General features: G+C 46.9%; 1 protein-coding gene across 1 annotated transcript; it reads left to right on the plus strand.

Moving 5' to 3' along the window:
* The first annotated feature begins 162,121 nt into the window (after positions 1–162,121).
* Positions 162,122–790,133, plus strand: LOC146805218 (organic solute transporter subunit alpha-like). Its single transcript, XM_085622418.1, has 8 exons — positions 162,122–162,568; positions 407,358–407,509; positions 407,613–407,686; positions 524,515–524,673; positions 544,903–545,014; positions 546,269–546,415; positions 692,345–692,450; positions 786,796–790,133. Exons 1-8 carry the CDS (start codon positions 162,493–162,495, stop codon positions 786,981–786,983), a joined length of 1,014 nt encoding a protein of 337 aa, XP_085478544.1. The 5' UTR covers positions 162,122–162,492; the 3' UTR covers positions 786,984–790,133.
* Positions 790,134–1,153,433: the final 363,300 nt, after the last annotated feature.

Genomic DNA, 1,153,433 nt, shown 5'->3' on the forward strand with positions numbered 1-1,153,433 from the left:
TCATTGTTGTTGAACAGAACCTGGTTTTCCAAAAGTGGTAAAGAGTAGGAAATGTAGGAAAGTTTCTGAACTCTGGAAGAGGTTCTGTGAACCTCAGGTACTGGCCTTCGGAGGTCTTTGCATTTGCATATTTGAAGTTGGCATAACATTCATATTAGGCACATATTGAGGCATGACACCTGCCACACCTGCCACAACTTTCCAGCTACTTGTGCTGCCCATCATTGAGGGGCAAGACATCCCCTTTCCCCGATATCAGGCAGCCATACCAAGGGTGACTGCTGGGCACTGTCCAGACATCTGATGATGGACTAGTGCACCATGGGCTACCAGAAGGGCAGATGCACACAGGTGATGAACCGACTACGGAGAACGGGTCGACATGGGATATGGAGGTCGCTCCATGGTTCACCGACTCTCCCAACGGTGGCTTACTGAAATGGCTGCCAAGTTAGACCAAATTCTGATGGCCATATGGGACATAAGGGAAGCCTGGAAGCCAAGATCGACGCAACCGCCTCGGAGCACAATATACTCTGAGAGGACTAACAGAAACTGGGCAACTGCATGTGGCAAATTGAATCCACTCTGGAAGACCTTTTACCCAGCACGACAAATTGGCAATTACAGAGATGCAGAATAGAGTATTGCTACTGGAGGAACGCATGGAAGAAGCAGAGGGCATCTGAGGCGCAAGAACCTATGCATATTGAGGATACCGGAACACGCCAAGGGCAACAGCACAATGCAATTCATTGAATCGTGGCTGCAGGAGGTGACCACCCCACAAGGATTCTTTGAATACTTCATTGTGGAGTGAGCACACCATGTCCCGGTGTGGAAGCCCCCTCCGGGAGCACTGCCACAATAAATCGTTGAAAAGATAGTGATTCATCGCAACAGAGCAAGCTAGATCCAAAATCCAGATCACAATATGCAACTTGAAAGTGATGATATTTCCTGACTTTACCCTGTAGGTGCAACAACGTGCATCCTTCATATCCATGAAAAAGTGCTTATGGGAGATGGTTATTGAGGAAAATAAACCTAGGCAACTATCAGTCTGTACAATATATGAGACGTAGTTAAACACAAGCACAATATTTATAGACTCAGTGTACAAACCAAAACAGTACAAAATCATTTGAATAATACAAATTCATTTAAAATGACCATTGTAGTTTTTTTCAATAATTCCATGGAACACATGTATAAAACAATAACACCACAATATAACCAACAAAATAAACAAAAATGAGTCCAATCAAACATATGCATATCTCCTGTACAAAATATTCTATCCGGTAATCAATCTTCAAATGAACTGTTTATAACTGTGCAAAAATTACAAATGACAAAGGAGAATCAAAAGACACGATAAATCCAAAAAATATTATATGAATAAGTGGCTAAATGTTTAATAATGAATCTTCTTGATAGCACAATCAGGTATAAGTAATGGGGCTCTGACTCCACCAAATCAGACACTACTGGACCTACAACTGGCCTCTGTCAGAAGAACAGCTGTGCTGCATCAAGGACTGACACTCTGTTGGACTGCGGACCTAGAAGGCTTGCTTTTCAGCTGTGTTGGCCTGCTGCCTGCTACTCTCTGATCCTATTGAAGGACAGCTGGACTCTGCCTTGCAACCAAATTGATCTCCAAGGGCTTGTTGGCTTGTCTCCTGTTGCTTCAGACTTAGGGCTATCAAAGTCTCTACCCCTGTTCCTGTGACGGGTTCACTGGAAGTGGACCCAGATACTTGCACCAGAGAAATCGATGCATTTTCAGTCTGTGTGTAGCAGAACCGGACCATCGACCCTGTTGCAGGAGTAGAATTGGCGCATCACACTCGGAACCGCCCCACTGCATCCTGAATCACTGCTTTGGAACCAACGCATCGCCGCCACCATGTGGAGAAGATAGACACATCACCCCTCCAACGTGGATTAACCTGCCGCACTCAAACCCGGTGCTTCGCTCAGATCCAACGCATCACTGGCACTGCATGAAGAAAATTGGCCGGCGCATTACCTCAACTGCGGCTAGATGATGTCTGCATAGCTCGTCTGCACCCCGCATCTCGCTGTTGCGACCCAGGATCAAGGTGCTCTGTTCACTGGGCCTGTGTGGCTCTTATCCCCACCAGCGCTACATTACAGTCAGCTTGAACTGTTGACTGGTTCAGTGCGACCAGATAACCCTCATGGGCGCTTATTGCTTCCAAGCACTAGAAATACTATTATTCTTTTTAAAAAATCATCTCAACTTCTACTTATTGGATTTTTGTCGTTTCGGTCTTTTGAATTATTTATAAAATTATTGCCTATTTTTCTAACCGGTGTGGAGACTTTTTGTGGTGCTTTGACTGTGCTACTGTGTGTATGTGTGGTGCCCAAATATTTTACACATTGCCTCTTTAGATAATCCTGACTGCTCTGTGCCAAGTTTCCACAGGGTAAGCATAGGTTATCTTTTAGTGTGTATCTGACTTACCCGGACTAGAGTGCATACCTCTGCCAGCTAGATACCCCATTTCTAACAACAATACAATCTTAATGGTTACAGATTGCATTCTGGTCTACCCTGCCAGTATCAGGGTCCGGGCACATAGCCGTGGCTAAATTGGTCTTGCTGCTGCGCTTATTATATTACTTTGTCAACATAGCGTTTACACTACCAAACAGAATATTCTGAGAGCTTGATACACTACTGGGGGACTATGAACTGTGGAGTGGGCAAACGCAGAGTAGCACTGGCCAAGTAAAGGTTGCCAACGGACTGGGGTGGGATAGGAGCCCCAGATTTTAAAAGCAATTATTTTGCTGCTCGGTTGCAATGGCTGGCAAAGTAGCTAACGGGCACTACATTAATGAATCAAGCTATACACCCAAACAAATACTGGAAGGGGCAATACAGATATTGGTGTTTTTACCCTTTAGAGCACAGAGACACCTTCCACTGATGGTCAAAAAGACATCTGAATATTTGAGACGAGGAATTACTTATATTGGCCATCTCTAAAATATGCACCTGCAGTCCCACCAAAGGGACAGCCAGTCGCGAAGGGCCACATTATGTGCCAGGATCTATGGCATTGGAGCACTATGGGGACTGACTTGGTATGGGACCTATTTCTCACCAGCACTCTAATCAACTACCAGACATTTGTGGATGAATGTGAGATCCCTCAAGGGTAATTCCTCTTGCGCTGGAGAGTGTGACGCCCTCAAATGACAATGGAACACAGTTGCCACCAAGCCCCCCCACGCAAACTCTGTTACAGACACTGTACATGATGAGCAGAGGTCACAAGATGATTACTTGGCTTTACAAGCCCATCTTGAGATGACCAGGACCTCTCATGACGCATTTAGGGATAAATGGGAAAACGTAGTGGGTTGCAATTTATATAATAAGGAACGGAAACAAGCCCTAGAGTACTCAAGGAAAATTTCCTGTAATACTAGATTGAGATATATTCAGTTTAACATTCTACATAGAGAGGAGGAGCCTAGCGCGCTACCAAGATGGCCGCGTAGGTGCGAGGCTCCCGAGGACCTCCGCGACCTCCTACGTTTATCCTGTCTTCATCCTGCATCGGTTGAGGGGACTGTGTCGGTGAGCCTGAGCCGAGGTGGTACCCGTTTCCCGTTTTCGAATCGGACCTCGGGTGCCGGAGTGAGCACCGATTGAAGTTTGCGGCCTCCTTCGCTCCTGACCCCGGACTCGCGTTTGGGGGCGACCCGGTGACAAAGTGAACAACAACGGCGGGCTGGGCCTGGCGAGTCGCGTACCCCGCACTTTCACTTTCGCGCCCCCTTGCCGTCTTTGCAAGTGGGATCGCGGCGCTCTTTGTGTTGGGGTGGCCTCGCTGGGTGACCCAGCCTGCCTGCCTGCTGTGGCCCGCTCCGCTGTCCTGGGGTGACCCCCTGGAGCCCGTGGCCTTGATTGCTTGCCTTTTACTGCGTGGCTGGTGAGGGTGTGAGACCCGCGACGATGGCCACGAAACAAGATGGCGATCGGTTGAAGGCCAAGTCGACCCGGCGTGGCGCCGCACATCAGGCCAACATCATGGACCGCTACACCCTCCCGAAAGGATCTCCCGGTGGACCGCACAAGTCCTCTGAGTGCCCTCCGGATGCCCCGGATTTGCCCACAGAGTTGACTCTGCAAGACGTCATGGGCGCCATTGCTGAGATGAAGGCCTCGGTGGGCCAGCGGTTTGACACCTTAGCCCATAAAATCGACGCGGTCCTAGTTGACGTCAACCTGGTGAGGGCTGATCTCTCCAAGACCAACGACCGGGTCGATTCTTTGGCCCACACCGCGTCGGGCCTCACGACTGAGGTGGCGGCCCTCCAAACGGAGGTGCACCGACTTCGTCAGGCGAGTGCGCTTATGGATCGGCGCCTGGAAGATTCCGAGAGTCGGGCCCGGAGGAATAACATCCGCATCATCGGAGTACCCGAGGGACGGGAGGAAGCGGCGGCGGATCTTTTTGTAGAGGACCTGATCGCTACCCATCTCCAGCCTCGGGGACTGAGTAAATTCTTTGCCGTGGAGAGGGCCCACAGAGTTCCCGGGGGAAGGCCGAAGGTCGGAGCCCCTCCGCGGCCTCTCATTGCCCGGATTTTTTACTTTCGGGACAGGGACGCGATCTTGCAAGCCTCAAGACTGCAAGGGCCGATTAAGCTGAAAAATATGGAGGTGAACTTTTATCCCGATTTCACTCAAGCGGTCCAGAAACAGAGACTGAGTTTCCTGGGTGTTAAGCGCCGGCTCCGGGACATGAACTTAAAATACGCCATGCTCTTCCCGGCCAAGCTGCGGGTAGAGGTGGATGGTCGCACGCACTTTTTTGATCGTCCCGAAGCGGCCGGGGACTGGCTGGACACTCTGTCTGGGGGTAGTGCTCGAGATGGTGGGGGGGGGGGGGCGGCGGGAGGAGACGGCCCACTGGATCGGGACTGAGGGGTTGATATTGGGCCTCACTCTGGACGACTATGATGCCACTTTCGACCAAGCTTCTGTCTTTGTTCTTTCCCCTCCCTTGGAGGTTGTGTGGGGTCTAGAAGGGGTACTCTTTCCTCCTCTAGGGGGTCTAGCTAGTTTCACTATATAGGGGCGACAGGCACACTGCAAGTTGGGGGGGCTGTCTGGGCTCATGCAGGGGTGCAGGGAGGGGGGAGTTTTGTTGGGGTGGGTGGGTTGGGGTGGGGTGTCGTTCGTTTCTACCACAAGGCAAAAGCATCGTTGTATCATTTCTAAAGTGCTCTCTGGGGGACAAGTGATGGCTTCTGTTTATGATGGGGGGTAGGGGACTGAGTCTGTTGTCCTGGAATGTTAATGGATTGGGGGACAGGATAAAACGAGGTGTGGTCCTGCAGTTCTTGAAGCGAATTTCGCCCGATATAGTTTTTCTGCAGGAGACACACCTCATTGGCAACTCCTTTTGTGCCATGAATCGACGGGGCTACCGCCTTGTGGCCCATTCGGGCTTCACGTCTGGTTCAAAGGGTGTGGGCATTATGGTTAAGAACTCGCTCCCGTTGGAGATTGATGAGGTGCACCATGACGACAGGGGACGCTACACGGTTTTGGTGGGTAGAATGGAGGGCAGAGTGGTCGTTTTCGTGTCTGTCTATGTCCCGCCGGGGCTGCAGACGACCACCTTTGCGGATCTGGGGCGCCTTCTCCTTGGCCTTCCGGAGGGGATTCTAGTGGTGGGGGGGATTTTAATGCTGTGGTTTCCGGAACTGTGGATCGTCACCCCCCTAGGGATCTCCCCCGTGCCCAGGCATGGCTGTCTGGCCTCTTGGATACCTTGGGGCTGGTGGATTGTTGGCGTTTGAAACATCCCACGCAGCTGCAGTACACCTTCCATTCAGGGGCTCATGGTAGTCTCTCACGGCTAGATTATGTCCTGGTTCCGGCGGCGCACGTTGGGAGGATAGGGGAGGTGCGCCATTTGGCACGGGGTATTTCGGACCACTCTCCACTCTTGTTGCACTTTGATATTCTTCCGAGGGGAGAGGGTAGGGTGGTCCCGATTAATCCCTGGTACCTGCGTGACCCCACCATTCGCGCAGAGCTGGTTAAATCCCTTAAGCGCTACTTTGACGAGAATGTGGGGTCTGTGTCATCGGCGATCTCATTGTGGGAGGCGTTCAAGACGGTACTCAGGGGAGAGGCCTTGTCCCTTATTTCCCATTCCCGGAGGCGCGAGCGGGAGGAGGTGACTCGTGTTGAAGCTGAGATAACCGAGTTGGAGGGTGATCTAGAATGTGGGGTGACGGATGACAAATTACATGTTCTCCGACTCAAGCAAGCGGCTTATAAGGCCCTCGTCACGGAGGCGGCCAGGGGCCTCAGTAGAGAGCAACTGGGGAGACTGTATGATGTGGTTGATAAGGCTGGTAAATTGATTGCATGGTTGGACAAAAAGGAGAGAGCGAGTCGAGTTGTCCCGTTGATTGAGAAACAGAATGGTGTGTGTGTCACTGAACCAGAAGAAATTGTCTCCTGCTTTGCAGACTATTTCCGTGGGGTGTATTCCCCGGTGTCCTCCCGCTCTGAAGAGGATTCCCACGCCCTGCTCAGGGATATCGCGCTGCCTTCCCTTTCGGAGGAGGACAGAGTGTCGTTGGACGCTGCTCCAACTTCCGAAGAAATTGCCCTCGCCATACGTTCGGTCGCTTCCGGCAAGGCCATGGGCCCTAATGGTCTTCCCATCGAGTTGTATAAACTGCGACCGGATACGCTGGCACCGCATCTCCGTGCTATGTTCCTCGCGGCCCACTCGGCGGGTTCCCTCCCGCTAGACCAGCGTCTAGCCACTATCGTGGTTATCCATAAGGAGGGGAGGCCACGGGACCGGGTCACATCCTATCGGCCTATTTCGTTATTGAATGCAGAGCCCAAAATCCTCGCCAAGGTGTTGGCCAATCGGCTGGTCGGCGTAGTGTGTGACTTGATTCACCAGGATCAGTCCGGCTTCATCCCTCATCGCAATACAGCGCTTAACCTGCGGCGTTTGCATGGGGTGCTCGCACGTGTCCCGTTCATACGAGAGCCGGCCATTTTGGCGTCCTTGGACGCCACTATGGCGTTTGACACGCTTGAATGGCCTTATATTTGGGCGACGCTCGCGAAGTTTGGGTTTGGCCCAGGATTCATCAGTTGGGTAAAATTGTTGTACTCTGGCCCGCTGGCGCAGGTCGTGGTAAACGGTAGAGTGTCGGCTTCGTTCGAGCTGGGTAGGGGTACGCGGCAGGGCTGCCCGTTATCGCCGCTCCTTTTCGCGTTCGCCTTGGAGCCCCTGGCGGAGTGGCTGCGGTGGGAACCTTCTATTCGTGGTCTCCGCTGGACCCCCGAGTATGAGGACCGCGTATCTTTATACGCTGACGATATTCTCCTGTACCTGGCTTCCCCACGTAAATCACTGATAGTGCTGGTTGATGTGTTGCATTCATTTGGTCTTAACTCCGGCCTTGTCATCAACTGGGCTAAATCGTGCGTCTATGTTCTCTCTGGGGAGGACCCTATCCTTCCGCGGGGCTGTCCTATCCAGATCGCCCCGCGGGGATTCCGGTACCTGGGTGTCTTCATTACCCTGGACGCGGAGGCCCGATATAGTCAGAACTTGCTTCCCCCCCTCCAGCGCCTGAAGGAGGATGTTGCGCGTTGGAGGCGCTTGCCGCTCTCGCCGCTCGGCCGGGCGGCATTGTTTAAGATGATGTCGCTGCCGCGTTTCCTGTACGCTCTGCAGAACACAATGGACGTCGTCCCGGCGCGCTACTTTCGCGAGGTGGAGAGTTTGCAGCGCAGACTGTTCTGGGAAGGTAGACCGCGTATAGCCCTGGCGAAGCTGACGCTCCCGTGGTACGACGGGGGGATCGCCCTCCCGGATATCAAACGGTATTATTGGGCCTCCCAGCTGGCTGCGATTAATCACGGCCTGTACGGGCCCGCTCTAAACCCGGCCTTTGAAATGGATAAGATGTTACTGCCGGGTGATGATTATAACCGAGCGCTTTACTCCAGCTCGCTTGACGCACGTCTGACGGGCCCCACGCGTGTCATGGTACGAGTGTGGCACGCGGCTAATGTGGCGATGGGGTGGAAAGGTCGTTTGACCCGGGCGTCGCCACTATACGCATCTGAGCAGTTGGGCTCCCTGTGGACCTCGAAGGGCTTTGAAAAGTGGGACATGATAGGCATCAGCAGGGTGGGTGATCTCTGGACGAGGGGGGGATTCAAAACGTTCGAGATGCTACGGACAGAATTCCAGTTGCAGGACAGGGAGTACTTTCGGTATATGCAGATCCATCATGCGCTATGCTCCGTATTCCCGGATGTTGCCTCCATCCCGGAGTATTCCCCTCTGGAGGATAGAGTGCTAGATGGACATGTACCGGACAGCACGATTTCATTGATCTATAAAAAACTTATCAATGACCGCTCGGGACTGCTGACTAACCTTCGTGAGGCATGGGTGGCCGATGGATTGGAGCTGGATGACGACGACTGGGTATCGGCGGTGGCCTCCCCGAAAGAGGTGGCCATACCGGCCCGCCTTCGCTTCGTCCAGCTCAAGATACTCCATAGGGTCTATGTTACGGGGCCAAGGCTACTGCGTATGGGATATGCTGTAGACGGGTTGTGTAAGCGTGGGTGTGGTTCTTTGGGGACCTTTTTCCATATTTTGTGGGAATGCCCGGAGGTGGAGCGATTCTGGCATGGTGTGCATGAGGTCCTGCGGGTGGTTACGCGTGTGTCACTGCTGCCCGAAGCGAGGAGATGCCTGTTGAATGTGTGGGAGCCAACCGACTACTCGGTGCCGCAGACGCGGTGGGTGACTCTGGGATATATGGTGGCCAAACGCGACATTGCTCAACTGTGGGGTTCCCAGAGGTCGCCGACTGTCTCGGCATGGAAGGATAACATGGATTGGTGCATGTTTCGGGAAAAGGTGGTGTATGTTGCGAGAGGTAAGCCTGGGACATGGGTGAACGTATGGGGCCCCTGGAACGCCTACCGCGGGGGAATCTGTACCCCGCCGTTATTGCCCGATCCGTCACCGGCCCCATCCCCTTAGCCAGTTTATCCCCCCGGTCCCGGGCACTGAGTCCACCTAATCCCAGTCTTGACCTTTTTCCCCCCCTTGCTACTCCTATGGATTGGTAGGGTCCCCCCCGCTAGGGGAGCACATGCTGCTGTTTCCGATTGTGGGTTGCCTTGTGGATTTGTTCTTTTGTTGTTATTTATATTAAAATGAAACCGTTATGTGTGCCCGGATGGTGTGGCTACCACCGCTTCTAACTCCTGTGCATTTCCCTTTGCCGCGGCATGCGCGCTATTGTTTGTATCACATGCTCCTCTTGCTTGCTAGCGGCCGGCCTGAAGGTTGTAGGCCCATCTTTGTATATTTTTTTAATTTTGTAATAAACGGTTTCAAAAAAAAAAAAAAAAAAAAACAAACATTCTACATAGAGCATACCTTACCCCATACAAGGTGGGTCGGATATACCCATCAACACAGGTGATCTGCCCTAGGTGTAGACAAGATGTTGCCAACTTTCAGTATAAACTTTAAAGTCCTTTCAGTATAATCTTTGGAGTCACCCCACGCTGTCTACATTCTGGACCACTGTGCTCCAAAAAATAGACCGTGTGATGGGGATCCCGGATATGGGAAGCAAAGAGGGTTGCGAAGTGAGGAATCATACCCAGCCTAAAGCACACAAAGCAACTAGAAAATTTGCCAACCTGGCAGGGTTGTTTGCCAAAAGATCACAATGCAATGGAAGGTGCCTAAATCCTCATGACTGGATGCCTGGAATAGCTAAGTCCTGCATTTGGTAGGAGCTGAAAGAAGGGTGCTTGGAAGGGAGGAAGGAAGGTACTATGTAAAAAGCCCATTGCTGACCAATGGGATGAAATAATGCACACCTTCAAATCTGAGTTGGATAGTGATGACAGACCGTCCTGAAAATATAGGGTCTCCACATATCATACTAGCAATGATTAACATCATTTCTTGACTGGTTTGCTTGAACACTGTGTTGAGACACTTTACGCTTCCTATAACATATGACGGACTATTGCTGAGAAGAGTGGGTACATGCTCAAACTGCTCTGCTATTAACAAACACTTAGGGGCCGATTAGGATGGCAGGCGATGGCGACACCGCGGAGCTGGCGGTGCGGAAAAATGCATTTTACTGCCCACGAGCAGTGGACCCCACGCCCGCCATATTAGTATGGCCAAACATAGCCCATTTCCCAACCGCCGCGGTATGACGCGAACCGCCATCAAAGTGCGCCCGCCACCGTGGTGGTGTGAGCCAATGGAGACTCACCGTCGTGTGGAATGACGCCCGCCCTGCTCCACAAATTAGGATGCCCCAAACAAGCAGGCGCACCGCAGCGGAGAAACCACCCAACCAGAGACGGCGGGAGCTCGACAGCGGAGCGTGAAACTAGAGTCCCGGTCCACACAACCTGGAGATGACCGCAATGGACCCAGCCCTACACGTTTTTCCGGTGCTGTACCTGCTATATCACCAGCAACTCATGGACCGCCGCGGACACCGCCGCAGGTACGCAATAAGACAACCACAACACACAAGTCATGGGCTGATACAGGGTCCAAATCAACATCAGACACCCTGGTGGGAACAGGAACACATCCATAAGTGCACCCACACATAACACACCGGCCACCAAGTCACCCCTCCGCATCCTAGACACACATTTTCCGCGATCATGCAGCAATGTCCCGGTCACGTCACCGCAGCGGTGAAGAAAAGGGAATACATGTGCACAATGCAGAAGGCATGGCCAGCGCCAGGCATGGGCAGGGGACAAAGAGCACAGGGACACACCTCCACCCCCCACACACTAGCACCCCCCCTGAAGGCCCATGCCATGTGCCCCTCCTGTGCAACCCCATGCACAACAACAAGCCAGGTGAATCAACACCCTGCACCACACACCAAACAACCAGGGAGACAGCCACTGCAGAGGAACACACAGCACAAAAGCACAGGGCCAGGGAAACACACACACCACAAAACCACCACACTCATGGCAACAAAAATGAGTACAAGCACAAAATGAACACACACACATACAAGGAACAAACATCCAACTGGACACACAGCCTGCCAAGTCACACATACACATCCCATACTGACACACAGACACATACACACACCACATGCCAACGGCAATGGAGCACAACAAATAGGAAAGCCTAAGTGCTGTGCACACAAATGGAAGGCCATGGAGACAACCAACAAGCATGTGTACATCACATGCAAGACAAGGAACAGAGAACAACAGCCTCAGCCCATCAAAGCACACATGGCTGGCAGTGAAGTCAAACCACAGACAGCTCAGTGCAACAACACAGGGAGACAGCAAGGCAAACCATGTATAGGCACAAGGATGAACGGAAGGCCCTGAAGTCAAACTGTGATCAGCCACACATGTATACAACTACTTCACAGGAGTATGCCAGCAGCACAACACACAGGGACCATTGACACACTCCATGACTGCCAAACACTAGTAGGAATCTACACACATACCCCCTTCACACCAGCAGCACACAACCCCAGTGCCAAACACAGTGAAGGTTGGCAATACTTGCCAGTCAATACACAAACAATCACACACCCTGGGGGTAGCCACAAACATCACACACACACAGGGATGCCAGAACAAATGGCTGCACAAAAACAACAGACAAACACATAACCCAACAAAAGCACACACAGAACCACAACAAGAACATACATGCCCTGTGCAGCTAAACTGTGGAAAGCCAATGGCAGCACAGACACAACAGGAGTGCACAACCTCATCACTCAGGAACAATGCACAGACAACATACCACAACACAGCCAAGAAGTGCACCATCACAGAACAACACAGCCACATCAAACAACAGATGCACAGGCAAATAAATCATATAGCAAACACAGCAGGACATCAGGGGATGCACACCAGGCAATGACAAGGCAACATACACACACAGCACTGCATGCATAACAAGCAGTGTGTGCACACCAGGCATACCATCCCCACACAGACATGAGTGACATAACATGAACCCACACAACACCAATCAGCACAGCACAAAGACAACATCACACCCAGGAAGTGAAGCAGTACCACAGCCAACACACATACATCCAACACAACACCAACAGATGCACAAGTCTGGGACAGAAAGGTAGAAACAACTTGACCAGAGGACTGGGCAGCACATACAGTTGAACTGCATATGAGCAACCACAACTGACAAACAGCACAAGAACATGACATATAACCTATTTGGGAAATGCCCTAAGTTACACATTCCTCCTGGCCAAAGAACTGCACCACAAAGCACAGTGTCACAAATGAATTGTTGGGGAGGCGCACACACACATGTAAACCAAGGGGACAGCTGACATCAAAGTGAAGTGTACTGCATGTCCGTAGGGGACATGGCAGGAGTGTACCATACACAAATAGAGTGAGTGCAAACTCACAATGGGTAGGCATCTGAGGCAAAGATAGGGGATGGTATGACACCACACACAACATGCCATACTGGAGGCAAAAATGGACCATGTGACAGCAATGCATGAGAAAACACAACCACAGTGGCAGTGTGAAGCAGCAGGTCTGCACAGTCTCCACAAACAGTAACAAGAAACACGTATGATCAACAAAACACAACACTGAATGGCCAGTCACACACTGCATACTCACAAGTGACAAAAACAACAAGTAGGAGTCAGCCAGAACTGCAAGGACACACCAACACACTGCACAGTGCACAACATACAACTTACACATGTGCATACAACCACATCCACAGGGCTGAACAATCAAAACAACAGGCAAACAACTCCTGGCTTACACATGTGTGTAGTTGACAATGCAGGGGCATACACACATCAACACTCCCAACAAAGTCACCCCCTTCACACTGCACACTTCTTGACCACCCAAGAGCACACATTGCAAGTAAGTATGGGACTAGGATGACTGGCCATCACAAGATGACCACACACATACACCACTGGGCACGCATAAAGGAAGAATACACATGCATGATGACCCTGGCCAGCCTGCCTGCAATACTGTGGATAGAATCCCACTCTGTGCTGGCAGTGCCCCCCAACCTGACATGTGTACAATATAGCCAACATGAACAAATTAAGAAACTAACAACTGCTTTCCATTTAAAATTGACATCATTGCCCCCACAAGTATCAGGGTCGGGAAGAACTGAAGTCCCTGTCACCCCTGCAAAAAGTAGAGTAAGCAAGCCAAGACATTGGCTATGTTGAAGTGGCACACAGAGCATGTGGCATAGCAAACCATATACACACAGTTAAAGAACTTTATTCCGTAAGGACACTAACAAAACAGACAACAGGAGCAACTGTCTTTATTCACATATTGCACAGATAGGCACCATGAGTAGAGAAGAGCAAGGCACAAAATGCAGAGTATGTCCATGAGAAGCTGCACAGGCAAGGGCAAAACAGCAAGTCCAGTGGCCAGGGTAAAGTGCAGAGTATGTCCATGAGAAGCTGCACAGGCCAGGGGCACACAGCAGTGAATGACAAGGCCAGTGGGCAGGGCAAAGTGCAGAGTATGTCCATGAGAAGCTGCACAGGCAAGGGCTAAACAGCAAGGCCAGTGGGCAGGGCAAAGTGCAGAGTATGTCCATGAGAAGCTGCACAGGCAAGGGCTAAACAGCAAGGCCAGTGGGCAGGGCAAAGTGCAGAGTATGTCCATGAGAAGCTGCACAGGCAAGGGCTAAACAGCAAGGCCAGTGGGCAGGGCAAAGTGCCGAGTATGTCCATGAGAAGCTGCACAAGAAATACTTGAACAAGCAAAGAATAACAAGGCCAGTGGCAAAAACGAAGTGCAGAGTATGTCCAGGAGAGGCTGCACAGGGAATGTGTGAGACTGTACTTTTCCATGGTCAGCAACACAGTCAGGGGGTAACAATGTGCAGTACAGGCCCACCTGTGTGAGAGACAGGTGTGTGAGGGTGACTACCACTCAGACTTGGCTGTCAGGCGGACTGGGAGTAGGCTGTGTCTCGGGGACTGTCGGGGCACTTGACCGGGGAGAGAGCGGGCCTGCTGAGGTAGAGCTATCAGTGGCTTGGCAAGCCGGAGGGCTGCTTGGACCAGGTGGTGTAGTGGCACGTGGAGGCGGAGTCATGCAGACGGGAGACACGGTGTGGCTGGGAGATTGTGGAGGGGTGCCTTTCCACTTCTTGGGGATCCTAATTGGTTCGCCTGACTTTGGATCAATGGGAAGTGGTGTGGGCACAACAGGCACACTCACCACCCAAGGTGCATCGGGTGCAGACGCTGGCACTCCCTCTGGTGATGTGCTGGATCCAGTGGAACGCTTTGCCTGGCTTCACCTTCACCGCTCCTTCCCCTGTTTACTAGGTGTTACCCCTTTAGTGCCCTCCTTCCCCTGCTTCACTGGGCTTGGAATGGGAGTCGAGGTGGTGGGTGAATCTGCCTTGGAGCCCTTCCTAGGTGTACCCTTGGCATGCCCCACCTTCTCGGTGGGCACAGAAACTGTATGCTTCTCTTTACGAGATGCTTTAGGGACAGGAGAGTCCTTGGATGGGGATGCCTCTGAGGCATGTGAGCCTGAGGTCTGCTTCCTTGCATCTTGGCCCCTGTTGTCGCCTGACGGGCTTTTCTCTATGCACTCTGGGGTGGCTTTGGTCTTCTGTGGGGATGGTGTCTGCGCCCGGGACCGCTTGGGTTGCTGCTGCTGTGTGCTTCGTGTGCTGTATCGTGACTTTGAGGTATGTGGACCGTGGTCACTATCGTCAGACATGACCAATGCCAGGGGGGTGGACAAAGGGACCGGAGATGGACTGTGAGTATGTGCCTGTTGAAGGGCTGACGTCACTGTGGAGGACAAAGCCTGGACTGTCTGGTGCAGCCCACCCACGTCTGAATGTATGCCCTCCATGAAAGCAACCACCTGTGCCAGTTTTTTGTCGTGGTCAATGAAGGCATTTAGGAGAGCTGTCTGGCCTACACACAGCTGGCGCAAAAGGTCCACAGACTCAGCACTAATGGCAGCAGGGGGGACAGGGGCAGGTGCAGCGGTGCCAGGGGTGAAGGACACTTCCCCTCTTACTGAGGCGGACACGGGCAGCACCAGAGGAAGTGGCTGGGAGGGTGGGCACTGGCCGCTGTGTGGTGGAAGATGATGCAGAGTCCCTGTTCCCTGTGTCTGCCAACATGGATGCATCACCACTAGCATCAGATGATGTGGTAACAGAACAGACATATGCAAGCAATGCATAACAAAAGATGACTAAATCTACATGTTGCACACCACCCTGTGCAATCACATTGTGCTCACTATATTGACTCAAACAGTGCGTGGAAACTGGAAATTCAGGCATAAGTAAGCGATGTGATGACCACACAGCACAACACCCTGCCAGTGGCTCCGTTCAACCAGACACACAACTAGCTCTGAGCACACCTAGGGACATGATGGGGCACACTATTTGTTGCCACTGACAGATCTGGATGGAACAGGAGTGGAAAACACAGACACAGGCTACAACATGACATTCTACAATGGCCATGAGCCCATGCCACCCACCATGTTGTACTTTGGGGCCCAAAGACTGGTGCGCATTGTTGTCAGATGTCTAGGCTTCCCAAATCTGAGTGCATGCAATGGACGCATAGATGAAGGCACACTCAGATCGGGCACACTGCCGTTCCCTCCCATGGGATTCCCCATACTAACCCAATGCAGACGATACCTGAAGACCACGACTCAAAATGTAATGGCAATGCACAGCACACAATGTACCTTTGTAAGTACAGGTAGGGCAAATGCGTAACACCTGCACCCAGCCCAGCAGCCACTTACATGCCACTGCATCACACTACCAACATCACATAGGCCAACGCTGGCACAGGCTCTGTACACATGCAGCCACTTCCAGCCAAAGTCAACCTTCCCAGAATGCTCACCCCTGACTTGCTGCTGATGCTCTTTCAAACGTGCATCCAGCTCAGGCTGTGTCACCGCCAAGATGCGGCCCATTAGTGGTGTCATGCTGTGCCGTGCCAAATGCCCAGTGCGAGGAAGCAGCCCCAAGTTCATCTCCACCACGTTCTTTGCCAGCCGGCTGATGTCGTCCCACCTATTGTGGCAGTGGGTGCGCTGTCGGTTTGAGACACACAGAGCTCGCACCTTGGACGCAGTGGCCCTCCATACAGCCTTAAGCTGGTGTACCTTGAGCTGCAGGCATGGGAGACGAGAGGGGGAAATGATCAGTGACACAGTGTTATGTACCTACATCTCTCAGTACAGCAGCAAGATACAAACTCATCACAAATCCAAAGATATGTCGAACAGAGACAAGAATACATCTCACATGGTACATCTGCTTGGGAAAAGCTGATGTAAATGCATGCAGGTGTGAGGGGGAACACAGTCCCTGCACATCTCACACACATGCAGGATGCCAGCACTGAAACCCCTAAGTAGCCTGCCCACATCTCCAGTCCATTTTTAAGTTGAGCAACACATACATCACATATCAACCTGTGTTTGGGGGTAGACTCACTGTGTCCAAGACTGCGCAGCCCTCAATGACCCTGCCCTGTGAATAGATAACTGTGTCATGGATTTCACATTGAGGGACATAATCTCACAAATCAAAAATCCTCATCATTAGGCCGGTCATGTGGAATTTACAGCGCTGAGATGGCTCATAGCTGGAGTGCAATGAGAAAAGACTAATGTAATACTCTGTAAGTGAAGTGATGTGTCCTTGTCTTTTTGGGCGGGGACTGTGCAGGCCAGCTGGGCTCACACTGAGATGGACAACAGGGGCACACACAGCCATTCAGCCAAGCAATCACTGTCCTGACTCCTGCATGAACAACTTTCTGTGTCACTGTATGGCTGCCAACACAACACAGGTCACTCAAACATACATGTGCAGGCAGGGAAACCTGTGGCATTGGGTACACACACCTTCCCTCTGGAGACAACATGTTAGGCACTGCATGACACAACCACACACTCTCGGGCACATACTGCATCAGTCCGACTACATGTGTGCCTCCCCGCCACTGTTGAGGACTTACCACGACATTTGGGGAACCATATAGCCTTGGGGACTGTGTGAGCACCTCGTCCACCAGGACCTCCAGCTCCTCGCTCGTGAAGGGACTGGCACGGATCTTCTCTGTCCTTGCCATCACTGTGGACATGACAACAGCGGCAGAATTGGGTGGTGAGGGGTTTCAGGCAGCAGTCCCTGGAGGCAGCAGCAGGTGGGTGGTCACTGGCAGCTGTCTCTGGAGGAAGCAGCAGGTGAGGGGTCTCTGGCAGCAGTCCCTGGAGGCAGCAGCAGGTGAGGGGTCTCTGGCAGCAGGCTCTGGGAGCAGTGGAAATATGAGGCTCCCCCCCACACATATATAGCCCCCTGGGGTCGTTTCAAAGGTGCCAAGCTGCAACAATTGGTGGTCCAGGTCTGCCTATTTCAAATGCATCCAATGACCACCTCCACGGTGGCGGAGCACGCCTACCACGATTTTCAAAATTGCTTCATGCAACCGCAATCAAGCTTCCCATTGGCTGTAAGGGCATGGTTCATAGCGGTGACACACCGCAGGGGCCCGGCGTGCGCCACCGCGATGGTGCATCTTTCAATTGCATCCAATGACCGGCTCCGCGGTGGCGGAGCACGTCTATCGTGATTTTCAAAATTGCATCATGCCACCGCAATCAAGCTTCCCATTGGCTGTAAGGGCATGCTCCATGGCGGTGACACACCGCTGGGGCCAGGCGGTAGCTACCACAATTTGGGTGCCATACATCCACATGAGGCACCGCGATTTGGGTGGCGGGGCATGCCAACCGCCATTTGGACATGGCTCCATGGCTATCACAACCGCACTTGTGTATATGGGGAGTGCTGGTGACACACCGCTGGGGCCAGGCGGTAGCTACCGCGATTTGGGTGGTGGGGCATGCCAACCACCATTTGGGCATGGCTCCATGGCTATCACTACCGCACTTGTGTATATGGGGAGTGCTGGTGACACACCGCTGGGGACAGGCGGTAGCTACCGCGATTTGGGTGGTAGGGCATGCCAACCGCCATTTGGCAATACATGGATATGTATCACTACCGCACTTGTGTATATGGGGCGTGCTGGTGACACACCGCTGGGGACAGGTGGTAGCTACCGCGATTTGGGTGGCGGGGCATGCCAATCGCCATTTGGCAATACATGGATATGTATCACTACCGCACTTGTGTATATGGGGAGTGCTGGTGGCACACCGCTGGGGTCAGGCGGTAGCTACCGCGATTTGGGTGGTGGGGCATGCCAACAGCCATTTGGGCATGGCTCCATGGCTATCACTACTGCACTTGTGTATATGGGGAGGGCTGGTGACACACCGCTGGGGACAGGCGGTAGCTACAGCGATTTGGGTGACGGGGCATGCCAACTGCCGTTTGGCAATACATGGATATGTATCACTACTGCACTTGTGTATATGGGGAGTGCTGGTGACACACTGCCGGGGACAGGTGGTAGCTACCGCGATTTGGGTGGCGGGGCATGCCAACCGCCATTTGGCAATACATGGCTATGTATCACTACTGCACTTGTGTATATGGGGAGTGCTGGTGACACACTGCCGGGGACAGGCGGTAGCTACCACGATTTGGGTGCCATACATCCACATGAGGCACCGCGATTTGGGTGGCAGATCATGCCAACCGCCATTTGGGCATGGCTCCTTGGCTATCACTACCGTACTTGTGTATATGGGGAGTTCTGGTGACACACCACTGGGGACAGGCAGTAGCTACCACGATTTGGTTGGCAGGGCATGCCAACCGCCATTTGGCAATACATGGATATGTATAGCTACCGCGATTTGTGTGCCATACAATGGCAATGGCCATCAGGCAAACATCAACAGTGCACTGTGGCCACATGGTAAATGGCACATCACTGTGCACACAATGCCAATGTTCCATTTACTCCACTGGTGACTACACATGCCATGTTTGTGTATGTGATTTCGTAGATTGGCATGTACTCCCTCACATGTCACTTGTGATATTGATGGTCCTATACACAGGACAGTGTTGTTATGGACTCTACAATGTGTCCACATGTGAATGTGTTGAGGTGCTGTGACAATCGCAGCAATGTTTGTCTCAATTAATGATGTTCTTTTTTTGCATGTCCTCTCATGTCTGATCATGCACACAATCGTCATTTCTGCTCAGACTGTGGTCATTGTGTGTTGTTGATGTGTGCCAGGTTCAAATGACGCATGAAGGTGTGTCAGGTACAGCAGCTAGGTATGAGACAGTGGGGTTGATTTGTTACACATATGCTGGATGCCATACTCCCAGGCGTGCCCATGGTAATTGTGGTCATATCCCTATGTGCATTCACATTGACCAAGGTGGTGTTTGAGGGATTTGCTTTGTGTAAGTTTACAAGTGTGCCAATTGTGTAGCTGAAGGTGTCCCTACATATACGCCAGTCTGTAACTCAATTTTGATGACAGTCATTGTTGGCATTGTGTCATCCAGAACGTGAGATGCTGTGCCCATCTCAAGATGTATTGCATTGACATGTGTCCACTTTTATCTCAACTAGGAGGAGACCAAATCTGCTTTGTCACTTGACAGTGCTGGAAGACATGGAGGATGAGGCGATCATCCGGAAATGCCGTCTGGATAGAGCCACCCTAAAGACCCTTTGTGATATGTTGGAGACCCACCTGCAGCCTCGCAGAACATATCCAACAGCTTTTACCCCAACGTATAAGGTGATGGCGGCCCTGCATTTGTTTGCCACTGGTTCGTTCCAGCAGACGGTGGCCAGCGCAGGTGAGATGTCACAACCAATGTTCAGCATGGTGCTGCGTGATGTACTGTCCGCCATGATGATCTACAAGGACAGATATATCCATTTTCCCAGGGGGCCTGAATTGGCAACTGTTAAGGGAGATTTCTATCCCCTCGGACACATCCCCATGTTGTTGGTGCCATTGATTGCACCCATGTTGGGCTTGTACCACTACAGACATGTGAGCACATCTACAGGAATCGTAAACATTACCACTCCATAAATGTGCAAGTGGTGTGCCTGGCAGATATGATCATCTCCCACGTGTGTGTCAAATTCCCAGGCTCAGCCGATGATGCCTACATCCTGCAGAACAGTATTATACCCCAGCTGATGGCTAATCTGCTTCCTGAGCGTGTATGGATTGTGGGTGAGTATGCCTAGTCGTATGGCATGCTGGGTGTGTGGCCTGCTGCCCTCTGCCTCAGCGACATTGCAATGTATATTTGTGTTTGTCATACCTAGGTGACTCTGCATATCCCAACCGTCCCTGGTTGCTGAGCCCACTGTGGAATCCCAGGACCCCGGCTAAAGTCAGCTACAATGATGCACATGGGAGGACACGTCGTGTGGTGGAGCGTACTTTTGGTCTGGTTAAGTCACGTTTCCGCTGCCTGGACAAGACCGGAGGTGCACTGATGTACTCGCCCGGGAAGGTGTGTCAGATTGTAGTGGCATGCTGCATGCTCCACAACCTAGCCATTCACAAGGAGATATCCCTGATTCTGGATGATGATGAGGACCCAAGGCCCCCGCCTGCAAACCAACCTGTGTCCAGTGATGAGGACAGTGGAGAGGAGGAAGGTGTTGACCTGCGTCAACAGCTCATCACCCGCTACTTCACTTGAAGGTGGTGTGACAATGTACAACATACCCATTGTCTGATGATGTTGCAGTTGTTGTGAATGTGTATGTGAGATTTGTGACAGCAGCCGGTTGCAGACTCAGTGGTGGCTGACAATGTTTCTGGGACAGTTAATTTAGGAACATCTACAGGATGTGTATGTTGACACTTGTTGCCCATTGTGATGTGTGCATGTGGGATTCTCTTGTTGTGAAGTGTTGTGTGATGTCTGCGATGCTACACCCAGACTAGTGAATGTTGTTCTGTTGTGTTTTCCTAGGTGCCTTCAACCTCTCCTTGCCAACATACACTCCAGTCTCCTGGTACTTTGTAATCATGGTGAAGACTGTACATCCTGGAATAAAGACGGAGCAGACACAACGACTTGTGTGTAAGGATTTTTTTATTTACAATGGTGACATTTGAGGGGGTGAACATTTACATTGAGGTGATTAGTGGAGCAGTGAGTTGACCGTTGTGGTAAATGAGATAGTCTACTAGTCACAACATTAATGTGGTGACCCAGTCCAAAAGACAGATGCCATTCACAAGGCAGTGTGGGGAAGGGCAGTCAATGAAGTCAATGTAGTGGTGAAGAGGGTTGCCATCATGGCTGGCTCCGTGACTGGCATTTGGCAGGTGCTTTGCCTCCGGTTACTCCCAGGGTTTTCTTCGGATGGCCCCTTTGTTGCTTGGCAGGGGGGCCCTGCTGCAGGGCCAGTGGGGTCTGAGGACTCACCCCTCTCTGTGGCCGCAGGGAAGGGTGGTGAACTGTCATCCTGCAGACCACCAGAGGGGGGTGGAGGTGTTGGTTGTGGCGCAGGCCTGTCCCCAAGAGGTCCACAATGTGTCCCATGCGAGTGTCGATGGACCTCATCAGCAGGATGGGCTCGGGCAACAGTTCGTCCGACAGGCCCATTCGTCCCTGGGCCCGTTCATATGCCCCAAGGACTCTGGTGGTGTGGTCCAGGGATTGGGTACCAGCCTCTTGTTGTCTGTGGGTGACCCTGCCCCTCCCACCTTCCCTGCTGCCAAGGACCTGTTGCCTCACCACTGTAGGCACCCGCATCCACTCCCTGCCCTCCTCAGTCGGTGGTGTGGGGTGGTCATCTTCTGGGACAGGGAGGGTGTTGCAAGCAGCAGTGGTGGTAGTGGTGGTGGGGGTGGCGGCGGTGGACACACAGGCCGGAACAATAGTGCTCTGTGTTGACGTTGTTGGTGCAGCAGATGTGGTGGGGGGGACGATGGGGTCCTGGGACCTGTTGCTCCCTGGCACACCAGATGGGACGGCTTCGAGCTCATTGTCCAGAGAATCCCGGGAGTCAACATCCGAGAGTCCATATACCGGGGGTGGGGGACTGACTGTGCAGGTTGCTGGTGTTGTCCTCTGGAGTGAGTTCTTATTCACCTGTGGGTCAGATGGGAGATGGTCATTGCAGTGCACACCGAAAGCTTTGTGTTAGCTGTATGTCATTCACTGTGTCCACCATACAGTTGACTGGTCATCACATTTTGTTGTATGTGCACTACTGTGCCTCCTGACATGGTGCTGTGGTACATGCATTATTGTCCATGGTGTGAGTTGTCAATACCTACCATGTGCTACGTGCATGATTTCTGAGTACAGGGACATGTTGCCATCTAGGGACTAGCGCATGGAAAAATATCTGAGAGGACTCTTTTTTGCTCACTCAGCCCTGTCAGACGTTACATCTGGACATGTACAAGCCATTGTTATCTCCTGCATACCTTCGTCTTGTCATGTGCATATCTGGATTCGTACCACAAACCATGCTTTCTAGTTTCACATTTGGTCCTTGCTGCTCTAGCCCCATGGCACTTAGACATGGAATTTAGTGCTGTGCATGATTGTTCCCAGACTTTCTCCTACATGTGCACTGGTGTCACACTTTGGTTGCTGGGACAGTCTCATTGTCTTAGCTGTGTGCACACTGTGAGTGGCAATAGGATTTGTGTGTATGTGTGTGCAATGAGGGGGCTGGTGTGGTCATGTGTCACCGTGTTTTTGAGGACATTGGCTGTGTGCACATACTGGCTACTTACCTGTTCTGTTTTCACATTTGGCTTTGACTTGACACATCTGTGTGTGTGTGTGTGGTGGGAGCTTGCAGCCTGCTCAGGGGTGTGACTAGCAAGCATGATATGTCTACCTACCTGTTATTTTGTTTGTGGTGATACAATGGCTGACACATGCATCTGGATGGTAGGGGAGGCTCCATCGTGATGGTCTGGGGGACCAGTTGGCCGGGGGTGAGTTGCTGTACAGGTCTCCTACCCACAAACACCCTCCCAGGGAAGATGGCTACCTACCTGTAAGTTTGTGTGGTGTACTGCAATGGCTTCCAATTGCTTCTGGGTGGGGGAGTGCTCCATCCTGCTGAGGTGTGGGACAGGGGGCATGGTGGGAGTAGTAGTGCAGGCCTCCCACCCACAAACACCCTCACTGTGAAGATGGCTACCTACCTGTAAGTTTGATGAGGGTAATGTAATGGCTGACACATGCTTCTGGGTGGGGTGGGGGGAGGGCTCCATCTTGCTGATGCTGCGGGACAAGGGGGCCTGGTGGGAGTTGTAGTGCTGGCTGCCTGTACACATGCCCCCATGGTAATGTTGCTAGCTACGTTTGGGGTGAATGGGAGTGAGTGAATGTTGGATCTGTGAGACATGTTTTTGGGAGTGTGTGGTGCAGATGAATGCAATTTGTCCTAGGTAGTGTAGCTTTGTAGTTGTGCAAGACAGTACATAGCAGTGTAGTGGTTGTCATGTGCTTGTACTTACCAGCCTCCACTCCCCCAGGTACTCCTGTGAGACTCTCTGAATGCAGTATGGCAAGCACCTTCTCCTCCCATGGAGTGAATGGTTTTGGTGGTTTGGGAGGGCCACCGCCAGTCCTGTCAGCCGGCTCACGGTTCTTTCTCCTCCTCTCTTTGACAACCCTCTTCAAGTCATGCCGCCGCTTCATGATTTCCTTTCTGGATTGCGAGGTGGTCCCTACTGCATGGACTCTTTCGACTATCCTTGCCCACATTTGTGTTCTTGTGGCTAATGGTGTCTGTTGGACCAGGCTACCAAACAGTTGTGGTTCCACTCTGACTATCTCATTTACCATGACTGTCAACTCACTCTCTGTGAATTTGGGCATGTTATGTGTTGCCATGGTGTGTGGTGTGCAAAGTGGTTGTGGGTGCAGGGGTGTGAGTGGTGGGTGTGGTTGTAATGTGTATGGTGTGTGATGTGCAGGGGGTGATGTGTGTGTGCTGTATTCTGTTGCCTCTCCTCTCTGATCTGGTGAATGCCCTTCTTTTCGGGAGTGTTGCAAAGGATTGTGGTCAGGGTAGGGGCTGGTTTTGTACTCAGCTATGTGGGTGGGTACAAATGGGGTATGGCTGTCAGGTGTGGTGTGTTTGTTGTCCTGGGAATTGTATTTTTTTTTTTTGCCATGTGGTTTTGTCATTGGGGTGTGTTTTGTGTTTTTGGGAGGCATGGCTAGTTTGCTGTGTGCCCTTTTTGGCCTTATTGTGGGTTTTTACATTAGTCCGCCATATTTTTCACAGATCGTCCGCAGCGGTAGCTATGCTGCAGCTCTTCCGCCGGCTCTCCCATTCATCACTGTTTGTGACCGCGGCAGTCGTAAACAGCGGAATGTACCTCGGGACCATCGGGGATATTCTAATTTCCCGGGTGGTGTCTCCGCTATACTTACAGCGGGTTGGTGATTTTCCGCCGCGAATCTGACCGCTGCGGTCGGATTTTGGCCATCTCCGCCCGCTACGGATGTCTTTTCTCGGCCCCGTTCCGCCGCAGTCGGTGTTTTTTGGCAGTTGATCCTAATTTCTCCGCCGGTTTTTCCACGGTGCCGACCGGCGGTTGTTTTCCGCTTCCATGGCGGTCGGGGTGGTTTTCCGACCGCCATCCTAATAGACCCCTAAATGTCTTTGATAACATGAATTAAAATGTGAGTTCCAGGGTGCATGAGTTTAAAATTGGGGGGTATGTTAATTGGTTTGGAAGCAGAATTCCAAAATATTTTACGGACATTTCAAAGTCCCACCCAGATTGCTGTGTAGTGTTTTGCAGGTGGACCTTGTTATGTCTACATAACAGACACTGAGATGTATACAAGTCCCCCCCCCCCCCCCCGGTGAAATGTGAACAGCACCCTGTAAATGTTATGCAAACTGATACTAGCTATGAAACTTTCAAAACGAAAATAGAAATGTTAAAATAACATTCTTATTACACTCTTGGCCATCAAACTGTTCTTGATTTGAATTTGAACAGCAGTCATGCCTCCAGTGGCCCAACTTATTACAATAATGACTCAGCATTGTTTTCTTCAACATAGCTATATCCAGTACCAAATTTGGGTCAAACGGCATTCCTCATCCTCTTCCAAGTGGGACGTCATATGACTCCCACTTTTATGACTACCACTTTTATATCCAACTCCTTACATTCCATTACCACTAATAGAACTTCAGAATGTACTGCATACAAACCATTGTGACATCCCTTTTGTGCTAATTCCATTTGAGCCTACATGGCGTTCTCCTTAATTCTCTTTTGTCTGTCTTCCAAATAATCACTGCAATACCTTGCGTATTGCAGGATTTCATCTAAAGGATTGGACTGCCAGCAAATCACATTCTGTAAAACGTGCGAGCAAATCTCCTTGAGCAAACCAAGAACACATGGAGCAGTCCAGGCACAGTTCTCCCATGCTGCTGCACTGGTCTGCTTCCTCCCTGTTTTTCTCAGTGCTTTCTCCTGCTTTTGCCTAATTTTTTACTGATTTCTCTATCCTTCACCCATTTTTCTGAGTGCTTTCTCCTGCTTTTGCCTAATTTTTACTGCTTTCTCCTTCCTCTCCTGTTTTCTGAGTGATATCTCCTCCTTTTGCCTCATTTGTCACAGCTTTTTCCGCACAGCAGCGAGCAACTCCAGTGCCTTGAGGCAAGTGATTTGCCATGTTTTTTAGATCCTGATTGATTGATTGAACACAAAATTGCAGAGGTGCCCCCGCTCAGGATTTTCGAAGGCACTTTGCTAACAAAAAACCTGCATAAGCCACTCATAGTAGGCATGTACAGACTCTTTAGATTCCTAAGTAGTTGTCAAGATTTTTAACCGATTAATCTCCTTCTGAGGAAACTTAGTTTTCAGAAAGTTAACTTCCTGGTGATACTTCTCCATGACCACAGTAGACAGAGCATTAGTTAGAACATTTCTTGAGGTCTCTGCAGTTTGCAATTTTACTGCCGAATTACACTCAGCCCAAAAACCATTGGGAGCAACAATATCAAATATATTATTTAATCATCCCAAAACACTTTTGAAATTTTTACTAATCTGTCAACTACAGTATACCACTGATCATGACTTTCTTCCAACATTAGACATTGGTTTCTAAATGTGAATAGATCACCACAACTCCAAGGCACACTCACAAAACCTCCTCCATGTACTTCCCTCAATTGATGAGCTTTGAGTCACTCCTAATCAGCACCTTCTGTCTCCCTTTCATCATCTTTTCTTTTTTCTTTTTTATGAGCCCATCTATCTCTAAACTTCTGTGTGTTGCTCCACAATTGAATTTGACTAATTAGTTCCCTGAGTTGCAGTTTTAACACAGGGTTTTGCATTTTCTTGAGTGCGTCTTCAGTCATGAACATTCTACATTTCTTTCTTCAAGGCACTCTTATGACAAGGTCAATCCCAAATTGTGTGGCTATCCTTTTGAGAGGCTGGTGTGTCACACAAGCATGCCTAGCAGCTTCTTTACATAGATACAAAAGTTCCTTGTACCCATCTATGAATCCCAAATCAAGAGTTTGTTTAAAGATCTCTTCCAACGCTACCTTCACCCTTACCACAGCTAGAGTTCTTAAAAGAGTATCAGTCTCTGATGACCGAGACTTGCAGGTATCAGTCTCTATAGTGGGCATGCTGACAATAAGAGCTGCTCATGTTCAGGCTCTTGCGACAATCTCTGAAAAGACATCAATCCCAGACACAGCAGTGGTGGTGGTAATTGCAGGTGTGGCAGGTGTTAAAACAATGGTAGCATTATTCTGGGACATTGTCGATGGAGGTGGTAAAGGAATTGGTGCCATTACCTGGAGTGCTGGAAGTGGAATCAGGGGCATTCTCAACAGAGCCAGGAGTGGAATAGGCATCAATTGTGATTTTATTCCATTGCTTAAGCCAAATACACATGTGTAACCCAATTTGGTTGTCACGTAATGAGTAGGTGTACCCTTGCCTTCATGGACAGGTATTCTTACATCATCACTAAATAAAGACCCTCATTTCTTGAACATTTTCATATTTTCTCTATTAACACCAATATAATTCAATGAACGAGAATCAAAATAACCAGCAGTTTTCAGTAAATCACAAATCTACATCGAACAACACCAACTCCCAATCTCAGTGCAACACTGTGAAACATTGTACTCATAGCACACTACTCTCTGACATAACGACCAATCCCTGCGTGACTTGCACACCAACGGACCAATACCAACACCTTATTACAACTCGCAGCACCTCACAGCAACTCTCACTCAACAGCGACACAGCTTCGCAAATAATAAACTATTGAAAACAAAAAGGTAACTCTGGTCTGTTCCACTAAAAGAAAGTTCAAAGTACAAAACCACTCAAGGGGAATTAGGAAATAACACTAGGAGAGCGTTAACACACACATGAAGTAGAATCTCTACCAGATGGAAATCACCTTGACTAGTGCGGTCTGTTACTCTGCGGAAAAGGACTAACCAAACACCAATCTCAATAAATATACCGTCACCATAGAAGTCAAAAGTCTCTGTCTCAACGTGTGGCCAATATCACTTTACAGTTCAACACCATAAACCTTAGAAAACAAGTTTCAACATAATATACTCAACCTCTATTTCGGAATCTTAGACTTCGATGGCGGAGATAACCAAACTTCAGCTCTTGTAGTAAGCACGTCTCTCTTCATAAGTAAAAGCGACATACATAAAGCAGTATCATAGATCTCACACAACACGGATCCTTCCTGGGCTCAAAATGGACGCCACACCCTGCAGCACACTAACTCATGAAAATCCACAAACACCTCAGTGCTCTACAACACAATCAAAAATGCATAACCCTATTATAATCACACTCCTAGGACACCGCAACTGCTCACGTACTCCAGAACACCACCGATTATCAAAACTAGACCACTGGAAACTCAGGGACGCAGACTGGGCTGGGAGATATTCAAAGTATCTACACCTCATTGAGAACCATTCTCCCCTACCATCTTAATAGCGGAATAGAGAAGGATGGTATTTTGCACAGCTCAAACTTGATGTTAACGTGGAACTCCACTATGTCCACTAAGATGGAACGCTTTCTCGAACTGAGGTTGAAATCACAAATTCAGAAGCATTTCAATGATAGTAAAGTAGATTTTGATCACAGTAACGACAGAGAGGAGTACGTTTGCAAATCATGAGGCAAATTAGTAAAGTTACAGTCTCAAACAAAATCAATAAAGCATAAACTTGAGCGAGCACAGTTGAGCAGAGGAGCAGCTTATGGTCTGGCAAACAACAAGCAGCATACTCCCGGAGCTACAGAGAGGCCAAGTGAGCCTGCCGAGAGAGGCTGAACCTGAGTCCATGCCACTGCCACTGGCCTTGAGCCCCTGAGCCTGAAGACAGGAAGCTAGAGCCACTGCCGTGAGCTGTGGGCAGGTAGGCAGGCAGCAGCTGGTTGTGGGGCTGGTAGTAGCCGGGCTCAGTGATCTGGATGTTGGAGGCCGCAATGCACATTTAGAGCCTGATTTAGATTTTGGGGGACGGGTTACTCCATCACACTCCTCAAAACCATCCCATCCTAAAATGCACGAAGTACATATATCCTTGCCCGCCCACAATCGCGATTGTTCTGCCCACTCGTTAGAATGGGCGGGCAAGAACTTACGTGTTTCCTGCATTTAAGGATGGGATGGGTTGAGGCTTGTGTAAGACGCCGATATTTTTCCTTGGAATACTCTCCATTTGTTGCAAGGTGAGGCATTATTTATTGTGTGTTACACGTTGCAAGGGTTGGTCCTTATAATTCATGTTCGCTTTAACCCAGTGATATTGATCTTAGATGGTCCTTTGATTATTCGCTTAATATGCTATGAACGCGTTACTTTTGATATCGCTATGCTTGCGACATGATGAGATCGAGAGTCTTAGGTGCTGCCTTTTTAATTTGTTAAATGTAAATGATCATTATTTTTTATTTGAGTAACTTTTGTACCTCGAACATATGCGGCTTCGAACTTGTGCAAATTTACTAAATTTACATTACTCTTTCAAGATACTGAGGACCTTTTTGCGTACGGGCAGTTTAATATTCTGCGCCATAAAAACATTAACATTTGAAAAGCAAATTTATACTTGCAATGGTTGTGTTGTCACATACCTTGTAAACACTGGGTATCATAAGGCTCCATGTGGACCTCTTAAGTTCAATATATACAGGTTATAGGTTAATATGATTTTATTTATTTTCAGATTCTCAAATATAATATATTATGGTTGAGGACCGGATTGGAGATATGACTTATTGAGATTAGTTAGCCTTCGATACGTTTTATTAATATTTTACTCAAACGCTACTAGTGGGCCTGCAGCACTTATTGTGCCACCCACACAAGTAGCCTTTCAAGCCTGTCTCAGGCATGCCATTGCAGGCCCTGTGTGTGCATTTTACTGCCACTTCGACTTGGCATTTAAAACTACTTGCCAAGCCTTAAAGTAACCCTTTGATTACACATAAATCACCCTTAAGGTGGGGCCTACGTAGCCCATAGGACAGGGTGCTATGTGAGGAAAAGGTAGGACATGTACTGGTAGTACGTTTTGCATATCCTAGTAGTGACAAACACCCATATTCGTTTTCCACTACTGTGAGGCCTACTCCTCTCATAGACTAACATTAGGAATTCATTAATACACTTTTAAGCTATAATTCTTGATCAGTAGGGAGTACCTGCATCATGTTTTATATTTTTGGAATGGTAATAATCAATCCTCTTCAATGGTAAATTTTGATCTCACCGTACAATTTTAGAAATGCCACTTTTAGAAATTGGCCATTTCTATGCTCTTACTGCTCTGTGTGCCTGCAGCCTGTCTCCAGTGCTTGTCTGGGATGCGTGACAGCCACACTTTGCGCATTCTCTCTAGACAACCACAAACATAGGAAGGGTAGGTGTGACAGATACATCTGCATTCTGATAGCTTTTCCTGGGCAGGAAGGGGGGAAGCTGACAGACCTGACTAGGCAGTGCCCTATTCCCACACAAGGGGCTGATTACCCCCTACTGATAGTCTAGAGCCAGAGCTGAAAAGAGAGGACCTGTGTGTACTTTAAAACCCCTTCTTTGAAGTCACCCCCACTGTAAAGGCACAGCTGGGTATAAATATTGGGTCTCTAACCCTACCAGGACAGTACATTACTGGACCTGTGAAGAACTCTGCCAGGAGTAAATACTGCTGTGCTACAGGGATTGCCACTCTGTTTGACTGATGCTCTGGAAGAGCTGCTTTTCTGCTTTGCTGTGCTGCCCTGCTGAGGATCAGGATTTGACCCATCTCACTTGAAACCAGAGTGTGACTTCAAGGGCTTGCTGACTTGCCCCCTGTTTGGAAGTCACAGTGCCATTAAAGACTTCCTTCAAACCTACAACAGCACCTGGACTCTACGTGAAAGGCAGATTAAGCCCTAGACGGACTGGAGATTCATTTGCTGAGAGACGGATGTCCACTGAATTAAAGTTTTTTAGATACCTCTTGTACGGCACTGTATATAGTTCAGTCACTTACAGCACCTTGTCACCTCAAGAGCACCTAATCACCTATAAGTTTTCTTTGCGCCGTTTTTCAATAAGTTTCTGATTGCTTGTGACAGCCATACTATGGTATAACCACACTGACTGAAAAATGGATAAAAGAAAAAAGTGATTAAGCTGGCAGTATATTGTCAATTGATTAATTCAAAACAGGTGTGTTCTTCTTGGAGTTAAATTATTGATGAACTATTAAAGCAATTACTGTACCCGACGGAACCAACATTACTACAAATCCATCAAAACCAACGCAGGGACAACTTTGCGCAGATCAGAAATGGACGCATTGCCCTTTGGTGAAAAGGTGGCTGCCGCAACGACAATTCACTTTGATGGACTGCGCGGCTCGATGAGGACGCATCATCTGCATCACAACGGGGTTCGTCAACGAAGCCTTAATCAACTGCGCAGATCGGAACCAACGCTTTGCCTGCATCCACAGGATAGATGACGATGCCTCGCCACCTCTGCTCCTCGCACAGAGTCTTCGACCTCGACACTTACTCCATCCAAGGTACTTATTCAGCTGAACCTGTGTGAGTACAGTAGCCAGCCTGCCCTCCATCACGGTTGGCCTTAAATCTGTTCTTACCCCGGTCTAGCTCGACTTGATGTCCCTGGTTGGCACTTTATGACTCTAAGCACTATAATTTTAACCTGTCCCCATAGGATCTGGCAGATAGGAGGGAAGAAAGAAAGCTTAACTTAGAGCTTGATAAATTAGAGCAGGCCTGAGAGGAGAGGAGGCTAGCCATGGTGGAGAGGAGCATACCCATGAGCTCAACCTCAAAAAGCTGGACATTAGATCCCTGCAAGTGGGGTCCAGCAACAGCAATGGTGGCAGCATACCTGCAGTTTCCACTGGTGAGTCCAGAGTCAGGCTACCCAAGGAGGATTTGGTGCCCAGTTATGGAGTGAAGGATGACATAGATAAGTGGTTTGCAGCCTATGAAGTGGCTCTGAGAGTGCACAAGGTCCCGGAGCAGTTCTAGGGTGGTAGTTTATGGAGGTATGTGCCCACAGTGGGAAGGGACACACTCCTTACACTAGAGGTAGATGACCAGACATGCTACAATGCTATGAAACAAGCACAAATGGACCTCGTCTGATCCCTATTCAAGCTGCACAGCCACATCCGTTGCTAAATGAATCCAATAAATCAAGTTTATATTTATAATCTTCAGTTTATCCACTTGTTTTACTCCATTTTATGAATATTCTTGAATCAGAATGGGAATGAGTAAAATAAATCGATGAAAAGTGGAAAAAGGCGAAAGGAAATGGAGTAAAAAAAAAGTGGATAAACTGAAGATTATAAATATAAACTTGATTTATTGGATTCATTTAGCAACGGATGTGGCTGTGCAGCTTGAATAGGGATCAGACGAGGGCCCTTTGTGTTAGTTCAATATTGCAAGTGCAATTGGGTGGAGCACGAATCTAGCATGCACGCCTTCATATGTCTGAAGCAGTCAAGCATAGTAAACAAGGAGTACATCGGTGTGCATCTCACCACCATTAATGTACAATGCTATGAAAGCCATCTCAGCCAGAAAGTTTAGGTTGACCCCTGAAAAGTGCAGGCAACGGTTAAGGGCCAGCCACAAATTCTCTACACATGAGTGGGTTTATTGGGTTGTGTGAGTAAGAAACTGAAGGGCTGAGTGAGGGGCAGCAAGGCTGATGATTACAGGGCTGTACAACTTATTTTTAAAGGAGCACATGCTTGATACTTTGTTTCAAGAGCTGCGCCAACACCTGATTGATAGCAAGCTTACTGACCCCAGGAAGCTTGCTTGGGAAGTGGACAGCTGGGTCAGCACCAGAGTGTCCAAGAAGGTATCGGGGTGGGGGACTCCCAAAAGGGTGGTCAAGGCTCCCACCAGAAGTAAGAGGGTGGAGATAGAACACAAAGTTCTCTAAAGGTCCACAAAACTCCTCTCAGGGCCTGGTGCTCATTCAGAATCTATCCACCAGAGGAAAAACTACCCTGACAAAAGTCAGCAACCCAAGCCCATCAAGTGCTATGAGTATGGGTGCTACAAGGGGTATCCTATGTGTCTAAAAAGAACACCACTCAACACTGGAGGAAAGATTTCATGGGTGGGTAGTGTAATGCTGGGGGAGGAGTTTGTCCTAGTTCATTGGGGGGGGGGGGTTAGTGGGGTTACATTAGTGTCCCTGGGTGACAATGAGATGGTTCCTAAGATCCAAGTGCCCTCAAACACTACAAAGTAAAGGCAATGGGTGATCATCAGTGGACATGGTGTTGAGACTCTGAGGGAGACAGGTGCCAGCATGACTATCATAAGGAATCAGCTGATGTCCCCAGAGCAGGGGATTCGCAATGCATTCCACCATGTTGTGGTGGCTAACAACAGAGAGGGTCATTCCCCAGTAGCTCTTGTTCCATTTGAGTGTTGGGGGGGGGGGGGGTCAGGTCTTCTGAAGGTTGCTGTAAGCCCTACCATGCCTATCGACTGTTGACCTTGAGCACACTACCTAGAAGAAATTGGAGCTCAAGGTTCATGTGGAGATGTTGGGGATACCTGAGTAGATCTGAAATAATGGCCCAGCCAACTGCTGATAAGGGGAAAGATGGAGGGCATGGGAAACCAGCCCCTGAATGTCTTCCCAGAGAAGTGGATCAGGCACATGCGGTAGCTGCCCCGGAGCCCACTGAGGAGGGCCTGAGCTTGGTGGGTGGCATGTGGGAGGAGGACCAAACAAGGGGGAGTTCTGTAGGGCACACAGGGAGTGTCCAACCCTTGTGGGACTGAGGCAACAGGCCGAAGCCCAAGCAGCAGGTGATGCCTCTGGGAGTCATCACATTTACTGGAAGGACAACCTCATTTACAGTAAGCCTAAGGCTCCTGTGCATGAGATAACAAGGGTCCTGGTGGGGCCCCAATGCTACAAGTCCTTCCTACTGGAGCTGGCTCACTAAATCCTCCTGGCAAGACACCTGGGCCAAGACACCTTTGCAAGGCTTGTCCCCCACTTACATTGACCTAGGACCAAGAATTCCTCAGATGCCTTCTGTAGGACTTGTGTAAAACTTCCAGTCTATGGGAAGACAGGGCAGAAGCTTAATCCCCCCTTAATCCTTGCCTGTCATTGGTACACCCTTTGAGCCAATGGGCATCAACATTGGTGGGCTTATGAATCCCCAGACTGTTTCAAACTTCAAACAACAGGTTTCTTCTGGTTCTGGTGGATCATGCCACTAGGTACCCAGAGGCAATTCCGCCGAGGACAACGACTCCACCTGCAGTGGCAAAGGCCCTGATGGGGATTTTTACCTGATTGGGTTTCTCCAAGGAAGTGGTCTCTGACAGGAGCACCAACTTCATGTCTGTTTATATCCAGTCAATGTGGAAGGAGTGTGGGGTAAACTACAAGTTCTATACTACTTACCATCCACAAACATATAGGCTTAATAAGAGCTTAAACAAGACTCTGAAGGGCATGATTAGATGCCTGCCTGAGGACGTGAGGAATAAGTGGGACATCCTTTTGCCATGTTGTTTCCCTACAGGGAGATACCACAGAAGGGACTTGGCTTCAGCCCCTTTGAGCTTCTGTATGAGCACCCGTCAGAGGACCTCTGAGTTTGGTGAAGGAGGAGTTGGAGCTTAGAAGCCATTCAGGAGGTCATTAAGCAGTGGTATGCCCCAAATTCTACCATTATAAAATTGACTCCTGGACAGAAACTGTGAGTGATGGAACCAGTGGAGCTCAGTTCAATCAAGGTCCGTTGGCCTGGGCTCTATGAGGTGACTGAGAGGAAGGGTGAGGCCACCTACCTGGTATACTGCAAGATGCCTAGGCAACCTCACAGGGTGCTCCATATCAATCGCCTCAAGCCCACTTTGAGAGGTTTGAGCTCACCATGCTGTTGGTGACAGATGGAGAAGAGTGAACCTCTCCTTGACCTCTTAGACTCCAAGGAGAAAGATGGATTTGTGGAGGGAGTAATCCTGTCCCCCAGTCTGACTCCTAAACAGCTGTGGGACTGCCACCAAGTGTTGGGGCAGTACTCCTCTCTGCTGTGCATCATCCCTGGGACTACCCACCTCTGTATCCATGACGTGGGCACAACAGACGACCTCCCAGTCAAGAATACGTTTTACAGGTTGTCTGATAAGGTGAGGGCCAGCATTAACAGTGAAGTCTCGAAAATGCTGGAGGGGGGGGGGGGAGTGATAGAAACCTCCTGTAGCCCCTGGTCCATTCCTTTGGTTCTGGTACCAAAAGCTGCCCCACTTGGGCACCACACCTGAACTCAGATTCTAGGTGGATTATAGAGGGCTAAACTCAGTCACTAAGACAGATGCTCATCCCGTCCCCCGGACTGATGAGCTGATTGATCAGTTAAGGACTGCCCAGAACTTAAGTTCCTTTGATCTTACATCAGGGTACTGGCAGATCTCCCCAACAGAAGGTGCCTTTTGGACTCTAAAATACCCCGTCACCTTCCAGAAGTTGGTGAACCTGGTCCTTGCTTGTATAGAGGCCTTCCCAGCTGCCTTCCAGGATGGCATAGCTGTCTACAGTAGCAGCTGGAAGGACCACCTTTTTCACCCCCAGGGAGTGCTTCAGGCACCGCAACATGCATGCCTGACTACCAAGGCCAGTAAATGGCAGATAGGGTAGAGGTCTTTGGTTTACTTTAAACACCTGGAGGGCAGCGGTAAGGTTCAGTTTCTCCAGGGCAAGATAGAGACTATCATGGCCTGGGAGCCCCAAAAACCCATGTTGAGGTCAGACCATTCTGGGGTCTCCCTGGGTACTACAGGAGGTTTGTCAAGGGATATGGCACCATTGTTGCCCCCTTGACAGAGCTGACTTCTAAGAAGCAGCCCAGAAATGTGATTTGGACAGAGGCATGCCATTAAGCATTTGGCTCCCTTAAGCAGGCCATGTGCACAGCCCCTATGCTCAAGGCCCTAGACTTCTCCCAGGAATTTTTCATTCAAACAGATGCCTCAGAACATGGCATAGGGGTGGTTTTATCACATCTAAATGAAGAGGGCCTAGACCAACCTGTAACCTTAATCTCCAGGAGGTTACTCCCCAGGGAACAAAGGTGGAGTGCTGTAGAAAGAGAAGATTTTGCTGTGGTCTGGGAATGAAGAAGTTCAGACCATACCGGTTTGGTCCTGACTTCCTGATTCAGACTGACCACAGGCCCCTCAGGTGACTCATGCAAATGAGGGGTGAGAATCCAAAAGTGTTGGGGTGGTCCATTTCCCTATAGGGTATGGACTTCAGGGTGAAACATAGGTCAGGGGTAGACCACGCCAATGCCAATGGTCTATCCAGGTATTTCTGACTTAGTGATGAGAACTCTCTAGAGGTTGGATAGGTCTCCCCACTTTCAGCTGGGGTGATACATATTAGACCTGCCATCCGTAGGGTAGTGTCCCCCCCCAAAAATTTTTACCTGCTTGCTTCCACTTTTTTCTGATTATTCAGGTTGGCCTTAGGACTCTGAGCATTTTACCACTGCTGACCAGTGCTAAAGTGCACGTGATTCTTTCCTAAACATGTTAACATGGGTGTATACACAATTAGCCTATTTAGTTTACTTGTAAGTCCATTGTAAAGTGGTGTACCATATAACCAGGGCCTGTAACCTAAATGCTACTAGTGGGCCTGTAGCACTGAATGTGCCACCCACACAAGTAGCCTTTCAAACCTGTCTTCGGCCTGCCATTGCAGGACCTGTGTGTGCAGTTTACTGTCACTTCGACTGGGCATTTAAAACTACTTGCCAAGTCTTAAACTCCCCTTAGATTATACATACGTCACCCCTATGGTAGGTCCTAAGTAGCCCATAGGGCAGGGTGCAGTGCAAGTATCAAGTACGACATATACTGGTATGTTTTGCATGTCCTAGTAGTAACAAAAAAACAAATTTGTTTTTCACTACTGCGAGGCCTACTCCTCTCATTGACTAACATTCCTTAATACACTTTTAAGCTGTAATCCCTGATCAGAAACTACTAGCCGTGTCATCTTGTATATGCTCTTTAATGATAAAGTTGGATTTAACCTTACTATTTTAGAAATGAAGCTTTTAGCAAGTGAGCATTTCTCTGCTCTTACTACTCTCTGTGCCTGCAGCCTGTCTCCCATACACATCTAAGGTGAGGGACAGCTACGCTTTGGGCATTCCCTCTAGACAGCCACAAACACAGGAAGGGTAGGTATGACAGCAAACTCATCTGCATTCTAATAGCTCTCCCTGTACAGGAAGGGAGGGAGGAGTTGACACTTACACGTGAAATGTCAGTGTCCTGTTCCCCCACAAAGGGCTGATTGCTCCCTACTGATAGTCTGGAGGCAGGGCTGAAAAGAAAGGACCTACCAATCCAGTCCTGAGCCCTTGAAAGGTGATTCCTGCTGTGGTGGTCCATTAAAACCGACACAGTGATAACTTAGGACCGATCATAACAGATGCATCGCCCTTCAATGCCGACCAGGCTGCTGCTTAACAACATTGCTTTGACAGACTGCACTGCTCGATGCAGACGGATAGCACAATTTGACGACAACGCAGCGTAAAGGGGTTTGTCGAAAAAGCCTTCATCAGGTGCGCAGATTGGAACCGGAGCATCGTCTGCATCCACGGGATCGATGACGACGCCTCGCCTCCTCTGCTCCCTGTCAAAGGGGCAGAGTATAGCCATTGGAGTTTGGACAGAAAGCAGGGCCCTATCCCTAACCTGCTTAAAGTGAGGAAAAGATAACCCTACTAAAACCGATCAAAACCTTTTCTGCATCCAAAGAGAAAAGCAGCTTATCATTTGAGTCATTTCGTACTTTCCATATCACATTGGACAGAAGATGCATATAATTATGGTAAGAACATTCCGGTACAAAACCAACTTGAGGTCTATGAATCTAGCTAGGAAGGACTTCCTTGAGATGGGTTGCAAGTACCTGGGCAAGAATTTTCATGTTCGCATTAATGAGTGATATTGAGTGGTAGTTTTCGCTGGTAGTAGGATCCTTATAGTGCTTCAGAATAAGGCTGATGAGCGCTCTATTAAAATCCGCTTAATGACTGCACCACCCTCTAGCTCGTTAACAAGCCTTTAAAAAAGCGGGATCAACAACTATCTGTTAATCTTAAAAAAAAAAAAATCAGTCGAGAAGCAAACGTCACTCAGGGCTTTGTTGTTGGGCATGCTCTTAATAGTCTCTGGAATCTCGTCCGTTATCACCCCCTCAAGGAGCTGCCTTCCATCCTCAGTCAAGGAGGGGAGATGAGGCTCCCTCAGGAAATCCAACACAGAGACGGTATCAACAGGAGCCTCTGGGCTATAAAGTGCTTAGAAGAAATGTGCAAGTGTTTCTGTGATCTCCAAAGGGTGCGTGAGCAATCCTTGATTCTCGTAATTGATTAATGGAATGCCAGAATTTGCCTTCCATTGGTGCAAGTGTGCTGCAAGAAGCCTACCTGCCTTTTCACCTTGCTCATAATGACGCAACTTCAGGCGAAGCAGAGTATATTCTGTATACGTTGTAAGATGCATATTGAGATCATATTTTGCTTGCTCTGACACAAGGAAGCCGCTGTGGGATGCTGTACATAAGTCTCAGTGAGATCACATATCACCCTCTCTAATCGAGTTTGCGTATCTCGTGTTTCCTGCTTGCGGATGGCTGAATCATGCATGAGCATACCTCATAAGGTGGCCTTCCTTGCTGCCCACAAAACCTGTGCAGGAGTTGTAGAGGATTCATTATCTAATAAGCATAGACATAGATGACCAGTAGGTTTCTGTTTGCTCTCTGGATTGCGAAAGTGTGAGATTGAGCCGCCAGCTCTTGAATACAGGAGACACATGTCCTAGACCCAATTCCAGAGCTGTCAGGGCTTGATCTGAGATTCCTCCAAGATCAATAGTACAAGCACCCAGGTAGGCTAGCAAGGCATGAGACATTAAAAAGAAGGCTATCCTGGAGCAAGTCTCATGAACCCAGGAGATAAATGTATATCTCATGTGTGTGTTAAAAGCCATGGATCTTTCAAGCTATGATCACTCAGTACGTCATGCAAGATTGCTCTTTCCCTTGCATTAGCTCTGTCCATCAGGCCAAAATGATCCAAATGGGGATCAAGCACTATATTCCAGTCCCCCCCAATTATTGTCATGGTGTGACCAAACTCAGTCAACAGTCTGGATAACTCTGATAAAAGAGAGGCACGTTCAGGGTTGAGGGTGTGCACCGACAATCAGAATCTGATCGATTATTTAAATTTTACAAAGATGTAACGGCCTAACGGGTCTGTCCACGTTTTCAGAACAGTGACGGGTACAGATTGGTTGAACAAGATGGCAACTCCACACATTTTCAAAGAAGGGCGAGTATCAGAAAGAGAAGTGGGTACGAAACTACTACTAACAACATGACCCACTCAATCTGTCTTCAATTTGATCCATATGAGGGCTGAAAGATGCGTCTCCTGCAATAAAATGGTGTCTGGGGATTTTGAAGTAATGCTCTATGTAAATTTGACCCTCCTGTGGATTTCTGGTGCTATACTGCCTGGCCTTGGGTGTGTGTGCTCGAGTCTCAACCCATCCTGTTCTAGATGGTGCCTGCCTACTTCGTCTAAAAGTGGCTCTTGTTGATGGTACCTTACAACAAAATGTTCCGTCAGGCAGTGCCAGGTCAAATACTGCCTCTCTTGTGATGCTTAGTGCCAGCACCTTTCTTCACAAACCCTTGGCACTTGTTGTCAAACACCAACACCCTCATCTTTGCTACTCTAAATTACTAAATGCAAGAGGCAGTTGTTGTGGCTACGTTGGTTTCTGTTGCCAAAGTGCCCATCTAGCTGTGCCCAGTTACTAATTGAAGTAGCAAGGCGCCCTTCCATCAGTGCCTGCACTCAGACTGCCTTCTTAGATGTGCCTACCCCTAAATGATCCCATACTGCCCTTCTCAGACATCCCTGCTCCCTAACCGCTCCATCTGGATAGCCTGCTCATGACTTCTAACTCAGGTAGGCATGATATATCACACTGCAGTGTGCCATCTCAGATGTGCCTCCGCTGTGCCTACAGCGACCCCACTGTCATGCCTGGTCCCAAACTTCCTAGCCTGATGATGTGTGTTCCTAACTTGTCCCTCACACCTTCTGCTAATCTGACCCCAATCTGTTTGTCTGTAGGAATCAAGCACCATAAATGCCATAGATGGTGCGCCCCTGCTGAAAAGTGCCCTGCCTGGTGGTGGCCGTCTGCCAAACCGCCGTCTCATTGGTGGTGTTGCGGTCCTTCACCAACATGTCCTTACTGGACTGCACTGTTAAAAGTGCCTCGATCTGCTGTTTGATAAGTGTTACATTGCCCACTCTATCAGCCAGCTCCCAAACCGATTGTCTGCTCTGCTCCCTCGGATGCTGGTCTTTTTGCATCTACGGCCTCTTATTGTGCCCGCTCCAAACTGCCCATTTCTGTTGATGCTTTGGGAATTGTGGCTCACTCTTTCTATGCTGTGACATTTAGAAGTGTTTGGAAACTTGTGAAACACTATTTTCCACTGGAGGGTTTCCATGTTTGCTATGTTAGTTATGAGCTAGGTGCTTGGTAACTTGGGAACTGGGGAACAGGGTGAGTCTCCACATCAGCTCAAAATCGTATGATTCTGGGAAAAACACTGCCTTCAAAAAATGGAGAGAAAAAAATAATTTGACCTTCTCTAATGTAATCTGGTGTTCGTGTAAAGCGCCCTGTTAGAAATTGAGGTTTCTGGTTGGTAGAGTATACATCCTGTCCAAGCAGAAACTTGGAGAAACTGGAGTTCAAGGATGTAGAGAGCAGGTGCAGTCCCTCTCACTCCCAGTCAAGAAGCATCAGGCCAACACAGTAGAGCAGGTAGCAAAGTGGTAGTCCCTCCTACAGCACAGCAATCAGCAGTCCAACACAGCAATGCAGATAGCAAAGTGGCAGTCCCATCTCCAGTGCAGCAGCTGTTCTTCCAGGCAGAATGTCCTTTGTTCCAGCAAAGGCCTGATTTGGAGGCCTTTGAAGATCACAAGGTCCCTGCCTTTCCTGCCCTGGCTCTAGACTTACTATAGGGGGGTATGCAGCTCTTTGTGTGGGGACAGGTACAGCCGTATTCAGGTACAAGTGTCAGCTCCTCCCTCTCATTTTACCTCAGGAAGGCCCATGGGCCTTCTCCCTTTGTGTGACTATCTAGAGGGAATGCACAAAGCCCGGTCGTCACCCAACGCAGACATGTATTCAGAGAGAGGAAGAGGCGCAGAATGGTTAAAGTAAGAAAATGCCAACTTTCTAAAAGTAGCATTTTCAGACTTACGATTTAAAATCTGACTTAAAAATAAGTTGTGATTTTAAATTGTGAGTCCAGAGACACCAAACTCAAAATCTGTATCTTTTCCCAATTGGAAACTGCACTTAAAAGTTGTTTTAAGGCAATCCCAATTTTAACCTCTGGGAGAGATAGGCCTTGCAGTAGAAAACAACTAATTTAGCAGTTTTTCACAACCAGGACATGGAGAACTCAAAAGTACATGTCTTACCTTTTAAATACACTGCACCCTTCCCATAGGGCTGCCTAGGGCCTTCCTTAGGAATGACTTAAATGTAATAAAAGGAATGTTTGGGCCTGGCAAGTAGGTTAACTTGCCAGGTCGAAACGGAAGTTTAAAATTGCACACACGGGCGTGGCTTGGGAGCTCATGGAGTAGTATGTGCAGCCTACTAAAACTCCTAAAAGCACTTGCATTACACCGGTGGGAACACTTGTGCTTCATGTTCCGCCGGAAAGGAAAGGTGGATGAGCGTGGTAAATGGGGCCAGAGTGTGAGACCCTGCTGGGCTATCGGCAGCACCATCTTACTCTCCCAGAGACATGATCTGCCCCTCTGAGTGTCACTGCTGTGGCCGTGTTGCCTGGGACTTCGCTTGCAGCTGCGAGGGTGCCATCTGTGACATTGCCTTGATCTCCCGCTTGCCCAGAACTCCCTTGTGATGCTTGGCTCTCTCCGAGACAACCTGCCAGAGGGATCTCCAGTATGGCAGTGGAAGGAGCTCATGATTGCACCTGAACGTCCTCTCTTACCTTCCTCTGCCTCCTCCAGCAGGAGAGGATCTGCCTGGTGACTTTGGTGGCTCTGGATCCGGCAGCTGATTCTCAAAGCCTTTCTGTGTCATAAAGGCCGGCACAGAGAGGCTTTGGGAATCTGCCATCGTAATCCCTCGGCAGGCTCTTTCCGGCCGAGGGATTACTGATGGCTTTACGGATGGCAGACAGGCTCTCCGAGCCCGTCGGATGCTATTGGAAATCTGATTTGGATTCCCTTCCGATCAACCCGATCAAAATGGGTAGGTCGGAAAGGAATCCAACCAGCCGATTCCTTTGCGGGCTGAAGGGCTCCGACCGACGGTCCGAGCCGTTTCAGCCGGCATCGTAATCGGCCCTTAGTGTGCACAGTCCTCTCCTTCTCCCTGAGCCACCAGCCCTGCCCACCCTAATGCAGCCCTGCAAAAATTGAAAAATAAAATGATAATAACCTTGTTATTATTATTTTATTTTTCGGTTTTCCACTGCTCTGAAAGAAGTGGGCGATGCTCCTCTGCCTTTGCGGAAGAGCCACCACTGCTTAAAAGCAGGATAAACATTACCTATATGTGCTGCATACACACACACAGTGTCAAGTGGTGCTCTCCAGTCAAAAGCTGAGCAACAAATGGCACATAAAAGATCCCATGCGAAGATACAACCAGAACCTCTTTGTCAAGCCCCTCGGGGGAAAGGAGGAGAGCTGGACAAGGGGTCTTAGGCAAAAAATTGAAGAAGCATCCAGTTTGGCAAACAGAAACCTGACCCCCCTCCACTGTGCCGCCCCAGCTGTGATTGTAGGTCCTGTGTCACTTTACAAGTGGAGCTGCTGTATTTGTTCCCTCACTAAGTTGATCCAAAAGTCATGATGGTCTTTTGCTCCCTAGTGAAGTTTATTCAACTATCCTCAGCTCCTACGGTAGTCTTACCGCAAAGGGATAAACACCAAATCACCAAACAGGGGCAAGAGAAACAACGTTGAGCGCTCAATATCCACATTTGTAAAGCACAAACCTATCACCCGTAAGGGTCTCTAGGCACTGGGGGCCGTCAGGAAGATTAAGCAAGCTATTGGCCAGAGTCACATGGTGCTGGGCTAATCTGCCGCCGGTGCCGGGGATCGAACCGTGATACCCAGATTCCGGAGTCAGTCGCCTTGGCCGCGGCGCCACACCTCTTCCCCTGGGGGGGGGAGGGGGAAGCGATAGGATGGCGGCATCACAGATGGTGGGGGAAAGCAAAATGAGGGTGGGGGGAACAACAGAGAGTTGCAGGGAGGGAAGCAAATAAATAGAGAGAAAACAATGTAGAGCTGGGGGAGGAAAGGTAAAGGGCAAAAAACAATGGGAGTCGGTGGGGAAGAAGCACACGGGTAAGAGCGCAAAGGGGGAAGAGAAGCACACTAAGAAGATAAATGGGAAACACTTGCACTCATGTGGAGTGTTTAAAATAAAAAGGAGAAATAGCACTTGTACATTGAGCAGTGGAAGGATACAAGTAATGAGGCTATGCTCCAGAGAAGGGACAAACTCATGAAGAGGAATGAAGCGTACGAGCAGCTGGCCAATATAAAGCAAGCAAATGTGAAGGACAATTTAGCCGGCCAATGGTAAGCAAGAGGCAGTGTTGAAAGCCTCTGTAAGTTAACAATATTTCTTTGTTAAGAGAGCAAATTTGTCTGATAGGCATCGGCCTAAAAACAAACCTATTTTAGGGTTGAGTACCAGCAGTTGTTCAGAAAAAATGGAAGAGGGGTGCAATACATCTTTCTAGATCTATTGCCTCCAAATGCAGAGTCTTAAAGGACATCAAAGAGAAGAAGGATTATCAAGTTGAACGACTGTGAAGGGGTAATAGGGGTATTAGAAAAGCAGTAAATATTTTGTGTGCACATTTAGAGGATAACACATCAGAAAAAGGAATGTTTTTTCCTGTTGTATCAACTGCACGGTTTTGTTTGCAAAATAACATAGTGCACTCGAGGCCCCACTTGAAAAAGGAATATGAATTGTTAGCTTTGGCTCGCTGTCTGTTAGCAAAATACATATGGTATACAACACCAATACTTACAGTGGGCTTTAGACCAACCTGTTGCTCATCATTGGTTGGCTTTCTTGTAAGTATCTGTTGCTTGATTCTTATTTGATAGCTTTTCTTCCTCTTCTTGTGTTTGTCCCTCCCCTGGAGCAAAGCTTATTTACCATCCTATGATGGGATGAGATATCCTTTCTCTGCTTAATTTCATGGAACGTCTTGATTTATTTTTCTTTTCTTCGAGCAGTTATTTCTTCATAATGCTCTTTCGCACACTTTTTATTTTTTTGTTGAAATACAAGGGCACTACTCAAAACAGAATTCATACAAACCGTTGCAAATTAATTGGTCCAGCAAACATATAAAGAGTAGGGTAGGTGGAAAAAGGATTGTAGAGGTATGGGTGTTGCAGAAGGTAGGCCTTGAGACCTGATTGTCCTCCTTTCTAACCCACCTGAAATCGAGCAACCACTGACTAGTGGGCCCTCACTCACCCATCAAAGTACATGAAACTGAAGCAAAAGAGAGGAAAGAGCATGGGCATCATTTAGAGGACACCAGGGGTCACATAAGCGACCCCGGGCTTGCCCAATAAAAACCCTGGCACTGCTTTTGCGACCTCTGGCATCAGAGATGGCAAAATCAGTGCCTGGAACACACGGATACCAAAGGGGATGATGGACGGAGCGTTTGAGCAAATCAAACACTCACCCCCAGTCAACTGATATGGGTTTAATCCATCATCATTCTTTAGCTCACTCCACCACCCCAGTTCAGACATGGCCATATGCAAATTAGTCTGACCCTGTGCCTCATGGGAACAGTCCTGCCCGAACTGCCAAGCCATATCTTCCCTGGACCGGAAACAAGCATCCTGGGACCGGTTTCGGGTTCATAACCCTCATCAGCCAGTCTATCTTGAATCCAGTGGCAACGTGAGCAAGGGACCCACGTCTGCCAACTAAGGGCGAACAAAGCAATACCAAAGGGGCAGCTCTTCCTAATGGACGGTGGTAAGAGCGCCACTTATCTGGTTTTATGTCAATTTTTTTATTATACAAATAGTGAATAATCTTATTCGCTATTAGTATAATAAAAAATTGAGTAGATTAGCTAGAATATGACCCTATCTGGAAGCTAAGGTAAGTAAAAAATTCTGTTAAATGTATGTTGTATATATGCTTGTGGGTGAGAGTCTGTTTATGTGAGCTAGAGTGTGTGAATGTGTAAGTATGTGTATGTATGTGAGTCAAATGGCGTGCAATGTAACTTATGCTATCCCTGGCATTTTGGTGAATTGATGTCCATGGGAAAGAGTGCATGGACAAAGCTCCCACTTACAGCGGCCAAAGTCTTTCACCCACCTAAGACCTGCTGCCATCATACTCATGGCAGTATGGGCTCATTAGAGAAAGGAAAGTGAACTCTCACTACCGTAACTGCTTAAGACAGTTATCCTGCCTCATCCTGCTTGACTTGTATTTATGAAGAAAAAACATAATATACATCACCATGAGACACATTTTGTCTTCCATACTGGCCCACACATATTACGGTTAACTCATACAATGTATGTATTTGTTTTATATTTATAAAGGAATGTACAGTGCCTGTCGGTTGAAATTAGGCACTTTGACTGGATACAAAGAACGTAGCACAAGAAAAGAACGTTCTAAATGGTTCCAGGGAAAACCAGCAGTGGGGTTTAGCTGTGCATGTCAGTCGTTCGTATACGGATTCCTTATAGCAATTAAAAAGGGTTTTTGTTGTAGTATTGAGCTCCGTCTTTGTAGGGCACTTGCAAGAATGTACACAACTGGTATTGCAAGTCACGAACATCTGACCACCGCTTGTTTAGGAAACAATTGTAAAAAATATCGTCAGATCTGTAAGGTAACTTCTTTACCTTCATTGTAAGACCTAAGGTCAGCTAAAACCCCGATCAATTTAAAAGAGTGTAGGAAACTAGGCCCGGACTTACAAATATTTGACTTAAAGACGTATTGCCTTCAATTAAAGGAAGAGAGAAAAATATGCAATATCTTTTCAGATAAGGCACTTTTTTGCTCTCCCCCAGGACTGGCGCACTTTTGGCCGCCATTCGCACAGGCATACTCCCTTGCGCCATTCAGGGTGTGAGCATTCTCTGAAGCATACGTTTGTACCTGGAAAAGGACTCTTCCAGTAAAAAAACTATTTTTTACAGCTTTTTTGTTTGTGTGTTGTGCAATGCAGCACATATGCAGAGTTGGAACAATAAGGAGAAATACAACATTCCAGCTTGTTACGCATGCCTCAAGGAGGCGTAAGATTTTGGTGTAAACCCCTGTCTAAGAATGTTAGTAGATATTGATTTGTGTCAAAACCCATGGGTGATTGCATGGGAAAGCCCATATACTACCCATGGAAAGCCCCCTTGAAGCAAAGTAGGCCAAAGAGCCACTTTAAGGTACTTTGGTGTACTTTCCAATGCAAATCCTGGTTTGCATTGGATAATAAATCCCACTCCAAGCATCACTTTTGTGACGCAAACCCAGCGGAAAGGTTTCGAAAGGGTTCGTAAATCTGAGCTCTAGTTTATTAAAGAAACATAACACATGCATTTGTAAAGCACACATTCACCCCTTGGGGCACATTGGTGCTGAATAACAGATGTTTATTGTTACACAACTCAATAGTACTCATTCTATCTACCTCTGAAGGATAAAAGACTGAGTGGATCCGCCAGGGTTTTAACCTGTAACTAAACACAGGATTCTGGAGAGGAGGTATTAGCCCACTAAGCCACTAGACCCAGATATATCACTAAGGCAGAGTGTTGTCTCAGTTTGATTAATGTCTGAGCCCCCACATAGTGAAAACAATCTAATTCTTAATCAGTGAACTGGTTACTGGAAGAAATCCCTAGCTGAACCTTGTCACTAGTAAAGGCGCCTCAATTTGAGAAAATTGCATGTGGTACATGAACAGCAACACCAAAATAACATGAAAGACAAGAAAAAGAAAGTTGAAATTCTGAAATCAATTTAGTTACAAATAAGTACACTAAATTATTAAATGACATCAAAGTGAAGAAAAGAGGATATAAGGATCAAAGGGTGTCTTATAGGAAATAAATGGGAGCACAAACCAATTTAACCACCCACCAAGGTCTAAAGTTGATGGAGTGTGGAAGGATAAAAGCTGTTGGTTTGCTGTGCTCAAATATTAATGAGAGCTGGAGGTTAAGCACCCTTGCAGCCAATGAGCAATGGAGAGAGGGTGGGAAAGGGTTTTCAGTCAGTGTCTGTCAAGTTTTGTCTTCAGACTTTACTCTTTTCTGTAGGTCAGATATATTCGGTAGGCCATAACTGAAAATTCAGGATTCGTTATGGCCAGAAACCTCATGTTTGGGGACCAGAGTTTGCCTCAAACTCTGCACTAAAGGCTTCAAACTGGAATAAAGCAGGACAATATAGCCTTTGAGAGTGCCTTTTTTTTTTTAGCAAAAAGGTCTTCTATTGCTCCAGAGATGGAAAGCTTAAACCTATCACCTTGCAACCTTTTCCTTGATAATTCAGAAGTCGCCAAACACTCAATGAAGTCTTATTGGACCAGCTTATAGGATAAAGTGGAAAAATGCTTCTCCCCACTTCAAGTCAGGTTGGCAGCCAAAAGTTCAGTCGCCACTTGTTTTGTTGTATTTTTTTTACCATGGGACTTCCTTTTCACTCCAGGTTTTTGGGAAACAGAAAGATTTCTTTAGATAACCCTCACCCACCATGGCTTCATCATTGGTTTCTTCCCATTCCGCTGTGGAACGGGGCATGCTGCGACCTACGAGATATGTGGGAGCACTTTTGGTGTTGTCTTTCTACCCCTGCTAGGCACAGATGGTCTTACCATCTGTAGTTTGAGGATCCTACTGTTTGGAATGGCTTTTCCTCTAAAAGGAAATGATTGTAACAAAATCTTTCAAAAATAGGATGCACAGGTTGGAATGCCTTTATTGAGGGAATGCTTTTTAGTCAGTCACCTCGTGATATCTCGCAGAAAAGGATGAGGTATGAAAAGCAGCAGCTAGCTCTGAACCAGGAGGAGGGTCCGCTAAAGAGAAGGGAGTATGCCACCATTTCAGATTGGATAAAAGGTGAAGTTCAATCCAGTAAAGGACAACCGGGGAGGGATCAATTAAGTCAAATACAATAAAGACCTCCACTGACCATTACAAGTTTTTATTGAAAAAAGACAGTGGATTCATCCAATATGTATTCAATGCAAAAATAATTTACCTATAAATCAATAATGCTAATTGTCCCATTGCCACATTATAATTCAAACCAAAATCAATTTTATAGCTAGGCAGAAAAGTATTGGAGCATAAACAGTAAAAGCTTTAATGTACCTTAAGTTCAAATTAATTCACAGCCATTTTTAGGTAGTGAGGCAACATCTATACACATTGTTAATACAGGATTTCGACAAAATAAAGGATACAACTAAATCTCGTGATATCTCACAGAAAAGGATGAGGTATGAAAAGCAGCAGCTAGCTCTGAACCAGGAGGAGGGTCCGCTAAAGAGAAGGGAGTATGCCACCATTTCAGATTGGATAAAAGATGAAGTCCAATCCAGTAAAGGACAACCGGGGAGGGATCAATTAAGTCAAATACAATAAAGACCTCCACTGACCATTACAATTTTTTATTGAAAAAAGACAGTGGATTCATCCAATACGTATTCAATGCAAAAATAATTTACCTATAAATCAATAATGCTAATTGTCCCATTGCCACATTATAATTCAAACCAAAATCAATTTTATAGCTAGGCAGAAAAGTATTGGAGCATAAACAGTAAAAGCTTTAATGTACCTTAAGTTCAAATTAATTCACTGCCATTTTTAGGTAGTGAGGCAACATCTATACACATTGTTAATACAGGATTTAGACAAAATAAAGGATACAACTAAATCAAATCAAAAACGTTTTTCACATATACAAGTGTCCAACAAATATATTGTTTATTACATCAAAAAGTGTCCAACATATACTCAGTGGTCCCCTATAGTTAGGGAGTGAAGTTGTTACATGTTGATTCCTTCTTTTTATGAATATTGAAAGAGTCCTTATACGAGGAACCGTCCATCAATGGGCCCAACTCTCCTCAACCCTATATGTGTTTTGACCTTTTGTGAGAGAACTGCTATTTGTGACGAAGGTCTTCCTCATGGAAGAGGTAAATTGGTGTAGGACACTAGGCAAAAAAAATTAACACTACTAATGATTCTTACCCCATGTATATATGTAATTGCCTGCCTCAATCACAATTATGGTGTACATACTACACTAAGCCCTTGTGAATGGACAGGCTGAATTCAAAAGTTATCTTTGGGTAGGTGTTCCTCTGCATTATTGGTTAATATTGGCATTCTCACTAACATACTTGTATGGACTGAAAGAAGAAAATTATGTAGAACTTGCCTGGGTAAAATTTGAGTGTATTGGCAAACGTGCAAGATTTGCGGGTTACCTCATGGTTTGATGTCTCCCGTGCTCTCAGGTTAAATCTACAGTTGCCTCTTAAGTGGTCTGGAAACGGTCAGAGAAAAGAATTAGTCTTCACGTCGTCATGACGCTGCCCTAATACGCTCAACTGGCGCAGATTGTCTGTTTTACTCCGAGGACTCACTGCTCGCTCATTCGCTTTCCCTCAGAGGTTGCAGAAGATCAAGCAGGAATTAATCCTACTCATGCTGGCTTTTTTCTACCTCTAGCTGTGTACAGTCAGCACTCTTTTCTACAGTCTGGGCTGTTTTCTAGTACAAGGGCTTTGCCAAAATGCTTCCAGTTCAGAGGTGATTAGGGCTACGGGAATCATGGGAAATTTAGTTTTCTTAAATTCAGTGCATGTTTGCTAAGGAAAGGGGGCGTGGTGGTGATACCAAACTTCATATTGAGTTTCCAAGCCACTTCAAGGGTATTTGAAAGGTATTTATTGCCCATGATCTAATTTTAATATTTTGAAAAACCAAAAGAGTGCTCCAAAACATGGATGCTCATATCAGCCCCTGTATAACTGCATTGTGGGACACGTAGTCTCTTGTCCAGTAGAGTGCTCATCAAGCGCATGTCATATAGATAATTACATGAAACTACTAATCATAGTGACCATTCCTTCGTAAACGTTTTTAAGATAATTTCAGGGTGCAAGTATTAGACTGCTATCCTTTATATAAATATTTAGGGAATTTTCGATACCTTGTTCAGGCAATTCTCAGTTGTCTTTAGAGCGAAATCTTCTGTGCTTCCAATCTCAATAAGGTGTTCTCAACATTACTCCCTTTCACATGTCGCAGGACTGCCCATTTTAAGGTCTGACACTGTATGGTTGGTCTCCATGAAATGTTCTACCATAGGTGCATTCAGTATTTTACATCTGATTCTCGATTTGTGTTCCCCAATTCGTTTTAAACTTCCAGATTTGTTTTACCAAGTAGGCTTTTCACATGTGCACAGTAGACAGCACACCACGTTTTTAGTACTACAGTTAGTACATTTAGTATATTTTATAATTTTGCTGTTGTATCTGAGTTCATCCCCTTCAATTTGGCTTGCACAGGTAGAACAATTCCCACATTTGTGGTGTCCTTTTACTGGTGGGAGTCTTAAAAGGTTTCGCAAGTTAGTCGTTTGCACCTTTTTAGTTGTGTTAGAATGAATTAGACTGTCTTTGATGTTGGAGTTTCTTTTTAGAGCAAAGAATGGTAGAGTCCAGAATTGTTCCAGTCCGGAAACAATATTCCAATTTTTTCTGATGGCATTTTTAATCAGGTTTGAAGCTGCATTGAAGGTTGTGACGTATACCAGGCAATCCATACCTTTTTAATTTTTTGTTGTAAAATGTTTCCACGGGGTATACCTAGCGCATTTCACTGCGCTTTTGAATAACTTTTGGGAATACTGCCTCTCTCTTAGTCCATCGAAAAGTATATTAGCATTTCCAAAAATAATTCTTTCTTTGAGAACAGTTTCTTCTTATGCGGAGAAACTGGCTGTAAGGAAGGTTATCCTTTAAGCATCTTTGATGATAGCTTGCGTAAAGTGTCATAAATCACAAATAGTGATGCATTGATAAATCATAGTTCATTCAAAAATCCAATTCCATATTGTTTATGTTCCATATCTCCTTTCTCTGCTGTTAAAGCCGAGATTCCAAACATTACAGCAAACAGCTAACGTGTTTAGCTCACCACATGTGAACTTCGTCAGGGCGAATGATATTCTAAATCCATGAATCATGCGTAGCGTTCTGTATTTCCACCCATCACCAATCCGATATGGGTCCTTTTGATATATGTGTATATATATATATATATATATATATATATATATATATATATATATATATATATATATATATATATATATATATATATATATATATATATATATATTGATCTTGTGTTCTAAAACAAAAAAAAATTCCCAATCTTTTAAGGCCAGTCCGCCCATGTGATTGACACCTTGATAAGTATCCAAGTAACCGCCGTGGCTCACAGCCCAAAGTCCCAAAAATGTATAATTAATCACTATATATGATATCATTTGACCATAGGGTCACACCGTCTTGAACAGCAGGTGCTTTAGTTGGGTGCACATATAGGTGGTCAGAATGTTTTGAATGCCAATTGTTAAGACAAGGGGAATGTGCAATATCTTGGTAGAGCTCACTGTTCTGTTTTGTTGACTTAAGTAAAATGTCAAGTGTTCATATCTGTTTTCTTAGTGTACAAAGCCATATAACTCTTTCCATCTTCATGTTTAATTGTTAAATCTGTTTCCTACCTAGTGTAATGGAGAAGAACATTTCTCTACTTCTCTGATTAAGCCATAAACATAATGGCATTTCTGGTGCAGAGAGACAACCCATGGCTGTTCCTTTGTTTTTTATGTAAAGTTGTTTGTTAAGGCAATAAAAGGTACGCTGTAGACTTACCTTAGCCGTTCCCAGGATATGCTCCGCACGAACTTCATGCGGTCTCTGTCAGGTTTCCTGAAACTAGAAAACATTATTTTTGATTAAACAGAAGATATCATGATCAAACTGGCAATCGTTAATTTATATATAACTTCCTGCAAGAATACATGATTGAAGCTATACAATATTGTCAGGATGTCTCCACAATACTGAAAATAACCCCATGTCATAATTCACTATTGCACCATCATTGATATCACAAAGCATAATATTATTAATTAATAGCTAGCCTTTAATTTAAGGATAACCGTTGCATTGTCAGTATCAATGTTTTCTATAAAGCATTTTAAATTCAAAGCCATGTGTGTCATATTCTTCTTTTTACTACTATGAGACTGTGACTGCAATCATAGGACCAACAACCAAGGGTCACTGCATTCCAGAGCCAAAGAGCAAACTTTGTTGCTCTGCTAGTGCTTAAAACTAAGGCAGAACTCTCCTGGGGTCATTGCTGTAAGGCCCCAGGAAACGTATGGTTTATTTATTCAAAATATTCCTGGGGGACAGCTACATCCACTGTATCCCATTCAACACCTATACAACATGTTGGTGATTCCCCTGCCCCATAGGGGGCATCACAAAAGCCATTGTCCCTTCGGTGCATCCACAGGCTTTGCTGGGGTCTGTCGGGTGAGCCCAAAGGCCCCCGTCGACCCTGGTGGCTTGGCGCATGGGAGCCAGCATCCTCTGTGCTCCCATCCATGCTGTTTCCAGCACGCGGAAGCAGAGCACAGTTTTCAGGGATCGTGGACTGGAAACTTTGAGGAGGGTGTACCCTCCTTTACTAGACGAGGGTATGGAGGAAATGAGCATCATGTAGACCTTTCTCCTTAATCCGGGTCCCAGGGTGTGACTCTGGCACTTGCCACTCGCACCTCACCCGATCCTGACGCCTGATCTCCTGTCAGTTGGGTGGGGTGCACTGATGGGTGCTGCTGGGGAGCTCAAGCTGCATACTGGCGGGCCGCTGCGCCACATGCTTGCACTTAACTCAAGGCTGCGGACCTACCAGTGTCGTCGCATCCCCATCCTGTAACCTGGGGTAGCACACTTGGTGGGCACTATTGACTCCTCCATTTACCCACGCTCTCTTCTTCCCAGAATTCCTCAGGAGGAATTCCGGGCATTTCGACAGCCCAATACAAATTGGCTACCCCTGTATTGTTCCTGATCACCCCCCCCAAGCCAAGATGGATTTCTAGTAATTTCCTGTTTGGGCCATATAAGAAAGTCTGTTCAGCCTATTCCTTGCATCAGAACGCTTAGTGCTCCTTGCCCTAGTGTTCATTCCCGCCTTACCACTGAATTAATCTTTTTCTGCAGTTCTAGTTATTTTTCCTGAAGTCCTGCATACTCTTCCTTGTGAATCCCTCTGGTTTGCTTTACCTGGTACACCACTGCCTTCTTGGAGTTTTTTTGCCCTCTAACTTTTTGCTCCATTGGGATTCCTTCTAGAGGGCACTTTCCTGCTTGGACAGTTCCTATGTCTGCAGCAATGTAGCTACTAGAACGGGTCGCCGTTACCTCTAGGAGACCAGAACAGTCAAGACCTGGCATTCTCCATCAACCCGCAACTGAAGATCTTCAACTAGGCATCAGTCCCCTGACATGAGGATAGGGTCACAGAACCACTTTCTCCATGCACCAATCCTTCACAGTGTTTTTGACGTAGGGGTGGAGTTCCTGGGACATCCTTAACTAATGCTCAGGAAAATTAGCTTCGGGACAGAGCCCTACGCACATCCCCTCCCCAGGGAAATGAAACTAATGGACAATGTGCCAACTTCTAGGCCCTGGTCCCCCATGGGGGTAATTTTAGAACACCGGACAGAGCGATGTGAGCTAAATTTCCTAATTTTTGTTCACAAAGACTTCTGGGGTTTATTCGCGGGCCAGGTGGTTCAATTTTTACATAATTGGGCTCAAGTTGCTCCTGGTGGCCAGCCCTAGCCACCAGGAGCATTTTTGTCAGGTCTCTAAAAAGGTGTATTTTGTGGGGAGCTGCATTTTCTGTCTCCCTGTGCCAGACCTGTCCACTTTCTGGCTACTGGTGCTCTTCTGCTGGTGGAAGCATCTTGCACCCTCCTTGCCACATTCCCCTGGCCCCGGAGCCTCCTGGCTTTTACAAGCACTGTTTGTTTAGAAGAGTGGAAGACTATTCCACCGAAGTCCTAGGGGAACCACCCAGGGTCCCCCAGTAGGTCCATTCCTGCTACTGGTCCTCAGCAGCTAAAAGGAGACCAGCGCCACTGACCCTCAAGAGACCCATCATAATCATTATCTTCTGGGACAGCTGGAGTCAAAATCCTTGAGTCTATCTTTGAAGTACATCAGTTGGCTTCTCTTTCCAACTGATCATTCTTTCACTGGTGTCTCTCCCAGGCTGAGGGTCTTTCTCAACTATCTCTCCCTTTTTCAGGGGCTTTTAAGATGTACTGGAAAGTTGTAGAAGCCAGTCATCCCAGGCCAATTCTATGATTCCACATCAACACCCCACCCCTTTCCCAATCCTCCTACACAGCATTCTGGGGCAAACCAATATGGTGACTTCAAGTTGACTGGGGAAAGAGCTACCCTGAGAGCTTCATTTCCAACTCTTGATGACACAGCTGCCTGATCCCTTCCCACGAAACCTCAAGGGCAAGTCCCTCCTTTGTTGGCTTCATAGTTCTTGCTCTCCTCCTTTGTTCCAGTGGTCCCGGGCTGTCTCAGCCCAGGTGCATTTTGACAAGCTATTTTTCAGATGCACATTTCCTCCCCACACCGTCCTTTCCCAGGAAAAGGGTCAAGCACTTTTAATTCCTTTACTGTGTGGGAAGACCTTTGATCCCTTTGCTGTAGAGGAGCGTAATTAACTTGGCGCAGTACGGGGGACTAATGCATTTAATCTAATTCTGAGCTGTGCCAGGGAAACATGACAACTCTTAAAGTTTTATACAATGTGTATGTGGCGTGTTAGGGAACGTAAATTCACATATGCAGTGCATGTTTTACCCCAGAAAGTTATCTTGCTGGACTTTTAGGCTTAAGCAGTGCAAAAATATACTTTAAGGCAGATTTTGCCAATAATGTTTAATATTGTGTAAGGAGCACAAATCTTCAGTAAGCACTACAGACCTACACTATGAATGGGCATTCTATTATAAGGCCTAAGTCAGGTCAACACCAATCCTTGAAGAGTTCCTTCTATGATAGGCTATTTGTGGGCAGATACCAGGCAGCACAAGACAGTAGTCTTAGACATGCAAGCTGTACATGTGTGCAAAAAGCATATGCATGTATTCACATGTAAGCAGTCCAGAGCCTCTTACTATAACTCACTGCACAGCAGTGGCCTTATCTTAAAAGGCAGACACTTTTCAATGGGTCTGCATGGCTTAGTCAATCTGGTGTGATGCAAGGCAGTGCAAGTAGCTGCCTTGCGTTACTCTGTGCTGGGAAGGCATTCAATTGGGTCAAGTGTGGGTGTTTCCAGTCATCCACTCATGGTTTTGGCTAGCATTCCCAGATTTACTAAGAATTGTAAACCTAGGAATGTTTCAAAATGCTACGCCTTCTGAGGGGATGTGTTAGCAAGGAGAAACATGTTTATTTCTCTTTGTTACCTTTTTTTTATGTGCGCTACATTCTGAGGATTGGTTTTGTGCAGGAGGGTGTCCCTTCCTGCACAAAAGCAATCCTGCCTCTAACACATGCACTCTTGCACCATGGAGCAATGTTGCCTGCGTTGGTGCTTGGCAGCCACAAGTGCGGCAGTGAAGAGCGAGACCAGGAATGCGCGATATGTTAGTAATTATGGGGAATTCCTGCCCTCTCCATCTAATGCAGTGCAGAAAAATTGTCTTGCTACATTTTTTTTTTGCAGAGTTTTATATAGCGCGAACCTGACCCGAATCCAATCGGGTATCAGAGCGCTTTACATAGCACCAGTTACGTTACATGAGGACGCACATTCATTTTTTGTTAGGCACGGGGAGATTAAGTGATTTGCCCAGAATCACAGGATGTTCAGCGTCATTACCGAGACTCGAACCCAGTTCCCCAGGTCCGAGGTTGAGCGCCCTAGCCATTAGACCAACTCCTCTCCCCTTATTTATGGGCTCAAATTTACTAAAGTTTCCCCTAAGTGCCTATTGGCCTGAGCAGGTCTAGGAACCCCTTTGCCCTTGACCATGCACCATGGAGCACACCACTCTGTTCTTGGCAAGGCTTCAGTGTCCCAGCACTGCTATCACAACAGAATGGTCACTAGCCTTTCTCCCTCTGGAGAATATACAACCTCAATAGCGTTACTTATTCCTGTCACTAAACCCTAAAAATGCAGACACAGGCAACTCGCAGGTCCTCTGGCCGTCACCCACAGCAGTAACAATGGGAACTGGAGCTGCTACCACACTCAAAATGGAGGAGTACCCTGACATAGTCACCCCCAAACAGCCCCACCCACAGGAACCACCACCGGGGCCCTTTCCTTTGTGAGAACAGGGTCCATGTCCTGTACTCTTTGATTCTCAGGGATTAATGGGGAAACAGGAAGTGCCACTGGGCAGGCCATACCTCACCCAGCTCCACCTCGAGCTCCTTCATGGCCTCCAAGCTGTCAAGCTGAGACCAACTAGGGACCCTAAATCTCCTTCTGTGAAATTTGACAGGTCACCCTGTAGGCCCACATTGCTCCTTTACACCTCATTCAGCTGAGGGGCTGTCACCAAATCATGAGTTTAAGCCTGGCAAACCAGGGCTTCCGTGGGGCCGCAGGGCCCCCAAGCCTAGAATACCTAAAGTGCCCCAGGCAGGAGTATGTTAGGCCATACCCTTTGCAACCTGTTGTTCAAACATCTTAGAGCGGCGATCCCTAAGAGAAGTGTCTAGCACCAACCAAGACAGGTACTCAGGATCCCCTCCCTCTATATTTGGCGCAACCCAGACACTTGGCTGTGCCTCTGTGGAAGTACCCAAGTACTACGCCAACATCTTCATATGGGAATCCTCCCCAAAATTGGCACACTTAAAATGCACTCTGCAGGATTTTGCTGGGTAGAGTCCTCTGCAGCCTGTTGTTTCCCACTGCTTAAAACAACAATCTTGGACAGCAGCATCTGGTGCGAGCACAGACTGATAGCCACCTTGTTGTGCTACTGCAAGCTCACCCATCTCAAAACCAACAAGCTGAGGCATAGCCCCTGCCAGTCAAACCAATACACGGCAAGCTAAGACTTCTCAATGGGCCTCACGGCTGCAAAACTAGGCTGGAACAACTAAACTGCAAAAGGAAGAGTCAGCCAAGGCAAAGTCTTTCCTAAAATGTCTTTAGGACAGCTAAAAGCAGCAATCCCCAACAGGTTTCCTCCCCCCCAGACTGATGTTCAGGATCCTCTCCATCTGGAGCCGGCAGCACACAGCTACCTGGTTGGGTCACAGCAGGCTCATCCACCTCCTGCACACCCACCATGTACAGAGCCTCCGACCCTTGTCCATAGGGTCTTATCCCATAGGACTTACTTGACAGGACACCAGGCTGGGCATCACAACTGTCACCCCCTCAGGATCTGGGTAACAGTTTTTAGTATGATATCCTTCACTGTACTCAAGCAGTTGCCTACCCTACTCTGACATATCATGGTCTGCCACTAGCCTATCCTGGGAATCTAGGGAGTCCACTATGCTCTCTCAGATCTCCTAAAGGTCAGGCCCATCTGAGGAAACTAGGGGTCTCCCTATCCATCCTCTATTTTCTCATGGGCTACAACTACACCTCCTACCTTGGGAACCATCCCCTTACTGGGCCACCCACTAACCTGGCTACTCATGGTCAACTCCCCTCCCCAGAAGATACTCTAAGAGGACTGTGGGAACTATGACTTTTTCTTGCACACCCACTGGCAGAAAAGTTCTCGGAAACCACCACACTCAAGGTGTTCCACTAACTTCTGGGTACTCTCCCACCCCACTCATCCAGGGGTTTTTGGCCTGCGCCAATGGCAGGAAAATTTTCTGAAAAAAGAATATTAACTCAACATTGGCTTCCTCTTGTTAAATCTTCCTTGCCCATGGAAAGTGCATGAACATCCTTGAGCTCCTCCAATCACCTCCTACAAATAAAAAAACAAGGCCAACCATTTTTTCCCAATCTTTTGGTGGGTGCTTGTCAATGTCTCTAAGCCTATAGAGAAGCACCTTCCTCATACAGGCCTAGTGTTAGAGTTCAAAGGACACTATGGCCCGGGATCCCTCTAACGGAAACACTCTGGGCAAAAACACGTAAGTCAGAATTCTTTTACCAAACTACCACTGCAGTCATAGGACCATCCACAAGAGGTCCTCACACTCCTGAGCAAATGCTGCAGCTATGGGAGTACTTAAAACTAAGGGAAACCTCTCCTTGGGTCATTGTTGTACAAGGCCCCAGGAGATTTAGGATTCATCTATGAAAAACTCTCCTGGAGGGCAGCTGCATCTCCCCCAAAACCCTTTTACAAAATGTTGGTAGTGCTCTTGCTCATTTTTGGGGCACCACAAAAACCTCTGGATATGCGACTGAGCCACCTTGCTAGACATTGTGGGGCTTTCTATCCCGGCATTGTGAATAATTGATGAGCCGCTTCCTGAAGAGTTTTTCTTTTGTTTGGTGTTTTTATGGTTTTTGGGACCTTGCTGCCATCTGGAACATCTACAGGCTTCTGAGACCATTGAGGTATGAGGGGGCAGCCCTGAGGTCCCCATGGCCCCAGCCGGCTCCCCACATGGGATCTGGCATTCTCTGTGCTGCTGTCTGCACTGGTTCCAGCAGGTGGAAGCCAAGCACAGCTCACAAAGTGGGCCGGAGGATCAGAGCAAGGTACACCTGGCCCCTCAGACACTGGCAAGGGGGGGCCAGGTGAGCACTCCAAAGACCCTCCTTCTTCTTCTGGGTTCTGGGGATAGGACCTCGTTTCTATGTACCAGCCCTCTACAGTGTCTTTGTCTCAGCAGATGGGATCACTGGAATATCATTGTGTTGGGCATCTGGGACCCACTGTTGGCTCAGGAAGGGGGCCTCACGCACTCCACCTTTCCAGGTAAATCAATCAATGAACAATGCGCTGCCTCCCAGGCACTGGCTAGCTCCCGATTTAATCTTATTGGGTGTAGCACTACGCTTGTGATTTCCTCATTTCGCTTAACAAAGTGGCCAGACTTCACTGGCCCGTTTCTCGGGCCACATTGGCCCAGTTATGGCAAACTGTGACTTTTGCTTCAGGTGCCCAGCTCTAGCCACCAGAAGTATTCTCTTCAGCAACCCTGGCTTCTAAAGGGGCACACTTTATGGGAAGCTGTTTCTTCTGGCTCCCTTTGCCAGACCACTTCTCCATGGGTATGCCAAGATGTGGGACCTGTGCTCACTGTACCACTGGAACCAAGCTACACCTGGCTGAACAGCAACAGTCAAGGCAAAATCAGTCTTGGGTTGCTTGTCTCCCAATTCTGGGGAAACATGACCTGGCAGTTTGGGCAGGACTGTTCCTATTTGAGCAGGGTCAAGGCACATTTGCATATAGCTGGGCTTAAATTGAAGTGGCACTGTGGGTAAAAAACAGGACAGGCATGGCCCCAAGTGATTGCCAGTGACTGAGAATAATTTAAATATTCCATCCATCACCTTGTTGTTGCTGCTATACCCAAAGAAATGGCATATCAACAAACAAGGAAGACATGTTTGAGGAGCAAAGCCAGAAGGGAGTCTGGCGCAGTAGGCCGGCAACCCAGATTAAAAGACATAGGCAATTTTGTGATGAGCTTGATTGAGAAGGGCATTGTGGGAATCAGCATCTTAAGGGGCAAATAGAGGTTCAGTGTAAATTTTGAAGGCCAGAGGGTGCGTCAGAAAGCTCTGGCTGCACCTCTTCTTCCACCAAGGCATAACGAATTAACCTTAGAGGCACTAAGAACTGCATGTTGTAGGGATATTTGTCCAAAGCCAGTGGCTAAGCTCGCAGACAGGCTTATATTTGTTAATATTAATGTCAATTTAAGCAATAATACAAGTGTATAGAAAAACAAGTTTGAATCACTGTTGTCGAAATCCCCCAAAATGACCTCTCCAGCAACCCGAGTCAGAAATACGTGGTCAGGCAGGCCCTGCGACTTAGGCCTAAGGCTACTTATTGACTGATCACAGGTGCGGTGGCATACAACCAGAAGGACAAATGTGCGTACAGGAAAAACCCAGATTAGTCCCACGGAAAGGCAGCCACACCACCAAGGCCCAAGGAAATTGGCCCCAATAAAACGTACATGGCCGGTGGGGTGCCCTTTCCCAAAACGACATAAAATTAGATGCCACATGACGTTAGGAACACTCAGCCAATCAGGGCCCAGCACACCGTGATCGCACGTTCCCCATGCCAGGCATCTATAGACGTTACCCACTGACCCTCAATGTGTCCACGCAAGGTCGAGACCCACCTGCATTTGTTATCCGGTGGGAACTATTTATGACTCCATGACTAGGCCTGCATTCCTTGCCCTAAACAGGATCTATGAATTGTTTTATGATACTTCAAGAAATGTATAAAAAGAAACTCAAAATGATTGTACTTTGAGTCAGTCCTCAGACCCGTTACTGTATGCTGTACTCCCAGCCGCAGCGTTTAATTAAACCAACTGTTCCTATTTTTCCAAACGCCTCTTGTCTTTTTTTCAAGGTAAATTCACATTCGAGCAACATTTTGGAGAGCCAGTCAGGAGAGATTGATGCTTCGAACTCGACCGCAGCCAATGGAAAGGACCCCCCTCTGACAGATTCACATCAGCAAGGAAGGTGAGCAGACGCCGCAATTGAAAGCTCTGCAGAATCCGCAGGGCAGAGGACCATCCTGAAGGCATCGTCAATTGGGTAAATGACTACAACTGATCCTTAGTCCCAGCATTTGGCGTATGGCAAACTAGGAAGAAGCACAAAAATTTAACCTGAGCACCCTGCCATTGATAGAAATGTGACATATTGCCCATTTTATGTGTCCAAATTGAGTGGTCAGAAGGCGGTCTCGGAGGCGATCCTGGGGAGTTCACCTTTTTAGTTTGAGAATTCGAGACCTCTTGTATATACTTTGGTATATACTTTAGTATATCTACTTTAGTATATACTTTAGTATATACTTATATGTGGCTCTGGAGATCAGCCCTAGGACTTGTCTGCTTCCACTTAGGGACTTTCTTCTGTTCAACTGCCTCTATTTAACAGTCTTGATAGCAAACGTCCAGCAGAGGTCAGTAAATTACCAGAATCACTTTAGCATTCTCTAGATTCCAGTCTATAGAAATTGTCTTCCACGAGCACCCGCAGACAATAATATTTTTTTCAAATCTTTTATTTTCAGTGATATGACCACCGAAGGCCCTGCTTTTATATTAAGAACAGAGCTTTGGACTATACCATTTCCAGCTGAAAGGCAATATTTCTCTCCATGTGTTCCCATACCTGGCGTGTCACGCAGTTTGGTGCTTACTTTCCCTCTATGTTAAAGAACAGTAGATGTTTCAGCACCCTGGCTAATGTGCTGCATAGCTAAATACATATAAGGTCCCAAAGGCGAGACCGATTGCATTGCAAATGCTTCTTTCTATAGCCAGCATGCTAGGAAAGGTGAAGGTAGCTAGTCGCTTGCATAGCTGAGTGTGATACAGATGGTACTCCTGTCCCCTGAGTATGATACAGGGGCAAGGCCTCATCGCTTGGACTGCTGGGCATGACACAGATGGTACGCAGAGGCCCTGGGTGTGATATAGGGCCAACACCTTGATCTTATTTTTAGTCTAAAAAGGTTTTCTCAGTTCAACTGGTTTCTAACACTGGTGGTCGCTGAAAGAAGTGAGAGGTGAGAGGGCACTAAGGCACACACATTTCCCTGACCAGAGGGGGGACCCATCAACACTAACATAATCAAACACACAAGAGCACACATTAGGACCAAATACGTAGGGCAGAAGAAGACCAGAAGAGAGGCGCTGTTAGAACTGTGGGCCATCTTTGAAGAGGTTCTGACTGACAACCCTATCCTAGACCCCGTAAGTAAGGTGTCTACATCTCTCCCTGCGTATGTAACAATTGAAGTGCTGTCTCCAGTGCCTGCCATCCCTTATTAGGTTATACCAATCAACTGGTTTTGGGAGCCAGAGGGTCCCCCACCAAACAACAAACTACTAGATTCAGATGAGGGAGATCAAAAGGCCACTGGACCCAGGCAATCCCAACATCTTCCTAGTCCAGTGCTAGAGCTCCCCGAAGCTCATCCCTCCATCCATCATGTTCCACAGCAGCCTGAAGAACGTGCACTCCAACTCATCCAGATGAACACACCTGGGTGTCTCGAGATTCATAGCAGTACAAATCAGCGATACAACTAGTGGGGGCAAAGAATGGGGCCCCAGTACTCCCGGCTCAGACGATGGGGGGAGCTACAGCGTATGCTCAGCATCCGAAGGGACAACAGAAAACAAGTTTGAGGGCAAATTCCTACCCAGGAGAACAGCGCCTAGCTCAGTACGACATATTGACCCAGGAGGGAGTCAGAGGAGAGGCATAAATTAAGGTCGGAGAGAGAGAGAGAGCTCTCACCCTTGGATCTCAACGAGAGAACAGAGCAGCGCACATAACACCTGAAGAGGGCAGGGGTAGATAGAGAGCATTGCTTCGAGAAGAGTCTGAGGCAGAACCAGAAGGGAGGCTTTTCCCTGGAGTCCAGACCTCACCAGATTGTCAGTGTAGGAGAGAGGCCGACCAAATGAAAAGGGATCAAGGTAGCCTATTACAGACTCAATTAAGATGCCAGAAAAGCAACATGGCACTTCCATGTGTGCACAAGGAGAGCAGCGTTGAAAACATCTGCTGCTCTCCCCAAACACATGGTATAGACAAACTGAACCCAAGGAAGAAAGTGACTAGAGAAAAGGCAAGACCTTTGCGCATCCATTTTGCCATCCTCAAGCCTGCTGGACCGAAAGAGAGAGCTAGTAGAATAGACCCTGGCTGAAGGAAGGATGCTCCGAACTGGAGATATGGGGTGATACCAAATGGAACTTTCCCTACATGCAGGATTGCCTAAGAAAATGAGAGTGCTACATTGGAGAGAAACCAGCAGCGCTGCCCCATGCCAAAATGTGTCAACTACTGCAGAAGGGCACATCAGGGACCATCAATGTGGTGTGGCATGGGCCCAGATGGATAAGGAAGGGCTCAGAACCAAATGGCCACCATTGATGGATGGGATTCGGAAATGGATGTCTTGTTTTAAGAAGAACACCACTGAGATAAACCTATCAATGGGCAATGTCAAAAGTCTGCTAAGTAATCTCATCGGAGAGCAGACCAATATGGTGTTCACCCGAGCCAGTATCCCAGCAGCCACACTGACAAACACTGAGCATGACAGGGCTGTATTCAATTCATACAGGCCTCCAATATGGATGGCCCTGAGGGAAATATTTCCTGACTGCCCAGATGTAGGAGGATTGATGGCAGAAAGAATGAAGCCTGGGGAAACCATAACAGACTACCTAGAAAGAATGAGGGAATGATGGGGAAATGAGACAGGACAGCTATGGACCGATATGGGCCCCCAGATAGCATTTTTCTAAAACATCCTCAAAAAGGGGTTGCCGTCGAAATATAGTGTAGATTGGACAGCCTAGTAGGGTTAGACATTAAACCTTGGTGAGAAATACAGGCCCATAAACTACACTATTATGGAAAGAAACAGGAAAAGGACAGGAAGAAACAGGAGCAGGTCTAGAGAGACACCACCAAATTGGCCCAACTCAAATTGAAAAACACCACCCTCGAGGAGGCGGCATTGGCCGCCCACAAACAAATGAAACCTGTCTTGAATGGGGCTCAACTGCAAAACCCCAGAGGGTTTGACCCAGTTATAGTGACAGAGGTCAGGAAGACTGGCAGCAGCCGGACCTCAGAGAAGGTTATTATTGCCACCAAATTGGCGACATGGACAACCAATGCCGCTTAAAGGGCTGTCACGAGCAGAGATCGATTATTCTGGGCCAATTCCCGCAAAATCCCCATCCTCAAAACCAAGCTCTAAGTAACCCAAATGCACAGTATGCACAGCCACAGGGAGGACAGACAACCACTACACCACCGTTGCAGAGAGCAGGTGTTTGGTCAATTGTGTGGCAATAGCAGAAATAGACAGGTATCCCTACCGATCAAGGACCACAGCAGGTAGGTGTAACTGTCTGGAGAGGCAGTGCCTTTACACAATCGCAAAACCACCTAAGCAGTAATTCCAACCCCCAATGCAGAACATACACTTCATGCACACCTCAAAACACATTTTCAAAAATAAAGAATAGAAGGACAACATTAAGAATTCTAAGCCTTTAATTGTGTTCAGGAAAACACAGGGCTGCTGTACGTTGTGTCGATCGGGAATCCGAACTAGAGTCTGCAATTGGGGTGCCCACAGGAGTCTAGGCCCCACTCTGCTGTTGATCCCCCAGGGTGGAGTTGACTGGCCACACCCCAGGGGGAGGGCAGTCTGATAAGGGGGCAGAGCTGCTCCCATCCAAGTCCTTAAAAACAGGCATCCAGGACCACTCACCCAAGTCCAATTGGAGCAGAATCCAATAACCAGATCAAATGGAGCACACTCTCAGGCCCTCTGCCCAGGACCAACATTTCTGCATAGCGAGTGGTCCCAACTGCAGCCATCAGCCTTCAGGCCAATGGATGCCCGTTTTCAGTTCCAAAACGAGGCAATGTTCCAGTGTCAGGAGCCAGGTTTCCCATTCACATGGAATGAGGTAGACCCGATAATGACCACAGCATGATTAAAACTCCAACCAATCACAACCAACCGCATGGCACCGAGTCAGTAGGGGAGTTCACCAGAACAGCCAGTCATTCCAGTCCATTACCCGTATTGGAGAAATTTGGCCAGTTCTAGCCTAGCACCGGACTCTCCATTTAGCAACATTCTACCTCCTCCTTTCCCTCAAAATTCTTCAAACACCCAAAGCCTGCTTGTCAGTGCATGGCCCTCAAAAACAACAAAGGTGGCATGTTGCCTGTTGGAAGTCCCTTCCCACAGCAGAGGACAGCAGGCCCAAAAAGTCACAGATAGGACTTAGTTGAAGGGAAAAGGGGGTGGCGGGAAAGTAAGAGTCCGCAAAAATCTATTTCAGCTCCTTGCAAGGTACTCAGAAATAGGCACACCACCGCATCCGACCTAGTGATCAAGCTGACAACACACAAGCCCTTACACACACCGTATAGGTTAGCAAATAAGCCCAATCTCGGAAACCGCCACATCAGAAAAACATGGTGGCCAAGGGACAGCTCTCTGACCTCCTCCGGTACATGACAATGAAAATAACCAAATCACATGAGAACCTAGGAAATCACCCATGATGCTCGCAAAAGAAGCCCAAAGCCAGCCCAAAAAGAACTCTCTATAAAAAGGGCATGGTCAAGAAAACTGGCGCAGTAAGGGAGGGTCCCACTGCACGCCGCGTGCTGGGACTAGAAAGGCATACGCATGAACTCAGACCATGCTGCGACTGCCCACAACACCTAGTCCCAGAACGCCGCCTCTTTTCACATCATCCAGCGCATGTGTAGGTCAAAATACACGCCTGCACTCCCCCACTAGGAAAGGTAGGACACTAGCCATCTAGCAACACCTATAAAACATTAATTAAAGAGCCCAGACCATCCACAGGCTTACGAAAACCACCCCCTTTAACAAAATATACCCTTTCCTGTAATGGTGAGGGGGAGAACTGATGACCCGTAAGCAAAAATTAAGGCGACCCATGAATAAACATCAATTGATTGGGGGTCAACATTTGGTTCAACGCTAAAGAAAGACCGCGATCATGAAATGTAAAATCACACCTAATTAAAAAGAAAGGCACATGAATCCCCAAGAATGGTTGATGATGATACGTAAGATCCATCCAGCTCTTACTTAACAGCTCTGCTATCGAGCCACGAAGGTACACCACCTTAATAGCAGCGCACCATCTCTCCAGCAACCATTTCCATAATCCTTACAAAAACCCAAGTTGCAAGTCCAAGACCTGGAACTTTTATCACAAACTGTTCCACCAAACTCTTTCAAACCTTTCCAAAGTAAAGAAACTCATAACCTCTGGAGGAGTACGGACATCACTCCTGGATCCACACCCAAGACCTACAGCGTTACACAGGTTATGTATTGTTGTTAAATTGTATGCCATCTGTTTACTGTGGGTGTGGCCGCATCCATACGTTGCCAGAGATCTGCCTAGTCAAATGGAGTCTACACCGACATTTACACAGTACTTGTGTAGGGACCTCTCCCATGTCACCTATAATTACACTGAGCCTAACACTGGTATTCTACATGCACTACACAGCGCACTTTTACACAACACATGGTATCAGCACATGAAAACTGTGGGCGCCCAGGTATCAGTCGAGTCATGTTGCATTTGTTCACTGATATCACATGCAGTAGGTTCAAACAGGTTTCACTTTCCCCAAGAGATAGCCCCGAAAAAGAAAAATGCCTCCTCCACCTGTCCCTATGTAGGATTAGGGTCAAGGTACAACCCAACAGAGTAGAACCCCATAGAGTAGTAGCGAACATGACCCATTACGAGACCAATCCCACCATGCTGTAAATCTCCACCGATCCTAGTTACATTCAAACAGAGCTAGATAGGATGAGCAGGAAGGGCCCCATAGGGGAGGATACTGTCTGTTCCCGAGACTTTCCAGAAGAGAGGTTCTTGGAGATAGCAAAGCCATTGTGCCAGTGCACAAACACATCTGCTACCACTTTTGTCTGTGTTCCCAGGGTGGGCCTTAGCATGTCTGGTGCAGTCTTCCTTAACAACAAATGGATGCCTGTGGTATTCTACTGGCCCGGGGAGTGGAAGAGTAAAACGCTTGCTTCTGTAAGAACAGCAGAGGTGGAGAGAAAAGACAACCAGAACCAGTCTCTTGTTTCTCTTTATGAATCAAAGAAGCCACTGCTTCCTTTATTTCTTTTATCCTTTCTTTTTTTATATTTACACAACCAATAAAGGGGCAAATAATCCACAATGATTAGACAGTTTCCTCTTCTTCCGAGGTCATCTTTTCCCAGGACTTGAATAAATAAAACAGCTTCTCAGTGCTTCCTTCCCGCAAGGGTCTTGGCGTTGCTCCAGGTCCCGAGAAGTGCACATACAAAAAAAAAACCACTCAGGACAGCCAGGGTTAAATAACTGTGGTTCTCCAGTTATTTGTATTGGTGCTACCACCACCGGGGAACTGCGTGCCAAAAAGGGAAGGAAGGGGAAGTCATGTGTAGGGGCTGTGGCTGGGAGGACGCATAAACAACCATCATATGTGCGTGGTCATAGCCCCATGCAACCCCTGTCAGCCCACCACCAAAACGCTCCCCTCAAGGTTACTTGCCTTGAGCCACGGCCGAGGACTTGGGCCGTGGCGCTGGGACCCAGGGCGTCCTCTGTTGTCTCCGTGCCGCCGGGTGTTTCCGCGTTGTATTCTGCTGCCGGGATCCTTTGTTCTTTACCGCTGGGCTCCTCTTCGGTCTTCCCCCTCTCCGGTCCTCCCGTTGACGCTCTCCCCTGCTCCGGTTCCTCTCTCGCTTCTTCTCTCCTCTCCGCTTCTCCCGTTCGCCGCTCTTAATTCCATACCGTCCGTTCTACTTTCGCCTCTGCCTCTTTTCTGCCGCGCTCCGCCTCCTCGTCTATTCTCCACCAGTCCTGTCGTAGAACCCCTGACGACGTCGGCCGTTTCTCGGTGAGGCAGGTTCGCGCAACTAGACTGTTGTGCCCTTCCGTTCCTCCCTCGGCGTCTCGGTCCGTTCTCTCACACTTCCGGTGTGCCGACGTACCTGGGCTCTCACAACGCCATACATGGAGTTCCAGTATAGGGCCATCCACCTTAATGATACAAAGGGAAATGAGTCTTGTAGGGGAGGTTAAACACCAGCATAGATAACTCATGTCAGTAAATATGGGAAATTGAGATACATAGGTACACGTGGTTAGAAGGTAGGGGGCAACCCCTAATTGTATGGAAATTTACACTGTATTCCTTGTGTTTCAGAGGTAAAGGAACAAATGAGTACTTGTCAGGGTCCCCCCAAGGCTTACCTTACGCTTAGTGGGGCGTTCCTGCAGGGGCGACAAGAACCACCACCCCGTTTCCCGCCTAGCCCTAGACGGGTTTGAGCACCGCTTAGGACAAGGGGGTACCTGGGGTAGAAGCCAGATGGGCGTAGTCTAGGTGGCGCTGGGGTCCCAAGCTGCGTTGGAAAGAAAGGAACACAATTACCTTTCTGCCCGTTCCTTCTTTCTCTCCTCTGTGCCATGCCCTCCCCCCGACCAAATGAAGTACCTGGTGCGATGTTACGTGACCGCTTCTAAGGGATCGGTTCCCAGCTCCTGGTTCCAGGACAGCAGTGGCCGAAAGATAGTCGTGCAGTTCAGTAGTTGGTGCAACCAAAATTACATGAAACAAAACCAGCGCTCCTGCGCAAATAATAATAAATCCCCGGTGCACCAATCAACACCCTCCTGTGCTTCAGGAACGGAACTGGCATTCCCCATGGTACCGCCAGTTTGCCAATGCCTGCACGGTTCTCAATCCGGCTAGTTAGGGGAGGAACCAAAATCAATGAACCAAAAAACCAGCGCTCCTGCGCAAATAATAAATGAACGACTAGTTGTCAAATCCACCGCACACTCGCCGGTGTGCAGGGGTAGGAGAATAACCCAGGGGCTGGAATGCAGAGGAAAGCCACCGCAACAACAGTACCTGTGCCTTCGGTTGCCCGCAGCAGCGTTCCTTCTTCTGCGGCGTTCCGGTCTCCGAAGAGGCGTCTCCCTTCTCGTGGCGTTGGCGAGAATCCAAAGCGTCGGATCAGCCGGAGTTCCCGGCTGTTAAGCGCGAGAAACCGGAAGTGTGTCTTTCGGCCTTCCGTTCTCGTCCATGAGAACTAGACCGCTAACCCTTCTGCCCCGGGTGACGGCGCGGCTCGGAACCATGACAGCACCCACCACTAAACAGGACCCCCACCCGGCAGTCGGCGGATCACACCGTGGTGGCCGGCCGAGGACGGCCGGGATGACCCAAGTGGAAGGCACGGACCAGTCGGGAGGCGTGGCGGACATGCGACAACGGCTCCCACGACCTCTCCTCCGGACCATAACCCCTCCAGTCCACCAGGTAGAAGAGCCGGCCCCGGGTCCTTCGGGAATCCAGAATGGCTCGGACCTCGTACTCGATGTGGTCCCCTCGAAGAACAGGAGGAGGAGGAGCGGAGGTGAGACAAGCAGGGTGAGTGGCTCGCAGGAGGGAAACATGGAAAACAGGGTGACATTTCATGTGCGGGGGCAGTGATAACTTCATGGAAACACGGTTGATCACCTTCGCAATGGCGTAGGGGCCCACGAACCGGGGCAGCAGTTTCTTGGAACCGCGAGCGTTGATGTGCTGTATGGACACCCACACCCGGTCGCCCACCGTAAACTGCGGCTCGGGTCGTCTGTGCCTGTCTGCGAACAGCTTGTACGTCTCCTTCGCTTTGGCCAGCTCGAACCTGGCCGTCTGCCACAGTTCCCGCAGGAACCCATGATACGCCTGGACTGTGGGCAGAGGACTGGTGATGGGTTCCTCCCAAGGGGTAGTCCGGGGATGACGTCCATGAAGACAAAAGAACGGGGACATGCCGATTGCGGAATGTCTGCTGTTATTATAGGCGAATTCCACCAGCCAGAGGACGTCAGACCAGTCGTTCTCCACGGACAGGAGTAAACAACGGAGGTACTGCTCCATGGTCTGGTTAGTTCTCTCGGCCTGTCCATCGGTTTGCGGGTGGTAAGCTGTGGATAAGCGCACTTCCATGCGCAGGATGCGACACACCTCATTCCAAAACTTGGACAGGAACTGGGAGCCCCTGTCCGTGATCACTACCGACGGGATGCCATGTAAACGGATGACGTTGCGAAGGACGATGCCAGCCAAGGCAGCCGCCGAGGGCAGTTTCTCCAACGGGACAAAATGGGCCTTCTTGGAGAGATGGTCCACAATGGTAAAGATGGTGGTGTACCCTGTCTTCGTTCTGGGCAGGTCCACCACAAAGTCCATAGAGATGGTATGCCAGGGGTAAGGAGGTACAGGGATAGGAAGTAATAACCCTACCGAGGGTTGGGACGAGCCCTTTCCCTGAGCGCAGATAGCACACCGCGCGATGTAGGCGTGTACGTCATCGTCCAGGGAAGGCCACCAGAAATGTCTCGACAGTAAGTCCTTTGTCTTGTGACGGCCAGGATGACTGGATAGAGGGTGATCATGGCACATGTACAGGGCTCGTTGTTGAAGGTCTGGCAAAGGCAGGTAGTACCGGTCTCCCTGGTATACGTACCCATCCCTGGCGGTGAGTCCTTTATGCTCCCCTATCCACGACGAGGCGGCCTTCTGTTGCAGGTCGTCACGCAGCTGGGATAAGAAACCAGAAGACAGAATGAGCCCCAGAAAGCAATGGTTCGGGATGATCGGTGCAGGAACGTCCGCAGGCGTAGTTTCTCCGGTTTCGGTGAGTCGTGACAGGGCATCGGCCTTGGCGTTGTTCTTGCCGGGTCGGTACGTGATGTGGAACTCATATTCGTTAAAGAATAAGGTCCATCGCAGCTGCCGCGCGGTCAGGGCCCTTGCTGAACGAAGGAACTGGAGGTTCCTATGGTCCGTGAAGATGGTTACAGGATGTCTCGCATCCTTGAGGTGGTGGCGCCATTCCTCGAAGGCGGCCTTGATGGCTAGCAATTCACGGTCAGAGACCGTGTAGTTCCGCTCCGCCGGCTGTAGTTTCCTTGAGTAGAATGCCACTGGATGTAGCAACCCCGTGATGGTATCTCTTTGGGACAGTACCCCACCCAGGGCGTCTTGGGAGGCGTCGGCTTCCACTATAAAAGGCCGTTCCGGGTTCGGATGTAACAATATGGGGGCTGTAGTGAACCGTGTCTTCAGGGTTTGGAAGGCTCGTTCGGCGTCTTGGTCCCACGCAAAGCGAACCCCTTTGCGCAGAAGACGGGTGATGGGGGTGACGATCCTAGAGAACCCATGAATGAAGCGACGGTAGTAATTCGCAAACCCCAGAAACCGTTGTACATGCTTCACAGACATAGGGGATGGCCATTGCAGGATAGCCGCTGTTTTCTTGGTATCCATGGTAACCCCTTCAGGGGTGATCACGTGTCCCAGGAATTCAACGGCGGTGGTGTGAAAGACGCTCTTTTCCAGCTTAACATATAGCCCATGGTGTAGTAGGCGCTGTAATATGGTGCGCACGTGTTGGATGTGTTCTTCTTGGTTGTTGGAGAAAATCAATATGTCGTCGATGTAGACGACGGAGAACCGGTCGATGAAGTCCCTCAGCACTTCGTCAATGAAATACTGGAAGGCCGCTGGGGCGTTGCAGAGTCCGAAAGGCATGACTTGGTATTCGTACAGGCCAAATCGGGTCCGAAACGCGGTCTTCCACTCATCTCCCTTTCGGACTCTGACGAGATGGTAGGCCCCCCGGAGGTCCAGCTTGGTGTATATGCTGGCGTCTTTCACCTGATCCAGAAGGTTCGTGATCAGAGGCAACGGGTACCGATTCTTCACCGTGATGGCGTTCATCGCTCTAAAGTCGATGCACGTTCTCAAATCTCCTTCCTTCTTTGCCACGAAAAAGAGAGGAGACGATACCGGCGATCTCGAGTGGCGGATGAACCCATTGCGTAGGTACTCGTCCAGATACATACGAAGGTGTTCGTTTTCCTTTTCGGTAAGCGAGTAGATGCGACTACAAGGCAGCTTCGAGCCTGGAATCAAATCAATTCTGCAATCGAAGCTGCGATGCGGAGGTAAGGTGTTTGCCCCCTTTTTATCAAACACCGCAAGCAGGTCCAGATACGCATCAGGTACCGTCCCGTGTACGGTCAAGACGGTGTTGGTAAGGGGCAACACCTGAGCCTGTATACCCAATGAACCGGAGGTGCACGGCCGGGGATAACAGAGAGACGTACAAACCGCTGAATCCAAGTGTACCCTCCTGGATACCCAGTCGATACGGGGGTTATGGGCTGTCAACCACGGAAGTCCCAGTATCAAACGGAATTGAGGTGCGTCAATGGCATCAAATGTGATGGATTCCGTGTGGTGGTTCTGGAACGACATCTCCAGGAGTTCGGTCTGAAAACGAATGAGCTCTGAAGTAAGATCCGTCCCATCCACGGCCTTAACGGCCTCCGGCGTTTCCTTGGGTACCACGGCCATCCCTAAGCTAGCCATATACTGGTTGTCGATAAAATTGCCCGTGGCTCCAGAATCGATAAGGGCTATCACCTGCCAGACTAGGCCCGACCGTGTCTTTAAGGTGACATCCACTCCGAAATGATGGCAACCGACGCCGTTACCTGGGGGTGGTCTCCTGATGGACGACGAACCCAGTAACCGGACCCCACCGTTTACTGGGTTTCTTCGTTTCCCGACCAGTCTCCCCTGGTAATAGGAAGCGCAAACGGTCTCTTCGGCCTCGGTTTGGAAGGTTTCACCGGGCATTCCTTTACATAGTGGCCGCTTTTGCCACAATACAGACACTGGTTCTGTCGCCGTCTCTTCTCTCGTTCCTCCTTGGTCAGCGATCCCCGAATTCCTCCGATCTGCATTGGTTCTGGTGGGTCAGGGTTGGATACCGCATCGTCGGTATTCTTCTCTCTGTGTGGCAGCACTCGGGGGTCCCCGCCTCTATGTCGATCGGTCTTCCTTTCCTGTAACCGGAAATTCAATTTCACCACCAAGTCCATAAACGGGCCGATGTCTTCTGGTGGGTCCGGGATCTGGGACAGGAGATCCTTCATCTCGTCCCGCAACCCCCTATAAAACACTGACACTTTCTTGGACTCAGGCCAACGGGCTTCGATAACCAGTCTGCTGAAGGTGGTGATATAATGTAACAAGTCCGAGGTTCCCTGTTTTAGCCCGAGCAGTTCATTATCAGCAGCCTGTACAAAGGTGTGGCGGGCGAACATCCGTCGCATGGTGTCTCTGAAGGCTGGTAAGGAGTATAAAACAGGGTTGTCATTCTCCACCAAGGGTATGGACCACAGGGATGCATCGCCTCCCATATAGGAGAGGATAAAGGCGATTTTCGAGGCGTCGTCTGGGAAAGCGGTAGCACGTGCCATAAAATGCAGCTGGCACTGGTGCATGAAAACACTGTACTTCGTGCTCTCACCGTAAAAGCGCTCAGGAGGTGCTAGCTGTACGGTATGCGGGGCTATCACCTGAATGGACATGTCTTGCACGGGAGTAGAGGCCGAACCACCGGGCGGAAACGTAGCGGGCCTCAATAGGCCGTCTCGCAACACTCTGGACGAAGGGAACTGTCCCCAAGGCCCCGTTCCGGTAGCAGCTGCCTGCGTCTGCAATGCAGTGATGTCCTGGCGCAGGCTGCGGTTTTCCGCTTGCATAGAGGCCAAGATGGCTGCGATGTCCTGAAGCGTGATCTCGGGGTCACTCATGTCGCCCGGGCGGGAGAACAACGTGGGCTTTGGATTCTGTCAGGGTCCCCCCAAGGCTTACCTTACGCTTGGTGGGGCGTTCCTGCCGGGGCGACAAGAACCACCACCCCGTTTCCCGCCTAGCCCTAGACGGGTTTGAGCACCGCTTAGGACAAGGGGGTACCTGGGGTAGAAGCCAGATGGGCGTAGTCTAGGTGGCGCTGGGGTCCCAAGCTGCGTTGGAAAGAAAGGAACACAATTACCTTTCTGCCCGTTCCTTCTTTCTCTCCTCTGTGCCACGCCCTCCCCCCGACCAAATGAAGTACCTGGTGCGATGTTACGTGACCGCTTCTAAGGGATCGGTTCCCAGCTCCTGGTTCCAGGACAGCAGTGGCCGAAAGATAGTCGTGCAGTTCAGTAGTTGGTGCAACCAAAATTACATGAAACAAAACCAGCGCTCCTGCGCAAATAATAATAAATCCCCGGTGCACCAATCAACACCCTCCTGTGCTTCAGGAACGGAACTGGCATTCCCCATGGTACCGCCAGTTTGCCAATGCCTGCACGGTTCTCAATCCGGCTAGTTAGGGGAGGAACCAAAATCAATGAACCAAAAAACCAGCGCTCCTGCGCAAATAATAAATGAACGACTAGTTGTCAAATCCACCGCACACTCGCCGGTGTGCAGGGGTAGGAGAATAACCCAGGGGCTGGAATGCAGAGGAAAGCCTCCGCAACGACAGTACCTGTGCCTTCGGTTGCCCGCAGCAGCGTTCCTTCTTCTGCGGCGTTCCGGTCTCCAAAGAGGCGTCTCCCTTCTCGTGGCGTTGGCGAGAATCCAAAGCGTCGGATCAGCCGGAGTTCCCGGCTGTTAAGCGCGAGAAACCGGAAGTGTGTCTTTCGGCCTTCCGTTCTCGTCCATGAGAACTAGACCGCTAACCCTTCTGCCCCGGGTGACGGCGCGGCTCGGAACCATGACAGTACTGTGGCACAATACTGCACATACTGGACATGCAATGGGGTACCTCAATGTTGATGGATACCTACTGGCAGTGCAGTGAATTTGCCTACATCCAGCTCTTCCTCCGATGGAGGGCCCTGTGCTCCCTGGTCACCATACACACTCCTATCCTGGTCATTCCTGGAGAATATCTGTCAGAGTTGTAACAACATCCGCTACAGAAGAAACTAAATGTATTGAATCAGGCTCGATATAAAAGAACTGGTAATTATTTTGGCTGGGCTCCATTCAGGGACATTTTGAAAGAATTCCAACTGTTTTCTGACATACAAGTCAATGAGAAAGGGTACATGCTATTCTTTACTGTGCAGACAAAAGGCAACGCCCGCTTGTTGCTTATAACCAGATGGGAAATGATGAAAATGATGAATAGTACTGAACTCGGCCTTAATGCGCAAGGAGGGAGATGCTTCTGAGCAAGACTGGTGCATCAGTTGGTTCTCCTGTCAGCCCCGGTGAGTGACAGGACTGTGCACGTCATTGCTGCCCATATCTCATTTTTGTGATGTTCCTGTGTGGGTTCCTACAAGTTGGGGTTTCCTGCTGTAAAAACACAGTCTTCAAAATGGGTAGAATGCAAGTAACTAGAGAAGTAGTAATAGTTAAAACTGAAACACGACGAGACCCAAACAATCTGACTGTCATGAAGTATGGGGTAAATGATGGAGTTGAAAATTCCACTAGAGTGGGGAATGTTAATATTGATTTTGATGTATGCAATGATACATGTGTATATAAAAATTAGTTTGAATCACTGTTGTTGAAATCCCCCGATATGACCTCTGCATCAACCCAGAGTCAGAAAAATGTGGTCAGGAAGGCCCTGCAACCTAGGCCTGAGGCTACTGATTGACAGATCATAGGTGGAGTGGCACGTAACCAGCAGGACAAACGTGTGAACAGGGAAAACCCAGAGTAGTCCCATAGATAGGCAGTGACCCCACAATGGCCTGAGGAAATTGGCCCCAATAAAACACACATGGCCGGCATGGGTGGAGGGGCGCACGTTCCCAAAACACCATAAAGTTAGATGCCACATGAAGTTCGAAACACTGATCTTATCAGGACACAGCACACACATTGATCACTCGCTCCCCATGACGGACATCTGGACAGGTTACCCACCGGCCCTCACTGTGTCCATGCAAGGTCGAGACCCACCTGCATTTGTTATCAGGTGGGAATAATTTATTACTCCAAGACTAGGCCTGCATTCCACACCCTAAACAGGATCTATGAATTATTTTATGATGCTTCAAGAACAGTGGGAAAAAAGGTCAAAACGATTGTACTTTGAGTCAGACCTCAGACCCGTTTCTGTGTACTGTACTCCCCGCCGTAGTGTTTAATTAATCCAACTGTTCCTGTTTTGGCAAATGCCGCTTGTCTTTGTTTTTTCAAGGTAAATTCACGTTCGAGCAACATAAGGTCACTTGCATTGGCTTATATGCTTCTCTTCAGACTTCTGTGTATTTGCTGCTGTTGTAGCTATAGGGAAGTGCATTTTAAGAGAATAGTAGTACCTGTGGAAAAAACTGTGAGTCAAAGTGAATCTCTTGCCACTGAAAAGGCAAGACAGTGGGAGGGTAATGTATTCGTGTCAACAGAAAGAAAGATCCTTGGAGTTACCAAAAAGCATGGGGAGAGCAAATAAGAAGAGTTAATCAAAAACTTGCTGTCTCACAATGAAAGCAAACTCAAAATTCAACAAGGATCACCCCAAGGCCTTAGCAGAGAACCAACAGGAAAGAGCCTGAAAGAATCTAAATCTTCTGAGCCTGATGAAGGGATTCCAAGATCTCACATGGAATTAACCTTACAGAAAACGAAAGACAGTCAAGCAGGCCAGAATTTAAAAAAGGGTTCTGAATGACCTTGTTGGAAGAACAGAAAATACTCATGCAAGAAAAACAGGAGAACTTGGAAAACAGATCTAGGCACCACAATGTATAGATTTGAGGAATTCTCAAAGGCTCAAGGGAAAAAAATCAGAACAAAATCAATTTATTGTTGTGAAGGAAGAAATCATGCAGAAGTTACAAACTGAAATTTAGAACGATAATCATTGCAGATTCCTCTAGGAACTTTCATCAACAACACTACAGACATGCAAGCCATTCTGAACAATCACAGCTTTTCTAAGAAACCAAAAGATCCCATATCATTTTATCTCATGTTTTTCTGGAAAGGTTGGTAGAAACCAAGAGACTACTATAATTCTAGAGAAAATGGGTAGTTCTGAAGTTGAGGAAGAAAAGGGTCAACGTCTGAAGCTAGTTTAGCAAAAAGTAGAACAAGCAAAGCGAAGAAGAGTGCAGTGAATAAAAAGATATGGAAGAAGAGAGAACAGAACTCTAAAACATGTCTAGAATGTGACTCAGTAGAGAAGACAGTGAACCAAACTCTAGACCAAAATTACTAATTTCCAAAACAACTTAAAGTATGACAGTTCTGGGCCCTCCTTGCACTTGCAAGATGTGGCACTTTTATAGCATTGGAGTTATTGGAATGGGTTGAACTGTTCTCTCACATGTTGGTACCTTTGGGACAGTATAACTATTATTTCAGCCCTGAAGTTGCTTTACTCCAATGGTTGAGGTTCCCAATAACAAAGATAGGGGTCTGAATGCACTGTAAACATCACTAGGGTTCCTTTTATCACTCCACAAAGAGGACTGTTCTGTCCTTTTCCTCCCAAAAACATACAGACTTCAGAAAGATCGATGATATTTGAAATCCAGACTCTTTCCTCAACAGTATTTTTCCTTGAATCATGTTAAAACAGCAGGGCTTGGGATTCTGGCACTTCATGTCTGAGGTTAAGAGCACTCAATGGACAGGGAATGGGGTTTGGGAGGCAGAGAATGGATACTTTCAGAGCAATACACTAATGTCCTCTGTACGCCTACCTAATTCCACGCAAGAGAAAATGTTTAAAATGGCACACAAAAGGATCTCAAAGTTTAGAATGGGACCTTTATGTTATCAGAGGCAACTTTAACTTGTTAATGTATTTATCAGAACATAAGATGCTTCCCAATGGGGAAAATAATGTTTAGAGGAAATAGGGCTAATGGATGCATAGAGATATAAGCACCAAGATATAGTTGAATACATGCACTTTTTGGTGCCGCAGAAATTGTAAACTGCAATCTGTCCTGTATTGGTGGATCTGAAGTGAGAGGAAGATGTATGATATTGCTCGCAAGATAATGCTAACGTGCTCATTTAGCTTCAATGCTGGTAGAACTTGTAGTGGAATTACTGCAGACTTAATGCCTCCCATTTGTTGGACCCAGTGAGTATGGCAGATATAATCAAATGTGTGCCAAGAGCTGAATGATACACAAGAGACTGAAATAGCAACAATATGGCAGGTTAAGAAGGAGAGTTTCAGGGGGTGTTTAAAGTGTCTGCTTTGCTGTTGAAAACTCCAGGGAGGCATTATTGTGTAATGTTCACTGAACCGTTAAAAAAATTGAAGCTGACCATAAATGGACATTGTTAAAGAAAGTCTGATTGCAGGTGTTGGCAATTAGGGGCAGGTGAAAACATTGAAATTAGTCAAGGTGAAAAATGATTTGGCATGGCTACATCACAATTTATATGAAGAAGGCATTAAAGCAGTGGAATTAAACTGGATCAGTGCCAAAAGCAAGAGTCCTGCACCAAGTAGATATTGTCAAATGATATAAAAAGGATATCATTCTACTGTTATGAGATGCTGAAAAAACATTGCACAGTGTGGGCTACTTATAGAAGACTTTCTGGGCCTACAGCTTTTGAGGCCCTTTCTTAGTTTCAATGTTGGATACATTTCGACATCTGTCCACTCACATTAGAATAAATGGACATTTTTCATCCATGGTAAACATTCAGCGAGGTAATGGCAGAGTTTCCCACTCCTGTTTGCCTTATTGATTGAGCTCTTAGTGTGAATTAGAGCAAACCAGGTTTTATGTAGTTCCTAAAAATACGCAGGATCTGCGTGTTTGTTGGACAACATAAACTGAGGGATTGGTGTTTAGACTGATTCAGGACACACCCACAGGATATGCCAGCATGTAGACCAGCTTGCTTACAGTGCCACCATAAGCCCCCAAACGTTACCAAAAAGCTAATAGTTTCTGGCAACCATTAAACATGACAACCCTTGACCGTTCAGGGATAGAGGAAACAGTACAGTACTTTTCGCTCAGTCAATCGTGCTCTCTTAGTTTCAGAGAGATACCCAGAAAAAACGTTGGGGGCGTTTTCAATAAACATTTATTGAACCAGTATCATTCTAGTATAAAACAGGTTTGCTGTGACAATCAATAGACAGAAGCTAACATAAGAAATTACAAGCACCAACAGAGTAAATAGAAGGTAGAATTCTACCATGGTGCTAAAAGAGTGAATATATGCAGGCATACAAACATGATAGTAATTAAGCATACTCCTACGATAAGGCCCTTACCAAAGTGTACCTAGAATGTATGTGGGCGAGAAGCCAAGAATTCCCTAGGAAAGAGCCAGCCCCATTACCTGATGGCAGAGAATGAAGGACCCCATCTTGGTCACGAGTTGGACACCCCTCAAGGGTTGTCAGACCGCTGCATGCTGAAGCTTCAGCGTGCAGCGACCTCAGTGTCTTGTGTCAGTGTGGATCGTCTTCTCTAGTTACCTAGTGAAGGTTTTTTTTTTATACCACATAGATAGCCTCGAGGCTCCTACCAGAATCGATATGTTGTGAGTCCGATTATGTAAATGAGCCTAAATCAATGTTTGCAAGTATGCAAAGTAGCTCTGTTGCCCTAGGATGAAGATAGCGATGACTTTTGTACAGAGTATGTTAATCCTGTTATGTATGTCATGTGTGGGGGATTTTTACTAAGAATCCTCATGCATCATTAGGCTCCCTCGTCTCTCCTCAGAAGGACCGCGACTTCATGGACAGTGACTTGACTATAGATGAGATAGCACAAGCAATTCTAGCGTTGGAATCGGGTAAGGCATTTGACCCAAATGGTATCCCCATCGAGCTATACAAACTACGGCCCGATAAACTTGCACCATACCTAAAATCGATGTTTGAGGAATCTAGGGAGCGTGGGACACTGCCCAGGTAGCAGAAAATAGCCACCATAGTCACCATACATAAAGAAGGGAAACCCAAGACTGACTGTGCCTCATATAGGCCAATCTCCCTCCTGAACGCCGAACCAGAAAATCCTGGCCAAGCTTTTAGCTAATTGCCTGATTAAAATAATAAGTAACTTAGTACACCCAGATCAATCTGGCTTTATGCCCCACAGAAATACAACCCGGAACCTGCGTAGAATTCATGGGGTGTTGGGCAGAGCACCAACCATTCAAAAGTCAGCTGTGATAGTGTCCCTGGATGCAACCATGGCATTCGACACTGTTAAATGGCCCTCCCTCTGGGCAGTTTTGGCAACGATGGGATTTGGCCCAAAGTACATACAATGGGTGCGTCTCTTGTACAAAGAACCTCTGGCTCAGGTAGTGGTCAACAATAAACTGTCGGCCACGTTCCCACTCAGTCGTGGAACCCGTCAGGGATGCCCACTCTCACCTCTTCTTTTTGCCCTAGCCCTAGAACCAGTAGCTGCTTGGATCCGACAGGATCCCATGATACGAGGTTTGAGATGGTCCCCTGATTGGGAAGACCGCATCTCACTCTACACTGAGGACATCTTACTCTATTTGGCCTCCCCAGCAAAATCCCTAATAGTGGTATTAGATATTTTGGCAGTTTTCAGCAGATTTTCTGGATTCACGGTCAACTGGGGCACGTCCCTATTATTTGCTCTCAGGGGGGATCCTCCCATCCCCCCAAGAGACTGTCCAATTCAGATCAACACTATCGGTTTTAAGTACTTAGGTACTTTTATCTCTCTCGATCCCTCAATCCGCTACGCTCAAAATCTTCTTCCGCCCCTGCGTAATCTCAAAAAAGACATTGCCAGCTGGAAATCGCTTCCCCTCTCCCTGTTAGGCAGAGCTGCCCTATTTAAAATTATGTCCTTGCCCAGATTCCTTTACTCACTGCAGAACGCCCTGGACCCTGTACCTGCTCATTACTATGGGGAGGTGGAGGGCCTTCAGAGAGACCTTTCATGGGATGGAAGACCGCGTATCGCCCTAAATAAGTTGACCTTGAACTGGTACGACGGTGGTATAAGCCTCCCAGACATTAAAAACTATTACTGGGCAGCACATCTTGCAGCCGTTAACCACGGCACATATGGCCGAGGTGACGACACTGGCTATCCCATGGATAAATGGCTTCTTCCCGGAGGCAATTACAACAGGGCTTTTAATTCACAACCTAAACGATACACACTGACAGGCCCCACAAACCACTCGGTTCGAATTTAGCACAACGCTACTATCTCTCTTGGATGGGGACATAAATTGACATTAGCAACCCCACTTTGGGATTCTGAAAAATTGGGTAGCCTATGGAGGTCAAAAGGGTTCGACAGGTGGGACCTCATTGGCATTTCACAAGTTAAAGACAGAGGAGGGAGTTAAGTCCTTCACCACGCTACAGACGGAATATGATCTGGCCGACACTGAATATTTCCAATATGCACAGGTCCTACACTCACTTCAATCACTTCTACCTAGGGGAACAGCTCCTTCCGAGGCCTCGCCGTTAGAGGACAGGATTTTGGACGGCCACTTACCAAACAAGACGATTTCCTTAATATACAAAAAAACTAATAAACAACATGACAGATCCCCTCCAGGCATTACAGGAGAAATGGATGGGTGATGGGATTGAGATAGATGATGAGGACTGGCGGGAGGCAGTGTCTTCCCCTAGAGTGGTCGTCATTCCGGCGCGCCTTACGCTGGTGCAGCAAAAAATTCTTCACAGAGTGTATATTACCGGGCCCCGTCTGATACATTTGGGAAGAGCCAATAGTGGGGAGTGCAAAAGAAGATGTGGCCATCTGGGAACGTTCTTGCACATCATATGGGAGTGTAAACACGTCAGCTCCTTCTGGCACGAGGTACATGAGACAATATATGCAGTGCTACTTATCCGCCTCCAGCCGGAGGCAAGACGGTGTCTCCTAAACATTTGGAAACCCACAGACCTGAACACTCAACAGACGCAATAGGCCACACTGGGGTTCATGATTGCCAAAAGAAATATTGCACAATTATGGGGCGCTGCTAAACCACCCACATTAGCGGCTTGGGAAAGGGACCTTGATTGGTGCATGTTTAGGGAGAAGACTGTGTATGTTGCCAGGGGAAGCCCCAAAAAGTGGTCCCGAATTTGGAGCCCTTTGAATAGCTATCGTGGAGAGATTTGTACGCCGTCTTGTAGTGTTGAACAAAATGTCCCTCTTACCCCGTAGCATTCCCCTCCTATGTAATGATATAATCCTTCACCTCCTGTACGCTATTGCTGTATATAAACTGGCTAACTCGTCTGTATTGTTTATTTGAACCGATGTCTGTTTCAATAAAAAGATTTATAAAAAAAAAAGAATCCTCATGCATAATAAGCCAAGGAAACCAATCGATATTTATTCAGCACATAACTTGGTATAAGGTCAGTGCTAGAACTGTTATGTAGAGCAAGGTAGGACAAATGTAGGTAAACGGTCTCTTTGCTACTTAGGTCTAGGTTGTGGAACATAACACCCACTCCTTATCTGAAGGTCTACAAGGTCAACTAATGCTAAAATAACCCTTCTAAAAAGCATAAAAACATTGTTATAAAACCAATGCTTAAAAACATGTTATATGTAAAAAAAGGATGCTATTAAAATTCAATATCTCTACAAGTCCATTAAAGAATCAATATATGATCAGACTGACTGAGCACATTGAAAGCCATGGTGCTCAGTGCAAGAAGAAGAAGAAGAAAATAATAAACAAACTGATGTTTCTCATTCCAATTTGACTTCTTTTGGAAAAAAGGCCGAATTGTTCCCATCACACGGAGAACCAAATATGTATGTGTCCTGTGTGGGAGACGCAACATCACCGTCGCTCGCATTCACAGACAACAATCCCTGTAACACCTCCTGTATCAGGTCAATGGAGTAAAGGTGAGCTGAGGAAGCACTCAACACCTGTCAGCCTGTCGTAGAGCCGTTGCCCGTTCCAACAGGAGCTAAAGCATCCCGCGGAGGCTCTAAGAATGCCATCATCAACATGGGAATACGCTGAGAACACTGATATACGTGGGCCTTTAAGGGGTCCAGTAGTATGTCTCTGTCCGGTGGCGCAACCGATTTAAGGGTCAAACACAGGTCCAACACACATTCGTATCCACAGAATACACAGCGGAACACGGGCAAGATGCAGTTAAACCAGACTGGTCTGAACGATAGGAACCAATGCTCGCTTAGATCCCGAAGCCTAGGTGTGCCCAGATGAAGCACCATGCGTACACGACAACGTCCCACCAGTCGTGCTTTTTCCATCTGTCGATGAACTGGGATGTCCATTGCAGAGCAGGAAAATTAAAGACAGGATACCCACAACAAGTAGTAGGACCAGCGAAGCCCTCCAAAAATGGTTCCCAATACGGAGAGTATGAATGCTGGCTTGACTTCAAAGATTGACTGAAAAGGTGCTCAATAGCACACAACCTGTACGTTTAAATAGGTGCAGCTTCCCCCTCATATCCGACATGTTAAAGATACAATTAACCATTTCTCTGAAATAGAGCGGGAAGCTTGTACGGACTAGTGCCTTTATCTCAGATGAAGACCTTACAACCTGGAGACCAAACATCTCTCGGGCTGAGGTTAAGACCACAACTTTCTGAAGAAGCATGGCTTTTCAGTCTGCTCAGAGAATCAAACCATATAAAGAAAACATTCAATGAAGGCCATAGCATTGTCTCCCTAACTGTACGGTAATTCCCAGTATTCGTGTATGTATCCTTCTCCTAGCACTTCATATCTGCCTACCTGGTGATACTGGAGACAGTATTGAAATTTGAATGTTGTGACTGGCATTGTAATATAGCCATGGATTAATCGTTTTGTGGAATGTGACTCGGCCACAGTGAAAGGTAATTGGTCCAATTTTTCAATGTGCAACATGGTATATTTGCATCTCTGTATGCTATTATCATCTGGCTTTCTGTTAGATTGTATCCAGAGAACAGAGTTGTGCTGTTGATGTAACACCAGGGCACGTGACCAGAATGCAGTAATTGTAGCATCCAGATTAATAATAGAATGGATCGCAATTACAATTGTCCATGTTGTAGAATAGACAAATCCTGTTCCATTATATCTATTGCAGAAAACACAATGTTGCTTAGTGAATAAATTCTGGAGGATAGTCAGCGCTTAATTTGTGCCAGTGCTTTCCGGTGCTAAGCACCGGCACTTAATTTTCAGCGCCGCGTCTACATGGGATATTGGCTATTCACTAAGTTCACACGGGTCTTCCCGGTGAACAGCCGATATCACACATGATTGTATGGGTAAAACTTTTCAAATTGGACGCTGTGCCTGCCTTATAAAGCACACACGCAGTACCAGAAACAAATTAGGTCCCTGATCATCATAAATTACAGTTCACTTGCTCCAATCAATCAAGCGCAGTGCTACCAATGATGAGCGCTTACAAAATATATTATAAACCCGCTCTGTCCCTACTTGGGAATCGTCAGGTGTGTGTCCTAAGTCGGATGACCAATGGGATCAGTGTTTCCACTACGGTGCGCCCTAGCATCCCGCGCAGCCACAACGCTTTTCGGCCGACGACACAAGAAGCAAGCAGCGTGGTGCACAGCAGGCCTTAGACTATATAAAACGGAAAGGCAGCAGTCCCAATAAGTAGTACATTTGAAACATGATGCTAGTAGTGTGTGAACTGTGACGCAAGTTTGGAATGAATGTCAAATGTTCGCTAAGTTGCAGGTTGCATCATTGTGCAGTAGGTGAGGACTCACCATATATTCACTTGGCATTTCCGAGGAGATAGACCCCCAAGATCTTTTGCACATTGTGTGTATTTATTATTTATATGACTCTCCCTCGGTTTTAAATCTCCCCTCGCACATCGCCTCTGCCTTGGAAGGATGGCATGACATGTTTCTATCACGGTCGTCGGGCACTAGCTGCTCGGCCCCTCTCTTGAGGTTGAATTGAACAGACGTGCGCTCATTCTGTTGCTAATGTGCTCAGCACTCCCGCCTGTCTGTCTGTACTCAGATGGTGAAAGCGCTGCCCCTACTCATGGCATGAAAACACCCGGAGCCTGAATCCTAGAATGTAAACTTTACACACGTTACCAGGCATCTACACTTGTGCAGATGTAGCGAGTGCGCCAGCAGCCAAAGAGAAATGCTGAACTCCTAGTAATGAACACGTGTTACCATTTACACGTCTGCAGACATAGAAGGTGCACCAGCAGCCACGGATTAATGCTGAACTCCTTGTTCTGTGATTGAAAGGTCAGTTTACACCTGAAAGCTAGGCCCCTGGCACCTTAGCTGACCTTGGGCGCATGAATGTCTTAGTGATAGAGGTCTCAAGAGTGTCGGCTGCCCTGGGATCAGTTCATCTGCATAAAGCAAACCTTCACCATTTTCATTTTTATTTTACAGTGCACTTCAAAACGGTATTGTCTTGAATACATGATCCCTGAGGTGAACTGGCCTGTATGGAAATTGAAAGATTTAGTGATAGATCAAAACGGAATATGACAGAAAAACAGTGACAAAGGAAACAAGCATTTACAATGCAATAGGTGTCGTAATGACATTTTTTTGAGCTATTGGTATTGAAGATGTTATTGGTTTTTTTTTCCCTTCGTGAAGCATTAATCAAATGGTGTAATTGAAAATGGCAATAGCTCACTTTGTTGTAATTGTGAAATGTATTGCATTGCATTTGTACTATAGTACATTCTCTCTCGAAACTCCATATTCTTTTACAACACATCAGCAAATATACCAATATACCTATAGCTGGGGTATCAGTTACACCTGGAGGCAGAATAGTCATGTCATATTAGGTGTAGCCTTAAAAAACTAGGAATTACTGGTGGAATCAGTAATTCTGTATCTAATTCCAGGAGCTATTTCTCATTTTACTGGCACAATTTCGCTTTCATCAGCGTAAATATCTGGTTAATTGCACAGGATCCGTGGTGATCCCACAGAGCTTGTTATTTCAATGGGGCAGGTAACTAATGAAGTAAGAGGGCACTGACAATAAAGAGTCACTGCATCAATTTTGGTAGTATACCTAAGTTTTTCTAAAGTTGAAACAAGGGGGGGCGGAGTTAATGTATTCACATTTTCACTACACTAAAATGTCCACTTACATGGCAGTGACACTCTCTGAATAAAGCCCAGTTGGCTGGACTACTTTCTTTGGAAGTTCCCCCCCCTCAGAGGTCCTTAAGGGTTAAAAAATATTTCCCTTCGGAGAGCAGAGGACCTGCCCCAACAGAAAGTTCTCAGCAAGTTAGGCAATCTAACTCATTGTCTTGACATCTAGGCAACAGTAGGGGGTTCTTCCTCAGTTCTAAAGTCAATCTTGAGTACTTAAAGGAGGGCAGAAACAAAATCCCGTCCCTGATCAAGTCATTTGTTGCGTACTGGTAAAAACCTGAACCTATGTTGTTTACACGGCCAGCTTACATGGGATGTAACTGTAGTTAGCTACAGACCACCCAAACCAGTCTTTTGTATTGTGCAGCACTAAAAACATTTGGAGGAACCCCATCAAACTCAAGTGCATTTTTCTTCATGCACGATCAAGTGCAATGACAACCTGGCATCCTAGAATATTACCAGATTCTCAGATATCACAGTGATGTCTAGCATCCCATAATGCCCCCTATGGAGGCCCATTCATTCATCATCGTACACTGGCAAGAGGATACATTGGGACAGGGGCATTTCCTGGGAGCACAAATGGTCATGCCCCGAGGCTCCATCTTTGTTTAAGGGTTGCCCCTACAGAACTGGTACTGTGCAGCACTGCAAGCTTGGGGGAATAAAAAACTGGCACAGACATAGCAGCTAGCAGAACAGGGAGACTGCACAGACACAAGACATATGCAGTGCAGATTGAACATCACTGTGTTTATATGCACCGTGTTCACCACAGTAAAGCCAGATCAAGTGGTTATGCCAATGCTTGTTTTTACAAATAGACGGCAGTTAACCTCATTATATTTGAAGCAGATGATTTTCTTACCATATGGGTAGAACCTCCGGCCGCGCATGCGAACCCTTTTCAAGTGGTCCTCTAGGGAGTGCAACAGCAAGGCTATCTATGTCCCCGTCACTAGAATGATCTGGCCAGACTGCAGGATGCAGAAATTGTACATGAATTTCCATCGCTGCTCAAGTTTTACCGGTTCTTCTAAGGAAGCTCTCTTTTAGGAGCCTGCTCCACTGGAGGAAGAGGCTGTGTAACCTGAGGGATAGCTCTGCTGTGGGAGCCTGTGCCACTGGATGAAATGAGGAGCAGTAACCGAGGGATAGCTCTGCTGTGTAAGACTGCAAGACTAGAGGAAGAGGCTGTGCAACCCGAGGGATAGCTCTGCTGTGGGAGCCTGTAAGGAAGAGGCCGTGTAACCTGAGGGATAGCTCTGCTGTGGGAACCTGTAAAGAAGAGGCTCTCAGGAACAGACTTGAACCTTCACCCCAGCACATCCACCTCCCTGGGGGCATCTGGGGGCAAAACTGACCATTTCAGTATTGATGCCTAGGGATCGGCTGGTTCTGGGTCATATATTAACCTCGGTACACAGGGCTGAAGTCCGTCTGGTGGGGCAACCCCCCCAGCCCAGGCCCTGGACTGGACTGCGAGTGACTAATGCTGCACAGGTCTCAGCAGGCCACAGCATCACATAATGAGTCCTCGAGATGCTCCACCCCAGAGAATGATCCTGTCCGCTGCAGCAGATCAAGGGATCACTTCGGCAACCCCTGTCCTGCACTAAAGTGAGCGCTGCCCTGATATGTGCCCTCCCACACACACACACACACACACACACACACACACACCCTGCCATTAGCCCCACCCTATCCCCGCAGGAGTCTGGAGTCAGCGCTGATAATAAGTTCCTACCTGAGCAGGGGGAGGAGTGAGAGGCAGAAAGAAGAGGTGGGGGCCGGAGGAGAGGGGTAATGACAATGACAGCATCAGAGGGAGGGATTCCAACCCGAGGAATGTGGAAACAGGGCGCGTGGAGAGGGACTCTCCTCCGGTGCTGCAGATGTAATGTTCATTTACTCCCAACGGAGGGGCCACAACTTTACCACACTGGAGGGGGCGCGACACAACTTTACCACACTACGGGGGGGGTCCGGTTACTGTGCGCCAGAGCCCTGTACAGAAACCTACACCCTGGCACCACCAGCGATGCAGGCAATAGAGGCACAATTCAAGTGCACAACCCTACGCCACACTCGGCAATCCCCCAGATGGTGAAAGGCGATGGGCATGAAGTGTTTAGCACCAAGAGAGACGCCTCGCTGCACGTTTTCTGTCCTCGCTTCTCATGGTGTCTCGCGGCGCTAAGGGAGCACTAATAAAACGAGCTCTCCAAACAGTGCTTCTTTGTTACCGCCCTGTCTCCTTTTGGGACGGCCATCCGGACTGGATCCTTTGCTTTATGGCTTGTTTATATAACATGCCTCCTTTAGATAAGAAATTGCTTCATGACAGCTGTGAAGCAAACGATCCAGTCCAGATGGGCCGTCCCAAAAGGAGAAAAGGCAGTAACAAAGAAGCCTAATTTTCAATCGGAGGCCACCGTTTACCATAAACGATGACGCCATCCAATGAAAATGAGGGGCGGGGCTTAAAGCTCCCTTCTGAAAACTCCTCTCTCACAATATGTCTCGCAGAGCGAGCATGCGCGCTGCAACGCTAGGCGAGACCTAAAAAGCAGCGCTGAGAAGGAACCTGCAAGAGTGATATAAAGTGGCAGGGAGGGTTTTGGGGGTGGATTAAAAAGGCATGAAGTGGATTCAAGAGTATGCAGCCTTCAACTTCAGTATTTGAGATTGTAAAAAAAAGTTATACAAGTAATTTTCAAGCTATTTAAGTTGCCATGGATTTGAGCTTGCTGCATATAATGTTTGTTTCAATACCAGGAAAATCAACAGAAAAACCCACCCATTAGAGCACAAAACACTCCCAGAAACAGCCAAAAAAAGGCCCGAACACTTGACCTGTCGGACCAACCCATCGGTCTCTGCCTAATTGCCCTGTAGGCCAGTCCAACCCTTGTAGCTTTGGCATTCCGCACATTAGTGCTTGAAACGGAAAAATAGAAGTGCAGGTACTGCTGCACATTGACATTCTGTAGCACTGGCCATTCTATTCTAAGTAAAACTTTGAGACTTGGCACTTTTGTTTCAAAAATTGTAAGTAAACAATATCCAAATAACAGAGTCTCTGGGGCTGCATTGTCAGGGAGCGGGGGTGTAGGTTATTAGAGAAGTTTGGGTCTGTGGGTAAGTGAGGGGTCTGAGGACCATCTAGTTACAGAGGACGATGGCGTGTGAGACACCTTGGAACAGTGAGTGTTATCAGAGGAGCCCTAGGAAAAAGGCAAGGGCCACCACCCTTCTTCTAATGCAGAGATGGGGTCAGCTGTCCTTACTGCACACATTGTGCTTCTTTTCCATACCACCAAATGGTGGCAGACTACTCTTTGCTACACATAGTGAGTTACTTGTCCTTAATGTAAAGGCTGTGCCACCTCCCTTTAGCACAGACTTCCGTCTGTTCTTAATACATGATCTACATCAAGGCTGGTGAAGCTGTCCCAGGAGGTTGGAAGGGGGGGCACTTTTGTAGCGGTGCATCAGTTTTAAAAGCACTGCTGAGTTCTTTGTATATCCAAAGCACTGCAGAGTTCTTTGTATATCCAGCAGTTTTCAGGCAACAATAAATGTGCAAGGATAACTCTGGTAATTAATGTACCTGCCAGTGCCAGAAAGAGATCGGAGTTTGTCAAGTGACAGTTTTGACTTATCTAAGGTAGCGCAGAGGGTTAATATGCCTGCTGCAAAGAACGTGTACTATGCAGATTACAGAACAGTATTTCATGTGCATAGCTCAGTGGGATGCTGCTCTTGCCACAGATCTCATTTTGTTATTGTGCAGTTAATACTTTACAATCATGATCTAGTACAGTGAGCTACGAACTACTGCCATCAAAGCGCTAGATGCAAACAGCATGGTACAGGTTATAGTTATGTTTTTTTCCCAGTCTTTGACTATCCAAATATTACTAAAAAGGGTTTGTTTGGGTAGAACTAAATTGTTATTAGTTAAGTCAACCCTAACCACTTTGTTATGTTGCAGAAGTTTCATTACTTATTTTAGCTAATTTATTCCAAAATTGTGCTTTGAATGCCCTTTTGCTTTCCTTTTTTTCAACATTTTCTTGGGTGGCGGGAACCGCCTATCAGAAGCTTACTTGTGGAAGTCTCCCTTGCTGGAATTCAGATCGGGTATTACACCTGGCTTTCAGCAGTGCCAGTTGAGGATCTGGGGGGAGCCAATAGAGTAAGTGGGTGGAGCCAGTGCAGGAGTGGGTGGAGATGGGGGAAATGGGTGTAGCCTCCTAAAACAAATTGAGCACCTGGACTTAATATTTTACAAATTAAGCACTGAGGATAGTGTGGTCATACCATTGTCAACCACTGCCAAAGCCCTTTCTAGGTTAACCCTATCAATCGCACGTAGCCTCTCAACAGCTTCCCGTTGAGAGATTTTCCATAGCTAGTTGTAAATAGCATACAAGAAATGCTTCTGACGTGGCTTCTGGGGACCCAACAAAAAATCCCTAAGATCCATGTGATCTGAGAGAAGAGATAAGTATTATTTAACCTGGGACAGTGTAGAGGTCTTTAACTACTCTAGGCATAAATTCCCAACACTGTAAGATGTCACCACCCTGAGTGTTCTCATTGTACATAGCGCTGATCAGGCCTATGGATACTAAACCCTTTGGTGGTACCCCTGAATCTTGACTGACACATATTTGGGTCTGATGAATTGTAAGAACCAGTGTGTAGTATGGTATCTAATGTATCCTCACTGTGTTGTGTGTAATTGTGCCAACCCTCAAAATTTGCAAGCGAGGGAATCCGAGGTGTGTTCAAGTTCTTGATCTTGGCTAGCCCAAGACAGGAAGTATGTTGCACTATGTTGTTCAGGAAAATCATCTGATGTGGTATGAGGCATGCTTAAATAAGGCCTCAGTTCCCTTAACTTGCCAATCTTTAGTCCCCCAGACAGATTGTTGTCTATAATGTCCCTCCAAAAGTCAAAACCCTGTAAAGACAGTTGGAAAATAAATAAAGGAAGCAGAGTATATCAGCTTACAGAGGAGGGGAATGACTACTATCCATGTCATATGTTTTTGAAGTAACCTAATGCACCTGCTGTACAGTACCCTTATAATGAATATGTTTAGGCATGAGTTGGCCATTAGGCCACGTGGTGAATCCTGTCAGAAGTCTCCGCCTCTCAGAGGCGCTGCTGTTTAGGCTGCACCAGTTTGAGGGTTATCCGGCATGTGAATAATAATCTTAGCTCATAATCTAAGCTCTATTGTTGAGAATATGATTGAATTGTCTGTGCCCTTTTCTGGATGACGACCTGTTTAAAAAATTTGAATTAATCGTTTAAACCCATCTTCAACCAATTACAGCCAGCCTAACCAAAATAGAAGAGACTCTAATGCAGCTCATTAAAAGGGACACTGATACTGGACATGGGGAAGGGAACCAGAGCACACTTATACAACCTCGAGCTCTTGCCCCCTGCCTGCCGGCCTCTGTTGCCCCCGTTTCATCATCACAAGCACCTCAACTACCAACCGGGGATATACCGCTATTCGAACAGTAGAATCTTCAACCAGCACACTTTGCATCAGTAGGAAAAGACACAATAGTCTCCCCCAACCCTCCTTACCCGCTAACTTACTAACACCTAAGCATATGTCCGTAAGGGAAGAAGGACATTGAGGGAATAGACAGGTTCGGGCGGATATTTATGTTGCCCTTACTGGAGACAGTGAATTAGGACATGCTGGCATCTATACCAAATATGGGCAAGCTCTCTCCCAGCGAATTTCCCCACCCAAATACGGAGATACTTTAGATCTTCACCTGGCTGCATACCCCTTTGTACTTATTTTAGCAAGTATCCCGACTCTGAAGCCTAGTCAACCGGAAACAACAGAGCAATTAATGCATAAAGTCCTACAATGGATCTCTAGATTCTATACTGGTGGGACTAATATTTACCAACACTTAATAATGACAAGAAGAGCAAAGTGAGTAGGGCTCTCAAAGAATATAATAGGAAGGGATTGCATTGTTATAAATTTCAACAATAAGTATTTGGTAGGTGAACTATTGCGGACCCTGCCCAACATTCCATCGTTTGATACCGAGATCTATGCATAGTCATTAGGCTTTTTTTATAAACCTCGTAACAATATTACACCCGTACACGCTAAAGCAATTTATGGACCTGTCGGCAACGTTCGATTGTGTAGTCCATTCTAAACTGTGGAGCATCATGGAAGAAAAGGGTGCTGACATAACGATAATTCATTATCTCCGTGGGATGTACGCAGACACTACCACTTGCGTCAGGTATAGCAGAGAGGATGAGTGTACAAGACATTTTAATATCACCGTGGAGTGAGACAGGGATGTGTTCTCACCCCTTTTTAATTTGCCTTCTACACTAACGCCATAGAGCGGGCTTTGGAGGGATCCACTAAAGACTTTTCCATCGTCAACTCATCCCCTATTTACATCCTACTTTATGCAGACGATGCAGTGCTGCTGGCACGTACCGGCAATGTACTCCAAAGACTTATAGAGGAGTATACAACCTTTATGGAAAACTTGCCCTAAAAGTAAATGAATCAAAGTCACAAAGCTTAAGAAGTACCCCAAAATGCACATAGAAGGGCAAACGCTTGAGGTTGTGTACACCTTTAATTACCTGAGGGTCACTTTTGTCAGGGAGAATAACTGGCAAATGGAAAGAACCAATGGAGGGCTCTTTAGTTTCGTAAAAAAGCTTGGATCAAAACCAATTGACACTATAAAAAAGATTTGTCAGTTTCAATGTATGGGGCAGCTGTATGGGATCTGATTGGAATCACTGACATAATATCGAAAGACACAAAATCGAGCTACAAATATATCGATACAAAATTATCGATTACATTATTATCGACATCACATACTTATTTAAAACATTACAAAAATATCGAACACACAATATCGAAATACATAAATGTAGATACACAAAATATCGCAAACACAATTATCGAAATACTGAAATATCGACGCTCATTAATATACATGGACTTCATAACAAATTATCGTAAACTAAAATATCGACAACTAAAATATCTCCATTTTACTAATATCGACTATATAACATTAAATTAAAAACTAAATTAAAACAACATAAACACCAAATAATGTATTTTAACTCTACACAAAAAGAATATTGAACAATAATATATTTACTACATTTAAAAACAGATTACAATATTAACTATTAACTAAAACATTATGAACAACCTTACTACATTCAAGAACTATATTATTAAATTAAACGTTATCAATTCATGCATACAATACATAATATAATCTTTAGAAAAACACATCTACAATAATACACCACAAAACCACTAATTAGCGTTTTCCTTATTAGGAAACTAACTACCAGAATACAAAAAAATTCGAACTAACCAATAAAAACACTCCTAATTCAAACTAACCAATAAAACACAAATTACAACATCCAAAGCACTATAAAATGAAGTTCGGCTTCATTCACAGTCCAGAACCAAAAATACGAAATTGAATGAAGAAGAAAATCTCATGAATTGCAACTGCAAATATAAGGAACTCAACATAGAGGAAATATTAAAAAATATCAAAAGTAAGTTAACTATATTATACTCTTTAAGACTCTAATGTAAGAAATTGTTATTACATTATACATACACTATACATAAATAAATATCTTCTTTCTATTTCATGTTTTAACTACAGGAAACTGCAAACGAAACTAAGAACATACAGAACAGCTCCACAAAAGATACAACTCAAAAGTAAGTATTTCACTACCAAAAATTAACTCATAGATTAAAATACCACCCTAATTAAATACTAATTACAAATCCCCTAACCATTCCCTATAAAAATATAGAAACAATTAGTAAAACATATGTACTTTTATTTTCCAGAGAATGAAAATACTAAGAGAAAATTCTACAAATAAAGAATAAAAAGCATTCTACTCAAACACATCTAAACCAACTTTGTAAGTATATTGTAACTAAAATTTGGTATTTTTCTACTGAAAATTAATACTAGACCATATAGAATAACTATAATATATATTTTTCATAGATAACGCTACATCAAAATGACTGAAGGAGCAGAATTCATAACAAGCCAGAAGGGAAAAATGTTATTATGCTATATGGGATACACTTACACACAGGAAAAAGTGTACGGTTTAAAAGTTAACTGGAAATGCACTAAATACTACTCTAATAAGTGCTATGGCCGTGCTACAACACGACAAACAACAGTACTGTACACTAGAGAACATAACCATCCACCAAACATTACTGAAATAGAAGTGAGATCTGCATTGGAAACTATAAAGGAAGCTAGCACAAGCTCTCAGAAAGCTACAAGTGTGATTTTAAAAGAACAGCTTCCCAAAATTCCTAAAACTGCTACTACACAAATGCCATCTGTAACTTCACTCAAAAGAACTATAGCACGTACCAAAAAAACCACTACTACTTCAACTCCAATTCCTCACACATATAGTGAAGTTATACTAAGTCCAGAACAAATTATAACTTTAAACAAAGAACCATTTGTCATTTTTGATAATCAAAACAATGACAAAAGAATAATAATATTTGGAACTGCTAATAATCTCTGTAAACTACAAGAATCACAAAACTGGATGATGGATGGTACTTTTACCATATGTCCCAAACCCTTTTTCCAACTATATACAATACACGTCCTATACCACAATTGCAATATACCATTAATTTACACATTATTACCAAACAAACATAACTCAACATACACTGAACTATTAAATACACTAAAACAAAAAACAAATAACTTTTCCCCACAAAAAATAATCCTAGATTTTGAACATGCAATGATTAATACTATATTAAAAATACACCCCCATACCTCCATCCAAGTCTGTTACTATCATTTTAATCAGTGCCTATGGAGACACATGCAAAAATTAGCCCTAAGCATTGAATATGCAACAAATTCAGCTTTCGCATATCAAATAAAAAAACTAATTGCACTAGCTTATGTCCCTGACACAGACGTAACAGAACATTACAACATTTTAATAGAAAGTGCATTCTACAAACAAAATGAAGAAAAACTAAGTCCACTATTGGACTATTTCGAAGATACCTGGGTCGGCAGACTACATAGATCTGGCCACAGAAGAAACCCTAAATTCTTAATTCCCTGGTGGAATGTATACAGAAGCACATTAAATGGAGAATCAAAAACTAATAACGCAGTTGAAGGATGGCATAACGCCTTCCTACAATCAACAGGCAGAACAAAACCAACCATAGAAAAATTTATATCATGCCTACAAAAAGAACAGAGTTATCAAGAGTTCCGAATGGAACAATCCATAACTCAGCTAACTCCGAAAACCTCTAAACAAACTAAACAAATGTATAAATATCTAGAGCAACAAGTAAAATTGTACCCTACTACCAAAGGCCTAGAATACCTAAACATCATAGCTAAAACACTTCTTTAAAAAACCAATACAAATAAATTACTAATTACTATATTTGAATTATATGCAACACATAAAATATATTTATCTTATCACAAAAATAATTAGTGTGTGTAACATATTTATACATATTGTCAAAAAAATATTTACACACATTAATAATATTTGTAATAAAATAAAAATATACAATAATATTAAACAATACCCACCCACAAAAATTATTAATAAATTCACTTACCAAGTGTATTCACAACTCAGAAAAATCCATTTCCTGGTTACACAATCCAAAGAAAAAAAAAAAAAGCTTCCCAAAAAAAAATGCAAAAATACAACTGTCGATGAAATCCATTATCCATTCACCAAATATCCATCCGAAACCCATGAAAAACCCGAAAATAGATAAAAACATTAAAAAACGCTCCATTAAAACAGATCCATTTAAAGAAGTGTAAAAAACATATTGTTCAATAAAACGAACACACACTTCTTTAAAAAAAAAAAAGACTCCATCCGAAACGAAGAACCTAGAAACGAAAGTATAAATACTAATCTACATACATTCCCACCCACATAAAACAACACATAATCACTTACTAACAATAGTACTACATTTAAAACATTTCTAAATATACATTAAACACCTTAAACCTAACTCTCTAAACATGCCTACACAACGTAGAAAACACGTAAAAACACAACACGCAACTCTAACACATAACCTTTCCAAATATAACTAATATATATACAGCTACACTAAACAGTATCTAACTAGGCTCAAAATAAAGTTTTAAACCATATAAAACATATAAAACAAACCTTACCTTTCACGACGCGAAGTAACTCCCAACCGCGAGCTTCCCTTCAAACCGAATGACCCAAAACAACATTAGCGGGTTACAAAATAGAGAGCCCAAAAGATAATAAAACATTTAACTATACCAAAAAACCCTCATTAAATCAGGTAAAAATTAAATTCACACACAAATATTTTCTATTATTTTGCTAAAATACACCTATTTTGTTCATGTACCTAAAAATTGTCTACAAATGTTTCTAATGTGTAAAATTATAAAAATAAATATTAAAAAATCTTAAATATTTATTATTATAATTAGTAAAAATAAAATACTACAAAACAATGTATTAAAAATTGTTAAAAAGTTTTTTTATAAATGCGATAATTTTATGTATGTTAAAAATATGTTTGTTTTGAAAACATTGTACAAAAAATTAATATTAATATTTTACATATTAATATTAATAAAAACATATAACATGTTTGTCATACAAATATTAAAATGTTCATATATGAAAAGTTTTGCAAAAACTGTTGTATTAATATTGACAAATGCTATTTCTATGTTAAATTTAATTTAAAACACTAAATTTTACAACTTTATTAATACTTGTAATTTACAATAAAATTGTTCAAAATATTGTAAATGTACCTAACATTTTTTGTGACCTATATGCAATAAGTTTGAATTTAATTACAATGTAAATAATGATATTTCTGAATTATCTAACTCAAATGAATAAACAACAAAAATTTTAAAAAACTACATTCAAAACCATGCTCTTGTCTTATTATTTGTGGTTCTCTGATTATTTATATTGACCTTGCATTATCAATATTTAACATATAGAAAAAAAACATTTTTAAAAAAATAAACATCAATAAATATTATAAAATTACAGAATGCCATTACCCATTATTCCAATACTAAATATTCATACTTTTTTCTTACTAATAACATTAAATATATCTTTAAAAATATCATATTAAAACTTTAAAATTATGTATTATCCTAAACTCTAAATATAGAATTAATTTTTACTAATCCAAAATATAATAATAAAATACAATTAATATACATTTAAAAATTGTTTTCCTATTACTAAATCAATGTAATTTCATTTCATAAAATACCAAACAGTAAACCTCAAAATATACTATAAGCACTGCACTTAACTATAATTACAGTACATGTTCCAAAGTAAAATTAACTAATTCTACTATTCCAATGCTATTTAAATTTATTCTATCAATAAAAACAAATATACACAATTTAGATACTATTATGACTACAAACTATAACAAAACATGATAAATACTTAAAACACTAAACATAAACTATTACCTATTTCCACTCTAATCTACAATAAATTGTAGTAGATAAATGCTAGAAAGTAAACATTAATAATTTCCTATTACCATTCCACTGTACAATAGGATACAGTAGCTGCTGCTCAGTAAACCTAAACAATTTTATATTCCCACTCCCATCTATAATAAATGAAAGTAGGTGCTGCACACTTACCATAAATAATTAACTATTCCCAGTCCAATCTAGAATAAATTAGAGTAGGTGCTGGACACTGACCATAAATAATTAACTATTCCCAGTCCTATCTAAAATAAATTAGAATAGGTGCTGGACACTGACCATAAATAATTTACTATTCCCACTCCAGTCTATAATAAATTAGAGTAGGTGCTGGACACTGACCATAAATAATTTACTATTCCCACTCCAGTCTATAATAAATTAGAGTAGGTGCTGGACACTGACCATAAATAATTTACTATTCCCACTCCAGTCTATAATAAATTAGAGTAGGTGCTGGACAGTGACCATAAATAATTTACTATTCCCACTCCAGTCTATAATAAATTTGAGTAGGTGCTGGACACTGACCATAAATAATTTACTATTCCCACTCCAGTCTATAATAAATTAGAGTAGGTGCTGGACACTGACCATAAATAATTTATTATTTCCACTCCAGTCTATAATAAATTAGAGTAGGTGCTGGACACTGACCATAAATAATTTACTATTCCCACTCCAGTCTATAATAAATTAGAGTAGGTGCTGGACACTGGGCATAAAAAATTTACTATTCCCACTCCAGTCTATAATAAATTAGAGTAGGTGCTGGACACTGACCATAAATAATTGACTATTCCCACTCCCGTCTATAATAAATTTGAGTAGGTGCTGGACACTGACCATAAATAATTTACTATTCCCACTCCACTCTATAATAAATTAGAGTATGTGCTGGACACTGACCATAAATAATTTACTATTCCCACTCCAGTCTATAATAATTTAGAGTAGGTGCTGGACACTGACCATAAATAATTTACTATTCCCACTCCAGTCTATAATAAATTTGAGTAGGTGCTGGACACTGACCATAAATAATTTACTATTCCCACTCCAGTATATAATAAATTAGAGTAGGTGCTGGACACTTACCATAAATAATGTACTATTCCCACTCCAGTCTATAATAAATTAGAGTAGGTGCTGGACACTGACCATAAATAATTTACTATTCCCACTCCAGTCTCTAATAAATTAGAGTAGGTGCTGGACACTGACCATAAATAATTTACTATTCCCACTCCAGTCTATAATAAATGAGAGTAGGTGCTGGACACTGACCATAAATAATTGACTATTCCCACTCCACTCTATACTAAATTAGAGTAGGTGCTGGACACTCACCATCAATAATTTACTATTCCCACTCAAATTTATATTAAATTAGGGTAGCAATTTTTTTTAGATATTTATTAAAAATTAATAATTTCTACACACTACCCACCCTTATCCCCTATTAATTCTACATCCCTCTTATGAACATAAATATCTTCTTATAAAGGTTTATTTTTAATAGAAATTACAATTGTAAATGTAAATAAATTTGTAAAAATATTAATTTGTATATATATTTCTCAAACATTCCCCACCCTTATCCCCTATAACCCCAAAATCCCACTTATTAAATATGTATTATAATTTAATATTTCAAATGTAAAATGTAATTACTAATTTGAATATTTTTTTTTATAATAAAATATTAAAGATATTTCTACAAAAATAACCACCCTTATCCCCTATAAACCAAAATTCCCACTTTTTTACATGATTATTTAATAATTAAATTTTCTAGTTAATTCCAAAATTTATTTTGAAATTTATTTCATACATAATTAAATTAAATATGTATTTCCTAAACACTACCCACCCTTAACCCCTATATACACAACATCCCACTAATAAAAATTTTTTCCTAATTAAAATCTAAATATTGATATTTTGTTCTACGTTTTAATTAAAATTCTACTAAAATGTATTAAAATATTAATTTTCATATATATATTTTTAATACACTCCACACCCTTATCCCCTATAAACCCAACATCCCACTCCTTAAATTATATATCCAAATTCAAATCTAAATATTGCAATTTATTTCTAAATTTTAATTCTAATTCTACAAAAAAAAATTAAAATATTTATTTTCATATATATATATATTTTTAAAACACTCCCCACCCTTATCCCCTATAAACCCAACATCCCGCTCCTTAATTTTATATCAAATTTTAAATCTAAATATTGCCATTTTTTCTAACTTTTAATTCTAATTCTACAAAAATGTATTACTTTTTTAATTTCATATATATATTTTTAAATTTGGGACCCATTTAGTTTTGGATATCCCCATCACAATTATTATAAATTTTTTTGACATTTTGAGGAGTGGGCTCATCCAGACGCGAGATTTCTTGGGGACGAAGTCTGTTTTCGAAATAACCACGACATAGCCAGGAAAATGATGAATGAAAGTCTCCATGCATTTATCCAGACCTTGGGTAATATGGACATGGATCCGAATTTCTAACCTTTGAGAATCTGGTGATGAACATTTGATATTTAAGCTTGGCATCTCGTATTTGAATAAAAGCCTTGAGAAAGTCACTGTCGTGACGAAACACGTGTCGGCTGTAGTGCGCTTGAGATCAAGATTACGGAACCAATATCACCAACCACAAACGAATTCCAAGATAACAATGTTTTGAATATGTAAAGGTGTTCCATTGGTTTCTGTCTTAGGAATATTATCTTAACGTCTTGTTCAGAATCACATACTAAACTTTTTTGATGAAATTAAAAATATCTATACTTTCGCATAAAAACCTCTCTGTGTTGAATTAGTACGAGATGAGAATGAAATTCTGTGCATAATACTGTTTTCTCACCATTTAAGAACATCACATATGAGTGCCGGGGTACGTGTATTGTTCATATATTTTTAAAACACTTCCCACCCTTATCCCCTGTAAACCCAACATTCCGCTCCTTAAATTATATATCTAAATTAAATTCTAAATATTGCTATTTTTGTCTAAAATTTAATTCTAATTCTACAAATTTTTTTAAAAATATTTATTTTCATATATATATTTTTAAAACACTCCCCACCCTTATCCCCTATAAACCCAACATCCCACTCCTTAAATTATATATCAATTTTTAAATCTAAATATTGCAAATTTTTTCTAAATTTTAATTCAAATGCTAAAAAAATTTATTAAATTTTTTATTTCATATATATATTTTTAAAACACTCCCCACCCTTATCCCCTATAAACCCAACATCCCACTCCTTAAATTATATATCAATTTTTAAATCTAAATATTGCTATTTTTTTCTAAATTTTATTTCAAATTCTACAAATTTTTATTAAATTTTTAATTTCATATATATATTTTTAAAACACTCCCCACCCTTATCCCCTATAAACCCAACATCCCGCTCCTAAAATTATATATCAAAATTAAAAATATTATAATAATATTAACAAAATTATTATTTTTAATACACTTAAATAAACATTTTCAAACACTTATAAACAATAATTTTTATAAATTACACAATAACATAATACTATCCTTTTTCGATATTTTTAATACACGATATTATGTCTTTCGATATACTATACCTCGATATTTTACTACACATAACAATATCGACATTTTATTCATCGATATTAATAACAGAGATATTTTGTTCCATCGATATTTTAACTTCGATATTTCTGTATCTCGATATTACTTTTCCGATATTTTGTCTACTCACCCTGATTGATACATCCAAACTCCAAATTATAGAGGACAGCTTTCTGAGGAGACTAGGTTCTCTTCCGCAAACCTGTTCCCCATACAATGTTCACTGCAAATTCAACCTCCCCTATATTATGGACCAGACCCGTATTGCACCCATTTTACTATGGCATTCAGTCTAGAAGAAAGAAATGCATAATTTAACCAGGGATATTTTAAAAGAGGGCCTGAAATTAGATAAGTCACCTAAAATATGGTGGCTAAAATATATCCAATCCAACTAGAAACCATTGCCCTCTGAAAGCTGTTTACAGACCCCGAATTATGCATGGCATTTCCTAGAACAGAACTGGAGCTTAAATTATTGGATAGATTGAGTAGAGATAGATGGGAATATGACTCGTTACAACGCGAGCCATTACTCTGCGTGCCATTACAACGCGGTCATTACAACAACCACGTTGTTACCACGCAAAGCCATTACTACACAAGTCGCTACATCGACTTGCAGTAGATGGTGCGCTGACATTAGAAATGTATAATTTACTATTCCAACTCCAGCCTACGTAACAATAGGGAAGGTGTTGGAATAGCAAACTATACTATTTCTAATGTTAGCACGCCATCCACTGCAAGTCAATGTAACGACTTGCATAGTAATGGCATGGCGTGGTTACAAAGTGGTCGTTGCAACAACTCCATTGTAATGGCATCGCGATGTGATGCCCACGTTGTTAGGGTTGTTTCCCTTAGATGGGAGAGGAATTGCAAAAAGTTTATGGTTAATCAATACCTTTTAACACCGAGTATAGATAACCCTGTGCTCTCATATTTGATAACAGTTGCTAATTATCAACTGATGTTAGACTATCCTGCCAATACACATTCTATCAATGCACTGCCACTTTGTCCATGTGATTGTCAATCCTCCCAGAACGACCTCCATTTTCTGTTCTTTTGTGATTTATACGTGGATTTATACGTGGACGAAAGGAAAAGATATATTTTACCACTTATGCGTAAACTCAATTTTAGCCAATGTCGTCCAGCGCTGTATTATCTCCAATTATTGTCACACCCTCTTGTCTATTATTGTGTAGCCTCATTCTTCCTGTCTGCATTAAGAAGAAGAAAATTAACTGTATACAGAAGATTGGATGTTTACTCAGAGAGAGGGGTAATGTAAATGATGAACATCTTAATGATGAGATTTATTTTATAGTTTGTACGATTTTAAAACTTATCATCTTTGTATATGCTTTGGTATTTATAATACTTTAAAATGCAATTGATTGAATGTTTTTTCAGAATACTTTTTATGCCATATGCAGTGGTGAAATAAAGTTATTTTGACTTACAATGGAATTAATTGTATTTATATCATTGTAGCTCACTGTGTATTTTATGCTCTATCTTAATTTTACTTTATTAAGAGGTCGGGTCTGAAATGTTAAACCCAGAAAAATAAGCAAACGTTTGTGCAAATGTGGTTGAACTGCCTTTTGGCAGTGTTGGGCAATGTTCTCATTGATGGTAAGTGAATACATTACATGGGATACTTGCTTTGTGCAAAAAATTGTGAAGATAGTGTTGGTAACAAAACATGGTTTCAAAATTAGATGTACCATCATACAATTCATAATTTGAAAATGCAGCAGATTGTGCTAAATCAGACAGCATAGTATGTACAGTTTCAATGTCCCAATCATCAGAGAGAGTACTAGAGGTGATGATATGACTAAGAGAAATTTTGAATAAATGCTGTATTATTAAAAGTTCAGTAGGACCATACACATCATAAGAAACTCAGTCCCAAACTATTATTTTCAGGAACTGCTGTAATGTTCACTAAGGATAGGTCCCTCTGTTCATGGTGTGATGATGCATGCGGTTGCAGGACCAAGTTCACATGTTGTACGGCAGAGCTTTCTGGTAGGTGATGTCCATTCAGGAGCAAGAAGAAGACAGTCACTACACCAAGCCAAAGGACTAGGAGCAGTAAGTATAAGTATAAGTATAAAAAAGGCTTATAGAGCGCTCGAATACCGGGAGGTGTCTTGGCGCTATGGTGTGTGTAATTCGCAGGAGGATGAATTATAGTTGGACCTGAAAAAGGCGATGTTTGAGCATTTTTCTGAACAGGGGATAGCTAGCTTGGAGTCGCATATCCACAGGCAGTTGGTTCCATAGTCTGGCTGCACAAATAGCAAAGGAGCGACCGCCCCATCTAGCTAGTTTGAATCTGGAGATACAGATTAGGCCAAGATTGGCAGACTGCAGGGCACGTGGCGGGATGTAAGGTAGGAACCTGTCAGTCCCATCATTCGCACCCCCGCCAAAACGTGCCCGATGCACCAGACAGAGTGCTTTGAACTCGATTCTTTGTTGAACCGGTAGCCAGTGAAGAGAGTTTCTTCCCGCTGAGGTAGAACAACCCCTGGGTAAATTTAGGATTACCCGCACCGCGGCATTCTGCAAGGATTGGAGCTTTCTGACCTGAAACTTGTCAATGCCCAGAAACATGGCGTTACAATAGTCCAGTCTGGACATGAAAAGTGCGTCTTTTGTAACGCCGACGGTAAGTAAGGAAAGATCTTCCGCAGAGTTTTAAGCAGAAAGAAACATGAAGACGTTAGGCTATTGACCTGAGCTGACATATTCAGCTTTTGGTCAAAAATCACCCCCAAATTCCTCACCTTAATGAACGGGGAAGGGCATTGCCCAGCCGCCGGTAGACCTATTGCAATCCAGAGCTGTAGCCAGGGTAAAGCAAAGTAAGTCTTTTTCAGCTAGAGGTAGTGTTGTAATCTATGCCTGGTATTCCGCATGTTGTACCTTCTTTTACATAGTTGGTATCTTCCCCTGCCTCCCTAGTTACCTTGTTCCCCTGCCATACCTCCCCTCCTTCTCCCTCACCCTTGGTACGTCCCTACCTTAGAATGTTAGAGTGAAGCTCACCTTAGATTGTTGATGTGCCTCAGTTGCCAGCTGGTGACTGAGGATCTGGTCTGAATAAACAACTTCTCTTCATCTTCCTGTGTCAGGAGTTCATTCTAACAATTTGGCAACGATTTTGCAGCACTGGGGGCACCTCCAGATCCTCCCCCTGTTTCTTCTACACCAGCTGGCGGTCCACTTACATACCTGAACTTTGTTGGACTCCCACATTTGTTGCTGTTAGATTTCTGCTGTTTACAGTCCGAGTGTGAGAGGAGCGCCTTGGTGTTGGCTTTGCTCCTGTGCTCCAGTGGGTGCCATTCTTAAGGTACGCATCTCTCCTCTCACCCCCAGGAAGTTGTGTGATTAATAAAGTGCTCCACATTCCTCGGAGGAAGTTATTTGCAGCATTTGTATTGAGGATTTCCTTGACTGTTGTTCGTTTTCTGTGCGGAAGGTGGCGCCGTCCTGTTGAGACGCTTGCTCTCACTTCACCCATGTAGCATTTGTTATGAGAAGGGCGCCTGTTTTCGTCAGCTGTGCTCACCAGAGCTTGTGGTGATTAAAGCCCCTGCGTTTCTACTGGTGCCGCTCCTGTCAGGTATTTTTCTCAACCGGTACCGCTCTTTCAGCTGCATTTGGTGCGATGTGGTGAACCCTCCTCAGCCGGAAATTCTTTCAACTTCCCCGTGGGAGTTGAATCGTCATCGCAGCAGTTAACAGCCTTCACTCCTGGCAAGCGCTCAGCTGTCTGTCTCTCAGCGAGCATTCGTCAGCTGTTACCTCAGCGAGGGAATCCATTTTGACACCACCTCAGCTCACAGCGGGAACTAATTACATACGCTGTCGGGGGTATCTTCATTCTCCTCCCACTTCATTCTCCTCGTAGCGGGAGCGTTTTACCCTGCACTGCAGTGAGAACTGTTTTTTCAAGTTTTTCAAGTATTTGTCAACGTGGCAGTATTTATACAGAATTCAATTCCAATTTTCTCCACTTTGTTTTCCTAGAGCACATGTTTGCCTGCAAGTCTTACATCGCTGACAGGCACAGCTTACTCACTGTGTTCAAGTACATACCTAGTGGATTCTTTGCCTGCCAGCCCTACACCGCTGACAAGCACAGCTTACTTTCTGTGTAAAAATACTTACCTGGTGGATTTATTCATATTTCTTGTGTTTCACTTTTTAGCCTGTCCGTCTATCTCTGACAGGCACAGCTTGGTATTTCCTTTCCACTGACATTCCACTGTGATGTTATATTTTGTATAGTTCATATTTTTCACATATTAGTTGCTTTTTCTAATCAGTAATATTTTATTACTCAGAGTGTTATTGTCATTTAAATTCTATACAGAATTTCTGCCTGGTTTTTTTCTCTTTCTTCTTTCTTTCTTTTTCCTTCTCTTGTCAATTTTTTCTCTCATATTCTTCTCCTTTCTACTTCTACCTATTCCTTGTTATTTTCTTATCATTTCTCTCCTATAATGGCGTCATTTGCTATGCCTCAACCTCCCTCATTCTTGAATGAAGAAGGTGAACCACTCATTCCTTGGAAGAGATGGGTGAATCTTTTTGAATCTTATCTAATTACTATTGGGGGGGACAGATTTTCTTTGGTGAGCAAACAGCATATTTTGTTCTATAATTTGGGTAAACATGCAGGATGACATTTTTGATGATCTTCCTGACACTGTAATTAAAGGTGAAAGTGGTAGTGAGGATGCTCACGTAGATCCTCAACAAGATGTATATCAAAATACCCTTAAAAAATTAGAAATTCAATTTGGAGAGAAGATCAATATAGTACTAGAACGCAATAATTTTTTCTCTAGATCACAAGGGAAGAATGAAAAGGTGGTTAATTACATTGCAGTGTTAAGAGGGTTAGCTTCTACTTTGGAGTTCGGTACATTAACGGAATCTCTTATTAGAGATCAATTGGTGAGGTGTACTTCTGACAAGAAAATCCAAGAGAAATTATTAGCTGATGCTCCTGATTTGAAACAAGCAGTCAACATTGCAAAAAGCATTGAGCATACAGCATTCTGTATGAATGAAATGAAAGATGCTGTAGAGGTCAAACAAATCAATGACAATAGTGTACTCAAGATGTCAACTAAGGATGATAAGAACAAAGTATCTTCCACTGAACATATAAAACAGATAACTGAAGTTTCAAAATTTAAATGTTTACGTTGTGGTAATCCCAATCATTTGGCCAACAATATAAGATGTCCAGCTAGGAATGTTACGTGCAGGAAATGCAAAAAACGTGGTCATTTCTCTAAAGTTTGCAATGATATAAGAAGAAATGTCACTCATATGGTTCACAGTAAGACAGTGTCTACTGAAGACATTATATTCCAGGTTGCAGACCCCATAGAATCATCTAACAGTAACTACCCTAAATGTAAAATTCTCCTTGATGATGTTCCATATATGGTATTTGAAGACACATGTTCCCCCTATACCCTTATCAATGAAGCTACATTCAAGGCCAACTCAGGAAGCAAGGATTATGAAATATTGCCCCCAGATGTCAATCCAGGTGGTTACAACCATGGTCCTATACCCTTAGTGGGCATGCTTGTTTTGCAGATCAACTTCAAAGACAGGGCTACTGTGGGGAAAGTTTACATTACAAGAAATGGGTCAAATTTATTAGGGTGGAAACACCAAAAAAGATCTTGGGATAAAATTTGACCCCAATGCTTCAGAACCTGTGTATTTGGTTGAGAGAGCTGGCGTAGGGAAAGAAGTGTGTGAAGAATTTCCAGAAGTATTTTCAGACAAGTTGGGTCTGCTGAAGGGTTTCTTACATAAAATTAAGTTGAAGAAACAACACAAACCAGCTGTCTACAAATATAGGGGCCGATTCACAGAACTAATCTGAGACAAAATCCTAAACTTACTACTTTTGGTATTCACAGAAGGCATTTAGCAGTAGTAAAGTTAGGATTGTGTCTTAAGTTCGACTTAAGTTTGACTAAGTTTGACTTAAGACAGACTTAAGACAAACTTAAGACAAAGTTAGGACAGACTTAAGACAGATTTAAGACACAATCCTAACTTTACTACTACTAAATGCTTTCTGTGAATACCAAAAGTAGTAAGTTTAGGATTTTGCCTCAGATTACTTCTGTGAATCGGGCCCCAAGATCTGCCCCCTTACCTATAAGAGACCCTCTCAGAAAAGAATTAGAGGGACTAGAAACTTGTGGTGTGATTGAGAGAATTGAAAGCTCGGAGTGGTTAGCTCCCATAGTAGTCGCATCCAAGGAAGGAGGGAAAGGTATCCGCCTATGTGTGGATCTTAGGGATCTTAACTCCAACATTTTGGTGGATAGACACCCTCTTCTCAACATTAACGAGATGCTCCGTGTAATACATGATGCAAAATATTTCAGCGTCCTAGATCTTTCTGCAGCGTACCATCAGGTAGCTCTACACACTGATTCCAAAGCCCTCAAATTCTTCATAACACCGTTTGGACCCTACCAATTTAGCAGAATGCCGTTTTGTTTGTCATCAGCCGCTGCAGTGTTCCAACGAGTAATGCAACACATTTTGAAGGAATTGGACAAAGTGTTGTGTTTCCAGGACGACATCCTGATATATGGGGAGTCAGAAACAGAACACAACAAGATCCTAAGAAAGGTTCTTGGTAAACTAAGCAAAGCAGGTTTCACCATTCACAGAGACAAGTGTAAAATAGGTGTGCAGTCTGTAGTGTACCTGGGCCACACCATCTCTGGTGAATAAATCAGACCTAAAACCAGCTTAGTGGATTCGGTCAAGCTTGCCCCAGCTCCCACCAGCAAGGATGAGCTTAAATCCTATTTGGGCCTGGTAGAGTCCATGTCGAAGTTTGTGGAAAATTTTGCGGTACATGTACACTCCCTAAGAGAATTGTTAAAAAAGGAACCCCTTTTAATTGGCATTTCCAATGCCAAAGTGACTTCACATATCAAATAAGCCATAATAAACGCTCCCACTTTAGGTATGTTTGATCCTAGTGCCAAGACAACCTTGACAACGGATGCAAGCATGAAAGGTCTAGGAGCTTCACTCACTCAAATGGTAAATGGTAAAGAGAGAGTGATAGCATTTGCGTTGAGGTCATTGAAAGAGCCTGAATGTAACTATTCCACGATCGAGAAAGAGGCCCTTGCTTGCTATTGGGCGATAAACCATTTCAAATTTCTCTTAGGGGAAATTCCCTTTATTTTTCGTACAGATCACAAACCTTTACTTCCCATGTTCTCCACAAAAAGCATTGAAAGGGCCACTCCTCGCATCTCTAAATGGGTGTTAGGCTTACAAGGTTTCAATTATACCATGTGCTAACGTTTCAGGTGACAAGAACCTAATAGCCAACTGTTAGTTGAGACTTTCCATTTCCAATGAGGACTCGCAATTTAACCCTCCAGATGAAACCATACTTGCAATTGAAATTCCAGCCATTAACAAGGAAGAATGGGAGAAGGGGTTACAAGAAGACACTGTTCTAATGGAGCTAAAAAATATGATCTGCAAAGGATGGCCCAGAACTATCAAGGATCTTACTGAGAATCTCAAGTCTTTCTGGGTGGTGAGAGATGAATGATCAATAATTAGGGATCAAATCTACAGAGGCAACAGAATTGTTCCACCCACTAACATGCTAGAACATATCATAGAGGTGGCACATGAGGGACATTAAAGAACCGGGGTTTAACCCAGCGGTGTCAGGGGCACGCCTAAGATCTTCGAGTTCACCTGTCTTGGTATACAGAGACACGGAATACTTCTGGATGGCATCAGAGACCAAGTTTATTAGCTGCAGCTAGTAACAGTGATCCTAGAAATACATCACGGTGTAAATTCTCAGGAGACTGCTCATTTTACTAAGGCGAGACGTCTCCTTTTATACCCAATATTCACATTATAAATGTACAACCACTGCACAAAATTCTAGCCCATAAGGTACATTTTCAAACAAAGTGTCACATAACAAAAACTCAATTTACAGTATCCCAACCCAAAAGTTAATTACTAGGAATGTCCCAAATTCAATCTCCACAGGCCGGACAAACCTATAATTGAAAGCATAACCCATGTAATGAAGAAACATAAAAAAAAGAAACGGTAACAGATGCTGAACAAGATAAGGCATGTGCAAGGAAACTAAAAGTTAGCGATGTCCTGAAAATTGATTGGCAATCTCAGACAAAGATCGATCAGGGAAATTGGCTTTGCGGGTCAGTTTCAGGTGCAGAGGTCAGTTTCTTACAGTTCATTTCAGAGTCAAAAAGAAACCTAGTTAATGTGTACATGAACTAAGAAGGCCAGGCCACTTTATTCGCCAGGCTACCTTCACAGGCCTACGTGAGGGCAACACAAAATGGTGGCACAGAACAAAATGGAGTCAGACTCGAGAATTACAGAACCTCAACATCCAGGAAGGAGTATGACCAAAAGTAAAATTAGACAAGACTATTGGTTCCCCAACATGGACTATATGGTGGAAAGATTAGTAAAAGACTGCCTATCCTGTGGATCATGTGACAAGTCCAAAGTCACTCGCAAGGCACCTCTCATTCCAGTGTCGGTTCCTTCCAAACCTTGGGACAAACTGTGTTTGGACATTATAGGGTCTTTAAACCTACTAAATGTTTCTCAAAGATTCATGTTCATACTCATTGACTATCATTCACATTGGATCTCTATGAAAATGGTTTCCTCCATCACCACATCATCTCTCATTCAATTTCTGAAGGATGTATTCTCGAAAGAAGGGATACCCTGTACCCTTGTCACAGACAACGGCGTTCAATTTACGTCAGATGACATGACACAGTTCTTGTCCAAATTAGCCATCTCACACGTGAAAACTCCTCTATATTGTCCAAAAGCTAATGGACTGGTGGAAAGGGCCAATAGAATGATAAAGAACACCATTCAAATGGCTCTTACATCGCATGAACCCATAAAAGAAGCCATGAGACGGATGCTATGGTCATATCACACCTCTCCCAATGCCATTTCAGGGGTTTCCCCATTTGTGTCTCTGAAAGGGAGGAATCCTGGTTCTAAACTCACTCCCAATTGGCTAAATGGTGGTAGTCCCATCTGGGTAGGTAGGGAATCAGTCATGGAGAAAGGTGATTACAAAGCTAAATACGACCAGAAGTGGGGAACTACCAGTAAGGAATGGTTTGTAGGCCAATGGGTAGTTATCAAAAGACCCCATGTAGGTAGTTCTCTCTCCAAACCTCAAAAAGTCCAACGTGTAAATAGTAACTCAGTAGTATTGGAAGATGGTAGCAGTTGGTGCATGGGCAATATTGCTTGCTGCCCCAAAGTTTGTATTCCTATCTCTACTATGAAAGAAAGTCTCTAACAGGCAACAGCCTAGGGATGTCAGAACATGTCGTCCACCACGGTGGCAAGAGGTCTATGAAATGTGATACAATTTGTTGCTTTACTGTTTTTAGAGCTTTCATTTGTACAATTTACTATAGTGCAATTGTTCTCTCCCTATTCAAGGGAGGTGTGTTGTAATCTATGCCTGACATTCCGCATGTTGTACTTTCTTTTACATAGTTGGTATCTTCCGCTGCCTCCCTAGTTGCCTTGTTCCCCTGCCATACCTCCCCTCCTTCTCCCTCACCCTTGGTACCTCCCTACCTTAGAATGTTAGAGTGAAGCTGACCTTAGAATGTTGGTGTGCCTCGTTTGCCAGCTGGTGCTTGAGTATCTGGTCTGACTAACCGACTTCTCTTCATCTTCCTGTGTCAGGAGTTCATTCTAACAGGTAGAAATCATGAATTCGTTGTTTGCGGGAAACAGGCGGTGACTACACTGGAGCCCGCACGGCCTACTGTTGAGTATTGGCCACATAGTGGTGCCAATTCCGATCCGGTAAAAACCCGGTACGAACCGTCGGACGGAGCCTTTTCTCCGTCCGACTCGTACCCGGTGCGAAATCCATCCGAAAATGCAAGTACGATTCCTACGGAAACACCATTTCCGTACGAATCGAACAAAACACCGACCGAACAGAATCGAAACACAATTCCGATCCTGAAAAGCGCCGACCTGACGTCGGTACGCATCCAGCCTACGTTTCACGAACCAGGAAGTACGATTCGAACCGACGTCATCCCGCACGGAAAATATTTACCGGCTGCCAAAAACTGCCGGGAAATCAGGACGACACACGCAAGGAGCAGCTGGACGCGACGAACAGACATGGACCCGAACCTACGTGCCATCCCTGCCCTCCTAGCAGTCCACCTGGCGTACAGGAACCGACGCAGATGCCGCAGAAGGTCAGCACAACAACCAGGGGCAAAGGGGGGGGGGCAGGGGCAGGACACACAGCACCAACACATGGTACCAAATCACACATGGCCTGGACATACCTGACCATCAGGGCCTGGTCACTTCCAGGGGGTGGGGGCGAGGCCAGCAACGCAAGCGTCCGCCACAACGGAAGTGGATGGTCACGCGAACCGGTACGTACCCTACCCAGGCCGCAAGAGCGTGGGTACGGAACGTACCACGCGTCCCCCTATGTCACTCCATCAATGGCGGTACGGCCCGTACCCACGTCAGAAAGGCCTTGGTACGGCTCATACCAGCATTGCTGGGGTCATGTAGGGGTACGCGTGGTACGACCCGTAGCCACGCCCCCAAGGCCTGTGTACGGTGCGGACCCCACGGCACCGCAACAATGGGGGGACGCACCGTAGCCACCCACCAAAGGCATGGGTACGGGCCGTACCCAGGCACGCAGAGCGTGGGTAGGGGTATGTACGAACCGTACCCCCACCCGTGGAAGTACGGCCCGTACCCCCACCCGTGTATGTACGCCCCGATCCCCTACCCCAACAGTGTATGTACGCCCCGACCCCCCACCCGTGTATGTACGCACCGAACCCCCACCCCAGCAGTGTATGTACGCCCCGAACCCCCACCCGTGTATGTACGCCCCGAACCCCCACCCATGTATGTACGCACCGAACCACCACCCGTGTATGTACGCCCTGAACCCCCACCCCAGCAGTGTATGTACGCCCCGAACCCCCACCCGTGTATGTACGCACCGAACCCCCACCCCAGCAGTGTATGTACGCCCCAAACCCCCACCCGTGTATGTACGCACTGAACCACCACCCGTGTATGTACGCCCCGAACCCCCACCCCAGCAGTGTATGTACGCCCCGACCCCCCACCCATGTATGTACGCACCGAACCCCCACCGCAGCAGTGTATGTACGCCCCGAACCCCCACCCGTGTATGTACGCCCCGTACCCCCACCCGTGTATGTACGCACCGAACCCCCACCCCAGCAGTGTATGTACACCCCGAACCCCCACCCCAGCAGTGTATGTACGCCCCGAACCCCCACCCGTGTATGTACGCACCGAACCCCCACCCCAGCAGTGTATGTACGCCCCGAACCCCCACCCGTGTATGTACGCACCGAACCACCACCCGTGTATGTACGCACCGAACCCCCACCCCAGCAGTGTATGTACGCCCCGAACCCCCACCCGTGTATGTACGCCCGAACCCCCACCCGTGTATGTACGCCCCGAACCCCCACCCCAGCAGTGTATGTACGCCCCGACCCCCCACCCGTGTATGTACGCACCGAACCCCCACCCCAGCAGTGTATGTACGCCCCGAACCCCCACCCGTGTATGTACGCCCCGAACCCCCACCCATGTATGTACGCCCCGAACCCCCACCCCAGCAGTGTATGTACGCCCCGAACCCCCACCCGTGTATGTACGCACCGAACCACCACCCGTGTATGTACGCACCGAACCGCCACCCCAGCAGTGTATGTACGCCCCGAACCCCCACCCGTGTATGTACGCACCTAACCTGCAATACGAATGGTGTGTGCCTAACACCCCCAGCAGTGCCCAGACATAGGAGGGGTGGGTGCAGAGTCCTCCCAGCAGTGCCCAGACACAGGAGGGGTGGGTGCAGAGTCCTCCCAGCAGTGCCCAGACACAGGAGGGGTGGGTGCCTAACACTCCCAGCAGTGCCCTCAGACAGGAGGGGTGGGTGCAGAGTCCTCCCAGCAGTGCCCAGAACCAGGAGGGGTGGGTGCAGAGTCCTCCCAGCAGTGCCCAGACATAGGAGGGGTGGGTGCAGAGTCCTCCCAGCAGTGCCCAGACACAGGAGGGGTGGGTGCCTAACACTCCCAGCAGTGCCCAGACACAGGAGGGGTGGGTGCCTAACACTCCCAGCAGTGCCCTGAGACAGGAGGGGTGGAAACACAATTCCGATCCTGAAAAGCGCCGACCTGACGTCGGTACGCATCCAGCCTACGTTTCACGAACCAGGAAGTACGATTCGAACCGACGTCATCCCGCACGGAAAATATTTACCGGCTGCCAAAAACTGCCGGGAAATCAGGACGACACACGCAAGGAGCAGCTGGACGCGACGAACAGACATGGACCCGAACCTACGTGCCATCCCTGCCCTCCTAGCAGTCCACCTGGCGTACAGGAACCGACGCAGATGCCGCAGAAGGTCAGCACAACAACCAGGGGCAAAGGGGGGGGGGCAGGGGCAGGACACACAGCACCAACACATGGTACCAAATCACACATGGCCTGGACATACCTGACCATCAGGGCCTGGTCACTTCCAGGGGGTGGGGGCGAGGCCAGCAACGCAAGCGTCCGCCACAACGGAAGTGGATGGTCACGCGAACCGGTACGTACCCTACCCAGGCCGCAAGAGCGTGGGTACGGAACGTACCACGCGTCCCCCTATGTCACTCCATCAATGGCGGTACGGCCCGTACCCACGTCAGAAAGGCCTTGGTACGGCTCATACCAGCATTGCTGGGGTCATGTAGGGGTACGCGTGGTACGACCCGTAGCCACGCCCCCAAGGCCTGTGTACGGTGCGGACCCCACGGCACCGCAACAATGGGGGGACGCACCGTAGCCACCCACCAAAGGCATGGGTACGGGCCGTACCCAGGCACGCAGAGCGTGGGTAGGGGTATGTACGAACCGTACCCCCACCCGTGGAAGTACGGCCCGTACCCCCACCCGTGTATGTACGCCCCGATCCCCCACCCCAACAGTGTATGTACGCCCCGACCCCCCACCCGTGTATGTACGCACCGAACCCCCACCCCAGCAGTGTATGTACGCCCCGAACCCCCACCCGTGGATGTACGCCCCGAACCCCCACCCATGTATGTACGCACCGAACCACCACCCGTGTATGTACGCCCTGAACCCCCACCCCAGCAGTGTATGTACGCCCCGAACCCCCACCCGTGTATGTACGCACCGAACCCCCACCCCAGCAGTGTATGTACGCCCCAAACCCCCACCCGTGTATGTACGCACTGAACCACCACCCGTGTATGTACGCCCCGAACCCCCACCCCAGCAGTGTATGTACGCCCCGACCCCCCACCCATGTATGTACGCACCGAACCCCCACCGCAGCAGTGTATGTACGCCCCGAACCCCCACCCGTGTATGTACGCCCCGTACCCCCACCCGTGTATGTACGCACCGAACCCCCACCCCAGCAGTGTATGTACACCCCGAACCCCCACCCCAGCAGTGTATGTACGCCCCGAACCCCCACCCGTGTATGTACGCACCGAACCCCCACCCCAGCAGTGTATGTACGCCTCGAACCCCCACCCGTGTATGTACGCACCGAACCACCACCCGTGTATGTACGCACCGAACCCCCACCCCAGCAGTGTATGTACGCCCCGAACCCCCACCCGTGTATGTACGCCCCGAACCCCCACCCGTGTATGTACGCCCCGAACCCCCACCCCAGCAGTGTATGTACGCCCCGACCCCCCACCCGTGTATGTACGCACCGAACCCCCACCCCAGCAGTGTATGTACGCCCCGAACCCCCACCCGTGTATGTACGCCCCGAACCCCCACCCATGTATGTACGCCCCGAACCCCCACCCCAGCAGTGTATGTACGCCCCGAACCCCCACCCGTGTATGTACGCACCGAACCACCACCCGTGTATGTACGCACCGAACCGCCACCCCAGCAGTGTATGTACGCCCCGAACCCCCACCCGTGTATGTACGCACCTAACCTGCAATACGAATGGTGTGTGCCTAACACCCCCAGCAGTGCCCAGACATAGGAGGGGTGGGTGCAGAGTCCTCCCAGCAGTGCCCAGACACAGGAGGGGTGGGTGCAGAGTCCTCCCAGCAGTGCCCAGACACAGGAGGGGTGGGTGCCTAACACTCCCAGCAGTGCCCTCAGACAGGAGGGGTGGGTGCAGAGTCCTCCCAGCAGTGCCCAGAACCAGGAGGGGTGGGTGCAGAGTCCTCCCAGCAGTGCCCAGACATAGGAGGGGTGGGTGCAGAGTCCTCCCAGCAGTGCCCAGACACAGGAGGGGTGGGTGCCTAACACTCCCAGCAGTGCCCAGACACAGGAGGGGTGGGTGCCTAACACTCCCAGCAGTGCCCTGAGACAGGAGGGGTGGGTGCAGAGTCCTCCCAGCAGTGCCCAGCGACAGGAGGAGTGGGTGCAGAGTCCTCCCAGCAGTGCCCAGACACAGGAGGGGTGGGTGCCTAACACTCCCAGCAGTGCCCAGAGACAGGAGGGGTGGGTGCCTAACACTCCCAGCAGTGCCCTGAGACAGGAGGGGTGGGTGCAGAGTCCTCCCAGCAGTGCCCAGAGACAGGAGGGGTGGGTGCAGAGTCCTCCCAGCAGTGCCCAGACACAGGAGGGGTGGGTGCCTAACACTCCCAGCAGTGCCCTCAGACAGGAGGGGTGGGTGCAGAGTCCTCCCAGCAGTGCCCAGAGACAGGAGGGGTGGGTGCAGAGTCCTCCCAGCAGTGCCCAGACACAGGAGGGGTGGGTGCAGAGTCCTCCCAGCAGTGCCCAGACACAGGAGGGGTGGGTGCCTAACACTCCCAGCAGTGCCCAGACACAGGAGGGGTGGGTGCCTAACACTCCCAGCAGTGCCCTGAGACAGGAGGGGTGGGTGCAGAGTCCTCCCAGCAGTGCCCAGAGACAGGAGGGGTGGGTGCAGAGTCCTCCCAGCAGTGCCCAGACACAGGAGGGGTGGGTGCCTAACACTCCCAGCAGTGCCCAGAGACAGGAGGGGTGGGTGCCTAACACTCCCAGCAGTGCCCTGAGACAGGAGGGGTGGGTGCAGAGTCCTCCCAGCAGTGCCCAGAGACAGGAGGGGTGGGTGCAGAGTCCTCCCAGCAGTGCCCAGACACAGGAGGGGTGGGTGCCTAACACTCCCAGCAGTGCCCTGAGACAGGAGGGGTGGGTGCAGAGTCCTCCCAGCAGTGCCCAGAGACAGGAGGGGTGGGTGCCTAACACTCCCAGCAGTGCCCAGAGACAGGAGGGGTGGGTGCAGAGTCCTCCCAGCAGTGCCCAGACATAGGACAATATACCCCATCAACAAGTTCAGTGACCAACAAGGGTGATACCCCAGATGCAGGTGGAGCCATCGCTGAGCCAGCATGGCTATATTGAAAGGCAACCCTCACACATCCAGGAAATGTAGACACAGCACAGCACAGCATTTGGGAGACACCCTGCAGGGAAAATGGCCTGCTCCACAGAGGATGGAACACACCTTGGGACAATGTCACCATACAGTGAGAGCAAACATGACCAAATACCATTGGCAGAGACCTTTGTGATGGCACGCAGATGGCAGGGTACACCCCATGAGCAGCACACTCCAACATTTCACAGACCCCTAACACATTATCACCACCCCAACTCAGGGAGCACCAGCACCAACAGCAAGTCCAGGAAAGCATCAGTGTGCAAAACCAAAAGAAAATGCTTTATTCAGCAGGAAAATATCTCTGAGAAAATGTCCACTATGTACAAGGGCCATGGGCCAGGCCAGCAGCAAAGTCCGGGGGGGGTACACATCGGGACGTTTGTCCCCTAGCTTGCCTGCACAGTTCACATGTCCATTTCATCCACAGAAGAGGGGGCATCAGGGGGGAGGGTGGAAACAGGCACCGCAGGGACAGGAGGGGCAAGGGTAGGTGTTGTGGGTGCAGGGAGGGATGATTCTGCCACAGGGGGGGTGCCAGCGCCAAAGGTGGAGGACAGAATGGCGCTGCACACGTCGGCAAGTTCCCCCAGCGACTCCCCCGCACCCAATCGAACCACAGGCCCCAAGGAGGGGGGGGGGGCAGAGGGATGGGTCGCAGCGCCACTGGGGGAGGGTGTGGACAGGGTGGGGGACTCAACTTCCCTGGCCGGGTCCCGCCTCCACCGCTTGCGGGGTGGTGTCATCCTGGGGCTGGGGGGCACACTTGCAGTGGATGATGCTGTCACCGACTGTTGGCCAGGAGAGCTAAGGGGAGTGGATTTGGAGGGAGTGGGTTGTGTGGACTGCGGACTCCCACTGTGGCTGCGTGTTGTACGTTTCCCCCCCGACCCAGTGGGTGTGCCTTCCTCACCCTGTGTGTGCGTGACAGGAGGTGTGCGCTTCGACTTCCCTGGTGGTGTGGTGCCTGTGTCTGTTGGGGTGCGTGCACGCTGACGTCTGGATGTGCGTGGGACAGGCACGGGAGTGGGAATTGTGGATGGTGCAGGGGTAGGGGGGGGTAGGCAGCGCTGCAGGAGATCCAGTGCTGCAGTCAGTGTGGAGTCTATGGACCTCAGCAACTGCCGTTGGTCAGACTGCGCAGCCGACATGCCCTCCATGTATGCCTCCATCTGGGTCAGCACCTGGGTGTGGGCATGGAGGACATTTAGCATCGCAGTCTGACCATCCTGCAACTGCCTCAGGATGTCCACAGACTCCGCACTCACCGCAGCAGTGGTGACAGGGGCAGGGGGTGCGGTGCCTGGCAGGAAGGAGACATGTGGGGACCGAGCACGGAGGGAAGGGCCACGAGCACGTGGGAGGCCGGTGATGGAAACTGAGGTGGCGGGGGGATGTGGAGGGCTGCCTTCAGCTGGGTGGGCAGACTCCGCCACCTCTGGGAGCTCAGCCTCGGACCCGTCTGCATCATAGTCTGTGTTGGCAGTCAACAGGTCCTCTGCCTCACTCCCCTCGGCCTCCGTGCCACTCCATGTGCCAGACAGGACAGCACTGCTGGCACTGGTGCTCAATCCCTCCTCCCGGTCCGTGCTAGTGTCTCCTTCCGTGTCCCCCGGCGATGCTGTGGGCAAGGTGAAGAGACAGGAGATAATCAGACACCTGTACACATATGTCACATGAGTCAAATATACATAGGTCACATTGCATAGCCTGAAAAGCAACAGGAGTTACACCTACAAAACTATGTACACATGTAGGCCATGGAACACACAGTTTGTCGACCCACCATGCCACTGAGAAACAAAGGAGAGCATGACACAACAGCAAATCACTTCACTTCAAATTTTACAGAGGAGCCAGCCTCTGGGGACAAATGTGCACAGCATCTGCACCACACTGCGTCGTCAAAAAGGGATGAGCAGGAATCATATCCATTTACTCTTGGCACATGCTGCAAAGGCAATACATGAAACCATGCCAAACATGACTGGGTCACTGCACCTTGAGCGTATGTCCAGTCAAACATCACACACAGGCCAAACCCAGCAAGGAGGATGGAGCTTTTGACATGTAGGCCTTGTACGCACAAACCACCCACACCTGAGACAATCTCATTGAGACGGAGAAAGTATGTACACCTCTTACTCTGGGATGAAAACACATGGCCTCCACTAATTCATGACTGTACACACACTGCCCCTGGTGCGCCTGTCCACACATCATTGACAAGCAAACATCATCAGATTGTCTTAACAACACACACAGGTAATGCCCACTGTGAGTATGCACAAGCAAAATGGGTCCCCCTGGACAGTGGACACATGTAGCAACCTGTAGGTCATAACAGTTGAGCCCAGGGTACAATGCCACCCTACCCAACACCTGGCGAAGACACAGTGAATGTCCATATTGTTGGATGACGCACATGATACCTAGGAAGAGGTGCCCCAGGGCACAGTAGTGCCCACACTCCTCCATGGTCCAGGATGGACATGACTGCAAATTAAGCAACCGTCCCTACACTTAGCAGGCCTCCCACTCAGGCACATCATGTCAGAGGGCACACAATTGGACATGCATGCTGGAAGGCTGTACACTTTGGAGACACACCCCTATGTCGTGATTCACAAACATGTGACATGGACCCCACAATGACTGAAATTGGCCATGGCACACGCAAGTTCCCCAGACCTGTGACACATCACCCCCACACATGATGCTGCTAGCATTGGGCACCATCATTAACTGCCTGCCTAAATAACCTTGTGCAAGAGTGGCTACACACAGACCAGGGAACACATGGCAAGGAGGGGAAGGGAGGGAGTGAGAACAGCACCGGGCTACTTTGGGGACAAGTTGACGCACTGCACAATCAAACCCTGGCAGTGTATCCATGCAACTGCGCACTTACATTGGCTGGGGACACACAACTGACACACATGTACCTACCCCCTTCCTGCTGCTGCTTCTCCTGTAGGCGCCTGTCCATATCGGGGAAGACCACCGCCAGCACACACTTCTGGATGTGGGTCAGACGACGGCGCCCACGGTTCTTACGGCTCTCAGGTGAGTCCCCCAGCAGGAGCCGTGCAATCCTCCTCGTCCAGCACCGGATGTCCTGCCAGCGTTTCCTCACCTGAGACAGGCTCCGCCTCCGACCCTCTGTACCCCTCACGGCACTGACGGCTTCCCTCCAGATCTCCCCCTTGGCAATGGCGCCTACCTGTGAGGATGCAAAAGTGAGAATACATTAATCCACATGAGCAAAGACACAGAGACACACATATAGAACAATCCTCTTCATGAACAGGCCATGGTATGCATGCAACAAATTGCACCTTTGTCATAGGGACATAATCCACTGTGGAAGGCCAAATGCACTACGTGCCATTGAAAGTACACGGGTGGCATGAGGGGTACCACACACTCACTGACCAGGGATCACACTGTGCCTCACAGGCTACACCAGGATTATGTACAGCACCTCACAGCAGTCACCTGCCCCAGCACACTGATGCTACCTCAGCAGAGTACACAGACACACACAGGTACAGGACAATCACATGGCATTGCCAACTGCGGGTACACACCTCACTCTGCCCATGTGCCAGTAGACGGGGGGTGTCACAGGTGTGGGGCTGGCTCAGCACGGCATGCACACAGCACTGCTCCCTGCTCACATCGGATGGCCAGGCTATATCCATCCCTCATGCTGCTTGTGTGCAACACTCCCCATATGCACTCACCCACATGACAGGGGACTTACACACACACCAATGTGCAGGGGACGAACACGGCCTTTGGACACTCACAGCACAGGTACACTGAACAAACACACATCCATGGGTACTGACACCTGTCACACTGGGGGGAACACAGGATCACATCAGGACTGTGGAAACAACATCCCCAGGAGGAGTATGCAGGCAGAATGTGGCATGCACCATGCATTCATTGTCACAGTAGGCACTATGCAAGTGAGGAGTGCACACAGGAAACACAGCATGCTCTGCATGGGTGACATGAGGCCTTCCACACCCTGGGACCCACTCTAAACAACAGTGCATGTCTGTCACACATGGACACAATGCCAGAAGTCACTGTCACACAAAAGGGGCACAGTCTGAGGTAGTGGAGTATGCACTCACCTGAACCCCTGGTCGACCATACAGGCTCTGGAACTGTGGGAGGATCACATCTATCAGGGCAAGGTTCTCCTCCTGGGTGAATGGCTGTGACCTCTCCACAGTCCTGGACATGGTGCCAGAGGAATCACTATCAGCAGCAGTGGTCATGGATGAATGGATGTGCAGGCAAGTGCTCTCTCATGGGACCTGGCTGCCTTATATATGCCTGGCTGGCCTGTTCATGTACAGGAGTACAGATTGATTGGTCAGTCACATTTGCATCCTACGTTTCATCCAATCCCTTCAAACCTACCCCAGTGTGTGGCTTTGCATGGTTTCAGTTTTGATGATGATGTCAAGTCAACATCCACTTTGCAACAATGTAGATTCTTTCAAACTGACTTCTGCTGGGCACCTGGTGCTCAAATTCAAAAATCTAACTCAGTCTCCATGGCAACCATCATGCATTTAGGCCCTTATACTTGTCCCTCATGTGTCCCCTATGTGTTTTCATACATTTACACACAGGTACGGTGCGTTCCACGCCCTAGGGCACCCCACAAGCAGTGATACGGACCGTACACGCGCTTGTACGGTCCGGATCACAATATGGGCGCTGGCGTATGCGTACGCCACAGTAGTACAAACTGTACACGCGCTTGTACGGTCCGGATCACAATATGGGCGCTGGCGTATGCGTACGCCACAGTAGTACGGACTGTACACGCGCTTGTACGGTCCGGATCACAATATGGGCGCTGGCGTATGCGTACGCCACAGTAGTATGGACTGTACACGCGCTTGTATAGTCCGGATCACAATATGGGCGCTGGCGTATGCGTACGCCACAGTAGTACGGACCGTACAAGCGCGTGTACAGTCCGTACTACTGTGGCGTACGCATACGCCAGCGCCCATATTGTGATCCGGACCGTACAAGCGCGTGTACAGTCCGTACTACTGTGGCGTACGCATACGCCAGCGCCCATATTGTGATCCGGACCGTACAAGCGCGTGTACAGTCCGTACTACTGTGGCGTACGCATACACCAGCGCCCATATTGTGATCCGGACCGTACAAGCGCGTGTACAGTCCGTACTACTGTGGCGTACGCATACGCCAGCGCCCATATTGGCCCAGGGACCCTATACATGCACTCAGAGCGTATGTACGGTGCGTTTCACACCTGTCAGTGGTGACAGGCGGCACACAGACAGGAATGGAGCGGTCAGATTTTGCCAAGGGTGGACACCAATGCATTGTCTGTGCAATACCACATGTGTGTGACACAGGTGTGTCAGGATGTGATGTGGCACTTTACCCCTGAGGTGTGGGCAAAGCATATGTACGATGAGCTGTGTACACATGTCGTGTGTGATGGTGCGCATTGTACCACACATCCCCTGCACTCCTTTGACATGTGTGCATGTCGTACACACTAGTGGAGCCATGAGTCACTTGCATGTCCCAGTCACGGACACCCGCACCTGTCCCCTGATGCCAGGTACACGGAATATTACACATGACATGTGTATGGCTGCGTTGCACGCTGCAACCATGTCATGTGTGTGGCATGTGTTTCCATGATTTTGCTGTAGGTGTGTGGTCCAATGTTGCTGCTGCCAACATGTGTCTGTGTGTAGATGGCCATGGCACACGGTTCCGCACACCAGCCCACATATGTGATCTGCCATGAGGTGTGTATGTATGCAACTACACGGAGTATCAAAACAAGTACATATCCACATGCTCTCTATGTATGTTCTGTCTCGACATGTACTCCTCCAAGGCAATGTGTGTGGCCTGTCCTTTTCCTATGACATGTGACCAGTGCATATCGCATCCACCAACCTGTCTGTACCATACGCATACTACTTCTGCACATGTGTGGATGTCTGTGAATCCTGTGATGCGTGTGCATGTTCACTTACACTGGCCCACAGCTAGTCTCATGCCATGTCATCGTGAGCTTGCCCCACTCCGTTAGTGGCTGTCCCTTGGTAGGAGTGTCACCTGACTGGCGTACGTGTCCAGGAAATGTGGCACAGACCTGACTCAGAATGTGGCATTTGTGTATTGGCTGTGTAACATGTGCTCAGTGCATTGACAATGTCGTTGTACAGTGCTCACTCTTCGGTGTTCCTTCTATTTCACTGCAGGGCTCCGCCTCTCCCTCGACGTATGCCAGACATGGCTGCCCTGCATGAACGGGACTGTATACGCCGCTACAGATTCAGCCAACGGTTGATTGATGAGTTTACTGGCCGGCTGGAAGCACAACTCCTCCCGCGCCACAGGTATCCCAGTGCACTGACACCCAAGTTGAAGGTGATGGCAGCCCTACATTTCCTTGCCACGGGTACGTTCCAACATACCATTGCTGACGTCGGGGGCATGTCCCAGACGATGTTCAGCCGTGTTCTGCATGATTTCTTAGAGGCCATGTTGGTTCACCTGGATGAGTACATTAAATTCCCAATTCGTGAGCAGTTGACAGATGTCAAGCGTGAGTCCTATGCCCTGGGAGGGATGCCCCATGTCATTGGGTCCGTAGATGGGACACATGTTGCGTTGGTACCACCACAGGCACAGGAGGTGGTGTATAGGAATCGCAAACATTATCACTCCATTAATGCCCTTGAGGTGTGTCTGTCCAACATGGTGATTTCACATGTCTGTGTTCGCTTTCCAGGATCAGCACACAATGCCTTCATCATGAGGCGTAGCAGGCTGCCTGAAATGATGCAGCAGCTGCGGAACGAGCGAGCATGTATTGTTGGTGGGTAGACTCTGGCAGTTCAGTGTTTGGCGTCATCTTCCAATCTCACTGCCTGTGCTGACACACTTCTGTCCATGATGTTTCCTTGTAGGGGACGCTGGCTATCCCAACATGCCATGGCTGATGACGCCTGTCCGCAACCCCAGCACGGCTGCCGAGCACCGCTACAACAACGCCCATAGGCGGACCAGGAGAGTCATTGAGAGGACGTTTGGACTTCTGAAGAGCCGATTCCGGTGCCTCCACAAGACCGGCGGAGCACTCCCATATGCCCCGGTGAAGGTGTGCAAGATCATCATCGTCTGCTGCATGCTGCACAACATGGCAGTGGAGGAAGCTGTTCCACTCATACTGGATCAAGATGACCAGGACCATCCACCCGTGGAGGATGAAGGCCTTGGTGACGGGGCAAGTGATGTGGAGGAGGAGGAGGCTGTGGAGGACATGCGGAGTCGGCTCATACGCAACTTCTTTGCTTAGTGGTGAGTTCCAGTGTCTGAGTGTGCACGCATTGGGCCGTGTGTGGCATGTGTTGCATTGTGTGTGTCCATCTGCATGTCTGCCAAGTGAGTCAGTGGGGTGTATTGAAGTGTCACTCGAGTGATGGCGCAATGGAAGGATGTTGTCAGAGAGTCATCATTGTCACCTGTCATGTTGACAACATGATACGTGTTGAGTACATGCTTGCGGATGTGCTCCTTTGGGCTGACTACTTGTGTGTCTCTCTTCCACAGGTCCATGGGCATGCTGTCTGCTGGTGGCATTGTTGTGCTCCTGCTACTCCTCATGAACACAGCAACATGTGCTGATTCTGCGTCACATGCACGGGCAAGTTTGGAAATCTCCTTAGGGTAAGGGGTGCCTCACGGCGTTTTGGGTGTGTAAATTGTTTGTAGTCTGTGTGCACTTCTCCGGTTCATGTGTGGTCAATTTGCATACATGTGGATCCTACATGGGGAACATGACATGGGGCAGGCTTCACCTGGAGCCATGGTCAGACTTGGTGACTGTCATGTGTCAGGGGATTGGGGATTGTGATGAGGCCATCAATGTGTGTAACACTGGCCTCGGAAACATACAGGTTGCACCGGGTTGACATGGTGTGTGATTGCCCCATCAGGGCCTCAATGGTGTATAGCAGCCTCTCCGTGGCAGCAGGGGGTGTTTAGCTGTTATCCGTCACTTGTGTGCCAGTTCAATGGAATACCAGCATCTGTGTTGCAATGGGGGGTGCCAGTGTTGCTCCCACATGTTCATCCACATGACCTGTGTATGTGTTGACAGAGTATCATTGTCATTCCAACACACATGACTAATACATTTGTCCCTCTGTCTCCAAGGTGCCTCTTCCCTGTCAATGGTGGCCTGTTGCCACTGTGCGTGCGGCATGTCTGGCATAGTTTTCAGAGGTGGTGCATATGTGTCTATGTGTAGAGTGACAAGATGCTAGCGGTTTGTCAGGGAGTGGAAACTGTCTTATGCACAAGATGCACAGTTCCATCCACCTCAAGGCAAGAGAGACCATCCCCCAGGGCAACTACAACATCCGTGTCGAATCCTACCCTGCAGTCTACGGACATGTGCCTTACGACTCCCATGATACTTGTCCATATCCGGAGTGCATCTGCACAGCTCTGCTACTGCATCGGGCAACCAGGCCACATCAACGTCCAAACGGGATGGGGGGAATGATTCACAGCCAGCTGCAGGATGACCTTCTCGATCCACGCCCACACTCATGATGCAGCCCACAACCCCAACACAACCATGTGGCACTGTGATCCAAAACTGCATTCTGGCATCTCCATGCATCCAACCTTGGCCTAGCCACCATTCTCAACATCCGCCTGACGCAAGCATGCAGGACATGGTAGGGACACATGTCTAGACATACCTGGGAGCGGCAAGCCAGGTCACTCCACCTGATCCCTGACCTCTGCGCATGACTGTTGCTCCCCTGAATGTGTCTGTAGCCACAGTTGTGCGGGAACCACTCAGCTGGTTGGGCCCAGCACAGGTGAGTATGGTACTCCATGTCTGTATCAGATGATACATTGGGACCCATGTGTGTCCTGGGCAAGACTGAGACCCCACGGTTTGGATGGTTGGAGTTAATTCTGAGATCAGGCATGCTTTGACTTTACGACACACACATGTATTGTAATAATGCAGAATCACGGCATCATCTTGTAAGTGTGATTAATTTATTTGTGGTGGGGTACGGGTTTGTGGGGATGACAAGAGGTGCACAGTGGGAGTGTAGAATCCAAAGTTCACTGGGGGAGTTGGTATCCTTGCCGTAGCAAAATGTCAGAGTCCATGCCACAGTCTTCGTCAACATAGGTCAGACAGTGACCAGCAAGTCCATGTGGCAGAGGATGTCATGTGCTGCTATTGGGCCAGAGGGCCAGGTGCCAGGCCAGGTGACCTGGGAGATGGTGATGTTCTGCTGACTCTCACAGTCTTTTTCGTGGACGACCCACCTTCCTGCGGGGACCCTCGGAAGCAGGCCGTGACGATGTCTGTGACGCTCCGTCGGATGAATCCTCCTCCTCCTGATCCCTCCCTGTGTCTGGTAATGGCCTTCGCCTGGTGCCACAGGGAGGGTTGCCCATGTTGTCGGCAATCCGACGGAGTACACCGGTCATTTGGGTTTGCACCGCCACGAGCTCAGCCTGTCTATCCTCCATCCTTCCTTGGTGTTGCAGTTGACAGGCATGTTGCTGGGCCTGCAGGGTCTTCATCTCCTGGAGGGTCCCCTTGATGTCATCGAGGGTGGACGCAATCTGGTCCATGCCCCTGGTGTCACGCCGGTATGTATCCAGGATGTTGCTGACCTGGGACACTACCGGGTCCTGAGCTCCCTGGTCAGGTTCGCGCCTCCGCCGTCCTCCACTCCCGCCACCCCTGCCCACGTGCACCTGGCCTGCCGTTGTGGGCGCATCGGGTCTCCGGGACCCCTGAGGGACGGCATCTGCGTTGCCGCCTGCCTCCTCCTGGGTGCCCGGAGGACCGTGTCCCTCCTGGGCAGACTGGCTGGGTGGTCGTGTGCGGGCAGGGCTCCTGGACGTCTCCTGGGATGTGGCAGGAATGGGGGTGGTGGTTGGCACAGTTGTACCTGACGCAGGTGCTGCAGGTGGTTGGACACCAGAGGGGCCAGGTTGGTCTGGGTCATCCACGGAGTGGTGAGAGTCGTCGCTGGCGTTGGGGTCCTCATCCCGCAGAGCCTGGTCCTGTGAGACTTCCCCCCCAGTGTTGGGGGGTGATCGTCGACGTTGACCTGTGTGTGAGAGAGACAATGTTAACAGTGTTACATGTTGCATCCATGTTTCATGCATTTCTGATTTGGCACTCTTCCTCTGGGTAGTTGGATCTGTCTTGCATTCCTCTCACAGTGCACTTGTGCATGGGTATGTCCCTTTGCCACAGCTGTCAGGGCTTTACGCATGTGTGACACAATCTTAGTTGATGCATCTATTTGGGTACACAGTCAGCAGTGTGGTGTGCGGGCGTAGCGAGCCATGCAGAGGCGCCTTACGTGTTGCACTGTACGTGGCCAAATGGTGTTTTGCCAAGGCAATTTGATGTTGCAGGTAGGTGACTGAAGCATTTGTGACAGGGTTCTTACCGACACAGTGGGTGGGTATACTGGGTGTGTGGTTAGGTCTGTGCCTGCAGCACGGATGGACTCGTGCACAGATTGACACATGGACCGGTCTTCATCTACGGTAGGGGGGGGTTGAGGCACTGCCAGACCTTGTCTGCATGCACACAGTCCACTGGCTGACGAGTGGACATGGCCACACCACCCAAGGGTGATTTGGTCTCCCTGTGTCTCCCTTCCTCCCTCCCTCTGTCACCCTCCTCCCTCTGTCGGTCTCCCTCTGTCACCCTACTCCCTCCCTCTGTCTCTCTCCCTGTGTCCCCCTCTGTCTCCTTCCCTCTCATTCCCCCTCTCCCTCCCTCTATTTGTCACCCTCTGTCACCTCAGGCCAGCTTCCTGGGCACACACAGTTAGCCGGTCTTTGAATGGCCATTGGCTTGTTCATGTGAGTTAGTTCCTGTTCTCCGGGCACCCATTGGGCAGTGTGTCTGAGTGTAGGCTGCTGCTGTGGCGGTGTGTGCTGAGACTCTATCAGAGCGATGCATCTTCATTGTCTGCTGTTATGTGCAAATTGTGCCTTCAGACCCATGTCATCCTGCATGGCAGCCACCATTTGCAGGCAAGACAGTACTGTGTGGGTACACACAGTTTGTATGGCTGTGCCCTGGGCCATATGGGCTGAGGGCATTGTTGTGTGCTTGTGAGTTGCTCAATGTTAGTTTTGATGCCCCCACTCCCAGCATCGGCCACATCCTGTGTTGTCTTGGTGTTTTGTGTGGCCTGTGACTTGGCATGGCCCTGATTGATGCATGGGGCATGGAGGCGCTAGTGGCATGTGTGTGTTTGTGGAGTGTTGTTGTGTCCGGTGGTGGCTTGGGGGGGGTGGCATGCATGATGGATTGTGTATGGCATCCCCCCCATGTGAGGTGAGTTGTTTGTGTACTCACCAGGGTCTGGGAGTCCTGGTAGTCCGTGTAGTCCCTCCACCGCCAGCGTGGACATCACCTTCTCCTCCCAGGGATGGTATTGTACCGGTCTGGGGGGCGGCCCTCCTCCAGTGATGTTCCCCTGGTTGTGATTGTCAGTCATCTTCCTCTTGACCGTCCTCCGCAGATCGTACCACCTGGATTGGCACTCGTGCCTGGTCCTTCTGGTGGTCCCAACAGCATTCACAGAATCGACAATCCTCTGCCACATGGCCGTTTTTTCGGATATGCTGGTCTGTCTGACCAATGTCCCAAAGAGCTGTGGCTCGACTCTGAGGATTTTGTCGACAAGGATCTCCAGCTCCTCCTTTGTGAACTTTGGATTCTTGGTGGTGGACATGGCGTGGGGTGTGGGTGTGGATGGTTGTGGGGGTGTGGGTGTGGATGGTTGTGGGTGTAGTGGAGGTGTGTGTGTGAATGTGATGAGGGGGTGTTTGTGTAGGTGGTTGTGTGAAGGTATGCAAGTGTGAGGTTCAAGTATGGTGGTGTGGGTCGTCTGTGGGCTCTGGCAGCAGTGGGTCTGTTGCAAAGGCTCATGGTTTGTGTGTGTGGTCCATTTTTATTGGTCCATTTGTGGGTGTGGCTGTGTTTGAAATTTGTGTGGGTGTGTTATGAGGAGTGATTGAGTTTTGGGCCTCTGTTTGGCAGTTTGGCAGTTGCAGGTCAGTGTATGTGATGTTTGTGGGGTTGTTGGGCATGTTTGGTGGTGTGGGGAAACTCTAATTGACTCTCCTTGTGTAAATATGGTTTGTCCTGGTTCAGTATGTGTGTTTTTGGCGTCAGTACGGTCCGTACATGCACTGGTGGGGGTACGGTCCGTACATTCCCTGGTGGGGTGTGGGTACGGCCGTACTTCCACGGGTGGTGGTTCGTTGCGTACATACACGGCTGGGGGTTAGGTGCGTACATACACGGCTGGGGGTTAGGTGCGTACATACACGGTTGGGGTGGGGGTTCGGTGCGTACATACACGGGTGGTGGTTGGGTGCGTACATACACGGGTGGGGTGGGGGTTCGGTGCGTACATACACGGCTGGGGGTTCGGTGCGTACATACACGGGTGGGGGTTCGGGGCGTACATACACTGCTGGGGTGGGGGTTCGGGGCGTACATACACTGCTGGGGTGGGGGTTTGGTGCGTACATACACGGGTGGGAGTTCGGTGCGTACATACACGGGTGGGGGTTCGGGGCGTACATACACTGCTGGGGTGGGGGTTCGGGGCGTACATACACTGCTGGGGTGGGGGTACGGGCCGTACTTCCACGGGTGTGGGTACGGGCCGTACTTCCACGGGTGTGGGTACGGTCCGTACATACACGGGTGGGGGTTCGGTGCGTACATACACGGGTGGGGTGGGGGTTCGGTGCGTACATACACGGGTGGGGGTTCGGTGCGTACATACACGGGTGGGGGTTCGGTGCGTACATACACGGGTGGGGGTTCGGGGCGTACATACACTGCTGGGGTGGGGGTTCGGGGCGTACATACACTGCTGGGGTGGGGGTTCGGTGCGTACATACACGGGTGGGGGTTCGGGGCGTACATACACGGGTGGGGTGGGGGTTCGGTGCGTACATACACGGCTGGGGGGGTTCGGTGCGTACATACACGGGTGGGGGTTCGGGGCGTACATACACTGCTGGGGTGGGGGTACGGGCCGTACATACACGGGTGGTGGTTCGGTGCGTACATACACGGGTGGGGTGGGGGTTCGGTGCGTACATACACGGGTGGGGGTTCGGGGCGTACATACACTGCTGGGGTGGGGGTACGGGCCGTACTTCCACGGGTGTGGGTACGGTCCGTACATACACGGGTGGTGGTTCGGTGCGTACATACACGGGTGGGGTGGGGGTTCGGTGCATACATACACGGGTGGGGGTTCGGTGCGTACATACACGGGTGGGGGTTCGGGGCGTACATACACGGGTGGGGGTTCGGGGCGTACATACACTGCTGGGGTGGGGGTTCGGTGCGTACATACACGGGTGGGGGTTCGGGGCGTACATACACGGGTGGGGTGGGGGTTCGGTGCGTACATACACGGCTGGGGGTTCGGTGCGTACATACACGGGTGGGGGTTCGGGGCGTACATACACTGCTGGGGTGGGGGTTCGGGGCGTACATACACTGCTGGGGTGGGGGTTCGGTGCGTACATACACGGGTGGGGGTTCGGTGCGTACATACACGGGTGGGGGTTCGGGGCGTACATACACTGCTGGGGTGGGGGTTCGGGGCATACATACACTGCTGGGGTGGGGGTTCGGTGCGTACATACACGGGTGGGGGTTCGGGGCGTACATACACGGGTGGGGGTTCGGGGCGTACATGCACTGCTGGGGTGGGGGTTCGGTGCGTACATACGCGGGCGGGGGGGTGGTGGGGTGTTCGGCGCGTATGCGGGCACATGTCTCCATGGTTGCTATGGGAGTTCGGTTCGGACGGTGTTTTTTGCGTACGGTTGTGAAATGGGGAGGACGGGAGGGATCGTACTTGCGCTGTCGGACTTTATTTTTCCGCACGGTGGGTTTTTCGACCGGGGACGTGTCGTTGACTTTTCCCGACCCGAGGACGTGTGGGGAAATCTTCCCAATGCGATTCGTATGGACTTTTTTCCGTTCGAATCGTACTTGGCAGTTTGTACGCTACTTTGACGATTCGGACGGAAAAAAATCCGGATACGAGTCGGACGGGGAATTTTTTTACCGGATCGGAATTGGCACCAGTGTGGTTTGTTCAGGTCAATTGAGACAATTTTTTTGTCTTTGAGGCCGGCAAGAGGCGGAAGAAGTACTATTCTTGTTCCTTCAACAGCCAAGACAGGTGGAGGCAGTTTGTAAGATGGTCCAAATTCTTTTTTGTCCACAATCTTTTCTCTGACCAGGTCCCCAATCTTTAGGACCCTGGCAAGTCTTGTTGGAACAGCTTTCACTTCTCCAGTGGCATTGTGTTTTACTTGGACATTGCTTTGTAATGCCTAGAATTCATTGAGTTCCTGTAAAACCGCCAAATGATCATTGGTGTCAAATGGTTTTTCATCCGTCACTGTTTTGCCACAGTCGGGGCCTGGGACCCAATTTCTTATCCCAAACAGAACTTCATATGGAGTATGGCCCCCCAGGGAACTTCTTGACATGTTGTTAAGTGCCCCCCTGGACCCTATATAGGTGACTGACCCAACTGCCACCTGAGCCTAATACCCTTGCTGTTAAGGATTGCTTTAAGTCGCAGTTCTTCCTGTCCACAATCAATTCTCCATTGTGATGATACGGTGAGGAGTACCGCAATGCTACACCCAAACTTTCCATGGCTTCTTTGTCAGCCTGGGAGCTAAACGCAGGGCCACAGTCGGAATGTAATGTGCCAATCGCCTATGTCCTTGTGATGACTCGCAAATTCTTTATAACAGTTCGGGCATCAGCCGAGCACTGAGGCCAAACCCACAGGAATCTAGAGCATGAATCCATTGCCACCATGATGTACTTGTAAGCCACATCAGATTGTAATGGGCCGCAGTGCTCCATATAGGAACATGTGAGAGCTCTGTCTGGTATCAGTAGTTGTGTTTGTGGTGGACGTGCTATGGTAGAACCTTTCATCTGCTGACAGATGTCGCACTTGAAGACAAAACCCTTGGTCTGTTTAGTAAGACCTGGCTACCAATAACGCTGTTTTAGTAGTGAAACAGTCGCAGCGATACCTGCGTGTGCTGAACCCAGGCCCTCGTGTGCTGCTAGAATTAATCCTAATCTGTGATCCATGTTTGGTATTACTCTATCCCACACTACTGGAATTTGAGCATACAAAATGTTTTGCACATCTAACTTGTAGGAGTACTTGAGTGGAAAACCTTTTGGCAAGGCTGAGCTGTTGCGTGTAGCATTTACAGCTATCATTATCTGTCTGCCTGTCTTTGTACTGGAACGAGTGATTGCAGCAATGGCAGTAGTTCGCACTGTCGTCTTGGCGGCTTCATCAGCCAAAGAATTCCCTTCAACGTGTACGCCAACACGCTGATGACTCAATGTGGGAATTACATGAGCCCCTGGCAAGCATTTTTTCAGCTTTGCCAACTGTTCCCAAAGCAACTTGTGCTTTACTGTGCAACCTTTTGAATCTCTAAACCCATTCTGGCACCAATAGTGAAGATATTCATTGTATGACGGGACACAATAAAAACGAATCGCACACAATGAGTGTGGGTAATTCCCGATCTGTATTTTTTAGTGCCAGTATCAGGGCTTTTAGTTTTGCCAGCTGTGCCGTGCAATCTCCTAGAGACTGCGTCTGTGTATTGCTGGGACAGAACTTGCCATCCCGCATTCGTCCTTTCACAATCGCACATGCTGTGCTGTATTGCTGTTTACTTCCCACAGCAGGCTGGGCAGATCTGTTAGTATAAATGATGTATTCACACTAGTCTAGAGGCATGATTTAATTCGGGAGAGGATATTCTTGTTCGTACTGCAGGAATGAGTGTGTTTTTAATGTAGGATCATATCTGTAATCTACATCTGTTACAGTGAGAGAATTAGCTCATCGTGTCCATCGTGGATGCAGTGCTTTTGCATTTGGAATGCTTGCTTTGGTAACAGCCTATAAGGTTGGTACTGGAGTTACAACAATTATGTGTTTCCCCTGTGCTAGTGTTCTTTTTCTTACTACAGCAGTTTGTTCTGTTGTCAGTATCTTTTCCATGGATGCAAAACGCATTTCAGCGTTCGTGTACAAATGTGATTTGTATGCTATGGGTACTGTTTTGCCATCATAGAAAGTGTGGTAATTGTAACCTGATTGACCCGCAACTACACGGATTATCAAATCAGTGGTATTTACACGTGTGTGTAAGTATTTGGAAGCTTTCATGTCAGCTTGTATGGAACTGAGAATTTCTGTGTGCTCCTATGGCCAATGTTGGACCGAAAAATCAGGTTTGATTATGATTTAACCCTTTCAGCGTAATCCAAAATGTATGTTCTGCCGACATTTTGGAATCCTAAAATGGATTGTAAACCTTCCAGAGTGTTTGGAAGTTGGAGCTGTGCAAAAAGTTAGCTGTCAGGCTTTTCCCTTCACTTGATAGCTCATATCCCAAAAATAGGACATGAGGTGGGCAATTTGAGTTAAATTTTTAGCCCACAGTGGCGAACCCCAAAAGTATGTTCAAGTGTTCCAATAACTCATCGTCCATCAGGTAAATATCATCTGTGTAGGACAATGCCTCCTCATCACAATTTTGAAGTAACTCTGTTACTCTTGCTGAAAACAACCCAGGGCTATTCCTATACCCTTGGGGCAGTCTACAGAATTGGTGTTCAGAGCTGAGGGCTGAGAATGCTGTCAAATATCTGCTTCCTGGTGCCATATTTTGGCAGAAGAAACCATTAGAGATATCTAGTGTTGTTTTGGATTTTTTCCGCACAATGTTATTCATTAATGTGACACTGTGTGCATTTTGTACTGCAAATGTTCTTCTGCATGTGTTCAAATGCCTGTAGTCTAAAACTAGACGGTATGAATGGTCAGGTTTCATTACGGGAACCAAAGGATTATTCATAGAAGAGGTGCAGTTTTCAGTCCCACCTTAGTACTCAAGTTGATCTGAGATCTTGCTGACTTGTTTTATTGCGTCTAAAATGGAGTTCGAATCCTCATGACACTCAGATCCCAGAACATCAGGGAGATAAACAACCGAAAACTGCCTTCTAAGTCACATCAGCGATGTCCTGCCAGCACGGTGGGTGTTCATAGACTGGAGTCTTTCAAGGAGACAAGCACCATGTATAAAACAGAGGCAGGCACCGCACAGACCCAAGCAGACAGTCCATTTTGCCGCGATAACAGGTCACGTTAAAGGGACAGCTGAGCTAAGAGTATCCTAGCACGGACCCCTGGCAGCCCGCTCGTGAGGCAACACTCGCAGGTACAACGTGATAAAACAGGTCATCAATGGCAGGCCGTCCTATCCAAATGCAAGCCACCTGCGAGGCTGCGGCTCGCTCAGACCATGCGGGTCACGCTATGTAGGCCAGCAGGGCCAAGGGGCGATGTGGTAGAGCGAGTCACCATCGGAAGGAAGTCTACAACTAGACGCAACCTGTCGGAGAGGCTGCAGCTCGCTCAAGCCAGGCAGGCCTTTGAATTGATGAATCAAGCTTTGAAGTACCTAGTGGTAAGGATTACACCATCTGTAAAGGGGGATGCTGGGAGTGAACTTTACAGACCTGGTTCAGAGACTAACAAAGGATCTGAAAATTTGGCACAACTATTCTATCTAATGAGTCAGCAGGTTGGGGCTGGCAAAATGCCCATTCTAAAACTTGTATGCTTTGGCCAACCATTACAGTTAATGCTTGCATAGTTTCTAATCAGAGTTATAAAGAATACGATAGCCACGCTTGCATGGTGAGGGAAGAAAATGAGGCTTTAATTTTTGCAGGCTATCAACCACCCAAGAAGGATTACCTGATGTCCTTGAGTTCTAGTAGGCATCACAATTAAGGTTCACCTTAGATTGGGTATGGCTGGAGACAGAGACGAACTGGTGTTCCATTGATTTATACTTTTAAGGAGACCATTGTAGGAGGGTATAGGGATTCCACAACAACAAAAATCAGGTTTCCAGCACTGTCCCCATTAACGTGAACCATGTTGCAAATATGTGCTAAAATTGGGGCAACTGTGAAAAGGGAAGGACTTTGTAGTGAGGATTTGGACACACCTGCGGACATTGCTAAGGTAGCATGGGTTGGATATGCTTGGCCGCCATTTTGCCACTTTTGCTCTCATTACTACATGCCACATTTCTCGTAAACACTTTGCCTGCTCGCTTTCACATGAGAACTGTCTGCATTTCACATATCTAGTTGAACACTATGCTCTTCGTCTGTACAGCTAGTTCAAGGTCGAAAAACAATTATCTCTGTTGACTTGCTTTGGTCAGTCTCAATTCCCTAGCCATAACAGAACACAGCTGCAAACCTGGAAATCTGCTGCTTTTAATATTGCATTGCATGCATGTTAAGACACTTGGAGAAACACTTTCCAGGATAGAAGAGCTGGTCTTGTCCGGAGATGTAAACTCCTGCATCTGAACGCAGAGGTATGGGGTCCCCCTGACAAAGCCTGGAGGTCTTCTATAATTAAAATAAACTAGCTTCTATCACAGGGAGGGTGGCGAGGCACTGTAATCCTGGTCCCACCATCATTACAATATGATTTCCCCTTTTGTTCTATATGGAATTGTAACAATGCTGATTGGTGTGATCTTATGCATATTGTTGCTAGTATTGGTGCGTGTATTGCATTATAGAGCACCTTAGTTAAAATAAACATTTTAAACTATTCCTTGGCTCCATTTACTCATGTTGTTGACAAGTACAAGAGTTTGAACGAAAGAGTGTTCTTGTTCCCACGTATCCTGAGAGGGACGGAGTAACATGTTCTAGGATGTCTAATCATTGGTAGCTTCGCTGTAGCATGGAGAACGAATGAGACACTATAGCTAGACAGATTGGGGTTCTGGGCACCGAGGTGGGTATTTTGGTACACCACTACACACTGAGGTCCTGGTTTCCTGTGCATAGTTCTGTATATTTGCAGAATCCATGCAACAACTTAGTGTGATACTAGGCACTAGATCCAATTCAAAGGACTGCATACACCAGAAATATGACAGCTTTAGACAGGTTGTTTCTCTGTGGCAAGGAAGATTCACCACAAATGCTTTATCTATACAATACTCGTGACCCCCAAAACCTCCTGTAAAATAGAAGCTCCAAACAGCCTGGGAAGATGCTCTGGGAATACCTATAACACATGCTAGGGTAACAATTCAAATTTTCACAGAGGAGTCACTACTACAGCAGATTTATAAAATCTCTAGTGGCAGTTTTTACTTTTGCCTCCAGGACAGAAACTACTGAAGATGTTAAACATATACAAAACCCAAATGTATTGCTTATGTGAGCTATGAAGAAGGGTTCTGGAGCTTTGTAAATACCAAGAGTATCCAAATACAAACAAATAAGGGTCCAATTTAGGATTTCACTGACAGAATACTCTGTTGCAAAGGTGTGGATATCATGTGGCAGTTTGTTTCTGAAAGCGCAAACATTTTGTGAAAGTTTGGTGGGCGGCCATCAAAAACCGATTGGGCATCCATCAAGGTATTAGTAGACTGAAAGGAACCGCCGACACTGCAATTATTTCAGCGTACAGAGATGACTGCTGGATGGCGGTGGACTCTAAATTCATGCCACACAGAACAGGAAAATGTAATCAGACTGTCTTGGAGCAGAGGTATGTGATCCCGGGTTTAAGTACATTTTAGAAAGCTGTAAGGATGTCGGGCAGCCTAAAATCATTATTATCCCTGAATGCATCATGAAAACAGATACAAAATGGCTGTTCGATACCTTTTTAACCAAGAGGTAACTCTAGAGGGATGAGTAAGAATTAAAGGAAATTTTGGTTAGACTGCACTTTTCCTTGAAAGCAGTGAGGGGAATGGAGCAAAATGTGTGCTTGCGAACTGCATGCTTATTGTCCTTAATATTTCCTAGTGTGGAATTGTTATTTTCAGTATATTTTGCATATTATTTTCCAAATGGATGTTAATGTTTTTATTGCTTATATTCTGAACTGAAATTTATTAAAAGTATTAACTATTGATTGATTGATTGACCTGGCTCAGCAGTGATAATGCTGGTTCACAGTTTGTCAGTCTTAGTTATATGCATATATTTACTGTACAAAACAAAGGTTAAAGTGATATTCTAGTTAGGTGAATATGTCAGTGATCACATTAACATTTTGAACAAAAAAAAACTCAGAAATTCACAGGTTATTGTTAGCAAAGCTTACTATAACTTGCACGCCCACCATGCACTGCTTATGACCTTACATTTAACATCACTCATGACATGTTCTATGACATCATTTATGACATCACTAACGGCATCTCAAATGACATAGTTGATAACATCACTGATGACATCATCCATTGTTCTATAAATGGGTATGGCATTAGAGCTATGACACTAAGTGCAAAATAACTCAGAATAATATGAAGCATCATTACTGCAATCACTCTTTTCCCCCTTTTCAACTCTTCTCCCAATAAAAAGGACACCAGCACTAACTCTAAAAAAACTTGACTTCCATTCTTCCTCCCATTACTGCAATCATACATACAACCCCAATAGGTGAAGCAAGCTTGTGTTAAGTGCAACACTGACCCTATACCATACACTTCATGAGTAGCCAAGTTCATGTTGACTATCAACCACAAATAAGATGGTAACCTGTACTGCACATTAGGTTCAATCCATATACATCTGTTCAGGGAAAACCAAGTTCCTCCAGATACTCAAGCCCTGTTACATAACTGTAGGAGAGTGGCATCGACTGCATAGTTGCCCCCAAATTTTTGCTGATGTTTTAACTGTTTTATGACTCTAGCCAGGCTGTGGCCCTGCTATCCAGGACCCCAGCCTATCTGCTTCTTCTCTAAACTGATATGAGTACCCTAGGTACAACCCAATTGGATACTGAGGATACCCTGTCAGCCCGTGTAGATGGTACCCTAGGTACCCAGGGCATGGGCCCCTCAGAGGCCAACCAGGGCTAGTGTCTAGTGAAGGAGGGATGGGAGCAACCTCTCAAACCCCCTAAACAGGATATTGTGCACTATGTACTTGGTCTCCGCTCCAGGATGGCTGAGTACATGAAGAAGGCAACTAAAAACCTGGAGGCAAGTCAGGAATTACAGAAAGCCTGGCATGACCAAAAGGCTGTACTGGTGGTGCACCAGCCAGGACAGAAGGTATGGGTGCTGGAGCCAGTGGCCCCAGCAGCTCTCCAAGATAAATGGAGTGGACCCCATACCATTTTGGAAAAGAAGGGAGAGGTCATCTATTTGGTGGATTTTGGCACTCCCAGAAGTCCCCACAGGGTACTTCATGTTAATAGACTGAAAGCGTATGTGGACAGGGCTGACATGGGCTGGCTCATGGCAACAGATGAGGGACAGGAGGAAGAGCGTGACCCTCTCCCAGACCTCTCTCACAACCCTGACGATGGGTCATTTGATGGAGTAGCCTTGGCAGGCAGCCTCACTGACCAGCAGCAAGCAGACTGTAGACAAGTTATTCAGTCTTACAGACATATGTTTTCTCTGACTCCAAGTCAGACCCCCTGGTGCACTCATGAAGTGGACACTGGGGACAGTCTGCCTGTCAAGAATAAAATCTACAGGCAACCTGACCATGTCAGGGACTGCATAAGGACAAAGTCCAAAAGATGTTGGAATTAGGAGTGATTGAGCCCTCAGAGAGCCCTTGGGCTAGCCCAGTAGTCCTTGTACCAAAACCTCACACCCAGGATGGTAAGAGAGAGATGAAGTTCTGTGTTGACTACAGGGCACTCAATGCAGTCACTAAGACTGATGCTCACCCAATTCCCAGAGCAGATGAGCTCATAGATAGATTGGCCTAAGCCAAGTACCTGAGCACATTTGATCTGACAGCTCGCTACTGGCAGATAAGGTTAGCTGAGTCTGCAAAAGCCAAAACTGCATTTTCTACCCCTGTTGGGCATTATCAATTTATTGTAATGCCCTTTGGTTTGAAAAATGCACCTGCCACTTTTCAAAGGTTGGTGAACCAAGTCCTCTCAGGCCTGGAAGACTTTAGTGCAGCATATCTAGATGATATTGCTGTCTTCAGCTCCACCTGGGAGGATCACCTGATCCACCTAAGGAAAGTTTTGGAAGCCCTGCAAAAGGCAGGGCTCACTATCAAGGCTACTAAGTGCCAGATAGGGCAGAGTCAGGTTGTGTACCTGGGTCACCTTGTAGGCGGAGGCCAGGTTCATCCACTTCAGAGCAAAATCCAGACCATCATGGACTGGGTTGCTCCAACCACCCAGACTCAGGTCCGAGCTTTCTTGGGCCTGACTGGTTATTATAGAAGGCTTGTAAAGGGATATGGATCCATTGTGACCCCCTTGAATGACCTAACCTCAAAGAGGATGCCCAAAAAGGTTCAGTGGACTGTCAGCTGTCAGAAAGCTTTTGATGACCTAAAACAGTCTATGTGCTCTGCTCCAGTGCTCCAAAGCCCAAACTACTCCAAAGAATTCATAGTTCAAACTGATGCTTCTGAGGTGGGGGTAGGTGCTGTGTTATCACAACTGAATGAAGAGGGCCAGGATCAACCAGTAGCTTTTATTAGCAGAAAGTTGAGCCCCAGAGAGAAACGTTGGTCAGCTATAGAGAGGGAGGCCTTTGCTGTGGTCTGGGCCTTGAAGAAGCTGAGGCCATACTTGTTTGGCACTCACTTCCTTGTTCAAACAGACCATAAGCCCCTCCTATGGCTAAAACAGATGAAGGGTGAAAACCCCAAACTACTCAGGTGGTCCATTTCCCTACAGGGGGTGGACTTTACAGTGGAACATAGACCTGGGAGCAACCATGCCAATGCAGATGGCCTCTCCAGATATTTCCACTTAGAACATGAAGACTCAACTGGTCAAGGTTAGTTTAATGTCCCTGCATTGGGGGGGGGGGGGGGTTATGTAGGAGAGTGGCCTTGACTGCATAGTTGCCCCCAAATTTTTGCTGATGTTTTAACTGTTTTATGACTCTAGCCAGGCTGTGGCCCTGCTATCCAGGACCCCAGCCTATCTGCTTCTTCTCTAAACTGATGTGAGTACCCTAGGTACAACCCAATTGGATACTGAGGATACCCTGTCAGCCCTTGTAGATGGTACCCTAGGTACCCAGGGCATGGGTCCCTCAGAGGCCTACCAGGGCTGCAGCACTTATTGTGCCACCCCGGGACATCCATACCAAATGACACCACCAGACCACTACTGTAGTCTGGGTAAGGTGGTGCTTTCACCCCCTTACAGGGATACAGGTACCCTGTATCCCACCTATGTACAACACATGTATTCTCATTGGTCACCCCTCAAGCAGGCCTTGCTAATCCTACAAGGCAGGGTGCTGGGATATGTGTGAGGGGGGACCCCTACCTGAGTAGGGCCCCTCTGCAACCCTCGTAAAAATCATTGCTGGGTTGTTTGTAGTGTAGCCATACCATGAATGAATGAAAAAAGTACTTGATTAAGCGCACTGTGGCCATGCGGCTTCCTGGCGCTGGTAGTGAGACCAACAGTCACAAGGGCATCCCGATGGGATTAGCAAGAGTACGCCTGAGAGAACAGAAAAGTTTTCAAAGCTTTGCGAAAATGGGAATAGATGGGAATGGATCGCATGGAGAGGGGAAGACTATTCCAGAAACGTGGGGCCAGAACAGAAAAGCGTGTGCCTCCAGTTCTGGATTTACGGAAGCGGGGGACGTTGAGAAGGGCCAAAGTAGAAGAACGAAGAGTACGAGCGGGAGTGTGAAAAGAAATAAGAGAGCAGATGAAAGCAGGAGCTGAGCGGGCAAGAGCTAGAAAAACAAGACAACCCATTTTAAAGAGAGACCGCTGAAAAACAGGAAGCCAATGAAGAGATTTGAGCAGAGGAGTAATATGATGAGTTTTAGAGAGGTGGAAAATGAGACGGGCGGCCTGGTTCTGAATAGCTTGCAAACGGCGTGTTTCGTAAGCAGGAATGCCCACGTACAAGCTGTTCCCGTAGTCAAGGCGGGAAGTAATCAGAGCCATGATAATGATTTTAAGAGCGTCTGAAGAAAAGAAACGAGAGATCTTTCGGATGAGCCGAAGGGAGAGAAAACAGGAGGAAACAACAGAGCTAATTTGAGTGTGCATAGAAAGGTCATGACTGACCTGAATACCCAAAGTTCTAACTGAGGAAACAGGAGTAGGAAGAGAGCCAAAAGAGGGGGGCCAAAAGGCAGAGGACCATGAACTGGATGAGCCACCCGTCAAGACCAGCTCGGTCTTGTCCGGGTTAAGTTTAAGATGGTTGGAGCTCATCCATTCAGAAATAAAGACCAAAGTAGAGTGAAATTTCGATAGAGACAAAGATGAAGAGGAAAGATCAAAGACAAGCTGGAGGTCGTCTGCGTAGTTATACACGGAGACCCCCAGGTCAAGAAGAGCAGAAATAAGAGGGTAGATGTAAAGGTTAAAGAGCAGAGGGGAGAGAGAGGAACCTTGGGGAACCCCACAGGAGACCAAGCGGGTGGGGGCAGAAAACCCAAACAAGTGAACTGCCTGAGAACGGCCAGAAAGAAAAGAGGCGAGCCAGGAAAATGCCGAACCCCGAATGCCCGCCGCGCTGACACGGTCGAGAAGGATGGAATGATCGACCGTGTCAAACGCAGCGGACAGGTCAAGGAGCACCAAGGCTTGAGGGAGAGAAGAATCCGCCTTTCATTTCAACTCGTCGAGGACCGCAAGAACCACAGACTCTGTGGAGTGGCCTCGACGGAAACCTGCTTGATGGGAGGCCAGGAGATGGTTCTCCTCGATATAAGCAGAAAGGCAAGAAGTAACATAGCTTTCTAAAATCTTGCCGAGATAGGGAAGAAGGGAGATAGGCCTAAAATTAGAGGGGAGTGAAGGATCTAGACCGGGTTTTTTAAGAATGGGCAAAACAATAGCAGATTTAAAGGATGAGGGGACTGAGCCCAGGGCAAGAGAAGTGTTGAGAAGAGAAAGAGGGGGAGAAGGACAGTTAGTAAATAATGCTCTTAAAATACGGGCAGGGGCACAGTCGGCCGGGGAACCAGACTTGATCTAGATCAGCAGAGTGAGAAATACATCTAAAGAAATAGGGGGGAAAGAATCAAAAAAAGAAGAAGATACCGACAAAAAAGGAATGGAAGGAAGAAGGGGAAACATGGGAATGTTAGCTTTGATCTTAACGATCTTCTCAATGAAAAAATCATTGAGAGAAGAACAGAGGTCCTGAGAGGGGATGAGAGTGGAATTGGAACGGTCCGAGAATGCCAGATCATTAACCAGAGAGAAAATCTCCTTGGATTTGTTAGCAGATAGGGCCACTTTCTCAGAAAAATATTTGGTTTTTGGCCAAAAGAACGGCTCGCTTATATTCAGAGAGAAGATGTTTATATTGGGCCCGGAGAGCGGGGCAATAGTTACGTCTCCAATGACGCTCCGAGCGTCTCAGATCCAATTTCAGAACTTTGAGATTAGTGTTAAACCACTTGTGGGCGACATAGGGACGAACGGCCTTAGTTTTCCTAAGCGGAGCAACCTGGTCGCAGGAGGAAGACAGCCAGGTGCTGAGCGCTTCAGCTTGAGAATCCAGGGGGAGCTCAGAAAAATCAGGAGTTGAAGAAGCAAGAGAGAGAGAAAGAGAGTTTAAATCAACCCGATTCCAATTGCGTGCAACAAGATTTTTGGGTAGAGAGGGTCTGACAGGAACACCGAGAGTGATAGAAAAGGAAACAAGAAAGTGATCAGACCAAATGCAGGGAGAAATGCTAGGAGGGAAAAGCGTGCAACTTAGAGACCAAATTTGGTCAAGGGTATGGCCCTGGACATGGGTAGGAACAGTAACGTGAGCATGGAAATTGAGACACTGAAGAGTGGCCGAGAAATCCTTGGAAGACAAGTCCTCCTTGGGATCACCCGGCCAAAAATTGAAGTCACCCAACAGGAGAACTGAGGAGTTATTAACCACAAGTGTGGCGAGAAGTTCCTGTAGGGTGGCAACGAACAAAGGCATATGTTGTGGGGGGCGATACATGAGGACGACCGTGAGAGGAGCAGGAAGATTGAGTGAACGAGCAACCAAAAAATCCACATTAGATATAGAAGAATGGGAAAGAAGCTGAAACTGTAAACTGGAGCGAACAATCATGGCCACACCTCCACCCATCTTGCCGTCAGGACGATCCGACCGGAGGGCATAGTAGGAAGAGGGGAGGATGGCCAGGATATCAGGGAGAGAATCAGATGAAAACCAAGTTTCAGTGAGAAACAAAAAATCAAGGGACTCAGTGTGCAAGAGGTTACATAATTCCAGTTGGTGTTTCACAGCCGACCGGGTGTTAAGAAGGCAGGCAGAGGCGATATTAGAAGAAGGGGACGCAGGCAGAGCAGGAGGATCAAGCAAGGGAGAGGAGTCAGAGACCAAGATGCCAAGCGTGTGAAGATGTTGCAGTGGTAGAGCAACTTTATAAGAATACAGTTGGGCAGAAGTGTACACCTGCAAAGCGGCAGAGTCCATGGCCCCTGGTCCCGGCCCGTCGCGGACGGGCGCAGACGGGCTTAACTTGGGCGCAACTTCGTCGCGCCTTCGTCGCGCCCGCTGCGCTCGACCGCTGCGCTGTCGAGGAAATAGAGGCATAATATATGCGACAGTAGCAACAAGTCAAGGCGTGGCAGGGGGTGGAGAGACCAAGAGACTGCACCGCCAACCCCAGAGCGTCCAAGATGGCGACCTCGCCCGCCCCGCTCCAGTGACCAGCCGGCAATGGAGGAAAGCGAAGAGCGGAAGGCGCTCGGGAGCGCGAGCAGGTAAGGAAGTTTTAAAACCTAAAAATGCGCAGAGTCCACAGCGCTAACACAGGAACAGCCAAAGTTCCAATAAAAAAATGCAGCTGGCAGGTAAGCGTTGCTCCCGGTAGTCGCGTCGGGAGTTCTGTGACGTAAGTCAAAGCTGGCCGTAGGAGTAGCCAGACACCTGATGTACTTGCCAGGGGGGGAGGGACCAAGAGACTGCACCGCCAACCCCAGAGCGTCCAAGATGGCGACCTCGCCCGCCCCGCTCCAGTGACCAGCCGGCAATGGAGGAAAGCGAAGAGCGGAAGGCGCTCGGGAGCGCGAGCAGGTAAGGAAGTTTTAAAACCTAAAAATGCGCAGAGTCCACAGCGCTAACACAGGAACTGCCAAAGTTCCAATTAAAAAATGCAGCTGGCAGGTAAGCGTTGCTCCTGGTAGTCGCGTCGGGAGTTCTGTGACGCATTATAAGTATATCGCGATAGCGTGATAACTTGAGAACGGCTACACAGAACCATATCGTGTTTGGTGTCAAACATGTAGGAATCATACCCCCAATCCAGCCATGGGCATGAGGGCATGATTCCCCCCTGCTAGAGGGGCGATATGGGAAAAGCGGCAGAATTTAGACACCAATTTAAAAGTGCACGCGTATCACAAAATGGATGCTACTCGTCACCCACACGACTCTGGCTGCCTATTGCTGGACAAAACCCCAGCCTCGGCAGCTGGACAATAGGGATCCTGTTGCAGGGAGGTGCCAGCACCTTCCCAGACAGGCTATGTGGATTGGAACTGGGTGGGTGCACCATAGGATGCCTTTCAGAGTTGCACGTAGGCTGCTACAGCGCCTACATTCTGCATACACCGCCTGGAACCGGTTCAGGGGCATCCTGCCCCTCGCCCAGGCGGGAAACACACAAAGGGGAGAGGGTGTAGCCACCCTTTCCCGCCTCAACTCCCATTGGTGGACACTGATCTGGACACTCCCCTAATCTTGTGGATAGAGGTGAATAACGTGTCCCCAGAGAATCAGATTAATCTTGGACTTCACAGACTTGACCTTCAATGAGCTGCTGCCCAGCTGACTGAAGAAATCTCCCTTGGGGTAAAGGAGTTACCCCGCTGCTTCGCAGGCCCCTGAAACACTGCAAGTGACCCGGTTGGAACTTCGCTGCTCCTTCGGACATCGACGACTCCTCTCAACCTTGAGGTGGGTTTCCTAGCATCCCAGAGACCAGTGAGCTTGCCCTGCAAGTCTGAGCACCGTGGACCGCGTGGGTGCCGAGATCCCCAATACCCCAGGACACCAGCCACCTCTTGCGTAGCACATGACCCTGACCAGTGGGGAAGTTGTACTTTGGCCCAATATTGAGCCAACCTCTCAGCAGCAACTGTGCCAAAGATCAGCACTCTAGCTCACTCCGGTGGCCCGTGAGCACCCTTTTACGCACTCCAAATTGCTGCCTTCTGCAGTCCCTTGTCTCTCGACTTGTGGGCCCTGGCAGAGAACAATCTTTACTTTTAAGAGTTCCCCTGGTTGCTCCAGGCCTGCTCTACAGTCTCCTTGAAGGAGACCTCTCTCAGACCTCGTGGGTCTGTACCAGTAGCTGATTTGTTTATCTTGCGTGGGTTGCGGTTGCCAAGGCTTAGTGGATCCAATCCGGACACTAACACTGCAGCGACCCTCATCCTTTGTGGGACAGTTGCCCTCCAGAAGCTGGCCTTCCTTGAATCCTCCCGGAGCCCGTGGCTGCAGATCCAAGCTATGCCTTTTTCACTTGAAGCACCCGACATTGAAGGGCTCTTTTACTTGAGCTCCCTGGTCACTGTGCCGTGACCCAGACTCTGTCCCCTCTGCTTTCGGGTTCTTCTCTACAAGATCTACAACTTCATTCTTCACGGCATCATCGACGCTTTTGGCTAGCAGCAGTTTTGTAAATTTTCCCATTGAAAATCACCCCGCGACCCGACATCGAAAACGACCTATGCACCCGGCTTCCCTGGGGCAGGTAACAGTGGTACCTCGGTACTCCCGTGGTAGTGGGCTCCTCAAAAGCTTAACTCTAAGTTTTTAACTTTGAACTCCTGCTAGAAGTGTCTTTAATCTGTTTAAATCAAACTGCGACATTCTCCATAGGCTAGAGATCCCGATAGCAGCTATTTCCACTGCACGCGCCTCCCGTGGGTCCCCTTCCTCACCACCTGGGGTGGATTCTCAAGGGGCCAGCGATCCTAAATGCCCTAGGCATTGTCTGTAGAATTGTCGTGGTTCTTATACCACTTTTTTAATATATGGTTTGGTCCCCCCCGGGGCCCTGTGATTCCAGTGCTATTTATTGTATCTATAAATGCTTGTTTGAATTGTAACTTTACCTCTAGCCTCATAAAGAGACTTGTGGGATTCTGTTTAGAATAAATACATATATTTTATATATATACCTGTGTGGACTACTCTTTCATTTGGTCATTCAAGAGGTCATCTATGGTAAAACAATAAGCTTAACACTCCTTAAAGACTTAGCCTGAAGGCTGCTCTCCACAGCTACCACTAGGATAGCTTTCTTTAAAGGTTGTCTTTTAAACCTATCACCTTAAGAGGCGAATTGGACTGGTGCAAGGTGGCCACTATAACTGGTGACCAGCATATGCCAGGCCAACTTCTCACAATAACTAATGTCCTAATATGGACAGTCTTTATCTTTATCAAACCCCTCACAGTCTCTGAACTCATATTAATTTACTGTCACATCAATTCATAATAACATATAAATCTTGAGTCAGCCAGAGTTAAGACATTTGCTCTCTATTTAGTTTTGTTATGCAACATGTGGCAAATTCAATCTGGGTTTATGAACCAATAGGGATAGAAAGCTCCTTGTCCCTATTCCAACCATATGGATGCTTTTTATCAAGTTCCAAGATCAGACGGGATTCAAGAATGCACACTCTTTATCAATGGCAAAAATATTAAAGACATTCAGGTTGACTATTATGTTTGCCTATAAAGTGTCTTGCCTTTGGTTAAGCTACATCCTGATAACTGATTGTACATAAGTGTTTGAGTATCCTTTTGTGGACAGGGAGATTGGTACTTCCTACATAGTATAGTCCCCAGGGCCATTCTAGTACATACACACAATAATCAGAACCATGTGTCAACAATTTTGCAATCTTCCTGGTTCTACCTATTGGAAATTTGAAATTATACATATTCATACTGAATCTGCAGGTCTTGCAATTGTTACATTTTACAAATCCATTAATACCATCAAAGAGGGTTACATTTTCAGGTTCTTGATAGTGACTATGTACTAGATAGTCCTTAAGTGAATTTGATTTCCTAAATGTAATGGATGGACAAGTGATGACAAGTGGGTCAATGACATTATCAGTTTATTAAAATACCCCAATGTTTATGAAGAATGTGTCTGATCCTATTAGACTGGTTGCTGAAGGTGGCAATAAACCAAACCAGACTGTTACTGAGATTTCCTCTTACCTTAACAAGGATCTCATCACATGATTTCTGATGTATTTGTTTTCTAGCTTGATGTAACACCTTCTGAGTATCAAACATTTGTAAGAATATTTTGTCCCTCATTTGTGTAAGATTTACTGGAGCTACAGTTTCGTTTGGCACAGAGTCATTCCCCATATGGTATTCTCCACTTTAAGCTGTCAAGGTGATAACTGTCTGTGTAAAGAATGTTATTCCCTTCAGTTTCCTTTCTGTAAAATTGGGTGATAAGTTGACAAATGTCCAAATATTCAAGCATGGTCTCATCTATTTTGTATGTTAAGCTAGGATTCAAATCATTATGCTCAAATCATGTCTTTGCCCATCAAAGTTGGCCCCGAATTATTGATTGCAAAAATGTTAACTACTTTAAAATGTTTTGTGCTGGTGTTAGCCAAAACAATTTGGTTTTACTAAAATATTGTATGTAATATACGTACTTATCGTGACTGTCATCCAGCCTCTTCATCCATTCCTTTGTGGTTGTGTCATTCACATTTTAATTCCATTGATTACAATTCATAGTATGAGGGAGTGAGTCAGCCCACTTCAGCCTTTGGCTAACTTTATTGTGAGTGATGGAATTCTGCTCTTTCACAAGAAGCACAGACACACACAAAGGTCCTCATTACGAGTCCATCAGACATGTGGTGGCGCAGTGGTCCTACCGCTCGATTACGACTCTGGCAGTCAGATCACCATAGGACCGCCAGCTCCGCCAGGGAACCGCTGTTCCCTGGTGTAGGAGCACCGGTCAGAGGCCGCAATATGCTTGGCAGTGCAATTATATTACGAATTTCCTCTCAGCCAGCCTGGTGGAGAGGAAACAAAGGGGGCCCTACAGGGCCTCCCTGTGCCTCAGACATATGTCGATGCACACACAGGGGCATAATATATGCCCCCCTGTGTGCATGGGCATAGTTTCCTGCACGGCATGGACTTTCGAGTCGATTCCGTGCAGGAACCTTGTGAGACATTCCCATTGTAGTGCCTTTTTAAAAGTCACCGCCACCTTTGAATGGGCACTGCTAGACCACTGAAATATTCTAATCAGGCAGGCGGGCGGGCGGCAACAACCTCCACCACGCCATCCCTCTGCTGAAGGTCATAATTTGGCCCAGAGTAGTTCCCTTCAGTATTGCCGACTATGGTGACAACGTGTGCTCTTCTGAGACCAAAAGGTATTTTTACTTTTCGCCACTTTTTTTTTTCATATTGATGACGGTTCGGCAGCTCCCAAAATAATGAGGTTTTACCAAAACTATGACAAAACTAAAAAAACATTGACATCCCCAAAAGACTGCCATCCAGACCTACTGGCTTTGTCAGTGCTTGAAAATCAGAATTACATATCAGTACAACACAAAGTGTTGGTCAAACCGATACAGTGGTTGTATTGTAGTCCAGGGGCCTAATCATAAAACATTTTTGACTGACACTATTTTATGTGCTTAGTGGTGAGTTGTGGTAGTGCTCGATGGGAGCACCATTGATTAATTTGAGCCGGTCGTTGCTGTTGGGGCCCATCGGAACTCAATGTTGGGGACCAGCACTTATTTTTCCTTATCAGACAGTTCCCTAGAGCAAGAGAGGGAAAAACACAGAAACAGGAAACAAGGAGGAAGAGAAAGACAGAAAAACATCACCAAGGGAGAAAACAGGAACCTGCAAGAATAACATAAAAGTGACATGGAGTGTCTGGAAGTGAATTAAAGAGATCTTAGGTGGATTCAGGACTGTGAAGCCTTCTTATTCAGTACGCTAACATTTATTAGCACAGGTCGGGCTTCTGAGCAGCACTTTGGGAACCAGTACTCATCCTTTGTCAAGAATGTTTAAGCAAATTTGTTGTATAGCATTTATTGTGGTGGTAGTTCTGTTGTTTTTTTGTGCTGCACTTTTCTAATATGATGTTGTGCTGTGTGGTGGTTTTGTGTTACAGCATGTATTTTAAATGGTTGTGTTTGCCCTGTTATGTTTCAATTGTGTACTTATGTTCCTTTGTGTATGTTGTTGTATTACATTATTTTGTTAGATATGTCAACAAATGCTGCTGCATTTCCATTTTTTTATTTCCTTGTCTTTAAGTTCCCCTCGCAGGCTACCATTACCACTGTATAAGGAAATAAAAGAGCGGTGCTTCAGCTCTTCCACTATTTAAGACTCCAGACAACCCAGAATTATATCATTGATCTGTGCAATCCATGTAACCCTGTCTTAACCCCCCGCAGTGCGGGTATCAGCTACAAGGAATACTCTGGTACGAGCACTGAAGGATTTCTTTTTATTTTTAACGGTCTGGGGCGATGCGGAATTGCTTCCACATCAGCCCACAACCCCCCTCCTACTCATTTGTGATGTCAGCAAACCGTGAGGTGCGCTGACATCACAGTTTCCCCACTGGAGTGGTTAACAAGAGCAGCGAAGAACTCTCTTCTGCTCCAGCGGGGTAAACGCCTAAAAAGGACTCCCTAGGTTTCAGAGAGACCTCATTGGAAAGGTGACATTCTCCCTTTTCCGATGAGGTCTCGTTGAAATTATTTCATGACTGTTGATCACAATCACGCCGTGATCTAGTGCAAGGAAACCCCACTAGGCCATTAGGGACCAGTGTTTGAGCGGTCGACCTGCGTAGTGAATGGGCCGAGCGCCCCAGGGGGGCATTATTTATGAAGTTTTATTAAAATTTGTTTTTTCTTGGGGCGGGCACAATCAGATCCCCAGGGAAGGTTAAAAAATATTGAAAGTGAAATTGTCATGGAGTAGGCCCTCCTGACATACGGGACGACCCCCTGTTGAGCTATTCTTTTCTGGGAATATGTGTGTTCCCTTGAAATGGCACAATTGCACCCACCCCAGGAAAAACACACATTCCCCCCCAAAAATAACATAAATGTAGATGATGGGGATTTGTCCTGAAGACAGGGGTCAATCCCCTTAATGGCTCATTTTTTTTAAGTGTTTCCTCTCATAGGGCTATTGCACCCCCTTGGGCAAAACACATGTTTATAATAAAAAATCTATTTTAATTTCTTTGTCTTTAAGTTCCCCTTGCAGGCTACCATTACCACTATTTAAAGCAATTAAACAGCGGTACTCCAGCTCTTCCACTATTTAAGACTCCAGACAGCCCAGAACTATGTTAACCTTTTAAACCCTTTCTTAAGCCTTCGCAGTGCGGGTGTAGGCTACAAAGAATCCTCTGGTACGAGCACTGAAGGATTCCTTTTTTTCAAAGGGCTGGGGTGATGAGGAATGTCGATACTCAGAGGTTGCACTGCATAGAGAATCATGATTTTAATAAAGACAAGGAGGCTAGCATTATGCAATAATATTTTATTGCCAACTTCCAGCAGCACACATTAAAAGTATTCCAGAAAGAACTTTGACAACCTAACAATGAAAAAATAAAACACTCAGTCCAATAAAAGCTCCTTGACATCCATCTTCTTCTTCTTTAGGCCTGGCTTCCTACAAATGTCTTATATCCCTTTACGTGAATTTTTATAATTAAACTTCTGAAGGAAACATAAATAAAAAAACACATCACATTAAAAAAAATATATAGCATACCTACTATGTTTTAAAAACCTCAACTTTAAAAACATCTACCAACTTTTCTTATGCATTCCAAATTAATTTCATTACACAAACCTAATAAACTCCAGCCACACCCAGGGTAGGTGGGCGTAATAATGCAAGCATCCTTGTCTTTAATAAAATCATGATTCTCTTTGTAGTGCAGCCTCTGAGAATCGACATTTTATGGCAAGACAGGAGGCTAGCATTATGCATGTTCAAAGCTTTGCAACACTCTGTTGGAAACATGATTTATAGGCCTAATTAAAATCTCATAAAAACATCAGCATTACTCCAATCTGCCACTTTTAAAATCTCTTCCAATCTCGCACCATTCAAATAAGCCTTGCTAACCACAGTCGCCCTGCCAGAATGTGCCTTAAAATTTGATACATTTACTCCTGCTTCTTTCATAACCGACTTCACCCATCTCGCAATCGTTGCTGAAGAATCCCCTTTAAAAGGTGTAACATGAGAAATTAAAAGCTGATCCACTCCATCATACCTATTCTCCTTCACTCTTGCTTCATACTCCTGCAAACGATTAACAACACATAATTTTGAATTCTGCTCAAATCTTGGATAGAAAACCGACTCAGACATGGTCTTGGTTCTATATAATCGTCTACTTACCTCCAACGCCTTGACATCTGATACTCTTTTTATTGAGACTAAACACAATAAAGCCGCTATCTTCCAAGAAAGCAACTTCAAGGACAAATATGTGTTCCTTGGCCAAGATTCAAAAAGCTCCAACACCAAACTGGGGGTCTTTTCAACCTAATACCGTTCATTATTCTAAAAATCAAAGTACTCCTACGAATAGAAACTCCATTCACCAGGGAATGCCCAGCAGCTGTAGCTGACCTATAACAATTCACTGCTCTGTACGTTAAACCTTTCTGAAAAAGTTCAGCTAAAAAATTAGCTACCTCCACTTCATCAACCTCCAAGGGATCCAAATCCCCTGCCACACACCAACAAACCCAGACATTCCAAGTGCTTCTGTATTTCCTATGGGTTCCTGGTGTCCAAGACTCACTGAGCAACTCAGAAGCCATTCCCGAAAGATCCTTGGGTCTTCCAGAATTCCTGAAATTCTCCAGACTAGAAGGTTGAGAGAATTTGCCTCTACTAATGGAGGATCTTTTACTTCTACTCCGATCAACAGACCCTTGCAACATGCCACTAAATATGGAGCCTCCACTGCTGTTTCCAAAACCGTTGGAAACCACGTCTGCGCAGTCCCGAAAGGAGTTATTAACACTAATTGGCACCTCTGCCTCCTCACATGAACCAACACTCTCTTAATCATTGCAAATGGTGGAAAAGCATAACTCCTCCAAACCGTCCAATCTTGAGTGGAGGCATCCACTGCTAAAGCCCCCGGATATGGTCTCCAGCTGTAATAAGTTTCCAACTGATGCGTCAAAGTGGATGCAAAAATATCTATGTCCAATGGGCCAATACACTCCTGAATCTCCTGAAACAACACCTTTTTCAGCATCCAATCACTAAAGTCTATCAAGTTCCTTGAATTCCAGTCTGCTATCCAATTTCCTTTTCCAGGCAAATACTGCGCAACCAAACCAATCTTGTGTTCCAGACAAAACTCCCACATCTCCTTTGTTAAATCTGATAATTTTTTTGATCTGCTCCACCCTAACTTGTTTAATTACGTCACCACCGTAATGTTGTCCATCCTCACCAAAACTGATGCACCCTGAAGGTGTGATCTGAAACTCTGTAAAGCAAAAAACCCTGCTTTCATCCCTAAACATTTGATATGATCCTCTCTCTCCTTCAAATTCCAGACACCACCTATCTCCTGACCTGTACACAATGCTCCCCATCCTAGGTTGCTTGCATCCGTCTCTAATGCGGTTTCATTCCAAAAATCGCTCTTTTATTCCAGGCTTGCAAATTTTCTAACCACTGTTCCAGCTCCTTCTGTGCCTCCACAGAAATCTTCACCATATCTCCATACCAACAACCTTTTGATAGTTCCATAATTGTCAATCTCTGCAAAGCCCTGTAATGAAGAGGACCTGGAAACACTACCTGCATTGATGAAGATAACAGACCTAGTACTCTGGATAATTATCTAAATCTGACTGAACCTTTATTTAAAACAAATCTTATTTCCTTTAAAATCTTTGAAATATTCTTCTCTGGTAGAAGAAGCTGAGCTTTCACCGTGTCCACCACAAAGCCCAACAATTCCAAATTTTGACTGCACTCAAAACAGACTTGTCCATATTGATCACAAAACCTAATGACTCCAATAACTCCTTTACCATGTCTCTCTGTGAAACCAAATAAACTTTGCACTGATTCATGATCAAAATGTGGTCCAGATATATCAAAAGATGAACACCTCTCTCCAGTAGGTAACCAATGACTGCTCTCATTATTTTTGTGAAACACCACAGGGCAGAAGCTAATCCAAATGGAAGGCACAAAAACTGATATATTTGACTCCTACAAAGGAACTGTAAAAACCTTTGACTTTCCTCTGCAGTAGGAACTGTGAAGTAAGCATTTATCACGGGACACCATCCTTTGTCCTTCTTCTCCACAACAAACGAAGTGCTTACAATACCAACTTCTTCCTCGCAAATCTCTTTCATTGCACCATTGCCTAACATAGCTACAATCTCACATGTTATCACTTCTTCTAAATCTGCATTGAACTTCAGCTCCCTTGGCTCTTGAAGCTGTGTAGGCATAGTCTTGAAATCTACCTGGTAGCCTGCAATTGTGGAAAGCACCCATGCATCCTTTGTATTTGTCTTCCATTTCTCTATATGAAATCTTAATCTTCCTCCCACTATTTCGTGGATAAAACCAATGACTTAATTCGTACTCACCTGATCCAGAGGTTGATTGACCTCTTCCACAAGATGCTCTCGAAGAACTTCCTCTTTGAGGTTAAAAACTTCCAACATTTGCTCATTGGGTTTCTCTATACGAACCCCTTCCAACAAACTGGGACTTATAGAATGTACAGCCAAGATATTGCCCTTTTCTCCCGGCCCTGCCATATAAATTATTCTGGCCTGAAAACTCTTCTCATTGAATAATGAGCTTTATCCAAGGATGTAAATTTTGAACATATTTACTCAAACTCTTATTCATCACTTCTCGGAAGAGGAAACCTTTTGCCTCTTTGCTAGATTCCTTCCTGGCCAAATCTGCCAATTTTGGATTTATGCGCAACAGAACCGCTTTCCATTTCTCAGAAGTTATTGCTGCATTAGTATTCCCAAGAAAACATATGGCCCGTTGGCACCAACCCCGCAGTAAATGTAAATCTAAGTCAGATCCTTTTACATAAGATTCCTCTACCAGAGCAAAAATTCTTGCCAAATGGCCCAAAATGTACAAGAGTTTATCCTCACACTGCTTCAACGATCTCTCCACGCCTTTCCTCGGATCACATCCCAACTTAAATAAATAAGCTATTAACTTGTTATCCAAATTTGGTTTCATAGTTTACTAGTCGCCTATTACAGGGTGAGAACACCTCTCTCATTAATCTTTGCTCCTCCTTCTCCAGAGGGCATCGATTCTAGTTTTTAATATACTTAGCAACATGATTCAAGGGCCACCAGTCAGACCTCTAGGATGATTAATCTCTCTAGGGTCAAAAGGTTTCTCTCCCAAAGGATTTGTCACAAAGCCTTTTGAAATAACTTTGGTCTTTGAACTAATTTCAAAATCTTCCTCAAAAGAGTCTTTATAATCAAGATCTAAGATGTATTCATCAACATCCTCATTCTCATTTGCAGGATTAACCTGCTCATCTGAAATGTTGCTAAGGACATCCAATATGTTTGAGCCGCTTGGGACTCCTCTCTGTCCGTCCTGCTTATCCAAATTCTTACTCTTCCTCATACATTTTCCTCCTGGACCCCTAACTGGTCTCTCCTTCCCTTCCGACAAAGAAAAATATTCATACTCTTCATTCAACAAAAATCTCCTTTTGCCCAAAGCTGCTTTTACTGACTCCTGCACCAACTCTTTTAATTCTTTTGAAATTAAATCTGAAACTTTTCCTCCTTGGTTTGCCTCAACTAAAGACTGTTCTGTCATAATTAACAAAAATCCTACCCTTACTACTCTAAATTAAACTAAATAATTATATCTAAAAACTTACTATTTTATTTTAAACAAAGATATATAGCTCAAAATACTAACAGACTCCTAATCCTATTTAAGAATATAAATGTAATCTACTTTACTCTAAGCAAATTTATCTATTTTGCACCTCCGAAAAACACCATGACTCTATTTAATTAATTGTGACAGGAAAAAGCCCAAATGTCATTAACTGAGCTGGCAAACCCTCATCCTGCTGAAAGAACTTTAATTCCCTTAGAAAACAGACCAAAAAACGACGTAAGGAAGTGGATCTTCTGTAAATTAACCTCCGAATTACTATAAAACATGTTAAAAAATGTCTTTTATAATGGATGCCTCAAACAGTTTTTTTTTTTTTAAATAAGCCTAATCATAATCGCGCTTTTACCTGAATGCCTGGATCACAGTACCGACTCACACTTAAAACCAGTCGCGTACCGTAACAAAACGAAACTCGTCTCTCACCAAAAACCACGTGCTGACATAACACGGTGCATGCCCAACGTTAAGATGGCCACCCATGTTACTTTCTTACTACTGAAATGATCTTCGACTTGTCTGCCCACAGTTTGTGCAGGAGCATTACTACGAGCAAGATTCAAGTCTAACGGTAATTTCAACTGCCGTTGCGGTCCCTTATCTCCGTCAATAAGTTATTTAACCTCTTTCTTTCAATACCAAAAGAAACATGTTAAGCCTAAACTTAAATTAAACCAATCTTATTACATTTTAACAATTCCCCGTTTTTTTAATGATAATAAATCCAAAAATTGGATTCCAAACCACATACTCACAGAAATAACACTCAAATCTCAAAGTTAAACTACAAAAGAAACCTTAAGATATTATAAATCTAATACACAAAAAAGAAGAAGAAGATCGCTGTCAAGGAGCTTTTATTGGACTGAGTGTTCTCTTTTTTCATTGTTGGGTTGTCAAAGATCTTTTTGGAATACTTTTAATGTTTGCTGCTGGAAGTTGGCAATAAAAGGTTATTGCATAATGCTAGGCTCCTGGCTTGCCATAAAATTGCTTCCACATCAGCCTACGCCCTCCTCCTATCCATTTGTGATGTCAGTAAGCAGCGAGGCACGCTGACATCACAGATTCCCCACTGGAGTGGTTAACAAGTGCATGTAAGCACTATCTTCCGCTCTGGTGGGGGGGGGGGGAATGCCTAAAATGGCACCCCCAGGTTTCAGGGAGGCCTCATTGGAAAGGGGAGATTCTCCCCTTTCCAATGAGGCCTCCCAGAAACTATTTTCTGGTTGTGGATCGCAATCACACCACGCTCTAGAGCCAGGAAACCCCACTAGGCCATTAGGGACCAGTGTTTGAGGGGCCTTTGTGGTGAATAGATTGACCGCCCCGGGGAGGCATTATTTTTTGTTCAAATGTGATTTTTCTCCTGGGGGGCAAAATCGCACCCCCAGAGAAGGTAAAAAACAAAGTTGAAAGTGAAATTGTCATAAAATCGGCCCTCTTAACATACGGGATGACCCCCTTTTGGGCCATTCTTTTCTGGGAATGTGTGCTTCCCAAATTTGCATGCTGGATAATTTCTGGGGGAGCATAGAGGCACTCTTAGGGCCTAATTCTAGGGCACACCAGTGGACTCCCACTTCTCTTGGGGAGTGGAAGATATTTTTAGGCCTTACACTCAAAATAGTGTCAGTGCACATACCAAGCTTGCAGTCCTACCAGTCAACTCACATGTTTTGGGTAATCCCCCATCTTTGCACTGTACATTAGCAAATATTGTGTTTTTTCTATTGCAGTGTATGCTGCATTTCAATACCAATTCTTCTGCATTGCCCTGAGACCATCCAGATCATGATTGGTTGCTCAAAATTCAGCTTGTTGTGGAACATTATTCTACCAAATTTCCAGAGATTTATACTCCTGGAAAGAATGTGGCCATCGATCAGTCTTTGATCCTGTACAAAGGGTGGCGACTGTTTGGACAGTACATTGCAAGCAAAAGAACTCAATATTTCATCAAGTTGTACATGCTGTGTGAGAACCCTACTGGCTATGTGTACAGCTTGAGAGTGTATGCAGGGAAGGACTCCACTCCAAACCCTGTAGGTTGCCCTCCCAAACTAAGTGTCACAGGTAAGATTGTATGGGACCTTGTCCAGCCACTCCTTCGCAAAGGTTATATCCTTTATGTGGAAAATTTCTATATGGGTGTAGAAATGTTCAATGAGCTGTCCAAAGCTAACACTGTGTCATGTGGTACAGTCCATTGATTCCGAAAAGGATTCCTGAAGGAGCTTGTTTGTAAGAAGCTTCAGATATCCCAAAGCACTGTATTGCGTTCAACAGAATTGCTTGAAGTCAAGTTCTCTGATAGGCATGATGTGTAGGTGCTCACTACAATTCATGATGAGAGCACTTCCCCCGTTATGGTTTGGGGTCAGATGGCCAAAGTTCACAAGTCCACCTGTATACTTGATTACAACAACTTCATGGGTGGAATGGAGTAGAATGACTAGGGTCTTCAGCCATACAATGGGAATCATAAAACTCGCACTTGGTATAAGAAACTGTTTACCCACCTGAGTAAGATGGCAACATACAATGCGTATTTTGTTTATTGTCAGGCCACCATGGGAAGACTCATGTCTTCCATTGACTTTCGGTTGACTGTCATTGAAAGTCTTACTGCTATAGAAGCAGGCAGCAGCCTCCACTTCATATGCTCTGAAGGACATGGCAAGGCTTCAGGATTTACACTTTGCCAATCGCATTCCTGAAACAGATAAAAAGACTCAACCATGTTGTCGTTGTAGAGTCTGCTCTTAGCAAGGAAAGAGGAATGAGAGTTGTTTTTGTTGTCCCCAGTGCCCATCTCAGTCAGACCAGTGTTTTCCTACATGCTTTATTTTGTACCATACAAAAGTGGAGTATTGGGACAATTGACCAAGGTGGAGCTACCATAAGGTAAACCTTTCAATGGCTGTGCATGGATACCTACCTTCCATGGGCCACTACACTGGGGAAGCAGTCATAGCATTTGTGTTCCTCTACTTTAGGAAATCATGGACTTGCTTAAGGCCTGCTCAACACTTTTATCCGCCATCAGAACATGGTGGATTTTCTGTTCGCTGATTTACAAGTGCATTATAGTCTGGACTGATTCCAGAGCTTTCCATCACAGAAAGGTGAGGAAAATGTGTTTTTTAGACAAAGTTTGAGGTTTGCAATGGTTTCTGGGAAAGAACCTGGTGCGAGCCATGCAAGTCACCCAAGCCTGCATTCCCCCAGATGTCTAGTTTTCAAAAATGTGCAACTTTGCTAGGTTTCCCTAGGTGCAGGCTGAGCTAGATTTAAAAACCCACAGCTACCCACTTTGCAAAAAAAGGGTCAGTTTTGACTGGAAAAATGTGATGTACCCAAGTTGCATTTTGACCCTTTCCTATCATGGGCACTAGGCCTACCCCCACAAGGTAGGTACCATTTTTTTTTTATTTCAATAGATTGTTATTGTTATCTTTTTTTTACAACATATGACATTTAACATATAACATATAACATGTACACTGCATCGCTTGTTGTTACAGGGCAGCCCAAATTGGCTGTGTTAGTTGTAATACAGTTCCGGTAGGGTGGCTGCCCCCCATCTACTGTCCTGTATGGGCAAGAGAAAGAGTGTGAGGGACAAGGATAGGGACTAGAATAGAGAGAGAAAAGAGATATAGCATGCAGGGAGATTTTGTTACATCGCTATTGTCTTATGAGGGTTGCTTTCCTGGTAGTTATACTAGACCTATTCAGGGCGGCTCATGTGGGTCTATGTACTTGTTCAGGGATGCCTGCAAGGCTGTCTCCATGGTGAATCACGTAGGGCCACTGTGTCCGCTCCACTGAGATACGTCACCCAGTTGAGCCATCCCTTAAACGTTGCCTTGGAGGTGTCTTTCCATTTATTGAGTACCATTTTGACTCCTGCTGTCAGAAGGAGATCCAGTAGGTCTCTGTCTTGTTGTGAGTCTGCATCTGTCTTAATAAAAGCAGTTACCAGGGTGGCAAACTACGTTTTTAGAGTGCAACCTAACATTTTGTTTAAGAAGGTGAAGATCTTCTCCCAGAATGATTTGACTTTGGGACAGTAATATAAAAGATGGGCCAGGTTCCCCTTTCCCTTATTGTAATTCCAGCACTGGTCATTGGTCTTCAGACCCAGGGTCGCCACGCGTGCCGGGGTCCAGTAGATTTTGTGTAATGTCCAGAACTGTGTCTGAGCTAGCACCGGGGTTATTTTGCTTTGTGTGGGGGACGTCCGTAGCATCTGGATCTCTTTTTCGCTGAGTGTGTCTCCAAGTTGGGACTCCCAGTACTTGAGAGTCTTTTCGTTACGTTTGGTTGAGCTGGGGCGTAGTAGTCTATAGAGGTGTGATACTTGGTGGCCTATTTTTATTGGGCAACTTGAGGGAATGAAAGGTGGAAGTAAGTTTGTGGCTCCCCGCACATTCCAGAACTTTACATCACAGAAACATGTGGGAAATTTGTTTTCTTAGTCAATGTTAGAGGTTTGCAAGGGTTTCTGGGTAAAACAAACATGGTGAGAGCCACACAAGTCACCCAATCCTGCATCACCCTAGGTGTCTACTTTTAAAAAATGAACAGGTTTGCTAGGGTACCTAGGTGCCAGCTGAGCTAGGGTGCCAAACCTACAGCTACCTACATTGGAAAAAGGGCCAGCTTTCGGTGGAAAAATGTAATGCATCCATGTTGTGTTTTGGGCCATTTCCTGCTGTGGGTACTAGGCCTACCCACACAAGTAAGGTACCATTTTTATTGGGAGACTTGGAGAAATGCCCGGTAGTAGGAAGTTTGAGACTCTCCACATATTCCAGAGCTTTCCATCTCAGAAACGTGAGGAAAATGTGTTTTTAATTAAAATTTGAGGTTTGAAAGAGATTCTGGGTAAAAAGAATTCTGATGAGAGCCACAGAAGTCAACCCATCCTGGATACCCCTAGGTGTCTAGTTCACAAAATGTATAGGTTTGCTAGGTTTCCCTAGGTGCAGGCTGAGCTGCAGCTACCCACACTGGAAAGAAAGTCAGGTTTGAGTGGAAAAGGGTGATGCATCCATATTGGGTTTTGGGCCATTTCCTGTTGCAGGCACTAGTCCTACCCACACACGTGAATTGCCATTTTTATCGGGAGACTTGGGAGAGTGCCCAGTTGACAGAAGATTGTGGTTCCCTGCTGCTCCAGAACTTTCCATCACAGAAATGTGAGGAAAATGTGTTGTTTTTTTTCAAGGTTTGAGGTTTACAAGGAATTTTGAGTAAATAAAACCTGGTGAGAGTCACGCAAGTCACGTCACCCTGGATATCCTTTGGTGTCTAGTTTTAAAAAAATTACAGATTTGCTAGGTTTCCCTAGGTGCCGGTTGAGTTAGGATCCAAAATCTACAGCTACCCACTGTGCAAGAAAAGGGTCTGTTTTGAGTGGAAACATGATGCATCCATGCTGTGCTTTTGGCCATTACTTGTTGCGGGCACAAGGCCTACCCACACGAGTGAGGCACCATTTTTATTGGAAGACTTAGGGAAATACTGGGAGTAAGAAAGTTTGTGGCTCACCATAGATTCCAGACCTTTCCATAACAGAAATATGAGGAAAATGTGTGTTTTTAGTCAAAGTTTGACAATTGCAAGGGATTCATGGTAAAAGAACCCAGTGAGCGCCATGCAAGTCACCCCACACTGAATTTCCCCAGGTGTCTTGTTTTAAAAATTGTGCATGTTTACTAGGCTTCCCTAGGTGCCGGCTGAGCAACGGCCCACAAATCTACAGCTACCCTCTTAGCAAAAACAGGGTTGGTTTTCATTGAAAAAAAGTGTCCTGTCCACGTCGTGTTTTGGGGCGTTTCCTGTTGCAGGCACTACTAGGCCCACCCAAACAGGTGCAGTACCACTTTCATTGGAAGACATGTGGGAGCATAGAATGGTAGAACATTTGTTATTAACTTTTATATTTTGCTTCATTTTTGCCTTTCATATGTATGCAAGTGTATAAAAAAGAAGACATTTTGAAACATTTCCTCTAAATCATACGCTATTATTGGTACCCACAAATTCAGAGATATACAAATAACCACTGTTCCTAAACTCCATATCATGTGCCCTTTCAGAAATACATATGTTTCCTTGATACACATTTTGCACTCTACTTATTTCACCGTATGAATTGGTCTTTACTCGGTGTACAAACAAAATACATTGTACAGTGCAGCTATGTTGTTGCTCTGGGTACCGTCAGTTCTTGAAGAACCTACAGACCCTATATAACCCCCAACCAGAAAGGTCTAACGGACATAATGGTATATTGCTTTTGTAAAAAGGCCCTTGTGGCAAAAGGTTACAGATGATAACGTTGCAACAAATGACCATGTTGTCCTACTAATTTTCAGTATTTCTTAATTTGAACTGTTATTTTCTTTGGGAAAACCTTGACGGATCTACACATTTCACCCCTTGCTGAATTTGGAATTTTGTCTACCTTTTAGAGATCTATTGCTTTCCTGCACAACCCATGGGTTTCACTCTGGTTTCCACCACAAACTGGAAGCACAAAAATAGGAAAAATGGGCTACCTCTTTAAAAAATGCAAGATCTGTGTTCCAAAATAAGTTTTTTTTTATTCAGCTCTGCATGTTCTGATAGATGGGAAGATGGTAACTTTAGTACAGCAAACCGTTTGTAGATGCCATTTTTTTTGGGTGGGGGCAGAGATTTTTATCCTAAGTAGTTTTTTTTCCTATTTTTCACCCAAAACGCAAAAGATTCCTATTTTTTTTTTCGCGGTCCTCTCCAGGGGAATGCACAAGCCTTGGTTCCTTTTGAATGCCCAGGATGCTCTGGAAATAGGACACAGGTTTGACGTGGATACCTTATGTGGAAAAAAGTTATGGATCCCTAAGCACAAACGACCCCTAAACGGCCCAAGAACAGTGTGTGTGGTGGGGGGCGTTGAGGCCAGCAGTTAAGGGGTTGAAATACCACGTTTGTGCTCAGACTCAGTTTATTTATTGCAGTCCGAGTGCTCCACACTTCTCCAGTTATGTTCACGTAACGTTCAAATCCATACAACTCGCCTTTGGAGAGATGGAGAAATACAGACCTACTTACTTTACAACGTAAGAATATTGCACACAGACATCCAACTGAAAGCTGTGCAGCGCTGTCTTACCCTTTGAACTCTCTCTTGCCCAATACTGTTTCTCTTGGATGAATGCAGCGTACTCTTAGTCACAGTCCAGAACTTCAGATCGCTTTAAGGGCTCCTGGGATAATAGCTTTACAGCCTGCATTTTATTATTTTCCTTGGTTGATGTTTAGCGGGCGGGTGTTTAACAAGATCTTGAACTGCAGAACTGCTGGGAGCTTAGAGAGCCAGGATTCCAGCCAAGTGGAAGGTACCGAACGCACTCCTTTACTCTGCAAACCGCAGAACCTCATTGGAAGGGACAAAGAGAAACTGGCCGGCCGGTATTGTTCGGCAGCAGTTCCCACGAGCCCTGCAGTCGGCAAGGAGGAGGCGAGCAGGGAACACGGCGAGAAAACAAGCCTCTAAAGCAAAACCTCACGAGCAAGGAAGGCATTTTAGGTAAAAAGTCGGAGAATGGAGCTCGTGGTGAACGATACAAATCCTGTGTGCACCAGCAGGCAGGCGCCGTATTCTCACGAGATTTTACAAAGTAAGTTCACAAACTCGGAAATCTTAAAGATAAACAAAAGTTGTAATCCTTTTCGATGCCCCCTTTCCCCGCTCAAAAAGTTTAGTGAAATGTGCTTTTTTTCTCATGAAAATGTTTCTTTCCGCTTCAGTTTCGGGAGCATTTCTTTCTCTTAGTTTGTATCTAACGACCGCCGTAAACATTGCATTTTTCTTTGCCTAATACCTGAAGGCTGGGTAGAGTTTTGTAACATTTATAAGCAGATACAATGTTAACTTTGTGAGATTCAAGACCCAGCGATATTTACACTTGTAAGAGAGGCCTCATTTGTAATGCTTTTGTAAGGCGATACAAAGATGTCTTGAAGTGGCATTTTCGTTAATTACCAATGTGTGTACCACATGGCTAGACTCGAGGTACTTAAGATCAGTTGTCAGTGTCAGCTGAAAAAAAAAAGTGTTCTGTTACAGCTTCGCCTTCCGCGCCCCTAATGCTATGTCAAAAGTGTATTATTTTATTTGAAACCTTAATTAAATAAGAATGTCAGAGCATATTGTTTAGCTGTATTCAAGTATCCCTTATGTGTGTATCGTACCCACTGCTAAATGCCATTACCTGAATGCCTGATTTAGGTTTTACCGTACCCAGGGGCACTCCTTTGGGGTGTTGCAATCAATGTCTGTATTTAAAATGAGTACATACCTTTATGGGGGGCCTGGGGGGGGGGGGGGGGAGGGTGTTATTTAATTACATGGTGAAAGCCCTTAAAACATTTTGAAATAACCACCTATTTGCTTTTGTGGATGCCCCTTGAAAGAAGATAGGAAATCTGACTTTTGTGTGAGTTTCAGAGTAACTCTTATTGTTTTTGTTGGTCTCAAAACTGTTTTTGTCACTTTTTTGGTATGCTGCGCAATTTTTGTACCAAACGAGCTTTTGTTATTGTCAAATAACTGTTCCTTTTTAGATTGAGCATTCGAGACCTCTTGTTTTATTTTATTTTATTTTATTCGATTTTATATAGCGCGAACATTACCCGAAGGAGTAAGAGCGCTTTACAAAAGAACCAGTTGCGTTACATAAGGACTTTCAATTACATGAGTTGCATAAGAGATACAAACAGAAAAAAAATAGCAAATGTACAAGGTGTAAAGTCACTCCAAGAAGAGATATAAACAGGAAAAAATTGCACATGTATAAGTTTTAAAGTCACTCAGGGACACACAGATAAACTCTAAAATCACATAGGAATGGTAGTAAATACAAAGGTCTATTACATATACTAGTGGTTAGAGTTCTATATATACAAATAGTAAATTCACTCAGGATTACTTTTTAACAGTGATTAGGCTTGGACAATTATATATTACATATTTACATATATAGTAGAGTGAGGGAGGGAAGAGGTATGGGAGGGGGTGATGAGTGATGGAAACAGGGACAGTCACAAAATGGCGGGGAGCATAAGAGTCTAAGTCAGAAAGTCAAAGGAGCAAGTTCCAAAAACATCAAGAGCCCATTCGTGCCCTCGGCTCGAAACCAACCAGCTCGCTCTTTCCAGCAACACCTCCAAATCATCATCCATCTCTAAATCCCAGGCCGCCCAGCCTGGCACCTTCCTGTTCTCTTCAGGTGGAGCAGGGACTCTTTTTCGCTCCCTCTCTGCTAGCCCCATCGGCATTCCCGTGGCTCCCTGCCAGGCATTACTTCCCGCTTTGCTGGTCCTGAGCGCTGCGAGTGCACTCCGGTGCTGCTGTGCATTTGCAGGTGCACCCACCGTATTATGTTACACGCACCGTGATGTACACCCCGGAGCTGCTGACATGGTACTCCACCAGCCCTTGCCGTAAGATGGCGTGTCTGTTGCGAGTCTGGGTGCTGAGGGGGGCCCGTCCTGCAACACCATTCCCGGCCGGTGAGGGTGCTTTCGTTTGTGCCCTGACTCACCAGAAAATACTGGTGACCAAGGTTCCGTCACTGTGGCACTCCAATTGCCGTTTGAAGGCAGTCACTTACCTGCAGCCACACCGGGTCACTTCTGTGCTTACCGGGGATGCAGAGGGGGCAGCTCAGTTTCTCGCCACTCATCCGATGTCGCCTGATCCTGATTTCTCGTCCCCTGCTCTTGTTATGTGTTGAGGCGAGTCAGCTATACCCCAGTGCCATTTTGAGGCATAATCGTCTGGAGAGTTTTAACCGATTATACGGCAACAAAATGGTTTTGGGGAACAGTGCCCACAACGGCAGACGCTCCCAATGCTCCGAAGTCGGGAGTGAGTTTATTCTGCTGGTTTCAGTGGGATGAAGTGCCGCGCTTGGATGCTGTGGTGTTGGGCTACCTCGGAGCATCAGCTCCGAGCAGCCATGATGGACTCAGGCCACGCCCCACTACTTTAGTATATACTTATTATATACTTATATGTCGATGTACTATGTGGGCTCTAGAGATCAGCCATAGGACTTGTCTGCTTCCGCTTAGGGACTTTTTTTCTGTTCAACTGCCTCTATTTAACTGTCTTGATAGAAAACGACCAGCAGAGGTCAGTACAATAGCAGAATTGCTTTCTGCTGTGAGTCTTTATTTTTTTTATTTTTCTTGCAACTGCCTCTATTTAACTTTCTTGATAGAAAACGACCAGCAGAGGTCAGTAAAATACCAGAATCACTTTAGCATTCTCTAGATTCCAGTCCATAGAAATTGTCTTCCACAAGCACACGTAGACAATAATATTTTTTTAAATCTTGTATTTTCAGTGATATGACCACCGAAGGCCCTGATTTTATATTAAAAACTTTTAAACATTATATTAAAAGCATTTCCCGCTGAAAAGCATTTTTTCTCTCCATGTGTTCCCAAACCTGGCATGTCACGCAGTTTGGTTCTTACTTTCCTCCACGTTAAAGAACAGTAGATGTTTCAGCACCCAGGTTAATGTGCTGCATTGCTAAATACATATAAGATCCTAAAGGCAAGACCGATTGCATTGCAAATTCTTGTTTTCTGTGTCACTATTTGGGTCTCCTTTGATAAGGTCCCATTATGAGCATGCAATGGACACTCACATAATAGCGCAATTCCGTTTCTCATGCTAAACTGCAGCATTGCTTTTAGGGCTGGGTGAAAACTTCTACCAAGCACAGTTGGCTATTTAGTTTATCAATCTCATTTCAGAATACAATGTGCACTGTTTTCTCAGATGGAAGGGGCTATTTGGTAATTGCACAGCTCATATGGGAAAAGGCTGCCCTGCTTAAAACCAAATGTACTTGAATTATAGAGTGAAAAATGTGTAATCACAATATAATATTTTTTGTTTTTATTTCAAGAGCATATTTGTGAGTGCAACAAAACTACATAAAATGCTTTAAAGCCTATAAAAAACAACTTAACAAATAGTATACTGCAACAAACATCTAGGTCAGTAAGTTTTCCTTTTCCTCTTTGTTAATATACTCTCTAATTTGTGAAACGACGTTTACAACGCGGGCACAGCCACGCGTGGCATTTCCTCACAAGCTCAACCATGCTTACCTTAGCCATGCATATGCGTGGTTAAGGCAGGGAGGGGTCTAGATGCGCAGATGGGTGGGTACAGAAAGAGGAAGGATCGGGAGGGGGAGCTCTGGGAGGTGGTCTGGTGAGGGAGGTTGGGGCCGGGTTTTTAGGGATGGGGTAGTTTTTAGGGCTTGGGGGGGTTGTTTTCAGAGCTCGGGTGTTTGGGGTTGTTTTTAGGGCTCAAGGGGGGTCGGTGTTGTTTAAAGGACTTGCAGGATCGGAGTTGATTTTAGGGCTTGGGAGGTCAGGGTTGTTTTTAGGGATGGGGGTTGTTTTAAGTCTCAGAGGGACCAAAGTTGTTTTTAGAGCTCAAGGGGGTGGGGGGTGTTGGATTGTTGTTAGGGCTCAGGGAGAGTCGGACTGGTTTTTAGGGCTCGGGTTGCTTTCAGGAATCGGGGGGGAGGGGTCAGCATTGTTTATAGAGCTCAGGGGTCGGGGTTGTTTTAGGGCTCGGGGAGGGTCAGAGTTGTTTTTAGGGCTCAGGGTTGATGTTAGGGCTCGGGGGTCAGGGCTGTTTTGACGGCTCAGGACCAAGGACAAGATCAATGTGGAAGAACATCAGCAAGAACCAGATACATAGTTCGCCAAGAGGGTATCTGCGTGTTATTGAAAGAGCTCCCACCATCAGTAGCATTTCTGCTATGCCGCTAGGAGATTACAACAAGAGCAAGCATTGGCAAAGCCAATAGGTCTCGGCAAGCAGAGAGCTATTCGCACTGTCAATGTCAATGGCGTTGAGCCATGCGGAGTGGATGTATGTGGCGTGGAGTTGAATTATGTGTTTTGTTAATGTTAATATGTTGCATGGTGTGGAGTGGAATTGTGTGGAGTGGAATGTTGCATGGTGTGGATTTACATGGAGTGGGATTGAGTGGCGTGGAGTGACATGTAATGAAGTTGAATTCTGTGGCATGATGTTGAATTATATTGTGTGGATTGGAATTATGTGGTGTGGAGTGGAATTGTTTGGTGTGGAATTGTGTGGTGTTGAGTGGAGCCATGTGTAGTGTATTTATGTGTCATGGTCTGCAGTGGAAATATGTGGAGTGGTGTAAGTAGAGTGGAGGGCCGTAGAGTGGAGGGGCATAGCCAATATTTTGTCAGCGAGGATGTTGGAAAGTTTTCAAATTAAAAAAATATATAATTGGCTCAAGTTGGAATGCCTTTATGTTTCCATGGCACTGGGTTGGACCTTTTCCAATACCACCTTTCTTCTTTCAGCCTGTCCCTACCCTGCCATTGAAATGAATGGAGTTCTGTGAACTCCTCCCAGGGCCATTGTGTAAGCACCCAATAAGAACCCTTATTCACGGTATTGTAAGTTGGGACACCCTCTGCCATGATGTCACTGCTGTAGCATGTGCCTGCTGGTCAAAGAATATCTCGCCTAGCAGGCTTGTGCGCAGCAGGACTGTACCTCTGCAAAGTTACTCACAGCTGCCCTATTATAAATACAAGAGTAGCAAGCAAGTAGTAAGTTCATTTCAGCTGCTTGCCATTTTTTCCTTTTCTATGTAGTTCTGGGGCACCCCTGAACTAGCACTTACCAGAGCTATTTATTTATACCAATGATCATAATGTTCCATACACTTCTCCCTCAGGTTTCTGCCCTGGACAAACCAGCCAAACTGCAGATCACACAAGGGTAGTAGGAGACCGAAAATAGAGAAGGAATAATCATTGGACCTGTCCCATCCCTTAACCACTTCACTTCATTTGAGAGCTAACCAATTTAGGGCTAGAGACCAGAAGTGTTTTCTTTCTCTCACTAATGCTCTATCCAGGCTGATTGTGTGTTTAATAGATTTTACCCAGTCTACTTCAGTCGGTGGTAAGTTACTGATCCAATTTTTACAGATCTCACTTTGAGCCAAGAGAATCAGATAGAAGACCAGCTTTTTTTAAATCTCATTAGTGATATCAACATGCAGCACTGGTAACCCAAAGATACTTTACGCACCTGCCACCTTTTTCTTAGCCTGTCCTCTACTAACCCTGCCAAATCCACTTTGACAGCTTGCAGAGAAGCTTGTAGAGTTAATTTCTCACTTTCCCCCACAACATCTAATAACTCCTGCTGCTAAATACTACTTTCTAGCTTACTTACTTCAGCTATACATTTTTTCCTCCTAAGTATTTGCAGGCTGGTTATTCTTCCCATCAAAAAGGCCTTATATGCATCCCATACTATTCCCACTGGGGAACTATCTATATTTGTGAAGGAAAATTCCTTAGACTCTGTTTTAAGTACCTCTATCGCTGCCTCATCTCTAACAGCAGAGTACGATCCATAGTCCACCTTCTTTGTGTTAATCTAGTAGACACAGACAGGACTAATGAAACTGATGAATGATCTGACAAATGGACACCCACATGCGCAATTGTTTCCATATAGTCTCTAGGTCCTTGGTCCACTAATAAAAAAATCGATTCTCGATTGATGTCTATATTTTTTATTGTTATATGTAAAGTCCTTCCTGACTGCCATTCTCTTCCTCCATATGTCACATAATCTCAATTGGACAATGGAGACTTAAAATTGGGACACCATCGTACTGTTTATAACTGACCTACTGTTGATGGAGCGATCCAATGAATTATCTAAAATCACATTAAAGTCGCAGGCCAAGATGGCGGGATCTGAGAAATTCAACAAAACAACCCCGTAAATGGACTTGCATTGTCAATAATGGGACCATAATATCTGACCAATGTATACCTTTCATTATACATTTTAAGACTCACTATAACCCATCTGCCTGCTCTATCTACTGTACTATCTTCTATAGTAATGTATGGATTTTTCTTAATCAAGATTGCCATCCCCTTTGTCGTCAACTGTTGAGTGGTACACACAACCTTTTGAACCCACCCTCTAGCTTTAAATAGTTCCTTCATTTCATCCTCAGTTACGTGCGTTTCTTGCAGGATAACAAGATTGGCTAAAACATCTTTCAAATACTGCAAGATCCTCTCTCTTCTTCCTTTCACTCTTAGGCCATTGACATTCCATGTTCTACTCTAGTTCTCTGGTTGCCAGCCATTCTCTATTCAATATTCTCCCAGAAGTGGAAGCTCCGTGGCCAATTTCTAATAAATTAGTATTTTTTGTATTCTTCCCCCAAATGCTCCCCACCCAGTGCCCCTATACCTAAAACTACCAAAGAACCCCCCTTACCCTGGAGAACCCTCCTTTCATCCTCATTTCCTATGGGGCCGCTGAGTCAGAATTATCCTTCAAAACTTTAATATTGAATTGGGGGACATATAACTGTTTCCTAATAACTAAAACATATAGATAAATAGATAAAGAGGTGTGGTGCCTGATTGGAACCTGTCTCAGCACCGGCTTTTAAAAACTCAGCATGGGCAGGACCCATCCCACTTAAAGCCCTGGGCTTGCTGCATGCTTTCTGTTAATAGAGCGTGGCTGCGGGCAGATTGTGTGCATTTTTGAAAGTATACATGTTAATTGCAGCAATTAACATGAATACTTTCAAAAATGCACAAAATCTTCCCGCAGCCACGCTCTATTAACAAAAGGCATTCAGCAAGACCAGAAGCAGGACGTGTGCTTTCAGAATCACTAACATATATTAGTGATTGTAAAAGTACATGTAATGTTTTTAGGCTTGCTGCATGCCTTTTGTTAATAGATGGCAGCAGATTGCGTGCCTTCTTGAACGTTTTCATGTTAATTCCAGAGCCCTACATACTAATACACGGGGCTACATTTAACATGAAAACTTTCAAAAAGGCACACGCCCGCATCCGCGCTCCTTTAAGAGAAAAAATGCAGCAAGCATTTTATTCTTACGCATCACTCGCAATGTAGCTGTGAATTTTAACTGTGCCATAGCACCTAATTGCCTCAATGGTATCAACAGTTTTACTAATTGCCATTGCTTATTTGTAGTGATCTGATAAATATCTGACCTTATCCCATTCACCTTGAGAGACTTCAATGTTAATGCATTGGAGATAATTTCTTCTTTCATTTTATATGTTTGAAAGTTCACTAGAATTTTGCTGGCATTCAGGTGCTTTAGGTTTAACCTGAAAGGATCTCTATGTATCCTCTGAATGTCATTAATAATATCTTGCTTCAAGCAGTTCACTTGTGTCCCAGTTTTAATACATTTTGCCACAACATTTTTTAAGTTGTCTCCTTCAGCCCCTTTCGGAATTTTCAAAAAGCACAATTTGTTCTTTCTTTAACCGTTCTCCAAAAACTCAAATATTTTCTGCATGCTTTCCCCACTTTCTTTCAGGAGACTAATACTTTCCTTATTTGCTGTGGCTTGCAGGGTTATATACTTAACTGCAGCTTCCAGCACTTGGGTCCTAGCAACTAGGTCTTTGAACTTTTTTTCCAGGTTGTCACGCGCCATTCTTATATCCTTTTGATTTGTCTCTGACGTCTCAAATCTACTCCTTATTTCCATAGTTAGCGTCCAGATCAGCTCTGCAACTGTGGTGGGGCTTGTTTTTGAGATACCTCTGCTGCCTCCGTCACTCTACTTACGGCATCTCGGGCTGTCGAACCATCTCCCTGTACTGAAAAACTTGTTTCACCTGCCACCGGGTAGGCTTTTCCTGATGCTGCATTTTGTAAATAAAGGGCATCCTCCTTTATGTTTATGCACTGTGATTCATCTACAGTCAGGTCCTGTAATCTATTCGGATTTAACAAGTCTGACCCCCCTAAATTTGCCATATCACTATTAAGCACAGGACAGTGTACTTCTGCAGCTTCCCTCCTACGTTGTTTCTGGGGCTCCCTCTGCTTTCCCTCTTCCCATTTTTCAGAATCAAAGTTTTTGGCATCACTTAAAACACATCTATAATAAGGGGATCATCTTAAACTTCTGTTCTTGGCTCCCTGACCCTTTTTTAATCTTACCCCTTTACTCCTCATACCTTCACCTTTCAATGCCTGATCTGCTTAGGGCTCCTTCATACACTTTAGGTGCTTGGTCTCAATGGTCTAATTTCAGGGGTAAACAGCATCTTAGTGTACAACTCAACTGTTGCACTTCTCAGTGCATATCTGTTGCATTTTCTTAACTTCTCTTGTTTTGTTATCGTAAAGTGGTGCTGCTGCCGGTGCTTGTGCTGTTTCTACATCTTTACCCTCCAGGTTAGCCAGTGGAATCCCCCCCACTCCTTAACCATGTCTGCTGGAAGAGGGCTGGCGCCTCCTTTCCTCTTAGTCCTCTTCCTTAGAACTGCCTCTGAAGCAGTCTTCTGCCCCAAGCCTTCTGCTTCCTTCCCATCAAACTCCTCCCAGCTGACCAGGCTGCCTGTACTGTCTCAATCCATCCATCCCCTGCGGAGCTTGCGCGGGCTTTGATCCAGTGCAACTTAGCGCATGGAGAGTCTGCAAGTGCCGTGCTCAACTTTGCCGAAGGGGGCTCCGAGGACTCCCCCGCCAGCAGACCACACCTCACCACAGCCAGTAAGTTAAATTATTGCCAATAGCTAGTCCTCCAAACATAACTTTACTCCCGACTTCAGGAGCGCCCACGATGCGCCACTAGCCGGCCGCTGTGTTCTCTCCCGCTCCTGCTTGGTGTTTTGTAATTCTTTTCTTGCCTCTCCCCTAAGGGTGAGAGGGTGATGCCTATTTTGCACATTAACACCAGCTGCCTTTGCCTGGAACCCAAAAAACTCATTACTACATGTATGCACTATCCATCCCTAAACCCTAGGACCCCTTATTACCTCTACATAAACTTTAAAAAATGAATATCATAAACCCATATTTTAAAGTTACGTTTTTAAAATTAGTTACGCATGGCTTGATTTAGAGTTTGACAGATGGAAGTTAAACCATTGATATGGCAGAGTACTTTACTCCTGCCACACAGATGGGTCCTTCGCCCACCAATATTAGAGATGTCTTCTGGCCCAAGAAACAACTTACATTTCTTAACATTGGCAGGAACTGCCATCACAGTCTACACACCAAAACTTAGCATAGTGCTTGAAAGGGATCAGGAGGTACTGGAAGTACAAATCTCATGTAATTGTTTAAATTGATAGTCAAGGAAAGTTAGCTCATTGCATGACATGATATCCGAGAAATTACATACGACTGGAAATGTCTCTGTATTGATTAGTTTGAATAAAGTTATTGAAGAGTACAAAACCACCATGACACACTTTGCATTGGATATTCACTCAATTGTGAACCCTATTTCCATAGGTAAGTTATGAAAAGATTTAAAACTGAATATTGATTGCCCTTCGAAATAAATAATTTAACACAAAGGCATAATGAGATTTATTTACCAACAATGACACAACTTATACGGCCTGTATATAGCGCACTCAGTGCAAGTGGGTGCTACAAGATCAAACATGGATTGACTTACATGAAGCAGCTGGCAAAAAAAGGAAAAATGTATTTAATTGCTTTTTATACTGGTACAAACAACCCCAGGCCAGTGCCTATTCTATTCAGAGTATGGACAAATTGTATGACTGACCTTCAATTCATTAATGTTACTCTCTAATAATGCTGTTTTACTACTCTGTCTTTCCAACTAATATTGGCACACTAGCACCCGTAGTCAATTATCTTGCTAAATGCATATGTTCAACAAAACCATTTAATGCTATGAGTCCTAATCAAGTACAGGTATCATTTATGAAAAGAAGCCGTCACCTATGGGGTGAATTTCTACAGCCAGTCTTTGAGCACGGTTATATATTCTGGATCTTTTGCCAGTAGTTACCAGAAGTTAGAAGGGCAGTAGTAGCAAGTTATTATACAAAAAAAACACATTATCTCCTAGAAGCTATATGCAGATAATCCCATTTGACGAAGCTGGCAAATTCTTTGCAAGGAGACTGTTAGATTATCTGGAGACACAGGTATCAGAAAAATATATTATTCTGTTGCAGCAACCATAGTTTGGCATAATTTAATCAACCCTAGATAACGTACTGCACTAAAAGCTGATTTTGATAAATACATCAGCCCATTTATGTCGCCTTTACTGATTTTCCTACAGCCTGGACAGGCCAATACTGTGACCGAACCTAGCAGCCCTAGCAGGTTCCAATGGTCTGCTGCTCTTAATCACTCTCCATTTTAAAGGGTCCTAATGGGTGCTTTACACTTCTTATAGCTACGGAGAATGTATCAAAGCAAGGTTACCTCTTGTCCCTTTCCAATGTTTGTTGTTTGGGCAAAATTTCCAAGCATTTTTTATAATAATCATACAGATCCTCCTTCTTTGAGAGGTTATCACTCTCATTCCTTAATGCATGCTAAAGATACTGTTCCATCTAACTCCTCCGAGATTGCAGTATGTCGCTGTGTGTGTGTCTGTGTGTGTGTGTGTATATGTAAGGTAAAGGCTCTTGATGTAACTCTGGCAATGTAATAGCTTGTGATCTAAAAAACTGGAAGTAGTGGTGACATACCATTAAGGATCCATATATATTTTCAGAACATGTCGACGTTTGTTTGCAGAGTTGTGGGGTAGGTGATTCATTATAGTCTACCATACCTCCATCCACAGGTCTAGTTTTTGACCTTCTTTTTATTCTGGGCAGGGAGTCCATTATTAAAGTCAGATTGAGGACACCCGGGGTCCAGTTTTATAGTTATATCACTAGTTCTGCACTTTTTTCACATTTGATCCCGTTCTGTGTTTTTTCTATGTGCTGTATTGTCTTCCCCCTCCCTATTGCTCCACCTCCAGCGTTCGCGAGTGCGGAGGTGTGTTAGCAGCACTATGATGAAGCATGACACAGCTTGCTGTGTGTGAGGGCAGTTTAAGACACCTGGCTATCTCCCCCGGTATCCAATAGATCATAGCGATCTGGTTTTTATGAATCCTACTTCTTTGATGTGTGTTTAGGTCATTACAGGAGGTCAAAGTGTGACATATATTCCTCCTACCCCTTACTCTTTTTGTGTGGCCACTTTGCAACAGCCCATGACAGACGGGGCCACCATATTCCTGTCTGACAGCCTGTACATAGCAGGGTTACGCCATGGACAGGCTGCTGGAAAAGGGATATCCAAATCCTAGCTAGGCACCGCTGCCATTCTGGGACGTAACTCCGACCTCTGCCTCATCGGGATCTGATATCCTGGTGGAGGCAACGGTCTGGACTCCGACTGCTATGGTCCGACTGCCAGCATTAAAATGTGGCGGTTGGACCAAATGGCTGTTGGTGGTCGGACACCCACCGGCAGCCCGTCGGTGGCAGTCTGACCGCCATCAAAATGAAACAAATCCTGAAAAAAAATTGATCTGAGGGAGAGATGATGAAGGTCTACCAATCCTCTTCTTTGTGACTATACATTGGAGTTATAAAGTATTTCTCCTAAATTCAGCCTTCGTGTTAGGTGCAGTGTCCCACCAACCCAGGTATTCGCCAATAACCACGCCGCACATGGGAAGTCGTTTTACACATCTTTATTCCGCTGAGTGTAAGTCAGAACTCAACATTCTAAGCCTGCCTTCAACTGATCTTCCCCAACGCCTACGTACGGTGTACAGTGAGAACCAAAAGAGTTCCAGCATTCTTTTATTTGCAAGACACTACATCTACTGCTTTGTTAAATAAAAAGTTACAACTTTTCTGAAATAAATGAATACATAAACTAATTATAACTCTATCAAGAAAGTGTTCTGGTGCCTGAATCACACGTTTTGATCGGGAAACTGAAAACCGGGATCTGGCGGTCGGGTCACTGATCTGAACAGGTGAGGTGGAATCATGAGCAAACGCAGAGTCATCAACAGTCTATCTGGACCCAGTCTTTACATTGACATCGATGTTTGGTGAGTGATAGGTCACATGTCATAAATGAGAGGAAACTCTCCTAAGGGACTTCCCAGGATGCTGGGCAGTCACCATGTCCCCTTTGGTGTTAGTGATGGTAAAGGGCTCAGCCTCAAAAGGAGCATCAGACTTTCTTTTTCTGTGTAGTCTGACACGCACTCAATCTCCTCTTGTAAAGGTTACATCTTTTAAATGACATTGTCTGTCAGCATATATTTTCATCATCTGTTTGTAACCAAAGTCCAAAGTATGAATGTCTTCCTCATTCTTGGATCTGAAGTTGGTCGTTTGGGGCAAGTTTGTCATCATGGCTCTTTTAAACATGAGAGTTGAAGGGCTTTATCCCATCGTAAGTGAGGGATTGACTTGTAAGCTTGAAGAGTAGTATTCAAAACAACTTTGAAGTTGAGCTTATCCAATGCAGCATGCTGACCAGCTTTCTTTAGAGTACTCCTTAACCGTTCTACCAGATCACTGGCTTGGGGCCGAAGAGGAGTGCTTTTTTGATGCTTTATATTGAGGTGATTTAGAAAGTCTTAGCATTCTTGACTATTAAAAGGTGGGCTGTTGTCAGATTTTAAGATTTTAGGTACACCTCGTGTCACAAAGATGTCATCTAATTTTTTAATGAACTTTTCATGTGTAGTGTATAAAGGTCTTCTGCCAATGAAAAATGGGAGTATTCATCACTAATGACTAGATGATGATGTCCATTCTCAAGAGGACCAAAGAAATCAATAGCAATTCTCTCCCAAGCATGATGTGGCAATTCTGTCAAGTTCAAACAGTGTGAATAACTTGAGATGAAAGACAGTTGCATATATGACAAGTGTTTAATTTTTGTTCAGCCTTTTCATAGAGTTAAGAAAAAAGACTCGTCACAGAGAGCCCTCCTGGTAGCAACTATTCCTCAATGTCCCTCATGGGCAACTTCGATCACGTTGCTGCAGACTGTATAGAATAACAATTTGTGTGCCTCACAAAATGAGGCCTTCTTGAATCACTGAAAACTCATTTCTCATATTTTTGAACTTCAGATACTCACTATCATCAATGAGAGGTGTAGAGTGTGGCTTTCACGATTGTTGACCAATAATGTCTTTTAACTTTAACATGTCCCTATCTTGGCTCATAGCAGTGAAAATTTGTTCTAAAGACAAGGCAGCTGATATGCCCAATTTCACAATAGAACTGATGTAAGTCTCCACTGCATTAGATGGGGTACCAGGCCATTGTAGTGGCACTCTTGAAAAATAATCAGCGGGATTCTGATCTTTCCCTGGACGATGAAGAATCATATAGTTATATTCTTGTAAGCTCAGACCCCACCGTTCAATTTGAGGAAGCATTTTGGCTTTGGCATTGCCAAATATCGTCAACAGTGCTTGATGATCAGACACTACTGTGAAAGGCTTTCCGTACAAGAATATATTGAAATATTCACAAGCCCAAACCACTGGCAAACATTCTTTTATCAGGTTGCAAGTAAGCATGTTCCATTTGTGACACACCTTTACTGGCATATGTCTCCGGGCATTTGGTTGCGCCTAACCGGACAGGGCTAGAATCAACTACAACCTCTTTCTGAAGTTTGGGATCAAAGCAGGTCATTTCAGTGGCATTCCCAATAGCTTGCTTGATTTTTTGGAAGCTCTTCTCACATTGACGTGACCAATGAAAGACACATTCTTTTTTGTTAGTTCTCGTAATGGTGCATTGACAGTAGCAAAGTCTCTTATGTATCTAGATCAGTAACTGGCCATGCCAAGAAATGATTGTAACATAGAAATGTCTTGTAGAAGGTTCGCAGTAGACAACACTTGCACTTTAGAAGGATCAGATTTCATGCCCCCATCAACAAAGACATGGCCTAAGAATTTCAAGCTTTTCTCGTGGGATTCACAATTGTCAGCTGTGATAGTCAAGCCTGCATAGTTCAGCAAATAACAAACTTTGCATTAGAACTTTGTCATGGTCTTTCTGTGTGGCTCCAAAAGCCAATATGTCATCACTATAATTAAATGCATTTACTACAGGCTGTATGATACGTCGAATGATGTCTTGGAAAAGTTCTGCAGCACAAGATAGACCAAAACTCAATCGCTTATAGCGAAACAGAGCAAAATGTGTAGAAAAGGTTATAATGTAACTGGATTTGTTTTCAAGTTTCAATTGGTGATATTCTTTATTTAAATTGAGTAGAGAGAATAACTTTGTATCATTGAATTGAGTTATATCAGCAATGTGTGGACCAGGATGTTTTTCTCGCTCAGTTGCCTTGTGGGCCTGATGCATGTCAACGCGTATGTGACAGCTCCTGCACTGACTCTTTTAGGCACTACTACAATGTGAGAAACCCATGGTGTTGGACAAGCGGAGCGTTCAATTATGTCATGTTTAAGCAAATGAAGGGCCTGATTACGAGTTTAGCGGATTGGATACTCTGTCACAAACGTGACTGATATCCGGTCCGCCATATTACAAGTTCCGTAGGATATAATTAAACCTGAAATACGATAAACAGGATATCTGTCACATTTGTGATGGACTATCCCATGCGCTAAATTCGGAATCAGGCCCTAAGTTCCTTTTCAACAGCTTCTTGCAAGTGAAACGCAATTTGTCTGTGTCTTTGAGCAATAGGGCAAACATCCTGATTCATATATAACCTTACTTTCATTGTTTTGAGTATGCCGAACCCATATTACAGAATTGGAAACGGACTTAGAAATTCATGATGAGGATTCATATTGTAGTTCACTGATATCAGTCCCACATCAGCAACAGTATTGAAACTCAGCAAACAGGCACTTGAAGCTGTTCTTTGCAGTTCATGAATAGGTGCTTATAACACAATTTTCTTATGTTTCATTGTGGCTTCAAATGAACGTTGACTCTTTAAGGGCTTCGAAGCAGCCCATGTGTATACTTCATAAGTTGTAGAAATGGAGACAATTCTTGATACCTCACCATGGATATTTATCGATGCACCGCTGTCAATTATGAATGGTATCAAACACCCTTTAGAGTTACCATCCGAACAATGTTTGAATTTTTGGGTGCTTTTTCGTGTCAATTTTGCTTCCCTTTGGGTTTTTCCCCCTCACATTCAATTGGTCATGCCTTTTTTAAGTAAACATCGACATTGCACAATTGTAATTGTTTCTTTTGCTGGAAACTGATACTGAGGAACTCTTTGTCGATGATTTAGATGATGATCGACTTCATTTGGTGTTGATTTACTTCAGTTGGTGTGACCGATGGGCCTTTGGGAGTGTGTCAAACGTTACTGAGGTAGTGTTCGTCGGCCATTTTGTCTTCACGCTGTGATGCACTTACTGTTCTCTTCGCCAGTCATCATGAAATGGTTCGCGTTACCACAGCTCGTCTATATCTGTCCAATGGCGGGACATTTACATTCATGTTTAAAGGACAGTCCACATCTGTAACATGTTTTCTTTTTCTGTGGAGACGTCGCCTTAAGTTGTATCTTTCATAAGCTACATTTGGCACTGGATTAAACTTGACATTCAAGATTGTTTTTATTTGATCCTTCGCCATTATAAGGACGAGCTGTAAGATCTTCTATAGTAGTGTTAATGGGGTGAACTAGCATCAGCCGGATATAATTTATTCTGAATCTTACTAGAATGTATCGTTGTTGGGTATTTGTGACAACATTTAAATAGGAGTATATATATCTGTTGGTAACATGGGGGCTCTCTGATATAGCCTCACCATAGGTTTATTGCAGTTAGCCTCCATTCTTTCTCTTGCCATTTAAGAAAAGAAAATTCCCTTTATTTTTGCCTTAGATATTGTCATACAGCTATATGGATTCTCAAATAACTCCCACAATCCCATGGCTCTCAAGGTGTCCCTGATACACTGTAGCCATGTCAGCTTGTGTGCTTGATCAAGTTTCAGGCAATCCTTCAGGATGTTCTGGGTAAAGGTGACTGTCTCCCTTCTCCAAACTGAATGCCACAACAGGATTGTTGCTAAATGAATGTAATCTGGGATGTATGCTATGCCCAGCTCAGTGTGGCAGTTGTAGTTAGAGCAGCTTCAGGGAAGGGCTACTAGCCTCTTAAGAGAAACTGTCCTCCGTTTGTTGGAGGGGAGCAATATCCACAGTTCCCCATAGGCCGGCCCTATTGTGGCAACGGTGACGGCTTTGGCCAGATATACCTTTTTTATTGTCTCAATCGGTTTGGAACCTAATTTCTTCGTGAACCTAAAGATGCCCATAATACTTTTTTCCAGTTGGAGGGCTCTGTTGGCCCCCATGTTGGACCATGTGTTCTTCCTATCAAATAGGATCCCTTTAACAGTTTATTTGTATTTACAATACTGTAGGGGGTTGTGGGGTTCAGAGGGATACAGGGTGGGAAGTAAATTAATTATAATTAATTATAATTAATTATTAATTATCATTACTTATTTAGTTGATAATTAATTATGTTGTGTAATTTATTTTTTATTTACGCTTAGTTTTAGGTGGGGATTTGGAGTTTGTAGAGGTATAGGGTGAGAAATAATGTAATGATAATTATTTATTAATTAAATTGTATTTATTATTATTTAATTGATAATTATGTAAATTGTGTAATTAATTTAATTTGTTATTAATATTTTTGGTTGTGGTTTTTGTAGGGGTGAAGAGTGTGAATGAAATTAATTATAATAATGAATATTAATTCATAATCGTTATTAAATTGATAATACATTTTGTAAATTGTGTAATTAAGACATTTTTAAAGTTATATATGAGGTGCAGTTTGCTGTGTTTGTGGGAGTAAAGGGTGGGAAGGTCATTAAATATTAATTTATTATTCGTTAATTGTTTTTAATTGTTTAATTGCTAATTAATTATGTAAATTATGTAATTAAGATATTTAAAAAATATATATAAGCTGTGTGTTGTTGCGTTTCTAGGGATTAAGGGTGAGAAGTTAATTAAATATAAATATTTCATTATTAGTTAATTACTATTACTTGTTTGATAATTATGTAAAATGTATAAATTATAATTTCAAGATATACTTTAGGTGTGTGTTGTTTACTTTGTAGCGGTATAAGGTAGGGAGTTATTTAAGTAGTAAATGTTGTAAAAAATAGTTATTTATAGTTTTAAAATGTGTTATTATGTTATGTGTTAATTTTGTTATGTGTTTTAATTGTAAATACCAATATACTTCTTGATTGTTACAATTGTGAAAGTATAATGTATTTTAATCATATATATATATATATTGTATTAATTTAAAATGTTTATTAGACATTGTAATCATATTTTTTTAATTTAAATATTTATATTTGTTGTTATTTAATGTAGTTGTTAAATATGTTATTTGTTTGAAGTGAACTGCTCACTCTTAAATTGCACAGACTGGAGTTGAAATAGTAAATGTTACCCCTCCCGAGTCCAACCCTTTCCCTACTGTTGCACAGACTGGAGTGGGAATAGTAGATTTTACCCCTCCACAATCTAACAATTTCCTTATTGTTGCACAGACTGGAGTGGGAATAGTAATTTTTACCCCTCAGCAATCCAACACTTACCCTACTGTACACTGACTTGAGTGGAAATAGTAATATTTGCCCCGAGGCAATCCAATACATTCCTGACTGTTACACAGACTGCAGTGGGAATAGTAAATGTTAACCGCCTAGTCCAATGCTTTCCCTACTGTTGCACTGACAGGAGTGGGAATAATACATTTTACCTCTCTCGAGTCGAACAATTTCCCTACTGTTTCAGGGATTGGAGTGGGAATAGTATATGTATTAGTCCTAAAATGTTATAGTTTTGTTTATATTGTTTACATGTATATTATGATGTGTATTTAACATTATATTATTTTTATTTACAAATGTTCGTAATATGTAATATATTTTTAATAAAATGTTATTTTTTATTTTGTTTACTTTTTTGTGTTTAATTAAATTGGTAATTAAATTGGTATGTTTTTTAGAATTTTTTATTATTATTTTATTAGTTTTAAACTATATATGTTTAACTAAACATACACATATGAGTTTAAAAAAAAATAGTATAACATTTATATATAATTTGACCTTATTTAAATATATTTAATTTGCGTTCTCTTACTCTTTAATGTTAATATGTTTAATGTTTACTATGTTTAACTATGTTAATATTAAAAAATTATATTTATGTGTTGGATATATCATTAATTGTTTTCTCTCGATTTTTCTGTTATTTACATTATATATTTGACTCGATATTTATGACCGATGATATTTGTAGTTTCCATATTTTGTCAGTGAACTGGCTTCAGGGTCAGCCTTAACAACTTTTGGAGCATGGATTTCACGCTGGCTCTCCATCAAAGCTCTTTACTAGATGGCGGTCTAGGGAATTAATCTGAGCCCCACCCCTTCAGCTTTGGTGGTTTGTTCTCTTTGTTCGGGGACAACTTCTCTAGCACAACCCTGACCCTCTTTCTGTGGCCGCTCCAAAGCATGCTGTTGCACGATGAGTCATTTGTGGTTTCAGTAATATAGATAAACTTTGTACACTACTACTCCATGAAAGAAGATAATGTTTTGATATTTGGTTGGCTTTGTGCTTAAATGTTTCTTCACAAACACCTGGTTACTTTCTGTTTCATAGCACATGAATTTCAGTTTAATCTGTACTGAACTATTGCTATGTGCTGCTTTCGTAACCTGGTTGCATCTGCCTTTAGCATTCTTGCACCATATAGTGTATGGCATTAATTTGCTTAATGGCACAGTACCTTTTATTAGCTAACATTTCATTCAGTTTATGGCAACCCACATGCAGACTTTCAATGTTGCTTTCTTTATCTTAAAGCGTTTTACACAAGCTGGCATTGTGCTGAGACTCCACTGGTGCCAGCATTGATTCAGCACTTCGACTGCACTAGCAGTTTGCTGGATCACGGCAAACTCTCTGGAAGAGCGCTTTCAGTGTATGTGCTTAGTACCCCCTGTCTTGTTTCTATTTGTAGCATCCTACCAGCCCAGGTACTCATCGATAACCACACCACACGTGGAGAGTAGTTTTACACATCTTTGTTTCCCTGCATGTAAGTCAGAACTAAACTTTCTAAGCCTGTCTTCAACGCATCTCCCCAACAACTATGTCACAGGCCTACGGTGTACAGTGAGAACCAAAAGAGTTCTAGCATTCTTTTATTTACAAGATACAACGTTAGGTATGTCCAAGAACAATGACATGGCTTGGAATAAACCCCAAGTTCTGTTTCATTCTAAATACAAAACTTATCAGTATGGTCTAAAATTGTTAAAGAAACTGAGAGAAATTAGATGCTTAATGTTAAAAAGGTGGTGGAATTATGACATACATTCTATTTATACTGGTGAGGGCCCTTCAAGTGCTTCAATAATTGACTATGCAGTACAATATATAAGTAATTCTATTGCCGAACTCCATGTAATTGCTATTGTAGTAATCATTCCCTTTAACTAGATCTCGATTTGTCTATACACCAAAACTCATCATAGTCCCGTAAGTACAAATATCAGGTAATCATTTAAAGTGGTGCTCATGCAATCGTTTAAATTGGTACCCATGCAACAGTGATTCATTGCATGACATAATATAGGAGAAATTACACAAAACTGGAAATGTCTCTGTCTTGGTTAGTTTGAATACAGTTATTGAAAAATATGAAACTGCCATAACAAACATTGTATTGAATATTCACTCAATTGTGAACCCTATTTACAATAGGTAAGTTATTAAAAGAGATAAAACTGAAAAAGATTGCCCGTCAAAATAAATATTTTGATTTTTCCAAAATAAATATTTTAATACAAAGGTAATATAATTGACCAGCAGTGACCTAACTTATACAGTCCTTAGATATTGGATTAAGTGCAACAGTGTACTGCAAAATAAAGCATGGATTGACTTACACAACGCAGCTGGTGAAAAAAAACCCTAGAGATGATTTTGTTTAATTTATATTCATACAGGCAGAAAGAACCCCCAGACCAGTGCCTATTCCAGTCATAGTATGGCCGAATTATATGACTGATCTTTAAACAACTAAAATGACTGTCTCTAATAATGTTATTTACTCCTCTGTCTTGCCGATCATGTTTGGCTTTCTAGCGCCTGTAGTCAAATATATATTTCTAAATATATACTTTCAACTAGACCATTTAATGCTATGGGTCCCAATCAAGTTCAGGTATCACTTATGCTGTGGCTGCACCAAGCAACCCTCGATGGTTCCAATGGTCTGCTGCTCTTAATTACCCTCCCCACATGTAGGGTCCTAATGGGTGCTAGGACTTTACACCTCTTATAACTACAGAGATTGTATTGAAGCAATGTTGCCTGTTGTAGCGCCTCTTCTTTTCGCTGTGTATGCACAATGTTCCAATCATTTTTGATAATACACGTACAGTTTCTCCTTTTCTGAGAGGTTAGGAGGACATCACCCATATTTTAATGCAGTCTGACAATACTCTTCAATCTAACTCTCCTAAAATGGCAACATTTCCTGGAGGAATTGATCCAATATACTAACTTTCATTTCATAAAGATTAATATAACAAAAAAAACAAAATAATCACATGTAAAAGTAGATAGAAAAGCCTTTCCTTCAGCTGACACTTGGGGGATGTAAAACTTGAGAACGTAAAAACATATGTCTACGTGGGGATTGTCCTTTCCCATAATCTAAATGAGACCCCACATATAAAGTACTTAGCATCCAAAGGATTAATGCACTGAGGTAGGATGCACTTTCCATATGAATGTTGGGGTCGTAAGCATTTTCTTCATCTGTTGAACATATGTAAAGTAAAGGTACTTCCTATCCTTTTTACAGAGTTGAATATCTCTACCTTAGATCTCTAGTTTCTTTGGATAAGGTGGAGGACAAAGGTTTACACAGTTTTTGCAGATTGAGCCAAATTATACTAATACATGCACTCCTATTGATTTTTGGCCTTTTGAATGCATGTCTAATGAGTCTTGCCCCGATAATTTGATGGAACTAGTCAATCTCTTGTGTTTTTTTTCCTGGTACTATGGAAGAACTTGTAAAAATAAAAATTAATACATTATGAGGCCAAAAGGATGATTGTATTGTAACTTATTTATTGCTCTTAGGGTTTCCTCTCTTTTACAGAAAGATATAAACGAACAGACTACGGTGAATCAAATGGAATTTGTATTAAAGCATAATTTTGCGTAAAACATTTTTCAACTCTAAAATACTCTACAATCCCAGGAAAACCACAGCCCTATCTTGGTATGATACATGTACATATGGTTAGAAGACTGATCTTTCTAACGAGCATAGATGGCTTACTCACGAACTGTCCTCTATTGGGCATGGTTGGGTTTATCTATTATAGATCATATTTATCCATTGTGCTCTTTGATGACCCTAGTCCTAAACAACATACTCTTTGTATGTTCAGATCTTTCAGGGTGCCCATTGAAACTATCGCAATCACTGTCTCTTTGATAATAACACAAAATCCATGTAGGTGATATATTACCTCATAATGTCACCGCCTTACCTGCTATTTGTAATTGGAGTCTTGTCATTATCCTTTATTAAAGGTTACAAACTTAAGCATGTTTCACATCTTATCACTTTAACCCTTCACAACCTCAATTTCATGTAATTCTTCAACACCAATCTCTCTCTCTTCCACAGTCTAATAATGCTAAGCAAATTGTAGGCACCTGCAAGTATTTCATCAAGAAAACATTATTTTGTCAAGCATGGGGCAATTCTCTATGGTCCCTGTTCATGTAGTTCACTACCGGTTGCCATATTGACAAAATGTAATATCTATCCTTGTAGCAGTTGTCTACAAAGGTACCATCACCTTTGTATATCAAATTTTAAGGTACTATATTTTTTATTTCCGCATCAAAGCTATTACTATCTTTGCCATAAGCAGAACCTTGGAGATCAATGACCATTCTCTTTGGATCCACCATGTCTTTTATGGTATATTACCTTTCAATAAGCTGACAGCACTGGGAATGCTCACCATACCTTCTAACCACATAGCCACCAACATCTGTCTGAGGATCTCTTGTATAGTTTGTTTAGCTTATTGAATGTTAGGTAACAGTAGGTCATTTTGTAATATTACCTCCCTTATCTAGTGTGAATTTGTTAAATCTCCAGCCCTCTAGAGGTCTAGCCATTCCTTCTCAGTTATTTCTCTGCTGAGTTTTCTACCAATCGTTACATATATTTGCAATCATATGAGATGGGACCTTCTGTCAGGAGTTCATAAAGTTTTGACACAGCCCTCTTGGTACCATCCAACGTGTAGAAGTATACACCTCTTCCTCTCCTATCTACAATGTGCAGTATACATTTTTGTAGTAAATGGTGGAAGAAAGAGAGGAGTGGCTGGAAAATGGAGGTAACTTACTATTAATGATGAAAGCTTTAGGGTAGAGTAAAGGGGGTTAGAGAGGGCTAGAGATGGGGTTGATGGTATGATGGCCATTGCAAGTAGCAATGATGACAGTGGGCTTTCTGGCATATTCCCTCTTGAAATATCTATATGTTCTGTTAGGATTGTAGCATCATTGTAGCTGTCAGGGCTTTATAAGTAGACATTGTTATGCACACCCAGTCTTAGACTCCAAATTTTAACATTACTTTTCTCAAGAATTCCAGTTGAACACCTTTTCAGTGTCAAGCACCAACAATACCAGGCAATCCTCTACTTGTTAGATTTTTCTTCTAATGTTGTTGAATGTTATATGTGTTATGCTATACTTTGGTTGTTGTATATTGCATGATGTAACTATTACTCACCAAACAATAGAAAGAGTTATAAAAATAAATGTTGTCGAATGTTTGCCGTTCTTTAATAAAACCCGGCTGATCCATGTGAGAATCTCAGAAATACTTGCCAAAATGTTCTTGTATGGCTTATGGCCTACGTACAAAAAAGCAAGGGGTCTATACAAGGAACATTCTTTCCCTGTTTTGGTCGATGATCACCGCCACTTCCTTCATTATGATGGGTACTGTGCATTTTCTCACTATTTCATGAGATAGCCAGGTCAGAGGTGGGTCCAGACGGCTTGCAAGAGCTTTGTAAAATTTCCCAGGAAAGCCAACTGCCCATGGGTCCTTAAATGATTTTAACTTTATGGCCTTCATAACCCTTCTTCCTTTATCAAGGCTATTAAGTATTCTCTCTTTTCAGTGGTTATTTTGTGGAGGTTTATTCTTGCAAAACGTTTTGCTGGTGGTTGCCACATTTTTGTATTGATTTAGGTAAAGATTCATAAATATTGTGCCTTTTCATTCATCATAGAAAAGCACTTGTTGGCCCATTCTCTAATTGATACTATCTTAATCTCTATTTTGTTTGGTTTGTAGTGCTCTCGCTAGGAACATTTTCGCCTCATTGCTAAATTCATATGATCTTCAACGTAGTGCCAGAAACACTTTTTGAGATGTTTTGATTTATAGTACATTCATTTGACCCCTTTGTTTTGTTACTTATAAGTCGAATCTTTGTCTAATTTGTTTGTGCCTCTCTTTTGCTACTTTAAGAACCTTTGAGCAGGTTATTTTGGATCAGTCTTCTATTTCTTTAACCACAGCTGTCAATACTATTATCTTTCCTTCAATGACTGCTTTTGAAGCTTCCCACATTGTCCCTTGAGATGTGTCTGGTATATCAGTAGTAGTCAGCTCGTCTGTAATGGATTTTGTAAAGAAATGCCTCTTTTTGCACGATCACCCCAATTTTTTATTGGGTCACTTGTTTCACTTGCGCCGTTCAATATGTCTTCATGAACACAAAGTGTTCACCTGTTAACTTAGTACACAACCTCAAAAGCACAATCTCAAAAGCACAGTTGATGCTGCATTTTGATTAATGTATATCCAATCTGTTTGTCTTTTGCTGACATTACAACTGCATTAATCATGTTCCTGGCACTTTTTTGTCATTATTTAATATATGCACTGTAATTTATTTCTCAAATTATATCCCCTTATCGATTCCTGTTTCCTTATGCAAGGCACAGTCCTCCCTTCACCAGTCCAAGAATCAGCTGGTGCAGTCCAGCCTTTGGTGCAGCCTCTCTTGCCAGTTGAGACATTGTTGTATGTCACTACAATTACCCAGGTCTGGACTGGGATTACAAGTGTCTCCTGTAGGTATTAATACGTGCCATGAGGAAATGTCGCTCCAGCGCCTCCAACAGAAAATGTGAACACCAAGAGTCAGTTGTCTGACTTTCTGTTATAGCACCAGGCCACAAAAGCTTAGGGAGCACCACTTTGGCAAGTCAGTAGCCGCAATACACTTGACTGCTATTTCTCTCAATCTTGTCTCTTACCCACTGCTGTTTCCTCTTTCATAAACTGTGATCCACATACAATTTTTCCTGACATTCCTCATCCATAAAAAAAGGTAAACTAAATGTGTCTCTCTTAAACAATCCTTTAAATTATTTTATTATTAACACAATGATTGATTATTTGAAAAAGAAAAAAACTCTGGCACTGGTGGACTACCTCTAGAATGTTTTTTGTTCCTTTGGAAGTGCCTGCTCCGTCTGTCTTTTTTAGAGCTTTTCACCCTTCTTCCTCAGATTTATTTTTGGTAGTTTGTTTCCTCCACCTAGAATTGGATTCAGCATGGGAAAGTCTTTCAAAACCCAAGTCCCCTTTTTGAAAGGTCTTTGACTATTTAGAATCAAGTGCTTTCTTTTTGCTAAGGTAATTGGCTCTAAATCTTGCAAAATGAAAATGTTGTCTCCTTCATAGTTCACGGTGCTCTTCTTTCTCACTTTCTGATCAGGTGTTCTTTTTGCTGATAAGAGGACATTTTTGCCGCAACATCTCTTGGCTTATTAGTGGCTTGTTGTGTGTGTGGAACCCACTTCATGTGCTCCCGCTATTGCCATAACTTCTCCTTCTTTAAGCATTAGAATTTGGCGAAGACAGTGTGTACATGTTCCATTATATCTGAGCCGACTGAGCTTACCAAGATATGAATCTGCAATTCTCCTTCCAGGCTCTGTTTTATAAATATTTGCATTTGTCTCTTATTTTTAGTTTAGCTTCTTCAAAACTATCTGTTTTCTCTTCAAGAGCTTTTATTCTCTATCATATAAGTCATCTACATTGTGCTTGAGAATAAACATAGTTTCCAACATCATTTTGCACATTTCATCCCATTCTTGTTTCAAGTCTTCTTTACATTTGGTGTGCATGGTCTACTGCATGTTATATAAGTCTTCTTTGGTGAGTGGGTTATGGTCCTTCTTACATGCCATCTCGCCAGAGTATGACCATTATTTACTGAGGCTTGTTGTTTCTTGATCCAAGTTTGGATAAACTTTCCCCAGTTTTATCTGACCTTTCACTATCTGGGACCTTAGTACCCAGTTGTTTATTCCTGGCAGTTGTACTACAAACTCTTATTTTATGGGAGGGCATGTTTTTCCTCTGTTAAGGTACCTGTAGTTTGGAGCCCTTTCTTTGTAACGCTGATTTAAATGTGTCATTCCTGGCAATCAGTCAATTTATATATATCTCGCCCCCAAATTGTTCAATTTTAAAGCTTTTCCTTTCGGTTGTCGATTATAGTTCCCTTATTAAGTTACTCAGAAAGGCGTTTGACTCTTCTATATTGTCAGGTCATTTACTTACTGTGATCTTCTATTATGTTTATATTATATTGTTTTCCCCTTTATTTGGTATACGCAGATGCTTTTCACTTTTTCCTGTGCATATATGATAATCACCCTTGTAACTTCGACTTTCGGATTTTACCTACCCTCCTTCTGCAAGCAGGAGCCATCCTGGGAGTTCTAGATCATCTTTCCTTCATGCTTTGTATTCCCTCAGCCTTTTTCACCTTGTATTGTCTGCTTGTTCTGAGAAAAAGGGCGGGATGAGACAACTTACCACTCATGTTCCTTTTGCTGTTTCTCCTTATGCTTCTCCTGTAAAAAAATGAAGGCCTGTGACTTCCCACTGGGCCAGGCTACCATGTCTATCCTCTGACTGGCCTACGTGTTCTCTCTTTCCTGCGTGCCGTATACTGGACAGAATTTTCTGCCTGTCCAGTCATCTAACTCTCTATGTGCCAGCATTTGTACTTCGTTCAGGCATCATCGGCCACACCCAGACCCGGTGCATCTTTGATTAACTAACAGTCCACTGTCTGGGTGTACCCTATAGGCTACATGGGGGTCTGGTCACCATCCACTTCATCGTAGGTATTTTCCTTTGTCACAACTGGGCTTCCACCTTGTGTCCAACTTTATTGTTGAAAGTGTACGTTTGTTTCACTCTCACTGATTGTTTTTGTGGGGCAGAATCTGCAATGATATTACCCCTTCACAGGTTTGTGTCTGCCATCATAGGTGGTTAGACATACCCCATTTTTATTCCATTTTCTTTGCAGTTTACTAATTTGCGAACTTTTTTTATATATCATAAAATTACAGTTCAAGATATGAATCCTTAGTTATTTATTATTTTTTATGATTAGTTGTTTATTCTATCATTGTTGGTGCTGTTTTGTTCTCTTGTTTAAGCCAAAAACCTTTACAATAAAATGAAATTTAATTGAATAAAACTTAGTAAGTAATAACCTCAGGAAATAAAAGGACAAAAGAACATGTGAAAAATGGAGGACGGGTGGAGAGTCTATAATAATGAATAGTAATGTATTGTACTGCTTAACAGGATGATGAAGTATCTTTCACCTACATATAATCAAGTATCTTCAAGGACATTTAAAACCTATGGGAATACAATACCTAGCCTTGCAGGAATTCTCTTTCTATGGCCAGCTACATAAATCTCTTTTTTATGAAAAAACGAAATTGTATTTTTTATTTGGAGAGAATATACATATTACAGAATACGTAAAAAATACATTTTAAACTTCATATATTTACACCATGAGAAAGAGAAAAGAATAAACCAAAAAAAAATAAGAACAAATAAAATATGAGAGACGGGGAAAAAAACAAAGCAAGACAATGCTGCCTGTACCCATAAATTCAATACCATTAGGCCAGCCAATCCCTTCCCGCATTTTGGCTAGTTAGCCATTTATTCATAGGAACCCAGATTTCCCTACCTCTCTTACTAGCACACCGGCCTTTGCAATTATACAATGATCTTTCGAGATTATATATGGCAACAGGCGGCCTAACCAAGCATAATATATAGGTGGATCAGCATCCTTCCATTGAGTAGCGACTAATAACCGGATCACAGCTACTGAAACAAAAACAAATTCATTCTTACTTGAATCATATCGTATTTTTTCATTAGTGTAGGGGATATACTAATTATACTCCCTAGTGCAGCAGATAAGAATTCCTCCATTCCTTTTCACAGCCATGGAACATATGTATTGTGTCTGCTGGGCCTTGATCACATCGGGTACATTTATCATTCACTCTTTTCCCCCAGGCCAGCTACATAAATCTCATTCTTGAACAGACTGATTTTGTGTAGAGAGTGCCTTGATAATAATTTCATTGATACCAACATTGGACTAATTGTGCTTTCAACCATGCTCACATATCTCTTACCTTAAACACCAAAAAATGCATTCATACTTTCAAATTGGTGTGGATTTAAAACATCTTTTTTGATTAATCTCTGCACTTCGAACCCCTTCAAGTCACATACATCACCAGATATTATGATGGCTACACTCTTGGACACCTACAACCCCATATTTTATGTATACAAAAAGAATTAGTATTAATACATACAAAGTGTGGATAGAAATGAATAGTCAGAAAAACATATTTACTATTGCAAATCTAAAAGACTCTCGTACAACATTTAAAATGAAATTGGAATGTAATATAGCTACCAATGCAGCATATTGTCCACTTGGAAAATGAAATCAATTTTTAATGCCTGTGATAATAAGGCAGGTAAACTGTTAGCTAACTACTTAAAAACTAAGAAGGAGCAGACAAGGTTCACTTGACTTAAATATGAAAATGGTAAATTATGTTGTCTTTATGATGAAATCTTAAAGCATTTGTCTGTCTACTATAAGTAGTTGTATCAATGATAGCACAGTTTAATAAACTGTGATCCACATACAATTTTTCCTGACATTCCTCATCCATAAAAAAAGGTAAACTAAATGTGTCTCTCTTAAACAATCCTGTAAATTATTTTATTATTAACACAATGATTGATTATTTGAAAAAGAAAAAAACTCTGGCACTGGTGGACTACCTCTAGAATGTTTTTTGTTCCTTTGGAAGTGCCTGCTCCGTCTGTCTTTTTTAGAGCTTTTCACCCTTCTTCCTCAGATTTATTTTTGGTAGTTTGTTTCCTCCACCTAGAATTGGATTCAGCATGGGAAAGTCTTTCAAAACCAAAGTCCCCTTTGATTGATGATTTGAAAAAGAAAAAAACTCTGGCACTGGTGGACTAACTCTGGAATTTCTTTAGTTCCTTTGGAAGGTTGCTAACACCCTAGTTTTGTGACCAATATCAAAATGTGATTAGAATAGGTATATGTCAGGTTACTTTTATGGAAACCATGATTGTTTTATTTCCAAATAAGATAGAGATCTGACTTTAGTTTCTTTTTACTGGTCATTGATGGTCTTATTATTATTACACCAGTCATCCATAGTCCCTCTTGGAATTCTTGGTAATATTTATGATAGATAATACAACTTATTAAATATGTTCTTATGGAAAAATAAAAAAAACGGTAGCTATCACTTATTAAACTAGAAAACTCAAAACAGTTTGGAGGCCTTAAGGTTCTTGACTTTTATTGTTGCCATGAAGTGTTTCTACTTAAACAGCAACAACTGTGGCTTACTTCGATGTCACAAGTTGGTAAACCGCAATGGCTAATTGAGGAAGAAGCATTTCACTAAGAACCCCTATATATTATGACTTCATGGAAAGCTAAAGGGAATTGGGTTGTGATAAAATATATGAGATCTTTCACTTAAAAAAAAAGAAAATATATAAAAAATTCATAAGATATGTTCTTTTTCCATTTGTCACAATAATTAGTTACATATCAATCACAATGTCTCCATTGGCAGAATTGGATCAATCCAGACATTTTGGCCCAGATTTATTAAAGATTTGTACTAGCGCAATGTAACGCAATTTGACACAAAGCAACGCAGAGTCTTACAAAGGTCTTTACTATAGAGATCAAAAGGAGTTTAGTGCTGCAAAGATGACTTTTTCTTACTTCAAAAATCTCTTTGTGCTGCATTGTGTTGTTTACATCATGGCAGTGTTACTGAGGCTGAACAGAGCAAATTTTCATGTGTTTTGAAGCAAACCCTAATCTATTAAGACAGCCAGACGGGGCTGGGTGTCAAAAACTAAGGGGCTTATTATGATGTTAGGTATAGAGCCTCCTCCCGACAATCGGAATCTTCTAGACTGCGTCGGAACCCTTCCGACCGACTCAGTCGGTTTACAATCCAACCAACTGATTACTATGTTCGAGGTTGGTTTGAAAACCGCACGGTCTTTTCGAATCGGTTCCTGCCAGCTCTCAGAGAATTTGTGTCAGTCGGACCCGCATCCTACAGCTCTACGGACTGAGCGAGCGATTACGTTGTCTGTTTCCAACAGCCTTTCGGAGTTGCCTGTCCAACACGAAAAGGCTGTCAGAAAGTGAATTTTGGGGCTTCTAGCAAGGCCCCCTTCATCCTGCGGCCTCCGGTTGGGGGCGGAGGGGGGTACCTAAGGGACCACCATGAAACCCTTCACTGTGTGGCAGGCATCATGGGGTGCCTGGGACAGGGTGCAGAGTTTTCCACACACCCCCATTTGCCCATAGTAGACTGTGTTGTTGGGCAGAACACACGATCCCATAGGAGTCAATGGGAATCCGACTGAACAGTGTTCGGACACATCGTAATCGGTCGGGAGGAACTGCCAACCAAAGTCGGTTGCTCCCCATTCCTAGTTGGTGTTGGGAAGAGGAAACTCCGACCGACATCAAATGAGGCCCTAAGTATGTTTATTTTGTTTAAAAAAAAAAATATATATATATCTTGTCCAGTAGAAGGCTGGGGAGCTGAAACCCGCAGACCATCCTTTTTACCCTTGTTTTGCACTATGGTGTGCCAATAAATATATATATATATTGCGATATCCGCAGCGTCCTCCGCTTCCTCTCGCCACACACGGACACGGACCACAAAGTTGGTGCAAAATGTAATTGTTTATTTTCTTGATGCCGCCGCCATTACGCGTTTCAACTCCTACGAGTCTTTACACAAATAAAATATAGATATATGTGTGTGTGTGTGTGTGTGTGTGTGTGTGTGTGTGTGTGTATATGTGTGTGTGTATATATATATATATATATATATATATATATATATATCTTTCCTCAAATGTCCTGTTAACAGTGGGAGCACTTTTCAGTCGGTTCCTGCGTCGAGACCAGGACAAGGTCTCGCAATGTTTATTTTCCACAAAAAGAATGGCGCGGCACTCCTCCTGATGATAAGATGTTATTTATTTCAATCGTGCCTTTCTCCTACGCGTTTTGAACCGTAGTTCCTGATCACGGTAGTGTATTAGGAACTACGGTTAGAAACGCGTAGGAGAAAGACACGATTGAAATAAATGGAAGAATAAATGGGTATATAAGTGTCTAAATGGATGATTTTTTTTGAAAAATTGATTGTATAACTGACTGATTACATGTATCTTAGTGAATACATGGCTTAGTGAGTAATGTTTAAATATGTAAATATCTGTATCAGTCTCTCACTTTGTGTATAAGTGGCTGCATGGTTTGGTGAGTAGCAACATGAGTGTCTATATAGGTTATTAGTTGGTTTTTTGAGTATCAGTATGAGTGTCTGAGTGTCTGTATGGTTCGGTAGGAGTATTACATAGTGCATAAATTAATGAATGAGTGACTCACTGTTTGTATGTGTTGAAGACATTATGTGTGCAGGACTGTATGGGTGGATGAGTGTGTGTGGGTGTGTTAGTGAGTGAATGACTGTCTCAATAGTGTCTTTATGAGTAACTACATATGTTTTAAACTAGTATATGTGACTATTGGTGTATATAAGTGAGTATATGTGAGAGTGAGAGATTGGAAGAGTTCCTGTATGAATAAGTATGTGTTTCTATACGTGATTGTTTAAATGACTAAGTATGTGTAAGTTTCTGTAGAAGTAAGTGTGGTGGTGTGTGTATAACTGTATATGCAAGTAAATGGATGTTTGATTCTTTATTAGCATGAGTGACTATGTGTGTGAGTAATTCTATGGATGAGTGGTGTTGTGTAACAGGATGTATAGGTGTATGAGTACATATGATGAGTGAGTTCATGTATGAGTGACTGTATAGGACTGTTGGTGAATGAGTGGGTGTGTATGTGGATCTTAGAGTTACTGAATAGGTTGTTGTAACTGGTATTGGTATGTCCATTGTTTTGAAAATTTTAGTTTCTAATTTCGAATGTGTGTATCAAAGGTTATATTAGGGTGAGTGGAGGTCTGCCACTCTATCACAAGGATGATGTCATCAGTGATGTCACTGACCATGTCATGAGTGATGTAATATGTGACATCATCAGCAGTGCATTGCGGGCGCGCGAGTTATAGTTAGTTGCACCAACTATAAGGGGGGAATTTCCATGGTTTTGTACGAGTGAAAAGTCCAGCTAACTATAACACCCCTGATACCTATTGTTTTTTCAGTGTATTTCTAAGGTTTTTTTAATGCTAATTCCTAACTATAACGTGCCTGAAACCTATGGTTTTTTCAGTGAATTTCCAAGGTTTTTTAAATGCTAATTCCTAACTATAACGTGCCTGAAACCTATGGTCTTTTAAGTGAATTTCAAAGGTTTTTCAAATGCTATTTTCTAACCATGCCTACAGAGATAGGACATGTGAAGAAAGAAGAAAAAATGCACAGAAAGAAAAAAAAGAAATGCAGAAAGAAGCAACAGAAGTCCTCAAAGACGAAGAAAAGTGCAGGAAGAAGGATAACGTGCAGAATGAACAAACAGAAGAGCAGAAAGAAGCCTTGTTGCAAAATCATCCTGTACCCTCAACTTTTTCAGACGTATACTGGTGGTAACTGAGTCTAACTAACCAGTCCTAGAGCCAGTGCTATGTTAAAAGACACTTAGAATACAGTGAAAACACCTACATACACTAGGGAACACTATGCGTTGGGGTCCCCCTGTGATTAGCATGACCTCCTCTGTAAGCCCCTAGTATAGAATAGGGCAGGGGAATTACAACTACCTCTTAAAATGCGCCACAGGGCGTGTTTGCACACGTCACCTCAGGCCCGTCCCCTCCCTTCCCCACTGTGTAAACACGCCCTATGGCCATTTTAAGTTTGGAGATTAAGTCCCCTTGAATCCTGAGGGTCCCTAGGGTCCAACTAGCCCACTAGGTACCTCCAGTAAGCACCACAGAGCTGCGTTACAGAGAGATGTAAAAAAGGGCACGGCCTAGACCACCTCTCTGCAACGCAGCGCAGTGGCGCTTACTGGAAGCACCTAGTGGGCTAGTTGTCCCCCAGGGTCCCTCAAGGTTGAAGGTGAATTATTTCCCCAATTTAAAACGCGCCACAGGGCGTGTTTGCACACGTCACCTCAGACCCCGTCCCCTCCCTTCACCACTGTGTAAACACGCCTTGTGGCTGTTTTTCGTTGGGAGATTAAGTTAATTTGAATCCTGAGGGTCCCTAGGGTCCAACTAGCCGACTAGGTACCTCCAGTAAGCACCACAGAGCTGCGTTGCAGAGAGGTGTAAAAAGTGGCACGGCCTGGATCACCTCTCTGCAACGCAGTGCAGTGGTGCTTACTGGAAGCACCTGGTGGGCTAGTTAGCCCCCAGTGGCCCTCAGGATTGAAGGTGAATTATTTCCCCAACTTAAAACGCGCCATAGGGCGTGTTTGCACACGTCACCTCAGGACCCGGCCCCTCCCTTCCCCACTGTGTAAACACGCCCTGTGGCCATTTTAAGTTGGGAGATTAAGTCCCCTTGAATCCTGAGGGTCCCTAGGGGCAAAATAGCCCACTAGTTACGTCCAGTAAGCGCCATTGCACAGAGGTGTAAAAAGGGGCACGACCTGCACCACCTCTCTGCAATGCAGTGCAGTGGCGCTTACTGGAAGCACCTGGTGGGCTAGTTAGCCCCCTAGGGGCTCTCAGGTTTGAAGGGGAATTATTTCCTCAACTTAAAACGTGCCATAGGGCGTGTTTGCACACGTCACCTCAGGCCCCGGCCCCTCCCTTCCCCACTGTGTAAACACACCCTGGGGCCGTTTTAAGTTGGGAGATTAAGTCACCTTGAATCCTGAGGGTCCCTAGGGGCAAAATAGCCCACTAGTTACGTCCAGTAAGCACCATTGCAGAGAGGTGTAAAAAGGGACACGACCTGCACCACCTCTCTGCAACGCAGCACAGTGGCGCTTACTGGAAGCACCGGGTGGGCTAATTGGCCCCCAGGGTTACTCAGGATTGAAAGGGAATTATTTCCCCAACTTTAAAACGCGCCACAGGGCATGTTTGCATACGTCACCTCAGGCCTCGTCCCCTCCCTTCACCACTGTGTAAATGCGCCCTGTGGCCTTTCTAAGTTGAGAGATTAAGTCCCCTTGTATCCTAAGGGTCCCTAGGGTCAAACTAGCCCACTAGGTACCTCCAGTAAGCACCACAGAGCTGCGTTGCAGAGAGGTGTAAAAAGGGGTGTGGCCTCAGAACCGCTGTCTGCAACGCAGCTCCTTGGCGCATACTGGAGACACCTGTTGGGCTAGTTGGCCCTCGGGGACCCTCAGTATTGAAGGGGAATTAATTCCCCAGTTTACAACTCGCCAGGGGGCTCGTTTGCAGAGTGCTGCAAGGAGGAGGCGTGGCATCTGGCACGATGCCAGTCTTTTATTTATTTTTTTTTTATAAGAAGGGGGCTGTGTGTCCCCGCTTCTTTTTCTAATTTATTGGCCCTGGGGACCCCATCCCCCAGGGCCTGCCCCCTCATTTTTTTTAGAAAAAAAGAACATTTGGAAGGGGGCTTCATGGCACCCCTCCCGAGGCCTTAATCGGCCCCGGGGACCCCAACCCCCGGGGTATGGCCTTTTTTTTTTTTTTTAATTGCCCCCCTCCTCAGGCCACTTATGGCCCTGGGGACCCCATCCCCCGGGCCGGCCTTTGTTTTTTATTATTATTATTTTTATATATTTATAGAAACACCTAGGACATGCTGGACAAACCGTACGTACCTATCACCATGACGATTTGCGTGATATTAATTAAAAGGCGACTATGCACACAATGAATCCACGTGGAATGTATTTACACCGCTAGTGAAGCTCTGACGTGTCTGACGCCCTACCGTGCCTAATCCCGGCACCCCCGCCAGTGGGTACTCTCCAAGTAGACACCCTTGTCGTTTATTTATACAAACATGGGTAGCTATTGATGGGCACATTTAATACACACGCACACTAAGCTATTCAAAGGGGATTCAACAAAAATTCGACCAAAACTATGCAAGAAACCCCCCTCACGGTTAATAAAGCACACATCCACCTCCGGATGTGTAATACTTTTTATTTTACTCTCTGGAAAGGAGACGAACCGCACTTGAGAGTCACAGCATGCTCCTGGCTGAGCCCAATGCTGTGTTACACCCACCAGTGCCCGTCGAGTGCCACACACCTCTGTGTTGTATTCCACCAGCTAGTGCGTATGCTATGACACTCTCTAGCCCATGTGCACAGTAACACTACCCCGTGAATATGTCATGCTACACTTGCCTTTGCACAAGTTATATTTCCCCATCTAACATGCCTTCTTTGATGCCTAGGTTATAACGCACAGCGCTATGCCATACATATTACAATCTGGGATCCATATCTTTGTCACAGTGCATATGCAACGTTACACTCCCCAGCACATATATTATATTATAACTTTAGAGACTAGTTAGGTTACACAACACTGCCCTGTGCATATTACACTCCAAGGTGCATATCGCATAGCACGCGCTAGTGCCTGTGCTATCTCGCGCTCTCCAATGAATCTGTCATTGCGCACAATGTATTACATATTGTATTTCACGCACCGGTTCATCTTATATCACACCTTTTGGTGCATAGTTTATACCATACACTATATCTAGTTTTCATTTTCAATCGTGCTCTCAGGACTATATTCTATATAACACTGCGTTCACGTACCCTTTTCACAGGCATTACATTTTGCGATGGGGGGTGGAGGGTCAGGGGGTGTTTCTGCCAAGTGAGCCCGGAGTCACAGTCACAAACGTCCTCTTCTTCCTGAATAATAGTGAGATTATGCTGCATACTTGTTCATATTTTAAGTAGTTCGCACAGACACACATTTTAAAAACAATAAAGTTCCTAATACCCACCTTCTCTGAACAGTTAGCTTGCTGCCCCATCCACCTCCTCCCTATCCTCTGTTGTCTGAATCCATGGACTAGCCTCGTCCCTCCTGCCATGCATGGTCTGATGTGCTGCCACTGCCCTTTATTTAGCATGATGTACCAGTCCACTCCTCCTGCCCTCCATTGCCCAATTCTATGCCCCATCATTGACCTCCTGCTTAGCCTCTGTGCTTAGCTTGCTGCCCCTATTCTCCTTCTCCCTGCCCTCCGATGTCTTTGTGCATGCCCCTGCTCCATCCTTTTTCCCACCATGTTCCATGGACCTGCCACTCCTATCTTCTCTGAGTGTTCTGTTGAGCTGCCACTCCCCTCCCACCTGCCTAGCATTGTCAGATGACTGTAACCTGTCCCTGCCACCTCCACCCTGCCTGTCCACATTCCATGCCCCTATACCCTTCCTCCTGTCCTCCATGGTCCATTTTACTGCCACACCCTTCTGCCCTCCTGGTCTGTTGTGCTGCAACTGCTCCTCCTGCCTACCACGCGTGGTCTGTTGTGAGACCCTTCCCCTGAACTCTCTTGTCTGTGCCTAGGTCCTGACCCTCCCTTCTATCCTCCATGGTCCTTTGTGCATGCCCCTACACCCTCCTTCTTGCCCATCATAGCCATTGTGCTGCCACTAACCCTCCCGCTTGCCATGCATGGTCTTCTGTGCTGCCACGGCTCCTCCCACCTTCCCTGTGTGGTCAGCTAGCTGCCCCTGACCTCCTCCCACCTTCCCTCCATGGTCTATGTGTATGCCATCATAGTCTCACTGTTGCTCTCCATGGTGTGTCTTGCTTCTAGTGCCCATCCTGCCTGACCTCCATGGTCATCTTGTTGCTCCTGCCCTGCTCCCTTGCCCCCAGCCCTCTGTTTCCATGTGCAGACCCCTATTCCCTCCCTCCTGGCTTGTCTGTTCCATTGTAATGCCCCTGATCCGTCCCTCCTACCCTTTATGGTCTGTTATGCTGCAGCTTTCTCTCCTGTCTGTCCATTATGGTCAGCTAGCTACCATTGCCTCTTTCCCCTCTGTTCTCTGTTGTCCATGTGCATGGTCCTGTCCCCTCCCTATTGCTTTCTATGGATTGTTGTGCTGCACTCCTGTCCCGCATGCCCTGAGTGGTGTATTGTGCTGCTGCAAACCCTGATGCCTGCCCTGTAGGGTCAGTTTGGTGCACCTCTCCATGTCCCTCCTGTCCTCTGTTATCAGAGTCCATGTCCCTACCCCAATTCCTCCTGCCTTCCATGATCCAATGTACCATACTTGCGAACATTTTGAACTTGGTAAGAGGGAGATTTTGAAAAAAAAACTGGGGTATTGTTTTTCCCCTTTGAGTTACATTGAAAAAGAAGAGATTGTAGACAGGAGACAGATCAAATAAAGCCCATTTGAGCTTAAAAACATTGGACGTTTCCAGGCTGAATCGGGTCTGTTAGCATGTATGGTTGTACTACCACTGCCTCTCCCTTCTGCCCACAATGGTCTATTATATTGCCACAACCTCTCTTGCCAGTCCTGTATTGTTGGTTTGTTGCCCCTGCCCCCCTTTCCACTGCCCTCCATAGTCTGTTGTGCTGCCACTGCCATTCCTGCCTGCCCAGCGTGGTCAAATTGTTGCCTACCTGCCTTCAATTTTCAGAGTCCGTGCCCCTGGCCTCTGCCTCTCAACAGTATCCTAATGAACAACTAGATTGCTAACATTCTATATTTATTACAAAAGTGTGGAACGCCTGACGTCATCTTGATGTAATCAAAACTGTAATACCTAGATGTAGGAGAGTAGGATCTGCCTCTTATGTTGCCCCCACCTTTTCTCTGATGTTTACACTGGTTTCTGGCTATAGTCAGGCTGGGGCCCTGATTAGCAGGGTCCCAGCCAATCTGTTCTCTCTAAACAACTTGGAGTGCATATTAGGTGCACTAGTGATTGGATACTGTGGTAGCTTATGAGCCCCTAGTATATGGTACCTTAGGTACCAAGAGCATAGGTACTTCACAGGCCTACCAGGGGCTGAAGCATGTATTATGCCACCCCTGGGAAGCAGACTATATCTGAGGTGCTAGCACTCCTCACTGAGATATAGGTTCACTATATCTCTCCCTACACACACATTTAACCCTATCAGTCACCCCTAAGGCAGGCCCTATCAATCCTGAGGGCAGGATGCTTGGTTTCCATGTGAGGGGGTGCCTCTGCCTGAGCAGGGCCCCTCTGCAGCTCTCAGAGTCTATTCTCTGGGCTGTTTGTGAATGCGGTCAAACCATATACTCTTGAGTGCATTATAACCTCGCGGTAAATGCTAACTTTGGAATGGCTGCATCAAAACATGTCGTGTTTGGTGTCAAACGCTTTGGAATCCTACCCCCACACTAGTAACTGTGAAGAGTCAAGACACCCATGGATCACCTGAAATCACCCGACGACTGTGGGCATCCATCTTCCTTGCCCCAGGTCACTGCCAAGTGACTTTGAACACTGTCCCCTCTGCTTTCACGTCTTCCTTCTTCTGAATCCAGTCTTGGATTCCACCGGACATTTCTCTTGTCTTCACAAGAAGCAAGTCTTCTTTGGCTCCCATTGAAAACGACGCCTTGACCCGACCCCGAAAGACACCTATGCACCCAGCTTCCCTTGGTGAGGTAACTCCAACACTACGGTGCTCCTGTGGGTGTTGGCTCTACAACTACTAACCCATCAAGTGACTTTCTTGTAGACTCTCCCGAAGTATCCTTAAACTCTAAATTTCCAATTGCGACTTGCTCCATTGAAGTCAATAGGGATTCACGGCTGTGTTCTCACACTTCATGCGTCTCCCGTGGGTCCTTTACTTACCTGCCTTGGGTGGTTTTGTGAGGCCCCAGCCCTTCTGAAGGCCCTAGGCCTTGTCCCCTTACAAGTCGTTATCTCTAAGTCTCTTTTTTAGTATATGGTCTGGTACGCCCCTAGTGCCCCAGCCATATTTGTGCTTAACTTATTGTGAAATGTTGATTTATGCATATGTTCCTGACTTCTAATCTCATAAAGAGATTAGCAGAGAGTTCTTAGTAATAAATACATATACACCTGTGTGGTGTCCTTTCATTTAGTGATTCAAGAGATTATAAGGTAAAACAAGATGCTTTACATTCCTCTAAAGACTTAACCTAAAGGCTGCTCTCCACAGCTACCACTAGGATAGCTTTCTTAAAAAGGTTGTCTTAAACCTACTACCATAAGAGTCGAATTGTACTGGTGCAAGGTGTCCACTTTAACTAGTGAACAGCATATACCAGGCCAACTTCTCACACTAGAGCATTTCCTTTAGAAATTACATATATGAGAGGGTCTTATTTGCATCAAAATTATGGTTAGTTCTCTAAAAAACTAAAATGAGGACATATGTTCTGAGTTTTCAAATAGCGACAAAGCACTTTTAAATTATTTGTTATCTTTATGTTTTTTTATCCAGTTGACTGCTTGATTAAATGTTGCACTTAGGGGAGAGAATGTGGTGTTACTTTCAGAGCTGCAGACTTTGCAACTGGGGAACCAGGTTGGAGTTTCTGCACACTTCTGTCATTGGGCTACATGTAGGCTACATCTGGGTAATATTTGTGCTGCATTTGGGCTCTTTTGTCTCTAGTGGCCATCCTGGCAGATTTATTTGTTATGAAGTTTCCTAATTTCCTCATTTACAGCAGTCTCCTCAGTAGGAAATGCTTTCAGTTTTTTACTTTGATTTCATCAAGAAGGTATTCAGATATGTCACACATTTGCCATAAATTCTGAATGTTAGCACTCTAGTTGCTCATTAGATCACTGTAGTAAAGCTACTGCTCACCATGGAAGTCTGCTGCTGGTATTAAAAGTGCATGTTTCAGTCTGCATGTCAGAATTTTGTTAATGAAATAGAAGAGGATTTGAGAAGTCACTCAAAATGTGCCCTAATTTTTCTTTCTTCAGCACTAATCATAATTTCTATGGCAAAATGAACCCCCTCATTGTGTTCCAATGTTTTAAGTGTTACCACTTTATTCCAATCAAGATGGCTTCAGGTGAGCCATACTTTTGTCATAAGTAGGACTGTTAGCGCTCTAGTTGTTCTTTAGAACACTCTGGGAAGCTGCAGTAGAACACAAAGGAATCAACTGACAGTCTCTGCCCTTGTTGGATGTACATGTTTTACTGAGAATGTCAGACTTCATTCTCACATGACTGAGAAAGAGAATGTGAATTTATAGAAAATATGCTCTCAGTTTAGCTTATAGATCACCTTCCAAACCTCTGTGGGAAAAGCATGAGAAAATAGTTTTCTCTCAAACATGATTCACGATATCCCAGCAGAAGGCTTTTTCACATGGTAAAATCACCTTAGAACACACCACAATATACATGTGATTTTACTTTTGATTTTCTCAGCAACTACTGAACGGATTTACACCATTTAACCAAAACGCACTACTCTGAACCAAGGGCTACCTTTTTGCCAAATTTGGTGTATTTCCGTTCAGCAGTTCCGGCTGTAGCTGCGATTAAAAGTTCCTATGGAAAATTGCATTGGTAAAACACGTTTTGGGACCCCCCTTTTTCTCGGCCCCCGCTTGACAAATCACCCCGAGACTTTCAGGATAGGAGTGGAATGGAGCACCCCACTAGTTTTGAAAATTTCGCGTAGATTCGTCAACCGGCGCCAAAGTAATTCCAAATAGAATGTTGCGGATTTCCTATGGATAATAGGTCCTAACTATAACTACCTACTGGCGACCGCCAGTAGGTAATATATATACATATACATATATATATATATATATATATATGTATATGTATATATATATATATATGTATATCTATATATATATATATTATCTACTGGCGGTCGCCAGTAGATAGTTATAGTTACAACCTAGTTTCCATAGGAAATCTCAAAATTCTATTTTGAATAACTTTGGCGCCGGTTGACGAATCCTCGCGAAATTTTCAAAACAAATGGGGCGCTCCGTTCAGCTCCTACCCTGAAAGTCTCTGGGGGATTCGTCAAGCGGGGGCCTAGAAAAAGGGGGGTCCCAAAACGCGTTTTCCCCATGCATTTTTCCATAGGACCTTTAGTCGCAGCTACAGCCCGAACGGCTGAACAGAATTACGCGACATTTGGCAGAGAGGTAGCCATAAGGTCAAGGAAGTGCCTTTTGCTGGTGTAAATCTGTTCAGTATTTCCTGAGAAAATAGCATTTAAAAGCATATCAATATCTATACGCGCGCACCGTGCGCGCACTGTGCGCGCAATTCTGATTGGTTGTTAGATGTCGGTAAACATTCGAATCGGTCGAAACGAGGAAGTGTTGGCCGCCATTTTGTCTCTCGCAGTCTGAGGGGGTGAAAAAAAAAGGTGAAGAACGTGAAAAGGGGGCAGAGTTGGCAGTTCCTGACCCCCTAGCCTTGGTCAGGGGGTCACAGAAGGACCACCAAGGGAGAAAAAAACAACAGTGTCGGCCGCCATTTTGTGTGTTTTGTGTCTGACAGTGAAAAAGAAAGGTGGAGAACGTGAAAAGGGTGCAGGGTAGAGAATTCCTGACCCCCTAGTCTTTGTCAGGGGGTCCCTGAAGGACCCCGAAGGGTGAAAAAAACATTTTATTTTTTTTTCAAAAAATCGCGGGCTGCGCGCACGGTGAAAAACATTAAATAAAAAAAATATATATAAAAAATATAATAAGACATACATAACTTAGCATTTAAAAAACCTTACAAATTCACTTAAAAAACCATAGGTTTCACACACGTTATAGTTAGGAATTAGCATTTAAAAAACCTTGCAAATTCACTTAAAAAACCATAGGTTTCACACATGTTATAGTTAGCTGGACATTTCACTCGTAAAAAACCAATGAAATTCCCCCGTTATAGTTAGTTCAGATAACTATAACTCGCGCGCCCACAATCCACTGCTCATGACGTCACATATTACATCACTCATGACATGGTCAGTGGCATCACTCATGACATCACTGATGGCATCATCCTTGTGATAGAGTGGCGGTCGCGCGAGTTATAGTTATCTGAACTAACTATAACGGGGGAATTTCCAGCAGACGTAGTGCACGCACCAAAGTCCGAAAGGTGCTAAAAAAAAGGGGGGCTTCAGCACAGAGACACTTGTGAGAATCCGGCCAGCTCTGCCCCAAGCAGCACTGATGGTCCTGCAAGCTCCACGCAAAACACCAAGACCGCAAGGTGCTGGTAAAGCAAAGACGCCCCCAGTGCGCACAAACACGTTTAACACTCAATACAGCTCTGACCCAAGCAAGTAGCAGCAGCCTATATTGCCCTACGTACATGGGAATATCCCGCAGAAAGAAAGGTAGCTTCCCTTCTCTGTGGCAAGAGCCAGCAGCTTTGAGAAAGCGCATCGGAGCCTGCAGTAAGCACGAACACTACACCGCCCCCTGGTGGCCACCGGTGATACGCTACCCAACAAAGTGAGCACAGGAGGGTGTGAGCAGGTTGGTGTCTGGGGATGAGACAACCTATTGCAGCCACAAGCCGGGCAACACAAAGCAGGCCCCCAGTGCAGCGCAGAACTACTGCTAGGTGCCCAAACAGCAAAGCAGTGCACGAAATACAACAACACTGCGCCCAGAATGAAACAAAACAAAGGGTGATAGCGGGCGCACCCTCCCACTAAACTGATTTCTGTGCAGCCCAACCAGGAAGAGAAGACAGAGTGGGAAACACTGAGCACTACTCAATACGCCACAGCATGAGACTGATCGGAATAGTGCCACCTGCCCCCATGGACTGCATGTCAGGTTCACATAGAGAGACTGCTCACTCTGCAGAAAGCCTGCATGAAGCCTGCCCAGGCGCCACCACGCAACATCCAGCCAAAGCAGAGGTATTAAAAGTCCACAGCAGCAACGTCGGCAAGAATCAGTCTCAGCAAGGTGATCACTGATCGAGCAACAGCTCAAAGGAGTCTACCCCCGCCAAAAGTGCAAGAAAAGACTGGTGCAGAGAGTGCGCCATCAGCAGCGGCCCAACGCCGTACCAGGTGAGAAGAGTGCGCCACACGACCCTGGCGGTGAACAACCACCACTGCAAAGAGGAAGAGCAGGCACGACCGGTGCTAGAAGAGGGCGCCTTGGCAAAGAATAGCACGCAGTCCGAGGTGTGCGCCGCATGCACCCAGAAGTGCGCCCGCACAGATGCATACCCAGGAGGAAAAGAGACCTCTCCAAAAGAAAAGAAACACTGCTGGACCCAGCAAGGAGATCCCATACATATCCACAGCAGCAACAGCAATGGAGCCCGAGAGGGCCAAATGCAGAACAGTGTCCTCCCTCACACTGCCTCACGCAGGAGTCGCCAGTGACCCAAGTTTGATGAGAGGAGAGTCGTACACCACAAGTGGCCAGCCGCCACCACCAGCTCACTACTGCCTGTGGAAGCAATTCCCTGGAGAGGGAACACCCGGAGTAGGAGCGTCAAGAACTGCCAGAACAAGGAGCACTGCCCGTGGAAGCCATTCCCTGGAGAGGGAACACCCGGAGTAGGAGCTTCACTCCCTACGGCCTGTGGAAGCCATTCCCTGGAGAGGGAACGCCCTGAGTAGGCGCATCAAGAAGCTGCCTGAAGAAGGAGCACCAAGATGAGTGGCTGCTCGCCATGCAGCAGAGAAGAGCGACTAAAGGTTCGCCTGAATGGTCCGGAGACCATTGAAGTTAATGGGCCCGGTGGCCTTGTTACAACATGGTGCATGTCACTGCACCCGAAGAAGAAGAAGAGTGGAAATCGTGTCACCTAGAAGAGCTGGACACACGCAGGTGCGTCAAAGACAACGAGAGGAGAAGCACGAGGAGTTGTAGCACCACAAGCCAAGAACACCTCCAAAGACACCAGACAGCCACCAAGGCAGACCGACGGCCCTGGCGACAGGTACTGATTTAGTAGCCACTCCCCTATGGGAGTGGGCACACACGCACCCCACACCCATTCACCACCGGTGTCACGAGTGACGTGACCCGGCTAATAAAAGGGCCCGAGTGCACGTGCTCGTGGCCAGTTATCTAACTATCGCAATCGTGTCTGTGTGAGTCACTCAGCGAATACAATCAACTAATGATTGACGCTGCGCACTGTGCTACGTGTAACAATGTTACAAACAATTAATCACATTAACAAAATTTCAAAAATACCAAGCACTGATATTCGTTTGAACATATATTTTCAGCATATACGTAACAACAGTTTCAAATCATAACTTCATGAGTGTATCAACACATTTACAAGAGAAACAATTGACATCTACCATAGGCAGTGCAATATATTGATATACCACATAATATTTCATGAAATCACAAACAGATGATTTAGATGAGCCCAATGCATTTCGGGACTTTGCTGTCCCTTCGTCAGGGGCGTTCTGTAAAGAAAATGCATATATTATATTGTCGAACAAACAAGTCATTATTATATTTACTCAAAAAGAACACATGGTGGCAACTCGTATAGTTAACATGGTCCATGCGACTAGACCATAAATCACACAAGCAGTAAATAATTCTCCGTTTAGTTAAAAGTAAAGATTATATAAAGGAGGAATAAAGTCACCCAATAGTGTAAAGACCAAAACAATGAATGTGACTCTGAAGCGAGGTATAAATGAGAAAGAAATCCGTACCAAGTAAAAGAAAGAAAACACCATGCCTGAGATAAATCTAAAGGAGATGGGGTTATGCGGTCTCACCTCAAATATTATGTATGTACTTCCATGATAGGAACGAACGATAAAGACAAGCTAGCTGTTGCTAAAAACCAAAGAGAAACAACTCAATGAGAGCAGGTGCTTGTATTAAAATAACACGTTAAAACCGTGTTGAAGAAAGCACAACTTACCAACTACACAAGCAGGCACGATCAGCGGAAAGGTAACTAGAACAAATGGAAGGGCACAACGTGATCAAAAAAGATAACAAATATGCCGTGCCGCTAATTAACTCACAGCGAAGCAAAAATTAATACTCACTATACAAGTATTGAGACACCCGGATACTTGTTAACAACGCGTGGTTTAAATCTCAAATGGACTGTGTATTCAATCAGTCACTCGAAGAAGGTGTGTGACATCGAGTGAAAATATTGCGTCTCCGGAAACAAGCACTAAAAAATAATAGTTGTGTGTGATTACGAACTTATCCTTACAATGACGCTTAAAAATTCAAAAAACTATGCCAGAAACGCAGCTGAATTCGGTGGAAACTACTTACATGGGAAGCACAACGAAAGAAGCAGGTCCGGTTCTCACGGATAGCGTCCTGTTATCGCAACATCATTTTGACTAACGAAAAGCGCGCTCAATTTAAACCAGCCGAAATGACAACGTGGAAATTTAACTGATGGCAATAGAAAGAGGACTTACATATAGCGCCATGGTAAAAAGGGTAAAGCGACCAATCTAAAACAACGTCAGGGCTAAGAATGAAGATCAAGAGATATTTACCAAAACGATGTTTGTAACCACTTGCGCAAAGCAAACCAGAAAAAATACTCAATAATCAAGAAAACCAAAGACGCCAGCACGTATTCAATTTATACAATGTATCAGCTGAGCGGTAAAGCTGCTCTCCAGAACTGTGTTCACGAGGCTAATGCTAGGTGAATAAAAAGTATTAAAAAACGATGAATGGGTGAATTCTAACATCTGAGGTGCTAATCTGTGTGGTAGATAAATGAATAAAGTTATATCCGAAAAAAAATACAAGGTGAAACAATGAGAGATGAGATGAACCAGACAAACAAAATAAATGTAGAATTATAGAAATAATGGAAAAGTAATGAAAGAATTATAATAAAATAGATAAATAAAATAACTTAAAATAGGTATAACGAATAGTGAAAGGTGTTTAAATAATCCATAGGCCTCAGAAAAGATGAAAGGAGAAATGAAATACAAATGTACAAATAAACTTATTTATGGTAAAATATCAACATGGAATAGATAGTGATCACTATGGTACATAAGGTTCTGCGCATGGCCATGACAGTGTTTTATAAAAAACATGAAAGATCTAAACGGTCATTAAGCCCACACGGGGCCAAGGTCTGTAGTTTCTGAATCCAGAAGAGCTCTCTGCGTAAAAGTAAATTGGTGGTGTCTACACCTGGTTTGACATCAATAGACTCTATGATCTGAAAACGGAGTTGAGAAATTGAATGTTTTGCTTCTAGCCAATGCATGGCTAGGCTCGAAGTACTGTTCTTGTTCCTGATTCTGGATTTATGCTCAGTGATCCGTGTTTTTATTTTCCGTTCAGTTTTGCCTATGTAGGCCTTGCCGCAGGGGCATTTTATACAGTAGATGACATGGGTAGTATTGCAATCGCTGTTATGTTGCAAACTTATATTTGAGCCAGACGTAGGATGAGTTAGAATATTCCCAGTAATAACATTGCTACAGTGGATGCATGAGTGACATTTGCGAGTACCATAATAGACAATAGATTTGTCGATGGCTTTGGAAAATTTCAATAGATTCCGTAAGTTTTTGCCTCTTTTGTATGCAAACAAGGGTTTCTCCAAAAAAAGTTGTTGAAAATCCTGTTCTTGTTGTAGTAACTCCCACCGTGTCAAAATGATTTTCTTGATTTTGGGTGAGGATGTGGAAAAGTTGCTAACAAATACCAATCTTGTAGAGGAAGTCTTTGGTTTCTGTTGCAGTAGATCTATTCTTGGAATGGACATTGCTCGTGTGAGACATGTTTGTAGTACTTCTTTTGGATAACCCCTTGATGATAATTTGTCAACGGTGGTTTGAAGTTGAAGGGTACTGTTGTCGGAGTCAGAACAAATTCGGCGAATTCTAGTGAATTGTGATAATGGCAAGTTGTTGATTAGATGACGTGGGTGAAAACTTGTGAAGGTCAGTAAACTGTTCCGATCGGTAGGTTTGTGGAAAACTGTGGTATGGAATTGATTCGTGGATGTTTTGGTGACTTGTACATCCAGATAATGAATAGACTCCTTATGAATGGTGTGGGTCAACTGAATATGGGTATGATTCCTGTTAAGTGTCTCTATCATAGAAGTGAAAGACTGTATCGAATCACCCCAAATGAGGAAGATGTCATCTATGAAACGACAATAGAGACGTATTTTAGACCACCATTCTGTGTTAGAAATGATATTCTCCAGTTCGTATTGAGCCATATAGATATTCGCATAGGCAGGTGCTCCTGAAAAGCCCATTGAAGTGCCATTCAGTTGGGCATAGAATCTGTCTCGATATTGAAAATAGCTGTTATGTAAACAGAACTTTAAGAGCTTCAAGATCAAAACCTTCTCAATATGGACGTCTTCCATCTGAAATAATGCCCATTCAACCGCATCAAGGCCAGCTGCGTGGGGGATGGAGGTGTAGAGAGCTGTGACGTCTATAGTACATAGATAGATGGAATCCTGAGGTCCAATAGTGGTTTGTTGAAGCAACTGTAAAAAGTGAGTGGTGTCCTTTAAATAAGATTGCCAAGATTGTACAAACTTCTGTAGGTAAAAGTCCAGAAATTTGCCAATGGGGTCAAAGATAGATTTGCATCCTGAGACAATTGGGCGAAATGGGGGGTCTTGAGGATCCTTATGTATTTTAGGGATCATGTACAAATGAGGGCGTTGTGGGTTGGTTGATGATAGAAAAAGACGTGTGTTGTTGTCAATCCAAGTTTGTTCAAGAGCCTCATTGAGAATGGAATTAAGTAGCTCCAACAGCAATGTTGTGGGATCGCTTGCCAATGGCAAATAGGTGTTGGTGTCCGAGACGTGTGCCAATACTTTGGAATGGTAATATTCTGTGTCCATCAACACTATGGCTCCTCCTTTATCTGCCGGTTGTATTGTAATCGAAGGATTTTGTGATAATTTGGACAGAATTAGACGCTCATGTTTTGACATGTTATTATGATGTTTAGGTTTGTAGTTGAGTTTTTCCAGATCTTTATTGACCAATGTCTCAAAACTATCCAAAGTTTTGTGAGATGCTGGTGGCATAAAGGTGCTCTTAGGTTTGAATGGATGATAAGTAGAGATCTCATCTTGTGTGGTGTCGGGTTCAACTTCATTGAAGAAATGTCTTAGGCGAATAACACGCATAAATCTGTAGAATTCCCCTTGAGTTTGCAAATGATTGGTATTTGTCGTAGGAACAAATGAAAGACCACGTCCCAAAAGAGATTTTTCTTGGTGAGAAAGATTGTATGATGATATATTAATCACTAGGTCACCGTTTTGCCACTTCGTAACGCTTTGCCGCTGCTTTCCTTTCCCTCTCCTGGTTTTTCTTGGGAGGCTGGTTTGGACATATCTTTTGTTGGAGGTGGACGTCCCTGATCCGTTGCCTGTGATAAAAAAGACGATGTGGATGCTGTTGAGGCAGTAGAGGTCGTGACAGTTGGTGTATGATCCCCTGGGGTAGGAGAACCAGACAATCGGACTGAATGTGTTGAAGGCGCCGGTGTGCGGCTGGTGGTCGTGTCTTTTTCAGACGCTAGACTTTCATCTGAGGTTGTGGGTGTCTTCTTGGTGTCAAATCTCTTACGAGTGTATATCTCCGCCCACGTATAAACCTCATTAAGTTTATAATCGATGGTATCGCGTCTATACTTTCGTAATTTTCCTTCTTGTAATTCCCTCTCATATCCATCTAATTTCTGGTTGAGGATCTCCAAATGTAACCTCCATGAATCCGCTTCCATGCGAAACTCAAGTTCTGTTTTCAAGGAAGTAATTTCTTCTTCGAGATCTTTAATGGTTTTTGACAATTCTTCAATGATTAAAAGAATAAGATCTAGTGAACACTTATTAAGGATTGAGTACCATTTATCCATGAAGACTGTGTTCAAATGGAAACGAAATAGCATCGGTTTGATGGCCAGGCGTAGTCCACGCGGAATTCTTTTTGCTTTATGATATTGAACAAGCGTAGAGGCATGAAGTCTCTGGTTAAGCTGTCTCCTGGTAATGAATTCGAGTTGGCGGAGTTGTTGTGTTATTGAACCACCATGTGAATCCGTAATTTTCACTTCTTGTATAAGTGAATAGATTTGTGAAGCCTCATCTGAGGTATAAGCTTTAGTATTGGCTCTATTGTCCGTGATATTTGTAATCGCATCAAAGGACATGATTAACAATTGGGTGCTGCTGCTGAGACAGAAAAGTGATAATGCAAAAGGAGATAAGCAGCGCACTCCTGATTTTCTAATTTAACCCAAGGTATATTCTGGATGATATAGGTGCTGCAGCGCAATGCCCGCTGTCAATCGGGCATAAAAAAGCAAGATCAGAGAATACAATCAACTAATGATTGACGCTGCGCACTGTGCTACGTGTAACAATGTTACAAACAATTAATCACATTAACAAAATTTCAAAAATACCAAGCACTGATATTCGTTTGAACATATATTTTCAGCATATATGTAACAACAGTTTCAAATCATAACTTCATGAGTGTATCAACACATTTACAAGAGAAACAATTGACATCTACCATAGGCAGTGCAATATATATGAGCCCAATGCATTTCGGGACTTTGCTGTCCCTTCGTCAGGGGCGTTCTGTAAAGAAAATGCATATATTATATTGTCGAACAAACAAGTCATTATTATATTTACTCAAAAAGAACACATGGTGGCAACTCGTATAGTTAACATGGTCCATGCGACTAGACCATAAATCACACAAGCAGTAAATAATTCTCCGTTTAGTTAAAAGTAAAGATTATATAAAGGAGGAATAAAGTCACCCAATAGTGTAAAGACCAAAACAATGAATGTGACTCTGAAGCGAGGTATAAATGAGAAAGAAATCCGTACCAAGTAAAAGAAAGAAAACACCATGCCTGAGATAAATCTAAAGGAGATGGGGTTATGCGGTCTCACCTCAAATATTATGTATGTACTTCCATGATAGGAACGAACGATAAAGACAAGCTAGCTGTTGCTAAAAACCAAAGAGAAACAACTCAATGAGAGCAGGTGCTTGTATTAAAATAACACGTTAAAACCGTGTTGAAGAAAGCACAACTTACCAACTACACAAGCAGGCACGATCAGCGGAAAGGTAACTAGAACAAATGGAAGGGCACAACGTGATCAAAAAAGATAACAAATATGCCGTGCCGCTAATTAACTCACAGCGAAGCAAAAATTAATACTCACTATACAAGTATTGAGACACCCGGATACTTGTTAACAACGCGTGGTTTAAATCTCAAATGGACTGTGTATTCAATCAGTCACTCGAAGAAGGTGTGTGACATCGAGTGAAAATATTGCGTCTCCGGAAACAAGCACTAAAAAATAATAGTTGTGTGTGATTACGAACTTATCCTTACAATGACGCTTAAAAATTCAAAAAACTATGCCAGAAACGCAGCTGAATGAGTCACTCAGCAGCATGTGGGCCTAGAACCCACAACACCACAGTCATCTAGAAACGTGTTAAGATGCACATTAACGCCAGGTAAACTGGAACTGTAAAACGCAGTAATACCGTATGTATCGCCAGATTTGCTGAGGAATAGTATCACGTCCAGTGATGATTCAGGGACAACCAGTGACGATTCTTGCAATCTAGGTTGGTGGGTGAGGGTTTGTCATTATCACATTCACCCTGCCACGCAACCACACGCATACATTTGCCAATCAATAAAAAACGACTTTTACTTAAAAGAGCAGGTGCTATATGCTTTACAAATGCTTGCTACTACTTGACCTATATAGCGCAGCAATGTTTAAAACCATATATTGCCCAACTGAATCTAGTAAACCGCTGGCAACTGGCAAAATGGAATTTACAACAGGTGACAAACACGGAGACATCTCTCTTTACTAGCGACTTTTATGTTTTTCAGCTGACTTCAGTCCTTTGGGTGAACTAGCAGTAGCGTAAGGCTAAGAGGAGACAGCCACAGAGAAGAAGGTGAAAAGCAGACACACAACAGTAAACAAAACAAGAAGAGGGAAAGGCAATCATAAATTCATAGGTGGTGATAGAAACTGAGCACTCACAAAATATTTATTTGCATATTTTTAAATGTAGGCTCCTACCAAAGTATATAATTTATATTGAAGAGAGTCAGAGACACGTTAAACATCAAGAACTGTTTTTTTTAAATAAGACGTGTGTGCATTTACGTTTTACAAATCATAGATATATATGTAGTAATGCAGCAAAGGTTTCGGTTATGAGCAAAAGAGAATGTGGTCTTAATTGACGTGGTATGTTTCCATTTAAAGTGATCCCCTGAAGACATCCTGTCCTAACCAACCGTGGAGCCAGGAAATGTGCCTTTTGTCTACAATGCCAAACCTGCATTTAATAAAATGGCTTAACGCTGAACAGTAACGTATGCTTCATCAAATAAAAAGACAGAAAAAGTATGTTATGTGCGCTTTCAAAGGCATTAAGAAACAAGCATTGGCAAAGCCAATAGGTCTCAGCAATGCCTGAGCTATTGGACTTGTCAATGTGAATGTCTTTTAGCCATGTTGCCTAGCAGCACATCTGCTGTTCAGTATGGTTGAAAGCTACTGAAAGCCCAGAATCATAGGATGTTGAGCCAACGCCAAATCTCTTTGCCCCCGGTGTTGAGTTTATTGTGGTGCCCCTCCTAAGCCAAAAAGTGCTATGACGTGGCCTGCGCTGGCCACATCATAGCACGCTTTTCAGTGACTTTCAACCATGCTGAACGGCAGATGTGCAGCTAGACAACATGGCTAAAAGACATTCACATTGACAAGGCCAACAGCTCGGGCATTGCAGAGATCTACAGGCTTTACCAATGCTTGTTCGGTGTTGATGGGGTCTTGCTGAACAAATGTGGAAGTGATAGTGAGAAACAATTGAGGAGCTTTAAAGTGAAGTGAGGATGTGGCATAACGGCCAGAGCTGCTGACAGGGGAACTGGGGAACCAGATTCGAATCTCAGGGTCGGCTGAACAATTTGTGATTCTGGGCAAATCACTTACACTTCCCCATGCCTACGACAATGAATGAGTCATTGTGTACTGAAACTGTTGATCACTTAAAGAGCTCCAATACCTGGCTGGCATTAGCACTCTGACAAGATGGCAGACGGAAGAAGTGCTCCAATATCATCGGACCATACAACAACAAAAAAGCAGCAGCTGCAAGGGAGGTAGTGGGGGAATGAGTCAAGCATTGAAGCGGGGAGGGATGGTGGGATGGGTAAGCAACGATGGGAAAAAAACCTTTATTGAAGCAGGATCAGCAACACAAATTAATGTGTCGTTGTGTAATGTAACTGGTGAGCACTTAAAGTGCCCCAATACCATTGGCTTGTGTTCACGCTAAGGCAAGACGCACAACGAAGCGGGCACTCCAATACCATTGAATTGTGCAAAAAAATAAAATAAACTAGTGCTGTATGTGTTTTAACAACTTTTTAAGAAATGCATTAGTTGATATACGCACACATGCATTTCAGTCATATGGGTGTATGTGTACAAGGGAGACGGCCTGAAAAAACAAGTACTCCAACAAAGCAAAAAAAAGCAATGTAAGGATACATGTACTTGGTCCATGTGCAATGAGAAGGCCAAACACAAGAAGAGGGCAGGATGCCTGCGTGCCATGACAAATGGCATCAAAGACAATGAGAGCGATGCTGAAGTTTACCAATGTTAGGTGTTGGGTAGCCTGTAAGCCCACATATAAAACACAACATGTCTCTTTGAGACAGCGCATGCTCTATCCAGCCAAGACCTACAAAATAGTTACTGATCATCTTTAAACGGCTTGCCTTACTAAAGGTTTCATTCTTCGCATTTTTAGTGTCTAGGGAAAATTCACATTACAATGATATGCCCTGTTGTTTTTGATCTTCTGTGTTTTTGTGCTCCATTATTGCAATGTAATGTTGCTGTGTTATACTGTGGCAATGCTAGATTCTGTTTTGACTGATTTGTTGTGTTATGCTGTGATATGTTGTAATTGTGTCACTATGGTGCCTTGTGTAAGTTATCATGGTATGTCCTGTGGTTTACTTTAAATATGTCAACAAATGCTGCTACATTTATGGTCAAGTTCTTGTGACCAACAACAATTTACCACAGTCTGCAGTGGTAAAATAGCACTGCTTCAACTCTTCAACTGTTTAAGACACAGGTCAGCCCAAAACAGAGGCAGGTAAAAAGGGGTTATATCAAGTAAAGTGAGCAGTAGGGGCATGGAGTTGCAGTCTTTGCGAGGTTCTAGGTAGTTGAAGACTTGGAGCACTGCAATTTTACCACTTAAGACAGTGGTAAATGGTTGCTTGTCAAAGAAACTTTTACATCATATTCCAATTTTGTCTGTTGATGTAGCAGCATTCCTTGGCATCTCTAAAGTAAACAACAGAACATAACACAATAACATACACAAAATAACATACCACAATACATAAAAGGATACATCACAACATAACAGTCAATCCAGAACCCAGAACAAAAACTGGACTACAATACCACAAAATCACATTGCAGTAATGCAAAACACCTGATCCTCACAACAAAATAATATTCCACAAATGTTTACACACTTTCTTGCACACTTACTACAGAATCCTGCTTTCATTATTGAGAGGTAAAAGAGGTTTATAGCAAGTACTTCCTAACAAGGACAATAAATAGCGCTGGTCAAAAATGTTTTGTGATCCATACCTGTATCTGAAATTAGTACTTGCATTGCTCATTTTATGTGATACGCTCCTTGGTGTGTGGTGTGTACCATTGTTTGTTATGGTGCCATCTATATGCTGCTTGGATGCGGTTACTCTGATACCCCCATGAAGAAACAGAGTTTATTTTGTGTATTTCTGACTGTCTCATTTGCTTTCATTGTTGCTTTTTAAAAAAAAGTAATCTAATATGCATGTAGATACGTTTACAAGGGCATAATTTGAATTTTAAGTGGTTATTGTAGCTTAATTTTCAGTTTGATTTCTGTTTCTCTTCTTAGCTCTTGTGGCTAAATCTATGTTTACAGTTTCGTCTTTTTCATTACTATAATAAATATGGTTGTTGGACCCGGCCTCGTGGCGTGGTCCTTACCCCCGTGGATTGTGCCCGTTCCCCGCCCCGGCCTTCACGGGCCACCCTTCCGAACTGCACCGAGACCCCTCATCCCGAGCCGCACGAGGTCGCATACCCCTCGTGGCTCCGCCATCTTGTTGGCATCCACGTGACTCTGTGCACCAGCCGGCGCGACCCCGCTCAACCCGGCCTCGGCCCCAGCGAAGCCCCGACATCGAGGCACCAAGAACTGGCCAGGGGGTGCCGCAGGAACCATTCACCGCCCCCGGCGGAGGACAGTATCGATGAGACCCCCAACTGTCCTCCCATCCCCAGGTGTGATCGCCCTGCAAATCTCTTTGGCCTGGCGCCTCTCCTGCTGGGCGTCTGGCCACCTCCACCCGGCCTCTCCGCCCCCCCCCGGGCGCCAGGGTCCGGACATCAAAGGGCTCCAGACCTATATCTGGGGCGACCCCGCCACAGATCGGCAGTTGTATCCCGGAGTCGAGAGCCCTGCTGATTGAATCGCGGCTGACCCTACGGAGAAGAACTCTTGTTGTAACTATCACGAGCCCTGCAGACTGCGTCGCGTCTCCTTCTTGTGAACACTTTGAAGCCCTCCCGGAACATCGGGGCCCTGCTGTCGCTGTCGCGGCCCAACCTCGCTGAAACCTCCCTCGGAGCCCTGCTGACGACGTCGCGGCTCGAGCTGAGCAGAAACCACCTTGAGAGCCCTTCTGACCTGATCGCGGCTCCCCACGAACTGAACGCCAGAGCCCTGCTGACGCCGTCGCGGCTCGACCCCTCCGAGATCCGGAGATCCTCCAGCTTGAGGATAAGAACTGGGCCCCGGGTACCCTCGTACCGAGCTCCTGCCAAAGACTGTCCCGCTACCCCTACCCTTCCAAAGAGACACTGAGACTTTTGGTGGATCACTCGATCCCTTTCGTGTAAAGATTGATCTCGTAACCTTTAAATACTGATAAAGAATTGCTCATCTTGAGACATCCTCCTTGAGTCCTGTGTGGTGGTGTTACTGTGCTAGTACGTGATAGGAGAAGGATCTCTCAGGAGGCTTCTCAGCAGCGCTCGGCTACTTCGTGCAGTGTGAGGGCCCCGCCCCCTTAGTGGTCTCGCCGACTCCTCGGGGTCCGCCTTCCAACAATGGTTAATTTTGATTATTGTTTGACTGAGTGCGTCAATACCCTGAGGGGTTTTCTGGAACTGTAGACATCACCACTGAGAAGAATACCAATAATCTGACACTATACTTAGGGGCATATGTAGCAAGCCCTTTTCCCGTTCACAAACGGGCCAATTCTCAGAATCGGCCTGTTTGCGAACGGGAAAAGGCCTTCTGGGATGTATCATCCCAAAAGGGCATCGCAAATTAGAGAATCGCAAAATTTGCGATTCTCTAATTTGTGATTGCATTTAAGGAATCCCAAATTGCGGTTCCTTAAATGCAATGTATGAAGCACAGAAAAAGTGCGATTTGGCCTTAAGGAATCGCAAATTACCACCAACTTCAAGTTGGTGGTAATTTATGATTTCTTTGAAAAATTCACTTTTTGCATTCTTCAAAGGGCCATGTGGTGCACATATATGCCCTTAGGGCATGTATGTGTGCCACATGTGCACGCATACCTATTTCAGGGGTGCAACAGGGTGTCCTTTTGACACCCTGGCACCCTTGGAATTGCATTCTCATTTTTCGATTCTATAATTGCGAATTGCAAATTGAGAATCGCAAATTGAGAATGTCTTCCCATTCATTCCTATGGGCCTCCTAGCAGGGTTGAGTGTCCTGGAGTTGAGAGGCACACATAAGGAGCACCTTTCACTGCTGCTCACCGCCTCTTTCTGACTTTCTCTGCAGCCCCACAGAGGCTACTCCTACTTCCTATGACAACCCTTACCTGGCCTCTACTCGATATTCCAGCCTAGACATTCAATACCCTAACCGGTCTGTAGAGCTGTGTTTCTCCCAGAGGAGACCCTTGGCTGGTGGTATTCTCTGGATTTGCTGGCCCCTCTTTGATAGCTTTCCTCTGTGGTAAATATTTAAATTACCTGTACTATTTTTATGCGGTAAAGTCTAGTAAGAATAACTCAGTCAAAATAAGAGGCAGAATCCGTGGTATTAGAGGTTCTGAAAAGGGCTTTATTCCTTACAAAGGAATCATAGTTCGAACTAGGCAATCTTATTCCATCACCATGAAGGTTCAGGAAGGGATAGGCAATACATTATTGACAAGTAACAATATATATATGAAAAGCATTGCATTAAGACAGATGCAGGAGGCGTAACAGCTGATAATACAGATAAGAATACACATACGTAATGAAAATGGGCGTAATAACAGGCGTATACTAGAAACGTCATTTAAAATGATGTCACAAGTGGGTGGATCCATAAGAGAATCCTGCAGTGTCAGCAGAAATGTTTGGCAGAGATGCGCGCGCAGCCGCATGACGTGTGATTGACGTGCAACTAGAGGGTGAAGGGGAATTGACATTTAGCTCTACATGTGGAGACAAAAGTCTGGGGGGTCAGGTCAACCTAATCCCAAATCGTATCTAATATCTTTGTTTAAAGAACTGTTTTATCCAAAAGGAAAGGTCTCTCGGACAGAATCTATTCTATACTGACTGTTAGTGCATGTACAAGCGTCTATGTGTCTACATGAGATGTGAGGGGGCAGGAATCTTCCATGGTAACAGGGGCTATGAATTACTTGCATAAAGACAGCGAGGCCAAGCTCTTTGCTCGGTAGCTGGAAGGATGTTTACCTAAACTACTAGACAGGAATGCATTGGATGAGGAGCGGAGCAGATAACTTGAAGGCTGAATACAGTTTTTGGCAGGCAACAGGCCGCGTCAGGCACCGTTAGCCGCGCAGGGAGTAGGACAAAGTTCATGGATACAGATGCAGGTCCAAGCTGGAGCATTTTAGAGGCAGAAGTAGGAAAAGGCTTGATGGCAGAATTCAGGGCCTGCTCGCCTGAACTGTAAAACGTGAAAAGTGAACCATATAAAGTCGGTGGCCAATCATATTTAGGAATGGAATATTCGACCAATTCATGGCGGATCTGAAAGAGAACATGTTGACGTTGGACGCACATGTATTTGCGTCTTCATAGCTGGAACTGGAGGGAACATACATGTACTTGTAGCATGTACATGGAGCCGTTGGGGTCTAAGATAGGGGACACAATTAACCATAAAAATTCATATTTCCTCATTCCCTCCTTGTCCCCTACGGACCCTTATGAAATATCCATCTTCATCAATCCATCAATCTGTTCATATAGCATCATTTGTTCTTCTTTCTTCTTCCGGGATCTTGAATGAAAATTCGAAGGCGGGATACACGATGTGGCACACAGACCACAAATCGCTGGCCCACATTGTAGACACAAGCAGCAACTGAATAGAATGAGAAAGCCAATACCTAGGAAGGATAGGATCCTCCATCCCCAGGCTGACAACACGCTCCAGAACCAACCGGACCAAGTCCAGGTGCCTGGATTCTGGTGTATCTGGCTTACGATCTTATGAAGTCGAGTTATGGCTTTATATACTGACGGCGCGTTTTCTGGTATGAAAACACAGCAACTTGATCCAATGACCCTACAAGCTCCGCCCCTATCGGCCAGGATGACGTCAAGGACAAGACGATTTTGAAGAACAACAATCCGCATCGCAGACTGCTCCTCTGTTAAGTTGCCTAAGGCGGAAGTAGTTTCATTCACTACTGCTTCAAGGGTTCTAGTTAATCTACGTATCAACTTACTATTAGTGACTGTACCTATGTAGGGAAAGAAACCTTTATTGAAATCTGTGTATTGTTCCCATGCTGTTTCGGTGTAGTCGACAATCGGGAGATCTCTCTGCTGTCTATTGTGTACTAAATGGGTATTCCTATGGTAATCAGGCGGGGCTAGGAAAACAGGTGGCAGGAGGAATGCAATGTAACAGGTACCATCCCAATCTAGGGGTAGGCGTATGTATGCGGTGTGACCACAGATGAAGTAGGAGTGACGAGAAGCTCTCAACGTAGATTTGCCTTTATCACTGAATTCTATTACAGTGGTACATTTACTATGGCCCATGTGAATTGAACCATTCTTTCTTACACATAATTCGCCTCTAACTGGAAATACTGACATAGCGGGCAGGATTGGTGTAGCTTCAGATTCAACATTCAGGATCATGAGATTAAGTGTAAAGTTACCTAATCCATATACTTCATTTTCTAGATCAGTTCCTGTTCTTTTGGGAAGTCCCTCCTTGTTAGGGTAGCAGACTTTAAGTAAAACTAGATTCAGGTTTCCCCAAACCCAGTTGTCTTGATAAACTACTGAATTTGAATCTAGGGAATTAATCAAACTAAACCATGCTCCACAGGAGCCATTGTGGGTGAATGGATACGGAAAGAGAGGCAGAACTCCCTTGTATTTCTGATAGGGAGGGAGTCGGCCACATATCCAACAATTTGTAGCATTGCTGGTCTGATGAGAATGATGTAACATACTAATGAATGTGTTGTTGCGCAGCGCAAATCTATAGGACAACTCATGCGGGGGTAATTCGCTAAAAGAATGTTCGGCAGTAACATTGAAAGCACGCTTGGAAATAGGGTAATACATGTGTAATAATATACTGGTAATGATAATCAGAAGACTTAGAAAAACATAATTAACAATGTCACTATGCAGTGACTACGAAGTGATTTACAGTACGCATATTTTTTTAGCTGTTTCTGTCTATTTCTCTCTCTATTTTGGTCTAGAGGATACATGTCAGAGACAAATTCAACCGATTCACCTTGGAGAGGACTTAAACAATCAAATTGTCTGACTTGCTAGACCTTAATTTCAGTTTATATTTTTCCTTTTCTGTCTTGTCAACCAGGGGGAGTTTGAGTCAGTCTGTGAGGGAATGCAGGGATGATAATTCAAGTCGGATGATAGTCCATGACATTTTTTTATATGGCTCGAGTGCAACCACCCTTTACGTCCCTCAATCTTCACAGCTGCCCTTGTGGTCAATAAGACGAGTTTAGGCGACTGCCAGCGAGGCTCCAGCGGGTTCCTTCGGTCGAAGTTCCTTATCAGTACCAGATCTCCCGGAACCACGTCATGGGGCTTCACCTCAGTGTTATCGGGAAAAGCTGCAGCTACCTGTGAACGACAAGATTGTAGTGCAGACATCAAGGAAGCCAGGTAATCTGTCAGCATATTACAATCAACATCAGTTATTTTACGGGGTATAGGCGTCCCCCACATATTTGGTGGTCTACCGAAGATCACCTCATACGGGGATAGCCCTGTTCGAGAGTGTGCTACCATTCTCATGTAAAAGAGCGCAACTGGTAAAGCTACTATCCAGTCGACACCTTTTTCTCTACATACTTTGGACAGTCTAATTTTCAAAGTTTGATTATGCCGCTCCACGAGACCTGCTGCCTCGGGATGTCGGACACAGTGGAATTTCCATTGATAGCCTAACAAAAGTGAAACATGTTTCATTAGCTCGGATGAGAACGGTTGGCCATTATCTGAGTACACGACACGGGGCAAACCATACCGTGGGAAGAATTCTCGAACTAACTGTTTGGCAGTAGTCGGGGCAGTGTAATCTGAGACGGGATACGCCTCTGTCCACCGGGAAAGAGCGCATACAACTACGAGGACATATTTGAATCCTCGACATCGTTCCATCTGGATATAATCCATCTGGAGGACTTCAAAAGGGTGATCGGGGGGTTGAAATCCACCCTGGTCTACAGGTACGCCTTTTCCTGGATTGAACTGACAACAAATCATGCAGGTACGTACTTTCTGTTTAGCTGCTGCTCGCAAGTGTTTATTGAACCAAATGTGTTGAATACTGTCTAGCATAGCTTTCTCTCCTAGGTGCGCTGGACTATGTATTGTGTTAATGATGACTTGAACCATTGAGTCGGGGAGAAACCATATAGATTTTCCCTTCGTCATCCATCCTTGATCCGTTTGGATCCCTCCTAATTCAGTCCATCTCTTTATTTCTTCTGGTGTAGCATGTGTCTGTATGTCAATTACATCAAGGGCGGGATCCTTAACTGTCATGCAGTGTGTTGGTGTCGGAACTATTGTCTTTGTCGTGTCAGTTGTATGAGTCTGATTCTGAGCAGTCTGTTTAGCTGTTCTGTCAGCTAGGTCGTTACCCTGAGAAATAATGTCAGTCACTTTTGTATGGGCTTTACACTTCATAATCGATATTGCAGTCGGCAGATGTATTGCATCTAACAGAGCTTGAATAAGGGGACCGTGCTGGATGTGGGCACCATGAGAAGTTAAATAACCTCTCTCTCGCCAAAGCACGCCGAAGTCATGGACGACTCCGAATGCATAACGTGAATCTGTGTATATGTTGACTTTCTTATTTTTGGCTTGAATACAGGCTCGTGTCAGAGCGATGAGCTCTGCTGCTTGAGCTGACAAGGTATCTATACAATTTGTTTCAATAACTTCAGTGTCTGTTGTGACTGCATAAGCGGCCACTAACTCTCCTGTACTTGTTCTCATGCATGAACCATCTACATACAATGTCAGGTCTGGATCTGATAATGGAATATCTGTCAAGTCTTGTCTGGGTTTCGTCGTAATAGTAATGACTTCAATACAATCATGTGCCAATGGGTCTGTTCCGATTACTGGCAAAAGTGTGGCAGGATTTAATGTACTACAACGTCTGATTTCTACGTGTGGCTGGAACAATGTCAATTCATAACCCGTCAGTCTTGCTATGGTCAAGTGTTGTGTTTGGGTCCGGTTCAAGAGAACCTCTACTGCATATGGTACTTGTACTGTCAATTGATGTCCTAACACTATGGCATCGCTTTGTCGGATTGCTAAAGCTGTTGCTGCGACTGATTTCAGGCACGCAGGAAGAGCCTGAGCTACGGGATCTAATGTACTGGAAAAATAAGCACATGGCTTATGTGATCCTGCTTGTTCCTGCGTGAGTACTGACAAAGCAGTACCTTCACGTTCTGTAACAAAAAGTGTAAAACGTTTGTTGTAACATGGTGTTGCTAAAACAGGTGCTTGACATAAAGCTTTCTTTAAGCTTTCAAAAGCTTGCGTATGTTCCTGAGTCCAAGGGAGGACAGTCGATGTCGCTGCCTCCTGTGTTGTCAACTGAATGAGTGGTTTTGCTAGAAATGCATATTGAGGGATCCACTGCCTACAGTACGAAGTGAGGCCTATGAATGCCCGTACCTCCTTTTGTGTCTTGGGTGTCGGCATGTTAACAATTAACTGGATACGGTCGGGTGTAAGCTGTCTTCCCCCCTTGGACAGCAAGTGCCCAAGGTACACAACTTGCTGGACACAGAATTGCAGCTTTGAAGGGGACACCTTGTGCCCCTTGTCGGCTAGGAAATGTAAAACCGTCAGTGATGCTTTTTCACATTCAGGTTCGCTTCGGGCGGTGATCAGCAGATCATCGACGTATTGAAGCAAGGCAGTGTTAGCTGGCATGTGGATACTGTCAAGTTCTCTTTTCAGTGCTTGGCTATAGATGCTGGGGCTTTCTGTGAATCCTTGAGGTGCGCGTGCGAATTTAAAACTTCGTCCATTTAAACTGAATCCGAACAAATATTGGCTTTCCGGATCAATTGGGACGCTAAAGAAAGCGTTCTTGAGATCAATTACAGTAAAGAACGTTGCTTCTGAATCTATGGCTGTTAGCAATGAAGAGATATCTGGGACCACGGGGTATTGTGGTACAATGCATTTATTTAATTCTCGCAGATCAATAACCAATCGATATACTGGTGGTGCTTTTGGATCAGTTCGTTTAAGAATCGGAATTATCGGGGAATTACATATATTGGAGTCCGTTTCTACAACCACTCCTTGTGCAATGAGCTCGTCAATGATTTGCAGTAAAGCCACAACAGCATCTGGTGGTAACTTGTATTGTCGTATTCGTGGTAATACTACTCCTGTTTTGAGTGTAACTCGATATGGTGTAATGTGCATACAACCTACATCAGTGGGGCCTTGTGCCCATAAATGTGCAGGTAGATTCTGTAACCGATGATCCATGTCTCTAGACACATAGTGACCTTTAAAGTCACGCAAAAATAGTCGTACTCCTTCCGGAGAACAACATATTACAGCTCCTAGAGCTTTCAATGTTTTTATACCTAACAAGTTTTCTGGGCATGATTTTGTGAGCAATAGATCTGTAGTCCGTGTTAATGGACCGACCGTTAATGCAAGTGGTTGCGATACTTCATTAATAGTGGGCTTTCCTGAAAAACCAAGGGAAATATTTTGTGAGCCTGAGAGGGGTACCCCTGGGACTTCGCTGTGACGGATAGTGGTTCTGCTTGCCCCTGTATCGAGTAGGAACTTTCTGTCTTTCCCTAATACTTGACTCTGTACGTAAGGACCTTCTTGATCTACGGGAACCTCAATAAGGGGTGGCAAATCTTTCGGTATTTCCGGGGTGGCCTTAGGTAAACCTTCGGCCAAGAGAGGATACATACCATTCATAAGAGTGTTTCGTTGCCTGTCTGCTTGTTCTGTTTTTACTCGGGTACCTTCCTCAATTAGCATATTTTCTCGGGCTTTATTTAAGTCCTCCCTACTTTTCTCTTCCAGTCTGAGCGCTTTCTCTGTGCGCCTATGCGATTCTTTACGCCATAGTTCAATGGCATCTTTCTGTGACTGTCTGGCTTTCTTTTTCCATAATTCTTCTTCTACTCTCATGATGCAATCTGCATCCCATGTCCCAGCTGCGGGCCATCTCTGACTCTCTGCTAAATCCTTGGTGTAGTCCACCCATAAATCAAGATATAATACGGCATCTAGGCCATGCTTATGGTACATAAAATACCCTGGAGTGTCCCTAGGTGGAATGGGAACAGCTTCTTCGAGTACTCCTTTTCTAGTTTTGATCTGTCTTAATTTTGAAAAGAACGGCATCTTTAAACCTTGCTACTTGATTCTTACTCAAACTGGACTTGAACACAATTAATACGAAAAACACAATAATGAACGCTCATTCATACCACAATTTTTGAACACAGTAAAACATTTAACATTTAACATTTAACGAACAATGATAATTAAGAGAAAACTAACTACTGACATAATACTAATACTAGATAATACTAGATTATATACATGAACATACTGGATATACTGCTAAACAGTACAGATACACTGCTAAAACAGTGCAGACCGGATTTGTGTACCCAAACCCGTCAGGACCGGCACAAACCAATGTGCACGTCTAACTGCCTCCCCAGCAATGGTACTCACCAGGTAGCACGGAACGGAAGGCCTCGGAACTGAACTGAACTGGACCGGACTGGACTCGACTTGACTCGGAAACTTCGGAACCTGGTGGGCCTCTGTATACCTCGGATCTTGCTCTCTCAGCTAGGCTCTGGTCGGGATACTTCGCACTTCTCACCGCCTCGTCTGGGTGTTGATCGCAGCCTCAGTCACCCCCGCTTGGCCGGAGGGAGATACAGGAAATCCTGCGGGTACGCGTTTTTGTCCGTTCAGCTGTGGCAGGGGACCGGGCCTGCAACGCACCTCCGGCGCGTGAGATGAGAAAGTGTCCCTATTTGGGCGCCAATTTATGTGGTAAATATTTAAATTACCTGTACTATTTTTATGCGGTAAAGTCTAGTAAGAATAACTCAGTCAAAATAAGAGGCAGAATCCGTGGTATTAGAGGTTCTGAAAAGGGCTTTATTCCTTACAAAGGAATCATAGTTCGAACTAGGCAATCTTATTCCATCACCACGAAGGTTCAGGAAGGGATAGGCAATACATTATTGACAAGTAACAATATATATATGAAAAGCATTGCATTAAGACAGATGCAGGAGGCGTAACAGCTGATAATACAGATAAGAATACACATACGTAATGAAAATGGGCGTAATAACAGGCGTATCCTAGAAACGTCATTTAAAATTATGTCACAAGTGGGTGGATCCATAAGAGAATCCTGCAGTGTCAGCAGAAATGTTTGGCAGAGATGCGCGCGCAGCCGCATGACGTGTGATTGACGTGCAACTAGAGGGTGAAGGGGAATTGACATTTAGCTCTACATGTGGAGACAAAAGTCTGGGGGGTCAGGTCAACCTAATCCCAAATCGTATCTAATATCTTTGTTTAAAGAACTGTTTTATCCAAAAGGAAAGGTCTCTCGGACAGAATCTATTCTATACTGACTGTTAGTGCATGTACAAGCGTCTATGTGTCTACATGAGATGTGAGGGGGCAGGAATCTTCCATGGTAACAGGGGCTATGAATTACTTGCATAAAGACAGCGAGGCCAAGCTCTTTGCTCGGTAGCTGGAAGGATGTTTACCTAAACTACTAGACAGGAATGCATTGGATGAGGAGCGGAGCAGATAACTTGAAGGCTGAATACAGTTTTTGGCAGGCAACAGGCCGCGTCAGGCACCGTTAGCCGCGCAGGGAGTAGGACAAAGTTCATGGATACAGATGCAGGTCCAAGCTGGAGCATTTTAGAGGCAGAAGTAGGAAAAGGCTTGATGGCAGAATTCAGGGCCTGCTCGCCTGAACTGTAAAACGTGAAAAGTGAACCATATAAAGTCGGTGGCAAATCATATTTAGGAATGGAATATTCGACCCATTCATGGCGGATCTGAAAGAGAACATGTTGACGTTGGACGCACATGTATTTGCGTCTTCATAGCTGGAACTGGAGGGAACATACATGTACTTGTAGCATGTACATGGAGCCGTTGGGGTCTAAGATAGGGGACACAATTAACCATAAAAATTCATATTTCCTCACCTCCCTGTCCCATTGGAGAAGAGTGCTGCTCCTTCTTTGGGCGGGGGAGGTTTGTTGGGGTCAGAACCCCTGAACACTGATCATCAATAGGCAAGGGTGATCCTAAGCAGGAGAAAATCCCCTCTGACTCCAAGAAGACACTGCGCCATCTGGATTCCTATACTGGTTCTGAAGATCTTGTCCGGGCTACCCGAGGCAGCACGTTTCCCAATGCCATCAGAGCCATCTTCATGGAGCTAAAGTCTAGTCTGCAAGCTATAAACACCAAAATTGATTCAATGACTGCTCGCTTGACTGAATTTCTGGACCAATAGGCTGCCCACATGGATGGTGAGGAACGCAGAATCTCCTTGAAGACGACACCGACAACACTAAAGCTAAAGTTGCTAAACTACAAAAATAATTACTTACTGTGACTGTAAAGAATGAGGACCTTGAAATGCGCTCTAGGCACAATAATGTCTGCATTGTAGGCATTGCAGAGTCCACCAATACTGGCCAACTGACGTCCTATGTGGAAATCCTGCTTTTTTTTCTTTCTGATTGCCAACATTTTTCTGATGATTTCTTGTCGGAATGGGCTCACATATTCCTTGACTCTCAGCCTCCACTGGGTGCACCTCCTAGGGTAATGATTGCCCAGCTCCTCAATTTCCATGACCGTGATGTAGTACTCTGCCTAGTATGTGAAAAGGGTCCTCTGCACCACCAAGGCTCTATGGCATTGTCGGAATGGGCTCACATATTCCTTGACTCTCAGCCTCCACTGGGTGCACCTCCTAGGGTAATGATTGCCCGGCTCCTCAATTTCCATGACCGTGATGTAGTCCTCCGCCTGGTATGTGAAAAGAGTCCTCTGCACCACCAAGGCTCTATGGCATTGATTTTCCTGGATTTTACTGCCACTGTTCAAGAGGCCCATCGCAAATTTACAGAGGTGCAATGCATGCTGCATGGCCTCAATATTAAATACTCATTGCTCTGTTTGTTATGTTATTGAGACTTGTTATAGCACAAACGAATCACCCCCAAAGGGGTCTCTCTGCGCTTAAGCGCACAATTAGGAAAAGGAGGAGTTAAAAGAGCCAGGTCTTGAGTATTTTTTTTTAAACTGGAGAACAGAACAGGACCGAATATGAAAGGGCAGTCTGTTCCAGAGGTGGGGAGCAAGATAGGAAAAGGATCGCCCACCGTATTTAGTCGTACGTATGTGACGAGGGCATAGCAAGAGTTGCCTTTTGGATCTGAAGTCCTAGTTGGAAGATATGGCTGGTGTTTCTCTTAAAGGTAAAGAGTGTCCTTGCCCAACAAGAGTTTTGTGAACCACGCACAGGAGCTTGAACACAGAGCATTTTCTCACAGGGAGCCAGTGAAGAGATTTCAGTGTAGACTCCGATGAAGAGGGAGGAGGAAGTTTGCAAACCAGACAGGCGGAAGTGTTCCGGACCACCTGCAGCTTAGAGAGTAGTGATTCTTCTGCTGTAACCAGGAGGGCATTGCCGTAATTCGGGATGAGTGCCTTAGTAAACATTTTCCTAGTTTGCAGGGCCATTGGAAGACCTTCCTGAACATACGCATGATCCCTCAGCAGGCACCCCAGGTGGATCCTACCTGCTCCCTCATAGAGAGGCTTTCATCTACAAGGATGCCAAGGTTTTTTACCACCTTTTCAGGGTGGGGGACTGTGCCCAGCTCAGATGGCCACCTGTCATCTGACCAGTGTGCATGGGCCTTGCCAAATAGCAGGATCTCTGTCTTATCTCTGTTCAGTTGTAGACAATCCAAAGGCATCCAGGAGGCGATTTTCCTCATACATTCATCAAATCTGCTTTCAGTGAATTCAAGGTTTGGTCCAATTGAGATGATAAGTTGAGTATCATCGGCATATGAGCTAGGAGGGCTATATACATGTAGTAGAGTGTAGGGGTCAGGAGGAGCTCACTGGTAACCCCTCAAATAAAGTCATGGTACAGGATTTAAAAGATTCTAGAAGCACAGTCTGAGTCTGGTTACTATGGAAATGTTTGAGCCAACCTAAAGCATTTCCACTGACTCTAATCTCCGTAAGTCTCTAGACCAGGACAGAATGAGAGTTGGTGTTGAATGAGGAGGATAAATCGAGTAGTAACCAACATGGCTGGGAGACCTTCGTCAAGGGAAAGCCTGATGGTATCCAATACCACCACCAGCATTGTTTCTGTGCTGTAGGAGGGTTGAAAGCCTGACTGAGAGGGATCCAGAAGGATGTGGGCTTTCAAGTAAGTTGTTTATTCACTAAGCTCTCCAAGATTTTTCTGAGGTAAAGAAGTAGTGATATGTGTCTATATTTGGCAAGCTCAAGGGGTTCCGCATTAGGTTTCTTTAAGATGGTCATAACTTATCCTGCTTTCCAGCTCAAAGGTATGATGACACAGACTTGTTCTGGTGTGATGGGTTCAAAATCCTCCAGGAAAGCAGGAGGGTTGCTGGCAGAGGAGAAATTAGAGTAGACGTATGTCTGTATAGTGCAGATAGAAAGGTTTCTACAGATTTTTTAAATGTTCTCCTCAAAATGATCTGCGAGAGCATTGCACAAAGGCTTGATCCCAGGATAGTGGAAGCACGGGTGATGGGTTTGGTAAACTCTTAAATCTGTGTATAATTCCTTGGCCGAGTTCTCGGCATTATCTATCCTGTTAATAATGTGGGGCCTGCAAGTTTCTCTGATATGTTTATGATAGGTCCCTAATGGCAATTTATAGGCAGATTTATCGGGGAGAGATTTGGTGGTGCGCCATCTCTTCTTAAGTTTCTTGCAACATGGTTACTCCTTTTTAAGTTCCTCCAAGTACCAGCGGGAGTGACTTTAATCAGAGTGAAGCAGTTTTGTTTAAAGGGAGAACTTGTATCTAAAGCCTGAGAGAAGGAACTCTGAAAGACCTTCAGGGTGCTATTGACATTGGAAGTCTTAATAGAGTATTGGGTGTGTAAAAAAGTGGGGAAGGAGGAGAGGCGACATTCCTCTAAGGCCTCGTCATTCTAGGACCTTCCTTCTTGTGGCCAGAAAGTTCTCCTTTGATATGGAGCTGAAAGCTAATAGAAAAATGATCTGTCCAAACTAAAGGATAGAATGAGTCAACCTGAAAGTTAGGAGAGATTGTAAAGAGAAGATTTAATGTGTGGCCCACTAAGTGCATAGGGCCAGATATTTTTGGATGCAAACCCGCGTCCTAAGATGGGAGAGCAAAAGTAGGGTTACTGGCTCGGAATCCAGTTTGGCAAGGTAATTAAAATCGTCCACCAACATAAAGTTGTCAGAGGTGTGAACATGAGATACTAGATGTTCTGTCAGCCTGCTGCTAAAGTCTTTTTTAGGCCCAGGAGGGCGATAAACTAAAGCGCCTTTCCATAAAGCACCAGGCAGTGTCTCTAGTTTGAATATGCAAAACTCCATCCAATCAGTAAGAAGGAAGTCCACCAATGTGAGTTTAGCAGGGTCACGAAGGCGATGACAACTCCACCTCCTATTTTGTTTTCCCTGACAATCTGATCAGCCAATAGTTAGTGGGGAATGCTATGGGGATACCGGTAAGAGCTAGGGAATGAAGCCATGTTTTAGAAATGAAACAAAATCTGGTTGATTAGTGGAAAGAAGATCCCATAGTTCAATTGCGTGTTTAAAGATAGAGCATGCAGTGCAATAGAGGCCATGTAGCAAAATCTGATCATTAACTGTGTCTGCCTAAGGTTGGAGTCCCTCCTGATGATGCAGGCCTCCTGAGAGAGGCATAATGAACACACAAAGTTGCAAGTTTCACAAGAGGGGAGGGCCTCCAATTGCAAGCAGAGTAGCATCGGAGTCCTATATAGGGCTGCCTTGTCCCTAATATTTTTAAGTTTAGCAGTCATGTAACAGAGTGAATGAAGGCCTCTCCTTTACCTCTCCAGAAATTGGAGCAGGGTTCCTGGCATTTGGCGGCATTCGGGCACAGACGGGCGCAGATGGGCTCTCATTTGGCACGCTGGAAGTGCGTTTGTACCAGGATGTTGCTTTAATTGGCCCTTTGGGTCGGCAGACAAGACTGTCGTCTGTGTCAAAAAATGGTGGTCACAATTGTCTCAATAGAAGTTTCCAATTAGTTCCCTCTGCTCAAACAGCAAAGCCGGGGCGTACCGGAGAACAAAGTAAAGTGCAATGTGCAAGGAAACTGCAAAAAAAGCAGGACAAGTATAGTGGCAGCGAGCGACCAATGTAGCAAACTGATGGAGAATGCATGAGGAAAGGTGCTGATGCAGGGTACAATTCTTAAAATATATATTTTTTTTAAAACATTTTTTATTAGCATTTTATGACTGATAATCAGCAAAACATAGTAAGCAGTATGAATGGTACATACATGGTGCAGTAAGGAACCATAAAACACAGGTCTAGACAATTTCAATTCTTCATCATTTACATGTCTATTCTAAATTGGTAACATAGCTGACTCGTGTGATCATAATCATCGTTATAGCTTTTGGGCCCTGTTTGGTTAGTCACTGACATCCGATACCAGCTCCTCTCGTGGGGGCTCACATATATTACCCCGATAAGCATTCCATGTTCCCCATATCCAAGTCCATCTCTTGGGGCACCCTCTATGTATGTAGGCTGATTTCTCCGCCACCATCACAACATCCATGTCACAACACCATCTACGACATGTTGGGGTGATCCTTGTTCTCCAGTGTTGGGCTATATTGCGTTTTGCTATTGTCATGCCTAACGTTGCCCACAGTTGTGCCATTTGGTTCATATCGGTAGGCTCCCATATATTGAGAAGACATCTTTTGGGTTCCGGTAGCACGGCTGTACCCCAGACCCGCGAGATTGTGCACAGCACTGCCTCCCAGTAGGGTGTAATTCCTGGACATTCCCATAGTAGGTGGTAGAACGTGCCCGGCAACCCACATTGTTGGAGGCAAAGCGGTGTGTCTGCCCTACCTAGTCGGTGAAGAGTTAGTCATGTAAAATATATTTGGTGCAAGATTTTTAACTGCACTAACTTCAGTTTGGAGGGTATCGCAACCTCTCGCGGGGACATCACCGCCTCCTGCCAGTCTACCTCTTCCAGGTCTCCTATAGGGTGATCGTGGGGTCTGTTTGATTGTTTACGATTTTTCGATAGGTTAGGGAGATGACTTTTTTTTGCAGATAGTCTGTTAGAAGTCTGTCCTCTAGTGGTGAGGCCTCTGGCAATTGCGTTCCCGGCGCGATAGCCCCCATGAGTGCGTGTCTGATCTGCGTATAGCGAAACGTTCCCGTTGGAGTCAGCCTGTATGTTGCTTGAAGTTGGGAGAATGGAATGACCTCACCCTTTTTCCATAGATCTCCTATCTTGGAGATACCCTTTAGTGTTACGCAATTTGCCCAATTTTCGGGTGTCCCAGAGTGGCGTGGCCTGTGTCAGAACCCCTTCCCATCCTAACGCTCATTGTGCTGCGAACCATATTCGAACTGTATGTGCTGTAGGACCCGTACGAATAGTGTTCTTTGTTTTATCGTAAAGTACACCCATAATTCCTTCTGTTTCTAGAACATGCCGATCCATACGGAACGATGGTTCTTCTTGGGGTGCATGGAGCCATTGATTTAGTACGATGAGCTGGGAGGCCCAATAGCACAATTTTATATGCGGAAGTGCAATGCTCCCGTCGTACCAGCTTATCACCAGTTTGTGCATTGCTATATGCGCTGGTTTGCCGCCCCACAGGAGATTGCTTACCTCAGCATCTAGCACTTTAGAGTAAGTGAGGGGAACTGTGAATGGGGTGTTTTGCAGGGCGTATAGAAATCTGGGGAGCACCATCATTTTGAAGAGGGCTGCTCTTCCTAGCAGAGAGAGTGGCAGCGATCGCCAATGTTTGACATCACTGCAACATCGTTTTAGGGGTTCCATGAGATTTTATTTTATGAATTGCGTGGGCTGGGGTGTTATAAACAATCCCAGCTACTTAAATCCCCTGTTGGCGATCTGTATCTCGCAGTTCCGTGGGAGCCGTGGAGGGGAACCATAAAGTATGTACATGAGAGATTTTGCCCAGTTTATGGTGAAGCCTGATGCTTTCCCATATGCAGCGCATATGTCTAATAGCGCATTTATGGAACGCGCTGGGGATGCCATATAAAGTAGCACATCATCTGCATAAAGCGAGATGCGTTCTTCCCAGCCTGCTGCCCATTTTAACCCTCGGATCACCGGGTCCTGCTTATCCATGCTGCCAGCGGCTCCAGTACCAGCGCAAATAAAGAGGGTTGACAGGGGGCAACCCTGTCTTGTCTCCCTTCCCAGCGGGAATTCGGCCGAGATACGACCATTTACCACCACCTGTGCCAACGGCCTATCATACAGCAGTTGTATCCACGCACAGAATTTGGGGCCAAATCCCAGATGTTTAAGGGTGGCGAAAAGAAAAGGCCATTCAACGAGGTCGAATGCCATACGTGCGTCTAGAGAGAGAATAACTGCGTCTTCGTGTATAGTTGGTATACACTCCATAACGCTACTCACTCTCCTCAAGTTGAGTGCCGTACTGCATCCTGGCATGAATCCCGACTGATCCGGCTGGATTAGTGTCCCAAGATGGGGTTGTAGCCTAATCGCCAACGCCTTCGCCAGTATTTTGGCTCCTAAATTTATCAACGAGATTGGCCGATAAGATGTACACTCCTGCGGTGGTTTACCTGGCTTATCTATTGCCACTATCGTCGCTAGACGCTGATCCCTGGGGAGCTCCCCGCTGTGTAAGCAGTTCCTGTGCAAACTAAGCACGTGGGGTACTAGATGAGTCGCCGCTCTCTTATAGAATTCAACGAGTATACCGTTGGGTCCTAGGGCCTTCCCTATATGCAACGCCCCTATAGCTGTTACGAGTTCATCTTGGGTCAGGTCTGCCTCCAGCTCTTGAGTCACAGCGGCAGCCATTTTTGGCATCTGGATATCTTTAAGGAGGGCTAAGTTATCAGGTATTGTGGTCGTGGCTGTAGGCATCTATACCGTCTCGTAGTGGGCCGCTGGTGCGTTAGCTATCTGCTGTGGGTCCGTGGTAGTTGTCCCATTTTCTAATTTTATTTGAGCTACCCATCGACTAGCCCTGTCCCGTCTATCTAGCCAAGCTAGCAATTTGCCCGTCTTATCCCCAACTTCATAAATGGTATGTTGTGTTTTGGTGATTCTCATTTTCGCTTCCTCCCATGCGTACGTTTTGTATTCTTGTTGGGCCATTTTTAACGTGTGGGCGGTGGTGTCACTAGTGTCTGTGGCATGTCTCGCTTCCGCCTGGGATACTCCCATCTCCAGTGTCTCTATCTGCTGTCGCTGTTCCTGTTTAAGGTTGGTGATGAGGGAGATTGCCTGGCCCCGCAGTACAGTCTTATAGGCCTCCCACAGAGTTGTCGGGGACGTAACTGACGGTCCGTTCTCAGCAAAGTAATGTCCTGTGGCTTTGAATAATCCTTTTCCTATCTTGGGATTTTTAGGATAACCTGGGTGGATTGGAAAAATGCGCTGTCGACCCAAGATATGTGATGTGTATTGAAGTGACAGAGGTGAATGGTCTGAAATACCCCTGGATATCCATCACTGTCTCCAATCCTGTCGCCAGTGTGAAAATATAATCTATTCTTTAGAGACTATTGTGGACTCCTGAGTGGAAGGTATATTGGTGTTCCTGCGGGAATCTGGAGCGCCAGGTATCAATAAGCCCAATGGCGTCCATAAATTCTGCTAATTTGAGATTTACGCTACTGGGGTCTCTGGTTTTTTTTCGGTCTATACAGGCATTCATAGTGGCGTTGAAATCGCATACCAGAATTAGCTCGCCCTGTGGCAGTGCCAGTAGGAATTTCCCCAGTGCTTGGAGGGTCACCTGATGGAGTGTCGGTGGGATATATACTGATACCAAATTGTATGTCTGCCCCTCACACTGACATGATATCGCTCAAAGCATCCCTTGTCATCTGTCCAAGATCCCGTTACAATAAGTGGGAAGCGTTTGCTGATCAGAACCCCCACCCCTCTCGAGCCAGAAGTAAATTCAGAATGGGCCACCATTTTGAACCCCCACTTGTCTAAGGCCTTACAGGTCCAACCCACTAAGTGGGATTCTTGTATCAATACCACCGCAGGTGCCTTACGTTTCAAATATTGTAAGACTAAACCTCGTTTTATTTTGTCACCAAGACCATGTACATTTCAAGATATCACATTGAGAGGGGGGCCTAGTGTGGCTGGTGTCGGGGATTGGGGAATCGTCATCTCGGGTGTAGGTCCTGTGTGTGTCCTGTGCATCGTCAGCACTAGTGAAATATGGGGTGCTTTGCGACATCAGTGCCCTGTCTTCATAGTGTATTTCGTCACCCAATGTACCATATGTGTGTACCAGTGAAAACAAACACCACAAAACATAAAACCAACCCTTGCCTCCCCGCCTCTCTGCACAGCAGATCTAAAACTATCCGCCACCCCAACTTAGCAAAGTGCTTGTTTCCCATAACTTGTACTTGCGTGAGGGGGAGAGCAACCTATGATCTTCTTGAGTCATCCCCTTGAATGCACAGTCTATCGTGGCCAGTTAGTCTTACAAACATGTCTATATGGCCAACGAAATGGCGCCAGATTGCTTAGCGCGCTTCCTTCAGTTCTATCCGTGGCGTCGATCTGCTCCCGAGGATTCGGTGCTCTCTCAGGCCTTCTTACCAGGTTAACTGAAGCTTATTTCCGTCGGATTCAGGAGGTGTTAAGCTTCGTGTTCGGTTTAGTTCCCTTCTTTGTTCTGTTGCAACTCTCCTACTGGATCTGACCCCCACGATCATGAAGAAGATGCTTCCATTAGTTGGTGACGCTATCTCTGCCCCTGTCGTCTGGGCCCAGTTGCCGGACGCCATCCCTCCAGCCATTCACTGGCCTCATCCGGCGTCGTAAAGAACCAGGCTATCCCCTCAGCTTACACCCGCAACTTAGCCGGGAATAGCATTGAGTACTTGAGTTCTCGGGTCCGCAGTTCCTTCTTGATATCTAGAGAGCTGCGACGCTGCCTGGTTACTGCCGCCGTGTAGTCTGAATAGAGGGTTACAGCAGTGTTTTCGACACATAGTGGTGGGGCTATGCGTGCTGCTTGTATGATCACATCCCGATCTCGAAAATTGAAAATACATGCCAAGATGGGCCTGGGGGGGCACCTGGCCGGGGCCTTCCTCCAGGCACGCTGTGTGCCTTTTCAACTGAGAAGAAACTGGACAACCCCCGTGGCTGCAGTTGGTTTTGTATAAGGTCCTCAACAAATAGATCTAGGGCCGGTCCCCCGTCCCTTCCGGCACTTCAACTAGGTGTATATTGTTGCGCCTCGAGCGGCCCTCCTGGTCATCCAGCTTTGCCGCCATTATTTTATTGTCCATTTCCAGTTGCCGCACTTGATGTTGCAGCGTGGTCGTGTCTTTGGAGAGTGCTGCAGTGGTAGTTTCAATTTCTGTCACTCTCGTGGCCATTTTTGATACATCTGCCCGTATGATTGAAATGTCCTTTGAGATCGTACCGATGGATGTTTGGACTTTGGCCAGGGTGGCCATGACGTCCTGCAAGGTCACCTCAGTAGGTTTTTCGGCCAGCGGGCCCTCAGCTTGTTTATTTATTTATTTTAAAAGTTTTGTATAGCGCGAACAAGACCCCGAGGAGTATCAGATTGCTTCACAATAGTGGAAGGGGAGAACAAGGTAAAAGGGGAACATTGTAGAGGAAGTAAGAGAGGATAACATAATGAGCTAATAAAAATGTACAAGGATGCGCAACAAACATTGCTTGGTATGGTAAGGCAGACAATACTGTGTGTTCGCCACTGTCTTGTCCAGCTGGTCCTTAGTATAGGTGTATTTGTCCAACTTGTTAGTTTGCACGGTGCATTGGCCCCGGCCCCCCATCTTGGTCAGTGCCATAAGCGATCTCTCCGTCCACAAGGGGGGGGGAGGGAAGGGCAGTAATCACCACTGCCTGCCTGCAGGTTGAGATTCCATGCGCTGCCTTTCGGTTTTCCTGTCCTCCTCCTGTCCACAGAGCTGATGTGGGGGATATCTGATAGGGGGGTTCCGCACCCCTGGCTTGGTGTGTTGTCCGGTTGATTCCACCACCCTCCACCGCTGGCCCACCCTGAAGCTGCGCTGTCTATTCGGGGGCCGCCGTGTCAGTCTACTGCGCGGCCGGGGCCCCAACTATATATGGGCTGTGTCTCTTTCGATCTGTGTCCCAGGCGCTGCTTGAGCCCAGATTTTCTTAGGCCAGTAACGACACCGGTCGAAGGTAGGCCGAGGGTAGGCCCAGACAGCCTGTCAGTGGAGCTCGTCCCTGGACCATGCAGTGGTCAGGAGAGACGGCAGCGATGCAGCAGCAATGTCTTTCGCTCTGGGGGCACCCTCATTTCACTGTGGTGCGCGTATGTGTTTCCTTGAGGCGCCGCCTTGTCGCTTTTCCCAGAGTTAGGTCCCGGATCTATAAGGCTCCAGCAAACCGCGCAGTGTCAAGGGGGGTAGCGGGGGGAGGGGGTTTGTCAGCCTTTCAGTTCAGCCCGGCCCTCGTGTGATAATCGGTCTTGCAGCACAGTTTCACGACCGGGAGTACAGCCCCGGGCGCGAGTCACCGCCTGCACGCCGCGTACTGCCCTGCTTCACTTGGCCTTCCAGGGTCTGGCGACTCCGAGGCTTCCCCGATGTATTCTTCCTCCCGCACCCGGCTCACCCCTCACCGTGTGCTAATGTAATTGCGGGTCCGTCTCTCAGCCACCACTGGCAGCGCTCACTCTCCTCTGTCGCCCTCAGTGTCTTCACCTGCTTCTAGCCTTCTCAGGTTCTGTGCTGCTCCGCCCCCATATTACGCGAGGTCCAGGCTGCGGCGTGTGTTTCAGGCCGTGTCACTGTATCTCCATCCGTGTCACCGGTTATATGCCCCTCGAGTTTCTGGGTCAGTCTATTGGAAGCGTTAGGCTTTCTGTCGTTACCTCCGCCATTCCACTTGAATTGGGCCACCGGATTAATGTCAGGATTGACAGGGGAGACTATGTCGATCACGGATCTCTCTCAGGCTGCGGCCATTTTCGTTGGCTGCTAGCCACGCCCCCCTATTCTTAAAATATTTAAAGGATCTCACTATTTAAAACTCTATTGCTATGGCTGAAAAAAATAACCTGTATCAAGCACTGGGCATCCACGCTAGGATGCTGATTAAATAGGCCCTCGGGGTCGGGAGACTAGACTGCTGACCATGTCATAAATGGTAGTCGCAGTTGTCTCCACTTTTCTGACATGCAAAGTGATATTGCTCCACCATATTGGCCGGGTAAAAGGAATCTTAATGCATAGGGGCGGGCTAATCCTCACCTCCGTGTACTTAATAGAAGTTAAACTTTCTGTTCCAATAGCTAGGGATTTTTTCATTCTATGTCAGGACCAGAGGCGAGGATTAGACATGTTCAAAGCTTTCCCACCACCAGCGATGCAATGTTCTGAACCGGTTTAAAATAGAACCTCTTAAATGTGGAGCCTGATGAGCAATCTGCCGCATTAAGAAGGTCCTCCAGTCGAGCTCCCAATGAAAAAGCCTGGAGATTATGGCCCCCCTCACAGAGTGTACCCCAAACAGTTTAGTATTGATGCCAGCTTCCTGCATGGCCCAGTAGACCCCTCTGGCGATGGTAGGAGAGGACACTGCTTTACAGTGGTTAGTGAGGGCAATGAGTTCCTATCATTCCCTGGGGGATTATAATCTTCTGTCCTAGATTCATAAGCTTTATTACTCTTACTACACACAGTTCACGAACATCTGGAAACATAGAGTATGAAACAATTTTTGAATTACACTTTGTTCTTCTGGATATATGAAAAGTAACCACATCCAAAGTAAATCCTCTATCTGTTTTATCCTGGGCTCTGACATCCGAAACTCAACAACAAGATAGCAAACACAATAAGGTAGCCAATTTCACAGACATCTGTCTCCATGACAAATACTAATTCGAAGGTCAGGATCTAAACAAATTCAAGATCTTATTGACATCCCATAAACTGGAGTATCTGGGTTCCGGAGGAAGGAAAAGTCTCTGATGACCTGAGAAGCTTACATGCGAAAGGGTGTTTGTTGACAAACCTATACACAACACGCTCTGAAGCTAAGGAAGCAAGGAAATTAAGAATGTGGACAGTTTCTGTCCCCAATATATCCAGCTGTCATTAATGACACTATCTCAACCGTCGAGACCAAGCCCAGCAGTATCTCTTGATTGTGCTTCTGGCCATGCATCAGATAGCAACGAGGCCGTTTCCTGTGAAAGGCTTGGACTTTTCAGCCTTCCCGGTAATCTTCCATGCCATGACATATAGAAAGCCCTGAAGAACCAGGTGACATGGATTCCTCAGGGGATCCTGGAGAAGACCTGGAGGTAGAGATAGACGGATTTGAGAATCCTAAGAAAGTTCCATCACAACTAGAAACCAGACTTGAGACTTCCAGATCGGGGTGATTACCTCTAGGTCTGCCTGCTGCCTCAGAAGTTAGGTGGATAATCTCATGATCATGGCAAACGGAGGAAATGCATATTCTTTTTCCTTGTTCCAGACTTGAAGAAATGCATCAGTTGCTACTGCATTGGGATCTGATCTCCAACTGTAGTACCTGTACAAATGATGGTCCAGTAGGGGTGTCAAAAGATCCACCGTGAAGGGTCCCCACCTGGTTTGTAGCTCCTGGAGCACTGGTGGGCTCCAATTTCCACAGACTCGCATCTTGCCAATGTCGAGATTGCCAATCTGCCACCTGATTGGATTTCACTGGAAGATGCCCTGCTGCCACAGAAATCTGGTTCTCCAGACAATAGGCCCAAAAACTCTGGGCTAAGTCAGATAGAGTTTTCGATTGTGTACCCCCAAGGTGATTGATATAGTGGACTACCACTACATTGCCCATCTTGAGGAGGACACAACACTGGACCCTGTCCTTGGTCCAACACTTCACCATGAATGACCCTGCCATCAACTTTAGACATTTTATGTGAAGAGATGGCTCTGTGGATGACCATTTTCCTCCTGTGGAGAACTCTCCATATTGTGCTCCCTAGCCTGTGCCGCTGGCATTGGGTTCTATCAGATCTAGTTTGGAACAGAAGATGGCCTGACCATTCCAGGCCTCCATATGAGTGATCCAGCGCTGCAATTCCTCCTTGGCTTCCTTTGACAGAGGATTTGACTGAGAATAGGTGAGGCCTTGTCGAAGGTGGAAGATCTTGAATCGATGTAGATCGCGATAGTGTAGCGGTCCCAGGAAGATAGCCTGTATGGATGACGATAGAAGACCTAAAATGCGGGCTAGGTGCCTGAGAAGGTAGTCAGCTTGACCAGTGTCCTACTGAGTTTGTGTTTTATATTGGTGAGCTTCTGTGACAGGAGACTCAAGGTGGCCTGGACTGAATCCACTACAAAGCCCAGAAACGATAAGGAGGGGGTTGGGAAAGTGACGATTTCTGTACATTTGTGATGATCCCAAGGGAGTCTAGAAGGTCGATGATCAGTTGCAGATGGTCTTACATCCTCCTCAGGCATTGGCCCATGATAAGGATATCATCCAGGTACACAATGAGTCTGATGCCCTGAGTTCGCAGATGTTCCACCACCGGCTTTAGAACCTTGGCAAAGCACCATGGGGCGGAAGACAGACTAAAAGGAAGAGTGCTAAATTCGCAGGTCTGTCAGCACCATTGAAACTGCAGAAAACGACGATGAAGAGGGAAGATTGGAATCTTGAGATGGGCGTCCTTCAAATCCAGGTGCACCATCCAATCGTTTGTCTACAGCAGATCTCGGAGGTGGTGAATGCCTTTTTATCTTGAAGTGATGGAAAACCAGCCACTCATTGAATTTCCTTAAATTGATAATGGGACATTGTCCCCATCCATCTTCTCCACCAGGACGAGGTTTCTGAGAAAACCAAAGGGGTTTAGTTGCGTTTGAACAATCGCCCCTTTCGCCAAGAGCTGTGTGATCTCCGTCTCAACAGGGGCGGCTTGAGATTGGGAGAAGGAAAGGGGTTTTGGTCTGTTTGGTTGGTACCGTGAGCTGTAAAATTCTATTTGGAAACCTCTTACCGTCTGAAGGACCCAGGCGTCTGATGTGAGAACCTCCCAATTGTGGAAAAACTCTGACAGTCTGCCTCCCAAGTTGGATCCCTGAGAGAGGTTGAACACTCACCTTGCGAGGTAGTGTAGGAGCCACTTCCTCTGGAGTTTCCTCTTGAGCTTCATTTGTGTGAGTAGAAGGTGCCAAATTGTGAGGAATCCTGCCACTGGCCCTTTCATACCCCTGAACCTCTAGAAGGGGCTTGATGGGGAGCATGGCCAGTCAAGCCCTCCCTTCCACGACCAGCCCCGGTGAAAACCCGTGGGGTAAAAATCCATTTAATGGAAGCCAGAGCATTGTCTAATGAATTAAACGTGGCTACAAATTTACCCTGTTCACTTATAAAGGTAGTGCAATGGGGCCTGCCTAGGATGTCGCCAGTTTCCCCAACTTAGGGTATATTTTTATTTGTAGGGACCTACGCCTTTAGCATTAAGATATGTGCCCAAACAATGCTTAACTGCCCCCGATATGCAGTAGGCAGCCGACCGAGCTTTATGCTTCAAATTAGGTGAAATTGAAGCACCGGCCACTGCGAGAGGTGTACTGAGCGGAGACAATAGAAATGCATTAGCAGTCAGATGACCATTCCACATTATGAGCCGGGAGGCCGCAGCCCACAATTAACTTGTTAAGCAGTTGCAAAGGAGCAACAAGAGTTCTTGCGGCCGCACTGAAAGCAAATGCCTACATGCAAGGCAGACTTCAGATATAGTGGAAGGTACCCCGCATTCAGGCACCCCGATAGACGGGAGAGGGTCCCATACAGGCTGCTGGCAATACCCATCTACTATATCCTTAAGACTCCGCCATTGAGACTTATTCGCAATGGGTAGTCACCATGGGAAAGGACAAACCAGTAAGAGGAGCCCAGACCAACAAAATAGTGCAATACACAGTGCCTGGAGCAGGTCCCCAGGAGGGGGACCGGGTCCCTGCACTGCCTCGGGGACAGGGAGAACAGCTGCAGGTTACTGCTGAAATCCTGGAAGCGATTAATGGATCCCGAATCACACTTGAAACAAAAATGGACACAATGGCCATGGACATCAACAATCTATGCTTAGACCTTGGGAAGGTTGTGGAGCGGGTCACGATCATGGAAGAGGAAGCGGCCATGCTTCGCTCAACGGTACTAGAACTACAGGAAACGGTGGTGGACTTGAAGCATGGCGCGACCCACCTGGAAGACTACCAGGAAGAATCGGAGGGTCGTTCCAGACAGAACAATGTAAGACTCCTGGGTTTCAGGAGCGTGCAAAAAATCCCTCAATTGAACTGTTTCTGGAGGGTTGGATTCCTGCTGCAATGCCTGGGATACGCCTATCCAAATTCTTTACAATAGAAAGGGCACAGAGAACCTTGAGGCCAGCGCTTTGACCGGGGGCACCACTGAGAGCAATATTAGCTTGCTTTTTCAATGGAGCGGGACAGGGACATCCTCTCACAATATGTTAGGTCACATGGCCCCCCACTGTGCAAGAGTACGGCAATCTAGATATATCCAGAATACACTAAAAGAGTTCAGGACCTCCGCAAAAGTTTCCTGTCTGCCAAGCGCAGGATGAGGGACCACAACATTAAGTACAGCCTGATCTTTCCCGCCTGTCTGACAGTGCAAATGAAGGCAGGGCCCACTACTTCGAGACACCGCAGGTAGCTTAAGACTGGATGAGCTCCCTGGATCTGGGCAGAGGGGAGAAACTCAGGGAATGGCGTGGGAAGCAGCGTAAGGGCACTCGCCACCTGCATAGTCAGGGGGGCCCCCGACAGCGTGGGACAACTCCAGCACGTACTTTGGAATGAATTGTGGTGGCAGAGGATGGAATGCTGAGGACCTAAAGACTCCTACTAGAGGCACATAACCCCTTCACTCCACTAAGCCAGCTGTGTGAATCAGGAGATGTCAATGGGCTGAGACCCTCCTTGAAAAGTCTACTAGATAGGCGGTCCGGACCCACAGGTAAAGCTGGGACACGCAGGGGATTAGAATAGAATAGATAGGTGGTAGGAAGGTGGCTGTATAATGCTGTCCGACCTTTACCTGGAGGACAGATTTCTTTCTATGCAGGAGCCCTAGGAATCATTTGAACTGAGAACAGGCCAATTGCAATATGCAGAGATAGCAGCAATGGCTAGACAGCTCTGGCCCTCATTCCCGGAGGTGCTGGAACCCACCCACACTCTTGTTACACTGCTGGCAATGGCGGGTGGATATAGACTAATAAAGCATGTGATTACAGCCCCTCCCGATAGAAACTTTGTGGTAGCATCATATCGAAGAACCAATAACTCAGCGGGACTGGCTCAAAATACACACAGGGGATAAAAGAATAGCGGTGTGTGCCCAGTTTAAGTTAATACAGTCTAACGTTGTACACATGGCCTATCTATCCCCCAAACTCCTACACGGTTTTTAACCCTCTAGGGACCAAAAATTTAGGGATGAAACACGGAGGGGGTGGACTTTTTACACATGTTATGGCACTGCCCACTGGCTCAGGGATTTTGATTGAAAGTTTTGGATCAGTTGCAGGTAGCCTCTGGCTGGAGGATTCCACAGACTATTTTTGTGTGTCTGTTGGGTCTTCTCCCCGAAAACCCAGAAAAGAGGCTCAGCAGGCCCTTAACTATCCCAGGCCTCCTTATAGCAAATTGGCGAATTGCAATTCAATGGACTATTCCTTGGGCTCCCTAAAGGGAGGCTTGCGAGGCGGATGTGGTGGAATGGGCAGGAGCAGAAGAGGTACCTCTGAGGCGGACGAGAAGGGGCCCTAAAGCTCAGGAAACCTTGTGGCGTGGGGTGAGATGATTCGAGCTTTGATCACACACACACATACTCAAGGGGATAGCAAACCCTAGCGGTCAGTGGAGAGTGCATAACATCCAGGGAGAGGGATGGAGATTATTGCTGCCACTCAGTTGTAGGTTGATAAGAGACGGCTGTGATCAGAATGACTTTGTTAGTAAGAACAATACGCCAGGGAAGACAATGTGCCTATCATGGAAGCTCTAGGGGGGGTTGGAAGAGGGGAGAGTTCGGGGTTCAGAGGTTATTATTAGTTTATTGTATGTAAGGATAATAGGATTGGTGGGGATACTCTTGGGTCTGCTGACCATCAATGTATAAATTGCTAATTCGAATGTATTATTTTAAAGGACCAATGTATAATCTGCCTCTCTTGGCTAACAAAATGAAAATAAAGACATTAAATAAAAACAGAGTAAAAGAGAGTGACACAGAGAGGTGAAGCACTTAACTGTAAACTGCTGGAGAAGCGAAGAAAGAGGAGACAGTAGCGTCTGCTTGGAAATCTTGAAGGGCATTTATGGACGTTGATTGGATTAATTAATCGTACTTTTTCCCAGGGTTTTATGGAAAATGAAGTTTTTGGATTATGTTGGTGTTTACATATTGGCCGCTGATACTAAAAAGTAAAGAAAGAACAGCCTAATCCTCACCTTCGGTCCTGACATAGAATCCAGGTACCTATTGGTATATTAGGTTGACTTTGTTTTTGCTACCATGTCACTGCGTGGCATATGTTGCCCTTCATCTAAATCTGAACTAGTTGCCGGTAAACAATGGTAATAAAAAATCATGATAGAAGTATCTTATGGCTACTTGAAATGTGGTAAAATGTGTGCAATATCTCATTACATTCATTTGACATGTTCTCCCTCTGTCTAAAATGTACTTCTCGGTATAGTTCGATAGAAGGCTAAAATAGCTCAGGGCTTTGAATCTTTAAAATGTTCCTTTATCTCGATATCTTTAAGCTACCTAGTATAGTAAATGGAGAGTTGTCCCTTGAACTCACACATAATCACCAACTAATGCATATCCTGGTTGCTCGCAGTCCTTAATTTATACTGGCTTTAGATGAGGTTCTTTGTGTAATATACATTTATAGGTTCATATAGTAAGTCAGATGCTTTCTGAATTTACCTTTGCTCTATAGGGGATGACAACATTTATACGCAGTAATATGTGTAAACAAATTGGTAATACACAAGAAATTGACTTTGAATTTAAACAGGCGTATCAGTTTAGAAGCCTCACTGTAGTAGTACAATTTTTTTTATGGTGGCATGGGATTATATACGGATAATTGAAAACAATTATCCATTGTGAAAGCAGTGATGCCATTTTTGGGATTATGACTACAAATTCATCTAAACAAGAGGCACCAAATAACAGTAGTCTCAGTTTCTTAAGTGTTTTAAGACTATAAGTTTCAACAAATGATATAGAGCAATTTCCCTCTGCATTCACTGCCATGGCACTTGATATATATATATATTATGTTGCAGAGCCCCACAGTCAGCAGAAAATCTGATACACATGTAGCATGACTCCTGGGAGTAAATGTGTTTTTCCTGTGCGGTAGAGGGTTTCCTTATTAGAATATTTGGTGTTGGATGTTCTACAGCTGTGGTCTCCAAATGTGAAGTGTCTTCACATTGCTAATAATCTTTGACAACATCAAACATTCTGCGAGCCTCTCACAGTGTTATTTTGTAGCATAAAAACTCATGCTGTTAAACAATGAATCTGGTGTAAAGGCAATACTCTACCATTAACATGAACTTTTACGGATTTTCATGCTAATTAGTATGAGATAATCTCAGCAAACCAATAATCATCACTGTAAATTTGGGGCATTGTTGTTCTTTTAACAAGCCACCACTGTGTGCAATAACTGTTCTTGCTATAACAAGAAAATAGTGCCCATAAGAAAATAATCCTTCCAGGGCTTTACGTGAACTCGGTCCTTCCAGTGCTCTGCGCTGGCAGTAAACATATCAGGTCTTTAAATGGGTCCTTACTGGCCCATCCATTTCTGTCTAAAACCATAGGAAATAAATAGAAGGGCTGGAGAAGGGAGATTAGAACATTTTTACTTTAAAGTCTGTGCAAAGGGAGAGGCTGAAGTGCTCTTTCAGTAATTACACACCTGTTGACTATCAGTTAACACGTTTTCTATATTTTGAATTGTTAAGTGTCTTGCCATTATTGAGGAGTGACAAGTCAGTGTGCTATTGGAGGAGGAGGAGGGAGAAAATCTCAACAAAAATGTTCTATGCATCACTCAGTTCCTTAATCTTTGTGCTGAACTTCAGGGCAGAAAATAAAATAGTATGTCTCCTGTTGGATCTGGCTCTTTCTTCAGGATCACCCCAGATTTGTTTGCCTTCTTTTGCTGGGCCTTTTTCTGTTGGCTTTTAGAACTGTGCACTTTTTCACTGCTAAACCGTGTTAATGTGATTGTGCTCTCCCTTGAAACCATGGTCATAGTGGCCTACACCTGATTGGTAAATTTAATTTACTGATAGGTCCCTATGGCACCACATGTATACAAGGCCTGTAAATTAAAAGCTACTAGTGCGCTGCAGCACTTATTGTACTCCCCACCAAAGTAGACATGTCTCAAGCCAGCCTCTGCAGCCTGTTGTGCAGTTTTAAACTGCCATGTCAACCTGGAAAAATAAACTGTTTGCCAGATTAAAACCTTCCTTTTTAATACTTCTAAGTCACCTCAAATGTAGGCCCTAACCTCCCATAGGGCATGGTGCATAGTATTTAAAAGGTAGGACGTGTAGTTTTTAAGTTTTATATGTCCTGGCAGTGAAAAAAACCTAAAGTCTTTTTACACTAATGTAAGACTATTTTTTCCAGAGATTAAAAGCTTATTACACTTTATAATTGCTAACATCAATGTTGGACCAGATCGAGCAATACTGTTTTCACTCAAATGAATTGTAATTTAAAATCCTCTTTAATGGTGAAGTCTGATTTTATGTTACTATTGTGAAAATGCTTCTTTTAGAAAGTTGGCTTTTTTCTGCCTAACCACAATGTACCTTTTATGCCTGTGTCCAGGGCACATGACTGTGAATGGCTCTCTTTTTTGTGTTGTGTATTGCTTCCAGGCATAGGGACAAAAGAGACCTATGTGTGGAGGGAAGGGGTCTTCCTGAGAGAATGGCTGAAAAGGAGTTGTGCCCTGCCATGATTACACTTCAAAGGACCCTGCCTGCAGCACACACAAAGGAGCCTGACACCAGATTGCCCTTGCCTTTGTCACTCTAGAAAGTTAGGAGCCAAACCCAGGGAAAGGGGAAGAACTCACCAGAACCAGTTTTGGGGGTAGGCCAGTGAATTCTACCACACAAATGCTGACAGTATGTAAAAATGTGTCACCTTCAGAACCTCTCATCAGACAGTCCTGAGCCTGTTAAAGATTTAGAAGAAGAAGTACCCTGTTATCTAAAGAAGGAAGATTGGACTTGCTTGCCTTGAACCAAGCCTACCAGGAAGTGTCCTCAAGGGTCAGTTGCTTGACCTCCTGTTTGTGCTACAGGGGCACAACAAGCTTCAACAGACCTCCCTGCAACTTCCCAGCTGACCAGCACTAGCTGGACCTGACTGATCCTTCCTGCTGGCCTCTGCTGGAGTGAGTCCTGATCCCCAAGAGGTGGCCCCAGATCTTGGATGCCTGGCTGGCATCAGAGTGTACTCCCTCTGACCCTAAGGTGAAGATACTGAAGTTTGGTCTCTTGCGACTGTGAAGAGACCTCTTTGTGCCAAAAACACAACCCTCCAGAATGACTGCCAATGTGGTGCTCCTGTGACAACCAGCTCTTTGTGCTACATCAACAAAGCCCAATCTGCTCTTCGCACTACCAATGACCTCTTTGTGTACCCTGCCAACTCGAACAACAGCTCCTCGCCGCACATGAGAAGGTAGCACTTGAGCAGGATGAACCTGGTCCTTGTATCCGACTTGCCCTCTATCGTTGTCGGCCTGAGCTTGTGATTTTACCCTGGTTCAGCATGATCAGATAACCCAGAGTGGAGCTTTGCGGCACTATTTCACCTACAAATTTAAAAAATCATATCTTTGGTTCACTGATTAGATTTTTGTTATTTTGGTGTCATTTTATTCACTAATATTTATCCTATTTTCATATATTTGTTTGATTTTTTTCTCGTGTGGTGTTTTTACTTTATTACTGTTTGGATGCTGCATAAATACTTTACACATTGCCCCTAAATTAAGCCTGACTGCTTTTGTGTCAAACTACTAGAGAGTTAAGCACAGGTTTATTTAGTGACTTTTGTGGTTCGCCCTGACAAGGACTGTGTTTATTAAGTGAGTGGGGTTTCCATCCCTCTCAACTAATGACCCAATTTCCTACATTTCGTTAATGCCAGACCAGAGGACTACCGCCCTATTTCTTTGCTCCCTTGGGCGGCAAAAATCACGGAGGCATATGTGAACTCCCTCCTGTTGGATTTTCTGACCGTGAATAACACACTGGATCCCTCCTAGAACGGCTTTTGACCAGGTCACAGCACGGAGTCTGCCCTCCTGGCTGTGACAGAACATCTCTGGTCAGCACTGGACGCTGGGCGAACGTCGGCACTGATCCTGTTAGATATGAGTGCCGCGTTTGACACCGTGTCTCATGCCATACTGCTGAGACGCCTGGAGAAAGTGGGAATTACTGGCTCGGCCGTGGAGTTGCTTGCCTCATTCCTCCATGAGAGGTCATTCAAGGTAAACGCCCCTCCGTTTGCCTCAGGCGAACAATCTATTAATCAAGGGGTGCCACAGGGCTCCTCCCTTAGTCCCCTGCTATTTAATATCTATGTTCAACCCCTGGCTGCAGTGGCCATGAGCAGGGGCCTGACCATGGTCTCCTATGATGACGATACACAGTTGGTGGTGGCACTCTCGAATAACACCGAGCGGGACACCCTTAATTTTCAGGGCGACCTTGCGGCGGTTGCCGGGTGGATGACCGCCAACTGTCTCCAGCTGAATTCTAACAAGTCAGAGGTATTGTCAGTGAGAAAGGACCATGGTCAGTGGAGTGAACTCTGGTGGCCAGATAGCCTGGGCAGTGCCGCCGCCCCGAAGCAGGTAGTGAAATATTTGGGGGTTTGGCTGGAATCATCCCTCAACTTTTGAGTTCAAACTAAAAAGGTGTCAGGAACCTGTTTTGGACTTCTATGGGGGCTCAGACCCCTATTGCGCTTCTTTGATGCACCTACGCATCAGGTTATCATTCAGGCGTCTGTATTGTCTAGATTTGATTAAGCCTGCTCTTTATATCTGGGGTCCAATAAGGCGGAAGTTCTGAGGCTACAAAGGGCACAGAACGCGGCAGCAAGAACCCTTCTAGGCTTGCGCAGGTCCTGTCCAGTGTCCGAGGCCATTCGCCATCTCCACTGGTTGCCTGTGGCCAGGCGAATTGAATTCAAAGCCTTATGTATCTCCTTCAAAGCCTTGAAACTGACCACTCCCACTGTTTTGGCTAATCTCCTCTCGCCATATGTCCCTTCACGACATCTTCACTCACAGGGTCAGCACCCGGTGGTGGTCCCCCGGACACGAAGAGTTCATGCTGGAGGCTGCTCTTTTCGCAATAGAGCGGCCATCCTTTGGAACGCACTCCCTGCGCATATCCGTGGCCTTAGCAATTACTTAGAATTCAGGAAGGCCATCAAGACTCCTCTTTTCCCTGCACCATAGTCCTTGTCCGGTCCATCTGCTTGTGTCAGTCTTTTCTTGGTACCAGCACCGGGACGCCCCTTTGCTGGGGCAGCTGTAGCACTCCACTAGTCTCAGTAACATAACATATGTAATGTATTGTAGGTATAAGTGAATAATTCCACTAATTATGACTGCATAGAACACCCAACACACATATTTAAAGAAAGAAGAATGGAAAAATAGAGAAACCAGAGGTTCGCTTTTACTCCTCTTCCCTGAGTTTTTAGATGGACTGAGTCAACTACTGAGCATACTAATCCTTTGCCTGATGCAACTGATGCACCAATGCAGCTTGGGTCCGCTAGATGCCTATTGTTTAATGCTGAAAAGGATTGAAGATGTTAGGAAAGGATGTGTCTCTATTGTGCAAGACCAAATCACCTGCTGCAAGACTGTGCTGTTTGACCGTCCAGCCCACATGGAGAATGCCAGATCCCATCCCTTGTAAGGGAGAAAGAGGTAGACAATACTATACGCCCTAAAGTTTTTAACTCCTCTGGTGGTTCCAGCCTTACTTGTTCATATCAAATGTAATTCTTCCAAGTTCATTCTAGCCAGTCCATCTCTGTTCCGGACTTATTAGATACTGGTGACTCCAGAAGGTACATGCATATGGATTGTGCCCCGATACTCTAAATTCCAGTCACGAAGAAGTATTTGCCGGATCATGTACAAACTATCGATGGATCTCCACTGACTTCACGTATGGTGACCACTATAATGGTTTCTCTCTTTGTGTCTTTAGGCAGTCATAAAGAGAAAGTTACCTCTGATCTGTTCATGTCTCTGAACTATGCCATAGTGCTCGATATGCCCTGGCTGGAAAGACATAATCCCTATGTCAATTAAGAGACCAGAATCTTCTCTCTTTATTGTTATTCAGACTGGAGCTATTGGAGTCCAGTGGCAAAACAACTTTCTGAAGAGCAGTCTCATTCAACTATAGCCCAGATCTTATCCTTTAATTCTTTCAGAAGGCAGCTTCTATGTCACTTCTCCTCATAGAGATTTGGATGGTACCATCCTGACTGTAGCTGGAGACCATATTTTCGCATGGCAGAATATATTCTCTATCCTAGCATACGTAGCAGGTTTTTAGGGGAGTATTTGAATAAAAACCATCAGAATGGCCAGTTTGTCAAGTCAACCCCCCCCCCCCCCCAGTGGAGCTCCTTTTTGCTTCTTTCTAAAGTAAGCCAAAAACGTAATACCTTGTATTGATTATCATGAATTGAATAAGGTCACCATTGTGCACTGTTACTTGCTTACACTTATCAAGGACATCCCTGCGTCAGTTCAGTGTGCTAAATATTTTACAAAGTTATAACTCAATGGAGCTTACTATCTGCTCTGGATAAAGAAGGGCGATGAGTGAAAGCCGGTCTTTCGCATATGAATATGAATATTAGGTCATGCCCTTTTGCCTTACAAATGCTCCAGCAGTTTCCCAGTGATTCATTAATAGTATATTCTCAGACAGCCTGGATCAGCTTTCCGTGGAGTACATTCATGACATCTTGATCTTCCTAGCTTCCCTACCTGAACATATAGTCCAGGTTCCTTCTATTTGTCATGGAAAAACTATCTATCCTGTAAAGTGGAGAAGTGTTAGTTTGAAATAACAGAATGGAGTATTTGTGATGTCTCATCTCTGAGAGTGTAAGTAAGTAAGTAAGTAAATTTTTATTTGCACAGTTAATTAAAACCATTGCAATCCCACATTTTAAAAATAAAAAGAGAATAAAACAAATACATACTGTACAGTTTCCAACACAAACTTAGATTCAATCTAAAATGATAAAATCTTCCAGGCTAATTTCCGTCACTTTGGTAAGTTTTACAATAAAAGCAATGTATTATATGTAGTTCATGCTAGACTCCAGAATAAGTTAAAAGACAGGTTCCAGCATCCTTTTCTCCACCTCCTTCATAAATTTCACCAAGTTGCAGTTTAGCCGCAAGTCGTCGGGGGAGAAACAGGCAAGCACGGCGTTCGTTCGCGTGCGTATTCCTCGTTGGTTAAACAAACATTTATGCAAACGTTTCCTTTCTTCTAAGAGTTTGTCACAGGAGCATAAGAGGTGTGGCATATCCTCATTTGCCTTGCCGCACAGTCGACATAGGGTGTCCCCTTTATCCCTCTGCCAGTGTGGAAAATGGGATCTGCAAGGAATCAAGCCCATTCTGAGTTTTATTAACTTCAGCTTTAAAAATCTTGAGTAGCCCAGATTAAGGTAACTCTGTTGACCTTGATTTGAGTAGGAATTTAAGACAAACCACCCATGTGACCTCCTGGCAACTGACTCCTTGTCTTCTATCTATTTTGTTGTTTTCTTTACCAGTCTTTTGATGGTGGAGTGGTTGGTGGAAGTATTCCACAACTCCTTTAAGCCTAGATTCGCCAGGCTTCTGGCCAGATAGTTGGCAGCTTGCGATACTTGATTCCGCTGTAATTCTGACCATAAAAGGCTATTAAGGGACCCTTGTTTTGCCTTCCTGATTTTATCCCACATAATTATATATGCTCCCTGTCTTGCAAGCACTTGTTTGTGACCTCCAAACTCTAACCTCAGTTGAGCCGGGGATGTATATTTGGGTAAGCCAAAAATAATCCTGTATACTGATGCCACAGTTTTGTCCAAAAGCCTGCGTCTCTTCCTCTTTGAACTTCACTGCCATAAGTAATAGTAGGCAAAAGTTTTGAACGAATAACTTGTGTTATGGGGAAAAGAGATGGGCTGGTAAGTTTATCATTTAATTTTTTTAGCGAGACTGCTATAGCAATGCCTTTTCCTCTGATGCTTTCTTTTTGTAAAATAAACTGGCCTCCACTGTCAATTTTGACCCCTAGATATTTATACATGTTTGTATCCTCTAAACGATTTTTATTCCAAAACCAACTGTTCGATGTCTTTCTTTTTTTGTTGATTGACATTGTTTTTGTTTTATTCAGATTAATTGTCAATTGGTTTTCATCAGAATATCTTTTTGTCGCATCAATAAGGTTTTGCATCCCTATTTTCGTGTGACTAATTAGGACCAAGTCATCTGCATATAGTAACGAGGACAATATTTGGCCTCCTAGTTTTGGTGCATGAGAATTGCAATTATTGAGCAACGAATTGAGATCTCCTAGGAACAAGTTAAAAAGTGTTGGGGCCAAGACGCATCCTTGTTTTAAACCATTATTTGTTGTGATGCATCTTGACAGATGAGAACCATCGCCCAACTTAACCTGTACCCATGTGTCACTATGTAAATTAATCAGTAGATCTAATAGAGGCTTTGGTATCCCCCACCTCTGTAGTTTAGCCCATAGCAAATTTCAGTTGATGTGATCAAAAGCTGCTTTATAATCTATAAAAAACAAATTGATTTGCATTTTAGTTGTTTAATAGACCCATAGCCAGAATGTTTGTTGATGTCCCAACAGTTTTGGCAAATCCTGTCTGATTAGCAGGAATTAAAGAACGTTCTGTAGCCCAAGCCTGCAATTCCTCCAAAAGAATCCCAGCAAAATATTTTGCTTCATTGTCCATGAGGGCAACCAGTCTATAATTATTTGGAAGAGTTTTATCCCCTGCCTTAAATATTGGGGAGATGATTGAACCCTTCCAAGAGGTAGGCAAAACATTTAGATGTTTAATTTCCAAAAACAGGGGTGCAAGGGCTCCAGCCCATTCCTTTTCGTTCAATTTGTACAGTATAGGAGGAATGCCATTCGGGCCTGGTGCCCCGTCCCGCTTCCCTTTTTTGATTTGGCACTCAATTAGTTTTTGAAATTTTCTTGCACCTATACTGATACTTCGTGCTGGCTGATTATATCTAATATCGCACAAAGGAATTAGTTCATTGTCATCAGCAACTATCGTCAAGTTGTTAATATTGTGTTGTGAAAAACGACCTTTAAGATAGTTTACCCATGTTTGTTCGCTGATGTTTGAAGAAACTCCTTCGTGTCTAGGGTTCATAAAGGAGTTAATTGTTTTCCAAAATTTCGCCCCGTCATTCAGCTTGATATCAGAATGTAATTTTGCCCACAGGTTTTCCTCAATTGATCTTTTTGCTTCCTTTTTAATTTTTTTAAACGATGATTTTAGTTCTTGCAAATAGGAATGTCTTACCATGTCATTTGGCAGGTGTCTGAGTTGGCGTATTGTTCGTGCAATGTCATTTTTTGTACTTTTTATTTTTGTTCTATGATCTTTTGTGAGAAAGCGCATGTTGCTAGCCTTCTTTGTGTATTGGGTTTTCAGGGTTGTGGTATAACCTGCCATATTGGATGTAAAGCTTTCCCATTTCTGAACCTCGCTTACCCCGGTTCTCCCCTCAAAGTGTTGCTTTGCTCTTGCTTCTATGTCTCCATCCATTACTGCCGAATACTTGATCCTTTTGTAATTGATGGTATAAATTAGCTCATTTGGTACCAACGATTGTTCAAATTTTGGTTTCATGATATTAAGTATAATTTCCTGGGGACAGTGATCACTGTCTGCCTTTTCCCCTATTTTGAATGAAGCAATGTGGCAAAATAGGGATAGTGACATAAAGGTATAATCCAGTATTTTACTTACTCTTGTAGAGTAGAATGTACACGCTGGCGGAGTGTCTCCACTGAATCTCCCATTCAATACTCTGAGATTATAATACTCAAGGTTCTCTAAAACCACCTCTCCAAGCTTAGATTGTGAGGATGTTGAAATGGCCTCTTGATGTGGAATATTCCAGGCTATGTTATGATTGCGACTCACATCACTCGTTGAGATTCCCATCAGGTTGAGATTAAAATCCCCGGTAATCATAATATCAGTTGTTAAAGTGTCAGTTATGATATCGTCAAGGCATTTATATAGATCTTTTACGGCCTTTCCTTTCCTTTTTGGATGAATATAAGCATTTATCAGTATTAGATCGAGACCTTTCTTGCTTTGAGAAGAAGACAAGTTTATTATTTTTAGATCTGGGGTAGAAAGGCCTAAATCCTTGACCTCATAGCCACTGGCAATCGAGACATAAGACACTAGCCCCCCTTGAAGATGACCAAATGTTGCTGTTTTCACTGCACTGGTAAAGAAGCGAAGAAATCCATGCAGATGTAGAGGATCTAGTTGCCATGTTTCTTGTAGGGATATAATATCAAAGGATTGTAAGTAGTTAACAAAATCCAAATCATTCATTTTGGAAGCAAGACCATTAATGTTCCATGAGCATATTTTTAATTGGTTTTGCCTTTTTATTTCCCTTTGATTTTCCATTTGTCAGTTTAACTGGTTGTTTATAGTTCTTGAAATCCATCTTAGGTCAGTAGAGCTAAATGAGGTGCCGGCAGGGGTACAGCCCCTAACATTGAGATCTTCCGCACTACTTTCTCCTTCCATCCCTTTAGCGCCTCTAAGTACTGTTTGTACATTCCTGTTAGAGGAGTACTGTTCTCCTTCTCCAGCCACCGGAATTAATAGGTCAGGATATTTTGGTTTTGTAAACTGTCCCACGCCATCCCCTGGCTGGGATTTTTTGGTGAGTTGACTGTGCAAGCTAAGAGTGCCTTATCCTTTTGAAATTCCTTTTTCTTATCTTCTCCGTCCGATAGGTCCTCTGGTAAATCAATTACAATACCTGTATTTGCCATATTCGGCGCATTCCTATTTGTATCTTGGCTGTAAGCTGCCATTAAATCGTTCCATTCTTCTGATCCCAAGCGTGAGGAGATCTCTATGACGTCTGAGACATTTGTAACATTTTCTATTGTGGTTAAGTCCTTTGTTCCCCTCTTCCCCTTGCTAGGCTCCGATTGGTAATTTGATGGAATATTATTTGAGGGAAGGGTGGGCGGTAATATTTTTAGGCCCTTGACACACTGTGCCCCGTCCTTCCTTTTTTGGATATAATAAGTTCCTTTGGACAATAATTTTTCCCCAGAACTTGTTTGATTTAGTTGACATAGTTGACTTGGTTGATTAAAAGATTTGTTAATTATGTCATATTCATCAAGATTGTTATCGATGTTTATGGATCTCCAGTCACCATTTAAACTGAGGCCAGATACTGATACATCGTAATTTTTGTCTTGATCACCATTAATCGTCGTAGTTTTCTCAATTGTCTCTTCTTGTCTGTGAACTTGAGCTTGCTCAATGTTTCTAGTTGAAACGCTTCCCGTTGTTGTGCAGCTTATCCGTAATTTGCCGTTTTGAGGTGTTGATGTTATTTGCAGGGGACTGGTAGATATTATATTTATACTTTTTTTTGTATCCGGGTTTTTCCTCTCCTGAGTTGATTTCAGATCTTCAGTAACTAGTGGTAATTGACTTAATTGTACAGGTTGAAGAGGCGATTGAAGGCCTGTGACATTTGTTATGTTTGAAAATAGGGTATCCCCTGCATTTTTAAAAAAAGAAAATTTTGTAAAAATCTTAGGTTGGGAAGAAAGCTGCTTTTTTGTTGTTTTCTTTTTTTCCAAATTTTGTAGTTGACCAGAGGCGTTTCCAGTTGCTAATGACTCTGTTGAAGAGCAGTTATTCATAATTGCTTGCTCTGTTTCTGACGATAAGACAGATCTTTCCTCTTCCGTCCTCATGTTTTTCCGCCTCCGTTTTTTTTGTATCTTTTTTAAGAATAGCACTGTCTCGAACACGACCAGACCTCATGGTACCCTCCTCTTAGTTGGGCTCTAGATTTTCACCTTTATCACACAAGGCTTGCTTGACTTGATGGTTTTGCCTTGGTGATTTTACCTGTAGTTTGATTACAAAATCAAGAGCTAAGAGTATAGCGCGTGGTTGGTACTACAACGGCCAAGAGCCTGATGGCTCTGCGCTACTTATTAGCCACAGTGGTCTGATTTCAGAGACTCCTTTCAATAAGAAATACAAAAGCAGAAAGCTATAAGCCGAGGACAAACTCTCCCTTTATTTTTGCCTCCGCCACCACCGACCTTATGCCTGTTCCGCTTGTTCCAAAAGGCGCTGCCCAACCTCTAGAACGTCAACCAAGTTTCAGACAGCACAGCTCAGAACCTTAACTTAGCTTTGCTAGGGGGGTGCACCCTGATACCAGTGTGCTCCCAGCAGACACGTGACAAACAAAGTGAGTGGTCGGGTCGGAGGAGCCAGAAACCTTGTACTTATTGTGAATTTGTTGTGAAGCCAAGATAAACTGTAGGTAAGGCTGCTGCTGCAGAAGAACGGCGGCAGCAGATTACACTGTTGCCGCAGATGAGATGGGCCAGTACTCAAAAGGCTCACCTTTTTGCCTTTTACCTTTACCTTGGCGTTTGGAAAGTTCACGGCATTTCCCACAATGACCAGTTCAGAAAACTTTCCTCGGAGCTTAGGGCTCCTCCCCCTCTCCCAAAAGCAATAGACCAAACAGACCGATCTCAGGTCATAAGACACAAAACAAATGGGGTGCTCAAAGCACAACAGGCTCCACAAAACGCCTAGGGCTTACAGCGATTGTCTATTAAAATGCAGACGCTCGTACCCTGCAATCAGAACAGTCATCAGTAGTATCATACAACCCCCAACTGGGTCTTTCCAGCGAGAGTCTTTCCAGGGTTTATTTTTGAACAACAAATAGCAAGAGGCTTTTCCAGGCTTTATTTTTTAACAGCAGCCCGCTGAGTGAGACCGTTATGCTCACAGTAGAATATGACCCTATGAGAATAGAGCCTAGTCTGAGCCGAGCCGAGCCGGGATGTGTAGGGAGGGGACTGCGGGGAGCAGCGGTTAGTGGCTTCGATTGCCCCGCAGGTTTCTCCGCTTGCGCTCGCACTCACCCAAACGCCCGCTGATCTCTACAATGTTTTCCACGTCTCCAAGCTCCCATCCCCGACTCTCGTTGCTCGCCGTTCGCCGTTCGGCGTTCGATTTCCGATTTTCGATACTCCAATGCTCCGGTGCTCCGGTGTTGCCGCTACCGCCGCTTGCTCCGCACACACTTTCTCCCAACCACGCGATCGGACGAAGAAATCTCTGAGAGTGGATTAGCTATGGAACCTCATAAGATCTCTGCCATCTTGGGCTGGCCGTCTCCTAAGCCCATCAAGAAGACCCACTGTTCCTTAGAACTGGCTAACGTTTATTCCCATTTCATAAAGAACTTTCTTGGCATAAGTAGCCACGGCTGTGGGAGGTATGACTAGAAAGTGGAGGACCCTCGATAAACTGGGATTAGCCAGGTCAGCACCCATCTTTAACCCTGACGTTCATACTATGGAAGAGAACATCTCGGATTGGCTACTAATGGCTTGCAATGCTCATGCCCCACTTACTAAATTCACACGCGCTCGCCATATAGATGCCCATAAATGGTTTACCACCGAGCTAAAAAATACAAAACTCGAGCTCCATCAAAAAGAAAGAAAATGGAGGCTAAGATACTCCATTGAGGAAAAAACTGCAGTTTTCACTAGCTCGTAAAGAGTATAAGAAAGCCATACTGGAAGCCAAAGCGACCTATTCTTCGGCCAGAATATTAAATGCCCATAATAAGCCGAAGGAAATCTTCACTATAGTTAATGACCTCTGCAACGCTGAGAGAACTCTCCCCAATCAGACACCTACCCAAGATTTATGTAACTCTTTGAATAATTATTTTTTGGAAAAAATCTCCATTATCAAAGCCAGCATTCCTACTACCCTTAGCATGGAAAACCTGGACAACCTGTCAACCAATTCAGCTACCATGGATCACTTCCCTGTCATATGTCCTCAGATCTTATCAGATCTGATGGTTCACGTTAAATCTGGCTCCCCTAATGACTGTTGCCCACCTCACATCCTAAAGGGACGCCTTGTCCGTCCTCCCTCACAGCGTTCTTCCCTTCCTAAACGAGTCTCTTCAACAAGGCAAGGTCCCCACTGCCTTTAAGAACGCAATAGTGGTCCCTCTATTAAAAAAACCAGGGTCTGACCCCCTGAATCCTTCTAATTATCGCCCCATCTCTCTCCTCCCCTTTTTAGCCAAGATTCTAGAGGCCCACGTCGCTAGGTGCCTCTCATTTCATCGAACAGTCGGAACACCTAGAGACAAATCTAGCTGGCTTCCAGCCCGCTCACTCAACTGAGTCTGTAATCCTCACGATACTGGACACCTTGAGAGCAAACACAGACAAGGGCATCCCTCAGGCCTTGGTGCTCCTGGACCTGTCGGCCGCATTCGACACGGTCGACCATAAAATTCTGTTGGCCTGTGTTGAACAGGCCGGCATACAGGGCCCGGTATACAACTGGATTAAGTCCTTCCTTGAAGGAAGAACACAAGCAGTTCGACTTGGTTCTTTTACCACTCCTAAGATTGCCACCACATGCGGTGTTCCACAGGGCTCGTCCCTTTCCCCACACTTATTTAATCTCTATTTAATGCCCTTGATCAACTCCCTAAAAAACAGAAAGATAACTACCTTCAATTACGCGGACGATCTTCAGCTCGTCTTCACATTGGACTCCCCAGACTCTGCCCTTGAATTCCAAGCAACTATGCTTCACATTCAGCGATGGATGGATCTTAACCACCTTAAGCTCAACCCCAGCAAGACAGAATTAGTCTTGCCGGGGAAGAGGGAGATCGCCTGGGGCCCACACTATTGGCCGACAGAACTAGGACCGCCCCCCACCCCCTCTCCTTCTGTGAAAATCCTGGGAGTCACCATAAATGCAGATCTTTTGCTTAGATGACAGGTGGGGACAGTGGTCTCCTCCTGTTTTCTCCAATTGCGGAAAATCAGGAAGATCGCCCATCTGCTGACTCATTCAGCACTCATACAGGTTGTGATAGCCCTTGTACTATCGCGTCTCGACTTTTCTAATTCTATCTACCTCGGCCTGCCTTTGTTCTTACTCAAATGCTTACAGATAGTACAGAACCAGGCAGCGAGATTAATCTATAAACAATCCAAATGGCAATCGGCCAGACCCCTGCTACCCAAACTTCATTGGCTACATCACCCAATGAGCAGCTTTTAAGACAGGATGCCTAATCTTAAAGGCCTTGCACTGCAGGAGCCCTAAATTCATTAGCCGTATCATTGTAAAGCATGCCCCACTCCGCAACCTACAGTCAGCTCATCTTAAACTACTAACTACCCCTGTCATCAAACTCAAACGTCAGGGAGGGTGCAGGTTCTCCTCCCTTGCCCCTAAATGTTTGAACTCTTTACCACTAGCGATCAGGATGCATGATAACCTGCTGGGGTTCAGAAAGGCGCTCAAGACTTGGCTGTTTGAGCAAGTCTACGCGTAGCTCGTCTCGCCTTGACACTATCAAAGATCAGCGCCATGAAACCTTCTGGTGACCGTGCGCTTTATAAGCTTCTGTTAACATAACATAACATATATCTGCCTCTTTGAAGAAAGAGAACCCAACTAAAGGTTTTTCTTGGACTCTTACAGCCCTGGAGGCCTTTATCAATTTCAAGAAGGCTTTTACTCAAACTCTTATTTTTAGACTCTCAGATCGATTCAGAAAGTTTATTGTGGTTACATATGCTCAAACATTGTCTGTTGGAGCAGTGCTTCTTTAACTCCAGGAAGATGAAAATCTGGAGCATCCCATTTTTGATCTCACCCATGTCCTGAATTCATGTAAGCAATGGTATTCAGTTCTAGAACTCAAGCGTTTGCCCCTCAAGCATGCCTATGTGGAATGGAGATATATTCTAATGGGAGCAATAAAACCTTCTGAGGTTCGGACAGATCATCAAAACCTCTAGTTTCTGCAGAGCATGCAATGTAGAAACAGCAGACACTTTCCTGGGCCCTTTTTTTCTCAATACAGTTTCTATGTTACTCACAGCTCTAGTGCAGGAAATATTCTTGGCAATGCCTTGTCTATACCAGACACAGTGGATGAGGTTTCTAAGACTCCTATCCTTTTGCTTCCTGGCTAAGTTGTCTGTATTCCAAGCTATTTATTTTCAGCTTGTTGAGGGAAGTTCACGCTGAGATCTTTCCGGAAGACCTTGATGCTCTGCAAAATCAAGTACCCTTGGCATACCACCAGGATCAAATTTTTTCCAGCAGGCCTTATTGAACCCTGCTGAGGTCCTTCAAACGTAGGCTCTGAGAATGTCTAACTACTCTTCAGTCAAAGGTCATTGCGGGGTTAAGCCAATCTTGGAGCTAGTCCTGTATTCCTTCTGGTGGCCTGCTATTCACAAGGATGTAGAGCTTTATGTTAAATCCTGTCCTGTTTGAGTGCAATCCAAGGCAGTCCACAATAAGCCTCTTGGCTTTCTCCAGCCTTTGCCTGTCCCTCCTCATCCATGGCACACGATTTCTACTGACTTTATAATGAATGTATCCCCTTCAGCAGGAAACTAATCAATCAATCAATCAAACATTTGTATAGCGCACTACTCACTCGTGAGGGTCTCAAGGCGCTGAGGGGGGGTGGGGGGGGAGCAGCTACTGATCGAACAGCCAGGTCTTGAGGAGTCTCCTGAAGGTCAGCAGGTCCGGGGTCTGTCGTAGGTGGGTGGGGAGGGTGTTCCATGTCTTGGCGACGAGGTGGGAGAATGATCTGCTGACGGCGGTCGCTCTGCGAATGCGTGGGATGGTGGCGAGGGCGAGGTCGGCAGAGAGGAGCTGGCCATTCGGGGTGTAGAAGTCGAGTCGGTTGTTGAGGTATGATGGTCCGGTGTTGTGGAGTGCTTTGTGAGCATGGGTGAGGAGCTTGAAGGTGATCCTCTTGTTGACGGGGAGCCAGTGCAGGTCCCTCAGGTGGGCGGTGATGTGGTTGTGGCAGGGGATGTCAAGGATGATGCATGCAGAGACGTTCTGTATGCGTTGGAATCTCTTCTGCGGTTTGGCTGTGGTTCCCGCGTAGAGGGCGTTGCCGTAGTCCAGCTTGCTGGTGACGAGGGCCTGGGTGACCGTTCTTCTGGTTCCAGTGGGGATCCATCTGTAGATCTTGCGAAGCATGCGGAGGGTGTCAAAGCAGGAGGAAGAGATGGCGTTGACTTGTTGGGTCATTGACAGAGAAGAGTCCAGGATGAAACCCAGGTTGCGTGCGTGGTCGGTGGGTGTCAGCGCAGTTCCCAGCGAGGCCGGCCACCAGGAGTCGTCCCAGGCAGAGGGGGTGGAGCTGAGGATGAGGACCTCTGTCTTTTCCGAGTTCAGTTTCAGGCGGCTGCTCTTCATCCACTTGGTGATGGCCTTCATCCCTTCGTGGAAGTTGGTTTTGGTGGTGGCGGGGTCTTTGGTGAGGGAGAGGATCTGCTGGGTGTCGTCGGCATATGAGACTATGTTGAGGTCGTGCGATCGGACGATGTTGGCGAGTGGTGTCATGTAGACGTTGAAGAGGGTCAGGCTCAGGGATGATCCTTGGGGTACGCCGCAGGTGATCTTGGTGGCTTCGGATCGGAATGGAGGGAGGTGGACTCTCTGGGTTCTGTCGGGGAGGAAGGAGGTGATCCAGTCCAGGGCTTTGGCGTGGATCCCTGCATTGTAGAGGCGTGTGCGAAGGGTGTGGTGGCAGACGGTGTCGAAGGCGGCCGAGAGGTCCAGGAGGATGAGGGTGGCGGTTTCTCCGTTGTCTAGCAGAGCCCTGATGTCATCGGTGGCGGCGATGAGGGCAGTTTCGGTGCTGTGGTTGCTGCGGAATCCAGAATGGGACGAGTCCAAAGTATTGTTCTCTTCAGGGAATTGGGTCAGTTGTCTGTTGACTATCTTCTCGATGACTTTCGCCGTAAGCAGGGTGATGGGCCAGAAGTTCTTGAGGTCCTTTGGGTCTGCCTTGGGTTTCTTGAGCAGGGCGTTGATCTCTGCGTGTTTCCAGCTTTCTGGGAAGGTGGCGATCTCGAATGAGCTGTTGAAGATCTTACGGAGTTGAGGTGCGATGATGGAGCTCGCTTTGTTGAAGATGTGATGGGGGCAGGGGTCTGATGGTGAGCCGGAGTGGATGGTGTTCATAGTCTTGATGGTGTCTTCGTCGTTAATGTGGTTCCAGTAGGTCAGGCAGCCGGTGTGACTGGGGGGCGGTGGGTCTGGGGTGTCGGCGGCTGTTGGAGAGGTATGGGAGTTGAAGCTGTCGTGGATGTCTGCGATCTTGCGGTGGAAGAAGGTTGCTAGAGAGTCGCAGAGGTCTTGTGACGGCGGGATGTCGTTGGAGCTGGAGCTGGGGTTGGCGAGTTCCTTCATGATGTTGAAGAACTCTTTGCTGTTTCGTGCGTTGTTGTCGATGTGTTCCTTGAAGGCGGTCCTTTTGGCCATTCGGATGAGTTGGTGGTGTCTGCGGCTGACGTTCTTGAGGGCTGCATGGTTGTCCGGTGTTTGCTCGTGGTGCCATTTCTTCTCTAGTCTTCTGCAGGTCTGCATGGATGTCTGGAGATCAGTGGTGAACCAGATGGCTCTTCTGTCGGTGCGTCTATTTGAGGGTTTCTTGATCGGGGCCAGAGTGTTGACTCAGTCGTTGATCCATTGCCTGAGGTTGTGGACGACTGTATCTGTGTCGGTGTGGTCGGTTGGTGGGTTTCGGGCAAGGGTGGTGGTTAGCTGGTCTTCGGTGACCATGTTCCAGCTAAGGTGGGGGATTCTTTGCTGGTGGTTGTGTGCGGTGGTTTTCATGAAGGAGAAGTGGATGCAGTGGTGATCGGTCCAGTGGAGTTCGGTGGTGTGGCTGACGGAGACGTGGTTGCTGCCAGAGAAAATGGGGTCGAGCGGGTGTCCGGTGGAGTGGATGGGTGTTGTGACGAGCTGTTTGAGGCCTAGGTTGGTGAGGTTGTCCAGTAGTGTGGTGGAGTTGCTGTCGTTGGTGTTCAAGCTGGAAGTTCAGGTCTCTGAGGAGGGTGTAATCTGTGGAGGCCAGGGCGTGCGAGCTGACGGCGTCTGTTATAGAGTCGATGAACTGTGCCCGGGGTCCGGGGGTTATGTACACGAGGGTTCCTCTGAGGGTGGTGTTGGGTTCGATGTGGATCTGGAAGTGCAAGTGTTTGGCGGTGCTGACGGTGTCTTCGGTGTTGGTTGAGATTCTGAGGGTATTTTTGTGGACGATGGCGATTCCTCCTCCCGGTCTGTTGGTGTAGTCCCTGCGGGTGATCTTGTAGCCATCGGGGATGGCTAAGGCAACGTCGGGCGCCGATGAGGTGTTCATCCAAATCTCCGTCAGGAACGCGACGTCCGGGGAGGATGAGTCGAGCAGGTCCCAGAGTTCGATGGCGTGCCGGTGGACGGAGCGGGTGTTGAGCAGTATGCATCTGAGATGGCTGTTGCCTGCCTTGTTGGGGGGGGGCAGGACGTGCTGGTGTACGCTGGCTGGTGAAGCTGCAGGTTCGGCAGGTGAATGGTCCGGGGTGGCCTGGAAGCAGGCGGTCGATCGGCTGGCATTGAGTGCGTGGAGGTGGTTGGCGTCGTACCTGCGTCTGGTGTCATGGTGCTCGCGGGGGCCAGGGGGTCTGGCGCGTACTGGGCGCGGACCAGGCACGGACGGGTGGTGCAGATGGGCTTGCCTTTGCTGCGGGGGAGCAGGCGAAAAAAAGACCACGATCCAAGCCAACCCAAGATCCAAGCGCGGGACCCAGCAGGGAGAAGGCTCGAACCCTGCCTTGAAGGGACCAAAGCCGAGCGCAATCAGACGGAGCTTTGGAGGGGAGACATGATCTCTGACCGATGGTCACAAGCAACCGCTTTTCTAAAAAGGCTCACTTTTCTTTGCTCTGGATGATTCCATCTGACAGCATGATGGAAAGCAAATTTGTGACTGATATATTTCTCCTTCAACACTATAATCTGAGACAGGGTCTCTCAGTACATTTCTAGGTTCTAGCGCTCAATTTGCTCTACCCTGTACCTCAAGCTCTGCCCACAGGTTATCATCCACAATCCAATGGACAGAATGAGAGGGTCAACCAGAGACTTGACCAGTATCTGGGGTGTTTCTGCAATGCCACTGAAAACAACTGAAGTATACAAAAAGTGATAGATGGAATGCTTGAATTAATCTAGCAACTGGCAATTACTTGGGACACATCCCATTCCATTGTTATTTTGCACACCATGCCACCTCAGATTGGACCCAGCCATATGCAAATGAGTATTGACCCTACTCCAATTGGAACAGTCCTCTGTGAGCTGGAATACAAGCAACCCAGGATGTGTTTTATCGGATTTGCACATCGCTGGGTCCAAAATGAGGTGCCATAGTGTGCAAAATAACAATGGATTGGGATGCAGCCCTCAACAATAACCAGTGACTGAGATTAATTCAAGCATTCATCTATAACTTTTTGCATACTTCCTTGACTCAAAACAGCTGGGCAGAATTCTTACCCTTAGTCCAGTTCCCATATAAGACCTCTGTTCACTTTGCTAACAAAGTATCTCCATTCTAGAGTATCTAGGGCTCCCATTCTCTTGCCTTTCCATCTTCTTAGTTGTCCACTCCTCTGGTGCTTGCTGCTGTGGATTTCCTGGAAAGACTTGACTCTGAAGGAAAAGTGATTGCCCAGAATTTACAAGATTCTAAAACTGCTAAGAAGGCTAGAACTGATAGATTAGGAACATTGGTCTCATATTTAAGGTGGGAGAGAAGGTTTGGTTGTCTCCCAGATTCTTGCCCACTTGAAAATTCTCACTCCAGTTTCAATCCTTGATTTTTTGGTCCCTTTGTAATTATCAAACAAATCAATAATTTTGCCTTTAAACTTCTTTTTCCTAGCACTTGGAAGATTTACCCTACTTTTTGTCTCCCATGTGAGGCCTTTTGTGTCTGACCCTTTTTATCAGTTCTCCTCCCTCTTCTAATATGGTAGATGGAGGTCCAGAATATGAAGTTAGTGAGATCTGCGATTCTCTGATTTTCAGAGGTCAGATAGTTCTTCATTTACTAGCAGGGCTATCCTACTAGTGAGCACTCTTGGTTTCCTGCCCCTTCAGTTCATGCCCCTATATTGGTTTGTCAATTTTTTCTGACCTTTCTTGACAAGTCTGTGACCTCGGGAGGGGGAATACAGTTGTTACTGGGGCATCTCAGCCAATTAGAAGCCTGAGAACTGCTTTACATTGTATCATTCCGCCTTCCCTGTATCTCTGGAAACAGTCCATGAAGCCCACATAAAGCTGCAGGCTGTGAGCTTCACTCACATGGGGCTGCCTTCTCTCATGATCCTGGGCTCCTATCTGCTGCTTTTTACTCCTCCAGTTCCAAAATTGCAATCACCTCACCGACTGTTTGCAGCTACCTTTTAAATCTGCTCTGCAGCTCACCCAATTCAGGTTTTTGTTCCTATTTCTAGCCCTTTCACATTATGATTGTTTCTTCCTGGATAATTTTCTGATTTTGCCAGTCCCTTATTTGTCCTCTTATGTAATGTCTGCTGTCATTTTCTTTTCCTGTTTCTTTACTATATAAATGCTTCAGTCTGAATGGCAGGTTCAACACAACAAAGCTGTCCTCCTTCTCTTGTTTCCCTAATCCATCCACTTGCTAATCCAGACTCCTCGCTGCTGAACGATTCCACTGTCGGACTCTGGATTCCTTGTTTCTTAAGGCCTTTAAAGTCTTTGTCCAGCAAGTAGGGTTTATGCCTTTGAATGTTTCCTCCTGAGAACGTGGCAACTTTTTGAGGATACTTGCCTATAACATATTATAGTGCATTGTAACATTATGGTTTTACGAAAGTCACCCGCACATCAGGCAGCGAAGACCTGGACCCGAATTATAGATAAGCTTCCAGACCTGAACACTCAAAAGGTTGTTATGTGCAAGATTAACACAACGTTGGCCATTAAGGCAACCTCATAGACGTTGGCCAAGCAGTTGGATATTGAATATTGTTTGTTAGCAGAGAAGGACTCTGGATCCACAGTAGGTTTCTTCAGTATGGGGATTCTCAAAGCTTGCTTGAGCAGTCATTGGGTATCCTAATGATGAAGGGAGATACTGATGAATTTTGTGATGGTAGCCATGACAGCATTTGACAGAGTTTAATAAACTTGTCATTGTAGTAGCCATCAAAATGGATGGAGGGCATAAACCGATGTGAAGGCCTCGGAGACAGTGCTAAATTCACTGAATGTGGTAATGCACTGAGTTGCCCTGTGTTAGATGCAGTCTGCAGATTGGTGGAGGTGATGTTGGCTTAGAAAGTGTCTATTTTATCTCAGAAATGCTTCAAGACATCACGTTTGACTATAAGGATGGAACTGTTACTATTTCCTTGTAGCCCATGAAGAATAATTTGTCTGCCTTTGATATACAGGTTTTATAGCAAACTTTTTCTGATTTAGCCTGATATTTTATTTGGTGGGCAACTGGTCAATGCAAAAATTATATTATTTTTCTTAAAGGCTAGGCTTTATGCAGGGAATTAATTCTTAGTTGGATGAAAGTCCAAAAAGGTTTGGAGGACGTCAATGAGAGACTCAAGCAACATTTTGGGAGATAATGCACCCTAGATATGTGACTGTGATGCATTTCACAATTAAATCCATTATTGTCTCACAATTTGGCCCACTGAGATCTTTAAACTCAAAAGCATTAGTGTGGAAAAGAACTATCCAGATGCCACAATGTTATGATCTGCCTCACCAGAGGATGTTAAAATTGATTGGGTGAAGATCTTGGAGTTTAGAAAGTTATGAATCAGAAGCCAATGGTGTGGCACTTGTTTGAATGTGTTCAGAATTAGAGAAGTAATCAAGGGTAGGTGCAGGTATCAAGAGAGACGGAGCAAACTCTCATTATAGGAGGTTTAAGGTAGGTGGCCCAGCATTTGTGACATAGCATTGTGCTTTACAGACTGGGCTTCGGGGATATCTGTGTAGTATGCAATTTATCCAAAGATTCAGTTGGAAATGTTTCTGTCTTAACTCTCTCTCATTCTTCTCTGTATCACTTTCAGTGCACACACAGGGGCGGCTGGTGTAAACGGGAGAGATGGGCGTCGCCCTCCCACCCTGGGGGACCAAATAAATGCCTAATGGGCACTGAGCAGTTTAGAAATAAATTGTTCTGCTGGCTGCTCATGAGTCCTGACAAACATGTGCAAATCTGTGGTTATCTTTAGGGGGGTGGGGGGAGGATGGCCCTTGCTCTGTGCAATGCTTTTTGGCTGGGCGAAGATTCCTTTGACCTGGAGCCAGAAAGCAGGGCAGTGACGACACAGTGGTGGGTGCAGCCTGTGTCTCACTGCCAGAATAACATCCTGATTTTGGGCGTTTTTAGCTTGGCCCAGGGAGGAGTTGGAGTCCCTCAATTAATTCCAATGGCTGTGGGCGGTGCTGTCCGGCAGGTTTAGAGATGTGTGGGGGTGTGACAGTGGCCTTTACCTCTTCCACCAGACCCAGCAACAGTTGCAACTTGCTTGTTGTTCTGCAAGTGATTGGTTGCTGGGATCTGGGGAGGAGTCAAAGACCAAATCCAGTATTTTCTAGTTTCAGTTTGGCTTGTGCCTGCCTGCGTGCTTGCCACGCTGTCTCTGAAACTCTAGACTAGTTCACTCTGCACTGCAGTCCTCCTCCTTAAGCCCGGCTGGAGAACGTTGCGGACAGGAGGACACTAAGGTAAGCGAGTGCGACCCACCCGGTCACCCGGCCCCCACAACAACCTCTTAATTATAGGGGCACTGTTTTTTTTTTGATTGATGACGATGAGGGCCTGCCATGGTGGCGTGGTAGTACACAGGCCTGGTGGTGTCTGGTTGCGTTGTGCATAAAACGTTGTTTCTACTTTCTGCAGTTCAAGCCGTTGTTTGAGGCCTGCTGTGCCGTGGCGGTAGTACTAGTTGGGACCGGGGGAGGAGGGTGGTGGGCGGGTGACTTTTTTTCAGCCTTAGAGCTCTTTGCGAGTTTGTGTACCCTGGCGGTAGCGCGCAGCGGACGGTGTAGACGCCCTTTGAGGCCTGCTGTGCTGTGGCGGTAGTAGTGCCTTTTTTATCAGCCTCAGAGAGAGTACAGTAGCGCGTAGCGGTGTGAGTGGGAGGCACGGGAAATCGGGGATGCAAATGCGACACGAGTCACGACTCGGCACTGCTTTATTTCAGTGTAGTGAAATAATTTTACTGAAATCAAGTCTGACACAGGGCCCCGGGCCCGGCAGTGCCGAGTCGCATGATCCCCTGTGCCTCACACCACAGGGTTGTTGTCACAGGCGCGCTCCGGGTCCCCTTGACGTCTGAAATGATCTCCGCTGCCCAGAATCACTGTTCTCTACCTCCCATACTGTAAAGTCTAAAGCGCCTGCCTGTTTAAACACATCAAACCTTAGGGATGCCGGCCTTTTCCATCACAGTTTGCGATCGGGAGTTAGCTCTTTGCCTATCACGTGACGTGATCGGACACAGCTGTGGCGCCATTTTAAGAGCTCGCAGGGAAACGCTGCTTTCGTTTACTTTGCAGCATCGCCAAGAATTGAGAATTGAGTGGCGGCAGATTTGTTTGCATTCAGGTCAGGTGGATATTGATATCTTTTATTTTCCGTGTTTTGTACTTTCAATATCGTCCTTCAATTCATACGTGTTTCTTTTATTGGTAGGTGTTGAGCCATATTGGATTCATTACCAGGTATTTTTTGTTGGATTCCTATATCACGCATTAGGGTATTAGCATTTACCATCCGCACTTATACATTTATGATGTTTTGGAGCAGAACTTTGCGGCAGTTTGCATACAGTTTGGAACTGGCCCTCTTATAGGCTGCCAGTAAGTATAACTTCCATGTTTGTGCTCACGCTTTGACTTATGGTAGACGGTGTGCACATGTTGTACGTTTTGATGTATCATATTGGCATGCTATATGGCTGCACATTCGTTCTCTGCAGCCTAACGTAGGAAGGTCGTGGCAGAAAATGAAATGTACATTTTTACTTCATCTGGCCTTTTTTCCCCCTGTCCTTATAATCTGCCCCTCTAAACGTTGCCCAACGCTAGAGACTTACTGTCCACCCCCTGGAGGAGGAGGAGGCTTCGTTGCACACTAGAATGGCGACGTTTTTGATGTTGTCGCCATTCTAGTGTGCCAGGAAGCCTCCTCCTTTTACTCAAAGCGCACCGGGTGGGTTCCTTCACTCTTTATTTTCATGGGGGAGGGCAATATACTGAGAGTTAAACACGCATAATGGAACCTTCTACTTTGTTCAATTACAGCTGTTCCAAGCTCTCTTCTTTGGTCGGTTCACTGTCAGGCTTGTACCAGTATTCTGAGGTGCTTGCTCACAGCTGGCCCACGGTATCACATTTCAACTTTTGTTTACAACGGTTCCGCTGTAGCTGCGAGGATAGTTGTTGTTTGCGCGTCTCATTACCTCCAGAGAGGCTGGCACTGCCAAAGGGCCACTAAAAGCTGCTCACTGCAGCACCTTCAGCCTCAGAAAAGAAATAAATCTAAAATGTTGCACAAGTGACTGAGACGGTGTCAGTGAGCTGCTTTTAATGGCCTTTTGGCAGTGCCAGCCTCTCTGGAGGATGTGAAAGTCAAGATAATAGTCTGCTACTCGGGAGAGAGGAGCGTGTGTAAGACTATGTGTAGTGTACACATGTTTGGGCAATCCTTTCTGCAATGGTTCTTTGTGCGGGGCGACAACAAGGAAGAAAGCCAGCATACTGCCTAGTTCTTCCGACCCCTAGTACCAAACATCCATTCCCCACATGCAATTCCTTCTTCTGGAAATTAAGCAGCAAGATGCAATGTATTTTGCAGTGCCGTGGCCGGCAAGCCACATTTATTGTACACGAGATGCAGCAGGTTTTCCCATGACAGTAAATTTCTGGCCTGTCTTTCATACTGCGGTGCATGTATTTATCATCATCATCATAAGTCTTTATTCGAATTAAAAATAATTCATACAAGACACAACAAAGTCACAGATATATAAAAATCACAATCACTAATTCCATAAATACATTCCAATATGCATGTATTTATATACGTCAGCTGCCTCTTTTCTGTATTTTCATGGCGACAGGGACCCATCTGATGCCCCACAGAAAGACAAAGTACGCCAGTTCCATATGGACATAGTAGAATAGGGACATCTTTTATGCTCTGTTACCAGCATTGCGAATAACTGCTGTGGTATTTGTTTGTCACCTGCACTCTAGATGTCTGGTTTGTAGTAATTATTGCGCTCGAGCAGTCTGTGGAAGGTGCAGGCAGTTTGTCAGGTTGAGAGCTCCACGGGGGCGCTAACAGACCACCAGGTGGCGCTATGTCTTGGAAAGCATTTTCTAATTCCAGTCTGCTAGGTGTGTGTGCCTGTTGGCTGTGTTTCTGCCCGAGTGAAATGTGAGATGAGTCGGGGGTCTACACCATGTAAGTATGATGGGGGTTGACGCTGCCTGGTGGAGCTGACTCAGTCTGCACACTATCCGGAAGGCTGATGATGGACTCCTTTTTCTCTATTGTAAATTTTGAAACACTTTATAAACCATATCTGTCTTTTTCAGTATATCTTTGCTTTCCACCCAAAATCTTGTCGTCAGGTTTGTATGTTTTGCACCTCAATTTCTGTTATGTGGACTTTCTGTCAGTGTACATTTATAGTATATAAATGCTATATTTTGCAAAATAAACACAGTTTGCTGAAATATAATTTCTGTTTGTCTGGCTAATCTTAAAAAAATAATTTGCAATGTACGGTCTTACCAATGGTGTGAGCCTTGATGACTTCATTAACCAATACAGTAAAGAGGAAGAGATGTGTTACAGGTAGAAAACACTTAGAGGGCCTCTTCCCATTGGCTGTGTGTGCTTGGCTTGGCTTTGGGGTCGTTTTGCAAGCAGACCAGTTAGAGGATTGGGCACGTTTTTTATATGTTTGTAAAGTGTTCTTCACACTTGTGCTTTAAAATGCTATATTTGGATCCCGTTTTTGCAAAAATTTACAGTAAATATGTGGTGTAAAACCCACCATTTGAATACATTTTTTGCAAAAATTTCTTGCGGGGGGAATACCCCCCGCACCCTCCTTTTTCACTTTGGGCTCGCTCGCTTCGCTCGCTCCCTCGCGCATTGTACAAGGGTCCAAATTTTTCACCCACCAGTTTCAAAATCCACCAGCCGCCCCTGGCACACATACCTATTTTGAGTTTGTTCACAGATTATAAATGCCAGTTTCTTTGATGACTATAAGAGAGAGGTTTGTTTTTTTTTGTTTTTTTTACTGAATCCCACAAGTGAGACCTCTGATATTGAATATACATTGTGGGGATGTCTTTATTTTTCATGTGCTGTCTCCTGCTTGGAATATAACTTGAGGATATATTTCACTGGAATGGTGGATTAGAGGAATGTGTGATTTAAAAATGGCTCATTATTTGTTGAATTACTTGAACAAGGACAGTTCATAAGTGTGTTTGTGTTGAGACTAGTAATCAGTTAGAGATAAAAGTTAGGGTAAAACATTAGTGATAATAATTTACATTTTAAAGGGTTTTGTTACAATCACTTAAAGAACTTTGCAAGAAAACCATCAGAAAATTTGTATGGAAGACCATCCTGTGCTAATGGATCGCTAATCCCTTGACGTGATCCTGCAAGAGATAATCTTCCCAAGAGAGAGTGGATACTGGCCTTTTTCAGAGTTTGGGAGCTGAGATACTCCATCACAAACATAGTGGATGTCCAGTCCTCGATATTAGCAGTGCATTATAGCCTATGGCACTTGTAATACAGAAGATGGAATAGCCACCATGTTTTGACACAGTATCCAAACCGCCCGACTCAAAATAAGGTCCATAGTTATTATCAACATTTTTTAAATTCAAGATTTTTTATTGAGACATTTTCCAGAAAACAAACTACAATGAAACAGAGGCATTTTTTGTGCAAGACTAGCTGAGGTGTAATTCCTGTTTTTAGGTCAAGCCTAGCAGCGTGCATGTGCTGCTCTACGAGGCATGCTGTGTTCACTTCTGCAGATTTTGGCCACACCCTCGCTGCCAAGTGGTTAAAGTGTGCGTCATCCCGAAAAGCTTTCTTCTCTATGGTTTCTTGTGGGTGTATGCCCCACCTCCTTGTGTCTTACTCCTCCCCTGGAGTATTGGCCCTTTTGCAGTATACTTTCTCTGAAGGATTTTTCAGTAGAGTTTGTGCACTCTTTGCATCTTGTTCTGAACAGCTGCTTTGCTTTCCACATATGACACAGCGCTTGGAGTAGCGTGTTTAAGCAAACTTCCTTTTGTTTTATCAGTACAACACCGTGCTTCATGTTTCATTTTATTATTTACTTCCGAGGAGGTAGCATGTGTGCTTTTGCTATCGGTGCCCCCCCCCGCGCCCCCCCCCCCGCTTTCATGTCTCACCATGTGAGAGCCGACTGTGAAACTCGAACCAGGTTCCCCAGTTCCAAAGTCTGCAGCTCTGGATGTTACACTACACGACACTCCCTGCCAAGACAATGGGCATTTTTAATAAATGCTTGGACCGTGTTTAATTTTGTTTGTTCCAAGTACATTTTCTGACTTCTGAGCGAGTTTAACATTTCACTTTCACTCCTAATCTGTTTGCTATTCTTCTGAGGTGAGAGTCTGTTGTTTGTGTTCTTCACAAACTATTCACATGGGGCGGTGCGTAAATACACGTTCATCAACTATTGTGGTTTCTTCACTGATGCACACACACCAGCATCTGTCTTGCGGAGGTTTTTGTTGAATCAGCACAGGTAATTACCCAAACATGGTTTCACGAGATTGTGTAATGTCACTATTTTTTTTAATTCTGGTATATTATTTCACTCTATGACAGCGTACAATGACTTTCACTCCACTAATGGTGTTGAGGCTGTGCCTTGCAGGGACCAGACCAGAGAGTATTGTAATAAATACATTGAATATCCATGCCATCTACGGCCCTCTCTCCGAAAGCACATTTTTAAACGACTTCAAAACATTCGTTGATTGAATGTTAAGAATCTCTAGTTAGAAAAAAAAGGGCTGCCTCAAGTTCATAAAAAATAAAGAAATACCCTGTAAAAGCTTCAATGTAAAGGGCCTAAAAGTAACAATCTGAAACAAAAAAAAATACAGCGCACAAAACAGGGCACACCGTGTAGTGGGCATTCAGGGCCCTGCCAATGCCTTCTGCACATTAAACAAAGGTCGAAGCTTGCAAGCGTATCGAGAGCACCATTCTGCTGTTTGGCACAGAGGCCCCCTCTCCCCCCTCTGGCTGTGTTATGTACTCACTGTATGCAGCTCTCACCCTGTGTGCATCACTGCACACACCATTACCTGTGTTTCGCTACTGTACTCTTGGCACACATGGCATGACCAACGAGGACTCCACACAGAGTCTGTGGTAATGTCCTATAATGGTAATGTCCTGTGTGCAGTACAAACCGGGGCACGGTCGAAGTGTGGTAGGTGCAGGGCATGGCCTGTAACCATGTAGCACACAAGCATGCAGTCTCCCACACAGGTGCTCCTCCCTCCCTACATACACTCAGCGATCACGCTTCACAGGTCAGCCCTTATAGCCACCTTTTACCGCACTTCTCGTTTTGTTTAATATTTTTTGGTACGCCTTTTATCACTCTGTACCAAAACCCTCTCACCCACGCATTCATGCATTCACTCTCACAGAGAGCATTTCAGCAGTTCGCCGCCGCTGCTCCCTCATTCCTCCCTTGGTAGATTAAAGATAGTGCCATTTACAATAGCTCTAACTTAAAAATATGCGAGACCTATTGCATTTCCAATTCTTCTTAGTTTTATGTAATTCATGTACTCCACCTGGGATAGAGCCAGGTGGTATGCAGAGGGCCTTACTCACCGCCTAGTTTGTGCACAAGGGATTCCAAGTGATTAACATTCTTACTTTACAATTCATGTCCTGTGAGATTGAAAATATAAACTGCACCACACTGCAGTACTTAGCGCTGCACGAGACAGATCAGAAAAAGCCAACACGTTTCCAAAGAACTTCAAAATGCCAATAGAGGTTTAGATGTTCATTCAAGAGGTCCCAGGAGGGGTCAGCACTCTGCTCCTTTGCTTGTATTAGCCCAGGGAATAATTAACATGTGTGGAATGGAAAAAGCATCCTCATAGCCAACAGCACATGATCAGTCCTAGTTGAACGAATAGTCCCACATCAAGCTTCACAATGGACCAGGCAGACTATAGGGCTTGCTGGAATATTGCCATCCCAAGTAAAAATCCCCCTTTTTAGGTCTCGCTTAGGCAGTGCTTGCACTGTCTCTTCGAGACATGCTATATTCAGGTATGGACTTTGAGCTCTGCCCATTTTCCTCCCATCTTTTCAATTGACACCTCTTACTGTCCTTTGTAAATGGTGGCTTTTGATTCATGAATAGGCTTAGTAGTCCCTCCTTAGTGCTTCTTTTTCTCCTGTCCTAACCTCCCATAAGGACTGCCCCTGCTATATGTGTTGTTACTCAGTATGTTTTATTTACAGTCTGTGAGTACTATTTTCTTAAATTACTGTCTCCTATCTGCTGTTGCAGGCATGACACGCTCTCCCACAACCGCTGGGTTTTTTAGGAAGCGCGGCACACCACACTTTATCTTATGTTTTTGCTTCAGCTTGAACAATGATGGATGCGCCTTTGTTTTCTTCTGTGTGGCTTGCCCAACTCTATTTTAACGCTACACCTGGCCTAATATATTTTTTTAAGCAGCGCGATGCCGCGCATCATCTTATCCTTTTTTCAGTCTTGCTTTATCCTATGTTTTATTTTCACCAAAGTGGCATGCCGCGCTTCAGCTTCTTTTCTTCTGCATGACTCGCCCAACTCGATCTTAACACTGCGAACAACCTAATTTTTTTTCTAAGCAGCACAGCACACCATGCTTTATCCTATGTTTTTTTTCAGCAGCGTGGCATGCCACGCTTCAGCTTCAACAATGCCAGCGGTGCCTTTGTTCTGCACTGCTCGCCCTGTTTGATTTTAGTCCTCCCCTCCCTTATCCCCACTTCTCTCCCATGTCACAGCCCCTCCATTCCTGAGTCTCTCCCCATCTAACCCCATCCCGGTCCCCTTCACTAACCCCCACCTGTGCACTAATCATAACACCTTGAGGAGGTTGCTCGCTGGCGTAAAAGCACTCTCCACGCTCACTCGCCATGGATGGTGGCCCTGCTGCTGCTCCTGGCCTCTACAGACACAGTTAAGACAAATCAATACGTTTTGTTGGCATTTGTGCAACGATGCCACACTGTGAAAGAAGAACCTCCGTGCTGATGCACGACTCGGTAATAGCCGGGCGGGTTCATGCACCTTTATGTTATGTTCAGGCTTGTCGCAGTGGTTGGTTGCTACCCTGGAGATCACAACCTGAAATACCTGTGTGACAGGAGCATCGCGGGGACGGGCGAGAGGCCCCCCGGGGGCACTAGAGGGACGCGCTCTAGCAGCCCGCTCCGTTCCGACCCAGAAGTGATTGCCCGAACAAGAAGAAAAGACGACAGACCAACGCGAGAAGAGGAGGGTGGTGGTGAGGACATCGGAGAAGGAGGCGACGTGGAGGCGGCCATGACTGAGGAGAGACGCGGAGTAAGCAGTGCGGGAGATGAGTGCAGGAGCCTAACGGAGGACAGAGAGGACGCCGGGAGGAGTACGGCGAGTGACCGGAGGAAAGGCGAGACAGACATGCGTCACGGCTCAAGGCAAGTGTTATCGTAGGGAGAAGCCGTGAAGAGGGTGGGGTTTTGCTTGTGGGTGCTGGGCAGGGTGTTGGAGGCGGCACAGGGGAAAAGAGGAGCCGAGACCATTGAAGGGGATCCTGGAGTTAATTCCTTGTAGTAAACTCCCAGCTTTCCGGAATATCGCAGAAACAGGCACCGAGGGTTGACAAGGGGATCAGAGCCACTGACCTGACTGACTGATTGCCTCACGGTGGTGTTTGGTGAAGGGCTCCTCATTCTCGAGGGTGTGATTACTAACAACCATGGACCTGTCTATTTCTCCCGAGGGCAAGACCGCCATAGAGAAAGAAGAAAAGACGGGGAAAAGAGGAGAAAAGATACCGGGACGGCCAGACAAGTGAACAAGAACTCGGAGAAGGGCACCAGAGGTCTAGGAATACGTACACTAAGGGACAGAGAGACTTGAATAAAAACCCCTTCATACAACTAAGTGACGACTCTTTCTTCTTGTCCTATCACAGCTTGATTGGGCTTCATCCTCCCAAAGCTTAAAAATCAATTTGCTTAATAACAATACTTCCTGACTGCTTAAGCAGCCGTTGGTCAGTGTTAGTCGTGTGCTAAATAAATAATTTTGCTTAGATCTGAGCGCATAATTTTCATTCTATTCTGCATTCACAGCACTTAAGCTGTGTCTTCCATTGCCACACCATCTATTGTGCAACAAAGCCATGCTATGAAAGAAGAACCTCCGAGCTGATGTATGACTCTGTAATAGCCGGGCGGGTTCATGCACCTTTATGTTATGTTCATGCTCGTCGCAGTGCTCTGTAGCTACTCTGGAGGTCATAACATGGAATGCCCGACTTGGGCATTCAGCCTTCCAAAGCTTAAGAATCGATTTGATTAATAAGAATACTTTCTGACTGGTTAACCACCAGTTAGTCACTGTTAATCATAAGTGCTATATAAATGGTTTTGCTTAGGTCTGAGCGCATGAATTCCATTCTACTCTGCGCTCACAGCACGTAAGCTGTGCTGTCCATTGCCACCCCATCTATAGCATGGCAGAGCTCCCTGCCCTCTAAGGTGGGCATCAGTTGTTGCAATCATCTGTGTGCTTCAGAACAGGGCTGTTTGGGCTCAAAATGGGTGTTAATGCAGCACACAGTGCCCTCATTTCGAGTTTCCCCAATAAATATGAGCTAAAAAAAAAAATCCGCTCCTGGTGTTTTAGCAGCCTGATAAATATGAGTAGTACAGATTGGTTAACAATTAGGGAAAATAAATATTTTTTTTGTAAGGATATAGTAAACACAGTTCTTCCATATTTAGTGTACAATCTCACTACGTAAACATCACAGGACGACATACACTTTTTTTTTCTTTAAATATTAACTCTCCTGCAAACAATATGGTAGGCAGCACTGTGAAGGCAGTTACCAGCCAGCTGTAGTCAGCAAATATCCCCGGCTACCAAGTGGCCATTTCTGATGCATCTGTGACATGTATCTCGTGGCTGATGGGTCCATGTTGCATGGCCTGCCAGGAACTCAGTAGAGCCAAGCCTACATTGAAGACGACATGGAGCTCTCTTCACAGACCACGTTCATTTTCGCAGCGTGGAACCCTCTCACTGCCTGAGCCTCACATGCTGTGGTCACCTGCCATACACTCAGTGCCGGCGGTACTTGTCTCACAAGGGGCGCTGGGCCCTCCTAGAGGCAAGGACGAGGTTTTCCTGCTCTGTGGCTGCACGGCTGGCAGTTGGAGCCAACAGTGCTCATACCGCTGGAGTCAAGGGCTGTCGATACATCTCTCGCATCGGCGGCTGCCCCGCATCGCCTTGGCGTTGGCAGTGCTCATGCCACGAGGTGAGTCACGCTCACCGGGAGAGCTACACTTCTCTCTAGTGTTCCCCTGCATTATTTGCATGGGAGTGAGGCTGATTTTTTTCAGTCTTACAGCCGTACTTCACCAGCCATTCTTTCAGCCATACTTCACCATATCAGCCATAAATCATCTACATACTCCACAGGGTGGCCAATGTGCCTGCAACTGAACCTTTCTTAATAGAAGGTGTGCCTTTTACATAAGTGCCCAAATGGAGGGACTTAGTTGAACACCCCCTACTTTCAGGCTACGGAGGGCCAAGCAGAAGCATAGAGATGACGAGCACTGCTACTCCACCAGGGCAGAAAGGCTATACACAAATATACAAGACCATCGCTGAAGCAATGGCCAAAGCATACACCATGCTGGGAGCAGCCCAAAATGCACATTTTAAACCAATGGCAAACCAAAAATTACAAATGGTTCATATTTCAGCAAGCCCACCAAGCGCCTGAAGAGTCGCTTGATAGTTTCTATGGCAGACTCGAAAGGCTCGCTAGTACCTGAAGAGATTAAAGGCCAGATCATAGAAGGTTAACCTCATCCAATCGGAATGAAAACGTACTGCAAGAGTCTGGGAAATCCCTATGAGACAACCTCAGGCTTGGCAGGTCAAAAGAGCTGTTGAAGGCAAGGTCATCATACATGGAAGCTGCACTACAACAGACAGTCATGATGCAACCAGTTCACTTGGTTCAGCTGCGGCATTGCCCTGAGAAGGCGAAGAGAATATCCAAAGCCAAAAGAACGTGTGGGATTTGTGGAGGGAAAAAAAACCACCACCCAACATACTGCCCTGCAAAAGTAAGAAAAAGCACTGCTTGCAAAACTATAACCACTTTGCAAAAGTGTGCAAATCCTTGAAACTGAGAAAAACAAAGGAGACCATCAATGCCCTCTCCGAAACTGAAGGGAAAGGGGAGGATATGGACAATGATGCCACTGAACACACCTTGCACTCAGTGTTCGCCATCAGCAATGCCACTGCCACTCTCAGGCTGCTTCCCTAATGCTGGCTCCTTATCAGCCAATATCTGATCATAGCAACTATAGACACAGGAGCATATATCGACATCATGTCAACAGACCCTCATCAGATCCTGCCAAAACCCGCGTCATTAATCAAGGCAAATGTCAAGAGTCCTTGCATATAGACAGACCCAACCCTTGTTTTACCTCGCAAATCTTGCACAAGCTCATGTGTGTCGAGGCAACCATATACGTGGCAAGAGGATGCCAGGGCATGGCAGTCAGTTATAATGCCACAGAGACACTAGGACAGGTCAAATTTGCATTTGGTGTACAGACTGAGGAGCTCTCTCATACTCATACAGAATTCGAGAGCTTGTTTGAAGGCATCAGATGTCTGAAGTACACAGTTGTAAAATTACACATCGACAAGTCAATACAGCCAGTGGCACTGTAACATTGTCCAATAGTATTGTATCTGCGGCCCAAATTTGAGAAAGAACAAGACAAACTAGACAGAGTGGTGAAGATTACTGGCCCCAACCCATGGTTGTCGCCCATCGGTCGATCTGAAAAGCCATAAACAGCCCAGAGAAGTTTACATCTGTGTGGACATGAGGCTACCCAATATCGCAATTCATCAAGAACGCCACCTTAGCCCACCATAGATGACCTCATCTGAAAACTCAACGGAGCCAAGTGGTTCTCCAAGGAGGACCTATGATCAGAATGCCACCAACTGCCTCGGCATGCTGACTCAAAGTGCATCACAATGTTCTCAATGCATGTGGGGCTCCAGCACTATCGCGCCTAAGCTTTCAGATATCGAGTGTGGTGGAAGCGTTCCTTTATACAATTCACATATTGCTTTTTGAACTGCAAGGCATTGTCAACATAAGTGACCACATTCTCATATTTGCAAATCCAGTAGAAGAGCACCACAAATGACTTCAGAGGGCGTTACAACGTACCCAAGAAGCAGGGCTCAATCTCCACAGTGTGAATTCATAAAGCAACAAATCAGTTTCTTTGAGTACACCTTCTCGGCAGGTGGAGTTAGCCCCAGACACGGTAAGAGACGTCAGAGAAGCGCCAGCACCGACCAACATGTCAAGGGTGAGGAGCCCTTTAGGCTGGTAAACTATTGCGTCAGGATTTTACTCAACCTGACTAATCTCACCCAGCCGCTTTGAGACCTCACAAAAGCTGTGACTCAATGGACCTGGGGTGAGGAGCAAGCCCAGGCCTTTCAGGCGACACCATGCTGGTGTATTATGGCCCCTCCACACCAACAAGGATTGCAGTTGATGCCAGCCCAAAAGAATTGGGAGCTGTCCTTACCCAGCAACAGACCCATGGGGACTGGACCCTGGCAGCCTATGCCAGCCGATCACTGATCCACATGGAGCATAGGTACTTGCAGATAGAAAGAGAAGCCATCACCATCCAGTGAGTCTACCGGCCTTTTTATCTGTATATCTATGGTTGTCCCTTTGTGGTGTCAACAGACCATATGCCACTTATTCCAATGTGCCAGGGCACGTCCTCCAAGCTGCCCCCTTCATCGAGAAGTGGCTGAGGACACGCAGAGGACACAGGGGAATATGTGAGATATATAGTAGAAAGGTCTTGACCACTACCTCTGTCCCTTAACACAATCCGCAATGGAAAGGGGCAGAGTGAGTACCTACAGTTTGCCCTGGCAGCAATCCAGGCATGGATGTGGGATTCAGTCAAAGAATCAGGCATACTGAACTCCGGAGATGAGAAGAGTCCTAGAATCAGTCTACCAAGTGTGCCAGGAACTAGTAACTGATGAGGACAAGTGCCTACTGCGAGGTCTCTGCACAGTGATTTCCACCAGCCTTACCACACAAGTAGTACAGCTGGCACATAACCGGCACCAGGGAATGGTAAAGAGGAAGACCCGTCTCAGGAGCCAGGTATGTTTCCCACTCATGGATGAGATGGTAGAGGCCACGGTGCAGTCTTGTCGGTGGCACCAAGTCACTGCCACACCAGAGGCACCGCCCCCAGAGATCACAACCCTCATCAACCATGGGTTTGCGCTAGTCTGTACTTTGGATGCCTCCTATATGGGTGGTATAATCTTGTTTTGATCATCACTTACACCAAATATCCAGAATTAGAACTTATGACATCCCAAATGGTAATGGAAGTGATTCCCAAGCTCAAGAAGATGCCTGGCTGTGTGTGGATGTCGAAACACACTTCTTGTGGTGACTCGTTATCCCACCTTCATCACCAGTTGTCGTGTTCTTGCTGCACAAACCCACTCAGAAACAGGTCAGTTACGTGGGTTGCTTTATTCGTCTTTTTCTTTCTGCTCCCTACATGCACGTCCGTGCCCTTGCCCTCGCTGTCCAGGAATCCCTCCCCACTCCCTGACCGGAAGAGGTGTCTGGTTCCTGTCCCTCCCAGCATGTGGGTGCAGGGTCCTAGTGACCCCTGACCCTGGTCATTACAATGGCCACGCACGTCTATTGAAAAAGCTCCTACCAGACAATGGTGCGCCCTTCCGAGGTCAAGAGATTGCCACATAGCTGCAATCCTGAGGCATCAGACACAAACGGGTGATACCTCCGTGGCCTCAGGCTAATAGGTAGGCAGACCGCTTCATGCACACACTAAACAAAGTTATGCATGTAGCGCACACAAACCGGCAAATATCGGCAAACCCCACATTCAGGCTCGCCTGCATGGGGTGAGTAATGGCTGACACCATCCCACACCAACTGGGGTTGAAGCTGTGCCTCATTTATGATGCGCTAACACTACAGAGGAGAAGAAACACCAACGACAGGACGAGTGTCCGACTACGGGCCCGAATGTCACATCTACGCCCAGGGGACAAAGCATTCGTGAAAGATAGGTATCCTGGCAGCAAATTCTGGCTCACTTTGAGTACTACCCATAGGTTGTGACCGGACGTCAGGGTACCCTGATCGCAGCCCGATGTAATGACGAAGAATTCACCAGAACATATAATTCTTTAAAACCGCCAGGTGAGACCCAGAGATAGAGACAGATGACCCCTTAGGCGGATCGCCAGACCCTAGCACGGCCGAGGAATTCCCGCCCACAGCACTGCAACAGGCAATCAGCATCCCAACACCTCATCCCCTCTCTGGGCGCCCAGCACTCCCTTCCATTGGCCAAACTCCCCCAAGCAGTCCAATTCCCAGTGGAAGGAGATCCGCACATGCCACAATCTATGAAACAACCTGCGCCCTCCGTCTGACTCAAGGACTGTGCAGTGTAAATAAACCATGCTACTTGGTGTAGGGGGTTCTCATCCATGAGTTTCATGTTAGTTTGAAAATAATATGTTCCAGTTGTGGGTGGGGAGGGATGCAATGCTAGCCCTGAGTAATGTGTGAGGAGGTAGCACCATGCGGACGGGGGAAACTGTAAAGACTTCCGGCAGGCGTGAAGGTGATGCTTTATCTCCCATACAGTGTGGGTGCTGAAATAATGGGCGGTAGGAGGATGCATTCACCAGCCGGCCGTAGTGAACTAATATCCCCTGCTGGCGCGTGCTCATTTCTGCCGCCCTTGCAACAAGTGTCTCGCGGAGGATGACCCGCATTGAGCGGCCAGCCAGGAACCCGGCAGAGCCAAGCCTGCAAGAACAAGGACCTGAATGCAGTACGCAAGAACGTTCATATTTTATGTCTCCTGGGGCACAAATCATTTCTTGCTCAGACATTAAAACATTTTCAAGATAATTGATTAAATGATACAGTGAAATGGAATATGATAAAGATGAAATGCCACTGAACAGTGCACCAACCCCAGGTAAACCCTAGGACCATGGCTAATAATAATCCGAAAAACGAATGCAGCTAGAATTCTCCACAGTGGGCATTGATGGAAATGGCTTTCTCGAATGGCCTGTGGCATGTTGAGTGATGTGGGTGTGCCTTATATATGAGGCGGCCTTCTCAGCCTTCCACCTTTAATACAATATGACCACCATGCACGTATGTCTTCACCTTTCATGCCACCATTCACATTTTACATTGTGCCCAAATTGCTTGTGGCAATGAATTACATCCCCGATCAAATGTTCTGTCTTAGATAACGACATTGAGAGTTCCCCAGATAAAAAAAAAGTTAATCTCAATCATATTAAGCTTTCCATTCTCTGCAAATGTAATGTTAAATGTACACAAATCAGTAAGATAATGACACCACGTAGCATTTCAACAAACACGTTTCATCTTGGTTGGGACTATTATGTTGTCATGTTATGTTAGCATTTTATATTGTGCATTTTACCATTAGTATGGTGCATTTCACAACTCAGGAGAGTTGTTAAATGCCCAGCTCACAAGTGGTGCATTTTGTTTAATGTGAAAGAAAAAAGAATTGTATTCAAATAAAGTAGTTTGCAGTGGGTCGTGTGCATGAATGAGGTTACTGAAGGTCTTTGCATAATGTCCTTTAGTTGGGTGGTCGGCCTTCTAATGCTAGCCATATATAGAGCTGTGATGCAATGTGATTCACTTGAAGGTGTGGTATGCCTAAACTGACTTTATGTGCCTGGCTCAAGAATGCACCTTCCACGTCCAAATCCGAATTCGAATTAAGATTCAACTGAGTTAATAGGATAAACACACACTGTTCCATATTCACTTCAACTAGACTTTCCACTTTAACATGCATACAATGTACACCTGTTCAATACCCTTTTAGAGTAGTTTTCATCCAAATAGATGAAGCAGCGCAGAAGTTTGCCAGTGGTCAAGGGAATTATAAAATGTTGACGAAAAATCATAGGACTGTTTCTGTGGCCTTAAGCATTGAAATGCAACAGAGGGGATCTGTCAGTCAGTCATTAAGCTTTATTTCGACAGCTCGTGTCATAAAAGCTGGAAAAACATTCATAGTAGGATACAATTAAGACTATAAGAAATGAGCAATTGATACAGCGCATGTCGTAATAGGCATACGGGATCTTCCTTTCGCAGAACTGTGGTTTCTACAACGTGATATTATAAGATAATATCATTTGGAACCAGCATGTAAAGATTGCATAAGGTACTCAGTACATCTGCCGGCACCTACTAAAATTAAAAACAAGGCAATTTATGGGCCAGTGAAAGAATACCATTCTGTTTCAACATAAGCAGGTAAAAAGTAATATATCATACAAACTCATTCTTGCAATAGAAATTGAAATTCATTTGTTTTAAAACAATGCCTATAAAAGATAAGGGCAAAAAGTAAGTAAGTAAGTAAGTAAATATTTTATTTGTACATGATTAATTAAAATCTTTACAAGTCGAATAAAAAACATTTAAAAGGACAATTAAAAATTGCAAAGAGAATTAACCAAAGGGTATTTAAAAGTTCTCTCTGTCCTGTGCGTTTGCCAAGTTGATTCAGATTAAAGTGTTGCATTGTTAAAATCAACAGTCCTCAAGCTCTCATGTATCTGACTCCGGCCAGTTCAAAGAATTTTACGACCTGACAGTTTAGTTTTGTTTTGCTGGGATTGAAGCAAAGTTTGACTGCCTGTCTGCATGTCCGTATACCATAGGTTTTGAATGAGTCTCGCAGGAATTTGCATCTCAGATCTTTCAGTTTGGGGCAGATGCACACTGCGTGGACAAGGTCTTCCTTTCCTGCTTTACACAGACGGCATTGTGGATCAAGATTTTTCCTTATCCAGGGCGGTAGGTGAGGATATACCGGGATTACGCCCAGACGCATTTTTAAAAATTTCTCTTTCATTCTTAGGTTCATGCCCACATTGAGGTAAGCCTGTGGTTGCATTGGACCATAATCATTAAGGATTACCCAACCATGTGCTTTTTTTTGTCAGGGCCTCCTTGTCTTCAGTTTTAGAGATGAGTCTAACTACTTTTTTGGCTGTTTTTTTAAACGTCACATGGTCTGTTGGAATGTCCCATAAGTTGGATAGGCCCAGCACTTCAAGAGAGTCAATTAAATACTTCCTCGCTGATGATTTTTGATGCTGAAGAGTCTCATCCCAGATGTTAGAATTTAGGGAATCATTGTTGGCGTTACGTATCTTGTGCCAGGCAGTGACGTATGCACACCGTCTTTCTAAGGTTTGTTTCGCAATGCCAAATTCCAGTCGTATTTGTGCTGAGGAGACTTGTTTTGGCAAGTTAAAGATGAGCCTGTAAGAGTTTGAGATGATTGTGTCCAGAAGAGTGGCGTCTTTTCCTTGAAGGGGTTCGCTCCCGTAGGTGAGTGTTGGTTGCAGTTTTGCGCGAAGTACTTGGAGAAGTGGATAGAAGGTCAGATCTGGGAGTTTAGTTTTTAAGGATTTTAGGGCAAGGGAGGTTGCCATTCCCTTGCCTCGCAGGGAGTCCAGCTGGGGTTTAAAAGTGATCTTCGAGTCCAGTATTATGCCCAAGTATTTGTAAGTTGTTACGTTTTCCAATCGTTCTCCATTTATATGCCAATTATGTTCCCTTTTCTTTTTGTAGTTTACTGCCATAACCTTAGATTTATTGAAATTTATCTGCAGTGCATTTTTATTTGAAAAATCGTAGATGGTGTTTAGAAGGTGCTGAAGACCAATGGGTGTCTGGCTGATGAGCACCAGGTCGTCTGCATACAGCAGGTTGGATAGTGTGGTCTTCCCTAGCTTTGGTGCATGGCAGTATTTTTTGTCTAGTTCGCCGGGCAGGTCGGCTAGGAAGAGGTTGAATAGCATTGGGGCTAGGACACAGCCTTGTTTGAGGCCCTTTGTTGTTTTTATTGGTTTTGAAAGATGTGTGCCTGCACCAAGTTTCACTTTAATCCAGGTGTCAGAGTGTAGTGCTATCAGTACGTTTAAGAGATGAACAGGTATGCCCCATTTGGTCAGTTTTTGCCATAACATGTTGCGGTCTACATGATCGAACGCTGCAGTATAGTCGATGAAGGAGAGATATAAAGATTTATTGTTATCTCTTGCTGATTCCATCAGTAGAGTCAGGGCTGTGATGTTTGTAATTGTTCCTTGGCCCTGACGGAATCCGGTTTGGGTGTTCGGGATTACCGAGTTTGCGGCGGCCCATGAGGTTAATTCCTCTAGTATGTTCCCTGCAAAGTATTTAGCTTCTACGTCAATTAGTGCTATCAGACGGTAATTTTTTGGGTCTTTTTTGCTCGAATGTTTATGGATTGGACTGATTATTGAACCATGCCATGACTTATAAAAGATAAGGGCAAAAAGTAGTAAAAGCAGCAAACAAGAAAATTCAAGAGTTAAAATATGCTTAAAACTATATCAGTAGACAGGCAGAGCTAATATGATGTTACCGCAGTTAGAAAGTACTAGTTGAAACTTCATACAGAATCGTCATACTGTTGGCTTCTTGAGCCTTATCAAGGACTAATGAGGACAGGACTAATGAGGTGATCATTTTACAATAAAGTGCTTGTGCAATGCGCCTGATAGAACTTCATACACAGTCATCTTACTGTTGTCCTCTTGGACCTTCACGTGACAGGGCTAATGGGGTGAACATTTTACAATAAAGTGCTTGTGTAATGCATCTGATAGGGTTGAGGCTTCCATGGGTAGGGTTCCTAAGGCCCAAGGGAGCCTGGGTCTGAAGGCCAGCCTACTGCTTGTTGTTGTTCTCTCATGTGGGCCTTCCCCCAGAGACCCCACATGTGACTTAAAAACTTGGCCACTGCATAGGCAAAGAAGGGTCTTGAGTCCGATTTCAAAATACGCAGGGCTTCCGGGTGGTTCCGTGTGCCCAGTTGCCGGCAGGTCAGCTTTAGCCATTGGATGTATAATGTCCTGTCCTAGGGGACCTGAATTAAGTCTAAGTAAGGTTCCAATGATCTAACCTGTTTGTGAAAATAAAATTCTGTAGTGAGTTTTCTCTGGTTAGGCTTGGTGAACTCTTGTTGCATGACCCATTCCCAGTAGTGTTGCTTTAGTGCCTCTTTTCGGAGCAAAGGTGGATATGGTTTTTCCCATAAGGCCTGGAAGCCATCATTAGACACCAGTTTTCTAATGTTTCCAATCCACCCTACCTTATTGCACGTTTCCAAGCGTACAACCTCTGACAGGGCTTCCGCATAGGGCAGTAGTTCCGGTGTCCTCCTAATGCGAGCCCAGTAGAGCAATGGGCAGAGCTTTGCTATGTCGCTGATGAGACGTCTGCCCATATCGAGCATGTGAGAAGTTGGCCTGGCATATGCTGGTCACTAGTTATAGTGGCCACCTTGCACCAGTCCAATTCGACTCTTAAGGTGATAGGTTAAAAGACAACCTTTAAAGAAAGCTATCCTAGTGGTAGCTGTGGAGAGCAGCCTTCAGGCTAAGTCGTGAAGGAGTGTTAAACTTATTGTTTTACCATAGATAACCTCTTGAATAACCAAATGAAAGAGTAGTCCACACAGGTATATATATAAAATATATGTATTTATTCTAGGAATAACCCCACTAGTCTCTTTATGAGGCTAGAGGTGAAGATACAATTCAAACAAGCATTGATAGTTACAATAAATAGCACTGGAATCACAAGGCCCCAGGGGGGGACCAAACTATATATCAAAAAAGTGGTATAAGAACCACAACAACTCTACAGACAATTCCTAGGGCATTTAGGGTCACTGGCCCCTTGTGAAACCACCCAAGGTAGTGAGGAAGGGGACCCACGGGAGACGCGTGCAGTGACTAAAGTTACCGCCGGGATCTCTATTATAGCCTATGGAGAATTTTATAAGTTTAAAAACACTTCTAGCAGGAGTTCAAGTTCAACACTTTAGAGTTAAGCTTTTGAAGGGCCCACACCCACGAGAGTACCGAGGTACCACTGTTACCTGCCCCAGGGATGCCGGGTGCATAGGTCGTTTTCGATGTCGGGTCGCTGGCTGATTTTGAACGGCAAAACGTGAAGAACTGCTGCTAGCCAAAAGCGTTGTCGTTGTCGTGAAGAATGGAAATGTAGATCTTGTAGAGAAGGAACTAAAAGCAGAGGGGACAGAGTCTGGGTCACGGCACAGTGACCAGGGGGCTCAAGAGAAGGAGCCCTTCAATGTCGGGTGCTTCCAGGTGGAAGAGGTGTAGCTTGGATCATCAGCCACGGGGTCCAGGATGTGTCAAGGAAGGCCAGCTTCAGGAAGGCAACTGACCCACAAAGGATGAGGGTCGCTGCGGTGTTAGTGTCCGGATTGGATCCACTAAGCCTTGGCAACTGCAACCCACGCAAGAAACACAAAGCAGCAACTGGTGCCGACCCACGAGGTCTGAGCGAGGTCTCCAGTAAGGAAACTGAAGAACAGGCCTGGAGCAATTAGGGGAACTCTTGGAATCGAAGATTGACCTCCGCTAGGGCCCACAAGTCGAGAGACAAGGGACTGCGGGAGGCAGCAATTTGGCATGTGTAAAGGTGCGCCCACGGGTTGCTGGAGTGGGCTAGGGTGTCGATCTTTGGCACAGATGATGCTGAGAGGTTAGATCAATAATGGGCCAAAGCATAACTTCCCCACTTGTCGGGGTCGGGTGCTGTGCAAGAGGTGGCCCGTGTCCTGGGGTATTAGGGATCTCGGCACCCACGGGGTCCACGGTGCAGAGCTTTGCTGTGCACACTCACTGGCCTCTGGGATGCTTGGAAACCCACCTCAAGGTAGGAAAGAGTCATCGATGTCCGAAGGAGCAGCGTGGTTCCAACCGGGTCACTTGCAGTGTTTCAGGTGCCTGCCAAGCAGGGGGTAACTCCTTTACCCCAAGGGAGATTTCTTCATGTAGCTGTACGGAAGCAAGTCGAAGGTCAAGACTGTGAAGTTCAAGAATAATCTGAGGCTCTGGGGACCCAGTATTCACCTTTATACAAAGATTAGGGGAGTGTCCAGATCAAAGCCCACCAATGAGAGGTCAGGAGGGAAAGGGTGGCTACACCCTCTCCCCTTTGTGTGTTTCCTGCCAGGGCAGGGGACAGGATGCCCCTGAACCGGTTCAAGGCGGTGTATGCAGAATGTAGGCACTGGAGAAGCCTACGTGCAACTCTGAAAGGTATCCTATGGTGCACCCACCCAGTTCCAATCCACATAGTCTGTCTGGGGAGGTGGGAACACCTCCCTGCAACAGGATCCCTATTGTCCAGCTGCCGTGGCTGGAGTTCTGCCCAGCAACAGGCAGCCAGAGTCGTGTGGGTGGCGGGTTGCATCCATTTTGTACTTCGCGTGCACTTTTAAATTGGTGTCTAAATTCTGCCGCTTTTCCCATTTCGCCCCTCTAGCAGGGGGGAATCATGCCCTCAGTCCCATGGCTGGATTGGGGGTATGATTCCTACATGTTTGATACCAAACACGATATGGTTCTGTGTAGCCATTCTCAAGTTATCACGCTATCGCGATATACTTATAATGCGGTTAAGAGTGTATGGTATGGCTACACTACAAACAACCCAGTAATGATTTTACGAAGGTTGTAGAGGGGCCCTACTCAGGTAGGGGTCCCCCCTCACACATATCTCAGCACCCTGCCTTGTAGGATTAGCAAGGCCTGCTCTAGGGGTGACCTATGAGGATATATGTGTTGTATTAAGTGGGATACAGGATACCTATATCCCTGTAAGGGGTGCAAGCACCACCTTACCCAGACTACAGTAGTGGTCTGGTGGTGTCATTTGGTATGGCTGTCCCAGGGGTGGCACACTAAGTGCTGCAGCCCCTGGTAGGCCTCTGAGGGACCCATGCCCTGGGTACCTAGGGTACCATCTACAAGGGGCTGGTAGGGTGTCCTCAGTATCCGAATGGAAGGTACCTAGGGTACACACATCTGTTTAGAGAAGAAGCAGATAGGCTGGGGTCCTGGATAGCAGGGCCACAGCCTGGCTAGTGTCATAAAACAGTCAAAACATCAGCAAAAAGTTGGGGGCAACTATGCAGTCGATGCCACTCTCCTACATAACCCCCCCAAACGCAGGGACATTAAACTAACCTTGACCAGTTGAGTCTTCATGTTCTAAGTGGAAATATCTGGAGAGGCCATCTGCATTGGCATGGTTGCTCCCAGGTCTATGTTCCACTGTATAGTGCATCCCCTGTAGGGAAATGGACCACCTGAGTAGTTTGGGGGTTTCACCCTTCATCTGTTTTAGCCATAGGAGGGGCTTATGGTCGGTTTGAACAATGAAGTGAGTGCCAAACAAGTATGGCCTCAGCTTCTTCAAGGGCCAGACCACAGCAAAGGCCTCCCTCTCTATAGCTGACCAACGTTTCTCTCTGGGGGTCAACCTTCTGCTAATAAAAGCTACTGGTTGATCCTGGCCCTCTTCATTCAGTTGTGATAATACAACACCTACCCCCACCTCAGAAGCATCAGTTTGAACTATGAATTCTTTGGAGTAGTTGGGGGCTTTGGAGCACTGGAGCAGAGCACATTGCCTGTTTTAGGTCATCAAAAGCTTTCTGACAGCTGACAGTCCACTGAACTTTCTTGGGCATCCTCTTAGAGGTTAAGTCATTTAAGGGGGTCACAATGGATCCATATCCCTTGACAAATCTTCTGTAATAACCAGTCAGGCCTAAGAAAGCTCGGACCTGAGTCTGGGTGCTTGGAGCAACCCAGTCCATGATGGTCTGGATTTTGCTCTGTAGTGGTTGAACCTGGCCTCCACCTACAAGGCGGCCCAGGTACACAACCTGACTCTGCCCTATCTGGCACTTAGTAGCCTTGATAGTGAGTCCTGCTTTTTGCAGGGCTTCCAACACTTTCCTCAGGTGGATCAGGTGATCTTCCCAGGTGGAGCTGAAGACAGCAATATCATCTAGATATGCTGCACTAAAGTCATCCAGGCCTGAGAGGACTTGGTTCACCAACCTTTGAAAAGTGGCAAGTGCATTCTTCAAACCAAAGGGCATCACAATAAATTGATAATGCCCACCAGGGGTAGAAAATGCTGTTTTGGCTTTTGCAGATTCAGCTAACCTTATCTGCCAGTAGCCTGCTGTCAGATCAAATGTGCTCAGATACTTGGCTGAGGCCAATTTATCTATGAGCTCATCTGCTCTGGGAATGGGATGTGCATCAGTCCTAGTGACTGCATTGAGTCCTCTGTAGTCAACACAGAACCTCATCTCTCTCTTACCATCTTGGGTGTGAGGTTTTGGCACAAGGACTACTGGGCTAGCCCAGGGGCTATCTGAGGGCTCAATGACTCCCAATTCCAACATCTTTTGGACTTCTGTCCTTATGCAGTCCCTGACATGGTCAGGTTGCCTGTAGATCTTATTCTTCACAGGCAGACTGTCCCCAGTGTCCACTTCATGAGGGCACCAGGTGGTCTGACTTGGAGTCAGTGAAAACAGATGCCTGAATGACTGTAGAACTTGTCTGCAGTCAGACTGTTGCTGAGCAGTGAGGCTGCCTGCCAAGGCTACTCCATCTACTGACCCATCATCAGGGTTGTGAGAGAGCAGGTCTGGGAGAGGGTCACTCTCCTCCTCCTGTCCCTCATCCGTTGCCATGAGCAAGCCCATGTCAGCCCTGTCCACATATGGCTTTAATCTGTTTACATGAAGTACCCTGTGGGGACTTCTGGGAGTGCCAAGGTCCACCAAGTAGGTGACTTCTCCCTTCTTTTCCAAAATGGTATGGGGTCCACTCCATTTGTCCTGGAGGGCTGCTGGGGCCACTGGCTCCAACACCCATACCTTCTTTCCTGGCTGGTACACCACCAGTACAGCCTTTTGGTCATGCCAGGCTTTTTGAAGTTCCTGGCTTGCCTCAAGGTTTTTAGTCGCCTTCTTCATATACTCAGCCATCCGGGAGCGGAGACCAAGTACATAGTCCACAATATCCTGTTTAGGGGGTATGAGAGGTAACTCCCATCCCTCCTTCACTAGACAGAGTGGCCCTCTGACAGGGTGACCAAACAAAAGTTCAAAAGGGCTGTAACCAACCCCCTTCTGTGTCACCTCCCTGTATGCAAAGAGAAGGCAGGGCAGAAGAACATCCCATTTTCGCCTAAGCTTTTCTGGGAGCCCTTTGATCATACCCTTGAGGGTCTTGTTGAATCTCTCAACAAGCCCATTGCATTGAGGATGATAGGGGGTGGTGAACCTGTAGTTGACACCACACTCCTTCCACATTGCTTTGAGGTAGCTACTCATAAAGTTTGTACCTCAGTCAGATAAGACCTCCTTAGGGAAACCCACACTGGAAAAGATTCCCAGGAGGGCCCTTGCCACCACAGGTGCTGTGATGGTCCTAAGGGGAATAGCTTCTGGGTATCTGGTGGCATGATCCACTACCACCAGAATAAACCTGTGCCCAGATGCTGTTGGTGGGTCAAGGGGACCAACTATGTCAATCCTTACCCGTTCAAAGGGAACCCCCACCACAGGTAGTGGTATCAGGGGGGCCTTTGTGGATTTACCTGCCTTGCCACTGGCCTGGCAGGTAATTCAAGAGCTACAGAAACTCTTACAGTCCTCAGGGATGCCCCCTGTCCCCGCTGTTGTTTGCGTTAGCACTTGAACCATTGGCATGTAAAATTCGGCAAGTATATCACTGCTAGGCACTTCAATTCCCACAGAGACCGCTACACATTTCGCTGTATGCAGATGATATGTTGCTGTATGTGAGGGACCCAGGGGACAATCTGAACCCTCTGCTGAGGGAATATATTAAATTTGCACAACACTCAGGTATAAATATAAATTGGGCCAAGTCATTGATTATTCCCTTAACGGACAGCACTCAACCACATCCCATGGAATATCCATTGGAATGGAAGACTGAGCCGGTAAAATATCTGGGCGTTTGGTACCACCGAGATCCTGAAGTCGTTATTCGAACTAACTATGGGAGGGCAATAGATGCACTGGAAGGGAAAGTAGGGCGATGGATTCGGCTACCGCTGTCCCTGGCCGACCGTATCGCTTTTGTGAAAATGGTAGTCTTACCTAAATTATTGTATCTTTTTAATAACATACCCATTCAGCCCCCAGCAGAGGTTTTTCGTCGAATCACCTCTTTAGTCCTCCAGCTAATATGGGCGGGTAAATTGGCCAGGATTGAATTAAGGACACTTACATTGCCCTACTGCCAGGGAGGGTTCGGCGTACCCGATTTCTTGCTTTATTACCTCTGTGCGCAAGCACAATATGCGCATTTCTGGTATCACAAAGTCCCATACCTCACACATGCTGCAATTGAGGAAGGAGATGCCCAGCCAGTTCCATTGGACGCTGTCATAACCCATCATAGGCCCCCATTGCATAAACGCGACATAAACACGATAGATACCACAAATAAGGCATGGCACATTATGGGTAGGAAGGCTAACAAATTACCGCTATACGCCCCGGCGCTGCGGCTCCACTGGCATCCAGAGATTTCGGTCACTCAAGAAGAAGTGGGAGTGGGATTGCTGCGGCAGGTGGGCATCGATACTATGGGGGATCTTTACGCAGATGGGGTCTTTAGAACACTGGGCGATTTGTCTTTCATTAGCAATAAGACATTGTTGTTTCAATTTAACTATCACAGACTACAGAGTGCAATAAAAAAACTCTATCCAACTTACCCGGCGGAACCACCGGTGCTGTTCGCCTTGCAGTGGTTGATAACCACTCCTACGGCTAAGCATTTGGTATCCACGCTCTATACTAAATTGCAAAACGATATAGCGGCAAATACACATAAAGCAATGGAGAAGTGGAATAGATGCCTAGATGATCCCTTGGCAGGGGAAGAATGGGCTGTAGCTTGCTCACTGACTGGTATGTTAACACCTAATGGCAATCTATGCATACTCCACTACAAGTACCTACACCAGACTTACTATACGCCTGCTAGGCTTAATAATTATGGGCTGCGCACTGATTCTAGATGCGGTCGCTGAAATGAAGAAGGGGCAGATTTTGTGCACCTGGCATGGTCTTGTAGGGCGATTACAGAATACTGGTTACAAGTGACGCAGATGTTGGGAGTAATGGTGGGCAGTGAAGTTGGATGCAATGTTCGCACATGTTTGCTGGGTCTAATCCCTGTGGTGCAGGCCCAGAAGCGCAAGTTCTGTGTGATTTCGCTGCTCTTGGCCAAACGGAGAATATCATTGTGTTGGAATGGCAGGAAGGCTCCCAAGATCAAAGACTGGATCCATGATTTAACGTATTGTAAAGATACTCTACAAACGTATGAAGAAGAGCTTCCAACTAGGTCAAAACCAAGAGATTATTGGAAATACTTGACTCAATATGTACAAATGCATCAAGTAAACTGATTGATTGTAATAACTGCATTGGTGAACGGGGGGTATGGAGTGACTTTGAATAGATATGGAAAGGGATGAAGGATGTTGTTGTACTGAGGACGAATTGTTGTGGTTATAATTGGACTTGTATACTTTAAAAACTGCTAATAAAAAAAAACCTCTTACAGTCCTCACTCATTTGAGGCCAATGAAAGTGAGGGACAATTCTGTCCCAAGTCTTGTTTTGGCCTAGGTGTCCTGCCAAGGGAATATCATGGGCCAGTGTGAGTAGGAAACCCCTGAACTTCTGAGGTATGACCAACCTCCTGGCTGCACCAGGCTTGGGGTCTCGACCCTCAGAGTACAGGAGTCCATCATCCCAATATATCTTATGGGTTCCACTGGCATTCCCGGCAGCCTCAGCAGCAGCTTGCTGTCTGAGGGGTTCAAGAGTGGGGCAGCTCTGCTGCTCCAGGCTCAAGTCTGCCCTAGAAGGTCCCCCTGTCCCCAAGAACTCAACCTGATCAGGCTCAAGCTCATCTGGGACAGTTCCTTCTTCAGGTGTCAGATCCTCTTCTGCTAAAAGAGTCTCTTCAGACTGATCCTGGGGGGAAGGCACTGCCTTACCCCTGCTACTCCTCCTCTTGGAAGGTCCTTGGTCCATTTTTCCAGGATCCAAGGCCTGTTCAGTTTGTGTCAGCTTTGCTTTAGACCTTGTCAGGGTAAATACTTCTGCTGGGATACCCAGCATCGCTGCATGGGTAGTTAGCTCCACCTCAGCCCATGCTGAGGTCTCCAAATCATTCCCTAGCAAACATTCTACTGGTAGGTCTGCACTCACCACAATCTTCTTTAGACCAGTTACCCCTCCCCAAGAGAAGTTAACAACTGCCAGAGCATGGTTAGTACTGACATTTCTTGCATTGGTCACCTGGTAAATTTCTCCAAGTATGATCTGGCTAGGGCCCACAAGGTCCTTAGTCACCATGATGACACTGGCCCCTGTGTCCCTGTAAGCTAGAGATTCCCTTCCATTTATTCTAGGCTGTTGCTTGACAGGTCCCCATCACAATCTAATACAGCCTGAGTAGGAGTTCTGACTAGGCTAGAGTCCTCTCCAGATCCCAGGGTCAACCCTACTATCCCTTCGTTCTGTGTACCACCACCTATAGCGGAACTAGTGGGAACAGATGCCTTAGGGGCAGGTGTAGTGGTACTTGTGGAGTCTTTGGCCTTGTTACAATCTGAAGTCCAAAGGGTTTTCTGTTTACAGACTTTACACCATGGCTTCCTTGGTTGTTTAGCTTTAGTAGCTTGGGAATTATCAGATGCTGATTTTTGGGGGGCTGTTGAAGACTGCTGGTATTTGCCCTTTTCCCCACCCTTCTCAGAGTTTTTGGCATCTTCCTTTTTAGTTGCACCCCCCAAGGGCTGGACCTTCTGCTTGATCCTGGTTCTGACCCATTTGTCTGCCTTCTTTCCCAATTCTTGGGGAGAGGTCAGATCTGAGTCCACCAGGTGCTGATGTAAGAGCTGATTCTGACAATTGTTAAGGATCTGCTCCATCATAATGAGATTGTACAATCCTTGGTAATAATTTACTTTGCTGCCAGTTAACCAACCTTCCAGTGCCTTGGTAGCACAATCTACAAAGTGTACCCAATCTTGATTCTGTGCTTTCTGGATATCTCTGAACTTTAATCCATATTGATCAGTGGTTAGGCCAAACCCATCTATCAAAGCATCTCTCAAGATATAATCATCTGCATCCTCTTCTCTGACAGAGAGGAGCTTGTCTCTTCCTTTGTCTGCAAAGGAGAGCCATAAGATTGCTGCCCACTGCTCTACTGGGACCCTTTGAACTTTACAGGCCCTCTTAAGTGCAGTGATTCATTTATGGATATCATCCCCTGACTGATAGGGGGGCACAATCTTATGCAGGTTCCTATTGTCAGGAGCTTTCTCTCTAACTCTAGGGGTATTATTACTGCCACCATGGGTCTCTAGACCCAATTTTCTTGAAGCTTTCTGAAGCTCCAGGGACTCCCTGTCTAATGCTAACTGTTCTCTCCTGAGCTGAAGTTTAGCCTGCTCAAACTGGATCAGTCTGCATTTCCTCTCCTTGGAGGATTCTCTTCTCTGGGAAGAGGCAGAGGTCCTTTTGGATCTCTCAGAATGGTTAGACCCCTCTGAGGGGGATCTGTTCCTTCTGTTTGGATCCACCATTCTCCCATTAGGGATGGAGGGAGTGCCTCTTGGGCCATCACCTCCATGTTGTGAATGGTCTGATTCATCCAGGTCAAGTTCAACTTCCTCTTCCTGGTTCTCATCAGAGTCCACCACTTGGGTGTCCTCTTCAGCAGGATGCCCACCCAACCTGTCTACCCCTTCAGACACTAGAGTCTGCTTGAAGTCTGCTATGAGCAGGATTTCCCTGAGACGTTGAGTGTTGGCACCCTTGTTTGTCTTCAGTTGCCTAGCAGTGCACATCTCCCTAAGCTCTGCAAAAGAGAGGTGGTCATACTTGTCGACTGGGACCCTTGCGGGTCCTTCCAGGGCCTTATGGGCTCCTGAACCTGAAGACATTTCTAGTGTAGTGGTACTGGTGTATCTACCTACACTAGGTGTGGCCTACTGAACCCTTTCTTGAGTTGTAGTCAAGGTGTGCTAAGCCCTCTACACACAACTCCTAAGTTCAGTAGAACTTATTGTATTCTAAGCTTAAATTTATATGTACCTTTAGTACCAAGTGGCTTTCACTTTAGAAATTCAATTTGTTATCTGGTAAAACAATGGCAAGCTTGAATCCAACCGCTGCACACCAATGTGAGAAGTTGGCATGGCATATGCTGGTCACTAGTTATAGTGGCCACCTTGCACCAGTCCAATTCGACTCTTAAGGTGATAGGTTAAAAGACAACCTTTAAAGAAAGCTATCCTAGTGGTAGCTGTGGAGAGCAGCCTTCAGGCTAAGTCTTGAAGGAGTGTTAAGCTTATTGGTTTACCATAGATAACCTCTTGAATAACCAAATGAAAGAGTAGTCCATACAGGTATATATAAAAAATATATGTATTTATTCTAGGAATACCCCACTAGTCTCTGTATGAGGCTAGAGCTGAAGATACAATTCAAACAAGCATTGATAGTTACAATAAATAGCACTGGAATCACAAGGCCCCAGGGGGGGACCAAACCATATATCAAAAAAGTGGTATAAGAACCACGACAATTCTACAGACAATGCCTAGGGCATTTAGGGTCGCTGTCCCCTTGTGAAACCACCCAAGGTAGTGATGAAGGGGACCCACGGGAGACGCGTGCAGTGACTAAAGTTACTGTCGGGATCTCTATTATAGCCTATGGAGAATGTCGCGGTTGAATTTTATAAGTTTAAAAACATTTCTAGCAGGAGTTCAATTTCAACACTTTAGAGGTAAGCTTTTGAAGGGCCCACACCCACGAGAGTACTGAGGTACCACTGTTACCTGCCCCAGGGAAGCCGGGTGCATAGGTCGTTTTCGATGTCGGGTCGCGGGCTGATTTTCAATGGCAAAACGTGAAGAACTGCTGCTAGCCAAAAGCGTCGTCGTTGTCGTGAAGAATGGAAATGTACATCTTGTAGAGAAGGACCTGAAAGCAGAGGGGACAGAGTCTGGGTCATGGCACAGTGACCAGGGGGCTCAAGAGAAGGAGCCCTTCAATGTCGGGTGCTTCCAGGTGGAAGAGGTGTAGCTTGGATTGTCAGCCACGGGGTCCAGGAGGCGTCAAGGAAGGCCAGCTTCTGGAGGGCAACTATCCCACAAAGGATAAGGGTTGCTGCAGTGTTAGTGTCCAGATTGGATCCACTAAGCCTTGGCAACTGCAACCCATGCAAGAAACACAAAGCAGCTACTGGTGCAGACCCACAAGGTCTGAGCAAGGTCTCCAGCAAGGAGACTGAAGAGCCAGCCTGGAGCAACCAGGGGAACTCTTGAAATTGAAGATTGACCTTCGCTAGGGCCCACAAGTTGAGAGACAAGGGACCGCGGGAGGCAGCAATTTGGCGTGCGTAAAGGTGCACCCACGGGTTGCTGGAGTGGGCTAGGGCGTCGATCTTTGGCACAAATGATGCTGAGAGGTTGGCTCAATAATGGGCCAAAGCACAACTTCCCCACTCATCGGGGTCGGGTGCTGTGCAAGAGGTGGCCTGTGTCCTGGGGTATTGGGGATCTCGGCACCCACGGAGTCCACGGTACAGAGCTTTGCTGTGCACACTCACTGGTCTCTGGGATGCTTGGAAACCCACCTCAAGGTAGGAAAGAGTCATCGATGTCCAAAGGAGCAGCACGGTTCCAACCGGGTCACTTGCAGTGTTTCAGGTGCCTGCCAAGCAGGGGGGTAACTCCTTTACCCCAAGGGAGATTTCTTCAGGTAGCTGTGCGGAAGCAAGTCAAAGGTCTAGACTGTGAAGGCTCTGGGGACCCAGTATTCACCTTTATCCAAAGATTAGGGGAGTGTCCAGATCAGAGCCCACCAATGAGAGGTCAGGCGGGAAAGGGTGGCTACACCCTCTCCCCTTTGTGTGTTTCCCGCCAGGGCAGGGGACAGGATGCCACTGAACCGGTTCCAGGCGGTGTATGCAGAATGTAGGCACTGGAGAAGCCTTCGTGCAACTCTGAAAGGTATCCTATAGTGCACCCACCCAGTTCCAATCCCCATAGTCTGTCTGGGGAGGTGGGAACACCTCCCTGCAACAGGATCCCTATTGTCCAGCTGCCGTGGCTGGAGTTCTGCCCAGCAAAAGGCAGCCAGAGTCGTGTGGGTGGCGGGTAGCATCCATTTTGTACTTCGCGTGCACTTTTAAATTGGTGTCTAAATTCTGCCGCTTTTCCTATATTGCCCCTCTAGCAGGGGGGAATCATGCCCTCAGTCCCATGGCTGGATTGGGGGTATGATTCCTACATGTTTGACACCAAACATGATATGGTTCTGTGTAGCCGTTCTCAAGTTATCACGCTATCGCGATATACTGATAATGCGGTTAAGAGTATATGGTATGGCTACACTACAAATAACCCAGTAATAATTTTACAAAGGTTGCAGAGGGGCCCCACTCAGGTAGGGGTCCCCCCTCACACATATCTCAGCACCCTGCCTTGTAGGATTAGCAAGGCCTGCTCTAGGGGTGACCTATGAGGATATATGTGTTGTATTAAGTGGGATACAGGATATCTATATCCCTGTAAGGGGTGCAAGCACCACCTTACCCAGACTACAGTAGTGGTCTGGTGGTGTCATTTGGTATGGCTGTCCCAGGGGTGGCACACTAAGTGCTGCAGCCCCTGGTAGGCCTCTGAGGGACCCATGCCCTGGGTACCTAGGGTACCATCTACAAGGGGCTGGTAGGGTGTCCTCAGTATCCAATTGGAAGGTACCTAGGGTACTAACATCAGTTTAGAGAAGAAGCAGATAGGCTGGGGTCCTGGATAGCAGGGCCACAGCCTGGCTAGTGTCATAAAACAGTCAAAACATCAGCAAAAAGTTGGGGGCAACTATGCAGTCGATGCCACTCTCCTACAGTGCATAAGGGGTGTGAGCAGTGTACTTTGGGGCAACGTCACGGGTGTCCTAAGGAATTTATGCTCTGATCTGCTGATTTCAGATATAATGTCAAAACCCCACAGCTCAGCACCATATAGAGCAATGCTGACTGCTTTCAGATCGTAGACCTGCATGCATGGCAGCTGCCACATATCTGCTGTGCAAAGAGCGATGTTCTTTCCCTAGGGCCCCCACGATGTGCTTGTAGCCCAATAGCATCTTAGTTACGTGGTGCTTCCACGACATTGTATCTGAGAGGCAGACACCGAAATAGTCGAAAGTGCTGACTCTGTCCAAGGGGTCCCTCCTAACGTTGGGCTACCTTTGTAAGACCTGTGGGGGTGGGGGGGGTTAAAGGCCATACATTTGGTGTTTGTGGTGTTGATAACCAAGCCCCTAGTGTCGCAGAAGAGTTGGAATCTATTGAGTAAATGATGGAGCCCCACCGGGGTCTTAGACACCAGCAGGGTATCATCTGCAAACAAAATGGTTGTACCTTGTCCCCTCCCAGCATTGAAGCATTGGCATGTTCTTGTTGCAAGAAACTAACCACTCCATTCATGTACAGAGAAAAGAGAGTGGGAGCCAAAACGCAACCTTGGCTAACTCCCCTGCTAACCGAAATGAGCTCTGTCAACTGCCCCTGTGACCCCCATCTAATCTGTGCATGGTTATCTTCATGCAATCAAACTACCAAGCTGACTATATGTAACAGGATGCCCATACCATTAAACACATGCCATAATTTGTGCCTGGGGACTAAATCGAAGGCAGTATTTAAATCGATGGATGCTAGATAAAGACTACCCCGGCCAATCACTACCACTTTCCAATAAAGAAGCAGGAGGCAAAATACTTGGTTGATTGTCCCCGTCTTTTCCCTAAAGCCAGCTTGGTATTGGGAAAAGATTGCATTATCTTCTGCCCAAAACTGGATTTTATGCAAAAGGGCTCTACAAAAGACCTTTTGAAGGGCGGCAATCAGACTAATGGGCCTATAGTTGGAAGGCTCCTCTCTATCCCCTTTTTTGTAAATTGGGACCACCTCTGCCCCCTTCCACGACCCTGGGACTGGGGCACCACTAGCTATGGCATTTGACAGTAGTAGAATGCAGTGAGCCCAGCTGGGGATATCGGATAAAAATATATCCCCCGGTATGCCAACAGGCCCTGTGGCTTTGGACTGTACAATTCGACCTAAGGAAGACTCAATCTGAACTGCTTTGTTGTATTGGTCTGCTGCCTGCTGCTTCTTGCCTGGGAGTGGGATGGACTGGACCTGCATCTCTGCATCCCAGAACCTAAGTAATCTCCAAGGGCTTGTTGGATTGCCAGCTGTTTCTGAAGTCTCAAGGATATCAAAGGCTTCACTTCATTCTTCAATCAGCACCTGGACTCTGTCTGTTGTGAGTCCTGCTCTGCCAAGTGGTGCCAATCCAGTCCTGGGCCCTTAGAAGTGAGTATCAATTGCTGCATCTGCCAGAACCTGCACATCGGCTACATTGCGCTGATTGGAACTGACGCATCTCCTGCTGTGAGATCAGGATAAACGCACCATTACTGTTGAAGGGATCAGATCAGCACATCGTCTCCGGAACCACCGCATCAGCACCAACACATTGCTGGCACTGCAAAGAGAAGATCAACGCATCGCCTGTCCAGCGTGCATCAACCCGGCCCATCGCACTTGGAACCGTGCACTTTGGAACCACCACTTTGCTCATCGGTGCCGTTGTATGGATAAATCCGGCAAAACATCCAAACATCATGGGGGTCACCAGCGCATCACTCGGCTTCACCTCGAAGGTCGTGCTTGCGACAATTAAGGTACTTTTGCTCAGCGGGCCTTGCGTGGGTCCTGTATCTGGCCCGATCTCTATTGTGGTTGGCCTGAACACTGATCCAGGACGGCCATTTATATCTTTAAGTGCTTACTGCTTCTAAGCATTATTTTTGCATTTATTTTTTAAAATATCACATCTCCACTTCAACTGATTGGATTTTTGTCATTTTGGTTTTGTTTTATTTATAAAATTATTTTCTATGTTTCAAAATTGTTGTGGAGTCTTTTGTATTGTTTTCACTGTTTGCTGTGTTGCACAAATACTTTACCCTGCCTCTTAAGTTAAGCCTCACTGCTCTGTGCCAAGCTACTAGAGGGTGAGCACACCTTACCCTTTCTTACCCTGACTAGGATTGTGGCTCCTGCTTGGACATGGTGCATACCTGTGCCAACCAGAAATCCAATTTCTACCAAATACCACACACAGAAACTACAATTTAGGAAGTAGACAGCCAATGTTCAGACAATTCACAATCCAAATATAAAGGCACCCAAAGAGGAACTTGTAAGTAGACTGGTTTGATTGTTATTGCCATACTGAAAACCGGACGCTATGATTCATTGAGTCAAAATAGATCCGAATATTCCCAGAACACATGACTGCAATTCAAGAAGTCACTGGCTAAACAGCGTTGGGCAGTTATTGCTTCACACTATCTGATGCACTGAAGGGAGTAATTGACTTTTCCCCATTAGAGATTCACCTCTGCAATCTTTTCTGTGCAAATAATTGAATGTTCTTGCAGTATAGCAGTCTCTGCCTTTTTGACTACGGTATTAGTTCAGATTCATCTATCGTTTTTCGGTATTTTGGGCTTATTTCTTTAAACGGCACTTCAGTTCCATCTGGAGAAGATAGGCAGCATGTATTTGTATCTGAATTACATGAACAAGATGAAATATAAAAGGTCTGCAATCTGCCAATACCCCTCCAGCTAAAGAGGGTACCGATCAAAACATATTTCCCTGTTCTTTTTGCATTGCTATTCATGTTTATATATAGTAGCGTGTGTAAAAAATAATTGCCTTTGCTGTTCTCTTTACAGAAGTGCCTAAAATTCCTGTTGTGTCCTCTTGTATGTGTGATTAACAAGCACCGTGGGTCAATGACTTTTAAATACATAACAACTGTTACTCGTTAGTGGAACTTCCTTAGTATAAGGCAAAATTGGCAGCAGGAAAGCCAAAGCAAACAGAAGGAAACCCCATGGTGAGCAAGCTACTTGGGCGAAGGCACGCATTTCTTAAACTATTTTCTATTACAAAATAAGATCAAAGCATCTATTTTAGTATTTGAGGAACTCCCTTGAATAGGCTGCCCTACTGTGCCTTATTCATTTTTTTTAAAAACATATCTGCAAGTAAAACATGATTGAACGTTGTTCCTCTTGAGGCTGATTTTGTGAATTTAAAGCTGAATTTTTCAAATTTGCTTTTCAAAAACAGCCTTACGTTCTTACAATCAAAAGCTATGTCAGGTACTCTGCCAGAGGCTTTCTACTATTGCATTGAATGGGAATGTTTTCAACAATATCTTTAGTTAAAAAAACAGATCACTTAATCCTTCTGTAGTTTTCAGCCAGCGTTCCTATTCGAGCGAATGCCCCCTCTCAGTAGACAATACAAAGAGAAGGACCGGGAAGAGTTAGTACTACCTCATGCGGAATGTGGAAGTATCAATGAGGCAGTTGCTCAAATCAATGAAGCTACTACTAATGCATTAGACATTATTGCTTTCCTGCACCCATCAGACAGCGAGAAACAGTACAAGCATTGGCAAAGCCAAAAGGCATCGCCTATGCATATCTATTGACTTTGTGAATGTTTTTCAGCCATGTTGTACACTGCTGTGTGGTGATCTAGCACTGGGCCAACTTCTTACCATTGGTTATCCAATGGGTCTTTCTTTGTGGCTGAGAGGTGAAGGGAGTTGGCACTTGGTCAAACATATAAACAACAGTCTAACTCATTTGGCTACACAATAAGAACCAGGAATTGGTAAATAAAGTCAAGAAGGTTTATTACAAGTCAGCAGTTGGGTTAATGTAAATCAATCTCAGTACCATGCTGTAAAGGTACAGTATAACAACTGGATAGCCAAACCTCCTGAAGAAGTTCAGCCACATCAGTATATCAGTATGAGACAAACAAGAAGTTCAGTCACAGCAATACAAAACATTAACAGCAGAATCTGGTGCTCAGAGAAGAGTCTTCAATCCTCTCTCCTAATCATGAGTAATATCTAAAGTCCTCTAATCCGGATTCTAAACCATTAAAGGCAGTGGTAGCTCCTCCATTGGAGCTCAGGAGTGTTGCCCCCACTCAAATGCCCCCAGTGAAGAAAAGTAAAATGGTAACAAATGATTTAATTACTATTTTATTTTTCGTCTACCTCAGGAAGGGCGGGCCCTGCTGAGTGGCAGCAGTGTTGGGTTGCCTGTTCACTAGTTTATAGTGCGCTTGTCCCTTTGGCTGGCCATCTTCCAAGGGCCAGCCTGACGTGCACTATAAACCTCTACACCCAGCTGTCTTAGATAGCTGGGTTGAGAGCCTGCACAGGCCTCTAGTGTCCTTGGAAGTGCCGAGAGACGTTGCTCCCTCCAGTCCTGGTGCTCCTCTCATGCTGACAGCAGCGCCAGGATTAGTTAAGTGGGTTAGCTGGGGCCCTGGACGTGATGTCGGAATGAAGAGGACCGGAGCGAGGAGGATGTGTCTGCACAAGCAGGTAAGTGTTTTTTATTTGTTTAATGTGTTTATGTTGTATATTTATTTAATGCCCCTACCCATTCGCCCTCTCCTCCAATCGGCGTACTTGCCAGCTGTTAGACAGACCGGGAGGGTCGGCCGAGGACAAGGGGAGAGGTCTCCGGGGAGAGCCGTCTCCAGCGATCGTACAGACGAGTAACTTCCCCCCCACAGATGTACACCACACAAGGATAAGGTTTAACGTTCTTTATAAGCAATCTTTAGGTACGATAGAAGGGTACAAGGAGGTCAGGACTCAGGGGTCCCCTCGATTCTAGTCTCTTGGTTGGGAAAGGGGGTAGCGGGACAGTCTTGTTACCAAACTGGTAGATGCGATGATATGATGGATAGCTCACAATCCTCGAGCTCGGTGTTCTAGCTGGACGGGCCGCGGCAGCGCCAGAAGGTCCCGGTGAAGGTGGTCGTTACACGGTCCGCGGCAGCGCCAGCAGGTCCCGATGAAGGTGGTGGTTACAACGGTCCGCGGCAGCGCCAGCAGGTCCCAACGAAGGTGGTAGTTACAACGGTCCGCGGCAGCGCCAGCAGGTCCCAATGAAGGTGGTAGTTACAACGGTCCGCGGCAGCGCCAGCAGGTCCCGACGAGGATGGAGGATGCAGAAGGCCGCGGCAGCACCAGCAGGCAGGATGATAGTTCACAAGGCAGGGCTACGGCAGCGCCGGTAGTCCGTCAAGGATGAGTTCTTCTCGGTGTCTCTCGACTCCAGGATACAACTGCCTTCCTGCTCTGGAGCTGCCCCAGTTATAGGTCTGGCGCCCTTTGATGTCCGGACCCTCGCACTTGGAGGTCGGGAGGTCCGGGATGAGGGAGTCCAGACACCCAGCAGGGGGGTGGAGCCAGCGCCCGGGGGAGCTGGGGGGCGATCGGCACCTGGCGGGGGAGAGCCATCGACACTTCTTTCTCCCATTGACCTGCCAAGTGGTCCGTTCACCTCCTGGGTGGATGGTGGTGCCGGGATGTCGGGGCCTGGCCAGGCCCAGGGTTAGGGTCGAGCTGAGGCCACGCGGCCTCGTGGTGCAGTGTCCAAGATGGCGGCCGGGCCGGGCGAGGGAGCCGGTAGTGGTTCGGCCCCATGATACAGAGAGGTCCGGGGGCAGGAGTCCCGTCTGGGGACGGGGTGCGGGTTGTTTCTGTGGGTAACACCTGGAGGGCCGGGGCTCGGGCCCTGTCATGCGGGGAGGGAGCAAGCCCTTCACGTGGCCTGTCCAACACCAGCCACCACTGATTAAAGAGTCTCAAAGGTCGGGGAAATGAGGAAAAGAGAAAAATGTGGGAAATATGCGAGAAGGTGTCAGCATTTCAGAAGCCCAGTCAAAAGTCTTCTGGTAATAGGGAAATAAGTGTTAGCCTAAGCTATGTACTACCCAGGTTAATAGGGTGACAGAGAGGCTTCTGACTAAAAGCTTGTTGTTTGGTCCTTCTGTGCCCATTAACACCTTTGAGCTCACCAAAGATCTATATGCATTTTTTCATCACATCAGACCCAAATAATACATTATGAGACACATACTAGTAATATAGAGAACAACCGTTCAGTTTTAAAACCTTCCTCCAACTGCATTCCTAGTTTGGACAGACTGGGACCTGAGGTTGAAATATTTGAGAAAGCAGTATTGTTCAAGATTCAGCACATAACAAAATATATTCCTAAACCTCCCATGAATATGGCAAAAGAAGAAAATATAGCTCTAAAAGAGCTGAAGGCTAACAAAGCTATTACCATTAAATCATGCAATAAAGGCGGAGGCATTGTGATCTTTGACACCTGAAAATACAAAGATAAAATGAAAACTTTGTTGGAAGCGCCTGAACAATACAACAAAGTGAAAGGAGACCCTGAGATGAAATTGAAAAAGAGGATTCATACCATCCTGGAGAGGGTGGGAAATGAAGGAATTAAAAGCAAAAAATAACTTGATTACTTACAACCACAGAAGACACGTATTCCTATTATCTACGGGGCCCCCAAAACACAAAGACACCATGGATCCTACCCCTGCACCCAATTGTGTCTACTATTGGGGCAGCCACGGAACCCCTTTCTAAATATGTAGATGCATTTTTAAAATCACGAGTTAGCAAACTTCCGGCATATGTAGAAGATGAGGGTCATTTTATTTCCAAAAATGAAGGAACTATGTTTGATGCACAAAAAGAATACCTGGTCACCATGGACATAAAGGCCTTCTATTCCAATGTACCACAGCAACAGGCACTGGAAGTTATTTATTTTTTGTTTAGAGGGCCTCAATGCACATCAAAGATTTATCCTACAATGTATGGAAATAGTAAGCTCTGAAAACTTCTTTGAATTCAATCGACAGATTTACCAGCAAACCAAAGGAGTTAGCATGGGGGCTGCCCGTGCCCCTGGTATAGCTAACTTATGCATGGGTAACTTTGAGAACCTGTATATCTACAATGAAATCGCACCATTTTTCAAGAACATTAGCGAGTGGTCGTGATTCATTGATGATATATTTTTCATTTGGAGTAGAGAAGAGGAGGTACTTGTGCCAGTGGATAAATCTATGTGATGAGAACTTAGGGTTCACCACTAATATACTGCAAGAAAAGGTAGAATTCCTAGACATTTGGATCGAACATCAAGACCAAACAATACAACTTCCACTTTACACCAAGCCTACTGCAAAAAATACCCTCCTCCACTTTGATAGCTTCCAACCCCAATGCCAGAAACAGAGTATACCCTTCAGCCAATTCATTCGATTATGCAGGAATTGCACAAATATATCTCTGAATTTTTAAAGCATGCTGAGGTTCTCAAAGAAAAAGTCCTAGATAGGGGTTACCTCAAGCGTCTTCTTCGTGACTCATTCAAGAGAGCCAAATACTATAACAGGGAAAACTTATTCACAAACAGGACAGAGCAAACTGAAGAGAAAATAGTCTGTGTTACACATCACTCTAATCTTGACCAGAAGATTAGGCAAGCAGTTAATTCCCAATGGCATCTCTTGAATATAGACAGTGAAGATGACAAACTCCCTACGCCTACATTTGCCTTCAGGAGGAATTGGAATCTGAGAAGTCTGTAGGTTAGAGCCAAATCGTAAAACAGTGAACCATTTTGTCAAAGATCTATCACAGGAGCCAGCCCTATTAAAGGTAACCATAAGTGCGGAACCTGTCAGGCATGTGATCAGGCGATTGTGGCTGATAACATTTCAATTGCTGATAAATCTATCTTTTTGAACATGATGACCAACTGCAGGACATCTTATGTGATATATCTTGTGTTATGCCCATGTGGTCTAGCCTATGTGTGAGAAACAGGACGGGAATGTCGCATTAGAATGGGAGAACACAAATCCAATATTCGCAATGAAAAAAACAATGCCCCTCTTGTGGAACACTGGCAACAGTTTGGCCACCAAGTGCAGGCACTCAGGTGGACGATACTTGAGAAAATAGTACAGGTGACAGGCAAGGATTATGTAGCATATTGCAAGATGAGAGAGGTATTTCAGATTTTTTCTTTGGATTCGCACAGAAGAGGGTTGAATCATGAGACTACCCCTTAGGAAATTGTCTTGCTATGAGACGGGACTGCCACGGGGTTACAAGGCATACCTTAAACTTGGGTAGCAACCCGCTTCATGTTCTGTTTTAAAAAAATTGTTTGTTTGTAGTCTCATAGTTTACTTCTCATTAGGGGTCCTGCACCCTGGGATGCTTACATTGGGGATATTAGGTGTACAGTGTTGTTCCCCCTATCTTATCTTAGTTGCTGGTGTGAACCAACTGGTCTGTCCTTAGTCTATCATAGGCCACCCTTTATCCATTCTAAAATGGTGCCACTGCCTGCTCTTCTATGATTTTGGCCAGACCCTAAGTCCTATCTATATTTCACTACTCTTGTCCTGCCTTCCTGATTGGCCAACCCCCATTAGATGCAGATCTATTTCCTTTATCTTGTGGAAAACGTGTTTTCCACCTTTGCACCCTGGACTGTCAATTGCAAAATTGTGGATCGATACGTTCGCAGTGTACAGACCATTGATGCAATTGAGTCTATTTATTAGTGCTTGGGCGCGAATATTCCCGTTATCGAGTGGTTCCCAGCAGTGTGACCGTTTAATTGAGACTGCCTTCATTTCACGTACAAGGAAGTGTTTGTTGGGGGTGGGAGAGTCGACCTGTAAGGGACTCGTCTCAGTAGTATTTTTATCACTCTACTCTATTCTTCCCATATCGTGTTCGTATATTAATTTCAGAGGCCCACCGGTATTAATAGATTAGTACAGTTTCCCCATTCTGATATATATCTACGTGGCAACCCTTTGCTTCTTTGGATGACCCGTGGCTTGCTCTCATACGAAATATGTACCTTTCACTGTAGGCAGCCATAAACCCAAGTCAAAAAGGAAGATCATCCTGGAGTCTTTCTGAAGTAATCCGATGACTTCAGCCAGGCTATTCCTGCAATTATCTGGGGAACTCATCCCAAGCCATCCTGAAGTATGGCTATAGGGTGGAATATTCAAATGAGATGACTCCTGGAGTCATCAGAGAAACTATTCCAGGATTACTTCATGATTACTTCAGTGGAAAACATTTGATGATCTTGTACTACTGCCAGATGATCCCATGATGATTTCAGGATTAGGCTGGATCCCTCCAGGATGGGTTCCTGATTATTTCATTGGAATATATGCGATGATGCCTTACCACTGCAGGATGATCCCAGAATGATTTCAGGATTAGTCTGGATTACTCCAGCATGACCTTATGAAAATTGCAGGATGGGGCTGTATTATTACAGAATGATCTTGTGAGGACTTCAGAATGAGGCAGTATTACTCAAGGATGATCCCAAAATATATTTAGAATGGGACTACTAATCGATGATGACTTCATGATGGGGATGTATTACCTTAGGATGGGTTCTGGCTGTACTACTTACAGCATGACTATTTCAATGTGCGGATGTATTATTCATATATCTGGAATAGTAATGTGTAAACCTTTGCCATACACAGTAAGTTAGGAAATCAGCAGTTTTTTTTAGTTTGTTTTCAAAGCAAATTACTCCAACATAAACAAGCATTGGTAAAAGCATTAGGTTTCACCTATGCGATCAATAATAGGCTGTTTTTGTTGTGAGTTGTAGGTTGCTGAGTAGTTGTACAATATAAGTTACAGAAAGTCTGTTACAGTGTTATGACTCATTTATGTATTGTGCTGTTACTAGTGGTTTAGTGTGGGTAGGCAAAGCAACGTTTTGAAAAGTAAAAGAGGGAAATAATAGAATTAATTGATGTAATAGCAATAATATGTGTTTAGTAGAGTTCTGACAACTTTTGGGCCTGGTGCCACTGCACCTGCTGCACCATTCAAATCATGCCCCTAATGCCTGCAAGGTACCAGCACTTGTGACTGCTTATTTATTAGTTAAACATAGCAATATTTGATGTTAGAGGAGTTCTGCCAACTTTTAGCCCCAGTGCCACTGAACCTGCTGCACCATTCAAATCATGACCATATTGCTGGTAAGGTAGCTGCACTTGTGACTGCCTGTTTAGTAGTAAAATATTGCAATATTTGGTGTTTAGAGGGGTTCCTAGAGCTTTGGGACCCGGCGTCACTGCACCTGCAGCACCATTGAAACGATGACCCTATTACCTACAAGCTAACTGCACTTGTGGTTGCCTGTTTAGGAATTACATATAGCAATACTTGGTGTTTAGTAGGGTGCCTGGAGCTTTTGGTCCTGATGCCATTGCACCTGCTGCACTATTGAAATCATGGCCCTACTGCTTTCTAGATAACTGCACATGTGACTGCCTGTTTAGTAATAAAATATAGCAATATTTGGTGTTTAGTGGAGTTATGACAACTTTTGGCCCTGGTGCCACTGCACCTGCTGCACTATTTAAATCAAGCCCCTTTCAAATGCAAGGTAACTGCAATTGTGACTACCTGTTTAGTAGTAAAATATTATAGCATAATTCTTATGTATTAACTTCATTTTTAACATCCAGTGTTTATTACAACATTTAGAATATGATCATAATGACCAAATAGCTTATGTTGAAAAAAATCAATCACATAATGCCTACGAAGTGCAAAGAAAAGTACTGGAGGCATGAATAGGAAATTCCACAAATGTTCTAAGGCTAAAGCATCTGGTTTACACAACTAAATAATAATAATAATATAATATCAACATTTGTAAAGCACAAACAATCACCTGTAAGGGTCTCTAGGCGCTGGGGGTCGTCGGGAAGATTAAGCAAGATATTGCCCAGAGTCACATGGTACTGGGCTAATCTGCCGCTAGCGCCGGGGATCGAACCGTGATCCCCAGATTCCGGAGTCAGTTGCCCTGGCCGTGGCGCCACACCTCTTCCCTTAATAACAAGTATTGGCATAGCCAATAGGTCTCGCTTTTGGGACCTTCTAAGTATTTAGTTATGCAGCACAATATCCTTGGTGCAACCACATCAACTGTTGCGTGGCTAAACACGTATAAGGTCCCAAAGGCGAGACCTATTGGTTATGCTAATGCTTGGTGTGGTTGTGTGTGTGGTTGTGTGTGTGTGTGTGGTTGTGTGGTTGTGTGTGTGTGTGGTTGTGTGTGGTTGTGGGTGTGGGTGTGGTTGTGGGTGTGCTTGTGGGTGTGTGTGTGGATGTGTGGTTGTGTGTGGTTGTGTGTGTGTGGTTGTGTGTGTGTGTGGATGTGTGGTTGTGTGGGTGGTTGTGTGTGTGGTTGTGTGTGTGGTTGTATGTCTGTGGATGTGTGTGTGTGATTGTGTGTGTGGTTGTGTGGGTGGTTGTGTGTGTGGTTGTGTGTGTGGTTGTATGTCTGTGGATGTGTGTGTGTGGTTGTGTGTGTGGTTGTGTTTGTGGTTGTGTGTGTGGGTGTGGGTGCAGTTGTGGGTGTGCTTCTTGGTGTGTGTGGTTTTGTGTGGGGTTGTGGGTGTGTGGTTGTGGGTGTGTGTGTGTGTAGTTGTGTGTGTGTGGATTGTGTGTGTGGTGGTATGTGTGTGGTTGTGTGTGTGGTTGTATGTGTGGTTGTATATGTAGTTGTGTGTGTGTGTGTGTGTGTGGTTGTGTGTGTGGTTGTATGTGTGGTGGTGTGTGTGGTTGTGTGTGTGTGGTGTGTGTGTGTGGGTGTGTGTGTGTGTGAGTTGTGGTTGTGTGTATGGTTGTGTGTGTGGTTGTGTGTGTGGTTGTATGTGTGGTTGTGTGTGTGTGGTGTGTGTGTGTTTGGTTGTGTGTGGTTGTGTGTGGTTGTGGTTGTGTGTGTGGTTGTGGGTGTGTGTGTGTGTGGTTGTGTGTGTGGTTGTATGTGTGGTTGTATGTCTAGTTGTGTGTGTGTTTGTGTGTGTGTGTGGTTGTGTGTGAGGTTGTGGGTGTGGTTGTGGGTGTGTGTGTAGATGTGTGGTTGTGTGTGGTTGTGTGTGGTTGTGGTTGTGTGTGTAGGTGTGTGTGTGGTTGTGTGTGTGGTTGTGTGTGTGTGGTTGTGTGTGTGTTTGTGGTTGTGTGTGGGGTTGTGTGTGTGGTTGTGTGTGTGTGTGGTTGTGTGTGTGTGTTTGGTTGTATGTGTGGTTGTATGTGTCGTGTGTGGTTGTGGTTGTGTGTGTGGTTGTGTGTGTGTGTGGTTGTGTGTGTGGTTGTGTGTGTGATTGTGTGTGTGGTTGTGTTTGTGGTTGTGTGTGTGAGTGTGGGTACTGTTGTGGGTGTGCTTCTTGGTGTGTGTGTAGTTGTGTGTGTGTGGTTGTGGGTGTGTGTGTGTGTGGTTATATGTGGTTGTGTGTGTGTAGTTATGTGTGGTTGTCTGGTTGTGTGGGTGGTTGTGTGTGTGTGGTTGTGTGTATGTGGTTGTGTGTGTGGTTGTGTGTGTGTTTGTGTGTGTGTGGTTGGGTGTGTGTGGTTGTAGGTGTGGTTGTATGTGTAGTTGTGTGTGTGTTTGTGTGTGTGGTTGTTTGTATGTATGGTGTGTGTGTGTGGTTGTGTGTGTGGTTGTGTGTGTGGGGGTGGATGTGTGGTTGTGTGTGTGGTTATGCTTGTGTGGTTGTGTGTGTGTTTTTGTGTGTGGTTGTGTGTGTGTGTGGTGTGGTTGTGTGTGTGGTTGTGTGTGTGGTTCTGTGTGTGGTTGTGTGTAGATGTATGTGGTTGTGTTTATGGTGGTTATGTGTGTGGTGTGTGTGGTTGTGTGTGTGTGGTTGTGTGTGTGGGTGTTTGTGGTTGTGTGTGTGGTTGTGTGGGTGGTTGTGTATGTGGTTGTATGTGTGGTTGTGTGTGTGTGTGGTTGTGTGTGTATGTTTGGTTGTGTGTGGTTGTATGTGTGTGGTTGTATGTGTGGTTGTGTGTGGTTGTGGTTGTGTGTGTGTGTGGTTGTGTGTGTGGTTGTGTGTGTGGTTGTGTGTGGTTGTGGTTGTGTGTGGTTGTGTGTGGTGTGTGTGTGGTTGTGTGTATGTGGTTGTGTGTGTGAGTGTTTGTGGTTGTGGGTGGTTGTGTGTGTGGTTGTGTGTGTGGTTGTGTGTGTGGTTGTGTGTGGGTGTTTGGTTGTGTGTGGTTGTATGTGTGGTTGTATGTGTGGTTGTGTGTGGTTGTGGTTGTGTGTGTGGTTGTGTGTGTGTGTGTGGTTGTGTGTGTGGTTGTGTGTGGTTGTGGTTGTGTGTGTGTGTGGTTGTGTGTGTGGTTAAATATGTAGTTGTGTGTGTGTTTGTGTGTGTGGTTGTTTGTGTGTGTGGTTGTGTGTGGTTGTGTGTGTGGTTGTGGGTGTGTGTGTGGATGTGTGGTTGGGTGTGGTTGTGTGTGGTTGTGTGTGGTTGTGTGTGTGGTTGTGTGTGTGTGGTTGTGTGTGTGTGGTTGGGTGTGTGGTTGTGTGTGTGTGTGTGGTTGGGTGTGTGTGTGGTTCTGTGTGTGGTTGTGTGTAGTTGTATGTGGTTGTGTGTGTGGTTGTGTGTGTGGTTGGGTGTAGTGTGTGTGTGTGTGTGTGTGTCTGGTTGTGTGTCTGGTTGTGTTTGTGGTTGTGTGTGGTTGTGTGTGTGGTTGTGTGCTTGTGTGTGTGTGGTTGTCTGTGGTTGTGTGTGGTTGTGTGTGTGGTTGTGTGTGTGGTTGTGGTTGTGTGTGTGTGTGGTTGTGTGTGAGGTTGTGTGTGGTTGTGTGTGCTTGTGTGTATGGTTGTGGTTGGGTGTGGTTGTGTGGTTGTGTGTGTGCGGTTGGGTGTGGTTGTGTGTGTATGGTTGTGGTTGGGTGTGGTTGTGTGTGTGCTTATGTGTGTGGTTGTGTATGTGGTTGTCTGTGTGGTTGTGTGTGGGTGCAGTTGTGGGTGTGGGTGTGGGTGTGTGTTTGGATGTGTGGTTGTGTGTGGTTGTCTGTGGTTGTGTGTGTGGTTGTGTGTGTGTGGTTGTGTGTGTGGTTGTGATTGTGTGTGTGGTTGTGTGTGTGGTTGTGTGTGTGGGTGTGGTTGTGGGTGTGGGTGCGGTTGTGGGTGCTGGTGCAGTTGTGGGTGTGTGTGAGGATGTGTAGTTGTGTGTGTGGTTGTGGTTGTGTGGTTGTGTGTGTGGTTGTGTGTGTGATTTTGGTTGTGTGTGTGGTTGTGGTTGTGTGTGTGGTTGTGTGTATGGTTGTATGTGGTTGTGTGTGGGTGTGGTTGTGGGTGTGGTTGTATGTGTGCTTGTGTGTGTGTGGTTGTGTGTGTATGGTTGTGTGGGTTTGTGTGTGTGGGTATATGTGGTTGTGTGTGATTGTGGTTGTGTGTGTGGTTGAGTGTGTGGTTGTATGTGTGTGTGGTTGTATGTGTGGTGTGTGTGGTTGTGTGTGTGGTTGTGTCTGTGTGTGGTTGTGTGTATAGTTGTATATGTAGTTGTGTGTATGTGTGTGTGGTTGTGAGTGTGTCTGTGGTTGTGTGTGTGGTTGTGTGTGTGGTTGTGTGTGTATGGTTGTGTGTGTGGTTGTATGTGTGGTTGTGTGTGGTTGTGGTTGTGTGTGTGGGGTTGTATGCGTGGTTGTGTGTGTGTGTGGTTGTGTGTGTGGTTGTGTGTGTGTTTGTGGTTGTGTGTGGGGTTGTATGCGTGGTTGTGTGTGTGTGTGTGTGGTTGTGTGTGTGTGATTGGTTGTGTGTGTGGTTGTGTGTGGTTGTGGGTGTGGTTGTGTGTGTGTGTGTGTGGTTGTGTGTGGGGTTGTATGTCTGTGGATGTGTGTGTGTGTGGTTGTGTGTGTGGTTGTGTTTGTGGTTGTGTGTGTGGGTGTGGGTGCGGTTGTGGGTATGCTTCTTTGTGTGTGTGGTTGTGTGTGTGGTTGTGTGTGTGTGTGGTTGTGGGTGTGTGGTGTGTGTGGTTGTGTGTGTGTGGTTGTGTGTGTGGGTGTTTGTGGTTGTGTGTGTGGTTGTGTGGGTGGTTGTGTATGTGGTTGTATGTGTGGTTGTGTGTGTGTGTGGTTGTGTGTGTATGTTTGGTTGTGTGTGGTTGTATGTGTGGTTGTATGTGTGGTTGTGTGTGGTTGTGGTTGTGTGTGTGTGTGGTTGTGTGTGTGGTTGTGTGTGTGGTTGTGTGTGGTTGTGGTTGTGTGTGGTTGTGTGTGGTGTGTATGTGGTTGTGTGTATGTGGTTGTGTGTGTGAGTGTTTGTGGTTGTGGGTGGTTGTGTGTGTGGTTGTGTGTGTGGTTGTGTGTGGTTGTGTGTGTGTGTTTGGTTGTGTGTGGTTGTATGTGTGGTTGTATGTGTGGTTGTGTGTGGTTGTGGTTGTGTGTGTGGTTGTGTGTGTGTGTGTGTGGTTGTGTGTGTGGTTGTGTGTGGTTGTGGTTGTGTGTGTGTGTGTGGTTGTGTGTGTGGTTAAGTATGTAGTTGTGTGTGTGTTTGTGTGTGTGGTTGTTTGTGTGTGTGGTTGTGTGTGGTTGTGTGTGTGGTTGTGGGTGTGTGTGTGGATGTGTGGTTGGGTGTGGTTGTGTGTGGTTGTGTGTGGTTGTGTGTGTGGTTGTGTGTGTGTGGTTGTGTGTGTGTGGTTGGGTGTGTGGTTGTGTGTGTGTGGTTGGGTGTGTGTGTGGTTCTGTGTGTGGTTGTGTGTAGTTGTATGTGCTTGTGTGTGTGGTTGTGTGTGTGGTTGGGTGTAGTGTGTGTGTGTGTGTGTGTGTGTGTCTGGTTGTGTGTCTGGTTGTGTTTGTGGTTGTGTGTGGTTGTGTGTGTGGTTGTGTGCTTGTGTGTGTGTGTGGTTGTCTGTGGTTGTGTGTGGTTGTGTGTGTGGTTGTGTGTGTGGTTGTGGTTGTGTGTGTGTGTGGTTGTGTGTGAGGTTGTGTGTGGTTGTGTGTGCTTGTGTGTATGGTTGTGGTTGGGTGTGGTTGTGTGGTTGTGTGTGTGCGGTTGGGTGTGGTTGTGTGTGTATGGTTGTGGTTGGGTGTGGTTGTGTGTGTGCTTATGTGTGTGGTTGTGTATGTGGTTGTCTGTGTGGTTGTGTGTGGGTGCAGTTGTGGGTGTGGGTGTGGGTGTGTGTTTGGATGTGTGGTTGTGTGTGGTTGTCTGTGGTTGTGTGTGTGGTTGTGTGTGTGTGGTTGTGTGTGTGGTTGTGATTGTGTGTGTGGTTGTGTGTGTGGTTGTGTGTGTGGGTGTGGTTGTGGGTGTGGGTGCGGTTGTGGGTGCTGGTGCAGTTGTGGGTGTGTGTGAGGATGTGTAGTTGTGTGTGTGGTTGTGGTTGTGTGGTTGTGTGTGTGGTTGTGTGTGTGATTGTGGTTGTGTGTGTGGTTGTGGTTGTGTGTGTGGTTGTGTGTATGGTTGTATGTGGTTGTGTGTGGGTGTGGTTGTGGGTGTGGTTGTATGTGTGCTTGTGTGTGTGTGGTTGTGTGTGTATGGTTGTGTGGGTTTGTGTGTGTGGGTATATGTGGTTGTGTGTGTGGTTGAGTATGTGGTTGTATGTGTGTGTGGTTGTATGTGTGGTGTGTGTGGTTGTGTGTGTGGTTGTGTCTGTGTGTGGTTGTGTGTATAGTTGTATATGTAGTTGTGTGTATGTGTGTGTGGTTGTGAGTGTGTCTGTGGTTGTGTGTGTGGTTGTGTGTGTGGTTGTGTGTGTATGGTTGTGTGTGTGGTTGTATGTGTGGTTGTGTGTGGTTGTGGGTGTGGGGTTGTATGCGTGGTTGTGTGTGTGTGTGGTTGTGTGTGTGGTTGTGTGTGTGTTTGTGGTTGTGTGTGGGGTTGTATGCGTGGTTGTGTGTGTGTGTGTGTGTGGTTGTGTGTGTGTTTGGTTGTGTGTGTGGTTGTGTGTGGTTGTGGTTGTGTGTGTGGTTGTGTGTGTGTGTATGTGGTTGTGTGTGGGGTTGTATGTCTGTGGATGTGTGTGTGTGTGGTTGTGTGTGTGGTTGTGTTTGTGGTTGTGTGTGTGGGTGTGGGTGCGGTTGTGGGTATGCTTCTTGGTGTGTGTGTGGTTGTGTGTGTGGTTGTGTGTGTGTGGTTGTGGGTGTGTGGGTGTGTGGTTGTGGGTGTGTGTGTGTGTGTGTGGTTGTGGGTGTGTGGTTGTGTGGTTGTATGTGTGGATGTGTGGTTGTGTGGGTGGTTGTGTGTGTGTGGTTGTGTGTGTGGTTGTGTGGGTGGCTGTATGTGTGGTTGTATGTGTGGTTGTATGTGTAGTTGTGTGTGTGTGTGTGGTTGTGTGTGTGTGGTTGTATGTGTGGTTGTATGTGTAGTTGTGTGTGTGTTTGTGTGTGTGGTTGTTTGTGTGTGTGTGGTGTGTGTGGTCGTGTGTGTGGTTGTGTGTGTGTGGGTGTGTGTGTGGATGTGCGGTTAGGTGTGGTTGTGTGTGTGGTTGTGTGTGTGGTTGTGTGTGTGTGTGGTTGTGTGTGTGTTTTTGTGTGTAGTTGTATGTGGTTGTGTGTGTGGTTGTGTGTGGTGTGTATGGTTGTGTGTGTGTGGTTGTGTGTATGTGGTTGTGTATGTGGGTGTGGTTGTGTGTGTGGTTGTCTGTGGTTATGTGTGGTTGTGTGTGTGGTTGTGTGTGTTTGTGTGTGTGGTTGTGGTTGTGTGTGTGTGGTTGGGTGTGGTTGTGTGTGTGTGCTTGTGTGTATTGTTGTGGTTGGGTGTGGTTGTTTGGTTGTGTGTGTGGTTGTGCGTGTGTGGTTGTGGTTGTGTGTTGTGTGTGTGGTTGTGTGTGTGGTTGTGTGTGTGTGGTTGTGTGTGGTTGTGTGTGTGTGGTTGTGTATATGGTTGTGGTTGGGTGTGGTAGTGTGGTTGTATGTGTGGTTGTGTGTGTGGTTGCGGTTGTGGGTGTGTGTGTGGTTGTGGGTGAGTGTGTGGATGTGTGGTTGTGTGTGTGGTTGTGTGTGTGGTTATATGTGTGTGGTTGTATGTGTGATTGTGTGGTTGTGTGTGGTTGTGTGTGGGGTTGTATGTGTGGTTGTATGTGTGGTTTTGGTTGTATGTGTGGTTGTGTGTGGTTGTGTGTGTGGTTGTGTGTGTGGGTGTGGGTGCGGTTGTGGGTGCTGGTGCGGTTGTGTGTGTGAGGATGTATGGTTGTGTGTGTGGTTGTGTGTGTGGTTGTGCGTGCACGTCGGGTTGTGTGGTTGTGTGTGTGGTTGTGTGTGTGGTTGTGTGTGTGGTTGTGTGTGTGGTTGTGGTTGTGTGTGGTTGTGGTTGTGTGCGTGGTTGTGTGTGTGGTTGTATGTGGTTGTGTGTGTGGTTTGTGTGTGTGTGGTTGTGGGTGTGGGTGGTTGTGTGTGGTTGTGTGTGTATGGTTGTGTGTGTTTGTGTGGTTGTGTGTGGTTGTGTGTGTGGGTGTATGTGGTTGTGTGTGGTTGTGTGTGTGGTTGTGTTTGTGGTTGTGTGTGGTTGTGGTTGTGTGTGTGGTTGTGTGTGTGGTTGTCGGTGTGTGTGTGGTTGTGTGGTTGAGTGTCTGGTTGTATGTGTGGTTGTATGTGTGTGTGGTTGTGTGTGTGTGGCTATGTGTGTGGTTGTATGTGTGGTATGTGTGGTTGTGTATGTGGTTGTGTGTGTGGTTGTGTGTGGTTGTGTGTGTGGTTGTGGTTGCATGTGGGTACGGTTGTGGGTGTGGGTGTGGTTGTGGGTGAGTGTGTGGATGTGTGGTTGTGTGTGTGGTTGTGTGTGTGTGGTTGTATGTGTGTGTGTGTGGTTGTGTGTGTGGTTGTATGTGTGGTTGTATGTGTGGTTGTATGTGTGGTTTTGGTTGTGTGTGTGGTTGTGTGTGGTTGTGTGTCTGTGTGTGTGGTTGTATGTGTGGTTGTGTGTGTGGTTGTGTGTGTGGGTGCGGTTGTGGGTGCTGGTGCAGTTGTGTGTGTGTGTGAGGATGTGTGGTTGTGTGTGTGGTTGTGCGTGTGGTTGTAGTTGTGTGGTTGTGTGTAGTTGTGTGTGGTTGTGTGGGTGTGTGGTTGTATGTGTGGTTGTGGTTGTGTGTGGGTACAGTTGTGGGTGTGGGTGTGGTTGTGGGTGAGTGTTTGGATGTGTGGTTGTATGTGTGGTTGTGTGTGTGGTCGTGTGTGTGTGGTTGTATGTGTGATTGTGTGGTTGTATGTGTGGTTGTATGTGTGGTTGTATGTGTGGTGTTGGTTGTGTGTGTGGCTGTGTGTGTTGTGTGTGGTTGTGTGTGGTTGTGTGTCTGTGTGTGTGGTTGTATGTGTAGTTGTGTATGTGGTTGTGTGGGTGGGTGTGGGTGTAGGTGCGGTTGTGGGTGCTGGTGTGGTTGTGTGTGTGTGAGGATGTGTGGTTGTGTGTATGGTTGTTTGTGTGGTTGTGCGTGTGGTTTTGGTTGTGTGTGTGGTTGTGTGTGTGGTTGTGTGTGTGGTTGTGTGTGGTTGTGGGTGTGGTTTGTGTGTGTGGTTGTGGGTGTGGTTGTGTGTGTGGTTGTGTTTGTGGTTGTGTGTGGTTGTGGTTGTGTGTGTGTGGTTGTGTGTGTGGTTGTCGGTGTGTGTGTGGTTGTGTGGTTGAGTGTCTGGTTGTATGAGTGGTTGTATGTGTGTGTGGTTGTGTGTGTGGTTGTGTGTGTGTGGCTATGTGTGTGGTTGTATGTGTGGTATGTGTGGTTGTGTATGTGGTTGTGTGTGTGGTTGTGTGTGGTTGTGTGTGTGGTTGTGGTTGTGGTTGCGTGTGGGTATGGGTGTGGGTGTGGTTGTGGGTGAGTGTGTGGTTGTGTGTGTGGTTGTGTGTGTGTGGTTGTATGTGTGAGTGTGTGGTTGTGTGGGTGGTTGTATGTGTGGTTGTATGTGTGGTTGTATGTGTGGTGTTGGTTGTGTGTGTGTGGTTCTGTGTGTGGTTGTGTGTCTGTGTGTGTGGTTGTATGTGTGGTTGTGTGTGTGGTTGTGTGTGTGGGTGCGGTTGTGGGTGCTGGTGTGGTTGTGTGTGTGGGGATGTGTGGCTGTGTGTGTGGTTGTGCGTGTGGTTGTAGTTGTGTGGTTGTGTGTGGTTATCTGTGGTTGTGTGTGTGTGTGGTTGTGTGTGTGGTTGTGGTTGTGTGTGGGTACAGTTGTGGGTGTGGGTGTGGTTGTGGGTGAGTGTGTGGATGTGTGGTTGTATGTGTGGTTGTGTGTGTGGTTGTGTGTGTGATTGTATGTGTGATTGTGTGGTTGTGTGTGTGGTTGTATGTGTGGTTGTATGTGTGGTGTTGGTTGTGTGTGTGGCTGTGTGTGTTGTGTGTGGTTGTGTGTGTGTGGTTGTGTGTCTGTGTGTGTGGTTGTATGTGTGGTTGTGTGTGTGGTTGTGTGGGTGGGTGTGGGTGTAGGTGCGGTTGTGGGTGCTGGTGTGGTTGTGTGTGTGTGAGGATGTGTGGTTGTGTGTGTGGTTGTTTGTGTGGTTGTGCGTGTGGTTGTGTGTGGGGTTGTGTGTGTGGTTGTGTGTGGTTGTGTGTGTGTGTGGTTGTGTTTGTGTTTGTGGTTGGTTGTGGTTGTGTGTGTGGTTGTGTGTGTGTGGTTGTGTGGTTGAGTGTCTGGTTGTATGTGTGGTTGTATGTGTGTGTGGTTGAGTGTGTGTGGCTGTGTGTGTGGTTGTGTGTGGTTGTGTGTGTGGTTGTTTGTGTGGTTGTGTGTGGTTGTGTGTGTGGTTGTGTGTGTGTGTGTGGTTATGTGTGTGTGTGTGTGGTTGTGTGGTTGAGTGTCTGGTTGTATGTGTGGTTGTATGTGTGTGTGGTTGTGGGTGAGTGTGTAGATGTGTGGTTGTGTGTGTGGTTGTATGTGTTGTGTGTGGTTGTGTGTCTGTGTGTGTGGTTGTATGTGTGGTTGTGTGTGTAGTTGTGGGTGTGGGTGCGGTTGGGGGTGCTGGTGCGGTTGTGTGTGTGTGTGTGTGAGGATGTGTGGTTGTGTGTGTGGTTGTGTGTGTGGTTGTGTGGTTGTGTGTGTGGTTGTGGTTGTGTGTGGTTATGGTTATGTGTGTGGTTGTGTGTGTGGTTGTATGTGGTTGTGTGTGGTTGGGGGTGTGGTTTGTGTGTGTGGTTGTGGGTGTGTGTGGTTGTGTATGGTTGTATGTGTATGGTTGTGTGTGTTTGTGTGTGTGGTTGTGTGTGGTTGTGTGTGTGGGTATATGTGTGGTTGTGGTTGTGTGTGTGGTTGTGTGTGTGTGTGTGGTTGCGTGAATGTGTGTGTGTGTGGTTGTGTGGTTGAGTGTCTGGTTGTATGTGTGGTATGTGTGTGTGGTTGTGGGTGAGTGTGTGGATGTGTGGTTGTGTGTGTGGTTGTATGTGCTGTGTGTATGTGTAGTTGTGTGTCTGTGTGTGGTTGTATGTGTGGTTGTGTGTGTGGTTGTGTGTGTGGGTGTGGGTGCAGTTGTGGGTGCTGGTGCGGTTGTGTGTGTGTGTGTGAGGATGTGTGGTTATGTGTGGTTGTGTGTGTGGTTGTGTGTGTGGTTGTGGTTGTGTGGTTGTGTGTGTGGTTGTGTGTGTGGTTGTGGTTGTGTGTGGTTATGGTTGTGTGTGTGGTTGATTGTGTGGTTGTATGTGGTTGTGGGTGTGGTTGTGGGTGTGGTTTGTGTATGTGGTTGTGGGTGTATGTGGTTGTGTACGGTTGTATGTGTATGGTTGTGTGTGTTTGTGTGTGTGTTTTTGTGTGGTTGTGTGTGTGGTTGTGTTTGTGGTTGGTTGTGGTTTTGTGTGTGGTTGTGTGTGTGGTTGTGTGCGTGTGTGTGGTTGAGTGTCTGGTTGTATGCGTGTGTGGTTGTATGTGTGGTATGTGTGGTTGTGTGTGTGGTTGTGTATGTGGCTGTGTATGGTTGTGTGTGGTGTGTGTGTGTGGTTGTGTGTTTGTGTGTGGTTGTCTGTGTGGTTGTATGTGTGGTTGTGTATGTGTGGTTGTGTGTGTGGTTGTATGTGGTTGTGTGTGTGTGGTTGTGTGTGTGGATGGGTGTGTGGTTGTATGTGTGGTTGTATGTGTGGTTGTGTGTGGTTGAGTGTGTTTGGTTGTGTGTCTGTGTGTGTGGTTGTATGTGTGGTTGTGTGTGTGGTTGTATGTGTGGGTGTTTTTGTGGGTGCGGTTGTGGGTGCTGGTGCGGTTGTTGGTGTGTGTGAGGATGTGTGGTTGTGTGCGTAGTTGTGTGTGGTTGTGTGTGTGGTTGTGGTTGTGTGTGTGGTTGTGGTTGTGTGTGTGGTTGTGTGTGTATGGTTGTGTATGTGTGTATGATTGTGTATGTGGGTGTATGTGGTTGTGTGTGGTTGTGTGTGTGTTTATGGTTGAGTGTGTCTGGTTGTGTGTGTGGTTGTATGTGTGGTTGTGGTTGTGTATGTGGTTGTGTGTGTGTGTGTGTGGTTGTGTGAATGTGTATGGTTGAGTATCTGGTTGTATGTGTGGTTGTATGTGTGTGGTTGTGTGTGTGTGGTTGTGTGTGTGGTTGTATGTGTGGTTGTGTGTGGTTGTGTGTGTGTGGTTGTGTGTGTGGTTGTGTGTGTGGTTGTGTGTGTGGTTGTGTATGTGTGGCTATGTTTGTGGTTGTATGTGTTTGTGTGTGTGTGTGTGGTTTTGTGTGTGGTTGTGTGTGTGGTTTTGTGTATGGTTGTGTGTGAGTGGGTGTGGTTGTGGGTGTGTGTGTGGATGTGTGGTTGGGTGTAGTTGTGTGTGGTTGTGGTTGTGTGTGTGTGGTTGTGTGTTGTGTGTGTGGCTGTGTGTGTGTGTGGTTGTGTGTGTGTGGTTTTGTGTGTGGTTGTGTTAGTGGTTGTGTGTGTGGTTGTGTGTGTGTGTGTGTGGTTGTGTGGTTGAGTGTCTGGTTGTATGTGTGGTTGTATGTGTGTGTGGTTGTGTGTGTGGTTGTGTGTGTGTGGCTGTGTGTGTAGTGGTGTGTGTGGTTGTGTGTGTGGGTGTATATGTGGTATGTGTGGTTGTGTGTGTGGTTGTGTGTGGTTGTGTGTGCGTGTGGTTGTGTGTGTGTGGTTGTGTATGTGTGGTTGTGTGTGTGGTTGTATGTGGTTGTGTGTGTGTGTGGTTATGTGTGGCTGTGGGAGTGGTTGTGTGTGGGTGTAGTTGTGGGTGTGGGTGTGGTTGTGGGTATGTGTGTGGATGCGTGGTTGGGTGTAGTTTTGTGTGGTTGTGGTTGTGTGTGTGTGTGGTTGTGTGGGTGTGTGGTTGTGTGTGTGTGTTTGTGTTTGTGGTTGTGTTTGTGTATGGTTGTGTGGTTGTGCATGTGGTTGTGTGTTTGTGGTTGTGTGTGCGTGGTTGTGTGTGGTTGTGGTTGTGTGTGTGGTTGTATGTGTGGTTGTATGTTGTTGTGTGTGTGGTTGTGTGTGTGTGTGGGTGTGCGTGTGTGTGTGTGTGTGTGGTTGTGTGTGGTTGTGGTTGTGTGCGTGGTTGTGTGTGGTTGTGGTTGTGTGTGGTTGTGTGTGCATGGTTGGGTGTGGTTGTGGGTGTGGTTGTGTGGTTGGTTGTGGTTGTGTGTATGGTTGTGTTTGTGTGGTTGTATGTGTGGTTGTGTGTGTGTGTGTGTGGTTGTGTGTGTGTGGTTGTGGTTGTGTGTGGTTGTGTTGGTGTGTGAGGTTGTGGTTGTGTGTGTGGTTGTGTGTGTGGTTGTATGTGGTTGTGTGTGGGTGTGGTTGTGTGTGTGGTTGTGTCTGTTGTGTGTGTGGTTGTGGTTGTGTGTGTGGTTGTTTGTGGTTGTGTGAATGTGGTTGTGGTTGTGTGTGTGTGTGGTTGTGGCTGTGGTTGTGTGTGTGTGGTTGTGTGTGTGTGGTTGTGGGTGTGGTTGTGTGTGTGTGTGGTTGTGTGTGTTTGTGTGTGTGGTTAGGTGTGGTTGTGTGTGGTTGTGTGTGAGGTTGTGTGTCTGGTTGTGGTTGTGTATGTGGTTGTGGGTGTGGTTGTGTGGTTGTGTTATTGGTTGTGTGTGTGGTTGTGTGTGGTTGTGTGTGTGTGGTTATGTGTGTGGTTGTTGTGTTAGTGTGGTTGTGTGTGTGGTTGTGTGTGTGGTTGTGTGTGTGGCTGTGTGTGTATGGTTGTGTGTGTTTGTGTGTGTGGTTGTGTGTGGTTGTGTGTGTGGTTGCGTGTGGTTGTATGTGGTTGTGGGTGTGGTTGTGTGGTTGAGTGTGTGGTTGTGTGTGGTTGTGTGTGGTTGTGGTTGTGTGTGCGGTTGTGGGTGTGATTGGGTGTGGCTGTGTGTGTGGTTGTGGGTGTGTGTGTGTGTGTGTGGTTGTGTGTCTGGTTGTATGTGTGGTTGTATGTGTGTGTGGTTGTGTGTGTAGTTATGTGTGTGTGGCTGTGTGTGTGGTTGTGTGTGTGGTTGTGTGTGTGGGTGTATGTGTGGTATGTGTGGTTGTGTGTGGTTGTGTGTGTGTGTGGTTGTGTGTGTGTGTGGTTGTGTGTGTGGTTGTGTATGTGGTTGTGTATGTGTGGTTGTGTGTGTGGTTGTATGTGGTTGTGTGTGGTTGTATGTGTGGTTGTGTGAGTGGTTGTGTGTGGGTATGGTTGTGGGTGTGGTTGTGGGTATGTGTGTGGATGTGTGGTTGGGTATAGTTGTGTGTAGTTGTGGTTGTGTGTGTGTGGTTGTTTGTGTGTGTGTGGTTGTGTGTGTATGTTTGTATATGGTTGTGTGTGTGGTTGTGCGTGTGGTTGTGTGTGGGTATGGTTGTGTGTGTGGTTCTGTGTGGTTGTGTGTGTGGTTGTGGTTATGTGTGTGGTTGTGTGTGTGGTTGTGTGTGTGGTTGTGTGTATGTGTGTGGTTGTGTGTGTGGTTGTGGTTGTGTGTGGGTGTGGTTGTGGGTGTGGTTGTGGGTGATTGTGGGTGTGGTTGTGTGTGGTTGTGTGTGTGGTTGTTGTTGGACAGGCCTCACAGACGGCTTGCTCCCCCCCCCGCACGACAGGGCCCGAACTCCGGCCCACCTGGCATATCCCCGCGACAAGCACCCGTACTCCGTCTCCCGACGGACCCTCTGCCCTCGGACCCCTACTCATCACGGGGCCCAGCCCCACCGGCTTCCCCGGCCGAGTCAAGCCGCCCTCTTGGGCCCTGCACCACGCGGCCGCATGGCCTCTCCTCGACCCTAACCCCGGGCCTGGCCGGCCCCGACATCCCGGCACCACCATCCACCCAGGAGGTGAGCGGACCACTTGGCAGGTCAATGGGAGAACGAAGTATCAAGGACTCTCCCCCGCCAGGTGCCGATCGCCCCCAGCTCCCCCAGGCACTGGCTCCACCCCCTGCTGGGTGTCTGGACACCTTCATCCCGGACCCTCCGACCTCCCAGTGCGAGGGTCCGGACATCAAAGGGCACCAGCCCTATAACTGAGGCAGCTCCGGAGCAGGAAGGCAGTTGTATCCTGGAGTCGAGAGACACCGAGTGAACTCAACCTTGACGGTCTACTGGCGCTGCCGTAGCCGCTCTTGTGAACCATCGTCCTGCCTGCTGGCGCTGCCGCGGCCTTCTGCAACCTTCATCTTCCTGGGACCTGCTGGCGCTGCCGCGGCCCGTTGTAACGACCATCCTCACCGGGACCTGCTGGCGCTGCCGCGGCCTTCTGCAACCTTCATCTTCCTGGGACCTGCTGGCGCTGCCGCGGCCCGTTGTAACGACCATCCGCACCGGGACCTGCTGGCGCTGCCGCGGACCGTACATCTTCCGGGGACCTGCTGGCGCTGCCGCGGCCCGTTGTATCGACCACCCGCACCGGGACCTGCTGGCGCTGCCGCGGTCCGTACCACCTAACCACCAAGCTCGAGGATTATGAGCTCGTCATCATCTCATCCGAACTACCTGATTGGTAAATAGACTGTCACGCTACCCCCTTCCCTACCTTGCGAGACTCTAATCGAGGGGACCCCTGAGTCCAGACCTCCTTGTACCATTCCACCGTATCTTAAATAAGTGCTTATAAAGAACACTGAACCTTATCCGTGTGTGATACCTGTCTGTGGGGGGGGAAGTTACTTGTCTGTACGATCGCTGGAGACGGCTCTCCCCGGAGACCTCTCCCCCTGACCCCGGCCGGCCCTTCCGGTCCGTCTACCTTTTCTAACATTGGTGGCCAGCGGCGCGATCCGAATCAACGCATAATCGTACAGAGAGTAGCTCACCCCACGACATAAGCACGATGTCGACCAAGGATAGCAGCTCCACCGAGAAATTCCAAATGGAGAAATTAGAAGAATACAACCACCGCGAACTGAGACAATTTTGCATAGAACTTGGCATTGCTACCACCGGCCTGAGTACCAAGGATGATCTAAAGCGCGCTCTTGAGTCATGGACAGAAACTGGGGTCACAGGGCCCTCCGACCAAAGCAGCGTCACACCAGACCAAAACAGCAGCACACCAGAAGGGAACGCCACGGCTCCCGAGGAGCGGGGAACGGGCCTCTCACAAGAGGAGATCCAAGAAAGAGACAGAGTCAGATTACACGAGTTGGAGATGGCACGACTCAAGATGGATGGGGAACTCAAGTTAGCTGAACAGAAACTCAACCTCGAGCATATGCGGCTTCGAGAGGAACGAGAAGAAAAGCAGAGACAGAGAGAGCTGGAAGAGAAGAAAATAACGCTCGAGCACGAGCGCCGACTAGCGGAAATAGAACTGCGCAAACAGAATAAGGAACTGGGGGTGCCTGAGCGACCACACACCCCGGGGCCAAGTGAGAAAAAAGTTCACATCCCCAAGGATGTTGTCCGCGAATATGTCCGAGAAGACGACATACAACAGTGGTTTAAAGCCTATGAGATCGCAATGACCTCCCACCGGATCGACCGGAGTGATTGGGGAGCCGGACTTTGGGGGAGATTTATCAACGAGGGTCGCGATGCCCTGCTGCAGCTCCCCGATCACCAAATGTCGTCCTACGACCACATGAAGGCTGCCCTCCTCACCCGCTACGGCCTCACGCCCGAGATGTACCGCCAGAGGTTCAGAGATTGCACCCGGATCCCAGGTACAACTTGGGTAGAATACGTGAACTATTTCAGCCGGGCCTTCGAGGGTTGGATCAAGGGAAGTCAGGTCACCACCTACGAACAACTCTTCAACCTTATGGTATGGGAGCACCTGTCAAACAACTGTTTCGTCGAGCTCAGGCAGCACCTACTCGACAGTAAGCTGACTGACCCCCGGCAGCTCGCCGCCGAAGCTGACCGGTGGGAAAGCACCCGAGTGGGCCGGAGAGGGCCACACGACCAGAACAGAAGCAACCAAGGCCAGCACCGTCCTCGGGGAGGAGGAGGGGGCCAGGGGCGAGGGAGAGACGCCTTACCAGCAACACCCGTGGCCAGCACCCCGCCTCCGGCCGGCCGGGGCAACCCCCCGTTGCGGCCTGGTTACCGAGCCAACGTCACGTGCCACCGATGCCAGCGACTCGGCCACTACGCCAATGACCCGAACTGCCCGCTAAACCAAACACCCAAGCCCCGCCAGGTAGCTGCCGCTGCCCTAGGGGAAGAGCAATCATCGGAGGGACCCGAAGAGTACGAGCCGGCCCAGCAAGGGTGGGAACCGGCCGCCATGGTCCTGGCGTGCTTAGGGGGAAGAGACATGGTTCCGCGGGCTCCCCTACCCGCCAACACCAGAAAATACGGTCAGTGGGTGACCATTAATGGACAGAGAGCCGAGGCCTTGCGTGACACCGGCGCCAGCGTGACGGCCGTCCGCTGTCATCTGGTGAAGCCCGAGCAGATCCTGCCGAACATTCTCTGCCCCGTCCGCTCGGCAGATAACTCTGAGAGTATGTGTAAGATGGCCTGCGTCCCGTTTGAATGGGGAGGGGTCTCCGGCCTACTGAAGGTGACGGTCCGGGACGATGCCCCCGTGGACTGCCTCCTGGGAAATGACCTCGAGAGTTCCCCGTGGGCCACCGTCGAGAAAAGAGAGCACCTGGGGATGCTGGGCCTCCCGGACTGGGCCTGCATAACCACCCGATCCATGGCCGCCCGGGCCGCCCCCCGATCAGAAGAAACCGAATGGCCAGCACCTCCGCCCCCGGTTGCCCCCGTAGAGGACAACGGCGAGTCCGACCTCCCGGACCCGACTACCGAGGAAGACGCGCAACCCCAGGACCTTCCGGATCTGGCCCAGTGGTGTCAAGAAGGGGGGCCCACCCAAGAACAGTTCCGCCAGGAACAAAAGACCTGTCCCTCCCTCGAGGGACTCCGCCAACAAGCCAGTACCCAAAACGCCGGGGACACCACCGGAACCCACTGGGTCTACTGGGATAACGACCTGCTCTACAGCGAGCAAAGAATCGCCGAGCTGGGGGCCGGTCGAGTTCTGGTGGTACCGCTCCGCTTCCGAGACTTTCTGCTCCACCTGGCCCATGATGTCCCCCTGGCTGGACACCTGGGCCAGGACAAAACGTACAGTCGCCTGGTGACCCACTTTTTCTGGCCGAAAATGAGGAATGACGTCCTGAACCACTGCCGATCTTGCCCCACATGCCAAGCCAGCGGGAAGAGTGGTCGGAAGCTGAAGGCCCCTCTGCAGCCCTTCCCGGTGGTCACCACCCCGTTCGAGAGGGTGGGGATAGACATTGTGGGGCCTCTGGACCCCCACACGGCACAAGGACACAGGTTCATCTTGGTACTAGTGGACCATGCCACCCGCTACCCCGAGGCGGTGCCCCTACGGACAGTGACAGCTCCGGTGGTTGGCCGGGCCCTGATGGGGATCTTCTCCCGGGTAGGCTTCCCCCGAGAAGTCGTCAGCGACCGAGGTACGAATTTCATATCTAAATACATGGAGTCCCTCTGGCAACAATGCGGGGTCACCTACAGATTCACGACCCCCTATCACCCCCAAGGGAACGGACTAGTGGAGCGTTTTAACCGCACTCTCAAGGGGATGATTGGGGGATTGGAAGAGCCTCTCCGTCGCCAGTGGGATGTACTGCTCCCGTGCCTCCTCTTCGCCTACCGGGAAGTTCCCCAGAAGTCCCTCGGTTTTAGCCCCTTCGAACTCCTGTACGGGCACCCTGTGCGAGGGCCCCTCAGCCTAGTCAAGGAAGGTTGGGAGATGGCCCCCTTAACGACCCCTCCAGACGTCTTCAAATACATCCTGGCCTTACGAAACCAGACCCGGCGCTTCCGGGAGATGGCCAAGGCGAACCTCGAGGCCAGCCAGGAGGACATGAAGAGGTGGTATGACCACAATGCCTCCTCCGTTGAATTCGAGCCTGGGCAGCAAGTATGGGTGATGTCCCCCACCGAACCATGTGCCCTGCAAGATAAGTGGACGGGGCCCTTCAAAGTGGTCGAGCGTAAAAGCCCCGTCACTTACCTCATCGACATGGGGTCCTCCCGGAACCCCCTTCGGGTCCTCCACACCAACCGGCTCAAACCGCACTTTGTGCGCTCCGAACTAAGCCTCTTGATGGCTACAGACAGTGGTACAGAAGAAGACTCCGAGCCCCTCCCGGATCTCCTGAAGACTCAGGAGAAGGACGGCTCCGTGGACGGGGTCCGGCTCTCTGACGCCCTCACTTCGGAGCAACGCCAGGACTGCCGGGACCTCCTGCTGCAGTTCGCTGCCCTGTTCTCCCTCACCCCCGGGGTCACCCCTTGGTGTTTGCACGACGTAGACACCGGGGACAGTCCCCCTGTCCGGCACCGGGCCTACCGCGTACCAGATCGGGTACGGGCCTGCATACAGGAGGAAGTGGCCAAGATGCTCACGATCGGGGTCATCGAGCCCTCAGACAGTCCCTGGGCCAGTCCGGTTGTATTAGTTCCCAAGGCCGCTGCCCCCGGCACCGCACCTGAACTGAGATTCTGCGTCGACTACCGGGGCTTGAACGCTGTCACCCGGACCGACGCTCATCCCATCCCCCGAGCAGACGAGCTGATCGACCGGCTGGGGGCCGCCCGCTACCTTAGTATCTTCGACCTAACGGCGGGCTACTGGCAGATCGGCCTCACCCCCAGGGCTCAGGAACGGTCAGCCTTCTCCACCCCCGATGGCCACTATCAATTTAAGGTCATGCCCTTTGGCATGAAGAATGCCCCCGCCACGTTCCAACGCCTTGTGAACCAGGTCTTGGCGGGGCTCGAAGAATTCAGCGCTGCCTACCTGGACGATATCGCTGTATACAGCCGCCACTGGTCCGACCACCTCCGTCACCTCCAAGAGGTCCTACAAGCCCTCCAGCGGGCCGGCCTCACCATTAAGGCCGGCAAGTGCCAAATTGGCCAAGGGTCTGTGACCTACCTTGGGCACCAAGTGGGAAGCGGACTGGTGGCCCCACTACAACTTAAGATTGCGGCCATCCAGTCCTGGCTGCCCCCCGTCACCCAGACCGAGGTCCGAGCCTTCTTGGGGCTCACCGGCTACTACCGGCGGTTCGTGAAGGACTACGGCAGCATCGTGGGGCCCCTCACGGGTCTCACATCCAAGAACCAACCGAAGCGGGTCAATTGGACTCCTGATTGTCAAGCGGCCTTCGAGGAGCTGAAGGCCGCCCTGTGCACCGCCCCTGTGCTCCAGGCCCCCGATTACAGTCGGGAATTTGTGGTGCAGACCGACGCCTCCGACCACGGCATCGGAGCCGTCCTCTCTCAGTTGAACCCCGAAGGTCATGACCAGCCGGTGGCCTTCATCAGTCGACGTCTCCTGGCCCGAGAGCAGCGTTGGAGCACCATCGAGAGGGAGGCATTTGCAGTAGTGTGGGCCCTCAAAAAGCTCCGACCCTATCTCTTCGGTACCCACTTCCGGGTACAAACCGACCATCGACCCCTGCAATGGCTGATGCAGATGCGGGGGGAGAACCCGAAACTCTTGCGCTGGTCCATTTCCCTGCAGGGAATGGACTTCACCGTGGAGCACCGACCAGGCCAAGACCACGCCAACGCGGATGGCCTGTCCCGCTTTTTCCGCCTCGACGAAGAGAGTCCCCAAGGAGATGGGTGACTCTCCCCGCCTTCAGCTGGGGGGGACGCATGTTGGACAGGCCTCACAGACGGCTTGCTCCCCCCCCGCACGACAGGGCCCGAACTCCGGCCCACCTGGCATATCCCCGCGACAAGCACCCGTACTCCGTCTCCCGACGGACCCTCTGCCCTCGGACCCCTACTCATCACGGGGCCCAGCCCCACCGGCTTCCCCGGCTGAGTCAAGCCGCCCTCTTGGGCCCTGCACCACGCGGCCGCATGGCCTCTCCTCGACCCTAACCCCGGGCCTGGCCGGCCCCGACATCCCGGCACCACCATCCACCCAGGAGGTGAGCGGACCACTTGGCAGGTCAATGGGAGAACGAAGTATCAAGGACTCTCCCCCGCCAGGTGCCGATCGCCCCCAGCTCCCCCAGGCACTGGCTCCACCCCCTGCTGGGTGTCTGGACACCTTCATCCCGGACCCTCCGACCTCCCAGTGCGAGGGTCCGGACATCAAAGGGCACCAGCCCTATAACTGAGGCAGCTCCAGAGCAGGAAGGCAGTTGTATCCTGGAGTCGAGAGACACCGAGTGAACTCAACCTTGACGGTCTACTGGCGCTGCCGTAGCCGCTCTTGTGAACCATCGTCCTGCCTGCTGGCGCTGCCGCGGCCTTCTGCAACCTTCATCTTCCTGGGACCTGCTGGCGCTGCCGCGGCCCGTTGTAACGACCATCCTCACCGGGACCTGCTGGCGCTGCCGCGGCCTTCTGCAACCTTCATCTTCCTGGGACCTGCTGGCGCTGCCGCGGCCCGTTGTAACGACCATCCGCACCGGGACCTGCTGGCGCTGCCGCGGACCGTACATCTTCCGGGGACCTGCTGGCGCTGCCGCGGCCCGTTGTATCGACCACCCGCACCGGGACCTGCTGGCGCTGCCGCGGTCCGTACCACCTAACCACCAAGCTCGAGGATTATGAGCTCGTCATCATCTCATCCGAACTACCTGATTGGTAAATAGACTGTCACGCTACCCCCTTCCCTACCTTGCGAGACTCTAATCGAGGGGACCCCTGAGTCCAGACCTCCTTGTACCATTCCACCGTATCTTAAATAAGTGCTTATAAAGAACACTGAACCTTATCCGTGTGTGATACCTGTCTGTGGGGGGGGAAGTTACTTGTCTGAACGATCGCTGGAGACGGCTCTCCCCGGAGACCTCTCCCCCCTGACCCCGGCCGGCCCTTCCGGTCCGTCTACCTTTTCTAACAGTTGTGTGTGTGGTTTTGTGTGTGTGGTTGTGTGTGTGGCTGTGTGTGTGGTTTTGCGTGTGGTTTTGTGTGTGGTTGTGGTTGTGTGTGTGGTGTGTGTGGTTGTGTGTGTGGTTGTGGTTGTTAGAAGGGCACCCTCCAGTAACCGGATGGTGTCGGACTGACCACCTCGATGGCCCCCGTTCTGTAGGCGAGTAGCCGAGCTCCGCTGAGAAGCCTCCTGGGCGAGGTCCTTCTCCTATGATCGTATCAGCCAAGCAACCCCACCACCACAAAGGGACACAACCAGGGTATTACTTCTCATAGGTCTTTATCGGTAATCAAGGCAGATTTCTGTGGTAATATTTACAGGCGGATTGAGGGATCCAAAAGAGTCTCAAAGTCTTGTAGGGATGGGGTAGCGGGACAGTCTCAGTACCAGCCTGGTACGGGAACACCCTGCGCCTAGCTCTCAATCCTCGAGCTGGGGGGGTTCCGGGAGCCGGGACATCGTCCGCAGGGCTCGGGGGATTGCCTCGATGAGGTCGAGCCGCGACGAGGTCAGCAGGCTCCGATGGTTACTTCTGCGAGGTCGAGCTGAGACGAGGTCAGCAGGGCTCCCATGGTTTACTTCTGCGAGGTCGAGCCGCGACGAGGTCAGCAGGGCTCCGATGTTCCGTGAGGGTCTTCTTCTCAGTCAGAGCGGAGCCGCAACGCAGTCAGCAGGGCTCCGAGTTCCAAGTCTTAGGTGATGAGTCTCTCTCCGTAGGGTCAGCCGCGATCCGATCAGCAGGGCTCTTAACTCCAGGATACAACTGCTGACCTGGTTTGAGGCTGCCCCAGATATAGGTCTGGAACCCTTTGATGTCCGGACCCTTGTGCCTGGGGGGCGGAGGGGCCGGGATGGGAGAGCCCTGACACCCAGCGGGAGAGGCGCCAGCACCCAGGAGGGCCAGAGGGCGATCAAAACCAGGCGTTGGGGGACGGTTGGGGGTCCCATCGAAACTCCCCTCCTCCGGGATCGGTGGAGTGGCCACTTGGTGCCCCCTGGCCGGATCTTGGTGCCTCGATGTCGGGGCTTCGCTGGGGCCGAGGCCGGGGCGAGCCGTGTCGCGTAGGCTGGTGCGTAGGCTGGTGCGGGTAGCAAAGTACAATCCGGAGGGACCCCGAAGGGTGGGGGCTGCCCCCGTCGGGTCGGGTAGGAGGGTTCGGGACCACGCCACGAGGCCGGGTCCAACAGTGGTTATGTGTGTGTGGTTATGTGTGTGGTTGTGGTTGTGTGTGTGATTGTGGTTGTGTGTGTTGTGTGTGGTTGTGTGTGTGAGTGTGTGTATGCGTTTGGGTGTGGTTGTGTGTGTGTGTGGTTGTGTGTATGGTTGTGGTTGTGTGTGGTTGTGTGCTTGTGTGTGTGCTTGTGTGTGTGGTTGTGTGTGTGGTTGTGTGTGTGGTTGTGTGTGTGGTTGAGTGTGGTTGTGGTTGTGTGTGTGGTTGTGTGTGTGGTTGTGGTTGTGTGTGGTTGTGTGTGTGTGCATGGTTGTGTGTGGTTGTGGTTGTGTGTGTGGTTGTGGTTGTGTGTGTGGTTGTGTGTGTGGCTGTGTTTGTGTGTGTGGCTGTGTGTGTGGTTGTGTGTGTGGTTGTGTGTGTGTGGTTGTGTGTGTGTGGTTGTGTGTGTGTGTTTGTGTGTGTGGTTGTGTGTGGTTGTGTGCGTGGTTGTATGTGGTTGTGGTTGTGTGTGTGGTTGTGTGCGTGGTTGGGTGTGGTTGTGAGTGTGGTTGTGTGGTTGGTTGTGTGTGTGTGGTTGTGTGTGTGGTTGTGTGTGTGTGTGGTTGTGTGTGGTTGTGTGTGTGTGGTTGTGGTTGTGTGTGTGTGGTTGTGGTTGTGTATGTGTGGTTGGGTGTGGTTGTGGGTGTGGTTGTGTGGTTGGTTGTGGTTGTGTGTGTGTGGTTGTGTGTGTGGTTGTGTATGTGTGTGTGTGGTTGTGTGTGATTGTGGTTATGTGGTTGTGGTTGTGTGTGTGTGGTTGTGGTTGTGTGTGTGGTTGTGGTTGTGTGTGAGGTTGTGGTTGTGTGTGTGGTTGTATGTGGTTGTGTGTGGGTGTGGTTGTGTGTGTGATTGTGTTTGTTGTGTGTGTGGTTGTGGTTGTATGTGTGGTTGTGTGTGTGGTTGTGTGAATGTGGTTGTGTGTGTGTGGTTGTGGTTGTGTGCGTGTGTGGTTGTGTGTGTGTGGTTGTGTGTGTGGTTGTGTGTGTGTGTGTGTGGTTGTGTGTGTTTGTGTGTGTGGTTAGGTGTGGTTGTGTGTGGTTGTGTGTGAGGTTGTGTGTCTGGTTGTGGTTGTGTATGTGTGTGGTTGTGGGTGTGGTTGTGTGGTTGTGTTATTGGTTGTGTGTGTGGTTGTGTGTGGTTGTGTGTGTGGTTGTGTGTGGGGCTGTGTGTGTGGTTGTGTGTGTGGTTGTGTGTGTGGTTGTTGTGTTAGTGTGGTTGTGAGTGTGTGTGTGGTTGTGGGTGTGGTTGTGTGTGTGTGGTTGTGTGTGTTTGTGTGTGGTTGTGTGTGTGGTTGTGTGTGGTTGTGGGTGTGGTTGTGTGGTTGAGCGTGTGGTTGTGTGTGGTTGGTTGTGGTTGTGTGTCTGTGTGTGTGGTTGTATGTGTGGTTGTGTATGTGGTTGTGTGGGTGGGTGTGGGTGTAGGTGCGGTTGTGGGTGCTGGTGTGGTTGTGTGTGTGAGGATGTGTGGTTGTGTGTGTGGTTGTGTGTGTGGTTGTGCGTGTGGTTGTGTGTGTTTGTGTTTGTATGGTTGTGTGTGTTTGTGTGTGTGGTTGTGTGTGGTTGTGTGTGTGGTTATGTGTGGTTGTATGTGGTTGTGGGTGTGGTTGTGTGGTTGAGCGTGTGGTTGTGTGTGGTTGTGTGTGGTTGTGGTTGTGTGTCTGTGTGTGTGGTTGTATGTGTGGTTGTGTATGTGGTTGTGTGGGTGGGTGTGGGTGTAGGTGCAGTTGTGGGTGCTGGTGTGGTTGTGTGTGTGTGAGGATGTATGGTTGTGTGTGTGTGTGTGGTATGTGTGGTTGTGTGTGTGGTTGTGTGTGTGGCTGTGTATGGTTGTGTGTGGTGTGTGTGTGGTTGTTTGTTTGTGTGTGGTTGTGTGTGGTTGTATGTGTGGTTGTGTATGTGTGGTTGTGTATGTGATTGTATGTGGTTATGTGTGTGTGTGGTTGTGTGTGTGGATGGGTGTGTGGTTATATGTGTGGTTGTATGTGTGGTTGTGTGTGGTGTGTGTTTGGTTGTATGTCTATGTGTGTGGTTGTGTGTGTGGTTGTATGTGTGGGTGTGGTTGTGGCTGCGGTTGTGGGTGCTGGTGTAGGTATGGGTGTGTGTGAGGATGTGTGGTTGTGTGCGTAGTTGTGTGTGCTTGTGTGTGTGTGGTTGTGGTTGTGTGTGTGGTTGTGGTTGTGTGTGTGGTTGTGGTTGTGTGTGTGTTTGTGTTTGTATGGTTGTGTGTGTGTGTACGATTGTGTATGTGGTTGTGTGTGGTTGTGTGTGTGTTTATGGTTGAGTGTGTGTGGTTGTGTGTGGTTGTATGTGTGGTTGTGTGTGGTTGTGGTTGTGTATGTGGTTGTGTGTGTGTGTGTGTGTGGTTGTGTGAATGTGTGTGGTTGTGTGGTTGAGTATCTGGTTGTATGTGTGGTTGTATGTGTGTGGTTGTGTGTGTGTGTGGTTGTGTGTGTGGTTGTATGTGTGGTATGTGTGGTTGTGTGTGTGGTTGTGTGTGTGTGTGGTTGTGTGTGTGGTTGTGTGTGTGGTTGTGTGTGTGGTTGTGTATGTGTGGCTATGTTTGTGGTTGTATGTGTTTGTGTGTGTGTGTGGTTGTGTGTGTGGTTGCATGTGTGGTTTTGTGTATGGTTTTGTGTATGGTTGTGTGTGAGTGTGGTTGTGGGTGTGGTTGTGGGTGTGTGTGTGGATGTGTGGTTGGGTGTAGTTGTGTGTGGTTGTGGTTGTGTGTGTGTGGTTGTGTGTTGTGTGTGTGGCTGTGTGTGTGTGTGGTTGTGTGTGTGGTTTTGTGTGTGGTTGTGGTTGTGTTAGTGGTTGTGTGTGTGGTTGTGTGTGTGTGTGTGTGTGGTGTGGTTGAGTGTCTGGTTGTATGTGTGGTCGTATGTGTGTGTGGCTGTGTGTGTAGTTGTGTGTGTGGTTGTGTGTGTGGGTGTATGTGTGGTTGTGTGTGTGGTTGTGTGTGGTTGTGTGTGCGTGTGGTTGTGTGTGTGTGTGGTTGTGTGTGTGGTTGTGTGTGTGGTTGTATGTGGTTGTGTGTGTGTGTGGTTGTGTGTGTGGTTGTGGGAGTGGTTGTGTGTGGGTGCAGTTGTGGGTGTAGGTGTGGTTGTGGGTATGTGTGTGGATGCGTGGTTGGGTGTAATTGTGTGTGGTTGTGTGTTTGTGGTTGTGTGTGTGTGTTTGTGGTTGTGGTTGTCTTTGTGTATGGTTGTGTGGTTGTGCATGTGGTTGTGTGTGTGTGGTTGTGTGTGCGTGGTTGTGTGTGGTTGTGGTTGTGTGTTTGGTTGTGTTTGTGTGTGTGGTTGTGGTTGTGTGTGTGGTTGTATGGTGTGTGTGTGGTTGTGTGTGTGGTTGTGTGTGTGTGTGTGGTTGTGTGTGTGTGTTTGTGTGTGTGGCTGTGTGTGGTTGTGGTTGTATGCGTGGTTGGTTGTGGTTGTGTGTGGTTGTGTGTGCATTGTTGGGTGTGGTTGTGGGTATGGTTGTGTGGTTGGTTGTGGTTGTGTGTATGGTTGTGTGTGTGTGTGGCTGTGGTTGTGTGGTTGTGTGTGTGGTTGTGTGTGTGTGTGGTTGTGTGTGTGTGGTTGTGGTTGTGTGTGGTTGTGTTGGTGTGTGAGGTTGTGGTTGTGTGTGTGGTTGTATGTGGTTGTGTGTGTGTGTGTGTGTGGTTGTGTGTGTGGTTGTGTCTGTTGTGTGTGTGGTTGTGGTTGTGTGTGTGGTTGTGTGTGGTTGTGTGAATGTGGTTGTGTGTGTGTGGTTGTGGTTGTGTGTGTGTGTGGTTGTGGGTGTGGTTGTGTGTGTGGTTGTGTGTGTGTGGTTGTGGGTGTGGTTGTGTGTGGGTGTGGTTGTGTGTGTTTGTGTGTGTGGTTAGGTGTGGTTGTGTGTGGTTGTGTGTGAGGTTGTGTGTCTGGTTGTGGTTGTTTATGTGGTTGTATGTGGTTGTGGGTGTGGTTGTGTTATTGGTTGTGTGTGTGGTTGTGTGTGGTTGTGGTTGTGTGTGTGGTTGTGTGTGTGGTTGTGTGTGGGGTTGTGTGTGTGGTTGTGTGTGTGTGGTTATGTGTGTGGTTGTTGTGTTAGTGTGGTTGTGTGTGTGTGGTTGTGTGTGTGGTTGTGTGTGTGGTTGTGTGTGTGGCTGTGTGTGTATGGTTGTGTGTGTTTGTGTGTGTGGTTGTGTGTGGTTGTGTGTGTGGTTGCGTGTGGTTGTATGTGGTTGTGGGTGTGGTTGTGTGGTTGAGCGTGTGGTTGTGTGTGGTTGTGTGTGGTTGTGTGTGCGGTTGTGGGTGTGGTTGGGTGTGGCTGTGTGTGTGGTTGTGGGTGTGTGTGTGTGGTTGTGTGTGGTTGTGTGTCTGGTTGTATGTGTGGTTGTATGTGTGTGTGGTTGTGTGTGTAGTTATGTGTGTGTGGCTGTGTGTGTGGTTGTGTGTGTGGTTGTGTGTGTGGGTGTATGTGTGGTATGTGTGGTTGTGTGTGTGTGGTTGTGTATGCGTGTGGTTGTGTGTGTGGTTGTTTGTGGTTGTGTGTGTGGTTGTATGTGTGGTTGTGTGAGTGGTTGTGTGTGGGTATGGTTGTGGGTGTGGTTGTGGGTATGTGTGTGGATGTGTGGTTGGGTGTAGTTGTGGTTGTGTGTGTGTGGTTGTGTGTGTGTGTGGTTGTATGTGTGTGTTTGTATATGGTTGTGTGTGTAGTTGTGCGTGTGGTTGTGTGTGGGTGTGGTTGTGTGTGTGGTTCTGTGTGGTTGTGTGTGTGGTTGTGGTTATGTGTGTGGTTGTGTGTGTGGTTGTGTGTGTGTGTGTGTGTGGTTGTGGGTGCTTGTGGGTGTGGTTGTGTGTGGTTGTGTGTGTGGTTGTGTGTGTGGTTGTGTGTGTGGTTTTGTGTGTGTGGTTGTGTGTGTGGCTGTGTGTGTGGTTGTGTGTGTGGTTTTGTGTGTGGTTGTGTGTGTGGTGTGTGTGGTTGTGTGTGTGGTTGTGGTTGTTAGAAGGGTGCCCTCCGGTAACCGGATGGTGTCGGACTGACCACCCCGAGGGCCCCCGTTCTGTAGGCGAGTAGCCGAGCTCCGCTGAGAAGCCTCCTGGGCGAGGTCCTTCTCCTATGATCGTATCAGCCAAGCAACCCCACGACCACAAAGGGACACAACCAGGGTATTACTTCTCATAGGTCTTTATCGGTAATCAAGGCAGATTTCTGTGGTAATATTTACAGGCGGATCGAGGGATCCAAAAGAGTCTCAAAGTCTTGTAGGGATGGGGTAGCGGGACAGTCTCAGTACCAGACTGGTACGGGAACACCCTGCGCCTAGCTCTCAATCCTCGAGCTGGGGGGGGTTCCGGGAGCCGGGACATCGTCCGCAGGGCTCGGGGGATTGCCTCGATGAGGTCGAGCCGCGACGAGGTCAGCAGGCTCCGATGGTTACCCCTGCGAGGTCGAGCCGCGACGAGGTCAGCAGGGCTCCCATGGTTTACTTCTGCGAGGTCGAGCCGCGACGAGGTCAGCAGGGCTCCGATGTTCCGTGAGGGTCTTCTTCTCAGTCAGAGCGGAGCCGCAACGCAGTCAGCAGGGCTCCGAGTTCCAAGTCTTAGGTGATGAGTCTCTCTCCGTAGGGTCAGCCGCGATCCGATCAGCAGGGCTCTTAACTCCAGGATACAACTGCCGACCTGGTTTGAGGCTGCCCCAGATATAGGTCTGGAACCCTTTAATGTCCGGACCCTTGTGCCTGGGGGGCGGAGGGGCCGGGATGGGAGAGGCCAGACACCCAGCGGGAGAGGCGCCAGCGCCCAGGAGGGCCAGAGGGCGATCGAAACCAGGCGTTGGGGGACGGTTGGGGGTCCCATCGAAACTCCCCTTCTCCGGGATCGGTGTAGTGGCCACTTGGTGCCCCCTGGCCGGATCTTGGTGCCTCGATGTCGGGGCTTCGCTGGGGCCGAGGCCGGGGCGAGCCGTGTCGCGTAGGCTGGTGCGTAGGCTGGTGCGGGTAGCAAAGTACAATCCGGAGGGACCCCGAAGGGTGGGGGCTGCCCCTGTCGGGTCGGGTAGGAGGGTTCGGGACCACGCCACGAGGCCGGGTCCAACAGTGGTTATGTGTGTGTGGTTATGTGTGTGGTTGTGGTTGTGTGTGTGATTGTGGTTGTGTGTGTTGTGTGTGGTTGTGTGTGTGGTTGTGTGTATGCATTTGGGTGTGGTTGTGTGTGTGTGTGGTTGTGTGTATGGTTGTGGTTGTGTGTGGTTGTGTGCTTGTGTGTGTGGTTGTGTGTGCGGTTGTGTGTGTGGTTGTGTGTGTGGTTGTGTGTGTGGTTGAGTGTGGCTGTGGTTGTGTGTGTGGTTGTGTGTGTGGTTGTGGTTGTGTGTGGTTGTGTGTGTGTGCGTGGTTGTGTGTGGTTGTGGTTGTGTGTGTGGTTGTGGTTGTGTGTCTGGTTGTGTGTGTGGTTGTGTTTGTGTGTGGGTTTGTGTGTGTGGTTGTGTGTGTGGTTGTGTGTGGTTGTGTGTGTGTGGTTGTGTGTGTGTGGTTGTGTGTGTATGTGTGTTTGTGTGTGTGGTTGTGTGTGGTTGTGTGCTTGGTTGTGTGTGGTTGTGGTTGTGTGTGTGTGTGGTTGTGTGCGTGGTTGGGTGTGGTTGTGAGTGTGGTTGTGTGGTTAGTTGTGGTTGTGTGTGTGTGGTTGTGTGTGTGGTTGTGTGTGTGTGTGGTTGTGTGTGGTTGTGTGTGTGTGGGCGTGGTTGTGTGTGTGTGGTTGTGGTTGTGTATGTGTGGTTGGGTGTGGTTGTGGGTGTGGTTCTGTGGTTGGTTGTGGTTGTGTGTGTGTGGTTGTGTGTGTGGTTGTGTGTGTGTGTGGTTGTGTGTGATTGTGGTTGTGTGGTTGGGGTTGTGTGTGTGTGGTTGTGGTTGTGTGTGTGGTTGTGGTTGTGTGTGAGGTTGTGGTTGTGTGTGTGCTTGTGTGTGTGGTTGTGTGTGTGGTTGTATGTGGTTGTGTGTGGGTGTGGTTGTGTGTGTGATTGTGTTTGTTGTGTGTGTGGTTGTGGTTGTATGTGTGGTTGTGTGTGGCTGTGGTTGTGTATGTGGTTGTGTGTGTGTGTGTGTGGTTGTGTGAATGTGTGTGGTTGTGTGGTTGAGTATCTGGTTGTATGTGTGGTTGTATGTGTGTGGTTGTGTGTGTGTGGTTGTGTGTGTGGTTGTATGTGTGGTATGTATGGTTGTGTGTGTGTGGTTGTGTGTGGTTGTGTGTGTGTGGTTGTGTGTGTGGTTGTGTGTGTGGTTGTGTGTGTGGTTGTGTGTGTGGTTGTGTATGTGTGGCTATGTTTGTGGTTGTATGTGTGTGTGTGTGTGTGGTTGTGTGTGTGGTTGTGTGTGTGGTTTTGTGTATGGTTTTGTGTATGGTTGTGTGTGAGTGTGGTTGTGGGTGTGGTTGTGGGTGTGTGTGTGGATGTGTGGTTGGGTGTAGTTGTGTGTGGTTGTGGTTGTGTGTGTGTGTGGTTGTGTGTTGTGTGTGTGGCTGTGTATGTGTGTGGTTGTGTGTGTGGTTTTGTGTGTGGTTGTGTTAGTGGTTGTGTGTGTGGTTGTGTGTGTGTGTGTGTGTGGTGTGGTTGAGTGTCTGGTTGTATGTGTGGTCGTATGTGTGTGTGGTTGTGTGTGTGGTTGTGCGTGTGGTTGTGTGTGTTTGTGTGTATGGTTGTGTGTGTTTGTGTGTGTGGTTGTGTGTGGTTGTGTGTGTGGTTGTGTGTGGTTGTATGTGGTTGTGGGTGTGGTTGTGTGGTTGAGCGTGTGGTTGTGTGTGGTTGTGTGTGGTTGTGGTTGTGTGTCTGTGTGTGTGGTTGTATGTGTGGTTGTGTATGTGGTTGTGTGGGTGGGTGTGGGTGTAGGTGCAGTTGTGGGTGCTGGTGTGGTTGTGTGTGTGTGTGAGGATGTGTGGTTGTGTGTGTGTGTGGTATGTGTGGTTGTGTGTGTGGTTGTGTGTGTGGCTGTGTATGGTTGTGTGTGGTGTGTGTGTGGTTGTGTGTTTGTGTGTGGTTGTATGTGTGGTTGTGTATATGTGGTTGTGTATGTGGTTGTATGTGGTTGTGTGTGTGTGTGGTTGTGTGTGTGGATGGGTGTGTGGTTGTATGTGTGGTTGTATGTGTGGTTGTGTGTGGTTGTGTGTGTTTGGTTGTGTGTCTGTGTGTGTGGTTGTATGTGTGGTTGTGTGTGTGGTTGTATGTGTGGGTGTGGTTGTGGCTGCGGTTGTGGGTGCTGGTGTGGGTATGGGTGTGTGTGAGGATGTGTGGTTGTGTGCGTAGTTGTGTGTGGTTGTATGTGTGTGGTTGTGGTTGTGTGTGTGGTTGTGGTTGTGTGTGTGGTTGTGGTTGTGTGTGTGTTTATGGTTGAGTGTGTGTGGTTGTGTGTGTGGTTGTATGTGTGGTTGTGTGTGGTTGTGGTTGTGTATGTGGTTGTGTGTGTGTGTGTGGTTGTGTGAATGTGTGTGGTTGTGTGGTTGAGTATCTGGTTGTATGTGTGGTTGTATGTGTGTGGTTGTGTGTGTGTGGTTGTGTGTGTGGTTGTATGTGTGGTATGTATGGTTGTGTGTGTGTGGTTGTGTGTGGTTGTGTGTGTGTGGTTGTGTGTGTGGTTGTGTGTGTGGTTGTGTGTGTGGTTGTGTATGTGTGGCTATGTTTGTGGTTGTATGTGTTTGTGTGTGTGTGTGGTTGTGTGTGTGGTTGTGTGTGTGGTTTTGTGTATGGTTGTGTGTGAGTGTGGTTGTGGGTGTGGTTGTGGGTGTGTGTGTGGATGTGTGGTTGGGTGTAGTTGTGTGTGGTTGTGGTTGTGTGTGTGTGTGGTTGTGTGTTGTGTGTGTGGCTGTGTATGTGTGTGGTTGTGTGTGTGGTTTTGTGTGTGGTTGTGTTAGTGGTTGTGTGTGTGGTTGTGTGTGTGTGTGTGTGTGTGTGGTGTGGTTGAGTGTCTGGTTGTATGTGTGGTCGTATGTGTGTGTGGTTGTGTGTGTGGTTGTGTGTGTGTGGCTGTGTGTGTAGTTGTGTGTGTGGTTGTGTGTGTGGGTGTATATGTGGTATGTGTGGTTGTGTGTGTGGTTGTGTGTGGTTGTGTGTGTGCGTGTGGTTGTGTGTGTGTGTGGTTGTGTGTGTGGTTGTGTATGTGTGGTTGTGTGTGTGGTTGTGTGTGGTTGTGTGTGTGTGTGGTTGTGTGTGTGGCTGTGGGAGTGGTTATGTGTGGGTGCGGTTGTGGGTATGGGTATGGTTGTGGGTATGTGTGTGGATGCGTGGTTGGGTGTAGTTGTGTGTGGTTGTGGTTGTGTGTTTCTGGTTGTGTGTGTGTGTTTGTGTTTGTGGTTGTCTTTGTGTATGGTTGTGTGGTTGTGCATGTGGTTGTGTGTGTGTGTGGTTGTGTGTGCGTGGTTGTGCGTGGTTGTGGTTGTGTGTTTGGTTGTGTTTGTGTGTGTGGTTGTGGTTGTGTGTGTGGTTGTATATTGTTGTGTGTGTGGTTGTGTGTGTGGTTGTGTGTGTGTGTGTTTGTGTGTGTGGTTGTGTGTGGTTGTGGTTGTGGGTGTGGTTGGTTATGGTTGTGTGTGGTTGTATGTGCATGGTTGGGTGTGGTTGTGGGTGTGGTTGTGTGGTTGGTTGTGGTTGTGTGTGTGTGGTTGTGTGTGTGTGTGGTTGTGTGGTTGTGTGTGTGGTTGTGTGTGTGTGTGTGTGGTTGTGTGTGTGTGGTTGTGGTTGTGTGTGTGTGGTTGTGGTTGTGTGTGTTGGTGTGTGAGGTTGTGGTTGTGTGTGTGGTTGTATGTGGTTGTGTGTGTGTGTGGTTGTGTGTGTGGTTGTGTCTGTTGTGTGTGTGGTTGTGTGTGTGGTTGTGTGTGGTTGTGTGAATGTGGTTGTGTGTGTGTGGTTGTGGTTGTGTGTGTGTGATTGTGGGTGTGGTGTGTGTGTGGTTGTGGGTGTGGTTGTGTGTGTGTGTGGTTGTGTGTGTTTGTGTGTGTGGTTAGGTGTGATTGTGTGCTTGGTTGTGTGTGGTTGTGGTTGTGTGTGTGTGTGGTTGTGTGCGTGGTTGGGTGTGGTTGTGAGTGTGGTTGTGTGGTTAGTTGTGGTTGTGTGTGTGTGGTTGTGTGTGTGGTTGTGTGTGTGTGTGGTTGTGTGTGGTTGTGTGTGTGTGGTTGTGGTTGTGTGTGTGTGGTTGTGGTTGTGTATGTGTGGTTGGGTGTGGTTGTGGGTGTGGTTCTGTGGTTGGTTGTGGTTGTGTGTGTGTGGTTGTGTGTGTGGTTGTGTGTGTGTGTGGTTGTGTGTGATTGTGGTTGTGTGGTTGGGGTTGTGTGTGTGTGGTTGTGGTTGTGTGTGTGGTTGTGGTTGTGTGTGAGGTTGTGGTTGTGTGTGTGCTTGTGTGTGTGGTTGTGTGTGTGGTTGTATGTGGTTGTGTGTGGGTGTGGTTGTGTGTGTGATTGTGTTTGTTGTGTGTGTGGTTGTGGTTGTATGTGTGGTTGTGTGTGGCTGTGGTTGTGTATGTGGTTGTGTGTGTGTGTGTGTGGTTGTGTGAATGTGTGTGGTTGTGTGGTTGAGTATCTGGTTGTATGTGTGGTTGTATGTGTGTGGTTGTGTGTGTGTGGTTGTGTGTGTGGTTGTATGTGTGGTATGTATGGTTGTGTGTGTGTGGTTGTGTGTGGTTGTGTGTGTGTGGTTGTGTGTGTGGTTGTGTGTGTGGTTGTGTGTGTGGTTGTGTATGTGTGGCTATGTTTGTGGTTGTATGTGTTTGTGTGTGTGTGTGGTTGTGTGTGTGGTTGTGTGTGTGGTTTTGTGTATGGTTTTGTGTATGGTTGTGTGTGAGTGTGGTTGTGGGTGTGGTTGTGGGTGTGTGTGTGGATGTGTGGTTGGGTGTAGTTGTGTGTGGTTGTGGTTGTGTGTGTGTGTGGTTGTGTGTTGTGTGTGTGGCTGTGTATGTGTGTGGTTGTGTGTGTGGTTTTGTGTGTGGTTGTGTTAGTGGTTGTGTGTGTGGTTGTGTGTGTGTGTGTGTGTGGTGTGGTTGAGTGTCTGGTTGTATGTGTGGTCGTATGTGTGTGTGGTTGTGTGTGTGGTTGTGCGTGTGGTTGTGTGTGTTTGTGTGTATGGTTGTGTGTGTTTGTGTGTGTGGTTGTGTGTGGTTGTGTGTGTGGTTGTGTGTGGTTGTATGTGGTTGTGGGTGTGGTTGTGTGGTTGAGCGTGTGGTTGTGTGTGGTTGTGTGTGGTTGTGGTTGTGTGTCTGTGTGTGTGGTTGTATGTGTGGTTGTGTATGTGGTTGTGTGGGTGGGTGTGGGTGTAGGTGCAGTTGTGGGTGCTGGTGTGGTTGTGTGTGTGTGTGAGGATGTGTGGTTGTGTGTGTGTGTGGTATGTGTGGTTGTGTGTGTGGTTGTGTGTGTGGCTGTGTATGGTTGTGTGTGGTGTGTGTGTGGTTGTGTGTTTGTGTGTGGTTGTATGTGTGGTTGTGTATGTGTGGTTGTGTATGTGGTTGTATGTGGTTGTGTGTGTGTGTGGTTGTGTGTGTGGATGGGTGTGTGGTTGTATGTGTGGTTGTATGTGTGGTTGTGTGTGGTTGTGTGTGTTTGGTTGTGTGTCTGTGTGTGTGGTTGTGTGTGTGGTTGTATGTGTGGGTGTGGTTGTGGCTGCGGTTGTGGGTGCTGGTGTGGGTATGGGTGTGTGTGAGGATGTGTGGTTGTGTGCGTAGTTGTGTGTGGTTGTATGTGTGTGGTTGTGGTTGTGTGTGTGGTTGTGGTTGTGTGTGTGGTTGTGGTTGTGTGTGTGTTTATGGTTGAGTGTGTGTGGTTGTGTGTGTGGTTGTATGTGTGGTTGTGTGTGGTTGTGGTTGTGTATGTGGTTGTGTGTGTGTGTGTGTGGTTGTGTGAATGTGTGTGGTTGTGTGGTTGAGTATCTGGTTGTATGTGTGGTTGTATGTGTGTGGTTGTGTGTGTGTGGTTGTGTGTGTGGTTGTATGTGTGGTATGTATGGTTGTGTGTGTGTGGTTGTGTGTGGTTGTGTGTGTGTGGTTGTGTGTGTGGTTGTGTGTGTGGTTGTGTGTGTGGTTGTGTATGTGTGGCTATGTTTGTGGTTGTATGTGTTTGTGTGTGTGTGTGGTTGTGTGTGTGGTTGTGTGTGTGGTTTTGTGTATGGTTTTGTGTATGGTTGTGTGTGAGTGTGGTTGTGGGTGTGGTTGTGGGTGTGTGTGTGGATGTGTGGTTGGGTGTAGTTGTGTGTGGTTGTGGTTGTGTGTGTGTGTGGTTGTGTGTTGTGTGTGTGGCTGTGTATGTGTGTGGTTGTGTGTGTGGTTTTGTGTGTGGTTGTGTTAGTGGTTGTGTGTGTGGTTGTGTGTGTGTGTGTGTGTGTGTGGTGTGGTTGAGTGTCTGGTTGTATGTGTGGTCGTATGTGTGTGTGGTTGTGTGTGTGGTTGTGTGTGTGTGGCTGTGTGTGTAGTTGTGTGTGTGGTTGTGTGTGTGGGTGTATATGTGGTATGTGTGGTTGTGTGTGTGGTTGTGTGTGGTTGTGTGTGTGCGTGTGGTTGTGTGTGTGTGTGGTTGTGTGTGTGGTTGTGTATGTGTGGTTGTGTGTGTGGTTGTGTGTGGTTGTGTGTGTGTGTGGTTGTGTGTGTGGCTGTGGGAGTGGTTATGTGTGGGTGCGGTTGTGGGTATAAGTATGGTTGTGGGTATGTGTGTGGATGCGTGGTTGGGTGTAGTTGTGTGTGGTTGTGGTTGTGTGTTTCTGGTTGTGTGTGTGTGTTTGTGTTTGTGGTTGTCTTTGTGTATGGTTGTGTGGTTGTGCATGTGGTTGTGTGTGTGTGTGGTTGTGTGTGCGTGGTTGTGCGTGGTTGTGGTTGTGTGTTTGGTTGTGTTTGTGTGTGTGGTTGTGTGTGTGTGTGTTTGTGTGTGTGGTTGTGTGTGGTTGTGGTTGTGGGTGTGGTTGGTTATGGTTGTGTGTGGTTGTATGTGCATGGTTGGGTGTGGTTGTGGGTGTGGTTGTGTGGTTGGTTGTGGTTGTGTGTGTGTGGTTGTGTGTGTGTGTGGTTGTGTGGTTGTGTGTGTGGTTGTGTGTGTGTGTGTGTGGTTGTGTGTGTGTGGTTGTGGTTGTGTGTGTGTGGTTGTGGTTGTGTGTGTTGGTGTGTGAGGTTGTGGTTGTGTGTGTGGTTGTATGTGGTTGTGTGTGTGTGTGGTTGTGTGTGTGGTTGTGTCTGTTGTGTGTGTGGTTGTGTGTGTGGTTGTGTGTGGTTGTGTGAATGTGGTTGTGTGTGTGTGGTTGTGGTTGTGTGTGTGTGATTGTGGGTGTGGTGTGTGTGTGGTTGTGGGTGTGGTTGTGTGTGTGTGTGGTTGTGTGTGTTTGTGTGTGTGGTTAGGTGTGATTGTGTGTGGTTGTGTGTGAGGTTGTGTGTCTGGTTGTGGTTGTTTATGTGGTTGTATGTGGTTGTGGGTGTGGTTGTGTTATTGGTTGTGTGTGTGGTTGTGTGTGGTTGTGGTTGTGTGTGTGGTTGTGTGTGGGGTTGTGTGTGTGGTTGTGTGTGTGGTTATGTGTGTGGTTGTTGTGTTAGTGTGGTTGTGTGTGTGGTTGTGTGTGTGGTTGTGTGTGTGGCTGTGTGTGTATGGTTGTGTGTGTTTATGTGTGTGGTTGTGTGTGGTTGTGTGTGTGGTTGCGTGTGGTTGTATGTGGTTGTGGGTGTGGTTGTGTGGTTGAGCGTGTGGTTGTGTGTGGTTGTGTGTGGCTGTGGTTGTGTGTGCGGTTGTGGGTGTGGTTGGGTGTGGCTGTGTGTGTGGTTGTGGGTGTGTGTGTGTGTGGTTGTGTGGTTGTGTGTCTGGTTGTATGTGTGGTTGTATGTGTGTGTGGTTGTGTGTGTAGTTATGTGTGTGTGGCTGTGTGTGTGGTTGTGTGTGTGGTTGTGTGTGTGGGTGTATGTGTGGTATGTGTGGTTGTGTGTGTGGTTGTGTGTGCGTGTGGTTAAGTGTGTGTGTGGTTGTGTGTGTGGTTGTGTATGTGGTTGTGTATGTGTGGTTGTGTGTGTGGTTGTATGTGGTTGTGTGTGTGGTTGTATGTGTGGTTGTGTGAGTGGTTGTGTGTGGGTATGGTTGTGGGTGTTGTTGTGGGTATGTGTGGTTGGGTGTAGTTGTGTGTAGTTGTGGTTGTGTGTGTGTGGTTGTGTGTGTGTGGTTGTGTGTGTGTGTTTGTATATGGTTGTGTGTGTAGTTGTGCGTGTGGTTGTGTGTGTGGTTCTGTGTGGTTGTGTGTGTGGTTGTGGTTATGTGTGTGGTTGTGTGTGTGGTTGTGTGTGTGTGTGTGGTTGTGTGTGGTGTGTGGTTGTGGGTGCTTGTGGGTGTGGTTGTGTGTGGTTATGTGTGTGGTTGTGTGTGTGGTTTTGTGTGTGTGGTTGTGTGTGTGGCTGTGTGTGTGGTTGTGTGTGTGGTTTTGTGTGTGGTTGTGTGTGTGGTGTGTGTGGTTGTGTGTGTGGTTGTGGTTGTTAGAAGGGCACCCTCCGGTAACCGGATGGTGTCGGACTGACCTCCCCGAGGGCCCCCGTTCCGTAGGCGAGTAGCCGAGCTCCGCTGAGAAGCCTCCTGGGCGAGGTCCTTCTCCTATGATCGTATCAGCCAAGCAACCCCACCACCACAAAGGGACACAACCAGGGTATTACTTCTCATAGGTCTTTATCGGTAATCAAGGCAGATTTCTGTGGTAATATTTACAGGCGGATCGAGGGATCCAAAAGAGTCTCAAAGTCTTGTAGGGATGGGGTAGCGGGACAGTCTCAGTACCAGCCTGGTACGGGAACACCCTGCGCCTAGCTCTCAATCCTCGAGCTGGGGGGGTTCCGGGAGCCGGGACATCGTCTGCAGGGCTCGGGGGATTGCCTCGATGAGGTCGAGCCGCGACGAGGTCAGCAGACTCCGATGGTTACTTCTGCAAGGTCGAGCCGCGACGAGGTCAGCAGGGCTCCCATGGTTTACTTCTGCGAGGTCGAGCCGCGACGAGGTCAGCAGGGCTCCGATGTTCCGAGAGGGTCTTCTTCTCAGTCAGAGCGGAGCCGCAACGCAGTCAGCAGGGCTCCGAGTTCCAAGTCTTAGGTGATGAGTCTCTCTCCGTAGGGTCAGCCGCGATCCAATCAGCAGGGCTCTTAACTCCAGGATACAACTGCCGACCTGGTTTGAGGCTGCCCCAGATATAGGTCTGGAACCCTTTGATGTCCGGACCCTTGTGCCTGGGGGGCGGAGGGGCCGGGATGGGAGAGGCCAGACACCCAGCGGGAGAGGCGCCAGCGCCCAGGAGGGCCAGAGGGCGATCGAAACCAGGCGTTGGGGGACGGTTGGGGGTCCCATCGAAACTCCCCTCCTCCGGGATCGGTGGAGTGGCCACTTGGTGCCCCCTGGCCGGATCTTGGTGCCTCGATGTCGGGGCTTCGCTGGGGCCGAGGCCGGGGTGAGCCGTGTCGCGTAGGCTGGTGCGTAGGCTGGTGCGGGTAGCAAAGTACAATCCGGAGGGACCCCGAAGGGTGGGGGCTGCCCCCGTCGGGTCGGGTAGGAGGGTTCGGGACCATGCCACGAGGCCGGGTCCAACAGTGGTTATGTGTGTGTGGTTATGTGTGTGGCTGTGGTTGTGTGTGTGATTGTGGTTGTGTGTGTTGTGTGTGGTTGTGTGTGTGGTTGTGTGTATGCGTTTGGGTGTGGTTGTGTGTGTGTGTGGTTGTGTGTATGGTTGTGGTTGTGTGTGGTTGTGTGCTTGTGTGTGTGCTTGTGTGTGTGCTTGTGTGTGTGGTTGTGTGTGTGGTTGTGGTTGTGGTTGTGTGTGTGGTTGTGTGTGTGGTTGTGGTTGTTTGTGGTTGTGTGTGGTTGTGGTTGTGTGTGTGGTTGTGGTTGTGTGTGTGGTTGTGTTTGTGTGTGTGGTTGTGGTTGTGTGTGTGGTTGTGTGTGTGGTTGTGTGTGTGGTTGTGTGTGTGTGGTTGTGTGTGTGTGTGTGTGTTTGTGTGTGTGGTTGTATGTGGTTGTGTGCGTGGTTGTGTGTGGTTGTGGTTGTGTGTGTGGTTGTGTGCGTGGTTGGGTGTGGTTGTGAGTGTGGTAGTGTGGTTGGTTGTGGTTGTGTGTGTGGTTGTGTATGTGGTTTTGTGTGTGTGTGTGGTTGTGTGTGGTTGTGTGTGTGTGGTTGTGGTTGTGTGGTTGTGGTTGTGGTTGTGTATGTGTGGTTGGGTGTGGTTGTGGGTGTGGTTGTGTGGTTGGTTGTGGTTGTGTGTGTGTGGTTGTGTGTGTGGTTGTGTGTGTGTGTGTGTGTGTGTGTGTGTGTGGTTGTGTGTGATTGTGGTTGTGTGGTTGTGGTTGTGTGGTTGTGGTTGTGTGTGTGGTTGTGGTTGTGTGTGAGGTTGTGGTTGTGTGTGTGCTTGTGTATGTGGTTGTGTGTGTGGTTGTATGTGGTTGTGTGTGGGTGTGGTTGTGTGTGTGATTGTGTGAATGTGGTTGTAGTTGTGTGTGTGTGGTTGTGGTTGTGTGCATGTGTGGTTGTGTGTGTGTGTGGTTGTGGGTGTGGTTGTGTGTGTGGTTGTGTGTGTGTGGTTGTGTGTGGTTGTGTGTGTTTGTGTGTGTGGTTAGGTGTGGTTGTGTGTGGTTGTGTGTGAGGTTGTGTGTCTGGTTGTGGTTGTATATGTGGTTGTGTTTGGTTGTGGGTGTGGTTGTGTGGTTGTGTTATTGGTTGTGTGTGTGGTTGTGTGTGGTTGTGTGTGTGGTTGTGTGTGGGTGTGTGTGTGTGGTTGTGTGTGTGGTTGTGTGTGTGGTTGTGAGTGTGGGTGTGGTTGTGAGTGTGGGTGTGGTTGTGTGTGTGGTTGTGGGTGTGGTTGTGTGTGTGGTTGTGTGTGTTTGTGTGTGTATGGTTGTGTGTGTTTGTGTGTGTGGTTGTGTGTGGTTGTGTGTGTGGTTGTGTGTGGTTGTATGTGGTTGTGGGTGTGGTTGTGTGGTTGAGCGTGTGGTTGTGTGTGGTTGTGTGTGGTTGTGGTTGTGTGTCTGTGTGTGTGGTTGTGTGTGTGGTTGTGTGTGTGGTTGTGTGTGTGGTTGTGTGTGTTTGTGTGTGTATGGTTGTGTGTGTTTGTGTGTGTGGTTGTGTGTGGTTGTGTGTGTGGTTGTGTGTGGTTGTATGTGGTTGTGGGTGTGGTTGTGTGGTTGAGCGTGTGGTTGTGTGTGGTTGTGTGTGGTTGTGGTTGTGTGTCTGTGTGTGTGGTTGTATGTGTGGTTGTGTATGTGGTTGTGTGGGTGGGTGTGGGTGTAGGTGCGGTTGTGGGTGCTGGTGTGGTTGTGTGTGTGTGAGGATGTGTGGTTGTGTGTGGTTGTTTGTGTGGTTGTGCATGTGGTTGTGGTTGTGTGTGTGGTTGTGTGTGTGGTTGTGTGTGTGGTTGTGTGTGTGGTTGTGTGTGGTTGTGGGTATGGTTTGTGTGTGTGGTTGTGGGTGTGTCTGGTTGTGTGTGTGGTTGTGTTTGTGGTTGTGTGTGGTTGTGGTTGTGTGTGTGGTTGTGTGTGTGGTTGTCGGTGTGTGTGTGGTTGTGTGGTTGAGTGTCTGGTTGTATGTGTGGTTGTATGTGTGTGTGGTTGTGTGTGTGGTTGTGTGTGTGTGGCTATGTGTGTGGTTGTATGTGTGGTATGTGTGGTTGTGTATGTGGTTGTGTGTGTGAGACCGGCCTCACGGCGTTGCCCTCCCAATCATCCAGCCAACCTGCAACCACCCTCAAGACACGACATCTCCGACTCCGGCCGCCCCAGCCACCCAGATCCGAGGGCCGGCCAGAGCCCTGACAGACTCGACACCCTACCACGCATGTCCGACCGAGGGAGCGGGAACCCTCGAGCCAGACCCAAAGGCGCCAGCCCAGTCACACCTCGGGTCGCCTTCCCGGGGAAGACTCGATCGGCCACCAGGCCCCTGGGGAGCAGGCGCCTCCCCTGCCGAGCGTCTGGGGTCCCTCCCAGACCCACCTGAAAAGACCAAAGAAGTGAGCGGCAGGAAATCCCGCCGAACCCCCTCCATCACCCCAGTCCCCCCTCTGCGAGGACCCCGGACTTCAAAGAGCAAGCGGAGTATAACAAGGGGTGCCGGAGAAACGAAGGTAGAGAAGACATGGAACCATCCAAGCCTGCTGACGCTGTCGCGGCTCCTAAACGCTGAAGTCACCTGGGCCTGCTGAGTGACTCGCGGCCTCTTGCTATTGAACCATCTGAGCCCTGCTGACGAGGTCGCGGCTCCCGAGCACTGAACCACCTGGGCCTGCTGAGTGACTCGCGGCCTCTTGCTATTGAACCATCTGAGCCCTGCTGAGGAGGTCGCGGCTCCCGAGCACTGAACCACCTGGGCCTGCTGAGTGACTCGCGGCCCCCAGCTATTGAACCATCTGAGCCTTGCTGACGGAATCGCGGCTCCCGAACTCCGACCACCTGTGCCTGCTGAGAGACTCGCGTCGCTCCCCTTGAGGACGACTCGATAAGAGATCGCCCAGAGAATCGACAACCTCCAGCTCGAGGATTGTGAGCTATCCGCAGGGTATTTCGCAGAGACACTATCTTGAAAGACTGTCCCGCTACCCCCATTCCCCACGACCGATTTGTGGTACTTTGTGCCACTGCTGTACTACTTGCATCTTGGATCATAAAGATCCCTTGAAAATCATCGATAAAAGAACCTATCGTCCTACAAAGAATACGTGTGGTGTCACTCTGTTTGTAGTGTATATCAGGGTGTGCGCGCCTAGTTCGGCCTACGTGGGAGAGGTGGGTCAAAGGGGTGGGCAAGACGGGCATCGAACCCCCCTCCGGCGAACGCCTTTCCAACAGTGTGGTTATGTGTGGTTATGTGTGTGGTTGTGGTTGCGTGTGGGTACGGTTGTGGGTGTGGGTATGGTTGTGGGTGAGTGTGTGGATGTGTGGTTGTGTGTGTGGTTGTGTGTGTGTGTGTGGTTGTATGTGTGAGTGTGTGGTTGTGTGTGTGGTTGTATGTGTGGTTGTATGTGTGGTTGTATGTGTGGTTTTGGTTGTGTGTGTGGTTGTGTGTGTGGTTGTGTGTCTGTGTGTGTGGTTGTGTGTGTGGTTGTGTGTGTGGGTGCGGTTGTGGGTGCTGGTGCGGTTGTGTGTGTGTGTGTGAGGATGTGTGGTTGTGTGTGTGGTTGTGCGTGTGGTTGTAGGTGTGTGGTTGTGTGTGGTTGTCTGTGGTTGTGTGTGTGTGTGTGGTTGTGTGTGTGGTTGTGGTTGTGTGTGAGTACAGTTGTGGGTGTGGGTGTGGTTGTGGGTGAGTGTGTGGATGTGTGGTTGTATGTGTGGTTGTGTGTGTGGTTGTGTGTGTGATTGTATATGTGATTGTGTGGTTGTGTGTGTGGTTGTATGTGTGGTTGTATGTGTGGTTGTATGTGTGGTGTTGGTTGTGTGTGTGGCTGTGTGTGTTGTGTGTGGTTGTGTGTGTGTGGTTGTGTGTCTGTGTGTGGTTGTATGTATGGTTGTGTGTGTGGTTGTGTGGGTGGGTGTGGGTGTAGGTGCAGTTGTGGGTGCTGGTGTGGTTGTGTGTGTGTGAGGACGTGTGGTTGTGTGTGTGGTTGTTTGTGTGGTTGTTTGTGTGGTTGTGCGTGTGTGTGTGGTTGTGTGTGTGGTTGTGTATGGTTGTGGGTGTGGTTTGTGTGTGTGGTTGTGGGTGTGTGTGGTTATGTATGGTTGTGTGTGTATGGTTGTGTGTGTGGTTGTGTGTGGTTGTGTGGGTGAATGTGGTTGTGTGTGGTTGTGTGTGTGTGTGGTTGTGTTTGTGGTTGGTTGTGGTTGTGTGTGTGGTTGTGTGTGTGGTTGTGTGTTTGTGGTTGTGTGGTTCAGTGTCTGGTTGTATGTGTGGTTGTATGTGTGTGTGGTTGAGTGTGTGTGGCTGTGTGTGTGGTTGTGTGTGTGGTTGTGTGTGTGGTTGTGTGTGGTTGTGTGTGTGGGTATATGTGTGGTTGTGGTTGTGTGTGTGGTTGTGTGTGTGTGGTTGCGTGAATGTGTGTGTGTGTGGTTGTGTGGTTGAGTGTCTGGTTGTATGTGTGGTATGTGTGTGTGGTTGTGGGTGAGTGTGTGGTTGTGTGGTTGTGTGTGTGGTTGTATGTGCTGTGTGTGGTTGTGTGTCTGTGTGTGGTTGTATGTGTGGTTGTGTGTGTGGTTGTGTGTGTGGGTGTGGGTGCAGTTGCTGGTGCGGTTGTGTGTGTGTGTGTGAGGATGTGTGGTTGTGTGTGGTTGTGTGTGTGGTTGTGGTTGTGTGGTTGTGTGTGTGGTTGTGTGTGTGGTTGTGGTTGTGTGTGGTTATGGTTGTGTGTGTGGTTGATTGTGTGGTTGTATGTGGTTGTGGGTGTGGTTGTGGGTGTGGTTTGTGTATGTGGTTGTGGGTGTATGTGGTTGTGTACGGTTGTATGTGTATGGTTGTGTGTGTTTGTGTGTGTGGTTGTGTGTGTTTTTGTGTGGTTGTGTGTGTGGTTGTGTTTGTGGTTGGTTGTGGTTTTGTGTGTGGTTGTGTGTGTGGTTGTGTGCGTGTGTGTGGTTGTGTGGTTGAGTGTCTGGTTGTATGCGTGTGTGGTTGTGTGTGTGGTTGTATGTGTGGTATGTGTGGTTGTGTGTGTGGTTGTGTATGTGGCTGTGTATGGTTGTGTGTGGTGTGTGTGTGTGGTTGTGTGTTTGTGCGTGGTTGTCTGTGTGGTTGTATGTGTGGTTGTGTATGTGTGGTTGTGTATGTGGTTGTGTGTGTGTGGTTGTGTGTGTGGATGGGTGTGTGGTTGTATGTGTGGTTGTATGTGTGGTTGTGTGTGGTTGAATGTGTTTGGTTGTGTGTCTGTGTGTGTGGTTGTATGTGTGGTTGTGTGTGTGGTTGTATGTGTGGGTGTGGTTGTGGGTGCGGTTGTGGGTGCTGGTGCGGTTGTTGGTGTGTGTGAGGATGTGTGGTTGTGTGCGTAGTTGTGTGTGGTTGTGTGTGGTTGTGGTTGTGTGTGTGGTTGTGGTTGTGTGTGTGGTTGTGTGTGTATGGTTGTGTATGTGTGTATGATTGTGTATGTGGGTGTATGTGGTTGTGTGTGGTTGTGTGTGTGTTTATGGTTGAGTGTGTGTGGTTGTGTGTGTGGTTGTATGTGTGGTTGTGGTTGTGTATGTGGTTGTGTGTGTGTGTGTGGTTGTGTGAATGTGTATGGTTGAGTATCTGGTTGTATGTGTGGTTGTATGTGTGTGGTTGTGTGTGTGTGGTTGTGTGTGTGGTTGTATGTGTGGTTGTGTGTGGTTGTGTGTGTGTGGTTGTGTGTGTGGTTGTGTGTGTGGTTGTGTATGTGTGGCTATGTTTGTGGTTGTATGTGTTTGTGTGTGTGTGTGGTTTTGTGTGTGGTTGTGTGTGTGGTTTTGTGTATGGTTGTGTGTGAGTGGTTGTGGGTGTGGTTGTGGGTGTGTGTGTGGATGTGTGGTTGGGTGTAGTTGTGTGTGGTTGTGGTTGTGTGTGTGTGTGGTTGTGTGTTGTGTGTGTGGCTGTGTGTGTGTGTGGTTGTGTGTGTGGTTTTGTGTGTGGTTGTGGTTGTGTTAGTGGTTGTGTGTGTGGTTGTGTGTGTGTGTGTGTGGTTGTGTGGTTGAGTGTCTGGTTGTATGTGTGGTTGTATGTGTGTGTGGTTGTGTGTGTGGTTGTGTGTGTGTGGCTGTGTGTGTAGTGGTGTGTGTGGTTGTGTGTGTGGGTGTATATGTGGTATGTGTGGTTGTGTGTGTGGTTGTGTGTGGTTGTGTGTGCGTGTGGTTGTGTGTGTGTGGTTGTGTGTGTGGTTGTGTATGTGTGGTTGTGTGTGTGGTTGTATGTGGTTGTATGTGTGTGTGGTTATGTGTGGCTGTGGGAGTGGTTGTGTGTGGGTGTAGTTGTGGGTGTGGGTGTGGTTGTGGGTATGTGTGTGGATGCGTGGTTGGGTGTAGTTTTGTGTGGTTGTGGTTGTGTGTGTGTGTGTGGTTGTGTGGGTGTGTGGTTGTGTGTGTGTGTTTGTGTTTGTGGTTGTGTTTGTGTATGGTTGTGTGGTTGTGCATGTGGTTGTGTGTGCGTGGTTGTGTGTGCGTGGTTGTGTGTGGTTGTGGTTGTGTGTGTGGTTGTGTGTGTGGTTGTGTTTGTGTGTGTGGTTGTGGTTGTATGTGTGGTTGTATGTTGTTGTGTGTGTGGTTGTGTGTGTGTGTGGGTGTGCGTGTGTGTGTGTGTGTGGTTGTGTGTGGTTGTGGTTGTGTGCGTGGTTGTGTGTGGTTGTGGTTGTGTGTGGTTGTGTGTGCATGGTTGGGTGTGGTTGTGGGTGTGGTTGTGTGGTTGGTTGTGGTTGTGTGTATGGTTGTGTTTGTGTGGTTGTATGTGTGGTTGTGTGTGTGTGTGTGTGGTTGTGTGTGTGTGGTTGTGGTTGTGTGTGGTTGTGTTGGTGTGTGAGGTTGTGGTTGTGTGTGTGGTTGTGTGTGTGGTTGTATATGGTTGTGTGTGGGTGTGGTTGTGTGTGTGGTTGTGTCTGTTGTGTGTGTGGTTGTGGTTGTGTGTGTGGTTGTGTGTGGTTGTGTGAATGTGGTTGTGGTTGTGTGTGTGTGTGGTTGTGGCTGTGGTTGTGTGTGTGGTTGTGTGTGTGTGGTTGTGGGTGTGGTTGTGTGTGTGTGTGTGTGGTTGTGTGTGTTTGTGTGTGTGGTTAGGTGTGGTTGTGTGTGGTTGTGTGTGAGGTTGTGTGTCTGGTTGTGGTTGTGTATGTGGTTGTGGGTGTGGTTGTGTGGTTGTGTTATTGGTTGTGTGTGTGGTTGTGTGTGTGTAGTTATGTGTGTGGTTGTTGTGTTAGTGTGGTTGTGTGTGTGGTTGTGTGTGTGGTTGTGTGTGTGGCTGTGTGTGTATGGTTGTGTGTGTTTGTGTGTGTGGTTGTGTGTGGTTGTGTGTGTGGTTGCGTGTGGTTGTATGTGGTTTTGGGTGTGGTTGTGTGGTTGAGTGTGTGGTTGTGTGTGGTTGTGTGTGGTTGTGGTTGTGTGTGCGGTTGTGGGTGTGATTGGGTGTGGCTGTGTGTGTGGTTGTGGGTGTGTGTGTGTGTGTGGTTGTGTGTCTGATTGTATGTGTGGTTGTATGTGTGTGTGGTTGTGTGTGTAGTTATGTGTGTGTGGCTGTGTGTGTGGTTGTGTGTGTGGTTGTGTGTGTGGGTGTATGTGTGGTATGTGTGGTTGTGTGTGGTTGTGTGTGTGTGGTTGTGTGTGTGTGTGGTTGTGTGTGTGGTTGTGTATGTGGTTGTGTATGTGTGGTTGTGTGTGTGGTTGTATGTGGTTGTGTGTGGTTGTATGTGTGGTTGTGTGAGTGGTTGTGTGTGGGTATGGTTGTGGGTGTGGTTGTGGGTATGTATGTGGATGTGTGGTTGGGTATAGTTGTATGTAGTTGTGGTTGTGTGTGTGTGGTTGTTTGTGTGTGTGTGGTTGTGTGTGTGTGTTTGTATATGGTTGTGTGTGTGGTTGTGCGTGTGGTTGTGTGTGGGTATGGTTGTGTGTGTGGTTCTGTGTGGTTGTGTGTGTGGTTGTGGTTATGTGTGTGGTTGTGTGTGTGGTTGTGTGTGTGGTTGTGTGTATGTGTGTGGTTGTGTGTGTGGTTGTGGTTGTGTGTGGGTGTGGTTGTGGGTGTGGTTGTGGGTGATTGTGGGTGTGGTTGTGTGTGGTTGTGTGTGTGGTTGTGTGTGTGGTTTTGTGTGTGTGGTTGTGTGTGTGGCTGTGTGTGTGGTTTTGCGTGTGGTTTTGTGTGTGGTTGTGGTTGTGTGTGTGGTGTGTGTGGTTGTGTGTGTGGTTGTGGTTGTTAGAAGGGCACCCTCCGGTAACCGGATGGTGTCGGACTGACCACCTCGAGGGCCCCCGTTCTGTAGGCGAGTAGCCGAGCTCCGCTGAGAAGCCTCCTGGGCGAGGTCCTTCTCCTATGATCGTATCAGCCAAGCAACCCCACCACCACAAAGGGACACAACCAGGGTATTACTTCTCATAGGTCTTTATCGGTAATCAAGGCAGATTTCTGTGGTAATATTTACAGGCGGATTGAGGGATCCAAAAGAGTCTCAAAGTCTTGTAGGGATGGGGTAGCGGGACAGTCTCAGTACCAGCCTGGTACGGGAACACCCTGCGCCTAGCTCTCAATCCTCGAGCTGGGGGGGTTCCGGGAGCCGGGACATCGTCCGCAGGGCTCGGGGGATTGCCTCGATGAGGTCGAGCCGCGACGAGGTCAGCAGGCTCCGATGGTTACTTCTGCGAGGTCGAGCTGAGACGAGGTCAGCAGGGCTCCCATGGTTTACTTCTGCGAGGTCGAGCCGCGACGAGGTCAGCAGGGCTCCGATGTTCCGTGAGGGTCTTCTTCTCAGTCAGAGCGGAGCCGCAACGCAGTCAGCAGGGCTCCGAGTTCCAAGTCTTAGGTGATGAGTCTCTCTCCGTAGGGTCAGCCGCGATCCGATCAGCAGGGCTCTTAACTCCAGGATACAACTGCTGACCTGGTTTGAGGCTGCCCCAGATATAGGTCTGGAACCCTTTAATGTCCGGACCCTTGTGCCTGGGGGGCGGAGGGGCCGGGATGGGAGAGGCCAGACACCCAGCGGGAGAGGCGCCAGCGCCCAGGAGGGCCAGAGGGCGATCGAAACCAGGCGTTGGGGGACGGTTGGGGGTCCCATCGAAACTCCCCTCCTCCGGGATCGGTGGAGTGGCCACTTGGTGCCCCCTGGCCGGATCTTGGTGCCTCGATGTCGGGGCTTCGCTGGGGCCGAGGCCGGGGCGAGCCGTGTCGCGTAGGCTGGTGCGTAGGCTGGTGCGGGTAGCAAAGTACAATCCGGAGGGACCCCGAAGGGTGGGGGCTGCCCCTGTCGGGTCGGGTAGGAGGGTTCGGGACCACGCCACGAGGCCGGGTCCAACAGTGGTTATGTGTGTGTGGTTATGTGTGTGGTTGTGTGTGTGATTGTGGTTGTGTGTGTTGTGTGTGGTTGTGTGTGTGGTTGTGTGTATGCATTTGGGTGTGGTTGTGTGTGTGTGTGGTTGTGTGTATGGTTGTGGTTGTGTGTGGTTGTGTGCTTGTGTGTGTGGTTGTGTGTGCGGTTGTGTGTGTGGTTGTGTGTGTGGTTGTGTGTGTGGTTGAGTGTGGCTGTGGTTGTGTGTGTGGTTGTGTGTGTGGTTGTGGTTGTGTGTGGTTGTGTGTGTGTGCGTGGTTGTGTGTGGTTGTGGTTGTGTGTGTGGTTGTGGTTGTGTGTCTGGTTGTGTGTGTGGTTGTGTTTGTGTGTGGGTTTGTGTGTGTGGTTGTGTGTGTGGTTGTGTGTGGTTGTGTGTGTGTGGTTGTGTGTGTGTGGTTGTGTGTGTATGTGTGTTTGTGTGTGTGGTTGTGTGTGGTTGTGTGCGTGGTTGTGTGTGGTTGTGGTTGTGTGTGTGTGTGGTTGTGTGCGTGGTTGGGTGTGGTTGTGAGTGTGGTTGTGTGGTTAGTTGTGGTTGTGTGTGTGTGGTTGTGTGTGTGGTTGTGTGTGTGTGTGGTTGTGTGTGGTTGTGTGTGTGTGGTTGTGGTTGTGTGTGTGTGGTTGTGGTTGTGTATGTGTGGTTGGGTGTGGTTGTGGGTGTGGTTCTGTGGTTGGTCGTGGTTGTGTGTGTGTGGTTGTGTGTGTGGTTGTGTGTGTGTGTGTGTGTGGTTGTGTGTGATTCTGGTTGTGTGGTTGGGGTTGTGTGTGTGTGGTTGTGGTTGTGTGTGTGGTTGTGGTTGTGTGTGAGGTTGTGGTTGTGTGTGTGCTTGTGTGTGTGGTTGTGTGTGTGGTTGTATGTGGTTGTGTGTGGGTGTGGTTGTGTGTGTGATTGTGTTTGTTGTGTGTGTGGTTGTGGTTGTATGTGTGGTTGTGTGTGGTTGTGGTTGTGTATGTGGTTGTGTGTGTGTGTGTGTGGTTGTGTGAATGTGTGTGGTTGTGTGGTTGAGTATCTGGTTGTATGTGTGGTTGTATGTGTGTGGTTGTGTGTGTTTGGTTGTGTGTGTGGTTGTATGTGTGGTATGTATGGTTGTGTGTGTGTGGTTGTGTGTGGTTGTGTGTGTGTGGTTGTGTGTGTGGTTGTGTGTGTGGTTGTGTGTGTGGTTGTGTATGTGTGGCTATGTTTGTGGTTGTATGTGTTTGTGTGTGTGTGTGGTTGTGTGTGTGGTTGTGTGTGTGGTTTTGTGTATGGTTTTGTGTATGGTTGTGTGTGAGTGTGGTTGTGGGTGTGGTTGTGGGTGTGTGTGTGGATGTGTGGTTGGGTGTAGTTGTGTGTGGTTGTGGTTGTGTGTGGGTGTGGTTGTGTGTTGTGTGTGTGGCTGTGTATGTGTGTGGTTGTGTGTGTGGTTTTGTGTGTGGTTGTGTTAGTGGTTGTGTGTGTGGTTGTGTGTGTGTGTGTGTGTGTGTGGTGTGGTTGAGTGTCTGGTTGTATGTGTGGTCGTATGTGTGTGTGGTTGTGTGTGTGGTTGTGTGTGTGTGGCTGTGTGTGTAGTTGTGTGTGTGGTTGTGTGTGTGGGTGTATATGTGGTATGTGTGGTTGTGTGTGTGGTTGTGTGTGGTTGTGTGTGTGCGTGTGGTTGTGTGTGTGTGTGGTTGTGTGTGTGGTTGTGTATGTGTGGTTGTGTGTGTGGTTGTATGTGGTTGTGTGTGGTTGTGTGTGTGGCTGTGGGAGTGGTTATGTGTGGGTGCGGTTGTGGGTATGGGTATGGTTGTGGGTATGTGTGTGGATGCGTGGTTGGGTGTAGTTGTGTGTGGTTGTGTGTTTCTGGTTGTGTGTGTGTGTTTGTGTTTGTGGTTGTCTTTGTGTATGGTTGTGTGGTTGTGCATGTGGTTGTGTGTGTGTGTGGTTGTGTGTGCGTGGTTGTGCGTGGTTGTGGTTGTGTGTTTGGTTGTGTTTGTGTGTGTGGTTGTGGTTGTGTGTGTGGTTGTATATTGTTGTGTGTGTGGTTGTGTGTGTGGTTGTGTGTGTGTGTGTTTGTGTGTGTGGTTGTGTGTGGTTGTGGTTGTGGGTGTGGTTGGTTATGGTTGTGTGTGGTTGTATGTGCATGGTTGGGTGTGGTTGTGGGTGTGGTTGTGTGGTTGGTTGTGGTTGTGTGTGTGTGGTTGTGTGTGTGTGTGGTTGTGTGGTTGTGTGTGTGGTTGTGTGTGTGTGTGTGTGGTTGTGTGTGTGTGGTTGTGGTTGTGTGTGTGTGGTTGTGGTTGTGTGTGGTTGTGTTGGTGTGTGAGGTTGTGGTTGTGTGTGTGGTTGTATGTGGTTGTGTGTGTGTGTGGTTGTGTGTGTGGTTGTGTCTGTTGTGTGTGTGGTTGTGTGTGTGGTTGTGTGTGGTTGTGTGAATGTGGTTGTGTGTGTGTGGTTGTGGTTGTGTGTGTGTGATTGTGGGTGTGGTGTGTGTGTGGTTGTGGGTGTGGTTGTGTGTGTGTGTGGTTGTGTGTGTTTGTGTGTGTGGTTAGGTGTGATTGTGTGTGGTTGTGTGTGAGGTTGTGTGTCTGGTTGTGGTTGTTTATGTGGTTGTATGTGGTTGTGGGTGTGGTTGTGTTATTGGTTGTGTGTGTGGTTGTGTGTGGTTGTGGTTGTGTGTGTGGTTGTGTGTGGGGTTGTGTGTGTGGTTGTGTGTGTGGTTATGTGTGTGGTTGTTGTGTTAGTGTGGTTGTGTGTGTGGTTGTGTGTGTGGTTGTGTGTGTGGCTGTGTGTGTATGGTTGTGTGTGTTTATGTGTGTGGTTGTGTGTGGTTGTGTGTGTGGTTGCGTGTGGTTGTATGTGGTTGTGGGTGTGGTTGTGTGGTTGAGCGTGTGGTTGTGTGTGGTTGTGTGTGGCTGTGGTTGTGTGTGCGGTTGTGGGTGTGGTTGGGTGTGGCTGTGTGTGTGGTTGTGGGTGTGTGTGTGTGTGGTTGTGTGGTTGTGTGTCTGGTTGTATGTGTGGTTGTATGTGTGTGTGGTTGTGTGTGTAGTTATGTGTGTGTGGCTGTGTGTGTGGTTGTGTGTGTGGTTGTGTGTGTGGGTGTATGTGTGGTATGTGTGGTTGTGTGTGTGGTTGTGTGTGCGTGTGGTTAAGTGTGTGTGTGGTTGTGTGTGTGGTTGTGTATGTGGTTGTGTATGTGTGGTTGTGTGTGTGGTTGTATGTGGTTGTGTGTGTGGTTGTATGTGTGGTTGTGTGAGTGGTTGTGTGTGGGTATGGTTGTGGGTGTTGTTGTGGGTATGTGTGGTTGGGTGTAGTTGTGTGTAGTTGTGGTTGTGTGTGTGTGGTTGTGTGTGTGTGGTTGTGTGTGTGTGTTTGTATATGGTTGTGTGTGTAGTTGTGCGTGTGGTTGTGTGTGTGGTTCTGTGTGGTTGTGTGTGTGGTTGTGGTTATGTGTGTGGTTGTGTGTGTGGTTGTGTGTGTGTGGTTGTGTGTGGTGTGTGGTTGTGGGTGCTTGTGGGTGTGGTTGTGTGTGGTTGTGTGTGTGGTTGTGTGTGTGGTTTTGTGTGTGTGGTTGTGTGTGTGGCTGTGTGTGTGGTTGTGTGTGTGGTTTTGTGTGTGGTTGTGTGTGTGGTGTGTGTGGTTGTGTGTGTGGTTGTGGTTGTTAGAAGGGCACCCTCCGGTAACCGGATGGTGTCGGACTGACCTCCCCGAGGGCCCCCGTTCCGTAGGCGAGTAGCCGAGCTCCGCTGAGAAGCCTCCTGGGCGAGGTCCTTCTCCTATGATCGTATCAGCCAAGCAACCCCACCACCACAAAGGGACACAACCAGGGTATTACTTCTCATAGGTCTTTATCGGTAATCAAGGCAGATTTCTGTGGTAATATTTACAGGCGGATCGAGGGATCCAAAAGAGTCTCAAAGTCTTGTAGGGATGGGGTAGCGGGACAGTCTCAGTACCAGCCTGGTACGGGAACACCCTGCGCCTAGCTCTCAATCCTCGAGCTGGGGGGGTTCCGGGAGCCGGGACATCGTCCGCAGGGCTCGGGGGATTGCCTCGATGAGGTCGAGCCGCGACGAGGTCAGCAGACTCCGATGGTTACTTCTGCAAGGTCGAGCCGCGACGAGGTCAGCAGGGCTCCCATGGTTTACTTCTGCGAGGTCGAGCCGCGACGAGGTCAGCAGGGCTCCGATGTTCCGAGAGGGTCTTCTTCTCAGTCAGAGCGGAGCCGCAACGCAGTCAGCAGGGCTCCGAGTTCCAAGTCTTAGGTGATGAGTCTCTCTCCGTAGGGTCAGCCGCGATCCAATCAGCAGGGCTCTTAACTCCAGGATACAACTGCCGACCTGGTTTGAGGCTGCCCCAGATATAGGTCTGGAACCCTTTGATGTCCGGACCCTTGTGCCTGGGGGGCGGAGGGGCCGGGATGGGAGAGGCCAGACACCCAGCGGGAGAGGCGCCAGCGCCCAGGAGGGCCAGAGGGCGATCGAAACCAGGCGTTGGGGGACGGTTGGGGGTCCCATCGAAACTCCCCTCCTCCGGGATCGGTGGAGTGGCCACTTGGTGCCCCCTGGCCGGATCTTGGTGCCTCGATGTCGGGGCTTCGCTGGGGCCGAGGCCGGGGTGAGCCGTGTCGCGTAGGCTGGTGCGTAGGCTGGTGCGGGTAGCAAAGTACAATCCGGAGGGACCCCGAAGGGTGGGGGCTGCCCCCGTCGGGTCGGGTAGGAGGGTTCGGGACCATGCCACGAGGCCGGGTCCAACAGTGGTTATGTGTGTGTGGTTATGTGTGTGGCTGTGGTTGTGTGTGTGATTGTGGTTGTGTGTGTTGTGTGTGGTTGTGTGTGTGGTTGTGTGTGGTTGTGTGTGAGGTTGTGTGTCTGGTTGTGGTTGTTTATGTGGTTGTATGTGGTTGTGGGTGTGGTTGTGTTATTGGTTGTGTGTGTGGTTGTGTGTGGTTGTGGTTGTGTGTGTGGTTGTGTGGGGGGTTGTGTGTGTGGTTGTGTGTGTGGTTATGTGTGTGGTTGTTGTGTTAGTGTGGTTGTGTGTGTGGTTGTGTGTGTGGTTGTGTGTGTGGCTGTGTGTGTATGGTTGTGTGTGTTTATGTGTGTGGTTGTGTGTGGTTGTGTGTGTGGTTGCGTGTGGTTGTATGTGGTTGTGGGTGTGGTTGTGTGGTTGAGCGTGTGGTTGTGTGTGGTTGTGTGTGGCTGTGGTTGTGTGTGTGGTTGTGGGTGTGGTTGGGTGTGGCTGTGTGTGTGGTTGTGGGTGTGTGTGTGTGTGGTTGTGTGGTTGTGTGTCTGGTTGTATGTGTGGTTGTATGTGTGTGTGGTTGTGTGTGTAGTTATGTGTGTGTGGCTGTGTGTGTGGTTGTGTGTGTGGTTGTGTGTGTGGGTGTATGTGTGGTATGTGTGGTTGTGTGTGTGGTTGTGTGTGCGTGTGGTTAAGTGTGTGTGTGGTTGTGTGTGTGGTTGTGTATGTGGTTGTGTATGTGTGGTTGTATGTGTGTGGTTGTATGTGGTTGTGTGTGTGGTTGTATGTGTGGTTGTGTGAGTGGTTGTGTGTGGGTATGGTTGTGGGTGTTGTTGTGGGTATGTGTGGTTGGGTGTAGTTGTGTGTAGTTGTGGTTGTGTGTGTGTGGTTGTGTGTGTGTGGTTGTGTGTGTGTGTTTGTATATGGTTGTGTGTGTAGTTGTGCGTGTGGTTGTGTGTGTGGTTCTGTGTGGTTGTGTGTGTGGTTGTGGTTATGTGTGTGGTTGTGTGTGTGGTTGTGTGTGTGTGTGTGGTTGTGTGTGGTGTGTGGTTGTGGGTGCTTGTGGGTGTGGTTGTGTGTGGTTGTGTGTGTGGTTGTGTGTGTGGTTTTGTGTATGTGGTTGTGTGTGTGGCTGTGTGTGTGGTTGTGTGTGTGGTTTTGTGTGTGGTTGTGTGTGTGGTGTGTGTGGTTGTGTGTGTGGTTGTGGTTGTTAGAAGGGCACCCTCCGGTAACCGGATGGTGTCGGACTGACCTCCCCGAGGGCCCCCGTTCCGTAGGCGAGTAGCCGAGCTCCGCTGAGAAGCCTCCTGGGCGAGGTCCTTCTCCTATGATCGTATCAGCCAAGCAACCCCACCACCACAAAGGGACACAACCAGGGTATTACTTCTCATAGGTCTTTATCGGTAATCAAGGCAGATTTCTGTGGTAATATTTACAGGCGGATCGAGGGATCCAAAAGAGTCTCAAAGTCTTGTAGGGATGGGGTAGCGGGACAGTCTCAGTACCAGCCTGGTACGGGAACACCCTGCGCCTAGCTCTCAATCCTCGAGCTGGGGGGGTTCCGGGAGCCGGGACATCGTCCGCAGGGCTCGGGGGATTGCCTCGATGAGGTCGAGCCGCGACGAGGTCAGCAGACTCCGATGGTTACTTCTGCAAGGTCGAGCCGCGACGAGGTCAGCAGGGCTCCCATGGTTTACTTCTGCGAGGTCGAGCCGCGACGAGGTCAGCAGGGCTCCGATGTTCCGAGAGGGTCTTCTTCTCAGTCAGAGCGGAGCCGCAACGCAGTCAGCAGGGCTCCGAGTTCCAAGTCTTAGGTGATGAGTCTCTCTCCGTAGGGTCAGCCGCGATCCAATCAGCAGGGCTCTTAACTCCAGGATACAACTGCCGACCTGGTTTGAGGCTGCCCCAGATATAGGTCTGGAACCCTTTGATGTCCGGACCCTTGTGCCTGGGGGGCGGAGGGGCCGGGATGGGAGAGGCCAGACACCCAGCGGGAGAGGCGCCAGCGCCCAGGAGGGCCAGAGGGCGATCGAAACCAGGCGTTGGGGACGGTTGGGGGTCCCATCGAAACTCCCCTCCTCCGGGATCGGTGGAGTGGCCACTTGGTGCCCCCTGGCCGGATCTTGGTGCCTCGATGTCGGGGCTTCGCTGGGGCCGAGGCCGGGGTGAGCCGTGTCGCGTAGGCTGGTGCGTAGGCTGGTGCGGGTAGCAAAGTACAATCCGGAGGGACCCCGAAGGGTGGGGGCTGCCCCCGTCGGGTCGGGTAGGAGGGTTCGGGACCACGCCACGAGGCCGGGTCCAACAGTGGTTATGTGTGTGTGGTTATGTGTGTGGCTGTGGTTGTGTGTGTGATTGTGGTTGTGTGTGTTGTGTGTGGTTGTGTGTGTGGTTGTGTGTATGCGTTTGGGTGTGGTTGTGTGTGTGTGTGGTTGTGTGTATGGTTGTGGTTGTGTGTGGTTGTGTGCTTGTGTGTGTGCTTGTGTGTGTGCTTGTGTGTGTGGTTGTGTGTGTGGTTGTGGTTGTGGTTGTGTGTGTGGTTGTGTGTGGTTGTGGTTGTTTGTGGTTGTGTGTGGTTGTGGTTGTGTGTGTGGTTGTGGTTGTGTGTGTGGTTGTGTTTGTGTGTGTGGTTGTGGTTGTGTGTTTGGTTGTGTGTGTGGTTGTGTGTGTGGTTGTGTGTGTGTGGTTGTGTGTGTGTTTGTGTGTGTGGTTGTATGTGGTTGTGTGCGTGGTTGTGTGTGGTTGTGGTTGTGTGTGTGGTTGTGTGCGTGGTTGGGTGTGGTTGTGAGTGTGGTAGTGTGGTTGGTTGTGGTTGTGTGTGTGGTTGTGTATGTGGTTTTGTGTGTGTGTGTGGTTGTGTGTGGTTGTGTGTGTGTGGTTGTGGTTGTGTGGTTGTGGTTGTGTATGTGTGGTTGGGTGTGGTTGTGGGTGTGGTTGTGTGGTTGGTTGTGGTTGTGTGTGTGTGGTTGTGTGTGTGGTTGTGTGTGTGTGTGTGTGTGTGTGTGTGGTTGTGTGTGATTGTGGTTGTGTGGTTGTGGTTGTGTGGTTGTGGTTGTGTGTGTGGTTGTGGTTGTGTGTGAGGTTGTGGTTGTGTGTGTGCTTGTGTATGTGGTTGTGTGTGTGGTTGTATGTGGTTGTGTGTGGGTGTGGTTGTGTGTGTGATTGTGTGAATGTGGTTGTAGTTGTGTGTGTGTGTGGTTGTGGTTGTGTGCATGTGTGGTTGTGTGTGTGTGTGGTTGTGGGTGTGGTTGTGTGTGTGGTTGTGTGTGTGTGGTTGTGTGTGGTTGTGTGTGTTTGTGTGTGTGGTTAGGTGTGGTTGTGTGTGGTTGTGTGTGAGGTTGTGTGTCTGGTTGTGGTTGTATATGTGGTTGTGTGTTATTGTGGGTGTGGTTGTGTGGTTGTGTTATTGGTTGTGTGTGTGGTTGTGTGTGGTTGTGTGTGTGGTTGTGTGTGGGTGTGTGTGTGTGGTTGTGTGTGTGGTTGTTGTGTTAGTGTGGTTGTGAGTGTGGGTGTGGTTGTGTGTGTGGTTGTGGGTGTGGTTGTGTGTGTGGTTGTGTGTGTTTGTGTGTGTATGGTTGTGTGTGTTTGTGTGTGTGGTTGTGTGTGGTTGTGTGTGTGGTTGTGTGTGGTTGTATGTGGTTGTGGGTGTGGTTGTGTGGTTGAGCGTGTGGTTGTGTGTGGTTGTGGGTGTGGTTGTGTGTGTGGTTGTGTGTGTTTGTGTGTGTATGGTTGTGTGTGTTTGTGTGTGTGGTTGTGTGTGGTTGTGTGTGTGGTTGTGTGTGGTTGTATGTGGTTGTGGGTGTGGTTGTGTGGTTGAGCGTGTGGTTGTGTGTGGTTGTGTGTGGTTGTGGTTGTGTGTCTGTGTGTGTGGTTGTATGTGTGGTTGTGTATGTGGTTGTGTGGGTGGGTGTGGGTGTAGGTGCGGTTGTGGGTGCTGGTGTGGTTGTGTGTGTGTGAGGATGTGTGGTTGTGTGTGGTTGTTTGTGTTGTTGTGGTTGTGTGTGTGGTTGTGTGTGTGGTTGTGTGTGTGGTTGTGTGTGTGGTTGTGTGTGTGGTTGTGGGTGTGTGTGGTTGTGTGTGTGGTTGTGGGTATGGTTTGTGTGTGTGGTTGTGGGTGTGTGTGGTTGTGTGTGTGGTTGTGTTTGTGGTTGTGTGTGGTTGTGGTTGTGTGTGTGGTTGTGTGTGTGGTTGTCGGTGTGTGTGTGGTTGTGTGGTTGAGTGTCTGGTTGTATGTGTGGTTGTATGTGTGTGTGGTTGTGTGTGTGGTTGTGTGTGTGTGGCTATGTGTGTGGTTGTATGTGTGGTATGTGTGGTTGTGTATGTGGTTGTATGTGTGTGTGAGACCGGCCTCACAGCGTTGCCCTCCCAATCATCCAGCCAACCTGCAACCACCCTCAAGACACGACATCTCCGACTCCGGCCGCCCCAGCCACCCAGATCCGAGGGCCGGCCAGAGCCCTGACAGACTCGACACCCTACCACGCATGTCCGACCGAGGGAGCGGGAACCCTCGAGCCAGACCCAAAGGCGCCAGCCCAGTCACACCTCGGGTCGCCTTCCCGGGGAAGACTCGATCGGCCACCAGGCCCCTGGGGAGCAGGCGCCTCCCCTGCCGAGCGTCTGGGGTCCCTCCCAGACCCACCTGAAAAGACCAAAGAAGTGAGCGGCAGGAAATCCCGCCGAACCCCCTCCGTCACCCCAGTCCCCCCTCTGCGAGGACCCCGGACTTCAAAGAGCAAGCGGAGTATAACAAGGGGTGCCGGAGAAACGAAGGTAGAGAAGACATGGAACCATCCAAGCCTGCTGACGCTGTCGCGGCTCCTAAACGCTGAAGTCACCTGGGCCTGCTGAGTGACTCGCGGCCTCTTGCTATTGAACCATCTGAGCCCTGCTGACGAGGTCGCGGCTCCCGAGCACTGAACCACCTGGGCCTGCTGAGTGACTCGCGGCCTCTTGCTATTGAACCATCTGAGCCCTGCTGAGGAGGTCGCGGCTCCCGAGCACTGAACCACCTGGGCCTGCTGAGTGACTCGTGGCCCCCAGCTATTGAACCATCTGAGCCTTGCTGACGGAATCGCGGCTCCCGAACTCCGACCACCTGTGCCTGCTGAGAGACTCGCGTCGCTCCCCTTGAGGACGACTCGATAAGAGATCGCCCAGAGAATCGACAACCTCCAGCTCGAGGATTGTGAGCTATCCGCAGGGTATTTCGCAGAGACACTATCTTGAAAGACTGTCCCGCTACCCCCATTCCCCACGACCGATTTGTGGTACTTTGTGCCACTGCTGTACTACTTGCATCTTGGATCATAAAGATCCCTTGAAAATCATCGATAAAAGAACCTATCGTCCTACAAAGAATACGTGTGGTGTCACTCTGTTTGTAGTGTATATCAGGGTGTGCGCGCCTAGTTCGGCCTACGTGGGAGAGGTGGGTCAAAGGGGTGGGCAAGACGGGCATCGAACCCCCCTCCGGCGAACGCCTTTCCAACAGTGTGGTTATGTGTGGTTGTGTGTGTGGTTGTGGTTGCGTGTGGGTACGGTTGTGGGTGTGGGTGTGGTTGTGGGTGAGTGTGTGGATGTGTGGTTGTGTGTGTGGTTGTGTGTGTGTGTGTGGTTGTATGTGTGAGTGTGTGGTTGTGTGTGTGGTTGTATGTGTGGTTGTATGTGTGGTTGTATGTGTGGTTTTGGTTGTGTGTGTGGTTGTGTGTGTGGTTGTGTGTCTGTGTGTGTGGTTGTGTGTGTGGTTGTGTGTGTGGGTGCGGTTGTGGGTGCTGGTGCGGTTGTGTGTGTGTGTGTGAGGATGTGTGGTTGTGTGTGTGGTTGTGCGTGTGGTTGTAGGTGTGTGGTTGTGTGTGGTTGTCTGTGGTTGTGTGTGTGTGTGTGGTTGTGTGTGTGGTTGTGGTTGTGTGTGAGTACAGTTGTGGGTGTGGGTGTGGTTGTGGGTGAGTGTGTGGATGTGTGGTTGTATGTGTGGTTGTGTGTGTGGTTGTGTGTGTGATTGTATATGTGATTGTGTGGTTGTGTGTGTGGTTGTATGTGTGGTTGTATGTGTGGTTGTATGTGTGGTGTTGGTTGTGTGTGTGGCTGTGTGTGTTGTGTGTGGTTGTGTGTGTGTGGTTGTGTGTCTGTGTGTGGTTGTATGTATGGTTGTGTGTGTGGTTGTGTGGGTGGGTGTGGGTGTAGGTGCAGTTGTGGGTGCTGGTGTGGTTGTGTGTGTGTGAGGACGTGTGGTTGTGTGTGTGGTTGTTTGTGTGGTTGTTTGTGTGGTTGTGCGTGTGTGTGTGGTTGTGTGTGTGGTTGTGTATGGTTGTGGGTGTGGTTTGTGTGTGTGGTTGTGGGTGTGTGTGGTTATGTATGGTTGTGTGTGTATGGTTGTGTGTGTGGTTGTGTGTGGTTGTGTGGGTGAATGTGGTTGTGTGTGGTTGTGTGTGTGTGTGGTTGTGTTTGTGGTTGGTTGTGGTTGTGTGTGTGGTTGTGTGTGTGGTTGTGTGTGTGTGGTTGTGTGGTTCAGTGTCTGGTTGTATGTGTGGTTGTATGTGTGTGTGGTTGAGTGTGTGTGGCTGTGTGTGTGGTTGTGTGTGTGGTTGTGTGTGTGGTTGTATGTGTGGTTGTGTGTGGTTGTGGTTGTGTGTGTGGTTGTGTGTGTGTGTGTGTGGTTATGTGTGTGTGTGTGTGTGTGGTTGAGTGTCTGGTTGTATGTGTGGTTGTATGTGTGTGTGGTTGTGGGTGAGTGTGTAGATGTGTGGTTGTGTGTGTGGTTGTATGTGTTGTGTGTGGTTGTGTGTCTGTGTGTGTGGTTGTGTGTGTAGTTGTGGGTGTGGGTGCGGTTGTGGGTGCTGGTGCGGTTGTGTGTGTGAGGATGTGTGGTTGTGTGTGTGGTTGTGTGTGTGGTTGTGTGTGTGGTTATGGTTGTGTGTGTGGTTGTGTGTGTGGTTGTATGTGGTTGTGTGTGGTTGGGGGTGTGGTTTGTGTGTGTGGTTGTGGGTGTGTGTGGTTGTGTATGGTTGTATGTGTATGGTTGTGTGTGTTTGTGTGTGTGGTTGTGTGTGGTTGTGTGTGTGGGTGTATGTGTGGTTGTGTGTGGTTGTGGTTGTGTGTGTGTGTGGTTGCCTGAATGTGTGTGTGTGTGGTTGTGTGGTTGAGTGTCTGGTTGTATGTGTGGTTGTATGTGTGTGTGTTTGTGGGTGAGTGTGTGGATGTGTGGTTGTGTGTGTGGTTGTATTTGTTGTGCGTGTGTGTGGTTGTGTGTGTGTGTGTGTGGTTGTGTGTGTGGTTGTGTGTGTGGTTGTGTGTGTGGGTGTGGGTGCAGTTGTGGGTGCTGGTGCGGTTATGTGTGTGTGTGTGTGAGGATGTGTGGTTGTGTGTGGTTGTGTGTGTGGTTGTGCGTGTGGTTGTGTGGTTGTGTGTGTGGTTGTGTGTGTGGTTGTGGTTGTGTGTGGTTATGGTTGTGTGTGTGGTTGATTGTGTGGTTGTATGTGGTTGTGGGTATGGTTTGTGTGTGTGGTTGTGGGTGTGTGTGGTTTTGTACAGTTGTATGTGTATGGTTGTGTGTGTTTGTGTGTGTGGTTGTGTGTGTGATTGTGTGTGGTTGTGTGTGGTTGTGTGTGTGGTTGTATTTGTGGTTGGTTGTGGTCGTGTGTGTGGTTGTGTGTGTGGTTGTGTGCGTGTGTGTGGTTGTGTGGTTGAGTGTCTGGTTGTATGTGTGTGTGGTTGTGTGTGGTTGTATGTGTGGTATGTGTGGTATGTGTGGTTGTGTATGTGGCTGTGTATGGTTGTGTGTGGTGTGTGTGTGTGGTTGTGTGTTTGTGTGTGGCTGTGTGTGTGGTTGTGTGTGTGGTTGTGTGTGTGGTTGTATGTGTGGTTGTGTGTGGTTGTGGTTGTGTGTGTGGTTGTGTGTGTGTGTGTGGTTATGTGTGTGTGTGTGTGTGTGGTTGAGTGTCTGGTTGTATGTGTGGTTGTATGTGTGTGTGGTTGTGGGTGAGTGTGTAGATGTGTGGTTGTGTGTGTGGTTGTATGTGTTGTGTGTGGTTGTGTGTCTGTGTGTGTGGTTGTGTGTGTAGTTGTGGGTGTGGGTGCGGTTGTGGGTGCTGGTGCGGTTGTGTGTGTGAGGATGTGTGGTTGTGTGTGTGGTTGTGTGTGTGGTTGTGTGTGTGGTTGTGGTTGTGTGTGGTTATGGTTGTGTGTGTGGTTGTGTGTGTGGTTGTATGTGGTTGTGTGTGGTTGGGGGTGTGGTTTGTGTGTGTGGTTGTGGGTGTGTGTGGTTATGTATGGTTGTATGTGTATGGTTGTGTGTGTTTGTGTGTGTGGTTGTGTGTGGTTGTGTGTGTGGGTGTATGTGTGGTTGTGTGTGGTTGTGGTTGTGTGTGTGGTTGTGTGTGTGTGTGGTTGCGTGAATGTGTGTGTGTGTGGTTGTGTGGTTGAGTGTCTGGTTGTATGTGTGGTTGTATGTGTGTGTGTTTGTGGGTGAGTGTGTGGATGTGTGGTTGTGTGTGTGGTTGTATGTGTTGTGCGTGTGTGTGGTTGTGTGTGTGTGTGTGTGTGGTTGTGTGTGTGGTTGTGTGTGTGGGTGTGGGTGCAGTTGTGGGTGCTGGTGCGGTTATGTGTGTGTGTGTGTGAGGATGTGTGGTTGTGTGTGGTTGTGTGTGTGGTTGTGCGTGTGGTTGTGTGGTTGTGTGTGTGGTTGTGTGTGTGGTTGTGGTTGTGTGTGGTTATGGTTGTGTGTGTGGTTGATTGTGTGGTTGTATGTGGTTGTGGGTGTGGTTTGTGTGTGTGGTTGTGGGTGTGTGTGGTTTTGTACAGTTGTATGTGTATGGTTGTGTGTGTTTGTGTGTGTGGTTGTGTGTGTGATTGTGTGTGGTTGTGTGTGGTTGTGTGTGTGGTTGTGTTTGTGGTTGGTTGTGGTTGTGTGTGTGGTTGTGTGTGTGGTTGTGTGCGTGTGTGTGGTTGTGTGGTTGAGTGTCTGGTTGTATGTGTGTGTGTGGTTGTGTGTGGTTGTATGTGTGGTATGTGTGGTTGTGTATGTGGCTGTGTATGGTTGTGTGTGGTGTGTGTGTGTGGTTGTGTGTTTGTGTGTGGATGTATGTGTGGTTGTGTATGTGTGGTTGTGTGTGTGGTTGTATGTGGTTGTGTGTGTGGTTGTGTGTGTGGTTGTGTGTGTGGTTGTATGTGTGGTTGTGTGTGGTTGTGTGTGTTTGGTTGTGTGTCTTTGTGTGTGGTTTTATGTGTGGTTGTGTGTGTGGTTGTATGTGTGGGTGTGGTTGTGGGTGCGGTTGTGGGTGCTGGTGCGGTTGTGGGTGTGTGTGAGGATGTGTGGTTGTGTGCGTAGTTGTGTGTGTGGTTGTGTGTGTGTGGTTGTGGGTGTGGTGTGTGTGGTTATGGTTGTGTGTGTGGTTGTGGTTGTGTGTGTGGTTGTGTGTGTATGGTTGTGTGTGTGTATATGATTGTGTATGTGGGTGTATGTGGTTGTGTGTGGTTGTGTGTGTGTTTATGGTTGAGTGTGTGTGGTTGTGGGTATATGTGTGGTTGTGTGTGGTTGTGGTTGTGTAGGTGGTTGTGTGTGTGTGTGTGGTTGTGTGAATGTGTGTGGTTGTGTGGTTGAGTATCTGGTTGTATGTGTGGTTGTATGTGTGTGGTTGTGTGTGTGTGGTTGTGTGTGTGGTTGTATGTGTGGTATGTGTGGTTGTGTGTGTGGTTGTGTGTGGTTGTGTATGTGTGTGGTTGTGTGTGTGGTTGTGTGTGTGGTTGTGTGTGTGGTTGTGTATATGTGGCTATGTTTGTGGTTGTATGTGTTTGTGAGTGTGTGTGGTTGTGTGTGTGGTTGTGTGTGTGGTTTTGTGTATGGTTGTGTGTGAGTGTGGGTATGGGTGTGGTTGTGGGTGTGGGTGTGGATGTGTGGTTGGGTGTAGTTGTGTATGGTTGTGGTTGTATGTGTGGCTGTGTGTGGTTGTGTGTGTGGTTTTGTGTGTGGTTGTGGTTGTGTTAGTGGTTGTGTTAGTGGTTGTGTGTGTGTATGTGTGTGTGGTTGTGTGGTTGCGTGTCTGGTTGTATGTGTGGTTGTATGTGTGTGTGGTTGTGTGTGTGGTTGTGTGTGTGGTTGTGTGTGTGTGGCTGTGTGTGTAGTTGTGTGTGTGGGTGTGTGTGGGTGTATATGTGGTATGTGTGGTTGTGTGTGTGGTTGTGTGTGTGGTTGAATGTGGCTGTGTGTGTGTGTGGTTGTGTGTGTGGTTGTGGGAGTGGTTGTGTGTGGGTGCGGTTGTGGGTGTGGGTGTGGTTGTGGGTATGTGTGTAGATGCGTGGTTGGGTGTAGTTGTGTGTGGTTGTGTGTGTGTGTGGTTGTGTGTGTGTGTGTGTGGTTGTGTGTGTGTGTTTGTTTTTGTGTTTGTGTATGATTGTGTGTGGTTGTGCATGTGGTTGTGTGTGTGTGGTTGTGTGTGCGTGGTTGTGTGTGGTTGTGGTTGTGTGTGTAGTTATGTGTATGGTTGTGTTTGTGTGTGTGGTTGTGGTTGTGTGTGTGGTTGTGTGTGTGTGTGGTTGTGTGTGTGTGTGGTTGTGTGTGTGTGTGTGTTTGTGTGTGTGGTTGTGTGTGGTTGTGGTTGTGTGCGTGGTTGGTTGTGGTTGTGTGTGGTTGTGTGTGCATGGTTGGGTGTGGTTGTGGGTGTGGTTGTGTGGTTGGTTGTGGTTGTGTGTATGATTGTGTTTGTGTGGTTGTGTGTGTGGTTGTGTGTGTGTGTGGTTGTGGTTGTGTGTGGTTGTGTTGGTGTGTGAGGTTGTGGTTGTGTGTGTGTGTTTGTATGTGGTTGTGTGTGGGTGTGGTTGTGTGTGTGGTTGTGTCTGTTGTGTGTGTGGTTGTGGTTGTGTGTGTGGTTGTGTGTGGTTGTGTGAATGTGGTTGTGGTTGTGTGTGTGTGGTTGTGGTTGTGTGTGTGTGGTTGTGGATGTGGTTGTGTGTGTGGTTGTGTGTGTGGTTGTGGTTGTGGGTGTGGTTGTGTGTGTGTGTGGTTGTGTGTGTTTGTGTGTGTGGTTAGGTGTGGTTGTGTGTGAGGTTGTGTGTCTGGTTGTGGTTCTGTATGTGGTTGTATGTGGTTGTGGGTGTGGTTGTGTTATTGGTTGTGTGTGTGGTTGTGTGTGGTTGTGGTTGTGTGTGTGGTTGTGTGTGGGGTTGCGTGTGTGGTTGTGTGTGTGTGGTTATGTGTGTGGTTGTTGTGTTAGTGTGGTTGTGTGTGTGGTTGTGTGTGTGGCTGTGTGTGTATGGTTGTGTGTGTTTGTGTGTGTGGTTGTGTGTGGTTGTGTGTGTGGTTGCGTGGGGTTGTATGTGGTTGTGGGTGTGGTTGTGTGGTTGAGCGTGTGGTTGTGTGTGGTTGTGTGTGGTTGTGGTTGTGTGTGCGGTTGTGGGTGAGGTTGGGTGTGGCTGTGTGTGTGGTTGTGGGTATGTGTGTGTGTGGTTTTGTGTGGTTGAGTGTCTGGTTGTATGTGTGGTTGTATGTGTGTGTGGTTGTGTGTGTGGTTATGTGTGTGTGGCTGTGTGTGTGGTTGTGTGTGTGGTTGTGGGTGTATGTGTGGTATGTGTGGTTGTGTGTGTGGTTGTGTGTGCGTGTGGTTGTGTGTGTGTGGTTGTGTGTGTGGTTGTGTATGTGGTTGTGTATGTGTGGTTGTGTGTGTGGTTGTATGTGGTTGTGTGTGTGGTTGTATGTGTTTGTGTGAGTGGTTGTGTGGGGGTATGGTTGTGGGTGTGGTTGTGGGTATGTGTGTGGATGTGTGGTTGGGTGTAGTTGTGTGTAGTTGTGGTTGTGTGTGTGTGGTTGTGTGTGTGTGGTTGTGTGTGTGGTTTTGTGTGTGTGGTTGTGTATGTGGCTGTGTGTGTGGTTGTGTGTGTGGTTTTGTGTGTTGTTGTGGTTGTGTGTGTGGTGTGTGTGGTTGTGTGTGTGGTTGTGGTTGTTAGAAGGGCACCCTCCGGTAACCGGATGGTGTCGGACTGACCACCCCGAGGGCCCCCATTCCGTAGGCAAGTAGCCGAGCTCCGCTGAGAAGCCTCCTGGGCGAGGTCCTTCTCCTATGATCGTATCAGCCAAGCAACCCCACCACCTCAAAGGGACACAACCAGGGTATTACTTCTCATAGGGATGGGGTAGCGGGACAGTCTCAGTACCAGCCTGGTACGGGAACACCCTGCGCCTAGCTCTCAATCCTCGAGCTGGGGGGTTCCGGGAGCCGGGACATCGTCCGCAGGGCTCGGGGGATTGCCTAGATGAGGTCGAGCCGGGACGAGGTCAGCAGGCTCCGATGGTTACTTCTGCGAGGTCTAGCCACGACGAGGTCAGCAGGGCTCCCATGGTTTACTTCTGCGAGGTCGAGCCGCGACGAGGTCAGCAGGGCTCCGATGTTCCGTGAGGGTCTTCTTCTCAGTCAGAGCGGAGCCGCAACGCAGTCAGCAGGGCTCCGAGTTCCAAGTCTTAGGTGATGAGTCTCTCTCCGTAGGGTCAGCCGCGATCCGATCCGATCAGCAGGGCTCTTAACTCCAGGATACAACTGCCGACCTGGTTTGAGGCTGTCCCAGATATAGGTCTGGAACCCTTTGATGTCCGGACCCTTTGTGCCTGGGGGGCGGAGGGGCCGGGATGGGAGAGGCCAGACACCCAGCGGGAGAGGCGCCAGCGCCCAGGAGGGCCAGAGGGCGATCGAAACCAGGCGTTGGGGGACGGTTGGGGGTCCCATCGAATCTCCCCTCCTCCGGGATCGGTGGAGTGGCCACTTGGTGCCCCCTGGCCGGATCTTGGTGCCTCGATGTCGGGGCTTCGCTGGGGCCGAGGCCGGGGCGAGCCGTGTTGTGTAGGCTGGTGCGTAGGCTGGTGCGGGTAGCAAAGTACAATCCGGAGGGACCCCGAAGGGTGGGGGGCTGCCCCCGTCTGGTCGGGTAGGAGGGTTCGGGACCACGCCACGAGGCCGGGTCCAACAGTGGTTATGTGTGTGTGGTTATGTGTGTGGTTGTGGTTGTGTGTGTGATTGTGGTTGTGTGTGTTGTGTGTGGTTGTGTGTGTGGTTGTGTGTATGCGTTTGGGTGTGGTTGTGTGTGTGTGTGGTTGTGTGTATGGTTGTGGTTGTGTGTGGTTGTGTGCTTCTGTGTGTGCTTGTGTGTGTGCTTGTGTGTGTGCTTGTGTGTGTGCTTGTGTGTGTGGTTAAGTGTGGTTGTGGTTGTGTGTGTGGTTGTGTGTGTGGTTGTGGTTGTGTGTGGTTGTGTGTGTGTGTGTGGTTGTGTGTGTGTGCATGGTTGTGTGTGGTTGTGGTTGTGTGTGTGGTTGTGGTTGTGTGTGTGGTTGTGTGTGTGGTTGTGTTTGTGTGTGTGGTTGTGTGTGTGGTTGTGTGTGTGGTTGTGTGTGTGTGGTTGTGTGTGGTTGTGTGTGTGTGTGTTTGTGTGTGTGGTTGTGTGTGGTTGTGTGCATGGTTGTGTGTGGTTGTGGTTGTGTGTGTGGTTGTGTGCGTGGTTGGGTGTGGTTGTGGGTGTGGTTGTGTGGTTGTGTGTGTGTGGTTGTGTGTGTGTGTGTGGTTGTGTGTGGTTGTGTGTGTGGTTGTGGTTGTATGTGTGTGTGGTTGTGGTTGTGTATGTGTGGTTGGGTGTGGTTGTGGGTGTGGTTGTGTGGTTGGTTGTGGTTGTGTGTGTGTGGTTGTGTGTGTGGTTGTGTGTGTGTGGTTGTGTGTGTGGTTGTGTGTGTGTGTGTGGTTGTGTGTGATTGTGGTTGTGTGGTTGTGTGTGTGTGGTTGTGGTTGTGTGTGTGGTTGTGGTTGTGTGTGAGGTTGTGGTTGTGTGTGTGCTTGTGTGTGTGGTTATGTGTGTGGTTGTATGTGGTTGTGTGTGGGTGTGGTTGTGTGTGTGGTTGTGTTTGTTGTGTGTGTGGTTGTGGTTGTGTGTGTGGTTGTGTGTGTGGTTGTGTGAATGTGGTTGTGTGGTTGTGGTTGTGTGCGTGTGTGGTTGTGTGTGTGTGTGTCGTGGGTGTGGTTGTGTCTGTGGTTGTGTGTGTGTGGTTGTGTGTGTGGTTGTGTGTGTGTGTGGTTGTGTGTGTTTGTGTGTGTGGTTAGGTGTGGTTGTGTGTGGTTGTGTGTGAGGTTGTGTGTCTGGTTGTGGTTGTGGGTGTGGTTGTGTGGTTGTGTTATTGGTTGTGTGTGTGGTTGTGTGTGGTTGTGGTTGTGTGTGTGGTTCAGTGTGGGGCTGTGTGTGTGGTTGTGTGTGTGGTTGTGTGTGTGGTTGTTGTGTTAGTGTGGTTGTGAGTGTGGGTGTGTTTGTGTGTGTGTGGTTGTGGGTGTGGTTGTGTGTGTGGTTGTGTGTGGTTGTGTGTATGGTTGTGTGTGTTTGTGTGTGTGGTTGTGTGTGGTTGTGTGGTTGTGGGTGTGGTTGTGTGGTTGAGCGTGTGGTTGTGTGTGGTTGTGTGTGGTTGTGGTTGTGTGTGCGATTGTGGGTGTGGTTGGGTGTGGCTGTGTGTGTGGTTGTGGGTGTGGTTGTGGGTGTGGTTGCTTGTGTGGTTGTGTGTGGTTGTGTGTTTGGTTGTGTGTGGTTGTGTGTGTGTGTGTGGTTGTGTGTGGTTGTGGTTGTGTGTGTGGTTGTGGTTGTGTGTGTGGTTGTGTGTGTGTGGTTGTGGGTGTGGTTGTGCGGTTGTGCGTGTGGTTGTGTGTGTGGTTGTGGTTGTGTGTGGGGTTGTGTTTGGCTGTGTGTGGTTGTGTGTGTGGTTGTTATGTGTGTGTGGTTGTGTGTGTGTGTGGTTGTATGTGTGGTTGTGTGTGTGGTTGTGGTTGTGTGTGTGACATTTATACTAAAAGCATATCAAAATAAAGGAACACAAACATCGAGTTTGTGGAAAGAGGAAGCACATTGTAAGTCAAACGGGCGCAGCAAAGCATTAACACAACATGTTCTTTGAAGTTTGATGTTCTTTGAATGAGAACATCAAAGGGGCGCTGCGAAAGTGATCTCGGGCAAAAGTGAAAGTGATCGCGGGCGCTTAATGAGCATGATGAGGTTTGCCATATAGTGCCTCTGCTCCTAAGCGCGCGCCCGCGCACATGCACTGTAGCTCTAGGCTGGCCATGGTAGCATTTTTTGAGCCCTCACTAAAAGTCTCGCAAGCCCAGCACATGCGCTGGGTCAGGCGAGACCTAAAAAGTAAGTATACCAGCATACTGTTAAAAGCTGTCTGATTTTTCTGTGGGAAGTGATCTTATCTTGACAGTGAATGGGGCTCAAACAGTGTGAACAGCTAGAAGAGATCTTATCTTGACAGTGAATCTGGCGTACACAGTGTGAACAGCTATTGTAGAAGTACCTTAAATGCATGCTGTCAGGGGAAGTTAACAAAAAAAAGTTCCACACAGAAGCAAAGGAACACTAATTTGGCCATGAGAACTGGTAAGAGCACCTTTTTACGATATATTAAATATAAGAGATTTCACAAGCAAAGATCAAGCGAAACCTTAAAGCCACCAATAATTGCTTCAGAGGTAGTCTACCAAAAAGAGTGGAATCCTTTTCTAAAGACATGTAAACCTCTCACTAGTTAATGTGTGCACAAAAGAACAGAAGAGGGAACCAGAAAAGGCACACCTGGCTTTGAATTTACTTCAGCTTGCCACATAAAATGCATCCAGCCCTTCCGGCAAGTGCTTCAGGATATGTTCATGCCACTCCAAAATAACTCTTTCTCTTAGAGTCAGCACAAGTCGTGCTGCATCAGCACAGCAGCAGGTAACAAACCCACTGGCCGCCCGTTGATGTCCAGAAAATAGGACATAAGGTACTATCTGACCTCACCAGAATCAGGTTAATATACCTGTATTCACCAAGACCCTGACAAAACACGGTCTAAATCCACAGAGACACACACGGTCTCCATCGCTATCTTTTCACTCTAGGTCCTGAAGAAAGCCCACTTGACCCGCACGGGTAAACACGAGGGCTGAAACATGTCGACCTTTTTACGGACATACTAGGTGTGGGAGATCCCTAACAAGTCTCCCTACGCACGGAACCACTTTTAGAATATCTCGAATCCAGACTCATTAAAATTCCTAATCTGGCTATACGAGTCTTTTAACCCTTTTTTCCTTTTTTTCTTCCTTTTTGAAATTCACTGCACTACAACCCCTCTATCACTGATCACTACTGCATTAACCAGGGGTACATCTCCGGGTCGAGGAAGCATAAGAACTAACCCTATGATGATGCTGTCACGTTTTTAAGAGTCAGGCGGAGACTCGAGATATACCGCCACCCCAACCTCTGTACGTGAATAATGGTTTTTTATCGGTATATTATACGAAAATTGAAAAACCCTGGTTACTCAGGACAAGTGATCCATTCCCACCTTGCTTTTTCTGTTATATGAATAAGGAAGCTGAATGGATCGCAGTTCCTTCTTTCTCCCCCCCTCTTGATTTGTTATAAGGTCTAGGAATGCAGCTGCTGGTGGATGATGCTGCAAGGCATTTTCTACTTTAATTAGTCCACAGCAAGTGAAAACTACTTTATAATGTAAGGAAAATAAGAATTTCAAGAAATACACACAGCCAAATAATCAAGATTTACTAACTTGTATTACTGTTAAGTACGCCTGCAGTCATACATTTTATTTTCTGCCCTGGTCTACCTAAATCTAATAAAACATAAAAATATCACACATTTTTATGAAGCACATTGTTTGCGTATTTGGATGTTACAGGTAACTCGTGTAGGAGCTAAATAGTTTTCACTGTCCAGTAATCAGCCAAAAGGCTCAGCATTCCTGATGAAAATGCAACCAAAAGAGAGAACAGAAAATGCAATTTTGTTAATCCCTCTGAAGTAATCAGATAGTCTTTTTTAAATCATCTTGAAGTCATCAGGAACAATCTCAGCCTAAGCAGTAATCCTAAACTAAGTTTCAAATCATCCTCAGTCATCAGGAAGATTCATATCTTGTGAAGTAATCAAATGGTCATTTTCAAGTCATCCTGAAATCATCAGGCTCAAGTTTCTAAACTTTGCTGATGACTTCAAGAGCTTGATTATGTCTGATGACGTAGAAATGACTTCTATAGTAGTTCGATGATCATCCAATGACGCTGGGATGGCTTATAAGGTAATCCTGTTTGACCTGGGAAGCCATACCTCCCGTTGGCAGTACATTTATTAAAAGTGGAGAGGCCATCTGTCTGATACTGCTGAGCTGTTTCCAGTGCCTGGAACTTTATTTCCGATTACGGTAAAGCTGCTGTATTGGGTCACCTCCTTCTATATAGACCCTATCAGCATCAATGATATCATTTTATTAATGACCTGTCATATCTCTGGTTTTCTGTATACTTTTCTCACACAGACTCTTTCATATTGCTTATACATTCAATTGTTTGCGAAACACATCCTCTTGTCTTCCCTTAAGTGGACTTGAACCGTTAGTGGTTTCTACTGTTCTAAGTACAAACAGACAGTGTTTGGATATCAGGCGTCTTAAACCGGGCAGGGCGTATGTAGGATCTTTAAATGCCTATAGTGGTTTCCCATTTCTTTTCTTTTTTGTCCTCCTCTCACCATTACTGCAAAGTCAGGCCCCTTCTATAAACACTTTCCAGCCCTTGGCCTGCTGCATACTTTCGCTGCCCCTTGCCACTGCAGTCTAGACCAGATCCCTGGTTTATGACTGTGCCCTGGTGTGCTCATTAGATTGCCTATTCAATCCTCATATCGACCCACCTTTGGAAATCAGCACAGATTTTCTTTTCCTTAGCCCTCAGCACAGATTTTCTTTTCCTTAGCCCCCCCCCACGACCCCCCCCCCCCCCAGGTCTACAGACCATATCTATTCGGCAATTATAAATCACTCCTTGAAGCCAATCCCCCACTCTTTCAGGTATCAGGTCTGTCCATCGTTTATAAATTCCCCTCCTAGCCAAAAGCATCAAGTAAAACAGCAAGGCATGCTGCGATCAAGACTGAACTTTTCTGGTAAAAATGTCCACACCCATTATTTAAAACCAAAGTTGGGCTCAGGATTATATTCTTCCTGAAAATATCTCTGACCACATCTACATCCTGCCAGAAAGTTTTTATCTCTGGCATGTGAAAAGACATGTTTGTCATCCGCTCTTAAAAGCCCACACCTACAGCATCTGGGAGTAGGTTCCTGTCCAAACTGCTGTCTTTTGAGGATTCCAATACAGTCTATTGATAGCAAACAACTGGTTACGCTTCAAGTTGGTTGGTTTTATCGCTGAATAGAGTAATTTTAGAGATCTTTCCCAAACCTTTTGTGTCTCGGTCCCATGAATACCTTCTTCCCAGACAGAATGTGGGGCCTTCAATTTCCTATCCTCGGCGTCGTGCAGCTTCCAATACCACATAGCGACCTCTTTAGCTTTTGGAGATCCATCCTGCAATTCTATCTCAAATTCCCACTTCCCACCTATCTCCTTCGAATTGGCTGCAAACCAAGAAGACAGCTGAATATATTTAAATCTAGAAAGGGAGTTCTGGGTCTTAGCTGCTAAGACTTCCCAAGGAAAAATACCTTGTTTTGTTAATAGCTCCGCCCAAACTTTAATCCTTGCTCTCCACAGGGTAGTGCTCAACCTGTCATTAAGACACTCCGGGGTACCTGTGGAGTCCCAGAGTGGTGAAAAATATGAATATTAACCCATGTCCATTCTCCTCCTCACCCGAGCAAGAGGTAAAAAGCAGCATTCAGGACCTTCAAATGGACCTTTTTTTAAATGTCTTTGCCCCAAATGTATACAAAAATTCTTCAGAGCCACACTCCCTTACCATCTCTCCCAACACAGCCCTCCATGTTGAGGCTACTGGTTTACGCAGAAGCATCCTACAGTTTTTTAACTGGAAGTCCATACAGTAAAGCTTCAAATCTGGGATTGCCAGATCCCCCTTCTCTAACCTACGCCATACTTTTTTCTATGCAAGCTTGGCCCCCCTAGATTGCCATATGGAGCCTCCTCTTTTCTCCTGAATCCTATCCATTACAGAAACTGTAAAAGTTATAGGAATGCAGTTGAAAATGTACGTCTATTTAGGTAATATCACGATCTTGACTAGATTGACTCGCCCATATATTGTCAGCGGGAGGTTCCTCCATCTAGAAAGCAAACTGTCCACCTCCTTTGCCAGCCTCTCCAAGTTATACTTCGGGTTAGCATCCGAAGGGTTTGAGATCATGGTACCAAGATACCTAATCTCACCTTGCACTTTCCCCTTCCAGCCTGGTATATTCCAACACATCACCTCCAACTTCGAATTTTTCACTAAATATCCTGAAAGGGCCCCAAACACCTTTTCCTGGGATTCCACCCTAGGAATAGAACATACAGGGTCTAAGGTGTAAATTATTAGGTCGTCTGCATATAGCGCAAATCTATTGTTGAGCTGCAATGCCATGAAGGGAATAACCTGACCATCACTCTGCAGGAGCTGTGCTAATGGCTCAATGTAGATACTAAACAATAATGGGGAGAGGGAGGCAGCCCTGCCGCGTGCCCCTTGCCCCAGAAAAATTCTCAGTAAGTGAACCGTTAAGGAGGATCCTGGCATTTGTTTTCTCATAGAGCCCATGTAACATTGAGACAAAACGAGAACTAAAGCCCAATACCTCCAAAACCTCCCACATAGGCCCAACAGACCCTGTTGAAAGCCTTGGCTGCATCTAAAGTGACAACAGCCAAAGGAAGCAACGGGTCATGGCAAGATCTATACAGCCTATCGGCTGCTCAGTGAGCTCATGAATATACCTCCCCTGGACAAAGCCCTTCTGATCAGGATGTTTAAGTTTAGGAGCAAGTTTTGCCAATCCTCCTGTCAAAATATTTGTATAAACCTTACAGTCCGCATTCAGGAGAGATATTGCTTGATATGAATCTGCCTTCCTGGGATCCTTTGCTGTTTTTAAAATCAAAACGATTGTGGCTTCCTTCCATGAGTCAGGGTTCTTTACCTCCCGCTGATATATCGAATTAAACAAAGTCTCTCAGACTGAAACAGTTTCCTCCCTTAAGAGTTTATACACTTCCGACGGGCTGGCATCTGGGCCTGCCACCTTCCCATTCTTGCTGCGTGACAGAAACCCACTACTTTCTTCTTGAGTTATCGGCAGCTCCATAAACTCTTTTCCTTCCTCTGAAAGTACAGGGAGGCCCATGCCTCTCAGGCACTCCCCAGGTTTATGGGTGTCCGGAAAAGTATCTTCTGTGTACAGTGCAGAGAAGAGGCAGACCAGATGGTTCTGCATATCCTCAAGTTTGTTTGTATCCTCCCCTTGGGAGCTTACCACCAGCTCCTCAATCATGTTTTTTGATTTCTCCACTCTCGCCTTTCAAGCCAGCAAGGCCCCAGCTCATTCCTCATACTCGAACTGCTTCATAAATCCGGCCAGCCACCTTTCCCTGCACTTAGAGTCAAGCTTAATTTTGTACTTAAGCTGTGCCTCTCCTAACAGTTTTAATAGCGTTCCCCAATTAGTTAATCCATTCTGCGTCTGTAAAGTAGTCTTTTTTTTTTAAGCACTTATAGAGCACCTGGTTACCCGAAGGCATCTCAGCGCTAAGGAAACACTAGATCAAATTCATAACATATCAGGGGAAAAGAAAGGTTTTTAACTGTTTACGAAAATGGTGGGGATTAAGTTGGGAGCGGATATAAAAGGGAACCCGGTTCCACAGCTTGGCAGCACAATATGAAAACATACGGCCCCCACTTCTTGTTCGTTTAACTTTTGGGACTGTTAGAAGGTGTTTACCCTCTGATCTTAGGACTCTTTTGGGCTGGTCGGGGAGAATCATAGCCTGAGTCAGCAGGGATCCTTTTCCTGCCAATGATTTATGTGTGATGCACATAGTCTTGAATTGAATCCTTTCTTGGATTGGAAGCCAGTGTAATGAAGCCAAAGCAGGTTTGGCTGAGGTGCGTTAGGGAACATTTAAAAGAAGGGGCTGCACAGTTTTGAACAGTCTGTAATATTTTAGTGGTGGACAGGGGAGCTCCAAGATAGATAGCATTCGCATAGTCCAGCCTCAACAGGATCAATGCTTGTACTAGCAGTCTTCTGGCCAAGAAAGGTAATATGGGGAGAATTTTCCTAATCATCCGCAGAAGACCGTAGCAGGTGCCTGCAACTTTCCGCGCCTGTTCCTTAAAATCTAGATTGGCATTCCAGTACGACTCCTAAACTTTTTATGGACTTTTTCGGAGTGGGGGGAGGGGTCCTAGACTGATAGGCCACCATGAGTCTATATTCAGAGGGACAGCCTTGCAGAGAAGCATAATTTCTGTTTTAGCTCCATTGAGCTTCAAATAGGAAGTATCCATCCAACTAGCCACTTTTTCAAGACAGTATGTAAGGGCCCCTCCTGAGTTGTCATTTTTGTTCAGGGAAACGACTAACTGAGTATCATCTGCATAGGTGACAATCAGCACCCCAAATGGGGTGACAATATGTGCAAGGGAACTCAGGTAGATGTTGAACAGAGTGGGACTTAAAGCGGAACCCTGAGGGACTCCGCAGGTAAGAGGCATTGGATCGGAGATACAGTTTTCCTCAAAGACAGAAAAAACTCTGTCTTCCAGAAAGGACTGCAGCCACTTCAGTGCCATTCCTTTGATCCCAACATCTCGAAGTCTGCTGATCAGGAGCGCGTGGTTGACTGTGTCGAAGGCTGCGCTGAGATCTAATAAAATAATTAGAGCACAGCCTCCGTTGTCAAGAATTTTCCTGGTTTCCTCCACAAGCGACAAAAGGGTAGTCTCGGTGCCCTGCTGTGATCTAAAACCTGTTTGAGAAGAGTGTAGCAGATCATTATTTTCCAAAAAGCTTGACAGAGAAGAGTTTACATGTTTCTCAGGGATTTTACTAATGCCAGGGAGCAAGGATATGGGTTGATAATTCGCCCAATCTTCCGGATCCAGATTGGGCATCTTCAGCAGGGCCTTGACCATTGCCCTCTTGCCCGAGGGGGGGGCACAGTTCCCGTAAGGAAAGAGGCATTAACCAGGTCAACTAAAACTGGAGAAGTGGTCTTACTAATTTTAGAGAGAACAGTAGTGGGGCTGGGTCACAGGGTGAGCCAGATTTAAGATGAATTAGGATTTCAATTGAAGAATCCTGATTCAAAAGGGGAAATTTTTTCAATGAAGCTTGTTCCTTCATTGGATCAGTTTGGTGTACCAGCTGCATGTCTCTTTCCATAGGGAAAGATTTATACATGGTTTGAATCTTTGCTGAGAAAAATTCCGCTAGCTGATTGCACCACGATTGAGGATTATCTATGATCAGTGAGGGAACAGAGGGTATCAGAAGTGATTTAGTAGTCAAGTCAAGTCAAAGAATCTTTATTCGGTGATTAAAAAACACCATAAAAGCACACTCATATTTACATGTTAAAAAGTCATTAAACATTTCAGGGTTCTTTGTACAGTGAATTAACAAAACATAAATACAACAATATAGCCATATTTAACACTTAAAAGTTAAAGTAAAAACATTTCAGTCTTCTCCTCTAGTAAGCCTTAAACGAAGTGCTACCTTGATAAAGTTCATAATACTACACAGTGTTTGGGGTTCCTCAGCTTTCTGTAAGAATACAAGTGCCTCCCTAGCGTGGACCAAATTAGCATTTTTCAAAATATTTACAAGGTATCTGCGTCTGGGCATTGAGTAAAAGGGGCAGAGTAGAACAAAATGAAGGGAGTCTTGCGGAGACCTGTTGTCGCAGCCGCAGGGCCCCTTCTGTTCTATTGATGTAGCAAACCCCGCTGGTGATGCCAACATAAATGGGAGAAGGTTCAATCTGAAACGGCACATCAGGAACCTATCCTGTGCATTGTACATGAGGAACAAGTATGGCTCCATACCTTCCACGCTCTTCACTAGGTGATGGGCCCTCACTGTCTTTTTACACCCTTCAGCCTCATCTCTGCGTAGGTTTTTCCGCTCAAGAAAAATTCTCCCTACATGCAGTTTATTCTGGGCTACAATAGTTACAGGATGAGTAAAGAGGTTCCCAAAACATAGCTCCTCCAGGGTATTCTTCACATAAAGGAGCCAGGGGATGCGCATACACTTGTCTCTTTTTAGGCAGTCCAATAAGATTTCTCTACTAAGTGTCGCATCAGGATTGTACCAGATTTTTAACCAAGCGATAATAGGCCTCAATTTTATCAAATCTTCCATATATGGTCTCCCTAGCTCCCTATGGGCAATCAAACCAGCAGTACTTTGTGGTACCCTCAAGAGTGATTTCAGATATTTATTTTCTTCACGTTGGATACTAGTGGTATTGACAAAGCCCCATACTTCTGCCCCGTAAATTACCTTGGAGCATGATACTGAGCTGTACAGATTTATCACCTGTTCCGGGGACCATCTTCCTAGCCTCCTGCCATAGCTAGCAATTGCCCCGTTAGATGCAATCATTTTACCACAACGTTCCTCCACCAGGGTATCAAACCGCAGGGCACCATCGAATGTTACACCAAGGTATGGAAACGTTTTGACCTCTTCCACAATGTGGCTCCCTATTTTGTGTGTAAATTTAGAGGTGGTTTTTTTCCCCGCCAGGAGCACATAGGATTTACTCAGATTTACAGAAAGGTCCAAGGCACTCATGAACCTAACAAAACCATCAATCAGGATTTGTAGGCTCCTTGGTGTCCGTGCGATCAGTACCGCGTCATCTGCATAAAGCAGAACAGGAATATGACGCGACCCAACCCTTGGGCAATCTGCCTTCAGACCCAACAGAAACTGCTCCAAATTATTAATATAAAGGGAAAACAAAAAGGGAGCAAGAATGCAGCCTTGTCGGACTCCACTCTTACAGGGAAAAGAACTAGTCAGCCCCCCCTCCCTATTAAAGCGGACTTTGGCGGTGGTGTCACTGTGCAGTTCCCTCAATATATTAATTAGACCACTCTCTATCCCCATACTAAGCATCATGCCCCACAATTTTTCCCTATTGACGTGATCGAATGCTGCTGCCAGATCCATGAAACCCATGTAAATGGATTCATCACTAGCCATGGTATACTTGGCAGTCAGCAAATAAAGGTTCAGGCACTGGTCACTAGTGGACCTCCCTGCCCTAAATCCGTATTGAGTGTCCGAGAAGATGTTTTTTTCCTCGGTCCACTCGGACAGTCTATTAAGAATTGCCCTCCCCAAAAGTTTTGCTGACACATCAATCAGGGAGATCGGGCGGTAGCACTTTGGGTCATCCCTGTTGCCCTTTTTGAAAAGCGGCACAATTACTGCCGTGGACCAAGACGGGGGCAGGCCACAGATGATAGCAGTATTAATAACCCTTGTCATTAGGGGAGCCCAGAGTTCGATGTTACTCAAAAACAGATCAGGGGGGATTCCATCAGGCCCCGGAGCTTTATTTTTGGTCAGGCCCTCAATCCCTGCAATGATCTCCTTAATGTAGAATTCTACCAGTGGAGCCTCAGTTGGAATGGCCGGTAGGTCTACAGTAGAACCAGGCTCATGATTGTACAGGCCCCTATAGTGGTTGACCCACTGCTCTGGGAGAATATTGGCCCCTATATCCGGGGTATCTTTTTCCTGGAAAGTTGGGTTATTAATTATTTTCCAAAAGCCTGCTAGGTCCTTTCTTTCCCCCGCTTCTCGTAAATCTGCCCATGCTTCCGCCTGCAAGGCAAGTTTCCTCCTCTTAATTTCCTTTTTATAAATTTCTCTGCACACCTTAACTTTGTGGGGGACCCTTGGTTTAGTTTTAAGGCAGCTTTTCAGCTCCCTCAAAGCTTTAGAGCAGTCTTTGTCGAACCATCGGGGATTCCCGTGGTTCTTAAATGGGACACTAGTCTTTAGCAAACCATCGACCAGATTAGCGATCTGGTCGAAAGCTTCCATTATCCTCGGTCCGCGGACTTCTGTGTCCAAACAATCATTAATAGCAAGTATGCCTGCGTCCACCAGGCCCTTGTAAAACTTTTCCCCGTCTATTTTAGCCCATTTTAGTCTCCTGCCTTGGTCTGTTGCTCTCTCAGTGAAGGTGCGTTGAACTCTAATACTTAGACCCACCATATACTGCAGCTCCAAAACAAGAGGGTTATGGTCACTAAAGCCACTCCATTCGATCCCTACACTAATTGTCTTATTAATTAAGGACCTTGAAACCAGAATGTAATCTATGAAGGAAGAGCATCCTCTACCCTTAAATGTGGGGGGGAGTGTGCCATCCTCCTGCATCCCTACCATATTAATGGTGTGTTCAAGGTCATATTTAAACCGTAACATTCTGAAAGCTGAGCCCAACGGCGTATGAGAGAAATGCGGTCCCTTCTCCATAGGGCATCGGGACCAATCTGTGCTTATTTGGACCAGTACCGGGCACAAGTGGCAATTATAATCACCCATAACCACCAACCCATGTGGCTGCCCATTTTTTTGGCCTGTTATGACCTGGCCCAACCTATTATCTAATTCAGTAACAAGAGAGATGTTAGATCCCGCTATCTCGTTGTTATAAAGGTTTACTGCAACAAATCTAAGACCTTTCCCAGTGAACCTGACTGCCTGAATCCTGTGGGAATTCCAATCAAGGCAAGTGTAACTTCCCGGAAGGCTCAGATCTATATAAATAGCTAAACCTCCCATGGCTCTCCCTGATCTTGATTTTTGAGCAGGAACAAAAAAACACTTATACCCTTGCAGGTGGAAATTATTCTCCTGGGCCCAGGTCTCCTGCAGACAAATTACATGGAATTTTCTGATATAGTCAAGCCACTCTTTGTTATTAAATTTCCCAGCCAGGCCAGCTATATTCCATGAGATGATTTTTAGTGCCTCACCCCCCTGGACCCCTCCTCCCTGTGATCCACCAGGTGATTCTCGCACTTGTTTTCCCAATTCCGGTCCCTGTGCGTCACCTATACATGCAATATCTACAACCCTAGGTTCATCCAGCACATAACTCCGGGCGCAACTTGTTGACTTTTGTTTTGGCTCGGGGCTGTGCTTCTCCCACTCAGCATTTGGAACCCCTCTACCCCCTATACCCCATATACCATTATCTCTTTGTCAATCTACCCCCTCAAGACCATCCAGGCAGTGGAACCGATTGAATGTATGGAAGGGTAGCTCTGGGCGGCGAAATAATGGCCTGGGATTGAACTCGTGATGAACACCCCTTCGACCCACCCTTTCCCAGTTGTCATATGAACGGGTCACGTGTACAGGGGCTGGGGTGGGGGGAAAGAAGAAAGACACATGAAGTGTTTGAATTGTTGTTACCTGTGATCTATTCTTTCCCTGGCATATGTGAGCAACTGTTCCAGCATCCCTGAAGCTCACCAATATGCAATCCCCTATGATGGATTTGCGTGTTCTCCCTATCCAAGGCACCCTTCTGACCATTATGATCTCATTGCTTAAGTGTACGGGTAAGGGTCTATTCAAATTTAGCCACTTAATCACCCTACTTTTCAGAGCACAGAAATCCTCGGCTTCACCTGCCTCTAGTGGTGGGACGCCCGCCATGACTACTGTAAAGTCATTCGCCTCTGTTGGTAAATTGGGTCTACGTGGCCTGGGGGGAAGCTTCATTAGTGGAGTCGGTGCAACACTATCTGGGGGCTGTACCGGGGGAACAGCATTTGCAGGGGGTATAGGTCCTATGGGGTTAGGTGGCTTATTTGGGGCAGGGTTATTCCTCTGGGTTTGTGGTGGGGCGGCCGCAGTTGCAACCTGTGAGGGAGCAAGATGCATAACACTTTTTGGAGCTGTTGGGGTGGCAATAGGTTTAGGAGCCCTCTCATGAGAATTGGCCGGATTTTTCATACTGCTTAGTGTAGCCTCAAGAATGGTTAGTCTGATTTCCACTTTTTTGATGCTTTCACTAATTGGTAACAAAAGTGACCTAAGCAGGAATTCCAAATTACCCAGCGGAGCAACAGAGAGGGGGGCATTAACAATGTTGCTAGCCGTCTCTTTAGTCAGGACGGGAGCCACACCATCCTGTGCAGCGGGTTTGGAATGTAAGTCAGCCACCGTTGTCACAGTTGATATGGAGGGTTTGGATGACTTCCCAAAATCAGAATGAGGGATCTTTGGTTTGTTTTTAGCCTGGGCACCCCTCGACTTCCTCCTACGTTTGTTTGGTGGGGGCCCAAAAACCCCTTGTGCTACAGCTATTTTAGGTTTGGCTTTCCTAGACTTTGATGCTGGGGGCGGTTGAGAAATTAAGTCAATCGTCCCCCTACTTGGGCTTGTACTACTCACTGGGGTTGAGCTCATAAGTACCACTGGGGGCGTTTTTGTAACATCCCTAAACAGGATCGGAACATCTTCATTTAGTGTCAAGTCTTCGCTAGGTGTGGGAGGATAGTCTCCTAGAGGTCTACCTTTCAAATTATCTATAGAGCGTCTCCGCTCAGCTCTGAGCCGGCTTAAAGTGTTCTCCTTGTCCCCATCTCCCCCCGCCCGAGGAAAGTAATTCTCTAAGGTCATATTTTTTGTTCCTGCCTGCCTTATGGGGGTACTTTCCTTTACCGGGGACGGCATGGTATCTTAGAGTGTGATGATAGCTATGGGGCAATTTATCAGCTTGTTGTGCTAGGGACTTGATGGCAAACGGCAGAACCAAGAGGGTAGGCCCAGCCCGGCCTACTCCGGCCTATGACGGCCACAGACGGCCCCACCCTTGTCCCGGGCTTCTCCCGGCACCCTCCCGCACGCTCCCGCGCAGCGGGATCCCAGTGCAAAAATAAAAGAGAAGGAGGTGGGGCGGGGGGCGTGGCAGTCAGGGAGAGCGACCCAGTTGTTGTGGGTTGACCTCACGCAGGGGCTCCTGGGAGTTGGAGTCCCTGCGGGTCCGCTCGCAGCCCTGTACTTGCCTGCCAAAGCCCAGAGTCCGGTGTCCAAGATCAGAGCCCCTCTATGCTCAAGGCGCCTCTCTCCACACCGCAAAGCGGGACCCGCGGAGCGGGTCCGGCAAGGAGCTGCGGCAGAAGAAAAACACCACAGATGCAGGGAACAGCCCACGGCGAAGTCCAGGCAAACAAGGTATCCCACGTCGATCAGGAAGGGGGCTGCTTTCAAGTGCTAGGGCGGGGGCGTGGCAGTCAGGGAGAGCGACCCAGGTGTTGTGGGTTGACCTCACGCAGGGGCTCCTGGGAGTTGGAGTCCCTGCGGGTCCGCTCGCAGCCCTGTACTTGCCTGCCAAAGCCCAGAGTCCGGTGTCCAAGATCAGAGCCCCTCTATGCTCAAGGCGCCTCTCTCCACACCGCGAAGCGGGACCCGCGGAGCGGGTCCGGCAAGGAGCTGCGGCAGAAGAAAAACACCACAGATGCAGGGAACAGCCCACGGCGATGTCCAGGCAAACAAGGTATCCCACGTCGATCAGGAAGGGGGCTGCTTTCAAGTGCTAGGGCGGGGGCGTGGCAGTCAGGGAGAGCGACCCAGGTGTTGTGGGTTGACCTCACGCAGGGGCTCCTGGGAGTTGGAGTCCCTGCGGGTCCGCTCGCAGCCCTGTACTTGCCTGCCAAAGCCCAGAGTCCGGTGTCCAAGATCAGAGCCCCTCTATGCTCAAGGCGCCTCTCTCCACACCGCGAAGCGGGACCCGCAGAGCGGGTCCGGCAAGGAGCTGCGGCAGAAGAAAAACACCACAGATGCAGGGAACAGCCCACGGCGAAGTCCAGGCAAACAAGGTATCCCACGTCGATCAGGAAGGGGGCTGCTTTCAAGTGCTAGGGCGGGGGCGTGGCAGTCAGGGAGAGCGACCCAGGTGTTGTGGGTTGACCTCACGCAGGGGCTCCTGGGAGTTGGAGTCCCTGCGGGTCCGCTCGCAGCCCTGTACTTGCCTGCCAAAGCCCAGAGTCCGGTGTCCAAGATCAGAGCCCCTCTATGCTCAAGGCGCCTCTCTCCACACCGCGAAGCGGGACCCGCGGAGCGGGTCCGGCAAGGAGCTGCGGCAGAAGAAAAACACCACAGATGCAGGGAACAGCCCACGGCGAAGTCCAGGCAAACAAGGTATCCCACGTCGATCAGGAAGGGGGCTGCTTTCAAGTGCTAGGGCGGGGGCGTGGCAGTCAGGGAGAGCGACCCAGGTGTTGTGGGTTGACCTCACGCAGGGGCTCCTGGGAGTTGGAGTCCCTGCGGGTCCGCTCGCAGCCCTGTACTTGCCTGCCAAAGCCCAGAGTCCGGTGTCCAAGATCAGAGCCCCTCTATGCTCAAGGCGCCTCTCTCCACACCGCGAAGCGGGACCCGCGGAGCGGGTCCGGCAAGGAGCTGCGGCAGAAGAAAAACACCACAGATGCAGGGAACAGCCCACGGCGAAGTCCAGGCAAACAAGGTATCCCACGTCGATCAGGAAGGGGGCTGCTTTCAAGTGCTAGGGCGGGGGCGTGGCAGTCAGGGAGAGCGACCCAGGTGTTGTGGGTTGACCTCACGCAGGGGCTCCTGGGAGTTGGAGTCCCTGCGGGTCCGCTCGCAGCCCTGTACTTGCCTGCCAAAGCCCAGAGTCCGGTGTCCAAGATCAGAGCCCCTCTATGCTCAAGGCGCCTCTCTCCACACCGCGAAGCGGGACCCGCGGAGCGGGTCCGGCAAGGAGCTGCGGCAGAAGAAAAACACCACAGATGCAGGGAACAGCCCACGGCGAAGTCCAGGCAAACAAGGTATCCCACGTCGATCAGGAAGGGGGCTGCTTTCAAGTGCTAGGGCGGGGGCGTGGCAGTCAGGGAGAGCGACCCAGGTGTTGTGGGTTGACCTCACGCAGGGGCTCCTGGGAGTTGGAGTCCCTGCGGGTCCGCTCGCAGCCCTGTACTTGCCTGCCAAAGCCCAGAGTCCGGTGTCCAAGATCAGAGCCCCTCTATGCTCAAGGCGCCTCTCTCCACACCGCGAAGCGGGACCCGCGGAGCGGGTCCGGCAAGGAGCTGCGGCAGAAGAAAAACACCACAGATGCAGGGAACAGCCCACGGCGAATGCCAGGCAAACAAGGTATCCCACGTCGATCAGGAAGGGGGCTGCTTTCAAGTGCTAGGGCGGGGGCGTGGCAGTCAGGGAGAGCGACCCAGGTGTTGTGGGTTGACCTCACGCAGGGGCTCCTGGGAGTTGGAGTCCCTGCGGGTCCGCTCGCAGCCCTGTACTTGCCTGCCAAAGCCCAGAGTCCGGTGTCCAAGATCAGAGCCCCTCTATGCTCAAGGCGCCTCTCTCCACACCGCGAAGCGGGACCCGCGGAGCGGGTCCGGCAAGGAGCTGCGGCAGAAGAAAAACACCACAGATGCAGGGAACAGCCCACGGCGAAGTCCAGGCAAACAAGGTATCCCACGTCGAGAAAATTTCACGTGGAGAATTCACCGCTGATGCTATTTTCTCCTGATAAAAACGACTTTGTGCAGATTTTATCTCTAATTTATAATGTTTAATAGCTTCCCTATATTTAACTTTATTGCTAGATGAGAAGTCTTTTCTCCATTTCCTTTCCAGTACTTTGCACTCTTGCTTAAGCTTCCGGAGTCCCGGAGAGTACCAAGGGTTTTCTTGGTACCAGTTTTTATCTGTGTCTCTTTTTTTGGGAGAATAATATCGAACGAGGACTCTAACCAGCTATTGAAGCAATCATTAGCAATTATGGGACTAGGATGGGGTGTGGGTCTTGTGATGTCCAATTCATTCTCCCACACATTCCATGGAAGAGTAGACCAGGTCCGGATGAGCTTATTTGTTTTCTTGACTAGGGGACTTAACTCCTGCCTAACCCACGTAAATGGGAGCAGGAAATGGTCAGACCAGGGTAAGGGAAGAGTTTGAGAGGCAGTCAAAGATTGAATGTTAGAAAAAATAGGGTCCAATAGATGGCTTTTATTGTGTGTTGGCCCTGGGACTTTTTGATTAAACTGAAAGGCCGCTAGTCCATCAACAAGATCTACTATTTGGGGGAGTTGGGCTTTATCGAAGTGTATGTTAAAATCTCCCAATACTGGAAAATTAGGTAGTGAGCTAGCCAAATTAGCTACACTTCATGTCAAAACCTGACAGAATGGGCCAGTAGGGCCTGAGGGCGGTAAAGTAAGATGCCCGAGAAAGTGGTAACAGGAGAGACCTGAATCGAAAACAAGATTCTTTCACAGTTAGGGATGGGGTTATTTGAGATACGGCATTAAAATTCCTCCTTATAGATAATGGCAATGCCCCCTGCCCGACTGACATCTCGGTCTTGCCTCTGTATCATATAGTGTGGTGGGAGAGTTTGTGTGATGGCATAGTCCATATCTTTGTCTAACCAAGTTTCCGTGAGAAATAAAATATCAGGTTTTTCATCTTCCAATAAAATATGAATCTCCACAACGTGTTTGGGGAGGGAGCGACAATTAAGTAGAAGCATTTCAAGTTCCTTTTCTTCCCCTAAGAGTTCAGTCCTCGATAGAGAAGAGCTAAATCTAAAGTCACAGCTAGAGCATTGTAAAGGGTGATGTTCACAGCAGATAGAGTGTTTACACTTGCTATTAAGTTCATCTTTCAACATATGAGTTGGTCACGTGAGTAGACAAGCCTTATGTTATTAAGACCAGCAGGGGTCCTGGCCCCTGGTCGCGACTGGGCGCGGACGGGCGCAGATGGGCTTGCCTTAGGCGTGCCTTTGGCGCGCCAGCGGCGCACCCGCTGTGCGGTCACGTCATTGGCTCCTAATGCGGCCGAGTGAGCGTGGTCACGTGGGGAGGCTCTAGCGCAATCGTAGCAACGACTTGAATGGTGACCTACACTGAAGTAACCTGCCCTAGGAGCATTGAACACAGCTCTGATTCTAGACGTGAGTGCAGCAATATTTAGGCAGTTTTCAAGTTTTTAAAAGCAGTTTCCCATTAAATAAAACAGTTATGTATGCCGTTTCCCTTAACACTTCCCACCAACGTTATTTTTCAAAATAGCATCCTTTCGCGGTCGCATCATCGGCTCCTAATGAGGCCGAGTGAGCATGGTCACGTGGGGAGGCTCTAGCGCGATCGTACCAACGACTAGAATGGTGACCTACACGGAAGTAACCAGCCATAGGGGCATTGAACACAGCTCCGATTCTAGACGTGAGTGCAGCAATATTTAGGCAGTTTTCAAGTTTTTAAAAGCAGTTTCCCATAAAATAAAACTGTTATGTATGCAGTTTCCCTTAACACTTCCCACCAACGTTACTTTTCAAAATAGCGTCCTTCGCGGTCGCGTCATCGGCTCCTAATGAGGCCGAGTGAGCGTAGTCACGTGGGGAGGCTCTAGCGCGATCGTAGCAACGACTAGAATGGTGACCTACACGGAAGTAACCAGCCCTAGGAGCATTGAACACATCTCCGATTCTAGACACGAGTGCAGCAATATTTAGGCAGTTTTCAAGTTTTTAAAAGCAGTTTCCCATAAAATAAAACAGTTATGTATGCAGTTTCCCTTAACACTTCCCACCAACGTTACTTCTCAAAATAGCGTCTCCAACACCCCAATCTCTTGCTCTAATTTGGCCAATTCTGCCCTCTCTTTCCTGTTCTTCAAGTGTCCCTGACTGATTAATACCCCCAAATAAAAGCTTTAAATGTGTTTCACACAACTCCTGGGGGGGCTGAGCCTACATTATCAGAAAAAAACTCAGCAGTGGCTTTTTTTAATATGAATGCCAGTTCACTAGCCAAGAGAATGTGTGCTTCAGGGTCCACCTTAAATTCGGCTTATACCCAGGAAGTTGCAGTGACAAAATAATAGCTGAATGGTCTGAAATATGTCCTGAGAGATGGTCTACATCCCTAATATGTGCCGCAAACCCCTATCGACAAAAAAATATTCTAACCTGGAAAAATGCCCATATTTTTGGGTATGGAAAGTATATCTTCTCTCCTGACCTTTTAGATAGTGCCAAGCATCCACCAATCCCAAATCCTGCAGCATGATTCTGAGAGCATGTATCATCCTTGGTGCCCGAGCCCCCTCCCTCTGGGTTGATCTATCTAAGATGGGGTCCAGCAGAGTGATGAAATCTCCCCCCAGAATCAGGGAGACGGAGGACTCTGCTAAATTTAGCTCTAGGTCCACGATATGATGGGGTTTGTCCACATTTGGCCCATAATATATTGCGCATATATACTCAAAATCATACCTACTCATCCTAGCTAAAGCCCACCTCCCATTGCTATCAGTTTTGGAGCGTGTTATCTCTACCCTGAGCCCTTCCTGATCAAGATCGCAACTCCTTTACAGCACTGACCTTGATCAGTCACCATAAAACTCCCAATCCAACCATGTCTAGTGAAATGCTCCCTGCTCTCTCTTGCTACCAAATGTGTCTCTTGCAAGATAATTATATGAGTCTGACTTTCTTCCAGATACCTCAAAACCACTCTCTGCCTGGCTTGGGACCGTAAACCATTCACATTGCATGTTAAAAAACATATACTTCTACCACGACCAGCCATCATTTCCTTGTTTGAGTCAATCCGTCGCTAAAGAAAGAAAAACCTACTTGGTGACATTGAGGACATTTTTTTGATTTGATTTTCCCTTTCTTAATTTATTTGTGGTAATATACACTTGTCTGGGTTTCTGTCCTATCAAAATACGAGGTCGATACTTTTTTATATTTTTTCTGTTTTCGGTAACCTATTTGGCTGTCACTAAGTGGGTTGCACATTGGGCTAACACTATGTGAACAGACATTTACTGTTTCAGTACGTCGTTTAGCCTGAATAGGTAAGTGGCTCAAGATAGGCCACACATTTTTTGATCGATTCTCCTTTATCCTGCCAGGTGGCCCCTGGTATTCATTTCCAATAAACCCCCCGTGCACCTTTGTAGGTTTATTGATTTTAATTTTGGCTATGCCCTGAAGAAGGTTGATCTCAGAGATAGCTCAATACCGAAACGCGCATCGGCGCTACTCTACAACTGGCCAGACCGGGACATTTAATTAATCGGAGCAACATTGGATGTAGAAACTCTGTGACATGTACCAATTGAATATTTAGAGCAAGGAGATGTTATTGTAAGACTAATTTTGTTCCTGGTCTATACACACAAATAAAAGCAGTCCTTGTGATTGTTTTTTATGGATTTGTGAATTTGAAATCTGAATCATTGAAGACTGAGATAGATTCAGTATGATTGTTTTGTTTGAGTGTGTCTTTTAAGAAAGTGCATGTGGGGGCGTTTTGTTGGTAATTTGGGGAGCCCTAGAGATCTTGCCACACAGTAACATATATATCTTGGCTGTTTTCTATTATCTTTATTGTTTAAAAAGGCAATTACTTTTCGTGTGATGAACTAAAATGGAATAAATATATTAATTTCTAGCTAAAGATGGTATTATAAGAACCGTGGGGTTTTTGGTTCCTATGGGGTGTACTGGGAAAGTTTTTTCATTTTGATATATTATGTAGTACTTTGTTTATATTTTATTACTGGGCAGGTATTGTTCTAACTGTTATATTATTAGCCTGAGCCACACTCAGCAAAGAATAAAGGGGGAAAGCATAGATGGCTGTACCTCTCAAAGTCCAAGGGAAAAGTGACCAACATCAACCTATGAGAACACTAGTTACAAAAATATTCTGAGTAACACCCCTTGTTCACACCATCAGAGGTTTCCTTGACCTTTCCATTCGATCAATCAATCAAGGTTTATTAAGCGCAGCTACTCACCCGCAAGGGCCACAAGGCTCTGTGGGGGGGGGAGGGGGTTGGGTTGCACAGCTCCTGGATGTTCGTGTTGATTTATTGAAGAGCCAGGTCTTGAGGTCCTTCATGAACTTGGAGTGTAGGGGTCTGTCGGAGGTGGACAGAGAGGGAGCTCCATGCTCTGGCCACAAGGAGGGAAAAGAAGCGGCCTCCTGGTCTGGACTTCTTGATGCGTGGCACTGTAGCAAGGGAGAGTTGGGCTGAGTGGTGGGATCTTTGGGGCGCTTGGAACCTGAGGTGGTGGTTCAGGTAGGCAGGTCCGGAGTTGTGGAGGGCTTTGTGGGCATGGGTGAGAAGCTTGAAGGTGATTCCCTTCTAGATGGGTAGCCAGTGGAGGGTCCGCAGGTGTTGGGTGATGTGGCAGTGGCGCAGTAGGTTGAGGACTAGTCTGGTGGCGGTGTACTGGAGTTTGCGGGTGAGGTTCTTGTTGATCCTGGCGAATAGTGCACTGCCGTAGTCCAGACTGCTGCTGATGAGTGCGTGGATAATGGTATTCCTGTATTCGAGGTAAATCCAGTTGAAGGTCTTTCGCAGAAGGCAGAGAATGTGGAAGTAGGAGAAGGTAACAGCGTTGATTTGGCAGTCCATTTTGAGTTCGGAGTCCAAGATGTTTCCGAGGTTGCGTGCGTGGTCGGTGGGGGAGGGTGGGTTCCCAGGGATGGGGGGCCACCAGTTGCTATTCCAGGCATCTGGTGTGGGCCCATGATGAGGACTTCGGTTTTTTCCGAGTTTAGTTGTAGGAAGCTGTTCTTCATCCACTTGGCGACTGCTTCCATTCCTTCTTGAAAGTTGTATTTGGGGGTGTTGGGTTCATTGGATAGCGAGAGGATGATTTGGGTGTCATCTGCGTACGATATGATGTTGAGTCCGTGGGATATGGCGATGGGTGTGAGCGAAGCCATGTAGATGTTGAGCAAGGTGGGGCTGATGGAGAATCCTTTGGGGATCTGCAGGTGGGCGATGTGGAATTAGAGAGGAAGCTTTCTCATGTTGTGAGCAGCAACATTAGCAGACTCTCCCTGGGCAGTCCAGAGAACGACATCTTCCTTGGTCACCAGCGACACATTGATGCATTACTGCAATTTATGCTCTGATTCTCCGTGTTCTTTGTTAAGGTCCTCTTCTCAGGCTCTCTATCACTAGTACAGAGTTACATCTATTCTCAAATTAACAAACCATGTGAAAGTACCTGCAAGGGAAAAGATACTCAAGCAGAAATGAAAAAACTCTATTTTATGTAGGCCTTCTTGAGTCAATTTAAACGTATAACTCAATGGTGCACATTAATACATGTTAATTGTGCTCATACAACTAAAAATTAATGACACGTGTCAGTACATAAATTCAACATTTGATTTACATTGCACTTTAAGTAAATATAAAGTAGCTTTGAATGCAAAAATAAAAGTGTGACTAAGAACTACATTATGAATACCAATGCAAAGACATTAATGCACACGTTTACATAAATCTTTCTCGTTTCTAATGTGAACACATTTTAATAGTGTGAAAATTATTTTATCCAAACTCCAAAGACTATATTTAATTTTTAATAAGGTTAAGGCACCCAGTGTATATGATTTTCTATTTCTACAGTGAATTAGTTACAGTACTGTATTTAAGTGCAACATTTTACATTAATAACATTAGGACACACAAGTGTGTAGTGCTAAGTGCATGTATATATTGTATATCTGTGATGATGAGGGTGGAGCTAAACTTTCGCTACTCCAGCAGCCTGGCTCAAATTGAAAAAAACACTATAGTGCAGTCAACTCTGGCCACATGCTGTTTTTTTTTTACTTTCAACCATGCTGCATAGCAGCTGCGCTGCAGTTTGAAATGGCAAAATAAATATTTACAATGCTAAATAGCTTTACTTTTTGGCTTTGTCAATGATTGCCAAAGTAAAAAAAAACAACATTTGCTCATGGCCAACATTAACCCACGTCATAGTGAATTATTTTTAGGTCGAGCCTGGGCACTGCGCGTGCTGCTCTGTGAGGCATGCTGTATTGCAGTATAGACTTGAAGACCCGCACACTCTTCGCCATATTTGTCATTGGCTTGTGTCATTATCCTTCTTAAAAGCTGGCTTCTGATTCGTTAATAGACTTGTTTGTCCCTCCTTAGTACCGCCTTGTCTTCATTTGTAACCTCCAATGAGGACTGGCCCTTTTACTTCGGTTGTTGCACAGTATGTCATATTTAATATATAAGCACTATTTTCTTTAATGCGTTTCTCCTACTGCAGATACTACATGCTTTCCTACAGCATTCAGCGCCTCGTGCGTGCCTTCACGGGGGGCACTTTTACAAAAAAAAAGCATTTGTTTGTCAACTTGACAAACAAATTATTTTTTGGGTAAAAGCGCCCCAAATGGCATTTCACTTTAATAGGAGTCGCGCACCTTTTATTTAGACACTGCTCATCTAAAGAAATGGGAGTGGCCTCTAGTAACGTGAAAGTACAGCATGGGGGGCTTGTGCACTACAAGCATTTGCAATAGAATAGGTCTTGCATTTTAGAAACTTTGATCTATTGGTATTGTAAATGACAATGTATTTTATTATTACATGTTTTTTTAAACACAAATAAAAGGCATTGTCATTTACAATGCCACTAGCTCAAAATCTCGCAATTTCAAGACCTATTGCATTGTAAATCCCTGTTTTTTTAGCAGCCGTACTGTTGTAAAACAGAAAAAAACACTGACAAAGCCAATAGATCTTGCATAGGCGAGTCCTATTGGCTTTGCCAATGCTTGTTACATAAGTTAACACTATCTGGGAAAACATTTCACATTGTTAGAAATTGTTTAGCTCCCAATTACAGCGATAAAAACTGAAAGGAGGCCGTTCAGCCTCTGCAAAGGTCCTTCCACTGTTTGCCAACACGTCTCGCTGCAGATTTAGTAACTTTGGGCAATTTGACTTGGCTTTTTTTTGTGTTAGAATCTGTAAATTATGTTTTAGATATTGGATTATGTGGCTAATGCTGAAAGACGATAATCATGCAAAAAAAACACAGCCGCTAAATCACTTAATTCTAGTGGGTATGCTCTTAGCCAACTGCCTAAAGATGGTCAGTGCAAGCAAATGTGACTATTTCTATTACATTTCCCTTTTTACTCCATGCTTAAGCGGAGGCACAATCTCGTCATGATGAGATTGGAGCACCCTCCGAACTTCTCGCATATCTGACCAGCGCTTTCCACATAGACCTCCTTGTAACCCCATACTCTACACAAGAAAGTAGCCTCTTGCTTGACCATGTGATGATTACGAAGTGATATATAAATTTTATTTCACAATGCAAATGTTTCCCTGGTATGGTACATTACGTTATGATGTGGTTATTTATTGAACGTGCTGTAGCGCTGAATGATTAGTACACTACTCTGCTGGAGCAAAGTGTTACTGAGTAGATGAATCATAATGATCACATTTTGTCATGCTTGATACATGGTTTATCATGTCACGTTGTCTGAGGTGGCAAAGAAAATTGAACCACATGTGCCGCAAAGAGTTCTGTCAGTGGTCAACCTGGGGTTCTTGGGTCAGCGAGGCCTATCCACTGCCAAGGAGCACTACTAGGCAACACCAGGTTGTGACACCCGCACCCACACCATTATCCATGGTGAATGGACTCTACGTTGTTTTAAATGAATGACTAACTTGACAGTAATACATTTTATGCCTCTAGATCCCTTACCTTAGCACCGTTTTTTTGGTGCAGTTTTATATAGCACAAACTTGATCGAAGGTACTGGAGCGCTTTACATGAGCACCAGTTAAGTTATACAAGGACAAATTCATTTTTAGGAGACATAGGGAGATTGAGTGATTTGCCCAGAATCACAGGATGTTGTGCCGATGCCGAGACTCGAACCTGGTTCTCCAGCTACAAAGCCGACAGCTCTGGCCATTATGCCACATCCTTTTCCCAGTTTAGAGAAACGCCTCTTGTGCTCTCTTATTTAATCATAGTGTATCCTCTGTATGAAGACTTCTCACCCTTGTGAAAAGTTACATTCTAAAATCCCAATCACCGTGCCCGTTGCCCCTCCACCACCCTCCATGGTAGACTCCCCCACAAGACGAATCTGAGCTTTTTAGGTTTCGTCTGCACAGTGCTTGCGCTGTGCTTGTGAAAACCCCTGTATTTAATGTATCTGAGAAGGGAGCTCTTATCAGTTCCCAGGCCGAATTACTGTGTTCATTCGCTTTTGTGTGGAACTTGGTTTTTTTTCTCAACTTTCCCTGGCTGCATGCATTTACGATACTTCTACTAAAGCTGTTCACACTGTTTAAGCCCCATTCACTGTAAAGATAAGCTCTCTTCCCACAGAAAAGGCAGGCAGCTTCTAACAGCATGCTGGAATGCTTGCTTTTTATTACTTAGTGGTGTATAGCAGATGCTTTAGCCTTAGAACGTTTGTGTATTTCCTATTCATGTCTTAGTACCTTTCTTTGCACTTTGTAGGCATTATCGGATTGATTTTTTCAACTTAATCAATGTGGTCATTATGATCAAATTCTAAATGTTGCAATAACATTGCACGTTAAAAATAAAGTTAATATACAAGAGCTATGCTAAATTTTACTACTAAACTGCCAGCCACACGTGCTTACAGACAACAGGGTCATGATTTCAATGGTGCAGCAGGTGCAGTAGCACTAGACCCAAAAGTTGTCAGAACTCCTCTGAACATGTAATATTGCTATATTTGAGTTTCCAGTCGTGGCCAAACAATCTGTGTCTGCTGCAGGAATGGGTTTGGGCTCGCAACATATGGGCCAATAATTTTCCAGCTTTACTACCCCTGGCATAACACTTTTGTCTTGTGTGGAGTAAAGCATGCTTCGCTGCATCCATATCAAGGTCAACAATGGTCAGCTGACGCCTGGTGCGGTGTGAACCTGTCGACCTCTGTGCTATCTCTGAGTATCTCACTGCCATTTCCAACTCAGCACGCTTCGCCATACGCTCCCTGATAAGTCGCGCTGCAATGGCAATATATGTTCCGTGTACCACTGCCTTGACAGTGTTCCATAGTGTTGCTATTTCCGTGTGTGTATCATCATTCACTGTCAGGTAATCTATAATAGCTTTTTTTCTACTTCCTTGACAGCTGAGTCATAAAATAGCATCTTCAGATTAAGGCACCACATTTTACTCCTCGGATTGCGGGAGGGTTAATTTTGTGTAAGATGTATGGAGAGCATGGTCTGAGATAGAGGCCACCTCAAGTTCTGCTTGTGTCACCAGTCGGAGCAGTGATGCCGAAACTAGAAAATAATCAATTCTGCCATACGATTGATGCGCGGCTGAGAAGAATGAATATGACTGTGTGGTGGGGTGTAAATCCCTCCAAGCGTCTGCCAGTCCTGCGTCTGCTAGGCAACGAGTATCCTGCGGGGAGAATGCCCCAGTGAACCTCGTCCGTTGAGGGGACCGGTCCAGAGAAATGCCGGGCACCAGATTGAAGTCGCCCCCTATCACTATTTTTTTCATCGGGCGTCGTTAGTATATTGCCAATTGCTTGCTTTAAAAAGGGCTCCTTGTGATTGTTAGGGACAAAGAGGCATGCTATATTGAACATGTAAGTATGGAAGGATATCCACAGTGAAAGCTTACGGCCTGTGATTTCAGAGTGGGTTTGGGGGAATTGTCCTTGGAAGTGTGTGACAACTAATACAGCGATGCCTGCTTTCTTCCCCGGGCCTGCTGACCAATACTGTTGGTCGCTTTTATGGATATGGTCCTATCCGAATAAAGTCATTTGAACGTTGAATACGCTCAGTCGAACCATTTAGATCGCATCCTGCCCCAATAGTCTCCTGTAAGAGGCATATATCGTAGCGCGCCGTCCTAAGCTGAGCCAATAATGTTATTCTTTTGGTTGGTGGGTTCAGACCCCTCACATTCAGACTAATTATTCGCACCATACAGTGTCAGGGTTGATTGCCACTGTTCAGGTCCCATTGTGACGGGTTGTAGCTTGTACCTAACAGGTGGGTCGTAGCGCGACAGTGTGGCTGACTAGTGTGCATTGTAAAATGTATTAACTGTATAAACATTAAAACAATTTAAACATAGGCACCAAGTGGTGCAGAACTTGCGATTCCGTAGTAGGGGTCCTTGTCATCGGCCACTAGTGCCAGTGTCCAGACTTGTGTAAAAAGTGTGGATGCATCTGCCGCTGCCAGATTCCATCAGTTAGTTGAAATCGGACCCGAGGGTGCCTCCCCCGATACCGACCCGGCAGTTCCGGCAGAGTAGCATTTCTCCCTTTCTATTATCTTCAAAAGTCTAAGTTGGTCATCGAGTTGTGGCTGTCGTGTCTTTGTTCTTGGTATCGATTTAGTACTAATCATTCAGCTGTGCATTCTGGAAATTGCTTCTGATCTGAAAGTTGTTTCAGCAGTGCTGACCATTCCCTGAAGCTCTCTATTTTGGTCGGTTTGCTCACTTGTTGTTGTCACCTATTCCTGGAGTTTAATCTACGGTGTGACTCCCGCAGAGCCACCTGGGAACCAGCCCGCTGCAACGAGGACTCTTGTTCCAGTTCTACTCCCAGTATCTCTGCGGCCTCAGGTGGTGTACGGACTGTGTATGTCTGCCCGTTCCAGGCAAAAACTAATCGGAAGGGGTGTCTCCATTTGTATTTCACCCCTTTTTCCCTCAGAAAATCTGTGATAGGCCTCATGGAACGTCTTCTTTGTAGAGTGATGATGGATAGATCCTGAAATAGACGGACTTTGTTCCCTTCAAAGGCGATGTAAGATTGATCCTGTGTTTCAGATATTAGGAGTTCTTTTCACCTGTAATTGTGGAGGCACGTAAGGATATCCTGTGGGTAGCCAGGTGCTGATGAGGGGCGCCCAGCTCTATGCGTGCAGTCAAGCGGGATGTCCTTCCCCTCCAGTTCTGGAACAATGTGGCGGAAGAGTCGTAGGATTTAGTCCTCCAGGTGGCCAGCATCAACCTGCAATGGAACGCCCTTGATGCGGATGTTAGATCTGCGAGATCTGTTTTTCAGGTCTTCCAGGTGTTAGTTGAGATCAGAGTTGCGGTCTTTGAGCTCTAGGATCTCTCTACGGCACCACTCCAATTCTTCTTCTCATGCACCCTCTGACTGCTCTACTGAATCGACTCTTTTTTCCAGCTTGCTCATGTCGTGGTGCAGTTCTTTTACTTCTTTCGACACCTCCAATTTCAAGGCCGCTACATCATCCCGCAGCGAGCTGAAGAGGGCCTCCATGAATCTGTGCGTTGCAGGGCCTCATTATTCTCATCTTGCTTTTCTACGGGGCCGACATGGTGCAGAGATGTTGAGCCCGGGGCCGCTCCGTCCACTTGGTGGAGCCTTTAGTGATGAGTTCTTTTATGGTGGCATCCATTTTGGGCCTGATGGTCGTCATTGTGCTCGCACCCAATATCTCAGCACAGATTTGAGCCAGATCACTAGGCATATCTTCTCCTAGGGGTCCGGCTGTAGAGTTTGGTCCTCCTCCAATATGATCCCAGCCTTGGACAGTGTAGCACTCTCTTCCAGCTCTCAATGGTTTGTGTGCCCGCCGGGGCACTAGTTACCACTACAAAGAAGGAAGAGCAGTCTCCGGTTTAGATCCTTTATTCTGTGCCTTGTGGGTACTCAGAAGCTATTGACGGTGGGGCAGCATTGGCCAGGGTTGTGCTATATATGGTAAATGCAGGGGCTACTACTGTGGCTGGAAGGGTAGACGCTTAAGCTGGGCTCCCCCTTGTTGGACCGGTCCTGGTTGGTGTGCCCGGCTAGAATCGTTCCGTGTCAATGTGTTGCCCGGTAAACCCTGGCTTCAAGTTAATGGCGGGATAACACTCCCTTCTATAGCTGTTGAAGGGCCAAGGTCCACTGCTGTCTAGCCATTTTCTTGGTTTGGGGCCACTCGGGTGAGTACTCAGCAGAGATTACCTAGTGAAGGACCCTACTGGCACATCTAAGGGCCTTGTATTCAGCAACCTCCACTGGCACTGAGTGGAGGTGCAGGCCACTGGTTACGATCTTCGAAGGTGCAGTGCCAAAGGAGGGGGGGCGGGGCCTGGTCCGCCGTTCCTCTGTGAAGCTAACAACCCCGCCCCTGTCAATTAGCTTGTCCAGCACCTACCAGCATTCACGTCTCTCTGTTAGGGCTCCACATGGCCTGGAGCCTCCCAGCTCCCTGCTCGGTGTCCTCGGCTTCAGGAAGGGCCACTCCCGGGTTGTTAGCTCCCAGTCGATGCAGGCACTGGACAGGCGCCGGTCGTTCCCCTCAAGCTGCTCTCTTCTATGTTTGAGGCCCCGGTGGCTTACCGGGCCTCTCGCTGTGCCTTCCTATGTCCCTCCTTGTGCGGCCGCGCCCCCTCATGGCTCTGGGACTCCGAACCCACTTCACCGCTCACTTGGCCTCAGCGATGACCGTTCTCCACCATCTTACTCTGCTCTGTCCGGACTTTGGGTGATCACGGAGTGGAAGCCTCTGTTTGCTTGTCGCACTGCCTCTGGCCTCTCGCCAGGCCTCCGGGTGATTCTCTCTGTGCAACTGTGTTCTCTCGCCGCACCGGGACCCCAAGCCAGCTGCTCTGCTCATTCGGCCTCAGCGATGCCCGTTCTCTGCCATCTTGCTTCTGATGGTCCTGACTTTAGGCGGTCACGAGGGCCGCTTCTGCTTATTGTTTTCGCTCTGTTCGGAGTCTCCGGGCAGCCCAGTGCTTCCCAAGCTGATTGTCGGTGTCCCGGGATGGTTAGTCCCCCAGGATCCGCCTGCTAGAGATTTAGTGCGGCGGAGCTCCGCAGAAACGCTACTGCTCGAGCGCATTTTGGACACGCCCCTCCTGGTTTATTTTAGTGGCTGAACTTGACCAACAGCTGACTGACATGCCCACTGAGCATGTAGATAGAGAGTTTCAGATCAATATGCCCTTCATCCTCACATGAGCAGTATACATGTTAGTTGTTGTAAATAAGTTGAGGGCTTGAATTCAATTCAGACCATCAGCTAACGCACAACAGTAGCAGCTGATGAAATGGAGGATAGTTGGTGGTTGTCACTAAACTCAAGACCTCATACTTAGTTTTAAATGGTGTGCAGTTTATCCATTTGATTGGTATTGGCCTAAATAGAAAGAATCGGTGACAATGTTACCAATATAAGTAGCTATTTTGACATATTCCGCCCAGCACTTAGCTGCTGACACAGGGTCGTAATGCAAAATAAAACTTCCATATCTCACATAAAATCATGGACTCATGGCTAAATGGAATACAGCGGATGGGGGTAAATTACAGGGGCCCCCTAAAGTAGGGGCTCTTCTACACTGAATGGGTTGCAGGAGCCTGCGTTACACTTCTGTGTTGACATTGTGCTTGGGTACCACTACATTTACATTTGACTGCAAAGCTCTGTTTAGTTAATTGCCATTGTGCAAAGTGAGTAAAAGATTAAAAGGACCAGGTAATAATCGTAAATATTAGAAGAGAACTCTTGCTATTATGTGTTTGCTTAATGTGGCTTTGTGATTTATCATTAAATCAGAAGTTTTGTGGTGCTATTTGACTTTATTTTGTTAAACATTGACCAAAATATGTTTTTTATTCTTTTCAGATTTGGACCTAACTGGCATATTTTTGTTTGCCATCTTGACTCTAATGACACTAGTTGCAAATTTAGTATTTGTGGAAGAAGTTCATTATATCTATAAAAAAATCCCGTCCGCCAAAAGATCACTCTTTGTTTGGGTCAATGCAGCAGCCCCAGTAAGTGCATAGAAATTAGAAAATTAAAAAGCAACTATGTGCCTCTATTTTAGCTTTATGAAGCATATTGACCAATCTTTTTTCCCTGAAAATCTTTTTCTAGGTGATTGCGGTGACATCATGCATCGGGATGTGGATACCTCGAGCTGCCATGTTTACTGATTTTACTGCAGCAGTGTATGTATATCTTGCTTTAAACTAGAAAAAAATATATATATATATATCTCAATCATCCATAAATATCTTTATCTCAAAATAATACATTATATAGTTATCCATCATGTGGAGAATTAATGTTGTTTCTGTAAAATATGCCAATACCAAGTATATTCTCAATGGCTTTCTTCATCAGGCTTAAAATATTTTTAGCTACGTCACAAAATTAAATGTGGAACATTCAAATCACAGTGAGTCACTGCTTTGAATGCAAGTCTGTTGCTTCAGTTTTTGCAATATCTTTATTGTTGATTTGGTGAGGTCTGCACTCGTTGAGTAAACATTGATCCAGCGGATGTCCATGTACTGAAATATTTTAGTATAGTCGTCGTATAGGATCCTCCACTGGTCTATGGACCTTTGATTGCAGAGTGGAAGCGTATAAAGGGGCTAGCATCAGCAACACATTTCAATTATAGGGAAACAAATGTAGCTCCACAGATAAACAACAAAGAAGATGGTATCCAAGCCATGAAGGTTTATTAGTAAATTAAGTGAAGTTACACGGCATCAATTTTCGTAGTTCAATTTATCCAAAAAGCGTGCATATCAATATAATTATGCAATCTAATTTTGTATATTATGAAGAAAAAGATGTAAAGTATGATGAAATAGAGAGCGCAGAATATGAAACAAATTGGTTTCATAAAGGAATTTCCCTATTCTAAATAATGCATTGAGAATGATAATGGAGAACTTCACAGAGGAAGGAGTCAGCATCAGAAGAACTAAATTAAGGTATGGGGAAAGGCACTGGTGCTCAAGCATGAAGTTCAACACCCTGGGCAAGAAGAATCAGTTCAAAAATGTCTTCTCTCAGCGAAGTCAGGACAGCTTCTGCTAAACTATTCTATGAAACACACAATTAATACTAAGTAGAAGGTTCTGGAAGTCCGGCCCTCCAATCAGAAGACAATGTTCTCTCGGAGTAGATAGACTTCCCACGTTTCTAGCGTCAAACAAAGAAATGTGCATCTGTACTGCCTTAAATTTAGCGACAGTCCAGTTTGTCTGATCCAGGATGCTCTCTCCCACCCCAATTGTACATGGCAAAGTTTCACTTAGACTGTCTCACTCCAATCTAACAGTTCCCAACAGTAAACAAGCACCTATTCTAACTAACAAGTGCTCCGTGATAACGCACCTGCAGAGGAGAGATGAACATAATATTGGAATGCAATTGATAAAGAAATAATTAGAGTGGCTCAGATCTAGTAGCAACTCATATCAACATTTAGAGAAGAGAACAATGGCAGCCCACTGGATACAGTTAGATTTGTAAATACATTGATTATAATTATGTACATATAATAATACCAGCATTTGTAAAGCGCACAGCTACCTCCGGAGAGGTGTCCCGGCGCTGGGGGCCCTCAGGAAGATTAGGCAAGCTATTGCCCAGAGTCACATGGTGCTGGGCTAACCTGCCGCCGGTACTGGGGATCGAACCGTGAACCCCTTGGTCCGGAGTCAAGCACCATGGCCGCTGCACCACCTCTTCATATGTGGCTCACTACAGGTAAATGCAGTGCACACAAGTTAATATTGTTATCGCACAATGAGTATTATTAATGTATAAATGTGTGAAGCACTAAACTTTGCTGCTTCACCACCCCCCATGGCTAGAATAGTCATCACACAAAACAATCAACATTTCTGAGCCCAGCTTCAAATCATGTTGTCTTTTGCTGCTTATGTTTAGAGTTCTCCAACTCCATCTCATGTAAAATTCTACACTGTTCATCCTCCAATTCAACTTCTTCCCTCTTCCTCTTAGTTTCCTTTCCCTCAAATGTCATCCTCTTGGTCATCAAATATAAAATACCTTCACCATAGCAATTAAACAAATTAAACAAACACCAGCAATCAAAATATTTCTTAATATAGTGCCTAAAAGTTCACTACCAATACTACAAAGCCAACTGCCTACCGCAGAAAACACTTTTCTAATTGGCTCTGTGGCACGTGTAGCTTCAAGTTTCTTCAGTTCTGTTGACATTCCAGTAATATTCTTCACATATTTTCTAACCTCCTTACTTTTGTCCTGGATGTAAGAACATCATCGCTGACCTTTTAGCATCTGACATTATCCGCCCTCTTTTACATGTAAAATATCTAAAGGAAGTCTGTTTTGCAAGACCATGGATCTAATAGCTATTAGCTCAGAATCAATAGCTAGCAAAACTCAAGCTGTCATTTAAAACAGCACTCGCAGAGGGAATCATAACACCAAAAATATCTCTCACTCTTTGTGATGCACTACTGCTATGCTTAGCAGAAAATTGAACTGTTTGACTATCCAAATCATCTACATGATAGATCATAGAAAACACTAACATTAGGTAGCAGCTCCCCACTCAATTGGCAGGAAGTTTAAAATAAGCATTTGATTTGCACACAGAATAAACTCCTTGGCTAATGGGATAATTCCCTGCAAATATCTGATCCTTGTAGCCGAGAATCTCAAACCGATGATGACAATCACTACATCCCACCCTTTGGAAGTTTGGAACCTTCTCCTCTCTTTTCACCAAGCATAATTTTCTTTTTAGTTTCCAGTTTAAATTCAGCTTAGGTTATGTTCCCAAATCTCTGTGCCTCTGCTATTCCTTCCCGTTTTAACTTTTTCAATATTTCTTCATATCTTGGTCCTTTCCTCAATAACGGCTCTCTTGTCTCTCAACCATCAATATATTTCTTATCATTTGGGCTTAAAAAATAAGTCAGCTTCTGTCTATGGACACGGGCAGTGTTAAGTTTCCCTCAGGACCTAAAGAAATGTCACACAGAGTCCATCTCTTTTGCATTAGCATGGGGATTCAGATGTTTGTACATAGGCACTTCTCACAGGACCAAATCATAATTTGAAAAATAATATTCAAAATTATCTTGATGATACAGTAAACTAAGACCTATGCTATAAGAGGTGGCATGAGGAAGGGCGTTGTGGTGGTAGACCATGCCTTCTTCTACAGAGGCGGGTAAGTTAGTGCAGACATAACAGTCCTTAGCTGGCATTAAGTGTGAACGATCATGTAACAATTTAAAAAAGACATTTGAATAGAGTTCTCCCTCTGAAGCATCCTTATTCAAAACCCTAAAATCAAAGTCATATTGTTCTACAGGGTGTGACGTAGTAGAAATGAATAGGGGTTAAACTTAAGAGGACTACCATCTACAGGAGAACTCAAACCTATTAGTAAAACAATCATGAAAATGAAAATGACATTCAGCACTATATTAGTTCTACGTTGGTTCTTTGAAAGAATAACTATTGTTTCTCTATAGTCAGACCTTAAAAAAGAGGAACAGTTGCAAGCAAGCTGATTATTACTGCAAATTACTTGTGCAAAGTAGCAAAACTGTGTTCGTTATTACACAACTAAGTTACATACAATTATTTTCATGAGTCATCCTGTTTTCTTTTTTTTTTTGCTTTTTTTTTTAGTTTTATACAGCGCGAACTAAACCCGAAGATATTGGATATCAGAGTGCTTTACATAGCACCAGTTTCGTTACACAAGGACACATTCATTTTTTTTGTTGGGCACAGGGAGATTAAGTGCTTTGCCCAGAATCACAGGCTGTTGAGCCTTGTTGCCGAGACTCAAACCCGGTTCCCCAGCTTTGAAGTCGACCGCTCTAGCCGTAAGGCTACATCCTTAACCCTACTCCATCTTTTTCTAAAGTGGCAAGCATGCACTTCTTTAGGATCCTTGGCCCTAGGGAATCTTCAGAATTCAACAAAGTTCAGAGTTGACAAAGTTCAGTTCATAGATGCAGTTCAATTCCAGTTCAGATACAATGTTTAGAATCAGCAACCTAAAGAAATTCAAACTTCCACAGTTGTGTAGCTTTATTTACTGTGGTTCGGCAGACACTGTCTATCGGTACCCATGTTCGTAGGTAATTGGGTCAAGTTCACTTTCAACAAAATACAACCACTCTGGAGCTAAGTACCTTCGATTGGGCACCCTCTTTCTCTGTTCAGCTCCAGTGTCACTTCATCTGCTCAATTCTGTCTTGTCAGTGACAGTTCGTGGGATGCATTCCACAAATAACCTTGATCTTAATCTCTCAGAGCTTCATTGCCACTCTTCCCTTCTGCGGTCAACTTGGTCCCATTACTTGGTCCTTCTCCAGGGTAAGGGACGTCATTCACTTGAGCATTATGCTGATTCACTGTGGCTATTCTTGGTTCATTTACCACTGGCTCAGGATTCGTCCCACTTCGACCCTGTGTCACTTCTGAAATTCAAATCACTGCTTAAATCTGAGATACATAGGTGGTCTTTTCATCGCCCTCTGCTCCTTCTGGGTAATCAGGGATCCAGCTTGGCAACTCTTTGGTTGCTGTCAACACCTCTTTCTCAGAAACTCTTGCTTGCTGTGTATGGGAGACATGTACCCAGTTAGGCAGTCCACCACATTTGCCGACTGTGTTGGTGACTAGGATCACCTAGAAGGGCCCAGTCAATGGGGCTCCTAACACAGCTTTCTGATGTGTTTTTTCACCAGGACCCAGCATCTGTGACACTGCTCCTAATTTGAAAGGGCAGTTACAGCTTCAAGGTGGTGAGAGACAGAGTGCACCACATCAGCCAGTACTTTTCAGCAAGCCAGAAGGATACCATCTGAATCTGAAATATTCACAAGTCCGTTAGCAGGCACAGCAGACAACCTCATGGCCCTCCCCATGAGTACCTCATCCAGAAAGCCGATCAGGTGTACTTCTGAAATTCATCAACAATAAAGGCAAATCATCTGGCCACTTAAAAGAGGTAGGAGCATACACCTTAGCCAGGAGGGACTTCAGAGTCCCATTCACTTGTTGGATGATTCTAGATGCTTCAAGTCGGTAACTACAGTGCAGACATTGTTCAACCTGGAAAGTTATGCACTTCATTCTTAGAATCTCATTGAGATGTGTTCCACTGTCTGACTCAAGGGAAACCAGAAATCCAAAGCGAGGAATTCCTGCAGAAATAACTTGGCCACGGTGAGACTGTCATTCCTTCCAGTGTGGTAGGTTTATACCAACACAAGAAGATACACACCACAAGCAGGACATATTGCAACCCATTACACACAGGCATTCTCTTGACTTATTTTCAAGTGTCAGCCACAGTCAACAACAAATTGAAATTGGTCTTATTCTCTGATTCATTTGTATATTCCCCATTAAATGCATAGAAAACATGAGCATAATACAGGCAACTTCATCGGAGTAGTGATTTACAGCTATTACAAAATCGTTGTCACTCTTGTGTGCTGTGCTTTTACCTACAGTAATTTCCAGAGACTTGTGCAGCCCCTCCAATAGTTTTATCACATAATTACCATTTTGGAAGGAAGACCTAGATTTTGTCATAAACCCTTTTTGTGACCAACCCTGTCCGAAGTCATGAACGACACCAAAGCCACACTAAGTATCGGTAAAAATAGTAACATTCAATTGGTCTGAGACACAGCAAGCTTTAGTAAGAGAGACCAATTTAACCACTTGGGTAGAAATACATCATGGAGCCAGGAGGCTTCCACTACACCTTCCAGGGTGCAAACAGTATAAGCACCTCTCAAACGACCCCCTTCAGCTCTCAGCCATGAGCTATCCACATACAATACATAATCAGGCTCTGCAAGGGGGTCATATGCAATGTCAGGTCTTGTCTTGGTACATATTTCAGTCACAGCGAGACCGTCATATTCAGCCTCTCCCCGCTCGACCTCAGTTTCAGGCTATGGCAACAGCATGGCTGGGTTTAAACTGGAGCAGCATCTCAGCATTATATTGTCAACTGCAAGTATGACCTGCTCATATTTTGTTAATCTGCTGCTGCTCAGGTGTTGGGTCTTCATGCGAGTGAGAAGTGTCTGTACAGAATGAGAGACCATCACTCTAATTGGGTAGCCTATTACTATATTCTTACTCTGCCTGATGCTGACACCTACTGCTGTGAAAGCTTTAAGACATCTGGACAGTCTTGTGTCTCAATGTGATTTCCCATAATACAGGACTTCTTTTTAACAATAATGCAGGGACACTTTATGTCCGTTTTCGGCCAAATGGTTTAACAAGGCAATGTTGTTTTGCCTACATACATCTTCTGACATTGTTTCCACCACTTGGTCTTCAATGTACTGGACCAGGACTGAATTGCACTGTAGCTTCAAAGTCTCCAGATTCTTTTTCAAGATCTGGTTGAAGATCAAGGGAATTTCTGTATACCCTTCTTAAACTCAGCACCATGCCAAAATTCTATTTCGAAACCCGAAAGCGCAAATAAACTGATTCTCTGCGTGCAGTGGAATGGAAAAGAATGCCTGACCCAAACCAGCCATTTGAACCACTCAGCTTCACAGGGTATTTTAAATAATATTATGTCAGGATTCGGTACCACAGGGCAACAATGTTATTAATCTTTCTAAGGTCCTGCACTATGCAGTACTTGCCACTTGGCTTCTGCAGGCCCACAATTGGGAAATTACATAGACTTCCAAAATCTCTTTCAAGATGCCTTGCTGTAACATGGACTTAATCACTGGGGCAATTCCAGTCACATTCTCTAGTAAAATATTGTATTGGAGCATTCAGGGATATTCAGCATTTTGTACTACAGTGTCAGAATCCCGTTCAGAGGGCTACAGAAAAGCAGAAGTTACTGGGCCCAACTGTGGTGATTGAGGCCATTTACTCCTGATGTCTCTGGGTCCGTCTTACTATGGATCCTGTTCAACTGAGCCAAAAAAACCCTTCTGCACCTGACCTTCAGTTGGGAAGCATAAGTTGAGCAGTCTAGGCTCCTTTGGGGGGAATCACAGATACAGTCAAATCAGGCTGACCTGGTGTATGTGTTCATGGTGGCCCTCTCTCTGGTGCCACCCACCAAAAGGTTGTGCAGGCCTGGCACCCACCAGACAATCCTCCCTCTTCGGCTCAGTCAACGGTGGACCCTCCTGGCATAGGGGGTCACCGAACAATCGAACACAGGGACTATGGCCCAATCGGTGTGGGAGCCTGTTCCTCACACCTCACTCCTTGGCTCATTTCACAGTGGACCCTCCTGGCATATGGGGTCACCAAAACAATCTGGCACATGGGCTACATCCCATTCTGTCCTCATGTCAGGGCTCCCCTCTGGACCTTGCTCCTTCTGACGTTCTCCTTTCCCTCACTGGGCACACTGATCTTGGTGAGCAGGCAGGCGCTCGTGCTTCAGGCTCTGGGGCAGGTGATCTTGGTTTCCCTTGGTGATGTCCCCTCAACCAGCAGGGAGACTAGCCAGCTTCGGCCCCTTAGTCCTAGTCACAGTCAGAAATCTTGCAGAGCTTCCCCTCCTTACACAGCCCATCCGGCTCCTCTGCAAATGACAAAGTTTGGGGTCTAAAACTCCACTACTTATAGTGGTTATGCAGACATAAAATGTAATTTAGTGTCTGAGTCTTTGAAGTTTTATATTGGGGTTTTTCTTCTTTGAGATAGGCCTCTTTCCACTTTCTTCTTCCTCCTCCTAAAGGAGGAAGTCTGTCACAGCAGGCAGGACTCCGAAGCTGAATAATCAGCAAAATATTCATGAGAGTGACCAGAGTTCACACCTGGATGTCAGCCACAGTGATATGTGCATCAAAAGGTTAATCCTGGTCCCTCATCCCTCCTCTTTATGATTCCCTTACCAGTCCCATCTCTCTCTTACTAAGAAGTGTCCAGGCCCCTTCCATGTGAGCTATCATTGAATCAAAGAGCCCTTTGAAATGCAGAGAGAGAGCCTGACTCTCCCATCCTCCAGTGCATGTCCCACTCAGCTTACAGGAATGCAGCATACACAAATATGTCGGAGGGTATTTCTCTACTCCTCATGTTTTCACCAGACAGGCCTGGGCTTCTCAAAATGAAACCCAAGGTCCTCCATGAAATGTACCAGATATGACACATTTGCACTTAGTGTACATCCACAACACGCTTACTGCACATCACTGTTATGCCACCGCAAACATAACTACATGCAGCTAACACATTCAGTAAGTGTGCAACGTTAAGTTCTCCAGCCTTTCTGTATTTTACCAGAGTGTGTTATTTTAAAAACACACACTGCCAGCACACACACATTTACCATGTGCACACTGCACCATGCTTCAGCCTTTGTGTAGCGTATTTCTTGTTAGCATACATGCACTCAGCACAGGTTTCCATCATGCACGCGCTTCCTTATCAACCTGATGTAGGTCAGGCAGAGTTAAGCTGACAGTAGCAGAACTTTTAAAAAGGGGAGTGAGCTTGTAGGCATCACTCCAGTGACACAGGGTAGAAAGGACCTGTTCACTACTACTAATCACTACACGGTATGCTGCTACCACCACTGTTGTGCTGCTTAACTCCTGGTGAGGGCAGTAGCCTCCTACCACTATAGGGCAGTGCTTTGGGCACCCCTCCCAGTCTAAAAAGTCCTCAATCTGTGTGACAGGCCTATATGATAGCACACACATGTGATCCGTGTTTGCCTCTGACAAAAAATCAGCATTAGGGATCCAGACAACAGTACAGTTGGGCACTCAGGGAAGGGGTCCATGTCTTTTACCATGCAGAGGGCTTTTCCATCCCAACAGATGCCCCTTTCAGATCAGAACACCCCGAACCAACTCGTAACCTGGAGAGGTTGGGTGGTCAGATTGGTAAAACCGACGGGAAAGTCCATCGGCATTCTCATGACTCGATCCAGCTCTGTGCTCCACATTAAAGTCTAACCCTTACAAAGAAATAGACCATCTCAACAACTTGGGATTCTCTCCCTTCATAGCCATCAACCATTTCAGTGGCTTATGATCTATTTGCACCACAAACTTAGTGCCAAACAAATAAGGGTGGAACTTATACAAGACCTACACCATGGAAAAGCATTCATTCCCAATAGCCGCCCAGTACTGCTCTCTGGGTAGTACTTTCCTACTAATAAAGGCTACCGGATGCTCTCTACCCTTATCATACTGTTGATCTTACACTGCTCTAACTCCCTTGTCAGAGGCATCCGTCTGTACAATGAAAGGCTGAATGTAGTCACGCACTTTCAGTACCAGCTCAGTGCATAGTGCCTTCTTCAGTTCCTTTTGACACTCTGCAGTCCATATTAACTTCCTGGGCTGCTTCCTAGAAGTCAAAGCAGTCAATGGGGCAACTATATTTCCATAGTTCGCCACATCATTTCTGTAATACCCAGTGATTCCTAAAAAAGGCCTCATTTCAGTGTGGGTAGGGGTACCTCCCACTCCATCACAGACTGAGGGGCATATGTACAAGGAAATGGTACAGCATGGGGCTGTGGCAAATTTTACAGCACTGCGTCATTTAAAAAAACGGAGGGATGCACCGTATTTACAAGAGTACTGCGCCTCCCTGTGTTTTCCCTAGCACTGGTGCTAAAAATAGCTGCCTAGCACCAACACTGACACCCTTGCCCAATAGGGAGGGCAAGGGCACCTGCGTTGCAGGGATGAATGTCTAATGGCGGTTTGCTAATTCTATGTGTGCTACGTTCTGCTGCACACATAGAAGTGGCAAATAACCATTATTTAATGATCGCTTTTGTGCAGGACGGGACACTTTTCTGCACAAAAACAATCTTTATTGGCAGTTTGCTCTTTCTATGTGTCCTGCAGAATGCAGCACACATAGAAAAAGCAAAAACTAGGAGAAATAAAAGTATTTCTCCTCATTGCACCAATCTAATGCCTGCATTTGCATGGCGTTCGTTTTTGGCGCTCCCTCAGATTTACAGATCCTTGTAAATCTGAGGCAGTGTCAAAAAGCAATGGGTGTTGCGGTGGAATGCAAATAGCAACACCCATTGCACACTCCTTCCACGCAGATACCTGCACCTAAGTGTACTATACTTACAAAAAGGTGCTAAGCCATGCAAAGTGTCTGAACGCTGCTTTGTAAATATGGTGCAGGTCCTTGCGCCACAAGGACGTTAAAAAAAAGTGATGTTCCAGTGGTGCAATTCCATTGTACATATGCCCCTGTATCTTCCTGTTCACCACCTCATGCTCAAGGTAGGCTACAGAGGACTGCCCTACCTGACAAATAGTTGCCTTGATAGTCAGTTTTGTCTCCATTTTCTTAGCCAACACCTGGTTCAGGTGCCTCAAGTGGTCTCCCCATGAATTGCTGAATACCGCAATGTCATCCAAATAGGCCACACAGAACTTGTGTAACCCTGTGAGAACATGGTTCACCTGGCGCTGAAAAGTGGCAGGGGCAGTTTTCAACCCAAACGGCATCTCCTTGAACTGATATAGACCCTCTAGTGTATAAAATGCAGTCTTCTCCTTCTCAGCTGGTGCCACTGGGATCTGACAATAACCACTGGTCAGATCAAAGGTGCTCAAGAATTTTGCAGCACCTAACCAATGAACATGCTCATCGCCCTGGGGATTGGATGGGCATCGGTTTTGGTTACCTCCTTGAAAACTCAGTATCTCCAGAACCGCAAATCAGTAGACCCTTGCTTTGGTACTAGAACCACAGGACTAGACCAAGGACTAGGAGATCGCTCAATGACTCCCATGTCCAACGTTTAGGCAACTTCCTCTTTAAGTAATCCCTTAACCCGGTAAGACATTCTGTACATCCTGCCCTTTACTGGCAGACTGCTACCTGTGTCTGCGTCATGCACACAGTCAGGTGTCAACCCTGGAGCCAGCAGGAAGAGGTTGGCAAACCGTCCCAACACCTCTCTACCATCTCTCTGTTCCTCAGACGTTTACTCAGGTGCTAATTGCACCCCATCCACAGTGTCATCCTACATGTCACTATGCAGCAAGTCAGGAAGAGGCTCCCTGTCTTTCTCCACTTTTCTGCCATAGCCATGACTTTCAGTGTGTAGTCTCTGCGAAGGTAAGGCTTCAGCGTGTTCACATGGGACACCCTCTTGGGTTACTTTGTTGTCAGGAGACAAGCCACGTGTTCTGTCTCACTGACTATACTATAGAATCACAGTGCATTTAGATATGAAGAAAACTTCCCTCTTTTCCTACACTCCTTTATTCTTGGAGAGCAGAAGTTATAATTAGACACGCCCCCTTGCCTGCTTATCTCGACGTCAGGAGGCAAAGACAGCGCTTGGCTTCCTGTCTGTGCTGGTTTCCACGCCCCTTGAGCTTGTAGCCTGTTTGCAGCTGTTCCTAGTTTTTCCTACCACTCCCGAGTCCCTCACTCCCTGCCTTCCTTCTTGTGAGTCCCTTTCACAGCACGAATGTGTAGAACCTTTTCCCCCCATGTCTGGGAATTGACTGTGTGTCAGCTTCCCTCGCGAGCTTCCTTCTTGCTCTGTGGCGGATAGGCAACATTGTATCTCCTTCTCCACGCTGAGCCGCCTGCTGGAAGTTGTTACATTGTTTCCAGAGCAGCACTTGTAGCTTTTCCCTATGCCAATCCGCTCTGAAGGCGGTTTTAGATACATTGATTCTTTGCATTTAACCTCCAAGAATTTAGACAGCTAATTAGCATGTGCTTCCCTTGCATGTCGATTTCATTTTTGCTGAAGGCATTTTTTCTTTGTTATTTTCATACTATCACCACTGCCTTCTTCCTGTCCTGAATTTAGTTCCTCCCTGTCCCAAGGCCCTCTTGCAGTTATCCTGCCCTAGCTCCTTGCAGTTTCAACATACTTTGCTTTGTTGGACCTTCTGATTTAGTTTACTAGTCCTAATTTTTCTTACCAGTAAAGAAGTATTTACTGGCCCTGGAAGTAGAGTGCATTTAACTCTACATCTTATTTCTTCACAGCCTCCTGGGAGATTCAATTGTTCCTGCTGCCCCTACATTCCTTCTGAGAGTGGCCTGTTCTACCTACAAGGAAAGAGTGAAGCAGTTGGTGGTTAACTCTTTCCATTCTCTCCCTGGGGGCGGTGTTCCTAATCGAGAAGCCATTACATCCGTTTGGGGGCTGTTTAGTGGGAGTGTAGGGAGATTCACTTCGCTCCTGTGGAATTCGCTGGCTACCAGGTTAGTGGATGTTCGTGCCTTAGCACTTGTGGCATCTATAGTCCACCAAGTAGTTTACCTCAGACACTTTCTGAATTACCTTGTCCTCGGACGTCCTGGGACAAATAGGCTTCGGCACCAACATCCCCTGACCTTCTTGATACACAGTTAATGTAGCATTCTGGCCATACCATTCCTTCATTAGCGCTTGGCTAGCCTGAAGATTTTCCTTTGCCTGACTCATGTATTGCCGCATCGGCTTCCTGAGGCCAATAACATAAATAGTCAACCTCCTCCTTCTTTGGAGGTTGAGGTTCCTTCCAACCCTTTCTTACTAAGGCGAGTGTATCCCTCATTTGGAGTCCATACAGAAGTTCAATGGAACTGAAACCTACTCCCTTCTGCAGACTTTCTCGGTAGGCAAACAAGTGGCCCACGTCCTCCTGAGGTTCTCTGGTAGAGTTTCCACCATGCTCTTCAGTGTTTTGTTACACCGCTCCACCAAACCATTGGTTGCTCCCACATCTCTTTCATGGTGGAAGAGTTTAAATCGTTTTCCCGGTCAGAAATTACTGTCCATTGGAAATCCAACCTTAGAAAAAAATCCCTAGGTGAGCTATCTCTTCAGGCTGAACGTACTTCCTCTCGGACAAAGTGTTGAAGTCTCCAGTATCCCTCAGGGCAGACACTTTCCTCCCATTGATACTAACTTCCTGCGCAAATCCCATTGTGTTAGGATAGATGTGCTTCAGAGCATCTGGGTTCCTCTCCCAAATGTCCATACGCTCCACCACGTGGGGTGAGCGCACTATGGGTGTAGTCACCCTAAGGTCAGTAGCCCATTGGCCACTGACCTCGAGACCCCTAAATACAGTATTTAGGGGGCAGCCCTGAACCAAGAAAGCAGACCAGAAGAAACTACAAAAAAAGGAGGACCGAACAGCCGTGCTGAAGCTAACAAAATGAAGACGCCCACTGACTTGGCCCCAGCCCTACCGGCCTGTCTCCATTTCAAACCTGCTCCTGTGAACTCCCGGTGTGGCCTGCAGCCAGCAACCTTGAAAACCCCGGAGGACCTGCCTGCCTTCAACCACAAAGACTGGGTCTCCTGTTAACACCGGATTTGTTCATCTCCAACCTCTGGCTCCAGCCAGACACTGCGAATCCGCACCACTTTGCATCTGCCATTCACGGCCTGAGCTTGAGTGGGCAAACACCACAAGGAGGTTTCCCCGGCGATCCTAACCTGAGATCTGGTGACCCCTAACCTGCCTCAAACCTCCAGCCGACGCCTGCAGCCTAGATCCAGAAGGTCCCCACAACCGTGACACGGAGCTGGTAAGAAGATCCAACCCTAATAAGCACCCCTGCACCTGACGCCCCACAGCCTTGGGTGGCCCAACTGATGGTGCCTAACCAACCCCCAACATCCCAACTTACCTCTCGAAGTGGTGGTCGCACTGAGAAGACCTTCGTCCCCAAGCCTGCAGTGCCTTTGCAAACCGGAGGTCCCCCATTGCAAACAACAGGGCGCCCAATGTCAAAACAGCACCCTGCACCCAGCCGCCCTAGTGCTGCTGAGGGTGCACCTTTGGTGCTACTTTGTATCCCCATTTGCCTTGAGCTAAAGTCCAGGAGCTTTGCTCCCACAACCAAGTGGCCTGCTCATCAACAGCCACCAACCAGAGGCCCCTTATCCCCTGTTGGATAACATTGGGCATCAGCACTCTGCACCCGGCCACCCGAGTGCTGCTGAGAGTGTAACAACAGTGCATCCCTGACACTGGGGCCCCCCTGAGTCGACCCCCAAAACCTCAACTCCCACTATCGAATACTTACCCTAAAACCGATAACACTATTTTCCTCGATAGGATAACATTGACTGTTTTTCTTGGAAAAGTTTATAAGCATGGAGTTTTAAAACCGAAAGAAATTCTTTGAAATTGTACTAACTAACAAAAACGATTTTACTACCTGTTTACAGGAAATGTCCCAATGTAGTATCCACGTATACTACACTGTATAAGAAAAGTAATCTCAAAAGTAACTTACCTGTAATCTTACTGAAAATCCTATACAAAGAATATGTACTGTATTTACAAAGTATTGCATTTCTCTGAAACAATACTGTAAGTCAAAACAAAGTGCATTTACAATTGCAATCCAAACTGTGTTACAAACTGTAGATTTACTGCAAAGTATTTATCGCTTACATGTGCCAGGCTTGCTTGGTTCTAGGAAATAAAATAACTACAATTATGTTTTTATACAAACACAATTGGTCTGAAGTTGTCTGAGTGTGTGAATTCATTTGTTGACTGAGTATGTACAACAAATGCTTAACATTGTCCTCTGATAAAGCCTTACTGCTCGACCACACTACCACAAATAGAGAGTGAGGTGCTATCTAACTTTACCTCTGCTTAGCTTTGAGGTTCAACTGGACTTTGCGCACACTATACCTCACTTTGGTATAGTATATACAGAGCCAGCTTCCTATAGAGCACTCCTCCTGAAGTTGCTCTGTTATCATCAAATGGTTAAAGTACTGAAAATCGTTGGCCTCCATCTCTCTTACCCACTCATTTCAATCACACAATACACCATGAATCCAAATCTCAAACGGAACACCATCTGCTCTCTTGCCAGAATCTCTACAGGTATTGAGCTGGTTTCATCCCAAACCACCTAATTCGAACTTCCTTCATTCATTCATAGCCCATCTGGTCTGCCATATGCATCCTCCTAATAATGGCTGTCCCTTCCAATGGCATGCATCATAATACGGCAGCTGCCTTAGACACCTCATTTAAGGTCAGCACCTAACAAGCAACCTCAAAGCGCACAAACCATTCCAAAACATCCTGACCTTCCACATACACAAAATATTTTGGTACCTTGGCCACAACTTGGCCTGCACTGGAAGTAGAGTCATTTATCCCAGATGTAGTTGTTATTGCTGCCAACTAAGTCTCTCTCTCTATCAAGCGCTTTTTTTTCCCTTTCCAGCTGTATTTCCTTTTCCTTCTGTTTTTCCTCCCACTCTCTCTGTTTCTACTCCCTTTCTCTCTGTTTCTCCTCCCTTTCTTACAATTTCTCCTCTGGGCCTATTCCTCTTGTCTCTCCCATCTCCTCTTCTCTTGTTTCCAGTGAGCTAGTCTTAGCTTCTTCCTCTCAAACTCTCTTTCTCATCTTCCTTAACCTTAGCTTTTTGAAGTGTCAAATGCAAGCTCAAGGTCTCTGCTAAACTCAACCCACCCAAGGGATTTATTCCTGAAAGTGGTGACAATGGAACCCTAGAAATTTGAGGTGGTGTATACACCCGAGTGATTCTAAAAACTAAACATGGTGAGTGTCTTGGTGAAACTTGGGACAATGCATTAGGGGACACACTTGGCGTTTGTCTGGGATAAATCTGTGCTAATGGGTATCCTAGACTCTGAATCCATAGCGCTCTCTTCCTGGGTTCCTAACATGGTTCCATCCCCAGAGTCAACTACAGTCTCCTCCCTTTTACCCATTATCTCAAACTGGTCCCTAGTGAAATTAGCAAGGACCTCTTTGTCCCTACTCCTTGGAATATTCCTCCCTCTAGCCCCACATAAATCTTTCATCTGATCCATGGATATGGTATTGAGGTTAATCCCCAACCTGTGGTCCATGCGTGTCATCTTTGTGAGTAGAAGAGAAAGAAATACTGGACTTATTGTAGCACTGATGAAAATTTGAAATGGCCAATGCCACCTCTGTATCTGTTGGCTCCTAAATGTTAGGCATCCCACTGCTTGCCGCCAACTGTCAGAATACTGTTCAGAGGGCCACAGGCCAAGCAGGAGTTAGTGGGTCCAACTGTAGTGGTTGAGGCCTTTTACTCCCACTGTCCTGGGGCCCACCATACTATGAATCCAGCTCAACTGAGCCAAGCACACCCTTCTGCATCTGACGGTGTACAATAAATTATGCAATTTAATTTACAAAATAGATCACTATCTAACAATGTATGCTGACTAGACTTGCAAACCACGATCTGGTGGACTTCTTCAAAATAACATATCTTGACTGGGGCTTTTCCAGACACAGGGTCTATAATCGGTTTGTTAGCAACACCTTCAACTTGGATCTGTTTTCCTGAGAGAGGTAAGTTTGGACACCCGCTGTTCTGACAGTGGAACGGGTAGCACCAGTGTCAATAAAAAAATTACATTTTGTAGTCATGCAGCGTGGAATGTCAAATCCTCCCTTCGTCACAGACCAAATATCGCAATACCACATTAACTCAAATACATTCATTGGTGGGGCCCATAACACCAACACTCATACTTCTCATTGATCTGCTTTCCCGGGAGGGATAAGTTTCCATACGCTGGCATGAAAGGAATATATCTTTTCACCTAAAACCCTAATGTGCATTGAATACCTTTATTAGCTTCAAACCTCGTGATATTCCCCTCATTTGGCGATGAATCAGTTAGTTGATTTTGTAATTTGGTAAATCAATTCTTTTATTTATGCTCTTTTCTTAATCTAATTTCTTCAAATAATCAACGCAACACATTTGTCTATTAATCAAAGTATTGTTTATCTAATTAAATTTGCAAATTTTAGAAAATCATCGTCCAAACCACAGAACATCATATTTACCTAATATGGCTATTAGTCGTCCTCTAAGTCAGTCAAGTCGTGGAAAAAATCTTTAAATTCATCAAAGTCAGGCCGCAATTCAGTCTCTCAAAGATTCAGGATAACAGTTGTCCAGCAGTGTCACCGTCCTCTCCGTCAGCATAACGTCAGGAAATTCGCAGCAAGACAAATGGAACGACAGACCTTAAGCAAGCGCTGAACTCACTATTCTACCGACTTTTATAATGATTTTAATGTCAAAATGTATCAAGAATGAGCTTTAGACAGTCCTGATTGGTGGGTTTGTGGTCGTCCGGTGAAGTTCTCACATAGTCTTTTAGATTAAGTCATCGCACTTGCTGGTTCCGGTTTTAAAGACAGTTCTTTGTTTTGTAGTCCTGGCAACTCTCCCAGTACGACATTGATTGGTACATCTTTCCTAGGGTCAGGAGGAGGCCATTGTTGCTGGCGGTGGCGCAGGCGCACTTCACCCAAAACCTCGTGGAACTGTAGCAGTCACGTCGTGTGTCTCAGTCAGCCACCTTTACAAAGGCCCAAATGGTCAACTTAAGTAAAACTAACACAAAAACGTAATTAAAACATTGAATTGGCTAATAAAATGTTAAACCCTCACTAATTCCCCTATGTGTAAGTAATTATCTAGCCTAATAGCAACATTTAAAGCGTTTATATTCACCCAGTGATGTCATCTGGTGCAACTTACAATTACGTCACAAAAGCAACATATAACATGCAATATTCTAATTTTCTACCATTAGTATGCGTACATATATTAGTATACAATTAATTTAGCCATGCAAAATGCAAATCCCACGTTTAATTCTTTTGTTAATATAATTGGTGAGTTATCACTTCAAACGGATTAATAATATTACCATTAATTGATTATTCGGATTAATATAAACATGCAGAATGGGGGGGTATACAAAATGTTGTACTACCTGCTCCAGCAGTAGCTATTCACCTCTCCTTCTGCAAATGGACCACTTTGGTCTACCTTCAAGACTGCCCCATATAAGAAATCTCCCACCCCTTTCACACAGTCATTGTGATTGATCAGACCTATTGGCTCCAGTAGTACTATACAGTACGACTGGAAACTGTTGGAAGCTTGCATGATTCTCAAAGAGATTCTGATTAGCTCTTGGAAACTGGTTCGTATCGAGCTTTAGGTTTCCTATATTCTGTGGGGCCATTGGGGTTTGGGGAGCTTGTATCATCGGGACTTGAGACATACTGGGATTCTGAGGTCTCTACATCTGTACATTTTGCATCTGCATTAGGTTTACACCTTGCATTTGACCATCACCAGACATTAGGTTAGGGTTGAGCCTAACCTCTTTCTTCCAATGTCCCAGCTGGTTACAATAGTGACAGGGATTCGATCGCTTCAATGTCATCACATCTATTCCAGTGTTCAGGTCTATTAGAACACCACAACGTCTACCTTAAAGAAGACTATTTCCACCGTGCATCATCTTTCCTCGGCCTTGGAATCCATCTCCCTACATCCCACCTTCAAAACCATTTCCCACATAGGGGGTCACTCTGAAATTTCTTCTGTGCAAGCTTAGACTGTGCCAGCATAAACTTCTTCTTGAGCTTCTTCTGTTTCATTTCCTGCTCATTGCTCCACATTGAAGTATCTCATCCAAAGGCTTGCTCTGCCAACGAATCACATTCTGCTGAATGTGCAAGCTAATCTCTGGCCATAACTCAAGTACAAACGGCGACACAAAATTGCTCATATTTCTGCTTTCAGGGAAATTTCAACTCCACTATGTTGTCTGAACATTTGTAAGAAGAGTTCATAATACAAATGAACTAATTCCTTAGCTTCCTGTGTGGTTTGATCTATTTTCAACCAGTCAACCTCATTATGTGGAATTTTACCCTTCAAAAAATGTATCACTTGCTCATACTTGATGAGATGGCGCATTCATCTGAGCTACTCTCTGAGACTCAATGTTCAGCCACTGTAACGCCAACTTGCATTTATGATACAAATCGATAGGAACTACAATGTCGAGAACGGTATTCAAATCCTCCCACAACACCTTCGAGACTTTCACAAACTCCTCAACCTGGGTATATCACAAGTTGTGATTTACCTTTGATTTAGGAAACTGATTTGTAAATATGGCAAAATCACTTCGACTCCAGAGCACATGCACGTATCCCCCTCCATGCAGGAAAAGCGCCCATGGTGGTGTCTTCTTGTGGGGCAATTTTCTTTGTCCCTCTAGTATCTTCCTTTCTCAGACATTCGTTTCTAATACACCTGTCTCTCATCATATCTACATTATATCTTTTCTGTATTCTTACCACCAACTCTCTAATGTTGATCTTCATTCCAGAAGTCCTCATAGTCGTAATTATCTTTCCAGCAACATTTACCCTAAAACTCTTATGCAAAGCAGGACCTTTGGATATATCAATATTCTAATCACTCTCTAGCTCTGCCAGTTATTTCTCATATGTCTTTAAAGCACACCAAGTTATTTTCTTACTTAAAAAATTGAGCTTTTTTCACGATACTTTCAAGATATGTCATATCCAAATTTCCTTTAATGAGCCCATCCAATTCCAAAACCAACCTAGGGACGTCTAAAAGTCTTAAAGTCATTTGAGCCACTAGACAATGATCCATATCTTCGGATGCCCACCTTTCCGGAGTTACTCCCTCACTTCGTGGTCATGTCCCTAGATCGAAGAACCCAGTAGTACCCTGAGCAATTGGTGTCATGAACACTAGATTAGGTTCTGAGGCTATAGCTCCTGTTAGCTAGCGAGTTGGGATTCCCTGTGGCTACTTGTGAATTTTGAATCCTGAAAACAAAAGAGGTAACGGGGGAGTTCCAGCAGTTGCACATGAAATTACAGGAATCTGAGCACTGGTGGTGGGGGAAGTTACAGCAGGAACAGTTACAGTCTCATCATTATAATAGGGGTAGTCACAACAAGACCTGGTATAACTGGGGTGTGTGGGGGGCAATGGTCCCTCTAATTTTTTTCCTCTGTGTGCGGCAGTGTAAGGTCTCTGTGCGCTGCAGCCACGGTTATGTTCGGAAGGAAGCAGACCGCGCATGTGGGTGCAGCGTCTAAAGAAAGGGGCGCAGCCAACATTAAGGTGATAGTGCCTATGGAGCGCTTTTTCACAAAGTGTAATAAAAATAAAGAAAGAGAGCTTTTGTAGTGCAGCTACTAAAGGGAAAGCGGTCACGCTGTGAATTAAATAAATAAATAAGTGCAGCTGCACAAGTGAAAGCGGACTGTGCAGTAAATTAAATAAATACGCATGGCCGCTGTAGTTAAAGCGGACTGCGCTGGAAACGAAAAAATACATGAGTAAATGACATGATATAAAAGGTGGCAGCCTGCTGCAACGTTGTGGGTGGAATAGGGAAGATCATTAAAGAAAACAGTGCTCCCCCATTAGATAAAGCAGACCGTGTCACAACACAAGTAAAAAGTCCAGTCATTATGGGAGGATACAAATGCAGACAAGGCGGTACCAAGGAGGGACTACTAAGTCTATTCACAAATGTAAAGCAACGATTTCGAAAGGACAGAAGCCAATTAGAAAAATGGTTAGGAAATGGGTGGAGCTTCTATGCCATACCTCAATACAGCATGCTTTGCAGAACAGCACTACGCTGGCCAGACTCGAACTAAAATCAAACAGGTGCTTGGCCTAAAATGATACGGCGCTGTGTGAAGAAAATGGGCACACACGCCAGTTGGGCCCCCAGGGCACTGTATTTAATATGACCCCCAGAGGCGGTTCCTTTTAAAGGGGGGAGGAGCATCGCCCCACCTGCAGCGACTCTTCCCCCCACCCTCTAGACCATACCATTGTTACTACTTTATAATCATCACAGGCAGTGAGGCACGTGCGCGCTGTTCTGGCGGTGAGTGTCGGAGTTTCAGAGTTAGGCTGATGGCAGCAGCAGGATCGGGGTGATTTTTGAAGCTGGCTGCCCAGCTTCAGAACATTGAGGCTAGATCGGACCACCTCGGAGCAGCATTAAAGGACAAAAGCAATGGTTTAACTATGGATAGCAGCAGACCTTCTGCTACAGCAGAGAGGCAGCTATTGAGTCCAAATCCCTAATGCGAAAGATGTACTTCCTGTAATAACTGTACTGTTCAACATCTGCACCAAAGTTAGCATTTTAAACTTCTCAAAGTAAAGGAACTGACTTAGCTTGTTGAAGTCCAAAATGGAGGCGAAAACCTTTTTCACCAACATTAAAACAATGGCAGTGATATATGGTAGCGCCCTTTCCGGTGTAAGGCTTGGAATAAATAATAATAAAAGGAGGGGCCTCTCTGCCTCTTGCAGACACCTGGAGTGGCCTTGGAGAAAAAAAAATAAAGTAAGCATCCACAAGTCATCACTGAGTATCTGGATAAGTTTGTTTCAGTGGATGAGTATTGGAGAACTGTTTGGGAGTTCAGGATCTCTCCAGGGGGAGAGATCCTAGACCATCATGCACTGCAGTGAACAGAAATATTTCCACAATGGCCCACAATCAGCCCCCAGGTGTACTCCATTATGAAAACAAATGCAGCAAGAACAGGAGCTTCTTTTGCTGAATGTCATCAGGTGCCGCCACACCGGTATTGGTTGGCTGGTGTGAGCGCTGTGCTGGGATTAGTTATTGCATCATCAGGTGCTGCGATGTGAAAGTTTCACTTAGAAGTGCCACGCTGAATTTGGACATTGATATTGCTACGTACTACATTCAAGTGGTTGAAGACTTGGGGCAAAATAACATAACTTTTCAAAATATATAAGCAGCTAAGGATAATTAAAGCCACACAGCCCAGATAGTCACTTTGATTTGTTTAGAACAGAAAATTCACAGATATTATTGTTGCCCACCTCCAAGGTCTGCTGCTCGTAGACCTTACAATTAGATTATACACAACATAAGGCAAAGAGCGGCAACAAAAAACAATTAAGCAGCGAAAATTATTTTTCCTGAGTCCTCGGTAAAGAGAGTTCTTCTTTTCATGGTTTGAATCAAGTGCACATGCAGCCAACATGTTTCTCCCTAAACAGGGCTTCATCAGGCTGCAAACATAACATATTGACATCAGTGTAGTAATCTCAGTGGTATCCAATGCATACAAACACGTTATCAACAATGCATTTAGATAAACGGGACAGGGTGAGACAGACATCTCTGGTCCAAGAGCAGGGTGGTATGAAGCAAAACAATGTTGACACCTGCATCTGACCCAGTGTCCTCAGAAATAAGGCCAATAACTAGACACCAGGGGAGACTCAAGAAAGTATTAGAAAAGACAGTGAGAAGAGCTGTGAGTGTTAAGAAAATAATTTTTGTGATTCAAAAAAGCACAAAAACCTGGAATCATAACCCTGTGAGATGAACAAGGCAATAATGTAAAGTGTAACTTTTCATTGAAAAAAATATATATAACAAATAAAGTGCGATCCCCCAAATGAATTAGGTGAGTATCGAAGGGAGATGAACTGGCCTCCTTACCAATATGAGCACCACCAGAAGATAAGGTGGGGTGCCTGATGCCACTTTATCGGATTTGTTGCGCTCCAGATAAAAAAGTCTAATTAAATGAAAAAAACAATACGAAAAGGCCACTAGACCTAGAAAAGCCAGTGTGCTAATGGTGTGGAGACAGTGTCCCCCAAAGGAAGAACCCTTGTACCTTGGGGTTTAAATACGCAGGTCCAGGTAAGAACCAAACATGAATGTTATCCAGCAGCTAATGCAGTGAGCGGTCGTGTGGAATGGACTTGCATAGAAGTCAATTATTCCCTGAGGGTAAGAGAACAACTGAACCAGGTTAAAAAACCTAGACAAACAAGGTGTCTGAATATTATGTTCCCCTTTTCCCGTACACACCACCAAATACCATGGTGTGCACTGTTGTTTTATTGAGAAAAATATATCTAAAATCAATATATGCCCTAACACCTCCATTGGTGTAGTCAGCGATAATTCATTTCATACATGAGTAAATTGCGCTGGATAAGAACTGAAACTAAAGACAGACTTGCCGACAAGAAACACACCTAAACACCGGGACCGATATTGACAAGAATGACAAATAGTGACCCACCCAAATCAAGTTTTTAAATGAATTAGAGTTATGCAGATAAGCAAGCCACTATCTCAAGTTTGCGCGCTACCAAATTCCAGTTAGTAGCCTCACAAACCAATATATCTGCGTAGCACGTTTTATTCTGCCCATCTGACACAAGGAGCAAAACTGGCCTCCACAATAGGCCAGCGTGTGGGGTAAAGTGCTGGTGGCCGGGAGCTCCATGTCTAAAATAGAGACGAGATTAGGGTCACCCAGCATTTGAAATAATGTTCATTATAATTCTCACACGGCAAACAGTATATGACACAGTGTAATTTACCCGTGTGCGGCAGGAGTGTTTGAAACAACGTGGCCAACAGACTGAAGAGTAATCAGTCAGCAAGATGTTCGCGTTCGGACGCCGGTGATATTGAACCAAAAGGTTGGCCTATAGCGAAATGCCATGTCATAGTGAGGCGTGGCTGGAGACGTCCCTGGATGTCCACTACTTAGTAAAAAACTTTATCAAATTTAAATCCAGCGCATGAACAATTACTCATCTTTAAGGTTGCTCGAAAATGCAACCAGATAAGTTATTTAAAAAAACTTTATTTAAAGTGCCATCATCTAAGAAGAAAAAGAGCAAGTACCATCATCTGAGAGGAAAATTAGTCCTTCAGCATGTATTACAAAAAAAATGATGGCACAGAATACGTGTGTGACTCACCAGAGTGATTAAAATCTGGGGGAAAGGTCAGATACGTAAAGGGGAAACTTAACCCATTTTAGCAAAATGAACTCTTTGAGTTTGAAAGTAAATTATAAAAAATGGAAGAGAAAGGTGGAAAAAGGTTTGTCAGACCACCCTTAATAGTAGTTACTTGTGAGGAATGTACAGAAGAAGGGAAGAAGTTTAGTGAGACTCTCTTTGGTAAGTTATTACTATATGGTGGTATAAAAAAGGGTATAACATGAAGTGGATAATGGATTCTCTAGCCCTGTGAGCACATTCACAGCACCCATCACAAGGATTATGCTTTCTCCATTTAGCTGTGTAGCTTTTCAACAGGATCATACCCAGATTACACTTGTCGTACTTCAGAATAAATTTAACAGGGGCTGTTTCTCCATTGGGGCTCTGGGGCTGTGCCCCACTGAAAGTCTTGCACATTCCTGCACAAATATCGAATAGATATTTAGAGATGTGATTGTATCTCTAAACAAATCGATGTATTTAATTCTGGCTGTCTGTCCCAGGCTGCCTGCCCCGCCTCGCTCTAAAGTAGGATACTGAAGCCAGGCAGTTAATCAACTTTCTGAACTGTGACGCATGACTCGGGGCTTAAAGTTCTAAAGCCCTTCTTTGCAATTGTGTTCTGTGGTATTATCCACTGTGGGTCAATGATCCTTTTAGCTTCATGGTTTCGGGTATTGGAGTCTCTAACCCTGTGGAAGGGCAGCCATCTGTCATTCACAGGCACAGATCCCACACTTTCCCATTCATCACACCTAAGATTGGATACAAACACGTGTGATTTGGTGACTTGTCCTCCGTAATGGTAGTGTTATAATGCTAATCTTGTGTTGAGACCCCTGGTCACGCTAAACTCCCCCACTGTGACGACCCAGGCCCTGCACGTTGCTGGCCTCTGCTGAAGTAGAAATGATGTATTACCCCACGAAATGGATAAAAAAATGAGCAGGTTTTTTATTCCTTTGTGAAGTTGATCCAAATATCCAAGTCAAGCACAAAGGGAGAAATATGTGCATTTAGTAAAGACAGTTATCTGCTATATGGAGATAAAACTGGCCCTATCTTCATGCCCTTAACATTAATGCCAAAAATATGGATTGATTTACAAACAATGAATGTTATAAATGTTAAGGCAATGCATAACAGCGATTTAGTTTCTCTCTTATTTCACATCTTATTTAAGCGTTAGCTATTTCATCATATTGTGTTTCTGTATTTTTTTCCGTGCATCCTATTAATGTTGCCTAGTGCATATTTTGAGCCATGCCAGGTGGTTAAGAGGGGCTTTTATTGAGAGCTCTGATGCTGAGGCTAAAGCCAAAGCAAAGTGCCTGTCAGTGGGTTGGCCTCTCTGCCGACCACACAGAACAAAGCAAAAGGAAATAAATTGCTTCAATGTGAATAAGTGTAGTGTATGTTTGGAAGCTGTGATGTGAGGCAGATGCGTGGAAGTGCATTCAGGGAAGAGTAAAAAGAGGGTGCCGAAGAGGAAAGAGAGGCAGTTGAAGATTTGCAGATGGATGAGATGTGCGTAGAAAAAGGGCATACATATCTAACATAAAGTAATCATAACCGAAAGCCAGAACTCCTTCCACAGGCCTCAATGCTATTTAATTTACAGACTCTCAATTTCAGAATTTAAACATTTCCAATGTTAATTATTTATAACAAATTATTCTTGTTACTCATTTAACTTAACCAGCTAACAGCCATTGACAAATTCAAATGTACTGACAGGAATTAGGTGTATGTCAGTTGTTGTGTTGTATATCTGGATGCAATTACATCTCAGAGAGAAACCAAAATACTGGTTGGGTGATATAGTATGGGAATCACAAAAATGTATTTTACATGCTCCTTTTTAGAAAGCCCCCACTTTTTTCATCCCACTTAAAGACCTGTCTGCACATATTTCTATATGACTGATTGCAGCCAGCAGCTATGGGTGCTTCCCGTAGCCTGGTTAGAGCATCGTCTTTTAAAGTTGAAACTGCATGTAGTGCAAGACACTGGGCAAGCACACACTTTAAAGGACTGAAGTTGTAGCGCTGTACAATTTGCATGTTGTAACGTCCGGTAGCATGCAAATGACTACGCCACACAGGGAGCTCTGTAGTGCAGGTCTTTATTCTTCATGGTGAAACTGTTAACAATGCATCACCAACTTTATTTAACCACACCTAGACACACCCCAACGCTTACCTCATTCCTATGGAGTGCTTCTGGGACTAGAAGGGTCCCACTATACAAATATATACCAGACACTACACACATTACAGTAACTGATGAACATATCAATGCAGCATGATATGGGGCAGTTTTTAATTTGTTTAATATATCAAGAGTTTGTTCCCACTGCTTTTTCACTAAATGAACTTGCTTTAAAATGCACCATTTGACAATTTTTTAAAGAAAATTCTCAGGAGGAGGACCCTCCCGAACCCCATTTGTGTCCATTAAATTTGCTTGCGTCGCTCCCCAAATAAAAGTCATACCCAACATTTACATCCTACCACTTTCAAATGTCACCAGTCACCACTGAAACTTGATATAGGTAGGGCTCAAACCCAGCCCACTCTTTGTATTTAAGGTATCAATCTTCGTAGAGTTATAAATACCTCTCTCATTATGCTGCCAATATGCCTCTATGACTCTCTTATATGTACTACTGTCTATAACCGAGCAATCTTCATAGGTAATTTAAAGGTCAAGCAATCTTAATTACCCTCCTTTACTTATTTATTTAGAAAGTCTTATATAGCGCGAACATGACCACCAAGGGTATCAGAGCGCTTTACAGATTGTGCAGTAGGACGAGTACATGCAAACACAAATAATCAACATATCGACAAGTACATAGACTTAGAATGTCCAACATTCTCAAGAGCCTAGCATCACGGACACAAAACAGCGTAGAATGACCCGGGAGTCAAGTGGGGAAGGAAGACTGAGGCAGATATTTCTTCATCAAGAGCTCTTTAACTTCCGATTTGAAGAGGACAAAGGAGAGGATGACCCTGACTTCGGGGGGGGGGGGGGGGGGGGGGGGGGGGGGAAGAGAGTTTCAGATCCTTGGCGCCATACCTCAAAATGTTCGATTATAGGTCTTTTTTTTCTTGAATTTTTGTGGTTTGAGTAAGAGGGTGCTAGCACTTGTGGAGGCTCTTGAACCACAAGAGAGCTCCTGTTTCTGAGCGAGGTACATCGGGGTCTTGAGGTGGATGGCTTTGTGTGTCATGCATGCAATTTTTAGCTGTATCCGAGCTTCATAAGGGAGCCATTTCAGAACTAGCAGGTCCGGAGAGATGTGGTTGAACTTTTTTTGTGTGCCGTTACGAGCATTCAAGGTTACCCTAAGGGGAGCCATTTTCACTCTGGGCAGGCCACACAGCGTAGCACTGCCATAGTCCAGCTTTGCGATCACCAATGCTTGCACTGCAACCTTTAGGTCATGAGCAGGGAGATAGGGTTTGAGCTTCCTAAGGATGCTGAGTTGGAAGTTCACTCCTTTGGTGAGGGAACTGATGTGTTTTTGCATGTTCAGACTCTTGTCTAGTATGATACCATGCGAGGATGCCGAGTCCAAGAGGTGAGGTCTGCAGTTAAGAGCCGTAAGCTGATTCAACCATTTTTCAATGTCCGGTGATTGCTTATGGGGTGAGATAAGGAGGAATTCTGTTTTTAGAGCATTTAGTTTTAGGGGTTACGTGTTAGCCAGCTTTGTGCTTCCAGTAGGACTGAGTTGAGGGACTGAATGTCCTCAGGGGAGGTGATCTTCAGGTATAATTGAGTATCGTCCGCGTACATGTGATGGTGAATGCTGGATGATTTCAGCATTTCTGTTAGAGGCTCCATGAACAAGTTAAAGAGCGTGGGAGAGAGTGCTGAACCTTGGGGAACCCCCAGCGAAACAGATGCAGGATGGGACAGGGATTGGTTCACTTTGAAGCGTTGGTATCTATTCAGGAGCAACGAAGAGAACCAATTAAGCACAGGCCCAGACAACCCCATCCTGTTTTCCAGGAGGTCAATTAGAGTATCATGTTTGACAGTGTCAAATGCTGACAAAAGGTCAAGAAGGATCAGTAGGCATGACTCATTGTGGTCCAGCATTCTTAAAGCGTCGTCGACAATGTGCGTTAGGGCCGACTCTGTGCTATGGCCCGAGCGGAAACCAGATTGGCATTGGTCCAGGAGTTGGAAATGGTCGATATGGTTGCAGAGTTGGGCAAGCACACATTTCTCCAGGAGCTTTGCTAAGGTGGGGATGTTGGAGATTGGGCAGAAGTTATGAAGGTCTGAGGGATCCGCAGTAGGTTTCTTTAAAATCGGAGTGACTTGACCCATTTTTAGGCAATCTGTAATAGCACCTTGCCGCAGTGATGCATTTGACTATCGTAGTCCACCATGTTAGTAGGGAGGATCTATCTTCCGGGAAAAGGTTTGATGGCAATGGGTCATTGTAGTGGTTGGAAGGTTTCAGAGTCAACAGCGTTTTGCGTATAGCTCATTCATCCAAGGTTTGGAAGAGACTCCAGGAGGCATTGTTTTTGGGGAGGTGTGGTTGTGCCGGGACCATGAAATCCCTACCAGGTGGGCATAGGGGGGTTAGTGGACTGATCGACAGGTGGTTACAGGCCGATCGTAGTTCAGTTTCAATCTTACTGATCTTCTCTGTGAAGAAATTTGCGAATTCTTCGCAGTTGGGCAATGTCCCTTGACCCAGTGATGCGGAGTTCAGATGACTATTGGCTTGGGACTTGATGAGTTCGAACTGTTTTTTTGGACGTTTTTTTGCTTGGTCTAACTGAGTTCTGAAACCTTCGAGCATCTGATGTGTTTATTATAGGTGCTTCTCAGGGATCTTAGGTGGTAGAGATGCTCAAGGGATGGATTGGACCGCCACACCTTTCAGCAAGTCTTAGGTTTCTTCTTTCTGAATTAAGACTATCGGTAAACCATGGTTTGGAGAGTTTAGAGGAGATACTTTTATGCTGTAGTGGAGCGACCAAGTCTAGTACATTCAGCATTGCGTGATTATAATGGGCCGTAAGGTCGTGGACGTCCGACATGTTCGGTGGTGGAGGCAGGATGTTATCACAGAGAGCAGTCAGATCATGTGGGTTGATGTTCCTAAGGCATCTTTTCAACTGTTTTGGGTTCTTGGGCTGGGCTTTACTTGTTCTTACCAAATCCAGGATATGGAAGGCGATGCAATAGTGATCTGTCCAATCACATGGGAGGATAGAATCCAGGAAGATGGAGTTGGGCTTACCAATGACGAGATCTAAGGTAGCTCTTTTGATATGCGTGGGGCTGTCACAGATTTGGAGTATGTTGAGGTCAAGAAGGAAGGATTTAAGGCTATTGACCACCACATAGTTTACATCATTCCAATGGAGGTTGAAATCTCCCAGGAATATTTGGGAGCCGTGGAAGTCTACGTTGGCTGAAATAATGTCCATGATCTGTTCTGTGAAGGGAAGGTTGTCGAGAGGGGGGTGGTAAAATGTGTGCAGTTTGCAGGAGTGATTGTTGCCCCCGTCACTTCAATGCATAGGTATTCACAGGACGGCAGAAGGTCAGTCTGTAGTACCTTCACTCTAAGATTGTAAGATTGCTCCGATGTAAACATGGAATGCCTCCACCTTGTCCTAAGGATCTGTCCAACCTAGTGATATCATAGTTGGGAGGTATTAAGAGGTCCAGGAAGGGGGTAGCTGAGTCAGTAAGCCAGGTTTCCATCAGTATTACAAGGTCAAGATCCTGCGCCATGGTGAGGTCGGCAATGTCCGCAGTGTGTTTAGCTGCCGATCTACAATTTAGGAGCACGCATTTGAGACTAATGATGGCGTCTGTTGGAGCGGGAAGCGTAGTGGTGACTTGCGTGAGGCTGTTCTCATTTAAGGTTCTGGTGTTAGGCCTAGGTTCCCTGAAGGGATCCGTGGGGAGGGATTCAATTTGTTGCAAGTTTGCTATGGAGGGTGGGTGAGCTGGAACATAAGAATGTAGGAGATAATAAATATCTGTATCGGACAGGGAAGCTCTGCATCTGAAGGGGCATGCAGGGTCATTAGGGAGCGGAGCGGAGGCCCACCTATGAGGTATGTGGGAGACATGAGACGGTGACCTCCGTGCGTCAAGGGGGGGAGGGAGCCCGGAAAGCCCGCGATCAGGGAGCGAGCAGAGATGGTGATTTTTTGTGGTGTTGTAGCTTGGACTGGAGTTTGCAGACAAGGCCTTAGTGATATGTAGTAGACTGCGGACCTCTGTCTTAAGTTGTTGTAGGCAGAGTGCTATATCGCTCAGGCAGCCTTCAATTGAGGTGTGGTGATGGGCGTGGGAGGCATGGTACCCGGGATCCTGGAGCAGGAGAGAGCTAGTGAAGTCGGGGGAAAGTAGGGTGGATGGAGACTGCATGTGTCCAGCAGGAAGAGATTCTTGACACTGGAGCTGCCCGCTCGGAATGGATAAGCTAGGGGAGGAGTTAGTGAGGTCATGGGAAAGAAGGGCGGTAGGCAACTGGATGAGCCCAGCGGGAAAATATTTTGGGCAGTGGAGCTGCACGCTCGGAATGGGTATGGAAGGGGAGGAGTTAGTGAGGTCGGGGAAGGTAGGGCAGTAGGCGACTGAATGTGCCCCAAGGGGAGGGATTCTTGGAAGTGGCGCTGCAAGCTCTAGAGGATGGATAGGATAGGAGAGGAGCGGAATGATGTATAGAGACCACTGGAAACCGGTGGGAGCCTGATGGGAGTGTGAATTGGGCTGGAGGAAGGCGACTTGGGGAGAAACAGGGTGGTGTTGTACGCAATGGGGCTAGGGGGGTTAGGGCTAGCTAACCATAAGGGGGAGTGGGAGGGTTCGCGAGATGACTGTACTGGCACAGCTCATTCAATGCGGGCATTGCGTGGGAGTTGTTATTAGGAGTTAGGGTAGGAAGAGGGGGTCCATCGAGGCATATGTGGGATCAGCGGGTGGTGGTGTTGAGGTAGGGGATAGAGTCTGCGAGTGCTGGGGATCCGCTGGGGGTCCCACCCTTCTGCTGTGTGCGGGATTGACGCTAGCCACTGTATTCAAGATGGTGGGGAAAAATGTGTCAAATAACATTAGATTGCGGTCGGAGGCTTCTATAAGAATGGTTCCATTTTTGTAGAGGGAGATGGTGGCTTCAGCGGAGGGCGCCACTATCAATCTAAGACCATGTGGAGTTTTCAGGGAAGTGGAGATCTTGAGCAGAGTGCGAATGGCCTTCCGCCATTGAGCATGACGTTTAGTGTAGAAGATGAGGTCATTTATGGTAGCACCCTTTCTGATAGAGAAATAGGGGTCTGAGATGAGGGTTTCCGGACGTGATTTAAGTAGTCTATGTTTGAAGTTTTTTGCCGCATTTTTAGATAAGTTCGGGGGGTATCTGATTCGGAAAGCGTTGTGACAAGTCGGTTCCAGGTTGGGCGAGAAGAGGATCGGAAGTTTAGGCTCCATATTGGCAAACGTCCTTTCAGCGCACATGTGTGGGTAAGCAGGCGGCTGGGCAGAGTTCGGCCCCCACCATCGGAGGCGTAAGAATACCAAGCGTCACGTGCATGGGAATATCTAATTGCTAGCAACGCCCCTCGGGTTCCTTAGGGTCGACTAGTTTCAGAAGGGTCACATAATCTAGGGCTAAGAGACGAGGGGTTGGACCATGAAGAATAGAGGCAGTCTCTAGGATGGAATTACCACTTTAACTGGGAAGCAAGCAAGGCAGGCAGTTTGTGAATCATCCTATGAGATGGGATGACCACCGCACAATGTGTGGTATTGGGGCACATATAGCAGGGCCAGGTGTGGGAATATATGACGATTGAGTGACCCACCTCAAGCTGGCCACCATAAGTGAATGTGGGAATATAGGTAGTGAGTGCCCATTCCAAGATGGCCGCCATATGTTGGGAGAGGGACAGGCCCCTTTCTATATCCATGCCCTGCAGAGAATTGAGCCCAGGGAAGGGGGCGTCATCTTCAGATGTGAAGGTAGGGGGACAACAAGTCAGTTAAACAACAACACCAACACCAACAGGCCAAAAACAAAATGGGCACCCAAGCATGTGCAACAACAGCACAAAAAGAGTCCTATTGGCAGCCACAAATCACCCTATGCAGAATCCAGAAGAGCCGGCAGAACCTGCAGACAGGCCAAAGCCATCACAACTCGTTCTGCAGTGTCTCATAGAGTAGGTAGCCCCCACGCCCCAGAGTCCTCGTAGTACCAGGAATCAGGGCACCGTACCTCGTCGAGTTGGGCCCCACAGTTGCGAGAGATCCGGTGGGACGCTCCGCACTCAGGACACTCGTTCAATCACCAGAACGGTGACGGGCCGTCATGCCACACGCTGCCGACATTAGCGCTGTAAAAGCGCCCCCAAAGCGCAGCGGGTCAGCCCTCAAGCCAGCCCAGTATCCGGGATCTCAGCGGCCGTGAGGGCGGTGATGAGCTCTCTACGCTGCAACCCGAGCTCAACCCTCACAATCCAGGGAGCTCGGGGGAATGTCCGGCGGCAAGCTGGAAGCTCACCTTGCAGCTGCAGCAGCGGAGCTCCGGGCGTACGCTCCAGTGAGCAGCAGAAGGGACCCACGCACCAACTCTGCAGCCCCCACTACAACAGGGACCGTGGTGGCAGGGGAGGGGGGGCAAGCTGTGCGTATTCAGCCCGGCGAGCCCAATGACAAAGCCTGGGAGCTCGGGGCAAAGTCTGTCCTGTGGGAGACTCACCCAGTGGCAGCTGCGACACACCTCAGCCTCCGCTCTGGGCTGGCCACCCTGTGGCAGCTGCGATGCACCTCTGCCTCCGCTCTGGGCTGGCCAAGGCTCCGATCACCACATGAGGCAGCGCCTGACCACCGGGAACGTCGATATAGCGTACAGGCTTCCGGTAGGTTTTTGCTGGATGCTTTTCCTTACGGTGCTCCAATCGTCCAATCTTTGCTAAACTAGTTGCAATTCAGAGGCTTTAAGTATATGGTTGCATTGCAGCAGCTTTCCCGCATGCTGGGATGCCTAGAAGAAAGGTGGATGGGGGGCATAGACAGGGATATTCACAAAAGTGTGATCCCAAGCCCCGGAGCTTCTTTGGGGAGCTTCAGCTCGGCGGCCATCTTCTTCATCTAGGTGGTGGGTTATCTTATGGGAGATCCAAGGGCAGGCAACCCCTCCACCGCCTGCCCGCCTGATGAGCCAAATTACATAGTGGCCGTTGCCAATTGGTGCTTACCAATTTGGGAAGGGGCTAACCCCTCCCACCGGTGGACCGCCAGTCCACCCCCTTACTCATGCCCCCGAAGGGGCAGAGCGTTCCAGGCAACCCCCGGTTGCTCAGGTCCACAACCGCCTGTAGGACTAACGGGTCGCCGTCTTCCTCCAGGGTACAATGCGAGGACGTCCCTGGGTATATTTGGCCTTTGCACCCTTGTTGTGCTCCTGCAGAGGGTACCCCTCTGTACCTTACAGCCTCTGGATCGCCCTGTAACTTAAGGAGTTTAAGTTTATGTCAGCATATTGGTTCCCTGCAATCAAAACCAATATAAAACTAGAGCAAGAGCAATAATATTGGCAAAAGGTTTAATGCCTAATTCTGAATAAAGGGCAATCAAATGGTGGACCAGGGTCCAATAATAGTAATGTTCTTAAAAGTATTTTTTCGATTTTCTGTAGAAATTAGATAGCTCCATACTTCAGCTCCATAAATAGTAGCAGCTACTGCCTTGGATCTGTATATGTGAAACACAGTACTCAGGGACTGACCCGCAATCTTTTGTTTGCATCTGATGGCAGATGATGCAGCTTGCTTCACGGTGGTCACTGTCATTTCTCTATAATGGTTCAAGTGGTGCCTATTATCATAGCATATGGACAGATAATCAAATTTGTTAACTGGCTGTAGTGGTTCATTAGTAACATAAAAAGAACTCCTAAAGGCTCTCTTGGGTTTCATCATCAAAGCCTTCATTTTTGTTACATTGATAAGTAGCTGCTTTTCTTGTCAATATTCTACAAACGTGGGGGGGGGGGGGGGGTGCAATATCCAACAGGCTCCTTTCCTAGCTCTATCTTGGCGATCTCTGTCTCTTGCATTTAGTAGTCCATATGGACCACAAGAATGTACTGCTTTCAAGTCACAGTAGCAGAGAAATTGTAGATTGAGGAAAGAAGATAACATTTCCTATGAATAGCCAGAAGAAGAATCTTTATTGACCATCGGGTGAATCCATGATCAGGTTAAAAAGAAATAAGGTGAACTAACCAGACCTAAGTTATCCAAGAAATCAAGAAAAATCAAGAAATTGCTTGACCATGTTTCTTGCCAAATAGTCCAGAAACGGTCTGTAGTGTTCATCAGGACCATAATCTAACTTAAGTGCTCTCCATACAAAAGTGTGAGGGTATGGTTATAGCTCACTTATAAACCAAAAGTGTGCAGAATTATTTGTGCATGCAGTAAGCCCTCATTGGAACGTCTTTTAGTTGAGGTCCAAATATGATTTGGTTAGGGTCTTATGGGGTGTGGGGACTAGGTAAACCCCTTAGCACTATTTAGAGTTGAGTGGAGTGTACCGGCATTTGTGCCTATCCTCACCATCCGCTTGCCCCTGAATATTGTACCCCCACCCACCGTGGAGCATGATCCAATGATGAAGCTTGCCTCATTTGTGGGTTGAGGGTTCCTTGATCCCAAAAAGGATTCTCCCAGTGGCTTATTTGAGGTCTAGATGAAGTTTGGTTAATGAGGAACCTCATAATCGAGTTCCTGCAGGATTATCACATACTTTTTGTTCATACATGTTGATTCCCATGCTTCTCTGGCAGAATCCAGCTTTAGTTCCTCATTCAGACCCATTATGACTAGAGATGGCCCTGTGCATGATCGCAACATTGGAACATCAAACCAAGAGGTTTCTGTTATTTGGAGATTCCTAGCAGTGACACTTGTTGTTTGAGGTTTGATTATGGGTTACTTCATTCATTTTTTTTAAATTGCTCATTGTAGTTTTGTCTCTGGAAGAAGATCTCGCTGATATCCTAAAGACTCTCACATTGTGACCTGTCTTGTTTTGTCACGGAAGTCATAATTATTACTGACAAACTACTGGTTGGTAGGATTTTAGAGGACGTAGACATCACATTTGAATATTACTGGAATGTATGTTTCAAGATTATTTTTTAAATGTTTGTGTTTTTCACCTGTTGCATCAGTATAGCTAGCATCACTGCCCTAGTAAGCAGTTATGTGTATTTTTTCCTTTTTGCTCAAGCTAGTGATGCAGTGAGATTACAACGTCCACGTACAAGACAGACCTGCAATGTCTTCACCCTATTCACCTTATTGCTAGTGATAATGACAAGAGGACAAGATTTCTAGGATAGGTAAGAGCTGTCCTACAGCTATAGGTAGTTCAGTAGATTCATGCAATCAGAATCCCCATCCTCATTCAGCCCCTGCTCAGTTGAATCACTTTGAGGCCATTTCCCAAGATCAGATGCAGGACATGTTGAGGAAGATTGCATCCGGCTCACCATGTGACCATTGCCCTGCCTACATAGCCTCTTCCCTATATTCTGTGTATCACAAACTTACTCAATTTATCTTTAAATATGTGAAAGATGCCAAAGGATTGGAAATCTGCTCAGTTTATCCCTGTTTTAAAAAAATCCATCGCAATTCCCTCTGACCTCTCAAATTATATGGCTATCTCACTTCTGCCTCTTCTTAGCAAAATTTTAGAAGGCCTTGTCAATAAACAACACCCCAAAGACTTGGAGGACAATGGTACAGTGCATACCTCACAATCAGGTTTTAGTGCCTCTCATTGCATCGAGACCGCCCTAATAGCAGTACTAGATTCCACCCGATTACTGATGTACGAAGGCATTGCAGCCATGTTAGTCTTACTTGATCTGTCAGCGGCCTTTGATACAGTCTCACATTCTATTCTTTCCCAGAGACTGCATGAGATTGACCTTGGCAGAAAGGCCCTGTATTGGCTTAATGATTTTCTTGCCGACAGAACCTGAGTGGTCACACTACATCCTTTTAATTCTAGATTTATGATCATAGACAAAGCAGTGCTGCAGGGGTCTTCCTTGAGTCCTACCCTTTATAATATTTATGTGGTCCAGCTTGTCAAGATTCTTCATGCTTGTGGCTTTGATATTATATCATATACTGACAACACCCAATTGATAATCTCTTTTAGGAAGTAATCCAAGTTGCCTAAAGTTAGATTCATGGACTACTATTGTATGGTGGCCACCTGGATGACTCTTAAATGTTTTCATTTGAATGGAGGAAAAAACAAAATTATTTTGTTTGACAAAGCACAGACACTTTGGTCAGATGACTGGTGGCCCGCAGAGTTAGGGCCTGCTCAAAACCCTAAGAGAGTTGTAAAAAACCAGGGCATCCTGATGGACAATGATTTATCAGTGAAAGATCAAATCACCTCAATCTGTGGCACCTGCTTCAACACATTACGACTAGTAAAAAAGGTATTCTCATGGCTCCCTAGGAGCTCTAGGAGAACTTTGGTCCAGGCTGTTATCACCAGCCACCTGGATTATGGCAATGCTTTTGTTGTAGCAGCCAATTATATGCTTCTCTCCAAACTTCAGGTGGTTCAAGACACCACGGCCCGCCTACTCAACGTCCCTTTATGTTAATATCTGTTACAAACCCAGCCGGGAAAGATAAAATATGGTGCAGAAGATTAAGCCTGAATCTAGTCATTAAAAATCTGTCATGTCTATTATATATGTTAGAGAGATAAAATTCCATTCCCGAGAGTGATTTTGTTAGCAGGTGGGCTCTTACTGTGACTTTCTGCCCTTCTCTGTCCTCTCTTTCCCGGGCTGTGCACCGCGAGAATTCAGACTCTATGACACCCTTGTCTATGGGGGATAGTGTAGAAGGTTAATCGAAGAAGTTAGCGTAACCCAACCGGCTCAGGGTGTCTCTTACATATTTAAGCCAGGGTATCCGGTGACCATTATCCCCCGCAATGCAGTCCTCAAGTATGTGTCTGCTTAGACTTGCCACTGGATTCGTCCATATTTTTATCCAACAAATGATAGGTTTAAGACTTAACCTCTCACTGGTATAGGTGATACCAAGCTCCTCATGAACTATGCAGGAAGGCGTGCTTTGGGGCACTTGCAGAAGCCTTCTAAGGAACTTATTTTCCTCTGTTTGAATTTTTGATGTATCTGTAAAGCCCCAAACCTCACTACCATACATGGACTTGGCACAACAAACCGAACTGTATAAGTGCACAATTTCATTTGGTGACCAGCGACCTAATCTTGTGGCATAGTTCATGATTGAGCCCACCGAACTGATTTGTTGACTACATTTGTCCATAACCAGTGGTTTAAAATTAAGATGCTTATCAAATAAAATCCCTAGGTAGTTAAAAACTTTTACTTTTTCTAATTTTTGAGCCCCAATTGTAAAAATAAATTTCTTAGTATGGCTTTTACCTGCTTCCATAACATATGATTTGGAAAGGTTGGGTAATAGGTCTAAGTCCGCCATAAAACTAAAAATCCCTTAATAAGAGCCTGTGGACCCCTTCCTGTGAGCGCCAGAAGGACCGCATATAGGAGGACAGGTATACTTCTCCTCCCAATGCATGGGCAGTCTACCCCCAAGGCTCCGAGTGCCTTATCTAAGCCGTTTATATATAGCGTAAATAGAAAGGGCGCCAGGATGCATCCTTGCCTCACCCCCCCCCCCTCCCCCGAGCACGGGAAGTCTTCAGATAAATCCCCCTCATCGTTAAACCTAACCTGTGCCGTTGTATTCTGGTGAAGCATTCTTAAAATATATATCAGCCCTGGGTCAACTCCCATAAGCCCTAGAATTTCCCACAATTTCCTTCTGTTTACTCGGTCAAATGCTGCTGAGAGGTCCATAAATGCCAAGTACACCGTGCCCTCCCGAGCCTGGGTATACTTGGCCACCAAATGGTAAAGGTTAAGGCACTGATCTGTCGTAGAACGACCATTACGAAACCCATACTGTATATCTGTGATGATGTCATTTTCGTCTGCCCAGACCATTAGGCGGTTTAGGATGACCCTACCCAAGACTTTCGCCGTTACATCAATAAGTGATATCGGACGATAGCACTGCGGGTCATTCCTGTTTTCCTTTTTAAACACGGGTACGATAGCGGCCGTGGACCATGACCTGGACATACCTACTTCTGTGACTGTATTAAAAACTCTGGTGAGTATAGGGGCCCATAGGTCTTCCTGATTTTTAAATAGGTCTGTTGGGATCCCGTCCAGGCCTGGAGCCTTTTTTATTGCCAGGCCATCTATTCCTAGCTTAATCTCAGCTACCGTGAAACACATCCATGAGCTAGCTGGGAACCCTGTGACTGGAATTAATTGATCCTCCGAGCCGCCATGGTTGTATAAGCTTTTAAAATGGGACACCCAGGCTTCCGGCATGATATGACACGCCACTTTCGGCTTATTTTTTGTCTGAAAGCAGGGGTCATTAATTACCCTCCAAAAACTGTTCATGTCCCTACGCTCGGCAGCCTCTCTCAATGTCTCCCATGCCTGAATTTGTAGGGAGGTTTTTCTCTGTTTAATGCCCCTTTTATGACGGGTCCTACAGGCAACAACCATGCCCCTATCCTTAGGGACCGATTTAAGTGCCAACTTCAGGTCCCTATGAGCCCTTGAGCATTCTCGATCAAACCATCTGGGATGTGGGTCAGCCTGCGTCTTCTTTTTGCCCCTCAAAAGACTATCTATATGCTGGGCGGTGCCCTCAAAGGCTCTAATCAGATCCCTCCCCTCCACTGTTGGGTCTAAGCACCTCCATGTCTGACTTTCAGTATCGACGAGAAGCGCTCTATGAAGTGCTTCCCCATCAATATTACTCCATCCGATTCTCCTGCCCTGATCCGTGGCTTTAAATGGGCCCAAGATGGGCCTTTTACCCGACTTAGCAGTAAAGTTATCATCCCTCATAGACAATACCAGGGGGTTATGATCACTGAAGGCACTAACCATTATACTAAAATTTGTAACCCAACATTTAAATGTGTTTGTTACAAAGATAAAATCAATAATCGAGTCTCTTCCCCTGCCCTTAAAGGAAGGGTGGATTATATTAGACATCCCACTATAAATCAGATCCATCGTATGAGTTAGGTTGTGAGTGCCCAGAATATTACTTAATTCCGTGCTATCTCTAGAGTGCTCTAGATGCCAATCCTTGGTAGAAGGGCATGAATCCCATTTTCCCCTTCCCCATTTCAGGTAAGGGCACTGATGACAGTTAAAATCCCCCCTTAACACCAACTGGGTACTTATATCCCCTGCGTCTTGTAATCGAGCCAATCTCTCCTCAAGCTCGGCCAATCCCAACATAGATTGTCCCACATTATAGAAGTTAATAAAAATGAGTATTAAACCCTTCTTGCAATATCTAATGCCCTGGAGACAGTCCGAGCCCCACCCCAGATCCTCCCAGGTCCCTTGAATTGTCAGGGCCACATAGATTATTAGGCCTCCCTTAGCACGGCCCATATTAGTTTTACAGGCCGGGACGAAAAACATTTTGTAGCCCTCTAAATGTGGAGCACTAATGTTGGTTTCCCAGGATTCCTGGAGACAAATGATGTGATATTGTCTGATGAAATCTAGCCATTCCTTATTTTGAATTTTGGCTGCGATCCCTGCAATGTTCCAGGAGACCACTCTGATCTCCATGGGAGCTAGTTCGGACCCGCTTTTTCCTCCACTAATCTTCCCTATGGGGGAAAACGTTTCTGATCTTCTTACTACTGTGGTCATACCTTTCCCACCCCTCTCATATCGCACTGACGTGCAGGGGGCAGTACTGTGATCGAATTCCCCTAGCGGACTTATGTCGTCAGGTTTAGGATGACTCTCCTGTTCACTCTCATTCTCCCCTCTCCCTGCCCTATCCAGTCAGTCCAATTCATCCAAAGCGGATGGGCTGAAGAGTGGGGCAAATCTGTTTGTTGCTAGGCCAGGCCTGCCCTCCCAGCCTTTTTCAGATTCCCGGCGCCGCTGGGTAACCAGGCCTATCTCGTTAACTTTGTCCCAAAAAAAAAAGTACAGGGGCAGCATTCTTATGCAAGACCCACTTGCCATATCCCCATGACGGGTGTCGAGCAGGTCTCTTACCAACTCTGGATGCCTAAAATTTACAATAACACAGTCACCAGCAAACTTTCTCTTGCTGTCGCCAATCCAAGCCATCCTCCTGGCCATAAGAATGTGTCTATGCTGAAAACTCCTTACTTTTGTGTTGTTGTATATCCAATGTGAGGCCTTATTGGTCAGGGTTCTAGTTGATTCTTCCCTGTCATGACTTAGTGCAGGAACACCTACTAGCACCACCGTGTAAGGACAGGATGCAGGCGGTAAGTCCAATGTCTGAAGGCCCGGTGTGCTCTGGGCACAATCATTGCTGTTACTGATACAGGCCTTCGCAGACTCCTTGCTTCCTACACGGTGGTCCGGGAGATTAGGGGGGGCCAACGTTGTACTAGGGCCCTTGCAACAAGAGCTCCTATTGCTACCCCTTAATCCCTCCGAGGTTATCCCTGTCGTGTCCATAGGCCTAAGGTCTTTGGTAATTTCAACCTCTGACCCATTTTTGGCTCCTACTGTCCCCTCCTCCATCTCTTGTCGAGTCTTCATCGATAACTGCCCCCTGTCTTGATCTAGCAGCCTACTTATTCTCCCTTCCAATCTGTTAAATTCTTCCATTACCGGCCCCAGATATTGGAGTAGGAGCTGTTCCATTTTTGTCTCTAGCGCCTTGATAATTCCCTGGAGCCCGTCCTCCCCGCTCCCTTTTTGGCAGTTTTGACACACTATGCTCTCGGCTTTCTTCCTTACTGCTTTATTAGGTTTAGTAAGCCCTCTACGGTTAGGTTTAGTAGCAGGACTTATTATATGCGACCCGCTAGTAGCTGGAAGCCCCCCATCCCTGGCGCAATTGATTTCGGGTGACACGGCTAAGGGGGGAGTAGTCAACGCCAATAAGGACCTTTTAGAGCGTGTAACTACTTCCCTGGCCGTACTCCGTAAGAGGTCTAATTCAGTCTCTATTAATTGGGCACTAGACCCCACACCAAGACCACCCATTTTCACTGTTCCCTGCATAATAACCTCCGGACCTTCATCTCTACTTGAGACTTGCTCTTCTGAATTTAGACTGGTATTAACCAGCCCAAATGGGTTAACTGTCTCAAGGTCCCCATGAGGTATTGTGTTAATAGGTGCTTGTGTGTCAGTAGGGCCGGGCTGTGTAGTGTGTACTAAATTGCCTTGTGCTGGTAGAGTTTCTCCTCAAGGCGTGGGGCATGACGCTATTTTGCCCAAAGATGAGCGTTTTCGTGCTATGAGGGAGTCTAGTGACAATCTTTCCTCGGTCAACTGTATCTCGTGCGTGAGCAAGGACTCCGCTCTTGTGATAAAAGCATCCAGGGTGCCCTTTACTCCTCCCCCCACCCTGGACTGGGTATTTTTAGATTTGACCATAGTCAATCCACAATACAGAGAGCTGCACAACAATAGCTACCCCTACTATGGGCCCCGCAAACTATGAGGGCTTAGTGGCTTAGAAGTTATAATCCCAGTCAACAGGAACTAGATGTAGGGGAACACTCACATTTAGGTAACAGCAAGGAATATTCTTTAGGCATTAATCTACCCTATTGTATCAGCTTTTCTTTTGCAGGGGCTACAAGACAGGCTATAAGTATCCCAAAGTCTAGCCAGTACAGCCTGGGGTTACCAATAGGCCCTGGGACCTGAGCACAAATTCAAGAGATGTGGCCCTGCCCGGCCTCCTTCGGCCCCGCCCTTGTCCCGGGCTTCTCCCGGCGCTCCCCGCGCGCGTCCCGCGGGACGAGGTTCCGCCCAGACCTTTATGCGCCTCCTGGCGCCTGTTAGCAGCGTCGGCGGCGTCCTCGTTGATAGCGGGGCTGCTGGGGGATGAAGTCCTGATCTCGCCGTGCAGCGGAGCAAAGCCCGGCCAAAAGGAGGGTCACACAGGGAGGGACAGCGGAGCAAAGCCCGGCCAGAAAGAAAGTCACACGGGGGGGCAGCGGAGCAAAGCCCAGCCAAAGAAAGTTATTTCAAAAAGTGTGAAGTCTATTACCCTAAGCCTGCAGTTGCAACCTCAAAAGGATTTATGTGGCATGGTGTGCATTGGAATTCGGCGGATAGTAATTATGTGGTATTGATTGTACTTGAATTATGTGGTATGAGATTGTGTGCTATGGAGTGTAATTATGTGTAATGTTTTTTGTGTGTTGTGGAGTAGTATGTAGTGGAGTTTAATTATGTGGTGTGCTGTTGTGTATTGTGGCATGATGTGGAATTCTGTTGTGAGAATTTGATGTATATGGTGTGTTTTGTTTAATTGTGTTATTGAGTTGAATTATATGGCTTGGTGTAGAATTATGTGGTGTGTATTGGAAATGTGTGGGGTTGAATTGTGTGGTATGGAACTGTGTGGATTGCTTTGCCTTAGTGCCTATATCGGCAACCCTCCCTGCCAAACCCGTTGCGTAAATATCTCTGACCACCCTTAATTCACAATGCCCCATGAATGTTGTTGATCTCACCCATGGTGGACTTCATTGCCCAGATTAGCGCGCAGCTCCCCAGGGATGTGAGGTAATTGCGCCCAGATGAATTATCCAAAAATGTGAGGCCCCTCTAGTCTCTGCTGCAACTTCGTGATCAAACTGCATCAGTGCATGCTGGGGAAAACACCAGCCTTGCTGTCCGCACTCGTTTCATGAAGGCCCATTCCCACTGAAGTGGCCACTAAATTTGAACAAACACAGAGTTTTACAGCTACTATTATGTTGAACCACATGGTGCGACCCAACTTCCATCTCAGTGAAAGATTGTCATTTGTGCATCAACAAGTACAGCGTCTTATTCTCTTTAGACTTTAAAATGGCTGCTTCCCTCATAATTCAGAATTGCAAGTATTGTGCTTCCTTTCTTGCTTTACTAACTGCTGAGTAAGCGCCAATCCCCATGTTTAATACAAACATAAATTAACCCGGGAATTGTCAGCAGACCTGGCCTCACACTTGTCCTGTTCTTGAAGCGCGGCGAAACGTGACAAGTCGGGTTCAGGAATGAAGGCATATTTGTTTTACTTGGAATACATTGGCTGATCCTTCTACCTGAAGGGTGAGGTGTCTACCGCAGCTAGGGACCTGGGTGAGTATGCAAATAATGCCCCATTTTCCGCTTGGGATACGCCGAGGTATATATTTAATGGAAAGTTCCCTGTGAGACATAATCAATTGGAGAACAATTAGTGTGAGGAATAACTGCTCGGAGGCGCCATAGGTCTGGGCCTTCATTGAAATATGGCCAAGGAAATGCCAGGCCCCTTAAAAGAAAGCTGTTCCATGATGATAGTCAGCACTGTCGGAAAATTGACCCTGCAGTATGGGACCATAACTTGTAGAGCTCAGCCAGGCTCACTTCCAACATTAAGGCCTTGTAAGCGTGGCGCTCTGATGCTGCCGCATATCTCATTAATGGTGACAGTAGAACAAACAGACCAGCCTTAAAACTGAGCATTCTGTGTGGAATAAAGTACTGAATCCTGCGTATTTTGCATTTCCATATTCCCGCTCTGGACCGCAGAGCCCTCAGTAAATTAGTGCATGCGCTGCTCTGCCATGCAGAGGCCTTTTGGAATCCATACGATTCCAGCGTGCACGCGGGGAGACAAGACAAAAGATGGGCACGTGTGGATTGGACGCTTTACTGGCGGCGTGACACTGGGGACTGTGTTTTTTGTCGCCGCGAGTAAAGGTAGTCCCTGCATGCACATCTTCTGTCCGCTTCAGCTGTTCACGTCCCATGACGGGCTGCACTTATTTAATAGTAGGGAGCTTGGGGATTAGTATCTGGTGTTATACACGTGTAACAGTAGAGAGAGGTGTCTCTTGTTTCGCACATGCGTATGAGGAGAAAAGAACATTGAAATTAGTGTATCTCGTCACTTGAGTGCATAAAAGAAGGGAGCATTGAGATAAGCATCTCATGTTACGTACATGTGCAATAGAAGGGTGGTCTGCAATTCCGTATTTTTCTCTGGAAAGCAGCCCTGTGTCTGCATTCGTCGGGTCAGCCTAAATGTTGAGCAGAGGTGGGACATCGGGCTATTTAACTTGAGCAGACACCAGAACATGGCCCGTCGCCATTCGCATGAGGTGAGTCACACCTCTGGGGTAGTTCCAAAACGTTGTCCATTTTTTTTGGCTGTCACTCCACACTTTTTTTTAGTCAAGGCGCGCTAGTATACCACTCTTAATTTACCTTCCTTCATACTTTTTCTTGAACTGTGACCCTGAGAGCCGATTTTGTTTATTTTCATATGGAAGGAATTCTCCACTTTTTTCTGCCTTACGTTTTGGGAGAAGCTTGCCTAGATTTTATCATTTGGATGCCAAACTGGCCTCTGCTTAACGCACATGACTCCTACTAGTGCACAGCTCAGGCCGACTATATCAGCTCTCAGACTGACTGGGGGTTTCCCCTGTTCTTCATGCTTTTACTAAGTAGTGCGCTGTAGATTTCCTCAAATTCGTGAACAGGTTCAACAAAACATACACCATTCGTGTAGTCATTTATTTATTAATGCATTTTTTTTTTTTTTAAGTTTAAGTTTATTGAGACCAGCAAGAAAATACAATGTACAATCAAAATCCGATCAGAAAACATAAATAATTATGATATGAACAATAAAGGATATTAAGCATATTGGTTACAATAAACACGGTAACCTAGAAAAGAAAAAGGAGAAAGAGGAAGAAAAGGGGAGGGGGGGAAGCAATATGAATATCATTGGAAAGAGTTCAGAGCAATCAATGGCAACAAAAGAGGTAAAATGAAGCACTACATTGCATGTACTTTAAAACTCTAAAACGAATATAGTGATATAATGGGAGGAGTACAGTATGCAATAACAATAATAAATTATTCAAACAAAAGACAACGAAACTAAATCAGGGCGGTTTGCGGACATCATCTGATGTTCTCACAGTAGCAGTAATTGAAATATTCGAAGGGGGGGAAGCAGATAAATATGTAGTGAGAGGGAGCCATAACAAATCCCTTTTAATTGCTAGTGATATAGGAGTAACATAATTAGTGTCAAGTCTGTGATGAAAACAGATGGCGTTCCACCAGGCTCTGTAAGTGACTTTATCCGCATGTTTCCAATTCAAGGTGATTAGATGTAAGGCTATAGCAATTAACAAATCAATTAACTGAAAATGTGATGAAGGTTGAGGCCATGAGGGGGATAAAGAACCGAGAAAAATATTTGAGAGGGAAAAAGGAACTTTAGTGTTAAATATTTTTTTTTTTTGAGACCAAACTAAAAGCCAAAATTTAGCAATGTTAGGACAATCAAATAGCATGTGTTTTAAGTCAGCCTTTAAACATGAGCAGGACCAGCAGTGTGATGAAGTGGTGGAAGAGAAGGAAGCTAATTGTGCGGGTGAATATAATGCACGCTGATATACAAAATAAAGAGTCTGAGTGGTATTGGCCGCCCGTGAAGTTTTATGAATCTTTAACCACAACTTATCCCACAAAGAGACAGACCAGGATTGTAATAAGTCCTTTTCCCATGCCAGCTCAGTCCTTGTTTTGCATCGCGGCGAAAGAGATAAAAGACCTTTGTAAAGGGAAGATGCAGAAGGGGAAGCGTTTAACAATGGAAACAATGTAGAGCAAGTTGTAGGGAGATTTGGAGAAGGTGGGAGTAATGAAAGATATTGATGCAGAGAGGGAAGCAGAAGGTCATATTGCTTCTTACAGGAGTTAGGAAGGGCAAAGTTAGATTTGAGGACTGAGAAGGATAAAGGTGTATTACCCATCAAGAGTTGGGAAATCCACTTCAAACCCTTGAAGTGCCATGCCTTCCAATAGAAAGCACGATTTTTAATACGTAGTAATTTATTATGCCAAATAGGTTGTTGAGAAAGTGAGTTAAGCGAGGGGTAGGAAGCTGGTAGGAGAGGAGTTAAGAGCTTTCGTGTGTAAGAAATAACAGGATGACGCAAAGAAGAAGTGTGTGCAGAGAAAGCAAGGGATTCCGTAAAGGCGAAGGGGGAAGTGAAAAACTTCTCGATGCTAAGCCAAATTGGAGGATAGGTAGGAGGGTCCAAGGAAAGCCACGAAGAGGCTTGTTTTAGGGAAAATGCATGGTGATAAGATTTAAAGTCAGGAAACTTAAGCCCACCATTTGATTTATCTTTTTTGAGAGTAGATAAGGCAATCCGAGGGGGCTTACCTTTCCAGAGGAATTTTAATAAAGTGCGATCTAATCTCTTAAAGTAATAATCTGGGATATGTACAGGAATCATTGAGAGAGAATATAAAATAACGGGAGCAAGCATCATCTTAATAGAGTCTAATCTACCCCACCAAGAGAGAAAAAGAGGGTGCCACTTAGTAATAGAATCATTTAGCTTCTTAGCAATGTAATCAAAATTGTGTTTAAGAGTTTCGGAAATAGACGGGGAGAACCATAATCCTAAATATTTTAATTTAGAGGATTGCCAGGAAAAACCAGTATGGACAAAATGGTGTTTAAGACACAAAACATTGAGGGGTAAGACTTCACATTTATCACGATTTAGGCGGTATCCTGAAAGTTTTGAAAACGCATCTACTTGGGAAAGGAAAGGAGGAAGAGAAGTATCAGGATTGGAGCAGTATAAAAGAATATCATCTGCATAAACAGACATTTTGACTTGGCGGGAGCCTAAATGGAATCCTGTAATTAGGGAATCCTGTCTAATTTTGGTGAGGAAAGGCTCTAACGCCACTACAAATAGAAGAGGGGATAGGGGGCAACCCTGCCGTACACCTCTTGAAAGAGAAAAATAATCGGAAACCTTACCATTAGCAAAAATAGATGCCTTGGGACCAGAATACAAGAGAGAAATCAAGGAAATTAACTTAGAGGGAAACCCTATCCACTGAAGAGCATGGAACATAAAGTCCCAACCAATCCTATCAAAAGCCTTCTCGGCGTCTAAAGCTATGGCAGCAAGCGGGTAATCTAAGGAAGAGGCCTTGCTAAGAATGTTAAAAAAGACTCTAGAATTATCAGAGGATAAACGACCTTTTACAAAGCCCGATTGCTCCGAACCAAGAAGCTCAGGTAAGATTGGGTCAATACGTAAGGCAAGAATTTTAGCAAAAATTTTATAATCCGTATTCACTAAAGATATCGGGCGATAATTTTTACAGAAAGAGGGATCTTTGCCTTCTTTGGGAATTAGGCAAATCATAGCATCCTGAAAGGTACCTTGAGATGTTCCGTTTGTGATAAAAGAAGTAAATAAAAGAAGAAGTTGTGGAAGAAGGAGTTTCGAAAAGTGTTCATAAAATTCAATGGTAAATCCGTCAGGGCCAGGGGTTTTCCCTCGCCTTAAAACCGATACGGCATGAGAAATTTCTGTCAATGTGATATCTAGCTGTAGTGAATCAAAATCAATATGTTGCGAGGGGGGAGAAGAGATGGATTGGAAGTAGGAGGAAAGATCAGATTGAAGAGGTTGGGCCTCAGGGGTATAAAGAGTTTTATAAAAGGAGACAAACTCATTTAAGATATCTTCATCTTTGAGAAGAACGTCACCATTGGAATCCTTCAAAGACTCTATCCTAGTTCTATCCCGACGAGATTTTAGATAATTAGCCAATACTTTCCCCATTTTATTCTGACCTCCATAGTAACGAGCACTACTCTTCAGAAGATAAGAAGAAGCCGCTTCCGTGGATGCTTTGTTGAAGGTGAATTTAGCAGTGATAAGATCTTTCAAAGAAGCTTCAGAGTACGAGTGGTAATAGACGTATTCTAATTTTTTAATTTTGGCAAGCAATTGAGCCGAATGTTTCTCAAAAGCTTTTTTCTTCCGAGAAACAAAGTTAATAATAAAGCCTCTGGCAGCTGCCTTAAAAGAATCCCAAATCATAGCAGGAGAGGAATCATGAGTTGTGTTTATGGTGAAGAATTCCGAAGCAAAAGAACTGAACTGGCTGGAAAAATTAGGATCTACGAGCAATGAATTATTAAAACGCCAACGTCCAGCAAATGGGGTATAAGGAAGAAGATCAAAATCAACAGAAAACGGGGCATGGTCTGAAATTAAAATGGACCCTATTTCTGATTGAAGTACGTGTTGCGTTAAAGGTTTACTTAAAAAGAGGTAGTCAATACGAGATTGTGATTTGTGTGGGGGGGAGAAAAAGCTATATTCTCGAAGATCAGGGTGACACAGTCTCCATATGTCAACTAAAGATTTTTGACGAATGGTGGAAGTAAATTGTGAGTGAATTTTGTTGTTTACAAATCTGACTGGGGAATTCCTATCTAAAATGGGATCACAGACTTGATTACAGTCACCCCCAAAAACAATATAATCGTCTGCAAGGGAGAGCAACTTATCAGAAATATGTAACCAAAAAACATTGTCAACTGAAACTGGAGCATAAACGTTAAAGAAAACCAATGGTATTTTGTCAATAAGTAATTTAACAATTAACCAACGACCTTCAGAATCAGTCTCTTGAGAAATCACCGATACATTAAACTTTTTATGAGTAAGAATAAGAACACCATTTTTCTTACCTAAAGCTGGAGAAGAAAACACATTGCCTACCCAACATCTTTTTAATTTAGATGCTTCAGCCTCAGAAAGGTGGGTTTCCTGAAGAAAAGCAACATCAGTTTTTAATTTTGCTAAATGGGATAAAACTCGTTGTCTTTTAATGGGATTGTTCAATCCTTTAACATTCCATGTGATAATTCTGAACTTGACTGGATGAGATTGAAGTCAAAAACCATGAACATACAATGCGATAAATAGAGTTGAGATTGAGAAGAGTAAAGAAATGAGAACTCAGGAGTGTACGAAGAAGAAGATAAGAGAGGAAAAGATTGAAAACAATAATATTAAGAAATTCGATAAGGGAGAAGAAACATAAGCAAGGAGTATGAATTTGCGAATGATCAAAGAAAGGAAGAAGAGGATAGAATGAGGGAGGCGTAAGTGGGAAGAAAAGAAAGGGAAAAAAGAAAAAGAAAAAGAGGAGAAGAGGAACCATGGCAGAAAACAGCAAAAAAAGCATAAAAAGAGAATATGAACAGGAGACATACTTACATGAAGAAGATCCAAGAGAACAAGGGGGGAGGGAAGAAGCCACACGAGACAGGCAGCCCATCCAGGCTGACCAGACGGAGGACGAGGGGGAGAACGCCAATAATATAGGATATCTACGGATGCGAAAGAGAACAAAAAACAAAAACATAAAAATTATTTAGCACAATAAGTGATGAAAAATAGGAGAGTTAAAACAGAACAAAACGATTAGGTACCAACTCAAATTAAGAAGACCATCCAAGCTAGGAAAGAACACCAAAGAATACATGAAGAACGATAATGAAGAGAAGCAGTGAATGAAAAAACCATAAGAAAAATCATCAGAACATCAAGTAACATTTGAAGACAAGGGTCCCGAAGCTTCCATGGTCTCCGTCTTGTGAAAGTTTATGAAACTCTGTAACTGCTGCGGGTCTTCATAGGATGTCGTCTTGTTATTGAACGTGACCTTAAAGAGGCAGGGGTGAAAAAGACCATAACGCGCTCCCATGGCACGAAGAGTAGGTCTCATATCAAGAAAGGCCTTACGTCTGTTGGCTGTGGTCTTGGCATAATCTTGAGCGAAAAACAAAGTGGCGCCGGACCAGGTGACTCGTTGAGAGGATTTAGCCGCTGACAAAACCTTTAGCAAATCCATGTACTCCAAAAAGTACAAAATGACACCTCTCGGCCTCTGTGAAGAAGATGCATTCGATGGGAGACGTCCTAACCTATGGGCTCGTTGAATGTTGAGAGCAGTGCCTTCCGGCATATGGAGAATCTTGGGTAGAAAAGTTTTAAAGAAGGTAGGAGGATCCGACCCCTCCGATCCCTCCACCAGACCATAGATACGCAGATTGTTCCGCCTATTACGATTTTCAAGATCCTCGACTTGGCGTTGGAGGGCAGACACTTGAGATTGAAGGTGAGATACATTGGTGTTAGTGTCTGTAAAGGAAGACATATGACTTTCAACTGCAGTAATTCGTGAGTCAAGTTGAGCCCAAGTGTCAGTGAGAACTTGTAGTTTATTATTTGTTTCCTCCATAAAGGGACGAAGGGCCCTAATTTCTTCCAGTAGTGTCTCCATGGAAACAGGCGAGGTCGATTTAGGAGGAGAAGGCGGGTTATGCTTTAAACGCTTGGTGACAGACTTCACAGCAGGCACTGGCGAGGGAGAGGGATCCATATTCTCCGTGGGGTCTTGTGATAATAACAAAGAATCCTCTAGTTTGGAGAAGGCAGTAAAAACTCTTGAATTTTTGATGAGGGTATGCTTAGGCGTAGGGTGTTTAGCAAGAGAGCCTTTCGTTCTCCCCATAGGAGGCAAGTCCAACAGTCCAAGTGAGAGGGGCAGAGACGTGGCCCAGAAGTGGAGTAGCACTAGTTAAATGGTTAACATCACTGTCAGATCCAGCAAGTATCAGCAAACCTCATTGAAGCGCGTGCTCAAACGGAATTGAAGAAATAGTCACTGAATTGACGTATCCGAAAAAATGAGGCAGTTCCATAAAACTATTTCAATATCTGAAACGAAAATACTCGTCAAGAATAACCATGAGCGAGGAAGAACTGTCTTATTTGAGGAGAACAGCACAGAAAAACACTCTCGTGAGGTGCATGCATAAAATGGCGGCTGATTCGGTGGAGAAAACACTGCACAAACTACGCACCTTCCGTATTTTCCAGGGAAGCATCATTGAGTTTATCAAAAGTTGGTGAAAAAATGAAGAGAAAGCCAGAGATAGTCAGCAATAATAACCAAGGGGGGCAAAAAACCACTTTTGCAGCATGTGTCTTCAAGCCATTAGCTTACATTCTCCTCAGACGAAAAAACAAAATGGCGGCCGTTCCGAAAACGGGACCGCCGAGGGAATTAAAGAGGATTAAATGCAGCTTACTGACATAGCGACTGCAAATTTCGGCGCTCCGGATGTTCAGACAGCCTGTCCTCACTTTGTGGCATCCTCGCACTCGCAGTTACGCGAGAAAAAATCGGCGTTATCCTCCCGACCCTGGGAGCGTCAGGGAAAAGCCGCCATCTTCGTAAGGCGTTAACCACGCCCCCATTAATGCATTTTTATATAGTGTGAACTTTACCCAAAGGTGTCAGAGCGTGACTACTCTTGGAAATGACGTACAGAGATGCACATTTATCTGCTAGAGATGACAGCTTGTGAGGTTCTTTGTAAATTAGGATTGGGATGGACAGGAAGTTATACATCACGGTCCCTCGTCAGCAGTTTGTTTCTAGATTTACCCAGTAGTCACACTGCTAATGTAGTAGTTTTCTTGTGGCCCAAATTGTCACAAAACTGTAACCTATTGGTGTGCTTGTGTCAGTGGCATTTTTGGTTGGAATATTGAAAGCTGTGGTCGTTTACAAATTGTAGGCTATTAGAGAAAACGTCATCTAACAGTTTTCCCATACTCTTTGTAAATAAATGATCCAAAACTAGAGGCAGGTGTTCAAATATCTTTCAGACTAATTCTACAATCTCTTAAAGCACCTTTTTGGGATTTCTTTGATTTAAAAAAAAGTATTAGATTGTAGAAAGCATGGGGCATATTAGCAAGTAAGAGCGATAATTATCGCCCGTGCCAGGTATCGGGAGTTTTGTTATCGCCTCCTTTCCCCGATAATTTTCAGCTTCCTACCGACGTATTATCAACACGTCTGTAAGAGGCGATAGTGTCAGGGAAAGGGCGCGATAACTCCCGCTAAGAGGCGATAGGTATTCAGGCGATACATTGCCATCGGCAGCAATCAGCGCACAGATATCAAAGAGGTAATGAGTATGCTGCATTATTATTATTAGCGGGGAAAGGAGGCGATAACAAAACTCCCGATACTTGGCACGGGCGATAATTATCGCCCTTAGTTGCTAATATGCCCTTACCTCTTTGATGTCTGTGAGTCTTCTGATGGAGATCTGGCTTTAGTCAGGTTTTTAGCAGGTGTTAAAAACCTGCGTACATCGGGGGTTAGCGTGAATTTTTTTATCGCGGGACATCTTTGATAATACAGCAAAGTGCTGTTAGCGATTTTTACCCTGAAATTTAGGTAAGTAACACCTACCTTGCATGTCATTAGCGATATATATCTCTGGCATGCAAGGCGATGAAAAAAACGGCAGCTAACGCCGGAAAGCTTGCGCTAACGCATGTTAGCGCAGGCTTGCTATAGGGCGATAAAAATCTGGCCGCTTTATCGGAAAAAAGTGCCACTAAAGCAGCGATAATGCCCTTGATAATATGCCCCTCACTTTTTCTGTTTGTGGTTTAGAGCATAAATACGTAACAGTGAAACATTTTGAAAAAAACTTCAAACGTGGACATTCAGTGTTTAGCGACATTCAGCCGTCTCCATCTGGATATTAACCCAACATCTGACTTGTATGAGCCTTCTGCATTTCTTTAGCCATTGTTTATGATTGTGGGATGCTAAGAGTTGAATAGCCAACAGGCTCTGATAGGATTTCGAGACCTACTTTAATGGAGTCACCTCTGATCACGTGTAATGATTCATAAATGTTTCTTCCTTCCTTCAAAAGCTCAGTATTCCTCTGGTATAGCACTATCTATTTTTGTGTGGCATGTGTAGTTTATTTCTAGGCGAATTTTAGGGCTCGGAGGATCTGCCTTTAGCAATATATTGTCTTTATCAGCATCTTTAACATTGCAGCATGCAACATGTATAAATGGATTGTGGATGTGGAAATGGGTATGGAAACCGCTCCTATTTAATTGTGGTGTGAGGAAGGTGGTTTCTACATGGGGAAAGCATTTCCTCAAAAAATAAAAAACAGTAAATATGATAATACGCATTTTTCTCACAATTGGAATGGAAAACATCCACAAGGTTTACACATTTCAGCATTGAATAAAATCTATAACTGTTGTAAATTTGATTACTTACTTACGGGAATCCTTTGTGAAATACATAAAATACAATTTTCATATTTGCTGCAGATTTATCAGTAACCCTACAAAAGCATATTTAAAATGTTAAAGTCAGGGCTTTGTGAATTCTGACACACATAAGTGTTAAATACTTCTCCTTATTATGGTTCAACCATAGAGAAAGATAGTGGCGAGTCCTATGGATACTAGATAATATAAGATAGGGTAGATAGCATAGGGTGCTAAAATGCTTGTGCTTATTTCCCTAAAACATGGTATAATTGGCTTACAACCGGTTGGCACCTTTAATTTTCTTGTAAGTCCCTAGTATATGGCACTACATGTACCTAGGGCCTGTAAATTAAATGCTACTAATGGACGAGCAGCACTCATTGTGCTACCCACTAAAGTAACATTTTAAATCCCCTGCCATTGCAGCTTGTGGTGCACTTATTTCCCAACTCTTTTTATTGGTTTTAGAAAGCGTTCACATGCACCATTCTAAGCAGGCTGTCCTGGGCGCAGCCCTTCCTACACCCCTGTCAAGCGTATGAACACAACAAGTGACCATCATTAGATTTCAACGTATCACAGTTCGTGGAATAGGATTCCCATACCACCCAAATCTTGCCATGCTTCTGAGGGTTGACCCTCGATTTATAAATGTATTCTTCTGACTTGGCGCAATAGTCCATGCCATTAGTCCAGGCCTTCGCAGAAGGGGCCTGCTCAGCCCTCCAATGCCAGGCTGTGTTTTTCTTGGCGAGTAAGATACTGATGGCCCCAGTAACCTAGTGCATATTCCACCCCTCAATCATCCATCAGCCAGAATAGCATCATTTTAGGCTCCGGTTGGACCGGGTGTTCCACCAACATGAACAGTGTATTACACATCTTGGACCAATATTTCTGTATCACAAGACACTCCATGACAGTATGGAAAAGGTTTCTAGTGATGCCCGCACTGGAAGCAACGTTGGTCAAAGGCCTTGTTTCATTTTAATCAGTTGTGATGGGCTACAGTATAGCCTATGGAGATACTTGAACTTAATCAGTCGCAGTGTCATAGTGACTGCAAGGACTCGGGGCAATCCTGGTCTCCACCCAGCCTTTCTCCTCTAAGGTGCCCCCATCCTCCTCCCTTATAATAAACAACAGGAGCATAAACCCATAAACCTCGTTGAGACTGGGGTAATAGTGTAAGAAACAACAATGATTCTCAACTGGTATCATTCAGCTCACACAGATAAATTGCATGTACAAGACATTACAGTTAGAATAAGGAAGACTGAAAAAATTAGGTAGAAAAAAGTCATAATGTATTAGATCAAAAAAGTTTACAAAGAGACATACAATAATGTATATGAACAGGATAATGGAACAGTTGTATCAGCACTGTACGCAAAATCAATGACGCATAAGAACAACCCGAACTTGTACTTGGTGCTTAAAGTGTACGTGACACGGAGACGGCGACGCAAGTGACAAGGTGAAATCAGCAAAGGACGGCGCAAAGTGAAGTGAAAGTGAAGTTTAGAATGATATATACAAAGGTTCTGAATTCAATTTCTTTACAATAGAAATACTTAGATATACATAATAAAGAACCATAAGGCCATCAATTAAGCTGAGGAGTCGACGGCGTTTCGATCCGAACAAATTGGGATCATCATCAGGACTGGGCTGTCATATTCAAGAACAGTGCTGTAGACATGAATAACTCTTAAATACGGAAAGTCGCTAGAGAATGCGGTTCAGTAAAAATCTGGACGTGGGCCAATAGGGAATGTTCCAGGGGAGGAAAAACGACGTGATTAGGAGGTTCTGAGCAAGTCGAGGGATATACTCGTGGGTAATGGAAACAGCCAAAACGCAATAAATGCAGCAATTCTTAATTCCGAAAATTCGGCCTCATACTTGGTCGGCGCTAGAAATGCGTGAGGTGTCCTGACAAACTAGTAAATAGAACGTCAGGGAAGGCGTCTAATTCACGGTCCCCTCTGCTTTCAGGTTCTTCTCTACAAGATCTACAACTTCAATCTTCACGGCATCTTTAGGAAGCTGAGATTGAAAGCATTTTTGAAAAAAATGACACAAGTACAAATACAGAGGAGTTTAATGAAACAGGACTATGGACAAAGTCCACTTTCATCCCTCCTCCACATACCACTCCCGTAGAGTTGGCAGCGTTCGAGCAAGCTGTTTTCAAAGATATTGAACACCTCACTGCGAAACAACCTTTTACTAACATAAGCAAAGAGGAAGATCAAGCACTGAAAATCTTAAAGAGTTGTGACACCATAGTGATCAAGCCAGCAGATAAAGGAGGGGGAGTGGTGGTCCAAGACAAGAAGGCTTATCAAGCTGAGTGCACAAGACTACTTTCTGATAACAGGAACTATCAGCCAATCCGAGTTAACGCCACTGACTCTTTAAGGCGTGAAATCACCCTTCTAGTAGAACATGCAGAAAACATGGGCTACATTTCAAAACAGGAAGCCACTTTTCTGACCAATAGCGAAGGGAGAATCCCATATTTCTACACCCTCCCAAACATGCACAAAGACAAGATTCCACCACCGGGGAGACTAATTGTGTCAGGGATCGGATCCCTTTTGGAACCCCTTTCACGATTCTGTGATTTCTTCTTTAAAGAACTGGTACAGGAGACTTCCACTTATCTTCAGGATACAAAAAGCCTACTGAAATTGCTCGAGGGTCTAACAGTGGATGAAGATACCATCTTGGTTAGCCTGGACATTGAAAGTCTCTATACTAGCATCCCACAAGATGACACTCTAGAAGTACTGAGAAAAGCCCTGGATATGGCATCATGGACATATAGAACACCTAAAAGTTTCATACTAGAATGTGCCAGATTAGCACTTAAAAGAAACTTCTTTGAATTCGAGGGGAGCCTGTTCCTACAGATAGGGGGCACTTCTATGGGAAGCACTTTCGCTCCTAGTGTAGCGGGGCTCTATGTCTTTGACTTTGAAACCAAGTTCATATTGACTAATGACAACCCCTTTCGGTCACATATCATCTTTTGGAAGAGATATATAGATGATGTCCTTGCCATCTGGCAAGGACCGAGAGGAACCCTCAATGATTTCTTACACTGGATCAACACCTGTGATGACAACCTCAGGTTCACGCACAATGTGGACCCCCAGACGATGATCTTTCTAGATGTATGTATCACGAAAGAGAGTGGCCGTTTGGAAACTAAGACCTATCACAAACCAAGTGCAAAGAACAATCTACTAAGATTTGAGAGCTTTCACCCCAGATCCCTGAGGGAGAATTTACCTTACGGCCAGTTTCTGAGATTACGCAGGAATTGTAGTAAGACCACTGATTATTGGAGTCAGGCCATTGATTTAACACAGAAACTCAGTGAAAGAGGTTACCCAGAGAAAATTATCCATAAGTGCCAGAAACGAGCAAGGAACCAACCGAGAGAAATTCGATTGGAAGACAAACAACTCCCAGATAATGAAATTCCTCTAACTTGTGTAACAACATACAATACAGCATCCAACATGATGACGAAGTCTATTAACAGACATTGGTCAATTATTAACACTGGCAACCTGCACTGGGAAAAGCCCCTGTTCTCTTTCAAAAAAGCAAGGAGCTTAAAAGATGCCTTGGTGAATACCCGCCCAATAACAACAGGGAAAGTGAACCCACCAACTGTACTTAATTCTTGGGGACTGCCAGAGGTTGTAGGCCACTATTCCTGTGGCAACTGCAGCGTCTGCCATCTGACTAGCAACACAAAGACTTTGGATTTGGAACAAGGTAAGACTTGGACCCAAAGAGCACACACGAACTGTAACAGTACCAACGTGGTGTATCTGATCAATTGCCCGTGTAATCTAAGATATGTCGGCATGACAACAAGGAAAATAAAACAGAGGATTTGTGAGCATCGCAGTAACATCAGATGCAGAAGAGCCACAACTAAGCTAACTGAACACTTCCTAGAAAGAAATCACACGACAAATGATATGCGATGGACTATCATTGAACAAATAAAATCTGGTTGCAATGTACAACAAAGGCTTTTTGAAAAGGAACAAAGGTGGGTGTATAGGCTCTCAACTCACACCAACGGCCTGAATGATAACATTCCTTGGAACACAGTACTGACTAGATGAATATTCTCCCTTTGTTTTGATTCACTTGTTATGTATTGGTTGTTCCATCCACCTTGACTATAGTCCATGTAGTGTGACAGACCTTATCCACCTTGACTTACATCGTTTTAGCGTGGGTCTACTTGTGACATACTTGGGCATCACTCCTTGATCCTCGTGTAGCCTAACCTTTTTTATGGGGTTTTTCTGAACGTGTCTGAAAATCCATTATTATGACACTACTGTTTCTCCTCCCCTCACCGTTGAAGGAACGAGTCATGTTTCACTTTACCGCTTTTTCTTGTCACGGTGTGCCTGAGTACACCGTCTGACCGACATGACAGCTTTATCCTAATGTCCCCCTAGAGCGAGTGTTTATTTAAACACGGGTTGGTGTTATTAATGACTGGATGGGGCAGCACTTCTAGATCCGCCCCGCGTCTAGCTATTCAATGAAGGTACTTCTTAATATGCCAGTTTCTTTATATGCCAGTTCCCCTTGTAATGTATTGTATATAGTCAATTGTCCTAATGTGAGAATGACCTTTTCCTTTTTTTACCGTTGAAGGATTTAGTTTAAACTTTATTTTCAATTCCAATGCGCTCTCGCGTCTATCACATGACCCGCACCCCAGCATCACACCACGTGACCCGGGAGCACGCCAGCGTCACATCACGTGACCCGGAAACACCATCCTGTAAGAGAGGCTCCTACCGGGTCCCTGCCATTCCATCGGGGATTTGACTGATCACAAGTAGGCAGAAACGCGGGCAGTTGTGTAGTTCTGAGTGAGTACGATGGTAACGCATGGGATCCCCAAGCACTTTGAATATCGCTTTGAGTTTATGTGACCATGGTATATGCTTATTTTCTCCATTTAGATTTGGAAATCACGAACTGTGTGATCTCGTCCCCTTGAGGTGCGCAAACTCCGCTCTCTAAGTAAGCGCACTTGCTCTCTCCCTGTTTCGTTTTCGATCGTTGATTCATTTCACTTTGTCACCAAGCTAAACGCTCTAGATAGTCACCTCGTTTTAGCGGCACGCCCACCGCATTGAGTGAGGCTGTGTATGATTTTACCCACCACTATACTCTAGTTGCAGGTGGGTTCCCTTTTACCAGGGCTATCGGGATATTTCCCGTTTTACCCCCGGTTACACTGGTGCACTGGTACATTTGTACTCTTATCAGAGTACTTTGACGCCCACGACTTTGCTATTCGTATGAGTGGGTATGGAATTGATGTGTATGGCTCATGTTCACTACTTATTTAGGTATGTGACTTCTGAACTTCTGATCACTTACATTATATCTGTTACTGATTGTCTGAGTCGTCACCCTCATCTTTGGTGAGGTTAGTCTAGGGCTGCACGTCTGTGTTACGAACACCGTATTTCTTTTGGCAATAAGTATGAGCACTGACTCAACGAATAGAGTGACGATTATGTGGTGTATATGTTTGTCCTTTGTTCGTTTGTCTTTCATTACAGATTTTTCCCTTTCGACAAGTGGAGAAAGGCTTTCCTAACCGTGAGTAGCGGGTTAGGCTTCAATCACGGATCTAGGGCAGGGCACACCTTAGCGAGTGTGCACCACCCAGGTCACGTTTCATGGTCCTGACGAAAACCTAAGCAATAGCTACCTATGGTTGAAACATGTAGACCTATTATATATTTTTCTCACTCCTTTTGTTTATCATCAGATACCATAGGTCAATTTAACCTTTGTTGGCATCTTCACTATTTTTTAACTATTGTCCATATTACACTGGAATAAAATTATTTTAATTGGGTTAAATTTGGCCAATTTTTATCTAAATTCACTATTCACCTTCATCCCCAAACAAACCAGCTCCACTGTAGTCAGGTGTCGCAGCACACCCGGATGGCACTCGGCTATCTGGGTGGGACCTCGATGATGAAGCATGTCACCAACCAGGTTGGTGAGTGAGAGGTCTTCTTAAGAAATATATTTTTTCTGCTCTACATGCAAACACCCTTAGACACACCTTTAGACAGTCAACTGGGAGTACTCCCTATCTTTGTTTGATAGCAGCACTTTTGAACATTTTCCCATTGAAAATCAGCCCGCGACCGGACATCGAAAACGACCTATGTAACCGGCTTCCCTGGGGCAGGTAACAGTGGTACCTCTGTACTCTCGTGGTAGTGGGCTCCTCAAAAGCTTAACTCTAAAGTTTTAACTTTGTACTCCTGCTAGAAGTGACTTTAATCTGTTTAAATCAAACCACGACATTCTCCATAGGCTTTAATAGGGATCCCGATAGCAGCTACTTCCACTGCACGCGCCTCCCGTGGGTCCCCTTCCTCATAACCTGGGGTGGATTCTTAAGGGGCCAGCGATCCTAAATGCCCTAGGCATTGTCTGTAGAATTGTTGTGGTTCTTATACCACTTTTTTAGTATATGGTTTGGTCCCCCCCGGGGCCCTATGATTCCAGTGCTACTTTATTGTATCTATCAATGCTTGTTTGAATTGTAACTTTGCCTCAGCCTCATAAAGAGACTTGTGGAATTCTGTTTAGAATAAATACATATATTTTATATATATACCTGTGTGGGCTACTCTTTCATTTGGTCATTCAAGAGGTTATCTATGGTAAAACAATAAGCTTAACACTCCTTCAAGACTTAGCCTGAAGGCTGCTCTCCACAGCTACCACTAGGATAGCTTTCTTTAAAGGTTGTCTTAAACCTATCATCAAAAAGAGTTGAATTGGACTGGTGCAAGGTGTCCCCTATAACTAGGAGACAGCATATGCCAGGCCAACTTCTCACATTGGTGTGCAGCGGTGGGATTCAAGCTTGCCATTGTTTTACCAGATAACAAATTGAATTTCTAAAGTGAAAGCCACTTGGTACCAAAGGTACATATAAATTCAAGCTTAGAATACAATAAGTTCTACTGAACTTAGGAGTTGTGTGTAGAGGGTTTAGCACACCTTGACTACAACTCAAGAAAGGGTTCAGTAGGCCACACCTAGTGTAGGTAGATACACCAGTACCACTACACTAGAAATGTCTTTAAGTTCAGGTGCCCATAAGGCTCTGGAAGGACCCCAGAGGGTCCCAGTCGACAGATATGATCATCTCTCCTTTGCTGAGCTGAGGGAGATGTGCACCACTAGGCAACTTAAGACAAACAAAGGTGCCAATACCCAACGTCTCAGGGAAATCCTGCTCATAGCAGACTTTAAGCAGACTTTAATGTCTGATGGGGTAGACAGGTTGGATGGGCATCCCCCAGAAGAGGACACCTCTGGGGTGGACTCTGATGAGGACCAGGAAGAGGAAGATGAACTTAACCTGGATGAACAAGACCATTCACAACATGGAGGTGATGGCCCAAAAGGCACTCTCTCCATCCCTAAAGGGAGAATGGTGGGTCCAAACAGAAGGAACAGATCCCCCTCAGAGGGGTCCAACCATTCTGAGAGATCCAAGGGGACCTCTGCCTCTTCTCAGAGAAGAGAATCCTCCCAAGAGAGGAAATGCAGACTGATCCAGTTTGAGCAGGCTAAACTACAACTCAGGAGAGAACAGTTAGCATTGGACAGGGAATCCCTGGAGCTTCAGAAAGCTTCAAGAAAGTGGGGTCTAGAGACCCCTGGTGGCAGTAATGAAACCCCTAGAGTTAGAGAGAAAGTCCCTGACAATAGGAACCTCCACAAGATTGTGCCCCCCTATCAGTCAGGGGATGATATCCACAAATGGATCTCAGATCTTGAGAGGGCCAGTAAAGTACAAAGGGCCCAGTAGAGCAGTGGGCAGCAATCCTGTGGCTCTCCTTTGCAGACATAGGAAGAGACAAGCTCCTCTCTGTAAGAGAAGAGGATGCAGATAATTACTATATCTTGAGAGATGCTTTAATTGATGGGTTTGGCTTAACCACTGATCAGTACAGACTTAAGTTCAGAGACACCCAAAAAGCACAGGATCAAGATTGGGTAGACTTTGTGGATTGTGCTACCAAGGCATTGGAATGTTGGTTGACTGGCAGTAAAGTAAAAGATTATCAAGGATTGTACAATCTCATTATGAGGGAGCAGATTCTTAATAATTGTCAGAACCAACTCTTACACCAGCACCTGGTGGACTCTGATCTGACCTCTCCCCAAGAATTGGGAAAGAAGGCAGACAAATGGGTCAAAACCAGGGTCAGGCCCAAGAACCAAGGTGGTGACCAGAAGAAAGATTCTACCAAGCCCAAAGAGAAAGGTGGGGATAATAAAACAGAAAAGTCCTCTGAAGGGCCCCAAAAACCCAGTGCTGGGGGTGGGTCCCAAAATCCTTCCTCTTCTAACAAGAAACCATATTGCCATGTGTGTAAGCAACCTGGCCACTGGACAACTGACTCCAGCTGTCCAAAGAATGGCAATAAAGAAAATGTTCCTCCCATTGCAGCTCCAACACCTCCTGTTACTACTAGTAGTAATCCCCCAGGTGGTGGGAGTGCACCCAAAAACTTAGTTGGGCTTTCTTGGGGAACTCAGGTGGACTCTGGCCTAACCAGGTCCCCTACACAAGCAATTCTAGTCTGTGATGGTGGCATGGGGTTTGCCAACTTTACCATGAGTCCCAATATATTGGGCAGGTACAGACAAGAGCCCATGATCAATGGTCAGAAGGCTGTGGCCTACAAGGACACAGGGGCCAGTGTCACCATGTTGACCAAGAGGCTAGTGCCCCTAGAACAGCTTTTACCTGGGTTTAGCTACCGGGTGACCAATATAGATGGAATTAGGACAGACCATCCCATGGCAGTGGTAAATCTCAGCTGGGGAGGGGTCACTGGCCCAAAGAGAGTTGCCGTGTCCCCAACCTTGCCTGCAGATTGTCTACTGGGGAATGATCTGGAAATCTCAGCCTGGGCTGAGGTATACCACAAGGCCCATTTGAAAATGGTAGGCATCCCTGAGAGAGTGGATGAGACCTTAAAGGCCTCACCTCCACCCCAGGAGAACGTAAAAGGAGTGAAGCCTGAAACTATGGATCACTCCACCCAAACAGAGAGCATAGGGGGAGAGGAACAGTCCTTCCCCCACCAGACCAAAGGTGAGGGTCAAGTTTCTAAGGGAACTGATCCTGCCCCTTGTGAAGTAACTGCCCCAGAAGTGGACAGGCCTGGCCTGACCACAGCTCTGATGGCAGGGGATCCTTCCAAGATAGCACCCAGTCTGGAGCGGGTATCCTGCCCCTCTCTACCCTGTCTCAGTCAGCCCAGGGCTGCAGAGGTCAGGGAGGTCAGTGGACCCTTAATGGGCCCCTGTCCAGAGGAACCCCCTCATCAGCAGATTAGGGACACCCAGCAGAGTATTTCTAGCCAGGTGAATATTCCTCTACAAACTGAGGGATCCCCCTTACCCCTAGGTACAGGCAGCCCCAGATGGACTTTGTTGGGCACAGGGAAACCTGGGGCCTAGCTGCCCCAAACATTCCTATGCCCTCCACTATTCCAACCAGAGGGACCCAACCCCCAGCTGTAGGCAGCCAGAGGTTGACCCTTAGGGCCAGATATGACACAGTCATGGGCAGAAAGGCTTCCATGGTGACCAGTGACCTGAGGAGGTTGAGAGCACACCAAATAGGGCCTCACTTCCAGACTCAGACACCCCACCAGCCCACCTCTGTACCAAAAACCAATACAGGAAATTCCCCTAGACTTTCGAGAAACTCTAGAACCCCTTGGGGTAGGATTTCCCAAGTGGACCATGAGACAGGGAGCAACCATGCTAGTGCAGGTTCTTCCTTATATGCCCACTCAGGAAATAAAGGCTTATCTGGACAAGGTTAGCCTTATCTCCTTTCGTTTGGGGGGGGGGGGGGTTATGTAGGAAGGTGGAATCTGACTAATGGTTGCCGCCAACTTTTTGCCTGGCATTTGAATGATTTTTGACTAGTCTGGCTGGGATCCTGCTATCCAGTTGGATGCTGAGGATGCCCTGACAGTCCTTTGTAGATGGTACCCTAGGTACCCAGGGCATGGGTCCCTCAGTAGGCTTACCAGGGCTGCAGCACTTATTGTGCCACCCTGGGACAGCCATACAAACTGACACCACCAGACCACTACTGTAGTCTGGGTAAGGTGGTGCTAGCACCCCTTACAGGGATATAGGTACCCTATATCCCACCCCATTACAACACATATACTCTCATAGGTCACCCCTATAGCAGGCCTTGCTAATCCTACAAGGCAGGGTGCTGAGGTATGTGTGAGGGGGGACCCCTACATGAGTAGGGCCTCTCTGCAACCCTCATAAAATCATTGCTGGGTTGTTTGTAGTGTAGCCATACCATATACTCTTAACCGCATTATAAGTCTATCGCGATAGCGTGATAACTTGGGAATGGCTACACAGAACCATATCGTGTTTGGTGTCAAACATGTAGGAATCCTACCCCCAGTCCAGCCATGGGCATGAGGGCACGATTCCCCCCTGCTAGAGGGGCGATATGGGAAAAGCGGCAGAATTCGGACACCAATTTAAAAGTGCACAAGTAGTACAAAATGGCTACTACCCGCCACCCACACGACTCTGGCTGGCTGTTGCTGGGGAAAACCCCAGCCTCGCCAGCTGGACAATAGGGCTCCTGTGGCAGGGAGGTGCTAGCATCTCCCCAGACAGGATATGTGGATTGGAACAGGGTGGGTGCACCAAAGTTGCCTTTCAGAGTTGCACATAGGCAGCTACAGCGCCTACATTGTGCATACACCGCCTGGAACCAGTTCAGGGGCATCCTGCCCATCGCCCAGGCGGGAAACACACAAAGGGGAGAGGGTGTAGCCACCCTTTCCCGCCTCACCTCTCATTGGTGGACACTACCCTGGACACTCCCCTAATCTTGGGGATAAAGGTGAATAACGTGGCCCCAGAGCCTCAGATTAATCTTGGACTTTACAGACTTGACCTTCGACGAGCTTCTGCCCAGCTGACTGAAGAAATCTCCCTTGGGGTAAAGGAGTTACCCCCCTGCTTGGCATGCACCTGAAACACTGCAAGTGACCCGGTTGGAACTTTGCTGCTCTCACGAACTTCGTCGACTTCCAGCACCCTTGAGGTGGGTTTCCTAAGCATCCCAGAGGCCAGTGAGTGTGCACAGCAAACCTAAGCACTGTGGACTGCGTGGGTGCCGAGATCCCCAATACCCCAGGACACCAGCCACCTCTTGCATAGCACACGACCCTGACCAGCGGGGAAGTTGTGCTTTGGCCCATTATTGAGCCAACCACCAAGCAGCATTTGTGCCAAAGATCAGCACCCTAGCCCCCTCCGGTGGCCCGTGGGCTCCCTTTTACGCACTCCATTTTGCTGCCTTCCGCGGTCCCTTGTCTCTCGACTTGTGGGCCCGAGCGGAGGACAATCTCAACATCTAAGAGTTCCCCTGATTGCTCCAGGCCTGCTCTACAGTCTCTCCGAAGGAGACCTCTCACAGACCTCGTGGGTCTGCACCAGTAGCTGATTTGTTTATCTTGCGTGGGTTGCAGTTGCGAAGGCTTAGTGGATCCAATCCGGACACTAACACTGCAGCGACCCTCATCCAATGTGGGACAGCCGCCCTCCTGAAGCTGGCCTTCCTTGAAGCCTCCCGGAGCCCGTGGCTGCAGATCCAAGCTACACCTCTTTCCACTTGAAGCACCCGACATTGAAGGGCTCTTTGCTTTGAGCTCCATGGTCACTGTGCCGTGACCCAGACTCTGTCCCCTCTGCTTTCAGGTTCTTCTCTACAAGATCTACAACTTCAATCTTCACGGCATCATCAACGCTTTTGGCTAGCAGCACTTTTGAACATTTTCCCATTGAAAATCAGCCCGCGACCCGACATCGAAAACGACCTTTGCACCCGGCTTCCCTGGGGCAGGTAACAGTGGTACCTCGGTACTCTCGTGGTAGTGGGCTCCTCAAAAGCTTCACTCTAAAGTTTTAACTTTGTACTCCTGCTAGAAGTGACTTTAATCTGTTTAAATCAAACCGCGACATTCTCCATAGGCTTTAATAGAGATCCCGATAGCAGCTACTTCCACTGCACGCGCCTCCCGTGGGTCCCCTTCCTCATAACCTGGGGTGGATTCTTAAGGGGCCAGTGATCCTAAATGCCCTAGGCATTGTCTGTAGAATTGTCGTGGTTCTTATACCACTTTTTTAATATATGGTTTGGTCCCCCCCTGGGGCCCTATGATTCCAGTGCTACTTTATTGTATCTATCAATGCTTGTTTGAATTGTAACTTTGCCTCAGCCTCATAAAGAGACTTGTGGAATTCTGTTTAGAATAAATACATATATTTTATATATATACCTGTGTGGGCTACTCTTTCATTTGGTCATTCAAGAGGTTATCTATGGTAAAACAATAAGCTTAACACTCCTTCAAGACTTAGCCTGAAGGCTGCTCTCCACAGCTACCACTAGGATAGCTTTCTTTAAAGGTTGTCTTAAACCTATCATCAATAAGAGTCGAATTGGACTGGTGCAAGGTGTCCCCTAAAACTAGGAGACAGCATATGCGAGGCCAACTTATCACAATTCCTTTTTAGGGTTCGCCTGGCGTTAGCAGCACGCATGCGTTGCCCTCGCCATGCGAGGGCTTCTTGGAAGCAATACGATTCCAGAAGTCGTGTCGCTGCTCCGCCTACAATTTGGTGTGCGTCGTTTTGCGTCATGGATGATGCAAAACACAGTGTAATGATTGCACCGGAGGCAATCATTACACTGAGGGTTGCCACCCTGTTTGCTTTTGGCCCCGCCCACCTGGATTTGATCTTTTACTTGTGGCGGGAGACAGTGTCTGTTAATTAGCCACTAAGCACTTCTTTTTCGTATTACCGCGTTTGCGTTTGCCTTCAACAATGGCTGACGCGCTTTTCATTTCTCTGTTCTCTGCTTGACGTTTTCCGATGTGTGCAGCAGTAGCATTACTCCTAAAATATCCATTGCGTCTGCTAACACATTTAGACTGTTGTTGCAGTGCCTGCAAGGATTTCCAGCCCTCTGCAACACTGTGGCTCCCCTCCCATGTCCCAAACAGCATCAAGCAGCAATCGCGCCAGTGGCTTTTTAATTTATTTTTTCAGTACGGGTTGTTAAGTGGTGCATGCTCGCATTCCTAGACTCCTGCTGCCTGCTTCATTGTAAGTGCTGACGTTTTCCGATGCATGCAGCAATAGCATTTCCCATAAAATATCCAGTGCGTCTGCAAACACGTTTAGACTGCTCTTGCAGTGCCTGCAAGAATTTCCAGCACTCTGCAACACCGTGGCTCCCCTCCCATGTCCCAAACAGCATCAAGCAGAAATCGCGTTGGTGGCTTTTTTATTTATTTTTTCAGTACGTGTTATAAAGAGGTGCTTGCTCGCATTCCTAGACTCCTGCTGCCTGCTTCGCTGTAAGTGCTGACGTTTTCCGATGCGTGCAGCAATAGCATTTCTCATAAAATATCCAGTGCGTCTGCAAACACGTTTAGACTGCTCTTGCAGTGCCTGCAAGAATTTCCAGCACTCTGCAACACCGTGGCTCCCCTCCCATGTCCCAAACAGCATCAAGCAGCAATCGTACCTGTGGCTTTTTTATTTATTTATTTTTTCAGTATGTGTTGTTAAGTAGTGCATGCTCGCATTCCTAGACTCCTGCTGCCTGCTTCGCTGTAAGTGCTGACGTTTTCCGATGCGTGCAGCAATAGCATTTCTCATAAAATATCCAGTGCGTCTGTTAACACGTTTAGACTGTTGTTGCAGTGCCTGCAAGGATTTTTAGCCCTCTGCAACACCGTGGCTCTCCTCCCATGTCCCAAACAGCATAAAGCAGCAATCGCGCCGGTGGCTTTTTTATTTATTTATTTAGTAGAGCGCCGTAATGCCTTTCTGCACAGAACACCCCTTCCACCTCCCAAACATCAGCCAGAGCGATGCCGTGGCTGGCTTCACTTTCTTTGTGGTCTATTTCCAAGCTGCTTCCTCCCCCTCCCAATCAGTCATTGAGCTCCATCACAGCAGCGGAGCCAGCGGGACGGAGAAGGCGAGTTATACTGCCGGCTTGAAGCACGGGGCACTGGTCTTTGCCTGCTCCTCGCAGCTGACCCGGATGTGCGCTTTACAGTCTAGTACCCTCCTCCCAGCTGCCCTCTGATTGCCCACTTGAACTCGCGATTGGCGTAGTTGTTGACACTGTGTTGTTACTGGTGCCGCTGTACAGGATCACATAGGAAGCGGCTGGGGCCCAGGAGCAGCAGCAGGCGACCGAGTAACACAGGTTTGTCTGACCCTCGCACACCCCGCAGAGCAGCACTGGAACCACATTGAGTTATACAGGGAGAGGACCTCACTCTGCACTCATACAACCCTGATTTTTTAGATTGCTTCTTTCCCACTTTTTTCAGGTGAAACAGCAGCACGGGTTAAAAGCATTCCATTTCACTTTCCAAGGGGGATGCACTGATCGCAACTCAGCGCTTTTGGTGCAGCCCCCAATTATTGTTCTTTGAGGCGCTCATTAAGTTAAAGCCATTTGCTTTGCTATACAATACCATTAGCAAAGCAAATGGCTTTAACTTAATCAAAGGCGAGACCTATTGCATTTTCAATGCTTGTTAAATTGGGCTTCTGGGAGCCTTGTCTCGTGTAACAAAGCAGGCTCCTTTCACAGGGTAATATTAAAATGTTAATTATGTGACTACCTCAGTGGGAGGTGCTTTAGCGGGAAATGGGAATGAAGAGTAACAGTAATCTGAGAGTTAACATCCTGCCATGTGTGTTTTGTCAATCCGTATTGATGTAAACATCAGATGTTACCGTTTCTCCTTTTATTGGTACTGCTCTTGGGGCAATAAAAGATGAGTTGGGCTTTCCGGATTCAAATATGCGACCTGCAGGTCACAGGCAAGCTGTAGCAGTGAAGGGTAAATAGGTTGAATGGTATTACCAGTTGCCAGGTCTCTAATGGGTGATGTGAGAGCCGCTGGTGGCTTGCGGTTGTCCATGAAGTGGCTCTCCAGAGTGAATCTCAGCCCTGCTCAACATTCAGAGGTTTTATGCACATTAAAGAAGACATCACTGTTCATATCAGGGTCTAAAAAGTAGAAGCCAGCCAAACCAATGGAAGGCCCCCTTATGCTGAGGTCCAAACATTACATGGCCAATAAACTTGACCGTATGTATGCGCAATGAGAATAAACATGTTCGGGTCTTTACTTTATCTGTCAGACCAAGGGCTGTAGTCGGAGCAGAGTCGTCTTAGTGTGGACCTGAATGAAAGAGGTATTGAAATGAGATTGTTGATTTTCAGGAACTGGTGTTCTGAAGTTGCTGTAGTTACGTCCTCAGTGCTGAAAGGTGTGTGGGTGATATTGTACAGTGATAAAAGTTAATGGTGGCACCAGAGGATTTACCTTAATCAGAAGTAGTTCTTATTACAGAGAAGTTGCAGACCCCTGCCCTGGATGAGAACAAACTAGTGAATCTGCACCTTCTGTCCATAGAGGAAGATTGTGAACCCATGTGCCTATTGTTGGTGGCGCTGCTCTCCTGGGCTGGGGAATATGTCATCTGTCAAGTGAACAAATTCTACATTAAGCTTCATTCACACAAAGACAACTACTGTGGTTTCTTGGATATGCATGTGTCGAGTGGGCAGTAAAAGCGTGACACGGGAATAATGATCCAAGGGTTTTTATTGATATAGGTTGAGAGTCATAGACATATAATGGCCTTCAACGTCGCTCGTCAGGGGATGTCCCGCTCCACCTTCGGCGTTGCTCCACAGGGTCGTTCACCTCGGGCGGGGGGGGGGAAGTTTGGATCCAGGGCGGTCAAAACAATAAAGAGGAAAAAAGAAACAGCACTTGATTAGGGCTTAAAACTGGAATAATGGAAGGGGAAGGGCGTGAGGGTTGTTTCACCCGGAACTCTGGGTCGGTCGGTGCAGGGAGGGTAACCTTCACCAGGAATATGCTGGGAAACAGGGCAAGAAAGCACTACCCGCTGTCTGGCTTCCCTACTGGCAACCGTGAACCTCCCGGGGATACAGTGTCCACCCGTCTCCCGGTTCCCCGCAAGCGCTGACGCACCTGTTCAAGCCACGTCCCTCCTGGAACGTGGCAGGGCAAAGTGAGGGGTCGTTGGCCTCCGGGCTTTTCCTCGTCAGGGTTCGAGGGCATCTTCGGTGATTCTGGCGCCATTGACTGCTCTCTGCTTCCTGGATCTCCTTGGGCGGTGTCTTCCTTCTTCCGGGCTTCTCCTCCTCTGGTATTGGCGGACATGTCTTTATCTGGGGATGACACGGACTGGCTCCACCCCCAGTGGCTGTAGTAGGGTTTGTTTGTGTCATCCTTAAAGGGCCAGTCGTATGGGACAGCGGAGCGTTGTGGTTCAGCCAGGGAGAAGGCCGTGTCCGGTGGCTGTAGAGAGGAGAAAGGGGCGATTGTGTCAGGTAGGGTCAGAGCGGGGTTCTCGAGGTCCGGATTCTGACACCCCACAGCATCTTTCTGGTCGGGGATTAATGGGATTCGGGATAGGAAATCGGCGTTGGCGTTAAGGGACCCCTTACGATGCCGAACCTCAAAAGCATATGGCTGCAGAGATAGGAACCACTGCATTACTCTGGGGTTGTTTCTTTGTTCCTACTCATCCAGACTAATGGTGCTTGGCAGATGTATAGAATGAAACGTGTACCTTTGAGATAATACCGGAGCTTCTCTGTGGCCCATTTGATGGCTAGGCATTCCTTCTCAATGACAGGGTAGTGGCATTCCAGAGGGAAAAGATTTCGGCTGATGAACAAGACCGGCCTTTCAGTCCCCTCTGCTGTGACCTGCGAAAGGACGGCTCCTATGCCAACGTCTGAGGCATCGGTCTGTAGAATAAAGGGGCGGGTATGATCGGGTGAGACCAGGACGGGATGACTAGTGAGAGCCTCTTTCCACTTGTGGAAGGCTGTCAGGACAGAAGTGGAGGGGTTCTGTAGAGTGCTCTTAGGGGTGCCTTTCTGTAACAGGTCAGTCAGGGGGGCGTAGATATCCGCATATTGGGGAATAAATCAGCAATAATATCCAAGTAGCCCTAAAAAGGCCGGATCTCTCTTTTTGTGGTGGGTAGGGCGACCTTGGTTATCGCCCTTATCTTTTCTTTTTGGGGCTCAATGCACCCGTTCCCAAGTAGCTAACCCAAGTACCTCACCTTCTGGAACCCTACACGGGACTTTTTTGCATTGATGTGTAATCCCGCTTTCTGTAGTTCCCTGAGTATCTGGTGACAGTGGCATAGATGCTCCTCCCAGGTGGTGCTGTATACGACAATGTCATCAAGATAGGCAGAGGAGAAGGCTTGGTGGGACTGCAGGACCCTGTTCATCAATCTCTGAAAGGTTGCTGGGGCACCATGTAGGCCAAAAGGGAGTGCAGTAAACTCGAAAAGACCATCAGGTGTGGAAAATGCAATCTTCTCTTCGTCCACTGTACGTAGTGGCACCTGCCAGTACCCCTTTGTGAGATCGATCGTGGTGATAAAGCGGGCGTCCCCCAGTTTCTCTGTCAGCTCGTCTACTTGGGGTAGAGGGTATGCGTCCAGTTTGGTGATGGAGTTGACTTGGCGAAAGTCTATGCAAAAACGGATAGAACCATCGGGTTTTGGGACCAACACGATGGGAGAGGACCACTCACTTCGCGAGGGCCTGATGACGCCCATCTGAAGCATTTTTCGGACTTCTTCGGAGATGGCTCCCCTTCGGGATGCCGGTATCCTATATGGTCTTTACTTCACCACCTTCCCTACATCTGTTTCTATGCAGGTTTCCACTCCCTGGTAGATTAGAAAAGAGGGGTCTGTATTCTCCTAATACATCTAGTAGCTCGCTTTGTTGTTCTGGGGTTAGCTCACTGTTCACTACCAACTGATCTAGGGTGCAGGGGGCAGCACCAGGGGTTAGTGCTAACTGGTTATTTACTAGTAGGGGCCCTATCCATTTCTTCAGTAAGTTGATATGGTATGTCTGACACTTGTTAGGGTCTAGACGGACTCGGTAGGTGGTTTTTCCTAGGGTTCCCACAACTTGAAAGGGCCCTTTCCACTCGCTCTTGACTTTGGACAAGGAAGAGGTCTTTATCCGGGGATGACGCGGACTGGCTCCACCCCCAGAGGCTGGAGGAGGGTTTGTTTGTGTCGTCCTTAAAGGGCCAGTCGTATGGGACAGCGGAGCGTTGTGGTTCAGCCAGGGAGAAGGCCGTGTCTGGTAGCTGTAGAGAGGAGAAAGGGGCTTTTGTGTCAGGTAGGGTCAGAGTGGGGTTCTCGAGGTCCGGACTCTGACAGCATGGTACATTAACTGTATTAGTTAAACGGAAAGGGTATACAGTTCCTCTAGTTGTACAAGAGTGTGAAGAGTACACTCATCCTTGGAATCAAGACCAAGTGGGGAGCAATGTCTAGTAAGCCTGAAAGTGTACTAGCTTGTGTAGGGTGGGGGAACCCACATTGGTGGAACTAAAACCCTCACACACCCAGCAAGCTAGGTGTCATGCTTCATCATCTGGGTTTTGCTCCTCGTCGGGTCGGCGCTGCAATTCCCGACGGGCACCCAAGGATGGGGCTCTTTAGCGGAGATCTTTTGTTCCTTGCCGAAGGTGAGTGCAAGTGAGGGCCAGGTAGGTGTAGATGTTAGTGAGTGTGTTTTAAAACGGGGTTGGTTAGTCTGAATAATGGATTTTATTCGGTCAGTAAACCACCCTATTAAAAATGAAATGAGAGGCGGTGGTCTTGACTATATGGGTCAGGGACTACTCTGCTCTGCTCAGGTGGTCAACATGTTTCATGCCTCAAGGTCAGGGGGATCCAGCGGCAATTCATCAGGACCGGTGAAATAAACTATCTACAAGATTGTGAGGGTGTGTAACTAATTATTTACAGTGGTATCTGGATAAAAACTACCCTAGGGAAGTGTCAGAAAAACTAGACACTTCCGTTATGGATTGGCCTAGAAGAAAAGGAAAGAAGAAACAAAACAGGCCAACAAAGTACATTAAAACACACACTTAGTCATATATATACAATTCGTAGTGTGGAGCCAAGGACTCCTCATATGCATGTCCACTATAAAAGCAATTGCGCTAAACAAGAGTGATCATGCATAGGTGGATGCATTGTGCAGGTGCGTGTCAAGTGATAAACATCCGAACCACTCAGATTCTTACGTTATGAGGTCTGGTTATGCTCACCTAACGTTATAGAAAGTGCCGCTCCAGTCGGTACATGGCGAGCCTCTTGGGGTGGCGTGTTAGCCTACTGTAAGTAATAGTACAATGGTGAAGAAGCGAGAGGCTCACACAGGTAGAAGTGCCCGAGTAACACACTCACTGGTGCTATGTCTAATCAGGGCAAGGATAGCAAGGTCCCCCGAGAAAAGGTGATCGGAAACCGCCGCCCGAGGAGTGACTCGACCCCCGGCCCCGAGCGTCTCACAGGAGGGAACACGGGGAAGCCTAAGGATCGGTCCGCTGCCACAGCCGCGGTCAGCCGTCTACCAGAATAGAGGGGATCTCTGCTCGTTCAATCTAGCGGTAAAAACGGGAAGCAACTACTTACAGTTCTGTCGCCCAAGGGTGGTTTGTAGACCTACCCCGCTCCGCCGAAACCGGGAAGTGTGGTTTGCTTCCCGCTGATCAGTTAAAAACCAATCCGGTCAGATGTAGGCGAGTTCTGATTGGGCATTTGAAAACTGACGAATTAGTTCGAAAAACAGCCTCGTCTTCATAAGGTGACTACGGGCGCCATCTTGGAATGGGGTATTACGCTAGGTAACAGATGGTGTAAATATATCTAAGAGGTCAGAGGGTTCTTAGAAGTGATCAGTGAGCTTCATAAAGTCCTCATCTGATATCTCCCTGTCAAAAGCCTAGAGAGGTCACGCATTGTATGTAAAATGTCATGAATTGGAAATCATATATATACATATATATGCGCGCATGGATAATTGGTGTTAAAACAGGCATAGCGGGAGGCTTCGACATGTCAGTGTATGTCAGTGATATCTTATAAGGGTTACAGGGTATGTCCGATCACTGTCAATATTGAAGCATTTTTCGGACTTCTTCGGAGATGGCTCCCCTTCGGGATGCCGGTATCCTATATGGTCTTTACTTCACCACCTTCCCTACATCTGTTTCTATGCAGGTTTCCACTCCCTGGTAGATTAGAAAAGAGGGGTCTGTATTCTCCTAATACATCTAGTAGCTCGCTTTGTTGTTCTGGGGTTAGCTCACTGTTCACTACCAACTGATCTAGGGTGCAGGGGGCAGCACCAGGGGTTAGTGCTAACTGGTTATTTACTAGTAGGGGCCCTATCCATTTCTTCAGTAAGTTGATATGGTATGTCTGACACTTGTTAGGGTCTAGACGGACTCGGTAGGTGGTTTTTCCTAGGGTTCCCACAACTTGAAAGGGCCCTTTCCACTCGCTCTTGACTTTGGACAAGGAAGAGGTCTTTATCCGGGGATGACGCGGACTGGCTCCACCCCCAGAGGCTGGAGGAGGGTTTGTTTGTGTCGTCCTTAAAGGGCCAGTCGTATGGGACAGCGGAGCGTTGTGGTTCAGCCAGGGAGAAGGCCGTGTCTGGTAGCTGTAGAGAGGAGAAAGGGGCTTTTGTGTCAGGTAGGGTCAGAGTGGGGTTCTCGAGGTCCGGACTCTGACAGCATGGTACATTAACTGTATTAACTGTATTGACCCATTCTAGGGCACTAACTGGTAAACTTTCGCATGGTGTAGAATTTGGTTACCTTGGCTCCACTGCCACCTTTAAGACCTATAGCTTCATAAACACCATCTTGCCAGTCCTCTAGTATTGTAACCCAAGAAAGCATGGTGTGGTTGAAAAAGTGGTGTGAATCTGAACTGCTATGACTATGTGTCTGCAAAGGGAGGCCACGCTGCATGAAAAGCAATTTATGTGTGCACAGTTACATCTTGTCGGGTAAACAATTTCTTTACAATTAACACAATAAATGTATTGAAAACAGAAGGAAACACACATAGATGAAGTCAATCGAACTTAGTATATTGTAATCTTTTGTTTTTGTTTCTTCACAATTTTTCACAAAAAAAGTTTTTATCAAAGCATTTGTAGGCGGTCACAAAACAGCGAGAAGGTGACTTATAGGTGAGTAGGTGATCTAGAAGTGACACAGTGTAGTGAGTGAAGATAATATGTAGTGTGCTATATGTAATTGTGAATAAAATGTAGAACTCAATAGACATCTGTCCCTAGACATGTGAATCTCCACTCCTTTTGTACATTTTATTATTTTAAGTGGGATGGAGAACATAGGGTGTGGATTGTCATGGTATGTCGATGTTTCGACCCATGGTAGTGCGTGATTACAGCAGAGTCACAGCGGGTCTTCTTCAGGACAAGGGGACAGCCCGTGGTCCAAAGTACCAATTAGAGGAATCCACCATCAGTGGTCCATCAGGAGTGGACTCGCGGTCTGACGACGAGAGAATCAATCAATGGAATTATTCCACCCTGCATAAACATGACTTATACCCGTTTACACCCCTGAAAGAATCCGACTGGATGGTGGATTCCGCTAAGTAGTACTTTGGACTACTGCCACGGGCTTTCCCCTTGTCCTGAAGAAGACCCGCTGTGACTCAGCTGTAATCACGCACTACCTTGGGTCGAAACATCGAAACGTCGACATACCATGACAATCCACACCCTACATTCTCCATCGCACTCAAAATAATAAAATGTACAAAAGAAGGATTGAAGATTCAAATGTCTAGGAGCAGATGTCCTATTGGGTTCTACATTTTATTCACTATTGCATATAGCACTGTACATATTATCTTCACTCACTACACTGTGCCAATTCTAGATCACCGACTCACTTATAAGTCACCTTCTTGCCGTTTTGTGACAGCCTAAAAATGCTTGGATTTTTTTTTAACACAAACTTTATTGAGTACTGCGGATGGTCCACACAAATATATGAACATGATTAGATGTTTTGTTTACATTTTTCTATAACTATAATAATAATAATTAATATTAATAGTCACATATATGTTCTGCGTTTTCCTTATATATCACCATTATCCACTAAATATTAAGTGTGGAAGCATTACAAAGATAGAAATGTGCATACTTTATAAGTGTATATACTGTAAAAATGCGAGTATTGTCAAAAATAGCAGTACCAATTAACCCCCACCCATTGAAACCCACCCGAAACAATACCAAAACTAAACAATACAAACTGTTGCCGTTAAAGAGACAATACACCCTACCAGATGTTTCCTATCGGGTGACTGTCCGGTCTGAAATCACAGGGGAAGGGGGGACACGGCGGAAGAGGGGGGAAAAGGAGAGGGGCAGAAGGGAAGGGAATGAAAGGGCGAGAGGAGGAGAGAGTAATTCAGTCAATTCACAGGCAGTAATCATACGTCTGCACCGCTTTCCAACACTGTAATCTGCGAGTCTTCTAACTCATCCCCTGTGCCTGCTTTAAAAAGTTCAATCAGGTACACCCAGTCTAAGGATATTGGGCGCTTACGTAGTCCTCTATATTCTTCACTCTATAATGACACCCTCTCTGCAACCACCTACCTGATAACCTCCTCACGCCACTTGCCTTCACGGGGCGCCGCGCGGGATTTCCAAAGCTGTGTAATCAGTCTTTTGGCAAGCATCAGAGCCAATCCTGCAAAACGGCGTAATAGTTTCGCCTTCTTGGGGAGGGGGAACAGCCCCAGGAGACAGGCCTCAATCGTGTCCCATGGTGTGTGTTCTGTCAGTACTACTAGAATCTGGGTAACTTCTGACCAAATGGCCCCAATACTGGGCAGGACCATAACATATGAATAAAATCAGCATCCTGTGGGCAAACCGAGGACGCATTTGGAAACATCTTCCGTATGGTCGTCGGGGCAAAGTATGCTTTGTGTACTAGGAATAGTTGTATCGTTTTTAATCGGTAATTATGGGAGACTCGCCGAGGGTGATCTAACATTAGGGCCCATTCAGGAGTCTGGGCAACATAACCATTTTAGACACAGCCAAGCGGCCCGCTACTGTCAATAGTAACGTATTCCAGAAGGAAATCAGGGAACGTAGTGAATTTATTGTTCACACCACATTACCATCAATGGTATCTACGTTGGTTCTATATATATGAATTCCCAACTATTTAAAGGTAACAGGCTCTACTCTAAATTGCATCTGACCAAATTGTAAATAGTGAGAAGCATAGGTATCATAAAAGGAGTAGGCGACTGATTTGGAAGCGTTAAGACCGAAGCCAGATATTTCCCCAAAACTTGAGAAAACAGCAGCTACTGTGTGATTATTTTCATGTAAATCTCGGAAATATAACAAAATATCATCGGCGTAGAGTGATACAGAGTGGATCACACCCCGTAATGGAATACCGTAGGGGACCATAATCTGAAACAGATATTGTGCAAGAGCTTCGAGGGCTAATACAAATAGCAGGGTGGATAAGGGGCAACCCTGGCGCGTTCCCCGATAAACAGAATAAGAGGGAGAGATGTTCGAACCCGTCTTAGCACGAGCAATAGGGCTAGTGTAGAGTAGTTTGATCCCATTACAATAGGACTGGGGCAAGCCAAATTTGGATAATACAGCTAGCATATAAGGCCAGCTCAGGGTGTCAAAAGCTTGTTGCACGTCGAACGATAAATAGCCAGCAAGTGGTGCAGTTTCTGACGCCGCATGTAGCAAGGCATGAAGCCGGCGAATATTTAGTGAGGTGCTGAGTTGGGGTATGAACCCGCATTGATCAGTTTGGACCAATTGGGGAAGCAACGGAAGAAGCTGTGATGCCAAAACCTTACTGAGTATCGTGTATTCTACGTTAAGACTCGAGAGAGGTCTTTTAGACATAAGTTCGGTCGGATCCTTGTCCGGTTTCAATAGGGACGTAACCAATGCCTCCTTGGAAGTGGAAGGTAGGGAACCATCTTCTAAGGAGGAGGTATCAAGTTGCAATAATCTAGGAATCAATGTAGCTGCAAAAGTTGAGTAAAACTCCACAGGGAGGCCGTCTGAGCCTGGCGTTTTATTACGGGCTAATGCATTCATCGCCATACGAATCTCCGCAGCAGTAATCAGAGCTGCCAAGTCTTTGGCGGTCGAGTCCGAAATAGTGGGAAGTTGGACCTTTGCCAGGAAGCATGTTGAGCAACTGACATGTCTAAGAGGGGAGCGGTATATAAGCGTGCATAGTATTCCTGAAATGCAGCATTTATTTCAGGCTGGGAAGTAACCGACGTGTCATGAACATTATGTATCGCCAATATGGGAGTAGGAGTTGCAGAAGGTATAATCAATCGTGCTAACAATGTGCCTGCTCTATCCGCCTTGGAATGCATGCGCAGTGTGTAGGCATTAAAGTCTATCAGTCTCAAGCGTTCCAATAATTCAGCATATTTAATCCTAGCGGCCTGCAGAGGCTCAATGCCTTCATCGTTCCTCTGGGCAGCTATCTTCATAGCCTGTAATTTCCCTACGCGAACCCACCAAGGTTCCAATGGAAACCTAGCGAATGGTCACTTTGAAGGCCTCACATTCAAAGGACCTGGATGAGGCAGTACCCTCATTATCTACACAATAAGTGGTGTTAGCTGGAGCTAAAGTGGCTCGATAAACCTGGTCCTCTAATTGTATAGGTTGCATTCTCCACGTCAGGGTAGGAGCGGGGGAACGGCTCCAATTGAGTAGTAATTCTATGGGATTATGGTCTGATATGGTCTTGACCAAATAATCACACTGCGCAACAGAAGGGGATAAGTCAGGGGAACAAAGGAAATAAACTAAACGAGTATGTAACTTGTGTGGGTAAGAATAGAAGGAATATTCATGCATATTCACATGTAGGGACCTCCACAGAGCCAATAAATTCCAGCCTTGTGCCCATCTTGTCAAAGTAACAGCCTGAGAATGCGCAGTAGTATTAGATAAGGGAGGATGGGAGTGGTCACGATATACATCAAATACCGCATTTAAATCCCCTCCCAATAACCATGGGTAGTGTGACCAGTCTGAGACTGCTCGAGAGACCTGTGTTAAAAATTGTTCTTGATCTGTATTTGGAGCATAGAGGGAACCCAACACCACCTGTCTACCATCCAATGCTCCAAGAAGAAGGAAAAACCGACCCTGGTCATCAATTGTACTCTCGCTAAGGGAGAAGGGAATCCCCGCCCGAATCCATATTGCAATCCCTCTAGAAAAGGCAGAATACGCAGTCGCATAAAATTGACCCCTCCAACGTTTTTGTAGTTTCATAGTTTCGGAGGGTAACGGGTGAGTCTCCTGGAAGTATACTTTTTGGGCTTTACGATGGTGTAACTGTGCACCTATTCTGTGCTGTTTAGTGATAGTTCCCATACCCCGGGCATTCCAAGAGATGAAAGTATAGGATTTGGCAACAGACATCATCAGGAGAGAATGATAAACCTCCCTGAACCCCACCTCCCATCACCACCCCCCCATACCCACCCCCAAATCCCAGACCATGTGGCAAAATGAGGAATAACTCAACAATGTCCCAATACTGGGTCCAACGACCAAACTTCCGTTCGACCAAACTGTGAAAACAAGATTAACATACTTCACATTCAACAGTTGCTAACGCCTGCGGGAGAAGGTCCCTAACACTATTGGAAACCAGACAACAACAATGAGCAACATATGAAAACGCCCAAAACGCAGGCCGGGCCAGGGAACTTACTAAACCATCCCTACCTGTCTTGCAAATATACTAAGAACATTTTACACAGCAAGTAGAATAAGCAAGCATGACTGTAACAATAGCACGTCAACCTGTACAAGTAACTTGTAGTGGACAGGGAGCACGCTCTGGAGCAATGTGTCAAACAATACAGAAACAGTTCATCCCAAAGGATCATTGCTAAGTTGCGAGACGTCTGAGGGGAACAGTGCCATACTACCGTCAGACTCTGAGTCCGAATTGGCATCATCGGACGGGCTGGTGCTAATGGACGGGCGAGAAGTACGGAAGGTAGAGGCAGACCAAAGGGCCCTCTGCCTGCCCTCCATCATCAGCTGTCGAGGCGGGGGACCAGACCCGTACTCTGGGTAAGAAGCCCTCTTTTACGCCTCCGGGGGGGCGCTGTGTGTGACTTAGGTTGCCAGGAATCCATTCGCCTGGCAGGCTGGACATCGGGAAAGGTCCGGTCCAGCCAGTTCCTAGCACTGTCCAGAGTATCAAAAAATAACGAATGCTGATTATATTTGATTTTCATTTTTGCTGAGAACAGTAAAGAAAATGTAAGGCCCGCTGCCCGGACCCGTGCCTTCACTGCCATAAACGAAAATCTTTTACACTGTACTGCCAGAGTATAATCGGGGAATATGGAGACCTTCACGTTATCAATCTGTAGCGGGTCATTAACCCTTGCCGCCTGTAACAAGTGATCTCGGTCTCTATAATTCAAAATCTGGGCCAATATTGGGAGTGGGTTGGTACCAGGTATTGGCCTACGTATAGGAACACGATGTGCCTGCTCAACTGTGAAGTGTGCAGATAGTCCCATAGGGGCCACCGTAGTTTTCAGCCAGGTTTCTATATGCTCTGTTGGGTTGGAGCCCCTCCGTTCCTTCCGGTAATCCAACAATTCTGAGATTATTGCGTCGTGCCCGACCTTCTGCATCATCGGCCCGGGCCTGGAGGGAATCAGTCTGTTGGCGCATTTGACAGAGTTGTTCTTCATGGGCTTTCACTTGTGGTACCATGGTTTTCACAGTTTGCTCAGCAGATTTAGCTTTATTGGCCAATTTCTTATGATCAGCTTTTAATAAATTGAGATCCACTGATATCACACCCAATTGCGCTTCTAGTACAGAACGGGAAACACGGATTTCCCGCAAAATCATGTCCAGTTTATCCTCAGAAGCATTGGTATCAACACTTCCCTCTGTGCGATGCGACTGGCTAGATGAGTGCCCTGAAGCCGGAGAAAGCGAACCTGCCCTCCCCGACCTATTGGCCGCTTTGGGTTTCCCTTTGCCCATGGTAGGTGACGAGATGCAGTGGTGCAAGGAACACGTGGCAATGGGTGCAACTATTGTGGAAGCACTGAGGGAACAAACACCCACAGTCGAGGGACGCAGTGGCAAGAACTTGACACAGGCCAGGTAAGTAGCAAACTGTAGAGCGTAAGGAGCGTGGAGGGATAGTAAATTCAGCAGGGTACGAGATATTACACTATTGAACAGGAGCGGCCCCTGCACTATCCAATATCAAAGCACTGGTCCAGCCATGACAACTAACAACAGGGATTGAGAAGTGTAGTAACGTACGCACTATGCAGGATCACAGAGCTGGAGCATAATTATAACCAGTATAAATGGACCACAGAGCTGACAGCGCTTCACTGAACCTCACCGCTCCTCAGTTGCCATGAGCACAGAAGACCTCCAGCCTCATTCAAGTTTGTATTCCTGTATGTAGCTAATCAACAAGAGAGAGAGGGATAATAGGACACCCTAGTAATAACCCTAATTCAACAACAAAAGAGTGCAGACAAAGAAGAAAAAGAAAGAAAGGGAAATAGAATCACTCTTGTGAGTAAAAAGAACCCTCACTCACCAACCTAGTTGGTGACATGCTTCATCATCGGGTTCCCACCAGAGAGGCCAAATGCCTCCCTGGTGTGCTACAACGCCTGGTTACTGCGGAGCAGGTATTTTGTGTAATCCAAGTGTGATTTGAGTGAAAAGTGATTAAAAAGCACCATGGGGGGTTAAAAAGAAACAAGCGGCAGTGATGATTTACGCTGCTCCCCCAGCCTCCAATGAATTGCCCAAGTGCACACGGGCGCAGCAGAGGACCTGGTACCGATGTGCTGCACAACACGGTCTTCCCGGATGAAGGGGGGTCCTCCCCCGCGAGTGATGAATTGTTGCGCACTGCAGTGGCACCAGCACCCCTACCGGGAATCTCTGCGGCAATGATGGGAAGGGTCACATGGGCGATCCTGGACAGTCTACAGTTCGGCAGGACCTTGCTGGAGAAAAGCACAGCTGCGGAGTGGGTAGGCCCCAACAGGCAGCCTCCTGAGCATAGAACTCGGCCACACCTGCAGGGCAGCCCGAGGCTTCCGAGGCTCCGCCCCAGACCAGGCCACGGGGGCAAAAGGAAAACAAGCAGCATCAACAACTTACGCCGCACCTCTAGCCACCACCGGGCTGTACAAGTGTACACAGGCACAGCACGGGACCCACCACCGATGTGTGGCGCGATACGGTCCTCCCGGATGAAGAGGGGTCCACCCCGTGAGTGTTGCAATGCTGTTTGCCACAACTGTACCGGTGTCCTCACCGTCGATCTCTGCGGCAATGATGGGGAGGGCCACACAGGCAATCCCGGACAGTTCCCAGCCCAGCCGGGCCTGTCGGAGAGAAACACAGCTGCGGGGCGTGAAGGCCCCTGGTCCGGGGAACCGCGTAGTCTGGACGGCCCGGCCACTCCTGCAGGACAGCCCGAGGTTGCCGAGGCTCCTCCCCCCCACCAGGCCACGAGTCACACCAGCAAACTACCCCATCAGTGAGCCAGCTCACACGTCGACTCAGCGAGCCGGAGGGTCCGTCCTTGGAAGTCACACAACGGCAAAGAGAGTCCCGTAGTTGAAACAGCTTAATTTTCAGGTAAGGGATGTCAGATAATATACGGATAAGGTGCCCCAGCCCGGAGCTCATCGCTTAGGCGACCACCATCTTGGGCTCCTGACCACACCCCCCCTAAAAATGCTTTGATAGAGATGTTTTTTTGTGAAAAATTGTGAAGAAGCAAAAACAAAAAAACAAAAGATATACAATATACTAATTTAGATTGACTATAGGGGCTTCAGAGGGGTGGATTGCGAAAGATCAGTGCGGGCTCTCAAAAATTTGTTCTGGGCTATAGTTATAGGTGTCACATTGTCAAAACCCCAGTGCTCTGCATCATATAAAATTGAGGCCCTGACCTTGAAGTTATATATCTCTAATGCTGGACCTACCGGCTTTGTTTGGGAAAGCCTCTGTTCTTTTGATAACACTTCAGCAAGTTGTGTGTGCTTAAGGGCCATTAAATCAATCTGAGGTTTCCAATTTAATTTCCTGCCCAGGGTATCCCCCAAGTATGTAAATACATCTGTTTGTTCGAGCAGTACCTTATTCATGAAAACTTTCCCTTTAATCACTTTATGATTGTGAATGACCTTGAATTTGGTTTTTTCCACATTAATCACCAACTCGTGGTCACCACAGAAATCCTCAATTCTGCTCAGTGCACTCTGCAACCCTTTTTGAGTTTTGGATATGATTAGGGTATCATCAGCAAACATGAGTAGGGGAACCTTCATACCTGCAAGTGTTGGAGCGTCTGTGGGATATGAAGAAAAGAGTTTGCTATTCATTAAACCCCGTGTTTTCTTTAATTATCTGGAAATATTGCCCAGGCAGACTGTTTACCGAACACTTGTATTCACACACAACTAAACCACGCTGCTCTACTAATGAATGAACTCTTTCCTCTGGGCTACAGCTCCTCGGAAGGAAACATGCCGAACCACCAACAAAGGGGTCCCCTGCTGCAAACTTCACTAGGAAAAGCATGACATGGCATGGCACAGCACTGTATCCCATGATCCCACAACGGGCAGCCCAATTCAAACCCCAGCCAACATGAACTTCGTTCACTCGTGTGCCCACCGCATGCGCAACTGGGCTCAATGTGTGTGGCAGAGGGCAGTGTGCACCTGCTTGGCTGGCGCATGCCTCACTTGTATCACCATTGAAAGACATCCTTGCCTCACCCGCCGTGGTGTATAAATCCATTTACAAAGTATTTGACACACTCAGCATCAGCCCCTGGTCACCCAGCCAAGCCCAGTGTGCCACCTGCTCAAAAGGGGTACCAAGGCACATGCACCCAGAGTTGCCAAACCAGACTGGCAGTTTGAGTGCTTTGATGAAACATTGTTGGAGTATCAAATTGATGTGTATTGAAAGCTGCCCACAGGAACACCCAATCTCAATGGCAACTGAACAATACTTTTAGTATGTAGGAATTCGCTGAAAAAGTCCAAAACATTTTTGGGTTCTTTTTCATATTTGTGTGGGCACATGGTATTCCTTAGAGGTCAGCACACTGCTACTAAGGTTATCCGGTTGTGCAGGTGAGGAACTAATGAGACAGATGGAGAGAAGGGAATTCAAACATTTCTAGAAATAGTGGGAAACTTGTGAAGTGGGTCTACAGGCTCTGAAATGTTGATCATATGTGAAAAAGGATTGAGCGGTATGAGCATTGTGGTAGGGTTACAGTAGGGGTATGTATTTTTGTTTTATTTGAAAGTAGTCCAAATTAACGATTACTTTGGAGCTATGCATATACTCTGTCCTGTTGCTAACACACAAAGTATTATGTGAGATCTATGCTAAGCACATGTAGAATTGCGTTGGAAGATTTAGTTAAGGCTCTGGCTGCCCATATCTGGACACGGTACCATTCATGCTTCTAAACGCTGTCCTACCAGTGAGAAGCAGAAGAACTTTGGAGACGACAATTTTGTTGTAGCAGGGACTTCTCAGATGTATGGGGCACTTCTGTACTGGGGATAATATAGAGTGTCGGTTCTGGTTGGGAAGAGATAGCTGAAAAGAGGATGTGACAGGAAAGCCAGTGGTACTACCTATTCAGTTCATCAATAGAATACCGCACTTTGTACTTTATTAGCATATTTACCTTGCACACATTTAAACTGCATCATTCGTTCAGTATTAGCACATACACGCTGCATGATACAAGACCCTTAGATAGTCCGCTGACAGGGAAATGCTGCTACAAATTAACTTGAGTTAAGAAATGTTGTGCCTCATAAATGTTCCAAATTGCTAAACCTGTTATTGTGCAGCTGTCTAGAAAATATGACAGTCAAAATCTCCAATAAAAAGACTTGTTTGGCGTAAACACATGAACCCTTATCATCTTGCCAGAAACAGCAGACCGAAGAGGATGAGACTAGCCTGGAAGTGATTCGGAAAGTGACCTGGAAGTAGAAAGTGGTGAGAGAAAAATAGTTGTAAAAACAGGAAGTGCAAGTGAATGACAACACCATAAAGAATGCTTGACCACCCAATGTCACTGTGAACAGCCCCATTCACACACGCTTCATATAAACTGTACATTTTGTGAACCCACACTTACGCTACGCCCCAACAAACAAATGCGATCTTGCAGAATTGTTTAGAAAAGAAAAAGGGCTGCATGTACTTCTCTATGCAAAATAAAAATACGTACACAACCATTTATATACAGAAATGCCTTAACTGGAGTAAAGTTTAAAAACTAGTGTGTTGAGGTAATATAAAATCTTATTATAGCTGTTAGTAAAAAAGTCCCACTGCAATATGGGCTCCCTTTTAGGATTGTCTCAGTCACACCTAAAAACAAGACTTCAAAAGCCTAATCCCCCTTAAAAAAAAGCCCAAAACCAAACAAATATCCTACCAAAAAAGCCCAACTGATGGTGAACAGCGAAAATTGCAAAAAGGCTAAAAATAAATGCAACCAACAGAGTGGGAGGTATGGCACAAGAGGCAGCACTAACATAACTGTGGCATTAAAAGGAGGTGGGAAGGAGGAATGCTGTATTTAAATCTAAGCAGCTATGGCACCAAAGCTGAACACAGGCAAACAGTAACAGAGCAGGAAACCAAGAAAAAAAAGTGTCCCCCAAAGAACAGATAAAGACCCATAGCATAATGAGACAGTACTTAGTCCCTGCTCCGTAAGAGGAACTGAAGAGAAAAAGGAGGGACAAAGAGGCAGAACTGACCAATAGCAAGCAAGGCTTTTTAAAGGATACTTACATAGACAAATAAAAAGCCCGCTTGCCTGCATCGCTGCTGCTTGTGGGCGGCCTACAGCCACCACAATCCTCTGCGCCTGGAGGCGCCATCGCGAGGTTGCAAGCGGCCGGAGGTGCTTAAACACCGCGGGACTCCCGCAGCGCGGGAGCCCACTTGCCTGCTTTGCTGCTGCTGAGGGGGCCTACAGCCACCACAATCCTCTGCTCCTGGAGTCGCCATCGCGTGGTTACGAGCGCCCGGAGCACTTAAAAACACAGCGGGACTCCCGCATTGCAGGACGCGTCCAGGCGGGTCCGTCTGCGCCTGTCAGAGCCCAGAGGAGGCTGGGTGAGGCACACCCTCTTGCTTTTCAATTTTCATATTGCCTAAACCTTTTATGGAACTGGACTTTTCAGAAATTGTCTCCTCCCAAAGAAGAACTTTACCAAAGTAAGTTTGTTGGACACCTTGTACCGCCCTTAGTCTTATATAGTGTGTGACTTTACTTAGCCCCGGCTCTATGGCAAAGGGGTAGCCAACGGGGGAGAGGGGGAGTACCCCTAAACTCGCTCAGAATAACTCACTTGACTGTTTCTTAACCCGGGCTGCAAAAGCCAAAGATAAAGAAATACTAGTAGTGCAACGATGGCTGTCATTGGAGGGGGGTTCAACCATAATTACGAACCTGCATATTCCGATAAATACCCAAACAATTAACACAGAACCAGAGAGTCCATCTGATGATCAATCTGCTTTGGTATGTACCACTCCTGTGAAGTCACCACCCCAACCTAAAGCACGCCTAATGTCTTGCCCTCTGGCTAAAAGGAAGAGGAAACTAAAACACTAGGAACCCCCATTAGAGGCAAATACTGGGTCTAAGAGAAAAGCTAAGGAGGTCTCCATCGGAGATCATAATAGCCCTGACCCAGCATTACTAATAGTATAACATTCTCACTCTATGTCACCTGTCTCTGTAGCTTTATCCCCACAAGATATCAAGTTTTTAATGGATGAATTTGAAAAATTAATGATTAAATGTTTGTCACCTATTATGACTAGGCTTGATACCTTAGAGGCTAATGTGGCAAATATAAAAAAGTTGCTTGCCACACTTGCAGCAGAGTCAGAGAATTATGATTCCTCATGTTTAGATTGAGTAGATCAAGCAGGCGCAAAAAGTCACACAAAACCCAACGCTATAGTAGCAAATCGCCAATGTTACTCAATACAACCATTAGCTGTGACTCCTGCCCAGGAAAACAACCAAGACACACAGGGAGCCCCCTTAAAGCGCAAAGTTATTGCGCATAACCACCTTCCACCTGGGGAGGGGCACTTTGGTAACAATTCTGGATTTAACATCACTAGACTTCTATCAAATAGGGAAGGAATAGAACCTCCCAGACAGTCAGCCCCACAACTGTGTAATTCCCCCACGGGGGCAGTTACCTACAATGACATGATTCTACACCTCCCCCCAGATTGCTGCCCAAATGTGGTGATTCTAACGATTGTTCCACCGCTAATGGGTAATCAAAAAGAATCTACCGTCTAACTGAAGAATAAAGTATGTTACTGGTTATCACAAAATACTGATTTTTCCAAGTCCAGTTTCCATGATATTTTATTTGCCCGAATAGTGAGCCTGGTTGGCCCCTTAAGGAAGACGGCAAAAGTAGACTGCATAGGGATTAAGTGCAGATCTCCGGATCTAGCAGGGCAATTGCTCCGAAGTAGGAGGAAACCCTCCGGGTGAGCACTAGGACATGGGATTGAGCTAGTGACACTTGGCTTCTTCTATAATCACCTTAAGCCATCCGGGTCTTTTCTTTCAGCGAATGCTCACCCTGCTCAGAGTCTTTCAAATAGGAAGAACCACTTTTCCATGGAAATCAGTAATAGATTTGAAGCTCTTACAGATCTAGACAGTCCAGACTGACTGAACCATGGGAATGTAAAACCTATGCCGTTACACACCGTAGTCAAAACCATCTCATCTGGGGGTGCTCCTTATATCAGTAACTACATCTATAATGAGAGATGGAATAATTCCCCACCTACTTCACCAACCGCCTGTGCACCTGTTGTGGACCAACTATTTGTAAATCCTACAACCAGCTTTCCGCAACAGACAGGCATGGGTGTTGAACAATCATTTCAGATTGTTTCTTGGAACATTGCAGGAATTAAATCTAAACTAAGTGACCCTGACTGGGGTAAAATGATGGACAACAGTGACGTGTGCCTATTCCAGGAAACCTGGGCGACAGAGCAGGTGTATAGGGTGGGATTTACCACATTTAGTATTGAGGCAAGGCCATCAGACGCGGGCCGCCTGGCTGGCAGGCTGATAATATGGGCTAAGACTACATTAGACTTAGTGGCGGCTGGTGACATTTGAAAGTGGTGTGCGTCAAATTATTGCCGTTCCGCACTGCGGTGAGCGAGTGTAGCAAGCGTGCCCGAACAACCGACGGGGGCTGGGGGGGGGGAGAACATTTTGAAAAAAGAGTGGACAAATGGTGCATTTTCAAGCAAATTTGAGAAAGCAGGAAGGTTAATAAAGCAATACGATTTAATTATCATTTAAGAAATTGTCAATTTTTATGACCTATAGAGGCCAATCTTTGCCAGAAGCGCCAAGGAATGCCCTACACTTCTACTGTTCCTCGTGTCCAGCCTTATGTAAAAACTCCATAGGTATGAGTGAACCTACAGAAACATGATTCAACTGAGACATAGAACTTAGAAAACCAACAGAAATATCTCACTGTGACCCCACGGCACAAAAAGATACCATGTCAGCGTGCAAGCGCCGCAAAAGTGTACAGACACAACCAGCAGTAAAATCATAGCAGAACAGCATAAACAACGTACTGTGAATTCAAGTCACAGAATCGAATTCACACTGTGAAATAACAGCACAGCATACCTTTAAAGACATCTCTCTGCACCATCTGAGAAAAGCAAACACGTGGACAGCATAAATACACAACATTTTATACTGTTAGCAGAAGAAATCACAAATATGTAAAACTCTTCCTGGTTTTTTGGTGCATGAAAACATGTACCTAAACATCTCATTTTCACATCTGCCCGAATGGATCAGACCTAGACAAACATTTCTATGACTTTATAAAAAAGCAAATCAGAGAGGCACACACATGGACATCCCTCTGCCCTTTCCGAAAGTGTTAGAGAAACGCCGAGGACCAGCAAACCCGGCGAGAATTGTACTTTTAACCACATATAAGGAAAATACAACATTACAAATCACTCGCATGAAAACAAAGTGAAAACCAGACCCCAGGGATTTGGAAAGCGCTTGCAGTGTTTGCTCGGCATAACCTGGGAGCAGTACAGGCGGGTTCAGTTCCTAGCACACATGCACATGCCCGGCAGCCACGGCCTGGCAGGCCCCCAGCAGAAAGCCCTGCTCAGACACAGTACATCCTCTGTAGCGAGAGTCGGGTGCCAGCCGGGGAACAAAGGGATCTTCATTAACACTTTGAAAGCCATGCAGTGGACCAGGGGCCGCACAGAATCCCTTTGTTGCCCCATCATGTAAATAAAACCCTCCTGCCGGGGCACGTGAAGCAGCCGTGGCGTATGTATGTGAAGCACACCCCCCGTGAAACGGCATGTGAATAAAACTCTCCTGGCACTCGCATGTAAATCACAAACATTGTATAACGTGATGTGTGTAAACGGATTTGAATAGCTCGCCTGATGAATGCGAACAAATCACACAAGGATTCTGAAAAGTGGTTTCATTAAAACGGAGTGGCATACGCATCTGAAGCACATACTTTAAACCAATGCATCACTTACCACAAAGGGTAACTTAAAGCTTCTAGATTCGCTTCTTGTCACCGTCTGATTTTTAATGCATATACCTGAATAACCTTTTATGCCTTTGGCCTACAACGGCCTTTCCTATGTATTGTACTTTGATGCATATGGCCATAATTTGCAATCAGTTGCGGCTCGCAGGGGGGGGGTCACGCACGGGGGGGGAATTAAATATATTAAACAAAAAACTTACCTCACAGCCGGTCCACGCCACCTCTCAGACCTCTGCTCCCCTGGGCGCCTTCACGAACGGCACTGGAGGGGCCTGCCAACCCCTTTCAGCCAATCCTGGCACTGCCAGCAGCGCCAGGATTGGCTGAGGGCACAGCTTACGCTACGCCCGCCGCCTGCCCTTTAGGAGACCGAGGGGCTCCTAATGGGCATGCGCAAGCCAGTGCAAACACAAGTGCGCATGACTGGGCACGGGTGAAAATTCGCTCACCTTCCCCACTCATGCGCACTTGTGCTGCTGCCTGTTGCCCCTGGTCTAACAATCATGTCAGTCAAAATGACGCCGGACCGGCCACCCCCTTCAGACTCTGAAGGGGGTGGGCGGTCCGACGTCATGCTGACTGACATGATTGTCAGTTGGTTCTCCCTCGGCGTCTTTGAACTTATGTAAACTGATTCAGTTTACTTAAGTTTAGAAACGCCGAGGGAGCTACGGGCGGGGGGGCTACGCCCCAACGCCCCCAATGGACGCACCGCCACTGATTAGACTGCAGAATTAAACTTACAGAAGTAGAGTCACAGGAACTTTTGTGCATTGATATGTTCTGGCCTCAAGGTAATATCCACGTTAAACTATTGAACATATATAATAGGTTCAGTAGCCATCATAAACACTCTAAAACTATAACAACACTTGACAAATTTCTTGAAACGTTTAGTGGGGAGTCCTATCTTATTCTAGCTGGAGACTTTAACACGACTTACGAGCCAGTAGATTTCATCCAAGAACTGGTACAGGGAGAAGAGCATGCAAGGGGTGTAAGTAAGCTACAGATTCCCACTATAAAAAGATGCACAAAGGTTGAGCAGCAGGTTCTATCTCTTACCTTAGCCCATGGGGTGTGAGCCTGTAATGGGCGGACATCCTCAGACGAGGAGGCCAAGTTCACGTTTAAGCGGGAGAATACTAAAAGCAGGATAGATTATATCATGGTGGACCTTGACCTGTGGCCGTATGTCAAGGATATGACTTTTCAAAACCGTGAGGACAGCGATCATAATGCCCTACTTTTGGAGTTAATTGGTCTCCCTACTCTCCATAATCAAACACATCAAACAGTAGCGCCAACTGTAACCATGAATAACAATAGGAGAATTAAATAGCCAAAGATCATGGCAGATGGTAAATTACTCCCTAATATTTACAAAGACGTGGCTGAAACCCTCATGGTATTCAGTGATCTAGACCAAAAAGATGTAGATCTCATTATGTCTAGCTTTCAAAAATTAAGTAAAAGTATTAAACCATACTTAAGTAAAGCCTCTAATTTTAACACGTTTAAACAAAATATTGCCCCGTGGTATAATGAGGAATGCAGTTTAGCTAAGGCCAACCTAACGGCAGCAGTAAAGCAGGGGGCACGAGATGATATTAAAAGCAGAAGGGTGATGTACAAAAGGGCCCAGGACAAGGCAAAGAGAAGTTGGGAGATTGAAAACTGGCAGACATTAGCTGAGGCCTGTAAATAAAAGGATAGCCAGCTCTTCTGGCACCTTCTCTCTAAGGGCTTAACCAAACAGGTCAGCGAAGATGATTATCACATTCAGCCAATGTTTGGGAAGAATACTTTAAAAATCTTTATAGTAGTGTGGCCCCTGATCCAGAAAAGGGAATAGTGTCAATAGCAAGGGAATGTTCCACAATGTCAACACAGGAACACATTGAAGGGTTTATCATTGTCAAGAATTCCTGTCATGCGAGGGGAGGAAAACGGTAACCAGCGAAAACGGACTACATCTCCCAGGATGCTTAGCGGTTGAGAGGTTATGTAAACAGGAGAACTGTTACATAACTCAAGGAAAACACGCCCTTATGTAAACAGGAGAGCTGTTACATAACTCAAGGAAAACACTCCCTTATGTAAACGGGAGAGCTGTTACGTAACTCAAGGAAAACACGCCCTATAAAGGGAGGAACCGGGAGGTACAACGCTGTCGGATATTGTGTTTACACCGACGTACCTGCTTCGTGAAGAGCAGTGTTCCGGAGTGGTGCTCCAGTAAGGCAAGAACGGAGGTAGGTCGAGTCGTTACTCCCTGGGCCGTGTCTTGCCCCATCGTCACCTGTGAAGGACCCGGAAGCTCTACCGGTCAACCTTTGAGCTTCGCTTTTTGACTCGGCTGAGTCAAGGCGCAGTGGCGCTTTTGCTGGTTGGAGTCGTAACTCCCAGCCCGACCAGAGATACAGGGACTGCCAGCTGTAACGCACACCAGGAGGTGTTTGCCGCGTTACAGACTCGGAAGTCCACAGGATCGATCGAGCGTCTGCTCTCGGTTCAGTCTTCTTGCTTTTGAGTGGGGTATCGGTGACGCATCACCAGGAGGTGACTCCGCGTCCCGGTGCAGTCTGAGGAAGAGGATGAGCGGCTGCTCCCTTCAGGTAGAGACCCCGGCTGGGTGTTTCCCTGACTCCTCGATTCTCCCCAACACTCTTCGTGCCCCTCACAGCCTACCGATTGGCATTGTCGGCCATTTCATTTCTGCCCTCTGTTGGCATACGCCGGGATCGGCGTATATGCAGAGGACGGTTAGGACCATCCGTGCTGTGGGCTGGTAACGTACTTAGCCTGGAGGATTCCAGTGACTATAACTTTTGTTTATTCTTTGTATTAGTTTTGCCTTCATTAAAATAACTAACCCTTCACAAGTGGTTGCGTCCTCATTTTCGTGTCTGTTAAACGATCCTGAGACGTTCAGGGCGTTACAAAATATCCGACCTGCATAACACTAACTGTCTCCCGGTCGATAACAGACATGGCAACACTTGATGATGTGCTGGCTGCTTTAGCGACCGTGCAAGCTGAAGTGGCTGCCTCTAGGCAAGAAACCGCCGATGTAAAAGCCAGACTGGATGCTATCCAATCGGACCCGCTCACGCCCAGCACCTCCCTCACGAACCAGACCCCTGCGGTAGTAGTGGAAATGCCGGTAGCCATCCCCTTGGCAACACCAGAGAGGTACAATGGGGATCCTAACACAGTGCAGGTATTCCTCACACAAGTGGCGCTACATTTATCGTGCAAACCAAAGGCGTTCCCCACGAGCTAGGCTCGTGTGGCTTTCCTTATTTCCTATTTGGCTGGAAACGCGGCACAATGGGCCGTACCTCTGGTGAGCAGGGACGACCCCATCTTATGCGATTGGGGTGCCTTTCGCGAGGAATTCCTGAAGGTATTCGACAGAAGGGCTGACTCGTACACGGCGGACCGTGAAATGCTTGAGTTGAGACAGGGATCCAACGACCTGGTGCAGTATCTCAACGCGTTCCGAAGGCTGGTTGCGGAAACCAAGTGGCCTGTTGCTAAACAGACGGCGCTCTTCCATCAAGGGCTGTGCGATGAGCTCAAGGACGCCGTGGCTCATATTGACCCTCAACCCAAGACATGTGAGGGCCTTATCAACCTGGTATTACGGCTGGAACATAGGCTAAGTGAAAGAAAGGGGGATCATGGGAGAAAAGGAAAATCCTTTCCATCCTATGTAACGGTGGGAAGTCCTGAAACTTCCACCGCATCCAAGGGAGAACCCATGGACATCGGCGCAATACGAGCGAGCCTCACAGCCACGGAGAAAGAGTCACGCCGTAAACAAGGATTGTGCCAATATTGTGGCAAAAAAGGCCACTACGTACGTGAATGCCCTGCCAAACCGAAGACGTCACGTTATCGGGCCAACCGGTCGGTAACAGCCGTGGTGGACACACCGGCGGAAAACTAGAGGACTCCCAGACCAAAGAAGGGGCATCTCGGAGTCACTCATCCATCCCTTCACTTTCCAACTCGGTCTCTAAAGGACAACGACACCTGTTTCTCACGGTGCACGTGGGAGTGCATGACCAGTGGATACCCGTTGTGGCCATGGTGGATTCAGGGGCCACTGGCATGTTTATGGACCACAACGAGGCATGCAGGCTAGGGCTAGTGCTTCTTCCCAAAGCTGGACCCGAAGACGTCTATGCTGTAGACGGAAGGCGATTGATGACGGGACCCATCGGGCAACACACGGGGGTCCTTCCGATGAGATATGGGAGGAACCATTTGGAACAAATCGATTTTAACATCATCCGAGCGCCCCAATATGGCGTCATATTGGGATTGCCGTGGCTACAGAAACACAACCCTGCTGTGGATTGGCCAACACATCGCATCGAAATGACGTCACAGTATTGCATCTTGCATTGTGGAATAAGAACGGAATCCCTTGACGCAGATGAGAGCAGGAGTCAGACGGTGGCTACAGCGGCAGAAAAAGATGTGGCTCTCCCCCATGCTTATCACAGTTTTGCGGACGTATTTGATGAGGTGAAGGCGGAAGTGCTACCACCACATAGGCAGTTTGACTGCCAGATCTACCTGGTGCCAGGGGCCATCGTTCCCAGCGGCAGGCTGTATGCTCTGACGGAGCCTGAAAACGTGCATCTCCGGGGGTACCTGGATAAACTCCTCAAGCTAGGATTCATCCGCCCGTCCAAGTCTCCGGCCGCCTCGCCGCTCTTCTTCATCCCGAAGGCTAATGGGGAGCTGAGAGCCTGTGTGGACTTTAGGGCATTGAATGCGATAACCATAAAAAATCGGTACCCCTTGCCTCTCATCAGTGTACTTCTGGAACAGGTCAAGAAAGCTCGTATCTACACCAAGTTGGATTTGAAAGGGGCATATCATCTGGTGCGCATGAGGGACGGAGACGAGTGGAAGACCGCCTTTAAGACCAGGTTCGGCCTTTTTGAGTACCTCGTCATGCCGTTCGGTCTGTGCAACGCCCCGGCAGCCTTTCAGTACTTTTTGAATGAGGTATTCAGAGAGGAGTTGGATATCTACGTGGTCGTATATATCGACGACATCCTCATCTATTCGTCCAGTGTGGAGGAGCACGTACACCACGTCAAAGCTGTGCTCCAAAAGCTGAGGGAAAACCTGCTGTTTTGTAAACTCAGCAAGTGTGACTTCCACGTCACATCCGTGGAATTCCTCGGAGTGATGCTGACAGGGACAGGAGATGGCAGAACGAAAGATCAAGGCGGTGAAAGAATGGCCGGTGCCCCACAGCGTGAAGGACGTCCAAAGTTTCATTGGCTTCGCCAACTTTTACAGGCGGTTTATAGATGGATTTTCAGGATTGGTGGCCCCAATCACACAGCTCCTGAGGAAGTCCAAGGAGTTTGTCTGGTCCCCTGAAGCGAACAAAGCCTTTGAGGCCCTGAAAAGCGCCTTTGGTAAGGCGCCGGTGTTGGCTCACCCCGATCCGGATCTCCCCTACGTGGTGGAAGCGGACGCATCGGATGTGGCGCTGGGGGCTATCTTGTCCCAACGCAACCACGACACAGGGGTGCTTCATCCCGTTGCGTACATGTCCCGCAAACTCAGCGACGCCGAACGCAACTACCATATTGCGGAGAAGGAGCTTCTCGCTATCAAGGACGTATCAAGGAAGCTTAGCGCATTAGCGTGCAGCGCTTGACTAGTGTACAGCTACTGCTGTTTTAAAACTCCCGTTTTTTTGTATTTTGGTTTTCTCTTGTGTTATTGTATCCCCTGCTTTTAATACCAGCCTTGCCTACCAGCTTAGTGCATTTGCGTGTAGTTCAGCGCATTAGCGTGCAGCGCTTGAACAGTTTACAGCTACTGCTGTTTTTAAAACCCCCGTTGTTGTATCTTCGGTTAGCTTTTGTTTTGAAAGTATTCCCGGTTTATAATAACTGTCCTTGCTCACCTGCACTGCTGTCATCTTAACTTGCACTTTAAAACGGACTATTTCACCGCTTTTTTTGCGGGCCCCTCGCCCTTGTCACGGTGGCCGCCATCTTGTGTGAGGAGCGATCCATCACGCGCTCTAGTCTTCCTCTAGGAGGCTCGACCTCCATAAATGGCAGGTAACTTCAGGAATCCTATCCCTGCTTAGCGCATTAGCGTGCAGCGCTTGACTAGTGTACAGCTACTGCTGTTTTAAAACTCCCGTTTTTTTGTATTTTGGTTTTCTCTTGTGTTATTGTATCCCCTGCTTTTAATACCAGCCTTGCCTACCAGCTTAGTGCATTTGCGTATAGTTCAGCGCATTAGCGTGCAGCGCTTGAACAGTTTACAGCTACTGCTGTTTTTAAAACCCCCGTTGTTGTATCTTCGGTTAGCTTTTGTTTTGAAAGTATTCCCGGTTTATAATAACTGTCCTTGCTCACCTGCACTGCTGTCACCTTAACTTGCACTTTAAAACGGACTATTTCACCGCTTTTTTTGCGGGCCCCTCGCCCTTGTCACGGTGGCCGCCATCTTGTGTGAGGAGCGATCCATCACGCGCTCTAGTCTTCCTCTAGGAGGCTCGACCTCCATAAATGGCAGTCATACAGACGCGCAGCGTCATCGCGCAGCGGGGTCGCCGGTCTTCTGCCGGAGTTACGCCAGAGTTCAGCCCGTCTGCGCCCGTCCGCGCTGAGGACGGGCTGCAGGTCGGGCTGGACCCGGTTCACGTACCTCCGCTTCTTGGTAAGACATTCATGCGTTATTCCTCATCTGCGCTGTGGGCCCTCAGACCTCCCACATGCCCCTCTTTACACTGTTGGACTCCACTGGGGTTATTATATTCCCGCCGTTGTACTGTCTGTTCTTCCTCCTTTCATCCCCTTGCCACTCGTTCTACTAGCTTACGCTCTTCCTCCTCTAAGCCCACGGCTTTTCATTACACTGGGTTTTTACTAAATGCGCGCTCGCTAATTAAACATAATCTTGCTTTCCACGATTTTGTGGACGAAAGGCAGCCAGACTGGGTATTTATCACGGAGACCTGGGCCACTGACTCCTCGGGACATGACCTTTTGCTAGCCATTCCTGAGGGCTACTCTTTACATCGGCATGACAGACCTAAACGTAGAGGAGGAGGTATTGCTATTCTTTTTAAATCTTCCCTGTTATGCACGATTAATTCACTTTCCTCGCCCCAAGATTGTTTTGAAGCTCTATACTTCTGTATTACATGTGCCCCTTCAGTTTCTTTTACGGGTATACTGATCTATAGGCCGCCTGGTTATAGAGCTAATTTTGCCTTGGACCTGTTGAGAATCCTTGAACCGTATTTTGGAAAGCCCTCCTTCACTATTTTAGGTGACCTCAATTTCCATCTTGATGAGGTTCACTCTAAGGATACTATATCATTGGTTGAATCACTTGCAGCCTGTGATCTTATCCAGCTTGTTACCAACGCTACTCACATAGCTGGTCATATCCTTGACGGGGTGTTCTCCAATGATACAAGACTCTCCTGCGGCATACCTTTACCGCTTGTGTGGACAGACCATTTTGCTGTCCCTTTGCAGTTAGCCTTTTCTCTTTCTCATGGGATTAAGAAAGGGACTACCCCTATTGTCTCCAGAAGAAATTTCAGAAATCTTACGAATGAGGCTTTTGCCCCTTTTGTTTCCACACCAGAGGCTCTCTCCCTAAAAGATGCGGCTGAGGCAGCACATGATTTGCAGGATTCTATCACTAATGCAGTAGAAAAATTTGCACCTGCATCCCTGCGATATGTAGCCCGGCGGAAACCATCAGCGCCATGGTTCTCGGACCATCTCAGAGTACTACGACAGGGGTGTAGAAGCAGTGAGAGAAGATGGAGGAAATCTTGGGATCCCATTGATAGGGAGGCCCACAAGTCTGCTCTACGGGAATATAAGCAGAAAGTGATAATGGAGAAGCAGGAATACTTCTCCAACCTCACCAGCTCACTCACCTCCTCTAGGGAGCTTTTTAAAATTGCTGACTCGCTGTGCTCCCTCCAACTTCCAGACCCCGTAGTCAGCTCTCAGCGTCTTTGTGACGATATTGCAGACTTTTTCTATACTAAAATCTTAGATATTCACACTTCCTTGGAAGCACAACGTCTCTCCTTGACGGAAAATCTCCCTTCAGGTATAAGCTCTTTTGAGACACTGGATATAGTCCCTCCCAGTTTCCTTTCTGTCTTTCCCTCTATGTCTCTGGAGGGTCTGAATGTTCTTTTGGATAAGATCAAATCCTCCTCTCCTCTTGATCCATTGCCTCTCAAAAAGCTAAAAGAGTGTAGGAACAGCCTTCTTCCTCCCCTACTTGAGGTGATGAATAAGGCAATTGCTCAAGGTACTTTTCCATCAATATGGAAGAAGGCCATTGTGAAGCCGCTCCTTAAGAAGCCTTCACTTGATCCCGGCCTCCTGAAAAATGTTAGACCTATTTCTCTGCTCCCTGCACCCGCTAAAATTTTAGAAGCTCACCTGAATCGCCATTTATCCTCTTTTCTTGAAGCCTCGGAGTATCTTGACATTACCCAGCATGGATTTCGAAAACACCACAGCACAGAATCTGCCCTCACCTCTGTAGTCGATAACATCCGACGCAAGGTTGATGCTGGACAAACTACTGTTCTTGTGCTATTGGACCTCACAGCCGCATTTGACACTCTGTCTCCTGCCATTTTAACATCTCGGCTTAGGGAGGCAGGTGTCACTGGTTCGGCCCTGAGTCTCCTTAATTCCTTTCTCCTTGATAGGGAACAGAGAGTGATGCTCGGCAACCACCTCTCCCCTGCAAAGTCTTTGCAATGTGGGGTGCCACAGGGGTCGGCACTAAGTCCGACCCTGTTCAACATCTACGTGGCCCCCCTTGCTAGGCTAGTAAGATCGCAGGGGATGGAGGTGGTATCATACGCCGATGACACCCAGATCATGGTCTCACTAACTCAATCCTCTGTCATAACATCTGCCTTTAGCTTCAGGTCCTGCATGCAACATGTTGCAGACTGGATGGTTACCAACTCCCTGAAGCTAAATGGCGACAAGACTGAGGTCTTGATTTTTGGGAAGGACCAAGAGATCTGGTCGAGTGAGTGGTGGCCCTCCTCTCTTGGTATCTGCCCGACTCCATCTCAATCTGCCAGAAATCTGGGTGTAATGTTTGATACCTCACTCTCGATGTCCTTACAGGTGAATCGGACTGTTTCGACCTGCTGGGGCGTGATCAGGACGCTCAATAGAATTCGCAGCTATCTGTCACTTCAAGCTCGCAAGCAGATTGCAGTCGCCCTTGTTGGTTCCAGGTTGGACTATTGCAACTCTCTCTACATGGAATCCAACAAGGGCCTTATACACCGACTGCAAATCGTGCAGAACGCTGCCGCACGTTTTGTCCTGGATCTCTCCAGGGCTTCTTCTGCTACTGCTGCGAGGAGAGACCTTCATTGGTTGCCTATTCAGCACAGAATTTATTTCAAAATTCTGTGTTTGACATATAGAGCACTTGAGGATGAATCTAAAGGCGCTATCAGCTCTCTGCTTACTCGTTACCACCCTACAAGGCGTTTGCGCTCTTCGGGACTATTTCAACTTGTTGTCCCTCGCTTTAAGCTCACCAGATGGGGAGCCAGGGCTTTTTCAGTCGTTGCTCCACAACTTTGGAACAACTTGCCGATAGAGTTGAAGACCTTGCCTTCTTTAGCGCTGTTTAAAAAGGCCCTAAAAACTTGGTGCTTTTCCAGAGCTTACACAGGCTGAGCTGCAGGAGCTTTGTTATGAGCTGGATTTGGAATTAGGCGCCTTGACGCCCATTGGGCTATGTTTGCGCATGACAAGATCCCTTTATTATTATTATTATTAAGGACGCCTTCACCGAATGGAGGCATTGGTTGATGGGGGCAAGACATGTGGTTTCGGTGTACACGGACCATCGGAACCTACAGTTCATGACGGCCACAAGACGCCTTTCTCCCAGGCAGCTGCGGTGGATGATCTTCTTTGCGGGGTTCAACTTCCGCATCACATATCGGCCGGGGACGGAAAACCGGAAGGCGGACGCCCTGTCCCGTCAATCTGCAGTTAGTGAACCATTGCCTGCGACCGAGCGTTCCATCATTTCCCCGAGGATGGTATTGGGGGTTATCCAACCGGATACTTTCCTGAGGGGAATAAAGAGAGGGATCAGGTCATTCGCATGGCGGAGGTGGCTCCTCAGTCACAGAGAATGGCAGCTGAAGGACGGGATACCCCTGAAGGGCAGGTGCCTATTGATACCCACGCCTAGGCTAAGGAAACAAGCATTCATCTGGTGCCATGACTCTCCATGCGCAGGTCATTTGGGCTTTGAAAAAACGGTGGCTAGCATGGGACGGCATTTCTGGTGGCCGACCATGAGAGTGGATGTCAGGAGGTGGGGACAGGAGTGTCCTACGTGTGCTACCATGAAGGCCGACCATGGCCGAACCCAAGGGCTCTTACATCCACTTCCGACCCCGGATAGACCATGGGATAGCATATCACTGGACTTCGTGGTAGGCCTACCGGTAGACCAAGGGATGACGGCAATACTGGTGGTGGTGGATTACTTGACGAAAATGGGGCACTTCATCCCCTGCAAGAGAGTCCCTACGGCCGGGGAATTGGCGTCACTACTCCTAAAGAATGTGGTACGACTGCATGGATTACCTGGGGTGATCGTGTCGGACCGGGGGTCGCAGTTTACTGCGCAATTCTGGAAGACTTGGTGCACTGCGCTGCATGTTAAGACCGCCCTGTCCACCAGCTACCACCCTCAAACGGACGGCCAAACCAAGCGCCTGAACCAAACGCTCAAACAGTATCTGCGTTGTTTTGTGGACCAGGGCAGGGAAGAATGGGTCGACTTGCTATGGGTTGCAGAGATAGCCTATAACAACGCCACTCACAGCTCCACACAGTCATCTCCGTTCTATAGCAACTATGGCCACCATCCCAGGTTCTTGCCATTTCTACATCCGTTCAGAGAGGACAGGATTCCCGCCACAGCGGACAGGGTGGCACACATAAAAGACACGTTGATGCGCTCAAGGGCTGTCCTAATAGAGGCCAAGAGAAGATACAAGGCTGCGGCAGACAGGAAGAGAAGGCCCGGGCCACTGTACCGCACTGGAGACTACGTCTGGATATCCACAAGAAACATGAGGTTTCGAAAGAACGGTGTGTTCCATCCCAAGTACATGGGCCCCTATCGAATTACCAAGTGTATGGGTCCCGTGAACGTGAAGGTGTGCTTGCCCCAGTCATTGCGGATACACCCTGTCTTTCATGTATCATTGCTCAAACCAGCACCCTCCAAGCCGTCTGGGACACCTAGGCCGGTATGCGTGGAGTCGGAGGTGGAGTATGAAGTGTCGGGCATACGGGCGTCCAAATGGCGCAGGGGGAGGCTGTGGTACCTGGTTGCGTGGAAGGGCTATGGCCCGGAGGAGCAATCATGGGAACCGGCTGAAGGGGTTCATGCTCCGCGCCTGGTCTCCTTGTTCCATCGGCGTTTTCCTGCCAGCGCTGGACCCGTGGGGAGCCGCTGAGAGGGAGGATGTACTGTCAAGAATTCCTGTCATGCGAGGGGAGGAAAACGGTAACCGGCGAAAATGGACTACATCTCCCAGGATGCTTAGCGGTTGAGAGGTTGTGTAAACAGGAGAACTGTTACATAACTCAAGGAAAACACGCCCTTATGTAAACAGGAGAGCTGTTACATAACTCAAGGAAAACACTCCCTTATGTAAACAGGAGAGCTGTTACGTAACTCAAGGAAAACACGCCCTATAAAGGGAGGAACCGGGAGGTACAACGCTGTCGGATATTGTGTTTACACCGACGTACCTGCTTCGTGAAGAGCAGTGTTCCGGAGTGGTGCTCCAGTAAGGCAAGAACGGAGGTAGGTCGAGTCGTTACTCCCTGGGCCGTGTCTTGCCCCATCGTCACCTGTGAAGGACCCGGAAGCTCTACCGGTCAACCTTTGAGCTTCGCTTTTTGACTCGGCTGAGTCAAGGCGCAGTGGCGCTTTTGCTGGTTGGAGTCGTAACTCCCAGCCCGACCAGAGATACAGGGACTGCCAGCTGTAACGCACACCAGGAGGTGTTTGCCGCGTTACAGACTCGGAAGTCCACAGGATCGATCGAGCGGCTGCTCTCGGTTCAGTCTTCTTGCTTTTGAGTGGGGTATCGGTGACGCATCACCAGGAGGTGACTCCGCGTCCCGGTGCAGTCTGAGGAAGAGGTTGAGCGGCTGCTCCCTTCAGGTAGAGACCCCGGCTGGGTGTTTCCCTGACTCCTCGATTCTCCCCAACACTCTTCGTGCCCCTCACAGCCTACCGATTGGCATTGTCGGCCATTTCATTTCTGCCCTCTGTTGGCATACGCCGGGATCGGCGTATATGCAGAGGACGGTTAGGACCATCCGTGCTGTGGGCTGGTAACGTACTTAGCCTGGAGGATTCCAGTGACTATAACTTTTGTTTATTCTTTGTATTAGTTTTGCCTTCATTAAAATAACTAACCCTTCACAAGTGGTTGCGTCCTCATTTTCGTTTCTGTTAAACGATCCTGAGACGTTCAGGGCGTTACAATCATAAAGGAAATAGTAACAACAATTAACCTCCTCCAGACAGGGAAAGCTCCTGGCCTGGATAGGCTACCAGGAGATCTGTAGAAAGCAGAGCCTAATATCTGGGGCCCTTTGCTCCAAAAGGTCTGCAATGCCCCCCAACCTGGAAGGGAGCTGAAATAATCCCCATTTTAAAAAAAAAGAGACAAAGGGGACCCTTCAAATTATGGACCAATAAGTCTTATAGATGTTTCCCAAAACGTTTTCTGTAAAGTAATACTGCTACGCCTCCAAACCTGGATAGAGGAGAACAACTATTTCAAACCTACAGGCAGGCTTTAGGTCTTCCACAAGCACTTTAGATCAAGTGTTTAGATTCTTGTTGCTAATCTTGAAGGAAGTGAAGATCCGGAATGGTCACTTATACGTTGTATTTGTTGACCTTAAAACGACCTTTGATTCCATTGATCGTAACAAGCTTTGGGCCACACTTAGAGAATTAGGACTCTCAGGTGACTTACTCCACCTATTGGTTCAGCTACATTATGATAATTACGCACATTATGATAATTACACCAAAATTAGGTGGAAATCTGATGGCAGCCTTTCAAACAGCATAGTAATCTCCACAGGGGTCCGCCAGAGGGTTGTGCTCGCCTCAATGCTTTTTACTCTGTACGTAAATGGGTTAATAAAAGAACTATATGATTGTGGAGGCGACCCACCAAGATTAGCAGGTAGCCCTATACCCTCCCTGCTATTTCCAGATGACACATTGCTCATCTCCAAGACTCCGATGGGCATTCAGAACGTCCTAAATAAGTTTGCAGAAGCATGCAGAGTTCGGGGCCTTGCGATCAACTGCTCCAAAACAAAATACATGGTCTTTAACCCTTATAAGTCCACCAAGGGGAAAGTGAGGCTGTGTACCCAACTCCTAGAACAGGTCAGGGCTTTCGACAATTTGGGAGCTCGGATCAGTGATAATTTAGCATGGTCGACCCCAAATTCTGAAGAGTGTGCTGGCGCTTCAACATGTGGACTGTGCAATAGCAAAGAGGGTAAAACGCTCCACTTTCCGCCCAATCTCTCCCAAACTTGAAATACACAGGGCCAAAGGCCTAGGTGCAACCCTTTATGGGGCCGAATTGTGGGGGTTGGAGAATGTGAAACAGTTAGAGGTAGCGGAAAATACATTTTTAAGGGTAATCCTCGATCTCCCAACCAATATACCCGTTCTGCCGCTACGGCTTTACCTACGGCCCAAGTCAATCACACATTTTGCTGTTCTCAAAGCCCTTATGTTTTGGATCAGGATATGGAGTAATAATACCCAGATCCCGGTGAAGGACGCAGTGGTGGAATTATTAACCCTTCAAAGACAGAAAGGACAGTTAGCCTGATTTAATGGGATCAGGGAGTGGCTTTTTAGATTGGGCCTGGAAGAAATGTGGAAAGTTCCACAGTCCATTACAGAAAAAATGACCCACTTGCTAAAAAAGAGATATTGGGAATTTGTAAACTCCTTTTGTATTGAGAATGCGGCACGAGGCACTTTAACTGTCCACTTTTTAAATGTTAAAAGTTGTTTTAAGGTTGACATGTATATGGACGATATTGATTCCCCTCAGGCACAAGCACTTTATATACAGTTCAGGACAGGGACTCTGCCACTAAATGTGTGGAAAAACGGTTGGGCAAATGTTACTTTATCACCCTTGTGCCTGTCCTGTCATTCTACTGCCGAGACCACAGAATGCTTTATTTTTTCCTGTCCTGCATATGCAACACTAAGGAAATTGTGTATCATTCCAGCTTGTAGACTGCTCTCTTTCACACGCCCTTCTGAAGCTTTACGAGTATTCAGGTCCGATACTACAAAGTGCCTTGTTTTTGCAATAACCAGATACCTGTTATATGCTTGGTGGCACAGATCAAAAGCTGTATTATGATCAACTCAGGCGGTTAGATTGGTTTTAATATTCGTGTCTTTTAACATATACCCATGTCTCAAAGTCTGTGAATTAATCGTAATTTGTCTTGTGTGTAGCTGGCAGTTGTTTTTAAACTATGTTTTAAATCACTGTTTTAATTATGTTTTAGGAATCTGTTTTAATGGATTTTGTGTAAAATTGCATATGACATTTTTATGCTGTATATGATCATGCTACTGGTCGATCAATAAATAATAATAATAATAATAAAAAGCAAATGCAAGCAATGGATGGAGTTGGAACTCCACAAAGCATATACAACAGGTCGCTACGCGCCAGCACTAGTGCTGACTAGGCTCGACATAAACAAGCATTGGCATAGCCAATAGGTCTCGCCTTTGAGACCTTATAAGTGTTTAGCCATGCAGGGTCAGGCGAGACCTACAAAACAAACTCTTCACCTTACCACAAACATTAATTTGTCCAACTACATTTGACTGCAAAACATTGCTGTTTAAAATATTTAAATATGAGTTTATATGTAGGTATATATATCTATGTACACTCACCCACATTCACACACATACCTGGATAGATAGATAGATAGACAGATGGCTGTCTATCTAAGTTTCATTTTGAAACGCTGGCTATCTGTCTATTCACATATCTATCGATCTATCTTTGCAACTCTATCTGTCTCTCTCTCTTGCAAATCTATCTATCTACCTATCTATCTAGGCAGCTCTCTCTGTAAATGCATCCTTCTCTATCTTTGCAACCCTCTTTAATTATCTATCTATGCAACTATCTCTGTCTTTATATCTATCTAGCTATGCAGAACTATCCACCTATCTGCACAACTCTATCTATCTATCTATCTATCTATCTATCTATCTATCTATCTATCTATCTATCTATCTATCTATCTATCTATCTATCTTTGCAAAGCTTTCTAATTATCTATCGTTTCAACCTGATTTACTAAAATATTACAAAAAAGCATGAGCAAATGTAAGAGGCTGGCAGCCAGTGCTTGATCGATCAACTTTTGTTTAGGTCTAGTGTTAGCTTAGACATTTTGATTTTTTTCTGATAGTTTATAACATAAAAGCTTTATTAGTTTTCAGACAGACATCATCCATTAGCCAGTGGCCGACTTTACAGTGAATTCTGGCGTGCTGCACAAAGAGCTCATCCACACAGAAAGTAGTTCCCTTCAATGCCAGTGACTGCTATGGTAATGTGTTCTCTTCTTAAGCTAAAAATTAATTTTGCCTTTAGCCAATATTTTTTTACAGCAGCCCCAAAAGTAAAGGTTTTCCAAAAACCATGACAGAACAAAACAAGAATTGCCAAAGCCAAAAGACTGACGGCCAAGGCCCGACCTATTGGCCTTGCCAACGCTTTTGTTTGGTGGGGGGGACACGGCCCAGCAAGAACTATTTGGGTTCTTGTTCACAATGTTTTCAATGTCATTGTCCAGAAATCTTGCATTGACTGCCAGAGCTATCATATGCAGAAACCCAGCATTTTTTTACAAGCATCTGGGACATCCTGATGGGCAGTCTGGCTATATTTTAATTCAATTAACTGTGGTCAGATACATTTTGTGTGTACCTGGGCCAGCCTAAATCTGACATTACTAGAAATTGTATGCATTTTCAGACATGCTATCTCAAAATCCTTATCATAGATAGGTTCCAGCCAGTCTTCTCTTCGTTGCTCTTTGTTTCTAACCACCCCCACTCCTTTGTCTCTCCTTGGTGCCCAGTATATAGTCATCTTCACTCTGCCTCCTCGTGTGAGGACTATCATTGTTGTCAGGGATTCTGTTGTCTCAGCACCCCCAGGAAAGCTACCCAGGCCTCTCTGGTTGTCTGTACAAAATGTGCATATTACAGATATAGTGTCCTTCTACCACACCAAAAGCTTCTTGAACCTCTTCAAATGACACAAATAATTTGTTGTTGGGGTACAAGTTCCCAATTACTATTAAACCTCCTTCCTCTCTTCTTATCTTTCCCATATTACTCCTAAAAGGGCTGCAGAGGCTATATTGGCATGTCTACAACATTTAGCAGACCCTTCTGTCTTATCGTGTATGGCTAATCTAGGAGTATTTCATTAGTAGCTCCTTTAAGTCAGCCTGTTTGTGCACCCATTTATGTAGCATTCCCAATGTGGTTTGTCGTCCAGACATCAAACCGTGTGTTGCAGCTGTGTGGCCATGAAAAATAGCTGTCTCTCCAGTAGTCACATCCTGTTTTTTTCCCCAGGCGGCTTCATTATGTGCAGTTTTACTCTACTGCGTTTCTGTGCCCATATCAATTGAACCAGAATTTGATTCAGTTCCATAAACAACATTGCTGGCAATGGGTACACCCTCCTTACAACATCTTTGTAGAGTGTTCATCTTAGCTATAGATATTCTGCCTGCCATGGACAAGGAAATCTTGATCCAGAATGTCACAGTTCTTTAAACCCTGCTCTACTCTTTCATAATGCTCTTCTTCGGTCTGCATGCCACCTGTAAATGAGATATGTGAAGCCTGTTGTTCTGAAACATGGATCACAAGACATGGCAGGCACAGGCATAACAGGGTACTTTATGGCCCTGCCCAAAACAGAGGAGCTGCGTCCGAAGATGAGAGAGAGCACGGATATGCTCCTTGGGAGGAGAGGCGTCATAAAGGATTGACTTAGAGATCTGACCAAAACATGAGATAATGAAAGTTGTACCTGCTTACAATTTTGGATAAAGGTACAAAATGAGGTAGGCAGCATTTTTTTCAGCCTGCTGCCCCACTGAGGAAGAAGGCAGGTGAGGGGATGCAAGAAGACGTAACCTCGATTGACGAGCTGGGAGAAGGCCAAAAAGGGATACTAATTACCCTTGAATGTGTACTCAAGGAACCGGACTAAGTGGAGAAGTCTTCAGTCACTGTGGAGGTTCATCAAGAGAGGGTGCAAAGCAAAGAGATAGGAATGGGAAGCTCAGTAAAGTAGATTGGGTGCAAGGTACAAGTTGTGGAGACAAGTTTGAAAGCAAACCTAAAACAATCCCTACAATTGGTGGAAACATATTCTATTGTTTCACAATCTCAACTGAAGAATTTTGATATGAAGAAAGGATCTACAGGCAATAGGAGAGGGTTAGGGCTTCCTTGTAGTATCTTACTGTACTGAGGGCTGACTAGAAGAACAGGTTTTGTCCAGGCAGAGATGGCCCATTCTTTTGTGGGAGAACTTAAAAAAGCACTGTGGAAAATAGACCTTTTGGTGTTTCCCAAGAGGAGATGTGATCACTTAGTCGATTGAGGGCCCTTGCCCCATCTGGTTTGTGGTGCCTATATTTGAATATATTTGTTTATGGTCATTTCTACCCTCCATGTTGCCTCCTGTATATCACTGTATCCTTCTTCTTACCTTGTTTTAACTCATTGTGTTTTCATTCCTGTCTTCCCTTCTATTCCTTAGCTTGTTACACAGTGGCAGTAGCCACTCTATAATTATAATTCGTATTCAGAGAGAAAGGAATTCCTCAAATATTTGCTTGCTAATATCTTTGTCACCGTTTGATTAATCTCCACGAAACATTGCAGACCAAATCTTATTTTTACATTGGCAGATGATGCAAAAAGTTTGGTCTGCAAAGCTTTGTGGTGATTAGTTAACAGGGTGCAAAGAAAAAAAAGGGGGTTCCATAACACATTTTTCCTCCAATGCATTTTTCATAGACTTTTTAGACTGACGTAGCAGCATAAAAAAGCTGCATGGATTTACATGAAATGTGGCAGGATTATAGCTTATGACGTAGACAGGGTCCTTTTTAGGTCTCGCCTGGCGTAGGCTGCGCAGACATGCGCAGTCTCGCTGGCGAGATTTAATCAGTTAGGGTAGCTTTCACTAGCGGGGTTTAAGCCCCGCCCCTCTTTTCCATTGGCTGGCGTCACAGTTTATGGTAAACGGTGGCCAGCCATTGGAAAAGAGCTTCCAGTGACGTACACTTTTCTCTTTTAGAGCCGTCCCAGTTGGACTGGCTGCCCTGACTTACTGCTGCTGTAAAAGGTTTGTTATCTTTATGGGGCCAAACACATGGCCCCATAAAGATAAGAAACCTTTTAGCACAAAAGGAAGTCAGGCGAGCCAGTCCAACTGGGACGGCTCTAAAAGAGAAAAACGTCATGGCGAGCGCTTTTTTTCCGGGTGTATTACTTCCATTTGGTTCACTGAAACAGATCACAACCACAGCTACCAGAATGCATTAATTCCATAAACACAAACTCCGTATTCCCGGTGCCATGGAGGCATCTGCTAATCCTTTTCTGTTCCCTTCCCCCACCCAGGAGGTTCCTCCTGACCCTAAAGCTCCTTAGAGACTCTTCCGTTCTTTGTCGCTACCCCATCCCCATGACCTCTGCGCTACAGGCCCCCATGCGTCGGCCAGCTGCTGGGGATCTGACCCTTTAAATAGCCGCCATCTTCACTCGCCTTCCTCTGACAGGGTCTATCCCTGCCCATCCTTCCGGGACCCCCGCAAAATCTAGCTCCCTCTACCCCACCTGTGCTGTGTCCCTCCCTCTGGCCCCAGGGGCTGAGAGCACCCTGTCAGCAGTTGGTCAGCGTATCAGAAGGCCACAGGCAAGCAGGAAAGTGCCACGCCAGCAGCAAAGCCCTGGCGTCCATTGTACGCGCCTGGGCGCAGCCACACTGGGGATTAAGGGGATCTGCGTGGGCGGCGAGCCTGAAGTATGGAGGTTTGGACGGGGTGGCTGGTGAGGGGCGGAGGGAACTCGTCTGTCCCCAGCCATACTCGCTAAACATTGGCTTCCACGGAAGTATGCGCGTTTGGCTGGGTCCTTGGTATTAAGCGCAGAGAAGCCCGAAGCTCCTGGCCACTGGGGCAGGTAGGCGATCCCCACTTTATATTATACTAAAGTGGGTTAGGGAGGGGAGGGGTCCCTGTGCATGAAGAAAGCTGACGGATTAGGACGACCACATGTCCAGTCGAGTAGTTTAGCAGACTGCATTGACAGTGAAATTTGTTTTCCGCTATTGCTTTTCTAACGGCCACATTTTAAACATAATTTCAGGATTTTACACTAAAATTATCTGCGCTTATGTCTAAACATGGTTATTAAAATGCATGTCATGAATATATTACTGCCCAGTGTTGCTCGGTTGTACTGTAAGTTGTCTTTAAAACGTTAAAGTTTTTAGCTGCGCCTGCTGTTTCTTGAGCTGCACTTTGGTTCTGTGGTTTCGTGCTGGGTCACGGAAAATGAACGCGATACGAGAACGATGTAACGTAATTTACGCTCATCTAAAAGCGCTCTGATACATTCGGGTTTTGATTTCGAACTATGTAAAACTATATAAAAAAGAACACGATTGATAGAAAACAAAATGGGAGGTGTTTGGATCGTAAATGGAAATTTAAAAATCTGAGTGAGAGCTAGAGGGCAACAAAAGAAAATGACGGATGGAAAGAGCAGATAAGAAGAAATTAGAAAAAAAGGAAAGGAAAGGGCGACTAAAAAGGATGGAAAAGAAAGAAAGACTTGGAGAATGAGAGGTTGAACAAATAGGGACTACAAGTAACAAGCATTGAAAATGCAATAGGTCTCGCCTGTGATTAAGTTAAAGCCATTTGCTTTGCTAATGGTATTGTATAGCAAAGCAAATGGCTTTAACTTAATAAAAGGCGAGACCTATTGCATTGTTAATGCTTGTTATTATCTGATCTGAATTTGTTCAGTTGTTTTTAAGTAATAAGGGAAAAAAACTGGATGTGATATATTGGGCCACGTTATACCACAGTACCATAGTGGCATACCGTGGTACATGGTGATGAAGAAGCACAATTTTATTGAATAATGAAAATCCTTTCAAAATGAAAAAGCAGCCATGTTTATAGACCATACTTAGTTTTTGTTTTGTTGTTTTAACAGTTAATATAGCTCATAACTCTTTTTTTTATGTGTAGAAAGAAATGAGGAAGTTTAGCAAACTATGTAGAGCTAGGGAAAAGTACTTTTATTGATTTGTATATTTTATTTAAACTTTGCGGAGTACTCCAGTACTTCCGTGAAATTATCGAGAAAGTACTACTGTACCTATTGAAATCTTAAAAAAATTAAAAATGACAAAAGACACTATGACAAGCCACTTCACTCCACTCTACGACACACCATTCCACTCAACGCCACTCCATTCTATGACAATCCACAACACTCTGCGACATGCCACTCTACTCCACGACACATCACTCCACTGTACGCCCCTCCACTCTAAGACACATCACCCGACTCTATGACACACCACCCCACTCTACTCTACGACACACCACTCCACTCTAGAACAATCTACTCCACTCTATGCCCCTCCACTCTATGCCACTGTACTCAACTGTACGACATTCTACGACACACCACTCTATAACATGCTACTCCCCTCTATGACATGCCAATCCACTCTTTGACACGCCACACCACTCTAGGACAGTTCACTCCATTCTAAGACACTTCACGCCACTCCACGGCACTCCACTCCATTGTTTGATGTGCCACTCCACTCTATGACTTGCCACTCTTTGCTACGAAATGGCACTTAACTCTACACCACTCCACTCTATGCCCCTCCACTCTAAGACACTCCATGATAGGCCACCCCACTCTACAACACTGTACACCACTCTATGCCCCTCCACTCCATTTCACTCTACATTGCTGTATGACATTCCATGGCAAACCACTCCACTCTATGACGTGGCACTCCACTCTACGACACCCCACTCCACTCTACAACCCACCACTCCTCTCTACGACACACCACTCCTCTCTACAACACACCATACCACTCTAAAACACAACAGGTCACTCGACTCAATGGCGACACACAGTTCCAATCTACGCCACTCCACGCCCTTCCACTCTAAGACAATGTATGATACTCCACTCTATGACACCCCACTCCACTCTACTCTACGGCACCCCACTCAACTCTAGAACACTCTACTCCACTCCATGCCCCTCCAGTCTACTCCACTGTATGACACGCCACTTTACTCCACTCTACAACACGCCACTCCACTCCACTCTAACACACTCCACTCCCCTTTATGATATACCACTCTAAGACACTCCATGCCACTTGATTCTAAGGCGTGCCACTCCAATCTGTGACACACCACTTCACTCTACAAAGATCCACTACACTTTACGACATGCCACTCCACTGTACAGCACTCCACGCTATACCTCTTCACTCTGCGCCACTGTATGATACGCCACTCCACTCTGCACCACTCCATTGTACAACACTCAACTCTACTCTATGCCCATTTACTTTATTTCACTCTATTCGACTGTACGAAATTTTAGGACACACCATTCCACTCCACTCCACTCTATGATATGCCACTCCACTCTACGACACACCCCTCCACTTTACTCCACTCCACTGTATGCCCCTCCAGTCTAATACAATCTATGACACGCCAACCCACTTTACAACACTCTACTCCACTCTATGCCCCTCCACTTCACGCCACTCTGTTCCGCTATACGTCAATTTACAACACGTCACTTCACTCTACAGCACACCATTCCACTCTACAGCACTCCACACCAGAACAATCGACTCCACTCTATGCCCCTCCAGTCTATGCTGCTCTTCTCCACTCTAAGACACTATATGACCCGTCACTCCACTCTTCTCCACTCTATGCCACTCCACTCTACCCCCTCTACTCTAAGACACTCTACAACATACCACTCTATGACACGCCAATCGACTCTAAGCCACTCCACTCGACACCATGACACTCTACGCCACAACAGTCTTCACAGCAACACTCTATGCCACATCACTCCACGACACTCTATGACACCACACTCTATGGCACTCCAATCTATGACACTTTGCTCCACTCTACCCTACACCACTCCACTCAATTCGACTGAACTTAGCGGCACTTCACTACACTCTTCATCTCTCCACTCTACGCCATCCACTCTGCTTTATGCCCCTTCACAACACTCTACTAGACTTTATGCCACTCTACAACACTTAACTCCATTCTATGCCACTCTACAACACCCTACGGCACTATGCAATCCCTCAACGCCAGTAAATGTCACTTTACTCCACTCTGCTCAATTATACACTGCTCCACTTTACTCTGCTTCTCCACTTTATGCCATTCCATTTTATACCACTCTATGCCACTCCACTCTACGCCACTCAACTCTACAATACTCTACAACACTCTATGACACTCCACTCTACAACTCTCAATTCCACTCTACTCTACAACAATACACTCTACGTCACTACACTCTATGACACTCACCTCCACTGTACTGTATGACACTCCAATCAATGACACTCCACTCTACGATTCTCTGCTCCACTATACTCCAGTCTATGCCACTCCACTCTACAACACTATACTCCAATCTATGCCTCTCTGCGACACTCTGCTCTAGGACAATCTACTCTACGACATTCCACTCTACGACACTCTACTCCACTCTATACCACTCAACTCTTCAACACTCTACTCCACTCTAAATGCAATCAGATATCACTGTAGAAGTCGAAGTCGAAGTCTATTATTAGCTTACCATCTACTATGAAGTGACTATAAGGCGCATATATAGCTTACCTAACACTTTCCATTTATCTTTATATTAATTACACATAAGTATTGCTGATACCTGAAACAAAATGATTACTATTGGTAGAAACAATTTATGTGTTGAGATATTTGGTTAAAGTACTCTACAACACCTTACTCCACTATAAGACACATCACCCGACTCTATGACATGCACTCAACTCCACGACATGCCACTCTACTCAGCAACACGCCACTCCACTCTGTGAAGCACCACTCCACTCTACAACATGCCACTCCACTCTCCACTCTCCACTCTACACCATGTCACTCTGTGCCCCTGCTCTCTAAGACACTCTACAACACAACACACCACTCCACTCCACTGTACCCTACTCCCCTTTACAACACTCTACTCCACTCTATTTTAAGCCAAGGTTGTTTGAACTTGTACACCGTCAGTCTCGAAATGCTATTTTTGGCACCTGTATATCAAGTTTAAGTCTATACCAAATTATGAGAGCTATCTATATCTGATGTTCACAACCTAAAAACAGAGATCACTTATGTTAAATATAGATTATGGACCCCACCACTGAGATTGTAAACGTTCAGTTTGGCAAGTCTTTAAAGTTCTGCATGAATTTCTAAATAGGCCCTCTTTGGATGTATATATGTATTTTTTAGGGCTGTGAAATAATTCAATTTTTACTGCTATGGGATGAAAGCATGCACCTTTATGAGAGATAATGTTTTAAGGTGTTACACATTGATGTATGAATCATATGTATTTATTGTGGGAATTGTATTTTATGAATAAACATTATTACTTTGCAGGTTCAATCTAAGAAATGCTCCTAACACAAAATATCCTGTCACATCTTATGAGTGACTGTGAGTAAGTAAAGTAAGTAAGTAAAGGAGTTTTGTAAAGCGCAAACAGTTACCCTGAGGCATCCAGGCGCCGGTGGATAGAGAACTTCTGCTGGGGTAGATCGCTGGTGGATGGATTTATTTAGATATTTTTTTGATTAAAAAGAAACGTTTTTAGTTGTTTACGAAAGGTGAACAAGTTCGGGTTGGACCTTAGGTGGAAGGGGAGAGAGTTCCACATCTTAGATGCATTGTAGGAAAAGCTGCGACCACCTGCTCTAGCTCTTCGTATCCGTGGAACAGCAGTTAAAAAGGCTTTCGTTGAGCGGAGTTCTTTTTTGGGATGGTAGGGAGTGATCAGGGAATGATTAATCAGCGGCCCCGATCTCCAGAAGGATTGGTGGGTAATGCACATGGTCTTAAATTTGATCCTCTCTCTGACAGGGAGCCAGTGCAGGGATTTCAGGCCAGACCCTATAGAGTTCCTACGCGAAATTCCGAGGACGGTGCGTGCAGCGCAGTTCTGGACCCGCTGAAGTTTGTTTAAACAGTATTCTGGGGATCCCAGATATAAAGCGTTGCTGTAGTCTATACGAGACTGAATTAGGCCCTGGATAACTACCTGTTTTGCCTCAAAAGGGAGTAGTGGTAGAATTTTTTTGAGTTGCCTAATAAGGCCGAAGCAGGTTGCTGACACTTTGGTGGCTTGTGTGTTAAAAGTCAAAGCTTTGTCTAACCATACTCCGAGGCTCTTTATATTATCTTTGGGTACAGGGGGATCGCCTAGGCTGGAGGGCCACAGAAGCTCTAGAGTGGAAGGGGCCTGAGAGCCAAGGACCATTAGCTCCGTCTTGTCTCCGTTGAGCTTTAGGCATGAGCTTGTCATCCAGCTCTTTACCTGCTCCAGACAGGGAATCAAGTTGGTTTGTGATTGCTGGCTATCCTTAAGTGCAAGAGAGACCACTAGCTGGGTGTCGTCCGCATAAGTGACGATGGTAATGCCGTGCGGACGAACAATCTCTGCCAGTGGTCTCATGTATGCATTAAAAAGCATGGGGCTAAGTGAGGAGCCCTGTGGCACCCCACACCCCAGAGGCTTGCTTGCGGAGACTGAAGCTCCTTCAAAGACACTGAAAGTACGATCTTTTAAAAAGGATTTAAGCCAGGCCAGGGCTTCTCCCGCTATTCCCAGACTTAGTAGACGGTGGAGGAGGATTTGATGGTTCACCGTATCAAATGCGGTGCTCAGATCAAGGAGGATCACTGCCACTGCTCCTCCCTGATCTAAGATCCGCCTTGCCTCCTCTGTAACCGCTACCAAGGCCGTCTCCGTACCATGCTTGGGTCGGAAACCAGTCTTTGAAGTGTCCAGCAGTTGGTTGCTCTCGAAGAATTTAGTTAGACAGGTATTAACGTTTTTTTCGAGGAGTTTGCTTGTCCAGGGGAGTAGTGAGATAGGCCGATAGTTGTTGAGGTCACAGGAGTCGAGGTTGGATTTTTTTATAAGTGCACGTACCCTCGCATATTTCCATGTTGGTGGAACTGTGCTAGTTGTTATCGAGGAGTTCAGCAGTTCCAGTAGTGTGGGGAGAATTACCTGCCCGATCAGTGAGTTTGGTGGGGCAGGATCACAGGGTGAGCCAGATTTTATTTGGTGCATTAACAAATCTAGTGTGACTGAATCTAGTTGTGGGAGGTGGACTAAAGTGTTGTGGAGAGATACCTCTGTTTCTGCTACGGAGAAGTAGCTTTTGCGGGGGGGTTTTGCTCCCGTGTTCGGAAAGGATGTGTAGATATTATTTATTTTGGTAAAAAAGAACTCAGCTAGATCATCACATCGTGGGGGTTCAGTGAGGTTAGTGGTTAAGGGCGGGGGAAGAGCGTGGTGAGGCTTTTTACCATTCGGTACATTTCTTTGGGCTTACACTTGGCTGCCATTATTTTAGCCTCATAGTAGGCTGATTGGGTCAGCTTTATTGCTGACTTATAGGCTCTGATGGCATCTCTGTATATAGTTTTATCCGTAGCCATGTAGTTTAGACGCCACTTCCTTTCAAGTCTCTTACAGGTACGTTTTTTTTCCCGGAGCTCTTCCGTGTACCAAGGGGCTGTATTATGGTGTCTCTTTGATCTAGTGATGCCGAGGGGTAGAATAGAGTCTAGTGAACTCGTGATCCAGTTGTTGTACTCGATGTTGCCTTTGGAGGGGTCACTATTGAGCACCGGTTTAGTTGTAATGAGGTTGCTAGCCCATTTATCCAAGCAGAGTTTGGACCAGTTCCTAGATCTGGAAGGGACGTGGGGGGATAGGACACACTTACGTGGGGTCCAGGTGATTGGAATGAGAAAATGATCAGTCCATGGTAGGCGAATGGAGGCGCCAACTGTTAGTTGGGGACAGTTGCTAAAGATGGGGTCTAGCAAGTGGCCTAGTATGTGGGTATGGGAGGGGACAAGCTGTTCTAGTTCGATTGCTGCTAGGCTAGCTATGAGTTCATTGGCGACATTATCCTGATTGTCGTCAAAATGTATGTTAAGGTCGCCTAATATTGTAAGGTTTGCCGATAGGGTGGTTAATTCGGCCACGATATGAGGAAGTGCAGTGGGGAATTGTTTAGGTGCTCCGGGAGGGCGGTAGATAAGGATGCCCGTGAAACTTTTGGTGGGGGAGAATTTGATGGCGAAATGTAGGCTTTCACAGTCTGCGACGGGCTCAGGTGTGCATCGGCAGGTATAGATGTCTTTATAAATGATGGCGAGCCCCCCGCCTTTTCCCTGAGCGCGGTCTAAACGTGCAATCTGGTAGCCTGGTGTAAGTGCTTGAACCAGGTCAGGTTCAGAGGCCTGGGTGAGCCATGTTTCGGTCAAGAAGAGTATGTCCGGCATGAGCTCGTCCAGCAGCATTGAAATCTCCAAAAAGTCAATCAGTGCGCCTTAAGTAGAAAAAGGGGCGTGGCCTCCCGGCAGTGGGCGTGGCCTGTGGCTTGCGAGGCTAATGGCGGCTGTAACTTTTTCCAACCCGCGGCAGCGTTGTCACGAGCTGCGCGGGGATATTCCAACAGGTCTGCGAGGGAGGGAAGTGCCCAGGGAGCAGAGTATGTCAGGTAAAAGCAATTTTAACAAAGAACAATTTTTAAAAACGAGCTATATCTCCCAGCTTCTGCCTCAGGAGTCAGTTCTCCTGACCAAAAATACTTCAAATACTTCAATCAATATCAATATACCAAATGGTTACCTTAATTATTTACATTTAGATATTTTAAAATCATTAGTGACGTAGCAGTGGGTGTGTGGTGAGAAATGTGCCTGGTGATCTTATGACTGTGATGAACACAGGTCTATTCTGTTGTTTGTTTTTCCTTGCCTTCTTGTCTCCGGCTCAATCATTGTGAGAGTCCTGATGATGATTCCTAAATCCTTCTAGAAGAGTGAAACGACAACTACTATTATGGACCCTAGTGTGATTGTGTATAAAAATAAATGGGCCGTGTTGTTCTTGTTTTTGCTACAAACTCTTGATCGCTAATTGTCATATGTGTATATTACGTTCAATAAGAGCACCAAGCACGTTTCGCACCACACACCAACTGCGCTGTCACTAACATTTTTTAATTATCTATATGTAATTAATTAAAGTAACCATGTGGTATATTTATATTGATTGCAGTCTTTTTGGTCGAGGCATCTCTGTATTTTATGTTTCGCTTGAGAAATCTATTGTTTTTAATGTAAACTCAAAAGGGACTTACTTCCCGCCTCATCTCTTTCCTGGCTTCTCATTGGCTCCTGTGCTTGCCACTAAGATTTCCTCCATTTCTATTGGCTGTAGCATATTTTCCTGTATTTACCAATGCTTGTTCCTCCTCTGCTTCTCTTATCAGTTTCCCACAGTCGGAATACTGTTAACATCCGCTTTGGTGGAAATATATTTTCATAAAGCTTTACCTTTTACTATTGCAGCACATTTATATAACAATGTATCACTCAGAGAGATTAAGTGATTTGCATAGAATCACAGGATGTTGCATGGCGCCCCGAGACTCGAATCAGGATCCCCAGTCAGCAGTTATGGCCACTGCACCACATCCTCTCCACTCCCGTGTTATCTGTCGGGGAGCTTTTTCCTTCTCCCGAACGATGATTGATGAAAACAGCATTTTATTCATTACATAGGCAAAACTGATGCATTACCAGTGCTTGTTTAACATAAGCTTTCTATAGTATATGGCAAAATAAAGTGTGGTAATCTGAACATTTTTGTTACATTTGAACAATGGTGAAAATTACTTGGGTATAGTTCATAGCATTTCTCTATTTTTGTTTACAATTTCAGCTTCTGTGCCATTGTGATTCATAAGTTTCTCATGATGATGATTAAGGAGTGCGGTGGGCAGAATTTGTTCCTCCGCAGATATGAGAACGAACGCTTCAAAATCAGCACTGGTCCTTGCTGCTGCTGCTGTCTGTGCCTCCCTTATCCCAAAGTCACAAGGTAAGTTCTATAAAATCGGCAATGAAATATTGTATTCCTAATCAAGTGCCACACAGTAGAGATTGGATCAGGTCATGACCACTGATTAGGAATGTCACCTTTAAGACACTGTAATGTTTGGTAATAATACTCTTGAATTGCCGAAATGTACTTCAGACGGTGTATGGGTGTAATAACAGATACCAGAAAAAAGGTCAACTAGAGCACACTAGATACAAGTGAGTCCAGTTTGTGAGTTAAAGTTTGATGTTCAAAGAGAATTTCTACTTCTAGTTTTAAAATGTAGTGGATATTATTGTGTATTTCGCTGAAAAGCCAAACTGCTTTTAGCTAAGGCTATAGATGTTTTATCTTCTTCTCTAAAGGAGTCAATAAAGGGCAGGCCTGTGATTTGATTCTTGGATCTGAATTTTCCCCTTTTTCGGTCGAGCCTAGAGTCAGCTCGCATGCGCTGCTCTGCGAGACTTGCTGTACTGGAGTATGGAATAGAAGCCACGCCCACTCTGCGCCCATATTTGTCATTGGCTTGTATCATTTTCTTTCATAAATGCACCCTTCTGATTGGGTAATAGGCTTGTTAGTCCCTCCTTAGTACCGCCTTGTCTTTATTTGTAACCTCCCATGGCTACTGGCCCTTTTACTTCGGTTGTTACACGGTACATGTTATTTAGTCTGGTAAGCACTACTTTATTGAGTTTCTCTTACTGCAGGCATGATGTGCTTGGCTTACATTCTGCGCGCCATGTGCTCTTTCACTTTTAAAGCAGCCGGGACAATGGCGGCCACTTTGAATCCAATGCTATAGGTCTTGCATTTAAATGCGAGACCAATGGCATTGCAAGTATTTTTTATTTTCAGCGCGGCGAGTACGCATGCACCCCACTTGCAGGATGCCATTGTTTAATTCAGGGAAACTGCGTTTACATCGCATGCGCTAGAATGCACGCAATTACAATGCGGTTGTTACAACGCAAGCCATTACATCGCAAGTCATTTCTACGACTTGCTGTTGGGGGCGCACTAAACTAAGGAATAGTATTATTTTCTATTCCAACACCTTCCCTTCTCTTGCACACGCTGGAGTTGGAATAGTAAATTATACTATTCCTAAGTCCAGCGCACCCCCTACAGCAAGTCGTAGAAACGACTTGCAATATAATGGCTTGCATTGTAACAACGCGGTCGTTGTAACGACCGCGTTGTAATCGCATGCGTTGTAGTGCATGTGATGTAACATCACATATTCTTTCATTCATATTATGCTTACCTCCGTGTGCGGTGTCAGGCCACCCCACCACCCCTCCGACATTGCTGTTTTTTTTTAAATTTATTTTCAGCGCCGCACACCACTCGCGGGATATCTGGGAATCTGTACGGCCAAGTTTACTATACTGTTATTTTGGGGATGTGGTGAAGGCCAGGCGCTAGGAAAGCTCCAGTGCCAGCGCTGCTGCTGTCCCAGTGACCTGTCGTCACGGGACTGCAACATTGTACCGGGCGGCAGTTATGCTTATAAATTTAGTTTGGCACAGGCAGCCCGCCAATCCTCGCAGCGCTGCCTGTGCCTTTCATCATGCAGATGCTGCCCGCGACCGGACGGCTGCTGGAAACACGTCGTTGCTTAGTCCACAACCACTGACACTCAGGTCTGTAATATCCGACATTCTTAAAAATTTCCCATTTTAGGGCATCACCCTGAGACTAGCTCACTGCTCTCCTCAGGGCCGGGCTGAGCAGCGCTCCACTCAGCTGACACTGATGTAACAATAACCACTTACCGCGGGCTGGCGGTGAGCGTCGAGCATGAGGAACAGGCTGAGAATAGAGCCTTCATCTGTTTATTGATCTCACCAAAGGCCCAGGGCGCTGAGGCTCGGTGGCATTGGAGTTCTTTAAGTTATCAGTGGTGGGGGTAGCATTGGGGACCCAGGGCTGAGGGCATTGCTCAAGCAGCACAAGGCACGGGACTGCAGCCAGTTGCCGTTGCTCCTTAATGTTTTAGCGTCAAAGAAACTCCTGCTCTCTCAGCTACGGGTGGGTTTACCTGAACTTAAGTTACAGCAAAAGTCCAGTTGTAACTCTGACAGACAGAACTGTACACTGAGCAGCTGTTGCTTGTAAACTAGACCCTTGTGATGCGATTTGCATCATGATAAAAAAATGATTGAATGAATCATTGGTATTCAAAGTACCTGTCAACATCTGTGACATATGGGAGCCTCTGAGGCCTAGTAACACCTTTTGTCGCTGTGGGGTGTCATCATTTTTCGTAGGCCACTGCTAGCTTGTAGCACCGATGACGTAACTTTGAAGCTGCCTCCAGTAAACCTGATACTTCCTTTATAGCAAATGTAATCGCCTGCTGTCTTTGTAGTGTGTGTGTGAACGGGGATGCATGTATAGTAGCATAATAAAAACATTTCTTAATTTTATGGGGTTTATTTGTATTCTGCATTTTTATTATTATTTATTCAAAGGTATTTATCATTTTAGTTAAAAATGCTAAGTGAGAGGAGGAGCCTAGCGCGCAAGCAAGATTGCCGCGTAGGTGCGAGGCTCCCGAGGACCTCCGCAACCTCCTACGTCTATCCTGACTTCATCCTGCATCGGTTGAGGGAACTGTGTCGGTGAGCCTGAGCCGAGGTGGTACCCGTTCCCCGTTTTCGAATCGGACCTCGGGTGCCGGAGTGAGCACCGATTGAAGTTTGCGGCCTACCTCTCTCCTGACCCCGGATTCGCGTTTGGGGGCGACCCGGTGACAAAGTGAACAACAACGGCGGGCTGGGCCTGGCGAGTCGCGTACCCCGCACTTTCACTTTCGCGCCCCCTTGCTGTCTTCGCAAGTGGGATCGCGGCGCTCTTGGTGTTGGGGTGGCCTCGCTGGGAGACCCTGCCTGCCTGCCTGCTGTGGCCCGCTCCGCAGTCCTGGGGTGGCCCCCCTGAGCTCGTGGCCTTGATTGCTCGCTTTCTACTGCGTGGCTGGTGAGGGTGTGAGACCCGCGACAATGGCCACTAAACAAGATGGAGATCGGTTGAAGGCCAAGTCGACCCGGCGTGGCGCCGCACATCAGGCCAACATCATGGACCGCTACACCCTCCCGAAGGGATCTCCCGGTGGACCGCACAAGTCCTCTGAGTGCCCCCCGGATGTCCCGGACTTGCCCACAGATCTGACTCTGCAAGACGTCATGGGCGCCATTGCTGAGATGAAGGCCACGGTGGGCCAGCGGTTTGACACGTTAGCGTATAAAATTGGCGCGGTTCTTGTTGATGTCAACCTGGTGAGAGCTGATCTCTCGAAGACCAACGATCGGGTCGATTCTTTGGCCCACACCGCGTCGGGCCTCATGACTGAGGTGGCGGCCCTTCAGACGGAGGTACACCGGCTTCGTCAGGCGAGTGCGCTCATGGATCGGCGCCTGGAGGATTCCGAAAGCCGGGCCCGGAGGAATAATATCCGCATCATCGGAGTACCTGAGGGACGGGAGGAGTCGGCGGCGGATCTTTTTGTGGAGGACCTGATCACTACCCATCTCCAGCCTCGGGGACTGAGTAAATTTTTTGCTGTGGAGAGGGCCCATAGAGTTCCCGGGGGACGGCCGAAGGTCGGAGCCCCTCCGCGGCCTCTTATTGCCCGTATCTCTAATTTTCGGGACAGGGATGCAATTCTGCAAGCCTCCAGACTGCAAGGGCCGATTAAGTTGGAGAATATGGAGGTGAACTTTTATCCTGACTTCACCCAAGCGGTCCAGAAGCAGAGACTGAGCTTCTTGGGCGGCAAGCGGCGGCTTCGGGACATGAACTTAAAATACGCCATGCTCTTCCCGGCCAGGCTGCGGGTGGAGGTGGATGGTCGCACTCACTTTTTTGACCGTCCTGAAGCGGCCGGGGACTGGCTGGACACTTTGTCTGGGGGTCGGGATTGGGATGGCGGGGGGGGGGCTGCGGGAGGAGAAGGCCCACTGGACCGGGACTGAGGTGCTGATACTGGGACTCACTCTGGACGCAGATGCTGCCGCTTTCGGCCAAGCTTAGGGTCTCTCGTTTTTTGTATTCGTTCTCCCTCTTTTGTAGGTGGTGCGGGGTCTCGAAGGGGTACTCTTTCCTCCTCTAGGGGGTTTACCTAGTTTCATCTATATAGGGGCGACAGGCACACTGCAAGTTGGGGGGGCTGTTTGGGCTCATGCAGGGGTGCAGGGAGGGGGGAGTTTTGTTGGGGCGGTTGGGTTGGGGTGGGGTGTTGTTCATTTGTACCACAAGGCAAAAGTATTGTTGTGCTATTCCCAAAGTGCCCTCGGGGGGACGAGTGATTGCTTTCGTTTATGATGGGGGGTAGGGGACTGAGTCTTTTGTCCTGGAACGTTAATGGACTGGGGGACAGGATAAAACGAGGTGTGGTCCTGCAGTTCCTGAAACGAATATCACCTGACATAGTTTTTCTGCAGGAGACGCACCTCATTGGCAACTCCTTTCGTGCTATGAACCGGCGGGGCTACCGCCTTCTGGCCCATTCGGGCTTCACTTCGGGTTCAAGGGGTGTGGGCATCATGGCCAAGACCTCGCTCCCGTTGGAGGTTGATGACTTACTCCATGATGACAGGGGACGTTACACGGTTCTGGTGGGTAGAATGGAGGGCAGAGTGATTATTTTTGTTTCTATCTATGTCCCGCCAGGGTTGCAGACGACCACCTTTGAGGATCTGGGGCGCCTCCTCCTTGGCCTTCCGAAGGGGATCCTGGTGGTTGGGGGGGATTTTAACGCTGTGGTTTCCGGAATTGAGGACCTTCACCCCCCTAGGGATCTCCCCCGTGCCCAAGCGTGGTTGTCTGGCCTATTGGATGCCCTGGGGCTGGTGGATTGTTGGCGTTTGAAACATCCTACGCAGAAACAGTACACTTTTCATTCCGGGGCCCACGGCAGTCTATCAAGACTAGACTATGTCCTGGTGCCGGCGGCGCATGCGGGGAGGATCGGGGAGGTGCGCCATTTGGCGCGGGGTATTTCAGACCATTCCCCGCTCTTATTGCACTTCGATATTCTCCCGAGGGGAGAGGGTAGGGTGGCCCCGATTAATCCCTGGTACCTGCGTGACCCCACCATTCGCGCAGAGTTGGTTAAGTCCCTTAAGCGATATTTTGATGAGAATGTGGGGTCGGTGTCATCTGCGGTCTCGCTATGGGAGGCATTTAAGACGGTGATTCGGGGGGATGCCCTGTCCCTTATTTCCCATTCCCGGAGGCGCGAGCGGGAGGAGGTGATCCGTGTTGAAACTGAAATAACTGAGTTGGAGGGTGACCTCGAATGTGGGGTGACGGATGACAAATTACATGTCCTCCGACTCAAGCAGGCGGCCTATAAGGCCCTCGTAACGGAGGCGGCCAGGGGCCTCAGTAGAGAGCAACAGGGGAGACTGTATGATGTGGGTGATAAGGCTGGGAAATTGATTGCATGGCTGGATAAAAAGGAGAGGGCGAGTCGAGTTGTCCCGTTGATTGAGAAACTGGATGGTGTGTGTGTCACGGAACCGGAAGAAATAGTTGATTGCTTTGCAGAATATCTCCGTGGGGTCTATTCCCCGGTGTCCTCCCGCTCGGAAGAGGATTCCCATGCCCTGCTCAGGGATATAGCGCTGCCTTCCCTTTCGGAGGAGGATAGAGTGTCGTTGGACGCCGCCCCAACCTCTGAAGAAATTGCTCTCGCCATACGCTCGGTCGCTTCCGGCAAGGCCATGGGTCCCAATGGTCTTCCCATTGAATTGTACAAGCTGCGACCGGATACGCTGGCGCCGCATCTCCGTGCGATGTTCCTCGCGGCCCGTTCGGCGGGTTCCCTCCCGCTAGACCAGCGTCTGGCTACTATCGTGGTCCTTCACAAGGAGGGGAGGCCGCGGGACCGGGTCACGTCCTACCGGCCTATTTCGCTGCTGAATGCGGAGCCCAAAATTCTCGCCAAGGTATTGGCCAATCGGCTGGTTGGCGTGGTGTGCGATTTGGTTCACCAGGATCAGTCCGGCTTTATCCCCCATCGCAACACTGCGCTTAACCTGCGGCGCTTGCATGGGGTGCTAGCGCGAGTCCCGTTTATACGGGAACCGGCCATTTTGGCATCCCTGGACGCCACTATGGCGTTTGACACACTTGAGTGGCCATATATTTGGGCGACACTGGCGAAGTTTGGGTTTGGCCCGGGATTCATTGGTTGGGTGAAATTGTTGTACCCGGGACCGCTAGCGCAGGTGGTTGTGAATGGTAGAGTGTCGGCTCCGTTTGAGCTCGGCAGGGGCACGCGGCAGGGCTGCCCATTATCACCGCTCCTCTTCGCGCTTGCCCTGGAGCCCCTGGCGGAGTGGCTGCGGTGGGAACCTTCTATTCATGGCCTCCGCTGGACCCCCGAGTATGAGGACCGCGTATCTCTTTACGCTGATGATATTCTTCTGTACCTGGCTTCCCCACGTAAATCACTGATAGTACTGGTTGATGTATTGCACTCCTTTGGCCTCAACTCCGGCCTGGTCATCAACTGGGCTAAATCGTGTGTATATGTCCTCTCTGGGGAGGATCCTATCCTTCCGCGGGGTTGTCCTATTCAGATCGCCCCGCGGGGTTTTAGGTACCTGGGTATCTTCATTACCCTGGACGTGGAGGCCCGATATAGCCAGAACTTGCTTCCCCCCCTCCAGCGCCTGAAGGAGGACGTCGCGCGTTGGAAGCGCTTGCCGCTCTCGCCGCTCGGCCGGGCGGCATTGTTTAAGATGATGTCGCTGCCACGTTTCCTGTATGCTTTGCAGAATACAATGGACGTTGTCCCGGCGCGCTACTTCCGCGAGGTGGAGAGTTTGCAGCGCCGACTGTTTTGGGAGGGTCGGCCGCGTATCGCCCTGGCGAAGCTGACGCTCCCGTGGTACGACGGGGGGGTTGCCCTCCCAGATATCAAGCGATATTACTGGGCCTCCCAGCTGGCTGCGATCAATCACGGCCTTTACGGGCCCGCCCTAAACCCGGCCTTTGAGATGGATAAAATGTTACTGCCGGGCGGTGACTATAATCGGGCGCTTTATTCTAGCTCGCATGACGCGCGGCTGACGGGCCCCACGGGGGTTATGGTACGGGTGTGGCACACGGCTAACGTGGCGATGGGGTGGAAGGACCGCTTGACCCGGGCGACGCCATTATACGCATCTGAGCGGCTGGGCTCCCTGTGGACCTCGAAGGGCTTTGAGAAGTGGGACATGATAGGCATCAGTAGGGTGGGCGATCTCTGGACGAGGGGGGGATTCAAAACGTTCGATGTGCTGCAGACAGAATTCCAGCTGCAGGACAGGGAGTACTTTCGTTATATGCAGATCCGTCATGCGTTGTGCTCCGTATTTCCGGACGTTGCCTCCATCCCGGAGTACTCCCCTCTGGAGGATAGAGTGCTAGATGGGCATGTCCCGGACGGCACGATTTCATTAATTTACAAAAAGCTCATCAATGACCGTTCGGGACTGCTGACCGGCCTTCGTGAGGTGTGGGGGGCTGATGGATTGGAGCTGGATGACGAGGACTGGGTGTCTGCGGTGGCCTCCCCGAAAGAGGTGGCCATACCGGCCCGCCTTCGCTTCGTTCAGCTCAAGATACTCCATAGGGTCTATGTTACGGGGCCGAGGCTGATGCGTATGGGCTATGCTGTGGACGGGTTGTGTAAGCGTGGGTGTGGTTCTTTGGGGACCTTTCTCCATATTCTGTGGGAATGCCCGGAGGTGGTGCGATTCTGGCGTGGTGTGCATGAGGTTTTGCAGGTAGTTACGCATGTGCCGCTGTTGCCTGAGGCGAGGAGATGTCTTTTGAATGTATGGGAGCCAACCGACTACTCAGTGCCGCAGACGTGGTGGGCGACTCTGGGATATATGGTGGCCAAACGTGACATTGCGCAACTGTGGGGTTCCCAGAGGTCGCCGACTGTCTCGGCGTGGAAGGACAACATGGATTGGTGTATGTGTCGGGAAAAGGTGGTGTATGTTGCGAGAGGTAAGCCTGGGACATGGGTGAAAGTATGGGGCCCCTGGAACGCTTACCGTGGGGGGCCGCTACTGCCTGATCCGTCACCGGCCCCGTCTCCTTAGCCTGTTTGTCTTCCCGGTTCTGGGCAATGAGTTTACTTAGTCCCCGTCCTGACCTATTCCCCCCCTCGATATTCCTATGAATCAGTGGGGTCCCCCCCCTAGGGGAGCACATGCTGTTGTTTTTGACTGTGGGTTGCCTTGTGGATTTGTCTTTTTTGTTGTTGTTTATATAAAAATGAAACCGTCATGTGGGGTCCGGAAGGTGTGGCTGCCAACGCTTCTTTCAACTCCTGTGAATTCCCTTGTGCCGCAGCGCGCGTTCTATTGTCTGTATTACATGCTCCTTCTGTTTGCTAGCGGCCGGCCTAAAGGTTGTAGGCCCATCTTTGTATATTTTTTGGATTCTGTAATAAACGGTTTCAAAAAAAAAAAAAAATGCTAAGTGAATTTAATAGACTTCATTTCAGTGGTCAGTTAAAGCAGTTGCACTTATTACAAGACGGTATTTGCAAGAGCATCTTTATCTGTAGGTGCTACCAGGGCCGGCTTTAGCACTGATGGCGCCTGTGCGACAATCATTTTTGGTGCCCCTACACACTATGACCGCCTCCTCGAATTCTGTCACTTCCACCAGGCAAAAGTGTCCCTCATCTCTCCAATCATAAGTTGTTGCTAAACAAAGCACCCACCTTGAATTCAGCACCCCCTCCACAGGTCAACGCCCAGTGCGGCTGCACCAGTCCCACTGCCCTAAAGCCAGCCTTGGGTGCTACATTTGTTCATATGATGATGCTGCCTGGTTGGCTTATCGGTCGGTCTGAAAGTACTCTTTTAAACAAGATCAAAAGCACCTGGGTGTTGTTTTACCAGAAGGTGTGCCGCGGTCCACTGCTAAAGAAACACACAGAGTGCCGGACTGGTAACTGAAAGCAGCCCTGGCAAATTTTGCCAGACTAGCCTCCGTCCGGTGCAGAGCGAGCGTGCGTAGCAAGCGAGCCCAACCACTTCTAGGGGGGTTTAGGGGGGTTGTCCCCCCAAGAAAATTTTGGAAAACAGACCAAAATGGTGAATTTTACAGCACATTTTTCATTACATATTCAATTGAATGAACTTTCAAAGCACAGTAAATAGTAGATGATGACCTTAAAGAGCACCAGGTTACCCACCCAGTCATATGTACCCCTAATCATTCTTTCAGAGAGCACCAAAAATAGGCACAAGTAGTGAATCAGAGAGAACAAAGTAAAAGTGAGACCAGCCCCCACATGGTGTGTAGCGAGCAAGCGCAGTGAGCAACCACTACTAGGGGGATTTTGGGGGGTTGAACTTGTCCCCCCCCAAGAAAATTTGGGAGACAGAAAGACCAAAACAAAGCATTTTTCAACACATTTTTCATTACATATTAGATTGTATTAACTTTTAAAGGATTGTAAATGTTTACCTTATGGAGCACCAGGATACCCAGTCATAAATCACAGACATTCCTACAGAGATCACTAAAAAATTAAATGTCGAGCACGAAACATGAATTTAAATATAACCAATTTATTCTTCATATAAAATAGCATTAAGACATGTCACTGCAAGGGTGTGGCCCTAAAATAAACCCCATCTTAAAACAAAAGCAGCTGCCAACTTGGACTTGCCTATGTCTGTGTTTCAATGCAATGCCCTCTGTGACGCCCTCTTCTATGTTGAGGTCGCTCGCCGATATTTTCGATGCTGAAATTACCGAAATAAGTAAAGGCAGTTAAATATTGTGCGCATCTTGTCACTGTGTGCCTTGAATACGAAGCACACTTCCTACAGCGAATACAAAATCAGGCACCGTGTTAGCAGCCGGTTAAGGGTGCTGTCTCACACTACATCGGTTATTAAGTGTGAATACTGACTGCACAATGACATCTAGATACAAGAAAAATCCATGTGCACCACACAATAATTTGACACGGAAACATCTAACCTAATTCAGGTAACAAATCCAATGCGACTACAACAACCACCCTGATATAAGGATTGAACGCGCCGACCAGGCTGACTGCCATGAGTTGGCAGTATCTGTTTCTAAACTCGGTAATCCAACATGGCTCGGAATCCATCCCAAAAACAGACTTTCATGTTATATTCTGGACAAAGCTAAAGATCCCCCCCCCCCAACGTTAGCCTAAGCGGCCAGTGGAAAACAAAATACCAGGACTCACTTGTGTAAAAAAAAAGAAAAACACTAGAAAGCCCTCTTGTCTGCTTCAAATATATTTTTCAGCACAAGCCACAAGTTGTGGCTTGTGCTGAAAAATATATTTTAAGCAGACTTGCTGACCCCAACCTTCACCCCAGTTATAGCCCCCAAGAGTCAAGCAGCACAACAGCGCCACCAAAAGGAGCACAGGCACACGTATCCTGCCTGCTGGGCTGGCTCGGAACATTTCAGCTGGCCCTGCTCGGAGTCGGACAGTGACACACACACAACCCTGACGAAAAGAAAAGTTTTAGAAAACCCATTTTTACAGACTCTGACCTGAGCTCATGTGTCATGTTTGAGGTTAGTGCTGCACTGCTGGGGCGGAGGGCGGTGGTCCGTGGCAGGAGGAACCAAAGGGTTGCCTGCAAAAGGGGGGGGAGAAGGACTACTAGCATAGCCGGACTCTCGCAGGCACAGGCAGGCCAGGCAGCCAGCCACCACCACCTTGCTCCGGCAGCAGTCTGCTCCGCCGGTGGTAGGAGGAACCAAAGGGTTGCCTGCAAAAGGGGGGGTAGGTACCAGTGGTACTAGGCCTGGGGGCATGGAGGGAGGGATGGTGTATCTCCAAGGATCCATGACACCTACCAGGTGGAGACCATAACAGAACCACTAGAGTCAGTCTGTCTGCAAGGGGAAGCTTTCTCATGAGTAAGGCATCCGAGGAGAAATAAAGAAAGGAGGCAATTGGTTGTTAACAACTTATGGCCTCACGTTGATCAGTGCTCAGAGACTTTAAAGACCGATGGACACCCACATTTAAATAAATAGGTCTGCTACTCTGCCTTTAAAAACAAGCATTTGCAATGCAATAGGTCTCGCATATTTATTAATGCCAATAGCTCAACAAGCATAGTTAAAATGTGGTCGCTGCTAACGGGGTGAGATGAGCATTTTATGAAGAGAGTTGTCACTCTAGGTTAAAGTGATTAATAGCAATAACAACGGCTTTATGTAGATTTCTAATCTGCAGGTGCCATGTGTTTCCAAGCCTCGGAGGTTTCCCTGGTGGCAGGGCACTTGAGCAATGCCAATACTGACCACTACTAGCCTACATTGAAAATGTGCATGCTGTGCCAGTGGATGTGGGCACGCCCTTTGAAACAAGCACGTGTTCTGTGCACAGTGGGCATCTCTCCTGAATCGATGCAACTGACAAGCTTCAGCTGACTCCCCTCCGTATGAATTCTACAAAGGGTCGGGACAAAAAAAATATAGAGAGTGTGTGCGTCAGGCCTCGGGGACACAAAGTGGCCTAGTATGTGTCCTCGCAGCGTTGCCTGGTATTAGAGAGACAGATCACACGGTGATTCAGGACCAGTCACAGGCGTGCACTTATGACAGTAAAAGACACACATGCACATTCGCGGGTGTGCGATTGCAAATTACTTTTAGTAATATGTTTTTAATAGATCTTGAGTTTATTAGGGGCACAAAATGATGATGTACAAGCTGTGTAGGTTTATTTTTGATTACAACACAGCATGTCCTCATCTTTGAAGCTCTATGCTGCCATAAAATGGTGTTTACTTTTTTTTCTTATTAAGCTGTATTAAAATGTCCAAAATTAAAAAAAAAAAAAAACATTCTGCAAGTTTAAAAAAAAACAGCTACATCAACAGTAATTATGACTTTAGCTATACAGGCAGATAAAAGACATTTGGCACCTACATTGTGTTCCGTGCTAAGAAAGAGAGTATCCGATCTGAAAAGCTCCAACTGCTGGGATGGTTCACACATAGATTAATACAGTAGAATATTGTTCCCTTATTTCTTGTGGACTGTGGCAATATTTCAAGGCGAGTTGAATTGGCTGCCAGTTCTTTACTGTTGGCATCGCTTTCAGGAAAAGTTCCTCCCATTAAGAGGGCAGGGCGGGGCGAGCCTCGTGGTGAGGCATTTCGTGTGAAATTGGCCACACCTCTTTAATTGCTTGGACTTTGCGTAAAATGACTGTGATTGGCAGTTAATTGCAGGCTACTTCTGCGGTTTTAGAGCACGTTTCAAAACATGTAACCTATTGAGGGAAGGAGTGCGCGTGCTTCGCAGGCACGAGGTGGATGGATTTGAGAACATGGCAGGAAGGGGCTATAAGGGACGGTAAATCGGTGCCACTGGTGGAGATTGGGGCAGATTGAGCTACTGTGTCAATTTCTACAGACCTGTGATACTCTGTCACTGCACAACCTGCTGTTCACATGCAGCAGGCTGTCTGAGAAGCCCCTTATGAATGTTCAACTCCCTTCAGAGCCCACATGGAGGGTTGTCTGTCCTTCTACTCTGGACTGCCTGTTGCTAAATCATATTCATAGCCGATGGATCCCAGCCATCCAGTGCAGCACACAGGCACAGCACGCACACGCACAACGTGTGCACGCCAACTTTAGATAGCAAAAAAACTTTGCACGTCATTGTAAAGCCTATGTGTGCAGGAAAACATAACATCACAGGCTTGCCAAGGCACTGGCTCTGCGAATGCTGTTCTTTTTTTTTGTTTGTTTTAATTAAGCAAGACTTTGGATATATTTTTAGTCATGCTACAAATGTTAAGGTTTTTCTCGGGTAGTTGTTTTAGAGGTTTGTTCTTAGAAATATTAGTTAAAATCAGCACCTGAGAAGGAAACAGGCAGGCTCCTTTTCTTTTCGGAAGAGTTAGCCATTAAATTACATCTAAACCACCAAAAAACAAGCCCGCGAGTGGTGCGCACGTGTGCGCCACTGCGAGCCATGGCCTATTGGTGTCTATTACGCGCATCAAGCGCGTAATAGACGCCAATAGGCCGTGGGCGGAGCAATGCGCCCGCCTCTGGCCAATAGCGTGCAGTCTTTCATTAAAAGACGCACACTAGGGCCAATGGGGTAGCTGAAAAGGAAACGCACACGCACGAGCGTGTGCGATTCCTTTGTCAGCTCACATTCCCCGTTTTTCACCTACAAAATGCCTCGCGCCTGCGCGAGCACTGCTGCGTAGTGCAACGCAGGCGCGAGACCTAAAAAGAGGAAAGTGCATTGAATCATCGGTTATAACAGTTTTAAACAACAAACATTTCAGGACAAGACCAAGCGACTTTGTAGCTTTGCTTTTTCACCTGCTAACGTGAGTTGAGGCTTTTGAGTTGAGACTTTTGACTTTGATACTAGAGAAAAATTTAGAACACCTCAGAATAAGAACTGGAATAGGTAAAGACTTTTGACTTTGATACTAGAGAACAATTTAGAACACCTCAGAATAAGAACTGGAATAGCTAAACGAACTAGGAATTTGGCAAGTGTATAGAACGTGTCCAACTTTAGTAACAGCATCATTTGCCAACGGGCGAGTTCATTTCTGGGAAGGGGCTGAGAATATGAACAAGGGGAAGAGTTGATTCAAAGCATGGCAGAGACACTGATCGCCACTACTCTGTTTTGCACTGCGAATCAGAGTGCCTCTCTCTTTTTGATGTGCAGCAGCACACAAATCTTTTCACCTTGTATGGTCCACCATGAATGTGCACGCACGGGCACAGTGCTGGTGCGAAAGTGCACAGTGCGATGTGGCAAAGCCTTTAAAGACTAGGCTTATCCATATCCATGCAAACCGAATGTCACACACTTCCCGAGGCCGTCAAAGCAGGCATAATGGAGCCCACCCGGATGTAACACCGGTCTGTTCATTTGTGGGCCTACAGCAGGAGATAGTTTTACGACCAGCAAATGAAGACATCCGTCACAATATATAAGTCTCACACCAACGACGGTCGTGCTGTTTGGTGGCCTTCACTACAATGAGCAGCAGGCAGAAGGATGGGCGAGCAGCATTCGACAAAGAGTTGGAGATGAATATTAGAAAGAAAATTCCCTTCTTTGACTGCACCTCATAGTTACACTGTATGCATACTGACTTCCAGGTAAGAAGCCAACAGGTGCCTCTACTGAGAAATGAAACAAATAGATTCCAGTGACAGAAGCGACATTGTGCAACTCCCGGTCTTCCCTGGGGTACTGACCAGAGAGGCAAACAGGCTGCTTGAGAGGTTTTAGTGGCCAAACTGTATATGAGCATACAACCAAATATTTATTTTACTTCTTCAGAAGCCTTTTAAAATAGCTTTACATTAAACAGTTATTATTTTACATTTCCACAAAAGCTACAGCCCTGCCAGAGGAAGGTTAAAAAAAAAACATAGAGGAATAGAGTGTACTTACTACTTACTGATAACCGCACTCGCCACCTCAGCGTGGTCCCACATTTATTGATCCAAGCAAGGAGTAAGAGATTATTTGTGCAAACTGTAAATCAAGGCTTGGTTATTAAGTTTTATGCTATGTCAACATTTCCCGTGCTGTACGAGATGTTCCAACGTCTGTCATGGCTACGTCCTTGAAAAGTCATTGAACGGAAGTACTGTCATCAACAGAGAGACGCCTCCAATGGAAAACGTGCGTCTTTCTATCAGTTTCCCTGAGGCTGAAAGATAAATGCTTTGAAATTGCACCTATGCAGAATTTAAGAATTTATTTTTAAGCAAGCTTTAAGATGTCGTGTTTTTTTATAGGTTTCACGGTACAATTATTTTAGGTTGCTTTAAGCTTTTCCTAACGTTTTAAATTGTGGACACGCTTAAAGGTTGGTTACGATAAAATGGCGGGTATGTAAAAAAGGATTAACAATAAGAAACAGACTTTAAAGATAAGTCGTAACCGAACAGCGTGCGGTGAGGGCTTGCTGTGGATGGTGGAGTGTAGAGCCTGGAATGTGGAAGGGAATTTGTGGTGAGGGCCTGATGGTACAGCGTGTGCAGAGTGTGTTTTTCAATTGCAGGGCAGTTGCTAGCTCTCTGTTTTAACCACAAAAAAACAAGCCAGCGAGTGGTGCGTACGCGCGCGCCACTGCGAGCCACAGCCTATTGGTGTCTATTATGCGCACCAAGCGCGTAATAGACACCAAAAGGCCGTGGGCGGAGCAATGCGCCGCCTCTGGCCAATAGCGAGCAGTCTTTCATTAAAAGATGCACGCTAGGGCCAATGGGGTAGCTCCAAAGGAAACGCACACGCACGAGCATGTGCGATTCCTATGTCAGCTCAGATTCCCCGTTTTTCACCGACAAAATGCCTTGCGCCTGCGCGAGCACTGCTACGCAGTGCAACGTAGGCGCGAGACCTAGTAAGAATAACTAGTTGCTGAAAAGACAGAATAAATGTTGCTCTCGTTAATCATAAGAATTAATTTAAGTGACCGGGCTGCAGGTTTCAAGTTGACCGCTCTCATCTGGTGTTTCAATCGTCGTTGTTGTGCCAGTCCGCCGAGCGCCGTGGTTACTAGATACATACAAGTCCCAATGCTCTATTACAGACCATCCTTGTAATGAAAAAGTGTATTTCTCAAGATGTGCGGGGATTTTGTTTTTAATGGACCCACTTTGGACGGCTTTGCGGAGACTCTACATCCTAGATGAAGCTAAATATCCGAGGGTATTTTTACAAAAATGAGTTTCATCCGGAAACCTTTATTCGGAGCTCCTTCTTCAAATACTATCATTTACACAAGCATAGGCACTAAGCCACACAATTACGTATCATTCCTTTCGGCAAATGATACCTGATGAAATATACAGGGCTGAGCAGATTTGCGAACCTGTATTTATTAGTCGAGGTACTGTAATAGAGTGAATTCTGGCATTGAACTGTTAATAATATATTATTAATAGGCAAAAACAACCGCTTGGTGATAGAAACAAAATTGTACATTGATAGTGAGGATATAACCTCGTAGTTTGTTCTTTTGCTATTTGAATATAACGAATACACCAATACTAGCATAGCCGGACTCTCTCTCGCAGGCACAGGCAGGCCAGGCAGCCTGAGCCAGCCACCACCACCTCGCTCCAGACATGCAGCAGTCGGCACCGCTGGGTCATCTGCCCTAGCCCCTGCTCACCAACAGCCAGGAGGCCTGCTCAGTGCTCACAATTAAATAAATCCACACTCATGGGCCGCCCAGGACGCTAGTGCGCTGTGCTACCTGCGCAGAACCGGGCCGGGGATTAAACAAAAAGGTATAGGTGGGCGTAGCCGTAGGCCATTACTTAGGCCAAGGCCCTGGGGCCAGGGTGGGGGTATACCCTTTGTTTAATCCCAGCCCGACTCACAGTGTCAAATCATGATTAATCTGATGATAATTTGCAAAATGCAAAACGACACATCACAGTGACTCACCTGCGGGCGGTGGGCGACAGACAGTCGGCAGTGAGGGAGAGGCAGGCAGGGGCTAAAAATAATTAAATTATGGGGTGCCTCCCTCAGTCTCTGTCTTAGTGGCTTAGTTGTTCTGGAATGCTCCTAGTCCTCTCAACCTGGCCTCACAGCGGCGGCGGGTCACGCGCACTTTTTATTGCACGAACCCCAATGCGCATGTCACCACCACGGCCGCCCCACCCTATGGTGGGTGAACTGAGACCAGACGCGGCTGCGCCGGCGAGACATCTTCGCCCTGTGCGCGAACTCGACCCGACCCACCCCCTATTAAATGTGCTCCAAATCCAATGCATTATTTATACAGATAATGAATGATTGCAGCAGTGTAGAGAATCCAGAGAGTGATGATATAGTTGTGCAGTGCTTTTTTTTGCCCCCACACGGAGCGAGGAGAGACGCAGTCAGTCACGCAGAGTAGTGAGTTCTCTGATTTATTTTCTGACTAATGCCTTCGTTGGACCAAAACATCCGGCCCCCGCAACAAAACCGCCCCCCTGCCGAAAAATCGGCCCCACCCCCAATTGGGACGAGTATGCTCAGACGTGAGTCCCGTGCTCTCCATGCCACTGGAATCAAGCTATCCGGGCTGAAGAGGGGTGAAACCCCGAAACCGGTCCTAGGATGCTTGTTTCCAGTCCAGGGAGGACCTGGCCTGGCAGTTCGGGCTGGACTGTTCCCATTGGGCACAGGGTCAAGACTGATTTGCATATGGCTGGGTCCAAACTGGAATGGCATGGTGAGCAAAAAAACGATGGATTTAGGCCCAGATCTCTGTACTGGGATGAATGTATGACATTGTTCTGCATTCTGTCCATCAATAGTTCTTTTTGCATTATTTCACCTGGCTCATGACCTATAATGTAATGTGCATTTTGCTGTGGCATATTTGCAATAGACATGATTTCGATACTGGCACCAAAAATATCAAATGAAATCAAATTGAACAACATTTGTAAAGCGCAACACTGTCAACCATAGGGGTATCTGGGTGCTGTGTCTCCATTGAAGAGCCAAGTCTTGAGTCTTTTTTTGAAATCTGCCAGCGGGGATGCTGTGCGGAGCTGAAGGGGCAGGTCATTCCAGGTCTTGACAGCAATGTAGAAGGAGCTGACACTGCTGCGGCTGCGATGGATGTGGGGTGTGTGTGCAAGGGCGAGTGAAGAGGAGTGCAGGTGTCCGAAGGGTTGGTGGAAGTTCAGTTAATAGGTGAAGTGGGCAGGTCCAAGGTCGTGTAGGCTTTGTAGGCGTGCATGAGGATCCTGAACTGGCATCTCTTCTGGATGGGGAGCCAATAGAGATCTCTCAGGTGGGGGGCAATGTGGGTTCGTTTGTTGAGGTCCAGGATGAGTCTGGCTGCGGCACACTGTATGGTCTGGAGTCTTGTGAGGAGCTGGGTGGAGATGCCAGTGTAGAGGGTGTTGCCATAGTCGAGGCGGCTGGTGACAAGGGCCTGAGTGACGGTCTTTCTGGTGTTGGTTGGGATCCATCTGAAGATCCTATGGAGCATGCAAATTGTGTGGAAGCAGGAGGAGGTGATTGCGCTGACTTGTCGTTTCATAGTCAGTTAGCTGTTGAGGGTGATGCTGAGGTTGTGTGCATGGTCGGTCAGTGAGGGTGTTGGTCTCAGTTCTACAGACCACCAGCTGTGGTCCCATGAGGAGATGTTGTCCCGAAGATCAGTGCTTCAGTCTTGTCAGAGTTGAATTGGAGACAGTTGTCTCTCATCCATTTGGCTACGTTGGTCATGGCGTTGCAGAAGGCGGGTTTGGTGTTGGAGGGGTCATCAGTGAGCGGGAGAATCAGTTAAGTGTCATCTGCTTTGGAGAGTATGTTGAATATGTGGGCTATCATGACATCTCAGTGGGGGAGGGTCATGTAGATGTTGAACAGGGTGGGACTGAGGGATGATCCTTGTGGAATGCTGCATATGATGTATTTGGGTTCATAGGTGAAGGGAGGCAGTTGAATGCTTTGTGTGCATCCTGCAAGGAAGGAGGCGATTCACTTGAGGGCATCTTGTTGTATGCCTATGTTGTAAAGTCTGTTGATGAGGGTGTTGTGGGAGAGTGTTGAATGCCACGGAGAGATCGAGGATGGATCAGGGACACAGTTTCTCCGCAGTCGAGGAGTGTACTTATGTCATCTGTGGTGGTAATCAGCGCGGTCTCAGTGCTATGGTTGGCACGGAATCTTGATTGTGAGGTGTCCAGTAGGCAGCTTTGTTCCAGGAATTCTGTGAGCTGCTGGTTGACGGGTTTCTCGAAGACTTTGGCCGGTCAGGGGAGCAGGGAGACCGGACGCTAATTTTTGAGATCGCTGGGGTCGACTGAGGCTTTCTTTAGGAGGGGTTCTGACGTCTACCTGTTTCCATCGGTCCGGGAAGGTGGCTGTGGAGATGGATGTGTTGAGGATGCTGGTGAGTTGTGCTGATTGGGTTTGTTGCGAGGCTGTAGAGGTTGTTGAGGTGGTAGGGAGGACAAATATGTGATGTTTGTCCATTGTTTATTGTAAGCACGCAATGCTTCCGACGGGTGCATATGTGTGTTTTCTGTTGTAGGGGAATAGCTCATAAGGGTCTCATAATGATCTTGAAATGCTGGTTTAGTTTAGAAGCACCACTGTGTTTTCAAAGATACGCTAAGCTCTACTTGATTTACAGTGTCCCGACAGTGTTGCTCATTTGGGAAGGATTGAGTCCTAAATAAGTAACCACCACAAACATTTCTGTAAAATAGAAAACATATGCTTTATTATTAGCTTTTACTATGTATTTGTATCTGTCTGTATATGTGTGCTTGTTTACGTTTCTGTGTATGTGACTCTAGCGTCTAGTCCCCTACAGCTGGTGCTAAATTTGTATCAATGACTGCAGGTGCTAGATACAACACTTTTGGGTCCAGGACATATTTTTAGTGCTTAATGTGAGCTGAAGGTTGCCGGTGGGAGCCTCCAGCACTCATTTTTGGGGACCGGCAACTTTTTTCCTACCAGATATTTTATTTACCGATGGCGAGAGAGGGTAAAACATACAGATTGGAATGACGGTGAAAGAGAAAGACGGCAAACCTGTCACACAGGGGAAGAAAGCAGGAACCTGCAAGAGCGAGACAAAGAGGAAGTATCTGGTAGTGGGTTAAAAAGGTGGATTTAAAACTAGCAGCCTTGATATTCGTCTCACCAACATTTAATCGCAATGGCTGCTGGTTTCAGAGTAAAGTTTCTTGCACCAGCAGCCATTCTTATAAAAATTAAGCACTGCTTTTTTTTTATTATGAAACTTTGTCTCAGAGTAAGAGAGAGAAAGGAAGAGAACAGGGAAGACGGAAAACGACTTTAAAGGGAGAAAGCGTGGATGAAAAAGAATACACATGGCTGAGATGTAGAGAAAGAAAGTGTAGGGTAGGTCAAGAAGGAGGCATGAGGTGAAATGAAGACTAGCCAGCCATGTTATTTGGCAACCATGACATTGAGTAGTGCCGGTGATGGACTCCTCTGAAAAACTTTGGCCTTGGGCTCCTGGACTTATTATTTATTTTTTACAAATTAAGCATTGCCTAGGGATATTTTGCTGCCACGGTGTAACCTCCTATGCGTTGATCTAACTAGTGTACGATTACACAAAAAAAGCCATCAGAAATGTAAATATTCCAACTTGAATAGCTACCACTTGGATTACTGACCAAAGAAATGTCATTTTCCCTTTCACAGGCGGAACCTGCTTGTCTTGAAGTTGGGGACTTTTCAGTTTGCCTTTCTTCGTCCAGTCCTCATGTTCATATCTATCGTGCTGTGGACCAATGGAACCTACGACCTTTCTAATGTAAGTGCTCTTCTTTGCTACTAGGGTGGGAGTAAATGAGGTGGGAATCAGTGCTTTAAGTGGGCCGGGTCTCACCGGGTCTGAGCACCGGCAGTTTTTTAAAGGGGGCCTCGAAACGGGTCTCTATCGGGCTCTGTTTTGTGCCCTGGCACATGCGGTTCGGTTTTTTCCCCGGACTGCAGTTATAGCAGGCACATCGATGTGCGCTGCTCACACTGCTCACACTGCTCACTGGTGGAGAAGTTACGGCATGGCGTCATGCCAAGTGAGCGTTGTAGGGGAAGGGAAATCCTTTCAAGAGAGTCAATTTCTCTCTGGATTTCCCTTCTCTTTTTGAAACTCAGGAGTAGCAACATTGTCGTGGTGTCACCAGGGCTTTAAGTGGAAGCTTTTTCAATATTAAATACAACAAGCCAGAGTTGCTGTTTATTTATCTTTTGCAACTAGCAACCATTGACAAACCCAATAGTCCTGACTTGTTGTAGGTATGATGTTACTTGTTGTATCATATATCTGGAGGCAATGACAGAAACAACAAAATACAAGTTGTGCGGCACACTATGCTAAGCACAGATTTTTAGCTTGTGTTTTTAAGCCACGCCTTTAATTACACTGGCCACGCCAACCCCCCCCCCCCCCAGTTTTTTCATCCCACTTAAAGCCCTGGTTTGAATGAAGTAGGAAACTAGAAAAAAAATCAAATAGTAGGCTATTTCATTACACGTGTGCTTTCTTTGACTGCATGGATCTTTCCGCTTTTTTCGCAGATAACATGTTCAATAGATGTATAAAGAAACTGCTTAAATGTGTTCTAGCATCTAAACTATGCTTTCCTAAAGTAAAGGCCTACTTTGATTTTTCCTTTGTGTGATCGCAGAATGCATTATTTATATTTACATTTTTCAAGCAGAAAAAAACGTATTCACAAATGTATTTCCCCAGCCTCTTTGTTCCTGTTTCAATTCTTTGAACGGTAGGTAACCTTCTTGCCGTTTGCACAAAAATACGGTGTTGCCGTGTCATGCGTGTAGGGCAAAGTTAAAAGAGTTGCTTTTTCTTGATTAAAATAACATGTTGCGGGCAAGCAGGCAATTGCACATAGAAGAAATGTGAAGCAGCGTTTCGACACTGCCTCAAATCAGCTAATAATTGAAGTATTTCAACCAGAAACGACTTTCTCCCCTTTCCATGCCCTCTCCTCTGTACAAGAGAAGCAACAGAGTGAAAATGCTAATTGAAGTGTCTCTTTTGCAGTTATCGGCCAATGGAGCTGCAATTTGGATAAATTGCTTTACCGGCGCCATAACAATCATCGCTCTGTGGCCTGTTGGGATCATGTTTAATCATGTCCGGGTCCTCCTCACTTTCAAGAAAATTATCCCAAAGTTTGCGCTGTATCAGGTAAGCAGATGAACGCACGCACTGAGCACACGTTCATTATTCAATTGTTGCGTACCCTTTGTTCTTGTAGAACGTGATATTCAGAGCCGGCCTTTGTTAAGAAAGCGCCCTGGGCGAGAGAAATTTGGCGCAACCCTGCTGATGCTAGCGAATTAAGGGCCGGCGATAATTATCGCTCAGCGCTCTTAATTATCGCAGGCCAACTCTGAATTTTATCGCGGAGATAGCGTGCTATTAGCAACGCTTATCTCCAAAGCGATAAAATTCAGAGCGCTAACAGCCAAAAGTGAGATTATCGAAAATCCAGCGATAATCACACAACTTTTGGCGATAGCTTGCTGATAGGGCCTCACATACTTAGGGGCATATCAACAAGCAGGCAATACAAAATTATCGCCGCTTTTGCATCCGTTTTCGCACGAAAAGCGGCGATAATTTTATCGCCTTATCAGGAAGGTCACGCTATCGCGTGAAACCTTGCCTGATCGCCATTTCCCTTAACGCCCATATTTGTATCTCTAATGAGATGCAAAGTGGGCGTTCCTCCCCAGGATAACGGGAGAAATGTCGCTAAGCGACATTTCTCCTATTATCAAGCCTCACCCAAAGCAGCATAGCGACAAGAAAAGTAGCGATAACCTCTGTTATCGCTACTTTCCTTACGCCTGCTTTGAAACTGACTTAGCCATGATATCCGATGGAAGGTGGATATCATGGCTAAGTATGTGAGGCCCTGTCAGCAAGCTATCGCCAAAAGTCCCTGGCCGAACAGTTCTTGCCCCTGAACACAAACGTCTCAGTACCTCCCCCAGCTCACCCAAATCACCCATAGCGTAGCTGGCTCTCACTGATGATGGTTTGTGTCAGCAGGGATGAAACGGGGAAGGGAGTTCAAGGAAAAGTGAAATGGGGTGTTAAAAACATTACCCGCAGATTAACACCACTTACTGGCAAATCAGACAGAAACGAGCACCAAGGACATGGACAAGGCTGGAGCTAGACAACAGGGGTGCAGCTGTTTGCATGACCTTAAGCATGCAGCTCCGTGCACCCCTCAGATTATTGGCGCCCTGGGCCTGAGCCCAGCTCGCCCATGTTTAAGGCCAGCCCAGGATATATTGGCGATTCAGGAGGGTTCTGAAGACTTGCAGGAAACGCACTGTATAGCAGGGCAAGACTGGGACAGAAAAAAGACCCAGTGTTGATAATGAGAATCTTTTTCATGGTATTCCAACAGATGTTTTGCCTACTGTAGTCTAACCCAGTTTGTTGGAAATAGGACTCTATACCCTTTACTCATGCTACCCAGTGATAAAGTGATTGTGCTCTCCCTTTTAAACATGATAAAATTGGCATATGCCCAACTGACACATGCAATTTTTGTTCAAAGATAGAGGTCAAATGTCAGGCATTGTCTTCTGATAAATTGCAGCTTATTTTTTTTTAATGTGGATTGGTGTTTACTTTTCTTTCTCTGCAAAGTGAGAGGATATGAATGACGTGAATTATGTGACAATCTTGCTGGAGTGTGAAAGAAAAGGCTGTAGGATGTCATTTTTTTGCAAACACCGAACAAAATGTAAATACCTGTTGTTGGACCTGACCCTTTCTGCAGGGTCATCCCCAACCTTTTTGCTTCCTCCTCCCCATTTTGTGACCTAGTTTTTGTAGACTTTAGTATTCTGGGTACTTTACCACTGCTAACCAGTGCTAAACTGCAAATGCACTGTACTTTACACATGGTAACATTGGCTTATCCACAATTGCCATGTTTAATTTGCTTATGAGTCCCTAGAAAAAGGGCACTATATGTGCATAGGGCCTGTAAATTGAATACTACTAGTGGGCCTGCAGCACTGATTGTGCCACCCACTCAATAGCCCTTCAAACATGTCTCGTGCCTTCCATTGCAAAGCCTGTATGTACAGTGTTACACTGCCATTTCGACCTGGCAAGTTAACCTACTTGCCAGGTCCTATCCTTCCATTTTATTGTACGTAAGTCACCCCTAACGTAGGCCCTAGGCAGCCCCATGGGCAGGGTGCAGCATATTTAAAAAGTAGGACATGTACTGGTGAGTTTTACATTTTCTGGTAGTGAAAAACTGCTAAATTCGTTTTTCACTACCACAAGGCCTAGCTCTCCCATAAATTAACATGGGGATTGCTTAAAAACATTTTTTCAAGTGTAATTTACCATTGGGAGCAGATCGCAAATTGGAGTTTGGTGTCTCTGGACCCACCATTTAAAATCACATCTTTTAGTAAAGTTGTTTTTTAAATTGCAGGTCTCAAAATGCCACTTTTAAAAAGTTTGCATTTTCGTATTTAACCATTCTGTTCCTCTGCCTGTTTCTGAATATACGTCTGGGTTAGGGTGACCGCTGGGTTTTGTGCAGTCTTTCTAGGTCTTCAAACTTTTTGATGCCTAGACCCCCTTGTCCACATTTTTTAGCAGTAAGGCCCTTATCCTGACAAAATTTTCTAGAACCTGATACTCCTCATTATCAACAGCAATCGACAACCATAAGCACCTATAATTTCCACAGCAAATCATTTTTACAGTGCGCAAATAATATTAAACAGCGTTTAGCAAACCAAAGGTTTGTAGGTGACTATGGTTCAGTGTCAGAGGCCTACCGCCCAGTTCAAACAAAAAGACTCCAAAAAGAATTACCAAGAAATGCACAATGGTACATTTTTTTTTTACAAACAAAACATAATTTGACAAAACAGATTTGGATGATAACACCTTTTGAACTAATGTGATTGGTGTTCCTGATCTTCTCCAGAGAAGTGGTCAATCTGTTGTTGTACCTCATTAGTTCCAATTTAACACCCAAATATAGCAGTAAGCAACAAAAAGGTGACCAGTCCAGCTTTGCAAAGGGCCTTCTACTGCGCAGCAACACATTTTGCTGCTTTTTAGTCACTTTTGAACAGTTTGAGGAATATTTTTTTGTTAAACTCAGCAGATTATGTGGCAGATGATGGATTATGTGGCAAATCAATAGTTATACTAAAATTGCAGCAGCCGCACAATCACATAATTCCAGTGGCCCTGGGTATAAAGGCTGTAATGCATGGGCTGCAACTTTACTGCACGGCATCCAAGAAGAACCACACTACATTACATGGGATGCTGATCACTTGGCTTTCACTGCTGCATGGAACTGGAGGTTGCTGAACATCATTCATCATAATTAAAACATACCATTTACAATCCATGATGAACTGTAAGGTCCAAGTAGGATGCTTTCTTTAATTCCAGGGGAAGAAGTGGTCCTATTTTTAACATTATGAAAACAGATGTTTTTATTTGAGCAAAACCAGACTGCTGTTTATATTAGTTTGCTGCTGTTGCTGACTTCAGTCATGTTTGGGGGGTCTGGAGGGCCTGAACATAGGGGTAGGGTTAAAGGTGTGGCTAAAAACAAAATATCCAGGTAGCTTCAAATAAAATAACGGGCAGCTTTAATGAATAATAAATAACAAGCATTTGCAGTGCAATAGTTCTCGCATTTGTGAGAGTTAGAACTATTGGCGTTGTAAATGGCAATGTCTTTTACTCTTGCCTTTGGGTTTGGAGTCGATGAATGTGGTGTGGAGTAGAATTATTTGGGTTAGATCGGACTTGTTAGCTGTGGAATTGTGTAGTGTTGATTTGTGTAGTGGAATTATGTGGCATGGTGTGCAGTGGAATTTTGTGGACAGTAATTTTGTGGGAATGAGTGTACTGGTATTATGTGGAGTGGGGTTGTGTGTCATGGAGTGTAATTTTGTGGAATTATATTTTGTATTGTGGAGTGGTATGTAGAGAAGTTTAATTATATGGTGTGCTGTTGAATTTTGTGGCACAATGTGGAATTGTGTGGTGTAGATTAGATGGATGTGGTTGTTAGAACTGGGGCTCTCTAGTTGGCTGAGTTAGGTACCTTAGCCCAAATAGGGACCCTCGCTTCTAAGTCAGGGAAAGGAAGGACACCTGACTAGCCCCGGCTCACCCCCTCGGTAGCTTGGCACAAGCAGCCAGGCTTATCTCCAAGGCAAATGTGTAAAGTATTTGCAACCACGCTCTCAATAACTCAGTGATAACACCACAAATGGACTCCACACGAGTTTCATAAAAAAACAATTATATGTTTATAAGAACAGGATATACGATGAGACCACACAATAAAAATCCAACATATGCGTATTTGTAATATTTCACCTTGCCGGTTGTTAGGCCAGCAAGCCCTTGTAGGTTCTTGCAGTATTAATGAGAAATTTTCGATTATCCAATGCAGTCCTAATGCAATGCTATGCAGTTTGTAATGCAAGAATCAGGCACTTCGTAATGTAAAATTAATGCAGTTCGTGATACAACAATCAGGAAGTTTGTTATGCCAAAGTAATGCAATGCGTAATGCAACAATCAGGCACTTCGTAATGCAAAAATAATGCAATGCGTAATGCAACAATCAGGCAGTTCATTATGCAAAAATAATGCAATGCGTAATGCAACAATCAGGCAGTTCGTAATGCAAAAATAATGCTATGCGTAATGCAACAATCAGGCTTGTTTGTAATGCAAAAATAATGCAATACGTAATGCAACAATCAGGCAGTTCATAATGCCAAAATAATGTACTCCGGCACTGATCGCGGTGCTCTGGACGGTCTGTATGCCACTCTTACTGACTCGCGGTCAGCTGCTTCCAAAATATGCCCCAACACGGGTCTGATGGAAAACAAAGTGTCACTCCACACTCCAGTCCCGGTACTGCCACTCCGCGGCAAGTACGGGCCGCAACATGGACTTCAGCAGAGGCTCACGCTGCAAAGGGGGGAAAGGCCGAGGGCGTTTCTCTCGTAGCCCGCACCCCGCCCCAGGCGGCGACACAGGCACGCTCGCTGAGCGTTACCTGGGGGGTACGATCTCACTCTCCTCTCCTCGTGGCTTGGGCCTACAATGCGACTTTGTTGATCTTGGGCAGTGGAACTCAGACCCCCCGACGGTGATGGTTCGAGGTCTCCCCGTGGCAAAGGCAGGCTCCGGCCGGCAGCGGTGAATCCTCACAGCTCCTCTGGGGATGCCGGTCTGGGCTGATGGCAATGACGATCGCAGCACTTCTGATCACGCTGTCGATCAAAGCAGAGAATAAGACTGCTCCGGGACATACAGTCATGGGGTAATTTCCCACGAAGGTCTCAGGCTGCAACAGGGCACACGCACACAGCGTCACTGAGACTCACTTGAGCTCCTGGTGCACACGATCACAGGGCAATCCTCACGAAGGTCTCAGGCTGCACGAAGCACACGCACACAGCATCGCTGAGACTCACTTGGACTCCGGATGCACACGATCACAGGACAATCCTAACGAAGGTCTCAGGCTGCACGAAGCACACACACACAGTGTCGCTGAGACTCACTTGGATTCAGGGTGCCCAGAATCACAGGACAATCCTCACGAAGGTCTCAGGCTGCACGAAGCACACGCAAACAGCATCGCTGAGACTCATTCGGATTCCGGGTGCACACACGATCACAGGGCAATCCTCACGAAGGTCTCAGGCTGCAAAAAAGCACATGCACACAGCGTCACTGAGACACACTTGGAAACTTTTATGTTCCTGAGTTTCCACAACAGGGAGCCAGCTCTCCTCTGACCCTTGGGGACAAGTTACTTCAGGACACCGCACACAGCAAAGTCCTTTCAAGCAGGGGGACACAGCACATAGCAAAGTCCCTCACCCTTTCCTTGGTTAAATCAGCAAACTGCAGGCCACAGCAAGGGTCAGTCTTTTCCTTCAGTCTCTTCAGCTGTTTCTTCCTTGGCAGAGGTTCCTCTTGACCATGAAGTAGTTTCAATCCTTTACAGTCTTGATCAGTCCCACGTTCAGGGGTTTCAGCTCTCATAGTTATACCCCTAAATATCTTTGAAGTCTTTGTGTTCAGGGGGGCAATGACCCCTGTCTAAACCAGATCTGGGTGTCTCCCTGCCAGTGACACCATCTTCCTTTGATAGTAGGGGTCTGGATCCTCAATCACTCAGCAGGAGATGGAGCCATTGTTTTATGGCAGCAGCCCAGGCCTCTTCACCTCCAGGGGCTACTCCTCCCCCCTACACTCCAGATGCAGGTCAGCCTATTGCTGTTTCACCTCCTCCCCTGGGTAAAGACATTCCCCAGATCCTATCACATTCAAATCCAGACAATCAATCCACACCCAGGCAGGGACACACAGAATTGTTAGAACACAAAAAAACAGCCACTTCTAAAAGTGTGGTTTCTAAACACACAATGCAAAACCCACCTTCACAAAATATGTGTTATTAAATTGTGAGTTCAGGCACACTAAACTTCACCTCTCCATCTTAAGCCTATGGGAAGATAGGCTAGAAACATATTACACAGCCTCCCCATTCTGTCCTATGGGCAGGATGGCCTTTCAACAGTTGAAAACAAAATGGAGAGTATTTCACTGTTAGGACATGGTACACACCTCAGTTAATGTACTACCTTTCACAGACACTGCACCCTGCCCAGGGGGCACCTTGGGCATACCATAGGCGTGTCTAATATGCATAGAAAGGGAAGGGAAAGGCCTGGCAAGTGGGTGCACTTGTCAGGACAACAAGGCTGTTTAACAAGCTGCACGCAGGCACTGCAGTGGCAGGCCCAAGTTCTCTCTTTAGGACTACTTTTGTGGGTGGCCCAATTAGTGCTGCAGGTCCACTAGTAGCATTTGCATTACCAGCCTTGGCACACATGGTGCACTTTACTAGGGACTTTACTAGTAAGGCAAACATACCAATCATGGACAACCAATTACCATTACACTTTACACAGGGAGTACTTGCACTTTGACACTGATCAGCAGTGGCAAAGTGCCCAAAGCATCTAAGCCAGTAAAACACAACCCATCACAGCATCAAAAATAGAGGAGGTAGAGGCAAAAAGTCAGGGGTAATCACGCCAAGAAATGCCAGGTCTAACACGTGTCCCCTCCAGCCAAAAAGTGGGGGAACTACCCACTCTCATGGGAGTTCTCATCACTTAGGCGGAAAAAGTTGGACAGACCATCAGCATTGGCGTGTTCTGTGCCAGGTCAGTGTTCCACCGTGAAGTCCATTCCCTGTAGGGAGTTGGACCACCTCAACAGTTTTGGGTTCTCACCCCTCTTCTGCATCAACCATCTGAGGGGCCTGTGGTCGGTCTGAACCAGGTAGTGAGTCCCAAACAAGTAGGGCCTCAGCTTCTTCAGCGCCCAGACCACAGCAAAAGCTTCCCTTTCAATTGCACTCCACCTCTGTTCCCTGGGAAGTAGCATCTTGCTAATGAAAGCTACGGGTTGGTCCAAGCCCTCGTCGTTCAATGGTGAGAGTACCGCTCCCACACCATGCTCTGAAGCATCTGTTTGCACTACAAATTCTTTAGAGAAATCAGGCGCCTTGAGCATGGGCGCCGTGCACATGGTATGTTTCAGAGCATCAAAAGCAGTCTGGCAGGCATCAGTCCAGATCACCTTCTTGGGCTGTTTCTTTGATGTCAGTTCTGTCAAGGGGGTAACAATGGTGCAATACCTCTTCACAAACCGTCTGTAATACCCAGTGAGTCCTAAAAAGGCTCTCACTCCTTTCTGAGTCTTGGGGGTTCCCAAGCCAGAATGGTATAAATTTTTGCCTGTAGGGGCACCACCTGACCGCTCCCTACCTGGTGTCCTAAGTACGCCACAGGACTCTGCCCTATCTGGCACTTACTTGCCTTGATAGTTAGGCCTGCCCTCTGCAAGGCCTTCAACACTTCACAGAGGTGTCACAAATGTCCCTCCCAACTGGAGCTGAACACAGCAATGTCGTCCAGGTAGGCAGCGCTGAATTCCTCCAGTCCACTCAGCACCTGGTTAACCAGTCTCTGGAAGTTTGCAGGAGCGTTCTTCAACCCAGAGGGCATAACCCTGAACTGGTACTGCCCCTCTGGCATTGAGAACGCTGACCTCTCTTTGACCCCCTCGGTCAAGGCAATCTGCCAGTACCCAGATGTCAAGTCAAATATACTGAGGTACTGAGCAGCTCCCAGCCGATCCACGAGCTCATCAGCTCTGGAGATGTTCCTCTGCTTAGTGTGCACCCCCTTTCATCCGGATTATAGAAAATTATTGGGATCCTCAGAATTCATACATCAATGACTCATCCCCCCGACTGTCCTCAAGATGGTCGCCTCAGTCATTGCCTCTGTGAACCCTCCATCGGCAGCTGAGACCCAGCCATTTTGACCAACGCCCGGTGGAGCTACCTCGCAAGCTAAAGAGGAGATGGGCTATGGATTCCCTCCTTAGCCATCACCTACCCAGCTGGTCCTTGGGCAAACGCTCCTGCATGTCTCCTTGACCTTATCTCCCTCCTCCCCCTTCACCCTACCCCCTACCGCTCTACTCTTCTCTTCTTTTCAGCTATTGACCTCTGCCCTCACCCATCCCTTCTCATAGTTACCACCATGTGTATCCACTGGACTTCCTTATGTGAATTTTCTCTCGTCAGTTGAGACCTAGCTATTTGACTGATGACCAATGGAGCTACCTTGTTTAGCTATTGGGGTGACTGGCTGGGGACTCCCTCCTCGGACGTCACCTACCCAGTCGGTTTTTGGGCAGACTTCCCTTTGTCTCTCCTGCTGTCTTTTCCCTCCCCCCCATCACCTTCCCCCCTTCCCCCCTCCTTCCTACTTCTCTCACCTTTCCTTCCTCTTTCATTGTGTTAACTATTTTAACTTCATTTGTAATTGTTATCATTGTCTGTAACATTGTTTAACCGAATGTAAAGCGCTCTGATACCTTCGGGTCTAGCCAGCGCTATATAAAACTCATTAAATACAAATACAAATACAAAGTGTCAGTCTTGGTGACCGCATTGAGCCCACGGTAATCCACACAGAACCGGAGTTCTGGGGTGGCACCAGGCGCAGCAGCTTTTCGCACAAGGACCACTGGGCTAACCCAGGGGCTGCTGGATGGCTCAATCACCCCTAGAACCAGCATCTTGGAAACCTCCTCCTTGATGCTGGACCTGACCTTATCAGGTACCCTGTAAAATTTTTGTTTTACAGGCAGGCTGTCTCCAGTTTCCACATTATGGACGGACCAATGGGTGACTCCTGAGATCAGGAAGAATAGGGAGGCGAACTGACCCTATACCTGTGTAGTGAGATTATGGATTCACTGCGTACATTGCTAAATTAGCATAAATTAGCATAAGTTAGTATAAGCTTGTCTGCCATGTTGCCTCTTTTTGCACACATTTCTACAATACATTTGTTTTGCACAAATCCTCTGCTTGTGCTCGCTCACATGAGAACCGTCTACCTTTCACTTCTCTTACTGTACTCTGAGGCTCTGTCTGCACAGCGTGTTCAAGGTCAACAAACAATGTGCTCCGTTAATCTGCTGCTGGTCAGTTCCACACATGTTAGACACAACACTGCCACAGCTGCACTACTGAAAATCGAGTGCTTTTAATATGGCATGGCATTTATGTTAGGCACTTGGAGAAGATCATTCCAACGAAGAAGAGCTGTGCTTGCCCAGAGATGTAAACCTTTGCATCTAAACTTGGAGGTATGGGGTTCCCCTGACAACGCCCAGAGGTCTTCTATAATTATTATAAACTAGTTCCTAGCACAGGGAGGGTGGCAAGGCACAGTAGGCCTTTTTTCCCACTAGCTTTATATAATACTATCCCCGTTCATATTTTATGGAATTGTAACAATGCTCACTATATTGGGTTTATGCATATTGCTGCTAGTATTGGCTCGTGTACTGCATTATATAGCACGTTAGTTAAAATAAACATTTTAAACTATACTGTGTCTCTGATTACTCATGTTGTGGACAAGTATGGGTGAGTTGGCGAAAGAGTGTTCTTGCTCCCGCGATCACTGAGAGAGACTGATTTACATGTTCTAGGATGTCTAATCATTGGTAGCTTCTCTGTAGTATGGAGAACAAACAAGACACTATAGCTAGTCGGATAGGGGTTCCGGGCACTAAGGTGGGTTGTTGGTACACCACTATACACCGAGGTCCTGGTTTCCTGCGCGTAGTTCTGTATATGTGCAGAATCCCTGCAACATGGCGCAACCAACGTTTGGTCTGGCTCTTATCTGCGAGACGCTTGAGTAGTACTTGTGCTTGTCCACAATACCATTGCTTCTGTTTCCGGAAACAGATGTGACGGTGTTACCGCCTATATTGATAGTTTTATAGGTTTTTCAAGCTTGATGTTCTTAAAAGGTGTTTTCTTTTCGTAGTTACCCTCTATTGCGCTGCCACGCATTAGATTGTTATACGTTCTTCTTCATGGTTGAAGAAAATATTCCAGGGTATAGTTGCGCAGCACTCCGTCAACATTTGACCGTGTATGGAGTGCCAGATGTGGGTGTCAATCTTATCTTTGTGGTGGAGGCTGATCCGACACAACACTATGAAGTGTTTTATTCATTGGTCACTTTTCCGGCTGTGAATGGAGACGATGATTTGTTCCATACTTACACTGCTTCGGCACTTCCGCACGCTTATCGACTCTACACAAATCTCGAAGTTCCGCTTACGGCATGGCAACACCTTATTTGGTTTAATGGTGCCCTCTCACATCCAGTATCTCCGATCCATTAAGGCCCTTTATCTATCGATGGGGCCACTTGGCCTGTTGTGGCTGGGTACACCCCACACCCACGTTATCTAACAGTTTGAGTGGATGAGCTCCACATAATGCACAACCCTTTAGTACGGGTGCATAGAGCTGTTGTCTGTTACGTTATGTCCAGGTGGGACCACCTGGGGTTGCTGCACAACCAGCTGGATCTGGCAGTGTGACTATTAGTCCTGTTATGGTTAATTCGGTATCGGGCAAGCATCCTCAAAATAAGGATGATTTACCTTATTGGCTTGCTGAAAAATTTGACCAGCTGGAGGCTGTATTTCCTAACACCGCTCCTGTGGAAAAATACAGAATATTGACAGTTAGTTTGCAAAAAGACTTAATTCCCGAGTTAACCGATTGTAACAATTGGGGAAAACTGATCGCGACAGTTTATGCGAAGTGTTTCGGCACTCCCTCAATGACCGTCCTCATCTCCGTGATTAAGCATGTTCAAGATGAGCACGGCCCAGAAGCGGCTGTTGAATTGGGGATGAGATTGGTTGGGGTGTTCGATGTAGTTGCTGATCTGATCCTTACTAATGTTAAGGGAGATGCAGTAAACTTTCAAGTAGATAATGCTTTGGCTCTAGTCCCAGAACCGGATAGGCCACGCGAACTACCGAAAATTATTGCACAGGCTTATAAGACCACGGGCCACAATAGTTTGGGTGTTAAGCCTTTTGCTAAAACACCAGCTCAACCTCAAACACAACAAAAATCTCAGTCTGAGAAAAACGAGCGTCCAGTCTTTAATAAAAAGAATTGGAGACCTAAAAAACAGGGTAAGCAACAGCAGAAACAGGGGTCGCGTGCCACGTCACCGGCACCCGAGTCTTCTGAGCGCACTTATGATCTGTGCGACCGTGCGAGAATTAGGTCTCCTGACAGATTTCAGGTTCCTGATCAGCGTTCTCCTTGTTCTTTACAGGAAACATCAGGCTCACAAGCCAGTGGAGGTGAACGCCAGGATCGCAGCAGAGGTCAAGGTGCCACACAAGGACGTGACCAACCTCGTGAGACTGACGGAAAGGGGAAACACGACGATTTTCTTCGTCAGCGCCCACAGTTTCAGAAAAAGAAAATTGCATCATTAACTGCTAGATATGCCACAGACGGTGAGGACCCGACTCTGGAATTTAACTTGGGCAGTAACACTGCTCGACAGCGCAGCGGAAGTTACCATAGTGCGGCAGACACTGCGTCCATTTCTGGAGGCAACAGCAACTGACACTTTTATTACAGTTGAAACAGCTGACACTCGAGTGGCACCCCCTGATAGACTATATGATATTGTTCTTCTAATTGAGGGTGACATACAGCGTGTTATTAAAGGAATTTTTGGGAAAATCTGACATCTTCCTACGACATATTGTTGGCAGAGGCGGACTGGCCCCCTCCCTTTATTCTTGCTGCTCCTAAAGGGGAGGAAGTGATACTTTCGAGTTTTTCACGTAATGTCTCCAAGGAACATGCAAAGTGTTTTGCACAGGAGTGGGCTTTGATGCTTGCACCGGCACTGTACCGTACGCATGATGGCTGGGATAAAGACTCACCACCCCATGAGATACCATTGCGGTCAATGCCTCAGCCACAACACCAATATCCCCTCCAGCGGGAAGCGAAAGGTCCCGTTTCTGAGATTCTGACACAGAGTATCAAGGAGTGATAAAGATATGTGTGTCACCGATGAACAACCCTATTTTTACTGTTACCAAACCCGATGGGTCATACCGCATAGGTTTGGATTATCGACATTTGAACTCTCATTGTCATACTTTTGCGGTGCAGAATACCCATAGTTCTGCCCTGGTAGACAGTCTTGTTCGTAAAAAACTATTAAACTACACTTGACATTTCCAATGGCTTTTTTAGTCACAATCTGTCCCCGGCATGCAGTCAATGGACCGCCTTTACAGCCGGTGGTAAACAAAAACAATTTAGGCGTTTGGCTATGGGCTATAAAAACAGCCCCGGTGTTTTCGCCGCACGTGTTGTCTCTTTGTTGGACAGCATAGACCCAGATGCATACTCGTACGGTGATGATCTTTATCTCACGGACGACGAATTATGGCCGCATCTCTGCTGAGTCGACCACATCATTGTTTTGTTTGCGGACTATGGTTACAAATTCAACTTTGCAAAATCACACATTGCAGAGTACACAGTGTTGTTCTAGGGCTATGAGCTCAATAATGAAGGTAGAGGCTTGGCGCCTCACTTTCTGGAGAAATGCGCATGTTTGCGACCTCTGACAACCCTGAAAAAACTACAATAATTCCTGGGATTTCTAAACTTCGGACATACTTACATTCCCGAATATGCAAAGCGTATCAAGCCTCTTTATGCCTTGATACAACCAACATTTTCAAAAGCCTGCTGGCTTCCGGAACATTCAGCTATCCTGCAAACTTTGCAGTCTGATCTTCTTGAATCTAAATACTTGTTAACACGTGATAACCACACAAACCTGGTGATAAGAATTGTACCAGGAGCGGTGGGTTTCACTTACTTGACATTTAATGAGGGTGACACAGTACCTATTGCTTACAAATCACATTTATACACTTCTGTCGAGATGCGATTTTCCATTGTTGAAAAAGTCTTGACAGCTGTGCAGATGGCGATCCTGAAGGAACGCGCACTGGCACAGGGAAAACGCATTTTAGTGGTAACACCGTACCCTGCACTTGAAGCAGTGACAAAGGCAAGTGTCCAAACTCAAAGGCTTTACATCCTCGTTGGACACAGTGGGCTAGTTCTTTGACGTCTCTGGATGTTACCTTTATCTTTGACTCCTCGCTCCAGACACAGTGTAACGCCCTAAACGTCTCAGGATCGTTTAACAGACACGACAATGAGGACGCAACCACTAGTGAAGGGTTAGTTGTTTTAATGAAGGCAAATATAATACAAAGAATAAACAAGTTATAGTCACTGGAATCCTCCAGGCTAAGTACGTTACCAGCCCACAGCACGGATGGTCCTAACCGTCCTCTGCATATACGCCGGTCCCGGCGTATGCCAACAGAGGGCAGAAATGAAATGGCCGACAATGCCAATCGGTAGGCTGTGAGGGGCACGAAGAGTGTTGGGGAGAATCGAGGAGTCAGGGAAACACCCAGCCGGGGTCTCTACCTGAAGGGAGCAGCCGCTCAACCTCTTCCTCAGACTGCACCGGGACGCGGAGTCACCTCCTGGTGATGCGTCACCGATACCCCAATCACAAGCAAGAAGACTGAACCGAGAGCAGCCGCTCGATCGATCCTGTGGACTTCCGAGTCTGTAACGCGGCAAACACCTCCTGGTGTGCGTTACAGCTGGCAGTCCCTGTGTCTCTGGTCGGGCTGGGAGTTACGACTCCAACCAGCAAAAGCGCCACTGCGCTTGGACTCAGCCGAGTCAAAAAGCGAAGCTCAATGGTTGACCGGTAGAGCTTCCGGGTCCTTCACAGGTGACGATGGGGCAAGACACGGCCCAGGGAGTAACGACTCGACCTACCTCCGTTCTTGCCTTACTGGAGCACCACTCCGGAACACTGCTCTTCACGAAGCAGGTACGTCGGTGTGAACACAATATCCGACAGCGTTGTACCTCCCGGTTCCTCCCTTTATAGGGCGTGTTTTCCTTGAGTTATGTAACAGCTCTCCTGTTTACATAAGGGCGTGTTTCCTTGAGTTATGTAACAGCTCTCCTGTTTACATAAGGGCGTGTTTCCCTTGAGTTATGTAACAGCTCTCCTGTTTACATAAGGGCGTGTTTCCCTTGAGTTATGTAACAGCTCTCCTGTTTACATAAGGGCGTGTTTTCCTTGAGTTATGTAACAGCTCTCCTGTTTACATAAGGGCGTGTTTCCCTTGTATGACAGGAATTCTTGACACACAGGAGCTCTTGTAGTATGAATTTGTTCATCCTCCTCCTCTGTCTATGCGCCCACTCGAGGAGTACGATTGTATCATTTACACCGATGGTTCAGCGCAACCTGCTACAGATTCTAAGCATGCGTATTCAGTGGCCTGTGCAATTGTGGCAGGTACTTTGAAGAACGATGAGTTCAACTCCAGTGCTGAGCATACACAGGCACTAGGAGACTGTACCGCCCAATTGGCCAAGCTGTGCACTTTGGTGTTTGCACTAAAGTTTGCCGATCCTAATGTGAATACTTTAATTGTAAGCGATTCCTATTACTGTGTTCAGTCTTTCAATGACAACTTGTTCTTTTGGTCTCAGAATGACAATCGTGATTCCAAGGGTAGCGCAATTAAGCATAAAATGCTTTGGGTTCGAATGGCAGATCTTAAACAACGTCTGCCACTCACACATGTTATACATACTCTTAGCCACCAACGTGTGGGAACACACGCCGTTGGCAATCATTTGGCTGATGAAGCAGCCAAATCAGCAGTAGCCACGTGTTCGGTAGCAGCAGTTACAAGTTCCATGACTTAGATTGATAATTAAATTTTGGCAGCAATTGCTGCTACTGAGAAGGGTGGTAATTACCCTCAAGGGTTCCCTTCAAAGTACTCTTATCATTTAAGACCCGATAGAGTTCCTTATGTAAGAATAAATAACGTTGGAGACAGGTTGATTCCCAACGCGGACCGCAGACTTTCTTTGATAACAGCCGCACACGAAGGCATGGTTTCGGCGCATGCTGGAGTGTCTGCGACGGTTTCTATTAAACAGACCCGTAAGTATGTGCTTTCTTGTGACATTTGTCAACAGATTAAACCCTCTACGGTCACACGACCGCCACAGACACAGCTCTGCATTTCTAATAAGCCTTTCGGCTGTGTATATCTTGATCACTGCGGTCCATTTTCTTCAGATACTGCTTATAAATACTTCTTAGTTGCAGTTGATTCGTGCACACGTTTTGTGTAGGTTTGGCCACAACACAGTGCTGACGCTCAAAATGTCATCAGGGATTTGCGTGTCTTTGTGGGAATTTTTGCATGTGGCACCTTCCATTCTGACCAAGGTCCAGCGTTTGCCTCTAAGGCGTACAAGGATGCAATGGGGTCTTTGGGGGTGCAGGTAAAATTTTTGTCTCCATACAGGCCTGAGGGCAATTCGGTTGTGGAGTGAATTAACCATGACTTAAAGCAATCTTTGACAGCTAGAGTCTTAGGTACTGGCAGAAACTGGCTAGCCTACTTGTATGGCGTGCAAAGTGCACTTAATAATCTCCCTAGAAGATCTCTGGGTGGGCGGACCCCATACGAAATGCTCTTTGGCATAAGGATGTTTGTTCCGGACCTTGATTGTCTAGACATGGCAGCGGCAGCTGCAACCTTTGACGTAGATAATCATTCTACTATGTTACAGGACTTACAAGAAACCTGAGATGGTCTTGCAAAAGACCATTTGCCCTCTGCCACTGATGCTGCTCTACAGTTTACGGTAGGATGCTGGCTACCTAAAGTTGGAGAACTGGTCCGAGAGAAGGTGGAGAACAAAAAAGAATTTGGCCCCTCTTATCGTGCACCGGTTCCAGTGCTACGCGTGAAGGGTACTCGTACAGTCATTTACCACCACTTCCTGGTCGCAAAGACAACAGATACATCTCAGTGGACAATGTCAAGCTACAACATCTGTCTGATTCTGAATAGCATAACACCTGCTGCTTCATGTCCAGCATTTTCAAGGAATCTGGTGATTGGCACATCTGTCACCTCGCCAAATGACACTCCCATCGAGATGGACTCTGTTGCTAATCCCTTGCTCATCTCACCAGCTTCTACCTGCAATGATGAAACGTAATATGCTTATCCAAACGGTGGGTCGTTAGAAGGTTTGCAGACAACTACACTCAACCAGTCACGTTTTTCTTTTGACTCAACTTCCAGCTCATCATATGGCCCTACAAAATTCAGTATTTGTTTCTCATGGTTTAAACGCACTTATTTGGTCCCTCCTTGGACATACATCTGGTTTGTGCTGATCCTGATTTTCCTGTTCATGTCCATTGTTTTTTTTTCCTTCTTATCAATGGTCACTACCTACCAGAACGCTCTGCTGTGCAGTTGGTAACTGGAACTTTGACTCCCCACTTGTCTTCTCACATCATGAAACAAGACCAGACTTTTGTTAACATCTCCGCCTATCCAGTCGCTGATGGAATCGTCTGGGATGCTGTGGATTTCCAAATTCATGGTCCGACAGAGATTATTAATGTACCAAATGTACTTTGTGTGTCATTGGGTGATATAGTGAAACAGAACATACGTTCAGATGATTGGGATGTGCAAGCAATACATTATTTGTTTTCAGATTTGAAGTATTATGCTGCCTTTGATGCTGAAGATTTGTATTTAAATACTGCAAATTATGCCGATTTATATTGTTGCCAGCATTTTGGACACCACTACCTGCATAAAGCTAATACATTTAGAAATGTTTTTAATTACACACAATAGGAACATTGCCCCACTCCATTAGAAGGCAGCTCCAAATCCCTATTAAAAAGTTTACTTATTTTACAGATTTTGACCGATCCAACCCGACATCCTTTTATTTTAAAGTAAACATTACATCACCTTCCAAGGTAATGTTAACCCACACAAAAATACTATATTCTGAATCGTGTATTGATAAATTGTCAGTTGGCGGCTATGAAGTTTGGGAGGCCACCATTGATTTAAAATCTGTGTGGGGTACTAGATCCTGGCAGGTTCATGGCACTGAAGCTTTACATCGCGTGTGCCTCATCCCATCTCAAATTCTATTCTTAAATGATTCTATTTATCAAACTACCTGTTTTGGTTTAGCCACTACAAAACAGATGAATGTCCCTATCATTCCTAACTTGGCTCTATTTCAGAACTGGAGCATTCATACTGATTATTCCATTGAGTAACTGCAAGCTTTATTTCAGAATGTTACATTTAATGTCTCTAGTTTAGACCCACTAGGATGGTTAGCTTGGCAGACGACTGCTGATGCCTGCCAATTACGTTTCTACAACACAGTCCCTGGTTACAAACAAGATAGATTAGATCCCCGGTTTGCTGATACACATTCTGTTACCACGTATTCTGTGGATAAATTATGTCTGAATTGATTACAACACTCGTCCCTATCGTCAGTAAAGAAACATTTATCGATGTTATCCAGTGATGTTGATTTAACCGATTGTTGATTTAACCCGATGAGTGGAGGGAGGCTGTGCTGACGGACGTGACCAGAAGCATTTCCGGCGGCAACCGGAAATGAGGGTGACGGTCTAGTGGCCAGAATCCCTATTTTGGTTCATAGCTGGCGAGACGCACACCGGACGCGCTTAATGCCAGACCTTCACGAGCCTTGCTCTACACTGCCACTACTTCCGATACTGCTATTTGCGACGCATTTCATTTTTAAAACTTGCACTTTGCACTTCGGTACATGCTGTTCTTAAAGATTTTAATTTGTGCATCTCTTTAGCGTTTACCTCTTTTGTCACCATCCAAGCACTCCTCCCTGGTCCAACACGGGCTCGCCTGATGAGTGGAGGGAGGCTGTGCTGACGGACATGACCAGAGGCATTTCCGGTGGCGACCGGAAACGAGGGTGACGGTCTAGTGGTCAGAATCCCTATTTTAGTTCATGGCTGGCGAGACACGCAGCGGACACGCGCAGCGGGAGCACCGCCAATGCGCCAAAGGCGCGCCTAAGTCAAGCCCGTCTGCGCCCGTCCACGCCTGGATGTCGCCAGGACCCCTGCTAGTTCTACCCCAAATACTTGCAAATCAGTGAGTACACAGTGCTCTTATACACGGGACGAACTGCTCACGATCAGATACAATCTTTGCGAGTTCCTGACACACTCACACATTGTACCAGAAGGGCCTTTCTCATGTATGGCTTGCAGATTCCAATGCACTGCTCCCCTCCATGCTCTGCCTCACGGACTCCCTCCTGAGCAGAGCAAAGAATCTGGGCCCTCTGGCAAAACCTCATATAGTCGTGTCCAGGCCTAACCCACCAACACTGGCTGGAACTGTTTCCTAGCCAATGTCAGGTCCCTCCCTAAACATGCGGTTAACATATGGGATCTCCTGACTGAAAATGATCCACACATTGGGGTTCTCACAGAAACTTGGATCAAACCCTCCTCGAACCCCTCTATTGCAATAGCTCTCCCGGACGGTTATCGAATTCAAAAACTCTACAGGACAGGACGGGCTGGGGGTGGTATAGCCTTAATACATAAGGAAGTCATACCTATCTCTATTTTAGATCAGATGTGCATGGACAATATAGAATGCCTTGTTTTCAGACTGGACCTGCACCCTCAACACAGCTGGAAAGGGGCTCTTGTTTATAGACCCCCAGGCCCGCTACTAGGCTGTACTAGCAAACTAATGGAATTCATTACCCCACATGTTATTTCCACCCGTAGCTTCCTACTTCTGAGGGATTTTAACATCCATAGTGAGAATGCCCTCAACCTTGACGCCACAGCTTGCCTAAAAGACCTGGCCACAATCGATCTCCGGAAGATCAACAATGCCCCTACCCATCTGGCAGGACACACCTTAGATCTTATATTAACTAACTCCGCGAATATCGTCTGTGGGGAAACGCACCCTCTGACTTGGTCAGACCACTCTCTGGTAAATTTCCAACTTGAAAGTCCTAGAAATCCCTCCGCCTCCACATTACACGCCGCACGCTGGTACAGACCCTGGCATAAACTGAAGTCCGACCAATTCCTGACCCCATTTGGCTCCTGGAATACCAAAGCTAACACTTATAGTGTAGAGGAACAGCTAGCTCATTTCAATTCCATTGTACTAACCACCTTAGACAACGTAGCCCCTCTGAAGCCTCAGACCCATCCACTAAAACACACTCCCACTAGCTGGTACTCCTCTGACCTATGTACTGAATAGAGCCAATGTAAAAAATTGGAACGGAGATGGCGACACTGGCACAGTGCGCATGACAAAGAGAGATTTAAAGCCGCATTATCCACCTACCATAAAAATATTAAAACTGCTCGCAAGCTACACATCGCTCATCAGCTGGAGCAAGCTGGGAACAATTCTAGGACCCTTTACCAGATCCTCAAGTCTTACACCAATCCCAGGGCTTGTGAAACTGCGAAAACTTCCTCACAGTCGCTTTTTTAACAATATAGCTTCCTTTCTTACCCAGAAAATCGAAGCTATCTACCATAAAATCACCTCATCCAATGAAATTTCATTGCACCCTAATACAACATATCCTACCTCCCTTGACACTGCCTCGCAGCTCCTCTGCTTTCCCTCATTCACTCCGGTAGAGGTTGAATCTCTCCTTACCAAAATTAAATCTGGACACCCTTCAGATATTGCCGCTAAAAATCTCTTCCAGACTATCCGTACAGCTAGCCACACCCATCTGTACCATTCTTAATAGTTCCTTGAGTGTTGGCAGACTCCCCTCTGAATGGAAAGCAGCTCAAGTTGTACCCATCCGTAAAAATCTCAAGATCCCCGCCACTGAGCTGTCCAATTACCGCCCCATTTCTTTGTTCCCCCTTCAAAGCAAACTTATTGAAAAACCCATAAACAGACATTTGTCCGATTTTATTGAAACCTCTTAATGCCTTTATGTCTCCCAGTCAGGTTTCTGGGCCAAGCACAGCACGGAGTCCGCCTTAATTGAGGTAATGGACAATATCAGAATGGCCCTGGATAATAGTCAGGCAGCACTGCTGGTGCTGCTTCACCTATCGGCAGCGTTTGACACCATCTCACACCATATCCTACTGGAGAGACTTCAGGGCATTGGAGTGCAGGGGGTTGCACTAAAATGGTTGACTGACTTCCTTACCGACAGACCCCATACAGTCACATTGGAAACTTTTAGATCTAACACCACCAACGTTACCAGGGGGGGTACCGCAGGGCTCCTGTCTGAGCCCCACTCTCATTAACATTTATGTCACCCCCTTGGCTAAATTTATGAGGAACTTAGGGTTTAGTCCCATCTCCTACGCGGACAACACCCAACTCCTCTTCACCTTCGACAAATCTAACCCCGATATACAAATCACCTTTTCTGAGGGCATGAAGACCATTGCGGCCTGGATGAGGACCAATTTCCTCCAACTGAATGCCGAGAAATGGGAGATCATGCTGTTTGGAGGAGCAGCCATAAGCTGGACTCCCAGGTGGTGGCCGGAGGAGTTGGGCGCGGCTCCCTCTCCCAAAGAAGTAGCCAAGAATCTAGAATTCTGAAACGACCACAATCTCACATTCGATGCCCACGCCACAACCATTGCTGGCATCTGCTACCATACACTCACCTTACTCAGAAGAGTATTCCCTTTACTTCCTTCCTCGACAAAAAAACTTTGATGCAAGCCCTGGTATTGAGCTCCCTGGACTATTGTAACGCACTATTAGCTTAGGCTAAAGAGGCCTCCTTAAACAAGCTACAGGTTGTACAGAACACGGCTGCCCGACTAGTAGCTAATGCCCCTCCCAGAACGGCATCCATCCCCCTTCTTAATAAACTCCACTGTCTCCCTATGAGAAAGCGGGTGAAATTCAAGATCGGCTGCATTGTCTATAAAACCCCTAATGGTCAGGGGCCTTCATATTTGTCCAACAAATTCACCAAGTACACTCCCCCGCGAACCCTTAGATCAGGGTCCAAGTTACTTCTATGCAATCCCAGAATTAAAAAGGCTCGCAAGGGTGGCAAAGCTTTTTCACATCTTGCCCCTACTTTCTGGAACGAACTTCCCCTCCAGCATCGCGATTGTCAGAGCCTCCCTCTATCCAGGAAGCTTTTAAAAACCTTTCTTTTTTGATTCCCCGGGTCTGGCTGTAGCACACCATCCTAAGCGCAGAGATACCCCTCATGGGGTGATTCAGCGCTATAGAAATCAATAAATATCAAATATCAATAAATATCAAGGGCCCCTCGGGTCCTAGACCAAAAAGATTTAATTACGCCGCTTACAATGAAACCTGGAAGCTTTCTCAAATTGAAACTGCATCACGCCTGCGGGAAATAGCTCAGGCTAATCTAGAAAAGGTGCTTCCTGTTGTTGACAATAGCATTAACACACTGTCTTCCCGCATTTACACATTAGATAATATTGTCTCGTCTGTTGTTGATATTGTACAAGATGATGTATCTGTGTTGTACCATGGGCAAAATCAATTACGTTCAGTAATGCAATTTGCATGGACTTTGCAGACTGCCATGGGATTTTTTGAACTCAACTGCTTTGTTTTTACCTTTTAATTTGACTGATAAACAACACTTTATGTCCATGAAAGATGCAACGTACACACTCTTACATATTTAGAAAATAGACCCTTTACCCTTCTCCGTGGCTGAAACTAATACAGCTGTTTGGCTCATCCACGGGGTTATCGCGTTGCCATTCCCTTTGTTTCAATTTTGCTCCTGCATGAAAAATTACCCGATAGGTCGTTATGAACCCCTGGGCAGTGCTTTCCTGCATGAAGTGTGGTCCTTGCCTTTTACATACAAATGCTTGAGAGAGGACAAGGAGGTTTACCTTACAGGGGAATCTTGTGACTCTACATTAGGTCATTCCCTAGTCTGCATAAACATACAGTTACACGGAGCTTGTAGTGATACCGCACCAAATCTTGCATGTGTTTATGTTTGGAAAATTTGTTAAGCGCACGTATACCGAAAGGTCTCTTGGCGCTGTAAGGGGAGGGAGAACCTTCCTAAGGGCTACTAGCAGTAAGCTAGAGTGAACAACCATGTTTTCAGTTTTTTCCTGAAATTGGTGTACTCAGGTGTTAGTATAATGTCTATTGGCAGGGAATTCCAGAGAGCGGGGCCAAGGACAGAAAAACGGGAGCCACCCGTTCTCTTGCGCTTGAAACTTGGAATCGTCAGCATAAACATTGTGGCCGATCTGAGATTCCATTTGGGTAAGTACCTTGAGATCTTAGCAGAAATGAATTTAGGGCCCTTCTCACAGAGGGCATTGAAGACCATACAGCCTGTCTTAAACATGGACCGCTGAGTCACCGGAAGCCAATGTAATTGCTTCAGAAGTGGTTTGATGTGATAGTGTCTTGGTTGCTGAAGGACCAGCCTGGCTGCTTGATTTTGTATTAGCTGCAGCCTATGGGTCTGATTAGCTGGGAGCCCTAAGTAGATGGCGTTAGCATAATCCAGCCTGGACATGATCAGGACGAGCATGACAGCCGTGCTTGCTTCCCTGGTAAGGAATTTCCAAATTTTCTTAAAAATCCTCAAATGGTAAACGCAAGAGGAGGTAACCAGGTTGATCTGTTCATGCATGGATAGCTTGGCATCGATTTTAATCCCTAAACTTTTAACCACATTTTTAGGGGTGGGTGGAATGCCCAGTGCAGCTGGCCAGTGTGCTGGCGTCCACTGATCGAGTCTATTATTAGAAATAACTATCTCAGTTTTATCCGAGTTTAATTTGAGATAGTTATGACTCATCCAGTCTTTAATGAAGAGCATAGTACGTTGGAAGAAATCCTTAGATTCCTCCGTCTCGTCAATTGGAAAGATCAGCTGCATGTCATCAGCGTAATTGTATACCTTCACTCCCCTGGTTTGCAGAGCATGAATCAGGGGGCTGATATAGATGTTAAACAGGTGTGGTGAAAGAGATGAACTTTGTGGTACACCACATGTGGTATTGACCCAAGCCGAGGCGAAAGGAACCATCCTAACAGACTGGGTGCGTTCCCCAAAAAATGAGAGCATCCAGTCTAGTGCCTTATCCCCCAAGCCCGTCGCTTCCATTCTATCCGCTAATATGATGTGATCCACGGTATCGAATGCAGCTGATAGGTCTAATAAGACCAGGGCTTGTATGCACCCCCATCTGCACCCTCTTTCAGATCGTCCACTACGCTCACAATAAATGCTTCAGTGGAGTGTGATGGTCTGAAGTCTGCCTGATGGTGGTCCAGAAAATTAGTTTCTTCAATGAAGGCTCAGAGGAGTTTTACAACATGTGCCTCCAGTATCTTTGCCGGATAAGGGAGGAGCGATATTGGTCTATAATTGCTCATTAAGCTGGGATCTACTCCTGCTTTCTTTTGCAGTGGGACCAGCACTGCCTCTTTGAAGGTGCGTGGGACCACCCCTTGCTCTAGAGAGGTGTTGAGAAGAGTAAGATAGGTAATGGTGTGAGAAGCTCTTTTTGTATCCTAGCGGGGCAAGGGTCATTGGACGAACCAGATTATATCTTGTTTCTAAGATCTACCAGCCGATCCAAGGTTACATTTTGGAAATGAGACAAAGTTAAGGGATACATGAATTGCTCATGAGATTTCCAATCCTGAGAGTTAGAGGAGATAGAATTCTGGATGTTCTTAATTTTGTCAACAAAGTAGGTGCTCAAATTGTCAAACAAGACCTGTGAGGGCATGATGGTCAGAGTGACACGGTCTGCACTAGAGAGTTCTCTAACTATTTTGAAAATGTCCTTAGATTTATTATCAGAGCTAAGTACCCTGTTTGTGTAAAAGGCCTTTTTTGCCTCCACAATGGCTGTTTGTACTCAGTGAGTGCTTTATCATAACTTTTCCTTTCCGTTGGGGAGTAGCTTCTCCTCCATTTTCTTTCCGCCAGGCTGGTTTTAAGTTTTACTAGTTTTAACTCTGCGGTGAACCAATAAGAGGTTTCATGCCGCCTGGAACCCCTCTCTTTCCATTGTAATGGGGCATGCATATCGCATGCACGTAGTTGCCAGTTGGAGATGGCTCTTTCCAACTTATTAACATTGTCCGTTATTGGAGGGATTGTAGAATTCAAAGAATTTAAGAACTCTGGAAGGCGAACGCGATTCCAATTTCTAGTCAGTAATTTCGTGTTACACAACGTTTGTGGTAAAGGTAGACCATTTATAGCAAAGTGTATCAGGTGGTGATCTGACCACACACATGGCTTGACCATTAAGTTACGTACCAGAGGTTAGAGGTCCATAATTGGTCTAAAGCATGCCCTTTAATGTGGATGGGTACCGTTATATGTTCTTCAAGATTCAGATTATTTAGTAAATCTTTGAGCTCCTTGGATGTGTTTTAAAGGGTATTCCGGTACCAGCTATAAAACCCTCTTTCACCCTGCTTGCTAACGGTAGCTATCTTCTTTTGAAGAATGAGGAATGTTGCGGTTTGCAGGCTGACATACCACACATTGTGATAGTTTCACAGCATGTAGTTTGTTGTAAAAATTTGCTTTTCCCGCCCCCATATGGGAAGCTTGATACCTCGATTTGGCCTTGCATCCCAACTTTGAAAGCAGACTTCAATAAGTTGAGCAGAATAAAAGCACTATTATTCCAACAGGAGGTCCCACTCACTTCTGCGCGCAAGACTTTCGTCTTGCAAAAATCAAGTACAAATTCCGAAATTCAAGCCCTTTTGAATACCAATCTCCCACTGTATTTCAGTAAATTGATTAATCGTATCTTCAATCTGTCTGATACACATGGCCTGGTGCATTTTTCTAAACTTGTGGGCTCTGGACTTGTGACTTCTTTTCAGACTATATTTGGTGTAATACAAGCCTTTATTCATTCTATTTTTTCAGCGTCTTTGGGGGATTGCCTCTGGTGGTTACCAAAGCCGCTGGTGTCCTTCTATTAATTTTCCTGCTAAGCAATGGCTGCACCTCTTGTGGTCCTACACTACCCGGATTGGCTACAACTGCTCCATGACCGTATGCTTCGATGCTATGGCACGCTGCCACTGGCTACACTCAGCGTGGCTTATAGACTGTCTGTCCGCTTTGCGTACTACACTTGCGTGCAACCTGTTTTTTCATGCTTGGAATGCTCCTTTGAATGGGCTTTGGATCTTATCGTCTCCAATACGTCATCTCCCGACCCGGATTATGACCTGTTGATGAGTCCCTTAGTGACACATGAGCAAGAATGCTCCGGGGTTGGTTTCATAGCTTGTGCGGCTGCACTTGGAGTGTTGGCACAATGGGATATCTGTGCGGCGGCCAGGGATTTCCTACAATGTAGCTACATTGAATATCACGCAAGTTGTCCTATGATGGTGCTAGATGCACCCACCTGTGGCTTCTCTGTTTTCTACCGATGACAATGATTTCCTTTTGGAAGCCATTGCTGTTTACTGCTCATACACTCTGATGGATTAAAACAGCTGGCGCTCACCTTTGCCTATTTTTTTATATGCCATATATTTTTTGGGCAACTATTTTCAAGACAGAATTTTTTTTTCATGGACTATGGACGCTTTTTAACTCTGCTCATACTTCCTGAACTCTGTGTTCATCCTATGACTACATCCGATGTACTTACCAGGGGGAGGGTGTAGTGAGGTTATGGATTCACTGCGTACATTGCTAAATTAGCATAAATTAGTATAAGCTTGTCTGCCATGTTGCCGCTTTTTGCACACGTTTCTACAAAACATTTGTTTTGCACAAGTCCTCTGCTTGTGCTCGCTCACATGAGAACCGTCTACCTTTCACTTCTCTTGCTGTACTCTGAGGCTCCTGTCTGCACAGCGTGTTCAAGGTCAACAAACAATGTGCTCTGTTAATCTGCTGTTGATCAGTCCCACGCATGTTAGACACAACACTGCCACAGCTGCACTACTGAAAATCGAGTGCTTTTAATATGGCATGGCATGCATATTAGGCACTTGGAGAAAATCATTCCAATGAAGAAGAGCTGTGCTTGTCCGGAGATGTAAACCTTTGCATCTAAACTTGGAGGTATGGGGTCCCCCTGACAAAGCCCAGAGGTCTTCTATAATTATTATAAACTAGTTCCTAGCACGGGGAGGTTGGCAAGGCACAGTAGACCTTTTTTCCCACTAGCTTTATATAATGCTATCCCCGTTCATATTTTATGGAATTGTAACAATGCTCCCTATATTGAGTTTATGCATATTGCTGCTAGCATTGGCTCGTGTACTGCATTATAGAGCACGTTAGTTAAAATAAACATTTTAAACTGTACTGTGTCTCTGATTACTCATATTGTGGACAAGTATGGGTGACTTGGCGAAAGAGTGTTCTTGGTCCCGCAATTACTGAGAGAGTCTGAGTTACATGTTCTAGGATGTCTAATCATTGGTAGCTTCGCTGTAGTACGAAGAACAAATGAGACACTATAGCTAGTCAGATAGGGGTTCCGGGCACTAAGGTGGGTTGTTGGTACACCACTATACACCGAGGTCCTGGTTTCCTGCGCATAGTTCTGTATATGTGCAGAATCCCTGCAACACCTGTCGACAGTCCCTCTGCTGTTCCCAGGTCATGGTAGGCGAGAAGTTCACCCCATCCACTGACCCATCCTTCTTCTTGGCTGACAGGAGGTCAGGAAGAGGTTCACTTTCCTCTTCCGCCCCGTCATCTGAAGCCAAGAGCATGGTCACATTGGACCTCTCAAAGTGTGGTTTGAGGCGGTTCACATGGAGGACCCTCAAAGGGTTCCTAGGAGACCGTAAGTTAACCAGGTAGGTCACTTCGCTCCTGCGCTCCACCACCTCATAAGGCCCAGTCCACTTGTCAGGGAGCGCGCAAGGCTCCACTGGTGCCATCACCCACACTTTTTGTCCAGGTTGAAACTCGACCAGAGTGTCATTCTGGTCGTACCACTATTTCATTTCTTCCTGGCTGGCGTACAGATTCACCTGGGCGAGTTGCCTGAAATGCCTAGTTTGGTTCCTGAAGCCAGCCTGTAGCTATATACATCCTGGGGGGTTTACTAGGAGGCTTTTCCCAGTCCTCCTTCACCAAACTCAAGGGTCCTCTTACAGGGTGCCCATACAGGAGCTCAAAGGTGTTGAACCCTAGAGACTTCTGTGGCACCTCTCTGTAAGCAAACAGCATGCATGGTAAGAGGATGTCCCACTTACGCCTCATGGGTTCCTCAAGACCCCATAATCATTCCCTTCAGGGTCCGGTTAAATCTCTCAACCAGACTGTCACCCTGGTGGTGGTAAGGCGTGGTGAACTTATAGGTTACACCGCACTCCTTCCACAGCGATTTCATATACCTAGCTATGAAATTAGTACCCCGGTCGGACAACACCTCTCTGGGGAACCCCACGCGGGAGAAAATCCCCATCAGTGCACGCCCACCACGGGGGCTGTCACTGTCCGGAGAGGCATGGCTTCCGGGTACCGGGTGGCATGGTCCACCAAGACCAGGATTAACCTGTTGCCCATGGCTGTCTTGGGATCCAGGGGCCCCAAGATTTCAATGCCCACACTTTCAAAGGGGGTGCTGACTACAGGGAAAGGTTGGAGGGGAGCCTTGCGCTTCCTTCCAGTCTTACCACTTGCCTGGCAAGTCTGACAGGTTCTGCAATGAGTATCAGAACTCTTGGGCATTTGAGGCCTGTAGAAGTGGGTGACAAGCCTCTCAAAGGTCTTGTCCTGCCCCAAATGTCCTGCTAAAGGTACATCATGAGCCAACCCCAGTAGGAAGGCTCTGAAGCACTGGGGTACCACCAGCGTACGGGCTGACCGAGGATCAGCAAACTTAGGCTCACTATATAGGAGATCATTCTCCCAGTAAATCAAGTGTGACCCGGACGGATCACCTGCTGCCTGGTTTGCTGCCTGTTGCCGCAAACCTACAAGAGGAGGGCACTTTTTCTGTTCCTCGCATAATTCCTCCCTGGAGAGCCCTCCCTCCTGCTCCCATTCGGTTAGCTCAGGTAGGTCCCCCAGTTCAGCTACTTGCTCCCCCGTAGGCTCCAGGGCATCCCCCTCAAGGTTTGCCTCCTCCTGGACCATGGGAACTTTAGGGGCCAGTTTCCCCACCCCTGGCCTCTTCTCTTTAAGGCAGGCACCTGGGCCACTGTTTCAGGCTCCAGGTCCTCTTGAACACCTTTACTGGCTGCCATAGACCGAGTGGTCACACAAGCCCACTCAGGCAGACCCAACATCTCCAAATGCACCTGGCGCTCCACCTCCTTCCAGGGGGAACTCTCCAGGTCATTCCCCCGCAGACAGTCTACAGGCATGGACGGACTTACAACGACCTTCAAGGAACCTGAGACCCCCCACTCAAAGGGAACTAGTGCCACCTTGCAGAGGCGCACTGAGTTGTATGCTGCAACTACAGGGTGAAGTACATTGGGATTTACCTACTCCTCAGACACCCTCTGATACCTGACAGATGTCAAACTGGCTCCTGTGTCTCTCAGAGCTTCCACCCTTCTTCCATTGATGGTCACCCACTGCCTGTACTTATTAGTATTCTCAGGCAGAGAGGCTTCCTGAACCATCTCTCGATCTCCTAATGAGACCAGGGCCATAACTGCTTGCTCCTCCCCATTCCAAGGACTCAATTCCTCTCCCAGCACTATACACACTAAACCCGGTGTTGGAGCACCAGTGGGTGCAGGTTGTTTCTTGGGGCATTTAGGGGCAATGTGACCAATTTCTTTACAGACATAACAAGTAGGAGGACCTCGGTGATCCTGCTTGCCCTTAGGGGACCAGGGCCTCTTAGCCTTGGGGGACTGAGACCCTTTCACTTGGGAACTACTTTGGGGCCCTTTAGAGAACCCCTTGTGGTTACCCTTGTCCTCCCCCACCTTCTGTGGGGGACCCTGTACACCTTTGGTAGTGGTACCTCCAGTTCCCTTGTGGACCCTGGTGCTGGTCCAGTGGTCCACAAGTCAGCTTACTGTCCAAAAGATGCTGGCGCAGCTCTGGAACACACAGACTACTCAAGTGCTCCCAACTAATTAAATCACATAAGCCCTTAAAATCAGTTACCTCGCTGCCCTTCATCCAACCATCCAGTGCACGCGTGTACGCATTCACACACTCCACCCAAGTACTGGATTCCAGTTTCTCGAAGTTCCTGAATTTCTGCCGGTACTGTTCAGGAGTGAGCCCATACCTGAGGCATAAAGCCTCCTTCATATTGGCGTAGGTCAGGGTTCCTGCCCTCTCTAAAAGGGGTAAAACATCCCTCCCAGAAGCCTCAAAGTGTTTCCATAGCCCCACCCACCAATGCTTCTCAGGCACCTCATTCATCCTCAGTGCGATCTCATATGCCGTGAACCACGCATAAATATCATCACCGCTTTGGTAATCTCGCACTAAGTCTTTGGGAATGTACACCTTACACGCTGGCACTGGTTGTTTGCTGCCACCATTCGAACTGGACTCTGCCTGTTTAACCTTCATGTCCAGTTCCCTCATGCTTAACTCATGCGCTAAGAGAATCTTCTTCTCTTCCAAGGCGTGAGCATTCCTGCTCCCCTCTGCTCGCTTTTCACTTTCAATGAGCAACCTCCAACTCATGCTCTCTGACCCTTTGGTTTTCCTCCAGCTCCTCTGGGGAAAAACTCCTCCCTGAATGGTTACTACCAGCCCCTGAGGCTGGTCCTTCCACTGGCAAATCCTGTGGTCCAAATCCATTCCCTGGGTCATCCTCATCCACCTCAGCATCACCTGTCTCCTGAGCCTCTTTGGCTTCCCACCAGGCCTTCAAGGCCATTTGAAGCTTCTCCTTTTTGGCGCTACTTTTCATGGGACATCCCAAAGCTCTGCAGAATTGCCTCAATTGATAAACTTTGTAGGTAAGCAATGCTTCGATGTCGAATTGTAATTCTGCAGCCTCACTGGCTTCTTTACTCCTTTGAGACATGATTTGTGGCTTCAAGGTCGCTCAAAAATAGAACCAAAAAACAAAACACATTATGTGGTTGCGTCGTGGTCTGTGCTAAACTAGTGATGTACACCAATCACTGTGAGTGAATTTGCAAATGCACGTTCAACTCCTCAACCGCTAACCACCAATGTTAGACCTGGGGGTCTCTAGTTGGCTGAGATAGGTACCTTAGCCCAAATAGGGACCCTTGCTTCTAAGTCAGGGAAAGTAAAAGACACCTTCTCAGATAGCCCCCGCTCACCCCCTCGGTAGCTTGGCACGAGCAGCCAGGCTTATCTCCAAGGCAAATGTGTAAAGTATTTGCAGCCACACTTTCAGTAACCCAGTGATAACACCACAAATGAACTCCACACGAGTTTCATAAAAAAACACTTATATGTTTATAAAAACAAGATATACAATGAGACCACATGATAAAAATCCAACATATGTGTATTTTTAATATTTTACCTTGCCGGTTATTAGACCAGCAAGCTCTTGTATGTTCTTGCATTATTATTCTCGATGATCCAATGCAGTCGCAATGCTATGCAGTTCGTAATGCAAGTATCAGGCGCTTCATAATGTAAAAATAATGCAGTTCGGAATGCAACAATCAGTCAGTTCGTTATGCAAAAATAATGCAATGCGTAATGCAACAATCAGGCAGTTCATAATGCAAGAATAATGCAATGCGTAATGCAACAATCAGGCAGTTCGTTCTGCAAAAATTATGCAATGCGTAATGCAACAATCAGGCAGTTCGTAATGCAAAAATAATGCAATACATAATGCAACAATCGGGCAGCTCGTAATGCCAAAATAATGTACTCCGGCACCGATCGTGGTGCTCTGGATGGTCTCTATGCCACTCTTACTGACTCGCGGTCAGCTGCTGCCAAAATATGCCCCCAACACGGGTCTGATGGAAAACAAAGTGCCGCTCCACACTCCAGCCCCGGTACTGTCACTCCTCGGCAAGTACAGGCCACAACACGGACTTCAGCGGAGGCTCGCGCTGCAAAAGGGGGAAAGGCCAAGAGCGTTTCTCTCATAGCCCGCACCCCGGCCCAGGCGGTGACACACGCACGCTCGCTGAGCGTCACCTGAGGGGTACGATCTCACTCTCCTCTCATCGCGGCTTAGGCCTCCGATGCGACTTTGATGACCTTGGGCAGTGGAACTCGGACCCCCCGACGGTGATGGTTCGAGGTCTCTCCTTGGCAAAGGATGGCTCGGGCTGGCGGCGGTGAATCCTCACAGCTCCTCTGGGGATGCCAGTATGGGCCGATGGCAATGACGATCGCAGCACTTCTGGTCACGCTTTCGATCGAAGCAGAGAACAAGACTGCTCCAGGACACACAGTCACGGGGCAATTTCCCACAAAGGTCTCAGGCTGCAACAGGGTATACGCACACAGCGTCGCAGGGACTCACTTGAGCTCCGGGTGCACACAATCACAGGGCAATCTTCACGCAGGTCTCAGGCTTCACGAAGCACATGCACACAGCGTCGCTGAGACTCACTTGGATTCCGGGTGCCCACGATCACAGGACAGTCCTCACGAAGGTCTCAGGCTGCACAAAGCACAAACACACAGCGTCGCTGAGACTCACTTGGATTCCGGATGCCCACGATCACAGGGCAGTCCTCACGAAGGTCTCAGGCTGCATAAAGCACACACACACAGTGTCGCTGAGACTCACTTGGATTCCGGGTGCACACGATCACAGGGTAATCCTCACGAAGTTCTCAGGCTGCACAAAGCACACGCACACAGCGTCGCTGAGATTCACTTGGATTCCGGGTGTACACTTTCATGAGGCAGTTCTTACGAAGGTCTCAGCCTGCAAAAAGCAAACGCACACAGCGTCCCTGAGACACACTTGGAAACTTCTTATGCTCCTGAGTTTCCACAACAGGGAGCCAGCTCTCCTCGGGCCCTTGGGGACAAGTTACTTCAGGACACAGCATACAGCAAAGTCCTTTCAAGCAGGGGGACACAGAACACAGCAAAGTGCCTTAGCCTCTCCTTGGTTAAATCAGCAAACTGCAGGCCAGCCCCAGAACACACAGCAAGGGTCAGTCCTTTACTTCAGTCTCTTCAGCTGTTTCTTTCTTAACAGAGGTTCCTCTTGACCACGAAGTAGTTTCAATCCTTTACAGTCTTGATCAGTCCCACGTTCAGGGGTTTCAGCTCTCATAGTTATACCCCTAAATGTCTTCGAAGTCTTTGTGTTCAGGGGGGCACTGACCCCTGTCTAAACCAGTTATGGGTGTCTCCCTGCCAGTGACACCTTTTTCCTTTGATAGTGGGGGTCTGGATCTTCAATCACTCAGCAGGAGATGGAGCCATTGTTTTATGGCAGTAGCCCAGGCCTCTTCACCTCCAGGGGCTACTCCCCCCCCCACACTTCAGATGCAGGTCAGCATGTTGCTGCCTCCCCTGGGTCAAGACATTCCCCAGATCCTATCACATTCAAATCCAGACAGTCAATCCACAGCCAGGCAGGGACACACAGAATTGTTAGAACACAAAAAAACAGCCACTTCTAAAAGTGTGGTTTCTAAACACACAATGCAAAAACCACCTTCACAAAAAGATGTGTTATTAAATTGTGAGTTCAGGCACACTAAACTTCACCTCTCCATCTTAAGCCTATGAGAAAATAGGCTGGAAACATATTACACAGCCCCCCCCCCTTCTGTCCTATGGGCAAGATGGCCTTTCAACAGTGAAAAGCAAAATGGAGAGTATTTCACTGTTAGGACATGGTACACACCTCAGTATATGTCCTACCATTCACAGACACTGCACCCTGCCCAGGGGGCACCTAGGGCCTACCATAGGGGTGTCTGATACACATAGAAAGGGAAGATGAAGGCCTGGCATGTGGGTGCAATTGTCAGAACAACAAGGCAGTTTAACATGCTGAGCGCAGGCACTGCAGTGGCAGGCCTGAGTTCTCTCTTTAGGGCTACTTGTGTGGGTGGCACAATTAGTGCTGCAGGCCCACTTGTAGCATTTGCATTACCAGCCCTGGCACACATAGTGCAATTTACTAGGGACATTACTAGTAAGGCAAACATACCAATCATGGACAACCAATCACCATTACACTTTACACAGGGAGCACTTGCACTTTGACACTGATAAGCAGTGGCAGAGTGCCCAAAGCATCTAAGCCAGTAAAACGCAATCCATGACAGCATCAAAAATAGAGGAGGTAGAGGTAAAAAGTCATGGGTAATCACGCCAAGGAATGCCAGGTCTAACAGTGGTGTGTTGTGTAATTGTGTTGTTTAGTTGTAATATGTGGTTTGGTGTTGAATTATGTGGTGTGGATTGTAAATGTGTGTAGTTGAATTGAGTGGTGTGGAACTGTGTGGATAGCTTCATCTATTTGATGATGAAAAAGAACTAACAGGTAGGAGCTAAGCTTCAGATCTGTGTGTTTGGGTGTTAAAAAAAAGTAAAAGAGTTAGATCTATTGGCATTGTAAATGTCTCTTACCTATTTGTTATAGATTGGAGTGGATGTATGTGGTTAGTAGTGGAATAATGTGGTTTGAATTGGAATTGCTAGTTATGGCATTGTGTGGCATGGAATTGTGTGGTGTAGAGCGGATTTGTGGAGTGGAATTATGTGACATGGTGTGCAGTTGTATTATGTAGATAGTAATTAAGTATTTTTGAGTGTACTGGAATTATGCCGAGTGGGATTGTGTGTAATGGAGTGTAATTATGATGAAGGATATTTTGTGTTGCAGAATTATGTGGTGTGCTGTTGAATTTTATGGTATGATGTTGAATCATGTGTTGTAAATTGGATATATGTGGTGTGTAGTGGAATTTTGTTTTGGGGTGGAATAATGTTTTTTTTCTAATTATGTGGTGTGGAATAGATTTGTGTGGAGTTGAATAGTGTGCCATGGGAAAGTGTGGTATAGAGTGAAATTATTTTTAGTGGAAATATGTGGCATGGTGTGGAGTGTTTGATGTGGATTGTCATGTGGTATAGAGTGAATTTATGTGTGGTGTATTTGTGGTCTTGATTAGTGTGTAATTAGTTGAAGTTGAATTATGTGGTGTTGAGTGGTATTATGTGGATTTTAATTATGTTGCATGGTGTGGTTGTATGGATTGGTGTTGTGTTGAGTGGTGTTGCGTTGCTTAGAGCAGGGGTCTTCAAACTGTGGGGCGCGCCCCCCTGGTGGTCCGTGGAGGCATTCCCAGGGGGGCGTAAATGCTTCTCTAAGTACTTGTAAATAACGATGGCCTGAAAGCGTGGCTTTCTTTAGTTTTTTTTGCTTCCAGGCCGTCTTTATTTACATGAAGTGGTTGAGAATAGGAGTGCCACCTTTCACAGTGAATGCCTGACATCTGTTCACGTGTTATGATTCTGCAAAGGCCCAGACACCTGAATTAATTCTTTACATGGTTTTTCTGTCTTTCTGTACTTTAGTTATCATTCAGAGGTCATTAGGGCAGCAGTAGAACACATTTTAAAGTGTTTCCTTCCAACATTTCTATTTAAAGTATGTGTTATTAACAGAAAAAAATATCGGCTCTATGTGATTTTTCTAATATTTGTATTACATTAACTTACTGGTCATGCCAGCAATTGTGTTCCCAAATCCTGTGGTTGTGATGTAAAGAACATGGCAAAAAACAACAAAATATTCTATAAGTATTTTGTTGCTTTTTCACATTCATGGCAACTGCATTTAACAACTGCACATGCTCTTAAATGACACCATAAATTAGAAAATAAGTGCAAATTAAATTAATTGTTAGGAAATGCACTCTTTCAGTCATGAAACATTAATTGGGTAATGCAGTCACTGCAGATGTCTTTTTGTGAGGCCAGAGTCACAGAACTGAACTCAACGTGGCACAGTGCAGCAAACTGACACATGTTTTTGTAATGGTCTGAGGGCCCAACAAGTAACAGAAAGCTCTGAAAATATTTAAAACATTATTTTAAAATTGTAACAGTATAAGATAGGCTGCCACACAATAATTTGGTATACATGATGAAAACAAGTACTTTCCAAGAGTTCATTTTTATAATAGCTAACCTAGTGTAGACATTTTAAAAAGTCTATTAAAGGACACTTTTCAAAACTCAGCATCCTTACATTACCTTTCAAAAAAGTTATAAATGTTTGTCATCATGAAACTTCAAGTGACTCTTTAAATGAAATCACGTTACAGCCCTCTCCCCTGAACTCCCACCTTTCGCACCCTCCAAGCACTCCAGGTCCCCATTAACAACTCAGGGATTGTTGTTTTTAACACAATATATGAGAACTGTTTTGTAAAATTAAGAACACCTTGGTCTCCGTACACCTAGGCAATACCAACCCCGTTTACGTGCAGATGTCCTCTCAGGTGAGTAGAGAGGGTGGGAGGAAGGAGGCCAACAGGGTCATAATCAGATCCCTAAGCTTCCTGACCTCTTGGGCCTCAGACAAATGGCTCAAGAAAAAGCGGAACAGAGCAAAATCCATGGACAGGGTGAAAGAGATGACCCTGAATAGAGGGCGCTATGGGAGGTCTAATGTTTTCATTCACAAATGGACAGAGACAGTTGCCCCACTTCCTGAATAAGATGCTCTGAAGAAGGTTTCAAGAAATGCACATTCATTAATGTTTTATTTTTAGTGCCATCACTACCATTAGTGCAACAGGTGCATTGGCACTGGGGCAATGGTGTGAGGAATCACTACACCCCAATTACGGATGTGTCACTAGCAAAAAAGGTAGGAGAGGGGAGCCATTTTCCTGGTTGATAATGTGGTCCAAGTCCCCCATGCTGCACAAGGAACAGGTCCCAAGCAACAGAGGGGCGAAATGTGTGACTTTTCCTTTTTTTTTACCAAAAGGAGCAGACAGTCTTTCTATAGGCCTCAGGTCTAGCAGCAATGGCCCAGTAGTGTGGGCAGAGGAATAGGTACAATTGCTGCTGCAGGTACAGTGTCACCGAGTCTCAAGGGTGTGAGGTACCAACAAAGCACATATTATGGCTGTTTTACAATCATTCCTGTCTTATATTAGGGCTCAATGCTCTCTTGTTGTGCCAGTGTTGCTTAGGGCATTAAACCAATGGCACCAGAGAGAAGAACATTAAAGCAGAGAAGACACTTTAGCTAAGACATCAGAGATAGCAGAAAGGAGGATGGGGAGGTAACAAGGGAGAGAGGAGACGTCCCCCTTCACAAGGCATTAGCTCTTATCAGTGAGGCAGGTGCAGTGGTGCCCTGCACAGGAGTGTGAAGAGCCCCCTGCTCACAATTATGACAGTCTTACTTTAGAATAGAGGCATGCTGGATAGCATTAGGGCTGAGGGCATCCTTGCTTCAAAGAGGCGAGAAACACATGCGATCTCATTTTATCTGAAAGAGACAGAGTCTGTTTCAAAATTGGGGTGATGATCAGGCTTGGCAGGGAAGGGGTGAGAGAGGCAGAGGGGATACCCTGCTACTCAGGGCTGCAGTTATAATTAGTGCAGAAGGTGCAGTTGCATTGGGACCCAGGAATGGGAGGGGGTTCACAAAACCCCAAATAATGGGAGTAGTTTTTTTTGTCTGTTTCAGGTTTTTTAATGTATTTTCTCATAAGTCTCACATTTAGTGTGCCTTATGAGATACTAAAAAACTGCCTGTTAAATGGTCTCATACACACCACCCCCTGTGCTCAGCCCTGCTCTTCTCGCTTTCTCCAATCATTCCATGGAGTTTTGGAGGGGGGCCTGACATCAAAAGATTTTGGGAGGGGGGGCTCAGTGTAAAAAAGATTGAAGACCTCTGGCTTAGAGTATAGTGGTGAGGCGTTGAGTGGAGTGGTGTAAAGTGGAGTGCAGTTGTGTAGCATTGTGTGGAGTGCAGTTGGTACAAGTGATGTTGCATAAAGCAGGGTGGCATTGTATGGTGAGGAATGGGGATGCGTGGAGTGGTGTTGCGTATAGTGGATTGGCATAGCAAGAAGTGGCATTGCATGGGTGGCCCTGGGTTGAATGACGATGCGTGGAGTGGTGTGGCGCAGAGTGGAGTGCAATTGTGGACAGTGGGGCAGCATTGCGTAGACTGGAGTGCAGTTGTGTGGAGTGGCGTTGTTTGGAGTGGCATGGAGTGACGTAGAGTGGCGCTGCATGGAGTGGTGTAGAGTGAAGTGGCGTAAAGTAGAGTGGCGTTGCATAGATTGGTATTGTATTGAGTGGTGTTGCGTGTATTGGCATTGAATACAGCTGAGAGGCATGGAGTGCAGTTGTGTAGAGTGAACTGCAGTTGTGTAGAGTGGAGTGCGGATGCGTGGAGTGTGGATGCGTGGAGTTAGGATGCGTGGATTGCGGTGGCGTGGAGTGCTGTGGCATGGAGTGGAGTAAATCGAAAGTGACATGGAGTAAAGCAGAGTGGCATGGAGTAAAGCAGAGTGGCGTGGAGTGGAGTAAAGCAGAGTGGAGTGAAGCAGAGTGGCACTGAGTGGAGTAGAGTGGAGTAAAGCAAAAGGGCATGGAGTAAAGCAGAATGGCGTTGAGCAGAGTGGAGTGGAGCAGAGTGGAGTAAAACGGAGTGGATCAGAGTGGAGTGGAGTAAAGCAGAGTAGCTTAGAGTAAAGCAGAATAGAGTGGAGTAAAGCAGAGTGGAGTGGAGTAAAGCAGAATGGCATGGAGAGAAGCATAGTGGAGTGGAATAAACCTGAGTGGCATTGAGTGGAGTAAAGCTGAGTGGCATTGAGTGTAGTGGATTAAAGCATAGATGCATGGAGTAAAGCACAGTGGCGTTGAGCAGAGTGGAGTAAAGTGGAGTGGAGTAAAGCAGAGTGGAGTTAAGCAGGGTCGTGTTGAGTGGAGTAAAGTTGAGTGGTGTGGTGTAAAGCAGAGAGGCATGGAGTAAAGCAGAGTGGTGTGGAGTAGAGTAAAGTGGCAAGGAGTGGAGTAAAGTGGAGTCGAGTATAGCGGAGTGGCGTTGCGCGGAGTGGCGTGGAGTAAAGCAGAGTGGCATGGAGTAAAGCAGAGTCGAGTGGAGAAAAGCAGAATGGCATGGAGTAAAGCAGAATGGCGTGGAATAAAGCAGAGTAGAGTGGAGTAAAGCAGAGTGGTATTGAACGGAGTAAAGCAGAGTTACGTGGAGTAAAGCAGAGTGGCATGGGGTAAAGCAAAGTGCAATAAAGCAGATTGGAGTGGAGTGGAGTGGAGTGGAGTGAAGCAGAGTGGAGTGGAATAAAGCAGAGTGGAGTGAAGTAAAGCAGAGTGTAGTATGTCTGTGCAAAGTTAGTGACCATTTCAATAGAAAATGTGTTGTTGATAAATGACAATGCACTACCACCCACATGATGCTTTGGTTACATTAAACATGTCCATTAAAGGCAGGTATGTTACAATGGTTTTGTTGGCGGTCAGGCCATCTTCCACAAGGTGACTGAGTATTTCACTGCGGTGCCCTTGTGGAGGCCCCAACTGCCGAAATTACAAATGTCTGTCGAGCTGGTGTACATTTAATACATTGACAGGAACCACCATAAAGGGGTTCCTATCAATGCATTATAGCTTTGCAGTGATGGAGCTGTACGGCAAAGTTACATTTTATTTTCAAAATCAAAGCCCCAAAGTGGGATTTTGTTTTTGAAAATAAAAAAAGGCAATGTGTCCCTCACCATAGGAGCGATCTCCCATGGCAAGGGGGGCATTTTGCAGGTTTTACTGCCCCTCACCACCTTACAAGGTGTTTCCTGGTAGTGATGGACAGTGTCAGGTGACTTGTATGTCTGCTCATCTGAATTATCTGGGCAGACCTACAGGTCATTCTCTGACAGTCTTTATGCTGTCGAACAATTTGAGGGGTCAAACCATGGCAGAGATGGAGTACTCTCCACTGACATTACACCAAAGTTCTGCTTGCTTTTAAATCTGGTGGGCGGACCATTATGTTGGCAGGAAGGGTAGTTTATTACAACGTGACATATAAATTAGGCCCAAAGCTTACCAATCACTACATACACAGAAGAACATTTAAATATTGACAGCCCACACCTCTATGCTAAGCTATATCAATGTATTTTTACTCATCATTCTGTAAATGAAGGGTAAAAGGTGACCAAATGATGTCCAAAGGTCCAGATGCGGAACAGTACGGTATAACTTGTTCTGTTCACTAACCGGTTAGTGAACAGCACAAGTTGTACCGTACTCTGCTTCGGAGACATAGACTGTCCATGATCCTAAGACACTCGATCATCTTAACACTGGATCCACTAATTGTGATATTGTTCCGCATCCGGACGTTTGGACATCATACGGCTAAGATACCCTGTGCTTATTTTTGTACTCTTATTTCTGATCTAAAAAGTTATTGTTCGGACGAGTGCTGGGGATTTGTAAAAAAACAAAACTTGAGTGTTTCAGTTGTAATCAGGGCCCATGGTTAACTGAACTTTGTAGCCAGCAACTTACAAAATCTCTCACTTTTAAAGACAGAAAGTGTTTTTTGGCCAGTAAAACGTGTTTTACTAAAACCATAATTTCTGTACTTCATAATGAAAATGTATTTCTTTACAAGCAAACAGTCTATTACACTTAGGGGCCGATTCCGGCCGCAAAACGTATCAACCGACACGGACCCAGAACTGAGACCGACCGACACAGACCGGTGCCATACGACCCGTGCAGTACGATGCAATGCGACCGAGCTGTAGGGAAAACAGTGATTCGGCCGGAAAACCGACGCGAGTTGCACCGACCGACACGTACCCGGAATGAACCCGACCGACACGTACCCACGATGTCCAATCCGCGCAGTACGATGCAATGCGTGTATACCCAGACCGACTCGCACGGAGCCCAAGCCGCATGACCGACACGCACAGAAAATAGGGAGCTCAAGCAATAGAGATCTCCGCGACCGACATGTATGAAACACAGAAGAAAGTCAGCGTGAACGAGCCAGAGAAGCCCGCACGAGCCAACATCAGCGTCCGTCTCGGTCAGAAGATCGTCTCCTTCATGCCTAGAAAACCCAAAGGAAAAAATACAAAAAAAGGACCAAACAAGCAATGACAAAGCCAATAAATATTTTTAAAAAAAAACTGGAACAAAGACACACCCACAACTCCACCTATATAAAGGACATCAATCACTACTATGATCCTTTGCAAATAGGAGACAACAGCCAGCAGAAAACACCATCACACAGCAACCACAGACACACTCACAACTCACCCATCACACAACTTTCACACCATTAGAACCTCACCAAAAGCACACACACATACAGCTAGCAAAACCAACACTAACCCACCCTCACTTGCACCCTCATACACACATCACTCACCACCACCACCCATCACCATGCCCCCAAAGAAGAATCCAAAGTTCATATATGATGAGTTAGAAGTGCTGGTAGACGAGATCATCAGAGTAGAGCCACATTTGTTTGGTACATTGTTCCAAAAGTCCCCCATGTCACAGAAAACCAAGATGTGGGTGAGGATTCTAGACAAGGTGAACGCACGAGCACCAACGTTGCGCACAAAGGACGATATCCAGAACAGGTGGTATGACTTGCGCAGGAGGGTCAAGAAACTCATTGAGAAAGATCACGCCTTGAGTCAGCGCACTGGCGGTGGCCCTCCAGCCAAACCAGTCTACTTCAGGACCTGGGAGGAGAAGGTGCGGGACATCCTACCACCAGAGAGCGTCCATGGTCTATCAGACATACCAGAGCCTGGTGAGTACACAAACAACATACTCAATATTGTGTGGCAAGGGGACAGTGAAACCATGCACCGTTAGCAAAGCCACAGTAACCAATAGATAATCATCCCAAGATGTGTATGCTAGTCAGACAAACACAATACCTAACATCTCATAGTGACTTGGAACTATGTCATGACATGTACCAACCTACAAACAAATAGAGCAAGGCAGTGGCACAAAGCCAAATAAACACTGTCAGACAGTTTGCCACCACAAACACACTACCTCACAGTGCAGCTGACTGACAGGAAAGAATAGTGGGTATGCAGGTGAAGTGAGTGTATCCAAAAGCATGATGGGGTTTGTAGTCACAGATAATGCTCCCCCTCAAAATTGGCCCATCAAGACCACTCTGAATGATGCCCACATCACAGGGAGTGGAAAATGACTGACAAGATGGCTGACACTGGCTCCTGCTGTGGGGAGCACAAGGCCCTGGTAGGGCTTGTGCGCCAATCAGAAGCAGGACACCACTGACTGACATCCTGAAAGACAACTTGCATGCCCTCCAATGGAAGCACGTTTCATGGTGGGATGTCTGGCTGGGTGGGAAGGAGGACTGACAGCTCTGACCATACTTACCAGCATGTGGAGACACACACATCCCTCAACACAAACTCCACACAACTCACCGGGTAGAATGCATTGACCCACACCTCTGTGAAATATCAGCAAAAGATACCCCGTACTGGGTGCTGCTGTGTGAAGCGCAGGGTCTCCCTTTGGACTTGTAGCCAAACAAACACAAGGACTTCACAGTCAGCCATCTTGCCATTGCTGTCACACCCCCTCACAGGGAAGCAGAGTCAAGAGGAAGGAAGTATGGGCATGCTGGGAAGGGGGTGTAGCCAAGAGAATGAAGGGAGTTGCAGTCACAGACAATCCCCAGCCACCCACATGGCCCATCAGGCTCACACTGAACCATGCTCGCCTCACAGGGAGTGGGAATGGACTGACAGGATGTCTGACACTGGTCTCTGTTGTGGGGAGCACAAGGCCATGCTGGGAACTGGGCACCAACAAACACCAGGACTGCACAGTCAGCCATTTTGTAATTGCTGTCACACCTCCTCACAGTGAATCAAAGTCAAGAGGAAGGAAGTATGGGCATGCTGGGAATGGGGGTGTAGCCAAGAGCATGATGGGAGTTGCAGTCACAGACAATCCCCAGCCACCCACATGGCCCATCAGGCTCACACTGAACCATGCTCGCCTTACAGGGAGTAGGAATGGACTAACAGGATGTCTGACACTAGGCCTGAGAAATGATGTGGCTGACAATCACACATATGCACTGGCCAAACAAAACCCGGTCGCACACACAGCCATTGCAACCATATGTTCAAACTCATTGTCTGGGGATGCAGTGTCCAGGTGTGCCCCCTGGCCGGGCTGGGGAGGTGTGTCTTGCAGATGGCAAGTGTGGAGAGCCATGTATGGTACATTGCACAAAACACACAGGAACTCACATATACATCATTGACAGGGGACATCTGACAGTGAATGGAATGGACTCACCAATATAGCCGACACCATAGCGTGGTCTCATTCACACTTGGTGCTGTTTTGAGCTGCATTCCACTTCTACATCGTGCTGAAACATATGCATCCTTCACACAACACACCACTCACTGACATAGACACTGTAGACACAAGGTCTAACCTGGACTGCATTGGAGGAGACATGCTACTCACAGCAGCCAAACTGCAACACACACACCACCGGCCCTCACTGTCATGAGCATTGAAAAGCCAGACTGCTACCTTGCCCAATCCATGTCACCATGGAGAACATTGACAAGTCAAATCACATATGCACGTACAAAACTCAGCACCAGACTCATTAACGATGGTGACATCATCACTTGTATGAAATGAGATGGGAACTAGGAACTCTGTAAAAAACACTTCCTCCAAAGAGATCACAGGCATACCGGACTGTGACCATGTCATATCAATACACCAATGTGGCACACAAAGACTAGCAAAATCTGCTACCACACATGCCCCAATAGTACGACATATCCTCAGTGGAATAACACGTATGTCCTTGTTAAAGCTCACATGTGTACAGGGAAGACATACCTGTGTCAGCAACGTGATGGCCCTTGAGTAGTAATGGTCATGTACAGACAGATCTATACATGAGCTGGGCATGCACACACTTCGGTATGCACATTGAAATGTTTCAGTTTTGCTGGGCAATGTGCAACAACAATATCAATCTCTGTCCGTGACAACCCTGGACAAAGCGGTGTAAAGGCAGGCATCCGGACGTACAGTAGAAAATGTCATGTTTGTGAACCATTGATGCCTGTAGAAACCTAACTTACATTGTGCGTCTCTTCCAAACACAGGTGGTGCTGGGGACACAGCACCAAATGAAGAGGAGTCCCAGTCCCAGACCTTCAGCTCTCTGGTTTGAATCTGTCTCTGTCCTCTCCGGATGACGACGAACAACCTGGTACCTCCGGTGTGAGTCATCATGCAGCACCAACATCTGCACCCCCTGTACCCACGCCTCCAGCATCTGGAAACAGACAGGGCACCCCCGCCAACACGGACAGACCAAGGCCACAGAACACCGACAGCACAAGGACACAGGACCCCCAGGAAGCTACAGACAACACCACCAACAACACCACCCAAGGGGTCCCAGTGTCACCTGTGCGGGCCGCCGCTGGTCCTGCCCATGTGGATAGGGGTGCTGGGAGGGGTGGGAGGCAGAGGGCGCGCCTTGCAGAGAGGTCTGGGCTGCATTATGACCCCCCAAGTGGCACGCATCATAGATGAGTACCGGGATAGCACCGAGGATTTGGCCAGGTAGTGGGGATCCTCAAGGACATTCAACAGGAGCAGGCTGCCCACCATGCCCGCATGGAGGCAAAGTGGGATGCACTTACTGCGGTGCATCGGGACATACTCCAATGCTTCCGCCAGATCAGCACAAACATGTCCACACCTCCCTGTGTGGCCACAACATCTGTTGCCACGCCATCTGCCAGTGCCACAGGGAGGGAGGATGACTCTGACGGAGACTCCCCTGCACCGCAGAGGCCTGCACCTGAGGATTCCCCCCCACAAGAAGAAGAGGGGTCGTCCGAAGAAAGATCTGGAGACGCAGATGTCCCTGCACATCCCCCAGGGCCTGTAAACCTGTTCTGGACACTGTTCTTTGTGCGCAACCCGTTCACCTTGTCGTATCTGACACAACTCGCCTACATGACATGGAGGGTTCATGTTGGTCCAATGTAGCAGATGACTGTGGACTTTACTCTGGAAATTTCATCTACCAACACTTCCAACTCTACTGTGAACTTTGGATTAAAAACCCAATGTACAGCACCCACCAACCTGTGCACTATCCTCACACATGTTTGTAAATAAACTCACCAGTACACCATACTTCCCTCTGTTGTGATTCCAACTTGTCATGTGTCATGGAGATGTTGATCTGCTAAACAACACAGTGCATGCCAAATACTACAACAATGTGTCCACCGTTATGTGAGTCATGGTGATGTGACACATGTGAGGGAGACACACCACTATGTCACCACAACACATACTCACCATATCCATGTAACTCATCGCACACAATGATGTTGACCTGAAACACATTGGTATGCACAGACACAACACCTATCCACAGTCAGTGGTAACAAGTCCACAGGTGAGGTAAGCAAATGTCAGATGTGGGAAGACAGACAACACACTTAACAAAGCATAGCACAGGTTCATTACACATCAGCAACATGTGTATTCCAAAATAGTTGCAAGGTAATTGTACGTTACAGTGGACACAGGGTCACAAAGTGTCTGAGAATTGAAGTCCAGAGGTGTGTGGCAGATCACTTGATGGGAATTGACAACTCCCACACTGGTGTTGGATTTGGGTGTTGGGGGTCAGTGTTGACCAAACAACAGGCAAAGTACCCTGGGAAGGACAGACACAAGACACAGTCAAAATCACAGCAGAACAGGAGAGAAATGCAATACACATGCACAAAACATGTCACAAGAAACCTATACAGAAACAAGTTAGCAGTTCTACGCTATTGTGGAGTACAGACCACCTGAATGGACACATCACTGCGTGCATCCAGTCAAGTGTCACACAGACACACTCAAACAGCAACAGAGCAGCCACAACACATTTCAGGCTAACTCCATACATTGACATAACAACCCTGTAAACTCACATTCAGGTGAAGAAGTTGTTGATGAGCTGTGTGCGGACGTCACCCTCATCATCATCATCACTGGCATCTTGTCCCAGGCCTGGATCCTCCACAGGTGGCGAAGGTCGGTCATCGTCATCCTGGATGAGAGGCAACTTCTTCCGCACAGCCATGTTGTGTAGCATGCAGCATACAAGGATAATTTTGCACACCTTTGCAGGCTTATATGGGAGGGCCCCTCCGGTCTCGTCCAGGCAGTGGAAGCGGCTTTTCAGGAGGCCAAATGTCCGCTCAATCACCCTCCTGCTCCGACCATGTGCCCCATTGTAGCGCTTCTAGGCGGGTGTCACAGGGTTCCTGAGGGGTGTCAGCAACCACGGCATGTTGGGGTATTCGGGGTCACCTACACACAAACAATTGAACAATTAGCAGAGTTTTGAAGGAGTGCGGAATACAACATTGTCAAACACACACAATGGTAAACAGTCAGTACACACCAACAAGCCAGGCACGCTGGTCTGGCATCTGTGACATCAGCGTTGCAATGCGACTACTCCTCATGATATACGCATCGTGCGCAGAACTGGGGAAACGTGCACACACATGTGTGATACACATGTCTGCAAGACATACCACCAGAGCATTGATGGAGTGGAAATGTTTCCTATTCCGGTATGCCTGGTCATGTGCCTGTGGTAGTATCAGGACCACATGTGTATCATCAATAGATCCGATGACGTTCAGCATCCTCCCCAGTGTATAAAAGGCATCCTTTTTTTCAGGGAGTTGACTTGGGCTAGGGAACTTTATGTACAGGTCAATGAAATGCAACATCCCCTCCAAGACATCGCGTAGCACACGATTAAACATAGTTTGCGACATACCACCAGCAGTAGCCACAGTGTACTGGAAGGTACTAGTAGCAAAGAAGTGCAGGGCTGCCATCGCCTTCACCTCTGGCGTCAGTGCTGTAGGGTATGTCCAGCCAAGTATCAGATGTGGCGCCAACTGCTCTGCCAACTCCTCAATCAGTGGCCTGGTGAAGCGGTACCGTCGGATGCAGTCGCGTTCCTGCATGGTTTCAAGGTCTGGGAACGGTCTATGGACAGCTGCTGCCCTGCAGAACAGAGATGCACAAAGGGCGATTGTCGGTTCATCCACCCACGTGGCTATGACCAAGCAAAATATCACATGATACATCATGCCAATACACAATGTACTGAGGTGTGTGCTGTTGAGCATGGACACATATGTCACCTACACAACACCTATCCACAGTCAGTGGTAACAAGTCCACAGGTGAGGTAAGCAAATGTCAGATGTGGGAAGACAGACAACACACTTAACAAAGCATAGCACAGGTTCATTACACATCAGCAACATGTGTATTCCAAAATAGTTGCAAGGTAATTGTACGTTACAGTGGACACACGGTCACAAAGTGTCTGAGAATTGAAGTCCAGAGGTGTGTGGCAGATCACTTGATGGGAATTGACAACTCCCACACTGGTGTTGGATTTGGGTGTTGGGGGTCAGTGTTGACCAAACAACAGGCAAAGTACCCTGGGAAGGACAGACACAAGACACAGTCAAAATCACAGCAGAACAGGAGAGAAATGCAATACACATGCACAAAACATGTCACAAGAAACCTATACAGAAACAAGTTAGCAGTTCTACACTATTGTGGAGTACAGACCACCTGAATGGACACATCACTGCGCGCATCCAGTCAAGTGTCACACAGACACACTCAAACAGCAACAGAGCAGCCACAACACATTTCAGGCTAACTCCATACATTGACATAACAACCCTGTAAACTCACATTCAGGTGAAGAAGTTGTTGATGAGCTGTGTGCGGACGTCACCCTCATCATCATCATCACTGGCATCTTGTCCCAGGCCTGGATCCTCCACAGGTGGCGAAGGTCAGTCATCGTCATCCTGGATGAGAGGCAACTTCTTCCGCACTGCCATGTTGTGTAGCATGCAGCATACAAGGATAATTTTGCACACCTTTGCAGGCTTATATGGGAGGGCCCCTCCGGTCTCGTCCAGGCAGTGGAAGCGGCTTTTCAGGAGGCCAAATGTCCGCTCAATCACCCTCCTGCTCCGACCATGTGCCTCATTGTAGCGCTTCTAGGCGGGTGTCACAGGGTTCCTGAGGGGTGTCAGCAACCACGGCATGTTGGGGTATTCGGGGTCACCTACACACAAACAATTGAACAATTAGCAGAGTTTTGAAGGAGGGCGGAATACAACATTGTCAAACACACACAATGGTAAACAGTCAGTACACACCAACAAGCCAGGCACGCTGGTATGGCATCTGTGACATCAGCGTTGCAATGCGACTACTCCTCATGATGTACGCATCGTGCGCAGAACTGGGGAAACGTGCACACACATGTGTGATACACATGTCTGCAAGACATACCACCAGAGCATTGATGGAGTGGAAATGTTTCCTATTCCGGTATGCCTGCTCATGTGCCTGTGGTAGTATCAGGACCACATGTGTATCATCAATAGATCCGATGACGTTCAGCATCCTCCCCAGTGTATAAAAGGCATCCTTTATTTCAGGGAGTTGACTTGGGCTAGGGAACTTGATGTACAGGTCAATGAAATGCAACATCCCCTCCAAGACATCGCGTAGCACATGACTAAACATAGTTTGCGACATACCACCAGCAGTAGCCACAGTGTACTGGAAGGTACTAGTAGCAAAGAAGTGCAGGGCTGCCATCGCCTTCACCTCTGGCGTCAGTGCTGTAGGGTATGTCCAGCCAAGTATCAGATGTGGCGCCAACTGCTCTGCCAACTCCTCAATCAGTGGCCTGGTGAAGCGGTACCGTCGGATGCAGTCGCGTTCCTGCATGGTTTCAAGGTCTGGGAACGGTCTATGGACAACTGCTGCCCTGCAGAACAGAGATGCACAAAGGGCGATTGTCGGTTCATCCACCCACGTGGCTATGACCAAGCAAAATATCACATGATACATCATGCCAATACACAATGTACTGAGGTGTGTGCTGTTGAGCATGGACACATATGTCACCTACATGACCATCACCTCACATCTCAAGTCCACATGTCCACATAAGTCCCATGTAGTGCAATGGACAATCATTGGGCTGTGTCACCCTACCTATGTACTGCTGTGACGTTACAAACACAAACCATAGTGACAAGTGAGGCCTGATGTCTCCCAGGCATCACAGATCTTTGCCATGCAGATACCCAGGGTCCCTAAATTGCTACATCGACACTGGCATGACATGGCGTACCAATTACACGCCACAAGGCAACCGTGAGTCCCACAGGTAGTGGCCACTGTTGTCTCTGCAGGCCCTACATGTATGTCTCTTAGACACACACACAACAATGTTGATGCACAAACCACATGGATGGGGAGACTGTCTCCCATTGGGCACATTTGATCAGCCACATCTGAGACACAACATGCACATAGACTGTGGGTGTACATCAGAATTGTGGCTACAGGTCTCACTGTGACGTACATACCATCACCCCCAGGACTCAGGGTGTATGTGACATGTCCTAAACATATCCAACCTGCAACTGTGTCCATGACTCGGGCCCATAACTGTACAGTTGCACATCACAGTGGTAATGTGCACAACACACAAAGTATTCTGTCCCCATGAATACGTGCACAGCCTGGGAGTGGCTGCACAAAAGTGCCACACAAGAAACCAAATGTTGCCCCCCCACACACAGGGAATGCAGCCTTACATGCCATGGGACACTGTGTGGCCAATGCTGTAGTGTGGTAGGTGTGCACCTGAGTCCCTGGCAAGCAATTGTGTGTTGAAGCCGTCAAATAGTCACACCAATGAGGCCCGATGCGGGTGACAATGCGTACGCATTGCAGCGTTCATGACCGAGCCGTGCGTACGCTTTGCCATTGACTGCAATGAGATCCGACGGGGGTGACAATGCGTGCACATTGCACAGTTCATGACCGAGCCGTGCGTACGCTTTGCCATTGACCGCAATGAGGTCTGACGCGGGTGACAATGCGTGCACATTGCACAGTTCTTGACCGAGCCGTGCGTACGCTTTGCCATTGACTGCAATGAGGTCCGAAGCGGGTGACAATGCGTACGCATAGCACAGTTCATGACCGAGCTGTGCGTACGCTTTGCCATTGACTGCAATGAGGTCCGAAGCGGGTGACAATGCCTACGCATTGCACAGTTCATGACCGAGCCGTGCGTACGCTTTGCCATTGACTACAATGAGGTCCGACGCGGGTGACAATGGTACGCATTGCACAGTTCATGACCGAGCCGTGCGTACGCTTTGCCATTGACTGCAATGAGGTCCGACGCGGGTGACGATGCATACGCATTGCACAGTTCATGACCGAGCCGTGCGTACGCTTTGCCATTGACTGCAATAAGGCCTGACGCGGGTGACTATAATGCGTACTCTTCGGGCAGGCATGGTCCGAGACCGGCGTACGCCTTGGCCATTGAACCTTATGGAGACAGGTGCATGTGTATTTTCAAACTACGCGTTGTACAGTCAGTTCACTGAGCCGGGCGCACCCATTGGCTCTGGACTGTCATGGAGATGGATGCAGATTCAAAACTTGTACGAGTTGTGCGCTGGAAATTCAGTTGGATGCCTACAACAATGTTGCAATTCCTAGGGTTTTATGAAGGTGAAGATTTGAACGATGCAGAAGATGTGTACGAGTCGTACATTTCCATGTATTGGCCAGATTCATAGAATGCAACCGTGTTGGACCTATCACTTGGGACACATGGCACAGAGTCTGCCCCTGCAGCACAGATATAAGGCTGGCTGGCCTCCAGGGAGCTCACTTGCCTGCACTACATGCTACTGGACCACATCCCTGCTACCACTGCTGCTGTCTCTGCATCCTCTGGCTACTGCTATGGCACGTATTCTGGAGGGGGCCCCAGCCTTCACTGAGGAGGAGAACCAGGCCCTGCTGGACGGGCTCCTTCCACAGTACAGCAAGCTCTATGGGAAACCAGGGGAGCAGGTGAGTGTGCAGTCCACTGCCTTCCTAATTGTGCATGTTGTCTGACTATCAGTACTAGCAGTGTGTACACCAGTGGCAAGCATACTCACTGAGTACTTTCATCTCCCTAAGTGTGTAGGTACATGTAATGAACAGGTGTTCTGCAGCTAAAGTGCATTTGTGCAAGCTTCAACTTCCCAGGCATTGTTAACATGTCAGACATGCAGGGCATTTGTCCTTTTCCATGGGTGCACTACCTGTGTAACTCATTTTCCTTTGTGATGATGACATGTACATCCAACTGTGTGCAGCACAAATATGGGGCATGTGTGTTAATGGACTTTTAACTTTGTCATCCTCATAGGTTGATGCCCACCAGAAGCAGGAGATATGGCTGACCATCGCCCGGGCAGTTCGATCTGTGGGGGTCTACAAGCACCGGATCCGCAACTGCCAGAAGAGGTGGCAGGACCTTCGGGGCTGGACCCGGAGGATCGCAAGGGTCCAGCTGAAGTTGTCTCCTCCTCGCAGGAGGGGCGGACACCGGACCCTGACCCCTCACATGCTCCGCATACTGGCGGTGGTCTTCCCGGACCTGGATGGGCAGCTGAAGGCCAGACAGCAGCAAGGAGGGGGTAAGTACATGCCTAATCTGTGTACTATGTCTGACATGCTAATTGCCGTCTTTTGGCCTGGTCACACTTCCACATTACGTGGGTCTTGTAGTCCAATCCTCATGTCCCTGAATTGTGTGATGCACCCTCCTTATCTGATCCACAGGTGTGGACCCTACAGTCTGTTGCTTGTGTCACTAGGGCACTGTGTCCCTGGATTCAGCTATGCTTCAGCTTCCGGACAGCATCTGTTACCGTGACTCTGTTGTGTGTTTCATGGGTGGGTCAATTGTTTACACAATGCCTGAGATCTGACATGTGATCTGTGTGTGCCCTTGATATGTATTACAATTGCTAGTCTGACTCGCCACATGTGGCTGGGGTATTTCAAACAAACACATGCAGCAAGGGACTCCAATTTGTGTGCCTCAGGAGTATTTATATCAAGTGTGTCACACTTGCTTAGCCACCAGACTACTATCCAGGGCTAAACACTGTTTCACGTAGACCTGGGCACTATGTAATCCCACTCCTGTGTATCAACTTACAGGTTGTGCTTAGTGACATGTGCCTTCAGGTGTCTGCCTCTGTGTCATTGTGGTGTGGCTTCCTTTTACATACAACTGGGGTGTTCATGAGTTTGAGGGTCAGCAGGACATCTGAGATGTGACTATGAGAGACAAGACCTGTGTGACATATAGGTGTGTGATCACTTGACAGTGCACAATGGTGTATGCAAATGTGCACTTAAGGCAGCTGGGTTACATGCACAGCAGACTGTGATGTGCTAATGTACAGGGAGTTGTGTTCGCAGAGACTCATATGTCTGATTTGTATGATGTGGGGTCTTCTGGGTCAGGGATATATTGTTTGCAGGGGATGGGCAAGTACACTTGTCAGCTGCAGAGTTTGCTTTACCCCTGAGCTGTGATTGTGACACAGTGCATACTGTTGTTGTCTGGATGCCCTGCCCCTGTAACAGGAGACAGTGTTGACTGACTTTCCAGGCATGCCAGTGCCATGGCATTTAACTTACTATGAGTGAGCCTGCATTGTGTTCAAGTGTGCTCCATGCACCCCATTGTGGCATTGACTATCAGGACATGAGAACATCATAGTGTGTGTTGCTGGCATGCATCACAAGCATGTGAAATGAGACTCTGCCCATCCCTTCATCCTGACACCTGTACTGAGTCAGTGGCAAGAGATGTGCTGTGTGTATAGTGACATACTCCTACATGTTCACTTGCATGTCCAACAAATGTGTGGGTGGTGCATGTCGGCACATTGGGGTATTAGCATCCAACATGCAACAGACATATGGGTGCAAGTCCAGGAGGGATATGAGTGCCATGGTTGATGGTGAGACTGACAATTGGTGTATTCTAAACAGTGTGAGCACTTTGAGCAGTGTTCAGCTGATGATGCCATGGCTTGCCCTGTGATGTGATGTACTCACTGTGGTGTGTGCAGTCAGTGCAGGTGACTGATGTTGTTCTCTTTTTTCCTAATTCTATCCAGATACATCCACGGCCATTGGAGGGGACAGCTCAATGGACCAGGAGGAGCCACAGAGCCTGACTGGGACAGAAGGCGAGGAGTCAGAGGGACCCAGTGGCACGGAGGGCGAGTGGAGCCACACCGAGGAGTCCTCAGCACCATCTACCCCAGTTGAGGGCCACAGCTGCTCTGAGGATGACTCCCTTGTGGAGGCGGGTGTCAGCAGCCACCAAACCCCAGCTAGTGAGGCTGTCCCCGCCACCGCCCCCACCATCACCACCCTCCCATTGGCTCCCATCCCAGAGGTCCGTGGAGGCTCCAGTGTTTGGGAACATGTCTCCATTGTGCCAGGCACCGCACCCCCTGCCCCTGTATCCCCTGCTGCCCTGAGTGAGGAGTCTGTGGACTTGCTTCAACAGATCCATGTAGGGCAGACATCAATGCTGAGTGTCCTCCATGCACACACCAGTCTTTTGACACAACTGGTGTCGTTCATGGAGGGCATTTCATCGGGCATGTCTGCCCTACAGAGGACCAATCAGTCCATGGCCTCCTCCCTGATGGCAGCAGTGTCTCTCCTCCAACATTCCCGCACCCCTCCTACCCCTGCACCACCCATGATTCCTAGCACCCTACCTGTCCCAAGCACACACACACCTGCACATTCACACAAACTCACAGACACGGGCAGCACACAAACGCCCAAACCAAGGTCTAGACATGCACACAAGCAAGTGCAGGGGACTTATACCACACTCACAGGGGATGGTTTGCAGACACACACAGTCATCCACAACCACTCCGCAGTCCTCCGATACCTCTTCCTACCAGCCCCCTTCCCTTGCCTCACCTGCAAGCCCATCTCCACAGAAGCTCTTCCCCCACCGACCCAGCAGATCCATCTTACAAGGGGAAGAGGAAGTCCCCACACACAGAGAGGAGTGCCCCTCACACCCGGACGCCCTCCCCCAGGCGCAGTCAGACTGAGGCCCCCACCCGCAAGTCCCCCTGGAGCCAGGAGAGCAAGACCCCACCCCTGCCCCACAGCTCCACGGCGAAGTCTCCGTCCTCCATCTCCCAGGCCACCACTCCACAGGTTCCCCTGCCACACCCTGCCCCAGGATCCCCCACCCACAGATACACCATCCCGAAAATGCCCTCCCCCCTACCACTTGCTCTTCCACCCCTGGTCAGACAGTTTGTGCCACTGATGTGGGGACCGTGTCCCCCCCTCTGTCCTGCCGACCTCACCTGAACCCCATTCCGCTCCCATTGAGTTAGGCACTGCAGTGGATTCCACGACCACCCCGTCTGACTTGGGCACTGCAGTGGTGACCCAGTCCACTCCATCTGACCTGCCCACTGCAGTTGTGCCGGCACACACCCCATCTGACTTGTGCCCCACAGTTGTGACTGCACCCACTACTTCAGTCAGCTCCACTGCAGTTGCCAGTGACTCTCCTGCATCCACCAGCCCTTCACTGCCTCCTTCTGCTGCGCCCTGATCCTGTCCCTGCGGTGCCTGGCCAGCCCCCATGTATGCCCCTCCGAGGGGATGTCCCCTGTCCTTATCAGCGCAGGCAAGCAACGTGTGACAGTCGTCACTCAAGTTAACTTCTTGTCATTTGGATATGGACTGGCCATTGGCCTTTGTTTTGAAAGGACTTTGCATTTTTCATTTGCTGAATAAAGCTTTTTTCTTTATCCTTGTGAATTTGATTTAGCTGTACATTATGTTGATGATGTTTAGCATGACCTTGCAGTTGTAATGCTGGATTTCAAATGTTGAATACTGGGGTGTTAATGTGAGGAACTCCATGTGGTCCATGAAATATGTATCCTATTCTGGTCATTATCCATATCACCCTTTGCAGCTAACTGGGTGTGTCATGATTAACAATTTGTGGACACTCTGTAAACATTTCATTTGCATGGTCACATCTGTGGCTTGTACACATGCACATATGATGTGCTTCCCATTGTCCAATTTGTCTATTTCCCTGATTGTGGGCGCATCTCCACTGGACATGTAAGTGTGGGCATCATTGGTGTAGGAGCAATTGGGTCCTCTGCAACTTGCTGGACATATGTATTGAGTATGTGCAGATGACTTAAGGGACACTGCTGTACCCAGGCTGTTGTGACCAGAGACTTCATTGTGTGGTAACTGATGGCTGACTTACCAAGTGTTCTGCTGACATGACTGAGACCTGCTGGGGCTATGTTTGGCACAGCTGAGCTTCCACAGGAGTTGAGTCCCCTCAAGTTAGTGTGTTGTTCCGTGACATTGCCTGGGCCCATGTTGTGTGTTGTGTGGGCATGTGTGTGTGTGTCCACATCCCTTTTCATACACAGGCAGTGTTCCCTTGATATGTTCCTGTTGTTGATGCTTGCTGAGTGGTACTGTGTTCATCCCACAACTTTGCCATGGGCTACCAGGTGTGTGGGTGCATGACACACTACTGTTAATTGGTGTTTCATCATTGGGATTTGTCTGTTCTGAGTGGTGATGATGTTGTCAGACGCAGATGGGAAACAGTCAGGGGTCCCCAAGGCACTTGTTTGTTCGCAATATTATATTGTTGTTCCTAGGTGGTACCTTTCACTGATTGAGACATGTGTATGTGTGTGTGACTGCTCCCACTTGTCCGGTTCAGGGCTGCAATGTTTGCAGGTGTTAGCATGTGTGCCTTGTGGTTCTCCTTGGCTTCTGCATGGTCGTGGGACTGTGGCAGGTATTCGCAAGGTGAAGTGAGCTTTGACATCATGGCCATGTACTGCATACTGTGCAGTATGTCTGTCATTCACCAGGGTTGTAAACTGTCCTTGTGTGATGAGTCTGTGCACCTTACTTCCTCCCAACATTACTGTGTTTGTCAGGGGTGCATGTGCAATGTCACCTATCCATGTGGGCTTCACAGATGCACATTGGTGCAGTTCAGGGTGTGTGGTGTTGAGGGTCGACTGGTGTAAATGTTTGCATGGATGGGCCCCTAGCTCCCGTTTGTCCATGGATGACGGACCATGCTGAGTGATTTGCGTTTGTGTATGTGTGATGTACGCTTGTGGCACAGGACACATTTCTGGGTTTCACAGTTTGTACGACATCTACCTTTGTCAGCACAGTGGACGTGTCATACATGCTTGTGTCACCCCAATGTCTGGTCCCTGGGGGTAGTGCTGTTGTGTGTCAGTCTCTTGCTGTGTTAGTTGCTGTTCATTCCAGTTTGTGTCACATGTGTCTGTTGCGCTCCCCCTCATCTCACAATGCCTGATTGCCCACTAAGGGGTAATCATTGATGGTTTACTTTTGTATGGCACTGTGTCCACATCTGTCTCACTGTGGTTCAGCCCCCCTCATGTGTTGTGTAGTTGCCTGGGGATACTGAGACACACACACACACACACATGTTGTGTCAGATGTGCAGTGTGAGGTTGCCTGTTTGTGTTTGTGCATCTGCACCACTGCATTGGTATTGCTGTTGTGGGCCATTGTCTGGATGTTGTTTTTGTGATTTTCCCTAATGTCCCTGTGAGTCATATCACATCATTCTGCACATTCATCCTGGTTGTTAGGTCCAATTGCTGGCATGGAATGGGAGTTTGTGACCTGACACCTACAGTCTACACAGGTTGTTTTGATTTGTGTGTCTATTTTCGAGATGTGTGTATGCTTTGTGATGGTCACTTCTGCTTTTGTGTCATTGTACACTGTATGCATTGTCAGCCCCCATGGGTGGTGCTTGTCTGCACATGGCCGGGAGTATTTTAGGGTTTCACAGCACTGTTAGCCTCACCACATCTCTGTGGGTATGGGACACAGCCACTACTTTGCCCCAAAAGTGTTTCATGTGTTGGGAGCAGGAATCATACATGCTGTTTGGCATTTGCAGCTTTGACCATGATGACACTTACCTTTTGGTAACTGTGATGAGGGGGGTTTTCGACCCCATCACTACAAAGCTCAACATTTGCAGTATTTTTGAACCACACACTTAACTTTTGTTCTACACAGTGAGGGGGTGTTATTTTTACATTGACACAGTGCTAGTGATGCTTGCCTTGTGTAGGCCACACTCAGTTTTTGGTCACACATGTGTTGGTAGTTACATTGTATGTTCGAAGTCATAATCACTGTTGTGGGCATTTGTCACAGACTACACACTGTTGTCATGATGTTAGGGGGGATGTATTTTGCTGACATACCTAATGTTGATGTATGATGGATGTGTGGCGCATCACCCATCCTATGAGTGGGGGTGGCATTAGTGATGTGCAACCAGAGCCCTATGGGTGAGGGTGGCAGTTGTGATGGGCAACAGGTCCCCTATGGGTGGGTGTGGAAGTAGTGATGGGCAACAGGTTCCCTATGGGTGGGGGTGGCAGTAGTGATGGACAACATAAGCCCTATGAGTGGGGGTGGCATTAGTGATGGACAACATGAGCCCTATGGGTGGGAGTGGCAGTTGTGATGGGCAACAGGTCCCCTATGGGTGGGGGTGGCAGTAGTGATGGGCAACATAAGCCCTATGAGTGGGGGTGGCAGTAGTGATGGGCAACATGAGCCCTATGGGTGGAGGTGGCAGGAGTGATGGGCAACAGGTCCCCTATGGGTGGGAGTGGCAGTAGTGATGGGCAACAGGTCCCCTATGAGTGGGGGTGGCAGTAGTGATGGGCAACATAAGCCCTATGGGTGGGGGTGGCAGGAGTGCTGGGCAACATAAGCCCTATGGGTAGGAGTGGCAGGAGTGCTGGACAACATAAGCCCTATGGGTGGGGTGGCAGGAGTGCTGGGCAACATAAGCCCTATGGGTGGGTTGGTAGGAGTGCTGGGCAACATAAACCCTATGGGTGGGGGTGGCAGGAGTGCTGGGCAACAGGTCCCCTATGGGTGGGGGTGGCAGTAGTGATGGGCAACATAAGCCCTATGAGTGAGGTTGGCAGTAGTGATGGGCAACATAGGCCCTATGGGTGGGGGTGGCAGTTGTGATGGGCACCATAATCCCTATGAGTGGGGGTGGCAGTAGTGATGGGCAACAGGTCCCCTATGGGTGGGGGTGGCAGTAGTGAAGGGCAACATGAGCCCTATGGGTGGGGGTAGCAGGGGTGATGGGCAACAGGTCCCCTATGGGTGGGGGTGCCAGTAGTGATGGGCAACAGGTCCCCTATGGGTGGGGGTGGCAGTAGTGATGGGCAACATTAGCCCTATGAGTGGGGGTGGCAGTAGTGATGGGCAACAGGTCCCCTATAGGTGGGGGTGGCAGTAGTGAAGGGCAACATGAGCCCTATGGGTGGGGGTAGCAGGGGTGATGGGCAACAGGTCCCCTATGGGTGGGGGTGCCAGTAGTGATGGGCAACAGGTCCCCTATGGGTGGGGGTGCCAGTAGTGATGGGCAACATAAGCCCTATGGGTGGGGGTGGTAGTGGTGCTGGCCATGCAACCCCTATGGTGGCCTGTTGCTAGTGGCCAGGATATGGATCCCCTGGGTGTGTGTGACATTTTGCGGTACGTGTCGTTTGTTTGTGTGGTGGGTGTCTGACTTACCGTCTGCGCCGTCCGTGTCTGTTCCTGATCCAGTCATAGATGTACAGTACTGGTATGACCTGCGCGATGGGATTCATGATGTGTTTGTCTCGTACACGCTGCTTGTTGCTCCATCTCGTACCCATTGCTAGCTGGTCCATCTCGTAGTCGTGTATTGAGTTCTGGCGTGAATCGTACCTGATATGCTTCTTTTCCGGATGCTGTGATGTGCCGTACGTGGCGACCCGTCCGGCGCGTAGGAAGTACGCATCCTACTTGTCCGGCCAGAAACTGCTATGGATACTGCTTCCGAGCAACTCGGTTCGGCGTTTGGAGTTACGGCTCGGACGGAGAATGAAGCTTGAATCACATCCTATGTGTCGGTCGGATTTTTGGCAGTTATGCGCATCGTACTTCATCAACAGGACGGACCGGCTCCAGGTCGGTCGCAAGGTAAGGCTTCGAACAGCTCCCTACACCAGTACACTACACACACTCCACTGTACGCTATGCCATTCCACTCTACGTCACTCCAATCTACAGCACTCCACTGTATGCTATTATACTATATGCAACTCCACTCTATACCACTGCACTCTACTCTATTCCATTGCACGCCACTACGCTCTCCGCCACTACACTGTACACAACAACACTGTGCACTATTCCATTGTACTCCACTCCACTCTACACCACTCCACTGCACGCTAGTCCACTCTACGACACTCCACTCTACTCCACTGTGCCCCACTGCACTCTATGCTATTCCAACATACACAACTCCACTCTGCGCCTCTCCACTTCACTGTATGCAAATCCAATCCATGCTACTACACTCTACACTAGTCTACTGTATGCCACTCCAATGTATACTGTTCCAATATACTCCACTCCACTCTAGGCCACCACAGTCTATGCCACTCCACTCTATGCCACTCCACTCTATGCTATTCCACTATACTCCACTCCACTCTACACCACAAGACTCAACTGGACGACACTCCACTCCACTCTACAGCATTCCAGTCTATGCCACTACACGGTACGCCACTCCACTGCATACACAACTCCACTCTGCGCCACTCCACTGTATGCCACTTCACTGTATGCGAATCCAATCCGTGCTACTACACTCTACACTAGTCCACTGTATGCCACTCCAAGGTCTGCTGTTCCACTGTACCCCACTCCACTCTACGCCACTACAGTCTATGCCCCTCCACTCTATGCTATTCCACTCTACTCCACTCCACTCTACACCACAAGACTCAACTGTGCGACACTCCACTCGACTCTACAGCATTCCAGTCTATGCCACTACACAGTACGCCACTCCACTCTACTCAATGACATGCCACTCCACTGTACATTACTTCACTCTATGCACTCCTCTGTACTGCATTGCACACTACGCCACTCCACTCTACGTCACTCAACGCTACTGTATTCTACTTGAAGGCACTACACCTACTGTACGACACACTACTCAACTTTACAGCAATACAGTCTACCCCACTCCACTGTACACCACTTTACCTACTCTACAACATGCCACTTTGTGGTCGATCGCATTGTCCATTCCTACCTGTGATCAGGCACTCATTCACCCGTTAAGCGGACCTTATCGCTGCGCGTGTCAGAGATGGGCACTTGGCTCTCCGGTATCTATCGTTAAGAGGCCTCCTCTTCTAACCCCCCCGAGATGATGGTATAACGCCTGGACTTCGCATATTTAACCTGAATGTGAGATCTTTGGTTCAACATCATCTTGCCGTTTTTGATCTTATACAGGAGGAGTCTCCAGATGTATTTGCGATCACGGAAACATGGCTGCGGGAACATGACGCAGCTATTATCAATTTGGCTTTCCCCCCTGAGTATTCTGTTTTTACTCTAAATCGCTCTTCTAGAGGAGGGGGTATCGCCCTTGCAGTTAGATCTAGTCTTCCCTGTAGCTGGAAGGTACTGAACATTGCGGGATGCGAAAGTGCTTCTTTTAAGATTTTGATCAGCCCCCAGTTTTTGATCTCGGGAATGGTGGTCTATCGACCCCCAGGTAGTGACGTGGCATTCAGAGAAGCCTTCCCTGATGCTGTCAGCTCGTTGGCAATTGGTTGTGCCAACTTTTCTATCTTGGGAGACCTTAATCTCCATTTTGACAACAAGAGCGTGCCGGCTGTTTACAATATCTTAGCTGACCTTGAGGCCCTTCAACTGTCCCAAAAGGTAGTACTTCCTACCCATGTAGGAGGGCACACACTGGATCCCTTTTTTACGAACCTCATGGAAGCTACAGTTTCCTCTATAACACCCTTGGGGTGGACGGATCATTTTTTGGTGGCCATTCGGGTTCCTCTACCGGAGACTCCGGCTAGTCTTCCTTCCAAACCAGTTTTTAGAAGACACTGGAATAAACTTAGACTAGAGGACCTTCACAATGTCCTGCCCGCTGATCCGTTGGGATCCTTGGACAATGTTGAATTGGGCTATGACCAGTTCTGTCAGTGGATTACCAGGGCGCTTGATTCATTGATACCCATTATGGCAAGTAAATCTCGCTCTCGAGAATCTAGCCCCTGGTATGATAGTGCCCTTCGTGTGTTGAAGGGCACTTGTAGACGGGCGGAGAGAGAGTGGCGGAGGGACTATGACAAGACTAAGAAAGCGGTATATTTGGCCTCCGTGAAGGCCTACCATCGTGCTATATGTAGAGCGCTTGCGGCGTTCTACGCGGAGGAATTCCGCACTAGCTTTAATCCATCTAAAGCGATTTTTAAGGCCCTTAAAGATCTGTTGGCCAAAAGAACTTCCTCTCCGGCACTGGCCTCTACCTCTCATTGCGAAGCTTTGGCATCCTTCTTTTTGGAGGAAGTGCAAGGTATTTATCGGGCTTTTCCCCTCGTGGGGCTACCTCCGGGGACCTTGGAGATTACTCCTGGCCTCCCGATTATGGAGTCCCTTCCTTTGTTTTCGTCTGAGGAATTTGATAGGGTGTCTCACAATATCAAGTCTGGGTCACCTCTAGATCCATTAAGACCAGTCCTTTTTAGAGATCAGTCTTTTGTGGGACGCCCCATAGTGCGTTCTCTTATTAACATCTCGCTGGCGACGGGTATGGTCCCAGCTAAATGGAAGCGGGCGGTGGTTTCTCCGATTTTGAAAAAGCCCTTATTGGACCCTTCCAGACCGGAGAACTACCGGCCTATTTCCCTGCTCCCCTGGCCGGCGAAAGTTATGGAGGCCCATGTCAACCAGGTGCTGTCGGACCATCTCACTCGAGCCAACATCCTGGATGATACCCAGAATGGGTTCCGTGCTGGGCATAGTACGGAGACAGCTCTCCTCGCCATGGTTGAACATCTGCGTTGGGTGCTAGATGCGGGACAGACGGCGGCGCTAGTATTATTAGATCTGAGCGCCGCCTTCGATACTGTCTCACACCGCATCCTCCTGCGTCGCCTGGAGGAGATAGGCATCAGCGGTCTTGCCCTACAGTGGTTCCATTCCTTTCTTGACGACCGTTCCTTCTGCGTTGCAATCCCACCCCATCAGTCCAAATTCCATCCTCTGGGCCTGGGGGTGCCGCAGGGATCCTCGCTGAGTCCCACGCTTTTCAATCTTTACGTGAGGCCGCTCGCTGATGTCATCAAGCAGTGGGGCATGACCATGGTCTCCTATGCTGATGACACTCAGCTAGCGGTTACTATCAGCGGGGATGCCGAGCTTGAGGCTCCCAGGTTCCAGAGTGGGCTGAGGGCGGTGGCGAGCTGGATGAACGCAAACTGTCTCCAGCTCAACGCCAAGATGACCGAGGTTATGGTTGTCGGAAGGGGGAGGGAGCTCTGGGGGGATAGATGGTGGCCACCAGAGCTTGGGCCTGCTCCAACTCCGGTCACAGAGCTGAAAAATCTGGGAGTGTGGCTTGAGCCCACTCTCAGCTTTGTGGGGCATTCGAAGAAAACTGCGGCCTGCTGTTTTGGTGTTCTTCGAGGACTACGACCCGTCCTGAAGTTCTTTGACCCCCCTACCAGGCAGCTGGTGGTTCAGGCAACTATAATATCTCGCCTGGACTATGCCAGCTCTCTCCTGGTAGGGGCGAACCAGGCTGAAATTAGCCGACTCCAACGGGTCCAAAATGCAGCAGCCAGAGCTATAGTTGGCTTGCCCAGGTCTTGCTCTGTTTCCAGTACTCTTAGATCCTTGCACTGGCTACCGGTTAAAACTAGAATTAATTTCAAAGATTTATGTGTGGCCTTTAAGATTCTGAAGGGCCTAGCGCCTCGGATTCTTTCGAACCTCTTGTCCTCTTATGTTCCCACCCGCTCCCTGAGATCATTGGGCCAAGCGCTTGCGGTGGTTCCGAGGTTTAAGCTTAGTCGAGCGGGAGGTCGGTCTTTCCGGGTAAAAGCAGCACTGCTGTGGAACTCTCTCCCGTTGGAGATACGCCTGATGGAGGATCTCCTCCCGTTTCGCAAAGCTATAAAAACCTTTCTATTTTAACTTCCCCCTTAGATGTTCTGCTCTGCTGTTTTCCTTGTTTTGTTAGGTGTTGCTATGTCTACCATGTCATGCGCCAGGACGCCCCTTAGCTGGGGCAGCTGCGCGCTATATAAATATCCCTAACATAACATAACTCCACTGGAGGTCACTCCATTCTACGCACTGCACTGTACAGTATTCCACTCTACGCTACTCCACTCTACAGCTCTCCACTCTGCAGTATTCTACTCTACAGCACTCCACTCTACTGCAGGATATGCTATTTTACTCTAGGGCACTCCGGGCTATGCCTGTCCACTGCAGGTCACTCCACTCTACTCTACAACTCAACTCTATTCAACTACACTGTACGCTATTCCACTCTTCGCCACTCCACTCTATGCCTTCCTACTCTATGCCACTCCACTCATTCAATCAATCATTCAAGATTTATAAAGCGTGGTAAATCACCCGTGAGGGTCTCAAGGTGCTCAAGTTGCTAGCTGCTTTGTGGAGAACTTTGTGAACAATGAGGCAAAAGCAGGAGAAATCATTTAGAAAAATGGGGGAAAGGAAGGAGAAAGCAGTAAAAGAACTAAGCAAAAGCAGGAAAAAACATTCCGAAAAACAGTGAGGAAGCAGAGCAATACAGAAGCACAGGAGAGCTATGCCTGGGACCTGCACCATTCTGTGCCACTCCACTGTATGGCACTCTATTGCATTCTTCTCCACTCTACACTACTACACACTACTATATGCTATTACACTGTACGCGACTCAACTCTATGATATTCAACACCAATCCTCTCTACGCTACTCCACTTAACTTCAATCCACTGCAAGCCACTCCACTTTACACTATTCTAATCTACGCTACTCCACTCTATGCCACTCCAATCTATGCCATTCAGTTGTACCCCACTCCTCTCTGTGATATACCTCACTACGGTACTCCACTCTACTGTACCCCACTCCGCTCTAAGCTATTCAACTGTACGCCATTCAACTGTATGCTACTCCACTCTACCGTATTAAACTCTATGCCACTCCACTGTACGCCACTCCACTCTATGCCATTCCACACTAAGCCACTACACTGTATGCCACTACACTCTACGCACTCAACTCTATGGCAGTCAACTCTATGCCACTCCACTCTATGCCACTGTACTGTACGCCACTCCACTGTACTCTATTCAACTCTATGACACTCGACTCTATGTCACTCTATGTCACTCCACTGTAGGCTAGTCCACTCTATGCCAGTCCACTGTATTGCATTCCACAGTACTCCACTCTACTCCACTCCACTGTATGAGACTCCACTGTATGACACTACAGTCTGCAAAACTCTCCTTCACTATACTCTATGACCATCCACTTAATAACGCTCCACTCAACGATACTCCACTCTATGATTTGAAACACTTTTTTATTAAAAAATAAAAACCATTGAAATTCAATGAAAAAAACAATGGCTAAAACTTAGTTATAGTTAGGAAAACTTTATTTATTATTTCTATACAAATTACACTTAAACTACACTAACGTTGGAAATTCGAATTTAGAAGTTATAGTTATACCTTAAATTTCTAATTTACGCACCACCTTCAAATTAATATAACTCACACACCTCTACACAGTATTGTCAGCTCACTTGTAACACTACATTAACTATAGCTTGCCCCTTCTCCATGTACTGCTTATACCCTTTCATAATACATCACCGTTACCAAGTGAAATCCCAATATTCAGAACAATGCTTATGGCCTCGCAAATCACATCATTTGTCTAAACGCAGTGAAAGGTAGAGTGGCAAGTTATACTCAAGTAGTGAACTTGACACAGTTTGCAGAGCCACTGTAGAACGAAATCCTGACCACCAGTAGCAAATGACCCCAGCCACCACTGTTGTGGCTGAGTAGCCGCTGCCAACCCTGTTGTGGAAAGCCATTGAGAAGGGAAAGTGTAGCGTGAGGGTTGTAAGCAACATTTTCCTAATGAGGGGACTTTGCCTTTGTGGCAATCGCATATAGAAGAGGACAAACTCAGAATTGTTGACCAAGCAATCATGACGACATATTGATTTTTTTTAAAACTTTGCTGGTTAGAATTGTCCTGAGTGCAGACCTGAGGCTCATCCTATATTGGATGTGTATCTGGTCAACTGAAGAGTTAGAGCCCTACTGAAAGGCCCTTATGTGATGTTATGGGTAGACCACAGGGAACTAAGGGCCTGATTTAAGGTTTGGAGGGGGGGATACTTCATCGCAAATGCGACTAGGTACTCTCTCCACCACACCCTCGGTCCGACCCCCTGATTTACAGGTAGACGGACCTTAAGTACGTCCACAATAAAGCTTACTCTAGCTCCGTTGTTGATAAACTCCTCCAACGGCCCAACGGACAACGGGCCATCGGAGTTTCATGTAAAATACCATCTGCTCGATTTAGAGTCAACAGTTGTATATGTTTTTTTTTGCTGTTCATCAAGGGACAGTAAAAAAAAAATGACCTCCACACCATAGGATACAACTACTATGGTATGGGGGTCATTAATTTTTGCTTTTTTAAAAGAAAATTCTGCTTTGAATTTGGTTTTTGAAAGCGTAAAAACTAGTTAAAAGTTTGACATGCAACCGTCTTGTTTGATGGAGCCATCTGTCAAACTTTTAATATATTGACGGGAACTGCTAATGTTAAGAGATGTCTGCAGGACCAGCGGACATCTGTAAATGCAGAGTACAGGTAAAACTCTCCATTGTCCTAAGAGAATAAATATTGTAAGACACACTTTAAATCATGACCTGAGATCCCTTGGCTGAGATATATATATATATAGAGGCTTGGTTGGTACTTTGGGCTTGGATTAGTATTGGTGCCACCCCTTGTTGATCCCCATCGATGGCACTAATGTTGCATAGTAAAGGTTATTGCAGCTTGCCTTGGAGAATGGCAGCCTTCAGCTTCAGTGGGGGGGGGGCAGTCTAATTGTTTTCTCTCTTGAAAGTCTGATTTTAAATTAAAGGAGTTTATGGATTATATTAATCCTCCCTTGACGAGTGAATTATACATAAAAGGTAGATACAGCATTCTTGAAATTGCTGATTTTACCAGGTCATGGTCTATTCGTACATCTGAAACTAAATTGTGCCCCATGTGTTGCCTCGCGGATGAAAGCAAGGAACATGTTTTATTTTGTGGTCCCTACAAGAGGCCGAAAGCGTCCTGGATTACACCTTTTTGTCGGTCCATGGGAATAAGAAGCATCGAGTAGCTTGAGAATACGCATGACTGACATTAGTGTCTATGTAGTATTCCATGTATCGAAGTTCCTTCAATCAGTTTGGTACACAAGGTTCATAGCAAAAGAACTTGGGTAACCTTGGTTGACCACGTGAGGATACGTTGTTTAGTCTCAGTTGCTGGAGTGCTTATTGTTTAGTCGTTTTCGAGAACATTTTGTGAAATGTAATTCTGAGGTACATGGATGAAATGAATGGTTTGATTTTACCATACATTTTTTTTTTTAATCTATGAAGATGTTTATCTTGTTTTTATTTGTTAATGAATATTTTTACACGATCGAACAATAAAGAAAGACTGCCACAGATAAAAATGTTCCCTTTCAGAGAGTTTAGTTTATTGATTCGGCTTTCAAATGTAAGCCATGGAATATAAAATACATAAAATTAGAAAAGAAAAAAAAAACACGTTTGCAAATTCTGTTATCTTATCACATTTCATTAAAATGCCACAATCATAAAGCATAAAAACGAACAACTTTTCTATAAAAGAAAACACAATTGGCTACCAGATATACAAATTGAGTCAGTCACAAAAACTCGCGCGACCGCCACTCTATCACAAGGATGATGTCATCAGTGATGTCATGAGTGATGCCACTGACCATGTCATGGGTGATGTAATATGTGACGTCATGAGCAGAGGATTGCGGGCGCGCGAGTTAAAGTTATCTCAACTAACTATAACGGGGGAATTTCATTGGTATTTTACAAGTGAAATGTCCACCTAACTATAACATGCGTGAAACCTATGGTTTTTTTAAGTGAATTTGCAAGGTTTTTTAAATGCTAATTCCTAACTATAATGTGTGTGAAACCTATGGTTTTTTCAGTGAATATATATATATATATATATATATATATATATATATATATATATATATGTTTACCACAAAGTTCGATACTGCGCTCTCAGTTACCAGTAAATGGCAGAATCCAAAATAATGTCCAAAGAGGTGTTTATTCCTCACAACAACGCGTTTCAACTCTATGCCGAGTCTTGATCACGTAAGGACAAACAATCAGTGAACAACAGATAAGGTTTGCTGGAAGGGTAAACAGTGACAGAGGACAACAAATGATGTTAGCCTGTATCGGCAAACTGGCAGACATTTTGAAATGGCAATACAAACGTAAAATGTATAAGCCGTACACGCTACACATGTAAATCATAGTTGATGGTAAATGCTAGGTTAGCATGAGTTAAATGCAGAATCTCCACATGTTGATGGTAAAATACATAAAACACATAAGACAAGTCCAGGCAAGTGCCAATGACCTCATCACAAGATTCATCAAGGCAAGTGCAAACAGACAACCCCAAGATACGGGGAAAGTAGTTGCGAGTAGTGTGCAATTGTACTAGAAATGTCAGGAAGATGTGTCACATGCCACACTCTGGTGAGCATCTATAGTGAGGGATACACTGCTAAAATAGCAATGTAAGTGAATGTATCACTATCTTTCACTGGCAAGTGCAGAGAGTCTAAAACCAGAGTTATTCTGGGCAAGTGCCCTTGTGAGCCTATTACAATGAAAGTCCATAAATGAACATAGGTATAAATGAATTGATGGCAGATCACTGTACCCTAGCACCAGAAGCCTTCATCCATATGCAGTGAAAAGTGGGGGAAAGGGTAGGAAGCCCGTGAATGTGCACGTGATTGTGATGAGCTCCTTCCTTCCCTCCTAAAAGTGAAAAAAGAACAAAAAACAGTGTTAATATCTTAAAATCACAGAAACAGCAAAACATTAAACAATGTTGCTATTCTAATCCTGTGTATTTACAGACAAGGAGGACAAGGAGGATCTAAACAAGGTTAGCCTACAGTGTATTCTCTTAGACTTGCATCGGACAATTAAGCAAAGAAACAGAATGAGCATCAATCCGAAATAGAACACATCCATTAAACATGATTAACATTATTTCAGGTGTACTGCCATCTCCTCATCCTGGTTCAATCCCCCAGGGTGTTTAGTCTGGAAATCTACGATGTATTTAGATTCCCTCTGTCGTAGTTTAAGTACTCTATCACCACCCCTGGGGTTATTGGAAATTTGTTCTAAGATGAAAAATCTTAGAAGGTCAGGGTTGGAAAAATGCCTCTCATTCCAGTGTCGAGCCACCGCATATTTAGCATCGGAATGTATGATCGCCCGATAGTGTTCCAACACCCGTTTTTTCGCCATCAGGGTGGTGCTACCTATGTACCATAGTTCGCAAGGGCAGACAATCACATAAATGACAAATGTCGAACTACAGGTAAGGAATTGTGTAATTTCCTTATGAATACCATTGCAACTAACCCTCTTACAGAGAAAACTGTTCTTACAGGCCTTGCAATGGCCGCAAGGAAAAAATCCCTGCAGCCCATGTTCTTGTCTCTGTGGGTACCTAGTGACATCATTGTGTAGTAGCAGATCCCTGAGTTTCCGCCCCTTCCTATACGTGACACTAGGTCTACTGGGAATGAGATCACCAATGGTGGTGTCAGATCTAAGAATATCCCAGTTTTTGCTCAGAATACCTTGTATCTTGCGTGAATCTGCACTGTATGTCAAAATGATCCTGGTCTCAGTGTCGTCAGTATCAGTGATGGTGTCGGAAAGGGTGGTGGCCCTGTCTATTGAATCTGCTCTACCTTTGGCTTTGGTAAGTACCCAATTTGGATAGCCTCTGTTCTTAAAGCGTTCCAACATCCTGGCACTCTCCTGCTGATAGGAAATCTCAGTATTGCAGTTCCTCCTTGCTCTGAGCAGCTCCCCATAAGGGATGCTCCACTTGAGAGTATCCGGGTGGCTGCTCAGAGCATGTAGGATGCTGTTGCCTGCTGTCGCTTTCCTGTAAAGGGATGTCAGTATGGATCTGCCCACGATGTCAAGTTTGACATCAAGGTACTCAGCAGAGTTCTTGCTGATGTTACCAGTAAGAACGATGTTATAGTTATTGGTATTAAGTTGGTCAATGAATTCAAGTGCTTCGGTCTCTGTTCCCTTCCAGATAAGAAACAAATCGTCAATGTATCTAAGCCACATGATAGTTTGTCCTAGATACTTGGCAAAATTCGGGTTCGTGAATACCTCTTCTTCCCACTTGCCCATGAAAAGATTCGCTAGACTTGGCGCAAAACAAGAACCCATCGCGGTACCCGTAGTCTGTCTGTATAGGGTACCGTCAAAAAGAAAGATGTTGTTGGACAGGCAGAATCTGATCATACTCAAAATCATCTTGTTGTGTTCCCTATAGTGTAGGGGTTTGGTGTTGAGAAAATGTTCGCAAGCTGTAATGCCTTGTTCGTGGTCGATGATCGTATACAGGGATTGCACGTCTAAGGTAATCAATAGACATTCATCACCTAACTGTAGATCATTAATCTTACCCAGAAAGTCCTTACTATCCCTGACGTAACTGGGCAGGTTGTTGACAAACCCTCTCAGAAAATGATCAACATACTTGGACACATGTTCAGTTAGACAACCCCTGGATGACACGATGGGACGCCCTGGTGGCTTAGTACAGTTTTTATGTATTTTGGGTAATAGGTATAGGACCGGTAAAATGGGGTGGTCATTCTTGAGAAAACAATATTCCTCCCATACCAAAATTCCCTTATCCCGCCAGGTGGTTAACATGTCCCAAATGGTGGTAATGCTGTTGTTGTAAGTAGTGGTGTCTATGGGTGTGTAGTATCTTGTGTCAGAGAGTTGTCTTTGTGCTTCAGCAATGTAGTCCTCTCTGTCCATAATCACCACATTGCCCCCTTTGTCTGCCGGACGTATGATGATGTTGGTGTCCTCACCCAGTGACTTGAGTAATGATCTCTGCTGTGAAGAAAGATTGGATCTGTAATGCCGGTTCTTGTTATGTCTAAATGTGCATAAGGTCTTACTGACTACATCGTGAAAAGTATCAATGTTGTCGTGGGGTAGAAGAGGTAAGAATGTCGATTTGGGTTTAAAGCCCGAATAGGCTGGAGAATCAGTGACCAAGTCCAAATCCTCTAAGATTTGAGTGGTGGTAGGTCTAACTTCTGTGGAAGAGATATTGCTAGGGTATTCAGCAATGGTGCTAATGGTATTAGTAACATTTTCATCACCTAGCTCCAACATAGTGATAAGTGTGTCAATATCCCCCACATTCATATCGTTGTCATGCATGGGAGTCTTTCTAATATTCTTGTTACATTTAGAGTGGTCCATTCTTTTCAGTCTATGCCACTTCTTAAGTTTGAGCTTTCTAGTAAATTTAAAAAGGTCAATTCTGGTACCTGTGTAGTCAAATTGTTTGGAGGGGCAAAAGGACAAACCTAAACATAAGGTGCGTTTTTCAATCATGGATAGGGATCTTTTGGAAAGGTTGATAATAGTTTTGTTCACCATCTCAGGATCCATTAGTGCATCTTTCTCGGGCGTCTCCTGCTTCCCATAGTGCCCCTTGCCTTGCCTCTTCCTCCATCGTTGGAATACCCTGATTCTTCTGTTCCTGCGTTTGCGTTTCCTCTGCCGCGGCCTCGGCCCTGACCCCGACCTCTCTGACGTCGTGTTGTTGTTAATGGATTGGTTTGTATAGTCCTCTGACTCCGCCGGATGTGTTGGTATTCCTCTAAAAAATTGACTTGTCGAGGAATTTGGTTGGTCGGAATGCTAGTATCTGCTGAGACATCTGATTCCGTGTCGCTGATCACAGAGGTAGTTGATGTTTGTAATGCACATGAACTGTCAGTGTTGATAGGAGGCGCTTGATCGTTGTATAAGTGATCATATTTACGACTGAAAGTTAGAATCCTCCCACTCTCGTAATCTTTGTAATCCCGGTCCAGTTTTCTCTCCTTACGAGCTTTGATGTCTTCCTCGTACTTGTTTAATCGTTCTTTTATGTTGTTCATGCTGGAGTTTAATTTATCTGCATCCATTGTTTTGGTGAGTTCAGATAGGGTGTCCTGTATTTCCTTCATGATTGTATCCCTATCAATCCATGCGTACTTTACCAGGATTTCCAGCATCCTCTTGGAACTCAACGCAGAGTTCATGGACCATTCGTTGAGCATTTCAGGGTTCGGAGTTTCATACGTGGGGGTCGTAAATATCCGTAAACCTCTCGGTACCATGTTTTGGTCTATGTAGTTTTGTAGGGAAATTGCTTCCCACCACTTTGATATTTCAAGTTTTTTAAGTTTCTCCAGCTTGCGAAGTTTGTCATCTATAGGTAATTTCGTGCCTGTTGCCCCTCCTGTGGCAGCCTTGGGTTGTCTTTTGGTGAACATAGCCTGAGCGGCCGCTCTCCTTGCGTCCTCCTCCTCCATGTCGGTGTGCACCCCTACAGTGGTGATGTGTATCAAAAGGAACTGGATATTTACTGGGTACCCCTGCTGTAATAGCAGGTTCCTCCTGCCCCGTGTGTGCTGTCGAAAATCAGTCTTGTAACGTGCTGGGGTCTGCTGGCGGATAGATTTGTTCTCAATGAGTGTCTTATCCACTCCCGCTCAGTTACAATACCCCCCACGGACACCCAACCTGGCGTGCGGCAGCCCGCAAGCCCCTGCTGCTTCCCGGGGAAGGATCGGAACCCCCGCCAGGGAAACCTGCCCTCGTCCCTAAGGGGCAGACAGAATGGGCGGCGAGGCTTACCTGAACCAATGTTGCCCGTATCCGTCTGTGGCACCGTATGTAGCACTGCAACTCAGGCCGGTCGGCTGGCAATCCTCAATTATTATAAACCAAGCAACGCTCCTGCTGGATTGCTCGACCCGAGGGAGGTGGCGCAAACGCCGGCGGAGCACGCCGGCTCGTAAATGTTTACCACAAAGTTCGATACTGCGCTCTCAGTTACCAGTAAATGCCAGAATCCAAAATAATGTCCAAAGAGGTGTTTATTCCTCACAACAACGCGTTTCAACTCTATGCCGAGTCTTGATCACGTAAGGACAAACAATCAGTGAACAACAGATAAGGTTTGCTGGAAGGGTAAACAGTGACAGAGGACAACAAATGATGTTAGCCTGTATCGGCAAACTGGCAGACATTTTGAAATGGCAATACAAACGTAAAATGTATAAGCCGTACACGCTACACATGTAAATCATAGTTGATGGTAAATGCTAGGTTAGCAAGAGTTAAATGCAGAATCTCCACATGTTGATGGTAAAATACATAAAACACATAAGACAAGTCCAGGCAAGTGCCAATGACCTCAACACAAGATTCATCAAGGCAAGTGCAAACAGACGACCCCAAGATACGGGGAAAGTAGTTGCGAGTAGTGTGCAATTGTACTAGAAATGTCAGGAAGATGTGTCACATGCCACACTCTGGTGAGCATCTATAGTGAGGGATACACTGCTAAAATAGCAATGTAAGTGAATGTATCACTATCTTTCACTGGCAAGTGCAGAGAGTCTAAAACCAGAGTTATACTGAGATGGTGAACAAAACTATTATTAACCTTTCCAAAAGATCCCTATCCATGATTGAAAAACGCACCTTATGTTTAGGTTTGTCCTTTTGCCCCTCCAAACAATTTGACTACACAGGTACCAGAATTGACCTTTTTAAATTTACTAGAAAGCTCAAACTTAAGAAGTGGCATAGACTGAAAAGATTGGACCACTCTAAATGTAACAAGAATATTAGAAAGACTCCCATGCATGACAACGATATGAATGTGGGGGATATTGACACACTTATCACTATGTTGGAGCTAGGTGATGAAAATGTTGCTAATACCATTAGCACCATTGCTGAATACCCTAGCAATATCTCTTCCACAGAAGTTAGACCTACCACCACTCAAATCTTAGAGGATTTGGACTTGGTCACTGATTCTCCAGCCTATTCGGGCTTTAAACCCAAATCGACATTCTTACCTCTTCTACCCCACGACAACATTGATACTTTTCACGATGTAGTCAGTAAGACCTTATGCACATTTAGACATAACAAGAACCGGCATTACAGATCCAATCTTTCTTCACAGCAGAGATCATTACTCAAGTCACTGGGTGAGGACACCAACATCATCATACGTCCGGCAGACAAAGGGGGCAATGTGGTGATTATGGACAGAGAGGACTACATTGCTGAAGCACAAAGACAACTCTCTGACACAAGATACTACACACCCATAGACACCACTACTTACAACAACAGCATTACCACCATTTGGGACATGTTAACCACCTGGCGGGATAAGGGAATTTTGGTATGGGAGGAATATTGTTTTCTCAAGAATGACCACCCCATTTTACCGGTCCTATACCTATTACCCAAAATACATAAAAACTGTACTAAGCCACCAGGGCGTCCCATCGTGTCATCCAGGGGTTGTGTAACTGAACATGTGTCCAAGTATGTTGATCATTTTCTGAGAGGGTTTGTCAACAACCTGCCCAGTTACGTCAGGGATAGTAAGGACTTTCTGGGTAAGATTAATGATCTACAGTTAGGTGATGAATGTCTATTGATTACCTTAGACGTGCAATCCCTGTATACGATCATCGACCACGAACAAGGCATTACAGCTTGCGAACATTTTCTCAACACCAAACCCCTACACTATAGGGAACACAACAAGATGATTTTGAGTATGATCAGATTCTGCCTGTCCAACAACATCTTTCTTTTTGACGGTACCCTATACAGACAGACTACGGGTACCGCGATGGGTTCTTGTTTTGCGCCAAGTCTAGCGAATCTTTTCATGGGCAAGTGGGAAGAAGAGGTATTCACGAACCCGAATTTTGCCAAGTATCTAGGACAAACTATCATGTGGCTTAGATACATTGACGATTTGTTTCTTATCTGGAAGGGAACAGAGACCGAAGCACTTGAATTCATTGACCAACTTAATACCAATAACTATAACATCGTTCTTACTGGTAACATCAGCAAGAACTCTGCTGAGTACCTTGATGTCAAACTTGACATCGTGGGCAGATCCATACTAACATCCCTTTACAGGAAAGCGACAGCAGGCAACAGCATCCTACATGCTCTGAGCAGCCACCCGGATACTCTCAAGTGGAGCATCCCTTATGGGGAGCTGCTCAGAGCAAGGAGGAACTGCAATACTGAGATTTCCTATCAGCAGGAGAGTGCCAGGATGTTGGAACGCTTTAAGAACAGAGGCTATCCAAATTGGGTACTTACCAAAGCCAAAGGTAGAGCAGATTCAATAGACAGGGCCACCACCCTTTCCGACACCATCACTGATACTGACGACACCGAGACCAGGATCATTTTGACATACAGTGCAGATTCACGCAAGATACAAGGTATTCTGAGCAAAAACTGGGATATTCTTAGATCTGACACCACCATTGGTGATCTCATTCCCAGTAGACCTAGTGTCACGTATAGGAAGGGGCGGAACCTCAGGGATCTGCTACTACACAATGATGTCACTAGGTACCCACAGAGACAAGAACATGGGCTGCAGGGATTTTTTCCTTGCGGCCATTGCAAGGCCTGTAAGAACAGTTTTCTCTGTAAGAGGGTTAGTTGCAATGGTATTCATAAGGAAATTACACAATTCCTTACCTGTAGTTCGACATTTGTCATTTATGTGATTGTCTGCCCTTGCGAACTATGGTACATAGGTAGCACCACCCTGATGGCGAAAAAACGGGTGTTGGAACACTATCGGGCGATCATACATTCCGATGCTAAATATGCGGTGGCTCGACACTGGAATGAGAGGCATTTTTCCAACCCTGACCTTCTAAGATTTTTCATCTTAGAACAAATTTCCAATAACCCCAGGGGTGGTGATAGAGTACTTAAACTACGACAGAGGGAATCTAAATACATCGTAGATTTCCAGACTAAACACCCTGGGGGATTGAACCAGGATGAGGAGATGGCAGTACACCTGAAATAATGTTAATCATGTTTAATGGATGTGTTCTATTTCGGATTGATGCTCATTCTGTTTCTTTGCTTAGTTGTCCGATGCAAGTCTAAGAGAATACACTGTAGGCTAACCTTGTTTAGATCCTCCTTGTCTGTAAATACACAGGATTAGAATAGCAACATTGTTTAATGTTTTGCTGTTTCTGTGATTTTAAGATATTAACACTGTTTTTTGTTCTTTTTTCACTTTTAGGAGGGAAGGAAGGAGCTCATCACAATCACGTGCACATTCACGGGCTTCCTACCCTTTCCCCCACTTTTCACTGCATATGGATGAAGGCTTCTGGTGCTAGGGTACAGTGATCTGCCATCAATTCATTTATACCTATGTTCATTTATGGACTTTCATTGTAATAGGCTCACAAGGGCACTTGCCCAGTATAACTCTGGTTTTAGACTCTCTGCACTTGCCAGTGAAAGATAGTGATACATTCACTTACATTGCTATTTTAGCAGTGTATCCCTCACTATAGATGCTCACCAGAGTGTGGCATGTGACACATCTTCCTGACATTTCTAGTACAATTGCACACTACTCGCAACTACTTTCCCCGTATCTTGGGGTCGTCTGTTTGCACTTGCCTTGATGAATCTTGTGTTGAGGTCATTGGCACTTGCCTGGACTTGTCTTATGTGTTTTATGTATTTTACCATCAACATGTGGAGATTCTGCATTTAACTCATGCTAACCTAGCATTTACCATCAACTATGATTTACATGTGTAGCGTGTACGGCTTATACATTTTACGTTTGTATTGCCATTTCAAAATGTCTGCCAGTTTGCCGATACAGGCTAACATCATTTGTTGTCCTCTGTCACTGTTTACCCTTCCAGCAAACCTTATCTGTTGTTCACTGATTGTTTGTCCTTACGTGATCAAGACTCGGCATAGAGTTGAAACGCGTTGTTTTGAGGAATAAACACCTCTTTGGACATTATTTTGGATTCTGGCATTTACTGGTAACTGAGAGCGCAGTATCGAACTTTGTGGTAAACATTTACGAGCCGGCGTGCTCCGCCGGCGTTTGCGCCACCTCCCTCGGGTCGAGCAATCCAGCAGGAGCGTTGCTTGGTTTATATATATATATATATATATATATATATATATATATATATATATATATATTATCTACTGGCGGTCGCCAGTAGATAGTTATAGTTACAACCTAGTTTCCATAGGAAATCTCAAAATTCTATTTAGAATAACTTTGGCGCCGGTTGACGAATCCTCGCGAAATTTTCAAAACAAATGGGGCGCTCCGTTCAGCTCCTACCCTGAAAGTCTCGGGGTGATTCGTCAAGCGGGGGCCGAGAAAAAGGGGGGGTCCCAAAACGCGTTTTCCCCATGCATTTTTCCATAGGACCTTTAGTCGCAGCTACAGCCCGAACGGCTGAACAGAATTACGTGAAATTTGGCAGAGAGGTAGCCATAAGGTCAAGGAAGTGCCTTTTGCAGGTCTGGTGTAAATCTGTTCAGTATTTCCTGTGAAAATAGCATTTAAAAGCATATCAATATCTATATGCGTGCACCGTGCGCGCACTGTGCGCGCACCCTGCCGTGCGCGAGCGCAATTCTGATTGGTTGTTAGATGTCGGTAAACATTCGAATCGGTCGAAACCAGGAAGTGTCGGCCGCCATTTTGTCTCTCGCAGTCTGAGGGGGTGAAAAACAAAGGTGGAGAACGTGAAAAGAGGGCAGAGTGGACAGTTCCTGACCCCCTAGCCTTGGTCAGGGGGTCACAGAAGGACCCCCAAGGGAGAAAAAAACTATTTATTTTTTAAAAATCGCGAGGTGGGCGCACCGCGCGCGCACGGCACGCACTGCAAACCGTGCGGTGTGCGCACGGTGAAAAACCTGAAAAAAATAAATACATAACTTAGCATTTAAAAAACCGTACAAATTCACTGAAAAAACCATAGGTTTCACACACGTTATAGTTACGAATTAGCATTTAAAAAACCTTGCAAATTCACTTAAAAAAACATAGGTTTCACACATGTTATAGTTAGCTGGACATTTCACTCGTAAAAAACCAATGAAATTCCCCCGTTATAGTTAGTGCAGGCAACTATAACTCACGCGACCGCAATCCTCTGCTGATGACGTCAGATATTACATCACTGATGACATATGTATCTTTATGAAAAATAAATATTTGTAATATATGTATAGCTAAAGATTAATGGAAGAAGACATGGGTAAATAAGTGTCTAAATACAGTGATGTAATATCTGACGTCATCAGCAGAGGATTGCGGTCGCATAAGTTATAGTTGCCTGCACTAACTATAACGGGGGAATTTCATTGTTTTTTTACGAGTGAAATGTCCAGCTAACTATAACATGTGTGAAACCTATGGTTTTTTAAGTGAATTTGCAAGGTTTTTTAAATGCTAATTCGTAACTATAACGTGTGTGAAACCTATGGTTTTTTCAGTGAATATATATATATATATATATATATATATATATATATACATTACCTACTGGCGGTCGCCAGTAGGTAGTTATAGTTAGGACCACGTTTCCATAGGAAATCCGCAACATTCTATTTTGAATAACTTTGGTGCTGGTTGACGAATCCTCGCGAATTTTTCAAAATAGGTGGGGCGCTACGCTCCGCTCCTACCCTGAAAGTCTCGGGGGGATTCGTCAAGCGGGGGCTGAGATAAAAGGGGGGTCCCAAAACGCGTTTTTCCCATGCATTTTTCCATAGGACCTTTAGACAGGGCTACAGCCCGAACGGCTGAACAGAATTACTAGAAATTTGGCAGAGAGGTAGTCCTCAGGTCAAGGAAGTGCCTTTTGTAGGTTTGGTGTAAATCTGTTCAGTAGATTCTGAGAAAATAGCCTTTAAATCAATATATATATCTGAGCCAGCTTACGGTGCGCTTACGGTACGCTTACCGTACGCGTACGGTGGCGTGCGTGAGCGCGATTCTGATTGGCTCTTAGATCTTAGTAAACATTCGAATCGGCCGAAACCAGGAAGCGGCGGGCGCCATTTTCTCTCTCGCACTGAGAGTGATGTTTAAAATATAAAGCACAAAAACATGTAAAGGGGCTGTTTAGACAGCTCCCACACACATAGCAATGTTGAGGGAGTCCCCAAAGATCCCCCAAGGCCAAAAACGGAATTTTTATTTTTTCGCTAATTTCGCCGATTACGCTTACCGTACGCGTACGGTAAAAAATTATAAAAAAAAAAAAATTATCCACACTCTCCCCACCCCGTGTGCAATTGGTGCCAATTGTGCATGGCTTATTAAAGATGAGTTCAACTAAAATATTTAAAAAAAAAATAATAAAAAAAAAAATTATCCACATTCTCTCCACCCCGTGTGCAAATGGTGCCCGAAGGGCACCATTTGTGCATGGCTTATAACATATACAAAAAATTAAAATATTACCTTTCAAAACGAAGTGCATCATATGTCCTCCATGTGCGCACGGTGCGCGAAGCGCATCGTGCGTACATGGCCCATCTAGCGTAACGTGGGCACGCGGTGCGCGTAGCGCACCGCGTGCCCACCGTGCGTGCACGGCACTAACTGCGTAAAGTGGGCGCGTGGTGCGCAAAGCGCACCGCGTGCTCACTGTGCGCGCACGGTGCGCGAAGCGCACCGTGCGCGCACGGAACGAACTGCGTTAAGTGGGCGCGCACGCCACGAATGGCGTAAAGTAACTTAGCATTTAAAAAAACGTACAAATTCACTGAAAAAACCATAGGATTCACACACGTTATAGTTAGGAATTAGCATTTAAAAAACCTTGCAAATTCACTGAAAAAACCATAGATTTCACACATGTTATAGTTAGCGGAAATTTTACTGATAAAAAACCAATGAAATTCCCCCGTTATAGTTAGTGCAGGCAACTATAACTCACGCGACCGCAATCTTCTGCTGATGACATATGTGTCTTTATGAAAAAAAAATATTTGTAATATATGTATAGCTAAAAATGTATGGAAGAAGACATGGGCAAATAAGTGTCTAAATACAGTATTAGCATCAGCAGAGGATTGCGGTCGCGTGAGTTATAGTTGCCTGCACTAACTATAACGGGGGAATTTCATTGGTTTTTTATCAGTAAAATTTCCGCTAACTATAACATGTGTGAAACCTATGGTTTTTTCAGTGAATATATATATATATCCATATGCAAAGTACTCACACAATGAAGCGCCCACTCAACGTTTAGATTTCACCTCATTTAATCAGCAGGCAGCAGCGAATCGCCAACGCGCAGTGCAAGCAAAGTTTCTTCCAGCCTTTTGCCTACGCGATTCTGGAAATATTCATCCCTTCTTCAATGGCGGGCTGGGGAGGAAAGTCACAGCTGTCTTGCATTTCTTGCTCTTTTTAAATGTTTATAGTCCCGCCCACTCGGGCGTGTACATTGCAAGGCATTGTGGTTAATGTAGTCTTAAATGAATGAAAACCTTCGTGTTTGCAGCTGTCACTACACCTTCCAACAATAAAATCCATCAGGTTGCATATGCCTTGTTGCGCCGCTTTTCGCTGCTTCTCTCATGCCAAACTGAGTAGGTGACGTTGTTCCTCACTGGTGTTTTCCACTTCAAACACCGGATCTGCACCGTCAGCAGGAGGGCTGCTTCGTGACCGGAGCGGGCCACTATACATCCATATGCAAAGTACTCAGTGGGCGCTTCATTGTGTGAGTACTTTGCATATGGACATATATATATATATATTACCCACAGGCTCGCCAGTAGGTAGTTATAGTTAGGACCTATTTACCATAGGAAATCCGCAACATTCTATTTGGAATAACTTTGGCGCCTGTTGATGAATCTTCGCGAAATTTTCAAAACTTTTGTCCTGCTCCAGTCCACTCCTATCCTGAAAGTCTCGGGATGATTCGTGTAACGGGGTCCCAAAACGTGTTTTCCCCATGCAATTTCCCATAGGACCTTTAGCCGCAGCTACAGCCCGAACTGCTGAACGGAATTACACCAAATTTGGCAAAAAGGTAGACCTTGGTTCAGAGTCGTGCCTTTTGCTTAAATGGTGTAAATCCGTTCAGTAGTTCCTGAGAAAATCAAAAGTAAAATCACATATATATCTGGGCGGAGCCTAACCACACATCTCATCGTGAGATCTGATTGGCTGTCAGCACTTCATCCAAGAAGTGTTGGCAGCCATCTTGGGACCAATATACATGATAGCACCTCATTAAAAAGCATTGCAGTAAATAGAAGGTTTTAAAACTTTAGTTACATTATAAATCATTTGTTGATGGTACCATACTCATTTTAGGAATTGTGGTATGTTCTAAGGTGATTTTACCATGTGAAAAAGCCTTCTGCTGGGATATCATGAATCATGTTTGAGAGAAAACTATTTTCTCATGCTTTTCCCACAGAGGTTTTGGAAGGTGATCTATAAGCTAAACTGAGAGCATATTTTCTGTAAATTCACATTATCTTTCTCAGTCATGTGAGAATGAAATCTGACATTCTCAGTAAAACATGTACATCCAACAAGGGCAGAGACTATCAGTTGATTCCTTTGTGTTCTACTGCAGCTTCGCGAGTGTTCCAAAGAACAACTAGAGCGCTAACAGTCCTACTTATGACAAACGTATGGCACACCTGAAGCCATCTTGATTGGAATAAAGTGATAACTCTTAAAACATTTAATTTAAAAAGGAACAAAATGTGGGGGTTCATTTTGCCATAGAAAGTATGATTAGTGCTGCAGAAAGAAAAATTAGGGCACATTTTGAGTGACTTCTCAAATCCTCTTCTATTTCATTAAATAATTCTGACATGCAGACTGAAACATGCATTTTCAATACCAGCAGCAGACTTCCCTGGTGAGCAGTAGCTTTACTACAGTGATCTAATGAGCAACTAGAGTGCTAACATTCTGAATTTATGGCAAATGTGTGACACATCTGAATGCCTTCTTGATGGAATCAAAGTAAAAAACTGAAAGTATTCCTACTGAGGAGACTGTAGTAAATGAGGAAATTAGGAAACTTCATAACAAATAAGTCTCCCAAGATGGCCACCAGAGACAAAAGAGCCCAAATGTAGCACAAATATAACCCAAGTATAGCCCAATGACAGAATGTCCCAGAGTGTTTTAAAGAACAACTAGAGCGCTAACAGTCTTGCTTATGACAAAAGTATGGCACACCTGAAGCCATCTTGATTGGAATAAAGTGGTAACACTTAAAACATTTAATTTGCACAGGAACACAATGAGGGGGTTCATTTTGCCATAGAAATTATGATTAGTGCTGAAGAAAGAAAAATTAGGGCACATTTTGAGTGACTTCTCAAATCCTCTTCTACTTCATAAAAAATTCTGACATGCAGACTGAAACATGCACTTTTAATACCAGCAGCAGACTTCAAAATTTGCGAACATTCGTGACAAGAAATTTCAATTCTATTAAGGACACGGAGGCGAGGATTATGCTTCTCATTTTCTTTACTGAAAATTCTCAGCAGCCAAAAAGAAAGTAAAAAACAAAATACACACTACAATACCCATAAACCCTAGTGGGTATCACATGACAACCATAGAGTAGACCCCTATATAAGGTACACAAGAGAATACTACATCCTCTTTCTTTGTGTGAAATAACAGTTAAGTCCAAAATAAACACAGTCTGATAACTGGGCGCAACCGGAATGAAGAATCCATTCCTCTTAAGGAAATCCACAGGCCAACGGACAGCAACGAAACCAAACTGGAAGTCAGCTTCCACGAAACAGCAGTCTCCGGGAGACTAGGAACATCCTCCTCAAAGGTGACAATCAGCAAACTTTACTTGAGATCAGAAACTGAAATATAAAATAAAGCCGTAATACCACACTCCCAGGAAGAGAAAAAGCAGTAGGGAAGGGTAAAAACAGCATAAATATGCAGTGCAGTATAAACAATTCAAATCAGACATTACAGTACTGAATTATGGGTGGGATAATCCTCGCCGCCGTGTCCTTTATAGAATTGAAAATTCTTGTCACGAATGTTCGCAAATTTTGAATTCTATGTCAGGACCGGAGGATCCGATTATGCTTGTTTAAAGCTGTGCCACCACAACAGATGCAACATTAACAATAGGTTTATAATAAAAAGTTTTAAATGTAGAGTCAGAGGACCAATCGGCTGCATTCATAATGTCTAATAAACTGACACCCACAGACAAAGCCTTGGATGCCATAGCACCACGAGCAGAATGAGCACCAAATTTGGAGACATCAATACCAGCTTCGCTCAAGAGCCAACGCACCCACTGTGCCAGTGTAGCTGGAGTCACTGGACGAAAAGGCTTCTGCAATGCAATCAACAATTGACCCGTCATATCTTGACGAAAACCTGCAGTACTCCCCTCATAATCCCGTATACATTGTACCATACACAATTTAGGGTTGTCAAGAAAAGCTGGATAAGTGATAGAAGTGGTGTTACATTTAGTGCGTCTAGAGACCAAAAAAGTAACACCTTCTGGAGAGAATCTGCGACCCGCCAGATCAAGGGCACGAATATCAGAAACACGTTTGCATGACACTAGACAAAGTAACATAGCTAGTTTGGCGGAAAGGTGTTTACGAGACAAACACTGATTTACAGGCCAGGAGTCCAAGAAACGTAAGACAATGGAGACATCTCAAAGTTCCGAATATCTAGGACATGGTGGCTTCACCAACCGAATACCTCTGAGTAATTTACATATTAATGGATGGTCCCCAAGAGGTTTGCCGTCAATGGCCCCGTGGCCTGCCGAGATGGCTGACCGGAAATTGTTGACAGTACGATAAGCAAGGCCTGAAGCGGCTAAGGACGCAAGAAAATTTACCACCAAGGAGACATCTGCTGCAACGGGATCCACCTCCCGTTGAGAGCACCAATCACACCATCATTTCCATGCTGCAGCATAACGTTTGTGTGTGTTGGGTGACCAAGCCTTATTGATAAATCTGGTAGCGTCTGTTGAAAGACCTGGGACTTGCCAACGACCCCCGAAATTTGCCAAGCAACCAGCAGGAGTTGACCTGATGTTATCAACGGATGTGGAAATTGGAGAGGGTCTAACAACAGATTCCACCTTTGCGGAAGAAGAACCGGAACCGCACATTACATTTCCAGAAGAACCGGGAACCATGCTTGAGCCCTTCACAGAGGAGTGATCAGAATCAATTCCGAGCGATAACGTTTGGCTCGTGCGAGGACCCTCGGAATCATTACAAACGAAGGGAATGCGTAACAAAGTGCCGAAGGCCACACCTGCAGAAAAGCATCCGTGGCTAGAGCTTCCGGATCCGGACGCCAGCTGAAAAACTCCGGAATCTGTTTGTTGAGTCTGGAGGCAAACAGATCTATTCGACAAGGGCCCCATAACGTGTTCAACATTCGGAACACTCGAGGGTGAAGCCTCCAATCGCTGAAATCCCGAAGATGCCGGGAATTCCAATCGGCAATTTGGTTGCTGCACCCTGGAAGGTACTCCGCTACTACAAACAGTTTGTTCTGAAGGCAAAAGTGCCAAAAGTCTTTGGCCATCTCCGCTAGAAGACGAGACCGAGTCCCGCCCAACTTGTTGACATAACGAACCGCCGACACGTTGTCCATGCGGAGAAGGATGCAACAATTTGTCTGACTGGGCGAGAGGCACCGAATCGCAAAAGAGCCCGCCAGAAGTTCTAAGCAATTGATGTGGATATTCAATTCCTCCGGAGACCAACGGCCGCCCGTGGACACTGGACCGCACCGGGCTCCCCAACCCCATCGACTGGCATCGGACTCGATCACCACCTCCGGAGCAGTGCCGAATAGGGTTCGACCGTTCCACGACTCCATATGTTCCAGCCACCACAACATCTCCCACCTCGCCTCCTCGGAGAGAGGAATCTGATCGGAATATTTGAGGCCGTTCCGGAGATGACGTATCTTGAGCCGTTGAAGTGCTCGGTAATGAAGGGGACCCAGGAAAATCGCTTGAATAGAAGAAGCTAACAACCCGACGACCCAGGCTACAGACCTCAAGGACACAGTCTGCTTGTTCAACCTCAACTCTCTCTTGATCGATCTGATCTTCTGATGCGGCAAGAGGAGCTGACAAGTGAGGGAGTTGACGAGAAAACCTAGGAACTCGAGGGACTAAGATGGAATCAACACAGACTTCTGAGGGTTGACCAAGAAACCCAGATTCTGTAACAGATCTATGGTCCAGGCAAGATGCTGCATGACAAGGCGAGGACACTGGCCCATTATGAGGATGTCATCCAGGTACATTATGAGCCGAATGCCCCGGGCTCGCAGAACTTCAACTACAGGCCTTAGAAGTTTCGTGAAGCACCAACGTGCTGACGAGAGGCCGAAAGGAAGGACTTGGTACTCGTACCAGACTCCCTGCCATTGGAACTGTAGAAAACGGCGATGCGGTTTGTAAATGGGCACCGACAGATAGGCATCTTTCAGATCGAGGCGGACCATCCAGTCCCCTTCCTGAAGAAGATCGCGAAGTAGATGGATCCCATCCATCTTGAAGTGACGATATACAACCCATCCATCGAACTCCCTGAGATTTAAAACAAGCCGTGATCCACCCCCCTTCTTCTGAACTAGGAAGACGTTGCTGACAAAACCTCGAGGGTGACGCGAAGTCTGCACTATGGCTCCTTTCTGAAGAAGAGACTCGATCTCGCCGGAAATGAACAGTCAATCTTGATGTGAAAAATGCATGGTACGAGGAGGGAGAGTTTGAGAGGGGGACAGAAAAAATTCTATCTTGTAACCCTGCACCGAATCCAGGATCCACGCATCCTGCAAGATTCCTTGCCAATTGGCGAGAAAAAACTGGATGCCGCCCCCCAACTGAACCCCTGAAAAAGGAATCAGGCTCACCTGAAGGTGCGGCATCACGGTGACCTCCTTGGTTGCCACCATAGCGTCCTTTTCTGTTGCTGTTGCGGGACCCACGGGTGGGATAGAAGGAGGCTGAGGAGTTGTAATCCAGACATTTTCCACGATTGGAGGAATATCCCCGCTGGGCGCCTTGCTGGTAACCGCGGCCGAACGACCGCCCCGATTTCATCCGGCCCGGCCAAAAACTGGGCGGAAAGCACGTTTCAAGGAACCTTGCGCCTTGTCAAGGCCACTGAAAGTAGCGACAAATTTTGTCAGCTCCTTCAGAAAGGGCTGCCCAAAGAGAAGACCCTGCACTAAGGGGCCTGACTCTGAGGTAGACAACTGTGCCAATTTGGGGTCAAGTTTTAAAAGAATGGAACGGCGACGCTCACAGGACATGGCACAATTAGCATTGCCCAATTGACAGATGGTGCGCTGAGCCCATCCGATGAGATCATCCGGATTAATGATTTGCCCCGAGGCTTTAGATTTATAACCTAAGTCCAAATTTTTTGTAAGGGGACCAGCCAAATCCAGGAGTTTGTCCTTACCGCACTGCCATGCATGATCTATACCCTTTTTAGGATCCTTCGTGTATTTCTTTAAGTAAGTCAGAATGGATGGATCCACTTCTGGAGTGTCCGCTACCTTATCTGCCAAATCTGGTCTGGGACATTCGGAACGCAACCGCGCTCTAACATCTTTATCAAAGGCTTGACGCAGATGTGATTGTACATATTATACAACCCCTGTAGAGGGAAGCCAAGAGGAGGAGTTAGGGTGGACAATGGCAGTGGGTTCAAAATTAAGTAAGGTAGGATGGGAAGGAGCATCAACAAAACGTTCCTTGCGGAGCTTCTTAGCTGGTGGAGGGGAAACCTCCGGCTCCGACGCCGTATCAGGGGAGGTATTTCCATCATCCCTGATAGGCGAGCTAGAAGGAGTATCCCTGGATGAGGAGCCATAAGAGTGGTCCGTATTGAAGGACTTGGCCAATTTTGAAAAGTCTGAAAAATGTGGGTTTTTTAAACTTTTACCTCCAGAAGAAGAACGAGAAGAAGACCCAGGAAGCCAGCCTTGCTGCCTGGCATAATTACACAAATGCCGTTTTAAGGGTTCAATAGGCCTGACCATGGCCTTATTTAGGGAGTGCTGGACTCCCACATCAAGAGCTTCAACCAGCTCATGCTCAATAGACCCAGAAGGGCCCTCCTCAAAGTAGTCCTCTTCCTCGTAATAGTCAGACATAATGTCACAGTAAAGTGACCGATAAACCCACCAGAGGAACAAAGGAGGAGCAAAATATGCACTGTGCGTTGAAAAAACACATTAAAACTGTGTGTACTGACAGTGATATTAGAAAGGGGGAGTGGCAAAAACCCCAGGCAAGCCACAGCAACACAACCTCACTGTGTGCAAATATATATATTCAAATGTGGAGGGAGGGCTTGCCTAAATACACCACTCTAGGCAAAGCCTATGCAATAGTATACAGCCCAAGTCAGTAAATTGTGCACTTGAGTGTCTGGAGAGGGTGGCATTCACTGGTGGGTATGAGCAAAATACAGCGCTGCTCCTGCGCTCACTAAATCCCGAAAAACGGCAAAATCGGGAAAATAAACAAACAAAATGGCCGCCGCGCATGCGCGGAACGACCAGGAAGTGAGCCTGAAAGAGGACTACGCGTCGGAACGACGCGCGTCCTCATCCTCGTCTCCCGCTCCACCTGTGAACACACATGGGCGCTCAGCGCCCGGCGAGGGAGGCGAAAAGCGCTCCCAAAGAAACAACAAAGCCAAGGGAAAGTACAAAGCTGCAATAGAGGAAAACACTGAACAGCGCCAGGAAACGAAAGAAAGGGAAAAAAATGGCAGATCGGGGAAGCTGCCTACGAGAGCAAACGCCCCCAGCCAAGAGGGAGAGCAGTGACGAAGAGCAGAGAGACGTGCGAACAACGCGAGAGGGTCACAGCATAAATAGCATCAGAGCGTGTGCAGCGCTGCAAAGACACAGGCAAGCAATACTAAATTCAGACACATAAATGATATAAGAGTAAGAAATAATGCACTTAACTGGCTGCGGAGCAGCAAAGAAAGAGGATGTAGTATTCTCTTGTGTACCTTATATAGAGGGCTACTCTATGGTTGTCATGTGATACCCACTAGGGTTTATGGGTATTGTAGTGTGTATTTTGTTTTTTACTTTCTTATTGGCTGCCGAGAATTTTCAGTAAAGAAAATGAGAAGCATAATCGGAGCCTCCAGTCCTGACATAGAATTCCGTGGTGAGCAGTAGCTTTACTACAGTGATCTAATGAGCAACTAGAGTGCTAACATTCAGAATTTATGGCAAATGTGTGACATATCTGAATACCTTCTTGATGGAATCAAAGTAAAAAACTGAAAGCATTTCCTACTGAGGAGTCTGCAGTAAATGAGGAAATTAGGAAACTTCATAACAAATAAATCTCCCAAGATGGCCACCAGAGACAAAAGAGCCCAAATGTAGCCCAAATATCACCCAGATGTAGCCCAAGTATAGCCCAATGACAGAAGTGTGCAAAACACTTATTTTTTGTGTTTTTGCAGTTTTATATAGTGCACGCTTGTCAGGTATTGGAGTGCTTTACATGAGCATTGGTTACATCACACAAGAACAAATTCATTTTGGTTGTAGACATGGGGAGATTAAGTGATTTGACCAGAATCACAGAATGTCGAGCTGAAGCAGAAACTCCAACCTGGTTCCCCAGTTGCAAAGTCTGCAGCTCTGGAATTAACACCACATCCTCTCCCCTAAGTGCAACATTTAATCAAGTGGTCAACTGGATAAAAAAACATAAAGATAACAAATAATTTAAAAGTGCTTTGTCGCTATTTGAAAAGTCAGAAAATATGTCCTCATTTTAGTTTTTTAGAGCACTAACCATCATTTTGATGCAAATAAGACCCTCTCATATATGTAATTTCTAAAGGAAATGCTCTAGGAATTACAGTTTTGATTACATCAAGATGACGTCAGGCGTTCCACACTTTTGTAATAAATATAGAATGTTAGCAATCTAGTTGTTCATTAGAATACTGTTGAGAGGCAGAGGCCAGGGGCACGGACTCTGAAAATTGAAGGCAGGTAGTGAAGAACTAGGATTTTAATCCCAGCGGCGCAGGGGACACGCCCTCAGTCTTCGGGTTCACCTGTCTTAGAGTACAGAGACACGGGATTCTTCTGGTGACATCAAAGATCATATTTATTAGCTGCAGCCAGTAACAGAGGTCCTAGAAGTACAACACGGTGTATGTTCTCAGGAGACTGCTCAACATAATAGAGCGGAGCGTCGTCTTTTATGCCAAAAACCACATTCCTGGCTAGCATCAATTACTCACAAACTTGACCAATCAGAGGGTGATATTTACAGAGGCATCACATAATGACAAACCCACTTTCAGTTATCCAACCCACCGCCAATGACAAGGCATAAATCCAGCATTCCTGCTCGAACAGGCCGGACGGGCCCATCATAAAAGACCTCAACCCAAATCAATAATTAGGCCATAAGGCCATAAAAGTAAGGAGCAGAAACAGATAAGGAGAAAGATAGAGGGGTGTGTGCGTGTGCCATAGAATCAATAATGTCCTGCTCTTTGATCTCTATCTGACCAGCTGCTTAACAAGGTACTGGCTCAACGAGTTTAGCCTCGGGCAACAGGGTCAGTTGACTCAGGTCAAACTGAAGTCAACACGAGCTCAAACCAAGGTGTATGCATCCCTAGAGGCTCGCTTGGCCACAGTCATCCTGTAGTCGTTAGCCTATGTGAGGGCAACCACAAAATGGCGGTTATAAACAAAATGGAACCCACAGGTGCAGACTAGATCGTTAAATACACAGTGAATCCATCGGTGTAGCATGACTAAAATGCTTACGCGTACCGCACTTGTCAGTCGCGGTTCGCTGATACCAAAATCATCACGATACGATAACCTTCATTAAATGGGTTCAAAATTCACGGAACCACAGACCCTCCTTTTGCCCTTACATAGGCAATAACCTAAACTCACGTCAATCTGAATCCAGGTCTATGTTCATCAGATCATTGAGATGTTGCTGTAGCATCATCCTGGTACTTAGTAACTCTCTCTGGACAGGTCTCCTCGAACACGAGGTAGCAAAAAGGCCACATATTACGGGAGCACACTGTACACAAAGACAGAACAGGAAGAGGGTAGCTAATACCATCCCAATGACCATCAGGATCTTCCATCCCCAAGTGGATAACAATCCCCAGAACCATTCCATAAACGATCAATCTCCTTCGTCCACATGTATGGACTCGGAGATCTTATGTAACCTGGAGATGGCTTGGAAAACTGTCGGAGCGTTATCTGGGATGAAAACACAACAGCTCGATTGGATCAATTTACAGACCCCCCCTCTATCTGCAAGTATGACATCCAACGCAACTCTGTTCTGAAGAGTCATAAGGCGATCCAACTGGAGCTCAGCAGTCAAGTTACTAAGGGCGCCGGCAGTTTCGACTATGGTGGACTCAACCACTCTCGTCAATTGCTGTATGTTCCTGCTGTTAACCATAGGTCCCCAAAATGGCAGAAAACCCTTCACGGAATCTCCCAATTCTTGTCCTGTGGTATCTTCCTTACTGAAGACACCTCTAACGACTCTCGTTTTGTGGTAATCTGCCGCAGCTGTAAATGTAGGAGGCAACAAGAACGAGACAAAACATGTGCCCGAGAAATCAGGGGGCAACCATGTATATGCTCTGTCATGGCAAATGAAGTAGGTACCCTTAGCTGCTAAAAACGATAGGGAAGTCTGGGACGCAAAAACATATGTCTCAGTGCAAACACTCTTCCCTAGCTGAGCTCTAGGATTCTTGCCATTTCCTTGCAGACAGTAATGACCCCGATGGGGTACTATCCAGATCGGGGAGGATCTCTTCGCTCGCTGGTTCCCACTCAGACTAACTCCATATCCAGTGACGTTCCATCCAATATACGCTAGTGTCTCATCTCTCGGGATAGCCTCATAAGAGCTCATTCCTCTGATCATGTCGACTATTCCCTTGACCAGAGCACTATTCTTCGGGCTATCTTTCAGAGAACGTAGGGGGTTAACTTCACGGGCATAAATGAACATTGTTCTGTATGCCCACACAGAACCATTGTAGCTAAATGGCAGGACCAGGTAAGGAATACCTTTCTCGGCAGTATGGGGCATAAGGCCACACACCCAACAATTAGTTGTGTTCACTACTAGCTGGTGTTGGTGCAGAAGCTGAACAAAGGAATTATTAGCGAATTCCATTCTCCTAATGGACTCATGTTCAGGCAGAGGGTGAAAAGAATGCGAAGAAACAGTAGGAGGAGGCATAGGTTGTGTAGTGGGCATGAATGTCGCTTGAATAGAGAATGTCACATATCCAATTAAAAACATTATTAAACTCAACAGTATAAACAGACATAATATTAAAAAACGTTTTCTACTCATTATTATACACATTTTGCTCTTGAAGCTCATACTTTTAGTAGGTCTCTCCATCTCGAAAAACTCCATCCTCTAATCGTGCTGCTCGCGGCGGATGGGTGTTCTGTGCTAAGGAATGCGCCTGTCGGTCCAGGGAACACCCTGAGACCAACCAGAACCGTCGACCTAACGTCTTCGGCTTGCACTCCAAGGACTTGGCACCACGACCCTACAGCTGAACCCGGATGGTGGTTCGAAAAACAAAAATCAAAAAATAGTTTCTCGGAGGGGAGCCAACCAAAAGAATAGCAAAGAAGGGACTCAGTTTGTTATTCGTCCCATGACTCTCGGTCGCAAGTTATAGCGCTCTTTACCAGGCAATGTCTGTTCTCGGAAGAGTAACTCAGGTTCAAAAGTGTTCAAATGATTTGATGGAGGTATAACTTCTTGGAGAAGTTCGGCGCTCTCTGGCTCAATGTTTGTTCCAATCAAACGGGCATCGCTAAAAGGCAGAAAACGAGGCACGGTCTCAGTCTCAGACTCAGGAAGTCCTCTTTGGACCCACCGGTCGTACGGCAGAGGCAAGGGACCCTCTTAAAATGTAAGGCGTGAATCCAGTTCTTTTTACCGTGCACTCGTACCGCAGAACGGGTGGACAATAACACCAGATACGGTCCTATCCAGCGGGGCTGCTCGTTCCGGGTTCGGAGGAAGTTCTTCACGAGCACCCACGCTCCAGGTTCAAGGGTGTGCCCTGGATCTTCAGAAACCTGTGGCAAAGTATCATGAACCTGTTGATGCAGAACACGCAATTTAGCCATCAATCCGTACAGGTAGTCAAGCAATACAGGGTGTTCTATCTCACTAAATTTTGTCGGCCGCGGCACTCCCCAAATATTTGCCGGGCGACCGAACACAACCTCATAAGGACTCAGACCCATTCGCGAATGCACTGTCATTCTTGTGGACAGAAGGGCTAACGGCAAAGCATCAGGCCATTGTAGACCAGAGCTCGCTTGAATTTTGGCCAATTTCAATTTTAACGTGCCATTGTAGCACTCAACTAGACCAGCTGACTGGGGATGATTGGCAGCGTGGAACTTCTGCCGGATACCCAACCCATCACACACTCTCTTCATCACTTGACCCACAAATTCACTCCCATTGTCACTCCAGACCACTCTCGGCAAACCAAACCTAGGGAAAAATTCCTTAATAAGGGCTTTACCTGTGGACAAGGCAGTGTTGTCCTTCAGAGGGTAGGCTTCCACCCATCTAGAAAAAGAGCAAACAACCACTAAGACATACTTCAGGTTGTTGCACCTCTCCATGTGGATGAAATCTAGCTGCAAAGCCTCAAACGGATACGTGGGGGGAGCAAAATGACCAGCTGGAGTTGGAGTTCCCTTACCAGGATTGTACATCAAACAAACCATACAGTTCTTGACCAAATTCTCTGCACACTTAGGAATGCCAGCATTTTGCCATACTGGGGCCAATGACTTACAAATCCCTTTCACACTAATGTGAGCCATCCCATGTGCCATGGTAACCACTGCAAGTACATACGCGTCAGGCAACAACCATCACTGATGCTCTGACAACTCAACCCAACAACCATTCGAATCCAATTTACCCTTGCTTTCTCTCCATTCATTCAACTCTTTCTCTGTAGCTTCAGCTTGGATGGATTTCACACTCTCAATTGTATCTTCACACATACTCCTATCTGGAATCCATCTCGCTGGACCCGCAACATACATTCGACTCATCACATCTCTCGCAGTCTCTTTCGCGACTTCATCTGCATTACCACGACCAACATCGTCCGTGACTTTCTTATGCGCACTGCATTTCAGGATCGCAACTTGCAACGGCAAAGTAAGAGATTCAAGGAGTTCATTCACCAATCGACCATGTTGGATCTTGGTCCCATGCGAAGTCAGAAACCCACGTTCTCTCCACAATCGTCCAAAGCTAAAAGCAACACTGAACGCATACTGGCTGTCAGTGTACACAGTCACTCTTTTCCCTTTCGACAACACACACTCTCTTGTCAATGCAATCAATTCTGCCGCTTGTGCGGAGTTGGGTGGGATACGAGCAGCTTCAACAATCGTATGCAAAGTCGTAACCGCATATGCCGCAGTTGTATCACCGTTCGGAAGTTTAAAACACGAACCATCAACCCATAATGTACCATCACATTCTGCAAGGGGAGTGTCCCTAAGGTCTATCCTCCCTTTCGTTTCTTCCTCAGTCCCGAGGAAACAATCATGCTGTTCTGCATCATTTGTCTCAGTTGAAATCGGCAACAACGTGGCTGGAATCAACGTGTTGCATCTTTTTATATGTACATGACTTGCTGACAAGGTCAATTCGTAACCTGACAACCGAGCACTAGTTAAGTGCTGTGTCTTGGTACGGTTCAACAAGGTATCCACTGCATGTGGAACCATCACAGTCAGTGTATTGTTCATCACCAGACCAGCGGACTGTCGGTTCGAAACAGCCGCTGCCGCTGTAGCTCTCTAGCAACTCGGCAACGCTCTAGCTACCGGATCTAAAGTCGACGAAAAATAAGCACATGGACGTTGCCTATCGCCAAACTGTTGAGTCAAAACTGACAATGCACATCCCTCTCTCTCGTGGACATACAATGTGAAATGTTTACTGTAATCGGGGGTACCCAACACAGGAGCTGAACACGGGGCATCACGCAATTCTGAAAAACTCTTCTGACATTCGTCAGTCCAGGGAATAGGATTCAGGGTATCCTTAACAGTAATAGCTATCAAAGGTTTTGCAAGCAAGGAAAAATTAGCAATCCACTGGCTACAGTACGATGTAATACCTAGACATGCACGCACTTCTCTCTGTGTCGTAGGCACACTCATTTTCGCAATCGCTTGGATTCTCTCTGGGGTCAATCTTCTTCCCTCCTTCGATAAGAGGTGACCTAAGTAGGTAACTTCTTGTCGGCAATACTGCAACTTCGACAGAGAAACTTTATGATGGAATTCAGACAAGTGACGTAACAACGACAGAGTAGCCTCTCTACAAGTCTCTTCATTTTCAGCGGCGACTAAAAGATCGTCAACATACTGAATAAGGGCAGTGCCATTGGGTAAAACCAACGAATCAAGTTGCGTCTTTAAAGCTTGACTATAGATCGATGGACTCTCACAATAGCCTTGAGAAGCGCGTTTAAACCTGAAGCTTCGGCCTCCTAAAGAGAAGCCAAAAATATCTCTACTCTCTGCGGCAATCGGGATGCTGAAGAAAGCATTCTTCAAATCAATCACCGAAAACCACGTGGCTGTAGCCGGAATCAAAGTCAGTAGAGCGGTGATATCAGGCGCAACAGGGAATTGTGGAACAACGATCTTATTCACCTCGCGAAGATCGATCACAAACCTATATACAGGAGGCTGAGAAAAATCAGTTCGTTTCAGAACCGGCAAAACCGGACTATTGCACACATTACCTCTCGTTTCCTCAATCACACCTTTCTCAATCAGATCAGAGATGATCGCCAAAAGTGCTTTTTCACCATCACTTGAGATACGATACTGTGGAATGCGTGGTAATCTAGCATTCGCCTTCAATGTCACAACATATGGTGGAATCTCCAAAAGACCCACATCATTAGGACCAGTAGCCCAAAGAGAATCAGGAAGAGAAGACAATTCAGCTGGAAGTCGGTCTTTAGACAAATACATCGGAGAGATCACTCTCTTTCCCAATTTAAGCTGTACTCCTGAAGGAGAACAATAAAGCGTTGCATACAATCTCTTCAACAAGTCCTAGCCCAACAAGTTCTCACCACAACCTGTCATCAGAATGAGGGGTGCTTCGAAGTCACAAGGTCCAACAGAAAGAGACAAAGGACTAGAAATCGGATTGCTAACCGGGGCGCCAGAAAAACCTACTGAAACATTCGTTAAGCCAGACAAAGGTGCGCCAGGGAGTTTGGTGTGCATGATAGAACTTTTCGCAGCACCAGTATCCAACAGAAAAGGTTCAGACACCCCTGATGCAATCACTTCAAGATAAGGTCCACTCTGATCCACTGGAACTGAAACAACTCCCTTTCTTTGTCTGTGGCTGTCCTAGCAATCATTACCTTCCATACTCTCTCCTTCAACGTAATAATCGTCCGCATAATACTGAGCCGTCCTACCAGACGCATCATTCTGTTGATCAAAACAATTCATCGAATTCTGCGGAGGCAAGGAACGCGCAATCTGAGACACACCACGTCCTCGACCTCGCGTAGCTTGTTGAACACCTCGACCTCTCATAACAGAAACACCATTCGTGCGCTGTATTAATCTCGGCAATTATTCTTGAAGTGACCTTCTTCTTTGCAATACGCACACTGATTGGGGCCTACAGGGAAACGCGGTTGAGAAGACTCGACCATTTGCGAGCTTCTCTGATAGTGTTGTGGTTGCTGATAATCACGCTGGGTATTGCGGGGCGGGTATGCTTGCTGCAGAAAAACCTTAGTCTTCAATTCCTTAGTCTTTTTGTCCGCTTTCTCTATCTCATATTTATTTCTATTCTCATAGTACTGGGCAGTAGCCAATATCTGCGCTGATGAAGAAACAGCCCAAGCACTTTCAGAATCCTTCAACCTATTGCACAACTCGGGAAGCAAATTATGCACAAACTTGTCAACGAACAACCTTTGACCACCTTCTGTACTCATGTCTTGACCACTGTGGTCTACAAATGTCTCTTCAAATCTAGTGAAAAAGTCGGACACAGTTTTGTCTTTCTTCTGCTTACACGCAGACAATTTGTCCCAATTCACACGTGCAGCAGGCATCAAAGTCTTCATATAATCAATAATTCTACCAGGGGGATCAGCAATCACATTTTCGCATCACCAGGTCTCCAAACGGGAGGAACCTCACGCATCGGATATTGACGTGCCTTTCTCCTAACTGAAGAATCAGGCTCAAATAATGACTTAGAAGGAAAATCGCTCCTAAATGACAACAATGTCACGACTGCTCTTTCTACATCGAGACCCACTATAGTTCCTTTCGCGAACTCGGACTGCACACAGAACAACTCAGGCGGAGCCCGCCCTACCTCACTATCTTCTTACTGTTCACGGAGGAAAGAACACATCACATCAAATACATATCTTTGGGTCGTTGCTTCCCATTGATGGAAAACATTCGTAACACTCTCCAGATCATAGTGTGAAGGATAGTTAACCCATTTACGTGCCAAGTGATCCAGCACTGTCCGTTCATCAGGACCAGGCAATTGACTACGCAATTGCTTACGCTCTACAACAGGAGACATACCTAATGAACCCATTAGAGGAGAGAAAAAACTAGCAACCGCATCAGTCATTCTTCGTCGGGCAGAAGGAGAAGGTGACAAAAGAAAAGAGGACTAAGCGGAATGAGAAGGAACCGAAGTCGGAAGAGTGACAGAAGGGACAGACAACACAGGTATAGAGGTAGTAGACGAAGGAGGTAGCAAAGACGGCGGCCCTTGAGAAGGCTGCGCCGAAGCAATAGTAGTAGCCAGCAAAGGGAGAGCTGGCTGTTGAGGAACCGCTGGCGGTAAAACAACCGGAGGTTGCGCAACTACAAGTTGCGGAGGTGCGGTAGCACTCTGAGCATAAGGGGGTGGCGAACTTAATAGATGCGACATTAAAGGATCTTTCACAAGATCTTCCATTTCTTCTTGCAGTTGAGGTGGCAAAACTGGATAACATTTGTCTACCGCTAATTTACGTTGCCTAAGCATCTGTTCGCTTTCCTGCTCTTCCTCATTATCCCTAAACTGTATCGCAGCCTGCACCATCGACATACCTTGTGCACGTTTATTTCGTTTCGCTAACTTAATTTCCTTTTGTTTAGATTCCTTTCGCCAAATGCGGAAGGAGTCGAACATTGCCGGCCGGGCTTTCTTTTTGAAGAGTCTGACTTCTAAATTATCTAAAATTTCCGTGTCGTAGCTACCATATTGGGGCCACTTTAGGACACCATCTTTCCTAGTATACCTAATCCATACCTCATTATACGTGATGGGGCCCACGCCGTGTTTCAAATAGAGCTCATAGTTCGGAGTTCCGATCGGAGGCACCGGACACGAGTCCTCCAATCGGGAATCCTTTTTACAACCATAACAAAATATCTTTCCAAGTCTGCTAAGACCAGGCATCTTCTCTCACTAGTCTAGCTTCAAACTTCAAGGGAATATCAGAAACGATAGCCTCGTGAATACACGAGTCCCTCTGCTTTGGGGCCTGCAGGTACCAAATCAAAGCGATCCCGAAGGACACCAAATCAAAGCGATCCCGAAGGATACCAAATCAAAACGATCCCGAAGGATACCAAAACAAACTGGGAGACGCTCCACTCATACTTAACTGAAATATCGATGACGTCGCCAGAAGACCCGTCTATCGTCTCGCTTTACAAATCATCAAAGGGCTCCAAGACAGGGCGACAGTCAGGGCAGCAGTCCCTCGTAGCCGTCGGAATGCGGGGAACTTCGCAGCAAAGACTTTCGGACCACAAAGACATACAGGGGTCGATGAAGTGGTAGGCCTCCCTCCAGAATTTTCACACGAAGCTCCTCACGATCTTCAGGCTTGGTCCGGTACCGCTGAAGTCGCCCCGAGTTGGGCGCCAACTGTAGCTAGGATTTTAATCCCAGCGGCGCAGGGGACACGCCCTCAGTCTTCGGGTTCACCTGTCTTAGAGTACAGAGACACGGGATTCTTCTGGTGACATCAAAGATCATATTTATTAGCTGCAGCCAGTAACAGAGGTCCTAGAAGTACAACACGGTGTATGTTCTCAGGAGACAGCTCAACATAATAGAGCGGAGCGTCGCCTTTTATGCCAAAAACCACATTTCTGGCTAGCATCAATTACTCACAAACTTGACCAATCAGAGGGTGATATTTACAGAGGCATCACATAACGACAAACCCACTTTCAGTTATCCAACCCACCGCCAATGACAAGGCATAAATCCAGCATTCCTGCTCGAACAGGCCGGACGGGCCCATCATAAAAGACCTCAACCCAAATCAATAATTAGGCCATAAGGCCATAAAAGTAAGGAGCAGAAACAGATGAGGAGAAAGATAGAGGGGTGTGTGCGTGTGCCATAGAATCAATAATGTCCTGCTCTTTGATCTCTATCTGACCAGCTGCTTAACAAGGTACTGGCTCAACAAGTTTAGCCTCGGGCAACAGGGTCAGTTGACTCAGGTCAAACTGAAGTCAACACGAGCTCAAACCAAGGTGTATGCGTCCCTAGAGGCTCGCTTGGCCACAGTCATCCTGTAGTCGTTAGCCTATGTGAGGGCAACCACAAAATGGCGGTTATAAACAAAATGGAACCCACGGGTGCAGACTAGATCGTTAAATACACAGTGAATCCATCGGTGTAGCATGACGAAAATGCTTACGCGTACCGCACTTGTCAGTCGCGGTTCGCTGATACCAAAATCATCACGATACGACAACCTTCATTAAATGGGTTCAGAATTCACGGAACCACAGTAGGAGAGTGCAGAGGCAACAATTTGACCACACTGGGCAGGCAGGAAGGGCCGTGGCAGCACAACAGACTATGGAGGGCAGTGGAAAGGGGGGCAGGGGCAACAAACCAACAATACAGGACTGGCAAGAGAGGCTGTGGCAATATAATAGACCATTGTGGGCAGAAGGAAGAGGCAGTGGTAGTACAACCATACATGCCAACAGACCCGAATCAGCCTGGAAACGTCCAATGTTTTTAAGCTCAAATGGGCTTTATTTGATCTGTCTCCTGTCTACAATCTCCTCTTTTTCAATGTAACTCAAAGGGGAAAATCAATACCCCAGTTTTTTTCAAAATCTCCCTCTTACCAAGTTCAAAATGTTCGCAAGTATGGTACATTGGATCATGGAAGGCAGGAGGAATTGGGGTAGGGACACGGACTTGGAGGGACATGGAGAGGTGCACCAAACTGACCCTGCAGGGCAGGCATCAGGGTTTGCAGCAGCACAATACACCACACAGGGCATGCGGGACGGGAGTGCAGCACAACAATCCATAGAAAGCAATTGGGAGGGGACAGGACCATGCACATGGACAACAGAGAACAGAGGGGAAAGAGGCAATGGTAGCTAGCTGACCATAATGGACAGACAGGAGAGAAAGCTGCAGCATAACAGACCATAAAGGGCAGGAGGGACGGATCAGGGGCATTACAATGGAACAGACAAGCCAGGAGGGAGGGAATAGGGGTCTGCACATGGAAACAGAGGGCTGGGGGCAAGGGGGCAGGGCAGGAGCAGCAGGATGACCACGGAGGTCAGGCAGGATGGGCACTAGAAGCAAGACACACCATGGAGAGCAACAGTGAGACTATGATGGCATACACACAGACCATGGAGGGAAGGTGGGAGGGGTCAGGGGCAACTAGCTGACCACACAGGGAAGGTGGGAAGGGCCGTGGCAGCACAGAAGACCATGCATGGCAAGCGGGAGGGTTAGTGGCAGCACAATGGCTATGATGGGCAAGAAGGAGGGTGCAGAGGCATGCACAAAGGACCATGGAGGATAGAAGGGAGGGTCAGGACCTGGGCACAGACAAGAGAGTTCAGGGAAAGGGGCCTCACAACAGACTGCGCGGGGCAGGCAAGAGGAGCAGTTGCAGCACAACAGACCAGGGACGGCAGAAGGGTGTGGCAGTAAAATGGACCATGGAGGACAGGAGGAAGGGGATAGGGGCATGGCATGTGGACAGGCAAGGAGGTGCCAGGGACAGGTTACAGTTATCTGACAATGCTAGGCAGGTGGGAGGGGAGTGGCAGCTCAACAGAACACTCAGAGTAGATAGGAGTGGCAGGTCCATGGAACATGGTGGGCAAAAAGGATGGAGCAGGGGTGTTGGACAGGCCACACGAAGGGCTTGCTCCCTCCCCGCACGACAGGGCCCGAGCTCCGGCCCACCAGGCATAATCCACGAAAAGCACCTGTACCCCGTCTCCCGACGGATCTTCTGCCCTCGGACCTCTACTCATCACGGGGCCCAGCCCCACCGGCTCCCCCGGCCGGTTCAAGCCGCCATCTTGGGCCCTGCACCACGAGGCCGCGTGGCCTCGCCCCGACCCTAACCCCGGGCCTGGCCGGCCCCGACATCCCGGCACCACCATCCACCCGGGAGGTGAGCGGACCACTTGGCAGGTCAATGGGAGGACGAAGTGTCAAGAGCTCTTCCCCCGCCAGGTGCCGATCGCCTCCAGCTCCCCCAGGCGCTGGCTCCACCCCCTGCTGGGTGTCTGGACACCTTCATCCCGGGCCCTCCGACCTCCAAGTGCGAGGGTCCGGACATCAAAGGGCGCCTGCCCTATAACTGGGGCAACTCCGGAGCAGGAAGGCAGTTGTATCCTGGAGTCGAGAGACACCGAGAGAACTCAGCCTTGACGGACTACTGGCGCTGCCGTAGCCCGCTCTTGTGAACCATCGTCCTGCCTGCTGGCGCTGCCGCGGCCTTCTACAACATCCATCCTCGTCGGGACCTGCTGGCGCTGCCGCGGCCCGTTGTAACGACCATCCTCACCGGGACCTGCTGGCGCTGCCGCGGACCGTACATCGACCATCTTTCCGGGACCTGCTGGCGCTGCCGCGGCCCGTTGTAACGACCATCCTCACCGGGACCTGCTGGCGCTGCCGCGGACCGTACATCGACCATCTTTCCGGGACCTGCTGGCGCTGCCGCGGCCCGTACCAACTAAGCTCGAGGATTGTGAGCTAATCATCATCTCATCCAAACTACCTGACTGGTAGACAGACTGTCCCGCTACCCCTTACCCTGCTTTGAGAGACTTTAATCGAGGGGACCCCTGAGTCCAGACCTCCTTGTACCATTCAACCGTACCTTAAGAAGTGCTTATAAAGAACACTGAACCTTATCCGTGTGTGGTATCTGTCTGTGGGGGGGAAGTTACTTGTCTGTACGATCGCTGGAGACGGCTCTCCCCGGAGACCTCTCCTCCTGACCCCGGCCGACCCTCCCGGTCCGTCTACCCTTTCTAACATTGGTGGCCAGCGGCGCGATCCGAATCAACGCGTAATCGTACAGAGAGTAGCTCACCCCACGACAAACAACACGATGTCAGCCAAAGATAGCAACTCCACCGAGAAATTCCAAATGGATAAATTAGAAGAATACAACCACCGCGAACTGAGACAATTCTGCATAGAACTTGGCATTGCTACCACCGGCCTGAGTACCAAAGATGATCTAAAGCACGCCCTAGAGTCGTGGAGAGAAACTGGGGTCGCCGGACCCTCCGACCAAAGCAGCATCACACCAGAGGGGAACGCCACGGCTCCCGAGGAGCGGGGAACGGGCCTCTCGCAGGAGGAGATCCGAGAAAGAGAAAGAACCAGATTGCACGAGTTGGAAATGGCACGACTCAAGATGGATGGGGAACTCAAGTTAGCTGAACAGAAACTCAACCTCGAGCACATGCGGCTCCGAGATGAACGAGAAGAGAAGCAGAGACAGAGAGAGCTGGAGGAGAAAAAAATAACGCTCGAGCACGAGCCCAAACTGGCGGAAATAGAACTTCGGAAACAGAATAAAGAACTGGGGGTGCCTGAGCGACCACACACCCCGGGGCCAATCGAGAAAAAAGTCCACATCCCCAAGGATGTTGTCCGCGAGTATGTCCGAGAAGACGACATACAACAATGGTTTAAAGCCTACGAGATCGCCATGACCTCCCACCGGATCGACCGGAGTGATTGGGGAGCCGGACTCTGGGGGAGGTTTATCAACGAGGGTCGCGATGCCCTACTGCAGCTCCCAGATCACCAAATGTCGTCCTACGACCACATGAAGGCTGCCCTCCTCACCCGCTACGGCCTCACACCCGAGATGTACCGCCAGAGGTTCAGAGATTGCACCCGGATCCCAGGTACAACTTGGGTAGAATACGTGAACTATTTCAGCCGTGCCTTCGAGGGTTGGATAAAGGGGAGCCAGGTCACCACCTACGAACAACTCTTTAACCTGATGGTATGGGAGCACCTGTCGAACAACTGCTTCGTAGAGCTCAGGCAGCACCTCCTCGACAGTAAGCTGACTGACCCCCGGCAGCTCGCCGCCGAAGCTGACCGATGGGAAAGCACCCGAGTGGGCCGGAGGGGGCCACACGAACAGAACAGAAACAACCAAGGCCAGCACCGTCCTCGGGGAGGAGGAGGAGGGGGCCAGGGGCGAGGGAGAGACGCCTTGCCCGCAACACCCGTGGCCAGCACCCCGGCTCCGGCCGGTCGGGGCAACCCCCCGTGGCGTCCTGGGGTCCGAGCCAACGTCACGTGCCACCGATGCCAGCGAGTCGGCCACTACGCCAATGACCCGAGCTGCCCGCAGAACCAAACACCCAAGCCCCGCCAGGTAGCTGCCGCCGCCCTGGGGGAAGAGCGATCATTGGAGGAACCAGAGGAGTATGAGCTGGCCCAGCAAGAGTGGGAACCGGCCGCCATGGTCCTGGCGTGCTTAGGGGGAAGAGACATGGTCCCGCGGGCTCCCCTACCCGCTAACACCAGGAAATACGGTCAGTGGGTGACCATTAATGGACAGCGAGCCGAGGCCTTGCGTGACACAGGCGCCAGTGTGACGGCCGTCCGCTGTCACCTGGTGAAGCCCGAGCAGATCCTGCCGAACATTCTCTGCCCCGTCCGCTCGGCAGACAACTCTGAAAGTATGTGTCAAATGGCCTGCGTTCCATTCGAATGGGGAGGGGTCTCCGGCCTGTTGAAGGTGACGGTCCGGGACGATGCCCCCGTGGACTGCCTCCTGGGGAATGACCTCGAGAGTTCCCCGTGGGCCACCGTTGAGAGAAGAGAGCACCTGGGGATGCTGGGCCTCCCGGACTGGGCCCGCATAACCACCCGGTCCATGGCCGCCCGTGCCGTCCCTCGATCAGAAGAACCAGAATGGCCAGCACCTCCGCCCCCAGTCGCCCCAGTAGAAGACAACGACGAGGCCAGCCTCCCAGACCCGACGGCCGAAGGGGACGCGCAACCCCAGGACTTTCCTGACCTGGCTCAGTGGCGTCAAGAGGGGGGGCCCACCCAAGCATAGTTCCGCCAGGAACAAAAGACCTGTCCCTCCCTCGAGGGACTCCGCCAACAAGCCAGCGCCCAGAACGCAGGGGACTCCACCGGAACTCACTGGGTCTACTGGGATAACGACCTGCTATACAGCGAGCAAAGAATCGCCGAGCTGGGGGCCGGTCGAGTACTGGTGGTACCTCTCCGCTTCAGAGACTTTCTGCTCAACCTGGCCCACGATGTCCCCCTGGCTGGACACCTGGGCCAAGATAAAACGTACAGCCGCCTAGTGACCCACTTTTTCTGGCCGAAGATGAGGAACGACGTCCTGAACCACTGCCGATCTTGCCCCACATGCCAAGCCAGCGGGAAGAGTGGTCGGAAGCTGAAAGCCCCTCTGCAACCCTTCCCTGTGGTCACCACCCCGTTCGAGAGGGTGGGGATAGACATCGTGGGGCCTCTGGACCCCCGCACGGCACAAGGACACAGGTTCATCTTAGTACTGGTGGACCATGCCACCCGCTACCCCGAGGCGGTGCCCCTACGGACCGTGACAGCTCCGGTGGTTGGCCGGGCCCTAATGGGGATCTTCTCCCGGGTAAGCTTCCCCCGAGAAGTCGTCAGCGACCGAGGCACGAACTTTATATCCAAATACATGAAGTCCCTCTGGCAACAATGCGGGGTCACCTACAGATTCACGACCCCCTATCACCCCCAAGGGAACGGACTAGTGGAGCGTTTTAACCGCACCCTCAAGGGGATGATTGGGGGATTGGAAGAGCCCCTCCGTCGCCAGTGGGATGTACTACTCCCGTGCCTCCTCTTCGCCTACCGCGAAGTTCCCCAGAAGTCCCTCGGTTTTAGCCCTTTCGAACTCCTGTACGGGCACCCTGTGCGAGGGCCCCTCAGCCTAGTAAAAGAAGGTTGGGAGATGGCCCCCCTAAAGACCCCTCCAGACGTCTTCAAATACCTCCTGGCCCTACGCAATCAGACCCGGCGCTTCAGAGAGATGGCCAAGGCGAACCTCGAGGCCAGCCAGGAGGACATGAAGAAGTGGTATGATCACAATGCCTCCTCTGTTGAGTTCGAGCCAGGACAACAAGTATGGGTGATGTCCCCCACCGAACCATGTGCCTTGCAAGATAAGTGGACGGGGCCCTTCAAAGTGGTCGAGCGCAAAAGCCCCGTCACTTACCTAATCGACCTGGGGACCTCCCGGAACCCCCTTCGGGTCCTCCACACCAACCGACTCAAACCACACTTTGTGCGCTCAGAACTCAGCCTCCTGATGGCTACGGACAGTGGGGCAGAGGAAGACTCCGAACCCCTCCCGGATCTTCTGAAGACTCAGGAGAATGACGGCTCCGTGGACGGGGTCCGGCTCTCTGACGCCCTCACTTCGGAGCAACGCCAGGGCTGCCGGAACCTCCTGCTGCAGTTCGCTACCCTGTTCTCCCTCACCCCCGGGGTCACCCCTTGGTGTTTGCACGACGTGGACACCGGGGACAGTCCCCCTGTCCGACACCGGGCCTACCGCGTACCAGATCGGGTACGGGCCTGCATACAGGAGGAGGTGGCCAAGATGCTCACAATCGGGGTCATCGAGCCCTCGGACAGTCCCTGGGCCAGTCCGGTTGTATTGGTCCCCAAAGCCGCTGCCCCCGGCACCGCACCTGAACTGAGATTCTGCGTCGACTACCGGGGCTTGAACGCTGTCACCCGGACCGACGCTCATCCGATCCCCCGAGCAGACGAGCTGATCGACTGGCTGGGGGACGCCCGCTACCTCAGTATCTTCGACCTAACAGCGGGCTACTGGCAGATCGGCCTCACACCCAGGGCTCAGGAACGGTCAGCCTTCTCTACCCCCGATGGCCACTACCAATTCAAGGTCATGCCCTTCGGCATGAAGAATGCCCCCGCCACGTTTCAACGCCTCGTGAACCAGGTCTTGGCGGGGCTCGAAGAGTTCAGCGCTGCCTACCTGGACGATATCGCTGTATACAGCCGCCACTGGCACGACCACCTCCGTCACCTCCAAGAGGTCCTACAGGCCCTCCAGCGGGCCGGCCTCACAATTAAGGCCGGCAAGTGCCAAATTGGCCAAGGGTCTGTGACCTACCTTGGGCACCAAGTGGGAAGCGGGCTGGTGGCCCCGCTACAACTTAAGATTGCTGCCATCCAGTCCTGGCAGCCCCCCGTCACCCAGACCGAGGTCCGAGCCTTCTTGGGGCTCACCGGCTACTACCGGCGGTTCGTGAAGGACTACGGCAGCATCGTGGGGCCCCTCACGGGTCTCACGTCCAAGAACCAACCGAAGCGGATTAACTGGACCCCCGATTTTCAAGCGGCCTTCGAGAAGCTGAAGGCCGCCCTGTGCACCGCCCCTGTGCTCCAGGCCCCTGATTACGGTCGGGAATTCGTGGTACAGACCGACGCCTCCGACCACGGCATCGGAGCCGTCCTTTCTCAGTTAAACCCCGAAGGTCATGACCAGCCGGTGGCCTTCATCAGTCGACGTCTCCTGGCCCGAGAACAGCGCTGGAGCACCATCGAGAGGGAGGCCTTCGCAGTGGTGTGGGCCCTCAAAAAGCTCCGGCCCTATCTCTTCGGTACCCACTTCCGGGTACAAACCGACCATCGACCCCTGCAGTGGCTGATGCAGATGCGGGGGGAGAACCCAAAACTCTTGCGCTGGTCCATCTCCCTGCAGGGAATGGACTTCACTGTGGAGCACCGACCAGGCCAAGACCACGCCAACGCGGATGGCCTGTCCCGCTTTTTCCGCCTCGACGAAGAGAGTCCCCAAGGAGATGGGTGACTCTCCCCGCCTTCAGCTGGGGGGGACGCATGTTGGACAGGCCACACGAAGGGCTTGCTCCCTCCCCGCACGACAGGGCCCGAGCTCCGGCCCACCAGGCATAATCCCCGAAAAGCACCTGTACCCCGTCTCCCGACGGATCTTCTGCCCTCGGACCTCTACTCATCACGGGGCCCAGCCCCACCGGCTCCCCCGGCCGGTTCAAGCCGCCATCTTGGGCCCTGCACCACGAGGCCGCGTGGCCTCGCCCCGACCCTAACCCCGGGCCTGGCCGGCCCCGACATCCCGGCACCACCATCCACCCGGGAGGTGAGCGAACCACTTGGCAGGTCAATGGGAGGACGAAGTGTCAAGAGCTCTTCCCCCGCCAGGTGCCGATCGCCTCCAGCTCCCCCAGGCGCTGGCTCCACCCCCTGCTGGGTGTCTGGACACCTTCATCCCGGGCCCTCCGACCTCCAAGTGCGAGGGTCCGGACATCAAAGGGCGCCTGCCCTATAACTGGGGCAACTCCGGAGCAGGAAGGCAGTTGTATCCTGGAGTCGAGAGACACCGAGAGAACTCAGCCTTGACGGACTACTGGCGCTGCCGTAGCCCGCTCTTGTGAACCATCGTCCTGCCTGCTGGCGCTGCCGCGGCCTTCTACAACATCCATCCTCGTCGGGACCTGCTGGCGCTGCCGCGGCCCGTTGTAACGACCATCCTCACCGGGACCTGCTGGCGCTGCCGCGGACCGTACATCGACCATCTTTCCGGGACCTGCTGGCGCTGCCGCGGCCCGTTGTAACGACCATCCTCACCGGGACCTGCTGGCGCTGCCGCGGACCGTACATCGACCATCTTTCCGGGACCTGCTGGCGCTGCCGCGGCCCGTACCAACTAAGCTCGAGGATTGTGAGCTAATCATCATCTCATCCAAACTACCTGACTGGTAGACAGACTGTCCCGCTACCCCTTACCCTGCTTTGAGAGACTTGAATCGAGGGGACCCCTGAGTCCAGACCTCCTTGTACCATTCAACCGTACCTTAAGAAGTGCTTATAAAGAACACTGAACCTTATCCGTGTGTGGTATCTGTCTGTGGGGGGGAAGTTACTTGTCTGTACGATCGCTGGAGACGGCTCTCCCCGGAGACCTCTCCTCCTGACCCCGGCCGACCCTCCCGGTCCGTCTACCCTTTCTAACAAGGGGCATGCACAAAGACATCGGAGGGCAGGGGGAAGGAGAATAGGGGCAGCAAGCTATGCACAGAGGGCAGGAGGTCAATGATGGGGCATAGAATTGGGCAATGGAGGGCAGGAGGAGTGGACTGGTACATCATGCTAAATGGAGGGCAGTGGCAGCACATCAGACCATGCATGGCAGGAGGGAGGAGGCTAGTCCATGGATTCAGACAACAGAGGATAGGGAGGAGGGTGATGGTGCAGCAAGCTAACTGTTCAGAGAAGGTGGGTATTAGGAACTTTATTGTTTTTAAAATGTGTGTCTGTGCAAACTACTTAAAATATGAACAAGTATGCAGCATAATCTCACTTTTATTCAAGAAGAAGACGTTTGTGACTGTGACTCTGGGCTCACTTGGCAGAAACACCCCCTGACCCTCCACCCCCATCGCAAAATGTAATGCCCGTGAAAAGGGTAGGTGAATGCAGTGTTATATAGAACATAGTCCTGAGAGCACGATTGAAAATGAAAACTAGATATAGTGTATGGTATAAACTATGCACCAAAAAGTGTGATATAAGATGAACCGGGCGTGAAATATAATATGCAATACATTGTGTGCAATGACAGATTCATTGGAGAGCGCGAGATAGCACAGGCACTAGCGCGTGCTATGCGATATGCGCCTTGGAGTGTAATATGCACAGGACAGTGTTGTGTAACCTAACTAGTCTCTAAAGTTGTAATATAAAATATGTGCTGGGGAGTGTAATGTTGCATATGCACTGTGACAAAGATATGGATCCCAGATTGTGTATAGCATAGCGCTGTGCGTTATAACATAGGTATCGAGGAAGGCACGTTAGATGGGGCAATATAACCCGTGCGAAGGCATGTGTGGCATGACATATTCACGGGGTGGTGTTACAGTGCACATGGGCTAGAGTGTGTCATAGCATACGCACTGGCTGATGGAATACAACACAGAGGTGTGTGGCACTCGGCGGGCACTGGTGGGTGTAACACAGCATTGGGCTCAGCCAGGAGCGCGCTGTGACTCTCAAGTGAGGTTTGTCTCCTTTCCACACAGCCCCCCTTCTTAAAAAAATTAAATAAACAAAAGACCGGCATTGCGCCGGAGGCAACGCCCCCTCCTTGCAGCACTCTGCAAATGCGCCCGCTGGCGAGTTGTAAGTTGGGGAATTAATTCCCCTTCAATACTGAGGGTCCCTGAGGGCCAACTAGCCCAACAGGTATCTCCAGTATGCGCCAGGGAGCTGCGTTGCAGACAGGTGTTCTGAGGCCACGCCCCTATTTACACCTCTCTGCAACGCAGCTCTGTGGCGCTTACTGGAGGTACATAGTGGGCTAGTTTGACCCTAGGGACCCTTAGGATTCAAGGGGACTTAATCTCTCAACTTAGAACGGCCACAGGGCGCGTTTACACAGTGGTGAAGGGAGGGGACGGGGCCTGAGGTGACGTGTGCAAAGACTCCCTGTGGCGCATTTTAAGTTGGGGAAATAATTCCATGTCAATCCTGAGGGACCCTGGGGCCAACTAGCCCACCAGGTGCTTCCAGTAAGCACCACTGCGCTGCGTTGCAGAGAGATGGTGCAGGCCCTGCCCCTTTTTACACCGCTCTGCAATGGCGCTTACTGGACGTACCTAGTGGGCTATTTTGCCCCTAGGGACCCTCAGGATTCAAGGTGACTTAATCTCACAACTTAAAACGGCCACAGGGCGTGTTTACACAGTGGTGAAGGGAGGGGACGGGGCCTGAGTTAACGTGTGCAAACACGCCCTGTGGCGCGTTTTAAGTTGGGGAAATAATTCACCTTCAATCCTGAGGGACCCTGGGGGCCAACTAGCCCACCAGGTGCTTCCAGTAAGCGCCACTGCACTGCGTTGCAGAGAGGTGGTCTAGGCCATGCCCCTTTTTACATCTCTCTGCAACGCAGCTCTGTGGTGCTTACTGGGGGTACCTAGTGGTCTAGTTAGACCCTAGGGACCCTCAGGATTCAAGGGAACTTAATCTCCCAACTTAAAATGGCCACAGGGCGTGTTTACGCAGTGGGGAAGGGAGGGGACGGGCCTGAGGTGACGTGTGCAAACACGCCCTGAGGCGCATTTTAAGAGGTAGTTTTAATTCCCCTGCCCTATTCTATACTAGGGGCTTACAGAGGAGGTCATGCTAATCACAGGGGGACCCCAACGCATAGTGTTCCCTAGTGTATGTAGGTGTTTTCACTGTATTCTAAGTGTCTTTTAACATAGCACTGGCTCTAGGACTGGTTAGTTAGACTCAGTTACCACCAGTATACTTCTGAAAAAGTTGAGGGTACAGGAGGATTTTGCAAAAAGGCTTCTTTCTGCTCTTCTGTTTGTTCTTTCTGCACGTTATCCTTCTTCCTGCACTTTTCTTCGTCTTTGAGGACTTCTGTTGCTTCTTTCTGCATTTCTTTTTTTTCTTTCTGTGCATGTCCTATCTCTGTAGGCATGGTTAGAAAATAGCATTTGAAAAACCTTTGAAATTCACTGAAAAGACCATAGGTTTCAGGCATGTTATAGTTAGGAATTAGCATTTAAAAAACCTTGGAAATTCATTGAAAAAACAATAGGTTTCAGGGGCGTTATAGTTAGCTGGACTTTTCACTCGTACAAAACCATTGAAATTCCTCCCGTTATAGTTAGTTCAGCTAACTATAACTCGCGTGCCCGCAATGCACTGCTGATGACGTCACATATTACATCACTCATGACATGGTCAGTGACATCACTCATGACATCACTGATGGCATCTCAAATGACAAAACGCGTTTTCCCCATGCATTTTTCCATAGGACTTTTAGTCGCAGCTACAGCCCGAACGGCTGAACAGAATTACGTGAAATTTGGCAGAGAGGTAGCCGTAAGGTCAAGGGAGTGCCTTTTGCAGGTCTGGTGTAAATCTGTTCAGTATTTTCTGAGAAAATAGCATTTAAAAGCATATCAATATCTATACGCGCGCACCGTGCGCGCACCGTGCGCGCACCCTGCCGTGCGCGAGCGCAATTCTCATTGGTTGTTAGATGTCGGTAAACATTCGAATCGGTCGAAACCAGGAGGTGTCGGCCACCATTTTGTCTCTCGCAGTCTGAGGGGGTGAAAAACAAAGGTGGAGAACGTGAAAAGGGGGCAGAGTGGACAGTTCCTGACCCCCTAGCCTTGGTCAGGGGGTCTCAGAAGAACGCGAGGTGCGCGCACCGCGTGCGCACGGCACGCACTGCGAACCGTGGGCGCACCTCGCGATTTAAAAAAAAAAAAAAAATGTTTTTGAAAAACCTGAAAAAAAAAAATAATAATAAATACATAACTTAGCATTTAAAAAACCGTACAAATTCACTGAAAAAACCATAGGTTTCACACACGTTATAGTTATGAATTAGCATTTAAAAAACCTTGCAGGGAGGAGCCTAGCGCGCAACCAAGATGGCCGCGTAGGTGCGAGGCTCCCGAGGACCTCCGCGACCTCCTACGTTTATCCTGTCTTCGTCCTGCATCGGTTGAGGGGACTGTGTCGGTGAGCCTGAGCAGAGGTGGTACCCGTTTCCCGTTTTCGAATCGGACCTCGGGTGCCGGAGTGAGCACCGATTGAAGTTTGCGGCCTCCTTCGCTCCTGACCCCGGACTCGCGTTTGGGGGCGACCCGGTGACAAAGTGAACAACAACGGCGGGCTGGGCCTGGCGAGTCGCGTACCCCGCACTTTCACTTTCACTTTCGCGCCCCCTTGCCGTCTTTGCAAGTGGGATCGCGGCGCTCTTTGTGTGGGGGTGGCCTCGCTGGGTGACCCAGCCTGCCTGCCTGCTGTGGCCCGCTCCGCCGTCCTGGGGTGACCCCCCGGAGCCCGTGGCCTTGATTGCTTGCCTTTTACTGCGTGGCTGGTGAGGGTGTGAGACCCGCGACGATGGCCACGAAACAAGATGGCGATCGGTTGAAGGCCAAGTCGACCCGGCGTGGCGCCGCACATCAGGCCAACATCATGGACCGCTACACCCTCCCGAAAGGATCTCCCGGTGGACCGCACAAGTCCTCTGAGTGCCCTCCTGATGCCCCGGATTTGCCCACAGAGTTGACTCTGCAAGACGTCATGGGCGCCATTGCTGAGATGAAGGCCTCGGTGGGCCAGCGGTTTGACACCTTAGCCCATAAAATCGACGCGGTCCTAGTTGATGTCAACCTGGTGAGGGCTGATCTCTCCAAGACCAACGACCCGGTCGATTCTTTGGCCCACACCGCGTCGGGCCTCACGACTGAGGTGGCGGCCCTCCAAACGGAGGTGCACCGACTTCGTCAGGCGAGTGCGCTTATGGATCGGCGCCTGGAAGATTCCGAGAGTCGGGCCCGGAGGAATAACATCCGCATCATCGGAGTACCCGAGGGACGGGAGGAAGCGGCGGCGGATCTTTTTGTAGAGGACCTGATCGCTACCCATCTCCAGCCTCGGGGACTGAGTAAATTCTTTGCCGTGGAGAGGGCCCACAGAGTTCCCGGGGGAAGGCCGAAGGTCGGAGCCCCTCCGCGGCCTCTCATTGCCCGGATTTTTAACTTTCGGGACAGGGACGCGATCTTGCAAGCCTCCAGACTGCAAGGGCCGATTAAGCTGGAAAATATGGAGGTGAACTTTTATCCCGATTTCACTCAAGCGGTCCAGAAACAGAGACTGAGTTTCCTGGGTGTTAAGCGCCGGCTCCGGGACATGAACTTAAAATACTCCATGCTCTTCCCGGCCAAGCTGCGGGTAGAGGTGGATGGTCGCACGCACTTTTTTGATCGTCCCGAAGCGGCCAGGGACTGGCTGGACACTCTGTCTGGGGGTAGTGCTCATGATGGTGGGGGGGGGGCGGCAGGAGGAGACGGCCCACTGGATCGGGACTGAGGGGTTGATATTGGGCCTCACTCTGGACGACTATGATGCCACTTTCGACCAAGCTTCTGTCTATGTTCTTTCCCCTCCCTTGGAGGTTGTGTGGGGTCTAGAAGGGGTACTCTTTTCTCCTCTAGGGGGTCTAGCTAGTTTTACTATATAGGGGCGACAGGCACACTGCAAGTTGGGGGGGCTGTCTGGGCTCATGCAGGGGTGCAGGGAGGGGGGAGTTTGGTTGGGGTGGGTGGGTTGGGGTGGGGTGTTGTTCGTTTCTACCACAAGGCAAAAGCATCGTTGTATCATTTCTAAAGTGCTCTCTGGGGGACGAGTGATGGCTTCTGTTTATGATGGGGGGTAGGGGACTGAGTCTGTTGTCCTGGAATGTTAATGGATTGGGGGACAGGATAAAACGAGGTGTGGTCCTGCAGTTCTTGAAGCGAATTTCGCCCGATATAGTTTTTCTGCAGGAGACACACCTCATTGGCAACTCCTTTTGTGCCATGAATCGACGGGGCTACCGCCTTGTGGCCCATTCAGGCTTCACGTCTGGTTCAAGGGGTGTGGGCATTATGGTTAAGAACTCGCTCCCGTTGGAGATTGATGAGGTGCACCATGACGACAGGGGACGCTACACGGTTTTGGTGGGTAGAATGGAGGGCAGAGTGGTCGTTTTCGTGTCTGTCTATGTCCCGCCGGGGCTGCAGACGACCACCTTTGCGGATCTGGGGCGCCTCCTCCTTGGCCTTCCGGAGGGGATTCTAGTGGTGGGGGGGGATTTTAATGCTGTGGTTTCCGGAACTGTGGATCGTCACCCCCCTAGGGATCTCCCCCGTGCCCAGGCATGGTTGTCTGGCCTCTTGGATACCTTGGGGCTGGTGGATTGTTGGCGTTTGAAACATCCCACGCAGCTGCAGTACACCTTCCATTCAGGGGCTCATGGTAGTCTCTCACGGCTAGATTATGTCCTGGTTCCGGCGGCGCACGTTGGGAGGATAGGGGAGGTGCGCCATTTGGCACGGGGTATTTCGGACCACTCTCCACTCTTGTTGCACTTTGATATTCTTCCGAGGGGAGAGGGTAGGGTGGTCCCGATTAATCCCTGGTACCTGCGTGACCCCACCATTCGCGCAGAGCTGGTTAAATCCCTTAAGCGCTACTTTGACGAGAATGTGGGGTCTGTGTCATCGGCGATCTCATTGTGGGAGGCGTTCAAGACGGTACTCAGGGGAGAGGCCTTGTCCCTTATTTCCCATTCCCGGAGGCGCGAGCGGGAGGAGGTGACTCGTGTTGAAGCTGAGATAACCGAGTTGGAGGGTGATCTAGAACGTGGGGTGACGGATGACAAATTACATGTTCTCCGACTCAAGCAAGCGGCTTATAAGGCCCTCGTCACGGAGGCAGCCAGGGGCCTCAGTAGAGAGCAACAGGGGAGACTGTATGATGTGGGTGATAAGGCTGGTAAATTGATTGCATGGTTGGACAAAAAGGAGAGAGCGAGTCGAGTTGTCCCGTTGATTGAGAAACAGAATGGTGTGTGTGTCACTGAACCAGAAGAAATTGTCTCCTGCTTTGCAGACTATTTCCGTGGGGTGTATTCCCCGGTGTCCTCCCGCTCTGAAGAGGATTCCCACGCCCTGCTCAGGGATATCGCGCTGCCTTCCCTTTCGGAGGAGGACAGAGTGTCGTTGGACGCTGCTCCAACTTCCGAAGAAATTGCCCTCGCCATACGTTCGGTCGCTTCCGGCAAGGCCATGGGCCCTAATGGTCTTCCCATCGAGTTGTATAAACTGCGACTGGATACGCTGGCACCGCATCTCCGTGCTATGTTCCTCGCGGCCCACTCGGCGGGTTCCCTCCCGCTAGACCAGCGTCTAGCTACTATCGTGGTTATCCATAAGGAGGGGAGGCCACGGGACCGGGTCACATCCTATCAGCCTATTTTGTTATTGAATGCAGAGCCCAAAATCCTCGCCAAGGTGTTGGCCAATCGGCTGGTCGGCGTAGTGTGTGACTTGATTCACCAGGATCAGTCCGGCTTCATCCCTCATCGCAATACAGCGCTTAACCTGCGGCGTTTGCATGGGGTGCTCGCACGTGTCCCGTTCATACGAGAGCCGGCCATTTTGGCGTCCTTGGACGCCACTATGGCGTTTGACACGCTTGAATGGCCTTATATTTGGGCGACGCTCGCGAAGTTTGGGTTTGGCCCAGGATTCATCAGTTGGGTAAAATTGTTGTACTCTGGCCCGCTGGCGCAGGTCGTGGTGAACGGTAGAGTGTCGGCTTCGTTCGAGCTGGGTAGGGGTACGCGGCAGGGCTGCCCGTTATCGCCGCTCCTTTTCGCGCTCGCCTTGGAGCCCCTGGCGGAGTGGCTGCGGTGGGAACCTTCTATTCGTGGTCTCCGCTGGACCCCCGAGTATGAGGACCGCGTATCTCTATACGCTGACGATATTCTCCTGTACCTGGCTTCCCCACGTAAATCACTGATAGTGCTGGTTGATGTGTTGCATTCATTTGGTCTTAACTCCGGCCTTGTCATCAACTGGGCTAAATCGTGCGTCTATGTTCTCTCTGGGGAGGACCCTATCCTTCCGCGGGGCTGTCCTATCCAGATCGCCCCGCGGGGATTCCGGTACCTGGGTGTCTTTATTACCCTGGACGCGGAGGCCCGATATAGTCAGAACTTGCTTCCCCCCTCCAGCGCCTGAAGGAGGATGTTGCGCGTTGGAGGCGCTTGCCGCTCTCGCCGCTCGGCCGGGCGGCATTGTTTAAGATGATGTCGCTGCCGCGTTTCCTGTACGCTCTGCAGAACACAATGGACGTCGTCCCGGCGCGCTACTTTCGCGAGGTGGAGAGTTTGCAGCGCCGACTGTTCTGGGAAGGTAGACCGCGTATCGCCCTGGCGAAGCTGACGCTCCCGTGGTACGACGGGGGGATCGCCCTCCCGGATATCAAACGGTATTATTGGGCCTCCCAGCTGGCTGCGATTAATCACGGCCTGTACGGGCCCGCTCTAAACCCGGCCTTTGAAATGGATAAGATGTTACTGCCGGGTGGTGATTATAACCGAGCGCTTTACTCCAGCTCGCTTGACGCACGTCTGACGGGCCCCACGCGTGTCATGGTACGAGTGTGGTACGCGGCTAATGTGGCGATGGGGTGGAAAGGTCGTTTGACCCGGGCGTCGCCACTATACGCATCTGAGCAGTTGGGCTCCCTGTGGACCTCGAAGGGCTTTGAAAAGTGGGACATGATAGGCATCAGCAGGGTGGGTGATCTCTGGACGAGGGGGGGATTCAAAACGTTCGAGATGCTACGGACAGAATTCCAGTTGCAGGACAGAGAGTACTTTCGGTATATGCAGATCCATCATGCGCTATGCTCCGTATTCCCGGACGTTGCCTCCATCCCGGAGTATTCCCCTCTGGAGGATAGAGTGCTAGATGGACATGTACCGGACAGCACGATTTCATTGATCTATAAAAAACTTATCAATGACCGCTCGGGACTGCTGACTAACCTTCGTGAGGCATGGGTGGCCGATGGATTGGAGCTGGATGACGAGGACTGGGTATCGGCGGTGGCCTCCCCGAAAGAGGTGGCCATACCGGCCCGCCTTCGCTTCGTCCAGCTCAAGATACTCCATAGGGTCTATGTTACGGGGCCAAGGCTACTGCGTATGGGATATGCTGTAGACGGGTTGTGTACGCGTGGGTGTGGTTCTTTGGGGACCTTTTTCCATATTTTGTGGGAATGCCCGGAGGTGGAGCGATTCTGGCGTGGTGTGCATGAGGTCCTGCGGGTGGTTACGCGTGTGTCGCTGCTGCCCGAAGCGAGGAGATGCCTGTTGAATGTGTGGGAGCCAACCGACTACTCGGTGCCGCAGACGCGGTGGGTGACTCTGGGATATATGGTGGCCAAACGCGACATTGCTCAACTGTGGGGTTCTCAGAGGTCGCCGACTGTCTCGGCATGGAAGGATAACATGGATTGGTGCATGTTTCGGGAAAAGGTGGTGTATGTTGCGAGAGGTAAGCCTGGGACATGGGTGAACGTATGGGGCCCCTGGAACGCCTACCGCGGGGGAATCTGTACCCCGCCGTTATTGCCCGATCCGTCACCGGCCCCATCCCCTTAGCCAGTTTATCTCCCCGGTCCCGGGCACTGAGTCCACCTAATCCCAGTCTTGACCTTTTCCCCCCCTTGCTACTCCTATGGATTGGTAGGGTCCCCCCCGCTAGGGGAGCACATGCTGCTGTTTCCGATTGTGGGTTGCCTTGTGGATTTGTTCTTTTGTTGTTATTTATATAACCGTTATGTGTGCCCGGATGGTGTGGCTACCACCGCTTCTAACTCCTGTGCATTTCCCTTTGCCGCGGCATGCGCGCTATTGTTTGTATCACATGCTCCTCTTGCTTGCTAGCGGCCGGCCTGAAGGTTGTAGGCCCATCTTTGTATATTTTTTTAATTTTGTAATAAACGGTTTCAAAAAAAAAAAAAAAAAACCTTGCAAATTCACTTAAAAAACCATAGGTTTCACACATGTTATAGTTAGCTGGACATTTCACTCGTAAAAAACCAATGAAATTCCCCCGTTATAGTTAGTGCAGGCAACTATAACTCACGCGACCGCAATCCTCTGCTGATGACGTCAGATATTACATCACTGATGACATATGTGTCTTTCTGAAAAATAAATATTTGTAATATATGTATAGCTAAAGATTAATGGAAGAAGACATGGGTAAATAAGTGTCTAAATACAGTGATGTAATATCTGACGTCATCAGCAGAGGATTGCGGTCGCGTGAGTTATAGTTGCCTGCACTAACTATAACGGGGGAATTTCATTGGTTTTTTACGAGTGAAATGTCCAGCTAACTATAACATGTGTGAAACCTATGGTTTTTTAAGTGAATTTATATATATACACACACACACACACACATATATGTGTGTGGGTATATAAATGTACTTGTGTGTATGTGTAGAGTGCAGCTCAAGGGGCTACCTTGTTTTTGGATTTTGAGGCGGACGCCCATCTGCCGAGCTGCACCACCCCACGATTCCCAGGGGGCCACAGGAGTGTATTCACCACTCTCTAGGTGGAACAGAGTGTTCGGATCAAGGACTGGCAGGCAAGCTGGGGCTCACGTTTGGGCTGCATTTAACAGGAATTAGCGCACCGTTATTAAGGTTGGTGATAATTGTGGCACTACGATTCCCATAAGACACTGGAAACACGTATAAGAGGCGTGACATTACTATCGGAAGTAGTTGCCCGCCAAGCGCGTTCCTTTCCCTAAAGCCTCTGAAGAGATGGTGAAATTCCATCGAAACGCGTCAGGCGAAGGAAAGGCTGTTCATTATACTGGCGAACCTTCTCGTCCATACCGTGATTAAGGCTGGTAACCTTCTCTCTGGTTCGAGTGCAGCTCAAGGGGCTACCTTGTTTTTGGATTTTGAGGCGGACGCCCATCTGCCGAGCTGCACCACCCCACGATTCCCAGGGGGCCACGGGAGTGTATTCACCACTCTCTAGGTGGAACAGAGTGTTCGGATCAAGGACTGGCAGGCAAGCTGGGGCTCACGTTTGGGCTGCATTTAACAGGAATTAGCGCACCGTTATTAAGGTTGGTGATAATTGTGGCACTACGATTCCCATAAGACACTGGAAACACGTATAAGGGGTGTGACATTACTATCGGAAGTAGTTGCCCGCCAAGCGCGTTCCTTTCCCTAAAGCCTCTGAAGAGATGGTGAAATTCCATCGAAACGCGTCAGGCGAAGGAAAGGCTGTTCATTATACTGGCGAACCTTCTCGTCCATACCGTGATTAAGGCTGGTAACCTTCTCTCTGGTTCGAGTGCAGCTCAAGGGGCTACCTTGTTTTTGGATTTTGAGGCGGACGCTTATCTGCCGAGCTGCACCACCCCACGATTCCCAGGGGGCCACGGGAGTGTATTCACCACTCTCTAGGTGGAACAGAGTGTTCGGATCAAGGACTGGCAGGCAAGCTGGGGCTCACGTTTGGGCTGCATTTAACAGGAATTAGCGCACCGTTATTAAGGTTGGTGATAATTGTGGCACTACGATTCCCATAAGACACTGGAAACACGTATAAGGGGCGTGACATTACTATCGGAAGTAGTTGCCCGCCAAGCGCGTTCCTTTCCCTAAAGCCTCTGAAGAGATGGTGAAATTCCATCGAAACGCGTCAGGCGAAGGAAAGGCTGTTCATTATACTGGCGAACCTTCTCGTCCATACCGTGATTAAGGCTGGTAACCTTCTCTCTGGTTCGAGTGCAGCTCAAGGGGCTACCTTGTTTTTGGATTTTGAGGCGGACGCCCATCTGCCGAGCTGCACCACCCCACGATTCCCAGGGGGCCACAGGAGTGTATTCACCACTCTCTAGGTGGAACAGAGTGTTCGGATCAAGGACTGGCAGGCAAGCTGGGGCTCACGTTTGGGCTGCATTTAACAGGAATTAGCGCACCGTTATTAAGGTTGGTGATAATTGTGGCACTACGATTCCCATAAGACACTGGAAACACGTATAAGGGGCGTGACATTACTATCGGAAGTAGTTGCCCGCCAAGCGCGTTCCTTTCCCTAAAGCCTCTGAAGAGATGGTGAAATTCCATCGAAACGCATCAGGCGAAGGAAAGGCTGTTCATTATACTGGCGAACCGTCTCGTCCATACCGTGATTAAGGCTGGTAACCTTCTCTCTGGTTCGAGTGCAGCTCAAGGGGCTACCTTGTTTTTGGATTTTGAGGCGGACGCCCATCTGCCGAGCTGCACCACCCCACGATTCCCAGGGGGCCACGGGAGTGTATTCACCACTCTCTAGGTGGAACAGAGTGTTCGGATCAAGGACTGGCAGGCAAGCTGGGGCTCACGTTTGGGCTGCATTTAACAGGAATTAGCGCACCGTTATTAAGGTTGGTGATAATTGTGGCACTACGATTCCCATAAGACACTGGAAACACGTATAAGGGGCGTGACATTACTATCGGAAGTAGTTGCCCGCCAAGCGCGTTCCTTTCCCTAAAGCCTCTGAAGAGATGGTGAAATTCCATCGAAACGTGTCAGGCGAAGGAAAGGCTGTTCATTATACTGGCGAACCTTCTCGTCCATACCGTGATTAAGGCTGGTAACCTTCTCTCTGGTTCGAGTGCAGCTCAAGGGGCTACCTTGTTTTGGGATTTTGAGGCGGACGCCCATCTGCCGAGCTGCACCACCCCACGATTCCCAGGGGGCCACGGGAGTGTATTCACCACTCTCTAGGTGGAACAGAGTGTTCGGATCAAGGACTGGCAGGCAAGCTGGGGCTCACGTTTGGGCTGCATTTAACAGGAATTAGCGCACCGTTATTAAGGTTGGTGATAATTGTGGCACTACGATTCCCATAAGACACTGGAAACACGTATAAGGGGCGTGACATTACTATCGGAAGTAGTTGCCCGCCAAGCGCGTTCCTTTCCCTAAAGCCTCTGAAGAGATAGTGAAATTCCATCGAAACGCGTCAGGCGAAGGAAAGGCTGTTCATTATACTGGCGAACCTTCTCGTCCATACCGTGATTAAGGCTGGTAACCTTCTCTCTGGTTCGAGTGCAGCTCAAGGGGCTACCTTGTTTTTGGATTTTGAGGCGGACGCCCATCTGCCGAGCTGCACCACCCCACGATTCCCAGGGGGCCACGGGAGTGTATTCACCACTCTCTAGGTGGAACAGAGTGTTCGGATCAAGGACTGGCAGGCAAGCTGGGGCTCACGTTTGGGCTGCATTTAACAGGAATTAGCGCACCGTTATTAAGGTTGGTGATAATTGTGGCACTACGATTCCCATAAGACACTGGAAACACGTATAAGGGGTGTGACATTACTATCGGAAGTAGTTGCCCGCCAAGCGCGTTCCTTTCCCTAAAGCCTCTGAAGAGATGGTGAAATTCCATCGAAACGCGTCAGGCGAAGGAAAGGCTGTTCATTATACTGGCGAACCTTCTCGTCCATACCGTGATTAAGGCTGGTAACCTTCTCTCTGGTTCGAGTGCAGCTCAAGGGGCTACCTTGTTTTTGGATTTTGAGGCGGACGCTTATCTGCCGAGCTGCACCACCCCACGATTCCCAGGGGGCCACGGGAGTGTATTCACCACTCTCTAGGTGGAACAGAGTGTTCGGATCAAGGACTGGCAGGCAAGCTGGGGCTCACGTTTGGGCTGCATTTAACAGGAATTAGCGCACCGTTATTAAGGTTGGTGATAATTGTGGCACTACGATTCCCATAAGACACTGGAAACACGTATAAGGGGCGTGACATTACTATCGGAAGTAGTTGCCCGCCAAGCGCGTTCCTTTCCCTAAAGCCTCTGAAGAGATGGTGAAATTCCATCGAAACGCGTCAGGCGAAGGAAAGGCTGTTCATTATACTGGCGAACCTTCTCGTCCATACCGTGATTAAGGCTGGTAACCTTCTCTCTGGTTCGAGTGCAGCTCAAGGGGCTACCTTGTTTTTGGATTTTGAGGCGGACGCCCATCTGCCGAGCTGCACCACCCCACGATTCCCAGGGGGCCACAGGAGTGTATTCACCACTCTCTAGGTGGAACAGAGTGTTCGGATCAAGGACTGGCAGGCAAGCTGGGGCTCACGTTTGGGCTGCATTTAACAGGAATTAGCGCACCGTTATTAAGGTTGGTGATAATTGTGGCACTACGATTCCCATAAGACACTGGAAACACGTATAAGGGGCGTGACATTACTATCGGAAGTAGTTGCCCGCCAAGCGCGTTCCTTTCCCTAAAGCCTCTGAAGAGATGGTGAAATTCCATCGAAACGCATCAGGCGAAGGAAAGGCTGTTCATTATACTGGCGAACCGTCTCGTCCATACCGTGATTAAGGCTGGTAACCTTCTCTCTGGTTCGAGTGCAGCTCAAGGGGCTACCTTGTTTTTGGATTTTGAGGCGGACGCCCATCTGCCGAGCTGCACCACCCCACGATTCCCAGGGGGCCACGGGAGTGTATTCACCACTCTCTAGGTGGAACAGAGTGTTCGGATCAAGGACTGGCAGGCAAGCTGGGGCTCACGTTTGGGCTGCATTTAACAGGAATTAGCGCACCGTTATTAAGGTTGGTGATAATTGTGGCACTACGATTCCCATAAGACACTGGAAACACGTATAAGGGGCGTGACATTACTATCGGAAGTAGTTGCCCGCCAAGCGCGTTCCTTTCCCTAAAGCCTCTGAAGAGATGGTGAAATTCCATCGAAACGTGTCAGGCGAAGGAAAGGCTGTTCATTATACTGGCGAACCTTCTCGTCCATACCGTGATTAAGGCTGGTAACCTTCTCTCTGGTTCGAGTGCAGCTCAAGGGGCTACCTTGTTTTGGGATTTTGAGGCGGACGCCCATCTGCCGAGCTGCACCACCCCACGATTCCCAGGGGGCCACGGGAGTGTATTCACCACTCTCTAGGTGGAACAGAGTGTTCGGATCAAGGACTGGCAGGCAAGCTGGGGCTCACGTTTGGGCTGCATTTAACAGGAATTAGCGCACCGTTATTAAGGTTGGTGATAATTGTGGCACTACGATTCCCATAAGACACTGGAAACACGTATAAGGGGCGTGACATTACTATCGGAAGTAGTTGCCCGCCAAGCGCGTTCCTTTCCCTAAAGCCTCTGAAGAGATAGTGAAATTCCATCGAAACGCGTCAGGCGAAGGAAAGGCTGTTCATTATACTGGCGAACCTTCTCGTCCATACCGTGATTAAGGCTGGTAACCTTCTCTCTGGTTCGAGTGCAGCTCAAGGGGCTACCTTGTTTTTGGATTTTGAGGCGGACGCCCATCTGCCGAGCTGCACCACCCCACGATTCCCAGGGGGCCACGGGAGTGTATTCACCACTCTCTAGGTGGAACAGAGTGTTCGGATCAAGGACTGGCAGGCAAGCTGGGGCTCACGTTTGGGCTGCATTTAACAGGAATTAGCGCACCGTTATTAAGGTTGGTGATAATTGTGGCACTACGATTCCCATAAGACACTGGAAACACGTATAAGGGGCGTGACATTACTATCGGAAGTAGTTGCCCGCCAAGCGCGTTCCTTTCCCTAAAGCCTCTGAAGAGATGGTGAAATTCCATCGAAACGCGTCAGGCGAAGGAAAGGCTGTTCATTATACTGGCGAACCTTCTCGTCCATACCGTGATTAAGGCTGGTAACCTTCTCTCTGGTTCGAGTGCAGCTCAAGGGGCTACCTTGTTTTGGGATTTTGAGGCGGACGCCCATCTGCCGAGCTGCACCACCCCACGATTCCCAGGGGGCCACGGGAGTGTATTCACCACTCTCTAGGTGGAACAGAGTGTTCGGATCAAGGACTGGCAGGCAAGCTGGGGCTCACGTTTGGGCTGCATTTAACAGGAATTAGCGCACCGTTATTAAGGTTGGTGATAATTGTGGCACTACGATTCCCATAAGACACTGGAAACACGTATAAGGGGCGTGACATTACTATCGGAAGTAGTTGCCCGCCAAGCGCGTTCCTTTCCCTAAAGCCTCTGAAGAGATAGTGAAATTCCATCGAAACGCGTCAGGCGAAGGAAAGGCTGTTCATTATACTGGCGAACCTTCTCGTCCATACCGTGATTAAGGCTGGTAACCTTCTCTCTGGTTCGAGTGCAGCTCAAGGGGCTACCTTGTTTTTGGATTTTGAGGCGGACGCCCATCTGCCGAGCTGCACCACCCCACGATTCCCAGGGGGCCACGGGAGTGTATTCACCACTCTCTAGGTGGAACAGAGTGTTCGGATCAAGGACTGGCAGGCAAGCTGGGGCTCACGTTTGGGCTGCATTTAACAGGAATTAGCGCACCGTTATTAAGGTTGGTGATAATTGTGGCACTACGATTCCCATAAGACACTGGAAACACGTATAAGGGGCGTGACATTACTATCGGAAGTAGTTGCCCGCCAAGCGCGTTCCTTTCCCTAAAGCCTCTGAAGAGATGGTGAAATTCCATCGAAACGCGTCAGGCGAAGGAAAGGCTGTTCATTATACTGGCGAACCTTCTCGTCCATACCGTGATTAAGGCTGGTAACCTTCTCTCTGGTTCGAGTGCAGCTCAAAGGGCTACCTTGTTTTTGGATATATATATATATATATATATATATATATACTCACTGAAAAAAACTATGATTACAGGGACGTTATAGTTAGGCTCATATTTCACTCATACAAAACCATAGCAATTCAGCAGTTGTAATTACCTGAGCTAACTATAACTTATGCCCCCGCAATGCACTGCTTGTGACCTCACATATTTTCACATTTGGACAATCCCATGCGAGATGCATGAAGAAAGCTTGAGGTGAAGAGCACCTGAGGCTACGCGTGTCTAGCGCCAGCCCCCTTTCAAACAGGTGTCCTGAAGAGTGGTACAGGGGATGTTGAAATTTAACGTGTATTAGTCTCGATCTATAGTTGGGTGAGAGAGCCTTCATCTGACTGCAGCAATAGGACCATTGGGTATCCTTGATGGAGGGATCTGTGTCCGCCTTCCAGGCTGTTTTACACTGTAGGCAGAGTAACTGGCTCAGTAGTTTGCATAACGGAGTAAAACATGGTGACCAGTTTCCATGGTGAGGGGCTCATGAGTATATGCTCTAGAGCCTGGAACATAGGAGGGGAAGTTGGGAAGGTGTTGTGTAGTGCACAGTATGTGACTCAAAGTGGGTACTAGTGAGGTGGGGAATTGACTCAACGGAAGATTTGAATGGTGAAAGAAAATGGTCCTCTGGGTATGGGTCAGAAAAGGTGTGAGATCTTGCCCATGTGCTCACGCCCCAGCGCCCTCATCCTGCAAAAGTAGCATTCGGGTTTCTACCAATGGAAACAGAGGGAGGATATAGGCAAGTGAGTCTGGCATGCCTCCTCATGCCATCTCATGCCCAGCGCACAAACTCCACTGTGTCAATATCCAGCCGAGGTGGTACATATGTCACATAGAGTGCTGTGAGTAAGGGCCATGGCGTCGCGTGGGCCACTTATATGACAGTATGTGCCTGAAACGGTGTTGTGTAAAGTTAGAAATGTGGGTACTGTGCTTGTGCACAGTATGTATATAATGTCATACCAGGCGTGCCCAAGCGCCCCTGGGCGAGTGCCAATGTGAGCAGCTCCCATGATATCCAGGGCTGTTTACCCGCCCAGATCAATAGAACCAGATTGGATCTCAACCAATGCAGGAAAAGTGTGGTAAGAGGGATAGGCATATTAAGGAAAAGATAAAGAAATGTTGGAGAATTATCATTTTAGCTATTGTTATCCGCCCGGACAAAGACGGCAGTAACTGGGACCCTATTGGAATTCTGTCCTCTAGCCACATCATGGATCGGCCAAAATTGGCTCTCCAAAGCTCATCAGGGCTCAGCCTTATGTCCAAGTGGTGCAGATCAGAGCTTCCGATTCCCCTCTACTTCCACGGACGGAATGATTTCACAGTCACACACGCATACACACATCACACGCTGGTGGGGCCCATTACACCAACATTCACCCTAAATCACTCTATCCGTGCCCTGTAAAGGAGAAACACCTTTCAAATGAGCTCTATATCTAATCTGCCTGTACTTTGAGGTCAATGCGACCAGCTAGTTGCTTGTGGATCTAGCAAAATACATTTAAAAGAATACACAATAAAATCAATAAACATGACCAGAAATAATCACCCGAGACAGTAATTCAAACAAATTGTTCATTTATCTAAAATTTCAAGAAAAGCCAATTAAATGCAAATTCATTTCTCTCATATTTACCTATTCTGTCTAAATGTCAGATCCTAAGTCAGAACCGGTCCTCTGTAGAAGATTTAGAGTCTTCTGTCGTCATGTAGAGTCATCGTCCTCTCCGTCAGCATAAGGACCTCGCATCATCAGCTCGGGAAGAAGTGGCGCTAGACCTCTCTAGTCTACTATTATTTATACTAAAAAATTACATTCTATAAAGTAACTTTTCGTTATTCAGAACGGATGAATGGCGGAAATAATATCATCTTGGTACTTTTTCGATATTTTATGGGAGGTTCTCACACATAGATTGTCCCAAATAATGAATAGCAGAATTGAACATCCATGACTAATTTGCTACATCTACGGATGTCTCTACTAGGTGAATTTGTTGCAAAATTGGGTTCACACTAAGTTCGTATCAACTTTTCCGTCTTTCAGGGGCTTTTGGCTGATGTCCCAGACTTGTCATCATGCTTATGGCTTTTCGGTTCATCGGAGGTGCAAGGTCACAGGCAGAGCGAAGCCTTTCTGTAAATTTCCAGCAACTCCAATGCAGGCTGCGGGTGGTGGCCATTTTGTGGCAGGCCACAATGGACAACTTTAAGCAAAATAGACATAAAACAGAATTACTGCATAGAAATGATTATACAGTGTTATTCCCCTGCTAATACCCTTATGTGTGTGTATTTATCTAGCCATTCGCGACATTAAAAGCCATTAATGCATATTAATTATAAGCGCAAAACACCATAACATCACATAAGCAACATCGTTTTCTGTCAGTTTGCTCACCAACTTAGTTCACTTGTTATTTAGCCATGCAATAGCATTCCCACGTGTAATTCTCTTGTTAATAAGGTTGATTAGTCAACATTCGACAAACTTTTAATACTTAATAATTAATCAGTAGTACTTTTAGTTATAACATGCGAATATGAAACAGGTATTCCGTTTCAGAGTAAAAACCCTGCTCCATCAATCCCCCCTTTGGTGATATATAATCACCACAAAAATCAAAACCCCAAAAATCAATTTAGTTTCCCCTTTTAGAAGAATTTGAAATGTCTTCTTGTTCTTGTTTTTAGACCCTAGTTTCCATCTCATCTTCCTTTTTAGTTTCTATATACATGCTTTCTCTTAGCTCTTCTAGTTCTATTTCTTGTGGATCTCTTTCTGATTTCTTTTGTCTCTTTTTAACATTTTCTTTTATAATTTTCTTTTTATTTCTTCTATATCTACAACACATACATCCTAATCTAAGGATCAATAATGCAACTATTACACAAGTTAATGGAAATAATATCTTACCAAAAATGGTACTACCTATTTTAGCTACAAAGTTCTTAATAGCAATCATCTTATTAGCCATTTTAGTCCAGATACTTTCAGCTTCCAGTGGTACTAATTCTTCATGCAAATCAGTAATATTTTTGATATAGACTTTTAGATCTTTACTTTCATCTGGAATGTAAGTGCAACAATGTTGAACTTTCAGCATTCCACAGACGCCACCCTCTTTTGCCAAAAGAATGTCAAGGGCAAGTCGATTTTGCATCGCCATAGCACGCAACGCAACCATTTCCGTATTTACCAAAAGAAAGCCTCCAGCGGTGCTTGTTGACAAGCGATCCACCACTGTTGACAGCTTCCGAATGCCATATGCATTTAAAGAAATTCCCACTGCTGGAATTTAAGCTTCAAAAATATCTCCTACAATTTCTGTCCATGTTTCTCTTTAATAGCGTGTTAATGTGTTAGAATGTTCAGCATCATCTACTCTATCCATGTGAAAAATCTTTGGAAAGACCAGGCCAATATAACATGTACCAAACCAATGGTCAGGCAAACGGTAATAAGCCTTGTTCCCACAAATATAATACACTCCCGGAAAAACTGGATCTTCTCCTCCTCTAAATCCCCATCCGGTTGCAATAAAGTATGTATCATGGCACTCACTAGTCCCTATGAAATAATAATCATATTGGAATCTCTTCCTGGTAATGCACAGTTTTCCTTTCTGTGGGGCATCTATAGCCATAGTTGGACTGGCTCCATTTTTCAACTCCTTTTCTTTTTCAATATCCCACATTGTATCACTCATCTTATGCCCTTCTGCTTTCTTGTGCATGTTCAACCTTCTTCTCTCAACCATGTCTAGAAAATTCTTCTCTTCTCCCTTCAAACTGCAAGTTAAATTATTTCTAAAAACATAATCTAAGGTTAATTCTTTCGTTTCTAGAAAAATCTCACCTAAAGTATTAGCATCCTTTGCAGGATTCAGTACTTTATTCATAGGCAACTGCCCAAGAATATTATCTATATTAGACATATTGTAATCTAATTTCCCTAATTGATAAAAAATACTAATCAACACACTACAGGAAATTCCATACGTAGCCGGAAGATGATGATAAGTCACTCCTTCCGAAACAGAGGCAGGTAACTGCATGCAAACGTAGCAATCCCTTACTTCCATTGTCTTTACATACTCATACAACAATTTAGAAAAAACATTGCTAGAAAAATCATTAATTGACCTATCTTTATGTATATGTACATTACTAGTTCTAGTCGGAACTACCTTTAATGGACTCTTCCCTATATTAGTCTTGTTCTCAGTATGACCTTCTAAAGTGTCTATAGTGACTCTAAATGAAATCAATAGAGCAAGCACGCTCCAAAGCAGCATTAATAAACCTGTACAGCAGCAGCACATTTTGCACCATCTTTTCAGAAAGGTACATCTACTTTTATTCTCAGTGTTAGCCATTTTGTTAATTTGACCGTGTCTTTTGACTTAGCCTCTTCTACTCGTCTACTGAACTTTTAAGGGCAACTAGTACCCAACAGATTATTACAATCTACTAATTTTTAGTATTTCTTCTTCTTCTCTTCTCCAAGTGATTTCTCTTGGATTCACTCAATTTGGATTATCATCACTTTTCACTGTCTCTTCGTCATCATCAAACTGTATCAGGTACTGAACATCCGTCTCTTCTCCAATGTCGGACAAGATAACTCTCAGGATTCCCACAGCTTCTTCTTCAGCAACCTCCTTCAGCAAAGCCTCCTCTGGACTTCCGGCTGTCCGCCTCTTCTCCTTGTTCAGGCAGTGCCACATACGTCCATTCCGGTGACTTGTACCTTTGGTTTGGTTTTCTTATTCTTTTTGCTCTTTCAGGTATCTTTGTTTCTTCTTCTTCTTTAGTTGGATTCTGACTTGACACTTCGTTCACTTGTTCAGCTCTCGAAGAGTTAACTCGTGTCAGTCTGTACCTCAGTCTCTTTATCTTATTTGGCCAAGGATCACCTTTAGCATTTCTCTTTTGTTTCACTTCTTTATTGTTTCTTTCTCCAAGCCAAGTTCTCTTTCTCAGAACTCGTCCTCCATGTATCTCATTGTCACTTTCATCAGACTCTGTTTCAATTGTTTCTGGTTCGTTAACAGTTTTCTTTTCTTCAACAACTTCCTTTTCTCCAACAGTCTCTTTTTCCACCACTTGAGATTTCCCTATTTCTGTCCCTCCTCGGGTCTCCGACACGCAATCTTCTTGCTGTCTACTTGTCCCTTCACCTAGCTTGTTGTTGATGTTCCCTACACCTCCTCTGGGTTTTTCCGCAATCTGTCCCTCTCTGTCTTTGTCTGTCCCTTTTTCTTCAATATTTATCTCAGGTGGAACTTGTCCAATTCCTTCATGTGACTTAGGTGTCTCTTCTGTTGGAATGTTCTTTTCTTTTCTTTCTTTCTTTTTGTATTGTTCACTGTCAATTTGAACCTCAGGCAATTCTTCTGAGTCTGAACTTGCTTCTGCAGTTTGCACTGTTCTCTTCAGAACCTCCTCTGGTGGGATGAAAGCTTCCCCTGACTCACTTTCCCCACTTTCAGGATTCTTTTTCCTTCTTACTGCCTCACTGTCTGCATCATCACTGGAGTCTGATTCTTCAAAGTATTCTTTTCCAGTACCATCTCTTGGATTTGGAACTCTCAGTGTGTGGCTTGCATGTATCCAATTCTTCACACCGGCACACTTCACAGCTGTCGTTGTAGTCAAAATGACTTGTCTTGGCCTTCCCCACCTTGGAACCAGGAAATTCCTTCTTCTGTGGACTTTTATCCTTACCCAGTCCCCTGGGCTCAGATCATGGGCTGGTTTCTTTTCAAGTGTGGTGGCGTCTTCTCCAACCTGGTGAAACACAGAATGAACTGCGTCAGCCAGGCCTTTGCAGTAATCCAAAATCATGTCATCAGTTATAGTCATCAGCTTGTTCACTGGTACATATGCATCCCTCATAGCACGTCCCATGATAATTTCATGTGGACTCAAACCTGTTGTTCTGTCTGGAGTTGACCTAATGGTCATCAAGACTAGAGGCAAGACATCGGGCCATTTCATTCCTGTGGCTAAGCACATTTTGCCAATTCTGTTTTTGATAGTACCATTCATCTGCTCAACAACCCCAGAAGCCTCTGGTCGGTAGGCACAATGTAACTTCTGCTGTACACTCAATGCTTCACAAATTAGACTCATGATTTCATTATAAAAATGTCCTCCTCTGTCTGATTCAATGGTTACTGGGAACCCGTACCTTGGGATGAATTCTCTTAACAGTAATTTGGCCACTGTTATCCCATCATTTCTCCTTGTTGGGTACGCCTCCACCCACCTTGAGAATAAACAGACCACCACCAGGACATACCTCAACCTGTTGACTGGGGGCATTTCAATGAAGTCTATCTGCATTCTTGTGAAGAGTCCTCCCTCCCTGCCTATTGTTCCCAGGCTCACCACTGTTTTCTTTCCAGGATTGAATTGCTGACATATCAGACATCTCTGGCAGAGACTTTCTGCTATCAGTCTAAACTTTGGACTGTACCAGGTTTGCTTAAAGGCTCTTATCATAGCATCCCTTCCCAGGTGTCCTTGGCCATGATACATCCTTGCCATTGTTGCTAGCATGCTGTTCGGCATGACTGGTCTTCCATCCCTATAGACCCACACATGATCTTTTTCTCTAGGTGCACAACCTGCCTTTACCCAATCTCTCATTTCATCATCTTCTGCCTCATCCTGCACCTGTTTTACTTCCTCCCATGTCCCCACTTCATTAGTAAACATTAATGAACAAGAAGAAATTTCCCGTTCTTTGCTCCTGTTAATTGAGTGATTGTTCCGTGCACAATATTGTGCTATGTCATTGGCAAACTTGTTACCAACCGTTACAAAATCGTCACCATGACCATGAGCAGCACATTTTACAACTGCTAGTTCTTTAGGCAGCTGTATCGCCTCTAGCAGTTTTCCAACCACTTCAGCATTCTTTATGGGAGTTCCACTTGAGGTTAGGAAACCTCTTTGTAGCCATAGCTGGCCAAAATCATGGACAACTCTGAAGCCATACTGGCTGTCAGTCATCACAGTCACTCTCACACTCCTCCCAATCTTGCATGCCTTTGTCAGTGCCATCAGTTCTGCCACCTGAGCGGATTTAACTCCTTTCAAGGGTGATGCTTCCACAACTTCCGAGACTTTGCACACAGCATATGCAGCACTCAACACTCCTTCCTCTGTTCTCAGACAAGATCCATCCACAAACAACACATGATCACTTTCAGGCAGTGGCAGATCTCTTATGTCTGGCCTTTGCTTTGTGCAGTAATCAAGTACATCCAGGCAATCATGATCAACATCATTTCTCACTCCCACACATTCAGCATCAGGTAATAGTGTCGCTGGATTCACATTTACACATCTCTCCAGACTTACATTGGTTGCACCAAGAATGACTTTCTCATATTTAGTCAGCCGACTATGAGACATGAACTGTGTCCGGCTCCTTGTTAAAAGGATTGCCACATCATGAGGTACGAATACCCGTACAGGGTATCCCATTATGATTCCCTCACTTTGTTCCAGACTTTTGCAGGTAGCAGCTACTGCTTTCAGGCAACCTGGCAAACCCACAGCTACTGGGCCAAGAGTTGCTGAGAAATAGGCAATTGGCCTTCTCAGACGCCCGTGTTTTTGGATTAACACTGAAAGTGCACATCCATTTCTCTCACTACAGTACAGCTCAAATTCCTTTTCATAATCAGGCATCCCTAGGGCAGGAGCTTTCACAAAGTCTGTCTTTCAGCTCTCTGAATGCAGCCATTTCTTCTGGGTTTAGTTCTAATGGGTCTTTCACCTCACTTTTGGTCAATTTAATCAATGGTTTGGCAATCAGGGAAAAATTACTTATCCACTGACGACAGTAACCCACCATTCCCAGGAACATTCTCACTTCTCTTTGTGTCATTGGGGCTCTCATTCCCCTAATGATTTTGATTCTGTCAATAGTCACTTTTCTCAGGCCTTTCTCAATATTGTGTCCTAGATACTGAACTTCTTTCTTACAGAATTGCAATTTGGCTGGAGATACCTTTAACCCTCCATCTGCCAAGTGATTCAGTAATGCAATGGTATCTACTTCACAAGCTTCACGTGTTTTTGATGCCACAAGTAGGTCATCAATATATTGGACCAAGACTGAATTTTCAGGTATTGTCAGACTTTCCAGAGATTTCTTTAGCAATTGATTAAATATTGAGGGGCTCTCTGTATACCCCTGTGGAATTCGGCACCATGCCAAAATCCGTTCTCCAAATCTAAAAGAAAATATCGGCTGGCTGTCATGATGCAATGGGATTGAAAAGAAAGCATGACACAAATCAATTACTGTGTACCATTCTGCATCATGGGGAATCTGATACAAAATCACTGATGGATTTGGCACAATGGGACAACATGGCACAACAATCTTGTTAATTTTTCTCAAATCCTGTACTATTCTGAACTTTCCATTAGGTTTCTTCAGTCCCATTATCGGTGAATTACATGGGCTGCTCAATATTTCTCTCAACACCCCTTGCTGGATCATCTTCTCAATTAAGGGTGTTATTCCTTCAATTATTTCAGGTGTCAATCTGTATTGCGGTATGTTTGGGTAAACCACTCCCTCTTTTACAGTAATCTTTACTGGATCTACATTTCTCATCAGACCCACATCTTCTCCAGTAAAATCTCAAACTGCTGCTTTCACTGTCTGTTTCAACTCTGGGGGTAATGCATCAGGATTAAATATTGCATATGTTCCCAAAGCCTCACATTCTCTGTTATCCATAGTCATTCCGTATAGCACACCCTCATCAGGTGTCTCAAAGGTTATACCATCTGGAGTACAGAAAATAGTGCAATTCATTTTGCACAGCAGATCCCTGCCTAACAGGTTCACTGGACTGGTGTCACACATCACGAATCGGTGCATGTCTGAAAATTTCCCTATTCTAACCCTTACTGGTTCAGTAAGTAGCGTTTTGATCTGTGTGTTGGACACACCAACCACTTGGATCGCTTCGTCCGAGAGAGGAAGATTCTTTATATCAGCTGACCTGACAGTTGATCTCGTGGCCCCAGTATCAGCTAGGAAAGTGATGCTTTCACCATTAATTTTCCCATCTACAAAAGGTCCTGCCTGGTCTATTTCTAGAGTTGCGCCAAGTACGCAGTCCTCCTCCTCTCTTTGGCACCGTCAGAAGTCTCCCTCAGAGTCACTTCCCTCATTTTTCAGCCAATACTGAGATACAGCGCTTGCGCGTTTTGGTTTGATTACCTGCTCTTCATCGTAGAACCCCGATTCTTGGCTGTACTTCTGGGATCCTTTTCTCTGTGGCAAGGGTGGTTTTGGCACCTGGTTCTGCTGCTTATCAGCCTTCTGCTGTTTCCGATGCTGACCTCACCCCTCACTCTGCACCTGCGAATTCAATGATGAATTATCATCGTTAGTAGATGGTGGATTCTTACACTCGGATTTCCAGTGCCCCAATTTTCCACAGTTGTGGGAGGGGAACTTTTTCTTTGCTTCCTCTATATTCCCTTTTCCTTTTCCTGGACCAAACCTGGGCTTATTTCCTGGGTTATTTGCCTGTTCAACCAGCTGAGCTTCCTGTCTTTCTGCAACTTTCACCTGTGCCCACATTGCCTTTTCTTTCAGCTTTCTCTGCTTTGCCTCAATCTCATCACTGAAGTATTTTGCATGTCTCAAAATCTCATCAATCTTCTTACTCTGCCAGTCCACGGTATGCTGCCGTATCATTTCACTGATTTCAGGTCGCGAACCGTACACAAATCTGTACACAAAGTGACTCAGATCCTTGTCACCCAGGTGTTCATCTCCACTGAACTGCTTAAAAGCTAGTATCAGTCTTTCATATTAAGCATGAACTGATTCTTTCAATTCCTGATGTGTTCGGTCTATTTTAACCCAGTCTGTCTCCTTGGGGGGTACTTTATTTTTCAAGAAGGCCATAACCTGCTCATACTTTTTCACTACCTCCGGGTCTGGAGCTCCTGTTTTTGGATCTCTCGGGTATTCCTTAGTAGGCCAGTCTATGACTATTTTACATTCTGCCCACAGGTCTGCTGGTACAATTATATCAAACAGACTATTCAGGTCAATCCACAGTACTTTTGACAGCTTTACAAATCTGTCGACTTGTCTGTACCACTCCACAGGCTTTTCCCTTAGTCAAGGGAAATCATTCGTAAATGATAAAATATCCTGTCTGGTCCATGGGACATGTACGTACCCTCCTCCTGGAATCTCTCTCATAGGGTAAGCTGTCACTGCCTTCTCTTTTTCTGTCAGGGGAAATGCTGAGTAAGTTCTATCTGCCCCATCCTCTTGCTTTCGATACCATCTGTCTTTCCATCTTTCTACATCTCCCCATTTTTTCAACAAGGCAATTATTTCCTTAATCTGTCCTGTTCGGCCTGCATTGTTCAGATTCTCAATATCCTTGTCTGAGAAATCCACTTGGTATGACTTCTGTAAAGCTTTCACCTTATCCATGTCAATTCCCACTTCACTGGCTATTCCTTTCAACCTGTCGTGTATGTTCTTTGCTCTCCATGTGATACTCTTGCATAAAAAGAGGATCTCCCCTTCCTGATAATTCTTCAGTGTTTCTGTAGGTATGGTTCCTACTATCAATTCCTCCATTTCCATACGTAGCCTAGCTACATCCATTCCCTGTGACTCTTTCTCCTTTTCTGTAATGTTTTCGGCCAGTCATTCAAATCTTCAGCAGTTATCACAGATTTTTCCGCTCCCCCTGGTTCTGTTACCCTCTGCGGTTCCAAAATCGCTCCTCTGTTCCCTTCCATACATCCCGAATTCAAACTTGAGTTAGTCTGCACACTCATTTCCCCTCCACATATTGTCTGTCTCCACTGATTGTCTCCTGTTCTCCACTGAGTTTCTCCCACTCTCATTTCTGCCTGTTCCGGAGGTACAATCAACCTATTGCCCACATATGGCACCGTCAAACCATTTTCACCCGTCCTCTGCTTATCAAAAATCGGCATAACCGGGCCTATTGTCACAGGCACTGTAACAGCCTCAAGATTTTTAGTCAGCTCCCTGATTTTCTCTGCTAGTTCAGATGTAGTTCTTGCTAGTTCTCTGGTCTTTTCATTTTCAAGTTCATTTTCTCTCTCTATCTCTCTTTCTCTCTCTCTCTCTCTCTCTCTCTCTCTCTCTCTTTCTAACTCTCTTTCTCTCTCTCTCTCTCTCTCTCTCTCTTTCTAACTCTCTTTCTCTCTCTCTCTCTCTCTCTCTCTCTCTCTTTCTCTCTCTCTTTTTCTCTCTCTCTCTCTATCTCTCTTTCTCTATCTCTCTCTCTTTCTCTCTCTTTTTCTCTTTCTGCCAGAGAACAACCGCTTTTCAGCTCAGGGGCTGTAGCCTCTGTTTTTATAATCCACAGGGTGTTTCTCATTGGGGTAACTGCTGTTCCTACCTCTGGTTCTCTTCTGTAGAGCATGTCCTCTAAGACATCATCATCAGACTCATTTACCCCATATCTTCTAGTCTCTACATTATGTTCTTTCTCTGTACACTTTCTCCCTCCTGATTCCTCTGCTGTTCTTACAGGATATAACCCCTCGGTCATACTGGCATCTCGCCACCTTCTCATTCTGTCATGATGGGTTTCGCGATCATACTTTCGTCCAAACATGTATCGGTAGCTATCCCCACCCCTCTGCTTTTCTCGTTCATGCATTTCGTCTTCCCATTCAGTTAATGCCTCAAATTGCGTCGGCCTAGGCCGAGGCTCTAGGTTCATCATCTGCTCTCGTAAGTTCCTCAGTATGGCCAGATTAAATGAACCATGTTCTGGGAACGCTAACACTCCGTCGTCTTTAGTGTATTTCACTCAGTTATCTAACCAAATACAGGTATGATACCCATACTTCGCAACCATGAAGGATGCTGGGGTTCTTATCTGGGGCAATAACTGTCCTTCCCTTGTCACTATGTCTTTATCCTTGTCAAACCAGGTTTTAACCTTACTAAACAAGGATTTTTTCTTCTTTTCCTCAGCATGGTAATACATCTTTCTTAATTTCCGCTAGCTGTTTACTCTTACTACAGCTGTACGATCTCTTGTCCAATTGCAGCGCGACTCACACCAATGCACCAATCCTGGAGCGTCTACGTCACTGACTCAGTCCGCGAATCCTAGCGCGACTCACACCAACGCACCAATCCTGGAGCGTCTACGTCACCCTGTATGTCTCCCAATCCTAGCGCGGCGTACACCAACACACCAATCTCTGCGCTTCCTCCGTTCTAGCCCACTGTCCAATCACAGCGTGGTCTCCCTGACGTCAACAGTCGCTGCAGTCGCCTCTGCTCCTGTCTCCTGTTTCTTCCTCGTCTACCCCTCCTTTACAAGACTACTCGGTAGACTTTGTTTCAACTTCTACGAGTCTGTTAGTTACAACATACAAACATCTCCATTGTCTGCTTCGCTAGCCACAGAACAGCAAAAAGACCTTTCCCACGAGAATTCTGCCTTTCCCGAGAGCAGCGCTTACCTCTGCCCTACTACAGAATCGTTACTTCCGTTGATAAAGTAGCACATCCCTCTACTTTACCCTTCTAACAAGCATCAATTAACTGTTTCCCTCCGGAATGTTCCTAAGAGTTTCACAATTAACCAGAATGCCTTCTCATTCACGCACTTACACATCAGAAAATGTAGTACATTCACACAGAATTCTGTCTTTCCCGAGAACAGCGAACAGTCTGTCCTACTACAGAATTATATCATACGTTAACAAAGCAGCGCTTACCTCTGCCCTGCCCTTCTAACAAGCTCCGAGAACACCTATTACTTCTCCAGCGGTAAGCTTTAACGGAATACCTTACGGATCCCTGGGACTTAAGACCAGAGTTTCACAGATAACCTTCGCTATCATATATACTTCTCTCACACAGAAATACGTTTCTAATGGCAACACACGGCGGTGCTACCTTATCGAACCCAGACAATGCGACGCGCAACTTCAATTGTCACACGTTTTCCCCTGTCTGCATACAGGGCCAACAATCCCGCCGTTTTCCGAGAGCAACACTCCCTCTGCTCTACTACGGAACTGTCACCGACTTCCTACATTCCAGAAGCCGTTCACAATACATAGAACTCAACACGACTTCAACATATAGTGTTAGTACAAATATCAATCAATATTCAACAAGCCTATATACACGCAATTTCGCCAGATCAAGACAATAGCTAACCATCATTCTGCTACCAAGAAACTGGTGCAGATCAGAGCTTCCGATTCCCCTCTACTTCCACGGACGGAATGATTTCACAGTCACACACGCATACACAAATCACACGCTGGTGGGGCCCATTACACCAACATTCACCCTAAATCACTCTATCCGTGCAGAAACACCTTTCAACTGAGCTCTATATCTAATCTGCCTGTACTTTGAGGTCAATGCGACCAGCTAGTTGCTCGTGGATCTAGCAAAATACATTTCAAAGAATACACAATAAAATCAATAAACATGACCAGAAATAATCACCCGAGACAGTAATTCAAACAAATTGTTCATTTATCTAAAATTTCAAGAAAAGCCAATAAAATGCAAATGTATTTCTCTCATATTTACCTATTCTGTCTAAATGTCAGATCCTAAGTCAGAACCGGTCCTCTGTAGAAGATTTAGAGTCTTCTGTCGTCATGTAGAGTCATCGTCCTCTCCGTCAGCATAAGGACCTCGCATCATCAGCTCGGGAAGAAGTGGCGCTAGACCTCTCTAGTCTACTATTATTTATACTAAAAAATTACATTCTATAAAGTAACTTTTCGTTATTCAGAACGGATGAATGGCGGAAATAATATCATCTTGGTACTTTTTCGATATTTTACGGGAGGTTCTCACACATAGATTGTCCCAAATAATGAATAGCAGAATTGAACGTCCATGACTAATTTGCTACATCTACGGATGTCTCTACTAGGTGAATTTGTTGCAAAATTGGGTTCACACTAAGTTCGTATCAACTTTTCCGTCTTTCAGGGGCTTTTGGCTGATGTCCCAGACTTGTCATCATGCTTATGGCTTTTCGGTTCATCGGAGGTGCAAGGTCACAGGCAGAGCGAAGCCTTTCTGTAAATTTCCAGCAACTCCAATGCAGGCTGCGGGTGGTGGCCATTTTGTGGCAGGCCACAATGGACAACTTTAAGCAAAACAGAATTACTGCATAGAAATGATTATACAGTGTTATTCCCCTGCTAATACCCTTATGTGTGTGTATTTATCTAGCCATTCGCGACATTAAAAGCCATTAATGCATATTAATTATAAGCGCAATACACCATAACATCACATAAGCAACATCGTTTTCTGTCAGTTTGCTCACCAATAGTATTCCCACGTGTAATTCTCTTGTTAATCACGGCTTTCATATAACTTTGAATTTCATCTCAGCCCACCCATGCTGCACTAACGAGATGAATTTACATCATTTGTCGATCCCCTTTACCTCTCCATTTTTGACAGGGACCAGAGGGGACGTTACTTACCGATCGGATACCAGAGGCATAACGACCTCATTTTCTCAGTGAGCCCGATTTATGTGTCTTCCATGTTGTCAGTCTTTAGTGTTGTTGGTGTTTTGTCGGTGTCCACTTGATTATCATAGCACGATATTACGCGCCACAATATAATCTATGTCACATAAACGTCAACTAGCATGTCTCAAATATGTTTTTTATTCTGTGTGAATGACATGATACGTAACAATGAAGCAGAAATGCCTTACATTTAGAGCTAAAGTGCATATAAACACGTGCACAATTGATAGTGATGATATCGTTTATGAGCACCAAGTGCCCCATCTTGCTACGCGAATCTCTTTCTCACTTACCTGTACATTTTATATGTTTCCTCGTGTATACCCACAACACCGGGGCACATTGTAGCCACGCAAGATTTTTCTAGTGGACATGCATGCCTACTACTTCACATGCATGTCACCACCTGCTACATTATACCGGAGCATGCATTTAAAGGAAATAGATTCACGAATAAACAACTACATATCTGTATTGATCAACCTTTTATTTTCAGGTACTCCCAACAAAGGTTTTGGTGAGTAATGATCGCTAACCACCACACTCACAGCACACTTTAGGGTGTGTGCTGATATTTCACATCACATGTGGCCTCTCCTATTTTTAGGCCACTCACAAAATATTTTTTGGTCCTGAAGAAAGCCTCAAGAACCATCTGAAGGCTGAAACTAGTAGACGTCATTTTTAAGGGATACCAAGGCAAATAACAAACCTTAGTAGAGATCCCGATTATATTTTTACTCATGTCCTGGGACCCTTGTAATAAATAATTGTTGTCAAAAGGGCATTCTCAGAGACATTTTTAACACATAGTTGCACGTCACATATTAAGTCACTTTCTTCACACAACAACCTGCTCCGCTGTAAATCAGGCGTTGTAGCACAGCTGGGTTGCACTAGGCAATCCAGTTGGGCCCGATGATGAAGCATGCCACCTACCAGGTAGGTGGGTGAGGGGTTTCTTACAATAGTTGTTTATTCTCCTTCAACAGGTGACGGCGAAAAACCTTTGCTACAAGTTACCTTCCCTATGTACTTGTCCATCTTATTTCTGAAAATTCATTGGGGAAAAGGACAAGTTACCTTGTTTTCCTCGCTCTCTTTTTGTTTACATTTGTCATTACAGCGCACAGCTGTGAGAGCTTAAAAACTTTTATTCCGTATCAGACGCACCTTCTAGTTCTGCATTCGTTTTTTCACGTGACACCGCCCGCCAATAGCAAACAAGACACAATGGCTGAAAACACAGGACTCACTTTCACAGACGAGGATGTCAACAACATCCTAGCAGCATCACCACTACTAGCAGACTTCAACGTGGCACAAACCATCTCACAAAGTGCCGACTGGGAAAACCTATCTGAGAAAAAAAGAACACGAATTAGAACAATATTACATGGGGTAATATTAACTGAATATCTACGATCCAACACAGCCCCCAAGGGCCTTATAGTAACAAACGCGCCACGCATATTCTTGGATGACGCAGCATTCCGTAGAGACTGGGCCCAAATCGCATGGCATTGCACCAGAGATTGGATTATCCTAATAATCCAAACAGCCAAAAGACTTTCGGATGCCATCCTGATAGATATTCAAGCAACAGAACAACATTTCAAAACGACACTTACCTCTTATAAAAAAAGATTAGAGGAGGTCAATAAAGAAATAGCTGAATATAAAGAAGAACTCACTCAGTCCAAAATCCACCAATTTCAAAAAGATCTAAAGAAATTTTCATTTGTAAAAACATACCCTTACTCAGATGCTGATTACAAAGCACCGATAAGATCAACTCATTCCATATCATCGGATGAAGGCTCCTCAGTGAGCAGTGGTACCAGCACTGAAAGTTTCGGATCGAACAAAAGCAACTATAGAAATAGACAACGTGGCAGAGGGAGAGGGAGAAACACACATTGGCAACAACCATGGTCCAATGTATATTCCGGAGTACCACCCAACTATCAAGGACCTTTTCCCCCCATGACTCCACCCATGTTCTACGGTTGGAATCCACAATTCCAACAACCACCGCCCCAATATGGCAACCCAAATCAACAATTTCCTTTTTTAGGATCAGGCCAGAGGGGACGAGGGAGACGACCACGGAGAGGACAAGTACACTGGGAAGACAACGAGAACCCAAGTGCCAACACACGCAGCAGGACCAAGGAACCACAACCGGGAACAAGTGCAAGCAGAGTCTAATAACAAACCTTTCAGACCACATTCTCACTAAAGCAGAAGAAGAGATATTAAACAGAGGACTAGGTTTCTCACCGACAGCAAGACTTGACAAATTCAAACTTCACTGTGAACTATCAGAATTCTTCCGTAAACTAAAACTAAAAGCTTTCTTTGAGAGTCAGCCACCAAAAGATACACAAAATGAGGAAGTAGGCGACACAACCCTCAAACTCTAATCTTCATTTATTCCACCTCCCCATACAACACCAGCAGAACTCATTGCCTTTAAACAAGCAATATACAAAGGCATAGAAAATATCCAAGAAAATCAGGTGTTCAACAACACCACTGCCATGCAGTTCACTGCCATAAGAAGTCTCAAAAACAACAAAGACATTATCATAAAACCGGCGGATAAAGGTGGTGGCATAGTTATCCAAAATCAGGATGCCTACCACTTGGAATGTACACGCCTCCTTGATGATCCAAAAAACTACAAAATTCTGGAAGAAGACCCAACAGATAAACTGAAGACCAAGATTGACATCATGGTACACGAGGCAGAATCTAATGGCCACATTAACAGGCAAGAAGCAGCTTTCCTTACCCCAGGTGGTACCTCAACACCATATTTCTACACAATTCCAAAAATTCATAAGAATAAAATACCACCTCCTGGCAGACCGATAGTCTCTGGAATAGGCTCACTACTTGAACCTCTATCCCGGTTTTGCGACTTCTTCTTACAACCATTGGTTCAATCAACACCTGCATACCTCAAAGACACCAAAGATTTACTGAACCAAATTAATAACCTTGAGTTCGATCCAACCACATCCATTCTAGTGAGTCTAGATATAGAAAGCTTATATACCAGCTTGCCTCAAGATGATACCCTAGAAGTCATCCGAACCTCTCTGGACAAAATAATTTGGAACTACAACACACCCAAATCCTTCATAATGGAATGTGCAGAATTGGCTCTAAAAGAAAACTTCTTTGAGTATGAAGGCACCCTCTTTCTACAGCAATACGGTACATCTATGGGGAGCACTTTTGCTCCCAGCATAGCGGGTTTGTATGTGTCTAATTTCGAAGACCTACACATCCTCAACCCTCAATCACCACACAACAAGGACATCACTTTTTATAAGAGGTATATTGACGATATATTTCTGATATGGACAAATGATAACCAAAGACTCAGTGAATTTTTAAACTGGATCAATACACTAGATCCTAACCTACGATTCACACATTCCACGAGTCGCACAAACATCACTTTTCTGGACCTGGAGATTGAAGCACAAAATGGGGTACTGAGGACTAAAACACATTTCAAACCCACGGCCAAGAACTCCCTCCTGCATTTCCAGAGTTTTCACCCAAGACCATTGAGGGACAATTTACCGTTTGGTCAATACTTAAGACTGCGCCGGAATTGTAGTGAAATAAAAGAATTCAAAGTCCAATCAGAAGAATTAACAGAAAAATTGAAGAACCGAGGCTACCCCAACAAAATCATTCAAAAAGCCAAAAAAAGAGCTAGGAACCAAAACCGAGACAGCCTATTAGAACCCAAAACCAACATGACAACGACCATACCTCTCACTTGTGTGACCACTTTCAACTCCATCTCAAACAAGGTGGCCAGACTAATTCAAAGCAATTGGAAAATGGTAACCTCCGGAAAACTCCAATGGGAAAAACCACTGTTCTCCTACAAACGATCGCACAATCTGAGAGACAGCCTTGTGTCCACGAGACCAAAAAAACAAACGAACGTCCCTAACACTGTACGTCATGCATGGGGTCTACCAGAAGTGACCGGCCACTTCCCATGTGGTAACTGCAGTATTTGCCATCTTACGCAGACAACCAAAACCCTACATCTAGAAGAAGGGAATATTTGGACCATCAAGAAACACACAAACTGTAACTCTGCAAACGTAATCTATATGATAACATGTCCTTGCAAATTACGCTACATCGGGATGACCAGTAGAAAAATCAAAACAAGAATATGCGAACATCGTAGCAACATCCGATGTAAACGCAGCACTACGAAACTTACAGAACATTACCTAACTAATGGACACACTACCAATGACATGTCCTGGGTTGTAATCGAACAACTTGAGCCAAACCAGGCTAACACCCAGGAACGGTTGCTAGAAAAAGACAGCGGTGGGTATACAGACTCTCTACCCACATCTCGGGGCTGAATGACAACGTCCCGTGGAACAGCATACGCTGCCCATGATGACATCTCAGAACCAGATTGACACTTAGCGATATACCCCCCATACACACTTAGGGTATATGCTCTTCCAATATTTATGAGCCATCATAGGATAACAGATCCCTGTATCATATAAACCCACACACGTTTCTTAAAAAAATTCTGAGTAGCTTTTCACGCTCCCCAACACCTTTTCTCAGATATTTAATTAATTCTCCCCATGGTTACATGTGAGTTACAACATGGGTTTGCGCCAATCTCTGTCACACCACAAGATTTAAAATTGTTCTCATGACATGGGTTCAATTCATACCCTACTCCTGAATATAGCGCTACATTGAGATAACATAATTCTACTTAACTACCTGGACATGGCTAACACCCATTCCTTCTAGTCCTATGCTTTTTTCAGCTTTTCGTATTCAGCTTTTTAACTTTTTCAACTTTATTGAGACACCCAATGCACATAATGCTTCTCAGTTTCAAATCATATCATTGTTCTTCTTCAGGTCGAACTCCCCTGTATTTAACCATTACGCTTTCACTGTCAGAGGAATCTTCTTTTTAAATCTTTTTTTTAAATCTTTTTTTAACTTTAACATTAGCTCTTTCCTTTGCGTTAGCGTAATACTTCCGCATTGCGCGCACGCATGCGCAGTCGATCCACTAGAATTCCCAATACGTTCTAGTGTTCTTAGTTGTCACATGTGACCCCCCTTTCCGCTTCCTAATTAGAGCCACCCGATCCAGCACCAGAGGGCTAACCAAGCGGACCCGATCGGTTGAACATAGGTAGAACGGACCCATCCCCCTGGTCAAAACGTGAGTAAGAGGCCGCGACGCTTGTGCACCACCATCTACATAGTCCTGAATTGCAGGCCAGTCCTATACCAGTTTACCCTCAATTATCGTTAGGACTAGGCACTATCACGGCTTTCATATAACTTTAAATTTCATCTCAGCCCACCCATGCTGCACTAACGAGATGAATTTACATCAATTGTCGATCCCCTTTACCTCTCCATTTTTGACAGGGACCAGAGGGGACGTTACTTACCGATCGGATACCAGAGGCATAACGACCTCATTTTCTCAGTGAGCCCGATTTTTGTGTCTTCCATGTTGTCAGTCTTTAGTGTTGTTGGTGTTTTGTCGGTGTCCACTTGATTATCATAGCACGATATTACGCGCCACAATATAATCTATGTCACATAAACGTCAACTAGCATGTCTCAAATATGTTTTTTATTCTGTGTGAATGACACGATACGTAACAATGAAGCAGAAATGCCTTACATTTAGAGCTAAAGTGCATATAAACACGTGCACAATTGATAGTGATGATACCGTTTATGAGCACCAAGTGCCCCATCTTGCTACGCGAATCTCTTTCTCACTTACCTGTACATTTTATATGTTTCCTCGTGTATACCCACAACACCGGGGCACATTGTAGCCACGCAAGATTTTTCTAGTGGACATGCATGCCTACTACTTCACATGCATGTCACCACCTGCTACATTATACCGGAGCATGCATTTAAAGGAAATAGATTCACGAATAAACAACTACATATCTGTATTGATCAACCTTTTATTTTCAGGTACTCCCAACAAAGGTTTTGGTGAGTAATGATCGCTAACCACCACACTCACAGCACACTTTAGGGTGTGTGCTGATATTTCACATCACATGTGGCCTCTCCTATTTTTAGGCCACTCACAAAATATTTTTTGGTCCTGAAGAAAGCCTCAAGAACCATCTGAAGGCTGAAACTAGTAGACCTCACTTATAAGGGATACCAAGGCAAATAACAAACCTTAGTAGAGATCCCGATTATATTTTTACTCATGTCCTGGGACCCTTGTAATAAATAATTGTTGTCAAAAGGGCATTCTCAGAGACATTTTTAACACATAGTTGCACGTCACATATTAAGTCACTTTCTTCACACAACAACCTGCTCCGCTGTAAATCAGGCGTTGTAGCACAGCTGGGTTGCACTAGGCAATCCAGTTGGGCCCCGATGATGAAGCATGCCACCTACCAGGTAGGTGGGTGAGGGGTTTCTTACAATAGTTGTTTATTCTCCTTCAACAGGTGACGGCGAAAAACCTTTGCTACAAGTTACCTTCCCTATGTACTTGTCCATCTTGTTTCTGAAGAATAAGGTTGATTAGTCAACATTCGACAAACTTTTAATACTTAATAATTAATCAGTAGTACTTTTAGTTATAACATGCGAATATGAAACAGGTATTCCGTTTCAGAGTAAAAACCCTGCTCCATCACAAGTATCGCACTGGATCGGATGCCCACCTCAGTGGGTAATCCGATAGAAAAGGTTGAGATCTCTGTGAGGGGAAATAGTGTAGACTTGGACCAATTCAGCTGTATGCCCGAAAACCATCAAAGCGTATGACCTCTTGTATCACAGGGGCAAGATTCGATTCGGGCTTGCATATATATATGTCACGTCATTTGCATATATGGAAACAATAAAACTGCTGGAAGCGAAACCCAAGCCTTGGTGGGCAAGGGGTTGCCGAAGCTAGGCCTCCAGTGGCTCCATCGACACATCAATTAATATCTGAGAGAGTGGGAAACCCTTGCATGTCCCACAGGTGATAGGGAACGGGGCAGATATCACACCATTGAGCTGTACTCTGGCCGTGGGCTGTGTGTATAGAAGTTGTATTTGACAGAGGAATCGTGCACTAATACAAAAATGCACTAACAGTGTAAATAGGTAGGGCCACTCAAGGGAATCGAACCCCTTGGTGGCATCTAGATGGCATCTAGAAGAGTCGCCACTGCCGAGACCTGAGGGGCTATGTAGTACATTACGGCAAATATGGTGCAAAGGTTGTGGGATGTTGAACGACCTGTAAAAGAAGTGCACTTTAAGCAAACACTGTACAGGTCACTTGCATGGTCAATCGTACCTTGTGATCGTGGGAGGCAACTTGGAACAGCGATAAAATCTTATGATCATCATCCCACAACTCTAGGGGAGTGAGTAACAACTTAGCATAGATTTTTCCTGCACCATCCAGGAATGAGATCGGACAGTAGTTTGTCGGATCATTGCGAGGGCCTTTTTTGTGAGGCGGTACAGTTGACGGTAGCTCTCCAAGATGGAGGGCCCTTTCCAAACTCCCAAATTGCATTGAACGCTATGGTCAATATGATACCCAAACTGACAAGTTGTTACGATAAGTATCTGTTGAAATTCTGTCCGGGCTCAGAGCTTTCATTTGTTTTTGGCTAAGGATGGCTACTCCGACTTCGTCTTCTGTAAATTCAGGAAATATGGTACCTGGTTTTCCATAAGATGTTATTAGGAGATTGAAGGAGTCAACTTCATTACTACCGCTCAAGACAAGAAAGACCTGTTCATTCCATTCACATTGACAGAATAGATTTTACATGGCTGTAAAGCGCTCTACACAAGAATGCAATAGAATACCTGATTCAAAGGTTTCACAGCTCCATCTAATTTAGACCCAGACACACCTTGTGTACATATCCTGTATATTAAGTTGGAGTGCTGCCCATGATTTGACAAGAAAATGTATTTTTTGTATTTAATTCGTTGTTCATATTCCTTTTTTTAGTGTGCAAATGTGTGACTCTTTCATTGGGGAATTTCATCTATGGCTCAGATCAATGGCTAAGGACGTCTTTCGTTTTAAGTATTTGATATTGAACCATTCAATGCTTATATTTCCCATGCTACATGATTTTCACGCTAGGGTGGATTTGCAATTTTGGTCAATTTTGCAGTTAATTTTAATTATGGCTCCCAGTTTTATGGTATTTATTTTTTTGACATTTCTGTCTGTATTTATCCATATTTATGTTTTTAACCAATAGATGTACGCTTTTATTTGAATGTCTGACAGGTTTCAATTATATGTAGACCCACAGATGGTAATTCGATATATGTATACGAAAATATGAAAGCTTTATTATTAACTTTATGCATATCTACTGATGCTTAAGCCTCATTACTAAAACGTCTTAATTTTTTACCTGCTTATACATGTGAATCCACACATCTATTGGCTTGACAGTCATGGCTGACAGTATTTAAAATCACTTAAAAATTAACACAATTTCCGTTTTTATCCACATTTAAAAATGAATACAGACATGAAATTAAATGTTTTTCTGTCTGTATTTATCTGTAAAAATCAGTAAAAACGTAAAACAGGGAGCCTTAATTTTAATCCATTTTCCAACCTGCTGATGGCGACAGGACTTACCAGCTTCTTTATTTTAAAAAACTAAATCAATCACCTGCTCTACAATTATCACTGTTTGCACTGAGGCAAGGATTCTGTAATTTTCTTTTCAGAGCAATGTTTAATCAGTGGTGACACATTGGTGCTGAGATTTACCTTGTTATCCTTTGAAACAGCGAGAGACGTTTCATGATAATAAATTAGCATATTTGCATGTACACACGATAACGTCTGTGCCTGGCTTTCAAGAGGCAAGACAATAAGAGGAAACCGAGAAAGGCAATACTAATTTGTGGAGGAAGGCATGAAGCTAAATTATTTGCTCAAATAATGATTTCTTTTTTCATACCATGGTCTCGACGAACTTTAGTTTTACATAGAGGCATCTAAATAAACAATGAAAAAGGTTTGAAATGAACATGCTCTAGCGGTAGTCAATCTGATTTAATGGCATGTGAATAGATTCCATTAACAGCAATGTACTAATAAAACGAACGGACTTCGAAGGCTTTTTCAAGCATCATTGATGTGTGTTTGTGTTTCGATATCTTTGCAGTTCATCATCATCCTGTCCCAGCTCCAGTCTGCTATTATCAACATGCTGGCGAACTCAGGAGTTATTGCTTGTGCACCGCCTCTTCCATCATCATCTAGAGGATCATGTAAGTTTGGTTTTCATCTAAATTGTATTTCGTGTAATTCAGCCCAGCTTTAGCATTATTTATTGACAAGCACTGGTAATGCTTCACTATTTTCAATTGCAAAAGACCTGTCAGATATAATATACAAGAGAAATTATTTCACATTACACAAAACACTGAGCACTGGGCTGTTCCATAGGTCGCCAACGTCCTTAACCCATTCTGGGTCAGAGTAATATTGCTCTTTTTCTGGCAATGACTCCAGCAATAACCAGACGATTGATTCGAATAAGTGATTAAACAACAAAATACATAAATAACATCAAAGACACACAATCCAGAGGAAGCATGTTTCATGACATTTACTAAAGTGATTACTACTTCTCCATTATATAAGGCATAAAGTGCCCCCTGTTGTACTTTATAAGGATACTGCTGGTCACCGGGGAGTGCCAGAACCATATAGAGGAACAAGGCTGAAGGAAGAGTTCCTTTATAAGGTTATGGAACTTCGAGGTGACTTAGAATATCCTTATAATGTTTGCCGGGGTACTGTATCCCATAAATAATACATGGCCACACCATCACCTTTCCCACCAACCACATCAAACTTTGATGCATAGCTTTCTCATATGAAAGAGCGAGCATGTTTGCAAACACGAAGAATAAAAGTAAAACCTCTAGTGCAAAATTAAATACATCTAAAACCTGCAAGATATCTGTTGCAAACAGATATTAGAAACAGTTTACTACAAGTCAGTTAAAAAAAAAAAGCTGGAAAAGCTCAGAATGTGTAGAAACATGCAGAAAGAGTCTAGCTTTTCTCCGAGGAGTGCAACAAATAAACATATCCTTCTGCTTGTCATTGTAGGCTATTAAAATAGAGCAGAAGAAAGAAAACTCAATATTATATTGCTTTAAACAGCTGCTTCAATTATGTTCCGTGACATGACTTACCTTTCACCTTGGCTGCTGGCTCTTGCAGCAGGCACTGTGATCTCAAAAGTCGAGTTCTGACGTCTTTTTTTTTTTACAACCGGCAACTGAGTGCCGTATATAGGCATCGCAGAATCCCATGTATTATTGATTACATTATACTGAAAGGAAACTGTCACCTTTTCTGTCTCATAAATCTGGGTGAACTACTCCTGGCAAACTCCTCGAAATTCCATGACAGCCAAAGTTCCCACACATCAGTGCTGCCTTCTTTGACATTTAGTAAGAACTGGCCGAACTGGCATGTTTTAGTAAGCAGCAAGTAGGGAGTTCAAAGCAGTGCTTGCATGGAGCTGTTCACAGAACATAGTGTATCACTGTCATGGACTTGTAGAAATAACTTTTTCAAGAAATCAACCCATTAGCGAGATAGTGTGACTCTTTTATTTCCTGTGGCAAACCTTAAATAGTTAGAGAACGTATGACCTACAAGATGCACTTGGGGCTCTGCAGAAGGAAAAAAGGCCCATTCCCCTGTCTGACTGTGATTGGAACCTGTGATCAGTGGTCGAAGTGGGCGGGAACGGCAGGGCACGGCGTGCCCCTACTTCTTTAATTTCATAGCTTCCGTTCCCCTACTTTTTAGGTCTCGCCTGACCCAGCGCATGCGCTGGATTGGCGAGACTTATTGAGAGGGCTCCAAAAAGTGCTACCAGGCCAGCCTAGAGCTACAGTGCATGTGCGCGGGCGTGCGCGCCGCGCTTTACCGCGATTACTTTCAGTTTCGCGGCCGTTTGGCATAGCCAATAGGTCTCGCTTTTGGGACCTTATAAGTATTTAGTTATGCAACTGTTGCATGGCTAAATACTTATAAGGTCCCAAAGGCGAACCCTATTGGCTATGCCAATTCTTGTTTATTTTGAACGTGCGTCCTGGGACGTAAGAAATATCCAAGGCCTGCAGAGAAGGCTCGGCATTAGTGGCTGTTCGGGGATGGGCGGGGAGCAGAGAAGGAAAAGGTCTCCGTCTCTTGCTTCCTGCCCTGACGAGACAAGGAAGCTTCTGCTCTGCTGCTGGCAGCTGCCCCGTCCCCCACCCTCTTTCTTATTACTCCTATTCCCTCTCTGTCTGTCTAACTCCTCCTCACTTAACGAAAACCATGACTCCAGAAATGGTTCTCACCCTCTCTTTCTTCCTGTCGTTCATTTGTTCTCCTGTGAAATGGATGCAAAAAAGAAAACTTCTGCTGGAAATGCCGTTTGTACATTTTTCTATTCTAAAGTGCAGCCTCGGAAATAAAAGGTTCATAATATGAAAAATCAATAAAAAAAACAAGACGGAGTGTTCTTAAAGTGGCCAGATTGGTTTTATTCAAACCCCAAAAACATTAGCGTCACTTTTTGCCGAGTTTGCCATTGAAGCGCTGTTTTCCCCTGGTGGGGGAAGTACGCCAAACCTGGAGGTACTGCAATACCTGGTTGATGGGTGGATTGGAAATCAAAATGTATACGGCGGCTTTGTGTTCACGAATGTGGTCTTTTTAAACCATACTGCTTACGTTTTGTAAGCATATAAGCAGTGGACATTGAAATGGGTCCTTTCTGGGCCCTGTAGTTTTCAGGCAAAAATACTCATTGATTTCTGCATTATGACTGTAAAAGTGTTAAGTTCACCATGTTGTTTCTGCTTACATTTTACATGCTTTATTTAATCTTTCATTCCCTATGAGGGTTTGCTTTTTCCAGGATGTTGTTTCTTTTTCTTTTAGACAGCATATTGCTCTTGCCTAGTGCGTAATTTGAATTGAGTCGCATCCAGTTGTTTATAGCAGGTCAAATTGGATTGTAGTTGAAGGCAGTGTGAATTTCTCTCATTGGGGCAGTATGGTGTTCAGTGAGGGAGCGGATGTAGCACTGGGGGCAGAGCTGCCGAATTTAGAACTAGGGAACCAGGTTCAGCCTTCATGACCAGTCCACTCTCCTGAGGGAGCACATTCCCATGCTAGACCTTAGAATGCCCTGCAAAACCGAAAAAGCCCTGGTGTCTTAGCACCAGTTGGTGGACCCTAGCAGTGGCAAGTGTGGGTTCACCTTGAAGGCTTGCCCACCATAATCCATACTGAAGTTCACCTCCAGTCTTGTGGGCAGGCCTACGAAGTAGCAGACCCTAGAGCAACAGTGACTGTTACTGAGGTCACAGGACCCCTGAGAAGAGCTGGCTCCAGGGCGGTGCGACCGGTGTGACTGCAACGGGTGCTGACTTTGAGTGGGGGCGTTGTAAATTATGGTTTTAAAAGCACTTGCTGTCTCCTTCCTGGCCTACAATAATTTTTGGCAATAATAAAAATGTCATGATAACTCCGGTGAATTAACTTCTTCCTAAAGAGAGATCGGAGTTTTGTCTAGTGGAAGTTTTGACTCATGGAAAGATAGCGTAGAGGGTTAATGTGCCTGCTGCAAAGAAAATGTACCATGCACATCACAAAGTGCACATATTGTAAATAGGTCAGTGGGTTACTGCTTTTGTCAGTAAGATCCTTTTGTTACTTGCAGTTTATAAGTTAAAATCCTAACAAAGAACAGTGAGCTATTAACTTTCATCTAAGAGCTGCAAGCAAACTGAAAGGTATAGACTAGAGCTTTATGGTTTTTTCCCTAAGCCTTTGATTATCCTAATGTTGCAAAAAGTGTTCATTTAGATAGAAATCAATAATGATTATTAAAGAGAACCCCCAATCATGGTATTAAGTTTTAAATTCTGAGTTTGTGTTTCTTCAGATCAATCACTATTAAACTATACTGCCTACTAATATGGTTGTCATGTGACTCCTACATCTTGTAGTCCTTTGTTTTATGTATCATTTCCTATACAGTGATTTACACACGTAAAATTGATTGTCTCTGTGTATATTGCTGATGATAGAAACTCCATGGCTCAGAAACAAATGGCTTGTGTTTCCATTTTTAAGCATATTTGGGACATTCTGTGATTAGAAACATATCCCTCTTTGTGAATTTATTTTAATGTCAATAACTCATATTAATCGTTAAATAATCATGTGTATCCATTGGTTGAATTACATAACATAATAAGCTGTAACTGGTCAGTGAAATGCCAAACAAATACTAAAGATTGGGATGTTTTGCCAATCCTGGCCACACCTCTAACTCCGCCCACTGACCCCATCCTCGGGTTATTCCCGCCCTCTGATTCTCCGCCCCCAGTTCCCCTACTTTTTTTTCCCCACTTCGACCACTGCCTGTGATCGTTAAGTTATACCAAAGTCTGAAGTTGTCTCACGTCACTCGAGCTGCTGATGCAGTCATGAATTTTCTTTGTGTTATGGCACTTATAGTCTCCCATTTGTGTAATGCCAGACTGTAGAGAATAATTTTGAACCAAATGAAGTTATTTGTGACTAGTATAACTCGTGCAGTTTCGACTCAGTTTAGTGGTTACCATGGTTACCACTCACTTGCAGGAGGCAATATGCATTTTAATCTCATTTCTCTTACTTGCATGTATACTTGGCAAATGATTTCACCTACATGAAACTTAATACCGTAATATGGCAAACATTGATGTATTATGAAAATGACTAAAAGTAAGTATAAACATTGGAAATGTATAGTTTTAAAAGGGTCATCAGTACAAGAAGATAATATATGCAACTAATAGCACCAAGTATGTACAGCACTCAAGAGCTGTAGGTCTGCAAGCACTATCAATCAATCATAATACTTTATTCAGTATGAAAAAATACCATAAAAGTACAAATAAAATACATCATGATATAAAAACAAGACGATTCGACAACTTAAAATCCGTGATTATGAACCCCTCCCCTCATCAATTCATTCTTAGGGCCTTTAAAGGACTAACTTCACGGGCCACATATGTTCACCTAATGCCCCTTGTTGTTCTGAGCCTGACAGCTACCCTTAAAAAATTTACAGAACAGGGTTAATACGTCTCTGGACAGTTTTAAAAATAACAGGGCCACCCTTGCATGTTTAAATCTAGCATTCTTTAAAATACCTTTTAAAAAGAAACTCCTAGGTTGTGAATAAAAAGGACATAATATAACGAAGTGAAGGGTATCCTGTGGAGACCGATGGTCGCAGCCACACGGGCCCTTCAACTCTATAGACGAGGAAAATCCTGCCGGGTCAGCTAATATATGGTGCAAAAGATTAAGCTCAAACCGTATCATTAGAAATCTGTTGTGGGCATTATGAAAATAAGATAAGTAAGGCTCAATACCCACGCATGTTTGGGTCAGAAGATATTCTATCACTGTCTGCTTAATCAGCTCCCTATCTTCCCTGAGTGTTATGACATGCTTAAGGAACCAGTCCTTAACCAGGGCCTTATCCTGCATAGATATGTATGTGGGATTGTTAGAAAGATCTGCGCATCCTATACCTTCTAGAGTCTCCTTCACATACTTGAGCCATGGAATGTTCAACCCCCGGTCGCGGACGAGGCAGTCTACTATGATCTATCTGTTAAATGTGGCCTCTGTATTTGCCCATATTTTGGCCCAGCAGACTAGGGGTTTGACTTCCAGCCTATCCCTGATGTAACTGACGCCAAGTTCTTCGTGGATAATGTGGGAAGGTGTACTCTGAGGCACTTTAAGTAAGCGCCGAAGATACTTATTTTCCTCTATTTGTAAATGCAGCGCATCAATGAATCCCCATACCTCGCTTCCATAGAGAACTTTAGCACAACACATAGAGCTGTTTAATCTCATAATTTGCTCCGGTGGCCAGCGGCCTAACCTTCGTGCAAAATTCATGATCGACCCAGAGCAGCTAGCTAACATACGGCATTTCTCCTCTAAAAGATCTTTAAAATTTAGATGTCCATCAAATAAAATCCCCAGGTACGAGAAAGAGTGTACCTTTCCCAAGCGGTGAGAGCCAATCGTGTAACTACTTTTTGCTTGGTTTTTTGCCCACTTCCATAATGTACAACTTGGATAGATTGGGGGACAGATCTAAGTTCTCCATAAAGGAAACAAAGCCGTCTATCAGACCCTGAAGCCCTTTGGGTGGACGGGCAAGGAGAATTGCGTCATCCGCATAGAGCAGGACAGGGATCCCTCTTGAACCAATCCTCGGTGTGTCAACCTTTAATGTGCTAAGTGCCTGATCCAAACTATTTATGTACAAAGTAAACAAAAAAATGGCCAGGATATAACCCTGTCTGACCCCGCTTAAGCACGGGAAAGGGACGGTGGTACTTCCCTCCTGGTTGTATCTAATTGTGGTGGTAGTGTTCTGATGCAAAGCTTTTAAAATGTTAATAAGTCCGGGGTCCACGCCAAGGCCACCCATGATTGCCAAAATTTCCTACGGTTAACTCGGTCAAAAGCCGCCGTCAAGTCCATGAATGCCAGGTACACGGTTTCTTGGCTAGCAATAGTGTACTTGGCTACCAGTAAATATAAGTTAAGACATTGATCAGTGGTTGACTTTCCTGGCCTAAAGCCATATTGGGTGTCGGTTATGATGTGCTGATCCTCAGCCCGGTCCATTAACCGGCTGAGGATAACCCGTCCTAAAACTTTTGTGACACGTCAATGAAGGACATGGGTCGGTAACAAAGTGGGCTATCCTTGTTGCCTTTTTTAAAAATAGGAACAATCGTGGCTGTGGACCAAGATGGGGGCATACCTATGTCTACTGCTGCGTTAATGACTCTAGTAAGGATTGGTGCCCAAAGATCTACTTTGCTCAAAAAAGATCAGGTGGGATCCCGTCAGGGCCAGGGGCCTTGTTTCGGGTCAGGCCTTCAATCCCTGCCTTGATCTCACCCAGAGAGAAAATTATCAGGTTCATGGTCTGTTCCCCCCTGTCATCCTCCGACTGGGCCTCAGCCAAACAGTGATTATAGCGCCCATAAAAATGCTCATGCCATAACTCCGGCAGGATGTTATTGACTACCCTGGGTTTGTTTGCCTCTTGGAAGCAAGGATCATTTATAACTTTCCAAAAGGCAGTTGTGTCCTTTAGCTCTATTGCTTCCCTTAGGTCCTCCCAAGCCTGCTGTTGTAATTTGGATTTACGGCCTTTTACTGTCAATTTATAATTTATCCTGCAAAGGGTCACCCAGCTCTTGTCTCTTGGGGAGGATTTTAGAGCAACTTTCAGCTCTCTCAGGGCACGGGAGCACTCTTGGTCAAACCACCTTGGGTCATTCAATCTAGCTTTGGGTGTTGTGGTCCTGAGGAGACCATCAATTAATTGGGTAACACCCTCGAATGCCCTGACTAGTTCAGCCCCCTCCACATTTGGGTCTAAACAGTCCGCAATGAGCTGTTCACCATCTTTCACTAAAGCTCTATAAAAAGCTTCGCCATTACCCTGTGACCATCTCATCCTCCTGCCTTGGTCTGTGGCACATGCCACCCCCCCCACCCACTCTAGGTGGGTTCTTGCAGAGATTTAACTCCACGAGGGACATGACTAGGGGATTATGGTCACTATAGATACTCAGACATATTTTAAACCCTGTGACCCATTTTTTAAGTGTTTTGGACACAAAGATGAAATCAATAAAAGAAACACTTCCTCTGCCTTTGAATGTGGGGTGTGCCATTTTATCCTTCCCAACTTCGGCCAGATCCATTGTGTGTGTAAGGGCGTGTGTGTTTAGTAACTTAAGTAGCACCCATCCCTCCTTTGTGTGTTCCATATGCGGGCCCTCTTCCAGAGTACACGATGACCAATCCCCCCATCAATTTTCAGATTTGGACACAGGTGGCAGTTGAAATTGCCAGCTAAAACCAAATGAGGCATCGATGCTCCTTGCTCCTGTACACGAGCGAGCCTACTCTCCAGCTCATCCACTCTTGCAGTACTTTGGCCCGGTAAGATCGCATTATAAAAATTAATAAAAATGAACTTGTGGCCCTTGTTATCAAACCTAAGCCCCAACATGAAATCTGAATTCCAACCTAAATCAGACCATCTGCCCTGTAACCTGAGATCGACATATATAATCAATCCTCCCCTTGCTCTCCCTGACACAGCCTTGCACGCTGGTACAACATAGGTTTTGTAACTCTCAAGTGGAAAGTACTACTCTCTACTTCCCATGTTTCCTGTAAACAAATGACTTGGAATTTCCTAAAACAAACTAGCCAGTCTTCATTCTTGAATTTGGCAGATAGACCTGCTATGTTCCAGGAAACTATTTTAAAATCTCTCTGGTTAAGTCTGTCTAGGCTGTCTGATATGGGATAGGATTGAGATCCATGGGGTTCCATTTTTGAGTGATTGTGCTCTTGCGTACAGGGTGCCAAGTGCTCTAAGTGGGTTAGGTTTACAACTTCCTCATTTAAACTCGCCATGACTGTTCCTCCCAAGTTTATATTAATAACATTATTCTCATGTCCATAAAAACCCTTAGTTGCTCCCGACAAGCCCAGTCAGTCAATATCATTTAAATCCCTCGAATTATTGAGGGGGGCATACCGGTTATGTACTGGGACTGTGGGGCCACCCCCATACGTTCCAACCACAAGCCCCCTGTGTTCATCACGGTTGTTCGGGTTCATCATGTGTCTGTAAAAGAAACCTAAAGGGAGCATATTAATACTTGAGCCACCCTCATCTTGGAAAAAACCCTTACTCTGCGTGAGCAGGTTGAGTACGAGCTCGGGATACCTTAAGTTCACAATCACTCAGTCCCCTTGGAAAACTTTCCTGGAATTACCAATCCAGGACACCCTTCTAGTCATTAAGATGTGCCTGTGATTGGTGATGTTAAAACATACATTCCTACTCATCCAGTGCGCTGCCTTATTGATCAACATTAAGGGGGATCCTTCTCCATCGCCCGTACAGGCCGGGACACCTGTCAGGACCACTGTATATGGGCATGATGCGGGTGGTAGATCTAAAAATTACAAATCTGGGGTCCCCCGAGCGCTGTACACTGGCATCTCCCCAGGGTTTTGGTTTGTTGAGGATCTGCCCCCTTTGTTAGTGGGGTCTGATTGTTGGACTGTGATGTTACCTTCGGTCCCTGCCCTCAAGTGCCTATGACCCCTGGGGTTAGTATTTGTGCTATTTAAATTTACTTCCGGGGACCTGGGGGTGGCACTCTGCTCGTCCCATCCTGTACGCCCAAGGGCTGTTCATTGGCAATGTTTCCCCCCCCCCATCCTCTCTACTCTGGTGGGTGCAACTGATAAATTGGGACCCTCCTGTGCCCCAGAACAGCTAGATACACACCGGTTGACCTCAATAGTTGGTACACTATTCTGTGTCAAAAACAGCAACAATTTTTCTTCTGTCGAACTGATTTTAACTAATAAGGGCCCCAAAAGACCAGATAGCATCATTTCCATCCTTTTCCAAAGCTCAGTGACCAGTCCCTGCCCAGCATTGTCATCTTCACCGTTTTGGGTCGTTTGATTGTCTACAGTGCCTGCTGTATCAGGGGGCCTAATTACTTTGGATGCTGGTCTGGGCTTTTGTTTCTGTTTTTGTTTAGGGTTGGAAAACCAGCCACCCCTGGCTCGCTTTACTGGAGCCTGGTCGCTATCTGGTGGCTTTGTGGAGCTATTAAGTTTAGATGCCCTTTTTGAGCCATAATATGGCAAACATTGCTTTTACTAAGAAAATGACTAAAAGTAAGTATAAACATTGGAAATGTATATTTTTAAAAGGGTCATCAGTACAAGAAAATAATATATGCAACTAATAGCACCAAGTATGTACAGCACTCGAGAGCTGCAGGCCTACAAGCACTATATACTACATTATTATGAATATCCCGTGTGCCTTTCAGCCATCTGAAAAAAGGTTCAAGGAGTTGTGGTAACAACTCTCCCTATTGAAGAGGGAATTTGGCAACCTTTGTGCACAAACATTGATATTTCTCAAGGTTTTTTAACTTTCTCCTCATAAAACATCCATTGTTCACATGAAATGTAGTGGGCAAAGAGATGACTGCTTTTTTTTCTTCTGGAAGGTCTCTGTTGTGTGCCCTGAATGGAGATAGCGGGCACAGCAGTGTGGGTATGTGGAGAGGGCAGCAGCAGGTAAGGAGACACGCACACCCGTTACTTTGCTGGTAATCTTGGTCTCACCCGGATGTCCGGTCCGACCTACTCTTTATTCTCTTCCAGTACTTCCGCTCTAGGCGGTACCACATAACTTGTGTCACAGGACTGCTGTGGAGGACACCCCTTCGTAAACAACCAACATGGGGTGGTCCACGCAACATAACATTCTCCTTGGACACAAAATACAGACATGCGGGGAGATGCCATTTGTTTCTACTTGTCTGTGTTCTCTATTAACTCTTCAACCTTCCCCCCTCTATATTTGACTTATTCGATTTCTACTCCCAATTGTAGTAGGTAACACAGTACTTTTGAATGTTCACAAATTTAACAAATTCTCAATTTTTGTGTATATTTGTATATATGTGTTGAGAGGGGAATCTTGTCTCCATGGCTAACGTGGACCATGCACCCCTGCCCCAGAGTCCCCTGGACAGCAAGTCTCTGTGTATTTTAGTTTTTTCACCTGAGCACACATAACAATCAGGCTTGCATGCTGAAAAAGATTGAGGCACATAGAAGGCGCCTGTGATCTGAGGAAGCATATCAAGTGCATCTCTCCTTTTTTCTGGCAATTACTACTGACAACTGATAAGTACCAGTGGTAGCAACACATCATTTTGGTCAAAGTAGCAGGCACTTATGCCTGTTATCTTCAGTGTCAGAATTGCCTATTAACATCTTCTGTTTTAAAAAGTCTGCCATTTCCTTTCATTCGGATCCTTTGATCGACCCATCTAGGATATGATTGGCATGCCCATGATTGCTCTGTAAGTGTCGAGACAGCAAGTGTGGAGTGTGTCCGCTAGATTTATATATATGTGTTATTGATGTAGTGCGAACCTTGCCAAAAGGCAGTAGAAGACTGAATTGTCAAAGGCAAAGACGCAGTCAACATGCAGTTTAAGGGGTAGCTCGGCAAATGATTAGGGCAGTCTTAAGGGATAGTGGAATGTCCTTCCAGATCCCAGATGCATAGATAAAGAAGGACTGTAGCCTTGCTTTTCTTTTGCATTTCTTTACCTCCAGTCTGATGGTGTCCTAGCTCTGATTGTTCACAGTGCCAGAGAAATTGTTGAGCATATACCCTCCAGATAACCACAGGAGACAGTTGCAATGATTTTGTAGATGACGCAACTGGTTTTGAAGATGGTGTACACCAGCAAGGGGAGCCAGAGGAGCTCCATCAGGTGGAGCTGATGCAGTCCTACTTTTTCAGGCCTTTGATGAGGCTTGCTGTGCAAACATGATGTCGATAAGGAGGCCTTAATGGAGCTTGGGAGGCCCTGGAATAGGCACCTGGACACCAAGCAGGCCACTTGTCTGTGACCTCCAGTTCCTGCTTGTTCCAGGCTGATCCAGTGACAACCCTTTGCCCGGGTTTTCCTGCTGGGGTTTTCGTGCCCGGATTTACTCACTCACCATTCTTCCCACCAACAGAAGCCCTGCCCACTCCAGGACCTACTTAATGCAGGCTGCAGCACAACCACATCAGTAGACACCTGGGCACCTAGCCTGCCACTTGCCGTGACCTCCAATTCCTGTTTGCTCCAGACTGAAACAGTGACACTGCTTCTGCCCGGGTCCTGCTGGGGTTCTCCCACCCGGTTTTTCTGTCAGTAGAAGCCCCGCCCATCCCAGGACTTACTTATTGCAGACTGCAAAGTGACCTTGCAGTGGACGTGCAGAGCAGGCATGCCAAAGGCAAGCCCATCTGTGCCTGTCTGTGGCTGGACCACACCCAAAGCCCCGAATCTTGGCTCTCCTGCCCCTTGAATATACACCATTACCGAACTCCACACCCTCGACAGCGGATGCCACAACAACACTGCCACCTTGTCAATCCACACTCTATGGTAGGATATTTCACCTGCACCCACTGCCACTTCACCTGCCACAGAACACACACCAGCCCACCAACCAGCCCCACCCCAAACACACCACAGACACCATCTGAACAAAAACACCAATTCACATGTACCCTTCTCAACACACGCTCACTATGCAAGCATTCCACCAAATTATGGGACCTCGTCGCCAACCTTACATCTGACCTCGTATTCCTCACCAAGACCTGGCTCAACCCCACATCTGCCCCACAAATTGCCACAGTGATCCTCAATGGTAATAAAATCACTCACCAGGACCACACCAACAAGCCGGGAGGAGAAACAGCCATCATCCACAAAGAGACCAGGCATTGAACCCCCACCACCGACAACACCACCACCCCCATGGAACATCTCAACTTCAAGCTCAACATGGTGTTATGTACCCCAATGTACCCCAACCTAGGCCTTGGTAGCTAAACAGCCTTTTACCTACATTTGTCCTACCTTGCTCTGCATAAAGGTTCAAGCACTGACCTTTTACCCAGTTTTGTGCTGAATAAATGTCTATCAGTTTCGTGGAAACCAGCCTCATTTATTATGCATGAGGATTCTTAGAAAATTCCCCTGCACATGCCATACATCACAGCATGAACACATTCTGTGTAAAAGTCATGGTCATCTTCATCCTACGGTGAAAGAACTACTTTGCATAATCGCAGGTATTTATTTAGGCTCATTTGCATAATTGTACTTACAATACATCGATTGTGTAAGTATTCCCCAGGCTATCTTTATGGTATGAAACACCCATACCAACACTAGATAGAGGAGAAGAAGCTTCCATGCTACACAAGATGCTGGGATCCTGGCCAGCAGAAGCCACAACACACAGTGGTCAGACATCCCTTGTGGGGTGTCCAACTGGAGACCAAGGTGGGGTCCTTCATTCTCTCCCATCAAGTAATCGGCTTGGCTCTTTCCTATGGGATTCTTGGCTTTACACCCACATACATGCTAGGTACACTTAAGTAGGGTTTGCATCTTAGGAGTACGCTTGATTACTGACATGTATCTATATAGCTGCATATGTTCACTGTTTTAGCACCATGGTAGAATTCTACCTTTTATTTACTCTGTCGGTGCTTGTAATCTTATATATCTGTTTCTGTCTCATTATTGTCGCAGCGAACGTGTTTTATACTGGAATGACGCTGGTTCAAAAAATTCTTATTGAAAACATCCCCATTGTTTATTCTGTGTATCTCTCTGAGACCAAGTGAGCACGAGTGACTGAGCGAAAAGTACTGCACTGTTTCTATGATCCCTGAAGAATCAAGGGCTGTCATGTTCGATAATTGCCAGAAACTATTCGCTCCTTGGTAAGGTTAGGGGGCTTATGGTGGCACGGTGATCTAGCTGGTCTAAAGGCTAATATATCCTTTGGGGGTGTCTGGAATCAGTCTGGACACCAATCCCTTAGTTTATGTTGTCTAAACGTGCAGATCCTATGTATTTTTAGGAACTACATGACATGGCACCCAGCGTTGGTTTGGTTCTTATTTAACTGTCAAATCTGAGTGGTTCAGTTGTGCTTTCTCAGAGACTCCGACTCACATTTACCCATAGACGTCTGGGGTGGGTTGATAAAAAAATCAGCTGCAGGTATATCCTAAGTATTGGCTGTAGGTTTGTTCAAGCTTGAAGGATTATAGTTCCCCACATTGTGCATAATATTATCTCTCTTTCTTAATACTTCCTCCTATAAGGTCTCAGACTAGAGACGCTGGTACGAGTGGTGCTAGTGGGGAGGAAGCTGAGCAGGGCGGTGCTCTTAACACTTCAGAAAATTGCAGACATGCACTTACTATGAAATTAGTAGATTATGGTCTCCCATCAATAGGTAGGAGGATTGAGGCACTCGAGGCATTGAGGACAGAGGTATTCTATTTTTGGGTTAAATTCCCACAGGCGGATACACACACACACACATTTGTTTCATACTTACATTCCAGCTGAGAGACCCGAAGAATACTCTCCATACGAGGACATAGACGTCCCGTTAACTTACCAAGAGCATATTCATTGCTTTAAAGGCGCCCTCCCCCACACCACAACAAATGCGATACTCGGTCTGCTCAGCAGAGAAGGAACAACCTTGCCAGTTCTGGCTGCTTACACACCGCATCCAAAGATTGATACTTTGCCAGCAACAGAATTACATACACTTTACAAAGAAATAGTAAAACTATACAGAAATCTTACAGTTTGTAATGCTATCACTTACAATTCAACCTTCAAGGGCCACTCAAGCTGGTCAACCATAAGAAACTTCATCAAATATCACCCCACAAACGCTGGACGAGATTATGGGAAGAATGCCCACTAAGAGTGAGCAAATGCCATTCTGGATAGCACAGAAAAAAGCACAGCTTGAGGCAATATTTTCCCATATGGGCCGGCAAGAAATACGCAGAATACTGACAGTTTGCTTAACAATGGAAATAGCTCCCCCGCTAGAGGACTGTACCACATGGGGTACAGTTTTCGCTGCCGTTTATACCAGAACTCATGGTACCCACTCAATAGCAGTCATACCAGAAGTATTGAAACAAATACAGAATGAGTACGGGCAGAACCTGCCCTGGACTTGGGGATGAAATTGATAGGCAATTGTGCCCAACTATCAACAATTATGTTAGCTATCATAAAAGGGGAGGCAGCAGTGATGGCTATACACCAACGCCTAAGAGAATGCACTCCTGCTCAACAGGATCGAGAACTACCTAAAATTATCTAAATACTTATGCTTCGCTGGGCAGTGATAGTTTGGGAGCTAGATCTGTGAAACCACAATTAATGGGTAATCCTGGAGAGGATAACTGAAAGCAAGCACATCGATTCTTGTAAAAAGAATCAAATAAAAAATAAGCAGAATGTATCAGGATCACGGGGTGGGTCTCCTCAACAGGAGCCCTCTGATAAAAAATATCGCCTAATAAACCGTGACAATATTAAAAAACCTGACAGGTATCAGGATGCTAATGCACGTTTCTCTCGTTCCTTTCAGGGTTCATCAAAAAATTTGGGGAGGGACAGACGGTCAGAACGCAGATCAGAAGAGGGAGACAAGCCAAGAGACACACATTGCACTTCAGACTACTTTATCAAACAAGAAGATAAACCCAAAACTAAACCTCCATTTGAAAATAAGGTAGCTGGCCTTAAAATAAGAAATGACCAGGCTACTGAGGACTCTACTACGGAACAGGGACTGGGCTCCGACGATGCCAGACAGCGCAGTTGAAGTAACAATAGCTCGCCAAAACCTGATGGAATTTCTGGTGACAGCAGCGTTGAATGAATATATCACGGTGGTAACACCTGATACAAGGGTAATTGTCCCACATCAGTTGTAAGAAATTACGCTTCAAATGGAGGGGGACATACCGCGAAAAGTGAAAGGTCTCTTTTGGGAGAACCTAACTTTTGGATACGATATCCTTTTGGCTGAAAAAGATTGGATACCTGAGTTCATCATGGATTGCCCAAAGGCAGAAAAGGTCATTTGATAGGCTTTCTGCAACCTCGTTCCAGAGTCACTAAAACATACATACGCGCAGGAGTGGGCATTCGCGCTAGCTCCAGCACTTTACCGCAACCATGTAGGGTGGAATACTAAGTCACCTCACCATGAAATCCCAGATAAATCTACTCCTACACCACAGAGGTAGTACCCAATCAAATATGACACAAAGAAGCAAGTCAGGGAGATCTTAGATCAACTTGAGTACCAAGGTGTGATTGAAAATTGCACCTCCTCTATGAATAATCCTTTGTTTCCCGTAATCAAATTCCGACAATTCACATTGTCTAGTTTTAGACAACAGGCATTTGAACACATGCACAAAAACATTCATGAATAACAATGTGCGGAAGAAATACAAAACAACACTAGATATCTCAAATGGATTCTTCTGCCAAAATATAGCTCCTGAAAGCAGATATTTGACAGCCTTTTCCGCGCTCGGCTCTCAATGCCAAAGCCCCCAGATGTTCTCAGCAAGTGCATAAGAATTAATTGAAAATTGTGATTAGGAGGCATTGTCCTATGTAGATGATATTTATCTGATGGACGATGAGTTGTTGGATCACTTTCACAAGGTAAACAAAATAAATTTAGGATTTGCCACTGTGGGCTACAAATGGATCAAACTCCCACCCTTCCTCTCCGAACCCACAGAGATTAACTGCGGAGTACTCCAAGGATCCTCGCTCAGCCCCACACTTTTCAACATCTACATGGCCCCCCTGGCCGCCATGGTCAGACAGCATGGGCTCAGCATAGTATCTTACGCCGACAACACCCAGCTTAACCTCTCTCTCACGAAGAACCCCGAAGACACCAGACTCAGCTTCCAAGAAGGAATGAAAGACATCATAGCCTGGATGAACCACTGCTGCCTAAAGCTGAACTCTGAGAAGACCAAGGTCCTCGTCCTTGGACCCTCCTCCACAGCGAGGGATAGCACCTGGTAGCCCCCTGCTCTTGGAAACCCACCCATGCCAACAGACCACGACCGGAACCTCGGCGTCATCCAGGACTCCTCCCTCACCACGACCCGCCAGATCAATGCCACGCCTCAACTTGCTTCAGCTCCCTCCACATCCTCCGAAAAACCTTTAAGTGGATCCCCACGAATGCAGAAAGACCGTCACCCACACACTAGTAACAAGCAGACTAGACTACGGCAACGCCCTCTACGCCGGAATCAACAAAACCCTGCTACACAGGCTCAAACCATCCAGACACCATGGCCAGACTCATCCTCGGAACCCCTCGACACGAACACATGACCCCACACCTACAAGACCTCTACTGGCTCCCCATCGAGAAGAGGGTAACCTTCAAGCTACTTACCTACACCTACAAATCCCTCCACAACATCGGACCCAAATACCTCCATGAAAGAGTCTCCTTCCACGTACCCAAAAGGAACCTCCGCTTTGCTGACCTCCCCCTAGCAGAGACCCCACACAAGCGCTGAACCAGAGCAGGTGGCAGAGCCTTCTCCTACATTGCAGCAAAGACCTGGAGTGAGCGCCCAGTCAACATTAGACGCTCCCCCACTCTGAACACCTTCAGGAAGAAACTCAAGACCTGCCTCTTCGACTGACCCAGAGCTGCTCCCCCCTCCCCCCCCCCCAGCGCATTGAGAACCTCACGGGTGAGTAGCGCGCTTTATAAGCCCCTGATCGATTGATTGATTGAACTTTGAAAAATCAAAAATTGCCCACCTCAATGTCCTGTTTTGGGGATATGAGCTATCAAGTAAAGAGTAAAGCCTGGCAGCTAATTTTTTTGAAAAATGTGTGCTGCTCCAACCTCCCAAGACTCTAAAAGGTTTCGTTTTAGTTTAGTTTTAACCATCAAATACATAGGGGCATACATCTTTTGCTACTTAGTACATTGGTCCACCAATCAGTACATTTATGTAATGATTACAAAGCATACCGTTTGTCGTGACCCTTCATGAGTAAGTGATTTAATACATAGCCTTAGCTCACACTTATGGCCTCTTTCTTGATGTGTGCTGCGAGGTTGGAGAAGTTTATTTTATTTGATATAGACCTCAACTGAGGTCAACAAACATACAAACACGATTTTAAAACATTTAGCAAAAAACTCATATCATCAACTTTAAACATTTATGATGCAGAATCCATTCATCATAGCTTTTTAAAATGATTTTAGCTCAAGTCTGTTTAAGAGTTTATGCCACTTTAAAACATATAAAATGTTTGTGTTCGTCTAGTGGTTATTTTTCAAAATTTACATAGACCTTGAGAAAAAATAAAATTGGGTCTGTTATGAATTGGTCATAAAATCGGCTTTTGATGTTTAGGAGTTTAAAAACATTAGCATCATCAACTTTAAAACAGCTTTAAGAAAATCTTTAAAAATGTATACAGTTGGCAACAAACATTCATCCGGTGCTAATTTACAGACAGTAATTAAGCTTTGTGCAGAAGGAACATTGTATTGAATTCTAATAGGCCTTATATACCTCCACCTTGCTTCTACTAGAGTAGGATTTGGGCAGAGCACTAAAACATGAGTTAGATCTTGCAATCCTCCCTTACATAAATCACAAAGCCCTGTTGCGTTTTTAGAATTATTCCACTTTGCTGTATGTGAATTCAGGGGGAGGATTTCCAACCTCAGTAAGAGAATACAGCGGCGAATCCTATGATCTAATAAAAAGTGTGTGTATTTCTCGGGGGATTTATATGCTATAGTTTTTGAATATTCTGTATAATGTTTTAGTTGGAGGCAGTGCTCTACGTCCACGTCAAAACTTAATTTAGAAGTCATATTCTTTAAGAAGAGCTTCAAGAGTGCCGGAGTCCAAGTTTCTAAAAGTGCTACTGTGCAATGGGAGAAGCTAAAAGCTGTATTAAGGTTCTTGTTAAAAGTGTAATGCGACGACTCTTCTCTAAAGGTTTTCCTAAAATTCCAAACGTAATGCTTGGGCCGGTAAAGCTTGATTGACTCTTACTAGTCTCCGTAGTGAGTTCCCTTCTCTCGTTTTTGCTGATTTCCAGGTTTTTATGTGCATGTATTCTAAGCCATAGGTTAAGATGGGCGGGATTTTCATCCCATATACATCTAGCATAGGTTGGAAATGTCTATTTCCAGAGGAGGAGTATAGCCTCAACAATGCTCCTACATGTGCATCTGCCTTTTGACCTATGTGTTTTAGATGAGAGGAGTTCTGTAGGGTTTGGGTAAAGATCCAACCTAAATACATGTATTCTTTTACTGACTCAAGTGATTTTCCTCCCAATGTCCAATTAAAATATTGCAATCGCTTTTTTCCCCTAAAAGGTAGAATTTTGGTTTTCGAGGTATTTGGGACTAAAAGATTATCATCAGCATAACTACTTAATGCGTTTACATTTCTTCAGAGTCCTATTGGCGTAAGGTCTAAAATCACAATGTCATCCGCGTACATTAGAATGTGTATGTCACTAAATGCTAATTTCGGCGGATTTTTTTTTATATATGTGAAGTGTTCTGGTAAATCGCTTAGATACAGGGAAAATAGCAACGGGGCAAGGAGGCACCCCTGTTTTAGGCCCTTTGACGTGGCGATTGGTCTAGTTAGATCCTTCGAACCCCCCATTTGAACTCGACACCAGGTTTCTGTGTGGAGAGATATAATTACTGTAAGTAAATTTTGGGGGATTCCCAGCCTCACCAGTTTCTTCCAGGGGGTTGGCCTATCTACCCTATCAAAGGCCGTAGTAAAATCAATAAAAGCACAGTATACAATTTGAGATTTTGAGACGACATATTTATCAAGAATCGTTTGAAAGATTGCGATATTATCTATCACTGAATGTTTTGGACGAAATCCTGCCTGAGACATAGGGATTGCGCCGCTGGAGAAGGCCCAGTCTTTAAGATGATCTAAGATACAGGCTGCAAAGATTTTTCCAGTTGCATCAAGTAGGGCTATTTGTCGATAGTTTTTTGGGTCAGTTCTGGAGCCTTTTTTTAAATGGGGACCACAATGCTCCCCCGCCAGGATTTTGGGGTGTCTCCCGTTCCAAAACAGTGGAAAAATAGGGGGGATAGAAATTTGCTCCACTCCCCTATGTTTGATTGGATGACCTTAATTGGAATCCTATCCGGACCCATAGCTGCTGTAGATCTTGCGGCCTTTATGAAATAAGCTATTTGCTTTGTTGTTAGGTCTATCATGTCATCCCTTGACTGATCCTTTTCTGGAGACTGCTGCTTCCCTTTCTTTACCTTCTGTGTATTAAGTTTATATAAGTTTTGGATATAAATTTCACAGGCCATTGCTGGCACTGGGAGCGCTTGTGTTGTTTTCCTAATGCCAATTTGTTTGGCGACTAAGCTCCAGAATGCTTTGCTATTTTTACTTTTAACTGCCAATTTAATATCTATCCAGTTCTTGTCTTTTTTCCTCCCGTAGGTTTTTTGCTTTTTTCCGTTGTCGTAGTTTTTTCAACTTTTTTATTTCTTCCTGTCTTGGCCCAGAAATATTTTAAAACTGCAGTTGGATCAGGCTATTTAGTTTTACTAATTCATAATCTTTGGTTTTGGCTTTTTGGTGGCCCATTCTCCTTTCATGTCTGTTTGAAAGTTCCTGAAGAGATGCAACAACTGTAGACACTGTCTCTTCGTAATTCGTTATCGGGTTAGATTCTTTTTTAGACGGGTTTAGACAGGAGGCTGAGATCACGATGTTCATTCCCTCCGGTGCTTTTGAGTTCCAGACAATCCTACAGTTTTTATGGTCTACATTAGTATGGCCATTCCACGAGTCAAGTGACCACAGGGAAGGGGATTGCAATGAGAGATCTATTTCCAAAGAGAGAGGGGCATGATCACTTTCATATGCATCCTGTATTATCAATGATTGCACTTTCTGAATGAGGTCCATACTACAAATTGCGTAATCTAGAATGGATAAGCTATTATTACCTGATCTGGTATAAGCAGCTGGGATATCTCCATCTACTCTATCATTTAGAATTTCTCCATTCATTGCGTTAACGTGGGAGAGTAGAAGTTTCCCTTGCTTATTGGCTTTTATCTCTATTGGAAACAGTGGCTTTGGGATGAAGTAGGCTTCTTCTTTTTCATGTTTTTCCTCGTTCTGCAAAGTGTTAGATATCTTCCCATTAAAATCTCCAAAAATAAATACTGGTGGGTATCCTTCATGGGCGGCCATAGTCATCTCAATCTTTTCGAATATTTATACTACCTGAGAGTATATTGCAGGTGAAAGATCAACACATCTGTTGCTGCTTCTCTCGTCTTGGGGATTTAGCTATCACTGTCCTTACCCTACACCACCTTCTGCCCTGGGTATAAGTCACTACATCAATCTTTCATTATCGGTTGGTGAAGCATTAGTCTGGCCCCTCCATTAGATCTGCTAGCAAGGGGGCACAGATATCTTGTGGTCGGGTAGTCAATGGCAGGAGCTTTGCATATGTGGTCAGCTGTTCCTTGCACTGCGTTAAATCATGCATCCAGTCTTTGAATTTGGGGGCTCTCCTTCTGCTCCACCGACATGCTACCCTTCATCTTGTCAGGAGCAGTTCCAGTGAAATAAATTTCCTATGCGCGACTGGGATCTCTTCTGTGTAGCCCAGAATCGCTATGAGTGGAGTGAGCAGGATGGGGGTGCCCATCATTCTGGTTAGTGCCGCTCTTACTTCCAGCCAATACTTATGCATCGCTTAACATTGCTATGCTAGGTGTAGGAACCCTGCTCCCTCCTGTCACAGCGGTCATCTGATCTCAACTTGTACCTGTACATTGTTTTTGGTGTGTAGTACACTCTGCAAAAATTTGAAATGAATGATGCGCAGTCAACTACTGGCCCCAATCATGCCTATCTGTTTACAACAATAGGCCCACTGTCCGTCAGTGTGGGGTATGCTTAGCTCCGAGTTCCAGCCTGATCTCGCAATAGTCTGTGTGTCTGGTCTCTCAGCAAGAGCAGCCCAGTAAAGTCTGGAAACCATGTGCGCCGAGTCATGTGCGCCAGACTCGGCGTCTGCAGCAGGTTGTGTACTGTGTTGAGCGTGGGAGGCTCATGAGGGTAGGTGGGCGTGCCAGTTCGGACATCCTGCTTAATCTAATGTATAAGAACATTTGTAAGGGTGTAGGGCGTGTTTCGCTGAGCATGGTTACTCTATCTTTAAATTGTCCCTTCTTATAGAGGCCCCCCCAGCTTTCAAACTTTCTCTTGCTCAACATGGTACGGCATGAGCCCTCATGAGTAACAGGGATCGAATGATGAAACGGGAGAGGTACCAGTGGAGAGTACAGTAGGAGTTTGTTCAGTCGTCCAGCTAACTGTCTCCATGCAAGGTTGGTGCAGTTCGCAGTGGAGTAGGAAGTGTCTTCGCCGGGAACTCCAACTCCCAAGAAAGAAGATAGTGTTAAAGGGGTCATGTATCCCTGCTTGATGGCCAAGTGAGGCATGTATGGGACTGGGTGGAACCAGTAGGCTGCATGTGGGCCTGTGCGCATAAATGGTAGAGTTCCATATCCAGTGCCTCGACCCCCCCCCCCCCCCCAAGTGCAAAAGGAAGAGTGAGAGTCTTCCAGCTTACTCTGGGCTGCTTGCTCTACCAAGTCAGTCAAATTAGCTGAGTTTGTTAAAGTGTGAAAGAATGGGGAGTATGCTAAGTTACGGAAGAGGTATAATAACTTTGGTAAAACTACCATCTTTATAAGAGAGATTCAGCCTGCTAATAATAAGGGTAATAACAACCAGTGGGATATTGAGTCTGTAAGTGAAGTTATTGCAGTGCCATAGTTTGCCAGCAGTGTTTCTTTCCTTTCTCTTGAGATGGTCACTCCCAGATATCTCCCCTCCACTTCGCATCATTTAAATGGATAATCTACTGTAAAATTCATGGTGTTTGGGGTGAGTGGGAGAAGCTGCAATTTATTCCAATTTATTTCTATCCCTGACAGTGCCCCAAAGCAGATACATTCTCTGAGCATGGGATTTAGACTGACGTGAGGGTCATGGATATACAGTGTTATGTTGTCAGCATAAAGTGACACTAGTTGATGCCACTTAAGGTATCTTAGTGCGTACTCTATATAGTGTTGCTGGAGCTTGGCTGCCAGTGGTTCAACTGGAAGTGTAAATAACAGGGGAGATAGGGGGCATCCTTGTCTAGTACCTCGCGAGATGGGAAAAGAGGTGGATATACTACCATTGATCTGCACTGTAGCTCTCAGTTTATTGTAAGGGAGGGAGATTGAGGATAGAAATGAAGGGGAGAACCCCATCCTCTTTAGCACCGCAAACATATAGTCCCATTCTAGTGAGTCGAAGGCTTTGGTGGCGTCTAAAAAGACTGACATTGCAGCTAGGTCTGGGTCTATATCTTGAAGTAGGGCAAATACAGTGCGCAGGTGGTGGGAAGTGGCCCGTCCAGGAATGAAACCGGATTGGTCCGGCAGGGCAAGGTCTTCCATTAGGAGGCGTAGTCTGTTGGCCAACACCTTAGCTAGTATCTTAGCATCACATTTGATTAGGGAAAGCAATCTGTAAGACTCGCACATTGTAGCAATTTACCTGGTTTAAAAATAGCGATGACTGCTGCTTCGTGCATGGTAAGGGGAAGGGTACCCGAGTCTCTGGCCCTCGTCGTAGACTGTTTTTAGGATGGGGGCTAGTGTTTCTGCATAGCAGTTATAAAAGTCCGCCGGCAGGCCGTCCGGTCCCAGAGCCCTGCTGGCTCTCAGCTGCACTATGGCCACTCGGATTTCCTCTTCCTCAATGTCAGCAGAGAGGAAGTCCCTTTGTGCATCGCTGAGCCAACCAAGGGCTATATCCTCAAGGTACCCATCCACATCTATGTTTCCGGTCCTATGTGTGGTGTAGAGGGAGGAGTACTATGGGGAGAAGGTGTCTAGAATATTCTCAGTGTCCCTGAAGAGCGAGCCGTTGGCGTCTTCCACCACCAGAATATAATTGGTGAACGTGGGGTAGCGCACTACTTCCGCCAGAGGTCTCTCTCCCTCTCCATACCTGCGGGCGCGCTGATACCTAGAACAGACCCTCCCATTCCACAATGGTCTGGTATTCCGTTGTTAGTTCATGAATATGTGCCTGTCTCTGATCATCTAATGTGCCTGCGGTTTGAGTTTCTAAATCTTTTATGTCTGTTTCTATCTTTCTGAGCATTTTCCGGATGTCTCTCAGGATCCCTCCTTGCTTTGCAATACAGATGCTGCGGATGGTTACCTTAAAGGCCTCCCACACACAGGTCAGTGTCGGGACTGAATCTAGATTTCTGGGGAAGAAGTTGCTTATGTCCTGTCCGAGCTCTGTTCAGAAGCAGTCATCAAGAAGGGCAGTGGCGTGGAGTCTCTAAGACTAGTAGGGAAGTCTGTTGCCCGGTGGGCGTAGTTTCAGCAGTACTGGGGGGTGGTCCGAATATGGTCTTGCAAGATGCTCTGCACTGACAAGCCAAGTGCCCAGTCCCCTAGATATATGCCAGTAGTCTATGCAAGACCAGCTGGAATATGTACTGGAGTCATAGGTTCCCTCTCAATCTGAACGTTGTAGCATCCTTCATGCATCTAGTAACTGGTTATCCGACATCATTTCCACCAAGCACTTCCCTGCTTTGGCTTTTGTTTCTTTGCCAAGGAGGGTTTTTTTGCCAATGTTGCCCTGTTTTATGGGCAAATATGTCTTAAGGACTAAGCCCTGCGGGGCAGAAAGAGCGGGGGATTGGAGTTACTAGGAACGTAGTGTTTTGGCGTACGATTACTCCTTCAACCTGTTCAAGTTCAGCTTAAAATGCTACGATGTATGGGGCAATCAGTTCCAAAGGTCGGGGTCGTTGGCTCAGCCCACATTCGAGAGAGGAGAAGCCAATTTAGAGCCTCATACAGGTTCATGGGCCGGGCGGCCTGTCAGTTCATGCGTTTCAGAAATTCTGGGGCCTGCTGAGGAATGGTGAAGAAGTGATGTTTGTCCTGGTAGGTTAAGGGGAGATTTGATGGATACAACATTGCATAGGGAAGTTTGGCCTGCTGTAGTTTGCGCTTCACCGATACATGCCCTGTAGTCACTCCCCCCTTGTCGTGGTCTCATCTTCTAATTGAGAGATACATTGCTGCGTCTCGCTAGTGCGTCTGTCATGCTTCTCAAGACGCTGCGTGATGTAGTCCATATGCATGCTCATGGAATCCATCTTGGGTTCGATCGAGGTGGGGCACTGTTTCATTGTGAGCAACAAGGACTTCATATCCAAGTCGTCCGATTGTGAGTGGGGGAGATGACCATCTGCCGTGTTGACGTCCGCATCTCCTGGTGAGTTTAGTGCTCAAAGGGTAGTTTGGCTTGCTTGGTCTCGGTCCTGCCCATGTCTACTGGGGCAGGCCAATGGTCTCTGGATTGGGAGGGCCCAGGGGGTCCAAAGCGTCAACCGCATGGGTAAAGCACCTATTGTCCAGTTCTTGCTTGATCCAGGGTGAGTGCGCACAGGCCGAAGCTCTAAAATTGTCGGTAGGGCAGCCTCAAAAGTACAGTCACCTCTCCTCGCTCTGCCAACGGGCAGGGGGGCTCTGGCCTCCAGTTTCAGGCATAAATTGTTGTTATTGTGTCCGCCCGCTGGCGACTCAACAATGGTTCTTGCTGTACAGCCTGGTAGAAGCTGCTCTGGGCAGCAGCAATTCACACTGCTCGGTCTCCCCACGGCACTGCTGCTCGGTCACTGCCCGTCATCTCTGATTTCACAGCTAACAGGCAGAGCGGCCTTGACACAGAGATCAGGGCTCGGTTGTAGGCCTACTCATTTGCTGACTGAGCAAGCCGTGGCTGCATACTCCCATATGAGCCTCCTGGGGCTTCCGCAGGCCTCAGTATATGGCGTGTGGTCCTCACCTTGTGGGTTCACTGTCCGGTTCGCACCTGGGCCAGTTTTGCCATCCCCATTTGTGAGAGGGACGGGCGGAAGAAAAAACGAGGAGGCTGAAGTCGGGGCTCAATGATGTTAAGATTTATTTGAATGTCCAAAACAGAAGAAAAATAAGAGGGGGATTGGGTTGTCTTCGTCCCCTTGTGGCCATAGCTGTTGTCTCTCTTCTCCTCGGCCATTCTTCTCTCTGGTGGGTGTCCCAGCATGTAGTGGGCCACTTCAGAAGGGCGGTTTTGGTGGTAACAATCAATGCCACTATAGGATACTGCAGGATTATGTTCCCGGGCAGCAGGAGCCTCACTACAGTGCGGCCATCCTGCTTGCCGGGTCTCTGTCATCCCCCAAGACTCTGAAAGGTTTGCAATCCAGTTTAGGATTCCTATATTTTGGCAGAACATACATTTTAGATCACGCAGAAAAAGTGAAACATTTCTACAATCTAATCAGACCAGATGTTTCTGTTCAACATTGGACATAGGAACACATAGAAACTCCCGTTCTGTACAAGCTGACATGATAGCTTCCAAACACTTACACCCACTTGTAAACACAACAAATTTGGTGATTTGTGTTGTCACGGGTCAATCAGGTTATACTTACATAACCTTCAATGAAGGTGAAACTGTACTCATTGCATACATTTCACATTTTTACACAAATACTTAAATACGCTTTGCTTCCACAGAAAAGATAATGACAGCAGTACAGACTGCTGTGGTGAGAGAAAGAGCACTAGCTCAGGGGAAACATAATTGTTGTGACTCCAGTACCAACCTTAGAGGCTGTTACTAAAGCAAGCATTCCAAATGCAAAAGCACTGCATCTACAATGGATACAATGGGCTAATTCTCTCACTGCAACAGATATAGACTACAAATTTGACTCTACATTAAACTGCATTTCTGCAGAACGAACAAGAATGTCCTCTGCCAAATGAAATAATGCCTCTAGATCAGTATGAATATATTATTTACACTGACGGATCTGCCCAGCCTGCCGTAAGAAGTAAACAGCAATACAGCGCAGCATGTGCAATTGTGAAGGGAGGTATGCGGGATGACAAGTTCTTTCCTAGCATTACACAGACGCAGTCTCTAGGAGATTGCACAGCACTGCTGGCAAAACGAAAAGCCCTGATACTGGCACTAAAAAAAATGGATCGGGAATTTGCCTCACTCATTGTGTGCAATTTGTTTTACTGTATCCAGTCATACAATGAATATCTTCACTAATGGGGACAGAATGGGTTTAGAGATTCCAAAGGTTGCACAATAAAGCACAAGTTGCTGTGGGAACAAGTGGCAGAGCAGAAAGAAAGCTTGCCAAAGGCTCATGTTATACACACATTGAGTCCTCAGATTGTTGACATGCACGTTGAAGGGATTTTTTGGCTGATGAAGCTGCCAAGGTGACAGTGAGAACTCCTGGTCAGGAGTGCTGGCTGAGGTGGAACGGTGTGGCCCGGGAACAGGAAGGGGCGGCCGGATCGCTGCAAGACATCAGAGGAGCCGCAACGGAACGAGACGAGAAGCGGTGAGGATCTGCCCTTCTGACACCCGGCGTGTCTCCTGCTAAATCGGGAGAGTGACTATTCCTACCTGTACGGGAGCGGCGAGTGGGGTTGCCATGGAGCCTGGGCCTGTAGCTGCGGAGGTCAGTGCGGGCTCAGATGCAAGGCCGCGGCCTATCGACCTGTCCGAGGGTGCGCAAGGCGGAGCTGGCACTGCGGCGGACCGGGCTGGCAGAGAGGTGAGCGGCGAAAAGCAATAAGCAAGGACTCTGGCCACACAAGATAATACAGCCAATGTGAATGCTGGTGCTGCAGGTGATACTAAGATGGCACTCCATTCTCTTTATTACTCTACAACGGACAGGACTGGACAGGGAGGCTTAATCTGGCGGGAAACACTGACAGTGGGCGAGTGAGTGAGTTAACAGGTATTTACATTGGATTGTGGCGCAGGCTTCCAGACAGTGTTTGCTGGAATACTCAAAGGACTGCGGCGCTGCAGTTGCTGGGGGTGCTTGGAGCAAGCAACTTGTAAGCACGAAGCCCATCTTACTGCCGCCACTTGCCTTCCTTGCCGTGTTCGGGAAGGGACACCAGGATTTCGAGCCCCAGACACCCCCGCAGCACACACGTCACCTGCAGTGCCCGGAGCCACGTTTAAAGATCCTATCTGTGGCCACTATTCTTCCAGCCTGTTATAGTCTTTAAAAAAATAATTCGAACTCCTGGGCAAACATCTTTACACGATCTACTGGGAAGCATTATTTTGCCCATAATCTTCTGAATAATTTTAAGTCTCTGCCACTGCCATCAGCAGTCATGAGTAAATGCACATGCACAGTGAGAAATCCTGCCGCCCTGCAATCTGCACCCCCCTCACAACCAACTTCAATTGATAAAATACTACAAAGGGCAATTGGAGCTGTTACTACAGAAATTGAGCGGACGGAAAGGTATCTTTCACTTACCCCGCTTATAACCCCATGTCCTACCACTCATCACTCAGTCCCTCCTCGCCCTTAATCCTAACTCTAGATTCACCATCAGAACTCCCAAGGACACGCACAAAGGCCTGTGTAACACACACTGTGGAGATGCTTCCGAAGAGCGCCGGCAGAAAAAAAGGGAAACACAAGCTTGTTACAAATTTGGGTCCTAAGCAGAAAAAACAAACAGTGAACAAAGCATTGAACAGTGCCATGGGGACAACTAGATCAGGGGATACACCGCAGGTGAACCTTGAGCAACCACCCTGGGTGACCAACCTGGTGATGGACCTTCAAGCACAATTTAGGTCCATTGTAAGGGACGAACTCAATATTGTAATGGACCGGGTTGACAAATTAACAACATTGGTTGACCATTGGGTGGGTAAGGCAGAGTCAATTCTCAAACTTTAGTTTTACAATCAGCCTCTCGTTTTACTACGCCAGTATCCCCAGTACTTAATACCTCGATTATCTCTACTAGGCCTAATTTAATCAATCAAGAGGCTGTAGACCCATGCTCGAGAATTTCACTGCCTCAGAGATCAGACCCAAGTATCCATCACCAGGGGCCTTCCCAAGGGCCAATATTAGAAACCACCTCTAGGCCACCACTGGTAAGACTGCAAGTACCAGATATCCAGCAACAAGGTTCAACCTATATGGATAGCACAAGGACAGTACCCCGTGAAGAACCCCCAGAAAGAGGGACTGCCCTACCAGAGTTGAATAGGGGGTGTAGGGAATCTCATTCTTAGCTTGAAAGCAAATGTAGTTTTTTGGTTGGCCAACCACCAATAATTTTCCTACAAAGACGCAAATGAAATCATATTCACGCGGAGGGTAGGCTGGGTGGGATGAAGATCAAAAGATGTCCCTGGAGATTGTATAGGGATATATTTCAGGGATGCACAGGTTGTGCAAAACCTTTTAGATTGTGGCTACCAGAGGAGAATGGGGGTATAGCTTCCCTCCCCTTTACATATTTTTACCCCCCAGAGACCATGTCTCTCAACGTGAGAAGAGCAGGTAATGATTGAGGCATGAGGAATCAGAATAGGCTATCTGTTAGAATGAAACAGGACCTCCCTAGACCACTTTTCTCTAACCTCCCTGTTTCAAATAGATACAGCCCACTAGATTCAATTGATTGACTAACGCGTACCAGGCCCCTATATCTAAGTCCAAGTCGCCAATTGGGGACTAGAGTGAGATCACTACACCAGGATGAGCCTGTACAGCAGGGAGGCTGTAGGAAGCAGAAAGGAGATCAGGAAATGGTTTTTGTGGGAAGAGCAAGAGATGTAAATAGTAATAATAAGGAGAGGGCCCCCACTTGCTACCTATCGCCCCATCTATCCCGACAGGATTCACAGGCAATTGAGACCATCTTACCATCCATGGCAAAGTCACCTCCTGCTTCAGTTAGCAAATTGTAATTTGGGTAACGACCAAAGTCTGACGGGGAGGGTGGGGACCAATGACTCACAACAGGTCTATCCAAGGGCTTGTTCCTCTCTTTTAACCACTATAGCCAATGAAGTGGGCCCACCAGGCCTGCGGCTATTATCCTGGAACATAGCAGGACTCACCTCCAAACTGAATATTCCAGATTGGGGGTAATTTATAGAGCAACACAAGTTATGCATGTTCCAGTAAACCTGGGCAAGGGCGGACACACATTGATTGGGCTATGCGTCATACAGTATTTTAGCCACCCAGGGGGTAAGGGGAAGACCATTTGGGGGACTATGCATTTGGATTGGCGTGCACCTTGGCTGTGAGGTTAAACAGATAGAGACTTCATCACGAGACATTCTCTGTATCTTTCAGTCTTTTACTACAAAAATTTAAATTGCTCTGATCAAGGTCTACTCGCGGTCGGTATGTTATGGCCAAGCTTCCCCATCCTTGACCAATTGACCACCTTTCTTGATAACTACTGGGTAATTATAGGTAGGGATTTTAATTGTTAGTTTGAACCTCTGAACGGCCTGGCCACATGTATTTCAAGTGAGGAGGATTCACTCTGGGCTATTCCAGAGCCCAACATTTCGTCCATTCGCGCCTGGACTCCGCTGGCCTTACAGATGCATGCACTAACATTGAGTTTCTCATTAAGGGCATGTAATAACCGTTTAGCATCTGATAGCCAAAGAAAGACCACCTTTAATTGACAAGGGAAGTCATCGATCATAGATTACATCTTGGTTGACATTAAATCGTGGCATAGGGTGCATGACTTTAGGATCACCCCTCGCCACGAGAGCAACCATACCGCTCTTGTGTTAGATGTAACTCCACCGCATGTCGATGGTAATCCTAGCACGCCATCACATCTTGACTCTAGTCCAATATTGGCCAATGGAGGGAGGAGAGTCCGCTGAGGGGAATTCTCCCAATCCCAGGATAAGTTGGCTTTCTTATACCAACAAATTATTCCTTTTCTTGCTGTTATGAACCAATTTTTTGCGACTAATGGTACTCCAACTTCCCAAATTAAATTGTCCAACAACCATCAAGACTTGCTTTCCATCTTGGCATCTTTTTTCTATACTAGCAATAGGACTAGGCTGACCAGAAAACCACGACATCCATGGTACAATGAACATTGTAGGGCAGCCAAGTCAGCCCTTTTAGTCACCATCAAAACAAATGACAGGCCACGAATTAAGGAAGCTAGGGCAACTTACAAAACTGCCATAGTTAAGGGGAAAGGTAGCTGGGAATGCAAAAATTGGGAGTCAATAAGAACTGCGTTGGATAATCATGATATGAGGGCATTCTGGAACCTGATTAATACAGGATACCGTGAAGGCAAATCGGCCATATCATCAAATATAGGGGAGGAAGTCTGGAGAGCCCATTTTAAATCTTTATATTCAATGGCAGAGGAGGAAGTCGGGCTGATGGCAATGACCCCCCCCCCCCCACCTAGAGCCAACCCATCGAGACACGCCCTTGTTTACTTTAAAGGAGATCACTGAAGCACTGGGAAAGACATTACCAGCTAAGGCGCCGGGGTTGGACAAGATTTCTGGCGACCTTTTCCGCTCCGAGCCTTCTGTCTGGGCCCCTTATTTGTGGTCTCTTTAAATGCCATCCTTCAGGGTATGGCAATTCCCACCACTTGGGCTGGAGCAGAAATTATTCCAATATTTAAAAAGGGTTCACCGCTTAATCCTGTCAATTATCCCCCCATCAGCCTCTTAGACGTAAGCCAGAAAATATTTGCACGTGCACTTTTGGGGCGACTTCAGTACTGGATAGAATAGTGTTATGTACTCACACCCCTCCAAGCTGGGTTTAGGACTAAGATCAACACCACTGATCACATTTTTAGATTACAGCTCCTATACTGGAAAACTGTGACCATAGAGGGTGGCAGCCTCTACCTTATATTCATGGACCTTAAATCTGCATTCGATCTAATCCCAAGGGATAAATTGTGGGAAATATTATTGGATATTGGAGCTCCAGAGTACCTTTGCCATCAGATGAAATGCCTACATCAAGGTAATTCTGCGCAAATAAGGTATGGCAAAAATGTAGAGCTCTCAGCTCCCTTCCCAGTAGAGAAAGGTGTACGCTAAGGCTGCGTCTTGGCGCCAACTCTCTTTTCTCTTTTTATTAATTGCTTAATAGAGTCATTGTTGGCTGGAAAGGATATTGATGCGCTTAGGCTAGCGAACCGCAAAGTACCTGCCTTGATGTTCACAGACGACACCCTCTTGCTCTCAAAATCTCCTTTGGGCATGCAAAGGGTTTTTGATGCATTTAGTGACTTTTGTAGAAACTGGGGTCTGGAGATCAACCTTCAAATGGACAGGCCCTAGAGAGGGTGTCTATTTTTGAGGTCTTTGGGAAATCAATGATCGTTTGGCTGTTTTACAGGAACTCAATGAATTCAGGCATTACAAAGCAACGTGCAAGAAAAATGCACCGCCACTGGAGAAGTGAAACCTGTACCGGCAAGACCTGCCTGGGTCCCGAAGATTGGGGACCTGGTCAGAGAAAAGATTGTGCACAAAAAAGAATTTAGGCCTGTACCTGTCCTGGCTGTCGAAGGAACAAGAACAGTACTTCTTCCACCCCTTGCCGGCGAGAAAGAAAATAGATTTGTCTGAATTTATCCGATCAAACCACACTATGTGGCCAATACTCAATAGTAGGCCGTGTGGGCTCCTGGGTAGCTACTGCTCTCCTCTCTCCACCATACAGGAAGTTTAGACAGAATGATTAATAACCTTTGAAATTCTATTCTACGAAGTGAAGGAGTTACCAACAATGGAATGGAACTCGTACCTGTAGAAATTGAACAGCAATAAACTACAAATAAGACTCAGATATCAGTTCTACAAAACCTGCTGAGTTACCAAAGATAGATCGGACTGCGTCTTGCTACTTCATTGATTTTGATACTTTCTCATTGGATCCAAGTGAACCCAGGTTACCCCCACCGCCTGTTTCCCACAAAAAAAAGATTTGTGATTTCTACCTTTGGCTGAAAAAGACTTACCTTGTTTTTCCTTGACTACATCTCTGTATTGCATTGGTCTACTTTTCGTAGTCCGCTGGATTGGTATAGTGACTGTCTTTTTCCTGCTCCTGAATGGACATTACCTCCCAGAACTCTCTGTAGAACATCATGTGAACTTGGTCCTGAAACCGCATGCATCATCACACCGTGAACAGAGAGACCTGTCCTTAGTGAACATTAAAGCAGTTCCGGTTCCAAAAGGAATAGTTTGGGACAGAGTTTCATATGATATACTGAACTGAACTTTTAAAAATACCACACTTATTTAAAATTTCTCTTAATGATATCATCACCTCTAGTACTTTCTCTGATGATTGGGACTTTGAAATTGTAAATATTATGCTGTCTGATTTAAAACAATCTGCTGCATTTGCAAATTATGAATTGTATGATGATACATCTAATTTTCAGACCATGTTTTGTTATCAACAATATAGTCCTCATTTCTTGCATAAAACAAGTATCCCATGTAACGTTTTCCCCTACCATCAATGGGAACATTGCCCAACACCGCCGAAAGGTAGTTCAACAACATTTCCACAAAAGTTTGCTTATTTTTCTGGGTTTAACACTTCAGACCCGCCCTCTTATTATTATACGGTTGCACCTACACCTAGAAAGAAAAATATGCTCACTAACATGAAACAGATGTACTCAGCTTCCTTTATTGCCCAGCTGTCTGTACAGGGTTTTGAATTCTGGAAAGACACTATTGACACAAAATCTGTCTGGGTTTCTAAAGATTGGAAAGTTCAGAGAACTGAGGCTTTATTTAGAGCATACTTCATACCACATCAGATTATCTTCCTGAACGACACAGTACAACAGACTTCCTGTCTTGCGCCAGTCAAGATCAAAGACTGAATATACCACAGATTCCCTCACTTACACACTTTGAGGGTTGGCAAAATTATACATCACACAGTGAGGATACATTGGTTACTATACTAGATACTTACAGTTCATCAGACCCCAATTGGAAGGGATGGTTGGTTTAACTTATAGACACAAATATGTGTCAGTCAAGATTCAGGGGTACCACCAAAGGGTTTAGTATCCATAGGCCTGACCAGCGCTTTGTGCAATCAGAACACACAGGGTAGTGACATTTTACAGTGTTGGCAAGTTATGCCTAAAGTGGCTAAAAACCTCAACACTGTCCCAGGCCAGGTGAAACAACACTTGTCCTCACTCTCAGATGACATGGATCTCAGGGATTTGCATACAATCTAACAGAAAGACATATGGTAATAGCATGAAGAGATGAAAAATCTACAATGCTGCACATTGAACATTAGACCAATTACTTTTTACCTTCTCTGAGTCACCTTCCACAGAATGGTTAATCCATGACCATATTACCCTGCCAGTCACGACATTCCAATTTCAACACTGTCTACAGTATCACCAAGTAGGCAGGTATGAAGTGTTGGGACAGGGATACATACATGAGTCTTGGGATTTACCGTAGAGATTTAGATGCTGGAATGGGGATACTGAAGTTTTTCTCAGTGGTTCAGACTGTGAGAGTTCTTGAAGTGGGTCCCTAATGTGTCAGGATATTTTGCTTCACGGAGCCTGTAACACTTCGTTTGAAAACCTATTGTGTCACTTGAAAGGATCCCCAGCTGCTGTGATTCATCCGGTGTTCAAGCTACACTCGAATGTGACCTTTTCGATCTTTAATAATCAAGGTTGTTGTGGGATGGTACCAGGCATCGCATATCTGGTCACAGTAAGTTCCAAGGTTACTTGTTGTATGCAAGTATTGTTTCCACCAACCCACACCGTTAGGGAGGCAGCACTATGGCCTTCATTGGATGTTTCCTTTAAACAGTTTGATTTCCTGAGCAGACTGAAAGCCATGCTTTTACAGAAGGATGTGGTCTTAACCTCAGCCTGAGAGACTGTTAATCTCCAGGCTGCAAGCTCTTCAACTGAGATACAGGTGCTAGTCTGTACAAACTTCCCCCTTCATTTTGGGGAAATGATTAATCGTACCTTTAACATGTCTGATACGAGGGGGAACGTTCACCTTTTCATGAGCATAGGTTCTGGGCTATTGAGCACCTTTCAGACAATCTTTGGAGTTTTTCCAGCATTTATACGCTCGGGAAGCATTTTTGGAGAGATTCCACTGGTCCTACTACTTGTAGTGGGTATCCTAGTTTTCATTTTATTGCTACACAATTGATGGCCCAGTTCCTCAATAGATGGAAAAAGCACTCCTTGTGCGATGTTGGCGTAAACGCATGGTGCTCCATCTGGGCACACCTCAGCTTCGGGAGCTAAGCGAGCATTGGTTCCTATCATTCAGACCAGTCTGGGTTGACTGCATCTTGCCTGTGCTCCGCTACCTATTCTGCGGATACAAATGCATGTTGGGCATATGTCTGAGTCTTCCATTTGTTGCGCCACCGGACATAGACGTACTACTGGACCCCTTAAAGGACCACGTGTTACAGTGGCCTCAATGTATTCCCATGTTGATAACAGCATTCTTGGAGCCTCCACAGGATGCTTTATCTCCTTTTGGACCGGACAGCAGCTCTGCAACAAGCACACAGGTATCAAGTATTTCTTCAGCGGCTGCTGTGGGAACTGAATATGATCACCTTTGCTCCATTGACCTGATACAGGAGGTGTTACAGGGACTGTCGTCTGTGAATGCAAGCAACAGTGATGTTGCGTCTCCCACACAGGACACATAAAATGTTTTTTCTCCATGTGATGGGAACAATTCTGCCTTTTTTCCAAAACAAGCCTATTTGGAATTCAAAAACATCTTTTTGTTTTAATTTTCTCTCCTGCTCTCACTGAGCACCATGGCTTTCGATGTGCCCAGTTGGTCTAACAGTACATTGACTATTTAGAGGACTTATAGAGCTTTCTTAACTTTTAACATAATTTTTCACATATAGCATGTTTTTAGATGTTTTTACACTGGTTTTTATGACAATGCTTTATGCTTTTTAGACAGGCATATTTTAGCATTAGTTGACCTTATCGTCCTTCAGATGAGGAGTGGGTGTTATGTATCCCATTGTACCCCAATCTAGGCCTAGGTAGCTACACAACTTTATACCCACATTTGCCCTACCTTGCTCTGCATAACCGTTCTAGCACTGACCTTTTACCCAGTTATGTGCTGAATAAATATCGATCAGTTTCTTAGAAACTAGCCTCATTTATTATGCATGAGGATTCTTAGAAATGTCCCCTGCACATGACGTACATCCCAGCAGGAACACACTCTACTTAAAAGTCATGGCCATCTTTATCCTAGGGTGAAAGAACTCCTTTGCATAATTGCAGGTATTGATTTTTGCTCATTTGCATAATTGAACCCCAAGGCTATCTTTATGGTATAAAAGACCCATACCAACACTAGATAGAGGAGGAGAAGCTTCCACGCTGACTCAAGATGCTGAGGTCCCGGCCAGCAGAAGCTACAACACGCAGTGGTCTAACATCATTTGCGGGGTGTTCAACTCGAGACCAAGACAGGGTCCTTCATTCTCTCCCATCAGGTAATGGGGTTGGCTCTTTCCTAAGGGATTCTTGGCTTTACACCCACATACATTCTAGGGACATTTAGGTAGGGTTTGCATCTTAGGAGTACGCTTGATTACTGCCATGTATCTATATGCCTGCATATATTCACTGTTTTAGCACCATGGTAGAATTCTACCTTTTATTTACTCTGTCGGTGCTTGTAATCTTATATATCTGTTTCTGTCTAATGATTGTCACAGCAAACATGTTTTATACTAGAATGACGCAGGTTCAATAAATACTTATTGAAAAGTCCCCATTGTTTATTCTGTATATCTCCCTGAGACCAAGTGAGCACGAGTGGCTGAGCGAAATGTACTGCACTGTTTCCACGATCCCTGAAGGATCAAGGGTTGTTATGTTCTATAGTTGCCTGAAACTATTCACTTCTGGGAAAGGTTAGGGGGCTTATGGTGGCACTGTGAGCTAGCTGGTCTAAAGACTAACATATCCTCTTGGGGTGTGTGGAATCAGTCAGGACACCAATTCCTTGGTTTATGTGGTCTAAATGCACAGATCCTATGTATTTTTAGGAACTACACTACAACGGACGATAAGACCGCCATCAGAGGCACCCTCTCATTCTGACACCCACGTCCGCGCTCCAGCTTCTGAAACACCATTTCCGACTTCATTTCGCCCCTAGCCTTAGACTCCAAGAACTACATCTTCCTTGGCGATCTACATTTTCCTCATCGACATCCCCAATGACAACAATGCTGCTCACCTCGACAGTATGAGCAGCTCCGGATTGACCCAGATCATCCACGACCCTACCCAAACTGCAGTACACACTCTGGACCCGGTTTTCACCCGCAGCAACCGTATCAAATGCAACCACATCACAAAACTCACTTGGATCGATCACTCCATCATCCACTTCAGCACCTCCAGCCCTCGCACTGCCACCCCCCAGATGGCCAGCATCCCCCACTGGAGGTTGAACAAAATCTCAGAGACCGGTTAAATGGATTCCTTCAACATCTCCAACATCGCTACCTCCACCAACCTTGAACAGGGAGCAAAGAATTTCAACATCTGGATCACCAATTGCACCGACAGCATTGTTGCATCAAAAGCAACATCCAGAGAAAATTCTCCAAAAAGGCTATCTGGTCCACCTAAGAACTCAGAACAGCAAACGAGACAGCAAACTGCTGTAGAGGAAATGGCGCACCAGCAAAGACACCTCCGGTAGGGCAGCCTTCAAGACCTCCATCACTCTCTACCACCTCCTGCTGAGGGCAACAAAGGAGACAGCCCTAGCCACACGCATCAAAACCAGTGGCAACAACACCAAGGAACTTTTCAACATCATTAAGGAATCCTCCAACCCGGCTGCCAGCGAATACAACATCATGCCCTCATAGGAGCTGTGCGACAACCGTGCAAACTTCTTCCACAACAAGATCGCAACCATATACAGAAACTTCAAAAGACTCTACAAATCGGCATCCAAGAGGACGCATTCAGATGGATCCCTTCACCGGAAGAACCCAGAGGTTCCACCTCTGAACCCCAAGGAGATTACTTGCAGTGTCCCATAGGGCTCATCCCCACACTCTTCAATGCATATATGACCCCTCTGGCCGACATCGTCAGATACCTAGTCTCAAAATATTTTCTACGCAGGCGACACCCAACTCATCCTTTCACTCATCGATGACCCCACAACCACCAGAACCAACTTCCACGGATGCATGACCAGCGTTGCAGACTGGATGAAGAACAACTGCCTGCAGCTGAACAAAGACAAGACATAAGTACAGATCTTCGGCAACAGCAGCAACACATGGAACGACTCCTGGTGCCCATCAGACCTATGACCCGCAACCACTCCCTCGACCATGCCAGAAACCTCACAATTTTCATTGACAACAAGCTCATAATGAAATCACAGATTAACGACATCTCCTCTGTCTGTTTCTTCACTCTGTGCATGCTACGTAAGATCTTCAAGTGACTACCCCTACACTCAAGACGCAAGGTGACACAGGCCCTCATCACCAGTTCACTGGACTACGGAAACGCCTTATACGTCCACAGAGGCTTCAGACCATACAGAACCTGGCAGCTAGACTCTTCGTTGGCCTTCCCCATCATACCCCACCTCAGGCAACTCCACTGGCTCCCTGTACAGAAGAGATGGCAATTCAATTTGCTGACCCATGCGCACAAGTCCCTACACAATCATGGACCCGCCTACATTAATCTCCACCTGAACTTGCACCAACCATCTCCCTCTCACTTACCAATACTACCTGCATATTGTGAAGCAGAAGTAGAGGGCCCTCCTTCTCCCACATCGCAGCAAAGACCTGGAAAAGCGTCCCCAGGGAACTCCGGACCATCACCTCACTTCCAGAATTCTAAATTGCCCTCAAGACCTGAATGTTTGAATAAGCCTCTGGGACCTACAAGCGCCTGGACACCATATTGGGTGATTAGTCAGGCTTTATAAATCCCTGATTGATTAATTACCACCACCCAGATGCAGGAGTATGAGGGCTTGACCTTCATTTCTGAATTTGCCCTCTGGGACCAATGGTTTTACTTGCGTTAGCAGAGATAACTGGTACCAGGCAGTCTTTATTTTATTGGTGAAGTATTCATCGAGGGTGAGATTGGTGCCTTGGGTGAATCAGTGACGTGACACTAAGCAAAAGTAGGGGTTCAAATGTGTCCAGATTTATGTTATTGAGCTAGGTTTTGACTATTGGTTGCTTGTTCTTCTTGGTAAATAGTGTGAATTCTGTTATAAAGGGGTTAAGCTTCTGGTAGATTCAAAACATAGAGGTCTAGAAGAGGTTCAAGCTATGTTTGAGGCATTGTATGTCTGGAGCAGATGAGGCTTTCAAATATATAGGTGTGTGTCATCATTGTGTTGGTGGCTTTTTATGTTATCTGTGACTCAAGGAGCTCTAAGAAGTGTTTGAAATTGATGGGGGACAAGCTGGAATCCAGAAAAACTCTAAATGTGACCAGGATCTTCAGGCCCTGGAGATACCCACGTGGATGAATTGGTGTTGATTGGATAGGTAGGAGAAGCACTGGTGAAGGACGTTTCTAGTGATTCAAGCTTGGGACACCCTGCGTGCTGTTCAAGAAGGGACTACTAGTCCCAGAATTTCCAGAGGACAAGGAGGGGCGGAGGGAGGCTGCTCTGGCGTCCAGCAGCGCTATAAAGTGCTTCTCATACACCCCGCTGCATAAGACGACCTGCACACACTGCAGCAAGGAACTACAAGTCCCAGAATTCCCAGAGAACAAGGAGGAGGCAGAATGATGAGGCCCCAATGTCCAGCTTTATAAAGTTCTTCTCACATACCCGACCCGTCTTCGCCCATCATCACCTGGAAAAGGCTGGACTGGGTCACCCCTCTTGAGTTTCATGTTTAGGACTCATGGACGTTCTTGGTGGTAAGATTTTTAATTCATCTAGCAAGCAGCTCAATGGGATGGAACCTTTATACTGCTTTAAAAGAGCTGCCCTTACTCGAGTCTCTCCCTAGACAGTCACTTTTTACCTTTTTTTCCATTCACTCCCATTTATTGGATATCTGTGCAGTGTGGCAAAATACCTATAGATGGTGCATTGGTACGATGTGCGCTAAGGAGTAGATAGTACAGAATTACCTTCTGAATATCTCAAGGAAAGAAGGTAACCTTTATTAGCGGATCAACCTTTATTTGCTTTACCTTTGTAACCAACTGTAAGCACTGTAGTAAATATCCACATGGAATTTTGCACATTCTATTTTATTGGTGACCAAAACGAAGTTCATGAAATTCAGCTAAATGTATTAATCTAAGTCCTAGTAACACTTTTGAAGAAATGTAAAAGATCTTACCAGCATACATCTTGTAGCTTAAGTCCTACTAGGGCCATATGTAGGTAACATACTATTTACCAATTCATAAATACCGAATTTTACCGATTCGGTATTTATGAATCGGTAAATAGTATGTAGGTAAATAATCGGTAATTATTACCGATTCAGTAAATATCGGTATTTATGAATCGGTATTTACCGAATCGGTAATAATGCATCCCTTCCCATTCATTCCTATGGGCCTGGAGGCCCATAGGAATGAATGGGAAGCCAGTTACTATTACCGATTCGGTAAATACCGAATCGGTAATAGGGGAGGCATTATCATGGGTGGCAGGGTGTTACATTGACACCCTGTTGCACCCCTGATTCGTGCATGTGTGCACATGTGGCGCATATACATGCCCTAAGGGCATGTATGTCTGCCACATGGCACTTTTCAAATAGCACAAAAATGCTTTTTGAAAGGTATTCGTAATTTACCATCAACTCGTAGTTGGTGGTAAATAACGAATCCAGACACCAATAATGCACTCACTTGAGTGCCCCCTACATAGCATTTCTGGATTCGGTAATTTACCGAATCGGTATTTTACCGATTTCTTAAAATTGCGAATCGGTAAATACCGAATCCAGCAAATCAGCCACCTACATCTCAAGTGCCTCAATACCGGTCGGTAACGGGATATTTACCGATTTTCGGCCGTTACCGGCCGGTATTGAGGTACCTACATATGGCCCCTAATCTTTTATCATATCCTGTATTAGGAATTGCTGAAATTCTATTTTTGTTTCAAATGCTTGGTCAGTTTATCATATAGGATTTTAATTAACTGAAATAATACTTTTCATAATGATGACTTTTGAGGCTTCAGGATGTGATTGATAGTGGGGTGGTCCAGGTAGCTCAAGGTGTCTGAGATGTCCAGTAATATCAGGATTCAGTGGCCATCTTTATCTGTGGTCAGGAAGGCATTGTCTATGAATTGTAAGGTAACTGTCTCCACACTGCAGAATGTTGTGAAGCAAGATTGAAACTCTTAGACAAGATAGTTGGCATTGATGTGTTCTTGAAGGTGTGTGTTTAGCTGCTGGGAGACAGAAGTCCATTTTGGGAGTACATGGTTCAGAAAATGAAGGCTGGAGGCAGACCACCGGATCGGCTTGTGAATTGAAAGAAAGTCCCAGAACTTTCCTGAGGGCAAAGGCATCCATATGATTATGCGGTGTCCATTACTTATGGGCAGTTTTAAGGCATAGACTTGTGACGCATCATCATGGCTATTATCTGCCCAAGCATTGTATGCTCTAGTATACCTTTCAGTGTAGCCCCACAAGGTCCTTTCTTAGCCTTACCTTAACCTTACAACTGCTTTCACTTTTCCTCTGTGAAGAGCCTATGGTGCGGCACCTTTGATATTTTTAGCTGTTTGCCGATGGCCAAGCACTTCATTTACGCCTAGCTTATTCCATGCAAGTATCAATACAGTTTAGTATGTCAATTTGGTTGAAAGATAATGATACATTCTCTTCATTCAAAATGGGAGGATGAAAAGCTGAGTTAATCAAAAACCTACGGCCTGCAGCTATCTAAACCTATGACCTGCAGGTCACACACATCTCAGCAGGCATTGCCCAACCCCAAAGCTTTTGTAAAATGTAAATCTGAATGAAATGACAAAAACAGGAGGGAATAAAAAGTATATGAGATGTATAGACAATTTTGGTGAGTAGACATAATTCTCCATAATAAAATACATAAAATATTAAACAGTTAAAAACTGGAAAACAGACCCATTCCATTCGAAATCCGGGGTATTATATGACTAACGCCACTGCTTATAATAATATGTGAATGATTGTGTGCCGGAGCTGGGTGCGTGACCGAATGATGACCTCACTGCACCTAGGATGGCAATTTCTAAAAACGTGGGACATCATGGTATCTCTATTTCTTATAATGTAGTTTCCTGTAGCATATTCCAGTACTCTCTGGTACGTAGGGGGTAGAAGGAACCATCAGTTGCATGTCTGCCTTTCCATTGCATACAAAGTGCATCTCATGCATGGCCATTCATGGTTGTTTGTGGCCCTTAGTGACATATGTGGGTTTCCTTGGGAACCTGTGTGCATTTGTTGCATGTTCGGCCAAGTAACTGCAAGAACTCAAGATGCTGGAAGCCCTGATGAATTAAAAGGGATTTTTTCCAAGCATTACCATAGCCCACCTCTCCACTACCGTCAATGCAAGACCAAGACACCCCCTACCATAATGTAGCTATAACTGAACACAGCATGCACACTATTCCGTGAACAATATAACATAGAGATAACAACACACATCAAGCAGGTTTCCGCTCTAAAACTAGTACTTGTGATTAGGTGTTGAGGCTCACCCTACTTATTTGGAAATATGTGCAACTTAAAAAGCAAAAACTGTATTTTGCTTTTGTTGACCTTCGTGCCGCCTTTGATTTGGTACCTCTGGAAATACTTTGGTTGGCTCTAAAAGAAATGAGAGACCTGGACCAATTGGTAAACTTGCTGGAAAGGCTGCCTGAGCACAACTATGCACAGGTCCGCTGGGGAAGAGCCGGAGAATTAACTAATAAAATCCCCATTAGGCAAGGGGTATGTCAGGGCTGTGTCCTTGCACCCACACTGTTTTCCCCTTATGTAAATGGAGTGGTCAACGAACTGCAGGATTGTGAAAATGATTCTCCAATGCTGAACAGTGGGAAAGGACCGATTCTGCTGTTCGCTGACCACGCGCTACTTTTATCCAGGTCCCCAATGAGAGTCCAGAGACTAATTAAAAAAAATTGGGGTTTCTGTGAGGCCAGGGGGATTTCAACACAGAAAAAACAAAATATATGGTTTTTGGCCAGACTGAGGGGAAATGCAGAACAGTAAAGATAATCGGGAATCAATAAGGAGGGTGTCTAAATTTTAATACTTGTGTGTAAGATTAACAGAAACCCTGAGATGGAACCCCCAAATAGACAACAGTCAATTAACCTTATGCATCAAGTCTCAATGCATACTGCACTTTCATAAGCAGTCTTGGTCAAAGTCAATTACTCCTGCCCTTGAGATCTATAAAAATGAAAGCGCATAATGCTGCACTATATGGTGCTGAGCTTTGGGGGCATGGCTACTTACACAAGCCAGCGGTGAGCGAGAATACGTTTGCTAGGCCCCAGATTCCAGTCCCAAATAGTACCCAGTTGACTCCTCTGTCTTCTTATCAAGGGCTGAGGAGAATTGCTGACGTGGCAGCAATTAAGCCACTTACCTACTGGTTGCGTATTTGGTCCACTCCAGAGATAACCCAATACTGCGAATCTCTGAAAGAAGTTCTGAACCTAAGTGGTGCCAAACGGATTCCTTGGTTTAGACATATAAAATCATGGTGCACATTGTTGGGGATGTCTCATTTGTGGGAATGCCCAGAATCTGTCAGCAAGAAATATATTCCCATATTGAAAGCTAAATACTGGGTAAATGTAGAAGAACAGTATGCGCCAATAGATCAGCGGGGTGCTTGACCTCTGAGTTCTTGAGCATTAAAACCCTTTGCAGAATTTGAGCCTTTTTATGATCAGATCCCACCACCTATGGCGAAAAATCCTTATGTGAGATTTAGATTCAGCTGCTTACATTTAAGGTCATTTACTGTTTGGGGGACGAATTCAGCAATAGCTGCATGCCCAGCCTGTGGTGATGCACAGGAGACAGTAAAACATATTCTTTTCTTTTGCACTGAATACTCTCTTCAGCGCAGGAAATGGATTTGTCGTATTTGCTGCAGACTGGAAATCAGACAATACAGGGCTGCTCTGAGAATACTAAGATCTGACACTACACCCCTTATTGTATTTGCTGTGAGCAGATTTCTGCTGAGCTTCTGGTTCAAGCGTCAGAATTTCATGTCCCAGGCTGTATGTGAGGTTGCAGGCGCAGCCACAGTCAAAGTAATCCTTACTCTATGGAATTTAATATGGGAATACTGCTGTCCGGTGTCACATAGCACTTTATGGTTCTTAGTTAGAATGTATGATGATATGATGATTATTATTTTTTACTTGGTACATTTTAAAGTCTGAGGATGCGATATTGTTACGTTTTGCACTTTTTTTATGAAGGATTACAGTACCGTTTTTATTTCAGATATATATGCCATATACTGGTTTTAAAGAACTTGTAATACCAGTATGTACTGATGTACTCCCAACATGAAGGATTGATGAGAGAAAGAAGAGAGCTACCATGCGTCTTTCTTTCGATAAGTGGGTAGTGTCCTAGCCCAATGAACTAATGTTATCATTGTAGATATAGATGCTGTGTTAACATGATCTGTAAGAGTTTTTTAGACGCAGTGCTCCGGGCGGCGAGGGCGGCAGCACCACTACGGGTGGACAACAACCAAATTATGATCTTCCCAGATTATGCCCGAGCAGTACAACAGCAATGATCCTCCTTCCTGGATGTAAAGCGGAGACTGCGAGACAATCAGATTCAATATGCTCTGCTATTCCCAGCCCGCCTAAAGATCCTCCACAACGGGGCGTCCCTCTTCTTCACGTCCGCGGAAGCCGCGCACGACTGGGCAGACCAGCACTGTCCGCGAACCTCCAACCCTCACTCTCAAAGGGGCGCACCGTTCAAAACTGCCCGCACCCGGAAACGCCCCAAGAAGACCCGTAATCTCGTACCCAGATCGACAGGGGGTTCTCATGATTCGCCCGACCTTGAACAAATAATGCGGGAACGACGTGAGGCTCTGCAGGCAGCCATCGACCTACGTTCTCCGCGACCTTCAGAGTCAGTGGACCGACCCCCACACCTGTTCTCATCAGACGGCGATAACGACAGCGATGACACCATCTCGGGACCTGACCTGGCGGCACTTCCCAATGCCACCCCGCAAACCGCGGATGGGTTGCTGGATGGTCTGATCTCTCGTGCCTCACCCTGAAGTGACTTGGACTTACAAACTGTCGCACTATATCCTTTCATGTGAAGTTCACCTTATACACATTATCTCATACGCAGGAGCCGACACCTTGCATGCGACGCGCATTACCCTTTTTCTACATGCCCACTCACCGTGTGACCTCGCACTTGCACACCGTCACCCCCTATCACATAGAGCAGTTCTCCCCCCCTGGTGTTACGGGAGGAAGTTTGGACACACCGTTTCCTAAACGATGAGTCCTATGTATTGGGACAGTTTCCCGCATCCCCCTGCGTTGTTACCACCCCGGTTCGAACATGTCCCACCCAGCCATGGGACCTTATGTCACCGACTGACCGCTTGGACAGTCCCCCAGTCTAATCACTCCTCTCGGGTGCGGCGCATCCCTAGGAGTTCACTTGAAACCCTGCTCAGCGAACACCTGACCCGACCCTTCCACAGACCAGACTCCTCATGACTCAGGTGACGAATAACACAAACAGCCACATACTCACGCTCATTACCCGTGGCCTACACACCCCGCGTAAGCGCTATGCGGTATATGCTTATGCGAAGCGACAGAAAGCGTCCATTCTTTGCCTGCAGGAAACCCACCTTAACTCAGCCGAAGCAGGCAAGCTGCGAGCAAAGTGGCGCGGACTCCTCTGCGCCATGACATACTCCTCGTTTGCCCGGGGGGCACTGATATGGATCCGCCCGGGTACCCCTTTCCGGGAGCTTAGTCGGGTGGTGGACGAAGACGGCAGATTCGTTCTACTGGAGGGGCTCTTGGACGGGAGGGCGGTCCTCTTGGGGAGTATTTATGCCCCGAACGTTGATCAGGATAAATTCTGGGACCGACTTACGAACGCTCTAGCCCAATTCACGCATGTGCCCTGGATTTTAGGCGGAGATTATAATTGTATCCTAGATCCACTACTAGATCGGTCGCATCCCCCGTCTCCGCACTCCTCCGCCTTCAGACACATCGAGCGCTTTAAAGCCTGGGTCGCACATTGGTCGCTCACAGACGCATGGAGATTACACCATCCTCAGGCCCGTATTTATTCTTTTCACTCCATCCCGCATGACCTGCGAGTTCGACTCGACCGTTTCCGTTGTACAGCAACGCTACTCCCGCAAATATGCCACTCGGACTACCTGGGTAGAGTTGTCTCAGATCACGATGCGCATCTGCTTAACCTTCAATGGAGACCTCCGCGACCCCCGGTCCCCACTTGGGCGATTGGCACGGGAATGCCTCACAGACCAGGTTTTCAAGCACGCACACCAAAGTAGCATTACAGAATACTTTACGCATAACACAGGGACTGCGTCATCGCCCCTGGTCGAGTGGGATGGCTTCAAGGTGGTAGCTCGCGGGGAGTGTATCCGGCAGAGAGTGGGGATAAGACGTACCTTGGAACAAGCCTTAGAGAAGGCGGAACAACGATTGGCCACGGCCACGAAAGCGGCTGATCAGTCGGTGGTAACAGCAGCCCAAGTCGCCCAAGCCAAATCGGCATATCAGGAGACGTGTGTGGATTTTCGACGCCACAACTTTCGGTCTTATGCGTCCCGTATGCACAGAGACCGTGATAAAACGGGCACGCTCTTAGCATGGCTCGCCAGGCAGGATGCTGAGGTCCGGCCCATCACTGCGATCATAAACTCTCGGGGCACCTTGGTACAATCCCAGGATGAGATCCTCCAGGCCTTTTATCACCATTATTCGGCGGTCTACACTGCCCCCTCATCTCTCGCTCCAGGGGCCATCGATCACTTCCTCGACCCCCTATCCCTCCCCCAGATTTCGGCTACAGACCGGAAGGGGCTGGATGCCACGATCCAAGCCACTGAGATTACAAGTGCGATTCGTGCTCTGGCCCGCGGTAAGGCCCCCGGTCTAGACGGGTTCCCACTGGAATACTACTCCACCTTTGCCCCTTCGCTGACTCCCCGCTTATCAGCAGTACTGGACTCGGCACTCAAGCTTGGTCAACTGCCCCGTACCATGAGAGCGTCGGTGATCGTGACATTTCCGAAACCCGACCGAGACCCCCAACTCCTAGCCTCCTATCGCCCCATAACGCTACTTACGGCGGACTGCAAAATTTTGGGGAAAATTTTAGCAGACAGGTACTCGCAAGTCATTCGTCCGCTGGTCCACCCTGATCAATGTGGTTTTGTCCCGGGAAGGAACACCTCTCACAATATTCGGCGCCTTTTTCATATCCAGGACCAACTGGGCGATCGCTACCCGCGGGCGGCGTGCCTAATTCTGGACCTTGAAAAGGCGTTTGACACCCTCACATGGCAGTTCCTCTTCGCCGCCCTCGGACGGGCGGGACTAGGTCCCACGCTCTTAGTCTACACTCGTCTCCTCTACACCGATCTCACCTCTCGGGTCCGTCTCGGTCACTACATCTCCCCGGAATTCGCTATACACAGAGGGACACGACAAGGGTGTCCCCTCTCACCCTTATTATTCACGCTCGCGGTGGAACCCTTGGCTATCCGGCTACGCCGGGATGGGCAAGCTTGGGGTATTCCACTGGCGGACATTATCCACTGCGTATCCCTGTACGCGGACAACCTCCTCATATATCTGCGAGATGTGACGGCAGATCTCACTACACTCGAGACCGCTCTGACAGAGTTCTCGGAGGCCTCAGGCCCGCAAGTGAACTGGGACAAGTCGATGGTATACACTCTCCACCCGGATGCCCCCTCTCAGGACGTCTGGATCGGGAACCTGAAACTATTGTGGGCAGCAGAGGGCCCCCGATACCTCGGGATTCGTTTATACCACTCCCCAGTCGACCTCTACGAAGGTAACCACTGCAGGGCGCTTGCGGGGATACGGTCCTCCATTGGATTCTGGCGGAACCTCCCGCTGGCCCCAATAGGCCAAGTAGCTTTGGCTAAGATGATTCTAGTTCCGCGGCTTTTATATTATTTTGCTAACCTCCCGGTCATCCCACCCCGCTCCTTCTTTAGAGACTTGGATACACTCCTCAGCTCTTTAAAATGGGGTAAAGGGCGGCATAGGATCGCACTAGCAAAGCTGAAGTTGCCCACGACGCAGGGGGGGCTTGGCGCGCCATCGTTTGAGGCCTACTTTCTAGCATCACAGCTTCAGTGGCTTTCGTATTGGACGGCAGACAGATATACACTCGAAACACATACAATCACGGGTCGTATACCCCTGCTGGAGCTGCATCGTCTGCTTCTACCTGGTTTCAGTCCTGTGCGTACCTACCCCCTACAGGTTGATATAGCCCGGAAGTGCATTCAGCGCATACACCGCATGGCGACGGATCACCCCCCATACACACCATTACTGCCACTAGTCGGCTGGCCCAGACATAAGGGGTTCTTTACTCCTGCTATGCTTCGGGAATGGACGTCTAGAGACATTACCGGGGCAGAGGCACTGTTTGAAGGGGGACAGCTCCGGCCATACCGACAGCTTATGGGCGAATATGACTTACCCCCCGGGCAGTTCCTGATACACCGACAACTCCTTGGCTGCTACCGACCATACTCCGATCTCGCACTGGGGGAACCTCCCACTCACCCTGTTCTACATTCAATCTTGCGAATGGGATCGGGTCGTCATCTCATCACATGGCTTTACAAATCAATCCGGGAACTGGCACCCCCACTGCTGGGATCTCTTCGGGTTCTGTGGGAGGAGGAAGCGGGACGATCATTTCATGATGACGAGTGGAACAGAGCGATAGAGTTCCCCAAAAAAGTCTCCAGGAACGCTCGGTTCAAGAATATACAATTTCATATCCTACATAGGGCATACCTAACGCCTGCGCGCCTTCAACGTTTTTTCCCCGACACGACCTTCCTTTGCCCTCGCTGTCAGGCGGGAGACGCCGCCTTCTCACACATGTTCTGGACCTGCCCGGGCATTCAGACCTACTGGTCATTTATCCACACGACGCTCAGGGATCTCACCGGACTGCCACATCTGGCTACCTGGGAGGGCTGTGCACTCGGTATTCTGGGAGGGAGGAAACGACACAAAATACCAATGCGCTTTGTCTTCCTAGCACACCTACTGGCCAAACGCTGTATAGCCATGCACTGGCGGGCCCCCTCAGGTCCCCCGATTGCGGCATGGGTGGGGGCGGTTCTCAAGTGGGCGGCGGCCGAGGAAGACGCAATCCGGGAGGAAGAAGCCAAAGGTATACGTAAGGTCCCAATTTCCCTACAATGGGCGCTCCTGCTGCACCAATTTAGGCAGTCCCAGACTCCAGAGACCCCGGTCATTGACTTACAAGCCCCTAACACTATACCACCTCGCACCATACAGTCCCCCGAGGTCGGAGACCCCCCCCCCCCTCTACCACCCTCCGCGCTCCCCTCAGATACATCGGGTCTGGCTCTCCCTATTGGGAATGCTCCACAGTAATCCATATTAGCCCACATTCACACTCCCCCCTAGGTGAATAGTGGCTGCCTGACAGAGTGGGCAATAACGGACTCATGGTATACGCCTCGCCCCGACGCTAAGCACCCCATGGCACTCCCCAGTTCAGTTCTCTCCCCAAGTTTTTCTTTCACTGGCACAGACCTGCTATACCGCAGACCACGCTCACACCAACCACGGTGTAAATGTAATCTTACACTCAATGATGGTCTATCCTGCTATGTATATGCTGCAGTCATTTATGTGAAACGTGATAACTGTCAACTTTTAAAACTAAATGCCAATAAAAAGAAATTAAAAAAAAAATAAAAAATCTGTAAGAGTTTTTATATGTTTTAAATGCATTTATTATTATGCACTTTAATGGTCATTTGACCGAATAAAGCGAGATATAAGATATAACACATTTTGTCGTCTTAAAAAAACAACAGAAACAAATACAAAAACTTCATACTTTAATAAATAATGAATTGGTCTAGGGGTGCATGGCTTTCCAGCCAAAGGTGGTGGACGCATATCTGTATTGCTCCGCTCCGACCCACACACTAATACTGAAGAACCGGGGTCCCAGTGACCCCTCCGACCCTCGAGGCTCCCTCCACTTTCCCACCTTGCCCTATGCTGTGCTGAAAGCTAACATAGGAGCTGAGGGGGGGCGCACTCTGAATCCCTGAAGTGCCGTGGCCATGGGACCTGACATGCTGCTGGTGTCAGGCGGAGGCCCTGCAATGAGTGAGAGCACAACGTGGTGACAAGCAGTCCTTATGTGAGGGAGCCACGGCAGGACGTAGATGCTTGCGGTGGTCCTAGTGACGGAGGGGCCCTGATGCAGGCAATGTCAGGCCCGGCCAGAGTGGAATTGAGGCCCTGGCAAGTGAAATAGAAAACAGCTGCACTGCCCGTGGTGAGGAGTGGGACTGGCCTTTCTCCCATGGATGCATCAGAACTTCCCGCGTGTCGCGACATGGCAGTCTTGAAGGTGAGTCAGCGCTTCCCTTGGGCAGTTTGCGGACCCGACGGCCACTCGCCCGGTGTCCTGTTACTGACCAAGGGCGAGGCTGAGCCCAGAGACCTACTATAGCAGCGCATTGACTTTGCTGTTGGGGGCTCACTTGTTCTGGCGCAGCATGCTGCTCGGGGATCCTGTCCTGTGGTGGCCCCCAGTCTGATTTAACTTGGCTGTGAGACCTGGATGAAGGTGCCCTCCAGTACATGTTCACCCGGGGGCCCTTCCTGATGCCTTCCTCCTCCACGTCCTCGTTCCAGGGAGAGGCCTCAGAGGGTGCCCTGCAGCCCACATCCGGGGTCCTTGTTTTGCAGGCATGGGTTGCCCTGCTCCCCCTCGCCTTGGTGACTGACGTGGATGCTGCAGTGTGGAATTTACAGGGGATGCTTGGTGAGGGCATCTTCCTAAAGGCACCCACACTCTCCATCACCCAGCCAGCTGAGAGAGAGCGAAAGCCGCTACGCTGAGGAGTGAATGCCCTGGACAGAGGCTGAGGGTCAGGAGGCAGTGCTGTTCAATGGACTCCTGAGGCCCCCAGAGATGGGAAGGGGCCACCCCTTGCTGTTCTGCATTGGGAGTGAACCAGCCTACAGTGGGACACAGGACCCGGGCCCCACTGACACAGCTTAGTACACTGGGGCCCAGCTGGGCTCCTCGTACATGCTGGTTACCATTTGGGTCCACCTGATCTATAACCGGAGACCCCCAAACAGCCTACCAGATGTCCTGAGCGCTGTGAACCTCTCTCCAGGGACTGTCAACCACGATTTGGATGGCCAAGGGCCAGACAAACTGGCGCACAGACATGTGCAGCTGAGCCGATGATGGGGAGGTGGATGGAGCAAACACAATGACCCCCAAGCAACTACAATTTGACAAGATCCTGGCTGCTATCGCGGATACCAAAACCACACTGCAGCATGAAATCAGTGCGGTCCCCTTTGGCCTGGGCTTGCTGAGTGCAGACCACAACAAATTAGCAGACAGTGAAGGGAGTGGAGTCAGGGATTGCAGAACTTTGCCCTGCTCAACTGGACCTGGCAGGTCACATCTCTGACAGGCAAGGTGCACACACTGGAACATCGTGCCTAGGACACAGAGGGCCACAACAGATGGAGCAATGTACGAGTGATGGGCCTTCCAGACGGAATAGAGGTCGAGGATATGGTGGCCTACCTAGAGAATTGGATGAGGAATGAGGTTACATCGAACCTCCTGACACCCTTCTTTGCCCTTGAACATGCTCACAGTGTCCCGGCCAGACCACCGGCTCCTGGTAGACCACTGTGCACAGTAGTGGCTAAGCTCCTCCACTTTAAAGTTTGAGATATCTTATTGCAGCGAGCTTGGCTGGATGGTCCATATCACATTGGAAATGGGCAGGTCACTCTGTTTCCGGACTACACTCTTGCCGTGCAAACCAAGAGAGCACCATTTACGGAGGTTAAAAGAGTGCTGACAGAGGAGAGGCCGCAGTACTCCCTTGTGTTCCCGACCAAGCTGAGGATTGTGCTGGATGGGAAAACCTATTTCTGTGAGGAACCTCAGGAAGCCTGGGAATGGCTAAAAACCTACAGGTCTGGGTCCGGCCCACAGGCTGCCAACAGAGGCCGGAAGAGAGTTAGAGCAATTATAAAACAAGATCCAGAAGGCCCAGGAGTAGATGTGCACTGTAGTAACCTACTAGGGTACAGACGGAGCAGGAATAGGCCTGGGCACTCCTGGTGGCTGCAGACATAGCTAAGCAGGGGGGGTTAGAGGTGGGGAGCTGTTCTCCTCCTGGAAAACAAGCCACGGACTCGGAGATATAGAGTACATTAATAGAAGAAAAAGGTCTCCCCGTGGTGATCCCGCAGTCTGCGTACGATCTGATCTGAACTGCTGATGCTACAAGTGGGGGGCTGTTGAGACCAACATCTCAATTTCTGCTCCTGGAAGACACCTTGGGGGACACTGGAAAAGGGGTTTGGACTCCACTCATGACGCCATGGAGGGCTGTGGATGCTCTGTGCTGCTGGGCGGGGGAGGTTTGTATACGGCCTGGATATCCTTCATTAATGAGGGCAGTGTGCAAACAGTTCTTGTACCATGTAGGGGGGACACCCTCTTGTTCCTACATGTGTGGGAAGGAGTGATTGGAGTACAGCTGGCTTATTTTCACCTGTCCCTACCACTTGTCACCACTTAGGAGTCAAGTGGAACTTGTCTAATGACTTTGTTTACTAGTTGTAAAGTGTTTGGACAGATGGCCATTGTTGGTCTGCCCTAGAACTGGGGTGTTCAGTTTTGGTGAATGTCTTATTCTTTTTATTTGTCTCAGGGGGTTCCTGGGATAGGTGGATGGGTGGAATGGATTCCAGCCTTGTCTGCACAATTGTGGAAACCAACGCAGGTGATGTTACTCTCATGGCTACTAGAAACCAAGATTTTAAGTCTATCACCTGGAATGTCCAGGTGATGGAGTCTGCAGCCAAACAGCATAACATATATCATTACCTACCGTGCAGGGGAGTTCAAATTGCCATGCTACAGGGAACCCATCTTACTGGGGTGCAGGTTGAGCATTTACCCCGTAGATGGTGGGGCTAAATATATGCCACATTGTTGTCTGCCTATGAGAGAGGGGCACTGATATGGGCTAGGGCCTGGACCCGTTTTGAGCTCCAACACTCATTAATCAATAAAGAGGGCCAGTATGCTTTGGTTAGGGGCAGATTGCTGGGGAAGGAGATCACACTGGTATGCCTTTATGCACCAAATTAGGAACAGTTGGCATTCTTTCAACTCATTGTCAGCACCACTGGGACAAATGCTGAGTGGGGATCTGTTAATAGGTGGGGATTTTAACTGTGTTATGAATGTGGGCCTAGATCGTTCACTCCCCATTGCTGGGTGCCCTGACTCACAGATTAGCAACTGGATTCTGAGACTGGGCACAACATTGGGGATTGACAGACTTATGGTGCACCCACCATGGCCAAACACGTTACTACTCCTACTTCTCACACATCAATGCCCTCCACACTGATTAGACACATTCCTGTGCTCAGAGAGAATAAACCAATATGCCACCTACACTGAATACTTGGGGCGTACACTCTGATCGCAGCCCCCTCCTTTTGGGGTTTTGGCCAATTGACAACAGACCAGTGATTCCATTATGGTGGCTACAGCCGGTGGCACTTGAGGATACCTGTTATAAGGAGTCCCTTCAGATGATCATCCCCGATTATTTTGTACACAATCAGGGCTCAGCATCGTTCTCCCTGATTCAATAGGAAGCATTCAAGGTAGTGGTCCATGGTCACTGCATGAGCCACTCGGTTGGAATTAGCAGGGAACTCAACAAAGACTTTACCACTCTAGATTCCACACAGCACACGCTGGATGGAGCCTTGGGAGCAGATTGGGACTCCCACAGACGGCTGAGGGAGGCAAAGGAATGCTGTTCTGGAATGATTGAGATCCTTATTAACCCTGAACTAATCTCATCTCACTTCACACGCTGGGTCTCACATTTACACACCGGGAGATATCAATGTTGAGTTCAGCAGATACTAAGAAGTGCTCTACTGCTGCTGAGGGTGTACTGTTGTGTAGTTCCTAAAAATACATAGGATTTGCTTGTTTGTTGGACAACATAAACTAAGGGATTGGTGTCTCGACTGATTCCGGATACCCCCCACAGGATATGTCAGCCTGTAGACCAGCTAGCTCACTGTGCCACTATAAGTCTGCGAACCCTACCAAGGAGCGAATAGTTTCTGGCAACCATTGAACATGACAACCCTTGACCCTTCAGGGGTCGTGGAAACAGTACAGTACTTTTCACTTAGTCAATCATGCTCACTTAGTCTCACTAAGATACACAGAATAAACACTGGGGACGTTTTCAATAGCATTTATTGAATGAGCTCCATTCTAGTATAAAACATGTTTGCTGCAACAATCAATAGACAGAGGCAAATATAAGAGATTAAAAGCACCAACAAAGTAAATAGTAGATACATTTCTAACATGGTGCTAAGCAACGAATATATGCAGGCATATATAAAAACATTCATCTTAGTGTACTCCTACTAGGCATACCCTACCTAAGTGTACCTCAATGTACCTAGCATGTATGTGGGTGTGAAGCCAAGAATCTCCTAGGAAAGTGCAAACCCCATTACCTGATGGGAGAGAATGAAGGACCCCATCGTGGTCATGAGTTGGACACCCCACAAGGGATGTCAGACCACTGCGTGCTGAAGCTTTAGTGTGCAGGGACCTCCGTGGCAGTGTCAGCGTAGAAGTATCTCCTCTCTTTACCGAGTAAAGGTGCGGTTATTTTATACCATAAAGGTATCCTGGGGGATCTACCATCTACCACAATCGATATGTTGTGAGTATGATTATGGAGATGAGCCTAATTCAATAATTGTGATTATGCACGGTAGCCCTGTCGCCCGAGTATGAAGATAGCGAGGACTTTTGTACAGAGTATGTTAAATTTGTTATGTATGTCATGTGAAGGGTATTAAGATATGATGCTATGAATCCTCATGCATTATAAATTAAGCTAGTTTCAAGGAAATCAATCGATATTTATTCAGCACATAACTGGGTTAAAGTTCATTGTTAGAACCGTAATGCACAGCAAGGTAGGACAAATGTAGGTAAAAGGTTGCTTTGCTACTTAGGCCTAGGTTAGGAAACATAGCAGCACAGGATAGGCCCCTCACCGTTTGACCCTCCCAATGATGCCAACAGAGGCTCGGGAGAGAGTTTGGGGGGGCCCGTGATGGTTCAGGAAATACGGGTGGCATTGAAGAACATGGCCACTGGTATAATTCCAGGTCCCGATGGCCTCCAGGAGGAGTTCTACTCCACCTTTGTGGCTACATTGGCTGCTAACCTAGTTGCACTTTACGCTGATTGCTTGCAGGAGGGCCACCTGCCCGACTCCACATGGAGAACAACTGTGATTTCCCTCACCCAGTCCGAAATAGTGGGGACACCCCCTCTGCATTTCGTCCACTTTCCATGTTAAATATGGACTTTAAAATCCTCAGCAAAATACTAGCAGGCGGACTACTTCCATATGTCCAGGGCCTAGTCCATAGAGATCAGAATGGGTTTATCCCAAACCGTAGCACCTCCCTGAATCTAAGGAGACTGTATCATATACTTTACCACCCCGAGGTGCAGGACGACAAAAATGCACTAATTATGTCTGTAGACCTTGAGAAGGTCTTTGATTCTATACGATGGGACTTTTTCTTGCAGGTCATGCGCAGGATGGGACTGGGGAGAGATAGAGCAAGTGGGTTACCCTCCTGTATGCGGATCCAACAGCACGAGTAAAGATGGGCTCTACAATTTCTGCCACGTATGGCATATTTAGGGGGACCAGGCAGTAAAGCCCATTATCTCCTCTGCTTTTCGCTCTAGCTATTGAGCCTTTGGTATGATTATTTCAGAGAGAGGAAAGAGGTATCACAATAGAAGGCTGTTAACTTCTAGTCTCGCCTTACACGGATGAGCTTCTTCTTCATTTCTCTAACACATCAGTGGGAGTACAGGGCACAACTCGGCTCTTAGTGGACTTCGGGGTCATGTTGATCCTGAGGTTTAACCAAGCTAAGACATGTATATTTCCCTGCTTGCACTGTGCCCCTCGGCCCCCGGATCTTCCACCAGATTTCGTGTGTCTCCCTTTAAATATTTGGGTGTGGGGGGCATGTCCAAGATGGTGGATGGGTGAGGCCTGTATCTCGGTCTCTCCGTCCGGCCGCCTCTACTGCATCAACCTGCACCCCGCCTGCCTCCTTCAGCAGGTCCCCGTCGAGCACTGGGGGATCTGTAACACTCGGGGTGTGGGGAGGACCCAAAGTTCGGTCCCACCACCCCCAATTCCAAGAGCGCAGTGATGAACGTCAAGCTACTGCGGCCACCCGAGCTGGAGGGTGGCCGGCCGCAGACTCACGACGAGTGAAGAGGGACAGCGCTGACCTGAGGCTGCACCAAGGAGGCTGTGCCGACGTGGCCAGTGGAGAGCGCCAGGGGTGGAGGCGTTCCTCACCCTCTAGTCACCCCCGTTCAGGTGACGGAGCATGGCATGAGGCTGCGAATGAGCGCACCGGGCCGTAAAGGCCTACTCTGGAGCTGGTGCATTCGTTGTAAGAGGTGATCCGACCAGGCTACTAGCAGAGGGAGGTGGCAGTTCTGAGCTCTCCCCCCAACACATTGGATATTGCTGGTTGTTCTGCTGTGGAGACGTGAGGCCCCAGAAGATGAGTGGACCCTGGCGAGGGAGATCTAAATGTTCCTGAGACTACGTGGGGCCCGGGAGCAGGGAGGTGAGGGACCTGCAAGGTCCCCTGTCCCCGCCTTTGGACCTAGTGAAGATTCACCCCTCCCGGAGCCGGACGGGTTTTCCCCCTCTGCACTGGTCCCTGCCCCCCACCTGTGAAGAAGAAGAGAAGCTTTGGGAGCTGCGTGGACGGATCGGGCGAGGTGTGAGTACCCCCTGGAGTGAGCGAGTACCTGAATCTGAGGGTGAGAGCGGCGACAAGACCCCCGCTCCTCTCGCTTTGGCCCTGCGAGGAACTGGCTCCCTGGTATCTGGGTGAATCTTTTCTCACCAGGCCTCGTGGCTCATCGCTATGCACCTGGATCCCTGTGCCTAGGGCCCCCGTGGATCATCTGACCTTGGACCTGAGAGGCTTGTGGCCCGCTGAAGCACTGTAAGGGTCCTTCTAGTAACAGATCACAGGACGACACAGAAAGCACAATGCTCTCCCCGGCTTTAAACCCCTCAAGTGTCGCTCCAGATTTGGGACCCTCCTGTCCGGCAGTGGTGATCACGGTAGGTTCTGCGGACCGGCGCCCTACGCAACAGATTGGAACTTTCTTTGCTCCTCTGGCAGTTACGGGGGCCCGGAAATAAATTCGCTCTCGGCGCCTGGCAATATCGGGCCTGAGTGGTTGTTTGGTAGACCATGGTCAAACCGCTGCTGCTGGTGAGGCATTAGCGGTGGGGACCCCTAGAGGAACGACGTGGGCTCCAAACCTCGGATATTGGTCCTTGCAAAACGCTTGCCCGTTTGTCCCTGAGGCAGCTGCCTGTGTTCCTGCTGTTTCATTGCCTGTCCCGATAGGCCCTATGGAGTGACTTGGGCTCCTGTGCTCTTGGCTGGGCCCAGCTTTGGCTTCCTATGACAGTTGGCACCCTTGTCTGCACCATGGAGGTGCCCGCCTGGTCCTAGATCTTTTGCTGCTCTCGCTCTCCTGGCTGTCCTATCACACAGACCTGCACCATGTCTGATAATACGTCAAAAAAGAATTGATCACTCAAGGACATATATGTGGAACAGGGGGGTGGGGGGGAGCCCCAGATAATAGACCACCATTGACCACAGCGGAGCACCCGGCGGACCCCGAGGATGAAGAGGGTCTGGTCAACAAATCATTCTTAGAATCCCTCTTCAGATCTCTAGGAGGAGATCTACAGGCCATGAACCTTCAGGACATTCTCTGGGACTTAGAGGAGGTGGGGGAATCTAACCAAGAGGAGGCAATAGAATGGCTACAGCAGGAGGTCCTGCACCTTAATGAACAACACATAGACCTTCAGTCCCACAATAAAGACCTAGAAAATCGTTCCTGCCGGAACAACATTCTTATTCAGGGGTGCCAACTCACGCTGAGGGCACGAATCTCAGAGACTATGTCACAGCCCTCTTCTGGCACATCCTGGGCCTCTGAGTTGAGGTGACGCTGCAACTTGAAAGAGTACATCGAGTAGGCCCCCCCGGTGGGAGAGAAACCCTCCCGAGGACATTCTTGTCTGCATACATAACTTTCAAATGAAGGAAGACATCCCACGTAAAGCGCGAGACTCGCAGCCTGTCCATTTTAGGGTTCACTCACCTGTATGCTACTAAGACCTCTCAAGGATCACCCTACAAAAACGTCAAGAGTTCCGCCCTGTCACTGATCATTTACACAAAGCAGGCATAACGTACTCTTGGGGTCACCACTTCAGGATTATCTTTCACCTTGATGGAACGCTACACCAACTAAGATCCCTCAAAGAGGCTTGTTCTATAGACGACATCGTGGAACCCCTGGATGTTCAGCAAAAAGTTAACCCCTGACAGTAAGACGCAAAGGAGATCGGGATGGCGCCGCGCCAAATGGGCCCTCACAAGAGCGAAACCGGATTCTGAGACCATGGCCAAGGAACGACAATCAATACTTTAAACACTCTCTGTGGAGTCCACCCTCTCTGAGGTTTCATGACAACAAAGGGACCATCTGGGACCGCTAATAATGTCCAGGCAGTATGATTTCATGATGGTAGGTTCGGGGAGGCCCGACAGCCGCGAGTATACCTTTCTCTATGCTCTACTCTTCTGAGAGTTGTGTTCCCCTGATGCGGCTACTGTACCAACTGGACTGTCCCCAATTGGACGATGCTCCACAAACGTTGTTACACTATGATAAACTATTGTCACTTCATGTTCCATTTATTGTTCTTAGATTGTGTTTAAACTGGTTTTTTTTCTTTTTACTCCGCACCGACTGAATCTGGTACACTCCAGCAGTAACTCCTCATTGCATGCGCTCTCTGTCTTGAGTGTAGGGTAAACAGCCATTACAACGAGGCTGTTACCCACAAGTTGTTACATCGCATGCGTAACAACGCATGCGATGTAACAACGTCTACCATTATGACGCAACCCATTATATTGCATGCGCTTTTAAAATGCATGCGATGTAATGGTTATCCACATCGTTGTGAGAAAACTGGGCTGTTCCGTTTCCTCACAACGACGTACACCGCCCCTCTGTCGATGCTGGAACCAGAAGAGAGGAACCACGGGGATAGAGAGGTAAGGGGGATTGTGTTTGGGGTGGGGGTTACTTTTTAAGGGTTTAGGGTAGTGTCGAAGTAGTGTAGTGATGTTTGTGTAGTGTAGGGTTGTGTTTTAGGATTTTGGGTAGTGTCGGGAGGTCGTGCAGGGTAGAGTTAGAGTGTAGGGACCGGACTGTGGGTAGGGGTAGGGTCGTACTGGGGGTATTGTTTTAGGGTTTAGGGTAGTGTTGTGGTGTTTGTGTAGTGCAGGTAAGTGTTTTGGGGTTTAGGGTAGTGTCAAGGGGGTTGTGCAGGGTAGGGTTTTAGGGTTTAGGGTAGTGTTGTGGTGTGTGTGTAGTGTAGGGTAGTGTTTTAGGGTTTAGGGTAGTGTTGTGCTGTTTGCGTAGTGTAGGGTAGTGTTTTAGGTTGTAGGGTAGTGTAGGGGGATTGTGCAGGGTAGTGTGAGAGTGTAAGGACAGGACTGGGGGTAGGGGGAGGGTCGTGCAGGGGGTAGAGTTTTAGGGTTTATGGTAGTGTTGTGGTGTTTGTGTAGGGTAGTGTTAGGAATTAGTGTAGTGTCGGGGGTTGTGCAGGGTAGAGTAGTGTTATTGTAGGGAGAGGACTGGGGGTCAGGGGAGGGTCGGGGAATTAGTGTAGTGTCAGGGGCTTGTGCAGGGTAGTGTAGTGTTATTGTAGGGAGAGGACTCTGGGTCGGGGGAGGCTCGTGCAGTGGAACTACATTAGGGATTAGGGTAGGGTAGGTTGGAGTCACTTACCTTGAAAACGTTTACCATGAGTATACCTTTACCACGCATGCCTTGGCGTTGAAATGGCATGCGTGGTGAAGGTATAGTCGTGGTAAAATTTTGCGTTGTAATGGTACTCGTTGTAATTGACATTGCGTAGTAATACCCGCGTTGTAAAGGCATGCGTGGTATTTCTATGCAATGTAACAAGTGCTATTCTGTCTATAGGGCCCCAGACCCGGGTGCACCCATAGCACTCCCTGTCACATGACCCGAGAGTTACGTATAATCACCCTTAATGTCCAGGGCTTCAACAGCCTTGTGAAGCGTGCAGTGGTGCTGTCTCTCCTGGAGCAATCCGGTGACATATGCTTGCTCCAGGAGATGCCTGCTACCCAAAGACAACTCCAGCATGCACTCACGGTGGTTCCCCCACCAGATTTGGTCCTCTGGCCCCTCAAAGAAGAACGGGATAGCTATTCTTTTCACCCAGAAATTTAATGGGAAACTAATATCTACGATTGCGGAAACTAAGGGTCGCCTGCTTGTGGTTAGATTACAATGGGGCACCTTTACTTTTACTCTGGCCAATATCTACACCCTGAATAAGCGGCAATAACCCTTTACTCTTAACGTGCTAGCAGCAGCCCTCCCTACTCCGGATAGGGTCATCCTGATTGGGGTGGACTTCAATCTGGTAATGGACCCCACTCTAGATCGCTCCAGCCAACACTCCTCTCAAATGGGAGCCTTCACGTCTGATGGCCTCCAATGGCTGGTATTCAGAGCGCTATGTGATATCAGGCGTCACCTCCACCCCTCTTCTAGGGATTACACCATGTGTCGCTTATGTCGGAGAGGTGATCATAAAACCCCGATGTCTTTCAGACCACGCCCGATCTCTTTGATCCTGCATCTCGATATCTTTCAGCCCCATGCTTTAAAGTAGCGACTCAGCGATGTGCTGCTGCAATCTCCTTCCACGGTCAACGCGGTACGAATGGCACTAGCGGATTACCTCCGCAACAGTGATATTGAGGGGACCCCCTATTGTCAATCTGGGAGGCTTTAAAGCTCGTTGTGAGGGGAAAATTTATCACCATCTCGGTTGCGAGAACCGGGAGGAGCGCCAGCAAATAGAACATGGTGTCTCTGAGCTTGGGTCCATCCATAAACGCTCAGGTGCTCCCAGGGTCTAACGAGTACTAGAGAAAAAGAGGTTCCTTCTGAAGTGCTGTGACCTCGACTGGGCAGAGTACTCCCTTTTACGTCTCAAGCATAAATGTTACTTGAGTAGCCACTGCTGTGGACGCATGCTGGCTCATAGGCTCTGTAATAAAGTCCTCTCCGGCTCTTTGAACTCTGTCCAAACGATTTAGGTTGAAAAGGTCAACATGGACGCGAAAATAGCCACAGCCTTCAAAGACTTTTATAGCGCTTTGTACTCCGACTCGGACGGTCTCAAAGGAGACCTGACAACTTATCTTCAGGGTGTTCTCTTGACATGTTTACCGCTGGAGCTCTCATCTCAGCTTGACCAATCAATACGTATAGAGGGGGTGATTGCAGCTATCGCTTGCCTCAAACATTTAAAAGTGCCAGGGCTGGATGGATTAACCTCCCAATTTTACAAAACCTTCTGTCAAGAGTTTGCCCCACTTTTAACCTAACTTTTTAACTCATTTCTTGACTCAGGCATACTCAAACCGTCTAAAGACCCTGGGCAATGTGGTCTATACAGACCCATTTCTCTCCTCAACATACACGGAAAACTTTTCGCCAGTATCCCAGCTGACCAATTGAACCCTATCATGCTGGGTCTGGTTGATCTCGAACAATACAGCTTCATCCCTACGAGGCAACATGATGACAATACTAAACAGCTCTTGCATCTCATTGATATCATCCAGCGCTCGCAAAAGGAGGCTCTCTTCCTTTCCATTGACGTGGAGAAGACGTTGGACCGTGTTCACTGGCTATACCTGTTTGAGACCCTCCGCCAATTTGGATATAAATTTATCACATGGATATGTTATATCTATAGCACCCCCCCGGGCATCCGTCTGTGTCAATGGAACTTCATCATCCATGTTCTCTATAGCACGCAGGACCCAACAGGGTTGTCCCCTATCTCCACTCATCTTTGCGCTGTACATGGAGCGTTTGGCTCAGAGAGTTAGGGACAATCCGCAGGCCTCTGGTATCCGATTTGGCACTGACAGTCACACCATCAGCCTGTATGCGGATGACATTATCTTATCTTTGACGGACCCAATGTCCTCACTACCATCCGTGCTCAATGAGTTGACCTCCCAAAATTCCAGATTTTGAACCTCTCGGTCATCTCTCCGCAGGAGATCGACCTGTGGGCTTGATTCCCATTTGTGTGGGTGAAGGCGACCATACCGTATTTGGGTATACAGCTAGCTCCCACATTGGTGAAGACACTGGCAGTTAATTACGGGGGCCCTTCTTGACCAGACTAATAAGACTCTAGCCTTGTGTAGCCGTCTGCGATTGGCCTGGACAGGCTTCATTGCCGAAGTTAAAATTACAGTGCTCCCACGCATACTTTTTATTTTCCAGACCATCCCACTGACTCCATCACTCCTTGTGCTGTGCAATTTACAAGTCGCTATTAACTGGTTTATCTGGTATGGCTAGAAGCCGTGCGTCCACCACCAACAATTGTCTTGTACAAAAGGAGATGGAAGCCTGGGGCTCCCCCTGATCGCACGATACCTTTAGGCTAAATAAATGTACTACATCGTAGAGTGGAATCGCTCCCTCTCGGAAAACCATTGGTCCTTCATGGACCAGACGGTCACCGGTGTTAATGTATGGTGAGAGGTCTGGCTGCCTCGCAAGCGTATTCATCCCCGGTCACGACATTGAAAATATCAATCAATCAATCAGGGGAATTGCGTGCTACTCACCCGTGAGGATCTCAAGGCACTGAGGGGGGGGGGGGAGTCCGAAGGTCTGTTTAGCCGAAGAGTCAGGTCTTGAGAGTCTTCCTGAAGATGTTCAGGGAGGGGGTTCGTCTATTATCTGCCGGTAGTTTGTTCCAGGTCTTGGCTGCAATGTGAGAGAAGGATCTTCCGCCTGCTCTGGCTTTGTGGATGCGTGGGGTTTCGGCCAGTGCTAGGTTGGGAGATCGGAGGTTTCTTTTGGGTACGTGGAAGTTGATTCTGTCGTTGAGGTATTTGGGTCCGTTGTTGTGTAGGCATTTGTAGGCGTGGGTGAGTATTTTGACGGTGACTCTTTTCTCCACAGGAAGCCAGTAGAGTCTTCGTAGGTGTTGGCTGATGTGTTCTTGCTGGGGGATGCCGAAGACGAGTCTGGCAGCGTTGTTCTGTATGGTCTGGAGTTTGCGGAGTAGGGACTTGTTGATGCCGGCATAGAGTGTGCTTCCATAGTCCAGTCTGCTGGTTATGAGTGCGTGGGTGACTGTCTTCCTTTCTGGAAGTTGAGTTTGGCGGTGGTGGGCTCTTGGGTGAGGGAGAGGATGAGCTGGGTGTCGTCAGCGTATGATACGATGTTGAGGCCGTGTTGTCAGATGATGGCTGCGAAAGGGGCCATGTAGATGTTGAAAATATGGGACTCCGTAGCACTTAAGTATGGGCGGGTGACCTTTACCTCCCCAATAACACGATTATTGACAACCCCGGCTTCCCTGCAGGGTATAACTCAGGAGTTTTTAGCCGATTCCACGAATGGGGATGTAAATCAGTGGGCTTGCTTTTTGACCCTTCGGAGGTTATCCCTTTTGATCGACTAAAGCAGGATTACTCTCTTCTTTCGTCTTATGGTTTCCATTACTCACAGCTGAGAAACTGAGTGACTTCCCTGAGCTATAAACCTGGCTCCTCCTGCCCCCTCACCAACTTTGAAAGATGGCAGGTCCTTAAAGATAGCGATAAGCACCTAATTACTGAACTACTCTCTGACAGGGGATCTGCTCCTAAATCTAAGGGCCAGTTACGCTGGGAGGAAGAACTAGGGAATGCTCTCTCCACCAAAAAATGGAATGCTATTTTCTACAGGGTACATCACACTGTACACAACATGGCCAGTACGGAGTCTGCCTATAAAGTAGCCTCCTACCGGTGTCTCACACCTGCACTTATACATTTATGGGATAAGTGGCGGTTGGAAAAATGCTGGCGGGGCTGTGGACAGATGGGCTCTCTTCTTCACCTCTTGTGGCATTGTCCCAAATTGAAAATACAAAACAGAGAGTAGGAGGGTCCACAGGAAAGTTTAAAGACCTGCACAGACACTTTCCCTGAGAAACTAAGAAAAAAACGAAACTGTCCGTGGGTCTGGAATGTTACTCGGTGCTCAGCGACATCCTACACCTGTGAAGTGTGTCTGATCACACCAAAGGGAAGCCCTAATATAGGGACGGAGTCCCATCACTCACCAAAGTGACATGCTTCATCATCTGGGATCTCCTCCCAGCTGTAACTCCTAGTACAGCCGAGGGCTACAACCCCCTCACTGTGAGGGAGGAGCTCAGGGATGTTTTTAATGATTTCCTAGGATATAGTAAAATCCACCAGGTAATGAGCTACGGTGTATTGCTAGGTGATGGGCGCAGTGCTAAAGAAAAAACACAAAAAGTGTAATGAAACTAACTACCAGGAGAAAAGGAAATTTAATATGTATCTCATGGTGTCAGGATTAAAAACAGTGCTAAAGCAGTTTTGAAAAAATAAACTGCAACTGTCTAGTTAGAGGGTCAGTCTACATGTTTCAGCTATCATGACCTATGGAGTGTCTAGCCTTCCTCAGGACCTAAAAAGTGTAAGCTACTGCATAATTCGTGAAAAAACAATAAAGATAAATAGTAAGTGTAACTGAAAAAGGAACAAATACAACTTATCGCACCACTTGTTTCAGTTCTGGAATCGTGGTGTATTTACACTTGTAGTGTGCGGGTAAAGAACCTCACCTTTCCTGGCCACTGCTCAGGACGTGAGGCACCGCTCTCTTCGTCGGTACCCCTGGCATAAACTGAGCCGTAATCAGAGGTCGAATGTAATATACAAAATATCCTGCCCATGTGACCTAAAATATGTCAGGATGATGGCAAGGAGAATCAAAATGTGCATCAGTGAACATAGAAGCACTATAAGATGCAAGAGGATTACAACCAAACTCACTGCCCACTTTCTTGAGATGCAACATAATGACACTGACATATCTTGGTCAATGATAGAGAAACTAACCTTACAAACTGGGATCAGTAAAATACTGCTTACCAAAGAACAACATTGGGTGGACAGATTGCAGACACATATGAGAGGGATAAATTATGATATCCTTTGGAATCAGCGGAACAATTTATCCTGATGTGCAGAATCACCACCCAATGATGGTCTGACATGATGCCCTTAAAAACATGATAGGTGAAGAAACAATTCCCAGCCCACGAATGGACAATGAGGTTTGTATATATATGGACTTTGATAAAGACCATGAGGTTGAAACGCGTCAGTCAATAAAACTTTTCTCTATATTTCAACCCTGGGTACGACTTTACCTTATTGTTACGAGACATAAGGAATTTGAATATATATATATATATATATATATATATATATCTACTGGCGGTCGCCAGTAGATAGTTATAGTTAGGACCGAGTTTCCATAGGAAATCTGAAAATTCTACTTTGAATAACTTTGGCGCCAGTTGACGAATCCTCGTGAAATTTTCAAAACTAATGGGGCGCTCCGCTCAGCTCCTACCCTGAAAGTCTCGGGGGGATTCGTCAAGCGGGGGCCGAGAAAAAAGGGGGGTCCCAAAACGCGTTTTCCCTATGCATTTTTCCATAGGACCTTTAGTCGAAGGTACAGCCCGAACGGCTGAACAGAATTACTTAAAATTTGGCAGAGAGGTAGTCCTCAGGTCAGGGAAGTGCCTTTTGGAGGTCTGGTGTCAATCTGTTCAGTAGTTCCTGAGAAAATAGCATTTAAAAGCATATAAATATCTATAAGCGTGCACCGTGCGCGCACCGTGCGAGCACCCTAACATGCGCGAGCGTAATTCTGATTGGTGGTTACATGTTAGTCAACGTTCGAATCGGTCGAAATCAGGAAGTGTCGGCCGCCATTTTGTTTGTTTTCAGTGCGAGAGTGAAAAAGGAAGGTGGCGAACGTGAAAAGGGGGCAGGGTAGAGAGTTCCTGACCCCCTAGCTTTTGTCAGGGGGTCCCTGAAGGACCACGAATGCAGAAATTTAAAAAAAAAAAAAATTTTTTAAAAATCGCTGGGGTGCGCGCACGGTGAAAAACCAAAAATAAAAAATAATTTTTTTTAATACGTAGTTTATTGTAAAATAAATATATAAAAAAAATAATACATAAATAAATTAGCATTTAAAAAAACGTACAAATTCACTGAAACAACCATAGGTTTCACACATGTTATAGTTAGGAATTAGCATTTAAAAAACCTTGCAAATTCACTTAAAAAACCACAGGTTTCACACATGTTATAGTTAGGTGGATATTTCACTCGTAAAAAACCAATGAAATTCCCCCGTTATAGTTAGTTCAGATAACTATAACTGGCGCGACCGCCACTCTATCACAAGGATGATGTCATCAGTGATGTCATGAGTGATGCCACTGACCATGTCATGAGTGATACAATATGTGATGTCATGAGCAGTGGATTAAAGGGCGCGCGAGTTATAGTTATCTGAACTAACTATAACGGGGGAATTTCATTGGTTTTTTACGAGTGAAATATCCACCTAACTATAACATGTGTGAAACCTATGGTTTTTTAAGTGAATATATATATATATATATGCACACACAATCCCTCCAGCCGGAGAGATACAAACGGGACGAACTCTCGTATTCCTTTTTGCACTTTTTATTTCTTTACTCCTTCAGAAAGCGGGATGTTGGCAAAGTAAGATCTACGCATTTCGGTATACCACGATACTTTGCTCACGTTCAACCTGACCTTTGGGCACACCCATACATATATTCAAATGGTTGTTACATTATTTCCTGCCGAAACTCCGTGTGCCCCTATGCCTTCTGGAGGATGTCGTTTTTTACTTAATAAATGTTAAAACATGAAAGTGAAGTTAATAAACAATATAGTGATCACTTCTATTCAGAGTTCATTATTTCATGAAAAAAGATCTTTGTGCAATTGAATCTCGCTTTTATTTCTTTGAGGGTAGGGAAGTTCATTTTCTTTGGATCAATCAATTTTATCCTTTATATCATCAATGTCCTTAAGCCCTTCAGTGGGGAGTGATCGATTCATTATTAATTCTTCCTTGTGGTTCCTCATCTTTTCTTTAGAGTCCAAAAAAATGTTTATATTCATTTTCTATACTTCTGAACTCAACCTCGTATTGTATACTCTGGTGTTCCTTTTCTTCTTTTTTTCTTCTTTTGTTTTTTCCTTCCCTCTTTTTCAATAGATTTTTTTTTTTAGATCTTTTTTCTTTCTCTTTTACCAGTTGTTCCTTTATTTTAGTTCATATTTTTTATCTTGTTATTTTTGCAATCATCATGAGAAGCTGCTGATAATCACAAATGGATGTAGAGTTCTTCCGATTGTTTAAGCCCATATGGATGCAACGTTCCTAGCTTTAGAATGTAGCGTGATTCTTTTTGGCATAGTTGCTTTTCACGATCTCCACCTAGTTCCTTCTTTGGGATCGTATCAATGCCATAAAATCTTAGTTGTTTCCAGTCTCCCTGATGGTGATGCTCCATATGTTTTGCTACATGCAAAAAGAACTATCGATGGACAGAATGCGGAACAATGCCATACATTCACCCCAGTACCGAGATCTGGGCCTAAATGCATCGTTTTTTTGCTCACCATGCCATTCCAGTTTGGACCCAGCCATATGCAAATCAGCCTTGACCCTGCGCCCAATGGGAACAGTCCAGCCCGAACTGCCAGGCCAGGTCCTCCCTGAACTGGAAACAAGCATTCTATGACCGGTTTTGGGGATTCACCCCTCTTCAGCCAGTATAGCTTGATTCCAGCGGCATGGAATGCTTTTTTTGCTACAGCATTTGTTCTGTCCTTGTGTACTGTCGCCCTTACGTGCTCCAAAATCCTTTTTTTTAGTTCAAAAATAGTGCTCGATACGTATCTTAATGGACACGGGCATTCCACTATGTATATTGTGTACTGTGTTTTACACGTTATCAATTGACGGATTTCCCATACTTTGTTGTTATTCATCTTGATTTCCTTTGTTTGTTTAGCAATTTGGCAAACTTTGCACATCTGGCATTTCACAAAGCCCTTCGTATTGAGCCATGTACCTTCCTTCTTCTTTCCTTTGAAGTGGCTGTGAATCAGATGGTCTTTTAAATTTTTAGCTCTTCTGTACGTCACTGTTGGATGTTTCCCCACTATTTGTTTCGCAGTGCTATCCAGCTGCAAAATTTTCCATTTTTTTCTTAGAATTCTCACCATTTGTTTGCTTTCTAGTGAGTAGTTATTAACCGAATTGGTTCTTTTTCTGCCACTTCATCCCTTTGTTTCAGAGCCAAACATTCTTCTCGTGATTTACTATTTGTTCTTTCCCAGCATTTTTAACTGTCTTGATATTGTATTTTCTCCTTTTAAATCTTTCAGCTGTGTTGTTCCCATGTTTCCTCCATTCTGTCTCCTCGCTGCAGATTCACCTGGTCCTTAAGAATTCCCCATATGGGATACTTGAGATGAGGGGTTTCTGATGGAAGCTCGTGGCTTCCAGAGTGGCGTTGGTTGCTGTGTTTTCTCTGTGCAGGGTGGTATGGAGCTGATTGTTTTTGATGTAAATGTCAGTGTCCAAGAATACTACTCTTTCATTACTCATTTCATAAGTAAATTTCAGGTTTGTCGTGCTGTTGTTTAGCATTTCAAAGTATTCTTGGAATTCCTCTGCTGTACCATCCCATAGTGGGCTTTGTGAAATGCCACATGTGCAAAGTTTGCCAAATTGCTAAACAAACTAAGGAAATCAAGATGAAGAACAACAAAGTATGGGAAATCCGTTAATTGATAACGCGTAAAACACAGTACACAATATACATAGTGGAATGCCCATGTTCATTAAGATACATAGGGAGCACTATTTTTTAACTAAAAATAGGATTTTGGAGCACGTAAGGGCGACAGTACACAAGGACAGAACAAATGCTGTAGCAAAACATATGGAGCATCACCATCAGGGAGACTGGAAACAACTAAGATTTTATGGCATTGTACGATCCCAAAGAAGGAACGGGGTGGAGATCGTGAAAAACAACTACGCCAAAAAAAATCACGCTACATTCTAAAGCTAGGAATGTTGCATCCATATGGGCTTAACCAATCGGAAGAACTCGACATCCATTTGTGATTATCAGCAGCTTCTCATGATGATTGCAAAAATAACAAGATAAAAAAGAAGAACTAAAACAAAGGAACAACTGGTAAAAGAGAAAGAAAAAAGATCTAAAAAAGAAAAAAGCAATTGAAAAAGAGGGAAGGAAAAAGCAAAAGAAGAAAAAAAGAAGAAAAGGAACACCAGAGTTTACAATACGAGGTTGAGTTCAGAAGTATAGAAACTGAATATAAAAAAAATATTGGACTCTAAAGAAAAGATGAGGAACCACAAGGAAGAATTAATAATGAATCGATCACTCACCACTGGAGGGCTTAAGGACATTGATGATATAAAGGATAAAATGGATTGATCCAAAGAGAATGAACTTCCCCTCCTCAAAGAAATAAAAGCGGGATTCCATTGCACAAAGATCTTTTTTTCACGAAATAATGAACTCTGAATAGAAGTGATCACTATATTGTTTATTAATTTCACTTTCACGTTTTAACATTTATTAAGTAAAAAACTACATCCTCCAGAAGGCATAGGGTCACACGGAGTTTCGGCAGGAAATTATGTAACAACCATTTGAATATATGTATGGGTGTGCCCAAAGGTCAGGTTGATCGTGAGCAAGGTATTGTGGTATACCAAAACGCGTAGATCTTACTTTGCCATCATCCCGCTATTTGAAGGAGTAAAGAAATAAAAAGTGCAAAAAGGAATACGAGAGTTCGTTCCGTTTGTATCTCTCTGGCTGGAGGGATTGTGTGTGCATATGAAGCAGCGTGGTTCTGCTGCAGGGAAACAAACCCACGAGGAGTGCTGCATTCCCCGGTAAAACTGGAACCAAGGGAAAGGATATATATATATATATATATATATATCAACCGTCGAGGTGCCTGTTGTAGAAAGAACCCACGACAGGTAGGTATCAGCCACAATCTTTTATTGGAGGGAACAGCGAGCATGAGGACTTGCAATCACAAAATGAATTCCAAACAGCCTGACGCGTTTCGTGGACCCAACCACTTCTTCAAAGGCAACGGAGTCGTGATGCAGAGGCATAGCAATTTTCAGGCACCACCATTTATATTGACAGTCCCGCCTCCATGGGCGTAGCCACTCCCGTGGCATCATGGTAATTGTAGTGCCCTGTATTTCTAATGTTAGCTGGTATGCCCTAGCATTCACAATGGTTAATGAATCCCCAGTGGGTAGTGAAGAAAGGCTCAACACATCGCTGCCACTTCGTAACTCCAATGAACTGGCACCTGTCCCTTCGGCAGCGGCGTCGATTGGCGTCGTTGCAGGAGTGCTGGGAAACAACACCGGGGCTCTCTCTGCGGCTCAGGCGAGGCCGCAAAACATCAACCGTCGAGGTGCCTGTTGTAGAAAGAACCCACGACAGGTAGGTATCAGCCACAATCTTTTATTGGAGGGAACAGCGAGCATGAGGACTTGCAATCACAAAATGAATTCCAAACAGCCTGACGCGTTTCGTGGACCCAACCACTTCTTCAAAGGCAACGGAGTCGTGATGCAGAGGCATAGCAATTTTCAGGCACCACCATTTATATTGACAGTCCCGCCTCCATGGGCGTAGCCACTCCCGTGGCATCATGGTAATTGTAGTGCCCTGTATTTCTAATGTTAGCTGGTATGCCCTAGCATTCACAATGTTCAATGAATCCCCAGGTGGTAGTGAAGAAAGGCTCAACACATCGCTGCCACTTCGTAACTCCAATGAACTGGCACCTGTCCTTTCGGCAGCGGCGTCGATTGGCGTCGTTGCAGGAGTGCTGGGAAACAACACCGGGGCTCTCTCTGCGGCTCAGGCGAGGCCGCAAAACATCAACCGTCGAGGTGCCTGTTGTAGAAAGAACCCACGACAGGTAGGTATCAGCCACAATCTTTTATTGGAGGGAACAGCGAGCATGAGGACTTGCAATCACAAAATGAATTCCAAACAGCCTGACGCGTTTCGTGGACCCAACCACTTCTTCAAAGGCAACGGAGTCGTGCTGCAGAGGCATAGCAATTTTCAGGCACCACCATTTATATTGACAGTCCCGCCTCCATGGGCGTAGCCACTCCCGTGGCATCATGGTAATTGTGGTGCCCTGTATTTCTAATGTTAGCTGGTATGCCCTAGCATTTCTTCACTACCCACTGGGGATTCATTGAACATTGTGAATGCTAAGGCATACCAGCTAACATTAGAAATACAGGGCACTACAATTACCATGATGCCACGGGAGTGGCTACGCCCATGGAGGCGGGACTGTCAATATAAATGGTGGTGCCTGAAAATTGCTATGCCTCTGCATCACGACTCCGTTGCCTTTGAAGAAGTGGTTGGGTCCACGAAACGCGTCAGGCTGTTTGGAATTAATTTTGTGATTGCAAGTCCTCATGCTCGCTGTTCCCTCCAATAAAAGATTGTGGCTGATACCTACCTGTCGTGGGTTCTTTCTACAACAGGCACCTCGACGGTTGATGTTTTGCGGCCTCGCCTGAGCCGCAGAGAGAGCCCCGGTGTTGTTTCCCAGCACTCCTGCAACGACGCCAATCGACGCCGCTGCCGAAGGGACAGGTGCCAGTTCATTGGAGTTACGAAGTGGCAGCGATGTGTTGAGCCTTTCTTCACTACCCACTGGGGATTCATTGAACATTGTGAATGCTAAGGCATACCAGCTAACATTAGAAATACAGGGCACTACAATTACCATGATGCCACGGGAGTGGCTACGCCCATGGAGGCGGGACTGTCAATATAAATGGTGGTGCCTGAAAATTGCTATGCCTCTGCATCACGACTCCGTTGCCTTTGAAGAAGTGGTTGGGTCCACGAAACGCGTCAGGCTGTTTGGAATTCATTTTGTGATTGCAAGTCCTCATGCTCGCTGTTCCCTCCAATAAAAGATTGTGGCTGATACCTACCTGTCGTGGGTTCTTTCTACAACAGGCACCTCGACGGTTGATGTTTTGCGGCCTCACCTGAGCCGCAGAGAGAGCCCCGGTGTTGTTTCCCAGCACTCCTGCAACGACGCCAATCGACGCCGCTGCCGAAGGGACAGGTGCCAGTTCATTGGAGTTACGAAGTGGCAGCGATGTGTTGAGCCTTTCTTCACTACCCACTGGGGATTCATTGAACATTGTGAATGCTAGGGCATACCAGCTAACATTAGAAATACAGGGCACTACAATTACCATGATGCCACGGGAGTGGCTACGCCCATGGAGGCGGGACTGTCAATATAAATGGTGGTGCCTGAAAATTGCTATGCCTCTGCATCACGACTCCGTTGCCTTTGAAGAAGTGGTTGGGTCCACGAAACGCGTCAGGCTGTTTGGAATTCATTTTGTGATTGCAAGTCCTCATGCTCGCTGTTCCCTCCAATAAAAGATTGTGGCTGATACCTACCTGTCGTGGGTTCTTTCTACAACAGGCACCTCGACGGTTGATGTTTTGCGGCCTCGCCTGAGCCGCAGAGAGAGCCCCGGTGTTGTTTCCCAGCACTCCTGCAACGACGCCAATCGACGCCGCTGCCGAAGGGACAGGTGCCAGTTCATTGGAGTTACGAAGTGGCAGCGATGTGTTGAGCCTTTCTTCACTACCCACTGGGGATTCATTGAACATTGTGAATGCTAGGGCATACCAGCTAACATTAGAAATACAGGGCACTACAATTACCATGATGCCACGGGAGTGGCTACGCCCATGGAGGCGGGACTGTCAATATAAATGGTGGTGCCTGAAAATTGCTATGCCTCTGCATCACGACTCCGTTGCCTTTGAAGAAGTGGTTGGGTCCACGAAACGCGTCAGGCTGTTTGGAATTCATTTTGTGATTGCAAGTCCTCATGCTCGCTGTTCCCTCCAATAAAAGATTGTGGCTGATACCTACCTGTCGTGGGTTCTTTCTACAACAGGCACCTCGACGGTTGATGTTTTGCGGCCTCGCCTGAGCCGCAGAGAGAGCCCCGGTGTTGTTTCCCAGCACTCCTGCAACGACGCCAATCGACGCCGCTGCCGAAGGGACAGGTGCCAGTTCATTGGAGTTACGAAGTGGCAGCGATGTGTTGAGCCTTTCTTCACTACCCACTGGGGATTCATTGAACATTGTGAATGCTAGGGCATACCAGCTAACATTAGAAATACAGGGCACTACAATTACCATGATGCCACGGGAGTGGCTACGCCCATGGAGGCGGGACTGTCAATATAAATGGTGGTGCCTGAAAATTGCTATGCCTCTGCATCACGACTCCGTTGCCTTTGAAGAAGTGGTTGGGTCCACGAAACGCGTCAGGCTGTTTGGAATTCATTTTGTGATTGCAAGTCCTCATGCTCGCTGTTCCCTCCAATAAAAGATTGTGGCTGATACCTACCTGTCGTGGGTTCTTTCTACAACAGGCACCTCGACGGTTGATATATATATATATATATATATATCACAATCACACAACAGCCTCCGAGCACAAGGAGCCCCCGACCCCATAGGGCGGCCTCAGACAATGGGCACGGAGCAGCCCATCAACCATCACCTCAACAAAGAACCACCATGAGGCCCAATACCGGAGACACAGCATTTTAATCACAGGCACAGCAGCGCGTCAAATCCTCCATGTCCTTACGCGTTTCGGCGTCAGTTGCCTTGATCATAGGTGGAGACAATGACCTGCAAAATGCAAACGGGCATGCTTTTTATCTTAAAAGTCACATGACAGTCTCTTTAAAATACATTCCCCATGATGCATTATACTGGCTGATGTAAACTGATACATGGACTCTTAATAGAACCTCATTTCTTTTCTCAATTTTTGAAATTAATTCACAGTATATTCATCAGATATTGCTTGTGGTTTTGTATTGTGCATGGTGCTCACAGACCGTGATGGCCTTTAGAAAATGCTCATCCTCCGGCACGATCAGAACGAGAAATTGTCCCCCTCTGAATCCCTTCCTCAGCCGTATTTATATATATATATGTGGAAACCAAAATCCTGTAACACCGACGGCTAGGTGAAAGTCAGGTGCGGACCACAGCGTGCTTTTTCAAAGTGAAGTGCTTTATTGCTGTGTTAATGGCATCGAATCAAAATACACAGGCAAGTGCCTAGCATTACGTGTTTCGACCACGTTGCCACGGTCTTGATCACATATATATATATATATATATATATATATATATATCATGCAATACTCACAGTAAAACCCAAGGACATGAGTATCTTATTTACGGAATTGGTTAACACCCTGTTCTAAAACTCTGAAAACTATTTTGCATTAATGTATGTAAACACCTTATCTATCACCAAACAGACAACCAATGTATTTTTATAACGAACAATAACCACCGAGATATCAAATGACATCAGTACCTCATCTATATAATCAAGTAGCATGTCCCTTTTTATACCTTCTGGGACACTTTCATGTGGTTATATGTGAACTCCCTAGTTGTTCATAACAGACAAGAAATATACATTTACATTAAGCGAAACTCATTGACAAACTCAATAACATGTGTTCCTTATTTATCAAACCAGTTGACACCCTCATTACCTGGCTAGGACACTACCAAAATGCCAACTAGATTTGGACGTGAGCATGGAGCATCAGCTTGAAAATAGCCCAAAGATTCAAACTACTTTAGATCGCACCGAGAGCTCGCAATCAGGCCAGGTTGGTGACAAAGATAGTTGCAAAGAAGATAAAAGGTTGATAGATCATCACAACTCATCAAAAATTACAGATTACTTTCGACCTGCAAATAAGCATGATAAATCACAACAATTTAATAAGAATGTCAAATGTCAACCAGAAGGGATGGTCGCTACTTGCCTAGTCCAGACCTCCCTACCATCCAACTCAGTGTCTCTATCAAATGAGCAGTCAAATGAACATCCATCAAGTAGATCTCCTGTGTATGCCCCAGAAGAACTGGTTGATAAAGGCCCTGCATCGAAAGGTAGTGATGGATGGGCACCAAATCTCTTTGTTTTCCCTGAGTTTAAACTATATTGCGAAGAGGATTCTTTACCCCCTTTAGTATCTGATGAGGGGCCTAATACAATTTCACAGAAAGTAACCATAGAAGATGAGAGAAATAAAAGGGCACAGATAGTGACCCCCGGAGAAAATCCATCAAATTTATGGGCTGCTATACTGAACTCTATGCAAACAACAGTATTGGCTCTAACTCACCATTCGAACAAAATGGATATTCAGGGGATCTGCTGAACACAATGGCTGTATTTGTGTCCGGAATTGACGAGAATCTCGAAAAACTAAATGCATTAGTCACAAGGGCCCAATCAAATCATTTAAATGACTTTCAAGTCTGTTCCTGTAAGGAGGCAGTTGAGAAACTCATGCAACTTCCAGTTATAATGCAAGCTATACTGGGTGAAGTTAAAAACAACCTTGGCCCCAAGTTTCGGCCCGGCACTCTATTGGATGAGGTAATACGGAGTCCTAAGAACATAACTACTTGGAGCGGGTTGGTTTTCAGTGAACGGCTACCAGAGGAAGAAGCTGTGGATATAGTGGAGATTAACCCCAAAACTTTGTCCGGTGTGCTACACGAAACATCTGTGGACTGCAGTATAAAAACTATTGCTTCGAACCAACCTCAACAAACCAAAAGGGAAAGGAAACGTGCGAGAAAAAAAAGGAATAAAATCTGCTCAGGCAACTTAGAGAACTTCTTTCCCCCTCAAACTCCGGAACAGGGTGATCAGGATTGTCTAGGGACGACCCAAATGTGCCCGAAGCCTCAGGGTGCCATTGTGGCCTCATCTCAAGATGTTGTTCACAACAAGGTAGCATCCCTTAAAAATCTAAGGTCATCTCATTCTTCATCAAACGGACACTCACTGTTACACAGCCTCCAACCAGAGGGAACACTTAGAGCCCACCATGTCAGCCGAGGGGACACGTTATCACATATGGAGAAGCCGCAAGCAAAAGAACGCTTGATTGAAGAATCCACCATACCACCCCAAAGTGAACAGCCTCTCCTGGAACCCCAGTTGCTGGTAGAAACTGCTGGTAGTCAACAAAACCTTAAACAGCAGTGTCGGTACTGATTAACTTTTTGGTATAAACAACTCGGGTCAGATGCTGCTGTGGATCCCAGAATTTAAATCGAGGGGTTCTCAAGATATATTAAATCGTTCAAACATCCTAAAACTGCTCATAGCCGCGCCGGGCCTGGCCCATGTAAAGTCGGATGGCATCTTTTCAATTAAGTTTCTGCCGGCAAGAAGACATCAGCTTGCGGATCCCACTTTAGTTACCTACTCATCCTCCGTGCTCCCTGCTGTGAATCTGGAAAAGAAAAAGCACCTAAAGGCCTGGGGCATCAAAGTAACAGTCTATCATGGAGATAGATATCCCCACATATTGCTTGCAGGGCCATCATCAAGTGAGCAACCGGGGCCCACGGTGTCTATACTAAGAGGAGCTGGCGGAAGGACCTCCCCTGCGGTCTATCACAAATCAGACTCAGATCTCACTAAAATGTCTTTTAGAGTAACAAACGAGATAACTGTTGAGCGGCCACGAAGACTGGTTATACATTATACCTAACGAACAACAATCATCTTGCAGTTGGTTACCGCAGGCGTTATCTCGAGACCGGAGCACCCAAGACTGACGCGAGGGAAGTTCACCAAAAATGATTCCGAGTAGCCTGGAAGTGTGCTCCTGGAATATTAACGGCTTACAGACAAAACTTTCAGACCCAGATTTCACAGGATTCCTGCGAACCTTTGATATCTTAATGTTCTAGGAAACTTGGGCGCAGACCTCTATCCCTCTCATTGGCTACAAGGAATACACAAAATTAGCTGAAAGAAAGAGTGCCTATGGGAGGGCAAAAGGGGGTCTGGCTATCTATATAAACACTAATATAATTTTTGAAACAGTGGAAGTGTATGTGGACAACCCAAATATGCTGGTAATAAATCTGGAAGGTCAGGATAGTAACCATAAAGAATCGATTATCATCGCAAACTTATACATCAATCCAAAGCAGAAAGTTACATCTTCCAGGAGAAAAGCAGCTCATCTATCATAGTTAAAAGATAGCCACAACAAGGCACAATGGCTAGTTTCCGGTGACTTTAACCTCAATCTTTTTCGTTTCCCTCGGAAGAAAATAGAGACGCAGTGGGCCCCCTCCCAGAGCAAGCAATGCCATCAATCTTACGTAGGGACAACGCAGGCGAAGAACTCATAAAAGCCTGCGAACTACTGGGGCTGCTGGTCCTAAATGGCCGAAAACCATCTGACATTCCACCTGGTTGGTCAAGGGTTTGTGGTGACACGGTCTCAATTATAGACTATACCCTTGTTTCAATGCTCCTTTACCATAAGGTCTGTGATTATATGATATGCCATCATGTGGAAAGCGATCACAACCCTCAGGTAATCAAGTTGAACGCATCCCTACTCAAACTTGAGACTTTTCGTACATTGATGGGTGAAACACACTCAGAAAATCTGAAACGCCTGAAGTGGAGCCCGGGCTCCATTAAGTCATCAGCGCAGGATGCGGTCACAAGTCTACAGGACCTAGCCCAATGTGAGCTCGTTCCAATAGCGACTTGGGAGACCTTCGCTAACAATATGACTAAAACTCAAAATGAGAGGAGTCACAAGAAGGGAACTTGATTACGGCAAATCGTCAATTCTGCCTGTCCACATTCGGAACATGAGAAAGGAAACAGGCAGACTCTTTCGGCAAGCACGCCAACATCCGGGAGACCCTTACCTATTGCAACAGCTCCGTAATGAAAGACGGCAGCTAAAAAAAGAGATCTGGAAGTACAAACAAGTAAAACAGGAAACACTATGGCCCTAGTTACAATACGCCTCCAAAACACACGACTCGAAAAGATTTTGGTATATAATTAATCGGAACGAGAAAGGCCCTGCAGCTGCAAATAATGCCAATATCAGTGAGACAGACTGGGTATATTATTTAAAGTCACATTTCAAGAGCGATTTGATTCATTCCGCTAGTACATTCTGCCCCAATAAAACCACTGTGGTACAGCGGAAAATTACAGCAGCCGAAGTAGAGATGGTCATCAAAAAGTCCCGGGCCGACTGTGCCCCCGGTCCAAATGGGCTACCACAGGCTCTATTCAAACATCTTCCCCAAAAATGGGCTGTTTTCCTAGCATCGATGTTCAGTTTTATTTTTGAAAACAATGTTATTCCTGATAGCTGGAGGGGCTCCATCCTTCATACCATTTTAAAAAAAGGCCTGGCTTGTTCACCTAACAACTATAGGCTAATAGTCCTGATGGATGTGGAGTTAAAATATTTTTCAACGCTAATACTCCGCGATATGGAACTTTCGGCGCATGGCGATGGAAGAATTCCTCAAAATCAAACTGGCTTCCAAAGGGGTCAAGGTACTTTAACTAATCTTATGGCCCTGAGTCTAATCAGGAACAGAGCGAAAGCAACCAGGACACCCCTTTACTTGTGCTTTGTTGACTTTAAAGCAGCTTTTGATGGTGTCCCTCGGGATAAAGTATGGGTTAGGATTCAGCAATGGGGCATCCCATCAAGCATCCTACAAGCAATTAGGCTAGTATATTCTGACACCTGGGTCAAAATTAAAATCGGAGATGGCTCTTGCGTATCGAGGAAGGTTTAAACATCCTTAGGCGTAAAACAGGGCTATGTCCTAGCCCCCTTCCTTTTTAATTTATTTTTGGCAGATCTTGCCACTGAGCTTGACGAACAGTTGACCCACGTGCCGTCTGTTGAAGGTAAACAATTGTCACATATCGGCTATGCAGATGACCTGGTGTTGTTCAGCAACACGAAAATAGGACTCCAAAGGTTGCTCAACACTCTGGGAGCTTACTCTGAAAAGAAAAACAAGTGTGATGGTGTGCAATCGTCCCTTTAAGATAAATCGAAAATGATCTATTAATGGAAACAAAATTGAGGAGGTCAAACTCTATGTATACCTAGGAGTGAAAATTGACGATAATTCCACCTTTGTTTCCCAGAAGAAGGCGATTAGGGCGAAAGCGCAAGCTTTAAATTATGGCTTCTTGTCACTGGCCAGATCTATTAAAGGTCACGATCTAAAGCCCATGGGATCAGTTTTGAAAGCTAAATTGTTGCCAACATTTGCATATGGAATGGAGATTATGTTGGGCGATGATGCTCTTTTGTTAGAAAAACTGATGATAAGAGCCTATAAATAAATGTTTAGGCTCCCCAAGTCTGCTTCTCTGGCGCAAATCCGGCTAGAATTTCTGCTCACAAAACAGACACTCGCTAGGCCGGCTGCGTTTGTAAAGCTTTGTTATAACTTGCGAGCAGCAGCGGAAAACAATCTGGCAAATCTAGTCTGGATTGAAATTAACTTGCAAAGGGGCAACCGTGCTTACAAGTCATTTTTAGAAAACAGTATTACGATGCTTGAACTGTAATTTGGAATTCTAATATCTCAGGGAAAATCTTTAAGAAGCTTGTAAATAAATCTACCAAACTTCAAAGTTGGTTGACAGACAAAGAAACCCTGTCAAAACGTCGCCACGGGTGGCTGGTTTTGAAATCGTATTCCACTTTAAAAGAAACCAGCTTGCTAGCTGCTCCTTACCACTGCAAGATTAAACAGTCGTTTTTGGCCCTAAGATTCGGAGAAATACCCACGCTAGACCTCATGCGAAAATGGAGGATGTCCGGTCAAAGTGAAGACCAGTCCTGCCGTCTATGCCGCCAGGGGCCTGAATCTCTGCTTAACATTGCCTGTGTTTGTCCTGCTTTGATGGTTCAACAAAGAGCCTTATTAAGGCGAGAGTTCCTGGAACGGGGTATTAGATCGTGCAGGCATGCACTGGTGGAGTCCATGGACCCAATCAACATCATGCTGAACATTAGACTGACTCAGTTATTGATCTGTTTAAAGAAAATGATCAGTTAATAGGATATGTGATATGTAATCTGGAGGCGGTTTCTGAATGTAACTTTAAATTGTAATAACTTGGAAATTTTTAATCTTAACCAAGCACGCCCAGTAACTGTGAAGGACGGACTGCTAGGGTCTGAAACTAGCAGTTCTCTATCCCATTAGACTCAGATAACTATTTCATCTATTTTTGTATTTTTAATGATGTGAATTCTTGCAAAATTGTTCTTAATAGTAGGTCTCACAGTCCACCTGGCCACGCATTTATATTTCTCTTTGTTCCGCTTATAGGCATTTTTAATTATATGTATTAAATTACTTAAGGGGCGTTTTTAAGTTATCTGTGCAGAAGGCTTGCTTTTTTAGATATGAAGTTAATGAACGATTCCTGTTTAGTAACTTTTTATCTACCATAGATTAGTGTTTGGTATCCCGATTAAAATCTCTAGGAAGGAAAGTTAAGAAAACAAAGGTCATGTAGCGTGAAGAGTTAAGGTTGTATTAGTTGTATGGCATACTTGCTTTTTATCTATTTACCTTTTTATTCCTTATGTACTTTTAACCGTGTGATTTTGTTTATGGTTTTAATTGACCAATAAACTAAAAATTAAATGAACATTGACCACAACACCCTTTACTAGACACACCGTGACATGTAGAAATTGGCATGCCCGACCCCACCCTCTCAAAAAAGTGAGGATTGCATCACACATGAGTGAGTCTTCTCCACACGTACACAGTGTGAGTTAGCACGCTCCTGTGCCAACCACGTAGAGTGCTGCCAATTAACCTGATAACCCGTCCCCCTATCACCAGACGAGCCCCTTCCCTCAACATATGATTGCCGCACACAGGTTTGTGGGTGGAGCTTGTTCCGGAAGCAAGTCAGCTTACGAACACCAATCCGTGGATCTAGCCAGGCACAAACAAGTATTTAAAACTCGTAACTCAGTCGCTCACCGCAAGCAGGGGAGCAGAGCCGAATATAGTACTTTGATGAAGAAAGTCATTCCTAACAAAAATGCAGTACTCTGCAGTTCACCCTAGCTCTGCCTAACAAGAGGAAACCAATAGCACTAATTGTAATAATTGATGGCACACTCTTCTCCCTTTTTACAATATCGATGCCCCTGTGGCAACACATGTCCCATTTCACTTAGGTGAGTGGCCCCCTCACAACTTATACATATATTGTATAACAGACCTTTTCAATCTTATATTCACGCTTGATAGACTGATTAGTGTGTTAATGAGACATGACCCCTCTGTAGGTTATAAAATGGGAAGATAATGTAGTGACTTGATGTGTATCGATGTTTGACCGCACTAACTATATATATAAAGGCATACAACCGTTCCAAAACAGCAGTGACAGGAAGTACATAATGATGAATGTATGCATGTATATATGCATGATTGGGATCACCGAAGAGGGCGGAATCCACTGCATATATGACTCCATGAGTTAAAATGTTGAAGGTTCTTTTTGGGACTATGGAGAGATGAAATACCATTACGGGTCTCTACACCCGGTATGGTGGCATCTGTACTTGCACTTAATAGTACATACATTATACATTTTTCTTGTTACAGGTAATTCCTAAGAGCGGCAATTAAACCCCCTTTTTTACAATTTGCATGCTAACTGTTTGCTAACCACAATAAGCACACGTTAGTCATGTCTTCCGGGGAGTGACCACTTCACTGCCCATCCTGACGAAAGCCCAGGACCTTATATAGGCCGATAGAACAGGGCTGAAACATGTTGGTGTTCTAGGGTCATAGGACCATCACATCCTGATATCCCTACACAGACATATTTTATCTTCCCTCCCACTCTTCTAATAAAGGATACTTATAGAGTGGGGGAGGAATTTTATCTTTAAAGTTGCACCCCCTCGCCCGTTCTGGATGGCGGTTCTATCCTGCCTGGGGGGGGTGCTGGGTTGGGAGCTTCCCCCCGATCCCCGCTTAACACTGTTGCATTGTACCAAGGAGATAGGGGGCAACATCTATAAGCGGCACCTTCTGTTTTTGGGTTTGACGCTGGCCAAGCGAGATATTGCCCAGCATTGGAAGTCTGCTGCCCCGCCCCCGGTTCAGGCCTGGAAGAAAGCACTAGATCGCTGCATGTCTGCGGAAGAGGCGGTATTCTTGGCAAGGGGTTGTCCGAATAAGCATGGTAAAGTCTGGAAGAGATGGGCGCGATATCGGGGTATCGTGTTGTCTGTGCGGGGGGATGCAGTGCCCTTGGACCCAATAGAGAGGCTAATCAGAGCCCCGGTGGGTTCCCCTTTGGGGCCCCGGGCCCTATGCATTTTGGATGAGTAGTCGGAATATGGAGCTCATGCGGTTAGGAAATATTGCATATCTGTGTTGGACTGTGGGTTGGTGTGATGTGCGGGTGGGGGGGAGGGTTTGGGGGTCTGATGTTCTGCCACCCGGGGGGATGCTAAACAAGGATGCCACCTCTCACTGTTCTTTTCTTCATCTTGGTACCATGTATGGGGACAAATTCCCCGTGTGTCCTTAAAAATGCCAATAAAGTTTGTTGTCAAAAAAAAAAAAGTTGCACCCCCTTACACCCTATCTTCATTAGTGCTCCCTGGAACATGGTCAAGTCCACCATGACCTTTTGGAGTTAGGGTGAACCCGATGATGAAGCATGTCACTTTTACAGTGGGTGAGGGTTACATAAAGAAAGGGGTCAATTTCCCTTCCCACCAATAACAGTGGGTGTGCTGTCTTTTGGCGTACCAGTGGCCCCCCAGCTCTGACCTTCCGAAGGAGCCATGCTGGCTCCGGACGGGATACTTGTTTGTTCAATAGTATACCACAGGGAGGACGTATCCCTCCACCCTCGCTTTAGAGAACCTCTCCACCCTCCAGGGGGTGTTTGACACAGCACCCCTGAAACGTGTTAAAGAAAAAAAAAACATACAGCTCAATCTGCCCTAGGAGGTATAAGGAAGTCACTCAAACGTGCCCTGATCTTCTAGCTTTCACCAATTGTCAGTCAACACCATGAGGCTAGTGAAAGTCTCCAGCTGGATCGAGGCCACTCACACTCTCTTGAATACATAAAAAGGAAATCTACTGACAAACCATTCTCACCTGCTCTGCTCTTATCCCCTTTTGACCTGCCTTGATCATCAAAGGCTTAGCAGGGTGACACGAACCTGTAACGGATTCAGGGTGCCTACCAGTGAGGCCGTATAAGGAAAATATGTTCCTTTTGGTGGTGCACCACTAAGTCTTAGGGGTAATCCCTGTCTCCTTACCACAAAACTTGTTCTGTCACAGTGTCAGCTTCGGCTATGCCCATATTCTCCACCAAGGTTGTGGATGCACTTTTCCTGCAAGAAACAAAGAACCAGCCACAGATCTTGGTAGTTCAAAGTGATTTAGCATACATACAATTGCTTAGAGTATGGGCAGCACGTCTCCCAGTCTCCAGAATTCAAGTTTAAAACACTTCAAAGAAGCCCATAAACAAAACAAGTCAATCAGCAGCAATCTTGTGGCAATTTCCAGTCCTCTCCTACAACTTAAGCATAGGATTGATAATAAAGGTATTTTCATGAGGACAGCAACAAAAGTTGACAATTATAAATATAACTGACTTGAAATTTTCTTTGGAAAATCCCACACCTATTCCTAGAGCAAAAATTACTTTTTCCACCAAGACGGCCTTAGGGACATGCAACATATCTTTTCTTACATGCATATGCCTAGTTCAGCAAAGCGAGTTATGGCAACTGAAGGCAAAATTAAAAAAAGAGGATTTGGGAAAAGAAAAAACTATTGAATGAAGACCTATGGGCAAAAATCTTGCATGATTCGAAGCTCAAAAATAGCGCCCTTTTTTGGCGGACAATAAATAGCCTACAACGACCAGCGCATCAAGGTATAAATTCATACATTGCACAATCTGACCGGGCACTTCCTCTGTGCAATCACTTTAATGATATTTATCCAAAGGAGAATTCTTCCGAGAAAAGCATGTGGACTACCGAGAAAAACAGGAGAGATTACAACTCGGACAGCATGAGACAAAGGAATGGTGAGGCCAATAGGCATGATAAGAATCCGAACAAACAAAAGGATCTCGGGGTGGAACGCACAACGGTCTATAAACCATCATCTTATAGTAAAAAAGATAGTATCGAAATAACAGCAGCTCGGATCAAGCAACATATTTCTAAAGGGAAGGTGGAAGGAGCCCCAGGACCAAACGGAATTCCGCCAATACTGTATAAGTATGATGCAGAATTCTGGAGTAACGTACTGGTACCAGTCTTTAAGAGTATTCAGGAAACAGTAACATGCCCGACCTCCTGGAAAGTATCGATAATCAGCCCAATTTACAAGCAGGGCGATCGGAGTAGTTCCAACAATTACCGTCTCGTCGCCCTACAAGACATAGAGGAGAAATATAATGCGGGGCTAGTCCTAAAGGAATTATCATCCTGGGCATTGACTAAACACATCATTCCCATAAATCAAACAGGATTATGTAAAGGGCAGGGCACCACTACTAACAGTATGGCGCTAACCTTGTTGATAGAAGCGGCCAAAGCTGCAAAGAGTTCGCTATTTTTATGTTTTATAGATTATAACGCAGCGTTTGACCACGTAGATCGAGCCAAAATCTGGCAGAAGCTGTAAAAGTGGGGGATACCTAAGCCTCTCCTTAATCAGTTGATCCTATTGCATATAGATACCTGGGTTCAGATTAAGCTGGGAGCCGGGACCCACCTCTCACGGCGAATTAACACCTCCAAAGGCCTAAAACAAGGGTGTGTACTAGCTCCCACGCTTTGTAACCTCTTTTTAGCAGACCTCCCAGGAGAATTGGATAATAGTATATCACATGCCCCACGTCTGGGAAATATCTCGCTGTCCAATCTCCTATATGCGGACGACCTGGTTTTAATAAGCCGGACTCCAATCGACCTCCAAAATCTGTTGGATACCACTAACAAATTTTCGCAATGTAATGCATTACATATTAATTTAAAGAAAACAAAAATTATGACAGTGAATTACAACAAGGCCAAGAAAATAACGTGGTACCTTGATGGGAGCAGCTTAGACCGGGTAACCGACTATAAGTCTCTCGGAGTTCTAATCGACAGGAGAGGCTCGTATAAACCCCAATTGGAAGCCTTGCGACGGAAGGGCACTATGAGCTGCCTCACAATGAAATCCTTAAAGAAAGTCCTACCAGATAGAACCTTAGATCCCTTATTACCGGTGATTCGAGCACGACTGCAGCCAATACTCACATATGGGAGTGAACAAATTCAAGGGAAAGATGCGACGGTTTTAGACAAAATAATTGGTAGGTCGTACAGAACAATCTTTCAGCTACCAAATTACGTGTCACCTGCCCAAATCCACCTGGAATTTGGTCTTCAGAAGCAATCCTTGGAAAGAAGGGGTGCCTACGTAATAAGCTGGCACAAGATTAGGGGCTTTGAGCAGGGATCCCTAAATGCACATCTATGGTTTGAACTGTCACACCGAGAGAAATCATCTACCAGAGAGTACCTGCTGGAATCATTGGAAAGGCTTGAATTGACTAACCTCTGGGAATCCCCCATAGATCATAACAGCTTAAAAAATGTCGTAACCAAAGTAACAAAACTGATATCCTCAATAGAATACAAGGACACTTTGGCCAAGTGGACTCACGGATGGAGAGTACTTAATGATTACGCAGCTCTGATGCCACAAGCTTATTTAAAAATTGGAGTTAAACAAGAGATAAAAGAAAAATTCTTAAAATTGCGATTGGGTGCTCCCCTTGACCCGCTTGAGCTAAGGAGGACTGTGGAGCTGCGGTGGGGTGGAGCTGGGGGAACGGTCATTGAGACCCTCCGCTCTGCAGCCCCGCTTTCGGGCCTGGTCGCGATTGGCGTCTTCCCGTAGAGGAGCGCGCCACTAGAGAAGTACTGCGGTCGGCTCTGGCGGCGCCGAAATGATGCAGCTGGCCCTCGGGATGGATGTGCCGACTGGAGGAGTCGCGGGGCAAAGCGACAGAGAGGTCCGAGGATAGGCTTCATCATTGCACACGGGAGCTGGTGTTGGCCATTCCGACGTGCTAGACCTGGGGATCGTTGGCGGCGGTGAGGATTGTGCAACATCGGGCGGCCTGCCGACCCCGGCTGCTGTCCTTTCTGCTGCGCACTGTCTTAGGGACTCCATTTTCTGACAAGGGGCTGGCGACGGGGGATCTGGGCTCTGCACGCGGTTCCACGGGCCCACTGGGGAGGAGTTGCGTCCGGTTCCAGGAAGCGGACGGACAGGACCCTTAAAGACATTTTTGCCAAGGCACCGGCTGGACAGATGGCCTCTGGTGCGGACGCAGGGGCATCGGGACAGATGTCGACGGGGGCTGGTGGAGCGGAACCCATCACCAAGGCGTTCTTCGAGTCGATGTTTTTCGCATTAAGGGAAGACATTCACACCCTCAAGCATGAGTTCACATCAGAGATCAAAGAGGTCCGACGCGACATGGACTACATTGGAGAACGGGTCGCGGACCTGGAGGGTAAGAGCAACGGGAGGGACACAGAGATAGTGACACTACAGCAAGAGATCATTAGACTCCATGACCAACAGGTTGACCTCCAGACCCACCTTGAGGACCTGGAAAATCGCTCCCGTCGCCACAACATCCGGATCAGAGGGGTTAAAATAGATGATGGCTCGAAGGACCTTTTCACCTACAGGATGGAACTCTTCAATCATGCCCTTGGTAAGCCTCTGGAGGCGGCGATGTGTATAGACTGGACACACAGAGTAGGTCCTCCCAGGGCACCAACGGTTCCCCCCCGTCGGACATTTTAGTTTGTGTCCAGGACTATCGCACCAAAGAAACTATTCTTCAAAAAGCGCGTCAAATGCATCCTATACAGTTCCGAGATCAGACGCCGGTGCTGTGCCAGGATCTGTCCACTCTCACGCTGCAAAAAAGGCGACTCTTCAAACCCATCACTATGCATCTGCAGCAGCTCATATCCCTTACAGCTGGGGCCATCCCTTCCGATATGTGTTCCGCAAAGATAACAAACTGTACCAGTTGGGCTCCCTGTCCGAGGCTAGCAAATTACTGGGTGTGGACCTCCCGGAGGAGGAGAATGGTGAGGAGGATCCTAAGGCTGGGCCTGATGACTCCAGGCCCTGTTGGTGTCAGCAGGGTTGTAGAGGCCGCCCCAGGAGGCCTCCGGCGGCAGAGATCACGAGGGGCAGGCAGTCGGCTCTGGAGGCAGTCTCCAGAGACCTCTCTGGTTCCAACACTGGCTGACTGTAAACGCTATGCTGTACCCAAGTGTCTGCTATACTACTGTTCAGATCGTTGGTGGGAGAGGTGCTTCCTTTCACCGTTGGTGGACATAACCCAATGTTTCCTCACCGATCACTGTCGAGTGATGGACTATGCGTTTTCAGTTATTTTTGTAGATTGTTTTTTTTGGGGGGGGGGATGTTTGGGGAGGGACCTCGGTGCTCCGCGTCCCCTTTTCCTTCAGAGTTAGTAAGCTCTCCCGTGTTCATGAGTCCCCGGGCCGGCTGATCACCGTGTTTACCGGCAACATGTTGTGTGACCCCTTCTTGCTCTGTGGGACTCTAGTTGTTACCTACCATGCCCCACACCACGCTTAAGATCTTAACCCTTAATGTACGGGGCCTTAATAACCCAGTGAAGCGCAGGGTTGTCTTGTTTAGAGAACTCGCAAGCAGACCTTTGCCTTCTGCAGGAAACCCACCTCTTGCCGCGAGACTGTTATCGTCTTAGAACCCGGAAATTTCCCACTCAGTTTTTCTCCTCTGGCCCTACTAAAACAGCGGGGGTCGCGATCCTGGTTGCCCAGAAGTTTCGGGGGGAGGTCCTGCACAAGCTGGCCGAAATTAATGGACGGCTCTTGACATACCGTTTTGCTATGGGGGAATGATGTTCACCATCAGTTCCCTGTACGCTCCGAATGAAGGTCAGGAACAGTTCCGACACTCCGCTCTCACCGAAGCCACAGCTACGTCAGATCGCAATATCATTTTGGGGGGTGACTTAAACCTGGTTTTTGATAACATCAAGGACAGATCCAGTCAGTGCACTCACCAGACGGGGGCACTTTCAGCGGAGGGGCTCGCGCACTTACAGGACTTGGGGCTATGCGACCTCTGGCGCAGCTTTCATCCTCTAGATAGGGAATGTTCCTTTTATTCTAACGCACACAAGACCTATGCTAAGCTGGACCACATCTTGGTATCCGCCTCAGTGCGAGCGATTACGACCGCGGTCGACATAGGGGTAGCCTCCCTATCAGACCATGCTCCGGTGCTTGCCACTTTCACTCTTCACCCCATGTCACGACCGACTAGAGTGTGGCACCTTAGGGACACCCTTTTGCACCGAGAGGATGTGGTTAAGCACATTCAGCACTCCATAGGCGACTATCTTAAGCATAACGCAAACCTGGACACCACACTTGCTACACAATGGGCGGCTCTGAAGGCGGTTATTAGGGGGGAATTCATCTCAATCTCGGTGGCTGACAATAGGGATCACAAGTGCAAGCGAGAGGAGCTCACACAGCGGACTCGCGAGTTGGAACAGATGCATCATAGGACAGGGGCTCCGAGAGTGTGGCGGCAGCTAAAAGCCGCACGCCACCAGTTGGCGGCGCTCAATCAGGATAGGGCGGAATTTGCGGCGCTGCGACTGCGGCATGCATACTATGCAGGGGGGGATAGGTGTGGGTGACTCCTTGCTCATAAATTGAGAGAGGTCCGCCAGAGACAGGGAGTCAAAGCGATCACCCGGGCGGACGGTACGTGCATTTCGGAAGATGGTGCTATAGCAGAGACATTCCGCGATTTATATGCCGATCTTTACGCGGGAGCCCCGTTGGAGCGTTCTGAAGGGTCGGCTTTTTTAGATTCTGTCACTCTGCCAGCCTTGACTGCGGCACAGGCATACTGCCTGGATAGAGACATTCAGCTAGAGGAGGTCGTATCTGCTATCTCTCGTCTCAAGCTGGGGAAAGCCCCCGGTCCGGATGGCTTCTCCGCCATTTTTTACAAGAAGTTTTGCTCCCTGCTCGCCCCGATCCTCACCCGGTTATTTAACTCCTTTGCTGATCAAGGAGCGATCCCGAGCGATCTCTTAGAGGCCTCTATAGCGGTCATCCCCAAACCCGGAAAAGATAGTTCACGCTGCGGAGCTTATCGTCCAATATCCCTCCTTAATATAGATCTTAAATTATACACAGGGATTCTTGCCGCTCGTCTTGGCCCCCACATGCCCGGCCTCAATGACCCGGACCAGGCGGGGTTCATCCCGGAACGTCAAACATCGGATAATACCAAAATGATTTTACATCTTATAGAGAAGGCTACCCGGGTTTCGGGGGAATTCATGATGCTGGCCATCGATGCCGAAAAGGCGTTTGACCGGGTGTACTGGCCCTATCTGGAGCAGGTGTTAGAAAAGGTAGGGATGGGAGAGCGGATCCGCACGTATGTCCTTAATTGTTATAAGTTTCCCACAGCTACGGTTCAGGTGAACGGCTATACATCCTCCCGATTTCATATTGAACGGGGCACGAGACAGGGTTGCCCGTTGTCCCCCCTTCTCTTCGCCCTCTACATGGAGCCCTTAGCTCAGAGGCTGCGGCAGAACCCAGAGATCACGGGAATAAAATTTGGGGGCGTTGTCCACAAGATTAGCCTATACGCAGATGGCGTGTTAATATCACATGCTGATCCGACGACCGCTCTCCCGACTTGTTTAACAGAGCTGGACGTTTTCACTCGAGCGTCCGGTTTCAAGATGAATGCAGAAAAATCCATGGCTCTGGATCTATCCCTGTCGCCCTCACCCGGGAATATTTGCAAACCCTACTCCCCATCCGTTGGCCGACAGACACGATTCCGTACCTGGGGATTCAACTGGCCCCGTCTCTTTCAGAAGTGGTCCAAACTAATTATGCACTACTGAGTGGGAGAATCCGCCGAGAGCTCGATCGGTGGAAACACTACTCCCTCTCCTGGTTAGGTAAGATTGCAGCGGTCAAAATGACCATTATCCCACAGATTCTCTATCTTTTTCACACTATACCTCTCCGGCTGCCTGCTGGGTGGATTCAAAAGATGCAATCTGCCTTAGCCCAATTTATCTGCAATGGTCGGAAACCTCGTATGCGCCGGACACTAGTGTCGTTGACGCCGGATGATGGAGGGCTTGGAGTTCCCGATCTTAAACTCTACTATCAGGCAGCTCAATTGCGGTACCTGGTAGAGTGGAGCAGATGGGAATCGAAGAAGCACTGGTTGTTTCAAGATCAGGCGGTGGCAGCGTGACCCTTGCAGGAAATCCCCTTCCTGCGTAGGTCCCACAGGCCCCTTAATCTATACGCCTCATATATCACGCGAGTCCCCTTGGAAGTGTGGGATGCCACCAACCTCACACATGAGCTCACCTCCTTCCCATCTCCGTTTACTCCGTTGATTGGCAATCCTGACTTCACCCCTGGAATGGCGGACGCTGACCTTCACGGGCTGGAGGACGACTGGCTGTCGTTTTCTATATCATGTCTATGGCGCAGAGGGGGTCAACTCATTCGCTCAGATGAGTCGGGAATTCGGTCTCCCGGAGATGGAGCGGCTAAGATATTTGCAGGTGAGGCATTGGGCGCTTCAGCCACAGGTGCGTTCTGGGGCAAACAGACGTTTTTCCCCCTATGAAAGATGGCTCATCACACGCACGTCGGACAAAAATCTCATCTCTGATCTCTATAGGATGCTGCAGATTAAATACAAACACTCACACAATCCTAGTAGGGAGCGATGGGAGCGGGAGTTGGGCAGAACACTCAGTCAAAAGAATGGGAGGACATTTACTATAGGGCCCGGCACTCGGCATATCACATGGGACTTACGGAGACCCTTACGAAGATTGTGACATATTGGTACTATACTCCAGAACGCTTACATGCAATGGATCGATCTAGGGAGGCGACGTGCTGGAGGGGCTGTGGCCAGGTGGGTAATCTAGTCCATTTGCTGTGGGAGTGTATATACATTCAACCTTATTGGACCCAGGTGCTGGATGAAGTGGACAAACACTTTAAGACTGAGATACCGCGCTTCCCAGCTTATGTACTATTAGGCCTTCCCAACCCCCTGACCTACCCATTACAGATGGCCATTGCCTTAGGGTCAGCTACACAAAACATTCTCACACACTGGCGCACACCACACGCCCCGACTTTTACAGGCTGGTTGCACCGTCTGTCGTACGTCCTGGGCATGGAGAAATTAGCACTAACTATGGCGGGGGAGGGGGATAAATATGGTGAGTTGTGGCAGCCCTTCCTGTCGCTATTGGCTGTTGAATTCAGAGAAGTCACATGCCCCCGATATCTTCGACTGTTGCGCCTCACAGCAGCGCCGGGGGAGGAATGCTGAGGGGGCCGATGAGAGTTCGGAAAGGCCTTGTGAATGGACGTGGAGCACGAGGGGGGAGGGGGCGGGGGAGGAGGTTTGTGGGAGTTCTTATTTCTCCTTTTTTTCTCTTACTTTATTGTTTTTCGTTATCTAGGTTCTGATCCAGCTATGTGCACACTGTTACGATAAAGCTCTAAAAGTTCTTTGGAACAGTGGTTACACCACAGCAATGCATAATGATCGCTATGGGTATGCGGTTTGCCTTGAAGTTTGCTAATCAATAAAAATATTTAAACCATAAAATTGCGATTGGGTATTATACCAATTCTCCCTCACTTGCCGCCATGGAAAAGGAGATCGGAGGAACAGTCTTGTCATTTTTGCGGATCAGGAAAAGAGGACCTAATACATATAATTTGCATCTGTCCAAGCCTGTTAGATATAAGGCAGGCCTTGCTTCGACCAACATTTAACCAGAAGGGCATCAGGATCTACAGGCAGGCAGTAAAACTGTATTTTAACTTAGAAGAGATCCAGCTAAACTGCCAATTCACATAGTACTTTGATAAAGTGGCAGAAAGACTTAAGCTCTTGTTACAAACGACAGAAGAACAGAAGACAGCTGGCCCACCCTGATTGAGCATTTTAATTGCCAATAATAATTGCACTATCGGAGCACAAGCACTTTATCCACGTTTTTTATACACGTTAAGAGGCTTGAACAGAAACTCTGAAGTATTGGCATTTGTTTATATTTTTATCAATTACAAAAGGGCTGAATAGACAGTAACATCGAGATTTAAAGTATAATAGTTGAAGATCGGATTTTAAAGGTTATAATGTAAATTGTGATAATGGTTTTTACTCTCCTCATTCATCTTTTAACTTGTATTGTCTCAATGGGATCTCTTTTGTTTTGAAAATTGTGAGTTTTAATTAACTGTACAATAAAAAAATAATTCCAATACATGCATATGCACTTTACACTGAGCAACCTCTTCTGCATTTAGTTTGTTTCTCCCATTGCCAAACTAAGCCACATCCTCCTTTTACACTTTTTCAATATGGATAGATTACAGTGAATCTATTTTTACAGCCAAGCTACCCCTACACAAAACAAAATAAAACACAAAATGATTGTCACTATGTATGCATATTTAAGAGTAATACATGCTTAACAATATTTCTTAGAGAGGCGATTTTCTATCCCTATCAATCTAAGGCTTTCCTGAATCTAGGGTGGCTCTGCTCATTGTTTACATATTTCACCTAAACTTGACAGTTGCTGTGTGCTTTTATATTGATATGCAGTTCATCCCTTCATATGTCATCAATGTATTCTGACTCAAAGCTAAATTTGCTGGGTCTTCCGTAGGGTCATTTATAGGCAACAATTCTTATCAGAGGTTACAACAACTCATGTATAACACCTGACTGTATTTTCTTCACTAATTTGATGAGGATATCGAATGCTAAAGAAACTCAAAAAATTCTAAATACCTAAAAAAAAACAGAAAAACTTGCAGTTCTAAAGACAAACATGAGCTAAAAGGTCACTAATATTATTTTCATAGGCGTAGCTTAGTGTATCCTCAGGGTCTCTACAATCAAATGTTAACTGGATCATTTAGTAATTAGCATAGCGAACAACAGAATTCAGTCAAGCCCATCTTTAATTGTGGCGCTGGAACCTTTGTTCTCCATAAACCATAGTCAAGGCCACCTTCTACATCATAGCCTTGATCGAAATTGAAACCATCAATGATGGAGTAACAACACTCATTAACTGGTGCAACATGGGCCACAAATGCCACTTAGTCAGACTGCTTAGAGAATGCCTCATTGCATCGTCAAGAAAAAAGGTTTTTCTGAATATGGAGAGCAAGAAATCAGCAGACTAGGTGATCACAGGAAGGTTTTAGACACAGGAAGTCACATAATTCTACCTCACAAAGATTGCCCAAGAAAGACAGACTGTTAAAGAAGTTGGATACCCCCTCGCAAGCCTCATTCACCAAGCCACATTCGCTTTCATACACCTCTGCATTCTTGCACATCTCACTGCTCACATACAGCTCATTTTTATGCACGCTGTTGAAATCTGGCACCCCACTGAAGATCACTCCAGATGAAGTTCTTACTGCAATTTAAAATCAAAAGATGATATCTGCTACCCTCATCTTGTGCAGTTCAGTGTGGATCAGTGGATGTAGTGGGTGGACGTGCAGGCCTCATTAAGGAAGCTGTGTCTCTTCATAGCTGCTTATCTGGTCTCATTGTCTGCATTTGACTTCATTTTTCATTAAACAAATGTTATACACTAAATAAGATTTGTTTTTCGTGTCCTTACAAATTGGTCATTGTAATTGATTTGTTTCTAAAAAACAAAACAGGTGTATATAGCTAATGGTGCCTGATATAGACTATATCTTCAATCTACATGAATGTTTTCTCTCTATAAATGGTGTTCTGGGATTCCTAAATTGTTTATGAAGAGCCTGTGATGCCCATAATTATGATTACCAGAAAATGACTTTTTCTTGTTGTACATGGTTGAGAAATGTTCTTCGATAAAGTTGCATTTATAGTGTTAATGTATGCAGATTATAACATTATTGTGAGTTGCTTTTTCACACCTGATATTTGTACTTTAAACCTGGCACATAGTAATGCATAGAGGGCTCAGTAAGATTGTCTCTGATTAAGGGAAATATTTGTTTTTATTGTATTTGCAGATTAATTAACATTAGGGACGAGGCGGTACATTCTTTGATTATGCACTCTGCAAGTACTAGCAGTCTGACACCTAGTTAATGATTGCTGATAAAGTTCTCAACATTTATTTACAGACATGAACCAGCAACTCCTTATTATGGAGATGTTTCTGATCACTATGCTGTCCCGAGTCTTCTACAGGAAGAGGTACGACGAGCTCGAGTTCTCTGAGGTTGATGACCAGGAGACCAATGACAACACGCAAAATATAAAAGTCATTCTCAATGGAAAGTCTGCAGAAGATGCCACCATGACCATCTAGACCAAGCCTTTGATTCTGTGTTTTTGCACTGGAAAACCTACTAGCCATAAGACCATTTGGAGAAGACACACACCTGTCTCATCTTGGAAATGCATAGATTTTTATTGAACCAAGTACATTACTGAATCTAGAGAGCATAACTTAGTATTCGTGGACATAATCACGTATATCTACAATACAGTTAACATCGCTAAACTCTGCATACATCACCAATGTAAACATATGCACTCTATTCACGTTTTGACTTTTGTTCATTTTTTATTTGGTTTCAATAATCTTACTTTAACCACTGTAATAACAATGTCCATTTTTGACAAATGTTATTAGGAATGTGAGAGCAAGGAGATGGTGGCCAAAGACCTTGATCTATTTTAAAACATGATTTCATTTGGCCACTGAACATTTCAGAAGGGAATTAGGACCTAGGGACTCCGCATTGCTTATTGCTGGTGCTCCACGGTTGGTAGTCAAAGGGGTCAGGGAGGGGGAGAATGGGATGATAAACCTAATTTCAGGAAATTCAGAGGCAACAATTTGGCAAGAGATGAAACTCAAGCAACCATAAAATGTGAGAAAGATGTTGAACTAAATGTATTGGATGACCCAACAAATGTTTAGAATTTACCTGAAGGCTGTGACCCATAGGATTGGGGTTAGCACACAAAAAGCCTGATTATGACTATGGTGGTGGTGAAGGCACCAGCGGTCCGACCACCCTATCAAGAGTTGGGCAGTCGGACCACCATGGAACCACTGCTACCGCAAAGGATCTGCAATCCCTGGCGGTCGGTCTGAGGCCCGTAATATGCTGGTGGTGCCACTGTGGCACCACCAAGCATACTACAAGTTTCCTCACCTCTATAGTTTTCATGGCGGTGAGGAATTAAGGGGGCCCTACAGGGCCCCTTGGTGCCTCAGAGCCACGGGGATGCATGCAGGGGGGCACATGGTGTGCCCCTCTGTCTGCATGCATGCCCAACTCCTGCATGGCATTGACTTACCAGTGCATGTTGTGGTGCAGTAACTTGCTTTGGCGTTCCCATTGTGGTGCCTTTCTAAGGCTCACTGCCTGGGATCGCCAAAGCACCGCCCGCCAGTCCTGTATCCTACATGGAACATTAGACATAAAAGGACAGACAATCAGGCAAAACAAAGAAGCTTGTTGGTAAATAATCGAAGTTAAACAAGCGTAATGGACAACCAAAAAACCTTTACAAATTAGATATAAATAAGTTTGTATACACGGTTGAAACTTCGATTATTTTCCAACAAGCTTCTTTGTTTTGCCTGATTGTGTGTCCTTTTATGTCTAATGTTCCATGTAGGATACAGGACTGTGTCCCATTTTATTCATGTGTCATGAGAACTTTTTGAACGTATTTATTGATTAAATCTCACTGTCCGGATGGACAGTGACTATATAGAAGAGATTGCATTCTATATTCATTTCTAGTAATATTGAGCCTTATCAAGGACCATTGTTTTTGTAAAAAATCACTACCCAAGGTCCTTGTTTTACCTAATGGGTTCCCTTGTCTTTGTATAAAAAAGTCATAATCAGGCCCATAGTATTTTCAGCACCATATACAGAGTATTGGACCATATTGAATCTGCGACATACCCAAAAGGATATATTTCTTTAAAGTCTAGGTAATTATCTCAAAATGATCCAGGGGTTGATATAAACAACCATGAGGGAGGATATAACTTATCTTAGAGGAAATTAAAACTATGTAAATATGTGCATGCTGGAAGTAATGTAACAGTGAGTGGTTGAGCAGAGAATAATGTGCAAGAGCAACTTTTATATTTTTGAAATAATACATGCTGCTAAAAGCAAGCATTTTTAACAGAAACATGACTCTACAATTGTTTTTAAATCAGGCTGAAAGGTATTCAGGGTAAGAAAAGAATTGATTTTTTAAATTGAAATGGCCCTTACTTAACAGGTCTTTCTGACAGCAGTGATAGAGAAGGCAAAATCAATAACTAAATCCAAGGAGGTTTTGAAGAATTGTAGTCAATATGCAATGGTGATCTGTGCATCCTTTAGAAACTGGAAAGCAGGCGCCTCGACTGACTTGGGAGTATACTTATGTTAGCACTTTTCTTAGTGCAAATATGGGATCCATAAAGCGCTATCTGATTAATCAAAATTTACAACTGAGGCCAGTCAACAATTCAGTAAATTTAAATATCATACAGCGCATTAGGGTCCACAGTGAAGACAGAGAATGGTGATGTTTCAAACCATGAAGGTTTTTTAAAGGTTAAAAGGTTTGCAGAAGGCAAAACTTCAAGTTAGTATCAACCAATAGGCGCTACATGAATGCATCAATCAATAGGAAGTTCAAATCAAGTTGAGTTATAAAGAAAAGAAGATGAATTTGCATGAGTTTCTTCAAAGGAAGGGGTTTAGAAAATCAGTCCTTCCATAAAGAGAATGTCCCAAATCTCCAACACTGCTCTAAGCTACATATAAGCAACTCTCTTTGCTTGTCCTGAACTACAGTCTACTCTGCACTAGCTTAAATCGTACAGTTCTAAAGTGTGTTACACCTACACGTAGTTCTCACAAAACTATCCAATCATGTTACAGTAAAAAGATACAATACTGAGCTCATTAGCTTCTCAGTATCCTTTACAATAAAGCTTCTTTTTACGTCCTTCAAACTTACATTTATCTGCAATAAAACAAGATAACTTGAACCAGCCTGTACCCTGCAGATGTACTGTTGCAACCAATTTTGACATTTGTGGATTATCACAGCAAAGGATACATTTCACATGAGAAAGAAAGCAAAGGAACATCATGGTTTTTTTTTATTTGGAGTTCAGCTTGACCTAGAAATAAAAGGTCAAGTGTCATGAAGCAAGATAGCATCCAACTTAGCTATTTTAAAATGAAAGGCTACATTAGCTATGGTCAATCTAAACATGAATAATACATAGTTAATAAGATTTGCACGTTTACATGTTAATGATAACTAAATGCAAAAATATATAGTATGAAAACACCCTTCACATTCAGCCAACCTGGATGTACCAATTTAGATCTGCGAGTAAAAAAGAACTGAATATGTAACTAAACAACACGAAAAAGCAAATGTAATTACCATTCAAAGCAAAATAAAAATAATTTAAATTTAACTACATTGCTAAATTATTTTTATCATCCTGTTGCTTAGATAGGAATCTCTATTAATGATTTAATTTGGCTTAGGTCACAAATGAAAATGTGAAATCATAATTCTGTACAGTTACTTCTATGCATAGACTGAATTTCTTACTATTTTGGGATATCAAACAATACCAGAAGTACTACTGGAAATCTACACATGTGTAAAATCTCTGCATGCGAACGGTAACTATGTGTATAATTCTGCATGCGTAAATAAAAATCAAATGTGCAATTTGTATTTCTACCTAGGGAAAATGCATTTCTCCAAATAGTAAGCCCTTCCCCAAGCCTCGTATCCTATATAGGATGCTCTCTTCCTGCTCCAGCTCCTCTAATGCAGTTACTCTGGCCCTTGATTTGGAGCAATTTTTGTGGGTATCTATGGTGTGAACAGGCCAGCGAACTGTTAATTTTCATGTTTTTGGATGTTCACCAGTTTATACAGGTGGAACCACCCGTGAACACAAACAAAATGGCCCTGGGACACTTTTTTTTCTTAAATTGTATTGGTTTCAAATTTTTGATTAAGTCATTACAAAAACATTACTAATGAAGATTGAACCAGGAATTACAAGGTAGTAAAATACATCAGTTGTGTACCAATCACAAAGAAATAGTCATCAATGATATTGTGAGAACATAAAATTAGATTTGTTGGTATATATTCCTTCACTAGACCTGTCCTCCAAATTGTACATTGTTTGAGGATATGACAAAAACTATTCGTTATGTGGTACTTCATGCACAACAGGGAGCCTCTAATTCACAAGTATTCACTGGTGGCTGCTGTTTATTTGAGAGATAGGTGCACAGCAGGCCCCATATGCCTTGAGGTCATGGTATATGATGTTGAAGTGCGGTATATGTGTCAACAGTGTCATTGAAAAATACTGTATCTTTCAGGTTTGAGAATGAGAATTGGGCCTAGCAACCAGCCATTTCCTGCTTTACCCTTGTCGTCTGTTCACCTAGGGTTTTCAGAAAAGTGTCATAGTAGAATAGCAAGAGGAAAGTTATCTATAGAGATTTGTAATACCCTAGGAATAACGTCTACGATGGACGCTCCAAAGTCATGAACTCCCAGACAGTGCCATACCAAAGACATCCACGAGAGTATGTGAGCATCTACGACAGGATGAAATAGGTATCTATGAGGAATGTGGGTTATGAGGATTGCACTGTGTGCTTGAGTCAAAAATATATGAGACCTCCATTGGAAATGTGTTCAGCTCTACATGATTAGCAATGAGCCATCTTGGATAGGAGGCCAAATTGTGTTAATAATATATCACCAAGTCTAGGTTTGCCAGTGTTTTCCTCATCAAATAAAGTGTGAGGTTGTTTAGCAGTGGTGTAGCTGGGGAGAATATTTCCATATAACTTGCCCTGCCAATCATCTCCTACCTGAACCATACCATGCATTGCACAGTATAAATTAGGGCAGTTAACCTGAGGGCTTTCCTTGCCAGTATAATCTGCAAAGAACTGGATTCAAATCGATCCTTTTCAATATTAAGGTGGGACAAGTGTTTGTAGGTGTGGTACCAGAAAGTTGCAAAATGCACTTGTGCAGCAAAGTAGTATCTCTTGAGGTCTGGGACCACAAAATCACTGCTTTCAAATTGGAGGGTGAGAATAGTCCATCCTGTAAGGGTCTTGTTTCCAGGCCAGAAACTATGAATGGCTGACCTCCAACCTAGATTATTCTGGACATCAGTGAGCATAGTTTCAGAAAAAAGGCTTTGTGAAGGGGCATCAGGATAGTATTGAATAGGTATAGAAATGTGGATACAGCTACCTTTTCACAATAGTTATCCTACCCGACGTGGACAGGGATAATCCAGGGTTCTATGTACGTGTCAATATGGCCAATAGTAGGGCCATAGTTATCTTGCAGGATCGTGCCTTTATAACTGTGTATAAAGATGCCCACGTAGAGCCAGTGTATCAGGAACATTAGACACGGTTATTGTGCTCTGGACCTAAGTGACATAAGTACTGAGGGGCATATTTAAAAGGCCCCTGCGCCACTGGTGTGTCACATTTCTTGACGCTCCGGTGGCTCACAATGATGAGCCATGTTTACAAGGCCACGTTTTGCACCAGCACAGAGGAAAGCACAGGGATGCGTTGGATTGCTGTAAATACAACGCATTCCTCCGCTCTCCGAATGATGCAGCTGAAACACAGCAAGATGGCATGCAGTGCCGCACTAAGTCATGTTCTAGTAAATATGTTCCCTGAGTTGCTCCAATTGATCTTAATACCAGATAGTGTTCCAAATCTTTTAATTTCTTCTATTATGTGAGAGTTGTACCCTTATTTGACAGGTGAGCAGCTCCATAGATAAGGCAAAAAGGAGGGGTAACAGGGGACAGCCCTGTCATGTTCCTCTCTTTATCTATACACTACCACATAGGTACTTATTGACACACATCTTACCTGTAGGAGGACAGTTAATGAGTTTAGTGAGGGACAGCAATCAAGTGCCTATTTCCATAGTTTGAAGTATAGTGAATCAGTAGAGTAATTCAGTGACTCAAAAAACTTTTCTGTGTCCAGCAGGACTGACACAGCATTGATCTCTGGCCTTATCTGGTGGTGCTTTGCTAAGAAAGTGTGCAGAATACGCACCATAGATCTCCTGAGTATACACTCTGATTGGTCAGGAAGTATGAGTTTGTTCATGATAGACATGAGTCTAGTTGTGTTGGTACTTTTTGCCTTTAGAAGGGCTCATAAGATGGATCAGAGCTATTTGCGAACCCCAAAGGATGAAAGCCCTAACCATAAATCACAAGTAAACCCAGAGAAACCATATAGGAAATTATACACAAGGGACCAGATGTACGACCATTTTTGCATGCGCAAACGGGTTTGCGAACCCATTTGCGCATGCAAAAACAGCATGGCTAATGTACAAACCGTATTTTGCGACTCGCTATTAGGAAGGGCGTTCCCTTCCTAATAGCGAGCGCAACCCTATGTAAGAAGGATTTGCGTCTGCAATTGCGGGCGCAAAACACTCGCAAATTACCACCCTCTTCAGGAGGGTGGTGGTAATGCACTAGCAAAAGGAAAACAGGCTACTTTAAAAAAAAAAAACTACTTCATTTAAAAGCAGTCCCAGACATGGTGGTCTGCTGAGCCCAGCAGGCCACCATATCTGGGAGGGCCTGCCATTCGTAATGGGGTCACAAATTGCGAGAGGCTCATTAATATTCATGAGCCACTCAATTTGCGACCCCATTGGGAATCACTAACAGTGTGAAATACACTGTTGTACATTGGAAATAGCGCCTCGCAAATTGCGAGTCCCCTGATCTAGTCACTAGCAAGAACCAAATTTAGCCTAGCACAAAAGTAATAATAAATCACAAAGTAAATAATGATGCAGACTGTTCAGTTTTAAGGCAGGAGAAAATCATGCACGTGTCAATATGGCCAATAGTAGGGCCATAGTTATCTTGCAGGATCGTGCCTTTATAACTGTGTATAAAGATGCCCACGTAGAGCCAGTGTATCAGGAACATTAGACACGGTTATTGTGCTCTGGACCTAAGTGACATAAGTACTGAGGGGCATATTTAAAAGGCCCCTGCGCCACTGGTGTGTCACATTTCTTGATGCTCCGGTGGCTCACAATGATGAGCCATGTTTACAAGGCCACGTTTTGCACCAGCACAGAGGAAAGCACAGGGATGCGTTGGATTGCTGTAAATACAACGCATTCCTCCACTCTCCGAATGATGCAGCCGAAACACAGCAAGATGGCATGCAGTGCCGCACTAAGTCATGTTCTAGTAAATATGTTCCCTGAGTTGCTCCAATTGATCTTAATACCAGATAGTGTTCCAAATCTTTTAATTTCTTCTATTATGTGAGAGTTGTACCCTTATTTGACAGGTGAGCAGCTCCATAGATAAGGCAAAAAGGAGGGGTAACAGGGGACAGCCCTGTCATGTTCCTCTCTTTATCTATACACTACCACATAGGTACTTATTGACACACATCTTACCTGTAGGAGGAGCGTTAATGAGTTTAGTGAGGGAGAGCATACAAGTGCCTATTTCCATAGTTTGAAGTATAGTGAATAAGTAGAGTAATTCAGTGACTCAAAAAACTTTTCTGTGTCCCGCAGGACTGACACAGCATTGATCTCTGACCTTATCTGGTGGTGCTTTGCTAAGAAAGTTTGCAGAATACGCATCACAGATCTCCTGAGTATACACTCTGATTGGTCAGGAAGTATGAGTTTGTTCATGATAGACATGAGTCTAGTTGTGTTGGTACTTTTTGCCTTTAGAAGGGCTCATAAGATGGATCAGAGCTATTTGCGAACCCCAAAGGATGAAAGCCCTAACCATAAATCACAAGTAAACCCAGAGAAACCATATAGGAAATTATACACAAGGGACCAGATGTACGACCATTTTTGCATGCGCAAACGGGTTTGCGAACCCATTTGCGCATGCAAAAAACAGCATGGGTAATGTACAAACCGTATTTTGCGGCTCGCTATTAGGAAGGGCGTTCCCTTCCTAATAGCGAGCGCAACCCTATGTAAGAAGGATTTGCGTCTGCAATTGCGGGCGCAAAACATTTGCAAATTACCACCCTCTTCAGGAGGGTGGTGGTAATGCACTAGCAAAAGGAAAACGGGCTACTTTAAAAAAAAACTACTTCATTTAAAAGCAGTCCCAGACATGGTGGTCTGCTGAGCCCAGCAGGCCACCATACCTGGGAGGGCCTGCCATTCGTAATGGGGTCACAAATTGCGAGAGGCTCATTAATATTCATGAGCCACTCAATTTGCGACCCCATTGGGAATCACTAACAGTGTGAAATACACTGTTGTACATTGGAAATAGCGCCTTGCAAATTGCGAGTCCCCTGATCTAGTCACTAGCAAGAACCAAATTTAGCCTAGCACAAAAGTAATAAGAAATCACAAAGTAAATAATGATGCAGACTGTTCAGTTTAAAGGCAGGAGAAAATCATGAAAAATCACTATATATTGATCTAATAAGAAGACTAACATGGAGTCTGCCTCCAAGGAAAGCAAGGAAAAGCACTGTCTCACTTCCCAAAACAACTGTTTTTATAGCATGTTAGCGGCAGTGATTCAAGCCCTAACTATGATGTGAAATGGAACCATGGTATGTAACCTAAAACTGCAACAATTCAAGCCAATCATCATTTACATATTGCACTATAGAAACCTTCCAAAAATTAATAGCCTATGAGCTTCTACATACATGGGGAAATTGTATTGCATTACTAAACAATAGCTGCTTTAAACTATGAATAGACCATGTTCCACCAGCAAGACAACAACATTGAATGTTTAAACATTGTGGGACCGATTCCAATCCTGGGAAAAGGCTGTACGAATCGTTGTACGGAGCGTTTTCTCCGTACGACTCGTACCCGGTAAACTGTCCGTACAACCTAGGAAGTACGATTCGTACAGAAAGCCTATTTCCGTACGTTTCATACAAAAGACCGTACGGGTAAAAAAAAACAACGATTCTGATTTGGAACAGCTTGTACGCGACGTCCAGACGCATTCAGTACAAACAACAATGATCCTCAAATAGTTAGGATAATGATTAGATAAATATAGTTCAGAATCGATACTATATTCTGGAAGTCCAGCCGGACAACCGATTTAATTTTGCAATAAAAAAATATATGCACACATATAGGAACAAAGTACTTGTGGGACACAGACCTGTATCCGATTAGAACAATAACATTACAAAACAAACCAAGGCATTTCAGGCAAGACAAAAGGAGCTTTTTACATTATCCAATGTTGTAAGCTTTTTCAAAACAGCTAATGCACTTTTTTAACACAATGGATTAACGTGCATGCTATTTTAGAAGGGGTCGACGACGTTTCGATCCTGTCAGAGGAGTACCAGGATCATCATCAGGACATTAATATGTACATGCCTGATTGTAAACGAAATTGCCTGTGGGGAAACAACCAGGGGTGATATAGAGAGGGGAAAAAATTTGAGGAGAAAAAATGAAAGAGAAGATTTAGGGCGGTCCACTTATGGCATGTAGAACAAGATTAAATCGTGCAGAGGATGCAGGTGTAGTACCAAGAATGCATGCGGGTGTGTAGGCATGCGTTGGGTACAAGAGTCAAGTACTAATGGATAAGTGGCGGGCGCAAATAAGCCGTATAAGCGGTGAGTAACAAGAGAGATAACCGTTCACGGTGGCTTGCTAACTAATGAAGAGTAGGAGCGGAAAGGGACCGCGTGATGTGAGGACATGCGTCTGCAGTTGTCGTGTACTAGAAGGGGGCGACGTGCGTGATGAGGAACTATGAACGGAGGCAACCAGGCTAGGTGGAAGGGCAGCATCAGGCGGTGGAGGAGGAACCCTTACACGGTGGTAGTGATGGCGCTGTGAAGCAACCAGTCACGGAGTGGAAGGATAACGAGCGAAGTGTTTAGGGGGTGGATGTGAAGAGCGCGTAACTACAGTGAGCAATGGTCTCACCTGGAGTCGAGAGAATACTCGAGCCGTCCAGTGACGAGGGCAACAACGGTAATCAGGTGCAGTGAAGGTTCACTGGGGAGGACAAGGTACCGTATTAGGAGAGTGGATGGTGAGTGTAATGATGAACATCGGTGGAAGGATAAATAATTACCTAGTGTGAGCTAGAAGGCGAATGCACGATCCGGCCAGAGCCAAGGGCAACAATGTTCGCCAGGTAAAGTCAAGGTACACTAAAACGGAGAAATTGGCGCGTTAAGTGAGTAGTGAGGTGTGGTGAACAGAGCAGGCTAAGGGGGAGCAATATTTACCTAGATAGAAGGATGGGTAATCCAAAGTTAATGGTCCAAACGATGCTTCGAGTTGTAGAGGCGGCGTGACAATGCACTAGGGGAAAAGACACGGTATGAGCACGGTGCTGGTGCGTGAACGCGGAACAAGAAAAGAAAAGGTAGTGAATTGCGCTTACCGGGATCCAGCCAGGTCCTTAGGTTACGGTGAACCGAGTGACGGAGTGAGGCGCATTGAGCGTGAATAAATACTGAGGAGGTGTGTTGGGGACTAGAGCGGGTGAGAGCGGCGCCATCTTAGGAGAGAAAATGGAAAGGGAAGATAGACTGGGAAAGTATGTGGAGGGGATAAGAGAGAAGGAACAGACCAAGCAAATCTACGAGGGACAATGCCGACCTACTTATGCTACAAATAGGCAAGTAGTGACGTAGGGAGCAACGCGCAATAATTTGGTACAGTTTTCAAACAAGCATAATTACGTGTGATGACCAGTTCGATTGCAATATGAGAGTAAAAATGGCAACGAGCGAAGTAGTTTTATAACAGGGTAATATGAGAACCAGAAGTAGGGAAAAACATGATGCCAATAAAACAGAAATAAGAAAGTGAGAGAGGAATTAGCAACTCACCACAGTACATACCAGAAAATACCGTAAATGTAATTATGCACATAATTGTCCAGTGAAGGAAAACAAATCAGTTGCACACTAAGGGTTATAAAGGGAAGTAAACAGAAAAGCAAAGTGATACATGGAGGTATAAGGATAAAAACCAACCGATAAACAACAAATGATAAAAAGTGAAATAGAAATGGCATTAAAATGAAAGTTCATGGTATCAGATGAGGTTAGTCCAATCCTCGCTGCGATTCAGGCCTTGCCTGATGCTGTCAGTGCGAATGATCATTCTGAGTTCGCATTCAAGCAGCGGTTTCCGGCCCAGCAAGTACGATTTGTCCCTACGTCACTCCGTACGGCTCTTTTTACGGGAGCCAAACACAGCCGGAAAAGCAGAGACCGGTGCGAACCACTACGCAACGGAGCTCCGGTACGCGACACACACGCCATGAACCCCATTGTATGTGTCATCCCGTTCCTCCTAGCCTACGACCTGGTGCACAGGACCCGACGCACACACCGCAGAAGGTGAGAACAACACCCAGGGGCTGGGGGGGGTGAGGGGCAGGAAACATACCCCATACCCAAAGCAAAACCTATAATATGGAGCCCATACATTACCACCAGGGTCTGGTCACTTGGGGGGGCGTGGCCAGCAACCTCTGCGTACCGCAACAACGGAAGTGGACGTGTACAGTGCGTTGCACACGTACCCCTAGCACCAGTAGAACAGTGATAAGGACCGTACACACGCAATGAATGCGTGGGTGCGGTGCGTTCCACACGTACTCCTACGGCACCAGTAGAACAGTCATACGGACCGTACACACGCAATGAATGCGTGGGTATGGTGCGTTCCACACGTACCCCTACGGCACCAGTAGAACAGTGATACGGACCGTACACAAGCAATGAATGCGTGGGTACGGTGCGTTCCACACATACCCCTACGGCACCAGTAGAACAGTCATACGGACCGTACACACGCAATGAATGCGTGGGTACGGTGCGTTCCACACGTACCCCTACGGCACCAGTAGAACAGTCATACGGACCGTACACACGCAATGAATGCGTGGGTACTGTGTGTTCCACACGTACCCCTACGGCACCAGTAGAACAGTCATACGGACCGTACACACGCAATGAATGGTGTGTTTCACACGTACCCCTACGGCACCAGTACTTTTGGGATACGAGGCGTACACACGCCAGGAATGTGGGCTTACGGACTGGCCCTGCATGTTACCTTCATATTGGTGTGTGTGTAGGTCCAGGCCAGCAGTATACTGCTCCAAGGGGCTGGGTGGGTGGGTGGGTGGGTGCAGAGGATTCCCAGCAGTGGCCATACATATAGGGGTGGGTGCAGATTAATACCAGCAGTGGACAGAGACATGGGGGTGCATGCAGAGGACTCCCAGCAGTGGACAGAGACATGGGGGTGGGTGCAGATGAATACCAGCAGTGTCCAGACATATGGGGGTGGGTGCACAGGACTCCCAGCAGTGGACAGAGACATGGGGGTGGGCGCAGAGGACTCCCAGCAGTGGACAGAGACATGGGGATGGGTTCAGATGAATACCAGCAGTGTCCAGACATATCGGGGTGGGTGCACAGGACTCCCAGCAGTGGACAGAGACATGGGGGTGGGTGCAGACGACTCCCAGCAGTGGACAGAGACATGGGGGTGGGTGCAGAGGACTCCCAGCAGTGGCAGAGACATGGGGGTGGGTGCAGAGGACTCCCAGCAGTGGACAGAGACATGGGGGTGGGTGCAGAGTACTCCCAGCAGTTGCCTGCAATATGAGGTGTGTGTGCAGATGAATACCAGCAGTGTCCAGACATATGGGGGTGGGTGCACAGGACTCCCAGCAGTGGCTTGCAACATGAGGGGTGTGTGCAGATGAATACCAGCAGTGTCCAGACATATGGGGGTGGGTGCACAGGACTCCCAGCAGTGGACAGAGACATGGGGGTGGGCGCAGAGGACTCCCAGCAGTGGACAGAGACATGGGGGTGGGTGCAGATGAATACCAGCAGTGTCCAGACATATGGGGGTGGGTGCACAGGACTCCCAGCAGTGGACAGAGACATGGGGGTGGGTGCAGACGACTCCCAGCAGTGGACAGAGATATGGGGGGGTGTACATCATTATCAGATGACCACACCTACATGGTGGTATGGACGCATCCCTAACTTTGGACTATGATGATAGTGCTATGACAACACATCACTGACAGCAGTGTCCCACTCCCAGGAGGATGGATGTATTTCACACACTGCATGACTCACCACATGTGGGTGTGAGGACATATAACACATGCATACCCACCCATGGCGGATACAGCACAATACACACCCTGAGATCATGCCACAAGACTGTATAGTCATGTAACTGCCTACAAAACTAAGATAGCCAAAGGGAACACACACTGTCACGCACATCCCAGGACTGATAGGAATGTCCAGGTGCTGGTCCAGCCACCAAGATGTTGTCTCTCATGGAAGGAATAGGGTGGAAGCCCCCTAGATACAATGCCCACAATTGTCAGTCAGGTGCCCAAATACCCTGCATAACAAGTACCATTTGTGTGGTAGGCCGTGATTACACACATGCATAGTGCTGAAAAGGGGGAATTTGTCTATGAAGGCATTTCGACATACTCAAAACACAAGTACATGGATGGCACAGACGATTCAGCAGGAGACATCGGTGAGCAGGCATGGCCATTGTTGAAGGGATCCGTCACCAACAAAGGAAATGTTGACACAGGTCAGCACAACAATTGTGCAACTGTTTGCAGGGAAGATGTCAGGTGCCACAGAGGAAGGAACACTCCTTGGGACAATGTCTCTAAACAAAATTAACACACACTACCAATAATTCTTTGCAGAGACATTGTGAGGGCACACAGATACCATGGTCCACCTCATGACCATCATACAAAACCATTTCTCTGACCCCTAACACATTACCAGAACACCAACTCCAGGAGCCTCAGCACCAACATCAAGTACCTGAAAGGCAATAGTGTTGAAAGTAAAAATAAAGGCTTTAATCAGCACTAAAAAAAACAACGAAAAATAGACTATGTACAGAGGCCAATGGCCAGTCCATATTTCAAGTCCAAAGGGAAACGTAGGGGACCGCGTCTACCCCTAGCTTGCCTGCACAAAGGAACCTCAAGGTTTGTCGACTGGGGGGGACATCATCTGTGGCAGTACCAGGCACCGCAGGGACAGGAGGGGGAAGGGTAGGTGTTGCGGGTGCAGGGGGGGATGTCTCCACCACAGGGTGTGGGGCAGCACCGAAGGTGGAGGTGAGCTCAGCGCTGCACACCGCTGCCAGTGCCTCCATCCGAACCCCTGCACCTGAGGATTCCCCAGGGTCAACAGAGGGTGTGGTGGGTGAGGGATGGGGTGCAGCGCTCTTGGGGGAGGGGGTCGACCTGGTGGGGGACTCAACTCCCGTGCCCGGGGACTTCCTCACCCTCTTGTGGGGTGGTCGCTCAGTGGGGGCGAGGTCCAGCTCCCCCATAAAGATCTCCTTGGATGAGAGTTTGGCAGGGGAGCCAAGGGGAGTGGTTTTGGAGGAACAGGGTTGTGAGGACTGCGGACTGCGACTGTGGGTGCGTGTATGTCGTCTGTCCCCAGACCCTGTGGGTGTGCCTACATCCCCCTGAGTGTGCATGCCAGGAGGTGTGCGCTTTGCCTTACTTGGGGGTGTGCTGGCTGTGTCTGGTGGGGTGCGTGCCCGTGACTGTCTGTGTGTGCGTTGGAAAGGCATGGGAGAGGGAAGTGTGGATGGGTCTGGGGTAGGGGGGGACGGAGCGCTGCAGGAGACTAACTGCTGCCGTCAGGGAAGAGTTCATGGACCGCAGAATCCTGCGTTCGTCAGACATCATTGCTGACATGACCCCCATGAACGACACCATCTGTGTGAGCAGTTTAGTGTGTCCATGGAGGACATTCAGCACCGATGCCTGCCCAACCTGCAACTGCCGCAGTATGTCCACAGACTCTTCACTGAGGGCAGCAGGGGTGGCAGGGGGTGCGGTGCCTGGGCCGAAGGAGACATGGTGGGCCTCTGCACGGACAGAAGGGACGGGAGCAACTGGGAGGGCGGAGATGGTAACGGAGGAGGCGGGGACAGATGTGGGGATGCTGCCAAGTGGTGTTGCAGCCTCCGCCTCCCCCAGGAGGTCAGCGTCGGACCCGTCGGCGTCGTAGCTGGTATCGTGTCCAGACAGGTCCTCTGACTGACTCCCCTCGCCCTCCGTGCCACTGGCTCCTCCTGACTCTACAGCACTGGTGGCACTGTCGCTGGGTCCCTCCTCCAGGTCCGTGCAGGTGTCTCCCGCCGTTGCAGATGATGATGCTGTGGGCAAAGAGAAGAAACCGAAATGCATCAGTCACCTATATACATCTGACACATGAGCACAAAAACAATTGGTCACAGTGCATATCAGGCAATGCATCATGAGTAACAACTAGATTACTCCGCACATATGTAAGCCCGGTACTGCCCAGTTGGTAGACCCACTATGCCACTTGGACACAAGGAAAAAAAGAACACACCAGGCCACTACTTGAATGAGAAATACACTGAGAAGCTAGTGTCTGTGAACCGGTGAGCACAGCAATACAATGAAGTCATGCCACCTCTTTTTTACCCTGAAAGAAACAGTAGTGGTGCACCCAACGTAAACTGACACACCTCAATACTCAAGGTGTCACCACACTCAGAGACCTGTAAGTACTTTGGAACACAAAACGAAAAAATGTTGGTACCTTGGGACTCACAATACTTTACACAATCGACATGTTTGGAATGTGCCAATTCGCCATTTTGCGAAAAGAACACTCATGTGCCTGCATGAAATATGTCTCACAAGGCAGTGCACACAAAACTACATTTACACTGTCATTGAAGAAGCTGGCACCTTTTCTAAGAAGCCACTGTTAGAAATGAATGGTGTTGCAGAAAGTACATATACATGGGCCCACGGAGGTCTGGATGTCTTGAGACTTGTTAGTTTGTATCACCAACAACAAAGGAGTCTCACAAAATCCAGACCATTGTGGGAACATGTATATGGAGAATCTGCAACACCATTTAATTCTAACAGTGGCTTCTTTTCAAAGGTGCCAGCGTGTTCCATGAAAGTGGAAATGTCGTTTGGTGTGCACTTCCTTGGGAGACATCTTTCATGCAGGCACATCAGTGTTCTCAACACAAATTATCAAATTACCACATTTAAAAAATGAAGAACTGTTGACAAGTGCTGTGAGTGCCAAGGGACAATTTTTTTAGAGTAACAACTTGAATTATGTCAGTTGTCACATAGCCATCCGTCACCTGATTACACAGTTGGCTACACATATGACCTACTGCCTGTCATCTGGAGTGGCACCAATGTCCACACCCAGGACAATGCATAAGCTACTGGGCCTGCAATTGGGTTGTTAAAAAGCATAGCTGCACTGTGGAGACACCCTCATGGCAAGCCAGAATGTCCACACAGATGTCAGCACACAAAGTCCAAACTGCGTTGCATCTGAAACACACACAGGTGCCAAAAATGTATGAGCAGGAATCATGTTTTAGAAAAAGTGACACAGGCTGCAAAGCACGAACATTAAGCACTGGCCAGCATCACAGGGGCACTGCAGGGTGATTCTGTGTACAGCCAATTCTCACACACAGGTCAGACCTGGCAAGGAAAAATCAGGGGGGCCCATGTAGGCCTCTCCCGCACAACCACCCATACCTGAATCAATGTGATTGATACAGATCAAGAAGTGACACCTCTTATTCAGGGTAACAAAAACTGTGCAGCAAAAATTGCTAGATTTACACAACATCACCTCCTGGGGATGGCAACACATCTTTGTGACAAACAACCAGCAACAGATGTTTGTAAATAGCCACACAGGCACTGCCCAGTGTGAGTATGCACAAGCAAAATGGTGTATCCCTGTCCAGTGGACACATGTAGCACACATTAGAAAAATACAAACTAGGCCAGGGACCAATGCCACAGAGGCAGACCTATGCTGAACCCACAGAGAATGTGCACAGTGTTGGATGAGACACATGATTAGGAGGCAAGGGTGTCTCAGGGGACTGTAGTGGTCACACTGCTCCGTGTTCCTGGAATGAGCTGACTGTACCATGAGCAACCGTCATGGCACTATGCGTATCTCACACTCATGCACATCATGTCTGAGGTCACAACATTGGTCATGCATGCTGCAAGGTTGTTCATTTGAAACCTCACTCCTATGTTGAGAATCATCATCAGTGGCAACAAATATGGACCCCCAACATAGTGAACAGGTCATGACACAGGCAAGGTACCAACACAAGTCACAGACCACCCTCCCACATGATGCAGAAAGCAATGTGCACTTAGATTTACTGGAACCTTAGATGACCATGTGCAAATGTGATTACACACAGACCAGGGGACACATGTCAAGGAGGGGAAGGGATGAAAAAGAGCACCAGGTGACATTGGGGAACAGAAAATGCACTGCACATATAAACTCTGGGAGTGTATCCAGGGTACAGAGCACTTCCAAAAGCTGGTGACACATAACACAACAAACAGCCATGTACCTACCCCCTCATTGCTGCAGTCTCTCCTGTAACTGCCTATCGAGGTCAGGGAATACCACCGCCAGGACACGGCTCATGTGGGGGGTCAGGCGTCAGCGCCCGCCGTGGGGGCGAGGAGAGTCGATCCCCAGCTGGACCCGTGCGATCCGCCGGGTCCAGCACCGGATGTCCTGCCACCTTTTGCAGACCTCCGACTATGCTCCCCCACAGATCTCACGGCCCTGACGATGTCCCTCCAGATCTCCCCCTTCTCGTAGGCAGTTACCTGTCAGGATGACAAAGTGACACAACATCAATACACCTGCTCCATGTCCCAGAGACACACATTTGAACATCTTTAAAATGTTGAACAGGGCATAGGATGCTGACAGGAATTGCATCATTCACAATAAGAAATTGGCCTGTGTGCAAGCCCCAATGCACTACATGGCATTGAAAGTCAACAGGTGGCATGAGGGGTGCGACACACTCACTGATCATGGCACGCACTGTGCAGCACATGCAACAGCAGGCCGATGGCCAGCACGTGTCAAACAGTCACATGTCCCACTCCACTGACGCACCCTCAGCAGACTAGACAGACACACCCAGGCACAGATCACTCGCCTGTCAGTCACAACAGCGGATACAACCCTCACTCTGCAAATGTGCCACTTGCCAGTGGGGTGTCACAGGTGTCGTCCCAGCTCTGCAAGTCAGACACACAGCACGGCTTACTTGTCACATCAGATGGGTAGATCTGTTGCCTCCTCCATGCAGCTGTGGTGCAACACTTCACATAGACACTCACCCACATGACAAGGAACATTCACACACATCAATGTCCATGAGGTCGTACACATCATTTGGACACTCTCACCACAGGTCCACTCAACTCATACACATCTGTGGGTACAGTCACCTGTCACACCGGGGGGACCACTGAATCACCTCAGGACAATAGGAAAAAAAGCCACCAAGGATTTCCCAGGCTGAATGTGTCATGCACTATGCAGTGAATGTCACAGTAAGCACAATGCAAGTGAGGAGTGCACACAGGAACTACCTCGTGCTCTGCATGAGAGACATAAGCATGTCCCCCCCCCCCCGGGACCCACTCTAAACAACATTGCATGTCTGTCACACCTGGACACAATGCCAGAAGTGACAGTCACACAACAGGTGCATAGGGAAAGGTAGTGGAGTCAGCACTCACCTGCTCCCCTGGTCTCCCATACAGCTTGGGGTACTGTGGGAGGAAGACGTCCAGCAACGCCCCATTCTCCTCCAGGGTGAATGGCTGGGCCCTCTCCACAGTACGTGACATGGTCCAGAGGAAGCAGAGACAGCAGCAGTGTGGTCGACTGGAAAGTTGTGCAGGCAAGTGCCCTCTCATGGGTTCTGGCTGCCTTATATCTGTCTTGTTGAGGGGCATTTATATTGAGGAGTACATAGTGATTGGTCAGACACATTTGCATGTTACGTTTACTCCAATCCCTTTAAACATACACCTATGACACGCATTTGCAGCGTTCAAATTTTGAGCATCATTTCAAGTCAACAACCCCTTTGCAACATTGTATTTTGTGGCCAACTGACTGTTCCAGGACACCTGATGGTCACATTTCAACTGAAAACTCAGTATCCATGACAACCAGCATGCATTTAGGGCCTAATACTTGTCCCTTATGAGTCCCCTATGTAATTTTGAAATCCACACACAGGTACGGTGCGTTTCACACGTACCCCTACGGCACAAGTACAATAGTGAAACGAAGCGTACACATGCGATGATTGCGGGTGTACGGTGCGTTTCACACGTACCCCTACGGCACAAGTACAATAGTGAAACAAAGCGTACACACGCGATGATTGTGGGTGTACGGTGCGTTTCACACGTACCCCTACGGCACAAGTACAATGGTGAAATTAAGCGTACACACGCGTTGATTGCGGGTGTACGGTGCGTTTCACACGTACCCCTATGGCACAAGTACAATAGTGAAACGAAGCGTACACACGCGATGATTGCGGGTGTACGGTGCGTTTCACACGTACCCCTACGGCACAAGTACAATGGTGAAACGAAGCGTACACACACGATGATTGCGGGTGTACGGTGCGTTTCACACGCTTACAATGGTAATACAGGCGTACACATGCCAGGAATGGAGGGCTACGAGTCGCACAAGGATGTCCATCAAGTACTTGTCATTGCATACTTTCATGTGCAGGCCCTAGGTGTGTCAGCCAGTGATATTGGACATGTCATCTCATCTAGTTGCACAATTGATGTGTGATGACCTGTGTACACATGTCATGTGTGATGGGGCACTATGTGGCACACATCACCTTGCCACTTGCCACATGTGTGTCTGTACTCCAACTGTGTCATGCACAGCAGCAGTGGGATGGCACAGTCATCACCACCCGCACCTGCCTCCTGATGCCAGGGACAGGGACCCTCTCTCAACTGACATGTCATGATCAGCGTGCCCCTATGTGACTATGTCAGGTGTGTGTCATGTGTTCCCATGAGTTTGCTGTTAGTGTTCCGTCAACTGCATCTGCTGTTGGTGCATCCAACATGGGTCTGTGTGGAGATGGGCATGGTACACATCTACGCACACCATGCCACGTGGATTCCCACGGCTGTAGGGTCTGTGTGCATCGGACATCATATTTTCCCAGGCATACATGTCTGCGTCGTCTCAATGGCTGTGTTTAATTGTTGTCGTGTGTACCCCTTCATCGCAATGTGTGTCATATGTACATTTGACATTCCATGTGACCTGTGCGTGTGCCTTGCAGTCAACTGTCTGGATGAGATGACATCCTTCCAATGCAGCTATGTGGATGTGTGTCACTCCGGTGATATCTCTGGCTGTTCACTCAGACTTGCCCCCAGCTCATTTCAGGGCCTGTCAATCAACAGGTGTATCTGGCTTTTCGTAGGAGTGCCAGCAAGGTGGCATATGTGTCCTGGATGTATTGCACATACCAGACTCCATAGTTACCTGATGTGTAGTAGCAGTTTAGCATGTGCTATGTTCATTGACATTGATGTTGGCAGACTCTCAATCTTCATGATTCCTAACAATGTCTTGCAGGGCACCGCCTATCCCAAGAACAATGCCAGACTTGGCTGCCATGAGGGAACGTGCCTGCATCCGCCGTTACAGATTTACTCAACAGTTGATTGAGGACCTGACAAACAAGCTGGCACCACACCTCCAACCGCAACACAGGTATCCTACTGCGCTGACCCCCAAGATGAAGGTGATGGCAGCCTTACATTTTTTTGCCACAGGTACGTTTCAATTGACCATAGCTGATGTTGGTGGGATGTCACAGACAATGTTCAGCCGTGTCCTGCGTGATGTTTTGGCAGCCATGTTGGAGCACCTTGATGAATTCATCAAATTTCCTACTCCTGAGGAGTTGACAGATGTCAAGTGTGATTTCTATGCCCTGGGTGGGATGCCCCATGTCATTGGGTCCATTGATGGGACACATGTGGCTTTGGTACCACCACAGGCACAGGAGGTAGCCTATCGCAACCGTAAACATTACCACTCAATAAATGCCCTTGTGGTGTGTCTTGCTAACATGCTGATTTCCCATGTCTGTGCATGTTTTCCAGGATCAGCACACGATGCCTACATCATGAGGCGTAGCAGGGTGCCACAAATGATGCTGCGGCTGCACAACGAACGAGCATGTCTTGTTGGTGGGTATACTCTGTTGGTCCTGTGTGTTGCGGTATCTTTGGCTCTTACGGCATCTCCTGACCCACTTATTTACATGATGTTTCCATGTAGGGGACTCTGGATATCCCAATATGCCATGGCTAATGACACCTCTCCGCAACCCAAGAACAGCTGCAGATCACAGGTACAACAATGCACACGGGCAGACCAGGCGAGTGATTGAGAGGACGTTTGGCCTCCTAAAGAGCCGATTCCGGTGCCTTGACAAGACAGGCGGGTCCCTCCCATATGCATCGGAGAAGGTGTGCAAAATCTTCATTGTGTGCTGCATTCTGCACAACATGGCCGTTGAGAAGGCAGTGCCACTCATCCTTGATCCTGATGAGGAGCAACACCCATCCGTGGAGGATCCAGGGCTTGGTCACGAGGCAAGTGATGAGGAGGAGGAGGATGATATCCGGAGTCAGCTCATACGCAACTTCTTCTCATAATGGTGAGTCCCTGGGTATGAGTGTACAAGCTTGTAGCATTGAGTGGCATGTGTTGCAATGTGTGTGTCCAGCTGACTGAATGCAAAGTGACTTTATGGTGATTTGCAGCATCTCCGTGTGCAGCAGGATGTGTTTGGCTCATCCCCTTGACTTGTGTGCCAGTTCATTGGGATTTACAACATCCGTGTTGTGAAGGGGGGGTCCAGCGTATGTCCCACATGTTCTGTCAACTGACCTGTGAGTCTGTTCGTATGGATGCATTTCCCTTTGTGTGAGTTTGTGCAATAAAGGTGTTCTGCACAATCCAAAGTGCCTCATCTCTGTCACTGCATATCTCTTGCCAGTTTGCATGCGTCATCTATGGCATAATTGTCAAAGATTGAGCATATGAGTGTATGTGTACTTCGGCAACATGCATGTATTTCTTCATGGCTAATAATCTCTATTGTGCATGAAGTACCTGGTTGTGTATGTATTTGTGCAGGTTGCTCCCCACGACGGGACGTCAACGCCTGCTGACGGTGTGTCTCCTGTGTGCAGCTCCGCATTTTGTTGCCTGATCCTGTGGCCGTCATTTTTGTTGATTCTTCATACATTTTCTCGGAGTGGCCCATGAGTAACCTGACACTCCTTCCTTTACATACACCTGTTGCACTGTGCCTTTCTGACCTCCTTGTCTTTGTGTGCTACTTTTAGCCTAGTTTCTCACCCCTTCCGCCTGCTGCTGCCTCACCTGCGGCACCGCCCCACCGAGTGCCCTGATTCGGCAACCCACACACCTACAAAATGCTCCTCCCTTCCCCCTCCACCCATTCTAAATGCAGCCAGCAGCTTGTCTGTGCCACTGTTGCACCAACGCCGAGCCAAAGGCAGGACCGTCTGCGCCTGCAACGTGCACAGTGCACGACCCTCTGGTCCTTGCATGACCCACATCACACAACAGGCTCATGCTGCACCCACCCTCCAAGCAATGTCCTCCAGACAATCAACCGCCTGCTATCAGGCAAACCCTAAGCGCACACACGAAACCTTTGCATGCTGAGTGTGCAACTCCAACTGTCTACACAGCGCTGCCCCGCCTACCAGACCCTGTCAGAACAACCAGGTCATGTGCCTCCTACTCCACACCCGCTCCGTCCACAAGCACGCCATTGGACTCTGTTACCTCCTCAATACAACAGCCCCACACATCACCTTCATGACAGTAACCTGGTCAAAAGCATCCTCAGCACACAACTTCTTCATTGCCATCTCAGACGGATACAAGATTACCTACAGGGACGGCAACAACAGTCCCGGAGGATGAATTGCAATTTATTCCCAAGTACACCCTCAGAGTCACAAATCCGGTTTTGCTCCAACCACCTGGCGACCCTCAGAGTAACACTCATCTACAGATCTCCAGGCCTACATCCACAATTCCGCAAAGCCATCAACACGTATATCTGCACGCACGCCCTCACTTCCACAGGCTACATGTGGCTGGGGGCCAGTAACTCCTTGCTGGAGGAGAACCACACCACCATCCAACATTGGTCCATCAACATTTGCATCCACGTCTCCGACAAGTAACACACTGCCCCACACCCCGCTACCGATCCCCCAAAGATGCTTGATGTAAGTCACCACAGACAAGCTGTGTGGGACACTCGAACCAACACCACCGCCAAACCCTGCAACCTCACACACTGGATCAGCTACTGATCCAACAATCTTGCCACATTGACGGACTTTCCAGTGAAGCACAACAACAGTTAAGCCACCTGGGACAAGGCAGACCTACTGGACTCATACAGATCGAGCCGGACTCTTGTGCAAACCTTGCAACACAAAGTACCTTCATTTACCTTACAGCCCTGGAAAACGCCACACACAGCCATCACCATATCATCAGCAAGGACAAGTGGAGATCCTTCAGATAGGGCAGAGGCACCAAAACACACAACATCAAGGAGCTCATCAGCATTGTGAGTGAACTGACAGCAGATCTCCATCCAAAAGACACCCAACCCTTGCAAGGCAGATCACATCCCTTGCAACTTTCTACCACTGCAAGCTCATGGCCATACATGACAGCCTTGGCACACAGAGGCAGACAGCACAATTATCCGCGTGACAAACCCCCCTCAGGTTCTGGACTCCCATCAGCAACAAATACACCACCTGGCTCATGTGCACCATCCACTCTGGCTCTCCATCAGGCCCCTTCCCACACAACATCTCAACCACATCATTCCCCATCCTTGAAGCCCACGTCCAGGGCGTCCTGAATGTCTCCTTTTAGTTTGCCACATTCCATGGGAGCTGGAGGCATGCAGAGACCCAGGCCCTTCTTCAATAACGGATGGCAGTACCGGAGGATCTGCTGGAACATCACCCTGCTTCCCTACCCAGCAAATGTCATCAGGAAGACACTCAACGAGCGACTGACAAACTTCCTCCGCGCAAACAGCTCCAGGCAACCGGCAACAGAACATCTTCCACAGTAATCACACCACTGCAACCGTCATCATTGCCACCACCAACGACAACTTAGCCCTACTCAACAATGGTGAGACCACCCCCCTTGACCTCTCAACGGCATTGTACACCATGTGCTACCACACTGTCAGCTCACACATCTCCAACACTGGTATCCAGAGGAGGGCCCAGTATTAAATCACCAAGTAGCTCACCAGCAAGGCCCAGGGAGTCGGCCTCCGCCCTGCAGCATGTAGTACACTGGGGTCATGTGGCCCATGCCCCAGGGCTAATCTCTCAGCGTGACGATCTTCAATGTCTCCATGACCCCCCTCTCCACCATCACATGCGCACACGACCTCATCATCATCTCGTATGCCATTGACACCCAGCTGCTCCTCAACCTCACCAAAGACCCAGCCATTGCCAGATCCAACCTTCAAGAAGGCATGAGATCCGTTGACGAATGGCTGACCATCAGCCACCTGAGGCTGGACTTGGACAGGACTGAGGTCATCATCTGTGGATTGTCCCCTTACAGCTGGGTCAACTCCTTGTGTCCCACCGGCCTGGGCACCGTACCAGCACCCAGTGGCCACGCACGCAAGCTGGTGTCCATCATGGACTCATCGCTCACAATTACCATGCAACTCAACACCATCTGTACCTCATGCTGCATGTTAGACCTGGCACCTTGGCGTGAGTCTCCCTTCCACTTTTTGTCGCTGTGCCTCATGTGTTTTTATGGTGTTGGCCGCTCAGAGCACTGTGCCACTGCCAACCAATGCCACAGTGCAAGTGCTCCCTATTTAAAATGTATATGTTGGTTGGATTCCATGATTGGCTTATTTGGTTTACTGTCAGACCCCAGTAAAGTGCACCAGGGGTGCCCAGGGCGTGTAAATACAAATGCTGCTGGTGGGCTTGCAGCACTGGTTGTGCCACCCACAGAAGCGGCCTGGTAAAATGTATCTAAGGTCTGCCATTGCAGAACCTGCGTGCAGTCTGGTACTGTCATGCTGACTGGGCAAGTGCACCCACTTCCCAGTCCCTAAACCTTCCCTTAACTTCATATTAGTCACCCCTATGGTAGGCCCAAGGGCAGGGTGCATTGTAAGCATAAGGTAGGACAAGCCCTGATGTGTGTGACATGTCCTAATAGTGAATCACAGCCATTTTCGTTTTTCACTATTGCAATGCTACCTGCTCCCATAGGCCAGAATGGGCTGTTAGAATTGTTACATTCTATGATCCTAACAGACCCAGGGAACATGGTAGAAATTCGAGTTTAGTATGCCTGAACTCAGGATAATAAATTGACAAGAAGAACCTCTGCCTGAGGAGAAGGAACTGGGAAAGCTGTAAGGAGGAGTACTGTCCCTGACCTGGGGGATTGGCCTGCAGTGGTTGCCTTGCTGCTGAAAGGAGAGGAGAAAGACTACAAAGACTTTATTTCAACTTGTGCTTAAAAGATCTCCAAGGGCTTGTGCTGAGCTTGCCCCCTGAACGAAGTCCCAGGACCAGTGGACTTCACCCCCCAGCTCCCCAGAGTTCTTTGGAAGTGCCTGCTGCTGTTGTTGGGCCTTCTGAGGGACTGCATGTCACAAGGAGCTGGGAGCGCGACGCAAGGAGGAGAAGCGTGCCGCCGTCGGAGCTGTTACCGTCGCATCTCGCAGAAAGTGTCGCCGCTGCAGCATCGCATCGAGCGGAAGCGTCTCGCATCAGTCTGGAAGTGTCTCGCAAGGCCGAAGAAGCGTGTCGCCATCGCAGCCATCGTAGCTGACGCTTTGCACCGCAATCAAGAGAAGAGTCTCGCATCGAGGAAGAAGCGTGTCGCCATTGCAGCCATCGTAGTTGTCGCATTGCACCGCATCAAGAAAAGCGCCTCGCATCCACGGAGAAGCGTGCCGCCGTCGGAGCCGCTGTCGTCGCATCACGTAAAGGGGTGTCGCCACAGCAGCATCGCATCGAGCGGAAGCGTCACGCAAACGTCGGAGAAGAGTGCCGCTGCCAAGGCCGCAGTCGTCGCATCTCATCAAGGGTGACGCCGCTGTAGCTGGCGTATCGAGTCGAGTCTTCTCGCAACATCAGAGAAGCGTAACGCATCTGGAAGATCCCGTCTTTATTTCTTTTGCACCAAGAACTTCATCGCATCACAGCGTTGCAACACTTTCATTGCCCTGCGTGTCGCATCTAAGGTACATTGACTTAAAGTGTCTCATTTAAGAACTTAAGAGAACTAAGCAACCTTCTACCATCTAAGTAACAGTATTGTGTATTTTTGTCGTTTAATGGTCTTGTGGTAACTCTATATAAAGAATCCTTATTTTTAATATAAATACCTGTGTGGTGTCCATTTGTAGTGTTGTCACTTGGTTACTGTATGTGTTCACAAATGCTTAACCTATAACGCTCTGAGATAAGCCTTGTCTGCTCGCGCCAAGCTACCTAGAGGGTGAGCAGGGGTTATTTTAGGAGTGTAACCCCTTACCCTGACTAGAGGAAAGGTTCCCTGCTTGTCACAAGTACCTACCTGTGCCAACCAGAGAACCCGGATTCTAACGTTGGTGGTCAGCAGTGAGGATTCTGGACTTGCATTTGTGACTCATGTACAGTAATTGGTGAACACTACTTAGTGAGTGCAGACCTTAACGCAACCAATACTTGTTGGTAGATTTCTTTTTGGGACTGTCTATTTTTGAGCACTGCCAGGCTTAACCATGGTGGAGAAAGCAGCATCCATAGTCTCTGTTAATACTGAATTTGAATAGGAAGAAGAGAAATTGGATAGCTACACTGCCAAGCAGCTGAAGTTCTTCTGCAAGAAATTTAATGTTTCTACAACTGGATGTAAAAACACGGCAAAGTTCTACAAGGCGCTGAGGGCCTGGGTAGAAGCAAGGAATGCCACTGATGATGATAATGCAGATGAACAGCTGGATGGGCCAGTGGGTCCAAGAGGAAGGAGGACCCCTTCCCCTGCCGGTAGCAGTGTTTCTAGTAAAAGTATATCTCCAGAGGAGCTGGCAGATTGAAGAGAGGGTAGGATGCACGAGATGGAGATGGCAAAGGTCAAGTTAAATGGGCAGCTGGAGCTGGAGAACAAGAAGCTGGCTCTGGAAGAGAGAAGAATACAAATGGAGCATGAAATGAAGTTGAGGGAATTAGATCTGAAAGCTAAGAGTTTAGAGTCTACTCCCTCTGGTGGCAGCACACCGTCAGTGCAGACAGAATCAAGGGTGTACATACCCAAGGATGTGGTTAAGGAATTCTTCAAGAATGATGACATAGGGTAGTGGTTCAAGGCCTATGAGGTAGCCATGTCTTCCCACCGGGTCCCTGAGAAAGATTGGGGAGCGGGGTTGTGGGGACGGTTCCTTAGTGAGGAAGGGGGGTTACACTGCTGGATTTGCCTTCAGATGATTATAATTCCTATCCCCATATGAAGGCTGCTTTAATGTCTAGGTATGGGTTGACCCCTGAGTTGTATAGGCAAAGGTTCAGGGGTTCCACCAAGATTCCAAACTGTACGTATATTGAGTATGTGACTTTTTTTTGCAGAGCACTGGATGGTTGGGTGAAGGGTAGCAAAGTTAATGATTTTCAAGGGCTTCTTGATTTAATGGCATGGGAGCACTTGTCCAGTAATTGTTTTCCTGAGCTACGCCAGCACCTGATTGATAGTAGGCTGACTAACCCTAGGAAGCTTGGTGAGGAGGCGGACCGCTGGGTCAGTACCAGGGTCCACAAGGGTCACGTGGGAGATTCCGCCAAAGGTGGGTAGGGTCCCCAGCAGAAGAGTGGGGGGGACAAGGGTAAACAGAGGGAGTTCCCAAGAAGGCCACAAAGTAATCCCCAAGGGAACCAAGGGAAAGGTTCTCAGCCTCCCCCTCCCCAGAAACCGACCGGGCCCCGACAGGTCCTCCTGTTCAGAAGGGGCCCCTCAAATGTTACAAGTGTGGTAACATGGGACATTTTGCCTCTGATGTGAAATGTCCATTGTTTGGTAAACCAGCACCCACTGGTGCTCCATCCCGGCAGGTGACTAGTGTAGCCCTGGGGGAGGAGATGGGTGTCCAAGGTGGGTGGGTCCCACAGAGATGTCCCATGTCTCATTAGGAGACTGTGAAGTGGTCCCCCAAACCCAACTGACTGAGAACACTAAGAAGTACAGGCAGTGGGTGACCATAAATGGCCATAGAGTGGAAGCTCTGAGAGATACAGGAGCCAGTGTGACAGCTGTCAAGTGTCGCCTGGTGTCTCAAGAGCAGGTTGTCCCAGGAGCATTCTATCCAGTTGTTGCCGCTGACAACACAGAGAGTCACTGCAAGGTGGCTCAGGTTCCCTTTGAGTGGGGGGGGGTCTCTGGTACTCTTCAGGTAGCTGTGAGGCCCGCCATGCCTGTAGACTGTCTGTTAGGGAATGACTTGGAGAGCTCACCTTGGGCTAAGGTGGAACGGAGTGCTCACCTGGAAATGTTGGGTATGCCGGATTAGGCGTATGTCACCACACGGTCCATGGCAGCGAGTAGAGGTACTCAAGAGGTCCTGGTGCCTGAGAGGGAGGCCCAGGGACCGGCCTTAAAGAGAAGGAGCAGGGGGCATGGGAAACCAGCCCCTGAAGTTCCCACGGTCCAGGAGGGAGCAGACCTTGAGGGGGATGCCCTGGAACCTACAGGGGAGCAGATAGCTGAACTGGGAGACCTGCCTGAGCTAACTCATTGGCAGCAGGAAGGGGATCCCACCGGGGAGGACTTTTGTAAGGCGCAGAAGGAATGCCCTTCTCTTGCGGGTATGCGGCAGCAGGCTGCAGACCAGGCCGCAGATGATCAGTCTGGGTCACATTTCATTTACTGGGAGAACGACCTCCTATATACAGAGCCTAAGGTTGCTGAGCGTGGGTCAGCCCGTGCGCTGGTGGTACCCCAGGACTTCAGGGCCTTCCTACTGGGGCTGGCTCACGATGTGCCATTGGCAGGGCGTTTGGGGCAGGACAAGACCTTTGAAAGGCTTGTCATCCACTTTTATTGGCCTCAAATGCGCAGGAGTTCAGGCACTCACTGCAGGACATGCCAGACTTGCCAGGCAAGTGGAAAGAGTGGAAGGAGGCAGAAGGCTCCACTCCAGCCATTCCCTGTGGTCGGTACCCCCTTCCAGCGAGTGGGGATTGACATTGTAGGGCCACTGGACCCCAGGACAGCGATGGGCAATAGGTTCATCCTGGTCCTGGTGGACCATGCCACTCGGTACCCGGAAGCCATCCCTCTGAGGACAGTGACGGCCCCCGTGGTGGGACGGGCACTGATGGGAATTTTCTCCAGAGTGGGATTCCCTCTAGAGGTGGTGTCTGACCGGGGTACCAATTTCATGTCCAAATACATGAAATACCTTTGGCAAGAGTGTGGTGTAACCTACAAGTTCACCACACCTTACCACCCCCAAGGAAACGGGTTGGTTGAGAGATTCAACCGAACCCTAAAAGGCATGATAATGGGCCTAGAAGGACCCATGAGGCGTAAGTGGGACGTCCTCTTACCATGCTTTCTCTTTGCTTACCGTGAGGTGCCACAGAAGTCTTTAGGTTTCAGCCCCTTTGAGCTCCTGTACGGCCACCCAGTGAGAGGACCTCTAATCTAAGTCTGGTCAAGGAAGGCTGGGAGCAATCTCCCAGGAAACCTCCACAGAATTTATATAGTTACATGCTGGACTTCAGGAATCAGACTAGGCGATTCAGGCAACTTGCTGAGGCAAATCTGGAAGCCAGCCAGGAGGAGATGAAGCGGTGGTACGACCAGAATGCCACTCTGGTAGAGCTTCAGCCTGGACAGAAGGCGTGGGTTTTGGCCCCCGTGGAGCCGTGTGCGCTCCAGGATAAGTGGACCGGTCCCTTTGAGGTTGTGGAGCGCAAGAGTCCTGTTACCTACGTGGTGGACCTGAAGTCTCCTAGGAACCCCTTAAGGGTCCTACATGTCAACCGCCTCAAGCCCCACTTGGAGAGGTCCCAAGTGGGCATGCTCTTAGCGACAGATGCTGGGATGGAGGAGGAGACCGAGCCTCTTCCTGACCTCCTGTCAGCCAAGGAGCAAGATGAGTCAGTGGATGGTGTCATCCTCTCTTCCGCCCTGACCCCTGAGCAACAGAATGATTGTCGCCAGCTGCTGGGACAATTTTCTGATCTGTTTTCCTGGTTCCCGGTGTCACTGATTGGTGCGTCCATGATGTGGACACTGGGGATAGTACACCTGTGAGGCACAAGGCCTACAGGGTGACTGACAGGGTAAGGGCCTGCATCAAGGAGGAGGTCTCCAAGATGTTTGCCCTTGGGGTAATTGAGTCTTCCAGTAGTCCTTGGGCCAGCCCAGTGGTCTTGGTCCCAAAGGCTGCAGCGCCGGGAGCCACACCCGAACTCCGGTTCTGTGTGGACTACAGAGGACTCAATTCGGTCACCAGGACTGACGCACACCCCATCCCCAGAGCTGATGAGCTCATAGATCGGCTAGGGGCTGCCAACTACCTCAGCACGTTTGATTTAACGTCTGGGTACTGGCAGATCGCCTTGACCGATGGGGCCAAAGAGAGGTCAGCATTTTCCACCCCTGATGGGCACTACCAGTTCCGGGTTATGCCCTTTGGGATGAAGAATGCCCCTGCCACCTTCCAGAGGTTGGTCAACCAGGTGCTGGTTGGGCTGGATTCGTTCAGTGCAGCCTACCTGGATGACATCGCAGTGTTCAGCTCCACGTGGGAGGAACACCTGCGCCACCTCTGGGAAGTGTTGATGGCGCTGCGGAGGGCAGGCCTCACGATCAAGGCGAGTAAGTGCCAGATCGGGCAGGGTTCAGTGGTGTACTTGGGGCACCAAGTTGGGAGTGGCCAGGTGGCACCCCTTCAACCCAAGATAGAAACCATCCTGAATTGGGAGTCGCCCAAAACCCAGACAGAGGTGAGAGCCTTCCTAGGTCTCACCGGGTACTACAGGAGGTTTGTCAAGGGGTATGGCAACATTGTTGCCCCCTTGACAGCGCTGACTTCAAGGAAGCAGCGCAGGAATGTGATTTGGACTGACACCTGTCAGAAATCTTTTGAGGCCCTGAAAGCTGCTATGTGCACGGTGCCCGTGCTTTTGGCTCCCAACTTTTCCAAAGAGTTTATCGTCCAGACAGGCGCTTCAGAGCATGGTGTGGGGGCTGTTCTTTCACAGATTAATGAGGAGGGCCTAGATCAACCTGTAGCCTTTATTAGCAGGAGGTTACTACCACGGGAACAGAGATGGAGTGCTATTGAGCGTGAGGCATTTGCTGTGGTCTGGACGCTGAAGAAGCTAAGACCATACCTGTTTGGGTCTCACTTCCGGGTTCAGACAGACCACAGGCCCCTCAGATGGTTGATGCATATGAGGGGTGAGAATCCAAAGCTGTTGAGGTGGTCCATGTCCCTACAGGGTATGGATTTCACGGTGGAACATCGCCCTGGTACAGATCACGCCAATGCTGACGGTCTGTCCAGATTTTTCCGCCTTAGTGATGAAGAACTCCCTGGGGTAGGGTAGTTCTCCCCACTTCTCAGCTGGAGGGGACACGTGTTAGACCTGGCACCTTGGCGTGAATCTCCCTTCCACTTTTTGTCGCTGTGCCTCATGTGTTTTTATGGTGTTGGCCGCTCAGAGCACTGTGCCACTGCCAACCAGTGCCACGGTGCAAGTGCTCCCTATTTAAAATGTATATGTTGGTTGGATTCCATGATTGGCTTATTTGGTTTACTGTCAGACCCCAATAAAGTGCACCAGGGGTGCCCAGGGCTTGTAAATACAAATGCTGCTGGTGGGCTTGCAGCACTGGTTGTGCCACCCACAGAAGCGGCCTGGTAAAATGTATCTAAGGTCTGCCATTGCAGAACCTGCGTGCAGTCTGGTACTGTCATGCTGACTGGGCAAGTGCACCCACTTCCCAGTCCCTAAACCTTCCCTTAACTTCATATTAGTCACCCCTATGGTAGGCCCAAGGGCAGGGTGCATTGTAAGCATAAGGTAGGACAAGCCCTGATGTGTGTGGCATGTCCTAATAGTGAATCACAACCATTTTCGTTTTTCACTATTGCAAGGCTACCTGCTCCCATAGGCCAGAATGGGCTGTTAGAATTGTTACATTCTATTATCCTAACAGACCCAGGGAACATGGTAGAAATTCGAGTTTAGTATGCCTGAACTCAGGATAATAAAATACATCTTTTAGTAAAGTTTATTTTAATATTCTGTGTTTGCAAATCCCACTTTTAGAAAGTTGGTATTTGCTTGCTTGACCATTTCAGCCCGCCTCTGCTATGATGTGTATCTGCCTGTCTGGTTTGTGTGAGTGACAGGGCTGGGGAAACCCAGAGGGGCAGGGCTAGGTAGCCTGGTGGTGAATAGAGAGATTGACAGCCAGATGGGTGGGAGGAGTGCACCTGGACTCTGAATAGGGATGTGCTCTGCCACCACAATGCTGGCTCCACCTCCTGTGGAGCGGTGATGTCTCTGCTCTGCACCCTGAATAGAAAGGCAGAGTCATGTCAACAGAGTGCTCGAGAACTGGTTTGGACTGGGCAAAAGCCCCTCTACCCCAGAGGAACAAAGGAATTAGGGCTATAAGTATTGGGACCCTGCTCCCAAGAAATTAGATCCTGCTTAACAAGAAGAACCTCTGCCTGAGGAGAAGGACCTGGGAAAGCTGTAAGGAGAAGTACTGTCCCTGACCTGGGGGATTGGCCTGCAGTGGTTGCTTTGCTGCTGAAAGGAGAGGAGAAAGACTACAAAGACTTTATTTCAACTTGTGCTTAAAAGATCTCCAAGGGCTTGTGCTGAGCTTGCCCCCTGAACGAAGTCCCAGGACCAGTGGACTTCACCCCCCAGCTCCCTACAGTTCTTTGGAAGTGCCTGCTGCTGCTGTTGGGCCTTCTGAGGGACTGCGTGTCGCAAGGAGCTGGGAGCGCGACGCAAGGAGGAGAAGCGTGCCGCCGTCGGTGCTGTTGCCGTCGCATCTCGCAGAAAGTGTCGCCGGTGCAGCATCGCATCGAGCGGAAGCGTCTCGCATCAGTCCGGAAGTGTCTCGCAACGCCGAAGAAGCATGTCGCCATCGCAGCCATCGTAGCTGACGCATTGCACCGCATCAAGAGAAGAGTCTTGCATCGAGGAAGAAGCGTGTCGCCATCGCAGCCATCGTAGTTGTCGCATTGCACCGCATTAAGAAAAGCGCCTCGCATCCACGGAGAAGCGTGCCGCCGTCGGAGCCGCTGTCGTCGCATCACGTAAAGGGGTGTCGCCGCTGCAGCATCGCATCGAGCGGAAGCGTCTCGCAAACGTCGGAGAAGAGTGCCGCTGCCAAGGCCGCTGTCGTCGCATCTCGTCAAGGGTGACGCCGCTGTAGCTGACGCATCGAGTCGAGTCTTCTCGCAACATCGGAGAAGCGTAACGCATCTGGAAGATCCCGTCTTTATTTCTTTTGCACCAAGAACTTCATCGCATCACAGCGTTGCAACACTTTCGTTGCCCTGCGTGTCGCATCTAAGGTACATTGACTTAAAGTGTCGCATTTAAGAACTTAAGAGAACTAAGCAACCTTCTACCATCTAAGTAACAGTATTGTGTATTTTTGTCGTTTAATGGTCTTGTGGTAACTCTATAAAAAGAATCCTTATTTTTAATATAAATACCTGTGTGGTGTCCATTTGTAGTGTTGTCACTTGGTTACTGTATGTGTTCACAAATGCTTAACCTATAACGCTCTGAGATAAGCCTTGTCTGCTCGCGCCAAGCTACCTAGAGGGTGAGCAGGGGTTATTTTAGGAGTGTAACCCCTTACCCTGACTAGAGGAAAGGTTCCCTGCTTGTCACAAGTACCTACCTGTGCCAACCAGAGAACCCGGATTCTAACACTGCAACACCCTCCGCATGCTGCAAATGATCCACAGATAGATCCACTCCAAGGCAAGACAGACCGTCCCCCAGGTCCACAACACCAGCCGGGTCAACTACAGCAACGCCCTCTACGGAGGAACAACAGCAAAACTGCAGGAGAAGTTGTCCACATCCAGGGTGCATCCGCACACCTCATCTTCAACATCCCCCGCCCCAGCCACATCCCCGTCCACCTGAGATAGCTAGAATGGCTCACTGTCTGCTGCAGGATCACCTTCAGACTCCTGAACCACACTCAGGAGGCAGTCCACAACCCCAGACCCAAAACTGACCTTGGACGTCTGTCATCCAACACCCCGTTGGCCCAACTTCGTGCAGCCCACCTTGCCCTAGCCACTATTCATCACATCCACAGAACTGCATGCAGGATAGTAGTCCCACCTCACAAAACAGACCTGGGACTCCCTCCCCGGGCACCTCAACATGACCCATGACCTCTGGCAAATTGGTCTGTCTGAGCAGTATTGCAAGCCCCCCCTCAGCAGCTTGAGGCCATCACGGGTGAGGATTGGGCTCCATGTCTGTATTTGGTGATACATTGTGACCCATGTGTGTCCTCGACCGGACTCAGATCCAAGTGTATGGATGGCTGGAGTTAGTTCCACACTCAGGCATACTTTGATATATCCCCACACGTATGTTGTGGACTCATGCTAAATGACTGCAACATAAAATAACAATTATAATTTTTTTAATTATAGGTCTGGGGCGTGATTTGAGCACAGAAAAAGGTGCAATACAGGGACCATAGAATCCAAAGTTCACAGGGGGAGACGGGATCCTTGGCATTTGAAGTCATCAGAGTCCAGGCCACAGTGTTTGGCATCATTGGTCAGACTGTGACCAGCAAGTCCATGTGGCAGATGATGTCAGTCAATGAGGTGATGCTGTTGCACATGGAGGCCAGGTGCCACGCCAGGTGACCTGGGAGATGTGGATGGTCCGCTGCCTCTCACGGTCTTTTCCGTGGACAACCCACCTTCCTCCGGGGACCCTCAGATGCAGGCCTTGACGATGTTTGGGACACTCCGTCGGACGAATCCTCCTCCTCCTCCCTCCCTGTGGCTGGTGGTGGTCTTCGCCTGGTGGCACAGGGAGGGTTGCCCATGTTGTCGGCGATCCGACGGAGTGAATGGCTTATGTCCCTTTGCACCGCCAGGAGCTCAGCCAGTCTTGTCTCCATCTGTCCTTGGTGTTCTTGTTGACTGGCGTGTTGCTCGGCCTGCTGGTTCTTCATCTCTGTGAGGGTCACCACTACCTGGCTGAACTCCCTGGTGTCATGCCGGTATGCGTCCATGATGTTGTCTATGCGTGACATACCGGTCCCTTCAGCTGGCTGGTCAGGTTCTCACCTCTGCCTGCCTCCACTCCCACCACCCCTGCCCACATGAGCCTGGGCTGCCGTTGTGGGCACATCGGGTCTACGGGACCCCTGATGGATGGCAGTGGCAGTGTTGTCTGCCTCCTCCTGGGTGCCCGGCGCACCTTGTCCCTCCTGGTCAGACTGGCTCAGGTGTTCACTGCGGGCAGGACTCCTCGGTGTCTCCTAGGATGTGGCAGGAATGGGGGTGGTGGTTGGCACAGATGTTCCTGAACCAGGTGCTGCAGGGGCTTGGACACCAGAGGGTCCAGGTCGGTCGGAGTCATCCGCGGAGTGTCGAGAGGCGTCGCTGCCGGTGGAATCAGGTTCCTCCCAAGCCTGGGACTGTGATTGTTCACCCCCATTGTTGGGGGGAGAATCATCACATTGCCCTGTGTGTGAGAGACAATGTTAATGCTGTTTCATGCAACATCGATGTTTCATACACATTCAAGTTGGCACTGTTCCTCCAGGTAGTTGTATGTGCCTAGCATTCTCCTCAATGTTCACTTGTGGATGGGTATGTTGCGGGGGACTGATTGATACGTTCTCCTGAGTCTTTGACATGTAGATTTTTGGCTTGGATGCTTCTTCGGCCATGTATTGCTGTTGTTGTGTTACATGTCCATTGTGACAGTGGGTAAATCCATTGCCTGTCCCGGGGGTGTCTGCTTGTGTAAGGGGTGTGTGTGACAGGGCCTGCTGGTGGCTGTAGTGTGATTTGGCACTGGGGCTCCCAGGTGATGTAGCTGTCCCCCCATGGAGCATGCTGCCATGACAGTGAGTGTGAGTTCCTGTCCTAGATATCTGACCTTGTTGTCTTGGTGTTTGTGTTTGCACTGGTCACAGGAGGGCCTTGTGCTGCCTACACCCGGGCCAAGTGTCAGCTATCTTATCAGTACTTTCCCAATCCCTGTGCATTGCGCATGGTGCATGGGTATGTACCTGGGCCATATGGGATGAGGGCAATTGTGTCTGATTTGGAGTTCAACAATGCGTTTTGTGACACCCACCCTCCCAGCATACGGGACATCCATTCTTGGGTTGGTGCTTTGTGTAGCATGGGACATAGCATGGCCTTGCTTTCTCAATGGGGCATACACATGTTATTGGCATTAGAGTTGTTTTTGACTGTGGTTGTGGCCGGTGAGGGCTTGGGGGTAGTTGCGTGCATTTTGTGTAGTTGGGGTGTGGATGCCATTACCCCCATGTTACGTAAGTTGTTTGTGCACTCACCAGGCTCTGGAAGTCCTTGAAGTCCATGTACTCCCACCGGCAGAAGAAGGGCCATCACTTTCTCCTCCCAGGGATGGAAATGTACTGCTCTGCGGGGCCCACCCCCTCCAGTGATGTTGCTCTGGGCATAGTCGTCATTCATTTTTCGCTTGACCGCCCTCCGCAGATCGTACCACCTGGCTTGGCATTCACTCCTGGTCCTTCTGATGGGTGCAACAGCATTCACCCTATCGACGATCCTCTGCCACAGGCGTGATTTTTCGGCGATGCTGGTCTGTCTGACCAATGTTCCAAACAGCTGTGACTCGACTCTGATGACTTCATTGACAAGGATCTCCAGCTCCTCCCTTGTGAACTTTGGATTCTTGTCTGTGGGCATGGTGTGGGGTGAGGGAGTGGATGGTTGTGGGTGTGTGGGTGTGAATGTGAAGTTGTGGGTCTGAATGTGAAGAGGGGGTATGTGTGAAGGTGTATATGTTAAGGTGGATGGGTGAAGCTGTTGGTGTGTGCTCTCTAGCTGCAGTGAGTCTGTTGCAAAGGCTCATGGTTTGTGTGGGTGGGCCCTTTTTATTGGTTCATTTGTGGGTGGGCCTCAGTTTGAATTTTTGGTGGGTGTGTTATAAGGGGTGGTTGTGAGTGTGCCCCTCTGTTTGCCTGTTTGGATGTGGCCAGGTCAGTCATTTCCATGTTTTGTGCACTGTAGACGTGTTTTGTGGTGTTGTGCGAGTCGAAAAGACACTCCTTGTGCTGTTTTACATTGCCTATGTGCGGTGCGTACATACGCGATGTTGTTGTGAGGTGCGTACATACGCGATGTTGGGGTACGCACCGTACATACACGATGATGTTGTTGTGAGGTGTGTACATACGTGATGATGTTGTTGTGGGGTGCGTACATACGCGATGTTTGGGTACGCACCATACATACGCGATGATGTTGTTGTGAGGTGCATACATATGTGAGGATGTTGTTGTGTGGTGCGTACATACGCGATGTTGGGGTACGCACCGTACATACGCGATGATGTTGTGAGGTGCGTACATACGTGATGATGTTGTTGAAGGGTGCGTACATACACGATGTTGGGGTACGTACCATACATACGCGATGATGTTGTGGGATGCATACATACGCGATGTTGGGGTACGCACCGTACATACACGATGATGTTGTTGTGGGGTGCGTACATACGCGATGTTGGGGTATGCACCAAACATATGCAATGAGGTTGTGGGGTGCGTACATACGCGATGTTGGGGTACGCACCGTACATACGCGATGATGTTGTGGGATGCGTACATACGCGATGTTGGGATACACACCGTACATACGCGATGATGTTGTTGTGAGGTGCGTACATATGCATGGGGGGGCCTGTACGACTCGCACCCCGGGAACTACTTTTCCCAGGATACGAGTCATACAAAGTTTGCTTTGTAGCGGGTAAAGTCATTCCCCGTGTACGGGACGTTTTCCATACGAATCCTAAATCGGAAAGCCGGTCCGGATCGTACTTGTACGGTCGGACTGTATTTTTAGGCTTCGTACGGAAAAGTGTCCGGGTCCGTCTCGTACAACTTTTCCCGATCGAATTCGTACGGATCGGGTGGGACAGGACTTGTACGATTCGTACGGGAAAAATTACGGATGCGAGTCGTACGAAAAAAAAAATAACAGGATCGGAATCGGCCCCTGTATGTATGTTACTCCGGCAACAATCAGTGAGCTCATACATTGTTACAGCAGAAATACACAGAATTTCCACAGAACAGGCATGTTTAATTTATTTAATCAAGCGAGTAAGAGCACTGTAGGAACGCAGTGCACAGTGTAACTTTTTAAAGCCATGTTTTCAGTGCAATCTATCGAAGACCCAATATTAGCTTTGGTGCCCACTTATCCTAACTTAAACACACAATTTATTAAATACTGAAGGATATTTTTAAATCTCAGTGCACTGAGACACAAGACAGAACATTTAAAATGTATAGTGTATGACATTACAAATAAATCTGAGACCTTGTTATGTCAACTTTAAAACGCTTCATTATGAAAATACAATGCACTTTATGTTATGTTAATGTTAAAAATGATTTCTAAAGCGCGCGTACACCGATTGGTTTCATGGCGCTGTGTTAGGACTTGGCCGTTACCATTGGAGAAGTTAGTTGTGGGCCTGTGCAAATAACCAGGTTTTAAGGGACTTCCTGAAGCTCAGAAGGTCAGTGCATGACCAGATCTCCAGGGGAAAGAATTCCACAGTCTCGGGGCAAGAGAGGCGAATCTGCAGCCTCCTTGACGTTTCCACTTGAACGTGGGGGTGGACAGAAGCAGAAGGTGAGCTGATCATAGGTTGCATGAGTGGATGTACCTTAGTATCAGATTGTTTATAAATTTGGGGCTTTGACCGTGCAAAGATTTAAAGATTAAGCAGCCAGTTTTAAAAATGCAACGTTGAGGGATGGGGAGCCAGTGCAGTTTCCTCAGCAGCGGCGACTCAACTATGTTAATTTAGCATGCAATTTTATTAATTCAATAATCGTACCATCAGTTGCAATTAATTTGGCAAGGATTTTGTTATACAGGTCCAAAAGGTATAGGGTTCTGCAGGATGTACTCTACATATGTGTCAGCCTACTCCTCTACTTTAAATTTGTGTTGATACATTTCTTTCAGTCACAGGAAAAATAAATACCTGTTGCACATACCATTCTGCTATGTTTTATCTTTGGTGTACCTGCTTGCAAAGATAGGAGTGCATTCCAGCTGTATTATAATGTGTAGACCAAGCTTGGTCATGTGCTAAATTTCCTCAGTTTAACACACACATCCACAAACAGGCTTGCTCAGACAGAATGCGCACAATGAAAACAAACAAAATATGTTTTACATTGTAAAGTATAGAAAAGGTGAAATCTAGGAGCATGAGGTCTGTTGTTAGTTGGTAGGGATAGGGTAAAAACTGTCTTGAGGAAGAAAATACCCAACTTAAATACTTCCTGGGTCCAGGTAGGGAAACTAAATGTCAAAGCAAGATAAACATTGGGCTTTGAGGGCAATCTCTTTATACAACATCAAAAAAGAGTAATTTAAGAAGCCCAAAAAAGTCCAATTACAAGTCCATATGTCTTAAATCGAAGTCAGTGAAAATTAAAAGTCTCAAAAGGTTCAACAGAAATAGAAAGACATTCCCCTAACCCAAACATGGTCTCCTCCTGGTTGTGCTGGGTTTAGGACACAAGTGTCTACCCATCCTCCATGTCAGCAGTGATTGGTGGGTGGGCAGGACAAGACTTCCCTTAAAGAATGGGGGACACTGGGTGCGAAGAAGAAATGGAGACAATGGACGACCTGGGACCTACAATAACATTGTGTGGGGAGGTCATGGGTTGATGGGGCTGAAGAAGGCAGTAGTTCAAGACAATAACAAGCAAGCTGTGTTCCATTGATGGTCAACTAGGACATTGTGCACGTCCTTGAAGCCCAAGCGTGTCGCTACAAACTCCTCCACAAGGAGGGGGCTTCATGGCCTGTTGACTAGTATCCAATTGGCTGATGGCTTTCTGGACTCCTGCCGAGCACATAAATGGAGAGGAAGGTAGAGAGGCCACATCTGAGAGCTCATGGGTGTCAAGGGCCAAGCTCTCTCTTGGCCTAGCTTTTCCTTTAGGTGGACTCTGTTTGTTGGAGGAGAAGGAATGGGAGGAGGAAGCCTCAGCCCAGCACTAATTGGGACATCAACACTGATCTCGAGGTGGCATCAGACCCCAATGTCAAGGGACCTATTCTTCAGATATCCTGGTGTCATCCTGGCCAGGAGGGTACCTGTCATCAGTTTCTTCATGGCTAGTGGTGTACAGGGTGACCCGTGTCTACCTAAAGCCTCCGGCCAGAGAGGTTTTCTAAAGTGACATGTCTGGTTCTGGGTGGCCAGACCTACACCTCACTGGTGGTGTCATCCTCCTCCTCAGTGAAGATGTTTGTTGATGCCCTCCTTGCAGTTGATCTCCTCCTCCAGCTTTGGTTACTGTCCTGTTGTTCTTTGCCTGCTTTCTGGCTGCCTGATGCAAAGGAAGAGGGAAAGTGGGAAGGGATCATGACTGCATGTTGTTACTGCTTTATGCCCTCCTTCATGTCCATCGCAGAGCAACATTTTAATTTGTCTATGTGGAACTCTGTCCTAGCCTTCCAGGATCACAATGATTGGATCTATGTCTTATGAAAAAGTGGATTTTCGACAATTACCATAAATTGGTGAGTGCTGCTCCTACGCCAAACTGATAAGCTACTGTTGCACCTTCTATTTCGCCACATACTGCAGATGTTATATGATAAGAAATTGCCATAGGGTGTACAGATTTATTTTTGGAATGATATGGTTCTTCTTACTTCAGCCATGTCTTTCTGACATAAGCTCTTGACTACACACGTAATATTATATCTAAGTCATGGAACAAAAATATTGAAAAAGAGTTGTATGACAAAGACTAGTTCATGCATGTGTGAAGATTTCAAATGCAAAAATTGTGTGACTGCGTACAAGAAGCAAGAATTGACACAGAGGACAAGATCATGAATGTGTGATTATATCATGCGATACATTAAATATTACAGATTGCCATATCACATATGGAAAATACGGGGTGTCTTTTTTTGTGCTGCCTTGCCCGGACCTGTGGACCTGCTGCCTGCTCCTGAGCTAATTTACCTTTCTGCCGCACCTGGGGCCCTGACGCTTTGTGTCTCCCCTGCCGCCGCTCCACACCATCGCGCGGCCTCGGCAGGGGGAGACTACAGCTCCCAGCTTGCCTGGCGGCCAACTAACGTTCTCTTCGCGCCCGGAGGTGCAGAAAAGGAAGAGGCTCCCTCGGTGGAGCGGGTGTCTTTTTTTGTGCTGCCTTGCCCGGACCTGTGGACCTGCTGCCTGCTCCTGAGCTAATTTACCTTTCTGCCGCACCTGGGGCCCTGACGCTGTGTGCCTCCCCTGCCGCCGCTCCACACCATCACGCGGCCTCGGCAGGGGGAGACTGCAGCTCCCAGCTTGCCTAGCGGCCAACTCACGTTCTCTTCGCGCCCGGAGGCGCAGATAAGGGAGAGGCTTCCTCCGCGTCACGGGACGCGCGCGGGCGGTGCCGGACGAAGCCCGGACAAAGGGCGGACCGTCTGTGGCCGTCCGGGGACGACGGAGGACGGGCCGGGCCACCCCCCTTAACCACCGGTATTCCTCTCCCTGCATCCTACGTGGGCCCTTTATAATCTCTATGACTGCATTGTGACTCTATTATACTGGTGTTTATGCTAGGGGCGCCCTTGTACATTATTGTTTTAGGGTGTATGATATACTGCCCGCAATTACCTGTGTGATTGATAAACTCCCAATAACTTTCTTTGAGGTGACGGCAGTGTTTCCTATCAAAATACACTGCGTACAAAATATAATGGCTTCTTCTCTAAGGTCCGGGAGGAAGATTGCTCAGGATAATATAGGGGGCTCTGTGTTTGGGACTCTAGACAACTTTATCACAAGAGCGGCTAGTGTTCTTGAGCACGAAATTACCCTCACTGAGAAAAGATTGTCCCTAGAGCTACTGGCTAAGAGATCCTCCCTTGGCAATATAATGGGTGCTGCCTCCCCCGAGCGCCTGTCTGTGCGCACTGACTTATATCCGACCTCAGGTACTGTGATTGTGGGGTCGGATAAATCGAACTATAGCAGTATAGATACCACACCTGATAGTATTTCCATCCTAGACCATAGACCACCAGATGTGAACTTTACAACCAACCCCTTGCTGCCCTCTGTATTGGTATCACTGCCTGATATCCCGGAAAAGGGGAGTATGATCCAGCATAATGCTGGTAAAACAAAAAGGAAAAAACGTGGAGGAGGGACTCAAAAGGGGAGACGCGCCAAAGTGTCTAAACCCGATACTATCTCGAATGCAATCCCCTCCTTCCCTACTTATACCACCCCCTTAGTTGCCCCCAGCCCTAGGTCTATTAAGACAACATCTTGCCAGTCATGTGCTAATCAGCTCCCCAATGGTATTTTGGAGACCCTTCAACAATTGTTAAAGTCATTATTGCTTCCCTTACTAGAGAGAGTAAAACAACTTTGTACTATTGTTGGGAACTTGGAAAGCACTGTGCTCGCCAATACGGCTATTTTAAATAAACTCATTGAGCCCATTGCTGATCATGGGCAACCGACATCTCTGGGTAAAGTAATAAATGCACAGAATGATGTGACTGACACTCTTCATTCCATTTTGCCCAGCCAACCTCCTCTTGGGCCTATCCCTACCAAGTCCAAAGAGCTAGTAAATCCATCTGCTTTGGACCCTCCTAGGGACGAAGGTCAAATACTTGTCGAAACAGGTGTGACGAAATTGGCTCATAACAACCTTAGACCACAGACCAAGGATAGAGGGAACACTGTGCCCCTGAGTGAAGGTCCGTTTCCTAAACCCCCATGTATTAACCTACCCCCCAAATCTTTACCGTATACGGTAATTTTGGCAGGTGTTCCTGGGATATCATATGATAAGTATGAGTCCCACATAGAGCTTAAAAATAAGGTTATACATTGGCTCAATAGGAATAGGCTTCCTCCACTTTACATGAACACTGAAATTTTGACCGTTAGAAGAGTGAGCTGGCTAGGTACCAAAACTAAGGACGTAGAGGGTGACTGTATAATTATAAACTTTAGAGACCCCAGAGTGGTAAAATTCATCTGTAATCAATCCAATATCCAGGGCACTAGAGGAATTCTCACCCTTGATTTGTGTTATTTTTACCCCACTATCAACCACGGTATTTACAATGCCCAGATGGATGGGTGGGAAAGGATCCACAGACGTTCACATGGCCCAATCAGACAGGATTTTCTTTTTCCCCTGTACAATGGATTTGGACCATTGAGTAGCTTGGAGGGGGTGGACTGACTGGTTGACAGCAACACGGGTCTTGATTGTGGTAGCAATTTGGGGTATGGCAGTACTAGCAGGACAGAGCTAGTACTTTGTAGAGACAATTTGGGGGGGTTCTTAGGAGCTAGGAGCGCATCACCATGCACGCCACTTTTTATATCACCTGCGCCATATAGTAAACCTGTCTCTTCTTCTTCTCCCCCTGTTTCTCTTAAACGTTTAAAAGGAAGGAATTTATTCTGCAAAATGATAGCCGATCCAGTGTTAGTTCCCCATGTTAGAGAGGCCCAGCATGATATGGTTAATCATACTTGTCCGGAACTAAGCCCTCGTGAATCAGGGTCTCCATCTCTCGACAAAAATGCCAATTTGATTAACCCCCAGGTTTTCCCTCTGCAACATCTGCTTGTTGATAGTGCTTTTAAACAGCTTACTCTGGTTTCCTGGAATATAGCTGGCCACAGGAGTAAAATCTCTATAGATGAGTGGATCGCTTGGGTGGAAAACTATGACATTCTGGTCTTTCAGGAGACATGGTCAGTGGATCCGGTTTATCTATCTGGCTACCTTAACTTTCATAAAGCAGCCATCAGAAGGACTAAGGGCAGGCCCTCAGGTGGTCTTAGTATCTGGGTTAGGCAAACTATTAAGTGTAGACCCACAGAATTGGCCATAGACAGCCCAGACCTCCTAATATTACTGTTGCACCTCCAGGGCAGCCCTGACATTATGATTATTAATGTTTATAATAGAGGTCAGCCAGGAGGGCGTGGTTCCACTACCTTTTTACATCTTGATGGGTTCTTGGAATCAGTCCATCCTGATACTAACGTAATAATACTGGGAGATCTTAATTGTTGTTTTGAGCCTCTGACTGTAAATGGGGAAACACTTATGACTGGCGTGGATGTTTTATGGAATATTCCCCATCTTGATTTGCCTCCTGTCAAGAAGTGGACTGAGTCCGCTATTCAGTGGACGAGTTTGTGTCTGGGGCGTGGTTTTAGGGCGGCAAATGGACGGACTGACTCAGATAAAATGGGTCGGGACACCTTTGACGATGGGTTTCGCCATAGTAGAATTGATTATGCTCTTATTAAAGTGGAGTTTTGGCCTACCGTAAAAGATATGGTGATTTTGGATCGCCCTGAGAGTGACCACAACCCCCTAGCTCTATGCCTTCTGCCATGTATTGCCCACAGAAGTGCTGAGCAAACTGAGATAGCCACCGCTGATGCCCTCGCTACCAACAATCTGCGCAGAGTACGTTGGGACAGGGTAGCAATTGATACTGGAGCACTGGAGGAGATCAGCATAAAAGTTTCTTGTGCCCTGAAAGGCCTGCGCTCTCTTCCATCCCAAGTAGTTGTCAATAGGGAGATTACTAAAATTCATGAGGTCCTATTTTCGGGCCTTAAAAACTACTTCTCTAAATCCACTAAAGTAAAAAAAACTACCCCCACCTAAGTGCAATCATTGGTATAATAAATGGTGCCATGAGACCTATGGTAAATTGAAATCTGCTATTAAAACAAAGATCGGGAGTGATATCCAAATAGCTAGGCGCAATTACTTTAAAGCCAAAATCCTTACCAAACAATCTTGGGATAATAATCATTGGCTAGAGCTTTTGCCAGCCAGTAAACTTAAAAATTTGACCAAGTTCTGGCACATTGTAAAGTGGGGCAACTCACCAGATGCTCAGATTCCGATCAACCATGTTCCTCCTGAACTATGGGTGGAACATTTTGAGTCCCAGTTTTCAGGCTCTAATCTGATTGACGAAAATATTCCCTTTAATTTCTGTGATTTGACCAACACACAGAATCTTATATTTGATTGTAGAGAGGTCGAAGCAGCATTAGACTAGATACCCTGTGGAAAGGCTCCAGGTATGGATTGTGTCCCGGCGGACCTTTTTAAATATGACCGAGGAAACTGGGTACCATATATTGTATTCCTGGCTACTGCCATAGCCAAGGGGGCTGCCATCCCCGAATCCTGGAAGGGGGCAGAGATACTGCCTATATTTAAGAAGGGCGACCGCTCTTGTCCAGGGAATTATCGCCAGATCAGCCTGATCGACTCGATCCAAAAAATCATTGCTAGGATGGTTTTAGCAAAAATTCAGATCTTGATCGAGCAGGAGGAAATCTTATTGCCCTTACAGGCTGGGTTTAGATCCTGTATCAGTACCATCGATCAGGTTTTTAGGTTTCAATTGATCGTGTGGAAAACGGTCTACTTACGCGGCGGCACTTTGTACGCCGCTTTTGTTGATCTTAGGTCAGCTTTTGACCTAGTTCCTAGGTCTAAATTATGGGGGGTTCTAGGTAGGTTAGGGATGCCCCCAGATCTCCTGAACATCGTGATTAGGCTGCACGATGCAAACTTTGCTCAGGTAAGATGGGGGAATCAAGGACAGGTCACAGATAGATTTGCAGTAACACGGGGTGTTAGGCAAGGGTGCGTCTAAGCGCCTACCCTGTTTTTGTTATTCATAAACAGGGTTGTGCAGTATTTTTCATATATATCAACAGACGCCCCTTCCCTAGGTGGTACTAAGTTTCCGCTACTTATGTTTGCGGATGACACCCTTTTATTATTGCAGACACAGAAGGGGTTACAGGCGGCCTTGGATAAGTTTGATGACTTTTGTCTTGATCACGATTTACAAGTTAACGTTTCAAAAACAAAGCTCATGGTTTTTAAGAAGGGAGGACGTATGGCAGGCCATGTTATGATGAACAATGGGAAGCTGGAACAAACTAATGTTATGACTTATTTGGGAATTGTCCTTGAAAGTAAACTGAGTTGGAAGCCCCAAATCGATATTTTATCACTTAAGTTTGCCCAGCTTTCCGGGTGCTTGGTAAAAGAACTGAGATTGTCCGTGACTAAAAGGATAGGTCCAGCAATGAAGATCTATAACTCCAGGATTAGTTCGGCGATCCTCTATGGCGTAGAACTCTGGGGGTTTGCGGACCTTTCTCCTTTGGTCAAAGTCCAAAATAAATTCTTGAAGAATCTTATTGGCCTTTCTAGTTCAAGCCCTGTGAAACCATTACTATTGGATCTTGGATGTTATTCAATAGAAGATATCGCCCGGTTTAAACCAGTGGCTTTATGGAGGAGAATTTGGACCACCCCGGAACTAGCCCTTTATGCCAAGGCCATCCAGGATGTCCGTTCTATTTTGGGCTCGGGTAACCTAGCATGGTTTATGCAAGTTAGATTACTCCTGGAGTCTATGGGCCTGGGCATTTTGTGGTCCGACCCCGCTAATAACCCTTTCCCCTCTAAAAAACTTTTTAAAAGTTTATATTGGTCCCATATTCAGCAGAAACACTTTAGTCAAATCTCGGCTACCTCTTTGACCGGCATGTTCCTGGTGTACAAAAGCGACCCTATATTAGAAGAATATTGGGATATCATCTGCAAGCACAGTGACAGGAAACTTTATCATCAGTTAAGGGTCGGCTCCCTACCCATTAGATCATTTACTAAAAACTGGAAGGGGGAGGAGTCCGACTCCTGTCATTGGTGTATTACTCGTAGAGAAACAGTTGGACATATATTCTTCGAATGCCCAGCTTACGCCGCTCCTTAAACCCATTTGTCGTAATATGGGCATCACAGTGGGGTCAGTGCCATTAAGAATACTAAGATATGACACGAGTGAACCTATTGTAATTGCTGTGGCCAAATTTCTAGGCTGGGCCTGGATTATTAGAGCAAGGAAAAAAAGTTAACCATGTACTGTGTTTCATTTTTAACCAGTTTTTTTATTACCATTGTATCGATTTTAATTCTTATTTATAACTGTGTAGTTTTATTGTTCGTTTTTAATGGGGAAGTACCTTTTAACACATTCTAATTTTTGTCTAATGTCTTTTATGATGAATTCAATCGAAATAAAGACTTATTGACTTGACTTGACTTGAAAATACGGACTTAAGTCAAAATATATATTGCGTCAGTGTAGTTATAAATCAGCCATACTTTCCACAAGAAAGTCTTTTTTTTGTTTTTTAATAACGGTTGCTCTTTGGTAAATCTACAGAAAACTTTAAAAGAACTCAATCTTTGGCTCCTTCCTGGAAATGTTTGTGCTCATTAATCAAGAAGGGACGAAGGAAAGGGGAAGATCCCAAAAGTGCAATTTCTCATTTTAATTCCCAGAGGAAATTTTGCTTTTTGATACAGAAATAAACAGAAACCAAATTTAGCACAAAGTTAGAACTTTACTCGGCCTGCGGAATGACATTTTAGGGTAAGAGTGGGATGTAATCCAAGCCATTCATCCCACTCTTGTTGGGCCAGGGTCCAGGATAATAACATTTTTGTTCCTGCCCCTGATTGGAAAATGCTCTTTGTTGCATGTACTTATGGACTGTGCTTTTTAGCTTTCAACCCGCATTAAGTATTTAAGACCCTTGCTATTTAAATACAGAACTGTGCAAAGGATGAAGGATGCAGAGTTGCTGTCAGAAATGCATCATTTAGATGTGGCAGTAAGAATTGCTCATTTTTTACGTTCTGTCAAAGTGTTTTAATGATAGATTACAGTGGGGGGGGTTGGCCTGATGGGTTTTAAATTAATTTTACACTGTAACTTCTTTTATGTGGGTTTTTTTAGAATGTTTTATGGACAATTGTCCAAATAAACTTGTTTTCTACCTATTTCAGAAAGCATGCTTTTTGTGAATTGGTGTAAATAGGTTCAGGGGTGGGTACATGGCCTGGCCAGAGGACAGGCCTCTTGGCTAACCACCCACTGCACATGGCAGGGCGACTGGTCGTCCACAGGTGGTTGGGCACAGGGACTGGACATAACCTTTGGTAAAATGCAGGACACATAGTCACCCACCTAACAAACAAAATGCCTCTATAGATTTGTATGGGGTCACCCATTTTTTAAACCTTGAACATCCTCAAAAAAAATCTTTGCTCTCTAGTTAATGGAATCCCCCTCTTACAGATTTGTCATGACCCTCAAATCTGAGTCAAGAGGTTGACATGTATCACTGATAAGACACCTTCAGCCACACCCTGTGCACAATTCTCCATATTTTTCTAAAAAATCCTACACATGTTCTGGAGATCAGGAGAACAGCGGTCAAACTTAGAGCCATGCTTACAACCACACCGTGAGTTAATCCCTCTCTAAGGGGCATATTATCAAGAAACAGCGTTAAAATTAGCGCCGCTTTAGCGGCAGAAAACTGCCGCTAAAGCGGCGATAATGGGCTTGATAATATGCCCTTGAGAATTCCCATAGAAGCCCATGTTCACACCAGAACTTTAATTTTAACACCGTTTCTTGATAATATGCCCCTCTATTGGTTACCCATACATTATACTTTATTCAACAATGTTCAGTGTCTCAAAATTCTTACGGAAGTTCAACAAATAATCATACGTTATAAACCTCCGCTTTACATAGAATTCATCTATAGCTCTGTATGACAACTATTTAACATGGGCATATGATCGGACATCCATAGATAATCTATTTAGAGCAGATGCTTTGGGTATTCTCACAGATTTTTGGGAACAGGTTTTAGTTTTAAGCCACAATCCACTTTGAAGAATGCCTCTGCAACCCACACCAGCTGTGTTTAGTCTTTTATCTGTTTAATAGGATACCCACACCTGAAGCTTTACTGATGGGTAATATGTACACCATAAAAACGTTTGCCACTCACAGCAGGACTTGGCTTCAGGGCTGATGGTATTTCCATTCTATGCACGTGTGCACACTGTAATTATATGCTGCATATTACCCAGGCCCTTTACTGCTAATGTTCTTTTTTAAGATGATGTAAGGGTTTATGAGCGACGTGAAAAGCAGTATCATGGATGATATCCTCAGTGATGTCATCGATGATGTCAGTCAGTTAATCATAAAATATATACTCGACTATAAGAAAGCCAAATAGTGCATAGTAAATACAGATACATATTTAAAAACACCAATAGAATAATAAAACACATTAATTGAAAACATTTAAAGATGTCAGTTCCATAGGATTACCTAATTTTCTCGGCTGAGCGGATAAAATTGATTAGTGCACAACAAAACACTTCTGTATGAAGCTGTTGAATAAGAGGCATTGCCAATTTTACTCCCTAATATTAAAATCACTAAATAGAGGGACTAAAAACCGTTTCAGAAGAAAGGTATACAGAGCACAAAATACCAGTGTGCAAAGTGCTTTGTTCGGAGGCCTTGTCACATGGGCAAACAGGTAGATTTTGAAAGCAAGTGACATTCACTGGGAATACGGAAAGAAAATGTAATGTTTTCAACCTCAAACACATTAAATAAAATATGTACTAAAATTACGAACAGATAAAAAGTAAAATGCAGGCCCTTGTGGTATTATCAACACGTATGTTATGTTATGTTATAGAATTTGTAAAGCGCAACTGTTACCCGCAGGTGTCCTGGCGCTATGGCGGAAGTCCTCCTTCGATTGTGTCGGATATCAACTATACCAATTAGAGCGCGAATAGCCAGGTTTTCAATGCCTTCCTGAAGCTAAGGTGATTTGAAATGTCTCTGAGGTGTTGTGGTAAGGCGTTCCAGGCCTTAGTTGCTCCCACCAAAAAGCTTCGTCCTCCCCAGTTCATTTTTTTAACTAGAGGGGTTGTGGCCAATTTGGTCTCAGCGGAACGTAATGCTCTTCTGGGTGTGTACCACCGAATGTGCTTAGTCAGGTATGAAGGCCCCTTACCCTGAAGTGACCTGTGCACTATACACATGGCTTTAAACAGTATACGTTTTTTCACTGGAAGCCAGTGTAGTTTTTTGATTTCGGATGAGATGGCAGCATATTTTGGAATCCCTGATATCAGTCGAGCGGCTGCATTTTGTAGTAATTGGAGTTTTTTCAGTAGCCCTTCCCGAATATTTAAATAAAGGCTATTACAATAGTCCAGTTTTGAGAGGGAAAGGGCTGAAACCAGTATTCTTAGACTCTCTTTGGGAAACAGGGGCAAGATTTTTTTGCAGGACCTCAAAGTAAATGAGGTGGCCGAAACCACAGCATTAACTTGATCTTTATAAGACAGCTGGTTATCTAACATTATCCCTAGGTTTTTAACTTTCTTACTCGGCGACGTAAGTGGTCCCAGTGAATCTGGCCACCATTCTGGAGTCCAGAAGTTTAGATCATTACCAAAAAGAACCACCTCAGTTTTGCTGGAATTCAACTTGAGGCAATTTTGAGCCATCCAATTACACACCTCCGTCATGCAATCTTTAAACCCAGAGATAATATTCTGCTGTCCCCCCAGGAGCAGAGACACCACAATCTGGGTATCATCTGCATAAGAAGTAAGATAAACCCGAAGGATTCTACCAAAGGGGCCAGCTGTTTCACGTAAACATTAAAAAGTGTTGGACTGATGGAAGAACCCTGTGGAACCCCACAGGGGAAAGAGAAGGGTTTAGCGGAGAAATCTCCCAGAGTAACCGTTTGTACTCTATCTTCCAAGAAGGATTTAATCAAGTTCCAGGCCTTGCCTCGAACTCCAATTTCCTCTAGGCGGTCCATCAGCAGCCCATGATGGACCGTATCAAAGGCTGCTGATAGATCCAACATGATCAGAGCCGCTTTTCCTCCTTGGTCCAGTGTGGCTCTGATCTCTTCTGTAGATTTAAGAAGCGCCGATTCCGTGCTGTGTCCTGCCCGGAAGCCGTATTGAGTGGGATCCAACACCCGGCCTTCCTCCAAAAAACGACTGAGTTGGGTGTTCATAATTTTTTCCGCAATTTTAGCGGGCAGCGGAAGCCTAGATATGAGCCTAAGTTATTAGGATCATTGGTGTCCACCTGAGGTTTTTTTAGAAGTGGAAGAATGGATGCTGATTTCCAATCTGAAGGGAAGTGGCCTTTTTCAAACATAGCATTGATGATGGATGCTAAAAGTACTGTAACTGGTTCGTGTGCAAGTTTCAACACTGAGGAGGGACAGGGGTCCAATGGAGATGTTCCCTCACTGTTTGCTTAGTGTTTGCTTAGTGTTTTCATTTAACCCTTGTTTAGCCTCTTGATGTGCATTAAACAAAAGCTTCACTTTACGTTTGATAGTACCAACAATGCTTTCTGGATGGTCACACTGCTGGGGGATACCCCACAGCAACAAGAGTGTGTTTTACTCATGACAGCCATAGACGTGCTTTCATGGCATTGAATGACAAACACTCCTTAATAAAAGCCTTAGAGAACCCAGTTTATAATTTTTTCCCAGATTGACACCCACTGCAGGATAGGTCGAGCTTTACTAAAAGCAAGCATACACAATGTCCAAAGCTCAGAATAGAATTACGGCAAGATTTTAGGAGTTCCAATAAACGATGTATAAAGTCGTTCTCCACCCTCTGAAGGGGCTGAGGATGTACATAGCCCCACACTCCAGCCCCATACGAGCCGACAAAAATGCATTTGAATTTATATATCTCCATTATAACTTTGGTTGGTGTTCCCTTATTTTAGTTGCAAATCTGTGTACAGACTCAAATGAGCTCTGCAATTGTTTAGTTCTACAGGTTATCAAATGCCTCCAGTCTAGGGACGATGAAAACGGTGGACCCAGATATGAATGGTTTTCGTCCTTCCTCCACCACAGATCTCAAAGGGTCAAGGCCAACCTCTCTCTCTCTCCCAGCCCTCTCCAGCCCTCATGGGGGTTGCACAAGAGCCCGCCCTATCACCTATCCTCTTCAACCTGTTCTTGGAATCATTAGCTAACTTTTTAAACTCCACGGACACTCTCTTCCATATGTATGCGGACGATACGCAGATCTATGTGAAAATCTCTTGCCCGGAAAATCTCATCTCTCTCAACACGACCCTTTCGTCTACTCAAAGCTGGTTAACTGGGAACCATCTCTTTCTCAACACCGCCAAAATGGAATTCATGGTCATCTCCCCTCCGAACCACACCCCCAAACTTGACCTTTGGTTGAATCTCCTCACGACATTCAACTGCACTCCTCTCATCATAGACTCAGCCAAATCGCTCAGTGTCACCTTGGACAAGCACCTGAATATGAAAAATCACATCAGTAAGGTGTGCAAGGGAGCAAATCACCTGCTGAGGACACTCAGGAATATCAAACAGGTGGCCCAAGCACTTGTCCTGCCGAGGCTTGACTACAGCAGTGCGATCCTCTGTGGCCTTCCTAAATACACCCTGGCTCCCCTAAGAGTATCACTGAACTCCGCGGCCAGGCTGGTTACAGGCTCCAAGCGAAATGAGCACATATCCCCAGTCCTAAAATCTCTCAAATGGTTGCCGTATGATGCACGTATTCAGTTAAAGATTGCTGTTCTGATGCACAAAGCTCTTCACTTAAATATTCCCAGGTACCTTGCACAAAAACTTGAGATATCTTGTGGGGCAAGAGACTCAAGGAGTGCCAATACTTTCCTCTTGAAACCACCCATCCTTAGGAAAAAGAGAACCTGTCACAGAGCCTTCTCAGGTGCCGCCCCAAAGATATGGAACTCTCTTCCTCCAGAAGTACGCAGAATCTCTTCAACAATGGCGTTCAAAGTGGAAGCCAAAAGATTCTTTATGAACAAATTCTTACCCCAATTGGGCTTGGCCCACCTCCTCGAAGTCATTGCTCTTACCTCCTTTGTATCATCTTGTGCTAATTCTCCTCTTTTCCTATACAATGACCTCTTCAGGGCCAGCTTTTACTTTCTTACTGTATTACCCTCCTTGGACATTGCTCTTACTTCCCCTGTACCTTCTTTTGTTACCACTCCTCTTTTCCTTTTACAATGACACCATCTGAGCTTGCTTTTATTTGCCTAATGTATTACCTTCCATGGTGCAACTGTCCCTGAATCAGTGATCATTCCTGTTTTTTTTTTTGTGACTACTTGTTAGCGATTTTGCATGTATGTCCTTCCTACCATCCTAATGTAAAGCGCTCTGATATCCCTTGAGATCTTGTTCGCGCTATATAAAACTTTATAGATAAATAAATAAATGAAAAATGGGCTACTTGCCATAAATCTTCATTGGATATAAAACAAGATCTAATCTCTGTTGCCTTTGAAACACATGACATCACAAATGATTTAGTGAGATTAGTATTCAAATCTAAATCATTCATAAAGAAAGCAAAGACATCGATTAATGTTTAAAGGTCATTAGCCGTTCTTCAAAGTAGCAGAGCATTGTCTGCGTACAGTAATACTGGAATGGTGCGACAACCTATAGATATGGAAATTAGGAAGAAGGCCAAGACACAACACAATCAAATCACTCTTGACAATCCTACTTTTTCTGTACAAGGCCCATTACTACCCTAACGTACCCTAGCAGGCATGTCCTAGTATAATCTCTTTAGGATGGTAAATAAAGGCTTTTCCACCCCTCTGGATTCCATCAGCTGCAAAAGTTTTGGACGGTTCGCTAAGTTAAAAGCACTAGTTAAGTCGATGAAACCCATATGAATAGATTCCTTCTTTGCCTTAATGTATTTCCCCATTATCAGGTAAAGGTTGAGACATTGCTCCACCATGCCCAATCCCAGGCAGAATCCATATTGAATCTGAGAGAGGGTCCCACTTTTCTCTGCCCAGACCTCTAATTTTGAAAGTATGACTGTGCTCAATAATGTCACCGTTGAGTCAAGGAGCGATGTAGGGCGACAACAGGTGGCAAGGTTCTTGTTTTGTATTCTTTAAAATAGAGACTATAGTTGCCTCAGTCCAGGTTTGTGGAAATGTGCCCATGGTAGAGGCATGAATCACATTCATAAGCAAAGGATCCCACATTGGTATATTTGATTTAAAAACGCCAACCAGTACGCCATCCGGGCCCGGAATGTGCCCGATAGGCTAGTCATCAATGCACTATTTACTTCCTGGACCTGGATTGAGTTAAAAAAGTAACAACCCCTAAATATCAGCTGCTGCTACTTGCGAGTGTGACATAACGTGTCTGTGACGTTAAACACTTGTCAGAAGTAGTCCACCCGTTTATCAGCAGGAATGAAGGTTTTGGAGGTCGACTGGGTATTATCACTAAAATAGGGGACGTTCATCACACTCCGGAAGAACCTCGTATCTTTACACCTAACAGCTGCTTCCGGACTTCCCAGGCTCTTTTCCTGATTTATTCCTGCCTCTTTTATTTTTTTATTAGTATTATAATAGTTGGACCTACAATCCCTAATTTCGTCCAAGGAGTTTTTTTTAGAGCCACTAATAGTTATTTATGGGCCGTGGAACAAGCATGGTTACCGACCATTTCTTTCTTCCCATGGGCAGTGAGTGATTCTTAACAGTTAGCCAAGAACGGATAACATATGAAAGGGATTGGCAATTGCAAACAATTTCCAGAGGATCTTTCTCGCAATCCAGGCATGTCTCAAAAGCGGCTCCTTGGTCACCTAATAGGTCTTCGAGAAACCTGGAGGGCTCGATTCTATCCCATTTCAGTCTACCTCCTTGATTTCTAGGGTAGTTAATCACCATTCGCTTTTCTGTTTGCTTTTCACACCACTAATGTGGATAAAAAGTGTGAGCAGGTTATAATCGCTTAAGCACTTGGGAACTGGATGTACGATGTTACAACGCGAGTTTTTACAACGCGTACCGTTACATCGCGGTCGTTACAACGACTGCGATGTTACCACGCCACGCCTTTACAACGCAAGTCTTTACATCGACTTGCACTAGATGGCGTGCTAACATTAGAAAAGCGTAATTTACTATTCCAACTCCAGTCCACTTAACAGTAGGGAAGGTGTTGGGATAGTAAACTACACTATTTGTAATGTTAGCACGCCATCTAGCGCAAGTCGATGTAAAGACTTGCGTTGTAATGGCATGGCGTGGTAACATCGCAGTCGTTGTAACGATTGTGATGTAACTGCATCGCGGTGTACTAACAGCGATGTAAAGGATGTTCCCCTTGGGAACTACCTTTAAATTGGACACCAAGGTGCTTAAGGATGAAGTGAATAAAATGAAATCAACGGTTCTCCACAATCCTTTTCCTGTAAATGTCTCAGGCAGGGGATGTCGCCTTGGAAGGGGAATAGTTAAATTATATTCCCTAATTAAATTATTAAAATAAAAAGGTCACCATATAGGTCATTATCCACCCAAATTAGTAATAACACATAACTTTTTCTTATAAAGCCTACATACAGACCATGACATTAAAATCTCCTACCCACAAAATGAATGGGGGTACTTGACATGTCTTCGCCTGTTTGTCTAAGTCAAATTCTAAAGTGTCAACTACCTGCGTGCAAGAGTAGTTAAAAATACTGTGATAAAAGTCCATCAAAATTATTTCTACTTCCCCCCGCCCCCCAAATTTAAACAACACTTTTAAATTATGGTGAGGCATAAAATGACCTCGTAAGAAATAATGTCTTGGCAATTAACATACAGTAAGCCCACAAGCCTCCTTTAGCTCTAGCTGCACTGGAATGTGTATTGTGATTACAAATAGTATAAAAGCCATTAAAGTGGAAATTTTCTTCAAACCATGTTTCTTAGAACAGTTCAAGTCGAACCTGTTGTTAAAGATAACCAATCATGATTGTCTAACTTTGTGTGGATACTTGCAATGTTCCACTGTAGCAACTTAATAGTGTCCCAATGTACGGGGCTGATTGCAGAATGTTCTTTCGCTTGTGGGACTACCATTAGCCTCTTCATTCTACTCCCCTCAACAGCTCTCATAAGGAGTAAGTAATCATCCCCTTCATTTATAGTAGAGAGCCAATCAATTTCATTCAGTACTGGGGGGGTTCAAACGTGTTACTTATGGGAATATTATAGCAACCTATTGATTTTCCCATAATGGGTGTTCTTGCCCTTACCTTAAGTGGTCTGATAGTATATCTTTGTGACGGTTTATAAAAATAGCCTAGTGGTAGGGCCTTGGTGATGCTAGAGGTGTAACTCACAAATTGTAACCTGTGGAATCGATTTTCAACCAAATTAGTATGTTTAAAAGTCCCCCTGGCTTTGGGCTCACAACCAATCCAGGCTATCCGTCTGCCCATGATAATCTCATCACAAAGGTCTCACGACCAAAGAGCGTACTTAGAAACTCAATGTGCGGCCTTATTCCTTAGTTCATACCCTCGCTCCTTTAAGCCTTCGCATATGACCGGCACATTTCCTATAACGTATGGCGTGCACTCTGGGCTTCACACTTCCCTTATGCAATGAGTGTGGATTGTCAATGCAGCCTTTTTGATTCACAGTTGTAAGGTTTTTAGACAATTTTCTTGGGCTATTTCCCTGCGACTTGGCGCACACACTGCAGGCATCAGAAATGTAATTCAACTTGCACTTTCTCTGGGGGCTGATGGAAATCGAGACTGCGGCTCAACCCTACATTCTTCTTCTGCCCGGCCTGTTGAACCCTCCCCTATGAACAAGATTTCCCGTGCAGTAGGTTATTGAGTCGGTGATTCAAAAACCTTTAGTTTGCCCAGTATCAGGGTGAGAGACTCCATGAACAGAGCCTCTCTAATTTCCATACTGATTTTGTGAAATGACTCACTAAGTTATGTCACAGGGCTTGTAATGAGTGATGTAATAGTAAGGTCATAAGCAGTGCCTGACGGGGGCACAAGTTATATAGTTTGATCATTAAACTATAACTGGCGAATTTTCTGTGATTTTTCAGTTTTTAAGCAGTCGCTCTTATCTCCGTTCAACACTTTACTACAACCTCACATTAATCTTTTCTTTACCAGCGAATTTCTTGTTTATTTTAAATTGTTTTCTAAGTTAAACATCCGCCCATTTAGGTCTTATTACCATCCCTAATTATAAAGTCTCTTTAACCTTTTCGGGAATAGATAGATAGATAGATAGATAGATAGATAGATAGATAGATAGATAGATAGATAGATAGTCCTGAAAATCTCTTCATTAAAAGAGAAGTGGGCACTCCAGACAAGGTATCGATTTTCAATACTTTAGTGTTGCATATCCGTCCTGACGCGTTTCGGCTGATCCCAGCCTTTCTCAAAGTTACACTGACCAATGGCCAAAGCGAGCTATACAACCCCACATCATGGCTATAGAAAATATACTTCCTCGTTACGCCTATGTTCACCTATTTACTAACAACTATGATTTCTACAAAACAAATCAATTATTTGGGTTAGAATACCTTGTATATTTTTTGTATATTAACAATTTCATTTTTTTTTTTTTTTTTTTTTTTACTTATTTGCAAAAAAAAGAATGGTATGCTCTTATCTATGTGCAATTCATTGTGCATGATACCTTGACAAAAGAAATCAGAGGTCAGCGAAGCAAAACAAGATCTCGGGCCTGTGCCCATATTTGATACTATCCAAATCAATTCATTTGATAATATACAATCTTCTAGATACTCCTTAGAGACAACTTGATTATCCTGAAGCAGAGATCAGGCCCGGGACCTGGGTTCGATTCCCGACGCGGCAGGGTCCAGAACCCAATTGTCCACGGACTCGATAATTCTCGCTTCGGTGCCCACTCTAAGCATGAGTTCCCACTATGCAGCTCTGGGCAACAAGCCTGCTTAATCTCCACAACGGCCCCCCGCGGCGGGATGCCTGGCTTTCACCTTGGGGATACCCAGTATGGGTTATCTTACAGGGAAAAACCAGGACGGGTTCCCAATGCAAGCGCCAAGATGCCCGTAGGGTGATAGTTGCGCTCTATAAGTACCCCAATCAATCAATCAATCAATCGTAAAATAAAAGGGAACAATAAGGGCAAGGAGCCCTCTGGTTCACGGAGGAATTAAGGGGGAAGAAACGGGCCTTACGCCAGCATGAAAGACAGTGGCGTCAGTCCTACGACCCGTAGACGCTCAAAGAGTACAGGGCTAGGCTAGCCACTTACAAAAAATCGCTCCTTACAAGAAAGGCCGAGTTCTGCGAGGCCAGGATTATGGAGGCAGACAAAAAACAAAAAGAAACCTTTAGAATCCTTAAACAACTCAGTCTAAAGCAGACGCAGGAAGCAGCTACTAGCCAGGAGCACTGTAACAGGTTCCTGTCCTTCTTCTTAGATAAAGTAAAGGACATCTTAAGAGAAATAAGCAACACCCCCTTTAGCCAGAGTGGTTTAGTTAGGGAGGAGCCACGTAGTGACATGAAAGAGCTGATTGCCACGTTTCCAAGGCTAGACCATGACTCCCTGGCCCACATTGTGACCCCTATATAAGTCAGGCTCATCCGCAGACACATGTCCACCAAGGATATTCAAGCTGGCCCTCCCAGCAATTGAGGGAGAGGCCCTTGACCTGCTCAATCAATCACTGGAAACGGGAAAGGTCCCCGGTAACTTCATGGAGGCCAGAGTAACCCCTCTACTAAAAAAGGTGGGAGCTGACACCACTAATATGAAGAACTATAGGATCATATCCCAACTTCCTTTCCTGGCTAAAATATTGGCACAGCACATCCTCAAAACCCTATCGACGTTTATAGAGGAACAACAGCTACTTGAGGATAGGCAGGCAGGATTTAGAGCCCACCACAGTACCGAGCTGGTGATGCTGTCGGTGTTAGATGAAAATAGGCTCACAGCAGATAGCAAGAAACCGTGCGCCCTGGTCCTCCTGGACCTCTCGGTGGCGTTCGACGCGGTCAACCACAGTCAGCTTCTGACACACATCAGGGACATAGGTATCCTTGGAACGATACACCAATGTATCACCTCCTTCCTGACAGACCGGACCCAAAGGATCCAGATGGGCAACTGTGTGTCCAACAGAGGATAACTAACCTGCGGAGTCCCTCAAGGATCGGCACTATCGCCACTGCTGTTTAACATCTATCTCAGACCGCTGGTGGGTGCCTTGGAACGGATGGACTGCCAGGTTTTTAACTTCGCCGATGATACACAACTAATTTTGCAAATGGACAACACCCCACAAGCCCATGCACGTGTGCAATATATCCTTAGACACGTGGTGGTAAACTGGATGACGGCCAACTCACTCAAAGTCAACCCAGACAAAACGGAGGTTTTTACTATCACCTCAAGAAGCAACCTGTGGACCAACCGCTTCTGGCCACAGGAGCTGGGAGTCACACCGACTCCAGCTCCAGTTTTAAAAAGCCTTGGTATTAAAATAGACGAAAAACTCACACTGTCTAACTAAGTAGCCTCTGTGTTTGGGACCTGCTTGGGGCTGCTGAGACAACTAAGGAAATTATCACCCCTCCTCTCATTTTCCACCATGCGGACAGTGGTGACCAGGTGCACCCCCTGCCAAACGCACCAGGGGCCAGCCGAGAATCCACAGGGGAGGATCTGGTGGCAGGCCACCATACCAACGCCACTCACGGAGCCAGCCATGATGGTACCTTGTTGTTCCCCTTTGCATTGACTCTGTTGACTCTGTAAGCCTACGTTGCCAAGTTGATGGCCTGAGTCTGTTGCACTGTGTGACTCCTGCTTTGTGCAGACTACTCCATTTATCTCATCTACCATGAATGACAAATAATGTATTCACTTCTCACAATCATGTACATATTCACTTCACTTGCACAAATCCTCTGTTTAAATAAACACCCATCACATACCTATGTCTGTGTCAGCGCCATGTTAATTTATGTAGGTACAATGACAATTCAGTGTTCACCGTAACACCAGCAGTGAATGTGAAGAGGCCTTGACAGTGTGAATGAAACTGGAAAGACACAAGAGAATGACATTTACTTCTCATGTTACACCATTGCAGCTGAAACATAACAAGAGGCATCAAGGTACTTAAACAAGCACACATAGCAATGCACAATTACCTCAACATACACATGAAGTACATGGAGACAAATACCCTGTGCCTCACACATCAGCCATCATCCCACACACAACAACAGCCAGCAGTCAAGAACATCAATGCCTTTACACTAACATCCAAGCCAACACATGATGTCCCTGTCCTACGAAGTCACTTACATTCAAGGGAAGTAGTTGGCAATGAGCTGTTGCCGCAGGTCAACACCTTCTTCTTCACCACTATCGTCATCACTGGAAGTGTGTGGGTTTGCTGGGGGGAGGGGGGGCTGCTCCTCCTCATCTAGGATCAGTGGAACGGCTTTGCGCATGGCAAGGTTGTGGAGCATGCAGCACGCCACTACTATCCGGCACACCTTTTGTGGAGAATACAACAGTGCACCTCCGCTCCTGTCCAAGCACCGGAATCAGGTCTTCAGCAGGCCGAAGGTGCGCTCATTCACACGGCGTGTCCTACCATGTGCCTCGTTGTAGTTGACTTCACCCGGGGTACCTGGATTCCTTATTGGGCTCAGCAGCCAAGGCGGGTTGGGATACGCTGGGTCACCTAGGTGTGGCATACACAGTGAAAGTTTGTGATACAAACAGTTGACGAGAACAACATGTCACACACAGCACACTACTTGACTCAGTGTACTCACCTACAAGCCATGCACGCTCTGGATGTAGATTTGCCATCAACCGTGGTACTATGCTGTTCCGCAGGATGCAGGAGTCATGGGCTGAGCCTGCAAATCTCGCACACACATGGCTGATGATCAAATCAGCTTGGCATACGACCTGCCCATTTATGGAATGGTAGTGCTTCCTGTTCCTATACACGTGCTCACGTGTTTGTGGTGGTACAAGGCCAATGTGTGTGCAGTCAATGGACCCCACTACATGAGGAATGCGGCCAAGGGCATAAAAACCAGCCTTCACAGCGGGCAATTCTTGTGTACTTGGGAATCGTATGTATTGGTTCTTGTACAGCATCAGTGCCGACACAACCTCCCACAGCACCATGCTGAACGTGCCTTGCGACATCCCACCACGACTGGTAACCGTGTATTGGAAAGAGCCCGTAGCAAAAAAATGCAGGGCTGCCATGAGCTTTACTGTTGGGGACAGGGCAGTTGGATAAGTCCGTTGAGGTGTCAGATGGGGCTCCAACTGAGCACACAGCTCTTGCAGTGTAGCGCGATCAAGACGGAACTTCCTGATGACGTCCACATCCGCCATGTGTGCCAGGACTGCGAAAGGACGGTGCACATTTGGTCATCGCCTACATGAAATGGAAGAGGACTAATGTCATTCAGATTACGCTATGAGATGTGTCAAACATATCACATATTGACTTACGCAGCACAAACAATTAAGGGACTACACCCATTGATGAATCCACAACTCAGATGCAGGTACACATTGAACACATGTGGGGTTACATCTGGTCATGTTGCACATACTGACTACCTTATAAACAGATTCGGACGTTGTGAATGGCACACCAATGCATCGTGTGTCCCCAGCCCTAGGAGAAGGTGACTCAGCAGCTGTATGATACAGCTACACTGCTGACTTACATGTAGCTGCACTAACTGCCACACCTTGCTGCCCAAGTTGCACAGACCACTAGTGTTCACCGCAATGTGCACAGTGTGTGTAAGCAGATCACATGTACTAGTTTATTCAGATATGTGCACATAAAAATAACACCAGTATTTGTCCATGCAATCATGTGTGTGGACTGATTAGCCCTCTCACACAGTGAGTAAATTGTAAACATTGGACTACATGACACAAGCAAGAGATGTACACCCACACACATATCATAGGTGACAGGAGTAAGTGCATGTCAATGCATGTTACATTGCCCACACACATGGCATGTGTAGGCATCAGTGAGTTGTATGTCACACTAGCATTCATAGTGCAAAACAACTGCAGGTAGACACTGTGGTGGAATATTGTCCAAGTCGCAGAGTCACATTGCTAGTGCATATAGTGTCCATATGTGCGGTTGGCGTGCCCCGCAACAGCGGGGTAGCATATTGGACCCACTTGTAAGATGCAACATAGCGGTAGCGACCGCCTGGCCTCCGCGGTGTGACACCGCCATTGCAGCTAATGGGACTCGCGAATGCGGTGGTGTGATGCAACATTTGAAAACCGCGGTAGGCATGTTCCGCATCAGCAGGTCAGCTCATTGGACACACTTGTAAGATGCAACATAGCAGTAGCGACCGCCTGGCCTCCGTGGTGTGACACCACCATTGCAGCTAATGGGACCCACGATCGCGGTGGTGTGATGCAACATTTGAAAACCGCGGTAGGCGTGTTCCGCATCCGCGGGTCAACTCATTGGACACACTTGTAAGATGCCGGCCAGGCAGCCCAATTACAGCAGCTGACTATCACTGACACAACCCCAGGGTCCTATAAATCTCTGTGGGAGACCAATAGATCTCACATGCCTTCAGACACTGCTGACTGCCATTACTCAACACCAACTGCTTGATTCCCTGAATCCTGGACACAGTGATGGCGAGGACGGAGAAAGTCAGGACCAGTCCCTTCACCACAGAGGAGCTTGAGCTTCTGGTGGACGAGGTCCTTAGACAATATGGGAGGCTTTTTGGTGCGCCAGATGTACTGGTAAGTGTTTCTGAATACAAGTGTGATAGTGCTCAGAATGTTACCTTGATGTTTCTGTGCACTAGTATGTGCCTGTGAGTGCAAGTTCATGTGCAGGCATCCATGTAGCTACCATAGCATGCTCCATACATGGGCAGTGGGAATTGCATTGGGATATATGTGCTGAGGAGGGAATTTATACACCTCTCCAGTCATTCCTGCACTACCTTAATGAACATGTTGGTCTGAGACTAGGTAATGTAAATATGTGTCACACTGCCATGCATGGTAATGTTGTGTAAATGATGTCTGTAGCCTCATTACGCAACATACCTGACAGGGCTGAGGGTAGGGAGTGCCTTGCATTTTTCAAACAGGCACACAGATAAAAAATTGTTTTGATACTGTCCAAATCAGGACTAACTCAGACTGTGCCATGTGATGTTATTGCCCACTCACTCGTCACAAACTCACTTGTGAATGTTCATATGTATATTGTCATAGGCCAATGAATGATGTGTGTCGTGAAATGCTATAGTGCATGATGTTGAGGTGTGCAGCATGCACAACAGTCCTATGCATGACTGGAACCCAGTTTTTTAAGTTGCAACTCCACACACCTATTACTCAATGAGCCATCATAGAACTGAGGATTGCACAATACAGGTCTTGACATTGTGATAAGGGCATGATGACTCTGAATATGTCCAAAAATGCGTCCTAAAATATGCAGTGAGGCATCACCAGGACGAGGGCATTGGGGGGGGGGGGAGTGGTTGACACAGTGATTCTGGTACAACACATCTTTAACACAGTGTTACATGTCTTGCTCACTCACATACTGCGTCACAGATGAGTGCCTTCTGCACATAGCTTTCAGTGCCTCCATTATGCCTGTGAAGGTGGTGGCCATGTACTGTGTCCTGCATCATACGTACATATCTATGTAGTGATGTTATGCAAATGTACAATGTGTCATGCTGTATGGCCTGTGATGAGGATGTAGTTCTTTGTGTGACATGCATTTCCGTTCTCCTGTACTGACACACGGTGTGAATTTACACAGGGTCTCTGATACTTCCTTTTCTTGTCTTCCATGCCTGCAGTTGAGGGTCAACCAACATAAGGCCGCATGGAAGGACATTGCATGGAAGGTGCGGGCTCTCAGTGTATCCAACAGACGGCACACACACTGCCATAAGAGGTGGGACGACATCTCCCATCTCAGCAGGACCGTGACAGAGATGACATTGGGGCTGGCACCTCGAACTGGCAGGCTGACGCGACGGACCATGACTCCACTAATGTCCCGCATCTTGTCTGTGACACAGCCAGAACTGTATGGACGTTTGAGGGCCCATCAGCAGGATATTTGTGGTGAGTATTCTGAGAAGGCTGACTTTGTGTGTGAATGACTGACTGCATGAATGGCATCCGTGAGCCAGTTCTGTTCTTGTTGATGTGTCAATTCAGCTGATATATCTTCTGAGTGGCCTATGTGTGGAGTGCAGGTGTCATGTATCTTCCATGGATGTGAATTCTAATGTTTTTCATACAATGGCACTTGAGGTTGCATGATGAGATGTGGCCTTATGACATGTTCTGCATTCTGGGTGTTACCGACATCAGCAGGTAGTCTACAGCAGGTAGTGCAACATGTTAGTGTGTATTTGACGATGTGTGCCTTGCAGGACTTTGAAATGGTGTGACCTACACATCTGACAACAACGTGCAAATGTTGGTGTGATAACTTGCACTTTTTGATATACATCATTAGCTCAGGTACAATGTAAAATGCAATTTCAAGAATTTGTGTTGTCTCCTTACAGTTACTGCATATGTGACAGGGGCAACATGCTGTGATGTATGCCTGTATCACATACAGGCACGTGGGTTTGCTTACAGGGATGTTCATGTTGGGTTTCAAGGAAGCACGGTCCGGATATTTACCTGTGTGTATGTCACATGGGACCTTGCTGTCAACAATGCATGTTTACATCAGCCTCTGTGTTTAGCATTATTGTTGCAACCGCACACTGCACAGGTTGTTGTGCAACATGGGGTTGTCATAATGTAAATTTGTGCTGTGCTTGCATACGTTCTTTGTGTCTCTTGCACTGTACTAAACCTATGTCTCTGTCCATTGCAGAATCTACTGAGTCCACAGAAGGCAATGAGATGGACACCAGTGCTGAAGCATCTGGCACGCATGATACACATGAGCTCACTGACACGGAGGTGTCCAGCACATCGAAGGGGGACAGGAGTGTCCTTGAGGAATCGTCGTGCAGAAAGCCCTACATCAACATCCGATGACTCCAGTGGGGAGTCTGCAGCAATGGTGGCCACAGGGAGTGACAATGCAGAATCTTCCTCCACCACACATCGGCCAGTGCCCACCATCCCACCTACTACCACTAGTGCATTCTGTGCACGCAGGGCTGTCAAGGGTAGAGTCGTATTCACCCCAGGCACCGCTGCCCCTACCCCAGTCTCCCCTGCTGCCCTCAGTGTTGAGGTGGTAGGCCTCTTGCGGCAGCTGTGTGTGGGTCAGACAGCTCTCCTAAATGCTTACCAAGATCAGGACAAGAAGTTGGGACAGGTTCTGGCATTCATGGAGGGCATTCATTCTGGCGTGTGTGGGCTACACAGGACTCTCCAGGGTTTGTCCTCGACCGTGGCTGCTGCCATTCAGCTGTCACTGCCTCAAAATCCAGCTCCAATTTCTTCAAGAAGCACCCTGCCAGCGACAACACCTGTGGAGAGTGACCACACAACAGAGTCCTCAGACCCCAAGTTGGTGAGACGCAGCCCACGACAGCAGCACCCCAAGAATGCCAGACCACAAACACCAGCCCCTATACTTGACACAGGCAGACAGGGAGACAAAGCAACAAGCCCTTCAGATGACACTCTGGGGCATCAGGCAAAGAAGCAGGCCTCTAGCTCACGTTCCACGAGATCACACCCAGCACCGGAGCCTCCCATCCATAAAACTGCTGTAAAGGAGACAAAAACAGTTGGTATGCCTGCTGTGGTGCTGGTGCCTGTAAAGGCGAAGCAACAACAGCTCCCTAAGACATCTTCACCACAAACCTCTACTCTCACCCACACCCCTGTGAAGCGTAGTCAGGAGAGCAATGTGCGGGGTGCACCAGGACTACAGGGGATGGAGAGCAAAAGTCAGGCCAAAACCAAGGCTAAGTCCAAATCCTCCAAATCCGTCAAATCCTCACAGGGAGAGACGCCTGCACCTGTGACACCTTTGGTGGAGGGGGAATCTGTTGTGCCCGCACCACTTCGCAATCAGCCCAAGACAAATCTGAAATATCGTATCCCCAAGAAGCGTAGAGTTAGCCCTCCACACATGTGCACTGTTTGAAATATGGACTGGACAATGTCATTTCCTTTGTTGGCAATTTGATGCCTATCATGTTATTTTGCAATAAAGACTGTTACTCCTGTCATATACTTCATTGGTGCACTTGCTGAATTAAACAGTTTTATGGGTGTGTATGGGTTAATGTGCAACATGCTCTGCATGGCACTTCCACATTGCTATTTCATTGATTAAGTTTGAAATTGTTTGACTGACGTAACACACACTTTTGTTAGGATCAACTATGGGGCTTGGAAGTGCAATGATGCTTGTTTGTGTTGATGTACTCTTACAATCATCATTTTACCTTGAGATTCATTCAATTGTACACATGTAATGTTAGAAGGCTATGCCACAACCGAGGTGTATTGTACACACAGTCTAACTTGCGGGGTGACCATGGTTGGTGATATCTGTGTGATGTGTTTGGATGTGTGAACAGTAGTGTGTGTGTTGTAATCTTGTGTAGGCCTGTCTGTATACACACATGGGTATATTTGTATGTGTGCACTTGAGTAGTCAGACAGTGTGTTTGGCCTGTCTTTGTCAGTGTTGTTGAGGTGTATGTGGCACTTAACATGCAAAATACGCACGTGTATGATCCTGGTATGCATTGCCTGTTTGTTATTTTTGTCAGACATGTGCCTCTAATTGTTGGCACATGGATGAGTTTAATGTTGGGCAGTGTGTCCTTGCACTCCTTGGGGACACATTCCTGTTTTTGCTGTAAGTTGAGAGTGTGTAGAGTGTGTGACTGCAAGTCTGAGTTGTGTATTGTTGTTAAGCCATGTGTGTCATGTAAACGGGAGTTACTCGTGCTGTCCTACTCAGCCAGACTGACATGTTAGTAGCTTTTTCACCTGCCTTGCTGTCACTTATCTGATTTTGGTTACAGATACAATGTTTGTTGTGAGTAATCATGGCATCCCCTATGTGTGGTTATGATGGGTACACATTGTGATTAACTGGTTAATGTGTTTTTAAATGTACAATCATCACCTGTACATTCCTGATGTATACACCACTTCAGTTGCATGTGTTCCACCCCATGCCGTGCCAATGTGTGACCCTCACCAGCACTTCATAGTGTGAAGTAGTGCTGTGAGTAGCTGCTTGGTGTACTGGACCTATGTGCCACTCAGGACAGTTTAACATGTATTTGGGTGTCATTGTAATGTACCTGCTTGCAGTCATGGTTGCACATGTGCAGTGCATGTGTTTAAGCGACACATTCCTCTAGTCATGTTGTTTACATCTGTGTTTTTCTTTGTTGTTCAGCTGTGGTTGTGGCCAGTGCTGTATGTGTGTTTGAAGAGCTACAGTGACACTTGCTGTGTGTTATGTGATCTGTGCGCTGTGATGACTTATGGTGTGTATTCACATGCTGGGTCATTCAGATATGTGTGATAGTGTTTTGGTTGTTGTTGCCAGACTGCTTACTGGGCATGCAGTGCTGTCAGTGTATTCTATCCTCTGTGTTTGCTGCCACATCAAGCACATCTGTTGTTATTCATGTATTAGAGATGGTCTCATGTCACTATGTGCTATTACACATTGCTGGGTGTGTGATCCACACAATGTCAACTTTCTTAGCACATGACTTGGGGGGTGTTTGGCCAACTAGTGTTGCCTCTGCCGCTCATGTGTTTCATACACGATTACCTATATGACACTACAATGCTGGTGGGGTTTGGGCCATGATACTCACCTTGCCACTAGCAGGGAGGGGGTTTGACACCAGGGGCACTTATATGGCACTACAATGCTGGTGGGGTTTGGTCCCTGATACTCACCTTGCCACTAGCAGGGAGGGGGTTTGACACCAGGGGCACCTATATGGCACTACAATGCTGGTGGGGTTTGGTCCCTGATACTCACCTTGCCACTAGCAGGGAGGGGGTTTGATACCAGGGGCACCTATATGGCACTACAATGCTGGTGGGGTTTGGTCCCTGATACCTTGCCACTAGCAGGGAGGGGGTTTGATACCAGGGACACCTATATGGCACTGCAATGCTGGTGGGTTTTGGTCCCTGATACTCACCTTGCCACTAGCAGGGAGGGGGTTTGACACCGGGGGCACCTATATGGCACTACAATGCTGATGGGCTTTGGGCCCTGATACTCACCTTGCTACTAGCAGGGAGGGGGTTTGACACCAGAGGCACCTATGTGGCACTACAATGCTGGTGGGGTTTGGTCCTTGAAACTCACCTTGCCACTAGCAGGGAGGGGGTTAGACACCAGGGGCACCTATGTGGCACTACAATGCTGGTGGGGTTTGGTCCCTGACACTCACCTTGCCACTAGCAGGGAGGGAGTTTGACACCAGAGGCACCTATATGGCAAGACAATGCAGGTGTTGTTTTGGCACATTACACCTATGACCTGGTTGACAGACATCACTATCCCTGATTATCAGATGGGCACACATTTGGATATGGTGCAGGTTGTGATGGTACTAGCTGTGATTGTATCAGGTAACGACCGCTGCTACCAATGGGGGCACACAATATACTTTGGGCCCAGGTCCCACTCAATCCTTACCCCTCCCTGAAACTGCGCATACGTGGCGCTGTCCATGCCTACTAGGTTATGCGGATGTTTTCCCGAGTCCTCACCGCTGCCGTGACGTGACAGGGATATGGCGGTGCTGACGTTGTTGATGGATGATACCGGAGTGTAGCAGTGTGTTCACAACTTGCGGCGCCTTGCAATGACACTGGTGGATATAGTCCTGTGTCCACCAGAATGTCTGGAGTGGACAGGAAGGCATTTGCAGGTCAGGTGTAGTGTGTTGATGTTGTATGCGGATGTGTGTCATTGACGTACCTGCGGCGTTGTGCACGGCGGCGGCGTCTTTGTTGATGGCGGGTCAGGAACAGCAGTGGTAGGGCCTATAGAGCAGGATCCATTGCGGTAGTGACCGCGTGGAGCAGTCTGGGATTCCCGTTTTGCTCCGCAGTGTTGCTTCCGCCGCGTTTCAATGGGTGGTTTCTCCGTTGCGGTCCGATAGCCTATTTGAGGCAGGTGATTGGGACAGCGGTCTTCACGTCATTCCGCAGGGTGGTCTCTCGCTATTGGCTACGTCTCCCCTCGTCGCGGAACCAAACTACTCGCGGAACTGAAAAAACCACGGCGGACAGAAATTGGGCTATGTCGGCCCATCGTAATGTGGCGGTCGGGGAATCGCGGTCGCGATTGGCAAAACAACACCCGCCAGGCCGGCGGAAGGCCACACAGGCACAGTGGTGGCGATCCGCCCGCCATCGTAATTGGCCCCTTTGTGCTTGCTAAAAAGAATATTACCTCCACGTCCCTTGTCCGTGTCCCAGTCATTACTTTTGAGGTTTGACCCTCACCTTACAACAGGGAACAAAACTGAAAATAATATGGTGCCTATCACGATCCGGCAAAAACCGGGTACGAACCGTCGGACGGAGCATAATCTCCGCCCGACGCGTACCCGGTCGTCAATTTTTACAAACAAGGAATTACGATTCGCACGGGTACACCATTACCGTACGATTCGTAAAAAAGCCCGACCGAACAAAAAACACCTACCAATGCGATCCGGGAAAGCGCCGACCTGACGTCGGGACGCTCGCAGCCAGCCATTCACGACCCAGGAATCACGATTCGCACCGACGTCACCCCGCACGGTGAATATTTTGCGGCAGCCAAAAACTGCCGGGAAATCAGGACGACGCGAACAAGGACCACCAGTACGCGACGGACAGACGACGCCGCGAACAAGGAGGACCAGTACGCGACGGACAGACATGGACCCGAACCTACGAGTCATCCCTGCCCTCATAGCAGTACACCTCCTCTACAGGTTACGACGCAGACGCCGCAGAAGGTCAGAATAACTAAGGGAGGGGGGAAAGTGGGGTGGGGTGGGGGTGGCACGACCAGGGCAGGCCACAAAACAACCACATAAGTCACACACCACACATGGCCTGGACATACCTGACTCCCATGCCCTGGTCACCACGAGGGGGTGGGGGCGTGTCCTGATAAGCCAGCGACCGCCACAACGGAAGTCCGTCACCACGCGAACCGGCAACACAACCAGACAGGTACGTCCCGTACCCACGCCTGAAGAGCGTGGGTACGAGTCGGACCACGCCCACACACGTCACCCCAACAATGGCGGGACGGATCGCACCCACGTGGCAAAGGCCTGGGTACGGGCCGCACAAACATCACATAGCGTGGGGACGGATATGTACGGACCCTACCCCCACCCCGTATGCAAGGAGCGTACCCCCCAGCCCAACAGTGCAAGTACGACCCGTACCCCCACCCGCGTATGCATGGAGCGTACCCCCACCCCAACAGTGTAAGTTCGACCCGTACCCTCACCCGCGTATGCATGCAGCGTACCCCCCATGCCAACAGTGTAAGTACGACTCGAACCCCCACCCACGAATGCAAGGAGCGTACCCCCCAGCCCAACAGTGTAAGTACGACCCGTACCCCCACCCGCGTATGCAAGGAGCGTACCCCCCATGCCAACAGTGTCAGTACGACCCGTACCCCCACCCGCGGACGTACGGAGCGTACCCCCACCCCAACAGTGTAAGTTCGACCCGTACCCTCACCCGCGTATGCATGGAGCGTACCCCCCATGCCAACAGTGTAAGTACGACTCGAACCCCCACCCACGAATGCAAGGAGCGTACCCCCCAGCCCAACAGTGTAAGTACGACCCGTACCCCCACCCGCGAATGCAAGGAGCGTACCCCCCAGCCCAACAGTGTAAGTACGACCCGTACCCCCACCCGCAAATGCAAGGAGCGTACCCCCCAGCCCAACAGTGTAAGTACGACCCGTACCCCCACCCGCAAATGCAAGGAGCGTACCCCCCAGCCCAACAGTGTAAGTACGACCCGTACCCCCACCCGCGAATGCAAGGAGCGTACCCCCCATGCCAACAGTGTAAGAACGACCCGTACCCCCACCCGCGGACGTACGGAGTGTACCCCCACCCCAACAGTGTAAGTACGACCCGTACCCTCACCCGCGTATGCAAGGAGCGTACCCCCCATGCCAACAGTGTAAGAACGACCCGTACCCCCACCCGCGGACGTACGGAGCGTACCCCCACCCCAACAGTGTAAGTACGACCCGTACCCTCACCCGCGTATGCAAGGAGCGTACCCCCCATGCCAACAGTGTCAGTACGACCCGTACCCCCACCCGCAAATGCAAGGAGCGTACCCCCCAGCCCAACAGTGTAAGTACGACCCGTACCCCCACCCGCAAATGCAAGGAGCGTACCCCCCAGCCCAACAGTGTAAGTACGACCCGTACCCCCACCCGCGAATGCAAGGAGCGTACCCCCCATGCCAACAGTGTCAGTACGACCCGTACCCCCACCCGCGGACGTACGGAGCGTACCCCCACCCCAACAGTGTAAGTTCGACCCGTACCCTCACCTGCGTATGCATGGAGCGTACCCCCCATGCCAACAGTGTAAGTACGACTCGAACCCCCACCCACGAATGCAAGGAGCGTACCCCCCAGCCCAACAGTGTAAGTACGACCCGTACCCCCACCCGCGAATGCAAGGAGCGTACCCCCCAGCCCAACAGTGTAAGTACGACCCGTACCCCCACCCGCAAATGCAAGGAGCGTACCCCCCAGCCCAACAGTGTAAGTACGACCCGTACCCCCACCCGCAAATGCAAGGAGCGTACCCCCCAGCCCAACAGTGTAAGTACGACCCGTACCCCCACCCCGTATGCAAGGAGCGTACCCCCCATGCCAACAGTGTAAGAACGACCCGTACCCCCACCCGCGGACGTACGGAGCGTACCCCCACCCCAACAGTGTAAGTACGACCCGTACCCTCACCCGCGTATGCAAGGAGCGTACCCCCCATGCCAACAGTGTAAGAACGACCCGTACCCCCACCCGCGGACGTACGGAGCGTACCCCCACCCCAATAGTGTAAGTACGACCCGTACCCTCACCCGCGTATGCAAGGAGCGTACCCCCCATGCCAACAGTGTCAGTACGACCCGTACCCCCACCCGCGGACGTACGGAGCGTACCCCCACCCCAACAGTGTAAGTTCGACCCGTACCCTCACCCGCGTATGCATGGAGCGTACCCCCCATGCCAACAGTGTAAGTACGACTCGAACCCCCACCCACGAATGCAAGGAGAGTACCCCCCAGCCCAACAGTGTAAGTACGACCCGTACCCCCACCCGCAAATGCAAGGAGCGTACCCCCCAGCCCAACAGTGTAAGTACGACCCGTACCCCCACCCGCAAATGCAAGGAGCGTACCCCCCAGCCCAACAGTGTAAGTACGACCCGTACCCCCACCCGCGAATGCAAGGAGCGTACCCCCCAGCCCAACAGTGTAAGTACGACCCGTACCCCCACCCGCAAATGCAAGGAGCGTACCCCCCAGCCCAACAGTGTAAGTACGACCCGTACCCCCACCCGCAAATGCAAGGAGCGTACCCCCCAGCCCAACAGTGTAAGTACGACCCGTACCCCCACCCGCGAATGCAAGGAGCGTACCCCCCAGCCCAACAGTGTAAGTACGACCCGTACCCACACCCGCGGACGTACGGAGCGTACCCCCACCACACCAGTGTCAGTAGACTCGTACCCTCACCTCGAATGCATTGTGCGTACCCCCACCGTGTATGTGCCAAGCGCACATATCCTGAAATCGGAGGTGTGTGTGCAGAGTCCACCCAGCAGTGCCCTGAGACAGGAGGGGTGGGTGTGGAGTCCTCCCAGCAGTGCCCTGAGACAGGAGGGGTGGGTGCCCATCACTCCCAGCAGTGCCCTGAGACAGGAGGGGTGGGTGTGGAGTCCTCCCAGCAGTGACCTGACACAGGAGGGGTGGGTGCAGAGTCCTCCCAGCAGTGCCCTGAGACAGGAGGGGTGGGTGTGGAGTCCTCCCAGCAGTGCCCTGACACAGGAGGGGTGGGTGTGGAGTCCTCCCAGCAGTGCCCTGAGACAGGAGGGGTGGGTGCCTATCACTCCCAGCAGTGCCCTGAGACAGGAGGGGTGGGTGTGGAGTCCTCCCAGCAGTGCCCTGACACAGGAGGGGTGGGTGCAGAGTCCTCCCAGCAGTGCCCTGAGACAGGAGGGGTGGGTGTGGAGTCCTCCCAGCAGTGCCCTGACACAGGAGGGGTGGGTGTGGAGTCCTCCCAGCAGTGCCCTGAGACAGGAGGGGTGGGTGCAGAGTCCTCCCAGCAGTGCCCTGAGACAGGAGGGGTGGGTGTGGAGTCCTCCCAGCAGTGCCCTGAGACAGGAGGGGTGTGTGCAGAGTCCTCCCAGCAGTGCCCTGAGACAGGAGGGGTGGGTGCCCATCACTCCCAGCAGTGCCCTGAGACAGGAGGGGTGTAACACATGTGTGTGAGGCCAGAATTATCCACATGCATACTGGCTACAAGGGAACATGTCCCCATGAACTCATGTCAACAGACTCCACACACAAGTACAGTGATCACCAAGGATGCCACGATTGTCGCAGGTGGAGACATGGCCCTGCATGCATGGCCAAAGTAGAAGGGCTCCGTCACACACACAGCTCATGTAGACACAGCTCTGCGCTAAACATTGGGAACACCCTGCAGGGAAGAAAGCTGGGTACACAGAGGAAGGAATACACCCTGGGACAAGTGCACCATGCAGTAACTGCTTACATGAACAAAGAAAGTTAGCCAACACCTTGTGATGGCACACAGATCACAGGGTCCCACCAATGAGCAGTACACTACTACATATCCCACACACCCAAACCCTTACACACCACCCAAAACCATGTAGCAGCCCCACCAACACCAATACCAGCATAGCAGTAGTGTGATAATGAAAACAAAATTAAGCTTTATTCAGCATGAGCACAATGTCCGTGGATCGCAGGCAGTTCAATCTTCACAAAGCCCATAGGGCAGTCAATGATTCTCAGCTGGATGGGGGACACAGTGGGATGCGTGTCCCCTACCTTGCCTGCACAGTCAAATGGCATCGTCTTCCACACTGGTGAGGGCATCAGGGGGGGGGGAAGCAACAGGCACCGCAGGGACATCAGGGCAAAGGGGCGGCGTTGTGGGTGCAGGGATGGAGGACTCCACCACAGGGGGTGGGTCAGTGCCAAAGGCGGAGGCCAGGATGGCACTACACACCTTTGCAAGGTCATCCAGGGAGTCCCCTGCACCCGAAGGGACCTCAGGCCCCAAGGAGGGGGGGGGTCAGAGGGATGGGTCGCAGCGCCACCGGGGGAGGGTGGAGACAGGGGGGGAGACTCAACCACCCTGACCGGGGACCTCCTTGACCGCTTGCGTGGTGGTGTAACTGTGGGGCTCAGCGACAGAGCGGCCATGAAGGAGTCCTTGGGGGAGATGTGGCCAGGAGAGCTGAGGGGAGGGGATTTGGAGGGAGTGGACTGGGTGGAATGCGGACTCCCACTATGGCTGCGTGTCACACGTTTGCCCCCCGACCCAGTGGGTGTGCCTACCTCACCCTGTGAGTGCGTGTCAGGAGAAGTGCGGTGGACCTTCCCTGCTGGTGTGGTGCCCGTGTCCGTTGATGTGGGTGCATGCCGACGTCTGGGTGTACGTGTGACAGGCATGGGAGTGGGAAGTGTGGATGGGGCAGGGGTAGGTGGGGGGAGGTCGCGCTGCAGGAGACCCACTGCTGCAGTCAGTGTGGAGTCGATGGACCTCAGCAAGTTGCGTTGGTCAGCCTGCGATGAATGAATGCCTTCCAAGAAAGCCTCGATGTTGGTGAGGGTTTTGCCGTGGGCATGGAGGACATTAAGGATCGCAGCCTGACCAACCTGCAGTTGCCGCTGGATGTCCACAGACTCTGCATTGGCGGCAGCAGTGGAGACAGGGGCAGGGGGTGCGGTGCCTGGCAGGAAGGAGACATGCTGTGACCGGGCACGCTGGGAAGGGACACGAGCAAGTGGGAGGCGGCTGGTGGAAACTGAGGGGGCGGTGCGAGGTGTTGTTCCGCTGTCAGCTGCTGGTGCAGCCTCCGCCCACTCGGAGACATCGTCCCCGGACCTGTCAGCTTCGTAGTCTGATGTGCCAGTCGACAGGTCCTCGGCCACACTCTCCTCCGCCTCTGTCCCACTCGATGTGCCAGACCCGATGTCACGGCTGGCACTGGTGCTCGGTCCCTCCGCCTGGTCTGTGTCCATGTCTCCCTCTGTGTCCCCCGACGATGCTGTGGGCAGGGTGGAGAGACAGAAATTAATCAGACACCTGTACACATCTGTCACATGAGTCCAATCTACATAGGTAACATTGCATGGCCTGAAAAGGAAGATCCCTAACATCTACTGAACAGGGTACCGATGTAGGGCATGAAACACACAGTTGGTTGAGCCACCATGCCACTGAAATACCATGGAGAGCATGAGACAATAGCTAAACACAGGAAAAGGAGTCTGACATAGCACCCAGGCCCTGGGGACAATCCAGCACTGCATCTGCACCACACAGCGTTGGCGAAAATACCGATGACCAGGGACCATATCCATGAACTTGAGACACATGCTGCATAGGTAATGCTGAAAACATGCACAACATGACTCGGTCACTGCACATTGCGTGTGTGTCCAGGCACATCACACACTGCCCAGACCCAGCAAGTGGTAATCAGGATTTAACACATAGGCATTGCCCGCCCCAACAAGACCCTACACGAGGCAAATTGTTGAGACACAGGTGGCACCAACATCTCATAGTCTGGGTGATACACACAGGGGCAGGCAAAAAGCAAGATTGGACGCCAAACAGCCAAGGTGCGCCTGTACAAATAATGAGGTACCAGTGCCCATCCTCAGATGAGTATAACAAGACACACAGGCACTGGCAACTGTGAGTATGAAGAAGGACAATCAGGTCAGGCTGCACAGTGGACACCTGTACAAAATAGCACGTCTATATACATGGTGACAGGGGACAATGGCACAGAGCACAACTTACGCTGTAGACACTGACAGTGGCCACGTTTATGATGACACATACACCACTGAGGAAAAGGTGCCCCAGGGGACAGTAGTGGGCACGCAACTACATGCTACTGAATGGTAATGACTGCAACACACGTCACCATCCCTGCACTATGTGTATCGCACACTCATGCACATCATGTCACAGGCCACTACATGGGACATGCGCGCTGTAAGGCATGACACATGAGAGACCAACTCCCATGTCTGGAGTCAGCATCAGTGCCAACTGACATGGAACCCACATGCAGTGAACTTGACAGTGCACAGGCAAGGTCCCACAACCTGTTACACACCACCCCCACACATGATGCTACAGACATTGTTCCCGTGGACAAAGCGCCAGCCTACATTACCCTGTGAAGGAGTGACTACACACAGACCAGGGAACACATTGCAAGGAGGGGAAGGGTGGCAGGGGCACAGCGCTATACTGGGGCAAACAGGATCTGCACAGCACCTTTAAACCCTGCCAGTGGATTCATGCTACTGTGCCCTTACAAATGCCGGTGACACACAACAAACACACATGTACCTACCCCCTTCCGGCTGCTGCATCGCCTGTAAGCGCCTCTCCAGGTCTGGAAAGACCACCGGCAGCACACGCCTGTGGAGGTGGCTCAGACGGCGGCGGCCGCGGTTCTTGTGGCTCTCAGGTGAGTCCCCCAGCAGGAGCCGTGCAATCCTCCGCGTCCAGCACCGGATATCCTGCCAGCGTTTCCTCACCTGGGGCAGGCTCCGCCTCCGACCATCCACACCCCTCACGGCACTGACGGCGGTCAGCCAGATCTGCTCCTTGGCAGTGGCGCCTACCTGTGAGGAGGAACAAGTGACACCACATCAATACACCAGCCACATGTCACAGAGAGACATATGGGTACAAATTAGCTGGTTACAACAAGGCATGTCATGCAGCCAACGCATTGCACCTTTGTCATAGGGACATCATCCCCTGGTGAGGGAAAAAGCACTACGTGCCACAGTGGGTACACAGGTGGAATGATGGCAATGTCACAATCAATGATCAAGGCTCACACTGTGCATCACACCCACCCCTCCTGTCTCAGGGCACTGCTGTGAGTGATAGGCCCCCACCCCTCCTGTCTCAGGGCACTGCTGTGAGTGATAGGCCCCCACCCCTCCTGTCTCAGGGCACTGCTGTGAGTGATAGGCCCCCACCCCTCCTGTCTCAGGGCACTGCTGTGAGTGATAGGCCCCCACCCCTCCTGTCTCAGGGCACTGCTGTGAGTGATAGGCCCCCACCCCTCCTGTCTCAGAGCACTGCTGTGAGTGATAGGCCCCCACCCCTCCTGTCTCAGGGCACTGCTGGGAGGACTCTGCACACACCCCTCCTGGCTCAGGGCACTGCTGTGAGTGATAGGCCCCCACCCCTCCTGTCTCAGGGCACTGCTGTGAGTGATAGGCCCCCACCCCTCCTGTCTCAGGGCACTGCTGGGAGACATCAGGCACCCCCCCCCTGGGACCCCCCCGACAGTACATGGCATGTGTGTTACACCTGGACGCAATGGCAGAAGTCACAGTCACCACATAGGGACAGTCTGTGGCAGTGGCCTATGCACTCACCTGATACCCTGGTCGCCCATACAGCATGGAGTACTGTGGGAGGATCACATCCAGCAGAGCCATGTTCTCCTCCAGGGTGAATGGCTGTGTCCTCTCCACAGCCCTTGACATGGTTCCAGGGAATCAGTAGCAGCAGCTGGGTCGACGAATGCAAAGATGTGCAGGCAAGTGCTCCCTCATGGGACCTGGCTGCCTTATATGTGCCCTTCTGCCCAGTCTCATGCACAGGAGTACAGAGAGATTGGTCACTCACATTTGCATCCTATGTTTCCACCAATCCCTTCAAACCTAGCAGTCTGTGGGTTCTCTATCGGTTTCATTCTCCTGCATGATGTCAGCCCCACAAACACATTGCAACAAAGTAGACAAATTCCAACTGACTTCTGCTGTGCACCTTCCAGAACAATTTCGAATTTTGAACTTGGTCTCCATGACAACCAGCATGCATGTAGGCCTTAATACTTGTCCCCTATGTAATTTGGAGCATCACACACAGGTACGGTGCGTGTGGGGGCCCTAGGGCACCCCAAATGCATGGCAACGGCCCGTACATGCATGCCTACGCTCTCCATCACTATGGGTCTGCACGCGTATGCGTACCCGTAGTGGTACGGACCGTACACTCGCATCTACGCTCTCCATCACTATGGGTCTGCACGCGTATGCGTACTCGTAGTGATAGTGAGCGTAGATGTGAGTGTACGGTCCGTACCACTACGGGTACGCATACGCGTGCAGACCCATAGTGATAGAGAGCGTAGATGTGAGTGTACGGTCCGTACCACTACGGGTACGCATACGCGTGCAGACCCATAGTGATAGTGAGCGTAGATGCGAGTGTACGGTCCGTACCACTACGGGTACGCATACGCGTGCAGACCCATAGTGATAGTGAGCGTAGATGTGAGTGTACGGTCCGTACCACTACGGGTACGCATACGCGTGCAGACCCATAGTGATAGTGAGCGTAGATGTGAGTGTACGGTCCGTACCACTACGAGTACGCATACGCGTGCAGACCCATAGTGATAGTGAGCGTAGATGCGAGTGTACGGTCCGTACCACTACGGGTACGCATACGCGTGCAGACCCATAGTGATAGGGCCGTACACTCGCATCTATGCTCTCTATCACTATGGGTCTGCACGCGTATGCGTACTCGTAGTGGTACGGACCGTACACTCGCATCTACGCTCTCCATCACTATGGGTCTGCACGCGTATGCGTACTCGTAGTGATAGTGAGCGTAGATGTGAGTGTACGGTCCGTACCACTACGGGTACGCATACGCATGCAGACCCATAGTGATAGAGAGCGTAGATGTGAGTGTACGGTCCGTACCACTACGGGTACGCATACGCGTGCAGACCCATAGTGATAGAGAGCGTAGATGTGAGTGTACGGTCCGTACCACTACGGGTACGCATACGCGTGCAGACCCATAGTGATAGAGAGCGTAGATGTGAGTGTACGGTCCGTACCACTACGGGTACGCATACGCGTGCAGACCCATAGTGATAGAGAGCGTAGATGTGAGTGTACGGTCCGTACCACTACGGGTACGCATACGCGTGCAGACCCATAGTGATAGTGAGCGTAGATGTGAGTGTACGGTCCGTACCACTACGAGTACGCATACGCGTGCAGACCCATAGTGATAGGGCCGTACACTCGCATCTACGCTCTCTATCACTATGGGTCTGCACGCGTATGCGTACTCGTAGTGGTACGGACCGTACACTCGCATCTACGCTCGCCATCACGATGGGTACACATACGGCAGCACTCCCACAGTGATTTGGGAACATGCACAGGCCCTCTCAGCAGCAGTACGGCGGATTTTACACATCACTGTGGTGATAGGCGACACACATGTAGGAATAGGGCGGACATACTTGTCCATGGATGGACATACTTGTCCAGGAATGGACATCAAGGCATCGTCTGTGCATTACCACATGTGTGGGGCACAGGTGTCACAGGCTGTGATGTGGAACATGCCTCCTGAGTGGAGAAGGCACCAGATGTATGATGAGATGTGTACATGTGTACTGTGTGAGGGTGCAATGTGTGCCAGGCATGCCCTTGACTCCTTTGACATGTGTGCATGTGGGACTGCGCACTTGGGGTGAGCGTCACTGGCATGGCACGGACACCAACACACGGAAGTGTCCCATGATGCCCGGTACAGGGGTCATGACACATGACTTATCACTACCCACAGTGCACAATGTGACTATGCCATATATGTGTCCGGGATTTACATCAGGTTGATGTTGTAGCACCCTCAAAAGCTGCAGCCGTTGCAGCAACCAACATGTGGCTGTGTGTAGATTGTCATTGCACACTGTTCCCAACACCATGCCACATGTGTTATCGGATGTGAGGTGCACATGTATGCAAGGGACACGGAGTAGCGTGACAAGGCCATGTCAGCAAACTCACAAGGAATGTGTGGTGAGTCATGACATGTGCACCTTCATGGCAAGGTGTGTGGGCTGGACTAGTGTAATGTCATGTGACCTGTGGCTCAAGTGTTCCGCTGCCAGTCTCTGCAATCGGCATCACACTTCTGCTGATGTGTGGGTGTATGTCACTCCTGTCTTGCGTCGGGCAGTGCACTTGCACTGGGACACAGCTATTTCCATGGCGTGGCATGGGGAGGTTCTCAATCACCGTGTGTAGCTGGGTCTTGGAAGGAGTGTCACCTTGCATCCATACGTGTCCTGGGCATGTAGCACATGCCTGACTCCCTATGTGGCATGTGTGTATTGCCAGATTTACATGTGCTCAGTAGACATGAGTTGTTCTCGTAGTGCACTCACTCTTCCTTGTCACTTCCAAATTACTGCAGAGCGCCTCCTGTTGCCCGAAGAATTCCAGACTTGGCCACCATGCAAGAGAATGACAGGATCCGGCTCTACCGCTTCACCCAACCGTTGATTCTGGAGCTGACGGCGAGACTGACACCACACCTGCAACCGCAGCACAGGTATCCTACGGCACTGACACCCCAGCTGAAGGTAATGGCTGCCCTACATTTCCTTGCCACGGGTACCTTCCAAAATACCATAGCTCATGTTGGTGGCATGTCCCAGAGCATGTTCAGCGGTGTGCTGCATGATTTCTTGGAGGCCATGTTGATTCACCTGGATGACTTCATCAAGTTCCCAACCCCTGAACAGATGACTGAGGTCAAGCGTGGTTTCTATGCCCTTGGAGGGATGCCCCATGTCATTGGGTCCATAGATGGGACACATGTAGGTTTGGTACCACCACACGCACGGGAGGTGGCGTACCGCAATCGGAAGCACTACCACTCCATCAATGCCCTTGTGGTGTGTCTGTCCAACATGGTGATTTCACATGTCTGTGCTCGTTTCCCAGGATCAGCACACGATGCCTACATCATGAGGCGTAGCGGGATGCCTGATATGATGATGCAGCTGCGCAACGAACGGGCATGTGTTGTTGGTGGGTACAGTCTGTCTGTCCTGTATTCTGTTTGGCCGAGCAGCACTACCGCTTCGCCAGTTCTAACGATATCCATGTGCTTTCCATTTAGGGGACGCTGGCTATCCCAACATGCCTTGGCTGCTGACACCTCTCCGCAACCCCATCACGCCGGCCCAGCTCCGCTACAACACCGCCCATGGCCGGACAAGGCGAGTGATAGAGAGGACGTTTGGCATGCTGAAGAGCCGATTCCGGTGCCTCCACAAGACCGGCGGCGCACTCCCATATGCCCCGGCAAAGGTTTGCAAGATCTTCATGGTCTGCTGCATGCTGCACAACATGGCAGTTGAAAGAGCTGTGCCACTCATCCTGAATCAACATGACGAGGACCATCCACCCGTGGAGGACGAAGGGCTTGGCAATGGGGCTAGTGATGTGGAGGATGTGGAGCCGCAAGAGGACATCCGGACTCGGCTCATACGCGACTTCTTTGCTTAGTGGTGAGTACCAGTGTCTGAGTGTGCACGCCTTGGTCCCCGTGTGGCATGTGTTGTGATGCGTGTCTCCACCTGCATGTATGGCACGTGAGTCAGAGGTGTGTGTGGGTGTGTCACTGGAGTGATGGTGGCAGTGATGGTAGTATTTCCCCACTCATAATTGTGACCTAGCATGTTGTCATCCATACATGTGTCGAGTCAATGCACATGCAAGTGGCTGTGCTTTTTGTGGCTGACTTCTTGTGTGTCTCTCTTCCCCAGGTACCTGCGCATGCCGTCTTCTGGTTGCATTGTTGTGGCACTGCTATTCCTCATGGACATGGCATCGTGGGCTGACTCAGCGTTACAGGCACGGACACGTTTGGAAGTCTCCATGGGGTAAGGGATGCATCTGGGGTGTATTGGGTGTGGCAGTTGTTCACGATGTGTGCACACTGCCCCGGTCGGGGTTTGGTTCCTCTGCAGACATGTGGCATCCCCATGGGACACGACATGCAGCTGGGTACACCTGAATAGATGGGCTGCCTGGTTGTCAGTCATCAGTGATGGGATAGTGGATTGTGATGAAGGCATCAATGTGTGTGACACTGCCCTCGGACACATACGGTTAACATTGTCTTGACATGGCGTGGGACTTCCACATCAGCGGATGTATGGTGTATGGCAGTCTCTCCGTGAGCAGCTGTGGGTATTTAGCTGTTAGCCGACACTTGTGTGCCAGTTCCATGGCTATCACGCATTTGTGCTGCAGAAGGGGGGTGCCAGTGTTGGAGCCACATGTTACTCCACATGATGTGTTCATGTGTACTTCAAGTTGCCTCTGCAATCCCAAAAACATGACTATTAAAGGTGTCCCTATGCCTCCAAGGTGCCTCTTCTCAGTCAATGCTGGTGTGTTGGCACGGTGCATCCTGCATGTCTGGCATGGTATTCCCTGATTGTGGCTATGTGTCAATGTGTCGAGTGGCAAGATGCAAGCTGTGTGTGTGTGCTGAGACTGTGTATTGGGCATGATGTCCATGACTGTGTGGGTATTGTGACATGTGCCATCCCCATGCATCCAACGTTGTCCATGACCCCATTCTCTGCATCCACCGGACTCAAGCTTGCAGGACATGGTTCTGCCACCTGTCTACACGTACCTGGGTGCCCCCCAGGACACGGGCCAGGATCCCTGACCTCTGCGCATGACTGTTGCTGTACTCAATGTGTCTGTCAGCACGGTTGTTCGGCCACCCCCTCAGCTGGTTCTGACCATCACGGGTGTGTATGGTGCTCCATGTCTGTCTTGCCTAAAAAACTGTGACCCATGTGTCCTGTGCCAGACTCAGGCCCCAGGGTGTGGATGGTTGAAGTGAACAGATGACTCAGGCATGTTTAGACTGTACAAGACACATGTTAGGTAATAATGCTACCAGCAGGCATCTACTCTTAATAGTGTGATTTATTATTGGGGGGGGGGGGGGGGCAAAGTGAGGGGCTTTCCGGGATTAGGGAATCCAAAGTTCAGTAGGGGAGTTGGTGTCCTTGCCATTGGAAATCCTCAGAGTCCATGCCACAGTCTTTGTCAACATTGGTCAGCCAGTGACCAGCAGGGCCATGTGGCAGAGAATGTCTCTTGATGCTGTGATGCTGTTGCTCCAGTGGGCCAGGTGCCAGGCCAGGTGTCCTGGGAGATGGTGATGTAGCAGCCACCCTCACTGTCCTTTCCGTGGACGACCCGGCTTCCTGCGGGGAACCTCAGCAGCAGGCCGTGACGACGTCTGGGATGCTCCGTCGGATGTTTCCTCCTCCTCCTCATGATCCCTCCCTGTGGGTGGTGATGTTCTCCGCCTTCTGGCACAGGGAGGGTCGGCCATGGTGTCGGCCATCCGACGGAGTTCAGCGTGAATCCCCTGGGACGCCGTCACTTGCTCAGCCTGTCTGTCCTCCATCCTCCGTTGGTGTAGCTGTAGACAGGCTATTAGCTCCGCATGTTGCTGGGCCTGCTGGACCTTGATCCCCTCGAGGACGGACACAACCTGGGCCATGCCCGTGGTGTCCTGCCGGTATGAGTCCAGGATGTTACGGACATGGGAAAATACCGGATCCCCAGCCAACTGGTCAGGCTCGCGCCTCCGCCGTCCTCCACTCCCACCACCCCTGCCCACTTGCGTCTGGCCTGCACTTGTGGGCACATCGGGTCTCCGGGACCCCTGAGGGGTGGCATTGGCGTTGTCGCCTGCCTCCTCCTGGGTGCCCGGGACACCGTGTCCCTCCTGGCGAGCCTGGCTGCATTGTGGTGTTGGGGCAGGGATCCTGGGTGTCTCCTGGGATGTGGCAGGAGTGGGGGTGGTGGTTGGCACGGTTGTACCTGACGCAGGTGCTGCAGGTGGTTGGACACCAGAGGGGCCAGGTCGGTCGGGGTCGTCCGCAGAGTGGTGAGAGTGGTCGCTGCCGGTGGGATCGGTCTCCTGCAGATCCGGGTCCTGTGAGTGTTCCCCCCCAGTGTTGGGGGGTGCAGCACGACGTTGACCTGTGTGTGAGAGAGACAATGTTAATTTGGATCCATGCAACATCCATGTTTCATCCGTTACAAAGTTGGCACATTTCCTCTTGGAATTAGGATCTGTCTTGCATTCCACTCACAGTGCACTTGTGCATGTGTGTGTCCCTTGGGCACCAATTTGGCCCCTTTAACTATGTGTGGCACAGTCTTACTTGCTGCGTCAAGTGTGACTGCAGTCAGCAGTGGAGTGTGCATGTGTGCCGAGCTATGCATTTGCGCCTTCCTTGTAGCACTGTACATGTGCACATGGAGTGGATCCACACACTTATATGATGCAGGTGGCTGTCCTTGTGCTCGTGTACAGGTTGTGACATGGCCCTGCGTTTTGCCATGATGAAGAGGGGGGGTTCTGGCACTGGCCACCCTTGTCTACATGCACGCAGTCCACCTGCTGACGAGCAGACATTCCCACACACCAAAGGACTGATTTGCTCTCCCTGTGTCTCCCTCCTTCTCTGTCCCCCTCTCCCTCCCTCTCTGTCCCCCTCTCCCTCCCTCTGTGTGTCAGCCTCCTCCCTGTGTCCATCTTCCTGTGTCTCCCTCCCTCTCTGTCCCCCTCTCCCTCCCTCTCTGTCCCCCTCTCCCTCCCTCTGTGTGTCAGCCTCCTCCCTGTGTCCATCTTCCTGTGTCTCCCTCCCTCTCTGTCCCCCTCTCCCTCCCTCTCTGTCCCCCTCTCCCTCCCTCTGTGTGTCAGCCTCCTCCCTCTGTCCATCTTCCTGTGTCTCCCTCCCTCTCTGTCCCCCTCTCCCTCCCTCTCTGTCCCCCTCTCCCTCCCTCTGTGTGTCAGCCTCCTCCCTCTGTCCGTCTCCCTCCCTCTCAGTCCCCCTCTCCCTCCCTCTGTGTCCCCCTCTCCCTCCCTCCGTGTGTCACCCTCTGTCACCTTGGCCCAGCTTCCTGGGCACACACTGTTAGCAGATCTTTGAGTGGCCCTTGGCCTGTTGATGTGAGTTTGTTTCTGATCTCCAGGCACCCATTTTGTCTGCTGTGTGTCTGTGCGCTGCTGCTGTGGTGGTGTGTGCTGCCACTCTTTCACACTGTTGGCTGTTCATTAGCTGCTGGCATGTGCAAAACAGTGCCTTCACCCCCATGTGTTGATGCAAGGCGTCCGCCATTTGCTGGCAAGTCATTCCTGTGTTGGGACACAGTGTTTGTCTGGCTGTGACCTAGGCCATATGGGCAGAGGGCATTGTTGTCTGCTTTGGAGTCGCACTATGTGATTCTTGGTGCCCAGCCTCCCGCCATCCGGGTTACTGTGTCATGTGTTGTTGTCTTCTGTGGCCTGTGACTTGACATTGTCCAGCTGGGTGCATGGGGCATGGTGGCAGCAGTGGCATGTGCCTGCTCATGGAGTGTGGTTGAGTAATGCGATGGCTTGTGGTGGTTGCGTGCCTGTTATTAATTTTGGTTGTGGTTGCAGTTCCCCCCATGTGAGGTGCGTTGTTTGTGTACTCACCCGGGTCTCGGAGTCCTTCTACTCCTTCAACTGCCTCCACCGGCAGTATGGCCATCACCCTCTCCTCCCAGGGATGGTACTGTACGGCTCTGCGGGAGGGCCCTCCTCCGGTGGCGTTGGCCTGGTCGTGTTCCTCCTGTCTCTTGGCTCTGACCCTCCTCCGCAGATCGTACCACCTGTTCTGGCAATCCTGCTTGGTCCTCCTGGTGTCCGCAACAGCATTCACAGCATCGACGATGGTCTGCCACATGGCTGTTTTGGCTGCCTGGCTGGTGCTTCTGACCAATGTTCCAAAGATCTGTGGCTCGACTCTGAGGATTTGATCAACAAGGACCTCCAACTCTCGGTGACTGAACTTTGGATTCTTGGTAGTGGGCATGGTGAGGGGTGTGGGTGGGGATGGTGTGGGTGTGGGGGGGGGGTGGATGTTGGGGGGGGGTGTGGATGGTTGTGTGTGTGTGTGAATGTGATGAGAGGGTGTTTGTGAGGGTGGTCGTGTGAAGGTGTGCAAGTGTAAGATGTGGTGTCGCTTGTAATCTGGTTCTGTGGTGTCTGGCAGCAGTGGGTCTGTTGCAAAGGCTCATGGTTTGTGTGTGTGGGCCCTTTTCATTGGTCCATGGGTGGGTGTGGCAGTGTTTGAATTTTGGGTGGGTGTGTTATAAGGAGTGGTGGTGTATTGGGCCTCTGTTTGTTTTTGACAGTTGCAGGTCAGTGATTGTGTTATTTTAGTGGTTGTTGGCCATGTTTAGTGGCTGTGTGCCTTTCGAATGGTGTATTGTTGAGTTGTTTTGTTTTGTCCTTGTTGTGTACGTGCGTTTTGAGCGTGTGTACGGTGTGTACATGGGCCATTTGGTTGTACGATTTTGTCCTTGTGTGTGGCTTTGTAAGACTCGTACATGCGGTTGTGATGTTGGGGCATGGGGTGCGCTCCGTACTTAGGAGGTTGTGTTGGGGGTGCGCCAGGAACGTACTGGGGTGGGGGTACGACTGGAACGTACTGGGGTGTGGGTAGACGGGGCTATGACACGTCCTGGGGTGGGGGTGTGGCTCGCACGTACTGGGGTGTAGGTACACGGGGGTACGACACGTACAGGGGTGGGGGGGTGTCCATGGACGATGGTACGACACGTACTGGGGTGGGGGGGTGTACATTGACGGTGGTACGACACGTACTGGGGTGGGGGTACGACTGGAACGTACTGGGGTGTGGGTGGACGGGGCTATGACACGTCCTGGGGTGGGGGTGTGGCTCGCACGTACTGGGGTGTAGGTACACGGGGGGTACGACACGTACAGGGGTGGGGGGGTGTCCATGGACGATGGTACGACACGTACTGGGGTGGGGGGGTGTACATTGACGGTGGTACGACACGTACTGGGGTGGGGGTACGACTGGAACGTACTGGGGTGTGGGTGGACGGGGCTATGACACGTCCTGGGGTGGGGGTGTGGCTCGCACGTACTGGGGTGTAGGTACACGGGGGGTACGACACGTACTGGGGTGGGGGTACGACTGGAACGTACTGGGGTGTGGGTAGACGGGGCTATGACACGTCCTGGGGTGGGGGTGTGGCTCGCACGTACTGGGGTGTTGGTACACGGGGGGTACGACACGTACAGGGGTGGGGGGGTGTACATGGACGGTGGTACGACATGTACTGGGGTGGGGGGGGTGTACATTGACGGTGGTACGACACGTACTGGGGTGGGGGTACGACTGGAACGTACTGGGGTGTGGGTAGACGGGGCTATGACACGTCCTGGGGTGGGGGTGTGGCTCGCACGTACTGGGGTGTAGGTACACGGGGGGTACGACACGTACTGGGGTGGGGGTACGACTGGAACGTACTGGGGTGTGGGTAGACGGGGCTATGACACGTCCTGGGGTGGGGGTGTGGCTCGCATGTGCTGGGGTGTAGGTACACGGGGGGTACGACACGTACTGGGGTGGGGGTACGACTGGAACGTACTGGGGTGTGGGTAGACGGGGCTATGACATGTCCTGGGGTGGGGGTGTGGCTCGCACGTACTGGGGTGTAGGTACACGGGGGGGTACGACACGTACAGGGGTGGGGGGGTGTACATGGACGGTGGTACGACACGTACTGGGGTGGGGGGGTGTACATTGACGGTGGTACGACACGTACTGGGGTGGGGGTACGACTGGAACGTACTGGGGTGTGGGTAGACGGGGCTATGACACGTCCTGGGGTGGGGGTGTGGCTCGCACGTACTGGGGTGTAGGTACACGGGGGGTACGACACGTACTGGGGTGGGGGTACGACTGGAACGTACTGGGGTGTGGGTAGACGGGGCTATGACACGTCCTGGGGTGGGGGTGTGGCTCGCACGTACTGGGGTGTAGGTACACGGGGGGTACGACACGTACAGGGGTGGGGGGTGTACATGGAGGGTGGTACGACACGTACTGGGGTGGGGGGGTGTACATTGACGGTGGTACGACACATACTGGGGTGGGGGTACGACTGGAACGTACTGGGGTGTGGGTAGACGGGGCTATGACATGTCCTGGGGTGGGGGTGTGGCTCGCACGTACTGGGGTGTAGGTACACGGGGGGTACGACACGTACAGGGGTGGGGGGGTGTACATGGACGGTGGTACGACACGTACTGGGGTGGGGGGGTGTACATTGACGGTGGTACGATACGTACTGGGGTGGGGGTACGACTGGAACGTACTGGGGTGTGGGTAGACGGGGCTATGACACGTCCTGGGGTGGGGGTGTGGCTCGCACGTACTGGGGTGTAGGTACACGAGGGGCACGACACGTACAGGGGTGGAGGGGTGTACATGGACGGTGGTACGACACGTACTGGGGTGGGGGGGTGTACATTGACGGTGGTACGACACGTACTGGGGTGGGGGTACGACTGGAACGTACTGGGGTGTGGGTAGACGGGGCTATGACACGTCCTGGGGTGGGGGTGTGGCTCGCACGTACTGGGGTGTAGGTACACGGGGGGTACGACACGTACTGGGTGGGGGTACGACTGGAACGTAGTGGGGTGTGGGTAGACGGGGCTATGACACGTCCTGGGGTGGGGGTGTGGCTCGCACGTACTGGGGTGTAGGTACACGGGGGGTACGACACGTACTGGGGTGGGGGTACGACTGGAACGTACTGGGGTGTGGGTAGACGGGGCTATGACACGTCCTGGGGTGGGGGTGTGGCTCGCACGTACTGGGGTGTAGGTACACGGGGGGTACGACACGTACTGGGGTGGGGGTACGACTGGAACGTACTGGGGTGTGGGTAGACGGGGCTATGACACGTCCTGGGGTGGGGGTGTGGCTCGCACGTACTGGGGTGTAGGTACACGGGGGGTACGACACGTACTGGGGTGGGGGTACGACTGGAACGTACTGGGGTGTGGGTAGACGGGGCTATGACACGTCCTGGGGTGGGGGTGTGGCTCGCACGTACTGGGGTGTAGGTACACGGGGGGTACGACACGTACTGGGGTGGGGGTACGACTGGAACGTACTGGGGTGTGGGTAGACGGGGCTATGACACGTCCTGGGGTGGGGGTGTGGCTCGCACGTACTGGGGTGTAGGTACACGGGGGGTACGACACGTACAGGGGTGGGGGGGTGTACATGGACGGTGGTACGACACGTACTGGGGTGGGGGGGTGTACATTGACGGTGGTACGACACGTACTGGGGTGGGGGTATGACTGGTACGTACTGGGGTGTGGGTAGACGGGGCTATGACACGTCCTGGGGTGGTGGTTCGACTGGAACGTACTGGGGTGTACCTAGACGGGTGGGGGTATACATATACAGGGGGTACGTGTCGGACGTACGGGGGCTGGGGGGAGTGTTGGGCGCGTATGCGGGCACATGTCTCCATGGTTGCTGTAGGAGTTCGGTGCGGACGGTGTTTTTTCCATACGGTTGTAACCTCGGACGCACGGGATGGATCGTGATTCCTAGGTCGGACTTGGTTTTTCACGTTTGTAAGGTAAATCGTCCGAGGACGTGTCGGACACATTTTCCGACCCGGGGACGTGTGGGGAATGATTCCCAGTGCGGTTCGTATGGACTTTTTACCATGCGAATCGTGATTGCCAGTTCGTACGGCACTTGTACGATTCGTACGGTAAAAAGACCCGATACGAGTCGCACGGGGGAATTTTTTACCGGATCGTGATCGGCACCTATGTCTCACCCCACCCACCGTCAGCTTAGAATTATAAGAGACTAGCATTTACCCAACACTTCCTGTTTTGGTTCATATCCAGGACAAGGACAAGGTAATGATGAGGGGTTAGCCCGGCTGGCTTCTCCTTCATGTGATAAGGATTCTCCCTTCGCAGGGTTAATGGAAGAACCTTGCTGCCATTTGAGGTGAGAAAGGGAAATTTGTGACATGATTCCCAGCTCTAGAAGAAATTGTGAGTTAAGATCATGGGAAATTTTTACTATTGTTTTTTGTCTGAATTAAGGCTTTGTTCTGAACACGGAATATAATGGAAGTGTTATGTCATTTATTAAGTCACATGCACTGCTGTCTCTGCATTAGGTATTGTGAAACAGTGCGCATTCGTATTTTTGGCAGGAGCGGTATTGAAGGTCAGCCTTCTAATTGGGTGTGGAGTCAAAATATCGATTTTTTTATATCGACCTACACTAATATCGAGTTTTTAATATCGTAGAGACAGAATATCAATGTAAAGAATATCGGTGACCAGAATATCGACCTTAAGGTAAGTAATATCGTTTTTTAAAATATCGAAGTAAGTAATATCGTTAGCAAAAATATCGTTATTAGTAATATCGATATTTATATTAGTGTTATGTATTTTAGTATGTATTTTATATGTATGTTTAACAAATTTTGCGTAATGTATTTTTATTATTTTTAAATATATGTAATACATGTTAAGAAATTAATAAAAAATGTTACGTAAATTTCGCGTTTTAGTATCAGAACGGGTTGTGGGTTTATAGGGGAATAGGGTGGGAAGTAATTTGATCATAAATAATTAATTAATATGTTTTATTTATTGTTAGTGATTATTAATTTATTGTTAATTATCAACTGGTAATTAATTTTATTAATTGATTAATTTATCATATTTTAATTATAATTAATTTATTATTATGTTTTATTTATTGTTAATGAATGTATTGTTAATGAATTATTAATTGGTAATTATTTTTTATTAATTGATAGTTAAAATAATGATGTTAATTTTTAATTGTAGCGGGTTGTGGGTTTATAGGGGAATAGGGTGGGAAGTAATTTAATTATAATTAATTAATATGTTTTTATTTATTAGTGATTATTAATTTATTGTTATTTAATTATTAATTGGTAATTAATTTGTATTAATTGTTAATTGATTAATTGATAATTAAAATAATTATGTTACTTTTTATGTGTAGCGGGTTGTGGGTTGATAGGGGAATAGGGTGGGAAGTAATTTAATTATAATTAATTAATTAATATGTTTTTATTTATTGTTATTGATTAATAATGTATTGTTAAATAATTATTAATTGGTAATACATTTTTGTTAATTGATTAATTTATAATTAGATTAATTATAATTAATGTATTATTATTTTTTATTTATTGTTAATTAATTGTTCATTTTTTATTAATTGTTAATACATTTTTATTGATTGATTAATTGAAAAATAAATTAATTTTGTTACTCTTTATGTGTAGTGGGATGTGTGTTTATGGGGGCATAGGGTGGGAAGTAATTTAATGTTATTTAAGTAAATATCAATTTAATTTTATTGGTATTTATTATTCATTATTTTATTAATTAATTTTGAATATGTTATTTATTTTACAAAATTCATTTAATAAGTATGTTAACCCCTATGCTATCCAACGCTTTCGCTACTGTTGCACTCACTAAAGTGGGAATAGTAATTTTAACACCTACGCTATCCAACACTTTCCCTACTGTTGCACTCACTGGAGTGGGAATAGTAATTTTTACCCCTACGCTATCCAACGCTTTCCCTACTGTTGCACTCACTGGAGTGGGAATAGTAATTTTAACCCCTACGCTATCCAGCGCATTCCCTACTGTTGCACTCACTGGAGTGGGAATAGTAATTTTAACCCCTACGCTATCCAATGCTTTCCCTCCTGTTGCACTCACTGGAGTGGGAATAGTAATTTTTACACCTACGCTATTTAACGCTTTCCCTACTGTTGCACTCTCTGGAGTGGGAATAGTAAATTTTACCTCTACGCTATCCAACACTTTCCCTACTGTTGCACTCTCTGGAGTGGGAATAGTAAATTTTACCCCCACGCTATCCAACACTTTCCCTACTGTTGCACTATGTGGAGTAAGTATATATATTAATTTATATGTATATGTTTAATTTATATTAACATTATGGTGCCGATTCCAATCCTGTAAAACCCGGGTACGAATCGTTGTACGGAGCGTACTCTCCGTACGACTCGTACCCGGGAAATCCACCGTACAATCCAGCAACTACGATTCGTACAGAAATACCATTTCCGTATGAAACGTACAAAACACCGTACGGCTAAAAAATACCTACGAGTCTGATCCTGGACAGCGCGTACGCGACGTCCGTACGGAGTCAGGCAGAGTTTTACGGACCAGCAAGTACGAATCGTCCCTACGTCACTCCGCACAGCTATTTTTTTACGGCAGCCAAAACATGCCGGAAAACTGAGTCCAACAATCCCTGCATCCCGCAACAACGGAAGTGGACGTGTATGCGTACCCCTACGGCAACACTACAATAGTGATACGCACCGTACTCACACATCCATAGCGTGGGTACGGTCCGTATCACTATTGTAGTGGTGCCATAGAGGTACGCGTGGTACGGACCATACACACGCCCTCAGAGCATGTGTATGGCCCGTATCACTATAGTAGTGGTGCCGTAGGGGTACGCGTGGTATGGACCGTACACACGCTCTCAGAGCGTGTGTACGGCCCGTATCACTATTGTAGTGGTGCCGTAGGGGTACGCGTGCTACAGCCCGTACACACGCTCTCAGAGTGTGTGTACGGTCCGTATCACTATTGGATTGGGGCCGTAGGGGTACGCATGTTACGGACCGTACACACCCTATGAATGCGGGGGTATGGTCCGTATCACACATACCCCTACGGCACCAGTACATTTGGGATACAAGGCGTACACACACCACGAATGTTGGCTTACGGCCTGGTGCAGCATATTACCTTTATATTGGTGTGTGTGTAGGCCCAGGACAGCAGTGTACTGCACCAAGGGGGTGGGTGGGTGGGTGTGTGGCTGCATAGGATTCCCAGCAGTGGACAGACATGTGAGGGGTGGGTGTATATGACTACCAGCAGTGGCCTGCAATATGAGGGGTGGGTGCATATCACTCCCAGCAGTGGACAGACATGTGAGGGGTGGGTGCAGAGGACTCCCAGCAGTGGACAGAGACATGGGGGTGGGTGCATATCACTCCCAGCAGTGGCCAGAGACATGGGGGTGGGTGCATATCACTATCAGCAGTGGACAGACATGTGAGGGGTGGGTGTAAATGACTACCAGCAATGGCCTGCAATAAGAGGGGTGGGTGCAGAGGACTCCCAGCAGTGGACAGACATGTGAGGGGGGGTGCAAAGGACTCCCAGCAGTGGACAGAGGCATGGGGGTGGGTGCATATCACTCCCAGCAGTCGACAGAGACATGGGGGTGGGTGCATATCACTCCCAGCAGTGGACAGACATGTGAGGGGTGGGTACAGAGGACTCCCAGCAGTGGAGAGAGACATGGGGGTGGGTGCATATCACTATCAGCAGTGGACAGACATGTGAGGGGTGGGTGTAAATGACTACCAGCAATGGCCTGCAATAAGAGGGGTGGGTGCAGAGGACTCCCAGCAGTGGACAGACATGTGAGGGGGGTGCAAAGGACTCCCAGCAGTGGACAGAGGCATGGGGGTGGGTGCATATCACTCCCAGCAGTGGACAGAGACATGGGGTGGGTGCATATCACTCCCAGCAGTGGACAGACATGTGAGGGGTGGGTGCAGAGGACACCCAGCAGTGGACAGACATATATGGGTGGGTGCAGAGGACTCCCAGCAGTGGACAGAGACATGGGGGTGGGTGCATATCACTATCAGCAGTGGACAGACATGTGAGGGGTGGGTGTAAATGACTACCAGCAGTGGCCTGCAATAAGAGGGGTGGGTGCAGAGGACTCCCAGCAGTGGACAGACATGTGAGGGGTGGGTGCAGAGGACTCCCAGCAGTGGACAGAGACATGGGGGTGGGTGCATATCACTCCCAGCAGTGGACAGACATGTGAGGGGTGGGTGGAGAGGACACCCAGCAGTGGACAGACATATATGGGTGGGTGCAGAGGACTCCCAGCAGTGGACAGAGCCATGGGGGTGGGTGCATATCACTACCAGCAGTGGACAGACATGTGAGGGGTGGGTGTAAATGACTACCAGCAGTGGCCTGCAATAAGAGGGGTGGGTGCAGAGGACTCGCAGCAGTGGACAGACATGTGAGGGGTGGGTGCAGAGGACTCCCAGCAGTGGACAGAGACATGGGGGTTGGTGCATATCACTACCAGCAGTGGACAGAGACATGGGGGTGGGTGCATATCAATCTCAGCAGTGCACAGACATGTGAGGGGTGGGTGTAAATAACTACCGGCAGTGGCCTGCAATATGAGGGGTGGGTGCATATCACTCCCAGCAGTGGACAGACATGTGTGGGATGGGTGCAGAGGACTCCCAGCACTGGACAGAGACATGGTGGTGGGTGCATATCACTACCAGCAGTAGACAGAGACATGGGGGTGGGTGCATATCACTCCCAGCAGTGACCAGAGACATGGGGGTGGGTGCATATCACTACCACCAGTGGACAGGCATGTGAGGGGTGGGTGCAGAGGACTCCCAGCAGTGGACAGAGACATGTGGGTGGGTGCATATCACTACCAGCAGTGGACAGAGACATGGGGTGGGTGCATATCACTCCCAGCTGTGGACAGACATGTGAGGGGTGGGTGCAGAGGACACCCAGCAGTGGACAGACATATATGGGTGGGTTCAGAGGACTCCCAGCAGTGGCCAGAGACATGGGGGGTGTACATCATTATCAGATGACCACAACTCCATGGGTGTATGTACGCATCCCTAACTTTGGACTATGATGATAGTGCCATAACAACACATCACTGACAGCAGTGTCCCACTCCCAGGAGGATGGATGTATTTCCCCCACTGCATAACACACCACATGTGGGTGTGAGGACAAATAACACATGCATACCCACCCCTGGCGGATGCAGAACAATACACACACTGAGATCATGCCACAAGACTGTATAGTCATGTCACTGCCTACTGAACTAAGAGAGCCAAAGGGAACACACACTGTCACGCACATCTCAGGACTGATAGGAATGTACAGGTGCTGGGCCAGCCACCAAGATGTTGTCTCTCATGGAAGGAATAGGGTGGAGTTCCCACAGATACAATGCCCACAATTGCGAGTCAGGTGCCCAAATACCCTGCAGAACAAGTACCATATGTGTGCTAGGCCGGGAGTACACATATGCATAGTGCTGAAAAGGGAGAATTTCTCCATGAAGGCATTTCAACATACTCAATACACAAGTACAGTGACTAGCAAGGATGGCACAGATGATGCAGCCAGAGAAATTGCTGAGCAGGCATGGCCATAGTTGAAAGGATACGTCAGAAATGTAGACGCAGGTCAGCACAACAATTGTCCAACTCTTTGCAGGGAAGATGTCAGGTGCCACAGAGGAAGGAACACTCCTTGGGACAATGTCTCGAAACCAAAATAACACACACCACCAATGATTATTTGCAGAGACCTTGTGATGGCACGCAGATACCATGGTTCACCTCATGACCATCAGACTAGAACATTTCTCAGAACCATAACACATTACCACAACACCAACTCCTGGAGCCTCAGCCCCAACATCAATACCTGAAATGCAATAGTGTTCAAAGTAAAAATAAAATGCTTTATTCAGCATAAAAAGCAAATTATGAAATCACACTATATACAAAGGCCAATGGCCAGTCCATAATAGGAGTCTTTGGGGAACACATAGGCACGCCTCTCCCCTAGCTTGCCTGCACAGTGGAACCCTCAGGTTCGTCGACCGGGAGGGGGGGCATCATGTGGGGAAGGACCAGGCACCGCAGGGACAGGAGCGGGAAGGGTAGGTGTGGTGGGTGCAGGGGTGGACGTCTCTAACACAGGGGGTGGGGCAGCGCCAAAGGTGGAGGTGATCTCGGCGCTGCACACTGCTGCCAGGGCGTCCAGAGTAACCCCTGCACCGGAAGAAACCCCAGGGCCAACAGAGGGGGGGGTGGCCGAGGGATGGGGTGCAGCGCTCTTGGGTGTGGGGGCGGACATGGGGGGGACTCAACTCCCCTGCCCGGGGACTTCCTCGCCAGCTTGAGGGGTGGTGTCACAGTGGGGGTGAGGTTCAGCTCACCCATGTCGACCTCTTTGGGTGACAGTTTGGCAGGGGAGCCAAGGGGAGTGCTTTTGGAGGGACTGGGTTGTGAGGCCTGTGGACTCAGACTGTGGCTGCGTGTATGTCTTTTTGCCCCAGACCCAGTGGGTGTGCCTACATCCCCCTGAGTGTGCGTGCCAGGAGGTGTGCGCTTGCCCTTACTTGGTGGTGTGCTGCCTGTGTCTGGTGGGGTGCGTGCATGGGAATGTCTCGGTGTACATGGGACAGGTACGGGAGAGGGAAGTGTGGATGGGGCTGGGGGACGAAGCGCTGAAGGAGAGTCACTGCTGTCGTCAGGGAAGAGTCCATGGACCGCAGAAACCTGCGTTGTTCAGACATCATTGCTGACATGCCCTCCATGAACGACACCATCTGTGTCAGCAGTGTGGTGTGGCCATGGAGGACATTCAGCACCGATGCCTGCCCAACCTGCAACTGCCGCAGTATGTCCACAGACTCTGCACTGAGGGCAGCAGGGGTGACAGGGGCAGGGGGTATGGTGCCTGTCCCGAAGGAGACATGGTGGGGCTCTGCACGGACAGAAGGGACCGGAGCAACTGGGAGGGCGGTGATGGGAATGGAGGAGGCGGGGACAGATGTTGGGCTGCTGCCAGGTGTTGTAGCAGCCTCCGCCCCCTCGATGAGGTCAGCCTCGGACCCGTCTGCGTCGTAGTTGGGCTCGCCACCAGACAGGTCCTCCGACTGACTCCCCTCGCCCTCCGTGCCACTGGCTCCCACAGACTCGCCAGCACTGGTGCTGGGTCCCTCCTCCAGGTCCGTGCAGGTATCTCCCTCGGTTTCCAATGATGATGCTGTGGGCAAGGTGAAGATACAGAAAAACATCAGTCACCTGTATACATCTGACACATGAGTACAAAACCAATAGGTCACAGTGTGTACGGTCCGTACCACGCATACTCCTACGGCACCACTACTAAAGTGATACGGGCCATACACACGCTCTCAGACCGTGTGTATGGTCTGTACCACGCGTACTCCTACGGCACCAATACTATAGTGATACGGGCCATACACACGCTCTGAGAGCTTGTGTACGGTCCGTACCACGCGTACTCCTACGGCACCACTACTATAGTGATACGGGCCGTACACACGCTCTCAGAGCGTGTGTACGGGGCGTTTCACACGCTTACACTGGTGATAGGAGGCGCACACGAAAGGAATGGAGGTCTCCGACTCGCACAAGGCTGTACATCAAGTCATTGTCAATGCAGACTTTCATGTGCAGGGCCTAGGTGTGTCAGGCAGTGATATTGCACATGTCTTCTCATGTAGTTGCACAATTGATGTGTTGTGACCTGTGTACACATGTCATGTGTGATGGGGCACTATGTGGCACACTTCCCCTTCACACTTTGCACATGTGTGCCTGTAGTACAAACGTGTCAAGCACAGCATCACTGGTATGGCACAGTCACCACCACCCACAACTGTCCCCTGATGCCAGGGACAGGGACACTATCAACGGACATTTCACGATCAGCGTGCCCCGATGTGACTATGTCATGTGTGTGTCATGTGTTCCTATGAGCTTGCTGTTAGTGTTCCGTCAACTACATCTGCTGTTGCTGCATCCAACATGTGTCTGTGTGGAGATGGGCATGGCACACATCTATGCACACCATGCCACATGTGGATTCCCACGTAAGCAGGGTCTGTATGCATCGGACATCATATTTTCACATGAGGACATATCTGCGTCGTCTCCATGTCTGTGTTTTCGATTTTCACGTGTACCCCTTCATCGCAACGTGTTTGATGTGTATATTTGACATTCCATGTGACCTGTGCATCTAGCATGCCGTCAGCTGTCTGTATGAGATGACCTCCTTTACATGCAGCTATGTGGATGTATGTCACTCCTGTGATGTTTCTGGATGTTCACTCAGACTGGCCCCCAGCTCGTTTCAGGGCATGTCATGTAGACTTGCCAATCAACGGGTGTGTCTGGCTTTTCGTAGGAGTATCACCAAGCTGGCATACGTGTCCTGGATGTATTGCACAGACCAGACACTGTATTTAGCTGATGTGCAGTAGCAGTTTAGCATGTGCTCTGTTCATTGACATTGATGTTGTTATGCTATCAATCTTCGTTATTCAATACAATTTCCTGCAGGGCACCGCCTGTCCCCCGACCAATGCCAGACTTGGCTGCCATGAGGGAACGTGCCTGCATCCGACGTTACAGATTCACTCAACAGTTGATTGAGGACTTGACTGACAACCTGGCTCCACACCTCCAACCGCGACACAGGTATCCTACTGCGCTGACCCCCAAGATGAAGGTGATGTCCGCCCTACATTTTTTTGCCACAGGTACATTCCAATTCACCATAGCTGATGTTAGTGGCATGTCACAGACAATGTTCAGCCGTGTCCTGCGTGATGTTTTGGCAGCCATGTTGGAGCACCTTGATGAATTCATCCATTTTCCTACTCCTGAGGAGTTGACAGGTGTCAAGGGTGATTTCTATGCCCTGGGAGGGATGCCCCATGTCATTGGGTCCATTGATGGGACACATGTGGCTTTGGTACCACCACAGGCACAGGAGGTAGCTTATCGCAACCGTAAACATTACCACTCTATAAATGCCCTTGTGGTGTGTCTTGCTAACATGCTGATTTCCCATGTCTGTGCACGTTTTCCAGGGTCAGCACACGATGCCTACATCATGAGGCGTAGCAGGGTGCCACAAATGATTCTGTGGCTGCACAACGAACGAGCATGTCTTGTTGGTGGGTATACTCTGTTTGTCCTGTGTGTTGCAGTATCTTTGGCTCTTACGGCATCTCCTGACCCACTTATTGACATGATGTTTCCATGTAGGGGACTCTGGCTATCCCAACATGCCATGGCTGATTACACCTCTCCGCAACCCAAGATCAGCTGCAGATCACCGGTACAACAATGCACATGGGCAGACCAGGCGAGTGATTGAGAGGACGTTTGGCCTCCTGAAGAGCCGATTCCGGTGCCTTCACAAGACAGGCGGGTCCCTCCCATATGCACCGGAGAAGGTCTTCAAAATCTTCCTCGTGTGCAGCATGCTGCACAACATGGCAGTGGAGAAGGCAGTGCCACTCATCCTGGAGCAGGATGAGCAGGAACATCCACCCATGGAGGATGAAGGGCTTGGTCACAAGGCAAGTGAGGAGGAGGAGGAGGAGGATATCCGGAGTCAGCTCATACGCAACTTCATCTCATAATGGTGAGTCACTGGGTCTGAGTGTGCACGCTTGTAGCTTTGGGTGGCATGTGTTGCAATGTGTGTGTCCAGCTGACTGTATGCTAAGTGACTTAGATGTGTGTTCTGATGTGTCACTCGAGTGATGATGTCATTCCACACATTTTAGCAAAGACACTTTCTTTTAAATTTGCATGGGGACAACATTGTTCATGTTTAGTAAATGACCATGAACGCGGAGAAAAATCTTTTAGCTGACTTCTTGTGTGTCTGTCATTCCCAAGTTCTTGCGCATGTTGTCTGCTCGTGTCATCGTTGTCCTCCTGCTATTCCTCATGAGTATTGCAACGTGTGCTGAATCAGCATTCCATGCACGGACATGGGGAAATGTCATTTTGGGTAAGGATTGCAGCAAGGCATTTTGGAGGTGGTACGTGTTTGGAATGTGTGGGGACTGCTTCTGTGCATGTTGTATTACCATGCATACATGTCTACTCACCATGGGGCACATAACATGTAGCATGACTACCATGAATTGATAGTCACCCTTCGTGACAGTCATCTGTAATGGATTTTGGATTCTGATGAAGGCATCAATGTGTGTAAAACTTCCCTCTGAAACATACGGGATGCTACGGGTGGACATAGTATGGGACATCCCCATAACAGGCTCAATGGTGAATTGCAGCCTCTCCGTGTGCAGCAGGAGGTGTTTGGCTCATCCCCTTAACTTGTGTGCCAGTTCATTTGGATTTACAACATCCGTGTTGTGAAGGGGGTGTCCAGCGTAGGTCCCACATGTTCAGTCAAAGGACCTGTGAGTCTGTTCATATTGATGCATTTCCCTTAGTGTGAGTTTGAGTAATAAAGGTGTTCCTCACCCTCCAAAGTGCCTCATCTCTGTTAATGCAGGTCTCTTGCCATTTTGCATGTGTCATCTCTGGCATAGTTGTCAAAGATTGTGCATATGAGTGTATGTGTAGTTCGGCAAACTGCATGCAGTTCTACATGCCTAATAATCTCTATTGTGCATGAAGTCCATGGTTGTGTATGTATTTGGGCAGGTTGCTCCCCCAACGGGCTGTCAACGCCTGCTGAGGGTGTGTCTCCTGTGCGCAGCTCGGCCTTCTGTTTCCTGATCCTGTGTCAGTCATCTTTGGTGATTGTTCATCCATTTTCTCTGGGTGAGCCATGAGTAACCTGACACTCCTTCCTTTACGTACGCCTGTTGCAGTTGTCCTTTCTGACATCCTTGTCTTTGTGTGCTACTTTCGGCCTAGTTTCCAGTACATGCCACCTGCTGCTGCGGCCCCTGTGGCCCCTGTGGCAAGGGCCCACCAAGTTCCCGGATTCTGCAACCCACACGCCTCCAAGATGCTCCTCCCTTCCTCCCTCCACCCATTCATTAGGCTGTTATCAGCTTGTCTGTGCCACTGTTGCGGCCACGCCGTGCCAAAGGCAGGACCGTCAGCGCATGCAACGTGCACATTGCACGACCCTCATGTACTTGCATGACCCACATCACACAACAGTCTCATGTTGCAGCCACCCTCCAAGGAAATCCAACCGAAAATCAACCGCCTGCTCTCAGGCATACCCTAAGCGCACACACGACACCTTTGCATGCTGAGTGTGCAACTCCAACTGCCTACACAGCGCTGCCCCGCCTTCCAGGCACTGTCACACCAACCAGGTCATGTCCCTCCTACTCCACATCGGCTCCGTACAACAGCACGCCATTGGACTCTGTTACCTCCTCAACACAACAGGCCCCCACATCACCTTCATGACAGTGACCTGGATAAAAGCATCCTCAGCACACAACTTCTTCATTGCCATCTCAGACGGATACAAGAGCACCCGCAGGGACGGCACTAACAATCCCAGAGGATGAATTGATATCTATTCACAATTACGCACTCAGGGTCACAAATCCGGTTTGGCACAAACCCCCTGCAAACCCTCAGGGTGACACTCATCTACAGATCTCCAGGCCTACATCCACAATTTCGCAACGCCATCAACACGTCCATCTTCACGCACGCCCTCACATCCACAGGATACATGTGGCTGTGGGCCAGGAACTTCTGGCTGGATGAGAACCACACCAGCATCCATCATTGGTCCATCCACATTAGCATCCACGTCTCCGACAAGCAACACACTGCCACACACACCGCTACCAATCCCCCAAAGATGCTTGATGTAAGTCAACACAGACATGCTGTGTGGGACACTAGAACCAACACCACCACCACACCCTACAACCTCACACACTGGATCAGCAACTGATCCAACAATCTAGCCACATTGATGGACTTTCCTGTGACGCACAACAACAATTAAGCCACCTGGGACAAGGCAGACCTACTGGACTCATACACGTCTAGCAGGACTCTTGTGCACAGCTTGCAACACAAATAACCATCAGTGGCCTTACAACCCTGGAAAACGGCACACACAGCCATCACCATATCATCAGCAAGGACAATTTGAGATGCTTCAGATGGGGCAGAGGCAAAAAAACGCACGATATCAAGGAGCTCATCAGCATTGTGAGTGCACTGACATCAGCTCTCCATCCAAAAAACACCCCACCCTTGCAAGGCTGAGCCAATCCCTTGCAACTTTCTACCACTGCAAGCTCATGGACATACACACAAGCCTTGGCACACAGAGGCATTACGCACTATTATACGCGGGACCAACCCCCCTCAGGTTTTGGACTTCCATCATCAGGAAATACAGCACCCGGCTCATGTGCAACATCCCCTGGGGATCTCCATCAGGCCCCTTCCCACACAACATATCAACTACATTATTCCCCATCCTTGTAGCCCCCGTCCAGCACGTCATGTATGTATCATTGGAGTTAGCCACATTCCATGGTAGATAGAGGCATGCAGTGACCCAGGCCCTTCTTAGACAACGGACGGCAGGAACGCAGGCTCTCAAGGAACATCACCGTGCTTCCCTAGCCAGCAAATGTCATCAGGAAGACAGTCAACGAGCAACTGACAAACTTCCTCCACGCAAAGAGCTCCAGGCAACCTGCACAAGACCATCTTCCACAGTAATCACCCCACTGCAACCGTCGCTCACAATTGCCATACAACTCACCAGCATCTGTACCTCATGCTGCAACACCCTCCGCATGATGCACATGATCCACAGATCGATCCACTCCACGGCAAGACAGACCGTCCCCCAGGTCTACGACACCAGCCGTGTCAACTATAGCGCCGCCCTCTACGGAGCAAGAACAGCCAAACTCCCGGAGAACTTGTCCACGTCCAGGGAGCATCTGCACACCTCAGCTTCAACATCCCGCGCCCCAGCCACATCACCGTCCACCTGAGATAGCTGCAATGGATCACTGTCTGCTGTAGGATGACCTTCACACTCCTCACCCACACTCAGGAGGCAGTCCACAACCCCAGACCCCAAACCAACCTTGGACATCTGTCATCCAAGACCACGTTGGGCCAACTCCATGCATCCAACCTTGCCCTGGCCACCATTCTTCACATCCACCGAACTCCAGCATGCAGGAGATAGTTCTCCCACCTGGCCAAACATACCTGGGACTCCCTCCCCGGGAACCTCCACATGAGCCATGACCTCTACACCTTAATGATACTCTTCCAAATAGGTCTGTCCGCACAGTATTGCAAACCCTCCCTCAGCAGCTTGAGGCCATCACGGGTGAGTATTGTGCTCCATGTCTGTATTGGATGATACATTGTGACCCATGTGTGTCCTGTACCGGACTCAGATCCCAGGGTATGGATGGCTGGAGTTAATTCAACACTCAGGCATAGTTTGACATTTCCCCACACGTATGTTGTGGACTCATGTAAAATGACTGCAACATCTAATTAAAGAAATTTAGTTTTATTCTCGGTGGGGGGTGTGTTTTGTGCGAAAAAATAGGTGCTATACAGTGTGCCTAGAATCCAAAGTTCACAGGGGGAGAAGGGATCCTTGGCATTTGAAGTCATCAGAGTCCAGAACACAGTGTTTGTCATCATTGGTCAGACTGTGACCAACATGTCCATGTGGCAGAGAATGTCAGTGAATGAGGTGATGCTGTTGCGCATGAAGGCCAGGTGCCAGGCCAGGTGACCTAGGAGATGTGGATGGTCCGCTGCCTCTCACGGTCTTTTCCATGGACGACCCACCTTCCTCGCGGGACCCTCAGATGCAGGCCTTGACAATGCTTGGGAAGCTCCGTCGGACGAATCCTCCTCCTCCTCCCTCCCTGTGGCTGGTGGTGGTCTTCGCCTGGTGGCACAGGGAGGGTTGCCCATGTTGTCGGCGATCCGACGGAGTGAACGGCTTATGTCCGTTTGCACCGCCAGGAGCTCAGCCAGTCTTGCCTCCATCCATCCTTGGTGTTCTTGTTGACTGGCGTGTTGCTCGGCCTGCTGGTTCTTAATCTCTGTGAGGGTCTCCACTACCTGGCTGATGGCCCTGGTGTCATGCCGGTATGCGTCCCTGATGTTGCGTATGTGTGACATACCGGTCCCTTCAGCTGGCTGGTCAGGTTCTCGCCTCCGCCTGCCTCCACTCCCACCCCCCCTGCCCACACGAGCCTGGCCTGCCGTTGTGGGCACATTGGGTCTACGGGACCCCTGAGGGATGGCAGTTGCGGGGTTGTCTGCCTCCTCCTGGGTGCCCGGCGAACCTTGTCCCTCCAGGTCAGACTGGCTCAGTTGTTCAGTGCGGGCAGGGCTCCTGGGTGTCACCTGGGATGTGGTAGGAATGGGGGTGGTGGTTGGCACAGATGTTCTTGAAGCAGGTGCTGCAGGGGCTTGGACACCAGAGGGTCCAGGTGGGTTGGGGTCATCCGCGGAGTGTTGAGAGGCGTCGCTGCCGGTGGGCTCAGGTTCCTCCCGAGCCTGGGACTGTGATTCGTCACCCCCATTGTTGGGGGGAGATCCATCAGGTTGCCCTGTGTGTGAGAGAGACAATGTTAATGCTGTTTCATGCGACATCCATGTTTCATACATATTCAAGTTGGCACAGTTCCTCCAGGTAGTTGTATGTGCCTAGCATTCTCCTCAATGTTCACTTGTGGATGGGTATGTTGCGGGGGAAAGATTGATATGTTCTCCTGAGTGTTTGACATGTAGATTTTTGGCTTGGATGCTTCTTTGGCTATGGATTGATCTTGTTGTGTCACATGTCCATTGTGAGAGTGGGTAAATCCATTGCCTGCCCCGGGGGTGTGTGCTTGTGTAAGGGGTGTGTGTGACAGGGCCTGCTGGTGTGGTAGTGTGATTTGGCAGTGGGTCTCCCAGGTGATGTATCTGTCCCCCCATGGAGCAGGCTGCCATGACAGTGAGTGTGAGTTCCTGTCCTAGATATCTGAGCTTGTTGTGTTGGTGTTTGAGTTTGCAGTGGTCACAGAAGGGCCTTGTGCTGCCTACAGCAGGGCCAAGTGTCAGCTCCCTTGTCAGTACTTTGCCAGTCCCTGTGCATTGAGCATGGTGCATGGGTATGTACCTGGGCCATATGGGCTGAGGGCAGTGGTGTCTGATTCAGAGTTGAACAATGTGTTTAGTGAGCCCCACCCTCCCAGCATCCCGGACATCCAGTCTTGTATTAGTGCTTCGTGTAGCCCGGGACATGGCATGGCCTTGCTTTGTGAATGGGGCATACACATGTTAGTGGCATGACCGTTGTTTTTGAGTGTGGTTGTGTCCGGTGAGGGCTTGGGGGTAGTTGCGTGTATTTTGTGTAGTTGGGGTGTGGATGCCATTCCCCCATGTCCATGAGTTGTTTGTGTACTCACCAGGCTCTGGAAGTCCTTGAAGTCTGTGTACTCCCACCGGCGGAAGCAGGGCCATCACCTTCTCCTCCCAGGGATGGTAATGTACCGGTCTGCGGGGCAGCCCACCTCCAGTGATGTTGCTCTGGGCGTAGTCCTCGTTCATTTTCCGCTTGACTGTCCTCTGCAGATCGTACCACCTGGCTTGGCATTCATTCCTGGTCCTTCTGATGGGTGCAACAGCATTCACCCTATCGACGATCCTCTGCCACAGGCGTGATTTTTCGGCTATGCTGGTCTGTCTGACCAATGTTCCAAAGAGCTGTGGCTCGACTCTGATCACTTCGTTGACAAGGATGTCCAGCTCCTCCCTTGTGAACTTTGGATTCTTGTCTGGGGGCATGGTGTGGGGTGAGGGTGTGAATGGTTGTGGGTGTGTGGGTGTGAATGTGAAGGTGTGTGTGGGAATGTGAAGAGGGGGTATGTGTGAAGGAGTTTGTGTGAAGGTGTATATGTTAAGGTGTATGAGTGCAGTTGTTGGGGTGTGCTCTGTAGCTGCAGTGAGTCTGTTGCAAAGGCTCATGGTTTGTGTGTGGGGGCCATTTTTATTGGTCTATTTGTGGGTGTGTTATAAGAGGTGGTTGTGAGTTTGGGCCTCTGTTTGCCTGTTTGGATGTGCCAGGTCAGTCATTTTGATGTTTTTTCTACTGTAGACGTGTTTTGTGGTGTTGTGCGAGTCAAATTGACCCTCCTTGTGCTGTTTTACAGTGTCCTGGTTCAGTACGAGTCGTTTTCGCGTATGTAAGGTGCGTACATACACGATGTTGTTGTACCGTGCTCGCATACGCAATGTTGTTGTAAGGTCCGTACATACGCGATCCTGGGGGACGGGGCTGGGGTACGGTGCGTCCAAGTATGGGCCTCTGGTACGGTGCGTCCAAGTACGGGGCTGGGGTATGGTGCGTACAAGTACGGGGCTGGGGTACGGTGCATCCAAGTACGGGGCTGGGATACGGTGCTGGGGTACGGTGTGTACAAGTACGGGGCTGGGGTATGGTGCGTACCAGTACGGAGCTGGGGTACGGTGCGTCCAAGTACGGGGCTGGGGTACGGTGCATATACGAGTACGGGGCTGGGGTACGGTGCGTACGAGTACGGTGCTGGGGTACGGTGCTGGGGTACGGTGCATACAAGTACGGTGCTGGGGTACGGTGCGTACAAGTACGGGGCTGGGGTACGATGCGTCCAAGTACGGGGCTAGGGTACGGTGCTGGGGTACGGTGCGTACAAGTACGGGGCTGGGGTACGGTGCGTACCAGTACGGGGCTGGGGTACGGTGCGTACAGGTATGGGGCTGGGGTACGGTGCTGGGGAAGGTGCGTCCAAGTATGGGGCTGGGGTACGGTGCTGGGGTACGGTGCGTCCAAGTACGGGGCTGGGGTACGGTGCAGGGGTACGGTGTGTACAAGTACGGGGCTGGGGTACGGTGCGTCCAAGTACGGGGCTGGGGTACGGTGCGGACATGGGGGGGTGTATTTCGGTCCGAGTTGCCGTTTCATGTACACGAGACAGTATTACAGGAATCAGAGGACGTATCAAGGTCCAAAATACTTGATGCCTGTTTGGATGTGCCTGGTCAGTCATTTTGATGTTTTTTCTACTGTAGACGTGTTTTGTGGTGTTGTGCGAGTCGAATTGACCCTCCTTGTGCTGTTTTACCGTGTCCTGGTTCAGTACGAGTCGTTTTCGCGTATGTAAGGTGCGTACATACGTGATGTTGTTGTACCGTGCTTGCATACGCAATGTTCTTGTAAGGTCCGTACATACGCGGTGCTGGGGGACGGGGCTGGGGTACGGTGCGTCCAAGTACGGGGCTGGGGTACGGTGCTGGGGTACAGTGCGGACAAGTACCGGGCCTGGGGTACGGTGTGTACAAGTACGATGCTGGGGTACGGTGCTGGGGTATGGTGTGTACCAGTATGGAGCTGGGGTACGGTGCGTCCAAGTACGGAGCTGGGGTACGGAGCTGGGGTACGGTGCGTACGAGTACGGGGCTGGGGTACGGCGCGTACGAGTACAGTGCTGGGGTACGGTGCTGGGGTACGGTGCGTACAAGTATGGTGCTGGGGTACGGTGCGTACAAGTACGGGGCTGGGGTACGGTGCGTCCAAGTACGGGGCTGGGGTACGGTGCTGGGGTACGGTGCGTACAAGTACGGGGCTGGGGTACGGTGCGTACCAGTACGGGGCTGGGGTACAGTGCGTACAGGTACGGGGCTGGGGTACGGTGCTGGGGTACGGTGCGTCCTAGTACGGGGCTGGGGTACGGTGCTGGGGTACGGTGCGTACAAGTACGGGGCTGGGGTACGGTGCGTCCAAGTACGGGGCTGGGGTACGGTGCTGGGGTACGGTGTGTACAAGTACGGAGCTGGGGTACGGTGCGTCCAAGTACGGGGCTGGGGTACGGTGCAGACATGGGGGGTGTATTTCAGTCCGAGTTGCCGTTTCACGTACACAAGACAGTATTACAGGAATCAGAGGACGTATCAAGGTCCGAAATACTTGAAAAGGGGAGGTCTTTCCGTAACTGTGGGAAGCCTACCAAAAAGGACGTGCTTCGTCTTAATGAGCTGACATCGTATAGGACTGATTCCTTTTCGTCCGCTATATCGGGAAGCAAATAAATAAGAGATCGGTGTACTACAAATAATGCAATACAGAACACCATACATATCGTTGAAACTTAAGCCTTGAAAAAGCCCGGGGGGGGCCAAACGTGCGTCGGCTGCTGTTGTTCTGCATGTTTCTTGACAATTAAAATTCTGCAAAAGGACCTGATTGAAGATTTTGTTCTATTGTTTAAAAGGACATTTGAGTAACTTATCAAATGATACTGTGCTCAGGTTTTAAATATACCAATGGATCATAGATACAACAACTGGGTGTGCTCAGGTGTATTTTGGATTTGAATGTATTAGTTGTTATTTTTTAAACATGTTTTAATATTTTTAACTATGTTTCTTTTATTTATATGTATTATTTACTTAATTTTACATTATTATTAAAACATTTTAAAAAACGATATTTTTAACATTGATATTTTTTTTTCTGATATTTTTGTACTTACCATTATGTAGATAGGACTTCAATATTTTTGATATCGATATTTTTGTGTCGATATTTTTGTAGGTCGATTTTCTGTCCGGCGATATTCTGTCAGACATTCTTCTAATTGCAGGCTTCGTTGAAGCAAGATGGCTTGTTTTCTCATCACGTACGCGCAAAGTCTTGTTTTCACTTTGCCGTGGCACAGCCAGTATTTGCATTAGACACGGAGATAAGTTAGAATGTATTAACCTATTTGTTGCTGTACTTCATATTGGATTTTTCGGATTGATTGTTGCTTGCTGCTTATAGATGGGAAAACATTCCTGGAAAAGGAAGCATGAATCACCCTCCACCTCCTTGTCTGCCTTGTTGTGTGGGAGATTGAGAATTTTTCCCCATACCACAAAAGATTGAGAGGTGAAGGAATGGATGATGAGAGGATAAAGAAGATTATTCGAAAGTCCCTTGCTTCTCTCAAAAAGAAGTCAGGAGGTAATGAGCCTGCAGATGCCATTTCTTATTGTGATGTGCCAGACTGTGGAGAAACTTAGGATTTTTATGCTCCTGTTCTGGATTGAAAAAGAAAATATGTTTCCAGAGAGGCTTCAACGGAGATTGTAAACCACGTCAAAGAAAACATGGCTTTTCCAATTGATGAAACTCCAGGCACCTCCAATGACGGTTAGTTGAGGCAATTTTTAAAATTACCTTGCGTTGGTATGCCAATTTATGATTAGGTGAAAAAGGTCCAGTTGATTGAGTGGAAAGACCCTGATAAAGTTAATCTCCCAAGATTCATGCGGAAATTGTATCCTTTAATGGACGCTAATTTGCCTGGTTGGCAGATCTTCCATGGCAGAAGAAAATGCCTTAAAAGATTCTGCAGAGGGGGCATGGCCAAGATGGCGAGGTGAGCGGACGTCTTCCCTGCGAGCTCCCGGACCCCTAAGCCCCTAGACCTGGTTCTACTGCAGAATCTCCCCCTGTTCTGCGGGGGAATCGGCGGAGGAAGCGGCGGAGTGCTGGTGGGGGTTGAGCTGAGACCTGGAGTCCCTGGGGGGCACCGGCGGCGCCCAGCGGCCCACACGAGAGACAGGGTGGCCAGGAGGCAGAGCGACGGGCCGAGCCTGACAGACGCGATCCTGGGCTGAGATCTACGTGAGTGCCCGGGGCTGGAGGTGCGGCCTACCGCTACATAGCGGAGGGGCCTGGAGACAGGCCGTGGGGCGCTACGAACGGACCAGCAGGGTGAGCGGCCTACGGACGGCGACTGGGGGTGTCACTTAGCCCTGGGACACACGCTGCTCCACCACGCGCGGCCACACCGGCCCCAGAGACACGTGGCGATTGAGCCAGCGAATGGCACCAGGGAGCTGAGGTGATGGGACGAGACGCCGACAGTGGGGTAGCGCGGAGCACTAAAGGCAGCGAGCGTCCGGAGGAGGGAGCTGCACCAATCAGCACCATAAGCAAGTGAGGAGGCTCTCACAATGGACGGAGGGTGCGAATAGCTGGCAGTGCGGCAGCCCTGGGCGCGCCTCCAGGCCTTCAGGAGCAGGGCTGCTAGATACAGGAAAGGGCAGCAGTGACGACGGTGGGCTCTGACCCACGGAGTGGCAGCGGGACAACACACGAGGAGCGGAAGCGATGGAGGAGAGACCCCGGGGGGTCCCCGCAATGCGACCGGGTGTCGGGGGCCGGTCGCCTGCCCGGGAGTGGCGGGGCTGAAGAGGGCTGATTACCGGATTACAGCGGAGGCGGGGGAGGGGCGCCCCCCCGGCAGCTCTTCCTAGCGGACTAGCAACGGTGGGACACAGCGGAGTGGGCAAGGGCCCGTGGCACATGGAGACAGGGAGCCTGGAGCGGGCGGCGGCGACTAAGGCCTGCACCGACCACGAGGGCTGAACCCGGACGCTGGCAGGTGGAGATACGGGGGCGCTGCCCACGGGGGGCCCGGAGCTGGCCGCAGACAGACCGGAGCGGGGCGCGGGGCCCTAGTCGCAGCGACAAGTGAGCGGACGTTGGACCGGGCCGCCGGAGTCCGGAGCGATCCAGAGGCCTGGCGCTCGGCGTCACCGGGAGTGGAGGAAGTTGCCACAGAGGGGTGAGAGCGTGGATTCTGCCGGAGGGGCCCGGAGGCGACAAACGTAGACAGGGGCCTTTAAGAGGTGTGGGCGGCGCGGACGGATCGGGTGGCCTCACGTCCTCACGGACATGGCAGGTACCAAGGGAGGAAAGAAGGGGGAACGCACACTCCCCGAACTACTGGGCAGGAATCAACAGAGAGCTGAGAGAGGGCAGCCGTCGCCCGGCTCCTCTGGAGGATCACTGGACGCCAACAGCGGGGAACCTCCGATTACCAGGTCCTTTATGGAGTCCCTCTTTGGCTCCCTCAGAGAAGACTTCCAAACCCTGAAAAAAGAGGTGACCAGCGAAGTGAGGGAGATGCGCCGGGAGGTGGATGGTCTGGGAGAACGTGTGGCTACAGTGGAAGATGCAGGCCAGAGGAGAGATGAAGAGTTTGAACAATTGCAACAAGAGGTGCTGCGCCTCCGGGACCAGCAGATAGACCTCCAGGCACATGCCGAAGACCTCGAAAACAGATCTCGGCGAAACAATGTAAGGGTTCGGGGAGTCCCATGCAAAGAAGAGGGGGCAGACGCAGCGGGCTATCTGCGGGACCTGTTTCGGGAGGTCTTGGGAGAATCTGCGGACTTCCCCATCCGGATCGACAGAGCGCACAGAGTGGGGCCGCCGCGGAGGGCGTCGGCGCCGCCCCCGGATATTCTGGCCTTTCTCCCGGACTTTCCACTCAAAGAACGCATCCTAGCAGAGGCGCGGAAGCAGCAGTCCTTGACTTTCCGGGGTCACCCGGTTGCCCTCTACCAGGACTTATCTGCCATCACACTTCAGAAGCGAAAAACCTTCAAAATTGCTACTGACTTTCTGAGAGATCATGGAACGCCCTATGCCTGGGGTCACCCTTTTCGACTCATATTCCGGTGGAATGGCACTATGCACCAACTACGCTCCCTGCTGGAGACGTGTGGGGTCCTGGGCATCACCGCGATGGAGGACGACACAACCACACAGCGGTGGGGGCGCTCTGGGAGGGATGGATGGCAGCGGGTGTCCAGGCGATGATCTCACGAGTGCTCCATGAGGCCGGACTCGCCCACCATCAGGGCCAGCATGGAAAACGCGGTGATGGATGTGGCCGGGAACACTGGCTCCGGCGACGTGGCACTGACAGCATAAAAACACTCCGGGGGGAGATCGCTATCGCCAACTTCAACTTGCAGTTTGCGGGGCTGGGAGAGGGGGGGCGGGCGGGGAGGGATCGGTGGCTGGACGTCCACTTGAGTATTCTGCCAAAGACTTGTTCCCATTGGGACTCGACTTGGACTATGATGAACAAGGATCCGGGGGTGGGGAGGGGGAGACCGGAGAAGGGAGACCCAGAGTTGTTGGCCGGTGGGTGGGTTGGCGGGTAGCTGGGGGGTCTTTGAGGGAGGCAGGGAGGGGTGGGGGAGGGAGGGAGGACTGAGGGTTAGATGGAGAAGCGTGGGGGGGATCGGGGAGGGAGGGGCGGTCGTCCAGTGCGGGATTGGAGTTCCGGCCGCGGCGGCGGCACTCATGATACGATCCAGGGGTCTACTAAAGACTTGCACAGCCACAACTGTTTCTTCACAAAATGACCACAACACTTAAAATTGTAACGCTTAACGTCAGGGGCCTCAACAACCCGGTTAAGCGGCGGGCTGTACTATCCCTATTAGAAAGCACCCGGGCAGATATCTGTCTTCTTCAGGAGATGCACCTCTTACCCCGAGACTGCCTTAGACTACGCTCACACACATTCCCAACACAGTTCTTCTCGTCCTGCAACACGAAAACAGCGGGGGTGGCGATCTTGGTAGCCCGACACTTTAGGGGAGAAGTTCTCCACAAACAAGCGGAACAGAAGGGCAGGCTGTTAGTTTACAGATTCAGAGTTGCAGGCCTCTCCTTTGCAATAGGGTCTCTATATAGCCCGAACGACCGGCAGGAACGCTTCCTCAGTTCGGCGATGGGGGAGGTCACGGCCACACAAGACAGGCATATTATTATCGGAGACGATCATAACATGGTCTTTGACACAGCTCTCGATAGGTCCGCACATCGATCCCCGTAGGTTGGGGAGTTCTCGGCCGGGTGCAAAGCCCAGCTGGCAGATATGGACCTACATGACCTCTGGCGACACCTGCACCCTACTGACAGAGACTATTCTTATTACTCGCACGCACACAAAACGTACGCGCGGCTGGACCACTTTCTGGTCACGGGGTGTGAGAAGTTGGCCTGGCATATGCTGTTCCTAGTTATAGGGACACCTTGCACCAGTCCAATTCGACTCCTATTGATGATAGGTTTAAGACAACCTTTAAAGAAAGCTATCCTAGTGGTAGCTGTGGAGAGCAGCCTTCAGGCTAAGTCTTGAAGGAGTGTTAAGCTTATTGTTTTACCATAATAACCTCTTGAATAACCAAATGAAAGAGTAGCCCACACAGGTATATATATAAAATATATGTATTTATTCTAGACAGAATCCCACAGTCACTTTATGTGGCTAGTGGCAAAGTTACACTTCAAACAAGCATTTATAAACACAATAAATAGCACAGAAATCAATGGGCCCCAGGGGGGGACCAAACCATATACTAAAATAGTGGTATAAGAACCACGACAATTCTACAGGCAATGCCTAGGGCATTCAGGATCGCTGGCCCCTTCAGAATCCACCCACAGTTAAGAGGAAGGGGACCCACGGGAGGCGTGTGCAGTGCGAGAAGTTGCTATCGGGATCGCAATGTTAGCCTATGGAGAATGTCGCGGTTGAATAATTTAGGTTTAAGGACACTTCTAACAACAGTACAAAGTTAAGACTTGAGACTTAAGGCTTTGGAGAGCCCACCACCACGGAAGTACCGAAGTACCACTGTTACCTGCCCCAGGGAAGCCGGGTGCATAGGTCGATTCTGGTGTCGGGTCGCGGGCTGATTTTCTATGGAAAAGTAGTCCAAACTGCTGCTAGCTGAAAGCGTCGTTGAAGTCGTGAAGATTAAAGTTGAAGAGAAGACAAAGATGAACCTGAAAGCAGAGGGGACAGAGTCTGGGTCACAGCACAGTGACCAGGGAGCTCACAGGAAGGAACTCGTGGATGTCGGGTGCTTCAGGTGTGGAAGGTACAGCTGGGCTCTGCAGTCACGGGCTCCGGGAGGCTTCAAGGAAGGCCAGCTTCTGGAGGGCGACTGTGCCACGTCGGCTGAGGGTCGCTGCGGTGTTAGTGTCCCGATTGGATCCACTAAGCATTGGCAACCGCAACCCACGCAAGGTGAACAAAGCAGCTGCTGGTGCAGACCCACGAGGTCTGAGGGTGCTCTCCTTTGCAGGGAGCGTAGAGCAGGCCTGGAGCAACCAGGGGAACTCTTGGAAAAGAAGATTGTCCTCCGTCAGGGCCCACAAGTCGAGAGACAAGGGACCGCGGAAGGCAGCAAAATGGAGTGCGTAAAAGGGCTCCCACGGGCCACCGGAGCAGGCCAGGGAGCTGAGAGTCGGCACAAATGCTGCTTGATGGTTGGCTCAAAAATGGGCCAAAGCACAACTTCCCCACTGGTCGGGGTCGTGTGCTGGACAAGAGGTGGCCGGTGTCTCGGGGTATGCAGGGATCTCGACACCCACGTGGTCCAGGGTGCTCAGACTTGCTGGGCACACTCACAGGACACTGGGATGCACTGGAGACCCACCTCGAGGTTGCTGGAAGGCGTCAAAGGTCGTGAGAGCAACGAAGTTCCAACCGGGTATCTTGTAGTCTTTTAGGTGCCTGCCAAGCAGGGGGATAACTCCTTTATCCCAAGGGAGATTTCTTCAGTCAGCTAGGCAGCAGCTCGTCGAAGGTCAGTTCTGTGAAGTCCTGTACGAATCTAAGGCTCTAGGGCAAAGTTATTCCCATATATCCCCAAGATTAGGGGATGGTCCAAAAGAGAGCCTACCAATCAGAGTAGAGGCGGGAAAGGGTGGCTACACCCACTCCCCTTTGTGTGTTTCCCGCCTGGGCGAGGGGCAGGACGCCCCTGAACCGGTTCCAGGCGGTGTATGCAGAATTGGGGCTCTGCAGCTGCCTACGTGCAACTCTGAAAGGACATTTGGTGCACCCACCCTGTTCCAATCCACATATCCTGTCTGGGGAGGTGCTGGCACCTCCCTGCCACAGGAGCCCTATTGTCCAGATGGCGAGGCTGGGGTTTTCCCCAGCAACAGCCAGCCAGAGTCGTGTAGGTGGCGAACAGTAGCCATTTTGTGGTACATGTGCACTTTTAAATTGGTGTCCAAATTCTACCGCTTTCCCCATATCACCCTCCTAGCAAGGGGGAATCGTGCCCCCATGCCCATGGCTGGACTGGGGGTATGATTCCTTCATGTTTGACACCAAACACGATATGGTTCTGTGTAGCCATTCCTAAGTTACAGCGATGACGCAATAACTTATAATGCGGTTAAGAGTATGTGGTATGGCTACACTACAAACAACCCAGTAACGATTTTACGAAGGTTGCAGAGAGGTCCTACTCACGGAGGGGTCCCCCCTCACACATACCTCAGCACCCAGCCCTGTAGGATTACCAGGGCCTGCCATAGGGGTGACCTATGAGAGTATATGTGTTGTATGGTATGGGACATAGGGTACCTACATCCCTGTAAGGGGTGCTAGCACCACCTTACTCAGGCTACAGTAGTGGCCTGGTGGTGTCAGTTTGGGTGGCTGTCCCAGGGTGGCACAATAAGTGCTGCAGCCCTGGTAGGCCTACTGGGGGACCCATGCCCTGGGTACCTAGGGTACCATCTACAAGGGACTGGTAGGGCATGCCCAGCATCCAATTATGTTTGTACCTAGAGTACTCACAACAGTTTTAGGGAGAAAGCAGATAGGCTGGGGTCCTGAATAGCAGGATCCCAGCCAGACTAGTCAAAAACCACTTAAATACCAGGCAAAAAGTTGGGGGCAACCATTAGTCAGATTCCACTCTCCTACATAACCCCCCCCCAAACGAAAGGAGATAAGGCAAACCTTGTCCAGATAAGCCTTTATTTCCTGAGTGGCCATATATGGAAGAACCTGTACTAACATGGTTGCTCCCTGTGTCATGGTCCACTTGGGAAATCCTACCCCAAGGGGTTCTAGAGTTTCTCCAAAGTCTAGGGAAATTACCTGGATTGGTTTTTGGGTCAGAGGTGGGCTGGTGGGGTGTCTGAGTCTGGAAGTGAGACCCTACTTGGGTTGGTCTCAACCTCCTCAGATCACTGGCCACTATGGAAGCCTTTCTGCCTATGACTGTGTCATATCTGGCCCTAAGGGTCAACCTCTGGCTGCCTACAGCTGGGGGTTGGATCCCTTTGGTTGGAATAGTGGAGGGCGCTGGAAGGTTTGGGGCAGCTAGGCCCCAGGTTTCCCTGTGCTCAACAACATCCATTTGAGGGGTGCCTATACCTAGGGGTAAGGGGGATCCCTCAGTTTGTAGAGGAATATTCACCTGGCTGAAACTACTCTGCTGGGTGTCCCTAATCTGTTGATGAGGGGGTTCCTCTGGGCAGGGGCCCAATAAGGGTCCACTGACCTCCCTGACCTCTGCAGCCCTGGGCTGACTGAGGCAGGGTAGAGAGGGGCAGGATACCTGCTCCAGACTGGGTACCACCTTGGAAGGATCCCCTGCCATCAGAGAGGTGGGCAGGTCAGGCCTGTCCACTTCTGGGGCAGTTACTTCACAAGGGGCAGGATCAGTTCCCTGAGAAACTTGACCCTTACCTGTAGTCTGGTGGGGGGAGGACTGTTCCTCTTCCCCTATGCTCTCTGTTTGGGTAGAGTGATCCATAGTTTCAGGCTTCACTCTTTCTATTTTCTCCTGGGGTGGAGGTGAGGCCCTCAGGGCCTCATCCACTTTCTCAGGGATTCCTACCATTTTCAAATGGGCCTTGTGGTCAACCTCAGCCCAGGCTGAGATTTCTAGATCATTCCCCAGTAGACAATCTACAGGCAAGTTTGGGGACACTGCCACTCTCTTGGGGCCAGTGACCCCTCCCCAGCTGAGATTTATCACTGCCATGGGATGATCTGTCCTGATTCCATCTATGTTGGTCACCTGGTAGCTAAACCCAGGTAAAAGCTGATCTAGGGGCACTAGCCTCTTGGTCACCATGGTGACACTGGCCCCTGTGTCCTTATAGGCCACAGCCTTCTGACCATTGATTATTGGTTCTTGTCTGTACCGGCCCAGAATACTGGGGCTCATGGTAACGTTGGCAAACCCCATGCCACCATCACAGACCATAGTTGCTTGAGTAGGGGACCTGGATAGGCCAGAGTCCCCCTGAGTTCCCCAAGAAATCCCAACTAAGTTTTTGGGTGCACTCCCACCACCTGGGGGATTACTACTAGTAGTAACAGGAGGTGTTGGAGCTGGTTTTGGAGGAATATTCTCTTTATTGCCATTCTTTGGACAGCTGGAGTCAGTTTTCCAGTGGCCAGGTTCCTTACACACATGGCAATATGGTTTCTTGTTATTAGAGGAAGTATTTTGGGACCCACCCCCAGCACTGGGTTTTTGGGGCCCTTCAGAGGACTTTTCTTGTTTATCATCCCCACCTTTCTCTTTGGGCTTAGTGGAATCCTTCTTCTGGTCACCAACTTGGTTCTTAGGCCTAATCCTGGTTCTGACCCATTTGTCTGCCTTCTTTCCCAATTCTTGGGGAGAGGTCAGATCAGAGTCCACCAGGTGCTGGTGTAAAAGTTGGTTCTGACAATTATTAAGAATCTGCTCCCTCATAATGAGATTATACAATCCTTGATAATCATTAACTTTACTGCCATTTAACCAACCTTCCAGTGCCTTGGTTGCACAATCCACAAAGTCTACCCAATCTTGATTCTGTGCTTTCTGGGTGTCTCTGAACTTAAGTCTGTATTGATCAGTGGTTAAGCCAAACCCATCTATTAAAGCAGCTTTCAAGATATAATAATCATCAGCATCCTCTTCTCTTACAGAGAGGAGCTTGTCTCTACCTTTATCTGAAAAGGAGAGCCACAGGATTGCTGCCCACTGCTCTACAGGGACCCTCTGTACTCTACAGGCCCTTTCAAGAGCAGATATCCATTTGTGGATATCATCCCCATTCTGATAGGGGGGCACAATGTTGTGGAGGTTCCTATTGTCAGGGACTTTCTCTCTAACTCTAGGGGTTTCATTACTGCCACCAGGGATCTCTAGACCCCACTTTCTTGAAGCTTTCTGAAGCTCCAGGGTTTCCCTGTCCAATGCTAACTGTTCTCTTTTAAGCTCAAGCTTAGCCTGCTCAAATTTGATCAGTCTGCATTTCCTCTCATGAGAGGATTCTCTTCTCTGAGAAGAGGCAGAGGACCCTTTGGATCTCCTAGAATGGTTGGATCCCACTGAGGGGGATCTGTTCCTTCTTGGATCCACCACTCTCCTTTTAAGGGTGGAGGGAGTGCCTCTTGAGCCATCACCTCCATGCTGTGAGTGGTCTGTTTCTTCCAGGTCAGGATTTTCATCCTCTTCCTGTTCCTCATCAGATTCCACTATGGGAGTGTCCTCTTCTGAGGGGTGCCCACCCACTCTGTCCGTCCCTCTGGATCCTATGGACTCCATAAAGTCTGCTATGAGCAGGATCTCCTTGAGACGTTTTGTGTTGGCACCTCTTTCTGTCTTCAGTCTCCTAAGGGTGCACATTTCCCTGAGCTCTGCAAAGGTGAAATTATCATACTTATCTATAGGGTCCCTCTGGGGTCCTTCCATAGCCTTAGTGCCACCTGAAGACATGTTTAGTGTAGTGATGTATCTACCTACACTAAGTGTGGCCTACTGAACCCTCTCTTGAGTTGTAGTCAAGGTGTGCTAAACCCTCTACACACAACTCCAAGTTCAGTAGAACTTATTGTATTCTAGCTTGAATTTATATGTACCTTTGGTACCTTGTGGCTTTCACTTTAGAAATTCAATTTGTTATCTGGTAAAACAAATGGCAAGCTTGAATCCAACCGCTGCACACCAATGTGAGAAGTTGGCCTGGCATATGCTGTTCCTAGTTATAGGGACACCTTGCACCAGTCCAATTCGACTCCTATTGATGATAGGTTTAAGACAACCTTTAAAGAAAGCTATCCTAGTGGTAGCTGTGGAGAGCAGCCTTCAGGCTAAGTCTTGAAGGAGTGTTAAGCTTATTGTTTTACCATAATAACCTCTTGAATAACCAAATGAAAGAGTAGCCCACACAGGTATATATATAAAATATATGTATTTATTCTAGACAGAATCCCACAGTCACTTTATGTGGCTAGTGGCAAAGTTACACTTCAAACAAGCATTTATAAACACAATAAATAGCACAGAAATCAATGGGCCCCAGGGGGGGACCAAACCATATACTAAAATAGTGGTATAAGAACCACGACAATTCTACAGGCAATGCCTAGGGCATTCAGGATCGCTGGCCCCTTCAGAATCCACCCACAGTTAAGAGGAAGGGGACCCACGGGAGGCGTGTGCAGTGCGAGAAGTTGCTATCGGGATCGCAATGTTAGCCTATGGAGAATGTCGCGGTTGAATAATTAAGGTTTAAGGACACTTCTAACAACAGTACAAAGTTAAGACTTGAGACTTAAGGCTTTGGAGAGCCCACCACCACGGAAGTACCGAAGTACCACTGTTACCTGCCCCAGGGAAGCCGGGTGCATAGGTCGATTCTGGTGTCGGGTCGCGGGCTGATTTTCTATGGAAAAGTAGTCCAAACTGCTGCTAGCTGAAAGCGTCGTTGAAGTCGTGAAGATTAAAGTTGAAGAGAAGACAAAGATGAACCTGAAAGCAGAGGGGACAGAGTCTGGGTCACAGCACAGTGACCAGGGAGCTCACAGGAAGGAACTCGTGGATGTCGGGTGCTTCAGGTGTGGAAGGTACAACTGGGCTCTGCAGTCACGGGCTCCGGGAGGCTTCAAGGAAGGCCAGCTTCTGGAGGGCGACTGTCCGACGTCGGCTGAGGGTCGCTGCGGTGTTAGTGTCCCGATTGAATCCACTAAGCATTGGCAACCGCAACCCACGCAAGATGAACAAAGCAGCTGCTGGTGCAGACCCACGAGGTCTGAGGGTGCTCTCCTTTGCAGGGAGCGTAGAGCAGGCCTGGAGCAACCAAGGGAACTCTTGGAAAAGAAGATTGTCCTCCGTCAGGGCCCACAAGTCGAGAGACAAGGGACCGCGGAAGGCAGCAAAATGGAGTGCGTAAAAGGGCTCCCACGGGCCACCGGAGCGGGCCAGGGAGCTGAGAGTCGGCACAAATGCTGCTTGATGGTTGGCTCAAAAATGGGCCAAAGCACAACTTCCCCACTGGTCGGGGTCGTGTGCTGGACAAGAGGTGGCCGGTGTCTCGGGGTATGCGGGGATCTCGACACCCACGTGGTCCAGGGTGCTCAGACTTGCTGGGCACACTCACAGGACGCTGGGATGCACTGGAGACCCACCTCGAGGTTGCTGGAAGGCGTCGAAGGTCGTGAGAGCAACGAAGTTCCAACCGGGTATCTTGTAGTCTTTTAGGTGCCTGCCAAGCAGGGGGATAACTCCTTTATCCCAAGGGAGATTTCTTCAGTCAGCTGGACAGCAGCTCATCGAAGGTCAGTTCTGTGAAGTCCTGTACGAATCTAAGGCTCTAGGGCAAAGTTATTCCCATATATCCCCAAGATTAGGGGATGGTCCAAAAGAGAGCCTACCAATCAGAGTAGAGGCGGGAAAGGGTGGCTACACCCACTCCCCTTTGTGTGTTTCCCGCCTGGGCGAGGGGCAGGATGCCCCTGAACCGGTTCCAGGCGGTGTATGCAGAATTGGGGCTCTGCAGCTGCCTACGTGCAACTCTGAAAGGACATTTGGTGCACCCACCCTGTTCCAATCCACATATCCTGTCTGGGGAGGTGCTGGCACCTCCCTGCCACAGGAGCCCTATTGTCCAGATGGCGAGGCTGGGGTTTTCCCCAGCAACAGCCAGCCAGAGTCGTGTAGGTGGCGAACAGTAGCCATTTTGTGGTACATGTGCACTTTTAAATTGGTGTCCAAATTCTACCGCTTTCCCCATATCACCCTCCTAGCAAGGGGGAATCATGCCCCCATGCCCATGGCTGGACTGGGGGTATGATTCCTTCATGTTTGACACCAAACACGATATGGTTCTGTGTAGCCATTCCTAAGTTACAGCGATGACGCAATAACTTATAATGCGGTTAAGAGTATATGGTATGGCTACACTACAAACAACCCAGTAACGATTTTACGAAGGTTGCAGAGAGGTCCTACTCACGTAGGGGTCCCCCCTCACACATACCTCAGCACCCAGCCCTGTAGGATTACCAGGGCCTGCCATAGGGGTGACCTATGAGAGTATATGTGTTGTATGGTATGGGACATAGGGTACCTACATCCCTGTAAGGGGTGCTAGCACCACCTTACTCAGGCTACAGTAGTGGCCTGGTGGTGTCAGTTTGGGTGGCTGTCCCAGGGTGGCACAATAAGTGCTGCAGCCCTGGTAGGCCTACTGGGGGACCCATGCCCTGGGTACCTAGGGTACCATCTACAAGGGACTGGTAGGGCATGCCCAGCATCCAATTATGTTTGTACCTAGAGTACTCACAACAGTTTTAGGGAGAAAGCAGATAGGCTGGGGTCCTGAATAGCAGGATCCCAGCCAGACTAGTCAAAAACCACTTAAATACCAGGCAAAAAGTTGGGGGCAACCATTAGTCAGATTCCACTCTCCTACACAGGGCCTGTGTGCTCCTTAGCCACGGCGGCGGAGATAGGGGTGGTCTCCATGTCGGATCACACCCCAGTCACGGCTACGTTTTGCTTACCGTCGACTTCCTGCCCCCCTCGGGTCTGGCGGCTCCGGGACACCTTACTATACAGGAAGGAAGTGCTCGCGCAGGTTACGACCGCGATTCGGGAATACCTCTCACACAATAAGGGCTCCGACACCTCCAGAGCGACCCAGTGGGCTGCATTGAAAGCGGTGCTACGGGGGAATTTATCGCTATCTCCTCAGCGGATAATACTGCCCGGCGGCATAAGCGAGAGGAACTCACTCAGAGGGTCCGTGAACTGGAGCAAATGCACTGCAGGACAGGGGCTCCCCAGATTTGGCGGCAGCTCAAGGAGGCGAGAAAGCTCCTGACGGCGTTGGATATGGATCGTGCGGAATATGCTGCGTTGCGTTTAAAGCACGCCTATTACACAGGGGGGGACAAGTGCGGCCGGCTACTGGCGACTAAGCTCAGGGTGGCACGACAGAAACAGATGGTGAAAGAAATCACCGGCCCCACGGGCTCGACGGTCACGGAGGAGGCCCATATAGCGGAGCTCTTTCGTAGGTACTATGCCGACCTTTACGGGGAGCCCCCAGACGAACTCGCGACAACAAGATATCTGGATTCGGTCTCTCTACCATCCTTGATACCTTCACAAGCAGAGAGTCTGGACAAGGAGATACGGGTCGAAGAATTTGTATCCGCCATCGCTAATCTTAAGCACGGTAAATCCCCAGGGCCGGACGGTTATACGTCCCTCTTTTATAAAACGTTTTGTGCGACGCTGGCACCGATCCTCACGTGCCTTTTCAACACTTTCGCCGAACCGGGGGCCATACCGCCGGACCTGCTACAAGCGTCCCTCGTGGTTATCCCCAAACTGGGAAAGGACAGGTTGCAGTGCGGCTCTTACAGGCCGATATCCCTTTTAAATATAGACCTCAAACTATACACCGGGATCCTGGCGGCGCGCTTGGCTCCCCATTTGCCAGGAGTAATAGACCCGGATCAGGCGGGCTTCGTCCCGGGAAGGCAGACGGTGGACAACACCAAAAGGATTACTCATCTCATAGAAAAGGCATCACGGATCCCGGGGGAGAGAATGTTGCTATCGGTGGACGCCGAGAAGGCGTTTGACCGGGTTCACTGGCCTTATCGAGAACAGGTATTAGTGAAGACGGGGTTGGGGGACAAGTTCCGCTGCATGATCTTCAATTGCTACAGGTCGCCGACAGCTGTGGTGCGGGTGAATGGGCACTACTCCAAGAGTTTTAACATTGAAAGAGGCACGAGGCAGGGATGCCCGCTGTCGCCTTTACTCTTTGCTTTATACATGGAGCCCTTTGCGCAACGGATACGTAGCAACTCGGCAGTGAGGGGGGTGAAGTTTGGCGACTTTTTTCATGCCGTTAGCTTATACACTGATGACGTCATACTCTCACTGGAAGATCCGCTACAAGCCTTGCCAGCCTGTATTGCGGAGTTGACCTCCTTTGCGGAGGTCGCTGGATTCAAGATGAACATGGGAAAGTCAGTAGCCCTGGATCTTTCTCTCTCACCAGCGACCAGAACCCTTTTACAGCACCGGGTTCCGATAGTCTGGTCGTCGGATCCGGTGCCCTACCTGGGAATCCTGCTGGCCCCCACTCTGCCCGCTATGGTCATGGCAAACTACACCGCCTTAGGTAGGAAGATACGGGAGGAATTGGCTCGATGGGACCGCAACACCCTCTCGCTGTTGGGTAGAGTGGCGGCCGTTAAAATGACGATTCTACCTCAGGTCCTGTATTTGTTTCGGGCGCTTCCGCTGCAGCCGCCGATTGGATTGACCCAGAAAATGCAGTCTGACCTGGCACGCTTTATTTGGCAGGGCAAGAAGCCCCGGATGAGGAGAGTACTCTCAATGCTAGCACCGGAAGCTGGAGGACTTGGCATTCCGGATCTCCGCAAATACTTTCAAGCGGCGCAGTTGCGCTATCTCGTGGAGTCGAGCAGGTGGGAGTCCGACAAGCACTGGCTCTTCCAGGATCAGGCAGTTGCGGGCAGGCCTCTACAGGAAGTGCCGTTTCTGCGCAGGGCGCACCGTCCCGCCAATCTATATGCCTCCTTCATAACCAGGGTGCCTCTGCGGGTTTGGGACGCCACCAATATTACGCTGGGCCTGACGACCTTTCCTTCGCCGCTGGTGGATAATCCTGACTTTACCCCAGGGATGGAAAACGGAGCATTTACTCACTGGCGCACGGCGGGGTGCAGGACGTTGTGTCATCTGTACCACTCAGAAGGGGTCATTCCCTTCACGTGCTTCCGACAAGACTACACATTTCAGGAGACTGAGAGGTTGGGCTATATGCAGGTGCGCCATTGGGCGCTGCATCCTCAAGTGCGAGAGACAGCTGACAGATGATTCCTCCCTTATGAACGCTGGCTCATGTCGCGGACTTCGGACGCTAAGCTCATAAGTGACCTTTATCAGTTTCTCCAAACTCCCTTGTCACACTTCTATAATCCAGGGAGGGAGCGCTGGGAGAAGGAATTGGGCAGGTCCTTGAGTCAGGACGAATGGGAACAGATAGCCTATAGAGCCAGACACTCGGCATATCACATAAGCCTCACTGAAACCTTCAATAAAGTCTCGACATATTGGTACTATACCCCAGAACGCATACACGCCATGGACCATAGTAAAGAGGCCACGTGTTGGAGGGGCTGTGGGCGGGTGGGAACGCTGACGCATATCCTATGGGATTGTCCTCTTCTCGACACCTATTGGCAGGAGGTGATAGACAACGTAGACTCTCATTTTGATACTGAGCTGCCGCGTCTCCCAGCCTATATCTTACTGGGCCTCTCGAACAAGCTGATGTATCCCTTAAAAGCCAGCAGAGGTAGGCAGATAGCCATTGCGTTGGGGTCGGCTATCCAGAACATCCTGGTACACTGGCGCACCACTACACTCCCCACGGTTACGGGCTGGCTCTATAGATTGTGGCATGTGCTAGGTATGGAGAAGATGTCGTTGGCAGTGGCAGGTGACGCGGAACGGTTCGCCGACATATGGCAGCCGTTCCAGGCTTTATTGGTCACGGAATTCAGAGAACTGACTTGCCCGCGATATCTTCGACTGCTGCGGCTTACCACGCAGGAGGATGGCGCCTCTTGACTGAGCTTGACACGAGGTACCTGGGAAAGGCCAATAGGGACCCCCGGGAATACCCGGCAGCACGCACTGGACGAGGGGTGGGTTAGGGGTGGGGGGGTTCGAGTGTTGGGGTTCAGGGGGGGTTTCTGGGGACAGAAGGTGTTTCTTTTTTCTGAGTATCGAGGCAGTTTGACGCCCTAACGGGCGGGTTTTGGTTGCAGAGCCTTCCGCCCAGAGCGTAGTCTTAGCCTCTACGTGGTGGCGCCCTTTCTCCGGCATGTATCCTTTGAATTTACTTCTCCATGGTATATCTAAACTGGGTTCAACCTAGTGGATGGATATCCAGCATTGGCCTTCAAGGGACCCGGGGGTCCTCCCATTCCCTTCAGTTTGTGACGCGGCCGGCCCCAAGGGGTTGTAGGCGACATGCTGTGTTTAAGGGTGGTCCAACCACGGGGATCTTGATGGGGCCTTTGACCTGCTGACATACATGTGCAGTAATCCGCCGGCCCGCAGGGTTGTAGGCGATAGCTGCTGATGCCGCTGACGATACTCTGTTTACTATAATAAAAAAAGATTTAAACTTAAAAGATTCTGCGGATAAGAAAGATGATGCAACATTAAAGAAGGGTATGCGGGTGGACACTTCGATTTGAGAGCTGAGGTCTCAGTTAATAGACTTCAAATCTCTTTTTAAGGATATTCAGGAGAGTAAAGATTCTACAGACTTCCTAAAAGAAATTTAACATCAGGTTCAAATTTTATCTGACATTTCTTTTGATACAGTTGAAACCTCTGCTTTAGCTTTTGAACCATATATTGAAGCCCATTGCAATCTGTTCCTAAAAGACTGGAACGCCGAATGCAACACAAGAGGTGACTGCATTAAGAATGCATTTTGAAGCTAAAAGAATATTTGGAAGAAGCTTAAAAGAAAAGCTACATAAGATTTTCAAAGAAAGAAAGCATTATTTCTCCTTCAGTAAGCAGCAATCTAAGACCTCGGGTTCATCTTCTTACAAAAGTAAATGTTCTTTTCGCCAGCACTCGAGAAGACGTAATTATGAAAATAGTCCAAGTCTTCATTCCAGAGGCAGTAGAAGAAAGAAGGCCAGGAAAGAAGCAGCAAAGATCAGCGTTCTTGGCTATGCCACTACCGAGAAAGTGGATGGGCTACCCTTGCATGTTGGAAGATGTCAACAACAGATGCTTGGGTTCTTGGGATTGTCATACATCGCTATCACATAGAATGAATCTCCCTGCCAGAGGACTCTGGGGTCTTTCCTATGCCGTATCCTTGTTTTCCAGGGAATAATTCAACTCTAAAAGAAGGAATATGAACACTTCTGCAAAAGAAAGGAATCGTTCCAGTTCCTCCACCCCAGAGGGGGCAAATGAGTTTATTCAATAGTTTTCTTGGTTCCCAAAGTGACTGGAGGTTTAAGGATAGTGACTGACCTGAAAGCATTAAACATATACATAAAATAAATACCATTCAAGATGGAAACACTACAAAGAATAATTTCATTGATCGAGAAGTATTATTACATGGTAACCATAGATCTAATTGATACATACCTACATGTGCCAATGGCAGAGAGTCATTTCAAATTCATAAGGTTGCTGCAAGTGGGGGTGCACCAGGCAATGAAGTCCAAATCACTGTTGTAGTATTAAAAATCTTTATTTCAAATGATCCTTTTCCTCAAGTCAATAGCACATACAGCTCATTTCCAGGGAATACCAGCCTATCCTTACTTGGATGACTGGATGATTCATGCTCAGAATCAGAATTACTTCAATCATTACAAAAGACCATACTTTGCTAAACCAACATGGGATTCTTTTAAACTTTCTCAAGTGCCAGATAATTCTAAAGATCTGGTGTTCATAGGCGTGTGAATCAGAGCAGATTTGGACAAGATGTTTCACCAAGATCAGGATGGATTTTGACAAGATGTTTCTGCCAGAAGTAAGAAGGCTTCCTCTACACAAATTGTTGATTTTTTGTTTCATCTAAAGAAAGTTCCAGCAAGGATGTGGATGAAGATTCAGGGCCTTATGGTGTCTTGTGTCTTCACAGTCCAGAGGGCAAGGCAACATCTTCCACATCTTGTATGACAACTAACACTCATTTTCCATGTTTAGGTGGAGATCTGGAAAAAATTATCTTAATAACATCTGGGATCAAAAAGAGCTTACAGTGGTGAATGAATTTGAGCAATTTATCTGGTGGAATGCCAATGATGCATCCGGTTCAGCCGAAGGCCCTGACAACAGATGCTGGCATGATTGAATGGGAAGCCAGTCTGGAAGGGCATTCTGTTCAAGCAAGGTAGAACCAAATGGAAGCGACACAATCTTCAAATTGGAGAGAACTGATGGCAGTTTATTGAGCACTGTTCAAGTTCCAGCAGTACCTCTTGAAATTCAAGGTGTTGGTAATCACCAATGCAATACACATATGAAATCAACCAACAAAGTAGAATACAATCTGGCAACATGGGCAGAGAATAATCTACTTTTGATCTCAGCAGCACAGATCAAAGAGGATGACAATCTGGAGTTAGATCACCTAAGCAAGGCGTTCGCCTCACAGAATCTGACTTTATCGAAAACAGTGTTCGTCAAAATTTGCAAGAGATTAAGTTCCCCCTTTTCTAGATCTTTTTGCGTCCAAGACGAATCCCCTACTCCCCAACTTCTAGTCCGGTTTCTAGAGAAAGGAGCTTTAGTTGGGGATGTTCTCTTGATTCATTGGCCAAAGAAGTCCTCTATGCCTTTCTCCCCTTCCAATTAATTCAGATACTATTGTTGAAGATCCACAGAGAGTGAAAGAGAGAGAGAGAATGTAATTCTGGTGGTGCCGTTCTGGCCTCGCAGAACTTTGTTCCTCTCCTGGAGAGGATGGCCCGATAACCTCCATGTGTTTTACCATTATTTCCACCTCCACTAAAATCTGTAAACTCGTTGAGTCTTCTAAAGATCACCCTACCGGATTACAGGTCACAAGAATGACTCTCTTACAAAAGGGATTATCCTCCAGTGTTGTTGAGGCTGCGCTAGATTTGAGAAGATCTTCAGCACTAAAATCCTTAACTAGACATTGGTCAAATTTCAACTCTTGGTGTTTATCTCACATTTAATCTATTTCTTGCTAAGAAGTATTCATAAAAATATATCTCTAGCAATTCTTAAGTTGTAATGGTTTTTTATAAAGGCTTTTTGTGGTGATGATCCTTTGTTACATGGACCTGAAACTTGTTTTCAGATTATTCGAGAGTTTCTCCATTACTAGACCTCTATCTCATGATATGGTTCTGCCCTAGCATCTTCCTTTGGTTTTAAAATATTTATACTCTGACCCCTTTGAACCGTTAGGTACAGTGGAATTAAGATTTCTTTCTCTAAAAGTGTTTTTGCTTGTGGCTGTCACTTCTGCATGACGTTTCAGTGATCTTTCGCCTTTCCTGTGTCGTCCTCCTTTTCTAAAGTTTTTGAGTAGTGAAGTCGTTATGAAATGGCTAAAATACATAAATACTCTTGGAGAACTCAATTAAAACACTTGTTACATACTTCCATTCCATTCACACTCACACACTCCTCTCCACATGTTAAAAAGTTTCCTTACATATAAATAAGATGAATCAATTAAACCCTGTTTAGAAAAACTAATCATGAAAATATTGCACAGTATATCAGGAATATACCATAAAAAGAGAGACAAAACACATAGGACATACACATTTGTCATTGACACATGTTAATTTAAAGGAATCAATCGAAGTAATTGTGTTGTCTTTGATTTTCTAAACACAACACCTCGTTCCTCAAATTTAACAACAAAAAAAGGGGTGTTGGCACGTTTCGGTGGTTCAAACAGGATAAAGCCACCTTATTCAGGAAAACATAAATATATAGAAAGACACAAAGTATTCGCCTGCATAAAAACATAGAACAGACATCAGATTGGACCATCTATATCTAAAATATAATTTTTACTGAATAAATCTCATCAGCCACATGTCTATTATTGGATAACGGTCCAACATTACAGGTCCCACGTTTTGACTTAAAAACTCTAACATTGGATATTCTAAAGAAAATAAATAAACAGAAGGAATTTCTCTATTCTTTTATATAATTGCCCCTCAAACCCAATCAGGACTGGGGTGTAGATACCAACAACAAGCATTTCTACATTCTGCTCGCATTCGCTCATTTCATAACACCAGTACAATAAACTCACCTATTATTTATTAGGGTAAAGTAAATTCTCTTATTGCTACGCTATTCTCAAAATATTGAAGACTCAGTATTCAATTCTAATTAAAACTAAAGATAAAAGTAAGAATGGGTAAAAGTTGATACTAATCAAACACCCATCTGCGCTACCAAACAGTGCTGAACTCGTACAGTAGACATACCTTTTATTGACTCCCAATCTGGTATATATCCAACATAACTAGATGTGGATAAAAGCCTCTAAAGGGGTATAATCTGCTACTCAGTCAGAGCTTCTACCTTGCATTCCGTTCCTATATGGAAAAAGAATCAGAGAGGTAGAAATAGGGCGGGTACAAGTCCTGGGGTTAAGAGTACATGTATCTTAACATTCCTTCTATGAAGTAGAAAAAAAAAATCTTATACGCAGAATTAGTGGGTCCACAATAGTAAGGGCACAATGTTGCACCAAATGAAAATTCCTTGTCGACCAAAAGTTCTTAGGACATAAATTGCAGGGGCAGCAAAAGCTTTCCCATCACATACGCCTGCCACCGCAGTTCCTTCTATCTGTCGGCAGAGCTAATGAAAAAACTCAAGAGGGTATCAGATGAAAGAGGGATCGCCACTGTTAACTAACACTAAGTACCATGATGTAAACCAAAGAGTTTTGAACAGCTAATTGCTGCATGATTTCGAAACAGGGATTCTAAAGTCCCAGCTGCAGATTACCTGCCTACAAAGGTGCCAATCATGTAATCCAAAGGTTATATGGAGGCAACTATTACTGTACCCATCCTATGATCCTTAGATATTGTGAAAACCTCTGAAAATGGTGACCTCTTTAAGAAAAGGTTCACTGTAGGAGATAATAAATTAAATTATCATAGTCTGTCTCAGGGACTGTGCCTGTAACATCACCCCCTCCCAGGACCTCTGTGACCAGCTCGGATCCTACTTCCATCTGAAAATCAAGGGCTTCTAAGACAACTTCAACGACCAGACACCCAATGCCAAAACCACCCCCTCCCTAGCAACGCCAGCCAGCCTACTGTCTCCTTCTGGACTCCATTCACCACCAAAGACACCACATCAACCATGAAGGGCATCCACTCGGGCGCCCCCACGGACCCCTGCCAGACACACATCTACCACAGAGCTGCCACAGCCATCGCTCCAGAACTACAACGCACCATCAACACCACCTTCGAGACTCAACTTCCAGGTAGGAATGATGGACGTTGCATACTGGATGAGCAGCAGCTGCCTGAAGCTCAACTCGGAGAAGACAGAGGTCCTCGTCCGCAGACCCTCCCCCTCCGCATGGGACAACACCTGGTGGCCCACTGCCCTCGGCAGCTCCCACCCCCACTGAACATGCCCAAAACCTCAGCATCGCACTCAACTCCTCCCTCTCCATGACCCGACAAGTCAACACCCTCACCTCCAGCGGTTTTAATACCCTGCGCATCCTCCGAAAGACCTTCAAATGAATCCCCCTGAAACAAGGAAAACCATTACCCACGCACTCATAACCAGCAGACTGGACTACGGAAACGCCCTCTACGCTAGGATCAACAAGTCGCTGCTCCACAAACTCCAGACCATACAAAACACCACAGGCTGACTTGTCCTCGGCATCCCTCAACACAAACACATCACCCAACAACTGAGTAACATCCACTAGCTCTTTGTTGAGAAGAGAGTTACTTTCAAGATAATCACCCACACCTACAAATTCCTCCACAACACCGGACGCCAATATCTCAATGAGAGAATCTTCTTCCACGTACACAAGAGAAACCTCCGATCCACCGACCTCACCCTCGCCGAAACCCCACAAATCCGTAAAGCCAGAACAGGTGGAAGAGCCTTCTCCTACATTGCGGCCAAGACGTGGAACGAGCTCCCATCAGCATCAGATGAGCCCCCTCCCTGATCATCTTCAGGAAGACACTCAAGACCTGGCTCTTCGACTGACAGAGCTGCCTACCCCCCCCACCCCAGTGCTTTGAGACCCTCACGGGTGAGTAGCGCACTTACAATTCCCCCGATTGATTGATTGATTGATTGACCTACTGGGCTTTACTTTAATCGGGTAAGCTATCTCAAGACAAGGCTACTCATTCTACGCTTAGCGCTTATCATTGGGCGCTTTCATTCCTTCAATATTGCCGCGCTTTACTTGTACATTTGAGCATTTTAAAACTTCCTGTTTTATTACATTTGTGTTGGTATTTGTGTTAGTTTCCCCCGGATTTTAGCTTACCCCCGCATACCTGCACTATAAAACTTGCAGAATCACCGCGGCTTCAGCGGATCTCCCTCAGCGCGGTCTACCGGCTATCTCACGCCATCTTGGGGGTAGGAAGGGACGCTTTGTGGGCGCCATTTTGTTTAGCGCTCTAGTTGTCCTGACACGCTAGATGCGTATTTAAGGGTGGAGAAGGTTGAGGTTCAGCCTTAGACAAGGCTACTCATTCTACGCTTAGCGCTTATCATTGGGCGCTTTCATTCCTTCAATATTGCTGCGCTTTACTTGTACATTTGAGCATTTTAAAACTTCCTGTTTTATTACATTTGTGTTGGTATTTGTGTTAGTTTCCCCCGGATTTTAGCTTACCCCCACATACCTGCACTATAAAACTTGCAGAATCACCGCGGCTTCAGCGGATCTCCCTCAGCGCGGTCTACCGGCTATCTCACGCCATCTTGGGGGTAGGAAGGGACGCTTTGCGGTTTAGCGCTCTAGTTGTCCTGACACGCTAGACCTCTATATTTACCCACTATGCCCACGTGCAGCGTTTGCGCGCAGCGGGTGCGCCGTATTCGCGCCGGAGTCACGCCAGAGTCCAGCCCGTCTGCCCCCGTCCGCGCTAAGGACGGGCTAGGAACTGGGCAAGGCAAGAAGTTACTAGGAGAGAGTGGTGATAGAGTTGGTAGTTTTAAATACTCCTACCCTGAGTTAATTGCCCTTAGACCCCCACGGTTATCGTGTCATTTCTCTTGTCCCCTGGAGGCTCTTCTTGATGCCCCCTTTTGCTGCTGTTATCTTTGTGTTAGTTTCCCCCGGATTTTAGCTTACCCCCGCATACCTGCACTATAAAACTTGCAGAATCACCGCGGCTTCAGCGGATCTCCCTCAGCGCGGTCTACCGGCTATCTCACGCCATCTTGTGGGTAGGAAGGGACGCTTTGCGGGCGCCATTTTGTTTAGTGCTCTAGTTGTCCTGACACGCTAGATGCGTATTTAAGGGTGGAGAAGGTTGAGGTTCAGCCTTAGACAAGGCTACTCATTCTACGCTTAGCACTTATCATTGGGCGCTTTCATTCCTTCAATATTGCCGCACTTTACTTGTACATTTGAGCATTTTAAAACTTCCTGTTTTATTACATTTGTGTTGGTATTTGTGTTAATTTCCCCCGGATTTTAGCTTACCACCACATACCTGCACTATAAAACTTGCAGAATCACCGCGGCTTCAGCGGATCTCCCTCAGCGCGGTCTACCGGCTATCTCACGCCATCTTGGGGGTAGGAAGGGACGCTTTGCGGTTTAGCGCTCTAGTTGTCCTGACACGCTAGACCTCTATATTTACCCACTATGCCCACGTGCAGCGTTTGCGTGCAGCGGGTGCGCCGTATTCGCGCCGGAGTCACGCCAGAGTCCAGCCCGTCTGCGCCCGTCCGCGCTAAGGACGGGCTAGGAACTGGGCAAGGCAAGAAGTTACTAGGAGAGAGTGGTGATAGAGTTGGTAGTTTTAAATACTCCTACCCTGAGTTAATTGCCCTTAGACCCCCACGGTTATCGTGTCATTTCTCTTGTCCCCCGGAGGCTCTTCTTGATGCCCCCTTTTGCTGCTGTTGTCTTAGAAATGGTATGCCGCCGATAGAGTGTGCCCCTAATGTCTGCCCCCCTACAGACTCTGGCCCCCCCTCTAACCCTGCAAGCGAAACCGGCTTTCTTATTAACGCTAGATCGCTGGTGAAGAATAACATCGCATTTAGGGAGTTCGTGGCTGTAAGAAAGCCTTCCTGGGTTTTCATTACTGAAACGTGGGCCTCTGACTCCTCTGGGCCTGACCTAGTGGAAGCTATTCCGGAGGGTTATGCGTTAGTCAGGTCGGATCGAGTGGGACGTAGGGGAGGAGGTCTGGGGATCCTCTATAAGAACTCCCACACCTGTCGTATTTCCATTCTATCCGCCCCCTTAGATACCCTTCAGGCCTTACACTTTTTGATAATTTCCCCTTCTGCTGCTCCTTTTGCGGGCATACTGATCTATAGACCACCGGGACCTGGAGGGGATTTTAGCCATTCTCTGTTTAATCTCCTAGAGCCCTATTTTGGCTGCACCCAACTTACTGTTCTGGGAGATTTAAATTTCCATCTTGAAAACCTAGATTCCAGGGAAACCCTTTCCCTCTTGGAGTCACTGTCCGCTTGTGGTTTTCAGCGATTGGTTACCAGTGCCACCCACCGGGCAGGTCACATCCTGGATGGGGAGTTTTCCAATGATTCGAGGTTGACGACAGACGTGCCCATACCGTTGGTTTGGTCTGATCATCTAGCGGTTAAGCCTCTCCTAAAGAAGCCATCTCTAGACCCTGAAATCCTTAAAAAATGTTGCCTGATTTCACTGCTTTCTGCTCCTGCAAAGATGCTCGAAATCCATCTTAATGAGCATCTGACGGCATTCTTGGACAACTCGGGCTGTCTTGATCACTCCCAGCATGACTTCCGGAGACATCACAGTACGGAGTCGGCTCTTACGGTAGTACTCAATAACATCCGTAAGGAGGTTGACCAGGGCCATACCGCTCTTCTGGTCTTGTTGGACCTGACAGCCGCCTACGTTACCCTATCTCCCTTGGTCCTAATATCTCGTCTTGGGGAGATGGGGGTGGAGGGTTTGGCCTTGAGCCTTCTGGCCTCCTTCCTTGGCCAGAGGGAACAGAGGGTCAAATTGGGTGAATACCTATCTCCATCCCTACCTGTTCAATGTGGGGTGCCTCAGGGGTCGGCCCTAAGTCCTACCCTTTTTAACGTCTATGTGGCCCCACTTGCCAAGCTAATAAGGTCTTATGGGATGGAGGTGGTATCATATGCCGACGACAACCAGATTATGGTGTCCCTTTCCCACTCGGGCACTACCTCCGCTCTCAGCTTTAGGAACTGCATGGAGGCAGTTTCTCAGTGGATGATTTATAATTCACTAAAGCTGAATGGGGAAAAAACCGAGGTCCTTATTTTTGGTGGAAATAGGGACATTTGGTCCTCCGAGTGGTGGCCCCCTTCTTTGGGAGTGTGGCCTGTGCCCACGGACTTGGCCCGTAATCTGGGAGTTCTGATCGATCCCGCTCTCTCCATGTCGCAGCAGGTTAATAGGACCGTTGCTACCTGTTGGGGTATTATCAGGATTCTTAGGAAAATCAGACATTATTTGGCTCCGCATGCCCGCAAACAGATTGTTGTTGCATTGGTCGCCTCACGGCTTGATTACTGCAATGCTCTCTATGCCGGCATAAATAAGGGCCTTGTGGCACGTTTGCAAACAGCCCAGAATGCGGCAGCCAAATTTGTGCTTAATGCTCCTAGGATTTCTTCGGCTACTGCTGCCAGGAAGAGTCTGCATTGGCTCCCGATCCAAGATAGGATCGTTTTTAAGATCCTTTGCATGACCTACGGGGCTTTATCTGGCATGGGGGCTGAGGGGGTGAAGGACTTGCTTGTACCTTATGTCCCGGGCAGAAACCTTCGCTCTTTGAGAAAGAATCTGTTGTCAGTTCCCCGTTTTCGAAGAGTCAAATGGAGAGGGAGGGCCTTCTCGTCTTTAGCCCCAAAACTGTGGAATACCTGCCCCACTGAAATTAAAACTCAATATACTGTCCCTACGTTTAGGAAGGCATTAAAGACGTGGCTCTTTGCCAAGGCCTACCCGTAGTTTTGGTTCCTGGTCTGTTTGATCTTTTTGTGTTAGGCGCCTTGATGCCTTTGGGCTTAGTTGCGCATTATAAGTTTTCCTTCATTTCATTTCATTTCAAGGATCATGACTTTAAGGTGCGCAGCTAACCCCTGACTGAAACAGTAGAAAACAATACAAGGGGGCACCTGTCTTAATTACTGTTAAACCCTCCAATATAAAGTACTTACTTGGGCGTCGTACGAACACGTCTAGCGTCCTGAGATCACAGAGCATGAAATGGCTGGCCGGCATTCGGTTCACTTATAAAATCCAGGAACCAGCGTCTATGTGAACAGGTCACGTGACGGCCATCTATGTACCTCGCAAATACGTTACTGCTGTAACAATCTATCAAAATGTGAAAGATGGTCGCCATATTGGAATGAGTGCTAAAAACCAAATCGCTCCATTCTGGAAAAACCAACGTTATTACTAAAAATCGCTAAGAATACCTTTTCAAAATAAGACTGCCATTCAAGTGACTGGAACAAACAGAAAGGGGGCTATACTACCCCGCTGCTTAATGAGCCCTCCATTTAATATATAAAACAGACACATTGGGGAAACCTTCCCCATCTTTCAGTGATGTAGAACCACTACCTCAAAGCAAAAAATCGTCATATCAATGCATCACTACAGTGAAATAGATTCATTAAAACTGTGCGCATACTTCATGCTCATTCTATATGGGAATTATTTGATCAGTTTCATCCAATCTTCCTTTGTATTTAACCCATGTCTAACAGTGTTTAAAATTGAAATATACCACTGCTCTGTATTTTTTGTTTCAGCTCCAGGTTACCCCCTCTTCTACTGCCATTTATCTGTTCCAGAATAAACCACCTGAAGTCCATACAGGTGTGTCCAGCTTCTTTAAAATGTTCCACTAGGGGAGCATTTTCTTTGCTAGTTTTAAGTGCCGACGTAGGCCCTAATAGTCTCACCCTAAGTTCCCGAGCTGTCTCCCCTACATACCCCAGGCGGCAGGGACATATTAGTAAATAAATAATATTGCTACTTCTGGAATTTTTAAGATTTTTTGCTATCAAAGTGTGGCCATTATATGTAATTGTCTTCTCAACTATACACAGTGAGTAGATCGCGCACCCGCCACATTTATTGTTACCAACCGCACTGGTACCTTAGATGGTCCTTTGTTGTGAGGTACCTTTCTCCCTGTATGTGTAAACCAAAGTGTTACGTAGGTTATTATACTGTTTGAAAGAAAAAAGTGGTCTCTCCAACTTCTTTTCTTCATTATTGTAGAAAAGTAGCATCAGCTTCTTATGCTTACCCCCACTTTTAGCTTGATGTTTCACTTTTTTTGATGCTTGCATCACTTACTTTAGATATAGGTTCACTATATCTATAGGTCACTACACTTAAAACTTACAGGTCACCCCAATATCAATTATCAATCCTGAAGGCAGGGTGCTGGGTTTTTAGTGAGAGGGTGCCCCTGCATGAGCAGAGCCTCTCTGCAGCCTTCGGAGACCATTCTCCCAGGTTGTCTGTGACTCAGCTGGATATATAGGTAGAGGTGCATTATAACCTCGCAGTAAATGCTATCTCGAAAACAGCTGCATAGAAGCATTTCGTGTTTGGTATCAAACACCTTGGAATCACACCTCCAAACCGGTAACCGGTGTGGGAGGTATGATTCCACCCTTCTGAAGCGAGCTTCATGGGGTCACTGGTCTATCCGGGGCCAGCCTTCTCGACCCGGTCAGCACAAAATGGATGCTGCCGACCAGAGACACATTTCTACCCTCCTACTGCTGAGCCAAGCTCGAGCAGAGGAAGGCAGCTGTGATGGTTCAGGACCATTGGACAGCGGCGACCAACCCAACATGGCCGCCGCTATCGACCAACCCGGAAGTTGAGAAGGCGGTCTAGCTGACGCGCTACCTCGGGTGGGCGTGCCCCATGAAGAGGAGTGGTGGGAGGTGAGAACGGGGTCAGGTGTGATCGAGCAGAGTTCAAGAGGAGGAGAGGCGACAACGCGACCTGACACCGAGGAAGAGTGGAGAGCGAACGAAGGGAGTCAAGCAGAGGAGGAGGACGGTATCTGGAGCGGAGGCGGGAGGAAGACGCAGGGCAAAGGAGAAGACCGATACCTCTCAGGGAGCACTGCGCACAAGACCGCTGCTTTCCCAGGGGATGTGGAGGCTGGGTCTTCCATCACCACAGCCCAGGAGGGTCGTGGGATCAGGCAAGTGCCAAACGCATGCACTTTTTCTGTTAAAGGGTTGTGGGCACGTCTAAAGGGCACCAGGGAGTGAGCACCGATAGCCCTACACTAGGCACCCACAACATTAGGGCTCTGGTGGTGGTGCACTTTTTTCCCTTCCCCTTTTTCTGTTGAAGATCACAACAGTAGCCTGAGCCCCTTTGTGTTTTCTTTCTTTTTTTGGGTCAACGCTCGCCTGACACTCCGGGGAAGAAGCCAGGAGCACAGAGACAAGAAGAGCTGAGGAAAAGGACCCAACCTAGCCAAGACCCCCCAGAGACTTAAAAATACATACTTATATGGAGTATGTGCTGTTAACATACCCTTTAGCACACTAAAAGAAAGAAGAGAAAAGAGCAACTTCTTGTGTCTGAACTGCCTAAAAGGAGGGGTGGAAAGTCCGGGTCGGGCCCCACGACCACACAGCACAATAGGCATCCTGTCACAGGGAGGTGTGACCACCTCCCAGTCAGGATTTAGTGTATTGGGCCTGGGATGGGTGCACTCTGAGAGTGCCTGAAAATCTGCACTTAGGGCACATTTGGTGTCCCTGTGCATAGTCCAGCTCAAACCAGTTCTGGGAGCCATTGGGTCCTGCTCTGGAGCAAAACTGGACAAAGGACATGGGTGTAACCACCCCTCTGTCCTGACTCTCCCCTAGGAGGGTCCTACGAATCTGTCCAACCCCCTCCAGTGGGTTCAAAAGGGCGTACCTGGATGTAAGACTTTAGATTTTACATGGACAAGATTCTACAAGAAGAAACCACTGACCTTCGACCGTCTGCACACTCTGGACTTCACTGTACACTGACTGGGCCGACTTCGTCTCCCTCTCCATCCAAAGCTTTGTCTGTGCCCTTGCCCCATACAGGCTCCATGCAGAACCTGAGGTGTACTAAGGACAACTGAAGAATCTCCCTTGGAGTGAAGGAGTCACTCCCCTGCGTTTGCAGGCACCATAACGCAACTGAATGGTCTGCTGCTCCTGAGCTCCTGTGGACTCCGAAGATTTCATCAACACAGAAGGTATGTTTCTGAAGGTCCCTGAGGTCGATCTGCCCACTCAGCCAGTTTGAGGCCAGTATCCCTTGTGGGGACTGCAAAACCCAAACCCCTGTGCACCGCATCCATTTGCAGTTGCATATGCTTGTTAGCAACTCCCGAGCTTGTGCATTGGACTTGATGTAGTCCTGACCCTGAGCAGTACTTGCACCAAAGAACTCCAGCCTGCTCGCACCCAGTGCTCCGTGGGCTGGTACTTTGCAATCTTGCTCGAGGTCCCCTCGCGACTCCTGGTCATTTGGACTGTGGGTCCTGCTGAGGGTCATCTTGATTTCTGTTGGGCTTTCCTGGTTGTTCCAGACATGCCCTGACTCTCCATTGCTTGGTGAGTCCCCTGGACCTTGCTGGTCCACACCGTAACCTGCTTAACCTTCATGCGCGGGTTGCTTTTGCCAAGGCTTGTTGGTGCTCCAGCCGGACACCGACCCCTCAGCACACAACATCGTTCGTGAGGAAGCTCACCTCCAGCTCCTGGTTGTCCTCAACATCTCCTGGTCCACGTGGCTGCAGAGTCAGTCATCCCTTCTTTGCACCTAAAGCACCCGACATCGGTGAGCATTTGTCTACCAAGCCCCTAGTCTTGGATTTCACCTGACCCTTTTCACCTTCACGGCAGCAGTACTTCTTCACAGCCCTCCATAGAGAACAACAGTGGTTTCCCACACCAATCCAGACCTATGCAACTGGCTCCTCTGGGATAGGTAACTCGGGTACTACGGTATCCACGGGTGGGGTGGCCCTCCAAACTCTTAAGATCAAAAGGGTTTGCTCAAAGTCCTCCTAGAATGGTCCTTAAACTTTAAAACTGTAACCGCGACTTTCCCATAGAATTGTACGGAGCCCACGGTCGTGTAGCACTCTGCACCCGTCCTACGTGGGGTCCCTGTCTACTCACCTTGGGTGGTTCCTTGGGGTCCCAGCGATTCTACATGCTCTAGACCTTGTCTTGACTCAAGTCATGATTGTTATACCACTATTTTAGTATATGGTTTGGTCTCCCCCTGTAGCCCACTCTATATTGTGCTACTTACAAGTGTTCTATTGATCGTGTATTGGGAGCTTTGTGTTCTATCCTTGTGTAGAGGATACTAGAGAGTGTTATATTAATAAATACATATTTTTATATAACTACTGTCGGGTTCTCCTTTCATTTAGTCAATATAGGAGGTGATATTCTGCTAAAACAAGCTGCTTAACATTCCGTCAAGATTAAGCCTGAAGGCTGCTCTCCACAGCTACCACTAAGATAGCTTTCTAAAGGTTATCTTTGACCTCATACATCATAAGGGTCATTTGGACTGGTGCAAGGTGCCCACTTTAATTAGTGGACAGCATATACCAGGCCAACATCTCACATTTGTGTGCAGCGGTTGGGATTCAAGCCTGCATTGTTTTACCAGATAAATCTCTTTGTATTGATTAACTGAAAACCACTAAAGTATTCAGGCACATATAATACTTAAAGATTAAAATATGTATCTTCTACTGAACTTAGGGTTGGGTAGGTTAAGGGTCTAGCACATCCTTTCTCCAACCTAAGAGAGTTTAGTGCCCACTAGGGTACGTAGATGCATACACCACACCACACTAGTTATGTCTTCTAAAGGAGGAGCCAGTGGCTCTCTGCCTTCTAAGTACAATGGTCTTACATTAAAGGAATTGAAAGCCATGTGTGTTTCTAGGAAGCTGAAGAAAGGGAGAAATGCCAACACCCAACGTCTCATTGAGGTGTTACTCTGAGACGACCTTAGGAAGACCCCAGGGTCAGATGAGGTAGAAATAATGGGTGGGGCAGGAAATGAAGTCAGGTCAGGAGGTGACATCTTTTATGACCTAAACTAAAACCCTGGCCAGGAGGAGCAAGATGATTCCCACCTGGACAACTTAGACCTTCAGAAAGCGGGTGGAGAAGGCCCCAGTGGCCCTCTCATTACTCCACCTGGAAGAGTGCAGAGTTTACCAAGGAGATCTAGATCTCCCTCTGCAGAATCTGGCAATTCAGGACATTCTGTAGAGACCTCCATATCTTATAAGAGAGACAGCTCTTATGACAGACAGTGTCAATTTCTAGAACTTGAGAAAGTCAAGCCTAGGCTCAGGCAAGAGCAATTGGCCCTAGATAAGGAATCCTTAGAACTCCAGAAGGCTAGAAAGAAATTGGGACTAGAGTCCCATGGTGGCATCAACAGTGTCCCTAGGATTAAGGAGTATACTTATTACCATAGGAACCTGAGCAAGATGATCCCTCCCTACCAAGGTGGGGATGACATCCATAAATTGATAACTGCTTTAGAGAGGATCTATAAAGTACAGATGGTCCCTCAAGAGCAGTGGGCAGCTATCTTGAGGCTCTACTTTGCTGACAAAGGTAGAGGTAAGCTCCTCAGTGTTAGAGAAGAGGATGCTGACAACTAACCAGTCCTGAAGAGTGCTCTCATTGGTGGTGTTGGCTTAACCACTGAACAGTACATGATTAAGATCAGAGACACCCAGAAGACACAGACTCCAGACTGGGTAGACTCTGTAGATTGTGCTACTAAGGCTCTGAAAGGCTGGTTACTTGGCAGCAAAGTGAATGATTCCAAGGGTTTGTACAGTTTGATTATGAGGGAGCAGATCCTTAATTGTCAAAATCAGTAGTTGCGTCAGTACCTGGTTGACTCTGATCTGATTTCTCCCCAGGAATTGGGAAAGAAGGCAGATAGGTGGGTCAGAACCAGGGTGAAGCAGCAAAACCAGCCTTCCATAAAGAACGAGTCACAAAAAGACCAGGAGGGGGAAGCATAGATCAAGATCTCAATACAAAAGAGAGAGTGGGAGTGACAACCAGATCGGGGGCCCGAACACAACAGATGTAAATAATGAGATATGTACAAATGTTTCTGATAAAATCAATGTTGTTAATCTATCAAGTCATACATCAACTGAAATTGAAATAAATCTACTAAGCAGAGGCTTGGGCTTCTGTCCTAGTGCATATCCGAATTTCACGGCATTAATTGTGAGTTGTTTCAAGTTCACCAGAAAATTAAAGCTACATAAGTTTTTTTCAGAAAGACATAAGTGGACAGTCGATACTACTGTAAATGAAAGCACAGAAAACATTCAGACAATTAGCACATCAAAGATATACAATTATTGTTGTCTTTAGACAAACAGGATGCCCCTTTATCCATTCGTGCTTTGACCACAGAACTCAATCTAGATACATTTGCTGATACAGACAGTGGCTTAAAAACCAGATCCAGATTTACTCCTCATCTACCAGGCCCTAATGTAATTGATACATTTCAAGAAATGGTATATCAAGATCTATACAAACTTGAGGACAGATTTCAATCTAAAAACATCAGGGTTAAACAAAATATTTCATTGGAAGAGAGAAAGGCTCTGGTTAATCTCACCGAAGATACCTCCCTAGTCATCAAAGAAGCAGACAAGGGAGGCAACGTGGTGATCATGGATAAAATTGACTATCTCCATGAAATAGACAGACAATTGTCAGATCAGACCACCTATATTCAATTGAAGAACAATCCCATGAGAATCTCTGTTGCAACAGTAGATAATAGTTTAAAACATTGGCGAGACCAAGGTCTTATATCAGATCCAGAATACAAATATTTGTTCAATGATCAACCAACCAGTCCTTGTATCTACGTGCTGCCGAAAATACACAAAGGGGGGATTTTCCCCCCAGGGAGGCCGATAATCTCGAGTATCGGTTCTCCAACTGAAAAAATATCTGAATATATTGACCTATTTCTTCAACCCTTAGTAGTTAACCTACCATCTTACATTAAGGATACCCGGGATATCTTAAGCAAAATTGCAGATGTAGAGTGGGTAGAAGGACATCAATTGGTCACGATGGATGTATGCTCGTTATATACAAGCATACCCAGCGAACAGGGCATTAATGCAGTACAACATTTCTTGGAGAGTCGGTCGATCAACATGTATGAACACACGATCATGTTAGTAGATCTGATAAGATTAGTCTTAGACAACAACATCTTTACTCACAATGGTAACTGGTTTCCCCAAATAAGAGGTGTGGCTATGGGGGCCAAATTTTCCCCATCTTTTGCCAACCTCTACATGGGGCTATTCAAACATACACATGTTTGGAGAAATTGTCCAGGACATTTGGTAGAAAATGTCCTCTATTGGGGACGATTTATTGATGACATTTTGCTCTTTTGGGCTGGCACAAATGATGCATTAGAGGAGTTCTTTACATATATGAATAATAACGAATTCAATTTGTCATTTACAAAAGATCACAGCACAAAGCAGATTAATTTTCTGGACTTGACCATCTTGGTAGATAACAACAGGTTAGAAACTGTACCATATAGGAAATCTACTTCATGTAACGCAACACTACATGCCACCAGTGCACATCCGCCATCACAAATAAATTCAATCCCTTATGGGGAAATGCTGCGAGTCAAACGCAATTGCAGTGATGACACCACATTGGACAGAGAATTAGAAACTGTAGAAAAACGATTTCAAATGAGAGGTTACTCTAAATCCACCATAAAACTAGCAAGATCAAAGGTCAATAGGATTGACAGGAGACACCTACTATCCAACAATAAGAAGAAAAAGAATTCCAAAATGAGCAAATGTACATTCATCACTCCGTACACGACCATAAGTACAGATGTTTACAAGATTCTCAAAAAACACTGACACTTATTAACTTATGATGCAACCTTAAAAGATGTCATCGGATCAAATCCGATAATGATTCATGCGAGAGGACGCACACTTAGACAACATCTATGTCCTATCTTTATTCCGCCACCAAAGACTAACATGTGGTTACCCCCTGCCCTGAATGGGTACTTCAGATGTGGTTCATGCAGTATTTGCTGTTTTGGAATACATAAAATTAACAAATTTCAATATAATACAGAGAGAACTTACATCATCAGGAAATTTGTCATTTATTGTATCAAATGCATATGTGGCAAAATCTACATCGGTAGTACCATAAGACCCTTGAAAGAAAGAATTCAGGAACACATACGTGCCATCAGATTAAATAATGTACAATACCCCTTAGCGGTCCACTTCAATACTGAACATAACCTAAGTGAATTATTGAAAGTAGGCTTCCATGGTATGGAGGTCATTGAATGTGGATTGAGGGGTGGCAATAGACAATCTCAACTCCGTAGACGGGAAAGTACCTAGATCATTAAATTGAGGGCAGTGCAATGCGGATTGAACATTGACAAAGAGATGTGTGAATTTTTGTAACATGACAGTAAGTCATCAATGTGCATGATATTCATTATCTATATGTATGTTTTGAATCTGCATTCAGTTTCCAATCACATTGTGCCAGGATGTGTCTATATCCCATGTAGTAAGATATGGTTTTAACTGAACACATATGCAAGGGTGATTTACATTCTCTCACCCAATTGACATCATTATTATGATAAGATACTTCTTACCACTTTGTGATGATGAACACATGCTCAACGCTTAATTTTTAAACATATAGCTCTACTTTTTCCATGCAAGAAATACTATATTCTTTTCTTCTTACAATCTAGTCCACGCTGTGTGTGACTATATGGGACGTTATTGTTTGGCTCAGATTTTCAATTTATACTTTCATTTCGATCTGATTCCTTTGCATAGGATAGAACTAACATTTTTTAATATTTTGGTTTTTTTTACAAAAGGAGTAATCCTTATCTCTGCCCATCCATGTCACTCTGATGGTGAGTGGATATACTTCTTTGCGCGGTCTTTCACATACATCAAGGGGCAGACAAGTTATATATATTTATTTCTTCTCCACTTGTCATCCCATTTAATTGTTCTTCGATATGCATAGAAATGCAATATACCACCTTCAATGAGAGGTATCATTATTAGTTATTAACTCAATAACTCTTTTGATACTTTTAAGGGGTTGTTGGTTTTGCTTTTTCAAATTTTAGGGACAGGTTCCTGATAAACTAGCAAGTCCTGTCATCATTTGGGAAATAAACAATTCTCCCTTAACAATGGCATTACGATCTACTCATTGTCTAGGTTCGGATCGTACATATATAGTCTCTTTTCTATGTCCACAACAGAAACGGTATAGTGATGTTTTATGCGTATCACAGCATCAGTTCCAACTGTAACTATTTAGTATCGACTTCGGAGAACCAATGATTATTATATAGCTTTATAAATCTCTTCATTAATAAATTAAAGAAATAAAAAATACAATTTTAAATATTACGATCTTCGAACACATCAAGCATCACATGCTAGTTGCCAATATACACAACGACTAAATAGAGATAATATATCAAGCGTGATTTATTTATACATGTTATATGTGGATTTCCTCATATAAAAAAAGTCTTCTTCGTTTTAATGTTGTACAAGTGGAACATAGTCCTCTTTTTGTTTCTACACTTCCCGTGATCGTCATGGAATAAAAAGATGGTGTGCACGCTCGGCAAACGCTTAGTTGCCGGTCGTTACTCCACAGACGCGCGAGTCAATACAGATAATGGAAATTGGATTTCTAGCTTGTATGAATTGGTGGCGTTGCAAGAATAGTTGTTACAACAACCCGCTTCTTCTCATTGGCAATATTGACTGTAGCTTTCCTATGTTTTCTTATATTTCCCTTTTTCTTTCTTCCTTCGTTGTCTGCCGGTACTTAGTATCAAAGTGGACTTATCAAGGTCCCCCTTAAACACATCAGCGACAGAATAGATTCAAGTGAGATTTAAATCTGTGGAACAATACAAAGAAGAGGATTAAAAAAAGTTTTTTATGGATGGATTATCTCATTCGACCGAGTTGGCACTAAATCCATTTTATATGCGGGTAAGGAGTCCTGCTTTTTTTATGCATGCGACTTTTTCATTGTTTTAATTTTTACTTTGGGGCACACTTGGTGCCATTACATGACGCTGTCATTTTAAGAACTTTATATACAAAACTGCACCTCCTAATGGAGACAATGATGCCATGTCTCCACAGAGTTACTTCTTATCACGGAAGCCTGTGCAAATAAAACTGATTCTAGAGGATTCGGTCTTGCCTACTATTCGATTAGAGGTCAGCTCGGTTGCTCACTTTATGGTTTAATTAATATATTGGTTCTCTATACGGGGGTGATTGCATCCTCACTTTAATAATGACTTCCAACGGTGATGGTTTAGTCCACATCTATATAGTGCACAGATTACTTTCTGTTTTAAGCATACTCATTGACACGGTTGAAAAACTCGCACTAATGTTGGTGAACTTTTCCATATCAAGACAAATCACAGACCTTGTCTATTCCTACAACATGTGGTATTATGGCTTTAGGGTTGAGCATGCCTTTTTATTTTTGCCACAAATCATCTTTTTCCTCTCTCTTTCTCTTACTCTTTCTTTTCCTTTTTGGTTCCCTTTCTCTTTTCAAAAAGGCTATATAAATGTCCATATGTGAGAGCTGCTACATGGCATACAGACACATCAAATAAGTTGGAGCTGTTATAGGGTGCTCCAGCACTGAATGGTCATGTGCGTTTATCACATATTCAATAAGAACAGCACCATTAATCGAAATGTGGAATTCAATTGCTCTTTCACATCCAGACTGTAAATATGCATGAGGAGGGCATTTGCATGCAATATTGTCAGCTGTGACCTTAAGTCTGTCACACTGTACAGAAACAATTTGTATGTTTTTTTCTGCAGCCTTGATAAAGCCCAGGGGGCGAAACTTACATCGGCTGCTGCTGTTCTGCGTTTTATGAAAAGTGAAAATAAATATAAGAAAAGGACCTGATTTGGGACTGTGCTTGGCTCCTAATTGAAAGGACAATCTGTTATTGGTTTAATTGGACTACTTTTGTGTGGGAAACAGAAAAAGATTTCCTTTTTTTTTCTTGTTTATTGCTACTCATTTTTGACTTTTGTATTGGATTAGAGACATAATGATTGAGTGTGCTCTGGTGTTTTATGGTAGAAAAACCAGACCACAGGTGGTGACCAGAAGAAGCAAGATGCTAAACCTTCAGATAATGATGTGGAGAAGGGTACAGGCCAGAAGTCTTCATCAGGGCCCCAAAAACCTGCATCTGGGGGGAAGTCAGAGTCTAACAAAGATAAAGGTAGAAAGAAACCTTGGTGCCTCCTGTGTAAGGAGAAAACCCATTGGACAAGAGATGCCAATTGTTCAAGGGCCAAGGATCCTCCAACCACCACCACTGCCCCTAAGGCAACTGTTCCCTCTAGTTCAGCTCAAAGTTGTGGTACAGGAACAAGGGTATAGTAGGGTTAACCCTGGGATCTGAGGTGGGTTCTGGCCTAGTCAGAACTCCAGCTCAGCCTTTAATCATTAGTAAGGAGGCCATGGCATATAGGACCAATGGGGCCAGTGTCACAATGGTGACAAAAGACCTTGTGAACCCTAACCAGATCGTACTTGGTGAAATGTACCAAGTGACCAATCCTAGCAATGTCAGGACAGACCATTCCTTGGCAGTTGTTAATTTCAACAGGGGAGGGGTAACTGGCACTAACAAGGTTGTGGTTAGCTCAGACCTCCATGTGGAATGCTTGTTGTGCAATGATTTGGAAACTTCAGCCTGGGCTGAAGTGGAACTGAGGACTCATGCAGCAATGTTGGGCATATCTGCAGATGTGTTTGCTATGACTAGGTCACAGGCCAAAATGTTTTCAACTGAACAGGTCCTGGATCCTGGAAAAATGGACCAGGTGCCTTCCAAGAGGAGAAGCAGTAGGGGAAAGACAGTGTCTTCCCCCCAGACTCAGAGTGAGGATCATTCTCCTGAGGGAGATGATCCCTGTCCCTGGGAAGGAACTATCTCAGAGGAACTTGAGCCTGATCAGGTTGAGTTCTTGGGGATGGGGCCCTTCCAGGGTAGATCTGAGTCAGGAGCAGCACAGCTGCCCCTCTCTTGAACCCCTCAGACAGCAATCTGCTGCTGAGGCTGCTTGGAGAACCAGTGGGTCCCACAGGATCTACTAGGATGAAGGACTCCTGTACTCAGAGGGTAGAGACCCCAAACCTGGTGCCACCAGGAGGTTGGTAATACCTCTGAATTTTAGGGGTTTCCTACTGACACTGGCACATGACATCCCTTTAGCAGGGCACTTAGGCCAAAGTAAGACTTGGGACAGGCTTGTCCCACACTTTTACTGGCCTCACATGTCAGAGGACACAAAGGAGTTTTGTCACTCCTATATCACCTGTCAAGCCAGTGGTAAGGCAGGTGGTACCACAAATGCCCCCCTGATACCAATACTTGTGGTGGGGGTTCCCTTTGAGAGGACTGGGATTGACATATTTGGTCCCATGTATCCTGCAACTGCATCTGGGCATAGATATATTCTAGTGGTGGTAGACCATGCCACTGTGTACCCAGAAGCAATACCCCTTAGAACCACCACAGCTCCTGTGGTGGCCAGGGCCCTCCTGGGAATTTTTTGCAGAGTGGGTTCTCTAAGGAGGTCTTAACTGACAGAGGTGTAAACTTCATATCTAGGTTATATCACTGCTATGTGGAAGGAGTGTGGAGTAAATTAAAAATTTACCACACCATATCACCCACAATGCAATGGGTTAGTTGAAAAGTTCAACAAAACCCTGAAGGGTACAATCATGGGCCTCCCAGAAAAGCTTAGGCGAAAATGGGATGTCCTGTTGCCCTGCCTTCTCTTTGCCTACAGAGAGGTTCCTCAGAAGGGGGTTGGCTACAGCCCTTTTGAACTTCTGTTTGGACATCCAGTTAGGGTCCCCTGTGTTTAGTGAAGGAGGGTTGGGAGTTACCTTCCAAACCACCTAAACAAGACATAGTGGGCTATGTACTTGATCTCCGCTCCAGGATGGCTGAGTATATGAAGAAGGCAAGTAAAATTTGTGACGCTAGCCAAGAATTACAGAAAGCTTGGCATGACCAAAAGGCTGTGCTGACCGTCTACCAGCCAGGACAGAAGGTATGGGTGTTGGAGCCTGTGGCCCCAGCAGCTCTTCAAGAGAAATGGAGTGGACCCCATACAATTCTTGAGCAAAAGGGAGAGGTTACCTACCTGGTGGACCTTGGAACTCCCAGGAGCTCCCACAGGGGGCTCCGTGTGAACAGGCTCAAGGCATAGGTTGAAAGGGCAGACATGGGCTTGCTCATGGCTACTGATGAGGGACAGGAGGAAGAGAGTGACCCACTCCCTGACCTCCTCTCACAGAACCCTGATGATGGCTCAGTTGATGGTGTAGCCTTAGCAGGCAGCCTCACTAAGCAGAAACAGACTGATCGCAGGAAGGGCCTCAATCAGTACAGACATATGATTTCCCTGATTCCTAGTCAGACGACCTGGTGTACCCATGAAGTGGACACAGGTGAAAGTCTGCCTGTTAAAAATAAGATTTACAGGCAACCTGACTGTAGGAGAGTGGCATCGACTGCATAGTTGCCCCCAACTTTTTGTTGATGTTTTGACTGTTTTATGACACTAGCCAGGCTGTGGCCCTGCTATCCAGGACCCCAGCCTATCTGCTTCTTCTCTAAACTGACGTGAGTACCCTAGGTACCTTCCAATTGGATACTGAGGACACCCTGTCAGCCCCTTGTAGATGGTACCCTAGGTACCTAGGGCATGAGTCCCTCAGAGGCCTACCAGGGGCTGCAGCACTTATTGTGCCACCCCTGGGACAGCCATACCAAATGACACCACCAGACCACTATTGTAGTCTGTGTAAGGTGGTGCTTGCACCCCTTACAGGGATATAGGTATCCTGTATCCCACTTAATACAACACATATATCCTCCTAGGTCACCCCTAAGGTAGGCCTTGCTAATCCTACAAGGCAGGGTGCTGAGATATGTGTGAGGGGAACCCCTACCTGAGTAGGGCCCCTCTGCAACCTTCGTAAAACTATTGCTGGGTTGTTTGTAATGTAGCCATACCATATACTCTTAACCGCATTATAAGTAATCGCGATAGGGTGATAACTTGAGAATGGCTACACAGAACCATATCGTGTTTGGTGTCAAACATGTAGGAATCATACCCCCAATCCAGCCATGGGAGTGAGGGCATGATTCCCCCCTGCTAGAGGGGCGATATGGGAAAAGCGGCAGAATTTAGACACCAATTTAAAAGTGCACACGTAGTACAAAATGGATGCTACCCGCCACCCACACGACTCTGGCTGCCTGTTGCTGGGCAGAACTCCAGCCACGGCAGCTGGACAATAGGGATCTTGTTGCAGGGAGGTGCTCCCACCTCCCCAGACAGACTATGTGGATTGGAACTGGGTGGTTGCACCATAGGATGTATTTCAGACTTGCACGTAGGCTTCCCCAGTGCCTACTTCTGCATACACCACCTCAAACCGGTTCAGGGGCATCCTGTCCCCTGCCCAGGTGGGAAGCCACACAAAGGGGAGAGGGTGAAGCCACCCTTTCCCGCCTGAACTCTCATTGGTGGGCTCTGATCTGGACACTCCCCTAATCTTTGGAGAAAGGTGAATACAGGGTCCCCAGAGCCTCAGATTATTCTTTTTTTTTTTTTTTTTTTTTTGAAACCTTTATTACAGAATGCAAAAGATATACAAAGATGGGCCTACAACCTTTAGGCCGGCCGCTAGCAAGCAATAGGAGCAAAACACACAGTTATGAAACACAAGCAGCAAGTGATAAAGGTCCGAGAAGTCAAAGGAAGCGTTGGCGGCCAAAGCGTCCGGACCCCCCAAATGGCGGTTTCATTTTTTATGAGAAACGACATACAAATCCACAAGGCAGCAAAAGTCAAAGCAACATTATGGGCTCCCCTGGGGAGGACCCTACCGATCCACAGGAATAGGGAGGGGGGGGACGGGCCGGGCCAGAAACAAAGCGAACGCGATACACAGAACCAAGGTAACAAGCAGACTAGGGAGACTGGGCCACTGCCACATCAGGCGTCAGCGGCGGGGTACAAATCCCGCCACGATAGGAGTTCCAGGGGCCCCACACTTTCACCCATTTCCCAGGCTTACCTCTCGCCACATACACTACCTTCTCCCGAAACATACACCAATCCATGTTGTCCTTCCACACCGAGACCGTTGGTGACCTCTGGGAGCCCCACAATTGTGCTATGTCACGCTTGGCCACCATGTATCCCAGTGTCACCCACCACGTCTGCGGCACCGTGTAATCAGTCGGCTCCCACACATTTAGCAGACATCTCCTAGCCTCGGGAAACAGCGTCACATGCGTGACCGCTTGCAACACCGCATGTACGCCACGCCAGAAGCGCGCCACCTCCGGGCATTCCCACAAAGTATGGAAGAAGGTCCCCGACAAACCACACCCACGCTTACACATCCCATCCACGGCATATCCCATACGCATCAGACCCGGCCCCGTAACGTAGACCCTGTGGAGTATTTTGAGCTGGACGAAACGAAGGCGGGCCGGTATGGCCACCTCTTTCGGGGAGGCCACCGCAGATACCCAGTCCTCGTCATCCAGCTCCAATCCATCGGCAACCCATGCCTCACGAAGGCCAGTCAGCAGTCCCGAGCGATCGTTGATGAGCTTTTTATAAATCAATGAAATAGTGCCATCCGGTACATGCCCATCTAGCACTCTATCTTCCAGAGGGGAGCACTCCGGGATGGTTGCCACATCCGGGAAGACAGAACACAGCGCGTGACGAACCTGTACATACCGGAAGTACTCCCTGTCCTGCAACTGGAATTCCGTCTGCAGCACATCGAACGTTTTGAATCCCTCCCTCGTCCAGAGATCGCCCACCCTGCTGATGCCTATCGTGTCCCACTTCTCAAAGCCTTTCGAGGTCCACAAGCAGCCCAATCGCTCAGATGTATACAGTGGCGTCGCCCGGGTCAACCGATCCTTCCACCCCATCGCCAAGTTTGCCGCGTGCCACACCCGTACCGCGACCCGCGTAGGACCCGTCAGACGTGCGTCGAGCGATCTAGAGTAGAGCACACGATTATAGTCGCCACCCGGCAGCAACAATTTGTCCATTTCAAAAGCCGGGTTAAGGGCGGGCCCGTAAAGGCCGTGGTTTATCGCAGCCAGCTGGGAGGCCCAGTAGTACCGTTTGATGTCTGGGAGGGCGACCCCCCCGTCATACCACGGGAGCGTCAGCTTCGCGAGGGCGATACGCGGCCTCCCATCCCATAACAGGTGGCACTGCAGACCCTCCACCTCCCGAAAGTAGCGCGCCGGGACGACGTCCATCGTGTTTTGTAGAGCGTATAAGAAACGCGGCAACGACATCATCTTAAACAGTGCCGCACGGCCGAGCGGCGAGAGCGGCAAGTGCCTCCAACGCGCCACATCCTCCTTCAGGCGCTGGAAGGGGGGGAGTAAGTTCTGTTTATATCGGGCCGCAGCGTCCAGGGTAATAAAGATACCCAGGTACTTAAATCCCTGCGGCGCAACCTGGATAGGACAACCCCACGGAAGGATAGGAGTCTCCCCCGAGAGGACATACACACAGTATTTAGCCCAGTTGATGACTAAGCCCGAGTTGCGGCCAAATGAACACAGTACATCCACTAACACAATCAGTGATTCACGCGGGGAAGCAAGGTACAAAAGAATATCGTCCGCGTACAGGGAGACGCGATCCTCATACTCGGGGGTCCATCGGAGACCACGAATCCAAGGGTGCCACCGCAGCCACTCCGCCAGGGGCTCCAAGGCAAGCGCAAAGAGGAGCGGCGACAGCGGGCAGCCCTGCCGCGTGCCCCTGCCCAATTCAAAAGGAGCCGATACTCTACCATTCACCACCACCTGCGCCAGCGGTCCGGAATACAACAATTTCACCCAGCCAATGAATCCCGGGCCAAACCCAAACTTAGCCAGCGTCGCCCAAATATACGGCCACTCAAGCGTGTCGAACGCCATAGTGGCGTCCAAGGACGCCAAAATGGCTGGCTCTCGTATGAATGGGACCCTCGCGAGCACCCCATGCAGACGCCGCAGGTTGAGCGCGGTGTTGCGATGAGGGATAAAGCCGGACTGGTCCTGATGGATCAGATCGCACACCACGCTAACCAGCCGATTAGCCAGCACCTTGGCGAGAACTTTCGGCTCCGCATTCAACAGCGAAATGGGCCTGTAAGACGTGACCCGATCCCGATCCCGCGGCCTCCCCTCCTTATGAATAACCACAATAGTGGCAAGACTCTGGTCCAGCGGGAGGGAACCCGCCAACCGGGCCGCGAGGAACATATCACGGAGATGCGGAGCCAGTGTATCCGGTCGTAATTTGTACAATTCGATGGGAAGGCCATTAGGACCCATGGCCGTGCCAGAGGCGACCGAACGTATGGCGAGGGCAATCTCCTCAGATGTCGGAGCCGCATCCAACAACAATTTATCCTCCTCCGAAAGGGAAGGCAGCGCAATGTCTTTAAACAGGTCGTGGGAATCCTCTTCCGAGCGGGAAGATACCGGGGAGTACACCCCACGGAAATACTCAGTGAAACAATCAACAATTTCCTCCGGCTCAGTGACACACACACCATCCAGTCTCTCGATCGACGGGACCACTCGACTCGCCCTCTCCTTTTTATCCAGCCACGCAATCAGTTTACCAGCCTTATCACCCACATCATACAGTCGCCCCTGTTGCTCTCTACTCAGGCCCCTGGCTGCCTCCGTGACTAGGGCCTTGTAGTCCGCCTGTTTGAGTCTGAGAGCATGCAGTTTATCGTCCGTGACCCCACTCTCCAGATCACCCTCCAACTCAGTTATCTCAGATTCGATACGGGTCACCTCCTCCCGCTCGCGGCGCCGGTAATGGGAAATGAGGGATAGGGCCTCCCCCCGAAGTACCGTCTTGAATGCCTCCCACAAAGAAACAGCGGATGACACAGACCCCACATTGTCTTCAAAATATCGCTCAAGAGATTTAACCAAATCTGCGCGAATTGTGGGATCACGCAGGTACCAGGGGTTGATCGGGACCACCCTCCCCTCCCCCCTCGGGACAATGTCGAAGTGCAACAGGAGCGGGGAGTGGTCTGAAATACCCCGAGCCAGATGTCGCACCTCCCCAACCCTCCCCGCCTGTGCTGCTGGCATCAGAACATAGTCAAGCCTCGAAAGACTGCCATGGGCCCCGGAATGAAAGGTGTATTGTATCTGCGTAGGGTGTTTCAGCCGCCAACAATCCACCAGCCCCAGGGTATCCAAGAGGCCAGATAACCAAGCTTGGGCACGGGGGAGATCCCTGGGTGGGTGACGATCCTCAGTTCAGGAAATTACAGCGTTAAAATCCCCCCCAACCACTAGAATCCCCTCCGGCAGGCCAAGAAGAAGGCACCCCAAATCAGCGAAAGTAGTCGTCTGCAACCCTGGCGGGACATAAACAGAAACCAAAACAATCACTTTACCCTCCAGTCTACCCACCAGAGCCGTATACCGTCCCCTATCATCATGGAGCACCTCATCAACCTCCAACGGGAGCGAGGTTTTAACCATAATGCCCACACCCCTCGAACCAGATGTGAAGCCCGAGTGAGCTACAAGGCGATAGCCCCGTCTATTCATGGCACAAAAGGAATTTCCAATGAGGTGTGTTTCCTGCAGAAATACTATATCAGGTGAAATCCGTTTTAAGAACTGCAGGACCACCCCCCGTTTTATCCTGTCCCCCAGTCCATTAACATTCCAGGACAAAAGCCTCAGTCCCCTACCCCCCATCATAGCCAAAACCGCTCAGTCTCCCCCCAGAGAGCACTTTAAAGATAGCACAACAATACTTCTGCCTTGTGGTACAAATAAACAATACCCAACCCAACATCCCAAACAAAACTCCCCCCTCCCTGCATGAGCCCAAACAGCCCCCCCAACTTGCAGTGTGCCTGTCGCCCCTGTATAAACTAAACTACAAAGACCCCCTAGAGGAGGAAAGAGAACCCCCTCGAGACACAGCACAACCTCCAATGGAGGGGGAACCAGACACAACAGTCAAGAGACCCTAAGCTTGGCCGAAAGGTGGCATCATCAGAAATGAGCCCCAGTGTCAATACCTCATACCCGGTCCGGTGGGCCCTCTCCTCCCGCTGCCCCCATCCCATCCCGATCATGTCCCCCAGACAAAGTGTCCAACCAGTCCCCGGCCGTCTCAGGACGGTCAAAAAAGTGAGTGCGACCATCAGCCTCCACACGCAGCCTGGCCGGGAAAAGCATTGCGTATTTTAAGTTCATGTCTCGAAGACGCCGCTTGACGCCCATGAAACTCAGTCTCTGCTTCTGGACCGCCTGCGTGAAATCAGGATAAAAGTTCACCTCCATGTTCTCCAGCTTAAGCGGCCCTCGCAGTCTGGAGGCTTGTAAAATCGCATCCCTGTCCCGAAAATTGAAGATACGGGCAATAAGAGGACGCGTGGGAGCTCCGACCTTCGATCTGCCGCCAGGAACTCTATGGGCCCTCTCCACAGCAAAGAATTTACTCAGTCCTCGAGGCTGGAGATGGGTAGAAATCAGGTCTTCCACAAAGAGATCCGCCGCCGAATCCTCCAGTCCCTCAGGCACTCCGATAATGCGAACATTATTCCTCCGGGCCCTGCTCTTGGAGTCCTCCAGGCGCCGATCCGTGAGCGCACTTGCCTGCCGGAGCCGGCGCACCTCCGTCTGGAGGGCCGCTACCTCAGTCGTGAGGCCCGACGCTGTATGGGCCAAAGAGTCAACCCGGTCATTTGTCTTAGATAGATCTGCTCTAACAAGGTTGACATCGATGAGGACCGCATCGAGTTTGTGCGCCAAGGTGTCGAATTGTTGGCCCACCGAGGTCTTCATCTCAGCAATGGCGCCCATGACGTCCTGCAAAGTCAGATCCGTAGGCAAATCCGGAGCATCCGGGGGACACTCGGAAGACTTATGCGACCCGCCGGGAGACCCCTTCGGGAGGTTGTAGCGATCCATACTTTTGACTTGAAGTGCGGTGCCACACCGGGTAGATTTGGCCTTCAGCCGATCTCCATCCTGCTTCGTGGCCATCGTCGTGTATCGCGCACCCTCACTAGTCACGCAGTGGAGAGCAAGCAATCGAGGCCAAGAACCACGGAGGTCACCTCAGGAAGGCGGAGCAGGTCCCCGCAGGCAGGCAGGCAGGGTCCCCCAGCGAGGCCACCACCACACAAAGAAGCGCCGTAATCCCACTCGCGATGACGGCAATGGGACTCAAAAGCGAAAGTGAAAGTGTGGGGTACGCGACTCGCCAGGCTCGTCCCGCCGTTGTTATTCACTTCTCCACTGGATCACCCCCAAACTCGAGTCCGGGGTCAGGAGAGAAGTAGGCCTCAAACTTCAGTCGATGCTCATCCTGGCCCCCGGGGTCCGATTCAAAAACGGAAAACGGGTATCACCTCGGCTCAAGTTCACCGACACAGTCCCCTCAACCAATTCAGGATGAAGACAGGATAAACGTAGGAGGTTGCGGAGGTCCTCGGGAGCCTCGCACCTACGCGGCCATCTTGGTTGCGCGCTCCCTCAGATTATTCTTGAACTTCACAGACTTGAACTTCGATTTGCTGCCGCACAGCTGAATGAAGAAATCTCCCTTGGGGTAAAGGAGTTACCCCCTGCTTGGCAGGCACCTGAAACACTGCAAGTGACCCAGTTGGAACCTTGCTGTTCTTATGGACATCGACGACTCTTTCCTACCTTGAGGTGGGTTTCCAAGCATCCCAGAGGCCAGTGAGTGTGCACAGCAAAGCTCAGCACCGTGGACCCCGTGGGTGCCGAGATGCCCAACACCCCAGGACACCGACCACCTCTTGCACAGCACCCGACCCCGATGAGTGGGGAAGATGTGCTTTGGCCCATTATTGAGCCAACCTCTCAGCATCATCTGTGCCAAAGATCGACACCCTAGCCCGCTCCGGCGATCCGTGGGCACATCTTTACGCATGCCAAATTGCTGCCTCCCGCGGTCCCTTGTCTCTCGACTGGTGGGTCCTAGCGGAGGTCAATCTTTGATTCCAAGAGTACCCCTGGTTGCTCCAGGCCTGCTCTTCAGTCTCCTCGCTGGAGACCTTGCACAGACCTCGTGGGTCTGCACCAGTAGCAGTTTTGTGTTTCCTGCGTGGGTTGCGGTTGCCAAGGCATAGTTGATCCAAACAGGACACTAACATGGCAGCGACCCTCATCATTCATGGGACAGTCGCCCTCCAGAAGATGGCCTTCCTTGATGCCTCCTGGACCCCGTGCCTGACAATCCAAGCTACACCTCTTTTACCTGGAAGCACCCGACATTGAAGGGCTCCTTCTCCTGAGCCCCCTGGTCACTGTGCCGTGACCCAGACTCTGTCCCCTCTGCTTTCAGGTCCTTCTCTTCAAGATCTACATTTTCATTCTTCACAACATCGACAACGCTTCTTGCTAGCAGCAGTTCTTCACGTTTTCCATTGAAAATCAGCCCGCGACCCGACATCTAAAACAACCTATACACCCGGCTTCTCTGGGGCAGGTAACAGTGGTACCTCGGTACTCTCGTGGGTGTGGGCCCTTCAAAAGCTTAACTCTGAAGTATTGAACTTGAACTCCTGCTAGAAGTGTTTTTAATCTTGTAAAATTCAACCGCGACATTCTCCATAGGCTTTAATAGAGATCCCGTAGATTTAGCCACTGCACGCGTCTCCCGTGGGTCCTCTTCCTCACTACCTTGGGTGGTTTCACAAGGGGCCAGCGACCCTAAATGCCCTAGGCATTGTCTGAAGAATAGTCGTGGTTCTTATACCACTTTTTTGATATATGGTTTGGTCCCCCCCTGGGGCCCTATGATTCCAGTGCTATTTATTGTAACTATCAATGCTTGTTTGAATTGTATCTTTACCTCTAGCCTCATAAAGAGACTAGTGGGGTTATTCTTAGAATAAATACATATATTTTATTTATATACCTGTGTGGACTACTCTTTCATTTGGTTATTCAAGAGGTTATCTATGGTAAAACAATAAGCTTAACACTCCTTCAAGACGTAGCCTGAAGGCTGCTCTCCACAGCTACCACTAGGATAGCTTTCGTTCAAGGTTGTCTTTAACCTATCACCATAAGAGTCGAGTTGGACTGGTGCAAGGTGTCCCCTATAACTAGAGGACAGCATATGCCAGGCCAACTTCTCACACTGACCATGTCAGGGACTGCATCAGGACTGAGGTGCAAAATATGCTAGAATTGGGAGTGATTGAACCCTCAGATAGCCCTTGGGCTAGTCCAGTGGTCTAGGTACCTAAACCTCATACCCAGGGTGGTAAGAAAGAAAATAGGTTTTGTGTGGACTACAGGGCGCTCAATGCAGTCACTAGGACTGATGCTCACCCTATTCCTAGGGCAGATGAGATCACTGATACTTTGTCATCAGCCAAGTTCTTGAGTACATTTGACCTCACTGCTGGGTATTGACGAATCAGACTAGCTGAGGATTCCAAACCAAAAACAGCATTCTCAACCCCTAGTGGGCATTATCAATTTGTTGTGATGTCCTTTGGCTTGAACAATGCACCTGCCACATTTCAAAGGTTGGTGAATAAAGTTCTCACAGCTCTGGAAGCCTACAGTGCAGCTTATCTAGATGATATTGTTGTCTTTAGTTCCACCTGGGAGGATCACCTGGTCCACCTGAAAAATGTTATGGAGCCCCTGCAGAAAGCAGGTCTCACTATCAAGACCACTAAGAGCCAGGTTCAACCATTGGAGAGCAAAATCCAGACCATCATGGACTGCGTTGATCCAACCACCCAGACTCAGGTCAGAGTTTTCTTGGGCTTGACTGGGTATTACAGGAGGTTTGTCAAGGTATATGGATCTACAGTGACCCCCTTGAATGGTCTGACATCTAAATGAATGCCAAAAAAGTTCAGTGGACAGTTAGCTGTCAGAAGGCATTTGATGACCTGAAGCAGGTCATGTGCACTGCTCCCATTCTGCAAAGTCCTGACTATTCCAAACAATTCATTGTTCAAACTGATGCATCTGAGTTGGGGGTAGGGGCTGTGTTATCACAACTGAATTAAGAGGGTCAGGATCAGCTAGTTGTTTTTATAAGCAGAAGGTTGACCCCCAGAGAGAAACGTTGGTCAGCTTTTGAGAGGGAAGCCTTTGCTGTGTGTTTGGGTTCTGAAGAAGCTGAGGCCATACTTGTTTGGCACTCACTTCATTGTTCAGACAGACCATTAGCCTCTCTTACGGCTAAAACAGATGAAGGGTGAAAACCCCAAACTTTTGAGGTGGTCCATTTCCTTACAGGGGATGGACTATACAGTGGAACATTTACCTGGGAGTAACCGTGCCATTGCAAATGGACTCTCTGGATATTTCCACTTAGAAAATGAAGTCTCAACTGGTCAAGGTTAGTCTCATGTCCTTTTGTTTGGGGCGGGGGTTGTTTAGGAAAGTAGGATCTGCTTCTTATGGTTACCCCCACTTTTTGCTTGATGTTTCACTGTTTTTGACCAGTCTGATTGACATCTTGCTAATCTGGACCCCAGGCTATCTGCTTTCTCCTTTAAAATGTTGTATGTACTTTGGAACACTCCAGATTGGATACTGGGGTACCCTTATCAGTCCCTAGTATATGGTACCCATGTACCCAGGGCATAGGTACCCCTGAGGCCACCCATGGGCTGAAGCATGTATTATGCCACCCATGACAGGCCATGCAAAATGGAACTATAGGTCTGCTACTGCAACCTGTGTAAGTTGGTGCTTGCATCAAGTACTTTAGATATAGGTTCACCATATCTATAGGTCACTACACTTAAAACTTATAGGTCATACCTCTAGCAGGCCTTATCAATCCTGAAGGCAGAGTGCTGGGTTTTTAGTGAGAGGGTACCCCTGCATGAGCAGAGCCTCTCTGCAGCCTTCGGAGACCATTCTCCCAGGTTGTCTGTGACCAGCCGGACATATAGGTAGAGGTGCATTATAACCTTGCGGTAAATGCTATCTTGAAAACAGCTGCATAGAAACATATCGTGTTTGGTATCAAACACCTTGGAATCATACCTCCACACCGGTAACTGGTGTGAGAGGTATGATTCCACCCTTCTGAAGGGAGCTTCATGGGGTCACTGGTCTATCCGGTGCCAGCCTTCTCGACCCGGTCGGCACAAAATGGATGCTGCCAACCAGAGACACATTTCTGCCCTCCTACTGCTGAGCCAAGCTTGAGCAGAGGAAAGCAGCACAATAGGCATCCTGTCACAGGGAGGTGTGACCACCTCCCAGACAGGATTTAGTGTATTGGGGCTGGGTGGGTGCACTCTGAGAGTGCCTGAAAATCTGCACTTGAGGCACATTTGGTGTCCCTGTGCATAGTTCAGCTCAAATCTGTTCTGGGAGCCTTTGGCTCATGCTCTGGTGTGAAATTAGACAAAGGACATGGGTGTAACCACCCATCTGTCCTGACCCTCCCCTAGCAGGATCCCCCGAATCTGTCCAACCCCCTCCAGTAGGTACAAAAGGGCTTGCCTGGCTGTAAGACTTTAGATTTTACATGGACAAGATTCTACAAAAAGAAACCACTGACTTTCGACCGTCTGGACAATATGGACTTCACTGGACTCCGACTGGGCCCGACTTCGTCTCCCTCTCTGTCCAAAGCTTTGTCTGTGCCCTTGCTCAATACAGGCTCCGTGCAGTTACAACATAGAATCGCCCTTGGAGTGAAGGAGTCACTCCCCTGCGTTTGCAGGCACCGTAATGCAACTAACCGGTCTGCTGTTCCTGAGCTCCTACAGACTCCGAAGATTTCAGCGACACAAGAGGTGGGTTTCTGAAGGTCCCTGAGGTCGATCTGCCCTCTCAGCAAGGTTGAGGCCAGTATCCCTCGTGGGGACTGCATAACCCGAATCCCTGTGCACCGCGTACATTTGCAGTTGCTTTTTGGCAATTCCTGAGTTTGTGGTTTGGACTCGGTGTAGTCCTGACCCTGAGCAGTATTTTCAACAAAGAACTCCAGCCTCCTCGCACTGAGTGCTTCGTGGGCTGGTACTTTGCAATCTTGCTTGAGGTCCCCTCGCGACTCCTGATAATTCAGCCTGTGGGTCCACCTGAGGGTCATCTTGATTTCTGTTGGGCTTTCCTAGTTTCTCCAGATGTGCACTGACTCTCCATTGCTTGGTGAGTCCCCTGGACCTTGCTAGTCCACACAGTAAACTGCTTGACCTTCATGCATAGATTGCTTTTGCCAATGCTTGTTGGTGCTCCAGCCGGACACCGACCCCTCAGCACTCGACATCCTTCATGGGACAGCTCACCTCCAGCTCCTGGTCTCCTCGACATCTCCTGGTCCTCGTGGCTGCAGAGTCAAGGATCCCTTCTTCGCACCTAAGCACCCAACATCGGTGGGCATTCATCTACCGAGCCCCTAGTCACTCTGAAGTGACACAGACACTATCCCCTCTGCTTTCAGGTTCCTTCCTTTCAGAATCCAGGCTTGGATTTCACCGGACCCTTTTCACCTTCACAGCAGCAGTACTTCTTCACAGCCCTCCATTGAGAACGACGGCGGTTTCCGACACCACTCCAGACCTATGCACCAGGTTCCTCTGGGATAGGTAACTCGGGTACTACGGTATCCATGGGTGGGGTGGCCCTCCAACCTCTTAAGTTCCAAAGGGTTTGCTCGAAATCCTCCTAGACGGGTCCTTAAACTTTAAAACTGTAACAGCGACTTCCCCATACAGTTGTACGGAGCCCGTGGTCATGTTAGCACACTGCACCCGTCCTCTGTGGGGTCCCTATCTACTCACCTTGAGTGATTCCTTGGGGTCCCAGCGATTCTACGTGCTCTAGACCTTGTCTTGACTCAAGTCGTGATTGTTATACCACTATTTTAGTATATGGTTTGGTCTTCCCCTGGAGCCCACTCTGTATTGTGCTACTTACAACTGTTCTATTGATCTCGTATTGTGTGCTCTGTGTTCTATCCTCGTGTAGAGGATACTAGAGAGTGTTATATTAATAAATACATATTTTTATATAACTACTGTGTGGTTCTCCTGTCATTTAGTCAATATAGGAGGTGATATTCTGGTAAAACAAGCTGATTTACATTGCTTCAAGATTAAGACTGAAGGCTGCTCCTTACAGCTACTACTAGGATAGCTTTCTAAAGGTTATCTTTGACCTCATACATCATAAGGGTCGTTTGGACTGGTTCCAGGTGCCCACTTTAATTAGTGGACAGCATATACCAGGTCAACTTCACACAGTTATCATTTAGAATATTCCAGTTTGAGTTTACAATATTTTTGATCCTTTTGCTAAACCCTGAAAATTGGCTGACAAACACAATTCTCTCATTTGTGTGTTTGTTCTCTCTTCTATTCCCAGATTCTACTAGCAGACTGTCACGATCATAAAATCTTGCCCTTTTAAAAGCGGGATTGATCTATTTCTTAGGGTACTCACGGTCCTTCAACTTATTCTTTAAAATATCAGAATTTTTATAAAAATCATCTAATAATGATCAATTCATTCGTAAACGAAGGAATTGCCCAAACGGAATGTTATCCCTCTGGGCCTTTGGGTAGTAACTCCTACAGTGTAGAAGGGTATTTTTGTCTGTTGGGTTAGTGAAAAGATAGTTTGAGAATAGGGAATACACAAGTAGAGAAAATGTCTCAGGTCTTAAATTGAAATCTATGTTTACTCCTCTTATCTATCAGGTTAGAAAGAACATAGACATGTTTGAGAAGGTAGTGGAATTTAAAGTACGCAAAGTAATTCAGGAGTCATTTCCTGATGTTCACAATATACATAGGGAACATAGAGACGTGATTCTCTCTTTGACAAATGACTGGAATATCACTATAAAACCAGTTGATAAGGGTGGCGCAGTAGTGATCTTCTACACGGAAGATTATGATAACAGGGTTAATAAACTTTTGCAGGGACAAATGGAGTGGCCTTTACCCTATCCTAGAAAAAGAGCGAGGTCACCTACTTGGTGGACTTGGGCACTATCATGTCCCCCAAAAGGGTGATACATGTGAACCGCGTCAAGCTCTATTGTGACAGGGCTGATGTAACCATGCTGATGGTTACTGGTGAGGATCTGGAAATAGAGAGGGAACCTCTCCCTGACCTCGTCTCTTACAGCCCCCATGATGGGTCAGTAGCTGGAGTTGTCTACTCAGGCACCCTATCTGCCCAACAGCAAGCTTACTGCAGACAGGTTCTGCAATAGTATACACAGCTCTTTTCCTTGACCCCTGGTCAGACACCCTGGTGTAACCATGATGTGGACACTGGAGACAGCTTGCCTGTCAAAATAAAAATATATCGCCAGTCTGACCAAGTCAAGGACAGCATCAAAGCTGAAGTCAGCAAGATGCTGGAGTTGGAGGTCATTGAGCCTTCTGAGAGACTCTGGGCTAGCGCAGTGGTTCTAGTCCCCATACCACATCCACATGGTGGAAAGAGAGAAATGATGTTTTGTGTGGACTACAAAGGCCTCAGTGCTGTCACCAAGACAGATGCACACCCAATCCCCGGGGCTGATGAACTGATAGATAAGTCAGGGTCTGCCAAATACCTAAGTAGCTTTGACTTAACTGCAGGGTACTGGCAGATTGGCATGGCCCTTGGAGCAAAAGAAAAGACAGCATTCTCCACAACTGATGGGCACTTCCACTTCACTATGATGCCCTTTGGCCTAAAGAATGCCCCTGCTACCTTCCAAATGTTTGTGAATCAAGTCATTGCTGGGTTGGAAGGCTTTTGTGCAGCTTATCGTGATGAAATTAATGTGGTTAGCTCTTCCTGGAAGGATCACCTAGTCCTCCTGGGGAAGGTTTTACAGGCCCTGCAAGCTGTGAGCCTAACTATCAAGGCATCCAAGTGCCAGATAGGGCAGGGAACTGTTGTGTACTTAGGGCACCTGGTAGGTGGAGGACAAGTCCAACCCCTTCAACCCAAAATCCAGACCAATCTGGATTGGGAAGCTCCAACAACCCAGACCCAAGTCAGGGCATTCCTTGGCTTCACTGAGTACTATAAGGGGCTTGTGAAGGGAATATGGATCCATTGTGACTCCCCTCACAGATCCCACCTCCAATAGGATGGCCAAGAAAGTGAACTGGACAGTTGGTTGCCAAAAAGGCTTTTGACACCCTAAAAGAGGCAATGTGCTTGGCACCTATTCTCAAGGCTCCAGATTACTCCAAGCAGTTGTGCAGACTGATGCCTCTAAGCTAAGGATGGGAGCATCCCTATCCCAGACAAGTGATGATGGACAAGACTAGCCTATTGCTTTTATAAGCAGGAGGTTACTCCCCAGGGAACAGCGTTGGAGTGCCATTGAGAGGGAGGCCTTTCCTGTGGTTTGGTCCCTGAAGAAGCTGAAACCATACCTGTTTGTTACTCACTCCCTAGTTCAAACTGACCACAGACCTCTCAGATGACTAATGCAGATGAATCGAAAAAAAACCCCAACTTTTTAGGTAGTCCATATCACTACAGGGAATGGATGTTACAGTGTAACATAGACCTGGAACTGTCAATGCATATGGCCTTTTCCTAATTTTCCACTTAGACAATGAAGACTCTCTTGAGAAAGGTTAGTCTTATCCTCTTTCATTTGAGGTGTGTGTGTGTAGGAAAATGCCCATTTTGCATTGTTACCCCCCACTATTTGTGTGACATCTGATGCAGCCTGCCTTGATATACCCTGGGTGTCTGCCAATCAGGTTTCTAGGGTCTGTGTTCTTTCCCAAGAGTGTACCATTGTACCCACAATTGGCACCTCTCTGGCCGCAGATAAGCCCTTTATAAAAGGTACCATGGGTACCAAGGGCACTGTGACCAGAGAAGGCCTCTAAGGGCTGCAACACCTATTGTGATACCCTTAGAGGCCCTGTACCTTAACACCCACACACTGCCATTGCAGGCTGCATGCTTCGGTGCATAGAAAAGTGAAGAGTCAACATGGCACACAGCCCTAGTGCCATGCCTCCAACCCACTGCCAGAGGCCTAGGTAAGTCACCCCACTAACAGCTTGCACTAGCCCTCAAGTGAGAGTACAGTGGCATGAGCCATGTACCCCTACAGTGTCTTAGTCCATTCTTAGACACTGTATGTGTAGTAAAGCCATGAAGAGTATTTAGTCTGGGAGTTGGTCATTACAAACTCCACAGCTCCATAATGGCTTTACTAAAACCTGGGAAGTTTGGTAGTAAACTTCTCAGCACATTAAACCTACACTGATGCCAGTGTGGGATTTAATATAAAATGCACTCAGAGGGCATCTTAGAGATGCCACCTGAAAAACGACCAGCCCTGGTGTGGTTCCTGAATAGCTGCCCGCCATTTGCCACCACCAGACAGGTTTCTGGACGCCTGGGTAGAAAGCCTTCACTCTCTGGGTCCAGAAACAAAGTCCATCCTGGGAAGAGGTGTCATGCCTCCTCCTCAAGATGCCATTATAATAAAGGGGTAAACCAAACAATAGTCCTTGGACCAGGGAATTGATTGGTACAAGAAACAATGATCCTAGACCTTTCTTTTACACAATTGACTTCTTATAAATAATTGTCATTCAATTAAACTTATGAGCATGCGTAAAGTCAGCTCGCGGTTACATAGATCCATAAACAGTTAAAGCATGATGTGCAACAACCAAGAGATTTCAAAACAGCATGTATTTATTAATCATAGATTAAATCAACTAACAGTCGATATCCTACTAGATTATTTCTAAAAATGGAAAAAAAGAAAAGGAAAGAAAGTTGCTCCAAGGGAACGTGCAAAAAGGAGGTGCTCTAATAGAGAAAGAATGAGGTAGGGGACGGGGAAGAGTTCCTAATTGTAGTCATAGAGCAATAATTGTATTAAATCAAGACGGACTGATAACGAATATCAATCTAAATTGGCCTGGCCAGAGATGATCAATTATACAGTAACTCTGTTCAGCATATTTAATTCCACATTTGAGAGATGTATCATCATTAGCACAATAGGGTGAGGGGATTATGGTCCAAGCCTGCTGGGGGTGGGTGTCGACATTTCGACCCAACTTGGGGCACAGAGGGAAAGTTGGGGCCTCGGCCTGCGGGTCTTCTTCAGGACGGGGGTAAGCAACCTAGTGGGGTGAAGGGGGGGCATGTTACAATGGTTGCCCAATTAAATTTAGATTGATATCGATTGTTAGTTGACTTAATCTATGATTAAAAATACATGCTGTTTTGAAATCTCTTGGTTGTCGCACATCATACTTTAACTGCTTATGGATCTATGTGACCGCGAGCTAACTTTGCGCATGCTCATAAGTTTAATTGAATGACAATTATTTAGAAGAAGTCAATTGTGTAAGAGAAAGGTCTAGGACCATTGTTTCCTCCCCAGGATGGACTGGGTCCACGCAGGCGTAGCTTCAAAGGACTGCCACCTTTGGGAGCTATCCCTGCCTTTTGCTGCTCCCAGCAATTGGCTCCCACTGGTTTGGCCACCCACGTTCGGCGGGAGAATCAGTAGGAAAGCCAAGCTAGGAAGAGAGGTGTGCCAACCTTTGGGGGGGAGGCGTCGTGAAGCACACATCTCAGTTCCCTCCATCTTGGAGATGAGGGGACTCAGCCAAATAGGCAGAGGCTCATTCCCCTTCCCACTAGAGGGTGGCATAATGGGGGGTGTACCCACCCCAAGGAAGGGACCCATTGGTCCTGACCTGTACACCCCTTTAAATGCCCTTAAATCTAGTATTTAGGGGTAACCCCAAACCTTTCCTGTTCAGATTTGAGGAAGAAAGAAGAAAGACCGAAGAGCTGTGCTGTCCCAGAAAGAAGCGGACACATACTGCTTTGGCCCCAGCCCTATCGGCCTTTTCCAACTCCGACCTACTTACAGCAAAGAAACTGGCATGTCCAGCAGGCAGCAGTCCCCGGGAGCCCTAAGGACCTGCCCTGCACTCACTTTACACTCTGTCTACCGTGAGCACCGGATTTGCTCCCCAAAGACTCCAAGACCAGAATCCGGATACTGGTGTCTCTGCTATTCTACACCAGTCTGCTCAACACCCCGGGGAGGTCTCCTTAGCGATCCTAACTTGGAATCTGGTGACCCCAACCTCTCTTAAGCCTCAAGACGACACCTGCAGCCTCAACCTGAAGGGTCCCCCCGACCATGACCGGAGTTGGGAAGAAGAACACGGTGACAAAAGACACCCCTGCACCAGATGCCCCACGGCCTTGGGTGGCTCAACCAACGGTGTTCAGGCATCTCCCAAGAACCCAACTTATCTATCCAGCCGGTGGGCGCCTTCAGGAAGTCTCCCTTGCCGAGCATGCAGCAACTTTGCCGAACCGAAGGTCTCCATTGAGAAGCACAGAATCCCCAACGTCTTTTTGGCACCCTGCTGGCTGCTGCCCCAGTGCTGCTGGTGGTGCAGCTCCTGTGCTGGTCATTGGCCCCTGCAGTGCTGGCCTTAACCCCAGGAGCCTTGCTCCCACACCCGAGTGGCCTGCTCATAAGCAGTCCCTAACCGAAGGCCCCCTCAGCCCTATTGGCTAACACTGGACTGTTATATTTCATATCGGTACCCTAATATAGGTTTAGAGAACATCGTACTCTTTCCCTACATCACATCCCCTTCATTTTATATGAACGAGCCTTATAATGACATAACTCCAAATAAGGACAGAATGCCTTATAGTGACTGAACGCCTTATAAGGACTGAGTCTTTTTAGGACTAAACCTTTCACCTAGTTCTATGACGAGGGTGGGTTCTGCCTGATCGATAGTGCTAAGAGGTCATCATTAGCACATATGAATAATTTATTAGTACACTCTCCAGGGGGGCATACTTCACCTCTCCTATCTACGCACAAAGGTTTAATCCCCAACGTCATCCTCATACTGAACAATGGGTAACATACGCACATAGACTGTATAAATACAGAACCTCTTGCTATCAGTAGGCAAGAGGGAACCGAGAATTCAAGGCCGACACACTGACCAGAGACTCTGCGGCTCTGGCATGTCATCGCTCCAGCTGACAGTGGTCTAACTATCCCTGACGGGGTGTCCAACTCAAGTCCAAGACGAAGTCCCACACTCTCACTATTCAGGTATGTGGGTTCGACTAAATCCTAGTGGGATTCTTGGCTCTTAGATTCTAGGCTATTAAGCTCTTAGGCTCATTAGCTCTTTCGCACCTACTCACATGCTAGGTACACTCAGGTACATCGAGACAGGTATCTTAGGAGTACGCACTTTATTGTATACATTTATTTGATATTCATGTATGTGTTCATGATTATAACAAAATGGTAGAACAATACTATTCTTTTTTATTCACTGTACTGCTGGTTCTATATCTTTGCTACTGTGTCACAGTTGTAGCAGAACATTTTTTTACATGAGAAGAACAACGGTACAATAAATTCTTATTGTAAACACGCCCAACTGTTCCTTCTGTGTATCTCTCTGAGAGCAAAACAAGCAAACACAAGTGACTGGGTGAAAGGTAGTATATTGTTTACACGAGTCTGTGGAATCAGGGTTTGTTGTGTTCTGAGGTTGCCAAAAACTAATCTCTCTGATAGAAGGAGATTCTAGGGGCACTGCGAGCTAGCTAATGCAAAAACATAGGCTAACATATTCGGTGGGGGTGTACAGAGTCAGTCACCACAAGATCCATAGTTTATGTTATCCGTAAACAGCGCAGGTCCTGCATGAAGGGTACAATAGGAACAACACTACAGGACCCCTGCACTCTGCACCTGGCTGCCCCAGTGTCTCTGGTGGTGCAACTTGAGTGCATAACTAGGCCTTGGGGAACCTTTGTCCTAATCCCCAAAACTCCCACTTGTAAGATGTTTAATTACCTGTGAAACCGATCACCATTTCTTCCAATAGGAATACACATTATGAGATTTTGCACCTAAAATGTTCTAAGTTTTAAATTGTTGTTTTGTATGGAGAAAACAGAAACTATAACTCAAACCAGGAAAAATCTTACTTACCTTGTATTGTGAGATTCTTCTGTGTGGCATTTAGCTATAGCACCCTAGCATTCAAAGTAATCTTAAAGTAACTGAAAAGTATTCTCAAAGTAATTTCTGTGTAAGTCAAACTGTTTTTTAAAGTCATACCCACCTGTAACAATTGCCAATCCATCCTCAATTGCGTTTCTGTGTGAAGGTGTACAATTGCAAGTATATTTTACCTACCTGTACCAAGTCCTGCTTAGTTCTAGAAATAACATACAAGTATACCTTTTTTATACTTACCTAATTGGTCTGGATTCAGTCTCTGAGTGTGTGCATCAGTCTTGATTGAGTGCACATAATAAAAGCTTAACACACCCTCTGGATAAGCCTAACTGCTCGCCCACGCTACCACAAAGAGAGCTATTAGTACTTACCTAATTTTGCATCTGCTATACTTTTGGGGACTCCCTGGACTCTGTGCACACGATACCTTACTTTGGTATAGTATATACAGAGCCAGCTTCCTACAAGATATCAGATAAAACTTGAATTCCTTCTTCAAGGCTTCAAAAAGTTCAGAGCGCTTCTTATTTCATTACTAGTCCGGAGGCTACCATTATTCGAAGGCTTTTATTGCTGCTTCCAACTGCAGCCCTTTAAAGAACATTAACACATCACAAAGATAAGAATGTTCATGAAAGAGTAAAAGTTTCAGGTGCACGATGTCATCTTCCTCTTTTATTAGCTACTTCCAGCAAGATAAGTATACTCTCTCTTACTCTAACTAATGCGAGAAAGAGAGAGATCGAGCGCTTGCGAAGCGCTGCCTATAGATTCAATGCTGATAATGCCGATTTCAACCTTGTGGACAAATGGGCACAAAAAGAACGAGGACGAGTGAGCTCCCCTTTGCATATCTTTTCAAATCGTCCTTAGAGCAAAGAGCTTACCGCCATTCAAGCGGGCCGGTGAAGAAGCAGCGCGTTTTTTATCTCACACTGCCAGACGCCGGCTCCGCTTTGAGCGTCAACAAGGGAAGGACAGTGATAGTGCTTCCTTTTTGTTAATGCCCCCTTGAAGTAACCATAACAACAGCTTCTTTCTGCGACCTACAACGGTCATGCGGATCAGTGAAAAACTCACAGAAGCACAAATCCTTTATAATTATACTAAAAGAAGGAAATAAACAAAACACTGTTGCCACCTTGTGGTCGCTAAGCATAAAAAAACGAAAGGATACGATTTCCCATTAATCCAAATCAAAGTGGAGCGACTCCTTCACCCAAACAAAAAGAGAATATATGAAGAACAACAGGAGAAAAAAAGTGAGTAATGTGAAGGGTACATATATATTTGACTTAGTGATAATAATTAAATATAAGGTAAGGTGGAAGAAAAGAGCCCCACAATTCAGGATTCCCTGGATCTGATGGGGGATACAATTAAAAAAATTATTTGAAGAGGAACTTAGGACCTCTGTAAGAAAGGCGGTGAACACCACACTATCTAGGAGGAAGACGGAATCCCCTGTAGAGGAAAACTACTTCTCTCTTTCAGATGGAGAGTCCCCTACTACCTCTGAGCCCCAAAGGGGGGGAAAAGATTCCAAAAGAGGAAACATTGAAAAGGCATCCAACGAAGCCTTCGGCAATGGTAGTCCTCATGCTACAATAGAAATTGGTGCTTCTAGCAGCACACTAGAAATTGGCCACCTGGACGGGGCACATGGAAGAGTTGCCCTTAGCAGCATAATAAGAAAGAGTGACCATCTTGGCACAAAAGATCCTGGAGACAGTTTCACATTGGCAGACTATAAACCTTATGATGAAATGGATGAATTCATTTTCGACCCCCAGGATAATTATGAGTCCCTTGAAAGTGTACAGCAGGATGTAGAACAGCCCTCTACGCCGCAAGAAATAAAAGATCCTTTCGGGGGCAAAAAGTTTACTACTAATATAAGACATCAGCGAAGCGCGGAATAGTGACCGATGGACCACGGTTCCAATTTATCTCTCTCACTGGGTAAAAAAATCCCTAGACAGGGAAACCCATAACCTCCTTAAGTAACAAATGTCCAAGACCCTCAACAATAGACAAGGTGTACAATACACTTAATTTGTGTCCGGGATTAATGAACTTTCTGTTTAAATTTGGAACGATCCTATGAAAGGAATAGACAAATGTCTAAAACAATGCCAGGACAGACTCCTGGACATTCTAGGTCCTCTTACTCGTATCCTGGACATAGCTGAGGATGCTAGAGGTAACAAGACCCTGTTATACCTGCACATCAGCCAGTGTGACTGTGGTTGTGGAATGTTGGTGTGTGGGCATGCTGTGGAATGTTGGTGAGTGAGAGAGTCAGTTGGAGGATGGGCTGAGCAACAGGAAGTCTGCTCCTGGTGGGGCTCTTCATAACATCTTACCTAATAAATCAACCTATATAATCTACATGGACCAGGCGTCATTCATTTACAACATATTTTGGCGACGATTTTAAAAGAAGAATCTAAGTGTGCAAATGGATTGAAAGAAGAAACTATGGAAATAAAATCTACTAGAAACCAACCTGAAGAAAGTACAGAAAGAAGAATTATAAGGGTTACTTAAACAACTAAGTACAGATAGAGACAGTATGCCATCCAGCCCCACCAGTGTCCTGTTCCAGCGGACAGCCTACCAGCCAGGGCATCAGTCTTGATTGAGTGCACATAATAAATGCTTAACACACCTTCTGAATAAACCTAACTGCTCGCCCACGCTACCACAAAGTGAGCTATTAGTACTTACCTAATTTAGCCTCTGCTATACTTCTAGGGTCTCCCTGGACTCTGTGCACACAATACCTTTTTTGGTATAGTATAAACAGAGCCAGCTTCCTACAAGATATCAGATAAAACTCGAATTCCTTCTTCAAGGCTTCAAAAAGTTCAGAGCACTTCGTATTTCATTACAAGACCGGAGGCCACCATTATGCAAAGGCTTTTATTGCCGCTTCCAACTGCAGCCCTTTAAAGAACATTAACACATTGATGCAGCGTGGAATTTCCTATCCTCCCTTCATCACAGACCAGATATCATACTAACGCTTTCACTCAATACATTCATTGGTGAGGCCCATAACACCAACACTCACTCACACTCATTTGGTCTGCACTTACAGGAGAGATAGGTGTTCCAAACGCTGACGTGAAAAGAATATCTTATAATCTAAAGGAATTTTATTTACATAAACATACACTATACTATATTCCTTCCACTTAGTCGATGGATCAATTTAGTTGAATTTGGAAAAGTGATTCTAATCCTTTTCATTTATATTCAGATGATAATAAATAACCCAACACATTTGCTTGTTAATCAATAATATTTTTATCTAATTAATGCAAATTTGAGTAAAATTTTAATCAAACCACAGAACATCATATTTACCTAATCTGGCTATTAGTCGTCCTCTTAAGTCAATCAATTCGTCATGCAGCACACTACAGTCCCAAAGATTTGGTCTGGACCATAAACGTGTCCACATCAATCAATGCCCATCAATTTTTTAAAGTCATCAGTTCATCAGGAAAAATGGGCAGTAATGTAGTCTGTCAAAGATTCAGGGAAATAGCTGTCCTGCAGTGTCACCGTCCTCTCCGTCAGCATAACGTCAGGAAAAAGAAAACGGTCCACACAACTCACTATTCTACCATCTTTTTATAATAAATGTAATGACAAAATGTAAAGAAAGTCAGTTTTGGGCACTTCTGATTGGTTGGTTAAGATCATCCGTTTCGGTCTCCCAAAGTCTATGATGTCACTCCGTAAAACATGATCCATCCGTTTGTCAAAAGTTGTCCATTGTTAAAGCTCTTGGCAAAAGTCCAGTCGTGACCTTGTCTGGGTACAGGCTGTGTGGGTCATCTTGAGGCTATTCGTTCAGGAGCCTGGGGCATGCGCACTTCGTCTGAAACCTCGTGGAAAGGTAGCTGTTTTGTCGTGTACGTTGGTCGGCCATTTTATCGTAGGCCAAATTGGTCAACTTAAGTGAAACAAACACAAAAAGTAATTAAAACATGGAAATAACGAATAAAATGTTTAACCCTTACTAATTCCCCTATGTGTGTGTAATTATCTAGCATATTGGCGACATTTAAAGCGTTTATATTCACCCAATGATGTCATCTGGTGCAACTTACAATTACATCACAAAAGCAACATATATCATGCAATCTTCTATTTTTCTAGTGTTAATATACATACCTATGTTAATCACAAATTATTTAGCCATGCAAAATGCAAATCCCACATGTATTTCATACATTAGTAATGTTGATTAGATAACAAACAAATACAATAATACTTATTCAAATTAAAAGATTATTCTAATTAGTGTAAACATGCAGAATGGGGGGGTATACAAAATGTTGTACTACCCGCTCCATCAATCCCCCCTTTGGTGATTTTATCACCACACCATTAAAATTTTGTATTCCCTTTTTCATGGAGTAAAAGTGAATTCTTGCTTTTATTATTACATCTCAGTCTCCCCAATTTCTTCAAATGTGGCTGTCTTATACATATCTTCTTCCTCCAGTTCTATTTCTTCAAATTCCCTCTTCTGTCTCTTATTCTGTCTCCTTAAATTTTCTCTTTTTAACTTTTTCAGAATTTTCTTCCTTTTATAATAAAGACATCCTAATCTTAATATTAATACTAAGAAAATCACACATGTTAATGGAAATAAGATTTTACCTATAAAGGTACTACCTAAATTTACTAAAAAGTCTTTAATAGCAGATATTTTCTTAACAATCTTTTCCCAAACACCTTCAACCTCCAGTGGTGCAATTTCGTCATGCAAATCAGTTATATTTTTAATATAAATTTTCAAATCTTTACTTTTGTCTGGTATGTAAGTACAACAATGTTGGACTTTCAACATTCCACAGACTCCACCCTCTTTTGCCTATAATATATCAAGGGCAAGTCGATTTTGCATTACCATGGCACGCATGGCAATCATTTCAGTATTTACCAATAAAAATCCTCCAGCGTGTTGGATGGCTACGTGCCCGACAGCACTATTTCTCTGATTTACAAGAAACTCATTAATGATCGCGCGGACTTGCTGCTCCGTCTGCGGGAGGCATGGACGGGCGATGGCTTGGAATTGGACGATGAGGACTGGGTATCGGCGGTGGCCTCCCCGAAAGAGGTGGCGATCCCGGCCCGCTTACGATTCGTACAGCTGAAGATCCTCCATAGAGTGTATGTCACTGGGCCCGGTTTGCTGCGTATGGGTTACTCGATGGATGGACTGTGTAAGCGTGGATGTGGCCTGTCGGGTTCCTTTCTCCATATCTTATGGGAATGTTCGGAGGTTGTGCGATTTTGGAACGGTATCCATACCGTAATGGAGGAGGTCACGCACGTTGCTCTGTTGCCAGAGGCTAGGAGGTGTTTGTTGAATGTCTGGGAACCGAATGATTATAATGCGACACAGACGCAGTGGGTGACCTTGGGGTACATGGTGGCTAAGCGTAACATTGCACAGCTGTGGGGCTCCCCGAGGCCGCCCACGATCGAGGTATGGAAGGAGAATATGGACTGGTGTATGTTTAGGGAAAAGACGGTGTATGTGGCGAGAGGCAAGCCAGGGAAATGGTCTAAGGTATGGGGCCCGTGGAATTTATATCGAGGAAGTATCTGCACCCCGCCTCTGCCATTAGAGGTCGATCTTACTTTGTCCCCCTAGCCACGCATTCTGCGGGATGGTGTGAGGTGTGTTCCATGCTTTGTTCTCCCGTTGCCCCCCTCTACCGCTTCCAGACAAGAACTGCTTTGGACACTGTACGTTGTTCCCCGTCCTGGGAAGAGCACGCTGCTATTTCGGACTCTCATTGCCTTGAGTGTGTTTTATATTTATTAAAAAATGAAACTGTTTATTCTGATTGCTACTGGCCTATGGCCACGGCCTGTTGCATGTGCCCGCGAACCGCCGGGCGCTTTGCCTCTGGTGCGTTGGAATGTGTGGCGTTACACTGCGGGCCCTCGGGCTCTATAGCGGCCGGCCCTGGTGGTTGTAGGCCCTTGTCTGTATTTTACTGTGTACCAACGGTTTCTAATAAAAATAAAAAAAAATAAAAAAATAAAATCCTCCAGCGGTGCTTGTTGACAAGCGATCCACTACCGTTGACAGTTTTCTAATTCTATTTGCATTCAGAGATATTCCCACTGCTGGTATCAATGCTCCAAAGATATCACCTACAATTTCTGACCAAGATTCTCTCTTTCTACGTGCTAAATACCTACCTAAAGTATGTACACCATTTTCTCCTCTTTCCATGTGAAAGATCTTTGGGAAAACCAGGCCTACATAACGTGCCATACCAATGGTCTGGCAAACGATAATCATTTCCTCCTTTAAATCCCCATCAACCCATGATTTGGTATGTATCATGGCACTCACTGTTACCTTCAAGGTAATTGTCATATACAGCCTTATTCCTTCTAATACACAAATTTCCTTTCTGAGGCCAATCTAAAGCCATAGTTGGACTAGCTTTTCCCTTCAAGTGTTTTTCCATGTCTACATCCCAAACTGTCTTTTCTGTCTTCACTTCAGAGGCCTTCCTTTGCATTTTCAGTCTTCTTTCTTCAACCATATCTAAAAAAGTCCTTTCTTCTTTATTTAGACTGCAAGTCAAATTATTTCCATATATATATTCTAATGTTAATTCTTTAGTTTCTAAGAAAAATTCACCTAATACCTTTGCAGGTTTTACCCTATTTAGTTTGTTAATTGACGGTACTTGTGAAAATATGTTATCCACATCTGAAAAATAATATTCTAACTTCCCTGTTTGATAAAATAAACTAGCTATTACACTACATGTTATTCCATAAGTTACAGGAAGGTGGTGATAAGTCACTCCCTCTGAAACAGATGCAGGTAACTGCATACAGACGTAGCAGTCCTATACGTCCATTGTCTTTACATATTCATACAGTAATTTCGAAAAAACATTGTTAGAGAAATCCGTTATTGACCTGTCTTTATGCATATAAATTGTATCTATTCTAGTTTGATCTATCTTTTGAATCTGCTCTATATTAGTCTTGTTTTCACTATGTTCACCTATTGTGTCAAAGCTAAGCTTAAATGTAATCATCAATGCTAATATACTCCATAGAAGCATTAGTAATCCTGTACAACAACAACACATTTTACACCATTGTTTCAAAAATATACATCTACTTTTTCTACCATCTGTGTCAGCCGTTTTCGTGAAATGAACAGTGACTTTTGACTTAGCCTCTTCTACTTCACAACTAGTTTATCTAACCCAAGGCTCTAAGCACCTACTTGGTTCTACCAGTTTTTATCTTTTTCCTTATTTATTGTCTTCCCATCAGCAGCATTCTTGTCTTATTCAGTTTGGCATCTCATCATTCTTCACCTTTCCTTCTTTGTCTAAATATAGGATTTCCTGAACATCCGTCTCTTCTCTGATATCGGATAAGATAACTCTCAGGATTTCCGATTCTTCGCCTTCCTCAACCGCTTCTGGTATAGTCACCTCTGGATTTTCTTGGCTATCTGCCTCTTCTTTAATTTCAGGCAGGGCTACATATGTCCATTCTGGCGACTTATACTTCTGGTTAGGCTTCCTTGTTCTTTTACTTTCCTCAATTACAACTGTTTCTTCTTCTTTTGATATTTCTTGACTCGTTATTTCATTCACCTGTTCAGCCCTTGGTGATTTTACTTTTGTCAGTCGGTATCTCAACTTCTTTATCTTATTCGGCCAAACTTCATCTTTTGCTGATCTTTTCAGTTTATTTCCTTTATCATTCCTTTCAGTCCTCCAAGCTCTCTTTCTTAAGACTCAACCTTCTGGTACTTCGTCTTCACTTTCTTCCGACTCTGTTTCAACTTGCTTTTTCCTTCCAACCTCTTTTCTTTCTTTTGCTTCTTTCGTTTTCCCTACTTCTGTTCCTCCTCGGGTTTCTTGCGCACAATCTTCCTGCTGGCTACTTGTCCCTTTCTCTAACTGGATGTTGGAATTCCCTACACCTCCTCGGGGGTCTTCCGCAAGAATCTTTTCCTCTCTCTCTGTATCTAGTACCTGTCCATCTAATTTTGTTACTTCAGGTGGAATTTCTCTCGATTTTTCGTCTGGAATCGCTTTATCAACAATTTCTTTAATTGTCTTTTCGCTGTCCTTTTCTTTTCTCAAATGTAAAGTTGCTTGTTCAGTCTCTGAGTCTGAGCTGGTATCAGAAATTTGTAATCTTCTTTTCAAGGAAACACTTCTTGGGACGACTGTTAGATCTATCTCCAACTCCCCCCTTTCAGGGTATTCTTTTGTTCTTGTCTCTTCCTCGTCTGATTCAGTACTTGATTCTGTCTCATCAAAATATTCCTTTTCGGTGCTATCCACTGGATTTGGGATTCTCAACGTGTGACTTGCATGAATCCAGTTTTTGATTCCAGCACCCTTTACAGCTGTTGTTGTAGTCAAAATCACTTGTCGTGGTTTTCCCCACCTTGGAACCAAACAGTTTCTTCTTCTGTGTACTTTGATTCTTACCCAGTCCCCTGGGCTCAGGTCATGAGCTTACTTCTTTTCAAGGGTGGTGGCAACCGCTCCAACCTGATGAAACACAGAATGAACTGCGTCAGCCAGGCCTTTACAGTAATCCAACACCATGTCATCAGTTATAGGCAACAGCTTGTTGACTGGTATGAACACATGGCGCATTGCTCTTCCCATAATAATTTCATGGGGGCTCAGCCCTGTGGTTCTGTCTGGAATTGATCTAATTGTCATGAGTACTAGAGACAAGACATCAGGCCATTTCATACCCGTGGCTAAACACATTTTCCCTATCCTGTTTTTGATAGTACCATTCATTTGTTCCACCACACCAGAAGCTTCTGGGCGATAGGCACAATGTAGTTTTTGCTGTACATTTAATGCTTCACAAATCAGTTTTATGATCTCATTCTGGAAATGTCTTCCTCGATCCGATTCAATTGTTACTGGGAACCCGAATCTGGGAATACATTCCCTCAAAAGCAATTTTGCCACTATGATTCCATCATTTCTTCTAGTTGGGTAAGCTTCTAACCATCTTGAAAACAAACAGACCATAACTAGAACATACTTCAACCTGTTACAAGGAGGCATTTCAATGAAGTCTACTTGCATTCTGATAAAAGGTCCTCCTTCTCGACCTATTGTTCCTAGACTCACCACTGTCTTTCTTCCTGGGTTATATTGCTGACATATGAGACATCTCTGACATAGACTTTCTGCTACAAGTCTAAATTTTGCATTGTACCAGGTCTGTTTAAACGACCTTATCATGGCATCTCTCCCTACATGTCCCTGTCCATGATACATCTGTGCCATGGCAGACATCATGCTATCAGGCATAACTGGTCTTCCATCCCGATAGACCCATACATGATCCTTCTCTCTTGGTGCACATCCTGCTTTTACCCACTGTTTCATTTCCTCATCTCCTGCTTCCTCCTGCCCTTGTCTCACTCCCTCCCAGGTACCCACAATGTTAGTAAACAGTAAGGAGCAAGAAGTCACTTCCTTTTCCTTTCCCCTATTGATTGAATTCTGATTTTGTGCACAGTATTGAGCCATATCGTTGGCGTATTTATTGCCCACAACGATGTAATCGCCAGACTGACTATGTGCAGGACACTTCACAACAGCCAATTGCTTAGGCAGCTGTATCGCCTCAAGTAATTTTCCAACCACTTCAGCATTCTTAATGGGCGTTCCACTTGATGTCAGAAATCCTCTCTGTAGCCATATTTGGCCAAAGTCATGCACAACACCAAAACCATACTGGCTGTCAGTGATCACAGTCACTCTCACACCTTTCCCAATCTTACATGCTCTAGTCAAAGCAACAAGTTCAGCTACTTGGGCTGATTTCCCTCCTTTCAGATAGGATGCTTCCATTACTGCTGCAACCGTGCATACTGCATATGCTGCACTCAACATTCCATCATCTGTTCTCAAGCAAGAACCATCTACAAACATCACAAATTCACTTTCTGGCAATGGTATATCTTTTAGGTTTAAAGCATTTTTATTAAGACAAAACAAAACATGGGGGAGGGGGATAGGAGGTTAGGGTTACATACAATACAGTAAAAGAAAAAGGTGCAACTCAGGAGGGTTGGCGAAGGGTAGTTCGGTGGTCCAGAGGAAAAGCACAGTAAATGAAGGCAAAAAATACAATCTATTGAATCCCCGCGTGCATATCCAACACCCCAAATCTGAGCAATGAAAGCCAGTAGCAACTCAACAAAGCACAATCCAACCCCCCCCATCCCCCATCCCCCCAATAAAGGGAAAAGAAAAGAAACAATACCCCAACTCCCCCGTCCAATGGCTCCGCACTAGGTTTATCCGCCCCAAAAAGCCCGCACCCCCCCCCCCCCCCCGGAGGATCCCGTCTCACATTTAGTCTAGTCCGCCGGGATCACCGGTGGCGTCAGCGTAAGAAGCCTAAGATACCTCGGGCAGGTGAGCTCCCGGAATTCGGTGGACAGCAGCGCTAGGAAGGGTTGCCACAGCTCTTCAAATTGGTCTATCTCCCCCGCCACCGTAAGCGACAACTTCTCCATTCCCAGCACATGCCAGAGCCTATGCAACCAACCCGTAATGGAGGGAACAGTGGTGGTACGCCAGTGGATAAGGATGTTCTGGACCGCAGACCCCAGCGCAATCGCGATCTGCCTACCCCTGCGGGACTTCAGTGGGTACATTAGGTCATTGGGGAGGCCCAGAAAGACATACACCGGAAAGCGCGGCAGCTCTATCTCAAAGTGCTTATCCACCTCGTCCAAAACTTCCTTCCAGTAAGCGGTCAGCACGGGGCAATCCCAAAGAATGTGTGAGAGGGTACCCTCCTGCCCGCAGCCCCGCCAGCACCCCTTGTCAGTGTGTCTATGCATTTCATACAGTCTCTCCGGGGTGTAGTACCAATAAGTGGACACCTTAGTAAAGGTCTCCGTAAGGCCCGTATGATAAGCAGAGTGCCGCGCCCGATACGCAATTTTGTCCCATTCCTTGTGGCTGAGTGTCCTACCCAATTCTCTGTGCCAGCGCTCCCTCCCTGGGTTATAATAGTGAAACGGCGGGGGTTGCAGGAACTTGTACAAATCGGTAATTAGCTTAGCATCGGAGGTCCGGGTAACCAACCACCTCTCATACGGTGTAATTTGACGAGCAGCGGTGTCACGCACCTGGGGCTGGAGGGCCCAATGCCGAACCTGCATGTAGCGCAATCTGTCCAGCTCCGTCAGGCCGAATTCCCGCCGAAGTTGCTGAAAAGGAATCGCGCCCTCCGGTCCATAGATCTGGAAGAGCACCCTGCAGCCCGCGTGCACCCAATAGGAAAAAGCTCCCGGCTCCATCCCTGGGGAGAAGTCCGGGTTACCCACTATGGGTGTGAACGGCGAAGGGAAGGTGGTAAGGCCCCGAACCTCGCAGACTGCATCCCACACCCTCAGGGGGACCCGCGTAACAAAAGAGGCGTAAAGGTTAGGGGGGCGATGCGTGCGGCGCAAGAATGGAACCTCTTGTAAGGTGCGGCCCGCCACTGCCTGGTCTTGAAAAAGCCAGTGTTTGTCGGACTCCCACCTGCTCCACTCCACCAGATATCGCAGCTGCGCCGCCTGAAAGTACTTACGGAGGTCCGGGATACCGAGACCCCCCGCCTCCGGGGCAAGCGTGGAGAGGACCCTCTTCATCCGCGGCTTTCGGCCCTGCCAGACAAAGCGGGAGATGTCAGCCTGCGTTTGTCGTATCCAGCCCACCGGGGGCTGGAGAGGTAGGGCCCGAAAAAGATACAGTATCTGGGGCAACACCGTCATCTTAACCGCCGCGATTCGCCCCAACCAGGACAGTAGGCCCTTGCTCCAGCGGCCAAGCTCCTCCTTGATCTTCCTGCTGAGGGAGGTATAATTGGCCGCAACCATCTCCGGTAATGTGGGCGCCAGCAGAATCCCCAGGTATGGCACCGTGGACGAGGACCACTGCATGGGGGAAGAGCCGCTGAAGGTCCCTCCTGGTATCCGCAACCAGGGACACATCCAACACCACCGACTTGCTCATATTCATTTTGAAGCCGGCCACACGTGCAAAGGCGTCCAGTTCCTGGATGCAAGCAGGCAGCGACCTCCTAGGGTCGTCCAAGGTCAACAGGACATCGTCCGCATAGAGGCTAACCGTGTGGACATACTGGCCCATCTGGACCCCAATAGCATCCGGGTTGTTGCGAATCCTCTGAGCAAACGGCTCCATGTAGAGGGCAAACAGAAGCGGCGAGAGGGGGCAGCCCTGCCTCGTGCCGCGTTCGATAGCAAATCCACCGGAGCTACACCCATTGACCCACACCGACGCTGAAGTATGCTTATAACAGTTGAATACCATGGTGCGGAACTTATCACCGATTCCCAGTTTCCTGAGAACCAGCTCGAGATATGGCCAATGAACTCTGTCGAAGGCCTTCTCCGCATCAACGGACAGCAGCATCCGCTCCCCCGGGATCCGCGAGGCCTTCTCCAGAACATGCGTCACCCGCTTGGTATTGTCAACTGTCTGTCTGCCGGGTACAAAGCCAGCCTGGTCCGCCTCCACCAGTCCGGGGAGGTGCGGGCCCAGCCTGGACGCTAGAATCCCCGTATACAACTTGAGGTCGACATTTAAAAGCGAAATGGGTCGATACGAACCGCAGAAGGCCCGGTCTTTTCCAGGTTTCGGGATTACGGAGACCGTCGCATTCAGGAGATCCGGTGGGATGGCTCCCGGTTCGGAGAAGGAATTAAATAGCCGAGCAAGGACAGGGGCCACAGCCGTGCAAAAAACCTTATAAAACAGAGACGTGTACCCGTCTGGACCCGGGGCCTTACCATGCTTCAGCCGCGCTATAGCGGAAATCACTTCCTCAACATGGATATCCCGCTCCAGATGGTCCGCCTGAGCAGGATCCAGCACCGGCAGGGCCACTGACTCCAAATAGTCTTCGGCGTCCCGCGGCGAGGAGGGCTCCTCAGCATACAGCGCCTCGTAGAAGCTGCGGAAAGATTCCGCTACCTCTGCGTCCCCAGAAACGACCACCCCGTCCATACCCACCAGTTCCTTCACGACGCTACGCTGCCGCGTGACCCGGAGCCGGTGCGCCAGGAGCTTACCACATTTGTCCCCCCCAGTGTAGAAGGCATGCTTCAAGCGCAAGGCGGCATACTCCGCCCTATCAAGATCCAGTGCCGACAGGAGTTTCCTCGCAGCCTTCAACTGCCTCCACACCCTTGGAGCCCCCGTACGACGGTGGACCTGCTCAAGCTCCCGGACCTGAACGGTCAGCTCGTCCCTTTTCCGTTGCCGCTCCCTATTTTCGGCTGAGGAGATGGAAATAAATTCCCCCCGGAGGACTGCCTTCAATGCCGCCCACTGTGTCGCTTGTGAAGTGTCGGTGTTGCTATTGTGAGTTAAGTAATCCTGTATGACCTCCCCAATGCGTTTCACTACAGACTTTTTGTGTAAAAGGGTATCTCGAAGGCGCCACACCCCCCTAGCGGGAGAGGCCGCCGGCCACTTGAAAACGCCGGCGACTGGTGCATGGTCAGACAGGGTCAGGACCCCAATGTCCGCCGCTGTGGCGGCGGCGCGCATCGGTCCACTCACCAGAAGATAGTCCAGCCGTGAGTAGGTTCGGTGTGCGTGTGAAAAGTAAGAGTAGTCCCTATCAGTGGGGTGCATGGAGCGCCAAAGGTCGTGTAAGTCCATTTCCGCAATCTGGGCCTTCACAGCCTGGGACAGTTCCCCCGTCTGCGGGGAGCGCTGCGCCGACCTGTCCATCACAGAATCGAAGACAATATTAAGATCTCCCCCTAAGATGACATGGCGGTCGGGAGAAGCAGTGACATCCACCAACACGGAGTCCAAGAAACGCTCTTGGTGGTCATTTGGGCTATAAACGGAGCCGACCGTGAACGTTATGCCTCCTAAGCGCATGCGATACGCAAGAAGCCTCCCCTTCTGTTCAGCATACTTATACAAAACCTCCCCCCTAAAGGAGCTCGCTAGAAGAATGGCTACCCCCGCAGTCTTGTTCGCTGCCGAGGAGAAGAACTGGGTGGGGAACTTAGCAGAGCGCAGCCTATGGCAATCCCGGGACAGTAAGTGGGTCTCCTGCAAGAGGCAAATGTCCGCCTGCGTCCCCTCCAGCAAAGATAAGATCGCTCTGCGCTTCACAGGGTTATTCAGACCCTTAACATTAAGGGTCACTACCTTTAGGGCCGACATTCCTCCCGGGGATCAGGAACGCTGTGCAATGGGCAAGGGATCAGCGGGTGGGGCGCGCGGGGCAGTTGCGCGGGACAAGCCAAAACAGACCAAGCGAGGGCACGGACGACATCGGACGGGACTTCCCCAACCCCAGAACAACCCCTACACCCACCCAAAACACAACCATGGCAACTAGCCAAATGCAAACTTAAACACCCCATTGTCCCAGTCAAGCCCCAAACGGGCAAGTCCGTAGAAAAAAGCAAAGTGGACGTTCAGCCACTCACCTCCATCCGCTCCCTCCCGACCCCCCCGCTCCATACCCAGCATTAAAGAAGCTGAGAGCATCTCCCCCCGGAGTGAGTGTTAGGCCGTCATGGCCACGCCGGTGGAGCCGGCCGAGTCCCTGGCCACCGCCCTCAAAGCGTCGGCCATGTCCGCCCTGATAGTAGGGGAATCGGGACGCCCTGCGCTGGCCGCCGATTGTCTCCTCGTCGACCTCCGCCGGCTCCGTCTCTCTGAGCGCCTCCACGACGGTGTAGCCCCTTCCTCCTCCGCCGCCGTAAGCCCCAGGACCCCACAAATGTCCTGCAAGGAGCGTAGCTGATGCAGCACCCCATTCCACCAGAAAATCAGGCGGAAGGGATGTCCCCAAGAGTACGGCGTCTCATGTTCGCGCAGAAAGTCAGTGGCAATCCTGAAGGACCTGCGTTTCTGCAGCGTGATGGCGGATAGGTCCTGATAAAGCGCTACAGGCCGCTCCCGGAAAGTCAGGGGCTGTTTCCTGCGGGCCTCAGTCATGATGCGTTCCTTCAGCGGGAAGTCGGGCAGGAAAGCCAAAATGTCCGGTGGGGGTGCCGATGACTGGCGCTGCCGGCCAACCCTGTGTGCCCTATCAATGCGAATAGGGAAGTCTGCAGCTTCCCCCAGGATCTCCCGGAACAGGTCTTGCAGATAGCCCTCCAAGTCGGTCCCGTCGTCCGTGGACGGCACACCACGCACTCGGATGTTGTTCCTCCGTGACCTGTTCTCAAGGTCCTCAGAGTGGGCCTGGAGCTCAACACACTGCTCCCGGAGGCGGAGAACGTCCTGTTGAAGATGGACCATCTCCTCGTCCCGACGCTGGGACTCCGTCTCCACCGTCTCAACTCGCTCGCCAAGGCCCTCCACTTCTCTACGCACTTCCCGGACCTCGCTGGCCACTTCCCGCTTCAGCGTCTGGAAGTCCTCTTTGAGGGAGCTAAACAGTTCTTCCATAAAGGACCTCGTGACCGGTGGCTCCCCCCCAGTCACATCCGCCGAGGCCCGGGAAGACCCCGGCGAGGGTTGTGTTCTGTCCCTCAGTTGCTGGGCCCTGCCAAGCATGTCCGGCAGGGTGCGGTCCCCCTTCCTCGAGCCGCCTCTTCCAGTCATCGCAAACGCTGCAGTCGATGAGTGGGCACAGGTCCAGCCGCCTCAGGAATGCCCAGCCGCTGGCAAGCGCTCGACGTGGGGATCCCCCTGCAAGCAGAGTCGCTGCGTCGCAGGCGACAAGATGGCGGTGCAGTCCGGGCACCGCCAGCCGCGGGCGCCCATCCGAGACAGCAATGGAAAGCTATAGTAGGGGGCTCCTTATCAGCACGTCCCTCAGAGAGTCAGCCCAGCAGCGGTGGCGGGCACATACATCCGCCAGCAAAGGCTCCAGTGAAGGCCAACAACATCGATCCCTCGGGGACAAAATGGCGGCGGGGCGGGGCAGGACAGAACGGCCAGGCCCGGCGATACCACCGGGGCCCCCTAGAAACACAGCAATCTGAGAGTTCCACAGCCGGTTTCACTCTGTCACACACAAGGGCCCAGATGGTCCGACCCCAACAGTGAGTCCGCCGTACCTCAGCCAAGGGGCCGGGGCCCACACAGTGCGGGGCGTCGCCGACACAAGTCTGAGCGCCAAATAGCACACGTCCAAAGTCCTCCAAGCCGCCGGGTCCCAGCCCGCAAAGCTCCTTTATCCTCCGTCGAGCGACGGGTCAGACTTCCTCCAGATCGTCAGCTTTCAGCACCAGGCCCAGCCGAGGCGCCCGGACAGCACTCCGATGCGTTCCACCACCCAGGCCCTCCGTCGCTCCTCGAACTTTAATCGGACTTTTGGGGCACTTTCCCCGGGGCGATCAGGGCCGAAGCGACATCAACGTGCGCGCCAGGTGCTCCGCCGCACTCCTCTCACACGCTGAGCATCAGCGGGGGGAGAAAAGCGTACGAAAAGGGCTCAAGCTGAGTCGGGCCGGAGGAGCTACGGGAGGAAGCGTCCGCTCACCCCGCCATCTTGGCCACGCCCCCATGGTATATCTTTTATATCTGGACGTGGCTTGGTACAGAAATCAAGTACATCCAGACAATCATGATCTGCTTCGTCTCTGACTTCCACGTTTTCAGCATCAGGCAATAATGTTGAAGGATTCACATTCAAGCACCTCTCAAGGCTCACATTCGTTGCACCTAATATGACTTTCTCATATTTAGTCAGCCGACTATGGGTCATGTATTGAGTGCGACTCCTTGTTAAAAGGATTGCCAAATCATGAGGTACAAACACTTTCACAAGATATCCCATCACAATCCCTTCACTTTGTTCCAGGCTTCGACAGGTAGCAGCTACTGCTTTCAAGTGCTGGAGCGGATAGTACAACATTTTGTATACCCCCCCATTCAGCATGTTTATATTAATCTGAATAATTAACTAATAGTAACCTTATTAATTAGTTTGAAGTGGAAGACTTACCAATTATATTAACAAAAGAATTACACGTGGGATTTGCATTTTGCATGGCTAAACTAATTGTATACTAACATATGTACGCATATTAATGGTAGAATATAGAATATTGCATGATATACGTTGCTTTTGTGATGTAATTGTAAGTTGCGCATCACTGAGTGAGTATAAACGCTTTGAATGTTGCTATTATGCTAGATAATTACTTACACATTGGGGAATTAGTGAGGGTTTAACATTTTATTAGCCATTTCCATGTTTTAATTATGTTTTTGTGTTTGGTTTGCTTAAGTTGACCATTTGGACCTTCCTTAAGATGGCTGACTGCTGCTGTCACACGAGGTTCTGGGTGAAGTGCGCATGCGTCACTGCCAGCAACAATGGCCTCGTCCTGACCCCAGGAGACGATGTTCCTACCAAGGACACCTTGGGAGCCTCGCCAAGACTACAACAATGGACTCTCTTTAAAACCGGAACCAGCAAGTGCGATGACTTAATCTTACGGACTATGTGAGAACTTTACCGAACGACCCCAAATCCACCAATGACGACTGTCTAAAACCCCAATCTTGATACATTTTGACATTAGTTTCATTATAAAAGTGAATTAAGGGAGTCTCTTCTTTGACGAACTTTGATTTCCTGACGTTATGCTGACGGAGAGGACGGTGACACTGCTGGACAGCTGTTATCCTGAATCTATGAGAGACTGAATTGCGGCCTGACTTTGATGAATTTAAAGATTTTTCAACGACTTGACTGACTTATTAGCCAGATCAGGTAAATATGATGTTCTGCGGTTTGGATGATGATTTCTAACAATTTGCAATTTAATTAGATAAACGATATTTGATTAATTGATAAATGTGTTGTGTGGATTATTTGAAGAAACTAGAATAAGAGAAGAGTATAGATAAATGAATTAAATCACTAAATCATATATACAACTAACTGATTCATCACCCAATGAGGGAAATATCATGAGGTTGGAGTTAATAAAGTATTCAATGCATTTAGAGTTTAGGTAAAGATATTCCTTTCATATCAGCGTTTGGAAACTTATTCCTCTAAGGAAACAGATCAATGACCTAGTTCTAGGACACCCCCGTGCCGCACGGCCACCAGCTGCTGCGTGTGCCTCCCCGCATTTGTGCCTCGTTGCCCGGCTGCCGCCGCGCGGCCACGCCCCCTCCTTCGAGCGGCGTGGTCCGCTTCTCTCCCTGTGCCCCTGCTGTCTGATTGCTTAGTATTGTTTGCATAACTGAATTCTTGCCTTCTGTATCTCGCGTTTCTTATCCCTGTGCCCCTGCTGTCTGATTGCTTTGTATTGTTTGCATAACTGAATTCTTGCCTTCTGTATCTCGTATTTCTTATCCCTGTGCCCCTGCTGCCTGATTGATTAGAATTGTTGTATAGTTGTTTCTTTTGCCTCTGTATCGCGTGTTTGCTGCCCACGACTAGCCTTCGACTTCCCTCCCCGCTCCCCGCTTCCCGCCACCGCCGCTAACCACGCCCCTTTTTCCCTTCTGTATCCCTCCCCGCTCCCGCCTCCCAGCTGCCCCGCCCACCCGCGCACTTCGCCATATATGGCAACCGTGCGAACGCGCAGCGGTCACGCGCAGCGGGCGCGCCGATTGTGCGCCGAAGGCGCGCCAAAGGCAAGCCCGTCTACGCCCGTCCGCGCCTGGACCGTGCCCAGTGCCAGGACCCCTGGCCCACGAGGACCCCGGCCGACCCGCCTGACGTACACCGCCGCCACCCTCATCGCACTCAACACCGGCCGAATCCCAGGATGCCACCGAGCCACACCACGACGCACCCACGGACCCTTCAGCTGCCACGCCTGCAAGTTCTCCTGCATCCAGACCTGCCTCGCTCCAGCACCCGCCAAGTCGAACACCAGCAGCACCCACCTCAAGTGCATCCTGCTCAACACCCGCTCCGTCCACAGACACGCCATAGAACTCTGGAACCTCCTCGACACCACAGCTCCAGACGTTGCCTTCCTCACGGAGACCTGGATGAACGCCTCTTCAGCTCCCGACATCGCCGTCGCCATCCCAGAGGGCTACAAGATCACCCGGAGGGACCGCACCGCCAACCAGATGGGAGGAGGCATCGCCATCATCCACAGGAACACCATCCGTATCACGACTAGCACCGACAACACCCTGACCACCGCCGAACACCTGCATTTCCAAATCCACACCGACCCGAAGACCACCCTCAGAGGCACCCTGATCTACCGACCTCCGGGACCACGCACCCAATTCAGCGAGGACATCGCCGACTTCGTCAGCCCGCATGCCCTCCCCTCCGCTGACTACATACTCCTGGGGGACCTCAACTTCCACCTGGAGAACAACAACGACCGCAACACCAGCACCCTGCTCGACAACCTCGCCAATCTTGGACTCAAGCAGCTGGTGTCCACCCCCACCCACCTCGCCGGACACACACTCGACGCAGTCTTCTCATCCAGCACATACATCGCCTTCAGCCACGCCACAGAGCTTCAATGGACGGACCACAGATGCGTCCACTTCACCTTCAAAAGAACGACGACCCACCACCACCAGCAACAGGCTGCCCGCAGAAGCTGGAACAAGATCACAGCCGACCAGCTCGCCACCTCCCTGAGCCAGCACCCTCCTGCCAGCTCAGCGAACCCCAGCCAGGCCGCCGACAACCTCACGAAGTGGATCAGCGACTGCGCGGACGAGCTCGCCCCGCTGAGGACCCCGCCCAGCAGACCCGGCAGCAAGAAAGCCCCATGGTTCACCGACGAACTCAAGAGCTCCAAGAAGAACTGCCGAGCCCTCGAGAAAGTCTGGAGAAGGGAACCAACACCGGACAACAGGACCACCCTCAAGCTTGCCACCCGGAAGCACCACCAGCTGATCCGCGCCGCCAAGAAAACTGCATTCAAGGACCGGCTGGACAACAACGCACACAACTGCAAGGAACTCTTCAACATCGTGAAAGAGCTATCCAACCCCAACGCAGGAAACAACAACATCACCCCATCACAAGACCTCTGCAACTCCCTCGCATCTTACTTCCACAACAAGATCACGGACATACACAACAGCTTCAACAACCAACCAACGCACACCACGACCGAACAACCACCCCCCACCACCACCCTCCACGCCTGGACGCCGATCAGCACCGAAGACACCATCCGCACGATGAACTCCATCCACTCCGGATCGCCGACCGACCCCTGCCCTCACCACGTCTTCAACAAGGCCGACGCTGTCATCGCACCCCACCTGCGAGACATCATCAACACATCCTTCGACACCGCCACCTTCCCTGAGAGCTGGAAGCACGCCGAACTCAGCGCTCTTCTCAAGAAACCCACAGCAGACCCCACCGAACTCAAGAATTACCGCCCCATCTCGCTCCTCCCGTTTCCAGCCAAAGTCATCGAGAAGACCGTCAACAAGCAGCTGACCGCCTTCCTTGAGACAAATGGATCCCTCGACCCCTCACAGTCTGGCTTCCGAGCCAACCACAGCACCGAGACCGCCCTCATCGCCGCCACCGATGACATCCGAGCCCTGATGGACAATGGAGAAACAGCGGCCCTCATCCTCCTAGACCTCTCCGCGGCATTCGACACTGTCTGCCACCGCACCCTAGTACAGCGCCTCAGCAACGTCGGAATCCAGGAGAAGGCTCTGGAATGGATCATCTCCTTCCTCGACAGAAGAACACAGAGAGTCCGCCTACCACCGTACAAGTCAGAGGCCACCGAAGTCATCTGCGGCGTCCCTCAAGGTTCCTCGCTGAGCCCCACCCTCTTCAACGTTTACATGAGCCCCCTCGCGGCCATCGCACGCCAACACAACCTCAGCATTATCTCCTATGCCGACGACACCCAGCTGATCCTCTCCCTGACTGACGACCCCGCCGCCGCCAGAGCCAACCTGCACGAAGGGATGAAAGAGGTAGCCGAATGGATGACGACCAGCCGCCTGAAACTGAACTCAGACAAGACGGAGGTCCTCATCCTGGGCTCTTCACCCTCCGCCTGGGACGACTCCTGGTGGCCTCCCGCCCTGGGCACCGCACCCAAACCGACAGACCACGCACGCAACCTGGGCTTCATCCTGGACTCCTCCCTCTCCATGACCAGGCAAGTCAACAACGTCTCCTCGGCGTGCTTCAACATCCTACGCATGCTACGGAAGATCTTCTGGTGGATCCCCACCGAGACCAGGAAGACCGTCACCCAGGCCCTCGTCACTAGCCGACTGGACTACGGCAACGCCCTCTACGCCGGTACCACCGCCAATCTCCAGAAGAGACTCCAGCGGATCCAGAACGCCTCAGCCAGACTCATCCTCGACATCCCACGAACCAGCCACATCTCCGGACATCTGAGAGACCTACACTGGCTCCCCGTCAACAAAAGAATCACCTTCCGCCTCCTCACCCACGCACACAAAGCCCTACACGACCAAGGCCCGAGCTACCTCAACAACCGAATCAACTTCTACGCTCCCAAACGCCACCTCCGATCAGCCAACCACGCCCTCGCCGCCGTCCCCCGCATCCGAAGAGCGACTACAGGAGGAAGGTCCTTCTCCTACCTGGCCGCCAAGACCTGGAACTCCCTCCCGACCGACCTACGCCTGACCCAAGACCACCTCTCCTTCAGGAAGAAGCTGAAGACCTGGCTGTTCGAGCAGTAGCGGCACCCCCCTCCCCCCAGCGCCTTGAGACCCTACGGGTGAGTAGTGCGCTCTATAAATGTCTGTGATTGATTGAAGTGTGAGTGTTGGTGTTATGGGCCCCACCAATGAATGTATTTGAGGGAATCTGTTATTGAGGTATTTGGTCTGTGACGAAGGGGGAATTTGATGTTCAACGCTGCAACAGTTTTTCTGGTAGCAGATTGATGGTTGTTATTGTTTTGGTTTGATGAATATAGCTTGTAAATTGCCTATTGATTATTGGTTATTGATTGATATTGGTTTATGTCTTAACACTCTATGTTGAGTCGCGTCGAGTTCTATGTTGTTTGCACGGCTTCTGGAATGTAGGAAGTCGGAAGTTTGTAACGGTTCCATAGTAGAGCAGAGGTAAGCGCTGTTCTCGGGAAAGATGGAATTGTTGTTGCCCTGTAGGTACACAGGGAGAAACGTGTAACGATTGAAGTTGCACAACGCGTTGTCTGGGTTCGATTCGGTGACATCGCCGTGTGTTGCCATTAGAGACATTTTCTGTGTGAGAGAAGTGTGTATGATAGCGAAGGTCACCTGTGAAATTTTGGTCTTAGGTACCAGGAGTCCAAATGGCATTCCGATAACGCTTATCACTGGAAAGGTAACAAGTGTTCTCTGAGCTTGCTAGAAGGATAAAGTAGAGGGAAGTGCTACTTTGTTAACGTATGTCATGATTCTGTAGTAGGACAGACTGTTCGCTGTTCTCGGGAAAGACAGGATTCTGTGTGAATGTACTACATTTTCTCGTATGAAAGTGCGTGAATGTAAAGGCATTCGGGTTAATTGTGAAACTCTAGTTTTATTTCTCAGGAGCATTGGGTCTCCAACTATGTGTCATAATTCTGGAGAAACGGTTAGATAATGCTTGTTAGAAGGGTAAGGTAGAGGGATGTGCTACTTTATCAACGAAAGTAACGATTCCGTAGTAGGGCAGAGGTAAGCGCTGCTCTCGGGAAAGACGGAATTCTCGTGAGAAAGGTCTATTGCTATTCTTTGGTTAGCGAAGCGGACAATGGTGGTGTTTTTGTGTTGTTACTAACAGAATTGTAAATTTGAAACAAAACTTACAGAGTGGATTTTGTGAAGGAGGGGTAGACAGAAGCAGGAGCTGCGGCAGCGGCTGTAGACGTCAGAACGACCGCGCTGGGATTGGACAGTCAGTCAGAAACGTAGAACGCTCCGGATTGGTGCGTTAGTGTGCGCCGCGCTAGGAGTGGAGAACCACAGGGTGACGTAGACGCTCCGTATTGGTGCGTTAGTGTGAGTCGCGCTGGGATTGGAGAATTGTAAAAGTGACATAGACGCTCCGGATTGGTGCGTTAGTGTGAGTCGCGCTACGATTGAACAGAGTAACGGTACAGTTGTAAGGAGAGACTATCGATACACGGAAGACAGGAAAATGTATTACGATCCACCAGAAAAGGAGAAAAAGACCTGGTTCGGTAGAATTAAAAAGTGGTTTAAGAAGGGCAAACTGATTGTAACAAGGGAAGGACAGTTACTTCCTCCACCGAAACCCCCTGCATCCTTTATGGTTGCGAAATATGGATATCACACCTGTATTTGGTTAGACAATTGGGTCAAGTATACTGAAAAAAACTGAGTGTTGGCTTTTCCAGAACACGGTTCATTTAATTTGGCAGTTTTAAGAAATTTAAGAGAGAAAATGATGAATTTAGAACCAAGACCTAAACCGACACAATTTGAAGCATTGACAGAGTGGGAAGATGAGATGCATGACCGAGAAAGACAGAGAAATGGCAGAGGGTATAGGTACATGTTTGGTAGGTCATACGGGCATGAGACTCATGATGATCGAATGAGAAGGTGGCGGAATGCGAGTATGACTGAGGGTTTGTTAGAAAGTGTGTAGAAAAAAACATACTGTGCAATCAAGAGGGTATGGAGGACGATGTTCTTGATGACATGTTCTATAAAAATCCACCCCCATATCGGCCAGAACCAGAAATATTAACCCCAAGTGCCCCAATGAAAGAAACTGTATGAATCATAAAATCGGACCCAGAGTTCCAAGATTTGGGAAGAAACAATTCCATTAGAGAGGTAGAGAAGAAGTCCGGAGGTAAAATAAACGATGAAAATTCAACAGAACTAGCAAAGACAACCTTAGAATTAACAGAGAAAATAAGAGAATTTACCAAAAATTTGGAAGCTGTAACAGCCCCAGTAACGATAGGTCCAGTAATGCCTATTTTTGATAAACAGAAAGATAGCGAACATTGTTTGACGGTCCCGTATAAAGGTTTTAAAACAGGTTGAACAACCAAGAATGAGTCAAAATGATAATCCATGGAGACAGACAATGAGTATGGTTGAACCGAATGTTTCAAATAACACGTTTGTAGGCCAGAATTGTGCAGAAAGGCGTATGACAACAGTGGAGTCAATATCAGAAACACAAAAGGATTGTGGACAAGGGAATGTAGAGAAGTCAGTAGGACCATCTACAGAGGAATTGAGTGAATGGTTGAGAAGCTTGCAAAAGAAAGACAATGAATCTCAGTCACTAGATGTGGCCAAACTACGACTGGTACTGGAAGAGTTAATAGTAGGAACTATCCCTACGGAAAAGTTAAAAACCTACCAAGATGAGGAGGAGTTGTTATTTCTGTGTAAAAGCATAACGTGGAGAGCAAAAAGTCTCCATGAAAGATTAGAAGAAGTGGCAAATGAAATGGGTATTGATATTGAAAAGGTAAAAGCACTACAAAAACCATATCGGGTAGATTTCACCGAAAAGGACATTGAAAACATGAATACCACAGGACGCATAGGTCAGATGAAGGAGATAATTATTTTGTTGAGAAAATGGGGAGATGTGGACAAATGGAAAAGTAGATGGTATCGAAAACGAGATGATGTTTCAGATAAGACCTTTTCAGCTTTCCCTGTTAGAGAAAAAGAGAAGGTTGTGACAGAATGCCCTATGAGAGAAATTCCAGGAGGAGGATATGTACATGTCCCATGGACTAGGCAAGATATTTTGTCATTTACAAAGGATTTCCCTCGACTACGTGAAAAACCCGACGAGTGGTATAGACAGGTGGACAGATTTGTAAAATTGTCCAAAGTATTGTGGATTGATCTAAATAGCTTGTTTGACATAATAGTACCAGCAGATCTATGAAAAGAGTGCAAAATCATGATAGATTGGCCGACACAAGAATACCCAAGGGATCCAAAAACAGGGGCACCGAAGTAATGAAGAAATACGAACAGGTTATGGCATTTCTGAAAAACAAAGTACCTCCTAAAGAGACAGACTGGGTAAAAATTGACAGAACACATCAGGAAAGCAAAGAGTCAGTACATGCATATTATGAGAGGTTAATTTTAGCCTTTAAACAATTTAGTGGAGATGAAAACCTAAGTGAAAAGGATTTGAGTCATTTTGTATACAGGTTTGTATATGGTCTTCGTCCAGAAATTAGTGAAATGATAAAACAGCATACCGTAGACTGGCAAAATAAGAAAATAGATGAAGTACTGAGACATGCTAAATATTTCAGTGATGAGATTGAAGCAAAACAGCGAAAATTAAAAGAAAAGGCTATGTGGGCACAAGTAAAGGTAGCAGAGAGACAGGAAGCTCAATTAGCAGAACAAGCAGGGTCAAGACAAAAATGTAATCCTGGGAAACGTAAAGGAAATATCGAGGAAGCTAAAAAGAAATTTCCGTGTCATAATTGCAGTAGGATAGGGCATTGGAAATCCGAGTGTAAATTTCCTCCGAGTACTAACGATGAAAATGCATCATTGAATCCACAGGTGCAGAATGAGGTGAGTGGTCAACCGCAGCGACAGCAGCAGGTTGTAACACAACAGAATCAGGTGCCAAAACCACCTTTTCCACAGAACAAAAATTGCCAGAAGTATAGTAAGGAAACTGGATTCTACAACGAAGAACAGGTAAACAAACCGCCACGCGCTAGCGCTGCTTCGCAGTATTGGCTGCAACACGATGAAAGCGATTCAGAAGAGGGTTATTGACGGTGCCGAAGGGAGGAAGAAGAGTGCGTACTTGGTGCAACTCTAGAAGTAGACCAGACAGGCCCATTTGTAGATGGAAGAGTTAATAATGAAAATCTTACTTTCCTAGTTGATACTGGTGCTACTTGATCAACTGTTAGATCAGCTGATGTTAAGAATCTTCCTCTCTCGGATGAAACGATCCAAGTAGTTGGTGTATCCAACAGACAGATTAAAACGTACCTTACAGAACCAGTGAAAGTTAGCATAGGGAAATGTTCTGAAATGCACCATTTTTTCGTGTGCAACACCAGTCCTGTGAACTTGTTAGGTAGAGATTTATTGTGCAAGATGAACTGCACTATATTTTGTACTCCAGATGGAATAGCATTTGAAATACCAAATGATGATGTGCTGTATAAAATGACAATGGCAAACAGGGAGAAGGAGGTTACTGGAACCTATGCTTTATTTAACCCTGACGAATTACCTAAGGAATTAAAACAATCTGTTAAAGCAGAAGTTTGGGATTTCACCGGAGAAGACGTAGGATTGATGAGAAATGTAGACCCACTAAAAATAACAGTAAAAGAAGGAGTAAGTTATCCAAATGTCCCTCAATATAAATTGACACCTGAAATAATCGAATGAGTTACTCCTGTGATTGAGGAAATGATAAAACAAGGAATTTTGAGAGAAATAATGAGTAGCCCATGTAATTCACCAATAATGGGACTGAAAAAGCCTAGTGGGAAGTTCAGGATAGTACAAGATCTGAGAAAGATAAACAAAATTGTTGTACCATGCTGTCCCATTGTACCGAATCCATCTGTGATTTTATATCAGATTCCTCAGGACGCAGAATGGTATACAGTGATTGATCTATGCCATGCATTCTTTTCCATCCCCTTGCACCATTTTTGCATTTCGTTTCGGTGAGCATAGTTCGGCGTGGTATCGAATCCCAGAGGGGTATACAGAAAGCCCCTCAATATTTAACCAGCTATTGAAGAAGTCTTTGGAAAGCTTAGAAATGCCAGAAAATTCTGTACTAGTTCAATACATCGATGACCTACTTGTGGCATCGAAAACCTGTGAAGCTTGTGAGGTAGTGTAACGCCCTGAACGTCTCAGGATCGTTTAACAGACACGATAATGAGGACGCAACCACTTGTGAAGGGTTAGTTATTTTAATGAAGGCAAAAACAATACAACGAATAAACAAAAGTTATAGTCACTGGAATCCTCCAGGCTAAGTACGTTACCTGCCCACAGCACGGATGGTCCTAACCGTCCTCTGCATATACGCCGATCCCGGCGTATGCCAACAGAGGGCAGAAATGAAATGGCCGACAATGCCAATCGGTAGGCTGTGAGGGGCACGACGAGTGTTGGGGAGAATCGAGGAGTCAGGGAAACACCCAGCCGGGGTCTCTACCTGAAGGGAGCAGCCGCTCAACCTCTTCCTCAGACTGCACCGGGACGCGGAGTCACCTCCTGGTGATGCGTCACCGATACCCCAATCAAAAGCAAGAAGACTGAACCGAGAGCAGCCGCTCGATCGATCCTGTGGACTTCCGAGTCTGTAACGCGGCAAACACCTCCTGGTGTGCGTTACAGCTGGCAGTCCCTGTATCTCTGGTCGGGCTGGGAGTTACGACTCCAACCAGCAAAAGCGCCACTGCGCTTTGACTCAGCCGAGTCAAAAAGCGAAGCTCAATGGTTGACCGGTAGAGCTTCCGGGTCCTTCACAGGTGACGATGGGGCAAGACACGGCCCAGGGAGTAACGACTCGACCTACCTCCGTTCTTGCCTTACTGGAGCACCACTCCGGAACACTGCTCTTCACGAAGCAGGTACGTCGGTGTAAACACAATATCCGACAGCCTTGTACCTCCCGGTTCCTCCCTTTATAGGGCGTGTTTTCCTTGAGTTATGTAACAGCTCTCCTGTTTACATAAGGGCGTGTTTTCCCTTGAGTTATGTAACAGCTCTCCTGTTTACATAAGGGCGTGTTTTCCTTGAGTTATGTAACAGCTCTCCTGTTTACATAACCTCTCAACCGCTAAGCATCCTGGGAGATGTAGTCCGTTTACGCTGGTTACCGTTTTCCTCCCCTCGCATGACAGGAATTCTTGACAGGTAGACACGGTAGCCTTGCTGAATCATTTGGCAGATGGAGGACTAAAAGTGTCACCATCGAAATCACAATTTTGTAAGAAAGAAGTACAATATTTAGGACACAACAATGAAAAAGGACTGAGAAGGATAACTATAGACAGAATCAGGATCATAAAAAGAATGAGTCCACCTATGACCCAAAGAGAAGTGAGAATGTTTCTGGGAATGGTTGGATATTGTCATCAGTGGATTAGCAATTTTTAATTGATCACAAAACCTTTGGTACGACTGACAAGAAGTGATGTGAAAGATCCCATTGATTTGAACAAAGAGGAATTGGCAGCATTCAAAAGATTGAGAGATGGGTTGTGTGAAGCACCTGCATTAGGTATGCCTGATTATGAGAAGGAATTCGAATTGTATTGCAGTGAGAGAAATGGATGTGCACTCTCTGTTCTAGTACAGAAGCATGGAAAACTGAGGAGACCAATTGCATATTTTTCATCATTGTTGGACCCAGTAGCTATAGCTCTACCTGGGTGTTTGAAAGCAGCAGCTGCTACATGTCGAAGTTTGGAACAGAGTGAGGGAATTGTGATGGGATATCCTGTGAAAGTGTTTGTACCTCATGATGTGGCGATCCTTTTAACAAGGAGTCATACTCAGTATATGACACACAGTTGGCTGACTAAGTATGAAAAGGTCATATTGGGTGCAACAAATGTAAGTCTTGTGAGATATGTGAATCCTTCAACACTGTTGCCCGATGCAGATAATGTAGAAGTAAAAGATGAAGCAGATCATGACTGTTTGGATTTACTTGATTTCTGTACAAAACCACGACCTGACATAAAATTTGTGATGTTTGTCGATGGATCTTGTTTGAGGACAGATGATGGAGTGCTGAGTGCAGCATATGCGGTATGTACAGTTGCAGCAGTAATGGAAGCATCCTATTTGAAAGGAGTAAAATCGACCCAAGTAGCTGAACTTGTTGCTTTGACAAGAGCATGCAAGATTGGGAAAAGTGTGAGAGTGACTGTGATAACTGATAGCCAGTATGGCTATGGAGTCGTCCACGACTTCGGCCAGATATGGCTGCAGAGAGGTTTCCTAACCCCAAGTGGAACTCCCATTAAGAATGCTGAAGTGGTTGGAAAGTTGCTTGAGGCAATTGGCTGTTGTAAAGTGTGCTGCCCATAGTCGCAGTGGTGATTATATTGCCACTGGAAACAAATTCGCAAATGACATGGCGCAATACTGTGCACGAAATCAGAATTCAATCAATCGAGCTAAGGAAAAGGAAGTGATTTCTTGCTTTTCAATGTTTACTAACACGGTGGGAAAATGGGAAGAAGTAAGACAATTACAGGAAGAAGCAGGAGAGGAGGAAATAAAACAGTGGGTAAAAGCAGGATGTGCACCAAGAGAGAAAGATCATGTGTGGGTCTATCGAGATGGAAGACCAGTCATGTCTGATAGCATGATGTCTGCCATGGCACGGCTGTATCATGGACAGGGCCACATCGGGAGAGACGCTATGATTAGGTCCTTTAAGCAACCCTGTTATAATGCAAAGTTCAGACTTGTAGCAGAAAGTCTTTGTCAGAGATGTCTAATTTGTCAGCAATACAACCCAGGAAGAAAGACAGTAGTGAGTCTAGGAACAATAGGCCGAGAAGGAGGGCCTTTTACCAGAATGCAAGTGGATTTCATTGAAATGCCTCCCTGTAACAGGTTGAGGTATGTTTTGGTTATGGTCTGTCTATTTTCCAGATGGGTAGAGGCATTTCCAACAAGAAGAAATGATGGGATGACAGTGGCAAAATTACTTTTGAGGGAATTTATCCCTAGATTTGGGTTCCCAGTGACAATTGAATCAGACCGAGGAGGACATTTTCATAATGAGATCATAAAACTAATTTGTGAAGCATTGAATGTACGACAAAAACTACATTGTGCCTACCGACCAGAGGCTTCTGGTGTGGTGGAACAGATGAATGGGACTATCAAAAACAGAATAGGGAAAATGTATCTAGCCACAGGTATGAAATGGCCTGATGTCTTGCCTCTAGTACTCATGACTATTAGATCAATTCCAGATGGAACTACAGGGTTGAGTCCACATGAAATCATCATGGGACGAACCATGCGCCACGTTTTTATACCAGTCAACAAGCTGATGACTATGACTGATGACATGTGTTGGAATACTGTAAAAGCCTGTCTGACGCAGTTCATTCTGTGTTTCATCAGGTTGGAGCGGATGCCACCACCCTTGAAAAGAAGCCAGCCCATGATCTAAGCCCAGGGGCCTGGGTAAGGATAAAGTCCACAGAAGAAGAAACTGTTTGGTTCCCAGGTGGGGAAAACCAAGACAAGTCATCTTGACTACAACAATAGCTGTGAAGTGTGCTGGATTGAAGAATTGAATCCATGCAAGCTATACTTTGAGAATTCCAAATCCAGTCGACAGCACAGAAAAGGAGTATTTTAACGAATCAGAATCCAGTACTGAGTCAGATGACGGAGAGCCAAAAGACAAAGAAAACCCTGAAAGGGGGGAAACAGAACCAAGTTTAACTTTTGTCCCCAGAAGTAATTCCCTGAGGAGAAGGTTACAGATTTCTGATACCAGTTCAGATTCAGAGTCAGAACAAAGAGCACAATCTTCCAGGAAAGAACAAAGAAAGAACAAAGAAAAGGACAGTGAAGAGACGATAAAAGAGATTCATGAGAAAGAAGTGCCAGATGAAAGATTAAGAGAGATTCCACCTGAAACAACACATTTAGATGGACAGGTGCCAGATACAGAGAGAGAGGGAAAGATTATTGCGGAAGACCCCCGAGGAGGTGTAGGGAACTCCAACATCCAGTTAGAAGTAGGGACAAGTAGTCAGCAGGAAGATTGTGTGCTAGAGATTCGAGGCGGGACAGAAGTAGGGAAAACAAAAGAAGTGGTGGAAAAAGAAACCGTTGAGAATAAAAAGCAAGTTGAAACAGAGTCAGAGGAAAGCGCAGATGAAGTACCAGAAGGCCGAGTTCTAAGAAAGAGAGCTTGGAGGACTGAAAGGAACGATAAAGGGGGTAAATTGAAAAGAGCTGCAAAGGATGACGTTTGGCTGAATAAAATAAAAAGATTGAGATATTGACTAACACAAGTAAATTCACCAAGGGCTGAACAGGTGAATGAAGTGACGAGTCAGGAGAAATCAAAAGAAGAAACAATTGTGGTTAAAGAAAGCAAAAGAACAAGGAAACCTAACCAGAAGTATAAATCACCGGAATGGACGTATGTGGCCCTGCCTGAAGTAAAAGAAGAGGCGGATAGCCAAGGAAATCCAGAGGTGGTTGTACCGGAAGTGGTTGAGGAAGACGAAGAATCGGAAATCCTGGGAGTTATCTTGTCCGATATTGGAGAAGAAGCGGATGTTCAGGACATTCTGTATACCGAAAACGAAGGGAAAGTGAAAGATGATGAAATGCCAAACTGAATGAGACAAGAAAACTACTGATGGAAAGACAATAAAATACTGAAAAAGACAAAAACTGGTAGAACCAAGTAGGTGCTTAGAGCCTTGGGTTAGAAAACTAGTTGTGAAGTAGAAGAGGCTAAGTCAAAAGACACGGTCCATTTTAGCTAAGATGGCAAACATAGATAGTAGCAAAGGTAGATGTACATTTTTGAGGAGATAGTGTAAAATGTGTTGTTGTCATACAGGACTATTAATGCTTCTATGGAGTATTATTGCTCTACTAATCTCATTTAAAGTTACTATAGATACATTAGAAGGACATAGTGAAAACATAACTAATATAGGTAAGATTCAAAAGGTAGTTTCGACTAGAATAGATAAAAACTATTTACATAAAGACAGGTCTATAACAGATTTTTCTAATAATGTGTTTTCAAAATTGTTGTATGAATATGTAAAGACAATGGATGTAAGGGATTTCTACGTATGTATGCAGTTACCTGCAGCTGTATCGGAGGGAGTGACTTATCACCACCTTCCAGTAACTTATGGAATAACATGTAGTGTAATAGCTAGTTTATTTTATCAAACAGGTAAATAAGAGTATTATTTTTCAGATGTAGATACTATATTTTCACAAGTACCGTCAATTAACAAACTAAACAAGGTAAAACCTGCAAAGGTATTGGGTGAATTTTTCTTAGAGACTAAAGAACTAACATTAGAATACATATTTAGAAATACTTTGACTTGCAGTTTAAAGAAAGAAGAGAAGACATTTTTAGATATGGTTGAAGAAAGGAGATTGAAAATGCAAAGAAAGGCTTCAGAAGGGAAAGTGGAGAAAACAGTCTGGGATGTAGAAATGGAGAAACACTTGAAAGGGGAAACAATTCCAACTATGGCTTTAGATTGGCCTTAGAAAGGGAAATTGTGTATTAGAAGGAATCAAACAGCATATGATAATTATTTAGTAGGGAATAGCGAGTGCCATGATATATACCGAATCATGGTAGGATGGGGATTCAAAGGTGGAAAAGATCCAGTTTTTCCTGGACTGTATTTCATTTGTCGGAACAGGGCATATTATCGTTTGCCAGACCATTGGTATGGCACGTTATGTTGGCCTGGTTTTTCCAAAGATTTTTCATATGGATAGAGGAGAAGATGGTGTACATAGTTTAGGTAGTTATTTAGCACGTAGTAAGAGAGAATCTTGGACAGAAATTGTGGGTGACATTTTTGGAGCATTGATATACGCAGTGGGAATATCTCTGAATGCAAACAAAATTAGAAGACTTTCAACAGTAGTGGATCGCTTGTCAACAAGCACCGCTGGAGGATTCTTATTGGTAAGTACAGAAATGGTTGCCATGCGTGCTATGGTAATGCAAAATCGACTTGCCCTTGATATACTATTGGCAAAAGAGGGTGGAGTCTGTGGAATGCTGAAAGTTTAACATTGTTGTACTTACATTCCTGATGAAAGTAAAGATTTGAAAATTTATATTAAAAATATTACAGAATTGCATGACGAAATTCCACCACTGGAGGTTGAAGCTGTTTGGGAAAAGATTGGAAAAAAATTATCAGCTATTAAAGATTTCGTAGTAAAACTAGGTAGTACGTTTTTAGGTAAGATATTATTTCCATTAACATGTGTGATTTTCTTAGTATTAATAATTAGATTAGGATGTATTTGTCGTAGAAAGGATAAAAATCAGAAAAGGTTAGAAAGAGAAAATGTAAGGAGAAGAGATAAGAAACAAGAAAGAGAATTTGAAGAAATAGAATTGGAGGAAATCAAGGAGGTTCTGCATAAAACAGCAAAACGAGAAGAAACAGGGGAAACTGAAATATGAATAGAAACAAGAAATCACTTTGCAATTCCGTAAAAGGGGATACAACATTTTTTATGGTGTGGTGATATAATCACCAAAGGGGGGATTGCTGGAGCGGGTAGTACAAAATTTTGTATACCCCCCCCCCCATTCTGCATGTTTATATTAATCTGAATAATGAACTAATAGTAACCTTATTAATTTGTTTGAAGTGGAAGACGTACCAATTATATTAACAATAGAATTACACGTGGGATTTGCATTTTGCATGGCTAAACTAATTGTATACTAACATATGTACGCATATTAATGGTAGAAAATTAGAATATTGCATGATATACGTTGCTTTTGTGATGTAATTGTAAGTTGCGCATCACTGAGTGAGTATAAACGCTTTGAATGTTGCTATTATGCTAGATAATTACTTACACATAGGGGAATTAGTGAGGGTTTAACATTTCATTAACCAGTTCCATTTTTTAATTAAGTTTTTGTGTTTGTTTTGCTTAAGTTGACCATTTGGGCCTTCCTTAAGATGGCTGACCGAGACGTACAACGTGACTGCTGCTGTCACACGAGGTTCTGGGTGAAGTGCGCATGCGTCACCGCAAGCAACAATGGCCTCGTTCTGACCCCAGGAGACGATGTTCCTACCAAGGACACCCTGGGAGCATCGCCAAGACTACAACAATGGACTGTCATTAAAACCGGAACCAGCAAGTGCGATGACTTAATCTTGCGGACTATGTGAGAACTTTACCGAACGACCCCAAATCCACCAATGAGGACTGTCTAAAACCCCAATCTTGATACATTTTGACATTAGTTTCATTATAAAAGTAGGTAGAAAAGTGAATTAAGGGAGTCTCTTCTTTGACGAACTTTGATTTCCTGACGTTATGCTGACGGAGAGGACTGTGACACTGCTGGACAGCTGTTATCCTGAATCTATGAGAGACTGAATTGCGGCCTGACTTTGATGAATTTAAAGATTTTTCCACGACTTGACTGACTTAGAGGACGACTATTAGCCAGATTAGGTAAATATGATGTTCTGCGGTTTGGATGATGATTTCTAACAATTTACAATTTAATTAGATAAACAATATTTGATTAATTGATAAATGTGTTGTGTCGATTATTTGAAGAAACTAGAATAAGAGAAGAGTATAGATAAATGAATTAAATCACTAAATCATATATACAACTAACTGATTCATCACCCAATGAGGGGAATATCATGAGGTTGGAGTTAATAAAGTATTCAATGCATTTAGAGTTTAGGTAAAGATATTCCTTTCATATCAGCATTTGGAAACATATTCCTCTAGGGAAGCAGATCAATGAAGTGTGAGTGTTGGTGTTATGGGCCCCACCAATGAATGTATTTGAGTGAATCTGTTATTGAGGTATTTGGTCTGTGACGAAGGGGGAATTTGAAGTTCCACGCTGCAACACAAGCACCCAGGTAAAGCTACAGCTACTGGGTCTAATATTGATTAAAAGTATGCAATTGGCCTTCTTAGTTTGCCATGTTTCTGAATTAATACAGAAAGTGCACATCCATTCCTCTTACTGCAATACAACTCAAACTCCTTCTCATAGTCCGGCATTCCCAATGCTGGCGCTTCACACAAACCATCTCTCAATTGTTTAAAATCTGCCAATTCTTCTTTGCTCAAATCAATGGGATCTCTCACATCACTTTTTGTCAAGCGTACCAATGGCTTTGCGATCAGGGAAAAATTGCTTATCCATTGACGACAATATCCAACCATTCCAAGAAACATCCTTACCTCTCTTTGTGTCATAGGGGCTCTCATTCCTTTTATGATCCTGATTCTGTCTATTGTTATTTTCCTCAGACCCTTTTCGAGATTATGGCCTAAGTAATGTACTTCTTTCTTACAAAATTGTAATTTTGATGGTGACACCTTAGGTCCTTCATCAGCCAGATGATTCAACAATGTTATAGTGTCCGTTACACAGGCCTCGCGAGTCTTCGACGCCACAAGTAGGTCATCGATATATTGTACTAAAACTGAATTCTCGGGCATCTCTAAGCATTCTAAAGATTTCTTCAGTATCTGATTAAAGATTGAGGGGCTTTCTGTATACCCCTGTGGAATTCGGCACCATGCCAAAATACGCTCGCCAAAACGAAACGCAAAAATCTGCTGGCTGTCATGGTGCAATGGAATGGAAAAGAAAGCATGGCATAAATCAATTGCTGTATACCACTCTGCTTCATGGTGAATCTGATACAGAATCACAGATGGATTCGGTACAATGGGACAACATGGCACAACAATTTTGTTTATTTTTCTCAAATCCTGTACTATCCTGAACTTTCCATTTGTTTTTTTCAGTCCCATAATTGGGGAATTACATGGACTACTCATTATTTCCCTTAAAATACCTTGTTTTATCATGTTCTCAATTATAGGGGTAACTCCTTCAATTATCTCAGGTGTCAATTTATATTGTGGAATATTTGGATAATGTGTTCCCTCTTTTACTGTTATTTTTACTGGGTCTACATTTCTCATTAGTCCCACATCTTCTGCCGTGAAGTCCCAGACTTCTGCCTTTACAGTTTGTTTAAATTCTTTGGGTAGGTCATCTGGGTTAAATACAGCATAGGCTTCAGTAACTTCAGTTTCTCTGTTTGCCATAGTCATCTTATACAACACATCTTCATCAGGGGTCTCAAATGCTATACCATCAGGAGTACAGAATATAGTGCAATTCATTTTGCACAATAAATCCCTTCCTGACAAATTCACAGGACTTGTATCACACACAACAAAGCGGTGCATCTCAGAAAATTTCCCTATGCTATCCTTTACAGGTTCTGTCAGATAAGTTTTAATCTGTCTGTTGGATACACCAACTACTTGGATCGTTTCATCCGAGAGAGGAAGATTTTTAACATCATCTGACCTAACAGTTGATCTAGTAGCACCAGTATCTACCAGGAAAGTAACATTTTCATTATTTATCTTTCCATCCACAAATGGGCCTGTCTGGTCTACTTCTAGAGTTGCGCCAAGTACGCACTCTTCTCCCTTCCTTCGGCACCGTCAATAACCTTCTTCCGAATCGCTTGCATCCCGTTGTAGCCAGTACTGCGAAACAGCTTTAGCGCGTGGCAGCTTAGTTACCTGTTCTTCGTTGTAGAATCCTGTTTCATTACTGTATTTCTGTGAATTTTTGCTTTGTGGAAAAGGCGGTTTTGGCACCTGATTCTGTTGTGTTACAACTTGCTGCTGTCGCTGCGGTTGACCACTCACCTCATTCTGCACCTGGGGATTTAATGATGAATTTTCATTATTAGTATTTGGGGGAAATTTACACTCGGATTTCCAATGCCCTCTCCTACCGCAATTATGACATGGGAATTTCTTTTCAGCTTCTTCTATGTAAAAATTTCCTTTACTTTTTCCAGGAGTGAATCTTTTGGGACTTATATTATTCGCTTGTTCCACTAACTGGGCTTCCTGTCTCTCTGCGACTTTTACTTGTGCCCACATGGCTTTTTCTTTTAACTTTCGTTGTTTGGCCTCAATCTCATCACTGAAATATTTTGCATGTCTCAATACTTCGTCTATTTTCTTGTTTTGCCAAGCTATGGTATGTTGTTTGATCATTTCACTAATTTCTGGACTAGACCATATACAAATCTATATACAAAATGACTCAAGTCCTTTTCGCTCAAATTTTCATCCCCACTAAATTGTTTAAATGCCAAAATCAACCTCTCATAGTAGGCATGTACCGACTCCTTACTTTGCTGATGAGTTTTGTCAATCTTTACCCAATCTGTTTCTTTAGGAGGTACTTTGTTTTTCAAAAAGACAATGACCTGCTCATATTTCTTCATTACCTCGGGGTCTGGGGCTCCTGTCTTTGGATCCCTAGGGTATTCTTGTGTGGGCCAATTTATCATAAGTTTGCACTCCGTCCATAAATCTGCTGGTACTATTATGTCAAATAGGCTGTTTAGATCAATCCATAATACTTTAGATAATTTTACAAATCTGTCCACCTGCCTACACCACTCGACGGCTTTTCGCGTAGTCGAGGGAAATAATTTGTGAATGACAAAATATCTTGTCTAGTCCATGGGACATGTACATATCCTCCTCCTGGAATTTCTCTCATAGGGCATTTTTTTACTACCTTCTCCTTTTCTCTAACAGGGAAAGCTGCAAAAGTTTTGTCTGAGGCATCATCTCCTTTTCGATACAATCTGCTTCTCCATTTGTCCACATCTCCCCATTTGCTCAGCAGGATAATTATTTCCTTAATCTGACTCATTCCTCCTGAGGTATTCAAATTTTCAATGTCCTTTTCAGTGAAATCTATTCGATATGGTTTCTGCAGGGCCTTTACCTTTTCAATGTCTATACCCATTTCATTTGCTACTTCTTCTAATCTTTCATGGACGCTTTTTGCTCTCCAAGTTATGCTTTTGCACAGAAACAATAACTCCTCATCCTGGTAGGTTTTTAACTTCTCTGTGGGAATAGTTCCTACTATTAACACTTCCAGTACCATTCATAGTTTGGCTACATCTAATGATTGAGATTCTTTGTCTTTTCTCTGCAGACTTCTCAACCATTCGCTCAGTTCCTCTGAAGATGGGCCTACTGATGTTTCTACATTAGTTTGTTCTAAGTCCCTTTGGGTTTCAAATACTGATTCCATCTTCACATTAGGTTGTTCTGCTATATTTGGGCCTAGAAAGGGGTTATTTGAGGCATTTGGCTCGACCGTACCCATTGTCTGTCTCCATTGATTCTCATTTAAGCTCTGCTTTGGCTTCTCAATTTGTTTATTACTGTTATAAGGAACCATTAGACAATGTTTACTATCCTTCTGTTTGTAAAAAATAGGCATCACAGGGCCTATAGTCACCGGAACAGTTACAGCTTCTAAATTTTTGGTCAATTCTCTTATCTTTTCAGTTAATTCTAAGGTTGTTTTTGCTAACTCTGCTGAATTTTCACTATTCGTTTTTTCATCTGATTTTCTCTCTATATCTCCCATTGTTTTACTTTTCCCTAATTCTTGAGGTACTGGTTCTGTCTTAATGACTCGCAAAGTTTCTCTCATTGGGGCACTTGGTGTCAACATTTCAGACTCTGCGTGATACGGAGGTGGATTTTTATAAAACATGTCATCAAGAACATCATCCTCTAGTTCGTTCACTCCATACCCCTTTGGTTCTAAATTATATCTATTTCTGTACATTTTTTTCCTCCAACTCCTTCAACCATTCTTACAGGAAACAAACCCTCGGTCATACTCGTATTCCGCCACCTTCTCATTCTCTCATCATGCCCGTATCTGCCAAACATGTATTTATACCTCCCGCCACTCCTCTGTCTTTCTCTGTCATGCATCTCATCTTCCCATTCTGTCAGTGCTACAAACTGTGTTGGTCTAGGTCTCGGTTCTAGATTCATCATTCTTTCTCTCAAATTTCTCAAAACCGCTAGATTAAATGAACCATGCTCTGGAAATGCTAAAACTCCGTCATTCTTGGTATAGTTTATCCAATTATCTAACCAAATACAAATGTGATATCCGTATTTTGCAACCATAAAGGATGCGGGGGTTTTCGGTGGGGGAAGCAACTGTCCTTCCCTTGTAACAATCGGTTTGTCCTTTTTAAACCACTGCTTGATTTTTCCAAGCCAGGACTTTTTCTCCTTTTCAGGTGGATCGTAATATATAATTTTGTCTTTCCGTGTATCGCTAGTCTCTCCTTTACGACTATTCTGTTATTTTAGCCAATTGTAGCGCGACTTACACTAACGCACCAATCGGAGCGTCTACGCCACCCTGTAATTCTCCACTCCTAGCGCGACTCACACTAACGCACCAATCCGGAGCGTCTATGTTTCTAGCTGACTGGCCAATCCCAGCACGGTCTTGCTGACGTCAGCAGCCGCTGCTCTTACTCCAGCTTCTACTGACCCCTCCTTTACAAAACATTTCTCGGTAAGCTCTTTCCGCTTTTTCTAACTTACAAATCTGTTAGTAACAACATAAAAATGCCACCATTGTCCGCTTCGCTAACCAAGGATAGTTAATGACCTTTTTCACAAGAATTCCGTCTTTCCCGAGAGCAGCGCTTACATCTGCCCTACTACGAAATCGTTACTTCCGTTGATAAAGTAGCACATCCCTCTACCTTACCCTTCTAACAAGCACTATCTAATCGTTTCTCCAGAATTAAGACACCTAGTTGGAGACCCAATGCTCCTGAGAAATAAAACCAGAGTTTCACGATTAACCCGAAATGCTATTTCATTCATGCACTTTCATACGGAAAATGTAGTTCATTCACACAGAATTCTGTCTTTCCCGAGAACAGCGAACAATCTGTCCTACTACAGAATTATGACACTCGGTAATAAAGTAGCACTTCCCTCTACTTTATCCTTCTATCAAGCTTAGGGAGCACCTATTACCTTTCGAATGATAAGCGTTATTGGAGTGCCTTCTGGACTCCTGGTACCTAAGACCAAATTTTCACAGATGACCTTCGCTACCATACATTTCTCTCATACAGAAAATGTCCCTAATGGCAACACACGACGATGTTACCGAATCAAACCCAGACAATGCGTCCTGCAACTCCAATCGTTACACGTTTTCCCCGTGTACCTACAGGGCAACAATAATTCCGTCTTTCCCGAGAGCAGCGCTTACCTCTGCCCTACTATGGAATTATTGCAAATATCCGACTTCCTACATCCCAGAAGTCTTCAAGAACAACATAGAACTCGACACAAATCAACATAGAGTGTTAATACATAAACCAACACCTATCCACAATCAATAATCAATAAGCTATTTACAAGCAATAATCACCAAACCAAAACAATAAAAACCATCATCCTGCTACCAAGAAAAACTGATGCAGCGTGGAATTTCCTATCTTCCCTTCGTCACAGACCAGATATCATACTAACGCTTTCACTCAATACATTCATTGGTGGGGCCCATAACACCAACACTCACACGTACTCATTTGGTCTGCTCTTACAGGAGAGATAGGTGTTCCAAACGCTGACATGAAAAGAATATCTTATAATAAAGGAATTTTATTTACATAAACATACACTACATATCCTTAATCCAGTACATCTTGATCCTGAATCTCAACATATTCCTTCCACTTAGTCGATGGATCAATTTAGTTGAATTTGGAAAAGTGATTCTAATCCTTATTATTTATATTCAGATGATAATAAATAACCCAACACATTTGCTTGTTAATCAATAATATTTGTATCTAATTAATGCAAATTTTTGTAAAATTTTAATCAAACCACAGAACATCATATTTACCTAATCTGGCTATTAGTCGTCCTCTTAAGTCAATCAATTCGTCATGCAGCACGCTACAGTCCCAAAGATTTGGTCTGGACCATAAACGTGTCCACATCAATCAATGCCCATCAATTTTTTAAAGTCATCAGTTCATCAGAAAAAATGGGCAGCAATGTAGTCTGTCAAAGATTCAGGGAAACAGCTGTCCTGCAGTGTCACCGTCCTCTCCGTCAGCATAACGTCAGGAAAAAGAAAAAGGTCCACACAACTCACTATTCTACCATCTTTTTATAATAAATGTAATGACAAAATGTAACGAAAGTCAGTTTTGGGCACTTCTGATTGGTTGGTTAAGATCATCCGTTTCGGTCTCCCAAAGTCTATGATGTCACTCCGTAAAACATGATCCATCCGGTTGTCAAAAGTTGTCCATTGTTAAAGCTCTTGGCAAAAGTCCAGTCGTGACCTTGTCTGGGTACAGGCTCTGTGGGTCATCTTGAGGCTATTCGTTCAGGAGCCTGGGGCATGCGCACTTGGTCTAAAACCTCGTGGAATGGTAGCTGTTTTGTCGTGTACGTTGGTCGGCCATTTTATCGTAGGCCAAATTGGTCAACTTAAGTGAAACAAACACAAAAAGTAATTAAAACATGGAAATAACGAATAAAATGTTTAACCCTTACTAATTCCCCTATGTGTGTGTAATTATCTAGTATATTGGCGACATTTAAAGCGTTTATATTCACCCAATGATGTCATCTGGTGCAACTTACAATTACATCACAAAAGCAACATATATCATGCATTCTACTATTTTTCTAGTGTTAATATGGATACCTATGTTAATCACAAATTATTTAGCCATGCAAAATGCAAATCCCACATGTATTTCATACATTAGTAATGTTGATTAGATAGCAAAAAAATACATTAATACTCATTAAAATTAATAGATTATTCTAATTAGTGTAAACATGTAGAATGGGGGGGTATACAAAATTTTGTACTACCCACTCCATCACATCACAAAGATAAGAATGTTCATGAAAGAGTAAAAATATCAGGTATACGATGTAATCTTCCTCTTTTATTAACTACTTCCAGCAAGATAAGTATACTCTCTCTTACTCTAACTAATGCTTTTTCTGTTAGCAAGGAGCTTCATAGTCATTATGTAATGCTGAATTCATGAGTATGTTTAGTAATGACCTACATAATAACTTTTGACTTGTTTTAAGTTTAAGGTGTTTATTTATGGCTAATAACCTTTTAACCTGTAGCCCTGCTCTCCAGCCAATTTATGGCTGGTTTAGGTAAGTGTTAGATATATTCTGCCTTTTCCTCTGAAAAATGACAAGTTATATTTTATAGAACATACCAAAAAAAAAGAGAGACAGAGAGATATTAAGTGTGTGCAAAGCGCTGCCTATAGATTCGATGCCGATAATTCTGATTTCAACCTTGTGGGCATTCGGGCACAAAAAGAGGACGAGTGAGCTCCCCTTTGCACATCTTTTCAAATCGTCCCTAGAGCAAAGAGCTCATTGTCATTCAAGCGGGCTGGTGAAGAAGCAGTACGTTTTTTATCTTGCGCTGCCAGGTGCCAGCTAAGCTTTGAGCGTCAACAAGGTAAGGACGGTGATAGTGCTTCCTTCTTGTTGATGCCCCCTTCAAGTAACCATAACAACAGCTTCTTTCTGCGGACTGCAACGGTCGTGCGGATCAGTGAAAAGCTCACGGAGGCACGAATCCTTTATAATTATACTAAAAGAAGGAAATAAACAAAACAATGTTATCACCTTGTGGTCACTAAGCATAAAAAAACTAAAGGATACAATTTCCCATTAATCCAAATCAAGTTGGAGAGACTCCTTCACACAAACAAAAAGAGAATATATGAAGAACAACAGGAGAAAAAAAGTGAGTAAAGTGAAGGGTTCATATATATTATATATATTATATATTTGACTTAGTAATAATAATTAAATACAAGGTAAGATGGGAGAAAAGAGCCCCACAATTCAGGATTCCCTAGATTGGATGGGGGATAGTATTAAAAAAATTCTTTCATGAGGAACTTAGATCCTCTGTAAGAAAGGCTGTCAACGCTGCACTATCTAAGAGGAAGACGGAATCCCCATGCAGAGGAAAACTACTTCTCTCTTTCAGATGAAGAGTCCCCTACTACCTCTGAGCCCCAAAGAGGGGGTAAAAGATTCCCAAAAGAGGAGAAACATCGAAAAGGCATCCAACGAAGTCTTCGGCAATGGTAGCCCTCATGCTACAATAGAATATTGGTCCTTGTAGCAGCAAAAAAGAAATTGGCCACCTGGACGGGGCACATGAAAGAGTTGCCTTTAGAGGCATAGTAAGAAAGAGTGACCTTCTTGGCACAAAAGATCCTGGAGACAGTTTCACATTGGCAGACTATAAACCTTATGATGAAATGGATGAATTCATTTTCAACCCCCAGGATAATTATGAGCCCCTTGAAAGTCTACAGGAGGATGTAGAACAGCTCTCTACCTTGCAAGAAATAAAAGATCCCTTCGATGGGCGAAATGTTTAACCCTACTAATATAAGACATCAGCGAAGTGCGGAATAGTGACCGATGGACCATGGTTCCAAATATCTCTCTCACTGGGTAAAAAAATCCCTGGACAGGGAAACCCATAACCTCCTTAGGAACAAATGTCCAAGACCCTCAACAATAGACAAGGTGTACAATACACCTAATTAATTTGGATTAATGAACTTTCTGTTTACATTTGGAAAGGACCCTAGGAAAGGAATAAACAAATGTCTAAAACAATGCCAGGACAAACTCCTGAACATTCTAGGTCCTCTTACTCATCTCCTGGACATAGCTGAGAACGCTAGAGGTAACAAGACCCTGTTATACCTGCAGCTCAGCCAGTGTGACTGTGGTTGTGGAATGTTGGTGTGTGGGGCATGCTGTGGAATGTTGGTGAGTGAGAGAGTCAGTTGGGGGATAGGCTGAGCAGCAGGAATGCTGCTCCTGGTGGAGCTCTTCATAACATCTTACCTAATAAATCAACCTACATAATCTACATGGACCAGGCGTCTTTCATTTACAACATATTTTGGCGACAATTTTAAAAGAAGAATCTACGTGTGCAAACAGGATTGAAAGAAGAAACTATGGAAACAAAATCTACTGGAAACCAACCTGAAGAAACTACAGAAAGAAGAATTTTAATGGTTACTTGAGCAACCTAGTACAGATAGAGACGGTATGCCCTCCAGCCCCACCAGTGTGCTGTTCCACAGGACAGCCTACCAGCCTAGGCATACTTCAGCTTGTCGCTGTCTCAGGGATCTGAATTTCATGTGGCCCTGTGAGACTCTGTGGATCAATGCAGCAGACCCCAATTTAAAATTCACTGCACACAGTAGTAACAACAAACTGGAGTTCCTTGATGTTTGGATCGAACTCTCTAATTCTCAACTATCGGTCTCCTTGTTTACCAAGCCGACGGCAAGAAATACTCTCCTGCACTACAGCAGTTTCCATCCTAGGTCCCAGAAGGACGGCATACCATTCAGCCAATTTCTGCGCTTGTGCAGAAATTGTACCTCCATTAAAAACTATATGGTACATGCTGAAACCTTGAAAAACAAACTTATTCTAAGAAGATACACCAATAAACTTATTAAAGATGCCCCTAAAAGGGGGAAGTACTACTTTTGCGATGCCATGTTTGGACCCAGACACAAGGAACAGAATTATCGAGTGGTTTGTGTTACCAAACATTCCAACTTTGATCACAAGATACGCCAAAGAATCAGTTCTCAATAGCATATCTTAAATCTGGGCCAACAGACACAATCGATACAGAAGCCCCTCTTCGCCTTTAAAAGAAATAATAACCTGTGAAACATCCTGGTGAGTGCCAAAAGACCTGATAAAAATCACTCCACTCAAAAGTCAATCACGGGGAAGCAACCCATCAAGGGCCACCACAAATGTGGAAACTGTCAAGCCTGCCCCATCGCCAATGTAAATGACCACGTTTGCATCAATGACAAGACAGTATTTCTCAAAGAAATTACCAATAGCCGATCATCGAATATCATCTATACCATTTTCTGCCCCTGCGAGCTCGCATATGTTGGGTAAACTGGCAGGGAGTGTAGAAAACGTATTGGGGGCACAAATCCAACCTTAGGTTACATAAACAAGCTGCCCCCCTAGTTAGCCATTGGATCGAGGCCCAACATACTGAAAGTGACCTTCGTTGGACCATACTAGAGAAAATACACGCCCAAACTGGCACTGATGTGAATGCTATATGCAAGAAGAGAGAGGTGTTCTGGATGTACACCCTCAATACAAGAGACTTAACGAGAACCTCCCGTGGGAGAATGCCATTACCTAATCCAGGAATCTGTTTATGATGTATCATTCTACATGTGGCCCTCTGCCTTCCTATTTTTACCTTTATCAGTGTTGCCTTGACTCCCTTATATTATTGTTTGTGCACTTCGAGTCCTTTTTCCTCTATTTCAAATTGACCTGCTCGTTTTTTTGGCAGTCTTTGTACTTTTACCCTATCCCCTTCCTGGACCCCTGGTTGCTCTCTTTTGAGAGGAGCACTTAGCTATTTAAACTTTCCCGCGTCATCACCCGGGCTCCGCCAGCGCTGATGTCATTACGTCTCTATTCTTTACCCGAGTCCCGGCGGTTTGGCTCTGCTCTTAAATACCTCCCCTTGCGTCTCATCGGCCAAGTGATTCCAGCCGACGACCAGTTTGTTACTCCAGCGTTGGCCGACCGGCTCTTCATCTTATCGTGCTGCTTTCAGACGGGTAAGTATACTGAGATTCCGTGACCCCGTCCATCACTTCTTTTTCCCTGCAGCCAGCATCCTCATTTACTTATCCTTGTTCCTTCTTCGTTCTTTACATCCAGGCGCTGGACTATCTGGTCTATTGGAAGGGATTATTTCTCATATTCGCCCGACCAGTTCTCACTATCAACTTACCGAGTCGCCCTGATATCTAAAATTGTGCTGCGTTCAGCGTGTTAATTCGCTGCATAGGATCGTTTCCCCTGCCCTATTTTGAGCATCTTTACACGCTGCCCACATTTTGCGGTAAGAGTTCTTTTTTATTTCCTGTACACTTTGTCCTCATGCTTTTATTGTCTCTTTTTTCATACGTTATCTGTACTTTTGTCCCTATCAGGTCCCATCTCTGACCTTTTTTGTTTCTATTGTGGAATTCTGTTTGCTGCTGCTATCCTGCCTGGCTTTGAGTCCAGGTATTCTATTTGTTTTATGGCATACATTCTTTTCTCTGGGCACCACTTCATTACTTTTCCCCACACCATTCGGTGGTCTAGGTCATTAGGATTGTATGTTCTTATTCATGCCTAATACTAGCCTTTGCAAACAACCGCGGCACACCTTTTCGGTTTGTTTTTTATATTAGGTGACAGTATATTTTCTCTTCTCTTATCTATTTCACCCTACACATTTTCTTAGTGTGCACTTGTTACCCGGAGATTGTATCTTGACAACCTTTTTTCGAAGCTGTGCAATCTGATTTGATTTAATTTTTGGGCTATTTATTATTATATAAACTTTTGAATTGGCCTTTTAACCACCTTATCCGCTGTGTACACATTATGTACTATTGTTGTCTCTATAGGATCCACACGGATCCTATAGAGAAAAATACGATGACCGTATACAGCTGCTATATTAGGTACTATAAGAAATTATTAGAGACTCCTTATAGAATTAGGATTAGAATTGGATACTCTATCGCAGACATCCGAGTTTATTTCATTTGTTTGTTTTTTAGTTTGTCCTGACGGCGTGATTCAAAATTGGCCGGGTCCTAGAGACGAGCATTTTCAAAAAAGATTGAGCAGGTACACTTTAGACTAGTTTGTAATATAATTGTGTGAATTCACCACTTAGCTTGAATGTATATATATTTAGGTTCAGTTTTCCGCATTTTCCAGGAAAATGTTGTTTGAAGAAAAAGACTCGAGGAGAAGTAACCGCATGGTCTAAATAAACATTCCTTTTTGACTGACTGACTACTCAGAATAGAAATTCTCTACCTGTCAGAATCAAGGTGTGCTGTGCATCACAGATAAGTAAACACCTAAGAAGCTGGCCTACTGACAAAAAAATTTACCAAAGTTGAGATATCAAAACATATCAAAATTTATTAATGATAAATTCACATTATTTAATTATTAGTTAAACATTTAAAAAGACAGCTCACATCCCATCCCACACTCACTCAGCCATTCAGACAACCAAACTCGTACACACACATACTCGTACGTCATTGAACTCAGGGTTCCAACCATACAAAAAGCACCAACTGCAGCACGACAAATGGACCAAAAAATTGCGATCTGGCATTAACATCAATAACAATGATTGAAATATATACTGATCATTAGACACAACAGTGGCAGAGTAAATTAAACGCATACAAAAGTGAAGAAACAATACATGCAGAAATCCACAAAATTCAGATCAAGAAGATTGGTAGAGCTGAGAAATTATTCCTAAGCATTTAATGGTCCACAGGGATTTTTCAACGCCGACGCACGTTTCGGTGTTAGACCCAGATGTGGGTCTCACCTTCCTCAGGGCAACTGTATCAGAGGCAGTGACCATGGGATGTGCCTAAGATAAACAGACCTTTTTACAAGAAAGGGGGTTTACCCGTTTGACCCTCTGGCACCTGGGTAAATACACAACATGTGAAAAAAATATATAGTGCCTTGGGATGAATATAAGTATGATTACATGAAGAAATAGTTTAGTTATCTCTTCCAGAAGTACTTCATTTTGATAGAAAAATCTATATATATTTTATAATCAATCCAGAATCAAATGTATCCCAACCACAAAAAAATATATACATAAACTAATGTATATCCCAAAAATATTTTTTATATATAATATTTATAGTACGTTTCTCTTCACGTTCTTTTGGTACAAATATACATCTTTATCTCTTCATCACAATATGCAATTGTCTATCTCTTTGTCACAGTATGCAATTGTTTCTTTGCCCTACTAATCAATAAGGATGTTTACAATGATTTTATTAACATTCCTTAAATGAAAATCACTCTTTTAAAGCAACACGATGAATTGTTTTTTCACAAATACTTATAGAGTGTTCTTTATCTGTTTCATCACAGTTAAATTTCATCTGAGTGTCTCCAAATTAAATGTCGACGCGTTTCAGCCTATGAGATTTTAGGCCTCTTCAGGACTAGGGCAGTCAATTGCGCATTTTTTCAATTCGACCTATAAACCAAATATACTATTTAGTGTATGTATCCACACATAACTAATAATATTTACATATATATACATACAAACACATACTTAGGAACAAGATAAAATGTATTCACATCGGTACATTGTTTTAGTATTTTCTTCTCTCTGAGGTGATGTATTGCGAGTGATTAGTAGATGCGCACCACCAAAATGTGAATCTTTAAAAGATAAATAATAATAACAACAGTACCCAATTGTGTGTGTTATGTGGCCAAGAGAGATAGTATACCACTACTTTCTTAGCATGACCTAGTTCAAAAATAATTACAGACAATATGTGTGTGTTTGCCTCAAAAACAAAATGTGTGTGTTTGCCTCAAACACAAACCCGGTCTGACCACTGCAATGTAGTTACAGAAGCTAGTAAAGTAAACTACTTTCTATCCCCAACTCGCTTATAACACTTACTCGATGAGGGACGGCTAACAAATATTAGCGCTTTGTTCAAGGGAATATATCTGCGGTTACTTCTCCTCGAGTCTTTTTCTTCAAACAACGTTTTCCTGGAAAATGCGGAAAACTGAACCTAAATATATATACATTCAAGCTAAGTGGTGAATTCACACAATTATATTACAAACTAGTCTAAAGTGTACCTGCTCAATCTTTTTTGAAAATGCTCGTCTCTAGGACCCGGCCAATTTTGAATCACGCCGTCAGGACAAACTAAAAAACAAACAAATGAAATAAACTCGGATGTCTGCGATAGAGTATCCAATTCTAATCCTAATTCTATAAGGAGTCTCTAATAATTTCTTATAGTACCTAATATAGCAGCTGTATACGGTCCTCGTATTTTTCTCTATAGGATCCGTGTGGTCCGATCGATCCGCTCTGCTCGCGTTGCTGCGCTCTCGTGTAAAGTTAATTCACACGCCCCCAGTACGTAAGTGCGTGTGTATACATCACAGGAGGACATAGTTTAGAAGATGGACTATACTGATCCAAACGACACAAAGGAGAGACTCATACCTAGGGAAAGTCTCCTATGTGGAAAAATGCCATAAAAGTTCTGTGTCAAAATCCAATCACTTCTGATCCATATACTTTCGAAATATTATTCTTAATGTGACCAGGTGGAATAAATGAAATATATAATATCAACAAAAGTACAAAATGTATCTGTTTCCCTGAGGCACAAATATATCTGGGCTGTCTGTAAAGGGTATTAATTTGGCTGCCACGTGAGCGTAAAAAAGGGGATATATAATGAAAGATATATTCCTAAATTCATGTTCTAATGTGAATGTAAAATATCTTTCTGTTCTACTAATGAAAAAAATAAAAATAAAAAAAGACGAGAATAATTCAAATAAGGAATTACAAAAAAATAAAAAAATAAAAGTGAATATCAAATAGTCTTACCTTGTAACCCCAAAGAAAAAGAGGTGGGAATACATCACTCCTTACAGTCTTATTATCCATAGCAATATATACAATGATGTACGGTGTCCTTTCCGCTAGAGGCCATGTGTCTTCCAGAAAAATATATTGGTAAACAGATCATTGTAATAATGCCCAAATCTCATCTTTGTCATTGAGACCCGTTGTGGCAGTATGGTACTTCTCGATTAGTCTAGCTTCTAATCTATTTAATTTGATTTGTAGCTCGTCTCTCCCTACATTTCCAATTACACATAGCACTGACCACTTTAAATCATTTTCAGTGTGATTAAAAGTTTGGTAATGGTGCACTAATGGCGCTCCTTGAACTTTACATTTGATCCTAGATTTGTGTTGTAGGATTCGCTTTTTCAAGATTTGTGTCATTTGGCCTATGTAATATTTATCGCATGGGCAATTAATGCAATATATTGCATTCTTGGTATTGCAGTTTGAAAAGACTCTTTGGTGGTGTATTTGTCCATTAATATTTACTTGTTTCGAATTCTCTGTTAGGTTGCATGCCACACAGTTTTGGCAACGAAAATGACCTACTATTGGTGGTAAACTAAGCAGGTTTCTCAAATCTTTTTTAACAGTCTCAGTGTGTCTAGCTGCTCTCACCAACTGCTGTCTGATATTTTTACCTTTCTTAAATGCGAAAAGCGGTTTGTCAATTCCTAAATGTTCAATCAGCTTCCAATTTTTTTGAATAATATTTTTAACTTTATTGGCTTTAGGGTCATATGTGAGAACACATGTCAAAGGAATCTTCTCATCTTTTTGTTTAGGGGTCAACAAGGTGTCCCTTGGTGTATACCAAGCTCTTTTAAGAGCACCTTTTACCAATTTTCTAGGATACCCTCGTGTAATTAATTTGTCTTTGAGTTTCTCAGCATTGGTGAAGTAATCTTCTTTGTTAGTGCAGTTCCTCCGCACACGAAGAAATTGCCCGTATGGTAAATTTTCTTTCAACGTGCGCGGGTGGCTGCTGGTAAAGTGAAGAAGGGTGTTACGATCTGTAGCTTTAGTATATAGACTCACACCCAACTGGTCTTTATCTTGTTGTACAAACACATCTAGGAAATTGATTTTTGCCCGATCTTTAGATATGGTAAAATTAAACTCGACAGTCCTCGAGTTAAGCCAGTTATGGAAATCTGTCAGATGTATTTCTTCTCCATTCCAGATCATAAATATGTCGTCTATATAGCGACACCAAAACCCTATGGAGTTTCTAAAGGGGTTGGTGTCGCTATATATCCACTTTTTCTCAAATTCCGCCATAACTAAATTCGCAATTTCTGGGGAGAAGCTGCACCCCATTGCCACTCCGGAAACTTGTAAATACATGTTTTCTTTAACCCCTTCCATGCGGGGCGGATTCCCCCGCTGTGCTGAGCGCTGCTTGCGCGGGCGTGGTCATGACGGAACGGTTCCGTCATGAGCACAGCTCAACCGACGCTCATGACGGAACCGTTCCGTCATGAGCGCCGAAGGGGTTAAAGCTAAAAAAATTATTTTTTAAGCAAAGGTATGCTAAAGATATTATGAAATCAGTTGGGACCTGGTGGGGACGATCTCGTTGGTCTAAAGTGTATCTCATTACTACTAAAGCCTCATCTTGGGGTATGTTGGTATACAAAGACTCTATATCGAATGATACCAAAAATTGTTTTTCTTTGTTGTACGGTAAGCCTTCTACTTTAGATATTAAGTCCATAGTGTCTCTAACAAAAGATGGTGTCTCTTTTACAAAAGGAATTAAAAAGGTATCTATGTATTTGGCTAGGGGTTCTAAAATTGAACCGCAGGCGGACACAATGGGCCTTCCTGGTGGATTTGTGAGGGATTTATGTATCTTTGGCAGAACGTAAATATTTGGTACTTTAGTTTTATTACTGTTTAAAAAATCAAACTCGTTTTGACATAACCACCCTTCTTCTAACCCTTCCTTGGTAATCTCCAGAATTTCGGATTTCAATTCCACTGTCGGGTTGGATTCCAATAATCTATAGTGTGTAGGATTAGACAATTGTCGGATGACTTCTTCGTCATATTTGTTTGTGTCCCAAAGTACAATTCCTCCCCCTTTATCAGCCGGCTTGATAGTTATTGTTTGGTTTTCTGATAAATCTTTTAAAGCTTGTACTTCTTGTTTACTGCAATTAGTATTGTAGAATATTTTTTTCTTTTGGAAGGCATCTAGTTCTCTGAAGATCTGTTCCTCAAATACCAATATTTCTGCTGGTAGAAGAACACTTTCTGGAATGAAGGCTGATTTGTTTCTTAGCCCGCTTACATTGATCTGTTCTTCCATTTCTTTTTCTAAAAAAAAGGCTTTTAATCTAACTTTTCTAAGGAAGTGTAATACTTCTGTTTTTGTGTCAATTGGATTACGTAACATTGTGGGTACAAAAGAGAGACCTTTGTTTAACACTAATAGTTCTGTTTCAGTAGGAACATAGTTGGATAAATTGTAAATAGGTATGGTTTCTGGTGTTGTGGGCAAATAAATGGTGTTGATGTTTACCGTCTGTATGTTCTCCTCCTGGTTCGGAACGGTTCTGACTCCTGATTTTGGAATTGATCTGGTGTTTGATACTGCCCCTGTTGTGGGTACTGGCCCACTTGTGGGTTGTAACCTCGCCATCCTGCTCCTCCTCCTCTGTTTCGATACCGGCCTCTGCCAAAAAAAGGTTGGGATCTTGGATATTGGGGGTAAGGGCGATAGCCACTATATGACCCTTGATCTGAGTCAGATGAAGTATCTGAAAAAGTAATAAAACGATTTCTTGATCTCCCTCTATATTGGAGATTCAAAGAGCTAGGGTTATTGTTTTGGTAAAAATCCTCTTTCAGCTATGGGTAGGTTTCTTCTAATTTGAATTTTTTTATATCTCTAGTAACTTTGCTTGTTTTTTGATTTGTTGTGTGAATTTTAAAGTCAGCAATTGTTTTTTCCACAGACTCTAATAAAGACTTGGCATCTTTGATAGTATTGTCTCCTAATATCTCGTGTTCTAGTGCCTCAATTTCTGTAAGCTCTACATCATTCAATCTCAAGGCAGTTTCAATAGATAGAGCCATCCAGTGTCTTGAACATTTTGTACCCACACCACCAAATTTACCTAGATAAGTTTTATCTGTGATAAAAATAACTGGAATATTCTTTACTTGAAGTCCTACTGGAATAGTATTGTTTTTAAGATGTTCTAGCAATACTTGCGCATGTAACTGAGTTCTGATATTTTTCTTTTTTAATTGTTTTAGTCTTTCAATTTTGTCCACATTTGTAGTTTGAATCACAGTTTGATCTCCACTCAATAATGAGGGAATTTTACATAATTCACTAATTTCTTCTTCAGTGTAACTCACTATGGAAGGTTCTGACATGACCCTGGATATCTATGGAGATGTAATATATTAAACCTAAGTATGTGTCGATGTCGGCTGGGTTATCATTGGTCTGGAAATAAATCTGCTTTCAATTTCTTATTTGTCCATACACAGATAAGGAATATCCTCTCTCTCGAAATACCCTCACACTTCCCGAAGTGTAATATAAACCTTTTTACAAGAAAGGGGGTTTACCCGTTTGACCCTCTGGCACCTGGGTAAATACACAACATGTGAAAAAAATATATAGTGTCTTGGGATGAATATAAGTATAATTACATGAAGAAATAGTTTAGTTATCTCTTCCAGAAGTACTTCATTTTGATAGAAAAATCTATATATATTTTATAATCAATCCAGAATCAAATGTATCCCAACCACAAAAAAATATATACATAAACTAATGTATATCAAAAAAATATTTTTTATATATAATATTTATAGTACTTTTCTCTTCACGTTCTTTTGGTACAAATATACATCTTTATCTCTTCATCACAATATGCAATTGTCTATCTCTTTGTCACAGTATGCAATTGTTTCTTTGCCCTACTAATCAATAAGGATGTTTACAATGATTTTATTAACATTCCTTAAATGAAAATCACTCTTTTAAAGCAACACAATGAATTGTTTTTTCACAAATACTTATAGAGTGTTCTTTATCTGTTTCATCACAGTTAAATTTCATCTGAGTGTCTCCAAATTAAATGTCGACGCGTTTCAGCCTATGAGATTTTAGGCCTCTTCAGGACTAGGGCAGTCAATTGCGCATTTTTTCAATTCGACCTATAAACCAAATATACTATTTAGTGTATGTATCCACACATAACTAATAATATTTACATATATATACATACAAACACATACTTAGGAACAAGATAAAATGTATTCACATCGGTACATTGTTTTAGTATTTTCTTCTCTCTGAGGTGATGTATTGCGAGTGATTAGTAGATGCGCACCACCAAAATGTGAATCTTTAAAAGATAAATAATAATAACAACAGTACCCAATTGTGTGTGTTATGTGGCCAAGAGAGATAGTATACCACTACTTTCTTAGCATGACCTAGTTCAAAAATAATTACAGACAATATGTGTGTGTTTGCATCAAAAACAAAATGTGTGTGTTTGCCTCAAACACAAACCCGGTCTGACCACTGCAATGTAGTTACAGAATCTAGTAAAGTAAACTACTTTCTATCCCCAACTCGCTTATAACACTTACTCGATGAGGGACGGCTAACAAATATTAGCGCTTTGTTCAAGGGAATATATCTGGTCATGGTGGTGCGCATCTACTAATCACTCGCAATACATCACCTCAGAGAGAAGAAAATACTAAAACAATGTACCGATGTGAATACATTTTATCTTGTTCCTAAGTATGTGTTTGTATGTATATATATGTAAATATTATTAGTTATGTGTGGATACATACACTAAATAGTATATTTGGTTTATAGGTCGAATTGAAAAAATGCGCAATATATATATTACATCTCCATAGATATCCAGGGTCATGTCAGAACCTTCCATAGTGAGTTACACTGAAGAAGAAATTAGTGAATTATGTAAAATTCCCTCATTATTGAGTGGAGATCAAACTGTGATTCAAACTACAAATGTGGACAAAATTGAAAGACTAAAACAATTAAAAAAGAAAAATATCAGAACTCAGTTACATGCGCAAGTATTGCTAGAACATCTTAAAAACAATACTATTCCAGTAGGACTTCAAGTAAAGAATATTCCAGTTATTTTTATCACAGATAAAACTTATCTAGGTAAATTTGGGGGTGTGGGTACAAAATGTTCAAGAGACTGGATGGCTCTATCTATTGAAACTGCCTTGAGATTGAATGATGTAGAGCTTAAAGAAATTGAGGCACTAGAACACGAGATATTAGGAGACAATACTATCAAAGATGCCAAGTCTTTATTAGAGTCTGTGGAAAAAACAATTGCTGACTTTAAAATTCACACAACAAATCAAAAAACAAGCAAAGTTACTAGAGATATAAAAAAATTCAAATTAGAAGAAACCTACCCATATCTGAAAGAGGATTTTTACCAAAACAATAACCCTAGCTCTTTGAATCTCCAATATAGAGGGAGATCAAGAAATCGTTTTATTACTTTTTCAGATACTTCATCTGACTCAGATCAAGGGTCATATAGTGGCTATCGCCCTTACCCCCAATATCCAAGATCCCAACCTTTTTTTGGCAGAGGCCGGTATCGAAACAGAGGAGGAGGAGCAGGATGGCGAGGTTACAACCCACAAGTGGGCCAGTACCCACAACAGGGGCAGTATCAAACACCAGATCAATTCCAAAATCAGGAGTCAGAACCGTTCCGAACCAGGAGGAGAACATACAGACCGTAAACATCAACACCATTTATTTGCCCACAATACCAGAAACCATACCTATTTACAATTTATCCAACTATGTTCCTACTGAAACAGAACTATTAGTGTTAAACAAAGGTCTCTCTTTTGTACCCACAATGTTACGTAATCCAATTGACACAAAAACAGAAGTATTACACTTCCTTAGAAAAGTTAGATTAAAAGCCTTTTTTTTAGAAAAAGAAATGGAAGAACAGATCAATGTAAGCGGGCTAAGAAACAAATCAGCCTTCATTCCAGAAAGTGTTCTTCTACCAGCAGAAATATTGGTATTTGAGGAACAGATCTTCAGAGAACTAGATGCCTTCCAAAAGAAAAAAATATTCTACAATACTAATTGCAGTAAACAAGAAGTACAAGCTTTAAAAGATTTATCAGAAAACCAAACAATAACTATCAAGCCGGCTGATAAAGGGGGAGGAATTGTACTTTGGGACACAAACAAATATGACGAAGAAGTCATCCGACAATTGTCTAATCCTACACACTATAGATTATTGGAATCCAACCCGACAGTGGAATTGAAATCCGAAATTCTGGAGATTACCAAGGAAGGGTTAGAAGAAGGGTGGTTATGTCAAAACGAGTTTGATTTTTTAAACAGTAATAAAACTAAAGTACCAAATATTTACGTTCTGCCAAAGATACATAAATCCCTCACAAATCCACCAGGAAGGCCCATTGTGTCCGCCTGCGGTTCAATTTTAGAACCCCTAGTCAAATACATAGATACCTTTTTAATTCCTTTTGTAAAAGAGACACCATCTTTTGTTAGAGACACTATGGACTTAATATCTAAAGTAGAAGGCTTACCGTACAACAAAGAAAAACAATTTTTGGTATCATTCGATATAGAGTCTTTGTATACCAACATACCCCAAGATGAGGCTTTAGTAGTAATGAGATACACTTTAGACCAATGAGATCGTCCCCACCAGGTCCCAACTGATTTCATAATATCTTTAGCATACCTTTGCTTAAAAAATAATTTTTTTAGCTTTAAAGAAAACATGTATTTACAAGTTTCCGGAGTGGCAATGGGGTGCAGCTTCTCCCCAGAAATTGCGAATTTAGTTATGGCGGAATTTGAGAAAAAGTGGATATATAGCGACACCAACCCCTTTAGAAACTCCATAGGGTTTTGGTGTCGCTATATAGACGACATATTTATGATCTGGAATGGAGAAGAAATACATCTGACAGATTTCCATAACTGGCTTAACTCGAGGACAGTCGAGTTTAATTTTACCATATCTAAAGATCGGACAAAAATCAATTTCCTAGATGTGTTTGTACAACAAGATAAAGACCAGTTGGGTGTGAGTCTATATACTAAAGCTACAGATCGTAACACCCTTCTTCACTTTACCAGCAGCCACCCGCGCACGTTGAAAGAAAATTTACCATACGGGCAATTTCTTCGTGTGCGGAGGAACTGCACTAACAAAGAAGATTACTTCACCAATGCTGAGAAACTCAAAGACAAATTAATTACACGAGGATATCCTAGAAAATTGGTAAAAGGTGCTCTTAAAAGAGCTTGGTATACACCAAGGGACACCTTGTTGACCCCTAAACAAAAAGATGAGAAGATTCCTTTGACATGTGTTCTCACATATGACCCTAAAGCCAATAAAGTTAAAAAAATTATTCAAAAAAATTGGAAGCTGATTGAACATTTAGGAATTGACAAACCGCTTTTCGCATTTAAGAAAGGTAAAAATATCAGACAGCAGTTGGTGAGAGCAGCTAGACACACTGAGACTGTTAAAAAAGATTTGAGAAACCTGCTTAGTTTACCACCAAGAGTAGGTCATTTTCGTTGCCAAAACTGTGTGGCATGCAACCTAACAGAGAATTCGAAACAAGTAAATATTAATGGACAAATACACCACCAAAGAGTCTTTTCAAACTGCAATACCAAGAATGCAATATATTGCATTAATTGCCCATGCGATAAATATTACATAGGCCAAACGACAAAAATCTTGAAAAAGCGAATCCTACAACACAAATCTAGGATCAAATGTAAAGTTCAAGGAGCGCCATTAGTGCACCATTACCAAACTTTTAATCACACTGAAAATGATTTAAAGTGGTCAGTGCTATGTGTAATTGGAAATGTAGGGAGAGACGAGCTACAAATCAAATTAAATAGATTAGAAGCTAGACTAATCGAGAAGTACCATACTGCCACAACGGGTCTCAATGACAAAGATGAGATTTGGGCATTATTACAATGATCTGTTTACCAATATATTTTTCTGGAAGACACATGGCCTCTAGCGGAAAGGACACCATACATCATTGTATATATTGCTATGGATAATAAGACTGTAAGGAGTGATGTATTCCCACCTCTTTTTCTTTGGGGTTATAAGGTAAGACTATTTGATATTCACTTTTATTTTTTTATTTTTTTGTAATTCCTTATTTGAATTATTCTCGTCTTTTTTTATTTTTATTTTTTTCATTAGTAGAACAGAAAGATATTTTACATTCACATTAGAACATGAATTTAGGAATATATCTTTCATTATATATCCCCTTTTTTTACGCTCACGTGGCAGCCAAATTAATACCCTTTACAGACAGCCCAGATATATTTGTGCCTCAGGGAAGCAGATACATTTTGTACTTTCGTTTATATTATATATTTCATTTATTCCACCTGGTCACATTAAGAATAATATTTCGAAAGTATATGGATCAGAAGTAATTGGATTTTGACACAGAACTTTTATGGCATTTTTCCACATAGGAGACTTTCCCTAGGTATGAGTCTCTCCTTTGTGTCATTTGGATCAGTATAGTCCATCTTCTAAACTATGTCCTCCTGTGACGTATACACACGCACTTACGTACTGGGGGCGTGTGAATTAACTTTACGCGAGAGCGCAGCAACGCGAGCAGAGCGGATCGATCGGACCACACGGATCCTATAGAGAAAAACACGAGGACCGTATACAGCTGCTATATTAGGTACTATAAGAAATTATTAGAGACTCCTTATAGAATTAGGATTAGAATTGGATACTCTATCGCAGACATCCGAGTTTATTTCATTTGTTTGTTTTTTAGTTTGTCCTGACGGCGTGATTCAAAATTGGCCGGGTCCTAGAGACGAGCATTTTCAAAAAAGATTGAGCAGGTACACTTTAGACTAGTTTGTAATATAATTGTGTGAATTCACCACTTAGCTTGAATGTATATATATTTAGGTTCAGTTTTCCGCATTTTCCAGGAAAACGTTGTTTGAAGAAAAAGACTCGAGGAGAAGTAACCGCAGATATATTCCCTTGAACAAAGCGCTAATATTTGTTAGCCGTCCCTCATCGAGTAAGTGTTATAAGCGAGTTAGGGATAGAAAGTAGTTTACTTTACTAGCTTCTGTAACTACATTGCAGTGGTCAGACCGGGTTTGTGTTTGAGGCAAACACACACATTTTGTTTTTGAGGCAAACACACACATATTGTCTGTAATTATTTTTGAACTAGGTCATGCTAAGAAAGTAGTGGTATACTATCTCTCTTGGCCACATAACACACACAATTGGGTACTGTTGTTATTATTATTTATCTTTTAAAGATTCACATTTTGGTGGTGCGCATCTACTAATCACTCGCAATACATCACCTCAGAGAGAAGAAAATACTAAAACAATGTACCGATGTGAATACATTTTATCTTATTCCTAAGTATGAGTTTGTATATATATATATGTAAATATTATTAGTTATGTGTGGATACATACACTAAATAGTATATTTGGTTTATAGGTCGAATTGAAAAAATGCGCAATTGACTGCCCTAGTCCTGAAGAGGCCTACAATCTCATAGGCTGAAACGCGTCGACATTTAATTTGGAGACACTCAGATGAAATTTAACTGTGATGAAACAGATAAAGAACACTCTATAAGTATTTGTGAAAAAACAATTCATCGTGTTGCTTTAAAAGAGTGATTTTCATTTAAGGAATGTTAATAAAATCATTGTAAACATCCTTATTGATTAGTAGGGCAAAGAAACAATTGCATACTGTGACAAAGAGATAGACAATTGCATATTGTGATGAAGAGATAAAGATGTATATTTGTACCAAAAGAACGTGAAGAGAAACGTACTATAAATATTATATATAAAAAATATTTTTGGGATATACATTAGTTTATGTATATATTTTTTTGTGGTTGGGATACATTTGATTCTGGATTGATTATAAAATATATATAGATTTTTCTATCAAAATGAAGTACTTCTGGAAGAGATAACTAAACTATTTCTTCATGTAATCATACTTATATTCATCCCAAGGCACTATATATTTTTTTCACATGTTGTGTATTTACCCAGGTGCCAGAGGGTCAAACGGGTAAACCCCCTTTCTTGTAAAAAGGTCTGTTTATCTTAGGCACATCCCATGGTCACTGCCTCTGATACAGTTGCCCTGAGGAAGGTGAGACCCACATCTGGGTCTAACACCAAAACGCGCGTCGGCGTTGAAAAATCCCTGTGGACCATTAAATGCTTAGGAATAATTTCTCAGCTCGACCAATCTTCTTGATCTGAATTTTGTGGATTTCTGCATGTATTGTTTCTTCACTTTTGTATGCGTTTAATTTACTCTGCCACTGTTGTGTCTAATGATCAGTATATATTTCAATCATTGTTATTGATGTTAATGCCAGATCGCAATTTTTTGGTCCATTTGTCGTGCTGCAGTTGGTGCTTTTTGTATGGTTGGAACCCTGAGTTCAATGACGTACGAGTATGTGTGTGTACGAGTTTGGTTGTCTGAATGGCTGAGTGAGTGTGGGATGGGATGTGAGCTGTCTTTTTAAATGTTTAACTAATAATTAAATAATGTGAATTTATCATTAATAAATTTTGATATGTTTTGATATCTCAACTTTGGTACATTTTTTTGTCAGTAGGCCAGCTTCTTAGGTGTTTACTTATCTGTGATGCACAGCACACCTTGATTCTGACAGGTAGAGAATTTCTATTCTGAGTAGTCAGTCAGTCAAAAAGGAATGTTTATTTAGACCATGGTCTCTAAACAATTCTACACAATTCTACAAACAATATTAGATAAAAACAATTAAAAACAGTATCTATCAGGAGGAGCCTAGCGCGCATCCAAGATGGTCGCGTGAGCACAGGGCTCCCCGGACCCTTGCTGCTCCTCGGAATTTATCCTGAGAATATCCTGATTTGGTTTGTGGATTCTGGCAGATGAAGACCGGCTGAGCACGTATCTCCTTTCAGAACTCGAATCGGACCTGGGAATCCTGAGTTGTCGTTGTTCGAACTTTTGGGACCCACCCGACGGAGGTGCCCGGGGCGAAGGTGAACCGTGGAGCCGTGTCGTAATTGAACAACAGCGGCTGCAGCGCGGTGCCAGTGGCCGCTCTACCACTTTCGGTTTCACTTTCGGACTTCAGGGGGCTGGCCTGCGAGTGCAGTTGATGTGGCGGGGTGTTTCCTTGGCCTCTGTGCGAGGCCTTGTCACCACCGGCCACTAGAGTGCCCATCACCTTGGGTCCCCCCGCACCGCTATATTGTGGTCTCTGGTGAGGCGCTGGTCTGCGGTGCCGTTGCCCCTACGACTTTTGATCAGCGATCCCCTTCGGTGTCCGTGACCACATGGGGGGCAAGGGGGGCCCCGAGGGGCGTAAGACTAAGGCCTCCCTCCGCGGGGGACCGGTCCAGGCCAACAACATGGACCGCTATACTCAGGGCAGGGGGTCCCCTGGAGCGACCGCCCCCCCCCCGGACGCCGTCGGTGGTGGCACGACCGTCTCTCCGGAGCTCTCCCTGCAGGACATCATGGGCGCCATTGATGGCATCAGAGAAACCATCGCCACGCAATACGAGGCCCTGGCCCGTAAAATCGACACGGTGGCGATTGACGTCACCTTAATTCAGGCAGATCTCTCCAAAACAAATGAGAGGGTCCAGGCTCTCGATGTGCGGACCTCCACCCTTGGTACGGATGTGTCGGACCTGCAGGCCGCGCTTGGTGACATTAAGGCGGTCAACGACCAGATGGCCCGGCGGCTGGAGGACTTCGAGGGACGGGCCCGACGCAACAACATCCGTGTCATAGGCGTACCGGAGTCCTCCGACAGCCGCCCGGTTGACCTCCTGGTTGAGGAACTCATCCTCCAACAGTTGGCCCCTGCAGGCCTAAGTAAGTTCTTTGCCGTGGAGCGGGCACATCGAGTTCCGGGCGGTCGGCCACGGCCGGGGGCCCCCCCGAGGCCTATCGTGGCCAAACTGTTCCACTACAGAGACCGAGATGCGATCCTGCAGGCCTCACGGGTCCGCGGCCCGGTGCGTCATGAGAACTCATCCATTTAACTTTTATCCGGACTTTACCCAACTTGTTCAGAAACAGCGGATGGGATTCCAGGGGGTGAAGCGCCGTCTCCGTGAACTGGGCCTAAAGTACTCTATGCTCTACCCTGCAAAACTCCGGGTGGAACATGAGGATCGGACTGCCTTTTTTGACTCTCCTGTGGCCGTGAGTGACTGGCTGGACTCGTTGCCGGACAGAGGTGACCGTCCCGGGCCCTCTGCAGGCGCCGAAGGTGACGGGTCCCCTTTGGAGTGACTTTTGGTCCTTGATTTTGCCATTTTGCACTGTTCAGCTGGGTTTTACTTCTTTTGTTCATTTTGTCTCACTAGGACCTGTGTGGGGGGCGGGCGGGGATGGGTCCCTTTCCTCCTCCGGGGTCTTTTCGTAGAATGGGGTTAGTAGGGCGACAGGCACACTGCAAGTTGGGGGGGTTTTCAGGCCCGCAGGGGTGCAGGGTGGGGGGAGTTGGATTTGGGGGGGGGTTGGGGGGAGGGAGGGGTTGTTTTGCTGTGTGTTTTTTGTTTACAGGGCGAGGTATTGATTTGTGTCCAGATACGGGAACTGTGCTACTGACTGGGGGGCCTTTGATCTATTGGAGGGGATGGGGGGGGACGGGTTGAGACTGATGTCATGGAACGTCAATGGGTTGGGGGATCGTATCAAACGGGGTATAGTACTGCAGTATTTGCGTCGTCTTACTCCTGATGTGGTGTTTATCCAGGAGACGCATCTGGTGGGCAATGTCTGTCATGCAATGAACAGGGGAGGATACCGCCTCGTGGCCCATTCTGGTTTCACAACTGGTTCCAGGGGGGCGGGCATTCTCCTGCGATCCTCACTTCCGTTGGATATCACTAGGGTAGTCTCGGATGACAGAGGGCGCTATGTGTGTCTGTCTGGGAGGTGGGAGGGGCAGCCCCTTTCCCTGGTCTCAGTTTACGTCCCCCCGGGCCTCCAGAACTCCACCTTCGCGGACTTGGGTCGAATGCTGCTTGAACTTCCGGATGGCCTTTTGCTTATGGGCGGGGATTTTAATTCGGTGGTTTCGGGTGACCTGGATCGCCACCCACCCAGGGCCCTCCCCGCTGCCCAGGCATGGCTTGGTGGCCTGCTGGAGACCTTCGGCCTGGTAGATAGCTGGAGATTAATGCATCCGACCCAATGTCAGTACACCTTTCACTCTGGGGCGCATGGGAGTCTTTCGAGGTTAGACTATTTCCTTATGCCCGCGGCACAGACTGGTCGGATTCGGGAGGTTAGGCACCTGGCGCGGGGTATTTCCGATCACTCCCCGCTTTGGCTGCTCTTTGACACCGAGACGCGGTCTGCAGGGCGGATTGCTCCCATTAACCCGTGGTACCTGCGAGACCCCATGACTCGCGACAGCCTGGTTAAGGCTATGGACCAATACTTCCTTGACAACGAGGGGTCGGTGTCGTCCGCAATGTCCCTGTGGGAAGCCTTTAAAACCGTAATCCGCGGACACGCCCTCTCCCAGATAGTGGTGGCTAAGAAACTCAAGAGTGATGCAGTGGTGAAGCTGGAGACTGACATTTCGGGGCTGGAGTCGGCCTTGGAGGCGGGTGTCACTCCGGACGGGCTCCATGCCCTCAGCCTGAAACAGTTTGAATACAGGTCTCTTGTCACTGACGCCGCCAAAACGTTGTACAGGGAACAGCAGGGTCGATTGTATGATGCCGGGGACAAGGCGGGAAAGTTGATTGCGTGGCTGGATAGGAAGGAGAGAGTGAACCGTGTGGTCCCGGAGCTGTGTGTTTCGGATGGAGTGTGTGTGACTGAGCCTGGTGAGATTGTGGAATGTTTCGCTGACCACCTCCGGGCCGTGTACTCCCCGGTGACTGATAGGGATGAAGAAGACTCTCGCCTTCTGCTGAGGGATATTGCTTTGCCCGGCCTGTCTGTCGAAGACCGTGAGCAGCTGGACGCCCCCTTGTCTGTAGATGAAATTGCAACGGCGATTCGGTCCCTTCGTTCGGGCAAGGCGATGGGCCCCAACGGGCTGCCTATTGAATTATATAAGTTACGCCCGGATAAACTAGCGCCCTTCCTCCGTCGTATGTTTCAGGAGTCCCTTGAGGCAGGCTCCCTTCCTGAAGACCAACGTCTGGCAACGATAGTCGTGATCCCCAAGGACGGTAAGCCACGAGACCGCTGTGCCTCCTACAGGCCTATTTCGCTGCTAAATGCAGAGCCTAAAATCCTGGCGAAAGTCCTTGCCAACCGTTTGTTGAGCGTCATCTGCGATTTGATTCATCCTGATCAATGCGGCTTCATCCCTCACCGTAACACCGCTCTTAACTTGCGGCGTCTTCACGGCGCCCTCGCCAGGGCGGAGTATCTCTCCGAACCGGCCGTGCTGGTTTCTTTAGACGCCACGATGGCCTTTGACACCATCGAGTGGCCATTTCTCTGGGCTGTCTTGACCAAATTCGGCTTTGGGGAGGGATTTCTTGGCTGGGTGAAGCTTCTTTACACGGGACCCATGGCTCAGGTGGTGGTTAATGGGCGGGTCTCTCGGCCCTGCGCTCTCGGTAGGGGTACTAGGCAGGGGTGCCCGTTGTCCCCTCTGCTCTTTGCTCTTGCCTTGGAGCCGCTCGCTGCTTGGCTCCGCTGGGAGCCCTCGATCAGAGGGATCCGTTGGGCCCCGGGCTTCGAGGATCGGGTCTCGTTGTATGCGGACGATATTCTCCTGTATCTCACCTCGCCGCGGCAGTCGCTTAATGTTCTCTTTGATGTTCTGACTTCCTTTGGGAGAAATTCGGGTCTAACGATCAACTGGTCTAAATCCTGTGTCTATCCTATCTCCGGTGACCCTCCTCTCTTGCCGCCTCGGCTTCCGATCCAGTTATCTCTGTCCGGCTTTAAATACCTGGGAATATACGTCTCGATGGACCCGGTGGCTCGCTATGAGCAGAATCTCCTGCTTCCACTTCGGCGTTTGAGGGAGGACACGGCTCGGTGGTGTAAGCTGCCCTTGTCCCCGCTGGGTCGGGCAGCACTGTTTAAAATGATGTCTCTTCCCAGATTTCTCTATGCACTTCAGAACTCCTTCGATGTTATTCCTGTGTCCTACTTTCGGGAGGTGGAGAGCCTGCAGAGGAGATTGGTGTGGGACGGAAGGGCGCGTATCGCTCTGGCAAAGCTTACTCTCCCCTGGTACGACGGGGGCATCGCGCTTCCCGACATTCGCAGGTATTATTGGGCCTCACAGCTGTCGGCCATTAACCATGCCACGTATGCGCCTGGCTTGAATCCGGCGTATGAGATGGATAAATTCCTGCTTCCCGGCGGCAACTATAACAGGGCACTTTACTCCAGCTCGGCTGGACGGACCCTTACGGGCCCTACTAAGATTGCGGTACGGATCTGGAAGGCGGCCAATGTAGCCTTGGGCTGGAGTGAGCGTTTAACATGTGCTACTCCTCTGTTTGCCTCCGACCGCCTGGGAAGCCTTTGGACAACGAAGGGGTTTGAACGTTGGGACACGATTGGTATTAGTAGAGTGGGAGACTTATGGATTAAGGGTGCTGTTAAAACATTCGCGGCGCTCCAGAGCGAATACGAACTTACGGAAAGGGAGTTCTTCCGCTACGCCCAGATTCGGCATGCCCTGCTCTCTGTTTTTGGGGAGGGGACCAATATCCCGGCTTCTTCGCCCCTCGAGGACCGCATACTCGACGGTCATGTCCCCGACAGTACTATTTCATTAATTTATAAAAAACTTATTAATAATCGGGCTGACCTCTTGGTGCGCCTCCGGGAGGCGTGGACGGGGGATGGGGTGGAGCTGGACGACGAGGACTGGCAGTCCGCACTGTCGTCCCCCAAGGAAGTGGCCATTCCAGCCCGTCTCCGCCTGGTCCAACTTAAGATTCTCCACCGGGTGTATGTGACGGGTCCCCGTCTGGTCTCGATGGGATTTTCTGAAGACGGGTTCTGTAAGCGGGGATGTGGACTCAGAGCCACCTTTCTCCATATCCTTTGGGAGTGTCGCGAGGTGGCGGAATACTGGCGTCGGGTTCATGTGATCATGGGACAAGTCACCGGGGTAGTGCTGCTGCCGGAGGTGCGTCGCTGTGTCCTGAATGTGTGGGAGCCCAATGATTATAACGCGGCTCAGACTCGGTGGGCGGCCCTGGGGAACATGATTGCCAAGAGAGATATAGCGCAGCTTTGGGGTTCCCAGCGGCCTCCCACCGTGTCCGTATGGAAGGAGAACATGGACTGGTGCATGTTCAGGGAGAAGACCGTGTATGTGGCTCGTGGCAAACCGGGGGCATGGGGTAGAATCTGGGGGCAATGGAACGCATATCGTGGGGGTATCTGTGTTCCCCCCCTAGTGGCCACCGATATTGCCTTGTCCCCCTGACCCTTGATGGTTCCCTGCGACTTTTGGGATAATCGAATATGGACGTTCCTCTCCCGTGACCCCCCCCCCCCGACCTATCATTACTCCTTCCTTTTAGTAGTTATTTGAAGGTCAGAAGTAGAGTCCCCCGGATATAGCCAGACCCACATTTTTTTGCGCTTACGCCTCGCCTTTTGTTTTTATTTGTTATTTATGTTAAACCTATGTATCCTGCTTCCCTAGAACTATCCGGAGTCATGTACGGGGCTGGACCCCGGGAGTCGACTACTGCCTTAACCTCTGTATGATCCTTCCCGAATCTAGCGGCCGGCCCTGGTGGTTGTAGGCCCATGCTTGTAATTGATTTATTGTTCAATAAAAATTTTCAAAAAAAAAAAAAAAAAACCAGTATCTATACTTTCTCAGCTCAGCAATAATTAAAACCACGTACTTTATGCAGACTCATATCAAGGGTAACGCTTTATCAAAGATGAGGTACACATAGTTACTTTCTACAATCGGGGACACGACTCTTTATAAAAATTATATACATTTTAGAACTCTCTTAAAGGTACTATACAATTCAATTTCAAACAAATTAAAAATATTCAACCTTATATACAATTTTTTTTTTTTTTTAGACCAATTAAAATCTTTAAAATTCTCCTACTTCTCGCTAAGGAAAGCTTTAATTGCCCTCAAATATTTCCCCAGTGCAATTGCTATCTTAAGGTTTGGCATTTCAGCGAATAGCTCTATCCCCTGTGTCCGTCGCCTTATATCATATTTTAACAAAATTGGGCGAAGATATCGTTTACGCTGCTCTACTACTGTTACACAATCTAACAGAATGTGCAATATGTCACCTTTTGTTCCCAATGTGCACTTACAACTACCATCTTCAAGCAGCATTTTTATTTTTTGTTCTTCATTTAGCAACCATGGATTTATACCAATTCTCATTCTTAAGATCTCCTGTCTATACCAGCGATTTGGTAGAATATCCAAGTAGGGGAACCAATTTTCATTTGACCATGCAACCCTCATAAATTGCACAGACTTTTTCGTGGCCAGATATTCCCTATCTGCTCATCTAGATACTTCCAGACTATACTTTCTGAGTTCACTTTTTGTAAAATCTACATGCAGGGAATCTTGGTCAATTTCCACTTTTATATTCTCACAGGCCAATAATATTTTCTTCCTTGACTTCTTAGCCCATTTCAAACTACTTGTTTGGATCTCTTTCCTACACCATTGGGATACCTTTTGGTTTGACTCTGTATCTAAACGTTTCCAAAATCTAATTAGAGACACTTGTGACTGCACGCTCCAAGCAATTGTACCTATCTCGATTCGTATAGCTTGGACCATCGATGAAAGGGGCAAAGACAGCAGTGTTTTCAGACACTTCCCTTCCTCTCGGTCCCAGTCCTCTTTGCCGTTTAAACAAAGGACCTCTGCCCCATAGAGCATTTGTGGGGGTACCATCGCTTCAAAGGCTTTGAGCACTGGTCTGTGGGACATATCCCCATATTCCCTATTAAATGTTTTCAATCCACAGATCGATGAGAAGGCCTTCGCTTTCTGAGCTTCTAAGTGAATATGCCATTTTAAGGACCTATCGAACCACATCCCGAGATAGCGATATTCGTTTACCATTTCCCTTCGCAATATTCTTTAAAAACATTGAGTTTTCTTTGCAGGCCTATTTCGGTTTGAGCCAGAATCACCAGATCATCTGCATATAGTAGGTAGGGCACTTTATATCCATCCATTCTCGGACTTGCACTTTTTACAATTTCTAGGGCGGTTGGTAAATCTGCTAAAAATAGGGCAAACAGCAACGGAGCCAACACGCATCCCTGTCTCAGCCCGTTTTTTATTGCTATTTTGGGCGTCAATGACCCTTCTGTATCTTTCATTATTTGTGCCCAGTTACCACTATGTAGCTCTTTTATTACTGCCAATAGACCTGCGGGGATATTTTTATTTTCTAGGGTCTGCCACAGGGAATTCCGATCAACTGAATCGAATGCTGCTCTAAAGTCAACGAAGCAACAACATAATTTATCATTTTGTTCTATTGACTTACATGCTATTGCCCACAGGGCAAAGCAATGATCAACCGTGGAATGGCCTTCCTTAAAGCCTCCTTGTTCAACTGGCACAATCGATAATTCTTCCGCCCAATCCTTTAGTCTATTTAAAATAATTTTCGAGAAAACTTTTTCCCCGATGTCTAACAAGTTAATCAACCTATAATTTTGTGGTTCATTTAAATTACCTTTTTTATGAATTGGTCTTATTACAGCTCCCTTCCAATTTTTAGTCCTTTTCCCTACCTCTAGAATAACCGTAAACATACAATAAAAAAATCTCACCCACCACTCCAGCTGGGACTTTATTATAACTGCAGGGAGGTTATCTGGTCCTGCTGCTCGTGTTAATTTCAGCTTGGTTATTGTGTTTTTTACATTCTCTTCTGTGAAGTCTGGTCTTAATTCTTCCATTAACTCATGCCAAGGTTGGGACTCTACTGCTTCTAAATCCCTCCGGGGGTCGTACAGATCTTTCAAGTACTTCTCCCACACTGCCTCATCTACCACGCAGTTCATCTCCCCCTCTTGGTGACCAGCCGCGGTTTTTACCAGCTTCCAAAATTGTCTTATATTTTTTGATTCAATAGAATCTAACAAATTTTCCCAGCACTTATCTTTATACGCTCTTTTTGTATTTGCGGTTAGCTTCTTATACTCTCTTCTCAATTTTTTAAGGTAGCTTTGCCTCTTGTAATCGTATTTTATACCTATTTTTCTTATTACTTTCCTTATTTCTCTTTTTTTCTTTAAACAATCCACAAAAAACCATTTTGGTTGTCCAGCAGGGATTGTCCGGCCGGACTAACTTGTTGGATACTTCGTGGCTGCTGTTTTTCTCTGCCTGGGTCTGCTGAACTTACCGACTCTGCATCTGGGAGGTTCCTGCACAACATCGCTGATCCGGGACTGCGAGGACCAGGGTGCTCGCTGTTGTTCGATCCAGCACACCTGTGTCCTCTTCCCGGCCCCTCCCCCAGCCAGTACATTACCTCTCGCGGCCCCCGCTTCGCGGGAGCCGCTCGCCGGACTAACTTGTTGGATACTTCGTGGCTGCTGTTTTTCTCTGCCTGGGTCTGCTGAACTTACCGACTCTGCATCTGGGAGGTTCCTGCACAACATTGCTGATCCGGGACTGCGAGGACCAGGGTGCTCGCTGTTGTTCGATCCAGCACACCTGTGTCCTCTTCCCGGCCCCTCCCCCAGCCAGTACATTACCTCTCGCGGCCCCCGCTTCGCGGGAGCCGCTCGCCGGACTAACTTGTTGGATACTTCGTGGCTGCTGTTTTTCTCTGCCTGGGTCTGCTGAACTTACCGACTCTGCATCTGGGAGGTTCCTGCACAACATCGCTGATCCGGGACTGCGAGGACCAGGGTGCTCGCTGTTGTTCGATCCAGCACACCTGTGTCCTCTTCCCGGCTATTCCAGGTAATCGACCTGTCCAAAAAATCCTCCTTGGGCCATATAGCCACCGCGGTTACCCCGGCGCGTCCAGCTATCCCCCATTGTGTAGTCACACAGGTTGATGTCCACCATACCCCGACTTTTCCTTCACTCCCCTCTAATTTAGAGCCATCGACTCAGGATAGTACAGTGAATCTACCTACCATTTCTCTCAAGCAGGATGCTAGTTCTAATTTTCCCATCCCTGCATTGTTTTCACCTAGGTGCACCATTAGCAAAGATAATCAATCTAAAAGAAAATGCACCTCTCGGTCTGCTTACTGTCGTAAGAAGGCTAAAATTGCGGTTGCACAACAGCTGCAATTGACTAGCGTTCCGGTTTCTAACCCCATAGGAGGGTGTGTTTCCAGGGAACAACCACATTGTGAGGGAGTTAAAGAGGGGACAGTTTCTGCTTTCTCCACTGCCTTTTCCGCCACTATGGCAGAGGATGAGGGCCTACATGCAGAGAGTGTAGAAAGGAATGAAGGGGAATTTATAGGCTTAGTTTGGGAAACTCTTAAGAAACTTCTTTCCCCCCTTGATCTTAGACTCTCACGCATTGAGAATAATTTGCTTGAGATGGAAAAGAGCATTATTGCTCTGGCCACTCTCGGCCTGAGAAGTCTAGAAAATCAGGGCTTTCCTGTAGTTGAGACATCACCTCATGTTTTAATTCCTCAAGTCCCGCAATCCTCCCCTCCATCATCAGCTTTTGCATGATCGGTTCCTACATAGGGGACTGTGGGTGTGGATCATAGTACTACCGCCCCTAAACTTAAGGCACCCAAGTGCCCCACCCCTCAACCATTAGTCAAACCCAATGCAGGTGCACCGCATAGACCCCCTCCCAGTGAAGTGGCGTACCATCCAACCCAGAGCCCTCCTGTTAAGAATAACTTTAGAGGGGGCTACATTGATCTCCCTCCAGAGGCCAATGATTATGTGGTTGTGCTGACGGGTGTCCCCCAGATGGGAAACGGCCAACATGAGAACCACTGGTCTCTGAAGAATAAGATAATGCATTGGCTCAATGTGAATAGACCAATTCCCAATGGCCGGAGAAGTAGAGTCTTGATGGTACGCAGAATCCCCTGGGTGGGTCCTACAAGGAAATCTAGTCCCGGGGATTGTATAGTGGTGACCTTTGAGGACCCTCATACGGCACCCCACATCTGCTCCTGGCCCATTGGCGAAGGTTCTCTTGTTATACCTAGGCCATTGTCCTTTTTTTATCCACCGCGTCCTAGATATACACGGGAAGAGGACTGGTCTCTAGTACACCACCACAATTGGAGGAGTCATCCCAAAAAATTCCATGATTCCCCCTTAAACTGGAATGGCTTCCCAACCTCGAATAGGTTTGCTGGTCTTGAGGAGGTAGATTGACTCGCATGCCAACCTGCTCTTCAAGTTCCTTTACCACAGGTTTTAGGGCTCACAGAATCTTTTCCTGTGTTGATTGAACCTCCTGTTGTTAGTTCTCTAAGCCTAGAGGGAATGCATTGTGTTTTACCTACAGAGGTGGGTTTGAATACGTCATGTATTTTCGACTCCCAAGTCGTAACGGAACGACTGGACCCACCTCGTATGATTCCCTTGCCTCCAACTCAGAATGTTTCACCAATTAGGAAGTTGACTGATGCAGCAATGGCTCCCTACTACCACCAGACTGAGCCACTGCTTAGGTTAAATAGAACTGCTGTGGGGGTGGCAGGACCTGTGTCCAATTTGGCTACACTAGACAACCCTCTAAGGCAGATTACTTCAGACGACCCCTTGCTAAAGATTTTAAGCTGGAATGTGGCAGGGCTCGCCCGCAATTTTGAAATTCCTGAATGGAATGCCTTTTTGGCCTCTTATAACATCTGTCTTTTGCAGGAAACCTGGTGCCTCGAACCTAGGCATAGAGTGGGCTTTACGACCTACTTCGTCCCAGCTTCCCAACAACATGGATGTAAAGGTCGCCCGTCGGGTGGCCTTCTTATATGGGTCAATATCGCACTAGGTTTAAGTGTAAGCCAAAAGTCCACGCATTCTCCTGATCTCCAGAGGATAACCATGCTATGCCCAGGGGGAAGGAAGCTAGAAGTTTTTAACCTCTATTTAAGGGGGGCCAGGGGTGGGTCATCAACTCTATCCTCTACAGGATTAAACAGTGATCTAGCCGCCTGCAGTATTGATTCTTACGTTCTTCTCGCAGGCGACTTTAATTGCTGTTTTGAACCATTGGCTAGGGAGGATATCTTGGACACTTGGGATGAGGACACAAGGAGAGGTATTCCCACCCTGACCCTAGACCCGATCCCTAAATGGTCCCAGAGTGCGGTAGACATCAATGCACTCTGTATGGAACATGACCTAAGACCAACTAACGGTCGATCTAAATCGGATCCTATGGGTGCGCATACTTACAACAGGTTGGGACATACCTCCAGAATAGATTATGTTATGTTGAATTATAATTTGTGGTCATTCCATTATGATATGGAGGTTATACCGTCTTGTGATAGTGACCACAATCCTCTTTCCTTAACACTGATTCCGCCCTGGCAGGTTGGGAACTTAATTAAGATTCCCCACAAGTGGAAAACCTCTCATGAGCTTGTACCTTCGTGCTGTGGTAGGCGCCTAAAGTGGGCTAAAGTAGCAGCGGATGAGGAAAGGTTGGCTCAGGCAGGGACCACTATGTTAGCGGTGGGGCTGCGCCTTGATGCCCTGGGTGCTACCAGCCAAAATGTTTTACCAATATTCACAGAAACCATCGCGGTACTAAGCGATTTGTTTATTATACCCCAAACTAGCGTGAGGGTTTCTGCGAAAGGTGCTCCTAGGGCAAGAAATAAGTGGTATTCCTCTAAATGTCGGGTTGCTAAGGGGGAACTTATTTCCGCAGTGAAAAGCAAGGATCCAGGCAATATTAGATTGGCGAGGAAACTCTATAAAAAAGTTGTGGCAGAGGCGAAGGAGGCCCATGAATACAGTTTTTGGTGGGATCTAGTGGAGGCAAGCACCAGGAAAGACTCCAAGGGGTTCTGGGATCTGCTGAGAGCTAGGGACAAACCTCTTGATTTTCAGTTTACTTGTAATATTCCTGGTGATGTCTGGTTTGCCCACTTTTCGAAACTGTACTCTGTCCAATGTGGGGTATCCCATCTTAATACGGGTCTTCTCGCCAGCTTACCAGCCGAGATTTCCATTAATGACTGCCCCTTCAGCACCGAGGAAGTTGAAAGGGCAATCAGCTGTATTGTATCTAATAAGGCTGCTGGTCCTGATGGAATTCCGGGCGACCTGCTGAAGAAATATCCATCACTGTGGAGTAGATTAATTGCCTCACTTCTGAATGAGGCTGTGTTGGGAGGTTCTCTCCCTGACTCATGGAGGGGCGCTGAGGTCGTCCCTATTTTTAAAAAAGGCTGTCGGGACGACCCAGCTAACTATCGCCCTATTAGCCTGCTCGACTCAACACAAAAGGTCGCGGGCAAAGTGGTACTAGGCAGGATCTTGCAGTGGGTCGAAGAAAACCAGGTTTTGTCAGATTTTCAGGCAGGTTTTAGATCAGGGATGGGTACCATCGAGCAGACGTTTCGCCTTTTAATGATATATTGGAAAGTGGTTGTGCTGGGTGGGGGCAGCTTGTATTTAGTCTTTATAGACTTGCGAACTGCCTTCGACCTGGTCCCACGAGTCCAATTGTGGAATGTCCTCGATAGGTTGGGCATACCTCCTTATTTGTTGGCCTTGCTCATAAAGTTTCATGAAAGCAACTTTGCTCAGATTAGATGGGGTACCCAGGGGGAAAAAACATCTCGTATTCCCGTAGATAGGGGCGTCCGCCAGGGGTGCGTGCTTGCCCCCACTCTGTTTTCCCTTTATGTTAACGGAGTGGTGGAGCATCTGCTTCAACATCCGTCAGATGCACCATCTTTGGCTGGTAGGAAAGTTCCTACGCTCCTATTTGCGGATGATACCCTCCTAATCTCAAAGTCACCAGTAGGTATCCAAAAGTTGCTTTCCAGCTTTAAGGCCTTTTGTGACATCAAGGGCCTGTCCATAAACATAAGCAAGACCAAATTCCTTGTTCTTAACCCCCCCCAGGAAAACTGTTGTTCCTCCCACCTTGGACTCTGTTCCTCTTGACAGAGTCAATGAATTTGACTACCTAGGCATTCGACTGTGTGTCAATATGAGTTGGAAGGCGCACCACCAAAAGGTGTTTCTGACCCATAAGAGGGTCACAGGGACCCTGCTCAAAGAACAACGTGCCTCATTTCTAAAACCTATTGGGGCACTACTAGACATTTATAGGGCAAGGGTGGTGAGTGCAGCATTGTATGGTGCGGAATTGTGGGGCACACAGAGAGTTGACATCTTGACCCACCTCGAAAACAATTTCTATAAAGATCTTATGAAGTTACCCCATAGTACCCCTACAATTGCCCTCTTGCTAGATGCAGGCACACGCCCAATCTGCGAGCAAGCTAGGCTACGTCCCCTTTTACTATGGGCCAGGATATGGAATGTCCCTGAATTGAGTAGCTATGCAGATGCCCTAAGCGAAATCTTATCCTTATCTGGCTGGTATAAGGTAAACTGGCTCAGGGAGGTTAAGCGACTTCTTCATGAGTTGGGTTTAGGAGATGCCTGGGTCAATAGAACAGCACCTTCAAAACAAATGCTAAAGAAGGCTTATTGGCTTTGGGTGGATAACGAGAGGTTGTGTAACCCTAATCATTGCAAATCTGTTGCCCAGTTTCTGCTAGTTAAGGAGATCCCTTTTAGAGAACCTTACCTGGACTCAATCCATAACCCGGGTGACAGAGCATTATACTTCAAATTTAGGGTGGGTGTTCTTCCCTTAGGATTCCTAACTTCTACTTGGAAACCTCCACTCCACACTATACCCTATTGCCCCTTTTGTGACTCAAGGGTTGAGTCCATAGCTCATTTGTTGTTTGAGTGCCATGCTTATGTTGTGCCTAGGTTGAGATGGTTGAAGCTTTTATGTGGGAGTCTGGGCACAAGATCATATTTGGAAGCTTTACGCATATTGCGCTCAGATGCCCGTCCTTTCTTTGCCTGCTGTATGGCTAAATTTCTGGGCTGGGCTTGGAGGATAAGAACTGCAAGGAAACAGTTGATACAGTAATGTGTTTCTGCCTGTATTGGCTTTTAAAACTTGGTTATTATTTTATTTTGCTGATTCTGTAGGTTTTTATACTGTGTTCACCAAACTGTTCTTTTTTCTTTTTTTTTTATTGATGTTATGTATTACTTTTATGATATGTCTTTATGTCGAAATAAAGTTCTATTACATTACATAATGATTTTTTTAATCCTTTTTTAGTTCTTTTCATAGGCACTGAACTACTTGTGCTATCTTTCCTTCATACCATTCCAGAGTCTGGCCCCCTATATCTCCAAGAACAATCTTCTCTTGGAGTTTCTCTAATTTTCCCATACATTCTTCAGTTAATCTAGTAGTCACTCTTTTAGGATATTCAACTTGTTGATCAATTACTATTTCTCGGGACTTCAGGGAGCTCCTTTGGATCTTCAATTGCAGGGAATTATGATCACTGCCTTCTTTCCAGTGCATTTTAAATTCTCTCACAAGAGGGAAATTCCATACAAACATAAAAATATAATCTATTGGGCAATTTTGTGTACCTTTTTTAAAGGTTTTCTTTGCTGGGCGATCTAATTCAGTTCTGCCATTCAGACAGAAAAGGCCCTTCGTCCCTAGATAATTCCCCAGGACTTTATCTCTTTTCAGGGATTCACAGCTTGGAAAAATTGCTTGTTTAAATCCATATGCATCCAGAATTTCCCTGTGCCAAAGGTCCACCTTTTTCGGATGCAATTTATGATAAAAATTACCCATAACAAAAAATATATCTGCCTCGTACTTTCCACATAGAGAGTCAATGTCCTCTTTAAAAAGTGCCATCTCTGTTTCATACTCTACAACATTATCCCACTACATATACACGTTTATAATAATGACATTTTCATACTTTTTATCCATTATTGACAACAGTGATCTACATACCAAGAGCCATTTACATTTTACTTTTAGCAAGTTCACATTCTTTGCTACTTTTGTAGACAGTAGCGTCATAACCCCTCCAGCCGGATGACCAAATCTTTTTTTCCTGGCTGGACGGTGGAGTTGGAGGAACCCATCAAATATCGGGGTTTCATCGCATAGCCAAGTTTCTTGTAAGCAAATAATTTCCATATTATTTACTATCTTAATTATACATTCTTGTTTTGTTATATCTCTGAGTCCATTTATATTCCAAGATCAAAAATGTAGGCTATGCGACTCCCCTCCATTCTATTCCACTTCACTCTGGCCCCCCTCTTCATCCGTATCAACCTTATCCCACTGGGAATAATCTGCTGAGCTACTTCTTTGATTCCATATACCCCAGGGATTCTCAATTGCTGAGTTATTGACGACTACCTTCAAATTACTTCCCCCTTCGTCTTTTTCATCCAGTAACCTCACCTGTCTCTTTCTCGGGCCTGCATGACAGTCTAAGAAATTACTACCAAGGTGTCCGTTTCCCTTTAATTCTCTCTCTGGGATTAGGCGGATACCCTCCTGCTCTATCTCCCTCACTGCCTTCCCAATCACTGTTTTGACCAGATCCGAGTGAAAAAGAACTCTTGTAATCTCCTTTCCATTCCTGTTTTCCATAAAACCCACCTGTCTCAAATCTTTTGTTCCTATTCCCCTCAAACTTGGACATTTGGAGAATGAAAATAGGATTTGAGACCTATTTAAGGGTTTAAGCTTCCTTAGTTTCTTTCCCTTTTTTCCTAGTTAGTCAGGTTCGAAATACAGCCATTTGTTCCTTTCCCCCTCTACCTCTATCTAAGGGAATTCTATTCCTAGTTGCTCGATGTTTTCCCACTTAGCAATCCCCTGTTTGTTTTTTCCTTCTATTTCACCTGGTTGCCGAATTTCTATTTCCTGCTCTTGGTTCTTCTGGGAATGTATTTTATATCCCGACTTATCTATTTTAAGATCAGGTTTTGTTTTTAGTGTCCTCTTTCTCTGGTTTTTACCACTTAGTTCCTTGCCTTGACTATTATATTCCTTTCTTTTACTCTCAACCCTTTACTGGTAATGATTTCTTCAAAGGGGGTTTTACAGCAGTCTCTTCCTCCTTTTTATTTATTTCTTTCCTTGTTTCTACTTTTGTCTTCCTCATTTTCTCTGCCTTTCTTTTTGGTTGACCTCTATTGTTCCGGAGGCTATATCTCGAATAGTCCCCTCTTATTTTTATCAACATAGGGCATTTAGATATATATACACTGTGTGAATTATCTTCCAAGCCTGCGCATTCTCTCTGTAACGTAGGCTGGAGGTCTGCTACAGGTCTCAACATATGTGGCAGTTGCCCTCTAATGCCTTGCAGTTCCACCTCAATGTTTTTTAGATGCAACTTTTGTGTTTTCTGGACCTCATTATTTAGCAATGTAACTTCTAAGGTTCCCTGGAGGGTTTTCTGTAGCATCAACAATAGGTCCATCATAGAAGATGAGGGAGTTGCGGGAAAATCGAGATCCTGGCGACTATTTCTCTCGGGGTCCTTTTCCGCACTTGGTATTTCGAGTTGAGTCTGAATTTTGCTTTCGTTTACTAGTAGACCTGACATATTTTGTACGTCCCCCCAATCTGCTCTTGAAACTTGACTAATATTCTCCGCTTGGCCTAGAGTCTCTTGTTCCTGTACTTGCAGCGAGAGTAGATTTGGCGATGAAGACAGTCGTGGTGCTATTCCTAGGTCCTCCTCATTCAAGAGAAAGTGATCTATCGAAAGCGATGCCTCCAGTGTTCCTTCTGGGAGTTCTGCCATGTCAAACTCATTGTGCTGCTCTATTTCCATTGACGTTATTACTTGCTCTGGCTGTTTAAAGTGTTTTCCTAAAAAATCCTTTATGGACTTAGAAGCGGACATATTTCCCTGTTTTTTTTGCAGATTCCTTTTGATTGCTTTCTTGCTTTTCCTCTTTTGGGTTCCTGTTCCTGCTCCGGGCCTTTCTTTAGAGCTTACTTGGCTCTCCCGGCTCTCTTCTGAGTCCACAATCTCCCCGGAGCAATCCTTTCTTCCCCCGTTCTGCTCCGTAACCCCCCGACGGGGTTTTTGATTCCTTTTTGGTGCCATTGACTTTGAGGTAGGAAGAGTCACAAATATGTCCCTTTTTCCTATAGGAATATGTACTCCAATTTTGTGGGACGTTTCAGCTGACTTTCCTGCTTCCTACTTCTCTTTTCTTTTCTACTCCCAGCCCACTCAAATTATACTTATAAAATACTTAAAGGGGCTTAATGGGGCGGATAGGGTGTTAAGAAAAAATATAAACCATAAAACTGTCTATAAATCTTACCTCTGTTGTGCCATTTTTCACGCCTTGTCAGCCAGCTCGCCTTTGCAACCCCTTTTTTTGTTTTTATTAGCGGTCCTGGAACCTCACCAGTCCCCCCTTCCTTTCCGGGGAGGACCCTCCGACGTTTCACCTCTCTGCCTCTTGCTCCTCACCTACTTGTCTCGTCACCCCCACTCACAGCGACAACGCCAGCGGTAGAAGGCAATCGCAGGCAGTAGTAAGTCTATATTTGGGGGACAATCACCGTTTTTCCATCTGCCCCCCGGGCTTTCCTCCAGAGGTCTTTTTTTTTTTTCTCCCGCTCTTGCCTCCACCTCCCGGTCCCGCAGTAAACTTTCCAAGTGGCAGTACTTCACTGGATCCGCTGCAAATCGAAGTACAGAAGCTGGCTTCCCAGATCGCTGGCTTACTGCAGCACTCACCTCGCGTTCCTCGTTCCGTCGGAGGGCGGAGCTAGAGCCGATGCGATGCGGCGTGCGTACCTCGCGTAGCTGGCGGCGGCGTCACGGCAGCAACAGAGTAACCCGGACGTGTTTCTGCTCACCATTATTCTGAGTAGTTTGCCTTTTACCCCCGTTGTTCTCTACCATTATTTTGCCTAGGGTGCCCCCTCTGTGAGAGTGGTTCCTGTGAGACTCTGTGTTACAATTGGTAATAAGGAGAACCGCTAGTGATTTGTGTGTTTGTTGCCTCAGGATTTCACCAGTGTCCTGTTCAATCGACAGCCTACAAGCAAGGGGTGTGTCTGTCTGTTGCAGAGTGTCACATGTACCAAGTGATCGCAGTGCTAACTAGGAAGTGTTGTGCCCAGTAGTTTATTTCTGCATGCTGAATGCATTTAGCAAACCTGGCGCCTTACTATGAATTTAAGCGAGAAGCAAATAATGGATCAGCTTAAGATTTTGTTTCCTCTGATAACATCAAATGCTGGTTGTGATTTTATTACTAACAGTGAGTACTTAAAGTTGTTGCTATGCATTTCCACTAGTTAATACAGTTGGGAGTTGAAAATGCACCATTTTGTAGCACGAGATATGCGCAAGCCTTACCGTTTTTGAAAAATGCTGCAGTATTCATACGAGGCGCGAGACAAAACGTGCAGGCTGCTTCTGACGTCAGCATCAAACAGAAGGCCATATCTTCATTGAAATCTGACGCAAACCAATGCACTGGCGGCCATCTTTGGTCATTGGGAAGAGTTTCTTCAACTTTCATGGCGGTCACGACGTTGTGGGAAGCCTTCAGAGTTTTCTGCCAGAAGGACACGCATTCCCACGTGTTTTTCTGGCTCGCGTGAATTTCTTGTGAAGCATTTGATGTTTTAATGGGAGTACGCACCGGAAGCCTCTCAGCGTTGTTCTTCCTATGTGCCTCCACTGGTCTTCCTCACAAGCGGACTGTCTTTTCTTTATTGTGATCTTGCGGCTTTGGACCGGTGTTGTGTATGTAATGTTTCACTTTCGTCATGGTGATGGCGTCAGTGGGTAACCGCAAAGACCAAATTCTCCGAGGTAGTGCTTCAAGCATGTTTTTATTTTTTTGGAACATGCACATTATTATGAGACTGCCATCTTCCTTTTAGGCCCTGTGTTTGGTACTTTCACCACACCGCATATTTACAGCAATGTGCATTTTAAAAAAGTGTGAGACACTAGATTTGCTGATTTTAATCTGCCCTTGTTGAAAGGAAAAACAGCTTTCTTCGCAACTTTGTGCTTTGTGCTTTTCATTGCCGGCTCGTGTGGAGGAGTGCTGAGACGGTGACTACCGCTTTCCTGTGCTGCGGCGGTGGCAGTGTTTGTGACTGGTTTCTGGGCTTTTTGTTCAGAGGACCTTTGAGTCTCCGGCCCAGTAACAGAAGAGTACATGTAACATGTCCTGATGCATGTGTTGCTAGACAGTGTTTTCTTTCCAGGTAGTAGAGAGATTCCCACAACCTTGCGTAGAAGTATTCTGAGAAGATATATTTGTCTTGTATGATTGTAAAGGCATTAAGTTCACGTTGTATTTTTTTCCATTGAAATCTGATGTGTGTGGGATGACTGCGTGTAGTTAAAGTCACTCCTATTCGTGACTGTTGTGTGCTCATTGTTGGGGTGACGGCGCGTAGTTTAAGTCACCCTGCTTTGTTTGAAATGTGCTTTGTGGGATGGCTGCTCATAGTTTAAGTCACCCGTTCTTCGTAAAAGTGTTCGTTGTTGGGATGACTGCGCGTAATTTAAGTCACCCTGTTTTGATTGAAAAGTGCTTTGTGGAATGGCTGCTTGTAGTTTAAGACACCCTTTCTTCTTAAAGGTGTGTGTTGTTGGGATGACTGCGAGTAGTTTAAGTAACCCGGTTTTGAGTTTAATTTGCCTAATTACTTATGTGAAGTTTTGTTCCACCCTACCTATGGGGTAAGAGGAAGCCTAATCTTGACATTTGAGTGAAGTCATATTACTTGTGATTACAGTTTCCACCCTTACTATGGGTCTGGGTGAAGGGCAGTCAATGGCAGAGTGAAGCCACAGTACGTGTGATTGCAGTATTGTTTCACCCTACTACGGGTTTGGGTGAAGGGCAGGGTAGATGCCATACTGTTTTTGTGGAGTGGGGTTCCACCCTTCCTACAGAGTAAGGGTGAGGGGCGGAGTTTAAGCCACACTTGACGTGTTATTGGAGTTTCCTTTTCCATCCTTACTAAGTGTTTTTATGTTAGCCTGGCCAGCTGGCATGTTTTGTGGTATCAGGGTTTGGATTGAGGTTTTGTGGTGTGGTAGAGTGTGTGTTGTTGTCTGGTTAGAAAGGGAGAAGATGAGGATGAGTGTATGCTGGACGGTGAGTGTATTATTATTTACTGTTGTTTGTGTGCAAGTATTATGTATTGACATGTGCAAATTGCAGTCAGTGTTTTCTATCTGTTCTTTGTATGCACTTTTGCAATTAATGTGTTTCTACATGTCGTGCGTAAAATATTTTCCACCTATTATTTTCATGCATTCGCATTGGTTCTCATTGCTACATTGTAAATTGCTTGCAAGAGTTCTACTGTTATTCTGCAAGAATTCTAATGTTATTCTATGTAAAGAAAGGAGATGTGTTATACCTGCTACTCAGGCAGTGTGACAGTGGTTGCGAAATGTTGGTGTGTGGGCATGCTGTGGAATGTTGGTGAGTGAGAGAGTCCGTTGGAGCATGGGCTGAGCAGCAGGAAGGCTGCTCCTGGTGGGGTTCTTCATAACATCTTACCTGATATATCAACCTACATAATCTACATAGACCAGGCCTCTTTCATTTACAACAGACCCCTATTAATGTCGACCTTTTAAGAGGCTGGGACCAACGGGCGGTATGCATCCTAGATAATGGTAATGCAAACCTGATTATTGAAAGACGGAAAGCCGTCTTAATTCGAATGAATCCTAAACTCGCAGACTTACCAACCAAGAAAAACATGGGTGACACCAAGGACCTCCTTTTCGGAGACGACTTTGTTAAAACCTTAGGGAAATTTGAGTCCACCTTCACGGCCTTCAGCAAAGCACAAAACAACATGTGTAGGGTGTTTGGCCCACGACCCCTTTTTGGAAGGGCTGACAGGAGGGGACTGGCTGTTAGCCGCAGGGCATTTAAGTCCCAGTTTTACCTCCAGGAACACAGAGGCTTCTCTAATTATGGAAGGGGCTACCGACCAAGCGCAAATTGTTACCCTCAGAGACGGAGAAACCAGAGAACCTGAAGTGGAAGACCGAGAGCCTCCACCCAAGGATATCAAGGTGAGCAATACTATTTCTTCTACCAGGAAAGTAGGGGGAAGACCGAGATTAGTCATTCAAAATTGGGAAATAATAACAAAAGATCCCTGGTTTACTGCAAACCGTTGCAGGTTTCAACATAGATTTCTTGAAATACCCCATACAATTGATAAGACCCAGAGAATTGTCCTTAGATGAGGAAAAGATGAGTCTAATAGACGAGGATATGACCCAGACGTTAGAAAAAGGTGCTTTAATTCAAATGAAAACAGAACAGGAAAAAATAAAGGGATTTGTAAGTACTATTTTTTAGGTGAAAAAGAAAGACAAGGGTTGGCGTCTCGTCATAAACCTGAAAGAGCTAAACAAGTTCTTAGTCTACAGATATGTAAAAATGGAGGGGATTCACCAGGGACTGGCTGGTAAAATTAGACCTCGAAGACGCCTATTTCACGATACCCATGGACGAGGAGAGCCAGAATTACCTACAGTTTACATGAAGAGGTGTAACTTACCAATTTCGCTGCCTACCCTTCGGTCTATCCTCGGCCCCATGGTGCTTCACCAAAGTTCTTTTGCCCAGTAGTCAGTCATCTCAGAGAAAGGGGAGTTTGCCTAATCATATATCTAGGAGACATTATCATCATGTCACACGACAGATCAGGACTTTTAAAACACCTATCATGGGCAATAGAAGTCTTTGAGAACCTAGGTTTCATAGTGAATACAGAGAAGTCTGTCATGGTTCCAACACAGAAGATAGAGTTTCTGGGCTTTCAATTGAATTCCATTTTATCCCAATCCATCCTACCACACATGGTGAGAACAGTCCTAACTAGAGATTCAGTAATACTGAGAGACCTCGCAAGTGTCTTGGGCCTCCTGTCATCTTCTATTCAAGCAATTTCCCCAGGTCCCCTTCACTGCAAGGGCCTACAGAGACTAAAAGCCTTAAGTCTGACAGGCCTGTGGTATGGGGATTCTATCACCCTATCTCAAGAGGCTGGGGAAGACCTAAACTGGAGGCTGAATAATTTAGGGGCGTGGAGTGACAAGGCCATATTCGGAAACATTCCAGACTGTCCTAGAATCAGACGCGAGCAACCGGGGTTGGGGAGCCTGGTTAGGCAATCAGGAAACAGGCCAAAGATGGTCCATAGAGAAACGGTCACTCCACATAAACTGTTCGCAAATTTTAGCTAGCTTGAATGCCCTTATGAGCTTCAAGACTTTACTGCAAAATTCCAACACTCTGATTCGATTAGACAGTTTCTCAGCTGTATCATATATAAATCGACTCGGGGGTACAAAATTAAAAATGCTTTCGAGATTAGCTAAATTAATTTGGTATTTCTGCGGGGAACACAAGATAGTGCTAAGGGCAGAATTCATTCCAGGGCTTCAGAACATGAGGACAGATTGGAACTCCAGGTTCCTCAGAGATTCCAGCGATTGGAGATTACATCCGGAGGTTTTTTCCCGGAAACACGATTTTTGGGGACCAATCCAAATAGATTTATTTGCAAGCAAACTAAGCTTTCAAGTTCCAACATACTTCAGTTGGAGACCAGATCCAAAAGCAACAGTTGTAGATGCCTTTCTCCAATCATGGGGCAAGAACAAAGGTGATGCCTTCCCCCCTTTCTCCATGATTCAAAGGGTTCCGTAGGAAAGTAAAACTAGAGTGCAGCAGTATTATTCTAGTGACCATCTTCTGGAAGTCCCAAGTCTGGTTTCCCGGGGTGCTGGAACTAGCCATGGATATCCCATGACTGGTCCCAATGTCCTTGGGCCTTTTACAAGGCCTAGACGGAGAGAACACCATTTGGTACTAGAGGGGAAAATTAACCTTCTTGTTTGGAAGATTTCAGGAGATCAAATAGATATCCAAACCTTTCATCAGAAGCTAAATGCCTTTTGGACGAATCTTGGGCCCCAGGAACAAGAAAAAGATATACAGGGGTGTGGAGTAAGTGGTGCAGCTGGTGCCTGGAAAGGAATTTGGATCCCGTGGAAGCCCCTGTACAACTCATATCAAACTTCTTAGAGAGTCTTTTTTAATACGGGCTTTCTTATTGAACAATCAACTGCTATAGATCCGCTATCTCCTCGGGTCATCCCTTGGTCAATAATCTGGCGATTGGGAGTAATGCATGAATTAAAAGGGAAATCAAATGTGTGAAATACAAAAGCCCACCAAAGACACGCTATGATTCCATGTGGGACGTCAATTTGATTTGTAAGCTATTTAGTTCTTGGCCAAATAATACCTATCTCTCTCTCAAAAAATTTCTATGAAACTTGAAACCTTACTTTGTTTGATATCTTTTAAAAGGGTATCCGGCACTTGAACACACGCAGTTCATCAAAAAGCCATACTCACATTATCTTTATGGAGGTAAGGGAATCACAAGAATGTTGCCGGCCACACAATTTGTGATAATGGCATGGAAGAAAGCAGAGAGACGAATGAGATGGGACGGCGGGGTGACCAAGGAAACCCCGCTCTGGGTGGGAACACGACTCAAGGAATTTGCCAAGCTGACAGGGTTTCAGAAATGGGACTTGGTGGGTGTTTCTCAGCTCAAAGACATAGTATATCGTAAGGAGCTGGTGACGTTCTCGTGCCTCCAGTCTGAATATCACATGAACAAGACGCAGTATTTTAAATATTTGCAATTGAAAGATGCTTGGAGGGCACAACATATTGATATGGAGGACCTCCCAGAATATGCCCCGCTAGAAGGACGGCTTTTGATGGACGAAATTGGGGAAAAGGCAGTGTCCTGGACATATAGGATAATTATGAATAACACACCAGACCCTTTGCGAAAACACTGGGAGGCGGATCTGGGAGACATAGACGACCTAGATTTATGAAATGGCCTTGATGCATCCTAAGGAAGTAGCTATTAGATCCAGACTTCGATTGATTCAATTCAAGTATTTACACAGAATGTATTATGACAGAGCCCGATTGCATAGGATAGGTAGAGCGGAATCACCCAACTGTCTGAAATGTAAGACCATGGAAGGGACCTTCTTTCATACTATCGGGGGATGCCCACAAGTGCAGATATATTGGGGAAAGCTGCTGAAGGAGCTGGAACTTATATTGCAAGACTCAATACCCCCAGATCCCATGTTTATTTTGTTGGGCATACCTACAGAGATTGATCTACCCAAAATGAAACTGACGTTGCTCCAGCTGGACTTGGTAGTAGCCAAAAGAGACTTGGTGAGGGCATGGGGTGTTGCGTCTAATTCAACGCTAGAAGAATGGCGAAGGGGTATGGACATGTATATATGCTGGGGGAGAAAACAACCTATAAAGCAAGGGGGTGCCCGAAAACATTCTGGAAAATATGGAAGACATGGTTAACTTACTATGGTCTTGCACTCACGGACTCACAGTAAATTGAAGGGGAGGGAGGATACATGGGGGAGGGAGGGGGAAAAGGGATCCCGCTGACAGGAACTATCTTGGTATCATTGATTATTTATGTGACAATATTGTCGAACTCCGCTCTGCTTGTAATGAAAACAGAAATGAGATGCCCTGAATATCTGATGTGTTCTTGTAATGTAATTAAGAAAATGCAAATAAATACATTCCAAAAAAAGAGCATCCGACATCAAAGCTCTTGAAATACCTAACAGATTCTAGTGAGGGTGTAGACTTCGACGGCTGGAAAGAACCAAGACCATGTCTGATTCTGTTTTCTACCCTTTCTTTCATGATTGTGAAAACTTATGTTTGGTAAGATGTATGAAAGAATATGAAAGTAAACTTTTAGAATTCAGAGCGCATGGAGTTGACCAACTTCTTTTGTCTTATGTGAAACCTCATAAACCAGTTTCAACAGCAATACTTGCCAGGTAGATACTTATGATTATTGGTGAGGCGGGTGTTGACCATTCAAAGTTTGGAGCTCATTCTTCAAGAGGAGCAATGTCTAGTAAGGTTTTTTGGTCAGGTGGATCTTTACCGGAGAGTCTCAAAACAGCTAATTGGTCAAACGCAAACACGTTTGTTAAATGTATTTAAAACCAATAGAACATGTAAGTGATATAGCCTTGAGGGGCTTTAAACATGCATTATGGAAGCCTCCGGTCTTGGAATGAAATGTCGATTCTCCAATTGATATGCAGAGAGAATCTTGATTTCATTAAAGACAACGGATGCTTACATTATCCCACCCTCCTCTCCCTTGAGGAGTTATGGACATGTATATATTTACCTTGGGATTGTATTGAAAAACCTTAATGAATAATCTTTACGAGACGTTTAGGTTTGCAAACTATGTTGGTTACATTTACTTTGGGATTCTTTCTTTCCTTCTAGATACCACATTGTAGGATGATACAGGATTTTTCAAGATGGATCGTTGTCTTCTTGTCTTAGCAGCTAAAAGAGGAAGATGACATTGTGCACCTGATACTTGTACTCTTTCATGAACATTCTTATCTTTGTGATGTGTTAAAGTTCTTTAAAGGGCTGCAGTTGGAAGCGGCAATAGAAGCCTTTGCATAATGTTAGCCTCCATTGGCTATTATGAAATCAAGATTCCCTCTGCATATCAATTGGAGAATTGACATTCTCCTGAACAGCTTTATACAGGTTATTGATGGCAGAAATAAGGTACTATAAAGTGTAAGTATCATAGATACCAGCTCTCATTGGTAAATTAACCCAAGCTTAGCGTTTCTTCAAAGCCAAGTCAATTCTCTTTCCAGTCTGGTCTTTAAGGATAATCCCCTCAGACATAGACGCTCTGCCTACCAGACTGGCATCTATGGAATCCAGCGACACTGACTCAGGCATCCACTTGTCAACTTTTTCCAAAGGAAAAAGCCTAGACATAAATCTAGGAATATTGATTTTGTCCTGATCCTTTGACTACCTTTTGACCATATATGCAACATGCTGGTGAATAGGAAGACGCAAGACTCTAGGTTGTTGGAACTTCCTAAGAATTTGTTAAGAAGAGGTACAGGGCAACTCCGCCACAGAAAATCCCATATTCGGGCATACTCTGCCCAAAATCTCAGGCAGTGTCCCCTTATCAACATATTTGCCATTTACATAAGAAGATAACGATGTCAACACTCTCCTCGTCTGTCCAGAATTGGAAATGGAATAGTACTGGTCCTCATTCAGGGCCATATGTAGGTAACATACTATTTACCAATTCATAAATACCGAATTTTACCGAATCGGTATTTATGAATCGGTAAATAGTATGTAGGTAAACATTCGGTAAAATTTACCGAATCGGTAAAATTCGGTAAATGAATACCGAATCCACAATACCGGCCGGAATCATGAATCGGTATTTACCGAATCGGTAAATACCGAGGTGGTGTTTACCGAATCGGTAAATACCGAATCGGAGTTTACCGAATCGGTAATTCAAATATACATCACTTGATGAATCAGCCAATCCTGTGCAAGGCCAACCCCACCCAACCAGGAAGTGGCCACACCCAGGCAGGTGCACACAATCAACAGACTCTGGAGAGGCTGGTAGTGCAGAGCAGAGCAAGGGAGCCAGTGCCTGATTGTGAAGCTCAAACTGACAATGTCCAGCCAGGAGACAGAGAGAGATGGAGGGGAAAGGAGGAGAAAACAAAAATTCAGCCCAAAGGAACTGCAGGTACTAGTGGAGGAGGTGGTCAAGCAGCACCAGAAGCTGTTTGGGAAGCAGTCCCTGCAAGTGCCTGAGTCGGAGAAAAGGAAGATCTGGCTGGGAATCCAGGCGCAGGTCAATGCAATTGGAGTGACCCCCCGGGACATAGACGTGCTGAAGAAGCGGTGGTACGACCTACGTATCGTCACAAAGAGGAAGATGGGGGAACTGCAGAAAGAGGCCAGCCGGACAGGAGGGGGAAGGAACAGGGCACCTGCCCTGACAGAACTTGAGGAGCTGGTGGAGACAACAATTGAGCCCGAGAGTGTCGTGGGCATTGGGGATGCAGACAGCTCTGCCAGAGCCGCCACCAAACAAGGTAAGACGCATGCACAGCAATGTGGCCCCCCTACCCCTATCCCAACTCCCCAAATGGGCAATGAGAATCCCACTCCAGTACAGGTGTTAGTGCATACTAGCAATGCATTATGGGAGATGTAGTCCCTAAACCCCAAACATGAGACGAATAGCACAGAACAACAAGGCATGTTACACACATTAGCGAGAAGCAGGCAGAGGACAATGAGAGAGTGTTTCAGAAATGTAGTGTGATGCTAGCAATGCTGTGCTTCAGGTACACTTAGCTGATGTTGCATTTCTGTCCACAGGCGATACTTTGCGCAGAACTGCACATGAGAAGGGAGAGAGGGCACACCGGAAGGACAGCTCTGAGAAGGCCACCACAAGTTCTGGGCAGGGATCAGCACCACAGCCAGCCTCACCACCACAGCCAGCCTCACCACCCCATCCAGCATCTTCACCCCAGCCAGCATCGCCACTCCTGCTGGAGTCACCGCCATCATCACCACCTGCATTGCCCAGGTCGAGGAGGCGTGCTGCTGCCAGGTTGAATGTATCGGATTCCTCATCTGAAGACTCGAGGGGGGCGGAAACGTCCACTGTGACCCTGGATGTTAGCCATGCCAGTGTGCCCTCCGCCTCTGAGGGAGCACACACAGGTGCCAGACGTCGCCGCAGGGCTCGGGTGCAAAGTCCACCTCCACAAGGTGAGAGCCATGGAGTCTTCTCAGGGCTTGAGGCCACCATGGTCAAAATACAGCACCTACAAGCAAAGGCAATGATGTCGGTACAGCGCCAAATGCAGGGCCTCAATGATACTTTTGTAAATATTGACAGGGGCATCAGCGCAATGGCTGAGGGAATGGGTGAGATGGCTGCGGGCATGCGGGACATGTCCCAGTCCGTCATGCTGCTGTGCTCGAAGCTTGATGAGGACAGGGCAGCACGGCGCCGGGAACGTCAGAGGAGAGACCATCACACAAGGGCAGTGAACCGGCTGGCAACTGCCACTTCGTCAGGCGGTCGGTGGCAATGCAGGAGGGCCTTGCGCACTGCAGCACTGACGTGTCAAGGGGGATGGTGAGGGTCACCAGTGCACTAGAAGTGCTGCTCACCAGCCAGTCTGCCACAACTGGTGCTGTGGATGCTGGGGACAGCGAAGAAACCACCAGCAGGAGCAGCATTACCCCCCCTGTCCCAGACACACGGAGGAGCAGCAGGCGGCATGGGGCTGGCACTGGTCCCACAGCCAGTGAAGACGCACACTCAATGGCATTCCGCACTGGAGTGCCTGGGCGCAGACACTAATGCTGCACACAATAGCATGAGACAATTGGGTGCAGTAACCCTTGACTCACAAATAGTGATTGCACATTATTGATGGGACAGGTTTTCCTTTGTGTTGTGGCGTAGTGCCGCATGATTAAACTACGTCATGTCATCCAACTACTGGCTGTGTCCCCTTACTTAATCAGAAATAGTTGCATGTGATCTCTGCCCGTCTCTCTCTCTCATATGTTGCTGTTGCCACTCCTGCTGCGTTGGCCTCTGGCTGTGCAGACTCATCATCATTGTCCTCACAATCAGTTATTTCCACCTCTGTACCTCTCTTCGTGGCAAGGTTGTGCAGCATTGCACAAGTGGCAATGATCTTGCAGCAGATGATGGGTGTGTACTGGCGTGCGCCTCCGCTTTTGTGGAGGCAGCGGAACCTGCTTTTCAATAGTCCAAACGTGTGCTCCACAATGTTGCGTGTTGATTTGTGTGCCACATTATATCGTCTTTCACTCAGGGTTGATGGGTGTAGGTAGTGAGTGAGGATGAATGACCGCACGGCATATGCACTATCGCCTAGGTGAGTAAGAGAGTAGCATTAGTCACATGCCTCAATACACAATCATTTGCAATCAGTATTAGGGAGTGTCACAGTGTATTACCTAGCAGGTATCCTTCTCCAAATTCTCCGGCAACCAGGCGTGTGTAGATCCCACTGTTCTGGAAGATGTAGGAGTCGTGGGTGCTCCCAGGAAACTTAGCCACGATATCAGTGATTATGTTGCCTGCATCGCAGATTACCTGCACATTTATGGAGTGGGTGGACTTTCTGTTCCTGTAGATGTGCTCAGTGGCTGCTGGTGGGCAGATTGGAATGTGTGTGCCATCAATACAGCCTATGACATGCGGGAACTGTGCCATCTGGTAAAAGTCTGTCTTGGTTTTCTGCAGTTCAGCCTGTGTGTTTGGGAAGCTGATGTAGTGTTGCATTCTCTTCATCATGGCATCCAGGAACTTCCTGAAGAAACGGGACAGGCAACTCTGGGATACCCCGCCTACCGCAGCTATCACCCCCTGGTAACTGCCAGATGCAAGTAGATGTAGGCTACAGAGAACCTGCACATGTGGTGGCATGGCATGCGCCCTTGTTGTTGGCTGGTCCAGGAGTGGGTGCAGGTCCCTTATCAGGTCCATGATGGTTTGTGGGTGTAGCCTGTACCTTTCATGTATCTCAGCCTCAGTCTGTTGAAAGAGTGTGATGCGCTGTCTGTAGATGCGTTCCTCCCGTCTCCAAATCCTCAGACCTGCTGCCTGTAGACGTAGCCGCCTTGCAATCACATACAGAGCAGCCATGGTGTCCACGCTGTTGCATTTTGGGATTGCTTATATGCACTGTTGCTGATTACCACCTGCTTTCAATCTGTGTTAATTACCGACTCTTAAATACCGAATTTCATGGATTTCTTAAATACCGAATTTACCTACATCTCTTTTCTCGTTTTACCACTTCATATTTACCGAATCGGAAAATATGTATTCGGTAAATATGAATCTGTAATTTACCGATTCATATTTACCGAAACCTTCTTTTTGGCCTCCTACATCTCAATTGACTAAATACCGGTTGGTAACGGGATATTTACCGAATTTCGGCCGTTACCGACCGGTATTTAGCTACCTACATATGGCCCTCAAAGGCTTAAGCGCCTGAGGAGAATGAATAGTGAACATGGTCTCTCCAGCACAATCGTTTTGATTCTGTCCTGTAAGGATTTCTCATCCTGATTTAGCCCTCTTACTATCTTTAGGGGGAGAAGAGCAGGATTAGGATGTATCAGAAACCCTCCTATTTCTGGAATGCTTGCCCATCCTGAATAAAGCAAGAGAATGTGCCCACAACTCTGCCTTAAACCGCCACACAGAACAGAGACACAACATAGAAATGCACAAAACCCAGACCATATAAAAGCCTCATACATGCGCCTAATTAAAATCGCTGGTGCACCTGTCTGCAACAAGTGAACACACTTAATCAACTACGAGCCACGCAGGGAGCCAGCTATGCGCATGTGCAGAGTCACAGTCCTCGCACATGCAGGAACAAGAGCAACAAGCATGTGCAAGGAAGCAGGAACTCTAAAGGCGTGCAACACTGGCCAGCAGCAACAGGCCCGGCGCGTGTGGGTACGTCACAACTGCACCAACAGGTCAACCTCACAAGAAAAGACGGCGCGGTGGGAGAACTCAGGTTACCTTGCATCCTCCACCAGCAACAGAAACCGAAGGGAGGACCTCAAAGGAGGGGGCGGTAACCCGGCGGTTGAAAGAATTCCACCTCCTGTCCCCCTCTTCTTGCAATGTACAACTCGAATCCCCCTGTGCGAGGCACAAGAGGAACCTGAGCATCCTGAAGAGGACCCAAGGCTGGCTGGGGCCCCAAATCCCTGTTCCTGTCCTGGTCAAGCAGGAGAAAAAAACAAGCAGTTATAATGCAATAGGTCTCGCAATTGGCATTGTAAATGGCAATGCCTTTTATAAAATTAAAAGGCAAGGTCATTTACAACACCAATAGTTCAAACTTTGGCAAAAGCGATACCTATTGTATTGCAGAGAGATGTCGGGTCAAATTTAGGAGCAGCATTTTTGCCCCTTCCATAAGGCCTAGTTTGGGAACCACACTTTCCAAGCTGAGAAAATCCCTATAATTTTGTAGGTAAACACATTTAAAAGTGTGTATTTTATTTATGGGTGTGTAAAAGTGAACATACATGTGAGTGTGTGAAAAGTAATACTCTTAAATGAAGAAAAAAATAATTTCACGAATTCGCAATTTGAAGTTTCCCTCGCTGCCCTAGGTATACGAGGTAGTTGTACAACTGACCCAATAAACCGAGAGAATAATTATTATTAGAACATGATTCTAGGAGAGTTATTGTTAATTGATAGTGTTAATGTCTAGCAAATACGCAAGTGTTTGATTTGGTGAAAGTTGCTATGAATTATACCGTATGTAAAGAGCTCGGATATTCACATTATGAGACATAAACATTCCACGGCATGTGTTGAATTAAGAGTGTTAATCTGGGCTTTTTATGCGAACGTGAATTCAGCTGAGGCTTTCTCTGGCCCCACACTGGTACTTCATTTCTTGTGAGCTGAGCGTGCCCTGTACCTGGGCTGGCTTACCACTGCCTCTGGCAGGTGATATGATCTGCCAGTGGGCGTGTAATGTCCAGCAGGCTGTAAACATTGTCCAAGTAGCTGTGCAGCAGTTGCACAATAGCACCCCGCAGGGAGACACAGAGGATCAGAGGAGCTGCTGAATGGAGAACACAGGCCCGGACAAAGCACTACAAAGGCATCTTATATCAGACAAAGAGCCCCCTCCGGCCAATTGTATCTAAATTAGCACTACTGAGAAAGCGACCCTGGCGGGGCACAAGGGAATTTGCAGTGCAATCGCGGCACTAGAAATAGAAAAACACTTTTTTTTCTATTTTTTTACTTTTGAAGCAATTGCAGCACCACGCTTTAGATTAAGATGTTTAAAAGCTAGCACAAGTGCTGTGATTGTAACCAAACTAAATAAAGAGAAAAAAATGTCGGCCGCATGTTTTTTTTCTCTTTATTTACTTTGGCTACAAATGCCGCAAACGTGCTTTAACTGTAAACATCTTAAGCTTAGCGCAGTGCAGCGATTGGTTAAAAAGTAAAGAAATAGAAAGACATTTCTTTTCTATTTCTTTACTTTTAAAGCAATCGCGGCACCAGAGCATTAGCTTAAGATATTTACAGTTAAAGCACAAGTGCAGCGATTTTAACCAAAGGAAGTAAATGAAGAAAAAAAGTCATGCAGCCAGGTTTGGCAAAGCAACTGACCATAAGATAGGCGTGGCCTCCGTTACTCCTGGCGGGATGCTGCGCTGGATACATTTAATAACAAGACAAGAGGCGCCAATGATTTGGGCGAGCTGCGTGGCCCGCTCTGTGAGTGGTGCCTTGGCCCCGTAGTGAAAGCGCGCATAGCGCTCTGCAAATGTAAAGAAAATAGTGCGTACCCACTTATAAAACAGACCATGTAACAAGCCAAGTAAAAGGTCCGGTCGTTATAGGAGGTAACAAATGGAGACAAGGCGGTACCAAGGAGGGACTAACAAGCCTATTTCCGAATCAGAAGCCAGCCTTTACAAAGGACAATGACACAAGTCATTGAAAAAATATGGGCAGAGAGTGGGCGGGGCTTCCAGTGCATACTCCAATACAGTATGCCTCGCAGAGCAAGCAGTGTATGCGTGCTGCCGCTAGGCTCGACCTAAAAACAGGAAGTGATATGGATGTAGAGTGTTATACCATGCTAGCATGAGTGGGGTTACCCCATCACTTCCTGTTTTTCTCTTCTTCTTGAGGAGGAGTTCACCTCCAACGTAATGACTAGGACGAGGACTTGGGTTGGGATGTCAAGATAATAACCTGAATCCTGAAAATGGCTTCTTAAAAGCACTTTAGGCCTTGAATGGGACATGGAAAGATCTATTCGAAGAGATTCAATACAATGTCTCTTTCTGGTCACAGACTATTACTGTTGCATATTTTGGTATTTCCTTTTAATACAGTCATCATATTCCCATTTCTCCTCTCCTCCTTCCCTTTACTTTGTGCTTGCCATAGTGTAGAACTCGGTCAATGTGAATGTTCTTTTGTTTGCCGCTTGGCAAATGTACTGATGCGGACCTCGGTTGAAGCGTACTTAAAAAAGCTCCATGTATTCTTCCTTCTACCGCATTTATTATTCATGTTCAACATAACAGTTGCCTTTAAAAAACACCAAACCTTTGTCAATGTTTGGAAATATCTCCAGGTAAGAGGTGCTATATCCATGTTGTGTACCCAGACGTACCTACGCTTGATTTCCACCCGTTGGAAGGGTAAGAAACTCAGGTGATAGGACGACGTTCAGTACAAGTGATTGGTTCTCAGTTTCCAAAGTTACTTTCGGGACTGTTTGTCATCTCCTCGTACTTTGGAATGTCCGAGTTTAAGCCGTTTCTGAATAACATACATGCTAAGAGCACACACGTCGACAAATTAGAACAGGGAAGTGGGAGATGTTTTTGGGGGAAAATCCGGAGGCACATATTTTACCCATTGACTTCTTTTGACGCAAAGTCAATTTTAGGCGTGAAACAGCTAAAATAGAGCTTTTTTTAGCTTTAAAATTGTGAGTCTTCCATCTGATTAGGATTTGTTGTCAAGTTTATCAATAGGGAAACTCCATTATCCCAATTTTTTTTTACTCCAAAATCTCCCACTTTCCTATTCAATTTTTTGGGCATTTATGGAATAATGTTACCTTTTCTGCTAACAGCAGGACATAGTAAATTCCAATTTGATCTCTTGGTAAACTGAACTGGCATCGCTTATGCAGCTGAAGTTAGCATCTTATTCAGCCAACATCTTTTTCGACCAGCATTCCATTTCCAGGTAACATGTTATATAAAATACAACTTTAGATAACCCCTCTACACTACCCGTATGTAAACTGCCTGAGCAAAATTTGTCACAACAGGTGTTATCCAACTGGTTGTCCTATCTTCAATGCATTCCTATGGAGTTACATCAAAATAAGCAATTGTAGTTCTATTATAGGAAAAACACATTGGTTCACAAATATTTAAGATGTCTTTCAAAACATGCTACATCCTCCTACAAGTTCCATAAGGATTTAGCCTGACCCATGCAACATTTCCACCTGTGCCTACTGTGCCAACCTCAAGCCAATACATTTCTATGGAGTTATAGGCAAATAAGTAACCATCCTTTCTCCCATCAAGATCAACTTGCCTCACCAATTTTTATATAGATTCTAATAAAGGCAGCAACCCTCTATAGTACCTTTGTGCAAACAGGTGACACATAAAACAGAGTGACCTTTCGTCAATGTATTCCTCTGCAATTATGCCTGAATAAGTAATTGTAGTTATCTTATAGGAAAATCACATTGGCTCACAAATATGTATGCTGTGTTTCAAGCACACCCCACCCCCTACAAGTTCCATGAGGATTTAGCCTGAGCCAAGCACTGATCCACCTGTGCCCACTGTGCCACCTTCAAGCCAATGCATTCATATGAAGGTATAGACAAATAAGTTACCATACTTTCTCCCACAAAGATTATCTTAGCCTACTGATTTTCATATGGATACTAAAAAGGGAACATCCCTCTACACTATACAGACTGAAACCAACATTGTCAAACTCACAAAAAGAGTGAGGTCCTACAACAACGCATCCTACAACTCGACAATCAACATATCCCCTTGCCAGGGAAGTGGAGACACCTTGAGAATAGATCTCAACATAACACCATTCATATAGGAGAAATACTGACCACGATCACTCACCTTGACCTCTCAAAAAACCTCTCAAACCTGTTTGACCGCATCCTCACGAGAAGTGAGGGCAACCCTATAGAAATGGATATAGCCAATAGGGTTATCTTTCTCTGAAAGAGCTTGGACTTGTATGCCAGATGTTCTCACCCATATTCATCATTTTGTATACAAAGAAGCAATCGTGACCAAGGTGAGACAGGGAGGCTTCATCTCCTTCAACAGTGTATAGCTTCTTCTCTCACAGGAGCTCTTGGTGGCCATGTTTGCCATGAGCCACAGCTTCAAACCAATTATGGATTTTCTTGTCACTCATAACACCCTCATAACACCCATTGGCATCATCTTTCCATTGGAGGGACAAGCACATACCACTGCATCACGCACAGAAGCAAAGCAGATCATATATATGCCTGAGGCGACCGCTGAAGACATGGCTTACGGGTTGCAAGGCATGCGGAGGTCCCAAGAGTCTGAATGGTGCACAGTCCCTGAGCAATCAAGGCAGAACAGGCCCAGCCCGGAGCAATCCATACCAGCAAAGTTCAGCTCTTGAAACACCTACATCACTCTTTCACCGATGATTGCCCTTAGGACAATGACTGAGTGATAGATCTCGGCAAAGTTCCCCTTTTAGAATCTAAGTTAGCCTGCCCTGCTGCAGGAGTTTTTCTGCATCACTTTTTTTTTCTTTCGCTTCAGGACCGGATGGGGGACTAGGAATTGGAACAACATCTACATTGCAGTTAACCTTTTTTCGACCCCTTTCCAGTGTAGAGGACGCTATAGCCCGTAATAAGGGTGGACTCCACTGTTTGATGTTTTTCTTATTTTTGATGTTTCTTACATATTCTTGTTCTACACGTTCAGGATTAGGGAGGGGAGTGTGAAAGTAGGCACAGAAGACCATCCTCTAGTGAAGCTACATGTTAGGTCCAGGGCATTCCCTCTTTTTAAACAGAAGACTCAAGAACTCTCTCTTGGGGGCTGACCAACTCCTCCAGACTCTTTCAGACCATGGCCCTGTAGCTAGAATATATATTGTAATCCCGCAGGTCAACACCACACATACCATCACAATGCATTTGTAACAACGCAAGTGCTGGTACAACACGTTTCCATCACAATGCATACTTTTACATCGCATATACCTTTAGCACGCATGCCATTACAACACAAAGGCATGCGTGCTAAAGGCATCTACTTTTTAAAAGTGGTTAAGGTAAGTATGTATATATATATATATATATATATATATATATATATATATATATATATATATATATATTATCTACTGGCGGTCGCCAGTAGATAGTTATAGTAAGGACCGTGTTTCCATAGGAAATCCGCAACATTCTATTTGGAATAACTTTGGCGCCGGTTGACGAATCCTCGCGAAATTTTCAAAATAGGTGGGGCGCTCCGCTCCTACCCTATAAGTCTCGGGGGGGATTCGTCAAGCGGGGGCTGAGATAAAAGGGGGGTCCCAAAACACGTTTTCCCCATGCAATTTTCCATAGGGACCTTTAGTCCAAGGTACAGCCCGAACGGCTGAACAGAATTACTTGTAATTTGGCAAAGAGGTAGTCCTCAGGTCAGGCATGTGCCTTTTGCATATATGGTGTCAATCTGTTCAGCAGTTCCTGAGAAAATCAAAATTAAATCACATACATATCTGGGCGGAGCCTAACCACACATCTCATCGTGAGATCTGATTGGCTGTCAGTACTTCATCCAAGAAGTGTTGTCAGCCATCTTGGGACCAATATACATGATAGCACCTCATTAAAAAGCATTGCAGTTAATAGAAGGTTTTAAGAATTTAGTTACATTATAAATAATTTGTTGATGGTACCATACTCATTTTAGGAATTGTGGTGTGTTCTAAGGTGATTTTACTATGTGAAAAAGCCTTCTGCTGTGATATCACAAACCATGTTTGAGAGAAAACTATTTTCTCATACTTTTCTTTTCCCACAGAGGTTTGGAAGGTGTTCTATAAGCTAAACTGAGAGCATATTTTCTGTAAATTCACATTATCTTTCTCAGTCATGTAAGAATGAAGTCTGACATTCTCAGTAAAACATGTACATCCAACAAGGGCAGAGACTGTCAGTTGATTCCTTTGTGTTCTACTGCAGCTTCCCAGAGTGCTCTAAAGAAAAACTAGAGCGCTAACAGTCTTACTTATGACAAGAGTATTGCACACCTGAAGCCATCTTGATTGGAATAAAGTGGTAACACTTAAAACATTTAATTTACAAAGGAACAAAATGAGGGGGTTCATTTTGCCATATAAATTATGATTAGTGCTGCAAAAAGAAAAACTAGGGCACATTTTGACTTCTGAAATCCTCTTTTATTTCATAAAAACATTCTGACATGCAGACTGAAACATGCACTTTGAATACCAGCAGCAGACTTGCCTGGTGAGCAGTAGCTTTACTACAGTGATCTAATGAGCAACTAGAGTGCCTACATTCAGAATTTATGGAAAATGTGTGACACATCTGAATGCCTTCTTGATGGAATCAAAGTAAAAAACAGAAAGTATTTCCTACTGAGGAGACTGCAGTAAATGAGGAAATTAGGAAACTTCATAACAAATAAATCTCCCAAGATGGCTACCAGAGACAAAAGAGCCCAAATGTAGCCCAAATATCACCCAGATGTAGCCCAAGTATAGCCCAATGACAGAATGTCCCAGAGTGTTCTTAAGAACAACTAGAGCGCTAACAGTCTTACTTATGACAAAAGTATGGCACACCTGAAGCCACCTTGATTGGAATAAAGTGGTAACACTTAAAACATTTAATTTACAAAGGAACAAAATAAGGGGGTTCATTTTGCCATATAAATTATGATTAGTGCTGCAGAAAGAAAAACTAGGGCACATTTTGACTTCTGAAATCCTCTTTTATTTCATAAAAACATTCTGGCATGCAGACTGAAACATGCACTTTTAATACCAGCAGCAGACTTTTGTGGTGAGCAGTAGCTTTACTACAGTGATCTAATGAGCAACTAGAGTGCTAACATTCAGAATTTATGGCAAATGTGTGACATATCTGAATACCTTCTTGATGGAATCAAAGTAAAAAACTGAAAGCATTTCCTACTGAGGAGACTGCAGTAAATGAGGAAATTAGGAAACTTCATAACAAAGAAATCTCCTAAAATGGCCACCAGAGACAAAAGAGCCCAAATGTAGCCCAAATATCACCCAGATGTAGCCCAAATGTAGCCCAATGACAGAAGTGTGCAAAACACTTATTTTTTGTGTATTTGCAGTTTTATATAGTGCAGACTTGTCAGGTATTGGAGTGCTTTACATGAACATTGGTTACATCACACAAGATCAATTTCATTTTGGTTGTAGACATGGGGAGATTAAGTGATTTGACCAGAATCACAGAATGTTGAGCTGAAGCAGAAACTCCAACCTGGTTCCCCAGTTGCAAAGTCTGCAGCTCTGGAAGTAACACCACACCCTCTCCCCTTGAATCAAGTGGTCAACTGGATAAAAAAACTAAGATTACAAATAATTTAAAAGTTCTTTGTCGCTATTTGAAAACTCAGAAAATATGTCCTCATTTTTGTTTTTTAGAGCACTAACCATAATTTTGATACCAATAATACCCTCTCATATATGTAATTTCTAAAGGAAATGCTCTAGGCATTACAGTTTTGATTACATCAAGATGACGTCAGGCATTCCACACTTTTGTAATAAATATAGAATGTTAGCAATCTAGTTGTTCATTGGGATACTGTTGAGAGGCAGAGGCCAGGGGCACGGACTCTGAAAATTGAAGGCAGGTAGGAGAGTGCAGAGGCAACAATTTGACCACACTAGGCAGGCAGGAAGGGCAGTGGCAGCACAACAGACTATGGAGGGCAGTGGAAAGGGGGGCAGGGGCAACAAACCAACAATACAGGACTGGCAAGAGAGGCTGTGGCAATATATTAGACCATTGTGGGCAGAAGGAAGAGGTAGTGGTCATACAACCATACATGCCAACAGACCCGTTTCAGCCAGGAAACGTCCAATGTTTTTAAGCTCAAATGGGCTTTACTTGATCTGTTTCCTGTCTACAATCTTCTCTTTTTCAATGTAACTTAAAGGGGAAAATCAATACCCCAGTTTTATTTCAAAATCTCCCTCTTACCAAGTTCAAAATGTTCGCAAGTATGGTACATTGGATCATGGTAGGCAGGAGGAATTGGGGTAGGGACATGGACTTGGATAACAGAGGACAGGAGGGACATTGAGAGGTGCACCAAACTGACCCTACAGGGCATGCGCGACGGGAGTGCAGCACAACAATCCATAGAAAGCAATAGGGAGGGGACAGGACCATGCACATGGACAACAGACAACAGAGGGGAAAGAGGCAATGGTAGCTAGCTGATCATAATGGACAGACAGGAGAGAAAGCTGCAGCATAACAGACCATAAAGGGCAGGAGGGACGGATCAGGGGCATTACAATGGAACCGACAAGCCAGGAGGGAGGGAATAGGGGTCTGCACACGGAAACAGAGGGCTGGGGGCAAGGGGGCAGGGTAGGAGCAGCAAGATGTCCATGGAGGTCAGGCAGGATGGGCACTAGACACAAGACACACCATGGAGAGCAACAGTGAGACTCTGATGGCATACACACAGACCATGGAGGGAAGGTGGGAGGGGGTCAGGAGCAGCTAGCTGACCAGACAGGGAAGGTGGGAGGGGCCATGGCAGCACAGAAGACCATGCATGGCAAGCGGGAGGGTTAGTGGCAGCACAATGGCTATGATGGGCAAGAAGGAGGGTGCAGGGGCATGCACAAAGGACCATGGAGGATAGAAGGGAGGGTCAGGACCTGGGCCCAGACAAGAGAGTTCAGGGGAAGGGGCCTCACAACAGACCGCGCGGGGCAGGCAGGAGGAGCAGTTGCAGCACAACAGACCAGGGAGGGCAGAAGGGTGTGGCAGTAAAATGGACCATGGAGGACAGGAGGAAGGGGATAGGGGCATGGCATGTGGACAGGCAGGGAGGAGGTGGCAGGGACAGGTTACAGTCATCTGACAATGCTAGGCAGGTGGTAGGAGAGTGGCAGCTCAGCAGAACACTCAGAGTAGATAGGAGTGGCAGGTCCATGGAACATGGTGGTCAAAAAGGATGGAGCAGGGGCATGCACAAAGACATCGGAGGGCAGGGGGAAGGAGAATAGGGGCAGCAAGCAAAGCACAGAGGCTAAGCAGGAGGTCAATGATGGGCCATAGAATTGGGCAATGGAGGGCAGGATTAGTGGACTGGTACATCATGCTAAATGCAGGGCAGTGGCAGCACATCAGACCATGCATGGCAGGAGGGAGGAGGCTAGTCCATGGATTCAGACAACAGAGGATAGGGAGGAGGTGGATGGGGCAGCAAGCTAACTGTTCATAGAAGGTGGGTATTAGGAACTTTATTGTTTTTAAAATGTGTGTCTGTGCGAACTACTTAAAATATGAACAAGTATGCAGCGTAATCTCACTTTTATTCAGGAAGAAGAGGACGTTTGGGACTGTGACTCCGGGCTCACTTGGCAGAAACATCCCCTGACCCTCCACCCCCCATCGCAAAATGTAATGCCCGTGAAAAGGGTAGGTGGACGCAGTGTTATATAGAACATAGTCCTGAGAGCATGATTGAAAATGAAAACTAGATATAGTATATGGTATAAACTATGCACCAAAAAGTGTGATATAAGATGAACCTTTGGCGTGAAATATAATATGCAATACATTGTGCGCAATGACAGATTCATTGGAGAGCGCGAAATAGCACAGGCACTAGCGCTTGCTATGTGATATGCGCCTTGGAGTGTAATATGCACAGGGCAGTGTTGTGTAACCTAAGTAGTCTCTAAAGTTGTAATATAAAATATGTGCTGGGTAGTGTAACATTGCATATGCACTGTGACAAAGATATGGATCCCAGATTGTAATATGTATGGCATAGCGCTGTGCTTTATAACATAGGCATCGAGGAAGGCACGTTAGATGGGGCAATATAACCCGTGCGAAGGCAAGTGTGGCATGACATATTCACGGGGTGGTGTTACAGTGAACATGGGCTAGAGAGTGTCATAGCATACGCACTAGCTGGTGGAATACAACACAGAGGTGTGTGGCACTCGGCGGGCACTGGTGGGTGTAACACAGCATTGGGCTCAGCCAGGAGCACGCTGTGACTCTCAAGGGAGGTTTGTCTCCTTTCCAGAGAGTAAAATAAAAAGTATTACACATCCAGCGGTGGATGTGTGTTTTATTAACCGTGAGGGGGTTTCTTGCATAGTTTGGTCGAATTTTTGTCGTATCCCCTTTGAATGGCTTGGTGTGCATGTGTATTAAATGTGCCCGTCAATAGCTACCCATGTTTGTATAAATAAACGACAAGGGTGTCTACTTGGAGAGTACCCACCAGCGGGGGCGCCGGGATTAGGCACGGAAGGGTGTCAGACATGTCAGAGCTTCACTAGCGGTGTGAATACATTCTACGTGGATTCATTGTATGCATAGTCGCCTTTTAATGAATATCACGCAAATCGTCATGGTGATAGGTACATACGGTTTGTCCAGCATGTCCTAGGTGTTTCTATAAATATATTTAAAAAATAAAAACACAGCCCGCCTCCTAAAGAATAAAAAAATGTAAAAAAGGCCATGACCTGGGGGTTGGGGTCCACGGGGCCGATTAAGGCCTTGAGAGGGCCAAATTAATTTTTTTCAACAAAAAAAATTAGGGTGCAGGCCCTGGGGGATGGGGTCCCCAGGGCTAATAAATTAGAAAAAGAAAGGGGGCCACACAGCCCTCCTTCTTAAAAATAAATAAATAAAAGACCGGCATCGCGCCGGAGACCACGCCCCCTCCTTGCAGCACTCTGCAAACGCGCCCCCTGGCCAGTTGTAAGTTGAGGAATTAATTCCCCTTCAATACTGAGGGTCCCTGAGGGCCAACTAGCCCAACAGGTATCTCCAGTATGCGCCAGGGAGCTGCGTTGCAGACAGGTGTTCTGAGGCCACGCCCCTTTTTACACCTCCATGCAACGTAGCTCTGTGGCGCTTACTGGAGGTACCTAGTGGGCTAGTTTGACCCTAGGGACCCTTAGGATTCAAGGGGATTTAATCTCTCAACTCAGAACGCCCACAGGCCCTCAATCCTGAGGGACCCTGGGGTCCAACTAGCCCACCAGGTGCTTCCAGTAAGCACCACTGCTCTGCGTTGCAGAGAGGTGGTGCAGGCCGTGCCACTTTTTACACCTCTCTGCAACGCAGCTCTGTGGCGCTTACTGGAGGTACCTAGTGGTCTAGTTGGACCCTAGGGACCCTCAGGATTCAAGGGGACTTAATCTCCCAACTTAAAACGGCTACAGGGTGTGTTTACACAGTGGGGAAGGGAGGAGACGGGGCATGAGGTGACGTGTTCAAACACGCCCTGTGGTGCGTTTTAAGAGGTAGTTTTAATCCCCTGCCCTATTATATACTAGGGGCTTACAGAGGAGGTCATGCTAATCACAGGGGGACCCCAACACATAGTGTGCCCTAGTGTATGTAGGTGTTTTCACTGTATTCTGAGTGTCTTTTAAAATAGCACTGGCTCTAGGACTGGTTAGTCAGACTCAGTTACCACCAGTATCCGTCTGAAAAAGTTGAGGGTACAGGATGATTTTGCAACAAGGCTTGTTTCTGCTCTTCTGTTTGTTCTTTCTGCACGTTATACTTCTTCCTACACTTTTCTTCGTCTTTGAGGACTTCTGTTGCTTCTTTCTGCATTTCTTTTTTTTCTTTCTGTGCGTTTTTCCTTCTTTCTTCACATGTCCTATCTCTGTAGGCATAGCTAGAAATTAGCGTTTAAAAAACCTTTCAAATTCACTTAAAAAAACATAGGTTTCAGGCACGTTATAGCTAGGAATTAGCATTTAAAAAACCTTGGAAATTCACTGAAAAATCCATAGGTTTCAGGGGCGTTATAGTTAGCTGGACTTTTCACTCGTACAAAACCATAGAAATTCCCCCGTTATAGTTAGTTCAGCTAACTATAACTCACGCGCCCGCAATGCACTGCTGATGACGTCAAATATTACATCACCCATGACATGGTCAGTGACATCACTCATGACATCACTGATGACATCATCCTTGTGATAGAGTGGCAGACCTCCTCTCCCCCTAATATAACCTTTGATACACACATTCAAAAATAGAAATTAAAATTTTCAAAACAATGGACATACCAATACCAGTTACAACAACCTATTCAGTAATTGTAAGATCCCCATCCACATCCACTCATTCACCAACAGTCCTATACAGTCACTCATACATGTACTCACTCATCATATGTACTCATACACCTATACTTCCTGTTACACAACACCACTCATCCATAAAGTTACTCACACACATAGTCACTCATGCTAATAAAGAATCAAACATCCGTTTACCTGCATATACAGTTATACACACACCACCACACTTACTTCTACAGAAACTTACACATACTTAGTCTTTTTAACAATCACTTATAGAAACACATACTTATTCATACAGGAACTCTTTCAATCTCTCACTCTCACATATACTCACTTATATACACCAATAGTCACAAATACTAGTTTAAAACATATGTAGTTACTCATGGAGACACTATTGAGACAGTCATTCACTCACTAACACACCCATGCATACACTCATCCACCCATACAGTCCTACACACATGCTGTCTTCAACACATACAAACAGTGAGTCACTCATTCATGCACCTATGCACTACGTAATACCCCCCACCGAACCATACAGACATCAGACACTTATACTGATACTCAAAAAACCAACTAATAACCTATATAGACACTCATGTAGCTACTCACCAACCCATGCAGCCACTTATACACAAAGTGAGAGACTGATACAGATATTTACATATTTAAACATTACTCACTAAGCCATGTATTCACTAAGATACACTTAATCAGTCAGTTATACACTCAATTTTTCAAAAACAAATCATCCATTTAGACACTTATATACCCATTTATTCTTCCATCGACCTTGAGATATACATATATAAAACATATGTAATTTTCAGAAAAACACACATTCACTGGATGATGTCATCAGTGATGTCATCAGTGATGTCATTTGAGATGTCATCAGTGATGTCATGAGTGATGTAATATGTGACATCATCAGCAGTGCATTGCGGGCGCGCGAGTTATAGTTAGCTGAACTAACTATAACGGGGGAATTTCTATGGTTTTGTACGAGTGAAAAGTCCAGCTAACTATAACGCCCCTGAAACCTATGGTTTTTTCAGTGAATCTATATATATATATATATATATATATATATATATATATATATATATATATATATATATATAATAATAATATTAATACAATCCTTATTCGACATGTAAAAATACCATAAAAGATGCAATGTGTTTAAAAAGGAAAAGGCTACAGATACAAGCGTTATAAAAGGTTCAGCATGTTGAATTCTACAAAGCACGGCTTCAGCAGATAAATAAGAAGTTTGCTCATCTCATATTTCATGTCCCTCAGTCATCTAATTCATCTTCAAACCTGATTCGGGCCTATGGTACGCCATATATATATTCACTGATAAAAAACATAGGTTTCAGTGACGTTATAGTTAGATATTAGCATTTTAAAAACCTTAGAAATTCACTGAAGAAACCATAAGTTTCAGGGACGTTATAGTTAGTTGGGCATTTCACTCTCACAAAACCAGAGAAATTCCACCGTTATAGTTAGTTCAGCTAACTATAACTCGCCCCCCTGCAATGCACCGCTGATGACGTCACATATTACATCATTCATGACATTGCCCTCGGGACCTGGCCCACCTGGGGGCTCCTTTAAATGAAGCGCAGGAGCTCCCGCGCTTCATTTATTTTTTCCGGCAGGATTTGCGCACCCAGCACAGATTCTGCTGATTTCTTTTTTTTTTAATGCTTTTTTTGGCCCTGGGGGTCCTTGTGGGACCCCTGAGCAGGCCTAGGGGTCATTTCTACCCTGCCCCCTTTTCTTGTTTTTCACCTTTTTTTTACTTTTTCTTGTGACTCGATTCTACCGAGTCACAAGATGGCTGCCAACACTTCCTGGTTTGGAGTGTTGGCAGCCAATCAGAGTGAAGTTCGTGCCCGGAAGGGTTCGCAAACCCTCCTCAGTGCTCAGATATATATTTATTTATTTCTTTAATTTCTCAGCAACTACTGAACAGATATACACCATTTTAAAAAAAGGTCTCTTTCTGAACCAAGGGCTACCTTTTTGCCAAATTTGGTGTAATTCCGTTCAGCAATTCAGGCTGTCACCTGTTCCAATTTTTCCTATGGAAATTAACATGGGGAAAACGCGTTTTGGGACCCCCCTTTTTTCTCGGCCCCCGCTTGACGAATCACCCCGAAACTTTCAAGACAGGAGCTGACCTGAGCAGGCCATTAGTTTTGAAAATTTTGCGAAGATTCATCAAATGACGCAAAGATATTGGCAAACGAAAAAACGCTTTTTGTATAGAAACGAGATCCTAACTATCACTACCTACTGGCGACCGCCAATAGGTGATATATATTTTATATATATATGTTATTTTTAAATACCCCTTAAAAAACAAAAATTACCCTTTGTAGCCCAATAACTATACACCCCAAAAATTCTAAAATTACCCTTACCACCCCAATATCCATACCCCCTAAACCCTAACATTACCCTGGGCACCCCAAAACACAAACCAACCCTGAACCCTAAAAATACCCCTATACCTCGAAACCCAAACCCACCCTGAACCCTAACATTACCCTGGGCACCCCAAAACACAAACAAACTCTGAACCCTAAAATTACCATGGGCACTCCAAAACCCAAACCCACCCTGAACCCTAAAAATACCCCTGCACCCCAAACCACCCTAAACAAATAAAATTACCATGGGCACCCCAAAACCCAAACTCACACTGAACCCTTAAAATACCCTACACCCCAAAACCCAAACCCACCCTGAACCCTCAAAATACCCCTGCATCCCAAACCACCCTAAACATTAAAATTACCATGGGCACCCCAAAACCCAAACTCACCCTGAACCCTTAAAATACCCTACACCCCAAAACCCAAACAAACCCTAAACACTAAAAATACCCCTACACTCCAAAACCCAAACCCACCCTGAACCCTAAAATTATCCTGGGCACCCCAAAACCCAAACAAACCCTGAATCTTAAAATTACCCTGGGCTCCCCAAAACCCAAACCTACCCTCAACCCTAAAAATCCCCTGCACATCAAAACCCAAACCCACCCTCAACCCTAAAATTATCCCGGACACCCTAAAACCCAAACAAACCCCGAACCCTAAAATTACCCTGGGCACCCCAAAACCCAAACTCAACCCTAAAAACATCCCTGCACCCCAAAAACCAAACACACCCTGAACCCTAAAATTACCCTAGGCACCACAAAACCCAAACAAACCCTGAACCCGAAAGTTACCCTGGGCACCCCAAAACCAAAATCCACCCTGAACCCTAAAATTACCGTAGGCACCAAAAACCCAAACAAAGCCTGAACCCTAAAGTTACCCTGGGCACCCCAGTACCAAAATCCACCCTGAACCCTAAAATTAACCTTGGCACCCAAAAACCTATACCCCTACACCCCTACACCCAAACCCACCCTAAACCCTATACGTACCTTATACTTACATGCAAAACACATGTGCCTTTACCATTCATGTCATTACAACGAAATTCATTGTAAAAGCATGCGTGGTAAATGCATACGCACTGTAATGCCATGCGTTGTAATGGCATTGCGGACTAATGGTAGTTGTGTTGTGTTGGAATGCGCGGTAATAGCATTAGTTGTTACATTTTCGTTGTAATGGTTGTTTACCCTGTAGCTATGGCTATTGGTTAGAATTGACCTCCACCCAGGTGCTCCAGGAGCTCTTAGAGGCTGAATGACTCCCTCCTCTGGGATCACGTAGTCCTAGGAAAGGTTCAGGAGAATCTCCCAGAATATCCAACTTTAATGATACGAGGGAAATGGACATACAGATGGTATGGGATGCTCTTGAGGCGGTTGTCTGGAGAACGTTTATACAGGAAGCTGCATTCCTCAAACTCATGCATAAGCTTAATAGGATTCACCTGGTTTTGGAGCTGGTGGACAGCAGCACAAATGCTCTCTCTCAAATAAACTGTGACGGAAGGTGCTTGTGGTGAGAGGTCAACTTCACACACTCTAATTGGATTGGGCCAATTATATCCTCACCAGACTGGGAGATCGTTTTCATGAGGGGGCCACAAACCAAGCACCATGTTAGTGCACAACTACAGGAATACCAGACTCAGACACTTGATGGGGCAATCAAAGACAGCAAGGGTACCACACACACTGTCACTGAAGGCAAACTTCAGGTTTTCAATTCCTTCTACCAGTCCCTGTACATGGCACATCCCATCCCTGGAGCCTCAAGATGTGCATAATTAGATTCCATCCCTCACCTCTCCACTCCGTCTGCAGTACAGCTTGGCGAACCGATTACTGCTATTGAGGTACTGGGGGCCGTTAACCCACTTACGCCCACTAAAGCCCCAGGACCGGGTGGGATTACCATACTATTCTGCAAGAGATTTGCTTTTCACCTTTTTCCCATCCTAACCGCCCTTTTTATTGACTTAACCACCACTGGGGGTGCCACCCATAGCCTGACTGAGTCTTCTACTGCAGGATCCCTAAACTAGACAAGGATCCAGCACTTTGTACTTCCTATCACCCAATCACCCTGTGTAATTTGGAACACAAACTTCTAGCTAAGCTACTGGCCAATAGATTGGATGGGCTTCTTCCTGACTTAATACATTTTAACCAAGGTGGTTGTGTGATTCCACAGAACTACCAATGACAAAACCAAACATGTCTTGCACTTGATTAATATACCCAGTAAAAAGGGCAGAGGAGTAATCCTTTTATCCCTTGATGCTGAAAAAGCATTTGATAATGTGGATTGGGGTATGCTCTCTGATGTCTTCCAGACGTTTGACCTGGGTGCCCGATTCCAGGGCAGGATCTCAATTCTCTATACCCCCAGCTAGGATCAGAGTTAATGGCTAGGCTTGAGACCCCATATCATACATTGAGGCACCCAGCAAGATTGTCCCCTGTCCCCACTCCTGTTTGACCTTTTCCTAAAAGCAGCCCTTAGATTAGAGACCACCAACAAATATATGGTATCTTATTCTGTCGCAAAACCTTTAAAGTATTTACATTTGCGCATGACCTCCTTCTTACCCTCTCTGAGGCCAGAAAAACCCTTCAGGCCCTTACCTCCCAGTTGAAGGAGTTTTGAGGAGTGGCAGGCCTCCAAGTAAATATGACTGCATCGGAGGGTCTTGTCCTAGTCGGAGGCCGTCTCTTAACAGACATGTTAAGCTCCGTTACACCATTTCACTGGTTCACTGACTGCATTCGGAATTGGGTATGCAGGACTTATTAAGCAGTGTCTGTGTCCATCAACAATTTACCATTTCTCTGCCGCATTTTGAGAAAATGCAATAAAAATGATTGAAGCTAAAATATAATTGACCAAAAAAGAGTGAAAGGCAGGGGCGGAGGTGAGGAGCCGCACTTAAATGCCCGAAAGCCCCAGACATGAAAAATAAAAAGGTAATTTATTACCGTTTCATTGTTCATCATCCCGTCCTGAACCGAGTGTCAGGACAAAGCGGGCCAGCTGAGTGGCAGTAGGGAGGAGTGGTAGGCAGAGGGCTGCCTGTGCACTGTTTACCGTGCACATGTCCATGGCCAGCCGTCTTGAGACTGCCAGCCAGTAATGCAGACTTTAAATCTCTCAACCCAGCTGTCTTAGACATCTGAGTTGAGAGCAAATGTAGCCTCCAGTGCACTGGGGAGTGCTGAGAGAGGCCGCTAACTCCAATTAGGGCGCTGTTGTCATGCTGTTTAATAGCATGTGAGCAGCACCAGGATTGGTCAGGGCGTTTGCTGCTGCCTCCAGTCGACGAAAGAAGAGGTCAGAGTGGAGGACGTGTTCGGTAAGTGTTTATTTTTTAATTTTATTTGCCCCACCTCCCAGCAGATGCCAGCCACCACTGGTGAAAGTTGAAAACAGAGAGTACAGGTGGGAATCATTCAAATGTAACACTGCCAGTTGGCGCTCTTTCTAATGGAAGTTGGAGAACAGATTATAATGACCTTTTCTTTGGTGTAATCCAGGAAGACCCAACTGTGGGTGTAATCTTGGTAACCAATGCTACTTTTGCGACTGCACTAGTTGGAGCTAAATTTGGAAAGGCTTTCTTAGGTGGCATTACCAAGCACAAAAGGATGGATACAGGGCATGTACAACGTATGGGTTTTGCTTTTCTATAGAAATATGGGAAATAGACACACCTAAACATTAAAATGATATCCAGATGTGAACAGAGATCCCAAAGGGAGAGATGTTGTTTCTGCTGTAGTGAAAGCAAGGAGGATAGCTCACCTGCACTGAGTATAAAATCCCTGGCGTAGCCGAGTAGGCGCCTGAAACATGAACAGCAATTTCTTATCTATGAACATTGAAAAAATGGAAGTGCACATTTTTTCTATTCTGGAAACAGCTGATGAGCCTAGAAATTCCATTTTGTGATACCAAGTGATCAGGAAAATAAAACATTTAGAGCAACCAGAACCACTTAACCCCGCCCGCCTTATAATATAGGCTTGATTTAGCTACTGGACACTACTGAAATGCCTCATTGAAAGAAGAAGTACTGAAAGGTTAGAACTGTGCTAAAATCCAATAGAATTTCCAATGTATACATTGAGAGACAAACTTTGTGTATGGTCAGGACATGGAAAAATGCCATTGGGGCTAGCCAACTTTGCTTACTACTCAACAGTTGAAAGTATTTTGAGTGTCTCTTGTAACTCATTTGTGTTAAGAAGGTTCAAGTGCTGATACAGCTGGACCTGTCAAGGCAAACCGATTATAGGAGATGGGAACTAAATCAAAATATTGACAATTCAGGAACATCTACATCACCTTCTTTCTGCAATCTCCTTTGATGTGTTGTGTGCAAATAGGGCCTAAATTGGCCTTTTCAGGTGAAGACGTGGAGAAACTACAGCTGCCATGCTCTTGGTCTTGCTTTTAATCTAAGTCTTAAAATTAGAATAATTTTGCTTGGAGGAAGGTGTAGTATCTGAAAAACAACTCTAAAATATTTTGTGACCATAATATCCTGCTCAAAATATCACTAGTGCCTAAAGGTGAGGGACATAATACTGAATGTAAAATATCTTGTTTTACATTTGGTAGGAATATTGTGGTTTAAAATATAATATTTTAAAATATCATTGTAGGTATTCTCATTTTAATGTAGGTTGTTTCTTTTTTCTTCTAATATTTCTTTATTGGCATTTATAGATACGTACAGCTGTTGTTTAAGCTTCAAGTACATACAGGAGATAGTGTAGTGTTGAGGGGAGGCTCCCGCCTCCCTGTAAATAGCCCTTCTGAGCTGATAACATCAACTGAACATGCACATCTCTTACCTTAACAATTTTGTACATTCATCTAATAAATCTCATGCCAAGATATCTCTTAAACTTGCCAACCTCCCCCCCTCCCCTCCCTTTTCATGTGTCAGAGTGTCAGTGCTACTTCCCCACTAGAACATTCCAGTAGTGCCTATCAGTCATTGTATCTCACCATTTCCCCCTGTCGATCTCCCTCATATATGGTTTTCGGGGGTCGGTTTCACCTGTCGTGTTCTGCTCAGTCGAGTGCCGTGGGTGTCTGTGAACTCCTTGCGTCAGCTATCATTGTTGCCCAGGCTCTCAGATCATCCTCCAACTTATCATCTCATCCAATCTGTTTCATTCGAATCTCCTCTGCAGTTGTCCATTCACATACATCTCTCGTCCATGTTTCAGTCTGCGGTGGGGTGGGGCTCAGCCAAGCTATGGCAATTCGACATTTTGCTAGTATGAGCCCCAAAAGTAGAAACTTCCTGCTTAATTTCCTAATTTTGGGAGCAGGTAGCAATCCAAATAACACTGTGATAATCTCCCTAGACACCTCCCATGCAGTGATGTCTTTTATTTTAGAATCAATCATTTTTATTGAGTGATACACCTGCAAAGTACACAGTTCAACTGCCTACATCCTTCGGCCGGCAGAGCGAAACAGAATAGGTCATACACAGCGCACAGGTCTACAGCCCGGAGGGCGACCCCGCAAGAAGATGATGGAGCACAGGCCAGGTCTGCCAGGCAATTGCTCATGTATCACATTTAGAAGAAAAGTGCAAAAACAAAACAGAGAAACACCCCCCCCCCAACCCTCCCCACCCTCTCCGCATCAGCCTCTACCCTCCACCCCGAAGTCCCGAGAGTCAACAGTCTTAATCATAGAGAAGTCAAAACTCCCCATTGGCTCCTGCCGGTTCCAAAGGGATAAGCTGATGAATTTGCAAATATTTGGGGCATGTAACTTCTCGCAACTACTTCGAGAGAAGCCGCAAGAAAGGGCCCCAGAGCTTCACGTATTCCGAGCCCCTCCCATCAAGTCTGAGCGATAGGCGCTCCATCGCAAGCAGGTGCCAGAGCCTCCGGAGCCAGTCCCTCGGGTCTGGCGCAGCCGGAGAGCCCCACTGCGCCAACAAACCCTGCCGCGCCGCCAGCAGCGCCAACGCAAGCTGCCTACCCCTCAGTATGCGCAAGGGAAAGGACTTGGGACGAGGGAGACCCAACAGTGTATGCACGGGTTCCCGCGGCAGCTTGATCTGAAACGCCTCATCAAGGTCGTCCAAGAACGCCGCCCAATACCACACCAGCTTCGGGCATCGCCACAACAAGTGAACGAGGGTGCCAGGGTGTCCACACCCCTGCCAGCAAAGACCAGATTTAGTAGGGTCCCAAGACTGAATGCGCGCTGGAGTATAATACCAATATGCCGCCACCTTGTAGGCAGATTCTGCCCCCGCCGTGTCTGACGCTGTATGGTGGGCACAATAGAAAACATGCTCCCATTCCTTGCTCGTTAACGGGCGTCCCAACTCAGTCTCTCAACGAACCTGCGCCTTCGACCGCTGCTGCCTAGGACGCGCCATTATCATTGCATACAGTTCCGAAATGAGCTTCCGATCATCCTTCTTATAAACCAACCAGCGCTCAAAAGCGGTCAAGGGACGGGACATCAAGGCGAAGTTGGAGGGGAGGGTCACCCAATGTGCTAGTTGTGCGTAGTGGTAGGCGTCGGTGTTCAGCAGGGCAAAATAGTCTTTGCGCAGTTGGGCGAAAGGGATCACTCCATCCGGTTCCAAAAGGGAGCCCACTCTCTTACATCTCTCCTCCCGCCAGCGCTGGAAAACAGGGGACGCACATCCCGGCGGAAAGTCAGGATTGTCCACGATAGAGGTCATAGGGGAGGGGAACGTGGTCCACCCCCTAGAGCCCACTAACTGATCCCACACCTTAAGAGTCGGAGAGGTCACCGGGGATGAATAAAGGCCCCATGCCCTATGCTTCCGCGGAAGCCAGAGCTCACACCAGATATTACAACCAGCGACCGTCTGGTCCATAAAAAGCCAGTGCTTGCTGGACGAAGGCCGGTTCCACTCCATAATATATCGGAGGCAAGAGGCCTGATAATACGCCCTTAAAAGAGGAAAACCCAACCCCTCGGCAGACTTCGGCGAAGTAACAAGCAGCAAGGCGAGTCTCGGCCTCCTATTAGGCCACAGGAACTTATTAAGCAGGTACTGTAACTTGCGGAGAGTACCTGGTGGAGGCTGCGCCGGGAGCATCTGGAACAAATAAAGAACCCTCGGCAGCACAGTCATCTTTACCGCCGCAAGCCGCCCATACCAGGCCAGGCCAAGACGAGATCAATCAGATAAGGACTTAGTAGTTTGCTCCATCAATAGTTGGTAATTGAGGTGGGCAGTTTTAGCAACGAAAGAGGTCAAGCGGATACCCAGGTAGGAGATGTCAGAGTGCACCCACTGGAAGGCAAAGTCCCGCTGTAAGTCACCGACGTCATCTTCAGGGATAGAAAGATTAAGCACCAGCGATTTTGAAAAATTTACTTTAAATCCTGCTACCAATCCAAAGTCATGAAGCTCTCGCGTCAGATACCGCAGGGTGGTACGCGGGTGAGTGGGGGAGAGGATATCATAGTCCGCGTAGAGACTAAGTTTATGGATGTCGGCGCCAAACTTAATACCCTCAATATCCGTATTCGAGCGTATGCGCTGAGCAAAGGGCTCCATATAGAGCGCGAATATTAGCGGCAACAGGGGGCATCCCTGCCTCGTCCCCCTAGTGATGGGGAAGAGGGAAGACCGGCACCCGTTCACCCTCACCGACGCCTTAGGAGCCACATAGAGACAGTGCACCCAGCGAAGAAAGTGCTCTCCGAAACCAAAAGCGCGCAGAACAGCGCAGAACAGCTAACATGTAGTCCCAGTCCACCCGATCAAAGGCCTTCTCGGCGTCGATGGAAAGGAGACAAGCTTGGGTCCGAGATCGGTGAACCAGGTCAATAAGGTGGAGAATACACTTGGTGTTGTCCCCGCCCTGGTGCTTAGGAATAAAACCTGATTGATCCGGATCTATGATGCCATCCATCAACGGACTGAGACGCGCCGCCAGAATACTCGCAAACAATTTGGCGTCGATATTTAAGAGCGAGCCACAGTCCTTAGGATCCTTCCCAGGCTTAAGGATGACCGTGATCGCGGCTTCCGACATAGTGGGAGTCACCTCCCCGTCTCCAGAAAAGAGTTAAAAAGATGCGTTAAAAGCGGAGCCAGCTCAGCACAGAAGGTCTTAAAAAACAAAGCAGTGAAACCATCCGGGCCAGGCGATTTGGCGACTTTAAGACGGGCTATCGCCGATATGACTTCCTCAATACGGATGGCGGACTCCAACGCGTCAGTTGAGGAGGCAAGCAATGGCGTAATACGGCAGGAGGTAAGGTAAGACTCCCTTTCCTCTGACCCAGTCTCCTCCCTAGTATATAAGCGCTGATAAAAATGACGGAAAGAGTCCACAATAAGGGCGTCGGTGGTCTGCTCCACCGCCTGGGAGTCCCGAATGGATTGAATCGCTGTTCGCTGTGCGTTCGCCCGGAGCCTATGGGCCAATAAACGCCCCCCTTTATCCCCGCTAAGATAACATTTATGTCGCAGACGCAAAAGCGCATGCTCGGCCCTGTCGAGGTCCAGGTGTTTCAGCATGCGCCATTTCGTTTCAAGCTCTCTCCACACCCTAGGCGCTCCGGTTCGCTTATGGATGGACTCCAGGGCTCCTACCTCCCGCTCCAGCTCCACACGCTTATCCTTACATAGACGCGCCAATGCAGCTGCCAGCGCGATGAACTCACCCCGGACCACCAGCTTGAGGGCCTCCCAAACCGCCGCCAAAGACGTACTCCCTTGGTCATTAACTTCCAGGTTAGCAACGATCGTGTCCCGTATACGAGTAACCACAGAGTCCGAGCTGAGCAGAGAATCGAGCAAGCGCCATCCGGAAAAAGGGGGGCGTGCCGCAGTAGATCTGAGTTGCACCAAAATGAGGGCATGGTCAGACAGGGAGCGGGGAGTGATAACCGCATCCGTCAGGCAGGGTAAAAGGGAGGTGGAGGCGAAGAAATGGTCAAGGCGGGCGTAAGTTTTATACGCTGCCGAGTAGAAAGTATAATCACGCTCAGTAAGATGCTGTATGCGCCAGACATCATGCAGACCGCCATCACTCAACCACTGTCTCCCCACCTGCAAGAGAGCACCTGTCTGATGTGACCGCTGCTCCGACCTATCCATGCACGCATCCATCACCACATTCAGGTCCCCTCCCACTAAGATCAGGGTATCTGGGGAAGCCAACACCTCAGAAAAGGCCATCTTTAGGAAGGACTCCTGGTGTTCATTCGGGGCGTACATCGATCCAACGGTGAAGCACATGTCCCCCCATTGCACGCGAAGCACCAGGAGTCTCCCCTTAATCTCAGCAACCTGGGAGAGAATCTTACAATGAGCATGCGCACTAAAAAGAACTGCTACCCCATGTTTTTTAGTCGCGCCAGAAGACCACACCTGCAATGGGAATCGCCGATCCCTCATCCGCTTAGTGTCTTTAGAGAGAAGATGAGTCTCCTGCAACAAACACACGTCGCCCCCCGCTCCCTCCAGGAGGGACAGGATAGCGGAGCATTTAACCGGGTTATTTAAGCCCCTAACATTCCGACTCACCACTTTGAGACTCCTACCCATGAAGGTTAAGGGGGGAACAGCCAGGGTACAAGCGCAGGACCCCAGAGCAATGAGGCGGGCCTACAGACAGCAACGCTGGGACAAACATTTCCCACACCCCAGAGAGGACTGATGCGGAGCCCCAACACATTCCCCAAAACAACCCTTTCCCCCCACCCCCTCCCCTCACCCCCAGAAAAGAACACCACCAACACAGAAAAGGCACTACAAAACACAGGACCCCAAGGCCCTGAGAAAAGACAACAGTCTGTCACACGAAATAAACGATGTGGGGAACGTGGCACCGGGAGAAATGACACCTCTACCCCAAGGGCACCAGCCATCCAACCCCCAAAGGGCAGTTGATGACAAGAACCCCCAACCAGGGACCTCTCCCCTCCGGCGCCGCATGAAAAAGTCCACCTGATGCCTGCTACAGAAGGTTCATGGAGCGCCGTTGCAGTCCGTCACCTGCTCCACTGAAGTAACTGCCACCTCCCGTTCCAGAAGGCTAGTGGACACATCGGGCCCCGAGGGCCGGTGTGAATGGCCAACTCGCTGCCAGCCATCTGACCGTCTACTGTCCGCGAGGGAGCGCCAGCAACCCCAGGGGGGCCGCTCCAATCCCAGAGCCTCATAAGCTGCAGCCAAAGAACGGAGCTGAAGGAGTTTACCCTGATATTTAAAGATAAGTCGGAAGGGGTGACCTCACGAATATGGGATACTATTCTCACGTAGGTGAGTGGTAATGGGCTTAAACTCCCTGCGTTTCACCAGAGTAGAAGCAGCTAAGTCCTGAAAGAGGGCCGGCTGGTGGCTCCGAAACTGTACCGGGTTACGGTCACGGGCCTTGCGCAGAATTCGCTCCTTAAGCTGGAAATCGTGCACGCACACCAATATATCTGGTGGTGGAGCCTTTGGACCCCTCGGCAGGCCAACACGGTGCACGCGATCCATCTGGATGTCCCGGTCCGTCCCCTCCCCAAGAATCTACCGGAAAAGTTGAAGAACATAGTCACGAAGATCGTCTCCCTCACCTTTCCACAGCACCGCCCGAATTCTAATGTTATTTCGCCGGGACCGGTTTTCAAGGTCCTCGACTTGGGCCTGCAAGTCAAGGTTTTGCTCCCTGAGACGGAGGACATCCTGCTGGAGCTGATGCAAATCATCTTCACGCCCCAAATCATGCTCTTCCACAGTGGCGACGTGGTCCACAAGAGCGTCCACGTCGCGCCGCACTTCGCGAAGGTCAGAAGAGAGTTGGGAGCGGAGTTCCAGAATGTCCTCCTTGATGGCGGAGAATAAATTGAGCATAAACACCTCAGTGGTAGGCTGGTCACTATCCTCAGGCGGTTGCGAAACGGGAGCCAACTGGGAAGAGGACTGCCCCGCGGTCTTCTGCAGAGCATCCTTCAGGGTTTTATCTCGTCTAGCCTTGGAGGAGGACATGGCAGCAAAACGGGCCCTCTACAAAGCGACCAAAGCAGAAGGGCCCACGAAGCCGAAGAATCAGGGGCAGCACACCAACACCACCAAGGCCCGTCCTTATAACACAGGAGGGCAACCAGCCCCCTTGCCGACCGCCGATGCACGGTCCGAGCGCCGCCTCCACTCAAGCAGCCAGTACCCCACAGCCGCAGGGCAGCGCGCAGCACCCCGGCGTTTGTAGTGGAGGGCCCCCACCCTACAAGACCCAGAGGGCCTCAGCACGGGCCTTCCACAGGAGAGTACCGGCAAGGAAGCACCGCCCGCCGGTCTGCGGGCCGAAAAGCAGGCCCAGGAGCCAACACCACCGGCCTCCCGAGCCCTCAGCCGACCATCCGTCCCACCAATACTCAGGCAGAGGCAAGGGTAACCACCCAGCCACAGCGCACCTCCCCGCAGTGGCACACACAGCACATGGGAAGCACGGAGCACCGCATCCAGTGGTAGGCCACAGGGTCTCCCAGCCAGGCCCCACGCACACCCCAGCAGCGCCGATCTCGCCGTCCACCAAAGTACGGACCGAGCAGTGCCCCACAGCGATGAACACTCACCGGGAACTTTCCTGATGTCGCAGTCGAAAAGTGCGCAAAGCCCCACCGCGGAATCACCAGTCCATGTGCAGGCAGGCCCTCCAGTAGATCAGCTAGTCGTCTGGCCGGCCCGCCGCTCGCCTCCAGGGATTCCAAGGGGCGTGCCGCAAACACTACAACCGTCGTCCACAGGGTTGCTTCAGGGCCCAGTGGTGACACCAACAGAGATCAGCGGGGCTGCCGGGACACAGCAAGGCCGGGACCGGAGGGCCCGCCAGATCCACAGATCAGCGCCTCGCCTCAAGGGAGCGGACCCCGGAAGGCACCAGGGTCCGCAGGTTGCACCGCCTCCGGCCGCAGGCCCACAGCGTCTGAGGGCACCACGCCAGTCTCTCTGGGCTGCAAATGGCGGCTAGTGGCGGCTCAGAAGCAGGCCGCTCCACATCACTGCTGGCGCTCTAGCCCTCACCAGAAACAAGTCCCAAGCAGCGCCGCTGCTATCGACCAACCATCGCTGAACATCGCTGATGCACCGGCCCCCTCTCCCCTCCGCCAATCGTGGCCACCAATTCCCAGCAGAGGGCCCGCCGAGCCGCAGCAAGGCCGGGGCCAGACAGGCCCACAAGGCGCTCAGGGTATCGCCGCTCCACGAAAGAAGGCCCACCGGAGGCAGCCGGTAAGTGGCCCACACATAGAAGCAGCAAAGCAGGTACAGATGGGCATCAGGGGGCCAGATACTCCATGCGATGTGCGGGCGGCGCCGGAGAGACAGAGAAACACGTCTCACTCGGCCGCCATCTTAGCCACGCCCCTGTGTCTTTTATTTTGGTTAGTATTTCTACCCAGTGAGGGGCTAAAACTGGGCATGTCCACACCATATGCAGGAATGCCACCTCCAACTCCTTACAACAGGGACACTTACTTGAGCGGGTTGGGTATTCTGCTTAGTGTTTTCGGGGTGAGGTAGGTTTGGTGTATGAAGTTATATTGAACTAATTTAAACCGCTCATTCGAGTTCACCCTCCTAACTCCCAATGAATTCTCGTCCATTCCTGCTTCGTCAAAGGATCTCCTATGTCTTCATCCCATCGTGTTTAGATGGGGAGAATTTTATCTGGCAAGTCACTTTGGATCACCTGATATAAATGAGAGATGAAGTGCTATCCCTGGGCCATATAAAGCATTACTTGGAGAACATAGGTTGTGGGGGGCTCCTCCGGGAAGGATGACCAAATCTCTTGGGCGACCTGTGATATCTTTCCATATTGCAGAAACTGCCCCTTCCTCAGTTCAAAGGCAGTCTCAACGTTTTCTCATGTTATAAACTGACTGTTTACATGACGGTCACGCACTGAAAGGCAACACCTTCTTTCCATTTTTTCACTGACATAGAATCCGCTATTTTGGAAAAGGGTTGCACCACCCTCAATGGCATATCCAGGGCATAGGGCCCCCGACCAATCACCTTTTTGACAATTGTCTCCCACACTTCCGCTACTTGTTGAATTATGTAGGGCACGAGGGGGAAACTCTTGCACTGAACATCAGGATGTCTGATAGGGATCTTCCCCCATGGGTGCTAGCGAGGAGCTGCTTTTCCCAATTGTCATGTTCATCAAGCCAATGAATTGCATGCTGCACTTGGGAAGCCATATAATAAAATTCAAACATGGTACCTCCAGACCTCCCTTCTGCCATGTTCTCTGCAATGTTGTCAGGTGAACACATTTACATTTTGGTTCTATCAACAAACCGTTTAATGTTTTAAAAAACATGATTGGGTATTTTATAGAGTGAGTGCTGTAACAGTCGGTGAGGCTTCTGCCGCTTGACAATATTGACTATTGAAGGGGACTATTGGCTATTTTTTATGTTTGTGTGCAAGTGCTACCTGAGTATGATTTTATCCTTTTTTATTTAATTTAATTTTACCTGCTCTATACACTGTGCCCCGCGGTGGAGTGCCATTTGCGTGGAGGGCGTATTCGTTATTTTCCTGGCCACTCCCTGCTAGCTCTACACTTCTGGGTGTCAATGGGGACGGTTAAGGTTTTGCCGCTCTCTCTTCTACTTAATCCGATGTGTCAGAGGACGCGCAGCTGATGTTGGTGAGGCTGCTGCCGCTTGACAATATTGACAATTGAAGGGGACTATTGGCTATTTTTTATGTGTGTGTGCAAGTGCTACCTGTCCATGATTTTAATCTTTTTAATTTCATTTTATTCTTACCTGCTCTTTGCACTGTGCCCCGTTCCACCTAGACGGAGTGCCGTTTGCGTGGAGGGCGTATTAGTTATTTTCCTGCCCACTTCCCGCAAGCTCTACACTTCCGGGTGTCGAAGGGGGCGGTTTAGGTTTTGCCGCACTCTCTCTTACTTAATCCGATGTGTCAGCGGATGCGCAGCGGATGTTGGTGAGGCTGCTGCCGCTTGACAATATTGACTATTGAAGGGGATTATTGGCAATTTTGTATGTGTGTGTGCGCAAGTGCTACCTGTGCATGATTTTAAACTCTTTAATTTAATTTTATTCTTACCTGCTCTTTGCACTGTGCCTCGTTCCACCGTGGCAGAGTGTGGGTTGCATGGAGGGCCTATTAGTTATTTTCCTGGCCACTCCCTGCTAGCGCTACACTTCCGGGTCTTGAAGGGTGCGGTTTAGGTTTTGCCGCTCTCTCTTCTACTTAATCCGATGTGTCAGCAGACGCGGCGCTTGCGCGCCAATGGCGCACCTAAAGCAAGCCCATCTACGCCTGCCCTCGCCTGGCCACGCCCGGTTGAGACCAGGGGCCACAACTCCTGGCCCGTTTCAGTCAGCTCCTAGACATTATTCTTCCGTAATGCTTCATAATCTTCGCACTCCTTTGAGCACGTCCTATCAGGTTCTCTCTCCGGATATTGCCCTTCTTGAGTGCTCATGCTGCCACTTTGAGCACTTGTCTAAAACTCAGTCGGCGGTTGCTGATGACCCTCAGGCTTGGAGTGGGGCTTCTCTTTTTCCTAATATTTTAGCTGCTTCTCAGCTGCATAGCAAATTCCGTTGTTTCAGCTTAAATTGCCGTTCCTTATCCAAGCATTAGCTCCACCTGTTTAATTTTCTTTTAGATAGGGATCCTGATGTAGTCTTCTTAACTGAGACTTGGCTTCATGATGGCTCCCTTCCTGATGTCATCTCAGCCCTTTGTAAAATTATTGATCTCCAGATCCCTAACTGTGAAGCCCTTGCATTTTCTATCCCTTTTAATAACAAGTTTACTTTCTTGGGCGCTCTGATCTATCTCCCTCCTGGGCCTTCTCATAATTGGTGTTCAGTAGTCTGTGATCTTTTGGCACCTCATATTCTCCAAGATGCTAATTTTTCGGTGCTCGGAGATCTTAATCTCCATTTGGAGAACTCTGAAGACAAACTTGCATCCACTTTCATAGAGGACATGAACATTCTTAATCTTCCATTGTTAAACTCACTTCCTACTCACATTGCTGGTCATTTACTGTAACCTATCTTTTCTAATCTTGTGACTTTCTTCTACCAGGCTGACCTCACTATCTAAAAGCCGGAACTGGCCCAAACTTAATATAATGGCCCTCAACAAAGCGCTTCGGGACAGTATTCCTTCTTGACTCTTCCCTGGACCTAGCCCAGCCTACCATACACAAATGGCTCAATGCGGCCACTGATTCTGTTTTATCCCTATCTACAAAGCCACAGCGTAGAATCCATCTCCCATCTGCCTGCTCCATGGTTTACTGATTCCCTTAAACAAGAGAAAAATCTTTGTAAAGCCTTGGAAAGGCACTGGAGGAAACATTATCTGCCTGTGGCTAAGTCGGATTACTTAGGAGCATTGAAGAGATATCATGCTCTTTTCAGATCAGCTTGTGCAGCCTTTTATATTGAAAAGATTTCTAGCTCTCAACACTGTCAGAAAACTTTGTTTAAGGTTATTACTCAACTCTCAGTCGCCAGTACATTTCTGGCTCCTCCCTCGCTATCCCAACTTCAAGTTGATGAGCTAGCGTCCTTTTTCTCTATTAAAGTTAAGTCCATTCATGACCAACTTGCTGTGGATGTCCTCCATCAAGGGAATCAAATGCTTTTTAACAGCCCTGTGACAGGGTCCCCTGAATTTCCCTCCCAAACCTCTGTACAGATTGGTTCTTGGCCTCTTCTGGATTTGCCTTCCTTGAAGTTGCTATTTAGATCTATCAAGTCTAGTTCACCTCTGGATCCTCTTCCTACGTCAAAACTTATTCTCCTGGACAATTCGATCCTTTCTGTGACTCTTAACCTTCTTAATTCTTTGCTTAGCACAGGTCTTGTTCCCCAGGAGTGGAAACATGCACTTGTTCTTCCTCATTTAAAAAAGGAAGGTCTTGACCCCTCTGCTGGTCTAATTTTTGTCCCATCTCTCTTTTGCCTGTGGTTTCTAAAATACTGGAGCGACACATTAATACTCTGCTCTCTTCCTATGTTGCTTCTCATAATTTGTTGTACCCTTCTCAGTCTGGCTTCAGATACGGCTATATTACCGAATCTGCTCTTCTCGGGGTTACTGAACACCTCAGGTTACAACTTGACTCTGGAGGTACCTATCCCCTCATCCTTCTAGATTTGAGTGCAGCTTTCGAAACTGTGTCTCATTCCATTCTGTTAGACCGTCTCGAAGCATCTGGCATTATGGATTTGGCTTTGAGGTGGCTGACCTTCTTCTTAAAAGACTGTACTTTTCAGGTCTTCTCGAAAGAAGTGAGGCCTAACACTCTAGCCCTAACCTCCGGAGTTCCTCGAAGCTCCATCTTGAGCCCGTTATTTTTCAATATATATGTCCGCCCTCTGGTTTGACTATATTTTCCTATGTTGACGATACCCAGATTGTTTTCTCCCTTTCTGCTGCCCAGCATCAAGATCCTTCCTTGTTGCAACTTGGCTTAAGGAATGTCTCTTCATGGCTGTCTAGTAAGGCTTTCAAGCTTAACCCCTTCTGTGCCACGCCCTTTCCCCCTCCTGTGCCGGGCGTTACATTAGTGGGTGGGGTTCATGACGAGATAGTCTCGTCATGGGCACAGCGCAACCGTGCTCCATGACGAGACTATCTCGTCATGGGCACAGAAGAGGTTAATAGCACCAAAACAGAGGTGCTCTTTCAGGGTAATAACCCGGAGCTTTGGGGAATTAAACATTGGCCTGATAATTTGGGCCCAGTACCAGCCTCTGTCCCCAAAGTCAAAAACCTGGGTTTTATCATTGATAAAAAGCTCTCCCTCAAGACTCAGGTCTCCAGGGTTGCGGCATCTTGTTTTGCTACTTTAAAGTGGATTAAAAAAACTCCTATGGCAAATTCCGTTCCCAGCTCAGAGAATGGTCCTGCAGGCTTTGGTGATATCTAGGCTTGACTACGGCAATGTGCTGTACTTCGGCGCTGACAAAGACTCCATACATCGCTTACAGGTCATTCAAAATGCTGCTGCGTGCCTTCTTTTTGATCTATCTTGATATGCTTCTGTGTCCCCTCTGCTACATCAACTCAACTGGCTTGGTGTTAACAAGCGTATTGAGTTCAAGGCCTTATGTTATATGTTTCATGTAGGAAAGTAGGATCTGCTTCTTATGGTTACCCCCACTTTTTGCTTCATATTTCACTGTTTTTGACTAGTCTGACTGGGATCCTGCTAATCAGGATCCCAGTCTATCTTCTTTCTCCTTTAAATTGTTACACATGTACTTTGGTACACACCAGATTGGATACTGGGGTAACCTTATAAGTCCCTAGTATATGGTACCCATGTACCCAGGGCATAGGTACCCCAGAGGCGTCCCATGGGCTGAAGCATGTATTATGCCACCCATGAGAGACCATGCAAAATGGAACTACAGGTCTGCTACTGCAACTTGTGTAAGCTGGTGCTTGCACCACTTACTTTAGATATACGTTCACTATATCTATAGGTCACTACAATTTATAAGACACCCTTATAGCAGGCCTTATCAATCCTGAAGGCAGGGTTCCGGGTTTTATGTGAGAGGGTGCCCCTGCATGAGCAGAGCCTCTCTGCAGCCTTCAGAGACCATTTTCCCAGGTTGTCTGTGACACAGCCGGACACATAGGTATAGGTGCATTATAACCTCGCGGTAAATACTATCTCGAAAACGGCTGCATAGAAATATATTGTGTTTGGTATCAAACACCTTGGAATCAGTAACTGGTGTGGGAGATATGATTCCACCCTTCTGAAGCGAGCTTCGTGGGGTCACTGGTCTAACCAGTGCCAGCCTTCTCAACCCGGACAGCAGAAAATGGATGCGGCCGACCCGAGACACATTTCTGCCATCCTGCTGCTGAGCCAAGCTCGAGCAGAGGAAGGCAGCACAATAGGCATACTGTCACAGGAAGGTGTGACCACCTCCCAGACAGGATTTAGTGTATTAGGACTGGGTGGGTGCACTCTGAGAGTGTCTGAAAGTCTGCACTTGGGCCACATTTGGTGTCCCTGTGCATAGTCCAGCTCAAACCAGTTCTGGGAACCATTAGCTCCTGATCTGGCGCAAAACTGGACAAAGGACATGGGTGTAACCACCCCTCTGTCCTGCCCCTCCCCTAGGAGGGTCCCCTGAATCTGTCCAACCCTCTCCCGTTGGTACAAAAGGGCTTACCGGGCTGTAAGACTTTAAATTTTACATGGACAAGATTCTACAAGAAAAAACCACTGACCTTCGACCGTCTGGACACTCTGGACTTCGCTGGACTTCAACTGGGACTGACTTCGTCTCCCTCTCCATCCAAAGCTTTGCCTGTGGCCTTGCTCCATACAGGCTCCGTGCAGGACCTGTGGTGCACTAAGGACAACTGAAGAATCTTCCTTAGAGTGAAGGAGTCACTCCCCTGCAACTGCAGGCACCGTCACGCAACTGACCGGTCTGCTGCTCCTGAGCTCCTGCAGACTCCAAAGATTTCAGCAACACAGGAGGTGTGTTTTCGAAGGTCCCTGAGTGCGATCTGCCCTCTCAACAAGTTGGAGGCAAGTATCCCTCGTAGGGACTGCATAACCCGAACCCCTGTGCACCGTGTCCATTTAAAGTTGCATATGCTTGTTGGCGATTCCCGAGCTTGTGCATTGGACTTCGTGTAGTCCTGACCCTGAGCAGTATTTGCACCAAAGAACTCCGGCTTCCTCGCACCGAGTGCTCCATAAGCTGATACTTTGTAATCTTGCTTGCGGTCCCCTCATGAATCCTGGTCCTTTGGCCTGTGGGTCCCTCTGAGGGTCATCTTGATTTCTGTTGGGATTTCCTGGTTGCTCCAGACGTGCCCTGACTCCTCATTGCTTGGTGAGTCTCCTGCACCTTGCTGGTCCACACCGTAACCTGCTTGACCTTCCTGCGTGGGTTGCTTGGTCCTCGTGGCTGCAGAGTCAAGCATCCCTTCTTCGCATCTGAAGCACCCGACATCGGTGGGCATTCGTCTACCGAGCCTCTGGAGTGACCTAGACTCTGTCCCCTCTGCTTTCAGGTTCCTTCCTTCCAGAATCCAGGCTTGGATTCCTCCGGACCCTCTCACCTTCACGGCAGCAGTACTTCTTCACAGCCCTCCATTGAGAACGACGGGAGTTTCCGACGCCACTTCAGACCTATGCACCCGGCTCCTCTGGGATAGGTAACTCAGGTGCTATGGTATCCACGTCTGGGGTGGCTCCCTAAATTCTTAAATTCCAAAGAGTTCACTCAAAGTCCTCCTAGAAAGGTCCTTAAACTTTAAAACTGTAACCGTGACTTTCCCAATGAATTGTACGGAGCCCGCGGTCATGTTAGCACACTGCACCCATCCTCCGTGGGGTTCCTATCTACTCTATAACAATAAAGGAGTTATTTCAAAACAGAAAATCAAGCCAAATATACTGACGAAAGTAAGAAAGAAAACCTTCTTATAAACGAACCCTCACTCACCAACCTAGTTGGTGACATGCTTCATCATAGGGTTCCCACCCGAGCAGCCAAATGCCACTCGGGTGTGCTTCGACGCCTGATTACTGCAGAGCAGGTGTTTTTCTTGGTGAAAAAGTGAGTGTGGGTAAAAAGCCGCAAGTGAATAAAATTATCTTTACTGTTCCCTAAAGTTTATAATGTAACAGTAAGGCAAGATTAAAAACAGCAGGGTATGTCATATGAGGTTAAATTGGCCTGTGACATCAACAGTGTATATAGTGAAGCGAATCACGGTCTACATGTTTCAGCCTCAGTGTGCCGATTTAGCGAGGCTTTCTTCAGGACTAGGGGTGGCACGAGGGGTATGCACACGCTAAGGTGCACCCGTCTCTGTGTCACTAAATCAACCGCAAACGTACGGTTTTCCTTTCAGCATTCAGTGAAAGGCAACTGATTAATCTGTAAAACAAACGTAAACGTTAGTCTGTAGAGGTAGTTTACACATTCTAATCAGGTGCAAACCAACCTGTGTTTTCATCCGTGCCGTCAAAGACGTGCAATTAGCTATTCCGACTTTGGTGGTGGGTGATAGTATTGTGCATTCATACTGTGCACCCATCGTGATATACCACACAATTGTGGTTCTTATAACTGTATCGGAGTATCATAACCTCTAGACCCCGCACATTGCCATACCCACACGAACACTGTAACGCGTGAGTGTCAAAATGCTCTCCATTAAGTGAGCTTACAAATAAAGAGATCACGTGACATACAAAGCAAAAACAGCGAGTGACGCGGCACTCATCTGTAACTCAAACAGACAAACATGAAGGAGAAGTAAAAGGGACAGCAGTCCCAGGCTTATATATGATGCAAAAGCGTTCATCCCCATGGATCCCGTAGGGGGGCGTAGGCTAATGCCAAACCCTACAGGAAGGAAAAAGCGGGACAAGCTGTGAAGTAATGGTCTCATTACTTGAGGTATGGGATGCTCTAGTTTTCCCATTTTCCTTCAAGTTTACTTACTTCATCAAGCCAGTACGCCCGGCTCACGCACCTATGGTCTGCCCAGATCGGGATCCTGAGGATGTATGCGTCTGGGACCGGGGCATATTTCAATCTTGTGAAGCCGCGCTCCCCAATGTTGTTGGCCATTTCCCCTGTGGTAATTGCTGTGTATGCCACTTGACAACTCCAGAAAAAACTTTGGATTTAGAACCTGACAAAGTGTGGACACTGAGGACACACACTAACTGTAATTCAATGAGTGTGGTCTACCTCATTACATACCCTTGTGGCTTAAGATACGTGGGGATGACCGGCAGGAAGGTGAAACAGCGTATCTGTGAGCACCGTAATACCGTTAGGTGCAAGAAAAACACTACTAAATTGACTGAACATTTCGTACAGGTCAATCACACTGCTAATGACCTGAGGGGGACTATCATTGAACATGTCAAAGTAAATGCAAACTCACAACGCCTACTATTAGAGAAAGAGCAACGCTGGATTTACAGACTTTTCACTCACAAACGAGGGCATAATGATAACATCCCGTGGAACTCACTGAAACAATACGAGGGATGTTTGTGTGCACACCATCTTTTAGCCCCTCTAGTCTCACAGGTATTTCACTCGAATAAAAATGAATACCAGATAGCTCCCCCCTTTTTTCTGGGGTATATGAGTACCTATTGCTCTATTTTACGCCCTTTCAGTTCACTGCTGGAAGAGAGCTTTTTATTTATAGCTGTTGTCTCAATGGGGCAGAAATGCATCTAATCTACCTGACTCAGGATTTAGCGTAACTCCCCAATGTGTATTTTTAACATGGTATTACATCTCCCACTGAAATCCACCACACTATGTACATTATAACATAGCTAAGTGCGGCTATATAAACAGTGTCTATTGTTTTAAATTGAAGTACTGGCCGTATTATGAGGTTCCTAATTTAGCTATATGTTATTGAAACAACATTCTTGCTGAAAATAAAGTTATGTATGGACAATTTATAACCTGCTGGCAAAGGGTTGACTCATAGGAGCCCCCGCGTCGGATCAAGTGACATCACCACGTCCCACGTGACCGACGCAGAAGCGTGGCTTCACGAGATTGAAATATGCCCCGGTCCCGGATGCATACATCCTCAGGATCCCGATCTGGGCTGTCCATAGGTGTGTGAGGCGGGCGTACAGGCTTGATGAAGTAATTAAACTTGAAGGAAAATGGGAAAACTAGAGCCTCCCATACCTCGAGTGATGAGACCATTACTTCACAGCTTCTCCCCCTTTTTCCTTACGGTAGAGTTTGACATTAGCCTACGCCCCCTGTTAAATAGTACAACTTCATAAGGATGACATTGAGAAGTAGTTGATTCTTCTTAATATTTATTTTCTGAGTACAGGTTCAATACAGCTCATCCACCCAACTGTCTCTGGCTCCTCACAACCTCACGACAATTATCATGAAGTCAGAGCAGTCTAGAATCCATAGATGTCATAGAGATACATGAGCATGAATAGTAAGAGATGCCATAGAATAAGCAAGTTTAGTAAGCAACATTATAACACATCTCCCTCCGTCATAACATAAAAAAACATAAGTAGTAAAACAACAGCTAAATAACATTCAAGTACGAAGGTTCCCACAAATGTAAAAGTAAAAAAAAATAATAATCAAGTAACATAGTCCTTCAAATATGAAGGTTCATGTATATCTCTCTTAGGCCTGTTAGAACCATCCACCATGCCTCTCCCACCAATATTGTCAAAATGAGTTTCCCCATGAGTAGAATTGCCACACACCGCAACCCTGCTGAGGTTCCACACCTTATGATCTGAGGTCCTGATTGCATTGCCAAGAACCTTGACCACTTTAAAAGGCTTCGAAAATTTAGAACCAGAATCACCAAAACCAGGTTTCTTAATTCTTACAAGGTCACCAACCTTTACCTTAGTGGATTTAACAGCATGTCTCACATCAAAGTTCTCTTTGCTTTTTAAACAAATGTGATCCTCCTTACTCTTCCAAGAACTTAAATCAGGAGTCACACCTTTGTCTACAAGAAATTTGTTGACCCATGGAGGTTCTAGAAATGTATCAGGTTGCCTCCCACGGAATAAAAGAAGAGGAGACTTACCAGTAGTAGAATGTGGTGCAAAACGAAAAATACAAACTCTCTTAGAAACTTCCTCTTTCCAGTTGAGACAATTTTGCTTTGCTAATGAGATGGTATCCTTTATTACCCTGTTGAATATCTCAACAGTCCCATTCGACTCAGGATGATAAAGGGCAGCTTTCTTGTGGACAATACCACAATTAACCCGTTCCCTGCTCATGACGGAACCACTCCGTCATGAGCCACGGGCGCCGTGTGCTCATGACGGAGTGGTTCCGTCATGCTGCGGCCGTTGGCGGCTGCTCCGCCCACGCGGCACAGATTCCCCGCCTGTGCGGGCGATCAATGCAAGTGGGCGGAGTCATGACGGAACCACGCCGTCATGAGCACAGCTCGCCCGTGACTCATGACGGCGTGGTTCCGTCATGAGCATGGCAGCGCCGCGCTGACCCCAAACCCCCCCAGCGCCACGGCGGAATTCGTGGCGCGGCGAAGGGGTTAATAAGAAATTCCTCCATCTCTTTGGACACAAGCTGCACACCGTTATCAGTCAGAAGAGTCTCTGGTATACCCTCCCTAGAGATTATACCTTTCAAAAAATCAATCACAGTTTTAGTGTTAGTATTTTTCACAAAAGAAATCTCTGGCCACCTTGAAAATAAATCCATCACAACAATAACAAAAGTATCAGAACCATCCCCATGTACAGGACCCAATATGTCCAGAGCAATGTCCTTCCACGGACCACTCGGACGTGATCTCTTCACCATCGGTTGAGTTCTGACCTTCAACGATTTCTCACTAAGGGAACACTGAACACATTCCCTAACCAACCTTCCTATTTGAATATCCATCCCAGGCCACCAATAGGTGGAACGTATCCTTTCCTTAGTTTTAGAAATGCCCAGGTGTGCCTCATGAGCTAGATCTAACAACTCTTTCCTCAAAGACACAGGGGGAACAAGTCTATGACCTCTCCATAACATTCCTTGACAATCAGACAACTGGTCTCTCACCGACCAAAAATCTTTTACCAACAGCCCCCCTTGTTCCTTGTACTGCCACCCATCACGAATGAGACCCAATACGTCTTGAATTGTTTGATCCTCACGACAAGCAGCAGACCACTGATTTTGGGAAATGACCTTGTAATCAATTCCACACACAAAATCGTGAGGTCGACCAAAACTTGGATCATCATGACCATCAGAGGGGTTAAAAGGGACTAATCTCGAGAGAGTATCAGCAACAAAATTTTCTGAGCCAGGAACATGCTTCACAGTAAAAACAAAACCCTGTAATCCAACAATCCACTTAGATATTCTTGGTGAAATAGAGTCAATTCCTTTGTTAGTCAAAACCTCACATAATGGTTTATGGTCTGTCCTTACAACAAACGAATTTCCCCAAAGAAACTTTTTTAACTTCTTAATGGCCCAAAATACAGCAAGCGCCTCTCTCTCAATAACCGAGTATCTAGACTCTGCCCCTTTTAGACTTCTAGAAACAAACATTATGGTGTTGTCAGGGTCGATCCCCCCTTGATTCAAAACAGCACCCAAGCCCTTAAGACTCGCATCCGTAGAAATAATAGAACATTTAGAGGGATCAAAATTCCTCAGTTTGGGAGCAGCTTGCAATTTGCCTTTCAACTCGACAAACTCATTGTCACATGACTGATCCCACAAGAATTTGGCCCCTTTCTTAAGTAAACTTCTCATATTGAAAGTGACTTCTGCAAAATTCTTAATGAACTTATTATAATACTCCGCCATTCCCAGAAAACGCATGAGCTCTTCCTTCGATGACGGCGGAGTCAGATCCCTGATGGTATTAACTAGTTCAGCTTTAGGAGTAACACCATCAGCAGTAATAGTGTGCCCCAAATAGTCAATCCTATCTAAACCAAATTTACATTTCTCACACTTAATGGTAAGGTTGTGATTAGAGAGACTATTCAGGACGGAACGAACTCTCGAACCATGTTCTGTTTCATCACACCCATACACTAAAATATCGTCCTGATAGACACAAACTCCCGGTATACCAACTAGCACCTTTTCCATAACCCTTTGAAAAACAGAGGCAGCCGATACGAGCCCAAAAGGGAGCCTCACAAACCTAAATGCTCCAAAAGGTGTCACGAAAGCGGTCAAATCCCTGGAAGATTGGTCCAACATGATCTGATGATAAGCGGACGTTAAATCAATTGTACTGAAAACTTTTGCTTAAAAGTTCAGATATATTCGGTAGCGGGTATTTATCCACAAGTACACACTTATTGAGTTGTCTGAGGTCCACACATAACCTAAGAGAACCATCAGATTTCCTTGCGGCCACAACCGGAGCCAACCAGGAAGTGCCTTCCACTTCTTCGATGATACCCTGTGACTTCAGTTTTTCTAATTCCTTCAACATCTCATCCTTGACACTAAAAGGCACATTGTGTACCTTACTGGATATAGGAACAAAACCAGGCACTAATTTTATCTTGTGGCTATATCCTTTCAAACACCCAATCTGATCACCAAAAACACGCGGGAACTCCTCCATGAGTTGATACTGCAAGGACGAAATATGACTTACAGATTTCACTACATTTCTTTCTTTGAGGATTATGGAAGGAGTGCTATTAGGATCTAACATAACCTCCAAATCTTTTTGATGCCACCAACTGATGATGCTATCACCTTTTTTAGATACATAAACCTTCCCAGAAGTGTAGCGGCCTTCATATTCTATCAGTCCAATGAAATACCCTCTCAACTCAATAGGGTCACCACCATACGCAGTAGGATATATATCTGCCTTTAGCAAATTCACATTCTGACTCAGATAATCATCCAAAAATGTTGAAGAAACAATCGTGATCTTAGTGCCAGAATCAAATAAAACTTTTGTTCTTTTACCCTCTACAAGAATATAATCCAAAGGTCCCTCACCTCCTATCTGGACAACAATTTGACCACATTCAAAATCATGTTGATCACAAGAGTTTTCGTGGTTTATCTCATGGATACTTTGCTTGGCAGACTTGATCTTACAAGCTACAACAAAATGCCCTCTTTTTTTGCAATAACTGCAAACGGCATTTAATGCAGGGCAAGATTTATCATTAGCCCAGTGACCAGTATTGTTACAGCGATAACATTTATTGCCCTTATTAAACTGTACACGAGGTTTCTGCAACTGTTTACCTTTAGTTTAAGACTTTATCTTAACATCTTTCAATTTGGTATCAGGAACAGAACTCGTCTCTGTGTTAACTAATGAGACATCTTTGTTAAGATCTTTTTTGATTTCTTTTACACATTCAACAGAATGTTCAATTCTTTTAGCCACAACCAGAACCTCGTCAAGAGTAGGTTCATCTTTCAACCATAACTCATCACACACTTTTTCAGACACACAACCTAACATAAACTGGTCCTTAAGCCTTTCCTCTATAAGTGTATCCAATTTACAGGTTGACGCTAACCTTCTTAAATCAGTGACATAATTTTCAATGCTTTCTCCCTCCTTCTGCATACGTTTCCCAAAATGGTAACGTTCAAGAATCGTACTGACTTTAGGCAGGTAATGAGAGTCCAACTTATAGATGCAGATTTCAAATTCATTTAGGCCTGCAGCTACACTTGTAGGAACAGTTGGAAGGTGGTCAAATACATCTTGGCCTTCTGACCCAAGACAATGCATAAGTAAGGCTGTTTTTCTTTCAACGCTAAGGGAGGTACCACAAACACGAGCATATCTCTCAAAAACTTTCTTCCACTTTGACCATTTTATGGGAGGATCACCAGGTGTTTGTAAAAAAAATGGAGCAGCCGTGACGTTTTGCATGACTACTCCTAAGCTGACTAAGCAGGAATGAGAAAATGTAATGCCAAAATCAAATGGAAAGAACGCAAAATATGTATGTATATGGATCATATCTTTTCCTTTAGAGAAAGGAAAGTAAACAAATATTTGTAAATACTGTTTATATCTAACCCAACTACTCTAGATAGCAGAATACAGTAAAGGCAAAAGAAAACTAAAGAGTACTCCGTTGTTCTCAAGCTGAATTCATAAAGTTATGGTAATACGTTTCAACATCGCAAAACTGTGTCCATCAGCGTACAAACAAGACCAAAAAAAAAATTGAAGAAGAAAAAAAAATAATAATACGTGAAGCTGTGCACATCAGCGTGCCAAAATGTAGTATAAACAGACACCTTTATTACCTAGAGTTTATGCCCACGAGACTGTGCGCATCAGTGCAAATGCTGTATGTGTATACACCAAGCTGTGTATATCAGCGTTGAAAATGCACAAAGCGAAGAAACTGTGAGCCAGCGTTGAAAAAGTGAACAAAAGAAAGAACCTGTGAGCACAAAGCTGTGCACACCAGCATAGAAATTCATACAAGATAACTGTGTGCATCAGCATTGTACTATAAGAAATGTATCCAAAAGGCTACATGAAGCTGTGCACATCAGCGTGCAAAATGTAGTATAGGCAGATGTCTTTGTCACTTCAAGATTTAAGCTGTATATCTCAGCGTTAGAAATGTAGAACAAAAAACAAGGAAACTGTGAGCACCCAGCTGTGCGCATCAGCGTTAAAACCAGCAATGTGTACCGTGTGAGGTTTTACTGCGATGCGTAATCTTCGTTGCTTAGCAACCAGCAAGAAACATCCTAAAACCGTGTTCCGGCTCGTTATACGTTGCACGTCAGCACGTTGCACGCGTCACTGAACAGCGTCTCACAGAATGGAAGATGACGCCAGCTGACGGTGGTTGAGACGGAGAGACAAAGACCATGCGCCCATGACAACGAGCGTGAGGTGTTACTGCGCGAGTCCCCCAGCGCGAGCAAAGTCCTCGAGGATGAAATTTAAAAGTAGGCCATCAACCTCACAGTGTTGTTCGACAGCTTTAAAAGTCAAAATGAGCACCAACTCTCACCAAATGAAAAGCACGAAAGGAGAAATCAAGTTACTGAGAGCGCGCTTTACGCTAGGATTAGCGAGGCAAAATAAAAACGCACAAGTGAAAAAAAAACCTTAATCGCGATGAAAGCGGCAATAAATAGACTTCCAGAAACAGTAAATAGATTTCAGCCATAGACGCTTGCACCGGAACAAAAGATGCTCTCTCATACATCAACATCCAGTTAATTAGAAGGCGCTTAGCGGTTATTTGTGGAGCACTAAGGAAAGAATGAAGCCAGAAATCTTAAGGAACAGTCTTACTTCAAGGTTGTTTTCTCATGCCTTCGTGCATGTAGATGAGTTGCATTTAGCTTGTGCTCGTACTTGATGAAAGTAGTGGAAAATCCGTTTTTTCTTCGTAGCAAACTGAAAAAGAGTCTTGTCTTCTTGGAGTTGAGCTGCTTCATTTCCCAGTCGTCGCCAGTGTTAAATAGTACAACTTCATAAGGATGACATTGAGAAGTAGTTGATTCTTCTTAATATTTATCTTCTGAGTACAGGTTCAATACAGCTCATCCACCCAACTGTCTCTGGCTCCTCACAACCTCACGACAATTCTCATGAAGTCAGAGCAGTCTAGAATCCATAGATGTCATAGAGATACATGAGCATGAATAGTAAGAGATGCCATAGAATAAGCAAGTTTAGTAAGCAACATTATAACACCCCCCCTACGGGATCCATGGGGATGAACGCTTTTGCGTCATATCTAAGCCTGTGACTGCTGTCCCTTTTACTTCTCCTTCATGTTTGTCTGTTTGAGTTACACACGAGTGCCGCGTTACTCGCTGTTTTTGCTTCGAGTGTCACGCAATCTCTTTATTTGTAAGCTCACTTAATCGGGAGCATTTTGACACTCACGCGTTACAGTGTTCGTGTGGGTATGGCAATATGCGGGGTCTAGAGGTTACGATACCCCGATACAGTTATAAGAACCACGATCGTGTGCTATATCACGATGAGTGCACAGTATGAATGCACAATACTATCACCCACCACCAAAGTCGAGATAGCTAATTGCACGTCTTGGATGGCATGGATGAAAACACAAGTTAGTTTGTACCTGATTAGAAAATTTAAACTATCTCTACAGACTAACGTTTACGTTTGTTTCACAGATAATCCGTTGCCTTTCACTGAATGCTGAAAGGAAAACCATAAGTTTGCGGTATATTTAGTGACAAAGAGACGGGTGCACCTTAGGGTGTGCATACCCCTCGTGCCACCCCTGGTCCTGAAGAAAGCCTCACTAAATCGGCACACTGAGGCTGAAATATGTAGACCGCGATTCACTTCACTACATACACTGTTTGGATGTCACAGGCCAATTTAACCTCATATGACATCCCTCGCTGTTTTTAATCTTGCCTTACTGTTCCATTACAAAATTTAGGGAACAGTAAAGACCATTTTATTCACTTACCGCTTTTCACCCACACTCACTTTTTCACCAAGAAAAACACCTGCTCCGCTGTAATCAGGCGTCGAAGCACACCCGAGTGGCATTCGGCTGCTCGGGTGGAAACCCTATGATGAAGCATGTCATCAACTAGGTTGGTGAGTGAGGGTTCTTTTATAAGAAGGTTTTCTTTCTTACTTTCGTATGTATATTTGGCTTCATTTTTTGTTTCGGAATAACTTCTTTATTGTTATTCAGTACTTAAGCTAAGGGGACTAGGAGTAGTTCCACTTGTTCCTTTCTCTCTTGTTGTTTCTTTAGATGTCCCTATCTACTCACCCTGGGTGGTTCCTTGGGGTCCCAGCTATTCCACGTGCTCTAGACTGTCTTGACTCAAGTCGTGATTGTTATACCATTTTTTTAGTATATGGTTTGGTCACCCCCTGGAGCTCACTGTGTATTGTGCTACTTACAACTGTTCTATTGATCTCGTATTGTGTGCTTTGTGTTCTATCCTCATGTAGAGGATACTTGAGAGTGTTATATTAATAAATACATATTTTTATATAACTACTGAGTGGTTCTCCTTTCATTTAGTCAACATAGGAGGTGATATTCTGGTAAAACAAGCTGCTTTACATTCCTTTAAGATTAAGCCTGAAGGTTGCTCACCACAGCTACCACCAGGATGGCTTTCAAAAGGTTATCTTTGACCTCATAGATCATAATGGTCATTTGGACTGGTGCAAGGTGCCCACTTTAATTAGTGGACAGCATATACCAGGCCAATTTCTCACATTGGTGTGCAGCGGTTGGGATTCAAGCCTGCATTGTTTTACCAGATAAATCTCTTTGTATTGATTAACTGAAAACCACTAAAGTATTCAGGCACATATAATACTTAAAGATTAGAATAAGAAAAGTTCTACTGAACCTAGGGTTGGGTAGTTAAGTGTCTAGCACACCCTTTCTCCAACCTAAGAGAGTTTAGTTCCCACTAGGTTAGATAGGTGCATACACCACACCACACTAGTGATGTCTTCTAAAGGAGAAGCCAGTGGCTCTCATCCTTCTAGATAAAAAGGTCTTACATTTCAAGATTTGAAACCCATGTGTGCTTCTAGGAAGCTGAAGACAGGGAGAAATGCCAACACCCAACGTCTCAGTGAGGTGTTACTCTTGGATGACCTTAGAAAGACCCCTGGGTCAGATGAGGTAGACAGAGTGGGTGGGGCAGGGAATGAGGACAGGCCAGGAAGGGAAATCTTCTTTGACCTAGAATCAAACCCTGACCAGAAGGATCAAAATGATTCCCCCCTGGAAAACTTAGATCTTCCAGGCGGTGTGGGAGAAGGCCCCAGTGACCCTCTCTCCACTCTTCCAGGAAGAGTGGAGAGTTTACTCAGGTGATCTAGATCTCCCTCTGCAGAATCTAACCATTCAGGAACTTCTATAGGAACCTCCATTTCCCATAAGAGAGACAGCTCTTATGACAGAAAGTGCCATTTTCTAGAGCTTGAGAAAGTCAAGCTTAGGCTCAGGCAAGAGCAATCAGCGCAAGATAAGGAATCTTTAGAACTCCAAAAGGCTAGAAGAATATTGGGATTAGAGTCCCATGGTGGCAGCATCAGTGTCCCTAGGGGTAAGGAGAATACTTATGACCATAGGAACCTGAGCAAAATAGTCCCTCCCTACCATGGTGGGGATGACATCCACAAATGGATAACTGCTTTAGAGAGGGCCTGTAAGGTACAGAAAGTCCCTCAAGAGCAGTGGGCAGCTATCTTGTGGCTCTCCATTGATGACAAAGGTAGAGATAAGCTCCTCACTGTTAGAGAAGAGGATGCTGATAATTATTCAGTCCTGAAGAGTGCTCTCATTTATGGGGTTGGCTTAACCACTAAACAGTACAGGATTAAGTTCAGAGACACCCAGAAGACACAGACTCAGGACTGGGTAGACTTTGTAGATTGTGCTACTAAAGTTCTGGAAGGTTGGTGACTTGGCAGCAAAGTAAATGATTTCAAGGGATTGTACAATTTGCCTATGAGGGAGCAGATCCTTAATTATTGCCAAAACCATCAGTACTTGGTTGACTCTGATCTGACTTCTCCCCAAGAATTGGGAAAGAAAGCAGATAGATGAGTCAGAACCAGAGTGAAGCAGAACACCCAGGCCACAGGTGGTGACCAGAAGAAGCAAGATGCTAAACCTGCAGATAAGGGTGGGGAGAAGGGTAAAGACCAGAAGTCTTCATCAGGGTCCCAAAAACCTGCATCTGGGGGTGGGTCACAATCTAACAAGGGAAAGGCCAAATGAAACCTTGGTGCTTCCTGTGTAAGGAGAAAACCCATTGGACAAGGGATCCAAATTGTTCAAGGTCCAAGGATCCTCCAACCACCACCACTACCCCTAAGGCAACTGTTCCCCCTAGTTCAGCTCAAAATGGTGGTTCAGGGAACAAGGGTATAGTAGGGTTAACCCTGGGATCTGAGGTGGGTTCTGGCCTAGTCAGAACTCCAACTCAGGCTGTTTTAGTCTGTGATGGAGGCATGGATATTGCCTCCCTATTTGCAAGTCGCAGTAATCTGGGCAAACTCAGACAACAGCCTTTAATCAATGGTAAGGAGGCCATGGCATATAGGGACACAGGAGCCAGTGTCACAATGGTGACTAAGGACCTTGTAAGACCTGACCAGATCATACTTGGTGAGATGTACAAAGTGACCAATGCTAGCAATGTCAGGACAGACCATTCCTTGGCAGTTGTTAATTTCAGTTGGAGAGGGGTAACTGGCCCTAAGAAGATTTTGGTTAGCTCAGACCTCCCTTTGGAATGCTTGTTGGACAATGATTTGGAAACTTCAGCCTGGGCTGAGGTGGAACTCAGGACACATGCAGCAATGTTGGGCATCTCTACAGATGTGTTTGCTGTGACAGGTCACAGAAAAAAATGTCTTCCACTGAACAGGCTCTGGATCCCGGAAAAATGGACCAGGTGCCTTCCAAGAGAAGGAGCAGTAGGGGTAAGGCAGTGTCTACCCCCCAGACTCAGAGTGAGGATCAATCTCCTGAGGAAGATGATTCCAGTCCCTGTGAATGAACTGTCTCAGAGCAACTTGAACTTGATCAGGTTGAGTTCTTGGGGACAGTGGGACAGGGAGACATTCCAGGGCCCATCTGAGTCAGGAGCAGCACAGCTACCCCTCCCTTGAAACCTCAGACAGCAAGCTGCTGCTGAGGCTGCTGGGAGTGCCAATGGGTCCCACAGGATCTACTGGGACGAGGGACTCCTTTACTCAGAGGGTAGATACCCCAAGCCTGGTGCTACCAGGAGGTTGGTCATACCTCTGAAGTTTAGGGGCTTCCTACTGACACTGGCACATGATATCTCATTAGCAGGACACTTAAGTCAAAGTAAGACTTGGGTCAGGCTTGTCCCTCACTTTCACTGGCCTCACATGTCAGAGAACACAAAGGAGTTTTGTCGCTCCTGCACCACCTGTCAAGCCAGTGGTAAGGCTGATGGTACCACAAAGTCCCCCTGATACTACTACCTGTGGAGGGGGTTCCCTTTGAGAGGGTTGGGATTGACATAATTGGTCCCATGGATCCTCCAACTGCATCTGGGCCCAGATATATTCTAGTGGTGGTGGACCATGCCTCTAGGTATCCTGAAGCCATACCCCTAAGAACCACAACAGCTCCTGTGGTGGCCAGGGCCCTCCTGGGGACTTTTTCCAGAGTGGGTTTCCCTGATAGAAGTGAAAACTTCATGTCAAGTTACATAACTGATATGTGGAAGGATTGTGGAGTGAATTACTAATTCAGGACACCCTATCACCCACAATGTAATTTGTTGGTTGAATGGTTCAACAAAACCCTAAAGGGCATGATTATGGGCCTCCCAGAAAAGCGTAGGTGAAAATGGGATGTCCTGTTGCCCTGCCTTCTCTTTGCCTACAGAGGAGTTCCTCAGAAGGGGGCTGGCTACAGCCCTTTTAAACTTCTGTTTGGACATCCAGTTAAGGGTCCCTTGTGTCTAGTGAATGAGGGATGGGAGTTACCTCTCAAACCACCTACACAAGTCTTAGTGGACTATGTACTTGGTCTCCGCTCCAGGATGGCTGAATACATGAAGAAGGCAACCAAAAACCTTGAGGCTAGCCAAGAATTACAGAAAGCTTGGCATGACCAAAAGGCTGTGCTGACTGTATACCAGCCAGGACAGAAGCCTGTGGCCACACCAGCTCTCCAGGACAAGTGGAGTGGACTCCACACCATTCTTGAGCAAAAGGGAGAGGTCACCTACCTGGTGGACCTTGGAACTCCTAGGAGCCCCTACAGGGTGCCCCATGTGAACAGGCTCGAGCCATATGTTGACAGGGCAGACATGGGCTTGCTCATGGCTACTGATGAGGGACAGGAGGAAGAGAGTGACCCACTCCCTGACCTCCTCTCACAGAACCCTGATGATGGTTCAGCTGATGGTGTAGCCTTGGCAGGCAGCCTCACTGAGCAGCAACAGACTGATTGCAGGAAGCTCCTCAATCAGCACAGACATATGTTTTCTCTGACTCCTAGTCAGACCACTTAGTGTACCCATGAAGTGGACACAGGTGAAAGTCTGCCTGTTAAAAATAAGATGTACAGGCAACCTGACCATGTCAGGGACTGCATCAGGACTGAGATCCAAAAGATGCTGGAACTGGGCGTGATTGAACCCTCAGATAGCCCTTGGGCTAGTCCAGTGGTCCTGGTACCCAAACCTCATACCAAGCGTGGTAAGAGAGAAATTAGGTTCTGTGTGGACTACAGGGGGCTCAATGCAGTCACTAAGACTGATACTCACCCTATTCCTAGGGCAGATAAACTTATTGATTCTTTGGCCTCAGGCAAGTTCTTGAGTACATTTGACCCCTAGTGGGCATTATCAATTTATTATAATGCCCATTGGCTTCAAGAATGCACCTGCCACATTTCAAAGGTTGTTGAATAAAGTTCTCACAGACCTGGAAGACTATAGTGCAGCTTATCTTGATGATATTGTGTCTTTAGTTCCACCTGGGAGGATCACCTGGTCCACCTGAAAAATGCTCTGGAGGCCCTGCAAAAAGCAGGCCTCACTTTCAAGGCCACTAAGTGCCAGAAAGGGCAGAATAAGGTTGTGTACCTGGGCCATCTTGTGGGTGGAGGCCAGGTTCAACCATTGCAGAGCAAAATCCAGACCATCAGGGAATAAGTTGCTCCAACTACCCAGACTCAGGTCAGAGCTTTCTTGGGCCTGAATGGGTATTACAGGAGGTTTGTCAAGGGATATGTATCTATAGTTACCGTCTTGAATGATCTGACCTCGAAAAGAATGCCTATGAATGTTCAGTGGACAGTTAGCTGTCAAAAGGCATTTGATGACCTGAAGCAGGCCATGTGCACTGCTCCCATTCTTCAAAGTCCTGACTATTCCAAACAATTCATTGTTCAAACTGATGCATCTGAGTTGGGGGTAGGGTCTGTGTTATCACAAATGAATGAAGAGGGTCAGGATCAGCCAGTAGCTTTTATAAGCAGAAGCTGACCCCCAGAGAGAAACGTTGGTCATCTATTGAGAGGTAAGTCTTTGCTGTGGGTTGAGCTCTGAAAAAGCTGAAGCCATACTTGTTTGGCACTCACTTCATTGTTGAGACAGACCATAAGCCCATCTTATGGCTAAAACAGATGAAGGGTGAAAACTCCAAACTTTTGTGGTGGTCCATTTCCCCATAGGGGATGGACTATACAGTGGAACAGAGACCTGGGAGTAACCATGCCAATGCAGATAGGCTCTCCAGATATCTCCACTTAGAAAATGAAGACTCAACTCATCAAGGTTAGTCTCATGTCCTTTCGTTTGGGGGGGGGGGGGTTGTGTAGGAAAGTAGGATCTGCTTCTTATGGTTACCCCCACTTTTTGCTTGATGTTTCACTGTTTTTGACTAGTCTGACTGGGAGCCTGCTAATCAGGACCCCAGTATATCTGCTTTCTCCTTTAAATTGTTACACATGTACTTTGGTACACTCCAGATTGGATACTGGGGTACACATAAGAGTCCCTACTTTTTTGTACCCAGGGCATAGGTCCCCTAGCGGCCTCCCATGGGCTGAAGCATGTATTATGCCACCCATGAGAGACCATGCAAAATGGAACTACAGGTCTGCTACTGCAACCGGTGTAAGCTGGTGCTTGCACCACTTACTTTAGATATACACTACACTTAAAACTTACAGGTCACCCCTATAGCAGGCCTTATCAATCCGGAGGGCAGGGTGCTGGGTTTTATGTGACAGGGTGCCCCTGCATGAGCAGAGCCTCTCTGCAGCCTCCGGAGACCATTTTCCCGGGCTGTCTGTGACTCAGTCGGACATTTTATTTTTTTATTTTATTTTCTGAGTTTTATATAGCGCTGGCTAGACCCAGAGGTATCAGAGCGGACATATAGGTAGAGGTGCATTATAACCTCGCGGTAAATGCTATCTCGAAAACGGCTGCATAGAAACATATCGTGTTTGGTATCAAGCACCTTGGAATCATACCTCCACACCAGTAACTGGTGTGGGAGGTATGATTCCACCCTTCTGAAGCGAGCTTCGTGGGGTCACTGGTATAACCGGTGCCGGCCTTCTCGACCCAGACAGCACAAAATGGATGCTGCTGACCAGAAACACTTTTCGCCCCCCTGCTGCTGAGCCAAGCTCGAGTAGAGGAAGGCAGCACAATAGGCATAATGTCACAGGGAGGTGTGCCCACCTCCCAGACAGGATTTAGTGTATTGGGGCTGGGTGGGTGCACTCTGAGAGTACCTGAAAGTCTGCACATGGGCCACATTTGGTGTCACTGTGCAGAGTCCTGGACAATGGACATGGGTGTAACCACCCCTCTGTCCTGCCCCTCCCCTAGGAGTGTTCCCTGAACCTGTCCAATCCTCTCCCTTGGGCACAAAAGGGCTTACCTGGCTGTAAGACTTTAGATGTTACATGGACAAGATTCTACAAGAAGAAACCACTGACCTTCGACCGTCTGGACACTCTGGACTTCGCTGGACCTTGACTCGGCCAGACCTCGTCTCCCTCTCCGTCCAAAGCTTTGTCTGTGCCCTTGCTCCATACAGGCTCCATGCAGGACCAGTGGTGCACTAAGGACAACTGAAGAATCTCCCTTGGAGTGAAGGAGTCACTCCCTTACAACTGCAGGCACTGTAATGCAACTGACCGTTCTGCTGCTCCTGAGCTCCTGCGGACTCTGAAGATTTCAGCAACACAGGAGGTGGGTTTTCGAAGGTCCCTGAGGTCTATCTGCCCTCTCAGCAAGTTTGAGGCCAGTATCCCTCGTGGGGACTGCATAACCCGAACCCCTGTGCACCACGTCCATTTGCAGTTGCATATACTTGTTGGCGATTCCCGAGCTTGTGCATTGGACTTCGTGTAGTCCTGACCCTGAGCAGTATTGGCATCAAAGAACTCTGGCCTCCTCACACCGAGTGCTCCATGGGCTAGTACTTTGTAATCTTGCTAAAGGTCCCCTTGCGACTCCTGGTCCTTTGGCCTGTGGGTCCCTCTGAGGATCACCTTGATTTCTGTTGGGCTTTGCTGGTTGCTTCAGATGTGCACTGACTCCCCATTGCTTGGTGAGTCTCCTGGTCCTTGCTGGTCCACACGGTAACCTGCTTGACCTTCCTGCGTGGGTTACTTTTGCCAATGCTTGTTGTTGCTCAGCTGGACACCGACCCCTCAGCACACGACATCCTTTGTGGGGCAGCTCATCTCCGGCTCCTGGTCATCCTCGACGTCTCCTGGTCCTCGTGGCTGCAGAGTCAAGCATGCCTTCTTCGCATCTGAAACACCTGACATCGGTGGGCATTCGTCTACCAAGCCCCTGGTCACCCTGAAATGACCCAGACCCTGTCCCCTCTGCTTTCAGGTTCCTTCCTTCCAGCATCCAGGCTTAGATTCCTCCGGACCCTCTTTACCTTCACGGCAGCAGTACTTCTTCACAGCCCTCCATTGAGAACGACAGGAGTTTCCGACGTCACTTCAGACCTATGCACCCGGCGCCTCTGGGATAAGTAACTTGGGTACTACCGGTATAAGTTCCAAAGGGTTCGCTCAAAGTCCTCCTGAAAGGGTCCTTAAACTGTAAAACTATAACCGCGACTTTCCCATAGAAATGTACGGAGCCTGCGGTTGTGTTAGCACACTGCACCCGTCCTCCGTGGGGTCCCTATGTACTCACCTTGGGTGGTTCCTTGGGGTCCCAGCAATTCTACTTGCTCTAGACTGTGGGCCCGATTCACAGAACAAACTTAAGACTAAATCCTAAACTTACTACCATTCTGGTATTCTCAGAATGCACCTACTACTTCTGGCATTCACAGAATGAACTTACAACTTTTGCTATTCACAGAATGCATTTACGACCACTAAACTTACGCCCGCACTCGGGCCGGAATTTCCGCCCCCGGAGCGGAATTTCCGCACTCAGAGCGGAAAGTCCGCTCACGGGCCGGAGAGTCCGCCTACGGGCCGGAAAGTACGCATACGGGCCGGAAATTCCGCTCTCGGGACGGAAATTCCGCTATCGGGCCGGAAAGTCAGATTTGGGGCCAGACTACATTAACTGTGGCCATTCATCATTTGAGCCAAGGGTAAACACCTGTCCAAGTCCCTACCATCCCCCACCATGCATCAGCGGACACACTCCAGCCAATCCCAGCCAACAGCTCCAGTTAGCCATCATGTTGCTAGTGCCGACCATCCCCCACCGTGATCCAGCTGAAGCCAATTAACACTCATTGACCAGCAGCAAAAAACATTTAAAAGCAGCACACAGTGAAGGAACAGGTTTGGCCACACAGAGTTTGTCTTTGCAAGCTGACACCGGCTGAGAACAATGGACCTAATGAAAAGAAAGAGGAATTTCACAGCAGAGGAGACCACCATGCTTGTGGAGTTCATTGTCAGGCACCACAAACGCCTCTATGGACTCCCACCCTACTGCACCAGTGAGACACAGAAGGCAGCCCTGTGGCAGCAATTATCCACTGCTGTCACAGCATTGGGGGAGGAGAGGCGCACAGTCCAGGACCTAAAAAAAATAATGGCAGGATGAGCGGCTGAGGGTAAAGGAGAAATACTCCCGGATTGAATTACATCGGATCCTCCCAGCCGCATACTCTGGACCACGCATCCGCCTCACCCCACTGGAGGAGGATATCCTGACCACGATACACCCCCACTTGGTCCATGGGCTGCCTGTCAGTGACGTCCGCTACGTGGTAACAGGTAAGTGGGATGAAAAGAAAAGGTGCATGAAAAGATTGTCTGTGTTGCACTGTCATTGTGAATAAGGAAGTAGTCCAAAGTGTATAAAAAAATCCGTCAGTCAGAGACTCCTGTGTCACCCTCTGTATGTAGCACTACAAGTCCCACAATCCTTAGCGATGGAAATGGCAAATCCCTCCCCCACTTTAGGAAACATGGGCACTGTCCTGTTGCAGTAATACACCAGCCCGCTAAGTAGCAATTGGCAAATATCAGCAGAGATGCGCCAGTAACAATGCGACACGCAATCCAACTCTTGTGCAACCGCGGATGCGTCACATTTACAATGCGGTGCACTGTGGCGCTGGGATAGACAGATGTGTGTTGCAACTGATGGCATTAGGGGGATGCTCTGCTGGAGTAGTGTCGCAAGTGTGACGCAACTCCAACAATGTCCATGGACCGCCTACACCTAACGTTCTGGGCCACTCATTACATGTGCCTCAAGCTGGCGTAAGTTTGCATAGCACCACCCTATTAAAAGTGACTACGTGAAATGCCGTCGATTACAATGCATCACTTGTATGAGGCATAACCAAAGAAACGCACACCCTGCCTACATCACAGCTGATGCATGTTTAATGTTGCGCAGGACCGCACAACGTGAGTCATCCCCATAGATGCATAACGTTGTGAATAAGTCTAAATGTGTCACCTGTATTACCCAACCGCTGTGTCACAGAAGTGACGCAACTGCGGTGTAAATGTATTACAAGGGGCGTGTAAACCTGCCACAAAAAATCTACTAAGTAAATCACCCCGTGCCAGCTTAAAGCACAAAGCAGAAGGTGAGAGAATCATCAGATCTAATAAGTCATACACCTATTCTGTTGTACATTTCCCACCCTGCCACGCCATTATGTCCCCAATGCACCACTGCTCCTCCCTGCCCAGTCTGCGGCAGTACTGCATAACACTGTTAGCATGCAGAAGAAATGTGGAAATCACAGAAATGTTCCACAAGCACATATCCCATATGTTTAGTTTTCTCTCTTCTCACCCATTGACACATTCAGCCAGAGCATAGACAACTGCCGCAGCAGAGGTCCCTACATCTACTGGGAGGAATCGCCACCGTACAGTGATAGGCATACCACCCTCACCGACTGGTAAGTCAAAGTGGCCAGGAGATGGTCAAAATGCATAAATTGTCAGGAGTGACCGAGGGACATATAGTGCCCACATATGAAAGTCAAGCAGAGATTAACAAATAGCTGCATTACAGAAGGGGGATGGAAGCACACTGCTACCTCCCAGCACAGTTCGCCCCTTTGCATCCTGGTACATGCAGTTCAATTTAAATGCTTACTTGAAATTTTGCAGAGTGTCTCACCAAAGTTGGTGCAGGTTAGTGCTGTTAATCTCTAGACACATGTGTTTCTGGATTTCGTCCTTCTTCAGTAGAGATAAAACAAAATTCTTCTGGGGTTTGCTGAGAAAGCTGCCACAATCCTCTCAGGTCTCTGTACCTCTCCCTGGCGCACAGGTGCCTCCCATGAGCTCGTCAGCCCAGTGGCTCAAGGGAGCCTTTTTGAAACAGAAGGGGGATGGAAGCACACTGCTACCTCCCAGCACAGTTTGCCCCTTTGCATCCTGGTACATGCAGTTCAATTTAAATGCCTACTTGAAATTTTGCAGAGTGTCTCACCAAAGTAGGTGCAGGTTAGTGCTGTTAATCTCTAGACACATGTGTTTCTGGATTTCGTCCTTCTTCAGTAGTGATAAAACGAAATTCTTCTGGGGTTTGCTGAGAAAGCTGCCACAATCCTCTCAGGTCTCTGTACCTCTCCCTGGCGCACAGGTGCCTCCCATGAGCTCGTCAGCCCAGTGGCTCAAGGGAGCCTTTTTGAAACAGAAGGGGGATGGAAGCACACTGCTACCTCCCAGCACAGTTCGCCCCTTTGCATCCTGGTACATGCAGTTCAATTTAAATGCTTACTTGAAATTTTGCAGAGTGTCTCACCAAAGTTGGTGCAGGTTAGTGCTGTTAATCTCTAGACACATGTGTTTCTGGATTTCATCCTTCTTCAGTAGAGATAAAAACGAAATTCTTCTGTTTCAAAAAGGCTCCCTTGAGCCACTGGGCTGACGAGCTCATGGGAGGCACCTGTGCGCCAGGGAGAGGTACAGAGACCTGAGAGGATTGTGGCAGCTTTCTCAGCAAACCCCAGAAGAATTTCGTTTTTATCTCTACTGAAGAAGGATGAAATCCAGAAACACATGTGTCTAGAGATTAACAGCACTAACCTCCACCAACTTTGGTGAGACACTCTGCAAAATTTCAAGTAAGCATTTAAATTGAACTGCATGTACCAGGATGCAAAGGGGCGAACTGTGCTGGGATGTAGCAGTGTGCTCCCATCCCCCTTCTGTTTCAAAAAGGCTCCCTTGAGCCACTGGGCTGACGAGCTCATGGGAGGCACCTGTGCGCCAGGGAGAGGTACAGAGACCTGAGAGGATTGTGGCAGCTTTCTCAGCAAACCCCAGAAGAATTTCGTTTTTATCTCTACTGAAGAAGGATGAAATCCAGAAACACATGTGTCTAGAGATTAACAGCACTAACCTGCACCAACTTTGGTGAGACACTCTGCAAAATTTCAAGTAAGCATTTAAATTGAACTGCATGTACCAGGATGCAAAGGGGCGAACTGTGCTGGGAAGTAGCAGTGTGCTCCCATCCCCCTTCTGTTTCAAAAAGGCTCCCTTGAGCCACTGGGCTGACGAGCTCATGGGAGGCACCTGTGCGCCAGGGAGAGGTACAGAGACCTGAGAGGATTGTGGCAGCTTTCTCAGCAAACCCCAGAAGAATTTCGTTTTTATCTCTACTGAAGAAGGATGAAATCCAGAAACACATGTGTCTAGAGATTAACAGCACTAACCTGCACCAACTTTGGTGAGACACTCTGCAAAATTTCAAGTAAGCATTTAAATTGAACTGCATGTACCAGGATGCAAAGGGGCGAACTGTGCTGGGAAGTAGCAGTGTGCTCCCATCCCCCTTCTGTTTCAAAAAGGCTCCCTTGAGCCACTGGGCTGACGAGCTCATGGGAGGCACCTGTGCGCCAGGGAGAGGTACAGAGACCTGAGAGGATTGTGGCAGCTTTCTCAGCAAACCCCAGAAGAATTTCGTTTTTATCTCTACTGAAGAAGGATGAAATCCAGAAACACATGTGTCTAGAGATTAACAGCACTAACCTGCACCAACTTGGGTGAGACACTCTGCAAAATTTCAAGTAAGCATTTAAATTGAACTGCATGTACCAGGATGCAAAGGGGCGAACTGTGCTGGGAAGTAGCAGTGTGCTCCCATCCCCCTTCTAAATAGCTGCATTACTATTGGAGTTGTCAATGGACATCCACCTTTAGCTAATTATAATTGTGAACAGCTGAAGACAATATATTACATGCCTTGGCTCATCAAACCTTCGTAATTGCGGAACATGACATGTTTTTCAGCAACAGCCCCAGACCTGGCAATCCAATCCTGTTATCGAGTGCCACAACTACTCAAAAGGGTGTCCCCTCTATGTTGTAATGGTGTCTGTAGACGTAATCAATAAATCTAATTGACAGAAATATGGCAATGATGAACAAGTGAGATCCCAGGGTCATAAGTATTGACAATGCATACACTGTCCAACTTTGAATGTATCCAATATAGATCAAATTCCCAGTCCACACAGCTGGTTATGTACCACTTACATTGTCTGGCTTTTGTGTTGCCCATCAACAAAACACGATAGTGGACCTCACATCAGGATCCGTAGACATGTCATTGTGATATTGGTTGCATCCAGGTAGTGGGCCCATTCGAAGTTATGTGGGAGCAATCATGATATTACGTATAACACACTTCAGCAACGCTGGTGCCCACAACTGCTTGTGCTCATCCTTTGTGCCAGAAATCTAGTGCATCACATGTGGCTGAGGAATGTAAAGTAGCAAAACACACTTATCATTGTAGGTACAACGAGGTCCTCCCAGAATCAAAGACACACACTGACTTCTGCCACAAGGTTGGCTGTGACATCTGTTCAGGGCCCACACACTGTTCCGGTGCTGGTCCAAGGGAAGTGAACCCAATAATATATCAGGCTTACTGCTCATTAAATGTGCCTTTCACGTCCGCCGTATGTTGTATGTGTTGTACAACACTGTTGTCCTGCATCACAATATGCTCACATATGGCATTTGAACCCATGCAAGATCAGACCCTGGTGGCTAATGAAAGGATGACACAAAATGTGTGCCAAGTGAGTGCAGAATGGACATACAATAGTACAATGAGTCATATGAAGTGACCAGAACACAACCGGCTTGCAATTCAATGATCGGAAAAACCATGATGAAAATAGCATGACTGAGGCCAACACTGATGCCAGTTGTGTACCTTTGAGATGGATGTTGGGGCTGCTAAGGTGAATCTTCATGCAGTTACACCTGCTCAATAACTTGGCTGAAGAGCAACACGCGAATCCAGTGCAGGCGGAAGGCATCAAAGCTTCTCAGCCTATCCGCAATGTGTAATCATACCAAATGTTACATTCTGCTTGCCTCCTCTCCTACCGTATTCACATGTATAGGTGAGTGTTTGACATCTGAGGTTTGGATGTCTGCTGTACAAGACACCAATCGTCGTCAGCTAAGTAGTACCATGATATTGGAAATAGAGTATGCAAAGAGAGGCCACTCACAGGATGGCCATAAGACATCTGTGTTCTCTCATACAAATATGTGTGACTTCATGCGTGGGGAAGCACAATTGAGCAACATCATGTCCCTGACTATTGCAAATCTCACACATGAAACCCTTTCTGACTTGTCAACAAACAACATGAGACTCTGGAAATATGTAAGTCTGAATGGCAAAGGTGAAAGCAGTGTAATGGGGAGGATTCCGGGTCATTTCTCCCTTCCTATCAGTAACGTTCTCATACATGTGTGTCTGTTGATGTGTCATCTTATTGATGTCAGTGCTGTGTGGAGGAAACGGCTGGCAACTGCTGCATGTGAGCAGGTGCCCACATGTAAAGTTCATGAGCTAAACATGCTGCACATTGTTCTGGATTACCCACAAATGGACATTGAGAATGACATGTTGGCTCAGAGGTACCATCTGTGGTTGAAAAATATAGACCTGTATGTCTCATCACAGCTGCTGACAGGATGACACCACAGCAGCGGACACCGTCCCGGGGACTGCATGACATGCTGGCTGCAGCAGTTCAACCCTCGCGCACCTGTCCTTCAGGTAATTCTAGCATGAGGTGTGTCTGTTGATGTGTCATCTTATTGATGTCACTGCTGTGTGGAGGAAACGGCTGGCAACTGCTGCATGTAAGCAGGTGCCCAAATGTAAAGTTCAGGAGCTAAACATGCTGCACATTGTTCTGGATTGCCTACAAATGGTCATTGAGAATGACATGTTGGCTCAGAGCTACCATCTGTGGTTGAAAAATATAGATCTGTATGTCTTATCACAGCTGCTAACAGGATGACGCCACAGCAGCGTGCACCATCCCGGGGACTGCATGACATCCTGGCTGCAGCAGTTCAACCCTCGTGCACCTGTCCTTCAGGTAATTCTAGCATGAGGTGTGTCTGTTGATGTGTCATCTTATTGATGTCACTGCTGTGTGGAGGAAACGGCTGGCAACTGCTGCATGTGAGCAGGTGCCCAAATGTAAAGTTCAGGAGCTAAACATGCTGCACATTGTTCTGGATTACCCACAAATGGTCATTGAGAATGACATGTTGGCTCAGAGCTACCATCTGTGGCTGAAAAATATAGACCTGTATGTCTTATCACAGCTGCTGACAGGATGACACCACAGCAGCGTGCACCATCCCGGGGACTGCATGACATCCTGGCTGCAGCAGTTCAACCCTCGCGCACCTGTCCTTCAGGTAATTCTAGCATGAGGTGTGTCTGTTGATGTGTCATCTTATTGATGTCACTGCTGTGTGGAGGAAACAGCTGGCAACTGCTGCCTGAGAGCAGGTGCCCAAATGTAAAGTTCAGGAGCTAAACATGCTGCACATTGTTCTGGATTACCCACAAATGGTCATTGAGAATGACATGTTGGCTCAGAGCTACCATCTGTGGCTGAAAAATATAGACCTGTATGTCTTATCACAGCTGCTGACAGGATGACACCACAGCAGCGTGCACCATCCCGGGGACTGCATGACAGCCTGGCTGCAGCGTTGAAACCATTGCGCACCTGTCCTTCAGGTAATTCTGGCATGAGGTGTGTCACTGGCTTCGACTCCAAAGCCATGACAGGGATCCTGATTCCCCTCTGCATGCAATCAGCAGTTGTTGTGTACAAAGTGAAATACAAATCAGGAGTGTCATGTGCCTGTCTGTCAATTGGTGATGCAGATAATTGGGAATGTTGTCACTTCCCTCTACAGCTGCTGGTTCAGGGACAGCTATGCCTACAAAAGCTGTGAGGAGACAGGTCCAGCAGGTGACACTAGGGGGGAACACCAAGGGACAGAGAATTGTGCCTGGAGCTGGTGAGTTTGCCTGTATCTGTGTAACACCTCAGTGCTATGGTGTGAGCTGTCATTTGTGGTGGTACCCTACACAGGTCACATGATCCTCATCTGTTGATGCAAAGTACAGTTAATACAAACCCTTGTGTTGCACCACATGTTATACCAGGTCAATCCCTAATACGGTTGCAACCTCTGTTCCAGGGGATGCTGAGGACGAGGATGACAGGCATATGACCAGTGCAGGCCGACGGGGAATCAGAGGGGAGAATCCCCTGATCCTCCAAGCTGTGATGTCGGCTGCAAGTACTGCTCAAGAGGAGGAGGATGAATTTCCTGAGGACCTCTACTTGGTGGATGATGAGGACAACATGTCTGATGACGATGCAGATGCCAATGCGCGCTATCGTGCCAGATTGGCTAAATCGGTCAGGGTATCACATCCTCTGCCAAGCAACGTTCGTCAGCCTCCTCCCAAGCATAGCATGGCCTGTCCCCAGCCTCGAGCAAACCAGCCACAGCACCCACGCATCACAACACAGACATCACTCCCTCACGTCCAGGACCAACATGGTGGTTCCCCTACCCGCTCTTCCCTAGACAGTGTATCCCTGCCATCCTCTCTACCATCTGGGGGTAGTACCAGCCCTGTTGTGCTGCCGGTATCCCCTGGGCACCATTCACCTGCCCACAGGCTCCCACCTGCCACCCCACCCCCTGCTGTAGGACCTGCTCGTCCCATCCATGGCAGACAGCTGCAGAGAGGGCCTGCACCTGGCTGTGATGGCCATTGGGAGCAGGACTTCTAACAACAGCAGAGCAATGTGAGGCAGGACATTTGTGCCATAGGGGCTACCCTGTCCGACATGTCGGAGTCCCTGCAGGACATGGTCTACTTCCCTCAGGTGGTGGAGAGGCTGAGCCAAGTGTTGGATAGGATGGATAGGACTTGGCAGGACATGTCCAGAAATATGCGAGACATGCTATCCATCCAAAGGGAAGAGGGTGCAAGACACCATGCCTTAGCCATGAAGATGATGGAGGGCATATTGAAAGTGAGCCAAACTTTCCCTTCACGGTCAACGCAGGGAGGGGAGCCATCATATCTGCCCACAGGACAGCACATCCCCACACCTGTACCAACTGCACAGCAACAGAGCAAAGGGAGACATCCACACCAGTTGGCTGAACTGGCACTCCCACCACCAACCCCTGTACAGGCACTCCCGCCACCTGCACAACCACCACCAACCCCTGTACAGGCACTCCCGCCACCTGCACAACCACCACCAACCCCTGTACAGGCACTCCCACCACCTGCACAACCACCACCAACCCCTGTACAGGCACTCCCACCACCTGCACAACCACCACCAACCCCTGTACAGGCACTCCCGCCACCTGCACAACCCCTGTACAGGCACTGCCACCACCTGCACAACCACCACCAACCCCTGTACAGGCACTGCCACCACCTGCACAACCACCACCAACCCCTGTACAGGCACTCCCACCACCTGCACAACCACCACCAACCCCTGTACAGGCACTCCCACCACGTGCACAACCGGCCCTTGTCCAGGCACAACCATCAAGTGTGCATACACCATCTTCCCCAGCACATGTAGATGACCCTGGACAGTCCCTTGGACAGTACCCACCTCCACGTAGGTGGCGAGCCAGACCTGAGCACTCCGAGCGGTCCTCCCCCCCAAATTGTGATGTCGCAAGCACGATCGCCAGTGACAGGAACCCAGGACAATGTAACCACGTGATTGTGTGTTCACCAAATAAAGACCTAAAAAAAAAAAAATCTGTTGTGTCTCATGTCCTGTGTAACGATGTAGGTGGCCTCGAGATGTGAGAAGGTATGTGTATGTGTGACACAGTTACAAGTGTAACCCATCATTGCAACAAGCCAATATGTGCATAGCAGATGACTCACCAAATATGCGTCCTTATTCAGAACCCGACATTCTAAATGAAGTCAAACAAGTAGAAGTAATTAGAATTCCTCAAATATATTTAGGTATGAACAGAACAACCGTCCGTTTGGAAGGGAGGAAGGAAAACAAATGATGGTCTTGATGCAGAGGGAGAAGGGAACCTGGATTGGGGTGGGGCAACTAAAATATAACACGTCAGGGAAAACAGTCTATTTACAAGGGGAAAATTAAATCATTGTTTACGTCAATGTCTCCATCAAAAGTCAAGTGTCCTTCTGGTCATCCTCTAGGACCACAATGTCCAGATCCTCTGAGTCAGATGCAGGCACACGGCTGGCAGGTGCAGTAACAGGCACCACATGTGTTCGTGACACACGAGGTGTACGGGGAAACAGTGTGGGGCAACGAACAGGGGGAGACATTGACGGTGGTATGGGAAGGGATTGGGGAGACAACAGACGACATGGCTGTGGTCAGTGAATTGATGCTGGTGGTGAGGGTGGCCATAGATCAGAGCATGTCCTCTCGCATCATGCGTACCTCCATACACACTTGTAGCATGATGCGAGCGGACATGTCTGGCTGACCCTCACACATCCACATCAAGTCCACTGGCACAGCCACACCTGCCACCCCACCCCCTGCTGTAGGACCTGCTCGTCCCATCCATGGCAGACAGCTGCAGAGAGGGCCTGCACCTGGCTGTGATGGCCATTGGGAGCAGGACTTCTACCAACAGCAGAGCAATGTGAGGCAGGACATTTGTGCCATAGGGGCTACCCTGTCCGACATGTCGGAGTCCCTGCAGGACATGGTCTACTTCCCTCAGGTGGTGGAGAGGCTGAGCCAAGTGTTGGATAGGATGGATAGGACTTGGCAGGACATGTCCAGAAATATGCGAGACATGCTATCCATCCAAAGGGAAGAGGGTGCAAGACACCATGCCTTGGCCATGAAGATGATGGAGGGCATATTGAAAGTGAGCCAAACTTTCCCTTCACTGTCAACGCAGGGAGGGGAGCCATCATATCTGCCCACAGGACAGCACATCCCCACACCTGTACCAACTGCACAGCAACAGAGCAAAGGGAGACATCCACACCAGTTGGCTGAACTGGCACTCCCACCCCCAACCCCTGTACAGGCACTCCCGCCACCTGCACAACCACCACCAACCCCTGTACAGGCACTCCCGCCACCTGCACAACCACCACCAACCCCTGTACAGGCACTCCCACCACCTGCACAACCACCACCAACCCCTGTACAGGCACTCCCACCACCTGCACAACCACCACCAACCCCTGTGGTGGCACAGCCACAGGGGGAACAACACCGGGAGGGGCCAGGGGGGGACAGGAGGGATATGGTGCCTGAGGTCCGGAGCCAATGATGTTGTGGAGCTGGTGGCGACGATGAGGGGGACTTGTTGCAGGGGATGCAGCTGGAGCCCCAGATGGAATGGGGGACTCTAGAAGTAGGGAGGGGCTGATGGCAGGCCCATATTGTGTGTTGGCCTGCCCCGAGGACACCTCTTCAGGGCCCACAGGTGAAGAGTCATGGGAAGAGTAGCTCTCCAACACATCATGGTCCGAGGTGTCGGGTTCCCACCCCCTCCTTCAATGTCTGCAGCCTCCACTCGGGATGGAGCACCAGCATCAGGGTGTCCCTTGTCAGTCCGGTTGGGCGCAATCCCCTTGCCTCTTGATGTTGAGGGTCCCTCCTCATCCTCCTCTTCCTCGCTGGTGGAAAGAGGGTGTAGCCGCCGCCGCACTGGTGGCCTCGCGCTCCGGACCTGGTCCTGCTGCCCTTCCGTTTCGCCAGCTGTGCCTGCAGAAATGTAAGCAAAATCCTAATGTTATGGTTGTGTCATGCAGGACGAGACACATACATAGAGGAGCCAAGCTCAGACTTATTTTCCTCTGATCACACTCTATAGTTGTCAGTGTCTATGAGATGACATTACGTGTATGTTCACTGTCATTTACTGGATTGAGTCTGACATGGCCATCTCACGTGGATGTTTGTGGCTTACACAACTGTATTGGCCAACCCTCAACCTGGCATTCTGGTGATCTGTGTGTCCTGCCACTGCTACATGTGCAGGTTCCAAAAGCAGTCCACCAATGGAGAACATGAAGAGTCCTGATTTCTCGGATTTTGGCCATTCATAGGGAGTCGCAGCTATTTAAGGTCTGGACAAGTGTCATCTGCTTTGTGTCATTGTATGGGACAAGACAAGTGGCGAATGGGGGTCACACATCCACTGAGGATCTGGGCTATTTGTGTAGCTACATTGTGAGTCTAGCCTTGGGCTGTCCCCACACATGATCTGACAATCCAGTGGTACATATTGGCTTTGGTGACTGATATGGTAATGCAGTACACCGCTGAACAGTGGGGGATTGTTGTGACAGCTACCTGTACATGTGAAATGTCAAACAGCCCACTGAGGGTGAGACGTCTGTCAGTGGACACCCCTTGCAAATTTTGAAGCGCTTAAGAGTGATGCAAGGATGTCAAAGTCTGTCTTGACTCCATGGCACATGATGATTTGTCACAATTGGAACCCAAACTCTACAAATGCAATGCAAGTCATAGCATCCAATGCCCTTTGGCCTGCCATGCTCACACTGGACAGTGTCTGTACCATTGCTCATCCAATGCACACATGATTTCCTAATGCCAATTGTAGTGGTGCGGGAGGAGCAGATTTCAGTATAAATGCACTATTATGGCTCATTTTGCCAGTTTATAAAGAAACGTGGTATGGAGGAAAGGATATACAAATATTTTCGAACAAGGACACTTTCAATTATCCATTCACATGTGATTAAATTGACTTCTAATTTTCTTTGTATTTGTGCTGAGCATATACAAAAACACATATTTACAAAACAAAACCTCTGTACATATAACAAAACTACGCTACTGTCCTAAACATTAATTTTCAATTGTGGGTCCACCCTTCAATAGTGTGGACAACCCCAGAGGGCATATACATTGCATGAGAAGTATCAATGTCCCCATAAATTCTAAGGCAATGCAAGGTTGTTGAATCCCAACACAATCAAAATCTTTTGGGTCCCTCTGTAAAACCAAAATGTCGACGCGGTCGCGTTTCAGCCAATCAATTCCTTTTGGCCTCTTCAGGACAAGGAAAACAGCAGCAATCTTAGGCTGGTCCCTCTACTCAGCATACCAAGCGTAAGTACTGTACAATAGCCAGGAGTGGGACGCAGGGGATCCACCCCCTATTCCATCTCTTTATTGAAAAGTCAGCTGGGCCCCCTGTTCGTGTTCTAAAGTCAAGATTTCTTCCGTCGTGATTACACGCTTGCTTCTCTAGCCTCTCCTTGATAGCTCTTCCGCATCTATCGGTGCTAACTTTCACTACGCAAGTTTGTTCAGGAGAGCACTATCTGCAGCATATGCTGCAGATAGTACTCTCCTGAACAAACTCGCGTAGCCTTAGCATTGCATTGCCTTAGAATTTATGGGGACATTGACACTTCTCATGCAATGTATATGCCCTCTAGGGTTGTCCACACTATTGAAGGGTGGACCCACAATTGAAAATTAATGTTTAGGACAGTAGCGTACTTGTGTTATATGTGCAGAGGTTATGTTTTGTAAATATATGTTTTTGTATATGCTCAGCACAAATACAAAGAAAATGAGAAGTGAATTTAATCACATGTGAAAGGATCATTAAAAGTGTCCTTGTTCACAAATATTGTTATATCTTTTCCTCCATTCCACGTTTCTTCATATATTGTGTTCTCTTTACCCAGGTAATGGTAGGGTAATTGTTGGGTATACCCCTAGCTATCAGAATCATTTAGCTAGTTGTCATGACGAAACTACAACTCCCAAAATGCACTCTGCCCTCTACAGTCCATATGCCACAGTGTGCCTTTTTATGCTTGGTGACTGCTGCATGGACACAGAATCTGTGAATGGAGGCATCGGACACACAATGGTACAGCACTGTTTCACTCACATCATACTCCCAGACACATTTAGCATATCATGCACTTACCATGTCCCTGCTGCTCATGCTCCTCCAGCTGAGCATGGAGGGTCGGCCAAGCTGCTCGCAGGACCCTCCTGTACAGTGGGGATAGGCGAGGACGATGCACATGGTGCTGGGAAGACTGGCCCACCAGCTCCTCAGCTTTGTGCCGGGACCACCGTTTCAGGTCCTCCCAGCGCTTGCGGCATGCCCTCGCACTCCTGGTGTGGACTCCCACTGCACTGCAGCGCTCCCCGATGTTGGCCCACATCCTGGCCCGGGCTGCATTGCTCAGCTGGTGTTCAGGGTCCACATATAGCTGAGGATATTTGGCCAGCACCCCCTCAGCCAAGATGTCTAACTCACTTTCAGTGAAAGGGGGTGCCTTCTCTTCATAACCCTCAGCCATTATGGGGATAATAAGAATGATGAGAGCAGCAGGATGTCAGAGGATCTGATCTGTGAGTGAGGATGACACAGAATGAACACAAAATGGCTGCCAACTATTTGCTGTGATGTATTTGCTGCCTCCAACTTCCTGTAAAACATATCCTGAATGAAATAATGAAAGCGCAGTTTCCTGTTCCGGAGCGGAGGGTCCGCACACGCGCCATACGCTCCGTAATCGGGACTTCCGCTTTTGTGCCGTAAACTCCGAAAATGACCCGGAACATATTATTTTATACAGGATATGTTTGACAGGGAGTGGGAGGCAGGAAATACATCACAGGACATAGTTGGCAGCCATTTTGTATTCATCCAGATCCATCCACAATCATGAATCTAATCTACTGCCATCCTGCTGTTCTGTTGTGGATAAAAAAGAAAATACAGTGCATGTGAGAATTATTAAAATGTAACAAGAGGGGGAAGACACCATTTAAAGACATTTCTGCACTTATGGGCGGGGGGGCTGACACAACATCAAACCCCTGTTTCACTTTCTCATGCTTTGCATCATGGTACATGTAGTCCATATTGGGTGCTCAGTAGCAGAGTTGTGTGATGTGTTACGTAACATTGGGGTGGAGAAGTGTGGATATATCACAGACACATGGGGGCAGATTTATGTTCGCTGGCACATCCCAAATCCCACATCCAAATCAGCAGGGATGCGCCATGGGAGATGCGTCACGCAAGTTTGCCCTTGCACCACCGCAGATGCGCCGCATTCACAATGCCGTGCATCGTGGCGCAAGGACAAGCAGATGCGTGACGCATCTGCCGGCGTAAGGTTGGCACATTGCTGGAGTTGCGTCGCAACTGCCACGCAGCTCCAGCAAGGCTCGGGGTGCCCCTATCACTGACATGCTGCGTCAATCCTTAAGCCCGCTTCAAGCAGGCGCAGGGCTTTGACGCAGCATGGCCGGAAAAGTGACTGAGTGTAATCTTGTGGATTTCACTCAGCCACTTTTCGGAGGCGTTCCTGTGCCAGAAGGCCCCCCCCTGTGCAGGTACGCCCACATGTGGCGCAAGCTTGACAACGTGACGCATCTCCCTAGATGCGTCACGTTGTAAATAGCCCACAGCATGGTGCTGGCTTCGCGCCGCCGCTGCGTCACTAAAGTGACGCAACGGCGGCGCAAAAGTGGTGCACGGGGCGTATTCATCTGCCCCATGGTGTCTGTTTCACCCATAACATCACTCACGTTGTAGGCGCATCTTTTGTGGGTGAGTCACATCTGTTGATGGCACAGGCCCGACAATGCTATGGTTATGGCCTTTGGCCTCTTCTGATTAAGTGACCCATCCTCATGAGGTCCGGCTAGGTCTCTTAGTACATGCATCATTTTCCATCAGCGTCAATAGATTCTTTCGCGACATCCACTACACTGATCGCTGACATGGGCACATGAGCTGAAGCACGCTCAACCTTTTGACTACTGTCACCAGCTGTGATGAACATGCAGTTAGTGTGGCTTGCAAAGTTGTCTCAGGAAGGAATTTATTTACACAGTCGTGTATATCCAAGTTTCATCATTGGCAACAGACAGCAATCCACATTTAGTCCATTCCACTACAGGTTGCTCATGTGAAAAATGTGGCAACGAGCTGCTTACGGACTTGCATGCCCTGACCTCGGTTATGTGCCATGGCCCGGTTTCCCAGATTCAGAGCTAGCCGAGGTTCCAGCGGTATGTGTAAGCCATGCGTTAAGGCAATGTTGTGCAAGACACAACAGGCTAATATGATCTTGCACACGACTTCTGGGGAGTACTGCAGCACCCCCCCCTGTATGGTCGAGACATCTGAATCGCGACTTCAACAGACCGAAAGTGCGCTCTATGATGGCTCGAGTCCGTATGTGTGCCCTATTGTACCTACGCTGTGGTACAGTGTTTGCACGCCTGTAAGGGGTGAGGAGATGTGGGGTGAGTGCATACCCAGCATCACCTGAGGAGAGGGGAAAGGGCAGTTGGTTACATTTCCCTCTTTGACTTGCACAGGACATGATCTATACTGTATGACATGCAGTATCTGTTGGGCCATGTATGTAGCTTTATGATTCTTATTGTACAATGGATAATGTTGGGGGGCATTCAGACATTTGCAAAACACATTTCCCTCATTTCTAACGCTTGGTACTTACCCAGTAGCCACATGTTGTCAAATTCTCCCGCAGCCATCCGCCGGGCAAGAGGTGACATGCGGAATATGAAGCTGTCATGGGTACTGCCTGGGAACACCGCATGCACATAATTGAACCTCCCCCTGGCATCACAGACAGCTTGCACGTTGATGGAATGCCATCGGTGTCTGTTGCAGAAGATGTGTGCAATGTGACGGGGTGGCTGAAGGGCCACATGGGTACAATCAATTGCACTCAGCACACGTGGGAATTGTGCAATGAGATAGAAATCTTGTGCTGCCCTTTGTCTCAGGGCCAGTGTACGTGGCATTTGTATGTGGTTGTGGGATCTTGCAGTGATGCATCTCAGTACCTGATGCAGGCACCGTGACTGGCTCGCCTGGGATATGCCCACATGGTCACTGGAGACCCTTTGGAAGGAGCCAGTGGCAAAGAAATGGAGCGCAGAGAGGATCTTGAGATATGCTAGGATTGCATGAGAGCAGCAGGTCACAGAGTCAAGTTCCTGCTCCCACTCACATACCATATCCAAGATGACTTCTGGAGGGAAACGGTACCTGGCCCTTACATCTTGACTGGAAATTCCAAATAGGTTGATCCTCTGTCTGTAGATCCTCTCTGCTCTCCTCCTCCTCCTCAAGTGGTTTTGCCGCATGGCAAGGGGCAGTGCAACAAACAAATTCAGTGACATGTTGTAAGGGTTTGTGTGTGTGTCTGCTCTGCAGTTATACGTGCTACCGAGCTAGGATTGGCTGGAGTGTGTCAGCTGATGCATGGTGGGGGATGGTAGGGACTTGGACAGGTCTTTACCCTTGGCTCAAATGATCAATGGCCACAGTTAATGTAGTCTTGCCCAAAATCGGAATTTCCGGCCTGAGAGCGGAATTTCCGGCCCGTAGGCGGACTTTCCGGGCCGTAGGCGGACTTTTCGGCCCGTAGACGGACTATCCGCCCCGTGAGCGGACTTTCCGCTCCGGGGGCGGAAATTCCGGCCCGAGTGCGGACGTAAGTTTAGTGGTCGTAAATCCATTCTGTGAATAGCAAAAGTTCTAAGTTCATTCTGTGAATAGCAAAAGTAGTAGGTTCATTCTGTGAATACCAGAAGTAGTAGGTGCATTCTGTGAATACCAGAATGGTAGTAAGTTTAGGATTTATTCTTAAATTTGTTCTGTGAATCGGGCCCATAGTCTTGACTCAAGTCGTGATTGTTATACCACTATTTTAGTATATGATTTGGTCTCCTCCTGGAGCCCACTGTGTATTGTTCTACTTACAACTGTTCTATTGATCTCGTATTGTGTGTTTTGTGTTCTATCCTCGTGTAGATACTAGAGAGTGTTATATTAATAAATACATATTTTTATATATCTACTGTGTGGTTCTCTTTTCATTTAATCAATATAGGAGGTGATATTCCGGTAAAACAAGCTGCTTTACATTCCTTCAAGTTTAAGCCTGAAGGCTGCTCTCCACAGCTACCCCTAGAATGGCTTTCCAAAGATTATCTGTGACCTCATACATCATAAGGGCCGTTTGGACTGGTGCAAAATGCCCACTTTAATAAGTGGACAGCATATACCAGGCCAACTTCTCACATTTCGTGCTAAATGGGGCCTTGCCCCTTCTTATATTCAATTCTGGTTACACCTTATGTTACGGCTCGACTTTTGAGATCCTCTAGCCTCTCACTGTTTTCAGTTCCAACATTCTGACTGGCTCATATGAAAGGTCGCTCATTTGCCTGTCTTGGCCCTACGCTTTGAAAGTTCCTTCCAATTACCCTTAGGAACTGTCAATCCTTACTACCTTTTCGTAAAGGTTTAAAAATGTTTCTCTTTAGTAACTCGGCTTGATCGCTGTGTGCTTCTTTATGCCTGTTGCCTACGTTTTGATTGTTTGCCTCCACATGTCCTTAGCGCCAGGAAACCCTATTGAGTAGCTGCGCGCTTTACAAGTACAATAAATAAATTAAATAAATAAATAAAAATAGAGGAAGCGAGGCAGGATAATCATTTTTGTTATTGTAATCCTACCCATAAGGGACAGTGGCAACTCTCTTCAAAAACACACCGAGCCATGTATACCCTCTACCACCCTTCCTATATTGAACTCCAAATACACTGAAGGTGAATGTGCCAATCTAATCCTCAAGTATTTAGGTTTAGTGGATGCCCATGGAAGCCCCACTTCTGGTAGCGTATCCCTAGGCCTCCCTGCCAATCGTCTGAGTGGGACCAGCTTGGACTTTTCAGAATTTATTCACAGACGAGATACATCTCCAAATATCTGCAGCACGTCCAGCAGTATAGGGACAGCTTGTGTCGGTTGCCGGATGTACACCAATGTGTCGTCTGCATACAGGGAAACCACGTGGTTAGTGTCTCTCAGAGGAATCCCCCACACACCCATCCGCTCCCTCAATGTCGCTGCCAGGGGCTCCATCGCCACCGCAAATAGGAGCGGCGATAGCGGGCACCCCTGCCGGGTACCCCGGTTCAGTGCAAAGGACTCTGAGATCATACCCCCAACCCGGACCCGGGCATTAGGGGCCATGTATAACAGTTGCACCCATCTAAGAAACCCCAACCCCACTCCCATTCCTCGTATGACTGCCAAAGTGAAGGACCACTGATTCAAAGACTTGTTCTATATCAAGCAGCACTAGGGCATGGTCCTCGCTCTCAAGGGCTGGGGAATGCCACATGTTCCAAGCGTCGCAGGTTATGTGTAGTGCTACCTTTGGGTATAACTCCGGCCTGATCCGGGTGTATCAGTTGGGGCATATGTGGGAGGAGTTGAGCTGCCAATATCCCGCTTAAGAGTTTCATATCCAGGTTCAGGAGCAAAATCGGTTGGTATGAACTTGGCAGCTGTGGCTCTCTGTCAGGGTTTGGTATCACAATTACTACTGCTTCCCTCATGGAGGCTGGTAGAGCTTGTATTCTCAAGGCCTCATTATACACCTCTAAGAGGTGGTCCACCAACAAAGCCGCAAATCGCTCATAGAACCCTGCCATGAGGCCGTCGCTTCTTGGGCTCTTGGCTGGTTTAAGGCGCAGTATGGCCGCCATTAATTCCTCTTTAGTGAACTGGGCGCACAATGACTCACCCGTCTCTTCCTCCAATTGGGGTAGCTCCACGGTGGCCAAGAATTCCCAGATCACTTCCAGTGGTGGAGAGATTTGCTTCTTTTATTCATTAGCTATGTGATTGGCAAAATTGTCAAGGATCGCCAGTTGGTTGTATACTACCTCCCCATCTTCATTTTGAATCTGTATTATGGGTGTGGTCGGTGTCTCCCTTCTCACTAGCTAAGCCAGCAGAGCCCAAAGACCTATCCCCCTCTATATGTAAGCGTTGTGGGTACGCTGTATAAGTGAATTTTTCCATTCATCACAGGGACTCTAATAGCTCCTTGCGGGAAGTACACCATTCCCCCATAACATGTGGAGGACCAGAAAGATCCACCTCTAGCCCACACAACTTTTTTTCCTGAAAATTTTAATTCTGTTCTAGCTGGCGGCGCACACCATATGTTGTCTGTATACTGACCCCTCTAATTACAACCTTCATGGCCTCCCAGTTAATTGCCCTTGTGGATGCCGAGCTCCAATTCCCCTCAAAATACCGAGAGATCACATCTGCGATCATCGCAGCAAAGAGTGGATCAGAAAGTGCCTGTGCCTGTAGTCTCCATGTTGGTATTGCCGGACGTGGGCATTTTGTTCCAAGGGTGAGCAGAACCAGTGAATGATCTGAGAGATACCTGGGCAAGTAAGTTATCCCTTCTACATCAGGGGCTAATTCCAACAATACGAAACAGCAGTCAAGTCGACTGAATGTATTGGGCGCCAGGGTATAACAAGAAAAGGGCTTCCTCTCTGGGTATCGTAATCTCCAAATATCACACAATTGCATACCCTGTATGACATCTCTATGGACCCCTGTCATTCCTGGTTTGGAATTCTATCACGGGTGATTCAGGGTACAGCGTTCCATCGAGGACACAGTTAACATCACCCATCATAATCAGATCTGTCCCCAAATATGGGGTTGCAGCAGTCAAAATGGTGGGAAAGAAAGTAGGGCAGTCCGAATTTGGAGCATATACATTATTAAAGCATATTTCATGGCCTTCTAGTCTTAACATGTAGATTCACATAGCGTCCCTCTGGGTCTGCTATATGATGCAAGTGCTGGAACGGGACCCCAGGTGCCACCCAGGTATGAGCTCCCCGTGCAAATCCGAATAAGCGGTCGCATATAGTTGCCCTCTCCTCCATGTTTCCATAGGAAATCTGAAAATTCTATTTTGAATAACTTTGGCACCGGTTGACGAATCCTCGCGAATTTTTCAAAATAGGTGGGGCGCTCCGCTCCGCTCCTACGCTGAAAGTCTCGGGGTGATTAGTCAAGCGGGGGCCGAGAAAAAAGGGGGGTCCCAAAACGCGTTTTCCCCATGCATTTTTCCATAGGGACCTTTAGTCCAAGGTACAGCCCGAACGGCTGAACAGAATTATTTGAAATTTGGCAAAGAGAAAGTCCTCAGGTCAGGGATGTGCCTTTTGAATAACTGGAGTCAATCTGTTCAGTCTGTTCCTGAGAAAATTTCAGTTAAAAAGTACATATATATCTATAGGTGCGCACCGTGCGCGTACGGTAAACATACCGTACGCGCACGCTGCCGTGCACGAGCGTAATTCTGATTGGTGGTTACATGACAGTAAACATTCCAGTCGGTCGAAATCAGGAAGTGTCGGCCGCCATTTTGTCTCTCGCAGTCTCTCGCAGTCTGAGGCAGTGAAAATCAAAGGTGGAGAATGTGAAAAGGGGGCAGGGTGGACAGTACCTGACCCCCTAGCCTTTGTCAGGGGGTCAGTCACTGAAGGACCCCCAAGGATGAAAAAAACTTTTTTTTTTCGAAAAAGCGCGGGGTGCGCGCACTGTGCCCGCACGGCACACACAATGCATGGTGGGCGACCACAGCGCGTGCACGATGCACGCACGGTGAAGAACCTGAAAAAAATAAATATTAATAAATACATAACTTAGCATTTAAAAAACCGTACAAATTCACCTAAAAAACCATAGGTTTCACACATGTTATAGTTAGCTGGACATTTCCCTCGTAAAAAACCAATGAAATTCCCCCGTTATAGTTAGTGCAGGCAACTATAACTCACGTGACCGCAATCCTCTGCTGATGACGTCAGATATTACATCACTGATTAAATATGTGTCTTTCTGAAAAATAAATATTTGTAATATATGTATAGCTAAAGATTAATGGAAGAAGACATGGGTAAATAGGTGTCTAAATACAGTGATGTAATATCTGACGTCATCAGCAGAGGATTGCGGTCGCGTGAGTTATAGTTGCCTGCACTAACTATAACGGGGGAATTTCATTGGTTTTTTACGAGGGAAATGTCCAGCTAACTATAACATGTGTGAAACTATGGTTTTTTAAGTGAATATATATATATATATATATATATATATATATATATATATATATATATATATATATATATATATATATATATTACCTACTGGCAGTCGGCAGTAGATAGTTATAGTTAGGACCTATTTTTCATAGGAAATCCGCAACATTCTATTTGGAATAACGTTGGCGCCGATTGACGAATCTTCGCGACATTTTCCAAACTTTTGGCCAGCTCCGGTCCACTCCTATCCTGAAAATTGATTCGTCAAGCGGGGGCCGAGAAAATAGGGGGGTCCCAAAACGCGTTTTCCCCATGCATTTTCCCATAGGACCTGTTGACGCAGCTACAGCCCGAACTGCTGAACGGAATTACACCAAATTTGGCAAAGAGGTAGTCCTCATATCAGACTCGTGCTCTTTGCTTAAATGGTGTAAATCCATTCAGTAGTTCCTGAGAAATTTAGTGTTAAAAAGATAGATATATCTGGGCAGAGCCTAACCACACATCTCATCGTGAGATCTGATTGGCTGTCAGTACTTCATCCAAGAAGTGTTGGCAGCCATCTTGGGACCAAAATACATGATAGCACCTCATTAAAAATCATTGCAGTTAATAGAAGGTTTTAAGACTTTAGTTACATTATAAATAATTTGTTGATGGTACCATACTCATTTTAGGAATTGTGGTGTGTTCTAAGGTGATTTTACCATGTGAAAAAGCCTTCTGCTGTGATATCATGAATCATGTTTGAGAGAAAACTATTTTCTCATGCTTTTCCCACAGAGGTTCGGAAGGTGATCTATAAGCTAAACTGAGAGCATATTTTCTGTAAATTCACATTATCTTTCTCAGTCATGTGAGAATGAAGTCTGACATTCTCAGTAAAACATGTACATCCAACAAGGGCAGAGACTGTCAGTTGATTCCTTTGTGTTCTACTGCAGCTTCCCAGAGTGTTCTAACGAACAACTAGAGCGCTAACATTCCTACTTATGACAACTGTATTGCACACCTGAAGCCATCTTGATTGGAATAAAGTGGTAACTCTTAAAACATTTAATTTAAAAAGGAACAACATGAGGGGGTTCATTTTGCCATAGAAAGTATGATTAGTGCTGCAGAAAGAAAAATTAGGGCACATTTTGAGTGACTTCTCAAATCCTCTTCTATTTAATTAAAAAATTCTGACATGCAGACTGAAACATGCACTTTCAATACCAGCAGCAGACTTCCCTGGTGAGCAGTAGCTTTACTACAGTGATCTAATGAGCAACTAGAGTACTAACATTCTGAATTGATGGCAAATGTGTGACACAACTGAATGCCTTCTTGATGAAATCAAAGTAAAAAACTGAAAGTATTTCCTATTGAGGAGACTGTAGTAAATGAGGAAATTAGGAAACTTCATAACAAATAAGTCTCCCAAAATGGCCACCAGAGACAAAAGAGCCCAAATGTAGCACAAATATCACCCAGATGTAGCCCAAGTATAGCCCAATGACAGAATGTCCCAGAGTGTTCTAACGAACAACTAGAGCGCTAACAGTCTTACTTATGACAAAAGCATGGCACACCTGAAGCCATCTTGATTGGAATAAAGTGGTAACACTTAAAACATTTAATTTACAAAGGAACAAAATGAGGGGGTTCATTTTGCCATAGAAATTATGATTAGTGCTGCAGAAAGAAAAATTAGGGCACATTTTGACTTCTCAAATCCTCTTCTATTTCATAAAAAAATTCTGACATGCAGACCGAAACATGCACTTTAAATACCAGCAGCAGACTTCCCTGGTGAGCAGTAGCTTTACTACAGTGATCTAATGAGCAACTAGAGTGCTAACATTCAGAATTTATGGCAAATGTGTGACACATCTGAATGCCTTCTTGATGGAACCAAAGTAAAAAACTGAAAGTATTTCCTACTGAGGAGACTGCAGTAAATGAGGAAATTAGGAAACTTCATAACAAATAAATCTACCAAGATGGCCACCACAGACAAAAGAGCCCAAATGTAGCCCAAATATCACCCAGATGTAGCCCAAGTATAGCCCATTGACAGAATGTCCCAGAGTGTTCTTAAGAACAACTAGAGCGCTTACTGTCTTACTTATGACAAAAGCATGGCACACCTGAAGCCATCTTGATTGGAATAAACTGGTAACACTTAAAACATTTAATTTAAAAAGGAACACAATGAGGGGGTTCATTTTGCCAGAGAAATTATGATTAGTGCTGAAGAAAGAAAAATTAGGGCACATTTTGAGTGACTTCTCAAATCCTCTTCTATTTCATTAAAAAATTCTGATATGCAGACTCAAACATGCACTTTTAATACCAGCAGCAGACTTCCGTGGTGAGCAGTAGCTTTACTACAGTGATCTAATGAGCAACTAGAGTGCTAATATTCAGAATTTATGGCAAATGTGTGACATATCTGAATACCTTCTTGATGGAATCAAAGTAAAAAACTGAAAGCATTTCCTACTGAGGAGACTGCAGTAAATGAGGAAATTAGGAAACTTCATAACAAATTAATCTCCCAAGATGGCCACCAGAGACAAAAGAGCCCAAATGCAGCACAGATATCACCCAGATGTAGCCCACATGTAGCCCAATGAAAGAAGTGTGCAAAACACTTATTTTTTGTGTATTTGCAGTTTTATATAGTGCAGACTTGTCAGGTATTGGAGTGCTTTACATGAGCATTGGTTACATCACACAAGATCAAATTCATTTTGGTTGTAGACATGGGGAGATTAAGTGATTTGATCAGAATCACAGAATGTTGAACTGAAGCAGAAACTCAAACCTGGTTCCCCAGTTGCAAAGTCTGCAGCTCTGGAAGTAACACCACATCCTCTCCCCTAAGTGCAACATTTAATCACGTGGTCAACTGGATAAAAAAACATAAAGATTACAAATAATTTAAAAGTTCTTTGACGCTATTTGAAAACTCAGAAAATATGTCCTCATTTTAGTTTTTTAGAGCACTAACCATAATTTTGATGCAAATAAGACCCTCTCATATATGCAATTTCTAAAGGAAATGCTCTAGGTATTACAGTTTTGATTACATCAAGATGACGTCAGGCGTTCCACACTTTTGTAATAAATATAGAATGTTAGCAATCTAGTTGTTCATTGGGATACTGTTGAGAGGCAGAGGCCAGGGGCATGGACTCTGAAAATTGAAGGCAGGTAGGAGAGTGCAGAGGCAACAATTTGACCACACTGGGCAGGCAGGAAGGGCAGTGGCAGCACAACAGACTATGGAGGGCAGTGGAAAGGGGGGCAGGGGCAACAAACCAACAATACAGGACTGGCAAGAGAGGCTGTGGCAATATAATAGACCATTGTGGGCAGAAGAAGGAGGCAGTGGTAGTACAACCATACATGCCAACAGACCCGTTTCAGCCAGGAAACGTCCAATGTTTTTAAGCTCAAATGGGCTTCATTTGATCTGTCTCCTGTCTACAATCTCCTCTTTTTCAATGTAACTCAAAGGGGAAAATCAATACCCCAGTTTTTTTTCAAAATCTCCCTCTTACCAAGTTCAAAATGTTCGCAAGTATGGTACATTAGATCATGGTAGGCAGGAGGAATTGGGGTAGGGACATGGACTCGGATAACAGAGGATAGGTGGGACATGGAGAGGTGCACCAAACTGACCCTACAGGGCAGGCATCAGGGTTTGCAGCAGCACAATACACCACACAGGGCATGCGGGACGGGAGTGCAGCACAACAATCCATAGAAAGCAATAGGGAGGGAACAGGGCCATGCACATGGACAACAGAGAACAGAGGGGAAAAAGGCAACGGTAGATAGCTGACCATAATGGACAGACAGGAGAGAAAGCTGCAGCATAACAGACCATAAAGGGCAGGAGGGACGGATGAGGGGCATTACAATGGAACAGACAAGCCAGGAGGGAGGGAATAGGGGTCTGCACATGGAAACAGAGGGCTGGGGGCATGGGGCAGGGCAGGAGCAGCAAGATGACCATGGAGGTCAGGCAGGATGGGCACTAGAAACAAGACACACCATGAAGAGCAACAGTGAGACTATGATGGCATACACACAGAGCATGGAGGGAAGGTGGGAGGCGGTTAGGGGCAGCTAGCTGACCACACAGGGAAGGTGGGAGGGGCCATGGCAGCACAGAAGACCATGCATGGCAAGCGGGAGGGTTAGTGGCAGCACAATGGCTATGATGGGCAAGAAGGAGGGTGCAGGGGCTTGCACAAAGGACCGTGGAGGATAGAAGGGAGGGTCAGGACCTGGGCACAGAGGATAGGGAGGAGGTGGATGGGGCAGCAAGCTAACTGTTCAGAGAAGGTGGGTATTAGGAACTTTATTGTTTTTAAAATGTGTGTCTGTGCGAACTACTTAAAATATGAACAAGTATGCAGCATAATCTCACTTTTATTCAGGAAGAAGAGGAAGTTTGTGACTGTGACTCCGGGCTCACTTGGCAGAAACACCCCCTGACCCTCCACCCCATCGCAAAATGTAATGCCCGTGAAAAGTGTAGGTGGACGCAGTGTTATATAGAACATAGTCCTGAAAGCACGATTGAAAATGAAAACTAGATATAGTATATGGTATAAACTATGCACCAAAAAGTGTGATATAAGATGAACCGGGGCGTGAAATATAATATGCAATACATTGTGCGCAATGACAGATTCATTGGAGAGCACGAGATAGCACAGGCACTAGCACATGCTATACGATATGCGCCTTGGAGTGTAATATTCACAGGGCAGTGTTGTGTAACCTAACTAGTCTCTAAAGTTGTAATATAAAATATGTGCTGGGGAGTGTAACGTTGCATATGCACTGTGACAAAGATATGGATCCCAGATTGTAATATGTATGGCATAGCGCTGTGCGTTATAACATAGGCATCGAGGAAGGCACGTTAGATGGGGCAATATAACCCGTGCGAAGGCAAGTGTGGCATGACATATTCACAGGGTGATGTTACAGTGCACATGGGCTAGAGAGTGTCATAGCATACGCACTAGCTGGTGGAATACAACACAGAGGTGTGTGGCACTCGGCGGGCACTGGTGGGTGTAACACAGCATTGGGCTCAGCCAGAAGCACGCTCCGACTCTCAAGTGAGGTTCGTCTCCTTTCCAGAGAGTAAAATAAAAAGTATTACACATCCGGCGGTGGATGTGTGTTTTATTAACCGTGAGGGGGGTTTCTTGCATAGTTTGGTCGAATTTTTGTCGAATCCTCTTTGAATGGCTTGGTGTGCGTGTGTATTAAATGTGTCCATCAATAGCTACCCATGTTTGTATAAATAAACAACAAGGGTGTCTACTTGGAGAGTACCCACCGGTGGGGGCGCCGGGATTAGGCACGGTAGGGTGTTAGACACGTCAGAGCTTCACTAGCGGTGTAAATACATTCCACGTGGATTCATTGTATGCATAGTCGCCTTTTAATGAATATCACGCAAATCGTCATGGTGATAGGTACATACGTTATGTCAAGCATGTCCTAGGTGTTTCTATAAATATATATTTTTAAAAAATAATAAAAAACAAAGGCCAGCCCCGGGGGATGGGGTCCCCGGGGTCATAAGTGGCCTGAGGAGGGGGTCAACGGAGCCCCGCTCCTAAAGAATTTTTAAAAAAAAGGCCATGACCCGGGGGTTGGGGTCCCTGGGGCCGATTAAGGCCTTGGGAGGGGGGCCACGTGGCGACCTTCCAAATTAATTTTTTTCAACAAAAAAAATTAGGGTGCAGGCCCTAGGGGATGGGGTCCCCAGGGCCAATAAATTAGAAAAAGAAGGGGGACCACACAGCCCTCCTTCTTAAAAAAATAAAAGACCGGCATCGCGCCGGAGGCCACGCCCCCTCCTTGCAGCACTTTGCAAACGCGCCCCCTGGCCAGTTCTAAGTTGGGGAATTAATTCCCCTTCAATACTGAGGGTCCCTGAGGGCCAACTAGCTCAACAGGTATCTTCAGTATGCCCCAGGGAGCTACGTTGCAGACAGGTGTTCTGAGGCCACGCCCCTTTTTACACCTCTATGCAACGCAGCTCTGTGGCGCTTATTGGAGGTACCTAGTGGGCTAGTTTGACCCTAGGAACCCTTAGGATTCAAGGGGACTTAATCTCTCAACTTAGAACGGCCACAGGGCACGTTTACACAGTGGTGAAGGGAGGGGACGGGGCCTGAGGTGACGTGTGCCCTGTGGCGCGTTTTAAGTTGGGGAAATAATTCCCTTTCAATCCTGAGGGACCCTGGGGCCCAACTAGCCCACCAGGTGCTTCCAGTAAGCGCCACTGCTCTGCGTTGCAGAGAGGTGGTGCAGGCCGTTCCCCTTTTTACACCTCTCTGCAATGGCGCTTACTGGACGTACCTAGTGGGCTATTTTGCCCCTAGGGACCCTCAGGATTCAAGGGGACTTAATCTCGCAACTTAAAACGGCCACAGGGCGTGTTTACACAGTGGGGAAGGGAGGGAACGGGGCCTGAGGTGACGTGTGCAAACACGCCCTATGGCGCGGTTTAAGTTGGGGAAATAATTCCCCTTCAATCCTGAGGGCCCCTGGGGGCTAACTAGTCCACTAGGTACTTCCAGTAAGCGCCACTGAGCTGCGTTGCAGAGAGGTGGTCCAGGCCGTGCCACTTTTTACACCTCTCTGCAACGCTGCTCTGTGGCGCTTACTGGAGGTACCTAGTGGGCTAGTTGGACCCTAGGGACCCTCAGGATTCAAATGAACTTAATCTCCCAAGTAAAAACGGCCACAGGGCGTGTTTACACAGTGGTGAAGGGAGGGGACGGGGCCTGAGTGAACGTGTGCAAACACGCCCTGTGGCGTGTTTTAAGTTGGGGAAATAATTTGTAGTGTTCAGTCTATTCACGTCCACGCTCTGGTTTAGAGTGTTATTGCTCTAAGAGCGTTCTAGGTTCCATGGTGGGTCGTGGTTCAGAGGCAGTTGGGGGATTGACCTGAGTGGATGTACAAGCTGTTCTCTCTGACAGAATAAACTACTTCTGGAACTCAGCACGAGTCTCCTTCTCGGTTACTTCACACTGGCGACGACTGGGAGTCAGAAGAGGACAGCGCTCACTTGTTAAGAAAATCCCGTAAAGGTATTGGGTATCAGTGCGTGTATGCACCAGCGGCCGTTTTGTGAATGTTGTGCTCATGATTGCACCAGCGGCTGTGGGATTTATGTGAATTTCGCATGTTTAGCAGTCTAAAAAAAAAAAAGAGATGGGTAATACTTTAAAGTATGGAGAAATGCCCTAATTGCGCTCTGATTGTGCCAGCGGCTGTGTTGCAAGTTTATGTACGCGCTTTGATTGCGCCCGCGGCAGATTCTGACGATAAAAGTTGTGTCCCATTGCTATTGTTGCACCGCTAACGCTTTAAAGGCGGCCATAACGGGCGAAATAATTTATTTGGAAAAATACACTTACCAACATTCGCTTAGAGCTCCTGCTCCAGCGCGTTCCATCTTGCGGGGAATAATCGAAAGCTCAACGCGTTCAAAGCCTTACGCGTTCTAAGTGCAAAGCATGTTGGGAGCGTGATGATGTCACGCGGTGAGAGGTGTAACTACACGGAAAAGGCTCTCACATTGGTTTAAAAGACTCGCTTTGTTTTTTTTTACAAATAGCTGCATTCAAAAGAGACATCTTGGTTTGGGATCGTGTCACTGCAAGGAAAATATTGTTTTTTTTAGTTCATGATCCCAAGTGAATTTCATGTAGTTTTAACAAACTAAGTGATGTATCTTTATTGACATTTTCAGCTGCGCTATATTTAAGAAGGCCTCACATCTTTCTACCATATATATTTTTTTTTACTGTTTGGTCTGATAGTGTCAAAATGTCAAATATTTCAGCCCCACCACATTTTTTGCCAACTGCAGGCGAACCGAAAATGGAATGGGATTTATGGTATCCCATGTTCTTAGCCTACGTGGAAGTGTTAGAAGAGGAGGGTTGCTCTCCAAAAAGGAAATTAGACCTGTTGAGGCATTGCTTGGGCGGTCAAGGGATTAAAGAATTCGACAACTTACCTCCTCTCGAAAGCACTGAAGGCATAAATGTGTTTGAAGTAGCTATTAAAAAAATGAGTACCAGATTTGGAAAAAAAATAAATATAGTGATGGAAAGATTTAAATTTTATTCTCGTGCTCAAAAAGAGGATGAATCGATTGAAAACTATGTGTCTGCTTTACGTTCCCTAGCTGGTTCCTGTGCGTTCGATACTATTAATTACGAACAAGTACTCAGAGATCAAATAATGATGAAAACGAAAAGCAAAAAAAATACAAGAAAGACTGTGGTTAGGCACTGAATCTTCGTTGAATGCAGTAGTCAATATTGCTAAAAGCTTTGAACAGTCTGAAAAGTTTGTAAGTGAGATTAGAGGTCAACCTCAAGTCGTCAAAGTACAAGATCCAGTAGTAGAGGTTTCGCTTGTAAAGCCTCAGTTTACACCAAAGAGAACTCCTTCATTTATTAAAAGAGACCCGAGTTTCAAAGACAATAAATTTGGTAACCGCAGAAATCCTGTGATCTGCTATAGGTGCGGTAGTTTTGAGCATGTTGGGAATTACAAAGGATGCCCAGCATGGAGTTAAGTGTGCATCAAATGCAAAAAGCCAGGCCATTTTGGAAAAATGTGCAGATCATTACAAAAAGTTAACTGTGTCACCTGTGAAGAAGATGAAATTTCAGCAGAGTTTAATGAATTTAACTGCATTTCCTGTGTGTCTGAAAACAATTGTAAAGGTTTTCCAATAGGTTCCATACTTGTGGATGGGAAAGAAGTTGAGATGATGATAGACTCATGTGCCTGGTATTCCATTATTGGTAAAGACCTATTCATGGAACTATGGGAGGATAGAAAATTACTGTCTCCTGATATTAAACCTGGCAGTTACTCGGGGCATAAAATTGATTTGGAAGGGTATTTGTGGACAGATTTGGTTTTCAAAGAAAAAAAAATTAGAGGTAAATTGTACGTAGCCACTAAAGGGGTGGCTATACTGGGCTGGCCCCATCAACAAGAATTGGGCATAAAGTTGGATCCAAATGCTTCACCTCCTGTTTACAGTGTTTTCACACAAAGTGAAGTTTTTGTTGCAAACATAAAAGAAATGTTTCCTAGGGTTTTTAGTGACAAGCTTGGGGAATATGCAAGCTTCAAACATAAAATAATCCTCAAAGACTCTGCTGTTCCCGTAAGACATAAAGTTCGCAATGTTCCTCTAGCGTACCGTAACAGATTGAAAGACATGCTGAAAGATTTAGTTTCTAAAAACATTTTTTTTTTTTTTTTTTTTTTTTTTTATTTATTTTTTTTTAAACCTTTATTTATGTCAGTCTGGAACACAGCTATTCAGCCGACATCCCGGAGGTTCGGCAGCCAATTAAGTACAACACATGGAAGTGTCCACAGCTATGGTACAGGAAAAAACAAAGGTTCCTTTTTTAGAACAACCTAAAATAAATAACACAAGCAAGGCATTATACACAATAAACTCGTGCCAGTTCCCGATGGGGGCGCGGCCCCATTCCCAAAGACAGAACAGAGCCACCGGTCGGGTGGATGAGGGAGAAGCAGAGGCGCTAACAATCTAGCATATTATCCTCATAAAACCCCCAAGTTGGAAGTGAAGCTAGGGGGAAAGTTGCTCCCCTAACGGTTCAGTGGCCGGGGGCAGACATATATCACCCCTATACTGGTTCCATCGCCCCCATATCTTATGCCATTTCTTAGGCCGCCCCCGGGCACTATACACCGTCTTCTCCCTAAACATGCTCCAGTCCATATTTTCCATCCATGCTTCCATGGCGGGAGGTCTCTGAGAACCCCACAGTCGCGCAATATCACGCTTCGCCACCATATTACCTAGGGTCACCCATTGAGTCTGCGCCGCATCATAGTCAGTAGGACCCCAGACAGTCAAAAGACAGCGCCGTGCCTCTGGCAGCAGTGCAATGCCTGTGACCTCCTGCATCACAACATGAATTCGCTTCCAGAACTCCGTGATCACACCACATTCCCATATGATATGTAGGAAGGTGCCCACCATCCCACAGCCCCTCTTACATAAGCCATCCTCGGAGAAACCCATATGAATCAGTCGGGGCCCCGTGACATAGACTCTATGAAGTATCTTAAGCTGTACCAGTCTTAGCCGTGCCGGGATCGCGACCTCCTTAGGAGAGGAGATGGCATACTGCCAGTCCTCATCATCCAGTTCCAGGCCGTCCCTAGTCCACTGATCACGCACCCCGAGGAGGAGGTCAGTCCGGACATTAACAAGCTTCTTGTAGATTAAGGAGATTGTACTCTCCGGCATATGGCCATCTAGGATCCGATCCTCCAAGGGAGAGGACTCAGGCACAGTCTCCCCCTCGACGAGGACGGACCGCAGAGCGTGGCGCACCTGTGCATACCGGAAATATTCCGTACCCTCCAGATCGTACTCCGTCCGTAGCTCATCAAACGATTTCACTCGTCCCTTAACCAGCAGGTCCCCCACTCTGGATATCCCAATCAGGTCCCATTTTTCGAACCCCTTCGTGTGCCAAAGTTTCCCCAACACATCTGAGTCAAACAGCGGAGTAGCGCGGGTAAGCCTATCCTTCCAACCCAACGAGTTCGTAACAGCCTTCCACACGTGCACCGCCGTCTTGGTCGGCCCCGTGAGGGACCCATCCATTGACCTGGAGTAGAGTGCTCTAAAGTAATTACCCCCGCGCAGCAACCACCGATCCATAGCGAAGCCGGGGCTCAGCGCCGGTCCGTAGACGCCGTGGTTGATCGCACTCAACTGGGTGGCCCAATAGTATCTTCTAATGTCAGGAAGCGCGATACCCCCATCGTACCATGGAAGGGTCAGCTTTGCAATAGCTATACGCGGTCGGCCATCCCACAGCAGCGAGCGCTGGAGGCTCTCGACCTCCCGAAAATAGCTGGCCGGGACCAGCTCCAGGGTATTCTGCAGGGCATAGAGAAAGCGGGGAAGAGACATCATTTTGAACAGCGCGGCCCGGCCTAGGAGGGAAAGCGGCAACCGCCGCCAACCCGCCACATCCCGCCGCAGGCGCGTCAATGGAGGGAGCAGGTTTCTCTCATACCGAACAATTGGATCGGTGGAGATATAGATCCCTAGATACAAAAAGCCATCCCGGGCGATCTGGATCGAGCAATTCCGCGGGAGAACAGGGACGTCTCCACTCAGGGCATACAGATACGACTTACCCCAGTTAATGGTGAGACCCGAGTTCCTACCAAAAGAAGTCAAAATGTCACAGACTACTATGAGAGACTTCCTGGGTGAAGTGAGGTATAGCAAAATGTCGTCGGCATAAAGAGAAATGCGGTCCTCATGATCTGGTGACCATCGGATCCCCCTTATGTCCGGGTGCCACCGTATCCATGCCGCCAGCGGTTCAAGAGCAAGAGCAAACAACAACGGCGACAGGGGACAACCCTGCCTGGTGCCCCTCCCCAGCTCGAACGGGCAGGACGCCCTACCATTGACCGCGACTTTAGCCAAGGGTCCTTCATATAGTAGTCTCACCCAGCCAACAAAGCCAGGCCCAAAGCCGAATTTTGCAAGTGCAGCCCACAGATATGCCCACTCTACCGTGTCAAAAGCCATCGTGGCGTCAAGTGCAGCCACAATGGTCGACTCCTGCAGCGTCCCCGTCCTTGCGAGCACGCCGTGGATGCGCCTAAGGTTCAACGCCGTGTTGCGGTGCGGGATGAAACCGGATTGGTCCGGATGGATCAGATCCCCGATCACCCTAATCAAACGGTTGGCCAGTATTTTAGCGTGGATTTTCGGCTCGGCATTAAGTAGCGAAATCGGCCTATAGGAGCTGCATTTATTCCTGGGCTTGCCATCTTTGTGTATGACCACAATTGTCGCCAGGCGTTGGTCGAATGGAAGGCATCCCATCTCACGCGCCTCTACAAACATAGCTCGCAGATGTGGAGCAATCTTGTCCGGCCGGAGTTCATAGAACTCAATTGGTAGACCATTCGGGCCCGAGGCCTTGCCCGGGCGCAGTGAACGGATAGCACCCGCGACTTCGTCAGCTGTGATGTCACCATCAAGATCTTCCCTGTCTATGTCAGAGAGGCAAGGCAGAGCCAGATCACGCAGAAGTTCTCACGAGTCCTCCACCGGCCTGTCCGACACCGAGGTGTAGACCGTGCGGAAATAATCTGCAAAGCACCGGACTATGCCATCCGGCTCAGTGACACTAACGCCACCCTCTGTAACAAGTTCTGGCACCACACGATTAACCCGCTCTTTTTATCCAGCCACGCTATTAATTTCCCGGCCTTGTCCCCAACATCGTACAGTCGCCCCTGCTGCTCCCTACTCAGGGCTTTGGCCGCGTTCGTCACCAGGGCCTTATACTCCGACTGCTTAAGGCTCAATTTATGCAGCGTTGCTGCCGTAACCTCCTCCTCCAAGACCAACTCTAGAGCCGCTATCTCCGCCTCAATCTGTGCGACCTCCGCATCCCTCCGACGTTTGGCTGCAGCTATCAAGGAAAGGGCCTCTCCTCTCAGCACAGTTTTAAACGCTTCCCACAAAGACACCGCAGACGTGACCGAGCCTAGGTTTTCCTGGAAGTAGAGATCGACCGCCTTCAGCACAGCGCTACGAGTCCTAGGGTCACGGAGATACCAGGGGTTAATCGGAGCCACCCTGCCCACCACCTCTCGACCAACATCCATACAGATCCACACCGGCGAATGGTCAGAAATACCCCTAGCCATGTGCCTAGCCTCAGACACAAAGGAGGCGTGTGCAGCCAAAGTAAGTACATAATCAATTCTAGAGAGACTGCCATGCGCCCCTGAGTGGAAGGTGTACTGCCGCTGAGTGGGATGCAGCAGTCTCCAACAGTCAACCAGACCAAGGGTATCCACGAAATCTGTAAGCCATTTCTGCGCCCCCCCCAGAGCTTCTTGGCGGGTGTCTATCAAGCAATCCGGAACCAACCGCATTAAAATCGCCACCCACCACCAACATCCCTTCTGGGAGATCAAGCAGAGCCCTCCCCAGGTCCTCAAATGTGGAGGGCTGCAGCGCAGGAGGGACATAAACAGAAACCAGGACCAGCGTCCTGCCCTCCCACCTCCCCGCCACAGCCACAAATCGCCCCCTTTCATCAACAGTGGTGGAGTCAACCTCAAACGGCAGTGAGGCCCTAACAAGTATTCCAGCCCCTCTGGAGCCCGAGGAGAACCCCGAGTGCGCAACGAATTTGTAGCCCTTCCTGTTGAGTGCGTAGCACGTGTTACCTATCAAGTGCGTCTCTTGCAATAAAACTATATCAGGGGAGCATCGCTTCAGAAATTGCAGGACGATCCCTCGCTTAATACGATCCCCTAAGCCGTTAACATTCCAACTGAGTATCTTTAAGCCCCTACCCCCAATCCCGAAATGTAAGGAGACCACCACCCCCCCGAAGAACCGCACTCGAGCTACAGAAGCTTGCATCACTACGCCTTGCAAAACAAAAACCAACAACAACCACCTCAACAACCCCATTCCACCCCCCACCCTGCACCCCTGCGTAAGCTTGAAAAGCCCCCCCAACTTGCAGTGTGCCTGTCGCCCTATTCTAAAACTAGTCTACAAAAAGAACCCCAGAGGAGGAAAAAGCTCCCTTCATACCCCCGCCGCCCCCCGGGTTACTACCCTCCCGGAGAGACCGAAAACTGTGATTCACTGTCCTGGGCAAAGTCAAAATGATCTAGCACCAGAGTCCTCACTCGTGTTCATCACCGCCACCTTCTGCTCCACCAGCATGCTCCCCGCCAGCCCGTCGTTGGGGCAATGTATCCAGCCAGTCTCCGACCATGTCCGGTGATTCAAAAAAGAAAGTCCGCTCTTCATACACCACACGCAATCTGGCCGGGAAGAGCATGGCGTATTTCAGTTCCATCCCTCTGAGCCTTCTCTTAACCGCCAGGAAGCTCTGCCTTTGCTTCTGCACCGCCTGGGTAAAGTCAGGATAAAAACTCACTGTGGTGTTCTGGAAAGTCATCGGGCCGGACACTCGTGATGCTTGTAGAATGGCGTCGCGGTCCCTGAAATTAAAGATCCTGGCGACAATCGGTCTCGGAGGGGCCCCCACCTTGGGCCTCCCGCCAGGGACTCTGTGGGCCCGTTCAACAGTAAAGAACTTACTGAGGCCTTTGGGCGCGAGATGGTTTACCACCAAGTCCTCCACGAACAGGTCCACCGACTGTTCCTCCGAGTTTTCCGGGACCCCAATAATGCGCACGTTATTGCGCCGTGCCCGGCCTTCAAAGTCCTCCAGCCATCGGGCAAAGAGGTCGTTTGCGGACCTCAAATTTCGGACTTCCAGCTGCAGGTCAGAGACATCACCCAGGAGGCCAGAGGTTTTAAGGTCCAAGGATTGAACCCGTTCATTGGTTTTCCCCAGATCTGCCCGAATCAAGTTGACGTCGATCGAGATTGTGTCCACTTTATGTGCCAGGGTCTCGAATTGCCGCCCGATAGAGGCCTGCATCCCCTCGATGGCCCCCATGACATCCTGCAGGGTTGGTTCCGTAGCGGGGGGCAAACCATCTTTCAAGGCTTCCAGTGGCCGACCCGACCCGCCCGGTGACTCCTTCTGCTGGGCATAACGATCCATGTTGTTGGTTTGGGTGTATCCTCCCCGCCTGGTGTTCTTGGGCTTCTGTTTTTCGGCTTCCGATTTGGCTGACATCGTGATCTGCTGCCGAAAACAGTCCCCTTGCCCATCCAGAGAAGACAATGCAACAAGTGACCGGCGCGGCTCACTCCCAGGCCAGGGCGCGATCAGGAAAGCGAAAGCGAAAGTGATGACACCGTCCTTCCGATGGCTCGCCCCTCACACGGCCGCTGTTGTTCAATTAGTGCTCGGGCACCGCGCCAGTGCAAGCCCCGGGCATCTGCCGGGGAGTAGGCCGCAAACTTCCATGTGGCACAACTTCGGCCTCCGGTAGGCGATTTCAGTCCGGACAGCGACAATCACCTCAGCAACGGCTCGCCTCCAATGTTCCGCGTGTTAAAGGCAGGATTCTTTACAGGATATTTGCCGGAGGGAGCGAGGGTCTCAGGAGCTCTGAGCTCACGCGGCCATCTTGGTCACGCGCTAGGCTCCTCCCCCCTCTAAAAACATTATTGAACCGATAGAATCCTCCCCATGGGTTTCTCCGGTGGTTATTTCACTTAAAAGCAACGGGGATCTTAGGTTGTGTGTCGATCTTAGCTTAAACAAAGAAATTTGGATCGATAGGAACCCATTACCTAACATACATGAATTGATTTCAACTTTGTCTGGTGCTAGGGTATTTTCCACGGTAGACTTAGCAAGTGCATACCATCAAATCATGCTGCATGAACAATCAAAATGTTTAACTGCTTTTGTTACACCGGAAGGCATGTATCAATTTAAGCGTATGCCATTTGGGCTAGCTAGTGCAGCCTCTGTCTTTCAGAGACTTATGAAAGACGTATTAGAAGGTTGTCCGGGTGCTATAGCATTCCAGGATGACATTTTAATTTTTGGAAAAGATTATGAGGACCATGACTACAACCTAAAAAGGGTTTTGGGTAATATAGAAACCAAAGGTTTAACCCTTAAATTCTCAAAATGTAAGTTCAGAAAAGATAGTGTAGAATATTTAGGTCATGAAATATCACATGAGGGCATCAAACCAAAACTAGACCATGTAGCCAGTATTGTAAAAGCTCCTGCTCCTACAACAAAAGAACAATTATTATCGTTCTTAGGCTTAACTGAATTTTATAGCAAGTTTGTGGAAAATTATGCTTCAAAAGTATTCCCTTTACGTAATTTATTAAAGAAGAACACAAAATTTGTCTGGGGTGAGGAGCAAAAATTAGCTTTTGATGCACTGAAAAAAGAAATTAGTGTTGCTCCGTTTTTGAGACCCTTCACGATTGGAGGAGAGTGTATAGTAGCAGTAGATGCAAGCAATACGGGCCTAGGTGCGGTACTCTTGCAGAGGAAATTTGGGGAAGAGTATGTGGTGTCCTATGCTTCAAGAACTTTAAAAGGGGCAGAATTTAATTATTCAACTATCGAAAAAGAGTTACTTGCATGCACGTGGGCTGCTCAACATTTTAGGCAATTTTTATGGGGTACAAAGTTTCAATTAAGGACGGATCACAAACCACTTATTAACATGTTAACAGCTGGGGGGGGAAGATCTCTTACAGCTCTTCTAGCCAGGTTAGCTGCTAAATTGCAAGAATACCAATGTTCAGTGGTGTACATTCCTGGTCGTATGAATGTTCATGCTGATTGCATGTCTCGCTTGTCATTACATGAGAACACCAATGTCATTAATAGTCCTGAGGAGTGTGATATAGCTTATACTATGGAGGATGTTCAAAACAGTATAAGTTCAGATGCCATCTCGGAGGAGATGTGGGCAAAGGCAATGTCTGAGGATGACATTTTACAAGATGTTGTAAGACATTTACAAAGCAAATGGCCTGAGGAGAGGAAACTGAGGGGAGAATTGAGCTCTTTTTGGAAAATCAAAGACGAACTCATGTTATTACATGAGTTTGTAGTCAGGGGTGATAAAATTGTCCCACCTAGGGGAATTAGAGAACAGTTAGTTAATCTATCACATGAAGGACATTTGGGTATGTCTTCTACTAAACGCCGTTTGAGAGAATCTTATTGGTGGCCTAGTATGGATAGTATGGTGGACAGATGGGTCAGAGAGTGTGTACAATGTGCAAAAAGTGACAAGTCTGCTAAACCACTATCTATGGGAATTACTCCTATTGAATACTCACAAGGTCCCTGGAGGAAATTAGGCATTGACATTATTGGGCCTTTGAATCTACCCTCTGCTAAACATGTGTTTGCAGTAGTTTTAGTTGACTATTTTTCAAAATGGCCAGAGGTTAAAGTGGTTGATAAAGTAACTTCCAACCACATTATAGAATTTTTGGATAACATCTTTTCTCGTGAGGGTATTCCTTCTGAGCTGGTTTCAGACAATGGACCGCAATTTATCAGTAATGAGTTTGAAATGTTTCTAAATAAATGTGGTATCACTCATAAAAGGGTCTCCAATTACAATCCTATGGCTAAGGGTCAAGTTGAACGTTTTAATAGAGTGGTGAAAGAATCTATACAGTTAGCTATCAAAAGTAAGATTGATTGGAGGAAAGCGTTACGAGCCACTTTGCATACTTATCGGATGTCCCCTAATTCAGTCACGGGTTGTTCTCCGTTTTAAATGTTAAGAGGAAGGAAACCTTGTTCTAAGCTGGTGCCATGTTGGATGCAGAAAAATAATATTCATGATTCTACTTTAGATCTTAAGGCGGTCAGGGAGCGAATTCAAAGGTATCAAGATAAAATGCAGAAGAGTAAAAGAAACAACTGTTTTGTGAATTGTAAAATCAAAGTTGGTGATCTAGTTCGTGTGAAATTGGGTGGTGTAGACAAAAGATGGTCTAGATGGTCTGATCCAGTGGAGGTTATTGAAGTATTCAGCAAAGCTGTTAGGGTACGAGTGGGTAAAATTTGGAATTTCAGACGCATATCCATTTTTAGATCCAAGGATATTTGTTGCAAATCACTTGTACCTTCACGAGAAAAATCTTTGCTTACTAATGAAAATGATACTGTTCAAAATTTTTGGGATGTCTTGGATAGTTCTAACTTTGGATCGGTGGTGGTGATACCATCTTTGAGCACTGACATCATGGATGGACCTCTTTTAACTCAGGGTACTGCTGTCACATCTAGTGATGGTCCTGTTGAGAACCAACATGTTGAAGAGGTGGCTGTCTCAAGTGGTGAATTGTCTGCTCAAGGGAAAATTTCTCGTATCACCAAACCACCTGTCAAATTGAATGATTTTGTTAGATTTTAAATGTTTGTATTTACTTGATTTTTTTTGTGTTTTTTTTTCAAAGGGGGAAGGTGTGTAGTGTTCAGTCTATTCACGTCCACGCTCTGGTTTAGAGTGTTATTGCTCTAAGAGCGTTCTAGGTTCCATGGTGGGTCGTGGTTCAGAGGCAGTTGGGGGATTGACCTGAGTGGATGTACAAGCTGTTCTCTCTGACAGAATAAACTACTTCTGGAAATCATCACGAGTCTCCTTCTCGGTTACTTCACACTTCCCCTTCAATCCTGAGGGACCCTGGGGGCCAACTTGCCCACCAGGTGCTTCCAGTAAGCGCCACTACGCTTTGTTTCAGAGAGGTGGTCTAGGCCGTGCCCCTTTTTACATCTCTCTGCAACGCAGCTCTGTGGTGCTTACTGGAGGTACCTAGTGGTCTAGTTGGACCCTAGGGACCCTCAGGATTCAAGGGGACTTAATCTCCCAACTTAAAACGGCCACAGGGCGTGTGTACACAGTGGGGAAGGGAGGGGATAGGGCCTGAGCTGACGTGTGCAAAGACGCCCTGTGGCGCGTTTTAAGAGGTAGTTTTAATACCCTGCCCTATTATATACTAGGGGATTACAGAGGAGATCATGCTAATCACAGGGGGACACCAACGCATAGTGTTCCCTAGTGTATGTAGGTGTTTTCACTGTATTCTGAGTGTCTTTTAACATAGCACTGGCTCTAGGACTGGTTAGTCAGACTCAGTTACCACCAGCATCTGTCTGAAAAAGTTGAGGGTACAGGACGATTTTGCAACAAGGCTTCTTTCTGCTCTTCTGTTTGTTCTTTCTGCACGTTATCCTTCTTCCTGCACTTTTCTTCGTCTTTGAGGACTTCGGTTGCTTCTTCCTGCATTTCTTTTTTTTCTTTCTGTGCGTTTTTTCTTCTTTCTTCACATGTCCTATCTCTGTAGGCATAGTTAGAAATTAGCATTTAAAAAACCTTAGAAATTCATTGAAAAAACCCTAGGTTTCAGGGGCGTTATAGTTAGCTGGACTTTTCACTCGTACAAAACCATTGAAATTCCCCCGTTATAGTTAGTTCAGCTAACTATAACTCGCGAGCCCGCAATGTACCGCTGATGACGTCACATATTACATCACTCATGACATGGTCAGTGACATCACTGATGACATCACTGATGACATCTCAAATGACATCAATGATGACATCACTGATGACATCATCCTTGTGATAGAGTGGCAGACCTCCTCTCCCCCTAATATAACCTTTGATACACACATTCAAAAATAGAAACTAAAATTTGCAAAACGATGGACATACCAATACCATTCACAACAACCTATTCAGTAATTCTAAGATCCACATACACATCCAGTCATTCACCAACAGTCCTATACAGTCACTCATACATGTACTCACTCATCATATGTACTCATACACCTATACATCCTGTTACACAACGCCACTCATCCATAGAGTTACTCACACACATAGTCACTCATGCTAATAAAGAATCAAACATTCATTTACTTGCATATACAGTTATACACATGCTGGAGCAGGTAGTACAAAATTTTGTACACCCCCCCATTCTGCATGTTTATATTACTCCGAATAATCAATTAATGGTAATATTATTAATCTGTTTGAAGTGATAACTCACCAATTATATTAACAAAAGAATTACACGTGGGATTTGCATTTTGCATGGCTAAATTAATTGTTTACTAATATATGTACGCATACTAATGGTAGAAGATTAGAATATTGCATGATATATGTTGCTTTTGTGATATAATTGTAAGTTGCACCAGATGACATCACTGGGTGAATATAAACGCTTTAAATGTTGCTATTATGCTAGATAATTACTTACACATAGGGGAAGTAGTGAGGGTTTAACATTTTATTAGCCATTTCAATGTTTAATTACGTTTTTGTGTTTGTTTTGCTTAAGTTGACCATTTGGGCCTTTGTAAAGATGGCCGACTCAGACGCACGACGTGACTGCTACTGTCCAACGAGGTTTTGGGAGAAGTGCGCCTGCGCCACCGCCAGCAACAATGGCCTCGTCCTGACCCCAGGAAAGATGTACCCACCAAGGTCATACTGGGAGAGTTGCCAGGACTACAAAACAATGAACTGACTTTAAAACCGGAACCAGCAAGTGCGATGACTTAATCTAACGGACTATGTGAGAACTTTACAGAGTGACCCCAAATCCACCAATCAGGACTGTTTAAAACTCATTCTTGATACATTTTGACATTAAAATCATTATAAAAGACGGTAGAATAGTATGTTAAAAGGTCTGGTCGTTCGATTTGTCTGGCTGCGAATTTCCTGACGTTATGCTGACGGAGAAGATGGTGACACTGCTGGACAGCTGTTATCCTGAATCTTTGAAAGACTGAATTGCGGCCTGACTTTGATGAATTTAAAGATTTTCCATGACTTGACTGACTTAGAGGACGACTAATAGCCATATTAGGTAAATATGATGTTCTGCAGTTTGGACGATGATATTTTAAAGTTTGCAATTTAATTAGATAAACGATGCTTTGATTAATAGACAAACGTGTTGTGTCGATTATTTGAAGAAATTAGATTAAGAGAAGAGTATAAATAAATGAATTGAATTACCAAACTATAAAAACAACTAACTGATTCATCGCCAAATGAGGGGAATATCACGAGGTTTGAAGTTAATAAAAGTATTCAATCCACATTAGGGTTTAGGTGAAAAGATATTCCTTTCATGTCAGCGTTTGGAAACTTATCCCTCTAGGGAAACAGATCAATGAAGTGTGAGTGTTGGTGTTATGGGCCCCACCAATGAATGTATTTGAGTGAATGTGTTATTGCGATATTTGGTCTGTGACGAAGGGGGAATTTGACATTCCACGCTGCAGCAGTTTTTCTGGTAGCAGAATGATGGTTGTTATTGTTTTGGTTTGGTGATTATTGCTTGTAAATTGCTTATTGATTATTGGTTATTGATTGATATTGGTTTATGTATTAACACTCTATGTTGAGTCGCGTCGAGTTCTATGTTGTTTGCACGGCTTCTGGGATGTAGGAAGTCGGAAGTTTGTAACGGTTCCGTAGTAGAGCAGAGGTAAGCGCTGCTCTCGGGAAAGACGGAATTGTTGTTGCCCTGTAGGTACACAGGGAGAAACGTGTAACGATTGAAGTTGCAGTACGCATTGTCTGGGTTCAGTTCGGTGACATCGCCGTGTGTTGCCATTAGAGACATTTTCTGTGTGAGAGAAGTGTGTATGATAGCGAAGGTCATCTGTGAAATTTTGGTCTTAGGTACCAGGAGTCCAAATGGCATTCTGATAACCCTTATCACTGGAAAGGTAACAGGTGTTCTCTGAGCTTGCTAAAAGGATAAAGTAGAGGGAAGTGCTACTTTGTTAACATATGTCATAATTCTGTAGTAGGACAGACTGTTCGCTGCTCTAGGGAAAGACAGGATTCTGTGTGAATGTACTACATTTATTCGTATGAAAGAGCGTGAATGTGAAGGCATTCGGGTTAATTGTGAAACTCTAGTTTTATTTCTCAGGAGCATTGGGTCTCCAACTATGTGTCTTAATTCTGGAGAAACGGTTAGCTAATGCTTGTTAGAAGGGTAAGGTAGAGGGATGTGCTACTTTATCAACTGAAGTAACGATTCCGTAGTAGGGCAGAGGTAAGCGCTGCTCTCGGGAAAGACGGAATTCTCGTGAGAAAGGTCTATTGCTATTCCTTGGTTAGCGAAGCGGACAATGGTGGTGTTTTTATGTTGTTACTAACAGAATTGTAAATTTGAAACAAAACTTACCAAGTGGATTTTGTAAAGGAGGGGTAGACAGGAGCAGGAGATGCGGCAGCGGCTGTTGACATCAGAACGACCGCGCTGGGATTGGCCAGTCAGTCGGAAACGTAGAACGCTCCGGATTGGTGTGTTAGTGTACGCCGCGCTAGGAGTGGAGAAGCACAGGGTGACGTAGATGCTCCATATTGGTGCGTTAGTGTGAGTCGCGCTGGGATTGGAGAATTGCAAAAGTGACATAAACGCTCCGGATTGGTGCGTTAGTGAGAGTCGCGCTACGAATGGACAGAATAGCGGTACAGTTGTAAGGAGAGACTAGCGATACACGGAAGACAGGAAAATGTATTACGATCCACCAGAAAAGGAGAAAAAGTCCTGGTTTGGTAGAATTAAAAAATGGTTTAAAAAGGACAAACCGATTGTAACTAGGGAAGGACAGTTACTTCCTCCACCGAAAACCCCAGCATCCTTTATGGTTGCGAAATATGGATATCACACCTGTATTTGGTTAGACAATTGGGTCAAGTATACTGAAAAGGACGGAGTAATGGCTTTTCCAGAACATAGTTCATTTAATTTGGCAGTTTTGAGAGAAAATGATGAATTTAGAACCAAGACCTAGACCGACACAATTTGAAGCATTGACAGACTGGGAAGATGAGATGCATGACCGAGAAAGACAGAGAAGTGGCGGAAGGTATAGGTACATGTTTGGTAGGTCGTACGGACATGAGAATCATGATGATCGAATGAGAAGGTGGCGGAATGCGAGTATGACTGAGGGTTTTTTTCCCGTGAGAACCGCAGGAGAGAATGAAGGAAGAAAATGCGTAGAAAAGAGACATAATGTGGAATCGAGAGGGTATGGAGTGAATGAATCAGAGGATGATGTTCTTGATGACATGTTCTATAAAAATCCAACCCCATATCGGCCAGAACCAGAAATATTAACCCCAAGTGCCCCAATGAAAGAAACAGTACGAATCATAAAATCGAAACCAGAATTCCAAGATTCTGGAAAAAACAATTCCATTAGAGAGGTAGAAAAGAAGTCCGGAGGTAAAATAAACGATGAAAATTCAGCAGAACTAGCAAAGACAACCCTAGAATTAACAGAGAAAATAAGAGAATTGACCAAAAATCTGGAAGCTGTAACGGTTCCAGTAACGATAGGTCCAGTAATGCCTATTTTTGATAAACAGAAAGATAGCGAACATTTGACGGTCCCTTATAAAAGTAATAAACAGGTTGAACAACCAAAAATGAGTCAAAATGATAATCCATGGAGACAGACAATAGGTATGATTGAACCAAATGTTTCAAATAATCCGTTTGTAGGCCAGAATTGTGCAGAAAGGCGTATAACAACAGTGGAGTCAATATTAGAAACACAAAAGGATTTTGGACAAGGAAATGTAGAGAAGTCAGTAGGGCCATCTACAGAGGAATTAAGTGAATGGTTGAGAAGCTTGTAGAAGAAAGACTAAGAATCTCAGTCAATAGATGTGGCTAAACTACGAATGGTACTGGAAGAGTTAATAGTAGGAACTATCCCTACGGAGAAGTTAAAAACCTACCAAGATGAGGAGTTGTTATTTCTGTATAAAAGCATAACGTGGAGAGCAAAAAGTCTCCATGAAAGATTAGATGAAGTGGCAAATGTAATGGGTATAGATATTGAAAAGGTAAAAGCCCTACAGAAACCATATCGGGTAGATTTCACTGAAAAAAACATTGAAAAAATGAATACCACAGGACGAATGAGTCAGATTAAGGAAATAATTATTTTGTTGAGAAAATGGGGAGATGTGGACAAATGGAAAAGTAGATGGTATCAAAAACGAGATGATGTTTCAGATAAAACCTTTTCAGCTTTCCCTGTTAGAGAAAAAGAGAATGTGGTAACAGAATGCCCTATGAGAGAAATTCCAGGAGGAGAATATGTACATGTCCCATGGACTAGGCAAGATATTTTGTCATTCACAAATGACTTCCCTCGACTATGTGAAAAAACCCGTCGAGTGGTATAGACAGGTGGACAGATTTGTAAAATTGTCCAAAGTATTGTGGATTGATCTAAACAGCTTGTTTGACATAATAGTACCAGCAGACCTATGGACAGAGTGCAAAATCATGATAGATTAGCCAACACAAGAATACCCAAGGGATCCAAAAACAGGGGCTCCAGACCCCGAGGTAATGAAGAAATACGAACAGGTTATTGCGTTTCTGAAAAACAAAGTACCACCTACAGAGACAGATTGGGTAAAAATTGACAGAACACATCAGTAAAGCAAAGAGTCAGTACATGCATATTATGAGAGGTTAATTTTGGCTTTTAAACAATTTAGTGGGGACGGAAATCTGAGTGAAAAGGATCTAAGTCATTTTGTATACAGGTTTGTATATGGTCTTCGTCCAGAAATTAGTGAGATGATAAAACAGCATACTGTAGACTGGCAAAATAAGAAAATAGATGAAGTACTGAGACATGTTAAATATTTCAGTGATGAGATCGAAGCAAAACAGCGAAAATTGAAAGAAAAGGCTATGTGGGCACAAGTAAAGGTAGCGGAGAGACAGGAAGTTCAATTAGCAGAACAAGCGAATAATACAGGATCAAGACAAAAATTTAATTCTGGGAAAGGTAAAGGAAATATAGAGGAAGGTAAGAAGAAATTTCCGTGTCATAATTGCAGTAGGCTAGGGCATTGGAAATCCGAGTGTAAATTTCCCCCGAGTACTAACGATGAAAATGCATCATTGAATCCACAGGTGCAGAATGAGGTGAGTGGTCAACCGCAGCGACAGCAGCAGGTTGTAACACAACAGAATCAGGTGCCAAAACCACCTTTTCCACAGAGCAAAAATTCCCAGAAGTATAGTAATGAAACGGGAACGGAGAACAGGTAAATAAACCGCCGCGCGCTAGCGCTGCTTCGCAGTATTGGCTGCAACGCGATGAGAGTGATTCAGAAGAGGGTTATTGACGGTGCCGAAGGGAGGAAGAAGAGTGCGTACTTGGCACAACTCTAGAAGTAGACCAGACAGGCCCATTTGTAGATGGAAAAGTTAATAATGAAATATTACTTTCCTAGTTGATACTGGTGCTACTCGATCAACTGTTAGATCAGCTGATGTCAAGAATCTTCCTCTCTCGGATGAAACGATCCAAGTAGTTGGTGTATCCAACAGGCAGAATAAAACTTACCTTACAGATCCAGTGAAAGTTAGCATAGGGAAATTTTCTGAAATGCACCGCTTTGTCGTGTGCGACACCAGTCCTGTGAATTTGTTAGGTAGAGATTTGTTGTGCAAGATGAACTGCACTATATTTTGAACCCTAGATGGAATAGCATTTGAAACACCAGATGATGATGTGCTGTTTAAAATGACAATGGCAAACAGGGAGAAGGAGGTTACTGAAACCTATGCTGCATTTAACCCTGACGAATTACCTAAAGAATTAAAACAATCTGTTAAGGCAGAAGTTTGGGATTTCACCGGAGAAGACGTAGGATTAATGAGAAATGTAGATCCAGTAAAAATAACAGTTAAAGAAGGATTAAGTTATCTAAATGTCCCTCAATATAAATTGACACCTGAAATAATCGAAGGAGTTACTCCTGTGATTGAAAAAATGATAAAACAAGGTATTCAGAGAGAAATAATGAGTAGTCCATGTAATTCACCAATAATGGCATCGAAAACCCGTGAAGCTTGTGAGGTAGACACGATAGCCTTGCTAAATCATTTGGCAGATGGAGGACTAAAAGTGTCACCATCGAAATTGCAATTTTGTAAGAAGGAAGTACAATATTTAGGACATAACATTGAAAAAGGACTGAGAAGAATAACAATAGACAGAATCAGGATCATAAAAAGAATGAGTCCACCTATGATCCAAAGAGAAGTGAGAATGTTTCTGGGAATGGTTGGATATTGTCGTCAATGGATCAGCAATTTTTCGTTGATCGCAAAACCTTTGGTACGACTGACAAGAAGTGATGTGAAAGATCCCATTGATTTGAACAAAGAGGAATTGGCAGCATTCAAAAGATTGAGAGATGGGTTGTGTGAAGCGCCTGCATTGGGTATGCCTGATTATGAGAAAGAATTTGAGTTGTATTGCAGTGAGAGAAATTGATGTGCACTCTCTGTTCTAGTACAGAAGCATGGAAAACTGAGGAGACCAATTGCATATTTTTCATCAATGTTGGACCCAGTAGCTGTAGCCCTACATGGGTGTTTGAAAGCAGTAGCTGCTACATGTCGGAGTTTGGAACAGAGTGAGGAAATTGTGATGGGATATCCTGTGAAAGTGTTTGTACCTCATGATGTGGCGATTCTTTTAAGAAGGAGTCGTACTCAGTATATGACACATAGTCGGCTGACTAAGTATGAAAAGGTCATATTAGGTGCAACAAACGTAAGTCTTGTGAGATGCTTGACTGTGAATCTTTCAACATTGTTGCCTGATGCAGAGAATGTGGAAGTAAGAGATGAAGCAGATCCTGACTGTTTGGATGTACTTGACTTCTGTACAAAACCACGACCTGACATAAAAGATGAACCTTTACCAGAAAGTGATTTTGTTATGTTTGCTGATTGATCTTGTTTGAGGACAGACGATGGAGTGTTAAGTGCAGCATATGCAGTATGCACAGTTGCAGCAGTAATGGAAGCATCCTATTTGAAAGGAGTAAAATCGGCCCAAGTAGCTGAACTTGTTGCTTTGACGAGAGCATGCAAGATTGGGAAAAGTGTGAGAGTGGCTGTGATAACTGATAGGCAGTATGGCTATGGAGTTGTCCACGACTTTGGCCAGATATTTCTGCAGAGAGGATTCTTAACCTCAAGTGGAACTCCCATTAAGAATGCTGAAGTGGTTGGAAAGTTGCTTGTGGCGATACAGCTGCCTAGGCAATTGACTGTTGTAAAATGTGCTGCCCATAGTCGCAGTGGTGATTATATCGCTACTGGAAATAAATTTGTGAATGACATGGCGCAATATTGTGCACAAAATCAGAATTCAATTAATCGGGCTAAGGAAAAAGAGGTGATTTGCTGCTCTTTGATGTTTACTAACACTGTGGGAACATGGGAAGAAGTAAGACAATTGCAGGGAGAAGCAGGAGAGGAGGAAATGAAGCAGTGGGTAAAAGTAGGATGTGCACCCAGAAAGAAAAATCATGAGTGGGTCTATCGAGATGGAAGACCAGTCATGCCTGATAGCATGATGTCTGCCATGGCACGGATGTATCATGGACAAGGACAGATAGGGAGAGACGCTATGATCAGGTCCTTTAAACAAACCTGGTATAATGCAAAGTTCAGAATTGTAGCAGAAAGTGTTTGTCAGAGATGCCTAATATGTCAGCAATACAATCCAGGAAGAAAGACAGTAGTGAGTCTAGGAACAATAGGTCGAGAAGGAGGGCCTTTAACCAGAATGCAAGTGGATTTCATTGAAATGTCTCCCTGTAACAGGTTGAGGTATGTCTTGGTTATGGTCTGTCTATTTTCCAGATGGATAGAGGCATTTCCAACAAGAAGAAATGATGGGATGACAGTGGCAAAATTACTTTGAGGGGAGGAGCCTAGCGCGCAACCAAGATGGCCGCGTAGGTGCGAGGCTCCCGAGGACCTCCGCGACCTCCTGCATAAATCCTGACAGAATCCTGTCCCAGATGAGGGGACTGTATTTGTGAGCCCGAGCAGAGGTGACGCCCGTTTTCCGTTTTTAAATCGGACCTCGGACACCGGCAGGAGCATCGATTGAGGTTTGCGGCCTTCTCCACACCGGCCCCCCGTACTGGAGTTGTGGGGCGATCCAGACACAAAGTGAACAACAGCGGCGGGCAAGGCTGGGTGACTCGCGTACCCCGCACTTTCACTTTTGCTTTTGCGCCCTCCTTGCTGCCAGGCGAGGTTGGGTTGCGGGGCGGTGTGCGGTGGTGTGGTCTCGTTGGGGTGCCCTGCCGGTCCGCCAGCTGCGGTCCGTCCTGCGGAGCGGTGGTCGCTCCCCCCTGGACCCCTTGAACTGGATTGTCGGTCCCCCCCTTTTCTTGAGGAGACTGACTCGTCTTGGGGATTGAAACCATGTCCACAAAACAGGATGGCGATCGGGCTAAGATAAAATCGACCCGCCGTGGCGCGGCCCATCAATCCAACAGTATGGACCGCTACACCCTCCAGAAGGGATCCCCAGAGGCGCCGCGTAGGTCCCCTACGGGCCCGACTGATGCTTCCGCTCTGCCCACGGACCTGACCCTCCGAGACGTCATGGGCGCCATCGCCGAGATGAAGGCCTCGGTGGACCAGCGCTTCGACACTCTGGCGCAGAAGATTGACTCGGTCCTCGTGGACGTGGGCCTCGTGAGGGCTGATTTGTCTAAAACCAACGATCGGGTCGACTCTTTGGCCCACTCTACCACGGGCCTCACAACGGACGTGGCGGCCCTCCAACAGGAGGTGCGCAGGCTTGGCCAGGCGAGCGCCCTGATGAATCGTCGGCTGGAGGATTCCGAGGGTCGGGCCCGGAGGAACAACGTCCGCATTATCGGGGTGCCGGAGGGACGCGAGGCGGAGGCGGCGGATCTATTTGTTGAGGACCTGGTTCTCTCCCATCTCCAGCCTCGGGGGCTGAGTAAATTCTTTGCGGTGGAGCGTGCCCACAGGGTCCCCGGGGGTAGGCCTAAGGTTGGAGCCCCTCCGAGGCCTCTCATCGCCCGGATCTTCAATTTTCGGGACAGAGACGCTATCCTACAGACTTCCAGGCTACAAGGGCCGGTCAAACTTGACAATATGGACATCAATTTCTATCCTGACTTCACTCCGGCAGTCCAAAAGCAGAGACTGAGCTTTCTTGGAGTTAAACGTCGCCTAAGGGACCTGAACCTCAAATATGCGATGCTCTTTCCAGCTAAGCTGAGAGTGGAGGTGGATGGCCACACGCACTTTTTTGATCGTCCCGAGGTGGCCGGGGACTGGCTAGACACTTTGCCCGGAGATCGGGGCCGGGGGGGTGGGGGGGGTGCGGTTGGTGGGGAGGGCCCGCCGGATCAGGACTGAGGGACTAATGGTAGGCCTTGCTCTGGACTGCGTTGTTGTCACTATTGACTGTTAGGGTAAGTTCCCCTCCTGTGGAGGTCGTGTGGGGTCTCTTGGGGGATCTCCCTCCTCCTCTGGGGGACTATTTAGTTTCTATCTATGGGGCGACAGGCACACTGCACTTTGGGGGGGCTGTTTGGGCTCATGCAGGGGTGCAGGGTGGGGGGAGTTCTGTTGGGTTGGGTGGGTTGGGGTGGGGTGTGGTTCGTTTCTACCGCAAGGCAAACCCGTTATTGTATTGTTGTTTTTGAGATGCTCTGGGGGGGACAAATGATGGCTTCGTTATGTGATGGGGGGTAGGGATTTGACTTTGTTGTCCTGGAACGTTAACGGACTGGGTGATAGGATCAAGCGGGGTGTGGTCCTGCAGTATCTGAAGCGGATTTCGCCTGATGTGGTCTTTCTGCAGGAGACACACCTTATTGGTAACTCCTTTTGTGCCATGAATCGCCGTGGCTTTCGCTTGGTGGCCCACTCTGGCTTCACATCAGGCTCGCGGGGGGTGGGCATTATGGTCAAGACCTCGCTCCCGCTAGAAATAGACGAGGTGCGCCATGATGAGAGGGGACGCTACACTGTCTTGGTGGGGAGGATGGAGGGCAGGGTAGTTGTCTTTGTCTCTGTGTACGTCCCACCGGGGCTACAGTCCACCACCTTTGCAGATCTGGGACGCCTCCTTCTTGACCTCCCGGGGGGGCTTCTGGTGGTTGGGGGGGATTTCAATGCGGTGGCTTCTGGGACTATGGATCGTCATCCCCCTAGGGACCTCCCCCGGGCACAGGCGTGGCCAGCGGGCCTTTTGGACACACTGGGATTGGTGGACTGCTGGCGTTTAAAGCATCCCACCCAGCTGCAGTACACCTTCCATTCGGGTGCCCATGGTAGCCTCTCGCGGCTTGATTATGTCCTTGTCCCTGCGGCCTATGCTGGGAGGGTGGGAGAGGTGCGCCATCTGGCTCGGGGTATTTCAGATCATTCCCCGCTCCTGTTGCACTTGGGTGTCTTCCCGAGGGGAGAGGGCAGGGTAGCTCCAATCAATGCTTGGTACCTGCGTGACCCCACTATTCGTGCTGACCTGATTAAATCATTGCAACGGTATTTTGAGGAGAATGTGGGGTCCGTCCCGTCGGCTATCTCCCTGTGGGAAGCCTTCAAAACAGTTCTCAGAGGGGAGGCCCTCTCCTTTATCTCCCATGCCCGCAGACGCGCACAGGAGGAGGTGACCCGGGTGGAGGCCGAAATTACTGAATTGGAGGGTGGTCTGGGGAGTGGGGTGACTGACGCGGCGCTGCATGTTCTACACCTTAAGCAGGCGGCTTATAGGGCCCTCGTCACGGAGGCGGCCAGGGGCCTTAGCAGAGAGCAACAGGGGCGACTGTACGATGTGGGTGATAAGGCTGGCAAACTGATTGCGTGGTTGGATAAGAAGGAGAGAGCTAGTCGTGTGGTCCCGCTGATTGAGAGGATGGATGGTGTACGAATTACTGAGCCGGAAGGCATTGTTTCTTGCTTCGCGGATTATTTCCGCGAGGTATATTCTCCTGTCTCTCCTTGCTCGGAGGAGGATTCCCATGCCCTGCTGCGGGACATCGCGCTGCCCTCGCTTTCAGTGGAGGACAGGGATTCGTTGGATGCCGCTCCCACCTCGGATGAAATCGCCCTCGCCATACGCTCGGTCGCCTCGGGCAAGGCCATGGGCCCGAATGGCCTTCCTATCGAATTGTATAAGCTGCGACCGGATGTACTGGCACCTCACCTCCGCGCGATGTTCCTTGCGGCCCACTCGCGGGGCTCCCTCCCGCCGGACCAGCGTCTAGCTACCATCGTGGTTATCCACAAGGAGGGGAGACCGCGAGACCGGGTTACATCCTATCGGCCGATCTCGCTCTTAAATGCGGAGCCTAAAATCCTCGCCAAGGTGCTTGCCAACCGGCTGGTCGGCGTGGTGGGCGATCTGGTCCACCAAGACCAGTCCGGCTTTATTCCCCATCGCAACACGGCCCTTAACCTGCGGCGCTTGCACGGGGTGCTCGCGCGTGTTCCATTCGTGCGGGAGCCGGCCATCTTGGCGTCCTTGGACGCCACCATGGCGTTTGACACGCTCGAGTGGCCGTACATCTGGGCGATGTTGGCGAAATTTGGATTTGGCCCGGGATTCATCAGCTGGGTCCAATTGTTGTACTCTGACCCATTGGCGCAGGTGGTGGTGAATGGTCGAGTCTCGGCCCCATTCGGGCTGGGACGGGGCACGCGACAGGGTTGCCCCCTGTCGCCGCTCCTGTTTGCACTGGCCTTGGAACCCCTGGCGGAGTGGCTGCGGTGGAACCCTTCTATCCGTGGTCTCCGTTGGACCCCTGAGTATGAGGACCGCGTGTCCCTCTATGCCGACGACATCCTGTTGTACTTAGCCTCCCCGCGTAAATCACTGATTGTCCTGGTCGATGTTCTGCGCTCCTTCGGCCGTAACTCAGGTCTTGTCATCAACTGGGCTAAATCCTGTGTCTATGTGCTTTCCGGGGAGGCTCCTGTTCTCCCGCGGGGCTGCTCGATCCAGATTGCCTCGCAGGGGTTTCGTTACCTGGGCGTCTATATTACGCTGGACCCGGTGGCCCGCTACGAGCGGAATTTGCTTCCCCCCCTCCAGCGCTTGAAGGAGGACGTCACGCGCTGGCGGTGCTTGCCGCTTTCGCCGCTCGGCCGGGCGGCATTGTTCAAGATGATGTCATTACCGCGCTTTCTATACGCTCTCCAGAACTCGATGGACCTGGTCCCGGCGCGCTACTTCCGTGAGGTGGAGAGTTTGCAGCGCCGCCTGTTCTGGGACGGGAGGCCGCGTATAGCCCTGGCAAAGTTGACGCTCCCGTGGTATGACGGAGGGATTGCCCTCCCGGATATTAAGCGGTATTACTGGGCCTCCCAATTAGCTGCAATTAATCACGGCCTTTACGGGCCCGCCTTAAACCCGGCATTTGAAATGGACAAGACGCTCCTGCCCGGTGGCGATTACAATCGAGCGCTCTACACTAGCGTGCCCGATTCCCGCCTGACGGGACCCACGCGTGTCATGGTGCGAGTATGGCACGCGGCCAATGCAGCTATGGGATGGAAGGACCGTTTGACCCGGGCGTCACCGTTGTATGCGTCTGAGAGGTTGGGCTCCCTATGGACCTCGAAGGGCTTCGATAGGTGGGACACGATAGGCATTAGTACAGTGGGGGATCTCTGGACGAGGGGAGGATTCAAAACATTCGAGACACTGCAGGCGGAGTTTCAGCTGCAGGGCAGTGAATACTTTCGATACCTGCAGGTCCGTCACGCACTGGGTTCTGTCTTCCCAGACGTGGCCACCATCCCGGAGTCCTCCCCACTGGAGGATAGAGTGCTAGATGGCCACGTTCCGGACAGCACGATCTCCCTCATCTACAAGAAGTTGATTAATGACCGCTCGGGCTTACTGATTGGGCTCCGCGAGGCTTGGGTTGCCGATGGGTTGGAGCTGGACGACGAGGACTGGATTTCCGCGGTGGCCTCCCCGAAGGAGGTGGCCATCCCGGCTCGCCTTCGCTTCGTCCAGCTTAAGATACTTCACCGGGTGTACATGACGGGGCCAGGGCTTCTGCGTATGGGCTATGCCGAGGATGGACTGTGTAAGCGTGGGTGCGGTGCATTGGCGACTTTTTTACATATTCTGTGGGAATGTCCGAGGGTGGAGCGATTCTGGCATGGTGTGCATGAGGTCCTGCGAGCGGTTACGCATGTCGTGCTGGTGCCTGAAGCGAGGAGATGCCTGCTGAATGTGTGGGAACCGACCGACTACTCGGTTCCGCAGACGCGATGGGTGACGCTGGGTTATATGATTGCTAAACGTGACATCGCTCAACTGTGGGGATCCCAGAGGCCCCCGGCAGTGTCGGCCTGGAAAGAACACATGGATTGGTGCATGTTCCGAGAGAAGGTGGTGTATGTGGCGCGGGGTAAGCCTGGGGCGTGGCTGAAGGTGTGGGGCCCCTGGAACGCCTACCGCGGGGGTATTTGCGAGCCGCCGTTGTTGCCTCCCGCTTCACCAGCTCCGTCCCCCTAGATGACCCCCTCCCTCAATCCCGGGCACAGTGTTTTCCCAGTCCCGGACCTATTCCCCTTCCCCTCCTTCGATTTTAGTGTATGGTTGGGGTCCCCCCATTTGAGGAGCATATGTTGTCACTTTCGCTCTCGGGTTGCCTTGCGGGTGTGGTTTTATGTTGTTGTGTTGTATAAAACGAAACCGTATTGTGGGCTCAGAGTCATGTGGCCCACGTTGTTGATACCTCCTGTTTTAGCGTCTCTGTAACGCCAAGTGCCTTATTGTATATATGTCATTTATTTCTGTCACTTTAGCGGCCGGCCGGAAGGTTGTAGGCCCATACCTGTATATATTTGAGATTGTAATAAACGGTTTAAAAAAAAAAAAAAAAAAAAAAATTACTTTGAGGGAATTTATCCCTAGATTTGGGTTCCCAGTGACAATTGAATCAGACCGAGGAGGACATTTTCATAATGAGATCATAAAACTGATTTGTGAAGCATTGAATGTACGACAAAAACTACATTGTGCCTACCGACCAGAGGCTTTTGGTGTGGTGGAACAGATGAATGGTACTATCAAAAACAGGATTGGGAAAATGTGTTTAGCCACAGGTATGAAATGGCCTGATGTCTTGCCTCTGGTACTCATGGCTATTAGGGTTAAGCCCCCATGAAATCATCATGGGACGAGCCATGCGCCACGTTTTTATACCAGTCAACAAGCTGATGACTATAACTGATGACATGGTGTTGGAATACTGTAAAAGCCTGGCTGACGCAGTTCATTCTGTGTTTCATCAGGTTGGAGCGGATGCCACCACTCTTGAAAAGAAGCCAGCCCATGATCTAAGCCCAGGGGACTGGGTAAGGATAAAAGTCCACAGAAGAAGAAACTGTTTGGTTCCCAGGTGGGGAAAACCAAGACAAGTCATCTTGACTACAACAACAGCTGTGAAGTGTGCTGGATTGAAGAACTGGATCCATGCAAGCCATA

The sequence above is a fragment of the Triturus cristatus genome, chromosome 8, assembly GCF_964204655.1.
Source record: "Triturus cristatus chromosome 8, aTriCri1.1, whole genome shotgun sequence".
Taxonomy (NCBI): Eukaryota; Metazoa; Chordata; class Amphibia; order Caudata; family Salamandridae; genus Triturus; species Triturus cristatus.

What these genes read in the sequence shown, in the direction of transcription:
- LOC146805218 (XM_085622418.1), top strand. Translation starts at nt 162,493, where the DNA reads ATGGAGCTCGTGGTGAACGATACAAATCCTGTGTGCACCAGCAGGCAG. An exon ending in TTCTCACGAGATTTTACAAA is followed by an intron (nt 162,569 to 407,357) that starts GTAAGTTCACAA and finishes TATTCTTTTCAG; the next exon opens with ATTTGGACCTAACTGGCATA. An exon ending in CAAAGTTTGCGCTGTATCAG is followed by an intron (nt 546,416 to 692,344) that starts GTAAGCAGATGA and finishes ATATCTTTGCAG; the next exon opens with TTCATCATCATCCTGTCCCA.